We start from the raw sequence: 1153046 nt of genomic DNA on the forward strand, positions 1-1153046 counted from the left end.
GCAATAAACAACACAATTACTCAACTCCTGCAAACCCCACTCTGAGGGCGGGGGGCGGGGGCAGGGAGGACGGGCCTCCTGAGTCAACCCTGCTATTAATTAAGGCACCGAGGCGCAGTTCTGGAAGCCTATGCCACACCGTCTCAGCTGCTGAAAGGGTGGGTGTGGTGGTGGGCGAAGATGGTATCTCGTGGCCCTTCATTATGGCGCCCACAAAGGAGGCACAGCCAGAGATGGCCTAAGAGAGATACCCTCCCTTTCACGGGCCACTGTCCCTGCTTGTTCTCTTTGTCCCAATAAATCCTCACGACGAAACAAGGACAACGTCAGCGGCATCCAGTGCTTGGCTGGGATTCCTCTCCAGTCTGGAGCTGGGCTGGCTGTTGGCTTATCGAGGCTGGCCTCGGCGACTCAGTTCTGTTCCACGCGGCTCTTGTTTCTCAGCAGGCTTTGTTGTTAGTCATTCAGTCAGTCCTGTCCAGCTCTTTGAGACCCCATGGGCTGCAGCACGCCAGGCCTCCCTCTCCTTTACCATCTCCCAGAGGTTGCTCAGACTCACGTCCACTGAGTCAGTGATGCCATCCAACCATCTCATCCTCTGTCGTCCCCTTCTCCTCCCGCCCTCAATCTTTCCCAGCATCAGGGGCTTTCCAATGAGCCCACTCTTCAGGCTAGCCTGGACTTATCCTCACGGTGGCTGAGCAGGAATCTGAGAAACGGTAGAACCAGCAGACCCTCATTAAACCCAGCTTGGAACCGGCATATTTCATTTTCAGCCCCATCCTTGGCTAACAGGTCACACGAGCACACCTAGATTTGAGGGATGGAAACAGACGTTGCCTCTGACGGAAGAAGATGCAAAGCCACAGCATGAAGAGGCATTGCGAGAGGAAGGGACCAGGAGAAGGAACTGAGGTCTTTTCTAACACCTCCAGCCCCCTCGTATAGAACTTATGTGTGCCATCTTGGAATAGCACAGGCAACCTGGGCTCACCATTTTCTATCCATGTGACATCTGATAAGTTGCCAGCCTTGCTAAGCCTCTGCCTCACTTGCAAAAGAAAATAAAAGGAATAAAAAATGGGATTGACCTCAGGGGCCATCGTGAGAACTAAAAGGCATGGTGTGTCTGAAGTGATGGCCACACAGTATGTGCTCAGTAAATCTCTGCTCACCATCATCAATACCACCATCACAGACCAGTAACAAGGGGGTGGAAAACTTGACCTGAGTTTGCATTCTGGCTCTGCCACTTGCCAGCTGGCGGTCTCTTAACCCCTATGCCTCTCCATTTCCTTAATAAACTGTGGAAAATTCTGAAAGAGATGGGAATACCAGACCACCTGGCCTGCGTCTTGAGAAACCTATATGCAGGTCAGGAAGCAACAGTTAGAAGTGGACATGGAACAACAGACTGGTTCCAAATAGGAAAAGGAGTACGTCAAGGCTGTATATTGTCACCCTGCTTATTTAACTTATATGCAGAGTATATCATGAGACACGCTGGGCTGGAAGAAGCACAAGCTGGAATCAAGATTGCCGGGAGAAATATCAATAACCTCAGATATGCAGATGACACCACCCTTATGGCAGAAAGTGAAAAGGAACTAAACAGCCTCTTGATGAAAGTGAAAAGGAGAGTGAAAAAGTTGGCTTAAAGCTCAACATTCAGAAAACTAAGATCATGGCATCTGGTCCTATCACTTCATGGGAAATAGATGGGGAAACAGTGGAAACAGTGGCAGACTTTATTTTTTGAGGCTCCAAAATCACTGCAGATGGTGATTGCAGCCATGAAGTTAAAAGACGCTTACTCCTTGGAAGGAAAGTTATGACCAACCTAGATAGTATATTGAAAAGCAGAGACATTACTTTGCCAACAACGGTCCGTCTAGTCAAGGTTATGGTTTTTCTTGTGGTCATGTATGGATGTGAAAGTTGGACTGTGAAGAAAGCTGAGCACTAAAGAATTGATGCTTTTGAACTGTGGTGTTGGAGAAGACTCTTGAGAGTCCCTTGGACTGCAAGGAGATCCAACCAGTCCATTCTGAAGGAGATCAGTCCTGGGTGTTCTTTGGAAGGACTGATGCTAAAGCTGAAACTCCAATACTTTGGCCACCTCATGCAAAGAGTTAACTCATTGGAAAAGACTCTGATGCTGAGAGGGATTGGGGGCAGGAGGAGAAGGGGACGACAGAGGATGAGATGGCTGGATGGCATCACTGACTCGTTGGACATGAATTTGGGTGAACTCCGGGAGTTGGTGATGGACAGGGAGGCCTGGCGTGCTGCAGTTCTTGGGGTCTCAAAGAGTTGGACACGACTGAGCAACTGAACTGAACTGAACTGAAAGTGAGGATATTAATATACACTGCCTCCAAGAGCATGGTATGAGGCAATGAGATAATTCCTACAAAAGGCTTAGCTCGGTGGCTGGTATAACACTGAGTTCTTGGGAAATAGGGATGATTATGATTATTAATATCCATAAATAGGAATATTAATACTTATCTCAGAGAGTGGCTCTGAGGAACAAGGAGGGTAATGAATCATGGAGATGCCTTGGAGGCCAGGAAAGACTTGCATTTATCAATACTGTTTTAATCTTACGAGACAGAAACACAAGTCCAAAGTTTGTGTTTGAGCTTAAGCAAAGCAAAAGATGTTCTTGGCTCTAGTCACCAAAAATTCTGTGAGGAAGACAGGTGTGAGACAGGTCTCCAGGATGTCAGCCTCATCTGGACATTTGCTTTGTCTTCATCTGCTTCTCTCTTTACTGGGCACCTTCTTTCCCTCAGACCTACCTCTCCACAGAACAAAGGACAGCTCATTTCAGGGAGGAAAAGAACTTGCCTTCATCCAGCCCAGAGCAGAAATCCCAGAGAAGGCTCTGATTGGCCAAGTGTGGGTCACATGCCCATCTTTAGATCAATCACTGCAGTCAGTGGGTGGGACATTATGCCAGAGAAGGCTCTGATTGGCCAAGTGTGGGTCACATGCCCATCTTTAAACAATCACTGCAGTCAGTGGGTGGGAGATTATGATTGGCAGCCCCCATCATAAGTGTTAAGATGCCTGGAAGGAAAAGGAAGTTGGATAAAAACAGGATACTTGCTTTGGTTCTGTCTGACCCTCCCCAGTTCTGCCTGCCCACATTTCACAGGGAGTTCCTTAAGTCTAAGCAAGAGACTCACTCAGGGGACTTTGCTGGCACTTCAGTGATCAAGACTCCACACGTCCACAGCAGGGGTCAGATTCCACATGCAATACAGTGCAACCTCCAAAAAAAAAGAGAGAGAGAGAGACTCACTCAGGTTACACCACAGGAAAAGAAAAGCCCAGTCCTGACACTATGTGATGCTGTTTCTCACAGGGAAGAGTCCCTTGTGCCTGGGCAGCCCTGCTCAGCACCTCGCCCAGCCTGGCTGAATTCCCCCTGCATCTTGGTCCCTATCCATGTGTCCCTGGCACATTCACAGGAGGAGCTGTGGTGTTTGCTTGCTCACACCTGGACCGGTTGCCCTCGTCCAGCACTGCCGGCCATTCTGCTGAGTCTTGGAGTTGTCAAACATCTCAGAAGCAATCGCCCGCATATTTTATGTCTAGCCAAGGCCGCCTGCCTTTGTCCAGCATCATTTGCTGTATATTCCAAGAGAAATTGGATCCACATGGACCAAATTCCTCTACACTCATCTCACACTGGCAAGGGTTTGGCACAAAAGAAATAAGGACTGTGGAGAGTCTTCTTCTCTTTCCCTGGGGACCAGAGCACAGCCTCCAACGCCAAGGGGATGACAAGCTCCCAGCCGAAGGTGCAGTCAGTGCCGCCAAAGCCTAACTTCCTAGGGTCAGAGAAGGACAAAGGCCAGAGAGGAGGGAAACCTGCTCTCCCGGCCTCCTGGGCTGGGGGAGGCGTAGAGCACACACAGCCTCTCCCACCCGCTGCCTGGAAGCAGGAGGCATGGGTTAGGCGAGCTCATGAGGCATGAGCTCAGTGCTCAGTGGTTAGACTATCCCGGCACCCCACCCCAGCCCACTCTGCTACCCTTCAGCTAGGTGGCCATGGGCAAGCCTCAGTTTCCTCATCTGAACAATGGGGTTAGAAATGAAGTCGACCCCACAGGATAGTGGTTTAATCATAACGATGAACTGAGGAATATAAGAGTCACGATTAGTCGACAGGAGTATCTGTGCTGTCGTGGGCTTCCCAGGTGGCTCAGTGGCAAAGAATCCATCTGCCAGTGCAAGAGATGCAGCTTCCATCCCTGGGTCAGGAAGATCCCCGGGAGGAGGAAATGGCAACCCAATCCAGTATTCTTGTCTGGAAAATTCCATGGACAGAGGAGCCCGGTGGGCCACAGTTCACAGGGTCGCAAAGAGTCGGACACGACTGAGGGACAAAGCACACGTTCGTGCTGTCCCCACCGCACATCACTAACACCATCACTGTAACCATCATCACCACTACTAACACCGACACCAGTATCACCACCATCAGCATCATTACATCATCACCACCCCGGTCGTCACCAGCACCACCAGCACCGTCACCGCCACCATCGTTATGACCACACTTGTCACCACCTCATCACCATCACCAACGCCGTCTTCACCACCATCACCATTAGGCAAAGCCTAATTGTCAGGCTGGGCTTCCCTCGTAGCTCAGTCAGTAAAGAATCTGCCTGCAATGCAGGAGACCCGGGTTTGATTCCTGGGTCAGGAAGATCCCCTGGAGAAGGAAATGGCAACCCACTCCAGAGTTCTTTTCTGGAGAATCCCCCAGACAGAGGAGCCTGGTGGGCTACAAAGTCCACGGGGTCGTAAGAATCGGACATGACCTAGCGACTAAACCATCACCAATTGTCAGGCCAGCCCTCATACCTTCCTTCCCAAAGCCACCATCCTCCTCCAAGTCACTAACATCTGCAGACTGCCTACCTGCCTCTAGTCTCACCCCCTCCAAAACCCCTGTTACAGCTCCAAACCCTTCCCTGACTCCCATCACCCAAAGAATAAACCCCAAGCCCTTTTGTGTGGCACTAGGGCCCTTTCCTTGGCAGCAGCAGCAGGGCCCTTTCCCCTGGGGACCCTTCCCACATTTGTCACCCAAACCCTAGAGTGCTGGTCACATCAGGTAGTACCCCGTCTCTCCAGTAGGCCACACTTCCCCAGGCCCCCAGGTCTACACCCCATGGGTTCCCTCTGCTCGGAACACTTCTTCCTATCCCCTGATGAACTCCCAGTGACCTTTCTGGGCTCAGCTCAGATGGTTCCTTCTTAACCAGTTGTTTGGTCTCTAAGTTATGTCCAGCTCTTTTCTTAACCAGCTGTTTAGTCGCGTAGCTGTGTCCCACTCTGCCACCCCATGGACTGTAGCCCACCACGCTCCTCTGTTCGTGGGATCTCCAGGCAAGAATACTAGAGTGGGTTGCCATTTTCTTCTCCAGGGGATCTTCCCAACCCAGGGATCGAACCCGCATCTCCTGCATTGGCAGGTGGGTTCTTTGCTGTTGAGCCACCGAGGAAACGGCCACTAAATTCTAGCCAGACAGCACAGCCTGCAGAAGGTTCTGGACTTCTTGGTTAAAACGGGAGATGAGTAAGAGCTGGAGAGAGATGCTAAAGTCACATTAGCACCCACAGGAGTCTTCCCCTGATGTCATTGAACAGGGAGGAAATAGCCGTCTCGCTAGGGAATTCAAACCAATTCATCTCATGACCCACCCAGGGGGCTGCACCCCACTCTTCAAGACACACTGGCAGGTATGACGTGCCCCGTGGGGTGCTTGGGGCAGGACTCTGTCTCCCCAGCATCGCCTCTGAGCTGAGCCAGTCCCACAGGTTTAGAAGTTTCATCGTTTTTGCGGCTGAAGTTCCATCATGTGTCCTCTGAAGCAGGCATTCCTAGTATAAATCCCCGCTCCGCCCTTTCCCGTCTATTTGAAGGATCTCGTTTCCTCAGCTATACAAGGCTGGGTTGTAGCAAAGGACCTCAGAGGACCCTTCCCCTCTTATCCTGAGCGGGGAGTCACAGGGCATGAAGCCGACAGATCTGTTTTCCGCCTGGCAGAGCTGCCCACCCCGACCATGAACGTCGGGGCTCCCCTGCCGTGTGCTGGAAGCGGCATGCTTGGACCTCGGTGTGGATGGCGGCCTCCACCCTGTGCCCGGCGCCCGCAGAGTCTGAGCTGTGCTTTCTGAACACGGAGCCTGGCACAAGGGGAGCCTGTGCCAACACGGGCTGGGTATGACTCAACGTTCTCTCCCCCTCCTCTCCCAAAGTGCGGTTGCCTTGGGCAGGAAGGGGCTTGGAGAGGAAGCCCGGGCAGGCTGGACGCCTGGAGGGGCCAGACCCTCTGCCCACCAGCTCCCGTGACGCTCCTTTTGGAGCTGTAGGCTTCGTGACAGAGCATTTGGCTGGAACCTTCACAAACAAATGATTTCAGAGAGAACGCAAATGACACAGGAAAATGAGCTGCAGATGGTGCCTGCCGCCCAAAAGAGGGCCTCCCTGGCCCTCTCCCGGGCCCTGTGTCAGCACCCCTCAGGCCCCGCTCCCATCCTGCTGACCCACTGCGGCCTGCGGGAGGTGCCCTGGGGAAGGGGCAGCAAAGTGGGGAAGGCCCAGCTGCGTTCCTGCGCAGAACAGAGGAGGGAGGGGGCGGAGCTGCCTGTCACGCACCCGCTGACCACCTCCTGGGTGTCAGGCCCTGCCCTGGGGACACTAGGGGAACTTCATCTGATCCCCCTGGCCCGGGAGGGAGGCAGAGAATCTCAAAACCCCAGTGCCTCAGGGGACTACATGAGGCTGGCCCACCTCACAGGCTCATCTCCAACCACCCTTTCCTCTCTCCTTCTCTAACTGCACACAGCAAGCGCTTCCTGCCCCAGGGCTTTTGCACTTGCCAGTTCCTGGGCCTGGATGGCGCTTTCAAATTGCACCCCTTCAAAAGAACTTCTCTCATCACCTGGAGTGATCTCAGCCTTTTATTCCTTATTAAAGCACACCATTTATGTCCTCTATACATGTTTTCACAACTAGGAATAATGTACTGGTGTGTGTTTACTTCCTCCTGGGCAGACCAGGGAAGTTTATTCATCAGTGTTTCTCTAGGACCTGGCACATGCCCTGGAATATAGAGGTACTCAGGTATTTATGGGATGGAGAGGTGTTTGGGTGCTTAAAGAAGCGAAGAAAAGGCCATCTGAGCAGGGTTCTGAACAGAGTTCAACAGGTGGAGGGAAAAGAGGTGATGAGGCAGAACGGGCAGTGAGGTGTGAGCAGGCAGGCCTGCGGGAGTCGGTGGTTCTGGCCATGCAGGGAAGCATTGAATGGCCTGGGCTTAAACCCAGTTACCCCATTCACAGTGTCTTTGGGGGAGTCACCTCAGCTCTCTGAGCTCAGCTTCCTCATCTCTAAGATGATGGGGTGGAGGAAGGGGGATCTGGGGAGAAGGCACACAGTCTTGGCCCCACACTTCACACAGTCAGCTGGATAAGCAAAATCACTATTGTTTTCATCTAGAGACTCAGCTGAAGAACTTGTAGGACCCAGGCCTGGGAAGGAAGGAGGGGAGGGATGGAGGAGGAAAGGGGAGGAAGGGAGGAGGGAGGGAAGGAAGGGAGGAGGGAGGGGAGGGATGGAGGAGGAAGGAGGAGGGAGGAGGAAAGGGAAGGAAGGGAGGAGGGAGGGGAGGGAGGAAGGGAGGGAGGAAGGAGGAAGGGAGGAGGGAGGGAGGGAAGGGAAGGGAGGGGAGGAAGGAAGGGAGGGAGGGGAGAAGGAGGGAAGGAAGGGAGGGGAGAGGGGAAGAAGGGAGAAGGGAGGGAAGGAAGGGAGGAAAGAGGAGGGAGGAGGGAGGGAAGGAAGAGAGGAGGGAGGGAAGGAAGGGAGGAGGGAGGGAAGGAAGGGAGGAGGGAGGGAGGGAAGGAAGGGAGGAGGGAGGAGGGAAGGGAAGGGAGGAGGGAGGAGGGAGGGGAGGAAGGGAGGAGGGAGGAGGAAGGGAGGAGGAAGGGAGGAGGGAGGGGAGAGGGAGGGAAGGAAGGGGAGGAAGGGAGGAGGGAGGGGAGGAAGGGAGGAGGGAGGGGAGGAAGGGAGGAGGGAGGGGGAGGAAGGGAGGAGGGAGGGGAGGAAGGGAGGAAGAAAGAGAAAAATCTGGCGCATCTTGTTCATGAGGCCAGGCTCTCAGGGATCCTTTGCCTCCGTACAAAGAGCCAAGTTCCAAGGAGCAATCTTGGCTGGGGGCCTGGCCCAGGAATCGTCCTGGTGGGGGGTGGGGGTGGGATTTAGAGTCACGTGACCCTGGGGCTCTCCTCTGGGGCCTCTGGCTCAAACCTCCACCTCTGCCTTCACTGTTCCTGCTCCAGGTTCTAGGCTTTGGCAGCTTTCCCCTGAGACCGTCTCTAACTCCAAGCCTTCGCCCAGGTCATGACTTCTTCCTAGAATGCCCTTTCTTGAGCTGTTGAAACTCTCAGCAAATTCGCAGCCCGTCTCTGATGACACGTCGGTCAGGGGCTGTCACTTACGTCCCACTCTCTGGCCACCTTCTAAGGGGTGATGAGAGCTGTGGCCTCTGGCTTCAGGGTGTGCACAGGGCATGGCCCAAACAGTGAACCTAGGCTGGGAAGAAAGGCCCCGTCCCCCAGATCTGAAGTTCCTCGGGACTAGGATCAGGTCAGTCTTGCCTGGCACAGAGTGAACAGTCAGCCAACATAGGGACTAAGTAAGCGAACTTACTGAACTGCGGGAGTCAGGATAGTAACTGGCCTCTGTAACCTCAATCCCAGAACTTCCCTGGTGGTTCAATGGTAAAGAATCCACCTACCAATGCAGGAGACGGGGGTTCAATCCCTGGATCAGCAAGATTCCCTGGAAGAGGCACGGCAACCCACTCCAGTTGTTCTTGCCTGGGAAATTCCATGAACAGAGAAGCCTGGCGGGCTACAGTACTTGGGGCTGTGAGGAGTCAGACACAACTGAGCAACTCAACAGTGACAAACTCAATCCCGCTTCTGCTCCTCACCAGCACCCACCCCATCCCTGTGAGGCAAATCTGATGACCTCCAATCCAATCTGGAGGGTGCTGAGGTCCAGGAAGGTCCCAGTCTGGCCATCCATGACCTCACCTGGGCCCCTGCTCCTCCGTGGGCCTCAGTTCCCCCCTCTGAAAGGGAAACAGTGTCCTCCGGAACAGGACCAACCTCTCAAGCCTGTGACATGTCCAGGCTACACACATGCTCTCCAAGGCCCCACAGTTGGTTCAATGCTTTGCTGTTGCTGTCTTAAAGTTCCTCATAGTTTTATTCGAAAACGTGTCTTGTCAAGCGAAGTCTCTTGGGACAAAGGAGCATGCATGCAAGCGGACGAGACACATGTGATATGGGTGTCCGCTGCCGTTTGCTGCTGCGCGGCGCCCGTGTAGCTTTCAGGATGCCCCAAGAGCAGAGCTCAAGTGGACGCCTCCTAGGCATGGGGATTCAACAAGAAGCAAATCAAGTGCAATGTGGGGAGTTCGCATCTAAGACTGAGTGAGCAGAGGAGGTTGCCAGCTGGGAGAAGCCCCCTTTTCCACCCGAACTTACTTCGCATGCAGCAACAAGGCACTAAGAAACACAGAGAGCCGAGGGGTCCCTGCAACCTCCCTGACCCGTGTTCACTGACGCCACAAATGGTGGCAAAGGAAGGGGAGAGTAGCCCACTACTCCTCCTCCTTTCAGTGAGCCTCTCTCCAAAGGCAGGGTCCTGGAAGAACGTGCGTGTATCGAGAAGTGAAAGGAAAACATCCGGGTTCATTTCTTTGAGCAGCATTTCCACAGTTCTGGTTACAATGCGTTTGTACCAACCACAAACGCAAGTTGTGTAACGTCGATGATTCCGCACAGAAACACTCTAGTATTTGCGCTTTGAACTGGTGTTGCACAACATGAAACTGAGTGGCGACATTCATGCTAATAACTTAAAAGTTTGATTTTTCTTCACTGAGACCCACATTAAATAGCAAAGAAAAAATACCAGCGGTCAGAGGAGTCGCCGCAGCAGAAAGAGAGAAGTTCTGCATGTCAGTGCCTTTTTTGTGGGTTTTGCTTCCTGCTCTTTGAACACGGGGCTCATGTTCTTATTCTGCATTTGGCCCCCAAAGCTGTGTAGCCAGCCTGTCCTGAGTGGCCAAGAAGCCAGCCCAGCTATGTCTGAGCTCACTGCCCACAGCCCTTAGCCCTCCATCTCTTTAGGAAGCTGGCCTAGCCACCCTGCCCTCCTTGCTACACAGGGTCAGCTGCCATCAGGACAGGGTGCTGGCGGATGGGGCTCTCCACCTGAGTTTCACCACCTGGCCCAGAAGCCGGCATGTCAGACTCCACATCCAGAGAGTCAGGTCAGAGCATCCGGACAGGGACTGGGGCCTCTGCGGCCTTTTACACGTCCCCCTGTCCTCGCTCTGAGCCGTCCAGCCGCTCAGCAAACCCTGCTCTCCAGACCCCAGGAAGAAAAGGCACTTGGCTCCGGAGCCTGGGCTGCTACGGGCTTTCTGCATGCAGCTCAGTGACCCCAGTCCTGCTGGAAGGCCTGCTAAGGAATCCCTGAGAAATCCCTCACAGCTGAGAAACGGAGGCCCTGAAGGCAAGAGTCTGGCCCGCCCAAGGTCACACAACCAGCAGAAGGTCCCACAGGACTCAAATCCCACGCAACACCCCAGCATCCACACAGCGCTCGTCCAGCCCCAAATGGGGCCAGACCCTGGGGCCACCGACCGTTCAGGCCCTGCCCTGCCTGCCATGAAGTCATTCCACAGCCAGACTTGTCTCCTCATCTTCACGTGGACCATGACCGTGGTGTCCACTTCACACCATCACTATTCCATCGCCATGTCCACCTTTAACACGACACAGGGAAGGGATTCTACGAAAACCTGAGTGTTCAGTGTGTGTGACACGCGCTTCCTCACCCATAAACAAGCTGTGCATGCTAGGTCCCTCAGCTGTGTTCAGCTCTTTGCAACCCCGTGGACTGTAGCCCACCAGGCTCCCCTGTCCGCGGGATTCTCCAGGCAAGAGTGCTGGAGTGGGTTGCCATCCCTTCTCCAGGGGATCTTCCCGACCCAGGGATCAAACCCGTGTCTCTCAGGTTTGGCAGGCAGGTTCTTTACAAAGAGCGCCACCTGGGAAGCCCCATAAACAAGGTGTGATGACCCCGCAAGCCTCCCAGAACCTGTAGACACAGGTACAGCCAATCACCCCACACGTCTCAGTGTGAGGGCCATGGGGTAGGGGTTTGCTGTTCCCTATTGGGTCCCTGAGGCCTGAAGCAACGTCTGGCCTGCTCAATAACTATTTGAGCATGAATGAGCTATTTGCGAATGAACGAGTGAATGAATGAATTATAGAAATAAGGGACTATATTCTGTTACGTGCAATCCTGAAATCCAAAAGGGCTCTAAAAACAGAAAGTTGTCAAATTCGCATGCCTGGAGGTCTTCAGCCTGCTAATGAGAGCATTCTGATGGTTTCTAATGTTTGATGGTAGCCCCACCACCACCCAGGAGCGGGGTGGGGTGGGTCACTGAGATGCGGTATAGGTCCCGTGCGTGCGTGTGTGCTTGTGTGTGTGTGCACGCTCAGTCGTGTCCAGTATAGGTCCTACCTTACCCACTTTCTAAGTTCTCCCAAATTCTAGATTCGGAAGCACAGCTGACCCCAAGCGTTGGATGCAAGATGGTAACAGTAACTATATGAAAAATATTCAACCCGGTACATTATAAATACAATACAACAGTTACAGGTGATCACCAGCCACTGTGGACTCTCAGCACCTCCCAATCACCCCATCTCACAGATGGGTAAGTCAAGGCTCCCAGAAGCAAGGTCCTCAGTGTTGTGGGGGGTTGGTGGGGCACAAGTAGCCTTGTCAGCTCTTGTCAGGGACTCCGCTCTGCTCCTCCCCCACCTAGCCTTGGAGCCTCAGTGAGCCCTTTGTCCTCCGAGGGGCTCAGAACTCCTGAGGGTTCCTTGTTGGGACAAAGGCTGCTTGGGGTGGCTGGCAGGGCTCCAGAGGCACAACCAGGAAGAACGTGCTCCCGCAGGCGAGATTCTCACGGGTCTGGCTCCCGCAGCACAGTGGGATGGGCTGTCATGGTGAGAGGAAGGTGCTGGCCTCGGTGCCCAGCAACACTGACCTGCATCCCCACAGCCCCCACTCCAGCCCCCAACCCACCAGCCGGATCTGCAGGGCTCCAGCCCCAGGAGGAGCAATCCCTACCTCCCAACAGTGGGCAGGAGGGGGGCTGCTGGGAACACCCACCTGGCCCAGGCTGAGAGAGGGGAGGCACTAAAATCAGGAGACTCCTCCTCCCCAGCCTCTCCTCCCAGCCTCCTTAGCCAACAGCAGCCCAGAGGATGGGAGATTTGACCACGCCCTGTCCTGGGTAGAGGACAGAGCATTTATCTAGTGATCACTCTATGCAGGGCGCAGAGCAGGGCAGGTAGAACAAAAGAAGACCTGACACCTTAACCCGAAAGACCCAAATTGCACCTTTACTCGGCCACTGGCAGGCTGTGTGTCCTCAGGTAAGTGGCTATGCCTCTCTGAGCTTCATCTGTGTCACCCATTAGGGGCTAGCCAATCCTGGCCCTATGCTGAGCATGACTGAATCCTCATGGTCCCAGGAGGGGGAGCTGCCACATGCTGCCCTCAGCCAAGTGGCTTCACCTCAACTTCCTTCTGCAGAAAATGGGGCTCATAACAGAGCCAGTCTTCAGTGCTGTCAATATAACTCGTCTGTGGGAGTAAAATGCTTGGCTCAGGCCCCTGCACATTGCACTGTGTGAGTGTTTCCTATTATTGTTTATTATCACTAGGTCTGTTTTGCAAGGGCTTCCCAAGTGGCTCGGTGATAAATAATCAGTCTACCAATGAAGGAGACACAGGAGACCCAGGTTCGATCCCTGGGTTGGGAAGATCTCCTGGAGGAGAGCATGTCAACCCACTCCAGTATTCTTGCCTGAAAAATCCCAAGGACAGAGGAGCCTGGCAGGCTATGGTCCTCGGGGTTGCAGAGTTGGACACTGAGCCCCCCAAACCATTGACTGAAAAAGTAGAGCCCCCAGCTCACACCAGGGAGCATCACAGCTGTTTCCCTGGAGCCTCCAGGAGGCTTCCCTTCCCCACATCCCCAGACCCCGGTGCTGTCCCTTTGGGCCTGGCAGCCTCCTGCACACACACAGATATCACACAGATCTTTGTATCACTCCTTTCAGTAAAATAAAGTGAGGGGAATGGCTGATAACTAGTGAACTTTGAGGCGAGCCAGAGACTCAGAGACCCTGGGACATGCATCAGGCCCAGAGAATCAGGTAGCAAGTGGGGTCAGAATGCAAACTCTGGGAGCCCAGGAGAGAACAGGGAGACAGAGAGGATGCTTTTTCAGTTATTGTCTTCAGATGCACCAGAGGAAGAGGTTTGGAGGACAGGGACCAGTTTCTGAAAGCCCCTTGCTGCTCTGCCTCTCTACAAACTCTGGGCCCATTGAAATGTGCTCGTCCTGACCACCACAGGGCCTTTGCACATGCTTTCACTCTGTCCAGATATCTGCTTGGCTCGCTCCCCAACTTCCTCAGTCTCTTCCCCAGGCCTTCTTGGGCGAAGCATTCCTAAGCCATCCCTAATTCCTTTCCCAGCTGTATTAGCCTCCTAATAGAATTCACTCAAGACTGGCTGTGGGTTTTGTCACTGCAGCCATGAGTGGCACCAGAAGTGTATTTATACATCAGCCAGAGTCTGAGTCTTAGCAATCAGCTCTCACCCCCAGACATGAGCCCTGTTCTCCATCCATTCACCTGACAAGGGGGGCTCGGAGCAAGAAGGTGGGAGCCACCAAGGGCCCCTTTTATTCCGCCTGTATCTAGTGCAGTCCTACTGTGTGCCAGGCCCATGCCAATCGCTGCAGATACTGAACCAAACAAAACAAACTTCTGCGTGTAGCCTGGGATTACATCTGAAGACAGGCACAGTTAGTGACCGGAGGCGGGGTATTTGGTTCTGGCTCTGTGGCTGCCTGGCTGCCTGGCCTTGAACTGGACATTCTGAGCCTCCGAGTCTTCGCGTGTAAAATAGAGAGATTGAGCAACATTTCTGGGAAGTCTGGGGCAGGATGGCACATGAGGTGCCCAAATGAGCCTTGAGCAATCCCCAGCCTCCTAGTGATGAAGTCACTCCTGTTTCAACTCTCTCCAAGCCCTTTCCATTGCTGCAAAGAGGATGTCTCCGCTCACTGCTACTCCATCTCTAACATCTCTCTCGGGCAAGCTGACCTCATTTTCAAAAAAGACGGACGTTTTCAGGCCGGGGCCCTTCAGCAGGAACCAGGGACACTGCCATGTTGTCCATGGGGCCCCAAAGAGTCGGACAGAACTTAGCGTCTAAACTGCAGCAGCATTTCTTTTTTAAGATTTTTTTTTATGTGGACCATTTTTAAAGTCTTTTCTGAATTTGTTACAATATTGTTTCTGTTTTATGTTTTGGGGTTTTGGGCCCTGAGACATGCAGGATCTTAGCTCCCCGACCAGGGATCAAACCCACACCCTCTGTATGGACAGGCAAAGTCTTAACCACTGGACCTCCAGGGAAGTCCCTCAAGGCAAACAAATTCTCATTTATTTTAAGAATTATGGAGGACACACTATAATCTCTTCTAGACTCCCTCTCTTGTCCATTCTTCAGAAAGAGCTTACCAAAATTTCCACCCCAGCCTAAAATTTATACAGGTAGCAGAAGAGGGGCAACGAAATCAGTAGAATAGAGGGTTCAAAATTAACCCCCTACAAATATGGTCAAGTGATTTTCAACAGTGGTACCAAAACAGCCTAATGGAGGAATGGAAAAATCTCTTCAACCAGTGGTGCTGGGACAATGGAATATTCTAGAAATAAAGAACTCTTTTTTATTATTTGTCTTTTTCTGCCCTGTGCTGCAAGTGGGATCTTAGTTCCCTGACCAGGGATTGAAACTGCACCCCTTGCATCGGAAGCGTGGAGAAAGAACCCTCACCTTTGCCTCATGCCGTATGCAAACCTCAATCCAAATGTATATTATGGGAAGCTCAACGTGGACGCCAAACATAAAACCATAAAGCTACTAGAAGAAAGCAGAATCCCAGGGAAGACACAGATGGCTTTTGCCCTAAAGAGAAACTTGATGGAATGTACTTCGTGGAACTTGTGGAATATTTAAACGTTTGCACTTCAGAGAACACCGCAAGAGAAACCACAGACTGGAAGAAGAAAACATTTGCAACACACGGAGAAGGGGCTGGTGTCCAGAATATATAAAGAATTTTTAGAATTCAATAACAGAAAGACAAGCAATCGGACAAATAACTGGGCAAAGGATCTCAACAGACATTTCACCAAAAAAAAGATATTCAGGAAGCAAATAAACACATGAAAATACACACATCATTAGGGAAATAAAAGTTACAACCTCAATAAGATATCACTACACACATACTAGAATGGCCAAGTTAAAAAGACAGAGAGTAAAAAGTGTTGCCAAGGATGTTAGAAGGAACTTGGAGCTTTCAGATGTCACCAGTGGCACAACCACTTTTGAAAAATGGTTTGACAGTTTCTTAAGAAGGAAAACATACACCTTCTATATGACCCACCCCAAAACCTAGTGGCTCCAACAATAAAGAATCTGCCTGCAGTGCAGGAGACCAGGGTTCTAACCCTGGGTCGGGAAGATCCCCTGGAGAAGGAAATGGCAACCCACGCTAGCATTCTTGCCTGGAAAATCCTACAGACAGAGGAGCCTGGTGGGCTACAGTCCATGGGGTTGCAAAGAGTCCGATATGACTGAAGCAACTAAGAATACAAGCACAAAGAACACTTGTACACAGATCTTTACACTAGTTTTATTCCTAGGTAAGTGGAAGGACAGACTGTGGTATAGCCATACGATGAAATCCTACTCAGCAATTCAGTGTTGTTTCACTGCCTCCTCTGGGCTGAGACTCGCCTCTAGGAGGGAGCTGGGGACCCTGAGAGTCCTCTGCTGGTGGCACTGCCCCATGGAGATTGTCTGGGGATCTCGATAGGACTCTTCCACTGATGTTACCATAGTCCCTGTGTGACTAGCGACTATTTGATTTGCAGAGTGTGTTCTAAGCCTTTGCTTACATTATACTCTCACTAGTATTTACAATTAATTTAACAGACACATTTTATGAGTTTTCTCCCTAGAACAACATACGTTGATGTTTTTAAAAGACCCTGATGCTGGGAAAGATCGAGGGCAGGAGGAGAAGGGCGCGACAGAGAATGAGATGGTTGGATGGCATCACCGAATCAACCGACGTGAGTTTGGGTAAGCTCCGGGAGTTGGTGACGGACAGGGAGGCCTGGCGTGCTGCAGTCCATGGGGTCGCAAAGAGTCGGACACAACTGAGCGACTGAACAACGACTCTCTGTCTCTATGGCTTTGCCTTTTCTAGGCATTTCATATAAATGGAATCATATGATCTGTGGACTTTTTGTGTCAGACTACTTAGTGTAATATTTTCAAAGTTCACACATTTCTACGGCTAAATAATACTCCATTGTATGAATATACCACATTTTGTTTATCCATTCATCATCCAGTCGATGGCGAGACAGTGTTTCTGTTAATATGGAAAGACCAACCTGCCAGATGCACCAGCCTGAAGCTTGAGTCCCACCCTGCCCTCCTCGGGACCAACGCACACCTCAGCGTGAAGCCCCATCTGTACCACATGATCCCATGCCTTCCCCTCAATACGCCAGTCGGTGGCCCTTCTGGTTCATGAATCCTGAGAGACGTGAACCCCTTCACTTTCTCATCTATTCGTCTCACACCTATCCGAAGGCTCTCAAATGCCCACACCTCACTGCTCATCATTCTCTCATCTTTCTTCCCTTCCTTGGGTACCAAACATGGTCACGTACCACTGCCACTTTGAACAGAAGATCTTTCAAGCTTGAAGAGATTTTTGAGCTCCTCCAGATTATAGTGAATAGAGAGGTCACTGTCTTAAGACTTTACATTCTGACAAAGACACTCTTGCGTTAACTGTTGACCCCTGAACCACAAGGGATTTCGGGGTGCTGACTTGTCCTCAGTTGAAAATCTGCATGTCGTTGATAGTCAGTTCTCCTTATATCTGGTTCCTTCAAATCTGTGGTTCTGCATCCATGGATTCAACCAGTTCCAATTGTGTAGGACTGTATGTAGTATTTACTATTGAAAAACATTTGCCTCTAAGTGGACCCACACACTTCAAACCCATGCTGTCCAAGGGTCAACTGTATAAGAAAACTTTTTAAACTGAAGGGGAAAAAAATACAATAAAATTTCTGCCAAATCAGGGTCCGTTGTATGCTGGGATGAATAAGGTGAACTCCTATTCATCCTTCAGAACCCTACCTGGGAATGACCGTTGGAGGAAGCCTTACCTAAGCCTCCAATGTGGGGTTCATGGATCTCTGGGAGTGACATTCATCCCTCGTCCTACAGTTGGTGACTGGGCATATTCTCCTCGCTGGTACCTGTCAATTTATTTGTCTTGTCGGTCTCCTCCCCACCACATTTCCCCCTTTGGAGACTAAAGGTCTGCTATGACCTCAAGTCTAAGGCTGTAGGTGCCAGAGTGAACCTGCTGTCCAAAGGGAAGCCCATGGGACAGTCAGGGCTTTACAGGGCCTGTGAGCTAGTGCTCATGGTAACCTTCAAGCTAGATGTGATTTACTCCATTTTATTTATTATTTAAATTTTTACTTATTTATTTTGGCCATGCCTTGCAGCTTGCAAGATCTTTGTTCCCAGACCAGAGATTGAACCCGGACAATGGCAGTGAAAGTGCAGAATCCTAAACACTAGGCCACCAAGGAATTCCCTCATTTGCTCCAGTTTAGACACAAGAAAGGGCTTCCCTGGTGGCTCAAACGGTAAAGAATCTTCCTGTAATGTGGGAGACCCAGGTTCGATTCTTGGGTTGGGAAGATCCCCTGGAGAAGGGAATAGCAACCCACTTCAGCATCTTGCCAGGAAAATCCCACGGACAGAGAAGCCTGGCAAGCTGCAGTCCACGGGCTGGCCAAGAGCTGGCCACAACTGAGCAGCTAACACCCACACATACACACAGATAAGAAAATGGAGGTGGGGTAAACCACTTGTCCATGGCCCAGGGCTGCCAAGGAAGCAGCCCCCGATGCAGAACCGCCCACCTCCAAAACACCATCAGCTGCACGGTGAGCTGATTGACATGACGCTAACAGTTTCTGTACATGGAGCCCTCCCATGTGCTGCGTCCACACAGACCGTCTCCTAGAATGACTCCACGAGCGCTCACATCATGGATGAGGAAACAGAGGCGCCGAGCACCTGTGAAACCTGGAAGCTTCCTGGGATCTGAACACTGGGACCCAGAAGAATAACCATCACCCAGCACAGCCCCTTGCCCCTGCCTCCCTCCTGCACCAGTGGTTCTCAGCTCCAGGGGGTCATGTCCTGCACAGGACATTGAGCAACGCTTGGAGACATTTGGAGCTGTTGCAAGGGAAGTGGGGGGAGAAGAGATGCTACCAGCAGTTAGTGGGTAGAGACCAGGGACGACGCTAAATACCCTGCAGTGCCCAGGACAGCTGCCCCTCCCCCGCCACAGAGAGTCTGAGATGACCCAACTTAGAACAGCATCAATGCACACATGGGCATGTGCGCGCGCACGCGCACACACACACACACACACACACACACACACACACACACACGCTACAGCATCCAGACCCACATTCCCATCCCCCATCCTGAGTCATTCCCTGGTGACTCAGAGGGTAAAGAATCTGCCTGCAATGCAGGAAACCTGGGTTTGATCCCTGGGTCAGGAAGTTCCCCTGAAGAAGAGAACAGCAACCCATTCCAGTATTCTTGCCTGGAGAATTCCATGCCTGGAAACAGGAGCCTGGCAGGCTACAGTCCATGGGGTCACACACCAAAAAAGAGTGGGACACGACTGAGTGACTAACACAAGGTAAAAGGGGAGGGGATGGGGAAAAATAATGCAAGCCCTGCCCACAAATATACCACAGTCACCATTAACGTCATATTTATTGTTATTTAGCTGCTCAGGAAAACATATACAGGTATATACAATATGCATGAATACAGAAGACTGCACTTTACATATTTTTTTAAAAAAAGAAAGAAAAAAATAACACTCAATTTCATGAGCTATTGTCACAGTCTTCCAACCAAGCATTTCAGAAATGAATTTCTTTTAAGAGTCAAAAAAGATTACAGGATTGCCTAACACACAGCAGAGTTAAGTTTCCATATTTTACATGTGCAATAACGTTTTCATATTCTTTCCCGAAGAGTTTTGCTATGCAGTACCGATTACCAGTGTTTGTGGAGTCTTGTGGGTTGGGTGTGTTTTTAATTTGCTTTTATTCTTTCCATTAAACCAAATCTAGTGAAATAACATCCTTTTGCTTAAGGCTATTTTTAAAGCTGTTCCATTCTGGGGTCGTGGGGAGCGAGAAAGTTGAAAACTTCAGGGGTTTCCGAGGTTGCCAGGACCATGAGCTGATGGCCTCAACGCAGGGAAAGTCAAAGACAGAAGTCAAGACACTTGGCTCCCCGGCCTTAAGCAATTAAGGAGAAATCATTCCTGTTTAAGAAATAAAAGGATGAAGCTCTCAAACAGCTGTACATTGCAGAATCAGAGGGGGCGTGGGGTTTCACTCAGACTATGGCTGGCCCTCCTGCAGCCCACTGCAGGAGGGGAGATTCCCTGCCCCTTTCTCTCCTTTACTGGGTGAGCTCCCACCTTCTTCTCTTTGATCAGTCCACACCACCCTGCCTTCTGCAGGGGCCGGGGTCAACCCAGGTCAAACTGCCCATGCAGGAACTTCGGATGGTCCAGACTCAGACCCCGAGCCAAAAGGGCCAGCAGGAGGAAAGACGAGGAGGGGGAAGTGGAAAGAGCCAGATTTTTCCGGATGCTCTTCTCCCTTTGCTAAAAAGTTCTTTGAAATGAACAATGTGGGTGTTGTACGGTGAGCTCAAAGCCTTCAGGTCACTTGCTTTAAAAAAAAAAAAAAAAGCCGGGTCTGCAAACTCTGGGGACATGGGGCGGGGGTGGGGGGAAGGATGGAGGGGGAGTGAAGCTCAAAATGGAGCATTTAGTAAGATGCTCAGAAATTGAAACTGAGCAGAAGAGTTACAGATTTGGGTGACGTGGTGTCAGTCACTCCTTGTCTGGCCCACCCTGGAATCTGGGCCACCCCCACCACTCCCGTGAATCACACAAGCCCTTTGCAGTCATCAGCAGCACCCAAAGAAAGCCTCCCCTGCCAGCGCCGGGCCTCTGCTGACCGCTGCTCTGGAAGCACCAGGTAAGAGGCCTCCGCTTGGTCCCTGCTCACCCAGCCGCTCCTTCACCTCTGCTCAAAGAAGTCATTCCTTCAGGAGATGCTCAGGACATGGCTCTGGTTTTGCAGCAGGCTGAGATTACACCAAAAGCAGGAGGGGGGATTCTGGGGTTTAAAAAAAAGAAAAAGGCCCAAGAATCAAAGTCACTAGTTGCAGCCCCTTTCTCTCCTCTCTGGCCCGTGGGAGTCTGCAAACTCCTCCACAGAAGACACACAGGCTGGGAGGCGGAAAGGGGGCTTGGCCGAGAGAGCCTGGGGGCTCCTTTACTCAACAAGCTCCTCCAAAAAGTGCTGGTCCTTCCTAGGGATGTGGGGGCAGCCCAGAACGGAGATAAGTGGGGGATGACCCAGAAACCACTCCTTCTTGCCCTGATGCCTGGTTGGCAACAGATATCGGGAAAGGTCAAGGCTGAGACCTGACCCTTAAGCTCCAACACCCCAGACCCAGCCAACCTGGCCCAGAGCAGAGCGGGAGCCTGCCACCATCCCCGTACGGAACAGGGATGCTCCGCACAGCGTGAAAATTCAGGGCCTGGGCGTTGGTGCAGAGGCCCAGAAAAGGAGAGGAAACACCACAGTCGAATATTCCAACTGCTTCCCACAGAAGCGGGCCGGACACGTCATCACCTCCATTGCAGTGAAAGGCAGCTCCCAGCAAAAGAGAGAACGGAGCTGAAGGCTGAGCGTGTGTTTGTAGGAACGAAAATATATATGTCTATTTTCTTAGGGAACAGACAAAACAAAATCTCAGGCGGAATACCTAAGGGGGGCATTAATTGTTTGGCTCCTGCCTGACTGATGACAGTTGGGTGTCAATATATAATATTGTGATGACAATTTGACTCTCACCCGGCAATATTCCAGAACTACTATTCTCCAGGATTTCCATTTTAATAAGCAGTGAACAAAGCAAAAGGAAAAAGGAAGAAAAAAAAAAAAAAGGAGGTGGGCAGGAACAAGACTAAAAGAGAATTAAAAAGGAAAGCAACTCTTGTCTTATTATGAAATACAATACTTGGACATACAGCAGCACGAAAATAAAACAAGGAAAGAGGTCATCTAAAAAAACGTATGCCAAGATTACAGAAAAAAAAAATGGGAATTATCTAGCAGGAAGAAAATGCTTCAGCAAAAGTTTGCTAACTGCAGAAGGGTTAACACTGGTAACATACCGTGGCAGACGAGTTTCTTTTTTAAAAAAAAAATTTTTGAGGTTTTTTTTTCTTTCCCCCTTTAAATTAACCCCTTCCGGTCCATATGCCACTAAGCAGGTACCAACCTAGAAAAAAAAAAAAATCACCCACTCAGCAATAGTGGCCCTTTCGAATTCACGTGGTGGGGGCAGGTAGGGGTGGGGTCAGGTGAAGTGGGGAGAGGAGAGAGAAAGGGGGAAGGGAGGGCCTGGTGGGGGAGGGGGTATTTCTTGTCACTTCAAGTCAGGGCGGCCACGAATGTCCCGAATCTGTTGGAAATGTCGGAGTGCAGGGACCGCCAGGTGGGCACAGAGGCTCGGGCCTTGGCATCACCCACATCGTCTGTGCAGTGGACAGACAGGCACTGCAAGTGGCTGCCGGGCTGGGGTGCTGAGGCCTTGTTCGCAGGGAGGTCGTGGGCTGCAGAGAAAGAAGGAAGAGAGAGCGTTAGCTGCTTGCTTGACTCTACAAGAGGCCCTGATGGGGACAGAGTGGCAGAGGCAGGAGAAGAGAGGGCAAGTCCAGGCCCTTTTTTTTTTCTCATGCCTAAAGACAGCCCAAGGAGACCTAAAGTCGCTTGGTTTGAATCCTCACACTGTTGCCTTTGACTTGTGCTGTCACGCTTTAGCCAAGGGAAGACCCCTCCCTCTTGGGTCTGTTTTCCCCCACCACCTTGGAAAATAGAAGAGTTAGGTAGGATAAACTCAGTGTTTGCCCATCTCTGATGGACTACAGTTCCCAAAAGATTAACTGCTCCTGTAGTAAGTTAGGATGGCTTCCTGGAGGAGGCATATCTCAACTGGGTGTTGAGGGATATGTAGGAGTTCATCAGATGCAGTGAATTAAATGACAGTGGGGAGGATCATCCAGGTCTAGAATATAACCCATTCTCTTGTCATCTGCTAGACAGACATTTGCTAAGGGGCTGCTATGTGCTGGTAACCCTCTTATGAAGTGCCAAACTGCTCAGAGCAGTAGAGGCTTAAGAGTGTGGGCTCCCCAGCCACATGAGTGCCTTTGCCCATCCCCAGCTGCTGCAGGAAAGGACTTTCGGTGATAGAGGTAAGGGAGTCTACTCCTCTCCTACACCCTCAATGAAAATCCCCTCAAGTTCCTTCTCATTCAGTCATACAGAACCAGAAATAGCACAGACCATAGCCATGCTTTGATTAGACATCCTTGAGGGGAAAGAAATTTGACAACCATTCACACCTGGTTTAAATTATATTAGAAAACAACAGGAATTGGGAGTCCTAGGGCAGGGGAGGAAGAGAGCAGTCAGTTCAGAGGACTTCTAATTTACTGTTGCCCAGTGACCCATAGTTCTGTTCTGAGGCCTATTAAATCATGATTATTCTCATTGTTCCATTTTCAGAGCCTGACTCTCAGAGAGGCAAGGTGACCTGCCCAAGGTCACACAGCCAGCCAGGAGCAGAGTGGGGTTTGAAGACAGACTGATAGTGAACTTCTGACTCAGCAAAAGTGAGAAGAGCCGGAATTGGGGGTGGGGGCCCAGCTCCGTCCGAGGGAGCACACCCAGATACTGAACTCCATGACCGGCCCGCCCTCCTCAGCACACTGTGCAGGCCCAGCCTGGGCCCTGCGCCAGGCAGGAGTCACCCCACCCATCCCGCCCTCTGGGATCTGGGGGGGTGGAGTGGGGGAGGCTTCCCCCGAGAGCTGAGCCACGGCCTGCAAAGAACAATCCTCCCAGAGGGACGGGCCCAGGCAGCCAAGGCCAGGTGTGACTAACTGGGTTTGGGGTCCCCACCCCGAAGCCCCAAAGACATCCCGCCTGGGGACCTGCGCTCTTGGGAGGAGCTGGGGCTGAGAGGGAAGAGTCTCTCCCTCTTCTTTCCTTCATTCAGTTACGAAGCCTTCACTGCCACCCTACTATGTGCCAGGCATGGTGGTGAGCCTGCAGATTCCAGCAGGAGATAAGGCACTTTCTTGCTCCTCCTCCTCCTCCTGCATCTGACAGTGAGGCTGGGAAACGGCGCCAGAGCCCAGGCACTTTGGAGTCAGAGGCTGCTGCCCGAATCCCAGCCCCACCGCTGTGTGCACAGGGCCTGACACTCTTCCCTCTCTGACCCTCAGTTCTGTGCACCGCTAAAATGGGGTGATGCCGTCTCCCTCGGGGCCTTGTCACAGGTGTCCTGGCACACAGACACATCCCCAGGCAGGGCGGCAGAGACTGTCATTCATGTCTGGGGTTGGGGAGGCAGCCCTTGCAAGCATCTAGAAGCCTTCAAGCCTGGTCCCCTCCTTCAGACTGGCCAGCTGGGCATGTCCCTGACCACGAAATGGAAGTCTTTGACCATTTTGCGGGCAAGGAAGCTGAGCCTAAGGTTTCAGCGTCAGTTAGAGCTGTGATGCTGTGACCCCAGGAAGCTAGAGACACCAGATTCAGGGTCCTCTCACCCTCAGCAGGCCCTGGATTCCAGCCACGCTGATGCACAGCCCTCATATCTCCGCTCTTGAGCCCACGCTTGCCTTGCTTCCAGTGACACCCTGCCGCTTAACACCGTTGGGGGTATTTTGTTCTGAGCATTGCAAGATCTGGACTTGGGAGAAGTAGCATCTATCAGAGGGTGGGGAGAGAGAAATTCTAAAAGGGGTTCCTTATTTCACTTTACACATTATTTCAAGGAGCCGACACAGCAAAGCTTGTGCCCATTTTACAGGTAGGAAACGGAGACCCCTGCCAAAACCTGCAACAGCTAAAGACAGACAAGACCCAGACGTGAGCTCCGAACACCCGGCTTCCTGGCTCTGCGGCTGACGCGCCAGAAAGGCAGACACAGGAAGGCCGGGACTCCCACAGGAGCTGGGTTGGCTCAGCGGTGGTTCCAGATTGCCCCAAATGGCCATGTTTCCTAAAGATGCTCTCTTCCCAAGATAACAGACAACTCAAACGCACGCCATGCGCCAAAACCAGAGACAGCTGCTCTTTTCACTTGAGGTGGATTTAATGAGGGCGTGGCAGGCACACAGCTGAACAAGTCCGTGTATTATCTAATTCCATCCCCCAGCAAACCCAGCAGTGGGGGGACCCTTCTCTTCCACTTGAGAGGGGGCACCTGTGGCTCAGAGAGGGTGAGGGGCTTGCCTGGCATCACAGAGCATGGGCGTGGGAGGAGGTCTCCAGACCCCTCTGCCTGGGACAAGTGAGCAAGTCTGGTATCCACGGGGAACGTTTCTGGCAGAGAATATGACTCTTCAGTTCTCGACAACCCAAGCATGACCAAACTCATCCTCCCGCTGGGTCCATTCCAGCTGGGGGGACCCAACACGCCCTCGGACCGCGGCTTCCCTGGGCTGCCGATAAATCAGTCCAGCAGGAGCCGCCTCAAGTCAGGGCCTGCCCCGGCCCGGGGCGGGGAGGGGCCCTCCATCCACCCTCCTCGGGGGCAGCAGACGGGCCAGCCCCCACGCCAGGACCCAGAGATAAAAGCCGCCCCCCTCGCCCAGCTCCCAGGGTTGGGAGAGACCCTGGGGTTACTCAGCGCCCGGCACTGGCAGACACTGCAGAATCCACTGGGTGTTGTCCGGTTGGCTGTCGGCCTCCCCCATCAGACTGTGGCTGCGTGGGGGAGGGGCGGGTCTGGCCTGTTCAGCTCAGCTGGGCTCTGGGCATGCTGACTGTGAAGGGACTTTCAGCCCTATTTGACAGATGGGGAGACTGAGGCCCCAAGGGACAAGGAGCTGCCCAGGGCTCACCCGAGGCCAGGTCACCAGCTCTGGGACCCGCCCTCTCCTTTCAGCCTGGGATTCCTCGAAGGGTTGGGTTGAGATGGAACCCCAGATCCTCCAACCTGGGCCACTGGCCCCCTCCTGCAGGGCCTCAGTTTCCTCATCTATATCTTAGGGGAGTGGCAGTGATTCCCATGGGCCTGGCTCTAGGCTGCTGGAGGAGGCCATGCAAGAGAAAGAGCTGGGCTTCCCTGGTGGCTCAGTGGTAAAGAATCCACCTGCCGATGCGGGAGACACGGGTTCGATCCCTGGTCCAGGAAGGTCCCAAGTGCTGCGGAGCAACTAAGTCCACGCACCACTGCTGAGCCTGTGCTCCTGAGCTCAGGAGCCTGTGTTCCTGAGCCCAGGTGCAGCAACTGCTGAAGTCTGAGAGCCCTAATCCGAGCTCCACAGGAGAAGCCACCGCAATGAGAGGCCTGCGCACCACAACTAGCAAACCCCCCGCCCGCTGCAGCTAGAGACAAGCCCACACAGCCACGAAGACCCAGCACAGACAAGACTAGCTACATAAATAAAATCATGTGTGTGGGGGGAACTTACTAAAAATTCTCATATAAAAGAGAAGGAGCTGATGATGCCCTGCTGTGAGGGTCAGCTCCTGAGGCAAGGGTAGCATCGACTCAAAATTATAACCACGAGATGCCTCACCCCGGGCAGCCACAGGGCTGAGATGAGGGCTTCCGGCTCACAGGATAGGGTGGCGTGCCTGCCCAGCAAGGAAGGACCGAGCGGCAGTTTTTAAGGTCATCCCTCTAATTGGCCAGGCTTCCCAGGTGGTGCAGTGGTTAAGAATCTGCCTAGACAACGCAGGAGACACAAGAGACATGGGTTAGATCCCCAGGTAGGAAAGATCCCCTGGAGGAGGAAATGGCAACCCACTCCAGTATTCTTGCCTGGAGAAGCCCATGGGCAGAGGAGCCCGGTGAGATACAGTCCATGGAGTCGCAAAGTCAGACATGACTAAGTGAGCCTGCAGGCACTCTAACGTTCAGAAGGTACCACCTGAGTCCGCACACACAGGGCAGGGCCTAAAGCTGGGACGCCCAGCTTCTCCTCTCCCTAAAGGCTCTTCCCACCCCTTCCCCCTGTGCACAAGCCCTGGCTGAACTATCCAGCCCCTTCCCAGCCACCCCTCCCTAAACGCCACAGACCTGGTATCACCCTACCCAGATACCAGCTGCTTCGGGCTCGCCCTGACGCCAACACAAGGCCACGTCGGATTTTGTCTTCGGCGCTTCCCCATCCCATAAATTCCACAAAGGGAAGAAGGAGAGAACCTTGAGCCAGTGCCCAGAAAGTGACCGCATGAATAATGGATGGAATTCCACTCCTCCGGTGGGTTCTGCAACCGTCGTGTCCTGCCGACTGTGGAACGTGGGACTTTCGGGCACATCACCCCTCCAGCTCTCAGAACCTCGGTCCCAGGAAATGGGGGAAATAATAGGACTGGCCGTCATGGAGGCAGGGACGAGGATTAAGTGAAATGATCCATGTAAAGTGCTTAGCACACAGCGCTCCCTCCATCGCCAGGAGGACTGCCCCGTATGGTTGTGGACCGGCCCTGCAGGGACCAGCAGGGCTGGGACGGCTGGTCAGAGCGCTAACGGGGATGGCTGGGTGACCCTTGGGCTGGCCAGCCACGGCTGGGGTGAAAGGGAGAAGGGAAAAGATGCTCCTGTCTTCGAAGTCTGGTTGTTAATTTCACTTCCGGAGGTACCGCCCATGTAAGGGGGATGGGTGTTTCTTTTTTTAATGTCAGCAAAGCAGGCCTTATCATTGCTTTGCTCTGCACTCACTATCCTCGGGAATGGGTTCCAGTCTGGATCAGCCATGTGCTCAGGCATCCAGAACTCTGGAGGGTGGTAGCTGCCACCCACCTCCCACCACCCCCCCTCAAATCCCCCATGGCAGCTTAACTGCTGCCTTGGCAGTACCCACAGCCACCACTTTGTTCTTGAACCCTCAAAGAGGGGACTTTTGACTGGTGACCTCCTGTTCTTTAGCACCCCCTCCCCAGAAGGAAGGCCAGATTATGGGGGTCAAGGGTGGGCTCTAGATAGCACCTGGGTCAGAGGCCCCACTGGATGCTAATTCAGGGTGTGGCCTAAGCAAGGTGTTAACCTGGGCTGTAAAACAGGAAAGTATTCACGGGCTTGGAGGAGGAGAAAGTGCAGTCCCATGGGTGAAGACTTCAGCACGCGATGCGCTCTCAGAAAAGGTTAGCTGCTCTTAGGATTTTTATAATACTCACGACACTTCAACAGCCCAGGGCTTTGGAGGCAGGCAGAGCTAGTAAAGCCAGGCGCTGGCCCTGTGCCGTGGGGCAGTTTCTTTGTCTCCTTGGGGGCCAGGGGCCTGCCCTGCCCCCTGCCCGCCAGAGGCTGGGGGTTGGGGTGCCCCTCCAGGGTACAATCCCAGGCAGAGAGGCGAATTAGAATTCCATGCGTATTTTTAACTCGAAGCTTATGTAAGGAGCAGTGTGGGCCCCAGAACACACCAGCGAATGACTCTCGCCCGGCTCACCAGCTCACCCTCGCCGGATTCCGACAAAGGGAAATGTATTTTGGTTTTTCCTTTATTTGGACCTGGAAGGGACGGGGGGTGGGGGGTTGGGGGGCGGGGGGTGAGACGCCGGTGTCTGTGACAGCTGCCACTCAGCTAGGGACTGGGCTGCTGGGCCTTGAAGCAGAGCCAGCAGGCCTGGAAGGCACAGGGCTGAGCCGCTGAGCCACCTGTTCTCAGCACCTCTGTCCTGAAGCCTGGGAGTCCCTTAGGGCCCCTAGACACATCCATGTCCCCCCACAGATGCTCCTAGCTCCTAGTTGGAAAGGCCAGGCCATTGCACCCAGGCTAATGCTGGGCGTCAGTCTTCTCCAAGCTTAAAGTCCAGCACCAGGGAAGGAAGAGCCTGCCTCCAAACTTCCCCACCCACTTCTCTCCCACCCTGCTGCTCCCACCCTCGTCCAGGCCCCCCACACCTGCCTGCAGGGACCACCTCGCCACTGTCTGCTTCCACACTGGCACACAACGCTCCTCTTCCCCGAGAGTCAGGTGAGAAACTCTAGAACACCAACCAGAACAGCCCCTCCTCGCCTGCTGAAACCTTCCATGGCTCCCCAGTGCCCCCAAGATAAAATCTCCAGCATCCCCTGACCTCGCTTGCTGCCTTCTTGGGCCTCCAGCCTCATCTCTCAGCTATAAAGCCTCTCACGGAAGCCTGATCCTTCCCACCTCCACCCCTCTGCTCCTGATATTTCTTTTGCCTTGAACACCCCCTCTCCCCCACCGCACTCCTCACCTCTGCTGACTCCTACCATCGACCTGGCTTGTCAGCCTCATGGTGATGTGGCCCCAACTCCCCCCAGTTGCAGACAGCACCCCTGCCACCAGCCACAATAACAGGAATGATGCCACCGGCGACTGCCCCACTGGCTACAGCAAAGTGGCCACACACCTCCCCCGGCAGAAAGGGAATCCTGAGTTCCCAGCTCCTTATCAATAGGTCACCAAAGATGGAAAACACCATGCGGAGACTTGGGAATCAGACGACCTGACGTCTGCATCTCAGCCCCTGGCACTTTCCCCAGCCTCCACTTTCCCATTTGTAGAAGGGGTAGCATTCCCACCAGTAAAGTTCAGAGAAGCCTGGCCTGGACAGAGACCCCCCCAGAGCCAACACACCCAAGGGGCTCCCCAAGGTCTCTCTGGGGGCTGGCATGCAGTAAGCACCTGATAAAGATTCGTGAAATATTTAAATGAATTACTCACATTCAATGAAGGCAGAAGGGTGAGGTAGGTGCCCTCTGAAAGCAAGGGACACCCTGCGTGCTGTGCGGCCCTGGGCAAGTCACTCCCCCTCTCGGAGCCTGCCTGGTACACTCAGAAATGGATAGTGGTGAGCGACAGCAGATTAAAAAGCAGAGACGTTACTTTGCCAACAAAGGTCCGTCTGGTCAAAGCTGTGGTTTTTCCAGTAGTCATGCACGGATGTGAGAGTTGGACTATAAAGAAAGCTGAGCGCCGAAGAATTGATGCTTTTTAACTGTGGTGTTGAAGAAGGTTCTTGAGAGTCCCGTGGACTGCAAGGAGATCCAACCAATCAATCATAAAGGAAATCAGTCCCGAATATTCATTGGAAGGACTGATGCTAAAGCTGAAACTCCAATACTTTGGCCACCTGATGTGAAGAACGGACTCATTGCAAAAACCCCTGATGCTGGGCAAGATTGGAGGCGGGAGGAGAAGGGGATGACAGAGGATGAGATGGTTGGATGGCATCACCGACTCAATGGACATGAGTTTGAGCAAACTCTGGGAGTTGGTGATGGACAGGGAAGCCTGGCATGCTACAGTCCATGGGGTCGCAAAGAGTGAGCGACTAAACTGAACTGAGTAGATGTACAAGCCCCCAGATCTTTCTATCCCTTTGGGATGGTCAGATTTTACATTCAGTGAAGGCAAGAGGGTGAGGTAGGTGGCCTCCGAAAGCAAGGCCATACACTGACATACACTAACCTCGGGCTCTGTTCGGGACCGGGCCTCGGGCCCATCTCACTGGCCCAACCCAACACCCAGGGAGAGGAGGCATCTTACGGGGGAGGAAGCTGAGGTTCAGAGAGGGAACATCACTGGCTCACAATCACACAGCTGGCCTGCGGCAGAGCCAAGGCCACTCTTGGGCCTGCCTGATGCCAGAGTCACAGGAGGAAGCAAGACGTCATGGCCAAAGGGCGGGGACACCCTCTCCGTCTGCATCACTCTTGTTCCCACCCCGCTCCTTCTCAGTCTCAGTCTCTCTCTCTCTCTCTCTCTCTCTCTCGGCCACACCCTCCTCGCTCGTCCTCATCTCCTCTGCCCCCTCCCCCGCACTCTCTCTCTCTGGATCAATGCTCCCCCTTTCAAGGAGAGGACCCCGAAAGCACACAGACAGACTGAGAACAACCCCCAGTGATAAAGCAGCCCTGGACAAGACCCGAGACCCTATTCAGTGATTTCTCCGTGGACGCTGACCAAGCGTTTCCACATCAGCCCCTTTGGACTGGGGGGGCAGGCAGGACATGGCCCCGCACGGGGGGCTCCTGAAGAGGAAGGAAGGGCCTCCTACCAACAATCAGGAGGCCCCACAAGTGTGAGGAAGGGGCCTCGCTCCAGCCGCTGGGGCAGCTCTGTCTGGGGAGAGGCTCAGCCAGGCCCCTGGAAGCCTTCGGAAATTAATTGGAGTTGACTTGGCTGAGGGCAGCTGTCATTTAGATTGAGAACTGGCCGAGGGCTCCACTGAGGCGAAGCAGAGAGGGCATCTCTGGGACCAGGCTGCTGAGAGCTGGCGGGGGGCAGGGGCTGGGACTAGGGTGGAAGGCTGAATTCCGGGGACCCTCCCCAGTCCCAAAGGAGGGGGCACCAGGGCGGTGTGTGAGCCCGAGCCCTCTCCCCAGCCTGAGCATCTCCTCCGGGTTCTTCCTCCCGGCGCCTGTGGCCACGTGGCCAGTGACCTGTGACGGATGTAGCCCTGTGCACCCCTGGGCCTCTCCCAGCCTGCCAGCTGCCGAGATGTGACAGGCTGGGGGGGGCACTGAGCCCACCCCTCAGCCTGCACCTTCCTTCTGACAGCGACCAAGGCTGCTCGTGCATAGTCCATGCAGAGCGCTTGTCTTCGGGGATGTTCACATCTCCCTGCCTCAGTTTCCTCATCCGTGGAATGGGGCGGGAGACAGTATTCTTCTCACAGGGCTGTTGGGAGAGTCCAGTGATAATAACAGGCAAAGTGCTTCAAACACTGCCACGCACCAAGGGTGCCCAAGGAATAGTAGCTGCTGTTAGTATTTCTACTATGATTATTCCCTTGTGGCTCAGCTGGTAAAGAATCCACCTGCAATGAAGGAGACCTGGGTTCAATCTCTGGATTGGGAAGATCCCCTGGAGAAGGGAAAGGCTACCCACTCCAGTATTCTGGCCTGGAGAATTCCATGGACTGTAACGTCCATGGGGTCGCAAAGAGTCGGACACGCCTGAGCTGCTTTCACTTTACTTCTTCATAATGATTATTACACTGGAGATTCACTCCAGCCCAGTCTCCAACACAGCCCCTCCCACTCTGTTTTCTCACCTTCTCACCCACAATTCACCAGCCTCCCCACGACACTGAGCCCAGTGCTGTGTGCCCCTGGGCAGGACACTGTCTGTCTCTGAGCCCCAGTGTTCCACCCGTACACTGGGGGCAGCGTAACACCAGGGGCAACAGCTCGCTGGGCTCCCCCACTCTGCCCGGTGTGCGGTAAGCCATTCAACCATTATCTTCAGCAAACAAGACAAATCGACACCCATGTTTCTAAAGAATTAGAACCACGATGCTGTCAGCCCATGGGAAGAGAAACCAGATTCAGTGACAGGTCTCAGTTTTTAAAAATAAGCTTTTGAAATGTGGATGCTTTGGGTAGAGGATCTTGGGGGCCTCTGCCGTGGTCACCCATCCACCGGAGAAGCTCTGAGATCTTCCCGCGTTGGGTCAGCGGGGCAGCAAGCGGCCGCATGGCCAGGAAACTTCCCACGGTGCTGCTGCGTCTCGCAAGAGGGCTCTGCTTGGGAGTCAATCAAGGGACAGTCATGCCCTTTGGAGACAGAAACGTAGGTTCAAACACCAAACCTGTCAGTGCCGGGCTGTGTGGCCCACGATCAGCTGCCTTGACTCTCCAAGTCTCCTAAAAAGTCTTCCTCACCTAAAAACAGTCTGGTCGTTGCTGCCTTGCAGAGAGGGGATGAAATGCCTGGTACCCAGGGTATGTTCCATATCTGGTTACCACGATCATTTCCCCAAACCAGGCCGGGGGCAGCCAATAAGAGGGAATCCTTGAGACGGTGATAACGACATGATGACAAGCTAAAACATCACAAGCAAATGCATGTTCCCGGCTGTGTGCTGAGTGCTGGGCTCAGAGAGCCCCCAGAGATGTGCTGGAAAACACGTAACTGCAGAACAGAGACGATCCCTGGGGGACAGGTAGGGACACGCTAGGGGGCCTTAAGGATGAGCATAAAGCTCTGCCTGAAGGGAAGCAAGAGGGGAGCTCCAACCCACTGTGATGGCTTCAAAAGAGTAAGGGGTCAGCCCGGGAACCCCGGTTTAGGGCCTGGGAGACACAGAGGAAGAGGAGGCTGCAAAGCTCAACTGGACTCAGTTGTGGAGGACTGGAGACTCCGAGAGAGGAGCCTGGCTTTGTTCCTGCAAAGGAGACCTGAGGAAAGTTTCCACTCAGGGGAGGAACTTCGGGAATCTGTCAGAATAAGAGGCTTGCACCTTCTCCACCCCAGCCCTGACACAGGACACCTGACTAAGAAACGCTTCCCCTCGTTGGAGACGAGGTCCCTTGCTCCCCAACTCTAAGCAAGCATGGGGATCGGATGGCAGCCCCATGAGAATGATACTCCGAGAGAGTGCTGGTCCAATTGGACCTGCCATTCCTCCTCGGCGTCTTCTGAGTCAGACACCTGTAACCCAAGTCCCCAAGGAGCCCAGCTCAGGTCCTAATCCCAACCCTGCCACGCCTCAGCTGGTGGACCCCCACGGGACTCCACCTCTCTGTGCTTCCACATCCCCTTGGCACGATGGATGTGATCGCTGTGCCAGTGCTTTTACATCACTGAATCCTCTCTGAGGACACAGGCGGGGAAACTGCACAGAGGGGCAGACTGCACCCCAGGCTCTCCACTGACGAACAGAAGGGTTGAGGGCAAGTTACCTGATCCCTCCGCTTCCCAGTTTCCCCATCTGCGAAATGAGAACCTATACCAACTGGGCGGTGCTGCCAGGTGACTGACCTCTGATAGAAGCAACTCACAGACAAGAGCTAGTTGGCACCTATCATGTGTTTGTTCTTTTAAACTGACTCTTTCCTCAGCGGAACCCTGGAGGGCAGCTTCTATTCTCTTAGCCCAGTGCACAGATGAAGAACCCACCAAGTGTTAGCATATTACAACCCCTGGGGTGAGTCAGGCCCACTGTCTGTTTTTATAAATAAAGTTTTATTGGCACATAATAATGCACACATGTCTACATCTTGTCCATAGATGCTTTCATGCTATAGTGTCAGAGCTGAGTCATTGTGACAGAGGTTGTACAACCCACAACCTAAAATATTTACCATCAGGCCCTTTACAGAGAAAGTTTGCCAATCCTTGGATCTAAGGCTTAGAGGGGTGATGTCACTTGTCCAGGTTCACACAAGCGGGAAGGAACAGCCAGCTACCCAGTAGGCGCTCAATACATGCTCCCAAGAAAGGTATTTGTGTACCAACAACACTGCTGATCTGTGAAAACACATATGGTGACCCGTAGGGAGTCAGAAATGCCCTCCCCATTCATGTGGTCCTGGTTTACCTTCTCTGGCCATGGAAGAAACTGATTTAAAAATTAAAGAAACAGTAAAAATGCTGCTTGTAGGAGAGAGGGGCTGTTGTTAAAAAAAAAAAATCTTGTGGGAAGTTGCTGTATAGCACGGGGAGCTGAAACAGCGCTCTGTGACAACCTAGAAAGGCGGGATGCGGTGGGGGGTGGGAGGGAGGTTCAAGAGGGAGGGCACATGTGTATATTCATGGCTGATTCACACATGGTTCATACATGGTCCATTCATGGTTGTTGGATGGCAGAAACCAACATAACACTGTAAAGCAATTATCCTCTAATTTTAAAAAAAAAAAACCTAGAACAGAAAAAAGAGATTTCTTTCTTTTTTTGATAAAGACATTCTCAAGAGCATCCACAAATGCAATGAGGGAAGAGAGAGGCGGGCTTTCCGAGGAAAGGTGGGTCGTCCACATCAGACCGGAGGTGATGGGCAGCCACCCAGCACTCACGGCCCACCGAGGACGATCTCAGCTCAGCCTTGACTCAGGGAAGGACTGAGGGATAGGCTGGGTGGGCGGGGCCTGAGGTCTCTGGTCGGCAGAGCTTCTACCCTGGGGCTGGGCCAGGACCTTCTCTCTGGCGATCCCTTTTGTCTCCGAGACAGCCCCGTGAGGACCGAGGTCACACCGCTGGACAGTGGAGAGCTGGAACCTGAACCCACGTCCGTATCCCTTCAGCCACCCCGGGGCATCTGCTTGGCCCAGGGAGGGAGGCAGGGGGAGAGGTAGAAGCTGGTCAGGGCCTGGGTGAAGCTGGCTGGTCATTCTTCATTCCCATCCAAACAACAGGGACCAAAGCTCCTGGGGTGCCTGGTCTGGCAGGCCCACCTCCCAGGGAGGGGTTCCAGCAGGTCCAGTCTTGGCTTCCTGGGAAGAGGCGTTTCTACTAAAAACAAACCCCGACCTGCTTTTCCCTGCTTGCTGGGCTCTCCTCCAGCTGTGTGACTTCAGGGGCATCACTGGCCCTCTCTAGGCTGCCATCCCCACGGTACGTGTCAGGAGTCCCCACTGCCAGACCTGCCACCCTGTGACTTGTGACCCAGTGACCCTGTGTGTTCCCCACTTCACACTGCGCTACAGGCTGATGGGAAATGTTAGCCAGTCTCTGCCTCGAGTGATGGAGGGGACTGGCTTGGCCCTGAGCGTTCTCACAGGGCCTGCAACGCCCACAGCGTGCCTCTGGGGTTGACCTGCCAGGTGGGGGCCACCGCATTCCTTCCAGGCAGGGAGCGTGGGATGCGGCAGGCACAAGGGTGGGGGCTAGGTGACTAAGCCGACCCCAGTCTCGCCTTCTGTCACATTTTCCCTGGTCTGGACGCATTTCACAACACTCACACTCCACCTCTTGGAAGCCTCTTCTGGATCTGGTTTATGTCTCAGGTATGGAGAAGCAGGATTAAGACTCACTGCCTCAATTCCCGTGGCAGAGGTCACAGACCCTCGTCCCCGTGACCTTCTGGGGAAAGCAGAACGGGATTCTAGGAAGACCGGACTGATTGGCGCCGTGCACTGGAGAAGCTGAGGCCAGAGAGGGCAGGTCCAGGGCAGCAGCATGGCCCAGGGTCCGGGCCTGCCTGCCTAAGCCAGCACATGGTCTTCCTTTTATGCAGAAGGTTCCAGTCACATCTGCAGCACACGGTCACCAAGTGTGCCAACGCTATCGTGCCAGCTCTCCCCTCCTCCTGGACCCCTCCTTCCTTCACCTAAGTAATAATTCCATATTCTCCTTACTCACGAAGGTCTCTCCCAGCCCCTCAGGGGGCTCCAATACCCACCAGACTGTAGCATCTGGAGCTAACCATGACTTCTCAGAATTGTCCTGTTCTGGGCTACTGCCTCCAGAAGGGGAGTTCCATGAAATCAGAAGTCCTGACTCTCCTATTTACCCCTGTGGCCCTGGCACGGGGTACATGGTTGACTCTCAAACCATATGTGCTGACTGCAACAAACTCTAAAAGACAAATCATTAAAATAAGGAAGACTCGAATCACATCACCTGGGCCTCCAGACAGACCTGAATAAGGGCTTTTCAAGGTTTCCTTGATAACAGAGAAGTGAAGCTTTGTTAGGAGGTCTGCCCACTGCCCCTCCCCAAAAATCTACTGAGAAGGACCACTCCCTCCAGACTATCCAGAAATGGAGGGGTGGCATCCATTTAACTCTCCAGACTCCCAACCCAGTCAACAGACTTCCTTCAAAGAGGAAGTCAGAAATCTCACCATTTATTTTAGGCCCCACTGGTGTCTGAGAAAGGCACAAGATGCAGGTGGCTTTAATGGAGAGAAAAACTCAGGGTCAGTGGACAAACACCAGCAATCTCCTGCCGGAGGAAGATGACCCAGGGAGGGCCCCTCTCCTGACCCACGCCCCTACCAGACACCTTCCTGCCTATGGATCCTGAGCCTGGACCCACTGGAATAACCTCTGAGATGCACTTTAAGTTCACACCAGGCATGGGAATCAATTAGGTTACCTGCCAACACTTTAACACCATTTCTTTTTTTTTTCCTTTTCCAGGGAAAGGAACCACATCCCAGACACAATTCTATGCATTTCTTGCACGTCTCTGTATTGGGTCCTCTTGTTAACCTTTGGAGGGCATGGCTGTTATTCCTTTACTTTCCTTTTTTTTCAGTGTTTGCCCTTGGGTTTGGCTCACTGTGTGCAGATGTTATTCTTTTAATGGACGTTAGGAACAGGTTCAGGGAGGTAGGGAGACTTGCCCAACATGACACAGCTAGGGACCAAGTAGGATGAAGATAAGTCGTTTTCCAAAGGACTACTTTTGCCCCAGGCCAGAGAGGGAGAGGAAGGAAGGAAGAGGGAAGAAGGGAAGGAAAGAATAAAAAATGATTCTCAGTCTCCTAAAGGCTGCCACCTGGCCTTTGGTCTTGGCCCATCCATTCTGTTCATTAGAAGGACTAATGCTGAAGTGGAAGCTCCAATACTCTGGGCACCTGATGCGAAGAGTTGACTCATTGGAAAAGACCCTGATGCTGGGAAAAACTGAGGGCAGGAGGAGAAGGGGGCGACAGAGGACGAGATGATTGGATGCCATCAAAGACTCAATGGACATGAGTTTGAGCAAACTCCAGGAGACAGTGAAGGACAGGAAAGCCTGGAGTGCTGCAGTCGGTGGGGTCGCAAAGAGTCAGACACAACTGAGCAACTGAACAACAACAACCCATTCTGTGTCTGGGAACACCTGCCTGTTTCCTGGGGTGCCACGGGATGAGAAGGAGGTGGCCTTCCTGTCATGGCCTGAGGGGGGCATCTGATCCAGGCCAGGCCTTGCCCACTGCAAAGTCTGAGCCCTGGGGAACCAGGAGCCCTGGGGAAGGCAAAGTGGAGCGGAAGGGAAGAGCATTTATCATCCTGCACAGAGCTCACCCACCTGAGCAAAGCTCGTGCAGAGGTGGTTTCCAGCTGCCTGGGGGCAGGTACTGTTGCTAAGCAACAGGCTTTCACCCGACGACCTAGCCGAAGTTCACGGTATGCTTGGGGTATAACAAGTTGATGACCTTGGGGGCCTCTCTAGGAGTCTAGAAGCAGGCTGGCCTATATAGTAGCCACGATACCCGTGATGTTTTAAATTTAAATAGGACATAAACATCAATTCCTCATTCACAACTAACCACAGCCATCTGTACAGTACAGACACAGGAATCCCCAGGAGTCCCCCTCACTGCAGAAGGTTCTACTGGACACAGCGGGTCCGGAAGCATAATCTACCAAGTCTCTCCCGATCTGTACCAGTGGCCGCTAGCCACTGTACCATCCGTACCAGTGACTACTAGCTTTCTTACAAAAGGAAATTCCTATTGCCTCTCACACAGGAAGCTCCCATAGATGGAGGCAAATTCTGAGCCAGAAGGAGCCACAGGGGTCATCTTTTCCAGGATTATCAACCACCTGGGACTCACACCGAAACATATTTCCTCTTGAGCTCACAGCAGACATCGCTCGTCAGCCTTGGCACTCCGTCCTGTGGAAGCCGGACCCAGCCTCAGAGTCTTTCTCAACACAGTGCTCTAGGCAGCCAGAACCAATCCATCCAGAGCAGCGCTTGACACTGAATCAGTAAGTCTGACCCAGCCCAATCACAGACACGAAGGCACTGAGGCTCTGTGAAATAAAGTGACTTCCCTGAGGTCAAGGTCACGTTAGGATTAGAACTCACATCTCCGGCTTCCTGTTCTCCCCACCACATCCCCACCCCCACCCCGTGAAAGCTCTGGATAGTCCAAGTTCAAAATCTCTAAAAGAAGAAGCCAGGAAATGCAGTGACCAAAGACTAAGGAGAGTGAGGTAATATTAGCAATAATAACAATAACAACGCCAGGTTATTGATCACCTGCTCCATGGCTGACCCCAAGCCTCACTTTTCACCAGGACCTTCCGTTATTCTCATGACAACCTGTAAGGAACACCATCACTCTTCCTGTTGTCCAGAACAATGAGCAGAAGGAGACTGGAAGACTCGGGACCCGCCCGAGGACTCATCATCACTAAGCGACAATCACACTCCGACGTTGGCAACTGGCATTCAGAGCGCCTAGTGCCTGTCGTGTGCAGTCCCACAGTCCTCACTCCAACCCCAGACAAGCCCTGATCTCCTTTCACAAGACTCTCCCCCTAGTCCTCTCTGGCCAGCACAGCAGATGGATCCCACAATCCCCTGCCTTAATTCATGGAACGATCAAAACTGCCCCCATTTTACAGATGAGAAAAACTGAGGTTCAGAAAAAGGAGGTGTTCTGGGCCAAAGTCCCACAGTTGGGAAGTGGCATTGCTGGGACCTGAAGCCTGGGGAGAGAATACTAAACCTCCTCAGGTTCTGTTTCTGGAGGTCCACTGTTGGGATCTTCTGGGCAGATTACAGGACAGGATGGATGCAGGGCCACCTGCTGGAAAAATCAAGCCTGGTACTGCTTGCTGAAGCTGCTCAAACATAAAGTATGCAGAAGGGGCTGTGCGTGTCCAACTGCTCGGACCTCCGCAGGGCTCACTATCTCGGGAGAAATCACCACTTCGGGTTTAAGTCCTGGTGATGGGGACACTCAGGGGCAGTTCACATCTAGCCACCGACAAGCCAGTACCCGGACTAGCGAGCACCAATCCAGCCTGCTCTCACTCCCGTGCTTCACCACCTCCCGGTACAGAAATTGCCCAAGACTAATTGTAAGTAATATTTAATTTTATCAGGGATAATTACCTGAAATTAACTCAGCTTCTACCTGGAAGCATTTTGTTACCATTGGCTTTCCCAGGGAGCTGGGGTGAACACCGAGCCCCACCTGCCACGAGCAACCAGGGGAGGAGAGAAGGCAGAGGGCACTGGGAATAGGCAGTGGGCACCACCAAGTCATCAAGCAGAGATAACAGCTAGCGCTAAAGTGAGCACCTACTGTATGCTTGACTGAAACGCTCCTTGGATGATATCACTGAGTTCCCCACAATCCTGGAGGTGGGCATGTTAGACCACACCCTCCCCAGGGCCCCCATTTACAGAAGAGGCACGGGATCCCAAATGGAATAGGAGCAGACACCTATGAGCTGTCAGAGAGGGAGCTGGACTCTGGCTGAAGCCCTGCCCGGCCACCTCCTAGCAGTGTGATCTTGGACAAGCCAGCTTGGGCCTCAGTTTCCTCATCTGTCAAATGGGAATAAGGAGAGTAAACTGCCCCAGTGGTTTTGAAGAGTCCATAAGACAGTGCAGACAAGACACTTGGCACAAGTGGGCGTTTGGTGGGGGCTCCAAGGATGCTGCCGGCACGTTCACCGTCACCTTCATCTGCAGCACAGCTTCCAGGCTGGGCCTCCTGCCTCCACTGGCCCCCGTTTGAGGCTGGGTTGGGGGAGGATCAGGAGAAGAATTTGAAGAAGGAAGGCCTGGCTTTTTCGGCCTCCCCAAGGAGGCCTCACACACAGAACCTCTGAGCCAAGAAGTACAAATGGGCCCCCGAACAGACTGAGAAACCCAGGCCGCCCCTCCCCAGGCTCCAGCCCCCCAACCCAGCCCTCCAGGAGCCCCATTTAGGGGCACAGGCTCCCCCGGGGCACCAGGAAGAAAAGGGGGCCCCTCTCACACAGCTGCTACCCTCGCCAGCCTCCCCGAGGCCTGAGGGGGGTCCAGAGCGGCTCTGAAAGGCCGCCGGGCGCCGGGGGTTCATTCAGCTGTTTTCGGGTGGCTCCAATGAGTTCATTTTACCACGGCAGAATATTAAACAGCTCCTGGGGAAACAGATGCTGGGCTTTGGTTTCAGAGGGAGGGAGGAAGGGAGGCCACGGGCCGGCAAGGGGAGAATTCAAGTTCCGCTTCAGGTGGTTCCAAGGACGTTTTCAGGCTCAGCTCAGCCTGAGTCGTTGTCACAGTGACTGGGGCTTGGGGACCAAGTGCATGGCATCATGTGGGGCGGGGCGGGGGAGCAAACTAGCACCTTGAATGCCTCACTCAGGTTTCACAGCCACCCAAGGAAGCGGGAGCTCTACTATGCCCATTTCACAGACGAGAAAACTGAGGCACAGGGCAGCAGCATGATGCACTCAAGACCACGCAACACAAGAGGGCACTGAGCAAACGGACCCCTGGACAGACGTGGAGATGCTGGGTGCCATGCATCCCTTGTGCTCCGATTTCCTTCCACTTCCCATCATTTTAATAATAATTTCCCACATCTGAGCAGCTCTCTCAGAGGCTGCCAAACACATCTAGGAGGATCACTTCCTCCAAGCTTCATAGCAGCTTCCCCATTCCAGATGGGGAAACTGAGGACCAGCCAGAAGGGCGAAACACAAAGCTCCTGCCGAATTAAAGGCAACATGATGGAGCCCAGCCTCCTCTGCTCCCTCTGCAGTCTCAAGGTCCAGATTCATCCCACTGCCCATTGAGGAGGCTGGCATTCTCTACCCACCGCCAGAGCACAGAGAGGGGAGCAGGCTTGCCCAGAGCCACATAGCCTGGTTCAGAGGTCCACCCCCTGAGCCAGGCTGGGGCGGAGCTCCTCGGTCCCAGCTCTCGCTGGCCCCCAGCTCTCTGCAGAGGTGCTGGTCACAATACGAAGCTTCTTCCCTTTGAGACTTCATCGATGCCTACATTTTTTCCCCCTCTGTGATTAGGAATAAATAATAACGACAGTTCCCTGGAGAAGGGATTGGCAACCCACTCCAGTATTCTTGCCTGGAAAGTCCCCAGGACAGAGGAGCCTGGCGGGCTACAGTCCATGGGGTTGTAAAGAGTCGGACATGACTGAGCAACTAACACACAATGTGTATTGAAGCTTACCAGGTACGAATCACTGATCATAAAGCTTAATGTATATGAACCGGTGTAGCCCCCAGCTACACTGGACCCCCACAAGGTGGACACTGCCATCATCCTCACTTGAGAGATGAGGAACTGAGGCTTGGGGATCAACACTGTATGGTCTCCCAGTTGCCCTTGGGCAACTCCACGGGTGATGGAGGCCAGGTGGTCCCAAGGCATGAGCTCGGTACTGTTTTTCCTTTTTCCATGAATTGGCAGTGTCCCCGTGCTTAGGGCAGCCTGGCCCAGTGGGCAGAAAGATGAGTTAGGAGGTGGGAGCAGATCTGGCTACACCACCCGCCGGCCACATCCACAAGCAGGTCCTTCACCACTCTGCACCTCACCCTTCCTCATCTGTAAAATGGGTCAACAGAAGGAGCTGCTTCATAGTAGGGTGAGGGTGACTCAGAAATTGGCACAAGCTCAGCTCTCAAACTGATCCCCTGCCCTTTCCATGGCTGTAGAGTGGTTAAGGAGTCCAGACACCATCCTAGAGCCAGGACTTTTCTCTTACTGGACCCTAGAGACGGAGGGGGGGATTGGCAGGGCTGGCAGTCTCCAGTAAATAGGAATCAAAGGTTCAGAACAAGAAGCACTGAGCCTCCATCGCATCCCTACCTGCTATCACCAGGCCTCCTGGGCCTCGGGCTTCCCATCTGTGAAGTAGGAAGCCTTCTGGGACGCTGACCAGGTTGCTGTTCAGTCCCTCAGTCATGTCCACCTCTTTGCAACCCTACCGACTGCAGCACACCAGGCTTCCCTATCCTTCACCATCGACCGGAGCTTGCTCAAACTCACGTCCTTTGAGTTGACGATGCCACCCAACCATCTCATCCCATCTCTTGCCCCCTTTTCCTCCTGCCTTCAAACTTTCCCAGCATCAGACTTTTCCATCAGAGTCACACTGATGGAGTCAGAGCGATGAACGTGACTAGACCTGCCCCACCAACCCCGTTTCCAAACAGGCACCATCTTGAGTCCAGTTTCCAGCACAACACAGGGGTTCATTACGTGCTCCGGGGACCCCAGACCCAACTTGCATTCTTCCAAGGGCTGCTGATGGGACTCATCCTGCTCCCCCAGCCCACATCTGTTCCCCGGCCCCCCACCAACACCATGGTGGGCAGGCGGCGGGGGGTAGTTTTCAGCATGCTAGGTGCCTGCATGCTCAGCCATATCCACCTTTTTGCGACCCCGCGGATGCTACCCCGCTGGACAGGGTCCTCTGTCCACGGGATTTCCCAGCAAGAATAGTAGAGTGGGTTGCCATTTCCTCCTCCAGGGGAATCTTCCCAACCCAGGGATCAAACCCATGTCTCCTGCATCGCAGGCGGATTCTTTACTGCTGAGCCACTGAGGAAACCCCTGTTTTCAGCTCGAAACCCTAAAAAAGAAGTCCTGGTGACAAAACTCCCCTGACTCCAGTGAAAAGAGTAAGAAGAGGCGCCTGGAACCCGCAGGCAGGGGCTGGGCTCCAAAGGGTTAAGCTGAGCTCTGATTTCTCCGGATGGCAGAGACAGCCACAGGCTGCCCCCTGCTCCCTGCTGCCTGAAGCCTGACCCCTGACATTTCCACTCCCAGGCGCACTTGCATTTAAAAAAGGGAAGGAAAAAAATTTAACCATCCACACAGACAAACAGTTTGGGTAGAAATGTGGGGGCGGGCGGGGTGGGTGGGTTAGTATCGGGGTGTGGGCAAGGAAGGAGGCAGACTGCTGCAGACTTCCTTTAACAGAGTTCAGTTCACCAAAAAAAAAAAAAAAAAAAATTTTTTTTTAAAGAAAGACCTAGAAGGGAGGCAGAAGGGGGGAAACAGAAGAATGAAAAGGTGGCAGACAAGTTCTCCGGAATCACTGGGCACCACTACATTTTCTGATTAATTAACCCTGAAAGGGCCTCTCTCTCCCAGCCCTTCCTGGGGGAGGCTCTGGCTGGCGGAGCCCCTCTCTGGGGGGGATTCACTTAGAGGTCCCCGGGGCAGGGGGGTGGGTGCTCAATTCCCTCTTGCGGCCGCATTGCAGCTAAAGCCAAGGATGATAAGGAATTTATCAAATGAGATTTACACAGGGAAACCCTAATTAAGAGGTTGGTCTCCAGTTTAATTGCCTTCAAACCTAGGCAGGCGGGCCCAGGCAGATGGATTTTCAGTCTGACCTCATTAAAAAATAATAATAACCAAATAGAATACAGAGGAAAATCCGAAGTCTACAGTGTGGCTAGCAAGTAGAGGGGGGCAAGGGGTATGAAGGGCCGGGGTCGGCCTGACCCAGAATCCGCTAGCTGGCGCCCCACCTCCTTCCAGCTCCTGGGCAGGCCTCAGACCCCGAGCCTATGGTCCTTCTCTCTCCTCTCTGGAAGTCTGATGGTTTGGGCGCCCTCTCCCCAGCTCCTTGAAGGCTCTTCTCCCCTAACCCTTGCTCCCCTGGAAGCTGGCACACCGAATATAAATTGGAAGCATGCATTTCCGCCCCCACCAAACCCAGGCGCACGCCACACACCAGACAAAACGACTACAGGCCTGGTCATCTGGGGTTAAGAATGGTTTTTGTTTTTGGCAGGGAAGGCGGAGGAGCCCAAAGGAACTGGCCTGGACGACTGTTCCAGGCATGAAAGACAGAAGGAAGGATGGGGGCGGAGGGGAGAGGGAGACGGGCAGACACCTGGGGAACCACAGCCAGAGGCGGTTTCCTGTTCCCCAGGGGATGACATGCAAAGTTTTTAAAACACAAGGGGGGATGTGGACGTACCCCAACTCTGGGCAGATAGAACCTTGCTCTCTACATGTACCCTTTTCACCGCCCCACCCCCAGCTTTGTTTGATTAAACCATAAATTAATACATGAAGTGGAAAATCAGAAAAGATTTCTTTCCAAAAGCAAAATCTAGGGAAAAAAATCTCCAGCAAACGGGCTTGCTTGCTGTCACACGGATCAGGGGAAAAACACAAGCAAGACCCAGACTCCTAGAAGGTGTCCCTCTTTTTGCTCCAAGTAGTTGCCCCAGGCCAATGACAATGTAACAAGTCACAGCTAAGGGTGCTTCCTTCCAGCCAGGCACAGTTATTTAGTTTTGTTTTTTAACATTCCACTCAAGTATTTATTTAAAAAAAATTTTTTTTTGGCTACTCCACAGAGCTTTTGAAACCTTAGCTCCCCCACCAGGGATCGAACCTGCACTTCCAACAATGAAAGCAAACAGTCTAACTCTTGGACCACCAGGAAGTCCCCAGGCACAGTTTTGAAGGGCAACTCGCAGTTCATTTCATAACCGCCCATGGAGAACACATTGCCTCCATCCATACACAGTGCGATTTATGTGCTTTACACATTATTAGCATCGCTGCTATGATTTTTTTTTTCCAGAAAGTTCCCTAACGTTAGCAAGCAACTGATTTTCAAAACCCCACATAAACAGAGACACTCAGATGTGGGTATGCGGGGCGGGGGTATTGAAAACTCTAAGGGGCTTCGGAAAAGGCACAGTTTTTGCCTCTGAGCTGTTTCTCATTGACTTGCCTTCCGAAACATCTAGCCGTCTGTCTGGGGAGTTTCTGCCAGCTGCCACCACGGCTACCATCCACAGCACCCAAGATCACCTCCAAAACTCTGCAGGTGGATTTTTCAGGGCCCACAGGGAAGAAGTGATGCTGTCTAGGGGCATCCCGCTGCCCACTTTTCTGTGGCTTGCCACTTCTTCCCCTTGTAGGTCCCCGACTCGTCCCGCCCAGAAGGTGTAAAGCACTGTATTTACGTCAGGGTTTTGTGACCACCATGACGGGCCAGACACGGGGCTGAGAGCTTCCCTTATCGCCCCTGATCCTCACCAAGGCCCTTGTTTAACCCAAAACCAGATGAAGAGACTGAGGCCCAGGGCGTGAAGGGACGGACGGGGTGGGGGGGGGGGAGGCGGGGGTCAGGCCACTACCGCCGCTGCCTCCTGTGCTGTCCTCGTTCCCAAGGCCTGGGGTGCAAACACCAACGGTCCGCGGTCAGGGCACTAACAGAGGAAGCTCCAGCCTCCTCTCCAGGGTCAGGAGAACCCTGATGTCTGTCCCAAGCCTTGGGTGAGACAGAGGCTGTGTCCTGGGCCCCTGGGCCTCGGGCAAGCACAGCCCATGGAAGAGAAGGGCTGGTGAGGACCAGTGTCTGGGCGGGAGTGGCAGGCGAGTGAAGTTAGGACAAGGAATTTCGATGCCCAAGGCTCCCTCCCTTTCCCACTCAGCCCTGCAGAGATGAGGGCTGGGACTCCTGAGCCTGGAGCAGCCCCACCCACCTCCTCTGCAGGACACCACCATCACTCCTGCTAGGCGTCAGGAGTTTTGGGGTGGTACTGACCCCCAGCCCTAGGACCAGACAAGGATGCACCCCAACAGCTGACAAAGCCCCCTGCTTTCATTCATCCAATCTCTGGGCACCCACTGGCCATAGGCCAATGCCAAGTGCTGGGGAAAAACTGCCTCTTCATCTTCATTCTCCATTTACACAGCAGAGGCCCTGCTATTCTGGCCAGTGGGCACGCCCCAGATCCCCTCTCCTCACACTGGCCAGTGTCCTGTGAATTATTAATGTAAGTGTCCCTTTTTTCTATATATTTACTGGGTAATTCCCTCTCTTAACAAGCACGATGCCTGTTTTACTCACAGCACCGATTCTGGCACGGTGCGGGACACAGGCCATACGCTCCCCACTCACAGGGCTCCTAGGAGATACCAGAATTGACCCACCTGACAGACAGGCAGACTGAGGCTCAGCAAGGGTGCCAAGCCTCACCCAAGTCACACCGAGCCACCTCCTGGCCCCCAAGCCTGGGGCTCTGCCTGCTGCCCCTTCATCCACAGGGGACAGATGGCGAAGATCTGCACAGTCAATGGCACGACTGACAGTTGTCAGGAGGGGTGGTGCAAGGCTGGGAGCTGATTTTTGTTTGGGGTTCTCTTTTTCTGCTAATCTCTATTTTTACTTTTTTTTTTTTAATTGAAGTATAGTTGGTTTATGGTATCGTTAGTTTCTGAAGCACAGCAAAGTGATTATTTCAAGCACCTGTCAGTGAGAAATCAGCTTCCTGGTTCATCCTTACGGGTTCTGAGCACAGACTCCCAAGTCAGATAGGCCCCAGTGTGAATCCACTCTCTGCCCCCCACTTCCCAGCTGGGTGACCTCAGGCAGGTCTCTTTCCCTCTCTGAGCCTCAGTTTTCTCAATGGTAAAACGGGGTTTGGTGTGATTGGTGCTCAGTGACCACGGCCTGTTACGACTCCTTTGCGACTCAGAGAGTCAGGGAGGAAAGCAAAAGAAAGGCTTCCGGAAGGTGGAAGCCAGGCCCGGGTCACCCGGAGGCTCAGTCCGGCTGGTCCTACGCCTTCCTGTCCCGTGACCTCTGAAGGGCCTGGAGAACAATGCCTGGGAGAAGAAGGAAACAGTCTCCCTGGGCTAGGATGTGAGCCATGCCCCGCCCAGATCGGGGAGAGGATAGTCACTCCCCTGACGGCCCCCCACCTGCGGCAGGCTGAGCGCTCCCTGGGGCCTGAGGGCCGTCTCCTGGGGGAGGGTGGGGACACCCCTGTCCTAACCTATGGCCCAGGTGCTACCACGCTACTGGAAAAGAGTTTCTGCCTCCTTGGAAGGGACCAGACGGGAAGAAAGAGAAGGGCAACAGACATTTCTCAGCTCCTCTAGACTCAGATGCGAGCAGCATTAATCACTCATCTACTGTGTGCCCTGAGCTTCCATCCTCTCGTGCCCAAGGCCCTTCCCTGGCCCCTCACTCCATCATTCTCAGAATCAAACCCATCCTCCTGACTTGAGTGTGATGACAGACCTCAGCGGTCAGGCCCCTCTTGCCTGGACAGGCCACACACACAGACACACACACACAGACACACACACAGACACACACACACAGACACACACACAGACACACACACACAGACACACACAGACACACACACACACACACACACACAGACACACACGCCCTCCCTGTTCCTGGAACTTGCCTGCTCAGGCCTGCCTCGGGGCTCCTGCTCTCCCGCTGCCTGGAACACCCTTCCTGCAGAGCTGGCCCGGGCTGGCTCCGGGGTGTAGGAACCTATTGTTAAATACTCAGGAATTCTGCAAGCTGGCTGACAGCTGACATTACAGCTTGACGTGGGTCATGGTAGGAGTATTTACACCACGGGAATCAGCAAATGCTCTAAGTAGAACTTTTCCCTTCCTGGAGAGCAGGCTGTTAAACAGTTCCAGCACACCACGGGCTGAGTCCTTCTCATCACTCAGGGCCCGCCTTAACCATCACCAGCTCACAGAGGCCTCCCTAGTAGCCCCGTCTAGAACCTCTCATGCCCATTGCCTTCTGATGCTCTGCTCCTGGCCCTGCTCACTCTGTGACCTTCTTCTTATTTGTTGTTTGTCTGTTGGCCTGTCCTCTCCCTTAGGATGTAAACTCCTCTAGGGCAGGAGCTTCTGTCTATCCGCTTCCCCACTGAATCTAGGCGCCTAGCACAGCGTTGCCATGTGCTAAGCATTTGACACACGTTTTGTGAGTCAGTGCTGTGAGTTCAGACCTTACTACCATGTATCCAGTTTTGAAGCCCACCTCAATCCTTCAGTGTAGTTCAGGGGGTCTCAACCTCGGCATTTTGGGCATCTAGGGCTGGTTAATTCTCTGTCAGGGAGGAAATGGGGTGAGGAAGACGGTCCCTGAGTGTTGTAGGTTGTTGAGCAGCATCCTAAAGGAAATCAACCCTGAATATTCATCAGAAGGACTGACGCTGAAGCTGCAGCTCCAATACTTTAGCCATCTGAGGCAAAGAGCCAACTCATGGGAAAAGACCCTGATGCTGGGAAAGATTGAGAGCAGGAGGAGAAAGGGGCAGCAGAGGATGAGATGGCTGGATGGCAACACTGACTCGTGGACATGAGTTTGAGCAAACTCTGGGAGATGGTGGAGGACAGGGAAGCCTGGGGTGCTGCAGTCCATGGGGTCGCAAAGAGTCAGACATGACTGAGCGACTGAACAGCAACTAGACTCTAGCCTTCAGATGCCAGGAGTGGCCTCCTTTCCTGGAGTTGTGACAAGTGGAGACTGGAAGGCATCCGGGAGGGAGGGGAGGGGTTCCATCACGCCAGGGTACGGACCACGGCCAGGGCCCCTCAGGGGACTGTGTCACTTGCCTCAGTTTGCCGCTGAGAACGCTGAGGCTGGGAGAGGGGCTGGGACATGGCACAGGGCCGCCGGGCGGAACAGAGGATGAGTCCCCTCCAGTAGATCCTAAAGTCCTTGCTTTCACAACCTTCCCCCCACTGCTGCTCATTGCCGCCACGGCCCAGGGCTCAGCGACCCTCTGAGAGAGGTCCAGGGATCCCACCTGTGTTACGCGTCCTGGAACCTATGATTCACTGGTCCAGGGTCACGCAGCGCACAAGAGGCAGCGCGGGGGTTCGAACCCGGGCCTGTGTGACAGCTAAGCCCTCCCACCCTCACCAGGGGGAAGGGGTTGCCCACTCACTCCCAGGCACGCTCGCTCTCTATTCAGCCCGAGCCTATCAGGTTCCCAGGGCCCCTCCTGAGGTGCCAGATGGCGGGGGGTGGGTGGGGAGGGGTCTAACTTCTTCACTGCCAGCACCCAGAATGTTTATGGCTGGCAGGCTCCTGGCAAGGTGTTCAGGGGCCAGGGGCCTGCTCATTTCACAAATTCCTTCCGCGAGGAGGCTGACCATTCTTCACACTCATCAGAAAGCTGTTCCTTCGGAGCCCAGGAGGGCTGTCAGGTGAAAATAAAATAGCGGAGCGTTGGCATCCCGACGCCAAGGACCTGGGCCTGAAACTGCAGCTGCCGGCACCAGGCTGGGGCCAGCCCACCAAGGGGTGCACGCAGTCTGACTGCCCCCCGGCAAGGACAGGGTCTGACAGCGAGGCCTGAGATGGCTGCTGCAGGAGCAGCGGGTTCCAGCCTTGCCCAGCCCTTGGCCACGTAACAGGTACTAAGATGTGCCTGGGTGCCAGGCCCCATGCTCAGGGCCCGACGTACAGCCTGGCAAGGCTGCCCTCCAGCCAGCATGACTCCATAGCCCACGACAAGTCACGTGGGCTCTCCGTGACTCATTTCCTCACCCCCTAAGACAGGACAAACACTAGCAGCTATACCATCCTGCACTGCGAGGGTCATACGACAGGACAATGGAAACCCCAGGCATGGAGGAGGGGGGCTGCATAAAAGCTGGGCCTGGTATAGTGTTTCCTCAGTGTTGGGCAGGCTTCTAAGCATCTACTCATGTGTGTGTTAACTCAGCGAATCCTCCCTGCCCCACAACGTACACACTGTTATCCTCTTTTCCTGATAAGGAGATGAAAGCATGGAGAGGTTAAGAGACCTGCCCAAGGGCACACAGCCAGGAAGTGGAGTTGCTTGGGTCTGAACCCAAGTGGTCTGGCTGTAGAGCCTGTGCTCTTGGCCACATTATTATAGAATCATAGTCTCATTTAGCTAAAATTGTCCTATTTAATCTTCACAATAGTTCCATGAGATAAGCACTATTTTTTTTTCCCCTTTTTTCAACTTTATGAGGAAATCAAGCTGGGAGCCCTGAAGAGGTGATGGTCACAGAGCTCAGAAGAGTCAAAGAGCCAGGCCTGAAATCTGGACCACCCATCTGGTAGGATCCAGAGCCACTGTGCTTTCTCCAAGGTCAAGAATTGTCTCCCATTACAACCTATACCTCCTACAGCTCCGAAAGAGGAAGGGGAACAGTGCTGCTAACAATATGCGTCACGGTGCTTCCTACAAAAGGTTTGGACATTGCAGACTTGGAGCCTGGTTTGCAGATCCTCAGCATCCAAGTACGGGGTCAAAAGGTAGTAAGGCAAGATGGAAGCCGAAGTGTAGCTTGTTGTGCAACTATGCTCTGTGACTTTGGCTGAGTTGCTTGCCCTCTCTGGGCCTTAGATCTCTCAGCTGGAAAATGTTGTGGAGAAGAGGCACAAAAAGAGAGAAGCTTTTCTCTCACTCTTTAATTTTACCTATGCTTTCACCTTTGTGGTGTGTCAATGGCGAAAATTACAAGCATGTTTTCCAGGATACCCATCTACCACGGCACTACAGCTTCAATCTCCGTCACGTCTGGACATCTGAGTTGCCAGCACAAGTCTACCCAATATCTCCACATACGCACACACTGGCAGGAAAAATTGGGTCAGCAGACAGTGGCCCATAGCAGCCAGCAAAATAAACTCTCAAAGACTTTCCACAACGATGCCGCCGCAAAGTTCTGCTGGAATGCACAAAGTAGGCCTTCTAAGAAGTTCTGAATTTCCACTGCTCCCAAAATGGCCACAGAGGCCCTGGCAGAAAGGCAGAAAGCTGACCCACAGAACCGCCCCTCACTAGGCACCCCGGAGCTAAAAGCATCCTTTTTCACAGCTGTCACTAAAAGGGGAGCAGGCAGTGGGCACCTAGGACTCCTAGGAAGTAATGAAAAAGTCAGGGATCAAGGGACACACCAAGAGGATGATGGGAAATTCCCTGGGGCAAGACAGGTTAAGCCTCCTACCCAGGGAAGGTAAGCGGGGGCAGGGGCACCAAGCACAAAGACTTCAAATCTCAAGACCAGTTTCTCTGTGGAAACCGTCCAACACCTCCAAGCCCACCCCAGGAAGAAGAAAGAAAAAAAAATGTGGGTACACCCATCCCCTCTCCCTGTTCTCAGCCTTAACGTGGGCAGAGAAGAGAATTACCATTCCACCCTCTGCAGTACCTAACTTCAAAAATCTTGGGCGCAGAGCAGAAAAAGAAGGGGCCAACCAAAAACTGGGACACCAGTTTTTGCAGGCTTAAAAACAGATCAATTTTACTCTAAAGTTTAAAATGAAACATGCTCCTGTTTGGGAAAAGAATTTCATTAGGAGGAAAATATAATATAAAAATACCCATTTAGAAAGAATGTGCTATTAATTCTTAGCACTCTATGCAGAAGGGAAAATTGCATTTTTATCTAAATGGTTTTTCTGCATAAGCCATTTACAATATTCTTTGCCTCTCTATAATAGGCCCTGCTACCATTAGTAGTCGGACGACCAGGCTGAGGGCTGAAATCGCCCTCAAACACATTTAATACATAACCCCTGAAAATCTATTCCAACAGGGACCTCAGCAAACAGGCCCAGCATTCCTTCTTTAAGGAAGAAATAAATATTGCTGAGGGGGGTTGGGAGTGGTGTGCTGATGGGGGAGGAAGGAACAAGATGGTTTAAGTTAAAAGCAAGCGCTCTGGGTCCCTTTAGCAGCGTTAAAATCGCAACTGATTCTGGCTGCATGATTGCAACCACTTGACTGCCTGTGTGTGTGTGCAGTTGTGTGTGCTGGTATCCACCCCCCACACACATACAAACACACATACACTCATGGGTTTCCATCAAACAAGCAAACAAGCAAGGGATGAAATTCAGGATATGAAAACAAACTATTTTTAAACACTAAAACAAACACACCAAGATAGCAATACTGTTATTTTCCCATTAAACTAAGTTTCTCTCAATTTGAAAAGTGAGAAAAATCTAAACAATACTTCCAAACAAACTGCATCGAGCTTGGGTGTTGTGGCCTCCACTGGTTTTAACAACGGAAAAATCGCCTCTGTAGAGAAGCAAAAACAGGCAGGGATGGGGCCAGGCGGTTTCACCCATGGCCTGCCACGTCCCACTCAGCAGGTCCCCCCTGGATGCCCAGTCGTCTCCAACTTCAGAAAGCAATACTTTTTGTTTTTTCCAAAAAAAGTTGTTTTTTTTTAAAAGTCTTCCAGCTCTTTCTCTCTTGGATTCCCAAAATAACTACTTACTTAATACCAAATGTCGGGGAGCTGAATTAATTCATTAAGGAAACACAAGGGATGTGATGGACACCAAGCGTGGGGGCCCCCGTGATTTTGCTGCCATGAGCCAGAATGCTTTGAGCTGCTCTCTTCCGGCAAAACTCGGTCCATAAATTCCTCCTCTCAAACCAGGAGCCCAGAAATGTCATAATTATAGCTGATACAGGTAACAGGTGTGCCCCTCTGTCCCTCCCACCCCCCCGCCACCCGCCTTCCAGACAAGCTGCTGGAAGATTTAGTGGTCTAGCCAGGGGTGTCGTAATTACCGGAAACGACTCTGGTTTTAAGGGTTAGATAAAGACCCTCTCCAAATTTAAGGCCAGACACCGATGTCCATTAGACTTTAACGGGCCCACATAAAAAAAAGAAATTGTATCCTCATCTCTCCGAATGCCTGCTTCCCTAGCGCCTCGAGTTCATTTCAGGCTGGCTCAGCGCCCAAAATACTCCTGTCCGGCCCTTGCTCTACAAATGCAAGGACTTGGTAGAAACTGATGTGCCAGGCATTAAGCAACTGGGGAGGGGGGCTCAGGAAACCCCTTTGCTCTATAATTGTTACCGCCAAAACCTCTCTTTTAAAAAATAATAATAAAAGTGGAATTTTAGCCTCTCATCTAGAAGCAGAGAGACAGGGAGGCTATAGGGCGGCCGAGGAGAAAGAGGTGTGGGTGGCTGGTACCCAGAGATGCCTGGCTGAAGAGCCCAGCACCATCAAGAATGACACATGCTCCCCTCTGAGACTCAGTGTTCAGAAAGGCCAAAGCTGTGGGCCGTTTTGCTCTGTTTTTCTTTTTCCCAGCTTTCGAGACTTACGCATGCTTTTTCTTCCTTCTTTGGAAGTCAAGCCAGGCGTTCCTCTAAAAGTTACACACACACACAGACTCCAGCACTACTGTCTGTCCAGGGGCAGCGTGGAAGGAGCCCCCAAAGAGGTTTACGATCCCTCACTCTCCTCCACGTCTGCACTCAGCTCCCAGTCAATTAAGAATTAATGCTCAGAAACTTTCCGGGGACTAAGACACCAGTAGGAAGCGGACGTTCTCTGGCCGTCTCCGAGGCGCTGGGAGGCTGAGTTTGCTGGCTTGGGCTTTTTCTCCCTCCTTCCAGACAAGTGATGCTTGGAGGGGCCTCACCCTCCCCTTCTGCCCTGGGAAGGTGGTGGGAACCTCGACTGGGGGCCTTTATTCCGTGACGGGCAAGCGGGCCCATTAGTGCGTATACACACACTCTCACACACACACACACATACACACACACATGCTTCTAATCCCAGCAAAATGCTTCACACACACTGAGCACAAAATAAATGCTTATTAACTAAACTGACCCAAAATAGTGAAATGTACAAGTAAATTAATCATGCCTCTGCCGGAGGCCTAACAGGATTACAAATTCGGCAAAAATTGACCACACGGAGATCAATGAGCTTCTACTTAAAACTCAAAGGGGCCAAAACTTTGTAGGAGCTGCTTCTTGGAGAAAAAAAATAAATGTATTTTTTCATCTCTTATTAAGACTCCTAAGGCCTGTATGTGTGCATGTGGGTGTATGTGAATGTGCTTGTGTGTGTACTCGAGTCGGGGCGGGGGGGAACACGGCGGTATGGGCGTGCATGCCTGCACAACAAGCAGAAACCAGCAAAAGGCAACCAGAGCTTTATGCCCGGACAATTTAGAAATAGTCACGGCATAAAGATCGTGAAATTGCTCCGGTTTAAAAAAAAAAAACAAAAACAAAAAACAAATTTTGGTCCACAGCCTCCCTTTCTTTTCCCTCAAATATCAAACAACCACTAAAAGTTACATCACAGGGGATGAAAGTGATCACTTTGTTTTTAGCCAATTAGGTCTCACTTGCTACAGAAGTTTTAAGGGCTGCTGATGGCTGGACCGTGGGTCCCCCCCCCCACCACCAAACAGGGGGAAGACAAACCTCTACTGTGTCCAGCTCATTTCCACACTAAGCTTATCTCAAGTCAGGGAAATCTTTCTCTTGCTGAATTTGTCACTTACTTGCATTTCCCTTTTCGCCTACCATTCAGAAAAAAAGGGGGGAAAAAACATACACACACACACATATATATACATACATATTGTGTGTGGGGCACTGTGTGCTTTTTAAGACGGTGAAACCTGCCTGCGAGGTCTGTCACAGACAAGAATATCCCTAAAGAGGTTCAGTGCTGGAAGAGATGCATCAGTGGTCACTTTATGGGGTCTCCAGGGAAAAGGTCACCCCTTTTTCCCACCCCCATCATCCCCCCAGGAAAGACCTGGGGGCATCTGTGAAACTTGATGCTTTGAAACAGGCCCCCTGGGACTGGCTCCTCTGTAGGACAAGCTGGCCACAGCCACAATACAAGGGCTCAGCCTGTCCAGGGCCCGTCCCGGTCATCATCTCCACTCTTCCCCTGCCCTACGCGTCTAGCCTGGCCTCTGACTGCACAGAAAGGGGGTCTGATTGCCAACAGACCCACAATGTGGTCATCAGCCCCAAGCTGAGTCCCCTACATCTATTTCCCCCGTATAGCTGCGGTCATGTGGAAGCCCCAGGCCCAGCAGTGGGGAGCTGAACCAAGAACTTTCTGTCCTCTGTGAGGTCTGACACCAGCCTGCAAGCCATGCCCTCAACCCCCAGCCTCGACCAGGAGATGGTATTATAAATGCCTTCGACACTTATACATTATTTTCCATTCCTAAACCCTGTGCTGGTAAATAACATTTCAACTCTGAGGGGCACACTTCTCCCTTCTCCATCCATCCCTCAATCACTGTCCCCCACAAAGAAAATAAGCTACACCCCAGTCTGCACCCAGTGTTCCTAACTGCGGCTGGCATTTTCTTCCTCTGCCTTCCAGCTCGTAGGAAAGAACAGAGTGTCCACATCAGGACTCAGGCCCTTGAATTTCAAGGACTTCCCTAACAGCCCATGAGATCTGGGTAGAACCTGCTCTCTTCCCTGTGAATTCTCAACCAAGCCAGGCTTTCTCTGGAAGGCTGAGCTCTGGGGATTTCAAAGCAGCCTATGTTTTCTGCCGACTTCGCTGGCCCCTCTCTGATCGTAAGATGGTCCCTCAGAAGTATTTTATTCCTGGTGGTCGTTGCCAATCACTCAACAATGCTTGTGTTCCCAGATCCAAAAGCGCCTGAAAACACTGCTTCACGGTAACTTTAAAGGGTCCTATCTTTTTCACATCACACCCTGCCCTAGACTGGATGAACAGGGGGCCGGGTGTGTGTGTGTGTGTGTGTGTATCTGTGTGTGTGTGTGTGTACAAGTGCATGCACATGTGTGTGCATCCCCTCTCATTGCAGGAGCTCCCAAATACAACCAGGAACATTGTCACTGGGGCCCCCACCTCTGGGGCAGACAGATTTCTTTCCCCAGTCACGCACCACATGAAGTCACCTAGGCCAAAAAGGCCCAAGCTTGCCCAGCTCCAGTCAAAGCGTTGACCTGAGCTCTAAGAGCAAAGGGAACCTCCATGCCCAAACTCTCTTTAAATTATCATCAACAATGAGAAGGGAAAACTCATTTTAAATCCTCAGATCGCATCTCCGGGCCACTTAGGTCTCACAAGAGAGACAGGGCTTCTGGAGGAGGGAGGGGGAGGCCCGGAATGGTCTCAGGACCCAAGTTAGCCCACATCTCCTGCAAAGGCATGACAATGTTGCCCATTTCTGAGTCGCCGTGGACAGGGTTTTTGAGACATGCAGGATAAAAACAAGAGATGGTTCCCTCCAACTTTCCAAAGGCCATCCGAGTCAGTGGGCCCCAAAGATGCCTCCACAGAATGGTCTCTTTGGGTCCCTAATCCATCTTCCAACATACCTGACTCACCTAAACTGAACACTAGCACAGGTAAGTCAGACTGAGGCCCAGAAAACCAGAGATTCTCCCCCTAAGAATGGGAATCCCAGGGCCAATTGCCAAAGGGTCCAAGGTCTTCCAGAGACATCAAAGATGGGAAGAAGACAGAGCCTTGGGGTCACAGGGTCCATCCTACCAGCTACAAGGGAGGCGGGGTGGGCTGAGTCTGCTGGACCCCTGAGCTTTAATGATCAGAACATAAAACCCTGCTTTCCCTCTAGCGTGTAAGCTTGCGTGGGGATGTTTATTGGAGGTTTCCCCTCTTTGGGGAAAAGTCTATCCCATGTATATGATGTTCCTTCTGGGATACTCAGAGAGCCAATTTGTTATCGTGAACGTGCTAAGGCCTCCAAACTGTTAAATTCAACTGCCGTTATGTTTAAAGGGCATTTGGGTCCTTACAGTGATATACATAAATCGTGAAAAGTTCCACGCACGACCGCCGTAAAGTACTCCCTCTGATCCCGCTTTGCAGGAAGTGGAGGTGATGAAACCCTGCCGACTTTCTCAGCCAAGAAGAAAAAACAAGAATGTGGGATGTTGGGACTATGATGGACCCCCCTCTCCGGGAGGAGGTACCCAGGATGGCAGTCCAAAGGGGACTTGTGGGACCAAAACCGAAAGCCATCAGGGCCCAGCAAAGAGCCCCTTGGATTTCTCGAGTCTGGGCAGCCTCTCCATAGCACCCCCCCGCCAACCCCTGTCCTTCCTGGACAAACACCATGTTGGGAGCAGACCCTCCTCTTGCTTCCCAAACCTCAGAGGCCGCTGATTAAAATGCAAGCCAGCAAACAAAGCAAGCCTCGGCGTCCTGCAATAATTACACCCCGTGAGAATGATGGCTTGCAAACGTCCCTTCTCTGTGCAAGTATAAGAAACTGAATTCTGCTTTTCGATCCCGGTCACAAAGTGAAGTTAGGATTTCGGGGCCCCAGATGTGCACACCCACGGGGTAGCTTCTGACCCACACCCTAAAGTCACCAACGGGCCCACGAGGCTATGTGAGGATGCCTGCTGTCGTGTCACTGGAAGATGGCAAAAAATGATCAAGGCGGCCGCAGCCCTGAACAACCCCATCCTGCAAAAAGTGATGGGCCAGGGTTCCGGAACCATCTCTCCCTTCCGGTCCGGTTTGTGAGTTGGGGGGACCGTTGGCTGAGCTGCTGTACACCAGGACACTGAAGGCAAAGCTGTGACTAATTCAAAAGCCCAGCGTCCTGTCCGCCAAGGCGTTGGTACCAAAAGATTACAATAAAGGAGAGGAATTTCCATAAATGAGAAGCAGCGTCCGCTTCCCACCACTGGGAGGGGGCGTGGGGGAGGGGGTGGTGGTGGTGGTGGGCCCTGATTCAAAAGATTCCTCTCCCCGGCTGGAGAGAGTTCAGTTAGCTGAACTCAGCCAGAGACACCTCCACGCGCAGAGCCCAGCGAGGGACGACGTGCGTCTGCTACCGAAATACTCCAGATCAAAGTCACCCACAGCCTGGGAGGCCCGGGAGGCCGAGATTTCGTAATTAGGATCTTCAAAATCCTCCTCTATTTTTAGGACGTGCGCTCATTCAGTCCTTTAGAGAATCAGAACCTGTCAGCTAAGGCCAAAGAGACTGAAGGTTTGGTTTCTCTCCCTGCTTCCCCCATTCCCACCCCACCCCCCCCCCACCCCCACCAAACCCTACTCTGCTTTCGGAAAGCAGATTAAGGGGAAACTAAAGGAGTAACTGGATGATTTGATGGAAATATACTTGGCCATGCATATGTATATGCGCGTATGCTGGGGAGGGGTTCCTTCCCACGAGAAGGCCATGGGCCCTGCTCCCCTCCCACGAGCTGCAGACGGACCCCGACCAGACATCGCACGTCGGTCACACTCTTTCAAGCCAGCCCCCAGACCACTTTGCCGGGCTCCAAGGTGTACCAGAAGGCGAGGAAACTTGAAAAATGTCCCCCAAATGTCTCTTTTCTCAATCATGCACTCGTGTACATATCAACATCTCTGCCACTAGCAATCAAAACCCACACTAGAATCTGTCCACCCAAGACGCGCCTAAAAATAGACATCGTCCGAAAACAAACACATTGCTTGGGCAAGTCAAAATCCTGACTTGAGTCAAAACGATGAAGCTGGGGTGCTTCCAGCCCCTCCAGACTGAAGACGTGGGTGGAACAAGCAGGGGGGCATTGAGGGAAGGATGTAAAGTGACCCCACTAGTTACAGGGGACCCCTCCATAGATTCGGGGGCCCCCATAGATTCAGGCCCCCTCTGATCTAAGAGGTTGGGCGCTTTCATGTCGCAGTGTGCTTGGGCGGCCTTCTGGCCCTCACACATTGCCTGGACATTTGATCCTATTACATAAAGCTGTAGTTTTTTAATCTCTAAAATTAACCCAGCATAGGTAAATACAGTATTTCTTACTTGGAGTATTTATCTCTTAACAGCTTTCGGTAAAGCAGATCACTCCCTGGGCAAAGAACAAGACTCGACATTGCTGTCACTCAAGTGGAGAGGAAAGTGATTTTTGCTAAATTTTCCAGCATATGGTGGGTTCAGGAGATTCTGTGAAATCCCAAAGATAGGCTCATGTTTGCCCTTCCAGAGTGGGAAGAATGCCCCTCCTCTAATTTCACCTGGTCCTCCCAGACTGTTTATTAAAGATGTATATTTTATATCAGCCAGAGAATCTCAAGTAACTTCTTGGCAAGGGCAGCTGTATTTTCAGGACCCATTAAGATTCTTTGTGGAAATTTAAATACCTCTGTCAGGCAAACAAAATCATATCAGGAATCATAGAATTTCATTGCTAGAAAGAGAAATTAGATTAACTAACCCTCACTCCTTTCCTAGAAATCTCAATAAAATAGAAGTACATTTCAATAGTCTCTTCCGGTCTGAGGGGCCTCACCAGAAATCTAAATGAATTTAGGTTTAAACTAAGAAAGCTAAAGAAAGCTATCCTGAGAAAAGGCCTTCCATCTACAAATACTGTAAACATCAATACAGATGATAACATATAAGTGTATATTCCATATTAGAAAGCAGAACCTATTTAAAATCAAAACAGAAAAAAAACCCAGTGGCAGAAACCACAAGTTCAATGCCGATAAGCTTCAGCCCCTTGGAAATCCTTGTCCTTTATTAATATTTAGTAGAAATGTATAATTGCAGATGTGTGCTAGGTTGGGGTTTTATGTCGGGAGGCGGGCAGAGAAGACAGGTTTATTACAACCATGAAATATTAAACAAGCACCAAAGAAGAGTAGCTGTGTGTCCCGGACTAGCCAGGGAGCAGGCAGGCCCAGACCGTCAGCTGCACAAAGGGGGCTCCTATCTGTTTACATTACCCCTGATTAACACCTGGGAAGTTTTGGGTTACATCTTCCGGAGGCTGCAAAAGTCACTTGAAGGCATGCAACCCGTGCTGGGTGATTTCTTGGGGAAATAGGACTGCAAGGCTTCGCCATCCCAAAACCAGTTGGAAGGAGCCTTAAAAATTCTCTCCACAGTGTGAGGAGTGGGGAAAACGACTTAGGAAAAAAAAAAACAACAACACTAGGAGCCTTCCCCCTTGCCTGCCCCCAGGACTGAGGAAATTCAGCATTCAAATCCTGCCTGCCTAGTACTACTCAGCACCGCTTTACTGGGCTCTGACTGGAACATTGAGAGAAGCATGAAATTCCAAAAATTTCTCCCGCATCACTGTAAAAATATCATACTTCCAAAAAGGGCAGGATTGCATGCAGAGCGTAGATGGAGACCCCTCCCGTTTCCATGTGTGTGAAAGAGTGTTTCTAGACATCTCTGGATTTCATGATAGAGAACAGCCAACAGAATGGGAGTTTGGCAAGGATAAACTTATTAGGGAACAGACTTAATTCAAGTTTTGAAACCTATAAGGGACCTGTGGGCAGGGGCGGAGGGACATACTTTTTTAAAGCTTAATACCCTTTATCTACAATCTATTAAGATTTCCCCTTCTCTCTGGGTTTTGACATTCCTCCATAGCCAGACACCTATTACAAAGATGGGTGGATGATTTTGCAAACTAATTTCAAATTCAGGTAATCCTCACTGATTTAATAGATGTCTGAATAGGCCCAAACTCAGGCTGGTTTTTCTTTTTCCCCCTCTTTGCACAATCGCACCCTTCCGCCAGCCCAACTCTGTGCAAACAGAATCTCATGAGGAAACCTAGAGTTTCATGATATAAAAGTTGTTTGGCGGGTTGATTAAGAAGTCAGAGGAAGCATAATTTGCAGAGGCTCACTTTCCTGTTTTGTTTTTTTTTTTTTAAAGAGCATCATCACATGTGATTCTGGCCTAGACTTTGTGAGAAGTGTAACTTGCCAGTCAAGTTCCCTCCCCTCCGAAGGACATCTAAACCCCACAAGACAATATGGGCACGTCCTCTCCAATCTGAGCAGGATCATTTTTGTTAAAGACCGACTAGTATTTTGTCATCGGAGCGAAGAAATTTCAGAAACGGTGTTAATATTTAATCACATTAGTACTGGCATGTTTTATGGCGTGACAAAATAAAATATCATTACAAAAAATGGGCTTTGCCTGAGGTGGGGGGGATGGGGGCGGGTGGTGAAAGAGTGCTTGCTGCGGTTGGAACTTAGAGAAGGCACATTCACAGCTGCTTCGTGGCTGATGGGACCCTGGGCTTGTGTTTACAGAAAAGCAGGATGCTTTCCTTTCAATTCTTTTTTTTTTTTTCCTCTCTCTCTACTCTGTTTTGAAGGGGTACACTTCATTCTGATTTTCAACCAGGGCACCGGGGGGCCCGTTGAAGGCTCTGTGTACCTATTTATACGACGTGCAGATGGAGCTTCGGGGTGTTATCATAATGAAAAGTTTAATCGTCCTTATTTACTACCAGTAAGGGAGCAGGAATCAGATGCAGATATCTTACAAAGCCTTAACTAGCAGTCCCAAGGCTGCAGAAGCTGTGAGTGACCTCAATTCGGGGCTTTATCTAGGAAACTGTCCTTCCTACATCACAGAGTGGAAAACAAAGGAGGTCAAGTGGGTGTCCCTGCCGAGGCTTCTAAGGCAGCCAGCCCCGAAGCCGGTCCCTGGAGGAAGTTTCCCATCTCCTGCGTGCAGGGGAGGGTTGTGTTTAGTGTACAGGGGGAAATCAACCCCAAAACTGACTAGCATCTGTTTCCAAAAAAATATTTTCCTTCGCCTGACGGTGATAATGAAACAAACAAAACAAAACATTTCTTTAATGACATTTCTTCATTCTCAGTCTGCATTTTTTTTTTCTGCAAAGGAAGATTAGTGGGCTGAGAAGGGAACAGGGCAACACCTTGAAAAAAAAAAATCTCATTACAGCCATCCAATTCCTTTGCACCTAAGGCCCTTCAAAAGACTTGCAGGCCAAGTGCTATTGGTTTTTCTTTATTAATTCTCTGAATCGGGTTTTTTTTTTTTTTCTTTTTGACTCTTCTCACACCATTTTGGCCAATGTGGTCTTAATTATGGGTGCGGGGAAGGGAAGGGAGAAGGGGAAGGGGGAGGGGCAGCCAGGCCTAGCCAGGTAGAAGTGACAGGGGCTGGCATTTGTGCTAACCAGCTATCGATCACAGGACCAAGATGTTGTGTACAAGAAAATAAAAGAGAAAGGAGGCAAAGCGACCAGGCTGCTAAGTCCAACTCCATTTTTTAAAAAGGTGGGGCGGGGGAGGGGGGGTGCCAGGGAGAAGCAGCGGAGGGTCCCAAACTAACCAATTTATGGCCTTGCCTGGGAGAAGCCTGGAGAATGCTGATGCTGGCCGCAGCGTCTGCTGTGCATGCTAAACACCCAGCTTCAAATGAGAGAGCGGCGTCCCGGGCTGGGCAGTAGGCGAACAAAGAGAAAAGCAGCAAGGCCGCATTCATGAATTAGAAAACCCAAGCGGGAAAGCTACCCGGGACGGGCGGTGAAAGCCCGGAGTTCTGAGCCACCCAACTCCTGCCGCACGTCCCCTCCCCCTCTCCCTCCGCCCTCATCCCCTGGTCCTAAAACCAACAGGCACCTTAAACCCTGGGTCAAAAGACGGCAGGATGCAGGATGTGGGCTGAAACTGAAGGTAGAAACTGAAGGCAGAGGAGAACCACTCTAAGAGAACGCAAGGATCAGTGGACGAATTTTTTTTTTTTTTTAAGACACAGTTAAATCGCCAGCTACAGACTCCAAGGTAATAGCCTGGTGAGACCAAGGGGATTCAGGGAGGTTTAAAAGCAAAAGGTAGGAATGGGGTGGGGGTAGAAAATGATGCTACCTAAAAAGGCCCCATAAAAAAATAAAACAGATTTCTACTGTAGCCCAGGTCACCTTTAGGTTTAAAAAAAAACCAAACTATTATTACTTTAACGGCAATGGTGGTCCATTTTACTAACCCCCACCCCACCCACCTTAAAGGCCTCCTGGCCCGACACGGAGGGAGTGCTTAGAATGCAAAGGAGACCTGGAAGCTGACATCTGTCATCAAAGCCAGGCGAGATATTGACAAACTCGGGTCCTTTGTGTCTTAAGAATATATATCCATATCCCCATGCACAAATGATGCCCTGGTCGACTGGTCTGGTCTCTGCCAAGTAGACCCCACCCTGACTCCCGCCCGCCACTCCCCCCGCCCCAACCAAATGTCAAGGAGGTGCACTCTGAAAAGGCTGCCTGCCTCCTACAACCCTGACAGGTCTCCAGTTTTTCAATGAAACTCTAATCGTTAAGAAGAGACAAAACAGCTATTCATTAGGAACGAATGTCAAATTAGGCGTTGCCTCTGAATGATGCTGCGGACACCAGAACTGGTAACTTTTTCCCCCAAAGATGCTGGCACACGCGAGGGAGCTCAAGTTGCAGGCTGGCTGACTAGGAAAAGATGGGGAGGCGTTCACACAGCTTCCCAGGTGTCCTGCCAGGAAGTGGAGGCTGGAGGGGGGCGGGAGGATGGTAGGAAACTCACTGAAAAGTGGAACAGGCCTGAATGCTGAGGGGTGAGGAGGGGTCTGAGTGTGAAAGGGAAGAGGCCTAGTCCTCAGGGCACCCAGAAACTCAGCTAAAACTTGACAGGGGGTCCTCTACAATAATCCCCAAATGGGTGCCACTTTGTTACTACTACAGCTGTGAAACTAGAGTCTACCTGGCAGCACCTAGGGGGAGGAAAGGGGGTCTGTCCACGGAGCCCCTTGGGTAACCAAAGGAAGGGTACCAGCTCTGAGCTGGGCGTCAGGAAGGCCCTGTGCCCTGCCGACCCTGAGGGACCCTCCCCTTTCCTGGAGCCTTCAAGGCAGACGCCAAGGCCAGCGATGGGGGTGGGGCGCGTATCTGCCAGGTGAGAAAGGAACCGGGAAGGGGCGCATATACCTTCTTTGCTGTTGGGATTCTGGGGTTTGGCCTTCTCCCAGGGCGCCAGCGTCTTGTCCTCCTCTGTGCCGTCCACCAAAGCCTTGTCAGCAGGCATGTACCAGGTGGCGCCGTGCTCTGCCATCAGCGAGTCCAGATCAATGGTGCTCATGGCGCTCTTGACCGCCTCGGAGCAGCAGCTGCCCAGCTCGCTGTCGCCATTCTGCGCGCCCGAGGCCCCGACGGCACACTCACCCTTCTTGCCACCCTTGAGCCCCAGGGGCTGGTCCTCAGAGATGCTGAACTGCTGCCTCTGCAGCTGGATCTGTGCCTGGAGGATCTCCAGGGGGTGGATCTCGTCAGGTGGAGGGGCACCGCCGCTGCTCGTCGGGGTCCGAACCTGCTCCAGGCCCGGCGTGCCGGGATGGCCCGTGCCCCCTCCGCCGTAGCTGTCAGGGGTCGAGGTAGACGTAGACAAGATGCCCAGGCCAAGCGGGGGTGCCTTCGGTCCGTGTTCCCCGGCGCCCACCCCACGGGGAGGGAGTTTGGGCGAGCCTGTCACCAGAGGGCTCCTACTCGCTTTGGCCAGGGCTGGGGGGTTGTCGGAGCTGGAAGACACCTCGTCCTCGTTGGCGTAACTCGTGCTCACCTCGTCGGAGGCGAACTCGCCCACGTGCGGGGAACTACCGTCCGACTTGGCCCCACCGTCCAGGGACGCCATGAGGTCTGGCTGGTCCCCCAGGAGCAGCTCGGCCCCCTTCCCCCACGACGGCGACGTGAGCGCTTTCTCGTGAGGCGTAGGCGCCCCGCGCGCCTCTCCCGAGTTTCCCCCGACGGCTGCGCTCGGCGCCTGCTGTTGCCCTGGGCTCACGCCAGGCGCGCCCCCGCTGTCCGGCGCCGCCGCCGCCGAGTACTTGTCGAAGAAGGTCCCGGGGCTCACGTGACCACTGTCCCTTTTTCTGCGCCCCCGTCCCCGGCCGCCGCCCCCGGGGACCGGCTTGCCGTCGTTCCCCGACGTCGATTCCAGGGTGTAGTTGGGGGAGAGGCTAGTGCCGTCCCCCTGGGCGGGCGGATTGGGCGGCCCAGAGGCTTTAGAGCCGCTGCTACTGGTCCCCGACTGGCCTCCGGGCCCTGGAGCCCCAGGAGCAGTCCCTCCTGGGAAGTAATCCGAGCCCGGGTTGCCGGCCACCGCCGCGCCGTCGGTCTCGTTCTGGCTCAGTTTCCTCTTGCCCTCGGGCGGGTTCTTCTTGTTGAAGGTCACGTTGAGGTTGGGGGCCCCGAGGCTGGCGATCATGTTCTGGCAGGCGGTGGAGAGCGCAGCCAGGCAACTCTGGCCGAACAGGTTGTCCTTGGAGCTGGGCTTGTTGAAGGAGCCCAGCGAGAGCGCGCCCAGCTTACTGGCCGAGGTGCGCTGGCTGGGCTGGAAGTCAGGCTGCGGCGGGTATGCGCCCCCGCCGCCGCCGCCGCCGCCGCCACCGCCCGTGCTGCCACCGCCCCCGCCCGTGCTCGGGGGCGAGTTCACGCCTGGGCCGCTGTGCGGCGTGGCCTGCCGGTTCGCTGCGCCGAACGGGAAGCCAGGCTGGCCCCCGAGCGCGGGCGTCGTGAAATCAGGTGGCTGGGGCCGGCGCTCGGAGGGAGCGCTGGGCAGCCCCACCCCAGCCCCGGGCGACTGCAGCTGGCCCAGGCTGGCCAGGCTGCCCCCGAACTGCAGACCAGGGGAGGGCAGCCCGGGCACGTGGCCCTCTCCGGGCATCCTCAGCGGCTCCTGCAGAGAGCCCCGGAACAGCACCCCCGAGCCACCTGGCGGAGGGGGCGGCGCCAGTCCTGGGTCGTGCGGGCCGCAGTCGGAGGGCAAGCCTGAACCTCCCATCCTGCGGGGCAGCAGGTCGCCGGGCGGCGGATGCGGACCTGGGAACCACGCGCTCTCCTGCGCCAAGTGCTGCGCCTGCGGCTCGAACGTGCCCAGGCGCCCGGCGCCCGCGCCGCCGCTGTCGCGCTCAAAGTTCGGCTGGGCCAAGCCGCCCACTGGGCCGCTGTGTACCAGGCCGCCCTGGCCCACGTCCCCGGGGTGGCCTAGCTGGGCCAGGTTGGGCTGGCGCAGCCGCTGCTGCTGATTCCGCGACGCCATCTGCTTGATCATGAGGGCCGCGTTTTGGCGTTGCTGCTGCTGCTGTTGCTGCTGCTGCTGCTGCTGCTGTAGGGACGGGTGGTCCGGGGCCGGATGCTGCAGAGGTGGCCCCGAGGGGAAGCTGTCGGGCACAGGCGGCGTGAACTCGCCGGGCAGGCCGGAATAGGCAGAGGGCGAGAGGTGGTTGTCCAGAGCGCCATTGTGCATGCTGCCGTTCCACGAAGCGCAGCGATCCACTCCCGCGCTGCCCGGGAAGTCAAAGCGCGGCCTCTTGGCCACGTTCATGTAGGGGGGTGCGTCGAAATGCTGCAGCCGCTGGTTGGGCGCCTGCTGCATGTTGAATACAGGCTCGGAATAAGGGTGCATGCTGCGGTTCTCCAGCCGGTGGATGGGGTACTCGAACTGCGCGTGTTGGTTGGGCAGCATGGGCCCCCCGTCCTGCAGGCCGCCGCTGGGCGTGCCCGCCTCGCCCTGCTGGGGACGCGGGAGCGCGGGCGGACACGAATTTTGTCGGACTAGAAGCCCAGGCGGTGGCGGCGGCGGCTGCTGCGGGGGCGGCTGCTGCGGGGGCGGCGGGGCCTGCTGCGGGGGCGGCTGCTGCGGGGGCGGCGGGGCCTGCTGGGGAGGCTGCATCAACGGGTGCCTGGAGCCGACTCCAGGCTCCAGCCCCACGGGCATCTTGCGGGTCCCGCCGAACCTCTCGAAGAACACGCCGTGCTGCTGCTGCTGCTGTTGCTGCTGCTGCTGCTGCTGCTGTTGTTGCTGTTGCTGGGCGTGCATTTTCGACAAGCCCACCATGCCTGCAGCTCTGGGCATGGCCGAGGCACCCGGGAAAGAGCCCCCGGGAACCTGACGACCCGCTGCATAATGAGGCAGCTGCCCCTCGGAATCAGAGGGGGAAAACATGTCGAAATGTCCCGAGGGCGGCTCGCCCGGGTAATTGTATTCCAGCGAGTCGACGGCTCCTTGGTTCGCCACCCTCCGGGGCTCCAGACTATGGGAATCGGAGCCACCGGAGGCGGGCAGGCCGTGGAAGGAGGCGGCTCGGTTAGGACTCTGGTCCAGCGGCAAGCATGGGGCAGGCACGGCATGGCCCGAGGCGCCCGAACTGTGGAAGTCCGGCAGGTTCCCGGGTCGCTGCGGGCCGAAGCTCTCCGGCCCCTGGCTCTCAGCCATTTGATCGTAACCCTCGGTGAAGGGCGGCTGGCTGCCCAAGCCGCCGGCCGCGCCGCCGTAGCCGAGCAGGCGACCCCCGTGCAGGCACGAGGCCCCTGGATCCGGTCCGCCAAAGTTGCCCCCAAAGTGGGGGTGATGCTGGTGGGGGTGGTGGCCTCCCGGGTGGCCGTGGTGCGGCTGTTGGCCTCCAAAGAATCCGTGCACCGGCTGCGCCTGCAGCCCCCCCGCGTGCAACTCCGAGTGGCTGCGCGCGTGAAAGCCGTAAGGCTCCATGTTCATGCCCAAGATCGGGGGTTCGCCCAGCCCGCTCATGGCAGGGTCCACGGGGCCAGGGGGTCCCCCCGCGTGGAAAGCCGGGGCCTTAAAGTGGGCGTTCATGCTTAGTCCGGCCTCGTTAAAGTTCCTCTCGCCCTGGCCAGCGTTCCTGCTGTTGATCTGGGGCTCGAATTGGTCCAGCCCAAACATACTTGGCGGGGGGCGGGGGGATCAATAGGGCATGACAGCCTGCTCTCCGCGGCGCGCCTCCGGCCAGCTACTCGTTCCGGCCCTGGCTTGGGCGCTCAGCACCGCCGGGGCGCAGCGCGGACCGCCACCTCGCCTGGCTTGTGAAGGCTTGGGGCTATCAGCTCCTCTCCCGAAGCTCTCGTTCTGCCCGACGCGGGCCTCTCACATCTTGCGGCGCCTCGGGGCCTCCAGGAGCCGTGTTGGGGGGCCCATGCCCCGGGCGGTTGGTACAGCCGCGGGTGGGTTTGCGGGGAGGGGACGGAGCTGCGGGTGACTGAAGACAAAAAGTTAAGTGGGGGGAAGGAGGCGGGAAGGAGGGAGGGAAAGCAGAGCAATCACCTTCTTAAGTCCGATCGGGTTGGATGGGGAGCCCCTGGACGCTGCCTGAAGCCTCCCGGAGTCCGTGGCGGAGCTGCTAAAGGGCCAGGCAGGGAGACCCTTCAAAACCGTGGCTGGCGCCGGGGCACAGACCGAGCGGTCCCTCCCCCCTCCCCCCGGAGTCCCCGCGCTCCGCAGCCGGAGCCTCAGCCAAGCACGATCGGCTCGCACAGTCCCCGTCGGCCCCAGCAAGCGGCTACTGCTTCTTCAGCGGGTCGGAGGACTGGAAGCTCCGCTCGGCATCACTGGTGCCCGCCCCCGAGCCGGGAGCTCAGCGGGGCTGAGGAGGAGCGGCGGGCGCCCGAGGTTGAAACCGAGGGTTGGTGGAAGGCGCGGCTCCCCTGTTCCGCGGCGGGTGCGCTGCACCCCGGCGCGCCGCTTCGCGGCCACGTCCGCTGCCTGCCGCTTCTGTCCTCTGCTGTTCCGTCTCTGAGTTCGCGGGGATCTTCGAGCCCCGTTCCAGGCGCGGGCGGGCAGCAGACGAGGAGTTAGGACGCTCCAAGGCTAGGTTCCCTGCCTCCGCGCCGAGGCGCTTCGCAAGTCGCCCTCGGACCCGGGGAGGGGGGCGTATGCGGGTTGGGGGGCCACGCTGGGCTAGCAGGCTAAGGCGTTCCGGGTGCGCTTTCGGAGCCCGGAATGGGAGGGGGCGGGGGCAGCTCTGGGGGGTCCGCGCACCCCTCTCCTGGCTGGCGGGGGGGCCCTGCGTGGGGCGTTCCGAGGGTCTCGGCTCCCCTCTCTGTGTCTGCCTCTCGCCTAGAGCCGGGAGAAGCAGCAACAAGTTTTGCATTTCAGCAATCAATTTCAGCCATTACATTTGCACCAATCAGCGCAGCCCGAGCTCCGGGCCCGGGGCGGGGCTCGCTCTTAAGGTGGTCCTGGGTGCTGACTGCTGAGGCCCCCGCCACGAACCCTCCCTTCGCCTGCTCCGGGGTCCCCCGCACCCGTTAACCTCGGGGTCCGGTGCCAGGCGCGCCCTGGCCTCCCCGCGCACCCGGCTAGAGAGGGCGCAGGCGGAGAATGGCGGGAGCTTGGCTTTGTTCACCCCGCTTCCCATTCACCACAGTTCCCAACTCCCCACCCCCAGCTGAAGCGAGACCTGCGGGGTGGCTAGGGGGCGGGGAGGCCGGCGGTTAGCGGTGCGGGGCGCTCAGACAATGGGGTCGCCAGGCAAAGATCCTGGACTCACCGCGGAAAGTCGCTTGGTGTCGACTGCACTTCAGCACTGGAGCGAACCTTCGGCTCTCCACCGCTGTCTGCTTACTTGTGGCACCCAAGTTAACCGACCCTTGGATTTTCCTGGAGGTGAAAACAGACAGGGAACCCCGAAGTTAGGGATCTCCTCGAGAGATAGGGGTGCTTGACTCGCTCCTCCCTTATAGGGCGCGCACAATTGTTCCCTATCCTCGCTGTCCAGGGTTCCCGGTTCTCAGTGACCGGCTTCCATAACCACTCTGCCACTTTATGGGGGCGCGTTTCGGATGAGCTCAGCGCCAGAGCGGCGAGGCAGCGAGGAGCCCCGAGAAGACCAACGCGCCGAGGGCCACCCTGGCCGGCCAGCGCATCCTAGTTCAGGCACTCTGGTCAAGGCCCAGGCCCTCTTCCGGCGCGAGGTTGGCCTCCTTAAGAGATCAATTAAACTGAAGAGGCCAAGGAACGGAATTGGGTTGTGATACTAAAATCAATGGGAGTAATTTAATATCTGCCCTGCTCTTTATGAAATATTTATCCCAATAATCTTAGTTAAAATGTTTAGATCTTCCTGATCCCCACTGAGGCTGCAATCTATCTTGCAATTAGAAGTTGGGAGTTAGAGGCGATGGAGGGTAGAGGAAGTGTTTATTCTGTGTGCCTGCGTGTGTTTGTGTGTGTGTGTGTGTGTGTGTGTGTGCATGTGTGTGTGTTTTCCTCCCTAAAGCGTTTGTAGGGGAGGAAAGGGGAGAAGGCCTTCAATTTTCCTTGCCATAAAATAGCACGAGGTGATTTTGCTAGCAGGCCAGCATTCTTAGGAGAAGGGAGTGGGGGGGAAGGAACTTCTTTGAAGTGCCCCTGAAATCGCTATTAAATCTAAATAAAATTAAGCATGGTGTATAAAAATGCCTTTTCCCCCCACAAAAGAAAGTGTTTATCGCCCAAGTCTGTCTAGCGTTTGCTAAATTGCGCATGAAATCTGAAATGAAATAAACGTTATAATAAAACCAACCCCTGAGCCCTTTTTATTTAAAAACCTCAGATTAAGCACTCCACTGTCGCAGGCGGGGAGTTAAAAAGTTACCAGGAGGAGCTGAGCAGATTCATTGCTCCCCGGAGTTACTGGTGGGAAGTCTGGGTGTTCTAGAACTAAAAATGCCAAGAAAATGGGCTCAATTTAGGGCGAGGGGAGTCAGGAAGCAGGGTCTTCGCAGACTCTGGAAGAAAATAACACCTTCCCCCCACCACCCAATAAGAATAAAAAATAAAAGCAAATGATAAAAACGTGCAACTTTAAAAGTCAGAGAGCAGAAGCCAGCTCAGATCCCAGGCCCTTCGTGGGACCTCCCTGTAGTGGATGTCTGCAGATTTTTTTTTTCTTTTTGAAATTAAAAATGAAAATTACCCCCACCAAAAAATGGGGTCCATAAATAAGCATCCAGGAAGAAGTATTTGTACAGGGCGGTGGAGTTTTAAAAGGATTTTTCTGCAGGATCAGGTTGTTGGTCTGTGATTAAATATTGATTTTGTGTAATTAGTTTTCATGTGAACTATCCTCTTGCTGATAGCTTAGAGGTTTCAGAACTAGAAAAGAAATGGAATTGGACATGGAAATTATTACTTAGCAAAGTGACAGGAAAGTGAGGGCCGGAGGAAAGACTGAGGCTTGGCTGATTTCGGCACAAAGAAATAAAGGGCCTGGGTAGGCCTCCAGGGACCACCCCCAGAATCCCCACCCTGGGGCCCCAGGCCAGATCAGGGGAAGGGTCCCCTGAGCAAGGAAGGGGAGCTGAAGAAGGAATGGCTGCCAGAAAGAGGACCCTGCCTGGGCGAAGACCTGTGCAAAGCCCATGACACCTGGCCACATACCCTGGGCTCTGGGTGCCTCCGGAAGCCCCCTTGTGAGGATCCTTACATCTCAGGGTGTCTGGAGGGAATAATGAGAGTCCCGGCAGGGCAGGCAGTGGGAAGAATGGCCCGCAGCCCTGCACTCTGGGGAGACCCTGCTTGGACTGTGCCCTCTGCTGAGGCATGACTTCACGCAGGGCTGGGCGGGGGTCCCCTGAACACCTGGGCAGGTTTCCTGTGGAATAATTCTGTGCGTCCAGGGAGGAGGGGGCGGTGGTGTGGGAGTATTTTTCTGGGGCTGTTTCCAAGAGTTAAGTCTACAAGGTGTGTGAGTGTCTGAAAGCAGGGTATGTTTGGGCCGGGCTGCGTTTCTGTGCAGGATGTGTGTCTGGGTCACCTTTTCTTAACACTGAAGAATGTTGTGCGGGTGCGCAGGCATGCGGGTGTGCAGGCATGCGGGTGTGCAGGCATGCGCCTGCGTTCGGGTCTCCTCCCAGGTGCGGGTGCCCCGCATCCGAGCGTGTCTGTGTCCACATCTGCGTGTGCCCGCGTTGCTGTGGCTCTGTGAGGGGCCCTGTCTGTCCCCCAGCCCCTTGCTTCTCTCTGTGGATGCCTCTGTGTTTGTATACCTGTGTGTGTGTCCATGGCTGTGGGCCTTGCATCTTGTGTGCCTGTATCTCTGCTCACGTGGGTCTTGTTTTCCCCACTAGTGTGAGAGCCTGTGCCCCTTTCTGTGCCCGTCTGTGCCCGTGGATGTGCTGGTGCGTACGCCTCCGCGGTGTGGGCGCCCCTGCGCGGGTCTGTCTGTGTGTGCGCTTAGCCTGCACCGGCCCGGCGGCTTCTTTGGAACAGACACACTGCCCCCTAGCGCTCAGATGAATTCCAAGTCCCCGCCCGCTGTCGGCACACAGCCCCAAGCAACAGGAGCGGCAGGATCCAACCTCCTCGGGCTCTTTCCCTCCTCTTCCCCTTCTTTCAGTCTTTCCCTGGAGAGGGGCACTGGGTCAGAGGGGGCCTCCCGGGCAAGGAAAGGAGGAGAGACAGCTGGACGGCGGGCCCCAGATCTGAAGACGGATGCTGACAAGTGGGGAGCTGCTCGGAATGGCCCCCAGGAACTCCAGTCCCAAACTAGTGAGCACCCCCACTCCATGAAAACACAAAGCAATCGACCCTCAACACCCTTTCTCCAGTAGACACACAACCGTCACCCTCGCCAAAACCAGGCAGGCCCCCCCAAAACTAATACAGACACACACACTCACAGTCACAGACATGCACACCTCCACGGGGGACGCATCTGCACACTGGCTGCAGGCTACTGACGGCTCCTGTGTGTGGGGCCTGCGGCTTTTTCATCCAGAGTCCCATTTCATCCTTTGTAGCAACTCCTCGAAGTTAGGATTCTGAACCCGTTTTACAGATGAGGTCATGGAGCCTCAGACTAATCAAATGGCTGTCAGCAGAGTGGTAGAGCTGGGATTCCAAATCCATCTGCCCTACCCTGAGGCCTGGCTCTTAACCACTACCTGCTCTACGTGTCTGTACTCGTTCAGGTAAAGTGATCAGCACAGCACAGAAAACGCAGGAAGTGCCAAGAAATATTGACTACTTTTATCACTATTGCCATTGTGATCATCATTAATATTATTGTGATTATGATTAGTACCATTCTCAAATTAGTGTGTGTGTGCACACATACACATTGTTTTATCCTCAGCCCTCTCCTCACTAACCTCCATGCCCTTTAGAGCTGGAAACTCACAAGGATCAGAGTGGACCTGGTCTCTCTTACAGACAAAGTCCCCCAGGACACCTGGAGGGCAGGTCTTTCTCCTGAGGGCGGTCACCTCTTTCTCCTGAGTTAGTGGCAGAATGTATGTGGGCCTTGGCATTGCACACCCTAATTCAGATCTTGGTTTCACCACTGCTGATCTGTGTGACCTTGGACAAAATACTTTCCTCCTCTGAGCCTCAGTTTCCCCTGTTGGGAGGGGGACTCATCGCCAGTACATATGGAGCATAAGGATTGGAGACAATGTTTCAAAAGTGGCACAGAGGGTGGCAGATGGCGGGCATTCATTAGAAGGTAGCCTCTTATTACCATTAGTAACATTATCATTTCTTCTGTATTTGGGTCCAGGGACGTAGAAAGCAGTACAAGGATGCCAGAGAAACTGGGTTTATTTGACAAATCAGTTCTGCCTCAACAGCCTGTCTGTGAGAAAAAGGATGACTCTCTTAGGTACTCACATCAAACTCTCGCACCCCCAACTGTGCTGGTGTAAAGGGGGTGCAGGCCCAGCTTCTGTTCAAGGAGCACCCAGGGCTGAAGTCTTTGGGGAAGGTCTGGCTATGGCTGGAACCCAGGATTCAGTAGCTGGCTAGAGGTTGGAAGGGATGAGACCTCCATGTAACCATGGGCTGCCAGTTGCTAGGCAACAGCATCCCCCCTCCCTCTATTTTTGACACCTGCTATCTTTGGGGGTCTCTTCTCCATTGAATAAATACATATTGAGTGCCTCCTGAATATCAGGGTTCAGTCTAGGAACTCAGAAGAAAACAGTGGAAGATCTAGCCCCAACCTTCAAGCCAGATCAAAGGGAACCTAGTATTCTATGCAAAAGGGACTATTTCACACACTATAAGGAATAAAATAACTGTCCTAAGAGAGAGGGATAATCCAGAAGTGTTCCCAGAGATGGGTTTTGAAGGTAGAATAGGAGTTTAACAATCCAACCAGGGTGCAAAGACTTCCCAAGCAGAGGAATTAGATTAGAAGGCATGTGGAAAGTTTCAGGCAGCACTTTGTTGAGAGCAGAAGAGGGAGGGGCAGGATCTGAAGCTCAAGAGGTCAGCAGGACCCAAGATCAGGAGGGCCACATAAGCAGATGGGGAATTTTGGACATTGTTCTGGGGAACCAGCCATGAAAGGGTTTTAAGCAAAGCCAAGGACATAGAGGTGAGTTTTAAAAAGGACCTTGGAGACCTCAGGGTCTCCCTCTTCTTTGCCCTTCAAGGTGACTCCAGAAGCCATCTTCACTGGTTTCCCTGGAAACAAGGTCTGGGAGATGGAAAGTTCCAAGTTTGTCCCCAAGGAACAGCACAGATCAAGGCAACACAGGCTGACTCTCCCACCCCAGGGTTGGTTGAGTGAACAAGGGTCTCCTTGGGCCCCAGCATCGAGGAGAGATAGATGCTGCTTCCCAGTGAGTAAGACTTCCCACCCTCAGCCGGGGGAGGGGAGGCCAGGGAGCATTTACAAAAGAGGCATCCTAGGTTCAAAGCGCAGCTTACCACACCTTAACCACATGACTGTGAGCAAGACCTGGACTGGAGCTCCTCTTTCTGGATTTACCAGTGTCCTGGGGTGTCTGGGGGCTAAAAGTGTGGGAAAATACCCCGCCTACACTCTATAACCTTTTTTATATAGACTAGATATTACCACAGTCTATCATAGATTCTATTATTGTACTGTATAGGCTTCCCTGGAGGCTCAGACAGTAAAGAACCTGCATCAGGAAGATCCCCTGGAGAAAGGAATGGCAACCCACTCCAGTATTCTTGCTTGGAGAATTCCGTGGACAAAGGAGCCTGGTGGGCTATAGTCCATGGGGCTGCAAAAGAGTCAGACTTGACCGAGCGACTAACACACACTCACACTCACACCCTGTTAGGTAGGTTCTGTTGTTTAGTTGCTAAGTTGTGTCTGACTCTTTTGCAGCCCATGGACTATAGTCCCACCAGGTTCCTCTGCCCATGGGATTTCCAGGCAATAATCCTATAGTGGGTTAACATTTCCTCCTCCAGGGGATCTTCCTGACCCAGGGATCGAACCACATTTCCTGCTTGGCAGGCAGGTTCTTTACCATCTGAGCCTCCAGGGAAGCAGGTTCTGTTAGTTTTCCCATTCTATAAAGGAGGAAGCTAAAGTACAGAGAGATGAAGGGACTTGACCGGGGGTCATCTGGCAAACGAGAGGCAGAGTGGGACTCACATCAGACCTGCAGTGACCCCCACTATTGGCCTGCAAACCAGTCCACAGTCTGTACAAATGTGGGCCAGGTCTGAATCTCAGAGGCAGGGGCTGGGGAGGGGCACGGGCAGGGCCTGAGAAACTCCCCTGGACACACCCAGCCTGTGGGGTCTCCTCCCTCTCTGCTCCTTCCTGCACCCTCCTGCTTCCAGGAGGCCCCCTACCCAACCCCGGAACCTGACACAGGGTCTCAGTACGGCGAAGCCATTGCCCTTTCCCATGAACAATAGCTGGATCGAAAGTGGCTGTTTCCCCGCTCACCTGGCCGGGAAGGGCCGCGGGCACAGGAAAAGAGCTCTGGCCTCCATGAGGCATTTCGGCTTCCCAGCATCGAACCCTCCCTGGCAACCCAGTCTTCCCTCTGACACACTCTTTTTTCAGGATCTAGCTCAGAACCAGTTCAGACATCCAAATAGCAGGACAACATCCTGGCTGATCAGAGATTGGGACCACTGCCTGGAAGTGTGAACAGCAACTTCGATAAGAGCTTCCCCTTTTTCTGAGCATGGAAGTTCTCTGAGATCTTGTTTCATCTCGAAGACACTCCCAGGAAGATGGTGTCACTTTCACCCTTGGGAACTTGCTGGAGGCCACGAGGCTTGTCCGTGGCAGGGCCCAGGCCCAAGCCCGGGTCCAAGGGTCCTGAGGCTATTCAGCAAACTTCTCCATCTATGACGATTTCTCTTCCGCAGACAGCATCCAGCTATGAGCTTCTATTTTCCATTCTCTAAGCGGAGTGCACTGAACCCAGGCCCCGGTCCCAAAATAACTCAAACCAGCCCCACGAGCTGGAACTGAGGCCCCGGCGACTCCAGAGCCCAGTCCAGCCTCCCCTTGAAAAAGTTCCCATTCAGCAAGAAAAAAAAAAAAAAAACAGGCATCATACATCACGCATCACGCACCACACAATTAGTCAGAAAATGGGAAAGTTCGGGAGCGTTCATAATTATTCAACAAACCTATTTAGCATGATCCCCCCACCCCCACTTCTTCAGTTTTCTCTCCCTGCAGCAATCAGCTATGCGGGCTCATTACCACAGAGAATCTATCTGGCAAAGCAGCTTCATAAACGGAACCAAACAAGCATGCATGATGGGAAAACTCTGGACCAGCCAGTCATTAGCCAAAGCTTTTCAAGTCACATCTCTGTGGCTCCCCTCACCCCCACTCCTCCCCTGCTGGGGAAGACTGCTGTTCAGTGGTGTCTCCATGGGGCGGGGATGGGGGCTAGTAGCATCACCCCCAAGGCAAGGGGAAGGTCACCCAGACTTGGTCCCACAGTGCCTGGGGTCACAGACTTGTCTCCCAGGAGGGAACCTCTCCGGGTATCAATCAGCAGCAGCTGCAGGGGCAAGGGTGATCAGGTAGGTCCCTGTTTGCTCAACTCTAACCCATCCCTCTTTGCTTTCCATCACAGAGGAGTGGGCTGGTGTGACTCAGAGCACCACATAGATCTGAGGTCTGTGACCAGGTCATCCCCTTCCCTGTGCCTCACTTTCCTCATTGGGCACCTGTGAGGATGGATTAAGTGTTACAGGCTCACACTTCCCCTAGGAGGTAAGTGGGGTGGGGGGCGGGGGGGGGCGGCGTTATAAGGACACAGAGGCATCCTCTATAGGACTTTCTGGAAATGTGAACTCCTGTGTAGGAAATGCAACCCTCCCCCAGCAACTCACAGTAAGAGGGAAGCAGTCTCCAGCCTTGAGGCATCACAGTGTGCTGTGCTCCATCTGGGTCTTTGTCATGGGCTATTTCTCCTATAACAATTGCCACAGCAACCCTGCAACAGGGGTCCTAGGCGTGTGCCCATTTTGCAGAAGGGAATGTAGAGGACTGCATATCAGTTCGGGAAAGAGCATGGGGAGAGTTCCTCTGAAACCAGAGCCCATGCAGTTCGCCCAAAGCATCCTGGCAGGAGTCATACAGAACTTCCCCAGGGAAGGCTCAGACTCCCCCGACTCCAACCGCCCCCCACCACGCCTTGCACTCAGGCTGTGAAGTGGGCTTGGGGCTGTTGGGCTTTGAATGCCCTCCCACTCTGACAAAGAGATAGAGCCCAGGGAGAGTAATGTGCTTATTTGAGTCAGATCCTTGGAAACGTTCACAAATTATCACTGTTTGGCCCATGACAGTACGAACAGATCTTCCTCTGAACGTTGTTTCTGTTGTTTGTAATGTGTAGGACAGCGTGGCCTAGGGGTGAATGCGGACAGCGGCCTCAGGCTTGGCCGCTTAGAGCAGCTTTCCTGCTCATAGCCTCAGTCTCCCCATCTGTTCAATGGGGAGAATGATATTTCCGAGGGTTGTCTGTGAGGGGGCACCCGGCACAGAGCACTTAGCACATAGTTAACACTCAATAAACAGCAGTGCTACTGCTGCGGGAGCAGGCCCCTCCAGGGCGGGCCCAGCTCCCACAGGGCTGCCCAAAAAGGATTGATGAGGTGGCTATGTCACACGTTTGCTCCCTCTCCGACCCCAGCTGTGAGGTCCCGAGGCTCCCAGCTTGCATCCAGAGTCCTCACGATGCCAACACTCTGCCAGCTCCCAGGAGGGGCGACACCCCCTCTACCTCACCCACCTCGGGTTCTCCCGGCCAGGCCCCAGCTGTGCGAGGCCCACCCTCCCGGGAGCCGCTGCCTTGCCACTGGAGGCCCAGCAGCCTCTGACATTGGCCACCGGGCCACCTGGTGAGCTCCGGGTGGGCTCCAGGCGCCAGCTCCAACCCCCTCCCCCACCACCCCCCACTTCTGGCTCGGGTGAGCTCATCTGGGTTTGGTAACATCCAAAGCAGCCAGGAATGTTTGCTCAAATGTTCCAGGCCCAGCGAGCAGAAGAGCGCAACGCCGCCCTCCGCCCCCCTCGAACATGCAGAAAGCAGTGTGCTATAACTCAGACAGGCGGGCTTCACCAGGCCCCAGGAGATGGATGCGGCATTTGGGAATCTATATCACCCAAAAGGAAAATGCCTCTTAAATCACAGGGAGCCGGCAGAGGACAGGGGCTCCGGGGGCAGGGGTGGGGGTGGTGGCCGAGCCCCAGGGATGCTCCAGAGGCGGGGCTGAGAGGGAGGGGCGGCACACTGGGCGCTGGACCTCCTCCTCTCATTGGTCATAGCTTCTCCCCCTCGAGGAGTCTCCAGGGGAGGCAGGGAAGCCTGAAGGTGTTTGGCCGATGTGGACACTCATGGGAGAATGTGTGGACCTGCACACATACACACACGCACACACACACACGCATACACACACATCCTGTCCCCCCCGAGGTCCTGTTGAAATCTCTCCTGGCTCCATCCCTTCCCTGGTCCTGCCCCGCCCCTCCCCAGCCCTGACAACAGCCAGGATCTAAATCTCATCAAATTCAGTCACACTCAACCCTCCTCCTGTCCTGACACCTACATCCTTAAAATGTGCCCATGGATCTCACCGTTTGAAAATACAGATCAAGTTTCTCCCCGTGCCCTCTGTGCCCGGGCCCTGGAGACCTCGCTGTGCCCACCCCAGTCTTCCCAGTGGAGCCCACACTGGCCCCAAGTCTGTCCTTGCTTTCCCCCTTCCGGGACTTGGCAGATGCTGTGCCCAAGGCTGAAGGGCTCCTTCCTGCCCGCACCCCCTTTGCCCAGTTGAGAAGGCACGGCCATCCGGCTGCTCGGCTGCCACATTCTTAGAGAAGTCTTCCCCAGCCCCTCCCAGGATGCTCTCCCAGCCCAAGGACCAGGTAGTATGATGTCCAGTAAGTAGCATTACCTCTTTAATGAATTTCTGTCCACCCCACTCGAAAGTGAGCATCTGCCTGCTTCTGGGTCCTTGCTGTTTGCAGGTACCATGTAGGAACTCAGGACTTTCCAGGTGGAGTTAGTGGTAAAAAACCTACCTGCCAATGCAGGAAAGGCAAGAGATATGGGTTCGATCCCTGGGTTGGAAAGATACCCAGGAGTAGGCTATGGCAACTCGCTCCAGTATTCTTGGCTGGAAAATTTCAAGGACAGAGGAACCTGGCGGGCTCCAGTCTGTGGGATCACAAAGAGTCAAACGTGACTGGGGGATTGAGCACACACAGGAACCCGATGGACATTTGCTGAATGAAGGTACTGTACCAGTTACGAGAAAGTGGCAAGGTTAGGGGTCCACAGCAGCATTTCTAAGACTTATTAGAATCAAACCCAACAGTTTTGCTGGCCAATAAGGACCCCTGATGTTTAGATTTCCCTGTTCAGTCCCACCCGCTCTGGGGCCTTTTTGTCTGGTCTCACTGTTACTTGCCCATCTGGGCCCAATAAACGCCTATTCACTCGGCAGGACCCAACTTAGTGTTTTTCAAACTGCAGACTGTGATCAATCCATAGATTATAAGTCATTTAGGAAGTATGGTATATACATGCACTGGAATATTAGCCATAAAAAAGTGAAATTCTGGTACCCAGCATCCTGGGAGGGACTGGGTGTATTCACCGTGAATATACCTTGAAAACTATATGCTAAGTGAAATAAACCAGACACAAAAGGACAAATAGTGTGATTCCACTTACATGAGGTAATTAGACAAGGGAAACCGGTAGACAGAAAGTAGAACAGAGATTACCAGGGGTGGGAGGGCAGGGGCAATGGAGAGTTAGTTTGTAATGGGGACAGAGTTTCTGTTTGGGATGATGAAAAATTCTAGAAATGTACAGTTGGTGATAGTTTCACAACATTGTAAGCATACTTAATGACATTGAACTGTACCCTTGTTGCTGCTGCTGCTGCTAAGTCGCTTCAGTCGTGTCCGACTCTGTGCAACCCTGTAGACAGCAGCCCACCAGACTCCTCCATCCATGGGATTCTCCAGGCAAGAGTACTGGAGTGGGGTGCCATTGCCTTCTCTGGAACTGTACCCTTATAAATGGTTAAAATGGTAAATTTCATGTTATATATGTTTTACCACCAATTAAAAAAAAAAAAAAACCTCTTAAGCTAACCAAGTAAGTACACAAGTAAGAATAATCTGGTGGAACTTTTTTCCATGTATGTGTGTTAGTGTGTTTGTGTAAAATATATTTCCAACACTGGGTCAAGGTCAACTGATTCTGAAAAACACTGTGCCCTGGGGTCACGGGTCATCAGAAGCCTGCCCTGACCTCGCAGAGTGGCATCCTGCCCGCTGTGTTCCCTGGCCCCTGTGTGCCAGCTCTCAGCACTCAACAAGCTTCCCCCTGTGGTCTAACCTCACACCCACCTGTTGATCACCAGCACCGGACCCCAAGCTCACTGGGCCCAAGGGCTGTGTCCCACTCCTCTCTGTGCACTTGAGATGTCAGTTCCGTGCCTGGCGCATAGTAGGTGCTCAGCATTTTTTAGAAGTGAGCAAGGTGTCTGTGAGTCCAGCAGTCCCAGCTTTGGATTCACCTTGATGTCCACTCCTATTGATAGCTCTGCCACTGATATGCTGTGTGAGCTCAGGCAAGTCACTTCACCTCTCTGGCCCTCCATTTCCCGTTAATAATAATAATATGACCTATTGCCAGGCTGAGTGTTTTATAAATGTTGACTCGTTCATTCAACAAATGCTTGAGCACTGACTATGGGCAGCTTTGCAGATTAAAAAGTCAGCAGGACATGCAGGTCCTGAATCTTTATCTTTATGGATCTTTATCTCAGCAAATCCTCCCAGCACCCATTGTACAAACAAGAAGACTGAGGCCAGGACATTTCATTTGACTCTGAGTCTGACCTCTTTGCTGCCTCTCATTGCCCTATGAGGGTCACGTGGTCACAGCCCCAGGACTTGAGAAGAATTGATTTCTTCTTCATCCCACAGAGACTTCATGAGCCCTACTTTGCACCAGATCAGTCCTGCACTGGCTGGGCAGATAAACACAAGAATGGTCACTAATGCCCGTATGGGGGAAGGTCTGGGCCTGCGGGAGCATGTAGGAGATGCTAGAGGGAAAAATGAGTCAGGGTAGGCCCCCTGGAGGAGGTGACACTCAAGCAGAGTGCCATAGGTGAAGCAGGGAAGGGCATTGGAGCCCTGAAGACTCTGGAGGGGAACTAGATGAACCCATAGCAAAAGACTCTGACTAAACCTGGGCACAGAATAAGCAGATAAGAGTTAACCGGGTTAGAGAGAGACAGAGAGAGAGAAAGGGAAACTGCTCCAGGCAGAGAAAATGCCACGTGCAAAGATCCTGTGGCAGGAAGCAACCGGCAAAGTTCAAGAAATGAGGACGATCAGAGTGGCCAGAGACGATGGCAGGTTCCAAGCCTGCAGGACTCATTGATCAAAGGCACCCATGGAGGTTTAAGGGGCAGTGATATTCATTCAATCATTTAACAAATCAGTAGATGCAGTTAGCATCTACTGTGGGCCCTCCTTTGCCCAGCTCAGTTCTAGGCTCTGGAGACGCAACCCTGAGTAAAACTGAGAAGGTCCCAGCACGCACAGAGCTCTTGAGGTCAGATTTGTGACGTCACATAAGCCTTCTTTGTCTCCCCTCTTCCTTCCCTCCCTTTCCGCTAATTTCTCCCTCCTCCCTCCCTCTCTCCCTTCTTTCCTTCCTCCCCTTTTCTTAACTTCAGCCATCCCTTCCTGTCAACCTCAATGTTCTTACTTATGTCAAGTCACCATTTTGGAGAAAGAGCACCTTTCAGCAGCTAAAACAAGATGGGTAGTGACCCGTGTGTTAGTGCCCTAGACCTGCCGTAAACAGAGCACCGTAAACTAGGTAGCTTCAAAGAGCAGGAAGTTATTGTCTGGATGATCTAGAGGGAAGAATCTCGAAACAAGAGGCTGGCGGGGCTGGGCTCTCTCCAAAGGCTGTAGGAGGGACTCTTCCTTGCATCTTCTAGCTTCTGGTGGCTCCCGGAAACCCTTGGCACTCCTGGGCCTGTAGACGCATCTCTTCAGTCTCTGCCTCCATCTTCACGTGAGCTTCTCCCTGTATCTCTGTCTTCCAGCGTCCCTCTCCTTATAAGGATACCAGTCATACTGGCCGTGGGGGCCAGCCTAATCTAGTATGACCACATTTTAACTTGATGACATCTGCCAAGACCCTATTTCCAAATAAGGTCACATCCACAGGCTCTGGGTGGACATGAACTTGGGGGTACACTATTCAAATCAGTACACTCTGCTTCTTTTAAATCAGCTAGAATGTCTTCCAGCGACACCAGCCTTTTTTCCAAGATACACGGGATAAAACCCATGGATAAAAATTTTATGCAATTTTGTCCAGATTCAGCATGTGTTATTCAATAAGGTGTTAAAATATCTTTTGTCGAGTAATATCACAAAGCATTTCATTTCAGTTACAGCCAATCTGCATTTCATCTCACACAACATTTAATAGGTTCAATTCCAATTAACCAAAAAAAAATTTTAATAGCTAATTGCAGACTGGTTAAATATGAGTATCCTTTACACTTACTGTTCACTCAAGGTAGAAGAAAGGTTTGATCTTGATTCATCTCATTATGGGATACACTTCCCAAAATATACAGTTAATAATTATTTCATAATATAGCTATTTTATACTTAAAACTTATATATTATAGGAAATGTTGTATAATATTTCCTATAATATATTTGATCCTTTTCTGTTATTTTGATCAATTGAATGCCAATAATTGGGCTTCCTAGGTGGCTCAGTGGTTAAGAATCCACCTGCAAGGCAGGAGACACAGATCCGATCCCTGGGTCAGGAAGACCCCCTGGAGAAGGAAATGGCAACCCACTCCAGCATTCTTGCCTGGGAAATCCCATGGATAGAGGAGTCTGGAGGGCTACAGTCCATGGGGTCACAAAGAGTTGGATATGATTTAGTGACTGAACAGCGACAACAACCATGCCGGTAATTACTGAAATAACTATACAGTCACAACTCAAGACAGAAGAAACACTGTAACCCTTAGAGCTTTACAGTCACAGAAAAGATGACAAATGTTAAAAGTTTTTTAAAAATCTGTGTGCAATACTTTAGCCTTGAGAGGATGAGGGCTGGGTTTGAGCGGTGACGGTACTATTTATTTCTATAGCACACGCAACGGGCTTAAAGAGCTGAATGAGACCCGCCTGCCTTTCTGGATCTTTCTCATGTTCTGGCCAGGACATGGCCCAGTGAGGAAGATGCAGGACTTCTGGGGAATCATCAGCATCTCAGAAACCACTCCCCACCTGGGCTAAGATCAGATCTCTTGAACCCTGATGGTGAAATTCTTTAGGCCCAGAAAATCAGACACCCCCCCTATCCCGCAACCCCCAGAAGGAGAAATGTCAGCACAACTCCTCCAACCAAAGACAACCTCCCAAGAAGTACTTGCGACCCTGCAGACTCTAACTTGGACCCAGAGGCGACCAGAAGTGCGAGGGTTAGTTCTGCGCTAAGGTAGAGAAGCCAGAGTGGGAACAGTCAGAAGGGGCTGCTCTCCCCTGCACATCTCACGGTAGACATATGTTCCCTGCACCCTGAATGTCCAGAGAAACACGAATTCCCCAGGGGCAGATGTTGGGGTGTCTCCTGGCAGTTTGAAACATGTGTGAAGGCAGTCAATGAGCCCGATTCACCTGCCCCGTGGAAATATTAATATGTTTCAGTAACAGACGTTTCAACTTGGGTCAATAGGCTCTCCCCACAAGGGTCCTCATTGCTAAGACAGTTTCCTAACAGAACCCCTGGGTCACTCATCTGACCTTGGACCTTTGAGGGAACCTCCATAGAGGGCTTGACACAAGCCCAGGGTGGGGGCGGGGAGGGATGCAATGCAAACCCGTTTCCAAGGCCACTGCAGGAGGCATGGAAAGCAGGGCTGGGCTGCCTGAAAACCATAGGCCAGCCACTGCACAGCCAGCAAGCACAGTATCTTCCCAGGGCCTCTACTTTCTGATCCGTTAAATGGAGCTGCAGAAATCCTATCCTTCCAGAGTCACTGTGAGGGTCATTTTTATTTTAAATGGAGGTGAAATTCCTATAAAAGGAAATTAACCATTTTAAGGAAAACAATTAGTATGTTCACAGTTGTACAGCCACCACTTCTGTCTAGTTCCAAATGTTTCCATCACCTCGAAAGGAAATCCTGTATCCATATTAGTCCTCATTCCTTCTCCCCGCAACCTCTGGCAACCACTGGTCTACATTCTGTCTTTCTGAATTTGCTTATTGCAGACATTTCTTACAAATGGAATCATTCAATGTCTGACCTTTGTGCCAGGCTTTTTCCACTTCATATGATGTTGTTGAGGTCCATCCATGTTGTAGCCTAGGTCAGGACTTGATTCCTATTTGTGGCTGAATAATATTCCCCTGCCCAGACAGACCACTTTTGTGTATCCATTTCTCCACTGATGGACACCTGAGTTGTTTCTACCTTTTGGTTATTGTGAAGGATGCTGCTAGGAACATGCATGTGCCAGGCATGGTGATAGGATCTAGAAAAACAACAGGGAATAAGCTGGAAACACGTCTGCCCCTTTGAGCTCTTTGCAACACAGCATGGGATGAGATATGCGAATGATAAAGGGGGTTCCCTACAGGACTGTTCCTCTTTCGGTTCTCCAGCTCCTGATCCATAGTAGGAGCTCAATAAATATTAGCTGAATGAATGAATGGATGGATGGATGGATGGATGGATGGATGGACTTTTGTCTTTGTCTTGTTCATTACTGGATCCCTAGGGTCTGGAACTGAGGCTACATGTAACGTACTCAACATCCAGTTGCAAATGACTGGGCCTGAAACCTGGGGCCTGGTCCCACAGAGGCACTCAGGGTTAAGGCCGTGCCATGTCACGTGGCTGGTTGCCCTTCTTACCCGACAAAAGGCCAGTTTAATCCATTCGCCGTCACCGCTGCTGAGGCTGGGGGTACAATGCAGCAGGTTTGCCGCCAGCGTCTGCTGATCAGGTTCCGAGTAATATCCCCGCCAGGCTGCCCAGCCCAGCAGACAAAGGCCTCTTTGTTGCGAATATATTTTTTAAATCCCTCAAGATATTAGCAGTGCAGGGCAACTCACACTGCAAAACAGTTCAGAAACTGTTTAAGGAATATGTTTCAAATTTGGGGGGTGATTGTTTAAATGGAAGCTACCCTGCTGCTTTCTTATCAGGAACAAGATTAGCTCAGGGCAGACTTGGCCCTTGGACCTGAGCTGGGACGTCTCAATGGTGAAATAATCCTAACAGGCGTCGTAATGACAAAGCCAGTTGTGATTTACAGAGTCCTAGACAGGTGCCGGCCCACCTATGTATGTTAATTCCGATCCTAAGCACTTGGATTTGGACCGGTGATACCATTTTATGGATGGGAAAACTGAGGCTTAGGGAAGTCTTGGCCCAGAAGGACAGCTGACGGCCACGTGACCCCATGCACACCAACCTGGTTGAAGTTCACCAATTGGAGCGCCTTCCTCAAACCTCCCCTGCAAACCTCCTCAAGTAACTCCAGCGGTTCCAGACCACACCTACCCTTGTGTCTTTGATAAAGGACAGTGACAGTTCTTCAGGGCTATGTAGTGGCCTAAAGCATGCAGACGCTTCGTACCCCTCAGCCTCAAGAGAGCAGATGGGCAAAGTACTTGACCTTGGATCAGAAACACCAGCTCTACAGAGATTTTCACAAGCTGTGTGGCCAAAAGCAAGTTAAAAGTGAGTTCAGCATGGGAAAGAATTAGTTGGGGTGTCTGGGTTCAATGTGTATGCTCTGTTATGTTTAAAATGGATAAGCAACAAGGTCCCAGTGGTAAATAGCACAGGAAACTCCACTCAGTGTTATGTAGCAACCTGGATGGAAGGGAAGTTTGGGGGACAATGAATACATGGATATGCATGGCTGAGTCCCTTTGCTGTCCACCTGGAACTATCGCAACATTGTTAATCAGCTATACTCTAATATAAAACAAAAAGTTTTACAAAGTGAGTTCAGTCCCTCCACAGTTGAACTTAGAAACACCTTGCATGGGTGCATGCATGCTCAATTGCTTCAGTCGTGTCTGATTCATTGTGACCCTATGGACTGTTGCCAGCCAGCCCCCTCTGTCCATGGGATTCTCCAGGCAGGAATACTGGAGTGGGTTGCCGTTCCCTCCTCCAGGGGACTTCCCGACCCAGGATTCAAACCTGAGTCTCCTGCATTGCTGGCAGATTCTTCACCACTAAGCCACCAGGGAAGCCCTAGAAACAGCTTATGGCCCAGCAATTCCACTCTTAGGTAGACACCCAAGAGAACTGCAAACAAGTGTTCCAAGGAAACTTGGACGTGAATGCTCATAGCAAGGTTATTCATAATAGCCGAAAGGTAGAAACAACCCAATGCCCATCAACAGAAGAATGGATAAGCGAAAAGTGGTTCATTCATATAATGGAATATTATATAAACTAGAAAATAAAGAATGAGCAAAATACTAATACAAGTTACGATATGGATGAACACTGAAAACATGCTAAGCGAAAAAGCCACACACAAAAGGTTGTTTGATTCCATCAATATGAAATGTTCAGAACAGGCAAACCCATAGGAACAGAAATCAGATTAATGACGGGCTGGTGCTCGGAGGAGGTGCAAGGGAAGGAGAGGGACAGCTCATGTGGATGGGGTTCCCTTTTGGGGTGATGAAGACACTTTGGAAATAAACAGAGGTGGTGTTTGTACACTGCTGCTAATGTACTATTAAATGCCGCGAATCATTCCCTTTAAAATGGCTAAGATGGTGAATTTTATGTTATGTGAATTTCGCCACAGTTTTTGGTAATTTTACTTATTTATTTTTATTTTTGGCTGTGCTGGGTCTTCGCTGCTGTGCGGGCTTTTCTCTAGTTGCAGCGAGCAGGGGCTCCTCTCTAGTTGTGGTGCTCAGGCTTCTCATTGAGGTGGCTCCTCTTTTTGTGGAGCGCGGACTCCAGGGTGCGGGCTGCAGAAGTTGCGGTTCCGGGCTCTAGAGCACACGCTCAGTAGTTGCGGTGCGGGGCTCAGTTGCTTCACAGCACGTGGGATCTTCCTGGATCAGGGATTGAACTCGTGTCTCTTGCATTGGCAGGCGGACTCTTCACCGCTGAGCCACCAGAGAAGCCTCAGTTTTGCTGCTATTTTTAAAAAATATATTTGCCATCTCTGTGCCTGCTTCTCTTACCGTCACATATTATTGTGAGCTCTTGAGAAGATGACACATTTAAAGAACCTGACACCAAGCAAGTGGCAACAGCTTGTTTATTTTACTTTAATGGTCAAAACCACTCTTTGGTTCCCTTTCTAGAGCAGGGAGCCAAGATTCAGGGGTGAGGTGGCCCAGCCAGTTGCACAATTGGGCAGGGGCTGCGGCAGACCCCAAACACTGCTCTGCCTGGGCCTCTGCAGTGTCCACTATGCCCTGGTTACATCTCCAGGAAAGAGGATAGTCTGATTACAAGTTGCCTTCAACTCCCCATTCTGTGCTGGACACGTTGGCAGTGATTAATCTTTTTAGTGCAAAGTCAAACCAGGGCTCAGACCCTGTGCCCAGCCTGGCCCTCGAGTCTGACTTTCCTCATCAGATCGGGCCCTTTGCATTGCAAACATCTGAGAAGAGTCTCCACGTGTATGTACTGAGAGCTTTTACTCTGTGCCTGGATCAGCTGGAGTCCAGCAGAAGCTGAGAATTGGGGCGAGGTGGGGGGAAGGTGATGGACGTTTAATAGAAAACCATTCATGGGAGAAAGGGCCAGGGGACAGGCCTGCAGAGGAAGTGTGTGCACCAAGCACTTCACAAACACAGGCGTATGCACACGGATGTGTGTATACACGTACATACATGCACACGTGCACACACACATACACACACCCTCACCAGGAGGACTCAGGGGACAACACATAAAGGCCCCTCTCAATCTCTTAAAACTGGCCAGGGGACTTCCCTGGAGGTCCAGTGGTTAACACTCCACACTTCAACTTCAGGGTGCGTGGGTTCAATCCCTGGTCAGGGAACCAAGATCCCACATGCTGTGCAGAGATGCCAAAATGAACAAAAACAAGCAAACAAAATTGGCTGGGATCCTCTCTCTCAGGTTATGAAGCTTCATGGCAGCATTATTCCCCTGGAGAAGGAAATGGCAACCCACTCCAGTATTCTTGCCTGGAGAATCCCATGGACAGAGGAACCTGGTGGGCTACAGTCCATGGGGTCATGAGTCGGACATGACTTAGCGACTAAACCAGCAGCAGCAGCAGCAGCGTTATTCACAATAGCCAAAAAGTGGAAACAACCCAACGTCCATCAACAGATGAATGGATAAACAAAATGTGGTCTAGCCATCCAAGAACATTATTCAGCCATGAAAGGAATGGAGTACCAACACAGGCTACACCAAGGATGGGCTTGAACTCATCACGCTATCGAAAGAAGGCAGTCCCAAAGACTGATCCCATTTCGAATGATTCCATTTATATGAAATTTCCAGAAGAGGCAACTCTATAGAAACAGAAAGTAGATTAGTGGTTGCCAGGAGCTGAAAGAAGGGGAATTGGGAGTGACTGTTAGTGGGTATAGAGTTTCCTTTTGATGTAAAAATGTTCTGGAACTAGTTGGAGGTGACGGTGGCACAGACTTATAAATGTACTTGTAAATGCCAATGAATCATTCACTTTAAAATGGTTTAAATGACTATTTTATGTGGTATTTTAATACACACACACACACACACACACACACACACACACACACACACACACACACACCCCTCTATGACATTGCTCTTTCAGGCAAGAGGTGACATGAGGGAACAGGAAAAGAACATCAGAAGATGTAGGTTCCAACTGAGCTCTGCCCAACCTGCTGGGCACCCTTGGGCAGGTCAGTGCACCTCTCTGGGCATCTTTGTCCTCCCCTATGTATCAGGCAGATTGCCCTGGGCTCCACAGACCTCACCAGGCTCAAGACAAACTCATGCAGAAGACCACGTTTGGAAAAAAAAAAAAATTTCATATTACGACATTGAGAGCAAAACAAGAACAGAACCCTTGGGCGCCACACAAACATTGCTCAAACTTCCCTTCTTTTTCCGAAGGGCCCTACTTCACTTTCTCCTCACAAAATCCCTGGAAAGAAGGCAGGCCAGGGCTGGGGGGCATTCTCCCAGCACAAACTGCAGGCACATCCGCCCTGGCTGGCTTTCCAGAGTACCCCAGGCTGGGTATACCGAGGGGAACCTTCAGACGCCTGTGTCTGTGCCGGTAGGTGACCGTCCATTTCATTGGTGATCTGTCTGGACCAGTAAGGGCAAGGAGACGCAGCAGACAGAGCCACCTCAGGTCCTCTGCCGGCTCTGCGTGTTCCTCTGGACTTTGCAGAAGCTGCTTCCCCTGCCTGGAACTCTCTTCCACAGTATTAGTTTCTGTTGGTGCTCTAACGAATTACTACACACTTACTGGCTTCAAGCAATACAGATTTATTATTTCAGCTCTGGAGGTTAGACGTGTTTCCGGTTCTGCAGGTTAGGGTCTCCCTAGGCTAAAATGCAGCTGTTTCATCCTGGAGGCTCTAGCAGAGACTGACTTTTCCTGCTTCTTTGAGCTTCTAGAGACTGTTTCATTCCTTGGCTCATGGCCTTCTTCTTCCATCTTCAAGGCCAGCAGCACTGTATCTCTCTGGGCATTCTTCCACAGTAACATCTCTCTCCGAACAGAGTCGGGAAATGTTCTCTGCTTTGGAGGGCTCATACAATTACATTGCCCTTACCCCAGATAATCCGGGATAATGCCTCCCCCTCCGCCATCTGCAGACCCCAAATCTTAATCCCATCTGCAAAGACCCTTCTGCCATGCAAGGAAACACGGTCACAAGTTATCGGGAATTAGGATGCGGACGTCTTGGAAGGCTGTTACTCTGTCCACCACAACCACCTCCTCTTTAGCTGTGCTGTGCTTAGTCGCTCAAAATGTTTCTGACTCTTTGTGACCCCATGAAATGTATACCCCACCAGGCTCCTCTGCCCATGGGAATTCTCCAGGTAAAAATACTGGAGTGGGTTGCCATGCCCTCCTCCAGGAGATCTTCCCGACCTAGGGATCGAACCCAGGTCTCCTGAATTGCAGGCAGATTCTTTACCATCTGAACTACCAGGGAAGCCCAAGAATACTGGGAGTGGATTCCAGGGGATCCTCCCAACCCAGGAATCGAATCAGGGTCTCCTGCATGGCAGGCGGATTCTTTACCAGTTGAGCTCCCAGGGAAGCCCCTTACCCTAACTAACTCCTACTCATTCAGTGGTCCAATGTGTACATCTTGGGTGCCTACAAGGTCCCAGGAACCATGTTGGGGACACAGCAGTGATTAAGACAGATGCAATTCCTGCTGTCATGGATCTCCTAAACTGGCAGGTCTCAACACAGACAATCACTGCCTCCAAGAAGCCTTCCCTGACTGTCCTGACTTCTCCTTTGACAGGCAGATTCTTTACCACTGAGCCACCTGGGAATCCTCAGCCAGGAGACAGGGCCCCTGGAAATTCCACAAGGTCGGTCTCTGATTTCCCGTAACTTGGAGACTCCTACTAGACTCCTAACTTTGGAAAATATTCTCTTAGCATTTGCAATTCTTGATCTGGGCCCAACACTGAAATTACTGCAGACTTTTTTTTTTTCTTCTTCTTCTTCTCTTCTCCTTTTGACAGCTTGAGCAAAAGGAGCTGTTTTTGAATTTCAGAGGGGAAAAACACACACACTCACGCACACACCCTAAACAGCATCATTTTGCAGGACAAAATGTCCCCTGTGCTCCAGAGCGGGCGGCCCGGGCCCCGCGTTGCTGGCCTCACAAACATTTACTGTCACTGGGGGTTATGTAAGCGCGGTTTGGGCCTGTGAGGTTGGACGTGGCCTTGGGTTTAAAAAGGAGGCAGAGGAGTTTGGGTGAGGAGACGTTTGGCTCAAAATAAGCCCAGGAACAAAACGCAGGAAAAAAGCATAACAATAAGCCCCAAGACTCTAATGGAGGAATATTTAGATGTATCGTTTGGAACATCAAGAACTCAGAAAAATCCAGCCAGAGTTTGGCCAATGTGGCTTTCTCAGCCTTCTCGTGCACATGTGTGAGGCTGAGAGGCCAAGGGAATGGGGGTCAGGGTGGGGTGGTTATAATGTGACCCCTTCAGAGGAATAAAGGGCAACATGCAGACCACATCACTCCTGGAAGGAAAACATTGATTCGTAATATATTTGAAAACTGTTTGTGCTTTTGTTCACTACATCTCTTCAGTTGGGGTTTCCAGCTCTTCAGCTGGGGCCCCAGATTCAGCGACTTCTACCGGCCAACAGGGACCAAGGCAGGCAAGCAAGATCATTGATCCGAGGAGAAGAAAGCAAGAGATGTAGGGCCCCCAACTCGTCCTGACTTGCCCCAAACCTTCCCAGTTTTAAAAACTAAAAGCCTTACATTCAAGGAAACCTCTCAGCCCAGGGTGGATGGGGCAGTTGGTCACCCTACAAAGGAGAGTAATCATGATGGCCCCTCATAACTGTTAACAGTGGTGGTGGTTTAGTAGCTAAGTCATGTCTGACTCTTGTGACCTCATAGACTGTAGCTCACCAGGCTCCTCTGTCCATGGGATTTCCCAGGCAGGAATACTGGAGTGGGGTGTCATTTCCTTCTCCAAATATTACACAGCATCTGCTAAGTGTTCCTGGCCATACTAGGGAATCTATATAATACTATTATACTTCATCCTCCCAGCTACATTTTCATGTTGATTATGCCCATTTACAGACCAGGCAACTGAAAGAGGGGAAAGTCAAACAGTAGGAGCAGCAGAAGACCATCAAGGACCCCAGCTTATAACACAATCCCAGTGACCTGTGCTTATAACACAATCCCAGTGATTCTGAGCAAATAACTTCAGTGTGCAAAACTCAGCCAAGCTCCGCCGGGGATGGCCTTGGAACTGAGCACAGAAAGGCAGTTCAACAGGGACAGGCGTCTGAGTGGAGGGAATAGCATAAGGAAGGGAGTCTGTATAGCTGGATACAATTCTCTCCAGGAACAGAGCAGGAGGAGGGGCTGCTGTTGACGAAGGAGCAGCTTGAATTCCAGGCTAAGGAATTTTGAATTTATCCCGAGGTCACTGGGGATCCCTTGAGAGGATGTAAATGGTAATGACAAGGTCAAATTTTTACTTTTATAACCCACCCTCCCAAGTGGATCCCTAGCAAGAGTCCTTCTGTCCAGTGTCGTTGGAATCAATAGAATGAGACCAAGTTTAGTTCAGAAGCAAAGGAAGCCTTTATCCTTTTTTTCTTTGTATTGCAGGGAATGTGGGATCTTAGTTCCCCGACCAGGGATAGAACCTGCACCCCCTGCCTTGGAAGCACAGAATCTTAACGACGGCATCACCAGCGACGTCCCAGTTCTTTGATCAAAGCATGGAGAGATGCAAACTCAAGCTTTACAGTCCACGGTATCCGGGCAGGCTATGGGCGGGGCTACTTTATAGGGTCAAGGGGGAGAGGGCGGAGTTCTATACAGCTGTGCTGCTCCCGGCTCCAGAGCACGTGGCCCGCTGCCGCCATCTTGAATTGTGTCGTGTGCCACACGTCTGCACACCGCCCTCCGAACTGAGGTATCTGTGCAGCCATTTAGCATCAGGAGCTCTGGCTCGAGGTCTGAAAGGTTTGAAACCTCAGCATGTGTGTCTCTATGAGTGAGTGAAACTAAGCACAGAGGAAAAACGAAAAAAAAAAAAACCCCAAAAGGTTAGACTTCATTATATCCAGATTTTACTTTTATTTCCCGAGAACTGTTAGCGGGCTTTGCTGGTGACAGAAAAACCTCTCCTCCGCCCTTCGTCTGGCTCCTCAGTCCGTGGCGGCGCTGAGGGAGCAGGTCTGCCTTCCGTGCTGCGTCCTGCCGGGAGGCACGGGCCTCATGGTGGCGGGTGGGGGAGCGAAACTGCTCCCGCCACGTTCAGTTCTGTTTGGTGGTCACCCGGCCCTGAGCGTCGGCATCTCTGAGTGACCCGAGGTGGCTCAGTTGTTCTTGAAAGAGATAAGCCCCAGGTCTGGGGGTGTCGGGTGGCGCGTGCATCCGGGAGTCTGTGTAAACACTGAAGATCTTCTGTATGGCGAGCTCGCAAGCTCCGGGAGGCCTGTGCGTTCGGCATTTGGGGCAGAAGTCCCTGGGGGAGGCGTCGTGCCTGTGTGACTTGGCTCTGGCGGTCCCTACGTGTCCCGGCAGCCTCTTCCCCTCTCTCCAGCTGTGAACCGCTCCCCGTCAGCGCTTGGTCGGGGCTCACGTCGGAGGCAGGGGCGTCTGCAGTGGATTTCATCTGTGTCCGTACGATCGTGCTTCCGGGCCCCATTTCTGTGGGGAGCAGGGTGGTTGGGTGTAGCGTGTGACAGGTTTTTCTGGAAACCACTGGCTTGTCTAAAAGCACAGCCTGAGCTTGAATCCACCTTTTGGGGGCAATATCGTTCTGTTCCCTTAGAACTTAGCAAAGCCTGAACCTGCTGCGGAGTCCATACCGCAATTGGAAGACCAAACTGCACACTTCCGCTGCCAGTAGGCAGGGAGGTCACTCCTCAGTGGTCCGATCCAATTGTTTAGAGAAATAAACAACCCCCTGAGTGAGGGGTCCCAGGTTTTTGGGTTTTTTGTTTGTGTTTTGGGTTTGTGTGTGTGTGTGTGTTTGTGTGTTTCTACCTGCTACATAGCTCAGTGAGATTTTATTTCCGTAGTCAGGAATCAAATCTGTGCCCCTTGCAGTGGAAGCTCTGCGTCTAAACCACTGGACCACCGGGGAAGCCCAAGGGGAGGTCCCAGTTTTTGAGCTCATACCCCAAGGGTGATCCCCCTTCTCTCATGAACATAAAGGTCAAGGGTTTAGCTAAATCTGGGAGGGCCAGGGTGAGGGCCTGAAGTAATTGCTTTTTTGACTCTTGAAAGGCCCCTTCCCATTCTGAATTTAATTCAAAAGGATCATCATCCTTTCCTTTCAATGTTTCATATAGAGGCCCAGGTATTAGATCATAGTTAGGGAACCAGCTGTGGCAAAATATAGCCATCCCCAGGAAACACCCTGAAGCTGTCTTCCAATTCTAGGAGGGGCAAGACTGCAAGTAGCTTCTTTCCTTACCTGGGGAAGGCTTCTCTGACCTGAGAGAATGAAGCGTACCTAGGTCACCCTAGTTTGTGACATCTGAGCCTCTTCCTTGGACACCTTATATCCTTTATCAGCTAGGTGACTCAGGGTGGTTACAGCTGCAGATCTGATGTCGTCTAACATGTTGGAGGAGGGTTCCCTCCTCCAGATGGAGATCTTTTAGGTCTTTAGCTAAATTTCCCCAAATATGGTGGGGAGATTTTTGAACCCTCAGGGAAGGACAGTCCAGCAGTAGTATTGTTTTTTGGTTGTGTGTTTGGGCCTTGCCGCCAGAAAGCAGAAATGTCTTGTGACGCTGGGGCTAACGAAATACAGGAGGAGGCATCTTTTAAATCTAATGTTGAATAGCAGGTCCTGGTGGGCAGTAGAGTGGCCAGCAAGGCATACGGATTAGAGACCACGGGACATGTATCCTCAGTGTCTTCACTGGCTGTCCTGTGGTCCTGTACCATCCGGTATTCCCCACTGGGTGTTATTTATTTATATTTTGTCCATGAGCTTCCCTGATGGCTCAAAGGTTAAAGCATCTGCCTCCAATGCAGGAGACCTGGGTTCGATCCCTGGGTTGGGAAGATCCCCTGGAGAAGGAAATGGTAACCACTCCAGTGTTCTTGCCTGGAGAATCCCATGGAGTTAGAGGTCTGGTCGGCTACAGTCCACGGAGTCACAAAGAGTCAGACACGACTGAGCAACTTCACTTTCTTTCATGTGGCACGCAAGATCTTAGTTCCCCAACCAGGGATCGAACCCACACCCCTTGCAATAGAAGCACACGGAGTTTTAACCGCTAGACTGCCAGTGGAGTCCCTCTGCTGAGTTTCTTTACGAGGAGACTGGGGGTATCTCAGGTTGATTGACCTGGTCTAATAGGGTCTAATGGGCTTCCCTGGTGGTTCAGATAGTAAAGAATCTGCCTGCAGTGCAGGAGACTGGGGTTCAATCCCTGGGTCTAGAAGATCCCCTGCAGAAGGAAATGGTTACCATTCCAGTGTCCCTTGCCTAGAGAAAGGAGCCTGGCGGGCTATAGCCCATGGGGTCACAGAGAGTCAGATACGACTGAACAACTAACACCTTACTGTCACTCTTTCAGTGAGGCTTAACAGGGTCAGTTGGGCCCTGTATGACAGGGCAGTGCCCAACAGAGAGGGTGCTGTTTTCTACTGGGCCACATACATCCAGGTTGTAGATGGACGATCACAGGACTGGTTCCTCAGCTTGTCCCACCCTGGGGACTTACTCCAGGGAGGTCGGCTTGCTCTGTACAGGGAGGTTTGTCTTCAGCTATGAACACTGTCATCCGTGCCCTCTGTTCAGGGGACACCAGTCTTCAGCTTGTCTCCCAGTAGGTGGACGGTAGCTCCCAATTTATGTAGCATATCCAGTCCTAGCAGAGGTATCAGGTATTCAGGGATGTATAGGGAGGAATGGCATATATTCATCCAGCTTGTGTTCTGATGGCTCTGTGACTGCTCGTTCTCAGGCCTTCCCTGACACCCCCGTAATTCTGCAACTCTTGTGATTGAGTTTGCCCTATGTGGTGTTCAGAACCAAGACCATGTAGGGGGGGAATGAAGTAGCCCAGCCTTGGGCTGGAACCCACTGTATTACCGTGCCCCTTTTGCCTGAAGTGGAAGCAGAGAGGTGGAGTGAGTGGCAGAAGGTCACACAGCAACCCAAGGTCTCTCGACGTCGTTCAGACGCCGCCAAGGCCAGCGGTTCCCCTGTGGCTCCTGTAGGGTGGGGGTTGTGCACACTCCTTGGAAACAGCCTAGAGAAGCTGCCCAAGGACTCTCAGCAGTTGAAGAAGCACCTCCAGAGGCTGCCCTCACGCAAGCCCCGACTCAATAGCCAGTCATTCTGCAGGCACAGAGTAAATGGAGGAGTCCGCAAGAAATCTCCGGACCCGAGTTAGGGATTGAGTGGGGCCTGGAAGCCCCCAGGACAAATTACTTCGTGTGAGAGGCCTGAAGGAAGGGCTGCAGGCCGTGGAGCCGGGGTCCCTGAAGCGTGGGATGGCACAGTGACCTGGCACCCGGGCACAGCTCACTCCCACATGCAGAGCTGTGGCTGCCGGGAGTGGGGTCTTCCCAGCATGAGAAGGGGAGCAGACAGCCTCAAGCAGCCCCGCAGAGGGCCTGGTATGAGGCCACCGTCCTTTACCTCTCTGGCTCCTCTCCCTCTGCCTCCAGGAAGGCAGGGACTGTGTCACCTGTCCTCAGCAACTAACAGGCCTGACACACTGTGACACCCGACAAATAGTTGTCAGATAGTGAATAACTGCCCCAGTTGTCCTCCACACCTCCAGGCACTGGAGGCTCGCTGCCACCAGTGTGGTCTGTCCCCGAGGAACAGCCCTGCTGGAAATGCCATCCTTAATGTAACCCTTCTCCAAAATGGCAAAGTAACAGAGTAAGACCCAGGGATCTCCCAATTTGAAATTCATCCCCTGGAGATAATTTTAAAACGGCAAAAATAAATTATCCAAATGAAGATGTTGTCTACCATGGTGGAAATGTAGGAGCAGTCTGAACACCTCACAGTTGACAGAAAAATTGTGTGAGTGTGAGCATGTGTGTGTGTGTTTGTGTGTACATCATGTGTCTGTATACATGTGAGCATGTGTGCTTTAGTTACTCCTGAGACACGGCTATAATGGACAATTTAGCAACTATTAGAAATGTAAACCGTGGGAATTCCCTGGCGGCTCAGTGGTTAGGACTCTGTTCCACTGCAGGGGCCATGGATTTGACCCTCGGTTGGGGAACTAAGATCTCACATGCTGTGCAGTGTGGCCAGAAAAAAAAAAAAAAAAAACACACTGTAATCCACGAGAAGCACGTAAAAATGTGGAGAACTGTGATCTAACAGAAGGTTAGGAAAAGCAAAATGCACACTATGCCTGCAGCCACATAAGCCAAGTGTGTGCAGACAAGACGGAGTGGGAACGTGGAAGGAGGGGGCAGTCAGAATGGCAGCATCTTCGGTTGTTTATTTAAAGTTTCTTTCCAGTTGTAGCCCCTCATTCTAAGGATGCTATTACTCCCATTTTAGAGATGAGGAAACTGAGGCTCAGGGAGGTGACACTATTTGCATGTGGCTGCTGAGATGAGCCAGGCCGCTGACTGAGTCCCTCTGTAATCCTGTCTGCCTCCCCACCCGAGCCGTCAGCCCTTGGGGGCTGAAGACAAAACTCGGCTCCAAGGTCTTCTCTCCTCCTCCTCGACCATCCCTGCGCCTCTGGCCGTCCCCACTAAGACTCAGTCTCAAGTTCCCCACCGCAGCCCAAGAGGGAGCAAGACCCAGAGAAGCCCCCACACCAGATAAGAGTTGCCTGAAAAATACCCTCATGGCCACAGCCTGCCTTTTGCATGAGTCTGGGCACAAAGGCCCCCATGCCCACTGGGGTGGCCCTGCCAGTCGGGCAAACAGAGTGATGGGTCAGAGCTGCCCGGCGTGGCCATCTGCTCTTCAGAGCGCAGTTAAATCTGACCCAGCAACTACGACCGGAGAAGGCAATGGCACCCCACTCCAGTACTCTTGCCTGGAAAATCCCATGGACGGAGGAGCCTGGTGGGCTGCAGTCCATGGGGTCATGAAGAGTCGGACACAACTGAGCGACTTCACTTTCAGTTTTCACTTTCATGCATTGGAGAAGGAAATGGCAACCCACTCCAGTGTTCTTGCCTGGAGAATCCCAGGGATGGGGGCGCCTGCCGTCTATGGGGTCGCACAGAGTCGGACACGACTGACACAACTTAGCAGCAGCAGCAACTACGACTTCGCAGTAGACGATGGCCTCATAAACGCGACACATCCCCAGGCTCCAGGCTTCAGGCTCCAGGCTCCACAGAGAACCCTAGAGCCTCACACACTGTAGGGTCAAAAGCCCCTTCTTTGAAGGCAACTGGAAGAAGTGACTTGTGTCCACAGAGCTGGCCTTGCTGGGCCAGGCTGTCATGCCAGCTTACTCACTCTTCCTGAGAACTCGTTAAGGTGCGTGTCTTTCTCCCTGTTTCACAGACAAGGAGCATGAAGGCAGCCAGTCTGGCCTGGAACATGCCCCTGTCCTCCAGCCGAGGCAAACGAACACAGCTCTTTCTCCTCCCCTACCCCAGCCCCACATACTTTGCTTCTGAGTCACTGAGTTTTCTTTAGACACAAGCTCCTCTGCAGATATTTATCAAGTGTTGACCCTAGGCCAGAATCTGTGCCTGGAGGAACAAAAGGTGCCATGGGCAGGGGAAAAAAAAACACACAAAGACACAGCCCCTGCCCTCATGGAGCTTATGGACAAAATAAGGAGGAGGCATTCAATAGTGCAAGAAGCTATACAGTCCGAACAGAAAAAGGAGGGGTATATGATGCCCTGAGAATGTGGGATTCACGGAGGGCTTCCCTGAGGAAGTGCCACACAGGTGGGAGTTACAGCATCGGTAGGTAACAAAACAAAGAAAAGGAAGAACGGTATCCCAGCAGCAGACACAGCATATGAAGAGGGCCTGTGACGGGACCCAAAACAGCAGTCAGTGTGATGGAGGCACAGACAGTGTGCAAGGAATAATCACGTCTTTCCATCCACAAAAAGGACCTGGAATCAGTATTTGCATCAGCACGTTGTTGAGAGGATTAAACTGAGAAGTTCCTAGAAATGGTGCCTGTCATGGAGTGACGGTGTTCAGTCGCTAAGTTGTGTCCACCTCTTTGTGGCCCCGTGAACTGCAGCACAGCAGCGTTCCCTGTCCTTCCCCGTCTCCTGGAATTCGCTCAGACTCACATGTGTTGAGTCGGTGAAGCCATCCAACCATCCCATCCTCTGTTGCCCCCTTCTCCTGCCGCCCTCAATGCTTCCCAGCATCAGGGTTTTTTCCTAAGGAGCTGGCTGTTTGTATGAGGCGGCCAAAGTATTGGGAGTTTCAGTTTCAGCATCAGTCCTTGCGATGAATATTCAGAAATGATTTCCTTTAGGATGGACTGGTTTGATCTCCTTGCTGTCCAAGGGACTCTCTATAGAGTTTTCTCCAGCAACACAATTCATGGCATGGAGTAAGCATTCCCTAAACAGTAGTGATTCTTGTATTTTTCTCTTCTTATCACCATATGTCATCAAACCTAAGACACCACATCCCAATTTTAGAGGTATTAAAATGCAAGAGGGAAAGAATTACTTTTTTAGAATTGATGGAATACAGCATAATTCCTGTTGCCCAGACTGAGGCCGTGAGGCTTGGGGCAGGGATATGATTTGCCTGTTTTTCTCCCCATGTGCCCTGGGACAGGGTCCTCACCGGGTCATTCTGGTGTCAGGTTCAGGCAGATTTTTGCTGTTAATGACATGTTGCAAGAGGAGACTCAACCCTTTTTTGAGCCATGGATTAACTTATTTTACTGCCATGTCAAAGAGAAGCAGAAGTCGGGAGCAATTATGCTGATGGGGGCCCCACCCACCCCCCCAACACCCTCCTCCCAGCCTCTGCCAAGATGACTCAGCCCCAACTATCCCCCTAATTGTCTCAACCTGTATGGACTCCCCACTGAGGCCCCCCTTCCCCCAAACTCGCATTACTGGATCCCTAAGGGCTGCAGGCAGGTGGAGAGATCCTCTCTCTGAAATGGACTGTGGGCTCCCAGGCCCTTCCACCATTCGTCATAAACCCAGTTCCCACTTCCCTCTCCTTTCTGCCTGCCCTTCTCAGCATGTATGACGTGCGGTTGATGGCATTTATAGAAGTTCCAGCTTAGCACTCTTTCTTTGGGCATCTCTGTTTCTCCACCCCTGGCCTTGCTTGTCAATCTGTCTGGGAAAGGAGAGATACTGAATTTGAATTCCACCTGAGAAGAGAAACTATCTTGCGTTGACATCTGAAAATCCCACCCAGAAGAGCTCATGGCACAAAGAAGTTCTTCAAGACAAGTCAGTTGATATATGATATTCATTTTTCTCTTTCTGACTGACTTCTCTCTGTACAACAGGCTCTGGGTTTATCCACCTCATTAGAACTGACTCAAATGCATTCCTCTTATGGTTGAGTAATATTCCATTGTGTATAGGTACCATAACTTCTTTATATATATGGAATCTAGAAGGATGGTACTAATGAGCCTATTTGCAGGGCAGGAGTGGAGACGCAGACGCAGACAGACTTGTGGACACAGTTGGGGAAGGAGAAAGAGGGTGGAACGGATTGGGAGAGTAGCATTGAAACGCACACTTTGCCATATGCAAAATGTATAGCCAGTGGGAAGTCGCTGTATGACTCAGAGAGCTTAAGCCGGTGCTCTGTGACAGCCTGGGGGGCTGGGATGGGGTGGGAGGTGGGAGAGAGGCTCAGGAAGGAGGGGACACGTGTATTACCTATGGCTGATTCATGTTGATGTATGGCAGAAACCAACCCCAAATTGGTAACTATCCTCCAATAATAATAATTAAAAAGAAAAAGACAAGTGGGTTGAATAAAAGAGAGGGAAAAAAAAAAAAAGAACCAAAGAAGAACTTTGGTCTCAGAAGAGACAAGAAGGCCTCCAAGGAAGGGGATGATATGGCTGAATCAGATTCCTGTAGTGGAACAAGCAGAGAGAAAAACAATAGCGAAACAACAGCAAGAATGAGCAGACGTGCCGATGTTCCCTGCAAATCTAGAAATCAAGGGATCCGTAGATTCTCACGGGGAGAGAGGAGAAGGCGCTAAGCACGGTCTTCACGCTCAGGATTCAATAAAGGACCTTTTGGCTGAAAAAGTGCTCCTAGCTATGTCAGTGTTATGAAGGCAGGCGTCCCACAAATTGAACAGGCGTTGAAAGAAGCCCCACTGAGCAGGCAGACTGAGGCTCTGGGGCCCAGGCCGGGAGGCATAGGAGCCTGACTGACTTGTCTTTAATTGGCGGATGACAGGGATGAACCGATTCCTTCAAGGACCCTCATCTGTGAGCAGCTCAGTGTCATCATCTGCCTAGACAGACCCTCCCCTGCCAATCTGTTCCTCTCCTTGCTACCACAGACATGGGCATTATGTATTTAATGTGATTTCAGCCTTCCAGGACACCTGCCACCCCTTTAAAGACATTGCCTTGGGTAGGTGATTTTCATTTATTCTTCTTTAAAATTTTGTGGCCATGATGCCACTTGGCAGGTGGGATCCTAGTTCCCCAACCAGGGATCGAACCCACCCCCCACTGCATTGGAAGCACCGAGTCCTAACCACCGGACCACCAGGAAAGTCCGCCAGGGTTAGTGGTTTTCTGAATGAATGTGAGTGATGTCATCCTCCGTGGTTCATTTGCCATTTTCTTTGTCAGTGTAAATTTTCAAAGGTTCATCCTTGCTCACTCCTTTTAGCTACTGTATACTACTCCATTTTATGAACATCCCTTATTTTATCTGTCCATTTCCCCACAATGTAAGTTATCTCTAACCCTACCGTACCACACACTTCATTTCCTTTTATGAAAATGAGGTGCCACCAAGGTGACTTCCAAGTTTCCATAAGCTGGCTGCCTACACAGTACAGACCGCCCCCGCCCCCCAGGAAGCACACGGTCCAGTTGGAAAATTCCTGATCTGTACATACAGACGAGGGATTTCACGGCTTGGCTGGACTGGGTGCCAGATACGTGTCTTAATTTTCATCTCTGCTCTTGGCCCCTCACCCTGAGGATCTTTTGCAGAGTGATCTGATACAGGGGTGGGGTGGAGGGGGCCAGTGGGGTGCAGCTCCATGGATTTTGTCAGGGGGCCCTGCCTCGTCCATCAGTAGCAGTCCGTCCTGGCCCAGACCGGTAGGACGAACCTCACGTCACGCAGCGGGAATCCTCTCACTGTTATTTATGTTGGCTGCAAAATCCAGGAAATCGCCACTGGATATATAGCCCAGCGTCTCAGGATTAAATCTTGTTAGCATGAATCTCATTCCTCGGTATTCCCCTGTGACCCAGACCGCAGGGCCTGCTCGGTGCTGCATCCAGGTTTGTTGTTACAGGGAAAAGAAAGAAACCAGAGCCCACGTCAGGGAGGCCCCGAATCAGATCTATGGCCTGGCAGAAACACTGCCATATGCTTAATTGTACTCCAATTACACAGAATGCTCTAGAATCGCCGCTCTGGGGTGGAGTGACGCTAATGGCCATCATTACATTTGGACAGCCCTGTTCGGTTATACTGTGATCTTTGCGTCTACCATGTGGTTCACGGAGAGTCACCAGCCTCTTCTAACGTGGGAGAGATGCTGGGCTGAGTCACTTACACGTGCTGACTGAGCACCTAGTACAGACCACACAGGGTTCCACACAGGTAGGAGGGCCTCATGAGATGAGCTCTCGTGGGTCTTCCAGTCCAGGGGGAAGAGACACGCAGTAGGCACGCACACGACACACAGGTGCAGGTGGTGGTGAGTGCCTCGAAGGGTACCGAGCTACGGCAGACGGGGCTGGGGGGCTGTTTTGTGTACGGTGGCTTGAGAAGGCCTCCTGGAGTGGGGAGGGGGCACATGAGGGCATCTGAGGGAGGCAGGAGAGGGAGCCGGGAGAGGCTCTGGGGGCCGCGGGAGCAGCAAAGGCCCCAAGGTGAGCGGCCCGGCATGTTGGAGAGCTGGCCCGCGCGAGGCTGGCTTGGCTGGAGTGTGGAGTTGGGGAGAGGTGAGCGGGAAGGGGTGGGCAGAGACGGGGCCTAGCAAGTGGCTGTCAGCCACTCGGGAGGACGTTGAGCAGAGAAGGGCTTAAGAGAGCCACTCCGGCTTCTCTGTGGGAGAAGAACGGGGCCGGTTAGGAAGGTCTTGAGCCACAGTCCAGGGAGGGGATGGTGGCTGGGCTGGGTTCCATTTGTTGAGGCAGCTGTGGTGAGAAGGGTTGAATTTTAGACTTGTATTCAAGGTGGAGCCCATAGGAACGGGTATGGGGATGGGGGGGGAGGGGTGCACATGACTCAGTCGGTGGGGGTGTAGGGGGTGCTGGGAGGGTTGAGGGGGCGGGATGGGAAGGCACTTCACCTGCTCAGCTGTGCCCCCAGCTCCCTCCACCACAGCCTGTCATGGACTTTGCTTTATCCACTTGGACAAGCATGCTTACTGCCATTAAATCCAGCGGGCTTGACGCCTGTTCAGGTGACCCCTGGACTCCCCTTTTGCTTTTGAGGACTCTGCTTCTTGCATGCCCTCCTTCTTACCAATGGGATTATCGTGAACAGGGTTTGGGACCAGGACCTCGGGTCAACCTCAGTGTTTTCACAGATGCATAAAACCCATACAAATGATCCTTTGTGTTTGCACCTACTTCAAAGCCATACCCGGAGAAGAGGAGAGTCATCACCTGGCTGAGCCCTGCCCAGGTTGAGGCGTGCAGGATCCTGATGCTGGGATCCTGCCAGGGCCAGACACTGGTTCCCACTCCTTCCTTTCAGCTCAGCCCATTTCCTAGGCTCCCTGGTCTCCATCATCCGGCCTGGAGACCTCACAGGCAGGTCAGAGAAGAGTCCGTCTTCATGCACAGCTGTGATTATTTGAGGAGCTACAGATTTTAAACATTTGAAAGCACTAAGCGATGCTAGGCTTCGATAATCAGGTACAAGGCATCTGGCCTCTTGTTCTTTCTGCCTGCAGAAGCTCCCGTGATGATTAAGGAAGAAAGCAATTCTGTCTTAGGATGTTCATGGTTCCAGTCCATTCCATTTTAGAATTTCTTAGATCTAATTCCTTATTTGTTCCATCTTGGAACGTTCAAGGTTTTCACTCCCTTAACAAAATATCCTAGATCTAATTCCTGCCCTTCCAGAATTTCCTTGATCTAATTGCTGAGTCGGCCCCAGAACTTTGGAAGAGTACGTGGGAAACAGGTCTGGGTCACTTTCCCTGCTGTGGATATTTGCTTGCATCCAGTTATTCCTTCACTCGGCCTGAGTGTGACTGTGAGCCAGACAGAGAGCTGGGAACCGAAGGCAGAGGCAGACTGGGCTGGGCCCTTCCCTTGAGGAGCTCGCCCTGAGGGAAGCAGACGGTCTAGACAGGAAAGTGGCGAGGGCGTCTTGTGCTGCACGCGTGCAAAGTGAGGGAATGTGGGCCCCGAGGGTACTGTGCTTCCCAAGCTGAAGTGCTCCATCACCACAAGGGAACTGATCAAAATCAGATCCCTCGGCTTGAGTCCTCAGCAGTAGTTCTTCTGGGGTCCGGGGTGGGGCCCAAGTAGGGTGACGTGGGAAGTCCAGGACATGGGATTTCCTGTGCTAAAACTAGGGTCATTCTGAGCAAACTGGGATAGTCTGTCTCCCTCAGTCCAGGAGTCTCCATTTTTAACGTGATCCTCCAGTGATTCAAATGCAGGTGGCTCCCGGGTACCTGCGCAGGTGCAAAGAGGAGGCCCTAAGCCCCAGTCTGCCCCAGGATATTTGAGGGTTCCCGGTTTTCCCTGGGATGGGGTGGGGACATGGCCAGGCTGTAAAGTCCAGAGTGAGTTTGCAAGGACAGAGTTGGCTGGTGGTTGTTTAGTCGCTAAGTCGTGTCCAACTCTCTGCAGCCCCATGGACTGTAACCCACCAGGCTCCTCTGTCCATGGGATTTCCCAGGCAAGAACACTTGTGTGGCTAGCCTTTTCCTTCTCCAGGGGATCTTCCCGACCCAGGGATGGAACCCACACTCCCTGCTTTGGAAAGTGGGTTCTTTTTCCATTGAGCCACCTGGGTTGGCTGGTGGGGATGTGTAATCCTGCCAGACAGGGCAGTCAAGACTGCTGGGAGTGGAAGCACAACTGAGGGTTAAGCCCCCTGAATCTGCTGACCTAGATCTGAGTATCCCATCCCCGCAATGTGGCAAGCTAGTGTGGGGGAGAAATAACAATGAAAACAGATTGATTACCCTAACTGGGTGGAGATGTCCAAGCTTGTTGATACCACCAGGCCAATTTTCCCAGCAGCCCCCCAGCCAGGCACAGTTAGCTTCAGCTTCTCTGAGCTGCAGGATATTTGGAATCAAGGCTCAACCTTGAAGAAGTATTAATGAAAATGTCACAGGTACTAAAGTCAAAGCAGATGCAAAGCCGGCTCCATGGGCAGACATAGCTGATAAGAAACAGCCCAGGAGAGAACAAAACCTCTTGAGATTAGGTCAAGGGCAGACCGGGAAGAAGAAAAAAAAAATGACATCGGGGATCCCCCATGGCAACTCAGAGGAACGCTGTTGCTCCTGTGGACGAGCTGACATTTTTGTGCCGCTGCGTTTTATACCGACATCCCGACAGGGCAGCGTTCGGAGGCCTCCACATCAGCAAATAAATATTACGTCTCCATCTTCAGCTAAGCAGAGCTGTGGTGCATTCCTATTACTTCATGTGGATTAACCATCTGGAAGTTGAATCAAGCCACAGAGTAAAGAATGGGATCCAATTCTGCATTCACCAAAATAAGCCGTACTAGTCTCAATTTATGGCAGATGGTTATGCAGTCTCAGTGGGCCAAAAAAGAATCTCTCTGCAAAAGAATAAAGTTTATGCCAATTACTGTAATAGGAACCAGCACAACAACTGTGTGGGTTGACTAAGATCGCAGATATTGCTGTACAGCTCATAAACCGTGGGGGGCCCCAGGGAACGATGGGGACCCAGTTAATTCATTAAGATAACGCGAGAGAAATGAGGAGCAGAGTTAGTCATAAAACAGAAATATTTCCTCATGAAGGAGGGGAGGGGAGTGAGGTGGGGTAGCTCTTAAACTGGGACGTGGCCTCAGCCGGGCTGCAAGCAGGGCAAAGGGGAAGGCTTAACAGGTAATGGTCGTGAGAGAGCCTGTCTGCAGCCCTGTGGGAAAGGCATGAGAGGGCAGGGGTTAAACCTGGGGCTTCTCGGCTCCATGCATTCCGAGCAGATCTGTGGCGTGTGGATGACTCCGTGGCAGACAGTGGGGAGGCCCCGAGCTCTCGGTGGCCGATGCCGCCAGTGCTCCTGGTCCCTGCGTTTACGGAGCTCCCAGCTTGGCGGAAATGGCAGCATACAGTAGGGATGTTGGCCTTGTTGGGAGGTCAGGGGAGGCGTCTGGGAGGTTGGGCCCCCATCCCCCGGCGGGCTGAGGTTGAAGGATGAACAGGGAAGGGAAGAGGTTGTCCAGACCTGGGGGGCACCCTGGGGCTCAGGTCTCAGAAACTGGGAAAAGGCGCATGTAGCTGGAGCCTGGAGGTGAGGGTGAGGATGAAGAGGGTGCCTGGCCAGTACAGAACGAGGTTGGCTTCTGTCCTAGAAGCAAAGATGGAAGGAATAACCTGACCCACCTGCTTGGGGAGAGAGGCCCTGGCTGCAGGAAGCATTGCCTCTTGTCAGCCGGGGTCAGTTTCTTGATCTGTGGGAAGTGTGAGGACTTCCTGCTCCCTCCCGGGTGGTGGTAGGGTGGACAGTGAGCTAGAGCAGAGGGTGGGGAAGGGATTCGCTCCCTCCACGATGGGTCATCCTGCCTGAGGAAAGCAGTCCCAGGCCCCTGGGCCAGGCCTCCCCGGCCTGGAGCGAGAGAGGTAGTCTAGGGGCACACGAGGCTGCAAGGCAAGGTTGTCTGTTTCCTATACAATCTGGGTTCGGCTTTTGTATTTGTTGTTAAATGAAAGCTTTTAGCTTCAAGAATATTGATATTTGGGGCTGAGAATAAGGTAAGCAACTATTGTAGTTTGCTCAGGATTGTCTTGGTTTTAGAACCCAAAGTCCAGCTTCCCAGGAAACCCCTCTACCTGGACGAACCAGGATGGCTGGTCCCCCTAGCTGATGAGTCGACCAGCCCTAGGGCAAGTCCAGTGCTGGAGAGGTCTCCACACATTGCTCACACATTCACGTCTCTGGGCCACGCCCCATGTTGGTATTATCACCCCAGCCTTCACTGGCAGGACAGTGAGGCTCAGAGAGGCTGAGACGTATTTGTTGGGCCACTGCTCACTAAGTGGACATGTCAGGCTCGGGACGCAGGCGGTGGATGCCAAAGCCCCCACGTCTAGAGAGACAGCGACAGTGACCGTTAGTAAACCCGACAGCAGTGGTCACGGTTGACGACCTCCACGTTCTCTGGTGGACGGACTGACAAGGACAGGAACGGAGCTCTTGGCAAGCAACAGTAATCCCACTGTTCCTCGCCTGGCCAGATGACTGGTCCGTACTCACTCTCGGGCCTGAGCAAACACAGGGCCTGCATCTCAGCCTGGTGGCCCAGAGCCAAGGCTGGGCCAGGCTGTCCCCAGTCTCTGACAGAGCACCCCCTCCCCCCTAACCCCAGGATCCAGGGCGGCGAGGAGGAGGGAGAGGGCCAAGGAGGGGGCCGAATTCCAGGGTGAGTCTGAGAAGCCCCTGCCTGAGGCCTGGCGCTCGCATGTGTGGGGAGCTCGCCAGCCGGAATGCAGGCGCTGACCTCAATCACACAAGTGGAAAATCTGAGCCTGTTGGGTTGGAAGGGGCCGGGAGGAATCCTGAAATCCCCCCACCGACGGCTTTCTGGCACACGCCTAGGGGAAGGGGTGATCTCATGGGGTACCAGATGCCGAAGCGAAAATTCCTACCCTCAGTGAGAGAAGGCACGGCCGGGCACGCACACGGGGAAGTGCTCTCAAGGTCCCGTGCCTCACAGGGATAGCTTCAAGAGTCTTCTGTAAAGAAAGATACTGAGGACAATTCTCGGAGGAAAAGAAACTACCCCAAATTCCACCATGCTGACAAAACCACCATGGTGGCCTCCCCCTCCAGGGGGCCACAGGCCTTAAGATTACCCGCAGCTGAAGACTACAGTTCTTCTGACTTCTCACCTCGACGGGGCACACATTGGGTTTCTACATATGTCAGAATCATCACTAAACCTTTCCCCCAAGGAGTTTGAGGGGACTTCCAACCAGGAGGTGCGGGCACAGGCCCTCAAACGTCACAGCACCGCCTCAAAGTTCAGGTAGGAGGGGTGGCAAGGGGGACTGGGTGGGTGTGGGTGGAGTGATGCTAGGAAGCCTGCCTAAAGAGGTGGCCTCAGTTTGGACATAAAATGCCACACGGGCGTTTCCTGACATCTAGACTGACGGGGAAACCCAGCACCGTTTAGGAAGAACTGCTTTCTTGGCTCTGAGCACTGGGAAGAATTGGTCATGGAAGTTTGCTCCTAAGTGGTGTTTGAGAACACGAGTGTCCTCAGTGGAATTATCATTGTGGCCACTCCTTATGCCAGCTCCTTATGTCAGTATATGGCACAGGTGTGGAACCTTGCAGCTCTCAAACACAGGGAGACACAGGGGTGATGGGCAGAGGTTGTGCGTGACCCCGCAGTGGCCCCTGGGTAAGATCCCTGGCGCCACTGTTTTCCGTAATAATACCTAACACAATTACCCTTATCTGGGCCTCAATGTCCTCGTCCATGAAAGGGGGCGGTAACAGCATCTATTTCATAGGGTGGGGGTGCTTAGTTGCTGAGTCGCGCCCGACTCTTTTGAGACCCCATGCACTGCAGCCCTCCAGGCTTCTCTGTCCATAGGATTTCCCAGGCAAGCATACTGGAGTGGGTTGCCATTTCCTTCTCCAGGGGATCTTCCCGACCCAGGGATCGAACCCACATCTCCTGCATTGCAGGCGAATTCTTTACCACTGAGTCAGTGGTAGTGAAGATTAAAGGAGGCCATTTATATGTTGTGCTTAGAACAATGCCTGACAGACACTATTCAACGTTGACTGTTTTGGTGGGGGGTGGGGGTGGGGCAAGAATCTAGAGATTGGCAAACTATGGCCCTAGGACCAGATGCCAGCCCACCACCTGTTTGTGCAAATAAAGTTTTATTGGAACCCAGCCACACCCATTCATCTGCACAACATCTGAGGCTGCTTTCGAGCTACAAAGACAGTATTGAGTACCTGAGACAGAGACTGCATGGCCCACAAAGCCCCGAATATTTATGAAATACAACGTGACCCTTCATAGAACAGATCTGCCACCCTCTGATCTACACGAATGAACGGCTGCTCTGGGCCTGATCCTCAGCCTCCCTCCAGCCTTCCTTGGGAGCAACCCCATCCTACAGAGTGCATCTCTGGGAAAGATCTTTCTGGAGCGATAGCTACAGAACAGCATGGATGGGACGCATCAACAGCCCCTCTCGGCAGGCTGAGTGGTCTCAGGGCTTCCCGGGCCATGGGAAAATGGAGGTGGCTCTGAGCGAGCATGCCAGTCATCAGTATTCAGGGCTGCAGGGAGCTGGCGTGCAATGGGATGCCCAGAGGCGAGGCTTTTGTTAAGCACCTACATTAATAAACACCGTAAGCCACTCCTCCGTTCCACTTCATGAAGCCCCCTCAGTCTGGAGTGCAAGGCAATTCTGCTATCGACTGATGAGCAGGTGGTGTCAGAATATATAAGCGATCCACGAGGCAGAGACGTGTCACAGTGCTTTACTGCTTCTCAGAAACCCAAGGAGTAAACAGATTCGACCCAAGGTGGAGTGTCACTGACTTGGGGAAAACTCTGGGCTGTTTTCCAGGCCTAGCCTTACCGTGCCTGGTCAGGAGCCATGGGGGCCAAACTCAGGTTAACATGTTAGCAATGGCATCTATGGAAGGAACCAGATTTTAATTATGGAAAATGTATAGGGCATCTGTGAGCTTTCCCACGAGAATAGCATTTTGGTTTCACAGGCACAGATAGTATTTCCTGGGCAACAGACACACAGCAACGTAAAAATATGCCAGTTGGGAAGAGTTTAGCTACCTGGGATTATCTTGTATTTTATACGTCAACAGATTTTGTTAGCACAGCTCTACTCTTCAACTTCTGGTCTGTGAGTGTCTGAGTCTGGGTTGGCAATCAGATGGCAAACAGCAGCGACTGCTTTCCTAAGGCTGGAGCCTTTCTAGAGACAGCACCCAGTCCCTTCATACATCCAATGGCCACGAGGTGGACAAGCATCGTTGGCTCCACTTTACAAACAGGAGATTGAAGCTCTCACTGCTCACAGGCCTCAGCTGCATGGGTCTCTGGGGCCCCGGGGAGCCACGCAGGTGTTCAAGCAAGCGTGCAGCACCATCAGGAGCCATTCTAGAATGTCACCTCTCGCAGAGCCACATTAAGGCTTTACAAGTGTAGTCCAGCGCTTGGCACCTATGGCCTCAACAGCCAAATCTGGCCCACTGCCTGTTTGTGTAAATAAAGTTTTATCAGAACAGACATGCTTACTTTACCTATTGTCTATGGCCGTTTTTGCCTTGTAAGGGCAGAGCTGAACAGCTGGGAGAGAACACGTCTATAAAGCCAAAAACATTTACTGTGTTTGCAGGCCCCCTGCCCCAGATGAGAGGCTGGCTCACGGGAACACAGCTTGCACCAGGAAACCTCAAGAGGAGCAGGATTTCACAAGCACTTGGGGACACTTTTAAGACTCAGTGATCAACCAAGATTCCTGGCTTGGGCAGCACAGCCGGTCATGCAGTTAAGTGATGGGAGGAGGAGGAAAGACTTTATAAAGAGTTCGGTTTTAGACTCCTGAAGAGTCCACCAAAGCTACTGTTAGCATCTGGAAAGCGAGGATGACACGCAGACCTGGAGCTCCCTCGTCTGTTCTCTCCATGTACTTTGTATGCTGAGCTACCAGGAGTGCTACCTCCTGTGGCCGCTGGCAGTCAGGGGTTGATTCTCTGAGAGGAGAAATTTGATCTTACGGTTTTTTTTTTTTTTTGGTTATGCTCCCCTCCCCTCTAACCCCAGGATTCAGAAGCAGCCCTGCATGGCACAGGCAGGAGTCCGTTGTGGGCAGGAGCAGCTTCAGAGTCAGACGTTCCACCAGGAGAGGCGGTTCTGGGGTGCCACTGTGACCCCTGCCCGGGAGGAGTTCCCCAGCTCACGTGGGAAGCGGAACGTACAGACACATGAAAGATGACAAGCAATGAGCATTATTAACCAAGGCGGCAGAGCCTGTAGGAGCTGAGTGAGGGGAATGGGCCGCTGGCAGTCATGCTAGGCAAATGAAGGCTGTGTGGACAGTGGGCACTGGGCTCTGAAGAACCAGCAGGAGTCTGATGACTTAGAGAGAAGGTGGTCTTCTCGGCTGTCTTCCGGGAGGAGACTGGAAGTTCTCTAAGCTTTTCCCCTGTCGTTTGAAAACAGCACACTGAACACAAGCCATAGAAAAGCAACTGGTGGGCAACTGGTATTTTTAAAGGTTCCCATGTGAGTCTTAGTGGAGCCAAGATTGAGAGCTTTTGGTTTGCATGCGCTGAACTGCTTTGAACCAGTGCTCAGCAGTGTAACGGAACACTCCAAGTTGTCTACTTTCCCTAATCCAATCTAGTTTAATAACTGGTTTTGAAGAGATCGCGGTTGCTTAACATTTCCAAGTCAGAAAACGCCAAGTGACCCTGGCAGGGATCCTAGGAAGCACGCCCGGTAGATGCTCCAGGGTCATCAGGACAACCTTTAACCTGTCTTCGAGCACCTTCCCTCCCTCCCTCCAATCGCGTGAAGACCCCAACTCTAAAACTGACGATGAGGGCAACTTGAAAAAAATCAATTTGGACCCACTCAACTCTATCTCCTAACATCCAGTTGCTCTCAATGGTATTAGGTCTGAGTCCAAGAACAGTCAGAACATTCTCCTTCCACACGGAAGGTGAGGGGTCAGGAGAGGGGCTCCCAGGGACCCCGCTACCTAGCTGCCTTCAGCCTGGACTTTAGCCTTCTCCTATGTATGACGTCTCAGGTGTCTTTCCACCAACTCTCTACTGTCAGACGACGACTCGTCAGACGGAGCCGTCGCCTACCTGTTCACACGCCGGTCTCCCACACTGGACTCCGCTCTGCTCCTCACTGGGGCACCTCCAGGAGGCCCAAGGGCCAGCTGCGGAAGCAAGCGCACTGCTGAGCCCACGGGCGGCGGGCAGTGCATGAGAATGCAAGCATCACCTCTGAAGTAAAACACCGAGGAAATCGCCTTGGAACACACACACAAGAACACCTTGGAAATACAACAGTACACTAAATCCATCTAGATAGCTGGCCACCTCTCTGAAGGTTGAACTGCTCTAGAATGTTAAGCTGGCACCACGAGAAAAGTTGTGTGTCTAAAACCAGAAGACTGGAAGTGACGAAGTCCCCAAAGAGGAGATGTGAAACCCGGCTGCAAACCAAAAAGCCATGGTCTTGAAATGGCAAAATCCTGAGTACTTTAAAAAATACTATGGGTTTTCAAAAAAAAAAAAAAAAAAACCCAATACTATGGGTTTTCCATAATTTTCCCCTTAAAAAATAATTTTTTAGACAACCTCTGAGCATAATATATAATCCTTTTTTACTGTTCGGCTTTTAGAGACAACATTATTTAAGAAATCAAATGAACAACTTGAGGTGGCATAGGCACGCCTCCAGAACAGAGGCCTGCAATAAAAACAAGAAAAAAGATGCTTCCCCAAAGCGACAGTGCTGCACATCGCAGAATTCCTGAAAACCAGCAGAGAGGCGGTTCACTGTGTTCTGAACCAGACGTGGCATCAGGCGAACCACCACTCAAGCACACAAGTGGCATTTTGTGATCAAATTTATTTTCTGTTTAAATTTCATTTACTTTGTTTTCCTGTAATTTACACAAGAGACTGCCAAGTAAACTAGAGACTTTACACTCACCACACATTCCCTCAAATCTCCACAGTTGTTAGAGAAACATTAAAGTCCATGCGCCGGGCCGTCATTTCCACGTGCGCCCAAGCTCCCAAACGATGCTACAGACGCCGGTTAGAGTTAAGTTCATTAAAAGGAGAAGGCGAGACTCTCCACTTCACCAGATTAGCAATAATCTTCCTGGCATCAGACACTTTGCAGACAATGATTATGCTCTTGACAAAACCCATCTTACAGCAGTGCCCAGAGAGTAGATGTCGGTTCTGATCCTGAGTACACAGAGGACACGTGCGATGCGGGGTCTGCAGCTGAGGGGACCGGGTGTTGCCACACAGGAGTGACCCTGGACAGCCGTGTCCAGGCCACTCTGATCACTTCAGTGGGGACACAGGGCTTCCTCGGGAAACCAGGGAGCAGGGAGGGCGGGTTTGTCAGCGAATCAGATTACGAATGTGGTATGACCACAGGGCCTGGCGTGGGGCAGGAGGGGTGGGAGGTTAAAGAAGATGGCTGGGACCTGAAGGCTTCAACGACAACATTATATTCGAGCGCCCAGGACTGACAGGAGAACTAGACTTGGACAGAGAAAGATGATAAAAATCTTACCTAGCTATTGTTCTTTTCTTTAAAAAAAAAAAAAAAAAAGGAAAAAAGGAGGCCAGCAGCTTCTAGGCTGCGTTTTCCGGATGCATGTTCAGGGTGTGTTCCAATGACGTCCCAGGAGAGCACACCCCAGCGGGTGCAGCTGCGCTGGCCGCGGGCCGGGCCTCCTAACCGTGTGCAGACAGGCCTCGAACTGCCTCTGAATCTCTTCCTGTCTCATACGCAGCATCTCCCCCTCCAAGTATATATTTCAACCCGAAAAGAGCAAAACGTCATCACTATCTATGTTCTACCGTGTTAAACTGTGAGGAATCTAGATCATTTGCATAGTCTCCAAGCTGCAGTTTCAGAAAACAGTCATTTTAGAAACAAGACTCCATGGAAGTGCTAAGCTTCCAGTTTTTCTTCCAGCCTACAATCCTATTAATTTCTTCATCAATTTCTGTCTTTGCATAACAGAAGCCTGAAAAACTATACAGTGTTCTTTTTTTTTTTTAATAAATCACAGACCGTCATTTCCATTTTTCCTAGACTTGATGTAGAAAAATACTTGAAATTTAAAATACAAAAATTCAATAAAAAATGGAATTTTTTTAAAACGAGCTTTACCTCAGGGGCAAACAAGTAAAAACTGGCCTGTAACTCTTTACTGATAGATATTGTCCAATTTGGCTGTATGATAACGAAAATCCAGAAAAATGATTTTAAATACATTCAGAGTTTCATCCCAGATTCCTTGGAATACCAAAAGATTTTTAATAAACTTTCCTGTGGGATTCTGTTGATTATGGGACTAAAATTAAAATTTGTAAGAGACTGATTTAAAAGAACAAAAAAGTAATAAAAGGTTATATATATATATGTATATGTATATATATATATCTTGGTCCACAACTTGCCATTTATGAAACATACCAGCTAGTATTACATTGCAGTCGATTCACCCATTAATGGCATTACTCTGATAATTATTAAAATCTGTTCCAGGTATATATACTGAAAATACTTTCTTTTGCATTCTTGCTGAAGATAGGTACAGTACTTTGGAGAAATTGTACTAATCCCTTCAGTATGTTTGTATGTACATATATACACAAGTGTGTGTACTGGGATCTGTAGCTCTACATGCGTTTTATATACAGCTACAGATTGACACACACCAACATATATACACACGTAGTTGGGACCCGTGCCTCTGGGCACAGACCCACAAGCACACGTCTGGGAAACGTCAACACTGCAAGACATGGTCAGATTCTTCTTCATTCATCACTGGCTGCACTGGTTCCCCTTACTTGACCTTGATTACGTAACTGTAAGAAAAGCAAGAGACAGTGCAATGTGTTAAAATACAAAAACACACAAAGACACACAAAAAACATCAGACCACAGCTTGTCACAAACATTCTCTAGGGAGAAAATCCTCAGTGCAGCAAAACTTCCGGCAGACAGTACACCCCAACTGCTGCATTTCTAACATTTAACCTCTTGATTCAGGTCTTACTAAGAGCATAATACTTCGTTTCATCAGAGGGAAAATAAGTTAGAAGCAGAAATAATGACAGAAACTCAGGAAAACTTAATGAAAGTAACAATAAATTTTTAAAAACTTTTAAGTGAGCACTGAGTTCTAAGCAAAAGGCTTTTGGAGGAGCCCTCCACTCTGACTTGGTGCTGCTTTCCTTCAGGCCTGAACACCGCCTGCTCAGTAACTGAAAAGCAGGCAGCACATGTCAGGGGGCCGCAAAGCAACAGCAGGTGAGAGGACTGCTCTGTCCTGTCATTTCCTCAATAGACACCACAGTTCAGCATTAACAAACGGCAACAGTATACTGCCTCTCAACATGTGGGCTAGATTCTGATGTTCTCTTTTCTCCCCTATAAGAAAATCTCTTATCTGGCATGTAAATGTGTATGAACAAAGTAACACCATACAAATACTTCACACTGGAAATGAAAACCAGTGTATTTACACATATCAAAGCTAAATGTAAAGATATCTGAAGAGTCAACATGAAGGAAGGCTTCCTGGTATTCAGAAAAACATTTCAAATCCAATGGATTACTGAGACTGACCCTCCTGGCATAGGATGAAGGATCTTTGATTTTAAATGCTTTTACATGTTTCCTTACTAACCACAAAAGGTGCTAGTGAGAAACAGGTCAGTTAACTGGTTGTCGATGGGAAATGAGCTGCATGGTGAGTGAGTGTTCTTGGCAGCTGGATTCTAACCTGCAGCACTAAGAAGTAACTTGGGATTACTAAATCCAACAAGCTCCACAGATGAAATTCTTATACAACAGTAACTCGTATTCACTGTCAATGTCTGAAATATATTAAATTCTCTTAAATTCTAAAAATTAAACCACATTTAACACACTGTCTCTATTCAGCAAGTTAACTACCCATTACCAAAAAGGTTCTGGTGTTTAAGCATTCTTGTCACCCAGGTCTTCACTTACACAGTTTGGTATTGTCTCTGACCCTACAGGGGACTCATCTAGACATCAGCAGCCGACGTGCCTCGGACGGAACCCTTCTTACGCATCTAGATGTAAAATAAAATCGTGAGCTGCTGAAATCACAGGCTCTACAATGGGTTAGTAAGCAAAGGGAGAAAAAGACCTTGAAGAGATTGTGAAGTGATTGCTGCCTGTTTACAAGCAGATATCCACGTCAAAAATGAAGTTCTGAGGCCATTCTAGTTACCTTGATCTAAAGAAAATCTTACAAAAGGCTTTTTCTTCTTACACAGCACAAAAAAACATGTTAATATCTATTCTCGGAAATAGGAAACAAAAGCCTGCAGACTGATGACGTGAAATTATCAAAGATCGCCAGGGTGAGCGAACTGCTCACCAACAGTGTGAGAAAATGCCCTGATGGTCTGGTTCACTTTTTCACAGTCCTTGGACCAGAGAGGAAGCCGTGCGGTGTGGCCACCTCTGGCTTCTGAGACCAGTTCTTCATGGGAAGTTTATTAAAGGGCGGGAGGCGAAAGAAGAACAAGAGTGCACAGGGACAGTGAACAAACAAGAACACAAGGACGCATCACAAAGGACAGACGTTCACCCCAGCCTACAGACGACTCGATGAGAAAATCAAGGAAAGGACGGACGGGAAAGGAGCACACTCAATAAGCACATTTCTGAAGCTCAACCCCTCCCACCACCCTCCCCTGAAGGGCCAGGAAGAACAAGCCTAAGGCTGCCCTAAGTATTCCTTCAGTTGCTGGGCCTAATCACAGTGTTTCTCTGTGGGATGACAAGCACCGGCATTCCTCTCATGCCTGACCTCTCGAGATGCTATGCCTTCTCTCCAGGGCCAAAACCCATTTGAAAGAAATCCAATCCTTAAAATATTTGAGAATTAAGAAAAGAATTACAACACATCAAATTCTACCATCAGGTGTCAGGGAAACAAGACCTCAAGGAAAGGAGAAATGCCTCCGTAGTGAAGAGGACGTGGAAATGTTAAGCACTCTGGGTAGGCACTCTGGCCTGCAGGCATGCTGCTTCCCGGACTGAGAAGATGCCCGCAAACCAACCGTCAGGACTCAGAGCAGCAGAGACGTGATGCGGAATAAAGCTGTCCCTGGTGACCTAGAGCGAAATAACCTATGTGGGATTTAACATGAAGATGACTAGCACTTCATTCACCCTGAAATCTCACTTGAAATATTTTTGAAATACTTCAACAAAGAAACTGCCATGGACTCCCAACCCTGAACCAAAGACAGATTACTACCCACTTTATGAGGGAATTTGTCAGTTCAGGCCACATGGGTACAATCATGATGCTTTCTGATACGCTGGGTTTCTGTGTGACTACCTATCTTACACCTTCAAGTGCAGTTCCCAGCTCACGAGTGACAGGTATGCCTGGAGGCGCAGCTGGGCCTGCAGGTCTGCCACAGGTGGGAGAGTCACCACCTCCTGCCGGCGCTGCACTCGGGCGTCTGAGACTAAAGCGCTCACAGGGAAGCGAGCACACCCCGGGAAGAGGTGGCCTCAGCCATCTGCCTGAGGGCTCCGCCCACTACCCTTTGACCATCACCACTCTTCCTCGTGCTACGAGTGGGGCCTCAGCACAGAAATCTAAAGAAAGCCTCCTTCCTGAGAGTTCAAACCAGTACAAGAAGTCCATTTTTGGTTTTCTAACTGGTGCTGGCAATTTCCTTTTTGGAGATGCCAAGGCTGTACCATAAGCTTACTAAGGATGAGGGTGTAACCCTGGTCTTTCTCTTCTGTGTTCAGCTGACACCCGCGGCTCGCAGGGGCTGGAGGCAGAGCTGGTGGCTCTCTGGAGCCTGGAGCACCCGGAAGGAGTGGAACCAGGCAAGGCGGGCGAAAGGGGCCGAGACAGTGCAGTGGTGAGGGGCGCTGCTCAGAGAAGGGCGTCTGACTCGAGAGAAACAGCTGTGGAACAGAGACATCGCAGGGAAGACAGCAAGCACCCATGACTTACTCTTGCCTGCTTAAACATCCTGCCTAGGGCCAGCCTAAACACACGGGCAAGGGACGGTCTTCTGTACCAGCCAGCCTATCAGCCCGCTCCCAAGACCCAGAACTCAGAGCTGTGCCGTGTGAGGAACTGAGGCTGGCGAGGCCTCTACTGGCTGGCCTGCGAACCAAACCCTGACTTATGTTGCTACTACGGGGGAAACATGTTCCAAATTTCAGAAACTGAACTTAAAAACTTTTGGAACAAAATCCATTCATAAGCTGGAGGCTGCTTAAAGTTTACTTTACATATAAGATAAGGTTAAAACATTTTATTGCCTTATAGAGAAAATATGTGCTGGTCCTCTCAGAAGGTTTGTCTAAAGCTAATTAGAAGCAGATCTGCTGTAATCACCAAAAGTAAGCAATTTTAAACACAGATTCTTTACAATGCTACGTGCCAGACAAATAGATTTCCTCCTGTGCCCAAGAGCCTGATTTGCTGCCAGTCTCCTGTGATTAAATGGAGCTCCTGCCTCACACACCGGCGCTCGTCAAATACTCCCCTCCTGCCTGAGGGGCTTCCCAAACCGGGGCTGCTGGCAGCACTCTGGATGACTGCATGGAAACCACGAGCCTTCGCTGGACATTCCTCGCGTTCGTCTTCCCCGCAGGGCCTTACTTTCAACTGAGAAGAAGCGCAGCCCAGAGCAAAAGCAAAACCAGACACAGGCAAGAGTCGGGGGGCGGGGGGGGGGGGGGGGAAGAAGAACCATCCGCTCTGGGAGAAAGGGGGTGCTCGCGAGCTGCAGGGCTGGCTCATAGGTGTGGGGAGGAGCTGGGGTTGGCTGTACTTTCTGAGATGCGGCCCGCAGGCCTCTAGTCCAGGGATCACCTGGATTTCTGCCCCAAGCTTGTAAGAAATAAGGAGTCACTACTGGCTGTGGGAGGGAGGAGGCTTCTGGAAAGCTAGTACCACTATCTTTCTTATCTTGGGTACAGAAGAGGGAACTAGGACTTACTGTGCTAACGTTAATAACCTATTGTGATAATAAAATGACAGAGGCAACTTGGCCTAAGTTAAGTGAATGCCTAAAAGGACTGTGAACCAGGCACCAGCACAGAGAACCAACACGTGCAAGAGAATACAAAACCACTGGACATTTTATGGGTAACAAATTCTAGATCAACAGAGTTCTAGGCTACTTGCATAAAGATGCTCAACAAAAGAGAAATCAGAATAGAAGGATATCAGTGTCTAAGAAACCAGAGTTTAACAAGGATACAGACAGCAAGAAATGGCTTTCAATAACACTTTCCCTAATTTTACATCTAAACTTATTAAGCACGGACACAGTTTTAGAAAAGGGAAATCAGAGAATTTCCACAGAATGAAGCCTTACTGTTTCTAGTTCTTTCTGAGTTTCGTCTTCCATTCTCCTAATGTCTTCCATTGTCAGATCAATCCACTTGTCAATCCAACAAAAAAGCTGGCGATGAAAGTTTGTAAATATCCTTTTTTCTTGCTTTTAAAACAAAAGAAAAGTATCATAAGACGGCAAAACTCTAACATTAAAAACATTTTTTGTTTTATATGCCCCAGTTAACCCATGAAATGACATATTCTTGGCTTGAAAAGACCACTGTTTCAAGTAGTGAAAATCTTAATTCCATCCCATTAACATTTTGTAAAGCAAAATAAAAGAAAAATCTCCCTGAGAAATGTGAAAGGATTCTTCTTGCAAAGGCAGAATTTGTCAGAAAGTGAAAAAAACGTGGTGGATGAGTTCAGATCCAACACAAGCTCCTGTCAGACCCAACTTATTTTTACATTTTTCTAATGTCAATGACCTAAGGTCAATTTGACTTCTGCTACAGAACCACACATTGTCATTTTCCCCTGCAATTCAAAGAAATACTGTGAGGCAGAATACAACATGTACTGAAAGAAGAGTCTTGGGTTCTTCAGAATAAGATGTTTTATTAACTTAAGAATTACTACATACTCTCCATTAATTTTCCTGCTCTAGTATTACTATTAATTGGTATATATATATGTATGTATGTGTGTGTGTGTGTGTATACATAAAATTAGTGACTTTAACGTATGTAATTCGTGGCTTTCACTGCTGGATTATTCAAGTTTTACTACACTTTGCAAAGAGAGAAAAGTGCAATGAACAGTGAGTACTTTAATACTTCTGGACAATCTTCAACTTAAAATTTTTTTTCCATGAACAGAAGGGACCTCATCAATTATATGTGTAACTTCTTTATCAGAACTGGATTGTTAACCAATTATTCTGATCCAAGAGGAAGAAAGAGAGCCAGTATTTAGAATGCCTACTGTGGCCAACTGCAAGCAGGCTTAGGAATAATAAGTTTCCAGCACTTTAAGATCCTTAAAAGAAAAAAAAAAAAGTTACAGCAGTTACAGTTTAAAAGTAGAAGTTATGGTGAAACTCAGATACAAATAGTTGTAGGAAGTTCCAAGATAACACAGGGGCTTCTAAATAATGACAATGGAGACAATTCACAGACATCTATGAATTATTCACCCTACAGGAAAATTAAATACCAAAGAAACTTTCATATTCCTTACAAAATTATAATCACAAGTATCTATGCAACTGCAATTCTCCCCTGTCTAGATCAAAACACTTGTGTTACTATCTCTTGAATGAAGAAGACATAAAAAAGAGGTAATGAGAACCGGGATCCTCAGATCATGTCACCACAGGTTCGGTGTAACCATTCTCAGTGAGGACCTCCGAGGAGGACATCCCACCACAAGGTGCTAAGTTCAGAGAGAGCACTGTCCGGAGGGACCTGCGGGGGGCGGCGCATAGGCCCAGCGGGAACAGAGGAGCCTCAACAGCAAGGCCTGGCATCTCCCCTCCAGCCAGGGCCGGGACCCAGGTTCCCTTGGGGACATGCAAAGGGCTCCCCACAGAAAAGCTGGGCAAACCATCAGGAAAGCACTTGGCTCAAAAAGAATGCTTTGCTCTTCCCCAGAGAAAGCCCCTTAAAACCTCCACTGGTATCTGATTTTGCTGTTTGTAGGGAGAAAAAGGAGGGCAGCGAGGCATTATACTGGGACAAGAATTTCACCCAAATGAGAAGGAAAAGGTGGTGAGAGAGACAACACCCCACTAACGGCTACCTCTAGTCTTAACCCACGCTTAGTCACCGCGTTTGGGACAGGCTTTACCTTCTGGATGAAGTTTTCTACCTTGCTCTGCAGGCCCCACCACTTGAATTTGATGGTCACCAGCTTATAGGCACACATCTGAGGACAGTCAGGGTTGTTTGCCAGCTCCTTCTGGATGAGGAAAATAAAAAATGGGAAATCGTGACTTGAATATTAAAGTCTTGACTAAAACTGACTGCTGTGTAACAACATCACAGACATCTATGAAGAAAATCACATCGTATGTGTTTAATTCGGGTACCTGGGAATCTGAAATCATTTTAGCAAAAGCAGCAGCATTCCCTTGCTGCCGACCCTCCTTCCACAGAGCAGGCTACTTCCTGGTTCTACAATTTAATAGGCACAGCGCTCTGCCTCAAATCACACTATTTGGATTTCACATTAAGTACCAAATTCTATTCACATCGTGTCAACAGCATGCCTTTAATATGTGGAGGTTTTCATAACGCCATTATCACACTCCCACCGTGGATGTGCTGGGGCCTCATCCATTTAACTGGGCCTCAGTAAAAACACCATGAGGAAGTTTGTCTTTTAGCTCTGGCAAGCACAGGGGCACTGCTGTTAATTGAGGTATTTTCCAACCAAATGAGGGGACTTGAAAAGGTGTGTAGTAGCAAAAATCATCTATTATTACCAAGTATTTGGAAGCAAATTCCAGAAATCAGGACTTTGATTTCCACAAGTAATTATATCTCATAGTTTAAATGTAGTTGAGAGTTAGGGTAAAAAAGGGAAAATAATGGGGCGGGGGGGGGGGGGCAAGGGAGAAAGGGACTTTCATAAGAAAACAAAAAAGCAATTAGAATTTGGATTCTCAAAACACATTACTCTAGGTCTAAGAGTATGAAAACTTACTCTGGATTTTTAGGTTCAGAAATAAGATAAAAAATTGGAGTGGAGAGGAGGAGAGGAGGCAGAAAAGGAGGGAACAAACAAACAAACACGACAAAGTGTCAACAACTGGCAAATCTAGGTGGAGGCGTTTACAGTTCTTTGCTTTGGGTTTCTTGACTGCTTTTGAAATTTTTCATTATAAAAATTGGTGGGGGGTGGGTGCTGCAACCCACAGTACTGCTGCTGATCTCTGTGGTGCAACTCAGTGCAGGCGGCTGTCCTGGCACAATGCACGAGGTTTACTTGGGGGAGAGGGGTGAGCTGGGGGAGTGTGTGAACCAGCTCACCGCACACTTCAGTGTCCTCACCATGGACCCACTGCATCACGGGGCTCTCCCACGGGGGCGAGTGCAGGAGACGGACTGCCTGCCTGCTGGAGCAGAGAGCCTGGGAGGGGCCCACAGCAGTGAGCAAAGGCAGCCGCGGGCCCGCGCCTGGAGCTCCCAGTCCAGCCCAGAAGGTAGGTCGGGCTCAAAGATTCCCAGGTGGCAGAAGTGGGGACCGCTGGCGGCAGCGGGGAGGGAAAGGGCCATCCTGCAAACTCCCGGCTCAGTCCTGGTGTACTTCCAAGAGCAGAGCCGTATCTCAGGACTGTCGTCAGGACTAAATAAGGCAGGGTATGTGTGCTCCGTGCTTAGCTGGTGGGACTCAGCTGAGCATGCATTACTTCTCTTTCTCCTTTATTCTTACATAGAGCTCAAAGAGCAACTTGAATATGGAAAACAGCTTTTCAAGAAAGTTTCCCAAAAGAGTAGAAAGTTATAGGGGCCCTTTCTACAAAAACTAAATTACGGAGTGAGAAGGTAGTGCACCTTTTACAAGGGTCCTCCCCTTCTCCCTCACTGCTCTCGGTGTCACCCAGCACTCAAGGCACCTCGGCCCTGGCTGCAGCCACACCAGGAGCCGCTGCCACTTGCTGCCGCCTTCCACTCACACGCTCGCCCCACCAGCAGCAACTTCGCTGTGTGTGAGCAAGTACTGTTTCCAGCCAGCCACAGGTACATACAGTTGTTAAATGATTAATTTCTGGGTCTTATTTTAAAGCCTCAAGATTATTCATTTATGCAATCATAGCAACCAGGCCACATTTCACTCCCCCCACCTTCCCCTTCAAACCCTCACTAATGTTCCAGTTTCAAGTGAATTCTATGATACATGAAAAAGATTCTACTTTGGTATTATTAATAGGACTCAAAAGTTCTGTAGAGTCCTGCATGACTGATCATCTTTCCTCAGCAAACGTCTTCGGTAACAACATTCCACCTTCTGAATGATGACCTGGTACCTGGATTAAATCCGTGAGGCAGCACCACAAGCATCTAAATACAAACATTACGCACAGCAAACTGTCCTTTCGTCGGTGAGTTCTATGTCAACAGAGGAACCTGACTAGCTTATAGCTCTATTTTTCCAATTTCCTTCCCATAAAACAGAGTACAATGTTAAAATTCAGCATGGATGGGTACACACACACACCCCCTTAATTTGTGAACAAGTTTAATTCAGCAAGTATTAATTGGGCATCATTTACAACCCAATCTGTGCTAGGTGTTATCAGAGGACACACGTGGCTGTTAGACGGGAAGTAACTATGTATAAAAACAATGATGAAACCACTACCCTCGGTACCAACAATCTCTACCAGAAGGGACACCTACTGTGGATGCTGCGGCCTTGGACTCCCATCTCTGACCTGCAGGCCCTGCACTTAATTAAGCTGGGCGCTGGGGTCTACAAGTCAGTCCACAGCCTTCCCCAGCGGCCAGTGAGCTTCTCAGGGCCCAGCCTTGTTGAAATGTCAATGACAAGGCTGGTCGTTTACAGATCTTTTTTTCAATAAGCAATGAGCCAGTGTGGAGGTGCACTCTAATCCAATGACGGTCAGTGACAATGCTCACATGAAATACATTGGGGTGTACGCAAAATAAGGCATTTAACACAGTGAGGTACACCTGCCAAACAGCAGTGCTAGACTAGGCGTAAGGGGCTTGGGTTGCAAAATAACCTATGTCACGTAGTTGGGGTTCTTTCCCTCCCCCGGCCAGTAGAAGTGTAACGATGGGCTCCACTTGACCTATTTATCCCCCACCGACGTGCCACGGAAAGCCGGGTTGTGAGCTGGGTGTGAGGGGTGGGGTTGGCCCAGGGCTGCAGGGGCTAGGCTCATGTCCCTGACGTCCAATGGCTCGTCTTAAAACTTGCTATAGTTTTGCATTTTATTCTATAATATGCCCAGGCTTAACAAAATATCCCCCTGCCCACCAACTCTGGCTGAAACGTCCTCTCGGGGGAGAACCTCTGATACACCACTGATTAGCCCTAAGACACCTTCCAGGAATGGAACATTCCAAGGTCCCTATTAATTATGGGCTACTGAGAGCTTCGTTCTCAAACTCCACGTCGCTGGACAGCCTGTGCTAAGTGAGAACCCTGGGTGTTTCTAGAACACCAGCTCTTCAGAATCCACCCACCCCTCCCCCCATTTTATAAAAACCGCAGGATGAAGCATGGTTCTAATTAAAGAGTAAGCTAAATTTAATACACACATGCCTATACCAAGCTGGGCCTCCAAGAACAGAACACACACATGTGACTCCAACAATCACCCGAGTTTGCTTCTCACATCTTCCTAGTGACTTTGGCAGGCTGCTCAAGCCAATTAAAACGACTACTGGTAATTGATGAAATCTACTGGTCTACAGAATTTAGTCTGGAAACTGTAAGTGATAGGACAAAAAGGAACCAGTTCTCTGAGCTCTCTTCCATGGATGTAAAATGTATAGTCAATCTGCTTTTGGTTTTCTATCCAATTATTAAAAAAAAAAGTTCAGGGAAGAATATGGAAATCAATCAAAAAATAAACAAGTAAACAAACAGCCTGCTGTCTTTATTTCTTGGCCTAATTCTCCATAATATCAACAAAAAAGGGGGAGGCACCGAGGTGACATATAGAAACATAATCTTAAAGAGCCTTGGAGAAAGATGAGAACACAGAAGTTATATATTTTCAGTTATTATTAACACTGTATTATTATTATTATATTACATTATTAACATCTGTCATATCTGAGAGCTCATCCAATCTAAAGATGACTTTTGCAATTCACCTCTTTATCTGTGCTATGGTCTTAAAACTAGTGACAAAATAAAGAAAATAAGAAAAGTCTCTATTACTTAATGACAGAAAATAATGAACTTGACTATAAGTCGTTAAAAAAAAGAATTCTTTTGGCATAATCTTTCTGGGGCAAAGCGGGTGGGGTGGGGGGGGCATCCTGATACTAAGTAATTAAAAAGTCTTAAAGCTGCTTGTATCTTATATAGATGTCGTATACACTTCAACCTGATAATTCTACTTTCAGTAATGTATCACAATTCATCAGGTAAGAAAATAATAACGCTGCAGATATGTTTACAATAGCATAAGCCTGGACTTAGTAAATGCCATACCCACTGAAACAGCTGGTGAAATACCTCACAGGTCTTCCAAACAATGGGCTGTTACATGAAGGAATACAAAGCATAACATGAGTATAAGTAGGAATCTGTGTATAGCATAAACATCTGTAACAAAATAAACTGTGAATTAGGGAATATAACAAATAGCAATGATTGAATGGTGAGGCCACAACTGACTTTTTTCAAAACTTCATAAATATGTATCATTTTATAATCAGGAAAAAAACTAATACACTTAAAAAATAAGACTCTAAAATAAAAGTTTTTGTTGTCAGCTGAGTATTTTAGGACAACAATTTACTTTGCCTTAAATTATTAGTATCTGAGATCTATTTTAAATCTTCATTCATCTTTGATTACAACAATAAATGTTTTTCTGCCTATTTTTGATGGTTCATAAATCAAAGCTAAAAGTTGAATTAAGATCTTTAATATATAACTTTGGTCCAGCCCATATTTAATTTTTCCTCATCTTAAACTTCTAAAGCAAAAATGAAGTATAAACGTAGAGTAAAATATTATCAACTCTTCAGAGTTACCAGAAGTATTCTTATGAAAAAATATGTAACCTTTAAATGATAATCTAAATGGGACAAAATATTTGTGACCCCATATTCTGAGCAGTGTTCCAGAATCTAGATAACCCGAAGGAGTTTTGGCTGGTCTGCCCAGCCTTCAGGAGACTCATGTGATGCTGGCCCAGGGCAGAGTCTGCTCTCTGGCTTTCAATGATACAAATGTTTTCTGATTCTTTCCTCTTCCACCAGTTGGGGGAAAAAAAAAAAAAAAAAAATCCCCTAACAAATAAAGCCACAATCTAAATGTGGATCATTCACAGCTAATTCCAATCCAGCCCAACCCTAACACTTTCTAACCTAATATAGGAGTAAATAAAATTATTTAACTTGTATTTAATGAAAATACAAGTTTTATACAGATTATGGCATGAAAATTAAAAAGAGCAACTGAACATAAAAGGTAAAGGATGGTGGGTTATCAAACTATAAGAATCAGAAGTTCTATAAAAAATTAAGTCATGGGCTAACAGAAGAACCCCAAATCACTCATCTCCACATGATTTAAGTTTCAGCTGCAGTACTAGCTAGCTGTGAAACGTTTCCAAAATTGTATTTAAATAGTTTGTGTATTCACTGAATTCCTTACATTTCACGTTTCTAACTATAAACGAAACCCCTAAACTCAAATCATGTTTTTAATTTAACGACACATATTAGGTTACTCTGAGGTATGTGGACAAGGCCTAAGGGAGAGTAATGTATACTGAAGCCACACAACGTAATTAAACAAAACGTAGCGTGTTTAACCGGGCTGGTGAGCAATCAGCCCATGCGCTCCACAAGAACTGGCTTCCTGGATCTGTGACAAACACACACAAACGTGAAAGGGGGGAGGGGAAGCCCCAAAGGCATTCTGCAGAATCATTTTCTGAAAGCGTGCCCTCAATGTCACCCTACACGCCAACTGCACATATACTCTTTCCTATTTAAAATGTGTCGGGATGAAGACAGAACAGATACACGCTACATTCTACCAGTTAACGTTGTGCAAGGACACAGCAGTTTCTATAAGGCTCACACCCCCTTCACATTTTAATTTTTCAATTTTAGACAATCTGAATGCTCAATTTCAGCTGCTGATTTCGTAAGGTTAAGTTTCCAGCCCAGATTTCACTAAAGAAATGTTACGAATAAATGCACTGCTGGGGCCGCTGCCAGTGCACCCATCAGTAAACATCAACAGAAGATCACACTACGTGTGTCAAGCATGTGTGCCGAAATCTCAAGCAGAGCCCGATTCTACCATTCCCAGCCATTCCCTCAACCTGTTCCGATTTTGGTAGCCATGTGGACAGGCCAACACTGGACATTACATTCTCTGCAAGTGCATGGCGAGTCTAACACTGATGTTTACTTAAGATGGCTAACCTGAATTCGGTGGATACTTACTAAGTGTCTATGTTGAGCAGACAGACCCCTGCGCTCAGCACTGCACCTATCAAGTGCACTGGACACAGGGCCTACAGGCTGAGAGTCTGGAGGGTGGGGACGAAGGTGGGGACGAAGTGGGTGGGGTAAGGGAGGGAGTGTGAACCTGTGAACTGTGTCCCTGACGCGGGACACACCAAGGGCCATGAGCAGGGCATCGATATTGACACTCAGAAGGTTTCAGAGTCAGGAGATTCTTATATGGTTGGGCAAAGGCTGTCAGATGGAAGAAGTAAACGTGGGATCAAGTTCAAACGATTAAACTAACGGAGGGTTAAACTTATATAGGAAGTTTCACAATAATAAAGAAGGCAAAGCTTACTGCCTGGGAGAGAATGATTGGTCACACTTTCCATGTCTCCACACTTAATATTTTTGTAGCTCACACCCATTTTACTAATCAGAACTCTGACATATGCTTCATGCTTGTGTCCAATTACTCCAGGAGTGACACCAAGTACAAGTGAAATCACAACTTCACCCTTCAAGTGAAATGCAAGAAGTTTCTGTCCCTGACAGTGTCAGGAAGACACAAGAGGCCCACCTTGTCAACGTACTCCACGCACCCGAGCGGGACACCCCATCCGTCCACACCCAGTTCTTTGGCTCTGTCCAAGAACAGAGGCATTCAAGGGCCCAAAATAAGGCTGGAACTAATCATGTGCTGCTCCTGGGGAGCTCAGCTTCTGGAAGAGACAGAATGGCTCTTCTGGTATCCTCTTAGGAGTTGCATAATTAATACACACTAAGGGTAAAACTATGCCAAACCCTTTGACTGTGTGGATCACAAGAAACTGTGGAAAATTCTGAAAGAGATGGGAATACCAGACCACCTGACCTGCCTCTTGAGAAACCTGTATGCAGGTCAGGAAGCAACAATTAGAAGTGGACATGGAACAACAGACTGGTTCCAAATAGGAAAAGGAGTACGTCAAGGCTGTATATTGTCACCCTGCTTATTTAACTTATATGCAGAATACATCATGAGAAACGCTGGGCTGGAAAAAGCACAAGCTGGAATCAAGATTGCCGGGAGAAATAGCAATAACCTCAGATATGCAGATGACACCACCCTTATGGCAGAAAGCAAAGAGGAACTAAAAGCCTCTTGATGAAAGTGAAAGAGGAGAGTGAAAAAGTTGGCTTAAAGCTCAACATTCAGAAAACGAAGATCATGGCATCTGGTCCCATCACTTCATGGGAAATAGATAGGGAAACAGTGTCAGACTTTATTTTTGGGGGCTCCAAAATCACTGTAGATGGTGACTGCAGCCATGAAATTAAAAGACGCTTACTCCTTGGAAGGAAAGTTATGACCAACCTAGATAGCATATCCAAAAGCAAAGATATTACTTTGCCAACAAAGGTCCATCTAGTCAAGGCTATGGTTTTTCCAGTGGTCATGTATGGATGTGAGAGTTGGACTGTGAAGAAGGCTGAGCACCGAAGAATTGATGCTTTTGAACTGTGGTGTTAGAGAAGACTCTTGAGAGTCTCTTGGACTGCAAGGATATCCAACCAGTCCATTCTGAAGGAGATCAGTCCTGGGTGTTCATTGGAAGGACTGATGCTGAAGCTGAAACTCTAATACTTTGGCCACCTCATGCAAAGAGTTAACTCATTGGAAAAGACCCTGATGCTGGGAGGGATTGGGGGCAGGAGGAGAAGGGGACGACAGAGGCTGAGATGGCTGGATGACATCACCGACTCGATGGATATGCGTTTGAGTGAACTCCGGGAGCTGGTGATGGACAGGGAGGCCTGGTGTGCTGCAATTCATGGGGTCGCAAAGAGTCGGACATGACTGAGCGACTAAACTGAACTGAAAGGTGAAACGCCTATTTTTTTTATACTGAATTAAACACCCAGTTGCCAAAACAAATACTTAAAAAGAGAGAGCGTGCCATGTTTTAGGGTCTGCAAAGATAATCCATAATGTGGTCTAACTAGAAACTAATTATTAAGCCTCTTTATACCACCCCCCATGGGGCTTCCAATGTGAGATCACAGGCGAGGGGCAGGTTTTAAATGCCTTCACATCCCTCCCGGACTCAGAGCCGGGTCCAGCGGAGGACTCAGGAGAGCACCCCTAGTCCTCCTCCTCGGGTGGCTCAGTGAGGGGCAGGGCTCATTAGCCTCTCAAGGACCATCTGGGCTGCTTCTCTGCCAGTCTCGACCTCAACGAGGCTTCCACAGAGGGGTTTCAAATTCTCCCTCATCCCCCCGTTTTTCATTCTCCCCATTCCTGGTCCACAGAACCCTGTGGTATCTTTAAGTTAGGCCACCAGCAACTACATCTGCCTTCTTTTCACGGGTGTGAGGGGAACAGGAAAAAGGCGTCTTGGCAGCACAGCAGAAAATACAGCAGCATTCCCATTACCCATCGACGGCTGTCCTCCCCCGGCTTGGAGAATCCAGAACGGCCCCCATGGTTCAGTCCAAAAGGAACCTAAAGCGTGCCCACGTGGGTGAATGGCACAGCAACTGCTAGGCCAGGTCAAGCTCCAGCTGCCGGCACTTCCGTGCAGACTAGAAGGAACTGGCACAGGAGATAAACTGCCCGTGTCTTCAAGATCAGAAAGAGTCTATTTATATAAAGATATGTAAGAAGGGAATATAAAACCCACCACAATTTCTGCATCAACTTCTTTATTCAACTCGATCCCCTAATACCCTAGTATTCAGACACCAAGTCTTCCAAGACATGTCAAGCAAAGCCTCTGACAAAGACCTTTACAGGCCTAATTATTAACTATCATACACACACACACACACACACACGTGTGTGTGTGTGTGTTTATAGGCACAACAGCTTATGTCTTCATGAGGCATCTGGATTAAATGAAGAAAAAAATTAGACCATGCTATAATCTTCAAAGGTGTTGTTTCAGTTGGTTAACATGACAACTCCTCACCCGTCAGAGAAAGCAAACTGGAAAGTTAAAGGTATCCACCTGTGAATGGATAAGCCACTGGTATTGGTAATCACACCCCCGAAACACAAAAGGAACCACAATATGGATGTGTGTAATCTACACATACGTATATGTCTAATGCTATTCAGAAGAAATACACTTACATCCATGAGAAATGCATGGTTTTGCCTTGAAGCAAAAATGTTTATCAGGTTATAAAATACTCTATTATTATGCAGACTCAACCAAGTGTTGGGACCTAAATAACAAAATATAATTCATGTGCTCAGATTTTAAAAATTCTTTTTTTTAGAGGGAAAATGAATATATATACATCTAAAGTCTGGACCTCTAGGTCTGTAATTTTCAAAAAATTAAAAAGCTATGTATCATACCATAAACTAAAGAAGTCTGTACTCTTAACAAGTACAGAATATATGAAAATCGATTATTCCCTGGTAACCCCATGACCCCCTGCTAGCAAAGGCTCTAAAACTGTGCAGCCTCTGCTTTACAGCTGACCCTGGGTCAAGCACTCACTAAACTCTCATAACCACGAGGGCTAAGGACAGGTGAACCAGGATGCGATGGACGATCCCCAAACACCGGAACCATGGGAGCCCCTGGACACTACACAGAGAAAGGGAGTAACTGTGTCCCCGACAAAGCAGCACACTCACTGACCTCACTACGCCCAGGAGGTGATAGAGGCTTGACAACAACAGGGAGCTGCCGTTTACTGTACACTCCCTCTCTGCTGGGAATGTAACACTCATTGGTTCTCACACAAACCTTCAGAGGTAGTTACTAATATCACTCCCAATTTAGAGATGTGGAAACACGCTTCAGTTAAGTTATTTAAGTCACAACTTGTAAGATTCATGGTGGGTTTTTAATGGGTCTCCCCTAGTGCCACTGTCTCCTAACAGCTTCCCAGACTACTGGAAATATGACTGGTATTAAGAGAAGTATCAAATTCTGGCAAATACCATGAATAAGAGAGCCACACCCCTATCATGATACAGGAGGGCAAAAAGGTATGTATTGGTGAGCGGTGTCTCTGGATTAGGAGTGAAAATCTGCTATGTCTCCATGCCTTATGCATGTCTGGGATGAGTACTGAATCAGGTATGACAGAAGCAGCAGACGTTTCTTCTGTGACTATTATCTGCGTTTCTCTGGCCAAGTTTCTCATCTATAAAATGAAGCAACTGTATCTACCTCATAGGAAAATTGTGAAGATTAAATACGACCTCATATTGCGCCTGGCACCAAGAAAACAGTTCTTTTCCCTTATCCAGTTTGGTGCAGACAAGCAGTAAATACTGCAGTAATTCAAAAGGAAAATACCACTGTGGGATAAGTGAAGGGAAGTTTCAGAGAGATCACGGGGTGTGCACGGGGCAGTGGATGCACTCTGGAATGTGTTCTGGTAAGGCGAGTCTGCGGAGGGGCACGGAGCGCCTCTGGGGCACAGCAGGACCACCACTTGGTCCGGAGCACTGTCCCATGCAGCCCTGGGGAAGCGGGTCCACGACGGGGTTCTCCTTCCCCTCTGCCCCAAGCACCGTGCGCTTCTTCCCTATTCCCGTATTTCAGAAGGACAGAAACCTTCCACTGTCACCCTTCCCTGGGCTCCCTCTGGTGCCGTGCAAGTAGGGCCTGCTGAACAGCGGCAGGAGACGTCGACAAGGGCAAGTCCCGAGGCTCCTATGATTCCAGCTGTTTCCCTGGAATCCTTCTAGATAGTCAATCCTTCTTACTTTTCATTATCTATCTCAGCAGTAAGCGATGGGTTCCTTAGTTATTCTTGACTACCTGAGTTATTTCTGAGATCATGATAACTCACTGAAATCCAGTTAAACAGTAACCCAACTTATGGAGTAGCTGCACCTGCCATCATCTGGCTCGAGTTTAACAACTGACAGGCCAATGGAGGAATGGTATCACTATCAGCCACACTCTCCCTGAGAAATCGGCTATTGTTCAACCCCCCGCCACAGACACAGACACAGACACACACACAGGGGGTAAAAATTCATTACATTGCAACCTCAAAAAATGCAAAATTCACATTTCTAAAACTTAAACCTCTTCTAGAAGTTAAGTAACCATTAATGGATAATAAAAAGACAAAGCAATGTTAAAGAGGTAAAAAGCAGAAATAAAAAAGTAGCAAATGTCATATCCCAAGTTCCCCAAGGTTGGAAATCAGGTAGAAATCAGACTGTCAAGCTATGTTTGCTGTCTTTTGTAAAACTGGCTAGGAGTTCCTACAGGAAAGATAGGCACCCAAACATAAATAGCCCACCATATTATATAGCACCACCTTTTCAAGCTTATGCTTGAAAAACTGACAATGTGAAGAAAATGCAAGATTTAATTCACCTCCATGTCTCAAGCTCACGGCCCCCTACTATTCTCTGAAAAGAGGAGCTGGTATTACTGGGACCAGACAGCCTGTGAGGATCCCCGGCAGCCTCGCAAGCAGCCTCCTGTCCGCTCCAGCACAGTTCTCTCTCTCTCTCTCTCTCTCTCAAGGCCTGTGTTAAATCTGTTAAATCTCAGAGAAAAGGCTTCTCCTCTGACTCAGGGTGAGTTCTAAAGTTCACAGCGAGAAATCTTGAAAGGGGTGTTGTTTTTTTAAATCCATTAGAGTAAATTTAGAACACATATACTGAACTTGTCCCTTAATTTCTAAGTGACATGTATCACTTTCTGGGTATTGGAAGTCTCTAGTCATGGCCATTAAACTGGTAGAATCTTGAACCAAACTCTACTCAGAGAACAAATGTGAATATAAGATAATTATGAATCATCTCTTAGAGAAGAAAGTCAGACTCATTCTTCATTTTAATTGATGTGCAAGACAGTCCCCAACAGTCCAACACCCATGGAGAGCCACTCACTGGGTTCTTGTGGGGCTGTTACAGTAATCCCCTATCTACAAGCAACAGCTAGCACCTAGACATCATTCATCAATGACCTGTGACTGGCTTCAGCATAAACAGATTGGTTACCAAGTAAAATCCCACTGGTAGAGAATCTGCTTTGGGCATGTTTAGGTTTTTATGCTCCTCTTCTCTTGTCAAATTAGCTGTAATAACTTGCCATCAACACATTAAGCCTTCTCTAAGGGGTTGTCATTTGGTTTAGCGGATATCTTTAAAATCCATTATATTTCCATAGCGATTTAAATTACTACCTGGACACTGCTTTCCTTACTTCCACAAATAAAAATAAGGATGTGCTTTTTATTAGAGCACTTGCCATCAAGACTGCTCTCTGGTGCCCTGCTTTCCAAAATATAACTACTGAAAGGCCAGGAACATGAGCCTGGGGAAGGTGAACTTGTTCAGTTTTTACGAAGACTAAATTTAAAACTATCAACCTTCATTTAACATAGACTTCTGTACTGCTTCAAGTCTCAAAAGAGAACATTACAATCCCCAAAGACTAATCCCTTGCATCTTGTAAGAGCTATCAGAATAGCATTATGCTGAGAGTGACAGCCTGGCTCTTCTCTGTTGTCAATGCAGCACAGACTTGCTGGCCAACTGCAACTGGCTGTGAGTCCTTATCGCAAATAAAACTGTTTTTGTGCCATTTCTGTTTTTCACTTAAACGTCGCCAGCTCCTCCAAACTCAGGACCTGTCAAGTGTCCTGCTGCCAAGACTCTGCCTGTCAGAAAGGTCAGCATCCAGTACCTTCCAGTTGGGTCCCAGAGGGCCTCTCTTGGTCTTGACAGACTGGAATAATGCTGGGTCTTCATCAGCTTTGTAGTCCTGCAAAGCAAAACAAAGTCAGAGGCGGAGAAGAAAACCAGAGAAAAATTTTCTAACCTCGGCCAGAATAGCCCTTTGCAGCTACTAAGCACAGGACAGAAACCGACTGGGCTTACTGTGCTTTGCATAAATGCAGGGAAATGCTTCTATGTGACATTAAGTTGTCCGTTGGGTTCTCTTTGCTCTAAGCTTTTACCTTAAGGCAAAACAACTACATAATAAAAAGCAATACAAGTCTTGATCAACAAGTCCACCACAACTGGTTGCTGGATTGCTGTTAGTATCTCTAAGAACAAATTTTTAACACTTCTCAACAGTTTCAGCATTTTGATATACTTATCATCACACTCAAGAAATTAAGCAGACCCACACCAGTTCTGAAATGCTCATGAGACCCTAACACACGCTAGAGAGCAACTACCATGACTGGAAACACAGATCAGAACCGTGGGTTCTGTGCACCCCAAGTGCTGCCACGTCTGGGTCTGAGGTGGAGCCTGTCCACGGAGAGTCACCAGTACAAACGCCTCAGGGACCACACTCAGGTCAGTCCCGCGTGGCCAAGTGACGTGAGGGAGGACTTCACAACTCCATATGGGACTCAGTTACAAGTATGTCACAGGGCACAGCCCTAAAATCTAGGTTTTATGCAAGGTTCCTGTGTGTATAAATTCTGTTTCCCTTAATATAGTCTTTCTGGTAGAATGGAAAATACAAGAGAAGTAAATCCTTTTAATCCTGTCTGCTTTACGAAAGTTCTTGTGTCATTTCACACATACACACACGTAACCCACATACAGAAATTAAAAATTCTATTTGAATAGTTAACGTCCAGATTTAAAAAACGAAGTGAGTTATAATAGTAACAGTGAACAGAGATCAGGTGAAAATATTACAAAAGGACGGCCCCTTTCTTCTTGGGCAGGGGTCCTTCTAAAGCAGGGGTCCTTCACAGGATTTGTGGAGGACCACCTACTTTGAGAAAAATGCCCAGACAAGTCAATATGAAGAAATATCATTGTTTTAGAGATAAAGTCAGTGCAAGCACTGAACGCACGCCAAAGCACAATACAGACTTTCAAAATCAAAGAAAACGGGCTGAGAAGCAGCAAAGCAAGACTCGACAGTCAGTCAGTAAATGCATATGGCATGTTAGCAGCTTCTGAAGAGAAAGTTACAAATAAACCACAGGAGGAAGGAGAAAAGTGAGGTTCAGGTACATAACAGAACTTCTTTAAGGGGCAAATATGTGACCTTGAACTCAAAGCCTATCTAAACGGTTACAGAGGCGAACCTGACTGGCCGCGCTGGGCCTTGCTGCTGAAACACGCAACACGGCGCAGACACGGGAGGAGGTCAGCCAGCGCCGTCCAGGACAAGCTGGGATGAGCCGACTGCAAGGAGTCGGACAACTGCAGCCACTCGGTGTGTCTGGGCACATCAGCAGAGAGTTCAATTACTGTCAGCTAACAGGAATTCTTAAATTCTAGTTTAGAACCACACCTTAAAATTAACAACTTCACTGCAGACTGAGGAAAAAAAAAAAGAACCAACTGCACAGGTGGTCCCTAGACCTGGATTCACAGTGAGACACCAGCTCTCCTGCTAACAAACCAAGCAACATTTTCTTTTAGGTCAGAGCCTTGGAAACTCAAGAGACGAACTCAATTTCCTCCAAAACTGAAAGCATTTAACATCCTATCAAATAATCACTTTTGACATCAACTCCCTCGATTCAAGGTCTATTTACTGAACAGCCATCACAGAGAAGGGTGCACTGCATAAGCACCAAGCAGGGCGCAAGATGCTAAGAGGTAGTCTGGGGTCCAAGAGCAGAAGAAGAGCCAGCACCGGGGTCCAGATCCTGGGAAGTCAGTCTAGCCGGAAGCAAAGCAAGAGAGACAAAAGGTACCTGGAACCGCAGGGATCACATGCCCACTGCCAGCAGGGAATGGAGAGAAGAAATTACAGTCAGAATGGAAGCCGATCACCACCAGCTGAGGAAAACTGTTTTTAAAATGAGTTTTAACATCATGTTTAAAAGCAGAAAAGTCTTTCTGCTAAAGTGCACTGTGTTAAAATCTTTTATGATAAAATTTTAATTATCTGTCTAATGTTCAGGGGCCTGGCCAGTGTTTAACACTTAACAGTTCATCCCATTTGAGGGAAAAACACTTTTTTTTTTTTTGCTTTTTTACTAAGCGGGGTGTGACCTTACTGAGAGCAAGATGCCCAAGTTTTTTGCTTTTTCACAAAATCTAATATATTATGGGGCCCTGCATGAGCTGAATAGTAAATAATCACATTTCCTGACTCTGAGAGACTGCCAATTACAGGATGCTCCATTATTTCACGTACCATTAAGAAGGAAAACACTGGGCCAATAAAACATGCCACAACTGGAGGACAAATCTGACTTTGACTATATTAAAATATGAGGAGAAAAATGAGGGAGGGAATCTTAGAACTGACGAAACAGAGATTGCAGAACTACCTCTGTGGATTCTAAACTTGCCAGCTCCAAGACAGAAAGAAAAACAAAGTCCACAAAATACAGTGTACACAAGTGTTAGCAGGACCGACAGTATACAATAGGGCAGTAGACAAACCAAGGCAGAACTAATTTAAGAAAAGCGAGCGTGGTCTAAATTGTAATCAGCATAAATGATTGTCACGTAGAGGTAAACTAATTAAGGGGGTGGGTGCCCCAGGAGAAGGGCTGACGCAGGATTAAGGCCGCAGCACTGACTGTGAAAATGTTAGGCGAATTGATTAAATGGACTTCTGGACAACACTGCTTTCTCTGTCCTAACCCCATCCAGCACCACACCAGGGAGACAACTTAGGGGATTTTTTCAATACTTATTTGACATAATTAACTGAAAAATATGGAGTAAGCTATTTCAGAGCCTTCATTATTAGTGCTGTCAACTGGGTAACTTTTCTGAACTATGGAGTCACAACATGTTAGAGGGGACTGCACCCTGAAGACCACCCAAGCCGCCTCATTTCACAGGTGAGGAAACCACGGTCCAACAAGGAGGTGGTACGGCCCGCCTACCTGGGGACTTGCACACCAGCCTCCTCACCCTCCCTCTGTCCGAGGCTCATTCTGGGCCATCACACAGGAAGACGGCAGAAGGGCATCCACACAAGCCACACAAACGAAACACATTTCAAAAACGGCAAGCAGCGGCAGCACCATAGATACTAAAGTGGATCCTCCTAGAAGGCACGAGTGTGTGCATATAAAACATCACACACACACACACACCCCTCCAAAGCTAAGTCTCCCCTTTCTGCTCTTTTCCCTTGAATATAAAGCAGCAACATTAAAGATACACTGGAAATGTTAACAAAACCCAATTATTAACAATAGCACCTTAACCTTGACAGATGAGGAAAATGCATCTTGTCAAAACCCAGGAATTTTCGCACTTTTTAATGTTAGTTTGAATACATAGATGTTTAATCAGCTGAATTAAGTAGCAAGATATTAACAAGCAGCAAGCAAGTGTGGTTTTATTAACCTCACTTTTGTATTTATATAACATTTAATTTTTTGAACAGTTATCTTTCTGGCTACAATTTTATCATTGGGTGTCTAGTTTTGTCTTTCTATATCTGAAATCAACTGGCTGATTTATATCCGTATCACAATGAACAAATATATTCCTTCATGTATGACAGTTTCAGCATACAGAATGCAACCTCAGCTACCAATTATAGCTGCAAATGAGCAATAGTGTGGAATGAGACAGCCTGCTGGCTTTGTTAGTATTCTGTCTCCTTTGGGGTCCCATGGGGAAAGGGGAGGCTCTGATGAAGAGAAGCCCTTGGCTCATGGTTTATTGTGCTTGCCACCAGCTGCAGACTTCTCATCTCATTAGTTCTTTTAGAATACTGTGGGTGAAGACAGCTGTAGCCTACTTGAGTCTTCAGCTCCTGGGTATTCTGAAGGCTGAATTTGCTATGCACTTTCTGTAATCCTTGGGAAAAAAAAACCAAACAAACAAAAAAACAGCAGATTCACTAGGCCAAGGAAAAGTATTTTTTAAATGAGTTTTAAAATCATGTTTAAAAGTAGAAAAATCTTATTGCTAAGGCGCATTGTGTTTAAAATTTTTTTATGATCAAATTTTAATTGTCTGTATGAAATGCCCAGAGGCCTGGCCAGGAATAAGGGCTTAGTAAAACCATCATTATCAAGTTAGGTGTAGTGTCCCCAGACACTGCTCACTCCACCAACGCTGGTGCCTGAACAACAGGAAAACACAATGGTCTCAGCATAAGGCAGATGCGGGTCAGTGTTAACACAACTCTATTTAATTGAAAACTCTGTTTAAGTAAAAAAGGAGGCAAGTCAAGACACCCTTTGGAGAACAAATAAAATCTAATATGGTAAATAAGTGGATTACTGAGTCTCCATGCTGGAGCCACAGAATACATTCATTAAATTCTTATAAATAACTGTTTTCTGTCACTGGAATACAAAAGTTGTGCTACCTCTTGGGTGTACATCTGTTACTCACTACAGCTCTCGACAGAAACTCTCAACAGAAACCAGATTCATTCTGAAGACAAAGAATATTAGTTTTATGAATCTTTTAGCACAGTGGCTGCCCCCCCAACCCCAAACGCAAGTACAAAATCTGTGCTGAGCCAACCCGAACGTCCTTGAGCCCAGACTGAACTCATGATTATGAATGGGGAAGGGAGCAGGAGGTGGGGGCAGGCTGGTAGAAGCTTCTTAACAGCTTGCGGAAAAATTGAGAGCTCCAGACACCAGAAACTGCTTAAAGAACCACGCCTGGGTCACTGCAGGTGATGCTACCTGTACAGTGAGAAAAGGAAATGCTGGCCAGAACCACGTATGTAAGTCCTCCACACCTGCCCTCCCTGGCAAAGAGAAACAGCTCTACAGGGTAAACAAAAACTTGAGAGGGATACTAGAATCCTGCAGCCTGCTTGTAAAATGCTGTCCTTTAGCATAAGATGATTAATTAGGTGTCTATTCAAATAGCTCAAAGATAATCACCAAGTTTAAAATGCAGATACTGCTGCTCAACTCAGCAGAGCTCATTTCCTCTAATCACACCCTAAAAGTAAAGACCAGGATGGGGAGAGAGCTGAATTAAATAGGAAGATAAATAACAAATATCATTTATTAGCACTGCGCTGGATTTTTCAGTACTGTGGCACTTAGAAAAAAAGGGGTTCACAGATACTATCATCACTAACCCCAGTGTGTAACTCACTGGAGCTGAGAAAACTCAAGTGACTCCAAAGGGGAAGCCTATTAAAAAAAAAAATGTTTGCATTAAATTTTGCCAAGTAACAAGATGTGTAAAGAGAAATTAACATTTACTAACTTGTTTAAGAAACTCATTTCAACATATTTTCAAATAAGCAGCTTTCTTTCTGATTTTTAATTACATCTCCCCAGTGACTCCTCACCCTTTCAGGTTCCCACAGAGTACCATTAATATAGTATAAGTAAATCTTATTAATTCAGGTCCTACCACCTTGGAATTTATAATAATTCGGACAGGGGCTGGACTGAAGTTTATCTTTGCATGATCTATGAAAAAAAGATTTGCTACACAAATTAATAGAGTAACAAGATCTCAGGAGGGCTGTTTAAACAGTTCAGAAGTGTTTTAGAGCAATTCAGAAGCATTCATTTGCATATAATTATTATGCTAATTACAAATCATTCTTATCTATTCATTAAAGCAGATTCCCAAAGGACCACTAATTGTCAATAACTTGTTGGCCTAGTTTCTGTTGCTGAATGTACCTCAAAGGAACAGAGTGGCATTAAAAAATATTCTCTAATTCAGCCCTCTCATTAATCCTTACTGGCTTCTCACCAATGAATCCTTAAAACAGAATTTTTAAACAACTGCCCTGAGAACTGAGAAATGCAGTCAAACCTACACACCCAAGCAGAACACTTGCTTGTAATCTTTTCAACCTCACAGAGACCCCGCACAGTGAGAGTTCGGGTGGGCGAGCGTGGTGGACAGGGGAGGGGGACGGAGGCTGTCAACAGGACCCTGTGCTGAAAGGTGGCCCCAGCCTCAGGCACTGCTGGGCTAGAGCATACTAGGGCAATTGCCTCCTCCATTCTTTCTCATCTTGTCCGAATCACAGCCAGAGCCTGCCAACCCTGTCATGTTTATGAAGGCAGACCTCTCAAAGCCTTTGGAAGGTTACAAATTAATACAGAAAGAGAAAAAAAACCCCAGAATTTCAGCCATGAAAAGAAGTTACAACCAAAAACCTGATGTCAACAACCCAGCAGGGAAACCAAATAGCTGGGGACCAGAAGAGGGGCTTCCTGGGGAGCCAGGGCTGGTAGGTATCCCCCAGGTCTCCCCTACAGGGGTCAGTAGGCTACTGGTTTGGAGGAGCTCATACTTCATGCACAAATATATGCTGTATTTGTTACTGCCACATATTTATTACTATGTATTTACATATTATAGCATTAAAAAATATATTTTAAACTCTTCACATCAATGAAATTAAGTACCAACACACCAATAAGTCAGTCTTATTAAAGATGATGGTTAAATATTATATATTTTAAAATTAAACTGCATACGCCTAAAATGTAAATAATAAGTTTAGGAAAGTTTTATTTAATATGTGCTGTGCCTAGTCGCTCAGTCGTGTCTGACTCTTTGTGACCCCATGGACTACGGCCTGCCAGGCTCCTCTGTCCGTGGGAATTTCCCAGGCAAGAATACTGGAGTGGGTGGCCATGCCCTCCTCCAGGGGATCTTTCCAACCCAGGGATCGAACCCAGGTCTCCTGCATTGCAGGCAGATTCTTTACCAGCTGAACCACCAGGGAAGCCCAAGAATACTGGAGTGGGTAGCCTTCCCCTTCTCCAGGGGATCTTCCCAACCCAGGAATCAAACCAGCTCTCCTGGCATTGCACGTAGATTCTTTACCAGCTGAGTTATCAAGGAAGCTTCCCTGGATGGCTCAGATGGTAAAGAATTCCTATTTTTAACATAAAATGCATTTCCTTAAATGACAGTAGACCGCAGAATATACTACATTAAATTCCTTAAAGTGGGAATATCCTCTTGAGAACTTACAGGTGAGCCCTCTCCAGTACAATGTTCATTTTGGTGCATGACCTGGGCTTCAGGCACAGCTGCTCGTAAGTCCCAGGACCCCACTGATTACATTAGCACCAATTTAATAAACACTAAATAGGATATGGCTTCCCTGATTCCTCAGCAAGTGAAGAATCTGCCTACAATGCAGGAGACACAGGAGAGACAGGTTCAGTCCCTGGGTTGGGAAGATCCCCGGAGGAGGAATTGGCAACCCCCTCCAGTATTTTAGCCTGGAAATCCCACGAACTGAAGAGCCTGGTGGGTTACCGTCCAAAGGGTCTCAGAGAGTCGGACACGACTGAGCGACTAAGCTAAGTTGCTTAATTATAAGTATATAATTAAATACAATATTTAATTAAACAATTAATTATAAACATACAATTTAAATTATACATTTTAACTTTAAAATATATAATATTTAACAATCATCTTATAATTGCAGAAAAAATTTAACTTTTTTTTTCAAACAATAATACAAAATCTGATCAGCAGGATCATTCCTGCTGCTGTTTTTGGAAACCTTATTTTTGTTCTGGGCACACACCTCCTCCTAGTTAATCCTCCTCACAACCTTGGGACAAGGTACTACCATCGCAACTGGGGATGAGAAAGTGAAGGTCCTGCCCAACCAAGTTGACAGCAGCTGAGCAGGGCTAGGACTCAGAGAGATGCTGTCCTGTGGACAGCCAGGCTCAGAAAACTTCACTGCAAAAATGCGATGTGGTTTACACTCATCACCTGATAAGGCTCAAACACTTCACTCCCAGATCAGTCTAAAGAACCTCTCCTTGAGGGCTTCCACTGCTTTGGGCCTTCATAAGGAATACACTTTAGAAACTTGATTCGGAGCTGTTTATGCTGATTTCTTTAAAAAATATCTGTCATTAGCTGCTCAAAAAACAAAAGAAAACCCACAAAAAAAGTTTTCTAACTCTTACCAGACCGTTTCTCCCCACCCAGGAAAACTTCACACTTGACCACCTCCACCACCCTCTCTGATTTTTTTTTTAAACTGTGAAACTGTGCAAGAGATTTAGAAGCAAACACTAATAACAGGCTCTAGTGGGAAAAGTATCTTCTGCCACATAAGCTGGTATACGCAGAGTTTTCAGGGAAAATTTTTATATTCTTGCCAAGATTTAAGCAAGCAGGAGATAAGCAACGTGTTCATTTCCCACAAGAGGGCACTGCCATCCAACTATGCCTTCAAACACACAGGACATTCTCTAAGTCTACCCCTGGATGCAAACGTAAGTGTTCCAGAGTACTTGACCATGTAAGGCAGCAGAAGAAAGTGGGAAACATTTTCACATTTCTTTTTAATAAGAACCATGCTTACATTTATTTATATCTTCTTTGAGAAAGGGTGGGAAAAAACAAAATACCTCTGAAAGTCACTACCAAAAGGATCCTGACAATGGTTTGCTTCACAGCATAGCAAACCACTGCTACCTCAAATCCTGTAACTTGAGTTGTTCTGTTGTCTTTTTTTCCAGAGCTCAAGGAGGCCACTACTCCAAGTCAGGAACTGAGTCACAGTTCTTACCTCTTTATTATGCACACACTTTAATAAAGAGCTTTTGGAACTCCTGAACACAGGCCAGGAATAAGTAGCACCCTTTGGAGATAGAAATGAGTATCTGGATTTATTCTAGTGGCAGAAGGAAGAGGTTCTCAACTAGGCTCAGTGTGTGCTCGTGCCAAGGAGACTCGAAGCACTGGGCAACCTCAGGCTCCTCGAACTTGCTGGAAGCTGGCCACAGACTTCTAATAAACAAAAGCTCTTTTCAGGGCTAAAGAACAGGATAGCCACAGCTCTGGGAGGCAGACCGCCCTTCTCAGGAAGTGAGAAGCAGCAGCTGGGATACAAGGACCATCTAAGATGCAGGTGTTTCCAGAAAGCTGTGAGCAAGAACGAACTGGAGTCACAATCAGCCCTAACCATTACCACCTACCAAGGGTTATTTCTGAAGTCTATTAGGTTGAGCCCCAAAGTATCATTTTTGCAGCTCAAAAGCTGGCAAGTATTAACAATTCCATATGGCCCGGTCAAATATTTAACTTTTTCCAGTCGAACTTCATCATGTTTCTAATTTTAAAGAGGAAAAAAAAATGTAATCTCGTAAAGATTGTTTAGAAAGCATGTTTTCTGATTCTTACATTTCTTTAAAATTAGGAAGTTTTTTTCTGAAGGCAGTGCAATAAAGCACATATTGCCAAGACTATCTGCTCAAATGTGTAACATCTGGGCACTGTCTCACAGAACGTCTGATCAAAAGAAAAGATATGCCTGAATCCTTCCTAGAGCACAAGAAGCAAACACTGCTTAAGTGTGACCAAAATTTACACGCCTAAATACATTATACCATGTTTCATCAGCTTTCCATGGCTTACATTTAGGAAAAAGTATGTTTGAAAAGAGCAGTAACTTTAAAACAATACATACTCAAGGTCTAAAACACTTATAAGGTGCCAGACTGTTCAATACTCAAATAACAGAATGGTGCTCAAAGTGAAAAACAGCTGCTTCTGCTGCTGGTAACTCACTTCAGTCGTGTCCGACTCTGTGCGACCCCATAGAAGGCAGCCCACAAGGCTCCCCCGGCCCTGGGATTCTCCAGGCAAGAACACTGGAGTGGGCTACCATTTCCTTCTCCGATGCATGAAAGTGAAAAGTGAAAGTGAAGTCGCTCAGTCATGTCCGACCCTCAGCAACCCCACGGACTGCAGCCTTCCAGGCTCCTCTGCCCATGGGATTTTCCAGGCAAGAGTACTGGAGTGGGGTGCCATTGCCTTCTCCGAGAAGAACACCTCAATGGGTGGAAAAGGCAAGTCTTATATGCTCGTTTCCAAAGGCAACCGAGACTTCAGAAAATCAGATACAGAGGAGCATACTTCTGCTGTCAACTGCTGCTCTGCCCACCAAAACATATTCACCAAACATACAGATCACAACCAGGGAACAGTCAGTCAGTGCTGGAAAGAACAAGCGAAAAGCACAAACTTCAGAAGCCAACTCATCTTCCTGGAGATCGCCATCATCACGGGACTTCTTACAAGCGGCTTGGATGACCCCACCAATCCCATTACTGTCTGTGGATATGCAATTAAATGATGGGGCTCTTCATTTAGTGGCTCAAACGGTAAAGAATCTGCCTGCAATGGAGGAGAGCCAGGTTCAATTTCTGGGTCGGGAAGACCCCTGGAGAAGGGAATGGCAAGCTACTTCAGCATTCTTGCCTGGAGAATGTCATGGACAGAGGAGCCTGGAGGGCTACAGTTCACGGGATCACAGAGAGTCAGACACAACTGAGCGACTAACACTTTCACGTCTTCATTTAGTAAGGTAATAAACTCCAAATCTCCCATCTTGTCAGCCTACGGGCCTGGACTTTGCCGGCACCCTGGAGTCCAGCGCTGGTCTCTATCAGATGTGAGAAAAAAAGCTCTTTGGTGGAGGGCACTACACACCACCAGATTACATGATCAGAACAAACTCACTCCAAGCCACTCAGAAACACTTTAACACATTCACTGACTAAGAATCCTGTACGCTCTTCAGACAGATACAATTCTTACTTTATCTGGAAAAATATTTACCAGGCCAACAGAGAGCAAATAGCAAGTTCCAATAAATGTTTGCTAAGTGAACATGAAAATATATGAGTGATGTTCTCTATTTTTTAAGTACCCACATCAAAAGACATCGCAGGGTCTCTAATCCTTTTACTCTATGCATGCAAATTTCCAAACATGCCAGAGTTTAGGGGTTACGGATGGAGGTAACCAAGGCCACCGATGAAAACTGCTATTACGATGGGGTCGGGGGAGAACAGGGGACGCACAGGAAGATGGACGGAAGAGCAGGCACTTGCTTGTTCTACATCAGTCGAGAATGCTCTTCATCAACATCATGCTAAGGAAGAAACGCCATGCAGGGAGATGTTCTAGAAGGAGTAAGTCAGCAGCACTGCTCGTGAGTCCTGGCTGCCCTCCGTCAGTAATGGCAAGTCACAGCACTTCGCTCGGCTCAAACTCCTTAACAGTGCAACTCATGACTGCTGTGGATGTTCTCAACCATGGCCTCCAACTGAGATTTCCTGGGCTTCCAAAATCCTAGAAGAGTCCCCCCTACCCTGTTCACCGTGAACAGGGCACTAAAGCGCTTCTCAAGAGTGAGCAGAGATCACCTGGAGAGCAGGACAGGGCCCAGGGCCCCGGAGGTGCCGACCTGGCCACTATGGCAGTTATACTCGTGGGCAGGAAAGGATGAGAACCTGGAAGCGACAAACTGGGCAAAGGGGGGTTCAAAAGGTCGGAACAAGGAAGAGATAAGAATGAAATCCGAGCCTCATCTCAAAAGTACAAGCGTACTGGGTCCCCCACAGTGAAAGGGCCCCTCCGAGCTCTCCGAGGAAGTCTCCGCCAAGGACTCTATCAATCAGACCACACCGTGCATATCCTGTCTGTGACCCAGAATCAATACAGCATGTGAGTTTCCAACCTGTCTCCTCCTTTTAGGAATACCATCTTCAGACAACCAGCACCAAGTTTACAAAACTGGGCAACTCTTGGTTTTGAAATGCCTCATTTAGGAAAAATCTTTCACCTTTAATCAATACACTCTAAGATGCTGACACGAGGGGGAAAAATCATTCTCTTTAAACTTGCTGCATTTTCATTTGGAATGGGGCTATAGTTTTAAACTACATCTACCGAAAAACTTAATACTTTTAGGCCATCAATATTTGCTTATTATTGACATCTAAAAAACAGATGTTAAGCTATGTATCATTTTTAGACCTGTGAGCCTTAAAAATGTGAATCGAACTCTTTTTCTATGAAAAAAGAATTGGAAATGGTAAAAAATCAAGTCCCATACATGTACTTTAGAGGTCGCATAGACTACAGAGGAAGGCTGATACAATCCTTTCTGGTTACACACAAATACCTAAAAATGTGGTTCCAATTTTTTTTCTTTTTTTAAACCATGCTCATTTTCTTTCAAATTACTTCCAAAAATGAAGGTCTCTCTGATGTTAATCGTGTGTACACTTCAGCTCACACTTTAAAGAGTCTCTCTCTCCTGGGAAGTGACTTTTGTATACAAATCATGGGAAGCTACTTAGACAAAGTGCTGGAGATGATTAAAAGGGGCCAGATTCAAATTTATACCTTAAAAACAAAAGCAGAAGCAGATGTCAGCTGACTCATTTGTGTATATTCTGGAAATGAGCTGAAGATATGCATGTGCGTTTCATCAGGACATTTAAAGGATTCTCAGCTTTTTACTGTGGTTAAGTATCAAGAACAACTTTAGAAATTAAAAACACTTTGAAGCTTATATTCCACCGGAATATATGCTGGACACCTTGACTCCTCCTTATAATCTGATCTAACCGAAACACTTTTTAATCTGACAGAAAGGCGTCTGCTCATGCAGAAAGGACAGGTTTAGAACTGAAGGTACATCACATATACATCACGGTCTAGGATTAGTGAAGAAGGAACCGAAGCAGCATTTGCTCACTTAATACTCTAACAATAAAAACTTCATTTCCTCCAAACTACTGCCCACCCCATCCCCTGATTTTAATACCACACAGGGGTAAAAGTCTGTACCTTCCCACCAAACCTTTATTGAAAAGCTCTTGACATAGGCAATGAGCACCTTGCTGGGTCCTAGAAACACAGAGATGATCAGTCCAGTCTAGGCCCACAAGGGGAACCCGGTTTACTGAGGAAGGCTTTTTAGGAGTGACGTCCGGGTTATATCTGAAATGGGGGCTGGGTGGGAGGCTGAGGGGACACAGGAGATGAGTGGGGGCAGGGGCATGTGCTTGGTGGCAGAAGGCGCCTTCCTTCTTAAAGACTATAACATCCTAGTATTTCACTCTAATGCCTCTTTTCACTAAAACAAGAAATCTGTTGTTTGGCCAGAAGATGGCCGGGTGGGGACATTTACACCGAAGTCACAGACTGCTCAGCTCTTTCATTAGGCAGTGACGTATCTTCTAGAAACTATACAAAATACTGGCCACATTCAGTCCTATGCAGACTTCCCATTAAGGCATCAAGGGAAAAAACCAAGTAACCCATCACTTTAAACATATGTATGATTCCTGTAGCAAACTACTCGGTGACTGCGTCACACTGGCAGAAGTTCAGAGTCATTGTGACAATGTCATCCTTCGATTACGTAAAGACGTCACTGCAGATCTAATCACACCCCTTCTGTGCGCGGTGAAATATGGTACGTTAGCGTGACCCAAACCCAGCAAGTGTACAATGAGAACTGTCTGACACCAGCAAACCAGCATTGAGAATTAGATACTCAAAGTCATCAACAGTTGCTCTGAACTAAAATGGTGTTAAGGGTTGTGTTTGGGTTAAATCCACCTGCAGTGACGGAAAACGCCCACCAGGTGGAGTAAAAAGATTCAAGCTTCACTCCCAACTTCTGGTTTCTTAACTTCCACCCAATTCATATTCATCCTGATTTGGGAGACTTGGCTGAACCCTCTCAAAATTACTGTTTCCATTTCTTTTAAAGCAAGTAATATGCAGGACAGAAATTCAACCATTTAAGAAAAATTAGCTCATTCAAGAAAAACTAGGGTTCATTAAACACAAAATGAAAACCAAGGAATTAAGTTGGACTGAGACTAAAGTGAAGTCATTCAGTTGTGTCCGACTCTTGCAACCCTGTGGACTATAAAGTCCATGCAATTCTCCAGGCCAGAATACTGGAGTGGGATCGAACCCAGGTCTCCCACACTACAGGTGGATTCTTTACCAGCTGAGCCACCAGGGAAGCCCAAGAATACTGGAGTGGGTAGCCTATCCCTTCTCAAGTACGTCTTCCCAACACAGGAATTTAACTGGGGTCTCCTGCATTGCAGGCGGATTCTTTACCAGCTGAGCTACCAGGGGACCCTTCCAGGAGTTCAGGTACCAGCCTGAGCTTGGAGGGATCTCCACACCTGCAGGCCTCCCTGCTGGAAATCCACCTTGGCCCATTCACAGGTACCAAGCTCCCAACTCCAGCGTCAGTTTATCCTTAAAGAACAAGTTTTAGGTACTAACAAGTGATCGCTGGTGTGGCAGTCACATCCTAAGATGACCCCTCTCTCTCCCTACTGAGTCATAATCTTGTGTAATCACCTCCCCTGAGAACAGGTGGAGCCCGTGACTTGCTTCCAGCCAAGCGACTAAGGCAAAGGTGATGGGCTGTCATTCTTGAGGTTACATCACACAACCCTTCCCTCCATTTGTGGTGATCTGTCATGTAGAAACAGAAAACCCTACACTGAGTGAGAAGAGGTCGGCCCCCTATGCCATCCACACCTCTGCAGACTCGGCCTCGTCTACCCTGTCCCCCACATCTAATCTAGCTACCCACGTTTGCTGAAGAATCACCATTACCACCATCTTATACATATTTCTCAACTGTCTATACGTAAGCAAGCAATAGACATTATCCTGTTCCCTCCCCATTATCTTGGAAAGGATTCCCTATCAGTACAAACAGGCTCACTCCCTTCTGGAAGCTGCACTGAACTCCATCATACAGTTGAACCACATTCACATTAGTTCCCCACCTATGGAGAAACATCTGAGACTTCATATCGTTTCCTTATAAAGTTCTTACGTTTATGTATTTGGTACTTCACACTGAAGCAACAGACTTTATTTTCTTGGGCTCCAAATTCACTGCAGGCAATGATTGCAGCTGAGAAATTAAAAGATGCTTGCTCATGGAAAGGAAAGCTATGACAAACCTAGACAGCGTATTAAAAAGCAGAGACATCACTTTGCCAGCAAAACGTCCATCTAGCCAAAGCTATGGTTTTTCCAGTAGTCATGCGTGGATATGAGAACTGGATCATAAAGAAGGCTGAGCACCGAAGAACTGATGCTTTCAAACTGTGGTGTTGGAGAAGACTCTTGAGAGTCCCTTGGACTGCAGGGAGACCAAACCGGTCAATTCTAAAGGCGATCAACCCTGAATATTCATTGGAAGGACTGCGGCTGAAGCTAAAGCTCCAATATTTTGACCACCAATATTTGATAGCAAGAGCTGACTCACTGGAAAAGACCCTGATGCTGGGAAAGACTGAGAGCAGGAGAAGAAGGGGGTGACAGAGGATGAGATGATTAGACAGCATCACTGACTAAATGGACAAGAATCTAAGCAAACTCTAGGACAGAAGAGGACAGAGGAGCCTGGCGTGCTGTGCGCAGTCCATGGGGTTGCAGAGAGTTGGACACGATTCAGCAACTGAACAACACTGCTTCAGACTGAGTAGGACCAATTCTGAGAAGCGGAATTTTGCTGGGGCTAAGGGGACATACATCTGCAATCCTGCTACAGAGGCTGTGCGACTTACAAGCCCCAGGGACATACGGGAGTGTGCAATGGGTCGCCCCAGCCACCCAGGTGCGAGCCATCAGTTTCTTCATCGCCCTCAAGCTCATTAAGCTCATTTGACACACGTATTCACAAGCAGCCACTCAGTGAAGAGCAGACAGGTTCCTGAACACAGAACAAGACACAGCAATGAGACAAACAAGAGCTGAAACTCAGAAGAGGGGAAGACTGATGCGAAGAAAGGTGAAATCTCCCGAAGCAAACTCTGCAGGACACACAGGCTACTGCCCGAGAGGAAGGACCCCAGACTCCACCATGCACCAACCACTTCACTGTGCTGGGTCTGTCTCACCCAGAGTGTGAGTCTCTGGAGGGCATTGGAGCCACCTCGAGGGGCTACTGGGGGCACGCCTGCCACACCGACTGAGCCCCGCAACAGGGACTGACTGCTATGACAACACTGCCCTTTCAGAGATGCAAATACGTCCTCAAAGCCTCCTTTGACACCATGGGCTCTCATTTCCAAGGAGCATAATAAAAGTGCAGAATCAAATGAACAAATAAATTCAACAGAAAACCCAAAAGGGATCTGGCAAGAGGGAAGGATGGCTAGGTGGTCTAGGTGTTTGCCACAGAAGCTAATCCTGATGCAAACGCTAATTAGAGGAGGCCAAAGAGATCAGGTGGAACCTGAAGGGAGAGTGTGGGGCAGCCGTCCGTGCCAGCAGAGGGCACACGAGAGGCTCTCAGAAGGCAGAGCCAGAGCCCCTCGACTACCCCAGCCTCACCCACCTCCGCCTTCACACACGCCAAACTGTCGAAGGCACCCGCACTTCCCACCACACAGCTTTCCTTCCCCTCTCCCCTTTATAGCAGAAAATATGCATGTTGAATCTCTTCTCTTTTTAAAAAAATGTCCAAAGGTCTGAGAATCCCTCCACGATATCATTTGCACTTGTAGTTTCCACGACTTGAGGAAACACAGACAAAACGCTTCCATGACACACAATTCACAGCAGCGCTGTTTACAATTGCCAGAGGGTGAAAACAACCCCAATGTCCACAAAGAGAAGAATGCATAAACAAAACGTGGCATTCACACACTGGACTAGTCTGCTCCCATGAAAAGCAATGACGGGCGACGTGCCCTATGGCAGACGCACCCTGGAAAGATTACACCGAAGTAAAGGCCAGACACAGAAGGCCAGACACAGAAGGCTATATGAAACAGCCACAACAGACAAGGCCATGGGGCAGAAAACACTCAGTGGCACACAGGCTGGGGGGAGGGAGCAGTGTGGGGAGACGGACAGAGTGTCCTGCTGCAGAGATGAGCATGCTCTAGGGCTAGATGGCGGTGATGCGCAGGCAACACTGGAAATGCACGTCACACCACTGCACATTTAAAAGTGGCTAATATGCATATTCTCACAATAAAGAAAAAGGCACTGTAAAATCGGCAAACTTTAAAACAGGCTATTATTCTACTGGGTTTATGGAGAAGGGAATGGGAACCCACTCCAGTATTTCTGTCTGGAGAACTCCATGGACAGAGGACCCAGATGGGCTATACAGGACATGACTGAGCGAGTAACACTTTCACTTCCTGGTATCTAAGCGGTGAAGATCCGCCAGCAATGCAGGAGATACGTATTCAATCACCGGGTCAGGAAGATCCCCTGGAGGGGGAATGGCAACCCACTCCATTCTTGCCTTGGAAATTCCATGGACAAAGGAGCCTGGAGGGCTCCAGTCCATGGGGTCACAAAGAGTTGGACATGACTGAGCAACTAAACTATAATAATCTTACTAACCTTTAAAGGGTAACGTGGAAAACGGGAGCTGTGAACGCTGAAAAAGCTGCACATACTTATGTGAAAAACTGCACATACATACTTATTCACTCCCCAAACCGTGCTCGTACACAGGTTCTCAGAACTCCTGCTGCGAATAATGACCACGACGGCGAACATTTATCCCACTGAGCACTGCTCTAAGTGTTCATGCTTAACCCTGTGAGGTGATTAGCCCCATTTTACACAAGATAAAACAGGCACAGAGAGGCTAAGCAACCAAGGAGCCAACAGGCAGCAACCGCAGAATCTGAAGCCAATCGAGCTTCTGGTTGCACGTCCTCAGCGCCACTGCCCTGGACTCACAACGGAGACCCCGCCACCGGACCCCCCTGCCTCGCCCTGTCCAACCACCCACATGGCCTTCCGAGAGCCCGCCACCTGCTGCACCCCTGCACCGCGGGGCCTTCCACCCGGAGCCACTGGGGTGGGCTCTCGCCTGCAAACACTGACTGGGAGCCCATCGTGGCCAGAGGACAGGAACCAAAAACCACTCCGGTGGCCCTGGAAGCGACAGAGGTGCCCTGCGCTCTGCAGGACAACGTGCAATGCAAACCTGTGGGGCCAGCACGCCTTTGCGGGACACCCACAGGAGGGTCGGAAGGCCTCCCCGGGAGCACCCAGCCCCGTGGGCTGCACGCACTGCTGCTCCGGGTGTCTGAGCTCTCCCGACCGAGCCATCAGCTCACCCACACCCAGTCTTCTGCCACCCTGCCACCACCCTCCCACAAACAGGAGCTCGCGGCGAGAAGAGACACAAAAACAACAAGGGGCCAGACAGACATCTGAATGTAGCTTTCAAGAGAGAATATACATTCATTTCTAAGGATAAAAAATAGCCCGATACAACTTCAGAGATGAAAGTATTTATGAAACTAAAATAACTTCGAATGACAGCACAACCAAAACTTCAGAATTTCTATGACAAGGGACCCTTATCAGCGCTCACAGCTCTTACAGGGAGGGGGCACACAGAACAGGACCTGGCTGAGCAGAGGTCCAACCTTTGTTTTTGAAAGCTTACCTTTCAATTTCAATGGCAAAACCAGACATTCATTAGTTTTGTTTTTTTTTTTTGGTCCATCTTACAACACTGCTCAAGTTCAGGGAATAAGCGCCAAAACTGGAATGGAAAGGGAGCGTGACTGAACGAGCTGTGCTGACACAACTATCTGAGAGGCGCCACCCTTACTGCAAAGTTTCAGCGGCAGAGACGGCTGCTGGCTAGTTTAGCACGTGAAAAGGCCACAGCTGTGCCCCACATACTGCAAGAACTGAGTTAACATTTACTGGGTTAAACTAATAACAAGGGTCTTAACTGGTGGTAGGGGGGTGGGGCTGGTGAGGAATAAAGTGTCCTTTGCAGGTGAAAACAATTTTTTAAAAAAAATTAAGTCAAAAGTCTAGAGTACTTGTATCTACATCCAGTAAGACTCAACACAACTATTAAACTAGGATATTCTACTATCACCTGTTTTCCACAAATGACAACTTTAGCCCTGAGTTACTGAAAGAGGAGAGTGAAAAAGCTGGCTTAAAATCCAACATTCAAAAAACTAAGATCATGGCATCTGGTCCCATCACTTCATGGCAAATAGATGGGGAAACAATGGAAACAGTGACAGTCTTTTATTTTCTTGGGCTCCAAAATCACTGCAGATGGTGACTGTAGCCATGAAATTAAAAACTGTTCACTCCTTGGAAGAAAAGCTATGACCTACCTAAACAGCATATGAAAAAGCAGAGACATTACTTTGCTGACAAAGGTCTGTCTAGTCAAAGCTGTGGTATTTCCAGCAGTCACGTATAGATGGGAGAGTTGGAGAATAAAGCAAGCTGAGGACTGAAGAACTGATGTTTTTGAACTGTGCTGCTGGAGAAGACTAGTCCCCTGGAGTGCAAGGAGGTCAAAGCAGTCAATCCTAAAGGAAATCAACCCTGAATACTGGAGGGACTGATACTGAAGCTGAAGCTCCAATACTTTGGCGACCTGATATGAAGAACTGACTCCTTTGAAAAGACACTGATGCTGGGAAAGATTAAAGGCAGGAAGATAAGGGGACAACAGAGGATAACATGGTTGGATGGCATCACCAACTGGATGGACACGAGTCTGAGCAAGCTCTAGGAGTTGGTGATGAAGAGGGAAGCCTGGCGTGCTGCAGTCCATGGGGTCGTAGAGTCAGACAAGACTGAGAGACTGAACCGACACTGACAGTTTGTTAAGTTAAAATTCTGCTCTCTTAATCAGACTTTACATGTATAAGGGACCCACGGTATCTAAAGAAACTAAAGAGAACTCTTGTAAAATAATGTTTTGGTTTTTTTTTTCCTCTCAATGAAAGCAAACCCCTATGTACCCGGGTACACTGAGACTTCCTAAAGGGATCACTTGTGCAACGCTGACATCCACACGAGAAACTCCCCCTCATCTCCTGCTCTCTCACCTCTTGTGCTGCTCTGATCTCTTTCTGGACCCAGAGCTGAGCTCCAAACTTACTTCAGAGTAGAAAAGTAGGCCACACAAGAGTCAAATAAAGGAACCTGTAGAGGTGAGAGGTTAACAGGTGAAAAGGTTACCAAGCTGTACGTAGCACTTACCGCTGGCTCGACTTGACTTCGATCTGCAATGTCTATGTGGACAATTTCAACCGTTTTCCACGTGTTCGGATCTAGACCGTGTACCTATAAATGACAGAAAGGAAACAAGGCCAGCTTAAGACTCTTCTCGTTAGGCAAAACTAGTATGCTTCCGTATATAATCTTAATATCTTGAGTCTCTCAGAGTATATCAAAAGCCATACTAAAAACAACCCAAGCTGCTGTTTCATTAAATCAGCTGTCTGAAGGCTGGAGGGAGGGAAGAGAATGCTGCCACACTCACAGAAATCGCTCATCATTTCTTTCTGGTAACTCTTAGAGATGACTAATACAAAAAATAAACCTCACCTATGTTTAACCCAACTGACACACGACAAAGTCCTTGAAACCTCTAAGTCCTAGACAAACAGAAGGTGACACTGTAATTAGATTTTAGGAAGCAGCACTGTAAGCTCTAAAACCTCTCCTGAACTTGATTCACCCTAAAGGTATTCTGCTTCAGTAGGATGTCAATTCCTCTATACCTCATGTCATTCAATCATTTACTTCTGAAATTCCATCAATGAACCCATAAAGAGCTATTTAAAAATTGCCAAAGACAGGCCCATTTGAACGCTAAAGATGGCAAATTAAATCATTAGACTAAAGCATACCAAAATACCTCACTCAGACTCTAAATTTTAGTTTACTGTGAAAAAAAAAAAAAAAGGTCAAGTCAAGTGAGTGATCATCTTGAAGAAAAACTCAAGTTAAATACTCTAAATTATAGTTCAAAAGTTCCTTTGATTGGCACCAGTACCAGAAAAGCAGAGGAAAAACATACTCTACCACCATTACCCATAAACTTACTTTCCTGTAACAGTATATCAAAAGGCTTCGACAGTTGTTCTCAAACTGGAATGCCCACCAGGAAACAGACTGTAGGGCCCCGCCCCCAGAGACTCTGATTCAGTGCACTGGAAGTGAGGCCTGAGCATCGGCACTTCCAGCAAGTTCCCAGATGCCACTGCTTATTGGTCCAGGGACCAAGAGCCTGGGAACCCCTGGGCCAGGGCATCAACCTACAGCAGACACAGACGCCCTCCCAAGCTCCCTGCTAAACCTTACAGAAAGTTAGAAGCTACATCAAGTTGTAATCGACTTTCTGGTAATTCACTTGAGGGATAAAAGTGTACCAATTTGTAAAAGTCAGGAGCTTTTCAACATTTTTGTAAATTATTCAAAGTATTTTCTTTCTTCCTGCCTTTTGGGCACTTCTCTGAAATCAACCAATAATTCAGGCCAAATGGAATGGAGGTGAAAATTAAAGCAATCAATTTTGCTATGCACAGGAGCTCTGGCAAATACAGAGATGAAAAAAAAATTTTTTTTTTTTAAATTTAACAGCTGAAACTGGCTTAAGGATTTCTGTGAGTTCTGTTTACCTACCCTCTCCCAATCCCAGATAAAGAGAGTTGCTGATAAAAACAGCGGCCTCACCAAGTCCACTCACACACCAAGGCAAGGGAACTGACAGGGAAGGCCCACTGGTTTCTGGCGGCAAGCCTGCCTCACCGCAGCAGTCTGACACACGCCAGCATGGCCAGGCGCTCATCTAAAGCCGTTGGCATCACGCTGGCGGTGACACAATGACTACAGCACCCCCATTTCGGAGGCCTTCTACACTGAAAGCCCAGAGTCAAAAACTTACATTTTCTAACGTTCCCAAGTCTGGTTTGTGCCATGTTTCAATTTTAATGAAGAAATCATCTTTCATATATTCGTTCTGCAGAAAACACAACAGCAAAAGACAGTGACCTCTCGCCGGTTCCCGGGCTTGTGTCTGCAGGAGCGTTCCCCAGGCACAAGCGTCCACGCTCTGACTCTACGAGAAGACTGGTCCTCAGGGGACAAAGAATCATTAGCTGCCGACTTTCACAGACTTTCAGGCCAACCAACTGCTTGCTGCATGCATTTAAATAACGTACATAACCCTGCTTGACATGCAGCGCACAGGGCTAACACTGAAGAAGCTGTGAGGTGTGCTGAGCAGATGTGACATTCAAAGCAAGTAGCAGAAGCAAAATGAAGTCAAGAGGGAGATGTTGAGGTAAGGCTGCAAAGAGCCCCTTAATAGTGGAGTACATGGTGGAGGGTGAGCTGGTGCCCAGAGAACAGAGGAGGGCCATGCAGCAGTGGGGAGTTTTAGGAAAATAAAGCAACAGATAGTCGAAAGCAATTACTACATAGGGCGAAGTTTAAAGATGAAGACTATGTGATAGAGAAACAGTTTTACTCACCGTTACAACTGAGGCATACCGGAACAGGCAGGCAACAAAAGAGGAAAAATTTTCAGAATATTAATTGGAGCCAAAATAGTCTGCCACAATATTTAATGTCACAAAGATTAAACTACCTGCCAACACAGAACATTTGGTTTAGATGTGCAAAACACAATTGCTAAACAAACGACAATATGGGATATGTTAAGACTGTGGCGTTACAATCTAATCATTTTAAGTAATTTTAAAACAATGGTAAAAGGAATACTCAGTCGTGTCCAACTCTTTGCGACCCCATGGACTGTAGCCTATCAGGCTCCTCCGTCCATGGAATTCTCCAGGCAAGAGTACTGGAGTGGATTGCCATCTCCTTCTCCAGGGGATCTTCCCGACTCAGGAATCAAACCTAGGTCTCCCACATTGCAGGCAGACGCTTTACCGTCTGAGCCACCAGGGAAGGCGTAAACAAACGACAATGCGGGATATGTTAAGACTGTGGCATTGCAATCTAATCATTTTAAGTAATTTTAAACCAATGGTAAAAGGAATAATGTCACAAGAGCAAAACACCATTTATAAGGCTCGAGGAACAAACAACAGGGAACGGTTCCACCATGTGGCAATGGAAGCAAAATACTGTTGAAACTACATCAAACGATGCTTGCGCATGAGGGTAAGCTTTAAGATTTCTGTATTCCTTTTATCCACTGCCTGTGGAGCCTGCTTGGTCAACAAAGATCTCAGGGTGCCTGTCAGCTGGGAAGGAACTGTGTCCCTCACCAAGGCTTGGGGGAGGGACCCCTGTAGCTGCTTTTCTGCCACAGCTCATGCAGCGACCCCCACAGAAGGCCCCACCTGGTGTCACCCTTCTCTAAGGTGTGGACCCCGGGAGTGCAGGGCAGAGGGGCGAGACGGTTTCTGGGAACCAGACTTACTTGTTCTACAGTAGGGGTATGCGTTCCAGGCTTTCTCGTGAAACACCAAGGAGCCCTCGGGAGCGATCATCCTCACGAACGCGGGGACTTTGCTGGGAGGAGAGAAACACTGGATATATTCTCAACAGCACCACTGCCTCTTTGTTGGCTTCCATCAGACTGCTTCAGAGAGTACTCAAGTATAAAATTAATGTAGAGACAACAAAATGATCGTGTTTAACCACATAGAAGATTGTGTTTTTAAACAGAAGTAATTCTTTCTGATGGCTTTTGACCTACTCCCGTGACACGAGATCTAAGAGTTACCTGAAGCTGTTCAACCTGTGTGAGACACGGAAGTCGTCTCTGGCAACAAGACCACACCACACTTTCTTAACACAGTAAAGAGTCTCCAGAATAAGGTAATGACTTGGAATAAAAGCCTTTTAACACATTTTACAGAATAAACTTCAACAAAAATGATAATATGAAGGGTCCGTGTAGAGAGAAAGATAGGCAAACATACCTAAGTACAGAATTGTGTCGACCTGGAGAATGAATGTCAACTGCTGCCTCAAGTCTGGCCAGATCAGACAGGTTAACCATGTAACTAACACACGATGAGGTAAGTGGGCAAAGCACAGCCACAGACACACCACTAACAGAACACACAACTGGAAAATTAGTTTTAACAAACATGGAAAATTAGTTTCATCAGCCTTCACAGCAGTGCCAATGAAATGACTATTTTCCTGACTGGTGCCTATGGTACAGAAACTTTTACATGCGCAGGCTTTCCACAGATCGGATTCAAATCCCAGCATCGCCCTGAGGCTGTGTGACTTGGAGCATACTCTATCAGGAGCTCTCTGAACTCCCTCCTGTGCTGAATGGAGTCCGCATCACCCACTCTGCAAAGTTACTGAGAGAATCCCATCAGACAGGACCTGTAATGTGTTAAGCACCGGGCACACTGCCATGAGAGCTGACTAAATGGTAACTTGCTGCTGTGGTTTAGTCGTTCAGTCGTGTCCGACTCTTTGCGACCCTGTGGCCTGGAACCCTCCAGGTTCCTCTGTCCATGGATTTCCCAGGCAAGAACACTGGAGTTGGGTTTTAATTTCCTCCTCCAGGGGATCTTCCTGACCCAGGGATGGAACCCATGTCTCCTGTGTCTCCTGCATTGGCAGGCGGATTCTTTATACCACTGAGCTAGCTGGGTGCTTTTTAATTATAAGCTGACACGTAACTAGGTGCTTTCACATGCCTTTCTTCACTTTAATCCCCCGATAACACTATGAGTTAACCATTAATTCATTATTTCATATAACCAGCATTTAAATAGCTAAATAACAATGTCAAAATGACATCCTCCACCTTGAAGCCCTATGTATATTCTTTCCATCAGAGCTGCTTTCTGAAAACTTAAGCACAACTTAATTTCCTAAACTAAGAGAAAGAACAACAGCCCCACAGTAAGACTGAGCAGTTGATCAGAAATACTCCTAAGCTGAATTTCAGAAGCTAAGCAAGGAAGGTGGAATGGGCCCTCCACCAGCCAGAGTGCCGTGTAACTACAAACAGCAGTCAGGACAGCCATCTCCTTGCCTCTGCAGCACACGAGATGGTGCCGTTTAGGGATTCCCAGGCTGTCCAGCGCTTAGGACGTGGTGCTTTCACTGCCGGGGCCTAGGTTTGATCCCTGCTCAAGGAACTAAGATCCAGCAAGCGACATGGCATGGCCAAATAAAAAGAATGCTATGGTGCCAGGAGCCAGTGTGAGGAACTCCGCCCATGGCAAAGGTCATGAGGAACTGAGGCTTGGCATACGCAAAGGCGTGATCAAGCCTCAGGAAACCCCCTGTTCCCGAGCATCTAACCCCAAGACCAGAGTCTGTTTTATGCTCTCACCTACACCTCTGACTTTACGGGGGCTCTCCCCCATAACTGTTTCTCTCGGAGAAGGAGTAAACGTGCAGCTCCAAGGCAATAAAAATTCCTGGGCGTGACAAGAGTGTTTCAGCTTATGGACTCCTCTGAAGGTTATCTAGCCCACCTGTATAGGTTCATCCGGCCACATGTGATTGTTTATAGCCTCCCAACCTGAGAGGCATGAGATGTTTTAGACTTACTAAAGGCAAATTCTTTTGGGGAGTTAGAAATTATTAGTATAATGGGTTGGTTAGGAATTATATTGGTGAGTGGTTTTTCATTTGTTGTGTCAATAATTGCTGCTAATTCCCTGCTCCGGGTGGGACAAGGATGTCTGACTAGCTTGTGTGACAGGATTATCCATACTCCTGCCACATGATTGTTTACTACCTCTCAACCATAAACAGCACAGAGAGTTTTGGAGTATTTTGAGAGTCTTAATTAGCATAGGGCTTTTTCTTCTTGTTGAGTCAATGATTGCCGCCAGGCCTCCATATCCTTAGGCACTTGGGAATATATTAATCAATATATTTGGACTATAGAAAAGGAAATATGGTAGTTTTTGATGTTAGCAATACTAGACTTTTTGAGTTAATGAATTTTCTCTTTTGTAATAGATCGCTGTACTTTGTTATAAATCACTGTGTCCTTGCTATGTAAAAATGTAACTTTACCATATCTTAAGACTAAATGGATCTTAAGGGGAGCATTGGTGAAAGGATTTCCATTTGTTGGGCTGATGTTTGCTGTTAAATCTCCAGGTTCCCTACCCTTATAATGAATATAACTAACATATAGGAGAAATAAGTATTAACCTTTAAGATTAATCATGTTAACCTTGGGTTAAATAAATTCCTTTCTTGCTTGTAACTCACTACACCTTCACCCTATAGGAATGTAACTTTATTTGGAGGGTGGTGCCTGGTTTAAGGAAAAACACCCTTGGAAGAGATAAGTTTTTTGGTTATCAGAAAGAAAGGATCATAAAATGTCAGCAGGTCTCACTCATGGCCAGAAGATGATGTACCTTTTTATACATTTATGTGAAGCACCTGATTTTGGTAAAGGTCAGGACTGCTGACTCCCGCATGACTCTGTATTCATCCCTATGTGTAACAAAAGGTATATAAGCAAACCCCAAAATAAAGAAATCGGATCAGTTTCCGGAAAGACTGATTCTCCCATGTCGCTTCTTTCTTGCCCTCATTTTTCTGGCTGAATTCCCATCTGGAGCATGGATGCTATTCCACATAATCCAAGTTATTCAGCCTCTTTTTCTCCACTAATCTTCCTACTACACTATCCATTTCTAATCTCTCTATATCTGTAATTAAATATGTATTTTTCCAAAGACACCGACTCCGTCCCCACCTTCGAATCACCCTGGATCCACCAGGGCTGGACCCCGGCAAGTGGCGCCCGGAACAGGCTATTCGAAGGTAAGTTCTTCGGAGCAAAAGCTCCCCCCCAGAGTGATCTAATCACTCCCCTCCACCCCAGGGTTGAGTTTTCGGGACGGATAGGACCCCACTTAGGGTGCCGCGGACCCCGCTGTAGGATAGACAGGGCAAGTAGGAGTGGGAAGTGTTGAAGGGTTTAGAGAAACCTAGTTTTCTAGAGGTTGAAGTAAAGACTTTGACAAGGCAGACTTTTACAGGTTACTATTTGTGGCAAATTAAATCTTTAAATCATTGGAAAAGCTTAAGTATTACTATCATATATGCAGTATTCCCATGATTACAAGGGCGTAAACTTAAAAGATATTAATTGAAGGAGGGCTCTGAGCATGTGCTACTTTTGAAATCTTGGGAAGTTCATACAAAGGGGTATAACTTCAGGGAAATGAAGACAGGATACATCAAAGTAGTATCACATTAAAAGTCAAAGAAGATCTAAGTACTCCAAACCATTTCTTGCATTGGTAAAAAACTAGAACCAAGAATGCTTTAAATGCTAAAGAGGTCTAATCAGGGTATAATGTAATCTATGTGGGGAATTTTTTAAAATACAAGCTACAAGATTACTTGCTATCTGTGGGTATGACAAACAGAGTATCAACGGTTCACCTGGTCAACTTAGAAAAAGGCAGGAGAAAAACACCACAAATATATTCTTAATTATTCTATTTCTACAGTGCCCAATATTCTAAAAACCTTAATATTCAACAAGTTTTAAAATTTGCTGACACAAGAAAATTGGCAATCAGTTACTGAAGGTCAGCGTAAGACCAATTTCTAAAAAAATGTTAGTATTTCTTCATCGTGCTTCCAAATGCCTATTACTTTAATTCTAGGGTGCTTTTTCTACTATGTATATTTCAACTCATTTTATGTTTGACTTAGTTTCATGCAAGGATGGGCACAATAAAGGACAGAAACAGTAAGGATCTGACAGAAGCAGAAGAGATTAAAAAGAGGTAGCAAGAAAACACAAAAGAACCATACCAGAAAGGTCTTAATGACCAGATAACCACAGTGGTGTGGTCACTCACCTAGAGCCAGACATCCCAGAGTGTGAAGTCAAGTGGGCCTTAGGAAGCATTACTACAAACAAAGCCAGTGGAGGTGATGGAATTCCAGCTGAGCTCTTTCAACTCCTAAAAGATGATGCTGTTGCAGTGCTGCACTCAGTATGTCACCAAATTTGGAAAACTTGGCGATGGCCAGAGGACTGGAAAAGATCAGTTTCCATTCCAATCTCAAAGAAGGGCAATGCCAAAGAATGTTCAGACTACTGTAGAAGTGCACTCATTTCAAGTGCTAGCAAGGCAATGCTCAAAATCCTTCAAGCTAGGCTTCAACAGTATGTGAACCAAGAACTTCCAGATGTTCAAGCTGGATTTAGAAATGGCAGAGGAACCAAAGATCAAATTGCCAACATTCATTGGATCATAGAGAAGCAAGGGAATTCCAGAAAAACATCTACTTCTGCTTCACTGACTACATTAAAGCATTTGAATGTGTGGTTCACAACAATTGTGGAACACTCATCAAGAGATGGGAACACCAGACCACCTTACCTGTCTCCTGAGAAACCCGTATATGGGTGAAGAAGCAACAGTCAGAACCAGACGTGGAACAAGAGACTGGTTCAAACTGGGAAAGGAGTACGTCAAGGATATGTATTGTCACCTTGCTTATTTAACCTATATACAGAGTACACCATGTGAAATGCCAGGCTGGATGAATCCCAAGATGGAATCAAGACTGCTAGGAGAAATATCCAGAGAAGGCAATGACAACCCACTCCAATACTCTTGCCTGGAAAATCCCATGGGTGGAGGAGCCTGGTAGGCTGCAGTCAATGGGGTCACAAAGAGTTGGACACGACTGAGCGACTTCACTTTCTCGCACTGGAGAAGGAAATGGCAACTCACTCCAGTGTTCTTGCCTGGAGAATCCCCAGGATGGGAGAGCCTGGTGGGCTGCCGTCTATGGGGTCGCACAGAGTCGGACAAGACTGAAGCGACTTAGCAGCAGCAGCAACAGCAGGAGAAATAACAACCTCAGATATGCAGATGACACCACTTTAATGGTAGAAAGTGAAGAGGGAACTAAAAGAGCCTCTTGATGAGTATGAAAGTGGACAGTGAAAAAGTTGGCTTGGAACTCAATATTCAAAAAACTGAGATCATGGCATCTGGTCCAATCACTTCACGGCAAATAGATGGGGGAAAAGTGAAAACAGAGGCAGATTTTATTTTCTCGGGTTCCAAAAATCACCGCGTCACTGACTACAGCCATGAAATTAAAGATGCTTGCTCCTTGGAAGGAAAGCTATCACAAACCTAGAATGCATATTAAAAAGCAGAGACATCACTTTGCAGACAAAGGTCTGTATAATCAAAGCTATGGTTTCCCAGTGGTCATGTGCAGGTGTGAGAGCCAGACTATAAAGAAAGCTGAGCGCCAAAGAACTGATGCTTTTCAACTGTGGTGCTAGAGAAGACTCCTGAGAGTCCCTTGGACAGCAAGGAGATGCAACCAGTCCATCCTAAAGGAAATCAGTCCTGAATATTCATTGCAAAGACTGTTGCTGAAGCTCCAATACTTTGGCCACCTATGTGGAGAGCTGACTCACTGGAAAAGACCCTGATGCTAGGAAAGACTGAAGGCAAAAGAAGAGGGCACCGGAGGATGAGATCATTAGAGAGCATCACTGACTCAAAGGACATGAATATGATGAGCAAACTCCGGAAGAAGTGAAGGACAGGGAAGCCTGGCATGCTGCAGTCCACAGAGGAGCAAAGAGCTGGACACAATTCGGCAACTGAACAACTATAACCAAGAAATGAGCAAACCTTTGAACTAGTTTTGTTTCAAATCTACTGGCTTTTCATGTTTAATATGAGAACATGAGCTGACTACATTTAGGGGAAATGAACAAATGGAATAAATAAAATAAAATTTCAATTCTGTTTCAAAGAAGAATAATTTTCATCAAGGGCAACTTCAATATATCTCTAACAAGACAAGTCAAAGGTGCCATTTATACACAAGAGAAAAGTATATACCTGTTCTCCCCCTCAGTGTCACTTAGGAAGTCACTTCAGCAACATGCAGGAAACTCTGTTTTGGAAGCTTAGTCTCAGGAAACGGACAAATAGTAGCCAAATTAACAAAACAGAGCTAGAAATTCAAAAACAAACTAAAAAGGACATTCATCCTCTTGCTACTCCAAACTAGTCACAAAATGTCCTCTCACAATAAACCAATATTTGTGACAGAGAGTCACCTCGACCACAGAGTTTAAGCGTTAGCCATAGAATCATGTCCAGTTGCACAAACGTTCTTTGCCAGTGCACAGCCTTCCCCCACTCCATCTCTGAATACAAAATAAGAATATTTAACTCCAAGTTAAAATTCAACTGAAGTGTTTTATCAGTTGTGTTATCAACATCAAATCTAACCTCGATGCGCTAACGGCTGTGAACCTGTGCACTGAGCAGTAAGATGCCTTGGTCAGAGCGGGAGAAGAGAACAGAGGGCTCACGTGATTTATAATAACACGTGATAAAGGACCACAGGGTACACGTAGCTTCTCCTGATGCAGGAGCCAACTTAAAAAAAAAAAATCCTGTTCCTGAGAAAATAATACCTTGGCAAATCATTTCAAACTGCACTTTCCCCAATGGAAAGTTTACGTCTTCTTGAGTAAGTAATCTTTCACTTTAAAATCAACTGAAATACACCTTATGTACAATAGAGACCTCGTACCTTGATCCACTCAAGTATTTACTAACTGTCCACTGTGCCAGGGACCATGTAAATAACGGTGTACAAACAAGGACAATTCCTACCGAGAGCTCACCTTCCGAAGAGGGCAGCGGAAAATAGGTCAGCAGACAGCAAAAGGCAGAGAGAAGCAGCGTTCCTGAAGTGCCATGAGCTTAAGGAACACGGCAATGGGCGAGTGAGCACGTGAGGCAAAGGAACTCAGAAGAGGTGAGGGAGGCTCAATGAACTGCAGCCAGCCTCATCCAGAGACAGCGATCACAGAGCGGGCAGAGGGACCCGCATGAACAAAGGGCCAGGCAGAGGCCTCCAGTAAGGTGAAGGCTGACCACGAAAGGACAGAGGGACAGAAGCCTAGCATGGTGAGGTGGGCAGGGAGCAGACAGACCACCCAGGGCCTGTCTCAAAGGTCTGTATCAAACTTTCTGGCTTATTTCAGATGCCCCCAGAGAGTTCACTGGTGATAACAAAGGGAGGTTTTTAAATGTATTGGTAAAATTCAGTGAATGAGTAAATTTCAAGTGCTAGAAAAGTAAAACTGAGTAAACCTAAGTAAATTCAATACTATGAATACTATATAGGTTATACCATGAAGAATGCTAAATTTTCTCAAAAGGCACATTTTTAGATATACTTAAGGTGAAAACAACAGAATGGGAAAGACTAGGTATCTCTCCAAGAAAATCAGAGATACCGGGAACATTTCATGCAAAGATGGGCTCGATAAAGGACAGAAATGGTATGGACCTAACAGAAACAGAAGATATTAAGAAGAGGTGGCAAGAATACACAGAAGAACTATACAAAAAAGATGTTCACAACCAAGATAATCACAATGGTGTGATCACTCACCTAGAGCCAGACATCCTTGAATGTGAAGTCAAGTGGGCCTTAGAAAGCATCACTACGAACAAAGCTAGTGGAGGTGATGGAATTCCAGTTGAGCTCTTTCAATTCCTGAAAGATGATGCTGTGAAAGTGCTGCACTCAATATGCCAGCAAATTTGGAAAACTCAGCAGTGGCCACGGGACTGGAAAAGGTCAGTTTTCATTCCAATCCCAAAGAAAGACAATGCCACAGAATGCTCAAACTACCGCACAATTGTACTCATCTCACACGCTAGTAAAGTAATGTTCAAGATTCTCTAAGCCAGGCTTCAGCAATATATGAACTGTGAACTTCCAGATGTTCAAGTTGGTTTTAGGAAAGGCAGAGGAACCAGAGGTCAAATTGCCAACATCTGCCGGATTATGGAAAAAGTAAGAGAGTTCCAGAAAAACATCTATTTCTGCTTTATTGACTATGCCAAAGCCTTTGACTGTGTGGATCACAATACACTGTGGAAAATTCTGAAAGAGATGGGAATACCAGACCACCTGACCTGCCTCTTGAGAAACCTATACAGGTCAGGAAGCAACAGTTAGAAGTGGACATGGAACAACAGACTGGTTCCAAATAGGAAAAGGAGTACATCAAGGCTGTACATTGTCACCCTGCTTATTTAACTTATATGCAGGGTACATCATGAGAAACGCTGGGCTGGAAGAACCACAAGCTGGAATCAAGATTGCCAGATGACACCACCCTTATGGCAGAAAGTGAAGAGGAACTCAAAAGCCTCTTGATGAAAGTGAAAGTGGAGAGTGAAAAAGGTGGCTTAAAACTCAACATTCAGAAAACAAAGATCACGGCATCTGGTCCCATCACTTTACAGGAAATAGATGGGGAAACAGTGGAAACAGTGGCAGACTTTATTTTTGAGGGGCTCCAAAATCACTGTAGACGGTGACTGCAGCCATGAAATTAAAAGATGCTTACTCCTTGGAAGAAAAGTTATGACCAACCTAGACAGCATATTAAAAGGCAGAGACATTACTTTGCCAACAAAGGTCCGTCTAGTCAAGGCTATGGTTTTTCCAGTGGTCATGTGTGGATGTGAGAGCTGGACTGTGAAGAAGGCTGAGCGCCGAAGAATTGATGCTTTTGAACCGTGGTGTTAAAGAAGACTCTTGAGAGTCCCTTGGAATGCAAGGAAATCCAACCAGTCCATCCTAAAGCAGATCAGTCGTGGGTGTTCTTTGGAAGGACTGATGCTGAAGCTGAAACTCCAATACTTCGGCCACCTCATGTGAAGAGCTGACTCATTGGAAAATATTCTGATGCTGGGAGGGATTGGGGGCAGGAGGAGAAGGGGACAACAGAGGATGAGATGGCTGGATGGCATCACTGACTCGATGGACTTGAGTTTGAGTGATCTCTGGGAGCTGGTGATGGAGAGGGAGGCCTGGCATGCTACGATTCATGGGGTCGCAAAGAGTCGGATACGACTGAGCAACTGAACTAACTGAAGGTGCTAATGAATTAAAGAAACCATGAAAAACACCGTCTCTGGATAATAGATTAATCAAAGTTATTGCCCTCACTCAAACCTGCAGCAGAAGCAAAGAAATGTTGCGTTCTAAGATAACATCCAAGTAAAACTGAAGGTTCTACAAAGTGACGACCCACTTTATATTCATGTGTCATTATAAACAAAGCAACTGCCTTAAACTGAGAGAATTATGAAAAATACGAATCATCACAACCCATCCACAACCTTAAAAGGCTCTACAAAACCCCACCATGAATCAATATGAAGAGAAGAGAGCCAAGTGCAGAGCGATTCCCTCCTCCTTTGATAAACTGGAGACTACTGACAAGACACTCGTAAAACCATCACTGATCTGCCGTTACTTAAGTATTAGTGCGCATTTTCTATTTTAAAATATTTATACAAAAAAACAGAGATCAAACTGCCAAACTTAGCAGAACTGCAAACTAAGAGATAAAAACAATTAACAAAGGATCTGAATGGTCAAGTCACGCAATAAATTCAAAGGGCCAGTTAATACGAAGAACATTTAACTTCACTGATAGAGAAATGCAAATTTAAACAAGAGGCTATTTTCTGTGCATCAAATTGGCGAAAATTAAAAACAAAATTATGAGGAAACAAATGCTCTCAAATTTTTGGAAGGCAATCTGGCAATAATACCAAAACTTTAAAAGAGCATGGACTTCCAGCAATCCTACTGTAACAAACTTCTTCCAGAGAAACAGGAACCTATGGTATAAAGATTTATGCACACACAGCCACCTTCATAGAAATATTACCTGCAACAGACAAGAAGGCAAATACCTAAAACACCTAAATCGACTTATCATTTAGAGAATGGTTAAGCAAACTGTGCTTCTGGCCACACCAAGACGTTTTACTCAGCTTTGAAAATAAGGAAAGGGCATTAAATAATAACAATAAGGAAGGATGCTCATGATGTCATCACTGCATAAAAATGAATGCAGAGTGCAGAACCGTGCGTGCGGTGTAGATCCTGTTTGCTGTGGACAGCAAGCAATGACACAGGTGACATTTTTATGTTTCTTAAAAATTGCTTTGAATATGTGTAGAAAATTAAGTTGTTTCTAGTTTCTCTCTAGGGATATGGATTTGTGATAACATGAGGTGGGTACTACGTTTTTAACTTATCATCTTCTGTTTGAATTTAAGAAGCAGACAGATCAATTCATAATTTAAAAATAATAAAGGAGAGGAATGCTCTCAAAAATTAAAATGCAACATATCATCACAATGAAAATGACAGTCAACAGTCAATTAGGTAGTTACATGCTTAATACGTGGCTGGACAGTCAAAGCATGGTTATTTAATACAATGACTAAGCACCAGCTGTGAACACCCTGCTTACCTCTTTAGGTGATAAATTTTGTGTGTATACTGTCCCTTTTCTCCATCCTTTTCGTAAGGTTCATTCTTTAAGACTTCAATTCCTTCACCACCACCAGTCTCATTCTTACTGGCTTCTGCCACAGAGTAAAGCTGCCCAACCTGGTACTGAAATATCAAAGAGCACAGAACTTCGGTGAGTCGGCAGTAATTGCAAAAACTTCCTGTGCTAAAATCTTTCTGCAGATACAGAAAAGCACATCCCAACCATTGAGCACATATGTTCCACACGAAAACATGACTCAGATGAGAGATTAGTAGGTGTGGAGAGATGAACACCAGATGATCATACAGCTTCAGGAAACTCTAACAGTTTTCAAGATTTCCATTATTTAGGAAAACTGTTAGTTACAAATATTCTGGTGCTTTAATACATACTATCCACTTGTTTCAATGTCAAGATGCATTTTTTTAATAATAAATATACATTCATATTTTCCAAATCATCTTCACATCTATGACATCTCACTTTATTTCACAAAATCCTAAAGAAGGTATGACAGGAATATATCTGTTACTTCTTCGCCAAAAAAGAAAGCTGAGCAATCAGAATACTGTTCTCAATAATGTGGAGGGCTATAAAGTGACCAAAAAAGCCTGCAAATACACAGCGCCACTACAGTGCAGAGTGAGGCAGACCTCTGGGGTCCTGTTTCGCATGCTTACGCATGTGCATGCCTGATTTGGCTCTGGTCCCCCTAAATAGAAACAGTACTGGGTATCTAGGGTCTCAGTTGTTAACTGTGAAGTTCTCCAGTAAAAGGAAACTGGTTTTAAAGTATAAATAAGCAAGCATTACCATGAAAAGGCAAGAAATTGCTGATAGTGCTTTCTCTTTCACTTTAAAGGAGATAAGAATTCTCACTGGCTTGCACCAAAACCTGTGAGTGGACACCATTATTCTATGCCCATCTGGAATGTCCAACAGTTCCAACAAATGATAAAAAGCAAAGTTCTGTATTCTAATTTGTTTCAGTAACTCAATCATGGAACCATCTCCAATCTCTTCAAATTTGGCTAAATTTCTTCCTTCTAATGATGAGAGCCTGAAGAAATGTTTTTCTTTTTTTCCTCTTTTTTTTAAAGCATATTTTCAAAGAAAGGCTACCTCTAAAAACTAGTAATTCAAAACTAACATTTTATTTTGAGGAACAAAAAATCAGGGTAGTTGTAAGTTCAGCAAATAGTTCTATCTACAAAAGCCCATGGGAATGTGATGCTATATTGACGGTTAATTCACACACACAGATCTGGAAAGGTTTAGGAAGCTGGAACCAAACAGATTTCTTAAATACGTCAAAAATCAGTTTTTGTAGAGATTTCAGACTGTAGAAAGGGCTGTCTTCTTTCTTCTGGTTTTTATGACAGACCACCAGGGTTAGTCCAGGAATGCTACAATCCTTAAGTCCTTCAAAATACACTTTTCAACAGTGTCATATTTTAAAAATAGGATTAAAATGTCTCTAAGTCTGAGCATAAACTTGATCTTGGTTAGAGACAGAGTAACAAAAATTTACACAGAAACAAGTGTTCAAAAATATGTTATTAATGGAATGATCACTTGTCACATGACACTAGGCTTTCATTCTCACTTTTAAGAAGAACTTAAACAACGACAGGAGGCATAGTAAGTCTGAATGTAACAAAAAGCTGAGATTATTCTGGGTGACAATAACAAGACTCAGAAAGATTTCAACAAGTTGATCCAACTAGCTGAAACGAAAAGAAAAAAACAAAAACAAATGTCAATTTCCACATTCAAGTTCAAACAACTGTGTAAGTAAAGATATGGGGTGCCTGGCTTATCTGAGTGTTCTAATACATTTGAAGCCTCAGACCCTACTGAGGTACTTGTGGCTGTGTTCAAGTCTACACGAAACAGTGCCAGACAGCTACTCGTTTTCAGTTCCTGCATTTTTTTTTCCTTCTGCCTGCCTTCTGTCAGCTGTCACATCTTAGGGTTATCAGTTTGTTTTGTTCCACTTCCAATCCAGTGGTTCCAGTTGAGTCTCAGCTCCAGGAGGCCCAGATAACCGAGGAGTACAAGCTGTGAGCAAGCTGCAGGAGGACCCCAGGGCCTTCGTGGGTTTTGCTCCGTGGACCTGGATTTCTCAGGAGCCGTCTCTGCTCGTATCTTCATTCCTAGCTGTACTACTGACAGCTGAGCCCACGAGACACGCAGCTTTCCGAACAGGCGATGCCCTTCTGTACTGTGTGCAGCTTGAGGGAGATGATGGCCTCTTGCGCTCCCGTGCAGAGCACTGCTTTCGGCTGAGAGCACCAAGCACAGCACGTGCAGCAGCGACGGGCTGGTGAGGAGGCCCAGAGGTGCTGTTATACCAGGCCACACGCACGTGTGCGAAGGCTTAACCTCGGGACCGCAGGCAGAAAAGGTGGGACGAAGGGCCATGGAGAGGAGACAGAACTGCCAGAAGTTACCCTGAAGGGTCACCATGGATAAGAGAGAACAGGCTTCCTTCCTCCCCTTTCTGCTCAAGTGGAAGGAACTGTAAACAGTAGGCAGACTTTACAGGAAGGCAGCTTTTGGTTTAAAGTAACAAGAAATGTTTAAAATGTCCAACAGTAAAGTAGGTGGTTTCTCCAAGCAGCCAGTGACTTAACCCTAAAGTGCCCAGGTTGCAGCTGGAACCTCCATTCTCTGACACGCTGCCGACAGAATTCCTGCGCCGGACAGGGTGGTCAGCGTGCTCAGATTCTTCCAAAACCAGGCAGGGTAACAACAGATATTTATTTACCGTTAATTATCTCTAACACATCAGTATTCACTGTCACATACGGCAAAGCAAAGATAAACGAAAATATTACCTCAGATTAGCATACCAAAATAAACTATGCAAGCAAGACTTACCTCCTGAACCGAACATGGCAGAACCACACGGCTAAAAAGACAAAAGGATAACAAATGTTACACACGAAGTGGTTGGCTTTAAAACTGATCTCCGCGATTAAAAGACCTTTTGCTTTAAATCCAATGAAAGCATAGTACAAGATATCATTTATGGAAGAGGGTCCTTGCAATGACTACAGATAAAGAGTTTTTAAACTGGGGAAATAAAACTACCCACTGCTGACTCTCAACAATCACTTGCATGTAGCACCCTCATTATACCAGGACCCCAAAAACACCGTTGTAGAGATTCTTGTGAGGAGTAAAGGAACAAGAGGAAACTCATCACTGAAAATTGCGGGGTACATGATGTATCATTTGTAGACTGTCTGGTCAGGCTGCCCTCAAGAAATTTTTAATATGGTTTCATTCTCCATCTATACACTATGCATTTTGTTTTTATGGTACTTTCTCACAGAATTCATGTCTTGAATCTCACGATAAATGCCTCCAAAAACTGCTCTCTACTACCCAATTACTGCTCAGTCTTACTGAAAAAAACCATGTAAAACATCCTATAGACTTAGTGAGAAAAAACTTTACCATGGAAAATATTTTGAATCTGAGAAATACAACCCCTTTCAGGGCAGATTCAACGTGAGGTTGCTGTGTTTGACCTTGTCCAAGAGTCTGTTCCTGTACACACAAGAGGACTAGGACAGAGACGTAATGCTCCTAGCGATGAATTCCAAAAAAGAACTCTGTGATGAACTATTTTATATCAGGATATTGCATTTTATCTCCAGATTTTTTAGGGAAGTACTCTCATACTTAGTTCCACAAGAAGCTCTGAAAACCAAGGCCATCCCCAAATATCACATGTCTCATGGTCCAAGAGGGCAACTCCCCACCCCACCCATCCTGCCCGCCCAACCTGGTCATTCTTAAGACTGTTCTCTCCTACCATCTAACTACCATAGCAATGCCACTAAAAATCTTATTTTAACTCTAAGGAGAGGAAAAAAATACCACAGGGTTCACCTCAATTTTCATTTTACAGGAAATCCCCAATAGTGTTCTTCACTCCAGCTTCTCTTCAGCTGCTCTTTTTACCTGTGGTTCTCTCCTTAGCCTTCCTCAAACACTGATGCTTGAGTCTCACATCACCTTAATCTCTACCAGGTATCTCGCGTTACTCCCGCCTCCTCCTCGACTACTGGGGGTCACTCATCACACTGTCATTCTGATAATGATCGACTAAAGGCCATGAAGGTTCTCCAAGTCACAACAGTTGCTAACTTCTTCTCATCAAGAATAAACTTGTTATACAAAATCCTTCCAATAACTAATCATTTATTTCAGCTGTCTTCTTGGGGTACACACGAACATGCTCACCGTGTCAGTAACAGAAAATAAAACTGGGGTGGAGAGGTGCAGTGGACAGGGGGGAAGACTATGATATGGGCTGGGAGCCTATTTGGGGAGATTAAGACAAAGATACAGGTTGGGAGCATACTTTCAGGGCCTGGAATACAATGGTACGAAATCTATTACATTTATTCAACAACAAAGAATTCTGGAAGGTTGTTCCCAAAACTAAGCAACATAGCTATAGCTAACACGTCCTCTTAGGTACTTAAAGACAATGAGAAGCAGGAGGATGGGGTAAAAAGCCATCTTTTGGGAGGCAGGGCAAGGATTAACAAAGACCCAGAGGAGGATGCTCCGTGTACTGAGGAGCCTGGAGGGCTGTCCGCGGATCCATGACTCACACTGACACACCGACACACACAGGAGAACTCTGAGGAGCCTGGAGGGCTACAGTCCACGACTGACACTCTCACACTCAGTCCACGGGTCCACGACTGACACTCTCACACTCACACACAGGAGAACGCTGGGCTGCAGTCCATGGATCCATGACTCACACTCTTACACTTTCACACACACTCACACAGGAGAACACTGGGCTGCAGAGGAAGTCGAAGGAAGGAATAGAAAGGAAACAGTTCAAGACTTCCCTGAAGTTTCACAAAACCAAGAATCACTGCTGAATAATTTTACTAGTAGGGAAAACTTACTTCACAAAATGTAAGTGACTGATTATGACATTCTGAATGAATGACAAGTAACTTCTTCAAGATTTAAGAAAAAGTAAAAGAGATAAGAAACAGACAAGCTTTAATTTTGCATTATTATTCTAAAAGCAATATTCAACTTTTACAGCACTTTGAAAATTTTCAAACTTCTCTGAAAACTGTTATGAAAATACTTTTCCAAAATCACACAACCTACTAGTTCTTTAAAACCAGGATTTTATGCTAATGGCAATTTCACCTACTGCTTAAGTAACAACTTGAAGGTAACTCCCCATCCTGGAAAAGTTATTTCTAACCTTTTAATTCATGTCAAAAATAGCTGGCATTTTTAAAGACAACAAACATTTGCCAAAGTATATTACAGTTTACCAACATCCTTACATAGGGATGACCTACCTATTCATTGCTCCTGACCAAGAACAATTTTAGAAAACTGACAGGTGAGTAGGAAGAATCATTTTTTTCATTAGACAACACTGAGTTCTTATAGTGCGCTAAACTAAGATGCCATGCTGGATCCCAGGAATACTTGAATAAGAAATAGCCTCTGACCTCAAAAAGTCTAGGAGAAAAACGGGAATTCCCTGGCAGCCCCGTGGTAAGGACCCTGAGCGTTCACTGCCAAGGGCCCAGGTTCAATCCCTGGTTAGGAAACTAAGATCCCACAAGCCACATGGGGCAGACAAAAAAAGACGACTTTAGGAGGGAAATAAAATCTAGGGGAGACACAGGTGAGGAGTGGACATCAAGAAACGTAACTGAGAATTCCTTCAGAAAAAAGTATTACACCTTGAGCATATTTCAACATTGGTTATACTGGCACATTAAAATTTTTATAAATAAAGTAATGATTCACAAAAAGCATAATGTGCAAATTCCCAGTGAGAATTGCTTTCCATGATCTAGCCTGACACTACTCACGTAACTGTCAAAGGGACCTGCTGAATACAATTCACATTACAGAAAGGAGGAAGTAACTCTAATAAAAGAAAAATTACTAGATCTGCAACCCAAAATTAGTTCCACAACTTACTTGCCGTGTGACTTGGGCTAAGTCAATTGTCTCTTATTTCCTCCACAAGCCTTAACACCTGCCAACTACAGACACTACGAAAATTTCAGAGTAATAAATGAGCTAACGCTTTCATGCTACATTATACAAATGAAATGGAAGAGAATTTTTAAAAATTTTAATAAAATTTTAACTAAAAACTTGTCTTTTCTCAGGATCGCTGTAACTGACTGAAGTTAGAATGTTTCATTCATTTAACAAATATTTATTGAACGTTTACTATGTGCCAGAGACCTCAAGAATTGGGAATACGAGAGTGAGCAAAACAGACAAATTCATAGGGTTTATGTACAGTGAGAGAATACATCCAGTAACAGAGAAGCAAGTCAGATGGTGATAGCTCTATGAAGAACAATGAAGCCAGAAAGCAAACACCAAACCGTGCGGGTTGCAAATGGATCTTCAGAAAGAGATTCCAAGAAAGTGATATTTAACCAAAGACCTGAAAAGGCGTCAATTAGGAAAATGAAGGTAGAGCTCTTCACCCAGAGGCAAGAGCAAGCAGAAAGGCCCTGAACTGAGCTTATTTTCCTGGAGTAGGAAAAGCAAGAAACCTTGTGAGCTTGGAAAGGGCAAGGGAAGTGGTGTAACTGAAATCAGAGAACAAAACAGTGGTTAAAACCTCCCAGGGTATCTATCCTAAAGGCGTTGGCTTTCACTCTCAGTGAGATAAGGGGGTCCGGAAGATTTTTAAGCAGAGAAGCGACAGGAATGACTTTTAAAAAGAAATCTGCACTAACACTAAAAATAAGCTGTCTGGAGTTAGCTAAATTAAGTCCAACATTTCAAGAGTTTACAATGAAAAGAGCATTTGAAACACCCAAGAATGGGCCACACTAGAAATCCTCAGTTGCCCAAACAGTGGCTGACATGAACCAGCTGTGACAGCGGAACACTCGCTGCCAACCAGATTTCCTGCGATCAGTAGTCACAGTCCTTGCCGGTAGGAAATGCCGTAACTTTTCAACAAAACCACTTCGCCGGTCTGATGCACCTGGGAACCCTTCCATACGACCGACCACATGTTAACGCCTGACCTAAACCCGGGGAAAGTCCATGGAGCCCAGAGTGTCATCCCATCTTCAAGATATGGAAACTGAGACTCAAGAGCAGAGAGAGATGGCTCTCTCGGGAGCTTCGCTTCCCAGCGAAGACAGGTTTTTCCCGACTCCCAGCTCCTGCAGGAACTTCGGGGCGCCTACGTCCCACCTCGAGCCCTCGACCACCAGGGCAGCCTTTAGCTGGCAAGCCCATCTTCCGCGGGTTACAGGCAAGCTCCACCCCGGGGACGACAAATCAGAGACCCACCGCGTCTCCCCCGCACCCTCGGGCTTCGGCTGCGGGTGGGCCCAGTCTCAGACTAGCGTGGGGGGGTGCTGGGGAGAAGGCGGGTCCCAGCGGAAACTCCCGGCCGCGCCCGCCGGAGCCACGCGCTCGGGCCGGGACCCTGCCTCCTCCGCCCCCGGGGTGGGGGTGGGGGTGGGGAGGGCGCTGTTACCACGGCAACAGCGCTGGGGGTTGGGGGGAAGCAGGCAGCGCACTGCTGAGGGGCCTCAGGCGGGCCGGGGGCGCGTGCCGGCGGGAGGGGGCGCGCGCAGGGAGCGGCCGGCCCCGCGGTTCGCTCCTTCTTAGGAATATTCCGCCACTTCTCAGTCAATGGATCCCCTACCACTGCCGCCCCGGAACCTCGCTCACGCCCACCGGTCCCACTCACAATTCTTTAATCAGCACCATCTTTCCGGAACCCCTTCACAGCTGCCGCCGCCTCTACCTCTACCACCACCGCCGCCGCCGCTACCGCCTCTCAAAGCGCCTGCGCGGCTCCGCCCCCTGCCGTCCCAGCCGCCGCGGCGCCTGCGCGTCCACACCCTTCCGCCGCGACCCGTCGCGTCAGCGCGCGAGAGGAGCTGGCCCCGCCCCAGCCCCGCGCCCCGCCCTGGGCGCGCGAAGGCTCGTCTGCGGCTGCGCGGGCTGAGCGCGAGCTCGCCTGTCTCCTGGCGGCGGCTCGGGTTTCCAGTCAGGTTCTGTTGAGGGAGGCAGTGCAGCCTGCGTTCTCTGGTGAGTTTTCCGAGTCGGTTCCCTGAAGTCGTTTTCTGGTGAGAAGAGCTAAACTTTCTCTCACTGCCTTTGAGAGAAGGTCGCCTTCTTGACGGACGTCTCCGTTGCGAAGTCCGCGCTAAAGACTCGAGTCCGAGAAGGGTTGGTCCGGTGGGGGGTTTGTGCGCCGGTTCCACAGACCCAGGCGCGCGCTGGGGACAGCTGTGGCCGCACGAGTTCCCAAAGTCCTTATCCCTTACTCTTGGGTCCAGAGTTCCGGCCGTGGCTGTGGCCCGACCGCGGGGGCGTCCCACCGTCCCGCCCAGCTCCCCAGGGGAAAAGGGAGTGCGCGTCCGTAGGACCCGGGAAGGGGGCCGGTTGTGAGGAGACGCTAGCGGGTCCCGATGAAGCCCCCACACGACCCGGGCTCCAGCCGGGAGCCAGGAGGTGGCCGTCGGAGGAGCTGTAGCTGGGTCAGTCGCATGCTCAGTGCCAGGCGCAGGTATAAGCCCTGGGTGCAACCAGCAAAACAGATACTATCCCTGTCCTCACTTGGAAACAAGAGGATTGAGCGTCGTGGAAAGTACTAGTCCAGAAATAAGATAACACAGACTGGTGGGGGAGGCAGACTAATCAAGGGAAGAAGGGCTCTCAGGAGGCCACAGTTGTGATAAATAGCCCAGATTTTATTTTCTTGGGCTCCAAAATCACTGCAGATGGTGATTGCAGCCATGAAATTAAAAGACGCTTACTCCTTGGAAGGAAAGTTATGACCAACCTAGGCAGCATATTAAAAAGCGGACATATTACTTTGCCAACAAAGCTCCGTCTAGTCAAGGCTATGGTTTTTCCAGTGGTCATGTATGAATGTGACAGTTGGACCATAAAGAAAGCTGAGCACCGAAGAATTGATGCTTTTGAACTGTGGTGTTGGAGAAGATCCTTGAGAGTCCCTTGGCCAGCAAGGAGATCCAACCAGTCCATCCCAAAGAAAGCCAGTCCTGAATATTCATTGGAAGGACTGATGTTGAAGCTGAAACTACAATACTTTGGCCACCTGATGCAAAGAACTGACTCATTGGAAAAGACCCTGATGCTGGGAAAGATTGAAGGTGGGAGGAGAAGGGGATGACAGGATGAGATGTTGGATGGCATCATGGACTCAATAGACGTGAGTTTGGGTAAACTCCAGGAGTTTGTAAGGGAGGCGTGGCGTGCTGTAGTCCATGAGGTCGCAAAGAGTTGGAGGTGGCTGAGCCACTGAACTGAACTGTGAAGTTGGGGGAGGCATCCTGTCCTAGTTAGGGGAAAATAGACCGTGAGGCTGAAATTGCTTAGAGGTGGTAGTTGAGGAGCAGGTGGAGGCCAGGTGTGGCTAGAACGTCTGAAGTAAGGGGAGGGGAAAGAAGCTGGGACTAAATAGATGGTGAAGAGTTTGCGTTGTATTCCAAGAACCATTGGAAGCTGTTGAAAGGTTATTAACAATATTAAATGAGTAATAAAACACATATATAAACCTATATAAAATACACCCAGTGAAGTTAGGACTGCCTCCAAGAAAAGTAATAGTAGTGAAATATGTGTCTAAAGTTGGAAACTGCCCCCTGTGGTAGTCCCTGGGATTGCCTGGGTTTCTGTGATGTGTGAAGCACTGTGCTGGTTGTTGTGATGATGAGGATTCAAGGAAACACATGCTGTTACTTTGGGGGAGCTTAGAAAGTGGCAGTCACTTCTACTGGTCAGGCCTCTGTTATATGCCAAGTACTGTGTTAGGTAGTGGAAATGTTTGTCTCATTTCACCCTTAGAACAACATTAGGAGATAGGTGGTTTTAGCACGCTTTTAAAAGGAAAAAAAAGTGTTCCTCGAGCCAAGTTAAGTGACTTGGGCAAAAGTCACTCAACTAGCTTGTTTACAGAGCCGTTTCAAATCTAGGTTTTAAAAACTTCAAAATCTGCTCTTTCCAGTACACTGACTTTTTTCTAAATAAAAATGAAAAGTTGAGGCATATAGGCAATATTTAAGACAAATCATTGTTCTCAGTTATAGGTGATACTTAAGGGTGAGAATAGTCTACCATTTGAATACTGTAGTGCTGAACAAGAGCACTAGGAGGTTCATTTTAAGGTCCAAGGAGATCATATTGGATCAGTCAAAAGGTTCATTGGGGTTTTCATAGCATTTTGCAACTACTCTTAGTGAATTTCAGCTTGGTAGTCTGTTTTCCTCTAATTGGGACTCCTCCCTCATCTTCAAACAGGCTGGGCTGTTTGTAACATTAGGCTCAACTGTTGCCTTCTGAGAGTATTTCCCTTGATTACTCTGCTTCCCCCACACTGTATGATTGCAAAATAAAAGACTGTCTGCTGCGTGAAGCCTAACTCTGAACTAGTATACAATATTGACACTTTCTCTTTCCACATGAAAGAGTCATAGTAAAACACTCAATTGAAAACCACAAGATGAGGAAATCAACCAGTTTAGATGTATATATTGAGGGAAACAAAACATGCTAATCCAGAAGTAACTAGTTTGATAGGAAACTTGAAATCTGTGTAACTAAATGTCTGTACATTGCATCTGCTCAATTGATGAAAGTGGCAGAATGAGGGAATGTTGAAGAAGACTAGAGAGCAGGAGAGACAACCACCGCCTGAAATGAGAAGGAAGGAAGCGTGAAGAAAAGACTGTTACACAGGGAAAAGTAAGCTGATGGGCTGTGTGGCATTTTCTTGTTTTAAAACTACAGATGTTGCGTCTGGTACATTTTTGCAAATATGAACCTACAGTGGGATGTAACTTATTCGTAATTTTTCTGGTTCTGTAAAAGGTCCTCCTCCTTTAAGCCTAATGTCTTTTGATCTTTGTTCTAACTTTGATTCTTCAACAAAGGTAACCTTTACACATTAGATGTCTGAATTTAATTCTGGAAGCCTCCTGTAACCACCAGCCTCATTACTTCTCTTGTATATGTTCTGGAACAAAGAGCTCGTTATAGTTAGAATGGTGGTAGATTTTACTGAGGCAAACCAAAAGGTTTCTGATTATAGCAATGTTTGGACCATTTATGCACTAGTTAATAAAGTGCAACTCGGGTCAAAGAAATTTGGATGGGCCTTCAAATATTATCAATGAATATGGTCTGTTTTTGCCCCGAAGAGAAGTTTTTAACCTGGATTCCAAAGGCTTTTTAGTGATTGGTCCCAGGAAATTTGTGAACTGCTGAGATTGTATATATTTCATGTCTGTGTACATTTTTCTAAGGGTGCCGTCTATAGATTTTATTTGCTTTTCTTACTCTGTGTTTTGCCATCCTCTTTTCTTTATCATCTCCCCATTCTAGAATTATCTTGATTGAAATATTTTTATGAAAAGAATTATTTCCAAGAACGCTTTAATATTGTCAAACATTAGCACGTAGGTCGTAACATTGTACTGCTGTGGGAGAGACAGGATTGGGCCTTGCAGTGGAAAGCCCTTGGCCTGAATCCTGGCTCTGCCACTAGCTGACTATATCGATAGCTTGAGTAAGTCATTTCATTTCAGATGCAGTTTATTCATCTATTAAAAAGGAGCTACTGATATCTACAACCTAGATTTGTTGCGAGGAATATCAGATACGAAGTGTATCTTACACATTACCTGATATGTATTAGGGTTTCAGTGAATGGGAATCATTTCAGTTTAATTTTTTGGTTGTGCAGGGTCTTCGTTGCTCTGCATGGGCTTTCTCTGGTTGCCGTGAGCAGGAGCTCCTCTCTAGCTGCAGTGCGCAGGCTCCTTGTTGCAAAGGTTTCTCTCATTGCTGTTGGAGCACAGGCTCAGTAGTTGAGGCGCACGGGTTTAGTTGCTCCACGGTGTGTGAGATCTTTTCGGACCAGGGATCAAACCCATGTCTCCTGCGTTGGCAGGCGAAGTCTTCACCCCTGAGCCACCAGGGAAGCACCAGAAATCATTTTAAAACCTACAGCTTTCAGAGAGCAGAACAGTAATTTTTTTTTTTAAAGGTAAGAACCTTTTTTCTAGAACTTTTTTTTTTGGCTGTGCTGCGTCTTCCTTGCTGCACTGGGGCTTTCTTTTGTTGCAGCGACTGGGGGCTCCTCTTACTTGCTGTGTATGGGCTTCTCATTGTGGTGGTGTCTTCTGTTGTGGAGCACAGGCTCACGGGCTCAGCAGTTGTGGTGTACGCGCTTAGTAGCCCTTTGACGTGGGATCTTCCCGGACCAGGGTTGTAACTGGTGCTCCTTGCATTGGCAGGCAGATTTCCTAACCACTGGACCACCAGGGAAGTCCATAATTTAAGATATAAATAAGTTCCTCCCCACTCCCTCCATCCCTAGGGTAACTACTATCACTGATCACTATTCATCCTAATGCATGAATCGGAATGCATATGTATGTATGTACATTCCTGGTGGCTATAAGCAAAGAATCTACCTGGAATGCAAGAGATTCGGGTTCATTCCCTGGGTCAGGAAGATCCCCTGGAGAAAGGAGGAAACTGCAACCCACTCCAGTATTCTTGCTTGGAGAAGCCCATGGACAGAGAAGGCTGGTGGGCTACAGCCCATGGGGTCACACAAGAGTCAGACACAACTTATAAACTGAACAACAACAACAAAATTCATGTATGTAGTGATGTATGGTTGTAATGTACCTTTTCACCTGCAGTTTATAATAGTAGTATAAATTTCTGTTCTCTGTTGCACCAGCATTTGGTATTGTCAGTTTTTCATTTTTTACCATTTTATTGGTTTTAAAATGCTATCTTGGTCACTGCATTTTTCTACACGAAGAGGATCTTTTCATGTTGACTGCCCATGTTCTTATTCTTTGCTCATTTCCTGTTTTGTTGTGGTGACTTTTCTGTGCGTTGTAGCATGTTCCACAACATCCCTGACCTCTATCCATTAGAGGCCAGTAGCACACCTCCAGTCATGACAATCCAAACATTGCCCAATGTCCCCCTGCGGGGCAGAATTGCCCCTGGTTGAGAGCCGCTGGTTTATAGTGACTCGTGTGCAGAGTTGTTTGTCTTTAAGAAAATTTTGTCACAGTAACATTTTTGAGGTTTATATTACATGCCAGGTGCTAAGTGTTTCTAGAGTTTTCATATCATTGATATACAGTTGACCCTTGAACAACACATGTTTAATCTTCGGGTCCATTTATAAACATTTCTTTCAGTGAATGCAGCACTGCACAATCCTTGGTTGAATACACAGATGTGAAACTTCAGATATGGAGGGCCATCGGTGGGATTTGAGTGTCCTTGGATTTTGTTACTCGTAGCTGGTCCTGGAACCAGTTCCCCATGGATACTGAGGGATGACTGTGCTATAACCTTATTTGTTTCTGGCTTTTTACACTCAAGTGTTTTTGAGATTCATTAATGTTAGATGTAGTTCAGTTCTTTTCATTGCTGAGTGATATTCCTTTGTGTGGATATATCAGATTTTGTTTACCATGTGCTTGGTGAACATTTGAGTTCTTCCCAGGGTTTGGCCATTACAAATAAAGCTCCAATGAATATTTTTACAAAAGTCTTTCTGCAGATATGTTTTCATTTCTCATGGGAAATTTTCCCTTGAATCGTAAAGCAAGTGGACATTTAACTCTGGGACAAACTGCCAAATAGATTTACGAAGTGGTTGTGCTCAGACGGTAAAACATCTGCCTGCAATGCAGGAAACCCAGGTTCAATCCCTGGGTTGAGAAGATCCCCTGAAGAAGGAAATGACCACCCACTCCAGTATTCTTGCCTGGAGAGTTTCATGGACAGAGGAGCCTGGTGGGCTACAGTCCATGCAGTTGCAAAGGGTCGGACACAATTGAGTGAATATCACACTTGCTGTTTTGCATCCCTACCAGCAATGTATAAGAGTTCAGTCAGTTCACAGCCCTTTCAGCACCTGTTAGCCATTCTAGTGGATATGTTGTGGTATCTCATTGCAGTTTAATTTGCATTCCTCTGAAGACTAATGATGTTGAGTTCTTTTTCTTGTACTTATCAGTCGTTTGTATATCTTTTGTGAAGTGACTGTTTAAATATTTTACCCATTTTAAAATTGATTTTACTATTGAGTCATAACAGTTCTTTATGCTAGATACAAGCTCTTTCTCAGAGGTATTTGTTGTGAATACTTGCGGCAGCTTGGCTTTTCATTTTCTTGATGGTATATTTCAAACAGAAATTTTAAATCCCAAGGGAGTCTGATTTTTTTTCTTTAATGTTTTGTGCTTTTTGTGTCCTACCTAAGAAATCTCCCTGGTGGCTCAGAGGTTAAAGCGTCTGCCTGCAACGTGGGAGACCTGGGTTCGATCCCTGGGTCGGGAAGATCCCCTGGAGAAGGAAATGGCAACCCACTCCAGTATTCTTGCCTGGAGAACCCCATGGATGGAGGAGCCTGGTGGGCTACAGTCCACAGGGTCGCAGAGTCGGACACAACGGAGCGACTTCACTTTCAAGAAATCTCTACCTACCTCAAAGTCACAGAGATCTTATTTTGTTTTCTTCTAGAAGTATTAAAGGTTTACCTTTTTACATTTAGGTCTGATCCTTTTCCTTTTTAAAATATCCTTTATTTTATTATAAGGTCTTTTCCTTCTTTTTTTATTGTGAAATGTACATAATTTATCATCTTAACCATTTTTAATTTCATAATGTTTTGAGTCCATCTTCATCAGTTCAGTCGCTCAGTCGTGTCCGACTCTCTGTGACCCCATGAATTGCAACATGCCAGGCCCCCCTGTCCGTCACCAACTCCCGGAGTTCACTCAGACTCACGTCCATCGAGTCCGTGATGCCATCCAGCCATCTCATTCTGTGTCGTCCCCTTCTCCTCCTGCACCCAATCCCTCCCAGCATCAGAGTCTTTTCCAATGAGTCAACTCTTCACATGAGGTGGCCAAAGTACTGGAGTTTCAGCTTTAGCATCATTCTTTCCAAAAGAAATCCCAGGGCTGATCTCCTTGCAGTCCGTGGGACTCTGAAGAGTCTTCTCCAACACCACAGTTCAAAAGCATCAATTCTTTGGCGCTCAGCTTTCTTCACAGTCCAACTCTCACATCCATACATGACTACTGGAAAAACCATAGCCTTGACTAGACGGACCTTTGTTGGCAAAGTAATGGCAAAGTAATTGGCAAAGTCCATCTTCACAGCTCTTATTATTTTGTAAAACTAAAACTCTCTACCTATTAGGCAGTAACTCTCCACTCCCCTTCTCCCCAGCCCCTGGCAAGCACCATTCTACTTTCTGTCTATATGATTTTGACTACTATAAATATCATATAAGTGGAATCATTCGGTATTTGTCTTTTTGTAACTAGCTTCTTATTTCACTTAGCATATTGTAGCCTGTGTCAGAATTTCCTTCCTGTTTTAAGGCTGAATGATATTTCATTGTATGTGTATACTATGTTTTCCTTGTTCATTCATCTATTGCTGGACACGTGGATTGCTTTCACCTTTTGGCTGTTGAGAATACAGGCATACCTCTGAGATAATGCAGATTTGGTTCCCAACCACCACAGTATAAAGTGACTGTCAAAGTAAGTCATGAGTTTTTTGGTTTCCCAGTCTATTTAAAAGTTATATACTATATTGTAGTCTATTAAGTTTGCAATAACATTATGTATAAAAACATGTACATACCTTATTTTTAAAATACTTTATTGCTAAAAAATGCTAGCAATCTTCTGAGCCTTCATTGAGTTTTTTTTGGCTGGGTCATGTCTTCCTTGCAACATGCGGGATCGTTGGTTGCAGCGAGCAGGCTTAGTTGCCCCATGGCCTGTGGAATCTTAGTCCCCTGACCAGCCCCCTGTATTGCAGGATGGATTCTTAACCATTGGACCACCAAGGAAGTCTCAAGTTTTAATCCTTTTGCTGGTGGAGGATCTTGCTTCAATGTTGATGACTGTTGACCGATCAGGGTGGTGGTTACTGAAGGCTTGGGTGGCTTGTGGCACCCTAAAACAGCAATGAAGTTTGACACATCAGTTGACTCTTCCTTTCACAAATGATTTCTCGGTAGCATGCAATGCTGTTTGGTAGCATTTTACCCGAAGGAGAACTTCTTTCAAAATTGGAGTCATCTTCTCAAACCCTGCTGCTGCTTTATCAATTAAATTTATGTACTGTTCTAAATCTTTTGTTGTCTCCTCAGTAGTCTTCACAACATCTTTACCAGATGTAAATTCTGTCTCAAAAAACTACTTTCTTTGTTCATCCATAAGAAGAAACTCCTCCTCAGTTTTGTCATGAGATTGCAGCAATTCAATCACATCTTCAGGCTCCACTTCTAGTTCTCTTACTATTTCTGCCACCTCTGCAGTAACTTCCTCCAATGGAAGTCAAACCCCTCAAAAATCACCCATGAAGTCTGGAATCAACTTCTTCCAAGCCCCTGTTAATATTGATGTTTTGACCTGTTTCCTTCAATCACAAATATTATTAGTGGCATCTAGAATGGTGAATGTTAAGGCAGGTATAGACTTTAATGTATTTCTTAAATAGTAATGCTTGAAAATTGATTCCTTGATCCATGGGCTGTAGAGTGGATGTTATGTTAGTAGGCATGAAGGCAACATTAATCTTGCTGTACATCTTCAGAGCTCTTGGGTTCATTGTCAGTGAGCAATAGTACTTTGAAAGGAATCTTTTTTTTTTTTTTTTTTGAGCAGTAGGTCTCAGTAAACCATATTGTAAACAGATGTACTGTCATCCAGGTGTTGTTGCTCCATTAGTAGAGCACAGGCAGAGTTGATTTAGCATAATTTTTAACAGTCCTAGGATTTTTGAAATGGTCAATGAGCAATGGTTTCAACTTCAAGTCACCAGGTGTGTTAACCCCTAACAAGGGAGTCAGCCTGTCCTTTGAAGCCCGGCATCGACTTTTGGTCTCTACTTATGAAAATCCTGTATGGATGTAAGAGTTGGACTATAAAGACATCTGAGCACCAAGGAATTGATGCTTTTGAACTGTGGTGTTGGAGAAGACGCTTGAGAGTCCCTTGGACTGCAAGGAGATCCAACCAGTCCATCCTAAAGGAGATCAGTCCTGAGTGTTCATTGGAAGGACTGATGCTGAAGCTGAAACTCCAATATTCTGGCCACCTGATGTAAAGAGCTGACTCATTGGAAAAGACCCTGATGCTGGGAAAGATTGAAGGCAGAAGGAGAAGGGGAGAACAGAGGAGGAGATGGCTGGATGGCATCACCTACTCAATGAACATGAGTTTGAGCAAGCTCCAGGAGTTGGTGATAGACAGGGAAGTCTGGTGTGCTGCAGTCCTTGGGCTTGCAAAGAGCTGGACATGACTGACTGACTGACTAAACTGAACTGTGAAAATCCTAGAGGTGATACAGACACTCTAAAATTTTTAAATTTCACATTTGGGTCTTTAATCTACCTGGGCATAACTTTTCTGTATGGTGTAAGGTGTTGTGATCCAATTTTTCCCCCTATGTGGATAATAAATAATTTAGCATCATTTATTGAGAGAAATATTCATTATTGTTGACATAGATGTTTGATTTTTCCCATTTCATACTTTATAGCAGAATGTGGCTTAACAAGATAACTGGTAGTATCTTGAGATTCAGATAATACTTTACAAAGAGGGGCAAATGATACTTAAAACAGTAGCTTGAGAAGTTTTTTTTTTCTTTCAGGTGAATTGATTTATTATGTGTAATGTCTTTCTAGCATTGCTTTTACCTGATACTCATTTAGCTAAATCAAGTCACTTTGTGTTAGTACTTGCCCCAGATATCTTTCTGTCTTTGTAAACTTGTTTGTTATTTCGAAAGCAATTTTATTATATGCAGAGTTGGAAGCGTGTAATAAATTCCAATATGTCCATCACCCATCTTTAACAATTATCAATTTGGCGTCCTTGTCTCATTTATTCTCACTCCCCAATTTATTTCTTTGGAGGTGGATATTTTAAAGCAAATCCTAGACATATGATTTCTCCTACAAGTGTTAACTGTTTCCTTTCCCATCTCCTGACTTTCAGCTTTACTTTGTATATAAGTGTAACTCTTGTTAACAGATTATGTTTGTTTAACATTTATTCTGATTTTCTATAGTTCTGATATCAGTGTAATTGTCTATTTCATTCATTGTGAGTATATTTTTACAATTTTAGGTTCATCTTACTGTTTGTATCCCTTTTATACCTTCTTGTCACCTTTTGGGTTGAAGGGTTTTCTTATTCAGTTTTGCTACTTTTCTCCATTTTGTTCATGTATTTTTGGGGAATTTATATGCCTTTGTCTAGTCTCTCTATTATTCTAGCTTTTAAAACATACATGTAAGGTTTAAAAATAAGTGGTATTTTTACTTTCCTCATGAATAACACAAGGAAGTTCAGTTCAGTCGCTCAGTCGTGTCCAACTCTTTGCAACCCCATGAATCACAGCACGCCAGGCCTTCCTGTCTGTTTATCACCAACTCCTGGAGTTCACTCAAACTCATGTCCATTGAGTCGGTGATGCCATCCAGCCATCTCATCCTGTGTCGTCCCCTGCTCCTGCCCCCAATCCCTCCCAGCATCAGAGTCTTTTCCAGTGAGTCAACTCTTCGCATGAGGTGGCCAAAGTACTGGAGTTTCAGCTTTAGCATCATTCCTTCCAAAGAACACCCAGGACTGATCTCCTTTAGAATGGACTGGTTGGATCTCCTTGCAGTCCGTGGGACTCTCAAGAGTCTTCTCCAACACCACAGTTCAAAAGCATCAATTCTTCAGCACTCAGCTTTCTTCACAGTCCAACTCTCACATCCATGCACGACTACTGGAAAAGCCATATCCTTGCATAGACGGACCTTTGTTGGCAAAGTGATGTCTCTGCTTTTGAATATGCTATCTAGGTTAGTCATAACTTTCCTTCCAAGGAGTAGTGTCCTTTAATTTGATGGCTGCAGTCACCATCTGCAGTGATTTTGGAGCCCCCCAAAATAAAGTCTGACACTGGTTCCACTGTTTCCCCATCTACTTCCCACGAACTGATGGGACCAGATGCTATGATTTTCATTTTCTGAATGTTGAATAGTCTAATTTTGAACATGTTTGAACTTGAAACTTTAATTTTAATATACCGAAAATATACTGAATTTTATGTTAGTCCCATTCAGTTTTTTTCTTAGCAAACATTTTTGTACCAGATATTGTACAATCAGTATTTTATTTAGATTTGCCCACATTTTTATCAGTATATCTGCTCATTCCCGTTCACATTGCAGCCCTTCAATCTTAGCTAATTTTATTTTTGCCTGGAATTTGTCTTCTAAAATTTACCTGAATAAAGGTCTATTTCGTGGTAAGTGATGTTTTCTTGGTCTGAAAATGTCTATATTTTGTCTTCATTCATAAAAAAACGCTTTGTTATAGAATTCTAGGCTGAGATATGTTTTTTCTGGATATATTTAGAATACTATCATCCTGTCTCCCAGCTCCCATTTTTGCAGTAAAGAAGTTAGTTGTCTAATTCCTGGCCCTTTATAGGTGATACATCTTTCCTCTCTAGCTTTTTAAGATAAATTTTTACTAAAATATAGCATACGTACAGAAAAGTGAAAAAAATCATAAAGATATTGCTTGGTGGATTTCCCATAATAAAAACATATAACTACACCCAAAAATATAAATGGAGCGTTACTAGAACCAGAGAGGTCTCCCCTTGTAACCCATTCCAGTATTTACCATCTAATTATTGTTTCATCATTTATCATGATAGTTTTTTCTTATTTTGAACTTGTATATAAAAGGAATAATAGGCTTTCTTTTGTGTCTGGCTACTTTTCCTCAGCGCTCTTTGAAATTCTTCTGTAACAATTTGGTCATTCTCATAGAATATGCCATTATAGGAGCACACATTAGCCACTTTACTGATACCAGTCACTTGAGTTGTTTCTAGTTGTTGACTGTTAGGAATAGTGACACTGGTCTTTTAGTAACATTATCCTTACTTCTATTGTGTATGTACTTAGATGGGAAATTTCTTGCAGTAGGAAACTGCTTAATAGTTTTCAGAAGTGGTTATGTCTTATGCTCCCACCAGAAATACATAATTGTTCTGATTGCTCCATAAACTCATCATCTTTGTTATGTTCAGTTTTTTTAATTGTATCTGTTATCTACTGTGGCTTTAATTTGAATTTCCCTGATGACTAATGTGCTTGTTGGCCAGTCATATATTTGTTAAATATCTGTTCAAATCTTTTACCCAGTTTTTGATGTATAATTGACATATAACATATTAATTTCAGGTGTAAAATAATGACTTGATATATGTATATATTGCAGAATGATCACCACAAGGCTAGTTAACATCCATCACTGTAATTAAAAAGCTTTTTCTTGTGATGAGGACTTTTAAGATTTACTGTCTTCAGTTCAGTCTCTCAGTCGTGTCTGACTCTTTGCGACCCCATGAATCACAGCATGCTAGGCCTCCCTGTCCATCACCAACTCCCGGGGTTCACTCAGACTCATGTCCGTTGAGTCAGTGATGCCATCCAGCCATCTCACCTCTCCTCCTGCCCCCAGTCCCTCCCGGCATCAGAGTCTCTTCCAATGAGTCAACTCTTTCCATGAGGTGGCCAAAGTACTGGAGTTTCAGCTTTAGCATCAGTCCTTCCAGAGAAGTCCCAGGGCTGATCTCCTTCAGAGTGGACTGGTTGGATGTCCTTGCAGTCCAAGGGACTCGCAAGAGTCTTCTCCAACACCACAGTTCAAAAGCATCAATTCTTCGGCGCTCAGCCTTCTTCACAGTCCAACTCTCACATCCATACATGACTATTGGAAAAACCATAGCCTTGACTAGACGGACCTTTGTTGGCAAAGTAATGTCTCTGCTTTTGAATATGCTATCTAGGTTGGTCATAACTTTCCTTCCAAGGAGTAAGCGTCTTTTAATTTCATGGCTGCAGTCACCATCTGCAGTGATTTGGGAGCCCAAAAAAATTAAGTCTGCCACTGTTTCCACTGTTTTGCCATCTATTTCCCATGAAGTGATGGGACCAGATGCCATGATCTTCGTTTTCTGAATGTTGAGCTTTAAGCCAACTTTTTCACTCTCCACTTTCACTTTCATCAAGAGGCTTTTTAGTTCCTCTTCACTTTCTGCCATAAAGTGGTGGTGTCATCTGCATATCTGAGGTTATTGATATTTCTCCCGGCAATCTTGATTCCAGCTTGTGCTTCTTCCAGCCCAGCGTTTCTCATGATGTGCTCTGCATATAAGTTAAATAAGCAGGGTGACAATATACAGCCTTGATGTACTCCTTTTCCTATTTGGAACCAGTCTGTTGTTCCATGTCCAGTTCTAACTTGCTTCCTGAGAAACTTCCAAATATGCCAGTGAAGTTGCTCAGTCATGTCCGATTCTTTGGGATCCCATGGACTGTAGCCTACAACAATGGAATTTTCCAGGCAAGAATACTGGAGTGGGTTGCCATTTCCTTCTCCAGGGGATCTTCCCAACCTGGGGATCAAACCTAGGTCTCCCACATTGCAGGCAGACGCTTTACTGTCTGAGCTACCAGGGAAGCCCTCCAAATATGCAGTCCAATATTATTAACTGTAGTCACCACACTGTAAATTATATCCCCGACCTATTTATTTTATAACTGAAAGTTTGTACCGTTTGATCCCCTTCACCCATTTTGTGCAGCCTTATACCACCCCTCCAACCCCTGCTTCTGGCGATCACCCAGCTGGTTCTCTGTATTTATGAGCTTGGTTTGTTTAAGATTCCACATATAAGTGAGATTATACAGTATTTGGCTTTCTCTGTTTGACTTATTTTACTTAGTATAATGCCCTTAAGGTCCATCCATATTGTCACACATGGCCAGATTTCTTTGTTTTCATGGCTGAATAATATTCCGTTATAAAATTTAAATATATATGTAGCATTTTCTTCATCCACTCATCCGTGTCTTGACTCTTAGTCTAAACAGTTCTGCAGTGAACAGGAGGTGAATATATCTTTTCAAATGAGTGTTTTTACTTTCTTCAGATAAATAGAAGTGGAATGACTAGATGACATGGTAGTTTTATTTTTAACATTTTGAGGAACTTGCATACTTTTTCCCACAGTGGCTACCCTAGTTTATATTCCTATCAACAGTGCACAAGAATTCCCTTTCGTCACATCCTTGCCAACACTCGTTATTTCTTGTTTTTTTGATGACAGCCGTTCTGACAGGTGTGAGGTGATCTCTCATTGTGCTTTTGATTTTCATTTCCCTGATGATATTGAGCACCTTTTCATGGTCTGTTGGCCATCTATATATCTTCTTTGGAAAAATATCTATTTAGATCTTTTGCCCATTTTTTTTAACTGGGTTGCTTTTTTTTTTTGCTGTTATATGAGTTCATATATTTTGAATATTAACCCCTCATCAAATATATGATTTGGAAATATTTTCTCCCATTTAGTAGATTGGCTTTTCAATTTCATGATTTTCTTTGCTGTGCAGAAGCCTTCAAGTTTGATGTAGCCTCTGTTATTTATTTTTGCTCTTGATACCTTTGCTTTTGGTGTCAAACTCAAAAAGCTATTGCCAATTCTCATGTCAAGGAGCTTACTACCTATGTTTTGCTCTGTGAGTTTTAAAGTTTCCCAGATCTTGTGTTCAAGTTTTAATCCATTATTTTTCCCTTTTTTTAAGTTGGATAATTTTTGTCTTGAGTTGTAAGATGTTTTTTAAACATATAGTCTGTAAATGGGTTCTGTGGTTTATTTTCTGTACATGGGTATATACAGTATATATATATATACAGTATATATATATATATTTTCTATATATATGCTGTATATGGGTTCTGCTTATTTAACTTATGTGCAGAGTATATCATGCGAAATGCTGGGCTCCATGAAGAACAAGCTGGAATCAAGACTACCGGGAAAAATATCCATAACCTCAGATATGCAGATGATACCACCCTAATGGCAGAAAGTGAAGAGGAACTAAAGAGTCTCTTGATAAAAGTGAAAGAGGAGCGTGAAAAAGCTGACTTAAAACTCAACATTCAAAAAACTAAGATCATGACATCCAGTCCCATCACTTCATGGCAAATAGATGGGGAATCAATGGAAACAGTGACCAACTTTATTTTCTTGGGCTACAAAATCACTGCAGATGGTGACTGTAGCCATAAAGTTAAGAGACTCTTGCTCCTTGGAAGAGAAGCTATGACCATCCTAGACAGCATATTAAAACTCAGAGACATTACTTTGGTAAGGTCTATTTAGTCAAAGCTATGGTTTTTCCAATAGTCATGTATGGATGTGAGAGTTGGACTATAAAGAAAGCTGAGTGCCAAAGAATTGATGCTTTTGAACTGTGGTGTTGGAGAAGATCCTTGAGAGTCCCTTGGACTGCATGGAGGTCAAACCAGTCCATCCTAAAGGAAATCAGTTCTGAATATTCATTGGAAGGACTGATGCTGAAACTGAAACTACAGTACTTTGGTCACCTGGTGTGAAGAACTGACTCACTGGAAAAGACCCTGATGCTGGAAAAGACTGAAGGCAGGAGGAGAAGGGGACGACAGAGGATGAGGTGGTTGGATGGCATCACTGATGCGATGGACATGAGTTTGGGTAAATTCCCGGAGCGGTGGTAGACAGGGAAGCCTGGCGTGTTGCAGTCCTTGGGGTTGCAAAGAGTCAGACACAACTGAGCAACTGAACTGCTGTGGGTTCTTTGATACATTTAATTTATTTAATGCATTGTTTACTAAATGGTGGGATCTTAAGGAACAAAATTTTATGTTTTAAATGACACCCCTTATATGTGGAACCAAAAAAAATGATATAAATGAACTTAAAAAACAGAAAGAGACTCACAGACTTAGAGAATGAACTTATGGTTGCTGGTGGGGGAGGGATAGTTAGGTATCTGGAGATGGCCATGTACACACTACTGTATTTAAAATGCGTAACCAACAAGGGCCTACTGTACAGCACGTGGGTCTCTGCTCAGTGCTCTGTGGCAGCCTGAATGGGAGTGGAGTTCGGGAGAGAATGGATACAGGTACCGGGGTCCAGCCCCGGTGGATCCAGGGTGATTCGAAGGTGGGGGAACGGAGTCGGCGTCTTTGGAAAAATACATATTTAATCACAGATAGAGAGAGATTAGAAACGGATAGTGTAGTAGGAAGATTAGTGGAGAAAAAGAGGCTGAATAATTTGGATTACGTGGGATAGCATCCATGCTCCAGATGGGAATTCAGCCAGAAAAACGGGAGCAAGAAAGAAGCGACATGGGGGAATCAGTCTTTCCGGAAACTGATCCGATTTCTTTATTTTGGGGTTTGCTTATATACCTTTTGTTACACATAGGGTTGAATACAGAGTCACGTGGGGGTCAGCAGTCCTGACCTTTATCAAAATCAGGTGCTTCACATAAATGTATAAAAAAAAGGTCTTAGGAATATTACATCATCTTCTGGCCATGAGTGAGACCTGCTTACATTTTATGATCCTTTCTTTCTGATACCCAAAAAAACTTATTTCTTCCAAGGGTGTTTTTTCTTAAACCAGGCACCACCCTCCAAATAAAGTTACATTCCTATAGGGTGAGGGTGTAGTGAGTTACATGCAAGAAAGGAATTTATTTAACCCAAGGTTAACATGATTAGTCTTAAAGGTTAACACTTATTTCTCCTATATGCTTAAAGGTTAATACTTATTTCTCCTATATGTTAGTTATATTCATTATAAGAGTAGGGAACATGGAGATTTAGCAGCAAACATCAGCCCAACAAATGAAAATCCTTTCACCAATGCTTCTCTTAAGATCTGTTTAGTCTTAAGATATGATAAAGTTACATTTTTACATAGCAAGGACACAGCGATTTATAACAAAGTACAGTGATCTATTACAAAAGAGAAAATCCATTAACTCAAAAAGTCTAGTATTGCTAACATCAAAAACTACTATATTTCCCTTTGCTATATTCCAAATACATTGATTAATATATTCCCAGGTGCCTAAGGATATGGAGGCCTGGCGGCAATCATTGACTCAACAAGAAGAAAAAGCCCTATGCTAATTAAGACTCTCAAAATACTCCAAAACTCTCTGTGCTGTTGAGAGGTAGTAAACAATCATGTGCCTAGTGGCAGCAGTATGGATAATCCTGTCACACAAGCTAGTCTGTCAGCAGAGAGGTTTGACCTGAGACATCCTTGTCCCACCCAGAGCAGGGAATTAGCAGCAATTATTGACACAGCAAATGAAGAACCCTTCACCAATATAATTCCTAACCAACCCATTATACTAATAATTTCTAACTCCCCAAAAGAATTTGCCTTTAGTAAGTCTAAAACATCTCGTGCCTCTCAGATTTGGAGGCTGTAAACAATCACATGTGGCCGGACGAACCTATACAGGTGGGCTAGATAACCTTCAGAGGAGTCCGTAAGCTGAAACACTCTTGTCACGCCCAGGAATTTTTATTGCCTTGGAGCTGCACGTTTACTCCTTCTCCGAGAGAAACGGTTATGGGGGAGAGCCCCCTGTAAAGTCAGAGGTGTAGGTGAGAGCGTAAAACAGACTCTGGTTTTGGGGTTAGATGCTCGGGAACAGGGGGTTTCCTGAGGCTTGATCACGCCTTTGCGTATGCCAAGCCTCCTTCCTCATGACCTTTGCCATGGGCGGAATTCCTCACGCTGGCCCCCGGCATACAGGTATATGTATGGCTGAGTCCCTTTGCTGTAGACCTAAAACTATCACAACTTTGTTAATCAGCTGTATCCCCCAATAAGAAATAAAAAGTTTAAAATTAAAATAAATTCAGTGTAGCAATTTATTAAGCCTTAGAGCTCATGCTTTTAGAGTTCTGTCTTAAATCTTTTCCTGTCCCAAAGTTGCATAGGTTTTTCCTCTTACATTTTTTTCTTGGAAGCTTTGGTCTTCCGTCCCTTTAAGTAAATTTCATCTGTAGTGTGAGGTAAGGGTTGACATTCATTTTGTTATACAGTTGCATATTCAGTTGTTCATCTCATCGATATGTTATTTAGTAACAGCTTTAATTATTATAATTTTGTTGTAAATCTTAATATCAGCCTTCTATCTTTTTCAAATCTATTTTGGCCATCAATTTCTGTATAGATTTTAGAAAGAGTTTGCCAGTTCCTATGAACACAGACCTGCTGGGATTGGATTGGTTAGTCAGTTTGGAGAGGACTGACATCTGAACAGTACAGTTGATCCCTGAACAGTACAGGGGTTCGGGGCCCCCGTCCTCTGCATAGTTGACACGCCATGTATAACACATTGGGCCCTCCTGCTACACGGCTCCTTCAACTATGCATTCCCTCTGTATCTGTGGCTCTACGTCCACCGATTCAACCAACCAGGGTATTGTGTAGTAATGTATTTACTGTTAGAATGAATGTACATACCAGTGGATAACACAATTCACACCCATGCTATTTAACTGTATGGAGGCTGCCAATCCATGAACATAGCTTTTCTCCAGTTTTTTTAGGTCCTCTTTAGTATCTCTGCTGCTGCTAAGTCACTTCAGTCGTGTCCGACTCTGTGCGACCCCATAGACGGCAGCCCACCAGGCTCCTCCGTCCATGGGATTTTCCAGGCAGCAGTACTGGAGTGGGGTGCCATTACCTTCTCCTTAGTATCTCTAAGCAATGTTTTATACTTTTCGGCATAAAGGTCAGAAACATGTTTTATTAAATTTATCTCTAAGCGTTTTATGTTTGTTGTTCTGTCTCCCAGTTGTGTCCGACTCTTCACAACCCCATGGACTGCCTCACGCCAGGCCTCCTTGTCCTTCGCTGTCTCCCAGAGTTTGTCCAAGTTCATTTTCATTGCATGGGTGATGCTATCCAGCCATCTCATCCTGTGTTGCTCCCTTCTCCTTTCGCTTTCAATCTTTCCCAGCATCAAGGTCTTTTCCAATGTGTCAGCTAATCGCATCAGGTGACCAAAGTATTGGAGCTTCAGCATCAGTCCTTCCAATGAGTATTCAGGGTTGATCTCCTTTAGGATGGACTGGTTTGATCTCCTTGCTGTCCAGGTGACTCTCAGAGTCTTCTCCAGCACCACAGTTCAAAAGCATCAAGTCTTCAGCCCTCTGCCTTCTTTATGGTCCAGGGTGTTCCTGGTAGCTCAGCTGAAAAAGGATCCGCCTGCATGCAGGAGACCCCAGTTTGATTCCTGGGTCAGGGCGATCCCCTGGAGAAAGGATAGGCTAACCACTCCAGTATTCTTGGGCTTCCCTGGTGGCTCAGCTGGTAAAGAATCCACTTTCAGTACAGGAGCCCTGAATTCAGTCCCTGGGTTGGGAAGATCCCCTGGAGAAGGGAACAGCTACCCACTCCAGTATTCTGACCTGGAGAATTCCGTGGACTGTATAGTCCATGGGGTCACAAAGAGTCGGACACAAAAGAGTGACTTTCATTTTTCTCACAACTGTATGTGACTACTGGAAAGACTGTAGCATTGACTATACTGACCTTTGTCGGCAAAGTGATGTGTTTGCTTTTTAACACACTGTTTCTTATTGCTTTCCTGCCAAGAAGCAGTTTTCTCTAACTTCATGGCTGGAGTCACCATCCGCAGTGATTTTAGAGCCTAAGAGGAAATCTGCACTGCTTCCACCATTTCCCCTTCTATTTGCCATGAAGTGATGGGGCTAGATGCCATGATCTTAGTTTTTTAGTATTTAGTTTTAAGTCAGCTTTTTCACTCTCCTCCTTCACCCTCATCAAGAGGTTCTTTAGTTCCTCTTTGCTTTCTGCCAGTAAAATGGTATCACCCACATATCTGAGGTGGTTGGTGTTTCTCAGTCCAGTCTTAATTCCAGCCTGTAACCCATCCAGTCCGGCATTTCTTATGATGTGCTCTGCTTATACGTTAAATAAACAGGGTGACAACAGACAGCCTTGTACTCCTTTCTCAATCCTGAAGCAGGCACTTATTCCATACAGGGTTCTCACTGTTGCTTGTTGACCCGCATACAAGTTTTTCAGGAGACAGGTAAGATGGGCTGATACTCCCATCTCTTTAAAAAAGTTTTCCACAATTTGTTATGATCCAGTCCACACATAGTCAGTGAAACAGGTTGATGTTTTTGTGGAATTCCCCACTTTCTTTATGATGCACCAGATGTTGGCAGTTTGATCTCTGCCTTTTCTAAACCCACCTTGGACATCTGGAAGTTCTCAGTTCATGTAATGCTGAAGCCTACAATGCAGGATTTTGAGCCTAACCTTACTAGCATGGGAGATGAGTGCAATTGTCCAGTGGTTTGAACATTCTTTAGTACTGCCGTTCTGGGGCATTTGAATGAGGATTGACCTTTTCCAGTCCTGTGCCCACTGCTGGGTTTTCCGGATTTGCTGACCTATTGAGTGCAGCACTTTGATAGCATCATCTTTTAGGATTTTAAATAGCTCTGTTAGAATTCCATCACCTCCTCTAGCTTTGTTGACAGCAGTGCTTTCTAAGGCTCATTTGACTTCCCACTCAGAATGTCTGGCTCTGGGTGAATGGTCACACCATCATGATTATCTGGTCAGTAAGATCTTTTTTGTACAGTTCTTCTGTGTATTCTTTCCATCTCTTCTTCATCTCTTCTGCTTCTATTAGGTCTTTACTGTTTCTGTCCTTTATTGTGCTCATCTTTGACTGAAATATTCCTTTGATATTTCCAATTTTCTTGAAGAGATCTTTAGCCTTTCCTCTTCTGTTGTTTTCCTCTATTTCTTTGCATTGTTCATTGAGGAAGGCCTTTTTCTCCCTCCTTCTATTCTCTGAAACACTACATTTAGTTGAGTGTACCTTTACCTAGATAGCATATTCAAAAGCAGAGACATTACTTTGCCAACAAAGGTCCGTCTAGTCAAGGCTATGGTTTTTCCAGTGGTCATGTATGGATGCGAAAGTTGGACTGTGAAGAAAGCTGAGCACTGAGGAATTGATGCTTTTGAACTGTGGTGTTGGAGAAGACTCTTGAGAGTCCCTTGGACTGCAAGGAGATCCAACCAGTCCATCCTAAAGGAGACGGGTGTTCTTTGGAAGGACTGATGCTGAAACTGAAACTCTAATACTTTGACCACCTCACGCGGAGAGTTGACTCATTGGAAAAGACTCTGATGCTCGAAGGGTTGGGGGCAGGAGGAAGAGGGGATGACAGAGGATGAGATGGCTGGATGGCATCACCGACTTGATGGACGTGAGTCTGAGTGAACTCCGGGAGTTGCTGATGGACAGGGAGGCCTGGCGTGCTGCGATTCATGGGGTCGCAAAGAGTCGGACACAACTGAGCGACTGAACCAAACCTTTCCCTTTCTCCCTTGCTTTTCCCTGCTTTTCTTTCTTTAGCTGTTTGTAAAGACTCCTCAGAGAAGCACTGTGTCTTCTTGCTTTTCTTTTTCTTTAGAATGGATTCATTCATTGCCTCCTGTACAGTATTACGGACCTCTGTCCATAGTTCTTCAGGCACACTGTTTAATAGATCTAATCCCTTGAATCTATTTGTCACCTTCACTGTATATGTATAGGGAATTTGATTCAAGTCATACTTGGCTGACCTAGTGGTTTTCCCAGCTTTCTTTAGTTTAAGCCTCAATTTTGAGATGGAAAACTGATGATCTGAGCCATAGTCCGCTCCAGGTCTTGTTTTTGCAGACGGTATACAGCTTCTCCATCTTTCTACAAATAATGTAATCAGTCTGATTTTGGTATTGACCATTTGGTGATGTCCATTTGTAAAGTCATCTCTTGTGTTGTTGAAAAATGGTGTTTGCTATGACCAGTGTATTCTCTTGGCAGAATTCTGTTAACCTTTGCCCTGCTTCATTTTATACTCCAAGGCCAAACTTGCCTGTTACTCCAGGTATCTCTTGACTTCCTACTTCTGCAGTCCCTGGTGATGAATAGAACATCTTTTTTTGGTGTTAGTCCTAGGTGGTATTCTAGGTTTTCCTAAAACCAGTCAACCAGCTTCTTTGGCATCAGTGGTGGGGCATAGTCTTGAATTACTGTGATGTTGAATGGTTTCCCTTAGAAACAAACCGAGATCATTCTGTCATTGTTGAGGTTGCACCCAAGTACTGCATTTCAGACTTGTTGATTATGAAAGCTACTCCATTTCTTGTATGGGATTCTTGCCCACAGTAGTAGATATACTGATCATCTGAATTAAATTCACCCATTCCCAGCCATTTTAGTTCATGGATCCTAAGATGTTGATGTTCACTCCTGAGTCTCCTGCTTGACCACGTCTGGCTTACCTTGATTCATGGACCTGACATTCCATGTTCCTGTGCAGTACTGTCTTTACAGCGTCAGATTTTACTTTCATCACCAGACGTATCCACAGCTGAGCATCGTTTCTGCTTTGGCCCAGCTGCTTCGTTCTTTCTGGAGCTGTTAGTTGTCCTCCACTCTTCCCCAGTAGCATATTGGACCCCTTCTGACCTGTGGGGCTCATCTGTCGGTATCATATCTTTTTGTCTTTTTATACAGTTTGTGGGGTTCTCACCTCATGGCAAGTATCCTGGGGTGGTTTGCCATTCCCTCCTTCAGTGAATCGCATTTTGTCAGAACTCTCCACTATGACCTATCCATCTTTGGTGGCCCTACACGGCATGGTTCGTAGCATCATTGAGTTATGCAAGCCCCTTTACCACAACAAGGCAGTGATTCAAGGGATTTTATGTTTAGTCTGCTAAAAATTAATTATTGCTATGGTTGTTTTCACCTCTGTTTTTCTTCTGTTTCTGCTTTTTAACTATTCCCCATTGTATTTTTAAAAGGAATTAGGAATTAATCAAGTTATTAGGCCTTCCCTCATAACTCAGTCAGTAAAGAATCTGCCTGCAATGCAGGAGACCCAGGTTCGATTCTTGGGTCGGGAAGATCCCCTGGAGAAGGAAATGGCAACCCACTCCAATATTATTGCCTGGAGAATCCCATGGACAGAGGAGCTTGGCAGGCTACAGTCCATGGGGTCACAAGAGTCAGACACGACTTAACAACTAAAGAGAGAGAGAGAGAGGCAGAGAAATTTATTAATCTAGGAATTAAAATATATAAACTCATTTTTCATAATCTACTTAGAGTTAAAATTTATGTACCGCAGCACATAAGATACAAGAATCAGCCATCTCGGTTTATGTACTCCATTCCTTTGTAAAGATCTGTTTCCACCTGGTATCCTTTGCCTTCTGCCTAGTAACTTACTTGCATTTCTTATAATTCATATCTGCTGATAGTGGATTGTTTTAGTTTTGTTTTATCTAAGACTCTTTCATGTTAATTCTTGGAATATTTTACTAAGTATAGAATTCTGGATTTATCATTTTTTATTCTTTTAGAATTTTAAAGTTGTTGATCCAGTGTTTCTTCTGGCTTTTGTTGTTTCTGGTGAGAAGTAAGCAGACTTTTAAATCATTTATTATGAAATGTGTTTTTTCTTTTGGCTGCTTCAAGGTAATTCTTACCGTTTTTATTACGACTGTGACTGGGCATATTTTTCTTTGTGTTTGTTGGGCTTTGCTGAGGTTGCAAGTTTATATCTTGCATATTTAGTCAGTTTTTGGCCAGTATTCATTCCTCCAGGTATTTTTTCTTTTGTATTTTCTCTCCTTCTAGGAATCCAGTTACATACACGTTATACCTTTTCCCACAAGTCCCTGAGGCTCTGGGAGTTTTTTAAAAAAATAGTTTCTCTTTCTAAATATTTGCTGCTGCTGCTGCTGCTAAGTTGTATCAGTCGTGTCTGACTCTGTGCAACCCCAGAGACGGCAGCCCACCAGGCTTCCCTGTCCCTGGGATTCTCCTGGCAAGAACACTGGAGTGGGTTGCCATTTCCTTTTCCAATGCATGAAAGTGAAAAGTGAAAATGAAGTCTCTCAGTCATGTCCGACTCTTAGCGACCCCATGGACTGCAGCCTACCAGGCTCCTCCATCCATGGGATTTGCCAGGCAAGAGTACTGGAGTGGGGTGCCATTGCCTTCTCTGAAATATTGTCTAATCTCTGTTAATTTCAAATGTCCTCCTATTCCCTCCATGTGCTGTTAGCTCATCCAGTGAACTTTTTCGTTTCAGATATTGTAATTCCAAATCTAAAATGTCCAATTTATTCCTTTTATATTTTTTGCTGTTGTTTAGTCGTGTCCAACTGTCTGTGACCCCATTGACTGCAGCACGCCAGGCTTCCCTGTCTTTCACCATCTCCTGGACTTTGCTGAAACTCATTTTCACTGAGTCAGTGATGCTGTCCAACCATCTCACCCTCCGTTGCCCCGTCTCCTCCAGCCTCCAATCCTTCCCAGCACCAGGGTCTTTTCAGTGAGTCAGGTCTTTGCATCAGGTGGCCAAAGTATTGGAGCTTCAGCTTCAGCATCAGTCCTTCCAGTGAATATTCAGGGTTGATTTCCTTTAGGATTTACTGGTTTGATCACCTTGTAGTCCAAGGGACTCTCAAGAGTTTTATCCAGCACCACAATTGGAGAGCATCAACTCTTTGGTGCTCAGACTTCTTTATGGTCCAGCTCTCACATCTGTATGACTACCAGAAAAACCATAGCTTTGACTATACAGATCTTTGTCAGCAAAGTAATGTCTCTGCTTTTTAATACACTGTTTAGGTTTGTCATAGCTTTTCTTCCAAGGAGCAAGCCTCTTTTAATTTCATGGCTGCAGTCATTGTCTGCAGTGATTTTGGAGCCCAAGAAAATAAAATCTGCCTTTGTTTCCATTGCTACTCCATCTATTTGCCATGAAGTGATGGGGCTAGATGCCACGATCTTAGTTTTTTGAACATTGAGTTTTAAGCCAACTTTTCACTCTCCTCTTGGACCCTCATCAAGAAGCTCTTTAGTTCCTCTTTCCTGTCTGCCTTTATATCATCTGCATATCCAGGGTTGTGTATATTTCTTCTGGCAGTCTTGATTTCAGCTTGTGCTTCATCCAGCCCGGCATTTTGCATGATATACTCTGCATGTAAGTTACATAAGCAGGGTGACAGTATACAGCCTTGATGTGCCCCTTTCCCAGTTTGGAACCAGTCCGTTGTTCCCGTGTCTTGTTGGAACTGTTGATTCTTGATCTGTATACAGGTTTCTCAGGAGACAAGTATGGTCTAGTATTCCCGTCTCTTTGAGGATTTTCCAGTTTGTTATGATCCACACAGAGGCTTTAGCATAGTTAATGAAGCAGTAGTGTTTTTCTGGAATCCCCTTGCTTTTTCCACGTTCCAACGAATGTTGCCAACTCGACCTCTAGTTCCTCTGCCTTTTCTAAACCCAGCTTGTACATCTCGAAGTTCTCAGTTCATGTACTGTTGAAGCCTAACTTGAAGGACTTTGAGCTTTACCTTACTTTCATGTGAAATGAGCGTAACTGTATGGTGATTTGAACATTCTTTGGCACTGCTTTTCTTTGGGATTGGAATGAAAACTGACCTTTTCCAGTCCTTTGACCACTGCTGAGTTTTTCAAATTTGCTGGCATATTGAGTGCAGCACTTTGCAGAGTACATCATGCGAAATGCTGGGCTGGATGAAACACAGGCTGGAATCAAGATCGCCAGGAGAAATATCAATAACCTCAGATATGCAGATAACACCACCCTTAAGGCAGAAAACAAAAAAGAACTAAAGAGCCTCTTGATGAAAGTGAAAGAGGAGAGTGAAAAAGTTGGCTTAACACTCATCATTCAGAAAACTAAGATCATGGCATCTGGTCCCATCACTTCATGGCAAACAGACAGGGAAACAAAGGAAACAGTGAGAGACTTTATTTTGGGGGGCTCCAAAATCACTGCAGATGGTGACTGCAGCCATGAAATTAAAAGACGCTTATTCCTTGGAAGAAAAGTTATGACCAACCTAGATAGCATATTCAAAAGCAGAGACATTACTTTGCCAACTAAGGTCCATCTAGTCAAGGCTATGGTTTTTCCAGTAGTCATGTATGGATGTGAGAGTTGGACTGTGAAGAAAGCTGAGCGCCGAAGAATTGATGCTTTTGAACTGTGGTGTTGGAGAAGACTCTTGAGAGTCCCACAGACTGCAAGGATATCCAACCAGTCCATTCTGAAGGAGATCAGCCCTGGCATTTCTTTGGAAGAAATGATGCTAAAGCTGAAACTCCGGTACTTTGGCCACCTCATGCAAAGAGTTGACTCATTGGAAAAGACTTTGATGCTTGGAGGGATTGGGGGGAGGAGGAGAAGGGGACGACAGAGGCTGAGATGGCTGGATGGCATCACTGACTCGATGGACATGAATCTGAGTGAACTCCGGGAGTTGCTGATGGACAGGGAGGCCTGGCGTGCTGCGATTCATGGGGTCGCAAAGAGTCAGACACGACTGAGCAACTGAACTGAAAATTACTGCAGATAGTGACTGCAGCCATGAAATTAAAAGTCACTTGCTCCTTCGAAGAAAAGCTATGACCAACCTAGACAGCATATTAAAAAGCAGAGACATTACTTTGCCAACAAAGGTCCGTCTAGTCAAAGCTATGGTTTTTCCAGTGGTCATGTATGGACATGAAATTTGTGCTATAAGGAAAGCTGAGTGCTGAAGAATGCTGCTTTTGAAGTGTGGTATTGGAGAAGACTCTTGAGAGTCCCTTGGACTGCAGGGAGATCCAATCAGGCCATCCTAAAGGAAATCAGCCCTGAATATTCATTGGAAGGACTGATGCTGAAGCTGAAACTCCAGTACTTTGGCCACCTGATGCAAAGAACTGAGTCATTGGAAAAGACCCTGATGTTGGGAAAGATTGAAGGTGGGAGGAGAACAGGATGACAGAAGATGAGATGGTTGGATGGCATCACTGACTTGATGGACATGAGTTTGAGTAGGCTCCAGGAGTTGGTGATGGATAGGGAAGCCTGGTGTGGTGCAGTCCATGGGGTCGCAAAGAGTCAGACATGACTGAGCGATTGAACCAAACTGAACTTTAATAGCATCGTCTTTTAGGATTTGAAGTAGCTCAGCTGGCATTCTATCACCTCCACTAGCTTTGTTTGTAGTAATGGTTCCTGCGGTTCATTTGATTTCACATTCCAGGATGTCTGGCTCTAGATAAATGACCACAGTATCATGGTTATTTATGTCATTAAGACGTTCTTTGTATAGTTTTTCTGTATATTCTTGCCACCTCTTTTGAATCTCTTCTGCTTCTGTTAGGTCTAAAATGGCCAATTTACTCCTTTTCTGTTTCTACTTATCTGATGAGTTTTTTGTCTTTTCATTCCTTATAAGCATATTCTCCTTGATGTCTTTGAACATAGTTGTCATAGCTGCTTTAAATTCCTTGTATGTAAATTTCAACATATGGAGTCCTCAGAGTCAGTCTCCACCGAGTGAATATCTGAGTGGGTTCACAGTTTTCCATTTTTGAATCATGGCGCACACTTGGGTTGCATGCTAGACATTATGAATGATATATTATTGTAAAGGCTTTGGATTCTGTCACATTCCTCCTAAGAGTATTCATTTTTTTTTTTTTTTTTTAAATCAAGCGATTAGGTTGGTTGAACTGGAACTAGAAACTCATCTCCAAGGTGGGCAGCAGCTGAAATTTTTCTTTAATTCTTTTAGCCTTTTAGGGCCACATGGTGCCTGCTCTTCACATATGTGCTTCAGGGATTAGCTAGTGATTTGTGCACTGTTTATAAATACTTTCAGGATACTTGTTTTGCTCTCTCCATTGTAGCATTTTCTTCCTTACCATTTGCCCTGAAATCTTTCAATCTTACAAGAAAGTAAGACTGTAGATTTCTTTATATGAGCCTCTTGGCATGGCATGGTTTGGGTCCTGCCCAACTAGGAAATGGATGGAAAACTCAGCCCAGGGCTCAACCCTCCACTGTAGAATCTTTCTGCTTCTGATTGCCCTCTAGTGCTTTTAGGGGAGTTGTTGGATTTTTGTTTTGTTTTTGTCCAGAATTCATGGTTTTTATGTGTAGAATTGTTTTTCCAGTAGTTACTCAGCCATGATTAGAAGCAAAATCTCTGGGCTCTTTGTAATGCATGAGCTCTATATATACTCTTCTGGGGAGAGCAGTCCTGCCTGAGCTTTCTGAGTACCTATTTTAAGACATGAGTTACATGACAAGCAGACATAACATTATCCGTGACTTCACTGCAGAGTTTTTCTGTTAGATTTGGTAGTAGTAACTGAACCAGGAATCCTTTATTAGAGTTAATTAGATCAGTTTATTCAGTCAGTTCAGTCACTCAGTTGTGTCTAACTCTTTGCAACCCCATGAACTACAGCATGCCAGGCTACCCAATCCATCACCAACTCCAAGAGCTTGCTCAAACTCATGTCCATCGAGTCAGTGATGCCATCCATCCCCTTCTCCTCCTGCCTTCCATCTTTCCCAGCATCAGGGTCTTTTCCAGTGACTTAGTACTTTGCATCAGGTGGCCACAGTATTTAGAGTTTCAGCTTCAGCATCAGTCCTTCCTTTGAATATTAAGGACTGATTTCCTTTAAGAAATCCGGTCAAAGAATTCTTCCAGACTGTATGTAATGAGAACACTGCACCTTATACAGCCAGTGGTTTTAACAAGTTGTAAGTTTCATATATCTGTAGAGCCCAGTGAGGCAAAAGCCTACTTCATGTGGTCAGTGCATGTTAAATCACTCTGATAAGCAGTTTCAGTCCTTGTAAATGATTCAAAAATAAGATATAATTTAGAGTAGTGATGGATTGGAGTGTGCCCAAGGAAAAGAAAATTGCCTACGATATTAGAGAGTTCAAGACATATAACCATCTGTGACTTGATGGAGGGGGTGCAACATAAAGATGTATGATGCCATTTGTAAAACTAATTTCTCTTTCCATTTAATTTCTTGTTGCCTAAGAAAATGCAGCTAGTAATTAAGATACCATTTTGGTCTTGCTTGTAAATGTTGCTGCCTTCATTAAATTTCACACTTGTGAAAAGGAGCTATTAAGAGACAGCCTAAGGTAACACTTTTAAATAGCTAACTTTGTTAAAAATACGTTTTCCAAATTTCTTGCAATAAAATGTAATTGCATTTTCTGTTTTCACTTGTGTAGAGTCTTCTCACATACTATCTATTAGAGATAAGATTTGGTGCTAGGGGGAATAAGACTTCAGAGTTCTCCTCTCCTTGCCTTTCATAATAAATAAAGTTTTCTGGTTTTTCTAAGTGGTGGCAAGGGAGAGATTCTAGAATATATACTATTTTGAAATAGTATCATTTCAAAGGATTGTCACTGAATTCAAGTGGTTAGGAAGCAATCAATCATTGAGTCTATTGAATTACTAGAGTACTTTGATTGAACACATATATGGTTAAATACAAAAGAGTGTGAGGGAAGAAGAAAAGAGGAAAAAATCTATGTAATCTTTTTATTGTTGATAATACAATCATGGCGCATGGAAACATTTTCTGTCTTATAAAAATGGGTACCTAGTAAAATTGTTGCTGCTCTGTGTATGTACATTGAACTTGTGTGACATGTTTTTTACTGTTCCACGTGTTGTGATTTTTTCATTGGGATTCTAAGTGTTTACTTCTGTTACTGGTCACTGCTTCATGGGTGCATGCTCAGTTGTGTCCAGCTCTATGCAACCATGTAGCACTAGTGTTAAAGAATCCGTCTGCTGCTGTTGGACAGTTGGATAGAAATTCCAAAAACTCTTACTGAGATACAGTGTATGGATATCGCCATCTCAGATCACTATGGAAAAAATGAACTTTATAATAAGTAGTGTTGCGATTATTGGATGGCAATTTGAAAAAAAAATATTGGATCTAAACCTCATACTGCTCACCAAAATACATTGAGATGGGTCAGAGATATGCAGTTGACCCTTGAACAGCATTGGTTTGAATTGCAATTGGTTGAATCCACAGGTGGGGAACTGCCAGTGGGCGGGGGCGGGAGGGGAGCTATAAAGTTACATGCAGGTCTTCAACTGCACCCTTAACCCCCACCTTCACTGTCCACCCCCACTTTGAAGGGTCAACTGTAATGTAAGAAATGAAACCATCTAAGATCTAGGAGGGGGAAAAATGGAAGAATTCCTTTATAACTTGGTAGTGTCAAAAGCCTTTCAAACTCTTGACCAGTACATAAAAATTATGGTATATCTGAATACCAAAAATACTATCAAATTAGTAGCAAACTGGGAAATGATATTTGCAAACTGTGTCACAAGAGGGTGATCTCATTAATGTACAGGGAGCTCTCAAAAAAATGAGTAGAGAGATCAGAGACCCAATCAAACACTGGGCAGAAACTTTAATTTCACAGGAAAGAGTGTCAAATGGCTTTTGAACATATTTAAAGATGCTCAAAGCCACTCACAATAAGTGACATTCAAATTAAAACCACTCTAATGTAAAAAGTGAAGGTACTAGCCAGCGATAAAGAGGCGCAAACTATAGGTACCAAAATTAGGCTGCGTGAAAGATGCCACACACAAAGACTTCCTACTGTGATTTCATTTATAGGATATTCTGGAAAAGGCAAAACTTGACGGGACAGAAATGAGATTGGTAATGGTCAGGGAGATAGGGGTGGTGGGATGGGACATGAGGGAACAGTTCAGTGAAAAGTGTCTTATACTTTGACTGTGGTGGAGACTGAACCAAGGGGGTAGATGTTATTTTGGGTAAATTATGCCTCAACAAACCTGAATTTAACAGCAATCAAATAAAAAGCACATCACGGTATCATTTTGTTGTTGTGTTCAGTCACTCAGTTGTGGCCGACTCTTTATGACCCCATGGGCTGCAGCACACCAGGCTTCCCAGTCCTTTCCCATCTCCCGGAGCTGGCTCAAACTCATGTCCATCAAGTCAGTGATGCCGTCCAACCATCTTATCCTCTGTTTTCCCCTTTTCCTTCCTCCTTCAGTCCTTCCCAGCATCAGGGTCTTTTCCAATGAGCCGGCTCTTCACATCAAGTGGGCAAAGTATTGGAGCTTCAGCAACAGTCCTTCCAATGAATATTCAGAACTGATTTCCTTTAGGATTGACTGGTTTGATCTCCTTGCTGTCCAGGTGACTCTCAAAAAAGAGTCTTCTCCAGCTCCAAGGTTCAAAACCATCAGTTGTGTGGTGCTCAGCCTTCTTTATGGTCCAGCTCTCACATCCATACATAACTACTGGAAAACCATAACTTTGACTGTTTGGACCTTTGTCCGCAAAGTGATGTCTCTGCTTTTTAATCTGCTGTCTAGGTTGTCATAGCTTTTCTTCCAAAGAGCAGGCATCTTTTAATTTCATGGCTGCAGTGATTTTGGAGCCCAGTAAATAGTCTGTCACCGTTTCCATTGTTTCCCCATCTATTTGCTCTCAAGTGATGGGACCAGATGCCATGATGTTAGTTTTTGAATGTTGAGTTTTAAGCCAGCGTTTTCACTCTTCTCTTTCACTTTCATCAAGAGGCTCTTCAGTTTCTCTTCACTTTCTGCCACTGGGGTACTGTTATCTGCATATCTGAGGTTATTGATATTTTTCCCCCAGAGTAGGAAATGGCAGCCCATTCCAGTATTCTTGCCTACAGAATTCCAAGGACAGAGGAGCATGGAAGGCTATTAGAGTGCTTTAACCTGCATATCTGAGGTTATTGATATTTCTCCTGGCAATCTTGATTCCAGCTTGTGGTTCATCCAGCCTGTCATTTCATATGATGTACTCTGCATGTAAGTTACATAAGCAGGGTGACAACACATAGCCTTGACATACTCCTTTCCTGATTTTAAACCAGGCCATTGTCCATGACCAGTTCTAACGATTGCTTCTTGACCTGCATACAGGTTTCTCCCAAGGCAGGTAAGGTGGTCTGGTATTCGCATTTCAAGAATTTTCCTGTTTGTTGTGATCCACACAGTCAAAGGCTTTAGTTTAGTCAGTGAAGCAGATATTTTTCTAGAATTCCCTTGCTTTTTTTATGATCCAACGAATGTTGGCAATGTGATCTCCAATTCCTCTGCCTTTTCTAAATCCAACTTGAACATCTGGAAGTTCTCGGTTCAGATATTGCTGAAGCCTTGCTTGAAGGATTTTGGTATTACCTTGCAAGCATGTGAAATGAGCGCAGTTGTGTGGTAGTTTGAACATTCTTTGGCATTGCCCTCTCTGAGATTGGAATGAAAACCAGCTTTTTCCAGTCCTTTGGCCACTGCTGAGTTTCCCAAATTTGCTGGCATATTGAGTACAGCACTTTCCCAGCATCATCTTTTAATATTTCTAATAGCTCAGGTAGAATTCCATCAGCTCCACTAGGTTTTTTTGTACTAATGCTTCCTCAGGCCCACTTGACTTCACACTCCAAGATATCTGGTTCTAGGTGAGTGACCACACCATTGTGGTTATTTAATGGATATACATACAAGTAGACATGAACATTTTCTCCCTTTCAGACAGATTTCTGCCTCATTTACACTCTGTTCCTTTAGTTTCTTCACAAGATATATCAGAGATATTTACATACATACAGGGAAGGGTACATGTTTAATTTTGAAAAAGTATTTATTAACAAATTGCCATCAGTAGGGATCATGCCACTTTATACTGTTACCAGTGATGTATGAGAAAGACTGTTTCCCCTCAGCCTAGCCAACAGAATTTGTTCCTAAGTCTTTGGATTTTTTATCAAAATTGTCATATTTTAGTTTTATCCATTGGTTGGTTTTCTATTAAGTTGCCTATCTTATATATTAGATTAAGTCTTTTGTGATGTGAGTTTCAAATATTTTCCTGATTTTGTCAACTGTGCTCTTGACTTTGCTTTTGGTGGGTGTTTTCTTTTTTCTGTATAGAAGTTTCTTGTTTTTATGATGTGAAATTTCTTTCATAGTTTGTGATTTTTTTTTTTTTTGAGATCGAATGCTGTTCTCCCCCCCACCCCCCGCCAAGGAGAAATTTGGTAATTAAATTTATTTCTAGTTTATTTTTTTAGCTTTATTGTGTTATAATTCACGTATATCACTGTGTAAATTCACAGCATAATGACTTACATATATTGCAAAGTGATGGCCACAGTACAGTTAGCTTTCATCATCTTATATAAGACACCCCCCAATTTTTTTCTTTTCTTTGTAGTGAAAACTTTTAGGATCTTTTATCAACTTTCAGATACATCATACAGCAAGATCAATTATATTATCATGTAATACATTACACCCCCAATAGTTATCTTGTAACTGGGAGTTTGTACCTTTTGACCACCTTCATCCAATACCCATACCTCCTGCTCTTCACTTCCAGGAACCACAAATCTGATCTCTTTTTCTACAAGTTTGGCTTTTGAGTTCGGGGAGATTATTTTGTGTTTAGATTACATATGTAAGTGAAATTATATGGTATTTGTCTTTCTCTGAATGTTTCACATTCCTTAATGCCCTTGAGGTTCATCCATGTTGTCATAAATGGCAGGGTTTCCTTTTTTTTGCTGAATAATGCAATTCCATTGTATATATATATATATATATCCCACCTGTTCTTTACCCATTCATCTGTTAATCGACACTTCGTTTCCATGTCTTGGCTGTTGTAAATAAGGCTGCAGGAAGCACAGGGTTGCAGGTATGCCTTCAACATAGTGGTTTCCTCTCGTTTGGATATATACCCAGAGGTGGAATTGCTGGGTGATGTGACAGTTTTCATTTTAATTTTTTGAGGAACCCCTTTACTGTTTTCCATAGTGACTACACTAATTTACATTCCCACCAGCAGTACACAGGGAGAAGGCAGTGGCACCCCACTCCAGCACTCTTGCCTGGCAAAGCCCATGGATGGAGGAGCCTGGTGGGCTGCAGTCCATGGGGTTGCTAAGAGTCGGACACGACTGAGCGACTTCTCTTTCAGTTTTCACTTTCATGCATTAGAGAAGGAAATGGCAACCCACTCCAGTGTTCTTGCCTGGAGAATCCCAGGGACGGGGGAGCCTGGTGGGCTGCCGTCTCTGGGGTCGCACAGAGTCGGACACGACTGAAGTGACTTAGCAGCACACAAGAGCTCCTTTTTCCTTCATTCTCATCAGGACTTGTGATCTCGAATCTTTTTGCTGATACTCATTCTACAGCTGTGAAGTAGTTCATTGTGATTCTGACTTGTGATGTTGAGCACCTTTTCATGAACCAGTTGGCCATTTGAACCTCTTCTTTGGGAAAATGTCTGTTCAAGTCCTTTGCCCTGGGAAATTCCCTGGCAATCCAGTGGTTAGGACTAACTGCTGGTGCCCGGATTTGATCCCTGGTCAGGGAATTAAGATCCTGCAAGGTGTGACAGAAAAAAAAAAAAAAAACCAACACAGACTGTTTTTCTGCTATTAAGTTGTAGAAATTCTTTATATATTTTAGATATTAACCCCCTATCAGATACATGGTTTGAAAATATTTCTCCCATTCCATAGGTTGTCTTTTCATTTCATTGATCAATTCTTTTGCTGTGCAGAAGCTTTTTAGTCCCGCTTATTTTTTATTTTGTTCTTTATACTTTAGGTGTCATCTAAAATATTATTGCTAACACTCACATCAAGGAGCCTTTCTCCTATGATTTCTTCTAGGATTTTTATGGTTTCACGTCTTACATTTAAGTCTTTCATCCAGTTTGAATTTTTGTGAGTGGTGTTTAAGATAGGAGTTTAGTTTCATTCTTTCACATGTGAATATCTGTTTTCCCAGACGCATTTAGTGAAGAAACTTTTCTCTGTTGTTTTCTTGGCTCCCTTGTCAAGTGTTAGCTGGCTGTCTCAGTAAGGGTCAGCTTTCTGGTCTCTTGATTCTGCTTCCCTGGTCTGTGTGACTGTTTTTATGTCGATACTGTACTGTTTTGACTACCATGGCTTCATAATATAGCTTAAAATCATAAAGCGTGAGGCCCCCTGCTTTGTTGTTCTTTCTCAGGATTGCTTCGACTCCATATAGATTTTAGGATTTTTTTTTTCCTACTCCTTTAAAACATGCCATTGGAATCTTGATAGGGATTGGATTGGATCTAGATTTGTGTAGTATGGACATTTTACAATACTGATTCTTCCAGTCCATGAACACAGGCTGTCTTTCCATTTATTTTTGTCAGTTTGTGGATTTTGAGTTCAGTTAAAGAAGGGCTTTCTCAGTCTAAAGTTATTAAAGAACTTTGCCATGTTTCCTTCTAGTGTTGTTTCTTGTTTTCTTACCTTTAGCTCTTTGATTCTTATGGGATATATCCCAGTGGATAGCGTTCTTATTTTTTTAATAGTGAATTATCCTAACAGTTTATTGAACAGTCTGTTTTCTTCTTAGTAATTTGAGATATCACCTTTCCCACATACTAACTTTTGAAGTTTTAGTCTATTTCTGCTGTTTATTTTGCCTCATTGGCCTCCCTGGGTCAGGAAGATCCCCTGGAGGAGCAAGTGGCAACCCACTCTAGTATTCTTGCCTGGAGAATCCCACGGACAGAGGAGCCTGGCAGGCTATATCCATGGTGTCACAAAGAGTCAGACAGGACTGAAGAGACTTGGCATTAACGACATTGTTACATGTGAACCACAGTTACTGAGGCTTTCACCATTTTGTATGGCTTAAACCCACTACTTGTTTCTAAATATATATATATAGGTTTTCCCCCCTCAGAGTTTTCCTATCTTTTATATTTCCAAATGAACTTGAAAGTCTTCCTATATAGTTGAACAACAGTAATAAAGCTCTCTAAAAACTCAGTACTAACCAGAAGCTGATTTTTAAATTAAACTTGTCTTACATGTATAAATTAACATTACAGGAGCTCGCATTTTCTTCCTAAGCAGCACATACAGCATACTATACACTTTGAATACTGGAATTTTGGGCTTTACATTTGAAGGATTAAAATACTCAAAATAACATAAAATAAAAATGAAATAAAGCAGCAGTAGCTAAATACAATCAATACTGTATCAAAATAGTGTCTCACAGCATCTTTAAAAGCATTCATAATTAGATTCCCTGGGTTGCTTTTCGTGATTATCAGTGTGTCTCCCTTTGAGTATCAGTTTACTTCTCTGCCTAGCCTGCTTGTGTTGTCAGGAAGCCAAGGTTTTTGTCATAAATACCCATAAGTGCTGGTTGATGCTGTGATGTAACTTTTTATTTCCCACTCCTGTTATCTCCCTCTGTTCCTTATCATACCACTTACTTAGGTCAAACTGCATGCATTTAAACAGACAGTTCATGGGTATTTTAAGGAGACTCATTCTGTGTTCAGAACATATTACACAGCTGCAGAAAGCAAGGAGTGTATTAATGGCCAAAGGATAGGCATGTCGACTGTGAGATATGTATATAGTCTGTCTGTCTGTCTGTCTGTCTGTATGTATAAGTGTGTGTGTGTGTGTGTGTGTGTGTGTGTGGTGGTGGTTTAGTGGTAGTTTAGTTGCTGAATTCTGGCCAACACTTCTGACCCCATGGAGGGTAGCCCGCCAGGCTCCTCTGTCCATGGGATTTCTCAGGCAAGAATACGGGTTGTTGTTGTTTAGTCTCTCAATCGAGTTCAACTCTCTGCAACCGCATGGACTATACACACCGCTTCCCTGTCCTTTACTATCTCCTGGAGTTTGCTTAAACCCGTGTCCATTGAGTCAGTGATGCCATCCAACCATCTCATCCCCTGTCGCCCCCTTTTCCTGCCCTCAGACTTTGCCAGCTTCAGGGTCTTTTCTAACAAGTTGACTCTTCACATCAAGTGGCCAGAATATTGGAGTTTCACCCTCAGTCCTTGATTTTCTTTAGAATTGACTGGTTTGATCTTCTTGCTGTCCAAGGGACTCTCACGAGTCTTCTCTAGCACCACAGTTCAAAAGCGTCAGTTCTTTGGTGCTCAGCCTTCTTTATGGTCCATCTCTCACATCCGTACATGACTACTGGAAAAACTATAGCTTTGACTATATGGACCTTTGTCTGCAAGTGATAATCTCTGCTTTTTAATATGCTATCTAGGTTTGTCATAATTTTTCTTCCAAGGAGCAAGTGTCTTTTAATTTCATGGCTTCATTCACTGTCCACAGTGATTTTGGAGCCCAAGAAAATAAAGTCTTGAGTTTGTCTTTGCTTTCTGCCATAAGGGTGGTGTCATCTGCACATCTGAGGTTATTGATATTTCTCCTGCAATCTTGATTCCAGTTTGTGATTCATCCAGCCTGGCATTTTGCATATTGTACTCTACATATAAGTTAAATAAGCAGGGTAACAATGCATAGCCTTGGCGTACTCCTTTCCCAGTTTAGAACCAGTCCATTGTTCCATGTCTGATTCTGTTGCTTCTCGACCTGAATACAGATTTCTCAGGAGGCAGGTAAGGTGGTCTGATATTCCCATTGCTTGAAGAATTTTCCACAGTTTGTTGTGATTCACACAGTCAAAAGCTTTGGCGTAGTCAATAAAGCAGAAGTAAATGTTTCTCTGGAATTATCTTGCTTTTTTGATGTTCCAGTGGATGTTGGCAACTTGATCTCTGGTTCTCTGCCTTTTCTAAATCCAGCTTGAACATCAAGTTCTCGGTTCACATATTGTTAAAGCCTGGCTTGGAGAATTTTCATCATTACTTTGCTAGTGTGTGAGATGAGTGCAGTTGTACGGTAGTTTGAACATTGTTTGAACATTGCCTTTCTTTGGGATTGTAATGAAAACTGACCTTTTCCAGGCCTGTGGGCTCTGCTGAGTTTTCCAGATTTGCTGGCATATTCAGTGCAGCACTTTCACAGCATCTTTCAGGATCTGCAATGGCTCAGCTGGAATTCCATCAGCTCCACTAGCTTTGTTTGTAGTGATGCTTCCTAAGGACGCTTGACTTCAGACTCCAAGATGTCTGACTCTAGGTGAGTGATCACACCATTGTGGTTATCTCAGTCATTAAGATCTTTTTCATATAGTTCTTCTGTGTATTCTTGTCACCTCTTCTTAATATCTTTTGCTTCTGTTAGGTCCATACCATTTCTGTCCTGTATTGAGCCCATCTTTGCATGAAATGTTCCCTTGGTATCTCTAAGTTTCTTGAAGAGATCTTTCCCGTTCTATTGTTTTCCCTATTTCTTTGCATTGATCACTTAGGCAGACTTTCTTATCTCTCCTTGCTGTTCTTTGGCACTCTGCACTCAAATGGTTATATCTTTCCTTTTCTCCTTTGCCTTTCACTTCTCTTCTCTCAGCTATTTGTAAGACTTTCCTCAGATAACCTTTTTCCCTTTTTGCATTTCTTTTTCTTGGGGATGGTTTTGATCACTGCCTCCTGTACAAGGGTTTTGATCGCCACCTCATATACAATGTCACAAACTTCTGTCCATAGTTCTTCAGGCACTCTATCAGATCTAATCCCTTGAATCTATTTGTCACTTCCACTGTATAATCATACGGGATTTGATTTAGACCATACTTGAATGGTCTAGTGGTTTTCCCTACTTTCTTCAGTTTAAATCTGAATTTGGCAATAAGGAGTTCGTGATCTAAGTGACAGTCAGCTCCCGGTCTTGTTTTTGCTGACTGTATAAAGCTTCTCCATCTATAGGAGAAGGCTGCAAAGAATATAATCCATCTGATTTCAGTATTGACCATCTGGTGATGTCCATGTGTAGAGTCCTCTCTTGTGTTTTTTGAAGAGAACATTTGTTATGAACAGTGCATTCCCTTGGCAAAATTCTGTTAGCCTTTGCCCTGCTTCATTTTGTACTCCAAGGCCAAACTTACCTGTTAACTCCAGGTATCTCTTGACTTCTTACTTTTGCTTTCTAATCCCCTACGACAAAAAGGACATCATTTTTTTTTTGGTATTAGTTCTAGAAGGTCTTGTAGGTCTTCATAGAACCATTCGACTTCAGCTTCTTCGGTATTAGTGGTTGGGGCATAGACTTGGATAATGTGATATTGAATGGCTTGCTTTGGAAATGAACAGAGATCATTCTGTCATTTTTGAGATTGCACCCAACTATTGCATTTTGGACTCTTGTTGATTATGAGGGCTGCTCCACTTCTTCTAATGGGTTCTTGCCCGCAGTAGTAGGTATAATGGTCTTCTGATTTTAATTCACCCATTCCAGGCCATTTTAGTTCACTGTTTCCTAAAATGTCAAGGATAGGGTAGCCTATCCCTTCTCTCAGGGATCTTCCTGAACCCAGGAATCAGACGGGGGTCTCCTGCATTGCAAGCAGATTCTTTACTGGCTACACTACCAGGGGAGCCCTCACACCCACTAGGATGGTCATAACAGTTAATAACATAGTTAATAACAAGTGGTGGTGAAGATGTGGGGAAATTGGAACCCTCGTGTACGTCTGCTGGTGTAAAATGGTGCAGCCACTTTGGTGCTTCATGTGAACTGTGGAAACTGGGCCAGTGAGTTGAGTGCTTCTCAAGTTGAGAAAGTGGCATCAGGATTTATATATATGTGCACTATCATATGTGAAACAGACTGCTGCTGATGCGTTGCTGTGTAACACAGGGATCCTGGCCTGGCGCTCTGTGAAGACCGAGAGGGGCACAGTTGAGGGGGTGGGGGAGGCTCCAGAGTGAAGGGACGTTTGTATGCTTAAGACTGATTTGCGTTGTTGGATGGCAGAAACCAACACAACATTATACAGCAATTTTCCTCTAATTAAAAAGACTTTTTTTAAATTTAGAATATCCTGGATGTTTCCTTTAGTCATGCTGAATGTTCTTGTTGGCAAACTTCTATGATATAATGCTCTGAGAGGGGAATTCTAAGCTTATTTGGAATGGAAAAGTCGGGAAATGTTTATCTGTTAGCCATTTTTCTTATCCTGATAAAATATTTACTTTCATAATATTATTTAAAGGTTCAGCTTAATTTTCAGAAAATGGGAAGTGAAGGTACTATTCATTGACATTTTGCCCTTTAAAAAAAAAAACTAATACAAGATTAGCAAGATTATTAGAGTTGTGGTAATTGGATGTCTTTCAGGGAAATACACCATTAAAGTTTATGAGTCACGTCAACAGAAAGCCTTCTCATTTCCACCATTTCCCTTTATCAGTTCATTCTACAATAAACATAAAATCCTCTGCCTGGAGTTCAGAGCACAGCAAGGGAGAGAGGAAAAAGCCAGAGCAGAAAATCCAGACAGTAGTAAGTAGGAAATGTTCAGTTGGTAACCTTTTGCTTCTCACGGTCATGACGAATGTCCTGTGCTCAGGGCACGGCCAGGACCGGCAGAGTTTGGCTGTGGTGAGACTTCCTCTCAGCGGCTTAGTAACTAGTCTGTGGTCTCAAGGATTCAGGGACTCCCAGATAAGTTTTCTGGAAGTTGAAGAGTATATTTGTATATAGGTATTCCTCAATGCATTATTGTAAAAGGAATACCCAAATTGACATACATATAAAAATAGGTTTTTCATGATTTATGGAAAGCATGATGCAAATCTTACTGCATGTGGGTTTTCTTTCAAAAGAATTATTTGATTACAAATTTTTCAAATTAAAACAAAGTCATTGTTTGCAACATATTCTTCAAAAAGAATATGCAAACTGCCAGAGCTCTTTTGTGGCCAGGAAGGTATATCAAAAACATATCCCTCTGTAGAAAGTTCAGCATCCTTCTGTGAATTCTGAAAGCTTGAAAAGTCCCATATGCAGTTGTGTGTGTGTGAAGATCTGGGTAGGAATGGGGGACAGAGGGCTGGGGTTGGGATGGGCTCAGAAAGCAATCCAGCATCGACTCAGTCAGTTGTGAAGTCACTGGCCTCTTCAGAACCCTGTACGTAGAACCACTTTTACTGTTTAGTTTTGTTTTTTAATCAAAGTAACCATTCTTTGGCCTCCATCGCCAGCCTGAAGGAACTTTTTACTTCCAAGTAGCCGTTCATACCAAAGGCTAGGGGAAAAAACAGTTCTATCCTGTAACCTCTGGCAGAAAAGGTCAGACTCCCAAAATGTTCTTTTGTCCTGCGCACTCACCTGATGTGTGCACATGACTCAAAGTACAGTTCATGGTTGTAAGCAAATTTTTCTTTTTATGGAGTTGGATATATATCACTTACCAGTCAGTGCCTGCCTGAGAGCCAGCCCCACCCAGTCTTTTAAGATGTATTAGAGCTTCGTCAGTTATTTGGATCTGGACTAATTATCAACTTGGTCAGTTTTTACATGAAGTCAGTTGCCTTACCTACAGTGTCAGAATCAGCTAAATGTCTGGAAACTGTCATCTGATGTTACCTTTGTGGAACTTCCTTATGAGTGCTTCCCCTCACCTCCAGAAAACAGGTGATGTGCTAAAATAAAATTATTATGATTTTTATTTTAACCAGTTTGGACAAAATTTTTTCAACTTAAATAGTAACATTTATTTTAAAAGTTTCAGGCTTAAAGGTAGTTAGAATAATAATGAAAACCTATTTGTCTACCATCTGTCCTAGTAAATAAAACATTATAAATATAATTGAAACTGCTGGTATATTCCTCCCAGGTTATATTTTCTCTAGTTACAGTTCTCATGCTTATCTGTAACAGATTAATTTTACTCATTTTTGTTGATGGGATTTACCTATGTGTGTGTGTAACTCTAGGTTAACAAGTCCCTAGCCTTTTTGGCACCAGGGACTGGTTTTGTGGAAGACAGTTTCTCTACAGACTGGAGTAGGATTGGACGGTGGGGGTGTGGGGGAATGGTTTGCAGATGATTTAAGGGCACTGAACTTATTGTGCACTTTATTTCTGTTATCACATCACTTCCGCCTCAGATCATCAGGCGTTAGATCCCAGAGGCTATCATTCTTTTTCATTGCTCTGCATTTCGTCGTTGTCTTCTTGCTAGGATTTAAGTTGATTTTTTAAAAAAACAAAATTTTTAACATTTTGCTGTTATAACACCTTGATGGACCTTAAGATGCTTTTTGGTGCACAGAAGTTAATTTTCTTTGTGTCTTATTTTAAGAAATCTTTTCTTACTTTGAAATGATAAGAATATTCTTTTGTTTAGCTTATAGAAACTTATTTTTCACATTTAAGGCTATAATTCACCTGGAATTGAGCTTTGTGTATGTAAGAAGTAGGGATCCAGGGTTTTGGTTTTTTTTTCTGTTGAAATAGATATTTCTTATGAAATGGGTCCCAACAATCTTATTGAATCGTTCATATTTTGATCTATAAGCTACTGTTGATCTATGAACTGTCCAAGAAACTGACCTGCATTTTCACTTCCGTCAATACCAAGTTTCAATATATGCATGAGTTTAATTCTGAGCTTTCTCTTTCTTTAGTTGTTTATTTCTGTGCTAATCATCACCAGTCTGCCTTACTTACTGTAGCTTTTCATTCAACCAGGGTCCAGTCAGGAGAACCAAACCACTCTTTAAGTATTTCAAGCAAGAACGGGTTTAGTATGGAGAACAGGGCCCTTAGCAAAACAGTGGCGTGACTGTCCAGTGCAGGAAGTGACTGACTGCTGCCTCTCAGGCTTGCCACTAACTTTTAGGGAGTCAGGAAGGTGCAGAAACCACAAAAGATCTCTGGAATTAATCAGTTGTCGCTGATACTGGTGATTTACCAAAAAACACCTGAAGGTTGCTGCAGAATCACGCGTCTGCCCTACTCTACAGCTTCTCCTCTGCCCTCTGGTTTTAGGAGAGCCACTGGGAATCTAACCCGAAACCTGCTGGCAGGGTCCAGGGAACTCAGCTCCTGGACAGCCAGCCCTATGTGTGGGAGAAGGGGTGTGGCTTGCCTGCAGGCGCTCTGGCCTAGGTTCTTGCTAGCTTCACTCCATGTAGGACAGTCCTCGCTTCGCCATACACACACCCTTTCATTATCAGAACCCCGAGTCCTTTGCTGTATGAACTCTTCAATGATCTTGTTAAAAACACAGGATTTTCGTTGGTGTTACACCTGATTTTCACACTAAGTTTGAGATAATTGGCCCGTTATGATACTTGGGCTTCCTGTCCATGAATATGACCCATCTTTCTTGTTAATGTGTCTCAGTGAAGCTTTATGTCCTCTACATGAAGGTTTTGTGTCTCTCTCATTATATATTAAACAACACTCAGTTTAAAAATATATATATGCTATTTTGGTGGTGAGGGAATACATACTTGTGAACAAAACACAAAGTACCTGTCTAATGGACCTTCCATCCATTCAGTTGCTCAGTCGTGTCCGATTCTTTGTGATTCCATGGGCTGAAGGCAGCACACCAGGCTTCCCTGTCCATCACCAACTCCTGGAGCTTGCTCAAACTCATGTCTATCAAGTCGGTGATGCCATCCAACCGTCTCATCCTCTGTCCACTTCTCCTTCTGCCTTCAATCTTTCCCAATGAGTCAGTTCTTCACATCACATGGCCAAAATACTGGAGTTCCGGCATCAGTCCTTCCAGTGAATATTCAGGACTGATTTTCTTTAGGATTGACTGGTTGGATCTCCTTGCAGTCCAAGGGACTCTCAAGAGTCTTCTCCAGCACTTCTGAACACAGTTCAAAAGCATCAATTCTTCAGCACTCAGCTTTCCTTTTATAGTCCAACTCTCACATCCGTACATGACTACTGGAAAAACCATAGCTTTGACTAGACAGACCTTTGTTGGTAAAGTAATGTCTCTGCTTTTTAATATGCTGTCTAGGTTGGTCATAGCTTTTCTTCCAAGGAGCAAGTGACTTTTAATTTCATGGCTCCAGTCACTATCTGCAATGATTTTGGAGCCCCCCAAAATAAAGTATCTCACTGTTTCCTTTGTTTCCCCGTCTGTTTGCCATGAAGTGATGGGACTGGATGCCATGATCTTAGTTTTCTGAATGTTGAGTTTTAAACCAACTTTTTCACTCTCCTCTCTGACTTTCATCAAGAGGCTCTTTAGTTCTTTTTTGCTTTCTGCCATAAGGGTGGTATCATCTGTGTATCTGAGGTTATTGATATTTCTCCCAGCAATCTTGATTCCAGCTTGTGCTTCATCCTGCCTGGCATTTTGCATGATGTACTCTGCATGTAAGTTAAATAAGCAGGGTGACAATATACAGCCTTGATGTACTCCTTTCCCAGTTTGGAAGCAGTCTTTTGTTTCTTATCCAGTTATAACTGTTGCTTCTTGATCGGCATACAGATTTTTCAGGAGGCAGGTAAGGTGGTCTGGTATTCCTATCACTTGAAGAATTTTCCACAGTTTGTTGTGATGCACACAGTCAAAGGCTTTGGCATAATCAGTAAAGCAGAAGTAGATGTTTTTCTGGAATTCTTTTGCTCTTTCAGTGATCCAGTGGATGTTGGCAATTTGGTCTCTGGTTCCTCTGCCTTTTCTATATCCAACTTGAACATCTGGAAGTTCACGGTTCACCTAGTGTTGTAGCCTGGTTTGGAGAATTTTGAGCCTTACTTTGCTAGCGTTTGAGGGCTTCCCTGGTGGCTCGGAGGTTAAAGCATCTGCCTGCAATGTGGGAGACCTGGGTTTGATCCCTGGGTCGGGAAGATCCTCTGGAGAAGGAAATGGCAACCCATTCCAGTACTCTTGCCTGGAAAATTCCATGGACGGAGGAGCCTGGTAGGCTACAGTCCATGGGCTTCCAAAAAGTTGGACACGACTGAGTGAGTTCACTTTTTCTCTTTGCTAGCATGTGAAATGAGTGCAGGTGTGCAGTAGTTTGAACATTCTTTGGCATTGCCCTTCTTTGGGATTGGAATGAAAACTGACGTTTTCCAGACCTGTGGCCACTGCTGAGTTTTCTAAATTTGCTGGCATGTTGAATGCAGCACTTTCATAGCATCGTCTTAGGATTTGCAATAGCTCAACTGGAATTCCATCACCTCCACTAGCTTTGTTCAGGGTGATGCTTCCTGAAGCCCACTTGACTTCATGTTCCAGGGTGTCTGGCTCTAGGTGAGTGATCTCACCATCATGGTTATCTGGGTCATGAAGATTTTTTGTATAGTTCTTCTGTGTGTTCTTGCCACCTTTTCTTAATATCTTCTGCTTCTGTTAGGTCCATACCATTTCTGTCCTTTATCAAGCCCATCTTTGCATGAAATGTTCCCTTGGTATCTGATTTTCTTGGAGAGATCTGTAGTCTTTCCCATTCCATTGTTTGCCTCTATTTTTTTTTTTTTTTTGCATTGATCACTTAGGTAGGCTTTGTTATCTCTCCTTGCTATTCTTTGGAACTCTGCGTTCAAATGGGTGTATCTTTCCTTTTCTCCTTTGCCTTTTACACAGCTATAGGCAACTTTTTGCCTTTTTGCATTTCTTTTCCTTGGGGATGGTCTTGATCATTGCCTCCTGTACATCATCACGAACCTCTGTCCATGGTTCTTCAGGCACTCTATCAGATCTAGTCCCTTGAATCTATTTGTCACTTACACCGTATAATCACAAGGGGTTTGATGTAGGTTATACCTGAATGGTCTCGTGGTTTTCCCTACCTTCTTTGAGTCTGAATTTTGCAGTAAGGAGTTCATGATCTGATGAACATATGGACCTTGCAGCACACTAATTGTATTGCCATTTGATTTAAGAACTGTGATGAGAACTAACGTGGAGTAAAGGGTATAGGACATGATTGCAGATAATGCAGTGATAGAGGGCCGGCCTCTGAGGGGTGAGAGCGCGGACGCTGGGTGGGGCAAGTGTGGGAGCCAGGAGGACGCTGGAGGGCAGCCCTGCAGAGGCGCGAGCTGCTGCTGTGCCGGCCGCTGTGCGGAGGGAGCGGGGCGGCGGCGGGGCCAGAGCACGGAGAGTCACAGGCTGGAGGAGGGCTGAGGAGGCTTTGGAGCAAACTTGTAAGGTGAGCGGTTGTATGTTCAACAGTTGCTGTGGGTGCTGTTATGGAAAACAGAGTGCAGGGAGGGAGGGTGGGCGCAGGAAAGACCAGGAAGGAGGCCTGGTGGGCAGTGAGCAGCTGGCAGCGGTGAGACATCCAGCAGGTTTGCTCTGGACTGTGTGAGGCGTGAGAGAAAGGAGCGTGGTGGGCACGGCCTCCCTGTATTTGTCCTGAACGGTGGGACAGAGCTGCCATTCTGCTGAGATGCAGGAGACTTCAGAGGGAAGGCGACCAGGGAGGAGAACTGGGTCGGGGGTCTTTTTAACTTTACTCATACTGATGTGTGACACACACGGGAGAGCACACCAGCTGTGATTGCACAGCGTGGCGGTTTCTTCCCGAGTGAACCCATCTAGACGCGCACGCACCAGAGTAGCCAGTATCCTAGCTTTAACCCCATCCGCTTGTTTCGCTAGTTTTTGAACTGTATGTGAACAGAAACATGGTCTATATTCTGACTTCTTCGCTCCACATTCGGTTTCAAATATTTGTGCTGTTACACGTGGTTCCCGTAGCGTTTTCCGTTGTCTGATACAGTCATTGGCTTAGTCATTCTGTAGTTGATCGTCCAGTTTGTCGACTTTTTATATCCTGTGTAAGAAACATTTTCTTACCTTAAGGTTATGGAGATGATGTCTTCTGTTTTCTTCTAAATACTTTCTGTTGATTTTCTGCCTTTTAGTTTCATGTAGCCCACCAAAACTTGACCTGTGGAGGTCAAGATTGATTCTTTAAATTATGTACATCCAGTCGGACTACCTGCATTTGTTGAAAAGTCTGTTGTTTCTCCACTGTGCTACAGGGTCCTCTTTGTCATAAATCATGTGTCTGTTTCTAGACTTCCTGTTGTGTTTCATTCATGTTTGTCTAGCTTTGCACCAATACTACTGTCTTAATTTTTTTTGAGGTTTAGAGTTCTGTGCGTGTAGATTTCATAGGTGTTCTGTGCGTGTAGATTTCATAGGTGCAAATAGAAACAAAACTAAAAACCATCACGCAAACAGATGCCGTGTATGCTCGGTGTCACTTGGCATTGCACTCTAGAAGCGGGGGCCACCAGCACCCGGCCCCCACCCAGTAACCAAGGGCGGGAACCACCCCGCCCCATGCCGCCCCCTTCACTCTCTGCTCAACTCTGTGGCCGGGGCACCACCTCCCTGGGCCCCGATTGCAGCCACCAGAGTACTGGGACAGAGAGAGTTAAGTGGAGGGTTCTGGTAAGATCTCTCCATGGAAATCAGCGCCATGATTTTAGGACAGGCAGCCACCTCATCTGCTGGGAAAATCGTCTTTCATGCTTGGGCATAAGAAACCTTATACAATTTGCATACAGATTGTAGTAAAGGAGATTATTTGGAATAAGTGCAGGTACCTCATTGTGACAGTGGCAGCTTCAGTAGCTACTGAAGACATATTTTGGGGGTAAAAAGACAAGTTAGGGCTTACTGTGCAGGATGCTGGAAAGCACAGAACTGCACCGCCCCGCCCCCCGCCCCCCCGCCAAAGTTCCATTTTGGTTTTCGTTTTTGTGTGATTCCCTTGTTCATCCAAGTACCACGACAGTTTCTAAACACTGGAGCATTTAGGATGTGAATGCCGTATATATCGGTGTGTGGTATTTGAAAGTAAAACCTCTATTAACCAGGGAATAAAACGGGAAAGGTTTCTGACAAAGCGCAGTGCTGCGTGTCTTAATTATAGCTTTACAGTGGAGCTTCTTTTCTGGCCATGGAACTTACCAAGCTCTTTTTCCCCCCGCTAGACTGCCTTGGATATTCGTGGCTCCTTTGCATTTCCATACAAAGTTTAGAATCACCTTGTTAATTTCTAGCCCCCCCCCCAAAAAAAAGTCAGCTGAGGCTTTTATGTAAGTTACGCACAGTAAGATGTGTAAACTTTGAGAGTACAATTTGATAAGTTTTGACAAACACCTACTCATGTAATCAGCACTCCAGTCGAGATACAGGAACTGTTGCATCACGCTAGGACGGTCCATCCTGTCCCTTTCCCATAATCCCCTTTTCCTCCAGAGGCAGCCTCTTCGATTTCTGTCGCCATAAGTTCGTTTTGACTATTCTAGGAGAAGGCAATGGCACCCCACTCCAGTACTCTTGCCTGGAAAATCCCATGGACGGAGGAGCCTGGTGGGCTGCAAAGAGTCGGACACGACTGAGCGACTTCACTTTCACTTTTCACTTTCACTTTTGGAGAAGGAAATGGCAACCCACTCCAGTGTTCTTGCCTGGAGAATCCCAGGGACAGGGGAGCCTGGTGGGCTGCCATCTATGGGGTTACACAGAGTTGGACACGACTGAAGCGACTTAGCAGGACTTTATATGAATGGGATCATCAAGGGTGAACTCTTGTGTTTGACTTCCTTACTCACCTCAGTGTGTCTGATTCTCACTCCCGTTGCCACCCACCCCCTTCGCTCCTTCTTTCTCTAGCACCATGCCCCTTGTCTGTCTGTACCACAGCTCCTTTATCCTGCCACTCGGGTTTTCCCATTTGGGGGCACCCGTGAACAAAGCAACTGTGGACGTTCCTATAGGAGTCTCTCTGTGGGCGTCTGTTGTCATTTCTCACAAGACATAGGATTGGGTGGGTGTGTATTAAGTTTTATGAGAAACTGCTAAACAGTTTTCAGTAAATGGTTGTATCATTTCGGTTCTGGATACGCACCAACCCTTGGTATGTGTGGCCAGTGTCTGATTTAGCCATTCTAAAGGTAGGAAGTGTTTTGTTTTACTGTGATTTTAATTTGCATTCCCAATGACTGATGGCTCTGAGCGTACTTTCATGTGCTTATCTATCATTCGTGTGTCTTCCTTTGTGAAGTTTCTGCTTCAGTCTTTCATCTTTAGTGTTTGATATCTTACTGGTGAGTTGCAGGTGATAATAGATACGTTCATTCCAGATACAGCTGTGCCATCAGGTAAAGTTACTATGAAAAATTTTCATGAATATTTTCTTCTAGGCTGTGCTTGCCTAGTTATTTTCTCAGTGATATCTTCTGAAGAGCAAAAGGTTTTCATTTGGACAGAACACCATTTAGTTTTCTCTGATGGTTAGTGTTTTTTGTGTCTTATGAAATCTTTGCCTGACTTGGGGTCAAGAGGTGTTTTCCTGTGAATGAAGCTTTGTAATTTCAGCTTTTATGTCTAGGTTTATGATCCATCTTGAGTTACTTTTTGAGTGTGACGTAAGGTAATCATTGAGGTTTTATTTTTCTGAAGATACATAGTTGTCTTACTGCCATATGTAGAAAATACTATTCTTTCCCTCTGTTGAGTTTCTTTGGTACCCTTGGTTGAAAATTGGTTGACCATCTATGTCTGGGCTCTCTTCTCTATATTTTTCTGGACTCTTCTCTGCCCATTGCTTGTTTATATTTCAAAACTACATAGTCTTACTATAGCTGTAAAGTAAATTTTGAAGGCAACTTTCTTCAAGTTTGTTTTGATTCTTCTAGATTCTTTGCATTTCCAAATTTTAACTGTATCTTGGCAGTTTCTAATAAAAAGACTAAGACTTCTTCCTGTTTGTGTCAGTATTTTCATCACAGTTGTGGTGCTATAGATAAGTCTGGGGAGAATTAACATCTTAACAATATTGAGTGTTCCACCTGTCAATGTAGTATCTTTCTCCATTTACGTCTTTAATTTCTCTCAGTAGTGGTTTGTATTTTTCAATGTAGAAATCTTACTTGCCTTCTGTTAAATTTATCCCTAGGTATTTTTTCATCAGCTTTATTGAGGTATAATCTACATGTTATGAACTTTACCCATTTTGACTATAGAGATCAATGTGTTTTAATCAGTTTATATTTATTGACATAATAGTAAACAGAGTGGGTTTTAATTTTGTCTTCCAGTGTTTGTTGCTAGTATATAAAGCTACAGTTGTATTTACATTTGGTTGTGGTGTCGGTTACTTAAAATTCTCTGTCGAGGAGTTCCTGGCCTCTTGCTTCTCTGCAGTATTGGTGTGTTTATGAGAGCAGACTGCTGTGTGTACAGACAGAGTGCATTTCATATCCTTGGTCACTCTGGCCGTGCTGTGGCTGCTCAGACCACATGTGCTTAGTGGCCACTGGGTTGGACGGCACAGGCCGTCGTCAGTGTGTTGAGAAGCACTGCGTGGAGGGAGGGGTGACCCCACCTTGGGACTTACCTCGCTGCCTCCTCAGTCTCTGTCCCAGTAAATAGAGTTACATGGCTGTGTTTAGAAGCGTGATTGAATGCAGTTTACACCTTTATCTCACATCCCCTCACAGGCGGTGCCGGCTGCTTTGTACCGCATCACGAGGAGCAAGAACCAGCCACCGGGCTTACAGCGGTGCTGGGCCTGATCTCGCGCTGGCAGAAGCGTGGTCTGAAGGGTGGTTCAGGAGAGACATGGGCTGCACTGAGTATAAAGCTTCGTTCCGAAAGAAGCAGAGAAATGGCGGGTTCGCAGGACAGGGATGTGGGGCCGCTGGAGAGAGTACAGCGCATCAGCGTGCGAGGGGGGCTTCCCCTGAGAGGAAAGCTCTGACGGTGTGGGTCCTTCAGCGAGCAAGCCAGAGTCAGTCTGGCAGTTTAGGTGGGGAACACGGAGGGGTTCCAGGTGGCTCCCCCACAGTGATAGCAGGGTCAGTTCAGCTCAGTCGCTCAGTCGTGTCCGACTCTTTGCGACCCCATGAACTGCAGCACGCCAGGCCTCCCTGTCCATCACCAACTCCCAGAGTTCACCCAAACTCATGTCCATTGAGTCGGTGATGCCATCCAGCCATCTCATCCTCTGTCATCCCCGTCTCCTCCTGCCCTCAATCTTTCCCAGGATCAGGGTCTTTTCAAATGAGTCAGTTCTTCCCATCAGGAGGCCAAAGTACTTGAGTTTCTGCTTCAGCTGCAGTCCTGCCAATGAGTATTCAGGACTGATCTCCTTTAGGATGGATTGGTTGAATCTCCTTGCAGTCCAAGGGACTCTCAAGAGCCTTCTCTAACACCACAGTTCAAAAGCATCAATTCTTTGGTGCTCAGCTTTTTTTATGGTCCAACTCTCACATCCCATACACGACTACTTGAAAAACCAGGAGGGTGGGCTGAGCCTAAGCTGTAGGAAGGGACTTGGGGCTTCTCTTCCGATTGATTCCATTATGTATTTACACTCAGGATCACAGAGGCCCCTCTCTGGATGGCCTTAGACTTGGGTGTTCATCCATTTGATGTGTGTATCTTACTCCTTGGCTATCGTGTCCGTCTTCAGTTTGCTGGCTCTTCTGACTTGCTTCTTTTTTACCACATGTTCAGCATTCACAGCAAAGGCCCTGCTCAGGCCTCGTCACCCGCAGCCTCCACTCAGGGCCCCTGTGCCTCTGCCCTGGCTCATCCTGGGCAGAGCCAGGGCTGTTCTAGCAGGGCAGAGGCCGGGAGGAACCATAATGGACGTTTTCATTCATCACTCTGTTTGGACTGTTGGTAATGCAGGAGAGAGCGGTAGTACAGGAGAGAAGACACAATTTATTTTATGGACTTTTAATATCCGTTTTAACTTTCCTGCTCTCTGGGGGCAGGGGAGGCTATAGTCTATTTGTCACAACAAACCCTCAGCAAGTATTTGTAGAGTCAGTGACTTTTGAAATGTTAGATAAGAACTATCTCTTTTTTCTGAATTACATAGCAATTTTATATTTGCATTTTGGGTTCAAAAAGAGAATGGCTACACTTCAGGCAAAAAACTTCTGTAACTTCCATTTATGGGGGGAAAAAGTATTCAGACTTGACAGAATGCTGCCCGGCAGATCAGAGTGCAAACCCATTTACCTGTCCAGTTAACTAGAAAGGCAGACTTTGAGCTCTGCTACTGGGATTCAAAATTATTTTAAAATTTTAGAACTTCTTATTTAATATATTAAATAATGTAATATATATATTACATTATTAACAATATATTACATTATTAATATAATATATTACTTCTTATTTAATATATGTATATCAAAGATATTTATATATTTAAGAACGTATTATTCCGTAAGGCCCAAATGCACAATTGCTGCAAATCTAATAAATATCTTGAGATTGGATGCAAATTCATTTGGGAGGCAGAATGTTTCCTTAATGCCAACACGTCCCTTTAATGTATTTGGATCCAGATGTTTCGGCCTCATTTGCTGGAGTGGATGCAGCATTAGTCTGTCAAGTTCCCTGCTGTTTGCCATTATTTAGTATTGTTAGAGTCTGTAAGCTTGCACTCTCATTGGGAGAGTTGAGGAAAGGCTTTAAATTGGAAAAGATACCACCAAGCTGTGGCCCTTGTCCAGAATTCCTCAGATTAAAAACAACAAAACAGGGACTTCCTGGTGGTCCAGAGGTTAAGAATCTGCCTTGCAGGGACAGGAAGGAGGGAAGGAGAGAAAGAGACAGGGCCATATTGAGAGACAGAGAAAGAAAAGGAGAGGGAGACAAGGCAAGAGAGAGAGGGGGAGGGAGGAAAGGAGAGAGAGAGGGAGGGAGAGAGGGAGGGAGGGAAGGACAGGGCGAGAGAGAGAGAAAGAGAGAGAGAGAAGGGAAGAAAGAGGCAGAAAGGAAGGACCAGAGAGAGAGAGAAGGCGGGAGGGCAAGAGTCAGGACACAGAGGGTGAGAGGGCAGGGCAGGACATGAGGGAGAAAAGCAGAAGAATCCGCCAGGCGGTGCAGGGACACGGGTTCGGTTCCCAGTAAAGGAACTAAGATCCGCGTGCCTGGGAGCAGCTAAGCCCACACACCACCGCTCCAGGGTCCCTGCACCTCAAGGGGAAAGCCTGCACATTGCAGGGGAGACACCCTGTGCCACAGCCTAGCAGCCAAACAAAATATTTTCAAAATCTTTTTAAAGGTGACTATAAATACAACGTTAGAATACTAATATTACAAAGCAGCACCGTTGGACTTTCCCTGGTGGCCTAGTGGTTAAGACTCCATGCTCCCACCTTAGGGGGCCCGGGTTCGACCCCTGGTTGGGAAACTAGACCCCACACTCGGTGCAGCACAGCGTCAGGAACTGAGAGCAGTCCTGCTGGCTGGCTGTAAGGTCCCAGCACATGCATACCAGAGCCTCACTAAGGGCCGGCCTCTCCTCCTGGGAAGCCTCAAACTTCAGACACGCGAATTCTCCACCTGACAGATTACGTAAATCATGTTTTCTAAGGTAACAAGGACCACACAACTGTGCTGAAAGATCCTCCGTGGCGCTGCGCTACCCTTGCATCCTTTGATCTGTTCTGCAGATGATTAAAGTCACTCTGCTTTAACAGGAACAGTTTCTTAAGAAACGGCTGGACTGCATGGAGCCCCCCTCACACTGGCAGGCCCATGTCAGTGCCCCTAGAGTAGGAGTGTCCCGGGTCTGCCTTCTTGTGTGATCACAGGGTGGACCTTAGACTCGGCGGCACCCAGTTCTCCGAGTGGGACGTGCTCCATAGTTCGGTGCTGATCGCTTTTCCGTATGTGGGTGTGTTCACAGGTGCACCGCTTAGGGGCAGAGCTCTGGCCCTTGGCAATACCGCGTGTGTTCATCAGTAGACACAAGCTCCAGTAACTAACACGTGGACGCACGTTCAATCTGCGTTTTCCTGGTTTTAATGGAGGAGGAAATGGCAGCCCACTCCAGTATTCTTACCTGGGAAATCCCATGGACAGAGGAGCCTGGCAGGCCATACAGTTCATGGGGTCGCAAAGAGTCAGACACGACTGAGCGACTTCACGTCTTCCTAGTTTTAAAGGCATAGGAATTTAATGGTCATTGTTTTATTTCAGATTTTTATGTCCAGATTCATATATTAAATGGGCCTATACTATTTCTTATACTATCTATTGATCTTAGAATTAAGAATACCATCGTGGAGTGATTTTAATATCTTATTTTTATATTGTCTTAAACCATTTGAAAATACAGAGTACCACCAGTCCCTGAAAGTTTAGTGAAATATGTGTAAGACCTTCTGGGTCTGTCTGTTTTGGAGAGCTGGATAAAGGGCAAGGAGTTACAGACACCGTTTTAATTTCATGGGTTCTGGTTTCAAGTTTTCTTTCCCTTTGTGCACCGGAGTTTTTAGTATTTTTTCTAAAAGTTTATATAATCTAATTTTTGCAGTGTAGCTGCTGATAACACTTTTCACGCATTCTTAAATCCCTTATGAAACAGTTGGTGTGTGTGGATGAGGGGCTGTACACTGCAGTGCTCTGAAGCCACGTGCTCACCACTCCTGCATCGGAGGCCCCCACCCCCTGCATTCAGGGGCCCCTGAACTGTGTAAATGTGAATGCCTAAAACACACCGGGTGTGATCTTGCATTTTCACATATTTTGGCATAAAAGCATTCACAGTATTTTCTGGTTAATTTCTGCTGCAGCTTTAGCTCTGCCCCCTTTTCCTTCTGTCTCACACACACGTGCATCTCACACACACACGATCAGCCTCCTCAGAAATTGGTATGTTTTTCTTTTTTGGCAAAGTTTACCCTGCTTAGTCTTCTGTACTGTCTCCTGTGAGTTTCTGTGTGATTCCCTCCCTGTTCTCTCTGGGTTTGTTGTTGTTGTGCTGACGTCAGTCACATGCCCAGTGGCGCCTTCCTTCCCAGCAGGCCAGCGCACACTTGTACCACAGCACTGGCTGTTCAGAGCATCCTGCCTCACTGGCTGGGCTTTAAACAGTTACATGTTTAAAATTAACCTTGAAAATAAATATTTAGGTCTGTAATTTTTCTCTAAAAATGCCACTTCCACTGAATCCACTAATTTTCATGAAATTTTAAATCAATTTTAGTTTTAAGCTATTCGTAATTTATGTATTCCCTGAAAGTAGCATGTAAGCAGAACTAAAAATGTCTATATTTTACCTTATCGGGTGAAAAAGATTGTGGTCTGCTGTGCAAACTTCCAGTCTTGAACAGAACAAATAAGAAACCCCTCTGTCATTAATAGAAGTAAACCACAGAAACTCCCAAGGGGGCACCGGAGGCCTCTGTTCGGATACGGAAGGCCACCTCTGCTGTGCACTGGCAAACGTGAGACAGAAGTATATTCATAAGGATAAACTCCAGACAGGAGTCTGTGTTCATTAATGACACAGTACCATGTGTACTGCAGAGAAGCCTAGAAATTGTGGAGCATGCAAAGAAAGGGATTCAGATACGGCACTTAAAACCAAGGGAACTCATGCTTTAATAGACACGGAAATCACAAAGGAAGGCCAAGTGCCTTAGCAATCTCAATAAAAATACCAAGTTCTTTTTACATGGTAAATTTCATAATATAAAAAGTTTAATGCCATCTGGAAACTGTCATTTACAAAAAAAAAAAAAAAGTCCACATAGGCCAAGGATGGCTAACACTGCATACAGGGGCATGAGTGCCACGTGGGGAAGGCATGTGAGGAGGGGAGACGTGGCCACAGGTGTCCTTCCACGGGGCATCTCTGAAGGACCTGGCCCAGTTCACAAAGCACATGTACAGGTTCTTTTAGGTAAAAGAACAAAATACGTGATGAAAATTACACAGTTTTCACATTCTGCCTACTGACTAAAAGCAAGCCCGATTATCGTGTGGTGGTTTTTTCCAGCCTGAATTGAAACTGGCAAAGTGACAGTTCTCCTTGTGGTGGCTGGGGGGCGGGATGGTACTGCTGGGCATCCGCGGCGGTGACCACCTGCCGGCTTCCCCTGGACAGCCAAGCAGATATGGACGCGTGTACGGCGGCGTGTGGGCTGGGGACTGTTGGAAGTGGGTGGAGGCGAGAACGTTCTCGTTTCTCTACACACCAATACCAAACGATCAGAACGCAAGCCTGAGTGGCTCGCTGTGTCTTGGTAAATGGACTCTGTTAAGATGAGTGAAGTGTGAAGAGTTGCCTGCGTGGCCCACTGGTGAGAAGTAAGATCTGCTACCAGGGTTTGTAGGAGAGGGAGATTTTATTGCTTGCGTATTTGCATCTGATGGAGCAGAGCAGGGGCAGGGGTTCCAGTTTCCTGAGCTGAAAAAGAAGTCCTGTCCGATGCTGTCTGCATACAGGGACCCAGCGACCCCTTCCACGTGGGGCGGGGAGCCAAGAACTCCTCCAGGGCCGGTCCCTCCCCTCCATAGGGCTCGGGTTCCCACCCACCCCGTCAGTCTGTCCACAGCCCAACGGCCGCTTTCTGAGCCTAGAAACAGAACATGAGCCAGGTGTGTTTTCTGCCATCTGGACCAGGAGTCAGCAAAACGTTTTCATAAGAGGTTCTGTGGACCAAGAGGTAAAAATCACAATATTATGTAGATAGTTATATAAATATTTTAAAATGTAAAACCCATTGCTAGCTCATGGCTGTAAAAATCCAGGCCTCTGACCAGATTTAGCCTGGAGGTCATTTGCCAACCCCCTGATCTGTACAAAGAAATCTGCAAATTACACAATCTCACATAATTTTTAAGTGCATCCTTTTTTCAGGGAAGCCTAAAAAATTCACTTTGAGTTTACATCCATCTCACTTGAATAGAAAACACCAAGACTGACAGTAAACAGAAAGAAGTGGCAGTTGGTCTTGATTTTGTCATCTTTGCTTTCCTTCATTGAAGCTTATATCCAGGACCAAAAAAAAAATCATATATTCCATTTGGCTTTTGAACATGAAACCTACAACAACAAATGTACTTAGACTAAAACCAGGTTAGGGTCCACACGTCCTCCTAGCTGGCTTGGTAACCAGGAGAAGCGGTCTGGGTGGTAGGGGGCTGTGCTGGAGGTGGGCACCCAGGGCCGGAGCACAGACCGGCCTTTCCTCCAGGGCTCCTTGGCACTTGGGAGAGAGGCTGAGAGGTGCTGAGAAAGGACGAGCCTAACTGTCTACATGCGTGCGGATTCAGAAATTGACTTTTGAGGTTTGTTTCTTGTTATTGAGGACCTGATTTTGCTATCTAAATGCACAGTGCTATAAACTTGGCTTTCATTTGCTACATTGGTACTTTTATTACCATTTACAAAAGACATAAAGACAGCCTCATAGTTGCTTGCTTCTTGATAAAAGTATTTCTCTTCCAGTGTTGGGATCAGGGTTAGGATGAGAGGGACTTCCTTGCTCTTGTCAACATGGCTGTCGGATTAAACACAAAAAGTTTCTATGACGCAGCTCAGGAGAGTAAGACCGATTGAGTATATATTACCTTTCCCTCTTTGCGGAGTACAGTGAGGAATAATAGACAGGTGGTCAGTGTGAGTCAAGTGAGGCCTCCCCGAGGTTAACCCCCCGGGTGTCGTCGTCAGTGAGCCTGCTGCCAGGCCTGTCCTCTCCCCGGGGCTGGTGTCCCAGGACCAGAGGCTGCTGCCTTCTTTGGGTGGACCTTCACAGTCAGGAGGAGGTAGGAGTTCCACTTGAGAATCACCTAAAAGGGGCTCATGTTCTCCAGCTAAACTTGGCACTAATGTGATTTTCAGCATTTCATTTCCTTATAAAATAAGTTAATGGTTACCCCTACCTAGACTGTTCTTCTGTCTCGTCCTGGCTGGCGGCAGTATCAGGGAACTTTCATGGCTGTAGGAAGAGTCCCTCTTGTTTTTTCCCTGTATGTCAACACGGTTAAGACTCTCTCTCCCTGTTGAGCAGTAACTCATATATCCCAGCAGAGGCCCTGCTTCTGAGGCCGTGGACAGTAAGGGTCTGTCCTCAGACCACAGGAGCTGGGGCACCGGTCACACCAAGACGGGAGTCACGTGCAGCTCACAGGCGGGAGGTGCTGGGACTGTGGGAACCTGGCAGCAGATGTAGATAGGAGGGGTGTTAGAAGCCTGGAGTAGTTGGGAAAAGATAATAAAAGTAAGCAGGAAGTAAAGGGATAGGAGCTGGAAGGCTAGATTCTGGTTAAGTCTAGTTAGCCATGGGATTTTTTTTTTTTTTTTTTTTGCTTTTTTCTTCTAAGGAAACTGAATAATTTCAAACTCCCCCCCAAAAAATTTGATACTTATTGATGACTATTCAAAATTTGACATTTTAGAAAACTTTTTGAGCTTTTAAAAATAATAGCTATAAATGCAAAGTACTATTGATAACAAAACCAAGTTGTTTATCCACGTACAAAAAAGGTCAGTAATGTTTTAAAAGCACAAAGTTGCATTTTAAATCACAATTGCATAGTTCTAAAATGCCTGGATAGGAGTTATGTAAATTTTCAAGTTTGGTTGACCATGGGGCTCCAAGGACATTTGTAGAGCTCAGGAGAGCAGAGTTCAGGACGGAAGCACTATTTCCAGGTGAATTATTGCATCGGTTCTATGATGTTACAGTACCGTGAGACCAGAATTGCTACAATTTAATTACAAATCATTGGCATTTTTAAAACCGGTATCTTGTTTTTTTTGGCTACTATAACAACACTTTCATGTAGAATTCAACTTAGATTTTATGTACCCCAACCAGCACCTGAAAGCCTTACAAAAGCTCTGTATTCTGTGTATAAAAGGTACTGCATATATACCTCTTAGCAAAATATGTACTCCCTCTCCTCCCCTGCCCCAGAACCTTGACCATTTTTGTACAAAAGTCCTATTGAAGAATCGCATCAAAGATGAGAAGAGGGAGCTCACAGGTAAACATTTGGTGACGTGTGTAGAAAATTCCGTGCGCGTCCTGTACCAGCTCCACAGAAGTCCTGGCTTTTGGTGAATCTGCCCAGAGTCCCCGGGGGCCACCAGTGGGCGGGGCGTCTGGGCGGGCGGCGCACGCAGGGCAGCCGAGTGAGTGCGGAGAGCCCGGCTGGGCCGCTGCGCTCCGGGTTGCTGTCGGTGGGCATAGAAGAGGCTTTAGCATTTAGAGGAAGGAAAAAATCTTCCTGGGGACAGAAACTTGTAGCCGTTTCCAGAAGGAAGTCTCAAAGGGCGCGTGGGAGCCGGGGCGGGCGGGCGGGCGGGCAGCGGCAGCGTGCTCAGCGAGGTGGTCTCCGTGCGCCAGTGTCCATTGGGCGGGGCTTTGGGGGGTGTCTCTCCACGTCGCTGCAAAGACAGCTCCTTGAGTTCCAGCTTGTCTGCGCCCTCCTCCTTCTTGTTGTGCCGAGGTGACAAATTTAAGAGGCTGAGGACATCTCTCTTGGAAGTCATGGTTCCAGGGGCCCCCCGGAATATTTTCACTGGTCCCGTGGAGTGCTGGGGTGTGCTCTGCCAGAACATCTTCAGGTTGTGGACGGCCTGCACCTTCTCGTCGATGGCCGCCATCTTCAGCTTGTCGAGGTCGGGGTGGTCGGCGGGGCTGGACCGCGCGGAGCCTGCCGAGGAGTAGGAGAGAGCCGGGGACGGTGCACTTCCGGCGGGAGACTGGTGGCCTGAGCTGGGGGACATGTTCCTTGGAGATTTGGAGATGTGAGCGCTGTAGGGGGAGCTGGGGTACTTCAGCTTGAAGAGGGGCTGGTCGCTCAGGGAGGTCTGCGAGTCGGAGCCAGGCGACGGCCGGCCGCTGTGCTGGCTCGGGCTGTCTTTGGCGGACGCCTCGGAGGCGGTGGGGCTGCTGTACCCCGAGCTCACCTTGGGGAGGGAGGAGCTCCTGGCTGGGGGCTTTGGTTTGATGGTGACCGGCGACGACGACGGCTGGCTCTTCTGGTGGGAGAGGGCGGGCCTGCTGAAGGCGCTGGTCTCTGACGCTCGGAAGACGGCAGCGCTGTTGGGCACGGAGACGCCGTCTTCAGAACTGGCTCCCTGACCGCCGCCCCTCTGAAGACGCTCCACTGCCATGAGATGGCTTTGTGTCTCCTCGAGAATCTTCTGCGCCAGCTCTTGAGGGTCAAGCTTTGAGTTGCTTTCTTCTTGGGACTTCACGGTACTATCTGTTTCTGTGCTCGACTGGTCTGATTCTCCCGTATCTGAACTTGCTAGTTTTCCAACTTTCTGGAAGGGTGAGTTTGGGCTGGGAATCAGAGTCATTTTAACGGGAGAGTTTGGAGTGCTTGAGCTCACCGAGACTTTGATGCCGCCCGCTGTCCCCACGCGGGCCTGCTTGTGGTCGGGTGAGAAGCCCGTTGGTGGGTCCTCTTGGGAGGCCGCCAAGGGCTCCGTGCTAATGATGGAGAACCCCTCGTACTCCTCCTCGTCCTTGGCGCCTGCGGGGCGGGCGGGCGGGGACAGCGGGCTGCGGGGCAGGGCGGCGCGCGGTGGGCAGGTGTTCTTGGACCGCTCGTAGTCTTGCCGTCCCCGAGGGACCGCGCCTTCTGACCCCCCATCAGGCTTGGAGACGAAGCTCATGGAGGAGGCGATGGAGCTCAGGCTGTACACAGAGATGGCGTCTGAGGCTATGCTCTCCGCCCCGGTCGGGGAGAAAGGAGGGTGCTGGTAGCCCAGGGGCAGAGCGTTGGAGACAGACTGGGCCGAGGCCAGCGACTCCAGGGAGGACGAGCTGTCCAGGCTGAGGCGCTTGGGCAGCTCGGTGGAATCTACGACAAAGGAGCACAGTTAGAATTCTCTATGGTGTTGACTTCTTTCACAAGCATCCTCATATGCATAGAAGCTAGTTATTCACAATCTGAATTTGTCTCAAGCCTGGAAAACAGTCCTGTGGGAAAAGGTAAGTCTCACGCTGGGGACAGAAACAGGAGAGGCCCCCAGCGCTGCAGGCCCAAGGCCCCGTGGCCGCATCACCCCACATCGCAGCGCCCTCCCTCCCACCTGCTCAGAACCCGCTCCAGACAGGCTTTTGTTTCCCCAGCTCATGTAAAGGTCATCAGTGGCCATTGCACTGCCCGCTTCTGCACAGATCACACCCTTGGGGTATTAGCCTTCCCCGGCCCTGCCTCATCTGTGACCTTGACCCCGGGAGGGCCCACAGGACAGTCTTGTTCGCCTGAGTTCTGTGGGCACGTTAATATCTCCACTCTGGACTCGTCTGACCAGCTGCCTCTGCATGCGTCCAAGAGGGAACTCAGACCCAGTGCTCGTGCAGCTTCACCCATGGCAGCCCATGCTGGCAGCTGTCATCTCTAACCCCTCTCTGAGCACGTTCATCAGCGGGCTTTGCTGGTTGCCATCAAGCCTTGACACCAACAGCGCCAGCATTCAGCCTCACTCCGCCCCTTGAGGGCAGGCTTGCCCCAGGCTTTGGAAACCGCCCTGCAGGCCCAGCTCTGGGTGCCGCCCCTCCCGCAGCACCTCTCCTCCGATGCCACCTGCACTTCCTTGTCCCTCAGTCCCCCGTCTGACATATACTGTGCACGCGCACACCATAAGCTGAGGTCCAGCAGTAGGGAGCTTGTTTTTTGGACATTCCCTGACATACAGCAGACATTCGCTCACTTAATTCTTCCCCTTCCCAAACCATACCCAGGGCCGTGCCCGTAGCTCCTGGGAGCTGCAAGGTGCTCTTACCGAAGAGCGCAAGCAGGGCCTGGAGCGCAAAGTGCATGGTCCGTCGGTTGGCTTGTTTCCCAGTTTTCAGGATTACTTCCTCCTGACCGACCTCACAGAGATCAAAACCTAGAGAAACAAAGACCATAAACACCTGCCTCCTTGGGGAAGCTTCGCGGGCCTGAAAAGGATGTGCACTCTAGGGCTTCTCACCCTGTCCTGGGGAACCTGTGCAGACCCCTCGGAAAGCCCTGCCTGCACATCGGTCCCAAGAACATCAGTCACAGGCACCCCTCTCGCCTGCAGGGGCTCCCCTGACCGCTGTCCTTCCACAGAGCGCTGGCTGCTGCCCTGCCCTGCCTTCTCCAGAGAGGAGCTGGGAGGAGTAAGGCTCCTTGACACTTGTCTCCATTCTTTGCAGAACGGTTCACTTAAAAAAGACTGTCGAGGACAAACACTGGCTCCTCTGTTCGGCCGGACATCTGAAGCTGGTGCAGGAGAAGGTGGGAGCTTTGCAAGGACGGTGTCTCTGCGTGTGGGCATGGTCTGCCCCACAGGCTCTGAGACGAGCTTCTCCAATGCTGCAGAATCTGTTCTGGGCTGGAGCGCCCACCAGGGACTCGCTCCGCCCCGCCGGAGCCCACAGGGAACAGCCCCGAGTCTAATAAGACCCAGCGCGGGTACAACAAAGGCCGGGCGGCCGCCTAACAAGCTGTTGCCACAGCACTTGGACTCACTGGGGCCGTGGCGGAAGCAGCCAGCAGGTAAGGACCTAGGGCCGACGGGGCTCGGCTCAGAATGTCTTCACTTAACCTCCCAGCAGATCACTGAGCTCTGCTTCAAACAGTGTGGACACTTGGGGCCAGCAGCAGCCCAGCGCTCCCAGGCCCTTCCCTGCCTCACCTCAGTGTTCCTATAGCACGGACCCCAGCGCCAGATGAGAAACCTGTCTTTTTTATTCTTGTAAGTCCTGTGTTGGGCCTGGGAACTGGACTCAATAAAGGTGCCTTAAACTCAGCATTCTGGTTGCTATTGGACATTTGCCCCTCTGAACTCAAAAATAAACAGACCCTGAAACCAACAGGAAGGTATCTGAGAACTCAGCACTTAGAAAATGAATGACTAATAACGTTTTAGTTTAGAATCCTCTATCAAGGGGACTTGAACTGGTTGTCCCAACAGAACTGAGTTCTCTAAATGTCACAGCCTGTGACTTGCCGAGGGCTGGAGGGGGTAGTTCTCCCGACTCGCCCTTGAGTATCAGTGGGATTCAGAAAGTAGAGGAGCATCAACAAAAAGCACCCAGGACCCCAACCCGAGAGCGTGCCAGCAACACAGCCTGTCCCCGGGAGGACAGGAGCTCCTCCTCCTCCTCACAGAAAGACCTCGGCTCTGGCCTTGCCTCACCTGCAGCCTCACAAGTGAGACCCATCCTGGGCGTGGAGCTAGTCCTTCTCAGCCCTGCTCCACTTGCTCATGACTATGCTTACTAGATATAAATGTACTATGTTTATACCAAGAAGGCTATGTTTTAAGTCCACAAGAAACAAGCAAATAATAAAAATCATAAAGGATGTCAGAGTACCTACTGTCAGGGGATTTGGAACCCCTGTAGGGTTGTGTGGGTTCCCTCCTTGCCTCCAAAGACAGGTGGAAGCCCCCAAGTTGAGATGGGCTGGGAAAGGTCATTTAATGGGCTAGAAAAGGTGCCCAGGCTTCCCACGCAGGAGGAACATTCCCTCAGACTAAAAACCAAGGGCCTCCCACCAGCATCTCGATCCCAGGATCTGCCTCTGTGTCCCCTGCCCAGGCCTCAGGCTCTTCCCTCGGCCTGGATCTTTCCTCCACAGGCTCTGGGCCTGCGGGGCTCCTGCCCATCTCTGTGGCCCTGATGCTTCTGTCCGTGCCAGGGTTCTTCACTTCTGAGCTGCTCCCCGTAGACTGCATCTTTCTGTCTGTCTGTCTGCCCCTCTGGTATGAAAGCTCTGATAAGAGAAGGACCTTCTGTCCTGTGCTCACTGCTGCCTCCCCCGTGGCTGCGGCAGGACGGCACAGCCTCTCGGGGTGATTGAGGAGGAGACAGCAGTGGTGCTGGAGCTTCCTCAGCTGGCCCACAGCGCTGGAGGAGGAAGTGTCCTGACTGGAGGAGGATCTTGCATCAGGCTGTCCTAGGTTTCTGTGGTCAAAGGCAGTTTCGATTGTATTTTTTTCTCTGCCAAGTTTGTGTAGCCAGTGATAGAGCCCAATGTTGAAATCGTGACAGCTTTCTTTAGGCTGTAGTCATGGCTTGACTCCCAGCAGATTCATCTTAACACGATGACTCTTAGTGTGAGGAGGAAATAATCTTGTAGGGGATGGGGGCAGCCGGAAGGCCGTCTGGGAGCTGTGCTGAAGCACCAGCCCTCATGTTAGCCACTGAGTAATAAACACAGAAACAACACTAAGACCCGAGTGTCTACCAACGGCACCCAACAGAAACCAGGAGAGAAACAGGTTAAAAAGAAAGGTGGAAGGAAAGGAGCCCCTTCGCGGACGCGGGCCTACCTAGAGCCGCCAGGAACTCATGGCAGCCAGGGAGCCGCCACAGCTGAACGCTGATGGAGACCTGGATGGGCGCCGCGGCGAAGTCCTGCTCCTTCTCGCCGGCCTGCAGCTGCACCAGCACCTGGTGGAGCTGAGCAGGGAGAGCGTCAGCCTGCGCCAGCCCGGGGCTCGTCCCTAAGCTGCCCGCGCACTGGGCACGGGCACGGCTAACGGCCTCCTGTGTGTGCAGCACCTCAAGTTCTTTTCACGGGGCCTCTGTGCCTGCTGCCCTCTGTCCTCTCCGTGGGAGCGGGGGGGCTCGGGGCGAGAGGAGGGGCAGGGGGCTCCCAGACACCTGCTGAGCGTGAGCACTCCCCCCGGGGCTGCTGGCCTGCCGTTCTGAGGGAACTTGAAAGGTCAGATCCAGAGCAGAGCGGGCGGAGCCGGAAAGGGAGCCAGAGCCGAGGGCTGGGGCAGCCGCCTGGGCCAGCAGCACGGGGCGGGGCGGGCGGGTCGAGGGGCTCACCGGACAGCAGTGCCACTGAGAGTGGTACTCACCATTCCAACCACATTCCTAACAGCCTTCGGCCAGCAGAGTATGAGAGAGAGAGAGAGAGAGAAGAGAGTTTAGACTCAAGCACAGGCTGTTATGCACCACACGCTGATCACTGCTGTAGGAAGCGGGCTGGCTCTGACCCGGCGGGGAGCGGAGAGGAGTGAGAGTCAGCAGGGACACAGGAGAAGGCGCAGCCACCCCCCGCCAGACGCCCCAGAGGTCGCCGCCTGCCCTTCCTTGCCAGGAGGGGGCGGGACTGCGGGCCCTTGTGGCCACTCCAAAGCAGTCTCCGATTCGAGTGGCTCAGAAGTGCCTGCCGTCCCGGGGCAGGGGCAGGGGCTGTGGAGGTCCCCATGCCACCAAAAGCAAGAAAGTAAGCAATTGGCTCCAATGCTCAGCCTCACCCTACACACGTGCCTCTAGCCTTTTCTCTTGGAAGAGCACAGGCTTGTAGCCCTGAAGTGTCTTCCTGATTCTCCCCAACGAGCAGATCCTAACGCTTATTACGAAACGAGCAGAAACTCACGATCAGTGAGCTACGCTCGGAATCGGGGGAGAGGCACCAGGGCTGAACCCTCGACGGAGCAGCTTATTTCTACAGATAAACAGGTCCACTAAAAGGAAATCTGCTGATAAAGACTAATAATGTACATTACTTTGTCAAATTATTACACTTAAAACCGCTCCGTCCTCTTCAGGGGTCACTACATTGTCACCAGGGGCTTGTTCCAGACCCGCACAGGCCAAGAGGAAGATCTGAAGCTCGGTGGCCAATTCAAGAACGGCCTACATGATGCCAAGGGCTAGAATCCTCCAGTTCTCTAAATCAGATCTACCTTCCCCTAAAAGAAAGCACTTTGTGAAGAACTTGCTAAGCAGTATCTTCCATGAGAGGTGACTGTGCTCACCACTGCCTCAGCGGTGGTGCTGTCTCAGGCAGGGGTCACGCTCTGACCTGAGAATAAGTATGGGAACACCTGCTGGCTTGGGGCAGTGGTGGTCAGGGGTGCCCAGTGCAGGAGGCCGCTGTATGCAGAGGTCAGGAAGAGCCCTGAGACCACAGGGGACTGGGGCCCCTTGGGCGTCCTCTGAGGCCCTGGTGCTGTTGGCACTCAGCACCCAGAGAGGGCCTGAGAACCAGCTCCTCCGTGCTGGCCGACCTACCCCAGCTCTCGCCTCTCATCCCGAGGGCTGAGCTTCCTGTTTGGATCGGACCTCTGTCCCTCAATGCGGCCCAGCCCCCGGGCTCTGCTTCCTGCTGGACTCACCCGGCTGATGAGCTGCTCGCCCGTCTCCGAGGCTGTGATGAGCTTGCAGAGGGCTTGGAGGGCAGGGTTGGGCAGACCTACGGCAAGGAGGAGGCGGCGTCATCTGGAGGGGCACGCTGCACCCACAGTCTGCACCTTCCTAGGGGAACGCACCCCGAATGCTCAGCTTTGCTCCCATTTTCAAAAGCTCAGCACAGCCAGACAGTGTGTCCAAGTCCCACCTGGATGCTCTCTGAGAAGGGCAGCCAGAGGCTGCACATGGTCACCCCAGGATCCTGACTGGTCGCTCAGGCAGCATCACCCCCCGCCAAGCGATGCAAGAAGCGGAGCCCTATGACCCCGGGTTCAGCCACAGGGCCCTGTTGGGCCCGAAGCTGCCGACAAAACGTTTGAGCCGCTGCTGTCTACCCCGCGAGGGGCAGAGCTGGGGGTCACAGATGGAAGCACCAGGCCGGAGGAGTCTGCGTCAGGGACTCCGGAGACCCCGGCTCCTCCCCGTCCAAGAGCAGCGGGAACCACAGCCCCCCACGCTGCACGTGCTGCCGGCCGAGGCTCACCCAGCAGGGACTGGATGGTGCTGCTGCACTGCTGGAGCCGGTCGCCCGGGTCGGAGGTCGGGAAGAAGACGGCCGCTGGCAGGCCGCTGGCCGGGGGGTCCAGCCGGAAGCCCACAGCGGTGAGGAGGGCCTGCCAGCCGGGGGTGCCGCCCACTTTGTTCTCCACGCTCTGCTGGGACGTGTACATGGCGTTGCGCTGCCCGTTCTGGATGCGCTGCAGCGACTTCTCCACCTGTGGGGGAGGGGGAGGCGCTGCTCTGGGCGGGCGTGGGGACCCTGGTTTCTCTCCAGGTGGCTTTTGGGGGACACACAGCCAGTGTGGGGAGCGGTGCGGGGCTGACGGCCACACCCAGGCCTGAGGGCCACACAGCAGCAGCCAGCGCCCCGCAAGGGAGGGACCGCCACTCTCAGAGCCAGCGAGGGCTGGGGGCTCCAAAGAGTCCCGGCCCTTCCCTAATGTGGCTCCAGGCTCTGGCACCTCCACGCACGTGGGAGATCTGTCTGGAAACCCATCTCCTGCCCAGGGCCTGCCCCAAACCCTGCAGGCTGACTGCCCATCACCAGGACGAACCCTCAGGCCTTCAGGATCCCGCACACACATGAGGCGGTGCCCTCACTGGGCCTGTGTCCCCCAGACCTCCGACTCCTCTGCCTGCGGCACTGACCTCTGGACCCTGTCCTGCACGTTCCGGGACCGCCAGGTAACAGCCCCTCAGCTCTCCAGGAGCCTCCACGGCGCCTGCAGCAGTCATGCACCTTCCCTCGGCCCCTTGACTCCATGGGAAGCATCGGTTGGTCCTGAGACATCCCCTGCCCTGCACACCCCTGGCAGGGACAGAGCGCTGTCCAGGACGCCCCCAGAGTACAGCCCGCGGGCGCTGGGCGATTCCCCGGCTGCCCTGTCGTCAGGACTCCGTGGTCCCACTGCCTTGGGCCCAGTTCCAACCCCTGTGAGGGGACTGGGCTCCCACGAGCTGTGCAGCTCAACAGAAAGTAAGAGGAAAACAGACAGCATCACATCTGGAGGCACTCAGTGTACTCAAGGTTTGAAAACAACCCTTGGCCAGGTGAGCCTGCTTTTAGGAACTTACCCTGTACCATTGTGTTTCCCAGGTCCAGACTGTAGGGAACCCCCTGTAGTCAGGGCTCTGCGCTCCTACTGCAGGGGCGCGGGTTCAGTCCCTCACCAGGAAAATGACGCATGCCGCAAGGTGCAGCCACAAAAGGAGAGACCCCGGGGCGCTGGGGGCTGACTTCACAGGTAGGAGGAAACATGAGTTCCCGGGCAGGACAGATGGGCAGCCAGCTGCTGTCCCTCGTGCTGGGCAGCCCCTGGGGACACTGTCTGCTAGGTAGGTAGGGAAGGACTGGTGAATTCGACCCATGGGCCCTACACTCATCCCCAAAGATGAAGCCAAGAATGAGGCGAGAACCCTGGATGAACTTGAGGGGCCCTGAGGCTGGATTCCGGCCCTGGGAGGCAGTGCCAACACCTACAGCAGGGAGGGGGGCACCGCCTGCCAGTGTCCTGGTGCTGAGCAACTTTACGTTCAGCTTGCAGGCCCAGGTTAAAAGAAGAGACCTTTGGAGAAGGTCTCCCCAAATTCTCAAAGCACGTGAGTGCGTCTGCCCAGTGGGGTGGGGGTGCTTCCTTGTGTCCAGCCCGAGAGCTGTCAGAGGTCAGCCTCCAGCAGTGCTGTCCACATACTGACTTTTTTTAAGTCTGAGAAAACCTTCAGACAGACCTGAGTAAGAAGCGGCTGTGGCTGACCCGTCACTGGAGCCTGCCCGGCCCCCTGGCCAAGGCCGTGTCCACTCGGGGGCCCCAGGAGAAGCCTTCGCCAGCTCTTCCCTCCTCAGCTCCTCTGAGCTGCCAGGTGGCCACAGGGGGAGTGTGGGCCTTGGATTTGGAGAGAACGTGGATGTGGTGGGGACTTCCCTGGTGGCTCAGTGGTAAAGAATCCGCCTGACGACCCCCTGGAGGAGGAAATAGCAACCCACGCCTGGGAAACCCCATGGACAGAGGAGCCGGGAGGCTACAGTCCATGGGGTCGCAGAGTCAGACCCAATCGAGTGACAACAACAACAACAAGGGATGCAGGGTGGGTTGCTGCCATGCGCTGGACAGCGCCTGGTCTTTCTGGCAGAACTCAAGGAGGCTAAGAATTCTGAATTATTTGAAACTGCCTCTAGGTTATCAAGATGAAAAGGTGGAACAAGTTTCACGTCACTCCTGGCTTGGTTTACAACCTTTCAGTTCTGTAGACGAGCAGGGCCAGTCTTCAACTCTTCCAGCTGACTTTAGGGAGAGGCCAGTATCCTCTGATTATACCAGCTCTCAGCTACTGGGACCCTGTTGGGTGCCAGCTACTCATCTTTTCTCTAGCCCTCAAGGTAACCTTGAAAAGGTACATTTTTATCCCCTTCCACTTGCAGCTGAGGCTCAGAGAGCAAGGTCATTTGCCTAAAGCCACATGGCTGGAAGTGGCTGTGGTCAGGCCTTACTCCAGAATCCCACTTGGCTGCCCCTCCAGGGTCTGGGCGAGGACGGTGAGCCATGGGTGACCACCCACCATGCCCACTGCTCGGACCAAGTGACTTGACCCACAGACACTGGGGACAAAGTCCCCTCCATCTGCTCGTCCCCTGCCCCCACGGCCGCGGGACCCCAGCCTCACTGCTGCTCGAGCATCGCAGCTGCCTCCCCGAGGGCCCCGCGCCCCTTACCAGGTGCAGCAGCACTCGCAGGGCATCCCGCGCGCGCTCCGGGCGCTGGAGGATCTCGGTGAGGGCCTGTCCGATGAGCGAGGAGGGACTGTTGAGCTTCACGTCGCTGCCGATAAGCATGAACCCTGTGAGGACATGAATGCACCTCAGGGCGGTCCCTCCCCACCCCAGCTCGCACGCAGAGCACCAGGGCAGCTGCTCCAGGGGCTGGACCAGGGCAGCTACGCACGGGCAGCTTGACACACCCCACCCCCACTTTAAGAAGCAACGCTGTCTGCTGGGCAAGCTGCTCGGGAAGGTGCCCCTGTGCTCCTGCTGTGCTGAGCAAGCCAGGAGGCGGCCCTCCGCTGGCTCAGCCCCCATCCCAAGGAATAATCTGCCCTTTTTCCCTGAAATTCACTGGTGTCTGCTGGAATGGAGGAGCAGTGTGCTCGACTCCTCAAGTCACCAGAGGAGGGGACAGGAGGCGGTTCTCCCCCAGACAAGCAAACGGAGCCTGGCTTGGGGGAGCCACATGTCTGCCTTCCTCCTGCCCCACGGCTGCTTCCCCAGCACCCACTTCTGTGAGTGGGGCCTGGGCCTGGGGGAGGCACCGCAGAGCAGCTCTAGGAGCTCTAGCTCCTGCCCCGAGTCACGGGGGGAAGGGCTTCTAAGAATGAATGCACCGAGGCTGTTCTCCAGGCTAACAGGGCAGCACCGTTAAACACTTTCCCCCATAACAAAGTAGGCTTTTCTGCTGTCACTGAAACTAAGCTGGGACCGAAAACCACTTACACGAGCACGCTGACAAGTTGGGGAAGGGGTCCAGTCAGGACTGCAGCCACGCACAGGGCTGGTCCCCACAAACCCTGCAATAATACATCCTGTGGGACCTTGGGGGGCTATTTTTAAACATATAAATGAATGGTGTATTTTTTTGCCGTTAAAACAATAAAGTGTAAATGTTTGAGAACATTGTTTCTGGTGTTCCTGTTTTAGGGGTCACTGCAGCATGGGTAGGATTGTGGCTCAGCTAATAAAGAATCCGCCTGCAATGCAGGAGACCTGGGTTCAATCCCTGGGTCGAGAAGATCCCCTGGAGAAGGGAAAGGCTACCCATTCTAGTATTCTGGCCTGGATTTTCCACGGACGCTATCGTCCATGGGGTTGCAAAGAGATACGATGGAGCAACTTTCACAGCTACAACGCAGCTCAGGTCACACAGCCTGACACAAAGCTGGACTGAACCCAAGCCCCCTGACGACCAAACCTCAGGTCTTTCTACGGCGCTGACTGCTCCTTCCTACAGGCTGGGAGTCACAGGAAGGCTGTAAATGGAGCCCCCAGCACCCACTCGACACACTTAGACAGCGAGCTCTCCTGCTGCTCCCTGCTCAAAAGACCACTTTCCTATCAGGCGAGTCAAGGCTGACTTGGCAGCAGGCCAGAGTCTCAGCCGGGGGACTCTCCTGGAGCCTCTGCACTGTCCTTTCCTCAGGGTTCCCTTCCTCACACCCCACCCCAAAACCCACTAGCCTTCTGACAGGAGCCTGAGCCCCTGCCCCCCCCCCCCCCCCCCCCCCCCCCCCCCCCCCCCCCCCCAGCCCCCGCCCCCCCCCCGCCCCCTGCCGGGCGCCCGAGCCCCTGCCCCTCGCCCCGGGCCCTCTGACGGCTCCTGAGCCCCTACCTGCCCAGTTGGAGGGGTGTGAGAAGGCCTTGCTGCTCTGCACCACCTTCATGGCCTCGCCCAGCGCCGCGCTGGCCTTCAGGCCGTTGAGCAGAGACGAGTACAGGGCGTGCAGGAACATCTTGGAGGCGGCCACAGGCACGGGCCACAGAGACACGAGGACGCACTGAGCGCCCGCCGCCAGGAAGGCCCGCGTCAGCGCCACCACCCCGTCGGCCGTGATCCTGCTGCTGGACTCCTGGGAAGAGCCGAGCACCACCAGCTTGACGGGCAGGCGCAGGTCCAGGATGTCGGCAGCCGTGAGCAGCAGCTCCTGCAGCGGCGGGCAGTCCGAGATGCTCTCGCCGTCGCTGGCGTCGTCCTGCACCCGCAGGGACTCGGGGATGGTGTAGGGGTGGCCGAAGGAGCTCTTGCCGCCCGCAGGGGCGCCGTCCACACTGGGCGTGAGGACCAAGGCCGACAGTTTCCAAGAGATGTGGGTGGCGAAGTGGACGCACTCGGCCTGCGTCAGGGCGCTCATGACCCGCTCTTTGGTAGCCACGCTGCCCACCAGCGGCTGGCAGCCCAGCAGCTCGGAGACCATGTAGGCTTCCTCCTCGGCTGACGGCATCGGGCCCCACAGCCACCTGTCCATCACCGCCGATGGCAGCTTGGGGTTGCCGACCACCGCCGCCATGGACGTGGAGCTGGAATAGGTGGGCGGGCTCTTCCTCAGGTGAGACTAGGAGGGGAGGAAAGGCAGCGAGCACCCGTCAGGGCTTCTCCCGGCACCTGGAAGCCAGCACAGGTGGGGCCACGTCCAGCATGGCCCACCTGTCCTCCTCATAACCTCACTCACTCCACTTTTCAACACCTTCCTGACACAGTGCACGTCTGGCTGAGAATCACACCTGCTGTGACAAGCTCTTGGAAAAAACCAGACTAGACAGGGTGGGAAGACCCCATGCTGTTTGTCAAGCGGGGGCAGGGGTGGTGGTGCTGGAAGCGGGGGCAGGGTGTGCAGGGGTGCCAGGTCGCCTGCCCCACATCTCCCTCCTGCAGGTCCCCCTGTGAACCCCTCAATAAGGGGGAGCCCACGCCCGATGCCACAGGGGCGGCTTTGTCTAAACCTGCAGAGAGCAAGTCACCCTCCGGGGAAATGGCCAAATTAAGTCCTGTACCACTGAAACGATCACAGTCCCCCTCAAAAGAGAAACATCCCCGAATTCTAAAGTCAGCATAAAGAAGCCCAACAAAGTTCTGATTTCGCCCCACAGTGCCTTCTGATGCATGGAGGGAACACATCAAGTGTCAAATTATTTAAAAATAACTTTCTGGCGCTTCCACCTGGTGCTGCCTTCAACTCTGGGAGAGAGCACGGCCTGTGGGGAGCCTGTCGGAGGCGGGGCTGTCCCGTCCCTGCTCACCTCTGCCCCTGGGCGCCTGGCATCGGGCGGGACGGGGCAGCCCTCAGGCCAGATGCACAAAGCTCGCTCATCAGTGGGATTCAGTCAATCGTGGGCACGAGGAAAACTTGGAGAAAATAATTTCTTTCTCCTTGAACTGAATCTGTCCCATGTGAAGGATGATCCAGTAACAAAAACAGTCAAAACTAAGATCTCCAAAGCCCATGGGGCAGAAACTGGCTCGGCGGAACCCTGCCAACAGCCAAGGCAGCGGAGGCTGAGGTGGGCCCCATGAGGGCGCAGGCCTGCGCCCAAGCCTGGGGTGGAGTGCCAGGGCAGGAGGGAACGCGGGTCTCAGGGTCCCTGGGCGAGCTGAGAGAAGGGAAGAGGGTTCGGGGCTGGCTCCGAAGGCCCTCTAGTCAGGCAAGCAGGGCCAGGGGCGGCAGTGGGGTTAGCCCTGATCCACAGGGGCCCACTGCTGCCCCATGGAGTCTACAGAGTTCACCCTGTGCTGATTCTCACTGAATAAGACTGGGGTCCCCTCTCCCCGCAAGGCCACCCCTCGTGTGGGTTCCTCGTCGCCCGCAGGGCTCTTCTCTACTTGACGCTGATCTCATCTGTCTGCCCTCTCTGCCTGTGGCCCCTCCACTGGGCGGACGCAGTGCCCACTCCACAGTCAGCGTGCCAGCGGGCGCGGCCTCGGGGGAGCGATCCGCCTCCATAGGCACTGACCTGCCTCCAGCCCAACTTGGTGCCAGGACTGAGCTCCCATTCTGGTGTCACAGCAAAGCAGCGGAGACAGAAATGTCTCCCGGGCGCCCCCTGGGTAGCGGAGGACTGTCGGGTCAAAGGCTGTCCCCACCTTTAGACAGATCTGCTCTGAGGTCCCCGCAGCCTCTGGCCATGGCCCAGCTCACCGGGCAGCCTGACTTACCTTGGCCTGCGGACTGAGGGAGCGGATGGAGGGGACGGCGATGAGGGCGAAGCGCTCGTACAGGTACTCGTTGGAGGAGCTTCCCTTCAGGAGGGCGAATGGGATGAGGTAGAGGTCCCCCTCCAGGACCAGGACCAGCTGCCGGTGCCGGCCCACAGGGCCGCTGGAGTGCATCAGGCCCTGCGGGGGAGCGAGCAGCTGACAGCCAGCGGATGCCTGCCCCCCAGGGTGCACTCGGGGATGGGGGGTGCCCGCCTGCCTCCCTGGACCCGCCCCGAGGTGGGAGGTAGAGGAGCATGGCCAGGAGGAGACGGGTCCCCCGTCACGGAGGGGGTGTCCCCAAAGATAAGGCCCAGCAGGTCATCTGGATGTGTCTCCAGGAGGCAGGTGTTCAGGCCAAGGGCAGCTGCCCGAAAGCGCCAGGGGGCCCCGGAGCAGCGTGCAGCGGCCTGTCACACAGCACTGAGCACTCGGCCGGGGCGGGACACACTGTCCGCGGGTGAGAAGCGAGACCCAGCATGTGGACAGAGGCTCTGAGGCCAGGGCGACATCCCCGGAGGAGGAGGTTCGACTGCAGGGCCTCGAGCCGCCTCGGGGCCTCTGTGTCCCTCCCCGGCTCTGCAGGGCTGTCCCACCCAGTCCCCTGTGACTGGCGGGGACCCTGACCCTGATAGACCCCCGTCATCATTCCTGGAAGGCCGGGCGGGACCTGAGGGGAGGGTGCACGCAGACCAGACAGACACCTCATCCTCCCACAGAGCTGCTGCTGGAGACTAAGGCCAGATGACCAGATAAAGAAAAGCAGGCTGTGAAGACTGGACTGGACCCAGGGTGGGTGTGAATAAAGACGAAGTGGCCGCAGGCGCCTGCGGGGCATGGTGCGGGGCCCATAGACCGCAGGCAACAGGTGCCGCGTGGCCCTGAGCCCCAGGGTGCTGGCTGCGGGAGGGTCACAGCTGGGTGCCCCTGCCCTCGTCCCTCTGCTGCCCGAGCTGCCGCGCGCCAGCAGGTGAGCGCTGGGCTGAGGGTGCAGGGGACGCTCAGCAACCACGACTGAAAGCTACCAGGACTGTAGCCAACCAGAAGTGCAAAGGTCCAAATTCAGCCCACGCCACTGTACTCTCTGAACCACAGGCAGCAGACCACTGGCTCCCCTGGGGAGTCTGAGAAGCGGAAGAATCTGGCCGTGGAGAGGCAAGACCAGAGGGCGGCCAGAGCCAGAAGGGCCCCCGGACCCCCAGGGTCCATTCTCAGCCACGTCAGCTCCGGGGAATGCTCACGCGCAGGGGCCTCTCTGAGGCCAGGGTGGTGACGACGAGTCTGCACACCCTTGGTGCAGGTGGGCCTCGGCTCCCCCAGAACCTGCTGGGGTCCGGCTGAGACGGGGGCGGTCGAAGGTCAGCTTGAATCAACCCACGAGCCCTGACCCCGGGGAGGACGCCACTTGCCCGGCCGGCGGGCTGGCGTTCTCACTGCTTCCGTGGCCCAGACAGCTGGCCGGCCAGGGCCTCCATTCTTCCTGCTCCTTGTCAGCTGCGGAGACGCCTCGGTCCTCAGGTACTGTCTGTCCTTGTGGGAATGTTACTCCAGAGTCCCCAGCAGAGACCAGACAGCCTCGCAGTACCCACCCCACGGGCCTGGTGCCCCGTCCACACTCGGGCATTGAGGGCCGACTGTTCTGTGGACGAGCACCCCCTGACAACCTCCAAAGCCCCCGTCTTCTTACAGACCAGCCGTGACCAGGAGGTCATCTCCCCGTGAGGAGAAGTCGGGTTACCACACCACTTGATTCATCTTTACAGTCACGACCCGGTGGAAGACACACTCCTCTCCTGACCAAGCCCCTGGCAGAGCCAGATCCCTCCTTGAGTTTTCAGAGGGTAGGTCCTGGGCCACCCCGGAGCTCTGGTGCCTGGGGAGGCCGTGTACTGACCTAACTGACGTGCCCGGCAAGTTGGAAGTCACTGTCTGTAGTCCTGAGCCTGATAACTCCACTTAGCCTAAGAGTGGTCTTTGCTCAACAGCAGAGGAGGACGTGGACGACCTTTCTCTCTGCCCAGAAGCATTCATTCCTCCCACTTGTCCGACGATCTTGGCTTTGACGACCATAAACACAGGGAACGGGATTTAAATACATGGAAATAAATATAAGGACAAAGACCATAACTAGAACAAGCCCAGAGACTTCCTAAATCACGTACAAAGAGTGACTTGACAAATCCTACGGAATGTTTTTGCCTCTGAATCTGGTCCTGGATGCTAGCAGCCCCTGGCCCTGGACAAGGCCTGGTCTGCTCACGGAGGGGGCGGCCGGGGACCTGCGTGCACGAGCGGCTTCATGCGGAGCAGCCTGTGGTTGCGAGGGGCTCCTGAGGCGAGTCCAGGCTCGGGCGTGAGTCACTCCCCTCCACTCCAGGGTGAATGCCACGGACGTGCACCGGGTCTGGTCCCTCTCACACTAAGCAGGCACACATTTCCTTTGTGTCTGAGACAGGATTTGACTTAATGTTTGCTGATGGCTCGTGAGCAGATGGAACGGGGCCTCCTCAACGATAACTGGACACACTTGCCCCGTCCTGACAGCAAAGGACGGCGGGCTTCCAGGAAAGAGCCACGGCGGTATTTCCCTTCAGCTAAATTCAATCAAGTCCTGGTGCAAGCCTGCGGGAAGACATTATTCCGTTCCACTTTTCATACCGTCTGACCTAGTCCCCTAGCAACAGGGCTGCGGCTAAACAAAGGCAGTTGTTCAAATAATTACAAGCCGCATGTGAAGAGGCTAATCGCTTTAGTCTTGAAGTGTCAGTGATTCATAATCTTGGACTTTGGGTTTTGATGTGTATTTTCATTGAAAACGGGGAGAAAGCCTGGCTCCATCTGGCAGCTGACAGCGCGGGAGCAGCGGGCGGTGTTGCCCTCTAGTGGCCCCGGAGCAGAGTGGGACCGGTCAGGACCATCCACCCTCTCCCTGGCCAGCCCACCGATGGGGAGGGCTGTCGGGGAGCACAGGCCGACCCCTGCCCCATGCCCCCTCGTGTTCAGGGTGGGGTGCACCCAGCAGCGCCCAGTGCGTGTCAGTGAACACTCGTGGGATGAGGCCAGCTCCTGAGGGAAGTGGGCTCATGGACCACAGTGGGTCCCGAGAGAGGCTCCCCCATCTCGTTTCCGCTGACGGCCCCTGAGAGGTTTCACTCCACGTCTCTTTAGAGGCTGTCTGACTCCTTCACTGTATTCAAACGCCTCAGTCACAAATGAGAAAACTTTTAACATCAGGAACTGAACGTTTTCACCCTAAATGCCTCCTTCAAGATGAGACTGCACTGCTGAGGGTCACACCTATTCTCACACACAGCTCCTGGGCGCACACACATCGGGGACCAGACTTTCCTTCCTGTCAATTGTATAAAGCCATGACTTCAGTCACTGTTCCAATGCGTTTGGGGCTCAAGTCCATACATCTTCCCTTCCTGGCTCCCCTGGAGGAGCACAGAGGTCCAGTCACAAGCAACCACTAATTCCACTGGCAGCTTTTTTATTCTTTAAGTCACAGGGCAAAGTCCTCAGAGAGAAAAACTGTCTAAAAGTCACAGGGCAGATTCAGAAGGGGACCCATAAGGGACAACTCACAGCTGAAGCAGCCCCTCCACTGGGCGGAGATGCTGTGATGGACAGAGGGACGGGCCGCCCCCCACGGCCCCCGCTCCAGGACTTCTGCCTTCCATACGGGGCAGAGCCCCTCCAAGCCCTGCCTCCTGGGGCCCAAAGGGGCACATCCTCCAGCGAAACAGCTGGCACTCAGGTGCCAGTCGCTTGAGACACATCCTTGCACTTGAGATCTACCCAGATGTGAGCCAGGCCCAGCACCAGGCTGGGGGCCAGGGTCGGAGGCTGAGCCTCAGAGCTGCCCTACAGGCCCGGTGGCTTACTTCTGCACCCAAACCTCTCGGAAAGCTCACGGCTGCCGTCCAAGAGAGGTCACAGAGAGCCCACTCACTGACTTGGGTCTTGGGTCTTCTGTTTTGCATCCAGGCTAGACCCGAAAGCCAAATGCATCTCTGGACCACGTACCGCCGATGTTTTACTGAATGCCAGCACACACCAGGCCCCGGGCCAGCCGCAGGGACATGGAGACGGCTCTGCTCAGTGGCACATCCTCAATCGGCCTCCAATGGCACAGGCACCTGGCCTTTCCAGGGGCCTGTTACGAACTGGGTGTCTGTGTCTCCCCAAATTCATACGTTGAAGCCTACCCCCTCAGTGATGGTATCTATCTGGAGGTGGGACCTTTAGGAGATAACTTGGTTTAGATGAGGGCAGGAGTTCCAAGAGGGTCCCCACGATAGGGATAAGAGACCTGAGTGTGCTCACTCTTTCTCTCCACCACGTGAGGACACATGAGAAAGCAGCTGTTCGCAAGCCAGGAAGTGGGCCTCCACCAAGAAGCTGACGACGCCAAGCACCGTGACCTGGGACTTCCAGCCCCAGAACCGTGAGAAATCCAGGTCACCCAGCAGCCAGAGCTAACCCACAGTCGTGGGCAATGGCAGCTGGTGGGCTTGTGCACGGCCGTTCAGATTCACAAGCTCCCTGAGCCCCTCAGCAGCTCCGCACCCGGTTAGAGAGTCGCGTCTGGACGTGCAGAGACCAAGGCCACAGAGCACCCCCCCCCGGGGCCACGCCGAAGCTTCTGGGAAGCACAAGGATGAGCCTTCCGCTGGACCCCAAGGTGGGGTGCATCCTCCCAGGGCAGGGGCCAAGGGTCTGTTCTCGCCAGGAAGGAGCCCCTGGCTTGAAGCTGCTCAGGTGAGGCCCTCGGATGAGCAGTGCGCAGGGGAGCTGACGTGGGCACATCTCCCACCCTGACTGTGGAGGAGATGGGGGAATGCATGCAGCCCTGGGCCCCTGGACCTCCTCAGGTGTGAGAAGCAAGCTGGGAAGGAGCAGCGTCTCACGTGCACCCGAGACTGCCAAGGCCGACCCGACTGCCAGCAAGGAGACTGGCTAGGACCCGAACCTATGTCTGCCCCCTTGGTGCCCAGGACCCCATCTGCAGCCCAGCGGCCCCCTGAGAACAGTGTGGGCGTCTGGAGGCTGACTGAGAAGCCCCATGTCTGGAAAATCCCCACTGTCTCAGGAGCCTGTTCTGTGTCTGGGGCGGGGGGCAAGGGTAGGGGCAGGGGTTGCTGAGCAGGAAGTGATGCATCCTGATACCAATGGCCGGCCGGGCACTTACCCCTTCCATGGGTGCCACGAGCAGGTCGTACAGGGCGCGGAGCGGTGGCCTAGCGAACGAGCTCTGCCTCCTGGGAAGAGAGGAGGTCCCATCCTTGACGGGCGATGCGGCGTTGCCGACCAGGCTGGTCATGCTCTGGGAGCTCCTGGGGAGAGAAGAGGGGTTGAAGCCGGCAGGAGGCCGCCCTCCCTCTCAGGTACATTCATAGCACCACAAGCACAGACGCACCGCGGGCGGCCCAGCTGCACACAACACCTACATGGGCTGTGGAGTTTTTCTGCATAATCTAATGTTCTGAAGCACTGTTCAAAGCATTTAATTACATTCTCGTGTGGAGCGACTGGGCAGGCAAACATGAGGACCATGAGAATTGGGGCAGCCGCCAATCTGCCAGGAAGGCAGTGTCCCGAGACACGTTAGTGTCCGGGGCGGGAGCCGCAGACACGAGGCTCCTGGTGGCCCCGCTGGAGCCCCAGCACAGCCCGAGAGGCAGGTCGGTTCAGGCGTGGCTGCAGGGTTTTATTTTGTTTTTAATGTATGGTCCATTATTTCTAGGCAAAATTTTATCAGTACAGATGGTATTTTCAACCCCAAGGCCCCAACTTTCACACTCCTGATGTTAGGGGCAGCACACTGACTGAAGCCACTCACCCTGGCCAGGCACCAGCGTAAACATTTGCATGAGTTATTTTATGACAGGAGGTCTCGGTAAGGAACGCAGAACTAACGAGCTACCGCCAACTGGAAGAATTCGGGAGAGGTCAAAAGGAGATGTCACATGTCCTTCCGCCTCACAGAATCCTTCTTGCTGGCATCCATCTTGGCTGAGCAATGCACGCACCAGCACGAAGAGCCCTGAGTCAGACTGGCCAGGGAACCGAGAAACTGGCCCCATCACCACAAAACCCGAGTCTGCAGGCCGCGTGGCGGAGCAGCCCTCCTGGGTCCCCTTTTCCTCCTGCTCTTCCCAATAAAGTCTCTTGCTTGGTCAGCGTGTATGTCTCCTTGGAGAATTCATTTCTGAGTGTCAGACAAGAGCCCACCCTTGGGCCCTGGAAGGGGGTCCCCCTTCCTGCAACCCCGACACAGGGTGAGAGCATTTGCTGCGTCACTGATTCACTGAGCAAACGCTTCCTGAGCTCTGGCCACCTGCCGGGCACTGCTGCAGGCACGCCTGGGGACTGAAAGAGGACAAAGGACGCAGGTGAGAAGGAGGAGAGACAGCGGGCAGGGAGACAAGCCCATTTCCACTGCAAGGGCAGGCTGCCCCTCAAGTCTTGCTAAACCGGCCGTTCAGCCTGGTCGGCGTGGCCTCAGCACAGCCTCCAGCGACAGGCTCCGCAGACAGGAGACAGTCAGTGGCCCCTCAGCCTTGATTCAGACTCTGTGCGCAGTTCAGGAGTTCCTGCTACACATTTAGGACCTTAAGACCGAGAGCAGGTCTCACACCAGACTCAGCTAAGTCAGGGCTCTGGACGCAGGACTGGTGGCTCTGTGGCTGTTACCAAAGGGAAAAGCAGAACACGCCCCTGCCCAGCCCCCCGGCCAAGCCAGGGTCCTTGACCATCTAAAGAAATGATTGAAAGGTTTATTTTTGAGACCTGGCTCTATCCCCTGGCCTTCCCCCAACCCTGTGGTGTTCTCAGCAACATCCCAACTCTAAATCCTAGGGCTGTGCCATGCCAGGCTGAGAGCACCCTCCGCCCCCACCTGCTCCCACAGGAGAAGGAAGGGTAGAGGACTCGAGGGCCTGGGAGCCCGCTCACGGCGCCCGTCCGTCACCCTCACTCAGAAAACACGTACTCATGAGCGACAGGGGCCGGGACCCATCTTTGCCATCAGAGCCAGTGAAGCACTGATAGCCCTGGAGTGATGCTCATAGGCTCACTGGATTCCCTGGAATACACACAAAGAGCATTGCTCCCCTGAAAGAGCGAGCATCAAACCGCCCCCCGGAGGAGACAGTCTGGCGCGACACGTGGCGTCTGTCTCAGCCGCGTGCGCGCCTGCTCCTGCACACGGCCTGTGTGCACTCACACCCTTGGGAGCCCGAGCTGCCCCCAGGACAGCATGGGGGTGGAGCAGGGAGCAGCCAGACGGCAGCACCCTCTCCCTGCACGCCCCTCGCTAGACACGCGTCTGCCTGGACTGTGGACTGGTTATCCCATTCAGGTACCTGGTCTGATTAATCTGGCCAAAGACATCCGGGGGAGTGCCATGTTCCCAGACAACACTGTGTCCCCAGGTCCTAACAGGAACTGATGAGGTGCTCCCCAAGGCCCTGAACTAAACAGCTCCTACTGGAGAAGAGACCAGCTCAGCACCCTGAGCTTCCCTGGGTGCCAGGAGACCAGCATAACTAAGCTGCATGGGGTGGGGGTCGGGGGGAGGCAGGAGGAAGTTGGGGGCTGCATGGTGGACAGACAGTTTGCAAAAAGGGCAAATGGTGCAGGATGGGGAGGACAACAGTGAAGCATCTAGAATCTGGAGGTGCTGGCGTCTCCGCTGATGGAACAGTGAGTGGAGGAGGTCTGGGCAGGAAGGCCAAGTGGGCTGGGGGCCTTTTTATTGAACCCAGGAAGTGCCAGAGGCACCTACCGGGGCCCAGCAACGCTAACCCTCTCAACATGCATCATGCCCACAGGGTGCCAGGTGCAGGCCCACAGAGGGCCAACCCGAGGGTCCCTGCACTGGCCTGTGGGGAAGGGGGTCCAGGGCACAAGACTCTCTTGCTGGTCACAGAGCCGAGGGCAGGCTGTCGGGGAGGACCGCTTGCTGAGGGCTAGCCCGCCTGGAGACAAGGCAGGGAAGGCCACTCTAAGGCCAGGAACAATGCGGGGTGAAGCGCTGGGACAGTGCTTGGGACAGTGGGGTTGGCACTGTTGGCAATGGGACGGTGGGGAGCCAGGGGCAGAGCACTGAGGGAAGTGGATGGGGGTGGGCTGCAGGGTGAGTAGGATGGCTGGCTTGGCCTCTGGGCTCTGGCCCACACCCTTCAGCACCAGGCATGCCTGAACAGGAAAACAACTCCACCAGGCCAGTTCCTTCCAAGGCTGATCAGAGAAAGGCCCCGCGGACTTCCCCCTTCCCTGTAGGCCTCTGGCGGGGCTCCAGAGCTGGGACCAGGCCAAAACACAGTGCCCCCACCCCTGGCCAGTTCAGGGGGGAAGCCGGTTGATATCCCTGGTCAGGGCTGGTAAACACATGGCTGGCCATGGCACTTCAGCGGGGGTTTCGGAGGACACTCTCTGGGCATCTGCACACTTCCAGGGGCAGGTCTCAGGCTAGGACACCGCTCCCCCTCCCGCCTGGGATCATAGGTGGGAGCAGCGGTTTCCTCACCTCCAGAGAGCTGGCCTGGACAGACTGCAGTCAACCAGCTCCCTGTGTGTGCAGCTTCTGGTTTTTCCTTTTTCTTTTCGCCTGTGACTTCTGTTTTTACTACGACATTTGACATTCACAGTGACTGAGGGCAGCTCTTGCTGACCAACAGCACACAGCCACGGCCCAGAGCCCTTGCTGAGCTGCCTGTGTCGGGGGCAGGGGGAGAGTTGGCCTCACAGATGTGTGTCCTGCGGTACCCTGGCTCCAAGCCCCAGCCGCAGTGGTCGACAAGTGTGAGCGGGTGTGTGGGATGGTCCGCTCCCTGCTGTCCTCCTTCCTGGCAATGTCACCATGCCCCAGTGACCCCCTCGCACTGCGGGCGCTGGGCCACGGGCTGGGGCCTCGGTGACTGACTGTACTGCTGCGATTTCTGTGGCGCCTTTCAGCCTGGCTGACCTCTCTGCCTCGGCAATCTGGACTCAGATGGGGAAATGGTGCTCTGACAGGGTGGACGCATCCCTGTGACAAGCTTGTGAGCTGCGGGAGGGGCCGCGCCCCAACCAGGCTCCAACTAGGCTCACCACACCCACATCACCGCTCAGGAGGCGGGGCGGCCCCTCCCCTAGGGAAGAAGAGCCCAGCTTCAGAGAGGCCAGGAGGCTGCCGGGCAGGGCAGGGTCAGGGCTCCCACCTCCCGGTGAGCCGTTTTTGTGTGTGTCCTCCCTGCCCTGAGGACATGCTGAGACCCCTGCACTCGCCTCTGCTCCCCACCCGCTTTGCTGTGACCTGACCGCGGCGGGCGGCCTCTCCCAGGCTCTGCGGGCACAGGAAGGGGGGCTGGGCTCCCAGGACTCGCTGCCGCGCCGCCACGTGGCTCCAGCAGGGGGCGCTGGCTCCCCGTCCGCGAGGCCTCGTTCGCTGCCAGGGACCCAGCTGGGCTAACTGACAGCCCAGCCCTCAGCACAGAGGGTTTTCTCACTCCGCGCGGGGGTCTTTATCAGCTCCTTCCTTAGGTGATGTTTATTAATCTGCTTCTGAAGAAATACTAATTTTCTCTGCAGCGTGGCCATCTGTGGGCTAACGGGATCGGAGAGGGACTGAGTGGTACCCGGGCCGGGAGGCTGACAGGCTGGGGGAGCCACCTGGGCTCGGCGCCCTCGGCGGGCAGAGCTGCGAGGTGAGGAGTGAGGCGCCCCGAGCAGGGAGAGGCCGGGGTGGTTTATGTCTCTGAAACGATGACAAATGCCCGGCGGCCCGGGGAGCACGCGCGGCTCATGAATCTCCCCAGGGATGAAGAGATCTATTCCCCAGGCAGGGGATTTATAACGCAGGGCTGCAGAAGACCCTGCGCGCTGGGACTCGCTCAGGCTCACACGCTGACGCGGCCCCACCGGAGGCCTACCAGGTGCCCGGGGACGCTGGGGACACTGCGGGATGCACACTTGGAAGTCTCGGCCCCAAGCGCCGCTCTCAGCACCAGGCCAGCTGCCCTGGCTTCCAGTCAGGGCCCCATGAAGGAGCGGAGTTGAGGGCACATGCAGAGCCTGGGTGGTGGCACACCCCCTCCCTGCACCCGCCACACACACACATTTCTCAGGCTTTCAGTCAAGATGGGCAGCTTGGTGAGCAGCAGAAATGGAGGAGCAGGGCTCAGCCCTCCACAGGTGAGACTAAGCAAGGGTCCCACCAAGCCCGAAGACCCCAGGGACGGAGGTGGCCAGCCTGGCCCTGAGGTCCCGTCTGTCCCGCCGGTCTCTTCACTCGGAGGGAGGAACCCAAACCTAAGCTTGGCGCATCCGAGACTCGCAAGGACCAGGGCCCCACTGCCACCCGGAGGCCTCTACACCAGGAGAACAGGCCGCCCTCCTCTGAGGAGGGACAGGGACCCGGCAGAACACAGGGGAGCAGCGAGCACAGGGGGCAAAGGGGAGACTCATGAAAGCATGGAGGGGCGGGCTGGCTGAGGAGGCGCAGGGCGGGTGCCCCTGCATCTGGAAGTCCTCCGTGCTGCTCTCAATTCCCTGCCAGCACTCAGGTCCTTCCCACCTGACCCCGTGCACGCAGGGCCAAGATGAGAGCTGAGCCAGGAACACTCCCGGGGGCCCTGCCGTCTTTTGGGCCACAGGAGGGAGGGGCCTCAGCTGGGGTGGGCCTGGCCGGGCACACACACGCCTGTCCCAGCAAGCCTCCCATAGCCAAGGCTCGCCTCAGACCCCAGCCCGCCCTGCCACAGGTGAGTAGATGGAGACTCTAGGCCTGAGGCCCTGAGGCCCAGGGCAGGGGCAGGGCCCCACCGGCTCTCAACAGTCAGGCATCAGGAAGCTGGGAGTCCAGGGCCCAGCACTGCCACAGTCTCAGGCCTTGCACTGTTTGGAATGCTCGACAGAGAGATGCTGCATGGGGCACCCTGTGCGGTCTGCTTGCAGGACGTGCCCAGGTCAGGGTGCGCAGGCCAGGGGGAGGAGGGTTGGGGGGAGGGGAGATAGTGGAGGGGGGAGGCGGAGGTCCCCACAGTGCTGAGCTCCTTCCAGGTGCCGCCCACCTTTGCTCAGGCAGCTCCTCTCCTACCCCGAGGTCTCTATCACAGGTTCTCACGTTCCAGTGGCCAGTTCAGGAGGCTTCCTGTCTGCGCTCACACCAGCAGGGTCCCAGGCCTTGGGTTGGGGCTCCTGCTTCTGCTCCTCCTGAGTCCCAAGAGGCCCCAGCCTTCCTCAGGGCGCCTCCTGCCCCACATTCGAGGAGCTGGGAGTGGCCCTGGCAGACAGGGCCGAGTGCCTGCTCCACAGGCATCTGCTGCTATGTCCCACTGGGCGGCTCCTCCCCACCCTCGGCCCTACCCGAGGCTCCAAACTCCCCTCGGGGCTCTGAACTGCATCCACTGAGGGAATGGGAGCTGGCTGGCCTGAGATCTGAACAAGCGCCTGGATTTTAAGGTACCAGCGGAAAGATTAATTGATGAACCCATTATATTCAAGCAGCCAGTGACTCTCCACCACGAACTTCCTCACAAGAAGGCTGTCTCCTCAGGGAGGTGAAGGCTGTCAAAGGCTGCATTTTAAATACTTATTCAATAAGCTGTTGGCACTGTCTGCCTGCTCACCTCCCCAGTCACCCAGTGCCCAGCTCCCTGGCTGCTCCCTCCTCAGGGGCTGGGCTCAGGCAGAGACCCCTGCCCTTCCAGGGACGTGACTCCTCTCAAGCCCAGGGACAAACCTGGGCCACGCAGGACTCCTCTTCTGCTCATGGGCTATCCCGGGAAGTCTGGTCAAGGGCTGTGACACACGCACCACCAAGGAGCTGGGGACGGCCCTCCTGCGGGGACCACGGCGCGGCCCACTCTGCTCTTTGCTCCACAGCCCAGTCGGGGGCCGGGGGGGGCGGTCACCTAGGAAAACCTGATGCCCAGGGCAGCCTCACATGGGCTTTTCCTGCTGACCCCATTAGGGGCCCAAGCTGGGCGTTGGGGGATGGGCTTACCATGCACTGAGGGATGGAGAGAAGTCACTGTGTGTGTGGCCTGCCCAGCTGATGCTAACACAGAAACACCCTTTCCAAAGGGCCTTGTACCCATGGGTGATCTGTGGGTCCTGTCCCACATAGGACCTGTCCCCCCCCAAACTTGTGGAATTTCATGGAGTCTCACTCATTTACAAAAAAACCCCAGAGCCAAATTAGTGTTGTACAGGGACAGAAGGCACCGCCTCAGAAGTGGTGAGCTCTCGCTCACTGGAGGAGTTCAGGCAAAGGCTGTGACCACTTGGAGGGAGCCTTAGATGGGTGGGATCTGGGGGCCGGAGCTCTGTCTTTGGAGCTGGCCAGACATGGATCCTAACACTGGCCTTGTCACTGGGCCCATGTGACCCACCCATCGGGAAGGTCCATGTTGGAGCCACACTGACATGGGCGTGTGGACCATGCCTGGGGGCCCTCTCTTTAATCTCTTCTTTCCCATCTGGTCATGGGAGGCTGGTCCCCCAGGATGGTGGTGCTACCCTCTCTTCTCGCAGGACCCTCAGTCTTTGTCACTGACTCTCTTGGGGGACCCTGACCAGGCCGAGGAGTCTTGTTTGCCAATTCACCCTTTTGCGGGGGTGGCTGGGGTGTTAGTTGGAGGTTGCAGAGCTGAGGGAGGGCTCTGGCCCCAGGTGGCCCCTCTCTAAAAGGGAGAACCTCGACACATTGTTGCTCTCTGCTTGGGTTCCAACCACTGACATCTGAGCAATAAGAAAGTTCTTCCTACCTCCCATCACACACACTGCCAGAAGGGGAAAGAGCAAAGACAGTGGCAACAGCGGTCAGAACCCTTCTGGGATCTTGGCCCTAATGGGTCCTGGCTGGGTGCACCTGCAAGGCCAGGGCACGGCCTGCGACCCAGAATCCCGGAGCAGCTGACAGCATATCCCATTCCGCTTCCTCTTTTCCGCAGTAAAAGTGATCTGCGGACTGCCCCTGGGTTCAGACACTCACACATGCATACACACACATGTGCACTGGCATTCCAGCCTTCAGCATGACTTCTCAAGCGTTCTGCAAGAGGAGGGGCAGAGGCGCCTTTGGGCACTGCTGCTCTGCCCAGGGGGGCACCCCAAGGTCAGGTACTGAATGAGAGAAGACTCCTTGCTTTTCCTCACTAGCAGTGTCTGCTCTGGGCTCAACACGCCACTGTGTTTTCTGCCAAAGTGCAGAGGCAAGAAGAAAAATAGTGGTTGTGGTGACCTCAAGAACAAAGACCAAGCTGTGCAGTGTGTGGAGGGGAGAGGGAGAATTCTAAGGCCAAGTCTCAGCTGACTGGCGTCTGCCGTGGCAGCCTCATCCCCAACCAGTCCAGCAAACCACCCAGAACAACAGGGCCAGCAGCCCATGAATCACAGAGCTGGAGGGCCCTGCAGCAGGGACCTGGCGCTGCTTATACACACGGCTGCTGCCACCTCACCACCTTGGGCTCGGGGACAGCACTCTGCAACCCCCACAGTATTGGGGTCTGCAGAAAAGCCACTTCTCAGCTGTCCCAGCCAGTGACACACCAGCCCCACCTCCTGGTCATGAAGGGGCAGAGAGAAAGGCCTGCGGGGACCCCACGAGGTCAGGGCAGTGGGGAGGTGGGACCGGACACAGAGTCCTGCACCTGCTGGGTGGCAGGTCTCCACCCTCCTGGCCTGTGTGCCCCTCATCTGCTATAGCCATGGCTGGGCTAGAAGGTAGCAAGGGCCCACACCATCCTAACCAGGATACCTCTACTTCTGTGGGTCGCTAGGACGGACGGAGGCCAGCACCCCACTTCCTGGGCCTGTGGTTGGCAGCAGAGGCCTGTGGCATGCGGCACCAAAGCTGAAAGAACAGACTGTTTCCTCTTCTCCGAACTGCCCTCAGAAGCCTCTAGGAGGTCAGGACTGGAAAGGCGTGCAGAGAGGTGCAGGATTTCCATTGCCAGCGTCTTCCTGATGGCAGGCTCGAGGCTTGAGGCAGGTCAGGCCTGATGAGGGAGCCGGGCAGAGAGCAGCCAGGCAGTGAAGCCAGATTCCTGCACTGCAGGCCTGGCGGCCCCTCCCAGCCTCAGGCTGGCTTGTCCTCGGCCTGGCCACAGGCACTGACCGCATTGTTTAATGAACCATTGTTTAGTGAGCTAACCCGTGGTCCTGGGCTCACTGGACCTACCTCAGAGCTGCTCAGAGTGACAACGAATGTTTTCTCAAAACAAGCAACTCCATGATACAAAATTCATAGCTCTTCTTATCCAGGGCTGATGAGCTAGGACCCCGGGTACACCTGGTTTGACCCCTTCCTTGCCTAGTGCCCAAGGCCCTGGAGGAGGGGCTCTTGCCCGCAGGCGTGCCTGAGATCAGGTCGCCGCGGACGCCTGACAGCGGCCTCTGGCGTGTGCGCTCTCACACAAACGACCCCAGGAAGGACGGGCAGAGAAAGGGCGGGTGAGGCCGCAACCCGGGGCGGCCAATAGCTGCTGCACAGGTACACGCACATTTCATCCCTTCCAGAGTTTATCCGCCCACGTTATCGGGAGAATCCACGCTTACCAGTGTCCTTCCCACTTCACTCAAGACAGCAGAAAGTCAGCACACCTATGAGCTTTCTGCACACTCCAAAGCCCAGCGTGTGCTGTTCATACATGAGCTGCTGTAATTCCATGTTAAGGGAACCCTGCAAAGTAGGAAGCTTGTTTCCACTTCAGTGACGAGGAAAAGGCTGACAGTGGTGAAGTCACCTGCCGCAGGTCCCATAGCTGACAGGCGACAAGGCCAGACCCGAGCCCTGCGCTCTTCACACCCTAGTTTACAACCAGGGATCGCAGCACTGGCAGAGCCGAGATTGCCCGCCCCAGAGCCCGAGGAGCTGAGGCTGAGGATGGAGCCAGCCTCAGCCCCACACGTCCTCGTGCCTGGTCCTGTCCCTTCCAAGAAATTAGAGCCACGAGGGACACCTGCGAAGGGGGCAGGGCCGCAGAGGAAACTGGGAGTGACCCAGCCTGGGGTTTTGGCCTCCTGACAACCAAATGCCAGTCTCTTCAGCCCTGGCTCCTGGCTGCCACCCCATCTGACTCACCCCTGGGAAAGTAAACACACGTTTGTCACCCTGACAGCACAATAATGGGAGGAAACCAGGGCCTGGAGCAGGAACGGCCACTCCCTCCCGCGCGCCCGCTCCCCCTACCACCCTCAGAGGCGGAGGCCTCAGCGCCCAGGGTGTCTTTCTGGAAAGGTCTCTCCAAATGTGACTCCCAGGTGTTGCCAACCAGTGACAGCGGGGGAAGTGCTCCTTAACCCCAACCGCCTCCCCTGTTCATCTGGACACAGCTCGGCTTGCACCCCCGGTGAAAAGACGCAGGGGCACACCAGTTGGCAATTTCAACCTTGGCTCATCTCAGCGCCACTGAGGCCTATGGTCAAGTAGTGGAGACAGGCCCAGGTGTGGACGGGCTCCTCCCCAGCAATGCTGGCATCTGCTCATCTGGCCTCCTCAACCTGAGGCCAGAGAGGTCTGCACAGGGGCCTGGCCGTGAGCTATAGGCAAAAGCTGGCCAGGGAGAAAGTGTGTGGCGCAGCCCTGTGTGGCCTCTCCTGACATCTGGGAGATCAGCCCCGAGGCCTTGGGAGGGAGCAGCCGACTGTCCCCTGGGCCTCCCACCCAGCCACAGTGGACGGTCACATCAGGCCTGCCACACTTCCTCCCCCAACCTGGAGGGGCTGCTGTGACCCCAAGGGCCAGAGCCCCGCGCTCGCCCCTGCAGACCGCCATCCCACCAGAGCCCACGCAGCTGGAAGGTCACGGAAGCTGCACTGCCCGGGAGGCAGGGCCACACGCACCTGTTAAAGAGGTTGTTGCGACGAACCATCCGAAGAAAGCCAGTGGGGTCAGTGACAGAGTTGAGCCTGTTGTTCATCTCCTCGAACTGCTGGTCCATGATGTCTCCGGCTTCACTCTCGGTCTCGCTGCTGGCACAGGCCCTGCGGGAAAACAGCAGAGAAAGGTGCCGAGTGCTGCAGGCGTGCTCCGAGGCCCCGTCCATCGGCTCCAGCATGGCCCGGCTCCTCCCGAGTCCCTTCCTGCTCCCGGCAGTCCGCCTGCTCATGTCTAGCGCTAGCCCCTGGCTGCAAACCCTCTTCAGGAAGGGGTTGTGCCAGTGCCCGGGGTGCACTCCCTGTGTCCAGCGTGTGCCCCACATGGACAGGGTGCAGAATCGCTCCTTGCTGAACGAATGGCACCACTTGCTGTGTCCTGCCGGCCAGCAGGCACTCTACCAGCACAGGGCTTGGGCAAGTGCGCAGAGTGGCAGGAGCTCCGGTCCATTCCACCTCGGAACCAGTAACTAAGCACTTGCCTGTGCCAGGCACCATACCAGGCGGGGGATGCACAGTCCCTAGAGGCACTTTTCCAGACGAGGAGACAGACATGCCCAAGAGTGGCTGCAAGGCCAGGCAGAGGGGGACTGTTTGAAATGTAGGCTTGAGAAACGTGGCTGATTGAAGCCCATTCCAAGGTCAACATGAAGATGTTGTAAGTTTTGAATTACTAAATTCTTATTTCCCCTATGACAGACCGTGAAAGAACATCTCAGGATGGGTTTTAAATAAACAGAAATACTCAGGAGTGCCTTGATTCACCAGCCTGATTAAAATAACAGAGGGCATATTAAACGTGTGAGAGGCCAAAAGAGGCAGCTCAAGCAGCCGCAGACATGCAGAGGGAGTGCTGGCCGCCCCTGGTCCCCACCGCGGCCCTGGCCACCGCGCTGGGGGCTCAGCAAAGGCCGCTCCATGTGTGGAGCCCCGCCTTCCTTCAGCGCCCATTGCTCCCAGACTCTGGAAATGCAGAAGCGACTCCCAGCCCGCACGGCAACTGTGTGTAAAGCTCCTGCTGCCGAAGGAGCGGGTGAAGGGGTAGAGAGCCCTGGAGGCCCAGGACAGACTCATGGACCAGCCATGCAAGCTGCTCATGTGCAGGAGACGTGGCACCTGGGAAGGGACAGACCTGCTGCCAGAGAAGAGGCTCGGCACACCGAGACTCAGGCTGAAGCTGAGCATGGCCTGCCTCGAACAGCCAGGCCGGTGAGCCCCTGGCGTCAGGACCACAGGACAGAGAATGGATGACTCCCCGCCCCCGGGTCGTCCTGGGGCCGAGATGCAGCACGTGACGCCACTTAGTAAACCTGGAGGCTCTGCATGAGCGTCAGCCCTGATGAGAGGGTCCATTTTATGTGTCAACTTGAGCGGGCCTGGCCGGGGTGCCTGGCCCAGCGTCACTCTGGGTAGTGAGGCTGCGAGGGCGTTTCCGGGTGAGATTAACATCGGAATCTAGACTGAGGAAAGCAAACTGCCCTTCCCAGGCCGGTGGGCCCAGTCCAATCCACTGAGCATCTGAACGGGAGAAGAGGGAGTGAGAGAGGCCTCCCCGCCCACTCCCCTGGAGCTGGGGTGTGGCGCTTCCCACCTCAGATGTGGACACCCCACAACTTACACCACCGGCTCTCCGCCTCTGGCTCGCCAACAACAGACCTGGGGCGTCTCAGCCTTCAGAACCGTGTGAGCCAGTTCCCCACAACAAAGCCCATGTGCATGATGCCCTGTTGATCCTGTCTCTCTGGAGAGCCTGGCACGAGGCACCGGAGCCCTACTCAGCCATGCTCCTTGGAGAAGGTCACACCAATGCCCCACCACTGGGCGGGGATCCCAGGAGCTGAGCCCCAGAGAAGTGCTGGGAGATGGACAGCCTTCAGGGACGGCAAAGAGGTGTGATCTCAGAGCCAGCTACTCTCCTTCGTCCCAGAACCACACCAATGGCTGATCAAGGCATTACTAGCCCAACTTCTTCCTGGTGCCCACAACTGAACCCGCCCTTCAAACCCAGCAGTGCCTGGCACACAGCAGGTGTACAAGGAAGAACGGCCAAATGATGCCAACACTGGGGAGCATCTTACAACATGCAGGGTATTTCTAGCCAGGTTTGATTTCATCTGTACAGCAAGCCTGTGAGGCAGCTCTCGTCATCTCCTCTAGGTCTGGAGAAGCTGAGGAGCTAGCCCAGGAGCACTCAGCGGCGGAGCCAGGCCTGACTCCCGCCCCTTCCCCTCTGAGGTTCCAAGCCTCTCACATGGTCCATCTCTCCCTGCTGGGATTTGACAGGGGAGGGAGGGAATGAAGACAGGAAACAAGAGGAACCAGGAAACTTCCAAGCACCTAAACAAATCACCATGCCTCCACCCTGCTGGAGAGCAGGGAACAAAGCTTTATTCCTCTTGCCACCCCACGGGTGTCAGTCGACCACGCCAGCAGCTGAAGGCTGAAAATGCTCCCTTGGGAGCTCAGGGCCCTTCATGGAGACCCTGGTAAATATCACTCAACAAGCTCTTCTGTCTAGGGACACATTTATCATCTGAACATGACGGCCTGCTTGGAGCTGAGAAATCTGCTTGTCATTTGGTGCTTGCAAAGGGGAGAAGAACTGGCTGAACTGGTATCAGCCTCTATACCTTGCAGCTCTGCTCTCACTGTCGGCTACGGACGGAGCCCTCAGAATCTCATGCTTAATGCGGCTGTTTCCTATCTCCTGACCCTTCAGAGTATTAACACCAAAGGGAAAAACAAACAGGTGATGTCACAGATAAAGGAATCTCCCATTTACAAAGCGAGCCTCATCCCTACGGCAGGGAGCCCCAGTGCCTTGTCATCAGCGGTTGTCATATCACAATCACAGCCCTCTCATCTCTCTAAGAGACTTTCTAGAGATGGCACAGCAGCTGGTCTGGTTCCATTCACTTTGATCCAACAAGGATTACTAACCAAGACCTACATCCAAGAGCCACAGAGGCCAAACAGAAGACAGTAACATGCCTTCAAGGTACAATACATCCAGTATGACCAGTGACCACTGGCTAAGGTGGGTTAAGGAGGCAGGAGGGTGTCAGCCTGGAGTCAAGAAAGGGAGGGTGCGAGAAGCCCTCTGGAATCGGCGGCATCTGAGAGGCACTGGAAGGACAGCTTAGACAGGAAGGGACTGGGGTGGTGTGTGGGAATCAGGGGATGGACTGGTATGAGAAGGCATGGAGGTAAGAGAGTGGGGGGCTCTCTGGGGCCCAGGGACTAGCCCTGGTGAGCTGGAGGAGATGGTAAGAGTGGCAGAGAGGAAGGAGAGAGAGGCGGAGGGCCTTGAACCTGGAAGGCAGTGGAGAGCTGTCAGTCCAGGCTTCTGGTGGGCTCAGGGCAGTTGTCTGAAAGGTAGTCAACTGGCCCAGAGTGGAGAACATGGACTACACGAGGAGAGAGAAAGTCAGGTGGCTTTTAGCAGCACTGCTCAGAAGCAGCCCCGAAGGCCCCAGGGCCAAGCCCGAAGGAGACTGTTAGCCCCTGACACCTACTAGGAGCCCCATTCTCAGGAGTCACTATTGTGTTAACACATCAATGTGCCTGGGTCTCAACACCCCAAGTGAGGCAAGCTTTCCACAGCCCTCAGGCTTGGAGATCTGGGTAGCAGCGCCCTCCTCCCCCGAATCCCATCTCCCTATAAATGGACATTCCTGGCTGTGACCCCATGTTCCTGGTTCCTCCTCATGATTTGCTCTCTACTGTCACCAACGATGGTTCTGCTTGTCCTGTGGTTGGGCCAACTTAACTCATGAGTCTAGACGTGTAAACTAGGGTGGTAAGGTGGAGAGTAAGAAAGTAAGAACTATCAGGAAAACATTACCAAAAAGAGAACTTATTTGCCTGAAACTCATTGAAGGAAAAGGATAAAAGACAACTAGCCGTTGATTTATAGCAGATGGGCCAGTGGTGGCAAATGAAGAAACTGCAATTAGGAGGTGGCCTTCAGTGGCAGAGGAATGGGTTTAGTTTGGACTTGCTGAACATGCAGACAGGACTCTGCACTTGGACTCCAAGTGTGCAGATACTGACTATTATTTAGATGGTCGTCATCCCAAAAGGGCTGGAGACTTAGAAATTCAAGTGTGGTGCTGAAGACAGAGCTTGGGACCAATTGTTTGATAGCGCATTCATTTATTTACCCAATAAATATTATTAAATATTTGTTATAAATATTCTGCTATGCCAGGTTCTAGTTCCAGGTAAAATGGAGTAAGCACATAACACTCCATCTTGCTGAATGAATGTAACTACACACTCTGTCTGGACCGCACGGAATAGGATATCTGAGGAACATGAAGAGTTAATATCCGGCAAATGTGGGAAGAAGACCAGAATTCAAAATGGCACCAAATCACAACTGAACTTCACATTCTTTGTCTCTGTAGAATCCATCAGACAGGCCTCTCTGCAGCTCCCCCTTCTCTGTAGCCCCACTTCTCTGCAGAAGTGGGCATCGGCATGAACAGAGAGCTCCAGGAGAAGCTCTCTATTTCCAGCTCAGAGAGACCAGAGAAAATCCCCCAATTTTCTTATTCTCTCATGTCTGTTCTCATGTTCCAGGCCACAAACAATCCTGTCAATTGACCTACTCTAAAATAATCACTAATGGAAGAAGAAAAATGACATAAGAAGGCATCAGGAACATCAAGAAAGAAGGGAGAGTAATACAAATATCAAATGTCTGAGTAAATATAATAGACTATCCTCCTCCTCACACCGTCTCCTGGAGTTTTCACATAAGTAGATGTAGTATATAAGAAGACAAATGCAAGATGGGGGCGGGGTGTGGTGGTAGAGGTTCCCATATGGTGATAAGACTTTCACATTTCATTCAAATTAATAAAGTATCAACAGCAAGTAAACTGCAAACTATAAAAAGTATTCATGTATTATGATCTCTAGAATAATTATTTTAAAAGTTACAAAAGAGACATAGTCAAAGACATAAGAGATAAATGAAAATGAATTTTTAAAAAGTTCAAAACTCCAAAATAAGGCAGGAATGGGGAAATAGAGGAATAAAAAACAAAGAGCCAACAGAAAACAAATATTCAAATATTGCTATGACATACATAAACCCACACATATCAATAATTATATTAAACATAAATGGTCTAAATATAGAAGCTGATAGAACGGAATTTAAAAATAATCTAATTAAATGCTTCTATAAGAAAGTCTCCTCAAATATAATGATATTAGAAGGAGTAAAGTAAAAGGCAAAGAGATGGACCATGCAAATATTATTCCAAAACAAAGCTGGAGTGGTTAACAAGTAGACTTGTATACAAGTCGACTTCAAAGCAAAGAAAATTACCAGGGATAAAGAGGGACGTTACACAATGATAAAAGGGCCAGTTCATCAGGAACACACAATGGTTCCAAATGAGTTTTCACCTTTCAACAGAGCTTCAAAATACGATGCAAAAAGTGACAGAACTGAAAAGCGAGGTGCATAAATTGAGACTTCAATGCTCTTTTCTCAGTAGTTGACAGAATTGGTACACAGAAAATCAATAAGATACAGAAGAACTTAACAATACCATCAACTAACTGAATATCACTGACATTCAGAGAAAACTCCACTCAACAAAAGTTCAATACATATTCTTGTCAAATTCATAGCGAGTATTCCCCAAGATAGACCATAACCTCAGTCATAAAACAAACCTTAATAGTTTTTTAAAAATTGAAATCATGCAAAACAAGCTCTTCACCCACCATGGATTTAGATTTGAAAGTAAAAAAACAACAGGAAAGTTTCCAAACTCTTGGAAACTGAACGACTCACTTCTAAATAACTGTTATACAAGAAGTCTTAAGTGAAATTAGGAAAATATTTTGAGCTGAACAAAACTCTAAGTACAACAGAAAATTTGTGAGACATAAATAAAGACTTACAGATACATTTATAGCCCTAAATGCTTATATTAAAAAAAAAACTTTCCTGGTGGTCCAGTGGTTAAGAACTCACCTTCCAATGCAGGGGGCGTGAGCAAGATCCCTCATCAGGGAACTAAGATCCCACATGCCATGGGACAACTAAGCTTGCACGCTGCAATTAAGAGAGGCCACATGCTGCGGCTAAAGAAGCCCAAGTGCTCTAGAGCCTGTGCTCCGCAACAGAGACGCCCACACGCACAGCAAAGAGGCCATGCAGCCGAAACTTTCATAACAGGTGCTGCAGGGGCTGAAATGACAAGAAGGTGGACACACCAGTACTCATGTCACACAAAAGCTATAAGGAAAGACAAAGGACACTATATAATAAAAAGATTGATACAAGAAGAGAATATTATACTCATTAACATATATGTTCCCAAAATAGGAGTGCCTAAGTGCATAAAACAAATACTAACAGACCCAAAGGGAGAAAGCAATGGGAATATAATAATAATAGGAGACTTTAACACCTCACTGACATCAATGGACAGATCTTCCAGACAGAAAACCAATAAGGCAACAGAGATCCTAAATGACACAACAGAACAGTTAGACTTAGTTGATATTTTCAGATATTACATCCAAAAGCTCAGAATACACATTATTTTCAAGAATACCTGGAACATCTTCTATGGTAGACCACACAATGGGACACAAAACAAGCTTCAACAAATTTAAGAGGATAGAATTATTTCAACAATATTTTGTGACCTCTGTAGCATGAAACTACATGGAAAGAAAAGACAAAAGTAAGAAAAAATCATTATATGGAAACTAAACAACATGTTACTAAAAAAACCAGTCAATAATGAAATCAAAGAGGAAATTAAAAAACACCTCAAGACGATGACAATAAAAACATAACCATATAAAACCTATGTGATGCAGCAAAAGCAGTTCTAAGAAGGAAGTCCACAGCAATACAGGCCTTCCTCAGAGCAAGGAAAACCCAGATAAAAACCTAGCCTACCAGCTGAAAGAGAGAGAAACAGAATAAGAAGGAAGTCCACAGCAATACAGGCCTTTCTCAGAAACAAGAAAATCTCAAATAAACAACTTAACCTTCCACCTGAAAGATATAAAAACAGAATAAGAAGGAAGTCCACAGCAATACAGGCCTTCCTCAGAAACAAGAAAATCTCAGATAAACAACTTGACCTTCCACCTGAAAGAAACAGAAAAAGAAGAACAAACAACATAAAGTAAGCAGAAGGAAAGAAATAATAAAGATCATAAAGGAAATAAAAGAGACAAAAAAACAATTTAAAAAATCAATAAAACCAAGAGCTAATTTTTGAAAGGATAGATAAAATTGACAAACCTCTGGCCAGGCTCACCAAGAAGAAAAGAGCAAGGACTCAATAAGCAAAATAAAAAATGAAAGAGGAGAAATAACAACAGATACTTCAGAAATACAAAAAAAGAAGAGAATACTATGAATAATTACACGCCAACAAATTGGACAATCTAAAAGGAATGGACAAATTTCTAGGAATGTACAGCCTACCAAAAGTGAATCAAGAAATACATCATCTGAATGGACCAATCCCTATTAGTGAAATAGAATCTGTAATACAATTTTTTTAAATCTCACTGCAAACAAAAGTCCAAGACTGGATGGTTTCACAGGAGAATTCCACTAAATATATAAATAACTTACACCAATCTTTCTCAAACTCTTCTAAAAGACTGAAGAGGAGGGAACACTCCCGAAGTCATTCTATGAAGCCACAATCACCCTGATACTAAAACCAACACTACCAGAAAAGAAAATTACAAGCCAATATCTTTGATGAATATTGATGCAAAAATCCTCAACACAATATTAGCACACCAAATACAACAACACATAAAAGGATCATACACCATGATCAAGCTAGGTCATTCCAAGGTCACAAGGATGATTCAACATATGCAAATCAATGTGATATACTACCACAACAATAAAAGACAAAAACCATATGACCAGGAGGAAATATATCTCAACATAATAAAAGCTATTTATGACAAACCAACAGCCAATGTAACAGTAAATAGTGAAAAGCTGAACACCTTCCCACTAAAATCTGGAACGAGACAAGGATGCCCACTCTCACCACTTACGTTCAACCTTAAATTGGAAGTAAAAAGAAATAAAAAAGAAATAAAAATGAAGGGAAGAGGTAAAACTGTCATCATATGCAGATGATGTGGTGCTCTAGATAGAAACTCCTGAAGACTCCACACAACAACTACTAAAACGGATAAACAAATTCTGCAGGGTAGCAGGACACAAGAGTAACATAGAGAACTCTGTTGCAGTTCTCTACACTAATGATGAAATATCAGAAAGACAAAGGAAAAATCCCTTTTAAAATTGTATCAAAAAAAAAAAAAAAACCACACCTAGGAATAAACCTGACCAAGGAGATAAAAGACATATATGCTGAGAACTATGAGACGCTGATAAAGGAACTGAAGATGATTCAAAGAAATGTAAAGATATCCCACACTCTAGGACTGGAAGAATTAATATTGTTAAAATGGCCATACCACCCAAAATAATTTAAAAATGTAATGTGATCCCTATCAAACTATCTCATGACATTTTTCACAGAACTAGAACAAATAATCTTAAAATTTATATGGAATAGCAAAAGACCCAGAATTGCTAAAGCAATCCTGAAGGAAAAGAACAAAAGTGGAGGCATAACCTTCTTGGACTTCAGACAATACTGCACAGCTACAGAATTCAAAACAGTGTGGTATTGGCACAAAAACAGATATATGGATCAATGGAACAGAACTGAGAGCCCAGAAATTAACCCATACATTTATGGTCAGTTAATCTTAGACAAAGGAGGTAAAAATATACAATGGAGAAAAGATAGGAAGTAGTATTGGGAAAGCTGGACAACTGCATGTAAATCAAAACAGAACTTTCCCTCACACCATACACAAAAATAAACTCAAAATAGGTTAGAGATTCACATATAAAACATGACATCATAAAACTTCTACAAGAGAATATATGCAGAACACTAACAACAATTGTAGCAATGTTTTCTTAGGTCAGTCTCTCAAGGTGAAAGAAATAAAAGCAAAAATACACAAATGGGACATAATCAAACTTACAAGCTTTTGCACAGGAAAGGAAACCAGAAACAAAATGAAAAAACAACCTATGGACCGGGAGAAAATATTTACAGATGATGTGACCAACAAGGGCTTAATTTCCAAAATAAACAAACAGTTCATACAGCTCAATATAAAAAAATAACACAGTAACCCAACCAAAAACTGAGCAGGAGACCTAAGAAGACATTTCTCCAAAGAAGATATACGAGACTGCCAAGAGGCACACAAAAAGATGTTCAATGTCATCGATTATTAGAGAAATGCAAATCAAAACTATAATGAAGGGTCACCTCATACTGGTCAGGATGACCATCAGTCGTGTCCGACTCTTTGCAACCCCGTGGACTGTAGCCTACCAGGCTCCTCCCTCCATGGGATTCTCCAGGCAAGAGTACTAGAGTGGGTTGTCATTTCCTTCTCCAGAGGATCTTCCCAACCCAGGGATCGAACCTGAGTCTCCCACATTCCAGGCAGACACTTTAACCTCTGAGCCACCAGGGAAGCCCTCAAAAAGTCTACAAAGAATAAATGCTGAAGAGGGTTTGGAGAAAAGGAAATCTTCCTTCACTGCTGGTGGGAATGTAAATTAGTGCAGCCACTATGAAGAAAAGTATGGAGATTCCTTAAAAAACAAAAGAGTTACCATGCGATCCAACAACCCCACTCTTGGGCATATATACAAAAAAGATGAAAACTCTAATTCAAAAAGATATACACACTCCAATGTTCATAGCAGCATTATTTACAATAGCCAAGACATGAAAGTAACCTAAATGTCTGTTGACAGATGAATGGATAAAGAAGATCTAAACCATGTTCACAGATCCTAAGACTCAATTCCCAAAGTAATCTCTAAGTTTAACATAAGTCCAATCAAAATATCAAGCCATTTTTATAGCTATACAGAAGTTAATTCTAAAATTTATATAAAAAGACAAATGAACTAGAGCAGGTAAAGCGATTTGGAAGAAGCAGAATAAAGCTGGAGGAATGGCACTGCCAGATTCTAAGACCTGCTTTAAAGCCACAGTAACAAAGATAATGTTGTATTCTTAAAAGGACAGACATAGAGACCATCGGAAAAGACCCTGATGCCGGGAAAGACTGAGGTCAAGAGGAGAAGGGGGTGAAAGAGGATGAGATGGTTGGATGGCATCACCGATGCAATGGACATGAGTCTGAGCAAACTCCGAGAGATAGTGAAGGACAGGGAAGCCTGGCATGCTGTAGTCCATGGGGTGGCAAACAGGAGGGACACAACTAAGTGACTGGACAACAAAAACAATATATATCAATGAAATAGAATAGAGTCTAATACTAGACCCATTCAAATATGGACAATTAACTTTAGACAAAGGTTAATTGCAAAGATGACTTAACAGAGGAAGAAGTCTTCTCAATAAATGGCTTTGGAACAACTGGACATCTACATGCAAAGAAATGAACCTTGTAAAATAAACCTCAGACTACATAATACACCTTATAGAAAAACTAAGTCACAAAATGAATCACAGATCTAAATATAACAATATAAAACTATAAGACTGTTAAAAGAAAATAAGGGAGAAAATTTTTGTGATCAGATTTCTCAGATTCATTTCACCAACAGCATGATCTAGAAAGAAAAAAACTGATAAAGTTGATGTCATAAAGTTAAAAACTTTTGCTCTGTGAAAGACACTGTTAAGAGAAGAAAAAGACAAGCTATGGATCGCAAGAAAATCTCTGTAAACCAGATATCGCAGCTTCCCTGGTGGCTCAGATGGTAAAGAATCCACCTGCAATGGGGGGAGACCTAGGTTCGATCACTGGGTTGGGAAGATCCCCTGGAGGAAGGCTTGGCAACCCACTCGAGTATTCTTGCCCAGAGAATCCCCGTGGACAGAGGAGCCTGGCAGGCTACAGATCATGGGGTCGCAAAGAGTCAGACACGACTGAGTGACTAAGCACACATCTGTAAACCAACGTATATGTTAAAAGACTTATATCTAGAATATATAAAGAACTTTCAAACTCAACAACAAAAAACATACAGCTTAATCTGAAAAGTGAGCAAGAGAGCTGAATAATCTTCTAACAGTTTTCTTTCTCACCAAAGAAAACAAAGGATGGCTAATAAGCATATGAAGAAATGTTCAGTGTCATTTTGCCATAAGAGAAATGCGTGAGATATTACTACACATCTATACGAACGGCTCAGATTTTAAAATGCTGACATCATCAAGTGCTAGCAAGACAAATCAACTGGAACCCTCATACACCGCTGGTGTGGATACAAAATGGTATAGTCATTACAGAAAATACTTTTCAGTTTCCTATAAAATGAAACATATATTTATCATATGACCCAAAAATTCCACTCCTAAAGAATTTATTTATCCTATTTACCCTAAAGAACTGGAAATTTATGTGACATAAAAACTGTCAATGAATATTTATAGCAGTTCTAGTCATAACTACCCCAAACAAGAACCAACTCAGAAGTCCTTCAGCAAATGAATGGATAAGCACACCATGGTATATCCATACAATGGAACACTCAGTAATAAAGAAGAATGAACTACTGATACAGTCAGCAACTTGAAAGACTCAAAAACTTGAGGCTGAGTGAAAGCAGCTAGTTTTAAAAGGTTATATACTGTATGACTCTTTTAATGTAACATTCTCAGCAGAGAAGACTGTACTGACAGCGAACTGATCAGTGGTTGCTAGGGGATGGTGGCAGAGGGAGGTATAGGGTATGATGATAAAAACACGGAGTTTTCTGGGCTGCAGAACTACTTTGTATCCTGGTCATGGTGGTGGTCACACAAATCTTTACATGTATTAATTTTATAGAAATGACATCAGAAGAATAAAATGCACAGCGTGCCAGTTATCCATTTACTGCTTCTACGCTCCGGATTCATTCTGCCTTGCCCGCCCTGTGATAATGGATCACAGCCCCTTAAATATTATTCCTTTGTCAGTGGGCACAGTTCTCAGCACTGTCAGTAAGCAGCACTAGAGAGACAGGCAGGAGGAAGGGGTTCTGCCCTCCTGTTTCTGGTGTGCGTGTTCAGCGGGCTCCTGTTGGGCGGGTGCCTTCTCCAGGGCCCAGTTCCTGCAGCTCTGGTGCCTTCTCCACAAGCCTACTTTCGCAGCACACAGCAGTTGGCAGCCTCCAGTGGCCATCAACTGCCCCTGGCATCCATCCCTGGGTGGTTCTGTAGTGGACTAGGACAGCCCCCTGTGAACAGCTTTCCACAGCACCCTAGAGAGCACAGTTCCAGCAAATTCTGAGGGTGGATTTCCAGCATCTTCTCTGCTGTGAGCCATGGCGGTGCCTCTCCAACAAAGCCCAGATCTCAGCCCTCAGGGAGGGTGGGGTGAGGCGGGGCCTTCCTCCTCAGGATAGTGACTGCTCCTTACATCTGCTCTTCCTATATCCTTTAGAATATTCTTACTAGTCAATCCCTTCTCATTCACTTCTCTGTTAGAGTATCTATCTATCCCTGTTCAAACTACTGGGTGATTTCTTGCTCTTGCTTTGATGCTGACTGAAACATATCTTATGTTCATCAAAAAACATAAATTAAATCCTGCTATTACTAAATCCTGAAAGAAATTCAGAAAAGCAAGATAAACCTCGATGCTACTTATTTATCCATCTGGCCATCAGGCGCACCAACCCTCAAAACAATTCACTGTGCAACCAGTGTGTGCCGGGCCCTTAGCTGGGGCTTGGATCACTCCAAACGAAGTCGGCCTCTATCCTTGACAAGCTCAGGGAAGTGCTAGGTGGGCAAACTAATCTCTGAAACACAAAAATAAATCATTACATAGTGGTATCTATTTGTATAGGGATTAAATGAAGTACTGGGGATGAGAGAGAAAGAGATCGAGGCTGAACATGAGCATATGAACAGATAAACAGCTCGTGATTGTGCAGAGAGAGTCCCTGGAGCACTTGGACACACGGCCAAGCTCTGGCCACTCTTCTGATGGCCATGACCTCAAGCAGAAGCAAGAGCAGAGAAGCGCCAGCTTGGCAGACAAAAGTGGTGGCCACAGTTCAGCAAAGGAGGGACCAGAGGCCTGGAAGGACAGAAAAGGTGTGGGCCAGGTGGCAAGGTCGGGGAAGAGGAGATGGGAGGCTGCCCAGAATGAGGAAGCCAGGGCCGTGCCAATGCCTTTCTCCCTATTCTGCCCACATCCAGTCCAGTGGGCCTAGCCCTGGATCGCTGGCCGGCCTGCCTGTCCCGCCCCCTGGGCTACCTCTCCGCCCCGATGGCTCCCTGGGCCTAAGGATATTCTGGCTCAGATTTGCCTCCCTGGCCCTTTCTACTGTTGGACCTCCGAGGGAGGCAGCGTTCTCCATTCTTGTTCCAGGCCCCTGACTTTGCATTTGCCCAGCAGCCAGAGCTCTGGCTGGACCTTGCCCCAGGCTCCTGCATGGGGCTGGGTGGAAGGTTGAGATTTAGATCATTTTGGTTATGGAGAACAGTGAAGGCAAAGGCTAAAGCCAGAATATGCGGGCTAAGGTGCATGATGGTGGTGCCAGTCCTGGTAAGGGTGAGCTGGGGGACCCAGTAGGTGGGCGGTGGCTTCTCCACAGTGCTCACCTGCCCTACCAGCATCTGCTCCTGTGGCTGAGCAGCCTGGTCCTTCCTCTGCTCTGGGGAATACAAATCATGCTGTCACAGAACAGGCTCCAAAATTCTGTTCACATGCAGCTTTCCCCAGAGATGGAAATGGCCCATGAATCAGGTGCCACGGAGCAGCACCCAGGCTGTCCTGTTCTGGGGGACAGGGCTTGGCCACGATCTCCAGAGAGGATTTTCATCTGCAAGCATGGCCTCCCGATCTCTCCAAGTACACACTCTCTGTCATCCCTCTGACAGCTGTGACTGAAGCATCACACAAGCACACTTTAATTCATGTCTCAGCATCCCTCTGCTAGCTCATTCCTCCTTCATCCCCCTACCCCATCTCTAGGCCTCTTCTGCACTGATAACCAGTTACTTTCCAAAGACCACCCCTGGCAACCTTGAAGCTAGAAACAATGGGGAGAAGCCCCATTCAGTTCCTGGTGCAGCAGGAAGCACAGGTCGGTAGCTGTGGTAGCTCCGGTACCGCTAGTCCCAAGCCGATGGAATCAGCTCAAGGGCAGGAAATGCCCCTTCTTTCAAAGCAAAGACTTCTTTTTAAATTTTTTACAAAAATTTATCTATGAGTCTTCATCGCGATGCACAGGGTCTTCCCTGTTGCACACACGTCTTCTCTAGTTGTGACGAGCAGGGGCTACTCTAGTTGCACAGTGTGGCTGCTCTTTGTGTGGCCTCCCTTGTGGAGCACAGGCTCTAGGGTACTTGGGCTTCATAGCTGCAGCTCGAGAGCACGAAAGCTCGGGCTGAGCAACTGTGGTGCCCACGCTTAGCTGCTCTGCAGTATGTGGGATCTTAGTTCCCAGACCAGGGATCAAACCTGTGTTCCCTGCATTGGCACATGGATTTTTAACCACTGACCACTAGAGAAGTCCCAAGACCTCTTTATAACTGAAAAAAAAAAAAAACCCAACTTGAGGCAAGAGTTAGTTCATTTGCTGCCACTGCACACACTCATTCTGGGTTTCCTGATGACGAGGCCAGTCTGGCTGTGCCAGCACTCTGTATTATGGGAGTCCAGAGCTGGGTGCCAGAGAATGTCTTGGAGATATGAAGCGGTACACAGAGGGCAGGCACCGTGGGCACTGGGCTTTGCACAGCTAGTTAGCCAACAGCTGAAAAGACCCACTTATCCCAGAAGCCACTTAGCAAGAGTCTCTGAAACCAAAGACATGCGACTCTGAACTCAAGACTTCTAAGACCTCTGAAATTTTTCCATGTGAATTACTTGCTAGTCCCTGTCTGTTTTTTCATCGTGATTATAAGTGAAACTTCAGGTGGAAAGAGCCTGGGGCTTCCTTTTAGGGACAGCAAGGAAAGGAGGAGTGGAGAAGCAGCGTCCTGCTCTGTGGCATCTCGTAAGGGAGAAGAGCCAGGGGAACAGAGACGCTGAGGCAAGGCTTTAAAGCAACGGGGGAGAAAGCTGTGGTGCAGCAGACGACTTGACGGCATCTGCCCTGGTCATGATGATTCTACTTGTAGAAACTGTCTCCCGGACCCACAGGGCCACAGGGGCGAGTTGCTGCTGCCAAGTGTGTACCTGACAACCCCCACTGCTGACTGGACCAGAGGTGGACGCCAGCTCTAGGCGGGCCAGTAAGATTCCTTTCCCAGAATCCGTGCCGAGAAATCCAGGGAGAGTGAAGTGTGACTCGCTGTTGTCAGCTCTGCAGGCCATGTGTGAGCACAGCAGCTGCTTCTGATGGCCCTTCCCACTCGGGAGGAGGAGAAGGAGCAAACCGGAGGGAGGGCAGGAGGCACACAAGGGAGTGGCTGAGCAAGGGCGGGACCAGGCTGCCCGGCACAGCCCGGGGCTCCCCGGCGCAGCCCGGGGCTCCCCACAGCTTTCCTTCCCCATTCTAAGTTCGCCTCAGGTTTCAGGGGATGCTTTGACCCCATGACCTTATTATAAATGCCCCTTTTTGGTTGAAGTGAACCTTTGAGAGGACTGCTGTGGGGGGGAAGGGAGGAGGAGGGTTGAGACGTGTCCTTGAAGACCTGTGTGACCTTAGTGCAGGGAGCCAGTTCCACAGCTGCTCAAGTTGCCTGGGCATCACTCCATGTTGTGGGGCACAGAGGAGAGGCCAGCAAAAGTTCAGGGGGAAGGAAGAGTGTGAGCTGCCACCAAAGACAGATGTGCCAGCATCACCCAGGAAGGCAGGGCCACGAGAACGAGCAGCCCTTCCCAGTGAGGGAGGTATGGCAGAGGTACAGAACAGCCAGAGGCACAGCAAGTGCAGACCCAAGGGAAGAGCCAGGGGCCCAAACCCACACTCCTGGGGCCCCCGCCACCCTGCAGCAGCACACACTGTCAACACTGCCCGGGGCACTGTTGCTTCTTATCAGAAAGCGAAAGGCACCGTCACCAACTCATCTCACTGGAAATGCTTATATTAGGGTGGAACGAAGTTTAATTTGCTGTTCTTCTACATCCCTCTGAAAGTGAAAGTGTTAGTCGCTCAGTTATGTCTGACTTTTTTTGACCCCATGGATTGGGGGCCCCCAGGCTCCACTGTCCATGGAATTCTCCAGGCAAGAATACTAGAGTGGGTTGCCCTTCCCTTCTCCAGGGGAATCTTCCTGACCCGGGGATCGAACTTAGGTCTCCCGCATTGCAGGTGGATTCTTTACCATCTGAGCCCCACCAGGGAAGCCCCTATATCACTCTAGAAATTACTTCTCCTTGTATCGTTTCAAGATTGCAATCTACACTATTATCTAACAGTTATTATTTACAGAACAAATCTGTTGGTCTGAAGGCAAATGATTATATTCAACTGCCAGGAATCTATACATAAGACACACACAAAATCAGTAAGTTCTGTTAGGTGCCCTGGTTGTTAACCGACCTTGGAGTTGCATTCTTAAAATAAGCGTCTCACTGTTGAACAAAAGCCTCTTGCCTTTTGCATCCAGACAGTTGCACAGTTTTAACTCAGAAGCACTTGTGAATCCTGAGTATCTCAAAGCCTGGAATTATCTAATCTCTACTTAGGAGGAGGAACATGGGTCTCTTCCTAGCTTTTCTTCCTTCAGTAAACACAGTGATCAAACAAATGAGGAGGTTTCACTTCCACTAGCTCAACAGCCTGTGTACACGAGGACGAAAAGACTGTAATCGACAGGAAGGACCTGTTACTTGGTCTCTCATTTTTGAAATCTCTGCTGAGAGAGTGTTGGCAGTGGAGAGCTCTCCTAACGATGTGACTCTGGAACCCTCTCTACTATCGATTTGGCTTCATCACATCAATAAAGACCCATTCAACCAACATGGACACCGTGTATTACAGCGTGTGAAAGTGTTAGTCACTCAGTTGTGTCGGACTCTTTGTGACCCAAAGGACTGTAACCTACTAGGCTCCTCTGACCATGGAATTCTCCAGGCAAGAACACTGGAGTGGGTAGCCATTCCTTTCTCCAGGGGATCTTCCTGACCCAGGGACCAAACCTGGGTCTCTTATATCTTCTGCATTGCAGACAGATTCTTTACCCCCTGGGTCACCAGGGAAGTAGAAAGAGCCAAAGGCCCACATCAGGGAGACCCAGGGAGACTCCCGATCTTGGTCACCACCTGTCTCCCAAGTGACTATCCTTTGCCTCACACTGGTCGGAGGCTGTCTAAGGGCTCACAATGGCCCTGCTCCACTTCGTCATGTGGTGTGTAAGGGTGGTGAGGTCCACAGTGCGGTGGCCAGCGAAGGAGTGAGTGTTCACTGTGCAAGGTGAACGTGTATGGGAGAGCTGTAGCTGTGAGGGTGTGTGCAGACAAAGTGTTTTATCAAGGGAGTGGCTCTGGCCCCTCCCCAGGCATCTGAAATAGGGTATCCATTCTCATCCACAGGGGGCCCCAGTTCCCAGTCCAAAGGGTAGCAGAGCTGGGATGTGTTACCATCCACAGCAGGAGGCAGTAACTGAGTGCCGGGCCAATGCTGAGGGAAACTCAGACGAGTGCAGGCACCTGTCCAACCAGCCCTAAGCAGCAGAACTGGACTCAGGAGCCAGGGGGCGCAAATTCAGGTCTATGCCTCATCACGCCCCCATCCCAGCCTCCAAGAGCTCAGAAGCTGCCTGATCCAGGGACACTTTCTAAAGGCAGGTGGGGAGTGCGAAGCCCAGAGTCCACAGAGGTGCTTCCAGACCTCAGCCTCTCCGCAGCAGCCCCTCCCACACACCATGCATGCTGGCTTTGTTTTTTTTTCTTCTCTTCATTTGATCCTATGTCTTGTGGAGAACAGGCTATTATAACGAAAATGATTTTTGAAGATCCCCATGAGGTCCATTTCCCTTGTCCACTAAAAGCCAAGAAGTTCTGTGGAGGGAACATTTGCACCCATGGTGGGCGTCCTGCATATCATCTAGGGGCACGTGTGCATGGAGGGACCGATGCAGGAAGGTGGATGTGGAGTGTGGGCATTCCTTCAGCAGCTGCTCCAGCCAGTCTTTAAAGAGTTTCGTTCTCTACAGCTGCACTAACACAAATTATATTACACAGCCAAATGAACCCTTTAACAAATGGAAAGAGATGAGGTTCAGGATGATGAGAGTATTACAGCAAAGCTCCTACTGTGTCTGTTTTTGCAAAGGGAGCCCTGCAGCTAGGCCTGCATGAGATGCTGTGAAAGAGCCCCTCAGAACTGTGCCAAAGGCACCCAGGCCTGATATGGCACCATGACAGTGCATACTTCACTACAACACGGGCCCCTTAATGAGGAAAATCAGAGGGGCTGTGTGGTAGTTTCATTTATAAGCCTTTAAATCTAAGTAAACTGCATGCATTTGAAATTCTACAAATAGCTGTGAAAAGAAGAGAAGCGAAAAGCAAAGGAGAAAAGGAAAGATATAAGCATCTGAATGCAGAGTTCCAAAGAATAACAAGAAGAGATAAGAAAGCCTTCTTCAGCGATCAATGCAAAGAAATAAAGGAAAACAACAGAATGGGAAAGACTAGAGATCTCTTCAAGAAAATTAGATACCAAGGGAACATGTCATGCAAAGATGGGCTCAATAAAGGACAGAAATGGTATGGACCTAACAGAAGCAGAAGATATTAAGAAGAGGGAGTAAGAATACACAGAAGAACTGTACAAAAAAGATCTTCACGACCCGGATAATCACAATGGTGTGATCACTCACCTAGAGCCAGACATCCTGAAATGTGAAGTCAAATGGGCCTTAGAAAGCATCACTATGAACAAAGCTAGTGGAGGTGATGGAATTCCAGTGGAGCTATTTTAAATCCTGAAAAATGATGCTGTGAAAGTGCTGCACTCAATATGCCAGCAAATTTGGAAAACTCAGCAGTGGCCACAGGACTGGAAAAGGTCAGTTTTCATTCCAATCCCAAAGAAAGGCAATGCCAAAGAATGCTCAAACTACCACACAATTGCACTCATCTCACATGCTAGTAAAGTAATGCTCAAAATTCTCCAAGCCAGGCTTCAACAATATGTGAACCGTGAACTTCCTGATGTTCAAGCTGGTTTTAGAAAAGGCAGAGGAAACAGACATCAAATTGCCAGCATCCGCTGGATCATGGAAAAAGCAAGAGAGTTACAGAAAAACATCTATTTCTGCTTGATTGACTATGCCAAAGCCTTTGACTGTGTGGATCACAATAAACTGTGGACAATTCTGAAAGAGATGGGAATACCAGACCACCTGACCTGCCTCCTGAGAAATCTGTATGCAGGTCAGGAAGCAACAGTTAGAACTGGACATGGAACAACAGACTGGTTCCAAATAGGAAAAGGAGTACATCAAGGCTGTATATTGTCACCCTGCTTATTTAACTTCTATGCAGAGTACATCATGAGAAACGCTGGACTGGAAGAAACACAAGCTGGAATCAAGATTGCCGGAAGAAACAGCAATAACCTCAGATATGCAGATGATACCACCCTTATGGCAGAAAGTAAAGAGGAACTCAAAAGCCTCTTGATGAAAGTGAAAGAGGAGAGTGAAAAAGTTGGCTTAAAGCTCAACATTCAGAAAACAAAGATCATGGCATCCGGTCCCATCATTTCATTGGAAATAGATGGGGAAACAGTGTCAGACTTTATTTTTGGGGGCTCCAAAATCACTGCAGATGGTAACTGCAGCCATGAAATTAAAAGACGCTTACTCCTTGGAAGAAAAGTTATGACCAACCTAGATAGCATATTCAAAAGCAGAGACATTACCTTGCCGACTAAGTCCGTCTAGTCAAGGCTATGGTTTTTCCAGTGGTCATGTATGGATGTGAGAGTTGGACTGTGAAGAAGGCTGAGCACTGAAGAATTGATGGTTTTGAACTGTGGTGCTGGAGAAGACTCGTGAGAGTCCCTTGGACTGCAAGGAGATCCAACCAGTCCATTCTGAAGGAGATCAGCCCTGGGATTTCTTTGGAAGGACTGATGCTAAAGCTGAAACTCCAGTACTTTGTCCACCACATGCGAAGAGTTGACTCATTGGAAAGGACTCTGATGCTGGGAGGGATTGGGGGCAGGAGGAGAAGGGGATGACAGAGGCTGAGATGGCTGGATGGCATCACGAACTCAATGGACATGAGTCTGGCTGAACTCCAGGAGTTGTTGATGGACAGGGAGGCCTGGCATGCTGCAATCCATGGGGTCGCAAAGAGTCGGACATGACTGAACTGAACTGAACTGAACTGAATACAAAGAATGTCACCACAAGCTACCAAACCAAGTCTACTTAACAGGTCTGGGCACCGAGATGCGGGACAGAGAAGGTCAAGGCATGGCTAACTGCTGGGCAAAGGCCACGGGAGAGGAGTTCTTTGTGGTACATATTCCCTAAAAGCTTCTAAAATCGCTTCTGCAATCACTCCCTATTCCCTAGATCCTCTGTCAAGACTGTTCAATGAAAACAGAGAGACAAGTTGAGGGGCCTGTCAGGTGACTTCTGTGATGATTCCTGGTGTCACAGGTATGCTTGGTACTGTCTCAGCTGAACCCTGGGTGGACAGTTTCAGTTCACTTGCAGTGTTTGTTTCCTGAGGAGAAACACTGGTTTTCTGAAACAAGTTAAAATGATATAGGATTTTCCTTTGTTAATATCGAAGTCTTTGACCTCGAGGGGAGAACCAGTTCCCCCCACCCTTTCCTCTAAGCAAAGTGTATTTCCTTTTCTGTCTAATTGGATTTTCTAAAAGGATCTGTTTCCCCTCCTCCATCCAGATGCCCGCGATACAGCGCTGTACAAAAAGCCGCTGGCTGGTGTCGTTACGTCTTTTTCTGCCACATTAACCCGGTAGGGGGTTTACCAGCTCGAGATTTTGAAAAGCTGTTGTCAAATTGTGAAAGCCCCCAAATGCAACTTAAATGGTTATTAGCTGGTGGGAAACGTCCCCTGCATTCTAATACCTCCATTTAAATAACAATAATAAAGAAAATAGTAACAATAAGAGTAAACTCCATGCCTTCACAGCCATGATTATACCCTACCACCCATAGTCCACACAGTCCATGGCCAATTCTCAAAAGGGTGCAGCTTTGGCTGGTTGGGCGCTTCTGATTTTGCAGCCAGCCAGCAGGGGTCGCTCAAGCCATCTAGCAGCTAACTCGAGCTTCCATGACACCGTGGATAATTCCTTTAAGCAATCCAAGGCATAGACAAAAGAGCCAAGGGGGTTCCTTGCTCTATTAAAAGCCTTGAAACACATGTATTTGCCAAATGGAAAGGTGCAGAATTAATTGGAAAAGAGATGAAATTTGTGTTCCTCAGCTCCCTTGGGGGTTTTATAATTAATAAATATTTGTAAAGCCTTTGATAAGTATGAAATACCATATATGCGCTAAACAAAACAAGCTTTTGTGAGCTTCAGAATGTCCTTGTGGTACATTTCACATTAAATCAAAAGACACAACAGTTAGGAATACGAGAAATGATAACAGTGCCAGAGAGTGACCCTTTATTACATGCCAGGTATTTTCCCTGTTATTGCCTTCATCATGATCATCTACCAAGGTAGATATTACTATGCTCATTTCATAGGTTTTTGTCAAAAGCCCCTAAAAGCTCTGTGAGATTCTGTCACTTGCCCCAGGAAGCCTAGCCAATAAGTAGAACAGCCCTGATTCAAACTGGGCACTACATCCAATTCTTTCCAAGTCCCAAACTGGGGTTCTTTCCATAGCCCTCTTGAATAGCCAGCATAACAAAATGTAAGAATTCCTTATGCCAGGAATTCTCTAAAGGAAACATTACAGCAGGAAAAAAAAGGACCCAGCCATTTTTAGAATAATTAATGAAGTACAAATCGTGTAATACCAAAAAAAAAAAAAAAAAAACCAACTGAGTTGGCTATGGTGGTTCTAAAATAATGTCTCAAGTGTTTTTATTTCTTTATGTATATTCAATACTCTATAAAATGTCTACAGATGTGAAAATTACAGTAAGTATGTTCTGCAGTCTTAATTGCTAAATGATTACAAAGTAACTAAATAAGAGGTGGCAGGTTGCCCTGTGGCTTTATTTGCCTCTTTCCGGAGAGCAGCAAAATCATAAAGTCTTCTCTGACACAACAGGTTTCTATGGTTACGCGAGACGTAAATATGTCATATGTCCTGTGCGGCATGAGAGGGCCAGGCAGGCGCGCTGTGTGCAGCAGCCCCCAGAGGGAGAGCACTCATGCAGACGGCACTCCTCAGCCAGTCAAATATTTGTTTCCAGGTTTACAACAGGGTGGGAACAGGAGTAAAAGCTTCTGGTGCTAGCGAGACAATCTACAGAGCGCAGAGAATGGATAGGCATGCTGGTCACAAAGAAATGCAAAGAATGAAATGGCTTCTGCTGTGTCAGGCTTGAGAACCGGGGCTTGGGCCTTAGCTGTGGGAGACAGAGGCTTCATCCATTGCCCCTCTGGATCGGGGTGGGGGGTCTATCTTTTCCCACTGGGCATCTGAACAGAAGCTACATAGATCCAAATTATTCTGCTGGTGGTCTGCTTTTAAAAAAAAAAAAAAAAAAAACACAAAACCTTAAAGACGTGTAACTCGCTAGTGGCTGCTGAGAAACCAAATAAGGAAAGTCGTTTCCATTTAAGACAGAATAGGGTTGAGAACTGCCACCTCTAAATCTAAGGTTTACTATGTGTATCATGAGAAGTGACAAAATGCAATAGCCTCCATCATTAAGACTCAGGATGGAATATCAGCAAATCCAAATTCAAAGACGTAGGATAATAACAGCTGAGATTTCTCCAGAGCTATTTTTATTACATAAATTATGAAGCAATAATAAATGGAGAAATGCTGTTGCCCATTAAATGGAATTCCTGAGACTCTGAAGTATGGTCTCTCCCTGCTTAGCCCTGAAGTGTTTCACAGATCACCTGCTCTAGAATGCACACACTCCAGGGGCCCTGCAATCCGGGAAAGCAGTGACTGGTGCAGCTACATTCTTTTATTTTTTAGTGATGAGAAAAGGAAGGATGGGTAAAAAATCCCTAAGAGAAAAAGAGGCAAGGTCTCCTGGGAGAAACAGCTTTTGCCTGAAGATAGTGTTTACTGGTACCTTTTGGAGAAAAAAGTAATGCCTCTTGGTAGACAGTTCATCTTTTAAGGTTTTTAGAATACAATGAAATAATTCTTTTAAACGTAAATGTTAACTGGATGCTTCTTACCCAGAGGAAGGCTTATACAAACCCTTAGTACTTTTTCCACTTAAAGGGGACAATCTGAGTTAGGAAAATAGCACAGGGACCCATTTAGGTGAAGATAGGGGCATATATGCTAGGTATCCAGCCCTCCCAGAGAGAAAATAAAGAGGCTGGTTTCCTCAGCTGTCTTACAGGCACTAGAAATGTGGCAAAGGCAGCAATGGAGAAGGAATGATGAGATGGACCAAAGGGAAGTCCCTGGTGACCCCAGGATGGTCCTGTGGGCAGCAGACCATTTGCTGAAATGAGGCCTCCCAATGAATAGCTTGGACTGATTTGAAGACAGGAAATATTAGGCTGTGCTAAATTCCTGCCTGGGTTCTGGACCATTTCAGCTGGCTTCCGTCTGCACCAGACACAATGCAAAACCAACACTTCTGGGCTGAAATATGGGGTTCCAAATGGGTTATTTGGACTTCATTTTAAAATCAGGGTTTGAGCCTGTCTTCAGCCCAAATGAAAGGAAGAGGAGGTCAGAACCAAATCAAGGATGAGATAAGGCTGTTGCAAAGGACAGAGCAGAGAGGGTAATGGCTTCCAACTCGATGACTAGCCATCTTGACCCCTTTAAGTCACGTGACAATCCTGATGTGGGACCAACGTTCCACGGTGGGCTCCCCTCTAGCGCATACCTGCAGCCATCACCAGTTTCCAGCTCACATCACTCTACACCCCTGGAATATCCTACCCTATCTTTAGACAACCCACATCTCTCCCCACCAATAAACTCTGCCTAATATTTGCCTCCGCCAATGAAGGCACTCCCACTGACTAAGCCCACTGGCTTTAGATCCTTTCATCTGCATTTCAAAGGTTTGAGTATATAAAATCTAAGCGGACTTCCAGCTCTAAGTTATTCACAGTTTAACAGAACAGCTGAAAACAACAGCCACAGTAAAGAGGTCTTACTACAGTCCTTGTCTTTATTACGGTCCCTGTCTTTGAGTCCAGTGGGGTTCTGGAACCACATCCAGCAGCACATCTTGGCTGGGCTCATACAATCACATTGGTGTGTTTGGATAATTTCAGCAAGTCTGAAGGTGAATAAGAGCAAAGATAAATCAGTGTGCTGACCAGACAGCACTGAGTGAAAAGAGCAGTGACAAAAAGGTAAGGTCTATCCCTTCATTCATTCAGCAAGCAACTGCTGAGCCCCTTCCATGAGAAGACAAAATAGGGAGAAATACAGACATGGTCTCTGCCTTTCTGGCCAGGGGAGAGACATACAAGTGACTCCACAACAGCAGCACCGGGTGACCACTGAGCAGAGGGACACTTGGAGCTCCGAGTCCTCAAGCAGCTATGGGATGATCAGCGAAGAGATAAGACAGACAGACACAGAGCAACTCTACACATGTGAGACAAAGTTAGACAGAAAGGAATGGCATGTAAGTGCCAATGGTCCCTGGAAAACAGGAAGAAGGGGCATGGTTTTGTAGACTTAGAGAAGGTGCATGCCTTGAAGGACATCCAGGACTGAGATGAACAGAAAGAGAAGGAAAGGATGACGGACTTTAGTCTACCATAGATTTGGGACTGTGTGCTAGGAACTTCCTGAATACGATCTGGTTTTAACTTACAACAACTCTGTGAAGTAGGCATCATAATCTCCATTTTACAGACGGGAAAAGTGAGTCTGAAGAATGTTAAACAACTTGTCTAAAATGGCACAGTTAGCAATTGACGAGGTCAAGATCTGACTCATCAAGGACAGGCAAGCCTGGTGCACTGCACTCCATGGGGTCACAAAGAGTGGGACACAACTTAGGGACCGAACAGCAACAGTGCTTACCACCCTCCCATCACCCTCGTTCCTTCTCTCCCCACAATCGCCACTTGCCAAGCAAAGCCTACCTACCCAACACATCCCATCATCCCTAGAAGACCCCACTCACATTTCCTTTCCCATCGGCAACTGTTCTAATGTGTTTGTTGTCTATCATTTTGCCTGAACTTCTTCCTCCAAATCTGGATATAGGTATTTAAGTCATATTAACAGTATCATTTTATATGCTTCATCCTCTTTCTCATTTTTCCACTCTAATGTTTAAGGTCCATATGTCCATGCTGCACTTAGTATATTTTCCCAAAATGTAATTACGAAAGAATTAAACATATAGAAAAGTTGAAAAAATTTTTATAGTGAATATGCAAATACTTACTGCCTAGATTCTAACATTAACATTTTAATAAACTTGCTTTATCACATATCTATTCAACTATTTTTCTCTTTCCATTCATCAATTCATTTTGAATTTTGGATTCAAGTCAAAATAAATTTACAGACTTTATTAAAGTTCCCCTCAATACTTCAGAAGGCATAATTATTAGCACAATTATTTGTTTAGTTTTTAATGTGAAATTTATATACAGCAAAAATAAAAACAATTACATGAAATGAACTACACAAGTCTTCATTATGCATTCACTGACTTCTGACAGAGGCATGCACTTGTATTCAAAAACCCAGTCAAGATACAGAACATTATTTTCACCCAGACAGTTCCTTTATGATTCTTCCTAGTCAATCTTTGCCCTTCCCACCCCAGAAGCAGTGGCTGTTCTGATTTCTTTTCCACTGTGGGTTAAGTGAGCCTGTTCTAGAACTTTGTATGAATGGAATCATACAGTATATACTCTATTGCATAAGGCTCCTTTCACTCAGCAGAGTATTTCGGAGAGTCATCTGTCCTGCTATTTGTACTCCCAGTTTGTTGCTTTTTATTGTTGGGTCCCTGGTGGCTCAGAAGGTAAAGCATCTGCCTACAATGCGGGAGACTCAGGTTTGATCCCTGGGTCAGGAAGATCCTCTGGAGAAGGAAAGGGCAACCCACTCCAGTACTCTTGCCTGGAAAATCCCATGAACAGAGGAGCCTGGTGGGCCCCAGTCCATGGGGTCACAAAGAGTCAGACACGACTGAGCGACTTCACTTCACCATTCCGTTGTACAACTATAGCCCAGTTTGCTTAATCTTTCTATTGATTAGACACGGAAACTGTTTCCAGTTTGAGGATATTATGAATAAAGCTGCTAATAACATTCATGCAGAATTCTTTTCATGCACATATATTATCATTTCTCTTGGGTAAATACCTAAGAGTGAAATTGCTGGCCCACAGGGTAGATATATGTTTAGTTTCATAAAAACTTTCAGAACTTTTCCCAGAGTGATTGTCTAGCTACAGCCGCTCCAATAATACATGAGTATTCCTGTTGCTCTACATCCTAACCAACATCTGTGTTGTCAGTCTTTTAATTTTAACCATTTTGGTGGGAATATAATGGTATCCTTTTGTGAGTTAAACCACCTTTCCTTGATGACTAATGACAGTTAAAAAAAAAATTCTTTTGATGTGCACATTGCCATTCATATAACTTTTTGTGTGTAAAATTGTGAGTTTTTTCTTAAGTATTTAATAGAACTAGTCAGTGAAACCATCCAGGCTTTAAGTCAGTTTGCTGTTGTTATTAAATAGTTTTTTTATTGAATTAAATTTCTGTAATAGATATAGGGCTATTCATATTTTGTTTCATCTATTGTTGGCTTCTGTAAAATATATTTTTTAAGGAATTTTTCCATTTCATTGTAGCTGAATTAATTGGTATGAAGTTGCTCCTAATATTCTCTTATCCTTCGGTGTCCATAGGATCTGCAGCAACAATGCTCCTTTCAGCTCTTACATCCAAAATCCATGTTCTAGCTCTTCTTGGCCAGTCTCACTTGAGGTTCCTCAATTGTTTGCTCTTCTCAAAGAAGCAAGTTTTAGTTTTGTGTGTTTTGTATACATTTTCATGTTTCTCTTTCATTGATCTTTCTTTTATCCTTGCTATTTCCTTCTTTATACTATGCTCTTTTTCCCCTAGCTTCTTTAGGTGTAAATTTAGGTCACTGATTTTATTTCTTTTTCCAATATAAACATTTAAAGCTATAAATTTCCCTCCATGTATGTTTAGCTACATATTGTAAACTCTGATGTATTTATTTTCATTGTTATTTATTAGAAATATTTTTAGATTTCCTTTTTGTTTTCTTCTTTGACCTATAAATTATTTAGAAGTGTGTTTAATTTCCAATTATCTGGGGTCAGAACACACACTCTATGTAGTATTTCCACCATTTTTAGTTTGCTGAGATTTATTTTATGGTCTACCTTGTTGAATGTGTCATAGGCACTTGAAAAGACTATGTACAGGCAGACCTTAGAGACAGTGTAGGTTCAGCTCCAGACCAACACAATACAGCAACTGTCTCAGTCAACTGGCCCAAATATATTTTTTGGTTTCCCAGTGCATAAAAAAGTTACATTTATACTATACTGGAGTCTATCAAGTGTGCAATAGCATCATATCTAAACAATGTCCATACCTTAGTTAAAAAATAATTTATTGCAAAAAAAAATTTTACTGCTAAAAAATACTAACCACTGTCCGAGCCTTCAGTGAGTCGTAATCTTTTTGCTGGTAAAGGGTCTTGCCTCGATGTTGATGGCTGCTGAATGCTCAGGGTGTAGTTACTGTCATGACTGTGGCAACTTCTTAAAATAAGGCAATGCTTCAAAACAGTTATAGTAGTGACATCAAAGATCACTGCTGCTGCTGCTAAGTCGCTTCAGTCGTGTCCAGCTCTGTGCAACCTCATAGACGGCAGGCCACCAGGCTCCTCTATTCCTGGGATTCTCCAGGCCAGAACACTTGAGTGGGTTGCCACTTCCTTCTCCAATGCATGAAAGTGAAAAGGGAAAGTGAAGTCACTCAGTCGTGTCTGACCCTTAGCGACCCCATAGACCGCAGCCTACCAGGCTCCTCCGTCCATGGGATTTTCCAGGCAAGAGTACCGGAGTGGGTTGCCATTGCCTTCTGACTACAGATTAATACAACAAATAATAATAAAAAAAATTGCTGAGAATTACCCAAATGTGACACAGAGACACAAAGTATGCAAATGCTGTTGGAAAAAATAATGCCAATAGACTTGTTCAATGCAGAGTTGCCATAAATCTTCAATTTGTAAAAAATACAATATCTTTGAAGTGCAATAAAGCAAAATGTAATAAAATAAGACATGTCTATCTTCTTCAGTTTGGGAACGTATGTGTGTGCGTGCTTAGTCACTCATTCATGTTCAATGCTTTGTGACCCCATGGACTGCAGCCTGCCAAGCTCCTCTATCCACGGGATTTTTTCAGGCAAGAATACTGGAGTGGATTGCCATTTCCTTCTCCAGGGGATCTTCCTGACCCAGAGATCAAACCTACATCTCCCGTGTCTCCTGCACTGCAGGCAGATTCTTTCCCTGCCTAGCCATCGGGGAGGCCTGGGGATGCAGTGTTCTACAAATATAATTAGGTCAAGATGATTTGTGTTTTTGTATCATCTATGTTTCTTGTTTTTTTTTTTTTTTCTCTAATTGTTCTATCAAATTCTAACAGTTTATCAATAAAAAATGGTGTTAAAATTGCCAAATACAATTGCAGAAATGTGTGTTTCTCCCTTTAATTTTATTAAATTTTCTTTTATGTAATTTGAAACTTTGTCATTATGATTACATTTGACTTTTCTGTATTTTGGGTCAGTTGATCCTTTTATCATTAAGAAATGTCCCTCTTTATCTTTGGTAATACTCTGTGCTGAAGTCTATTTTACCTGATTGAAGGCACTTCATCTTTCTTCAGGCTTACCTTTTGCATGGTATATCTTTTTCCATGCATTTACTTTCAGCCTATTTATAAACAGCAGATATTTTGGTTCTGCTTTTCTAAAAATCTATTTTGACAGTGCCTGTCCTTTAGTTGGAGTTAATTCCTTAATATTTAATGAAAGTACTAATATGCTGGATTAAAATCTAGTGTTTTATTATTTTGTTTGTCCCCTGTGGGGTTTTCCCCATTTCCTACCTCCTTTGGGATTATCTGCTTTCTAGAATTCCATTTTAATTTATATTGGCTTTTTAGGCTGGATATTTGTTGTGTACAGTGGTTGTCTGGGGCTTAGAATGTACATCCTTAATTTTTTAAAGTATTACACAAAGGGTCCATTTAACACCACTTCCAACTTTCACTATATAATTGTGATATGTATCTCAGCTATCTCCATTATAAATATCATAGGACAGTCTGGTTTTTGTTTTATATAATCTTACGCACTTTTTAAAAAATAAGGGAAAACTAGGTCTTGTTTTTACCCATTATTTTCCATTTCTGACATTCTTCTTTCTTCCTGAAGATTCAAGTTTCCATCCAGCATTAATCTTTCAACTGGAAGTATTTCTTTTAGTACTTCCTGTAGTAAAGGTCTTCTGATTATCAATATTCAACTTCTGAAAAAAAATCTGAAAACATATTTATTTTGCCTTCATTCTTAAAATATATATATATTTTTTTGCTGTTCCTAATATTCTGGATCAATGATTTCTTCGGTCAACATTTTAAAGATATCATTCCCAGTGTCTTCTGACCTTCATGTTTTCGCATGAGAAATCCACATCACTCGAACCACTGTTTCCTCCTATGTAATGTGTTGATTTGAGCTGCTTTCAGAACTTTCTCTATCTTATTTACAAAAGTAAATATCTTATGTATTTTTGCTTGGGGTTATCTCAGAGATTCTTCAATTTTTAAATGTTATGTCTTTCTTCAAATATTTTTTTCTACCTCATTCTCTCTCTCCTCTTTTTCTTGGACCCTAATTACACATGTTAGATCTTTCGGTATTCCACAAATTTGGGAGGATCTTTTTTTTTTTTTCTCCAATCCTTTTTATCTCTCTTTTCTTAAGATTAAATACTTTCTATTGATCTATATACAAGTTTCATCTTTCTTTTGTCAACTCCAATCTGTTATTAAGCCCATCAAGTGAATTTTAAATTTTAGATACTGTATTTTCAGTTTTAGAATTTCCACTGTGTGCTCTTAAAGTTTCTCAGTTCAGCTCAGTTCAGTCACTCAGTCGTGTCCAACTCTTTGCAACCCCATGAACCGCAGTACGCCAGGTCTCCCTGTCCATCACCAACTCCCGGAGTTCACTCAGACTTGTGTCCATCGAGTCAATGATGCCATCCAGTCATCTCATCCTCTGTTGTCCCCTTCTTCTCCTGCCCCCAATCCCTCCCAGCATCAGAGTCTTTTCCAGTGGGTCAACTCTTCGCATGAGGTGGCCAAAGTACTGGAGTTTCAGCTTCAGCATCATTCCTTCCAAAAGAAATCCCAGGGCTGATCTCCTTCAGAATGGACTGGTTGGATCTCCTTGCAGTCCAAGGGACTCTCAAGAGTCTTCTTCAACACCACAGTTCAAAAGCATCAATTCTTTGGCGCTCTACCTTCTTCACAGTCCAACTCTCACATCCATACATGACCACAGGAAAAACCATAGCCTTGACTAGACAGAGCTTAGTTGGCAAGGTAATGTCTCTGCTTTTGAATATGCTATCTAGGTTGGTCATAACTTTTCTTCCAAGGAGTAAGCGTCTTTTAATTTCATGGCTGCAGTTACCATCTGCAGTGATTTTGGAGCCCCCAAAAATAAAGTCTGACACTGTTTCCCCATCTATTTCCAATGAAATGATGGGACCGGATGCCATGATCTTTGTTTTCTGAATGTTGAGCTTTAAGCCAACTTTTTCACTCTCCTCTTTCACTTTCATCAAGAGGCTTTTGAGTTCCTCTTCACTTTCTGCCATAAGGGTGGTGTCATCTGCATATCTGAGGTTATTGATATTTCTTCTGGCAATCTTGATTCCAGCTTGTGTTTCTTCCAGTCCAGCGTTTCTCATGATGTACTCTGCATAGAAGTTAAATAAGCAGGGTGACAATATACAGCCTTGACACACTCCTTTTCCTATTTGGAACCAGTCTGTTGTTCCATGTCCAGTTCTAACTGTTGCTTCCTGACCTGCATACAGATTTCTCAAGAGGCAGGTCAGGTGGTCTGATATTCCCATCTCTTTCAGAATTTTCCACAGTTTATTGTGATCCACACAGTCAAAGGCTTTGGCATAGTCAATCAAGCAGAAATAGATGTTTTTCTATAACTCTCTTGCTTTTTCCATGATCCAGCGGATGTTGGCAATTTGATCTCTGGTTCCTCTGCCTTTTCTAAAACCAGCTTGAACATCAGGAAGTCCATGGTTCACGTATTGCTGAAGCCTGGCTTGGATAATTTTGAGCATTACTTTACTAGCGTGTGAGATGAGTGCAATTGTGTGGTAGTTTGAGCATTCTTTGGCATTGCCTTTCTCACCTGCTGCTAAATTGTATTTTCATATTTTTTATTTTGCTTTATATGTGTATTTTAAATATACTTGACAATATATTTTTATATATTTTATACATTTAAATTTAATGTTATTCTTTTATTTTCTCTCATTGTGAGCATAGTTAATTTAACATCACTATAAATGCTTTGAAATCCTTGTTAACTCCAACATCTGAATTAGCTCAGGGTTAAGATAAGTTGACTAACTTTTCTCTTAAAAACTGAATTATATTTTTCTGGTTCTTTGTATGTCAGCATCAACGTTGTTTTTTTTTTTTTTTTTTTCAGTGCATTCAGGGTGTTGTGAAAGTTATGCTGTGAATTCTGTTACATTCCTCTGAAGGGTATTGACTTTCCTTTTTTTTTAAAGCAGGAAATTCACTTGATTGGATTCAAATGGAAATTCTTGTCTGAGAGGCAATTCAAACCTCAGTTCCATTTTACCTTTAGCTAGAATCTGTCCTGTGCATCTGCAGTTCAGAGGTGAGCCACAGACGGGGCAGTGTTTATCCACGGGCAGCGGCCACCCTGAGCACAGTCATCTGGTTCTTCAGACCAGAAGGCTGTCATGTTTTGTTGGAGTTCTAAGTGCCAAATATGGCTGCTGACTGCGGTCTTAGTGGTTAATGAAGTCGCTCAGTCGTGTCCAACTCTTTGCGACTGCATGGACTGTAGCCTACCAGATTCCTCTGTCCATGGGATTTTCCAGGCAACAGTCCTGGAATGGATTGCCATTTCCTTCTCCAGGGGATCTTCCCGACCCAGGGATGGAACCCGAGTCTCCCGCATTGTAGATAGACGTTTTACCATCTGAGCCACCAGGGAAGTCCACCTTAGGCTAAAAGCTGTAAAAACGGGACACACCCTCTATGCCATTCATTTCTTCCATGGTGTGACTCCTCTCCAGAATCTGTTTGCTCTGTTCGCTCTCTGTACCGTCGGGTACTTGGTCTTTTTCTTCCCCATGAGTTTAGCTGCTGTGCGTGAGAAGCTGATTTCTGGCACCGGAAGCGGAACCGCTGCGAGTGCAGTGTCCGCTGCTGCCTGTGGCACCACACCCCTTCCCTCCACAGTGACTCCAATTCCCCATCCACACAAACGACACCGTCCAAGGCCCTTTCTACCACATGCCCCTGTGGTAGGGAGGCATCTGGACAGGTCCATGAGGAGGAGGAGACAAGACCAGCACGGCTGTGAGAAGGCTGAGTAACAACTGGGGCGGGGACTACACAGGAATGGGGCACTGAGCCTCCATCAAGGGAACTGCAGGACAGCCATGGTTCAGGAGGGATCTTGTGCCAGCAGGGAGCTTGTTGTCCTGGACTGCACAGAGACTGGGGTCCAGGAATCTGGTTTGGTGTCCTATTTTCAGCACACATTTGACAGGATATGAACCAGGAGAAGCATAGTTGGCAGGGCTGGAAATAAAGGACTGATGTGGTCTTATTACTTTTCCTGTGGATGAGAGAAGGGTGCAGGAGTGAGGCCACTTTAAACGTAGTTTGCAAGGCTGCTCCTCACAAGACTGGAGATGAAGGAGTGGAAGGAATGTACTCGAACTCCATGTCTGCGGGTTTGGTGTCTTGGGAGGCTCATGGTATCACTGACACACAAATCAGAGGGAAAAGGATGACTTCAGGCTTGGATGGAGTCTCTAAATAACCTCCTGGGCCCCTCGAACTTCAAACCTCTCTGATTCCATGTTTCCGAGTGCGGTTTTATGATCATGTAATGTTCTGAAGTTTATTTGTGTTACTTCGATGCCTTCATATTGAAGGTAACATCCTGAAAGCAGGAAGCAATCTTTAATATTCTATGGTATTTTAAATAGAGCTCGACAGTTGAATTTTTATCATCTTTTAATAACTGCTAGTAATCAAGACCCATATGCATTTGCTGGATTTTAAATAAATAAAATATCTGTGTTATGAAAATAATAATCGTTTATGCTCTGGCCATCCAATCTGGGGAGGCAGCACTTCTTGGCAGAAATAGGCACATACTGAATTTGAATTCCAGTTCTACCACTTTCAAGTTGCACATCCACTGGCAATTTACTCCCTCTCTCTGTGTCTCTGTTTCCTCAAGTGTAAAATAGGTGAACACCAGGCATTAAATGGCATACCTAAAGCACCAAGGACAATGCTGAAACAGAGGCGGGCTCAGAGACTGGTTACAGTGAGACAGCTTTCTTAGTATAGGTCTTTAATAAGCCCTCACAATATTGCTTGTTCCAGTATTTTATTGAAAGCAAGAGACAAAAGTATTTCTAAAATCATACCAGATTCCCTTATAAATCTGAATATACAGTAATGGAAATCAATTCCGCTAAAATCAGGCTTACAACACTGGACAGAAGCCTGGACGCAAAGGGAATCCTCTCACATCTAACTGCCACTGATCAGCAATAAGACAAAGAAAGGCACAGATTTTCTCTTCACCTCAGTTTTGTGAACTGTAAAGTGGAAATAATAATACTATAATACCTGCTCTTAGCTGTTTTTCTAGATTATAATAAGAGTAAAATGAGACATGGGATAAAAATATTTCAATGCTATATCATGTAAAATTAATATTTTATTGTTGAACAGGCCTAATTACACCCCTGCCCCAAATAACTTCATACTCTCAACATCAGCTCTATGTTCAGAATGAAGGTGGTAAAGTAGTTTTCCTATAACTATTGTGAAACACCTTCAGTGCCCTTAAGAAGCAAGAGGCAGACGTGTCAAAAGTAAACGGTGAGATTTTCTCTGGAAACGTACCCGAGAAACTGGAATACCGGCCAACTCCAAGGAGAATTAGGTCGTGAGAAAGCGAGATGGGAGAGAGACTGTCCACCATTGTCTCTCTGAACCCTTGAAGTTCATACCACTTACAAATACTACCGACTGGAAAACTAAAGAATGCAAATGGTGGGTGAATAGGAGGCACGTTTAAAGAGAGCTATCAATGCGTCATTTTGCTGCATTACACACAGGAATGTGCGGCCTTGTCTACTGCATCCAGAAACCAGCACCGCCTCTGGTATCCCAGCCAGGCCACCCCCCTCGTGCAGTGACTTGGCAGCAGCTGCTAAACCTCATGGGGCCAGCCAGGATGGACTCTGACCACACTGGGTATTTCCTTTCAGTGATTATGGACACACGTTCTCTTCCCAAAGTGGTATATGCAAGGGCAATTATGCTTCCCACCAAGACGAGATTCTTCCAAAGAAGGAAGTGAAAACCCGTGGATGCCGAAGAAAGCACTGGTTCCTCTGCCACAGCTCACAATCTACGTACTTAGCCTTCCACTGACTTAGTGTATGCTCTGAGGTCACTAAGAATCTGTGACCGAGGCGAGCTGACATTCTTTCCAGACTGCTCTGCCATATAACATTATTCTTCTTCATAAAATGATCAGGCCAACAGGGGTCAGGCATGCTAACTGTGATCATTTTTCATTTAAGAAAACACCCTATAAGGCCAAAATAATTTAAGAAAACATGTTTTCTCTGGTTAAACTGAGGGCCAGTGAGCTCCTTTGACAGTTGTGCTACAGTGTTTAAAGACAGTTCAAGCCTCCCAGCCTCGTCTGCCCTTCAGAAGAAGGAGACTATTTCTTCCTACTGTTTTTTATTTATTTTTACTGATACCATGACAAACATATTCAATTTTAATTCTAATAAAGAATAGGGTAAGAAGAGCATTCGGTACCATTTCATACTGCAGACTCAGGAATGTCTGTCACAGACTCAGACCCTGGCCCTGGGTTTAGAGAGAAGAGATTTTGGTTTGGACTATGCACAGCTAAAACCTTGCTTGTTCCCTGAATGTTTATCCCAGCTAGGTAATTTTCTGCCAACACAAAGACATTACTAGGAAATGCACATATTTTATACTTGACTTGTTCTTACAACATCTGCTGGAGCAAATCAGAATATTAATTTTCTGGTTTTCTCTAGAACTAGAAAGTGAGCCTCCTCCCTTCTATGTACAGTATTTCTTGGTTGAAGGCAGATGTTCAACATGACTTAACTGTCCAGCAGATTTTAAAACGGTTCGCTTTACTCCTAAAATAACAGACCATGTAGAATATTTAACCCAAGAGCCTCAGAGAGCACAGGGCAAAATGATCTTGAGTTTTCCTTGGACAAGTGGGACGGTGTGTGTCTCTCAAATGCAAACTTCCTGGCCTGGCTGTGGGGGGACCACAGCCACAGCCAGACAGCGTCTGGTCCCTTTGCACCTTTCCAGCCTGTTTCTAGGGGTGTTTGGGTCAAAGTTCTCCCTATACTTGACATTCCAACTGTGCTGCCCTCCCTGCCTCTCCCCTCTGGTGGCAGCTGCCTCACAGCCTGAGCCTCCGCTTGTGCTGCACACTCCAAATGGGGTTCACCCTGCCTTGCAGGCCTGGCAAAAACTCACTGCACCTCCTCCTCCAGGAAGCCTCTCCTGACTACACCCTCTTGGAGGCACAAGTGCTCCCGTGGCCTCTGTGAGCCTCTCCCACTTTTCTCATCAGTGACAGCAGCAACTGCATGAAGGCTTCTAATGTGCCCAGCTCTCTCCAACTGTTTTTCAGGTATTATCATTTTAGTGTTATAAAAACCCCATGAGATTAAACTGTCTGTCAAAGATCATACAGCTATAAGCAGCAAATCCAAACAGAATGCATTTGTTTTTTATCTTTCTCCTTTAGACTGAGAGCTCCTTACCACAGGAAAGCTGTTGGTTTCATCTCTGCAAGCCCAGTACCCAGCAGACAACCAGACGCACAGTACACATGTGACAAATACTCGCTGAATAAATGTCTCAGTGACTGGACTTCTCAGAGATGAGAGTGACTGCATTATCTGCTGTAATACGAAATACTGAAAATTCCAACTTGAAGAAAATAAAGATCTGAAAATGTAGGGAAAGGTAAGATGAATGCTAGACCTCTGTGAAACTTTCATCTGTGCTTTTGAGTGTCTTTATTCATGACACCCACATACCTACTGGCCTGTGAATGCCTAAGGACAGGAGAGTGTGAAGTTGCTCAGTCATGTCCGACAGGAACCATGTCTTTTCTTGGGGCCCAGTTTAGTAACTGGCCTTATGAGGATATTAAGCAAACAGCTGCTGAATGAATAAATGAATTTAAAAATTTCAAACTCTATTTGAAAGGCTTACTCAGAAAAATGCTTCTAACATCGTCCATACTGTATTGCAAACCCTTCACAGCCAGTCTTTTAACTAGAGTAGAACTGCACTAAGTGACATCCTATTTATTTATTACTTTCTCAGTAGCGCCACATAGCTTGCAGGGTCTTAGTTCCCAGATCAGGGATCGAACCTGTGCCCCTTTGCAGTGGAAATACAGAGTCATAATCATTAGACTGCCAGGGAATAACCTGCTGCCGGTCTCTTTTTCCACTCTGATTTAAGCAGCTTCAGATTTATTCTGGAACCCACATGCCCAAGCCATGTAGAAATTAAGTAGATCAGTTTATTTATATACTACTGACTGAAATTTAGTTCATCTGAAGGCTTTAGTGTGACACAGAGAATAATTCAGAACTTTATTATTACAGCTCAAATTCCATCTCTATAAATACTGACACCAGCCCCAGGCAATGCCCATCTGTCTCAAACACAGGAAAATTTCTACTACAGTGAGAGACTTGGCATGAGCCTTGGCATATCTAACAAAAGCTTATCCACAGTAAATACTTGCCTCTTGAGAGAGACAAATGGCTCCGTTGGAAAGAGCAGTAGATGGGAACCTGGAGGCCTGGGTCCAAGTTCCAACTTTATCCTTTAGCTGTGTGATCTTGGGTAAGTCAGTTTTAGAGGCTCAACTTCCTTGTCTCAAAAAGAGGGATCCTAACAGTTGTCTTACCTATCTCCAAGGGTTACTATAAAGATTAACTAAGGAATGAATATATGTGAAGATGCCTGGTAGACGTTATATAAAGTTCCCATATAGAACAGGTGGTATTATTATTATTATTGTCAGAGCTGATAGCTCATTGCATTCTTGGCTTGCACACACTTACTTCTCTCCTCTAGTCCCTGTGGATAAAGGGTTTAAACCTCTGAAGTCTCTATGTCCTTATAACTGTTTCTTTCTTTCAAATGAAGTCAAATATACAACAGATTCAACTCTGTTTCAAGGTTGAGCTAAAATCACCAAAGCGATTATTTAGGGAGAGTTCAGGGAATTGTATGTAAGATTAAACGATCACTTTAATGTTTGAATGGAAACTAGGTAAATTCTCAAGGACTGCTGAATTACTTCTTTCATGATATGGCTTGATATGTACTCTTTTCATTTCAAGAAATACCTTGGGTAATGAAGGATTTATTTTTTGAAGATATTCTTTAAGCCAAAGGACTTTTATTTCTCAATGAGAAACCATGATCCGTGCTCTCAAATTCACCTTAGTAAGACTGTTTAAATGCTGTGTTAGATTGCCCTGTGACAGAATATTTCTCTACTTTTTCATCTTGTATATTTTCCTTACACTGCTCTTTCCTTCATTTTACTGCTGAGACTGGAGAATACCCAGTTCTTGGAGACTCAATGGAAGTTGCCAGAAGGGGAGGAGACAACTGTACTAAATTCTCCAAAGGGACAGCAAAAGTCTGGAAAGGCACTGAATGAGTAATTTTCTGTCTTTTTCTCATCCTCAAACAAAATCATTTGAAAATGCAATTCTAGAGCCCCAGAAGGCATAGCACTCTTTGCTTCTGAGAAACCCTTTCTAAAGCCCACATCCAGTTCCACCATTTAACTAGCTGTGAACCCCTGACAATTCCTTGAGTAACTCTGAGTTTCTTTGGGCTTCCTGCTATGTAAAATAGGACTACAATCACCACCTCAGAGGACATCACAGTGAGTGAGTATGAACGTCTGTGTCTGGCACAAGGTAAGGGTCATGAAGGCCGTTTCTCTCTTCTTCCCTGAAAGAAGCAAGTTGAGAGGTTCTAATAGGGAATCAGAGTTAAAATATGAGTGTTAAACAGAGCCCCCAGGAAGGCATTTTACTTATCTTGGTTTGTTAATACCATACAGTAGTGTAAGATGAAATCAAAGCTGTACACATATACTGAAAAATCCTACCTGCCATGAGAAACTGAAATGCTTTGTATTTTACAGAACCTGGATTCTCTTGCCTATTTGACTCATTTTCAAAGATAAGTTAGACAAATAGCTTTTTTCCTCTTTGTAACTTTCTCCCATCTCTAATTCTCTATCCTTCTAAACTTAGCCATTTCCATCATTCAAAAATACCATAATCCTCATTCACTACAAGCTCTGGTGAGTTTTCTCTCCAGAACTTAAAAGTCAACACTGAACTAGAGTAGGAGGAAGCAGATTTAAAAAAACAAACAAACAAAAAAAACAGTAACACATTCAGTTCAGCTCAGTTGCTCAGTCATGTCTGACTCTTTGCAATCCCATGAATCGCAGCACACCAGGCCTCCCTGTCCATCACCAACTCCCGGAGTTGACCCAAACTCATGTCCATCGAGTCAGTGATACCATCCAGCCATCTCATCCTCTGTCGTCCCCTTCTCCTCCTGCCCTCAATCCCTCCCAGCATCAGGGTCTTTTCCAATGAGTCAACTCTTTGCATCAGGTGGCCAAAGTATTGGAGTTTCAACTTCAGCATCAGTCCTTCCAATGAACACCCAGGACTGATCTCCTTTAGGATGGACTGGTTGGATCTCCTTGTAGTCCAAGGGACTCTCAAGAGTCTTCTCCAATACATTAGCTTACGCTTAACCGAAAGAAAGTTTGTACACACACACACACACTCCCTCCCATCTTTCCCCCCACCCACACCCCCACTGCACTCTGGTATTAATTCAGTTTGCTCAATCTGTGTCCTTCTTTGGAAATTGTTTTCCTTGTATGTAGCCAGATCAACTCTAGCATTGAAGGGAAACTTTCCTAGCTTCAGCAATAACAAAACTTAACATAACTGGAGTGGGTAGCCTTTCCCTTGCCAGGGGATCTTCCCAACCCAGGGATCAAATCCAGTTCTCCCGCATTGCAGAGGGATTCTTTACCTGCTGAGCCACAAGGGAAGCCCATGAATGTAACTATGAACTGACAATGTTTGTATTGGGGAAAGAAAGGTAGGCCTACTTCATTTAGTCATTCAATGACTATTTACTGAGAGTCAACCATGTTCCAGGTACTGTACTGATGGCAAACCACACAGACCCAATCCTCACACTCGATGGACTTCTAGTCCAGTGAGACAGAGAGACACTACAAAATGAACTCCATACAATAAACAATACTATGATCAGAATACCCAACAATGAAACATACAAGGTGCTGAGATAGAAGGAAACAGTGAAAACCCAACACTGAAACAGGCTAGACCTAACAAACAGCTTTGTGGAAAAACCCCAAAGAGACGTCTTCATTCTCTGCAGGGATGTGGCACCAAGTCTGGGGTGGCTGGTCTAAGGAAAGGAAATCAATGTTGTGTATCACTCTGTCTTTCCATTTAATCTTCTCAAGAGAGGCCGTCTCCAATCCTGAGCTGATAATCAATACGTGACGCCTGCACTGTCAGCCCCATCGGCCTAAACCAGGTCATGTGCACATTAACTTACAGTCAGATCTGCAAGTTATCCCCACCCCATGGTTCTATCCTTTCATGGATGACATGTGTCCATCCAACTTCAAGTTTTAGGTGGAAACATCCACTGTTGCTTGATCCACCTGTGAGGCTGGAGATGAGGACACAGAAAAGGCACTGGAGCCAGTAAGAGCGGCAGGCTCACAAGAGGCCCTGGAGTGGAGGCAGGGAGGGGACGAGGGCAGGACAGCTATGCGGCTGACTCCAGAGATGGGAAGGGATGCCATCCCTCCTAAAAGCAAGATGCTTTTAGAAGGGATGCCAGAACAAAGTGTTGTTTCTTGATGTCTCTAACAGGGGATGAGCAGCACACACAGGAATAAAGGAAGAGACAGTTTACAATGATACCTTTGTCTCCATCAGACAGTGTGTTTTTGGAGGTGACAGATCCTTAAATCATTCTGCTTCTCCTTGCTTATTAGCGCTGACTCCTCACTGTATTAGCATAAAGCCATCAAAAGCCAGGAAAGAACATCTCGTTACTTTTGAAGCCTTAACAAGTTTAATGTGTTACTAAGACTCAGAGGAGTTTCATGCGCTGGCCTAGGGGCCAAGTTTTGTAATGTGGATGTAAGTTCAAGGTTTGCACTAATTATCTGATTTAAGTCCACCTCTTTGACTGTTGAAAATTGTGCTTTCATGGTACTTCATGGGGGTGGAAGTGGGAAGAATAGACCAGAGCAATATGGGAAATAACTATGAAACATGTTCCCACCTGTGTCATGCTTTGCCACATCAAGGATGCCATACTGACCTCATGGTCAAAAAAGGAGTCCTCCTAGCCCCCAGGAGTTCTCTCCCTCCTTTCCTTACCCACTCATCCAGTGAACACTCACTGAGGGCCTCTTAGGTAGCAGGCACCGTTAAGAGCTGGGACTGTAGAGATAAGACACAGTCACTAGACCTGGCCACTGTCCAGCCATTCAGGGACAATACTATTGGGACTGAGCCAGTCTGTCCTATTTAATTTTAGCTACCCAATGAGTATACATCAGACTTCTATGTATCACATGCCCACACTTTTCTAAATCCTGATGGTAGGTAAAGAAGGGGGGAAAGCATGGGTGGTCAGCTCCCAGCAGGTATCCCCTACTTTGTCCTCTCTCCTTAATACCCTCTGCCCTACTCTGACTTCAATCCACCTGTGTAAGCAAATCCTGCCTTCAATGTGTGCTTAAGACTTCCAGGAAAAGCAATGCCCCAGGGATTAGGACTCCAGGGGATCCCACGCTGGCAGAAGAAGAAAGTAAATGCAAACCCAGGAGAATGTGCACGATCTGGAGGTGGTAGGGGGCGGTAGTGGCAGGGGGTGGGGGAACCTGACCCCTGTTGGAACAGAGGGTTGACTCCAGGCGCTGGAGTGAGACAAGCCATATGGAACAATGGGGCCTGCTGACCCAGTCACTCCAGGTGCTCCTCAGCTGCCAGCATTCTCTGTGGGTTATGATGTGTGTGGGAGCCATCAGATGACAGTGGAGCTTTGGGGAAACTCCTCAGGCAGCAGAGGGCCAAGGGAACTGAAGCAGGAGAAGGAGGCAGGAGGCAGGGAGGCCAGGCTGGTCACCCAGACGTATTCTTATAAGAGCCAGCCCAGGGTGGGAAAACCGGAAATACAGGTGAACCTGATTGGGTACCATGTGAGAAGAGGTTTGACTTTGGATGTGGGAAGCCTGAGGTCATTTCCATGGGACCTGCTTGTATACAGGGGTAAGGTCAAGCCTAGAAATCAAGTGAGACACTGGGCAAGCATGCACATCTGTGTTCCTGAGGAAGACGACCTTTCCAAGGGGAAGTCCAATAACCAGATGTGAGCATGGGGAAATGCCTGTAGTTTCAGAGCAAGAGGAAGATGAGAAGCCGTCAGAGGAGATGGAGAAGGGCTTGCAGAGCTTGGCTCACACCAGGGTACGTGCTGCGTTGAGGGGGAGAGAGAGAAGCAGAAAGTGGTCCACGTCAGATACTGAAGGGAATAGAAGCAGGAAGCCTGAACAAAGATCATCATGTCTCTGCCCATCTGCAGGGGCTCTGCGGGTGGGAGTCTGAGCTCCTGTTCAGCACACGATCACACAGGAGAGACTCCTGTCCTGTCCATGTCCCACTGCACACATGTCTTGCTTTAGATGCGAGCAAGCGGTGAGCCTGATGGTTTTGCTTGGCTTCCTGTGATCCTGGCTTCTGCTCTGAGAAGAGTGCTGTCTGGTCACAGAAAAAATGAGACACAGACACCTAAGCCCAATAGGCTGGCTAAAGCAGAACCACCCTGGTGGACCCACAGACCCAGAGTAAGGAACATGTCTGTGGTACATGTCTCTGAAATGTCGAGGTGCTCCATGCATTATCAGAGGCAAACCCCACCAGCACAGTGTGAGCTGTGGTCTGACAGCCAAGTGTGCTCCTCTAAGGACGGCACCTCTTCAGGGCCTCCTTACCACTGTGCTCAAACCATTAAAGTACAAATGAGATGAAAACAATACCTATTTTAGCCATTCCAAAGAGGAACTTGGTGGCTACATTGAGGTTATTTTCCCAAAGCAAGATAAGTCAAGAGTTATATATTAAATGTCTTAAATATTGATTGTTAGATAAAGCTGCACAGAATCAATCAGAAAGAAAAGACCAGGGAATTTCACTGGGGCAAAGGGCAGGATATACAAAGTCAAAGATATTGAGATTTGATTAGTTCAAAGAATTTTTACAAAATTGGTTATGGCAACAGCCAGCCAAGGCTGAGGTGGGCCTGAGAGGGAAGCACTGACTGGACTGGTCAGTGGATTTGCCTTGCCCCTCTCCTCTAGCCCTTGTTCTAACAGAAATGCCACTCCAAGCTTTGGGAACATGAACAGAGGATGAGATGAGACATAAAAGAAGTGTCTGGTGTCCAGCACTGCCCCTGCCTGGGCCCCAGGACACCTACCAGAGTTGCCCTTGCCCTGTGGCCCCTGGTCCAGGGAAGTCCAGGCCTTTCACAGCTCCAGGCCCAGGGACCCCACACTGGCACGATGACTGGCACAAATAGTGTGCCTTGCATCACTGCTGTCGCTTTTTTGTCCTTAGGCTGATTCTACTATTCACCAGATTATCCCTCCTATGAATAATGGGAAAACCCATATTGAGCAATTTCAAGAATTCTGCTTTTAGAAAATTGCATGAGAAATACAAGAGGAGATTCAATTTAGGCTATTTCAAAGGTCATACAAAAAGACCAACTACACTTATCCTTCTTGCTAAGCTGCTGACTTACGCTAAGAAGCTTACCAGAGCCTTCTGTACTCATTTTGTATTCAGCCTTCTGGAAGGAATCCAAATTCAGGAATCCGGGGCATAAGACCAGAATCTACAGCATGTTCCACTCATTTCTGCAGCTGTGTCTCTTCAAGTGCTCTAATCCCTAACCTGGCATCATGTTGTTTTTATTTTCCCCCCTCAGATGTAGCTGAGCCTGTGTGAGTCACCTCAGAGATAAAGCCTGCCCTTTGGAATGAATCTTGTCACGAGAGGACATAAGAGATTCAGCTAGGTAAGCCCACCCTATCAGAAAGGGAGCTTGACTTCAGATCTTACAGGAAAGAGGCGAGCCTCTGAAGGCAGCAGCTGAGCACTGGGACGTAGGGACGACATTTCCTGCAACACAGGACAGGGGTCCTCCTCTTGCAATGACCACTCACCAGCTGAAGGCCTGGGCCCTTCCCTTTCTCCAGGCCCCGCAGGTGAGGGACTTCCTCTGCGGGTGAGGGACTTCCTCTGCTAAGAGTGACCTCTCAGCCTCATGCTTCAGCTGGTGCTGTTGCTGCTAAGTTGCGTCAGTCGTGTCCGACTCTCTGTGACCCCATAGATGGAAGCCCAACAGACTCCTCTGTCCCTGGGATTCTCCAGTGGGTTGTCATTTCCTTCTCCAATGCATGAAAGTGAAAAGTGAAAGTGAAGTCGCTCAGTCGTCTCCGACTCTTAGCGACCCCATGGACTGTAGCCTACCAGGCTTCTCTGTCCATGGGATTCTCCAGGCAAGAGTACTGGAGTGGGGTGCCATTGCCTTCTCCGAGATGCTTCAGGCCTAGCTCAAATGTCACCTCTGAGGAAGCCTCCTGAACCACTGCCTTGACCCCTGGGGGGCAAAATGAGGCAAGGTCTTTTTCTGGTTTAGACCTTTACCATAGTGTTTCACATATGGCGGATTAATAATTTACACATTTGTTGCATGCTCCACACTGGCAGCTACTGTAAGGCCAAGAATTCTGGCTATTATTCATGCATGCATTTCCAAGCTCAGGATCAGCTCTGGCACAAACTGGGTTACATGCTCATAAAATATTTTCAAAATGGCACTGCCCTAATTTAGAAAGAAATTGGAAACTCTTTACGGGATAAAATAAATGTCCCCAAATATTATATCCACTTTTACTTCATAGAATTCTGGGAAAAAATTTGGGATAAGAAAAAATATTTGATTCGTAAAATAAAACCTTACTAGTCTGGATTAATTGGGAGGTCAGCCTTAATTAGCAATTCGCCAGAATTAGAAAATATCATGAAGACAGCTTTAAACTTTCAAAGTGAAAGTCACTCAGTCATATCCGACTCTTTGCAACCCATGGACTATCAGTTCAGTTCAGTCGCTCAGTCGTGTCTGACTCTTTGCAACCTCATGAAGCACAGCATACCAGGCCTCCCTGTCCATCACCAACTCCTGGTGCCTACCCAAACTCATGTGCATTGAGTCGGTGATGCCATCCAACCATCTCATCCTCTGTTGTCCCCTTCTCCTCCTGCCCTCAATCTTTCCCAGCATCAGGGTCTTTTCAAATGAGTCAGCTCTTCACATCAGATGGCCAAAGTACTGGAGCTTCAGCTTCAACAATCAGTCCTTCCAATGAACACCCAGGATTCATCTCCTTTAGGATGGACTAGCTGGATCTCCTTGAAGTCCAATGGAGTCTCAAGAGTCTTCTCCAACACCACTGTTCATAAGCATCAATTCTTCTGCACTCAGCTTTCTTTATGGCCCAACTCTCACATCCATACATGACCACTGGAAAAACCACAGCCTTGACTAGACGGACCTTTGTTAACAAAGTAATGTCTCTGCTTTTTAGTATGCTATCTAGGTTGGTCATAACTTTCCTTATAAGGGGTAAGTGTCTTTTAATTTCATGGCTGCAGTCACCATCTGCAGTGATTTTGGAGCCCCCCAAAATAAAGTCAGCCACTGTTTCCACATCTATTTGCCATGAAGTGATGGGACCAGATACCATGATCTTAGTTTTCTGAATGCTGAGCTTTAAGCCAACTTTTTCACTCTCCTCTTTCACTTTCATCAAGAGGCTATAGAGTCCATGGAATTCTCCTGGCCAGAACTCTGGAGTGGGTAGCCTTTCTCTTCTCCAGGGCATCTTCCCAACTCAGGGATCGAACCAGGTCTCCCACACTGTGGGCAGACTCTTTACCATGTGAGCCACAAGAGAAGCCCTAAACTTTCAAAGGCTCACTGTAATTTAAAATAAGCCAATGATGAAGCAATGACCAGTGCATGGTTACTTGCTTAAAAGAACAGATATAAGTAGTTTAAATCAGTCTATCAAGTATCCGTTTCATCAGTTAAATATGTCCTAGTTGCAATCTTGCTTTTGCAATTTGCTTGTTTAAAAAGCTCTGGATTTTTTCCCCCTCTTTTAGCAGAGATGGGGGATGGGAATCTCTTTGGGACTGAGTTAATCATAAACTTTGGTTCATTGTTGATCCATGAGCAGCCTGTTTTCACATATTTATTCAGTAATTTTTAATAAAATCATAAGTACTCATAAACCCACCGCCCAAACAGCTAGAGAGCAATTTACAGCTAATCATCTGCTACCTCCCAAACAGCCCATCCCCCCCAACCCTCAGTCTGAGGCAAGTCCCACCCTCAAGCCCACGGCCATCACTCCATGCCTGTCCACTCCACACAGGTTTTACTGCCTCTACCTATATTCCGCTGGATCATAGAAAAAGCAAGAGAATTCCAGGAAAACATTTACTTCTGCTTCAGTGACTACACTAAAGCCTTTGTGTGGATCACAACAAACTGTGGAAAATTCTTCAAGAGATGAGAATACCAGACCACCTTACCTGCCTCCTGAGAAATCTGTATGCAGGTCAAGAAGCAACAGTTAGAACCAGACATGGAACAACGGACTGGTTCCAAACTGGGAAAGGAGCAGGTCAAGGCTGCATATTGTCATCCTGCTTATTTAACTTATATGCAGAGTACATCCGTGAAATGCCAGGCTGGATAAAGCACAAGCTGGACTCAAGATTGCAGGGAAAAATATCAATAACCTCAGATATGCAGATAACACCACACCTATGGCAGAAAGTGAAGAGGAACTAAAAAGCCTCTTGATGAAAGTGAAAGAGGAGAGTGAAAAAACTCAACATTCAAAAAACGAAGATCATGGCATCTGGTCCCATCGCTTCATGGCAAATAGATGGGGAATAATGGAAACAGCGACAGACTTTATTTTCTTGGGTTCCAAAATCACTGCAGATGGTGACTGAAGCCATGAAATTAAAAGATGCTTGCTCCTTGGAAGAAAAGCTATGCCAAACCTAGACAATGTATTAAAAAGCAGAGATATTACTTTGCTGACAAAGGTCCATCTAGTCAAAGCTATGGCTGTTTTTCCGGCAGTCATGTATGGATGTGAGAGCTGGACCATAAAGAAGGCTGAGCACCAAAGAAGTGATGCTTTTGAACCGTGGTGTTGGAGAAGACTCTTGAGAGTCCCTTGGACTGCAAGGAGATCCAACCAGTCTATCCTATAGGAAATCAGTCCTGAATATTCATTGGAAGGACTGATGCTAAATCTGAAACTCCAATACTCTGGCCACCTGACATGAAGAACTGACTCACTGGAAAAGACCCTGATGCTCAGAAAGACTGAAGGCACGAGGAGAAGGGGACGACAGAGGATGAGATGGTTGCATGGCATCATCAAGTTTGAGCAAGCTCTGGGAGTTGGTGATGGACAGGGAAGCCTGGCATGCTCACAAAGAGTCGGACATGACTGAGCAACTGAATTGACTGCTATATTCCTAAAAGCATATTTTGATTTCAGTTGCTTTAACTCTATCAATAAAGATGTCATGCTATAGTTAGTATTTTGGGGACCTACTTTTTTGCATAATATATCTCCAATTTGTTTAACTTATTTAATAAGAGGTTCACTATGACCCATCTCTTTTGTTTGCTGCCCAATATTCCATTTGGGGACTAACTGCAGCACTATTTACTCATCCATTCTCTTACCAATGGCCTGTACTTCCAGAATTTTGCTATTGTTTGCAGTGTGACTCTGACGATTCCCGTTCATGTACAAGATCCTCTCTTTGACATTATACATATATTATATTATGTGCCTGGGTCAAAGGGTAAGCAACTACTTGGCTCAGAAAGTGATGACAAACCATCTTCTGATGTGGTCATGCCAATCTACTTCCCCAAGCCACATATAAGATATCCTGTGGACCCACATCTCCTCCAGCACTTGGGACTGTCAGTCTTGTTAACATTTGTCCCTTGTTATCAGGCTAGAATCAACTAGAGGTATCAGCATTTATGAACTGGTGCACTCTAAATTAATCAGTGTTTTGAAATAAGAAAATACATTTGATTATAAAAATAACTTTCACTATAGAAAATTCAGAAATATAGAAAAGCACCAAAAGAAAAAAATAGTAGCAGCTATAGTGTATCAAGATTTCATATTCACTTACAGTAATGAAGGAATATTCACCCTATTACAAGGGCAGTCTACAACTGCAATTTATTTAAAGACCCTGAGGAAGACCAGACCAGATCTCCCACTGAACATGGCCCTGCTAGTATTCTAACCTGTCAGCTTAGCACCCTCAAAGTGCCACTGCACTGTCCCAGGTGCCCAGGAAGCAGCAAGGCTCTAGCTAAATATCAGAATTAAAAACTGAAGATGTGCTTTGAAATTCATAACATCTCCCTTATGGGAGGTTCATGTTCTATACAGTGGTTTCAATCTACGCCTCTTTTGATCTGGGAGGAAGGGAATGGAAGTTCTTATTAAACACTTAATAAAAGCAGTTCTTTTATTTTAAATCCATTTTCAGAAACTCCTTTGTAGCAATGTACTTCCTTTCAGCAGCAAGATGCCATTAAGGAGAACAAAAATGGCCTGCAGAATAACAAGGATATCACGGCCAGACTGTGGGTAATTGAATGAAGGTGTTCCCCCAGGCACGGAGACTCAGTTTCTAGGGGCACACTGTGTACTTTACATCCACTGGAAAAAGGGAATTGGTGAGCCAGCCTAACATGAGCAGAGGGGTCTGCTCACAGCACAGCTTCTGGTGACTAAATTTCAAATTCACTGATGTCCCACTCTGGGCCAGGCACTGTGTTAGTGAGAATTCAGAGAGAACACCACACCTGCTCTCCATGGCATCACCATCTCCTTGGGAAGACACAACCCGGGTGACTATGGAACAAGGAAGAATGAAGTAAGTGTAATTGTTAGCAACCATGGAGAATAGCAGAGACCTGAGTTAGATGTCCAGGGCTCTAAAGGGAGATGAGACTACCTACAGGAAAAGTAGAAGGACAAGCTTTTTGGCCAATCCAATATTTTTAGAATAGCTAAACCAATTTATATTCCTAGGGTATGAGACTGTCTACTATATCCACAGTTTAAAAATATTTACTCATTTTATAGATGAGAAATAATTTATCTGTCACTTGAAATGCTTTCTTGAAACTGTGAGGCCAGAAACCAGTCTCACAAAAACTCCATTTTAGTAAATTCAAACCATGCCAACAAAGTATTCAATTTTAATATCATAATTAAGAACCTGAGTTTGAGGTCACAAAAGATGAACGAATTTCTAATAAGACTAGTTCAAAGCAACAGGAAAGACCTCACTTCTGGGTGTTCAAACTGGGATTGAAGCTACTGAGGGCAGCCCCCCAGATTAATGCTGAGCATCAAGCCAGCCCACATCCTGGAGACCCCTGAGGATGCACCCTGATTTGTGAGCTTTCTGCCCCAGGCAGAGGGGAAAAGGTTAATGCAGGAAATAGAAGCAAGTCACAGTGTTTTCCTCTCTCCCTGCCATTGACGAATGGCTGACCTACAACCTCAAAGTCATTTTTCTAAATCAAAAGGCACCAGGAAGCAAACTTAGTCACCCTCCAGTATCTTGTAAAAGAACTGCTCAGGCACAAGCGTTTGGAGTTAAACTATGGTGTCCAACAACGGGGTGATGGGAAGTCAAAGGGTAACCCTCTCCTTCTCAGGATGAATTTCAACCTAGGTCCAGGAAAACTGAGATCAAGAGAAGGCTGTATGTTTGCACAGGCTGAGTCCTCTCAGTGGCTGGTGTGGACTGTGATGTCCTGGCTGCGGCAAGGGCGGTGCACACAGAAACCACCTCTGCACGCGTAGGGGTTCAGACGGCAGGTGCTGCACACCCGGGTCCCCTCATGATCTCATCTCAGTTCAAGCTCTGGAGTGTGGTCCTGCAAGCTTGAAAACCTCATGTTATAAATGTGCTCAAAGAATCTTGGCCTCATGGAGCTCACTTCCACCAACCAAGGTCATAGAGTTGTACAAATCAGAATGCCAGTTTGTTATGTACACTTTATATCTGCAAGTAGATGTCATGAGAAACCAAATGATAATCAGAAAGTCTGACAAAAAGCATCAGGGAGGCAGCATCACCTGAGAGGTCTCTCCACTGAGGGTCACTGCAGACCCTGTGCATCCTGCCCACGTGGCCTCCATCTAGTTTATTTCTCGTCATCCTTCTGTGCTCAGCTCAAACACACCTTCCTCAAGACTGCACCCCCCCACCCCCGCAACTCCCAGTGTGGGTTTCCCCATTGCTTACACATTTTCACTACCCCCTGCACTTTTGTTTAAGTGCTTACAGCAATTTTCATTAAAAGACCATATCTGCTCTATTTTTTTTTTTTTTCATTTCCCCTCAGAGCAGGAGCTATGCCTGCCACCTTGACCACTCTGCCGGATCTCCAGTGGATGCACCATGTAGTAGGCACTCAAATAAGTGTGGAAGGGCGGGAAGGAGGAGCGCATAATGACTGCCTGTCCACTACGATGAGAACAGCCTTCCGGCGGGACCTGGAGTCCTTTTGCCAAGATTCTCTCTCCCTTTGCACAAGATCAGAAATGGGCACGGCTGAAGTCTGCCCTACTTATGGTCCCTTTCCTGTGTTTCTACTGCTGACCAACCCTTCCCCCCTCATACTTGCTTTGGATATGCAATACCTTTGACTGGGTTACAGGTTAATCAGATTGGTCTAAGCACCTTTCTGTCTGCTAAAGCAGCTCTGTGTACCCTGGTCTAATCTATTTTACGGTCATTTATAGTTGAATCTCGGAGAGTAGCCTTACATCCAAGTTCAAGGGGTTCCCACTCTGTGAAGCCGCTGTGGTCGCCACCCCACATGCCAGCGTTAAGGACAAGGATGCTCCAAGATGCTCGGTGGCCGGGGAAGAAACAGAGCAGCAGGGAGCACATATGGCTGATGCCTGCTCATGCTTCCCACACACAGAAGCTAGAGATGACATTCTTACATGCTTCGGCTATTGTCTCAAGTATGATATTAATTTTGATAATTGAAAACAGAACCAGTACTGGCCTGGGAGTATGGCTGAGATTGAGATCGTTTTGATCCCAGCTCTGACACCACTCGCTGTCAGCAAATCCCATTCCATGCCGGCTTCCGTAAATAATGAGTTGGCCTTGATGACCAGCAGGGCCCCTTCCGGCCTTGACAGTCCATTTTCCAATGGTTACTTTCTGTCTAAGAGCTCATCTCAGACTTGATAAACACCCAAAGACCAACCCAGCTGCTGGCAATGACTACCATACACTCGGGAGTCTGAGTTAAGTCTCTAAAGAAATCACTGCCACATCTTAGGATTTTCATGATTACAAATGAAATCATTCAAGAGAAAAGCAGATGTCCCTGGGACCCGACACCAGCTCACACAGCAGATTCTCTAACACAGGTCTTTTCAACATTTGTTAATCACAGAACAGAGAACTGAGACGTCTGGGAAATCTGCCTATGACCCAACTCTCAGGGACTCTCTTCCTTCCATCTTCCCAGAAACAGGGTCCTTGTGGAAATTACTTTCTATATATAAAATATATTATATATATATATATATTTCTATATACAAAATAGTCAATTATGATTAAACATTTCCATGAGTATATAACTTCTACAATATTTGCAAAAAACAGCACTTTTTTTCCCTATCCTTGATATTGGAAGTTCAGTTTCTTCACCTCAGCCCCCCAACGCACAGATCCTGTCACTGGTGATAAATTCTCAAACAGGCGTTCAGTTGTAGTACAAACTCATTATGAATCTGTTTATAACCCAAAAAGCATCTCAATTTTAATTAGCTAATATGTTAAATTCAAAGTCATGTTTATGTTTAAACATTCTACAAACCCATCTTAGAAAATGGGCATGTCTGATGAGGCCCTTCCCTGTCTGAAAAGAAATGACTGAAAAGAATAAAGACATGCTTTCTGCTAAGGGGTTTGTACTCCAGAGACACATATTTGCTTCTACTGCAGCAACTGTGAATAGACTGAGCACAAGTGTGTGAATTTCAGAAGATTTCTTCAAGTAGGATGTTTATAAAAGAAGAAACAAACGAAAACCCTGGTATCTGAAGGCAAGCCCAGGAGCACCGCACTCCTTACCTCGAGTAGTAGGACTCCACGCCCAGGGCCTCCCGCACGCTGGCAATGTGCTGCTCCAGGGCCGAGCTCGTGGCTGTTGGAAGGGCTGTGCTGCTGCCCGTCTGGAGGTCACTGGAGTTTTCCACTGTGTTGTCTCCCAGGTAGTGTTCATGAAACTTCAGAATTCCTGAAATAAGACAGGCACAGCCAATGTTATACCTGCCTGGGGTATAAGGGGAAGGGAAGGTGGAGGGAGGGCAGGGGGCAACAAGGTCAAAGCTATGTGACCAAGAGGTCAAAGACGATGAGCATGCTGTCCTCCAAACCATGGGAAGAAATCCTAAAATCCTAGGTCTTTCAGAATTCTGGTCAGTACCATTTTTACAATTTCCACTATCAGGTTTGGTGCATGAAAACAGGGAATTCAAGACAGGGCTTTTGCTTTTGATGATATATATTCAGAAGCTCCGGGGCTGATGACTAGTTCACATATTTTAAAATAGATGCATCTCAGAAGCAGCAACCAGGGAAAGTTCCCTTTGAGAAATGGTGCATGAGCATGCCAAAGGTATATTCTTCCCAGGAGATGTACTCCTGACAAAAACTGTAACTAGCCAAATATAGACCTTTCGTTTCACAAAAGCAAAGCAAAATAAATACACAGCATTAAGGCCAGATAAAAACATTTTAAACCATCTTTAAATAAGACCAACTGGCCAATGGTCATTAATGGATTAAAGGAGCAAAAAACGATGGCTGTATGAAACCAAGGCAGTCTGCAGTGATTTTCTGGCAATAAACACAGGACATATTCTCAAATGGTAATGAGGTGTGTCAGCCCTAGAAAATGCTGGTCCTCTCTGATTGGATTAAAGCCCCAGTGAAAGCTGCAGAGTCTAATTAAGAGCAAAGAGAAACAGAAAGAGAAACAATAGGAGCCTCATTATACATGACTCATTATTACAGGGATTTGGATATGCCACCTGTCAAATCATGTCCCCACAACATAACCACCACGGAGAGAGAGAATGTGCTCGATGCCTCCATCATCAGCTGTATCCTCCTGAGTACCAGGGCCCTCCATGGGCTGGGATACAGAGATTCAGCCCACTGTGTCTGACACTCACCAAGTCACCACAGACATCACAACTCAAAACTGTTAGCATATAAAGGTCAGAGGCAAGAATGTTCTTTATGGGAAGCCTATGGAAATGTGGAATTAAGGGGGAAATTACAAAGAGTAATCCTGAGGCATGGAATGTATAGGCATTCTCAGAATGTAATTAGAACCCAAGAAACACCTCAGAGCTGTCATCCAGCAATCATTTTTTAAATTAAAGGGACAGAGAGGTAATCAAGAAAAGCTTGTCAGTTCGCCTTGGCAGTTGAACGTTCTGAAATTGGCTTAAAGATATCCAAGAAGCTCATTCTTCAAGATTCCCAATTATAAGATCCACTTCCCCAGTCAATAAACTCTAATTGGATCTGGTGTGTCTCCAACATGGTAAAACCATCAGCATTTTATTATGCAAAAAATATGGCCCTAACAGCTAATTAGTGGTTCTGTACTTAGCAAAGCTGTTAAAAGTCTGAACATTTAATCCTGATTTAATCAAAGGGGATTTTTATTTCTGAAACAGATTAACAAATGAACTGGTTAAAAATGGGTTTTGCTAAACTCAGACATTTCAAGCATGAGACTTCATTGATAAACTGTGATAGAGTTGCCATCACCATTTCAGTCTCTTTAACTGGACCACAACAAAGGGTCATAATTATTAAATCATATCTAGAAAGAACTCGTTAGGACTTACAGTTATCGCTTTATTAGCTAATGAACAACAGTTGCCTAAAAATAGGGCTGCTGGTGACATTAATCCTCCTGTTCTTAGTCTTCCTTGATAAATGCTTCCACATTCACCAGCGAGGAGCTGTGATTTCTTGGGGGAATGAATAAGCTGGGCTGTCTTATTAATTGAATGCCCCACCACCAGCTACCCACTGAGGCTGAGGTTTCGCTGAAAGCCAACATTAGCTCCTGGATCTGATCTATGGTAACGCATCTCTCCCACCTCTGTTCATTAGACTTTCACAGTCTGCTGTCTTAATTGCCCTGTTCCCAAGGAAAGAGGTCTTACCTGCCCCAGGAGCAAGCAGCCAGCTGTACAGGTAGCCCGCCGCCAGGGAGTAGTAAAGCACGAGTCCCCTCTGGCCGTTAACCATCTCTAAGATCTGATCGATAGTGACCGGGGAGTAGGGGTCAGAGTCCTGCTGCCCTGTTTGCCGTTCCACCAGGAGATCTGCAAACGCCCTTGTCCGTCCTCTTTCTGCCACAGCCAGAGCTTCATCATGATGGCCTAGGAGACAAAGGGATAGGCTGGGAGTCCACAGGGAGTGTGCTTATCAGATAGGGCCACCAGGTCCAGCGAGCCCGGCAGGCGGAAGCCCCACGGCCTCAGCACCAACACGCGGCAGACTCTTAGACTGTCGAGTGCGCCCCTGCCCCGGGGCCGCATGCAGGGGCCACTCTTCTCAAAGCCCCAGGTTCAGATCCTGCACTCCTCAAAGCTGCCGGGCGTCCCTGTCTGACAGCCACCTCAGGAGCGCTGCTTGTGGCATCCATCCTCACTTGCCACTCTCCTTCCTCACCCCAAGTTGCTCCAGGCCTCCTGGCTTCTGACCCCGTCCCCTGGCTCACTGGACCTGATGTTCTGCTCTCTGGCTACCCTCTCACTTTCCTGCTCAGCTTGGTTCTGATTTGGTCATGACAGTTGATCCCTCTGGACATGGTCATCTTTCTGTTTCTCCTCAATGCAGCTCCTCTGTGCATCACATTGACCAGCCCCGTTTCCACATCTCCCACCAAATTATACCTCTGTGTCCTTACACATGCTGGTCCATCTGCTGGAGTGCCTTTTCCTCCGTCACTTGAAACAAGGGCTCCTGACAGCTGTCCTGCCTATCTCAATGACTAAATGAGCCCCTACACGTGGAGATGCCTAGTAGGCAGCATTCAAAGCACGGTGTATATATAAGCGACATTATAATCGCTGGGAGTTTATACCTTATTCCATTCTGGGGTCCCATACACTTGCTTCTTATCTCTTCTAGTTCCCACAGGCAAAGGGTTCAAACCTCTGAGGTCTCTAATTCTTTGAAATCGCTTCTCTCTTTCCAGTTTTTCCTCAGCCTTTTGATCCAACCTCTAAACCCACTTTGTCTAAAAAACTAGTCTGTAATCTAGTGTAAAAGCTACTGCACAAAAATGAAAGCATGAAAGATGCACCAACATCCTTTCAAGTGAAGATTGTCAGAAGAAACACAATGCAGAGGGTTTACTTGCAATCGCAAACGTACAAACAGAAGAGCTGCTAGAACGAAGGTCACAGAGAGAGTGGGCAGAGGCTGGAGGCCAGACGCCACAGCTCCAACAGCACTGAGAGGACGCCGCTTCCTGCAGTCCGTGCAGCAGCAGATAAGCGGGGATTTGCATGTGTGCATGCAAATGTCTCCTCTTACTCTATTAAGTTATTAACTGGAACAGCAGGGACGATTTCTGTACACACTGGAAAATTGGCCCCAAAGTGCTAGACAGACTGAACATTGTGATTATAACAGATAATAAACTGTAATCCCAGGCAATAAGCACAGTTAAAAGACACATTTTTTAAGGGGAAGTTTGAGTATTCATATATATATATAAAGCAAAGGACAGGTTATTGGTGAGGCCTTAACAACCAACTTCAAAGACATTGTTAATTCCAATGGACACCTACTTAACCCAACTTCTGGGCTGCGGAAAATGGTCTGCAGAGATAGGCAGGCCTGAGGAGAAGCAGAGCTGGAATCAGGTGACTGCCACAATTAAGCCAGGTAAGGGTAGGGGGTGCTGCCCCAATGCAACGTGGCACACCAGCCCGGGAGAGTTGTCACTGACAGTGTCGTGGCCACGGGGCAGACAGTACACATATTTACTAGACAGCAGCATTAAAGGATGTGTGGCAATGAACCAGGGAAGATGCCAGTGACTTCTCAGGGCCTGCCCCCATGTACCGATGGGCAGCGAGAATACCTGCCTCAGGCACCCTGTCTCCAGGACACCTCCTCTGGCTCCTGGGTCTGCCTGCCAAGCCTCTTTGTTTCCACAACCAAATCAGACCCTCCTGGACCCCCAACTTCCATCTGCTGATGAACTAAGAGCTTCCAGAGGTCAGGAGCCAGGCCTTCTTGACCAGCACGCAGCACAACATTTGTTGGATGTATGAACGAATTTTCAAAGGCTAGGTTGTGGTTGTGGCTTCAGTTCTGCCATGACAACAAATTGTATTTCATCACGGTGCTCACTAAGCGACTCAGACACGGGGTGCATGCTCGGGATAGAAACCCCACTGCTCGCTCTCACCGAGGCTGACAAGCACTCGCTGCAAGGCCTGGTAGGAGGACGTCTGCAGGTCGAAGAGGGAGAGCTTGTAGTCCGTGCTCAGCTGCGCCTCGTGTCGGATTGTCTCAAACAAGGCTGATGCCCGGTAGAGCTGCAAGGGGGGAAAGAGAACATTATCCATCTTCCAGAAACTACGGGCCAGCCGTTCCCTGACTAGAGACCACTGCTGCTCACATCTTGGTATACTGTGGGAAATGTTTTCAGAGTCTCCATTTCCAGACCTGAAAAGGCATCAGTTGGATCATACTTGGTAAATTACAGTTTGTATAATCAATTTTTGATAGACAAGGGGATCTAAAAGACAGGGGTAATAGACTCTTAGTCTGAAAGTTGCAAAAAAAGATCAGCTATTAATGCAATCAAGTCCTGATTTTGATTAAAACAAACAAAAAGCCTCTGCTCTTGTCATCAAGCCACTGTAATTCACCACCCCACACCTCCCAGTGCAGAAGGGCTGGGGTGGGGGGTGGGGAGGGGGTGAGCCGTGAGGACAGCTGTGCTCTCAGGAGGAGGAGGGGGCTTTGTGCAGGCTGTTCTGAAGCAGATGTTGCTCTGCACAGCTGTGTCCACGCACATGAATGCCCCAACACCAGACACACAACGCCCCTAAGGAGACACTGTCCTGCTGCTCTCTTGGCTTTTCTGTCAGTGGGACCAGGAGCCTTTTCTCTGATACTTACAGGCGGGAACAGTATCAACGTTTAAATTCATGCAAAGGTAAAGAATAGAATTCTAAGACTAAGGGACTGAGACCAGGAAAGAGGAACGTACGCCCGACCCTGCCACGAATTTGCTGGGGGACTTTCAGCAAGACTCAGAGCCTCGGCTTCTTCTCTATAAAGGGATGGTTATCACTCTAGCTCACAGGGTTTTTGAGGAATACACTCAGTCAGTGAAAGTACTTTGAAAACTATAAATCACTGTATCAATAAAAACTTTAATATCTGAAACCAGAAAACCAGAGGATTAATTCTTTAAATTGTAAAATGTCATAAGTTCAGGCACATCATGTCCTCAATCCCAGGAGCACCTCAGATGGGAGCCTGGATTCACCAATCCTGGGCCCCTTTGCTAGCACAGCACCCTCCACGGTAAGGGCTGCCTCAGCGGCTGAGCGCTTGATTTTCAAAGCCATCTCACAACTCCTGCAACGCAACAGAGGGATCTTTGACCACTGAGACCACTCCAAGGATCTTTCTAATTTCCAGAGCCAGCCTAAGAGGAGATTTCTCTTCAACTGTTGGTTGAACATATGCAGAAACATGAACTCTGTGTGTGTGTGTGTGTGTGTGTGTGAGAGAGAGAGAGAGAGAGAGAGGAGAGAGAGGGAGGGAGAAGGGAAAGAGGCATCTACTGATATAATTACAAACCTACAAAGACAGTAAATCCAATAATTATGAATTCTTGGATTACTTCTGTCAAAAAATGTATGTAATGTCATATTAAGGTTTTATGAGGAACAGCAGCACATAATACAAGAATTCAAAGAAATTATTGAGAAATCAAACAGGTGGACAAGTCTTTACTATGGTTCAACATGTCTAGGCTGAAACAGGCTAGATATCTTGCATGTCAACCCAAGAGCACAAGTCAACACCTTCTGACAAATGCCATCACTGCTAGGACAGTAATCTCAAGATCTTCCACGTTTCTAGAAGCGAAATCTACTCAGAAAAGGGTTCTCCTGCTCACCTGATGTTGGGCCTCCTCCAGATTCCCGCTCGCCCAGAGGGAGAGGCCAAGACCATGGCGAATTTTGGCTTCATCTTCTCTTCGGCCTAGCTGCTCTGCTAACCTTAAACCTGAATTCAGAGAGAGAAATTTTGAGGACGATAGAAGACAGACAATTCCACCCTGTCAAGGAGTTCTAAAGGGTAATTCTGCCTCAGGTGGATATAAAGATTGTCAGCAACCCAGCGAGATAAAATGCAGGACAAGAGCAGACTCAGCCAAGGCAGAGTAAGCATTCTTATCAAATTCTGTGTTAGTAGCGACCTTTCCAGGTCACTCCAAGATGCCCCAGCAAGAGCTCAGGCGATGGCTATCAGCAGGAGACAGGCTTGCAGGGCAGGCAGAAACACGGAAGCAAATAGAACCCAACTGGCTGCCCTCCCCACTGTGAAATCCCTAGCTTTGCAAATGAAAACTCCAGGCCTATAAACGTATTGAACCCAATTCTCTGGCTGGCAGTAGTGTTTCTGACGCTCCACAGCCAAGCACAGAAGCCAGCTCAGGTCTCTCCTATCACCCCGTGCACAGCATCCAATCAGCACTGACAGGACACACATCGGATGTCCTTCTGGAAGCAGAATGCTCGCACTGCCTGACCCTGCCTTCTGTTACTGATGCCACTGACACACTTCACATCCGATCTGCTTTTCCTTTAAGGCTGAGACTTCGATGTGCCTCAGTGGGGATGCAGAACAAGTGCTTTTGTGAGTCAAAAGCTTTAGATCAGACTGTCCTCATTCTACTGGCCTTCGGATAGGCACCAGCAGTTTGGGTCACTTACTCACAGCAAGCTTCTGGATTTCAGGATGCTGGCAACCTCCAGGGCTTTGAGCGAGTCAAATCTGAAGGCAACCTTTTATTGTGTGGGTCACTAAGCAGTTCTCAGCATCACTCTGCCCTCGTTACCCTGCTCTCTGAAATGAGAAGTCAGCTTGTGTCGAGATGGCAGGAAGGGCCCCGTGCTACAACTGTACACACAAAGGAAGGGCTTCCTCTTTCTAATCTAATTCAGGGTGAATGGGAACCTGCATCTGAGCATGCTGGGCCCACTCAGTTTCAGACTTCTGGAAAAGAATCGAGTCAGTTGAGAGGCTAATAAAAGTGAGACTCGGGTTCAAGCTCCATAAAATATCATGTATCTCAAAATGCACATAACTCAGAAAACTTAGTAACAGCATTTTACATTTGAATCATGTCACTGGGTAACAAAAACAATATGTACTTGTAAATTATTCACATTTTAAAATATTTCATAGAGTAGGAACAGAAATAGAAGAAATGGTTCTTGTGTGAAAACCAGGAGGAGGCTGGTTGCTTTAACCTTCAACCAGCTAGCCCTATTCCCTCTTCAGGATTGCTCTCCTTGTTAGGCCAGGGCCTCCAAGCTGGGAGTTCACTGTGGCAGCCCCTCCAGAAGCTATGCTCTGTGCAAGCAGGGACTTGACCATGCTGCCTGCTGGATCCCATAGTGGGGACCCTCCCTGGCCCCACGGTCACAAGTTCAACAGTGAAGAGCAAACACGGTAGACACAACATCTGTGCTATCCCAGTTTCCACCTGCTTCTGCTCTGAGGATCTGACCCAGCCATCCGGCTCTCCTGGAGCCGAGTTGGCTCTAGCTCCCTTGCTTTATTTGCAAAGAGAGAAAACTGGATGAGACCAGCGGTTTCAATCAAGGGTAACTATACAACCCACAGAGTTTGTTCAAAGGACTCTGACCAGGCCCACCTATGAGATTCTATTGCACACGGGTGGTGTGATGCTAGTCCACAGCCCCTTCTGAAAGTCAGGAAAGAGAACTAAAGTGGTTTCCAACTGAACTGTTCCCTCTTTGCAAGAGGCTGAAGACCCAACTCAGAGCACTCAGAAAGCATCCAATAGGGGTCCTGCACCTATAACAACTCATGTGAAGAGGCGTCTGGATGGGCCCAAGAGGAACATCAGGCTCTGGGGTAGACCACATCCACTAAAAAGACACTGAGGAGATGCCACAATAAGAATTTGGATCTCTGCAAGACTTAAAATTACAACAATTAAAAAAAAAAAAAAAGCTTTCCATAAATCTAGAACTATGTTACAATATCTCAGGCAAAGCAGCTGCTTCATGGAAATAATGTTTCAGGAAAAACCAAAGAACACAGCTGAAAGGTTGTCATTCGCTAGGTCTGAATTTAATAGTTTTCACATATTCAACTGAAAACTGCCCCCAGTCTGTTAGAATTTTACCACAGTCTAGTTTCAGGAAACCAAAAGCCAACTCTCGTATTTAATGCATTGAGGCAGAACTCCCATTGAGTGGGAGCCAAATAATGTCTGGGGAGTGGCTTACAGCCTCCCAGTAACCTCTCAGCCTGCAGGCCAGGGCAAGACCTGGTCTGCGCAGAGGACCACCCTGACCATCGGCTGCTGGCCCGTTCTCCGCTCCGTGTGCTGTCTCTCTCTCCCAGCTCCCAGCTGGGGCTCAGGAGTGATCGTGGACGCGACTGCGCCAGCCTGGCTCTGTTCTAGGAGACTGTGTGGGGTCTCATGCAGTTCCTGGGATCAAGAAACCTGGGCTGAGCCCCACGCCACCACTGACTGACCACGCAGTCAGGATGAAACCACTGCACTCTGAGCCTCAGGTCACTTAGCTGCCAGTGGGAATGAAAAGATACACCTCTCAGGGTTACTAAGAGAATTAAATCCAATTAGATAAACTATATATGGAAAGTTTTTTGGAAACCACACATGAGCGTTTTTGCTAGAAATCAGTACCCCTTTCCTTTTACTCAAGAGCCAAGAACACTGCGTCTGCTGTGCTCCCTTCCAAGGTCCTGTGAGAAGAAGTACTTTGCAGGAGAATTTTCGGAGTGGAGGGCAAACACACTGCCGCAGGGCTTCTGCATGGTGAGGGAGGAAGCACCACAGGACCACCTTTGTGCAGGTAGCTGCATGGAGCCTCTGCCAGAGAGGGAACAGGGCCAGGGGAAGTGAGGGAAGCAGGCACTTTCTGGGCCGGCCTGAAGCAAGCGCACTGTGGCGCCAGCCCAGCCCCGCGGGTAACCAATCCTGGGAAACCTGGCTGACAGCCTGAGCGACCCTTAGACAGATGCTACTGAATTAGACCCTGGCACCACCCTGAAATGGACTTCTACACAGCGCTGATGCAGCTCATGTACTGTCCAGTGCACAACGGGCTCGGAACCGCTGCATATCTCCTGATGCAGAGCATTAAACTGTACGCCTTAAGATCTAACTTCATCTTGTGGAGAAGGTGTTTTTCATTCAGTGGAGGGCTCTGAAAGGCAAGGAGGGTATCAGCTCCCTGGACAGATGGCTAGCAGAGTGAGACAAGCTGGGTAATGCATCCAGGAGAGAGGAAAGAACTGTGAACTCTTAAGGAGCACCCAAGGGGCAACACTGTGGTTTTGGAGTTGAACTGATGATGTAGCCTCTGAATCCTCACTCCAGGTCGACATGGTCACTCACACAAGTGCATTTCCTCCTGGGCAGACTGTGAGCTCAGACTCAGAGTAGATCGAGAAGCTGCACAGACCTTTCCACTTACCTTCCTGCAAGTACATGACTGCCTGGGAGTAGTTTTGCAGAGCATGATGCGTCCTTCCAAGGCTGCTGTAAGACACCGTCTTGGCCACCAAGTCATTCATCTGTGCAGCGATGCTCAAGTGCTGCTCCTGATAGACCACAGCTCTCTCGAAGGTGCCCAGGGACTCATAGGTCAGGCCCAGGTTCCCATAGGCCCGGCCCTGGCACGTGGGGTTGTTGGTCTCCTCGGCAATCTGCAGATCCAGCTGGTGGTACTGCAGGGCTGTATCGTACTCTCCCATCTGCTGGTACACACCCCCCAGGCCACAGGCTGCGTCACTTTCCAGAGCTCGGTCCTTCATCTCTCTAGCAATGTTCAGCTGGCGTTCAAGGCAGGAAATGGCTTGTTCATAATTCCCTAATTGGCTGTGCAGACTTCCCAGCTCGCCATAGGCCTGGGCTTTATTAAAGGCCTCCCCGAGCTCATGGGCGACCACGAGCCTCTTTTCAAAGCACACCAGGGCTTGCTGCAGGCTCCCCATTGCCCTGTGGGGATGTAGACAGAAAAGCAATGATATTATTTTGTGCAGGTGCAGACATGCTAAAGCCCCTGAGAAAATGAAAAGCATTTGTCACTGTCACTTACTATAGAAGCTCTTAACTCCTCTTCTAGCTAAAATCTATCATGTGCCCTTAGAGTGAGATGCAGGGGAATTTCATAATCTGGAAAGGAATTCAAGAGTCATCCCTTAGTGACCTTCCCAAGAGCCTGAGATTCAATGGGATATACACCCCAGAGGAAACATAAAATATATTAATAGGCACAATGATAGCAAGTGAACTGTTTGGTTCTTTGGGCCTCCCAATTTCCACTACTGCACAGACTATGTTTTTGAAATCACTTTACAATGGCGATAAATCTTTCACCCTGAGCTTCCCAGAGCACTCTGTGGGTGATGATTTAGTCTGACCCTTGCCCTTCCTCCTCTCCAGGAGCCCTAATCCCCTGCCTGTCTGGAGAGGCCATATATTCTGCAAACACAGACACCTTCTTGGGTTCCCCACACCCAGGAGGAAAGCAGTGCCTTGGCCGACAGTGTGTCTTGTTGTGCTGCTAAGAGATGACACGATAAGAGGGAGAAGGGCGTGGACTCCGGCAGCAGACCAAACCAGCTGTGTAGGACATGTGGATCCCTTTCCCTGAGCTTCAGTTTCTGGATGCTGATAAATCCCACATCCGGTAGCCAATAATGATAAATGTAGACTAATACACTACTGCAAGAAATATTAAACAGGATGTCTACACAAGGTGCCTAGCATGATGATAGTATATGCTCATTCACTCCCCCTCGTTTGAGGTGGCTTTTGCTAAAAGCAATGATATGGGGTCCAAGTAATTGGTGGGTAGAGATGTTATATTAATGAACACATTCATATAATGTGAGGGGCAATCAGAAAAGGTAAATTAGATTGATTCATTCATCTTTCCCCTTCCTATTCTCTCTTTCAGTCTGCTCATTATGATGCAGTCAGAAAGGCACTGCATTTGGAGTCAGAGAGTCCTGCGTTAAACTCTCAGCTGTCCCTTTCAAGCTTTGTAACCCTGGACACAAACTCTGGGCTTAGCTTCTTCCTCCATGACACAGGGTAGAAATACCCCTGCTAAACCCACGGAATCCCTGGAGGAAGCGAGTGAGCGGTGTGTGGAGCTGCTCTGCAGTCAGTGCGCTGCCATGTGGACATAACAGCTGCCCCTGGGGCAGGTTTACTAATCACACTTGTCCTCTGTCATTTTTACCTGTGTCCATTTCCCAGGCCTCGGTAAGCCTTGGCTTGGTCTTGCATGCGATTCAAACTCTGGGCAACAGATAAATACTGTTCATAGTACTTGATAGCTTCCTCGTAGTCGCCCAGGGCCTCGTAGCAATCCCCCAGGTTGCCGTAGGCCCGGCCCCTGTCGAGCACAGACTCGTTCCCACTCAGCTGCTGTAGCATGGCCAGCTGCTGCTCGAAGTAGCCGATGGCTTCTTCCATCACATTCATGTTCATCTTTGTGATGCCCATGTTGCCATAGACCTGGGCTTCGAGACTTGGGTCCTTCAGCTTCTGCCCTAGATCCAGCTGCTCTTCGTAACACTTGAAAGCCATTGTGTACTTCCCCAGGGCCATGTAGACTGCGGCCAGGTGCCCATGGGCTCTGCACTCTCCCGGCAGGTCACTCAGCTCCTGATATACCTCCAGCTCCTGTGTGTGATAACCCAAGGCCTTGTCGTGTTTCTGGATCATTCGGTATGCAGTGCCCAGGGCTGCATACGCACTGGCCTCCAGTCTCCTGTCCTTCACGTGGTGAGCCAAGCCCAGCTGCTGCTCATAGAATTTTATTGCACCATTGATATCTTTTTTACAGATGAATATATCGCCCAGGTTCCCCAGGGCTCTAAATTTAGCCTGGGAATTATTCAGGGACTGGGCTAGGGACAGTAGGTACTTTTGACACTCTTCAGCTTTGCTGAAATTCAGCAGAGCCTTGAACGCTAAGCCCAAGTTGCAATAAGCTTTTGCTTGACTCAATTTGTCGTGAAGGTCTTTGGCCAGGGCCAGATCCTGCTCATAGTACTTTACCGCCTCCTGGTAATTTCCAAGGCAGTAATGGGCATAGCCAAGGTTGTGGCAGACCTTCCCTTCTCCCTCCATGTCTTGAAGGTCAGGAGCAAGCCGGAGGTACTGTTCGTAATAGGGGGCGGCCTGGACGTACTCCCCTCGAGAGCAGTGGAAGTTGCCCAGGTTGCTAAGAGCCCGCGCCTCGCTCTGGATGTCTCGCAGCTCCCGGGCGATGTTCAAGTGGTTCTGATAGTGCTGTAGGGCCCGGTCGTGGGCGCCCAGTGCCTGGTAGGCCACGGCGAGGTTTCCGTGCGTGGATGCCTGTGAGGCACGGTCGTTCACTTCCATGGAGATCTGTAGCTCCTGCCGGTGGTACTTGACCGCCTGGTCGTACATGCCCAGAGCATTGTAGGCATTGCCCATGTTTCCATAGGCGCGGCCCTGGGCGGCGTAGTCGCTCAGCTCCTGGGCGATGCACAAGTGGGTCTTGTGGAGTTTCAGTGCAGTGTCATAATCACCTTTCATCTGGTGTATGATTCCTGAGAAAGAGCACAAAAGAAAAGGGTTGGAATGACTGATTAGCAATAAAATGTAATTTGCAACTCAATTTATACTCCAACACAATCCAGATGAATTAAAGAATTTAAAATAACAGAAGGTAGAATTAAATATTTATCAGCTCTCCAGAGGGGGAATAGCTTTCTAAGCTTCAAAGCAGCAGGAAAAAAAAAAAAAAAAAACCACAAAAAACACTGACAGATTTGGTTACAAAAATAGTAAGTTTTATACTATAAATAGATGCCTAAAATTAAAAGGCAAACACAATACTGGGAAATATATAAATCATATACAAAAAATTCAATAGCTATTGTGTGTAAAGATTTAACTGGGTTTGATTAAAAAAAAATCAAGACCTTAATTTACTGAAATAGGCAGACAACTCATAACCAAGGAAATACAAAGAGTAACCACAGGGGAAAATGTTAATTTCTTTTAATAATCAAAGAAATGCAAAATAAAGCAACTCTGAAGTACCATTTTACTTCTGTTAAATTAGCAAACAAAAAATTTAAACAATACCCTGTACCAGTGAGGTGGTCCTGAAACTAGTAAACCCATCAACTGCTGGACATAAATGGGAACAGCCTCTGGAGGAGCGGCGAGACAGCCTCACTTCCGGTGCTGCTCAGGCCCTGCAGTCCTGCTCAGGGGAGTGTCTTCTAAGGAAATCCTCAGAAGTTCTACGCCTGACAGTCTTCACTGCAGGGTTATGGATTAGTGGAAGATCAGAAACATCTTCAATGGCAAACACTGGGGGTTGTATAAGTACATTTCGGTACATCAACTCAATAGGGGATTATGCAGTCATTAAAAAGATCATTACAAAGACTATGCAGAAAAACAGGGAAAAATGGGTTCTTGCAATAATGTTAAGTGGAAAAAGCAAAGAACAATGCGGCATGCTCCCTGTAACAATGATGAGGAAAATGAATGTGTGCACGTGGACAAGACCTCAAGGGGATTATGGAAAGATAAAAACAGTTGCCTTGTTAGGTGATGGGATTCGAATGATTTTTGTTTCAAAATTTCTTCTAATTTTGCTATCCAGCTTTTACAGTCAACAATAACAGCACTTCAAACAGCTCTCATAAACTATGTTATAGCTGCTAAGCTAAGCGGTTGTTTTTACAAGCAGTTCAAAATGAGATATATCATAAATACCATAAATATAAAGCAGTTGCAAATGAGGGATATCATAGAAGGAACTTGGGAAGCACCTCTAAGGACAGCCTGGTTCATTCCAGTTGGGGCTGAATGGGAGATACAGAAAAGGCAAAAGGATCTAGTATGCAAACAGGATTCTCTCTGCCCTTGGTTTTGAATATGCTTTTCTATTCATCAACGTGTGAACTTTGTACTGGTGACCAAAACCTGCAGAAGTATAAAAACTCAAAAACACCAAGATGGCTTCTCACTGAAATGTCTGAATTGAACATGGAGGCATTGAGAAAGCAAGCTATCAAAATCCAGCCTCTGCAATTTGCTTATCTTTACAATACCTTTCTTTCCTTCCTTCCTTCCTTCACTCACTTACACACTGACTCAGCAAATATTAACTGAACATTTATTGTGTACCAAGCCTTGTGTAGGCAACACACAGGGAGAGAAAGGAAGACACAAGTCTGCCCTCAGAAAGCACAAAGGGTCATAAGGGAGACAGTCATGAAAAAAATATTGCCAACATACACAATACAAGCTGAAGTGAGCAGGGCGTGGGGGAGAGAGGAGCATGCCAGGGCCACTCCTTTGCTCCCGACTCCCTGCAGCGGAGGTCTGTCCTGCCCCAGGGGTCGTGCCTGTCTCTGGATCCAGCCATCCGTATGACATTACTGGATTCAGGACACTGGATAAATCATTTAGCCTCTTTGAGAATTTTTTCAGTTCATCCATAAATTGAGGAAAATGATAATCTTGATACCACTAGGATAGTAGTGAGGATCAAATGAAATGATGTATGTGCAAGCTCACTGCAAACTATAAAGTGAAATTCAAATATTAGTTACTGAAATTACTATATGCTTCCAGGGAAGGGAATTCTCAAGGTGGTAGAGATTAAACAAACTATGGTAATTCTGTGTATTTCCTTGTAGGAGCTAAATATTTCAGTTTAAAATAAGCAAATTATGGTACCCTATATGATGGAATAACATGGCACCATTAAAAATGGTGAAGTAGAAGTTTATATACTGACATGGGAAAAAATAAAATGTATTAAGGGGTTATATGGGCTTCCCCAGGGCTCAGCAGTAAAGAACCCTCCTGTAATGCAGGAGATGTGGGTTTGATCCCTGGATTGGGAAGATCCCCAGGAGGAGCGCAAGGCAACCCACTTGAGTAATCTTGCCTGGAGAATCCTATAGACAGAGAAGCCTGGCGGGCTACAGTCCATAGGGTCACAAAGAGTAGACACAACTGAAGTGACTGAGCAAAGGGGTTATACAGGCATAAAATAGTATCCTTAACAAAAACATTAATAGGGTTCATGCATGTATGTGTATAGATATATGTTTATATTTATACATACAGTATTTATTTTTTAAAATGTTAACAGTAGTAATTTTGGGGTGGTAGAATTTTGCATATTTTATAGGATTTTTCTATGCTGAATGCATAATCCTTGGTTTAAAAATTAATCAAATATTTTTGAAACTCTGCTCCAATTGGAGATTAGGTCTGGTCACTCCCCTGGATCAGGGATGTCACTGGCATCCCAGCTGGAAGGAGCAGATTTTCAAAGACTGTTTCAAGGTTAGAAACTCTAAGCTGCCCAAAACACATTACCTCAGAATCACCTGAAACCCTAGCAACAGAAACATTTCAGTTCTGAAGGCCTGAATGTGGCCTGGATCCCTAACCTGCTTTTACCTAAAGAGGAAACTTGTAAGGTTTCAACTTTCCAGGTATCCTTCGCAGAAATGCACCATTTACTCCTTCTCTCCTCAGCTTTGCATGAGGAGAAATAAGCAGCAGGATGCCTGCCCTGCTGTGAGTGCAGAGACGGAGCTGGGGAGGGTGGCAGAGTGTCCTCTTAACCCTCTCAGACTTCCCCTCACAGTGATGCCTTTGCAATGATTGTTTCCCCACAGCTTTTGGATTTCACAGCAATGATTTTTAAGGCAATGTGGTCACTAATTGGTCGCTAAGATGATGGTAAGAGGAAGCAAGCAGCATGGAGCCTTCAGAGAAGGCAACGGAGGAAGCTCAGGTTTTGTGTGTGCCTCCTATCACCAAAGAACAGGTCACCTGCCTAGCACCCCAGCCTCCGCACCTGTACCCCATCCTATAGGAAGCTGGCTAAGTATCTGGAAAAGCATGCTATAATGGAAAAGGCACAGGACTTTAAGTCAGAAGTCCCATTTTATAAGCCTGGCTCCCATCTCATTCAATTGATATCTTTGAGACTGTAAACTTATGTCTCTGAGCCTTTGTTTTGTTGTTTTTTTTTTTTTAAACTGAAAACTTTTCGGTGTTTTTTGTTTTCTTATTAACGAGGCCAGGTTACAGCAATCTCAAGGAAACAGTATGAGAAATACAGTAGTGTATATCAATAAGCTTTGCTAATGATGCATGCTACGCAAACACACTATGAGCAGTATTCAGAGAGTGAGAGTTCAAAGGAAAAGGAATTCCATTTCTCTTACTCTCAGGGCCTCAAGAGTCTGGCTAGTTAATAGGGAGCAGTTGGGATGATAATGGCTACCCAGGGCTCAATGATTTGTGAAAGAAACTGCCTGCTGGTTATGGCAAAATGATCTGACCTCCAGCCAGCTTGCCCACACTCCCCTTTCCTTCGCCTTTCTCCTCAGCTGACACCTCCAAGAGTCTATATAGAACACAGGAAGATTCTCAAACAAAGACTGCCAGACACAGCTAAGGGTAAGAGGAGCCAGGCCGGCCGAGGTGGGCATTTTTCTTCTGCCCGTGTCTGCCCTGTCCCCGCCGCTGCCAGCCCGGAGCATTCTGAACGGAACATTACACACTCTTGGCAGCCCTTCTCTTTGTTGAGGCAACATAAAGCAGCCCTGAGAGCTGCCAGCAGAGTGACTGCACATGCTGCGGACGTAATCTGCAGATCCTCCTTCCCTTTTGAGACCACAGCTTGATCTTCCAGGGCTGTCACTCAGATGAAGACTTACAGAGGGCCTGTCAGCGGGGCGCACTAGGTGGCAACGTGCTGCAGGGAGGGGAATTAAATGAAGATTAGTGGGGCAGAAGAGCCTCACAAAGCCCAGTTCTCACAAGGCGTGTGGGGAAAGGACACGTGGTTATGGATTTACTGCTGCTGTTCACTCACTAAATCGTGTCCAACTCTTTGCGGACCCCATGGACTGCAGCACACCAGGCTCCTCTGTCCTCCACTATCTCTCGGAGTGTGCTCAAATTCATGTCCATTTAGTCAGTGATGCTACCTAACCATCTCATCCTCTTTCACCCCCTTCTCCTTTTGCCTTCAATCTTTCCCAGCAGCAGGGTTTTTTTTTTCAAGGAGTTGGCTTTTCACACCAGGTGGCCCAAGTATTGGAGCTTCTTTAGGACTGACTGCTCTGATCACCTTGCTGTCGAAGGGACTCTCAAGAGTCTTCTCCAGCACCATAACGCAAAAGCATCATTTCTTCGGGGTTCAAGTCTTTATGGTCCAACTCACATCCGTACATGACTACTGGAAAAACTGTAGCTTTGACTATATGGACTTTGGCAACAAGGCGATGTCTCTGCTTTTTAATATGCTGTCTAAGTTTGTCATACTTTCCTTCTAAGCAGAAAGTGTCTTTTAATTGCATGGCTGCAGTCACCATCCACAGTGATTCTGGAGCCCAAGAAAATAAAATCTGTCACTGCTTCCACTTTTTCCCCTTCTATTTGCCATGAAGTGATGGGACCGGATGCCATGACCTTAGTTTTCTGAATGTTGAGTTTCAAGCCAGCTTTTTTCACTCTCCTCTTTCACCCTCATCAAAAGGCTCTTTTGTTCCTCTTCACTTTCTGCCATTAGACGGGTATCATCTGCATATCTGAATTGATATTTCTCCCAGCAGTTTTAATTCCAGCTTGTGATTCATCCAGCCCAGCATTTCACATGATGTACTCTGCACAAAAATTAAGTAAGCAGAGTGACAATATATAGCCTTGTCATACTCCTTTCCCAACTTTGAACCAGTCGGTTGTTCCATGTCTGGTTCTAACTGTTGCTTCTTGACCAGCTTACAGGTTTCTCAGGAGACAGGTAAGGTGGTCAGGTATTCTCATCTCTTGAAGAATTTTCCACAGTTTGTCATGATCCCCACAGTCAAAGACTTTAGTGCTGTCAATGAAACAGAAGTAGATATTTTTCTGGAATTCTCTTGCTTTCTCCATGATCCAGTGAATCTTGGCAATTTGATCTCTGGTTCCTCTGCCTCTTTGAAACCCAGCTTGTACATCTGGAAGTTCTCAGTTCATGTACTGTAGAAGCCTAGCTTGAAGGATTTTGAGTATAACTTTGCTAGCACAACTGTTCGGTAATTTGAACATTCTCTGGCATTGCCTTTCTTTGGTACTGGAATGAAAACTACCTTTTCCAGTCCTGTGGCCACTGCTGAGTTTTCCAAATTTATTGACATACTGAGTGCAGCACTTTCACAGCATCATCTTTTAGGATATTTTTGAAATAGCTCAGCTTGAATTCCACCACTTCTACTAGCTTTGTTCATAGTGATGCTTCCTAAGGCCCACTTGACTTCACACTACAGGATGTCCAGTTTTAGGTGAGTGATCACACCATCATGGTTATTTGGGTCATTAAGACCTGTTTTGTACACTTCTTCTGTGTATTCCTGCGACCTCTTCTTAATCTCTTTAGCTTCTGTTAGGTCCTTACCATTTCTGTCCTTTAACATGCCCATCCTTACACGAAATGTTCCCTTGAAATCTCCAATTTTCTTGAAGAGATCTCTAGTCTTTCCCATTATATTGTATTCCTCTGTTTCTTTGCATTGTTCATTTAAGAAAGCCTTTTCATCCCTCCTTGCCATTCTCTCAAACTCTGCATTCAGTTGGGTGTATCTTTCCCTTTCTCCCTTGCCTTTCAACTTTCTTTCTTCACCTATTTGTAAAGCCTCCTCATTTTGCCTTCGTGCATTTGTTTTTCTTTGGGATGGCTTTGGTCGCTGCCTCCTGTACAATGTTATGAACCTCCGTCCATAGTCATTCAGGTACTCTGTCTACCAGATCTAATCCCTCGAGTCTACAGTCTAATTCATCACCTCCACTGTATAATCATAAGGGATTTGAGTTAGGTCATATCTGAATGGCCCAGTGGTTTACTGTACTTTTTCCAATTTAAGCCTGAATTTTGCAATAAGGAGCTCATGATCTGAGCCTCGGTCAGCTCCAAATCTTGTTTTTACTAACTATATGGAGCTTCTCCATATTTGGCTGCAAAGAACATAATCAATCTGATTTTGATATGTACATCTGGTGATGTCCATGTGTAGAGTTGTCTCTTGTGTTGTTGGAAAAGGGTGTTTGCGATTGACCACCATGTTCTCTGGACAAAACTCTGTTAACCTTTGCCCCGATTCATTTTTTAGTCCAAGGTCAAACTTGTCTGTTATTTAGAGTATCTCTTGACTTCCTGCTTTTGCATTCCAATCCTCTATGATGAAAAGGACATCTTTTTTTTTGGTGTTAGTTCTAGGTGTTGTAGATCTTCATAGAACCAGTTGACTCCAGCTGCTTTGGCATCAGTGGCTAGAGTATAGCCTTGGATTACTGTGATGCTGAATGGTTTGCCTTGGAAATGAACTGAGATCATTCTTTTTTTTTTTTTTAATTTGAACTCACATCTAAATACTGTAGTTCAGACTCTTTTGTTGACTATGAGGGCTACTCCATGGATTTATATATCCTCACAGTAAGCCTCCACCTATGCATTAGGAACAGTCCCTGCACAGGAATAACAAGAGCTACTGCAAAGATCTGTGGTGAAGGCCAAGGAGTCATGCTTATGAGAAGCTAGAACAAGTGCCTAGGAGACAGTAAATGCTCAATACATTTTTGCCTCTGTTGCTAACCATTACCAGCAAAGACCAAAAAAGATGTGAAACAGGATGAGACTAACAGAATTCTGCTGAAACTAAAACAGCATTTTAACAGTGAATTTTGGCAGCCTTTTCTCTTGCAAATTTCTCTAAAAGGAGGGCCTCAGTGTACTTCAATGTATCACCTTCAACGTACAAATGATAGATGTATTCTCATTTACTGAAAATATTACTATTCTGATTATTAACAGTGCATGATCCAAATGGGGCTTTAAGAGCCTATCTATTCTTTCCCACTGCTTTCAAACAGGTTGAGTTTGACTAAATCCTAGCCAAATCACTAACTATTCTCAGAAACTATCAAGATTTGGGAAACAGAAGAGCCCTCCTAACTTTATAAATGATGTGGCCCTGGCCCAGTGAGAGGAAGTGAGTTAGTGACAGTGGAGAGGACTCTCGACCCACAGACCTTTACCTGTCTCAGCCCATCTGCTTGCAAGATAAGCAGAAGAAATAAAGGAATTGTATTTAGTCTCACTAGGAGTGACATGAGACAGCATCTGTACTTTAAAAACTTTTCATCTGCTAGAAGTACATATGGAATTACTTACAGATAAAATAACATGGTGTCTACTGTTTGCTTTAAAAATATTCCATCAAAGGGGAAAAGTAAGTATATGTGTGTATTTAGGAAAATAGATGAAATAATATTAGCAAAATGTCAATAACTGGGCAATGAATATAAGGGGATTTATTATACTATTTTCTCTGTGTATGTATGTATATGTTTGAAGGTTTCATAATACAAAGTTAAATCAAATAATCCAGACAAACATAGAGGTCTGTAGCTCCTTGTGGATCGGGAAACGTCCTCACAGCTAAGGACCAATATGGATGTTTAAATTTACATCTCCTCTGTGGGACCTCGGTAGAAAAAAAGAAAGCAGCTGGTCACCAGCAGGTACAGGTATACCAGCCTCTATACACGTCCTTCTCCAGGCTGGGCAGAGGACACGTGCAGAGAGAGCAACACAGGGGTTTGTCCTATTGCCCTGATTTGTTTAACATCATGATATTTCGTTTTGTCTATTATCTTAAAGGATAGGGTGATACTTTCTTGATCAAAGAGCAAAGTGGGAGGGAACGAGAAGAACAGCTGAGGAAACCTGCTCCAAAGAATGTTCTGCAGCACTGTGCATGTCAGGTGCTTCTCCCAACCCTCACCCTCCCCAGGAGACAGGGTCCCAATTTTTTTCTGGGGATTCATTATTACAACTCTAGACACTGCTATGGTGTCCCCATCCCACGCCTCTACCAGAGACACCTGGACACTCACAGGCAAGTCTAGAGTAATCATGAGAAACCCTGGGCTGGATGAAGTACAAGCTGGAATCAAGATTGCTGGGAGAAATATCAACAACCTCAGATATGCAGATGACACCACACTTATGGTAGAAAGCGAAGAAGAACTAAAGAACCTCTTGATGAAAGTGAAAGAGGAGAGTAAGAAAGTTGGCTTAAAACTCAACATTCAGAAAACTAAGATCATGGCATCTAGTAGTCCCATCACTTCATGGCAAATAGATGGGGAAAATGTGGAAACAGTGGCTGACTTTACTTTTTTAGGCTCCAAAATCATGGCAGATGGTGACTGCAGCCATGAAATTAAAAGATGCTTGCTCCTTGGAAGAAAAACTATGACAAACTTAGACAGCATATTAAAAAGCAGAGACATTACTTTGCCAACAAAGGTCTGTCTAGTCAAAGCTATGGTTTTTCCAGTGGTCATGTATGGATGTGAGAGTTGGACTATAAAAAAAGCTGAGCGCCGAAGAATTGATGCTTTTGAACTGTGGTGTTAGAGAAGACTCTTAAGAGTCCCTTGGACTGTAAGGATATCTAACCAGTCCATCCTAAAGGAAATCAGTCCTGAATATTCATTGGAAGGACTGAAAGTGAAGCTGAAACTCCAATACTTTGGCCACATGCTGCGAAGAGCTGACTCATTGGAAAAGACCCTGATGCTGGGAAAGATTGAGGGCAGGAGGAGAAAGGGACAACAGAGGATAAGATGGTTGGATGGCATCACTGACTCAATGGACATGAGTTTGAGTAAACTCTGGGAGTTGGTGATGGACAGGGAGGCCTGGCGTGCTGCAATCCATCGGGTCGCAAAGAGTCAGACACGAATAAGTGGCTGAACTGAGACACCACTACGTTCCCTGAACCCTATCCCTCCCTCTCAAATTTCCACACAGAGTCCTCTACAGTGTAGTTAAAATATCTCAGAGCCTGGGGTGGGGAGGCGGGGACAGACCTGGTCAGTAATCAAATGGTTACAATCAAAGGCATGGGAGCATATGCTCTTTATCTTAAATGCAACCAACTGGCTGTCCTGACTAGCTCATTTTCAGGTGATGATGTTCCCAGAGACAAGTCTCCATTATTTTCACCAGTGGAAGACAGCGAAGACATAGATGTTTTCAAATGGCAGACCAGTCCAAAATTACTTATCATATGATTTCAGCTGCAAGCATTTCCGGGTAGGAAGCTTTTCCTGAGAATCTGTGCCTGGTTTCCTGCCTTGATGATGTCATTCACTTGTCAAGACAATTCTGTGGTCTCAGAAACCCACAAGGTTCAAGAACTTATTCAGGCCTGTGTAGGTCTAAGTGGCAAGAATGGTACTGGAATCTGGTTCTTTGGACTCAGAAGTCCAAGCTGTTTCACTTGCTGCCCTTCTGGAATGAAGCTGGCGTGAAAGGTGCTCGTGATTTTGTGCTCGTTTCTTCTTTATTAACATTAGTATGCTCTTGCGGCAAACCAACCCTGCGGCAGCTAAGTAAAAACAGACTGATGGTCTGGCTAACTCTGTTTCTAGAGCAGACAGGTATACATGACAGACCAGAAAATCCTAAGAGACTCAGGAAGGTAGGAGGCGGCAGCAGATGTAATCGTCTGTGTGGGCATCACCTCTAGAGAACTCTGCGGCCATCACGCGTCTCTCCTGCCCTCGTCTATCTTAATCACATCTGTCTACTTTTTCTACCAGACCCACCAGGCTCTTTCTGTTCCTCCAAAGGATAAGTGAATTTAAGAGCCTCCTGTTGTCTTCTTTAGCTTCCGCAATCATCTGGGATGTCTCCAGTGACACTGAGAGCACTGGGGTCCTAGATCCCAACTGCCCTGCCCTTCGGTCCCAACCCTGAGGCGGTGGCTACAGTACAGCCGAGGAACCCTTTGCACATGCCGCCTCCTCCTCCCACAACGTGCCTCACTGGAAACTAGCTGTCCTACCACTCACCTCCAGCTTTATTGAAGCACAATTGACAAATAAAATTATATACATTTAACATGTACCATGTGATTTGATACACATATAAGTTAATTAACACATCCATCACCTTTTCTTTTTTTTACTTTACAATATTGTTTTGGTTTTGCCATACATCAACATGAATCCGCCATGGGTGTACACGTGTTCCCCATCCTGAACCCCCTCCCACCCCCCTCACCCTGTACCATCGCTCTGGGTCACCCCAGTGTGCCAGCCCCGAGCATCCTGTATCATGCATCAAACCTGGACTGGCGATTCATTTCACATATGACAATATGCATGTTTCAATGCCATTCTCCCAAATTATCCCATCCTCTTCCTCTCCCACAGAGTCCAAAAGACTGTTCTATACATCTGTTGTCTCTTTTGCTGTCTCACATACAGGGTTATCGTTACCATCTTTCTAAATTCCATATATATGTGTTAGTATACAGTATTGGTGTTTTCCTTTCTGGTTTACTTCACCTTTTTGTGGTGAGAATGCTTAAGACCTACTCTCTTACAATACAGTATTATTAACTAGTCACCATGTCGGTGGCTCAGATGGTAAGGAATCTGCCTGCAAAGCAGGAGACCGAGGTTCAATCCCTGGGTCAGGAAGATCCCCTGGAGAAAGGAATAGCAATCCACTCTGGTATTTTTGCCTGGAAAACCCCCTGGACAAAAGGGCCTGGTGGGCTACAGTCCATGGGGCCACAGAGTCAGACACAACTGCATGACTAAGACTTTCACTTTCACCATTCTGTACATCAGATCCCCAGAACTTATTCATCTTACAACCAAACTTAAGAAAATGCAGTAGGAAGGGGAAGAGAGCCATAGCCCTAACTGCTCCACCCCTGGCCCCCAAGGCTTCCCTGGGGCTGAACAGAGGCGGCTCCTCCGGCATCCCCTTCTGCCACCATCCCCAAGGCCGGGGCTGAGTGACATGACAAGAAGCCAGCCTAGAGCCACTGAGCTCACAAGTACTTCACTGCCTTCATACACGGCCCCACTTCCTACCTTCCCTCGGATAGTTAAAAACCAGGACTGCAGGTGAACAGATCAGTAATTCCCTGGGCCTGTACGGCTGTAAATCCTGAGGCAGTGGGGAAGATTAATTGTGCCATGAAGTAGGGGAAGTAATAATTAAACCTATTAAAAAGGAGGTGGCTGCAGAGGGGGCTGTGGAGATGGATGATGAGGTAGGAAGTGCTAGGCACAGTCATCCCTAGCGGCTGTGACCAGGCCGCTGTGAGGAAACTTGGTACAAAGCCCAGAGCAGAGTGAAAAATACGCTGGGCCTGCCTGGCCAAGCCTGGCCATTAGTCACTGTTTGGAGAAGGCAAAGCATGCCTGGTTTTCATTCTGGTTCACAATAAGAGGTGGGAGGCACCCTCACAAGTGAACAATGCAGAGAATGTTACAGGGAGCTTGTTTCAATATGAAACCAGCGTTTCTTTTGTTTCCAGCCCTGGGGTGGACTCTTGAAACGCAGAGATAGCCACTTCTGCTCCTCCCTTGAGCGGAGCCTCCACTGGAGCGTCCCCACCTCCCAGCAGCACCTTCTGAGGGTTCCTCCGGCCTTGAGGGTAAAGAGGAGGCCGGTTACAATGGCATTTACGAGCTCTCCGGATGCAGGCCCAGCCCAGCGGTCTGTGCCCCGTGCCCCCTGTGCTGTGCCAGCCACAAAGCCACCCGCTCGCCAGTCGCTCCCCCCCAGCTGCCCTGGACGCCTGACTTCCTCAGCCCACTCCCGAGAAAGGCTCACCTGGTCTTTCTCCCCATTCTGTGATAGGCTCTACTAATGTTCCCTGTTCTCTGGTTCTCTTCTACATCCATTGCCCTTCTCACTGGAAGTTAGGCATGGACAAGTGAGTTGCTTTGCCCAATGAAATGTGAGTAGAGGCGACGTGATTCGGCCAGATGAAGCACTGAAGGGCTGGACTGCAACATTCCATTCCCTCTTCCCCTGCCCCACTGACTGGGGAAACTGTGCTCCACCCGGATGGCGCCTCTGGAGGAAGATGGAGCCACGGCTGGCCTGGCTCAGCGACCGGCCCCTGAGGGCTGCATGAGCCTGTGGTGGGCTGGGTGCAACCATAACACCTTGTTGCTTTAGGGCCACTAAGATTTGTGGGCTGTTGTTTCCTCATCAGACCCTAATACATCCTGATGGACATGCCATTTAATATCAGTACTCCAAGACTTGCCATAATCTACAATTTCAAACTGTCCTAAAAAGTCTATGTGAGAAGAGAGCTACCTATTAACAGACATTTCATGATGGGTTTTTGCTTTTTTGCATTTCTTTTTCTTGGTCATCCATGCCTCTGGATGTTCTAAACTCTAGCCATGGATCAAGTGAGACCACTAAAATCCATAAACTTGAACCAAATTACCTTTGACTCACACCGAATAGGCTGCAGTGAATTGAGGTTTAACTTGAATGCCCTAAGGTTAGTTGGTTTGTTTTTGATTCAAGTTTGATAGTAGAAAAAGCACACTGAAATCTATTATAATCTTTGCTGGTAAAAAATTTGAAAGTATAAATTTTGTCCACAAAATCTGTTATATAAAACCTCTTGGGAAATGTCTTTTAGAATTCAATTTTCCTTCCTCTGAGGAACTCTATGCTCCTATCTTTTGGGTGGTGAGAATAATTCTTTTCTCTTTTTGCTTTGGCCACCAGGAAGCTCTGACTTGAATATGAAGCTCTGTTTAACAACTATCTGAGCCTTCATGGGCTCATGTTTAGGCTCTTTTCCTTAATTTTGGTGTCCTACTTTTATTTGTATTTCCCTGATCCTGATTTTCTATTTCTACTGTATCATCATCAGATAAGTAAAATCCTTTATAGAATGAAACAAGTTATAAGTAAGCAATCAATCAAAAACCCTTTTCACATCTGTTGTACACTCAGCTGACCCTGCCTTGGTAATCTACCCACCACCCTAGCCTGTCACTTCTTGGCTTTGCCTCAATTTGTTTCTTTGACCCTGTTCTACCAACTTTAACAACCCAGAAGCACCCATTACTTAGAGATGGCTCTTTATGATGGGAAGACGCTGTGACCAGAATTAGAAGTTTCCTGTTCTACCACATCCCTGTTTCACACTCTTAGGAAAAGTTACTAATTCTCTTGGCCTCAAGTTTTCATCTATCTCAGATGGCTGTTATGAAGATCAAATAAAACTGGATACCACTGTTTTATATTCCATTTTCTAGTACATCAGTATTATTCCAAACAGCTCATTTATCAAAGTGCTCGATATTACTAATAACAAAATCAAAATATGCCACTCACTCTAACTTTATTTTACCACAGAGTGTAATTCACTCTGTCTTAAGATGCCATCGTATTTCCAAAGTGAGTACACCACAGGGAGCTTGATAACAGTTCATATCATCTAAGGATAGTGCAAAATCAAGGGCTTTAGGAATACTATAGCCAACTTCTGTATGTGATGAGAGCAATGGAGCCCATTTCCTTGAGAGTCTCATGTGGGAGAGGAGGCCCCCCCAGGGGCGTCTGGAAATGCAGAGGGGCAATCTGGGCTGTGATCGTATCTAGGGGCCACAGTGGCAGGCTATGGGCGGGGCTTGCATCATATGGGCAAGCGGAAACTGCCGCATCCTCAAATCCTCAAGGGACCACACTAAGAAGCACTGGGGCTGAGGTGATCTTATACTCTGGCACCAGTTAATAATCTGAAAAATACAACTTCACTTCTACATACTGTCATATATCAAAACTAATTAACTGGGAAGTCTTTTGGCTGGTATCCAATAATTTAAGCAAAAAACTAAGAAACTGAAAACCCTAATTTTAAAATCTAGTATGGGCTTCCCTCATGGCTCAGATAGCAAAGAAACCACCTACAGTGCAGGAAACCCAGGTTCAATTCCTGGGTTGGGAAGATCCCCTGGAGAAGAGAATAGCTACCCACTCCAGTATTCTTGATGGGGAATTCCATGGACAGAGGAGACTGACTGATCCCTTTCATCAGTTTCTTACTGTGAAATATAATTCAGAAAATATAAATTAAAAGACACCATATATAGGCTTCCTCCCAATTTCATTATAATAATTAACAAAGAAGAGGGGAACTTTTCCCTATGTAATAAAAATAGTAGTAGCAGTAATAATGACAATAATATACAAAATACTTCTTTGTGATCACATTCAATACTATGACAACACAAAACAATTGTGTGACTCCCAGATATGCAATTTCAGCTCAGAGTTCTTCCCTAAACATTAGTCTCATAAATCTAATTGCCTAATGGATATACTTCAGATACACCTAAAATTCAATTGTTTCCAAAAATGTTCATTGAATAACTGAACAGAATGAAACCTAACATTTTAGGGCACTTGTTGGTTTTTAAAGTCTTCAGCCTCCACTATCTTATTTGACTCCAGGACAAAGGCAGGGTAGCTGGGCTGGCTTCTGAAGACACTCACAGTCACTAAGGGGCCACACAGTCACTAAGTCACACAGTTAGGACTGGAGCTCAGGCCCACAGCCTCCCAGCCCCACACTTTTTCCCTCGATTACTTCACCCCTTCGAGAGTCTGAAACAGCAACTGCTACAGAATTCAGCCGTGAGGTCTGTAGTGAGGATAAAGCCCACCTCCTGAGGCTGCACCATTCCATCAACCCAGAGAGGACGAGAGGATGGCAGGGTCTGCCCAGAGCAACAGGGAGCCCTGGGAACAAACAGGGAAGGGGAGGAGGAGCAGAAGAGCTGGCCAAAAGAACAGCTCTTCAAAATGATTTCACTTTGCAAATTCAATTGCAAAGACAGATGGATTTTCCAGCAAGGCTGGAGAGCAAATTATGAAATCTGCTTTCCCAAGGCAATCGGGTCTGAAAAGCTTCATTTTAAAAATTCACAGTGGATAGAAAACTCAAACTCTATGATTGTGTGAAGTGTTCTAGCTAGATTAAGCATAATGCTATCAAAACAAGTGATTCACATATTCTGCTCATTTTTCTATTAGTATATGGGCTTTTGGCTAGGGCAACTTCAAAAACATGGAGAGCAAAATGGGATTGAAACTGTGAATCCATTTACTGCTTTCAGTTTTTATTCTCTTTCTGCTTAATTGAGAGAAATTTACTTAGGAAATTAGAGGCTCCTGAGGTGGGCTCACTCATGCACATCACAGAATATTTAAAGGTATATTCCTCTTTTGAACCACTTTAAATCTAAAACCCCATTTATCTCCTTTATTCAAGGTGTAGACCCAGAGGATCAGAGAAATCTGTAGAAATCACCTAAACTAGGCTTCCCAAAACATCTGTTAGTTCTTGACACACCTCAACCCTGCTATATCAGGACAAGGTGGGTCCCTGTCTGTCTATCTTGCCACACCAGTCACCTGTCCATCTACACACCGATCTCCAGTCAACCACTTCTTCCAGGTACATATAAATAAAGGAACCACCCAACCTCTCCCCCTCTATCACACAAAGAAATGTTAATGCAGAATACTATAACTGTCAAGACCCAGAACAGACAACTTCAATGCTTTTTCTTCTTTTTGTCCTTTAGGTATGCATATTTCTATGTTATAGAGATACGATAATATATCAAATTGAACTTAATAATCTCAAAAATATTTTCCAATTTTAAAAATAATACATGTTAAAAAATATTTCTAGCAGACACAACTTTTGGCTCACCCAGCACTCATTTTCACTTCCTCCCCTTCCCGTGCTGCCTCTGGCTATGGAGCTGGAACTGTAAATATTCACTTTCCCAGCTTCCTTTGCAGTCAAGGTTGGTTAAGTGACACTACTGTGGACAACAGACAAAAGCACAAGACTGCCAGCATTTTAGGAAAAGTTTTTGATTTTCTGATAAAAACTGCTTCTCCCAATTTGAACAAGTCATGATGCCTGGAGCTTTTGCAGCCACTGTGTTACAATGAGGTATAAGAAACTAGCATGAAAATATCCTTAACCTCTGAACCAACATTAGATGTCTCACACTGTTTTGTGAGAAAAATAAGTCCTTATTTGTTTAAGCCATTGTAAATCAGATTTCTTAGCCAAGGATTACTGTCACTACAGTCAATGTAGAAAATACGAAACACAGGAAAACTCTTTATCTACCCACCTACCTACCTCAGTCCATGACTATCTGAGATAATTATTGCTAACACTTTAGTATAGTTCCTGACAATCTGTTTTTGTGCTGGTATAGATTGTTTTATTTCTATCATTGAGACATTATATGTACTGATTTTTAAACATAACTCAAACAAAACTCGGTTCTTAAGAGAAGGTAATAATAAAAGAATGTTGATGATGGATATCTGCCATCAGGTTTATGCTCCGACTTAGATCATCCAGTATGCATTTACAGGATGCAGACAGTCATTTCTCAAGTTTCTTGGTAACGAAAGCAGTTACTATGTTGCTCTGCACAGCTCTGCTTTGCTGAATAAAAACTGTTTTAAGTCCAGCAATTCTTCTGATAGTGTTTTAACAATGTAAAAACAAGCAACTCTTAGGAAGTGCTGGGAAAGAACTACATCAGGTATACAGTTGTCAAGGTTTCACACTTGACAACAGATTTCATTTGAAATAGGGGGTAAAGGATGTGGCAAAAGAAACAGATTTCCTGGTATTGGTCAGGAGCCAAAGAAGGGCAGTTGACATGTACACAAGAGGTTCACAGAAACCACTTCACGATATACCAGCCAACGGAAACGTGGAAGATAAAGCTCAAGGCTAACACTTCCTAATTTGTGTCTTTGTTCCTAGGTTCTTCTCTTCTATATCCCAACAGAGTTCGCTCTCCAATGATTCAGCTTTACATTGCTCAGTTCTACTTTTATTGGCAGATTTTACATGTTTAGATTCTCTGCAGCTCTTCTTCTATCGCTCATCTTCTTTTTCATCTGACCTCTTTTTCGTATCATTCTGCTTTCTTCTTCCAGTTTTCTACTCCCATCTCATGTCTTTTTGCACCTACTAAGGGCACCAAATTCATATAAGCTTTTCTCTTAGTTCCCATAGTAAACATCATTTAAGGGTCTGTGTACCTTCTGACAATCAGTGTTGCCTCTCCCTCATTTTGTAGCATTTTTTCATTTATCTCTATTTTTTTCTTGTTTAACCTCCAAATAAAGCAAGGTGTGTCTAATATTTACTCATAAATAAAGTACAGTGTTTGTGGTCCAGTGGGATTTGACTGCATCCTCCACTGCATGGGCTCTGGCTAAATCCCAGTCTCAGATCTGTCATGAGATGACAGAATGATGATGTATATAATGCCTCACTCAATTCCCAGTGTATAATAATATCCATTTTAATAATTAAAATTATTGAGGACTTATTATGTGCCAGGCACTATTTTAAACATTTACATACGTCAATATGATTTTCAAAAGAGCATATGATTTAAGTACTATAATTATCCTCACATTCTAGACAAGCCCACAGAGAGGTTAAGGAACTTGCCCATGGTCATATGACTAGAAAGTGGCAGGAAGGGATTTGAACCAGGCAATCTGATTCTAGAATTCAAGAGTTTAGCCAGCACATTTGATACCATTTAATGGCATCTGGACAATAAACAATTAATCAAGGCTTCTGTGAAGAAGATGCAGGTGGATAAGGTGGGATCTGGGGAGGTACAACTAAGCTCGATAACTTCTAAATCATGTCTAGATTGCTCACCTGAGGCTTTCACTAGATCAGCTTGGGATGGAAGGATGGAGGGGAGTGGGTAAACTTCAGGACAAAGTCCCAGAGGCTCCCCAATACTAAAAAGATGGAATTTAAACTGGGTGCATTCTGAACTGTGTACCCAACCTCATCTTCCACATCTCACTAGCCCAAACCCTCTACTCCAGCTTGCTCTCTTCTGTGCTCTTCAAAGGAGTAAACTGAATACACCTCACACCCCCAAAGAAACAGTAATAGTGGCAATTACAGTGATGGAGTGTAACACTGGTCTCGCCTCCAAAGAGTTCACCGTGCTCTCATCTCTCTCTCCCCTTTATCTTTATAGCACGACTCAGGGGGGATACAAAGTTATTAATCATTCATTTTCCAGATGGAGAAATTGAAGTACAAAGAAGGGGAGCAACCTACCAAAGTCAGACAGCTGGTTACTGTTAGTATGTACCTGGCTCCTATCTCATCTCCTTAGGATCAGATCCTGGGAGCCCTCCAGAGTGAAAAATGACTTGATTTATTCATCTCTGTTGGCTCAGATATAATTTGCTAAAATGCCATTACCACTCTTTCAGCGAACATTTACCGCAGCGTTGCAGTGGGCATCAGGGATAAGAGATAAGGACTACGGATTCCTGCTCACGACCTGGTGGGGCAGGGGGGCCTGATGACTATGCAGGATAACAGGTGTGGGAACGGAGGCACTGCAAGCAACACAGAAGCCCCCCAGTCAAGCCCCCCAGTCACCAGGTTCTTGCTTGAATGACCACCAGCGCCGCCAGAGGCTCTGCTATGTGGGGCAAAAAGAGTAAAGAATGCTTTTACACCTTGAACTTTTGAAAACGAAACAGTACAGATCAATACTTCAGGCTTTACAGCAAGAGGATTCATGTTTCTTTTTATACAAGCTTATCTGCAATAGTTCACAAAGGTCTGTTTGAAAAAAAAAGGATTATCACCAATTATTAATAAAACAGGTTAATTTGCTTAACAATGATTTTTTTTAATGATTAATGAAATTTATTCAGCATAAAAAGATGATCATAGTTAATTCACACATGCTTTAAACATACCCATCCATTAAATTACAAAAACATGCCACAGCTTATTACAAAAAACTGGGTAAGAGACAAAAGGTAAGTTTTCTCTTATGAGTCCTCTGCATAAATTAGGTGAAAACAACAGCCACACTGGGAGCTCAGAGACCACACATACCCAGCTACAATCCTTAGAGGAACTAAGGGAATGAAATTAGAAAGCAGCTAAGTCCTATTCTGTTTATCACTTTGAAAGACACTGTACCCTGGAAGCAAAAAGCAACATACAAAACAAGAGAGAATCCTCTGGTCCTGGAGAAGGCTGGAGAGAGAGAGAAACTTGTCCACTCAGCCCAAAGCACTGAACATCCAATCCTGACAACAGCTCCTAACTACATGGTGCCACGGGTGCCAGTGAAGGACAAGACAGCTCATCTCTCTCTCTCTCTTTCCCAACTCCTGCTCCACCAACAAAAGGGTGTTTCCTCAATGTTTCTCTAGAGGTGTGCTGTCCAATACAGTAGCCAGGGGCCACACGTGGCTACTGAGCACTTGAAACGTGACCAGTCCAAACTGAGATGTGCTGCCAATACAGGAGATGCAGGTTCGATTCCTGGGTCGGGAAGATCCCCGGGAGGAGGAAATGGCAATCCACTGCAGTGTTCTTGCCTGAAAAATTCCATGGACAAAAAAGTCTGGTGGGCTTCAGTCCACGGGGGTCACAAAGAGTCGGACGTGACTGAGCAACTGAGCATGCAGGCATGTAATATAAAACACACCCAGGATTTCAATTTTCACACTGATTAATGTCATTAATTTTCATATTGATTACATGTTGAAATGATAGCATGTTTTATATAGTGAGTTAACCAAAATATGTTATTAAATTTATTTCCACTTTTTTTAAAATCTTTTATCATGTGGCCACTGGAAAAATTTAGATTATGTATGTGGCTCATATCATCTTTCTAGTGGACAATGCTACTCTGGGCCATTTGTCTGCCCGTCAACACAGTGAGCTCCGTGAAGCAGATGACTGATCATTTCTGGAGCCTCAGGTCTGGGTTCAGTGTTTGACTCACATCAGAGCTGCCAAAAGTCTTTGTTGATCTAACTGGAACTGCAGCTCCAACAAATAGCTTACTTCTTCTGAATCGCAGTTTGCTCACCTGAGAAACAGGGTAAGGAGAGGATTCAATGAAATACTCATCTAAAGCAAACAGCCAACTTCTGTTGTCAACCGATGGACTGGATTCAAATTCTGGTATCTATTCTGAACACTTCTGTGGCTGATACTGAGATCCACCTGCAGACCTAAACGTAAGATTTTAAGTAGGTGGTGCTTGGTGATGAGGGCCAGGCTGCATGAGGAGTAAAAAAAAGAGAATTCTGCAATCATCATAAAGATCGGTTGGAAAAGCAGCCTACTCTGCCTTTAGACATTTAGTGAGATTTACACGGCCCTAGTCAATTTCTCTCTCCCTGAACACAGTGGGGTTACTGCACGCAACAACACATCAAATGCTTTAGGTATTTATACTACCACACTGGCATTCTCAGTGTCGGCAATCTGAAAGTCTACCCAGGCAACAAGTGAAGCAAGGCAGGTACACTATTCCCAACAGGAGTCCTGTCAACAGCGCCACACAGACAGACATTCAGCCAGTCTGTAAACGAGAGGATCTCATCCTTAGGGTACATGTCAGACTCACAGGGGGAGCTTTTAAAAATCCCAATGCCAAGCCCAGACCTCAGGCCAATTAAATCAGAATCTCTACAGTGGGGTGCTGTGGTCTGAATGTTTCTAACCCCCAAAATTCCTATTTTGAACTCCTAACCTCCGAGGTCATGGTATGAGTTGGTGGGGCTTTAGGAGGGGACTGGGTCATGCAAGTGAAACCCTCATGAATGAGATTAGTGCACTTATGAAAGAAGCTCCAGAGAAATCTAGCTTCTTCTACCATGACCCAGAAGATGGTCACCTAACCTCACCCAAACATGCTGACCCTCTCACCTCAGACTTCCAGCCTCCAGAACTGTGAGCAATAAATTCCTACTGTCTATAAGCCACACACCATGAAATTAAAGGACACTTACTTCTTGGAAGGAAAGTTATGACTAACCTAGATAGCATATTAAAAAGCAGAGACATTACTTTGCCAACAAAGGTCCGTCTAGTCAAGGCTATGGTTTTTCCAGTAGTCATGTATGGATGCGAGAGTTGGACTATGAAGACAGCTGAGTGCCAAAGAATTTATTCTTTTGAACTGTGGTGTTGGAGAAGACTCTTGAGAGAGTCCCTTGGACTGCAAGGAGGTCCAACCAGTCCATCCTAAAGGAGATCAGTCCTGGGTGTTCATTGTAAGGACTGATGTTGAAGCTGAAACTCCAGTACTTTGGCCACCTGATGTGAAGAGCTGACTCATTTGAAAAGACCCTGATGCTGGGAGGGATTGAGGGCAGGGAGAGAAGGGGACAACAGAGGATGAGATGGTTGGATGGCATCACCAACTCAATGGACATGAGTTTGGGTAAATTCCAGGAGTTGGTGATGGACAGGGAATCCTGGCATGCTGCAGTCCATGGGGTCGCAAAGAGTCAGACATGACTGAGTGACTGAACTGAACTGAAAAGCCACAGTCTGTGTATTCTCTTATAGCAGGTCAAACACACTAAAACAGCGGGCATCAGGGCTTTGCGATGTTCCTCAGGCAGTTCTAAAATCAGCCAAGGCTGAAGTCTGCTGTGATAACCGCTTTCTCCTTCTAGCATGTTTTTAACACTTGGAAAAAGAACAGGCCCTGAGATCAGGGAACTATCTGGGCTCTAGCGTTTCCCGACTGTGTGATCTTGGATTTACCTACCCTCAGGAGCTGCAGTTTCCTCTACTGTCAAATGGAGCTAATAATACCCCCCCTTACAAAGTGTGCTGCAGATGAAATGAATATGATCACCTACGCAGAGTGACTGGTGTGCAATGGGTTCCTGAGGAACCACGGTTGCAATCATTGTCATTATTCCCTCACCTCAAGGGAGAAGACTCCTGCGTGTGGTCAGGTTAGTGACACTTTCTCCTGTGTTCACGCTATGCTGGCAGAGCAGACGAGGCACATAGAAGAACTCTGCAGACCAAGGCTTCTCAAACCTTAATGCGCATGAGTCACTGGGGCCCTTGTTAATATACAGAAGCTTATTTCCTAGGTCTGAGGTGGGGCTGAGAGTCTGTACTCCTAATAAGCTCCCAGGAGATGAGATGCTGCTCATCCATGGGCCACACTTTGAGTACCTCGAAAATGGTAAACTGTTCGCCAAAATAAAATGCTACTAGTACTTCCTTAGCTTACTTTTCAGAAGTATCATCATATTACCTACTCTCGTGAATGTTCAAATGTTTTTCTTTTGAGAGACTTTATAGCAAGTTTAATACCTATAAAGGAACCAGTACAATTAGAGATCCTACAGAAAAACTTGAGGTTTAAGCTCATTATTTTTCACCTTATAGTTCTATTCCCTCCATTAGTCACCATCTGATCGAACATAATAAATACATCTGAATTGCAAGTGTGAAAAACGCATTTACCCTCCACTTCTCCAAGAATTGAAGGTATTTATCCCTTTGTCTGTTTCAGAGGACAATGAGAAGATACATTACAACCTCCAAGGTACTTTGTGTTTCTTCTACTACTTTGGGAAAATAACAATAAACTCTTTGACGTTTCAGAAACTTCTCTGGCTTTATCTTCATAATGACAGTGGTATTTCTCAATGTGAGCAGATTCATTTGAATATCACAATCTTAGTCCTGCATGTGCTCTATCTGAATGATAATGGAATCTGTTTTATATGCATGTATCCAGCTTTACATATAACTATGTCCTCAACAACTGAGCAAGAGAAACTTATAAGTGAATCAAATCATATTTTAGATGCAGAAAAACAGCTGGCTATTTAAGATTTCTATGAAAGTTAATTCTGAAAACCATCTTTGAAAGTCTATTTTGTCTTTTGGAAAATCTGGATTTTCCATTTTTCTGCACGAGTGAATTTCATCAACCTCAACTAGTGATCACCTCTACAGGGTGTCTTCCAGGGCTATGGATTCTGGGTTTTTTTGTTTTTGTTTTTTTTTTCCTCTTGGCTTAGCCTTGCTGTGTGATCTAAGGTTAGTCAATAAATCTCCCCACATACAAGTTTTCTTATCAGTGAAAAATATTCACTTTCTTATAAAGCGAAGGAATTACATTGAATAACATTTTATAAAAAAGCTTTTCAGTTCTAACATCCCATAGTTCTAGGATCCTTTTAATGGTAGGGTACGCCAATATTCTGATTTTCTAACATGACTTTCACAATGTCTGGAAGCACCCCACTGACAGCTTTATTCAGGTCACAAGCCATGTGCCTCGAGGGCAAAAGATGTCTCAAACTCTTTAGCAAATACAAATGTAGCAGACTATAGAATACACCAGTGGCTCTTGGAAATGGTTCCAAGTGCCTGGAAGTCACAGAAGCTAAAGAACTAGAAGAGTTCACCAGTTCTGGCATCCAGACTTGGCATCTTGAAATTGTAAAAGCAAAAAATCAGTTAAATTTCTTGAGGGTTCAGAATGATAATCAAGCTTTTGATAAGAGCAAAAAGACCTTGTTTTCAATCCTGGTTCTGACTTTTAACTGACTGTAAGTTTTTAGAATAGTTTTTACTTTGAAATAATTATACTTTTCCCATTCTGCACTGGCTGATACCATCATGTGACTTTTCTTCATGAGCCTGTTAATATTAATACAATGGCTTACAGGGACCGATTTTCAAATATTGAACCAGTTTTGCATGCTATGTGCAAACTCCACTGGTCATGGTGTATAATTCTTTTTACATGTTGCTGAATTCTAATGGCTGATACTTTGTTAAGACTTTCACATCTGCATTCATTACATATATATATATATATATGTATGTATATACTTTAAAAAAAAGTCTTTGCTTGGTTTTGGAATCAGGATAATAGTGGCTTCATAGAATGAGTTAGGAAGTGTTCACTCCTCTTCCATTTTCTGGAAGAGATTGCAGAATTCACGTTAATTCTTCTTGAAATATTTGGTAGAGTTCTGCAGTGAAATCATCTAGGTTTAGAGACCTCTTTGACGGGTGGTTTTTAATGAAAAATTCAATTTCCTTAGTAGTTATATTCATAGGACTATTCTAAACATTGGGTAAACTGTGCTGGTTTGTACTTTTCAAGGAATTAGTCCATTTTAAGTAAGTTGTCAAATTATGGACATAGAGTTGCTCATAGTATCTCCTTATCCTTTTGATGTTTGTTGGGTCTATGATGATACTCCCATTTTATTCAAAATAATAGCCATCTGTGTCTTCTCTATTTTTCTTTGTCAGTATTGCTACATGTTTTACAATTTTATTGATCTTTTCAAAGAAACAGCTCTTAGTTTAACTGATTTTCTCTACTGTTTTTCCTGTTTTCAATTTCATTGATTTCTGCTCTTACATTTATTCTTTCTTTCCTTTGGATTGTTTTAGGTTTATTTTGCCTTTGTTTTCTCAGTTTCTTCAGGAGGAGCTTAGATTATTGACTTGAGATTTTTCCTCTTATCTAACTTAAATATTTAGTGCTATAAATTTCCCTCTCAGCACAAATTATGATATGTTGCATTTTCATTCAGTTTAATGCACTTTTTCATTTTCCGTAAGACTTTTTCTTTAATCCACTTATCATTTAAAAGTGTTTAGTTTCCAACTGTTTGAAGACTTTTTATTTTTTACCTGTCTTTCTGTTTTTGATTTCTAGTTTGGTTCCATTACGGTCAGAGAACATTCTGTGATATCAATTGTTTTACATTTGCTGAGGTTTATTTTATGGCCTAGGATATATATGGTCTGGTTGCTTTCAAGAGATTTTTCTTTGTCTTTAGTTTCGTGAAGTTTAACTAGGATGTGTCTTGGTATAGATTTCTTCCCGGATTTTTTCCTATGGAGTTTGTTCAGCTTCTTAAATCTGTATGTTTATATTTCTTGTCAGTTTCAAGAAATTTTCAGCTTTTATTTCTTCATATTCATTTTCAGCCCCTCTCTCCTCGTTCCAGGACTCAAACAACACAAATGCTGGATCTTTTGTTATAGTCCCACATGTCTCCAAGATTCTGTTCATTTCTTCCCCCAGTCTATTTTCTCTATGTTGCTCAGGCTGGATAATTTCTACTGTTGCATCTTCAACTTCATTGATTCTTTCCTTTGTCTTCCCCATTCTGCTGCTGAGTCCATCTGTTAAGATTTTTATTTCAGTTACTGTATTTTTCAGTTCTAAATTTCCATTTGGTTCTTCTTTATACCTTCTTTTTCTTTGCGGAGGCTTTTCATTGTTTTCCATTTGTTTCAAGAATGTTCATAATTGCTCAATGAAACACTTCTGGGAAATTTGCTTTAAAAATCTTTGTGAGATAATTCTAGCAAATGTGCCATCAGGATGTCAGTGTCTCTTATCTCTTCTCATTAAGTGTGAGATTTTCCTGGTTCTTAATGAATGAGTTCCAACTGAAACCTGGTCTTTTTAATTATTATAAGATTCTAGACCTAATTTTAATCTTAGGTTTTAGCAGATCTCCTCTGACATCACCAGGTCATCCTCTGGTGGGTGAAGGGTACGATACCATCTTGTCACTGCCAGATGCAGGGAGAAGTCCAGTTTTCTCCACTTGGCCTTCTAAAGGAACTCACTACCATGCAGCTTATTGTCTTGTCATTCTTTGGTCCTGAGGTCCCTACTGGTCTACCTTGTTTTTTCTACCTTTCTGAGCATTCTTATGCTTGTTTTATACATAATGCTTAGAGTTTTGGGAAAGTATATCTATTCCATTCCCTAGAAGCAGAAATTGGTGATGCAATCTTGAGTGAGCCATTTTACCTCACTAATAAGGAACTATCCTTATTATCCAGCAAAGAATCTTATCCTCCATTACAGGGCAGATAGACTGAAAACCACAATCACAGAAAACCAACCAATCTGATCACATGGACCACGGCCTTGTCTAACTCAGTGAAACTATGAGCCATGCCGTGTAAGGCCACAAGACAGACGGGTCATGGTGGAGAGTTCTGACAAAACATGGTCCACTGGAGAAGGGAAGGCAAACCACTTCAGTATTCTTGCCTTGAAAACCCCATGAACAGTATGAAAAGGCAAAAGATAGGACACTGAAAGATGAACTCCCCATGTCAGTAGGTGCCCAAGATGCTACTGGAGATCAGTGGAAAGAATGAAGAGACGGAGCCAAAGCAAAAACAACACCCAGTTGTGGGTGTGACTGGTGATGGAAGTCAAGTCTGATGCTATAAAGAGCAATATTGCATAGGAACCTGGAATGTTAGGTCCATGAATAAAGGCAAATTGGAAGTGGTCAAACAGGACCTGGCAAGAGTGAACATCAACACTTTAGGAATCAGCTAACTGAAATGGACCAGAATGGATGAATTTAACTCAGATGACCATTCTATCTACTACTGTGGGCAGGAATCCGTTAGAAGAAATGGAGTAACCATCATAGTCAACAGAAGAGTCTGAAATGCAGTACTTGGATGTAATCTCAAAAATGACAGAATGATCTCTGTTCATTTCCAGGGCAAACCATTTAATATGAGAGTAATCCAAGTCTATGCCCCGAACAGTAATGCTGAAGAAGCTACAAGACCTTCTAGAACTAACACCCAAAAAAGATGTCCTTTTCGTTATAGGGGACTGGAATGCAAAAGCATGAAGTCAAGAAATACCTGGAGTAACAGGCAAATTTGGCCTTGGAGTACAGAATGAAGCAGGGCAAAGGCTAATAGAGTTTTTCCCAGAGAACGCACTGGTCATAGCAAACACCCTCTTCCAACAACACAAGAGAAGACTCTACACATGGACATCACCAGATGGTCAACACCGAAATCAGACTGATTATATTCTTTGCAGCCAAAGATGGAGAAGCTATATGCAATTAGCAAAAACAAGACCGGGAGCTGACTGTGGCTCAGATCATGAACTCCTTATTGCCAAATTCAGACTTAAATTGAAGAAAGTATGGAAAACCACTAGACCATTCAGGTATGACCTAAATAAAATCCGTTACAATTATACAGTGGAAGTGAGAAATAGATTCAAGGGATTAGATCTGATAGACAGAGTGCCTGAAGAACTATGGACAGAGGTTCGTGACACTGTACAGGAGGCAGTGATCAAGGCCATCCCCAAGAAAAAGAAATGCAAAAAGGCAAAATGGTTGTCTGAGGAGGCCTTACAAATAGCTGTGAAAAGAAGAGAAGCGAAAGGCAAAGGAGAAAAGGAAAGATATAAGCATCTGAATGCAGAGTTCCAAAGAATAGCAAGAAGAGATAAGAAAGCCTTCTTCAGCGATTAATGCGAAGACATAGGGGAAAACAACAGAATGGGAAAGAGATCTCTTCAAGAAAATTAGAGATACCAAGGGAACATTTTATGCAAAGATGGGCACAATTAAGGACAGAAATGGCATGGACCTAACAGAAGCAGAAGATATTAAGAAGAGGTGGCAAGAATACACAGATGAACTATACAAAGATCTTCATGACCTAGATAATCCCGATGTGTGATCACTCACCTAGAGCCAGGCATCCTGGAATGTGAAGTCAAGTGGGCCTTAGGAAGCATCACTATGAACAAAGCTAGTGGAGTTGACAGAATTCCAGTTGAGCCATTTCAAATTTTAAAAGATGATGCTGTGAAAGTGCTACACTCAATATGCCAGCAAATTTGGAAAACTCAGCAGTGGCCACAGGACTGGAAAAGGTCAGTTTTCATTCCAATCCCAAAGAAAAGCAATGTCAAAGAATGCTCAGACTACCACACAATTGCACTCATCTCACATGCTAGCAAAGTAATGCTCAAAATTCTCAAAGCCAGGCTTCAACTGTATGTGAACCATGAACTTCCAGATATTCAAGCTGGATTTAGAAAAGGCAGAGGAACCAGAGATCAAATTGCCAACATCCGCTGGCTCATCGAAAAAGCAACAGAGTTCTAGAAAAACATCTGCTTTATTGACTATGCCAAAGCCTTTGACTGTGTGAATCACAACAAACTGTGGAAAATTCTGAAAGAGATGGGAATACCAGACCACCTGACCTGCCTCTTGAGAAATCTGTATGCAGGTCAGGAAGCAACATTTAGAACTGGAAATGGAACAACAGATTGGTTCCAAATTGGGAAAGTAGTACATCAAGCCTGTATATCGTCACCCTGCTTATTTAACTTATATGCAGAGTACATCATGAGAAACGCTGGCCTGGATAAAGCACAAGCTGGACTCAAGATTGCTGGGATAAATATCAATAACCTCAGGTATGCAGATGACACCACCCTTATGGCAGAAAGCAAAGAACTAAACAGCCTCTTGATGAAAGTGAAAGAAGAGAGTGAAAAAGAGAACTAAGATTATGGCATCTGGTCCCATCACTTCATGGCAAATAGATGGGGAAACAATGGAAACAGAGGCAGACTTTACTTTGCGGGGCTCCAAAATCACTGCAGATGGTGACTGCAGCCATGAAATTTAAAGATGCTTACTCCTTGGAAGGAAAGTTATGACCAACCTAGATAGCATACTAAAAAGCAGAGACATTACTTTGCCAACAAAGGTCAGTCTAGTCAAAGCCATGGTTTTTCCAGTAGTCATGTATGGATGTGAGATTTGGACTATAAAGAAAGCTGAGTGCCGAAGAATTGATGCTTTTGAACTGTGATGTTGGAGAAGACGCTTGAGAGTCCCTTGGACTGCAAGAAAATCCAACCAGTTCATCCTAAAGGAAATCAGTCCTGAATATTCATTGGAAGGACTGAAAGTGAAGCTGAAACTCCAATATTTTGACCACCTGATGCTAAGAACTGACTCATTGGAAAAGACCCTGATGCTGGGAAAGATTGAGGGCAGGAGGAGAAAGGGACGACAGAGGATGAGATGACTGCATGGCATCACTGACTCAATGGACATGAGTTTGAGTAAACTCTGGGGGTTGCTGATGGACAGGGAAGCCTGGCATTATACAGTCCATGGGGTCCCAAAGAGTCGTACACAACTGAGCGACTGAACTGAACTGAATAAGGAATTAATGTGCCTGTGCTTAACAAATTAATGTGCCTGTGCCTTTTTAACCAATGCAAAGCACTCAGAAAACAATGGCTGAAGTAAACCAAATGAAATTCAAATGTTTTAAAATGAAGACACAGTATCATTCATGCTTTGGAGTGAAGAGAAATTAAGAGTGAAATAGGTGATGTTACTCTGTGTGCATGTGTGTGTGTGTTTGATTTCCAAACAAAAAAACTAATTTTTTAAAACTTACAATTTAAAACTAAGATGACTCTTATTCACATTACAAAAGAATTCTTTACAAAATAAGCACAGTTGCTTATTAAATCCATTCATGAACTAAATTTCAAAAATTTAACTCTAATGATTTATGCCCAGTTTTTGCTAACCAGAGTTGTTGATAAATAAAACCCCAAGGCTAAGAGGAGCTTTGGAAGCCAAGTGAAGAAGGAATCCGAGAAAGGGTGTCAGTGATGCAGACACGGAGGGGAGCTCAAATAAATGAAGAACAAGGCGAGGTTGACAGATCTGACATTTAGAATATCACTGAGACTTTAGCCAAAGAAATTTAAAAGGCGGGGGGTGGGGGGAGCAAGAAGAAGACAGATCTAAAGTGGTTGATAAGTAAATGGAGTTAAGGAAGGAGAACCTGAGAGGAAGAGGAATAAAAAGATGAATCCAAATTTGAAATTGAAGGGGAGGAACTATGGAGATTTACATCCTGATATCACTGCTGGAATTGTTACTGTATTAGAGTCATTTCCAAAAAAAGATCAAGAAGACTTAGAACAGAATGGACATATGGAATAAATCCAAAAAAGAATTCCAAAATTGGCTATTCCTTTAACTATATCTAAGACTGATCGGATATACTATTGAGTAGTATTTCTAAAACTATCTTGATGAAGGGCCAGTTTGGGTATTCTTTGCTTTTTATAATCAACTGCAAACTAATACTATTATAAGACAATGAAATATCACAGCAAGGTCCAGTTGCTATAAAAGTTTCAAAATGCTTACCCTTGCTTTCTTTCCTTATCTTCTTGTGGACGTGGAATAGATAGTTCATGGACTGGCACTGACTCAGCTTAGAGCAGCAGGGCTCTCTAAAGCTGGACTCAGGCTGCACAGACCTCAAATTCAAAGCCTGACATCTCAACCGAGCTCCAGATGTCCAGGGAAATGTCTAACATGAGGGCATTCCATTTCTGTGCCCCTGCTTGTATTAATCAGGGTAGGCTAAGTCATGCTGTCACAAAGCACACACTGGTCTCCGAGGTTTACCACATGTGTTTCTTGCTCACTCTGCATACCAAGGTGAGTCAGCAGGAGGCTCCGTTCTGCATACCCACCACCCCAGTGGCTGCAGCAGGAAAACAGGCACTGAAGAACTGCATGAGCGCTTTCCATGGCCTCACATTTTATTGGCTGGAAGCGGTAACACTTCCATGTCAAGGAAGCTGGGAAACTTCAGCACACCACTTTAACCATAAGCAGCACAGAGGAAAGTCTGTTGTTCTGCTGGAAACCAGCTGGTGGAGAAGTACTTCTTTCTCCCTTCCTCTCTCTCCCCGGTGTACTGAGCTAGGAGATTTGGGAAGGGATGGGTGACTCTTAGTGTCAAGTTAAAGTGTTAGTTGCTTAGTTATGTCCAGCTCTTTGCAACCCCATGGACTGTAGCCTGTCAGGCTCCTTTATCCATGGAATTCTCCAGGCAAGAATACTGGAGTGGGTTGCCATTCCCTTCTCCAGGGAAACATCCTGACCCAGGGATCAAACCGGTGTCTCCCCCACCGCAAGCGGATTCTTTACTGTTTGAGCCGCCAGGGAAGCTTAACCAGTATTCTCTTGATGACTGCAGGCTTTTTGCCCAAGACTGGCTACTGCTGTTACCTGTACATAGGCATCCAACTGCCACCCTCATTTGTAAGGGTCTTATACAAGGAAATGGCAACCCATTCCAGCATTCTGGCCTGGAGAATCCCATGGAGGGAGGAGCCTGGTAGGCTACAGTCCACAGGGTCGCAAAGAGTTGGACACGACTGAGCGACTTCACTTTCACTTTGTACAAGTTCTCTGGAGCTCTGGGGGGAGATCTATCCACTGCACAGCTCCCTGATGTGGGAACCCTCTCTTGGATTCCCTCCACAGTCACACTCCAGAGCCTTGTGCTGCTAGGGTTTGCTCATCATTGGCAGCCCTCCTGGGAGTGGTTCTGGAGAGCTGTCTCACACCCACCTCTCCTCTCCCTGGGCCACTGGACACCGGTGCGTGCCTGACCTGCCAACACAGGAGTGCCGCTCTCCACTGCTGGCCCTGTCTCCATCTTTCTCCACTCCCTTTCAGGAAGGTACAGAGAGCAGACCAGCTAGTTCACTATTTAGTCAGATACGGGTCTGCAGAATGCGACTCCCATGCCTGCAGGTACCTCAAGCACTAGGAGCAGTTCTCCTGCAGGCCCCTTCCTGGTCTGGACGGTGAACACCCATGTCTGTCCCCTGAGAGGTTAAGTACGAGCAACCTCACGGTGAGGCAGCTGACTTCCCCAACAAGCGAGTGCTGCAAGAAGGAAGGAGCCAAGCAGACGCTGTATTCTTTCTATAACCTTGCCGCAGAAGTCATATAGCATCACTTCTCTCACGTCCTGTTCTTCAGAAGGGTTATTAAGTCTGGTCCACATTCCAGGGAAGGCGATTTAGGCTCTATTTTGGAAGGGAGAAGTGTCAGTGAAGCTATGGACACGTTTTAAACCCCCACTCTCCTTAAACACTTTCCAACTCAGTCTGTGGAATAAACTATAGTATGAACCAGCCAGAGTCTGGATCAAACAAATATCTGACAAAGAAATCACTAGAATCTCAAGATATGGACAAAAACTGTCAGAACGCTCTGCTTTTATAAATAAAGGGTAAAGGGATGTACTGCTAGACTCTTGGGAAATGAGATCCAAAACCCTTCAAATGCTCTGATAAATCTCTTTCTGCCACAGATTTTTAAAAACACTGAAAGAATGTTTGTAAGTATTTGCACGAGGGAAGTTTTAATAACCAATCAAATAAGAGAGCTGGAAGTCTGTTCGTCTGTAACCTCCTCCTGCCCAGAGTCCCCACGAAGACTCCCGCTCTGGCAGAAGCCCTGCTGTGTGTCTGCATGGTGATCATAGGAAACAAGCCAGGCCTCACCGCTCTTCTCAACTGTGATGACACTGACTTTGTCAAAACAGCTTTGGCTTCAATAGTTTGGGAAAATCCCAAGACTTACCAAGGCCTAACAACTTGCCCAGAGATAACCTTACAAGCAGGATATGAGCAACCCTGTGCCCCTCTGACTCTACAGCCTGAACTCTTCATCATTAGGCGGCGTTCTCTCTCCTAAACACCAAAACATAACTCAATATGCAACAAAGATCTGAGGTGGCTTCTATTTCATTAAGAGGAAATCAATATCGTTGAACTGAACTCCCAAAGATACAAACAAAAACAGAGGATAGTTCAAATGAACAAAGAATAACAATGACCAGTACTTCTGAAAATACAAATGCTTACGAAAACAAACATAAGCATGAATCATGAGGCTGCAGTGTTTCCTGTCTGTTAACTATTAGGATTACAAAACCACTGCCTTCATCCTGAGTTTGAGCGGGGGGAGTTGAGGGGACTGAGGGAGACGCAGTGTTAACCTGCTACCGGAATAAGCACACTCAGTGATGCTTTCTGAGAGTCACATACACAGCATCCTCAGACTCCAAAGGCTGGATACCAGGCCTTCAAGGAGCTCACAGCCTAGAGGGGAGGAGAGACACGGGAAGAAATAAGAACACCACCCTGAGACACAAGAAGCACCAGAAAATGAAACATGGTTCTGTGCAATGAGCACCTGCCTCTAGTCCCCAGTCACCTGTTTCTGCAGCACATTCACGAATCGAGATGGTGGTAAGGAGGATAAACCCACAGTAACAAGGATAGGATGACCTTAATCACTGCTCATTTCAATTAAAGACATTTTCATCAGGACTTTTAGGAACCATGAGCACTGGATGAACAATCTTAAAATATGAAACTCAAAAATTAAAGGGCTTTCCATTGTAGAAAGGGATTAAGGCAAGGCAGTCCGATATGAGGAAGGAAAATACTAAGAAATCTGTTCGCCCAGGCATCAGAAGAACCAGGCTCTCACAGTGCTTGGCCTCAAACCAGCCCTGCGATTTAAAGCCCTCCACTCCCCTGAGCTGCGGTTCTGCTTTGCTTTGCCTCTCTAGACATTAAGGGGGCTGGATGATGCAGTCCCTCTCCAGCTCGGAAACCTGGGATCCTCGTGCTCCAGGGACGCGGGCTCCGCTCTCAGGCGCCATCGCCCCTGCAGGGTTCTCTGCTTTCAGGCCTTGAGCCAGACCTCCTTTCTCTGCTCGCCTGGCTCACCTCCCACACAGCCCCGCGACCACCACACAGACATAACCCCAGAGGACTCACTCCTTAGAAGGACCTGCCATAGGTCAGGTGCCGTGCCAAGGAGGGTGGTCCTCCCCTGCATGGTGGCCCTGGGGAAGCTTCCATAAGCTTGAATCTGGGTGTAGTCCTGGCTTCTTGGGTGATCTTGGACATGTGAATTCTCCACCAACCAGGGCAAGAGGGTCTACCCTGAGTCTCTGCAGGGTTGTTAATGGGAACAAAATGAAGCAATGCATAAAGCACTGTACAAATACAGAGTATTACAGCAATGGACCATGATCACCAAATGCTCTGAATTCAGGGGCTCCTCCAGCCGGAAGTCCTGCCAGGACAGAGTTGTGTGCTTTCTTGCTCCCTGAGAGGAAACTTGATGCAAAACAGACACAGCCTAGAGGCTGATGTGTCTCTTTCTCTCTCCCCAGAGCAGCTAGTGGCTCTAGAACTAATAAGCTCTCAGCGGATTCCCTCTCTAAAGAAGCCTGAAATGTTGCTGTGAACTGACAGTAATGCTATCCACATCAATCCCACTCGGATCACAGTCTCCGGAAGACACCACATCAGAAACTTTAACTGGAGAACTTTTCTGTCACTTCCCACTTAGGTCGACATTAATGCCACCCACTGTCCCATGTAGAGTTCTAAGAAGTTAAGATCTCTATCCTATTAAAACTCCCCCAGAAGAGTTTCATGGGACTGCAGGCATGTAGTGTAATGCACCCATGGGTCTGGACTTTTCAGAGATGGCCAATTTCATATAATCTCCTTCTTCTCAATAAAGGTAAAGATCACTTAAAAGTGTAATTAATTATAATTAATTTTTCCAAGTCCTTTGGATATTTATTCATATAAATTAGGAAAACATTTTTTCAGATCAGATTCTTAAATTGGAAAATTTTACACACACGTGTGTGTGTCCAATTCTTTGCAACCTCATGGACTGTAGCCCGCCAGGCTCCTCTGTCCATGGGCTTCTCCAAGCAAGAATACTGGAGTGGGTAGCCTTTCCCACCTCCAGGGGATCTTCCCAACCCAGGGATCAAACCCAGGCCTCCTGTACTGCAGATGGATTTTTTTTTTTTTTAACTGGAGGATAATTACTTTACAATATTGTGATCGCTTTTGCCATATACGGACATGAATCAGCCACGGGTGCTCCTGTATCCCCCTATCCTGAACCACCCTCCCACCTCCCTCCCCACCCCTTCCCTCTGGGTTTTCCCAGAGCACCGGCTTTGAGTGCCCTGCTTCATGCATCAAACTTGCACTGGTCATCTCTCTTACATAGTAATGTACATGTTTCAATGCTATTCTCTCATATCACCCCACCCTCACCTTCTCCCAAAGAGTCCGAAAGTCTGTTCTTTACATTTGTGTCTCTTTTGCTACCTTGCACATAGGGTTGTCATTACCACCTTTCTAATTCCATATATATGCATATTAATGTACAGTATTTGTTTCTCTAACTTACTTCACTCTGTATAATAGTCTCCAGCTTCGTCTATCTCATTAGAACTGACTCAAACATGTTCCTTTTTATGGCTGAGTAATATTCCACAGTGTATATGTACCATCACTTCCTTATCCACTTGTCTACAGGCAGATTCTTTACTGCTGAGCCACTGGGGAGGCCCAGTGATAATTACTCTAGATACTGTAAATCCTGGGTTAATCCTCATGGTCAGAGAACACAAAGCTGTATTTAATTTTCAAGTGCAAAAGAAGACGAAAAGGAGAATAGAATCAATAAACACCAAATACATTCATGCAAGCAAGAAGAAGGAACTGACTTAAGAAAGGGCAAACAGTGAGCAAGTTACAATGATGGAATTCAAACCCAAGTTTGGCTCACTCTGAAGTTCACTCTGCTTTACTCAGGTTTCTCTGCAAACGTCAGCCCCTCACAGAGGTCTTCTTTGACCTCACCACCTAAAATACCCCGGCTGGCACGTGACTCCCTCCTTCCTCTCCATCCATTTGCTGTCATTCTACACCCCCTCCCCAGCTTATTTCCCTCACAGCACCTATTCATCCAAAGCCACTTCTCCTAAACTAGAATATAAGCTAAGCAGGGATGTGTTGTTGTTGTTGTATTCACTGTTTATCTCCAGTGCCTAGAAAGTACCTGAGATGTGGTGCTCACTAACTATTAAAAAAAGAACAAACTAACCTAAATGCTTGTGTTTTTCATCATAACTCACTGGAGGGTATAGTAAAAAAGCAGCCATGTGTATACATCCGTATGTACACAGTCGGTTTCACTGTTCTGTCTATGCTCTGGGTGCTAAGGTCATAGAGTAAGGGTTCCAGTTGACTGTGGACACAACTCAGCAACCTCTCTCCACAAGAAAAGAGCTTCTGTGTCCTAGGAGAAGATGACACCTTACACCCGTGCCAGCGCTCCTGTGTCCTTCGTCACAGGAATCAGTACACATCAAGAGTCCACCAATCTGCTAACATGATTTCTATCTTATTTTTCCATACAAAGGACAATTTAATACCAAACAAACCTCCCAGATCCTTCTTACAGTCAATTCCACAACCACTAAACTTATCCTGACTCACCAACAAAAGCCACATCAACATGGGAGCAAGGGATTCATTTATTATACCCAAAGAGTCTCTTCAGAACTTCCAAAGTAACTGCAATTTTTGGTCATTTAAATAATTTTACATTTAACACAGGCTCTCTTTACAGATCTTTCTGAAATAGCTGGAAGATACACCTAATAAAAATAATTTCAACAAAAAGGAATTAAAGAGATTATGGAGCTCTGGGGTCATCATCCTGGGAAGGTAAAACTTTAAAAAGGAAGAGATGCCTCCAAGGGTACATCATTAGAGCACACACCCACTTTATCGAGGCAGAATGAATGTACCATAAATGTTGGTTCACCCATCATGTATGACTTCCACATAAGAGATACTCTGAGACCTAAATCACATATCTAATATTCAGCAGTGGGGCCAAGAATTGAGGGGAGAACCATGGGGGGAGGGAGATATGCGCTTCTTCCTGATACTTGTAAGCACAACACTGCTGCACAGACCCATTTGGTGTTTTTATAATTGCCTCAATTCTCTTCTTTTGTCAGAATTCATTCTCAGTAACAGCTTGAGCAGTGTAGCAATCGTGGTCTGAAATGACTTGTAAACCACAGACACAAATATTTGGGCCAAGAATGTGGAATCCATTGCTGTCACATTCCATTATTTCTGGTGGAGCAATTCACTAACATTTTGGAATCTAGATCATAAATTATGCAGAGCCTCAGCAAAAGAGCTGAGGACACAAACTGCTGTAATAAAATTCCTGTTACTGGAGCCATAAAAACAGAACAAAAGAAAGGCAAAGAAGGGAAATCAAGATTGGACTTTTCTGACATTCCTTGTCTGCCATTGTTAATGGTTTTACAAAATCAAAATGTAACATGCGGGAAACCATCAGACAAGCCAAAAATGATATGATGGGCATACTGTCGTTTATAAACACCATGACCACCATGAGACTCCCCAGAATAAAGTGAGCTTTGTGGAGAAAGCTTGAATATTGACATAAATTAAAGTGCCTAAACGCACAACAGAGCCATCTGTACATTTTTCATGATTCTCAAGAGGTGTGAAATGTCCTTCAATCACAGCACCCAGGCAGTGGTCGACTTTTCTTTTGAGATATATTAGAAAATGTCAGAGGGAAAGAGCTCTCTGAATTACCATGTTACTTCTTTCTGTGGAAACTGAGTTAATGGCAGAGCCGGAACTAAAACCCTATCTCTTCACTCCCAAGCCACTGGGTTTCATCTTGCAGAATGGTGTCTTACGCAGGGAGGTGTTCAAAAATTATTTCATGGACAGATGGATGAAAGAATGGGTGAATAGATCGGTAAACGGATAAATAAATGAAATAAAAAACCGTCTTCTGTGGGTCAATGTTCATAATGAGAAAAAGCCAAAAAGAACATAGCACTGGAATACTTTAGAAATAAAGAACTGGAAAGTCAGCTGGATCATGCTTAGCAACCATTCCCAATGTGATTCTAAGAATTCTTTCTTCTCAAGTATAACTTGAGAGCACTGGCATACGTATGTATGTGTACACATGTAGGTGTATGTGCGTATACCCCAAAAGGAGTAATGAGCACGAGAGCAACAGGCAAGCGTTTCTTAGGCAGGACTGCTCTTGGCAGCATTCAGTGCAGCTCCTTCATCAAGGTGCACGTGGATGAAGGAGAACAGAGCGGGGGGCGGAAGCCCCAGCACAGAGGCGGCCTGAAAGGCAGGCATGCGCTTTCTGAGCACAGCACTGCTTCTGCAATTATCACAAACATAGTCAGAAGAAAACAAAATGCTTTTCAAGATCACATAGAAGGCCTAAAATGTGAAAACAGGAAAAAGGGGCTCAGCACAAGTTTAAAGCCATATAAGGGAAGAAAGCTATTTTTTCACCAGGATAGGAGGAAACTTTTCTTCTAGCAAATCCCAGAGCACAACAGAAACTAGCTCCAATCATCTGTCTAGGTGAGGAATTTTCAAGTCTTCTATGGAGAAGAACTGCTTTAAATGTCCCCAGAGCCTTGACATCACTCCGAGGAGGAGGGAAAAGGAGTAGGGAAGAAGGAAGGGAAACATAGCCAGTGGCGCCAGCAGGGCCCCGAGGCACAGGTGCCCTCAGTGCAACGCCAGCCACGACCTGAGCCTGCGCCGGGCACGGTGCACAGCGCTTCGCACACATTGGCTCACTGAATCCTCGCAGGCCTCTACCCCTGGCCCCACCCCGCAGGCTCTACTCTTAACTCCTTATTTCAGATGAAGAAATTGAAGTCTGAAGAGGTTATATAACTTTCCCAAAGCCACACAGTTCATAAATGGCAGAGCTACGATTCAAACCCAGTCTGGTCTGACACGAAGGCTCAGGTTTTTCTGTCTCCTGGCTGCCAGCCTCCCTCCCCACTGAGAATCCCAGAAAGCCATGGCTTTACCAGGCTTAATAGATGGTTTGGAAATCTACCAGATATACCTTCAAGTTCTTTCAAGACTATGAGCTGAGAGTGCTGGTCAGAGTTTCGAAAATCTGGGTTTACCATTACAAAACAACTGGCAGTTGTCTTTCTTTGGTAAAAACCTTCTGGAAAGCCAAAAATTGCTGTGCTATGGTCATTCCTTACCCAAGTCTGCATTTTAACATCCAGCTAATTGAGATGAGTGGAGACATCTGTAAGCTGATTTTTAAAAGAGACAAATCTCTTCGGAGCATACTAACAGCAGTACCATTTACTGAGTGCTTGCTATGTGCTAAGCACTGCTCATTAATTCATGCAGCATCAAAGATCAACAAGCTAGTACTAGGCCCTGGGAATACAAATGCATCACAGTGCAGCCCACAGCCTGCAGGGCGCCAACACGCAGAGCAGTCCCTGCCTGTCGGGCACAGGGCATCACGAGGGTGCCACAGAGCACCCGTGTGGCTCCTGGAAGCCACCTTGCAAGTGTGGTCACCTCACAACACCTCAGGATGGAACCGGAGGGTCAGAAATCTTAAGTAATGTAAAAGGGCACAGCTTTGAGGTGGGCTGAGCTCAGGTTCACCTCACTTCAGAGCCATGCTCCGTCCACCTCTGGCTGTGGCCTCACAAGAAAATATGTTCCTTAAAGCTCCTGCCACAGGATGATCTTTTTCTTACAGGGTAACACTAGACAAAACCCCCACACTAACTCCTAGGGTCTCAGGCGAGTCACATGATGGGACTCCTATTTAGTACCTGTGACTGTGTGCTCAGTCCCTCAGTCGTATTCAACTCTTTGCGACCCAGTGGACTGTAGCCTGCCAAGCTCCTCTGTCCACGGGATTCTCCAGGCAAGAATACTGGAGTGGGTTGCCATTTCCTTCTCCAGGGGGATCTTTCCAATTCAGAGATTGAACTCGTATCTCTTGCACTGCACGCAGATTCTTTACCACTGAGCCACCTGAGCTAACACTCATCAAAGCATTTTCACATTCACATTCTGAGCCTAGAAACCATCTTGTAAAGACCAAAGCTATTATATGGTGCTTTTTTCTTTTTGCATGTGAGAAAATTAAGGCTCAGGAAGGGAAAGCAACTTGCCAAACAAAGTTGAGGCCCAGAGCTCAGTTTGGGGCCCTCTCAGTCCAGCCAATCTCTGAGCCACAGAACATGAGCTTATCAGGCTGGTTTGTGTGTTTCCTTTCTTGGTGTCCAAAACTGAATGACTTAACTCCAAAAATGAGTAAACAGTGCAGCAGAGTTAGAATCTGGGGCCAGTTCTCCTCAGTCAATGTTCTGGTTTCGATGAGACTCTAGAAACAGTACACTGATGGTTACCAGTGGCTGAAGAGGGGCTGAAGAGATGTAGGTCCAAGGGTACAAGCTTTAAGTTATACGATGAGTAAGTTCAGGGGATCTAATGTACAGCTTGATGACTAAAGTTAACAATACTGTATTGTATACTTGAAACTTGCTATGAGAGTAGGGCTTTAATGACTTCACAACAACAACAAAATGGTAATTATGTGTGGTGGAGGGTATGCTAACTAATTTTACTGTGGTGAAATATTTTGCAATGTATATATGTATCAAATAATCACACAATCCACCTTAAACCTATACAATGTTAAATATCAGTTACATCTCCAAAAAGTTGGGGGGAAAAAAAAAGAGATGAAGAGATCAAAGAACAACATGTATTGCTGGCCCCTGAAAACCACCTTCAACTTTCAGTAGATCAGAATATTCTGAAGGGTAAGAAATACTATGTATTTCAGTAGCATTTTCATCTTTCTTTTAGCATCTTCCCACACGTGATATAAAGTTATGATGATGAAGATGATGAAAACAATTTTGAATATTATGTGTTAGGCACTGTTCCAAAGGTTTTACACATATTAACTCACTCAGTCCTCATAGCCATCTTGGGAGATGGGTGCTAAAATTATGCCCATTTCACAGATGAAGAAACTGAGGCAGAGGGCAACTAAACATCTTGTCCAAGGTCACAAAGTCATTAAGTGGCATAGTTGGGATTCCAAGCCAGGACATATGATTTCAGCAGTCAGGTTCTTTACATGTATGCCAGACATAGGGTGACTTGATACCCTATATCCTAGACTGGCTCAGTGATAAATTCTATAGTCACCCTAGCTTTACAACACTGTTAAAGTCATCACATTGGCAGAGAAGGGGAGCCACTTGTGAGTGGGGCTTCTTAGTGATTCAAATGGAGAGAAACCAGCATATGAGTTGAGTGGTTTCTACATCACCAGGAGAAAGCAAAAGAACAGTCCCAAAGGATTCCTATGCAGAGTGCCACAGCCCTGAAGGTCAGAATGGGAGCAGGGGAGAAAGATCATAAAAGTGTTCACGGAAAGATTCAGCATATAGGTGCTTCCTATTCCCTTTGTCATACACAAAGTAGTATGAGTTCCTCACTGATGACAAAGAGAATGTCTTTCTCCATCAGGCATTTAAGAAGTACCAGGAGTTGTCAAGGCCGACATGCCAGCTCGCCGGATGGTGCCACGAACTGAAGAACACCATCTGTTTTGTTAAGGATGACAGTCTGAAATTTCTGGTTAAACTCCAGATCTCCCCTTGTTGTGCAGGGCTTGACAACTTTGAGTCCATTACCTTCTGCTTACTGAGTCACGGAGCATATTATCCCTCCCTTCAGAGCACTCCAACAGCTGGGCCATGGTATAAGCTGTCTCTGTCTTATTCGGTATTAAATAATGGATTTGATGGGACCTTCCTTTTGAATCAGGGAAACTCAGAGAACTGCTGTTGTTTCAAATAAGTGGCCAACTCTGACATTCTGGCTCAGGAACACAAATCTGTTACTTTTTTTTGCCACTGGGGCTGTTCTGATGAGGGCTTGCTTTACAAGCACATTGGACAGACAACAACAAAGCATTTACTTCACTTTTTAATTGCTCTTGGAAACATTCTAAATGGCACGAATGCAATTTTTACTTGAAAATGAAAGTGTTCGCTTCCCAGAGTAACTTAACTCTTCAAAGGAGGGCAGAAAATACTACTTTTTGAAATCCCTTGAAAACTGAGAGCCTGTATTCAGGAGCTAACAAAGCTGTTTGAAAGTCAAATGGGGACAGGCTGAGTCAGCAATACCAACTAAAAGTCGCATTTCGGCTTTAATCCAATTCAACAAATGCATTTTCTGCTGTGTCAGAGAGAGCCTTAAGAAGAATTTCTGGAACAACATGCTGAAAATGGTTCTCGATGAAAGCTACTTTTTGAAGGCACTGTGAAATTACTAATTATGCTGAAGAGAGTATTAAACACTTGAGCCTTTTGTGGATTTCATGCTGGGAAACAGAAGTGAGTTCAGGTTGTGATCTATGAGTAGCCACACGTATGCCTGGTGTCAGTCTGAAGGTGTGCCTCTGTGTGCCCGGCATGAAGTGGGGATAAGTGAATGAGAATGAAAAGAAGCTGTGGTTTTGTAAAAAATGCTCATTTCCAGTTTTTTTCCAGTTAAAATGTCAACTCGTCCTAGCCACTTAAAAATGCAAGAGCTCTCCCTTTCCCTAAATAATTGTAGCCACTCTCTTTATAGAGGCAGGCCGCATGACACTGTATTATAAAGACCATGGACTTTAGATCCAGAGAGCTCTGGGCTCAAATCTCACACACTCGCTGTGGGACCTTTAACAAATTAACCTCTCTGTTCTTCAGGTTTTTTACTTCTAAATGAGAACAATAAGCACTATCTTTCTGAAATTTAAAATTAAACAATGAATCTGCAGAGAAAGCTACCCCAAGAAAAGTGTTAGCAACACTAGAGGCATTCCAAAAGTGAAATGACTTATTATTATCATGACTTTTAAGCCACTTCACAGTTGTGTTGAAAAGATCACAAAGGCCTGTCATATATTCTCTATGGAACCTGTTATTTGAATACCTAAAAAGTGAAAACTAGTATTAGTTTCCTAAGACTAGATGATAAGTGCAGAGGAGAATAAACTGCAAAGTTATACACTGAAAAGAAGAGACAGTATGATATATTAGTGATTTTCTTGTTCAGAAGTAATAAATATTAGGGCTCTTCAAACCTGCACAAAAGGCCTCATTTTAACCATGCTTTGTAAACTACTTGGATAAAAGTCCAAAAAGGTTAATCTATTAGTTTGCCTGCTTCTCAGACTGTCTCAGTTATCATAGGGCAAAAGACTATGTAAAAGAAAGAAATACCTGCTCAATTCACTATTCCTACTGACTATAACGAGTAAAATTAAAATGGTGTCATAAAACCTAATCACCACCTGCTGGTTCAACTATTTCTCAAGCTGATTATAGTTTTGGTTCATTTAAAAGCCTTAGGATCAAGTTTCAGCTTCCATATACATTGTCTTTCCATGGAAAAAATAAAAGAATTTCTGTTTTTTAAAGTAGCAGAGAGTTTCAGAGATCATTTACACCGACGGGAATTTGAAGATCCAGTCTACAATGCATGGAAACTGCCACTCTTCCAGGACTAGTCCACCTGCGCTACGGGGTCAGAAGCAGTAGGAATTATACCCTGACTTAAAGCAGCAAGGCACAATGGATGAACACAGTCGCTGTCAAAGAGGTAAGTAAGCACTTGACCCTCAGACTTCAGTAATTAGGTCCTGGAATTTCCCACAGTGCTTGGCTCTTGTCATCCGTATCTATTCAAGATACATATCTGGTGTGGCCACTTACTAGCTAATAGGGAATAAGACCACAGTAAACGCTAAGAGACATATCCCGTCCATTCTTGGCATTTATGATTTGGTTGGTAAATAATTATGCTTAACAAGGGCCATATAATGTTAGATCACAAATAAACACTAAATTTCCTGGAAGAGTCTGAGAGGCTTAAGGTAATATGGCCTTTGACTGAAGTCTGAATGAATAAGCAAGACTTCAAAGGCTTGACAGAAGGAGAAGGACTACTCAGGGCAGAAGAAATCACGTGAGGAAAACCGTGAAGGAAACACCACGTGCAGAGGTTTGGAGGAGGCGTGAGCGAGGGGCAGGGTGGCAGAAAACAGCATTCGAAACACAAGCTGGGGCCAGTTCCTTAGGGTAGAGTTCTCTGGCACCCCCTACCTCAATTAAAATTGCACCCCATATAATTTCTGAAATCACTCAGTACTCCTCCTTTAAGCACTTAAAATGCCTGTTTTATCTACCACACAGCCACTGCCAATAGTTTCTGGCACATAGCAGGTGCTCAAGAAATACTTTTTCAATGTCTAGGGTTATTGAAAAATATATATGCTAGGTATAAATGAAAAAAATATCAGTGTTTTCCTTCCTGTCTAGGAAAAAAACAGTTCTTCCCACTGTCTCTCTCTCCCCTGAGTCTCCTGTACACTTGCACAGAACACTTCATTCCAACACTGCTGGTCATCAAGCGTGGTGTTAGGGGATGTTCCCAGGTAACAAGTGAGTCTTAGACACCAGCTGAGTGTCCTAAGACTCATCTCAATTCTGACCCTGTCTACTCGAAGCTGGCATCAGATCCCACAGGTAGGGGCTCAGTCTCAGAAGACCACCCCCACTCCCACTTCAGATACCAGTCTCAACCTCTGTGCTTCTGACCAACAGGCTATACACAGGAGGTTCCTACAACCTCCTCCTCAGGGCTGACTATTGGCTAGAGAAGTTCACAGAACTCAGGGAAACACAAACACCAGTTTATTAAAGGGCATGATAAAGGATACAGCTGAACAGACAGATGAAGAGATACACAGGGCCAAGCTTGGGAGGGTCCTGAGCACAGGAGCTTCTCCAGAGGAGTCTCCGTGGAGTTGGGGTGCATCACCCTTCTGGTGTGGGTGTGTTCCCCAACATGAAAGCTCTTTGAACCCCCTATATTAGATTCAGTTCAGTTCAGTTGCTCAGTCATGTCTGATTCTTTGTGACCCCTTGAATCACAGCACACTAGGCCTCCCTGTCCATCACCATCTCCCGAGTTTACTGAAATTCATGTCTATTGAGTTGGTGATGCCATCCAGCCATCTCATCCTGTGTCGTCCCCTTCTCCTCCTGCCCCCAATCCCTCCCAGCATCAGGGTCTTTTCCAATGAGTCAGCTCTTCGCATGAGGTGGCCAAAGTACTGGAGCTTCAGCTTTAGGATCAGTCCTTCCAATGAACACCCAAGGACTGATCTCCTTTAGGATGGACTAGTTGGACCTCCTTGCAGTCCAAGGGACTCTCAAGAGTCTTCTCCAACACCACAGTTCAAAAGCATCAATTCTTCAGTGCTCAGCTTTCTTCACAGTCCAACTCTCACATCCATACATGACCACAGGAAAAACCATAGCCTTGACTAGACGGACCTTTGTTGGCAAAGTAATGTCTCTGCTTTTCAATATGCTATCTAGGCTGGTCATAACTTTCCTTCCAAGGAGTAAGCGTCTTTTAATTTCATGGCTGCAATCACCATCTGCAGTGATTTGGGAGCCCAAAAAAATAAAGTCTGCCACTGTTTCTCCATCTATTTGCCATGAAGTGATGGGACCAGATGCCATGATCTTCGTTTTCTGAGTGTTGAGCTTTAAGCCAACATTTTCACTTTCCTCTTTCACTTTCATCAAGAGGCTCTTTAGTTCCTCTTCACTTTCTGCCATAAGGGTGGTGTCATCTGCATATCTGAGGTTATTGATATTTCTCCCGGCAATCTTGATTCCAGCTTGTGCTTCTTCCAGCCCAGCGTTTCTCATGATGTATATCAGATTACTATTAGGATTTTGTAGGCTTTCTCATATAGGCATGATCAATTATTATTAACAATTCCATTTCTAGTTCCTCCCCTAGTTCTGGAGGATGGGGAGGTCAGGGCTGCACATTTCAAGCTTCTAATCATGGGCTGGTCCTTCTGCTCCCATCCAGGAGCCCACCCAGAGTCGCCTCATGAAGTCACAGACAGAGAGAGGGCTGTTTGGGGCAGATGGAGCTGTCGAAGGAGCAGGAATAGACAGATGTCTCAGATGGAAGTGAGGTCTGGGTTTGGGGATTTGGTGTATGGTGGTGAAGGCCATGGTCATGGATTAGGATCAAGAAGGGCATAACATTCCAATTCTACTCTACCCGCAGAGAGCAATGTGTTTTTAAAAGTAAACCTTTAATTAAAGTATAATATACAGTCAGAAAGGTATCAAATTTTAAGCATACATTTGAACAAATTTTCAAAAGTGAGCACAGCCATGTAACTACCACCTCAGATCAAGAAGTAGAACAGTACCAGTATCTCTGCAATGCATAAACCATCAAAAGCATCCACTGCCAGTATCGTATTGGTGACTTAGAGACCTGGAATCTTCACCTGTAACAATAAGCTCTCTTTAAATAGAATTCACCATGAAGAAGAACCACAGACGTGATCTGAATGTCTAGCTAAGAGACCCAGTTCAAATGTTCAACTTTTTCCACTGTTATTTTGATTTTCTCAAAAAATTAATCAAAAAGTAAATTCCTCCAGACTGACCTCAAAACAGATGGATTCCTTAAGGAATGAACATGCGACTAAAACAGAGCCAAATGTTTCTACAAGAAATACCCTGCAAAGCCCACTGCAGTCATGCGGCACAGGTCCAGCAGGCAGTGTCCAACACAGATGGCAGGACCTGGGGTCACATCTGCACTCACCATTGCTGGCAAAGCAAATGGCTACACAGGAGCCGCTGCAGATGGAAAGACTCAGGGACAGACAGGCAGGTGTGCCAGCGCCAGGTGTGGGTGGCAGGAGCCAGCAACTAAACCTCATGGTGAGGCTCCCCTGCTCACAGCACAGTGCCAGGCAGCACTGCTCACCCAAAACAGCCACGCAAGAAGGGCTGAACGCTCAGTGAATGCCAAAGTGGCAATACCCTCAGAGGCAGTGCCCACCTAAGTCTGGGAAAATGAAATTGTGTTCAGAAATCAATGTTCTCCAAAGTGATCACTCAAGTGTTCCCTTCTGAAGTCCTAACAGAAGTGTTATCAATGCTCAGGACTAGGCTGTCTAATGGGAAATGCCCCCATGGGGGCTTTTGACACATAAACCTATTCAGCTTCACATGTTCATAATCATTTGTGTAAAGAAGAAAAAACCTCCAAGCACTAATTAGAAAGATGGAGCTGTTGTATTTTCCTCCTGATCACCTTATCTTCTTTATTCAGTTCTTGAAGACTCAGCTATTAAAAGAAATTAAGTAATTCATCAAGACCATTTCAATTACCTGCTGCTGATAACATCAGATTACAATTAGCATCTACAAATGAACCAAGTGCCAACTGCCAAGCTGAAACATAAGCTAATTTACTGCTAGACTCTGCCTGCTGGAGACAGAACCCTGGGACCTGGCAGCAAGCATCCACTTCATTATTCCAACAACAGTTTTGCAGCCTCTGCTGCAACCCTCCAAAGTGCAGCGCTGACCAAGATTTACTGCCCCGTCCGTTGCCGCTCACATGTTTACAGACGCGCTGTATCTGTAAGCAAATCACTGCTCCCTTTAAATGGCAATGTCTAGACAAGCAGGGTGACAAATCTTGACCTAAAGGAGAGGATAAATATTATTAATATTTATTAGGTACTGATAGGTGTGGGGTGCAGCGCAAGATGTGCGTGTCACCACCGTAATGAGGGCCTGAATCATTTTCTGTGAGTCCTCTGGTGCTTGATCAGAAAAATCTCCTGCTCTGGTTGACGCTCTCTATTTTTCATTTCTCCTTTCAAACAGGGAAAGCACTTTCTTGTTACTTTTTTTTAGATGTCTAGAAAAATCTGCTTCAGGCTCTGGGACACATTTTTCCCCTTTTCATGACCTGAACAGGAACTGCTCTGAAAGGAAAGCAGAGGTGTGTGGTTTGGCTTCCTACAGCATGGATCTTACTAGACTTTGACAATCTGTGTAGTCTCATCTATGAGTCTCAAGTAAGAACTAACGGTTCAATTAAGTGCATGGGGTTCAGAGGAGGCTGTGAGCTGTTGCAGAAGACAGCAGGTAAACCTGGGTTTGGATCTTGCCTCTGCTGCTTATAAACCGTGCGATCCTGGGCCAGTACCTTTACTTCTATGCCTACCACAAGGCTCTGTAGTAAAGATGACATGAAATAACATACGCAGAGTATCTAGTTCAGTGCGAGTGATCAACAGAAAATAGACCCTCCCGGGAAAGAGGAAAGAGGCCTGCTCCCCGCTGACGGTGCCTGTCCTTCGCAGGGAGCACAGGCTGGGACCACCATTCACGGTGGCCGAGAGCCCGCCAGTGGTGCTTCTTTCATCTTCCTCTGGATGGAGGGTGGGTGCGGCTTTTCGCCCTAGGCTAAGTAACCTCAGCATGGTGCCCTCTGGAATCCACCCACCCTTCCAGGGGGAATGCTCCCTCATAGAAGGATCAGTGGACCCTGGAATCAGAGACTGGAAGTCTAGACTCAACTCTGCCTCTTACTGCACAACCTTTGGTGAATTATAGACATTCATTAATCTCTGGAACCTCATCAGTGAAAAGGAATAACAACAATTTACCTCATAGTATACCTCATAAATACCAATCTACTTCATAAAACACAAATGTTATGGAATTACATTGCTGTAGCAAGAACTTCTTTGTGAGGTCTTATGGACCCTTCAGTATCTTAAGTGGCTATTTTGAACGCAGTCTCATAAATCATACTGTGGATTTTCAAAGATAAATACCCAATGAGTGTAAATTAATTACTACCTACAATTACTAACATTTTACTTATAAAGCTAGACCTCTCTCTGCCTAAAGAAACCCAACATATAAAAATTGAAATGTGAAAAATAGGTAAAAGAGAGTGACTGCCATATGACAGAATTTTTTTCTCTTACAAAAGACGTATTACAAGATTTTTCAGGATATTGTGTTTTACATGTGTTTACAGTAATTATTTAATTCATAAAATGTAATCAGGAATACGATGTAATTAAGGTACAATATCTGGTTGTCATGTATACAACATGTAATACTGTTCCATCTTCCTAGGGGAATTTAGAATTTTTTTATTCAAATCGTCAGAGTTTGTAAACATAATTTTTATAAAAGTTATTCAGATGATATTTCTTAAATCCTAGAATTAGAACAGCTGTGAGTCCCACTTCTGGTGACTATTATTTTGCTGTACTGTGCGTATACCCACCAGGATAGCTACCAAACTTTTACCAAAACACATGACTCCCACGTTGGTTTGAAAACATGGGGAAAAAAGAAGGCACATCATTTTATGAGACCTTACTAAATCTTTTATGCTACAGGTCTCTTGAAACCAAATAGATAAAAAAATTTTTAAATCTACCTGGGCTGTGATTTTCTCATACGTAAAATTAATTAATACTCTTGACCTCATAGGTTTGTGGAGATGATTAAATATGAAAATGAATATAAACGTGTGACACAGAGCAGATCTCAATATAAGCTTTTGGTAAATGAAAAACCATGAGCTCTATGGGGACAGGAACTATGCCAGCTTTATTCACAAAAGATACCACAGTGCCTGCCACATAACTAATGTTCAATAAATATTTGTTGTGCAAAAGAATAAATGATTAAGTGAGCAAATAAATTAATGAACATTAGTCCCACACTGCTATATTTAAAGTAGATAACCAACAAGGTCCTACTGTATAGCACAAGGAACTCTGCTCAATATTTTATAATAACCTAAATGGGAAAAGAGCTTGAAAAAGAATAGATGCATGTACTTATGTAACTGAATCACTCTGCTGTATACGTGAAACCAACACATTGTTAATCAACTATATTCCAATATAAAACAAAATAATTTAAAAACCCCCACAAGTCCCATTTCCCTTTCTTTCCCAAATAACCTACTTTCCAGATATCAAACATCTTTTTGACTCAAAAGGCACAGATATTTTAAATTTTTAAATTATTTTCCATAGATAATTGGATATTTCACCCTACGCCCTGTAGAAAAATACTTTTCATTTCTCATGTCTGACCCAATACCAGAAACAAAACCAGCTGTGACACTGTTGCACATGGGAAGTGGTTTCTGAAATATGCTCACTCTTGTATGTATTTCAGGGGCATAGTGGCAAGCGAAGTGGTCACCTTCATCCAGAAAGGGAAAGGAAGAAAAAGAAAAAAGGAAGAAAGGGAAGGAGGAGCCATCCTTCTAATGCGCTCCCTTCTCACTTCCCTAACTGCAGCTTATCTCAAAGTAAAATGAGAAGCATTGCTGCCTGCCTGCACATGAGTGTGAAGACCTGGGATGATCAGAGAAAGAGACTTGACCTGAGTCTTGACTCAGGTGACATGCTTTGCAGCCTAACGGATTTGACTCCACACTACCAAAATAAGAGCCATAAAGAAGGTTACCAAAAAAACCAAACACTACAGAAATTAGATCACGCAACTACCGTTGTTTTGAGCATTAAAAAAGACAAGACGAACATTTTTTCAGGCAAAATTTACATTAGCATTATTTTCACAATTAAAACATACTTAGAAAACACCAAGCGATTGTTTGTTGTTCATAAGAAACCTAAAGAGTCTAAATCATTTCCATTTGCTTTATTTTAAATCAACTACAAGGTAGATGGCAAATATTGGTACACGCTGACGCTTACTCCTTCGAAGAAAAGTTATGACCAACCTAGACAGCATATTCAAAAGCAGAGATATTACTTTGCCGACTAAGGTCCGTCTAGTCAAGGCTATGGTTTTTCCTGTGGTCATGTATGGATGCGAGAGTTGGACTGTGAAGAAAGCTGAGTGCTGAAGAATTGATGCTTTTGAACTGTGGTGTTGGAGAAGACTTTTGAGAGTCCCTTGGACTGCAAGGAGATCTAACCAGTCCATTCTGAAGGAGATCAGTCCTGGGATTTCTTTGGAAGGAATGATGCTAGAGCTGAAGCTCCAGTACTTTGGCCACCTCATGAGAAGAGCTGACTCACTGGAAAAGACTCTGATGCTGGGAGGGATTGGGGGCAGGAGGCAAAGGGGACGACCGAGGATGAGATGGTTGGATGGCATCACTGACTCGAAGGATGTGAGTCTGAGTGAACTCTGGGAGTTGGTGATGGACAGGGAGGCCTGGAGTGCTGCGATTCATGGGGTCGCAAAGAGTCGGACATGACTGAGCTGAACTGACCTGACCACCAAGGCCAAAGATTTCTTGTCATCTCCACCTGCTCTTTTTCGCCATCTCCATAAGTTCTATTGGCTTCTCCCTCAGACATGCACAGAAAGCCTCTAAGGTCAAAAAACCTTCTTAGTGACTCAAATCTCTCTCTCCTTGGCTTCTCTGATACGAGTGATATGCCTTCCCCATGCGGTCGCTCTCCTCTCCCTGAGCTCTACCTGGGTCACCCCACCCTCTGTAACCCTGACTCAGGCTCCCTGATTGGCTTTCTTCTCTTACCTTATAGGTGTCATTAGGATGATGCCATCTTAATACTTGTTTCCAGTTCGATTTGTTCATGTTACATCGAGAGAAACACATACTGGGCATGCCCAAAACAAACATACCACGTTTGATAAGGAACAGGTTTTGGCAAGTTTTTCCTGTCAGCTTTCCTGTTTCTTTCCAAAGGCAGCACTATTCTTCCAATCACCAAGGCACAACATCTTGGCATGAGCTTTGACTCATTCAATCTAATCATATAAACACTTACTGGGTTCTCATTATGTCTAAGCAGTTATGCTCAGAGATACAGGGACCATGGAGTTGAAAGCTGTTCGTTCACACATCTATCGCGTTTTAATCCAGTGGAGGTAACTATACAAGTATACAAATAACCATATTTTATGATTGAATAGAAAAAGAATAAGAGAAATTTTTAAAGTAGACTCAGGATTCAGACAAGGTAAATAACTTTTCTTGTTATCAAGAGAGGGTTTCAAGAAATGAATGGTGTCTGGGATAATACTAAAATGATGGGCAAACTTTAGACAAGCAAAATAGAGGAACAGAAGTTCTAACTGGAAGAAATAGCTTGAGAAAATACATTAAAGCAAGAAAGGAGAGCCAGGCAGGCTTGATTAGAGAAGATGGAAAAGCAGTTTTAGGTAAAGAGTATGCACAGAGGAGCAGCAGAATTTAAAAATGGAAACCATGATAGCCCCATTTTGAGGTACGGTTTAGGAAGGTTGGTCTACTCTTGACTTGTGGGATGGAGGACACATGGGAGGGAGGGGATGGTAGTGAGGAAAACCCAACTAGTTGGTTGTTGCATCAGACTGGGCAACTAGGGAAGGAGCAAGAAAAAGAAAAAACTTCAGTGAGAATATTTATTTGACAACTACTAGATTGAGTGTCAACTGAAAAAAAGGGGGTGGGGTGGGGTAAGAAATCAATGGTGACTTCAGATTTCTAAGTCAGGATGGTATGACCAAGGTGAATGACAAACCCCTCCCTCCCTAATGTCTGCATTCTAATCCCAGGAAGCTGTGGATATTACTTGACATGACAAAGGGGATTTTGGAGGTATGATTAAACTGTGGATCTTGCATTCCCACCAACAGTGTAGGAGGGTTCCCTTTTCTCCACACCCTCTCCAGCATTTATTGCTTGCAGATTTTTGGATCGCAGCCATTCTGACTGGTGTGAAGTGGTACCTCATTGTGGTTTTGATTTGCATTTCTCTAATAATGAGTGATGTTGAGCATCTTTTCATGTGTTTGTTAGCCATCCGTATGTCTTCTTTGGAGAAATGTCTATTTAGTTCTTTGGCCCATTTTTTGATTGGGTCGTTTATTTTTCTGGAGTTGAGCTGCAGAAGTTGCTTGTATATTTTTGAGATTAGTTGTTTGTCAGTTGCTTCATTTGCTATTATTTTCTCCCATTCAGAAGGCTGTCTTTTCACCTTGCTTATAGTTTCCTTTGTTGTGCAGAAGCTTTTAATTTTAATTAGATCCCATTTGTTTATTTTTGCTTTTATTTCCAGAATTCTGGGAGGTGGATCATAGAGGATCCTGCTGTGATTTATGTCTGAGAGTGTTTTGCCTATGTTCTCCTCTAGGAGTTTTATAGTTTCTGATCTTACATTTAGATCTTTAATCCATTTTGAGTTTATTTTTGTGTGCGGTGTTAGAAAGTGATCTAGTTTCATTCTTTTACAAGTGGTTGACCAGTTTTCCCAGCACCACTTGTTAAAGAGATTGTCTTTACTCCATTGTATATTCTTGCCTCCTTTGTCAAAGATAAGGTGTCCATATGTGTGTGGATTTATCTCTGGGCTTTCTATTTTGTTCCATTGATCTATATGTCTGTCTTTGTGCCAGTACCATACTGTCTTGATGACTGTGGCTTTGTAGTAGAGCCTGAAGTCAGGCAAGTTGATTCCTCCAGTTCCATTCTTCTTTCTCAAGATTGCTTGGGCATACACACCGAGGAAACCAGAATTGAAAGAGACACATGTACCCCAATGTTCATCGCAGCACTGTTTATAATAGCCAGGACATGGAAACAACCTAGATGTCCATCAGCAGATGAATGGATAAGAAAGCTGTGGTACATATACACAATGGAGTATTACTCAGCCGTTAAAAAGAATTCATTTGAATCAGTTCTGATGAGATGGATGAAACTGGAGCCGATTATACAGAGTGAAGTAAGCCAGAAAGAAAAACACCAATACAGTATACTAACACATATATATGGACTTTAGGAAGATGGCAATGACGACCCTGTATGCAAGACAGGGAAAGAGACACAGATGTGTATAACGGACTTTTGGACTCAGAGGGAGAGGGAGAGGGTGGGATGATTTGGGAGAATGACATTCTAACATGTATACTATCATGTGAATTGAATCGCCAGTCTATGTCTGACGCAGGATGCAGCATGCTTGGGGCTGGTGCATGGGGATGACCCAGAAAGATGTTATGGGGAGGGAGGTGGGAGGGGGTTCATGTTTGGGAATGCATGTAAGAATTAAAGATTTTAAAATTAAAAAAAAAATAAATAAATAAAATTAAAAAAAAAAAAAAACTGTGGATCTTGAAAAGAATATTCTGGATTACTCAAGTGGGCTTGATGTAAACACAACAGCCTTTTTAAAGAGGGATACAAGAGGAGTTGGGTGGGAAGAGAAGGTAATATGATGACTCAGAGGCAGAGACTGGAGTGGCACACCCTGGAACCGGAGGAAGAGGCCACCAGCCAGCAAACACAGGCAGCCACCAGAAGCTGATTCTTCCCAAGAGCCAAGAAACCAGGCTTGCGAATGCTGACCTCAGCCTGGTGAAATTAATTTCAGTCTCCCAATCTCCAGAACTGTAAGAGAAACCATTTGTGTTGCCTGAAACCACTAAGCTTGTGGCAACGTGTTACAACGGCAATAAAAAATTAATAGAGATGACTGGAAGAATGGGGCTGTAATCAACAGAATAAAAAGACTAGGAGAAGCAGCTAATTTAGGAAAAAGATATTTCCCATTTGGACTCACAAACTTAGTCAGATCAGCATGAAAATCGGATGAAGCATCCACTAGGCAGCTGAAGATGTGAAAACAATCTCAGGCAGCAGGTCAGACCTGGTGAAAACAAGTTTAGAAATGCTGTGTGCTGAAGCAGCAGCTGAAGGTGTGGTGGTACAAATGATAAAGAACGAGATACAAAGAAAGAAGGGGAAAGAATCAGGAACAAGATACAAGAACTCCCACATTTAACACATGGCAATACAATGGAAAAGGGCCATTAAAAATAAAGTAGAGAATCTGAATAATGACACAGAGGGAAGCCCAAGAGGGAAAGTGGGCTAAAAAAAGCAGGTGGCTGAAAAGGATATACATTATGATCCAAGTTTTTAAAAAAGGAACAATCTGTACACACATGTGTATATTTACATATATGATTGTACTACTGTGTGTTTATGTGCACAATAAAAAGGTCTGGAAAGAGTCTAATGAAACTGCTAACAGTAGTTAACTCTGAAGAGTTCAACAGAAGAGAGAATGTACGGGGTGCACCTCCTTTTTCTACTTTATACCCTTTCATAGTGTAAGAATTTTTTACAAAAGTAAGTACCACTTTTGTAACTTTTAAAATTGTTTTTTTTTCCCCCTCTTAAAAAAAAAGCCAATGAAGATGGTACAGAAAGAGCAGCCAAGAAGAAAATCAGGACAGTGGTGCTTCCCAGAAACTGGAGGAGGAGAGAATTTTATGAAAGAGTAAAGCCTGCCAAATGTTGTGTACGGATTAGGGAAATTCAGAGGTGAGATCAAGAGATCTTTCAACTGAGCCATCAGGAAATCACCATTGATCTTTTTCAGGGTACACAAGGTACATATCAAATTGTAGTGGGTTAGGAGTCTGGCAGGCGACAGTCCATGGAGTCACAGGTGTCAGACATGACTTTAGCAACTAAACTACCACCAAAAATTAGTCCATCCTAAAGGAAATCAACCCTGAATATTCACTGGAAGGACTGATGCTGAAGCTGAAGCTCCAATACTTTGGCCACCTGATGGGAAAGACCGTGACACTGGGAAAAACTGAGGGCAGGAGAAGGGGATGACAGAGGATAAGATGGTTAGATGGCAACACTGACTCAATGGATTAAAGTTTCAGCAAACTCTGGGAGATAGTGAAGCACACGGAAGCCTAGTGTGCTGCAGTCCATGGGGTGGCAAAGAGTCGGACATGACTGAGCCACTGAACAATAACAAAACAGATAGGAGGAGCTCCACTTCCAGTAATGGAGGAGCAGCTCCTCTCAGACACACCCACCTACAAATAACAGTTAAGAGTCTGACAGGGGGCAGGAGGGTTGGTGTGGAAGGGGCAGGGGGCTAGTACGGAGAGGGAAGGGGAAGGAACTTACCTAAAAACATTGGTGTGCAACCAAAAGCAATGAGAAATTGTTAGCAAGGCTGGAGTTGACTCTTTGCAGAAGGGAATGGCATTAGGTGAGTTTCCCACTTTGGAAATGCCAGAGGGCATTTTGTGGTGGCAGGGACCAGAGGGCAAGCCCCATTAGAGCTATGTGGTGAGGCTAAAACTCAAGTATGTATGCACCATCTTTCTGGTTTGAAAACATACAGGCAAAATCCCAGAGAGAGTCACAGTGAGTGGGAAGCCTTGAATTCTGAGTATAAATTCTACACAAATCTCTGTTTAACTCATGAAATACGCATGTCTGTGTGTATGTGTTAGTCACTCAGTCATGTCTGACTCTGTGACCCATATGGACTGGGCCCGCCAGACTTCTCTGTCCATGGAATTCTCCAGGCAAGAATACTAGAGTGTTGCCATTCCCTTCTCAGGGGATCTTCCCGGCCCAGGGATCAAACCCAGGTCTCCAGCGTTGCAGGTAGATTCTTTACTGTCTGAGCACCTGGGATCTAAGCAACTCCATGAAAGCTGAAAGACTGAACAGACATTTTAGCTGCCTGAAATCACAGGGAAGACAGAATCTGGAGTTTGAATTAAGTTAACTGGTAAAACAACAACAAAAGTCAATACTGTTAAGAAAACTGTATCAGAATTCAGAGTCCTTCTAAAGTATCACTGACAATGTTGGAAATAATTCCATATCAAAAAGTACATTAAAATGTGACTAAAAACTCGAAAAAAAGGCAATCAATGCAAAACTCTGTGACTACACTACAAACCACTGAATCACACACCTTAAAGGGATAAATAGTATGCTATGTGAATTATACCTCAATCAAGCTATTAAAAAATAAAGACAACAACAGGCAATCAAAAGGGTGTAACTCTGAGATGATCCACATGGAACTAGAAGCAAGATTTTATAAGCTTTTGTAATAACTAGCGCTGCCTATGAGAAGGAAAATATACATGTAATGAATAAACACATATATCTTAGGAAAACTAAAATATTAATTAAAAGAACCAAATGGAAATTCTAGAGCTAAAAATTATTATATCTAAATTTTAATATGCACTTACACAGTAAAGAATTAACCTTGCCCAGAGAGGTCCAGCCTTTACCGGTGGCTCTCAGAGGCACTCTATAAGCCCCTAGACTGCCCAGTCTAAGAGTCTTTGTTTACCTGAGGGCATTGGCCATGCCAGACAGTGGATGCTAACAATATATAACCATCAACTACCTTGACCAAAACAGCACCTGCAGAGACACCCATTGTAATACTACAAAGTATGTTCTCTGACTACAATGGAATTAAACTAGAATTTGATAACAATAAAGTATCTAGGAAAATCACAAATGTTTTAAATTAAACAGCACTTCTAAACAACACAGGGTTTAAAGGGAAATCACAAATATTTTGGAAAATAATTTAAACCCAATGAAAGCAAAAACATATCAAAAATTATTGGATGCAGCTAAATCAGTGATTAGAGGAAATTTTATATTTTTTAATGCTTATATTAGAAATAAGAAAGGTCTAAAATCAATGACCTAAATTACAACCTTGAGAGGCTACAAAGAGGACCCAAAGAAAGTGGCAGAAAGAAAATACTAAAAATGAAACCAAAAAAATGAAATTAAAAAATAAGACGAGCAATAGAAAAAAAATTAACAACAAAAGTTGGTTCTTTAAAAAGATCAAGAAAATGGATAAATCTCTAGTTAGAATAATCTAGAAAAGGATGAGGGGGCTGTTGTACAGGTACAGAATACAAACTACCAATAACAGAAATGAAACAGGGCATATCCTGCCAGCATTAAAACGAAAACACAGAAGTATTACAAACAACTTTATGCCAATACATCCAACAATTTATATGAACAAAGTCTTTGGAAAATACAGCTAATCAAAACGATAGATTTCTGACACAAGATGAACTGTCCAACAGGCACAGCCTTCTACCCTCCAGGTTCCAAGCCCCCCAACCTCTCCTACATGCCACTGCTCAACTTGTCTTCTTAAAACATCTAGTCAGTGTTCTCCCTCCTACATTTCAAAATCTTCAGTTCCTGTTCGCTAGCAGTTCCTTGCCTACTTTTCATAATAATCTTATAATCTTCTACCATCCTCTAGCACATTCCTGAAGGCTAATCATGCCACCGTCCCTCAGATAGGCCAACCTATCATACCAAATTCCTTGTATCACATACCCCTTGCCATTAATGCCATCCCATTTCTGGCCAAATCTCAACTATCCTTCAAGGTTCACCTGGGTGCCATGCCCTCCAAGAAGCCTTCCAGACTATTCCCATTCCTCAGGGATTCCCTTCTGGGAATTTCATGGCAACACAACATCATTAACTCTGCTTTGTAGGGAGTCTGCTGTTGCCCTAGGTATTAGTCTTATTTTAGCAACTAAATTATAAGTTCTTTGAGGGCAAGGATTTTTTTTTTCAAACTTCTCTATCACTTGAGGCAATTATTCCAGGATTCAGCACACAGTAATGATTCAATAAATACCTGAAATCTGTTGAATGAATATGTAATACCAAGAACTTATTTCTACAGTTTGTATCAGACTCTCCAGGTTCTCATTCTGATCTCATCTTCAGTGTCATCTTCAGGGATTTGTCAGACTTATTCTAACAACCGTATTAATGAAACGTATGGTTACAGTAAGTGGAGGCAGAGGGGAGGAAGAAGTAGTGCTAAAATTATATGAAGAGAAGTATGGTTTTGTAGGTCACATAAGCAAAGGGGACTGAGTTTTACACTGCATTGCCGCTATCTGCTAAGCATACGCTGGTACCAGCAAGTTCACTGTCTCCTTGTCCTCTCCCATCTGAGTTCCTGCAGCACAAACCATAGGCTCCAGGCTCAAGGATGACTGCAGCTTATACCTCTGAACACATCTGTTCTCTTGGTTCATTATGTACCCACATCTGCTTGGGTACAGAGAAAAGCTACCAATATCTTCTAAGAAGTAGCCAGACACTAATACTTATTACCTCTTACCATTCCTTATAAATTCATCCAAATATATAAAAATCTTAACTGTAACCAAGTATTGGAGTGGCCAAAAAATTCATTCAGGTTTTTCCAAAAGATGTTATGGAAAAACCCAAACAAACCTTGTGCCCAACCCAGTGTGTGTATCAAAACACACTGCAAATTTCTTAAAATTTAAAAAAATAATAATAATTATACATTTACACTAATACTATAAATATCATTTGTGACTATACACACATTGAGAGGAAAAAATACATTTCCTTCGTGTTAAAGTCACCAAGTAAAGAAATCTCTCTAAACAAAAATCCTCTCAAATTCCTTTCCATTGATGACTTCCTAGCAGCTTCCCTTTCATTTAAACCAAACATAGCTTTATATCTGCATTTCATCCCCCTTCTCTCTAATTAGATAAATCTGCTCGCTCCTCTCTCTAGACAGATTAAAAGGCTGGGGTGTTTTGTTTTCCAGTATTTCAGCATTCTAACGCTCACAGCGCTGGGATGACAGAAAAGATCCTGTCATTTTGAGCAGGCAGGCTCCAAGGAAATATATCTGAAGGAAAATATAACACAAGCAATGAGGACTACTGGAAATAAACACACAGATTCCTGTCAAAGATAGCGGGTCACTCCAGCAACTTCCAGTCCATGGCCCTGACCCTGGTCCCGCAAGGAAGCCTGTACTTACCCAGATTGGAAGATGCTCGCCCCTCTGCAGCCCGGTCCTTGAGATCCTCAGCAATGCCCAGCTGCTGCTCGTGGTACTGTTTGGCCCTCTCCAAATCCTGCATGCACCTGGCAGCGTGGCCCAGGCCAGCGTAGGCCCGCATCTCTATGGCCTTCTCCATCAGCTCCTGAGCCAGCTCCAGCACGTAATTGTGGTAAGACATGGCCTTGTCAAAGTTCCTCCTGTAGTGATAGGCACTGCCCAGATTGCTGTAGGCCCGGGCTTCTTCTCGCTTGTTCCCCAAGTCCTTGGCTATCTTCAGATGCTGCTCATGGCACTGCACAGCATTCTCAAAGTCACCCATGGCAATATACACAGCTCCCATGTTGCCGAGTTCTCGGGCTTCAGAAAGCTCATCTTTGGATTGCTTGGCGAGAAGAACACACTGTTTGTGACTGGCCAGTGCATTGGGGTAATCTCCAATGGCTGTGTACACGTGGCCCAGACTGCTCAGGGCTGATGAAGCTGCCTGGAGAGAAAGGATAAGGCAGAGAAAAGAAAGCACATCAGAAAATGGCTTTGGTTTGTTTCAGCAGATAAAATGTTTGAGAGTTTGCCTGTAACCATCCAATACAATTTCCAATGGTGTCTCTATCAGAGGTCTGCAGACCTATGCAGAACTGAAAAACAGCGCTTCCACTCAGCAAGTTCCTAATAAAAGACAATGGCAATTTAATCCGTAACTTCCAATACCGAATCTCACAGAAACAGGTTGTGTGTCATGTAACTTTCATCTTAAAGACTTGACATGTTTAATATTGTGATATTATATCTCTGTTAATAGCTATTAACCTCTGCAGTTACAAGAAAATGTTGAAGAAAATAAAAATTAATTATTACATGTAATGTAACACAGGACATTCACAGAACTCCATGCACGGCTCTTTGCACTCCTGGGCATTTCTCAATTCTTGTCTTCTCCCAACCCAAATGGATACACTAACAGCAAGGGAGATATCAAGAATGATGATGGAGAATTCTGTGACCCAGGACCCACTGGAGGGTCCTGTTCTCTTATCTTTGCCCCCTCAGTGTGACTTCATCAGTGCTGTCTGTGGTGGAGGGCTTAGATGAGATGAGAACCAGAGGAAAACGACAGTCACAACTGTAGCCGTGAATGGGGCGGTCCCCACGGGGCCTCCCCACCGCTTTTGCTGTTCTTGTCTCTAGCCTTTTCTGGCCTCGGCCTCTTTGCAGAAAGATGCTATCTTCCTGGTCGCCTCACACTGCTTGCCACTCAAGCAGTTGTTGTCTAAAGAAAAGAACATGGCCTCTTTTTTGTCTTAAAGGTTTTAATGAAAATGCCTCTTTATTGGTATAGTGAACCAAAGGGAAACAAATATAACTAAGGAGATGTTACATGGGTTCATGGGTTTGAGGATCTTACTAAGTGCAGACAGTCTTAGATTCTCACCTCTAGTTTCTAATTCCTTTGCAGAGACATAGAAGCAAGTTACACTGCACATTTCCTGCCCTTCTTTTCATTCAGCAACTTGCCTGTCCTCCCCTCCCTTCTCACCAAACCTATAGCTGGAGCCACGTAGCCCCCTTTCTTTGGGATGCTCCCTCCCTCTACCATGAACATGTGATCCTGGCAGAACGAATGGTAAAATAAACTGTCACAAACGGTCAAGCAATCTTCACGAGGGCCCCCAGGCTAGGGAAGGCCATCCCACCTGGAGCCAGGGCACTGCTTTATCAGATGTGCTCCACGTCTGTGTGTTTCAGAACGTGTTTACTAATATTTTATAGCTGTGAGTGATTCGCTACTTTATTTCTTTGCCTCTGAAATAGAGACTTGAGACTGACCATCTTCACGATGCTTGCAAATTGTCTATTTGCCAAAGGTTCCATACAGCTTTAAGCTTCTTTTATCATTTCACAGATGGTCCAACAAAAAGACTGAGGAAAACGGACAGGAAATAAACACTTAGAAATGTACTTTTTTTGCATTTTTTTCTGAGTGGTGGAGAGCAGAAACAATTCCGTGAACATCACAATCCTACAGCAACGTGATTCTGGCAGAAGCAGCAATGATGTCACCCAAGAGCATGCCACTTGGACGTGAACTGGCCTCTGGTTCCTACTTTGGGAACCTCTTTGGGATCAGAGGTTAAGACTTCATGTCAGCACATTGCACATGGGCCTTTCTACTGCTCACAGCTCCCCACCGCACGCCCGATGAGCTTCTATCCTCCCTGCCGCAGGCCCAGGGGCTCAGTCCCTCTCTCTTCCGTCTGTAACTGGCCCTCCCCTCCTTACTCTCAGGGGTCCTTCTATGCTCAAGTGGGGCTAGAGAGAACACAGTCAACAAACCCTCCCATCTGCAAATCTTTGTTGCTCTCAAAGTAAAACACATGGCTCTTTTACTCTAGAGCTAGTGTAACTTAGAATCAGACGCACGTGGTTCAAAACTGTACTGCTGTTTCCGAGTTCTGGGATCTTTAAAAACTTCACTTTTCTGAGCCTCGGTTTTCCAGACAGATGTTTCTAGGACCCAGCAGTAAGCCAGGAACTGAGTGTTTTCAAACTTAGCCATGAGCCTTTGTCAAATGTGTAAACCATAAATAATTCACTAGGTAATTCCAAACAGTAGGTCTGGTTGGAGGCAATGAGCCCTTGAACACTGCAGGGAATAGATTTATAAGGCCTGGGGCAGGCACAGCACCCCAGGCATCACTGTTCTTAGAAACTTCTGGTTTATGGCAACTCCAAATGACAGCCCAGGGATCTTCTGCTTCTGGTTCTTCATTTCTGTAAATGCCAGAGAGACACAGGAGCTCATTTGCTCAAGCTCTCCTGAACATAAGGAAAGGGAGTACTGGGGCATTTCCCTTCTGGGGTGTGAGGGAAAGAGGGAAGAATGACTGCATTAGCTCTTCCCTGGCACCTGCCAGTCGCAGGCAGCACCATCAGGCTGGGACTCCTCATGTGTGTGTCCCGGAAACCGGCAGCTCCAGACAGGACAATATAGTTTGTGAAGCACACATCACAGCCTCCGAAATGAGAAAGGCTGCTTGACGCAGTACAGGAATGGAACAGGATGTAGAGTCAGAGGCCCTGTCTGTGTCACCCTGGTAAGTCATTCAGCTGCTTCACCTGTGTTTTCTTTATATGTAAACTGTTCTGATAATGACAGCACGTGTGCTTCCCAGGGTTAGGATGGGATCAGATGAAGCAGTACATGCGAGTGTCCTGAGTAAACTGAAGTTCTCTGTAAATGCATCACTAAGGTGTGGACGGATGTTTTATGACTGTAAGCTGGCAGGGCTGAGCTCTGCTACCAGAGCAGAAGCTAGTAACAGTACTGAAAACATTAGTCATTGTGACCAAACATCTATATTCCTATCAGTTGCCACTGGAAATGAAGGTCAGTGTTTTACAGCCGCTGGGCAAATAACATGTGATGATATTTATCAGCTAAGTGAATTACAAATTAATCACTTGTCTTTGTTCCTGTTCCTTCAGAACAAGCTTAGATCTGAAACAATAGTTTCAGGCTGTTAACGAGAATATGAAGACCCACTATCTAGGGGACTCACAAGCCCCACCTCAAGCAGATGCTATACTTGCCACTAAGGTTCACACTGCCTTTGTATATTAATCTCACTGAGATTTCTGTGCTAGAATAGCAGCAGCTGCTTCCCACAGTGGAAACATTTTGGAACATCTGTATTTGAATATCAAAATGCACACAAATAGTTATGCTAACAAACTATCTGGTTGGAATAAGACAACACTTTTCTCTTTTTACAAAAGATAAATTACTCATGTTCTTGCCAAAGCATGATTTCCAGCTGCAGACTTCACACACAGGAGTCATTACCCCTTGCTCTGTGACCTGAGTATTTGCAGAAGAACTGCACCTGATGAGTCCTTTCATGGGACATGAAGCTAGAGAAGGAAACTGGCTCATATTTTTTCAAACCATATTTAAGGACTTCCAGTTTGGGACATAAAACAGACACAGTCTAAAACTACCTGGGTTGCAAAAAACTGGACACGACTTAGCAACTGAACAACAACAAAACTACCCCAACCATAACCACATTGATGATACTACTATTAAACATTATTTTGAAGAATTAAACATGCTTTCTTTCACAGCTAGAATGTTTTTCCCCTTATTGTATGTATTTTCATAAGGGTTATACTTTGTGGGATGATTAAACACACATATAGAGAATATTTGACATAATTGCTGATTAATTGCATATAGTTTTAAGAATAGGGGAAATATTCCCACAACTAGTACCAGAAATGCACTTTTTCATCTTTACTGTCCCAATCCACACACACCTTGTATCCCCTGCCAGTTCAGTGCCCATGAACCCAAGGCATTGAGTTAACCACCTGCAACCCAAGAGGCAGAGGGATGGAGAAGAATAGGGACAGACTCTGGAATCAGGCATGTACGGGTTCAAAGGGAAAACTACATCATATTGCACAAGTTATGCCACATCTCCGAGCCTCAGTTTCTTTATATGTAAATGGAAATATTAATATTTTGCAGTGCTCTGATGAGTACAACGTAAGATAGAAATTGTAAAGAGCCCTTTTCAGGGCTCACAGAAGATGCTGAAAATGTTTAATTTTCATTTATTTACCTACCCTAACCAAGACAACACTCACTTAGTGTCAATCACTCAGTCATATCTGACTCTTCGTGACCCCATGGACTGTAGCCCTCCAGGCTCCTCCGTCCATAGGTTTCTGCAGGCAAGAATATTGGAGTGGGTTGCCATTCCCTTCTCCTGCGGATCTTCCCAACCCAGCGGTCTCATTTCAAAGACGTGGTAGAAGACAGATGACCAGAAAATAGAACGTGATGTTATGTTACCAAAACTAAAAGACAACACAAGAAGCTTGCCCCACGGATGACGGGAACAGTTATTATCTTCATATGCTAAAGCATATTGCTCATAATACTCTTCTGCTAAGGTAGGAATAAGAAAATTCACCCTTTACTCCAGGTCATTTTAGAATCATTGGTATATGCAATACAAAATGTTGGTAAAAATACAAAATGTTGGTAAAAGCACTTTAAGTGGTCAAAACTGACAAAGATTAGAATGTCTGGGGTCTGTCGGGTGGTTCATATAGTCAAGAAAATTCTCTAGACTTACACAAACAGAATCAACTAATTTTGACAAATGAGCAAAAGTAATTCAAAGGTGAAAGGACAGTCTTTTCAAAAAATGGTGCTGAAACAACTGGTCATCCAGATGCAAGGAAAGCAAATCTAGACACAGACTTTACACCTCACATACAAACTGACTCAAAGTGGATCACAGTACATGTAAAGTGCAGAACTATAAAACTCGTTAGAGATAGGAGAAATTCTAGGGGACCTGGAGTCTGGCAATGAATTTATAGATAAAAACACCAAAGGCATGACCCATGAAAGAAAAAATTACTAAGTTGGATTTCACTAAAATTAACAACTGTGCTCAGTGAAAAATATGGCTAGGAGACTGAGGAGACAAGCTACAGGCTGGGAGAAGATATTTGCAAAACATTTATCTGACAGAGGACTTGTATCTGTATCCAAAATATATCAAACATTCAAACAAACAAACAAAACCCCTTAAAACACAACAAGAAAACAATCCAACTTCAAAATGGACAAAAAACCTGAAAATACACCTCACCAAAGAAGATACAGTTATCTTCAGTATCCACAAGGCATTGGATCCAGGACTGCAGCAGGTACCAACACCTGTGGATGCTCAAGTCCCTCATGTAAAATGGTATGGCATGTACATACAACCTATGCACATCTTCCCATATTCTTTACATTAACTGTAGATGACTTATAATGCCTAATATAATGTAAATTTGGCTTCGCTGGTGGCACAGTTAGTAAAGAATCCACCTGCAATGCAGGAGACCTGGGGTCAATCCCTGGGTTGGGAATATCACCTGGAGGAGGGCATGGCAACCCACTCCAGTATTCTTGCCTGGAGAATCCCCATGGACACAGGAGCCTGGCGGGCTATAGTCCGTTGGGTTGCAAAGAGTTGTACATGACTTAGTAACTAACAACAGCATACATAATGTAAATACAAGGTAAATAGTCACTCAGTTCAGTTCAGCTGAGTCGCTCAGCCGTGTCTGACTCTGCGATCCCATGAATTGCAGCACACCAGGCCTCCCTGTCCATCACCAACTCCCGGAGTTCACTCAAACTCACGTCCATCGAGTCGGTGATGCCATCCAGCCATCTCATCCTGTCATTCCCTTTGCCTCCTGCCCCCAATCCCTCCCAGCATCAGAGTCTTTTCCAATGAGTCAACTCTTCGCATGAGGTGGCCAAAGTACTGGAGTTTCAGCTTTAGCATCATTCCTTCCAAAGAACCGGTGAACAATAAGTTCAAATTTTGCTGTTTGGAACTTTCTGGATTTTTTTCCCAAATATGTTTAACTTGTGGTTTGTTGAATCTATACATGCAGAACCTGTGGATATGGAGGGCTGACTATATATATATGGCAAAGAAGCATATGAAAAGATGCCCGCAGCATGTATCATCAGAGAACTGCAAGTTAAAACAACGAGATACCTACACACCTATCAGAACACTGAAAATCCAACACAACTGACAACATCAAATCCTGACGAGGATGTGAGCAATAGGAACTCTCACTGACTGCTAATGGGAATGTAAAATGGGATAGCCACCTTGGAAAATATTTGGGTCATTTCCTACAAACACACTCATAACATATGATCCAGTAATCATGCTCCCAAGTATTTACCTTAAGGAAATGAATATTTATGTCCACCCACAAACATGCACATGTATGTCTGCAACACCTTCGTTCATAATGGTTACAAGCTGGAAGCAACCAAGATGTCTTTCAATAGGTGAACAGACAAATAAAACTTGGTATATCTTTAGAATGGAATATTATTCAGCACTGAAAATAAATGATCGATCGAGCCACAAAGAGACATGAGGGAAACCTTAAATGTATATTGTTGATGAAAGATTCCAATCTTAACAAACTACACACTATGTAATCTCACCTATATGATCCTCTGGAAAAGGCAAAACTACAGAGAAAGCAAAAGGCTCGGTGGTTTCAGTGGGGGGAGAGGATACAGCACAGGGGCTTTAGGGCCACGAGACTATTCTGCATGACATTATAATTATGTACACAGTGCATCACATGTTGGCCAAAACTCACAGGTTGTGTAACATCAATAGTGAACCCCAGCATAAACTATGAACTTCAGTTAATAATAATATATTAACTATCGGTTTGTCAATTGTAACAAATGTACCACATTAGTGTAAGATGTTACTAAGAGGGGCAACTGAATGGGAAAGAGACAGAATGTGAGAATTCTCTGTACTATCTGCTCAATTCTCTGTAAATCTACAATTGCTCTAAAATGAAGTCTATTAGTTAAAAAATTAATAAATAAATTGGAGTTTTCCTCACTGGGGGAGTGGGCAATTCTAGGAAATGGAAACAGCACCAGCAAAGGCATGAAGTATGACAGAGAGTACAGTGACTAGAGACCAAAAAACCAGTTAGACCTGGGAGAGGGGATGTACTGGGGAGAAGTCTGAAAGGTAAGTTTGGATAAATTCTATCAATTTGTAAAAATTCTATCAATTTGTAAAATCTAAAATATATTCCATGCATGTTATTTCATTTAATCATTATAAAAACCCTCTTAAGTGTGTTATTATTAAATCCATTTGTGAGATAACGCTAGACTCAGATAAAATGACATGCCTGAAAATACACAACTAATAGCAAAGCCAAGGTTCACATCCACAGACATCAGACTCCAGCTCTTATGCTCATACACGCAGCTTATCCTCTACTGAAGAATTTATGATCCACCCATGGGGCAATAACCACCACACATTTAAGCAGGAGACTGACAGGATTAGATTCATATTTTCACATATTTCCACGAAGTAGCTGAAAAGGAGGGAGACTGGTACTAACAACAACATGTTTAACTAAAATAATGACTAATTAGAATACAATAAGATCTATGTTAGGCACTAATGATATAAGGGTGGAGAAGGGAAACCTTAAATGTATATTGTTGATGAAAGATTCCAATCTTAACAAACTACACACTATGTAATCTCACCTATATGATTCTCTGGAAAAGGCAAAACTACAGAGAAAGCAAAAGGCTCGGTGGTTTCAGTGGGGGGAGAGGATACAGCACAGGGGGTTTAGGGCCATGAGACTACCCACTCCAGTATGCTAGCCTGGAAAATCTCACAGACAGAGGAGCCTGATGGGCCACAGTCTATGAGGTTGCAAGGATCGGACACAACTTAGCAACTAAACCCCTCCATGATATTGGGGTAGGCTTTAGGGATATTCACAAGTTTGCTGGCATCTCTGCATCAAAGCAGGTAAGACTGCACCTCCCTGCCTGCAAGAAGTCAGGTATGAGTGGCAATACGACTTTTTTTTGGCCAATAAATGTGCTCACATCCATGTAAAGCTTTAAGAACCAGTGCAGGCTTCACCACATTTCCTCTTCTCCTTGCTACACACTGCTCCTCCCGAACTGAACTTCAAATGACAATCACAGCATTGCGGAACAGAGCCCTGGCAGACTTATAACACACACACAGCGGGCACAAGAAATCAGGCACTAAGATTTGGGAACTGACTATTATTGCAGCATAACCTCGTCTACCCTGACCACAATACTGAGCATAAATTAATCATTTTCATGCTCCAGTCACTATCTATCTAGTGGTTCAATTATTTGAATTACCACAGGTTTTTATATGATGGAATTTTAGTCATTTTTCTAGAAAAACTAAATTTGAGGAGAACTGGGTACTAAATACAGAAACTTAGCTAATCTTTGAAAATCTGCATTAATCTGTAGACCCCAAAACAAGGGTCTACTTGGTAGTTATTTATCCACACTGCAGATCAATTTAGGAGGAATTAATAGCCAACCAAATACAAACCTGTAGAAAGTGAAGACTGAGTCATGTTCTGCAGGGTCTATACACTCCCTACAATCTTAAATGACATCCACTCTCCATATAATGAATGTACCATAGCCTGAAAAATCTACCCGTGGTCAGCAATTGAGCTGATGAAGTAATTCTGTACAAAAAGTTACAATAATCACTAATGTCCAGAGTGGCTCACTCAATAGTCACACAAAACCAACCAGACAAAATAATAAAAAAGTGTATAATCTATGTTGTTGAGGACGCTGTCCATGATACCACCTGATGTCATCTTCATAAGAATCAATGGAAAACTCTCCTTCAGAGTCAATGCTTCTACAAAGCAGCTGCTACGGTTTTATCTTAAGAAAAATGTGAATCTTATAAGTGGTCATGTTTACCTCTTTGTTTCAGTCACCAGGAAGCTTATGATTTAATACAGAGCCTTCTTTTAACAGCCAGATAGAATTCTGTAATAGGTACCAAGTCTGCCCTGGCTTCAGCATGTGATAGGATCCTAATCTTCTCATTACTCTGATTTCTTCCCTTTCATGTTTTGTTTCCTGCTTCACAAATCCTTCTTGGATTGCAACAAAGAAAAAACAAATCAGCAAAACACAAACAAAAAACAGTTAAATATTAAGGCTCTTGGTAGGGAGAAAGCTTCCTGAAATGGGATCGCTAAGAATTGTGAACTCACAGACACAGCCTAAAGAAGAGACTTAAACACCGCATAAATAGGGAAAATTTTAATTAGACGATCTTTAGCAGTCTTCTAAATAGCATATTAAAAAGCAGAGACATTACCTTGCCAACAAAGGTCTGTCTAGTCAAAGCTATGGTTTTTCCAGTAGTCATGTATGGATGTGAGAGATGGACCATAAAGAAAGCTGAGCATCGAAGAATCGATGCTTTTGAACTGTGGTGTTGGAGAAGATTCTTGAGAGTCCCTTAGACTGCAAAGAGTTCCAACCAGTCCATCCTAAAGGAAATCAGTCCTGAATGTTCATTGGAAGGACTGATGTTGAAGCTGAAACTCCAGTACTTTGGCCACCTGATGCGAAGAGCTGACTCATTTGAAAAGACCCTGATGCTGGGAAAGATTGAGGGCAGGAGGAGAAGGTGACGACATAGGATAAGATGATTGGATGGCATTAAAGATTCAATGGACATGAGTCTGAGCAAGCTCCAAGAGCTGGTGATAGACAGGGAGGCCTGGGGTGCTGTAGTCCATAGGGTCACAAAGAACTGGACACGACTGAACAACTGAACTGAATACCATAGTTGGAATAGCTGGTTTGAATCTACTACTATGAGCTTAGAGAGCCATTAGTGATGGTTATAACTTCTCCAGAGCAACCTGTCAGCCTTTTCTAATGTTACAGGGCCAGAAGAGCTTTCACAATAATTATTTTTATCAAAATTATATTAGGGTTGGAAGAATAATACAATGTCAGAAAGATCTATTACCTAGACCTAAGAGTTTCTATCACAGGTGATAAATTATTTATAATGCCCAGCATTAATACAGCAATGTTTTCAAACCAAGAATTTGTAAATGTCCTTTGCAGATGCAAATTAACAGATTAATAAGGAAACAAGCTTTCTTGTTTGAGAAACTGGATGACAGATTAGCTATTAAGAGCAATTTATAGGTCATAAGATATGAAAGTTGGCAAGAAACACTACCTCTGCTGGCTCTATAAATAGTAAAACTGCATTTAGTTTCCCAGAGGTATCCTGTTAGACATTTTAATTATACTATAAAAACTGCCAGAATTTATAATGAATTCATTTTTTTTTAAACTTGATGCTCCACGTAAACTTGATTCAATACATCAGGCATCTGTGCTATGTGCTATAACTGCCAAGTTGCAGCCAATGCAAGAGTGTGTGTGCTGCCTCCTCGTGAAGGACTGCAAACGGTGAGGTTGATGCTGAATGTCAGACAGAAGAAGTGTTCCTTCTTAACATCTCTTCCAGGTTACCTAAGGATTCTCCTCCCTCCTTTACATCTTAACTCTTGCCATGGCAGCCACATGCTATCCCTCCAGAAAGATTTTTATAAGTAATTCCATTCTACATAGCTCTTTGATCACAAGATGATGACCAAGTGAAAAATGCTACAGTCCTGGTAGTCCCTCAGGGAAGTGAGTTTCACCGGGTATAGATTTTCTCACTCACTCAAAATAATCAGTTAAGATGACTTTTGGAAACTTCTTTCCCATTCTCAGTTTCACCTATATCTTCAGTTTTATTTGAGGGAGTGATAGGCAGATAACTTAGTCTCAAATTAGCTTTTTTACGACATAATTCACTCAAGTTTCTTATGCATCAATACTGGTTTAGTCCAATCAAAACTACTCCATTCCACACTTGCCAGCCAACCTGAATTTTAGTGGACTATAAAACATTGTTCCGTAGGGAGCTGGAATGGAGTCAACCACCCTTTGAAGACTGAATCATAAAAGCTGTCTTTGGCTGAGCAGGATGTAATGGAGAAATGTGGAGAGGAAAAAAGATGGAAAACACATATGTGTTCAAATGCACATATAAGACACAGAAGAGGCATTTCTTGGAAGGAAGAAAACCCAAGAAAAGGACAGCTTATTTACAAGGATAGGCTGATAAACAGTTTAAACAAGGAATCTTTTCATTAGCTGGAAAGGAGTCGGCCACGATCCTGGAAAGACGTTAGGAAATTAAGAAACAACTGAGGACTTCAGCTATCATCCATGAAGGAATATTGTCATGGCCCTCCCACTATGAAGAACAGGCCCTAGTGCAGGCTGAGACCTTCTTAAATTCACAACTTCTAACTGCTCAGGAATAAATGGCCCACCATCTCAGCTCTCAGTACTTTCACTCATTCTAGCAGATTCAAATTCTATCCCTTTTGGATGATTATAAACTCAGACTGCAGAATAAGAGACACGGGATTTTAGAGCTGGAAGAGGCCTTAGAGCTCGCCTGATCCATCAGTTTTCAAACTTTTAAAACATCAAATTAAAAATATGTGTGATAAATGTGATTAAAAGTGTAGTTGTTTAGGTTACTTACACTAGAGTGTACTTTTCTCCCCAGCACCCTTAAGAGAATCTATGGCACCCTGAAGGTTTAAAAACCACTTAGCAATAGTACTTCTCAATGTCTTTAGGTAGAGAAACTAAGACCAAGCCATGTCAAGTACCTTGGCAGCAGGTCAACCTGCTAATGACCAGCAACAGCAGGACTAGAGCCCAAATCTTTAGGCCCCCAACTGGTAAGCTCCCCAGTCTGCTTTGCCCACATGCCATCACAACATCTAACAGTCACCTCAAACTCAAGCCTCATCACCCTTCCAAAGCCTTAATGAAAGAAGTAAATATTACCTCAATTTCTTTCAACAACTAGTTAAAAGCTCAGTGTTATCATTGACTTTTCCCTGTCTTTTTGTCCTCATAGTTAGCACCTACAGCAGACCAGATTTATCATACTTGTAAAGTTATAATTATACTATCTTTTATTTAATAATCTTCACTTTAATGCCAATTATTTATGCAAAATATCCATTCAGAATTAATTTCTGACCATTTTATTTTAAATACTAAATATTACCTTTAAAGTTATATGACAATGTTAACAGATGAGGTTTGTAATATATTTTAAATACATAGTACTCCTCTTTCTAAAATCTAAGCCAGCTATTTAGTGACAAATTCAGTGGCAAACTTTAAAACTTCAGTCAAACTTTAGCAATTTTTCTAACAACTACTGATGCTGTCTCCTGAATAATAATACACTCAGCAATGCAGGGCAATACAGCGATTAGAACCGTCTAGGTTGAAATCCTGTCTCTGCTGGCCACCTTCCTGACTCTCTGTCCTTGTCTCCTTATCTACAAAGTGGGGGTAATGATATCTATCTCACGGGATTGTTACAAGCATACACTTAAAGAACTTAGAGCTGCATCCAGCACATCACAAGTATTCAATTACTGCTAGAGTTTATTACAGATGCTCAATACCAATAAAATCAAGTAAATTAAGTAATCTTAAAGTCATATATTCATTTAATCTGTTTTGTATACTTATTCAAAATTTAAGTGTACTAAATTAGTGCCTCTCTTTCTCTTTCTCATTATATTAATTTTAAAACCTGAACATCTCACTTCCCGTGTGTGGCATTTGGCATTCCCTGTGTCACTATTCCTCTCGCACAGAAATTATTTGGGTATACAAGCATATAAACATTCCTTCCTGGGGATATCCAGAGAAAGAGGACATCACCCCAAGATCTAAAAAAGGAACACAGTAAGTTCACAGGCAGAGGAACCAGAGATCAAATTGCCAACATCTGCTGGATCATGGAAAAAGCAAGAGAGTTCCAGAAAAACATCTACTTCTGCTTTATTGACTATGCCAAAGCCTTTGACTGTGTGGATCACAATAAACTGTGGAAAATTCTGAAAGAGATGGGAATACCAGACCACCTGATCTGTCTCTTGAGAAATCTGTATGCAGGTCAGGAAGCAACAGTTAGAAATGGACATGGAACAACAGACTGGTTCCAAATAGGAAAAAGAGTACGTCAAGGCTGTATATTGTCACCCTGCTTATTTAACTTCTATGTAGAGTACATCATGAGAAATGCTGGGCTGGAGGAAGCACAAGCTGGAATCAAGACTGCTGGGAGAAATATCAATCACCTCAGATATGCAGATGACACCACCCTTATGGCAGAAAGTAAAGAGGAACTAAAAAGCTTCTTGATGAAAGTGAAAGAGGAGAGCGAAAAGTTGGCTTAAAGCTCAACATTCAGAAAACAAAGATCATGGCATCCAGTCCCATCACTTCATGGCAAAAAGATGGAGAAACAGTGGAAACAGCGGCAGACTTTAGTTTTGGGGCTCCAAAATCACTGCAGATGGTAACTGCAGCCATGAAATAAAAAGATGCTTACTCCTTGGAAGAAAAGTTATGACCAACCTAGACAGCATATTAAAAAGCAGAGACATTACTTTGCCAACAAAGGTCCATCTAGTCAAGGCTATGTTTTTTCCAGTAGTCATGTTCGGATGTGAGACTTGGACTATAAAGAAAGCTGAGTGCCGAAGAATTGATGCTTTTGAACTGTGGTGTTGGAGAAGACTCTTGAGAGTCCCTTGGACTGCAGGGAGATACAGCCAGTCCATCCTAAAGGAAATCAGTCCTGAATATTCATTGGAAGGACTGATGTTGAAGCTGAAACTCCCAATACTCTGGCCACCTGATGCGAAGAGCTGACTTATTTGAAAAGACCCTGATGCTGGGAAAGATTGAGGGAAGGAGGAGAAGGGGATGACAGAGGATAAGATGGTTGGATGGCACTGACTCAATGGACATGAGTTTGGGTAAGCCCTGGGAGTTGGTGATGGACAGGGAGGCCTGGCATGCTGCAGTCCATGGGGTTGCAAAGAGTCGGACACAACTAAGCAACTGAACTGAACCGAAGTTCACTGAAGAAAAACTAAAATTTTAATTAAGATCTGAAACTACTTTTTAAAATGTTAACTTGTTATAAAAATATCCAAACTGACATTAAATATAGGTTACACTGATAGAGAAAATTTCTAATTACAAATGTGACCAAATTCTTCATCTTGTTAGTTACCAAATTTGTTCTCAGTGGTATGCTTCCTTTGGATAAAAGTGAATATCAGAAAATGTACTAAAGTGTCAAAGGAAACATGTTCTAAAACAAAAAGACATGATTCATATAGTTTCTATTTAAAGCAATAAGCTATAGGATATGGGTGGAAGGATGAGGAACACAGCATGTGAAAGGTCAGACTAGGCTTTCTTGAAGCCAAGAGTTGTCCTCATCTCTGAAACTTCAGAGTCCAGTGTAACAACTGGCACATAGCAGGCACTCGGCAAACACTTGAAGAACAATCCAAATTTAAGTCTGCACAGAAGAAGAAAATCCAACCCTCTAAAGTAAGAATACCAAAATCAATGTGCAGTACCAATACCTCAGCTCTAGTTTTGTTTAAGCACAATTCAAACACACTAAGACTTTTCTACAGCTCTAATCAGGGATCCAGAGACACACAGGGGTTTCTCAGTTGCACTTTGGTGTCTGTATGCCCAGAACTCACGGTCCCCATATCTGTCCTTGTTCTGCCTACTGCTCCTCATTTAGTCTTTCTTTGTAAGTCTGATGAAATCTTCTTCCTTTTACACTGTTCACATGTAACATGAAATGATTACACAGGAGCCATTCTTATTTTTATTATAGTATTATTTTTCCTGAGAATGATTATAATGGTACCCCCCCCCAAATAAAGTCTAGGAAATTTAACCTGGGAACCATGAAAATCTTCCTTAGAAAAAAATATACCATATAATAAGTATGACTACTATCCACTGAGAACCAGGCAAACCACGTTTCTTCAAATTAAAGTTGCCACCAATTTAAGAAGCACTTTACAATACGTATCACAAATAAAGGGACCAAAAAATTACAATTTAAAAATGAGAACATGCTTTCTTATTGACTATAAAATCATCCTACATGGAAGCAACCTAGATGTCTATCAACTGATGAATGGATAAATAAGTTTTGGTATATATATACCATACATATATGTGGTACATGGAATATTACTCAGCCACAAAAAGGAGTGCATTTGAGTCAGTTGCAATGAGCTACATGAACCTAGAGCCTATTATACAGAGTGAAGTACATGAGGAAGAGAAAAACAGATATATATTAATGCATATATATGGACTCTAGAAAGATGGTACTGGTGAACCAATCTGCAGGGCAGTAATGGAGATGTAGCTGTACAGAACGGACTTTTGGACATAGTCGGGAACGGAGAGAGTAGCACTGAAACATAAACGTTACCGTATGTAAAACAGACCGCCAGTGGGAATTTGCTGTATGATGCAAGGAGCTCAAACCCAGCGTTCTGTGACAACCTAGAGAGGTGGGATGTGGTGGGAGGAAGGTTCAGGAAGGAGGGGACACACGTATACCTATGTATGGCTGAATCATGTTGATGTATGGCAGAAACCAACACAATATTATAAAACAATTATCCTCCAACTGAAAATAAATAATTTTTTTTGAATCACATTTGTATCCCAGGCGTCTGCATTACTCCCTGGGCACCGATATAACCTCAGTGTGCTGTGTTTCCGCCTGCTTGTGTTCTGAACCTTACTTCACTCTTTATTCCTGTAACTTTCTTGTGGAAAAAAAGCAAAAAATAAAGACAAGTTTCTCAAATAATATTTGCCATGAATATTGTACCTGAAACTGTCTCCTCTGTCTGCATATTAATTTTAATGCCGCTATAGATGTAAAAACTGCTTAGGAAATGAGAAATTCAGGTAAGAGCAGAGGAAATGGGAAATTCAGGTAAGAAAGAGCAGAAAATAGAGACAGATCTCAAAAAGCATGAGGTGATACTATATATGTATGTATTTATATATAGTGTATATATAATAAAAACATATAAATATATATATGAAATACACATATATTGAAATTTCAAAAAAGCAACAAAACAGAGGGCTCTAGTGTTGTGAGGCTGCGAGAGCTAGAGTGGCACACCTTTTCTCCTTAAATTAAGGAAAACTAAATTCCCATGGTTTTAGTCGCTAAGTCGTGTCCAATTCTTGCGATCCCGTGGACTACAGCCCGCCAGGCTCCTCTGTCCATGGGATTCTCCAGGCAAGAATACTGGAGTGGGCTGCCATTTCCTTCTCCAGAGGAGAAGGAAACGAACCCAGGAATCGAATCCGGGTCTCCTGCATTGCAGGCAGATTCTTTACCAACTGAGTTATGAGGGACGTTAGTAAAAATTTCTGTAAGATGAGTAAAAGGATCGTGGTCTTATAGATCAGAAACTAGACTAGGCCACTAAAGAGGGAAAGGAAATAAAATTTGTCAAGCTTATTAAACACAATTTTTTATTTAAAAAAAGGAACAAAAAGAAAGAAAAACATATTCAGTGTATCAAGGAAAGAAAACATGAGCCAAGGGGGGAAAAAATCATCCTAGAGATTATTGTACTAAGCAAACTAAGAAAGAGAAAGACAAATTCCATATGATATCCACTTACATGTGGATAGGACACAAATGAGCACATCTATGAAACAGAAACACACTCACAGAGACACAGAGAACACTGTGGTTGCCGGGGTGGGGGTGGGGGAAAGATTGGGATTTGGGATTAGCAGATGCAAATTACTAATATTATATATAGCATGAATAAACAACAAAGTCCTACTGTATAGCTTCCCTGGTGGCTCACATGGTAAAGTATCTGCCAGCAATGCAGGAGACTCGGGTTCAATTCCTGGGTCAGGAAGATCCCCTGGAGAAGGGAATGACAACTCACTCCAGCATTCTTGCCTAGAAAACTCCATGGACAGAGGAGCCTGGTGGACTACAGTCCATGGGGTTGCAAAGAGTCAGACACGACTGAGTGACTAACACATACATACTGTATAGCATAGAAAACTATAATCAATATCTTGTGATAAACCATAATGGAAAAAAAATGAAAAAGATTATATTTATATGTATGTATAAGTGAGTCACTTTGCTATATAAGAAATTAATGCAACAATGTAAATCAACTATACCTCAATAAACTTTTTAAAATTATTTTAAAACATCCTGATTTGAGAGACACTAAAATAAGAAAATAAGTGTGCATTTTAGAGTTGATAAATGATACATTAGATGTCTTATTTACATTGTCCCAAATCCACACCAGACCTCTCGGAGGTAAGAAATTTTTACTTTTACTTTACAGATGATGAAAAAGACATTAAGCAACTGGCCTCAAGTCAAATAGCTAATAAATGATTAAGACTGGAGTTTAAACCTAGGTCCACCTGACTGCATATCTGAGTATTTCATTCATACGGGACTTCCACTTCCAGAAATCTCAGATAGAAAATGAGGAAAACAGAACAAGCACTTGCTCTGAAAGGGCCTACTTACTATTGCTGTTCACAATCAGGTGCTTAGAGTAGCTTAGCAGGCAGGTGTTTCTAATTTGCAATATTTAACAAAAAATGGCTATTGTCAAGCTGTATCACAAACTAGATACAGGCTCAGAATTTTAGCAGGATGCAAAAAAGAAATCTGCAATAATTAACCTACCTTGTTGTTTTCTGAGTAAAATAATGTTTTACTCTCTAACCCCTATATAGAAAAATTACGTCTGGGTGTCTTCAAGTTTCCCAACCTACCTTTGAGTTTCAAAAGAGATGTATTTTATTTGATTAATATTATCCTTGGGATGATATACAAATGCTGAAATACAATGTGAAAAGTTTAGGAATGTGCCAAGTCTAGGACTGGTTAATGTGTTTGGCATGCCTGAAAAATCCCAGAAAGCTGCTCCCAGCTGCCTGTAATTACAGACATTCATAGCTCAGTTGGTAAAGAATCCGCCTGCAATGCCGGAGACCCTGGTTCGATTCCTGGGTTGGGGAGATCCCCTGGAGATGGGATAGGCTACCCACTCCAGTGTTCTTGGGCTTCCCTTGTGGCTCAGCTGGTAAAGAATCCACCTGCAATGTGGGAGACCTGGATTCAATCCCTTGGTTGGGAAAATCCCCTGGAGAAGGGAAGGCTACCCACTCCAGTATTCTGGCCTGGAAAATTCCATGGACAGTCCATGGAGTCCATGGGGGTCACAAACAGTTGGACACAACTGAGTGACTTTCACTTTCACTTAGGAGATGTGTTATGCGTCAGGTTTAAGCTTATTCCATCTAGTGACAGAGATGGTTTTTAATAGCGGTACTGGGCTATGAGTTCGGCAGGACTGCCCAAATGTGCCTTAGTAACGCATGTGTGCTGGGAGCTCAACAAGAAAAGAGTTAGCCCAACTTTTTGAATGGCAGGGTCTATTTCCAGAAGGTTCCATTCAAAGTTTATGGTATTAAATACAGACTGCTGTAAGTTGTGTAGTTTTATGGAAACCTCAGAAGCTTTTTTCTGAAAAAATCTGGGATTAGGAATGGATTGGTTTACCTTGCTCGTAGTGAACAGTGAAAAGGGAGGTGATGATTCAGTCACTGTTAAAGAGAAAAAGCTGTGGGAGGGAGAAGATGAAGTGGTGAGTGATGACACTTCTGTTGATGCCCCCCTTCCAGATGGGGGTGGAACACAGCCTTTTCCTGCTCTGGCTTCTGCCCAAGAAAGTAGCAGCACATTTTCCCCACAATAAAGCACATGTTGCATCATACCTGATTATACCTAAAACTTATTGTACCGAATTTTTTGTAGTTTAGAAGAAAGACAGAGGAAATGAGGGAGAAAACAGAAAGATAAATAAAGTTTCACTTCCCAAGTTCTACGGTTACTCAATTGGTAGCGACTTTTTTCTGTGCTTAGTTAGTGCCCGGAATCTAAGATAACTAGATAGAAATGCTGAAGACAGGGAGTCATTCAGTCAGAGTAAGGGCAAAGATTAACCTGTTTTATATAAGAGACACAACATTAAGAGTGGAAAGAAGTGGGGAAATGCCAGTACTAAAACATTCATCTACCAAAAATAGTTTTGCATAAATGTGAAAGTGGGACAACTTGAACTTAATTTAAAAGAAACACAAAGCCTTGATTTGCATTCAGTGAGCTGTCAAAAAGACAGAAATTTGATTTTTTAACCTAATTTTTAGTGGAACAAAATTAAACCTGCCGCAGCAGTGATAAAAGGCAGAGGCCACTATCCACAACCACTCCAGGCTGCAGTCAAGGATCTGCCAGTCTTCCGCAGCAGCATCCAGATGTGCCCAAGTGAGCTACACTGCCCCCTGGGATGTTTCTTCCAACATCTTCTCTCTAACAAGATAAATAGTGGTTCTCACACTTCTCATGGGTGCCATCAGAGGCAAAACCAGAGCAGCGCATTAAACATGTGCTGGGTACTTGAGAGCAATGTGGTGATTAAGTCAGCTGGGGGCATCAAGGATGTGCTTCAGGGGGTTGGTAATAAGAGTCTGGGAGATATATTCATCATTGGATACTTAATAAAATCCTCCGCATTAACAATGTCCACTGGGAATTCTAAGTAACTCGAGCATACTGCGAATACCAGCTGCATTCAAAGGAGACTGGCCTCATCACAATGGCAGAATTTAGAATGGCACTGGAAGCACTTTACTTACGCACACTTCAAGAAAATTAGTATTTTGCAAAACTAACAAATTTGTTTATTAAAATTGTAATAAAATTTATTTACTCATTCATTCAACAAACATTAGAGAGGCCACTATGTCCCAGGTCCTGGGAAGATAAAGACAAATGAGCCAAGGTATCTGCTGCAAAGTCCCTCGCAGCTTGGGAGACAGAGCAGGACACATGGATGCAACAGAACCCTGGGTGACTAGAGCAAACGGAGACCCCAAGTTTCTCAACTTCTGTCAGACAGCTCAGAAAAACAACAGTGAGAGAATTTTTTTTAAAGCTGTAAGCTCAAATAAATAAGAAGACTGAGAAAGACACCAGCAGATGAGAGATATCCACCAAATTTTGGAAGAGGAAAAGCAGATGGATGGATGGTAACTGATTTGGTAAGACAGGGAAATGAAAACTAAACTGCCTGCAAGGAGGAGCGCCAAGTCCAGCTGCAGAACGCTGGAAAGAAACAGGAGCTGAGGCGCGAGGGCTTCCGAAGTTCAGGGGAAGGGACACAGGGTTGAAACAGAGAAGGGCATATAAACTCATACTGATATGTAACATATATAAACTTATGTTGATATAAACATATATGGGATATAAACAATGTAAGAAGCAATGAGAGCCTAGATCTGCTCCCCAAACCTGGCAAAGATGGAAGCCTACTTTCTATAGATGCTTAGAGATGATAGAAATGAAATGCTATACTGGGAAAAAAAAAAGCAACCAGTAAGCTCAGTAAAAGTCTGCATTCTGCATGATTCTCCTCACCCCACACCCTTCTTCACATTACAAGTCCCTCTGCTCCGCTCAGGTCCTACTCAGCTGGCAGCTTCATGGATCTCTTCTGGCAGCAGACTGGAAGTTTCTGGGGAAACTGGTCCAAAGGAAAGATGTGCACATATTAATATGAAGGGAATCCCCAAACTGAAAAAAAGGTTCTCTGTCTTTTTAACCTGCATTGAAATCTCTCGCTCATAAGACCCAACCAGACACAGGCTCTCATCAGTTCTAGTGCCTCACTCCTAACATGAGAGTTGGCCAAAGATGATCAGACACCTGAGGAAATCTCTGACATGAAGAAGTGACTAAAACAAACAAACAACAGAACTTAATAGGGAAGAGATGCAATGAGAGGATGAAAACCAACTTTCAAAAAAAGTCTGCTGGGACATAAAATAACATACTGCAGCCATTAATACAAGGTGCCACACAAAGGAACATTCAGAGAAAAGCCTTCAAATTTTCAAATGACAGCACAAAAATATCTTGTGAAGTAAAATAAACTGAAGAAGAGTATTACATCACAAGAAGTAGGATCTGAAACAATAACAAAGAAATAGAAAAGAGGGTGAAGGACAGATAATCCAATCAGAGGAACAACCCAAGAAGCCTAACATCTGACTAGCAAAGCTCCAGCTGTGGAGAACAAGGAAAACTTATAGGAATAAACTGTCAAATTTTTTTCAAAGAAACTTTCCCAGAAATTTTACACTAGAAACCCAGACAATGAAAAAGAAGGGGGGAAAAGCCCACTATAAACAGGATAAAGAAAAGATTCCAAAATATTCCAGAGGAAAAAAAATCTGCTAATAAATAATTAAGAGTCAGCGTAACATAGGGCTTCTCAACAGCAACTGAAAGCTAAAAGACATTCAGTTCAGTTCATTTCAGTTCAGTCGCTCTGTCGTGTTTGACTCTTTGCGACCCCATGAATCGCAGCATGCCAGGCCTCCCTGTCCATCACCAACTCCCAGAGTTCACCCAAACTCATGTCCATTGAGTCGGTGATGCCATCCAGCCATCTCATCCTCTGTCGTCCCCTTCTCCTCCCGCCCCCAATCCCTCTCAGCATCAGTCTTTTCCAATGAGTCAACGAGTACTGTCAAAATTTTGGGAGAATATCATTTCAATCTAGAATTCTATTCCTAGACAAACTATCAGTGAATTAAAGAATTTTGAGATGTTTAAAGTCTCAAAAACTTTACCTATCATCCAACTTTTCTGAAGGTGTGCTCTAGTAACATGTAAGTATAAACTACCCCCACCCCCCAAAAAAGATGCAATCTAGGAAAAAATGGCTACAAGACAGGAAAGAGGCAAAGTGAATTCTCAAGAGTCACAGGGGAGGGCTGTCAGGGGCCTATAGAACAACGAGTTAAGTTTGGAGCAACACAGAAAGGCCTTCAAGAAGAATTTCTCCAGAAAAAAAGAAAACATATAGAGTATTTGATATGTTTGGAACTCTAGAAAGGAGTTCTCTCGTTCAGTTGAAAAGCCTTATGGTAGTGACTGGTACACAGAAAAGCAAGCAAAACCAAAGCAACAACAAAAAGTATAGTAGGAATTAATTCTGATTTTATAATACAGAAAGATCATTGGGGCAATGTGAAGAATGGATTGTGGCAGGGGCAGGACTGGAGGCAAGGAGGATAGGTTAGGAGTTGAGTGACCAAGTCTGGAAGAAGTTATAGGGCCTGAACCAGAGCAACAGCAGTGGGGATCAACATGAGACCAATTTAAAGGAATGGAGAGCTGGGAGTATAATTTCTGATATAAACTCAATCTGTATCCTTAACTACAGTCTTGCTGATGAAGAATTAAGGCAAAAAGAATTTTTAAAGGAAAAAAAAAAAGGAGCGTCACTATAATCAATTAACTGGGTGGAGCAGTAAGCATTGCTTTTCTCATTAAGATGCCTAAGTAGTTTCAAGGGGATTCAACAATTCTAGTACTACTAGACCACTATGCTGGCCCTTTTCAATGACAGGATTAGGAAGGTCTTGCTGTTCCCCCATTTCACTGTGAGGCACGGAGAGAAGAAGTTAATGCACCCATGGTCACACAGCTGGGGAGTGTCAAAGGAGTCAACCCCAAGCCAGCTGTCCCCATAACCTAGTCCCTTAACTGTGGGCTTCATTCTAATAACTACTGAAATAAGAATTATCACTTCCTATCTGAGTACTCTGTGTCAGCACTGGGCTAAATATTTTACATGTGTTAACACATTTAATCTTCAGAACAATCCTATGAGATAGATGCTAGTATCATCCCCATTTCACAGGTGAGAGATAAAGTGAATTGCCCAAGGATACCTAATTAGTAACTGCTAGGACTCAGGGAGAAGGCAGTGGCAGCCCACTCCAGTCCTCTTGCCTGGAAAATCCCATGGACGGAGGAGCCTGGTGGGCTGCAGTCCATGGGGTCGATAAGAGTCGGACATGACTGAGTGACTTCACTTTGACTTTTCACTTTCATGCATTGGAGAAGGAAATGGCAACCCACGCCAGCGTTCTTGCCTGGAGAATCCCAGGGACGGGGGAGCCTGGTGGGCTGCCGTCTGTGGGGTTGCACAGAGTTGGACACGACTGCAGCGACTTAGCAGCAGCAGGATTCAAGCGCTTGCTCCTTGGAAGAAAAGTTATGATCAACCTAGACAGCATATTAAAAAGCAGAGACATTACTTTGACAACAAAGGTCTGTCTAGTCAAAGCTTTGGTTTTTCCAGTAGTCATGTATGGATGTAAGACTTGGACTATAAAGAAAGTTGAGCACTGAAGAACTGATGCTTTTGAACTGTGGTGCTGGAGAAGACTCTTGAGAGTCCGCTGGACAGCAAGGAGATCCAACCAGTCCATCCTAAAGGAAATCAGTCCTGAATATTCATTGGATGGACTGATGTTGAAGCTGAAACTCCAATACTTTGGCCACCTGATGCGAAAAGCTGACTACTCATTTGAAAAGACCCTGATGCTGGGAATGATTGAAGGCGGGAGGAGAAGGGGACAACAGAGAATGAGATGGTTGGATGGCATCACTGACTCAATGGACCTGAGTTTGAGTAAACTTGGAGTTGGGGATGGACAGGGAAGCCTGGCGTGCTGCATTCCATGGGGTCGCAAAGAGTCGGACATGACTGAGCGACTGAACTGAACTGAGGATTCAAGCCTAGTCATGAGCTGTGCTCATTCTTAAGAGCTGTGCTCTTAAGGGTGCTGCCTCATGCACCACTGGACCAGATCACTTTTTCTGCAGTTATCTTGATTCCTCTGAATCTCCTTCTTTCCCTAGATCCAATAATGGGCAAATCCTATTGAGGTATGCATGTCAAACAGCACATGGTGGCTAGCAAACATACTTTATTTGGTTCAAACAGTGTTTTTTGTTTTAATTAGGAAATCTCACATAAAAATCCAGGTTTTCAATTTCCCTAGGGGGAAAAACTCAGATCTGATAATACCAACCCATAGATTCTCTCACACAAAAAAAAACCCACCTAACTGAATAGTGTCTGTCTCTATCAGGTACTGAATATCTGTGTTTTCAAGTTCTCCACAGACCCCACCACTCCCCACATCAAACTCCACATTCTTTCGTAGTACTGCCTGGCTCCTATGGGCATCTGACTTTTGAGATCTGTTCTTTGGCCAGATCTTTCCCACTCTGGGCCTCTTTATCTCTCACCTGTGTTGTTTTAACAGTCTCTTAACAGGTCATGCAGCCTCTACCCCCTCCATCTACTCCATTAATTTCTGCTAAAGCATAGCTCTGACTATGCCATCCCTTTGCTTAAAAAACCTTTGATGACTTCCCAGTGCATACTAATCCAACCCCAGGCTTGGCAAGTAATGGTTTTTCACAATTGCGGTTCCAATCTTCTTTTTTACTATTATCACCCTCCTTACAACCCAGACCTCCTGGCATATTTGTTGTTCTCTAAACAACCAACTCATTTCCTGCTTCCAGGCCATGGCCCATATTTGTGTTAAATTTTTAATCATAAGAAGTATTCAAATGCAAGTTTATTTTTTCAAATTATGCTAGAGGCTTCTTTAAAAATCCTGGGTTATGAGAACAATGGAGGAATAAAGGATTATTACATAAATGGAGATGGAACAATTAGTTTAAAATATATAGTTCTTTCAAAAATAAATATCAGATAGATTAAAAGGTTAAACATAAGAAATAAAAAAAAACAAAAAAAAATGAAGATGATATAGGTGATTAATCTCTGAATGGGAAGGCGTAAGCAATCGAAATCCAAAATCATAAAATCAAAAGATTTGACTGTATAAACAATTTAAATGTATGTCAGAAACATCATAAAAAATTTAAATGGCAAAAAAAAAAAAAAATCCTGAAAATGTATCTGTCACAAATAAGGGATGAAAAAAAAGATACAATTTATCAATACAATATAAAAAAAATCCATGAAAAATTAATTTTCATTAGTTAGTAAAGGAACACAAAAGAAAAGATTCAACTTCCACTTTCAAAGAGCAAAGAATAAAAACTTAATTAAAAAAAACTCATCGTGTTGGTGAAAATGGAGTGAGGGGGACTTTAGGGTGCTGTTGGTGGGAACGCTGGTGAGGCCACTCTGAAAAACCACCTGACAGAACAAATAGAAAACCCTAAAATGTTCTTTGACACAATACTTTTTCTTCTAGACTCAAGACCGAGAATTTTAAACTGCAGTACTGTTGATATTTTGGGCTGGATAATTCCTTCTGTGGGGCTGGGGGTGGGGGGAGAGGGGGCTTTCCTGTGCATTGTAGGAGGTTTAGCAGCATCCGGACTCTACCTCCTCGATGCCAGTGACAACTCTCTCCCACTCCACCCTTTAGGAAGGGCGCACACCAAATGGACAAGAGTGTTACTTTAGGAGGATGGGGAGGGGGGGAATAAAAGGTACATTCATTTTACCTGTAATATTGTTAAAACCTACCATGAGAGTCTGTGTATATTCGTGTACTTTTATTATTTAATTTCAGAAATAAAATTTACAAACATATTAACAGTAATTATCTTAGAGTCATAAAACTGGATGACATTTGTTGTATCATTTATCTTAAATACTGATTTAAATTTTTCAATAAAAGTAACCTTATTTTTGAAGAAAAGAACAAAGACTGAAAAGATATAAAAATGTTAATAGTGCTTTCATGTGGGAAATGAGGTGATGTGTCATTTTTGTTTGCTTTTTTGATCATTGCTTTCTAAATTTGCTACAGCAGCATGCACTAATTTACAATTCAAAAAAGTTTTGCTTTTTGAAAATCCTAGTCTTATTAACTCTGAATTGAAAAGAATGGTTCCAAAGAATAAATTAGAACCAAATGAGGTCAGAGATAGTGTTGGTATCTGGTTCCTCTTCACAAGGCAGTTCAAACACCTAGCCTTCAAGATTGGACACCAGGGTCGGGAAAGAACTGTTTAGAACTTGCTTTAGCTTCCCTGGTGGCTCAGAGGTAAAGCGTCTGCCTGCAATATGGGAGACCCGGGTTCGATCCCTGGGTAGGGAAGATCCCCTGGAGAAGGAAATGGCAACCCACTCCAGGACTCTTGCCTGTAAAATTACATGGACAGAGGAGCCTGGTAGGCTACAGTCCATGGGGTCGCAAAGAGTCGGACACAACTGAGCGACTTCACTTAGAATTGCAAGATAAGGAACACAGCTCCTCTGAGGGCTTAGGAACCACAGGAAGGATGGGCCCAGAATGGGGAAGAAACAAGTGTGTGTGATGCAGTCTCAAACACGCCATCTCCAACTAGCAATTAGGGAGCAATACAAACAGCCACTGGTTAAGGCTGGAAATGGCCTAGTAGGAGGAAGACTGCAAACTCTGCTAAGATGAGCAGCTGATAACAGATTCTCAGAGGCTTGCTCTACTTGATTTACAAATAGAAAGTCATATTGTGTGCTACTATGCAAATAATTTTTGGTTGCTTTTATTTTGAAAAAGCACCATTATATTGCCTGGAAAATCTCTATCTTCTCCCTTAACTATTCATGAAGGAAAAAAATGGTATTCACTTGGCATCTGCTATGTGCCAGGCAGTTGACACAGGCTGGCTTACTTGCATCTCAAAACACTCTAGGGTTGGAAGCTGTTATCTCACTTCAAAGGCTGGAAAACTGAGGGTCAGACAGGCCATTTAACCAAGAGCACACGGTGAGTAAAGTAGAGGAGCAGCACTTGATCAATCTCAAAATCAATTCGCTCAAACATCTAAAGCAGTATTTTGGGGCACCTATTATCTGCGCCCGGGGACATAACGATGGCCACGACAACCTTTGCCTTCATGAAGAGTGTGGGGCGACTGTAGAGCCAGACTTCACAGAAGAAATCACAGCACAGGGTTTGATGAAGGCTGAGGAAGTGTGGATGAGGTCAAACAGCAGAACTCAGCCTTGGCTAGAGATTACTGGTGGCCTCCCAGAGAAACAGGTTTAAAATGAAGCCTGAGCCAACGAGTGTATGAAAAGACGTGCAACAACACCAACTACCAGGGAAACACAATTCAAAACTGCAATGAGACACTACCCACACCTGCTAGAATGGCTTTTATCAAAATGACAAGAAACAAGCGTCACCGAGGATGAGGAGAAAGGAGAGAACTGGTGCATTGTTGGTGGGAACGTAATTTGGTGCAGTCACTACGGAAAACAGCATAGAGACGTCTCAAAAAATTAAAAATAGAACTACAATGTGATCCAGCAATTCTGAGTATTTACATGAAGCAAATGAGAACACTAACTCGAAAAGATACATGTACTCCCATTTTCACTGCAGCACATAGCCAAGATACAGAAGCAACCTAAGTGTCCATCAGTAGATTACTGGGTCAAGAGGACAGATACAAATATTCATATATATATTCTTGCCATCTGGAGCAACATGGATGGACTTTGTGGGGCATTAAAGTAAAATAAATCAGACACAGAAAGGCAAATATTGCATGAGCTCACTTATACATGGAATCTAAAACCAAAACAACAAAACCAAGTTCACAGATACAGAGAACAGACTGGCAGTTGCCAGAAGCCTGGGCAGGTGCAGGGACAGGGACAAAAAAAGCAAAGGGGGTTCAAAAGACACAAATTTCCAGTTATAATATGAGTTATGTCATAGGGATGTAATGAATACAACACAGTAACACTTAGTTAATACTGCATTGTATATTTGAAAGTTTGCTGAGTGATCTTAAAAGTTTGCATCACAAGAAAAATATTTTTCTATGTATGGTGACAGATCTCAACTAGACTTACTATGAGGATCATTCACATTGTACACAAATATCAAATCCTATTGTATACCAAAACTCATATAATTATTATATGTCAATTATACCTCAATTTTTAAAGGGGGAGAAAAAAAGCCTGAAAGATGTGTGAGAATTAAAAAGGTGAGGTGGGGCAAGTTGCAGAGGGAGGACAAAAAACAAGAGGCAAAAGAAAGCATGAAAATGAAACTTTCAAGTTCCTGAAAAAATTCAGATTGGGTGAGTCTTGCACTGTGGCCGAGATCAGTGAGAAAGATGTGAGGACAGCAGGGACAGCCAGGAGCACCTAACAGGCTGAAAGCAGCAAGGCAGGCCTGTGGTCTGACTTGGGTCTCTAAGGAAGCAAAGAACTTGGATGGAAGCTGGCATGGACACAGGATTATCAGTTAAGTGGCTGTTCATCAAGTCTGGATGAGAGATGAATGTACCCAGAACAGGGCTGATGGCCTTGGGATTAGAGAGAAGTGAGCAGACACGGGGAATACTGGAAACACAGAATTGGTTGGATATGAGTTGCACTCAATATGTCAGCAAATCTGGAAAACTCAGCAGTGGCCACAGGACTAGAAAAGGTCAGCTTCCATTTCAATCCCAAAGAACGGCAATGCCAAAGAATGTTCAAACTACAATACAATTGTGCTCATTTCACATTCTACCAAGGTTATGCTCAAAATCCTTCAAGGTAGGCTTCTGCATTACATGAAGAGAGAACTTCCAGATGTACAAGCTAAGTTTTGAAGAGGCAGAGGAACCAGAGATCAAACTACCAGCATTCGTTGACTCATGGAGAAAGCAAGTTTCAGAAAAACATCTACTTCACTGACTACCCTACAGCTCTTGATTGTGTGGATCACAACACACTGAGGAAAATTCTGAAAGAAATGGGAGTACCACCTTACTGACTCCTGAGAAACCTGTATGTGGGTCAAGAAGCAAGTTAGAACCAGACACGGAACAACTGACTGGTTCAAAATTGGGAAAGGAGTACAACAAGGTGCATACTGTCACGCTGCTTATTTAACTCATATGCAGTGTGCTCAGTCACTCAGTCGTGTCCGACTCTTTGCAACCCAATGGAATATAGCCTGCCAGGCTCCTCTATCCATGGGATTTTCCTGGCAAGAATACTGGAGTGGGTTTCCATTTCCTCCTTCAGGGGATTTTCCTGACCCATGGATCGAACCTGGGTCTCCTGCATTGGTAGGCAGATTCTTTACCACTGAGGTCCTGGGAAGCCTGTTATACGCAGACTCAGTTCAGTTCAGTCCCTCAGTCGTGTCCGACTCTTTGTGACCCCATGAACTGCAGCATGCCAGGCTTCCCTGTCCATCACCAACTCCCAGAGTTCAGACTACATCACGTGAAATGTCAGGCTGGATGAATTACAAGTTGGAATCAAGATTGCCAGGAGAAATAGCAACAACTTCAAATATGCAAATGATACCACTCTAATGGAAAAAGCCTCTCGATGAGAGTGAAAAAGGAGAGTGAAAACACTGGCTTAAAATTCGTCAAAGAACTAAGATCATGGCATCTGGTCCCATCACTTCATAGCAAATAGAAGAGGAAAAAGTAGAAACAGTGACAGATTTTTTTCCTTAGGCTCCAAAATCACTGCCACCAGTGACTGTAGCCATGAAATTAAAAGACACTTCTTCCTTCAAAGAGAGTTATAACATATCTACTGCTGCTGCTGCTAAGTCACTTCAGTCATGTCCGACTCTGTGCGACCCCATCGATGGAAGCCCACCAGACTCTGCCATCCCTGGGATTCTCCAGGCAAGAACACTGGAGTGGGTTGCCACTTGCTTCTCCAGTGCATGAAAGTGAAAAGCGAAAGTGAAGTCACTCAGTCATGTCGGACTCCTCACGACCCCATGGACTGCAGCCCACCAGGCTCCTCCGTCCATGGGATTTTCCAGGCAAGAGTACTGGAGTCAGTTGCCATTGCCTTCTCCATAACATATCTAAATAGTGTTTTAAAAAGCAGAGATATCACTTTGCCAACAAAGGCCCATATAGTCGAAGCTATGGTCTTTTCAGTAGTCATGTATGGATGTGAGAGTTGAACCATAAAGAAGTCTAAGTACCAAAAAATTGTTGCTTTTAAACTGTGGCACTGGAGAAGACAGGATCCTGAGAATCCCTTGGACTGCAAGGAGATCCAACCAGTTAATCCTAAAGGAAATCACCTTTGAATATTCATTGGAAGGACTGATGCTGAAGCTAAAGCTCTAATACCTTGGCCACCTGATGTGAAGAGACAACTCACTGCGGGGGGTGGAGGGAAAACCCTGATGATGGGAAGGATTGAAAGTAAAAGGAGAAAGAAGGCACCAGAGGATAAGCTGGTTAGATAGCATCACCAACTCAATGGACATGAATCTGAACAAACTCTAGGAGATAGCGAAGGACAGAGGAGCCTGGCGTGCTACAGTCCAGGGGTCGCAAAGAGTTGGTCACAACTTAGCAACTGAACAACAACAAAAAAGTATTTGTATAGACTTCTGAGACCAAATGAGATAACCTACTCAGTTGAGCCTATTACGTGCTCAACTCTTTACACATATCCCCTCTAGCCCATGACAATCCTATGAGGTAGTGGTTTCCTCACTTTACAGAAGAGGCAGAGGCTCAGAGAGGTTTCATAACTTGCCCTCAGTCTCATGGTTGTCAAGTGGCAGGGCTGGGATTCAGATCTTAGTCAGTCTGACTTCATGGAACCCCACTAGGCTCCTCTGACCATAGAATCTCCCAGGCAAGAATATTGGAGTGGGTTGCCATTACCTACTCCAGGGGAATCTTCCTGACCCAGGGATTGAACATCAGTCTCCTGCAATGGCAGGCAGATTCTTTACCACTGCACCACCTGGGAAACCCCATGGAACCCCAGCTCTTTTCAAATACTGCATCTGAATAGATTCAGAAACTTCAAAATCCTGCTTTTACTCAATAGTTTAAAGACAAGAGAAACAGGGATAGGAAGAAGAATTTTCTTTGCATCATCATTCTCTATTAGATTTATACAGCTATAAAGATGTCAAACTAGCAGAGACCTTGGTCATCAGAGGACCACAGAGGTTTACGGCTGTCCTCAAGGGGCTTCCGAGGCGCCTGCACTGTCTAGCTCTTCCCGCCTTCCACTAGTGCCACCAAAAGCTTTCTGTCATAATTTAGGGCCAGTTTTCCTTCTGTTTTTAATTTTTTGAAATTTTGAATATAGCGAGTGCCTGTGATTCAACTTTAACAGTTTCCTGTATTTGCCTTGGGTTTTTCTTCTCTTTTTTATGGAAAATAAATGTTGCAGATGCAGCTTACCTCTCCCTCCCTTTCCAGAGTATCCACTCTCCTGAGTCTGAAGTTCATTGCTGTATCATACTTGATACTATAGGAATCCATAACAGGTGTTAGCATTTTGTATGGTTTCAAATGTTATAGAAATGGTAACATATTAGGCATATCATTCCATAGTTTTCCCATCTACATGTTATTTGTATTATTTGTATTTTCTGGTAGAAGACAGCATGGAAAAGTGAGGCAAATATGGACTCTGGGAGAGTCAGGGAGGCACTATGGCTTTTTCACGCAGGCTCTCAGGCGAGTTACTGAACTTTCCTGAGCTCCAGGTTCCTGATATGTGAAATGGTAATAAAGAGCTACCTTCCAAGGCTACAGGGAGGTATAAGATAATAACTATCTTTAAGCCTGGCACCAAGCAAATGTTCAATAAATGTTAACCATTATTTGCCACAATAAAATAGTATACCCTCAATAAACAGGAGCTGTTTTTATTGTAAACTGTAAAAGTTCTTTATATCTTCGGGAATCCAAAGCCTTGAATGGCCCCAAGGTCCCCAGTGTCTGACTGTGCCTGGTAACAGGAGGTGCGAGAATTTCCAGGTCAAGTCTCCATGAGTTTTTATGTAGCCTCCATCTGGCTGGGCTTGGCTTGTTTACTTTAGTGGCAGAATTAAACTCCTCATTCTTTGCTCTCTACTGAACGCCATTCTGTATGATTGAGATCAGGAGTTCAACTTGCAGAAGTCTTTTAAAGCCTACTCCTGTCCGCCAGCCCCAGACCTTTTATGTCTCCCATGGACAAATTCATCCCACTACAATTCTGTGTTATTCATAAATTTAATGAGCATTCATCTCTGTTTTCAATAAAGATGCTAAACACGGACTCAGGACTGACATCAGCAGAAACACTGCTGTTTATATCATCTCAGCTTCACTTGTCACAAGATTGATATTATGCCTTCAAAAGCTCTGATTATGTTACTGTTCCATTTAAAAAAAGATAAAATATGTTTATTCATTGTCTTATTTTTAATACCTTAATCCAACTTGTCATACCTACTTCTGCTGGTCAAAACTTCACCCATTCTTCGAGATTCCTCCCAACTACCAACTGCTTCATAAAAGCCATCCTGACTGTCCCCTGCCCCAAAGGGGTAATCTCTCTCTCCCCCACCCCCTTGCTCTTCTGAATCCAGAGCCTGCAACCTGTTGCACAAAGATCAGCATGTAGTTAGCCCTACGCTACCCTAATTAAACTGCAAGCTTCCCAGAGAAAGACTCCAACCCACTTCTCTCACAGGAGTCAGAGAGCTGATTAAGAAGGTACTGACTGGAACTCAGTAACTATTAGGACTTGGCACACTGTGATGATGGGACACCAGCCCATATGCCAACCATTACCACCACTGAGTGCCGACCAATCTGCTGATTCTGATGTCAACATGGACTCAATCTCTGCCTAAAGGTTATTAGTAATAGCTAAAAATTAAGAGTCTCTGCCATGCCTGGTCCTGACATGCATTAATTCTATCCTCATATTAATCCTGCAAGAGAAGTGGAGCTATACCCATTTTTCAGACTGCAGCAGAACCATCATTGAAATCCAGGTCTGTCTAACTCTGAAGTCCATGTTCTTCCCACTTTGAATGTCCAATATAATAAACACCAGGATGAATCTTATGGCTCTGCAATGCAGCTACCCTGCCATACGCAAATGGGCTTGAGGCAAGGAACACAACGAATAAGTCAGTCAGGATGCCCTCGGACACAGCTGAACGGTAACTCATAAAAAACACTTAATCTTTCCCAAGATTCCTAAGCCTCTGGTCCTTCCATCCCCTGGAGAAAATCCCAATCCATTCAGGATATTAATTATGATAAAAATTTATTAAACACTCATAAATGCTAGACACTATGGGGAACACTAGAAAAACACTGCTATGTATCTTCACTCTTATTCAAAGAAAATTAAGTGTCTAAATGATGACTCCCAGTAGCAGTAAACACTACTTATTACTTGCATTTCCCCCACCCTTCTCTTAAAATTATATATTATTTATTCTCTTGGATTTCAGACAATAGGCCAAAAACTAATACGTGTTCCAGTAAAATATGATCTTATTGGAAAGCATACCATCAACTCACCATGAGCCTTATCTCTATCATAAGGGTCCTTGTGAAATATTTACTGATCGTGCTTTCATGTTTCTTTGTGCCTTCTTAGACTGAAACAGGGAATAAAAAGGGCTTACACCTTTTATACAAATACAGTGAGGATGAAAGGATGCGCTTTTATTTTAATGCTAGAATTGCACAGAGAGAGAGAGAAAGAAATGACTGTATTCAATCTCATCTATTTTTCCACAGACGATCTGGATATTCTTTCCTTATAAATGTCCTCAAATTTCAAAGACTCATTTTTTTCCCTCAGAACCTCTGTTCAAGGTGACAGAGCACAGTAATTAATATATGTGACAAGACCAGAAAAGATCCTGTGCATCTTGAAGCTCAGACTAGAATTTACACCTGACGGTAATTCTGCCCAGTTGCCCCCCACTCCAAGGTCAAGGTGACATTAAATTTTTAATAAAATGACACTTCTATCTAATGGTTTCCTAGGGACTGAGGTAACTGAAATTAACATAGGAAAATATCAGACAAGTGAATAATTCACCTATTTGGTGGGTATCAATTAAATGAGAATTTTCAGTGATGAAGATGTTAAATGAATAACAGAATAAAACATTTGATGGGATAAGTATATTCAAATTAAACACCTGAGAACTGAAATAAAAGTATGATTTCCTCTATCAGGGAAGAAGCCCACATAAGCCCAAATCCTCTTCCTTTCCTCATGCATGAATTCCTCTAACAAGCCACAAAATCATTTATTTCACCATTAGAGATCAGGCTTAAACAGAAATAACCCCTTGGAAGAAGTAGCACATTGATTTTCATGAAATAACATTGATTTATTTCCACCTCCACCCCCGCATCCCACAACACACTGATTTATGCTAAGGTTTAAGTATCTGAAGAGTAGAAGAGGGTTACTATAGACTGTCTGCACAAATCTCTAACTAGCCATGAGATGTCAAAAAAAAAGAGGGAACATTATAAGAATCTGAAGCAAAACACTTAAAATCCCACCTATGTCCCCTGAAAGCCAGCTTGCAAAATCTACTCCCAATTTTTCTAATTATGCATTGGGTCAGCTTTGAGATACTCTACAGTAACTGTTAATTAAAATACAAAGGCCCATCATCACAGAGAGGTAAGTGATGACAAATAAACATGCATTTACAGAAGACAGGAGAAACCTAACCCCCTCGGATTTCTTTGCATTAAAGACTGGCTCACCCTAGGCTCTGACTCAAGTTATGGCCACAGAGCAACTCCAGATCTTTTGTTGTTTAATTCTTTGGAGAAGTAACAAAGTATGTCCATTTTCCAATCATCTTTCAACATTAATACCATCAGATGCTAATTACAATGTTTGTGCTAGCCCAAGCAGCAGTTAAAGCGTCTGAGCTAGTGAAGAGAACCTAGTCTATCACACTGCTCAGACATTAGGCCACAAAGGAAAATTTAGCTGACTCTGCTGAAGCACAAATCTAGTTAACACATCCCTTGCAGTAGATGAGCTCTGATTAGTACTTTCTCTGTTAAATCATTTAAGACCTGAGAGTTGCATTTTGCCTTAAATAGCACTAGGGCTTCATAAACAAAAGACATGGGTCCTCTCATCAGGGGTTTGAAAAGTCACTGAATGCCAGAAACAAGAAAATTGACACAACTCTGTTTACCCTAGGAGACACACTACATTCGAGATACCGGCCTCATTAGTACTTTACTCAGCACTATCCCAAGAAACAGCCACTCAAAGATAATTTAAGTGCAACTGACTCTCATTGTTACAGATAATGAGGAAAAGTCTCTACTCTGGGCAGAGGAGGGGGAGAGGCAAAGGCAATAAAATGTGAAGGACAAAGAAAAGGACTAATTCACTTTAACATTTCAACACTGGATTAATATAAAATGTTGTTAGGAAAGTAAACATGGGACACTCCTCCAAATGTAAATGTTTAGACTGTCTAGGTTGGGATTATCTATTACTGGAAGTTATCTACCAGTTTAATACAGTACCCTTAAGGGGAAAATTCTGAGTGCAAATATGACAAGTAACTAAGCCCTTTGAAGAGGATGCCACTTGATTTTGTGGAGGCTGAGCAGCTAAATCTTTAATGCTGTGACACAGTATAATCACTTTGGGTTAATTCACCCTAAAAATCACTGTAGCATTCCATTAGAGGAACACAAAAACAGTGACCCCAAAACACTATCCTTGGCTGCATGGTACACGGAAAAGGGCAAAATGCCACCTTCTGAATCAGACAGATGTGGAAAGGAATCTCTTCCCTCCATTCTGTAATCTGCCTAGAGTGTTGCTTAAATAAATGAAGGGCACATGGACTTCCCAAGAAGCACTCACTGATATCCAGGAATTCCAACTTCTTAATAACTAAAGACAATGTAACTTAGCATTAGCCAAGCCTAAAGGTGCTTTTCTATGGTGGTAGTTTAGTTGCTAAGTCTTGTCCGACTCTTGCCACCCCATGGATTGCAGCCTACCAGGCTCCTCTGTCCATGGGATTCTCCAGGCAAGAATACTGGAGCTGGTTGCCATTTCCTTCTCCAGGGTATGTTCCCGACCCAGGAATCAAACCCAGGTCTACTTTACCTCTAAGCCACTAAGGAATATATTTTCCTTCACCAGCCCTGGCCACAAAACTCCATACTACATTTGGTTCTTCATCCACATAGTAATGTGACTAAAACAAAGAGATGGGAGAAATGCTAGAATTGCAAGAGTGGTTTGGTGAAAAGGGCATCACACTAGAGGAATCAGAAGAACTAGGTTCAAGTCTTAGCTCTAACTTAATCAGAACGGTTTCTAACAGTTTTATGCCATAGCCAGAAAACAATGAAGTTCAAAGATTCTGGAAACCCGGGAATAAAAACAGCCACACGCCCACACAGGACCTTCATGATATCCCCCAGGCATGACTATAGTTCACACTTACACAAAGGTAATTTATCTTTTTCTACATAAACTAATACTCTACGAATTCTATTTACAACAATCCATAGTTTTCTAAACTATGATATTTTAACCACTAAAACACACACACACTTCAAAGATGCAAAAAGGCTGCAGTCAATACCTGGAACTGACTTGAAGACTTGATAGACCTGAAACCAATTTCAGCCCCTGAGAAAAGGTCTGTCAGAAAATTGTGTGCTCGGATTTGAGATTGAAGATACTTATCCTCTACATACCAGAGGGTCAATCGCCAATCATTCAGAAGAGCAATTGCTCATTAAAATCATCTAGGACCTGCCAAGGAAAATTACGTGTTTTGTACCCACTGACTCAAACCTTTAACTCAGTTGAGTTAAAAGGTTTCTCAGACACACAGCCTTGTTCAAACAGACTTAGCACACACCAAGAGATCATGGCTCTCATAGTTTTTTATTTTCACGCCAAGGGATCTAGAGATTGGCTACCACTAACTGGCTGAGAGACTTCTTTGTACTGCTGTCTGCTTAGCTACAGAAAAGGAGATGGGATCAGATGGTCCATGTGGTACCTTCTAACCCTGCAACCCAGCACCTCGCTCCCTCCAGACAGCCACCCCTGTGCTGCCATCTCCCACACTGCACAGGAAGGTAGCGTTTCCAGTGATGGGTCACAGTAACTGGGGTTTGTTTACCGTAAAAAATAATGCCTTCCCTGCCCTCTTTGTTTCTTGGTCCTAATTTGTCAGTTAATTTGCTTCCCCACAATATTGGCCTCACTATGGAGTTTATCTCTTAAGGAAATAAAAGCAAGGCCATCTCAAGGTGACAAATCTCTGAAGTGATCTTAAAGCGTGTACATCTGTGTGTGTGAGGATGCATTTGTGAGCAGAGGGATGTTGGGGGTTGAATCAGAAGTCTATGGTCCTAGTGACAGTGAGAAAAATGGGAATAAAACCATCTTCTCTTCTTATCTTAGGCATACTGTAAGCGTCAAATAAAACAAGTATGGGAAAAGATTTGTTAGGCATAGTGCAAACAAGAGGTGTGTTTTTATTAACTTTCCTTACTGTTATATACAAGTACCTGGAAATCAGAGAGAAAAAGCCAGACTGGCAGAGTGCAGGCTCACTAAAAGTTAACCAGCTAAAAACTTAAATACCAGGAAAGACAGTGAATGAAAAGTATCACACTATTCAACAGACATTTTCTGCTTAGTGCTCACTATGCAGCAGACCCTGGGGCTGAGAACCACATGCCTGCATCACTACTGTATCCTCACTACCTGCACAGCAGTTAAGACAGAGAGGCACTCGACGTTTGCAAAGGGAAGGAGTCACTGAGGAGCCGAGAGTGCAGTATGGAGACCTGGCACATAACAAGCCTAGTGATTATCATAGCTGATGGAAAGAAGTCCACGTGGTCCACGCATGAAGGAGGGAGTGATCAGTCGGGATGGACTAGGTTTACTGAGCAGGGGTGAACTGGAGAGAAAGTCAGAAAAGCCTCAGCAGAAGAGGTGAGCTTGGACTGAGCGTCCACATACAACTCACTCACCAGCTTAACTTTCCTTGAGCCACAGGTGTTTGGACGGAGACACATGAGTCGTGTGTTGTGAAGTGGGGTGCAGTAAGGAATAGATGGTGTTTCTATCATCTTTGCTATGTGCAGTCCTACTGAGCTTAATTTATATGCCTTACATGGCCTTGTTTACAAAGTTAAAACAACAAAAACAAAGCAAGAAGCAGTCACTGTGGAAGAAAGAATATTAGCAGCTCCCACTAAGGACCAGCAACACAACAGTTGCTACTGATCCCGAGGCCTACTAAAGATGTTAAGGACAGCAAATGTTATTTTTAAGGATAACTTATGTGATGAAAACTCAGGTTTGGAGAAAATACTAAATACCCTCAGACACAGGCAAGAGACTTGCTGTAGTCAGTTCTAGCATTCTGAGTGCCTGCATGCTCAGTCACTTCAGTCATGTATCTTTTGCGACCCTGTGCAGCCCAGCAGGCTCCTCTGTCCATGGGATTCTTCAGACAAGAATACCGGAGTAGGCTGCCATGCCCCCCTCCAGGGGATCTTACCCACCCAGGGATCGAACCCACGTCTCCTGCACCTCAAGTGGATTCTTTACCCACTGAGCCACTGGGGAAGCCCTAGCATATTCATTAGATGTCATTAATGGTCCAGGTTGAAGAACTCATTGCTCCTAATAGCTGACTGTTAATGACTACCCAGATATACATCATCCTAAAGCTGTGGTCCCAAGAATCACTCTACAATACAGGAAAGACAGAAGCGAGTAATTAACAACCCAACTTATATTGCTTTCAGACTGCAAGGCTAAGGAATTATTTCAATGGCAAGTTTGATTGCAACCTACATAAACCGGTCAGTAAAACAGTCTACAGTTTTGCACCATTAAAACTGAGTGTGACTTGCCAGAAAAAAAACCTACAAATGACCTAACAATAAATTCAGAAATGAATATAAAATGAGTTCTACCACATACCTGTTTATATCAGTTCAGCCAAGTCATGTCTAATTTATGAATTCCATTCAATAAAAAGGAATTGTGGTGATAGAGGAAGGTGGTAATTGTATATAATCTCCCAATATTATCAAGAGATTTCTTTCTCAACAGCAAAATCAAAGCGAATAGTTTGAATAAAGGTGAAGTAGGCTCAACATCATTAGTGACAGGATTATGCATCTTTAAAATGTTTATAACATTTCCCTTTATTTTCAGAATAGACATGTAGGTACAAGAAACAGAGTAGAAAACATCATTTCAAAAAGCACTTTTTGGTCTCAGGACCCCTTTGTACTCTTAACAACTACAACAGTAAAGTTTTTTTGTGTCTGTATTTTACATTTCAATATTTATTATATGAGAAATTAAGATTATGGAAAAAATTAAATATTTATTAACCATAAGAAAGCATAAACCCATTATAGGTTTAATATAAATCACACATTTTTTATGAAAACCAACTAGATCTTTTAAAACAAAGAAATTAATGAAAAGTATGGCATTATTATGTATTTCTTAAGATCTTTAATGGATGCTTTATAGAAGACAGCTGGATTTTCATATCCATTTCAGTATTTATTCTGTTGCAATATGTTGTTTGAACGGAAGTATATGAATAAACCCAGCCTCATACAGATAGGTAATGGGAAAAGGGATGATTGCAGATATTATTCTTTAGTACTATACTGAAACTTGACAAGTGATACGTTTTAAAGGTCAGCTACAATGTGGAATCTGAGGCTATATTAACAAACTTTTTGTACTCGTTCTGTTGAAACACATTGGTCTACCTTGTACTTTGAGTGGATCTTTTACCTACTTATGACTTTGTACTGTCATGCATTGGTGATTTGAAAATATTGTCCACTTGGTTCTCAGATCTTCCAAAAGTTGACACATTATACAACATCAAACACTCACTACCAGCCTCATCAGAAAAATCTGCAGGAAGTTGTCAAGCTCGCAATTACAGTAGCAAATACAAGTTTTCCAAGATTCTAACTTTTCCTTGAAGCCTTGAATTGGCAACAAATATTGTTTTCCTTCTAGCAATAGGCTCATTCAGGTTTCCTCCCCACTCATTCATTTTTGATTAAACCTCTTTATATATTCAAACCTCTCTATATAGTCATCTACATATAGATGATCACAGTTTTTTTGTCAGCTATGTAAGTAAAAAGGGTGTTCCATGAAAAAATCAGCCACTGGGTCCACAAATCAAACAACACAAGTGCTTTTCTCTGGGCCAGCCACAGTACTTTGGCTGGTAGGCAGCAGAGCTGATGTAAACATACCACCGATCTGGTCATACAAAATGTTAAAAAAGACATGGACTCAAGGGTTGAGATGCAACAAAATTAATGTTTTTTTATTGCTTCAATGGGGATACTCAAGTGAAACTGGCTTTTTCCCTTTAACTGCAAGTTTATGGCACGAAGAATATAATGGCTTCTAGTAGTTTGGTGCTACTGCCCGAATTCATGCTAAGATGCCAGCAGTTTTTCCACATGGCCTTTTTTTTTTCTTTTGCCACTTTATTTTTTTAATTGAAGGTTAGGTGCTTTACAGAATTTTGTGGTTTTCTGTCAAACATCAACAAGAATCAGCCATACTACTGGTATAAAAAAATCAATGCGGTTTAAAAAAAAAAAGACACCCAAAAGTAACATCTTAGTATTAATATGAAAATAATTTTGACCTCATGGGGTCCCTAAAAAGATTTCAGGGGCCCCAGGAGGTCCATGTACCAAATCCTGAAAACTGCTGGGGTATAGGAAAGACAGCTCAGAAGGCATGTGCATTAGAGTTCCGTCTCAGACTTACTAGTTTTGTGCTCTTGTGCACACAACTTATCTGGCCTTGGTTTGCTCACTTAACAAAATGAAGATTGAAAGGAAAAAAAAAACAAACACCTCATTTTATAGACCTGCAGTGAAGATCATATGAGATGTGAAACAAGTAGCAAACTACTCAGTAGGTGTTTGCAAAATGTTCTTTTTAACTCTTTCCCCTACATGAAATGGAGATTAGCCTATTTTCAAATATATGCAAAAGCAAAGAGAAGTTGTTAAACGACTGAAGATCAGAACTAAAATAAATAGAAAAATTACTATGAGAATGATGCATAAATAACAGATCAATCTAATATTTTTATGAAACTGAGATTTTTAAATGCCGTGGACGAATGCTGACCTTCTTTGTAAACACTGGGGAACTGCCCTAATTGCAAGCGATGGTGCTCACCCTGCACCACTCATCACTGCTCTAGACACTACAGACACCTCCCCCAACTTTCCAGAAAATCTCTGAGGGACTCATTTTTTTCCTTTGTTCTCTGCTACACACAAGGTTACACTCAATATAATCTCTATGATTTTATAGTTTTCCTACCCCAGCTGCTGGATCCCATCTGGTGTTCTTTATCTAGGACACCTGTTTCAGGAATGAGACAATTAAGGTGATGAACCATTTCCTTGTAGAAAATAAAAATTTCCCATTTCCTTAGGAATGTTAGTAGGAGAGAGAAAAATGCTTAATAAAGCACAATTACACATCTAATTACCAGATGTCAAGTATTTCACTAGAACAGATATTCTAATTGCTGTACCTTGTTTTGCTCCACTGAGACATTGTATTAGTTATCTATTGCTGTGTAACAAAATTACCACAGATTTAGTAGCTTAAAAATAACACACATTTCTTATTTCACAGTTCTTTGAGTCAGGAGTCCCAGACATTGCCTAGTTAGGTCTTCCACAGGGCTGTAAACAGGGAGTCAACCAGGCCTGGGTGCTCCTTACAAGGCCAGGTAGGAAAGAATCTGCTCCCTCTCCCCTCATGTGACTGTATGGAGCAGAGACCCAAGCTACCTGCAGTTCTCTGCCACACGGAGTTCCCCAACATGGCTACTTGTTTCCACATAGCCAGCGACAAAGAGACTCCAGCAAGACAGGTGCTACAATCTTATATAACATAACCACGTACACATGATCATGTATATTCTGGCACCACTGCCATATTCTATTGGTTAGAAGCAAGTCACAGGTCCTGCCCACACTCAAGGGGAAAGGACCTTACAAGAGCATGTTTATCAGGAAACAGGGATCATAGGGACCATCTTAAGAGTATGTTCTCCATAGACATGTTGGAGCATACAACATGGCTAGTGAGGAATAAGAATAAGTGGGGAAGAGCCAAGATTAGGGTGAGAAGAACTAATGAGTTTAATGAATTTGACAGTTACGGAAAAGGAGGAGTACAAGCTTATTACCAATATAAATTTATATACATCATTTCAGTTCAGTCGCTCAGTCGTGTCCGACTCTGCGACCCCATAAACTGCAGCACGCCAGGCCTCCCTGTCCAACACCAACTCCTGGAGTCTACCCAAACCCATGTCCTTTGAGTTGGTGATGCCATCCAACCATCTCATCCTCTGTCATCCCCTTCTCCTCCTGCCCTCAATCTTTCCCAGCATCAGGGTCTTTTCAAATGAGTCACTTCTTCGCATCAGGTGGCCAAAGTATTGGGAGTTACAGCTTCAACATCAGTCCTTCCAATGAACACCCAGGACCGATCTCCTTTAGGATGGACTATCAACAGGCAACATATCCAGACAAAAGATGAGATGATCCTAATACACAAGGAGGTCTACGCTGGTGAGTTGGATACCACTGTAAGTGTGACAGGCACTCACAATCAGCAGGTGACAATGGTGTGGCTCTGGGAAAGTGTCAGTTGGAGCAGGATCCCAGTGAGCAAGTGGAATACGGAAAGAATCTAGGCTTGAGAAGGATGACTGACAAGACAGACTCAGTCTTGGCTCTCGCTGAGGAGGCAGATGCACGAAGCAAGCTCTAGCTCTGGGAATTGGAGAGCTTAGTAAGAAACCAAGCAAAAGCACAGTCACAAGAACCAAGTGAACAAGAAGACAGCAAAGGCCCAGTCACAGAGCTCAGGGAGCACCAGGGCACAGCACAGTTTAGGGCAGCAAGACTAACTCTAATCCTACTGTCTGACAACACAAAGCTATCTTAGCTCCAGAGACTGACTTGGGGATTGACTAGGGAGGATGAAATTTAAGGTATAGTGTTGGGAGCTTAGCGAGAGAAGACAGGAACTTGCTTGGAAGGTTACCCCCTCCCTTAGGATGGGATTCCTCAGTGGCTCAGTGGTAAAGAATCCACTTGTAATCCGAGAGATGCAGGAGATGGGGGTTTGATCCCTGGGTCAGGAAGACCCCTTGGAGGAGGGCATGACAACCCACTCCAGTATTCTTGCCAGGCAAATTCCATGGAGAGAGAAGCCTGGTGGGCTATGGTCCATGGGGTCACAAAGAGTCGGATAGGGCTGAAGCAACTGAGCATGCACACACTCATGACTTACAACACTGGCAGGGGTCTGAATCCAGGGTATAGTATGAATGCCCTCATAATCTATCCTCAGTCTGCCCACCTATGTTGACACTCCTTAGACTGAAACTAGTGGACCGGCCTACCATGCTGTGAACCTGGCATGAACTTGCATGCCTCTGAGACTCCTTCTCTGTTCACCATGCCTAGAGGGCCCTGTCCCCATCATCTCCATCTGGAGATTCCTACTTTCCTTTCAGGACCTAGTTCAGATGTGAAAGTGAAAGTCGCTCAATCGTGTCCGACTCTTTGCAACCCTAAGGGCTATACAATGCATGGAATTCACCAGCCCAGAATACTGGAGTGGGTAGCCTTTCCCTTCTCCAGGGGATCTTCCCAACCTAGGGATCGAAACCAGCTCTCCCGCACTGCAGGCAGATTCTTTACCAGATGAGCCCCAAGGGAAGCCCAGTTCAAATGTTACTTTCTCCATAAAATGTGCCCACTGTCCAGGCCACCCTCGCAGCACTTAGCAAGTTGGATTCTTTACCAGGCAAGTCTATCCTATAAGGCTATGGGTATGAGAGGGAAATGGCTTCTCATCTAACCACTCAACTTTGTATCCTTCCCACCTGGAAGAGTGGTGGGGATCTCACTGTTACTCGATAAAAATTGCTGAAACAACAAATTCAGGAAGCAATTAAATCACGCTTTATTGATCTTGCCTTAGGAGCCTAATTTTGTTTCCCCCTCTCACTGACACCCCCCACCCATCCCGTTGCTACACACCTACTTCTTGCAATATTGATGGGAGCTCTGTGTATATGTCTGGGTTCACATAACCGCTGCTCTTTAACGAGCATTAATGCAGTTGAAGCTTGACATAGAGGGCTGAAAAAACAGTACTAAATCTTTTATGGACAAACTGCAAATCTGTGTGCACAGTCAGACATTTCCCTTGTTGGCCCTGGGCTCTGATCACCAGATGTGAGCAGCAAAGCAGAACAAAACACCCACATGTTTTCAAAAGAGAGTAAATCCCAAGTGCAGTTCACGGCTGCCACTGTGGGTAACCCAGAAAGTCCACATGACCTGAAGGTGATTCGAAGTCCCTCTTCCTCTGCTGACAAGAAAAACAAGTCTTGGCACTTAGTATCTTTAGTGTCTGAAGCTACAGTAAAAGTATTTCCTCTTCAAAATTCATTCTGCATGTGAGAATGGCTTCCTTCTGCCCTTGCATGTGAGACTTTAATGATTAAACCTAATGCACAAGCACAAAGCTGGATCACAGATAAACAGCCATGGCTACTTCTGCGGCCAGCTCTCGCATTCAGCACTGAATGATGTTCAGAAGCTGTCTACCTTCGACTGGGCAACAGAGAAAATGGTTATTCCTCATCACCAGACGTGCACAATAGTATTAGTCAATTCTTTCCTATGGTGAAAGATTTTAAGTTGAGATGAATCTTTAAAGTCTGATTGTTAATGCTCAAGATGACCCCAACAGGGAGTGGCTGGAAACAAGCTCAGCTAATTTGCATGATCCCTTTTAGGCCTCTTAATATAGACATTAAACCCTGGAAATGGGGACAAATTATGCACACATCTTATCATTTTAAAATATGCATAGATCCATGTTTTAAAATGGCCCTTTGGCCCGTGACAATAAAAAATTCCATTCATAATGAGGGACAAGCATAAGATATGCTGAGAAAAAAAAAGAACCAATTTGCTTAATATGTCCTTAGAGTTGGCCTTGTGGAGAGAATGTGTCCAGGAACCGGATGGCCCTTCTGTCAAGATGCTGAACACAGCAGGTGAGTCCTACACAGAGCGTCAGCTGTGCCAGCATCTCATGTACCGTCCTGACTCCTCTGTGTGCTCGTCAGTCCTTTTCTTTCCATTACACAAATGCTCGCTGAGAGCTTGAAGTGAAGTGAAAGTCGCTCAGTCGTGTCCGACTCTTTGCAACCCCATGGACTGTCCATGGAATTCTCCAGGCCAGAATACTGGAGTGTGTTGCCTTTCCCTTCTCCAGGGGATCTTCCCAACCCAGGGATCGAACCCAGGTCTCCCACATTGCAGGCAGATTCTCTACCAGCTGAGCTTACTCAATGTTATTACAGTAGACTCCTTCAAGAGTAGAATTTATATAGTAGCATTAGTAAGAAATTAAAGATGTAAAAAAAGGAAGTTTTAAACCACATTAGGTGAAGCCAACAAAGTCCCTTTGGAAAGCATACTTGGCTTACTTCTCCAAAAAAAGAAATTGAAATTGCAAAAATATTTACTTCCACTGTTCATTGTTAAAAGTTTAAGGAAAACTATTAAAATGATTCTGGCTATTATAATCCATTTCCATGAGCTTCAGACATCTGGGCATTAGAACCTAATTATTTGAACTGGATTTGATCTGTTTTTACATCTCCACAGTTGGTCACAGCAGTGGAACTTCCTGAATGATTAGAGCTTGAACTTCCCAAAGAGATTTCTTTGAAAAGGACTCTGTTAAATGACAAGAGGTATTTTATAGAAAACAAATACAATTAAACAAGTGCTAAATTCAGGATTTAATGTGTACATGGTAACTATATGAGTAAACATTTTACCACCATATCAGAAAAAATGCAAAATGAAAAGAAACGGCTTTCCAAATCAATGCAGCACAGTGTATAAGAATGTAACAAAACTTAACACTATGAAGAAATAAAAATTCACTAAAATTCTGATATTAAATCTACTCTTTTCATGGCCTTTGGCTTTTGGAGGGAAAATCCCATCAGACTGACTAATGTTTATACAAATAATTATAGTTTATAAAATACTTTATTTCTTTTAATACTGTAAAGTAATGGTTCTCGACCAGGGCAAGGTTCCCCCCACCCCTGGGGCACATCTGGCAATGTGTGGAAACATGTTTGGTTGCCACAACTGGAAAAGGGGTGGGCAGAGGTTAAGGGTGCTGCTAAACATCCTACCAGGCACAGGAAGGCTCCCCACCACAAAGAATGACCCAGACCCCACGTCAAGGCAGAGATGGAGACATCCTGCTCTAGGCAGTGTGTCTTGAGCTATAGAGTGAATGTGCCTCACGTGAGGTCAGGTCAAAATGCAGTGTCCAGGGCAGGGTGTGAGGTTCGGCACTACTCTCTGCTCCAGGTGATGTGGCCGTGGCTGGTCCATTGAGTACCAAAGGCTCTGCAGCTCACATGCAGTGTTCAACGTGCCTATCTTGTGCAGCCCTTCTCAAGAACCTGTTCCCAAAGCCCATAGTGAGTGGTCTTCATGACTCCACCCTCCCAGCAATGGTTCCTATACATCAACAGACCCTAGAAACCAGCTGAGCCTGTCAGATGACCTAACAATTTGTTATCAGGTCTCAGGGGCTCTGGAGAGTTTCTGCTGAAAACTAGGAGCTAGCAATCAATTCTGGGAACCAGACACTAAGCCAGAGTGAGGTTTCAGGATAGCTGTGTGTCTGGTCCATATGCACAGAGACACAGAAGGTTCTGAATGAGGGAAGGAAAGAAGGAGAGGAAGAAGGAGGGCGGGCAGGAGGGAATGCCTGAAGAGAGGCAAATCTAAGAGTTGCACAGATATAAAAACTGCACAGATAATTCAAAATAAAATGCAATCTGTTTACTTAGGTAACTGGCATAAAATAAACAGTATATATTTGAGGTAGAACCTGCTAAGCTCTGACATCAACACCTGTGAAACCATCCATATAGACAACATGGTGAACATACCCCATCATCCCCAAATCTTCCTCTTGCCCCTTGGTAATCCCTGCTCTTTTGCCCCTCTCCACTGGCCCCCACTCCCAGGCAGTCAACTGATTTGCTTTCTACAGCTAAAGATTAGTTTGTATTTTCTAGAGTTTTATATAAGTGAAACCATAGAGGGAGGTTCTTTCATTCACCGTAATTACTGAGACCCATCCATGTTGTTTTATGTATAAACAGTTTGTTCCTTTTCATTAGTGAGAAGCATTCCATTGTTTCAACACAACCACAATTTGTTGATCCATTCACGTGATAACGGGCATCTGGTTGCTTCCAGGTTTTTTTGGCTATTACAGATAAAGCTGCTGTGAACATTCATGTGTAAGACATTGTGTGAATATGCTGCTTTTCTTTTCTCTATACAGTCCATGGAATTCTCCAGGCCACAATACTGGAGTGAGTAACCTATCCCTTCTTTAGCGGCTCTTCCCGACCCAGGTATCAAACTGAGGTCTCCTGCAATGCAGGCAGTTTCTTTACCAACTGAGCTATCAGGGAAGCCTCCAGAGGGAATACCTCAGAGTTAAATTGCTGGGTCATACAGTAGGTATGTGTTTAACTTTTTAGAACTGCCAAACTGTTTTTGAAAGTGGTTCAGTTCAGTCGCTCAGTCATGTCCAACTCTTTGCAACCCCATGAACCGCAGGATGCCAGGCTTCCCTGTCCATCACCAACTCCCAGAGTTCACCCAAACCCATGTCCATTGGTAAGTGGTAAAAGTCCATTTGAAAGTGGTTCAGTTCAGTTGCTCAGTCATGTCCAACTCTTTTGGGACCCCATGAATTGCAGCACGCCAGGCCTCTCTGTCCATCACCAACTCCCGGAGTTCACTCAAACTCACGTCCATCGAGTTCGTGATGCCATCCAGCCATCTTATCCTCGGTCGTCCCCTTCTCCTCCTGCCCCCAATCCCTCCCAGCATCAGAGTCTTTTCCAGTGAGTCAACTCTTCGCACGAGGTGGCCTAAGTACTGGAGTTTCAGCTTTAGCATCATTCCTTCCAAAGAACATCCAGGACTGATCTCCTTTAGAATGGACTGGTTGGATCTCCTTGCAGTCCAAGGGACTCTCAAGAGTCTTCTCCAAGTGGTAGTAAATTTGAAATTCTCAGCAGCAGCATATATGAGTTTCAGTTCTTCCACATCCTCACCAAAACTTGGCATAGTCAGTCTTTTTAATTGTAGCCATTCTAATGTGTTAATGTACATTACTCTAAAAACTATTCATGTTGAACATCTTTTTATGCTGTTTTTGCTATTCAATGTCATTATTTGATCAAGTGTCTATTCAATTCTTGCCATTTTTTTGTTTCTTTTTATTCTCTCAACAAAGTCTTTCAAAGAGCAATTATGTTATAAAGTTCAATTTATCAATTCTATTTCTTTAGAAAATACAGGGCTATCCAGGTCATCTATTTATACAGTGTTCTTTTAGTTTTTATCTTTCAAGAAATTTGTCCATTCCATCTAAGTTGTCAGAGTTATTGGGATAAATTTGTATAATCATAAAATCCCTTTAACTTTTTAATATTTGTAGTGATACTTGCTCTTTCATTCCTGATACCTGTAATTTGTGTCTTTTTTCCCTAATTAGTCTGGCTTGAGTATCAATCTTACTGATTTTCTCAAAGCACCAGCTTTGAGGTTTATTGATTTTCTGTATTTTTCCTTTTTTTTCCCTATTTCATTGATTTCTGATCTTTATTATTTCCTTTCTTCTGCTTACTTTCAGTTAATTTGCTCTTCTTTTTCTAGTTTCTTAAGTTAAAAGCTAGAGTCATTGATTTGAGACCGTTTTCCTTTTGATAATATAGCCTCTAATGCCATGAATGTCTCCTGAAAGTGCTGCTTTAGCAGCATCCTACCAACTTTGATATGTTATGTTTTCATTCAGTTCAAAGTACTTAATAATTTCCATTTTTAAATCCTTTTTTTTTTTTCGGCTCATATGTCAGACAGGATAAATGACTAACCCCAGGGACATGAAGCAAAGCAGCAGAGCAGCTAGAATTTGAATCCAAATCTACCAAATTCCAAAGCACAAGTTCTTAATCACTATGTAGTAACCCAAAAGGGCAACCCTTTTCGTGCTTCCACACTATTTCTGCCGTAACACTCTTCCTTTGCCTTTCACTTGGCTTTCAAAATCATTTCAATCACTACCTATCTAGAAATAACAGTGAGAGGAAATTTTTAAAACTGAACAGAATGAATGTTAACATTTGTTAAGAGGTACTAAATTCCAGATAACACACATATTTAGACCTAACAACAACTCTGTAATGATCAATAGTGTATTTCCAATCTCAATTCTGAAGAAATATCCAAGGTCAAAAACTGGAAAGTGGATAAGTGGTGTAGTTGAGATTTAAGCTATTTTCTAGCCCCAAATACTACTGGGAAGTTTGGGAAGGCCTAGGAGCATAGTGCCTAACTAAAGACAGGCATCAGAGCTCCCTAAAGCTTTTCAAAAATATACATGTTCAAACCAGCTGCATTTATAGATATTAATAATGAACAACCCAAAAAGGAAATCAAGAAAATAATTTCACTTACAATAACATCAAAAAGAATAAAAATAACTTTTAAAATAGTAAATATAAATTGAATAAATACATAAATTTAACCAAGTGAAAAAAGATATTATACATTGAAAACTTTAAGATATTACTGAAGGAAATTAAAGAAGACATAAATAAATAAATGGAATGACAGCTATGTTCATAGGTTAGAAGACATATTGTTAACATGTCAGTACTACCCAAAGTGATCTGCAGGTCCAATGTAATTCCTATCAAAACCTTAATGGCACTTTTTTGCAAAAAGGAGAAAAATTCATCCTAGAATTCTCAAGGAATCTCAGGGGACCTAAATAGCCAAAATAATCTTGAAAAAGAAAAACCAAGTTAGAGGATACACATTTCCTAATTTAGAAACTTCCAAGAAAGATACAATAATCAAAATATTGTAGTACTGGCCTAAAGACAGAGAGCCCCCAGATGAATTCTCATATAAATGGTGACTTGATTTTCCATCAGAGTGCCAAAACCATTCAATGGGAGAAATGACAGTCTTTTCAACAAATATCACTGGGAAACTGGATATCTACATGTAAAAGAATGATCTGGACCCTTACATTACACTATATATAAAAATTTAGTCAAAATGGATCAAAGACCTAAATGTAAGAGCTAAAACTATAAAACTCTTAGAAGAAAACACATGCGAAAATCTTCAGGGTTTGGAAATCTGCCAAACCCTCGATTTGGCAGTAGTTTTTAAAGTATAACATCAAAAGCATAAGCAATAACAGAAAAAAATAGAGAAACTGAACTTCATCAAAATTTAAAACCCTTGTGCAAAGAACACTATCAACAGAGTGAAAAGACAATGCCCAGAATGACAGAAGATATTTGCAAGTCATATACTTGATGAGAACTTGATATCAGAAGATATAAAGAATTCCTGTAACTAAGTCAACAACAAAAAATAAAGAACCCAATTCAAAAATACCTAAAGGACTTGAATAGACAAATGGTCAACTAGAACACGAAAAGATGCTCATCAACACTAGCCATTAGGGAAGCACAAATGAAAATCATGATGAGATACCACTTCAGTTTTGTTAAGATATTATAACACGGATGGGATGACAGAGGATGAGATGTTTGGATGGCATCACCAACTCGATGGGCATGAGTTTGAGCAAGCTGCAGGAGTTGGTGAGGAACAGGGAAGTCTGGCATGCTGCAGTCCATGGGGTTGAAAAGAGTCGGACACTACTGAGTAACTGAAATGAACATCCAAGAAAGGAAAGGCAGGAGGGAGAAAAGGAGGAAGGAAGAAGAAAATAAGTGTTGGTGAAGATGTGATGAAATTAGAACCCTTGTGTATGCTGGTGGGAATGTAAACAGTGCAGTTGCTGTGGAAACCAGCCTGGCAGTTCTTCAAAAAATTACCATATTATCTAGCAATTCCACTTCTAGGCATACAGTCAAAAGAATTGAAAGCAAGGACTTGAACAGGTATTTGTATAGTCATGTTCATAGCAACATTGTTTGCAACAGCCAAAGGGCAGAAGCAACCCAAGCGTTCATCACAGATGAATGGATAAACAAAATATGGTATACACATACAATGAAAAGTTATTCAGACTTAAGGACGGAAATTCTGATACATACTACTATGGAGATTAATCCTGATGAGAGTACACTATGTGAAACAAGCTGGACACAAAAGTACAAATATTATATGATTCCCTTATAAGAGATATTGAGAACAGTCAAACTCATAGAGAAAGAAAGTATAATAGTGGTCACCAGGGGCTGGAGATATGGTGGAGAAGGGAATGGAGAGTTAGAGTTTTAAGGGTAGAGTTTAAATGAGGAAGATTTAAAAGTTCTGGAGATGGACAGTGGTGGTGGCTGCACAACAATGAGAATAAACTTAACACCACTGTAAGTGAAAAGTGAAAGTCACTCAGTGGTTTCTGACTCTTTGTGACCCCATGGACTACAAAGCCCATGAAACTCTCCAGGCCAGAACACTGGAGTGGGTAGCCTTTCCCTTCTCCAGAGGATCTGGGGAGGGAGGTGGGAGAGGGGTTCAGGATTGGGAACACGTGTACACCTGTGGCAGATTCATGTTGATGTATGGCAAAACCAATACAATATTGTAAAGTAATTAGCCTCCAATTAAAATATATAAATTTAAATTTTAAAAAAGTTAAATTAGTAAGTTTTATGTTTTACCACAATATAAAATAAAAATTTTAAAGTACACATGCTCAGATTACACTTCAGATCTAAGGAGAGTCACCCAAGATAGTGAAGATCCCCTTTATTGGTAGAAATCATTTTAAAACTCTTATTTAAATCAATAAATGAAATATAGATATTTTCCAGATTGTTTAAAAATAAAAACAACCCCCTCAAAAAGATAAAAAAGTTAGTTTCAAATGAAAAGATAGCCAATCTTGTATCTTTTGAACAGAATATCTACTGCCTTTGAAAATTACACAGAGAACAAATAAGTTCTCCATTTGGCTTTAAAATACAAACAAAAAATTTAAGTCAAGCTAATTAAAACAAGAGAGGGACCAAGTGGATCAAGAAGATAATTAACTTTTAACGGCTATCATAATGAACTACTATCAACTGTAAATAGCAAAGACCAACTTCAAAAATATTAAATTCAACCTGGTGGCCCTATTGTCATATAGACATATAAGATATGGAACTTATTACCTTATTTAAATACTCCAGACTCAACTAATTTTACTATTTTAATTTTCTCCTAACCATTTATTCATGATTGTATAATTAAAAGTAAAGCAGTCCTCAGAATAACGCTATAGGTTAGCAGGGTGGTTAGGCAATAAGCAGGTTCCCAAAAGATGCTAGTCATTCAAGTTCATTCTCTACCAATCCCTTCAATCCACAAGCATATAAATCAGGGGTTAAGACTGATCATCCAGGGTGGACAGCAATAACTGAAGACTCATTCTGAGTTCTCTGGATTAGACACAGTCTAATGTCTCAAAAATGTTCTCTTCTAACACAGGTAGACAGAGGCGTTTTCCCTTCTCAATGAGAAGATTTTGAAAATTACAGTTCCATAAACATTTTGAAATGCTTAAATTTTTTTAAAGTATAAATAAAAAATTCTATTCCTAATGGCAGTCTCACGATGTGGTAATAAAAAGGATGACACATGCAGTGTGTCTGGGCTCCAGACGAAATATTCAACTAGCAGGAACCGCTCTCTAGTCTGGTCACCAGCTGACAAACACCAATTGAAAAGAAAGAATGGAAAAAGCCACTGTGGTAGTAGCCTGTATCCGGCAACAGCAAACTGGCCTCACTTCTACTGTGAAAGGTAAAAGAACTTGACAGAGAAAAATGCAGGCTCATTTTCTACTTGCAATGGTCACATCAACCCAAGTTGACAGTATGATGCACAAGAGTCAAAGAATGAAAGCAAATATCCATAGTCATGGAAAGGCCCCTTCCAGCTAAGCTGAGACAAAATTTCACGTGGATAGGCAGCAGTACGCATAGAGCTCTGTTGGCTGTAAAAGGCTTATTGATCCTGCTGAAGCATTCTGCAGGTTATTAAATCTAACTCAAGAGATCCAGACAAGACTTATTACAATCCATTCACAGGTGACTGCAACATAAGAGTGCACCTTCACATCAGGAGGATGCTGTTTGTCTCTGCATTGCCAGAAAACAACCCTCTTATTCTCAAGTGATACCTGGATACCAGAGGAGATTCGTCCAAGGAGATTCTTCCACAGCCTTTCCTTCACATGCCATGACAGTTTCATGCACAAGCTTTTACTGTATTACAGGGAGAGGCAAGAAGGGGTCCAGCAAAAACAGGATATTTTCCCTTGGAAGAATACCCTATACTGTGCCAGCTGGGAATGATCTGAACATTAAGTCAAGTGTGAGTTGAACCAAAATTTTTTCTTTATGGTCAGGAGAAGCTTTTCATAACTGCAAACTACTGAGCTCTCATTCATTCCAGTCCCAGGATTCCACTCCTCCTTAGCCAAGAGGAGTGACCTAATGGGAAGTCTAACTGCATTATGCAATTCTTTGTGTGAGTTTTAGATAAAAATGCTTAAGTAAGAAAGACATGTGTGCCTGCATGGGAAGCATGTACTGGTAAAAATGCATCAAGTATTTTAAAGGTGTGAATTATAATAAACATTAACATTGGTGATCCTTGTACATATTTAGGTATATTCTAAAGTTAAGATCTCTAGCTTTTCTTTCAACAACCTGTTCATGCCACAAATGCTGTCTAAGCACATATATTACTGCACTAGAGACAGAGGCCGAAGGGTGAGGGGTGAAGAGGAGAGTGAGCAGATGAATTAAACTTGGTATCTGCACTTGAGGAACCAGCAGTTTATAGAAGGAGATAGATATATAAAACAAATGGCTATATAAGTGCTTTAATACAGAAGCTAAGGAAACTCAAAGAGAAGATCATAAAATCTGAGTCTGGGTTTTCAGCATGAGACAGGACAATGGGCCTTGAGTCCCATTTCTAAATTTTAATTCTAAAATACACAACTTGTATCTAACTCTTCTAACCATCCTAGAATCACAAGATAAACCCACTACAAGAGAGGCTGGTATCTGCAGATCACAGCTGGGAACAGCTCTGGGTTCTGTTTGTTTTATAAGTCCTATCGGGGGGGTCATGGAATGTTTAGCAGTTTACACATGGCTGATGGGGAGAGGCTGTGCAAGAGCCACCAGGAGCTCAGCTCTAACAGACCGGGCCAGGCCATAAGGAAAGTCTGTGAAAATAAATGTCTGGAAAGAAGATATTTGTTGTTTCAAAGATTCAAAGAAGTCAACCATCAGGTCATTTACTGCTATAATCATAAATTAATCCCAGCATTGATAATGGCTAGGTAACAATGGAAAATGATTTCATGAAACTTAAAGTATCAATCAATGCCTTGAAAACTCAAGGATGTTTTCTCTCTGATTGAATACAAGGCTTAAATACTTCTTCCAGACTTACACATCTAGGAGCCACGGCAGTTCGTAATGTCTGAGAAAGTATCCAGTAGACAATCAGGGGCCATGGATTCTTTTTTAAAGTAATATTAACCGATAACCATGTAGGTCAGGTATTGGTCTTCTTATATCACACAAGACAATGATAGGGAATGCAAGCCCATAAGCCCCTTGAAACTGCTTCTTCATCCCAGCCCTGGCTGAGTGCCACAGCTGGCCAGGGTGAGCACCACAGTATCTCAACCACCCTGTCGTAACTGACTCAATCAGGTGTGGAAATTTTGACTGAAAGACAGCCAATCAGCTGGATAACCAGTGACCTGTTTTGTGGTCTGGAATGAAAGAGAGCATCAACCAATTGGATCAGCTCACTTTCAGGAAATCAAACTGATAAATATTAAGAGAATTAGGCAGTTAAAAGTGAAACTAAAATTGAGGCAACTCATAAAAAGAAGCCACATGAGGCAGCTTGGGGGAATGGGTGCTCCTGGCACGGCTAAATGATGGCAGATTCTCAGAGAGCAGTAAAGATCTAGAGAGACACACACAGACAGACATTAATCGATCCAACAGACAGAGAAAGCTGGTGGTCCTAACTTGTGTTTTCATTCCAGGGTAAAACGTATCCTCACAATAAATTTCCTTTCATTTAATGTATTTTTCACAAATTTCTGCTTCTTGAAACCAAAAGAATCAAGTACAATCTTCACTTTACAAATGAAGAAACTGAGATTTAATAAATTAAATTATTGGTTGCGTGGTAGAGTTAGGACGGATTCCTGTAAGTGGCTCAAGAGAGCAAAGTAGTATAAACAGATAAAATAATGTGACTGACATCTTTTGCAAACTTGTGGCTTTTTTTCTTTTACTTAAGGTTCCTTTAATGACATTACATCATTTATTTAGCTTTTTAAATTTTCCATTTTAATTTTGATTTGTATTTCCTTTATTGCTTTATATTTATCATAAAATTTAAATTCTGGATTTTTTCAGTGATAGTTTTTGGAGAAAATAAAGTACACTGGTAGAAAGAACAGTTGAAAGTGCTCCTCATCAATTTATATTTGAATTTTAGACCATTTTTCTCATACTTTGCTACTTTTAAATTACAATATGTATCACATAATTATGCTCATGCTTCAATTAATTTACTTTTCCCTCATTAAAAGATTTCTCTACACCTCACAAAATGCACACATTTTTATTAATATCTTATTTATACACTCTTCTAAAATATTGCCATATTATTAAATACAAGACTATTTGTCCATTATATAACTAGTAAAATAGTAGAAAATAAAATAACAAAAAACCCAGGGGTTAATTCCCTTGTTGAACATATATATTCCAAGTATCACTCAGACATTAAAAATTCACCAGCAATACATCACACCACTCAAAGTCATGTGTGTCACTTGTTACAAGAGCACAAGGCACCATAACTGACGTGCATTCCACAACATAATACATCACCGACCAAACGACAATAAAAGAATTTGCTAAAATTGTTAGGGAAAAGGGAATTCACTAGGATCTCAAACTCCATTTCTATCATGTTAGCCTCATCTTCTGATCTAAAGACTATACAGAATTAGAGGCTGAGATCCCTTAAAGTGTTTATTCATATATAGTGAAACAACAGGGTGAATAAAACCCTTAAACTCTAAGAGACATGCTAAGAAAACACTAAAAACATATCATTTACTTCTAAATTAGAATTACAATGGTGAATTGTTCCTGTGGGGTTGTGAACTTACATGTAATAAGCCCTTAAAATATACTCACTGACAGACAATCTGCCAATGTTTATCTCCAACTTGAGTCATGATCTTTTACATTATTTGCAAGGAAGGGGCTCTTATATTACAAGTGCCTGTTCTCTGAGGCTTTTCTGATACACAGTATTATAAGGTTTAGTCATACAATGTTAGAAAAGGAAAGACTGTTTGAAGTGTTTAATCTGGCCCACTCATATGGCAGATGGGAAATCAAAGCCCAAAGAGATGAAACAACTTTCCCAGAGTCAAAGCTACTACCAACCTCCATATTACTTTCTCTTCGTCCAGACTTTACTGCTCCTCCAATCATTCTCATAATATACTCATTGTTTGTCTGCTTTTTACTGTTTGGGGTTTTCTTCCCCCATTCTAAAATAGGCAAGACCAAGAGATCAGGGAAGGAACTGACATTTGTCCTAGCATTTGGTATCTGGTTTTCACTCGGCTCTAAATATGAAAGAAGCTTCACCCCAGCTGAAATTCCACAGTAACCACTGGCAAAGCTAATTGGACTCTAAATCTCAAATCTGTCCTTTCCATTAACCAATCCAAATATTAAAGGTGAAACACAGATCTAAGTGAGAGTCTACCTAAAGAAAGAGTGGTATTTAAATACGGACTTTCAAACTTACAATGGAAGACTAGCCCTAGCAGATATGAAAACATACTACAAGTCTCCAGGAAAAAAACAACGTGGTGTTGGTATCTGAACAGACAAAATGAACTGCAGAGCAAAGTCCAGAACAAATCAAGTGCATAAGGAAGCAGAGTATGAAAATGGTAGCATCTCAAGACAGCAAAGCAGAGATAGACTTTTCAACAAATGTTGATGGGGAAAACTGAATATTCTTGGGAAATGATAAACTGAAATCCATAAATCCTAAAGGAAATCAGTCCTGAATATTCAATGAAAGGACTGATGCTGAAGCTGAAACTCCAATACTTTGGCCACCTGATGCAAAGAACTGACTCACTGGAAAAGACCCTGATGCTGGGAAAGACTGAAGGCGGGTGGAAAAGGGGACGACAGAGGATGAGATGGTTGGATGGCATCATGAGTTAGAGTAAAGTCCGGGAGTTGGTGATGGACAGGGAAGCCTGGTGTGCTGCAGTCCACGGGGTCGCAAAGAGTCGGACACGACTGAGAGACTGAACTGAACTGATACCTCAGAGCATAGACAAGAATAAACTCAAAACGGATCACAAACAAACCAATGTGAAAACTGAAACCATGTGACTGCTCTGTCCTGAGTCCAGCACTACGTTTCCTAGATTGCCACTCCTTCTGTGGTTTCGGGGCAGAGGAGGCCGAAAGAGGAGCCCGTGAGAAATCTGCAAGGTGGAAGCGAGCCACAGCTACTACTGTCTGAGAGACGTCATGGTCTAACATGACGGTGAACAGACAGAGAGGCACCTGGTGTATTTCGGCCTGACTTACTCCTCTGCTCCACACCCAGGCTGTCTTCCTAAATGCTGGTCGTGTTGACCATCTGCAGTCCCAGGTCCACCCCCAGAGTCTTGGCAGAAGACAGAGGCAACCATCAACTACCCCCTCCACAATTCAACGTCTGTAGCTGGGCACACTCACTTCTTACACTCCTCCACAAGCTCCAACCTGCCCACCTGTGCCAGCGCTTCTGGAGTGGAGTGGCGTTTTTCCTCTCATCCTCCAGCTCCCTTCTTGACCTTCATTTCCTTAGCTACTCCCACATTTGTGTAGTTCTAATTCCTGAACACTCATCATGGATTTGCTTATATGACTGATGTATTACTATTACAACTATCAGTCTTAGAAGTGGAATTCCAAGATAACAGAATGAAAGGGAATCTAGAAATAGTTCTCTGATCTAATTATACTCAAAGGCACTAGTACCCAAAACGTTTTCACTGGTTTTAAATGGAATACTGAGTATACAGCACACAGAGGCAAAACAGATTATAAAGGTGTTACCTGGAGTTGCCTGAAGATAAGTGCCAACAAAGGGCAAAACTCTGGGTGACCAAGAAGCTGCTGCCATGGTAGACACTGGTAGAAATAGAGTATAAAGACTGTAGGTTTGGTTGCTTCTAAGGATTGTAGAGAGCTTGAAGGAACAAAATTATGAGCTCACCACTATAAACATCCAGCCCAAGGTCAGGGTAAGAAAGCTTCCATGACTGCCCTGAAAGAAGTCCTAATTTTCTAAAGTCAGGTTTAAGATTTCTAAAAATAAATTATGACATAGACTTAGAAGGAATGGGACCTTGAAAAAAAAAAAAAAGAAGGACGACATATAGGCATATTCTGATGAAACTGAGGACCTCAAATTCCAAGGGTTAGTCTTTCCTTCCCTGATAACCTAAAATGAACTTCTCCTGAAGCAAGTGAAGCCCTGCAGAAGATACTAATCTTCTTGAGACCAGACCCCAACTCCATCAGATCTCACTGTTTCTAGACTAGGGTTTCTCAGTCATGGGACTACGGACATTTGTTGGATAGTAATGTCTTATGCACTACAGGATGCTTAGCAGCATGCCTGGTTTCTACTCACTGAATTCCACTAGCCCACCCCCCAAGTTGTGACAATCAAAAATGTCCTCAGACAAGGTCAAATGTCCCCTTGGGGGCAAAACTGCCTCCAGTTGACAACAACTGTTCCAGGCCAATAACTAGTCTTTTTCTTCCCAGCTCCTCTCTCAGTGGCTGCTTTCAGGGCCCTCTTTGACTGGAATTCTATAGCAGATTTAAGTCCAGATGCCCTAAGGCATGCACTGTATGTAATCATTTTACTCTTCTATCCACCTTAGGATGGTAGTATTTACATCTCATCCTTAGGAGAACTGGGACAATAGTCACTCAAATAATTTTCTGTATTCTGAGGTTGAAACAAGGAACTCCAGTTGAGAAAGGATGCTAGGGTTTACAGTATACATACACATCTTTAACTTATCACAGTCTACCTTTAAATATTACACTTCATGTAAAATGTGAGAATTTTATAACAATATACCTTCATTTCCTGCTCTTGTCCTTTGAGCTGTTATAATACATTTTACTTCAACATGCCATAAGCCCCACAATAACTGCTATTATTTCTGCTTTATACAGTCAACTATCTTTTAAGTAAATGAAAAAAGCAGGGGAAGAGTCATTTCTATTTATCTGCATATTTGCATGTTAAGCTCTCGTCTTTCCTTTGTGTAAATCTGCGTTTCTCTCTGGTATCATTTTCCTTCCACCTGAAAAGCTTCCTTTAACACTTCTCTAGTACAAGTCTGCTGGCAACAATTTTTCTCAGCTTTTGTCTGAAGATGTCTTTATTTCATCTTCGTTTTTGAAGTGTGTTATTACTACATATAGAATTCTAGGGTGACTTTTTTTCTTTTAAGACTTTAAAGATGTCATTGTATTGCTTTTTTGGCTTGTAGTCTTTCTGATGGGAAGTCAGCAAGCACTCATCTCTGTTCCTCTGTATGTGATGTCTTTTTTCTCTGGCTGCTCTTCAGACATTCTCTTTACCATTTGTTTTCAAGAGTCTGATTATGGTGTACCTTGGTGCAGTTTACTTTATGTTTATTCTGTATGCATGGGGTTTATTGAGCCTCTTTGTATAATTTTGACACTATTAGGAAATTCCTTGGTCATTATTTCTTCCATATTTGTACATCCTATTTTGGGAATTCAGTTACACATATGATAGACCACTTAACATGTCCAGTGGACCACTGAAAAGTGCTATTCGTTTTCCCTGGTCATTTTTCCTTTTCTTCAGTGTGGATGATTCTACTGTTTCATATTTAAGGTGTTTTTTTTTTTTAATCTTTTCTTCAGCTCTGAAAATCTGTTATTAAGCCTATCAGTAATTTTTCATTCTCAGTATTATATTTTTTCCAACTTATTAACAGAAGTTTCATTTGGTTCTTTCTGATTGTTTCTACTTCTCTCTTCATTATACCAAATATTTTCTTTTAAATCCTTGAACATATTTATAACACCAGTTTTAAAGTACTTGTCTGTTAATTCTATCATTTGCATCACTTATTTGCAGATCAGTTTATTTTGAGACTTCTTAGTTTGTTAGTTGAAATAGTATGTCTGGATATACATGTATCCTTGTTATGAGTTCTATCCTATATGGCTTTTTACATTAATCAACCAATTACTAGCCTTAACTGGGTTCAGTAAGTTTCAACTTTATCATCTACAACAGATAGCCTATAAAAGGCAGAAGTAATAATAAACAGATTCATTTTAGAAAACATGCTAAAGTTGAACAGACATCAGATTGAGCAACCATGTCCTAACACAGTGCTTCTCAAACTGTGGTCTCTACATCAGTCCTGATCTGCAAACTGTTACTGGTTTCCAAGGACACATGTACAGAAACTGAGGGTAGTATTTAGAAATGGTTATCAATTTGACAGAGTAATTTTAAGTCTATTTAATCTAATAACTTAAAAATTGGGGCTTACATCATTTTTTAAATTTTATTTCATTTTTTCTGGGTTTTTGGAGGGGGGAAGTAGTCTCCAAATATGTCAATTTGTGATGGTTAGAAATTTAAGACTGATCCTTACCCACAGAGTTTGAAAAGTACTGCCCTAATACAGCATGAGCTTTTTGGCGCCTGTCAAGACTACAGAGCTAGATAAAGAAAGACCTGAGCCAGCAAGAAAATTCTTAGAATTGTAGGCTTGAGCTATAGGGAATGGGGAACAGATATCCGCTGAACATGCAGTTCACTGCTTTAGTAACCTCACAAGCTACGTGGGGTGAGGAGGAAGCCAGGTAAAATGAGAGTGTCCTCTGGCACCAGGGCTTCCCTGGGAGCTCAGCAGTAAAGAATTTGCCTGCAATGCAGGAGCTGCAGGAGACATGGGTTCAGTCCTTGGGTTGGGAAGATCTGCTGGAGAAGGGCATGGTAACCCACTCCAGTATGCTTGCGTGGAGAATCCCATGGACAGAGGAGCCTAGCGGGCTACAGTCCATAGGGTCGCAAATAGCCAGACGTAAGTGAAGCAACTTAGCACACACGCGCTGGCAAAGACAAGCAAGTGAAGATAAAGGTGAAGAGGAATAGGGAAGTGAGACAAGGATGGGGAGTAAATGTAGAATACCTTTCCCCCAAATCCCTTGAACCCAGGGAGTTCATTCAATCCATTCAACAAATATTTATTGAGCACCTATTATGTAACAGAATCCCAGGGACAGGGGAGCCTGGTGGGCTGCCGTCTGTGGGGTCGCACAGAATCGGACACGACTGAAGTGACTTAGCAGCAGCAGCAGCAGCAGCATTATGTAACAGGCACTGCTAGAGGTGCTGGAAATACACAACAGATGACACAAACAGAAACAGGCATCTTTACCTTCATGGAGCTTATTTTCTAGGGGTAAGATTTCAGAGATGTTAAAATGTGGAATATAATACATAAGCAACAAATACGGCAGTAAGTTAGATAGTGCTAAGTTCTGAGGGAAAAATAAAGCAGGCAGGCGGATAGGCAGGATTGGAGTAGGTCTGAATAAAGACATGGAGGAAGTTGAAAGAGTGAGCTAGGTGGAGGCCTGGGAGAAGAGCAAAGGGAAAGCACAGAAGCGAGACGGAGACCAGCCCCTGCCTCACCAGGTGGAGCGCTATCGCAAGGGCCACGTGGGTTCCACTCAGAGAAGTCTCTTCCAGCCACCTTGTCCGCAGCTACTTTTCATCTCTCTTCAACTACAGGGGACAGATTTAACTGAGAAATAGCTTATCTTGGTTTTCTGACCAAAAAGTAGGCAAAGAATGATTTAGCAATGGAGAGGAAAAAACTTGTGTAAACACACTACTACACCTAAGTCAGTGAACAAATGAATGTTACTGAATGACTTAACTGATTGCCAGACTGTCCTCTTGTCCTCTTGCTAGTAGGGTATAAAGAAGGCAAATGAAAAATCTGAAAGAGCTTCAAAAGAGAAACCCAAAGCACCACGTTTTCTTTTCCCCAAGTACTAAATACATGCTCTGAATTCTCAACACCTCTGCTTCCAGGGGCTCTTGATACATTATTCAATGTTTTTAATTCACGACAAATTACATCTAAATTTCCTCACTCATGTTCATTTATGGGACATTTTTATCTTGTCATCTTTTTTCATGGACCGTGCAAGCAAGAAGAGAACACCCAGCACAACATACCCTTCAGAAATAAGCTAATGGCACAATTTGGTGTCAATTTCACAGCTCAGTGAAGTGAAAGTGATCTAGCTGGCCGTCCACATACACCTAGGAGGAGGTCTACTGAGAGCGCCCAGCCTTGATGTTGCTTGTGTCGTGCCTACAAGCAAGATAAGTTCAAGTGGAGACATTATGTATTAAGAGAGAAAGCACTTATCATTCAGATGCCCTTAGAGCTCACTAGAACAGAATGCAGAGAGAGAAAGCAAGCCAGTCCTTTCATTTTCACACTGCAGAAAGTTGTTTTTCAGACGTCATGCTTATATTCACAAATGGCAAGGAACAGTAGCTTCCCTTTGGGGTTTTAATAACATTTAGAAGCAGAAATTTTCTTTAACAGAAGCATGAGAACTGAATATTTTAATAGCTTTCCCAGCTTCATGATGGGAAAAAATCATAGACTTCCAGCTACAGTTAATACAAAACCAAAATGCAGTAGAAAGATTATGTAGCTTCTATTATGAATAGGCAATATCAATACCATGTTTTGCTAGTACTCAGTAATGACTCCATTTCATCCTTAGTTTACTCTTTCAAAGTTAAAGGGCACAATTAATGATTGTCCCTGTTTTATAGATAAGGAAGCTGAATCTGAGGTGACAGTTAGTACATGCAAAAAAGTCAAAACTTCACCTCTGGTTTTTAGGGGGGAATTAGACTAGATAGTCCCTAAGACTCTTTTGCAGTCTTCAACATTCTGTGATTCTTTGAGGAGCTAAGCTTATATTCATGTATAACATTTTATACTGAACTTGTTCTGTGTGACAGTGTTTTTTATCCGTCATGGACCCTAGCCAGCCTCATATAGTAATGATCACAGTGATCGTGTACTCAGGGTTCTATATGCATACTTATCTTGCTGAATCCTCACACTAACCTCACACAGAAACTACCCCCATTTTCAAATGCAAAAACTAAGGCTCACAGAAGTCATAGGCCAATCACACTCTACTAAGTGGTGGAATGCTGCTTTCACCCCAAGTCCTGGACTTCAAAACTCCTATTATGTCCATTGTGCTTGCGGCCTCCTGCAAGTAGAAGGAAGACCAAATATAGCAAAGTAGTAAAAAGATAAGGTGGAGTAAAAGGTGGGAAAACAGTTAAGAGCGTCAGGATAGAAGGCACTCTTTCTAAGAGTGCTCCTAAGTGTAAACTACTACTTTGCTCCTACTACTTTGCTACTTTGCTCCTAAGTGTAAACAAGGTGACTGCTAGGTGCCTGCTAGGATCGCCAGAGACAACACTCAATAAATAGTGTCTCTAATGACAACACTCACGAAGGAAAACAGATTGTACAGTTTGCATATCTGGGCTCCTCAGTCATGGAAAATTGAGAGAGTCGCACTGCCGGCCAGTTCTTCAATGTGAACCTTCTCATCGTGTGGGTGTGTAAGGCACTGGATAAGGAGGATAATGAAAATCATATGTGACTGTGCCCGAGTGAAGCTCAGAGTTGCTTATAAGGCAGTTCAAGTCAGTTCACGAATCACTAGTGGCTGCCTCTACACTTAAGGCACGGGACGGGCACCTGAGGGTGGATGAGAGAACAAGTACTAGCCAGCCTCCAGGCTGCCCACACCATGAGACAGAGAGAAAAACATTATTTCAACACCACAAGGTAAGAAATACCCATGACAGATGGCATCTCACCATTCTCGAGCACGCAGAACGGGTGCAAACCCTGACTGCGGCAAGGAGAGTCGGGAGGGCTTGCTAGGGGAGCTGATAACTGACTCAGGTCTTATACAGAGGGCTTCACCTTGATGAAGAAAGCAGAGAAAGACCTTCTCAACAGGGGAAAAAAGCAGCAGAGGTCAAGGGAGGACCAAAAATTGTACAGTATATGTGGAGAGCTAACAGCAGTTCTGCCTTCTATAGGCAATGGAAGGGGATGAGGCTGCGGAGAAGGCAAAATCCAGTTTTGAACAATTCTGACTGAGTCACTGAAGATTTAAGCAAGGTAGACACATGATCAGATCTGCGTCTTAAATATCATCTCCTCTAGAAACAGCTAGTAAAATGCTTCTTTATAGATGAGTTTCTCATAATACCCTTATATGATAAACCTTCTAAAAGAACTAAGTCATATTGTTTGCTGCTTACTTGTAGCAGGGCCTGAGTGCCAGTCAGTATCAGTAAGTGGCCTATGATAAATGACCCATTCTACTCTGCAGCAAGGCTGGGGACAGAGAAGGGTCTGAAGTGTCCCTAATGGAAACAGCATGTGTTCTTGTATTTGTATTCACTGAACACACCACATGTGGTGCCCACACATGGCTGAAAACTCCAGGAAACCTTGGAGCCCCCATCTATCTCCCTGACAGTTCTCACTGTAGCCAGCCTGGAAAACAGGGGCCAGGCTGGGGGGTTGAATTTACTCTAATCTCCACGACTTTCCCAGGCTTATTTGCCATGGGAAAATGAAGAGTTAATTTCAGAGGTGCTCTTTAATTAAGGAGAGCATTAAAATTTAAAGCAGAACATAGTTCTCAACACTCAACCATCAAAATACTGTGAAAATAACCAAAACATACCTTCCTGCATGCACTACCCAAATACAGAGGGTTGTTTTTAGCTCAGCAGTTAGTAAGAGGAAAGACTTGGAACGCGATCCCACTTTTCCGCCTGCAGCTCTGCCCTTCATAGCACACACCCACCGAAGCCACACTAGAGTTTGTCCTCCACTGATGTTTACTTGTGCAAAGAGAAGGGATCCTACCTGAAGTATCCCATAAACCTACAGGGGCTTCTAACCCATGCTGACAAGAATAAAGGTACATACTCTGACTTCAAATCAAAATTTGCTTGCAGGTTTGCTTTCTGCTTCATGAGGGTTTAATAAGTCACTAGTCTAGCTTCTCTAACTTTTCTCCATAATAAGACAAACTAAAACTTACAGCGGTATGGGGTATTCAGCAAAGGGAGAAAATGCAAAACTTCAAAAACAGTTTGCTTTTATACCAGCTTTACCATGTGAGTAAATATGTCCTTCCAACATAAATAATATACATGTTAATTAATGGGTAGAACTCATAGAAATAACATTAATTCTTTAATTCCCCCAATTTGTCAATTTGCATTGTTATATAATTTTTCATAGAGCCTGATAATTTATTTCCAGAGGAAAAAAAAAAAAGGCAAACTAAACACCATAACTGGTAAAGGCAGAATAACACAGAGGTTGAGAATACAGTTTCTGAAATGAGACAAACCCAGGTTTCAAATCCCAAGTCCTCCACTTGGGAACTCTAATCCTGAGTGTTCTCATTTGTAATATGAGGACAAGAACAGTATCTGCCCCAGTGGGCAGCTGCGAGGATTAAATAAGTGAATGTATAGAACATTTTTCCTTCAGTATCTGGCACACAGAAAATGCTCAGTATATGTAAGGTCTAATTATCTTCATCATTGTTACTTCTCAAAGGGCAGCAAAGTGACTCAGAATCCCTACAGATCTTCAGAGCAGGTAGAATAAAATCTCCCACAGGTAACTTTTATTTTTTTAAACACAGCTTTAAAATTAATTTTGAATTATATAAGAAGTACATGAAGACACTCTCCTTTGCCAGAGATAATTTAAGTGAATTCCTACTTGGAGTCAGAGGGCTGGATGAGATAATGTCTTGCAATCTCTAGTAGCTCTAGGAACTGATGAATTTCCCAAGGACAAAGGCAAAGGGCAGCACCTCCACCAGGACTTGTAATATGACAGGGACTCAGCCAAGCTTCACATCCCCTGTGGCAGGGCTGCGTGCCCTCATGGCCACCTTTCACTGAGATGGGCAGGCCCTTAATGGTAAACACATTGTCCAGCAAAATGAGAGGATGGATGTGTTTCCAGCTCAGGAAACTTAATAAAAATTCTTTATCTATTTTATTGAAAACTCAGTTCTGAGACATTACCTCAGAGGTCAGGCCTGAAGACCAGCCACTCACTTGCTATTTCATGTTGAGACCAATTCACTGTGCCTCCAAGCAGCATCTCTGAAGTTTCACTCTTCTTGTTGTGATTAAAATGAGGACTCTCAACCACTTAAATAAAACATTTCAATTAACACTCAACTAAGAAGCTAATTCTACACATAAGAGAGGTATCTAATGCAAGTAACTGACAAATCAAGGTCCTGGAAGACAGTTGTGCAGATTCATAAAGCATTTTCAGTATTTCAAAGCCTCGAGGAAACTGTAAACTGCAATCTGAAATGTCATGTTTCCTTGCTGTGCCTAGCACACAGTCAGCACAGTCACAGTGTGACTCACAGTGATCACTTCAGTGTGAGGTTTTCCCTTTCAATGTCCCAGAGGACATATACAGAAAAGACTATATATTCAGGCATTCTTTGGTTTATCTATCCTTTTGCTGTATTTCAAAATTTTAAACTCTATGTCACTCTTAAGATTTCAAGTTTAATTTTCTTATTATTACTCTATACCAACACTTTTTAAGAATTCTTTTTTGTTTTTCTTTGCTTTCTGTACCATCACTTTTAAAGAGAGACTAATATTAACTTAAACTCACCTCAGTGCATTAAATTACATTTACAAATTTAATATATTCAGTTCTAAGTTCTCTAGTTACCTGACAAGCGCTTTCAAAGAGTATAGGTAATTCTTATAAACAAATGTTCAAATATGAAAATTCTTGGGCTGTCTAAAATATTTCAGTACGATTTATAAACTTAGAGTTCTAACTCAAAATCACAAGTCTAATCAAGCATTCAATTAAAAATATTAAGAACACAAGGCTGATCCATTGATCTAATAGTCCAAATTCTCTTAAACTTAAAAGTACATATTGCTAAAAACAAAAATACTAACCCTGGGGTTTGAATCATCTCTATATTTCAACATACAATTCTGAAAGATGCTTACACACTAAGGAAATGATTATGCCATCTGCAATAAGACTGAGAGCTATTCTGGGAAGCAATCTGGGGGTTAGGTTAGCTGCACCGCCACTGAGAGATTGGCTGGGCTGCAAGTTTACGGACTCAGGTATCAGGGAATTATTCTCATAACCCAATGGGAAGGTGGGCCCCTTTTTGCAGCTGGCATGTTAACAGGTTACAGAAGCTAAAAAGGGAGATAGTCACGCACTCCAGGCCCAAGGCTTGAGTTACTTCATTATCTAATTTTCAAATCCTCATCTAGAAGGCTGTGCCCTTGACGGAAAATAGACTCTGGATATCACAAGACAATATTTGACTCAAGGGTCACAGCTTTTAAGAAACATGCCATGACAGGTTTTATTTGGCATTAATTTTAAAATGAGAGCATGAACTCATTATTATGTAATATTGAGTTTGTTTAAAAGTCTAACTTTTAAAATATGGGGGACTAGGAGGAGTCACAGATGGGGAACATATAAGACCCTTTAGCAAGGAGAAGTTTGGAAGCTACAAGTTTAGAAAAAAGACTGGCAAAATTCCACGCACCACATATTTTTCTAAATAAAGTTTTATCGGAACACAGCCATACCCATTCAGTTACTCTCTATAGCTGGTTTCAAGCCACAATGTGTTGCAATGATCTGGCAAAAAAAAACCTCTGAAGTATTTACCATTTGGCCCTTTATCAAAAAAGTTTGCCAACTTCAGGTTTAGAATAGCCACAGAACTGGAAATGAGAGAGTTGGACTCCATACCTAACTCCTGCTTTGTAGAGAAACAAAAATACAGTATGTATGAATTACTAATAAAATGTAAGTGATTCACAAATATATGGTGACATGTGATTAGTAATTAACTGAGCAATCTTAACTACTTTATTTAACCTATTTTTAGCTATGTTTCACAGCCTAATGTAAGGAACAGTGGCATTTATCCTAACCAATGATAAAAAACATGAGAAAATACAGACTTTGAAACATTAGAAGGGCTTTGCAATAGGGTAGTCCCATTCCACTCTCCATTAAAAAAAGGTACCCTGGATCCAACTCAATCTCTTTCAGTATTCCATCTTCCACGTTAATAAAAGCAGAACACACACCAAGGCCACAAGCATTTATCCTAGATCCCCAACACCACTGCTTCTTAGTAACATCAGCCAGCTGTTCTTCACTCAGTGACTAATTTTTTTTTTTTTTTCAGAAGAAGAAATTAAATTGCAGTATATTCAGCAAGGACACAAGTCAGAAATAGCTACAAAACAATATAGTATCATAACACAAGAGACAGTTACATGGTAACATGTTTCCTCTCTGCCTCCGGAACAGCCTTGGGCTAATATGGAGTCATTTTGATTCTATATTTTGCTCCAACTCATCTGATAGGGTAATTTCAACAGATTTTCAAGAACTCCTGTCCCATCATCCAGGAGTAGCGACAGTCATTGGCTAACACCAGCGACAACTCCCTACCAAAACAGAGCTCCAGTATTCACTGTAAAAAATGAGATGATGAAGTATCCCATCATCATTTTTAAACTGCCCCACCTGCTATTCTGTGGTTCAACGACTGAAACGTACTGACCTGAGAATGGCTGCAAAAGTAAGAGGGGCGGAGGTGAATGATGGTATATATTTTGACAAAACTGAAGCCAGACAGTTAAGCTGTAACAGTCATGACTAAACCCATATATGCAAATGGTGCTGTCTCATATTCCTATCAGCATTTATCTAAGTGAAACAACTGAAACCAGAGAGAAGCTATTTATTTGCAATATGTAGGATGTTGGATCTTTTCTCATTTCACACTACCAGGTTCATCTTCATTAGCACTGCTGAAATTCTTCAAGATGTGGACATTAGGGGAAAGACTCAGGTTTGTGTTCAAGGGCCACAAAAGACCTGGCACCATCCTCTGGCAGAACCTGACTATGGGGACAGGCGTGTGGGCAGTTAACTCAGCCAGCAAGCCAAGATCAATGTTCTGTCCCTCTGCCCTTACCCAAACTGGAGTTATCAGGGAACATGATTTGGCTACTGATTTTAAAAACACATTGACTGATTCATCAGCTGTAGCAAGCAGAAAAACAGTGTAATACGGACATGAAAAAAAAAAGTGAAAAAGTGAAGTCGCTCAGTCGTGTCCGACTCTTTGCGACCCCGTGGACTGTAGCCCACCACGCTCCTCTGTCCATGGGATTTTCCAGGCAAGAGTACTGAAGTGGATTGCCATTTCCTTCCCCAATCAATATGGATATAAAGATACTCAAATATACACCCTTCCTGTTAAATGCTGAGACAGGATTTGAGTACTCCAGTGTTCACTTGCTCTTGTTTTTTCCTTAAAATGTCACAACACTTTAAAGATCCCTATAAAAAATTAATATTGCTATTTCAGAGAGTGGACTAAAAAACCAAATCCTGAAAAAAAAATTATGAGTACTCTTGAGAGGGAGTATATATTTCCAGTTCTGGGAAATTCTCTAAATATAGTTTAAAGAAAGAGCCACCACATAAAAATAACATACTGTATAACCAAATGATTATTCAAAAGAAGATATTTGAAAAACGTAGAGGAAATAATTGGTTGGACTTCCAAACAATTTTAAGTAAATTTATGTTTCACATACTTAAAATTCAGAGAAATAGCTATAATATGGCATTTTCTGGCACTTATTTTCATTGTAGATTGAATCTTCAAGAGAGATTTTTATTCACATTCCAAAAAACTAAACCTACAAACTACCTAAACCACCACTAAGTAATAAAATACTGTCACTGCAGTGCAATGACTTTCTGCTGTCTAACATCATGCTGCATGCCATATGTTTACTTGTTCACTGTCTCTCATACGTGAAGAAAAGCTCTCTGGGGCAGGGACTCTGCTATCTTAGCCACCACTGTGATTTCAGTACCTAGCACACAGTACCTGGCACATGGTAGGTATACAATAAATACTTATTTTATGAATAAATGGATGAATAATAAGGACCTTAACCATGTATGGTAGTAGGGATAGAGAGAATACTAATTTTTAAAACATTTAGGAGCTCAAAGAGCAATTTCCGGTATCTAACTAGATAGCAGTTGAAGGAGAGGAGGCCTGACTTCCTGTTTGAATGACCAGGGAAAAGGGGGTGTCATTAAGAGGCATGAGGAATTCATGGAGAAAATTAGTTTGGAGAGGAAAGTAATGAGTCCAGGTTTAGATATGCTTACTTCCCTGGCTCAGTCAGTAAAGAGGCAGCCTACAATGCAGGAGACCCTGGTTCAATCCCTGGGTGGGGAAGATCCCCTGGAAAAGGAAATGGCAACCCACTCCAGTACTCTTGTCTGCAGGATTCCATGGACAGAGGAGCCTAGTATGCTAACAGTCCATGGGGTCACAAAGAGTCAAACACAACTGAGTGACTAACACTTAGATAAGCTTAGTTTGGGGGCACTTAAATGCATATATTCAGTGAGACACTGAACATACAAGGAAAGGAAAGGACAGGGTAAGGTTAGAAACACAGTTTGGTAATAGTCATAATCATGAAAATATATAGGATCATACAAAAAGAGGATAGAGAGGAACGCAGTGGAAAATAAACTTGAACATCAAAATCTGGTGAGTGGGAAGAGACTGAGACAGTGAAGAAATACCAGCAAGTACCAAAAGACTCAGAAAAGTCTAAGAAGAACATTTCAAAAAGAGTGCTTATTCAGGAATACTAAATGTGCAGAGAAAGTCTATAAGACAAGAGGCTGAAAAGTATCCTGAGATTTCATAAACTGGAAGTCAATCAGAAACCACTGAAAAAAAGGTTGAGTGTGTAAGAGAGAAAGAAGATATACTACAATGGCTGAAGAAAAGACTGAAGCCTGGTAGGGACCCTCTCCCATTAGAACACATAGAAATGTCAGATATGATAACATGCTAAAGTCCTCTGGGTGCTAGAAACAGAAAAAAACACAAAACCAAACAAGTAGGGGAGCAAATACAGCTGTGGACCAGGGTCCATCTGATGAGGACACCTGGTCTTAGGTTCACAGAAGGCAGAGAACCGGAACTGACACTCTTGCACAAAGCAAAGACTCTGAAAAGGCCTTCTCCCTTCAATGAAACAGGGCCTAAAAAAACACCCTCGGAAGACACAGGAACCTAGTCATCTGTCTTCTATATAGAAACACTGTATCCACTAAGAAATTAAAACCCCAGGCCTGTGCAAGACAGAGCTGTGGAGTCTTGAATTTAAATCTCACAAGTTGTGTAGAATCTCAAAATAAGAAATCAACATTGAGAACAAGTCCTAGACCATGGAAACCCCTGAGTTTCTTCAGCAGAAGCAAACGCAAAGCCATCTGTAGGAACTCTGCTACAATCATAAAGACGACCTTGCCATTTGAGAACAGTACGGACCACACAAAAAACCCCATTTACCAAGAGGGGGTCACAAGACACAATAAATTGAGAATTAGCACCCCTAAAAATTGACATAACATAACTGTGGTTGTCGCCAAAAATTTCCAACCCTTTGCCTCCAGGGCGTGTAAGCCTGCACCTTGTGGCCAACTTGTAGGTGAGCAGCACGTGTCCCTTCTGGTGTGAGACCCTCCTGTCACCACTCTGATGTGACAACAAGCAATGTTCAGGATGGTGGCTCATCTCTCGGTCTGGGTCTCTGAGTGGCTCTAATGATCAGAGACTCTAACAACCTGCAAAGAACATACAGAATAAACAAAATATGCACCTTAGTTGTTCTAAACCACTGAGATTTTTTGGTTGGTTGTTATTGTAGGATAACCTAGCCTGTACTGTCTGAAATGAAGATAATTTAGAAAAACTAATAAAACACATTTTTAGCATGATCAAACAGATTTTTTTTTTTAATGGAAGAGTGACTAAAAAGTCAGGAACTGTGACTAACAAATGTAGGTTATGTTTTTGAGAAATGTGTCTTGCTTTGGTGGTAAAGAAATAGCATAGTAGCTAAAAAAAGGAACATAGGGCAAGGGAACTACTTTTTCTAAAATAGGAGAGACCTGAAGATATTCATAAGATTAATGATAAAGAGAAAGAGGTTAACATAGGGTTAAAGACAGACAAAAAGAACTACATATTGTTATCACTTCATCTAAGCTTGCTAAGCAAATCAGATAAGAAGTCTTAGCTGATTTTTACCACCACTGTCCTCACAGAAATCCTATTTCCTTTCTTTATAATAATTAAAAACCTGTGAAAAAGACAGCCCCAAAATTTTCTCCGTAAAATAAAATAATTGGCCTCTACTGTTGTTGTTCAGGCACTAAGTTGTGTCCAGCTCTTTGCGATCCCATGGATGCAGCTGGCCAGGCTCCTCTGTCCTTCACCATCTCCAGGAGATTGCTCAGATTCATGTCCACTGAGTTGGTGACTGCCTTCTGTACTCTTATTTTAGTCCTCCCATTTTCTACCTTCCTTAGCAGAAGCCAACATACTATAAATTAACACACTATAGTTCGATTAGTCGGTGCTCTTAAGTAATGGACGTTACTTATCAATGCCCTTGTCTTTTAAGACAGAATGCTCAACTTTCGGTGCATAATTTGCACCAAATGTGAACAAAGGCTGAAAATATGAACAAAAGCTCACTGTGCCCTAGTCAAACAACGAAATTTCATGTTATAATGGATGTTCTGATTCTACAGTTACATCTAACCTCTACTAGGCAGGAGCTTCAAAGATATATTTTCAGCATTTTATATATGTCTCAAACTTTAGTCTTTTCCTTAATTTACTAGGAGATATCAAAGGAAGTTAAACTGAAGATAAAGATATATTATTTGGGGCAGGGCCAATAATTTTCCATCTTAATCTCAAATGTATTCATTTATGAGACCCACATATCTTTTTGTTAATATTAACACTGTTATATTTAAATTTCCAATCATTTTTATAAAATAAGGGCAATATGCAATAAAACATACAAATAATTACACAAACTCACTCACAATGAGTTTGCCAAAGATGGCAACAGGAGAAGACATGTGTAATGTCTAAAACTGGCAAGTGACCTAAACTCTAGAGCACAGAATGCCTGCAAGTCAACAGGACAGCAACTCCAATAAAAACAACAACCCCAACAACATCATCATGATGCCTAACGATTTATAGAAGAGGAACTTAAGGGTAAACAAGAACATAAGCAAATGCTCCAATTTGTTAGTAATGAAAGAAATGCAATTAAAACAATGAGGAAGCATGTTATACTTTTTAGACCAATAAAAATTAGAATCCTAAAGAAGGCCAAGTGCTGACAGAGATGTAGGACACAGGAATATATCTGCGGAAATAAAGACTGATACAGCCACTCCAGGGAAGAATCTGGCAGTTTCTGGTTAAACCTAGTACATGTATAATCTATGGCCTCACACTTCCAGCTGAGTATATATTCCAAAGACATTCTCACCACGCCCAGAAGGGAATGAACCTGCAGGTGATCTTCGAAGCACTGCTGTGGTGGTGGGAAGCTGAAGTCCATTCCTGGGGGCTAAGTGGGTAAAGGTGACGGATGCACACACATCAGAGAGGCAATCGCTGTTTAGCAGCCACTTACTATTGCTGTCATTGTTGTCATTTTTCTGTTTACCTATCTGTCTTTTCCTCTGAACTGTGAGCTCTTCAAAGGCAGGGACTGAACCTTATTCATCTCTGAACTGAAGTCATCACACACTGTTCCTAGCATATAATAGGTGTTTGTTAAATATTTAATGAGTGAATAAAAATGGATTTAATAAAACCTCTAAGGTGCAAAAACAGTATATATAATGTCAGAATACAATTTTTACTTCTACATAAAAAAAACAACTTGACAGCAGCTGCAATAATAGTGGTAATTTAACATTTTGGGTTTCTTTTTCTTTTTTTTTCAGTTTGGATTCAGAGTACCACAGATAACAAAGTAATTGATGTTAGTTCAGAAATACTTAGGTATGTCACAAAACCATGAGAAATGGTTCTAGGATATAAGACAAATGCTAGAAAAATCTAGTTCAGACTGTTGTAGATATCCTCAGATCAAATCACATTTCTAAGAAAAATGTGCTGCATGTTCAATGGATGGAGCATCAAATATGAAAAGACAGCTCAATGGGTTTACATCATATTTAAAAAAAAAATGAATCAGCTAGCCACCTTTATGTATGATGGCTAGAATCCACTAAGAGCAGCTATAATGGAAATGTCAAACGAAACTGCTTCACTATTTGCCTTTAAAAGTGTTGTGCTGCATTTTAAAGACACTTAGATATTTGGCATCAAAAACTGTGGTGACAAGGTCACATGATTTCTCTTAGAGGAAAGCACAGAGAAAGAGGAAGAGGGCAGAAGGAGGCCGCCATCTGGCAGCAGAGGCAGAAAGTCAGTTTTCAGTCCCAGACCCTCTACAGCTGAGGTTTCTCCCAAGGACAACAAATCAACCATCAGTGCATTTATCAGAAAAATGTCTTCCCACAAAACTGGTATATTCAGGTAACGCTGTGTTCTCTTGGATGAATGCTTCAGAGAAAAGACAGGAACAGATGTGGAAGACGAAATAATTTATTAGGAATTAGTAGAGCTTGCGCTTTGTTTAGGGCAATTACATGTTGCAAGGCAAAAACTCATGGGACATAAACGTACTTATACACAATTCTCTTCATGAAGCAGAAGAAGCAGAAAACTAGTAGCTGTGATTCTGCACTACAACATTAGAGGGGACAGACTTTAGACTAACTCTCAAGGACAGTACTATATTCATTCCTTTTAGCTGATTAAACAGAAGTGGTATATTCCACCCATCTGGAGAAGAATGAGGTTTAAAGTTCTTCTTTTATATCTTTTTGAAAAATATATGAAAGCAAAAGGGAATCTCAACAGCTAAAAAACAACATCTCTATTTCTTGGGAGCAAGAACTAGAATTATCATTATAGTCTAAATCTGAAACTTAGCCTTTTATTATTTGTTTGAAAGAAAAAAAGGAATTCATTTTTAATATAATGAACTTGAGAAGTAAAAGGTGAAATTATCAAAATCCAGAAACCAAATGAACAAGCTTTGTAAAAACAACACAGCAACAAAATCTGTCATTGGAAAAAAAGTATTCCCCAAAGGAACCTGTTCTTTTCATAACTTGTTTGGCATGATTTCACATCCTGCAAATATGTGCGTAAAGAATGACAGGCCAGTGTTTCCCAAACTCAGAACTGGTCAGAAGCAGGCTGGACTCAGGACTCGCTGTCAAGCTGTGCCAGAGGGCTTCTCGGTCTTTCAAGTGACTCTGGCTGCAGTTACAGGAGAACGGGCACACGACGGCGACCACCATCCCCTCCTCCTGTCTCAGGAGCATCACTCCTGTTTCCTCCTATTCCCCTTCTCATCCTTGGTGCTGAAAAGGATATTGTGACCACATTCATGGTACAGCATCGTAATATGACTCACACGTGACTTTACCTCCTTACACAAGGACTCTGTAGAGGGGGTCCTTCTGCTCTGCTTATGCCTCTGCTCCTTTGCCTGGACTGTTTGGGATGGAAGTGGTAAAAATCTGTACATTTCTTCCAAGCCTCAGGAATACTGTCCTCATCTAGATCCTTGATTTCTCCCAAGGACAATTAGCTCACTCAAAAAATAATTATTGAGTACTACCTATGAAGCAGTATTTTAGACACTGGGGTATAGCATCTAAAATTGTTGTACCTCTGGGGTACAAAAGAGGAAAACACACACACACAAATACTGTCATCATGGAACAACACTCTAGCAGGAGGAAATCCACTTCATGGATAACAGCCTTTTTACGGCAAAGGGGCTTGCCTAACTCAATGAAGCTGTAAATCATGCCTTGCAAGGCCACCCAAGACGGATGGGTCATAATGGAGAGTTCTGACAAAATGTGGCCTGCTGGAGAACCACTCCAGAATTCTTACTGTAAGAACTCCATAAACAGTATGAAAAAGCAAACACATGTGACACCAGAAGATGAGCTCTGTCCCAGGTCAGTATGTATCCAATATGCTACTGGGGAAGAACAGAGGGCAATTACTAATAGCTCCAGAAAGAACGACCAACCTAGAGAGCATATTAAAAAGCAGAGACATTACTTTGCCAACAAAGGTCCATCTAATTAAAGCTATGGTTTTTCCAGTGGTCATGTATGGATGGATGTGAGAGTTGGACTGTGAAGAAAGCTGATTGCTGAAGAATTGATACTTTTGAACTGTGGTGTTCGAGAAGACTCCTGAGAGTCCCTTGGACTGCAAGGAGATCCAACCAGTCCATTTTAAAGGAAATCAGTCCTGAATATTCATTGGAAGGACTGATGCTAAAGCTGAAATTCTAGCACTTTGGCCACCTGATGCTAAGAACTGATTCATTTGAAAAGACCCTGATGCTGGGAAAGATTGAAGGCGGAAGGAGAAGGGGACAACAGAGGATGAGATGGTTGGATGGCATCCAACCAATTCAATGGACATGAGTATGAGTGGGCTCCAGGAGTTGGGGATGGACAGCGAGGCCTGGCGTGCTGCAGTCCATGGGGTCGCAAAGAGTTGGATATGACTGAGCGACTGAACTGAACTGAACCAGAAAGAATGAAGAAGCTTGGCCAAAGCAGAAATGACGTTCAGTTGTGGATGTGTCTGGTGATGATGGTAAAGTCTGATGCTGTAAGGAACAATACTGCACAGAACGCTGGAATGTTAGGTCCATGAATCAAGGTAAATTGGACACAGTGAAGCAGGAGATGGGAACAGTAAACACGTGCATCTCAGGAATCAGTGAATTAAACTGGACAGGAATTAAGAGTGCGTGTGTGCTCAGTCATGTCTGCCTCTTTGTGACCCTGTGGACTGTAGCCCACCAGGCTCTTCTATCCATGGAATTTTCCAGGCAAGAATACTGGAGTGGGTTGCTATTTCCTACTCTAGGGGATCTTCCCAACCCAGGTATTGAATCTGCGTCTCATGAGTCTTCTGCGTTGGCAGGCCAGTTTCTTTACAACTGAGCTACCTGGGAAGCCACAAAATGGACAGGAATGGGCAAATTTAATTCAGATGACCATTATATCTACTACTGGGGGCAAGAATCCCTTAGAAAAAATGAAGCAGCCATTATAATCTATAAAACAATCCAAAATGCAGTACTTGGGTGCAATCTCAAAAACGACAGAATGATCTCGGATCATTTCCAAGGTAAATCATTCAGCATAACAGTAATCTAAGTTAATGCCCCAGCCACTAATGCCAAAGAAACTGAAGTTAACTGGTTTCTATGAAGACCTACAAAACCTTCTAGAATTAACACCAAAAAAGATGCCCTTTTCATCATAGTGGATAGGAATATAAAAGTAGGAAGTCAAGAGATAACCTGGAGTAACATGTAAGTTTGGCCTTGGAGTAAAAACTGTAGCAGGACAAAGGCTAATAGAATTTTCTCAAGAGAACACAGTGGTCATAGCAAACACCCTCTTCCAACAACACAAGGGCTGACTCCACACGTGGACATCACCAGATGATCAATACCAAAATCAGACTGATTATATTCTTTGCAGTTTACAATCAGTGCAAACAAGATCTGAAGCTGACTATGGCTCAGATAGTGAGCTCCTTATGCAAAATTCAGGCTTAAATTGAAAAAAGTAGGGAAAACCACTAGGCCATTCAGATATGACCTAAATCAAATTCCTTATGATTACACAGTGGAGGTGATGAATAGATTCAAGGGATTAGATCTGGTAGACAGAGTGCCTGAATAACTATGGACAGAAGTTTGTAACACTGTCCAGGAGGCAGTGACCAAAACCATCCCAAAGAAAAAGAAATGCAAGAAGGCAAAGTGGTCATCTGAGGAGGTTTTACAAATAGCTAAGAAAAGGAATGAAGTGCAAGGCAAGGAAGAAAGGGAAAGATATACCCAAAAGAACAGAATTTCAGAGAATAGCAAGGAGAGATAAAATAGCCTTCTTAAATGAACAATGCAAAGAAACAGAGGAAAACAATAGAATGGGAAAGACTAGAGACCTCTTCAAGAAAACTGGAGATATCAAGGAGACATTTCATGCAAGGATAGGCATGATAAAGGACAGAAACAGTAAGGACCTAACAGAAGCAGAGGAGATTAAGAAGAGGTAACAAGAATACACAGAAGAACTATATAAGAAAAGTCTTAATGACCTGGATTGGCCAGGTCATTAATGATGGTGTGATCACTCACCTAAAGCTGGAAATCCTGTAGTATTAAGTCAAGTGAGCCCTACGAAGCATTACTATTATATGCACAAAGCGAGTGGAAGCTATGGAATTCTAGCTGAGTTATTTAAATCCTAAAAGATGCTGCTGTTAAAGTAAGGCACTCAATATATCAGCAAATTTGGAAAACTCAGCAGTGACCACAGGACTGGAAAAGGTGAGTTTTCATTCCAATCTCAAAGAAGGACAATGCCAAAGAATGTTCAAAATACTATAGAATTATGTTCATTTCACATGCTACCAAAGGTTATACTCAAAATCCTTCAAGCGAGTCTTCAGCAGTACCTGAACTGAGAACTTTCAGGCATACAAGCTAGATTTAGAAGAACCAGAGATCAAATTGCCAACAATCAGTGGATCATGGAGAAAGCAAGGGAATTCCAGAAAAACACCTACTTATGCTTCACTGACTACACTAAAGCCTTTGACTGTGTAGATCATTAACAAACTGTGAAAAAGAAGAGAATACCAGACCACTTTACCTGACTCCTGAAAAAAACTGTATGTTGGTCAAAACGCAACAATTAAATTGGACGTGGAACAACTGACTGGTTCAAAATTGGGAAAGGAGTATGACAAAGCTATATATTGTCAATCTGCTTATTTATCTTATATGCAAAGTATATTATGAGAAATGTTGGGCTGGATGAAGCACAAGCTGGAATCAAGATTTCTGGGGAAAATATCAACAACCTCATACATGCAGATGATACCACTCTAATGGCAGAAAGCAAACAGGAACTAAAAAGACTCTTGATGAAGGTGAAAGAGGACAGTGAAAAAGCTGGCTTAAAACTCAACATTCAAAAAACGAAGATCATGGCATCTGGTCCCATCACTTCATGGCAAATAGATGGGAGAAAAGTGCAAACAGTGACAGATTTTACTTTCTTGGGCTCCAAAATCACTGCAGACAATGACTGCAGCCATGAAATTAAAAGACACTTGCTCCTTGGAAGGAAAGCAATGACAAATCTAGACAGCATATTAAAAAGCAGAGACATCACTTTGCTGACAAAGGTCCATATAGTCAAAGCTATGGTTTTTTCAGCAGTCATGTATGGATGTGAGAGTTGGACCATAAAGAAGGCTGAGCGCCAAAGAATTGATGCTTTCAAACTGAGGTACTGGAGAAGACTCTTGAGAGTCCCTTGGACTGCAAAGAAGTCAAAGCAGTCAATCCTAAAGAATAACAACCCTGAATACTCGTTGCAAGGACTGATAGTGAAGCTGAAGCTCCAATACTTTGGCCACCTGATGCAAAGAGCCAACTCACTGGAAAAGACCCTGATGCTGGAAAAGTTTGAAGTCAAAAGGAAAAGGGGGTGGCAGAGGATGAGATGGTTAGATAGCATGACCAACTCAATGGATGTGAATTTGAGCAAGCGCCAGGAGATAGTGAAGGACAGGAAGCCTGGTATGCAGACATGACTTAGCAACTGAACAGCAACAACAAGGAGGAAACAGATAACAAAATTATATAAGGCCATGACGTAGTTAGTACAGTAGAAAACATTATGTGCTATGGAGAAAAAATAGAGCAGGAAGGGGAGTGGGTAGGGAATACCTGCATTGGACAGGATGGTCTAAGGGAGCCTCATTGGGAGGTTTGCTGTGCCTGGAGAGGGCACGGAGAACCAAGAGATGAAGTTAGAGAGGAACAGGCGGTCAGAGTTCAGGAAGCCACTCGAAGAATCTTGGCTTTTATTCAGTGTTAGATAGGAACTTATTTCATTGGTTTTGAGTACCAGAGATGCATACTTTGTCTTACTATTTTTTAACTGGATATTTCTGATGGAAATTAGTAGGTGTCCCACATAAAAAGAAATAAAAAAATTCAAGTCAGGTTCCCTAATTAATTAGCCCTCTCTAATTAGTAGCTTTATGATTAACACAGTATCTTAACACATTTAAAGCTCTGAGAGTTCATGCAGAAAGACTTCTACTAAGGTTATTTTTTAACCTTTGATATCACATACCTACTAGGCCCATAGAATCCTTTGATTATCAAACATCTTACAAAATACAGTTCAGAACCCAGTTTAGGAAACACTGTACTAGACCATTTTTAAGGTCCTTTGAGATATAATAATCTAAGATTTTGTAATCAGAAACATTTTAATACAAGCCTAACTAAACTGATATTACATAACATCAACAAAACTGCTCATGAAAAACAGATGAAATAACTTCAGGCTTTAGATGACAGTGCTTTTCCTCTCTCTTGCTGCAGGGAAATAATAACAAAGAGAAGGGAATCGTGAATACTTGGAAGCAAAATTAGGGCTAAAATCGCTTTGACACACTGTGATACTAAGCAAAATCAAAGTTGAAGTCATCAGTTCAAGCAGAGACCCCTCAGTGGCTCTTGTCTGCCACATAAGAGTAGCTTTACAGCTTGAACTATTACAACTAACACAACCCTGCAGCCATTTATATCTGACACAAATGTTTATCTCAGCTACCGACTTTGTAAATTAGACTTTATGCAAACAATAGTTCTGAGCCACTAAACTAGAAAAATAGAGTTTTCCACACTGCAGCATGGCTAAATTAAAGTTACATTTTTCAAAGCAATATATTCATTACACAATTTCTTTCTTTAATCATCTCTTACATCAAAGTATCTCAAATGCTTCATGCAACCACAATATCACTCAGTCACTAAAATCTAATATAAATGAACAACCTATTTCTATAGCTTCATCTCTGATACAATTAACTATGAGCTGTATATATAAATGACAGGTCTACAGATTTCTATTTGTAAGGATCCCAAGAAGTCATGCATTATACACATGATTCCTTATTATACATAGATAACTCAGTTAAACTGTATTGTTGTATAGTCACCCAGTCCTGTCCAACTCTTTGCAACCCCATGGACTGTAGCACACAAGTCTCCCTGTCCCTCACCATCTCCCGGAGTTTGCCCAATATCATGCCCATTGCATCAGTAATGCCATCCAGCCATCTCATCCTCTGATACCCTCTTCTTCTGCCCTTGATCTTTTCCAGCATCAGGGACTCTTTTCAATAAGTCGGCCGCTCACATCAGGTGACCAAAATACTGGAGCTTCAGCTTCAGCAGCAGTCCTTCCAATGAGTATGTAGGGTTGATTTCCTTTAACCCTGGTTTGATCCCCTGGCTGTCCAAGGAACTCTTAAGAGTCTTCTCTAGCACTACAGTTCAAAGGCATCAGTTCTTCAGCGTCCTGCCTTCTTTATGGTCCAGCTCTCACAAACGTACCACATGACCACTGGAAGACAACAGCCTTGACTATATGGACCTTTGTCGGCACAGCAATGTCTCTGCTTTTCAACACACTGTCTACGTTTGTCACAGCTTTCCTGCCAAGAAGCAATCGTCTTCTGATTTCATGACTGCAGTCACCATCGTCAGTGATTTTGGAGCCCACAAAGAGGAAATCTACTACTTCCACCTTTTCCCCTACTATTTGCCATGAAGTAAAGGGGCTGGATGCCATGATCTTAGTTTTTTTTAATATTTAATCTTAAGCTGGGTTTTTCACTCTCCTCCTTCACCCTCATCAGGAGGTGTTTCAGTTCCTCTTTGCTTTCTGCCATTAAGAGTGGTATCATCTGCCTATCTGAAGTTTCAATGTTTCTCCTGCCTATCTTGATTCCAGCTTGTAACTCATCCAGCCTGTCATTTCTCATGATATGCTCAGTATATAAGTTAAACAAGCAGGGTGACAACAGATAGACCTGTCATACTTCTTTCTCAATCTTGAACCAATCAGTTGTTCCATACAGGGTTCTAACTATTGCTTCTTGACCCACATACAGGTTTCTCAGGAGACAGGTAAGATATTCTGGTATTCCCATCTCTATGAAGTGAAGTGAAGTGAAGTCACTCAATCATGTCTGACTCTTTGTGACCCCATGGACTGGAGCCTACCAGGCTCCTCAGTCCGTGGAATTTTTCAGGCAAGAGTACTGGAGTGGGTTGCCACTTCCTTCTCCAGGGGATCTTCCCAACCCAGGGATTGAACCCGGGTCTCCTGCATTGCAGGCAGACGCTTTACCATCTGAGCCACCAAGGAATCCCATCTCTATAAGAGAGTGTTATTATATTCTGTATTATACACAGATAATCCAGTTAAGGTCTAAGGCAGGGACTGGCCAAATATTAGCCCAAAAGGTCTAACTTTTCTCTCCAAAGGGCAAGCAAAGATGAGAAATATGTTATCCCACAAGCCCCAACTGGCAATAAAGAAGATATCATGGCTTTCCTCATGGGAAAGAGTAGCTCATAAGACCAGACAATGACTACCAGAAGTCAGTTCCTCATGAGACCACAAGAGGTGCAATATGGTTGACAAGTAAGCATATTAGATGCAGGGTGGGAGCCAAGCTACAGAACCTTAATAAGGGGTAAGAGGCAAAGGTAGATCAGGAATTAGGCCTGGCAAAGACAAGGAAGACAAGGGCAGACAAGCAGAGAAGGTGGTCTGGAAGAGTTTCAGAATAAAGGTTAAGATACACAAAGTGGTTTCTAAGGAAGCCACAGGATGGGTTTTCACGGTGAAGCTTTATGTTGGATGTTGAATAAGAGATGAGACAGTTTCTGACATCAAAAGATAAACAAAAATAACAATAATGGCTAACATCTATTATATCTTTACTATGTGCTTCCACTGGGCATGATGTTAGTGTGTTATGTGCATTTTTAATCTCTTTAACAGCCCCATGAATATTTTCTGTTTTTACCCTCATTCTACAGATAAGTAAACAAATGTTGAGAGAGGCTGAACAGCTAACTTGAGTGTTTTTAAAAAATAATACGACTCTACTCATACAACTCAACAGCAAAGAAAGCTAAACGATCTAATTCAAAACTGGGCAGAAATGTCTATTCAGATAGACATTTTCCCAAAGAAGATATACAGATGCCCAATGGGTACATGAAAAGATGCTCAACAACTCTAATCATCAGGGAAATGTAAGTCAAAACCTCAACGATACATCACTTCACACTTGTTAGAATAGCTATTATCAGAAAGTCAAGAAACAACAAATGCTGGGAGGATATGGATAAAAGGGAACCCTTGAGCACCGCTGGTGGGAATGCAAGTGGGCACAGCTATTGTGGGAAACAGCATGGAGGTTCCTCAAAAGACCCAAAACAGCCCTCAGGATCCAGCAATCCCACTTCTGGGTATTTACCAAAGAAAGCGAAAACACTTGCCAAAAACAGACACACACCAGCCTGTTCACTGCAGCATTGCTTACAATAGCCAAGACACGGAAGCAACCCAAACGTCATCAGTGGACGAATGGATAAAGAATGTGTGGTGTGCATACGGTATCTGTTGCTGTTTAGTCACTAAGTTGTGTCTGGCTCTTTTGCAACTCCATGGACTACAGCCTGCCAGGCTCCTCTGTTCATGAGATTTCCCAGGCAAGAATACTGGAGTGGGTTGCCATTTCCCTCTCCAGGGGATCTTCCCAACCCAGGGATTGAACCTGGGTCTCCTGCACTGCAGGCAGATTCTTTACCCCTGAGCCACCAGGGAAGCCCTGATATGTATGTATGTATGTATGTATGTATGTATGTACGTACATACACACACACAATAAAATATTCTCTGCCATTAAAAAAGAATGAAATCTTGTTACCTGCAAAAACATGAATACACCTTAAGGGCATTAAGCTAAGTGAAATAAGTCAGAAAAAGACAAGCAAATACCCTTTTATCTCACTTTTATGTGGAATCTTGAAAAAAAGAAAAAAGTAAACCAAAACAAACAAACACCTGAGCTCACAGATTCAGATAACAGAATCTGGTGCCTGCCAGGAGTAGTGGCAGGGGGATGGGCAAATGGTTCAAACTGCCAGTTATACAATAAGTAAGTCATGGGGATATAATGTATAGCATGGCAATCCGTCTAGTCAAGGCTATGGTTTTTCCAGTGGTCATGTATGGATGTGAGAGTTGGACTGTGAAGAAGGCTGAGTGCCGAAGAATTGATGCTTTTGAACTGTGGTGTTGGAGAAGACTCGTGAGAGTCCCTTGGACTGCAAGGAGATCCAACCAGTCCATTCTGAAGGAGATCAACCCTGGGATTTCTTTGGAAGGACTGATGCTAAAGCTGAAACTCCAGTACTTTGGCCACCTCATGTGAAGAGTTGACTCACTGGAAAAGACTCTGATGCTGGGAGGGATTGGGGGCAGGAGGAGAAGGGGACGACCGAGGATGAGATGGCTGGATGGCATCACTGACTCGATGGACGTGAGTCTGAGTGAACTCCGGGAGATGGTGATGGACAGGGAGGCCCGGCATGCTGCGATTCATGAGGTCGCAAAGAGTCAGACACGACTGAGCGACTGAACTGAACTGAACTGAATACTGTATTGCGTATTTGAAAACTGTTGACAGAATAAGTTTTAGAAGTTATCATCAGGGACTTCCCTAGTGGTCCAGTGGTTAAGAATCTGCCTGCCAATGCAGGGGACATGAGTTTGATCGCTGATCTGGGAAGGCCCCACATGCCACAGAGCAACTAAGGCCACACACCACAACTACTGAGCCCATGTACCTAGAGCCTGTGCTTCACAACAGGAGAAACCACCATAAGCAGCAGCCCACGCACTGCAATGAAGAACAGTCTCCAGAGTTACTGCGGCGATTTCTCAATGTGCAGAAATATCAAATCATTATGTTGTACACCTGAAACTGACATGTCAACTGTACCTCAATAAATTCTTAAATCATGAAACTCTGCTCCATCTGTCCTTCACATGTCACATTACATGCAGTAGTCCAAAATAAGCATCTCATGCCTAGTGGCACAAAAATGAATAGCAACCCCCCAAATTAGCAAGGCATAAATTATTTTTTCTTTAGTAATAAACATCAATTCTGAACCGGGACAACTTCACAACATGCAATCTGCCTTTCATTTCCTATAATCATTCTACTTCCCTATATCTACACTATTCACCTGTGTCAATTCTGATATACATGTGAAGCAACACAGACAAAAGAATGTAATGCTGTGTATTCTTTTTAAATTCTTCATTTATTTATCTCTTATTTATGACTGCATCAGGTCTTAGTTGTGGCACGCAGGCTTCTCTCTAGTTGTGGTGCATGGGCTTAGTTGCCACATGGCATGTGGGGTCTTGGCTCCCAGACCAGGGATCAAACCTTGTCCCCTGAATTAGAAGGCAGACTCTAAACCACCAGACCACCAGGGAAGTCTCAGTGCTGCATATAGTGTTCAAATGGTTTATCAGTGCTCACTTCCTCCCTCCCAGTCAGTCTTTACAGAGAGAAGAAATGAGAAGAGGTGTGTATCAGATCACCTGCTGAAATACTTTCTCAAGGAAGGTACCTCAGCTTACAAATACACAGAACAAAGACGATACTCTGTAATTGTGTGGCTTATTTTAAGGATTAGAGGAGACACTGCCTGTATCCTGTGGGACACAAGCAATAATCAGCAAATGGTAGCTGTTGTTATAGTATTACAGGTTTGCTAAATGACATATCCCAAGGAATTCTCCAGGCAAGAATACTGGAGTGGGTAGCCATTCCCTTCTTCAGGGAATCCTCCCAACCCAGGGATCGAACCTGGGTGTCCTGCACTGGAGGCAGATTCTTTACTGTCTGAGTCACTCAGTTCAGTTCAGTCGCTCCATTGTGTCCGACTTTGCGATTCCATGGACTGCAGCACGCCAGGCTTCCCTGTCATCATCGACTCCCAGAGCTTGCTCAAACTCATGTCCATTGGGTCGGTGATGCCTTCAGTCTTTCCCAGCATCAAGGTCTTTTCCAATGAGTCAGTTCTTCACATCAGGTGGCCAGAGTATTGGGGTTTCAGCTTCAGCATCCGTCCTTCCAACGAATATTCAGGACGGATCTCCTTGAGCCCAGGGGGCTCTCAAGAGTCTTCTCCAACACCACAGTTCAAAATTATCAATTTTTCGGTGCTCAACTTTCTTTACGGTCCAACTCTCACATCCATACATGACTACTGGAAAAACCATAGCTTTGACTAGACAGACGTTTGTCTGCAAAGTAATGTCTCTGCTTTTTAATATGCTGTCTAGGTTTGTCATAACTTTTCCTCCAAGGAGCAAGCATCTTTTTAATTTCATGGCTGCAGTCACCATCTGCAGTGATTTTGGAGCCCCCCAAATAAAGTCTCTCACTGTTTCCATTGTTTTCCCATCTTATTTGCCATGAAGTGATGGGACCGGATGCCATGATCTTCATTTTTTGAATGTTGAGTTTTAAGCCAGCTTTTTCACTCCCCTCTTTCACTTTCATCAAGAGGCTCTTTAGCTCCTCTTCCCTTTCTGCCTTAAAGGTGGTGTCATTTGCGTATCTGAGGTTATTGATATTTCTCCCAACAATCTTGATTCCAGCTTGTGCTTCATCCAGCCCAGCATTTCGCATGACATACTCTGCATATGAGTTAAATTAGCAGGGTGACAATATACAGCCTTGACATATACCTTTCCCAATCTGGAACCAGTCCATTGTTCCATCTCCTGTTCTAACTGTTGCTTCTTGATTTGCATACAGATTTCTCAGGAGGCAAGTAAGGCGGTCTAGTATTCCCATCTCTTTAAGAATTTTCCACAGTTTGTTGTGATCCACACACATTAGCAGTTCTACTCAAAAATCATCCCCTATGTTAGGCTGCTTCTGGGTGACCCATGCTAACTACTTACACACTTAAAATTCTTGGGACAAGACAAATATTAGAGAGAGTGATGTTAAAAAGTCAGTCATTTGCCCAAGATAATAATAGTAAATGAGACAAACTCAGTAAAACCAAGCAATAAACATTGAATCATAAATATCTTATGGTAGAAAATGTCCTTTAGAAGTTATTGATGTTCCTTCGACAGCATCCAGATAGGAGTCAGAAAGCCCAAATTATTCAAGGATAGCAAAAATTATTAGAGTTATTAAAAGGGTCCTTCTTGTAGGCTTTTGTACAAATAAAATGGGAAAAAATATGAAAGGGCTGGATAAACTGATTCACCATTTGTCCTGTTCTTCCTTCTTAAGACATGGGACAGTAAGTTAACAGAAATCATACTGAAAATAATTCATGCTAAGTAATTTGTAACCTGGGTATATCATTTTCAGATAATTATGCCACCACACTGAGGTAGAGTGATTGCACTGATAGTTCCAATTTTTCACCCCTCTCACCGAGGATGCAGTAACGGCTCGAGGCTCAGTCAAGTTCACTTGCTTATTAGGCAATAAAATGTGCAAGTGTGATTCAAGCAGAAGCTTGACAAGAACTTGCTGCTCGGCTTTCATCATAACAGCATGCCCAGGGTGACCCGCTGGAGAATGAGACACACGGAACAGAGCCTGCTCTGCACGGCTGTCCCAAGGGATTTCTCAGACACATGAGGGAGGCAAGGCAAGGTCAGGGAAGCTGCCTTGCCAGCGTCCAGCTGACTTCAGCTGATGGCAGACACACGTTAGCCCTGCTGAGCCCAGCTCTGATCGGAGATATGTACACAAAAATAAATGTGTATTGTTTTAAACCACTGAGGTTTTGTAGCTGGTGTGTCATAAGGCATTACTGTAGCAACAGAATGCTGATATACATGATTATTAAGCATGTGAAAATTGTTTACTCACTACAAAGCCCAGACTCCACCAGAATGACTACATGACAGTATCTCAACTATGACCGAGTTGTGTGCATTTGAACAGGGTTTGGGTAATCACTTTTCTTTGGGTGTTTCTAATCAGATTTTAATAAAGAGATGCATCAAGCATGGGACCTTTCCTATTATACTAGTTTTAAGCTCAAAATCAGAAGGCATCAAGGAAACTGAGCTGCCTAGGTCATATCCATTTGAAAAAATTATTTTGTATAATGGCTGACTTCCTAGGTGCATGCAGGGGAGTAGCACGATACTATACTAAACCCTGGGCTAAATGCCTACAGTATCTTTCCTATTTCCAATTTCTGTGATTTCTCATTTGATACCTTGATAGAGAATCCTGTTTTCTAACTATACAGAAATATTAGTTTCCAGTGAGAAGAAAAAGCAGCTGGATTTCTATTTCTATTGCCTGGAAAGTCTTCTCCAGTATTTGAGAATCTAATCTTTGCATATCAATCTAGAAGAAACTCTATAAGCCAGGAAATCCACTGCTTTTAATAGCCACACGGGACACTGAAACAGCCAGGTGCCAGGGCAAATGAAACTTAGCAAACAGGAATAAGGCAAGCCAAAAGATCTGTTTCTAAACTTCAGTGGGAGAAGGGCCCAAGTCACTGCTTTCTTGTGATCCTTTACCTAAGTCCAATTCCTTCCGTGATCAAGAGAAATAAAGAACAAGAAGAAAACATAAAAGTCTGAGAGTCATAATAATGAATGTGCTAAGACAAAATATTTTGAGTTCTTCAGAGGAAGCTTATCATAGTAATAAACCTAGTACTATTAATTCTATTGTCTAATCAGCTAACAACAGGAATTAAACCTGCAGAACCTAATCAGAAAAGGACATTCTCTAAAAAATATATCTATATATATATATATATGTTAATGCACAAATATGGAATCTAGAAAAGTGGAACCAATGAGCTTATTTGCAGGGCAGGAATAGACACACAGACGTAGAAAACAGACCTGAGGGCACACTTAAGAGAAAGAGAGTGGGACGAACTGAGCGAGCAGCACTGCGTACGGCAGAGAGCTGGAGGGCGCTGCTGTATAACACAGAGAGCTCTGCTCGCGCTCTGTGATGACCTAGAGGGCCAGGATAAAGTAGGGGTGGGATAAGCAGGGGTAGAAGTGAAGTTCAAGATGGAGGGGATATATGTATCAGTTCAGTTCAGTTCAGTCGCTCAGTCGTGTCTGACTCTCTGCGACCCCATGAATCGCAGCACGCCAGGCCTCCCTGTCCATCACCAACTCCCAGAGTTCACTCAGACTCACGTCCATCGAGTCAGTGATGCCATCCAGCCATCTCATCCTCGGTCGTCCCCTTCTCCTCCTGCCCCCAATCCCTCCCAGCATCAGAGTCTTTTCCAATGAGTCAACTCTTCGCATGAGGTGGCCAAAGTACTGGAGTTTCAGCTTTAGCATCATTCCCTCCAAAGAAATCCCAGGGCTGATCTCCTTCAGAATGGACTGGTTGGATCTCCTTGCAGGCCAAGGGACTAATTCACGTTGTTGTGCGGAAGAAACAAACACAACATTGTAAAGCAATTGTCCTTCAATTAAAAATAAATTTTAAAAAGTGAAAATTCTCTAAACATAATAAAGTCAATAACATGAATTAGAGTTTTCCTAAATTCAAATGTCTTTGCTCAAGATTTCAGTCAATGTTTTCAGAATCTTTTTGAAATGATTCATTTCCCACATTTTAAGTAACAGTATGGGACAGAGATCAAGTCCTGTGAGACTAGAGCTGGTCAGCTGCAGTGAAATCCTTTTACTGACATTTTGAAAGTTTAATATCAGACATTGTATTTAAACCTAAAGGGCACGTTGAAGCCTTCTGTGCCATCAAGAACGAGCTAACAGCTTCTTTTTTGGTCATTTACACTGGAGATGCATACTCTGGTACACTCAGGAGATTAAAAGCAAATGGAGTTTATGAACCAGATTAATGGTCTGGTCCCTGAGGTCCTAGTGCAGAGTTTACTTAAGATGAAAGCTTTGGGTACAGAAGCGAGTTTTTAGATATAACCAAGATTCTCACTTAAAGGGCCCCATAACAGTATTAGTACTGAAACCCTCTGGCTCATTCTTTCCAAGGCTGCTAGAAACAAGAACACTGCAGGAAAACCTGGTCCAGGGCACTGCCTGCAGTGGGTACAGGGAACGAGCTCTGCAAGTTCAACAGCAGAGCAGGTCAGGGAGGGGTGCATCTGCCACAGGAGTCCTTTTAAAACACTGACTCACGAGGCTGGGAAAACCTTTTCGTCCAGGTCACTGAAACACATCTTTGAAGGCAGAATGACTTCAAGACTCATCTATGTTAATGATATGTGTGGGAACGAAAGCCAATTGCCACGGTAATGCATATTTAGTAGCAAGAACCAGTGAACCAGAGCAGGCTCTGTGACATACTAGTTTGAAAATACTTGATTCTAAGAAAGAATCAGTTTTCCTTTTAAGTTGTAATGAGAATTCCAGATCTTCTACAAATATGCATTTAATGGGAAATGCAATGATCCTCACTATACCTTTCATGTCTAATTACCCTTTATGGATTACTTTTTTCTCCTTTACAAATTAATGAAGAATTAGCTTTCTGTTGGTGGTGGTGGTGTTCCTTGTCTAGACCATCTAGTTTCTTAGATGTTAGCTCTTAGATACTCTTCTTCATTTAATCAGTTTCTTTGAGAAAAGCAATAATATTTCTTCTTCAGTTATTTAATTTCATCTCTTTTTAGATAAAAACGTAACACATTTATTATGACTATTTTTCTGATCCATTTTCTATTACTTAAAAAAAAAAAAAAAGGTTAACACGATCATGAAGAAGAGACATTCTATCTTTAATAAAACGCCTAATTCAGGTCTCAACATGCTGGCCAGTGAATGCCTGAATACTGCCAACACCCAGCGGCCTTCTGGCAGCATGGGGCCTTCTAAAAGCTGTTCTCTGGCAATAGTCTTTCACGCAAGCACTAATTTTATTATAGCTAGTTTATGATTTTCCCTTATTTCCCTGCTATTTTTAAACATGGGGCTGTAACAGGAGGCAGCCAGAGGCTCAGGAGATGAAGGAACCATTACACACTGTTGGGCCTCTGTGGTATCAGTGGCCTTTGGAAGCTAAGGACTCAAACGCAATGTCAAAGAGTATTTGAACACAGGGTCCCTCACAGGAACTCTGCCCAACAAGAAACACATTGCTTCGCTCACTGAATTTTCCTTTTAATTTCTGCTTTCAAGTCCTTGTGGTCTCTCAACACTCTCCTCGGTTTTGCTCTTTAAAGTTATTTTTGCACGTTGCTCATTCTAGCCAGACCTATTTAGCTGCATTTGACAACCCTGTCTTGGGGAATGAGTTTTTGACATTTTGCATAATGTACCAGTAGTGATTTCTGTAACCCAATAAAACAGCAAATGATGTATGCAAGACCTTGCATGAATACCAAATTTACTTCTTGTCTGTCTACATGTAACTTTGGGATGCAAGCATTCAGAAAGACTGGCTCTGAATTTATGCTAATTAGAAAAAAATGTGAAGAAGTAGAATGGATTTCAAGGATGGTTTATTGGGAAAAAGAAAGACATTTATGAAATGGTAGGAGGAAAACCATGTGTTTTTCTTAGAAACATACTTTTAATAACTAAGATAAGCAGAGCTCTCACATAGGAAAGTGATAATTAAATGCCCTAGGCCCAAACTGCACCATTATCAAAAATAAGGGGGAAAAGTTCAAGATACAACCTAAGTTGCACATTTATAAATACCAAAGCACCATGACTTTAAGCTAGAAAAAAACACAGGTGGAAGAGTAGGGACCAATCAATGATAAGAACAGTGAGTTGTGAGTCAGAGGGGTTGCAGACTAGTCCAAATCTACTTCTAATCTGCCCCAGAGACAACCCAGGGTTACATTTACTTCAAAACAAAATAGAGAAAGATGAGAAAAGTCATAAGCACATAGAAGTATGGGTCTAGCAATACTATTAAACAGTATGAATCTCTGGAGCGGACACTGCCTAGCAAATATACTTTGTATGAAGAAGGTAAAAGCCCAAAGTGACACTATAATTCCTCGGACAGAGATCCATAATATTGTACAGGAGGTGATGAACAAAACCATCCCAAAGAAAAAGAAAAGCAAGAAGGCAAAGTGGTTATCTGAGAAGGCTTTACGAACAGTGGAAGAATGAAGAGAAGTGAAAAGCAAGGGAGGGAGGGAAAGGTACATCCAATTAAACGCAGAGTTTCAAAGAATACCTAGAAGAGATAAGAAGGACTTCTTCAATGAACAGTGTTCCATAATGGAAGAAAACAACAAAAGGGGAAATATTAGAGATCTCTTGAGGAAAACTGGAAATATCAAGGGAGCATTCCACCCAAAGATGGGTACAATAAAGCAGAAAAATGGTAGAGACCTAGCAGATGCTGAAGAGATCAAGAAGAGATGGAAAGAATACATGGAAGAATTGTATTAAAAAAAAGATCTTAATGAACCAGATTACTACACCCAGAGCCAGACATTCTAGAGTACGAAGTCAAGTGGGCCTTAAGAAGCACTGCTGTTAATAAAGCCAGTGGATGTGACAAAATGTCAGCAGAACTAGCCAAATCCCTAAAGGACGGTGCCATCAAGGTTCTGCATTCATTATGTCAGCAAATCTGGAAGACCCAGCAGTGGCCACAAACTGGAAAACATCAATCCTCATCCCAATTCCCAAGAAGGGTAATACCAAAGAATGTGCTAACCATCACACAACTGCACTCATCTCACATGCTAATACGGTCATGTTTAAAATCTTTCATGCCAAGCTTCAGCATTATGCGAATCAAGAACTTCCAGAAGTCCAAGCTGGATTTAGAAAAGAGGAACTAGAGATCAAATTGCCAACATTCACTGGATTATAGAAAAAGCAAGAGAACTTTAAGAAAACATCTAACTCTGTTTCACTGACTACACTAAAGCATAGATCATGTAGATCATGACAAATTGTGGAAAGCTCTTAGAGAGATGGGAATACCAGACCATCTTACCTGTCTCCTAAAAAACCTGGATGTGGGTCAAGAAGCAATAGTTAGAACCTTGTATGGAACAACTGATTGGTTCAAGATCGAGAAAGGAGTACGACAGGGCTATCTGTTGTCACCCTGTTTGTTTAACCTATACACTGAGTACATGATGAGAAATGCCAGGCTGGATGAGTTACAAGCTGGAATCACGACAGTCAGGAAAAACATCATCAACCTTATATATGTGGATGATAATATTCTAATGGCAGAAGGTGAAGAGGAACTAAAAAACCTCTTGATGAGGGTGAAGGAGAGAGTAAGAACCGGCTTAAGACTAAATATTAAAAAACCTAAGATCATGGCATCCAGCCCCATTATTGCATGGCAAACAGAAGGGGAAAAGGTGGAAGCAGTGACAGATTTCCTCTTCTTGGGCTCTAAAGTCACTATGGATGGTGACTGCAGTCAGGAAATCAGAAGACGATTGCTTCTTGGCAGGAAAGCTATGACAAACCTAGACAGTGTGTTGAAAAGCAGAGACATTACTCTGCCAACAAAGGCTCGTATAGTCAAGGCTATGGTCTTCCCAGTGGCCACGTAGGGTTGTGAGAGCTCGAACATAAAGAAGGCAGAATACCAAAGAATTGATGCCTTTGAACTGCAGTGCTAGAGAAGACTTCTCAAAGTCCCTTGGACAGCAAGGAAATCAAACCAGTCAATCCTAAAGGAAATCAACCCTGAATATTCACTGGGAAGGACTGACACCAAACCTGAAGCTCCAGTATTTTGGTCATCTGATGTGAACAGACAACTCACTAGAAAAGTCCCTGATGCTGGGAAAGATCAAGGGCAGAAGGAGAAGAGGGCGTCAGAGGATGAGATGGCTGGATGGCATCACAGATGCAATGAACATGAACTTGGGCAAACTCCAAGAGATGGTAAGGGACAGGGAGGCCTGGCGTGCTGCAGTCCACAGGCTTTCAAAGAGTCAGATACGACTGGGAGAGTCAACAACAACAACAACAATGAAGAAAGTGAAAGCTCAAAGTGACACTAGAATTCTGTCTCAGACTGTCATCAATTACAGATTACACTTTGTCACTAAAAACAAAAGACTCTAAAATAGCTTTCATATGTACAGAGGTCAAACACTAAGCAGAATTTATTTCCCATTAATGTCCTTTTCTATTTACCTATTTCCATCACCTGTGTTTCATTTCCTAACACAAAAACTAAAAAGGCAAACAGATATGGAATCCAGATGCTACCTTAACACATCCTTGTAGAGCAGGTGATCAAACTTTGTTATTGTAAAGCCACTGTCAACAGCTCCACTGTGGGACCCATAGACTAGATCAAACTTTAGCCGGTCAGATCCATCCATTCTATAGTGTATCCTCTGAATTTACAAGTAAGTTTATCTTCTGTAAGAGTAGCTATTAACTTGACTGATAAATAAGATTAAGATTATTCAAATCTTTTAGAATGTTCTAAAAGCAAACTGCAAAAGTCCAAAACAATATTCTTTGGTTTACCACCCGTTGATTGTATGTGATTCCACAGTCATATATACCTTATTCTTCTCTGGCATAACCTTGAGCTATCATAGTTAATAAATACTCCTTATAGCATGATAGATGGGCATGATCTGGTAATGTTGTTTATGAATTATCCACTCTAGATTGGAAAAAAATTCATTTTACATGTAGAGTATAACAAAAGGGGTAAAAGAACTTTAGAGGCTTAAATGTGGGTAGTTTGAGTAGCCCAGATAGGGCTTCATGGATGTGCCTGCAATTTGACAATATTATTACAACTTCAAAATGTAAGCTCTTTTCTCATAATATGAAGCACAATCATCACTCAACCAGGCCAAGGTTGAGTTGATTTTATAGAATGCTTGTTAGACATGGTTTATGACCTCAGGAAGTGAGTAAAAGACACAAATACTGTATTACCTACCAGTGATGCAGTGTAAAATTCAATGGACTATAAGTTGGGAGCCCCTGATATAAGAACAGGGCTTCTTATATGGGCTGTGTGTCCTTTGATAGGTCTCTCTGTCTCAGGGCCCTCACCATTTCAGCTATAAAATGAAGACAAGTTACTCTTTAACATTTTTGTTTGATCCAAAAGTTGTGATTCTAAATAAACAAACATCAGGAATCTAAATATTCACTAGTAAAGAGTACATAATAAACTACTTCCAGTCATGACAGACCAATTTGTAGCTAAAGAGCCCACTTGTCAAGAACAACTAGGAAAAAATGGATTTTAAAAAACATTTAAAGGCATGAAAAAAAATAACTGAAATTACAAATGTAATATGTAGGCTTAACAGCAAGTCAGAGCTAAAGAGAAAATATTTGTGATCATGAATAGAGCATAGTAAAAAATATCTAGGCTGAAACACACAGAGATAAAAATTTCCCAAAGATAGAAAATGCAGTATAAAGAATTAGAGACAAATGGAACATTATGAAAAGGTATAAGTTATATACAACTCAACTCCTAGCAGGAAGACAGAAAAAAAATGGAGTGGAAGAAATATTTGAAGGGATGATAGCTGAGACTATTCCAACACTGATGAAAGCATCAAGCCACAAATTTAAGCAGCCCTAGAAACTTCATATAGGATAAATACAAAGCAAATCACATCTAGGCAATGTAATAGTAAAAGTGCTAACAGTCAAAGACAAAAGGAAAAAGCAAGAAGAGGGAGGAAAAAAGACATCTTCAAAGGATCAACAGTAACACTGAGATAGACTTTTCAATAGAAAGAATGGAAGTAAACAAGATGAACAGTGCATATATTCACATAATAGAATACTATGTAGAAATGAGAATATATATTACTGCTATAGGTATCAACAATAATGAATCTAAAAAATACCATATTCAGCAATAGAAGCTAAGCACAAAGAATATATTTTGTGAATCCATTTTATAAAGTTCAAAAACAAGAAAAACTAACCTACACTATTATGTGACTTAACCTACACTATTAAGTCAGGATAGTGGTTATCCTTTGGAGGTGGTTAATACTAGAAGGAGATGAGACTGGGTTGTTGATAACATTCTAGTTTCTTATTTGGGTAGAGGTTAGATAAGTTTACTCTGTGAAAATTCATTTTAAAAATGATTTGTGAACTTTTCTGTGTGCATGCTATATTTCAATAAAAGTTTATTAAGTAACACATGAATGGATAACAGCAGTCTTTAAACTGTAAGTTCATTTCACAATGATTTCATATACAACTTTCTTCCCTTTTACTTTTTTGCATGTGTGCTCAGTTCAGTTCAGTCGCTCAGTCATGTCCGACTCTTTGCGACCCCATGAATCGCAGCACGCCAGGCCTCCCTGTCCATCACCAACTCCCGGAGTTCACTCAGACTCACGTCCATCGAGTCAGTGATGCCATCCAGCCATCTCATCCTCGGTCGTCCCCTTCTCCTCCTGCCCCCAATCCCTCCCAGCATCAGAGTCTTTTCCAATGAGTCAACTCCTTGCATGAGGTGGCCAAAGTACTGGAGTTTCAGCTTTAGCATCAGTCCTTCCAAAGAAATCCCAGGGCTGATCTCTTTCAGAATGGACTGGTTGGATCTCCTTGCAGTCCAAGGGACTCTCAAGAGTCTTCTCCAACACCACAGCTCAAAAGCATCAATTCTTCGGCGCTCAGCCTTCTTCACAGTCCAACTCTCACATCCATACATGACCACAGGAAAAACCATAGCCTTGACTAGACGGACCTTAGTTGGCAAAGTAATGTCTCTGCTTTTCAATATACTATCTAGGTTGGTCATAACTTTTCTTCCAAGGAGTAAGCGTCTTTTAATTTCATGGCTGCAGTCACCATCTGCAGTGATTTTGGAGCCCAAAAAGAGAAAGTCTGACACTGTCTCCCCATCTATTTCCCATGAAGTGATGGGACCGGATGCCATGATCTTCGTTTTCTGAATGTTGAGCTTTAAGCCAACTTCTTCACTCTCTACTTTCACTGTCATCAAGAGGTTTTTGAGTTCCTTTTCACTTTCTGCCATAAGGGTGGTGTCATCTGCATATCTGAGGTTATTGACATTTCTCCCAGCAATCTTGATTCCAGCTTGTGCTTCTTCCAGTCCAGCGTTTCTCATGATGTACTCTGCATAGAAGTTAAATAAGCAGGGTGACAATATACAGCCTTGACGCACTCCTTTTCCTATTTGGAACCAGTCTGTTGTTCCATGTCCAGTTCTAACTGCTGCTTCCTGACCTACATACAGATATCTCAAGAGGCAGGTCAGGTGGTCTGGGATTCCCATCTCTTTCAGAATTTTCCACAGTGTATTGTGATCCACACAGTCAAAGGCTTTGGCATAGTCAATCAAGCATAAATAGATGTTTTTCTGGAACTCTCTCTCTTTTTCCATGATCCAGCAGATGTTGGCAATTTGATCTCTGGTTCCTCTGCCTTTTCTAAAACCAGCTTGAACATCAGGAAGTTCACGGTTCATGTATTGCTGAAGCCAGGCTTGGAGAATTTTGAGCATTACTTTACTAGCGTGTGAGATGAGTGCACGTGTGCTCAGTCGTGTCCAACTCTTGGCAACTCCATGGACGGCAGCCCGCCAGACTCCTCTGTCCATGGAATTTTCCAGGCAAGAATACTGCAGTGGGTTGCTATTTCTTCCTCCAGGGTCCTCCTTTTTACTCACTGCTTAATATATCTTCAAATTACCCCATTTGTGGGGTTCAAAGACTCTCAAGAATGACACAGTCTTAAAAATAGAAGCTTCAGTTTATAGAGTCCCTTGGACTGCAAGGAGATCCAACCAGTCCATTCTAAAGGAGATCAATCCTGGGTGTTCATTGGAAGGACTGATGCTGAAGCTGAAACTCCAATACTCTGGCCACCTGATGCGAAGAGCTGACTCATTTGAAAAGACCCTGATGCTGGGAAACATTGAGGGCAGGAGGAGAAGGGGACAACAGAGGATGAGATGGTTGGATGGCATCACCAACTCAATGGACATGGGTTTGGGTAGACTCCAGGAGTTGGAGGCCTGGCGTGTTGTGGTTCATTGGGTCGCAAAGAGTCGGACATGACTGAGTGACTGAACTGAACTGATAGCTTATGAAGTAACTAAGGTATTCATGGCCAGGCTGGGAATTTGATCATAAAAAAAATATCTGCTTCGATAAGGAACCAATTTTAAACATAAGCAAAACAAAAAGTATTTAAAGAGGGAAAGAATTGTTTATTAAGAGTAATGAGAGAGAGAGAATGGAGTGCCGAAGAGGCTAGTAAGGAGCATTAGGAAATGAGTAACTTGATAAGATGGTTCTGAAGGAAGAAACAGACGGGGCTGGACTCCGTCTTAGGCCAGGCTGCGAACATTAGGCTACACGCATGGTCACCCTCCCAATGGACTCTGAACTTTGTGCCCGGTGTCTATAGAAATGGCATACCAATGGAAAACCAGACCCCCAATAAAAGAGCCTCAGGACTTGGACTTGGACTCTCCATTGCCTAAAAGAATATGCTAATTATCTCCGTAACAGAACAAAGTCATAAATTCCATTATGTTTATCAGGATACGACTACAGTCCTATTGATAAATGTCCACTGTTTATCTAGTCTTGTGACACACGAATCATGGGTTAACTTTGATCGTATCTCTTTTTTATCTTGTCCAGACTAGTTTCAAGGAATCTGGGGAGGTGGGGTTGAGCAAGTACACTTTGGGTATATAAGGTTTTCACAAAAACTGGTCTGGTTCCTTGGCTAAGAGGAGACTCTGCCTTGGGCCCACCAGTGTAATAAACTGCGCTCCACTCTCTGCATTGTCCTTCTGAGTGAGTTTGTTTCCCGGAACATGTGGCTACAACAGTTCAAGAAAATATAGTATCTTAAACTTCACAGTAAGGGATCCATTTGTGATACATGTGAACACTTATCAATCACTAGGAGAACAAGAACTGTAAGACAGGGTAGACTATTTAGGATACATTATGTATTTGTATAAGAAATTCTACATTTCTAGACAAACTTACAGAGAATCCATCAATCTGGTGTAAAAGCTTTGGCAAAGGCCTTCCCCACCTCATGTTACATTTCACTTGGAACAAAGAGAGGGCCCTTAAAATATTAATAAATTCCCACCACCACCGTAAGTTTGCCTAAAGCAATAAAATCAGTACATGGTTTGTGATACAGACTATTAATAAAGCAATCTTACTGATTTGGCAGGTCTTTTTTCCTAATCATTTTCTTACAAGACCTCAAATGCAGTAAAAGTGGCTTTATAACTGAACAATGTTAGAAACCAGAAACCCAATACAGGCTTTACAGGTACTGAATATTCTTCCATTCCAATAATTTAGTAAAGGAAACACTTATCAGACTCTGCTAAGCTTTGGGAAAGAGTCACTGCTAGAAATATTCATACTTGACCTTATAATTGTTCTTATATGAAAATGCCCTTTTCTTCTTCTCCTTTATGAAAGAAAGCACTCCAGCTGCTTTTTAGAGACAATAAAGGTATGTCCCAGGTGGCCTAGTGGTTAAAGAACCCGCCAATGCAGGAGACATAAGAGATGCAGGTTCAGTCCCTGGGTCAGAAAGATCCCCTGGAGGAGGAAATGGCAACTCACTCCGGTATTCCTGCCTGGAGAATCCCACAGACAGAGGGGCCTAGCAGGCTACAGTCACCAGGAGTCAGACGCGACTGAAGCGACTGAGTACAGCATGCACAGAGGTATTCTGCACTAGAGCAAAAGGCAACAGGTTTCTAATCTATTGGGGGTGAACAGGAAACTTAAAAATAATTGTTTTTTTCAAATTAGGCTGTCTACCACTCTACTCTCTTATAATACTGAGATGGTGAAAACATTAAATAGATGGGGTATAAGGTGGGAGCCAGAAAATTTGGTCTGGAAAGGCTGGCCATGTGCTTCAGAGCCTCTAGCTGAAGCAGCACTGGACTGCAGCAAAGCAAAGAAGCTGATACTCAGAAAGTAACAGGTTTCAGAGGATGGTTTCATTGATGGCTAAGAAATCAACAAAATACAGAGTGCTTTTATTACAGGAACACTTCAAATGTATCAGCACGCAAATCTTGGTTAGCCTAAGCCACTGGGATCAAGCTATAAAGTATCAAAGGAAAAATAAGTAATTCACTGATTTGGATTCAGGAAAGAGAGGGATCTTAACTGGTAATAAGATTTCATTGGATAAATAGGCAAAGCGAGGATACCATCAAGTATACACAGTAACCAGAACTTCTCTAACAGCTTTTGTGGCTAGAGGAGGAGGATGAAGATGATGAGGACGGTGGTGGCAACTCCTGCAGCTTACCAACTGACCACATGCTGTATGCTAAAAACTGTGATAAACATTTTATTGTGTATTATCCCTATTTTAGGCTTTGGGATACTGAAGCTTAAAGAAATGTAAGTAATGTACTCAACGTCACATAACCAGGTAAATGTCAGAGTGAGAACCCAATTGAACAGACATTTGATCTTAATCACACTCTGCTCATAATTTTGATCAGCATAGTCAATTCCTTCTGTGCTGAACACCTTTGGAGAATTTGGGAATGCTTATTGTCTTAAGGAGTTATTCATCCTGTAACCATTATTGCCCACGGTTTGTCTAGTGAAAGTGAAGTCGCTCCGTCGTGTCCGACTCATTGCGATTCCGTGGACTGTAGCTCGCCAGGCTCCTCCGCCCATGGGATTACCCAGGCAAGAGTACTGGAGTGGGTTGCCATTTCCTTCTCCAGGTTTGTCTAGTAAAACCTCCTAAAAGATATAGTTATAGTAAAAATTGAGGCTTAACTAATTACCACAAATTCTAAATAGAATCAGTTGAATTAAATGATTAATTAGTGAAGTGCCTTAGGAGACCAAAATGGTAAAAAAAAAAAAAAAAAAAAAAAGATTCTTAGGACTCTCAACCTCTTATCCTTCAGGAAAGGCCCAAAGACATGCTGTAATACACCTCCAGAAACCAGCAGACACCTGGCTAGTGAGTCTGCAGGAGAATGTAGATTAAGGAATAAAAGCAGCAAGTAATTCAATGGTGATTTCTTTGGGACGTGATTTCTCTGTAGAAAAGGAGAACTTTGAGATTCATATGTGTTTTATGATAATTAGAGAAAAGTGCTTTTATTCAGGGGGAATAAAAGATTCTGATTACTGCTTTGAGAACTGATGTTTTTTTCTCCCAATAGTGAACTAAAGTTGAAAATAAGAAAGGATTCCTAATTTGGATCATCTGTACCAGTGGAGGGGAAGGGTATTGTATTACAATCTATTTTCATCAGCTTTTAATTGTTCTAACCCACAATAACATAAAATTAAACAAGTCTCAGTGATGTCCTTACAAAATTAAAATGGACTGCAGGAAATTACGGTTTTTGTTGTTGTTTTTGTTTTGGAAATTACCTTTTTAAAAACTGGACACACAGGATAAAAATTCATTTCAGCCAGGATTAATGATTTGTACCAAAATTCTATTCCAGTGTGTTCTAGCAGAACACACTCCATGTTGTATTCCAAGGCTGTGATTCTAACACTTAATTGTCTGTGGGGCCTAAAGAAAAATCATTCATACTCTTCAAGTGTCCATTTTCTCATCTAAAAAAGAGAAATAGGATCAGTAACTTGCTTCACTTCCTGAAGTTTCCATGGTCCCTAGAATAGATAAATCCAAAGGTAAAAATCAAGTAAGTACAAGTTAATCTGGCAGCTATCCTGTCAGGACAGTTCACCATCATCCTGGAAAGACAGCGTCTCAGCGCCACACACTGTCCGAGTACCTTCAGGAACCACAGCACTCACACTCCTCTCAGCCCTCACGTGGCACTGCAGTCTCCTCTATGTCAGAGTCTACCTGTCTCTGAGTCCTTTGACTCTTTATGCTTGCATCTCTCAGCTCTCATGGGAAATATATGCAGTATATGCATAACCAAGCAAAAGGCTTTTGGTATAGCCCAGGGAGCCTGTCTCTCTGCGAACTTACTCAACTTTATCAAGCAATACAAAAATCCATTCTGGAAACCTAAAAACATGCTCTGGGGTTTTGTGACAAGAAAATACTATATAAGGCAATAAGAAATGTATTTGGAAATAGTAAACATTAATCACATATATATATAATAATTAGTTATCGTTGATAATCATGATTTCAAATAACTAGGACTCAGTTAACATTCTACAAATTGTATCATTATAGAGAAGATACTTGACAAATTTAGGATCTTTAGAAGTAAACTGCCACACAATGACCAAAAAAAAAACCCTATTCCTAAATATAACAGCTTTAAGCAATTTACCGTTGATCTTAGGCCAAGTCACTTCATTTCTATAGGCTTCCTATTCCTTAAGATAAAAGAAAGGACTAGATCTGGTGATTTTTAGTAAATGATATAAAGTACTTTTTTCATGGGGCCTATATCTTAGTCCCTGCCCTATTCTATCTCCTTTTGCGACAGAGGAAGAGGTGGCTCCCCATAGACAGTGCTGCAAGAAGAGGCCACTGGCCATGCAGTCAAGGTGAGCACGCCCAGCCTCACTGATGCAGAGATGATACCACCACTCCCTCCTTCCACTCAGACCAAAGATCCTTCTACTTTATTCAGTTCTCCTTAATCTAAAATAACCATATGTGGCTAATGGCTACTGCCTTGGGCAATATGACTCTAAAAGTCATCTGATCTGATCTTTCTGTTTACAGACGGTGAACCAGCAACCAAGAGTTTCCAGAAGAGGTCTGTCCATGATACATAGCTGCTGGTGGCAAAACCAGGACTCAAACTGAGATCTCCCAATTCTAGTCTGAAACTCCTGCTACCCTGAAGAGAAAGAGAATGCAAAATGTTATAGCTGGAAGAGGACAACCAAAAATATAATGGATGAGTGATGATAAATCAAACTTGAAAAAATTATAGCCAGAAAAAATGGAAAAGCTGAGGGCACAAAGATTTGCAAACACATCATACGTTACATATACATACACACATATTCACTGGCTGTGCCCATTTCTTTTGATGTAATAACTATTTTGCCAGGAGGAGAAAAAGAGCTTTTAATAACTCATTACAGGCCCAAAAGGTCTGACTTAGCCAATTTACACAAAGAGCACAATCAAGAAATTGATGTCTTATCTCCATTCTCCACCAAACGTCTACTTTCCAAGTCCTACAGTCTTCAGTGATTTGCTGAGTTACAGCTTAACACTCTTATTTGTTTCTCAAAAGCCTGTAAGATACACACATCACTGGCAAGGTTGCCAAGCATTCGCCTCCTGAACTTAATATTCCCTCTGAGGATATGGCTCTCTGCTAAAATGGAATGCTTTTCACCTTTTAACCCACTCTCCTGTACTACTGAAAGTAAAATTATTACCTCTCTGCATTCCTTCTTTGTCTGTCTCTCTCAAACACATGCCACCCCCCACCCCACAAACCTTTGCATGGATCTCACACTAGGGCTACTAATATACTAATATACACAGTGTAGAAAATGTCTGCAAAAAGGTCCAAGAAAAACAGCATTGTTTTCAGAGAAAGTGCTGTTCAGGATGATGTCATAAAAAATCATCTAATTAATTTCCTGTAGTTACATCCTGAAAGAAATCCAGAAGGCTCAATCTTCTCACAAAGTCAAGTGGCCTCTTTGGGGAGATACTAACTGTTCCTGTGAACCCACAGGTGTCATAAGCTGATAAGGATTACAATTTACCTTTAATCTTCAAAATCACAAACAGTGAAATTTCATTCTAAAAGATCTTTAATGTGGGAGGCATTATGAAAATATAAAAAGTATCCTCATTAAATGTATATTTTAGATTTTAGTTACTGACAGCAAAGAAAAAAAATGAGTAAAGGTATCAATATTAGGTATCAATATTCCTAAACCCAGTAATCTCCTGGGCTTCATAAAGTTCCCTCTCCAGATCTGAGTGAACAAAGACCAGCATTTACAAGAGCCAAGGAGAGAACACACTGTACCCACTGCACAGCCTCAGTGCTCTTCCTTCAGGCGACAAGCATTCACCAGTACAGGGCTGGAACACTGCAGGAGCTCTGCCAGATTTGCACTCCTTGAGGGCAGGAGTAATAGCAGATTCAGCTCTACACCCAAAGGTATTACAGCACTGGGCACCCAGTAATCACCTGGTAAGCATGCTTTGAATGAATTAATTAATAAATGAGATAATCAATATAAGTAAGTTATCCTTTCCCCCCAGAAGCTGCCAGTTAATAAGGTCAGAAGACCGTATTACAAACAAATAATCAATAAACACCATAACTGAGGTATCACTAAGGGCTATCGTCTGCCAAACAATTTGAAAAAAATCTAAAAATTAATGTGACATGCTAACGGGTTTAAAATATCCCCTGCAGTGATCATTGGGGAAACTCTTTTAACTTAAAGTATGTATTAATACCTGTTGACCCAGCAATCCCACTTGTCACACACTACTCTCGTCCTAAATGTATATAAAAAGACTTGCAAAAGGTCTTTTCTCCTGCAGCCATGTTTGTAAAAGGAAAAACAAACCTCCCTGAACATTCCACCAGCAGATGAATGGCATATTCATAATACATATACTACAAAGAAGTTCAAAAGAACACAGTTGATCTGTATGTTCTAACATGAAAAGAGGTTCAAGACTATTAAGTGAAAAAATCATTTCGAAAACAGTATCATATTCCCATCCAGAAAAATGAAGCCGTAATAGAAAATAGCTAGAGCCATGGTGTATAATACAAACATAATAATTTAAACTTTCTAGCAACCACAGAAAAAGATAAAAGAAAAGAAAATTAACTTTAATAACATTTTATTTAACTCAATGTATCTAAAATATTATCACTATATTGCCATCAATATGCAAACTTAGTAATGAAATACTCAACATTCTTTTTTCATTCTAAGTCTTCAAAGTCCAGTGCGTATTTTGCATTTATGGCACATCTCAGTTGAAAGCACACACATTTTAAATGCTCAACAGCCACATGTATCAGTGGCTACCAAAGCAGATGGCATAGGTCTAAATGATACACTTCAAACTGGTAACAGTGATCACTTCTGGAATGGATTGTGTTTTAATCTTTTACATCAATAACTAACTCATATATTACTTATGTAATGGTAAAAACACAATAGCAAAAAACCAAGCAGTATGGGAAAATGGGTGGCTGAACAAACATACCTATTCCAAGGGTTAATGAACATCCAGCTAGAAAAGGGGGGGACCAGGGAAAAATAAAATGTAACAATATCATTTATAATAACACACCCAGGTGTGTGCATGCATACATGTACACACACACACACAACCTAAAGATAAAACTAAAGAAAGATATACAATAGTTCTATATTGAAAACTATAAAACATTGCTGGAAGAGATTTTATAAGACCTAATAAATGAAGAAACATACCATGTCCATGGACTATGAAATTCAAATATATTTATAGATTCAATGCTATCCCAATCAAAATTTCAGCAGGATGTTTGAGTGAAGGGAGGGGGGACTATAAGCTGATTCTAAGACATATATATGTTTTATATATTTATGTGCTGTATGCTCAGTCATGCAGTCATGCTGGACTCTTTGAGGCCCCATGGACTATAGCCCACCAGGCTCCTCTGTCCATGACATTTTCCAGGAAAAAATACTGGAGTGGGTTGCCATTTCCTCCTCCAGGGGATCTTCCTGACCCAGGGATTGAACCTGCATCTCCTGTGTCTCCTATGCTTGCAGGCAGATTCTTTACCCTTGAGCCACCCGACATATATATGAATGTAAAGAACCTGGAGTGGCCAAAATAATTTTGAGGAACAAAGCTATAAGAATTTCTAGAGTTAATAACAAGCTATAGTAATTAAGTAATATGCTACTGTCATAAAGATAGACTAACAGATCAATAGCACACAGCACCTTGTCTCTGACGAAAGTGGCACACAGCGCAATCCTGTGAATACACGGTGCTGGGTCAACTGGGTATTCATATTGGGGGAACTGAAGTTTGATACCTGCACCAACCCAAACACAAAAGTAAACTCCAGGTGGCAGCAGAGCAAAATGTAAAGGTAAGACAATAAAGCCTCACGACCTTGGGATACACAAACATTTTCTTAAACAGGACACAAAAGGCACTAGCCATTAAAAAAAAAAAAGGATTGGTAAACTGGCTTTCACCAATATTTGTATAATATTGGATAGATAAGAACAGAAAATGAGAAAGAGCTTTAGTGAGCAGAGACAATTCAAACAAACCTGGATGACAGAAAACATTGCTGAGGTGTCAAGGAAAAGATCTATGCAGAGGGACCATAATAAGAAAAGACACAGAGGCTAAAGTATAAGGCACTTTTAACAAAGTGTGGCAAATGGACTTATATGAACAGATTACAAGGTGTCTGACACAAAGAGCAGTTGAAGAAAAGTTATAGAAGAAGATTATGGAGGAATTTGGACTTTATCTTAAAGGCAACAAAAAAGTTGTCAAAGGCTTTTTAAGCAGGAAAATTACATGATCTGAAATGAATTTTAGAAGGGTAACTCAAAGAGCTCTGTCAATGATGGTTCAGAAAAAGAAGAAACTAGTATCATGGCAGAGCTAAAACAGATTTCACAAATTAGAGTACTTAGATAGTCTGGTGCGACAAGAGGTGTGCAGAGCTCCCAACAGTACTTTTTCTAAGAGTGTCCAGTTTACCTGACTATCTGGGGGAAAACAATTTTACACTACAATAAAAACTGATCTTATACAGGATATGCAACATTCATATGAATTATTTAAATGATAATGACAATGATAATGCCCATAATAATGCTTTTTTTGAATCCTTACTATGGCTCAGTAAGGAAATGGCAACCCACTCCAGTATACTTGCATGGAAAATTTCATGGAGAGAGGAGCCTGACAGGCTACAGTCTATGGGATCACAAAGAGTTGGACACAACTGAGTGACTAACACAACAATCCCTTATATTGCTGATGATAAAACTTGGTACAACTACTTTGGAAAACTGGTAAAAATCATAATAAATCTGAACATATGCATGACCAAACATTTAACAGATGTTAAGTGCTAATGTTTGCCTAAAGATATATGTTTATAGTAACTTTTCCATAACAGCCAAAAATGGGAAACAACTCACATGTCCATCACACTTAGAAGACTTATGTAAGTTTTAGGGACATACCAATAAGTGGCCAAGCCAACATTCAATCCCAAGTCTGTCTAATAACTAACTTCACACTCTTGGCCACTACACCATACTTGAAAAAAGTTAAATTCTTATGGCAGTAGCTTCAGGCTACAATCACAGATTCAGGTAGTAGACACCCTCTCTTCTTTGCTTGGAGGAGAGCACCTGTTAAAAAGTATAGAAAGTTCTGAGAGGAGGCTACTGCAACAGTCCAGACAAGATGATATGGCAGAAGGAAGGCACCAGAAAAGAGATTTTTTTTTTTTATTTTACTTTACAATACTGTATTGGTTTTGCCATATATCAACATGAACCCGCCACGGGTGTACACGTGTTCTTTTGTAGAAAGAAGAGAACCCAGTAACAAATCAAACATGTGAGTGAGGTGGCTTGAGCAAGAGGACAAATGGTGACAGCAGAAGTCAGCACTGATCGAGGGCTAAGTCAGGCATATTAAACTGAAGATGGGTGTCCAGGATGTATTTGGATAAAGAAATATGAAGCCCAGGAGAGAAATCAGACTGATAAAAAATAAAACAAAAACTTCCAAGTCATCAGCATATGTGTATATCAGATTTCCTGAATAAAGAATAACATTTCTAAAACAATGTAACTCATGCACTCTTCTGACAATTAATATTAGCTCACAGGAAGGTCTCTGTGGCTACCTGAAATTTATTTTGCAACTGTTAACACAGATAGAAGGCTAGTTAGAATGAAAGTGCCTGCTCTCTCCTATGGAATATCTGAGAATAGTTGTACAAAAGAAAAACATACTGCTCTTTAAGGTAAGTGGACAGTGGTTTCAGGCTGCTTCTTGTTACTTGGTAAAACCTTAAAATGTATTATAGCAAAGATGTAAGAGGCAGAAAGATGCAGCTTGGTTTTCTCACCAGTCATAGTATTTAAGTGGTTAATCTCTGCTTCAAAAGGCAGCTTCCCGTACTTTATTTCAATATCAAAACAATGCAAAAGGAAACCCAGGATATAATTCAAGGTCACAGACACAATGTAAGAGGAGGATAATCATTAAAAAGTACATCCTCCAAACTTTTTATACTCAAAGGGTATGATTGCTTTGGGGGTAAGAGTTCTCAAAGTTCTAACCAGTGCAATAATTAAAAGAAAAGAAAAAGTAGGGGTATAACATAAGGATAGAAATGCACAAAACTATCATTATTTGCAAAAAGTCTGCATTACAAGAAAATCTAAGGAAATCAACAAAAAAACCATGAGCTATGATGAGAGAATTTTTGCATGGTCAGTTATAAAATCTGCAAAGTAAACAGCTTTTCTATATGCCATTAGTAACTAATTTTTAGGAAAGACACAATGAAAACATATCCCATTTCCAATAGTATATATTAAATATCTACACTCCCCAAAAATGTAGATCAGTCAGCGGTATAAAAGAGTAAATGAAAGAACAGACCAGGCTCTTAAATAGAAGATCAACCATTAAAACTACATCAATTTATCCATAACTAACATGTAAATTTAATAGTTTCAGTAAATACCACAACAGGAGAGTCTCCAAAATTTGACAAAATGATTTTAAAATTCATTTGGGGGGAGATAGAGAGACAAGAATATCCTAGACATTAAGAATAATAATGATGATATGGGATTTGTAGTATATGAAAAATATAGAGCCACAGTAAATAAAACTAGAACACAAATTGCCCAATAGCTCAGCAGAATGATACAGCAATGTCGAAAATCACATCAATATAAAGTAACCAATATTGCAATAGAAAATAGTTTGAAAATTAAAAATCTTTATAAAAGAAAAATTTTTAAATAGTCAACCCAATAGCAAGCAGAGAAATATAAATCAAAAAATAACATACCACTTTTAAATACAAAGCTGACCTTTTAGTTTTAACAATAATGCCTACTGTCAGCTTTTATCCACTGTTTGTAGAACTGAAATAGATACAGCCCTTCTGAGAGCAATTTAGCAATACGTATCAGAAGTCTTAATGTTCTAAGTAAGCCCATTGAAGCAAAGGAAATAACGAAGATATGTTCAAAGATTGATCTACAAACATGTTTTTCTGGATTTTACAACCAAACAATCTGAAACAAACTAAACACATAACAGCGCGTGTGTGCCGTCACTTGAGTCACGTCTGACTCTGTGCAATCTGATGGACTGTACTGGAGCCCACCAGGCTCCTCTGTCCATGGGAGCATACGGGAGGGGGGTGCCATGCCCTCCAGGGAATCTTCCCGACCCAGGGCTTGAACCCGTGTCTTTTACGTCTGCATTGGCAGGTGGGTTCTTTACCACTAGTACCACCTGGGAAGCCTGTATAACACTAGGGAGATAGATTAAATACATGATGATAAAAGACCTTCATTTAATAAAATGAAGACCATTTAATAAAATGAAGAAATGTTTAAAATTAAGAGGAAAATGTTTTCATGTATAATATTTATGTAATTAGATACAACTAATATATATCACTTTTTTTAAAAACCAAGAATCTGTGACTATATACATGATATATATATAATAGAATGGTTGAAAATATCTGTTTTAGACCTCATATGCCAATTTCTACATCTCTCTCCGAGGCCAGCTTGAGTTCTGCCTGTTTCACAGAGCTTCCTCAAGTCTATATCACTTTCTGCCTCCTTGGGAAGGACAGAATCTTGGTAGTGAATTAGGATGCTTTCCTTTTTTAATACCTATCACAACCCTCTGCCCCTAATTAAGTCTTTCTAATCTATCCAATAATTGGGCTAATATATACATCTCAAAGGTTAGGAAAACAGGGTATAAACCCAGCTCTTGACATACTTACAGCTATCTGTCCCTACACTAAATGGCCCTATCTAGATACCTATACTGTTTTAGTTCTTAAACCTGCCTTAACTTCTTAATGCTATCAGTTTATTTGTCTCTAGAAAGCTGAGCCCTGTTTTTCATCCTTTTAACATCAAGAAATCAGATCATCTGGCTTATAAGGATTGCTTGTAAACTAAGAGTAAATAGGCAAAGAGAAAAGTGTGTAGGCAACTCTCTTGAGAATAAAACTGCCAAAATGTCATGGCCCTTGGTAGCTTTCCAAGGCTTTTATCTGATACTCATGGATGAGAAAGACTTTGCAGAAGTCCAGCATTCCCAAGGGGAGATTCCAGCATGCCACTGAAGTAAAGGCTTCTTTTCTTTACCATTCCTTGCTAATACCTGACTGTGTTCTAGAGAAATGAAGATCCTGGGTCATTTAAATAATATAATTCATCTCCATAATGTCCTACAGTGAAATTCTAAGATACAAATGTAACTAAACTTATTTCCCACCATATAGATTAATTCATAAATTTACTGTTGCCTCAGCTATTAACCTTCTCTTTCTCACTTATAATATTATATTACTATTACCATTTATGGAATTCCAGGTACCATGTTAGGTACTTTACATACATTATTTATAATCCTATCACAACTGTGTACAGAATGAATGGAATCAGCATTTTCTGAATAAGAAATAAGAGGCAAAGAGAAGTTAAACAATAATTTCCCCAAAATCCCCGAGCCAGGATGAACTGGAGCAGGCATTCAAATCTGGGTCTGTCTCCTGCCAAACCCCACCCTCTTTCCACTCTGCAGGGACCATCATGAGCATCTACTACACAACAAGTCTCTAAGAATTTTACATTTCATTTATCTAGAGAAGACTAAGGTGATATTTCTCTGTCATTATAATTCAGCTCTCTTGATGAGACTGAATATGTCTCTATCACCAGAGTAAAAATCCACCAAAGAAATGGCGTGAAGGATTCACAGCAATAATACTCCATCTCTGACAAAGCCTAATGTGTGCTTCCTTAATTTAATGGACATACCATACTGATACAGCTTTTGGCTAGTTTTACACATATCCACAGCACATGTGAAGAGCGTAAGAACACTGCATCTGACAAGCTATTAGATCCTGAGGTCAGAAGCCAAGTCTCATTTATCTTTATATCCCCAAGCCCTGTATGTGGCAGGTGTCCAACACCTCTTTGTTGATGAAAGCTAGAAGCAATGATTATCAACTTCTGAAAGTAATATATTAAGATGATTAAAACATTTTGAGCATCAAAAAAGAAAAATATCCCATGTTTCAAACAAACTGGTTTTGGTCTGCATGTAAACTTCCTACCTCTCGATCCTTGAGTTTCATGGCAAGCACCAACTGATGCCTGTGGTTAGTGAGAGCCTCCCGGTAATTTCCTTTGGAGAAGAATGCAGAGCCCAGGTTCCCATGAGCTCGGCATTCTCCTGTCTGGTCACCTGAATTGGGTTTAAAAAAAAAGAGAGAATATTCTCTAAGTTACAGCATTATTTATAATATATAAAGGCCATCTTAACTTGAGAGCCACAGGTTTACTAGTTAAAATTTCATCTGTCTTTTTTTTCTTCCTCTAAAAGACTCCATGTGGGAAGTTATGATCCTAGAAGTTAAACCTCTCGACAATCGTTATTGATGTTATAACATATAACTGCAGTCAGGGACACAAGTTTCCTGGAAATGAGAGGTCACCGCTTTGGTTCTGAACAACCATCATCTTGTTGGTTGACTCCAAGCCTATTATATGTTGCTTCTTTATAAGTATGCCAATGGAAGACTCACCACATCTCTTCTCTTACTGCAATCTTCCAAGTCCTTAAATAATCAACGTGATGATTATCATAAACAACCTTTTTTTTTTTTTTAAATGAGGAAATGGCAGCAGAGAGAGGTTGGGCAACTTGCCAAAAGTCACACAAGCCAGTAAGTAGCAGAGTCAAGATTCTAAACTCAGCAGTCTGGTTCCTCAGTCCACACTCCAAACCACTGCTCTGCACTGTCTACTCCAACAAAATGATGGCGCATTCTTGTAGGCAAAAATGTAAATTTAAGTGAAAGATCCCACAAACACTACCATTTGAGATATTAAATCAGTGAGCCCATATCTCTGAGAAGGCAATGTGTATGTTCATCCATATCTTTTGTCCTTTTGGAACCTTGATACCTTGTTAAATGAAAAGTCCTAAAGACTTGAGTACTCTCAAACACGGAATGTTCTAGAGGTAGAATCACTTTTCACTGCACATGCTTTCATTGCACATTTCAATCCCATTCACATCAGGTTAATCCATTTTCTCCATTTCCTTTCTGCACTCAAGTAAAGGAGAAAAACATACTCTACCTAAGGTCTTGGCTACATCCAAGTCCTGCTGCATGTATCCAGTGCTCTTCTCTGTGTTCCCGAGAGACCAGTAAGCACTGCTCAGTGCGGAGAAAACGGAGCCTCTCAGCTTGAGGCTGCAGGTGCCAATCTTCAGAGCGGCTTCTAAGACGACCACAGAGGCCCCGTGATGGCCGGCTGTCAGGAGCTCCTGCCCAACCACAGAGACAACCACAAAGGGGCTCTTGTCCAGTTTCATTTTCTGAAGCTGCTGATAAGTGGGCTCGAGGGAGTCTGAAGAAAAACAAAAGAAAACAGAGAATGTAGGAGAATACACAAAACAACCCTTTCTAATACGCTCTAGAAACAATGGTTTCTCAAACTTTCTATGGTCCATTTCAGGTACAAACCCTTGAAGCTTTTCATCCAGCTACAGCCTCACTGTCCACTCATTCACATGACTGGACAACACCGTCAGTCCAGCAATTTCCTTACTTCAATCTCACAGGCGTACGCCACACTCTTCCTCTCTTCTGGTCTTTCTTTGATTAGGACCCATCACTTTCCCTGAATAGTTCTCTCTTCTCTGACCTTCTGACCTCTCAAAGTACCACAGGTACATCACTCAAGTCCCACCGCTACCATATCCAAGCAGACCTCAGAGATGCTGTGGGTCTGCCTCCAGACCATTGCAACAGAGCGAATGTCACAATAAAGCAAATCGCATGCAATGTTTGGCTTCCACGCATATCAAAGTTATGTCTACACTATACTGTAGTCTATTAGGTGAGCAATGGCATTGTGTCTAAAAAATCCCATTAATTAAAAATACTTTACTGCTAAAAAACGCTAACCATCATTTGAGCCTTCAGTGATGCAACAGCAACATCAAAATTAACAGATCACAGACCACCAGAACAAATACAACAATAATGGAAAAGTTTGAAATATTGCAAGAATTGTCAAAGTGTGACACAGAGACATGAAGTGAGCAAATGCTGTTAGAAAAATGGCACCAATAGACTCACTCAATGCAGGGTTGACGCTGACCTTCCATTTGTTAAAAAAAAAAGAAACGATATCTGTGAAGCACAATAAAGTGAAATGCACTAATATGAGGTATGCCTGTATTATCCCCAGGTCCTCCAGCCCACATTAATTTTTGTATCTAAACTTCTGATTTATTTTTATAGTTAGTATTGCAGTTTGGCCCTTAATCTTTTTAGAGATGTTTCACGTGTGTTAATTTTTAAAATATTTTCCAAGCTAAATCTGAAGACCACTATAGGACTGTTTAATACTTTATTATAAACCATTTCTATATGGGTGAAAGCTCCTAACACATCTGGCATTCAATGAATGAAATGTTTGTTAAACCTGAATCTGAATGACTGATTAATAAACTCTGTCCACCTTTTTCCCTAGAAGACATAAAAGCAGCTCTCTCAACAAATAGCCATCCTCCTCACTGGCAACCCAGTGTACCCTGCTGTTCCTGAGACTAGCATGACCACATAAAAAAGTACTATCAATTTCTATTGTGGTGACAAATGAAACCATAAAGAAATCATCTGAGTTTACTAAGGTAAGATGAAAAACAAAATTAATGTTTAGCTTGTTTTATTTTCATGTGGTGGAAAGGACATAGATTAGGGGTCAGGAAGCCACAAGGAGATTCTTTCCATCTGAAGCTAGGTTTCAAAGTGGATGACCTTTAAGCTCCTTCTTCCTCTTCTCCTCTTTTTTCCAAAGACAATCGCAGAGCTAATGACTATAACCCTACAGTGAGGTAGCACTTACAACACTTTTGTTGTTAGCTTCCCTGAAAGACTGTTTCACATTAGTTGTTCCACTGTGCCTATGTTAAAAGAAAAAAAAAAAAACTATTAAAAGGTTGGTCTCTTTAAATTGTGAATCTCTCAGCCAACAGTACTGCATTAAAATGTAATTTTTACAATTTATGACTTCACATCTCCACTCACTATGGAGCTCTCGTCTGAATCAACATTACCACAGAAACCTCGAAACCTACTGGTGCCTAGAGCATTTTTTTCCCTTCAATCAGATCACTAAACAGAGAACAAAGAACATTTTTACACCTGTCAAGATGCAAGCAGTGCACAAAACCAGTAAACCCTTGCTAACCAATAGGGTTAAACACAGGCAAAGAATCCAAGAATTGCTGGAACAGGAAAAGAACAATGCCATACTCAAACAACTGGGAGCAGAATTTTGGTGGTACCCACTGGACTCAGCAGCCAGTGATGAGCATATTAGCACACCACTGGCCAATCAGCTGGAGCGAAAATAACAATTTTAGAGCTGAAAAGAACTTGAAACCACCCTTTAATTTAGAAATGAAGAATCTGAGTATTTAAGCAATTCATGCAAGGGCAGACAGCTTGGGACAGAGCCACAACAAGAACCCATCGCAGGATTTTAAGTTCCGGCTCTCTGATACCATACCACACAACATTCTTAGTTGTCCATACAAGAGATCAATTAGAGCTGATTTTAAGCGGAGAAGAAAGGTACCGAGAGGCTACTGGGAAGGGGATGTGGGTTCAATGCCTGGTCAGGGAGCTAAGATTCCAAATGCCCTGCAGCCAAAAAACCAAAACATGAAACAAAAGCAATGACATAACAAATTCACTTAAGATTAAAAAGAAAAACCTGTATAGGCTGGATTAGGTGACTTACAAGGTTTTATCCCAACTCTACTATTCTACAATTCTAATTCGTATCCTACAATAAACTTAGGCTGTTAGCAAAAGGACTAATTGTGTGATTTTCTCAGGCTAGATGGAACAGAGATTTGGCAGCCTGTAAGATATTTTTCTTTACAGAAATTATGCATAATACATAAAATATCCAATGTCAAAACAACTTCATAAGAATGTAAAAGTACTTTGCAACAATCACTGAACACTAGTTATGTGCTTTCAAAATGTAAAGGCTTTAAGAATTTAAGATAAACAAAGTTTTATTTCCTCACACTTGAAAAACTTGAAGGAATGTAGTATTCAATAAAAGCTAGTAACAGGCAAATAATCATACTCAGTTAAAAGATATGCTATATTTATTTCATCAGTACTACATATTTATTCACCTATTAACATCTGTGAATTTGAGATTTCTTATCCATGAACTCCGACTTCCTTAGTGGCTCAATGGTATAGAATCTGCCTGTCAATGCAGGAGATGTGGGTTCAATCCTTGGGTAGAGAAGATCCCGTGGAGAAGGAAATAGTTATCTACTCCAATATTCTTGCCTGGGAAATCCCATGGACAGAGGAGCCTGGCAGGCTACAGTTCACAGGGTCACGAAGAGTCAGACATGATTGAAACGACTAAACAACAGCAACAATCCATGAACTCAATGGCACCTTACAATGGCTGGTTATTTCTATATCTGTGCTGTGCTTAGTTGGTCAGTCTGTTCGACTTTTTGTGACCCCATGAACTGTAGCCCACCAGGTTCCTCTGTCCATGGGGATTCTCCAGGCAAGAATAATAGAGTGGGTTGCCATGCCTGCCTCCAGGGGATCTTCCCAACCCAGGGATCGAACCCAGGTCTCCTGCATTGCAGGCAGATTCTTTACCATTTGAGCCACCAGGGAAGTCCAATTCTATGTCTAAAAGTGAAGTGTTAGTTGCTCAGCCGTGTCTGACTCTGCAATCACATGGACTATAGTCCACCAGGCTCCTCTGTTCACGGGATTCTCCAGGCAATAATACTGGAGTGGGTTGCCATGCCCTTCTCCAGGGGATCTTCCTGATGAAGGGATCGAACCCAGGTCTCCCACACTACAAGCGGATACTTTACTGTCTGAGCCATCTGGAGTTGATTTTCTTAATGATATGTAAAATAATGATACAACTTTCAATCCAGATTTCTCAGAACTGGTAGGATATGCTATGGGACCCCTGAGGAGAGATCCAGACAGAACAGCAACTGCTAACACATAAGAAGGCAAGCAAAGTGTAATGAGAGTAAAGTACTGTCCGTAAACAAAGTTTAGAGGTAAGGTTCATAATATTAACTTAATTTTAATTTCTATCTTTTCTTAAGCAAATTCCTTATAGAGGAAACTAAGTTAAAGATCACCGGGCATGTCACAAAAAGGACAAACACTGTGTGATTCCACTTACGGGCGGCACCTTGGGAGTCACCAGGAGCTGGGGTAGGGTGAGGAGGGAGGAGGAGTTATTGTTTAAACAGGTACAAAGTGTCAATCTGAGAGGATGAAAATCTGGAGACAGATGAAGGGCTGGCTGCACGACCTTGTGAGTATACTTAAGTGTACTGCACAACTAAAAATGGTCAATTAGATGTTATGCATATTTTACCACAATTGAAAAAAAAAAAAGAGCTTTGGTTCATACTAAAAGGAAAACTTAACCCTGCTCAAAAAAAGAAAAAGAAAAACTGACGCGTTTAGTTCTCTAAGTCTCTTCATATTTTTCTGGGTTCATTTATGAATTTATTTATATCCTACTTCATTCCAAAAGGATTCAAAGACCTTCTAAAGAAATAAGGCAGAAGACATGGTAGTCAGAGTGAGTGGAAAGTGGAGTAAGGAAAATTCATCTTAAAGACTGTTAAGTCCTGGCACACTTCTTGAAGGTAGCCAGGACACTGGGTTCTACTGCTTCACAGAGGACAAAGCAGAAGAATCAAGGATCACTTTAGGCTTTCCCAGACCTTTTAAATAAAAATACACTAACACTGAGGCAAAAGGCAGTTTTTCCAGGAACCAAGTGCTTAGCAAGAGGATCGTGTGTGCTGTGCAGTGTTTGTTCCACAGCCACAGCGCAAAGACAAGAGCAAGCTTCTCACCACCACGACTTCTCTCTCCAGGAGGAGACGCACCACACTGGGGGGTAGGTGTCCTAAAGGGGCCTTCGTTTACGTGCCAGGGCTTGATTCTCAAAACAACAGTACAAGCTACTCGTTCTCATGCCCCTTTTACAGATACCAACCAAGGGGCAGAGAAAGGAAGAACCTTGCCCAGTCAATAGGAGAACAGATGGCAGTGCTGGGATCAGAGTCCCAGTCTTTTCAGGAAAAGTCAGTTCTGTTTTGTTTTCAACAATTTCAGAAACAGGCCATCTGTGAAAACTGACTGCCTTCTAAAAAAACATCAGACAAAAAGAGTTATCAAGGGTGGACAATCAGGTAAATAAAAGGTGAGCCCCAATTTGACTATGAGAGAAAAGCTTATACATATTCAAGCCATTTTCCACCAGTACATCATAAAAATCAGCTTCCTGGATCTTCTGAAGCTGAAAGAAACACCACGACAGGTGATAGCCCATAAATGTAATAGTGTTTAGATTACCGAATTAACAAGAGGGGAGAAAATATACACAAGAGAACCCTCAGCAAGAAGCAGCCCTGCCGTCTTTAGAGGAACAAATAAAGGTAAACTCCATCTCACTTTGTAATTGTACTATTAAATCTGTGGTTGGCAGCAGGACTATGCGACACCATCCAAATCTGCACAAACATTTATAAGATATAATGAACTGAAATTGCTGCAAGACAATCTAAAAAAGAAAAATGGAAAATAGTAAAAGGACAATTTGAGAGTCATGAAAAAGTCTCACTTTATATTAATACTTATATTTGTGTATTTTTATAAATGATTTAAGGGAAATACATTACATACACAGTGATGTAAATATATTTACAAGAAAAATAGATAATCTGATATCTGGTTGGTGAGCATGAATGAAACCATAAAAATAAAGTAAAAAAGACAATGCAATTATCAAAATAGGGAACAATATTTTAAAAAATCAAGGAAGTTTCAATGTGGATTAATAGAACATAGTTATTTGGGAACAAGGGTATATTATCCCTATCCTTTAAAAAAACAACAACAACAACAAACTTGAAACTTCCCCCAAAGGCCAAATGACAAGAATGCTATGCACAAAGGGGGAGCTTTGTTTGCTTACAGAAGCACTTGGACAAGGGAGTCTCCATGTTGCATTTCAGATTCATTTTGCATTTCAAAATAAAAACAATGGACACACAGATCAGACCTACACGTAAAGCATCCTGGACCACACAGCTACTCAACAATGGCAGAAACTGAGAACACTGAAGGAGATTAAAATAAACAGTGGGCAAAAAATGGGCAGCAAATAATGACAGATTTGTGAATTATAATCGTATGACAAAAAGAGAGGTCATTAAGAAGTGCAATGATAAATAGAACAATACTGTGTAAAGCAACAGTCTTTCTATACAATGTTAATAAGAAAAGCCCACCTGGAATAGATACAGTGGTAAAGGCAATGTCAAAAATAAATGACATAAGTCATTTTAAGGATAAAGAAGAAAATACTGAAGTGCTCCAGGCACCTGTAAGATGCAGCTTTCTCCAAGGTCGCCCTTAGGTCACTCTGTAAGATGTGAAAGAACATGGCACAGAAAACCCTAAGGGGGACAGCAGCACTGAGCTATTTCTTGCAGTGCAGAGATTTGTTTACATTTACCTAAATAAGTTGCTTCAAAGGCAAACTGGTAAGTATGATTCTGCTGACCTCAACACATTCACTCCAGTGTTCTAAAGGCAGCCCCAGAAATACTTCAGAATAAAGGGACATCATGAACTAAATAAAAAATGATCTATGTAAATTACTTGCAGAGGGATACAGGGAGAGAATGAGAAAATACTAGAAAAACAGAAAGGAGAGAAAGAGATTGATTTTCGTTGTTGCTGTCCATCTCCCCTCCCTCCCTTCCACTCCTGGCACTCCAAAGTGCGTCTGCTCTAAGTCAGAGTTTATTAACAGCAGGTCCCCCAGTGGGAGAAGCCATTAGGTTCCTGCAGCAAAGACTCAGCTTTGTATGGGGTTATAAAATCGCAAGAAGAGAGGTTTCCTTACCACTTTTTTTCTAAAACACGAAATCTTCGCTTTCAGGAAAGTATTTTTTATAGCTATGAATTGCTCAGAAACCATATGAGTACCATGTAGTTCATCAAACTTTTACTTAGCACATAAATATTTTGAGCCAAGTATCAAACTAGCCAGTATATTAAAATTATCTAATGCTGCAAATATTTTCAAAACTAAATAAATTACCTAATGATACTGCCATCCAGGTTTTTAGGTTCACTCAAAAACACACCATGTCAGAAGCGAAAACAGAGTTCTGCTTGACATCATATAGTTAGTATGGGACATCATCAGCATCAACCTGCCTTAGTGTCTCCATCATTCCACAAAGATATACACTGGTATACACTTTTAGCCCAATCCTCCCAAGAATTCTTTCCACAAAAATCTATGTTCCTCAAACAGAAGTCAATCTGATCTGAGCATTAGAACACCTCCAACCTTCACAGTACTATTTTCAATCTATTGTTCCAGAACACCAATTGGTATAACACAGAAGTAATACAGGTAAAAACCACATATCTACTTATTTTTCTCTTTCCTTTTAATTCAACATAATCTTTTAATGTTCTTCTGAAAAATGTTGGACATAGCCTACAGTTAGATCCATATTTCCTCTTAAGAAATGTCTAATGTATTCTCTCATTTGTTTATTTCTAGATGGCATACTGGTCCAGCTGAGCAGATCAATTTACTACTAGAGGTGTTTTGTTTTAGAGGTAGAGAATCTGACAACTACAAAAAACATAAGGATTCTTTACATAACCCTAAAATCCAGAGAGGTTGTATAGTTAGTTAATGAAAAATTCAAAATATAATCTAGGTCCACAAAGTCACAGACAAGTGGCCTTACCACCATCCCACCGTGCCTCATTAATGTCAGCTATCGATAGTGATTTCCAATTTTCCTCTGTCTAAAATATCCAACCTTAGCTAATATGATAACCTATCAATTCTCAATGCCTGAGTCAAAAATCTTCAAAGATTAGAAATGTTCTGACTTAAATTAGTGTTGGAACAAATACTTTTATCATATTTACCTCTCATGGGAGATTTCATGGCTGCTTCTACCATCCCCACCAGAAGCTGGAGACTCTTGGGGTCCTGAGCCAACCCAGATGCAAAGGCTGCCAGGGCATCGGCATGACGTCCGAGGTACTGGAGGGCAACACCCTGTCGGAAGTATGCCTGGAAATAAACAAAAGATAATGCACGTATTACTTATACACTAGGCTCCACCAGGCTGAGGAGGATTCTTAACTAGAACAACAGGTCGGCAGAACTAAGATTGATGTGATCTCAGTTCAGAAACCTAGTGAAGAGTTTGTAATCAAATTTGACTTCTCTGAACATCATAAAATGTAAGCATACTTCTTTCAGGAACATTATATTTAAAACTTTCATTCTTTTCACTTCTAGAACATATTAATTTTATCACATTCTTTGGTACTTATTCACATAGTATGTAATATTTTACCATTTTTTGATGATTTTAAAAACCTTTTACCCCAATTTAATAGCATAAGCTCCTCAAGAACAGGGGTTTGGAGATTTCTTTACATCTCACCAAACTATCTGGTACAGTGCCAGACAAATGAAAGACACTCCAATTTCACTTATTTTGTTTTCTCCTCATTAATTAAAGGAATATATCAGCATGTGATTAGTATTAAGATAATTGTAATGATGAGTAACACAACATGGCTACATTGAATGCGGTGTTTCATACATAGTATTTTAAAACCATTATTTAAAATACATGTGCTTTGCTTAGAAACAAAATAAGATTGCTGTTGTTTGCATCGTTTAATTGGATTAGTTTAAAAACTGGCTTTATCAACTATAAATAAAAGAAAACATTCCTCCTTCCAGCTAATTACAGAAAGGGCCAGAAAATTAATAAACTATTCAAACTTCATAATGATAGTAAGAACTTATAAGTTTATTTCGAACACAGAGTAAAATCAAGTAAATGATCAAAGTGTTACAAGTATATAACCAGCAAAGGACTTTGAACCTGATTACATAGCACATAAAACTGACATATTATTAATGCATTCATTGTTTATATGACATCTGCTTCTAAAATATTTGGCCTATTTAAATACTTTTACAATACTCTATGCTTGTAACACAAATGTAACTTTTTCATCCAATACCTTTTTCAATTGCAACAAATTGTATTTATGGGCTCTAAATGAAGTTTCAAACAACTTCTAAAACCATGGTGGATTCAGGTCAATGTATGGCAAAACCAATACAGTATTGTAAAGTAAAATAAAGTAAAAATAAAAATTAAAAAAATAAATAAAACTACTATTCAAATGTAATACATAATTTTATAATTTTATATTATGTACACACACTATGAGAGAGCACCTTTCATGTTTACAAAACATAATTACTTACCTTATTCCATTTTTACAACTATGCTTTGAGGTAATTTAAGATAAGCAATACCATTCAGTGTTTCTATTAAGAAACAATCCATAAACAGAATGAATACTCAAATTATTATGGTCTATTCAGACTTCTATTAGTTTAAACTACCAGCAGCTGTTAAAACTCAGACTCCAGTAAGACAATAACCTGCAAAAGCACTTTCATCACTAATTCATAAGATCACTTCCTTTCAGTGGACTCAGTCACTTTTTAATCTTTAATGTGTTTATACACATTTTTTACTACCCTTTTCATCTAATATTTTAGGTAATTTCTATAATCCAAGAGGCAACATGTACCACATTCCAACTAAAAATAACTATAGTTTATATAATTCTAGAAATGCTACATTAAAGCTAAATTTAAAAATTTATATATGCGTGCATGTATACATGGGCTTCCTAGGCAGCGCTAGTGGTAAAGAACCTGCCTGCCAATGCAGGAGATGAAAGAGATAGGGATTCGATCCCTAGGTCATGAAGATCCCCTGGAGGAGGGCATCACAACCCACTCTCGTGTTCTTGCCTGGAGAATCCCATGGACAGAGGAGCCTGGCAGGCTACAGTCCATGAGGTCACACAGAACTGAAGCAACTTAGCACAGCACAGCACACATGTATATATAAATATATACATGAAATATTTATAAACTATTATTTATGAAGAAAGACCAAATAAGTCTGTGGTTAATGATTTCAGGTATATATTTTAAGAAACACAAAAATCTATTGTGATAATCATTTCACAATATATGTAAGTCAAGTCATTATGCTATGTACCTTAAACTATTAACATACTGCTATAAGTCAATTAAATCTCAATAAAACTGGAGAAAAGACATTAAAAATTTAATTAGTCTCAATGAATTTTGATAATTTTTTATCTGTTTAAATCAAAGCATATCATTCATTATTTCACTGAGAAAATAACTGATTTTCCTATCTCCCAAATGAAGTCTCAGAAAAGTATGATGTATATACTCCTTAGTGGGTTCAATGTTAATGGAAAGTTATGACATCAAATAAACAAAGGAGTTTCTTCCCTGAGAGCTCAGCTGGTAAAGAATCCACCTGCAAGGCAACAGACCCTGATTCAATTCCTGGCTCTGGAAGGCCCCTGGGGAACGGATACACTACCCGCTCCAGTACTCTTGGGCTTCCCTGGTGGTTCAGATGGTAAAGAACTGCCTACAGTGCAGGAGACCTGAGTTGGATCCCTGGGTTGGGAAGATACCCTGGAGGAATACATCGCAATCCACTCCAGTATTCTTGCCTGGAGAATTCCCATGGACAGACGAGCCTGGTGGGCCACAGTCCATGGGGCTGCAAAGAATCGGACACGACCAGGCCGCTAAGCACAGCACAGCACACACATGTTTTGCTTTCTTAGGACACTCAGAAATTAGATGAGGAAAGGTATGGCTGGATCATGCTGCCCAGAGTCTCAGCCTCCCTTCCTCTGAAGATTTTGAGAAGGCGCAAAGATCTCCCTTGATCCTTCCTAATGTCGTTCCAGAATCCCCAACCCAATGTCACAATATTTTCTATTAAAAGCTTAGAGCTGTCAGCACAGTGCCTGATATAGACTAAATACTTAATAAAGTAAGCTATTTTGGTTATTAATTAATGAGGAAAATAAGAACACATAATTACAGACTAACAGAACATAAGGAGAGCCCAATAAATATTTCAAACATTTCATTATTCAATATAAAGCATTCAATTCCTGTCACTGCTTTATTCACTCCTCCCTCTTGCTCCACGTAAGACTATTAGCAACTGGGAAACTCACTGGTCTAAGGCTCCCAGACAAAATCTGAACCACCCGAAATTGGTACTAACAGGTCTTGGGAGATGTAGCAACCCACATTCCCCGCCCCCCCCCCCATAGGATTTTCTGTCAGTCTCTCCCAAAGGAAAGATCAAGAAGTGCTGAGTTTTACCGCTGTTTACTAAACTTAAAGAAAACTGATGTGACCTAATTTTTCTCTTACTATCATAGGTTTCATAGGAAGCAGCAGCATCTGGGAAAGGAACAAATCTGGGTCACTTAGGATTGAGCCCAGCCAACCTCAGATAATATACTCCCTGTCTCTGCACTTCTCATGTATATATCCACATTCTGGTCACTGTTATGCAACAGAGAAGGGAAGGCAATATGGACTGACTTTGAGAGCCCCTTTGCCCTGAGAACAATGGTTTTAACCTGAAGCTTTAGCCAAGAAGAAAGACTTGCAAGGAGCTAGTTAATACACTGGACCACAAGGGGAATAGCTAGATTTTAAAGTGTTGTAGAGTTGTTTATATATTTGTTGTTGTTTACCACAAAGAATCTTCAGTGATTATTCCACACATGCTACAAGTAATCTCACAAATAATAGAAATACAGGTAGGTTACAAGTATGTTTTCATTCCTTCCATACTACTTCAATTAACATTCTCTAAAAATCCACAGAACCAGGTACTGTGATATGTATTACAAATAAAAAAAAATAAAGATAGGACTTGGACTCAAGGTGCTTGTGGTCTAAAGGAAAGAATATAAAATTTCTTGACTGCTACCTATAATCAGTTCAGTTCAGTTGCGTCCGACTCTTTGTGACCCTGTGAATCACAGCACGCCAGGCCTCCCTGTCTATCGCCATCTCCTGAAGTTCACTCAAACTCACATCCATCGAGTCGGTGATGCCATCCAGCCATCTCATCCTCTGTCGTCCCCTTTTCCTCCTGCCCCCAATCCCTCCCAGCATCAGAGTCTTTTCCAATGAGTCAACTCTTTGCATGAGGTGGCCAAAGTCCTGGAGTTTCAGCTTCAGCATCATTCCTTCCAAAGAACACCCAGGGCTGATCTCCTTTAGAATGGACTGGTTGGATCTCCTTGCAGTCCAAGGGACTCTCAAGAGTCTTCTCCAACACCACAGTTCAAAAGCATCAATTTTTCGGTGCTCAGCTTTCTTCACAGTCCAACTCTTGCATCCACACATGACCACTGGAAAAACCACAGCCTTGAGTAGATGGACCTTAGTTGGCAAAGTAATATCTCTGCTTTCCAATATACTATCTAGGTTGGTCATAACTTTTCTTCCAAAGAGTAAGCGTCTTTTAATTTCATGGCTGCAATCACCATCTGCAGTTATTTTGGAGCCCCAAAATATAAAGTCTGACACTGTTTCCACTGTTTCCCCATCTATTTCCCAAGAAGAGGTGGCAAGAATACACAGAAGAACTGTACAAAAAGATCTTCACGACCCACATAATCACGATGGTGTGATCACTCACCTAGAGCCAGACATCCTGGAATGTGAAGTCAAGTGGGCCGTAGAAAGCATCACTACGAACAAAGCTAGTGGAGGTCATGGAATTCCTGCTGAGCTATTTCAAATCTTGAAAGATGATGCTGTCAAAGTGCTCCACTCAATATGCCAGCAAATTTGGAAAACTCAGCAGTGGCCACAGGACTGGAAAAGGTCAGTTTTCATTCCAATCCCAAAGAAAGGCAATGCCAAAGAATGCTCAAACTACTGCACAATTGTACTCATCTCACATGCTAGTAAAGTAATGCTCAAAATTCTCCAAGCCAGGCTTCAGCAATACGTGAACCGTGAACTTCCAGATGTTCAAGCTGGTTTTAGAAAAGGCAGAGGAACCAGAGATCAAACTGCCAACATCTGCTGGATCATGGAAAAAGCAAGAGAGTTCCAGAGAAACATCTATTTCTGCTTGATTGACTATGCCAAAGCCTTTGACTGTGTGGATCACAATCAACTGTGGAAAATTCGGAAAGAGATGGGAATCCCAGACCACCTGACCTGCCTCTTGAGAAACCTAATGCAAGTCAGGAAGCAGCAGTTAGAAGTGGACATGGAACAACAGACTGGTTCCAAATAGGAAAAGGAGTATGTCAAGGCTGTATATTGTCACCCTACTTATTTAACTTATATGCAGAGTACATCATGAGAAACGCTGGGCTGGAAGAAACCCAAGCTGGAATCAAGATTGCCAGGAGAAATATCAATAATCTCAGATATGCAGATGACACCACCCTTATGTCAGAAAGTGAAGAGGAACTCAAGAGCTCTTGATGAAAGTGCAAGAGGAGAGTGAAAAAGTTGGCTTAAAGCTCAACATTCAGAAAACAAAAATCATGGCTACCTACAATAACTGTTTATAATAGGAAGGGTTTGTAACATTTTAGCAGTAATAAAAATGTAACTAATGACCAAAGTGCTTACATCCTTTCGTTAAAATTGTTGGTATTTTGTCCTTAGTGAGTATACATTCTTCTCATCTCAGAGAGTTTGCTAGACTGAATGTGTATGTCACTCCAAAATTAATAAGCTGAAACCTAATCGACCAGTGTGATGGTATTTGGAGGTGGGGCTTTGGGGAGGTGATTAGGCAATGAGAGTGTACCCCTCAAGGGTGGGATTAGTGTCCTTATAAAAGTGACTCCAGAGTGCTCCCTCTTCCCTTCTACCACATGAGACTAGGCACAGCAAGAAGACAGGCAGGAAATCAGCCCTTACCAGACACAAAATATGCCATTACCTTGATCCTGGACTTTCCAGCCTCCAGAACTGTGAAAAGTAAATGTGAGTTAAGCCACCCAGTCTACAGTATTTTGTTATTTCAGTCCAAACAGACTAAGATAGGGTTAAACTAAAAACACTCAAAGACTAAACATGTGAAACAGTAAGCTATTCACCCTTCAAGTACCCCTGGAAGCAATGAAGGGCCTTTAAGTCTTTTCTTTCAACATTCTATTCACAATTCTAAAACATCACTGAACTCAATAATAACATAAACTTCCTCCTCTTCCATGGCTCAAATCAGTAATAAGATAAATTATGTTCATAGGTACATATGTACATTCATAACAAAAAAATAACAAAAAATAAATGTATATAATATGTAATGATACACAAAATTAAGTGTTTGCTTACATGTACAATATAATCTATTACTTAGTACAAGTGCTCCCAAACACTCTGCTTTCAATTTAATGTGTACTTTTAAATGGTGTACTTTAATGTTCCTAACATGTTTTTCACTGTTTGAATTTGAACTTTTTTTAAAACATCTTCTGAAGAATAAATATCTCTATAACATGGTAGTACACTTGCTAGCCCATCATACCACCTGCTACCATAACATCACCATCTTGTCAACAATACTGGTAAATCACAGAATTAGTTCACTGACTTTTCCCTTACTATTTCATTTAAAAATGAGGAGAGATTGCAAAAATAGAAATACTGATTCTAGTTTTTAAAAGCACCAGTATTAAACTATAATTTAACCATGACTGGGTCAAAAGTGAAAATGATTACAAGGTGCCAAAAGTAGAAAATTTTCAACATCACACAGAACTAACTATGCTCAGTCTTGATGGAAAAGGATAAGATTAGAGAATATATACTTTTTAATGAATCTTAAAAGGAAAGCCATGATTTGAGATTTTATTTTTCAGTTCTCTAGGAATTAACGCTCCTTACTCACTGAATTTGTCAATCTCTTGATTAATATTTGTATATTTGACATTTCACATATTTGACTTTCATATACTTTTTTAGGAAGGCATTATATGAGAAAATAAAAGACTGTACTCCTTAAAACATATCCATCATACAAGAAAAATGTAAATGTATACATAATGCCCACTATAAAATTTATTATGCATTATAAATTATATGTCACATTAAATATGACACATAAAAATGAAGGGATAGACCCCATGTCCTCAACATGTTTCCACAGTCGCTCATCAAATAGGGACCCGGATGGATACATAAGCACAAAGTATTTTTGTAACATATTTTGTTATGTATGCTCATTTAGGACAAGGGAGAAATTAACAGAACTTTCTACAGTGATGAAACTGTTCTCCATACTGTCTAATAACAGTACCCTCTGGCCAGCCACCTGTGGCCACTGACCATGTGAAATGTGGACCATGTGACCAAGAAACTAAATGTTAAATTTCCTTTCATTTTAATTACTTTAAGTTTAAACAGTCACAACTGGCTAGTAGCTACTGTATTAAGACAGTACAGCTCTAGAGTTTGGGTCTTCCTTTAACAACAAACCTCCAAACACAAAGTGAAAGGTATACACTCAACAAATAAAAATAACTACTACAAAAGCTGGGAACTGAAGCTACGTGATTTACTTCCAGGGCAGCTGCTGCAGAAAAAACTCATTAGGCTGACACTAGAATCCTATCCCAGTTGCTTTCCAGCTGTGTGCCTTTAGCCAAGGCACTTCTCCCAACTTCATGTTCCATTTCCACTTACAGCTGCTAAGTCACTTCAGTCGTGTTTGACACTGTGTGACCCCACATACGGCAGCCCACCAGGCTCCCCCATCCCTGGGATTCTCCAAGCAAGAACACTGGAGTGGGTTGCCGTTTCCTTCTCCAATGCATGAAAGTGAAAAGTGAAAGGGAAGTCGCTCAGTCGTGTCTGACTCTTCACGACCCCATGGACCACAGCCTACCAGGCTCCTCTGTCCATGGGATTTTCCAGGCAAGAGTACTGGAGTGGAGTGCTATCACCTTCTCCGTCCACTTACAGAGAGGATGATAATAATGACCTCAACAAAGAATGCTAATTGATATCACATATGGTATATGAAACAAAGAGTGGGTACATTTTTAAAAACTGAAGAAGAGTGAATTTCTCACTATTGAGTCTCAACTTGGCATTTGCTATTTAATCAGGTGGCTCATCTGCTTTACCAGTTCATACAATAGAAATTACTTGCGGTAAAGTGGGTGATGAACAGCTAAAAAGTAAGCACAAAACAAAAATTGATGATCTCAATGATCACCTTTGGTCATTAACAGAATAGTTAATTTATGTTTGGCATCTTCCATTTCAGAAGCCTATAAATAGGTATACTGTTTAACGGAAATTTTTAAATCAAAACTGCTTTTAAAAATCTTTACACTTTTGGCACTTGATTGGGTAGGCTTCAATTATCTAGTAAATTTGTTACCTAGGAAAAACATATGCAGTTTAAATCAAGTCCCTTAGCCTAGGTAGAAAAGAAGAAAGAGGTGGCAAAAAAATAGATGACACACAAAAATCTATCCGTAGAAATATGAAAAACTCCTTTCTATCAGAGACTCTATCCTGATATACCGATGATGAGAATTACAACAAGATGTTCTGAGGTCCAAGCCTGAACACCTACCTTAGAATTAACAAGCGCCCAGCCTTACCGTATCAGTCTCGCCATTATAAAACCATAACTGTTAGTGCAGAGATGCTTTATTTCCCCAAATCCCTTCTCGTTATCATTTATTGAACCACTATTCTGTGCCCCACACAGTGCTGGTTGTTTTCCATAGCTCTTCACTCACACTCACGATATTCTGCAAGAAGTTCTTACAACAACTACTGCACAAAAGAGGTGGTTATGAAACTCACCCTGCTGCCAAAAACTCTACTATTCCACACTGCCTCTTTGATAAAAGAATTAATAGTGTGCAATTAACCTCTAAATCAAGCTTTTTGTTTGGGAATTCTTATACTGGCAAAATTCAACCTATGGAGGCAGAAATGAAGGAAAATCGGAAATGACAAAGAAAATTTATGAACATGAATATTTAATCTCTATTCCATTAGCAATCGTTGATTGTGGAACAGTTTTTAATGAATTAGATGGAGGGAAAATTCATTTCATTAACCTTTTATATAAATGTATTATTATTGAACCAAACAGGCCACTGTACTTGCAACTCAGTTCGATGTTAATTAGATTACAGGCATGAAGCTTTAAATCAAAGAGAAACAAAGGGAGCCATCAGCAAGCTTCTCAGCCAATGCTTATTTGTTTGCTGGCTAAAAATGGATTTCTACCTGCAATACAATTTGCTGTGCTTCTTTAATTTTCTGAGATTTTCAAGTGGAGTTTCTTTTGCTTCTATATGCTGACATTTTGTATTAAAAATAAAAATAAATAAAACCTTGAGAATCGGCAAAGAACACATTCTTCATGTAGCAATGTTTTACCTGCTCAGCTGGGAGTAATCATTCCTATCTCTCCAGAAAGCTATGCTTATATTTTTTCACTAGTCTGTCTTATTGTATGCTGAAAGCACATGCAAGAGATTGAAGGCTATTTTAGAAAACACCATTATTCAGTGTGTAACCCAGAGTCAAAGGCCCAAATGGCCTAAACATAATGTTCTAACCAAATCTGCAGCTGTGAAGTGTTTTTCTCTTCAACGTTGCTTTGGTACATTCAATATCAATTTCTAAAAGAAATCTGCTCTCAATCATGATTGTTTCATACCATATCAGCTATTTCTTAACCCTAAATTAATTTTAAACTAATTATATCAAACTTGTTAAAGTAACAGTTTATGAGAAAATCATATTTTGAAAAGAAACTAGAAATCTGATAATTTATCTGATAAATCTGATAAGCAGTTAAAGACAACTAGGAGTTAAATAACTAAGTAGGTGTCATTTTCTAGCACTGGAGGAATTCCTAACGCTGAAGTTCATGTCAGATTATAAAATCTGTGTGCCATCATCTGGAGTTTCCCTTGTAAACTTTGGAAGTAAACAATGAAAGAAGTCTGAAGTCCCCTAGAGTAACGGTTCTGAATTGTCCATACCCTGTGCCGTCACTCTATGGGTATGCACAGGAGGAGTGTAAAGACATGCCAAAAACAACACCAGGGAATTTTCTGAACATTCTCCAAGTAATCATCTGGCTTCAGCGTAAGTTCTGTGCGCCTGCCCCACCAACCCTCCTCTGCTCCAGAACACTGAGCACCTGTGCCTTCACACATACAGATGATCCTGGGGAGAGTTTGAAACCAGGGGCAAAATGGGAAAAAATAATGGTGAACAAGGGAATTAGGAAAAACACTGAAGCCAACATATGGGAATTATAGGATTCACTAACTATTGAAAAAAGCACTTGGTATTTCACCTACCATAATGCAGCTACACCCAAACCATACCAGACTAACAGGAATCCACTCCCTCCAGAAAGCAGTCTGTAAGAAATTACTGCCAGAAGCGCTATACATCAGGATACAGGCGTTCTATACAAGGCGTCCTTGAGCAGATGAAACCCCACCATTAGTTGTTCATTCTCTGATCTTTCTGATCTAACAGCTGATAGTTTGATAATTCTTGCTTTTCTCATCAAAGTATAATTCAAATGTGAGTCCATGGCATTATACCATGGAGGTCAAAACTATATGATAACATAACATGTCTCCTGAAACTTCCAATCTATTTGAACTTTCTGGGAGAGAAACTTTTTAATTAATAAACTACAGCAACTGCCATACAACCACTGTTCTGACACATGCAGAACTTCCTGCACCACTGTGGTACATTAAAAAAAAAAAAATCAATGGAGAATTATTTTGATAGAAAAATTACAGAAGAAAATAAAAGAGTTCACACAATTTTTAAGAAACACAAATAAATACCCATCTACAGTCCAGCTATAGCCCCAGTCCCTCGGACAGTCCTCTCTTCTGACTCCTCAGGTACTGGGGAAGCAAAGGTGGAAAAGCACTGCCAGAAAACACTGATGGCTTCATCGTCGTGAACTGCCAGCTCACACACAGAGCGCCCAGAAAAGAAAGCGCACTGAGAAGAGGGACAAGACAGGCTGACATGAGCAAGTGGTAAGGACAGAGCTGAAAGGCAAGAATATACCTTAGAAAAACTTATGCAAATATTTCATGCATGCTTTTCTAAACAATGAATTGCATAGACTATGTCTTTCCCCTTCCTATATCAGGTAATCTTTCTACGTTGTCACATGTGTGTTAAGGTGCCACACATCACAATGAAACCCAAGAAAAAGAAAAATGTCTACCCCTCAGTATCTACCACCACAAGAACATAACAAGATACTTTCAACCTTTTCAAAAGAGGAAGGGTTCCATTTCTGGGCAGGATAGAGCGAGTATCCAGTCTTCCCACTGAACACCGTCACATCTGGAAACTTCGTGGAACAGATCTCTGAACAGTAAACACAGTAGATGAACTGAGGAAAGAGACCAGAATTCAAAGTAGTGCCAAAGCAGCAATGGGCTTCCTCTTGTGTTCTGTATTCTTCCCATCTGCTATCACCCACCTTGGATTCAAGGGCAGCTCAAAATGAGGAAACAACGGTGCAGACAGAAGCTCTCCAAGAAAAGTCCTATTCCAGTCAGAGAAGCAAGAAAGAGAACTCCCAAGGGTCAGAAAGAGTAGAAAAAAACCCATTTTTAAAATCCTCTTTCCATTCTTTCTCAGTCGACACCTCAGGCAAACCAACAGTGCCAGGGAGAGTGACTGCAGTGGCTTCTGGGCAGGCATATAAAATTGTGAGGAAGAGAGCCCTGATCATAGGGCCTGTGGTTCCCAGAGTTCAGGATGAGTTCCAAACCTTTTTTTTTTCTCTCTCTCTCTCTTTCTCTCTGGCCTTTCACTACTTGATGCCTCATTAAAGACATAATTATAGGATATGCATGGCAGAGCAGAGAAACTAAAGCCCTAGTTTTGGCTAGTGGATGAGAAGGGAAGGGGACAGCCAGAGAGCTGGAAAGCATTGGGGAATTTTTAAAAAGATGTAGGAGGGAGCTCACGAGAGATTCCATAAAGAGGTGTTTGGATCTGACCTTAAATAGCATACCAAGGCTTTGAGAGCTAAACTACAGAACAGACTATCATCTGGTTCTCAAACTGGCCATTGGGTGGTGCATAGAAAGGCAAGGTCCCAGTACAACTACAAAAACTCCGAAAACTTAACCAACTTTGGAACCAAAGTCCACAAAATATGGGCTGAGACTTACAGCCTACACCTAATCAGGTGAATAGTTTATTAAAATAAACAAATTTATTCTTCTTAAATTGTAAACAAGATGCAATGAACAATATCAAAGCATTTGGGATATAAGCAAAATAACTTCACCTCTGAAGAACTAAAAAAAATCTCACATGCCAACTCTAAAATGACACAGAAGTTAACATGATCAGACAACTATTATATTCATGTTGCGAGGTAGGCAAATAGTCTTGCAAATAAGATGACATCCCCAGCAAAGAAATAAAAGATATAGAGAAAAACCAAATTAAAAATTAAATATAAAATAATTATACTGAAATATCTCGCAAGAGGTTCAAGAGCAGAACTTTTATTACAGAGAAAAGAATCAGTAAATTTAAAGACAGACCAAAAGAAATTACCCATCTGAACAACGGAGAGAAAGATAATAGAAAACCAAAGATATTCAGAGCCTCAGGGATACACTGGGCAATAACAAAAGCTTTAATATGCATGTCATTGGTAGGTATCCCAGTATAAGACAGTAAGGAATGTGAAGCAGGGGGGAAATTTGAAGTAACTGAAAATGTCCCACATTTTGTGAAGGACATAAACCTACAGATTCAAGGTCAGCAAAACCCAAATAGAGTTAGCCCAAATAAATCCATGTCTAGAAGCATCATAATCAGCATTTGTTGTGTGTTTAACTTTTATGCGACCCCATGGACTACAGCCCCCCAGACTCCTCTGTTCATAGGATTTCCTAGGCAAGAATACTGGAGTGGGTTGCCATTTCATTCTGCAGGGGACTTGCTCGACCCAGGGATCAAACCCATGTCTCCTGCATTGACATACTGAAAACTAAAAACAAAGAAAAACATCTTGAAAGCAATCCAAGAAAAATTGCCATATTATTTGCAGGAAAACTACATTTCCAATGACTGCAGATTTTTCATGAAAAACCATCAAGGCCAGAAAGCATAGGAAAGACATTTTTAAATGGCTGAAAGAAAAGAAATATAAACCTGAAATTCTATAAACCTTCAGGAAAACATCCTTCAAGAGAGAGAACCAGATGGTAGTCTGTTCTGTAGTTTAGCTCTCTCAGATCCAAACACCAAATAAAAGGACTATGAAAACTTGAGTTACAAAAACAAAGAACCCAATAAAAATTAGGCAGTAGATTTGAACAGACACTTCAACAGAGAGGTTACTGAGATGGCAAATAAGCACATGAAAAGATGTTCAACATCTTTTAGTTAACAGCCAACATTAGTCAAGAAAATGCAAAGTAAACCACTATATACCCATTTGAATAGCAAACAAACAAAACGAAAAAACAATGTCAATAGCCAAGTGTTGGTGAAGATACAAAGCAACTAGAAGAACACTCATACAGTGCTGCTGCTGCTGCTAAGTCGCTTCAGTCATGTCTGACTCTGTGCGACCCCATAGATGGCAGCCCACCAGGCTCCCCCGCCCCTGGGATTCTCCAGGCAAGAACACTGGAGTGGGTTTCCATTTCTTCCTCCAATGCATGAAACTGAAAAGTCAAAGTGAAGTCGCTCGGTTGTGTCCAACTCTTGATGACCTCATGGACTGCAGCCCACCAGGCTCCTCCATCCATGGGATTCTCCAGGCAAGAGTGCTGGAGTGGGGTGCCATCGCCTTCTCCGCATACAGTGCGGGTGCACTCTGGCATGTGAAGGACAGGGAAACCTGGTGTGCTGCAGTCCATGGGGTTGCAAAGAGTGGAACACAACTTGGAGACTGAACAACAAAATAGTTAATCTGTATTTTATTTTATAAGAAACTGAAAAAACTATTTTCCAGATATTGCATACAGTGCTGGTGCAATGCAAATATCTGGAAAATAGTTTTTTGGTTTCTTATAAAATAAAATACAGATTAACTATTTTGTTGTTCAGTCTCTAAGTTGCGTTCCACTCTTCGCAACCCCATGGACTGCAGCACACCAGGCTTCCCTGTCCTTCACCATATGCCAGAGCTTGCTCAAACTCATGTCCATTGAGTTGATGATGCCATCCAACCATCTCATCCTCTGTCACTCCCGTCTCCTCCTGCCCTCAATCTTTCCCAGCATCAGGGTCTTTTCCAACGAGTCAGCTCTTTACATCAGTGGCCAAAGTATTGGAGCTTCAGCTTCAGCATCAGTCCTTCTAATGAATATTCAGGGTTGATTTCCTTTAGGATTGACTGGTTTGATCTCCTTGCAGTCCAAGGGACTCTCAAGAGTCTTCTCCAGCACCACAATTTGAAAGCATCAGTTCTTCAGACCTCAGCCTTCTCTATAGCCCAACTCTCACATCCATACATGACTACTGGAAAAACCATAGCTTTGACTATATGGACCTTTGTCAACACACCGATGTCTCTGCTTTTTAATATGCCATCTGGGTTTGTCATAGTTTTTCTTCCAAGGAAAATTTAACTATATAATCCAGCAATCCTACTTTTTAGGTGTTTTTCCTAGAAAAATAACAGATGGTCACACAAAACCTGTACATGAACGTTTACCACTGCTGTATACAGAATTTCCCCAACTGAGAACAATCCAAATGCCCTTCACAGGTGAATAGATAACTCTTCATTTCAGGTTTGATTTTTTTATTACTAGTATTTCACCCATTTGCCAACTATTTCAAACAGAGTCAAAGCAGAACCCAAATAATGTCAAGGGATAAATCTGTGAAGATCAAATTCAGGGTTGTGAGTTATGGGGATGATTTAAAAAATTTAAAGGTATTTTTAAAAGTAAAATGCTGCTTTGGACATCTCAGCGAAAAGCACACACAAACAATACACACTGCAAACTCTACTGTGAAACAAAAAGAACAGTTAAAAATGAAATGCACTTTATATAAAATGAACAACAAAACTACTGTATAACACTTACACAACTATATTTATATAAACTATTATTTAAAGTAAAGCCCAAAATATGAAGTTGTGAGATTAAAAAATGGATAGAAATATGTATAATTAATCTCATTATTCACAGATTCTATATTTGTGAATTCAACTACTTACTAAAATTTATTTGTAACCCTAAAAATCAATACTACTGTGCTTTCATGTTCATTACAAGATATGTGCAGAGTAGAGAAAATTTGAGCTACCCAATCTGTATGTTCCTAAAACAAGCTGAAACGTTGTCTTCTTATTTCAGCTGTCAAAAGTAAACAAGTATCCTTTTCATTGGTGATTTCCCTGTTTTAATTGGCCCCCAAGTGTAGTTCTAGAGTGTTTCTAGGTACAAGTCTATTATATTCCCTACAGAGAAAATACATGTCTTAGATAAGCCTTGTTCAGGAATGATTTACAGTGCTTCTGGCCATGAGTTCAATGTTAATGAATCCACAATATATATTAAACTCAGGCATATTTAAACAGAAGCACACATAAAACAAGGTTACGTGTAGATCTTCTGACAAAAACATTGTGCCCAGAGACCTGCAGGAACCTAACTCTGTATTTCCCCTAGGAGCAATGGTTCAGTATTTGCTGACATAGAATATAACCACCTTGTAACCAGAACTGATTGCTACATTTTAATTAGAGGAAAAGGAAACCATTTCCCTCTTGGCTTTGACATCCAGTGAAGCGGCAAATTGCCAACATCTGCTGGATCATGGAAAAAGCAAGAGAGTTCCAGAAAAACATCTATTTCTGCTTTATTGACTATGCCAAAGCCTTTGACTGTGTGGATCACAGTAAACTGTGGAAAATTCTGAAAGAGATGGGAATACAGACCACCTGACCTGCCTCTTGAGAAATCTGTATGCAGGTCAGGAAGCAACCGTTAGAACTGGACATGGAACAAAGGACTGGTTCCAAATAGGAAAAGGAGTACATCAAGGCTGTATATTGTCACTTTGCTTATTTAATTTCCATGAAGAGTACATCATGAGAAACACTGGGCTGGAAGAAACACAAGCTGGAATCCAGATTGCCAGGAGAAATATCAATAACCTCAGATATGCAGATGACACCACCCTTATGGCAGAAAGTGAAGAGGAACTAAAGAGCCTCTCGACAAAAGTGAAAGAGGAGAGTGAAAAGATTGGCTTAAAGCTCAACAATCAGAAAACGAAGATCATGGCATCTGATCCCATCACTTCATGGGAAATAGATGGGGAAATAGTGGAAACAGTGTCAGACTTTATTTTGGGGGGCTCCAAAATCACTGCAGATGGTGACTGCCAGCCATGAAATTAAAAGATGCTTACTCCTTGGAAGAAAAGTTATGACCAACCTAGATAGTATATTGAAAAGCAGAGACATTATTTTGCCAACACAGGTCCATCTAGTCAAGGCTATGGTTTTTCCAGTGGTCATGTATGAATGTGAGAGTTGGACTGTGAAGAAGGCTGAGTGCTGAGGAATTGATGCTTTTGAACTGTGGTGTTGGAGAAGACTCTTGAGAGTCCCCTGAGATCCAACCAATCCATTCTGAAGGAGATCAGCCCTGGGATTTCTTTGGAGCGAATGATGCTGAAGCTGAAACTCTAGTACTTTGGCCACCTCATGCAAAGAGTTGACTCATTGGAAAAGACTCTGATGCTGGGAGGGATTGGGGGCAGGAGGAGAAGGGGACGACAGAGGATGCGATGGCTGAATGGCATCGCTGTCTCGATGGACGTGCATCTGAGTGAACTCCAGGAGTTGGTGATGGACAGGGAGGCCCGGCGTGGTGCAATTCATGAGGTCGCAAGGAGTCGGACACGACTGAGCAACTGAACTGAACTGAAGTGGCAAATATGCAAGTGCTCTACTGTCCACTGCCCTCTCCTGGAGCCCTAAGGCGGGAAGCAGAGAAAGAATGGTTACCTACATCATACGCAGAGGTACAATTACTAACAACGCGATAACAGCTACTGTTCGTTAAGTGCCTCTTAATTTGCCAACACTCTTTCATGTGCTTTACATTCATTCGTTCGTTCTTTAGACAAACACTTGTACGATTAGCTCTATGCTAGGCACTCCAAGGGAGAGAACACAGACACCGTCTCTGCACTTCTAAAGCTGTCATCTACTGCAGGAGTAAACAAGTACATAGTGAAAAACATTATAAAATATAAGTTGTGACAGTACAATAAACAAAGCATGCATAGTAATATAGAATAACTGGTGGGGGAGACATCCCTTATTTTAAAATATACCCAGAAGAGGTACCATTTAAACTGAGAGTTAAGGATGGTAAGAAGCCAACCCAGGAAAGAGCAACGCAGGGAGGACTGCAAAGGCCTGAGAGCAGAAAGAGGGCAGTATGCTCTAAGAAGGCCCACCTCAGTGGGAAAGAATGGCCTGAGATGAGTTATTCAGTTCCTTTAACAACTTTGGCATTATCATCCCTATTTTTAAAACGAAGGACTTGAAGAGTTCAGAGAAGTAAAGAGACTTGCTCAAGGTGCACATCTAGTGGGCAAAAATTCAATCAGGATGAACTGACGCCAAAGTCCATATTCTTTCACTTACATCATGCTGCCTCCCACTTTCTTCCTACTACCCTATGACTCACCCCCAAAGATTTCCCTGTCTCAGTAAGGTGTATATATTTATATACCTTAAAAAAAAAAAACTAACTAAGTAAGAGAAACATAATAAACAGGACTTGATGCCAACTAGCTGATATATGTTGTTTCCCTGTACATCCTGGGACCTTATGCACTTCTAAATAGTCACATCCTACTGCTGACACATGTTCAGTAATTATATTATTATCCTTATTACATCTCTGAAAGCCCTTGATGCCAGTGCTTTCTCTCAATCATGAGCTAATCTAGCTTTCCCCTATGAGATATGAAAAGAAAATGACTTCTATTCTTATACAGGGAAAAACTAAGGTGAAGAGAGGTTAAAGTTCACAACACTGTCCTCTTAGCACATCACAGTTACCCTACTTGGGCAGTTGTTTTGCACGTGGTATTTATAGAGACTTTAGTCATGAAGGGGTCTATGTCAGGGACTCAGGTTTCCCAATTTCTTTCTGTTTTTGTTTTCTTAGGTCGTTATTTATGTGACTGTCCTCGTAACTAAATGGACCAATCTGGGCATAAACCATTTTCTCATTTTCTCTGCTTATAGAAAGGAATGGCTTATTTCAGCACTCCAGATAACATCTTCAGGTCTCAGGACGATGACAAATTGGAACAGTCTCTTTCTTGCCTAACATTTCTTACCCAAGAGTCAAGTGATGATGTTAAGTAACAAATTTCTCTTCTGACAATTTGCACTTATTTTCTTAATAGCCCTGCTAAGATTCAATGAATTTTAGTTTGCTTAGAGCCTACTTAGTGCCTGCCAACAAGCACAGGATGCTTCCATTCATCAGTGTAATAGTCCTAGGAGTGAGGAGGCATTGCTATGAAATTATGGCAGCAATTCCTAAAAAGAAACAGCAGAAATAGGGGAAATGAATTATCTTTCAAAAGAACCATCAGAATAGCATAGCAGTGCCTACATAACTAGAAACTTAATATTTGATTGAGAAATATTCAGAAATTTTATTGAGGTATAATATCAACATGCTAAAAATTACCTGTTCACTGGCTTTATCTGTATTTTACAAAATCATTTGAAAACAAGTACAGCCACTGGGTACAACTGCATAACTCTATTAATAAATCTAAGTGTTGGCAATCATACACAAAAAGTAACAGTTACAGACTCCTGATGCCTCCAATGGCTAAAGAATTTCAGATTATGACCGGTGTTGACCTGTTAGATTCTCCTGCACATAATTCTGGTGTATTATTTGATTGGTACCTTTGGTGCAGCAATGGTGTATTTACGTATCTCTTCCCAAGATCACAAATTGCTAACACTGTTCCCCCTATCATTTAAGCTCTCTTTCTATAAAACTTGTAAATGAAACACTCTTTTCTAGTACTACCTGTTAACAAGTTTTAAGCTGCAGGGTCAAAACAATTCTGCATTTGTAAAGGAATTCATCTTTGGCCTTTTTCTGTAACTTTCACCTTTCATCTGTCACTGGTTCTCTGTCTACCATGTATAATGTATTCAGCTCCTCAGAAGTATATAAGAGATAATTAATGTCAACTTTCAGAAAGCATGTAATCAACTTAGGAAGGTATATAAAAGCTGCACATTAAATAAAGAACTGTTTCAAAGCAACATACGAACAAGTGCCTATGAAACTGAATATGAATCCTTCCCAACTTACAAAGCAATTGTTTTTCAGAAGTTCATTTTCAAGCCAGCTATTCAGAATGTTTTAAGCATTTTTCCATTAAAAAATTATACTGTAAATGGTAGTTATTTTATCCAGCCAATTCACAGTGACCTACTGCATATAAGATGCCACTGGATTGACAATATTATGGAATGGAAAAGAAATGGAACTGATATTAGTATGTGATGAGCACTATCATACAAGTAATGTTATTTAGCCTTACTAATCCTGCAAGGTAGATTATTATGTCTTCCTTAAAAGATAAGGACCTTGAGCTGATAAAGATTGAGGAACTTGCCCATAGTAATAGCTTTAAAATGACAGAACAGATTCAAACCCAGAACTGTCTGGCTCTAAAGTCAGAACTCCACTCCTGCAACATGTAGCTTTCCCTTAAGACAGCATTTATAAGGGAACATTTTCTCAGTGTTTCAAATGGGAATGTCAGAAATAAATTTCACAACCCTGAAGCTCCTGAAGTGCAAAAACAATACCTTTTCATCTTTGTATCTCCAAGGCAGTATCTGACACAGAGTAGGTAACCTATGATTACTGAATGAATGAACAAACAGAAAATGAGTTCTTTGAAGGAAAGGGTCATTTTTTTATTCATATGTAAATACCTACAGCCTACCACAGGACTTATAATCTATCCATCAATAAATATTTCTAGTAAAGAATTCCATCTTGCTAGCACACCTCCTCTCATTCTGCTTTTCCTGAATTTGCAATCCTGATCACTTCCAAATTCACTCCTTGAACTCAATGTCTTTCAAAATCTCAGTTCTCTCCTCCTTCCTTTCCTTAGACAATGAAATCCAGAAGACTAAATCCATATTTACATTTTTTACGGGCTCAGCAAGCTCCCTAGCCAAGACAGATATGAATTTAACCTAGGAAGCTTTTCCCATAATGCTCTTGGATCTCCGAGTCTGAAAAAGATGCACTGCCCCTTGGGGAGAAATTATCCAAACCAGTATCAATGAAGTGGATTTATCTTGCCAGAAGAAATGCAAATGAACTTTAGTTGCATCAAGTTTCTGAAACTATACTGTTTAAGCAAATTAAGAAACCCATTTCAAGTTGTTCGAAAGCAATGTTGGCTGACACTTGCAAATGAATCTTCTACAGAGAAGGAGCTCTGATTCTACAGCTTATCGTTTCATATGATCTTAAAGATGAATATTCAGATCCCACATCAATTCTTAATGAAACGGATAGAATCCCAAAAGCTTAAAAACTAGGTTCCACTTCATAATCTGTCATTCTCTCTACCTTCTTTCAGGATACATTAATTTTTTAATAAGTTCTTTTAACTATCTTCTAAGATACATTTTTAACCACTACAAGTTCAAAAATGATGCACCAAGCCCCTAATTTAATTGATATCTTATGTATAGAATCCTTATTAATTATAAAATTGTGACTATAATTAAATACAGAAATGACAGAAATACAGGTTCTGAATTTCTTAAATTAAAAGTCCTTGGAAAAAAAGACAAATCATTTTCTTAAGCTGCCAGATGAGTACATTTAATATCCTATACCAACCATGTTATTTTCAAAATTATCCTGACTATTATTAATGGCAAATGTTAAACTGCCAAATATCTTGTACTATTGATAGATTATCTCTGAAGACATGGCTCAGCAATTTCAGTATATACACTTTGTGAAACAAGAGAACCAGAAGTACTTTCAAGAAAGAACAACAACAAAATCATCATTCCCTTCAGCACAATTGGCTCAGAGTAATGAAACAGAAATACTTGTTTTTAAAACATACTTTATACCCACATTTAAATGCCTAATTAATCCTAATAATTAAATGCATCCACTAACCATTTTCTTTGCAAGATCTCTTTTTTATTTCCATAAACCCAGGAATTTAATGGAAATCATTGTGTCATCATGGCCAGGGTAATAAATGCCTATTGGTCAATAAGCTCTGAACCTTAACAGGCAGTTAACTAATTCAGTTGCAAATAAGACCAATAGTTCTAATGGCCTCTAATTTCACTGCAAGAGTCCAGCCTTATGAACTATAGATGGTTTTCATGAGTTCTTCCTAGAGCAGAGAACAGCAATTTAAATGTAAAAAACACGCATTTCAAATTCAAGCGCTTACACTGATTTCATTCGCCAGTGAGACCACAGATCAGAAGTCCTCCCAGAAGAAATATTTAAATGCAATAAGTAGAGCCAATGCGAGCAAAAATAAACTATTTTAAATTACAAGAGATCAAGGTAGTCTATTTGAAAATCATTCAAATTTTCTTTTGCTTATTTCAAACAATGTGAATAATTTTTTTAAAACTAGACAAAAGTAACAACTGTACAAACACCTTGTAACAAAAACAAAAAGGGAGGCTTAGAAAGTTGATCTCTTCCTCCTGTCTCACTCATCCTCCTCCCCTAAGAGTGAAGGCTTCTAGATTTCAACATAAATAGATACAACTTAGTATACAGATATCCGATATCAGTATACTTGAAATAAAATAGTTTGGAGACATCAGTATCCACACAAAACCTGATCTTTTCAGCTGTTTGTCTCACACTGCAACAGCAGAGAAAGCACTTCAAAGGATGAGATAAGAATGTCCCTTCATCCTATACCAGGAGCTGACTCCCACACAAAAAAGAACTAGGTTATGTCATTGTTCTGCCAGCTTTCAATTCTGACCTGATTATTCTGTGCCTCTCTCCATACTTTTATAGTAGTTACACTTAACAGGAAAACCTCTTAAATTACACATTTGGGTTCCTTATTCTTATGACATTTAATTTAAAAAGCATTTACATGCCAAATTTAAAATGTCCTTATACTTATTCATCATTTACTTTGTCAATTATGGTGAAAGAAATTAAAGTTCTCTGGTCTGATTTTATACCAAACTTCTGACAAACCTAAAGAAAACAAATCACTATACTTTCCAGCCTCTAGTTCAATCATAATCACACTTCTCACAAAATATTTAGACTATATTAATCTTCCTGATAGCACAGTAATTCAGAGAGTAATAATATATAGTAGTGAACTAGAACACTAGGCAGGTAGTAAAAAAAACCTTGGGCTGGTATTAGCCTTGTAACTAACCAGTTACATTCATTTCAATTTACTTTCCCAGCCTCAATTCTATCATTTCTAAAACAAGAGGTTGGGTTAAATGACCTCTTAAGGTTCTTTAGAACCATGTAACATCCTAAAATCCTATTCAATGAAATGTGATCTTCTTTAAATATTTATAGACTGGCTAACTGCTGAGGTATCCTATTAATAAATTTCTCCTTAATACTCCCACATTCACTATCATTTGGAAACTTGTGACTATCATACTTGGTTTCATTTCAATGTCTCCTTTTTCAAACATATTTTACCTAAAAGAAAACCTAACACAAGAGTCCTAGATAAAATATCTACCCCCACCATTCCTCCCCCAAGCTTTCTCTTTTAACAAAACACACTCTCAATTGTCAAGAAGGGTGTCAGCCAGTCTATTTCTTTCCATGTGTTAATGAACCACCTATTGCCAAATGGTAGTCTTTCCTTAATTCCAGACCAGTAAACACAGTTTTCTGATGATATAAAATGACAAAGTACTAATTAGAAGGAATCTAATATGAAGTCACAATTCTCATTAATTGGAAGTTATTAGAGTAATTATTAAGTCACATTATCATTAGACCAAAGAAAATGTCAAAATTGATTTATGTATTCAGGAGTTTCCAATAATCAGGGTCTACAATCAAGGTCCTCTATAAAATGACTGGAGTAGAGAAAATAACATTTTACCGGTTTAACAAATGTTCTGAAAATATCACATTTTTTATTGTTCGGATGTCTCTTTCTGGCATTTAAATATACCCTGAAACACTGAATTAAACAAGATGACTAGGAAGAAAGTACTTTAAAATCTCCAAAGAGTACAACCTGTAGCATCTTTAAGAGGCTAAAACAACCCTAATTATGACTAATGCTGCGAGGATCCCAAGAAGCATCTAACTCTAAAGTCAAAAGAGTACTGCCTTTGTTCAACTCCCTAATTAAGATGAATTGAAGATAAATGCAAACAAATATTGAAGGCCTTTGGAGGCCAATACATCAAAACAATAGAGGGAAAAAGCTGCTCAACTAATTGCAAAGCCCTAACAACATGAGTAAATTTTATGTTTCTCTTGTAATTCATCAGATTTCCTAATTCTTTTCTTAACAGATTTTTGCAATTTTTGAACTAGCTCAGATGATATAAATACATTGTAATGTTAGCAAATTTTGGTATGTATTTGTACTCTGAACATAGTTCAAAACTCTGTAATGAAAAGCTACTGATCACGGGAATTCCTTGACAGTACAGTGGTTAGGAATGTGCACGTCCACTGCAGGACACACAACTGTGATCCCTGGTTGGGGAACTAAGATCTTACAAGCCAAGCATGCAACCGGGGGGGAAAAAAAGCTACCGATCTTTGATTCATAAAAGCAAAAATTGTTCTGTGTGTGTGTTAAATTCCCTAAGTGCTACATATGGTCTAGGTTGCAGAACAATGTTCTCAGAGCATAGTGTCAGTCGCTCAGTCACGTCCAACTCTGCGAACCCATGGACTGTATTCCACCGTCTCCAGGGGATTTCCCGGAACCAAAAATCAAACCCAGGTCTCGCGCATTGCAGGCAGATTCTTTATCATCTGAGCCAAAAATGCTAATGTGATGGTGAAATCAAAAGTTAATATAACTAAAAAATCATTTTACAGTTAATTTCACAAGTTAAACTCAAATTTTGAAGCTAATATATCTTGTTGTTGCTGTTCAGTCACTCAGCACTCTTTCCAGCACTGCAGTCTCCCCTGTCCTTCACTGCTTCCAGAGTTTGCTACAATTCATGTCCAGAGTTGGTGATGCTATCTAACCATCTCACCCTCTGCTGCCTTCCTTCTCCTTTTGCCTTCAATCTTTCCCAGCATCAGGGTCTTTTCCAATCAGTTGGCTCTTCACATCAGCTGACCCAAGTATTAGAGCTTCAGCATCAGTCCTTGCAATGAATATTCAGAGATGATTTCCTTTAGGACTGACTGATTTGATCTCCTTGCTGTCCAAGGGACTCTGAAGAGTCTTCTCCAGCACCATAATTCGAAAGCATCAATTCTTTGCTTCTTCACCTGCATACAGGTTTCTCAGGAGACAGGTAAGGTTGTTTGGTACTCCCATCTTATTAAGAATTTTCCACAGTTTGTTGTGATCCACACAGTCGGAGGCTTTAGCACAGTCAATGAAGCAAAAGTAGATGTTTTTCCGGAATTCTTTTGCTTTCCTCATGATCCAATGAATGTTGGCAATTTGATCTCTGGTTCCTCTGCCCCCTCAAAGCCCAGCTTGTACATCTAGCAGTTCTTGGTTCCCATACTGCTGGAGCCTAGCTTGGAAGATTTTAAGCATAACCTTGTTAGCATGTGAAATGAGCGCTACTATAGTTTGGACATTCTTTGGAATTGCCCTTCTTTGGGACTGGAATGAAAACTGACCTTTTTCAGTCCTGTGGCCACTGCTGAGTTTTCCAAATTTGCTGGCATATTGAGTGCAGCACTTTCACAGCATTGTTTTTTAGGATTTTTAAATAGCTCAGCTGGAATTCCATCACTTCCATTAGCTTTGTTTCTAGTAATACTTCCTAAGGCCCACTTGACCTCACACTCTAGGATGTCTGGCTCTAGAGGAGTGACCGCAACATCATGGTTATTCAGGTCATTAAGACCTTTTTTGTATAGTTCTTCTCTGTACTCTTGCCACCTCTTCTTAATCTCTTCTGCTCTGTTAGGTCCTTACCATTTCTGTCTTTTTTTGTGCCCATCTTTGCATGAACTGTTCCCTTAGTATCTCCAATTTTCTTAAAGAGATCTCTAGTCGTTCCCATTTTATTGTTTCCCTCTATTTCTTTGCATTATTTATTTAAGAAGGCTTTCTTATCTCTCCTTGCTATTCTCTGGAACTCTACATTCAGTTGGGTGTATCTTTCTCTTTCTCCCTTGCCTTTTATTTCACTTCTTTCCTCATATTTGTAAGGCCTCCTCAGACAATCACTTTGCCTTCTTGCATTTCTTTTGCTTTGGGATGGTTTTAGCCACTGCCTCTTGTACAGTGTTAAGAACCTCCATCCATAGTTCTTCAGGCACTCTATCTACAAGATCTAATCCCTTGAATCTATTTGTCACTTCTACTGTATAATCATAAATGATTTGATTTAGGTCATACCTTAATGGCCTAGAGGTTTTCCCTACTTTCTTCAATTTAACCCTGAATTTTGCAATAAGGAGCTCATGATTAGTCACAGTCAGCTCCAGGTATTATTTTTGCCGACTAAAAAGCATCTCCATTCTTGGCTTCAAAAAACATAATTAACCTGATTTGGGTATTGAACATTTTGTGATGTCCATGTATAGAGTTGTCTCTTGTGTTGTTGGAAAAGGGTGTTTGATATGATCAGTGTGTTCTTTTGACAAAACTGTTAGGCTTTGCTCTGCTTCATTTTGTACTCCAGAGCCAAACATGGCTATTATTCCGGGTATCTTTTGACTTCCTGCTTTTGCATTCCAATCCCCTGTGATGAAAAGGACATCTTTTTTTGGTATTAGTTCCAAAAGGTCTTGTAGATCGTCACAGAACCAGTCAACTTCAGCCTTTTCAGCATCAGTGGTTGGCACAGACTTGGATTACTGTGATGCTGAATGGTTTGCCTTGGAAACAAACTGAGACCATTCTGTCGTTTTTGAGACTACACCCAAGCACTGCCTTTCAGACTCTTTTTATTGACTATGAGGGCTGCTCCATTTCCTCTAAGGGATTCATGCTCTCAGTAGTAGATATAATGGTCACCTGAATTAAATTCACCCATTATTGTCCACTTCAGTTCACTGATTCCTAAAATGTCAGTGTTCACTCTCGCCATCTCCTGCTTGACCGTATCCAATTTACCTTGATTCATAGCCCTAACATTTCAGGTCCCTCTGCAATATCCTTCTTTACAGCCTCAGACTTTACTTTCTCCACCAGACACATCTACAACTGAGTGTTGTTTTTGCTTTGGCCCAGCTGCTTCATTCTTTCTGGAGCTATTAGTAATTGGCCTCCACTCTTCCGCAGTAGCATACTGGAACATCTTCAGACCTGGGAGGCTCATATTTTGGTGTCAGACCTTGCCTTTTCATACTGTTCCTGGGGTTCTCGTGGCAAGAATATCGGAGTAGTTTGCCGTTCTCTCCTTCACTGGACCATGTTTTGTCGGAACTCTCCTCTGTGACCCGTCTGCCTTGGGTGGCCCTGCATGGCATGACTCATAGCTTCATTGAGTTACACAAGCCCTTTTGCCATGACAAGGCTGTGATCCACGAAGGGGCTAATAAATTTATCAATTACTAATCAAATAAAAACAAAATTCTCAATTAACAGGTCGCATAAATAAATTTACAATCTGTCTGCAATGCAGGAGGCCTGGGTTTCATCCCTGGATCAGGAAAATCCCCTGGAGAAGGGAATGGCTAGCCACTCCAGTATTCTTGCCACAAGAATTCCATGGACAGAGGAGCCTGCTAGGTTATAATCCATGGGGTCCCAAAGAGTAAGACAGGGCTGAGCAGTGAACATTTTATCTTATTTGTTTATTTTTTGGGCTTGGGCAGGCAGCTTGTGGGATCTTAGTTCCCTGACAAGGAACTGAACCCACACCCCTGGCAGTGAAAGCATGGAGTCGTAACCACTGGACTTCCAAGAAATTCTCTACATTTGCTACTGCTACTGCCGCTAAGTTGCTTCAGTCGTGTCCGACTCTGTACGATCCCACAGATGGAAGCCAACCAGGCTCCCCTGTCCCTGGGATTCTCCAGGCAAGAGTACTGGAGTGGGTTGCCATTTCCTTCTCCAATGCATGAAAGTGAAAAGTGAAAGTGAAGTCAGTCAGCCGTGTCCAACTCTTAATGACCCCATGGACTGCAGCCTACCAGGCTCCGCCACCCATGGGATTTTCCAGGCAAGAGTACTGGAGTGGAGTCCCATTGCCTTCTCTACATTTATCTTATTTTAAAGATTAATATTATTCTAATTAAATAATATATGTTGATTCTAGAAATTTGGGGAAAAATAAAAAGCAAAACAAAAATTTAGCTCATCCTTTAATGTCATTACCCAGAGATCATCACTTTCATTTTAACTTATGTGCTGTGCTCAGCCAAAAAACCAAAACATAAAACAGAAACAAGATTGTAACAAATTAAATAAAGACTTTTAAAATGGTCCACATTTAAAAAATCTTGGATGGGATAATTATGTGTGTTTCTGATATAGAGGAGTAACACTGTCCTAATCTAATTCAAGAATTCCAAAGCATTACTTTTATGAAGCACAAGGAAGTCCTTTTTATGAGATTTATAGAATATGGCATGGAGATGAATATAATTTAACTTGGAATTAACATGTGCAACCATCTATAAACATCTATTGGAGCCCATCTGTTTGCAGCAATATTTTCCCTGAGTTATGTGTTCTGCTGGAGGAGGAAATGGCAACCTATTCCAGCATTCTTGCCTGGAGAATCCCATGGACAGAGGAGCCTGGTGGGCTACCATCCATGGGTCACAAAGAGTCGGACAGGACTGAGTGACTGAGCACACACACATGTGTTCTGCTCACCAGAAAAGAAAGCTCTATAGCTTTTGAATGCTGATTTTAAAAAACTAGCTTCTACCTACTGAAAAAATTACATGAACAGTAAAAACTTGGATTAACCTAGTGTTCTAGTATTTTTCATTTCCTTGGGAAGAATATACACAAAGGACAAGAAAAGGATTTTTTATTTCAGCATTAAGCATATGCCATTGCTTGTACATGACCATAACCACATATGTATATATCCCTGATTACTCTTTAGCAGTATTATGAATTTCAGTAGGGAAAAAAGAGCATTTACTATTTTAAAACAGCCTTAGTCATTCTACTAGTCCTTTGGTGTCTGCTCTATGTCCATGAAAAAAATGCGCTCAGCACACATATACCAATCCTGGGATCACTGGTCCTTAAATCTAGTGTGGTGTCTTGCAACACAACTGAGAAGTCAGACTATATTCAAAACAAGTACCTTTAGGCTGAGCCTTAAAGGAGAGTCACTACCAGAGAGAATAATGAAACACATTACTACCTGAGGCAACATTACCAAGAAAAGGTAGTTCAAATTCAACCATGCTTCCTTTGAAATAATCTCAACTCAAAATTTCTTCAGCTTTCCTTCTCAATTAAAAAAATCAGATATTAAGATCTTTTTGAAAAAGGCTTAACAATTAACATGCGACAAATACCTTGTCAGTATTTAATCAGGATACCACCTGCCAAACCAAATAATCTGAAAGCATTAAAGAAACTGTAGCACTGAGTCTCTAACATGCTAAAAGATTTGGAAGACTTAAAGAAAATATAACTGAAAATAATAAATTCATTCTTCGATCAGTATTATCAGGGATGAGAATTATTACAGTTAACAATCACAGAGGCACTCCTTTTATGCCCCATTCTCAAACTTGTTTTATAATCATCCTAATTCTATAATCTGCATGAAATAAGATATAGCCTATAGGGATTAGGGAAGTTTCCCAGAGGGGTGGAAAAATGAGTCACTCTGACCTTAATTAGGAGGAGAAAGAAAGGTTTTTTCCTCTCCTTTCATCTCTAAAGGAGATGGTAAGGCGCTGGCCCAATGTGAAACCAGGGGTTGAATTCTTTTATGAATAAGGAGTGGAAGAGGAAGAAGAAGAACATGGGGATGTCTTTATATACAGGACACGTGACATAAATCAAATTGTCTTAACCACCCTAAACCATGAGAATTACTAAGTCATTTTTTCCAGTGAGGGAGAGGAGCCTCTGAGAGGCGGAGCAGTTACCCCCATGTCACACACACTCAAGCAGTTGAGTTGGGAGTCAAACTCAGATCTAACTTCAAAGGCTCTGCTCTTTCCATGGAAGTATGCTGCTGCCCTGACTGAAGTTTTACTCAGCAAAGTTTAGTCATAATACCTTTCTCTATCAAAATAAATAACTTTAACCAGCTGGTCTTAATATTACAGGAACTGAAATTAAGAAGAAAAAAAATCACAACAGCCACAAATATCTGGAACCACAAAGGAACATGTTATGTTACAGTCAATAAAGTGCTGGTTAACAAAAATTCCAAAGTTAGACCCCCAAAATAAAAACTCATAAGAAGGAAAAAAAAAAAATAACTGCTGCCAAAATGCAAATAATCATCCCCTAAAGATCCTTAACATAACACATGGGACGATTGAGTCTTCAAGCCCAGAACCATCTTCTTTCCCAGGCCTCCGGCCCTCCCATTTCCCTCAGCCTCACTCTTCTCAGAGAGCAAAGGTCACCAAATTAGGTGCCTACAATGACCTTTTATGGATCTGCCTGCCTGACTTTGCTCACAGAGCCCAAGGCAAAGCAACTTTTTCTGGCAAAGAAACTCATTTTCAGTTGTTTTTAAGAGAAAGCATCATCACAAAAATATTAATGCTCTGGGTACATAAGCAAGAAAAATTTGTTATGAAGCTCACTCTTTTTTCCAAAGACTTTTACTGCATAAATATCAGAACTTAAAACCCAGAAAGAAAGTGAAAGTCGCTCAGTCATGTCCGACTCTTTGCAACCCCATGCACAGTCCATAGAATTCTCCAGGCCATAATACTGAAGAGGGTAGCTGTTCCCTTCTCCAGGGGATCTTCCCAACCCAGGGACTGACTTACCAGCTAAGCCACCAGGGATGCCCAAGAATATTGGAGCGGGTAGCCTATCCCTTCTCTAGCAGATCCTCCCAACCCAGGAATCAAACCAGGGTTTCCTGTGTTGCAGGCGAATTCTTTACCAGCTGAGCTAGGCATATTACATTAGTTTTTCCAAAATAACAATGAATTATAAAATTACAGGGCTTGAAGGGATCTTGCACAGTTACACAGACCATCATCTTCACTTCAAACAAAACTTATTGAAGCATTTTAAATAATTGGGAATTCATTCAATGTTAAAACCTTCTCTCAGAGAAAAAAGCATTCACAGGCAAGAAATTATTTCATATAACATGAAACACTCATTTTCCCTTATAAAATTGTGAGGAGTTTATTTTTAAAAAACTTATTAAATCTTCAGGGTGGGAGTTGGTGGTAGGGACGGTTTGTATGAAAGAAAAGAAAACAGTCATTACATGTCAGGCACTGCCCTGAAAGCTTTTATTTAATCTCTACAATGATCTGTGAAACAGGTACTATGAACTCATTTTACTAGCAGGTATTAAAGTTCAGAAGGGTAAATAAAATGCCAAAGGCCAGAAGATTAACAGATGGCAGATTTGGGACATTAATTCAGGTTTGCCTAATTATCCTCTTGTCAGCTCATAGTCAGAGATGGCAATGGCAACCCACACCAGTACTCTTGCCTGGAAAATCCCATGGATGGAGGAGCCTGGTAGGCTGCGGTCCATGGGGTCGCTAAGAGTCGGACACGACTGAGTAACTTCACTTTCACTTTTCACTTTCATTCATTGGAGAAGGAAATGGCAACCCACTCCAGTGTTCTTGCCTGGAGAATCTTGCCTGGTGGGCAGACATCTATGGGGTTGCACAGAGTCGGACACGACTGACGCGACTTAGCAGCAGCAGCAGCTCATAGTTCATCACCTTTAGGCCAGATATTACCAATCTTGTCAAACTGGTTGTACAGTGCCTTCATTATCAGGGTGAAATGAGACAGCCTGGATCAGGGACAGTAACTTGAAAGCTAGGGATGGAGACAAGTGCTGGCCAACAGCTCTTATTTGAAACACTGCATCTACTTTATAATCACTGGAAACTTCTAAAAGCCAGGAGAGCCACACCAGCTCCAAACTCTCACCAGAGTTTAAGAACAAGAGATTCAAACTGGCTGAAAATGGGCCACAGATTATGAGAAAGAGCCCAAAACTACCACCTGTTAGGGCAGTGGCTGACAATAGCCCTTGCAAGTGATAAGGAGTGGAAACTGTGGACAGAAATATCCATGAAAACTGCTTAACACAGCTTTCCTTGGTATACATTTCAGAGATTACCAGTCTCTGTAACATACAGGATTTTTCACATTCAGGTAATACAGAGAACATAGAGAAAGAGGAGCAGGGAGAGAATAGGGTAACAAGATCCTGGTCTCATTGTTCCAGAAGATGGGGCAGGAACTGGGGAGAGCACTGGACAAGCATGCTTCACAGCACAGCAACAAAGAAAACAACTTAAATCAAAAAGAATAAAACACAAAAGCGAAACCAAAAGTCAGAAAACGAGCAAGCAAAAAATTCAAAAACTATTCAGTGATGTGATCTGGGTAGAAACAATCTAAAGATTTTTAAAGGAAAACCTCTTGAAAAGTCACTTTTCTCCTCAGCAAACTCCTTCTACTTACACTCTTCTCCATTTACACTGCACTCCATTCAATTTCATACTCCATTCTTAGTTTTGTTAATAGAGTCTCATCTTAGATAGCTTGAGTAGCAATGACCAATACATTACTCAGCAACCATATACACACATAAAATACCTAATGCCTCCAGATCATCAAATTTACTCCTAACCCATTTGGGGCAGGTGAGGCCCACCAAGAAGGGCAGCGGGAAGAACAGCTTCTATGCAATCTCACATATTTTGAGAGAGAGAGACTTAAAGCAATGGGATTTTTACATCCTCCTTTAGAACTATCAGATTTGCCTCAACCAATCAAAACCAAAAGCAGGCTTGCCACTTGAGTCTGAAGCAGGAAGAGTCAGGCATATGCCTTTCCACAATTCCAAGTCAGTCTAGAATTTGTACCTCAATTTTAGCCAGTCCACCTAGTGCTTGGGAGCTATGATGGAAAAAGATTCACCCCTGGGGTAAAATCTTTAGAAGAAAACAACCATAACTCTGTTAGATACTAGAAACAACTGCAGAACTCACAGATGTGGTCCCAGGTTGTCCCAAAAAAATAAAAGCTAAAAGCAACAGATGAACCTCTAGCCCTTCCCCACATCCACAGCAGGCTCAAGCCCTCTCATCTGCTTCTGGTGTTTGAAAGGTGGAATGTAGCTGGATGATCAAGGGAAAGAGATGATATTCAGCACTCACTGGGCCTCCCAGAGGGTAGTTACCTGAGCTCAAAAGAGAGCACAGAGATTCCCTAAAAGCCTTGGAATTAGCTCTCACTTGAGAGGAAAAGAGGCTTCCCTGAAGCCTAGTGGAACTAGAGCAACTTCTCCATGTTGGAATCAGAACAGACAGACCTTCACAGGCAGCAGATAGACTTAGTTGTTGGGGAGCTGACTTCCAAATATGTGGGGCTTCTTTCATGACTGAATGCTGCTTAAAAGTTATAGACTACTTCTAACCGATCGATGGCTTCTGATCCCATACTCCCTGCTCAAGTGAACACAGAGAAATGAAATGTCAGGTTCTTTAAACATGCCAACTGGAAATCAAAGTGAAACGCTGAAGGAGAAGTGACAGCTCAGTGTTTCTAGTATAAATTCCCTGGTGTTCACTCTTAAATTGTCCCAGTCCTTTCCTGTTTGACATTTCCTGCCTCGCTTAAGCTAAAGTGGGGCCTGTGCATAATCACTGATGAACTAAATGCCCACATGACCACCTCAAGTGACACACACAGTGCTCTGACACAAAAAACAAAATCAATAATCTGCTGCTCTGTGTCACATGGAAATCCTGACTGCTGTCAGCAGAAAGGAGGAGGAGACTTGGGGGTTGCAGTAGAGACAATTAGAGCCCTTGGAAAAGCAGAGCAGAAAGTAATGAAACCTCCTCAAGTTCATCACTTACACACACACACACACACACACACATGTGCGCACATGAAATGAAAAGGCCATGTAGCCAGAGGTCATATTTTTCCAGTCTGCTAAATTAAAGTGACTGAAAAGCTCCGTAATTACATAGAAACAGATGAAATTGTTATCTTAACTAAATTGTAAATGCACTTTAAATGTCATAAGTTTTGATGCAGTTGAATATTTTAAATGGACATTGTTCAGTATATTCACTGAGTATATACCAAGCCATTGGGGATATAAGCCATGTCCATTATCAAGACTGAACAAAAGCTTATCCATCTGCCTGAGCAGTACAAAAGGATACTACAGAGAAAGCAAAGACAGACCCTCTCTAACTGGAGTCACAGAAAAGAGGACTGCAAAAGAGCCAAGAAGCCGCAGTTCAAGTCTCAGCTCTGCCATTTACTCGCTCTGACCTTAGGCAAGTCACAACCCCTCTGGGCCTCAGTTTCCCTCTCTGTGAAACAGAAAAATAATCCCTGACATACTAGTGTCACAAGTTACTATGAAGATAAAATAAAGTAAGTAAAAATATTCTGCAGATACAAATGTAAACAATCATTAGAATTTATGCCATTATGTATTTGGGGCAAAATAGGAAAACAAATCATTACTTACGATAGCCCACAAAAGATCTAAATTAACTTTCCACTAACCAGTTGGTTAAAAACAAAAAAAAAGGGATGAATGACACATCCTCAGTGCATTACTATTAAACCCTCAGAGTGTCCAACACTTATGTTACAATGAAGATGAGGCCATAGTCTTCATGTACAAAACATAGACATACCTATCTAGTATGTACATAGGAGGGTAAAAGAGCAAATAAATATACTTCTTTTCATATCTAACTCATTAGCAGAGAGTGACATAAGCACTGGAGAGAAACCGATCCATTATCTCTCACCTTTCTTTGTCCCTTCCTACATACATTGTATATAAAATAGCAACTAAAGCAGACTAAGAGAAGTACTAAAGTGGCAAGTTTATATATTAATTGCATTCCAGATAAAGTACAATTTTCTCATAGTAATAGTAACTTATTTTCCTATTACACATTCTGTGTATCTAGCAGATTTACTTGCAATTTTTGGACTCAAATGCATTATGTGTATTATTAATATTGTTAAAATCTGGATCTATATTTCAGTTTCCAGTCTTTTTAAAGTAATAATAGTTTTTAGATATCTGTTCATCAAAAGAAGAAAAAAAGGTTTTTTCTTTTTCATGCTTAATGTGTTTTGCTCAAACCCTCCAAAACTTTGCTTCAGGATTAATCACAAGAATGGAAAGTTTTAGCTTTGATGGAATATTTTTTGAGTCCTGAATTAGGTTAAAGGGAAGGCAATGGCACCCCACTCTGGTACTCTAGCCTGGAAAATCCCATGAACGGAGGAGCCTGGTAGGCTGCAGTTCATGGGGTCGCTAAGAGTCGGACACGACTGAGCGACTTCACTTTCACACATTGGAGAAGGAAATGGCAACCTACTCCAGTGTTCTTGCCTGGAGAATCCCGGGGACGGGGGAGCCTGGTGGGCTGTCATCTATGGGGTCACACAGAGTCGGACACAACTGAAGCGACTTAGCAGCAGCAGCAGCAGCAGAAAATACTTCACACTTTGAGCTGTACAGGACTCCATGGATGGAACTGTATTTCTACAATCATTCTCTCTTATTATCACAGGTTCTACCAGATTGCTAAGGCAATCCAACACACAGACACACACACACACACACACTTACACGGATGTCTGAGTTAGTGGTAAATCAACACAACAATGCAATCAGAAACAAAGAGGACTGGAGTTAATGCACTGATAGTGGAGAAACAGAAAATGACTCAGGGAGTATTTAGGAGACCCTCTTGCTCAATTTTATATATGATGCACCAGTCTACACACAGATAATTTAGTATGGTACATAAAGGTTGAGAATTACTGTTAAAATCCTCCAGAAATATTTTCCAGAGCTGTCAGGACAGAACTGGCAACACTGCACAAAGAGAGTGTCTCCTAACAACCTGTGTTCTGCAAACAAAAGAGCTCACTCTCACAACAAACAGATCTCCACTTTACATGTGTAGAGAAAGCATTGCTTAGTCCACTTGAAAAGAAAAATACTACCAAAACAGAAAGGAGAACATCATGTCTTAATATAGTCTTCCATCATTTCAGCCTTTGGGCTCACTTGATCTGAAGAATTCCATATATGCTTTGAGAGGTGAAAAGCCTTTCTGAATAATTGAAGACAAAATAATGAAACCCTAGAATGTCAGAGACATAATATAGTTTTGTAGAATTCATCACGGAGCTTTTAAATTCCCAAATACTACATGCTGAATAATTTATTCCTGTGTCAATATGGGGCCAGCAGATGTTCATTCAGAGCCAATATTAACCCTCCTCAAGCTGAAAAGCAGAAAAATAGGCTCTGTCTGAGATGGAAGAAGGCACTTAGCTTAAGTGAGATTATCTTGGTATTTATGAGAAAATTAAAGCAGCTTTGAAAGTCAAGAAAAAACACACTACTTAGTCGGCAATCTTTTATCAAAGTCTGCTTATAAAGATAAGGAGGTGAATTTCATGAGAAAACACAAATGGTTGATACAGGGGGAGCTGATAACACTGCTTTCTCCTTTCAGAAGCGTCCCTGAGGACTTTTCACTGATTCTGTCTAAGGCTATCTTTTAGTGGTTTATTGATATTTACCTCCCTCTTTGGATCGCTAATTCTTGATGCAATTTTGAACTCTACTGCAATTTAGTTTCTGGGTATTCTCTCCTCTATGGCCCACTTCTAATTCTGTTCACTTTAATTAAAAAGAGAATAAGGGAGAAGAAAACTGAAAAATTAAGCAACAATAAAGTTTAAAGTTTCACCAATGGTATGAAACTTCAAAACTGGAAACCACTGCCTTCCTTAGAGCTCATTCATTCATTCACTCATTCAACAGCTAGTTACTGAATACTACCTCGGTACAAAATGTTATGCCAGGGCCAAAAAGAGATGAGATGTTTAACGAAATCTAAAGATTTATTAAACAGGGGAATATACATGGACATGTCTAGTTACCTGTGGAGGCTCCAGTCAGTACGGTGTCAATGGTGTACCGCTGGGGCTGCTGAGTCGCTTCAGTCGTGTCCGACTCTGTGCGACCCCATAAACAGCAGCCCACCAGGCTCCCCCATCCCTGGGATCCTCTAGGCAAGAACACTGGAGTGGGTTGCCATTTCCTTCTCCAATGCGTGAAAGTGAAAAGTGAAAGTGAAGTCGCTCAGTTGTGCCCAACTCTTAGCGACCCCATGGGCTGCAGCCTGGCCTCTGCAAAAACAGACAGTTCTTGATCTGAAAACACACAATGGGTATATATGAAAATAATTTTAGGCTACATGACTGAGCTCACATCAAAGGAAGGGAAATCCCTCAACTGCTAGAAACAGAGAGGAAATAAAGACACAGTGATGAGCAGGGGGTAAAGCCAATAAAATTCCCAGGAAAAGTAATGAATTCAAGTCACTGAAGGGGCACCCTGATACCACCTCAGCGAGAGGTGCCCAGGCTACAGCTTCATGTACTCCTCGGTGGACATGAACTACCTGAATAAAATTAAGAATCACCAAGGTCTACACGCGAAACAGAGACAAGGAAAGAACTTTACCTGTCACCCAGAATGGTGATGTAGATGGAACAATCTGTACCACAGGAGTCAGGCATAATTCAACAGACTAAAAGAGACTTTAAAAGAACTATGTTTAAAATGTTAAAGGAGATAAAGATACAAAGAACAGTAACAAGGTTTAGGAAAAAAAGAAAAAGGACAGTACAAAAAATGACCAGAGGATAATATGAAAAAGAATCAAATAGAAACTCTAGAAATAAGAGAGAAGGTAACCTCATTTAGGGGGTGTAAGAATTCAAAGGTGGCCTGAGCAACACACAGCTGATAGAAACTAGGACTATTAACTCAGGGAAATCATCCAAAATTCAAGACAGACAAGGAGATAAACACAGGAAAAAGAGCTCGAGACAAAGAAGATAGAATAAGATAGTTCAGTCTATACTAACAAGGATTCCAGAAGAGAAGCAGGAGAAAAAGGAGAGAAAGACATAATTGAAGAGTACTATCTAGAACAGACCTGATTTTACAAATGAGAAAATCTCAGCCCAGAACTGTCTTCAGTCACACAGCTTGCAAGTTAAAGGAAAAGGGACAGCACACGGGCCACTAGCTGATCACTCTTACATTATTAAACATCTTTCCAAACGGAGAAACTCACTTAAAAAAACCAACCTGAAATTTCTTTCAGTTATTATACTATTTGGATATTTTATTTAAATGTATATGACACAGTGCTAAAATCCTTGTATGTTACCACCACTGATTTTCCAAACAACTCTATTACTTTCATTTTACAGATAAGAAAACTGATACTTAAACAGAAGTAACTTTCCCAGAGTCATATAAGTGATGAGTGACAGAGCCAGCATTCAAGCAAAGGTGTGTCTGGTTCCAAAAAGCATACTCTTTTTTTCTAATGGAAGTATCAGTTCAGTCGCTCAGTCACATCCGACTCTTTGCAACCCCATGGACTGCAACATGCCAGGTCTCCCTGTCCATCACCAACTCCCAGAGCTTACTCAAACTCATGTCCATTGAGTCAGTGATGCCATCCAACCATCTCATCCTCTGTTATCCCCTTCTCCCCCTGCCTTCAGCCTTTCAGTATAGTGGATTGATAATGCTGTGTTAGTTTCTGGTGTACAGCAAAATAATTCAGGTGTGTGTGTGTGTGTATGTATTTTCTTAGTGGTTGTGGTTTAGTCACTAAGTCATGTCCAACTCTTCCGTCCGTGGGATTTCCCAGGCACGAATACTGGAGTGGGTGCTGCCATTTCCTTCTCCAGGGGATCTTCCCGACCCAAGGACAGAACCCATGTCTCCTGCATTGCAGGTAGATTATTTATCAATGAGCCACCAGGAGAGCTCTATATATATTCTAATACACATATGTTTTTGATATTCTTTTCCATTATGGTTTATTACAGGATATTGATATAGTAATATCAATATTACTATAACAATAATGATACAGTAATGATAATGATACAGGATAGCACAGTTTCCTGTGCTATACAGTAGGGCCTTGCTGTTTTATCTGTTTTAAATATAGTATTTTTTGTCTGCTAATCCCAAACTCCTAATTTATCCTTCCTCCACAGCCTTGCCCTTTGGTAACCATAAGTCTGCTTTCTGTATTTGTGTGTCTGTTTCTGTTTTGTTAAGTAAGCTCATTTTTATCAAATTTTAGGTTCCACATGTAAGTGATATCACATGGTGTCTTTCTCTTTCTGAGTTCACTTAGCGTGACAACCTCCAGGTCCACCCATGTTGGTGCAAACTGCATTACTTTTTTATGGCTGAGTAATATTCCACTGTATAAATGTACCACATCTTCTTTACCCATTCATCTGTTGATGGACACTTAGGTCGCTTCCATATCTTGGTTTTTTAAAATAGTATTGCTGTGAACAACGGGGGGCATATATGCAAAAGAAAGTGAAAGTGTTAATTACTCAGTCATGTCAGACTCTTTGCAACTTCACAGACTGTAGCCTGCCAGGCTCCTCTGTCCATGGAATTCTCAGGCAAGAATACTAGAGTGGGTTGCCATTCCCTTCTCTAGGGTATCTTCCCAAGCCAGGGATCGAACCCAGGTCTCCTACACTGCAGGCAGATTCTTTACCATCTGATCCACCAGGGAAGCCCATATATCCAAAAGGCATACTCCTTAATCACTATATAACAATGCTTCTATAGTGATATAACTTTAAAATAATAAGGCATCCCTAAAATTTACATTCAAAGATCAATTTAATTACATCACAGTCTCACTGTATACTTGGGAGTATGATCTTTAAAAAAGTACAGTCAGCCCTCTATATCCACAGGTTTTGTATCTGCAGATTCAACCACAAATGGAAAATATGTATTTTTTTTAAATTCCAGAAAGTTCCAAAAATCAAAATTTGAATGTGTCATACACTGGCAACTATTTACATAGCAATTTCATTGCATTTATAATTATAAGCAATCTAGAGACAAATTTAAAGTATATGGAAGGATGTGTGTAAGTTATATGCAAATACTACACCATCATATAAAGGACTTGAGCCTCCTCAGATTTTGTTAATCTTACAGAAAACCTTGAACAAACTTTTAGGCCAACCTAATATATACCCCAAAAAACTGTAAAGCAGGGACTCAAACAGATACTTGTATATCAACATTCATAGAAGCATTATTTTCAATATTCAACAGGTAGAAACAACCAAGTGTCCATCAACAGGTGAATGGATAAACAAAATGTGGCATATACATACAATAGGATATTATTCAGTCACACAGAGGAACAAGATTCTGATACATCCTATATCACGGTTGAACCATGAAAATATGCTGAATGAGATAAGTCAGATGCAAAAGAACAAATCATTTAAGATTTCACTTAATGATGTATCTGGAATAGGCAAATTCATAAACACAGAAAACAAAACAGAGGTTACCGCAGACTGGGGATAACCAAGGAGGAATGGGGGTTTGTATTTAAACAGTACTGTTTCTGTTTGGGTTGATGAAAAAGTTCTGAAACTGGAGAGTGGTGCTGTTTGCACAACTGTGAATGTACTTAAGGCCATTAAATTACACACATTAAAATGATTAAAATGATAAATTTTCTGACACGTATATTTCACTGCAACAAATAAATGGAAATGGCATGTGACTTACAGAATATCTTTTCCTAATGTTATTGAAATATACTAACATATCTTAAACATCTTTAAGAAGAAATACTCCTTTACTATCACAAATATGGGTACAAGTATTAAAAAATATAAGATCCTTCAGTTCAGTTGCTCAGTCGTGTCCGACTCTCTACAACACCATGAACGGCAGCACGCCAGGCCTCCCTGTCTATTATCAACTGCCGGAGTTTACCCAAACTCATGTCCACTGAGTCACTGATGCCATCCAACCATCTCATCCTCTGTCGTCCCCTTCTCCTCCTGCCCTCAATCTTTCCCAGCATCAGGGTCTTTTCAAATGAGTCAGTTCTTCACATCAGGTGGCCAAAGTATTGGAGTTTCAGCTTCAACATCATAGGATCCTTAGATAATCTCGAAATATTATGCAGCTGAAAAAAATAATTACAGGATTTCCTAGTAGCTCAGCTGGTAAAGAATCTGCCTGTAATGCAGGAGACCCTGGTTCGATTTCTGGGTCAGGAAGATCCAGTGGAGAAAGCATAGGCTACCCACTCCAGTATTCTCAGCCTCCCTGGTGGCTCAGCTGGTAAAGAATCCTCATGCAATGTGGGAGACCTGGGTTCGACCCCTGGGTTGGGAAGATCCCCTGGAGAAGGGAACGTCTAACCACTCTAGTATCTGGCCTAGAGAATTCCATGGACTGTATAGTCCATGGGATCACAAATGTGGGTACAAGTATTTAAAAATACAGGATCCTTCAGTTCTGTTCAGTCCAGTCGCTCAGTCGTGTCCGACTCTTTGCGACCCCATGAACCGCAGCACGCCAGGCCTCCCTGTCCATCACCATCTCCCGGAGTTCACTCAGACTCACATCCATCAAAACAGTGATGCCATCCAGCCATCTCATCCTCTGTCGTCCCCTTCTCCTCCTGCCCCCAATCCCTCCCAGCATCAGAGTCTTTTCCAGTGAATCAACTCTTCACACGAGGTGGCCAAAGTACTGGAGTTTCAGCTTTAGCATCAGTCCTTCCAAAGAAATCCCAGGGTTGATCTCCTTCAGAATGGACTGGTTGGATCTCCTTGCAGTCCAAGGGACTCTCAAGAGTCTTCTCCAACACCACAGTTCAAAAGCATCAATTCTTCGGCGCTCAGCCTTCTTCACAGTCCAACTCTCACATCCATACATGACCACAGGAAAAACCATAGCCTTGACTAGATGGACCTTAGTCGGCAAAGTAATGTCTCTGCTTTTTATCTCAAAATAATATGCAGTTGAAGAAAATAATTACTGTTCATATTTACTGAGCACTTACAATGTGCTAGCCACCATTCTTGCAAGAACGTCGTAACACATACAATAGAACATATATATATATAATTATCGTGACTTTACAGATAAGAGAAAGGAATCATAAGAAGTTAAAATCTGTCACTATGCAAATGTTTTTAAAAATAAACAAGTTATTTTCTTTGCAAAAGTATTCCCGCTTTTGTGGGAAAGGAATTATCACTGAAAGTTCTCTTTTAATATAAATTTCATGCAGCATAATCAAAAATTCTTAATTGATTTTGCACATAATATATGCAACCATCTCTACTGCATCAAGAAAGGTATAGCTACATGATATTTAAAAAGAAAAAAAGAGAAAAGAGAAAAAGAGAAACTAGTTTGTCAAGCATCAAATCAGGCACCAGAGACTGTACTAAGCATTTTACATATCTCATTTAATCCTCTCAGCAACTTGGGAGGTAGGGATTACTACTTCCATTTTACAGGTAGGGAAAACAAAAATATACTAATCCAAAATACTCCTATTCGCTACTTTCCAATTATGATAAATATTTTATTCAAGTAGGAGCCAATTAATTCCAGTTCCCTTGGGAGTCAAAGAATAGTGGTCACTGCCAAAAGCTACCACAGACACCCAAAGGAGCCAACGCGGCAGCTGCCCCAGCACGCTGCATGACTGAGTGTCCCAAAGCCCAACAGATCTCACACCAAAACACAGTGTGCAAGGGCAGAGGATCACCCCTCTGCACCACTGAGTCCAAGAATGGATTGTGTGGCCTTCTGCTCCAGCATCAGCCCAACAGCTGAAACGACAACCAAACAGGGACAGCCCTGATCCACGTTAAGGGGGCTCACACTAACCTCCCCTACAAGAATAGAATCTAAGGCACCTTCTTTTGCTTTGGAACGTGAAAACTTCTGAATTTCAAATAAGTGCAGCAGAAACCATACAATAAATTTTTACCAGATATTTTGGAAATGATTATATATTATATTAACTTTTCCCTCTGGGCTTACTTCATCTTATTAACACAAATATTCTCAGTTCTCTTTACAAAACAAAACACAAAGAACCCTTCTATTTTATCTCCCACCCCAGCTAACACTCTTTTCCCTACAAAGCAAGTCTTTCAAAACACTGTGTTTCTGGTTCAAATGCTATCAACACCCTCACCTTTGACTCACTCCTTCATATCCTCCTATCTGGGTCCCCTCCAACCCCTACTAAACCAATCCTGTCAAAGTCACTCTTACCTAAACCATGGCGGATTTGAAGGTGCCCAGAGAAATCTCTGAGTGTTCTGAAGAGCAGAGTTTGAAAATTACTAAACTTGGGTCTCGTTATATATTTTGTGGGGGCAGTTACATAATTTGTAGAGGCTAGTACTGAGAGAAAATGTGAGGCTCTTGTTTAAAAGCAGGAAAGAGGGTTGTTTCCTTATTTTGCCAATTGTGTTCTCTCTATATACAAGTTGTGATGTTTTCTATTTGCTACTTGATACTGTGCTCCCTAGGGCATGAACATGTCTGTAGGACAAATCCAGATCCTCACAGGCACCCAGGCAACACCCAAGACTTCGTGTATAGGGCACACACCAAACCCCACTCCTCGCATGCCCCTGCTTAAGGCCCTGCCAAGGCTGAAGAGTGGCAGCAATCAAAGCTCCATGCCCCAGCACAGGCACCACTGTTCCATCTGACTTCACTCACAAAATACAATTTCAAAACTACAAGTATGCAGAATGTCAAGATGATAACCACATAGCATTAAATTTTAAGCACAGGACTCCCTTCTGAGAATGAGATTTTATGCAACTACATTGATGGCAAACCCCAGTCCTCACTACACCATGTAATAATCATAATAACGCCACCTTACAGCTGCATAAAACATCATAGTCCACAAATAGTTCCAATGTAATTTTAATCCTACAATAAACCTATATATAGAGATCCTCATTTTACAGATGAAAAAGTGACTCAGAAAGGTGAAGTGCATTGCCCAAGGCACGGAAGAGCAGGTGTGAAACCCAGCTCCTGACTCCAAGTCCAGGATTCTTTCCAGTGCAACATGCTTCCTAAGAAAAGGGCAGATGGGAGGGGACTAGAACAGCAACCACTTCTGTACATGAGCCACTGGCCTAGTCATTAGGTGGAAAGTATTTCTGCCAAACTTCTGTCAATTCCAGTTTTTAAAAACTTGATCTTTTAAGTTGTCGAATTCAATGTCTTTATATAAAATATATGGTCTAAAAAAAGTAAAAGCAACAGGTGTAAAGTTAGATTTTTTTCCCAATGTACCCCATCCAGTATGCACCTTGAGACCAAGCTACTCTGAAATACAATGTACTTCAACTATAGGAGAGCCAATTCCTTGATTTCGTTTGGAGAAAATTCATCAAAATGCCAGACAGCAACAACAGAGATGACAGGGAAGAAGGTAGCTAGGAGACAGCAGTATCAAGGAGGGAGCTAGTTTCTTCAATCTGACTCTTCCTTACCTACTTTACACATATGTTATAGAACTCAGTCTTTCCAGATGGTGATATTGTTGCTAAACGTCCTCATGTTAAAATAAAGGACTTTATTTTCAGACTTGAACTCTCAACTCATTTGTTTCCTAATTCAGTTACTCAAAATTCTTCCCTAAAAGCAATAAGAGAGCATTTTTTTGTGGTTGAACTAATATGCATTTGTTACAACCATTCACAGTGTCAACCCTTCACACTGGCTGATCACCCAGAAAATATTGAAGGAAAAAGAAGTGCAATTGAATGTTAGATCCAAACAGCACAATCTCTCAGCTCACTAGAGCAGAATCTCTCTCTAATACACTGGTCACAGGCTATATTACTAGCTCTTTTTATCCTATCTCTAGGTAGGAAAGCTATAATTTAAACTGACAGCATTACTTGTCATGAAGTCTATGGGTTTACAATTTCTAAATGTCAGTTTGAACTTCTGACTAGTTCCTTAGAGCACTACTGTTTGTTTCTAAATGAGGCAACTTGTCAGCTCTGCATACATAAAAGCAGTTAATCAGCAATTTGCAGTGCAACACTAGCGGGATCAGCTGGTATGCTAATAGTGAGCCCACAAAGCACCTCCAATTAGGAAAGAAAGCCTTGTCCTAAGCCAATAATATCCTCATATATCATAAAACTCATTCTCCTACTCAGTAGATGAAACATTTCACGCCAAGGAACTTATTATTTTGAAGTAACTGTCTGCCTCCAGCCTGATATACACAAGCTCCCACTGGCCTATAACGGAGGAGCTGCAGGCAGAGTCAAGAACACTGACTCCTCTCTTCTGGCTTCTCTTCACTTACCAGTGGGTTCTTATTCTTGACTCTCCTTTCTACCATCCTGCTGTCCCCTTTTCTATGTGGCCTTCACATCTCCTGTCTTCAGCTCTCTAAGTAAAACAGGATGAGATCCTACCTGAGAATTACCCTGGTTCCTCTAAATTTTTCATTATCACCCGAAGGCCATAATTTGTTAGGGTTTATTCTTGGGTGATATTGGGCTTCCCTGGTGACTCCGATGGTAAGGAATCCGTCCACAGTACAGGAGACCCAGGTTTGATCCCTAGGTTGGGAAGATCCTCTGGAGAAGGGAATGGCTACCCACTCCAGTATTCTTGCCTGGAGAATTCCATGAACAGAGGAAGACTGGAGGCCATAGCCCATGGGGTCGCAAAGAGTCAGACACGACAGTGACTAACACTTGGTGTTAAACATTCTAGGATTTGGACAAATGTACAATGACATGTATCCACCATTATAATAGCATACAGAATAGTTTCACTACAGTAAAAATCCTCTGACCTGCATCCATTTTTCTGAGTGTTTTAAAACCAAGTTCAGCATTCTCAAAGCTGGATACAAAAGTGCTCTTCTCACTAGGACATTGATATTAAATCTGAAACTAAGAAACATTAATTTTTTTCAACACCATTAGCACACATGAACAACTATCTGATATAATAGATTTATTTAGGTGATATTTTAAATTAAGAAATGTCATGAGATAATTGATGGCAAAGTGAAGTAAAAGTCACTCAGTCATGTCCAACTCTTTGTGACCTGCCAAGCTCCTCTGTCCATGGAATTCTCCAGGCAAGAATACTGGAGTGGTAGCCATTCCTTTCTCCAGGGGATCTTCCTGACCCAGGAATTGAACTGGGGTCTCCTGCATTGCAGGTGGATTCTTAACCAGCTGAGCTACCAAGGAAGCTAATTGACAGTAACGTAACAGAAGTATCATTCCGAAAAGTTACCAGGAAAAAGGCACATGAACCTGAAAACACAGAAGCAAGCTTTGGGAAACTTTAGCAGAAAACATACATGATTATTATCATATGCAAACACAAGGCATCCATCTTATTCTCTTGAGTAACTCTTTTCATTAGTGCTAATGGGCTCAGGGTCTCTGTTTAGAGGCTTTTTCTGCAAATGCTAGAACAACACAAATCTTGTTCTTTTTGGTGAAGTCCAATCTCATATACAAGAAAAAAATGAAATCTATGTGTTGATATTGACACATGTTCACATGAGTATTTGTCTATGTATTACTTCTAATCACTTTTCCCTTTCACTTGAATTTATTAGTCATTAAAAATCCTGCCAAACATTACTGAGTAATACAATGTAAAAACAGCACCAAAATAAGATCCTATGGACATTTCTAACTAAATCCCTTTCATCAGGATTAAGAATTTTTAAAAACTATGTGTAAAAAGGTAGTAGCATTGAAAGTCATTCACCACAGGTGGCTTAAAGGTGTGTGCATTCAGTCATGTCTGACTCTGTGACCCTATGGACACTATAGCCCAACAGGCTCCTCTGCCCATGGGATTCTCCAGGCATGAATACTGGAGTGGGTTGCCGTGCCCTTCTCCAGGGTATCTTCCTCACCCAGGAATCGAATCCATCTCTCTTGCATCTCCTGCTAATGCAGGAGGGTTACCTAGGAAGCCCAGCTTAAAGGTAGTAATATAAAACATGCCACATATCAATCATATATTTGTTAAACACCAATTTACATATGGTTAATGGGCTTCCCTAGTCACTCGGTTAGTAAAGAATCTGCCTGCGAAGCAGGATATACAGGTTCAATCCCCAGGTCAGGAAGATCCCCTGGAGAAGGAAATGGGAACTCACTTCAGTACTCTGGCCCGGAGAGTTCCATGGATAGAGGAGCCAGGCAGGCTACAGTCAATGGGATCACAAAGAGTCAGACACGACTGCGTGACTTTCACTTTTCACTTTACATATGGTTAAGTGCTAAATAACATACAAAACTGAACCCAAAAGGCATGTGCCCAATTCAAGTGGCTATTGTTTTAACAATTTCCTTCCTCTTCCTTTACACACATATATATGTTGAAAATACCATTCTCAATATACCTTGCCTGATCACTATCTTCTGTCACTTACAAACTACATTCAATTAAGTAAAAAAACAATGCCAAACTTCAACCAAGAAGGTTGTCAATAAAGAAATCTATGGAAAACATGCAGTTCTAAGAATTCCTATAGCCCATTTGACATTCTGCCCCACAGAGGCAAATAAAATCTAAACACGATGTAATTTCTTCTCAATGAGGCCTTTCTGTTAAAATATTCCCCTCCTGATTTCCTCTCTCCTCTCTCAATCACCCATCCTTTAAACATTTTCTTGTTGTGAGTTCTATTTACTGGGATACAAAGGTGAAGTAGTAATAACGTTGGTTCCTGTCGTCTCAGGAGCCCACAGTCTGTTAGCAAAGACAGAAATGCACGCAGACAATCACAGGAGAAAGTAATAAGTACTCAACAGAGGTCTATCTACATTGTTTTGGTGATGCAAAAGAGGGAGCAGTTAACTTAGGCAATAAGAGGTTTCTCAGAGGTGACATCTGGATGAACTTAACAAAGAAGTAGACGCTTAACTGGGCAAATGATAATTCAGGCAGAGGGAAGAGCTTGTGAAAAAGCACAGAGACCTGAAAGCCAATGACACAGTCAAGGAGCAGTTTCACACAGAAAACTGGGGGAGCTGGGAAGAGACTAGCTTTGGCAGGAGATGAACAAGGAGAGTTAAACTGGGGCAAGATTATTTAAAGTCGTGTTTATTTTCCAAAGAGTTTGGTCTTTTGTCTGTTCTCCTTTTGTTTTCAGAGTGCTGAAAAACAGCCGAAAAGCAGAAGGGCACAATCCACTGGTTTTTAGGCAAAGGCACAAAGACAATGCAGTGGAGAAAAGACTGCCTTTCACCAAAGGGTGCTGGAACAACTGAATATACATATGGAAAAAAAACAAAGAAAGAATGTGGATCCACACCTCACTTTGTATATAACAATCAACTAAAAATCAACCATAGACTGAAATACAACACCTAAAACTAAAAAACATCCAGAAGAAAACATAGGAGAAATCTTTACGACTTGGGAGTAAGCAAAGATTTCTTACATATGACACCAAAAGCACAATGTATACAATAAAAACTTTTAAATGCATTTCACCAAAATTAAAAATATTGCTCCTCAAAAGACGATCAGGAGAAGAAGAAGATAAGCCAGAGACAGAGAAAAATCTTTTTGATAAAGGACTTATGTTCAGGGCAAGAAGAGCTCTCAAAATTCAATAATCAGAAAACAATCCGATGGAGGGGAAATGATGACAAAAGATTTAGACACCTGCGTTAGTCGCTCAGTCATGTCTGATTCTCTGTGACCCCATGGACTGTAGCCTGCCAGGCTCCTCTGTCCACAGAATTCTCTAGGCGAGAATACTGGAGTAGACTGTCATTCCCTTCTCCAGGGGATCTTTCCGACCCAGGGACTGAACCCAAGTCTCCCACATGGCAGGTAGATTCTTTACCATCTGAGCCATCAAGGAAGCCCTTTAGACACCTGACCAAAGAAGATATATGAATGGCAAATAAGGACATGAAAAGATGTTCAACATCATTAGTTATTATGGAAATTCAAATTAAAACCATAATGAGATACCACTACACATCTATTAAAATGGCTAAAATTAAAGACATTGACCATACACACCAAGCGTTAACAAGGATGAAGAGCAAACAATTCTCGTAAACTGACAGAGGGAATGTAAAATGATACAACCATTTTGAAAAAAGATCAGCAGTTTCTTGAAAAATTAAACATACACCTACCATATGAATCAGTGACCCCATTCTTGGATATTTACCCAAGAGAAAATAAAATATATATTCATACAAAGATTTGCACATGAATGCTTATAGCAGCCTTATGCATAACAGTCAAAAACTGGAAACAATCCAAATTCACATTAACGTGAATAATTAATACACCGTGGTTTATCCATACAATGGAACACTGCTCCACAAGAAAAAGTAATGAACTGGTGATATAGAAACAACATGGATAAAATTCAAAATTATTATGCATAATTATGCTAAGTGGCAGAAGCTAGATACAAAAGACTACATACTTCATGATTCTATTTACATAAAAATCTAGAAAATGCCAAGTAATTTACAGAAAAGACAGTGGTTGGTTGCTGCCTGGGGACCACATTGCTGGGAAGAACTACAAAGAGCACACACAAGGAAACTTCTAGGAATAGTATGTTCACTATCTTGATTGGGATGATGGTTTCAAGGATGGATACACATGTCAAACTGATCAAATTGTACACTTCATATATGTGCAATTTATTTAATGTCAATTACATCTCAATAAAGCTGTTTTTTAAAGCATTAAAGGAGTCTATTCAATCATTAACAATCATTTTACTTCTACCCTGCTTTTATACTTTCTTTGCAAGAGAACTGAATATGTGAGATAACACAACAAAGGCACTATCTAAGGTTTGTGTTTTCCAGTAGTTTCCCATATTTGTGACCAAGTTACATATGTTAAGATGAATAAGTAGACAAGTATAGAATACACAAGTTGGTAAAGACCAAACTTTTGAGGCATCTCCACAAGAAATCTGGTATGTATAAAGTAGCTGCTCTTCTTTATTTTGTTTCCCCTTAAACTACCCAAATAATGTATTTGGTTCCTTATTTTTCCCATGACTGCAAAAAAAATTTAATATACAGCAGTCTTTAATTTTTTTATTATAATGATGAAAAACTACAAAGAATGTTTCCAACCCATCAGGCTAACAGGATGCTGCAATATTACTATGAAATCACATGTGAGTGCATATACTACAACATGTAAATACTCTGCCTAGTAAGACAAGTGTTTAATAGAACAGTGGATGGTGCTTTCAGATGGTGCTCTCAGAATATGCAAAAACATCTAAAAGAGTGAGAAGACTTAAACATTTTTAACAACACCCATCTCAAGAGTTTATAAAAATATACCACAAAATAAATACCATTCAATACTCTGGCTTTCTCCTCTACGTGCCCTAAAAAAATGTTCCAAAAAAGATAAGTATTAAACTATTCTAGAAGGAAAAGAAATCCAACAGTGCAGAATGAGGTCATGTCCTGGCTACAGTGCATACACTTGAAGTTACTTTCTCAAACTACAACGGTAAGCCAATGTACTTTAGATCTGAATCAAGGACTTAAAAGGATGTCTGGCTTTTTGAGGAGTCACTACTTAAGAGTATCCACTGTTTTTTGTCTGTCCTAAAACACTTTAAGAATAACAAAAACAAAAAACATCCAGCTCTTTTCTTAAAAGTTCAGATTTGAAAAGCTAGTACTAGAGTAGTAGTATATTCTAATGAGTGTGACGATCAGGGACTCGAAATGAACCAAGCTGACTGGCAAGGTATCCGGCCCCATTACCAGGGGCAGAGGCATTAGTTCTCAGGGGTAGCTTTCTCTGAGTGAACAGTGCAAGAGAACTTCACCAGGTTAGAGAACTCTCATATCTTGAACACAAAAGGGCTACATGTAAGGGCATCAGACTGAAGCTCACTTGTAAATATACTAAAAAGTTGTTGGGTTTTGTTGCTTTTGTTGTTTGTTTTTAACACAGAACTGTCTCATTGGAGGGATAAGGTCTCATAGCACTGTATGCAACTCTGATGGGCCACAAATAAAACCGGGCTTGTAAACTTCTAGACAGATAATAGGTTATAGGAAGATCTAAGTTGTATCATGAAGGCATGTCAACTACAGAAATATATGAAAAATATCCACTGTGTGGTCAGTTGTAACAAGCACTAAACAAATTACTCAAAAGATTGGAAACTAAGATAAAAAGAATGCTTTCTTTGTATAGTCCATGCACAAAAAGGCTTCAAAGACTCATGCTTAAAGTTATCTTTCACCACCTTCAAAAAAAATGTCAACATGACCAACTAGATGTATTCTCTTCTTGAGTGTAATAAAGATTTACAGAAATAGAATCTACAGAACAAGCTGATTTTGGCTTTTATGGTTTATATAGAACACCCTCTTCTTGAAGTTATAAGGGATAGTGAAAATTAATATTTGTAAAGAGTTTAAAGAACAGATGCAACAGATTAACAGAAATATATAGTAAGCATAAGAAGAAATCATAGATGTGTTTCTTTTTACATTAAATCTGAATTTTATTTGTAAATCAAAATATATCCCTTCTGTGGTGGCTATTCTGTTTGTCCTCCCACTTATCCATACCTGCCCGTGCCTGCTCCCTCTGCACCAGGAGGCCAACCTCTGCAGAAACCTACGGTTTCTTCACCACCCTGGCTTCAGGTTGGGCTGAACCAATGGGAGGCACCAGCAAGTGATGAGAATGCAAGAGAAGAGAGGCATCAGAGAACTGACTCCTGAGCCCTCTCCCAAGACCCCTCAGTTCCTCACTCTGCTCACTGCAGGTGTTGCAGTGGCTTCATTCCTCTGCAGCTCTAACTTCTACCTCATGGCTCTTCTTCAACAGCAGCAGCTTTCATTAAGCTTTACTGCACTGTTCTCTCCTTCTGGATGAGGAGACACAGTGATCCCAGATACCTCACTATCATTTTCTAGTTTCCTTAACCCTGCCCGAACCTCTGTAAATAGTGCCCTCATTAAATTCTCTTCAGTCAAACCCTGACTTTCTACATACTGCATGTCTTTAAAGCAAAATAGTCCTGTTCTGAGAGATAAATGAACATTTTACATGAAGACTGCTATTACACATGTTGGCCAATCTCACATTCCCCGTCTATCTGAAGCATCACTGTGACACCAGAGACTGCACACATCAATCTGCACCATTATATTTCCAATCATATGTTAATCCAAAGGTTTCCTGGCGGGGGGGGGGGGGGGAATCAAATATCTTATCTCAAAAGATAATCATCTATAGTTTCTTGGTAATTAGGTAATCTGACAGAAAACATCATATGTGAAAATTTGAGATGTTGAATCCCAGGATCATTCAAACTAGTATGAGTATAGGAATGCTGCATCTAGTAAGTATAGGGACCATTTACAGAAGAAAAACTCAGATACATAAGGAACCCAGCTGTTCAAGGCCCTACTCATTCCACCCAGCATCCTTTCTTCTCCACCAAAAATAAAAAAAAAAAAACGAAGGATGTTTCCAAAATCCAGGATATCTTCTAAGACAGCTGTTAATTCTACTTCTGTCCAGTGACAAGAAGTATACAGTATCCAGAGCACTGAAAAGTAATGGCACTCTGCGGGGCTTTTTTGGCTTTAGATTAATTAGTGTTAAATATTACATCTACATATTGACAGCTTGCCATTTCGTTCTCCAGGGGATCTTCCTGACCCAGGAATCGAACTCAGGGTCTCCTGCATTGCAGGCAGATTCTTTACCAGCTGAGCTATGAGGGAAGCCCCTTGAAAATACAAACTATATCCAATATGTTAGCCCAAGCAAATCTACTGTTCGTAGGTTTCTGTTGAAATTAGATAATGTGTTTTTAAGTAAATAAAAATATTTGTTTACATTACCCCTTAGCTACATTAGTAGATAAATGAGAGATGAATGCAATATATTAACCTTCAAATTAAACACACAACATATCAAGTCTAGCCCCACTCTACAGAAAAAGAAATTTATATTATGATGCAGAAGTGATCCAATTAAGAATTTAAAGAAACAGCCAACATGTGAAATGTTCTTTACCAATTGATTTTTAAAAAATCACAGAATGTCATAGCTAAACAGAGCCTTGAAGACCATCATTTAAACTCTCTTATTTTACAGATGAGGAACTTAATGCCCAAGGTTTAAGTAAGTTGCTATAAATTCTTAGTTGCTCTGAATCCTATCAGGGCTAAATCTGATGGGCGAGAAGTATGGTTGAAAGAAGTATGACTTCTTGATGGGGAGTGCCTAAATTAGGGGAAGAAATTCTGTAATGATCAAGCTAGCTGGGGGAATTTACATGCTTTTCTAATACTTTTAAGAGAACCACAATCACCCACAGAAGGATGTCTCAGAGTCCAGAATCTCAATGATGTGCCAAAATTCAGACCCCCCTTCACCCTTGGCATGGTTCCTTATCTCTGATAACAGGGAGAAAGGTTTTGGCTTAAACTTTAAGTGGGAAATACATCATCAACATCATTAAATACCATTCAACATTCTTCATTGAGAATCTCTGTTACCTATATTGTAACTCTGTGAGTAGAGTGTGTGTGAGAGAGAGACAGAGAAACAGTGAAAGAAGGGGTAGGTTAAAAGAGAAGATAAGGAGAGAAGCAAGATATCAGAGAGCAGAGATAGAAAAAGGGAAAGCAAAGGAGAAAACAAAGAGACAAGAGAAAGAGACAGAAAGGCAGAGATACAGAGACATGTTAGTCGCTCAGTCATGTCTGACTCTTTGCAACCCCATGGACTGTAGCTCACCAGGCTCCTCTGTCCATAGGATTCTCCAGGCAAGAATACTGGGTAACCATTCCCTCCTCCAGTGGATCTTCCCAACCCATGGATCAAACCCAGGTCTCCAGCATTACAGGTGGATACTTTGCTGCTGAACCACCAGGAAAGGTGAAACAGAAAGAGTGAGAAACAGAAGTAGAGAAAGAGACAGATAGCAATGGAGAGACACACAGATCAGAAAATACACAGGAAAAGAGATAAGGAGGAGAGTAAGATAGCAAAGCCACACTAGAAATCCCTTCGTTAGACAATGCTGTCCTCACCAAGTTTTAGCACCACCTGAGAATTTGTTAGAAGGCAGGAACTCAGGTCTTGTCCCAGACGCACTAAATCAGAATCTATATTTTTAAGACTATCCCCAAGTAATTCAGGGGCTATGAAAGTTATTTCTATTTACTCAAGGTCATTTTTAACTGTCATTAAAGGAGTGAAATGGTTGACACTATGTGCAAAGTTAATAGTACAACCTTTTGTTTCCACAGAGATTTCCTTTCAAGTGTTCAGAAAACAGGAAATCTTTAAGACTGACAAATGACAGGTTTAATCAGATACCTCTGAAACAATCACTCATAGTTGGGAAATTTCTGAGCAGCCACTATTAAAAACATTTCATTTCTTTTTTTGGAAAATTTAAGATGTAGCACCCATCCCATGATGACACATACATTTAAGATATTCTGCACTTCAGATAAAGAGTAAATATATAGTAATTTCACTACCCGATATTTTTATTAAACAGCCAAGCACGTAATTACAGGATTTTCAGTGCAAAATTACTGCCGCTTTGAAACTCCAGTATTTCACTCACCCACATGGCAATGTTTTTCTCTTCCTACAGTCCCAGTCATATTCCCTGAACCTCTGCCAGCTGCTCCTTTCTCTCTCCACTTCCCTACTGTTTATGGCTTATCCTATTTATCATCTTTTAAAGGAGAAGAAAATAAGTATTAGACACTGATATCTACTTTTTTTCAAGAATATGCTCTTTTATGGAGAACAGTGTGGAGATTCCTTAAAAAATTGCAAATAGAACTGCATTATGACCCAGCAATCGCACTGCTGGGCAACACACCGAGGAAACTAGAATTGAAAGAGACACGTGTACCCCAATGTTCATCACAGCACTGTTTATAATAGCCAGGACATGGAAGCAACCTAGATGTCCATCAGCAGATGAATGGATAAGAAAGCTGTGGTACATATACACAATGGAGTATTACTCAAAATACATTTGAATCAGTTCTAATGAGGTGGATGAAACTGGAGCCTATTATACAGAGTGAAGTAAGCCAGAAAGAAAACCACCAATACAGTATACTAACACATATATATGGAATTTAGAAAGATGGTAATGATAACCCTATACGCAGGACAGCAAAAGAGACACAGATGTATAGAACAGTCTTTTGGACTCTGTGGGAGAGGGAGAGGGTGGGATGATTTGGGAGAATGGCACTGAAACATGTATACTATCATGTAAGAAACGAATCGCCAGTCTATGTTCGATACAGGATACAGGATGCCTGGGGCTGGTGCACGGGGATGATCCAGAGGGATGATATGGGGTGGGAGGTGGGAGAGGGGTTCAGGATTGGGAACTCATGTACACCCGTGGCAGATTCATGTCAATGTAGGGCAAAACAATACAGTATTGTAGAGTAAAATAAAGTAAAAATAAAAATTAAAAAAAAAAAGAGTATGCTCTTTGTGCTATGCACTGAGTAGAAATAATAACTGCTCCTAACAGAAGGGCCAGGATGTGAACTCTTAATTCTGATGGTCACCTTTTCCTTCCCTTTCCTCTTCCCTTCTCCCTCTCAGTCAATCTCAGTGACCCTTGACCCTGTCAACATGTCCTAGCTAGCCAACATCTGAAGTGGAGAAAGCAACAAAGATCTGTGCTAAAGGGGAGCAAACACTGAGGTCAGGAGAACAGAGCTACAGACCACACACTGACTGACCAAATGACCTTGAACACACCATTTCCAAGCCTAGGAATGCCTCGTTCAGTGAAATGTGGGTTAGTTAAGTCCTTTCCAGAGCAAACACTCTGTTTCTAGCTGAAATTTGCATTTAGCTGAACCCCTCTTTTCTTCTCATATATAACAAAGGACTGAGTGGTGAAGAATGCAAGAGAAAGAAAATATGAGAACACTGGACACTGGTGAGCTCACCGCTAAAAGTACTTCATACTCTGGGAGCACCTTCACATTATTCACTAATCCTCTCGTTATTTACGAAAATGACAAACATCCTCCCCCAATCCCCCGCCAAAAAACAAAAAAAAAAAAAGATGAACAAATTAAGAGGATCCCAAGTGCTCAGGCTGCTTTCCTTACATAATAATGCTTAGCATCCTAGGGCATCATAGGGCTATCAACTACATCCTTCCACTGGAGAAGAGATGATAAAGAACGTTCAAATCCACAGATTCCAATCACATTTTCAAAACTACCTCTATTTAACATCTGCACTCAATGAATTACTCTAGAGTAATGTGCTTGGTTTTTTTTTTAGTTTTTTTTAAATAAGTAATTATTAAGAATATAAATAGTAGCTAAAGAAATAAATAAAACTACCACCAAATAACTCTACTAAGTTTACAGAATGACACAAAACTACCTTCTGAAAATGACAGTAATCTTCTGCCTAAATCTCTAAGCAATATAGGTAACAGAACAGAAACTGGTCAAAATAGGTTCTTGGGGGAAAAAATTCAACTATTCTAATAAGAAGGAAGTAAATGGGGTTAAAACTCAATCACAATGAATTTCCTTGTTGGTCCAGAAGTTAAGAATCTGCCTGGCAATGCAAGGAACGTGGGTCCGATCCCTGGTCCAGGAAGATTCCACAGCCTCAAGGCACCTGAGCCTGTGCATCACAATTACTGAAGTCTGATGTAGAGTACATCATGAGAAACGCTGGGCTGGAAGAAGCACAAGCTGGAATCAAGATTGCTGGGAGAAATGTCAATAACCTCAGATATGCAGATGACACCATCCTTATGGCAGAAAGTGAAGAGGAGCTAAAAGCCTCTTGATGAAAGTGAAAGTGGAGAGTGAAAAAGTTGGCTTAAAGCTCAACATTCAGAAAACGGAGATCATGGCATCTGGTCCCATCACTTCATGGGAAATAGATGGGGAAACAGTGGAAACAGTGCCAGCCTTTATTTTGGGGGACTCCCAAATCACTGCAGATGGTGATTGCAGCCATGAAATTAAAAGACGCTTACTCCTTGGAAGGAAAGTTATGACCAACCTGGATAGCATCTTAAAAGGCAGAGACATTACTTTGCCAACAAAGGTCCATCTAGTCAAGTCTATAACCATAGACTACTTCCAGTAGTCATGTATGGATGTGAGAGCTGGACTATAGAGAAAGCTGAGCACCAAAGAATTGATGCTTTTGAACTGTGGTGCTGGAGAAGACTCTTGAGAGTCCCTTGGACTGCAAGGAGATCCAATCAGTCCATCCTAAAGGAAATCAGTCCTGGGTGTTCACTGGAAGGACTGATGTTGAAGCTGAAACTCCAATATTTTGGCCCCCTGGTGCAAAGAGCTGACTCATTTGAAAAGACCTTGATGTTGGGAAAGATTGAAGATGGGAGGAGAAGGTGATGACAGAGGATGAGATGGTTAGATGGCATCACCAAGTCAATGGATATGAGTTTGGGTAAACTCCGGGAGTTGGTAATAGACAGGGAGGCCTGGTGTTCTGCGATTCATGGGGTCACAAAGAGCCAGACAAGACTGAGCAACTGAACTGAACTGATTAAGTCCTAACTCTGTGGCAAGCACTGTGCTAAAGGGCTTTATATACATTAACTTAATTAATTCTCTCAAAAACCATATGAAATATGCAATATTGCCCCATTTTACAAATGGATTAGATAGGCAAATAAGTCTGCTGTGAATTAGTGAAAAGAACAACAAGGAATTCAATTCAAGTCTGCCTCTACAGTCTGTGCTCCTAACACTATACCATTCTGACTTTGGGGAAAAAAAAATTATTTCAGATAAACTTACTACCTTCTATCAGGATCGGAGTACTAACAATGATGTTTTAGACCTGGTAAAATAAATAAATAGAGGAGGAAACAGGAAGGGAGGAAGGGAAACACTTTTACTAATAGCTCTTGCTTTTTAATACTCTGGTTTGTAAGTCAGAGAAAGTGAGTCAGAACAAAAAGGACTGGCTCATGATCTTAGTTTCCCAGACTAGTGCAAGCCATTCTCTCCCTTTTTTTGGTGCCAGTAATAACAACAAGTAACATTTACTGAGTGCTTAGTATGTGCCAGGAACTCTTCTAAGAGCTTTATGTGTATTATCTTATTCAATCCTCACAAATCCATAAATATTATCTTCATTTTATAGATGAGTAAACTAGAACATAAGGAGATTAAATAACTTGGCTCAAATTCTGCCTCCAGGCAAGACAGAGTAACAGGGACAAGACTTATTTACCTAATTACTTAAACAACTAAAAATCTGTAGAGAAATATACAAGAAGTAACAGTTTTCAGACACTGGACAAGAGACAGCAAAGGACAACGATCCCTGAGAAAGAATAAAGAAAGAGATATACTTATAAATGGCCAAGCTCACTGCATAGAAAGTTTTACTAAGCTGCAGGGGAACCCAAGAAAAGCCCAGAAATTTCCCTTAGTTGAGAAGACAGAGTGGGGAGCTCAAAGAAGCTATGTTGGGTAGAATCATGGTGCAGAAGACTGGAGAGGAGGAGCTACACTGAGAGAAAACTGCAGAGACCTTCAGGGCCCTCCCAAGCCCTGCCCCAAGTCTTCATCTGAGGATGGAGGAGGGCGCCCATACGAGGAAACCATCCAAGGCTGGAACAGAACCACCAGAAAGATGCAGGTGGAGTACCCTCAAAAACCACCCAGGGCCAGGAGAAGGCTTTTCACAAGCCAGAGTGGAAAAGCCTCACAATACATAGGACATGAAGTATTCTAAAGGACACTACCCCAATAGTGGAGCTAAAATTTGCCTAGACTATAGGCTGCTCTGGTCCCCCCCAATAAATGTTAAAAGTGAGCCTCAAAAAGATCAAGCAATTTGCAAATAATTTAACAGCAACAAAGCACCGTAACAAAGTAAAAAAAATCTTCTGTAAACACAAGAATACCTAGCATTCAACAAAGTAAAATCCAACGTGTCTGACATCCAATCAAAAATTACCAGGCAAGCAAATAAGCAGGAAGATAAAATCCATTATGAAGAGAATAATTCAGTAGAAACCAAACAAGAAATGACACAGATAAGTATACAAAAATTTTAAAAGCTATTATAATAATATTCTATATGTTCAAGAAAATAGAGGAAAACATGATCATGTTAAGACCTCGAAGACATTTTTTAAGATATATCAGAGCTGTAGAGATAAAGCCATAATGTCTCAAATTTTAAAATGCAGAAAATGTGACTAACAGTAAACTAGAAATTAAGAAAAGATTAGTATATTTGAAATACACCAAATGAAACAACTAAAAATGAAACAGATAGTGTTTTAACAGAACATAGTGAGCTGTGTACAAGTTCAAGCAGCCTAATGTATGTGTAATGGAAGTCTCCAAAGGAAAAGAGAGAGAGAAAAAGGCAGGAAAAAAATCTTATTCATGGAAATAAGAAGTGTAATATGTCCAGGTTTAGTAAAGATTATTATTTAAAAAATAAAAACTATTAAATAAAAAGTACAACAAGGCACATCATAATCAATTTTCCTAAGCATATTAATAAAGAAAAAGTCTTAAAAGCATTCAAAGAATGTAAAGATTTGATACAGGAATAAAGCTAAGAATGACAGTGGATTTCTCACTGGAAATAGCAGGAGAGAGACAAGGAAGCAACACTGTTACATCTGTGAAAGAAATCTCCAGACTTAGTGAAAATATCTTTCAAATAGCACAGCACAAAACAATCTTAGACATATAAAAGCTGAAATGGAAAACAGTATGGTGGCTCCTCAAAAAATTAGAAATAGAATAACCATAGCATCTAGCAATTGGTGGTGCTAGTGGTAAAGAACTCACCTGCCAATGCAGGAGATACAAGAGATGTGGGTTTGATCCCTGGGTTAGGAAGATCCCCTGGAGGAGGGCATGGCAACTCACTTCAGTATCCTTGCCTGGAGAATCCCATGGATAGAGGATCCTGGTGGGCTACCTCCATACAGTCACCAAAACTCAGACATGACTGAAGCAATTTAGCACACCTGCACTAGCAATTCCACTCCCGGGTATATACCAAAATAAACTGAAAAGTAGTGACTCAAACAGATATATTTGTACACTAATATTCATAGCAGCTTTATTCACAATAGCCAAAAGATGTAAGCAACCTAAGTTTCTATCAACAAATAAATGGATAAACAGAATATGATATATACAAACAATGGAACATTATTTGCCTTAAAAGAAACTCTGCTACACAGATACACAGGTTCATGCTACAACAAAAGATAAACCGTGAGGACATCCTGCTAAATGTAATAAACCTGTTACAAAAAGACAAATACAGTATGATTCTATTTATATGAGGAACCTAGAGCAGTCAAATTTAGAGAGACAGAAAGTAGACTGGTGGTCAGCAGGGAATAGGGGAGGCAGGAATGAAGAGCTGTTTAATTGCTATAGCATTTCAGTTTTGCATGACAGTGTGAAAGCACGTAAAACACTACAGAACTAAACACTTAAAATTGATACCAAAATTTTTATGTATATTTTTACAATTTAAAAAAGCCTTTTTTAAGCTGAAAGAATTAATCGACAGCTGCATTACAAACAAAAAAAAAGCTAGAGGAAAGACTGATAAAGACAAGGAAGACAAGTCATGTATCAGAGGCCACTTGAGATTGCTCAGTTAAGTGCAATGCAATGTGGGATCCTGGATTATATCCTAGAGCAAACAAGGGGATTAGGGAAAAACTGGTAAAAATTGTATGGGTGGTAGTTTAATTAATAGTATTGGACTTGTTTTAATTTACTAGTTTTGATAATTACACTGTTTATTCAAAATGTTAACATTAAAGAAAACTATGTGAAGGGCATATAAGAATTCTCTGTTCTGTTTTTGCAACTTTTCTGTAAGTCTAAAATTGTTTTAGAAGAAAAATATTTAAAAAAAAAAGAAGAAGAAGAAGAAAGCATGGTTAGCATAACACTTGTGACAAGAGTTAAAGTTCCCCTGTTAACATAGGTGACTGAAGTCCCAAGTGAGCACATTTTAGATCTAACCTGGAAGAGAGAGAAGCAGTTTTGTTTTGCCTTTTTCAGTTTAAACAGAAATATAGAGGAGAATAAGGTCATCAAGTATTGTTGAAACAGCATAAAAATCACGGTCTACACTTCACAATAATAATGCCACCTTACCAAAGTTGTGATACATGTGACAATATCCCAGAATTAACCCAACAAATATGGGGATGTAGGTACAAAAGAAATGTAGGAGGAGCCAGGAGAAAGTGAAATCCAATCAATTATAATCAATCCCTTAAGATAAAGAATAATAATTTCTTAGTTAAATTTCCATAAGAAGACTGCATGTTTTCCCTCCACTGTTCCTGTCCAAGAGATCCACAAATTTAATTCTCAACCTACTTATCCACTGCAATCTGGAGAAGCAGTTTTATGGAGCAGAAACAGCATGAAACTGAAACTGGTATAAGGCTTCCCTGGTGGCTCAGATGGTAAAGCATCTGCCTACAATGTGGGAGACCCAGGTTCGATCCCTGGGTTGGGAAGATCCTCTAGAGAAGGAAATGGCAACCCACTCCAGTACTCTTGCCTGGAAAATCCCATGGACAGAGGAGCCTGGTCAGCTACAATCTATGCGGTCCCAAAGAGTCGGGCACGACTGAGCGACTTCACCTTATTCTGTGCCAGGTATTGCATGGATTATCTGATAATCCACTAAATCCTCACAATAAGCCTAATGAAAAGGTACTATTATCTCCATTTTAACAGATGGGTGATCCAGTGCTGGCTTTTCTACTATGTCACTGGGAAAGCTTATTTGAATCACAACATCTCTGGACCCACAAAGACTAACACAGTTAAATGTCACTGCTAGCATTTGTTTCGTACCTGCCTTACGTATCTCTCCTCCTCTGAATTCCTACAACGTAGGACAGTCGTGACCTTGGTATTAGGCATATACGTGCACAGGTTTGCAGCTGCTGAAAAGAGCGACTGTTACGTGAGAAGGCTGAACTAACTAGAAAAAGAACCACTAGAGTTTCCTACAGTTCTGCTATCATATTCTTCAAAGAAAAAGCATTAGAGAAAGGAATAGAATAGGGATGAAGAATTTGGGATCTGGTCCCAACTCCACCACTGATTGGCTCTGTGGTCTTAGGCTCACAAAAACTCATAAACCTCTCTTTATCTAAGACTCAAAACCAGTGCAATAGAAAGTAGCTGACCTTTTTGATTCAACATACTGTGAGGAATGAATGAGCCTATCTTAGAGGCTTATTATAAACCTAAAAGAGACAAAATATGTAAAGCTCCTGGTACAAGATCAGCATCCAGCACTATTGGTTCCCTCCGTTCCAACACAAGGATTCAAGGATGGAGCTGCCTTGTTAGTAGACGGTGCCTTCTTGTCTGCTGCATTTTAGTAACCTGGCATTTTCACTCTGATGATATTTTTTTTGTGGTATCCTACAAATGTTGGTATAGAGGGTGATTCATCATGTAAACTAAAATCACTGCTTGCAAGTAAATGCAAACTGAAAATTACAGAGAGAACAGAGGTTTAAAAATGTACTTAAAAATAATAAAAACTCAAGTGAAGTCACTTAATCCAATATTTTATTGGAAATTGGACCACTTCCAATTCTCTTAAGGGTACCCACAGTTTGGTAACCAGATGTTAAGACTGTTCTTCTGCCAAAGAAAACTTCAGGATTCAAAGATTATTTTTTCCTTTAAAAATTATATTTGTATCTCAAAACATGTATTTCTCTGATACCTTAACAGAGTAGACTAAAAACAAAGTATCCCTTCGGTCTCCACGTTTCTCTAAGGTACATTTGATGTGCACTGGCAGGAGGCGCTGGAGAAGAGAAAGGGCCTATTTATTATTTGAATAAAGAATAAAATAGACACCAGCAGATAGCCAGCCTGACATTCGGATTCACAGCTGAAAGGTAAGCATTAGAAGCAGCCCAGACCCAACAAGAACTTAATTACTTTATTATAACCAGCAAGATGAGCTTTATTAAGGGACAGGCACAGTAGTGATAAAGCAACGTGGCTGCTGGTACAATCCAACCTATCAAAAGGAATAAAATAAACCATCATCCAAACCAACCAAATGTCAGATTAAAGTAAATTCTCTGCAATTTCCCTCAAGACACAAATATGAATATCCTAATCCACAGTAACAGAGTAGCAATTATGACAACTATACCAAGGCATTTTATTACTCTCTACTAGACTTGGCTAGATCTCTGAGCTGTTTTCATCATCAGTTGAGTATTCCCTGAACCCCAAAGCTGTTTCTGACAGAAATGAGGCACAGCAAATATGATATTCATTTTGTGCCATTCTCAAAGTACAGATAACAGAACAGAGTAGATTTGATTCTTTGACAGGATTATCTATGGGCCTGACCTTTGGTAACTGTTTCTAAGTTCATCAGCTAACCAATAAGTAAATGAGCAAATGAACAGGAGAGTTGGAATGCATGACTGTTAGACCAAACCCATATCATTGTGCAAATACCTCCAACTTAAAATCTTAATTATCAAAGGAATATGAGAGCTAACCTAGACCAAATAGATACACAAGTGGCTATAGCAAATGACTATATTAATATCAGATAAAGTAGACTTGAAAACAAAGAGATAAAAGGGACATTTCATAATTACAAAAGGGAAAATTCATCAGAAAGACATTACTGCAATGTGTATGCACCCAACTAACAGAACTTCAAAATTCAGGAAACTACCTTTCTGTCACTACTTCATCTCCCACTTTCCTGAATCCTCTCTAGAAAAATGTCCCTAAGCAAGATCACCAGTGACATCCATACTGTCAAATCCATTGATCAATTCTCATTTCATCTTACTTGACCTACCACTTCCTCATCCTTGAAACATTTTTCCCTCTGGACTGAAGGACTCCATTTTCTCTCCATTCTTCTAAAATCTACCATCTTTTCAATTAAGAAGTGCATTAGGCAAAAGATTGGATACAGAAACAACAGTTGGAATCATTCATTTGACCTTTTTCCATTGGTTTCCTTTCCTGGTTTCTGATTGTGCTTTTCTAAATATTTTATCCCCAATATGTACCTGGTTTTGACTTCTTTTCTATTATGCCTATTAATTCACTTATACACTTTCTTTGATGAAAATGACATTGTTTAATTTGAAATACTTTCCTTTGCTCACAGGGGTGATATGTTTATGCTAAATTGTCCACACCCCCTTATCTACCTCCATTTACAGTATGTGGTTTTAGCGTAACTGACCATTGTTTCTCAGAAGAAATGGAGTAGCCATCATGGTCAACAAAAGAGTCCGAAATGCAGTACTTGGATGCAGTCTCAAAAATGACAGAATGACCTCTGTTCGTCTCCAAGGCAAACCATTCAATATCACGGTAATCCAAGTCTATGCCCCAACCAGTAACGCTGAAGAAGCTGAAGTTGAACAGTTCTATGAAGACCTACAAGACTTTTTAGAACTAACACCCAAAAAAGATGTCCTTCTCATTATAGGGGACTGGAAGGTAAAAGTAGGAAGTCAAGAAACACCTGGAGTAACAAGCAAATTTGGCCTTGGAGTACGAAATGAAGCAGGGCAAAGACTAATAAGAGTTTTGCCAAGAAAATGCACTGGTCATAGCAAACACCCTCTTCCAACAACACAAGAGAAGATTCTACACATGACATCACCAGACAGTCGACACCAAAATCAGACTGATTACATTCTTTGCAGCCAAAGATGGAGGAGCTCTATACAGTCAACAGAAACAAGACCAGGAGCTGACTGTGGCTCAGATAATGAACTCCTTATTGCCAAATTCAGACTTAAATTGAAGAAAGTAGGGAAAACTGCTAGACCATTCAGGTATGACCTAAATCAAATCCCTTATGATTATACAGTGGAAGTGAGAAATAGATTTAAGGGCCTAGATCTGATAGATAGAGTGCCTGATGAACTATGGAATGAGGTTCATGACATTGTACAGGAGACAGGGATCAAGACCATCCCCATGGAAAAGAAAGGCAAAAAAGCAAAATGGCTGTCTAAGGAGGCCTTACAAATAGCTGTGAAAAGAAGAGAAGCAAAAAGCAAAGCAGAAAAGGAAAGATATAAGCATCTGAATGCAGAGTTCCAAAGAATACCAAGAAGAGATAAGAAAGCCTTCTTCAGCGATCAATGCAAAGAAATAGAGGAAAACAAGAGAATCGGAAAGACTAGAGATCTCTTCAAGAAAATTAGAGATACTAAGGGAACATTTCATGCAAAGATGGGCTCGATAAAGGATAGAAACGGTATGGACCTAACAGAAGATATTAAGAAGAAGCAGAAGATATTAAGAAGAGGTGGCAAGAATACACAGAAGAACTGTACAAGAGAGATCTTCAAGACCCGGATAATCACGATGGTGTGATCACTCATCTAGAGTCAGACATCCTGGAATGTGAAGTCAAGTGGGCCTTAGAAAGCATCACTACAAACAAAGCTAGTGGAGGTGATGGAATTCCAGTTGAGCTATTTCAAATCCCGAAAGATGATGCTGTAAAAGTGCTGCACTCAATATGCCAGCAAATTTGGAAAACTCAGCAGTGGCCACAGGACTGGAAAAGGTCAGTTTTCATCTCCAATCCCAAAGAAAGGCAATGCCAAAGAATGCTTAAACTACCGTACAACTGCACTCATCTCACATGCTAGTAAAGTAATGCTCAAAGTTCTCCAAGCCAGGCTTCAGCAATACGTGAACCGTGAACTTCCTGATGTTCAAGTTGGTTTTAGAAAAGGCAGAGGAATCAGAGATCAAATTGCCAACATCCTCTGGATCATGGAAAAAGCAAGAGAGTTCCAGAAAAACATCTATTTCTGCTTGATTGACTATGCCAAAGCCTTTGACTGTGTGGATCACAATAAACTGTGGAAAATTCTGAGAGAGATGGGAATACCAGACCACCTAACCTGCCTCTTGAGAAATCTGTATGCAGGTCAGGAAGCAACAGTTAGAAGTGGACATGGAACAACAGACTGGTTCCAAATAGGAAAAGGAGTCAAGGCTGTATATTGTCACCCTGCTTATGTAACTTCTACGCAGATTACATCATGAGAAATGCTGGACTGGAAGAAACACAAGCTGGAATTAAGATTGCCAGGAGAAATATCAATAACCTCAGATATGCAGATGACACCACCCTTATGGCAGAAAGTGAGCTCAGTTCAGTCCAGTCGCTCAGTTGTGTCCGACTCTTTGCGACCCCATGAATCACAGCACGCCAGGCCTCCCTGTCCATCACCACCCTCCGGAGTTCACTCAGACTCACGTCCATCAAGTCCGTGATGCCATCTCATCCTGGGTCGTCCCCTTCTCTTCCTGCCCCCAATCCCTCCCAGCATCAGAGTCTTTTCCAATGAGTCAACTCTTCGCATGAAGTGTCCAAAGTACTGGAGCTTCAGCTTAGCATCATTCCTTCCAAAGAAACCCCAGGGTTGATCTCCTTCAGAATGGACTGGTTGGATCTCCTTGCAGTCCAACGGACTCTCAAGAGTCTTCTCCAACACCACAGTTCAAAAGCATCAATTCTTCAGTGCTCAGCCTTCTTCACAGTCCAACTCTCACATCCATACATGACCATAGGAAAAACCATAGCCTTGACCAGACGGACCTTAGTTGGCAAAGTAATGTCTCTGCTTTTGAATATTCTATCTAGGTCGGTCATAACTTTTCTTCCAAGGAGTAAACGTCTTTCAATTTCATGGCTGCAGTCACCATCTGCAGTGATTTTGGAGCCCCCAAAAATAAAGTCTGACACTGTTTCCCCATCTATTTCCCATGAAGTGATGGGACCAGATGCCATGATCTTTGTTTTCTGAATGTTGAGCTTTAAGCCAACTTCTTCACTCTCTACTTTCACTGTCATCAAGAGGTTTTTGAGTTCCTTTTCACTTTCTGCCATAAGGGTGGTGTCATCTGCATATCTGAGGTTATTGACATTTCTCCCAGCAATCTTGATTCCAGCTTGTGCTTCTTCCAGTCCAGCGTTTCTCATGATGTACTCTGCATAGAAGTTAAATAAGCAGGGTGACAATATACAGCCTTGATGTACTCCTTTTCCTATTTGGAACCAGTCTGTTGTTCCATGTCCAGTTCTAACGGTTGCTTCCTGACCTGCATACAGATTTCTCAAGAGGCAGGTTAGGTGGTCTGGTATTCCCATCTCTTTCAGAATTAAGAGGAACTCAAAAGCCTCCTGATGAAAGTGAAAGAGGAGAGTGAAAAAGTTGGCTTAAAGTTCAACATTCAGAAAACGAAGATCATGGCATCCGGTCCCATCACTTCATGGGAAATAGATGGGGAAACAGTGGAAACAGTGTCAGACTTTATTTTGGGGGGCTCCAAAATCACTGCAGATGGTGAGTGCAGCCATGAAATTAAAAGACGCTTACTCCTTGGAAGAAAAGTTATGACCGACCTAGATAGCATATTCAAAAGCAGAGACGTTACTTTGCCGACTAAGGTCCGTCTAGTCAAGGCTATGGTTTTTCCAGTAGTCATGTACGGATGTGAGAGTTGGACTGTGAATAAAGCTGAACACCAAAAAATTGATGCTTTTGAACTATCGTGTTGGAGAAGACTCTTGAGAGTCCCTTGGACTGCAAGGAGATCCAACCAGTCCATTCTGAAGGAGATCAGCCCTGGGGTTTCTTTGGAAGGAATGATGCTAAAGCTGAAACTCCAATACTTTGGCCACCTCATGTGAAGAGTTGACTCATTGGAAAAGACTCTGATGCTGGGAGGGATTGGGGGCAGGAGGAGAAGAGGACGACCCAGGATGAGATGGCTGGATGGCATCACGGACTCGATGGACGTGAGTCTGAGTGAACTCCGGGAGATGGTTATGGACAGGGAGGCCTGGAGTACTGCGATTCATGGGGTCGCAAAGAGTCGGACACGACTGAGCGACTGAACTGAACTGAACTGACCATTGTTAAAACTTGAAAATCTCAAGTTTATAACTACAGTAAATTCCAAATGTGTATTCAAATCACCACTTAGATGTCTAATAGGCGTCAAATCTGCAATCTTAATTCCAACCTCCCTTCCCCTTTTTCAATAAATGGCTCAAGCCAAATAACTTAGCTCCATTCTCTCTCTCATAGCCCCATATCCAATCTTTCAGGAAGTTCAGTTAGTTCTATTTTCAAAAAGAGATCCAGAACCCAACCATTACTTACCATTCCATCACTATCACCTTGGTCCAAGCCTCCCTATTGGTCTCATTGTCCTGAAGCCCATATAGCCTATTCTCCATATAGCAGTTAGGATGATCCTTTTGAGCACTAGTGTGAACCCGTCTCTACTTTGCTCAAAATCCTCTGATTTTCTTCCATTATAGCGAAATCCTAATTCCTTACCCTGGCCTTCAAACCTTACATGATCAGCCCTCCCTTCAACAACCTCTTTGACCACACCAGAAATTCGATCATTACGGCATTCATTCCCTCCAGCCAAACTGTTTTCCTTCCTCTTCTGTGCAAACAGCAAGAACAATTCCTGCCATGGGTCTTTAACCCTGATAGTCCCCTTGCCTGGACTTCTCTTTTTTTTATTCCCCGAAACCACATGGCTTTTCCCTTTACTTCTTCCAGGTCTTTGTTCATACATCACTTCTTAAGAAACTCATCTGACAATTGGATAGTGCATCCATATGAAGATATTCTCTCAATTAAATATCTTCAGCATTTTCTCTCCCTTATTACCCTCATCCCATTAGTATCTAAGTTCTTTCAAATGTGCATCCATTACATATTCTTCACATCTCTCCATTTCCACGAGTTCAGCCCCCATCATATATCTTCTGCAACAGGCTCACCAGTACTCTTTCTGTATCCAATCTCTTGTCTAATGCAGTTAGTAAGTGGAAAGATGTCTAATGCACTTAATAAGTGGACTTTAAAAATTAGACAGATACAGACTTTCCTTGAGCAGTCAATTACCAGCTATGTGACTTTGAACAAATCATGTGAAATTTTCAGGGTTTCAGTTTGTTCATTTGTAAATAGAATTAATAAAACCTACTTTAAAAAATTTTACAGACTTTATTTTTTAAAACAGTGTTAAGTTCACAGCAAAACTGAGCAGAAGGTACAGAGAGTTTCCACATACTCCATATGAACTCCATAGCTTATATATATGAACTTCTGCTCATATATAATACCTACTTATCAGGACTACAGTGATTAAAAAAAATAAGAATACAAAGCATGCAATGATGGTCGCAATGTACATAGCAGACACTCAACTATTACAAGGATTTTTTTCCTTTCCAAACTGATCATATATTCCCTGGTTCAAAATTTTTAACTGGCTTACCACTGTGTGTTAGTCACTCAGTCGTGTCCAACTCTATGCGACCCCATGGACTGTAGCCCACCAGGCTTCTCTGTCCACGGGATTCTCCAGGCAAGAATACTAGAGTGGATTGCCATGCCTTTCTCCAGGGGATCTTCCCGATCCAGGGATCAAATCAGGTCTCCTGCATTGCAGGTGGATTCTTTACCATCCGAGCCGGAAGGCTTACCACTATATACAGATAAATCAAAATTTTCAGTATGGTATCCAAAGACTTCCACAACTTGGCTCCAGCCTAGTTTTCCAACTTTATCTTTTATTTAATACACCTATCTACTAGCCCCCACACAAATTCTACTCCACCCACAACTCTACTCGCTATTTTTGATCACATTCAGCATTTTCCTATGTCTATTCTTTGCCCCACCTCTGCCAAAAATACTTTTCTCTTCCAGTATGTCTGCCAAAATCTTGCGATCTTTCTAAGCCTGGCTCAAATTCCATTTTTTATAAGAAGATATCCACAGCTTTACCAGTTGGTGTTTATTTCTCTTTCTCCTATATGTTCATGTTACTTTGTTTATGCCCCTTTTCCCATTCTCTCCTGATGAGCAGGGACCACATTTTATTCAGTAATTAGCACAGTGCTGTGCAATACTCAGCATTCAGAAAAATCTGTTGGATTGAATCAAACATATCGACTACAAAATCACAAGTTACTTAACATTAGAGGAGAAAACTAGAGATCCATCCCTAGAATATTCATCTTCAAATGAGTACTTGGTCAAATGTAAGTATTCATTCTATACTAGGATTCTACAAAGACTTCTACTTTGAGAACTTTTAAGAAAATGCCTTGGGGTGAAAAGGAAGAAGGGAATAAGTACGGGGAAGGAGAACACTAAATATCTAAGAGCTATGGAATCTTAAAAATTGTATAACTTCTCAGAAGAATGAGGTTAAATGTTTTTATTTAACTTTACCCAGAATGTCAGAGAGTTAAAATAAGAAACTAAAATCAACTTGTCCCTGAATCTCTTTCTGAAGGACGCTTTCCCCATCTCTAAGTTCCTAGAACAATGACATTCACATCACTCACCTGATAATCACATCCTGCATTTTGTTACTATTGCAGTATTTCCTTGAGCCATTTTTAAATCTTTCATCACTGAACTTTAACTCTCATATTCTCAATTAGATGATCAACTCCAAAGAAGCAGAGTTCATATCTTGCACTTTTACAGTCTTTCCTGCTACAACACATTTCCACAATATCACAGAGCTCATGTCAATAGAGTGTGGAAATCATATGTGATTTTTTTCTTAGGCAAGAAGAGCTGGAATAGTAGAACAGAATTACAACCTTCAAGGAAAGGTAAAATGGCTTCAGCAAGTCTGCTATACTGACAAGGCCCTTTGCTCTACTTAAGGAAAATGAAAAGTGAATGCCTGCATACAGGGTATGAGAGGTGTAATTCCTGATTCTCTTCTCAGGGCAGGTCTTACTTCCTTCTGTGCTCCTTAATGGCAACCCCACTGGCTCAGGGCTCCACTTTCAAATGCATTATCTCACATTTCTGCAAGTCAGCATTTTTTACTCTTTTTTAGTGCATTTTTAATATCTATGGCAACTTCCACCCATACTGAGCTATCTGTCTGGGCTGTCCAACCTAATGTTTTATTGGTTCCATGGTTCAAAGTGGAGTGTGTGTGTGTGTGTGTGTGTGTGTGTGTAGTCACTCAGTCGTGTCCAACTCTTTGTGACACTAAAGGACTGCAGCTCATCAGACTCCTCTGTCCATGGGATTTTCCTGGCAAGAATACTGGAGTGGGTTGCCATTTCCTCCTCCAGTGGACCAGACCCAGGAGTCAATCTGGCATCTCTTGCATCTCCTGCATTGCAGGCAGGTTCTATACTGCTAAGCCACCTGGGAAGCCCATAGATTTTGAGTAATCTACATCTAGCCCTATTTTTTTCCCATAATCTCTATTATTTTATACAGATACATACATATACATACACACACATATGCATAGATACTATGTCATAGTAAAATGCATGATTACCCAAGGTCATTAACACATTACCTTGAATATAAAACTTATAGGTTATTGCATTTAATTCTGAAAACATCTGTATTTTGCCATTGTTCACATGATCTTAAATCTAAAATCCACTTTCTGGGGTTCCTAAAACCCTTCAGCCCCACAAGGAGTCCTTCATTCCCTGCTAAGGTATCTATCATCACACCAAAATCACTATTTAAACTAAACCACTTCTGCTAATATAATATTCAACTTACTGTTGTAAAAAGATCTAACCTGCAACATCATCAGTATGACTCTCAGACCCCAATAAATGATGTGACCTCTCTGCTTGGTGATGCTAAACTTCTAGACACAATGAATGGAAAAGCAGAGACAAACAGGCTGTTTTCTATTCACTTTCACAGCTGCTTGGGCTACTGCCCAATCTCCATAATGAGGGTGGTCTCTTGCTTTGTTTTTATGAAACCAAGAGCATATAGAATGCATAGCATTTCAATATGCAGCCTTCAGGATATTATATTGTCCCCAATTGCTTGATATTTTGCGTTTCTCCTCAGAATAGTCAGAAACACATTGAAGCTATAACAGTAACTATGACTTCTACTGAATCAGCTTAAACAGTCTACTTACTGTCAACAAGATGAATAACCAACTGATTATTTTAAGTGGAAGTCTCCACACTTGGATCTTTGGGACATGAGTTTCAATTAAAACACTTGGAGATGAGTAGTATATTGTATTATATCCCCAACCAGGCCTGATGACACTCCTTTAAACCGGTTTAGGGATGTGCACATATATGTGCATACCTTCACATATACAGCAACATGATTTGTTTCCAACACACAGCAATGTCTTCCACACATAATTCAAGGAGAGAGAAGAAACCAATCTTCCCTCCTTCCTTCCTCACTCCTTTCCTCTTTCTTCTTGAGGGAGGTGGGTGTGGTGCCAGAAAACATTTTCCTATGTAAAACAGCAACAATCCCAATGTTCACTGTTATTGTGTATTTATATAAACCCTGTGTAAACAATCCCCATGTCCTTGTAGGGCTATTTCATCCCTGACATATGATGCTCAACCAAATTATTTACATTACAAGATATATTCAAACAAAAGCAACATTTTTAAACACCATGCAACCAAGGCCTAACCACCATTTGGATGTGAACTGTGGCTTATCTTTCATCAAAGCAGGAAAAATCAGAAAAGGCACTGATAAATGTCATGTTTCTTAGAATCTGAAAAATATTCACAAATTATGGCTAATACTGACAAATAAGAAATCACTTTCAAGTTATGACCTTAGGCCCTAAATTCTAAAATTCTAAAATATCAGCTTGAAGGTACTTTAAAGATCAGATATTCCAACCACCTCATTTTCACATGAGAAAATTAAATCTTATAGTGAGGAAGTGAGCAGTATAAAGCCACAATGCAGAATTGTGCACTGATTCTTGAGCACCATTAATGCCTCTTTTCACAGTTTAAAACAATTATTTTAAAACATATTTTGTTTTTAACTTTTTAAATTTAAATTTATTTATTTTAATTGGAGGCTAATTACTTTACAATACTGTACTAGGTTTGCCATACATCAACATGAATCTGCCACGGGTATACACGTGTTCCCCATCCTGAACCCCCTCCCCTTCCCTCCCTGTACCATCTCTCTGGGTCATCCCAGTGCACCAGCCCCAAGCATCCTGTATCCTGCATCGAACCTGGACTGGAGATTCATTTCTTATATGATATTATACATGTTTCAATGCCATTCTCCCAAATCATCCCACCCTCTCCCTCTCTCACAGAGTCCAAAAGACTGTTCTATACCTCTGTGTCTCTTTTGCTGTCTCGCATACAGGGTTACCGTTACCATCTTTCTAAATTCCATATATATGTGTTAGTATACTGTATTGGTGGTTTTCTTTCTGGCTTACTTCACTCTGTATAATAGGCTCCAGTTTCATCCACCTCATTAGAACTGATTCAAATGTATTCTTTTTAACGGCTGAGTAATACTCCATTGTGTATATGTACCACAGCTTTCTTATCCATTCATCTGCTGATGGACATCTAGGTTGCTTCCATGTCCTGGCTATTATAAACAGTGATGTGATGAACATTGGGGTACACGTGTCTCTTTCAATTCTAGTTTCCTCGGTGTGTATGCCCAGCAGTGCGATTGCTGGGTCATAAGGCAGTTCTATTTGCAATTTTTTAAGGAATCTCCACACTGTTCTCCATAGTGGCTGTACTAGTTTGCATTGCCACCAGCAGTGTAAGAGGATTCCCTTTTCTCCACACCCTCTCCAGCATTTATTGCTTGTAGACTTTTGGATAGCAGCCATTCTGACTGGTGTGAAAAGGTACCTCACTGTGGTTTTGATTTGCATTTCTCTAATAATGAGTGATGTTGAGCATCTTTTCATGTGTTTGTTAGCCATCTGTATGTCTTCTTTGGAGAAATGTCTGTTTAGTTCTTTGGCCCATTTTTTGATTGGGTCGTTTATTTTTTTTGGAATTGAGCTGCAGGAGTTGCTTGTGTATTTTTGAGATTAGTTCTTTGTCAGTTGCTTCATTTGCTATTATTTTCTCCCATTCTGAAGGCTGCCTTTTCACCTTGGTTATAGATTCCTTTGTTGTGCAGAAGTTTTTAATTTTAATTAGGTCCCATTTATTTATTTTCGCTTTTATTTCCAATATTCTGGGAGATGGGTCACAGAGGATCCTGCTGTGATTTATGTCGCAGAGTGTTTTGCCTATGTTCTCCTCTAGGAGTTTTATAGTTTCCCGTCTTACATTTAGATCTTTAACCCACTTTGAGTTTATTTTTGTGTATGGTGTTAGAAAGTGTTCTAGTTTCATTCTTTTACAAGTGGTTGACCAGTTTTCCCAGCACCACTTGTTAAAGAGATTGTCTTTTCTCCATTGTATATTCTTGACTCCTTTGTCAAAGATAATGTGCCCATAGCTGCGTGGAGTTACCTCTGGGCTTTCTATTTTGTTCCACTGATCTATATTTCTGTCTTTGTGCCACTACCATAGTCTTGATGACTGTGGCTTTGTAGTAGAGCCTGAAATCAGGCAGGTTGATTCCTCCAGTTCCATTCTTCTTTCTCAAGATTGCTTTGGCTATTCGAGGTTTTTTGTATTTCCATACAAATTTCGAAATTATTTGTTCTAGCTCTGTGAAAAATACCATTGGTAGCTTGATAGGGATTTCATTGAATCTATAGATTGCTTTGGGTAGTATACTCATTTTCACTATATTGATTCTTCTGATCCATGAACATGGTATATTTCTCCATCTATTAGCATCCTCTTTGATTTCTCTCACCAGTGTTTTATAGTTTTCTATATATAGGTTATTTTAAAACATATTTTGAAGTAAACTGAAAATGTTATTGACAGAAACTTTTTGCAGGCTTCTAAAATGTATATGCTAATTTAGCACCTGCGCTTAACTGTCTATTTTCTTCTTATAAATTGTTTCATATTTGTTAACACCAGATGACATTCCCCTGCAACTCCAAACAATTTTGGCAGCCTTTTCCATCTATTGGGATGTGCTCAAAAAATATATGCTACATTAAATATTTATTTAAGTAGAATCACTAGTGAGGCAAATTCACTGAGAAAACAACAAATTAATAGTAAGAGTAAGCAGTTAAGTACCAGACACTATAATAAGTGCTTTACGTTCATTACCTAACTTAGGCCTTATCAACCCTAGGATGTGGGCATTATTAACATTATGCTTTTATAGATGAAGAAACTAAAGCACAGAGATAAAATACCCAGGGTTGACTATCAATTTGTAAACTACAGAACAGGTGTTCTAGCTTCTGAGTCCATGCTCTTAACCACTATACTACAGGGCCTCTCTAAAAGGAAATCATACATTTCAAAAAGAAAATAATTTCTTGATTAGCTGGAAGTTGAAATATTAACTAGACTATAATATCTCATAGAAAGATAAAATTTTCAAGCTCAAAAAAACCCAGAAGTCACTAGTCCAAGTCTTTCATTTTAAACACAAAGAAACTGACATTCAAAGAGGTTAAGTGATTTGTCCAAGGTCACACAGTTTTTGGTGGTAGAAACTATTTGTCATTACAGTCTAGTATTATTCCTCATTGTTCTCTTCTGCTAACAGACGAGCTAGAGAAAGTACTATTTAAAGTAGTGATAACTACCTATCAGATGAAGAGTCTAAAGGGAAAACTTGACTTTGGGGAAGTGGAATTTCTAAAGAGCGACACATCAAAGAAAAAGTATGTATGTAATTTGGTGATTACATGTTCCACAAATAGACAGAAGAGATTTTACTAGTTCGAAGAAGGTCAAAGTTACATTATCTCTTAGAAAATAAGAGAGATTTTGCTAGTATTGATTATTCCTAACTGAACATGGCCAAAACTGAGGTCCAGCAGACAGTAAAAGCAGTCCACTGTCTGGCTGTTCTCACTTGGCCACAGAGCTTAACTCGTAGGACTGTTAACTCTGAGTTATCAGTTTGTGGATTCAAGTGCTAAACAAAGCCTACTGTGGCCGCCCAGATCATTTCCTCCTCCCCACCTTTTTTAATGAAGCCACAAATTCAGTGGAGCCTGGAGATTTAAATTCTAATCATTTTCCCTTTGCCCTTTAACACTGGTGCTCCCAAGGGAAACTTTACTTCCAAGCATTACTATTCTAGGCCCCTGAATCAATAACCCACAGCTCTAAAAGGCAAGAATGCCAAGTAAATGCTGTTCTCTCTCTCCCTCCCCATCCCAATTAAAGAAAATGAAATTTATAAGGCTGTGGAAGAGCCTCCAATAGACATACTATCATAATAAAAACCACTTAGAACATCTCGAACCAGACTAAACAAAATGCTGCATTCTACTTGCACACAGCAGCCATGCAATAATCCAGCTGACTACATTTAGGAAGAATGCATAGGTTTCCTCTCAAAAGAGGGAACCTAAATCTGGTTGCCTTTTTGTCCCTGCTCCCCATCCAAACCCACCAGAAGCACCCAGCACCCACCTTGTTCCTGTACACAGGAAGAGATCTACCAGCAGACAGCTAGGTCTCTGCATTATCGACACCACTTTGCACAAAGGATGTGGCTGGTTGTACAGCAAACCAATCCAATGTTAAGAATAAAAATACTTTTAAATTTCAATTTAATGAATATTTATTGACTATCTTTAATATACCAAACATTGAATTATATGCTGGGAACAAAGTAAAGGAAGAATATCCAGTCCCTAGTTCCAATAATCTTACTAATACGGCAAAGAGATAAGTGGGCAGACAAAAATCTAACAGAAACTACTTACAGTTATATAACCCTTCATAACTTTATAAAATTTTTGCATTTTTTATAAAATGTTTGCATCTTTCAGAGTTCACTGATCCCTGCAACAGTCCTGAGGGAGGTAAGACAGTTCTAACTACTCCTCTTTACAGATGAAAGTACAAATACAGAGTAGAGAACTGCTATGAATAAAAGGCAAGAGGAATAACACAGCTCAAAGCTAGTGCCAAAGAAACAGTGTATTTAATGAAACCACAGACACTGTTGCATCATGGTCATATGAGGGAGCTCAGCCTGGCAGTGAAGAGCTCCAGCAGCAGAACAGCGCTGAGAGAGTGACGACTTCGGTACTATACCAACCAAAGACATTTTTTACAGGTGCCAGGACCATGTGATGCTCTAATTCTAACTCTGCTGAACTGCTGCTGACTTGTTTAATGCTGTTTTGAGATTTTAGTCTCTTCAATTATGTCACCAAAATGCCATTTTAAAAATTTGCCACAAATCTATATATATTTTTAAATGTGCCACAAATATAAAAAGCTGACAAACACTGACTAAAAAACACAGAGGAAATAAGCAGTGGTATAAAACAGAGATTTTGATCTCTCATTCACTGCTCTTTCCACTATAAAATATAGCCTCTCAGACTGTACAAGGAAGTCCAGATCACACAAATTTCCCTTTGGAAAAGACTCCTTTAATAATCCAGAGGGCTTTCAGTCCAGGACTCCTGCATAAATCCCACGTTTCAGGTAGCCTCAAAATTGATCCCTGGGTCCCACACACCCCCAGAATTTGTAAACCAGGCTGTAACATCTTTTTTTTTTTTTTGATGCATAGCTGATTTACAATATTATCTTAATTTCTACTATATAGCAAAGTGACTCAGTAATACACACATATACATTCTTTTTCATATTCTTTTCCATTATGCTTTATTTATGGCTGTTGTTCCCTGTGCTCTACAGTGGGACTTTGTTGTTTACCCATTCTAAAGGCAATAGTTTGCAACTACTAACCTCAAATACCCGATTCTTCCCTCAGCCTCTCCCCTACCCCATTGGCAACCATAAGTCTGTTCTGTATGCCTATAAGTCTATTTCTGTTTTGTAGACAGGTTCATTTGTGCCATAGTTTATACTCCACATATAAGTTATATCATATGGTATTTGTCTTTCTCTGTCTGTCTTATCTCACTTAGTATGATAATCTCTTCTTCTATCCATGTTGCTGCAAATAACAATATTTCATTCTATTTTTATGGCTGAGTAACATTCCATTGTATATTATGCACCATATCTTCTTCATCCATTCATCTATTGATGGATAGTTACATTGCTTCCCTGTCCTGGCTACTGTGAATAGTGCTGCTATGAACACAGGGCTGTATGTTATCTTTTTAAATTATAGTTTTATTTGGATATATCAAGTCTTAACAACTTAAAGGCACCTAGACCAGGCTGGACACCCTGCAAGCCCAGTTCAGACCTACGGGCCCCAAGACTAAATGGCTCCAAAAACATAAGTACTGTCAGGAACAGCGTAAATCTTGTCAGGCCAGCACACAGGCCCCCAACCAATTCCAAACCAAAGATGATCTGGTATTTACGTAAAATGGCCACCTGAGAACTATGGAGCTGAGTGGCTACAGGGGACCCATGTGAGTGCTCAGAAGAGATGGCGAAACAGGGTAAAAAGAGAGAAAAATGGGAGAGGGGGAAGGAAAATGTGGGAACAAGAACTCAAACTGTGGGAATAAAGAAGGGATGGATGTTATCAATGCACTGCCCCTTAGTCAGCCTCTCATAGTGTGGACCCTTGGCCATGCTGAGGGTGGCTTAGTGTGTAAGCATGTCTCCTCCCTAAACATCACGGCCCATAAACAGAAGCCAAGTGTAACTGGGGCTCAAAAAATCTGCTGTATTAATGTTATTAACCTCTAATATGAAATTTTTAGAAGGAATTTTTTCAAAGTCAGTCAGTCAGTCAGTTCAGTCGCTCAGTCGTGTCTGACTCTTTCGACCCCATGAATTGCAGCACACAAGGCCTCCCTGACCATCACCAACTGCTGGAGTTCACTCAAACTCGCGTCCATCGAGTTGGTGATGCCATCCAGCCATCTCATCCGCTGTCATCCCTTCTCCTTCTGCTCCCAATCCCTCCCAGCATCAGAGTCTTTTCCAATAAGTCAATTATTTGCATGAGGTGGCCAAAGTATTGGAGTTTCAGCTTCAGCATCAGTCCTTCCAATGAACACCCAGGACTGATCTCCTTTAGGATGGACTGGTTAGATCTCCTTGCAGTCCATGAGACTCTCAAGAGTATTCTCCAACACCACAGTTCAAAAGCATCAATTCTTCGATGCTCAGGTTTCTTCACAGTCCAACTCTCACATCCATACATGACCACAGGAAAAACCATAGCCTTGACTAGACGGACCATTGTTGGCAAAGTAATGTCTCTGCTTTTGAATATGCTATCTAGGTCGGTCATAACTTTCCTTCCAAGGAGTAAGCGTCTTTTAATTTCATGGCTGCACTCACCATCCGCAGTGATTTTGGAGCCCCTCAAAATAAAGTCCGCCACTGTTGCCACTGTTTCCCCATCTATTTCCCATGAAGTGATGGGACCAGATGCCATGATCTTAGGCTTCTGAATATTGAGCTTTAGGCCAACTTTTTCACTCTCCTCTTTCACTTTCATCAAGAGGCTTTTGAGTTCCTTTTCACTTTCTGCCATAAGGGTGGTGTCATCTGCATATCTGAGGTTATTGATCTTTCTCCCAGCAATCTTGATTCCAGCTTCTGCTTCTTCCAGCCCAGGGTTTCTCATGATGTACTCTGCATATAAGTTAAATAAGCAGGGTGACAATATACAGCCTTGATGTACTCCTTTTCCTATGTGCAACCAGTCTATTTTCATTATTTCATTTTTCACTTGAGGTCTTAACTCTGGAACCTACGGCCCAAGTAATATGTAGGTAGGTAGTTTGAATGGTTCTATGAAGACCTACAAGACCTTTTAGAACTAACACCCAAAAAAGATGTCCTTCTCATTATAGGGGACTGGAATGTAAAAGTAGGAAGTCAAGAAAGACCTGGAGTAACAAGCAAATTTGGCCTTGGAGTACGAAATGAAGCAGGGCAAAGGCTAATAGAGTTTTGCCAAGAGAACGCACTGGTCATAGCAAACACCCTCTTCCAACAACACAACAGAAGACTCTACACATGGATATCACCCAATGGTCAAAACCAAAATCAAATTGATTATATTCTTTGCAGCCAAAGATGGAGAAGCTCTATACAGTCAACAAAAACAAGACCAGGAGCTAGCTGACTGTGGCTCAGATCATCAACTCCTTATTGCCAAATTCAGACTTAAATTGAAGAAAGCAGGGAAAACCACTAGACCATTCAGGTATGAACTAAATCAAATCCCTTATGATTATCCAGTGGAAGTGACAAATAGATTTAAGGGACTAGATCTGATAGACAGAGTGCCTGATGAACTATGGCTGGAGGTTCGTGACATTATACAGGAGACAGGGATCAAGACCATCCCAATGGAAAAGAAATACAAAAAAGCAAAATGGCTGTCTAAGGAGGCCTTACAAATAGCTGTGAAAAGAAGAGAGGCAAAAAGCAAAGGAGGAAAGAAAAGATATACCCATTTGAATGCAGAGTTCCAAAGAATGGCAAGGAGAGATAAGAAAGCCTTCCTCAGTGATCAATGGAAAAAAATAGAGGAAAAAAACAGAATGGGAAAGATTAGAGATCTCTTCAAGAAAATCAGAGCTACTAAGGGAAAATTTCATGCAAAGATGGGCTAGATAAAGGACAGAAATGACATGGACCAAACAGAAGCAGAAGATATTAAGGAGAGGTGGCAAGAATACACAGAAGAACTGTACAAAAAAGATCTTCACGACCCAGATAATCATGATGGTGTGATCACTCACCTAGAGCCAGACATCCTGGAATGTGAAGTCAAGTGGGCCTTAGAAAGCATCACTACAAACAAAGCTAGTGGAGGTGATGGAATTCCAGTTGAGCTACTTCAAATCCAGAAAGATGATGCTGTGAAAGTGCTCCACTCAATATGCCAGCAAATTTGGAAAACTCAGCAGTGGCCACAGGACTGGAAAAGGTCAGTTTTCATTCCAATCCCAAAGAAAGGCAATGCCAAAGAATGCTCAAACTACCACACAATTGCACTCATCTCACACACTAGTAATGTTCAAAATTCTCCAAGCCAGGCTTCAGCAATACATGAACTGTGAACTTCCAGATGTTCAAGCTGGTTTTAGGAAAGGCAGAGGAACCAGAGATCAAATTGCCAACATCCACTGGATCATGGAAAAAGCAAGAGAGTTCCAGGAAAACATCTATTTCTGCTTGATTGACTATGCCAAAGCCTTTGACTGTGTGGATCACAATAAACTATGGAAAATTTTGAAACAGATGGGAATACCAAACCACCTGACCTGCCTCTTACGAAAGCTGTATGCAGATCAGGAAGCAACAGTTAGAACTGGACATGGAACAACAGACTGGTTCCAAACAGGAAAAGGAGTACATCAAGGCTGTATATTGTCCCCCTGCTTATTTAACTTCTATGCAGAGTACATCATGAGAAACGCTGGACTGGAAGAAACACAAGCTGGAATTAAGATTGCTGGGAGAAATATCAATAACCTCAGATATGCAGATGACACCACCTTATGGCAGAAAGTGAAGAGGAACTAAAAAGCCTCTTGATGAAAGTGAAAGAGGAGAGTGAAGAAGTTGGCTTAAAGCTCAACATTCAGAAAGCTAAGATCATGGCATCTGGTCCCATCACTTCATGGGAAATAGATGGGGAAACAGTGGAAACAGTGGCAGACTTTATTTTTGGGGGCTGCAAAATCACTGTAGATGGTGAGTGCAGCCATGAAATTAAAAGACACTTACTCTTTGGAAGGAAAAAAAAAAAAGTGAAGTCGCTCAGTTGTGTCCCACTCTTTGCAACCGTGTGGACTGCAGCCCACCAGCTCCTCCATGGGATTCTCCAGGCAAGAATACTGGGATGGGTACCATTTCCTTCTCCAGGGGATCTTTCCGACCCAGGGATCGAGCCCAGGTCTCCCGCATTGCAGGCAGACGCTTTAACCTCTGAGCCACCAGGGAAGCCCTTGGAAGGAAAGTTATGACCAACCTAGATAGCATATTCAAAAGCAGAGATAAGACTCTGCCAACAAAGGTCCGTCTAGTCAAGGCTATGGTTTTTCCAGGGGTCATGTATGGATGTGAGAGTTGGACTGTGAAGAAAGCTGAGCGCTGAAGAATTGATGCTTTTGAACCGTGGTGTTGGAGAAGACTCTTGAGAGTCTCATGGACTGCAAGGAGATCCAACCAGTCCATCCTAAAGGAGATCAGTCCTGGGTGTTCACTGAAAGGACTGATGCTGAAGCTGAAACTCCAATACTTTGGCCACCTCATGCAAAGAGTTGACTTATTGGAAAAGACCCTGATGCTGGGAGGGATTGGGGGCAGGATGAGAAGAGGACGACAGATGATGAGATGGCTGGATGGCATCACTGACTCGATGGAGATTAGTTTGAGTAAACTCTAGGAGTTGGTGATAGGCAGGAAGGCCTGGCGTCCTGTGATTCATGGGGTCACAAAGAGTCAGACACAACAAGAGTGACTGAACTGAACTGAGCTTCAGATTACTTTTCTCAAGGCAAACATGATTTCCCTACCATCTGAGTATCTCCAGCTTTTTGCTATTATTCCTTCTTCTAATTTCTAGTTTAGTATTTCTATATCCTTCTTCCAACCCCAATCTAGAAAAATAGGACTCCAGTAGCTGGTTCAAATAGAATGTGATTCTTAAAGCTTAAATATTGACTAAAGAAACCAAATCAGTTTTTATTATTTCTAACTTTAGTTATTCAGCAATGAAAATTCATTGCATTGCTGATGATCCTAATATACGATGCACTTCAACTCTACCAGACTTCTTCATTTTCCAGCCAACTGTCTCCTGTCAGCCTTTGTTTGAAATTCTTAACTCCCGGGGATTTCTGCCAAACTCTTAATACCATGAACTCTGCATTATCTCTATAAAATTTAAATCCCAGACTGGCTTCCCCAGTCACCTAGCTCATTTCTGAACTCTTTTTACTACAGGCTGTGTATAATCTGAGAAGAGAAACTAATTTTATTATCACTGTGAAACATAATTAGGAAGGTAAATTTCTCATAATCAGACAAGTTGATAAATTTATCTTAAAAACTAACAGTTAAAAGATAAGTTTTTTATTCTTGATACTTTGTATTATCAAAGTCACTCTACTTAAGCCTTCAAGGTACTCAGTCCCTTGTCTCGCCTAGCCTGGCCCCACACCAACATTCATCCTCACCTATCACCAAAAGCTGACTCTATAACACAGCCTTCTTCAATAGCCACTTTTGAAGACAATCTCTTATTATAATAGTAGAAGCACGTTCATTAGTAATACATAGAAAACACAGATGAGGAAAGTATTTCTAAATAAACATTCCACATTTCCAGCATTCAGAGATTAGACCTTTCAACATGTTGATTTATGGCTGTTAGGTCTCTCCAAAGAGAATGATCTCTGTTTGTTTCCAAGGCAAACCATTCAATATGACAGCAATTTAAGTCTATGCCCCGACCACTAATGCCGAAAAAGCTGAAGTTGAACGCTTTATGAAGACCTACAAGAACTTCGAGAACTAACACCCCAAAAAGATGTCCGTTTCATCATAGGGGACTGGAATGAAAAAGTAGAAAGTCAAGAGATTCTTGGAGTAACAGGCAACAGAATAAAGCAGGGCAAAGGCTGAGTTTTGCCAAGCGAACACACTGGTCATAGCAAATACCCGCTTCCAGCAACACAAGAGATGACTCTACACATGGACATCACCAGATGGTCAATACCAAAATCAGACTGATTATATTCTTTCCAGCCAAAGATGGAGAAGCTCTATGCAATCAGCAAAAACAAGACCGGGAGCTGACTGTGGCTCAGATCATGAACTCCTTATTGCCAAATTCAGACTTAAATTGAAGAAAGTAGGGAAAACCACTAGACCATTCAGGTATGACTTAAATCAAATCCCTTATGATTATCCAGTGGAAGTGACAAATAGATACAAGGGATTAGATCTGATAGACAGAGTACCTGAAGAACTATGAACAAAGGTTTGTGACACTCTACAGGAGGCAGGGATCAAGACCATTCGAAAAAAAAGAAAGGCAAAATGGTTGTCTGAGGAGGCCTTACAAATAGCTGAGAAAAGAAGAGAAGCTAAAGGCAAAGGAGAAAAGGAAAGATATACCCATTTGAATGCAGATTTCCAAAGATAGAAAGGAGAGATAAGAAAGTCTTCTTCAATGATCAATGCAAAGAAATAGAGGAAAACAATAGAATGGGGAAGACTAGTGATCTCTTCAAGAAAACTGAAGATACCAAGGGAACATTTCATGCAAAAATGAGCACAATAAAGACAGAAGTGGTATGAACCTAAGAGAAGCAGAAGATACTAAGAAGAAGTGGCAAGAATACACAGAACTGTACAAAAAAAATCTTCATGACACAGATAATCACAATGGTGTGATCACTCACCTACAGCCAGACATCCTGGAATGTGAAGTCAAGTGAACCTTAGGAAGCATCACTACAAACAAAGCTAGTGGAGGTCATGGAATTCCAGTTGAGCTACTTCAAATCCTAAAAGATGATGCTGTGAAAGTGCTGCCCTCAATATGCAAGCAAATTTGGAAAACTAGGCAGTGGCCACAGGACTGGAAAAGGTCAGCTTTCATTCCAATCCCAAAGAAAGGCAATGCCAGAGAATGTTCAAACTACTGCACAATTACACTCATCTCACAGGATAGCAAAGTAATGCTCAGAAATCTCCAAGCTAGGCTTCAACGGAGAAGGCAATGGCAACGCATTCCAGTACTCTTCCCCAAAAAATTACATAGATGGAGGAGCCTGATAGGCTGCAGTCCATGGGGTCGCGAAGAGTCGGACATGAGTGAAACGACTTAGCAGCTGCAGCAGCAGCAGGCTTGAACAGTACGTGAACTGAGAACTTCCAGGTGTTCAAGCTGGATTTAGAAAAGGTAGAGGAATCAGAGATCAAATTGCCAACATCCACTGGATTACAGAAAAAGCAAGAGAATTCCAGAAAAACATCTACTTCTGTTTTATTGACTATGCCAAAGCCTTTGACTGTGTGGATCACAACAAACTGAGGAAAATTCTTCAAGAGATGGGAATACTAGACCACCTTACCTGATTCCTGAGAAACCTGTATGCAGGTCAAGAAGCAACAGTTAGAACTGAACATGCAACAATGGGCTGGTTCCAAACTGGGAAAGGAGTACATCAAGCCTGTATATTGTCACCTTGCTTATTTAACTTATATGCAGTGTACATCATGCAAAATGACGGGCTTGATGAATCACAAGCTGGAATCAAGATTGCCGGGAGAAATATCAATAACCTCAGATATGCAGATGACACCTCCCTAAAGGCAGAAAAGCAAAGAGGAACTAAAGACCTCTTGATGAAAGTGAAAGAGGAGAGTGGAAAATGTTGGCTTAAAACTCAACATTCAAAAAACTAAGATCATGGCATTCGGTCCCATCACTTCATGGGAAATAGATGGGAAACTGGAAACAGTGACAAACTATTTCTCTGGGCTCCAAAATCACTGCAGATGGTGAGTGCAGCCATGAAACTTAAAGACGCTTTCTCCTTGGAAGATAAGCTATGATCAACCTAGCCAGCACGTTCAAAAGCAGAGACATTACTTTGCCAACAAAGGCCCGTCTAGTCAAGGCTATGGTTTTTGCAGTAGTCAGTTATGGATGTGAGAGTTGGACTATAAAGAAAGCTGAGTGCTGCAGAATTAATGCTTTTGAACTGTGGTGCTAGAGAAGACTCTTGAGAGTCCCTTGGACTCCAAGGAGATCCAATTAGTCAATCCTCAAGGAAATCAGCCCTGAATATTCACTGGAAGGCTGATGCTGAAGGTGAAACTCCAATACTTTGTCCACCTGATGAGATGAACTGACTCACTGGAAAAGACCTTGATGCTGGGAAAGATTGAAGGCAGGAGGAGATGGAGATAACAGAGGACGAGATGGTTGGATGGCATCACTGACTTGATGGACATGAGTTTGAGCAAACTCCAGGAGTTGGTAATGGACAGGGGAGCCTGGTATGCTGCAGTCCATGGGGTCACAAAGAGTCAGACATGACTGAGCAACTGAATTGAGCTGAAGTCTTTCCCCTTGCCCCATATACACACATTCCATGCACATTTTCACCAAAATAACATTATAACAAAGCTAGTGGAGGTCATGGAATTCCAGTTGAGCTGTTTCAAATCCTGAAAGATGATGCTGTCAAAGTGCTGCACTCAATATGCCAGCAAATTTGGAAAACTCAGCAGTGGCCAAAGACTGGAAAAGGTCAGTTTTCATTCCAATCCCAAAGAAAGGCAATGCCAAAAAATGCTCAAACTACCACACAATTGCACTCATCTCACATGCTAGTAAAGTAATGCTCAAAATTCTCCAAGCCAGGCTCCAGCAATACGTGAACCGTGAAATCCCTGATGTTCAAGCTGGTTTTAGAAAAGGCAGAGGAACCAGAGATCAAATTGCCAACATCCACTGGATTATGGAAAAAACAAGAGAGTTCCAGAAAAACATCTATTTCTGCTTTATTGACTATGCCAAAGCCTTTGACTGTGTGGATCACAATCAACTGTGGAAAATTCTGAAAGAGATGGGATACCAGACCACCTAACCTGCCTCTTGAGAAATCTGTATGCAGGTCAGGAAGCAACAGTTAGAACTGGACATGGAACAACAGACTGGTTCCAAATAGGAAAAGGAGTACGTCAAGGCTGTATATTGTCACCCTGCTTATTTAACTTATATGCAGAGTACATCATGAGAAATGCTGGACTGGAAGAAACACAAGCTGGAATTAAGATTGCCGGGAGAAATGTCAATAACCTCAGATATGCAGATGACACCACCCTTATGGCAGAAAGTGAAAAGGAGCTAAAAGCCTCTTGATGAAAGTGAAAGAGGAGAGTGAAAAAGTTGGCTTAAAGCTCAACATTCAGAAAACGAAGATCATGGCATCTGGTCCCATCACTTCATGGGAAATAGATGGGGAAACAGTGGAAACAGTGTCAGACTTTATTTTTGGGGGTCCAAAATCACTGCAGATGGTGACTGCAGCCATGAAATTGAAAGACGCTTACTCCTTGGAAGAAAAGTTATGACCAACCTAGATAGTATATTGAAAAGCAGAGACATTACTTTGCCAACTAAGGTCCGTCTAGTCAAGGCTATGGTTTTTCCTGTGGTCATGTATGGATGTGAGAGTTGGACTGTGAGGAAGGCTGAGCGTCGAAGAATTGATGCTTTTGAACTGTGGTGTTGGAGAAGACTCTTGAGAGACCCTTGGACTGCAAGGAGATCCAACCAGTCCATTCTGAAGGAGATCAACCCTGGGATTTCTTTGGAAGGAATGATGCTAAAGCTGAAGCTCCAGTACTTTGGCCACCTCATGTGAAGAGTTGACTCATTGGAAAAGACTCTGATGCTGGGAGGGACTGGGGGCAGGAAGAGAAGGGGACGACCGAGGATGAGATGGCTGGATGGCACCACAGACTCGATGGACGTGAGTCTGAGTGAACTCCGGGAGATGGTGATGGACAGGGAGGCCTGGTGTGCTGTGATTCATGGGGTCGCAAAGAGTCGGACACGACTGAGCGACTGGACTGAACTGAACATTATATTCTACACATGCTTCTGCATCCTGTTTTTTAAAGCCTTTGCTTTTCCATTTCAATACGTTTTCATCTTATCTAATATCTAAGCCAAATTCAGATATCCCAGGTGACCTGAGGTGGTTTAATTTTGTGTCACACCTAGAATAATCACAACAAATTTTAAGTTATTTCTTCCAAGCCTGCTATGACCTGCCTTCTTCCCTTTGCAGATCTACACAGCTCAAGTTCTTCGTTCAATATTTCCAAAGTGTTCCAACTCTAATCCCATCACGTGTACAGTTGTATACAGTAGTAATAGCAGCAGCAGCAGCAATACTACCACCTTGCACTTGGAAGCATTTCCTTATCATCCACATAAAAAACTTAATGCCATGCAAAATCTTTGAGTTAGTAAGCACCTTATACCCAGTCTGGAAAAAAATAGAAACTTCAAGTTAGAGGCCATATTATCCAGACTGATCAAGATCTAAATGAATCTGTGACTTAATACATAAATATTGGCTAAAATACTTAGGATAGACCAGATGGTAACAGCAGTAGTGCCAACTCCTCAGGCCACTTACTAATATGCTTCTAGTATTATTCTTTCAGCTTTCTATATTCTAAACAAGTGTGTGTACATAAGAAATCCAACAAGATCTAATTTTATTTTTTCAAGTCTTAGACTGAAACATTTTTAAAAATACAAATACATACTCATCAAACAGTGAAAAGGCATTAAGTTTTATTCTTATTTAAAGTAAATGTTTCAGCTTTGTTAATTCTCATTTATATTTGGGTTGAAAGAGAAGACAGGAGTAGTAAGGGCAGGAAAAGGGGGGGTCAGGGAGGTGTGATAAGAAAGATAATACAGGATACTTTACAGTTTAAAAATGAAGCAGAAAGAATGTTGCTAGAGGGCCAGAGAGAAAGGCAAACAAAAGGAAAACTCAAAGGCCTATTACAGCCAGTCAAGAAACCAGTGAGAGAGAAGAAAATATATAATGGCTGAACTGGCCTTTCCATTAGAGGTACCTCCACAGATTAGCAGTAACAGGGTTCCTGCTCACTAAGTGATTATCCAAAACCAAAATAAAATCCAAAGCTTTTAAACGTGCTTAAAAGAAATTCAGAGAAGTCAGATTCAGAAATACATCTGTATGCCTTCATTCATTCCCAAGTGTTTGCTGAAAGCACTATGTTGAGCAATAAACATGCACGTATCACACATCCCTAATGTCAAGATAATTATTCTCAGATTAATGTTGTCTCTTTACTAGCCTATCAATAGGATTTTTAAATCATAAAATGTTCCTAAGAGGAACAAGAATAGGAGAGGGAGGATAAGAAAAAAGAGGGAGGAGGAGGAAGATGAGCAAGAGGAAGAACAGGAAGAAGAGGATGACAAACCAACACTAACAACAACTTACCACTTTAGCCAGATCAAACAATACTCTCAATGGGCTTAAGTCTCCAAATGAAGTTCAAAGCCATCCATTATCAAATTAAACCACTAGACTCACAGCCTAACATAGACACAATCAACTAATTTAGAGATCCATGATGCCAAACGTAAATATCAACTTGATGAAGAAGATCTATGCATTTAATTCACAGCTGCTATATTTCAGACATGGGATTTTTTAATTGACACCCTCTCCCTTTTTTTTTTTTTTAAAGATAAAATCCAAGATCTTCCATCATCTACTTACTGGTAAAGTCCCCCTATTCTTAGTTCAAATTTAAAGTCTGACTTCAGAACTAATTTCACTTAAATATGGGATCCCAAAGAGTATGTCTATCTATAAAGGCTGGTGCACTGGAGACTATAGTTGTCTGTTTAACTCTTGAAATGGTAAGGAAGGCAAACACAATACCATCACTTTATGCAAGCTTGTCAGAGGAAGCACTGGCATGGTAGGCTTAGAGAACATCTGTTTCCAGTAGCAGCAGTAGATGGATGGAGAAAAATAAGTTCCTGGTGTCTGCACTGAATAATGCCTAAAGCAGTGACAGAAGACACAGGGCTCACAAACACTGTCATTTTTAAAGCATAGAAAATCAGTTCTTTAAAAATCCTGTGGTGGCACATGCAAAAATAAGAGCTATTAATCCTTCCCTTCACCTGAAATTACCCGAGAGTGTTAGTTAAGTAACTCACACTCTAATTCATTCTGATCATCACATGTTGTTAGTTTGTGATCTTTGATAATGTGTTGAAAGCTCTGCTTTTGGCTACAGAGCCTTAGAAGTTTTGGCACTACTTCTCTGCAGGCCTGTCTGTATTATTATTATTTTTTTTCATCTTAAAGCACACAACTATGGAAACTGGGCAGGACACCTGTGTCAGACAGATCCAAGTTCGAATCCCAGATCACTAGTTATTAATTTTGTGGTCATCAGCAAGTTACTGACCTTGTCTTAGACTCAGTCTTCTCCCCTGTAAAACAGTCATTCTAAAACCTTCCTTCAGTATTGTTAGGATGTGAAGGAGGTAATGATGTCAGCACTGTGCCTAATTCACAAGAGGCTCGCAGTAAGTGGTAGGTATTATTAGTATTAGCATTGACAACTTTTCTCCAGTTGGTCTATACCTCTGTTTTATTTCCATCTGTGAAATTGGAAAGGAATTTCAAAAGTTTTATCTCAAATTATGCTCTTACAACCAAGATTTCCAGATTTTCTTTTCATTGTAAGTCTATCCTATGGTCACAGGCTAATAAGAAACCAATACAAATTCTATACAGTCTCCCAGTCTCCAGAAGGCAATTTAACCTATGGAAGCAGTCAAACATTACAGATACTGTCCTTTTAGATCTTTTAACTGTCCATCAATCTGTTCACTAAGCAAACCAAGAGACATACACCAAATTTCACTAACAGGCTCTTGCCAAATTTACTGCAGGTAACATGGAAAACAATCACTGATTTTTGCTACCGCCAGTCTCCCATTGTTACTGGGGCTAGATCCCCAACATGACTACTACACGGCTGACACATGGAAGAAAACTGGCCCCAAACACGTTGTTTTAGCCACAGACTGTTAGATTATGAACAAAGACGCTCCCTCCCTATAATATTAGAGACTCTTGTTACTTAGAGATACGGTGGCTCAGATGGTAACGAATCTGCCTGCAATGCAGGAGAACTGGGTTCGATCCCTGGGTTGGGAAGATCCCCTGGAGAAGGGAATGGCAACCTATTTCAATATCCTGGCCTGTAGAATCCCATGGACAGAGGACCCTGGCACGCTACAGTCCATGGGGTCACAAAGAGTCAGACACGAATAAGCAACTTTCACTTTCACTAAGGTCTAAAGGGAGATTTTAGTGAATGGGCGGATGGATTCCAAAATTCAACTCATTAAGTAGACAACTGCCCTAGTCATGTGTTAAACATGATTTGGGGTCTAAAGTCAAAGCCTGGCTAACATTTGCTCATGTTACCTCCTGTTTAGGCCCTTTGTACAGACACTATCTCAAGTCAGCAGGCTCCATAAAAGCTGATTTTACCTTGCCTCCAGCTACCATACCAAATGCTTCAGGAGAAGCATTAAATTGAGGTCTCTGACTCCCAACATACCCGGCAGTCAATCCAAGCTGTCTCTTGACTGTAAATAACATCCTATCTCACAAATGCCCCATTTCTTCTGCTTCACATATAAAAGAGTGTGAACAGCTACCAGAGAGCCTCAGATAGGTTTGGCTTGGCTTCTTGCCAGCAGAGGTGAACAGTTTTGGGTGGTTCAAAGCAGTGATGGATCCCCTTTTGTCACGAAAACAATCTCTGCAGCCATTCACACTGTAAGTCTGAGGAGGTCAGCCACAGCTGGAGAGACAGACACATTTTTTTTTTTTAAGCAAAGAAACATCTGCCCCAAAACCTGAAGTAATAAGTTTCCATCTTCATGGGACTGTGGCTTGGCTTTTGATCTCTGCTTCTAAAATGACAAGCTCTAGAAGCAAAGGACACAAAACCACTAACAAAAAGGCATCCTGAATACTAATAAGATGGAGAAAAACTTGAATATACACTTTGTTTTTAAGATACACACACAAAAAGGAACGACGTTGACAGATGTGAGCCACTGCTCTCCTACACACACTTATTGTCTCCTCCTAGGCACTGGCCTGCCTGTCAGCCCATCCTGTGTTGACCTCTGCTGCTGCTTACTCCCAGCCTGCCTGCCAGCACCCAGCCTCAGGTTCCTCCCCTCTCCAGTCTTTCTATCACCTCTTTCCCACCCACCTTTGATTTCCTTCTATCGTCTCAGGTGTCCCTATACGACTTCATACTAGGAGGCCTAACAAAGGCATTATCATTAGCTGTCAAAATCCTACTGTTTGTTTTATGAGAATTATCTGGGAGGGCAGAGCTTTAATAATGATAAGGTCTGGGGAATGAGATGATAATGATCACCACGAAGGGACAGAAAAGTATCAGTGGTGGAAACTTGTTTTCAGAGGCCTACAGAACTGGGAATGACCAATGACTGCTGGAAGCAGCACCTGAACAAATATTCCACTTTATCATACCTCCTCAGATGCATGGTGAGTTTTTTCTGTTTGCCCATTAGTTTACCATTTAATAGTGTGTGTTGTTAGGACAGGAGACTTACTGAGACCTCTGAGCTCTGTACAATTAATGAATTCTGTTTTGAAGAAGGCTCGTGTGTGTGTGTGTGTGTGTGTGTGTGTGTGTGTGTGTGTGTATTCTTGGTATTTAGTCAGCAAGGTTTTGTTGATTCTGCTAAGAGGATCATATGTCAGTTTCTTATATAAAATTCAGCATACAAAAGTTTCTTAATGATTCTAATTTAGTATTTTCAAAATTTAAAAATAAAAATATTCTTACATACTTAAGAACAGGTTCTAAGTCCCTTCTCAAGACCTGGAGTATGATTATATAGATTAAAGTCAATGATAAAATATTTCTTTCTATTGATCATTCACTCAACAAATGTTTCTGAGTAAACCACAATGTGCAAGCCATTGCCTTAGGCTCCTTTGAAGACAAGACAGTGGTCTGTCACTAAGCCTGCCTTTAAGAAGCAGCATTTGTAAAACATGTGGATATAAACAGCAGAAAGTAGAAAACATTGTAGGAAGTACATAGATAAAGCACTCCAAGAGTTCAGAGAAGGAAGAGATCAATTTCAGTTGAAGGACTCATGGAAAAGATGAGGGAGTGGGACAGTTTAGACAAGAGGCCATTTCATCATGTATTACCACATCAATTTCTGTGACCTCCAGTAGCCAAATCTCCTGTGGAATCTACAGGTTCTATGTCTGATGTCAGTATTCTTATCTATAAAATTTCCCCAAGTTACCTCTCCCATTCACTGAAATGAAAATATTAGAAAGAACAGAAGGATTTAAACTCAAAGGGACTGGAATACAAGCATAATTCACTTGACTAAGCCTCAAGCCCTTTGTATTTGATAGCAATAATCCCATAGCAACTAGAAAACACACTTATCTTATTAACGAGACTGGAATTATTTTAATTAGGTATCTCCACATGCACCAACCGCTTGAAATCAGACTGTTTTGAAACAGTTGTTAATGACTTAACACGGCAAACGTTTCGCTGAATTTCAGAGGGAAATCTATGATTGAAACAGATGGGGAAGAGCCTGTCCCTGCTGTGTAGCAGAGGAACAGCCTTGTGGGCCTAGAAACACATTTTCCACTGGGATTTAGCACAGCAATCCTAGAGACACCCAGAAAAACAATCAGAAACTTTGGTAACATCTGTTACACTAAAAGTTCAAAAGTGACACTAGCACACATCTAATAATGAAGAAATGCTTCATCTCAGAAATAAGTCTCTAAATTTCAAAGCCTCAGAACACCCAATAAGAACATCAGAGCCCAAGGTCTAACCCCAGACTTGTGGCTAACCTGGCTGAGGGTGCGCTCTACCTCTACCAGATCCTTCTCACTCAGACAAGAAACAGGAAGCATAATGGAGTTCTAGTCTATGCTTCACATCCTGTTGGAAATGGGGTTGTTTTCAGTTTATTCTTAATTCACAGAAATGCTTCAAACCTTTGAAAAGACTGTTAACAAATTTAAAAAAATATTTCCAGGGCCATCTGAGAAGGTACATGCCCTAGAAATTCTATGTTCAAGAGATATGTATGTGGCCTGCCTGAAACAAGATTGAAATGTGTTAAAATGCAACAACTGAAAAGAAATATATTTTATCTTTTAGCAGTTACATAAGTACTATCCTTCATGGTACTTCACAGGTAAGTCTCTACCTGTCTATTGAAAGCAAATATGTCAAAAAATGGCATACTGATTTCCTTTGCTCTTATTTTGTGGCCTAAGTAGGAAGAAGAGTAACAGAGTTCTCTTCCAGCCAGTCTCGTCTTTTCCTAGACCTGGAGAAAGTAAGAGGGAGAAAAGCAAACACAAGCATAATAATACTTATTTCCAAGGTCTGTGGTACTCTGTACCTGCTATTTCTCCAAGGGTATGATGAACAAAGGTTTTTCTGCCTGGCATGCCTGGGCTCCCTGGGCTCCAAGGTTTGGGAATATGAGACAATTGTTATGTTTCATAACACACACATACACATACACTGTTTTATAGAAGGTTTTGCTGTTTGGACAAGACAGAAGGTCTTTTGATTACAAGGCTGAGGGGCAAGGTAGGTATGGCTTATAATCCATTTAACTGCTTCACTGATTAATTTTTTCAGAGTTCTAATCTAATTTTACAAGATAGAAAAAACTTACAGTTGTTACCAGATACAATAACATTTTTGGTCTAGGTATTTTTGTGGTCTAATATGCATTGTGATTTGCACATATAATGAATATAAGGACTGAATCACCCTGCTAACAAATGCCTTTTCTCCTCTATTTTTCTAGTTCTCTCATGGCCAACACTTTTATTGGTACTTAATGACCAAAGGACCAGTCTATTGGCTGTGGCACACTGCCAAGTTCACAAGGCGATGAATGCTTCAGAGTCAACATCTTCTCTAAGGGATGAGAGTTGGATAGAAAAGTTAAAGTCCCAAGGCATCAATTAACTCTTAAAATGGTAAGTGGAGGTACAGCTGATGCTGTTTACTAACTGTATTCCAGAAAAGATGTTTATGAATTCTTAGTAATCCCACTTATATTTTAATATTTTCTGTTATAATTCGGTTATATTATGGAAGAATTACTGTAAACCTGGCTATAGTTTGTTTTTCCTGCTTGGTAAACACATTTTTATAGGGTAGACTTAATAAGATGCCTAGGAAGCAGACTTCCTAAAAGTTGCAAAGAATGGAAGAAAATAACAATAAAGGAAGTTTCTAAAACATCAGCACTGCATGTGGCAAATACACAACTTTCCAGTTTCACTGAATTGTTTTAGTTCCTCAGGAAGAACAAGGAGTTTGGATCAGGTTTCCTCTAAGGTCCCTTCCACCTAGAAGAGTCCATGTTTCTCAAAAGTATTGCTTATTTCATAACACACATAATCAGCAAACACTTTGAGGAAGAAGTTCCAACTTTTATTTTAAAAACTCAGTCTTAAAGCCAGTACTTTTCTTCATCTGCTCTGCCATGACCATAGGACTACCAACATGTGTTAGAAATTAACCTACAATTAAAATGAGCTTTTCAAGCGAATCCTGAACTATCACCACCTCGAATTCTTGAAAGAGAAGGTGAACAAAGAGAATTGTTGCTCCTGTAGAGCGGAAGGTACAGTTACTAGTTACTTAAGAACCAGGCAACAGAGTATTTCTTGCATAGAATTTCTTCAGATCATGTTTCATTATTCATTAAACTTGGAGCTGAATCCTTTCCGAGCTACCGCAGAGTAAAGGAATCAGTTCCAAGCTTCCAGCTGCAATTTATGACTCTTATCCTTGCTTCCTTGTCCTCCTTGCAATGTTATACAATATCCGCTTCAAGAAGTGGGAGTTTCACTCCACCCTTCTCCTGCTGTGAAAAATTGGTGATAATCATAGGAAGAAAAATAACAATTGTTAAATAATATGGTTGTAAACTTAAAACTAAAAAAGAGGTCACTCTCATAATCATACCTATGTCTACTGACTCCTGTGTTATTAAAGAGCTGAGAAAAGTGTATCTTTCATAATCAAAGAAATCCAGCATAGAGGTCATTTAACTCAACCTTCTCTCAAATGCCTAAATTGTATCAGGAGCAGCCCCACAGCACCTCCACTAACAGAAAACTCAAGGCTTTCAGACAGAGAGCAGCAAATCCTGAGACCATTCTATCTGAAAGCTCTGCTTTGCATTAAACAAACACCAAAACACGGCCCCATCTTTTCTACAAACTAGTCATTGCACTATTTTTTAAGATATGATTCCTATACCATAAAATTTACCCCTCAAACAGCTTTTAAGTAATGTGGAATACGGCTAATTTCTCTTCCACATCATAATCCTTCAAATACTTAAGAACAATATTATATGCCTCTTAATACTAAAGATACACATTTCCTTCGATCATTCTTCATCTGAAACTACTGAAAAGCCATACTGTCATCCAGTCTCAGCGATGGAGGCTACACTGGGCATACTATAGCTTATCTTCATCTTAAGTTACATCTGCCTTATCATAAACATGCTAAATAGCAAATAAAAAATAAATTATAGAACTGTAGAAAACATTTCATTGTGAGAAGGATCATGGAATAATTGTATTACTGGGAGAGGGAAGAGGCAAACTAATTAACAGATTTTTCTGAGATCCAGAAAGAAAGGGTTCACTGAAACACAGAGAAAAGCCTAGTAGGTTGGGAGGAAACCTCACTGTGCTAAGGATAACAAAAATAGTATTTAGTGAGAAACAAACAAGAACACATTTAAATGAAGAGCTTAGGATACATCTGTGAGGATAAAACAATAAAATGACTAGAAACAGAGGAAAATGGAAATTTAGTGAACTAGCAAATAAAGTTAATGTATACAGAATTCTTTTTCAATCTTTCCAAAAGAAAATAATTCTATCTTTAATGATGTAAACTTTGATGTACAACTTTTTCATTAATAATTCTGCTCACCTTGGATGGAATTAAAACATAAAGAAAACCCAAACAACTGTTCTAAAACAGTAATTCGGCTATGTTATGGATAAGACTTTATTTTCACTCAATTTCTTTATTTTCAAGTTTGGTTTTTAAAAAGTGATGGACTATATTCTCAAAAAGTGATGGACTAAATTCTCTGGTTTTAATACTCTAATGAAAACCTGTTCAGAACACGTTGTTGTTTTTAACAGATGCAGCAAAACTCCAGATCAAACTCTTCTGATTTTAAATTAAAAGTGCTACATTTTTATGATGTTTTGTCACCCTTAAAAACTTCAAGTCCAGCTGCAGGGTCAAAGACAGCCACACTTGCAGATCCTAGCTATGTGGAGCCAGGAAAAGCAACTGCAGAGTTATTCAACTTGTTACAGAAGGCATTCTCACCACTGTTCAACCATGTTTATCATATTTAGTAATCTAAAAGCAAACTTCTTCCAAGAGTCCATTACAAAAACATAGTCTTGGAAAAGATTTTTGGTTCAAGCGATCATTCTTCTCCATCTGCAGAACCTCAAAAAGTGGTTCTGCAAAAAAAAAAAAAACAACCAACTATCCTTTCTGCAAGAATTCATCAGAAATCAGTGCTTATAAGATACCACCATGTATCTTGACAACTAAATGAGAACTACAACCTTCCCAAAAAGGCACAGGATTAAATGATGCCTGCAAGAAAGCATGACTTTCACAAGAACACTTATAATGTCAGTTTAATGGCCTGCACACTATTGATGACCTTCTCAGTACCAAAGGCAGTGAAAGAAGTACCTTAAAAAAAAAGAGTAGTTTAACCACTATAGGAAATCCAACTACTACAACTACAGCTATAACTGTAGCAGAAGTATACTGCTACAAAAATTCAGTATACAAAAATTCAGTGTTGCTGAATTTGCTTCTGCTTGTGTAGGTAGCAGTATACAAGCAGAAACAAACAACACCAGAATCATTTAAGTTTTTCTCACAAGAGACATGGGAAACAATCAAAACTAAAGTTGTCAGTCTGAGATCTGGCAAACAGAACCATAACACACAGGTCTCCAGAATTCTCTCCAGAAATTCTAGACCCTGCTGGGGTTTCCTAATATAAAGACCCCACTCAATATTATTTCAAAATAATCAAATACTTCAAAGCATAGCTATTTCAAAACAATAAGAATAGTACAGTAACATAACTTCTGAGAATAGTGAAGCCAAGTTCTATAAGCAGGCTGACAAGTCATTGTTAAACCTTATCCCACTTGGAGAGCAAAGCTAGGACTTCAAAAGTTCCCCAAATACATGCCTTGATAAAGAATACAAGCTCCCTCTTTCAGACATCTGAAAACCTGTCACATAGAAGATGAACGAAGACTGTGCCAGATGGTCAAATTCAGTACCTTAGTCCAGCTTTGTTACCCCCTGATTAGAACTATTAGTGCCTCAGTAGATAGCAGGTCTTACCCCTTTTCTCCATAGCTGCTTCTTCCCAGTTCATCTTCTACCACACGGTCATAAAGAGAGAGAGAGAAAAGATGATCATGGTTCTCTACCAAACGTGAAAAATATTTCTTGGATGTTCACTGGCTCCTAAACAAAACTGAAATTCCTTTTCTTGGAATACAAGCCTTCACAATGTGACTCAGGCTCTTTGTCATGCCTGGCTTCCTTATGCCTTCCCACGAGACTCATGAAGGCCCTGCCACGGAGATCTTCTCCACCTGCCAGGTTTGCCAGGTGTTTTCACAATTCTGTGCCAGAACACCCTTCCCCCATCCCTCCCCGACCTAACAAAATTTTACTCCATTTTTTGCGTCAACTCTGCTCTCAGAGTTAAAAGCATCTTACTCTACTGTTATGTTCCTCTCACAGGTTTAGCATGTACTGTGTTTTTCTGTAATACTTCTGTTTTTAGGAATGGTGATGCTTAGAGATAGAACGTGCAGGAAACGAAGAGGTGGGCTGAAAGCAGATAGGAATGCAAAATAGTTACAGGCAAACTTTCTCCACTTAAACTATTTTATCTAAACCCTTGGTTGTCAGCTCTTTAAAAAGGCACCCCACTTGCTGCATTACTTAGATCACTAATGCCTGAGCGCACATTCACATAGGCTTTCATAAAGAATTTGGGCTTAATGACTCCTTTAAGATCAGACCATATCTAAGAACCTGATGTAATACTGAAAAAACAATGTGAATTCGATTTTATTTTCATGAAATATTGAGAGATAAATACTTTAATGCTACAGTGAACTCTGGTACTTTAAATGCTACAGTGAACTCTGGTAAAACAACACAAGAGTCAACTCTACATATGGACATCATCAGATGGTCAATACCAAAACCAAACTGATTATATTTCTTTGCAGCTAAAGATGGAGAAGCTCTATACAGTCAGAAAAAAAGAAGACCTGGAGCTGACTGTGGCTCAGGTCATTAGCTCCTTATTGCAGAATTCAGGCTTAAATTGAAGAAAGTAGGGAAAACCACTAGACCATAAAGGAATGACCTAAATCAAATCCCTTAGGATTTTACAGTGGAGGTGATGAATAGAGTCAAGGGATTAGATCTGGTAGACAGAGTGCCTGAAGAACTATGGACAGAGGTTCTTAACATTGTATAGGAGGCAGTGACCAAAACCACTGCAAAGAAAAAGAAATGCAAGAGGGCAAAATGGTCATCTGAAGAGGCCTCACAAATAGCTGAGAAAAGAAAAGTGAAAGGCAAAGGACAAAGGGAAAGACATACCCAACTGAATGCAGAGTTCCAGAGAACAGCAAGGAAAGGTAACAAAGTCTTCTTAACTGAACAATGCAAAGAAATAGAGGAAAACAATAGAATGGGAAAGACAAGAGACCTCTTCACGAAAACTGGAGATACCAAGAGAACATTTCATGCAAAGATGGGCACAATAAAGGACAGAAACTGGAAGGACCTAACAGAAAAGAAGATATTAAGAAGAGGTGGCAAGAATACACAAAAGAACTATATAAAAAATTCTTTATGACCCTGATAACCACGATGGTGTGGTCACTCATCTAGAGCTGGACATCCTGGAGTGTGAAGTCAAGTAAGCTTTAGGAAGCATCACTATGAACAAAGCTGGTGGAGAGGATGGAATTCCGGTTGAGCTATTTAAAACCCTAAAAGATGATGCTGTTAAAGAGCTTAGTTGTGCGGTAGTTTGAACATTCTTTGGCATTGCCCTTCTTTGGGATTGGAATGAAAACTGACCTTTTCCAGTCCTGTGGCCACTGCCAAGTTTTCCAAAACTACCGCACAACTGAGTTCATTTCATATGGCTAGCAAGGTAATGCTCAAAATCCTTCAAACTAGGGTTCAACAGTACATGAACCGAGAATTTCCAGATGTACAAGCTGGATTTAGAAAAGGTAGAGGAACCAGAGATCAAACAGCCAATATTCATTGGATCATAGACAAAGCAAGGGAATTCTAGAAAAACATCTGCTTCATTGACTACACTAAAGCCGTTGATCATGTGGATCACAACAAACTGTGGGAAAAATTCTTAAAGAGATGTGAATACCAGACCACCTTACCTGTCTCCTGAGAAACCTGTATGCAGGTCAAGAAGCAACAGAACTGGATATGGCACAACAGACTGGTTCAAAATTGGGAAAGGAGTATGACAAGGCTGAGTATTGTCACCTTGCTTATTTAACATCGATGCAGAGTACATCATGCGAAATGCAGAGCTGGATGACTCACAAGCTGGAATCAAGACTGCCTGGAGAAATACCTACAACCTCAGATACACAGATGATACCAGTCTAAATGGCAGAAAGCAAAGAGGAACTTTGTCCCTTGGACAGCAAGGAGATCAAATGAGTCAATCCTAAAGGAAATCAACCTTGTTTATTGGAAGGACTGTTGCTGAAGCTAAAGCTCCAATGCTCTGGCCACCTGATGCCAAGAGCTGACTTACTAGGAAAGACCCTGATGCTGGGAAAGACTGAGATCAGGAGGAGAAGGGGGTGACAAAGGATGAGATGGCTGTATAGCATCACTGACTAACTGGACACCAGCTTGAGCAAACTCTGGGAAACAGTGAAGGACAGGGAAGCCTGGCATGCAGCAGTCCTCGGGGTCACAAAGAGTTGAGCACAATTTAGCAACTGAACAACTTATAGTGACACCAGAAGCAGCCTGGAGGCCAGCCACAGGGGTTAAAAGAGAATCAATTCTGAAATAGGAAAGCTTATTTTAAATGCATAATTCAGGAGGAACACTTTATATTTCAAAATATCTTGTCAAAATTATTTAAAATCCTAAAGAAACAAATACATTTTTTGTTGTTGCTGTTCAGTCACTCAGTCATGTCTGACTCTTGGTGATGTTTTTAGAATTTTTTAATTAAGATTGAGGGTTTAAAAAACCAGGCAACTTCTCCCCACCATTCCCATGAGTTGTGGTCTATATCACTTATAATACTGCCAGCAGAATAAATGAAGGTGGACTATTTGCTTTGGGTTGTTCAAAAGCAAAGTGCAATGACAACCAAATGACATAAAGCCAACAGAGTTTTGTGGAAAGCTGTTATATTTAAGCTTTGAGGTGATATTATGAATAATGAGGAAAAATATAAACTACTGACTATTTCAAACTCAGAAACAATTCTCTAATTCATTAGGAAACCTAGAAACATGTCAAAGCTTTGATGATCTTAAATATTCTTATTTTCAACTATTTCTGTCAATCATTAATATACTACATCATCATCTAATTTTGTTTGCTATGCAGTACATCTGAATGGAACTTAAATTTCTCTTCCATGTACAATGAGTACACAAGAGAAAAAAAGCTGTACTCTGGCTCAATCTCCTGTGGCTGGAATTCACACCAGGAAATGACCTTTCAGAAACAAACACCCTGCACAGATGCAGCACAGCTCTCTAGAGAGCAGCAGTAAATCTGAAGTTGATCAGGCTGTAACTGGGGAGTGCCTGGAGGAAGGACTATTTGAAACATCTGGGATGGTAACTACAACCCTCTAAAATAATGTAAGGTGACAGAGAGTGTGAGGAGAGCCCAATGTGTTATGTTCTCAGGAGCTGGTTCTTGTCAGACTAAGATATCGGAAGATATTGAGAAGACGGTTCTGAGTTGAAAACTGTAGCAGAGTTGGCCTGTGGTGGGAAAAGCATTTTCACTGGAGACAAACCATCCAGAGGTCTGTGCTTCAGAGTTGTAAGAGCAATGTAGACATCATGATGCAACAGGAACAAGTGTCTCAAAGGCCAAGGCAATCTGTCCAAACATTTATATTAGTGGGTGGGGAAGGGGAAAATTGAAGAGAGAAGGACAGGCAGGACAGGGATGTGTAAGCCAGTCCCTGAGGGAGAGAAAGTGAATATGCAATGATCTAAGCACAAAAAATGGAGCTAAATTCTGTTAATTGCCTAGTAAATTCACAACCCGTATAGTTCAATGTTCAATTTTCTATAGAAACTTCAAGAAATATTTTCCTTTGAAATAAACAAGAGTAATAAGCAATAATTAGTACTGTATTTGCAACTTTTAAAAATCATTTAATCAGGTTGGACAGACTTGATCAAGTTTCTTTTAATATTTTAACTGCATAATTTGTTGAATTATGGCAAAACCAATGATCTAAAACTGTAATCTAGTAAAATATCTGAGATAGGGTCTCAGAGTCTAATTCACAAGTTTAATTAAAATTGGCCTAATATGAGCACTGCCAGATGGATTGACAAGTGGCTGTGAGATCACATAGGAAAATGATAAAGGAAAATATGTCAAATGGGAGGAGAGTCTGCTGCAAGCGCCAGGGTTGGTACTGCATCTGAGTTTAATTAACACATTCCTTAAATGACAAGAGAAAAATAAAATAATATCAGATAAATGAAATTCCCTTGAGGTAAATAAGAGAAATTTTAAATGAAGGAACAATTATAGAAAAGTGGAGACTATTCTTTGGAGGCATGCAATAAGCAATTATAATTTTTATTAGAAAAAAATAATATATGGTACAGATTTAAGGGGAAAATCCATCATTTTACTGAATCAGAATTGAAACATATGTTCAGTGTGACTCAAAAACTATGGTGAAATCACATTTGGAAATTAAAAAGTTTAAATAAAAATTTGCTTACAATAGACTATAGCGACCAAAAAGTAAATATAATTTGAAATTCCCTTTTATAAAAATGATAATAACGTATTGCTTTCCAGTTTCCTAAATGCTTTCACATATATTATCTTGTGAAATCCTCATAACAGCCTCTGAGACAGGCAAGGTTCCTTATCCAATTGTGCAGATAAGAAGCCCGAGGCTCTGAATGGATACATAATGCGCCTATGATCATACAGCTAGGACACAGAAGAAATGCCAGCAAACCTCAATTTGCTGACTTCTGTTTCAATAAAAGAAAAGGATCACATCACTGGAAGAAAAGCTTCTGCTACTGCAACTGTAAATCTTCCTTCAGTGCTTTATCAAGCACTTCAGCCTCTAACCTGGGCAAAATCCAAATAATGATCTGACTTATCAAAAGGGCCAAAATAATTTTTAAAAAATATTTAAATACCAAATATATAGGTTTTCTACACTTGACAACCTTCAAAAAAGTTTATGAATGTTGAAGAGTTCTAACATTCAAGGTTAAAAGTTGAATTTTCCTGAACACCTACCTATGAAAGAAAGTGCTCTAAAAACTGCCTATTTTTCTTATGCAAGTATACAGAACTTGAAAAAACACACCAGAGAAGCCAATATCAACTGTTATAAAGAATATATTCTCCACCTCAGGTTCCATTAATTTCAGTGTATTAGATCACAATATTCTATAGATTGATTGTTTTTCCTCTGCCCTTTGAAAGATCCGGTCTTAGCAAAAATATTTATTGAGAGTATACTAGAGGAAAATATCATACTGGTACAGGCAGTTTCTGAATAATTCTAAACAGTCTCAGCAGGCACTACCCTTCCATGTATCAGTCTGAAGTGATGGATCTGGAACATCATGTGGTCATTACATACTGAATACAACTCCTCGCAACCTCCACACCCAAAGAACTTTTGCTTTACTGCAAATAAACCAGAGGAAAATTTGCCAGGTTGTAAAATAGAACTTGTGCTGTCATTGTTATACTCCTAGAATAGTCTTTTCTTATGTCCACCAATCTTACTGCTTCAATAAAACATGACAAGTTACAGTGAGCTCCAGAATGGCTTGGGTCAGTCTCATCCCTCCAAGGTTTTCAGTTACCCCTACCTATGCTCACGAGCCATGTGGGAAAGCACAGCACACAACACCGAAACAAAAGAGATAGTAATACGCTTTGCAAAGAGAGCTGGGAACATTTGAACCAACAGGAAGACTGTAGTAAAAGGAAAGATTTAGAACTCCTATGATAAAACTTCAAAACTTCATTCAATCAACAAACATTCACTGGGCACCTTCTCTCTATATAAAGAACACATTCATAGAAAATGGCACATCCATACCACAGGCATATTATTAATAACTTCCCATAAAGAAATTTTTCAAAGGAGTTTCTTTTAACATAGTCATTTTTTCCTCAGTTTGGAAAAAATTAAGGAAAAAACATTTACTTGCACAATTCCAATGAGGACTACCTTATGTTGACATGAACCTTAGGAAAAAGAATGAAATCGCTGTGTTCTATGTTGGAAAGAAATTCTAAAAAGGCAGACAACATATGGCTGACTTAGATGACTCAGGAATTTACAAGATTTAGATTCTGCCTACCTACCAAAAACTGTGGTAGACGTGTTCACATAATTTCATTACCAAGGCATATGCACATGCATTTTCATTACATCAGTAAGTTACAATACCCCAAGTCAAGCTCCCTGACAGAAAGATGGCACGACATGTGATTACTAATCTACATATCAGGCCAAGCTATGGGAAACAGTAGCTCTGAGCCTAAAACCTCAAGCCTTCTCACTACAAAGATGCAGATGGTTGGTATGAGTCTTAACCCAGGAATTAATGTGGCTTTTAAAACATTAGCTATCTCTTGCTCTGAATGGTACTATGCCATGGTTTCGCTAAAATATGATCAACTTCTTAGAATAATCCCAATACACTAAAATACAGAGACAGCTTTTAGCTTTTGTCTGACAGTAACTAAGAAAACCAAGTTTTAAACAGCACACAAGCATAATCTACAATGGAGGCAATCTCTCAAGACTTGAGCAAAGAAGAATTAAAAGGGAAAACCTTGAGAAGACAGTAATTGGGCCATTGGAGTCTCTTCTTACTAATTATCCCAGAGTGGCCATTAGCTATGTAACCAAGGAGGAAAGTGTGTCAGAATTCAGCGAAGCTGTGTCTTCAGCATCTTATGGAATGTACCCTAAAGCCACTATGTAATTAACTGCCAGGAAAATGCTGAGCGAGTAGAATAAAGAAGCTATAACAAATCAAATATACTGCACAGTTCAACCTCTAATGACAGCAGTTGAACTGCTTAGAACTTCAAAATACTCATCAATATACATTCCCTTTTCAGAATCTCCAGAATACAGATCTTGGTTGAGTAAAAAAGCAAAAATACATGCTTTATTTATTCTATAAATAAAATTATAGAAATTCTCAGCAATATGACTTGCTTTATCTAGCTGCCCTTCGTAATGTTACAGGAACATAACTATCAGTGATGCTCAAAGCATGGGCCACAAGGAACCTATGGGGCTTTTCCAAAAACCTAAGAACATGATACACTGTGGTCAAACAAAGGAAGAACAGACCAAAATAGGGAAGAAGGGATGAGTCTTGAATTTAATGGAGGTACTCTCCATTAAGACTTTTCAGTAATTCATCTATTCAACAAATATTCAAATATCTGGTACAATATCTACTCAACAAAAATGTTTTGAGAAACTATGTGCCTATGTGCTTAGTCACTCAGTCATGTCTGACTCTTTGCGACCCCATGGACTGTAGCCCACCAGGTTCCTATGTCCCAGGTGATTCTCCAGGCAAGAATACAAGAGTGGGTTGTCAGGCCCTCCTCCAGGGGATCTTCCTAACCCAGAGATTGAACCCAGGTCTCCCACATTGTGGGCGGATTCTTTACCACCTTAGCCACCAGGGAAGCCCAAGAATACTGGAGTGGGAAGCCTATCCCTTCTCCAGGGGATATTCCCAATGCAGAAATCAAACTGGGTCTCTGGCATTGAGGTGGATTCTTTACCAGCTAAGCTATCAGGGAAGCCCAATAATAATATTCCCAATCCAGGGATCAGACCCAGGTCTCCCACACTGCAGGCAGATTCTATACCAGCTGAGCCACCAGGGAAGTCGAAGAATACTAGAGTGGGTAGCCTATCCCTTCTCCAGCAATTTTCCCAACCCAGGAATCAAACCAGGGTCTCCTGCATTGCAGGTGGATTCTTTACCAGCTGAGCTACCAGGGAAGCCAGAGATAGTAGAGGAGGGCGTCCCTGGGTGGGCTCAAATCACCAGCCTTTCAGTTAACAGCCAGACATGCTAACCAATTGCACCACAGAGACATGCCTATAACCAACAATAAACTCCAATTCCACTTAAACGTTGAAATTTCAAGGATCAAATAACTAGGCATAGGCTGAAACATGCCCATTTGTTTTGTTTTGATTGGGGAACACAGGAATGAAAGGAGGAGAACTGTATTTTCAGTGAGCAATGAAAGCTCATAAGGAATGTTATCTTCCAAACCTGGCAAGGCAGAATCACAAGGAACTTAGAATCTTGAACCCTAGCCAACATCTACTGAGACAGACTGAGAGTAAAGTCCAGAAACATACAGTTTTTAAGAATCCTAAGCCTAGACAATTATAATGATTGGCCAGGTGTAAGAATCCCCTATTAAATATAGGATCAGAACCAAAAATTCTATGTAACTATCTGAAGCCATAATTGCTCACTGAATCACCATTTTCTTCTTTCAAACTTATTACCTGAAAAAAGAAAAAGAACATCACTGTTTTAAAATACTTTCCTATATCTACTTCTTGAAATTCGACCCATTGTTCATGACAAATCAAAATGCAAATTCGTCCAATAAGCCGTTGCTGATCCCTCAGCAGTAACTGCTCCCTCCCCTGTATTCCATAGCACTTTACACTTCTTATATTCTGCCTGTATTACAAAAGGCTGCTTATTGGTCACCCTAGCAAAAAATTAATCTCTGTGACACATGGAACCTTACCAACTGAATCTCTGTATCTATTCCAGCATCTAATTTCTTGCTCAATGCAGATGTTCCATACGTATTTGTTTAACTGAACTAAACTTATAAACCAGAACAGAATTTGTCTTTTCTTTCTGTGGGGGGCATTATTAAGAAACACTGATGATTCAAGACTCTTGTTTAAAACATGATGTTAAAACAGCAAATCAACAATCTAAATAAGAAAACCACCACCTCTAGGCATGGTATGTCAGCATTCTGGTTAAACCAAAGCACTGACTTATAAGCAAACTGACCATGACAAAGAAATTGCTTATTTCACTTAAAATAAAATCTCAGAGTTATACTCTAAATGTAAGATTATACCGTTTCTGTTTCATTTCTTCCAAGTATTAGAACTATCCAAATAGCTTAGAATTCTATTTTCCCAAATACAGCTCTAAATAAGACTGAGACCCAGTGTATTTTCAAGAAAAGAAGCTACAGATGATTATAAGTAAATGTCCCCAAATCCCTATTATGGGACATTAATTTAAGATTTATAAGAAGTTAGGTAATTTGAGTTACCAAAGGCAAGTTGGATTCTTTGGCAGCTGCTACTGGTATTTGTACAGCCCTTGTCATCACCCCCAGATGACTGCTGACTGACAGGACTAACTGATTTTTGTTTTAATTGTAAAAGATGACAGATGAAACCTTTTGGCTAGATGACTAACTGCTCATCTTGAGTAATAAACATGCCTCTTTCTCTCCCTCCATATTAAATAACTATTTTCAATTCACAATTAACTAATTAAGTAGTACTGCAATAATTTAAAAAAAAAGAGAAAGAGTATAACGCAAAAGTTCAAGTACATCTCTTTGAAAAAACAGGTTTCTTTTTTAACCTTGATACCAATTCAGTTCAGTTCAGTTGCTCAATCGTGCCCGACTCTTTGGGACCCCATGAATCGCAGCACGCCAGGCCTCCCTGTTGATCACCAACTCCCAGAGTTCACTCAGACTCACGTCCATCGAGTCAATGATGCCATCCAGCCATCTCATCCTCTGTCATCCCCTTCTCCTCCTGCCCCCAATCCCTCCCAGCATCAGTAAGGAACTACTAAACACAAACACCAAGTGAAACTTAAGTATTTTCCTGGTAGTTTCTCTTCTCTGCAGCTGCAATAATTCTCAAAACTACTCTTAGAAATATAGAGACTGAGAAGGAGAACATGCACATGCCTTAACTCTGAATTTTTCTCCCTAAGCACTTCAAAGAAAACAATTTCATTCTGTTTTTATAATCAAAAACCAAAAAACTCAACACTTTCAACAATTTTAGCTGAGATACACCTGGAAAAGAAAGTACATGTCTACTTTTGGCCCTCTTTTGGCTGTATTTTATATTAACCAATATACACTCAAATCTATAATGCTGCATTTTATCCAAAAACTATGTATCAAATTTATGACTGACCAAATAAAAAAATTATTTGCAACTAATATGATGTAAATACAGAGAGACCTTACTCTGCTATATAGCTGTGTATGACCTGCAGAAGCTAATGCTATTACTGACCAATAGACCAGATGTTCAACAGTACAAAAAAGATCTTCACAACCCAGATAATCACGATGGTGTGATCACTCACCTAGAGCCAGACATCCTGGAAGGTGAAGTCAAGTGGGCCTTAGAAAGCATCACCACAAACAAAGCTAGTGGAGGTGATGGCATTCCAGTTGACCTATTTCAAATCCTGGAAGATGATGCTGTCAAAGTGCTGCACTCAATATGCCAGCAAATTTGGAAAACTCAGCAGCGGCCACAGGACTGGAAAAGGTCAGTTTTCATTCCAATCCCAAAGAAAGGTAATGCCAAAGAATGCTCAAACTACCACACAATTGCACTCATCTCACATGCTAGTAAAGTAATGCTCAAAATTCTCCAAGCTGGCCTTCAGCAATACGTGAACCATGAACTTCCAGATGTTCAAGATGGTTTCAGAAAGGGCAGAGGAACCAGAGATCAAATTGCCAACATCCGCTGGATCATGGAAAAAGCAAGAGAGTTCCAGAAAAACATCTATTTCTGCTTGATTGACTATGCCAAAGCCTTTGACTGTGTGGATCACAATAAATTGTGGAAAATGCTGAAAGTGATGAAAATACCAGACCACCTGACCTGCCTCCTGAGAAATCTGTATGCAGGTCAGGAAGCAACAGTTAGAAGTGGACATGGAACAACAGACTGGTTCCAAATAGGAAAAGGAGTACATTAAGGCTGTATATTGTCACCATGCTTATTTAACTTACATGCAGAGTACATCATGAGAAACGCTGGGCTGAAAGAAGCATAAGCTGGAATCAAGATTGCTGGGAGAAATATCAATAACCTTAGACAGGCATATGACACCACCCTTATGGCAGAAACTGAAGAAGAACTAAAGAGCCTCTTGATGAAAGTGAAAAAGGAGAGTGAAAAAGCTGGCTTAAAACTCAACATTCAGAAAACTAACATCATGGAATCCAGGCCCATCACTTCATGGCAAATAGATGGGGAAACAGTGGAAACAGTGGCTGACTTTATTTTGGGGGGCTCCAAAATCACTGCAGATGGTGAATGCAGCCATGAAATTAAAAGACGCTTGCTCCTTGGCAGAAAAGTTATGACCAGCATAGACAGAATATTAAAGAGAAGAGACATTACTTTGCCAACAAAAGGTCCGTCTAGGCAAGGCTATGGTTTTTCCAGTAGTCATGTATGGATGTGAGAATTGGACTATAAAAAAAACTGAGCACCGAATAATTGATGATTTTGAACTGTGGTGTTGGAGAAGATGCTTGAGAGTCCCTTGGACTGCAAGGAGATCCAACCAGTCCATCCTAAAGGAGATCAGTCCTGAGTTTTCATTGGAAGGACTGATGTTGAAGCTGAAACTCCAATACTTTGGCCATCTGATGCAAAGAGCTAACTCATTTGGAAAGACCCTGATGCTGGGAAAGATTGAAGGCAGGAGAAGAAGGGGACGACAGAGGATGAGACGGTTGAATGGCATCACCGACTGACTCAATGGACACGAGTTTGAGTAAACTCAGGAGTTGGTGATGGACAGGGAGGCCTGGCGTGCTGCAGTCCATGGGGTTGCAGAGTTGGACACGACTGAACTGAACTGAAACCAGATGTTCAGGAAGGAGCCACAACATTCCTGGTTTACCTGACAAATCAGTCTATAAAGATACTCTATGGCCTCAAACTGTGCTCCCATGTATTTTCAAAGCATTTCTTTTTTACTTTCTTTGTTCCTTTTGTCCTGCATCCACTAAGTATAGAAAAGGAACTGGCACATCCTATCCTGTTCCATTCTTACATACAACATCCCAAAGCATTCTCAATGTATGTCGTCTTTCAAAATTAAACACATAAAATTTCAACACTAGAAAACTAATTTGTCTCAATCAAGGAAGATATAAGTAATAGAATGAGATCTTCAAAAAGAATTGTTTTGATTCTACTTTACATGGTAACTTACTGACTCTTTGAAGAAAGTTACAAATAAGCACAATATCAAAAGAAAAGAGGGCAATCTCCCCCTCCAAAAAAACCTGCACTGTATTTCTCTGTTGACTAATGAGGTTGGAATGTTTTTCCATATATACCAGCAGTAATTATTAATTTATGGCTGATTATCTGCATAAAAAATAACACACAAGAAATGATACCATTATATAATTCTTTAAAGCATTTATCAAAATGCCTATAGTTGCTATTTTAAATCAAGAAGAGTTACAAAAATGCCTAGTCAGGGGGAAAAAAGCAAGATACATTGTCTAATATAAATTTTAAACATTTGACATAGATGTTATGGTCTTCAGTTGTAGTTCTCTTTAAATTTTTAAATGACTATTTTTAAGAGGAAAGGAGTAAATGAAGTATCTCTGTTAAGTCAACAAAGCAGTAAATGTTATACTCAACACTGTAACAGTAATAATACAATGCTCAAAAACATGAAAAGCAGGCTGTATAGCTCTCACTTCATACTTGAATGATGTCCCTGCTAAATGATTCTGATGAGCAATAACTGGTTCTATATATAAATGGGCAAATGTATGGATGGATTTCAGTGGTCAAAAGCTTTTTTTTTTTTGAATCATGCTTCCCTGGTAGCTCAGCTGGTAAAGAATCCACCTGCAATGCAGGAGACCCGGGTTTACTTTCTGGGTCGGGAAGTTCCCCTGGAGAAGGGATAGGCTTTCCACTCTAGTATTCTTGAGACTCCCTGATGGCTCAGATGAGAAAGAATCTGCCTGTAATGTGGGAGACCTGGGTTTGATCCCTGGGTTGGGAAGATACCCTGGAGGAGGGCCTGACAACCCACTCAAGTATGCTTGCTTAGAGAATCCCCATGGACAGAGGAGCCTGGAGGGCTGCAGTCCATGGGGTTGCAGAGTCAGACACAACTGAGTGATTAACACAGCACAGCACAATGGACCCCACAAACTATGATCACATCTTTTCACTTGTGATTTAAAACTTTGAATATATCTAATTTCTATGTAGTCTGCACCTTTTGCCATTCAATAATATTACATAAGTTTAATTTTATTCAGGCCTCAATAAGAAGCTTAAAAGCATTTTGAAACCCAGAAGAGAAAGCCCTTATTCCCTAAACACTAAAAGTCTAATTTTTATTTTTAAAATCAATTATACGTATTTTTACATACATTGATAATGTTATCAATAATTCCTATCAATGGATAATACAAATTGCCATTTTCTTATTTCCAGTCACCTACCTCTTCACTCAAAATACTGACCGCACAGTTCAGTATTTTTCATGAAGAAATACAGGTATTACAAACCATGTATCTGATAAGAAAAATATTCTAGATTAATAGCCAAGAACTTAAAAACCACTACATGTCCCTGACATTCCTAAAGATCTTTGGATCATTCTAATTCCTCCAATTTGCAAAAAATACTACAGCATATAGCTTCCTCCACAAAATTCAATAAAACATGACTGAAAATTTTAGGTGACCCCTTTCAGACTCATGATTCTATAAATAATGAACTAAAGTAATTTATGATGCCAATAAAATAAGTCCTTCCATGCAAACAAACTCTAAAGTCCATTAAGTTACATCATTATAGTAGCTACATTAACCTTATCTGTGTGTACAAAACAAGAATAGCACTTTCCAACCAAGATGTCCATCAACAGATGAATGGATAAAGAAGCTGTGATACATATATACAATGGAATATTACTCAGCTGTAAGAAGGAACAAAATTGAGTCAGCTGAACTAAAGTGGATGAACTGAGAGCCTGTTATACTGAGTGCAGTAAGTCAGAAAGAGAAAAACAAATATCATATATTAACACACATATATGGGATCTAGGAAAATGGTACTGATGAACCTATCTACAGGACAGGAATAGAGATACAGACATAGAGAACAGACTTGTGCACACAGCAGGGGAAGAAGAGGGTGGGGCCAGCTGAGAAAGTAGCACTGAAATGTAGACATTACCATGTATAAAACAGATCGCTACTGGGAAGCTGCTGTAAAACAAAGAGGGTTCAGCCCAATGCTCTGTGACAGCCTAGAGGTGTGGGGGTGGGGGGCGGTTGGGAGGGAGGCCCAGGAAGGAGGGGATGTGTTATACTTATGGCTGATTCACACTGTTGTACAGCAGAAACCAACACAACACTGCAAAACAATTATCCTTAAATTAAAAATAAATTAAGAAACCAACACAATACAGTAAAGCAATTATCTTTCAATTAAAAATAAATTTAATTTTAAAAATTTTAAATGTAAAAAAATTTTTTAAAAAATAGTGCTTCCAAGGGCTGATGATGGCCACTATACAGCACACAGACCGTCATGATAAAGAGAAGTATGGTGGTGGTGAAGGATGGTGCATAGCAGGGAAAAGTCAGTTTACACTAACAGTAACCAAAATGTGGGTATATTTACCAAATGGTTGAATACAAGGTTGCTGGGTAGCCAGCTCACTAGATACTAGCTAAGCTCACTCACTCATTAGCTAAGCAACTCACAGGTGGCACACGAGCAGTGCATGCTTTATCAAGATCACAAATTTCTATATCACTCTTTGGGATCTCTAGAACAATTTAACTCTTGAAATTAAATCTGGAAATGACAGGTGTTTTGGCATACTTAAGTATAAGTAACCCTATGAAATAACTTGAAAAAGATATCTAATAACTGCACATAAAAAGATGCAATAAAAGATTGTCCTTTCACAAGGAAATTAGGCTCTGAATAATTATCTGCACCACACACTTTACATTCCCACAATACACAAATAAATAAATGTGTCTTACTGTTTAACATCTTCCTGCCTTTGCCTACGGTGACGGCCTGCCCAAAATGAAACCGTCTCACCTCCCTTCAAGTGTGGGAAACCATCTCTATTTCCCTCACACTCCTTTCTTAGCCAATCCATGATCCATAGTATATACTTCATCAGAATACTCAGAACACTGTACTATAACTAATATTAATATATGCCTCTCAACTATACTCTGGTAAATATAGTGCCATTTTTAGGCTGTTTTGAAAATTATCTCTTTATCCAGGCCACAGTATAAGTCTGATAACAATTTCCTTTTAATATAGTCCCAGGTAAAAGCATCTCATATCTGATTCTGTGTTTGTGTCTTAGCTGTTTCTAGTAAAGTTCTTTCTTACCACTTGGCTCTGAGAGGAGGTGCTTTCTCACCTCTGGGCTTTACCATACCAAACTATAACCACGTTTAGTCAAACATTTAGATCTTTGCTAATTTCCAGTTAGCTCCTATCCATATGTTCCCCCTTCACAAACCTCCTGGATTAAATCAGTAAGGAATGGCTGCTGGCAGCTGTATGTCGTTCAATTTTGCTACCACTAAAGCATGTGAATATTTCATTGTTTAGGCATTGCAGAGACTCTCAGCAAACATTTACTCTGGGTTCTTGGATTAGAAGAACATTTGTGGTAGGCAAGAGGTAAATAATAAACCACAATGCTACTCAACCAGTGACCTAAAAACCTTTTGACATCTGACTCTATTGCTTACTAAATCACTGTGCTTATAAACAAAGATTCAACCCTTTGTTTCTATTACCAATTATATTTCTAAAACATACTTCTTCAGTCATTTAGTTTATATAAAATAGGCTATAAAGTAAGGCACAATAGTTCAGTGACTTGTAAGCTAACATAAAAAGTATCAGAATGTGAATTCATCTGTAACGGACTGACTACATACAGCTGGATGTCACAATATAAGCTGTCAGATCTCTGGTTTCCCCCAATATAAGTCTATATGTAAGTTTCAACTCTAATGAAGCAATATTCATGAATCTTCAGTCTGTGTGTCAGAAATGAAAACAAATTCAATATATTCAAGGGCACTTGCTGAAAGCCTTGGACAGTCAAGCACTATGTTGGGCACATGAGAGAAAATGAGTAAGAGGCATCAGTGCTCTTTAGGAGGTGTAAATCTAGTGAGAGAAACAGATATAAACAAGCAATAAGCAATGAAGAGTTAGCTCACTGAAGATTTGATCAAAGATAGCTCATCAGTTCCTTCCTGATATGTTGTATGGCTGACACACTGTGTGTAACAAACACATGTTGAACAAAATATACTAATCAATCAATTCACTGATCAACTGATCAAATAGCAAAAATTGCTCTAATAATGGTTAAACCAGTGAAATGGGGGTCTCGGGGAGCCTCTTGGAGAGAAAGGCTTGAAGAAAGTTTTGAAGAACAAGTCACATTTGGGCAAGCTGAGATGCAACAGAGCAAGGGAAACTTCCTCACTAAAACAACAGAGTCTAACAATATCTCCTCGGTTTCACTTTCCCCTGGGGTCTGTTCATGTCAATAGTGGCCGTCACCATCTCACTGGCACCAAGACATGTGTTGCGTTCCCTAACTTCAATAGGCACTTGGTAAACAACTGTTCGACAAAAGACCCAACTGGTGGAAGCAGAGGAAAACAGTAACAAAATCTTCCTTTTGTCTCTTCAGTTGCAGCTAACGACATTCTCAAAAAGACTCAAAATGCCAAGGTTAAAAAAACTAAGCACAGAATATTATTAATTAATTATTTAACTAATTGAATTAAATTGACTGACTCACACAGTCAACATTCTAAAGCTACCTTCACATAGTTAGGTGGTTTGCCCCAGGAGTTGTATCAGGTCATTCTAATTCCTAAACTAGCTACATTCTAACCCCAAAGTGTCCTTACAGCTTCCCAAGTTTCTTTTCTTCTACATCCTAAGGCTACTTTGATGTAAAGGGATCACTTGGGGATGCACCACACAGGAGCTACCCAGAATATTTTGACAACGTTTAGGGCACATGCCCACTGTTAAGAGCCCTGTTCTATGCAACCTGGTAAGACTAAGGTGAACAGACTCAATGACTCTCCTTGACCTCCCCTTAATCAAGCTCAGGAATGGCCAGCTTCAAAAGAATGACAGCACTCCATCAAAAGAAGTCCAAATAACTGAGCAATTCATATCCTCATTCATGACTTAAAGATAGGCTACTACAGTTCACACTGTTGTAGGCAGCATCACACTTAGCGACGCTTTTCCTACCACCTCAAACTTACGGCCCCTTAAAAAGTCAAGAAGAGAAAATGTTTTCCCAATTGTGAAACTGACCAAGGGAACTGCACCCTCTTATCTAACTTTGTATTGTTAAAATTTTTAGTCCTTTAATAACAAAGTGAAACCCTCATAATGTTTTTCAGGAAAAACAGTAGGGAAATGTTTTACGTGCTGTAAAAAATTGAATGTGAGAAAAATAGCTTGGCACTTAGCAATATGTTCATATCTCCAGGGAAATGTTAAATCCAGGAACCTGATAAGTAGACTTTACTACGTCACATTTTAATAACACTTTATAACTTACAAGATAAGGTTTTGTTTTTACCTTCTGGCTGCTACCAGTATTTTTCCCTCACTTTTCTCTATCCCTATAATCTTCTCATTTTATTTCCTTCTCTTGCCTTCTTCTATTTCCTTCTAATTAATTTCAGCCATAAGAAAAAAATATTTCCATATTGACTCTATGAATTTTTATATCTAATCCAAAATAAAGATGTTAATAAAGCAGTTCCCAACACATATATTTTCATGTTATTTTAAAAAGAGGCCATATGTGGGAAATAACTGATTGAATAAAGGTAAAGAAGTCTCTCTTCTCCCCTTCATTCTTTCTTTTCTAATTATAGGACTTCTCAGAACCCTCACAATATGCCAAAGGAGATAGTGTGGGTATACCTCTTTTAAATTTGTTTAACCACAGAATTTTTTCCTCTTCAGTGAATCCAGTGAAGTGCACTTTAAGAACTGTTTTCCTAAATTTAAAAAAAAGGAAAAAACTTAATATAGGCATAATACATTCAAAAGGTGTATGTGTTGTAGGAAGAGGGAGGGCCCCCTACAGGCCCCCAAGAGCGGGCTCTTGTCTAACACTCAGAAAAGAATTTTCTGAGGAGACACGTGCTGACAAAGCAAGAGATTTTACTGGGAAGAGCACCCGGGTGGAGAGCAGTAGGGTAAGGGAACCCAGGAAAACAGCTCTGCCCGGTGGCTTGCAGTCTCGGGTTTTATGGTGATGGGATTAGTTTCCGGGTGGTCTTTGTCCAATCATTTTAATTCAGAGTCTTTCCTGGTGGCACACGCATCGCTCAGCCAAGATGGATGCTAGTGAGAGGGATTCTGGGAAGTGGATGGACATGCGGTGTCTCCTTTCCAACCTGAACTCTTTGGGTTGGTGGTGGCTTATTAGTTCTGTATTCTTTACCAGGATCTCCTGTCATAAAACAACTCATGTGAACGGTTACTTTGGTGCCTGGCCAGGGTGGGCGGTTTTAATCAGTGTGCTTCTCCTAACAACTCCCCCCTGAGAGACTTCATACTCAAGATACTTTTGGGGAATTGGGGCCGAGGTCTCTTTCTCCTCAGTTCCCTTACCCTACCACTCTCCACCCGGATGCCCTTCCCAATAAAATCTCTTGCTTTGTCAGCACGTGTCTCCTTGGACAATTCTTTTCCAAGTGTTAGACAAGTGTCTGCTCTTGGGGCCCTGTAGAGGGGCCTCCCCCTTCCTACAACATATGTATACTAATTTTTTTTTTTAAAAAAGAGGACATTATGCCATAAGGTCAAAAGCTGGCGGGTGGGGTGGGGGGAGGACTGAGATAGCACTCATTAAGAATCCAACTGCAAAAACTAGTCTACTTAGAGGTGAATATGTACAAAATGCATTAATCTTCCAGAAGTATTTAAGAGGAAATCAAGCTATGAACAACAATATGACAACATTAGAGTAATAAATGAAATACAAATGGGGAACTCCTTTACAATTAGTTTAGTTACCTTTAAGTCACTTTAGTAAAAATGAAAGGGTAGGTGATAAGAAAGTCTGTACTACAGAAAACACGTGGTGGTTATTAACCTAGACAACTTCCACACGTAGGTCAGTGCTTAGCTCCTCCCACCTCCTCTTCCCTCTTTCTCCTGCTGCTCAGTGTTCCCACAGCACTCTATATATGGTACCACTGTTATCATATTGTATTGAAGTAATTTATTTTCTCATCTAACTTCCTGTCTAGACTGTAAGCTCCTTGAGAATGGGGTTTATATTATATCTGAATCTAACACTTCATAAATTACTAGAGTGTTTAAAGTTAGTAAATTAATTGATTCTCTCAAATTCAATAATTACTACCTTACTTAGCGAACATTCATAAGGATTAACTGAATATCTGAAATTTTGGAATAATGGAGTCACCATTAAGTATTACTCATTTTTCCTCTCCATGATATAAAGAGCCAGCATGTGGTACAGACTAGGCCCTCAATAAGTGCATATTGAAATCATTATTCAATCAGCTGACCCCAAGTTTTGACTACAAGTTTAGGCCTTAGTGCAGGGGACAGGATACCTAAAGCCTGACTTCTGACTGCTGCCGAGCGCTGCACATGGCAGCAGGAGAGACAGACATCTCAGCACTAAGGCACCATCTCAACCCACTGCAGCCAAAAGCAATTCCTACAAGAGGTAAAGAAACAGGTGCTACCTGAAAAGCTCAGAAGTTTATAAAGCCACCCCAACAGCTCTAAAGACTGAAATCATTCTTTTTTTTTTGTAGACAATCACAGCCTAACAAGGAGTTAACTTCCTATATTGAGCACCTTTGTCACCTACACAGACATAAGTCCATCATTTCTTTTTCAATATTCTTTCCAATTAATTATATTCTAGTATAAGCCCATTCTTCCCACTCCAGTTTTCTCTGTCTTAACTACACACACGTTATCTTTCCCATATGGTATAATTAAATACATTAAAAAGTAATCAGAATTCTGTCTTCATAAAACTGCCCAGAGATATAGCATTCCTTTAAAGCTACAGCAATTACACATCAGCCTAAATGCCATCTAAAGCTTAACATCTTCAGGGAATAGCATGACAGGTTGCTGCTGCTGCTGCTAAGTCACTTCAGTCATGTCCAACTCTGTGGGACCCCACAGACGGCAGCCCACCAGGCTCCCTCATCCCTGGGATTCTCCAGGCAAGAACACTGGAGTGGGTTGCCATTTCCTTCTCCAATGCATGAAAGTGAAAAGTGAAAGTGAAGTCGCTCAGTCGTGTCCAACTCTTCGCGACCCCATGGGCTGCAGCCCACCAGGCTCCTCCGTCCATGGGATTTTCCAGGCAAGAGTACTGGAGTGGGGTGCCACTGACAGGAGAATGCACCTTCCAGACTATGACTTTGGAAGCTTATTCTCCTGGTAGAATTGTATTATTCTTTCACAATTTACTTAGGGTGGATATATAAGTTCTTTCCAACAAGAGCTCTGGAATACAATTTTTTTTTAAGACTGCTTAACAGAAATTCAAACAGAAATGTGAATTAAAGGGGTAATTTCAGATGTAGTGAAAAGCTGTAATGTCCATTCAAACTAATGAAGGCACACAGTATTAATCTCCTAAAAAGATTCAAATACTATGAGTAGAGCAATTCTATTTCTTGGTAGGAATAAATTAAGATGATTTCCCTTACAGAAATTGCCATAATTACAAGTAATTATCTTGTACTCTCTAAATTTACCACTATAGCACATTCTGCAAATATCATTCCCTTCAAATACTTTATTTGGAAATACAGGAGAGATTGTTGTTTTATGAATTGTGCTACAGACCTCAAACTGATTGCTTAACAATTCTACATAACATATGTAGTAAAGAGATGACATTCTGAAGTTGGAAAGACTTGGAATTCCAAATTTATGATATTCCTATCATCAGGTAACTTATACTACCCAAAGGATTACAAACAAAATGAGAATGGCAAACGTTCAAAGATAAACTTGAGTCAAATGCAGACTTATGCATGAAACAAAGAGGAGAATCATTCTGATATACATAGATAGGGCAATCGTGAAAAACATGTAAACCGTTGCTGCAGTATTTATAAAAATCCTTGCAGAGCCAAATAAAATCCCATCATTTACAACCTACTCAGTTGTTCATTTCCCTTTAATAAGAAAGGGTGAGAAAAAGCAGTTACTCATCGAGCATTATGAGGAGAAGCAGCATGTGAAAACCTAATTCCCCATCTTTGGGGCCAATTACTGTCTGGATTTCAGCTGGCATTTGAAATCTATTCTCCAGCCAAACTGGGATGGCTTACCATGCTGTAAAAACATCCTGAGAGCTTGCCTCTCCCTTCATTATTCTTGTTGCCTGGAATTGTCTCCTCGTCTTCCTCTGGCAAGCCCACCAAGTCTAACTGCAACCCCACCATGCAAACCCTCTTGACTAATGCCTTCCCCGAACTTCAAACCCTTCCCCTTCTCACCAACTCAGCTGTGTCCTCGCCTTTTAGTTACTTTCCCTGGTGATGCTTAACATCTGCCACCTCACATTTCAGACATTTGTGCACATGTCTTATCCTCCCTTCTAGAGGAAATGTATTTCATTCATATTTGTATCTCAAATAGCTTTAATAAATGCTTACTAATTTGATCGTTTAAAAGAAATTTTATTTTTAATATTATTATTGAAATTACCTCTAGAAGGGCTTTGTTGTTGCTGTTGTTTAGTTACTAAGTCATATCCGACTTTTTTGTGACCTCCCATGGACTGAGCCCAGCAGCCCTCTGTCCATGGGATTTCCCAGGCAAGAATATTGGAGTCGGTTGCCATTTCCTTCTCCGGAGGATCTTCCCGACCCAGGGATCGAATCCACATCTCCTGAACTGACAGGCCAATTCTTTACAGAAAGAGCTACAGAGTCCATTAAGAAAACATACTTTTTTAAACTCTGAAATAATATCTGGTTTTATTTAATCAAAAATTGTACATGTGTATAATCAGTGTTTAAAATTCATCCACAGTAATATTCTAATCTCTGTGTCTATCAATCTTCCCTAGTGTATTTGGTCAGTGTGTGCATGCTAAGTCACTGCAGTAGTATCTGACTGTGACACTATGGACTGTAGCTCACCAGGCTCCTGTGTCCATGAGGTTCTCCCGGCAAGAATACTGGAGTGTGTTGCCATTTCCTACTCCAGGAGATCTTCCCAACCCAGGATTGAACCCACGTCTCTTCCATCTCCTGCACTGGCAAGCGGGTGCTCCACCACTAGCACCCCCTGGGAAGCCCATAGTTAGTCAGTATAAAAACTAATTATATTTGCATACATAAATACACAAAGTAGCTCAGTTGGTAAAGAATCTGCCTACAATGCAGGATCAACCCAGGCTGATCCCTGGGTTGGAAAGATCCCTTAGAGAAGGGAAAGGCAAACCCACTCCAGTATTCTGGCCTGGAGAATGCCATGGACTGTACAATCCATATGGTCACAAAGAGTCAGACACGACTGAGCGGCTTTCACTTTCAATAACTTATCATTTAAGATCCTTCCTGAGGCTGGTCAATCTGTTAAAGAAAGAAATTTTACATTTAAATTTTAAACCAAAAAAATAAGGAAATCTACTCACTTTCTCCACATTTTACACTATTTTAATCAACTTCTCAATGTCAGCAGTATATTCTATACATTTATAATAATTTAAAAATTAGCTCTAGGGATTTTACATTCTCATTCATCCTTAATCCAGAATGACAGAGTGCAGTGTATATCAATATTATGAATTCACTTTTAAAAATTGTCACAGAATTCTGTTCAAATTAATACAGATAGTTTACTCACAGTTATATTTATACTAGAAACGCTGGTTCCATAATAGTCCAATTCTTCTAAATTGTTTGTTTCATGACCACTATAAATGGTAAAACATTTGTGTGGTTCATTAAAATTTCTTGAGAACCACAGCTATCATCAGAAATAATTATAACAGTGACAAGAATATTCTGATATGATTTATTATTAACGAGGTCTATTTCAAATTTGTGGAAACCTACATAAAGTGTTTTACTTTCCAAATAAGTTATTCTGTCTTTACTGATAGTGATCGTTAATTTTTCTTCCCTTATCCTTGGTCCTCTGTGTCATCTACTCTCACCTAGAGCTGGTCATAACCTTAAAATTACAAAGTACATGGAGTTTGTGGTCAACAACCTCTCTCCACTTCCACTCTCAGCATCTTTTTCTCCTGTTCTCCCTGGATGCTACCCTCTTAACGCTACTTCTTTTTCACTCAGGATCTCCTCAAAGTGACCGCATACTGCTAAGTCGCTTCAGTCGTGTCTGACTCTGTATGACCCCACAGATGGCAGCCCACTAGGCTCCTCTGTCCCTGGGATTCTCCAGGCAAGAATACTGGAGTGGGTTGTCATTTCCTTCTCCAATGCATGAAAGTGAAAAGTGAAGGTGAAGTCGCTCAGTCGTGCCTGACTCTTAGCGACCCCATGGACTGCAGCCTACCAGGCTCCTCCGTCCATGGGATTTTCCAGGCAAGAGTACTGGAGTGGGGTGCCACTGCCGTCTCCGAAGTGACCCCATACTCCACCTCAAAACAGGCCTCTCAGTGACCAGGAATTGCAGCATGCCAGGCCTCCCTGTCCATCACCAATTCCCAGAGTTCACTCGGACTCACGTCCATCGAGTCAGTGATGCCATCCAACCAGCTCATCCTCTGTCATCCCCTTCTCCTCCCGCCCCCAATCCGTCCCAGCATCACGGTCTTTTCCAATGAGTCAACTCTTCGCATGAGGTGGCCAAAGTACTGGAGTTTCAGCTTCAGCATCAGTCCTTCCAAAGAACACCCAGGACTGATCTCCTTTAGAATGGACTGGTTGGATCTCCTTGCAGTCCAAGGGACTCTTCAGAGTCCTCTCCAACACCACAGTTCAAAAGCATCAATTCTTCAGCGCTCAGCTTTCTTCACAGTCCAACTCTCACATCCATACATGACCACTGGGAAAACCATAGCCTTGACTAGACAGACCTTTGTTGGCAAAGTAATGTCTCTGCTTTTGAATAGCATGGCATTTAACAAATCATTCAAAATGTTTTTCAGTCCCTGTGACCAAGCATCCTTAAAAGTATCTAACTCAGTGTTCAACAGAATAATAAATTCTCACTTACCAAAAGGTCATTTATTAATCACCTTAAATATCTCAAACACTGCCTAAAACCAGAAATTATTTTTAGAAAAACAACCTCTAAGTAGCCAAAACAGAAAATCACAGTTTATACTCTCAAGTTCAATACTCATAAGAGAAACCCTCATTCAGAGGCTACTTACTTTAATTTCAGTCACAAGTTAAGGCTCAGTTAGCTGCATTTCTCACTCACCACAGACAGGAAACAAATACATAAAACAAAACTGCAAGAGGCAGGCACATGACAGCATCACTCTGGGCAACATGGAAGGAGGTAAAAATGGCACAAAGACGAAATAAAAGTATTTTAAGAGAAATAAAAAAGCAATCTGGGGTCATTCAGTATAGGAACAAATAATTCCATATTCCTTAAAAGCTATCCTATAGTAGTGCTACATTATGCCAAAGTAGAATAATTCATGCTTGTGATAATAATCCTGAGTAATCTGGAGAAGCTTAGTACCTTCTGTTTAGGAAGGCAGAAAATGTATTATATATTTTAGAAAATTTCATATTAAAGAATGGTTGAAATTTAACAAGGGCTGGCAGTTAATGAATTAAGTTTGAGCTAACAAGAAATTCACAAGAACCCCACAGTTAAATAATAGCATAGTGATTTTTCATGGAAACTATGGTGACTACAGAATATTAAAATTCATAATTAATCCCTCAAACTTATTTTAGTCTTAATTTCAGTATTTCTCACCACCATTCCTAACCTACCAAATACTAACTGAATCAAAGTAAATTTGTAGTATTATAGGTAAAAGGTGGTGAAACATCAGCAATTTCACATGCTTCAACCTAATATATTCACCAAAATTAATAACAATATAGTAGGCTGCATTTATCTTTTATTTCTCCAGCCCACCCTCTGTTGGAAAAAATGAATTATTAAATAATAAAGTCGCAAAGTCCACCAAAATGATCGTGAGTCCACTACCACTCACTATGACATTCTCTTTCCACTCCTTAAAAACAAATTTATTTCCAAAACTACCTGATAGATCTGGGCTTAAGCATTTCAGTTTTTCACAGATAATCGTGATTTAACATAATCCTAAAAATGAGTATGTAGATTTCCATATGTTGATTTATAAATATTTAAAATATAAAACATGCTTAACAGTTGTCAGAGCTATGAAGTAATGAACCAGATAAATATAATAGTTACTCAAGGTTTTTAGTTATATAAAATAAGTTGGCACTCAATCTGTTTTTAGGTTCAAATATTGTTATTTTGATTTTCCATAAAACAAGGAACATCTATTTATTCATTGGACCAGTCAAAATAAGAAATCACTTATCAACTTTGAAAAACCCAATCTCTAATCTAATAAATGTTGTTATGCCAATATAGGATATGTTATCCCAGAATGCACAACAAAATTTCCTTATAGCTTTCTTCCTTCCCTACCCCCACTACTATCTTTCAAGGTTTAAGTCTACATATATCTCTGTGTTTAGGAGAGTATGTATCCAAACACAAAGAGTTCCCACAATGACCTGCTAGTTCCCAACTCCACTTTGTCCCTATTCCAAATGGTAACTGCTCTCTACCTCAAAATTACTCAAAATCTGTGTTTTCACAAGCCTTAGTCTCTCAATGTGCTATAAATCCAAAATATTACCTCCCCCAAAGTAATGCTGGAAATATGGGTATTCATGAATGGACATTAACTTACACAACCAGACATAAGCTATAGAAATTTCGGCCTTTCATAGTCCAAACTGAGAGATATCTACCAGCAGAAAGCTTATGTGCAGCTGACAACTGACATCATTTATTTCAGGTACTCAGGTACTTTCTTCAGAAATGCTAAGTTTATTACAGAGAAGGTATAAACCAAAGGATACAATTTTATGTTTTTCCTAACAATACAAGCTGAAAGAATAGAATACTCAAAATAACAAAGAAAAAACAAATGAATAACAAACTGTGTTGAAAAAGGAATATAGTTAAAGGGCCTGATCATGTGAGAATATTCCCCTTAGCTACAAAAATCTAAAAAAGGAGACTAATAAGAAACTTCAGGGCAAAAGATTCATATATATCCCAAAAATGACAGTTAAATGATATAATTTTTATAGCTTTCAATAAAACTACATGGTTTTAGCACATCAATAAAAGCAAAGTTTTAAAGCTGAGACATACATTGTTATTAATGACATAATGAATTCACTGCAGAAGCTAAGGCTGACAAGGCCAGCCAGGATTTCAGGTTTTCTCTTGCTTCTGCTGTGTTTTCCACAGCATGTCATCACTGTGACTGACTAGCAAAATGAAGGTGGCTGCTGGAGCCTTTTCTTGAAGTTGGGCCAATTAAACTCTGTAGCCTCTCACACTAGCAATGTTTACTGGCTAGCTCCTGAACAGTAAAGGTGCCAAATCAGATTTCCTCATCACTGACTTCCTTCACTTCTTATCAAGTCTATCAGCTATTTCTAGCTACTCCAATGTCCCTGGAAGCAGTTTTCTATTGATGACCATTTTCCCACCAGTTTTACAAGATCAAAAACATTTTAGGCTGAAGGGAATAAAGATTTACTCTGGTAGTTTACAACCATGGTGTTGCTCCACTGGATATCTTGCGACCCAGTTGTAAGATGTTATAATTTCATGCAAAGATGGGCACAGTAAAGGACAGAAGTGGCAAGGACCTAATAGAGTAGAAGAGATTAAGAAGAGGTGGCAAGAATACACAGAAGAATTAAACAAAAAAGGTCTTAATGACCCAGATAACCACAATGGTGTGGTCACTCACCTAGAGCCAGACATCCTGAAGTGTGAAGTCAAGTGGGCCTTAGAAAGCATCACTACGAACAAAGCTAGTAGAGGTGATGGAATTCAGTTGAGCTATTTCAAATCGTAAAGGATGATGCTATGAAAGTACTGCACTCAGTATGTCAGCAAATTTGGAAAGCTTGGCAGTGGCCACAGGACTGGAAAAGGTCAGTTTTTATTCCAATCCCAAAGAAAGGCAATGCCAGAGAATGTTCAAACGACCGCACAACTGAGCTCATTTCAGATGCTAGCAAGGTCATGTTCAAAATTCTTCAAGCTAAGCTTCAACAGTACATGAACCGAGAACTTCCAGACGTAAGGGCTAGATTTAGAAAAGGCAGAGGAACCAGAGATCAAATCGCCAAATTCACTGGATCATAGAAGAATCACAGGAATTCCAAAAAAACATCTACTTCTGCCTCATTGACTACACTAAGCATCTGACTGTGTGGATCACAACAAACTATGGAAAATTCCTAAACAGATGGGAATACCAGACCACCTCAGTTACCTTCTGAGAAACCTATATGTGGGTCAAGAAGCGACAGTTAGAATCTGTCATAGAACAACAGACTGGTTCAAAATTGGGAAAGGAATATGTCAAGGCTATATATTGTCACCCTGCTTATTTAACTGCTATGCAGAGTACATCATAGGAAATACCAGGCTGGACAACTCACAAGTTGGAATCAAGATTGCCAGGTATGCAGATGATACTACCGTTATGGCAGAAAGCAAAGAGGAACTAAAGAGTCTCTTGATGAAAGTAAAAGAGAAAAATGAATCCACCTCCCAGAGTTCTGGAAATAAAAGCAAAAATAAACAAATGGGATCTAATTAAAATTAAAAGCTTCTGCACAACAAAGGAAAATATAAGCAAGGTGAAAAGACAGCCTTCTGAATGGGAGAAAATAATAGCAAATGAAGCAACTGACAAACAACTAATCTCAAAAATATACAAGCAACTTATGCAGCTCAATTCCAGAAAAATAAACGACCCAATCAAAAAATGCGCCAAAGAACTAAATAGACATTTCTCCAAAGAAGACATACGGATGGCTAACAAACACATGAAAAGATGCTCAACATCACTCATTATTAGAGAAATGCAAATCAAAACCACAATGAGGTACCACTTCACACCAGTCAGAATGGCTGCGATCCAAAAATCTGCAAGCAATAAATGCTGGAGAGGCTGTGGAGAAAAGGGAACCCTCCTACACTGTTGGTGGGAATGCAAACTAGTACAGCCACTATGGAGAACAGTGTGGAGATTCCTTAAAAATTGCAAATAGAACTACCTTATGACCCAGCAATCCCACTGCTGGGCATACACACCGAGGAAACCAGAATGGAAAGAGACACATGTACCCCAATGTTCATCACATCACTGTTTATAATAGCCAGGACATGGAAACAACCTAGATGTCCATCAGCAGATGAATGGATAAGAAAGCTCTGGTACATATACACAATGGAGTATTACTCAGCCGTTAAAAAGAATTCATTTGAATCAGTTCTGATGAGATGGATGAAACTGGAGCCGATTATACAGAGTGAAGTAAGCCAGAAAGAAAAACACCAATACAGTATACTAACACATATATATGGAATTTAGGAAGATGGCAATGACGACCCTGTATGCAAGACAGGAAAAAAGACACAGATGTGTATAATGGACTTTTGGACTCAGAGGGAGAGGGAGAGGGTGGGATGATTTGGGAGAATGGCATTCTAACATGTATACTATCATGTAAGAATTGAATCGCCAGTCTATGTCTGACGCAGGATACAGCATGCTTGGGGCTGGTGCATGGGGATGACCCAGAGAGATGTTATGGGGAGGGAGGTGGGAGGGGGGTTCATGTTTGGGAATGCATGTAAGAATTAAAGATTTTAAAATTTAAAAAATAAAAAACTAAAAAAAAAAAAGTGAAAAAGCTGGCTTAAAACTCATCATTTAAAAAACTAAGATCATGGCATCTGTTCCCATCATTTCATGGCAAATAGATGGGGAAAAAAATGGAAACTGTGGCAAGTTTTATTTTCTTGGGCTCCAAAATCACTGCAGATGATTGCAGCCATGAAATTCAAAGATGCTTGCTCCTTGGAAGAAAAGCTATGACCAACCTAGAGAGCATATTAAAACAGTAGAGACATCACTTTGCCAACAAAGGTCCCTATGGTCAAAGTCCCTATAGTTTTTCCAGTAGTCATATACAGATGTGAGAGTTGGACCATTAAGAGCACTGAAGAATTGATGCTTTCGAACTGTGGTGCTGGAGAAGACTTGAGAGTTCCTTGGACAGCAAGGAGATCAAACCAGTCCATCCTGAAGGAAATCAGTCCTGAATATTCAGTGGATGGACTGATGCTGAAGCCAAAGCTCCAACAGATGTGAAGAGCCATCTATCTCATTGGAAAAGACCCTAATGCCATGAAAGACTGAGGCCAGGAGGAGAAGGGGGCGACAGAGGATGAGATGGTTACATATCATGGTTACAACTCAATGGAAATGAGTTTCAGCAAATTCCAGGAGACAGTAGAGGATAGGGAAGCCTGGCATGCTGCAGTCCATGGGGTTCCAAAGAGTCACACACAACTGAGCAACTGAACAACAATAACTAGACAAAAGAGAGACATCGCAGAATGTTAAAAAGGAGAATAATACATGTGTTTCTTTAAATAATTACTCTAGAAGAAGAAGGGAAAGTCAGAGGAAAAAAGAGACAAGAAAAAGAAAAATCATTAGGATGTCATTTGCAATATATCCAGCAAGTGACAATGAGGCATTTGACTCTAACAGTGAGGAGTCAGATGTGAAAGATTAAATGACACGCCCAAGGACACAAGTCATGGGAACTGCCAGAACCAAAACCTAGGTCTCTAGGTTGCACTGATCCAGGAATGATGTATAGAATAGATCTGCAGAAAGACCTTTATCATGAAATTTCTAAGACTTCTCTTTAAAACTGCTTTGGTCACAATGCTTATTTTTAAGTTTAATTTTATACTATAAACAAACTGTGGTCCAAAATGAACATGATAATATCAACTAGCACAACATTTAGGCAGGTAACTAAGTAAAATTCAGTATAATTGTATTAAAATTTGAAGTTGAGCTTTCTAATCTAAAAACAAAATACTTTATCATAGAAAAAGTGCAGGGATTTGAAATACACTTTTTTTGGTAAAAGTAATAAGCTATTTCCAGACACAAATTTATAGGATGCAATCCTTATAAGTGAGCTTTGAAATAAGCTTTTTAAATGAAGCCCTATCAGAGAAGTCATTTAAGAAGCCAGAGTCACATTATATTAATGTGAAAAGTATAATAAGATAAATACATCATATGATTCTCAAATGACATAATTAATGTAGCTTATGTGACATATTCCTATTAATGATCTTTTATTATGTATGAACAGTAAAATAACATTAGATAAGCAATGAAAAAATCCAATCAGTAGCAGCTTTCCTGAAGGTTTTGACTGCAGTCTTATTTACACAGTGTTATCTGATACTAATCCTTGGATTTTAAAGAGCAAAAATCACTGCAGAATTGTAAACAAACATGTTCCTATGAGATGATCATTTTAATTACTATCATTTCTGTAAATACAATATAAAAATAATGTGCTACATGATCGCCTCTTAAGGGGAAAACAGATTCTGCCAGGCCCATAAGGTTATGTTAATAAAAGAATCGTGACCCTGGATCCGATCCTAGCCCACAGAGCCTGATAGTGTGTCTTAACAATGACTACTATGGAACCTGTGTGGAAAGTATAGCTGTCCCCTCCCCGATACTGTCTACAAAAGATCAGAAGTGAGTGTCAAAATACTGTTGTTTTCTTTAATAATCCATTACAGTCTAATACCTATGAGCCAAATGAAATATTTTGAACTTTTTTACATTTAAAGATCATACCACCCTAAAAACAGATACAAGTTTTACAAAGCAATACTTCTTATTTACTTTTACATCAAATAAATATCTACTGAACAACTATATTATCCTTGGCACCAAAAAGAGAGGTGTGAAGTATTGTTTCTAAACTCAAGGAGCTTGAAGCATAATTGAGAGGCTGATTTTTAAAAAGGTGGGGGGAGGGGTGGCTTACTATCAGTAAAGCACAATCTAGATTTTAAATGCTCCAGGAATTCAGAAGTAGATAAAATCACTGTTTCTTCAAGAAGGGGAGGGAAGAGCATCTTGGTGGTAGTATCCAGAAGCGAGGGAGCAAAGCTACAGCTAACTGAGCTCCTCACTGATCCTGAGGGCGGAACATGATTAATCATGTTCTGGCGGTTTCTTTGTGAAAAAAAGGTAGCAGACTCTAATTGAATACTCCAAAGCCCACATCTTGAATTTTAGTATTTACTTAAACCCAGCAAATAAGCAGAAGAAAGAAGAGTAAAGAGCTCCCTTTCAATCATATACCCCAGCTGCATGCTCAGTTAGAAACAAAGAAACCTAGAACCTATGGTCATGGTATTACGGTGAGCCCAGAATTTACAAAAGCCAGCACTGGCAGTGGCTGACAGGGCACCAGGACGGCAAGTTACCAACCAGTCCTAGCCATGAGGCCCAGCTACACCCAATGCTGCTTGGATCAGTATTCTACTGATGATCTTCCTAGCTTTGCTGAATCACATCAATGTAGTATCACTTTTCATTTGTAGCCTAAATGGTTTTTATGAAACAGTTTGACAAAACACATGGCACGTGACTGCACCAACCACAAATGTGTTAGCACACCCAGCCAGAGACCACGGCAATGACTGGATCTGTGAGTATTCTTACAAGTGTAAAAAATAAACATAATCTTTGTAAAGACTTATTTGTGCCCTCTAGGAGTTGAATATTCTTTCAAGGAAGCTTCCATTTCCAATGTAGAAGAAGCAATAAGAACTGTTCTCCAGCCACCTCCAAATAATCACACAGTATTTGATAGCTCAGCTTATTTTTAATCTTCCATGAACTCCGTAGAATTTTATCTGGATCCTTGTAACATGATGATTTGGGATTATGAATGCAGTGAATAAACACAACCTTCTGGTATAGCAATTTAAGTATCACAGAGTGAGTAAATACTTCAGAGTGAATCCTAACACTTGAAACAGAATCTTCCAGAGTCCAGAAATCCACCTGACTGCCAAGAATAATACTTCCGTGGTTCAAGCAATACCAGTACCCAGAGGGGTTTCCACAGACATAACCGCATGAGTTACTGTGTACTGGGTAAAATAGAAAAAACAGACATTTATGAATGTATATTTTGCAGACGTCTTAAAAGTACTCATAAATATACAGTTTACAAATACAGAAGAAATTGAGGGGAGGGCTCTAGGAATACACAGCATCTGTTTAAATTGCTTGATCATATCATTTCTTCTACAGGTTTTCCTCACCCTAACTCTGATTTTTATAGGTCGGGGGGGTGGGGGGGATGCATGGATCTCTTATCTAAAATACATGAAACCAATCTCACTGAAAGAAGCTCTATGATAAGAACTAATACATGAGAGATTCTGACTTCAGGATGAGGTAGAAATGACTTTGTTTCAGATAGCAAATTAGATAGCAAAGAAAACCTTTCAATTTACCAGGCTATATTGAAGCAGTGTTTGTTAGATTTTCTAGCAATAAAACAAATGCACAATATCTTCTCATGCATTTCACACAATTTCTATTTCAGCTCTGATGTAAAACATGGTATCACACATCATGCCACAAAGAGTCAGTTTAGCTAGTTCAAGTAAAACACCAGGCAGCTGCTAACAGAGACAGGTCATGGCTGGGGAGGCGCACAGCACATTCAGTTCACTATGTTTTCCCTCAGAAGAATGTCAATAAAAACCAGGCCAAATTAGGTATTTGGGGGGGTGAGGGGAGGAGTCCTGCTATGCAGTGAACCACTGTTCACCTAACAGCACCAGTCAGACAAGTTAGCAAAAGGGAGCCCTAGCCAAAGCTACAGCCACCAACAACTTGAAGAAAGCTGTCTTTCTCCCTGAATGTCCTGGGGTAGCGACCAGTCCCACATTTAGAAACGTTATTTCTGGGGCCAATAGCAATTTATTTTGATAGAACCACTGGATTTTTTTTTTCGTGAGTTCTCAACAAAGGAGCCATATTAGGAAATAATCTCGCAAAAAGCAAAGTGCCCCCTCCCCCTCTTCCCCACGATCGATGCACACACACCCGTGCAGGCTGCCACGCACAGACACACGCCCGTGACAATGGCTGGCATGTTCACTCGCGCTGGCCCACGCGGCCGTCTGGAGCCCCGCGGGCAGAAGGCCCAGCCGGCCGGCCCCAGGCGCTTAGGCTGGAGGCCCCGCGTTCCCGCTGCCCGGGAACCAGCTGCTGGGCGGTTGAGCTGGGGATGCTCGCCCCCCAGCGGGGCCCTGGGGAAGCGGCTGCCAGCGGCTCAGAGCCTATTAACCCCTGGGGGAAGTAGGTGCTGCAACACCCACCTGCGAGGACATTGGAGTGTGTCGGGAACACAACCCCAAATGGCTCCCCGCAGACGAGGCGCCACTGAGCTCTTAGACCCCGGCAGCTCTTGGCTGGCTCCAGCAAAGCTAATCGTGTTGCTAGCTCCACCGGGTTTCTAAAGCAAAGGGATGTTTCTGAGCTGTCACCCCTGAGAGTCCGGGCATACCAAGAAGGAAAAACTTAAGAGGGCAGTGGACGCAGATCAGACTTGGTAACTCGTCCCTAAGGAACTGGCCTAAGTCCCAAAGGGACAGAGCTATTTGGACCTGCCCATCTAGCTAACTATGGAAGAGGTGGAGGGGCCCGAGGGCAGCCGCCCCCTGTCACCCCTCCCTGGGTCGGGCATCAGGGCCCCGTCCCCACTCCGGGACACTTACCTTCTTCCGGGGCTGCCATTTCATCATATTTGTACAGCCGATATGTGGAACATCAAGATGCTGGCTGGGGGCTGGGGGCAGATGCAGGGCAGCGGCGACTCCAAGTCATGCTGCCTCCCTCCCACCCCCTAATTCTTTCCCATATTCACCGCGAAGGGAAAGAGCCCAGGAGAGTCCAGTCTTTTCGCCTTCAGTTCAATGAAGTATCCCCAAACCAGGAACACGCTCCCCACGGGGCTAGGAAGTCCCAGCGGCAACCAGCGTACTCCAGCCAGAGCGGAGCATTTTCCCCTCGGGCCAGTGCCCGCAAAAGGAGCCTGCGGCAGGGGGTCTCCAAGCCGGCGCAGAGACCCTCCCTCAGAGAAGAGCCGGAGAACGCAAGCTGCTGCAGAAACCCAGTCGGGTTCCTGCCATCCAAACCCCTTTTGACGAATTCTCCTCTTCTCAAAAAAAGATTAGACAAGCAATCAAACCCTCACGCGCAGCCTGGAGCAATTCCCAAAATTCTGAGTGTATTTCTCGTTTGTAAAATTTAGCAAAGAAAATTCCAAAGATCTGTAATCAGAGCTTCTTTGCGCTGTTTTCTCTTCCTTCTTGGATAACTTGGGGAAAGGATCTACCCTTCCCGAAATGTCTACCTTCCCTTAACACTGTAAATAGGAAAACTTGGTTTGTGTGTTTAGATTTTTTTTTTTTTTTTAAATTCCCAAGAACCTTAGTGGGGAAAGGCTGGAAGGAAATCCTGCAAGAACCCAACTCCACAGCTCAGTCTGCACTAATGACTTCCTTCCCTTCAGTGCGAGCACAGCCTGCCCAGCTCCAGCCACACAGAGCAAATGGTTTCTGGGTCTTAGTGCCACGACATCTCCTTCAAAGCAAAAAGTAAAGCACACAGTTTCAGAGGCACCTCACAGGTCCCAAGGAATCAGAGCCAGAAGAGATCTACAGAAGCAGGAGACCATTTCAAAAGATCTTGATTTGTGAGTTATATCAATAGACCAAAGGGCTATGTAATCTAAAAGTCTGACTTGAAGGAAAAAGATTTAAGGTATCTGACAAGGTTAAAATTTTAATCGAAAGTAGACTCTGCTTCTCTAAATTTAGCACTGATTTTATTATTGCTATCAAGATTAAGTTTCATGCAGCATCTGTAAAATGATTCCATCCTACTTAAGGAGCCACATCTCCAAACACAAAATACAATGTAATTCTATTATTTGTCATCCAACATGTCTAGTAATTCTTATCACCATGAGGCTACTTTGATAGATGGGAATTAATGGGTAGTATAAGCTACTAGAATACTAACTGATGTACATAATAAAAACAGCTGATATGCCATCACTCCATTGTTCCAACCACGTTTAACGTATTACTCTCAAAGTTCTATAATATAATGCATTGGCAGGACTGACTGATGGGGATGATTATAAGCAGATAGGATACTAACAATATCAGATACAGATGTCATTAAAATACCCAAAACAGTTAACTAAAACAAATTATTTCTGAGTCTTTTTTTCTAAGCCTGAGTCTGAAATCTGATTATGAAATCATTATCTTTAAAAAAGATAATATTAGCAATTATAGCTAAAGGAATAGGCACTAGTTCTTAAGCCATAATCTACATCATAGGTACATATCAGCCTTACTGCTCTGCTCAATAAAACTACTAAGTGTCTATGATGTAAGCACCTGTTATTTGCCAGCCCCTGTTCCAGACACTAGAAATATGAGTAAGAGGCTGTCCCTGCTCTTAAAATTACATACTGCAGGCTGGAGTCACAAATAACACCAATACTCTGTGTATGTTCTAACATCCAAATCATTTTTCACAGCTTAACATGGATAGCTTAGTAATACCGAAGTTCAATAAACTCCAAACCAAATTCATTAATCTTCCCCAAAATCAGTTTCTCTTCCCAACTTTCCTATATCTGTCCATAGCACTGTTATTCTTCTAGGATCACAAACTAAAACTTTAATTAACATCATTCCTATGTCTAATCTATCACCAAGTCCTTTCACTTCTTTCTTAGACATTGCTTTCAAATTCCTGCTACTGATATCTGAGGTCAGAGCCTCACAAAACAAACATATATTAAGTCTCAACTGGGTGCAAAACATCATATAGGATAGAAAGATATAAAACCAAGTCTCAACACTAGAAGTTAAAAGAAGTTAGGACAGAGCTGAAGGCCTATAAGAAGACAACCAGACATTTGCCTTGGTCAGTTAAACAAACGAGTTACGTGTTTAATAGCATTCCAAGAGACAGAAGAAGAAACCACTGTAAACAGGGATGGCCAAGGACGGTGTGACAAAGGAATCTGAAACAAAACTCAAAGGAGATACAACTCACTCTAGAGCCAAAAGCCAAGGTCCTTATCACAGGCAGTAACGCTCTTCAGAATTGCAGAACTCACCTCCCACCCACTCTGCCCCCGACTTTCTCAGACCCTGCCCTACTGGCCACCTCACTGTCCCTCTTCCAGAACCACTTTTCCCCCAACATCTTCTTGGATCTCGCCCTCAGTCCCTTCAGTGCCATATCATATTGGAGAAGCTCTCTCAGGGTCCCGCCTAAGCCACAGCACTGTGACCCACGCGCTGTTGCTGTCTCTCTTCCTCGGGCTGCTTCAGTTACTCCACAGGCCTCATGGCATATATTAAGAGTTTATGAATTTAATGTCTTACATCCCCAAGAATATAAGTTACAATGGAGCAGGAACTTTGTCATAAAATCAACACCCAGTGAACAGTGCCTGATGCAACAGTCAATAAATATTTGTTGAATGAAATAACTAAAGAAAAGGATAAATAGTGTGAGCAAAGGAGGCAAGCCTATGTAAGATGTAGTCAAGATACAAAATATATCAATCTGCCTAAAATTAAAGCTTAAATATGAGAATGTTAGAGGCAGAATGTTTCTTGTTCAGCTCTGTAATCCTCAGGGACCAGCATAGTGCCTGGCACAGCAGAGGTGCTCAATATTTATGGGATGAAAGAATGGAGGGAGGGTAGAGATTGAATGATGAATGAATGAAATTCCATTCCATTCCATATAAAGTAAAAGATACTTTGGCAAGGTACATTGGAACCAAATGGCAGGGAAGAATGTAAGGCAAAGAAATTTGGACTTTATCCTACAGGAGGCAGGGCATTAAACGTATTAACAGTGGTCAAGAGGCACACTGAAGCAACATTTTTAAGCAATCTAACAAAATATTAACCATGACTTTATGAGGCTGCTTTGTACATAAACCTTTAGGTTTTTAAATTATGTGCATAGCTAAAATGTTTATAATGATCATTCGACAGATATCAAAACTGAAATCACAGGAGTTAACTGACCTTTTCAATGCCACGGGGCAAGTCAATGGTAATGGAAGGATTAGAATCCAGGGCATATAAACCAACACCTGAGTGATGGAGGCAGGAACCTACAATTGGTTAGGAGTCAGAATAAAAGTTTCTATTTTTTACTCTGCCCCTGACATGCTATACAACAAAAATTTTCAGAAGGGCAAGGCAGGTGACATGAATAAATGAAACAGGTGTAACATAAGAGAGAATTGTAAGGATTATAAATTCAGAGAAAGATAAATCATGAAAAAGGAGTTACAACATAACACTAGTCAATTGATGTCATAGAGGAGTATCAGTCCAATGGTGCCAGACGCTCTAAATTTTCATGAGAAGCTAAAATTTTCCTGATTTTAACTGTTTGCTCAAAAGTTTTAAAGCATCCTAACAGGCCAAACAAAACATGCCTGTAGGTCTAAATTCCATCTGCAAGTCATAATTTGTGACTGTGGATTTAACTACTCAAGGTTTCACTTTCCCATATGTAAATTAAGAGACCTTCACGGTTCCTAATCTATGGGGTGGTTTTCTGAGGGCATCTGAAAATCCATATGCATACCACACATGGTCTGTGGACTGAGGAGCTCAGATGCTGTCCCATGCTCAGATGTTACTGGACTTAGTAAATTAAGACAGTTATTTAAATTGGCGGGGGGCGGGGGGAGGGTTCTGAGAACAGTGGATTGTAACAGGAAAGTCAACAGAGATATTTACGTTTCGATAAAAAGACATAATCAGTCTAAAACTTCAAGGTGATACAAGGTTTCAGTTGGTTTTCAATTTTTTAGGTATGCTTCCTTTGGGTTACTTATCTGTAAGGTATTTCTTCCCCCACTGACTGGTGAGTGTTTCGGCTTTCATTTAGTAGGTGCCAATTGACAGAAGAAGCCCGTGGACAGAGGAGCCTGGCAGGCTACACAGTCCATAAGGTTGCAGAGTCAGACGCAACTGAAGCGACTTACCGCAGCACAGCATTCAACAGAGGACCATCACCTATAAGCCAGTAAATATGAAAACACTCTTAAATCATCTTGCTGTTCTTCTTTGTGCCTTTATTTATTTTGCTTAATCCAAACTGATTTAGTAATTATACCCAAAATATTTATAGAATTACTATCATACCAGTATACCTTCTCCTTTGAAAATTACTTATATAGAGCTACCAAGATAACACGACTCAGTGTAGCTTACTGTTTGAAAGATCCAGTGTCAGACAGTAAGAACACAATTTCTCAGATACGCAGCTACTAAAAGGCATCTGTACAACTCCATTTTTTAACACAGCACTTTGCAAATCACTTACCTAAAAGCAGATACTGTAAAACAGTCTATTAAAATAGTGTTTTCCTCAATAACTACTTGTCTATTCAAATCTGAACAAAAGCAAGAAAGAGGAAATGAATGGAGAAAACACACCTTTTTTCATTGTTGTGAATTTCTTCAAGATTTCCTAAGGAGTGATATGTCTGACACTGATCACAGGGTAAATGCCTGGGAAAGCTAGTCTCATAGTTATTTACATTTATTGTGTTTTAGAGTAATACACTCCATGTGAAACAGTATTTGGAAAATACATTAATTTTTCCAAAGACCTCTAAATCATTTTCAAGTATCTAAAGAGACATTAGGAAAGTAAAGGGACAAAGGTAGAAGTAGATTTGAGACCAAAAAATGTGGCCTTCTTAGTGATGCGTGTGTGCTCGGTCACTCAGTTGTGTCTGACTCTCGGCAACTCCATGGAGCCTATCCGACTCCACAGAATTTTCCAGGCAAGAATACTGGTGCAGGTTACCATTGCCTACTTGAGGGAATTTTCCCAACCCAGAGATTGAACCCACATCTCTTGCATCTCCTGCACTGGCAGGCAGATTCTTTACCACTGCACCACCTGGGAAGCCAATCACTAGTAACATTTCACACCACTGGGTGCTTTCAGAATATTAAAGTCCTTGCTTTGCTTTAAAAAAAAAAAAAAAGAAAGAAAGAAAGAAAAGAAAGAGAGAGAACTTAACCTGTTACAGTAAGAATTCTGCCACACAACCAAGCAGATGCAGAACCATGTTCCCATTCCTTGGAAGTAAACTTCTCTACAACCTCCAGGGAGAATCACCTCTAATCACCTTAGGCACCTTGCTTCCTTCCACTATGTCAGACAGTGTCAGAGAAGCTGAAGCACAATCCTGTAAATTCAACACATACTGATGTAGGAGATAGATGGGCTCCAGGTTAGACATTTACAAAGCATTTACAATCAGCCTCCTATTTACTCTTCGAACAACAGAAAAAGGGTAAATAGCCAGTATTTGTCTCTTGCAAACACTTTAAGGTAAGAGTCATGCAATAGTCAAGGTAATAGTCACAGCAAGGACAAAGAAGAGTAAAACCCTGTTTGATTAAAGGATCTCTGTTACCCACTCTCTGGGGACAAGGGAAACACTACATATACACAGAAAGGCTCCCTATGGGTCAAAAGTCAAGGGATAACGCCAGGCCATAATGAGTTGTGGTTCTCCCAGAAGCCTTCACGTTGAGATCCATCTTGGCTCAGGGATGTGTGCCCATCTAGGGGAGGGTCCCAGCATATGTCAGGTGTAGAGAAAGAAACCAGATAATTGGCCTGAAAGAAGACAAAGACCCAGAAGAGCTGACCTATGTAAACGACACACTGTATCGTTACTTTGCTCCCCCTCACTGGGGGGACACCTATACCCTTCCTCTCGGGGTGTGCATCTCCGCCTCGCTTCTGCCTTAATTCAACACACCTTTTCTCTATGTGCTCTCTGATCTATTGCTGTGCTGTGCCTCTGGTAATAAGCTTTGTACCTGCATTTACAGTTTCTGCCTCCGTGATAAATGCATTTTTCACTGGGGGTAAAAATCCACGGAAAAATAGTTTCTAGCCTCCAGCCCTGTGCTGGTCTGGTGGCTAGGATTCCTGGTTCTCATCCAGACTATCCAGGCTCAATTCCTGGGTAGGGAACTAGAGCTCACTTCACGCCATGGCTCACTGCTGCCTCACCAAGATCAGACTGAGTAGTCATTCTATACAAGGGACTCTACTAGGTACTGTGAAAGGAGACAAAAATAAATCAGATGATTTTTGCCCTTGAAGACAGAGCAGTCTGGTGGAGGTTGAAGGAGAAGACAAGTACACTACTAACAAAAACAACAATAACAATAGCAGCTAACCCTTACTGATCTTGCCATTCATCTGACTCTAAGAATCCAAGCTCTTAGAGCAAGCTAAGTGCTAGAAGACGAAATAATTATGGGCATATTCTCTCATTAAGACTCAGTTCAGTTCAGTCGCTCTGTTGTGTCCAACTCTTTGCGACCCCATGAAATGCAGCACACCAGGCCTCCCTGTCCATCATCAACTCCCGGAGTTCACTCAAACTCACGTCCATCGAGTCCATGATGCTGTCCAGCCATCTCATCCTCTGTCATCCCCTTCTCCTCCTGCCCCCAATCCCTCCCAGCATCAGAGTCTTTCCCAATGAGTCAACACTCCGCATGAGGTGGCCAAAGTACTGGAGTTTCTGCTTGAACATTTGGAAGTTCACGGTTCACGTATTGCTGAAGCCTGGCTTGGAGAATTTTGAGCATTACTTTAACAGGCAAATTTGACCTTGGAATACGGAATGAAGCAGGGCAAAGGCTAATAGAGTTTTGCCAAGAGAACGAAAACTGGTCATAGCAAACACCCTCATTAACACTATGAGAGCCCTAAAGAGTAATCAATTCTGACTATTGTAACTAAGAAAGGGTTTAGTGGAGAGGTGGCACAGTATCCTTTCAGCAAGCAGAGAAGAGGTTGGAGAAGGAATGTGCCAGACTGAAGGAACAGAGCATGACCCAAAACACGGAGGCATGAAAACATGGACCACATCAGTAAGTCACCTTATTGACCTGAGACACGTAACACAAGGCAAGGCATAGTGTACTGAAGGTTAGAGGGCTGTGAATGCTATTGCCTTAACAATAATAACTATCATTTATTGAGTATGTACCAAGCACAGAAGCCTTTTATATGTATATGTTTTTATTTGTTGATTCTTCTTAATACCTTTATGAGGAGGAACTATCATTATGCCCATTTTACAGAAGAGGAACTTAAGACTAATGGGTTAACTGCCAAAGAATTCCCAAAGAATCATGGCTAGAAGAAAGGAAACTGGAGTCAGATTCTCAAGTCTCGTTCTTAACTCCTGACTTACAAGGGTGAGCAGCACAGGTTCTTAATTAAGGCATCAGCAAATCTATTTGAGTTTCATGCTAACTCTGGAAGTATACTGTGAAGGACAGAAGAGCATATGAGAATAATAAAGACAGAAAAGCCAAAGAAGTTTCTGTTGCAATAGCTCAGGAAGGGATGAAGAGGTCTTGAATTAGGGCAGCAGAAACAGAGAAAGGCCCTTCTTGAGAGACATTTCACAAGTAAAACATGGCCTAGGCTTCCGGGGTGGTTCAGATGGTAAAGAATCTCCCTACAATGCAGGAGACCCATTTTCGATCCCTGGGTTGGGAAAATCTCCTAGAGAAGGGAATGGCTACCCATTCCAGTATTCTTACCTGAAGAATTCCATGGACAGAGGAGCCTGGCAGGCTACAGTGAGGTCACCAAGAGTCAGACGCAACTGAGTGACTAACACACATACAACACCAAAAAGGAAGTTGTTATGTGAAAGAGACAGAGAAGGAAGGATTTAAAGATGATCCCTAAATTTTTCACCATCTTTTAGAAAAAGAGATAACCCATTAACTAAGGTATCGGTCACAGAAAGAACAGGTAGGTATTAAATTCAGTTTGGGACTTCTGGGTCTAAGGTAGTCATGAGAGATTCACAAGAATATAAACTAGGCAGGTGGAGGTACTGCCTGGAGCTAAGGATATATATCTGTATCTACAGCTATAGCTATTAAGAGATTTGTAGTTCATTTACATAATGATGACATGTATAAAGCTTTGGTGAAAAAAGAAAAAATACAATATAATTCACTGCTCAGTTGGGATGGGTGGGACACCTGCCCAGTTTCCTGAGGCAGCATTTTTAATTTGGCTAATTATGCCTGGTTCAAACTCTAGATCCACCAACTAGCTATCTGACCTTGGGTTACTTCATTTTTCTGTACTTTAATTCCCAACTTTGTAAAATAGAGATAATAATAGCAAAGTATGGTTGTTGGGAGTTTTAAATTATATATGTAATTATACACACACACACATATATATATAATATATCCTGTATGTATGTTTACTGTTTGTGTTACTGTTGTTTTACTATGCTAACACTGACTTGATTTTTTTTCTCTCTTTATCACACCAAGGATTTTGTATTGATTATATATTAAGAGCCACACCTGTCAGGTTCTAATTTTCATGTATTTTAGTGGTAAAATAATTTTTCTAATGAGACTTCTGCTTCTGTTCATGACACAGCAACTGGGACCAGGCGTACTCTCCTAGCATATCTAGAAAACTGGATAAAATACAGGAAAAACACTGTTTTTTGTACTATTTCAGACAACAATATGCACATAGTCCATGAACCTTGAGAAAAGCAAAACAAATGAGGTAACCCCTGTGATCACCCTGGATTTCTGCCTGGAGGCACTTTCCGGACCCCAGAGGAGGAAAGGGATCCCAAGCAGAGCACAATGGTCTTGAGGAGTCAGAGTCTGAGGATGCCAAGGAAGCTGGAACATTCAAGGCAGAGAAATGAAGAAGACGTGGACATGCTTCTCTAGAAATCAACAGACAGTCTTCTTGAGTTTTGGATGAACACAAAGTTGCCCAAAATAGGGTAAAACTCCATGAGGCTAAGTGAAGGAAAGCTGTAAGATGAACAACTGTCAGAACTCTCTAGGGCTGTAAGTCTTTTAAGTTCCAATAGCTAGAGCGGAGGGACTACCTGGAGCATTCAGTAGAGACCTCAGAAGAGTCATTTCTCAATAGAAGAGATTAATGACACTAAAGTATACTGTAAACCTACCCTGACAAAGTTTAAAAACCAGTCTTGAAAAAAGGATATTTAATCTACAAGTAACTTAACTATTCGGCAGAACAAAGTTCAATACTCTTTGAAGGAAGACAACAAAATCTACCACTCGATGAAAAAGTCCAGCATTCAATTAAAGGACATGGGTAGTAACCTGGAAATACTTTATCTCTTTGGTAAATAATGAATCATCTATCTTAAGAATACCATGACTCCATGACTGTGTTACAATTTTCTCATATAGATCAGATCAATGGGCTACAATTTTGTTATTTCTCTCTACCAGGTAGCCATAGCTATAGAGCATGCATAATTGGTGCTATATAATTTATCAACCTGGGAAAAATTTCAGCATATGTTATCTTTACTTAGAATTCATAGGATTTATCTCAAGTCAGTTCAGTGGTCAGATATTTGAGGCAGAACATACAGCTTTGGGTTTATCAACCTTCTTAAAGGAAACCTGAATGTGCAGGGGCAGTGTTTTATTATGCTAAATTTAACATAATAAAGAAGCTTGAACAGGGGGCTTATTTACTTGTGTGTTTTTAAGCAAAAATGACTACAATTTCTCTGGTTATGGTTAAAAGGAACACAGGGAAAGTAGATCTCGTTTCCATGCTATGGCAGGATAAAGGCTATTAGAGAAGAAAGTCAATAGAAGAAAATATGACTCTTGAAGTCCATTTGAAAGCGCTGACTTGTTGCTACTGTGTAATTAAGAAACAACCAAATAGGTGACACTCACAAAATGGACACTTATGTATGGTAGTTGTTGAACTCCCTGGCAAGAATAGTAAGACAGAGAATTTACTCTGGCAGGACCCACAGCAGCAGCTAGCTACTGTGATCATCGGTACCAGGGAGCTCATCATGACCTACAACATCCAGCTCCAGGATAAAGCAGTGTGCTGCGGGCCCATTATGGCTGAATTCCATGTACCTTTGGATTAAAACAGTCACAATTATTTTCTGTTAAACTTGCAACCAAGGGCTTCCCTGGTCGCTCAGCTGGTAAAGAATCACCTGCAATGCAGGAGACCCCAGTTCAATTTCTGGATCAGGAAAATCTGCTGGAGAAGGGATAGGCTACCCTCTCCAGTGTTCTTGGGCTTCCCTGGTCACTCAATTGGCAAAGAACCTGCCTGCAATGCGGGAGACCTGGGTTCAATCCCTGGGTTTGGAAAGATCCCCAGGAGAAGGGAATGGCTACCCACTGCAGCATTCTGGCTTGGAGAATTCCATGGACTGTATAGTCCATGGGGTGGCAAAGAGTCAGACACAACTGAACGACTTTCACTTGCAACCAAGAACTGTGCTTGACTCACATAAACAGGTTTGATTTTGTTTATATGGGAACACAAGTTTTTCTTGCATGAACATATAGGAATGAATAGATATGTATGTATGCTGGAGAGCTCCAAGGCAGAGTCTTCTGCCTATAAATACTCCCTCAGATTTCGGCTAGCCCCAAGTCTCTAAATATCACCTCTTAATTGATGACATTCATATTTATACATCAAATTCCTACCTCTCTGAGCTCCAGACTTATATGAACAGCTGCCTACTCAACATCTTCACTAAGACATCTAACAGGACATCTCAGACATCTCAACAAAACTCTTGGTTTCCCCTCAGTAATCTGGTCATTCTTCATTCTTTATTTTATCTCAGTTAATGGCATCTCTATTCCTCTAGCAGCTCAGGCCAAAAAATTAAAAGTTACTTTGGATTCCACTCCTGTGCTTGCCCTCAACATCTAACCCATTAGCAAGTCCTCAACTTTCTACCTACAAATTCTAACTCATATTCTGCCACTTCGCATCACCTCTACCCCTTCCTCTTTAGCCACAGTAGTCATGGATATCAACTGGACGACTACAAGAGCTTCACTCTGCCTCCTGTGATCCACTCTCTCTGTGAAAGTGAATGTCACTCAGTCATGCCCAACTCTTTGTGACTCCATGGACTACGGTCAGAATACTGGAGTGGGTAGCCATTCCCTTCTCCAGCGGATCTTCCCAACCCAAGGATCTAACTCGGGTCTCCCACATTGCAGGCGGATTCCTTACCAGCTGAGCCACGGGGGAAGCCCAACAACACTGGAGTGGGTCATCCATCCATTCTCCAGTGGATCTTCCCAACCCAGGAATCGAACCAGGGTCTCCTGCATTGCAGGTGGATTCTTTACCAGCTGAGCTACCAGGGAAGCCAGAATGATTTTTAAATAATATAAATTAGATCATGCAGTTCCCCATTTGAAAACTGCTTAAGGCTTCCCTTTGCACAAAGTGCTTCCCTGGTGGTTCAGATGGTAAAGCGTCTGTCTGCAATGCAGGAGACCCGGGTTCGATCCTTGGGTTGGGAAGATCCCCTGGAGAAGGAAATGGCAGCCCACTCCAGTATTCTTGCCTGGAAAATCCCATGGACGGTGGAGCCTGATAGGCTACTGTCCATGGGGTCACAAAGAGTCAGACACGACTGAGCGACTTCACTTTTACTTTGCAAAAGGTATAAAAATACAAAGCCTCTACCACGTCCTGCAAGGCCGTACATCATCTAGCCTCTACTTTTCACCCTCATCTCTTCCCATACTTTTCTTTAACTGTGGCCAGACCTGCCTTCTTATGCTTCCTTCATGACCTCAGTGGTTACAGTTATGTCTGCCTGGAAATCTCTTCCTCCAGAGTAGGTATTCCTTCTCAATATTTTGAGTCTCTTCTCAAATATAAATAGCAAGTCCTCAAGGAGTACTCCTGAACAAAATCAACTCCCCTCTCCAAATTCACTATATATTCTCTTGTTTTCTTCAAGCCACATCCACATATTACGGTTTGAAAATGAATTTTTTACTCATTTGATCACTATGTCACCCAATAGATTCTAAGGTCTAGAGAGTGATATCTGTACCACTCACCACTCTAAGTCCAGTACTTCAAACAGGTCCCAACATATTAAGTACTCATTAAATATTCATTCAATGAATCACTGAATTTAATGCTAGCCAAAAAATAAGATTAAATAGACAGAATTTCCTTTAGCAATAAAATTTTCAGCACGGCATTTACTCATTTACCAAAGGATTTGAGCAAGCTTCAGGAGATGGTGAAGAATAGGGAAGCCTGGCGTGCTGCAGTCCATGGGGTCATTAAGAGTCAGACACAACTAAGCGACTGAACAACACTTGGAAATACCTTCAGATCTGAAAGATACACTCTCCCAAGTAATGCCAGAAGGAGCTTTTCCCCTTAAATCAGTACTACGCTCTGGCCTAAGTCTGAAAATGCTTAAGTGAAAAAATATAAGCTTCTGAAATATAATTATTGTCCAATAATGTTTTTTAGTGCAAGAACTTCAGTACTATCAATTTCTATTTTCATTTGTATTAAAGAGAATTTTATGTTACCTAAAAATGGGTGGATAAAACGATCTTTAGATAGTTTAATAAATATATTAAAAACACTTTGAAAACCTTAGATGAAGTACAAATCACTTGTCAAAAGTACAATTTTATTTGTCAAAACATGAAAATGAGAAAAGAGAAGACACAGAAATAACAGGCTCAGAGCTGCCAAACTGACAGGCTGTCTTAAGTGAGATAGTCAAAACATTCATATGCTAATTTTTTAAAGTGCTGTCTATCTGGCCATTGATATAAAAACAAGACAGGGCTTTTTCTTCCAACTTCAAGAGTACATGAATGGGCCAGATAGTGGACACTGATTACCAAATTAAGGAACAGCAGTTAAGATCGTAAAGAATTTTCTGTTTATTCTGAATGCACATATAAGACAAAAACTAACTTGCATGAAAGGTATTTCAGAAGATCCACCTCCCACAGAAACACTGCTATCATCTAACACAATTACTGGTAGCGTTCTGCACACAGGACACAGTACAAAAGATGACTGTCCATGTTAGTAGCTGGGATTAGCTATACATTGTAAATGGCAAAGGTTGAACAGCAAATAACTACCAAAGTAAGTTAAAAGATTAAACCAAAATGTACCAACAATATTTTACATTATTTTCCTTTTTCATTTAGTATCTTCAAGTGTTTTCAGGTTCACCTTTCTACTCGGAAGTCCTCTCTCTTACAACACTAACAATTCTAAACAAAAGAGCACCTCCTTGAAATGCTCCGTTCACTGGGCTTATGAATCTATCATCCTCAAATCTATTAGCAAATCAAATCAAATCTATCATCAAATCAAAACCTACTTCCTGGGATGCTACACAAATCCAGTCTAGAAATATTACTGAAGTTTTGTTCAAATTTGCTTTGGTAAGAATGCTAATGTTTCCAGACTTAGATTCAGATGTTCTGCTGCTAAAAAAGAAGGTGACACATACTGTATGGTTCCATTTATGCAAGATGTCCAGAACAGGCAAATTTGTAGAGACAGAAAGTCAACTGGTGAGTGGTTGCCAGGGTTGGGTGGGGGAGGGGTGGGGAGTGGGGGGCTGGAGAGGGAAGGGGGAGTTGGGGAGCGGTTAGGAGACAGGAAGAATGGCTGCTAATGGGTATTTCTTTGGAGATAGATGGAAATGATTTAGAATTGTATAGTGGTTACACAACTTACCGAATAAAAGAAAAATCACTAAATTATACACTCTTAAAAGTGTAAACTTTATGGTATGTAGGGACTTCCCAGGTGGTCCAGTGGCTAAAACTCTGTGTTCCCACTGCAGGGGGCCCAGGTTCGATCCCTGATCAGGGAATTAGAAACTTTATGGTATGTAGTTATTCCCTGGTGGCTCAGATGGTAAAGCGTCTGCCTGCAATGCAGGAGACCCAGGTTCAATCCCTGGGTTGGGAAGATCCCCTGGAGAAGAAAATGGCAACCCACTCCAGTACTCATGCCTGGAAAATTCCATGGATGGAGAAGCCTGGTGGGCTGCAGTCCATGGGGTCACAAAGAGTTGGACACGACTGAGCAACTTCACTTCACCTTCACTTACGGTATGTAAAAAGTATCACAATAAAGCCTTATTTTTTAAAAAAGTGATCAGTTTTCCCCAATTCACAGAAAATTTCAGTTCAGTTGCTCAGCTGTGTCAGACTCTTTGCAACCCCATGAACCGCAGCACGCCCGGCCACCCTGTCCATCACCAGCTCCTGGAATCCACCCAAACCCATATCCATCGAGTCGATGATGCCATCCAACCATCTCATCCTCTGTCGTCCCCTTCTCCTCCTGCCCTCAGTCCTTCCCAGCATCAGGGTCTTTTCAAATGAGAAGAGGTCTTTTCACCTCTTTGCATGAGGTGGCCAAAGTATTGGAGTTTTAGCTTCAGCATCAGTCCTTCCAAAGAACAACTAGGACTGATCTCCTTTAGGATAGACTGGTTGGATCTCCTTGCTGTCCAAGAGACTCTCAAGAGTCTTCTCCAACACCACAGTTCAAAAGCATCAGTTCTTTGGCGCTCAGCTTTCTTCACAGTCCAACTCTCACATCCATACATGACCAGTGAAGAAACCATAGCCTTGACTAGATGGACCTTTGTTGGCAAAGTAATGTCTCTGCTTTTCAAAATGCGGTCTAGGTTGGTCATAACTTTCCTTCTAAGGAGTAAGCGTCTTTTAATTTCATGGCTGCAATCACCATCTGCAGTGATTTTGGAGCCCAAAAGACAAAGTCCACTGTTTCCCCATCTATTTGTCATGAAGTGATGGGACCAGATGCCATGATCTTAGTTTTCTGAATGCTGAGCTTTAAGCCAACTTTTTCACTCTCCTCTTTCACTTTCACCAAGAGGCTCCTTAGTTCTTCTTCACTTTCTGCCATAAGGGTGGTGTCATCTGCATATATGAGGTTATTTATATTTCTCCCAGCAATCACAGAAAATTTAAGTTAATATATAATTCTCTTTATTTAAAACTCTTCCTCTCATAAATTTTTAACTCTTTGGCATGAGCTATCATTCTCCATCTAGCATCAGACAACAAAAATAAAAATTCATCAGACTGACATCAGCATGGAAAGTTGAGAGAACAGATCAACAACATTCTCGGTTGAATGAGTTATTCATGGACATGTGCTGATGATATTAATTTATTGTAACCATTTTCTATAATTATCATCTATAGAGTATCTAAAAGATAAAATATGTCAATATTTCACATTATTCTACTAAGAACACCATGGCTCTATATGGTATCTTGTTTAGACACATTAGAGCAAATGAAACAGAACAAAGCTGAAAAGGCCAAATAAAGATGAAACTAACCTTTATAACAATATATGCTAGCCTAATATAGTTCATCTGTGACTATAAACTCTTAAAAAAAAAAATAACCTGTACACAAACTTTTCTGACTGCCTCCAAAAAAATAGATGGAAAGATTGTTTCCTATAATTCTCACCAACTTTAGCATCACCAACTCAAAGATAAGATTTTTAAATTCCGATCCTAAAACACCGTGACTATTCTGTGTCAGAATCAGTTCCAACTGAAGAAAAAGAAATCTTAAAAAAAAAAAACCTCTGCTTCCTAAAGTAGTCAGATCTTAATGACAAGTAACAGTCACAATTTTCATACCTGCCAAGTGTAATGCTACTTATTTTATTGTACTCTCACTTATTCTGTATCTTAGTCAACTTACTTAGACTTTCTACATATAAAATGTTTCTACATATATAACATATAAATGTTATATTTATATATAAATTTATATATAAATGTTTCTACATATAAAATATTTTGCCTTAATTTTATATAAAATCTTGTTTAAAGTTTTACCTCAAAAAGCTTAGAGTAAAATTCTAAATAATAATAAAAATGCATTTAAATGGATAAGGGACCTGGGTCTGAGGACTGAGAAACAGAGGAAGGATGAAAGGATGAAAGGAAAGGAAGAAAGATAATAAATTCATCCAAAAAGCAAAACCTAGGAGATTTTAGCTTGAAGATAGTATGGATTTCATTTAAACTTATATGTAAAAACTACTGAAATGGGTGAGACAATTTGAAAAATTCCAGATATATCTAAGACTATTCAATAACTTTCTCAATAATCTCCCCAGAAATGGAAGTTCTAATACAAACCAGGATTTGGTAAAGACAGAAACATCAAAAGATATGTTACTAAATGAGAGGCTTTAATCTTTTTTAAAGGTCAGTTTCTGAAAGGTAATACTGAAATAGTCACCCCATTAATAAAAGGGTAGTCTTATTTCATCAGGTCATTAACGCATCATGTATACCAGTAAAAGATTATTAAAAGCCACAGAGATCTCCTACGTGTGTGTGTGTGTTTTGACAGAGGGAGGTGGAAGTGGTAAGCGGTTTAGCTTGGGAGTTTTTATATTCCTACTCCAAATCTTACTCTTTTTTTCTAACACAGAATCTAAAGAAAGTAAGTGGAACCTGACACAAACTGCCTTGCCCTCCAACCTCTCAAAGTGCCACCTACTTACCTCTTCCAGGTCAGGTCAAGTCCACTCATACTCCAAGATCAGTTTCTGTTTTTTGCAGAAAATATATATTACCAAGCTCATTTCTTGTTACTATTGTTGTTCCGTATTAGCAATGTAATCAATTATCTTATGTTTAATCCTCAATCTCCTTATCCAATCACTTGGTACCTACTCCTTATCCAGGTTTTTTCTTCCCTGTCTCTGAATACTCAGGAATCTCACCCAAAGCCTGGCTCTTGCCCTCATGAACAAGTTGATACCTGATCTATATATTATCTGACTCTGATCTTCTGTGTGTATCTTCTGTTCTGGATTGTCCTCTGCTCTCAAACAGCCCAGACTTGGTTGTAGCTATTAATTTCAAGGTTGTCCTTTCAGGAAATGTTCCTTGTCCTATGGAGGAGGAATACGGAAGTGGAGGAATATGTTCATTGAAAAAAGACATTAAATAACAAACAAATTTTCTTATGTGGTTAAAAGAATTTAAAAAATTAAATTTTACCACAATTTAAAAAATTTGAAAATAAAACAAATAGAGAAGTGAACCTCAGACTATATGGGAAAATAATAGCTCTCTGATGAGACCCCTAAAAGGAAATACAAATAAGATCATCAGGATAAAAGCTGAATAAATGAAAGAAGCCAGGTCAGAGTTGAACTATATTAACATGAAGGTTTTAGATTTAGGATGTTTAAGTCCAGAGATAAGGTCACAGGTAAAGGTTGATTATGGTGAGATACTATTTTGTTAAACCAGTTGTCATTATAAAGTTAAAATATATTATGGTAAAATGTGAACAGATAGAAGACTACAAAATAAAAAAGACTACAAAATAAAAAGTTTAACTTCTCCTTCCCATTACTGCCTGAACTGTTCCATGCATATTCAAACATTTTTTTCAACTCACATGGTAACACTTTACATATGGACCTGTAACTTGTTTCTTCAGCCGAAAGAAGATCTATGACATGTCATGCGCTACCTCCACTAATTTATAATGGCTACAGTCCGTTGGACTGCAAGGAGATCCAACCAGTCCATTCTGAAGGAGATCAGCCCTGGGATTTCTTTGGAGGGAATGATGCTGAAGCTGAAGCTCCAGTACTTTGGCCACCTCATGCAAAGAGCTGACTCTCTGGAAAAGACTCTGATACTGGGAGGGATTGGAGGCAGGAGGAGAAGGGGACGACAGAGGATGAGATGACTGGATGGCATCACTGACTCAATGGACTGAGTCTGAGTGAACTCCAGGAGTTGGTGATGGACAGGGAGGCCTGGTGTGCTGTGATTCACAGGGTCGCAAAGAGTCGGACACAACTGAGCGACTGAACTGACTGACTGACATTATATTCAAAATACAATAATTAATCATTGAGAGTATCTGTAGTAAGAGAAACTCATTCACCATTTGGATATCCCACCAGCTGTTCAAGCACATTAGTATACATACAAACGGGCCCCATAAGGCTGAAGAATTTATATCTCTCACAAATTTCGAGGTGATGCTGCTCCTGTCTAAAGACTACACTTTAAGAATTACTAGGCAATGAATAATTGATCTGCTCTGATAATTTGAGAAAACAAGCAGAAAGAGACAACAGTGGAATAGGTTAAACTCCCATCAACTGGCATGGCAAAGATATATGAACTTCCAAATTCAGTTATCATAGAAGGTGACTTGGGATATCTTGCTGGTACCTTACCCAGGAAGACTGCCTGGAGGCAAGAGGATTCCAGTAGCAGGGGGCTTTAGAGTGTATCACTAGAGGTGGACCCTCAGAGAGGCTGGAAGAGACAGAACTGGAACTTAGTTTCTCATATTAAGAAACTGCAATGAGGACGTTCCTAAAGGGCCCTTCAAAATAATCATACATGTGCCTCCATAAGAGAACTAGCATTTGGACACCTGCCAATGGAGACCAGAGAAACCGCAACAATCAACACTGAGTGAGCTACGACTGGACCAGTTAAGTGAGACATTACACTCTTTACACTTCCTTCCTTCTAACTCACTGGGAGAGCTAGAGATCCAGAAGAGGTAGGGAAATTTTTTGTTTTAATAAATTTATTTATTTTAATTGGAAAATTTTTTTCATGATGAAGCCTGAGCCACTGGCTTTGGACAAAGGGGACAGGAAGAACTTTAAACTGGATATACTATTGGAGTTTTAAACTGGAATTTTTTAAATATTCTAAAGTATACACAAAGTTATGGAACTGAGAATCTGCTCAAAAAGAGGGGTTTCACAGAACATGGTTAGGGAAGTGATTACAGGAAAACAAAGCCATATCATGCTTGTAGCTCCATAAGATGGTTAAGGGAGCCAGATGCTAATTTATCATATCAGCACCTTCATTTTCCTGATTATGTGTCTATCTTTTACAGTCTCTTGATGATGCTTACTTTTCAGTTTAGTTTAGGAAAGATTTTCCCTATCTATGAAAAAGACTAAATTAGTGTATGGTAAGATTTTGTTGGCCTTCATTTGCTCACTTCAAAAGAGAGAAAAAAAAATCCTCACGCTTTTATCTTCCTTAGAACATAATTTAAAATGAAATACCCTTCTTCTCTCTCAGTATCAGAACTTGAATTTCATCTTTACTTTTTCTATTACTATCTCTAAGCTACCCTATTATCATTTCATTTTCAACACTGGAAGAGATGATATTTACCCGATGTTGATCCTCCCAGGATTTTTACATCTACCTAACTAAATTACAGCATTCTTCAGTGCTTTAATATCCTCTTTGAGAACAGAAGGAAGCAATACTACTTGGAAGCCATTTATATTAAGCCAAATTTCAACTCACAAAAGAATCTGAAATGACTTGATAGTGTGGTCTTTTATAGACTTCACACCAGATGCTTTCCATTTTATAGACTCCCCCAAATTTCTTACGGTTGCTGTGTGCCTCTGTGTCCAATGATCATAGATAATCAGCAGAACCATAAAACATCATAGATTTACATTTCTGGTTACTGACTTAGGTTTACAAACTTTGGTTTCTCTCATTCGGGAGAAAAAAATCTTCTTCAGCTGTCTTACTGAAACACAATCACTAGGGTAAACTCTATACGTAAGAAAATCGCAGGAATACATCAGGTCAGATATAAATAGTGAGAAGAAAACCAGAAGCTAACTTTTAATTTTTAAAAGCATATATCTAAATGCTAGAAATGGTCAATTAACCAAGCTTATAATAGGTACAAAGTAAGTCTTATTTGAGGATGCTCATGTTAGCCAGGGTTAGCTTTAGCTTCAGGGACTAGATAACTCAAAATAACAGTGGCTTATCTAAGACAGAAATTTAACTTTCTCCTATATAAACAAAGTGCAGAGATTATAAGTTCAAGGCTGACATTAGGTTCCCTATCCTCAAGAATCCATTCCCTATCTGGCCTTCTCTCATCTTTAATACATACTTTCAGTACAGTTCAGTTCAAATAGCTACTTAACCACCAGCCAATATCTACATTCCATCCAACAGGAAGGAGAATAAGACAGGAAGAAAGCACATCTCTCCCTATAAAGGTGTCCTAGGAACTGTATTAGACAGTTCGGATTACACCCCACGGACCAGAATTTAGTTTTATGAATACACCCTAGCTATGAGTCTGGGTAGTCTTTATTCGAGGTGGCAAAAGGTCCAGTTAATAACTGCAGAGCACACTGCACGGGAAAAAAAAGGAAGTGAATATTGGGGAAGAGCTAGCAATTTCTGCCTCAGTGATGATCGCGTTTTGTTGTATCTGAACACCAGGACTTAGCTTTCCACCTCAGGCAAGTCAATTTACATTTTCTCAATCAAAAGTTTCCCAGTTTCTGGCATGAAGAATATCAGCTAGAAAAATGTAAAGCATACAAACTTTAAGTTAGAGTATGAATACATTCTAGGATCTAAAGTACAGCAGGTCATTATAGTTAATAATACTGTATTATATAAATGAAGGTTGCTAAGACAGTAAATCTTAAATGTTGTCATTACAAGAAAAAAATGGTAGTCACATGACCTATGGTGGTTATCATTTTGCAGTATATGTTTTTATATAATGTTATATGTCAATTATACCTCAATAAAGCTGGGCAGGAGGAGAAAAAAGGCTGAAAATACAGGGCTATACTGAGAAAGCCAAGAGATTCTTAGAGGCAGCAGTAAATTTCCCAAAGATGTTAGACAGCATTTGAACGAGGGAAGGATATAAAACAATGCTGATCTGATCTGTTTCTTCCTTCCCCTTGAGATCTTTCCTCCGTGTTGCAGGTACAGGCATCAAAAAATTCCACTGTAAAGCATCAGTGATGTATAAAAAATGGCATACCAAGCAAAAGTAATAAATCTAAAGAAAGCATACAGAGCACCAAGAACGTGAAATGTGATTCGGCACTAAGACTCGCACAGAGCAGCACAGTGTGTGATTAATCCTCATGGCCACATTTACATCTCTAATTTGCTCATATAAATGCATTAAGCCAGATGGTTTTAGAGACTAGCACTCTGCATATACTCGTGGGTCAGCACCCACATCTTCTATACTTGATGGGTGCCCAGACTTTGATAGGACACACCCCTTACCCTTCAGCAGTTTCCTAACATAACCCCTTTATTCTTAATTTTCCCCACTTCCCATAATCAGCATTCTCACATCCAATATTCACTTATGCCAACATCTGCTATAATGTTGCTAAGCAATATATTAGGAGGACATGAAGAGACAACTGTCACTTTCACTTAGAACACATCAGAAAGACAGTTTTGAAAATGGGGATTTTATTTTGTGAAAAATTAACACCCCCTACCAAAAATAGGAATTACATATTTTACTAGCATAAATCCTATTCCATCTTTTAAAGAAAAATTCACACCAATAACAGATATTCTCAAATATCCAATAAAAATTCCCAAACCAAAGCTTTTATTTGTGAAATTTTAATACTGATTTTCAATTATTATAATAACTCTACACTTACTGATCTGTTGGCATCTTGCTCCAACCAGACACATCATGTGAGCCTATTCAGTATGGCAGCTGTGGTAGCAATTTGATTCTAGGCAAATAATATACTGTTTAATATGGTCATTTTCTTCTATCTCAAGTGCCATCAATTAACGGACCATCAATTAGTCTTCAGTACAGAACTGTCATGTTAGGAACTATACATGACAAGCAGATATAAAATAAAGATACCCCTGAAGCATTCACAAGCTTAGGATTTGGGTCATAACCTAAAAAGAAAGTAATCTCAAAGAGCTCAGAAAAGACCTGTACCTGTTTACTTTAGAGACATAGGGTACAAACTAAGAATGCTACGAAAATACGATGGTGTGTTCAAAAGAAAGACATCTTTGAAGATGTGGGGATGACTAGGAGGACTACAGACACAATTCTCTGAGAAGAAGCTGAACCCCCTTAGTAAACCTGCAGGTGCTCTACAAACAGTGGGTGCGGCTGGGGTGGGGGCAGGTATCTTAAGGTTCACAACGCAACTAGGAGAGGCCCAGGGTGCAATCGCAACACCCACCGGATTAACCTATCTGAATCATGGCAAAAGCTATTTAAATCAGCAATATCAGGGAAATATAAATAGTGAAGTCGCTCAGTCGTGTCTGACCCTCAGCGATCCCATGGACTGCAGCCTTCCAGGCTCCTCCGTCCATGAGATTTTCCAGGCAAGAGTACTGGAGTGGGGTGCCATTGCCTTCGAGTAAAGACAAAGGGCTATCAAAATCTCTGTCTATGGGTCCTATCTCCCCTCTAATTTTAGACGACCATTTCTTTCTTCCTCTACCTCTTTTACACATGTAAGAGTTTACTCCTTATGATGCTGTGTGAGGGGATCACACTTGCAGGATTGTCTCTCATTTGGTTTAAGAGCAAAGGGATACAAATCATTATGAAACTATCATTTCTTATTAGAATTCATTCATTTTGGTACAATCAAAGCACTCCAATTACGATTTTCGAGAACATGCAATTATTCTGTCTCTAGTTATAACTAAATCAGCAACTTCAGTTTAGGTACCCTACTTATCCTTCTTTCTGTGAGAACTGCACACCATCAATAGGATAGGGAATCTGAAAGTGAAAGTGAAGTCGCTCAGTCATGCACAACCCAGTGGATTATAGCCTACCGGCTCCTCAGTCTATGGGATTTTCCAGGCAAGGGTACTGGAGTGGGTTGCCATTTCCTTCTCCAAGGGAGTCTGAAGCTGTGTTTATTAGGCATGAATCTGCCTCTTGGCCACAGGAAGCTGCACCAGGGTTGGAGATCTGACCAAGTTAGGGCTTCAAACTGCTTTTTAGGAATCTGGAATCAATATTCAATTCTATTATCTACTATTCTATTAATTTGAACTATTCTCTTGTGAACCCAAGACCTAAGACTGCCATTGTGGGTTAGATATGCTTGGTACTTGTATACCAAAACAGAGAAAGGTGGTCTTCAGAAAAAACATGAACAGCTGCAGAGAGAGAAGGAATGATTAGAGATTGGTAAACTAAATAATAGCTCCCAAAGATATCCAGGGCCTAATCCATGAAATTTGTGAAAATAATGTTATACACCCAAAAAGTACTTTGCAGATGTCATCAAGTTAAGGATCTTGAGCTGCAGAGAGTGTCCTGGTTTACCCAGGTAGGCCCTACATATAACTGTAAGCACTCCTAATAAGAGAGAGGCAGAGGGAGACTTTACTACAGGAGAAGGCCATGTGGCAACTGGAAAGAAAACACAAAGTCACGCTGCTTTGAAAAGATGGAGAAAGGCACGTGAATCAGAAAAACGAGAAATATAACTCTAGGAGATGGAAAAGGCAAGGAAACAGATTCTCCCTTAAGTCTCAAGAGGGAACACAGCCCTGACAACACTTTGATTGGAGCCCAGTGAAACTGTTTTCAGACTTCTGGGCCTCCACACTTTTAAAGAGAATAAATTTATTGTTTAAGCCACTAAGTGTGTGGTAATTTGTTACAGCCGCAACAAGAAATTAATTCAGAGACCATGTGGCCCTACAGAAAGAGGCTTTGAAAATGGCTGCCTGGAAAAAAAAAAAAAAGAAAATGGCTGCCTGAGTTCTAACTGCTTTCTATTTCATTCCTTCACATGGCCTAGCTGGCACATCTTGCCATTAGGTTCCACAAGACACCAGTGTTTCACTACAATAAAACAACATTTTGCTTAGGCCAACGAGAGGCTGAGCTAAGATGTAAAGAGGGCCAGTTAAGTAAAAGTACAAGAAGCTATGCAGTGTAATTTGAAAAGAACCATAATGTATGGTCTCCAGATGAAAATGCCCCAAGGTGGAAAGCAATGCACCGAATCTCTACCCCGGTAGTCACCCTGCAGCTTTAAGTGTCATCTCTAAAAGCCCTTGCTTTAAATTGAAACTCTTTTACCTGAAAGTGGAATTCCCCAATATAATTGCATCAACTGAACACATCAATATGGATTTGCCAAAAAAATAATGTTACAAAGTTTAGATTTGGCCCTAAAGAAATAGGGCAAAGAAAAGGTACATTGGCAAGAAGGAACTTGTAAGAGGCTGGAAACCAAAACAGCATGTAAAAGGGCAAAATTTAGTCAGGTGGAGGTGTTACAGTAAGAATATATATTTGGTCTCTGTCTTCGGTCCCTGACATACAGTTCCTAAAACCCTTGGTATCTCTGCACTGGTGAAAGCTTCTTTTGGGAGGTGAGAATTCTTAACAATGAACCTCCAGTGCCTCCCGAAGAATGTCTTTCGCAAGCTAGACACTTCAGTGGAGGTTGGACTCCAGAGAGACCAAGGTGTGTCTAGAAGGTTGGAATATTCAGGCCCACCTTCTGACCTCCAGGGAGGGAAAGGGCACTGGAGGTTGAGTTAATCACCAAGGACTGATGATTTAATCAATCGTGCCTACATAATGAAACCACCATGAAATGACACGACCACCTAAATGACAAGGCTCTGAGAGCATCTGGGTTGATGAATACATGGAAGTACTGGAAGGGTGGCACACCCAGAGAGGACATGGAAGTTCTGTGCCACGCCCCCATATCCTGCCCAATGCACTTCTTCCACAAACTATTTCCCTGCATTGTGTGAGCAGTAAGAGCACATTATCAAACTTGAGGAAGGGTCATGTTGTTGTTGTTGTTGAGTTGCTAAGTCGTGTCTCTTTGCGACCCCATGGACCATAGCCCACCAGGCTTCTCTGTCCAGGGGATTTCTCAGGCAAGAATACTAGAGTGGGTTGCAATTTCCTCCTCCAGGAAGGGTCATGGAACCCCTAATTTATAGTCAGTTGGTCACAAGTACAGGTGGCAAACCAGGACTCGCAAGTGGTGTCTGAGGTGAGGCAGTTTTATGAAACTGAGCCCATTAACCTGTGCGATCTGCACTAACTCTACATATTAGTTCAGAAATTAAATCGACTGTAGGACCCTCATTTAGTGTCTGGACAATCAGAGAAGTGGTTTGCTGTGAGAAAAGCTTACACATTAGCAATGGAAAAGGTTTCGACAGGTAGAGAAAAACATAAGAGAAGTGTTAGATGCAAACCTAGAGATGGATAAGCAGATTTTCCCCACATTTCAGCCTAAAGCTTACAGATCAACAGAGAAATCAAAGTGTTTCAAAAATCAAACCTATTTTTAAAGCTCAGTACAGAAATTATTCTATCCCAACATGAATCACTGAATTTCAATAGGATGAGAGAAGTCCTTTTCCATTTTCAACGAGAAACAATCCTTTTATCTTTGAAAGCTTGGCAAGTTGTACTTCTGTGAATAATTATTAGTCCATCAGTCTGTTATTTACCTTTTTAATGGTAGGTGTGAATAGCTCTTTTTCCAAAAAAGTGTTATCTTTCCTTGTAGTACTTTTGTGGGATAGGTTCATTGTAGTGCTGAAATTCCTAGTACTCAATCTTCAATTCACATGAAAAGACAAGATGTCATTAGAAACTGTTTGATTAGTGATGCAGAAAAACAAAATCCTAACATAACAGAGAACTAATCCAGGTTGAAATGCTACAGCTAAAAATCATGGGAAATAAAGATACACTTACCTAGAAAGGATTCTCTAACAAAAGAAAAGATCTGGGGGAGGAAAAACATGCTTAACATAAGTTAGGAAGATATTGCATCATTTGGTGAAGAAAAAGCAGAATTCCTGAACAATAGGTAATTAAAGTGCTCATTTATCTCTTGGAAACAACAGGGAGGCATGAAGGTCAGAACAGAGGAGCAATCACCCAAGCAGGATTATTCGTGAACTCTAAGTGCTTGTCACTAATTACAAATTATCTAGTAATACTGTGAAATGATCAAATAGGTTAATACGGGATTTGAATTAATCTTCCTGGGTTTAAGATTTTTCCTCTAATCCACTGAACCTTGGAATTAGTGAAGTGTGATTCCTGTGTTCTCAGAAAGAACACTGGGATCATTAACACAATATTCCAATCTCTCGCCAGGCCAATCTCAGATACATCTCTTTTACTGGAGTAAAAATTTAATGCTTTGTGTTCTGACCTTTGTTAGGATCTACCTTTTAGAGAAAGATCCATTTGAGGTTAGAGAGCATCTCTGACTCTCTAGAGGGCAGTAACTATGCTCAAAGCATCTTTGAATCTTCAATGCTTAATAACTGATGTAAGGCTGACTGATAAATGAACAAGTTAATATCGAAAACCTTTCTTCAAAGATTCTGCTTTTCTTATTTAGCTAATTAAAGCTCCCCAAAACAACACTATACTGAAACCAACTAATAAATATTTATATCATTCTTTTATTAATTGACATTAAACATAGTATCTACCATTCATGTTCCAATTCTCCACCCTGGATTATCTTCTTCCTGATGTCCCTATCACTTTATTTTTTTCCTAAGTACAACGACATTTCATAGGCTAAATGGCTGCTAGTCTCTTTACATAGAATGGCTTGTATAGTTTATTCTTTTACTAGTGGAGATTTTGAGCCTCAAGCAGTGAAGAAATAATTCTTACAGGGGATGGGAGGTAAAAAGCAGAGGATAGAAAACCCCCCCCCCCATTCTATGACTGATCTTGGGTGGTTTGTTTCACAGGTGTTTGCTTAGTGATAAATTATACATCTAATTTTGCATACTTTGTAGACAGTTACATTTTAACAAAAAGAAAATGTGTGTGTGCATCAACAGATATATAAAAAGAGAAACTGCAACCATGAAATAAGGACAGGTTAATAAAACACACATGCACTACAGAGAATCAAGAACTCCCGAAGTTAAATACACAATAAAAATGAAGGGTTCACTATGAGGATAGTAATATGATAAAACCTAGGGAAGTTTCTCCACAAGTATAATGAAAAGCAAAAAAAATGTGAAAAAGAGAAAAGCTAAGAGCAAAAACTACCAGTCCAGGAGTGCCAATATCTGCATAACCTTCCAGCAAAGGAGAATAAAGAAAACAGGGGGAAGAAATCATCAAAGAAATGATTCAAGAAAATTCCAAAGGATATTAACTTCAAGATTGAAAAAGCTCACCAAATATCCAATGCCATGGATGAAAATTTCACCCACATCAAGGCATCACATCAAAAATTTCAGAACATTTAATATCTTATAAGCTTCAAGGGAAACGAAGATATTAAAGAGACATGAAGAAAGGATTTGGGATCAGAATGACTTTAGACTTGGGATCAGAATGACTTCAGACTTCTTGACAGAAACACCCTGTTTAAGCAAGTTTGGGTGAGTGTCTAATCTTTGCAGAAGCATGGGAAAAGAACCTCAGCTAAACATTACTAAGCTCATTGAGCTTGGGGAAAGCATAACTCAGAAAATAAAAAGAGAAAGTCATCCATAATTATTCTTATAAACATGAAAGATTTCTTTGCATTATAATGAAATAAAAATGAAAAGGTATATAGGCTGAAAGTATTAAAATCAATTCACTTAATAAATGTCACAAATATTCTTATTATAGACTGAATTCAGATTACTGAAGTCCTAATTCCCACCCAGTACTTCAGAATGTGACTATATTTGGAGACACAATCTTTAAAGAGGTAGTTAAGATAAAATGAGGTCATAGGGATGGGCCCTAATCCAGTATGACTAGTGTTCTTATAAGAGGCGATTATAACAGATAACAGACACCCACAAAGGAAAGTCCATGAAGATAGAATGAGAAAACAACCATTTACAAGCCACAGAGAGAGGTCTCAGAAAAAATCATCTTAATGTTGGATTTCTGACATCTTAATCCTACTGACATCTTAATATTGGATTTCTAACCTCCAGAACCTCAAGAAAATAAATGCCTGTTGTTTAAGCCACTCAGTCTATGATACTTCATATGGCAGCCCTAGCAAGCTAGTATTTCTAATACTCTGCTAAAATAATTATTACTAGTTAAACATGGTAGATTAAACACAAGATTTGCATCTCCTCTCTTCTAAAATTCCACCTAAAAGACATTAAAAGGATTTTATAAATGGCATAAACTCACAATATAAACAAAAGATTAGAAGATGAAGCAAAAACAGCAAAGTTCTAAAGGCTAGAAAGCAGATGGGCAAGTGGTAACTGACTTAGCAGAACCAAAACTTAAGCCACCAAGAAAAGTCTATTTATACTGCAGAATTTCTATCAGGCTCAGGAAGTGGCAGCACTATGTACCTCTGGAAGCTGAGATGAAGATAGACTAGAAAGCTAAAGATAGGTTAAAAGTCTGTTTAAGAAGCAGTTACATATCCAGATGACTGCTACTCTCTCTTCTGGCAGAAGCCTGGATAAAGGAAAACAGAGATCTCTGGTTGGGAGATAAAAGGCATAGTTGGAGGGTTCCATACTGAAAAAATGTGGCTGAACTATAAGCCTGTATGTTTGGCTCTCAGAACACTGTCAGGGAGCCAAACATAAATCCTCAGATAGAAAAATGGAAGAATTGGTGCTAGAGAATCTGACTGCACACAAGAAGGGGAAAAAAGACCCAAAGGCATTCTACCCAGCCAGATCACCATGTGATGAAACGTACAATCAGTCTCACCCATGCTTAGAGAACTTCCATTAAGTTTTATTGTACCTCAGTCTTAAATCTAAGGAAAAAAATAAGGATGGTAGACATTTTTGAGAAAAACATCTTATATAAAAAGCAGACACCAAATCACAGAAAAAAAAGTTACTTGGGGAAATTAAAGAATATGTACAAAGATAAAATTTTCAAAAAGATCTGAAAGATAAGAAAAAATATTGCTTCAATGAAGTAAGAACAGGATTTACTAAAAAAGAACATTCAGGAGAAAAAGGACATATACACATACTATAACATGAATTGAGCCTGAAAACATTATGTTAAGAGAAAGATACAAGAAATAAAAATTCACATATTGTATGATTCCACTTACATGGTATGTCCAAAACAGGCAAATCCACAGAAGCAAAAAGTAGATTAGTGATGTCAGGGGCTGGTGAGTAAGGGGAATAGAGAATGACTCATGAATAGGGGTTTCTTTTGGAATAATGAAAATGTTCTGAAATTAGAAAGTGACAATGGTTGTACAACCTAGTGAATAATGTCTCATTTTTTAAAAGGAATTTTTGATATTAAAAATATGATAGAAGAAACAAAATACCCTCAATATAAGATCTGAAAGATAAGGTAGAAGAGATGCACCAGAAAGTAAAGCAAAATGAAACAATAATGAAATTAGGAGAAAAAGAAAAGGTAAGAAAATTAAATGGCAGCCTCATGAGGTTCAAAATCCTGGTAACAGAAATTCTAGGAAGAGAGAATAAAGTAGAGAGATAAACTGTGAAACTACCTATCTGTAAGTTCTGTAAAAATTTACCTGAACATACAATCAAAACAGATCTACATTAAGGCATTTTGTTGTAAAACTGCACAATGTTGGGGATAAAAAAGATCTTATAAGCTTCTAAATAGAGGGAAAAAAGAAAACCCAGCTTTCATACAAAGAATCAGGAATGAGAATAGCACCAGACTTTTAAGCTGCAACAATTAAAACAAGACAACACAGGACCAATGCCTTAAGAATTTGGAGGGAAAATAATTTCTAAAGTAGAATTAAATTAATTGTTAGAGTAAAATATATCTCTTTTCTCCCTTTCTTATCAGCAAGGTACTAAGGAGCATGCTCTACCAGAATGAGAGAATAAACCAAAAGAAATGAAGATGTGAGATCCAGGAAAAAGAAGATTCAAAAAGGTATGAAGCAAATGTACTCTCCAAATGATGATAAAGTGAAATCCTTTGGTAACAGCTATACAGCAGAGATAAAGTAAGAAAGGGAGGAGAGAGCAGAGAGAGAGAGGCTTAAATTGCAAAGTGAAATACTACTTTGGGGGGTTGGCTCTTTATGTGAAGAATCAGGCTTAATCAATCCATCAGTAAAAGTGTATTTTTATTTATATTCCAAGCGATAACATAAATACTATAATTGAGGAGATGCCAGTCAGACAATGAATGAATAAATTACAAATTAATGCTGCAAATGTACTTAAATAAATGTTTCCACACTTTTAAGTGCCCATATAATGGAAATTTGGACCTACACACTGAAGTATGAATGGGGAATCACTAACCTAAGAACTATGGTATACGGACAGGATGGGTTGCCAAGCCTATACACTTCTGTCAAATACAGTACCCCCTTCCAAGTAAAAGGTAAGAACTAGCTTTTCCCTGTGACAGTTGGAACAAATTTTGCTTTGAATGAAATCAGTTATTTATTTGTCTCATTATAATCCATTCCTCTATACAAAAGCCAGAGGAGTTGTTTAATTTGTATGCTCATTTAAATATTTGATATACCAAGAGCTATACTGATGATTATATTTTAGTTATAAAGCAACTCAGGACCAGAACATTACCATTAAGTTGCATCTACCTACAACTCCATCAACCTGCCCTAACCTCCCGCCTAAGGAAATATTCTTACTGTTATATTTATCATCTTCTTGCCTTTTTTGACATAGTTTTATCACATTATGTCTGAACAACATATTATTTAGTTTTGCTTGTTTATTAACTTTATCAATGTTGCAAATAATAGTTCATTCGTGTTCCCTAATATATAATATTGTAATGTGTGAATATGCACAATTTATCCTTTATCCTATCAATGGACACTTAGGTAGTTTCTGGTCCTTTTGTTATTATAAACAGTGTTATTCTCCAAATTTTAATGCACAGTTTCTAATATACTTGCACAAGAGTTTCTCTACATAGGAGTCGTTTCAATATATTGCCAAACTGTTTTCAAAATCAGTTATACCAGTTAACAGTTAACATTTCTACTAACAAAGTATAACAGTTCCTAGTGATAATCACTGCCTGCAAAACCGTGTTAAATGGCACTTCTATAAATCTAGTATGTGAACATAGTATCTCACTGCAGTCTTAATTTGCCCTTCTTTGATTGTAATGAGGTGGTACAATGTTGAAAAGCAGTTTGACAATTTCTTATAAAATTAAAATACACTAAACTATATGATTTAGCAACTTTTAAGTATTTGCTCAAGAAAAATGAAAACATATTTACAAAAAGACTTGTTTGTAAAAAAATGTTCATAGCAACTTTATTCATAATAATCAGAAAGCTGGAAACAATCCAAATGTCTATCAACAGGTAAATAAATAAACTGTTGTATAGTCAAACCATGATAAAGCAATAAAAATAAATGAATTCACTAATGCCTGAAACAACACAGATGATTGCACAGTACAGACATTATGCTGAGTGAAAGGAGACAGATACAAAAGCGTACATTAGTATGGCTCCATTGATACGAAGTCCTGGAATAGTTACAACTAATCTATGGTGATAAAATCAGATTAGGGGTCATCAGAATGGAAAAGAGCCTGACTGCAAAGAGGCAAGGGGACACTTATTGCAGTAATGGAAATGTTTGATACCCTGGACTTAACCAAGAAAAAAAAAAACAGAACATAAATTGCTCAAGTCATTCTCCAGCTCCAAACCCAATATGGCTGGCTGTCCAGTCACTCTTAGGAAAACACCCAAAGTCCTTCCCATGATTCACAAGGCACTGAATGAATTAGCCTACACCCTCCAAGAAAAGGGAGAAGAGAATGGCAAACCACTTCAGTATTCTTGCCTTCAGAACCCCAAGAACAGTATGAAAAGGCAAAAAGATAGGACACTGAAAGATGAACTCCCCAGGTCGGTAGGTGCACAATATGCTACCAGAGATCAGTGCAGAAATAACTACAAAAAGAATGAAGAGACAGAGCCAAAGCAAAAACAACACCCAATTGTGGATGTGACTGGTGATAGAAGTAAAGTCCGATGCTGTAAACAGCAATATCACATAGGAACCTGGAATGTTAGGGCCATGAATCAAGGCAAATTGGAAGTGGTCTGACAGGAGATGGCAAGAGTGGACATCGACACTTTAGGAATCAGTGAACTAAGATGGACTGGAATGAGTGAATTTAACTCACATGACCATTATATCTACTACTGCGGGCAAGAATCCCTTAGAAGGAATGGAGTAGCCATCATAGTCAACAAGAGTCCAAAATGCGGTACTTAGATGCAGTCTCAAAAATGACAGAATGATCTCTGTTCGTTTCCAAGGAAAACCATTCAATATCAGATTAATCCTAGTCTATGCTTCGACCAGTAATGCTGAAGAAGCTGAAATTGAATGGCTCCATGAAGACCTACAAGACCTTTTAGAATTAACACCCAAAAAAGATGTCCTTTTCTTTATAGGGGACTGGAATGCAAAAGTAGGAAGTCAAGAGATACCTGGTGTAACAGGCAAATTAGGCCTCGGAGTACAGGATGAAGCAGGGCAAAGGCTAATAGAGTTTTGCCAAGAGAACGCATTGGTCATAGCAAACACCCTCTTCCAACAACACAAAAGAAGACTCTACACATGGACATTCAGTTCAGTTCAGTTACTCAGTCGTGTCTGACTCTGCAACTGCATGAACTGCAGCACGCCAGGCCTCCCTGTCCATCACCAACTCCCGGAGTTCACTCAAACTCACGTCCATCAAGTCCGTGATGCCATCCAGCCATCTCATCCTCTGTTGTTCCCTTCTCCTCCTGCCCCCAATCCCTCCCAGCATCAGAGTCTTTTCCAATGAGTCAACTCTTCGCATGAGGTGGCCAAAGTACTAGAGTCTCAGCTTTTGCATCATTCCTTCCAAAGAACACCCACGACCAATCTCCTTTAGAATGGACTGGTTGGATCTCCTTGCAGTCCAAGGGTCTCTCAAGAGTCTTTTCCAACACCACAGTTCAAAAGCATCAATTCTTTGGTGCTCAGCTTACTTCACAGTCCAACTCTCACATCTATACATGACCACTGGAAAAACCAGAGCCTTGACTAGACAGACCTTTGTTGGCAAAGCAATGTTTCTGCTTTTTAAGACGCTATCTAGGTTGGTCATAACTTTCCTTCCAAGGAGTAAGCATCTTTTAATTTCATGGCTGCAATCACCATCTGCAGTGATTTTGGAGCCCCCAAAATAAAAGTCTGACACTGTTTCCACATCTATTTCCCATGAACTGAGGGGACCAGATGCCATGATCTTAGTTTTCTGAATGTTGAGCTTTACGCCAACTTTTCACTCTCCTCTTTCACTTTCATCAAGAGGCTTTTGAGTTCCTCTTCACTTTCTGCCATAAGGGTGGTGTCATCTGCATATCTGAGGTTATTGATATTTCTCCCAGCAATCTTGATTTCAGCTTGTGCTTCTTCCAGCCCAGCATTTCTCATGATGTACACTGCATATAAATTAAATAAGCAGGGTAACAATATACAGCCTTGACGTACTCCTTTTCCTATTTGGAACCAGTCTGTTGTTCCATGTCCAGTTCTAACTGTTGCTTCCTGACCTGCATATAGGTTTCTCAAGGGGCAGGTCAGGTGGTCTGGTATTCCCACCTCTTGAAGAATTTTCCAGTTTATTGTGATCCACACAGTCAAAGGCTTTGGCATAGTCAATTAAGCAGAAATAGATGTTTTTCTGGAACTCTCTTGCTTGGACATTACCAGATGGTCAATACCGAAATCAGATTGATTATACTCTTTGCAGCCAAAGATGGAAAAGCTCTATACAGTCAGCAAAAACAAGACTGGGAGCTGACTGCAGCTCAGATCATGAACTCCCTATTGCCAAATTCAGACTTAAATTGAAGAAACTAGGGAAAACCACTAGACCATTCAGGTATGACCTAAATCAAATCCCTTATGATTATACAGTGGAAGTGATAAATAGATACAAGGGATTAGATCTGATAGACAGAGTGCCTGAAGAACTATGGATGGAGATTCATGAAACTGTACAGGAGGCAGTGATCAAGACCATTCTCCAAAATAGCTAGATTTAGAAAAGGCAGAGGAACCAGAGATTAAATTGCCAACATCCACTGGATCATCAAAAAGCAAGAGTTCCAGAAAAACATCTATTTCTGCTTTATTGACTACGCCAAAGCCTTTGACTGTCTAGATCACAACAAACTGTGGAAAATTCTTCGAGAGATGGGAATACCAGACCATCTGACCTGCCTCTTGAGAAACCTGTATGCAGGTCAGGAAGCAACAGTTAGAAGTGGACATGGTACAACAGACTGGTTCCAAACAGGGAAAGGAGTACTTCAAGGCTGTATATTGTCACCCTGCTTATTTAACTTATATACAGAGTACATCATGAGAAACACTGGGCTGGATGAAGCACAAGCTGGAATCAAGATTGCCGGGAGAAATATCAATAACCTCAGATATGCAGATGACACCATCCTTATGGCAGAAAGTGAAGAACTAAAAAGCGTCTTGATGAAAGTGAAAGAGGACAGTGAAAAAAGTTGGCTTAAATCTCACCATTCAGAAAATGAAGATCACAGCATCCGGTCCCATCACTTCATGGCAAACAGATGTGGAAACAGTGGAAACAGTGTCAGACTTTATTTTGGGGGGCTCCAAAATCACTGCAGATGGTGAATGCAGCCATGAAATTAAAAGATACTTGTTTCTTGGAAGAAAAGCTATGACCAACCTAGACAGCATATTAAAAAGCAGACACATTATTTTGCCAACAAAGGTCCATCTAGTCAAGGCTATGGTTTTTCCAGCAGTCATGTGTGGATGTGAGAGTTGGACTATAAAGCAAGCTGAGCACCAAAGAATTGTTGCTTTTGAACTGTGGTGTTGGAGAAGATGCTTGAGAGTCCCTTGGACTGCAAGAAGATCCAACCAGTCCATCCTAAAGGAAATCGTTCCTGAATATTCATTGGAAGGACTGATGTTGAAGCTGAAACTCCAATACTTTGGCCACCTGATGCAAAGAACTGACTCACTGGAAAAGACCCTGATGCAGGGAAAGACTGAAGGCAGGAGGAGAAGGGGACAACAGAGAATGAGATGGTTGAATAGCATCACTGACTCAATGGACATGAGTTTGAGTGAACTCCAGGAGTTGGTGATGGACAGGGGAGCCTGGCATGCTGCAGTCCATGGAGTACAAAGAGTCGGACACGACTAAGCAACTGAACTGAACTGATACCCTCCAAACCTTGTCTATCATTCAGTCCCTCACTACTACATTCCAGTCACTTTAGTCTTCTCAATATTGATTAGAAATTCCCAAATCTATTTTTAAAAATAAAATACAAGGTAAAAAAGTGCAGGAGGAAGAATCTAGTACAGTAACTAATCATAATGTATGAACTTTATTTGGATTCTAACTCAAACAAAATTCAAGAGGAAGTCATTTATAGCATTTGTGTTAGATTGGTTGCATCAATAAATTCAATGAATGACTTTCCTGAATTCTCTCCATTTTGTCCTGAATCTTTGTAGTCCCCTCCCACTCTGTCTTGCTTTGACCAATGGGATGGTAGCAAAGGTGAGGCAAGCAGAAGCTTGAAAAGCACTCATGCATCTCACCTGCTCTCTTGCACAATTCAATTTTGCTCTTGCTTTTCTGTTTTCACCATGAGAACATGCCCAAGATTGCTTACTGGAAGGAAAAACACATGGAGCAGGATCTAGTCGGCCCATTCAGCCCTAAATACGTGAACAAGCCCAACCAAAATCAACAAAAATCACCTACATTATCCATAGCTAACTACAGATACATGACTGAGTCCCTCCAAGCCCAGCTTAGAGCAGCAGAACCACTCCACAGACTCTACACTTGCTCTTTGTCTTTGAACTTCCAAGGTTTTGTGGTTGTTTGGTATACTGCACAACTGCGACAAAAGAAAACTGATAAAGCATTTTCAGACAACTGTAAGTTCAACACTAACTTATATTAAGGAATTTATTGTTAATTTTTTTCTAGTCATTCTGGCCATATTGTTTAAAAGAGTTTTAGATATACATTGAAATATTCTTCAGTAATATGATGTCTGGAAGATAATATGAGTGTGGGGTAGGTTAGAAAGGCCTATCCTGCTCAATTCTGATTTTCCAGCCTCTACAACACATCTGGCTCATTGTAGGTACTCAAATAATAAACAAACAAACCAAACCACAGCTGACTGAACCAAGCTGCAAATGCAGAAGTCAAGGCAATGAAGACAGACTAAGCACAAGGGAGAAGACACACTTCTCAGGTATCCTCACAGAACCACAACCAAGAGGGCTGTTCAGTGCAGAGTACCCGTCTAGCTGACCCAATCAAACTGTCTGTCTTGAAAATGTACAAACGGTACACAGAATGAGGAGAGCCACTTATTTTAGGTTGTTAACTACTACCAGGCTGGTCTCTCCAGAACAACCCTCGATTTTCCACTGTTAGCATCAGGGTGAGAATCCCATTAGGGTGACATTCAGTACTATGCACGTGTAGCCTCACAATAAATTCTCATTCCAAAGGTAATAAGTATTTCTTTTCTTTGGGACCATAAAACCTATCTAATCACAAGACAATGACAAATCTGACCTTAATATGATCTTATACTAGCCACTGCAGTTACACCTAAGAGAATTTTCATTCTAGTGAACGGCTCTGATTTACCCATATAGAAAAGAAAGAAAGTGAAGTCGCTCAGTCGTGTCCTACCCTTTGCGACCCCGTGGACTGTAACCTACCAGGCTCCTCCGTCCATGGGATTTTCCAGGCAAGAATACTGGAGTGGGTTGCCATTTCCTTCTCCAGGGGATCTTCCCGACCCAGGGATTGAACCCTGGTCTCCTGCCTTGCAGGCAAACGCTTTAACCTCTGAGCCACCAGGGAAGCAGGAAACCTCTAATGACTTAAGTATTAGAGGTGATGAATCATATTCAATTAACAAACATTTTCAAGGGACAATAGATAACAGATGATAATCAGAACCTCAAAGCTTAAAATGAGAAGTGTGTAAATTCTCACTGATACTAACCTCAAAATAACTATCTTTGGTCTCCCTCCCCATTCTCCCCTACCCCTGTTACCCAATACCCCAGTCTCTTCATCTTCGCCCTTCTGCCACCCATTCTCAGTTTCTCTCTTCCATTCCCTTTCTTCCTCCACACTCATTTCAATTCCTTGTCTTATCCCCACTTTCTTCCCCTCCAAGCTTCCACTGAAATGAACTCATTCACATTTTTTTAATATTTATTAAATAATACACAAGAAATGAAAAGTAAAACTATAAAAATATATTGCTTTTACCTATCAGATTGAGGCTCTTCTTCCTGAGGGAGAGAAAAAGGAAAGCAGCAAGCTCACATTACAGAAGACGTGGCAAAGCCAAATGGGGGTTATCAATATGCAGATTTTACAAGTCTCCAGATGTGAACTGTCAGTCACAGTGATTACCACAGTAATCTCACAAAGGCTATATATGAGAAACAAGAATGCTGCTACAAGCATTCATTCTAAAAGCATTTGTTTAATGGGTTGGGAAAATTTTTGCAAACATATCCAACAATTTTCTTTCTCTTGTTTTTCAGATACTTGTTTCTCTTATAACTAAGCTATACATAGATCCTAAGGTTTTATGCCAACAATCTTGCCATAAAACTAAAGTTTTACCCTTGTGACCTCACCATCAACTTTCTGGCAGTAATATCAGGTCACGGACTCTACAGAAGGAAGAAATATACACTCAGTAGAAATCTTGATATGTTCAGAAAATTAATTTGTGTTTGGCATGCTGTTTAAAAAGTCTTTCATTCTGGTTCTGTCAAATGCAGTCTGGCACATTTCTCTAACAATCTGATGACTAGTAAACCAATGTTTTATTTAGATCCTTTCTACAGTTCTTCAGGGTTTCATTTGCATACATACATAAGAGCCAAGTCAAAACTGAGGTTCTAGAGGAGGAAAAGGCATTTTATACATATTCTTTTAATGCTTCTTTATGATTTTAAGACTATTTCCTATCACAAGAGACAACAGTAAAGGAAGCAAACCAAAAACAAGAAAATGCTGTCAAGTGTTCACAGCCTCAAAAAGAGAGAAGTTACCTTGCAGATTTTCTTATTGTGTTTTTCAAAATCAATCATTTAAAAGAACAATCACCTCTGACTACATGTCAGATTCTACTTTTCAAAAGGGCTACCAAAGGAAGGAAAGCTACCACCTTCCCTGGTAGCTCAGACAGTAAAGCGTCTGCCTACAATGTGGAAGACCCAGGTTCATTCCCTGGGTTGGGAAGATCCCCTGGAGAAGGAAATGGCAACCCACTCCAATACTCTTGCCTGGAAAATCCCATGGACTGAGGAGCCTGGTAGCCTACAGTCCATGGGGTCGCAAAGGGTCGGACACGACTGAGCAACTTCACTTCACCAAAGAGACAGCTTGATCATCCTCATTCTATAAATGGATAAATGATTATTATTAAGGTTAAATGGTTTCTCCAAGGTCGCACAGCAAGCAAACAGCAGAGAAGGGATGAATGTTCGGGTTTGATTCTAAAATCCTACACCTTTAGCTACTATGCTGCTGCTGCTGCTGCTGCTGCTGCTGCTGCTGCTAAGTCGCGTCAGTCGTGTACGACTCTGTGCAACCCCATAGAGAGCAGCCCACCAGGCTCCCCCGTCCCCGGGATTCTCCAGGCAAGAATACTGGAGTGGGTTGCCATTTCTTTCTCCAGTGCATGAAAGTGAAAAGTGAAAGTGAAGTCGCTCAGTAGTGTCCGACTCTTCGTGACCCCATGGACTGCAGCCTACCAGGCTCCTCCGTTCATGGGATTTTCCAGGCAAGAGTGCTGGAATGGGGTGCCATTGCCTTCTCCAGCTACTATGCTACTCTTACTTTATTCTCTGTTATAAATATATTCCATTACATCTATAAAATATACTCAACATAAAATCTAGCTATATCAAGACAGGTACTTTTACAAGAATGAAATGTTTCTCTTTAACTTTTATTTCTGTCACTTATCTAACAGGTGACATGCTGCAGAAATTTTGGTTGTTCATTATTAACTTTCAAAGAGAAGCAGTTATAATCTGCATTTGAGAATAACCTTAGGCTTATTGCTTAGTTTCCCATTTTGATAGATGCCTGTAATACAGAAACCATTGCTAATAATTAAACACATGGGAATATAAAACAAAAAAGGGAAGGTGAATAAAGGCAAAAAAACACTTTAGGATTATAGAACATACATAAAAGGCTGTATTTTAGTATGGAAAACACCAAGTCTGGATACTTTGTTATAATTTACAATAATCCAAATTTATTTAGATTCTGATTAGCAAAACATAGACATGTGCATGTGACAATCATTGTGGAGCCCAGCAAAGCTACAGAATGAAACCAGGTGAAAAGATGAGAATAGGAAAATTGCTGTTTAGAAGAAGGGCAAGATTTTCTAACTGCTGGGGTAGAATGACTGAATTCAACTGTTGAGACATAATTTGGATTAATTTTTTGGTGCTGTTTTCCTTCATTTCCCTAGGAAAAAAGATTATGTCACTCAGCAATAATACTTCCACTCAATTAAAGGATGGGTTTGGGCTATACCTCCAAGCTGGAAAGATTTCAGCTGTAATATAGGAGCCACAATAAGGATAAAGTAAGGAAGAGTAGGTAAAATGAGCTCTATCACACAGGCAGGCAGGCAGTCTCATGGGAAGGAAAGAGCCAAAGAATTACTATTTCTGAACTTGACAAGTGAACGTCACAGTCACAGAGACTCTACATGCACCAGCAATCTTATTCTGCTCTGTCTGTTATACTACAAATCAGGTCTGAGGAACTATTTCTAGGTGTGCTCCATGTCAATCAAGGATATTTCTTCTCCCACACAAACCAAAAACTTCTGTAGATTTTTAGTCTAATCGTTGCTTGTTCCCCCTCTCCCATTTTGCTCAGATCACAAAGCTAGTAATTGGCAGTGTTATTCACAGTACCCACAGCAGGCACTCAAAACAAACTGACCACTTTCATCATTCAGCAAACAGGCCTTTTTTTAAAAAAGCATTTTAAAAATAATTTCAAATATCTCATTTTAAAATACATTTTTTAAAATATTGAGGTGAAATTCACATAACATAAAATTAACCATTTAAAGTGAACAATTCAGTGGCCTTTAGTACATTCACAATGCTGTGCAACCACTGCTCCAAAACATTTCTGTCACTCCAAAGTGAAACTCCAATCTCATTAACCAGTTTCCCCCCACTTCCCTTCTTCCTTCAACCCCTAGAAACCTTTAGTCTGTATTCTGTCTCCATGGATTTATCTATTCTGGACATTTCACATAAAAGGAATCATGCAATATGTGACATTTTGCATCTAGCTTTTTTCACTTAGCATATGCTTTTGAGGTTCATCCATGTTGTATACATATCAGATATTAATTTTTTATGACTGAATATTTCATTGTAGGTATATACCACAATTTGTTTATCCATTCACTCATTGATAAGACATTTCCACCTATTAGCTAATATGGATAGTGCTGCTATGAACATGCGCGTACCTGTGTTTGAGTGCTTGTTTTACATTCCTTTGGGCTATATACCTAGCAATGAAATTGCAAGATCATATGGTAATTCTATGCAGCTTTCCTGGTGGCTCAGATAATAAGACTCTACCTGCAACATACGAGACCTGGGTTTGATCCCTGGGTAGAGAAAATCCCCTGGAGATGGGAATGGCTACCTACTCCAGTATTCTTACCTAGAAAAATCCATGGACAGAGGAGCCTGGTGGGCTACAGTCCATGGGGTCACAAAAAGTCACAAAAAGTCTCTAACACTTTCACTTCACTTTTCTTTTATGGTAATTCTATGTTTAACTTTCTTAAAAACTACCGAGCTGTTTACCACAGCCAAGCAAGCAATTCTGAGCACCAACCATGTACTAGATAAAGTCCCTGATCTCATGAAGTTTACATTCCAGTGAGAAAAAAATAAACAAGTTAATCACTAATGTTGTTATATTGGGCCTATTTGTAAAAATATACACATGTAAGTGTCATGTCAGATGGTGTTAAGTAGTATGAAAAAGTTATGCAGAGTAGGGTACAGAGTTATGGGAGAGTACTATTTTATATAGGGCAGTCAGAAAAACCCTCTCTGATATGTAACCAACATGAAATGAAATCATTAAATATTTTTAGAATACATCAATAGTCAGCGAAATATTATTTTTATGAAACATTATTTCTTATATTACATTTCTCCAAAGTACTTTCATCTTTTTGGCTTGAATAATGTTCCCTTTGTGATTTTTTCCTGAACGTTAATTCAGACTAGTAACTTTATATAAAGATCCTTGCTATTTATTCTGTACAACACAAAACAAATCCACCTAGTGAATTTTGTTGATCATCAGTAATGACCTGTGGCAACAAATCTACATTTCTGATACCATTACAGTTAGAGGTAATCATTAGTTGTGGAATGTAAGGACTCTGTAGTCATTTCAAACCATTAATTTCCCGTAAGACTAACCAGAAATTATGAATAACTCATATAAAGTATTAAATCCCAAATGTGGGACAAATACACTGGGCATGCAGGATCTTAGTTCCCATATGAGGTATCAAACCCACGCCCCCTGCAGTGGAAGTGCAAAGTCAACCATTTGACCACCAGTGAAGTCCCTAGACTCCATCCTTGCCTCTTCTCCTCTACTGCTACTTCTTAGTTCAAGTCATTTCCATCACTCTCTTAAACTACGCAACAAGAATCACCTCCTACCTGTTCTCCTTTCCTGATCCCCTATAAACCACACATTAGCCACAGTGATATTTCCAAGTCACTGATCAGATAATGGCACTTGCAGGCTTAAAACTCAATGTATTCTCACTGCACTTCAATAAAATCTTGCCATGTCCTACTACAAAACCTCATGACCTGGTCTCTTACCACCCTCCCTGACATCACTTCTCATTACAACTCTTCACTCTCTTGCTCCAGCACACTGCTCCTCTGGACCTCAAGTATAACAAGTTCATTTCTGTCTCAGGGTCTTTGTTTGTGGTTTTCCCCTACCAGGAAACCTTGTCCCCAAATCTTCATATAACTCATTATTAAGGTCTCAGTTTAAATATTACCTCCACAGGTTACATTTGAGACCAAATCACTAACACTCATATAATTTATTTCTTTAGAGCACTATCGCTATCTCTGTCTCCAGAGAGCTTCTATAGCACCTTGTATTATTGTAGGTGCTCAAAAAATGATTAAAATTAATGAAGGAAACTTTATTCTAAAGTGTCCAAAATATACTTAATTATATATACTTATATTTATATTTATTGAGCATTTAGTATGTCCCAGGTCTTACTCTAAATGCTTTATGGATTATTTAATTTGATAAGCCTAACAACTCCATGAGATAAAAAATATTATTCACATTTTACAGGGATGTAGGATCTAAACATAAAGAGCTTAAGTAACTTGCCCAATGTAACACAACTACTAATTAAGTAGCAGAGCTGAAATCTGAACTTAGACATTTCTCCCCAAGACAAGCATTAGTATCAGCTAATTGAGGATTCTCAGAAAAAGCCTGCCATTTTATCTGTTTGAACTCATAACTTTTCAGAGAATTTGAGGTTCTTCTAAATTTAAGTAAGCCAAAAGTTTATTTAGGTCATAGCTGTGACACAATCATTATTTCATATTAGAACAAGGTAACCTTCCAGAATAGTTTTCTCTGCTATGAGGTCCAAAGCAATGCCAGAAGGATTTTTGAGCAATGAAAAAACTGTAAGGCATAAACTTAATCCATAATCACTGGAGGGAGAAATTGGGTTTATAGCTTAGGTGGCTCAGAGGTAAAGAATCTACCTGCCAAGCAAGAGATGCGGGTTTGATCCCTGAGTTGGGAATATTCCCTGGAGAAGGAAATGGCAACTGACTCCAGTATTCTTGCCTGGAAAATCCAACGGACAGAGGAGCCTGGCCGACTACAGTCCATGGGGTCAGAGAGTCGGAAATGACTTAACAACTAAACAATAAAAGTTAAGTTTATGATTCAATATAAAATTCAATAGCATACTGAAGAAGTATAAAAATTCTTAAATATTTGGCTAATATACAAAAAGTAATATGAAATATACTACTTCACAACAGGATTTGTGAATAGTTAATATGAGGTTCCAAATAGGAAAAGGAGTACATCAAGGCTGTATATTGTCACCCTGCTTATTTAACTTATATCAGAGTACATCATGAGACACGCTGGGCTGGAAGAAGCACAAGCTGGAATCAAGATTGCTGGGAGAAATATCAATAACCTCAGATATGCAGATGACACCATCCTTATGGCAGAAAGTACAGAGGAACTAAAAAGCCTCTTGATGAAAGTGAAAGAGGAGAGTGAAAAAGTTGGCTTAAAGCTCAGCATTCAGAAAACGAAGATCATGGCATCTGGTCCCATCACTTCATGGCAAATAGATGGGGAAACAGTGGAAACAGTGTCAGACTTTATTTTTTTGGGCTCCAAAATCACTGCAGATGGTGACTGCAGCCATGAAATTAAAAGACGCTTACTCCTTGGAAGAAAAGTTATGACCAACCTAGATAGTATATTGAAAAGCAGAGACATTACTTTGCCAACAAAGGTCCGTCTAGTCAAGGCTATGGTTTTTCCAGTGGTCATGTATGGATGTGAGAGTTGGACTGTGAAGAAGGCTGAATGCCAAAGAATTGATGCTTTTGAACTGTGGTGTTGGAGAAGACTCCTGAGAATCCCTTGGAGTGCACGGAGATCCAACCAGTCCATTCTGAAGGCGATCAGCCCTGGGTGTTCTTTGGAGGGAATGATGCTGAAGTTGAAGCTCCAGTACTTTGGCCTCCACATGCAAAGAGTTGACTCACTGGAAAAGACTCTGATGCTGGGAGGGATTAGGGGCAGGAGGAGAAGGGGACGACAGAGGAGGAGATGGCTGGATGGCATCACGGACTCAATGGACGTGAGTCTGAGTGAACTCCAGGAGTTGGTGATGGACAGGGAGGCCTGGCATGCTGCGATTCATGGGGTCACAAAAAGTCAGACACAACTGAGTGACTGAACTGAACTGAATATGAGGTTATGTTTTTTCATAATATATAATTCAACTCTGTGAAGACTGATAAGCAATATCCTTTTGGCCTTGTTCTTCAAAACCTCTGCTATATTCATGACCCATCATCCTCAAAGTCTCATCAAAAGTGTGATGATTCCATAACTTCAGAATATCAAACTTCTTATAAAAACAAGCAAACCCTGTAGTTCACCATTTTTAATATTTGGAACTCCTCTGATTCTAGCCAGGAAGGCTAAGGGGTAGACAACCTCAACAGTGTTCCTGATACACAGGCCCTACATCTCACTCTACAGTTATTCTCTTCCCCTGCTCCCTAGGTCCTCTACCAAAGATCTCTGCCATGGACATTAAACTCTTGATAGACTGGGGCCGAAAAGGAAAACTCTCCATAACCCCAAGCCCAAAAGAGCCTCAAATGACAAAATTATATAGATCTGTATTGAAATAATTCAATGAAAGTATATAATAAGAGGAGTAAATAAGCAAAAGGTAAAGAGAAAACAATAGCAGACAGACCTCACAACTATTCTCTGAAATCTGAAGACTCTTCTGGGTTATCTTAGAATCCTCCAACATGATTTATGTGTCTGATCTGTCTCCTCAGCTTGACACTAAGTACAGTGAATAGCACAGCATCTGTAAATCTCCCTAATAAAAATATCCGTAAACTGCTCCCCCTAGAATGCTCCTCAAAGTCCAGTTTATTTTTACTGTCCTGTCAGTTTTCTGTCATGATATTATGACAGGGCTATTTCATTTTAAAGGTTACCATTCCTTCAACTGCCAGATATCAGCTATCACAGGAGCAAATAAAGGAACAGTGTTTCCGTAATCTACATAGAGTCAACATTTTTTAAAAGGTAGTGAGTGAGTGAAATGATCCAACAATTCTAAAACCCAGTCTGATGAGAAAATAAGAAAAGACTACCAAGTCTGAGGAAAAATAGAATTCTTCCATTGGTAAACTAGTACCATATCAGGACTGAATGAAGCCTTTTCATTACATTTTTAGTTATATGGAAGTCAATATCATACATATATTAAAGAATAATCTGAAAACCAGAATAATTTATAACAGTGAAAACCAGAATAATTTATAACAGTGAAAACCAGAATAATTTATAACAGTGACTTTAACACTGCCTTTATTTAATTTTCATATTAAAATATAAACTGCTGTCTGAACACGACGTATCTGCTTAATTCCTAATTAACTTCACTTCCATCCTTTCTTTCCCATAGCTTTTCTCATTTGGTCAGCTTTAAAAATACTCATGCCAATTCCCCAAGTCTCACCAGCATGATTAAAAAAAATTTATACAATATTAGTATGGGAGATGATTGATAATCTTATTTTTTTCAAACTGATTTCTTGCTGGGTCTGTGGGGTGGGAACAATGTTAAAAGTTATTTAAAAGCTGATTTTCTGAAATCCTACCTTTTCAGATGAATATCAAAAAAGAAAATGAGCATTTAGTCATTCTACCTTTAAAATGAGAAGCCCATACTGTGAAAATAGAGGAAAATATATTCAAAGAGACTGAGTAACACACTGCTCAAGCCATTTCCTGAAAAGAAATTACATTTGTGATTGTTAAATTATAGAAAGCAACTTTCTGTTCTTCAAAAACCACTAAAATATGACTCCAAAATTGTAAGTATTATTTTTTAAATATAAAGATGCTAAGAGCAAAATCACATTATTAATAAATTTAAGTAATGAGCTGTTATACTAGAAGACAACTGTGGTAAGATATACACAAAATACTAACTCATCTTGCCAAAAAAGAAAGACAAAGAGTAATAAAGACAAGTATAAAAGAAAATTGATTAAATCACCTTGAAAAGAGGGGCTGATGCTTTTGAAATTCTTTACTATGGAATTTTCTTCCTATGGAATATTGTACAAATGTCTTTGTCTTGTCTAACGTGCACTAAAATTACAAATACACACACCAAGGAAAATTGCTTTTACTTATCAGGTTTAAAGAAACAAGGAAGCCTTGGAAAAATAGATATTTCCAGGAAAGAAAAGTAAAGCAGGAAAGTGAAGGTATAATAAAAGGACTATAATCAGAGATATGGGAGGAAGACAAACTGCATTAATTAATTTTCTTTAAGAAATGAGACTAGCTGCACACTGAGATGAATTGTCTCATTTGCCAAGTGTCCCAAGTGGCAAAGTCAAACAAATAACTCTGTAATTCTTCATTAGTATTTCATCAAGTTTAACCATTTGCAGACTGCCAAAGGTGGGGGTTGGGGAAATCCTTCAAATCTTATGAGAATCACAACTAATCAACTTTTTACATGGATTTTTCAATATCTTCCTTTGTTGAAGTAACCAAGTACCAAATGGAAATGGGTTAAAAACAAAGCAAAAGCAAATAAGATAAATACCAGGAAGGGTCTGCTCTTCATGGGAGGCCAGGGTGGACCGAGCCTTTCAAATCCTTCAGAACTGGGTTTAAATTCTAACTTTTTCACTTCCTAGTTAAATGACTGTCTCATTTACTTAATCTCCCCAGTCTCAATTTTCAAAAATGTACTAAATGAAGGATATATCAGCACTGCAGGAATGTTGTGAAATTAAAGATGACTGTGATTTAAATATCACAAAGCATCTAGCACTTTCCTTAATAAACGTTAATTTCTCTAATAAAGTATACAAGTCAGGTAAATATTTAAACATTGAGATATACTGTTAAATGATCAAGTTTTTAAGTACTGTGTGATGTTCTGAAGACAAACAACTCTCACTCTAACATTTAGTTGAGAAATTTAATCTTCAATTTTTATGTATTTTCATACAGAGATAAAACTCATGGAAAGATTTGTTATAAAAGAGTCGGACACAACTGAGCAACTTCACTTCACTTCCTTAGACATAAGCTTCCCCCCACCCCAAGCCCCACTACAATAAAGTTTTAAACCTAAGCCTAGCTTTTACTAACACAGGGACATTTTTTTTCCAAAATGAAAATAGCTTTATCATTTTTATCATTAAAAAATAATTGTCCTGATTATTTAAAACTAGATATTATAAAAATACCATAAAGAATAAATTTTTGAAATCTTAACACCTAGAAATAAGTGATTAAGATTCTGACCATTAAATAAACACATACACACATCCCCATCCTAGACCTCTTTCTCTGTATAAATATACGTATGTTGTGACTGTTTGTTGTTTAGTCGCTAACTCATGTCCGACTCTTTTGCAACGTCATGGACTGTAGCCCATCAGGCTTCTCATCCATGGGATTTCCCAGGCAAGAATACTGGAGTGGGTTGCCATTTCCATCTCCAGGGGATCGTCCCGACCAAGGGATTGAACCCCGTCTCCTGTACAGGCAGGCAGACTCTCTATCATTAAGCCACTAGGGAAGCCCATAAATGTACATATAAGTTTGAATAACTCCTGGATGTCTGTTTTTCTTTGCTTTTCACCACACCACACCACTTGCGGGCTTCCCTGGTGGCTCAGACGGTAAAGAATCTGCCTGCAACGTGGGAGACCTGGCTTCGATCCCTGGGTTGGGAAGTTCCCCTGGAGGAGGGCATGGCAATCCACTCTGATATTCTTGCCTGAAGAATCCCATGGACAGAGAGGAGCCTGGCGGGCTACAGTCCATGGAGTCGCAAAGAGTCAGACACAACTGAGCAACTAACCACAGCACACAGCACACCACTTGCAGGATCTTACCTCCCCAACCAGGGATCAAACTGGGGCCCCCTGCAATGGAAGCAGAAAGTCTTAACCACTGGACTGCCAGGGAATTCCCTGGATTTCTTATTAAAAGTACAAAATCATAAGAATAACACCAAAAATATAAAAAAATTTCCACAATCCCAACACCTTAAATCATGTTTTTGTCACATCCATTTCTAAGGCTTGCCCATACAAATAAGTAACTGACATAATCATAAAAGAAAATTTTATATTATCTCTATATCCATTGTAAGCATGTTCTATGTTGCTCCATGAAAAAAATTAATACAATAAATGAGATACTTTGTCATAAGAACTAGTATCAAAATATCCTTCCTGATCATGATTTATAAAGCCAATTCCTCATTCTCAGAAATGACTAGCTTTAACAAGCATACCTACTTTCATTTTTAAGGTTTTTATACTTTGTTGCTATGGAGATTAAACATAATGGGATGTGAAAACTCTTGGTAAACCTGGATTATATTAATGTAACATATTACTATTATCAATGGAATATAGTATGTTATGAATGAACATTACCAAGTATATGTGCTGCTTCTCAATATTCTTAAGAATGACTTTTCTAGGTCTTTTTGGTTCCACAGCAAATAAGACTCTTTCTCTATCCTACAATTATATCAGTATATATTATGAAAAAATAATTTTATTATCAAAAACAAATTTTCATGTACTTCTGGGTTTGCAAGCAAGTAATGGAAAACTCTAAGAGAGAGAAAGGAAGGAGTTGAAATAGAATAGGGAGCACAGAGGAACTAAACCTGGATGAACAGAATGAGAATTTCCCACCTCAAAATTCAGCCTAGACTTTTTTTTTTTTAAGATTCTCTTGTTTTGGACCATTTTAAATGTCTTTATTATTTGTCACCACATTGCTTCTGATTTACGTTTTGGTTTATTGGCCATTATGTTTTGATTTATGTTTTGGTTTATTATCCCACAAAGCATGTGGGATATTAGCTCCTAGACCAGGGATCAAACCTGCATCCTCTACATTGGAAAGCAAAGTCTTAACCACTGGACAACCAGGGAAGTCCCCAGCCCAGACTCTTGAATTATGCTAAACTGGTCCCAGGTCCATAGAACTGTTGGCATCAGACAGAAATAAATGCTAACTTTCCCTGAAATAAATAATCCCCAATTTAGGCCCTTAGGATTCTCACAGATTAAGTTCAAATATGCACTAAAAGTTAGTTTTTAAAAATCACTGAACCATTCAGGGAACTAAGCCACCATGAATGAGAATAAAAACAACATGCAAATTTAAACTTCCAAGTTTTTTTTTTTTCTAAAAGAAAGTTATAATTTATCAATACATTAAAAGACATTGATGCTTCCACAAGGTCAGAATTTAAATGTTTTATTTCTGTGCCCTATGATGCAAACTACTGTACAAGTATCCTCACTGCAGATGCCAGCAGGGTTATGCCCAAAATCCTTCAAGCTTTGCTTCAGCAGTATGTGAACTGAAAAATTCCAGATGTCCAAGCTGGGTTTAGAAATGGTAGAAGACCAGAGATCAAATTGCCACCATCCGTTGGATCATAAAGAAAGCAAGGGAATTCCAGAAAAACATCTGCTTCATCGACTATAGCAAAGCCTTTGACTCTGTGGATCACAATAAACTGTGTAAAATTCAAGAGCTAGGTACACCAAACTACCTTTCCTGTCTCAGGAGAAACCTGTATTCAGGTCAAGAAGCAACTGTTAGAATTGGACGCAGAACAATGGACCGGTTCAAAACTGGGAAAGGAGTACGTCAAAGCTGTATATTATCACCCTGCTAATTTAACTTCAATGCAGAGTACTTCACATGAAATCTCAGGCTGGATGAATCACAAGCTGGAATCAAGATTGCCAGGAGAAACAGCAACAACCTCAGATATGCAGATGATACCACTCTAGTGGCAGAAAGCCAAGAGGAACTAAAGAACCTCTTGATGAGGGTGGAAGAGGAGAGTGAAAAAGCTGCCTTGAAACTCAACATTCAAAAAACTAAGATCATGGCATCCAGTCCCATCACTTCATGGCAAACAGATGGGGGAAAAGTGGAAACAGTGACAGATTTTATTTTCTTGAGCTCCAAAATCACTGCAGATGGTGATTGCAGCCATGAAATTAAAACAGGCTTGCTCCTTGGAAGAAAAGCTATGACAGTATATTAAAAAGCAGAGACACCACTTTGCCAACAAAAGTCCTTACAGACAAAGCTATGGCTTTTCCAGTAGTCATGTATGGATATGAGAGTTGGACCATAAAGAAGGCTGGGCACCAAAGAATTGACGCTTCTGAACTGTGGTGCCGGAGAAGACTCGAGAGTCCCTTGGACAGCAAGGGGATCAAACCAGTCAATCCTAAGGGAAATCAACCCTGAATATTCACTTAAGGACTGATACTGAAGCCATCTGATGTGAAGAGCCAACTCACTGAAAAAGACCCTGAAGCTGAAAGATTAAGGACAGGAGGGAAAAAGGGTGACAGAGATGGTTGGATGGCATCACTGACTTAATAGACATGAGTTTGAACAAACTCCAGAAGAGAGTGAAGGACAGGGAAGCCTGGCATGCTGCAGTCCATGAGTTCACAAAGAATCAGACAAGACTTAGTGACTGAACAACAACGATACAACCATAATTAGCAAAGATGTGAAGAATACATTTCTCCAAAATCTCACTAAGCTTGATTTTAAAATAGTCATTAAATTTTTTTTAAGTCATCTTTTTTTGTTCTTAACTGTTTCGGCAGGGATCAAGGGAAACAACAATGCCTTGGTTTTCTGGTTATTGTTGTTTTGTTTTTAGTAACGAAGTCTGTATTATGGTGTGGTTAGTAAAGAAATGCTAAATTACAGCACAGCAACACAATCTCCAATCACTGAGGCTTTAAGTCAGCAGGGTTTTTTTCCTGCTCTCCCTGCATGTCCACTGCTCTGCTCTTTACAGTCCTCACACAGAAATACAAGCTGCAAGAGCTTCTACTGTGTGGAACAAGACAGATCACAAGACAGAAGTAAACACGGCATATGGCAAATTGTGAGCTGATCTTGTGACATTTACTTGGTCAGAGCAAGTTGTATGACTGTATCTAAGTTCAAGGGGTAGGGAAGTAAGTACCAGCCTACCATGTGCCTAGAATGAGGAGAACCAGGATTACTGATGACTAGCCCTAAGCAACACCACATACAGTTATTTTAACTCTTCAAATGGCATCTACATTAGCAACATAAATTAAAAAATGCTGAGCTGGATGCAATTGAAAGTTTATGTAATAAATTCCACTGCTCACTTTTAATGGAGAACCACAAGATGGCCTCAGAGAAATGTGGGTTTGACAACAGCTTCAGGCATTCATTGTTTCAAGACACTAGACTCCCTTATAAATTGAGTAAACCAAGCAGTTATCCAGGGCTCTACTCCTCCAACTAATTTAACTCTCTAACTTAATGTTTCTCTAATCAGAGGAGAAAATTGTTGACATACCACAACAGACAGAAGTCAAATAAAAATCACCATTATATGCTGTGTACTTAAAAGAAATATCTCTGATATCACTAGCAATGCCTTTTTACCTAAAATATAGGTCAATCATACAATAGTTTAATCTGCTTTTAGTCAAGACTTGTTTCTTTTTTTAAGGCATGGGCAATAAAGCTATCAAACTATAAACTTAAGAATAATCTATAAATTCTCAGCCTTGTCATTTCTTCCTGTCCCCCTTGCCTTTATCTCTTTATCTCTCTTTTTCTCCTCATTGAAGGTAAGTGATAAAAGATATTTTTAACAGTTTCCCTTAAAATGAGCATTACTTTGGTTTAAGAAAATATCCTACTCTGTAGGTACTTTGAAGAGGGTAAAGTGAGGACAGTCAAACTGTTGCTCATAAGAAGTTAATGGGTGGCTTCTAGTTAAAGATAATAGATTATATATAAGTAGTTAGCACCAAAAAAAATGACTAAAACTAAAAGGAAAGAGCTTATCATAAATCTGCAAGGAGGAAAAAAAAAAAAAAAAAACAACAAAAAACCCAACCTAGAACAGAAAGAAAAAAAGAGCAACAAAATTTTGGAAGCTGTGAAGTCAACGAACTAGTTCTAACAGACTAAGCGGATCTAAGACAGTGAAGCCAACAGTACTGAAATAACAAATTTATAACAATGAATCTCTCAAGACTCAGGAAGCAATAACACCAAGTACTTCTCGAAAAAAAAAAAAACTGGTAAAAATTGATCTAAAAATAGAAGGACTGGTAAAAATATATATATATGTTTAAGAATATAGACTGTGGTCCCTAAATATCACATCTCCAAAAAGAACAGAATTCCCTAGAAAATGGCTGATTCCATCTCTTATGCAGAAAAGATTAAAAAAAAAAAAAAAAAGACTGTGCTCAAAACATTTTGTCATTCCAAAAGGTAAGATAGCTTTCAAAGATCACTGGAGCCATGTCAAAACACACAGCAGTCAACTTGAAGAGGCTTCAAGGACCAGAGACTGGATACTGACAAGGATAATAATGACAACACACTGACACCCATCAAGTCCATTTAGTCCAAGGGTTCATTATGATGCTTTAGGAAAAAATTCACTGATCTCCTTTGCAAGACATGAAGAAATCAATTTATAAGTGTGAAAATAGGAAAATAAGAGAAAGAAACATTCATCTTGCTTTTCTATAGGAACCACATTACAGGTAATCAAACAGCTATTTAAGTGGAAGACTGCTTTATAGAAGTTTTCTAGCTAATAAATACAGATGGAATGATATTATTCAGGGTATCTTCATTTTGCAACCCCAAATTAATTTAAGGATCTAGGCAATGATCATCAGTGGCTGCTAACAACACAAAAAGAGAAACAAGGTATTAATACCTCATGACAGAAGTATGCAACACTTGTGAGGTAATCTCCCCACCCTCCAAAACTGCAGTAGTGAGTCTGACAAAGCATCTAAATCCAACTTTCAGTTTCTGGAAACAGAAGAGAACCGTAACACGTAAAAACACCACAAGGATGCAATCAGCAAAGTCCAGGCTGAAAAACTGCATGACAACTGACTCTGTTTCTTCAACAAGTATCTTCAAAGAGAAAGGAAAACAAGAAAGCAAGAGAGAGACTGAGGGCAAGAGCATATATAAGATAAAAAAAAAGAGAGAGAGAGAGAGGGAAGGGGAGGGGAAGAGAGAGGGAGGTTAAGAGACTTAAGAGCAATACATGGATATTAATTTAGATCTTGAGTCAAACAAACACACTGTGGGGGGGATACAGGAGCCATTATTGAAACAATGAGGGAAATGTGAAAATTAAACTATCTGTGAAGAGAAATTACTGTTTGTTATATTTAGGTATGATGATGGTATTGTGATTATGCTCCTTGTTTTTTAAAAATGTCTTTTTCCTTTAGAGATACATTTAGAAATATTTATGAATTAAATAATTATGTGCAGAGCTGCTTCAAAATAACATAAAAATGGACGTAAGTTAGTAACTACACATGCAAACTGTCATTTCTCTTCTTGTACATGCTTGAGATTTTCATAATGAAAAGTTTAAAAAGCAATTACATAATCCCCACCCAGATACTTTATTTTCAAACTATGTCCAGTAGAAGATGGCACAGATTTACCTTCTGGAGGGGATTCCCTGGTGTTTCAGATGGTAAAGAATCTGCTTGCAATGCGGGAGACCCAGGTTTGAGCCCTGGGTTGGGAATATCCCCTGGATAAGGGAATGGCAAACCACTCCAATATTCCTATCTGGAGAACGTCATGGACAGAGGAGCCTGGTGGGCTACAGTCCATGGGATCGTAAAGAATCAAACACTACTGAGCAACTAACACTTTCACTTCATCCTCTGGAGAGGTTAAAACACTGGGTCTCTGATGTAAAGGACATCAGGAACACTTAAGTGTAGGATACTGCATGAAATGAGATTTACTTGCAAGTTTACATGATGAATGTTGAGATTCTTCTCTAACCTCCTTCTCCTACTGGACTTCAACAGCACTGGCAATCAGAAAAATATCCCTTTGGGCCAGAAATTGAAACAGTCTTCATTACAGAATCTCACATGCCCAAGAAAAGAGACCTAAAGAGACTGACATCAGTTCCTCCCAAGGAAACAGCCCAGCCACTCACCCTGTGGAGATGACTTGGAAGAAACAAAGCGAAGAATAAAATTTCAAAACTACCCTTTGAGAGATGAAGAAATATTGCATTTATGAAACAAGAATAGAATGCCAAAAAAAGACTAAAGTTATTAAAACTAAGAGAGAAGAGAAAAAACCAAACAGAAGGATTTGATGATAAAATTTAAGAAATACTGGAGAAAACAAATTAAGGAACAAGAGAGATGGAAAATGACAGAGAAAAATATCAGAAGATTAGCTAATGAGATTTGATATCCAAATAAAAGTAGTTCAAGAAAATGAGAACAGAGAAAACCAAAAAAATGAAATCATTAACAAAATCACTCAAGGAAATTCCCCCAAATTAAAGTAAATACATCAGTTCAATTCAGTTCAGTCGCTCAGTTGTGTCCAATTCTTTGCGACCCCATGGACTGCAGCACGCCAGGCTTCCCTGTCCATCGCAAACTCCCAGAGCTTACTCAAACTCGTGTCCATCGAGTCAGTGATGACATTCAACCATCTCCTCCTCTGTTGTCCCCTTCTCCTCCTGCCTTCAATCTTCCTCAGCATCAGGGTCTTTCCCAATGCGTCAGTTCTTTGCATCAGGTAGCCAAAGTATTGAGTTTCAGCTTCAGCATCAGTCCTTCCAATGAATATTCAGGACCGATTTCCTTTAGGATGGACTGGTTGGATCTTCTTGCAGTCCAAGGGACTCTCAAGAGTCTTCTCCACATCACAGTTCAAAGCATCAATTTTTCGGCACTCAGCTTTTCTTTATAGTCCAACTCTCACACAGGCTTTTAGATTAGGAGTTATCCATCAAGTGCCCGGCATTGTTGATGAAAACAAATCCTCCCTAGACAACAATGAGGAGAGATGGTTGAATGGCATCACTGATACGGTGGACATGAGTTTGAGTAAGCTCTGGGAGTTGGTGATGGACAGGGAAGCCTGGCGTGCTGCAGTCCATGGGGTCACCTTAAAGAGTTGGACACAACTGAGCGACTGAACTGAATTGAACTGATGTATTTACTTTAATTTGGGGAAATTTCCTTGAGTGATTTTGTTAATGATTTCATTTTTATGGTTTTCTCTGTTCTCATTTTCTTGAACTACTTTTATTCGGATATCAAATCTCATTAGCTAATCTTCTGATATTTTTCTCTGTCATTTTCCATCTCTCTTGTTCCTTAACCTTCCTAACTAAGAAAGTTTCCATATAAACAAGCAAGTTTTTAAATTTCAACAAAAAGAAAAGAGGACAATGGCTAAAAATCAATTTCTTCAACATTTAGAGGGTAAAATAATTTGCAACCTAGAATACTATAACCAAACTATTCCTCTCCTGTGAGAGTAAAGACATTTTCAGCAACGCATGCCACTCAAGCATGTTTCACTTCTCAGAAAACAGCTCATGCATGTGTGCCTCCAAAATAATGACAGGAAGATGACATGGGATCCAAAAAATAATGAATCAAATATAAGAGGCTAGAAGTCTTCTTCGGCTGATTACAAATGATTATCAAAATAAAATAGCTGTAGAGCAACTAGATCAAACTGGAGCAGATCAAAAGGCTCTAGAGAGACTTCTTCAAACATATGAAACTGTTAGAATGTCTCATGTGTCTAAACAAATTAACATGGTTCACACAACCAAGGAGATTGGAGGGGGATTTAATTCATAATATATACTTATTATCTCCAATTTTCTCTTCCCATCATTTCTTAAGCCCATACCAAACAGGTGTTTCACCACCATCACGCCACTGAAATCTGCTTCTGTCAAGGTAATTAGTAAGCTCCACGTTGCTGAATTCAATAGCCAATCTTAAATCCTTATATTAACTTGGTTTATTAGCGAATCAGGCCAAAGAAAAAATCAAAAGGGAAATCAAAAAAATATCTTGAAACAAAAGAAAATGGAAACACAACATACCAAACCTATGGGATGCTGCAAAGCAGTCTAGGAGGGAAATTAAAGCAAAATATACCTACATTAAGAAAAAAAAGGTATCAAATAAACAACCTAGCTTTACACCTCAAGGAACTAGAAAAAGAACAAAGTAAGCCCAAAGTTAGCAGAAAGAAGGGGAAACACGTACACAAACACCATCTGTACATGTGTATATATGTGCATACATAGAGAATACAGCAGAAAGACAACATGGGTGACCTGTGAGGGCATCATGCTAAGTGAAATAAGCCAGACAAACAGAAATACTACAGGGTATCACTTACATATATGTGGAATGGGGGAGGGGGAGTGAAACTCAAAGTAACAGTAAAAAAGTGGTTGGCCGGGCTGGGTGAAATAGGGAGAAGTTAGTAAAAGGATATAAACTTTCAACTATAAGATGAATGAGGTCTGAAGAGCTAAGGTAAAATATACTGACTATAGTCAAAACTGTACTATATAATCAAAATTTGCTAAAAGAGTAGAATTAGAGTGTTTTTACCAAAAATAGATAAATATGTGAGGTGATGGATATATTAACTAAGTGGGAAGAGTTCTTTCACAGTGTACACATATGTCAAATCATCACATGTACACTTTAAATATCCTACAATTTTTTTCAATTTTATCTTGATGAAGCTGAGAAAGTAATAACATACCTTTATTCTAATACCTTTCGAAATACAATACAAATAGTATGTACTGAATAAATACTTGTTCAATTGATGTGTTAATGTGTAAACCCTTTGGAGAGCCTATAAAAAAAGCGAGAGAAGTCTCCAAGAAGGAACCCTCACCACCTAAACCTAAGACTACCATGAGCTGTCTGCCATCCGTAGCAAGTGCTTAATATCATCCATTTGCATGTTCTGCTGTTAGAATTTCACTGTCAGTGTGTTTAAGACATTTAATTATGTCCATATGGCCTTATCAAACTTCCTCACAAAGTAGGAAGAATTCAAAACTGATGTCAGATACATGTAATGAAGTTAAAGTAGGTCAGCTGTGTCCAACTCTTTGCGACCCCATGGACTGTACAGTCCATGGAATTCTCCAGGCCAGAATACTGGAGTGGGTAGCCGTTCCCTTCTCCAGGGGATCTTCCCAATCCAGGGATCGAACCCAGGTCTCCTGCATTGCAAGCAGATTCTTTACCAGCTGAGCCACAAGGGAAGCGTGATACATGTAATAACCTTTCAAAAATATTTTTCTTATAGAATGATCCATTATTATTACACATAAAAAATGGTTATCCAATGGTAACAGCAAAAAAGTATAATGTAAGTCCAATTTATGCTTAATATTCAGAGTCATTTTATCTCTTCAATAATACAAAATCTTGCTAGGACACAGCTAACTATATTAAAGTCTACAATATGCAGAAACCTCAGAATTTATAATAGATAATTCCTTATCACAGTAATCCCATAATTTTCATTAGCAGTAAAAACTTCTATTTCTTAGCAATAACAATTTCTGCATTATTCTTGATAACATGAGTTTCATAAAGCTGTACAAAGAGTAAAATATTTAGTTAACAATTTCATGAAAGGAGACAAGAGAAAGAGACTAGAACAAATCACTTAAGGCACTACACTCTATAGCTGGGATAAAAAATAATGTTAATATTCTATTCTATTTGTCTTTAATTTGCTTGCAAGTATGAAAAACAGTATATTTGACTAAATTTAGGAGACTGGAAGAATATTTCTTACTAATATGAAACGTGAACATTTTGGAAAATATTCTTCAGTCTATTTCTAGAGCTTTTCTAAAAACTTATAAAATAAACAGTTGTACGCCACCTACTACATACCAAGCATTGTATTAGGGACTAGATACACCAAAAAAAAAAGGAAAAAATGCACCTTAAACCTTATCACACATCATACATAAAAGTTAATCCAAAGTTGATCACAGACTAGATAAAAGTAAAACTGTAAAACACCTAGGATAAGAATATTCACAGTCTTTGAGTATACAAAGATTTCCTAGACATAAAAAGCATCAATCATGAGAGAAATATATGGTAAATTTGACTTCTCCAGAATTTAAAAGTTCTGTTCTTTGAAAGACACCATTAAAAAAAATCAAAAGGCCAGCTACAAACTAGGAGAAAATATTCTCAAGCATATACTTGATGAAAGACTTGTATCTAGCATACATTGCTAAAAACTCAATAATAAGAAAGAAAAAAAGAAGCAACCCAATTAAAAATTGGGCAAAAAAGTTGAACAAATACTTTACAAAAGTAGATATACTAATGGCCAATAACCAGAAAAAGATATGTAACATTACAAATTCATCAGAGAAATGAAAGTTTAATTTTCCTTTTTAATTTGGCCATGCCATATGGCAGATGGGATCTTAGTTCCCCAACCAGGGATTGAACCCACAGCCCTGTATTGGAAGCACAGAATCACTGAACAGCCAGAGCAGTCCCCTGGAAGTTTAAAATCATAGTAAGATACCATTACACATTCAAAAGAATAGCTAAAGTTAAAAAGAATGGCAAACAGTCAAAGGAGGTACCACAAGGAAAATTAGAAAAATACATTGCAACAACAAAAAAAAAAAAAACAAGAAAACACACTGAATTAATGAGATGCAGCAAAAGCAATGCTAAGATGGAAGTTCACAGTGGTAAATAAATTTAAAAGAAATATTTCAAATAAACAGCTTAATTTACATTTCAAGGAATGAGAAAAAGAAGAACAAACTAAATCCAAAGTAGGAAGTAAATAAGGATTAGAGCAGAAATAAATGAAATGGAAAAAACAGAAAGATTCAACACAACTAAGAGTTGGATTTTTGAAATATCAACTAAAGTGAAACCACCCTTAGATAGACTAAGAAAAAAAGACTCAAATAACAAAAATCAGAAATGAAACAGGAGACACTACATTTGATGTAAGAGAAATAAAAAGAATATAAGAGACTACTACAAACACTTATATGTCAACAAATAGGATAATCTAGAAAAATGGATACATTCCTAGAAACACACAACCCACTAAGACTGAATCACAAAGAAATGAGAAATCTGAAGGTAACTTCAACTTCAAGGAGATTGAACTTTTAATTTTAATTGAAGGCAATTAAAAACTTCCCAACAAACAAAAGATTCTCTAAAAACTTCTCACAAACATTTGAAGAAAAGCTAACAGCAGTCCTCCTCCAACTCATCTCAAATTGAAGAAAACACTTCCAAACTCCTTTTATGAGGCAAGCATTACCCTGATACCAAAGCTAGACAAAGATGCTAGGAGAAAATAAAACTACAGACCAACTGACATAAAAATATTCAACAAAATACTAGCAAACCAAATTCAACAGCACATTAGAAGAATCAGACATCATAACCAAGTGGGATTTATCCCTGGAATACAAGGATGGCTCATCATTTAAAATCATTCAATGTAACAAAAACACATTTACAGAATGTAGGAAAAGAACCACATGATCATCTCAAGTGATGCCAAAAAAGTATTTGACAAAATTCAACACCTTTTCATGGTAAAAACATTCAACAAACTAGGAACAGAGGGAAATTACCTCAACATAATGGAATCTACATATGAAAAGCCCATGACTAACATCATATTCAATAGTAAAAAACTGAAAGTTTTCCCTTAATATCAAAACAAGACAATATTGCCCATTCTTACCACTTCTATTCAACACGGATCTTTAGGTCCTAGCCAGAGCAATGATGCAAGAAAAAGAAATAAAAGGCATTCAAGTTGGAAAGGAAGAACTAAAATTATCTCTGTTCACAAATGACATAATCTTATATGTAAAAAAATCCTAGACTCCATACACAAATTTTAGAATTCGGCAAAGATGCAGGATACAAAACCAACATATAAAAATCAACTAACAATGAAGAATCTGAGAATGAACTTAAGAAAACAGGCCCATTAACCAAGTAAATTTAACCAAGGAGGCAAAAGATCTATATGATGAAAACTACAAAACATTGCTGAGAGAAATGAAAGATAACACAAATAAATGGAAAGACATCATGTGCTCTTGGACTGGAAGACTTAATATTGTTTAAATGTTCATATTACCCAAAGCAATCTACAGATTCTTACCAATATCCCAATAGTACCCTTTGCAAAAATAGAAAAAAAAAAAGCTTAGAAGTCCTAAGGAATCTTAAGGGCCCACTAACTGCCAAAATAATCTTGAAAAAGAATAAAAAAGGGTCCACATTTCTTGACTTCAAAACATGCTGCAGAACAACTGTAATCACAACAGGGAGGTAAAGCATAAAAACATAGAGACAAATGAAGCAGAATAGAGAGACCAGGACCCTCATGAATGTAACCAAATGATCTCTGACAAAAGTGTCAAGATCACAAAATTGGGAAAAGACAACAGGTGGTGGGAAAACTGTATATGCATGTGCAAAAGAAGGAAGTTAGACACTTATTTATACCACATACAAACGTAACTCAAAATGGATTAAAGATCTAAATAAGACCAAGAATTATAAAACTTCAAGAAAACAGGGGGAAAGTTTCACAACATTAGATTGGGCAGTGATTTCTTGGATATGACACCAAAAGCATCAGCAATAAAAGCAAAAACAGACAACTGGGACTATACCCAGCTTAAGACCTACTGCACACAAAAGGAAATAATCAACAGAGTAAAATGGCACCTATAGACTTGGAGAAAGTAACTGAAAACCATATATCTGATATGGAGTTAATGTTCACAATATATACAGAACTCTTACTACTCAACAACAACAAAAAAGTCCAAGTTATCTGATTTCTTATTTTATTTTTCAAAGATTTTTTAATGTGAATCATTTTTAAATTCTTTACTGAATTTATTACAATATTGCTTCTGTTTTATGTCTTGGTTTTCTGGTTGTGAGGCATGTAGGATCCCAGTCCCCAATCAGGGATTGAACCTGCACCCTCTGCATTGGAAGATGAAGTCTCAATCACTGGATCACTAGCGAAGTCCCTAACCTGAATTTTTAAATGGACTTGAGTAGTTACTTCTGCAAAGAAGATAATATAAATAGCCAACAAGTATATGAAAAGATGTTCAACATCACTTACATCAAGGAAATGCAAATCAAAACTACAATGAGATAATACCTCACACTATGAGGATGGACACTACAGAAAGAAAGGAAGAAAGAAAGAAAAAGGGAGGGGAAAAAGAAAGAAAATAGTAAATCTTGGTAAGGATACAGGAAAATTCGAATCCTTGTGCACTAACAGTGGGAATGTAAAATATAGCTATAGGGATAAAATACAGACACCCTGATTAGTGAAATAAGCCAGTCACAAAAGGCCAAATACTGTAACGATTCCACTTATATTTCTACTATAGAAAACAATATGAAGATTCCTCAAAAAACTAAAAACAGAATTACCATATGAACTAGCAATCCTACTTCTGGGTATACATCCAAAAGAATTGAAAGCAGGATACTGAAGGGCTATTTACATACTATGTTCACTACAGCATTATTCACAATAGCCAAAAGGTGGAAGTAGCACAATCTTCAACAACAGATGACTGGACAAAGAAAATGTGGGATATATACACAGTGAAACATTATTCTACCGTTAAAAAAATCCTACCATTTGCAACAACATGGATGGACCTTGAGGGCATTATGAAATACACACACACACACACATTATTCACACTTATACACATATATATTCATTGGAAAAGACCCTGATGCTGAGAAAGACTGAAGGCAAAAGAAGAAGAGTGTGGCAGAGGATGAGATGGTTAGATAGCATAACCAACTCAATGAACATTAATCTGAGCAAACTCTGGGAGATAGTGAAGGACAGGGAAGCCTGGCATGCTACAGTTAATGCAGTCACAAAAAGTTAGACATGACAGTGACTGAACAACAACACATGCATACATTCATATACATACACAGATACAATGGAATATTCATTTCAGTTGCTTAGTCGTGTCAGACGCTTTGCGACCCCATGAATCGCAGCACGCTAGGTCTCCTTGTCCATCACCAACTCCCGGAGTTCACCCAAACTCATGTCCATCGAATCAGTGATGCCATCCAGCCATCTCATCCTCTATCGTCCCCTTCTCCTCCTGTCCTCTATCCCTCCCAGCATCAGGGTCTTTTCCAATGAGTCAACTCTTCACAAGAGGTGGCCAAAGTACTGGAGTTTCAGCTTCAGCATCAGTCCTTCCAGTGAATATTCACGACTGACTGGTTGGATCTCCTTGCAGTCCAAGGGTCTCTCAAGTGTCTTCTCCAACACCACAGTTCAAAAGCATCAATTCTTCGACGCTCAGCTTTCTTCACAGTTCAACTCTCACATCCATACCTGACCACTGGAAAAACCATAGCCTTAACTAGACGGACCCCTGTTGGTAAAGTAATGTCTCTGCTTTTTAATATGCTATCTAGGTTGGTCATAACTTTCCTTCCAAGGAGTAAGTGTCTTTTAATTTCATGGCTGCAATCACCATCTGCAGTGATTTTGGAGGCCACCCCCAAAATATAAGCTACTCTATGTCCAAGGTCAGGGGTGGCGGCCGAGAGGAGCAACCCCACGTCCAAGGAGTGGCGGCTGCACGGGCGCAGGAGGGCCCAGAGGAGCTACTGCACATTCAAGGTCAGGAGGGGCGACCTCATCCAAGGTAACGAGCAGCGGCTGCACTTTGCTGGAGCAGCCATGAAGAGATACCCCACGTCCAAGGTAAGAGAAACCCAAGTAAGACGGTAGGTGTTGAGAGAGGGCAGACACACTGAAACCATAGTCACAGAAAACTAGCCAATCTGATCACATGGACCACAGCCTTGTCTAACTCAAGGAAACTAAGCCATGCCGTGTGGGGCCACCCAAGACGGGCGGGTCATGGTGGAGAGGTCTGACAGAATGAGGTCCACTGGAGAAGGGAATGGCAAACGACTTCAGTATTCTTGCCTTGAGAACCCCATCAACAGTATGAAAAGGCAAAAAGACATGATACTGAAAGAGGAACTCCCCAATATGCTACTGGAGGTCAGTGGAGAAATAACTCCAAAAAGAATGAAGGGAAGGAGTCAAAGCAAAAACAATACCCAGTTGTGGGTGTGACTGGTGATAGAAGCAAGGTCTGATGCTATAAAGAGTTTGCATAGGAACCTGGAATGTTAGGTCCATGAATAAAGGCAAATTGGAAGTGGTCAAATAGGAGATGGCAAAAATGAATGGAGTATTAGTCAGCTTTTAAAAAGGAGGAAATCCTGTCACATGCTACAACATGGAAAAACCTTGAAGACACCCTGATGAGTGAAATAAGTCAGTCACAAAAGGCCAAATACTGTAATGATTCCACTTATATGAGCTATTTAGAGTAGTCAAATTCATGGAAACACAAAGTAGTGGTTTCCAGACCAGGGGGAGAGGAAATGGAGAGTTGTTGGTTGAGTATTACAAAAACAAATGAAAGCATATGTTCACACAAAGACTAATCTCATAGCACCTTCATTCATAATAAACAAAAATTAGACACAGTCCAAATATCCACCACCAAGTAAATGGATAAACTCATTGTGACCTATTCATACAATGGAACACTACTTAGTAATAAACAAGGAACACATTATTGATATGTGCAACAACTTATATTAAGCTTTAAACTTCAAAAATTATACTGAGTAGCAGAAGATGAATACAAAAGAAACATACGTTCTATATAATTTCTTTGAAACGAAACTCAAGAACAGTTAAGACTAACCCATGATGACAACAGATCTAGTGGTTGCCCAGGGAAAGGGGCAGTACCCACAGGGAAGACTGCAAAGCAGTAAAAGGAAACTTTTTGGATGATGTCAATGCCTTACATCTTGATTGAAGTAGTTTCATGGGTATGTGCATCTGTCAAAACTCATTAAATTTATGCTTAAAATATGTATATTTTATTATATGTAAATTATACTTCAAAAGAGTTGATTTCTTTAAAAAATCAACTACAGACTAGGCCAGAAACAGCAAATCTCAATAAATTTCAAAGGATTTTAGTCATATAAACTATTTCTCTGACAACAATACAATTAAGCTAGAAATCAGTAGCAAAAAGATAATCAGAATATGATTAGAAATTAAGCAATAAACTTCAAAATAGATGAGTAAAAATTTTTAAAGATGGTAGAAAAATATTTTTCAATGATATTTTTGATTTGATAAAATCAATGATAATGATAACCAATTAATCAATGATAATGATTAATTATGATAATTAAAGTACAACTTATCAGGACTTCCAGGGCAGTTCAGTGGTTAAGAATTCATGCTTTCCATATATATGGAATTTAGAAAGATGGCAATGATGACCCTGTATGCAAGACAGCAAAAGAGACACAGATGTGTAGAGCAGACTTTTGGACTCAGAGGGAGAGGGAGAGGGTGGGATGATTTGGGAGAATGGCATTGAAACATGTATACTATCATGTAAGAAATGAATCACCTGTCTATGTCCAATGCAGGATACAGGATGCATGGGGCTGGTGCATGGGGATGACCCAGAGAGATGTTATGGGGAGGGAGGTGGGAGGGGGTTCATATTTGGAAACGCATGTACACCCATGGTGGATTCATGTCAATGTATGGCAAAACCAATACAGTATTGTAAAGTAAAATAAAGTAAAAATAAAAAAATAAAATAAAAAAGAATTCGTGCTTTCACTGCAGAGGAAAATGAGTTTCAATCCCTGGTTGGGGAATTAAGATCCTGCAATGCTACAGAGTGCAGTGAAGGAAAAAAAGTACTAAATATCAAAATCTGTGGGCTCACAGGAAAATACACAGACTTAAATGCAAAGAAAAAGACTGGAAAATCAATAATCTAAGTATTCTTCTCAATAAGCAAAGCATGTGCACCCACAAAAACACAAACACAACAAGTTAAGCTCAAGGAAGAGTAGAAAGAAACAATAAAGATTAAAACAACTTGTAAAGTAGGAAATTCAATAGAGACAGTCACAAAAGAAAATGTTGATTCTTTAAAAAGACTAATTTATAAACTTCTCAAAAGGCTGATCAAGAACCAAACATACAGAAAGAAGGCTCAGATAATAAATATAATGAATAAAAAGGGCTTCCCTCATAGCTCAGTTGGTAAAGAATCTACCTGGAATGCAGGAGACCCCAGTTTGATTCCTGGGTCAGGAAGATCTGCTGGAGAAGGTATAGGCTACCCACTCCAGTATTCTTGGGCTTCCCTTGTGGCTCAGCTGGTAAAGAATCCGCCTGCAATGTGGGAGACCTGGGTTCGATCCCTGGGTTGGCAGTCCAGTATTCTAGCCTGGAGAATTCCACGGACAGTCCATGGGGTTGCAAAGAATCAGACACGACTGAATAACTTTCGCTTTCAATCACTACAAGCCCTCCATTATTACAAAAATGGTAAGTCTCCCTAAATTGATCTACTATAGATACAATGCAACCCCAATTCAAAATCCAACATATGTAGTAATGAGAAGTTGATTTTTAAATAGAAATGTATAGAAATGTAAAGAATAACCAAGATAACTTTGAAGAAGCAGAAGAAAGATAAGCAGTTACTCTACTGGATATCAAGACATAATAAAAACTCGAAATAATTAAGATAGAGTAGCTTTAAAGCAAGCACAAGCAAAAAAAAAAAAAAAAACCAAAACAATACAGAGAATCCAGAAACAGACCCATATATGTGGACTGGATTTATGAAAATGGTATCACAGCAAAATAGGCTTCCCTGATGGCTCAGCAGTAAAGAATCCGCCTGCAACACAGGAGATGCAGATTTGATCCCAGGGTCTAGAAGATCCCCTAAAGAAGGAAGTGGAAACCCACTCCAGTAAGCCTGGGAAATCCCACGAACACAGGAGCGTGGAGCCCTACAGTCCATGGGTTGCAAAAGAGTCAGACATGAGTGAGTGACTAAACAATAACAATCACTGCAGAACAGTAGAGAAAAGCTGGAGTTTTCAATAAACAGTGTTGGGTCAGTTAATATCCATGCTGGGAAAATAAATAAACAAATAAAGCTTTACCCCTACCTCTTCCACACAAAAATCAATTCAGGTGAACTGTACATCTAAATATAAAATGTAAAATAATAGGTGATGTAGGAGACAGATGGGTCCCAGGTTAGACATTTACAACTAGCCTCCTGTTTGCATTTCCTGAGACAAGAGACAAGTGAGCTCTGGTTGAGGAATTTACCACCAGCCCCCTGCTTACCCTCCAAAATGGAAGTAACAACAGAAACAGAGTAAATAGACAGTTTTTGCCTCTTGTAAATATCTCAGGGAAATAATCAAGGCAAGGACAAAGAGGCAAAACCCTTTCTGAGTAAAGGATTAAGGAATCTCTGTTCCTCCCTCTTTTGGGGACAAAGGAGACACTCTACACATGCTTAGGGGAAGGAGCCCTTGTGGGTCCAAAGTCAAGGGATAAACCCAGACCATAATGAGTCTTGCTCCTCCCAGAAGCCTTAACTTAGATCTATCTTGGCTGAGGGGTACGTGAGAGTGCACCCCAGGAGAGGGTCCCAGGGTAGGTCAGGTGCAGAATAAGAACCCAAGTATTTGGCCTGAAGGAAGACAAAGACCCAGAAGAACTGACCTATATAAATGACTTAAGCACCTCACTAGGGGGAACACCCACATCCTTTCTCTCTGGATGTGCATCTCCGCCTTGCTTCCACCTCAGCTAAATAAACCATTATTCTATGTGCTCTCCCACTTGTTGTTGTGCTATGTCTCTAATAATAAACTTTGTACCTAAATTTAAAAAAAAAAGGGAAAACGTAAAGCTTTAAGAATATAACACAGGAGAATATGTTCATGACCTTGAATGGGTAAAGATTTCTATGTAAGATACAAGTGAAAGTCATTCAGTTGTGTCTGAGTCTTTGCAACCACATGGACTCTACAGTCCATGGAATCCTCCAGGCCAGAATACCGGAGTGGGTAGCCCTTCCCTTCTCCAGGGGATCTTCCCAACCCAGGGACTGAACCCAGGTATCCTGCATTGAAGGCGGATTCTTCACCAACTGAGCCACAAGGGAAGCCCAGGAGAACTGGAATGGGTAGCCTATTTCTTCTCCAGCGGATCTTCCAGACCCAGGAATTGAACCAGGGTCTCCTGCATTCCAGGTGGATTCTTTACCAACTGAGATATCAGGGAAGCCCACAAAAGTGTCACCATAAGGGAAAAGAACAGTACATTGGACTACATTAAAATTAAGAACTTTGTTTATCAAAAGACACCATTAGGAGAATGTAAAGGCAAACTACAGAGTGGAAGAAAACATATGCAATGTATAAATTCTTGACCAAGAATTTGTATCTAGAATATATAAACAGTGTTTCTACAAATCAGTAAGGAAAAAAAAAAAACCCTCAGCAAAACATTTCAATAAGCACTTCACAAATGAGGATATCCAAATGGACAGTCGGAAAAAAGTGCTCACATTCATTAATCATAAAAGAAATACATATTAAAGTCATAATGAGGCATCACTACACAATCACCAAAATGGCTAAAATTAAATAGACTGAAAATATCAGCCACCAACAAGGATGTGGAAAAACTCCTCACCAACTCATCAACTGCTGGCAGGCACTCAAATGGGCACAAACTGTTTGGGATCACCTATAAAGGTGAACACACCCTATGACAGAGCGTGGAAAAGGAAATGGCAACCCACTTCACCATTTTTGCCTGGAGAATCCCATGGACGGAGGAGCCTGGTGGGCTCCAGTCCATGGGGTAGCAAGAGTCAGATATGACTCAGAGACTAAACCACCATCACCATGACCCAGTAACTACATTTTCAGGTATGTACCCAACAGAAATACATATGCCTGAGCATTTAAAAATTATCCAGGAATGATTATATTATCATTATTCATAATAACTAAAACCTAGAAACAATCCAAATATCTAGCAATAGGATATAAAAGTACATTGCTATATTTATATTCATCAATAAAAGTGAACAAACTACTGCTACATGTAACAAGTCAATCTCACATATTGTGAAGCTAAAAGAGCCAAAACACACGGAAAGCCATCAAACAACCTATACTGTTGGATTCCATTTAAAGAAAGATCAATATCCATTCTGTTAGACATATGAATAGGGGTTACCTTTAGAGAAGAATGGGAGGGGAAAAATTGGGAGGGAGCAAAAAAAAAAAGTGCTTCTAAAGTGTTGGTAAGTAAGTAAAGTCACTCAGTCATGTCCGACTCTTTGTGACCCTGTGGACTGCAACGCACCAGGCTCCTCAGTCCATGGGATTCTCCAGGCAAGAATACTGGAGTGGGTTGCCATTTCCTTCTCCAGGGGATCTTCCTGACCCAGGGATCAAACCCGGGTCTCCTGCATTAGAGGCGGACGCTTTAAGCTCTGAGCCACCAGGGAAGCAAAAGTGTTGGTAATATCCCATTTCTTCACTATGAGTGGTGGTTTTTAAGAGTATGTTCATCACTTGATTCACACATGATTTATACTTTTCTGTATGTATATTATATGGAAATAAAATGGAGCTTTTTCAAAGTGAATGTGGGTCAGAACGAGGGCAGTGGCAGTGAGAATGGACAGGAGAAGATGGAATTTTTTTAATTGCAAAAGATATAACGGATGTAATAAGGGATACAAAATAAACGTGTAAGAGCAGGACATTGCTTCAAATCACAAATAGCTTATATTTCACATTCCCATGTAGAAAAAAGTTTCACATTTTGAATCTCAGAATGTCTGTACTAGAGATCTGATAAAAGTCAGTTTGAAATATATGATATTTATTCCTATTCTATTTAACAAGATCTCCTCTAAGAACAACTTTTATATATGTGTGAAGAAATCCTATTGATCCAGATTTTTAAAAACTGAATTAGAATCTTACTGAGCAGTTCTTCATTTCAAAACTTCATATTTTCACAATAATGTAAACAGAGGGGCCAGGAGTCTTTCTGTTATGCTGCTGCTGCTGCTGCTAAGTCACTTCAGTCATGTCCAACTCTGTGTGACCCCATAGACGGCAGCCCACCAGGCCCTCCCGTCCCTGGGATTCTCCAGGCAAGAACACTGGAGTGGGTTGCCATTTCCTTCTCCAATGCATGAAAGTGAAAAGTGAAAGGGAAGTCGCTCAGTTGCGTCTGACTCTTCACCACCCCATGGACCGCAGCCTACCAGGCTCCTCTGTCCATGGGATTTTCCAGGCAAGATTACTGGAGTGGGGTGCCATCACCTTCTCCATCTGTTATGCTACTCTTTTGTTTTTTTATACAATTTATGCAATGTTGGAAAATATATTTTTAAAAAATCATCACATACCTATTCACTTTTTTATAACCAGTCTTCTTTAGAGGCAATGAATTTTTTAACTGCCACTAAGTTCTGGGTTTCACAGGGTACTCTGATGCTTTAAGTTAAAGAGTTGATTGGTTCTAAAAGCTTTTTCTAGTACCTATAAAAGCATTATGTTTTTTCACCAAATCTTTAAAGATTTACATAGTTAAAACAGTATTCTCATACACATTTCCCAAGTGGAACAGAACAGCATTATGATTTTTGGTGATGGACTATAACTAAAGCCTTAAAAATTATCTGGTAACAACCAGTTAAGAGATAATTGCTGTTTCTACCCTGGAGCAGCAATATCTGTCTATTATAGCCTAACCTCCGTTATCCCTGAGTCTGAGGAGAGTTGCTGCTTGGAAAATATTCATCTACTGATATCAATATCACTTAGTGACTGGCAACACATTAAGAACCATGCAAACCCCCTTCTAAATTATAAAGGAAAATGTGAAAGTAGCACCCAAAAGTCCTTCTAAAAAGCTTTCCACAAGATTCTGACAATTAGGCTGTCAACACAGAAATCTTGCATAATGAAGATCTTCCCAATTTTTATAAAAGTCAGAGGAAGGAATTGATCCTTCAAAACAAGGATAAAAAGCAAGCATATCCTAGCTTGGGCTATATATTTTGTTAATAAAAATTGACCATATAATACCACAATACCCATAAAAGTCCAGGGCTGGCTCTGGGCAGCATTTTAATTTTTGCATTTTCTAATTTAGATTGGACATTTGTATTCTTTCAGAGGAGCCTGGCGTGCTACAGTCCATGGGGTCACAAAGAATCAGACTCGACTTAGCAACTGAACAACAAATTCTTTCATATAGCATCAAACATCGCCTCGTATAAGGTAGTAGGAACTAAATTTGTTGAGTTTTTCTGTGAAAAAACATAAGATTTGAGCCCTGATCCCTAACTACATCACCAGACATCTTTTTCACTCATTTTTTGTGCCTCAAACACACCTATAATTTCAGATTCTTCCCCCGTTCCTCCTACCTCCTCCCCTTTCTTCAGAACTCAGATGAAGTATGTTTCCAGGGAATTCCAGATGAGGTCGGGTCTTCCTGTTTGCTCTCATTTTGCATTGTACTCTTTCACACCATTAATCACAATTGTAATTAAATAATTATCCCATGATTGATTAGTTTAATATCTGGCTCTCCCTGGGGATATAAGTGCCATGAGTTTTAACAACTTTATCCCAGTGCCTTTAATAAGTAGACTCAAAATAACTGATTATTGATAAATAAATGAGTTTGAACCCTAGCTATAAACCTACTAGGTAAATTTGAAAATATCACTTAATACCATTAAGCTTCAGCTTTTATATCTATGAAATGATGATAATGAAAAGGTTACCTTATTGAGTTGTTAGGATTTATGGTGAACTCTAAACTTTAAAATATTGTATAAAAATCTTATTATTCTCAGCAAGGAAAATCCACACTATAGTTAATATTGTCTTTAGCTATATCTTAATAATCTTAGCTAAGGTCTTCAAAAAATCTTGCACATTATCAAGATGCTAATAAATAATGGAACTATCTGACAAAAATTAATAAGTGATCATTAGTTCCAGTCAGTAGCAGCCTGTGACAGATTCCAAGCACTGATCTAACGATTGCCAGTTTCATAATGATTGTCCACCTCACATGAAAGCTGGCAGACCCACTGTAATTCATGCCTCAGAGAGAAGCATATCCTATGGAGTCAGCCTCAGACGAACAAATACACCAGTTAAAGCATGGATCAATAGTGAAAAGATGAGCTTTTCCAATTCACTCACAACTATGCTGGAGTCAACAGACTCATGTAAATCAATAATTTGTTATATTTACTACATTTACAGACTTGATCTTTAATATAAACCTGGCAATAAAACAACACACATTTCTTTTCCTGTGTTCTACAGTGATCTGAGCATGAATATGGTAAAGGAAAAAAACTATTTTCCCTCTCATCTGAGTAATAACTACAAACCAAATTGTCCATTAACCTCTTTCAGCTATCTCTGGTAACTGTCTTCATGAAAAGACTTTAAAATGTATGTAAACAACAACTAAAAGCTAGATACACAAAGGGCAATTACAAAGCATAAGTAATTTTACATCCTAGGTTATATACTTTTCCTAGGTATTCCTACAGTATCCTATACATGTGTATGTATTAATATATATGTATACATTCAAATATTCACCACACATACACACACACGTGCTATATATACATGTACGTATACATATATGAAATCTCAACCCTTGCTCTACTGTTATAATTATGTAGTATTTATCTGTATCCTCTCCTAGAAAATTACCTCTTTAAAGGCAGGGTCAATGTTTTTTAAATCTGTATTATCCTGTAGTAAAGTGTTTCAACATAACAAACATTCAGTGAATGTTTGCTAAATGGATGTTACCCTTTCTATCATAATATTTTTCTGACACCTGATTCACAGTGAGCTTCTGAGGCTGTCCATTCCCAGCTCTGAAGGAAAACATGCTTTTAATAAAAAAACACTTTCCCGATAATAACATCTTGTTGTTTTCTTCAAGAAAATCCAGTGCAAGGGGGGAAGGATGATGCAAAGGTGAAATAAAATTGTCTATGAGCTGATAATTTATGAATTTTTAATATTGATTCATTATATAATTTGCTCTACCTTTGTATGTTTGAAAATTTCCTTTATGAAGTTTACCTAAAAAACAGTAATTTTTCCATATGAATTTTACACACCATGCTTCTTTGAATATCTTCACTTGATTAATACTCATACTTAAGACAATACAGTAAGTAGCAGTTATTAACCAGTCCACACTTTGAATTTCTGTAGCAGTCAGCAAGATATTCGTTCTTGCTTTTTCTCTACAACAGTCATGCTGATACAGAATGAAAAGAGCCAAAGTGAGAGTTAATGTGTCAACTGATAGCTTCAACTACCTTCTTATTTAATCCTACCCACTGCTTCTCCAGTTCAAATTTTAGGAGCTGAGAGACAGCCAGATAAGCCAAGACAAGCTATCTAAAAAAGAAAAAATAATTTTAATGGAAAGGTCTAGTGACTTTTTCCAAAAGGTAGCATTTCCTTTCAAAGATAAAAACTCAATTTTCATTACAAAAAAAAGGGGTGTGTGTGAAAGATTTATACAATCTGAAAAGAAACCAGAGTCTCAATTCTCATTAAAAATGAGATTTCTAAAAACATTTTAATGACATGAGAAAATCTTATGCTATATAAAGTAAAAACTGCCAAGGAAATGTTAATTTCAAACGGCTTCCAAACATTACAAAAATAAAAATACATATCCATATCTAAACACACAGATAAGTTCATGCATTTATCCATGTGTACATATACAGAAAAAAAAAACTAGAATGAAAATAGAATTTTTATATATAACATATACTTTATTATTTATATTTACTATATGTTCTAATGCAGTACTTGGATGCAATCTCAAAAATGACAGAATGATCTCTGTTCATTTCCAGAGCAAACCATTCAATATCACAGTAATCCAAGTTTACACACCCTAACCAGTAAAGCTGAAGAAGCTGAACTATTCTATGAAGACCTACAGGATCTAGAAGTAACACCCAAAAAGATGTCCTCTTCATTATAGAGGACTAGAATGCAAAAGTAGGAAGTCAAGAGATACCTGGAGTAGCAGGCAGATTTGGCCTCAGAGTACAGAATGAAGCAGGGCAAAGGCTAATACAGTTTTGCCAAGAGAATGTACTGGTCATAGCAAACACCCTCTTCCAACAACACAAGAGACAACTCTACACATGGACATCACCAGATCGTCAACACAAAAATCAGACTGATTACATTCTTTGCAGCCAAAGATGAAGACAGTCTATACAATCAGCAAAAACAAGACTGGGAGCTGACTGTGGCTCAGATCATGAAATACTCATTGCCAAATTCAGACTTACTAGGGAAAACCACTAGACCATTCAGGTATGAAATCAAATCCCTTATGATTATACAGTGGAAGTAACAAATAGACTCAAGGGATAGATATGATAGACAGAGTGCCTGAAGAACTATGGACGAGGTTAGTGACACTGTACAGGAGGCAGTGATCAAGCCCATCCCCAAGAAAAAGAAATGCAAAAAGGCAAAATGGTTGCCTGAGGAGGCCTTACAAATAGCTGAGAAAAGAAGAGAAGCAAGAGGCAAAGGAGAAAAGGAAAGATATACCCATCTGAATGCAGAGTTCCAAAGAATAGCAAGGAGAGATAAGAAAGCCTTCCTCAGCGATCAATGCAAAGAAATAGAGAAAAACAATAGAATGGGAAAGAGATCTCTTCAAGAAAATTAGAGATACCTAGGAAACATTTCAGGCAAAGATGGGCTCGATAAAGGACAGAAATGGTATGGACCTAACAGAAGCAGAAGATATTAAGAAGAGGTGGCAAGAATACACAGAAAAACTATACAAAAAAGATCTTCACGACCAAGATAATCACGATGGTGTGATCACTCACCTAGAGCCAGACATCCTGGAATGTGAAGTCAAGTGGGCCTTAGAAAGCATCACTACGAACAAAGCTAGTGGAGGTCATGGAATTCCAGTTGAGCTATTTCAAATCCTGGAAGATGATGCTGTGAAAGTGCTGCACTCAATATGCCAGCAAATTTGGAAAACTCAGCAGTGGCCACAGGACTGGAAAAGGTCAGTTTTCATTCCAATCCCAAAGAAAGGCAATGCCAAAGAATGCTCAAACTACCACACAATTGCACTCATCTCACATGCTAGTAATGTTCAAAATTCTCCAAGCTAGGTTTCAGCAATACATGAACCGTGAACTTCCAGATGTTCAAGCTGGTTTTAGAAAAGGCAGAGGCCCAGAGATCAAATTGCCAACATCTGCTGGATCATCGAAAAAGCAAGAGAGTTCCAGAAAAACATCTATTTCTGCTTTATTGACTATGCCAAAGCCTTTGACTGTGTGGATCACAATCAACTGTGGAAAATTCTTCAAGAGATGGGAATACCAGACCACTTGACTTGCCTCTTGAGAAACCTATATGGGTCAGGAAGCAACAGTTAGAAGTTGACATGGAACAACAGACTGGTTCCAAATAGGAAAAGGAGTACATCAAGGCTGTATATTGTCATCCTGCTTATTTAACTTATATGCAGAGTACATCATGAGAAACGCTCCTTGGAAGAAAAGTTATGACCAACCTAGACAGCATATTAAAAAGCAGAGACATTACTTTGCCAACAAAGATAAAGTTCACTGAACATTCATCATCTCATATAGATACAATACTAAAGAAACAGGAAAAAAATCTTTCTTCCTTAAAATGAGAACTGAGGATTTACTCTCAACAACTTTCATATATAACATATAGCAGTGTTAATTATATTTATCATGTTGTGTATTAGTTCCCTAGTACTTATTTATCTTACCACTGGAAGTTTGCAACTTCTGTCTTCATCTTATTCCCCCTCCTCCCATCCTTCTTTTTATGTACTCCTGAAATTATATTATCTGTTTATGAAGTGGTCTCTGTACACAATACAAAGCAGTTTAAGATTTTAAGATGGCATATATTCAAGGTTAAGAAAAACAACGCTGGATTTTTACTAAGGACATTGTGACTTGGAACAAAATTTTATGAATAAAATAACTGGGTACATAAAATTTTTTTATCTCCATGAATTCTTCTATTCTGTCTTATAGGTTGTAAATTCCTAATAGAAATCAATTGCATTACTCACTTGACATATCCATTACTGACATAGCCATATACTATTAGAGCATAATGTCTTAAATAACAGTAATGAGAATAATTAAAACATAACAACTATATCCTTTCTGATATATAAAGAAGTGGAACAATGACTACCAGTACGAATCTCCCCGATAACCCTGTTCTACTGGAAAAAAAGAGAACAATCTGGCAAGTTAGCTAAATCAATTAATCATTTCCATCTGCTACAAACCATACACACTAAAATACTCTCCCAGCTTTACTTAATGGAGAAAATGGAACTTTCATTTGGCGTTCATATCATATCAATAGAAAGAACATGCTGAATAAGGCCTTCCGAATGGACTACTTTGAGAGCTAACAAAAGGCCGGAAGCTAGAGAATTAAGAAGAGAAAACCTTACAGGGAGTATTCGTACTTGGCAGCTACTGGTGATTTGATCAGGCCCGGGACAGAACATTCTTGTTTTACTTCTCTGTATTTTCATAAAAATGATTTTTCCATTCCAACACTTACATATGCCTGTGCACGGCAGTAAGAATAGCATTCACTGACTCTCAGTACATATGGTATGCATTCAATGACATCATTCACTACCACATTTGCCAAGTTTAACCTCTCCTATAGACCACCAAAACACAGCTTCACAGTCCCTGCGGGGCTAAGCGAGTAGTTCCAAAGCAACAGGTCAGTCCTGCAGAATGGAGAGGTTATTAATGTTTCATCCCATATACTCCATACCCTCCCTATCCCCTAATAAATAAAAACCTTTGTAATCTTGTAATGTACTCAGCTTTTATTAACTCTTTCGCTGTTGCTTTGCACAGTGAAGTGAATGCACACTTGACTGCTCTTATTGCCACAGTGCTCTGGCAGGTGGTGTTTACTGTCTTTTTATGCAAGAGATTATGAGTGAATTTTTATTATGAAGATAGATGAAAATTACTGTGTGAGCTGTAAATCATAATTTGTGTAACTGATATTTTTAATTAATGATCATGAAACAAAAATCAAAGCAGCTTTTCTATCAATGGAAAACTTTCAATAATATTCTGATTTTTTTAATTTAAACATCCCACTTAAAAGATTTTTAAAAGATTATATAATGGACTCATGATCTTTCAAAACAGTTACAAAAACCTCAATAATAATTTTCAAAGAGGTATTAAAGACTGCTTAATTATTTTTCAAACCAGTGGAAAAAATTAGAGAAAAAGCAACATTACTCATATAAAATTTTTTCCAATGGTCTATGATATATAACCACACGTGTAAGTATAGGAAAACTAAAGTAAAAAGATACTGCTGAACGATTTCAGGTGGTGTCTTGCTTCACAGCATGCTGGTTACTGAGGTAGTTTAGCAAACAGCAGAGCTCTTAACACAAACTATTCAGGGCTTTAAAGCAAATGTCAAGAAACCTAATCTCTGAGCAATGCAACAGAGTACTCTTTTTTGAAAGGCCTCAGCATCTCTCCTTGAGCTGGCCTTTCTCAGATTGTTATAGGCTAGAAACTACAAATGGGGTCTGAAATTCTGTAAATTACAATTTAAGTCAGGTATTACACAACAAAATTATTATATCTTTTTAATAAACTTGGATAGTAACATATTTCCATTTAAAAGAAAATTTCAATGAATTCATATGATTTGCAACAGATATGATTTTATTATCCATGTTTTAATGTAAACAGTAATCTGTTGCAGCAATGCTATGAATTTTCTGAGGTATGAACATTCCTACTAGATATTATGATACTTAAGAACAACGTAAGCATCTCAAAACCAAAACCTATTTAGAAATGTATGACCCAAGAATAATTTTGAAAAATCAATGATTAAATTATAAAATACATGCCATGTTCCAGAATAATAGAATAGTTTTCATATCTTGAGTTGGTCATATCTTGAGTTGGTGATGGACAGGGAAGCCTTATGTGCTGCAGTCCATGGGGTCGCAAAGAGTCAGACATGACTGAACGACTTAACTGAATACTCATTACAACTCACTCCTCGATAGCCAGTAGGTAATACTCACTACAACCTATTTTATAGTTGAGGAAGCTGGGCTCTGAGACAATTACTCTCTTGCCCAGGGTTGCAGAGTGAGTAAGAAGCAGAGCTAGGATATCAAACCAAGTGTTACTATTAAGCTTCCCAGCTTTTCTCTATATGAAACTGACCACATTTAAAGAGACTTAATATAAAAGTATAAAGCTAAAATTTCCTAAAGACTAGTTACCCAAGAAGATTGGAATGAGAGCTTTCATTTCCATAATATGAGAGTAAACAGGATAAAAGCAGAAATTTTCCAGTATTTTTTGACAGCCAAAAGTAAAGATAAATCTATTAAGCAAGATGAAAGACACATTCTATTTGATTAAAATGTATGTAGGTCAAAACACTAAGCAAACTAGTCCTGAACTCTCAATATTTACTGGATTCCTTGATATATATCCCGTTTCTAAAATTCTGTCATTCTATTTGCTGGCCAGTGTTTGAGGAAAACAGTTCCCTAAAACCAAGAGATAACACTGCCTTCCCAAAAATAAAAACTGATGGGTCCTAAATATTAAAACAATCTAGTGTAAATTAGGGATTAAAGCATTTCTTCCGATCAGTTTTTGCCCAACATAAAGTAGAGCATCATTAAAGATGTATATGTGCGTGCATGCTCAGTCACTATTGCCATTTCCTCTTCCAGGGGATCTTCCCACCCAAGGGAACAAACCCGAGTTTCCTGCATCTGCCTGCCGGATTCTTTACCACTGAGCCACTCAGGAAGTCCAAAGATTCGGTATACCCAACAAAACTAGAAATCTAAAGAGAAAAAAAGATTTCCACAGAAGATACTCAAGTACCCACCCTCTTATCCACCTCAAAAAGAAATACAGATAGAGAACTGGAGGCAGAGCCTAGGGGTACAGAATCATAGCCAGTGAACTCTCACTTGGGTTTGGCATACAAGCCAATGGCAAGGCTCTATCTTTGTGATAAGGAAACGTTTGCAAGCTCCTAAACTACAGAACATTTCAATCATCAGACTTCCCAATAGCCAGGTTAACCTAAAGTCCCACAGTTCATCCTGAAACATTCATTATGAACATTTCATAAAGTCATTTAAATTCCTTTAAAATAATGGTTAAATATGTATTAAAGCAATGTTCTGACTATTGTAATTAGGACTGTAGTAAGAAAATGCTTTCAACTCTACTTCCTCAACATTACTTCAACACTTACTAATATATCAAATGTGAACTCACTCAAAGTGACTATTAAGCAATTTTTCTCTTTTCTGAAGTTTTCAGAAAGAACATTTTTCAAACATTTATTAAGCATCTATGATATCTCTACTATAAATATTAGCTATATTATGCTCATCAATTTTCAGAAGAACTCTTCAAATATTCCTGTCAATGGCTTTTTCTGGCTTCAGCATGGAAATTTTAGATTTATGAAAATGAAGACTGCTATAGGGTTTCAGCTGCATGGGCTTAAGTGAATTGAGATGTTTATTTATAATAACAGATACCTGATCTAAGATCACAGATGACAAATTTATGTTAAGAATTAGTATATAATATTAAGTATAAACACATATATACACAAACAAACCAAACTTCTGCTGAAGTAACATGTCTGGCAGAATCCATCTACCAATTAGGAAGGAAAAAGATCTCTAAATATTCAAGAAAGATGTGCTTTATTCATTAGAGTTATTCAGGCCCTAAAAAAGAAAAATGGTGGAAAAACTGAAGACCATAGTACAGTCCATAGAAAACATTTAGCTCTTGTCCTGCATTGACTAATTGCTGTGCGTCTTGGCCAAAGCAATTAATTTCTCTGGACCTCAATTTCATTATGCATAAAATATAGAAAAGCAACTCTAGCTACCCTCTTAAGTACTAAGATGGTATTCTTCTTTTTAAAGACTTTTTAACACTCTTGGTTATCTAGTTTTTGAGCAAAAACAGATCAAAAATAGTCAATTACAGAGAGAAGGAGGAGGTGTAACAAGAAGCAAATCATTGATCATGGCATAACTGGCAGGTGACAAATAATTTAACAATCAGACCCAGGAACCCTAACAATAATATGAGTCTGTTAGGAATAAAAGAAAACAGTTCTTCAAGATATAGATTATTCAAGGGTCATTATTTTGGCACTTCAATTTTGCTTTGGTCATTTTACTGAACTAGATGATGAAAAACAGACAAGACAGAAATAAAATTTATTTCAAGTATTAACAATTCAAACACAAAACTCTTTGTTAGCTTATGTTTCACTTAGAAAAAATAAAGAAAATGCATCCTCTGAGTATATCTGGAGGTTAGACACTACTTTACAGTTCTAATAACCCTATTAGGAAGTAAGACAAATTGATTTACACAAGAAACAGTTTCTAGAGTTCCAAATGGATGTATGTGGGGAAAAATATCAGATTTGGGGGTCATATGATCTGGTTTTGAGACCTAATTCTACCCAAAAGCAGCACATGAAAGAAGACAAGTCATAGTCTTTTCAAGCTCAACTCTTAATTGGAAAATGAAGAAGAAAATAATACTTAGAAAGCGAAAGGATCAAATGAATTTAAATCTTTGAAAGTGTTGTGCAATTCTATAAAAACCTTTCACAAACAAGTGTCTCACATACACAACTCATGAATCTCCATCTCCAAGGTCTGGAGTAATTCTTATATAGTTTTGCCTTCTTACAGAGAATAACTGCAAGACAACTGCATAAATATGAATAAACTACAAAAGTTAATTATAAAATAAAAGTTAGTGTATTTCTCTGACCAACACTGCTTTGACTCACTCATAAACCGAAGTAGAGATATTATCCAGTTAGGTCAAACTACTGATTAAAGTATGATGGAGTACTTTGTGACAGACCAACTCTCCCATCAGAAACACTCCAAAATATCTACATAATGGACGGATGGACATGTTCACTCAGTCGTGTCTGACTCTGAAACCCCATGAACTATAGCCTGCCAGGTTCCTCCACCCATGGGATTTTCCAGGCAAGAATACTGGAGTGGGTTGGCATTTCCTTCTCCAGGGGATCTTCCCAACCCAGGGATTGAACCCGGTCTCCCACTCTACAGGTAGACTCTTTACTGCCTGAGATAATATATATTTTTAAACTATCTGTTTAAAGGCATCAGAAAGAGCAGATAAAGCAACTGGCTCTAGAGAAGCCAAGATTCCAGGGAGCAGAAAGGAGCTGAGGTGAGCTGATATTCTACTGCCTCTCTTTCCCGTGGGCATTGCTAATTCTGGGTAAAGGTCAAGAGGCTGAGAATCCATCCTAGCTTTCCTCTCAAGAAGGAAGGTTGCTTCTGGAAAACACAGAAACATACAGAGTTTTTGCTTATCTCCTGGGACTAGTAAAGCAAAATTAGAAACTTGAGGGGCCAAGATCCCAGAGAAAAAAGAGAGGTAGAGAACGAAGTCTGACATAGAGCCAGCTTTCTCCTCAAGACATCTGCTAAATAATGCAGGACAAGAGCCTAAGCAGAAAGCCTTCAAAAAGTAAGAGGTGAGTTTTCAGCAATCTCAGAAGCTGAGGAGACAAGAATTAAAGCTCAGAACCTACGATGCAAGAAGCTTTATTGAACACACAGAGCTCTTCGTAGAAAGTTCTCGAAGGCTAGCCTCAACTCAGTATCTCTGTAGATAAAGGTGATCAGCCCCACTCTATGTGCCTACCAGAAGAAAGAAAGAACTTCTCCAAAAGAAAACATTCTCTGAACACTCTCCAATTTTTATACACAATGGCCACCTTTCTATCAAAATTACCAGATATGCCAAGAAAGACAAAGCTGACAATCAAGAGAAAAAAACAGAAACATAGACAATTTAGAAAGCAGAGTTAGCAAATAAGAACTTTTAAAGTACCATAACTAATATATTGAAGAAAATGAAGAAACAGACGGAAAATATTGAGAAACAAGCTGAGAATTTCAGCAGAGAATTAAAATATTAAAAATATAAAATGGAAACAGTAGAACTGAAAAACTACTAAAATTAGAATTCAATAGATGAGTTTAACAGTAGATTACTGATGAACTAGAAAGCCAGCCAACAGAAAATAAACTGAAACAGACAAAGAAAAAAAAACACTATAAAAAGAATGAAGTACTAATACATGCCATGATATAGATGAGCATAAAACACAATCTAGGAGAAAGAAGTCATGCACAAAAAAAGACCAAATATTGTATGATTCTATTTATATGAAATATCCAGAATAGACAAAACCACAGAGCTAGAAAGTATATCAGTAGCCACCAGAGTCTGGGAGGTTGAGGCAGGTAGGGAAAATAGAGAGTGACTGCTAATGGGTATAGGATTTATTTTGGGGATGATAAAAATGTTCTAGATTTAGATAGTGACAATCCATGCAAAACTATACAAATATACTAAAAATCACTGAATTTAAAAAGGATATAATGGCATGTGAATTACATCTCAAGAGAGTTATTGAAAAAATGGAATAAAACTCAATATATGACTTATAACAGACACACTTTGAATAAAAGATACAGAAAGATCAAAAGTACAAGGATAGAAAAAGATATAACATGTAAACACAAGCCAAAAAGCTGATAAAGCTACACGAGCATCAGACTTTAACAAAAGTAATATTATTCAAGATAAAGACATTTCACAGTAATAATTTTAAAAGTTAATCCATCAAGAAAATATCACAATGCTAAATCTATGTATACCCATATGATAAAATGAGTTGTTATTCAGCAAATATACTTACCCCTCTACATCTCACTGAAGGTATTCTCCCCACTCTCTTTAATGTTAGGCCTGGCCAGATTACTTCCATCAGCCAGTGGACTGTCAGTGAGCATGACGTGAACAAAGGCCTTTAAATGTATCTGCACATTCTGGATTGAGTCTTGTGCTCACTGATCTACTGTAAGAAGAGAATGACCCAGATAACTTTTCCCCATTAGCAGGAGCTGCCAAACAATACCACATAAGGTAGAACTAAACTCAGTCTGCAGCCTGAAGCAAACTACCCAGTCAAACACAGACCCATGAGAAAAATCAGATATTTATTGGTATATGCCACAGAAAGAGGCTCCTGAGGTCGTTATGCTAATATATATATATATATATATATAAAATAACTATGTAATATATATAACTAATATAACATAATACTATACCAAACTATATAGTGCAAAAAAATGGACAAAAGTAAAACAGTAAAGTGGACAAATCCACAATTACTGTGAAAAACTTTATATACTTCTTTTAATGGCTGATAGAGCAAGTGGACAGGAAATCTACAAGAACATAGAGGAACTGAATATCCAGCTAGGTTTTATTATAACAAATTGGTATAATAAATATCTCCTTGGTTAATAATAAAATTGGAATCATTTGAACAGAAAAGATTGCAGCAAAAGGCATTACCATCATATTCTGATAAACAAGGCTAAACCTTAAGTACAAGTCCTATATATGAAAGTGAAAGTCACTCAGCATCTGACTCTTTGCGACCCCATGAATTATACAGTCCATGGCATTCTCCAGGCCAGAGTCGGTAGCCATTCTCTTCTCCAGGGGATCTTCCCAACCCAGGAATAGAACCCAGATCTCCTGTACTGTGGGATTTTCTTTACCAGCTGAGCCACAAGGGAAGCCCAAGAATACTGGAATGGGTAGCCTATCCCTTCTCCAGGGGATCTTCCTGACCCAGGAATTGAACCAGGGTCTCTTGCATTGCAGGCAGATTCTTTACCAGCTGAGCTACCAGGGAAATTATAAACTGAAGTTTAGCTTTAAAAAGTGTGACCTTCAATGCCTCCTTCACAGGTTTGGGGTGAAGTCATTTACAATCCTTAGTCATATAAAGTACTAAGTATCACCTCATTTTTCTGCTTCTCTTCAAAGTTATACCTCCCCCAAAATATTGTCCCCCAACTTGGTTAGCCCCCAACTTTCTCAAACCCCACTTCCCCTTCACTCTTCTCTCATGCAAATATAGCATCTGGCAGCACCATTCCACTGAATTCACTTACAAAGCCAACAATACCTCTCTATTACCAAATGTAATGGTCACTTCTCTGAAATCATCTGATTCAAGCTTCCTCTTGCCTCTGACACACCTGTCACCCTTTACTGAAACAACAGTCTTCCTCAGTTCTGATGACTATGTTCTCCTGCTTTTGCTCCTACTGCATTGGCAGCTTCCGCTCAATCTCCTTTGCTGGCTCTTCAAATCTCTAAATGCAGGTGTTAGGATTCAGTACCAAGTCCTCTTTCCTTACTTAAACTACACATAATCCATAATGATCTCATCCTATGCCATGGCTTTAAATACAATTTATTAGATTCCTATCTTCAGTCCTGACCTTTACTCTGAGCTCCAGATTCAAATATATGACTGCCTATTTGATATTTCCCCTTGAGTCTACTAGAAATATCTCAGACATGTCCTAAACCGAACATCTGATTTCATCTCTCTCCTTCCCAAGTCTGTTCCTCCCCAACAGTAAGTAAGTCATCATTGCCTTAAGAGGTATTTATTCATTTGGCTGGGTTTTATTTATTTGGTGGGTCTTCCTTGCTGTGCACGGACTTTCTCTAGTGTGGTGAGCAGGGGCTTCTCTTTGTTGCAGCACGCCAGCTTCTCACTGGGGTGGCCTCTGTTGTTGCAGAGCCCACAGGCTCTGGGGCACACAGGCTTCAGCAGTTGCAGCACACGGGCTCAGTAGCTGTGGCACACGGGTTTAGTAGCTCCACAGCATGTGTGACTTTCCCAGACCAGGGATCTAACCAGTGTTCTTTGCACTGCAGCAGATTCTAAACTACTGGACCACCAAGGAAGCCCTGCCTTCTTTTCTTTATACCACATTTCATTAGCAAGTCAGGGCAATGCCATCTCCAAAATTTATCTCCTATACCAACACTTCTTTCCATCTTCAATGCTATTTCCAAAGTCCATGCTATCACCCAGTCACAGCAGCCAGCTCTGGTAAAACCTCCTAAGTAATAAACTCTATCTTTAGGGACACTTTCATAGAACAATTTAAGAAGCATTTAGGCGATTAATCCTACATTAAGGCAATTTAGGTTAAAAAAAAAAAAGAACAATAGTTTTGAATTTTTTATAATTTTCTCATAAAAATAGAAAATTTTAAAAGTTGGCTGATAAAAACAGCAAATTGGAAATCTCAGGAACAAGATCTTTAAAAAGTATAAACTTTTAAGCCAAACAAAAATCACAAAGAATTGGACAAGTTGCCTTTAAGTGAAAGCCACTAGATAAAAATTACACAGATATTTAACAAGGAATGAGATGATGATCCTGATCCTCCATTTTTCATTTGGTTTAGTTCCTTCAGTTCAGTTGCTCAGTCATGTCAGACTCTTTGTGACCCCATGGACTGCAGCACACCAGGCTTCCCTGTCCATCTCCCAGAGCGTACTCAACCTCACGTCCATCTATTGGTGATGCCATCCTACCATCTCATCCTCTGTCATCCCCTTCTCCTCCCGCCTTCAATCTTTCCTTATAACTGAACAAAGTCCAAAGTCTGTTGAGCTTCAGAAGAAAGAGAATTAACTAGCCAAACATTATTTATATGGCAGTCTCCCTGTGTCTTTTGGAAATTTACTATCAATAAAAACTTTTAAGCCTGCAACACTGTATGACAGGGAACTATAGAGACTAAACACAACACTCTATCAGGAGCCAGATTAAGATAAATCAACCTTTCTAGCTTCATTAGTAAGTCACTTCCCTAAAGGATCTGCTTCAGAAAAACAAAAGGTAGTCAAGGCTATGGTTTTTCCAGTAGTCATGTATGGATGTGAGAGTTGGACTGTGAAGAAGGCTGAGCACTGAAGAATTGATGCATTTGAACTGTGGTGCTGGAGAAGACTCTTGAGAGTCCCCTGGACTGCAAGGAGATCCAACCAGTCCTTTCTGAAGGAGATCAGCCCTGGGATTTCTTTGGAAGGAATGATGCTAAAGCTGAAACTCCAGTACTTTGGCCACCTCATGCAAAGAGTTGACTCATTGGAAAAGACCCTGATGCTGGGAGGGATTGGGGGCAGGAGGAGAAGGGGATGACAGAGGATGAGATGGCTGGATGGCATCACCGACTCGATGGACGTGGGTCTGAGTGAACTCCAGGAGTTGGTGATGGACAGGGAGGCCTGGCGTGCTGCGATTCATGGGGTCGCAAAGAGTCGGACACAACTCAGCAACTGAACTGAACTGAACTGAACTGAATGATGCCATTATTTAATAATTTTTTTCCTCTACTATCCATCTAGGCAGTCATTGTTGAGCACATTTTTACCATTCAAAATGCACCACAACAGTGGCAGCTATGAAGATGAGAGCGTCAAGCTTAATAACAGCTGAACTTTAATACAAAATTTTTCTCTGTTTGAGTGTTTCTTTTAAAAAATATAATTGCTTCCCTTAGGCTTCCTCCTCACCACCAAACGTGTTTCTTTACCCAAAAAACTTTCCCCTATCACCTGCCACACGGTCTGAAATCCCACACCACAAGTTACTTTGATACGAGCATGATTTTCAGAGAGACCATTTTAGTAAGAAAATATATAATTGGTGAGACCTTGTAAAGATCCAAGAATAACTTTTCAAATACAAACATTACTCACTTACTATGTGCTGGCACTGAACTAAATATTACATTCATTTTCAAATTTACCCTCATAAGAAACTTATGAGATAAATACTATTTCCATTTCAGGGAGGTAAAAACTGAAGGCTTCCCTGGTGGCTCAGCTGGTAAAGAATCCACCTGCAATGCAGGAGACCTGGGTTTGATTCCTGGGTTGGGAAGATTCCCTGGAGAAGGGAAAAGCCACCCACTCCAGTATTCTGGCCTGGAAAATTCCACGGACAGAAGAGCCTGCTCGGCTACAGTCCATGAGGTCGCAAAGAGTTGGACACAACTGAACAATTAACATTTTCTTTCACTTCCAAAGAGATTTGGTTACTTGTTCAAAGTCACATTTATCCATCTATCTAGTAAAGCAGTGATATGAAGCCAGATCTGGTTGACTTTAGGAACCAAATAGCTAAAATCTTAAACAGTAGGACCTAAAGAGAGTCAACAGAAAAACAAGTGTTTTATGGTAATAATAATAGCAGTGGCAATACCAGTGACTTTTGAAAAGTACTTAACTTTAAATAACTTTACATTATCTTATTCCCTCCTTTTCCTTCTTTTCCCCTACTTTCTTAACATACATAAAGGCAAAACAGTACTTAGTAGAAAAACCTAGAAGGAGGAAGAGTATGAAAAACAGATTCTGAATAATTCACAAAATTTCATCAATATTTACATTTATTTAAAAGTATTTTTAATAGAATGTCTTTGAATTTTTAAGTCATTTTCAAAGGGTGATGAATGAACATGAGTAAGTAATTTACTCTCAAAAAATTATTAGTAGCCAGTAAATATATGCAAAATGTTACCCTCACTAGAAATCAAAGAAATGCAAATTGAAAAGAAATCATTCTTTACCTCACAAAAATATGAAGTTTTTAAAAAAATTATAACCTCCAGCATTGGCAAAGCAATGGTGAAATAAGCACTCTCACGTGCTGCTGATGAAAATACAAATTAGTATAACCTTTTTCAAAGGACAATTTGGAATTACATATTGTTGGCCACAAAAACTGTAACACTACTGAACCATGTAATTCTAATTCTGGAAATTCATACTAAGGAATAATAATAGGCAAAGATTCATGCAAGTATTATTTTAATGTGGAAAAACTGGAAGCAATCTGCATGTCCCCAAATAGAAAAATAGTTAAATAATAAAATTATAATATCTGCATATAATGAAATGCATTTAATTATTCTCAGTCACATTTTCCAAAAATTCTATAGCCATGAAAAAGTACTCAGGACATATCAGATGGAAAAAATGTTTATTGGACTGACTGCTAGGGGTTAAATTATTTGTAATGTATCTTTAAAATGATCTACAACTAAAATGTGCTGTATTAAAAAATCTTTAATCCAAAGAGGTTTTTTTAAATTAGTTATTCTATAGATCTTTTAGGCAAAACACATTCACATCTTTTTTAAAGGATTATTAAAATTAGGATCACTCTGAGGAAAGGGGAAAACATTTAAGCTTAGACAACAGAACCCATTTTTTCTTTTATAAATAATTTTGTTTGTTTAAATAGTCTGATTATCTATATTCCATGAGGTTTCCAATACAGAGAATATAAATACTACAAATGGAGTCTGTGCAGGTGCCAGGAATATAAGAATTCATTCTCATATCTTAATATTAACTAAAACCCCAAGGGAATATTGACAATAAATCTGAAAACCAACAAAATATTTACATATTTAAGAAGAATTAATCAACCTATTAAACACCTAAAATAATGCAGTACTTACAAATATTTGTATGGCTTTGGATTGAATTGAATTAAAATAAGTCCAATGTAGTAAACACCAACTGACAATCTAGTATGCTCCACATCCTATAAGAATTCACAAAAATGAGACAGCATACCATTTTGCACTTAAGAGACTAGAATTATAATGAACAAGTCAAAACATCAATTACAGAACTTTATTTTTCCTTCCTGTACTAACATTATGACCAAAGCTGTGTTTATGCCTCTATCTTTAATAATGGGACATGCACTGTGGAACAGGACATGTGCATTCAAATACTATCTCTGCCATATGATCTCAGCAAAGTAAGAACCTCTCTAAGCTTCAATATCCTTGATATGAAAAACTAGAGATAATAACTAGCATTAGGCTGAAATAAAGTAATATATCTCATTTGATATATGGTAGATGTTCAACATATGTTAAATATAATTATTCTAACAATACCTTTCACAGCTTTAAATTTTTCTTTGTACAATAAAAATGCAGGTTCCACTACCAGTAATGGTAGAGCAGCTTATATGGACCATCTCAACATAAATATTTTAAACTATTAACAAAATATACAAAATAACTGTTAAAAAGGAAGATGACAAGTGAACTCAGAAAGAAGACTGAGAGGAGTCAACCTTTGAAAGAGAACCGCAGTTGACAAGAATTGTTTGTATACAGCTTTTCGTCTGAGAACATCGCATTCCACACAGTGCAGGGCAGCTAGAACTCAAACAGAAAGCCAGTCTTACTGGCCTGAGGAGTTTGAGAATGCAGTTGTCTCTAGGCTCCAAATTCACCCTTCAATACCTGCTCCACAACAATGAATGGCAATCTCCTTTAGTCAACACACTGAGCTTTTTCAGTAGAGGGCACTAGAGGACCACTGTAAGAGGAAGGACCTCTGATTTACTCCCGGTTGCACGCAGGGAGTCAATGGTGTCAAGTATGAGGACATCATGTTACACTCTGCCCCAGCCAAGTGCTAAGAACATGGAGTCACTTAGCAAATTCACAGTCCTCAGTTCGGCCTGGTGATTGCTCTCCTGCAGCCTCTAGACACAGACACTGCCTTGTCCCAGGTCTCCTGCCCACACACTGGAGTCTCAACTCCCTCTGCTTGCTCCTTCCCTGGGTGGTTTGTTTCCTACAACCATCTCAAATGCCACACTTCTACCCACATGGACTTCCGTACACTAGGTCTGATTGTACTGGTACCCCTGATTCCTCCAGATTCCCATCTGACTGGTGACCAGTGTAAGGCCTGCCTGTGCCCAAGAGCTGCTTCATGTTTACCTAGAAACTCCAGACCAGTTCTGGCCCAGGCAAACTGGAGACTGCCATTCAATGGGCTACAACTACATCTTCTCTGATAAGGACACTAGACTTGGGGGAAGGGACACCCTTCCTAGTTTGCCCTTTCTTGGATATTCTCCCTAAACTTTAGGTACTCTAGAGAATTCTCTTAAATCTTATAGATACACTTCTATCATAGATTAATAATTCTTTATACTAAATTTTCCTATTTAAATTACTGCCTCCTGATTGGAACTAAAACGATATAGAATTATTATAGGGTGTGGTCCCTGGAAACAGACTCCTAAAGAAGAGATTTTTGGATTGGTCTTATTGGGCTCAGGGGTTTTAGGGACGTTATATGCTCCTTGTCAATGGAAAATAGGATATTTACAACCCATAGTATACAGTGGAATCACACATAATCAAAACATCACCTGTGGCTGTTTGTAATGAAGTGCAAGTAAAGCAAGTGCTTAAGTGACTCAAGTGACTGATGTACTTCACAAATTATGATAATGACAACTATAAAGACTCTATTATGGGATGAATCCTTTTGACTGCATTTCAGTGCTAACAAAAATAAAAATAACAAATTCAAGTCTGTTGACTCTCAGCCCAAATCGTGGTGTGAGATTCATAGTTTCCATGAGAGCCCTAAAAATCTTTTATTTCATGTAGACAGAGGGATGGAGAAGGCAATGGCTCCCCACTCCAGTACTCTTGCCTGGAAAATCCCATGGGCGGAGGAGCCTGGTAGGCTGCAGCCCATGGGGTCGTGAAGAGTCGGACACGACTGAGTGACTTCACTTTCACTTTTCACTTTCATGCACTGGAGCAGGAAATGGCAACCCATTCCAGTATTTTTGCCTGGAGAATCCCAGGGACAGAGGAGCCTGGTGGGCTGCTGTCTATGGGGTCGCACAGGGTTGGACACAACTGAAGCGACTTAGCAGCAGCAGCAGACAGAGAGAAGATCTTGCTAAAAATCAAACCCAAGACTTAATTGTACAGGCTGCTGAATTGCAACAGCAGTTGAATGTATAGTCTCACCAAGTTTCTCATGTGGAGTTTAGATACTGATTAAGAATGGGTTTTTCAACTGAAACTTGAAATAGGAAAATTTTCATATGAGAAACAGTGAGACCAGAAGAAACTGGAATATCTTTAGATGCTGAAAGTGAAATCATTCTTCAAAAATTAAGAGAAAATAAAGTCATGTTCAGAAAAATTAAAACTGAGAGCATTTATCCTCTACAAGCCTTCCCTATGAAAATTCTAAAACAGGTTTTTCAAACTGAACAGAACTGATGCCAGATGAAAACTGAGATCTTTGGGAAAGAATGAAGAGCACAGGAAGCGATAGATTTTAGAGTAAATACAAAAAATACACCTTATCTTCTCTTGATTTCTTATAAGACACATGATTTTAGAATAGCTTTTGCTTTCTTTTAGTCTTTAAATTTTTATTTTGAAGTAACTTCAGACTTAAATGTTGCAAAAAGAGTACTGAGATTTCCTATGGATCCTTTATTCAAACCTTCTAAACATTTTATGTAACTATAGCATAATTATCAAAATTAGGAAATTAACATTGGTGCAATACTGTTAAGTAAGTGATAGACCATTTTCTGTTTCAGGATTCAATCTAAGACCTCACTTTCCATATAATTGGAATACCTCCTTAAGTCTCCTCCAATCAATATATGACAGTTTAAAGCGAAAATTAAAACACTGTATTGTGGGGTTTACAGTATGTAATACAATATATATGACAACAATGTCACAAAGGATAGGGAAGTGATAAACAGAACTATCTTATTGCAAACGTTTGAGAATACATATTGTAATTCCTAGACTAGCATATTAAAAACTGCAAAGAAGTTAGCTGAAAAGTCAATGTGGGAATCAAAATGAAATATTTAAAGTTCATATAGCACAATTCTGTAATAGTTAACATGAGCAGAAATACTATGATTCACACTATACTAGTGATTTTGCAAATCTATCAATTTCCAGTGGAAACAAATTTCATTTGCTATCCAATCTCTGTAATACCAATTATGCTTTGGTTTCTTTTTGTTTCATTTTTCAAACAGACCACTTTAAATAGTTTGAACACATGTCTAAAGTATGCATGGAAATGAAACTGAAATAAATCAATAAGCAAGGAAATACATAAATAAAAACACCAATAACATGAAATCAACACAAAATGGTAGAAACTTGAAATTTTTTAAAATCTCAATTTAAAGAACATAGCTACTTTCTTAACATAATAAAATAGATACATGTATTTATATAGATCTCACCCTAAAAACCAGCATCATGTTTAATAAGGAAAGCTTTAGAAGTATTCCTACCAAGCCAGGAGAAAGCCAAAAACATATCCACTATAACCATGACTACTTAACATTGTTCTAAAAGAAACAGTTCATGCAGTTGGATAAGAGAATAAAAGCTCAAAAAGTGGGAAGTTAAGGTTATATTTGCAAATAATATGGATGTATTCCTAGAAAAACATTTTTTTAAGCAATAAAATCAATAAATAAAAAAATGACCTTCAGATATATAAGCAACAACTATTTTGGATGATATAAATGATATAAAAGATGATACAAAAGAAAAAATTTTTTCATTCATAGCACTACACAGCACAATAGGAACAAAAAAAGATGACTGACCTAAGAATCAAGTTTATCAAGAAAAGTGCAAAATCTACATGATAAAATTCTTTAAAACTACTGAGAAATATTGACTAAATGTAACTACCTATCCTATCTTAGACAATGCTATTAAGGCATCAATTTTTGATATACAATTTTAATGTTTTATAAATGCAATGCAGTCCAAAAAATTAGCAGTAAAAATTTTACATTAGACACCTTGATCTTAAACAAAAAACAAACATGCAAGTAAAACTGGAAAGATATTTTTAAAAAGAAGTAATGAGGAATACTAGCCCAACTCAGATACTGAACTACGGTTACATATTTTACATTATAATACTAAAATAATTACAAGCATGGTCATGATATAACAATAGGCAGACACATTAATGAAAAATAAGAGAATCTAGAAACAACCCAAGTTTATATGAAAATTTAGAAAATGAGAAAGATGAAATTGCTTTCATCTGAGAAAAAGATGAAGGGGCTAGTCACCATGGAAACGACACCAAAATAAACTGCAGGTTGATCAAAAGTTTAGTACAAAAATGAGCATTGTTAAAACCTTAAGAGTAGGGAAGTTCTTTCAAATAATGGTTGAAAGACCCAGAAAGATAAAAGAAAAAACTAACAGATCAAAATACATAAAAATTGAAATTGTATGCAAGGTTAAAATACACAGCATAAACAAAGCCAAAAGGCAAATAACAATTTAAGGTAAATATAAAAATTACACGTAACTATACTTATTTTATCACTGAATATAACAGCAAAAGCTTGAAAATAATCCATTATTATTGGTTCAATATAAAGCAGCTGATAGACTAATAAACAGTTTTCTATAAACAGAGACGAAAATTTTTTAATACAAAAAGAGGAAAAAGCATAGAACAGAACAATGTACACAGTATGCTACTCAGTGTGTGTGTATTTATATAATTTTAATACAGATAGGTATGCCTTTATATGCATGGGATATCCTACCTGCATAGGGAATAGTTCTGGACAGGGAAACTAGATTGCTGAAGGTTGGGATGGGGTGACAAGGACATAAATTTATACTTCTATAAATTCCTGTTAGTACCTTTCATATTTCAATTACACACATTTTACATAATCAAAATAGTTAATATTTAAAGGACTTGGGCAAGAATTTTTAATAGAGATTAAGAACTTAATATCCACATATTCAGTTGTACCTCCCCTTGCAAGGAGTTATTTCTAAATGACATCCTCTCCTACCAGGAAGTTATCTCTAAGTGAGATGATATGCAAACCCAATTATTATAATAGTACTTTACCATCTATTTGCATAAGATACTATTAGGATGTGCAATAGTTATGAATAAATGCCCTTTGTACTATAAAATCTAATACTCTAATACTGTTTTCCTCTTTGGTTTATTATTTAACTAGATCAAATAAGAAATAAACTTTGCAAGAGCCAGAACACAGTGTCTTCATTTTTAAACAATGCTTAACTGGTTTCAGAGCTTAGAATTCAACCTGCAGTGACATTTATAGGCAAAGACAAAGAATCACAGAATTTTTCAACTGAATAAGGTTTTAGATCTTAGGTCATCATTCTAATATGCTTCCTTCATTCTACAGTGGAAGAAACGAATATCTGAATAGTCTGACTGTCTAAAAACCCATATAACAAATCAGAGGCAAAATGAGATTGAATCTTGTCAGATTCAGTCTTCATTCTATGTTATGCTAAATCATTCCATTCCCAGTACCATTACCATAAAACAAGGGGAGAGTAACCAAAAGGCAACAAGAAAAGATCAAGCCATCTTCAAAGAATTTACTCAGAATAAATCCTTGATAGACCAAAAGGGAAAAAAAAATCATAATGGAGATATTTTAAGGTATTTCAAAGAACAACCCTAGGTGTATTCAGTAGTCATTCACTTAAAATAGATTGGCTATTCTACATTTCTACAGACCAAGTGGAGCCATGATATGCTAATACAGAATACCATGGCTACATAAGCTGCTGGTGAAATATGGGAAGATATGAATACCTATGCTACCTAAGTAGAGATAAAATGGTAACTGTAGCTTACATATCACAGCCTGCATTTCACCAATGTTAAAACCTGATACAATAATCTTGGGAAATTTCAGTTAAAAAACAATCATATGAAGGACTGACCAAGGCTGGAGGATCTACTTCCAAGGTAGCTCACTTATATGTCTCACATATTGATGCTGGTTGTTGACAGCAGCATCATTATTCTGCTTTGTAGACAATGTCTCCAATTTATGATGGTTCAACTTACAATTTTTTGACTTTACATTGGTGCAAAAGTGATACACATTCAAGAGAAAATATACCTCCAATTTTGAATTTTTATCTTTTCGCAGGCTAGCAGTACCCGATATGATATTCTCTCAAGATATTAAGTAGTGGCAGCAAGCCACACTTTCCAGTCAGCCACAAGATCACAAGGGTAAACAACCAATACACTTTTAACTATTCTGTACCCATACATTCTGTTTTTCACTTTCAATGCAGTATTCAATAAATTACATGAAACATTCAATCAATTCAGTTCAGTTCAGTTGCTCAGTCATGTCCGATTATTTGCGACCCCATGGACTGCAGCATGCCACCTTCCCTGTCCATCACCAACTCCTGCAGCTTGCCCAAACTCAGGTCCATCAACTCAGTGATGCCATCCCATCATCTCATCCTACTTTATTATAAAACAGGCTCTGTGTTAGATGATTCTGCCCAACCTGTAGGCTAGTGTGAGTGTTCTGAGCACATTTCAGGTAGACTAGGCTAAGCTAGTTTCTCTCCACTCCCCCTCGGCCCTATGCACATGCTGTGTGATTTCTTCAAATCAATCCTACAATTTATTAATTCTCTCTTTTCAGTTCAGTCGCTCAGTCGTGTCCGACTCTTTGCGACCCCATGAATCGCAGCACGCAAGCCTCCCTGTCCATCACCATCTCCCAGAGTTCACTCAGACTCACATCCATCGAGTCCATGATGCCATCCAGCCATCTCATCCTCGGTCGTCCCCTTCTCCTCCTGCCCTCAATCCCTCCCAGCATCGGAGTCTTTTCCAATGAGTCAACTCTTTGCATGAGGTGGCCAAAGTACTGGAGCTTCAGCTCTAGCATCATTCCTTCCAAAGAAACCCCAGGACTGATCTCCTTCAGAATGGACTGGTTGGATCTCCTTGCAGTCCAAGGGACTCTCAAGAGTCTTCTCTAACACCACAGTTCAAAAGCATCAATTCTTCGACGCTCAGCCTTCTTCACAGTCCAACTCTCACATCCATACATGACCACAGGAAAAACCATAGCCTTGACTAGACGGACCTTAGTTGGCAAAGTAATGTCTCTGCTTTTCAATATACTATCTAGGTTGGTCATAACTTTTCTTCCAAGGAGTAAGCGTCTTTTAATTTCATGGCTGCAGTCACCATCTGCAGTGATTTTGGAGCCCAAAAAAATTAAGTCTGACACTGTTTCCACTGTTTCCCATCTATTTCCCATGAAGTGATGGGACTGGATGCCTTTAGTCATGTCTAATTTGCTCTTTAATCAAGCTATTGAGATTTCAACAACACTTTTCACTTCTGGACATTCTATCTGGTTCTTTTTCAAATTTTCTTGGTCATCTTTGATAATCTCTTGTTGCTCGTTCATTTTGTGAACCCATCTCTTATTTCTTCAAATATTTTATGCATAGTTACTCAATATTCTATACCAGATCCTTCCAATATCTTAAGTCCACGAGGGTCTAAATACATTGTTTTTCAACCAACTCCTTAACAATGACTTATATGATTGGTGAGCTTTGATTGTGACCTTCATATCTGGTTGACCTTCATATCTGGTTGACCTTAACTGAGAGAATCCTAGGGGACTTAAGAATGTTTTCCTTCATAAAGAATTTGTATTTTCTTCTGCCAAGAACCATGGAGCTCTGTCTGTCTCACTTTAGCTCCCTTCTATGGTCCTTGGCTTAAAGCTGTAATCTCATATTCGGCTTTCTCACCCTGTTACTGGCCCAAGGCTTAGACTCTCCACTGCTGTAATGATATGGGCATTTACTTTCAGGGAACCTTTTGTGTGTGCTTATCTTTTATTGTTCCTGTTTTAGTTCACATCTTTAGTTGAGATTTTGTTGTTGTTATTTTGTTTTGCTTTGCATTTGAAGGGTGTTATAAGACTTCCTTTAATATTTGCAAATCTAACAATGCAAGAGCCAATGGTTTGCAGTGAAAGATCCCTCTAACTTAACTTTTACATCATTCTTTCAGAAGTGAAAGTCCCCAAGGCCTTTACTGATCCACTCATCTTTTACATAATAAATAATTTCAAAGAAACTATCATGAACTCATTTCAATATTTATCTTAAATAATTCATCATTTAGAGTTCATTTGCATGATAGTAAGATGTAAGCCATCAAGAAACCAAAAACCTTGGGATATTTTAATCATATAGCACTGAATTAATGTGGTACTCATTAATGTGGACATTAACTTGTAACGAGGATACAACATGTCAGAAATATTGCAAACTTGGAAAAACAGGAATTCCTAAGTTGCCAAGTACATAGTATCCCTGAAAAGAGGAACTACATATAGAGGGCCTCCTCCAAACTGACTGCTTGAAATCGTTTACATGAGTTACTCATGTCCATAGAGATCTTCATCTTATTCACATGCTTAGAAATACTTTTTCCACAAATATCAACATACCCTTAATCCAAAATATTGGTGAAAATTTCATTAAAAATTTGACTTAGCCAAACTTGCATAATTTGATCAGTTCAAATAACACTAAAAGCCTCAGCCTCTAATGTATCCAAAAGTATGCCAGCTGCAATAAATTTAGTTTTTTGTTTTTTCCTTGTTTAAATACTTTTAGTGTTTAAAATTCAATCTTTTCAAATATTGCTATCTAAGACTCATAACAGTCACTCCATACCCAATTATCAAGTCTCTTAATTCTGCCTCCTGAATTTGTCTATAACTCTCCATCCCAATTCCACCACCTTAGTCTAAGACACTATCATTTCTCTTCTGGGTAGGTACAATAACATTTTACTCCCCCACTTCTAGTCTTGCCTTGAATTTTAGTACTGCATCAGCTTCTAGAACCAGTCCCCTGCACATACTGAGAGATGGCTGTATATGATATCAAGAACTGGTTAATCCATAAAAACAGAATGTAGAGTGGTGACAAAGGCTACAGGGAGAGAGAAGTAAGGAGCAACCATTTATAGGTACAGGGTTTTCCTTTGAGGTGAAAATAGTTTGGAACAAATAAGATAGATGGAGGTGGTGGATGCATAATATTTCAAATATATTAAATCCTCCTGAATTGTTCACTTTAAAATTGTTAACTTTATATAGTGTTAATTCCACTTCCATTTTTTAAGTGTAAATTGTTCAAAATAATTATTTTAACAAAACCTAAAGTTGAACTTAATGTTGAAGAACCTTCAAGATGCCACTTCAAAGACTGGTCCAAAATTTAATGGTCTATTCAAACATTAAGAAGGTGACTGAACATTCAGTGTGGCTTAAGTGCAATGAGAGGAGATTCAGAGAACTAGGGGATATCTGGAAATGAACTAGTGACAAATACATAGAAAAAAATGGAGAAACAATTATCATTAACTCAAGAGAAAAAGTTTTACAAGAAAGGAAATGTAATCACAGTACACCAGTATACATAATCACAGTACATATAATCACAGAAATGATTCAGCTGTGAATGACCTTTTCAGAGGCCCTTTATGCTTTATTCAATTTACTTTTTTCAGGAACCCCAAGAATTTACCTGTCTGCTCAGAAATAATGATATTTTTACACAAATTTCAAACATAGTTAGGTTTAACTAAGCATTTACTAGAGACATTATAAAAATAATATTTACCAAATACCAGTAATGTACTGAACACTGTATAAAATCTAAAATTAAAAATTCCTCCTACTGAACATGAATTGCAATTATTTTTACCTATTACTTTTCTTTGACAAATCTGCCATTCATTTCTAAAGTAATTTATAAAATATGACATTTTGGGTCTTCAGGTTTCAATTATCTAAGTCACTCTAAAAGCATTGCAAAGATTGTCTTAGGGAGCTAAAGTCCCAGAGGCCTCAAACTGTACCCTCTTGGAATAAGTTAAAATTAGCATTTATTTAAATAAACTTTCTAATTATATCATTGTCTGATTTTACAATAGCACTCTTCCTCAAAAATAATTAAGAAAAATAGTTATATAAAATAAATTTTATTTTAATAACTTTATATCATCCCTTGAGATATACCCTAATATACCCTAGAATGTTACAAAGTAGGAATATAAGAGTGAATTAAGTAACAGCAGTAAATTTCAAGGAATAAATACATAATATGTTGTGATTTAGTGGAGAAAAGTCTTAAAATTATTCCAAGTATTTAAGGAAACTAATAATCATTAGCAGTTATCAAACATATGCACACACAACTTGCAATTTCAACAGGTAGGAGCAGGACACCATTAACAAATAGAATTCAGTGATTTTTATCTATAGACATCACTGTAAGAACACTCTCCCTTTTGTCACGTGGCTATTTTCCTATGTATCTATGTTAGCTGGCATCATTTTATTAGTAGATCGTACACCATAATCAACCCACTGGTGTATGTGATATCTCAAGTAACTGATATACAGCCTAAAACAGAGTAAAGGGCTTCATAAATTTTTTGAAAGAGTGTATTATTTAGAATGCTTTGGCAAGCACAAGGTTTTTATCTCAAAATAATATTAAGTAGTTTCTTTTTCTTAAAGCAAAGTAATATTTTTGAAATAATTTTGTGGTCTATAAAGCAAATGCTCATATCTATAATTACTAACCATTTTTCTTAGGTAAGAATAGATGATTACTATATAGGCTTTTAGATTTATCTGAATACATCAGGATGATTACTGGGCCAAACTCTGTCCAGTGCTATGACTTAAAATGTTATAAATATTTGCTATAACATTAAAGAGCAATGAGGAGAAGATCCCAGAAAACAGAGGAAAGAAACAACTGTTTCTTATGGCACCAAAAAGATGTAGAATAAAAAAGTTCCACACTTAAGTACAGAGCAGCTTTAAAAAATACACATAGATTATGCCTCACAGAGGATAAGTAAACTGAACTGAATGATCCAAGATGTTGAAAATGCTATCATACTTCTTTCAAGGAAGACCAGGTTAGTATCAACACTGTAAGAACAATCTAACAGCTGCAACTGTGTATTATTTAAGGAGGACTAAGGTGAGACTTTTTACTATCAAAGTAATAAATGTAAATGTGCAAATGAGAAAAGGAGATTGAAACCCATGAAACGGTATATGCCGAATAACCCATCATAGCTTGAGAACTAGCAAATCCAAAAAAACTCCATTAAAAAGTTTTACGTCTAAAAAATTGGAATGTATCTTTTTCACAAATTAAAGACAGATTGTAAAGAGAGGGTTAGAGTTGGAAAGTTCCCTGCTCATCAGATTAAAAACAAGAGCTCTATTCATAAAAATAAAAAAAAGTTTAAAAACTTATGTGGTCAAGTCACATTCTTAGGTTGAAAAGTTTTTATGCAACTAGGGGTGAGCATTCTACTGATTCATAAAGAAAAATGTCCAGTATAACAGGGGTTCCTAGAGCATGTAAGTATATTCTAGGTAATACATAAGTAGCCATTTAAGATACCATAGGAAAAGAGAAAACACACCCTTAATACTTGGAGGAAATACTGTGTTCACATGACCAACAGCTGGACTTGATTAAAAATAAATACCAGGTTAGGCTTGAGGGTGGTTCTCCCACAGTTACATGACAACACAAATGAGAAACGCTACATTTCTCACAGCCTGTTGCCTAGTGATTTCAGTGCCTTGCTCCTTCATCCACACACACAATGCAGCCACTTCTTCTCCCTTTCTTCCTCATCTTTATCATTTCAGTATTCTCATTTTACAAAATCATTATTTAAAAGGACATAATGAGAAAATAGAGCAAGTATAAATAAAGTCAGTTTCACTTGTAATTTGAGATTCATTTTCACTTTCATAAGCATGATAAAGTAACAGCTGAAGTTTCATTATCAATAATTAATAAAAAGTTACAAATGTATACAAAATTACTTTAACTAGATTAAACTATGCTGGTACAGTAGAATTCCTGTCTTCTGAGAATTCAAAGTTAAAATGCAAGATAGAAAGCAAATAACAAATCTTTCTTCCTAAAAATTAACTGAGCAATACAGCAGAAGGTTGTAGAATGTAGTACTATGAAAACAACACAGCTTTATTTAACTGTGAACTACAGAGTTACATTAAGCACCCACAACTCCTTGTGGAAAATCTCTCTGTTTCCTGCTTGTCAGCGTCTGCATTTCACAGCTGCCTCCTCAGTATGGACCCTGACTTGCGGAAGTTCAGAATTTAAAACATTAATACCCAGAAGCTGAAAATCACAGTATTAATAACTTATTCAGATGGGGGGAAAACACACAGCATTCTTGACTAAAGATAAACAGAAAATAAATCTAAAGACTAGAGATAACTATTTACAGAATATAAGGATGAAAAGATCTCTTCAGACTCAGCAAACATATTTATGCTTGAAAAATCCCCCACACACACACAGAGAAATTCCTTTAAGCCAAAAAAGCAGATAAAGGTTAATAGCAGGTTTAAGGTATTATTTACCAAAAGGTTAAAAATCCCAAGAAAATTTTTCCCAACCACTTACTCTTTTCTCTTAATAATACAAGTAAACACCATTTTTTTCTTCTGACATAAATGTTTAACCCAATACAAGAAGCCTAACTTTCAGTAATTTTCCATTTCTTTCTCTCACTTAATGAGACTCCTTTTATTTTTTTTCTGCAGTCCAAGATAATGATAAAAGTAGCTCCTGCCTCTCCTGATACCACCATCACTCATGGTTAGCTTTCAAAGTATTCCTTATTTCAAATGCTAATCAAAACCAAAATGAAGTATCACCTCACATTGGTTAGAATGGCCACCATCAAGAAACCTACAAACAATACATGCTGGAAAAGGTGTGAAGAAACCCTCTTACACTCTTAGTGGGGATGGAAATAGTATGGAGGTTACTTAAAAAACTTAGAACTATCATATCACCCTGCAATGTCACTCCTGGGCATATGCCTGGAGAAAACCATAATTCGAAAAGATATATGCACCCCAATGTTCACTGCAGTGCTGCTTACAATAGGCAAGACATGGACGCAGCTACACATCCATCAGCAGAGGGACAGAGGAAGAAGCTGCGGCACACATCTATGCAAGGGAACACGGTCCGTGCTGTGCTTCTCGCCCATGGGATTCTCCAGGAAAGAATACTGGAGGGGGTTGCATGCTCTCCGCCAGGGGATCTTCCCAACACAGGGATTGAACCCAGGTCTCCCACATCGCAGGGAAGCCCACAAAGGAGTATTACTCGGCCATAAAAAAGAATAAAATAACATGGTTGGACCTAGAGATTGTTATACTGAGTGAAGTAAATCAGACACAGAAAGACAAATATCATACGGTATCATTTATATGTGGAATCTAAAATAAGAGGGTAAAAATGAACTTAGAATCATGAATATAGAAAACAAACTTGTGGTTACAAAGGGGGGCGGGGGAAGGAAAAACTGAAAGACTGGGACTGCCATATATATACTATATAAAAATTAGATAATATGAACTGTCTATATACCACAGAGAACTCTACTCCATACTTAGTAATGGCCTATATGGGAAAAGAATTTAAAAAATAAAATAAAAGTTGATATACGTATATATAACAGATTCACTCTGTGGTACATCTGAAACTAATACAAATTGTAAGTCAGATATACTCCAATGAAAATTAAAATAAACAAACAAAGTATTCCTCATTGCAAGGCAGCTCCAACTTCTCCCATGGAGCCTTAACTCTTCCCAGCAACAATATGCGCTCTCTGGCATCATCACCTCTGCTTCCTTTGCTCAACCCAGCTAGGTCTGGTTATAACGCCAATTTGCTCCCTTTTTAAAAATATCTTGAACCTAAATCAGCATGTCCAACAGAATTTTATGCAATAATGAGAATGTATCTGAGCTAATAATATGGTAGCTATTAGTCACATGTGGCTATTTAACACTTGTAATATAGCTAATGAAACAGAAGAATTAACTTTTTATATTTCAGCTGTTATTAACTTGAATTTTTTTTATTAAAGTTGACATACAATATTACATTAGTCTCAAGTGTACAACATTGTGATTTGACATTTAATACAAATTGATCACCCAGTAAGTCCAGCTACTATCTGCCACCACACAGTCAATATTCCCAACTATATTCTCTATATTCTACACTACAGCTCCATGACATTTATTTCATAACTGCAAGTTTGTACCTCTTGACCTTCTTCACCTATTTTGCCCAACACTGCAGGCCCCTTCCTCTGGTGATCACCAGTTTTTTCTGTGTCTACGAGTCTGTTTCTGTTTCATTTTATTTGTTCGTTTGCTTTTTTAGATTCCATGTATAAGTGAAATCATACAGTCTTAGTCTTTGTCTGACTTATTTCACTTAGCATAATGCTCTCTAGGTCCATCTGTGTTGTCCCACATGGCAAGATTTCATTCTCTTTATGACTGAGTAGTGTTCCGTTGCATATACATATACCACATCTTCATTATCCATTCATCAATCAATAGACACTGAGTTGCTTCCATATCTTGATTATTGTAATTAACGTTTCAATTAACATGTCATTTTCAATCATGAGAGAAAATTCCACTAGATTCCTGCCTCTCTGGCATTCACCCTAAATTAGTCAATGAATCTCCTTACAGAACCCAGACACTTTACAAGCTGCTGCTTCCGTGCTAGATAGAACTCAGAGCAAGTAAAAGTCTCGGTTTCCCACAGCCTCCAGTTCTCCTGGATGCAAGTCCCACTGCTTTTCAAAGCCAGATGTTAGAGGGACTTGTCTTCCCAGTGCAGGATCCCTAGGCTGGGGAGCCTGACATGGGGTTCTGAGCCCCTGCTCTGCAGAGAGCACTTCTATTGTGATATCCCTGCTTATGGGTCACCACACCAATCGTGTGGTTTCTGACTAGACCATGTCTCAGTTCAGTTCAGTCGCTCAGTCGTGTCCGACTCTTTGTGACCGCTATGTCTCTAGCCCTCCTATTCATCTCAATGTGGCCTTTTCTTTATATCTTTGCTTATAGAAAATCTGTTCATTTTCAGAGATAGTTGTTCATGTAGTTGTTGTTTTGGGGTATTTGTGGGAGGAAATAAGTTTGGGATCTTCTTACTCTGCGATCTTGATCTGGACCTAATTAAATCAAATTGAATTTTATATATCCACATATGACTAGCAATCTATCACATTAGTACAGATCTAGAACAAGAGTTCTTTTTTCCCTACCAAAAATGACTAACTTTATCCTGCAAATGATGGAAAGCTACTAAATGACTGAATTTACACTGCAGAAAGCTTTTTCTGGCTGCTTTAAGGGAGTATGATTTGGAGGGTTGGGAACAAAAAGCAAATGTTGAAGGTCTGAAAGATGCTCACTGGATTTGGCAAGTAGGCGATCACTGCTAGTTTTAAACAGAGAAGTTACAGTAGAGTAGCAGGGTTGTAAACCTCACTAGAAAGAGAGACTGCAAATACAAACCATTCTTGAAAATCTGTTCATTCATATTTTGAAACTGCCTTTTGGTTAATTATTCTCCTCCAAAGACCAGAATCCCTAAGTAAAGGATTTTTTAAAGTAACATCTCAAAAATAATTTGAGATATATTTATACAATCTAACTCATGTTTTCAGATCCTAGAGGGGAAAAAAAAAAAAAACTATGCATCTTTCACTGTCATCCTTAACTTATGTATATACTTATGCTCAAGTCTTCTTAACTCCCATTTCTCTTTTACCACTTAAGGAAAACATAATAGCACTGAGATATTCTAAATAAGTCCCTCCGATTCTTTTCTTAGGCATTTCTAAGTCCTAAAACATAAACCTCCAGTCCCTCATCTTCTAACCTATAGTTTATCTAAATAATCTTGTATATTTTCAGTGACACTTTCCCTGAAAGGAACTATTGTACTAAAATTCAGTTTTATAACATCTATGGGGCTTCCAATAACTTCCTGCAATTACTACTATTTGAATTGTAAAAATAACAAGATCTTGACAAGATTCCTATAACTTTTTATTTGATTTCACTGGCATATTCCAATTTCTATTTCAAAGAAAAAGATGTGCAAGAGGGGAAAGTCGTGGTCTGAGGAGGGCCCTTGATGGGGAGGAGCCCTGTGATTAGGTAGGAGAGCTCTAACCATACCTGAAATGTTTTATCATTTGAACTGGGTATGAATACAGATATGTTTATCATTTTTTCCTTTATAAAACAAAATATATTAAAAACATATTTTAAATATTGTAAAATAAATGCTTATAACATTAAAAAAAAAGAAGAAGAAGAGAAGCAAAAGGCAAAGAAAGGGAAAGACATACCCAACTGAATGCAGAGTTCCAGAGAATAGCAAGGAGAGATAAGAAAGTCTTAAGTGAATAATGCAAAGAAACAGAGGAAGACAATAGAATGGTAAAGACTAGAAATCTCTTCAAGAATATTGAAGATATCAAAGGAACATTTCATGTAAAGATGGACACAATAAAGGACAGAAACTTCTCTTAGGCAAGGACCTAAAAGAAACAGAAGAGATTAAGGAGAGGTGGCAAGAATACACAGAAGAACTATACAAAAAAGGTCTTAATTACCCAGATAACCACGATGGTGTGGTCATTCACCTAGAGCCAGAGAGCCTGGAGTATAAAGTCAAGTGGACCTTGCGGGCTTGTGCTCAACATTCAGTCCTGTCCAACTCTTTGCAACCCCGTGGACTACAGCCCACCAGGCTCCTCTGTCCATGAGATTCTTCCGGCAAGAATATTGCAATGGGTTGCCATTTCCTCCAGCAGGAGATCTTCTCGATCCAGAGATAAAGCTTGCATGTACTGCACTGGAAGGCAGATTCTCTTCTGCTGAGGCCACCTGGGAAGCATACTAAGACGGCCTTAGGAAGCATTAGGAACCAGAGATCGAATTGCCAACATCTGCTGGATCACAGAAAAAAGCAAGAGAGTTCCAGAAAAACATCTACTTCTGCTTTACTGACCACGCCAAAGCCTTTTACTGTGTGGATCACAACAAACTATGGAAAATTCTGGAAGAGATGGGAATACCAGACCACCTGACCTGCATCCTGAGAAAACTATATGCAGGTCAAGAAGCAACAGTTAAAACTGGACATGCAACAACAGATCGTTCAAAATTGGGAAAGGAGTACGTCAAGGCTGTATATTGTCATTCTGTTTATTAACTTATATGCAGAGTACATCATGAGAAATGCTGGGCTGGATGAAGCACAACTTGGAATCAAGATTGATGGGAGAAATATCAATAACCTCAGATGTGCAGATGACACCACTCTTATGGCAGAAAGTGAAGAAGAACTAAAGAGCCTCTTGATGAAAGTGAAAGAAGAGAGTGAAAAAGATGGCTTAAAACTAAACATTCAGAAAACTAAGATCATGGCATCCGGTCCCATCATTTCATGGCAAATAGATGGGGAAACAGAGGAAACAGTGGCTGACTTTATTTTGCGGGGGTGGGGGGGGGGCTCCAAAATCACTGCAGATGGTGATTGCAGCCATGAAATTAAAAGACACTTACTCCTTGGAAGGGAAGTTATGACCAACCTAGACAGCATATTAAAAAGCAGAGGCATTACTTTGCCAACAAAGGTCCGTCTAGTCAAGGCTATGGTTTTTCCGGTAGTCATGTACGAATGTGAGAGTTGGACCATAAAGAAAGCTGAGGGCCGAAGAATTGATGCTTTTGAACTGTGGTGTTGGAGAAGACTCCTGAGAGTCCCTTGGACTGCAAGAAGATCCAACCAGTCCATCCTAAAGGACATCAGTCCTGGGTGTTCATTGGAAGGACTGATGTTGAAGCTGAAACTCCAATACTTTGGCCACTTGATGTGAAGAGCTGACTCACTTGAAAAAGACCCTGATGCTGGGAAAGACTGAAGGCAGGAGGAGAAGGGGATGACAGAGGATGAGACGGATGGATGGCATCACCGACTCAATGGACATGGGTTTGGGTAGACTCCGGCAGTTGGTGATGGACAGGGAGGCCTGGAGTGCTGCGGCTCATGGGGTCACAAAGAGTTGGACACGACTGAGCAACTGAACTGAACTGAAGATATGCAGGTGCCACTCTATGCTGCCACTATAAAGGCAGCAAGCAAAGAGGAACTAGTGAGGCTCTCGATAAGGGTGAAAGGGTGAAAAAGCTGGCTTAAAACTCAACATTAAAACACTTAAGATCGTGGCATCCAGTCCCATCACTTTATGGCAAATAGATGGGGGAAAAGTGGAAACAGTGACAAATTTTATTCTCTGGGGCTCCAAAATCATTGCAGACTGTGACTGCAGCCATGAAATGAAAAGATGCTTGCTCCTGTGAAGGAAAGCTATGACAAACATAGGTAGAATATTAAAAAGTAGAGACATCACTTTGCCAGCAAAGGTCCGTCTCATCAAAGCTATGGTTTTTCCAGTAGTCATGTATGGATGTGAGAGTTGCACCATAAAGAAAGCTGAGCACCAAAGAATTAACACTTTTGAATTACTAGAGAAGACTGTTGAGAGTCCCTTGGACTGCAAGAAGATCAAACCAGTCAATCCTAATGGAAATCAACCCTGAATATTCATTGGAAAGACTGATGCTGAAGCTCCAATATTTTGGCCACCTGATGCAAGGAACAGACTCACTGGAAAAGACCCTGATGCTGGGAAAGATTGAGGGCAGGATGAGAAGGGGGCGACAGAGGATGAGACGGCTGGATGGCATCACCGACTCAATGGACATGAGTTTGAGCAAACTCCAGGAGACAGTAAAGGACAGGGAAGCCTAGCATGCTGCAGTCAATGGAGTCATAAAGAGTTGGACATGACTTAGCAACTGAAAAATAACAGCAATAAGCCTTCCAGAAGGCCTCAGTAATCTTCTCCATGGAAAATTTAGAACAAATCTGCAAGAACTCCCTAAATCTCCAGCAATGATGTAAAATATCTGTTTATGCAATAAATAAGCAGGATTGATGAACCTTTGCTAAACAATTACAGAAACTGTGATCTTTTGAAAATTTTCAATTAAAGGACATTTATAGAATGCTATAAGCAACTTCTACATCCACTTAAACCCACTCAACTAATACCAGGAACGATATTCACAAAGTATCTTTTTATATCGTATATTTTCTGTATCTTGACCATGTTCAATGACAGCTGACCCAATAATGAGTTATATTATGACTTCCAAGATGCCACACTCTCATTAATTTCTTCATTGCTCATCTCCTCTTCAACCTCCTTTTGATTGTTGTCCATCTTCTCCCTGATCTCTGAATGGTAGAATACCTCCAAACTCAGTCCTTAAGACATCTTATCTTCTCTTTTCTATCTCCCTTCAGTAATTCTATCCAGCATCATGGCTGTAAATACAAATTTATACATCTAGCTCATCTCTCTAAAATCTGAGATTCATATATTTAACTGCCTACTCAACTTTTCACATGGATGTCTTTGAGGTATTTCAGATTCAACATGTCCAAAACTGAGCTTTTGATCTTCTTCTCAATCCAACTCCAACCATAAACTTCTACATCTCAGTTGACAGAAAATCTATCCTTTCAGTTACTCAGGCAAAATGGCTTGGAATCATCTTAGACTTCTTTCAAATTGTCAAAAAATATTGTTGGCACTACTTCAAAATATATCCGGAACCTAACTACTTCTCACTACCTCCATACTGACACCCTCATCTCTGACACAGATTGTTGCTTCCTAATGGGTCTCTTATCCTATATTCCACAGTCTAGTCTCAACACAGCAGCCAGAGTAATCCTCTTAAATGGTAAGTTAGATTATTACTCCGTTGCTCACATTTCATTTAAAAAGCTAGAGTTCTTATAGCAGTCTATAATCACCCAGATGATCCGGTTCCTCTTACCTTCCTCCCTGCTCATTCCTCTCCAACCATATGAAAGTCCTTCTTCAGATGCACCAGGTACCCTCCTGCCTAAGGAGTTTTGCTTTAGATATTCCCTCTGCTTAGAGCGCTCTTTTTCCAGATAACTTCATGGGTAACTTCCACATCTCCTTAAACTGCTTGCTCAATTATTATTTTTTGCATAAAACCTACCCTCACTCTCACCGTCCTAACAGTGCTACCCTTACTTTGCTTTTTTTCCCCCTGACAGCACTTATCATTTCTAATGTACCATATATTGATTTTTATTATTGTTTATTTCTCTCCTGTCCCCAGATAGCTCCATCTCAGCTGATGAAAATTTTTTCTTTTGATTCATCAATGTATCCCAAGTTCCTACAACATTATCCAGCACATAAGAGATATCCAATTAATATCTGCTGGGTGAAAAAAACAAAACTCATAAGCCAGTGGCCTGTTAGTGACTAAGAATGACAAAAAACCACAACTACTAAGAGCCATGAAGCCCTATTCTTTTTGTTCAATCTAGCCTAACAAATAGATTATAAACCTACTGGTCCTACAAATAATGACAAGTCTTGCAAATTATGTGTCCACATTGTTCCTAAAACCATAGAAACATGAACTTAATCCAAAAGGGACACTATTCACTGCAGATTTTTGGTCTATACATAGTATTGACAGCAAACTCATTGCTTGCAGGTAAAATCAAGTTTGGGAGAATTGTAACGTTCAGTCAGTTCAGTTCAGTTCAGTTGCTGAGTCGTGCCTGACTCTTTGCGACCCCATGAATCGCAGCATGCCAGGTCTCCCTGTCCATCACCAACTCCCGGAGTTCACTCAGACTCACGTCCATCGAGTCAGTGATGCCATCCAGCCATCTCATCCTCTGTCATCCCCTTCTCCTGCCCCCAATCCCTCCCAGCATCAGAGTCTTTTCCAATGAGTCAATTCTTCACATGAGGTGGCCAAAGTATTGGAGTTTCAGCTTCAGCATCATTCCCTCCAAAGAAATCCCAGGGCTGATCTCCTTCAGAAAGGACTGGTTGGATCTCCTTGCAGTCCAGGGACTCTCAAGAGTCTTCTCCAACACCACAGTTCAAAAGCATCAATTCTTTTGATGAAAGCTCAGCTTTCTTCACAGTCCAACTCTTGCATCCATACATCACTACAGGAAAAACCATAGCCTTGAATAGATGGACCTTTGTTGGCAAAGTAATGTCTCTGCTTTTGAATATGCTATCTAGGTTGGTCATAACTTTTCTTCCAAGGAGTAAGCGTCTTTTAATTTCATGGCTGCAGTCACCATCTGCAGTGATTTTGGAGCCCAAAAAAATAAAGTCTGACACTGTTTCCAATGAAGTGATGGGACCAGATGCCATGATCTTCGTTTTCTGAATGTTGAGCTTTAAGCCAACCTTTTCACTCTCCTCTTTCACTTTCATCACTCTGCCATAACTTTAGAAAGTAGAGTTAAAGTTCAAAACTTCAAAGTGAGTTTGAATTTGTGAAATAGTCTATTAAAAAAACAAAAACAAGTAATTTCCTAGCAGTCCAGTGCTTAGGACTCAGTGTTCTCATTGCTGGGGCCCAGGTTCAAACCCTGGTTGGGGAACTGAGACTTCACAAGCCACATATCATGGCCAAAAAACACAAAACAAACCCAAGATGACCCTTAATAGGTAAAAGTATTCTTAATAATTAAAAGTATACAATTTTAAGTAAGTTTCACATAGAGCTCTGCCACCTACAAATTGTTTTTCAGAAAAACCCTTAATCGATCCTCACAACAATCCCAAGAGATGTGTTATCACCAACTCCATTTAACTGTTGGGGTAACTGAGGTTAACAGAAGTTACCTGCCAATGCAGGAGACATGGGTTCAATCCTTGATCTGGGAGGATTGTACATGCTACGGAGGAAATAAGCCTGTGCACCACAACCATTGAGCATATGCTCTAAAGCCGAGGAGTTACAACTACTTAAACCCATGCACCCAAGAGCCCATGCTCCACAAGAGAAATCACAGCAATGAAAAGCCTGTGCACTGCAACAAAGCCCCAGCATAACCAAAATTGAATAATTTTTTTTAATTTTACTTTTTGGTGTATGCCTATGCATGTGTATATATAGAGAGATTTATATATCCATCAAATACCTGGGAAGGATACAAAACAGCCTAGTAGCAGCAGATGCCTTTGAAGAGGGAAATTGGATGTCTAAAGAAAGGAATGAAAGGAAAACTTATTTTTTACTGTATAACCTTTTGTACCTTCTTAAGTATCATACTATAAGCATCTGTCACCTATTCAAAACTGAAGTAGTTATTTAAAAGTTACATACCCACATAATTATTCTAATATTCCCCTGAGGGCCCTACGGACACATGGTCATTTACTAGTTTTACTGTTCAAATCTCTGAGCTGGAAGGACTAGTGGAGTAGAGAGAGGAAGAATGACTTCTCAGGAATTAGGTTTTGTACTCATAGTGGAAAGATCAGTTGTAGACTACTGGTCAAAGCTTCTTGAGCTTGGATACAAGTTTTCTCATTCATTCACTAGTATATTTAACAACTGCCCTTGAAAGATACAAAGATAACAATTAGAAGTCCCCAGCGCTACAGTCAAGGCACAGATAAAGTATGGAAGTTGTAAGGAGAGATATCTATGCTATACCTAAAACTTTAGAGACAATATGAGCTTCAGAGAACATTTAGTCTGCAGTATTGTTTAATTATTAATAAGCTAATCTTATCTCTCATTGCCAAGAGGAATTACAGCTTTTTGACCTTATTATGAGATTGATAATTCCAACATTTAATAAACTATGAAAGCAGGAGACTAGTCAGAAGTATAATTTGCGAATTTCAATAAATTGAGAATTTTAATCAGGGATTATATAAATTACTAAAATGTACTAGATCTTTTACTTAAAATAAATACTCTGGGGAATCTAGTAAACTGAAGCATTAAAATATTTTCCTTAACATCCAGTACCAGAGCCATTACCAACTGTTAGCATCTCTTTCCCAGATAATTCAGAGTTTCTATATGGTTTTTAAAAGAGAACAGGGGTGTTTTGAATTATTTCTCAATTCTTATAAACCACAATGGGGGAAAAAATGTTCTTTGCACTCATCTGTCAATGAGCCCCAAAAAACTCAGTTAATCACTGTAGTAAGAAGTCTTATTCTAGAGCTTCAAGTATTTTTCAGAGCATTTTCCCATGTTCTGGACTTCAGAAAACAAAGAGAACAAAAAAACAGTAAAGCTGTGCAGTTTTCAGTACAGATGACAGACAGTTCAGTTCAGTCACTCAGTCGTGTCCAACTCTTTGCGACCCTGGAACCACAGCACGCCAGGCCTCCCTGTCCATCACCGACTGCCGGAGTCTACCCAAACCCACGTCCATTGAGTCGGTGATGCTATCCATCCGTCTCATCCTGTCGTCCCCTTCTCCTCCTGCCCTCAATCTTCCCCAGCATCAGGGTCTTTTCAAATAAGTCAGCTCTTTGCATCAGGTGGCCAAAGTATTGGAGTTTCAGCTTCAACATCAGTCCTTCCAATGAACACCCAGGACTGATGTCCTTTAGGATGGACTGGTTGGATCTCCTTGCAGTCCAAGGGACTCTCAAGAGTCTTCTCCAACACCACAGTTCAAAAGCATCAATTCTTCGGCCCTCAGCTTTCTTTATACTCCAACTCTCACATCCATACATGACTACTGGAAAAACCATAGTCTTGACTAGACAGACCTTTGTTGGCAAAGTAATGTCTTTGCTTTTTAATATGCTGTCTAGGTTGGTCATAACTTTGCTTCCAAGTTACAGATGACAGAAATGACAGCGTAACTATCATACCTGTAGGCAGGTGAAAGTACAATCAAGCATTGGCCAAAGGGTATATACTTCTAGAACTAAATAGAATATACCTTATGTTACTGATCTGTTAAAGCTACCTGAGCTGAGAGCATGGCCTCAACCACTTTTGTGTTGACTCTAAAATCACTATCAGGAAAATATATGTATTGGTGTAAGGGTAGAATACCACAGGAGGAAGAGTAGGGGTTTCATATCTTCATATCTCCATAGAGACTGCAGAATGTGTGTTACAGGGCATTTCACATTTTACAGTTAATACTAAACATTAAAATCAAGCCTCACACCTATTTTGAAATTAGTTAAAATGCTAGTTCTCATTAACTCCATGTAATTTCCAAAAATTAGTTATCAATGCAACAATGTGCCAAACCACCTTCAGAAACCATTACCTAACCTTTCAGCATCCATATCTTTGTCACAGAGAAAAACCAGTTTTAAGTGTTCATTAGTGCTTTCAGAAAGTTCTGAAACCAGTATTTCCAGCATAACTTCCTAAAATTTCACTGATAGAAGGCACTGTGTAAAACAACTCACAAATATCTTCTACAGCAAAAGACCTTTGTAAATGGCATCTTTCTGATTCTGCAGTAAGTATCTTTATTTAAAATATTTCCACTTTACACAAATTCAGCATTCATTTACAGTATTTGCTGAGCCTTTATTATGTACTAGGCAGTATGGACCTGGAGCACGTAAATGAATAAGACAAAGTTCCCACACTCAAGAAATTCAGTCAAGGGTTCTCTGGTGGCTCAGTGGTAAAGAATCCACCTGCCAACATAGGAGATGCAGGTTAAGTCCCTGGTCCAGGAAGATGCTACATGTTGCAAAGCAACTAAGCCCACGCACTCTAGAGCCCAGGAACTGCAAAATACTGAGCCCATGTGCTGCAGCTACTGAAGCCTGTACGCCCTGGAGCTCATGCCCCACGACAAGAGAAGCCACCACAATGAGAAGCCCCCACACAGCAACTAGAGTAGCCTCCACTTGCCACAACTAGAGTAAAGCCCACAGCAACAAAGACCCAGCACAACCATAAATAAATAAAAAACAAGTAAAATTATTTTTTAAAAAAGAAATTCACAGTCTAGGGATACAGAGAAGGATAACAGTCAGCTATAATACAGTGTGAATGGTCACTACTGATGGCTTTGATAAGGACAGAGCATTTTGGGAGCACACAGAGGTATCCCCAAGAAGAACCCATTAATGCCCAAATGCTTCATGATTTTTAAATTTCCATATTTTATAAAACACTGTTGCTGGTGTTTAATAAGGACAAATGTGATACAAGGGTAAAATATTTAAAGTAATATTCTTTTTGATGACTGCCAACCCTTATTTGGTGAAGATGAATAACCCTAATTCTCTGAAGTAGGACTCTAATTATATAATGAAACATGAAGCCCTCTAAGATATGGAAAAAAAACTGCCATAAGCTGAAAATCAATGAAGCAGCAAGCCACTGTTAGAGCTTTAAGTATATCTTATCCCTCATACTTTAGGGTAGAAACAAAGGGTGAAACTCACAGCCAAAATAAATTTAAAGTAAGATTCAATTTATTAGAATTCTAGTCTATTCATAACTTTTAGAGAAAATCTATAATATAGCATAGCATAGTATATTATAAAGTGGGGTACCCCTGTATGTATAACAATCCCTAGATATCATTACACTTCAACTACTGAAATAGATAGGATCCTCTCTTTAGGAAGGAAAAATGCTTAAACACAAGATATCACAAAAATATGCGAAAATGAAAGTCTAAATATCTGTTGCAGCCTTCACTATCTGATCAATAAGAAGGGAAGTCTGCGTGTTAAATCAAGTCGCTAACCACTCACAGCCCTGCACTGCTGTTGAGCTTGCCCAAGCACACTGTCTTCTTGGTATACTACTGCCTCCCGGGGGTTACAGCACAGTACTACTCCTTTGAGAAAACTGGCATAAACAGAAAACACGGAAATTATTTTCTACTAAAAACACAATACAAAAGCTCCATGTCAAATACCTTTCCTAAATAATCTCTATTTTTAACTGTCGTATTTATTTCTGTCTGAATAATTGGGAACAAAGTACATAATACAACTTAATTATAGAAAGTGGTTGTTAATATGATTAAGAACATCAGGGCTTATACAGCATTTTGCATTTACAAAGCACTCAGCCAACATTAGGCGATTAATCTTTAGAACATTCTTGAGGTCAATATCACAACCATTTTTTTTACAGGAAAGCAAACAGCAAAGTGAAGTGAAGTATTAGAAATAAAAAGACTAGTCATAATCAGCAAAGTGCCACAGAATGGTTTAATGTAAAATATGAAGCATTAATACAGTTATTCATTTCTAATACCCTATGACCCATCTCTAGGAGAAACTAGTTACTCTCTTAAACTGTGGTCCCATAACATTTTCTAGATCCCTCTATTATAAGACTTACTACTTCTGTATTATGGTTATCAAATTGGCATATCAATTGCTGTGTATCCCCCACAGGGCTTTGTACAGTGTCTAGCACACAGCAAGACATGGCAAAGAACCATTCAGGCATCTTCCAAGTATTAAGGACCTGCTACAAGCAGGGGCTATTCTGGATACAGTGGTGAAAAAGAAAGCCAAGTTCCCTAGTCTCATGGAACATACAATCTAGGCGGCAAAAGTGGATGACCAAAAAAAAAAAAAAATCAAGTAATAAGAAGAGCTATAGAGAAAACAAAAGCAGGGCAGTGTGACTACAGATGGCTATGTAGTTACATTAGATTAGGCAGTGATATTCAAGCTGGTATCTGAACACAAAAAATTACCTGCTATAACTATTAATATATGAGGAAAAGACAATTCCAGGGGGCAAATGCCAAAAGTCGGCAAGAAATGGAAATGTTCAAGGTACAGGAGGGAAAAAAGAAAAATGAAAACTGTGATAAGAGCAGTGGGCCAATGAATGAGTGATAAAATATGAAATCAGAGAGGTGGGCAGGGCGTTCTTGGGTCATGATAAGAATTTCACTCTGAATGAAATGGAAAATTCTTTATGACTTCATAACATGTATTTGGACTTCCCTAGTGGCTCAGATGGTAAAGCGTCTGTCTACAATGCGGGAGACCCAGGTTCGATCCCTGGGTCGGGAAGATCCCTTGGAGAAGGAAGTGGCAATCCACTCCAGTACTATTGCCTGGAAAATCCCATGGACAGAGGAATCTGGTAGGTTACAGTCCATGGGGTCGCAAAGAGTTGGACACGACTGAGCGACTTCACTCACTCACTCAACATGTATTTGCCAATCTGAATTGCTGTATGTGTATGGCTGGTAGCATTAAAAGGAAAATTAATTCTGAGAAAGGAAAATTACTATGCTATTCGTTAGGGAGCCTTTCTGTTTTAATAAATTAGTTTTCAGTGAAAAGTTATTTTATAATTAAATCTTCAGACTAAAGGATAAAACAGCAGTGTCTACTAACATTTTAATAGAAGTTAGAATAATGAGATTTTGACAGTCTCTTATTGGAAGAAATGGAAGGGCTCCTGCATAAACCACTGTACATTATACATGACAGTACTAGGATCTTATGCTAATCACTTATTAATTTTGCAAAGCCTAAGATATCTCCAAATAGCTCATGAGGAGTGCCAGACGGGCATCTGGAGAGGAGGTTCCTGAGTGAAAGCATGGAAGTATCATTAAATATAATAAATCTCTTCCTCTTACCAGAGAAATCAGAAAAAGTATCCATTTAGAAGTGAGAACACTTCTCACCATATTAACTGAACAAAATACAGCAATCACCTAAAAATCAAGTGCAGATTTAAATTTCCCCTGTGATGACAACGGTGCTATGAAGGCCTCAAGGCCAGTTCCCAGCTACAACACCAAGATTCAGTTAAATTTAACCTCACAAATAGTCAATGCACAAAAAATATTATCATTTGCACATTCTAGGTAGCTGGTTCCTGACATTTGAACTTTGTGTATTATCTACCTATTTAAGGTGTTTTTTTTATTTTTATGGTAAAAAAAGGTAACAAAATTACCATCTTAGCTATATTTAAGTGTACAGTTCAGTACTATTAAGCGTATTCACATTGTTATGCATCGGATTTCCAGAACTTTTTTATCTTGCAAAATCTATACCCACTGAACCACACTGCCTATTTCCCTTTCCCCCAACTCCTGGCAACCACCATTCCACTCTGTGTTTCTATATCACTCCCTGTTCTGTTTTTTACTGATAATATTACACTGTAATAGTACACAAGTTCCTACAAAAGTAACTATGTATACAAGATTTTGATTTGGTAATTTAGTTGGTTTGTTTTTGTTTAAACACAGAATTTTATCCCTGTTTCCTAAACCAAAATATAGATAGTAGAAGGGGCTAAAAATTACCTCCAATACGTAGGCAAGAATACAGAAGTGACCTGGAATTACACTGTAATACATACTATGCTATTTTCAATCCACCATGAATATTAACAAAATTATTATAGAGAAGAAAGCTATTAGCCACTAGTAGTATGCCAAGGAGTCAATATGATACAATCTAGTTATATGGAAAAATACATAGTATATAGGAAAAATTAATCATAGACTTCAAAAGACTTAAGTTTGAGAATAGTCCAGTAGACAATAATAAAATTTTTATTTTTATATTTTATCAAGAACATCTGCATATAATTCATTAAGTTAAATCACAATCCCTCCAGATGCTTCCTTCTTCTCTAAGAGATAAAAATGCTTACCATGCTGACCTCATAAGGATGATACAGAGTAAAAAATGAAATAATAAATGCAAACAATTTGAAAGTTGATACTTCTGCATGTATATAAATTGTCTGAACATAAATCCAAAAAAGGTATCACTTGCAACCAAGAAATAGTCAACATGGTGCTAAATTTATTATTTATTTATTATTATTTATATTTATTATTTGTCAAATAATTTATAGGTTATCCTGAATATGAAGAGACAGCAAAATTTCCTCTACCCACTTGGTGCCAAAAAAAAAAAAAAAGAATTCTCTCAAATCTGCTAATGGTCAGGTCAAAACTAAAAGAAAATCAAAATACAAATCTACAGACTACATACAACAAGAACCAAAGGAGCAGGAATACAGGTGTGATTACTCATGATACAGAGCAGAGAGTCTTTAAAAAAATATACTATATGTAAGTAACTTTTTCCAAAAGTACTTTCTTTTTGAATTGGTGACTTGGTAAACTGCCTCCCAAGTAGCACTAGTGATAAAGAGCATGCATGCCAATGCAGGAGACGTAAGAGTCATGGGTTCAATCTCTGGGTAGGGAAGATTCTCGGAGGAAGAAATGGCAACACACTCCAGGATTCTTACCTGGAAAATCCCACGGACAGAGGAACCTGGCGGGCTATTGTCCGATACTCCACAGGGTCGCAGAGTCGGACATGACTACAACTTACCACATCAGTAATACCTGCTCCACGAAAATTACAAAGGCACAAGCACAGGCAAGATTCTGTATAGGACAAATTAACACTAAAATCAAGAACAAAACCACTTCTCTGTGACATTATATAGTTACAGAACTATGTGGAATTTACATGAAGAATCTTGTATCTCATTCTTTAAAAAGCTGTATTAAATTTGAGAATATGATCAAGAAAGTCATATAAAGCCATATTTATTTCCATCCCTGAATTGTACAAATTACCCTATAACTGCCTACACAAATCAAAAGTAAGAGGGTTTTATTATTTAGTAAGCAGGCAGTCAAGTTCAGTTGCTTACTGGTGTCCAACTCTTTGTGACCGCATGGACCCCATAGGTATCCTTACTCAAACTCATGCCCATCAAGTCGGTGATGCCACCCAACCATCTGTCGTCCCCTTCTCCTGCCTTCAATCTTTCCCAGCATCAGTGTCTTTTCCAATTAGTCAGTTCTTCATCAGGTGGCCAAAGTATTGGAGCTTCAGGTTCAGCATCCGTCCTTCTAATGAACATTTAGGACTGATATCTTTTAGGACTGACTGGTTTGATATCCTTGCAGTCCAAGGGACTCTCAGAAGTATCAATTCTTCAACACTCAACTTTCTTTATGGTCCAACTCTCACATCCATACACAAACTACTGGAAAAATCATAGCTTTGACTAGACAGACCTTTGTTGGCAAAGTAATGTGTCTGCTTTTTAATATGCTCTCTAGGTTGGTCACAGCTTTTCTTCCAAAGAGCAAGTGTCTTTTAACTTCATGGCTGCAGTCACCATCTGCAGTGATTTTGGAGCCCAAGAAAATAAAGTGTGCCACTGTTTCCATTGTTTCCCCACCTATCTGCCATGAAGTGATGGGACTGAATGACATGACCTTCATTTTTTGAATGTTGAGTTTTAAGCCGTCTTTTTTACTCTCCTCTTTCACTTTTATCAAGAGGCTATTAAGTTCCTCTTCGCTTTCTACCATAAGGGTGGTGTCATCTGCACATCTGAGGTTATTGATATTTCTCCCGTCATTCTTGATTCCACTTGTGCCTCATCCAGCCCAGCATTTCACATGATGTACTCTGCATATAAGTTAAATAAACAGGGTGACAATTTACAGCCTTGACATGCTCCTTTCCCAATTTGGAAACAGTAGGCAGGCAAGGCATTCTCAAATTCTGAACCTCTGATAGCAGACCCTTTATAATCACCTTTTAAATTCCTCCCCCTTTTGAAAGGAATCCTTTGCTTATGACACTATTTGGTAAGCTTCTATTATCAGTTTGGCACAAAACATAAAGCCACACCAAAGGATTCTAATGGGATCCATAAAATGAATCCCAATAATTCTGTCCATGAAGAGTTCAAATAACTGGGGGCTAGGGGGAGGGGAAGAGTTCTAGTTTCATGTCAATTAGAAAAAGGCTATGGTGAGATTTCAATGTGGTTATAAGTACCATAGATATTAATAGAAAGGTCCTATTTCAATTAAATATCAACCCAGATTAAAAGTCACTTATTCTCCAGGTTTCTTTGCAACCAGAGCAACAAGCTGTCCTTCAAAATACGGCAGGGTGCAATTATCCAACTAATTTCAAATCTTTCAATCAATAAAAGAAAACTATTAATTATGATACTTCATTTTTCCTTTTAACAAATATTTATTGAAGGACCACAATGTTCCAAACTCTTATTATTATGATCACCCAATAGAGTCTATATAACAGCCATAGAAACTTCATATAAAAATAATGGCATAATTAAACTTTCTAAATCTTTTAAAAATAACTTATATATACTTTGATAAATGCATTAACTAAATACAGTAAAATTAGATGTTCAGTTCAGCTCAGTTCAGTCGCTCAGTCATGTCCGACTCTTTGCCACCCCATGAACCATAGCACACCAGGCCTCCCTGTCCATCATCAACTGCCAGAGTCTATCCAAAGCCATGTCCATTGAGTCGGTGATGCCATCCAACCATCTCATTCTCTGTCGTCCCCTGCTCCTCCTGCCCTCAGCATCTTTCCCAGCATCAGGGTCTTTTCAGATGAGTCAGCTCCTCGCACCAGGTGGCCAAAGTATTGGAGTTTCAGCTTCAACATCAGTCCTTCCAATGAACACCCAGGACTGATCTCCTTTAGGATGGACTGGTTGGATCCATCCAAGGGACTCTCAAGCATCTTCTCCAACACCACAGTTCAAAACCATCATTTCTTTGGTGCTCAGCTTTCTTTATAGTTCAACGCTCACATTCATACATGACTACCAGAAAAATCAAACTTTGACTAGACGGACCTTGTCTCTGCTTTTGAATATGCTATCTAGGTTGGTCATAACTTTCCTTCCAAGGAGTAAGCGTCTTTTAATTTCATGGCTGCAGTCACCATCTGCAGCGATTTTGGAGCCCCAAAAAATAGTCAGCCACTGTTTCCCCATCTATTTGCCATGAAGTGATGGGACCAGATGTCATGATGTTACTTTTCGGAATGTTGGGTTTTGAGCCAACTTTTTCCTTTCCTCTTTCACTTTCATCAAAAGGCTCTTTAGTTCTTCTTCACTTTCTGCCATAAGGGTGGTGTCATCTGCACATCTGAGGTTATTGATATTTCTCCCAGTAATCTTGATTCCAGCCTGTGCTTCTTCCAGCCCAGCATTTCTCATGATGTACTCTGCATAGAAGTTAAATAAGCAGGGTCACAATATACAGACTTGACATACTCCTTTTCCTATTTGGAACCAGTCTGTTGTTCCATGTCCACTTCTAACTGTTGCTTCCTGACCTGCATACAGGTTTCTCAAGAAGTACGTCAGGTGGTCTGGTATTTCCATCTCTTTCAGCATTTTCCACAGTTTATTGTGATCCACATAGTCAAAGGCTTTGGCATAGTCAATCAAGCAGAAATAGATGTTTTTCTGGCACTTTCTTGCTTTTTCCATGATCCAGTGGATGTTGGCAATTTGATCTCTTGTTCCTCTGCCTTTTCTAAAACCAGCTTGAACATCAGGAAGTTCACGGTTCACATATTGCTGAAGCCTGGCTTGGAGAATTTTGAGCATTACTTTACTAGCGTGTGAGATGAGTGCAACTGTGCAGTAGTTTGAGCATTCTTTGTCTGGGGAGGCATCACAAATAGCTGTGAAAAGAAGAGAAGCGAAAAGCAAAGGAGAAACGGAAAGAAAAACTCTGAATGGAGAGTTCCAAAGAATAGCAAGAAGAGATAAGAAAGCCTTCCTCAGCAATCAATGCAAAGAAATAGAGGAAACCAACAGAATAGGAAAGACTAGAGATCTCTTCAAGAAAATTAGAGATACCAAGGGAACATTTCATGCAAAGATGGGCTCGATAAAGGACAGAAATGGTATGGACCTAACAGAAGCAAAAGATAAGAAGAAGAGGTGGCAAGAATACACAGAAGAACTGTACAAAAGGATCTTCATGACCCAGATAATCATGATGATATGATCACTCATCTAGAGCCAGACATCCTGGAATGTGAAGTCAAGTGGGCCTTAGAAAGCATCACTACAAAGAAAGCTAGTGGAGGTGATGGAATTCCAGTTGAGCTCTTTCAAATCCTGAAAGATGATGCTGTGAAAGTGCTGCACTCAATATGCCAGCAAATTCGGAAAACTCAGCAGTGGCCACAGGACTGGAAAAGGTCAGTTTTCATTCCAATCTCAAAGAAAGGCAATGCCAAAGAATGCTCAAACTACTGCACAATTGCACTCATCTCACATGCTAGTAAAGTAATGCTCAAAATTCTCCAAGCCAGGCTTCAGCAATATGTGAACCACGAACTTCCAGATGTTCAAGCTGGTTTTAGAAAAGGCAGAGGACCAGAGATCAAATTGCCAACATCTGCCGGATCATAGAAAAAGCAAGAGAGTTCTAGAAAAACATCTATTTCTGCTTTATTGACTATGCCAAAGCCTTTGACTGTGTGGATCACAATAAACTGTGGAAAATTCTGAGAGAGATGGGAATACCAGACCACCTGACCTGCCTCTTGAGAAACCTGTATGCAGGTCAGGAAGCAAAAGTTAGAAGTGGACATGGAACAACAGACTGGTTCCAAATAGGAAAAGGAGTATGTCAAGGCTGTGTACTGTCACCCTGCTTATTTAACTTCTATGCAGAGTACATCATGAGAAACGCTGGGCTGGAAGAAGCACAAGCTGGAATCAAGATTACTGGGAGAAATATCAATAACCTCAGATGTGCAGATGACACCACCCTTAAGACAGAAAACGAAAAAGAACTAAAGAGCCTCTTGATGAAAGTGAAAGAGGAGAGTGAAAAAGATGGCTTAAAGCTCAACATTTAGAAAACTAAGATCATGGTATCTAGTCCCGTCACTTCATGGGAAATAGATGGGAAAACAGTGGAAACAATGTCAGACTTTATCTTTTTGGGCTCCAAAATCACTGCAGATGGTGACTGCAGCCATGAAATTAAAAGACGCTTATTCCTTGGAACGAAAGTTATGACTAACCTAGATAGCATATTCAAAACCAGAGACATTACTTTGCCAACAAAGGTCTGTCTAGTCAAGGCTATGGGTTTTCCGGTAGTCATGTATGGATGTGAGAGAGACTGTGAAGAAAGCTGAGCGCCGAAGAATTGATGCTTTTGAACTGTGGTGTTGGAGAAGACTCTTGAGAGTCCCTGGACTGCAAGGAGATCCAACCAGTCCATTCTAAAGGAGATCAGTCTTGGGTGTTCTTTGGAAGGAATGATGCTGAAGCTGAAACTCCAATACTTTGGCCACCTCACACGAAGAGTTGACTCATTGGAAAAGACTCTGATATTGGGAGGGATTGGGGACAGGAGGAGAAGGGGACGACAGAGGATGAATGGCTGGATGGCATCACCGACTCGATGGACATGAGTTGGAATGAACTCTGGGAGTCGGTGATGGACAGGGAGGCCTGGATTGCTGCAATTCATGGGGTCGCAGAGTCGGACACGACTGAGCAACTGAACTGAACTGATGTGAAAGTAAATGTTGGGGACAGAACCAAGGAAACACATTCTTTCCTCTTCTAATAATGAGATTAGATAATATGTATTGAATAGTTATCATTATACTTGAAAACTTAATCTGTTCAAAACACTGCACATATACCAACTCAATCCATCAAACTACTGAAAGGCAGAACAGTCTTAACTATAAACACAAGAGGGCGCACAAGACTGGTAAATTCATAAAACTGAACACAAATTGCATTCTGCTCAACCATCTGCAGCTCTTAAAACAGTCACATGGATTTACAAAGGATTCTTCATGCATGTAGTTGAGGCCAATTGCAATGAAAATATTCCCCTTTCTCAATATACTTTTGAGAAATCAAATCACTGCATCTCTTGATAACACAAACTCCTATCCAAATAGACTTTAAACTTACATTTAATATCTTATCACTATGAGAAAGTATGACTTTTTTCCAAGGTATAGTTGCTTTACACTGCTGTGTCAGCCTCTACTGTCCAGTGAAATGAATCAGCCATACGTATACCTATATATCCGCTCTGTTTTGGATTTCCTTCCCCTTTAGGTCACCACAGAGCACTGAGAAGAGTTCCCTACACAGTAAGTTCTTATTAGTTATTTAGTATTCTACACACAGTAGTGGTGTCTTCCCTGGTGACGCAGACAGTAAAGAATCCGCCTGCAATACAGGAGACCCAGGTTTGATCCCTGGGACAGGAAGATCCCCTTTAGAAGAGAATAACTGCCTACTCCAGTATTCTTCCCTGGAGAATTTCAGGGACAGAGGAGCCTGGCTACAGTCCATGGGACTGCCAAGTCGGATGAGACTGAGCGACTAGTACACACATACACACAATGTATATATGCCAATCTCCCAATTCAACTCACCCCTCTCCCTTTCCCCTATGGTACCCATACAGTTGTTCTCTACATCTGTGCCTTTATTTCTGCTTTGCAAATAAGAATATCTAAACCATTCTTCTAGATTTCACATATATGCATTAATATACAATATCTTTTTTCTGACTTACTTCATTGTGTATAACAGTCTTTAGATACAACCGTATCTCTGCAAATAGCACAATTTTGTTCCTTTTTATGGCTGAGTAATATGCCATTGTGTATGTACGTGCTCCAACTTCTTTATCCATTCTTCTGCTGGCAGACATGCTTCCACATCCTGGTTATTTTCAATTGTGCTGCGATGAACACTGGAGTGCATGCGTCTTCTGGAACTATACTTTTCTCCAGTTATATGCCCAGGTGTGGGACTGCTGGATCACATGTGCTTCTATTTTCAGTTTAAGCAACCCCACACCGTTCTCCACAGTGGCTGTACCAATTTACATTCCCACTGACAGTGTAAGGGGCTTCCCTTTTCTTCACACCCTCTCCAGCATTTATTGTCTATAGATTTTTTGATGATAGCCATTCTGATCAGTATGAGGTGATATCTTATTGTAGTTTTGATTTGCATTTCTCTAATAATTAGTGATGTTGAGCACCTTTTCATGTGTGTGTTGGCCATCTGTATATCTTCTTTGGAGAAATGTCTACTTAGGTCTTCCACCCATTTTTTGATTCAGTTGTTTTTTTTTTTTTTAATATTGAGCTGCACTGTATATTTTGGAAATTAATCCCTTGTCACTGTCTTCATTTGCAAATATCTTCTCCCATTCTGAAGGTTGTCTTTTTATGGTCCCCTTTGTTGGACAAAAGCTTTTAATTAGGTCCCATTTGTTCATTTTTGTTTTTACTTTCATTATTTTAAGAGGTGGGTCAAAAAAGATGTCACTGCAATTTGTCAAAGAGAATTCCGCCTATGTTTTCCTCTGACAGTTTTACAGTGTCTGGCTTTACATTTAGGTGAAAGCATGACTGTTAATCAGAAGTTTATGCCACTTCATAATCTAACTTTCTCCTTGGAAAATCTACCATTTAGAAGCTAGCCAACTCTTATAATGCCTGTTTTCAACTAACTTAAAAGCTTCTCCATTTAATGACTAGAATCATAATAAACTTATCTATAGGAAATAAACCTCCAACTTTTAGAAACTGATGCAAATCTGTATCATACTAGTATCAGCTATTTAATTCTCAGGTAGTTAGTATTCTTTCTATAACATTCTATTCCAAAATTGGCTGTGAATCGATTCTAAGTAATAGAATATGATTTCTTTAGTTCACTCACTCACTAAATAAGCTACCATATAAGAAGTTTCTCTATGTGAGTAAAACAGACTAAGATTACAGAGCCTACATGAAGGTACATAATCCAAAATAACTGCCAAGCATGTTCTGCCTACCCTAAGATTCACAGCAGATCATATTCTACACACACACACAGTTCTAGGCAGGCAACTCTGTTCAGCTTTATATTGTCCTAATACAGGCTGTGACACATGAAACTACCCTGAATGCCAGTAGTTTCATATGTTGCCTACTTCCTACACAGAAGAGACTTGAATATTATTTATCCCATATATATCATTATGTGAAAGTGAAGGTCGCTCAGTCATGTCCGACTCTTTGTGACCCCATGGACTATACAGTCCATGGAATTCTCCAGGCCAGAATACTGGAGTGGGTAGCCTTTACCTTCTCAGGGGTTCTTCCCAACTCAGGAATCGAACTCAGGTCTCCCACATTGCAAGTGGATTCTTTAACAGCTGAGCCACAAGGGAAGCCAAGAATACTGGAGTGGGTAGCCTATCCCTTCTCCAGAGGATCTTCCCGACCCAGGAATCTAACCGGGGTTTCCTGCATTGCAGGCAGGTTCTTTACCAACTGAGCTATGAGGGAAGCTCCATTATTATGTGAATGAAACAAAAAAAGACAGATGAAACTGACTGCTAGGATCAAGAGTCAGGCAAAAAGTCCAAACCAGGCTAGGTAGTATGAGCAAAGCCTGACAATCCAGAACAAAGGATAAAAAATGTATTATTTTAGTCATCAAAAGTCAGGGAACAAACCAAGGGAATAACAATTAGAACCCAGAATCCAGTCAATTAAATAAGTTACTTGTAATGTAAGCACGTGGTACAGGCTTGGATACTACAGTCCATCTATCTGATCTAGATTCCTAATATACTTCTTTCTAGGTACTTAATTCTGGACCAGAAAGGGAAAGGTATTTATAAAAAATACTACCAGAGCATCCGTGAAATCTGAATAGGGTCTGCGGATTAGATAGCAGTATTGTATCAAAGGGTTGTACTGTGGTTATATTCAGTACTTGTTGAAGGGTTTAGGGGTAATGGGACATCATGTCCACAATTCATTCTCAAATGGTTCAGAAAACAACAGTAACAGTTATAGGAAAAGAGAATTATAAACCAAATATGGAAAAATGTTAGCAACTGGGGGATCCAGATGAGAGATATACAGGAGTTCTTTGAACTAATATCACAATTTCTCTGCATGTTTCCCATTATTTCAAAATTAAAAATATAAAACTAAGTAAGAAAATAAAATTTATAAATGCTTTGATAAGAGAAATATCTAAATTAATAAATACATGAAAATATTTCAAACTAAAAACAAAAGTAAATGAGGTTCTTTGACAAAAGAGTATATTACATCTCAAAAAATATCTATGTTAATAAACACATGAAGCAATTCTAACTTCAATTCCTAAAAGCCTCACTGAATTTCAGTTAACATGAAAAAACATTTCCCTCAAATTAATGAGAACATACTCGTTCCAAAGAATTCAAATGAAGGTAATAGTGTCAACATTCTAGAAAGCCATCTGAAGGTAAAATATTTTTTATCTTTTAAAATATAATAAATAATGCTTTTAGTAGTACTCTTCAAAACTAAAACAGTATAACCTCTTATAAGGGGGGAAGGGGGAAAATCAGTAAATTTAATCAATGACTAGCTTTACTCAGTGACTTCCAGTGTTGCTAAAAAGTAACACAAATATAAGAAGAATTTTCCAATTCTGGTAGTAGTAATACCTCAATTTAAAAAAAAAGATTCTTTTTTTTTTTTTTTTTTACACATATTGGTCATCTAACAATCTTATCATTTAAAAAAAGGTTTTGGAAAAACACTTCCTTGCCATTGTTTGAGTTGCTTTCATAACTTTAATCGGAAATGTTTCTTTGAGACTATTGAAAAATATTTTTCTGAAATGGCTGTGGAAACCCCTAAGTTAGTTTTTCTCTTTTCATTAACATAAAAAATGTTACCAACCCTTTATTACGGAACAAGAGAAACAGAAAAGTTGAGTGTCCTAATACATTTTGAATACTATCTCCCCCAAAGCGTACATCTACAGTTCAATCAACTGTCAAGTATAAACAGCAGTAAAATTTTCACTTCATTTAAAACAATGCATTCCCTTTCCTTACTGATAAATTCGTACCATCTAGGAACTGGAAGTGAAATTGTTACTTACCATATGTTTATAGCTTGGTCATTAGAACATTCTTGAAATGAATTATGACAAACAAACCTGAGATTTTAATAACTAAGTTCCCATTTCCTGAATTTCCTTTACAGCAAGACTTCCCTTCTTGCCAGACTTCCTGAATCATTTCCTAAGGATAAAGTACCCATCTTAAAAGTACTTGGTTCTATCCCACGAAAGTCTGGTTTCCAAGGAGATGGTGTGTACTCTGCATTACCTCAGGCTCACATTTATGAGAAAAATTCCTCTCAGTAAAAACTGCAATTTTCATCTCAAATCAACAAGAATAAAATAAAAACTTAATGTAAACATAAGTAAATGACCGGTGAGCTTAAAACTCACTTCAGCAACAAATATAAAAAGCTACCAAGTAAATGGTAGCAACTAGAAAATATACTTTGTCCATCATCTCTAGTCTTTTCTAGAACAAAGAAACAAAGACTACTTTGTGCCTTTTCACATGTACCCAAGAAAACACAAAAGCCCTCAACCACTCTACCTCATCTCTTACTAGAGACTTTTATCTTCTTCTTAAATAAAAAGTCAAAAATACTAAACTGGATTCATGTATGTGTGTATAGTTGTACATATATCATAAAATATCTCAAAATATTGAAATTGAATAAAAACAGTTAACTCTAGAACTGGAATGGAGGATAAGGAATGGAATGAGAGGAATATAATTTTTATTGTCTGAGATTTTTCCAAAAATAATTTTGAGTTACTTTTGTAATAAGAAAAATATGTATGTATGAACATACAACTTACAGATTAACCTATAATACCTGAAATATAGCTTCAATGGCATACAAATAATAAGCCTGTCATAAAATCATGTTTTAAGACATATGAGTTTAGGCTTCAGCACAGCTTGTCTTCTCTCTGCCATCCTGCCTCTTCCCCTCTTCCCTTCCAGGAGCATAAGGTTGTTCCTGGGCTACTCCCTAATAAACATCTTGCACACGGGGGGGAAGACATATGAAATAATAGCTTATATTAATAACAAGAAACCATGATAAATTAGTAACAACATTTGTTCTGGTAATCAACAGCATTAAAAGAAGAAATAGTTGACTGTGCTGGATTTCACTTCTAGTAAATATAGAGACCACTTAACTTTAAGGCAAGTGTCACATTCTTCCTCTTTCCTGATTATCATTCCAATTGTCCACCAAAAACTTCAAATAACTAAAGTCTCACTTCCTTAAAAGCAGGAATGAAATTACGCAAAGAAATTAAGTAAGGAAGACAGTCTATTTTATTGTAAATATTTATTCTGAACTTAATATTTGACTCATAACTTTGATTTTAATGTCATGAGACAGAATGCACAGATATGGAAAAAACTGGAGTCAGGTAAATAGCATTTCTAATTCTGATTTTTTTCCTTACTCTGACTGTAGGCAAACTACTTAAATCTTTCTGAATTTAACTTTACCACCTATAACAGGTGGTTGTTACAAGGATCAGGCAGAGCTTTAGAATTATAACAATCAGCGAGTTTTTACAAAGCTTATGTCATGCCCCTCAGTTTCTTCCCATTCAACACCAGTAGTCTAGTCCAAATTAGCAGTATCATCGGTCTGCCTGCTTCTGCTTTCACTCTCCTACTTTCCATTTCTCTCACAATGGTCTTTTACATTTTTCCATAAAGAAATTATGAAGAAGCTCTTCCAAAATGGCATCATAAGACTTCCAAAATTCTGCTTTTCCATAAAAACAGCAAGAACATTAGCAAAACTTTTCAAAATCAACTTCTTTGAACTCTGGAAACTAACCAACAACTTGCAGCAGCCCAAGAAGTGTTTCTTCAAGAAAAACAGCTGAGTCTCAAAGAACAAGTTTGGGAGGTTTTACCCTACACTATTTTTATCCTCTTCTCCCAACTATATGGTAGATGTGAAAGCCAAGCAGTCTCTCAAACACAATACTTGTGAAAACCAGAAGCTTAGGAACCAATGGTGGGGGTAAAAACGGTTTGGAGTTTTCCAAGCACCCTATCCCTACCACTATCTGACCTGTTTGGCAGCTTCTTAAGAAACCTACAGTCTTAATACTTTATTTGACCAGACTCAGAGATAACTCAGTACAAACAGCCCTCCCCTCAGGGCATGTGTCAAACAAAATCAGTGACAATAGCTTAACATCACAGCTGCCTGAAGAAGAAATACAACTGCATAAACAAGATAAAGAAACATCTGGAAAATTAGATGTTCATAGGAGGCCCTGAAAAGCTCCAAAATATTCTTAGAAATCTAGGAATGTGAATGCCCAAAAAAGACCTGAGAATGATTCTAATCTCTTACCTCTGGCTGAACTTGAGGTTTTACACAAGCAGGAAGTGAAGGCTAAGACAGCGCTTGCAAGTTGCCAGAATGTTCAAAATATGCCCCACACACAGAGAGAACTCTTCATAGGCTGGGAGAATTACTGGTTCAAGGCATTTAAGGAACTTCTATGCAATCAACAGCTAGCCAGGCAGAAACTTCAGTGGCTACACATGACTTTAAAAAATCAGTCCAGGAAAGTCACTAACTCACAAAAGGCAACAACAACAATCAATAAGCCCAGGCCAGGGGACAAGGAATACTATGGTTTTCAAAGTTGCTACAATATGTATGTGTGCTAGGGCACTTCAGCTGCGTAGGACTCTTTGAGACCCTATGGACTGTAGCCCGCCAGGCTCTTCTGTCCATGGAATTCTCCAGGCAAGCATAATGGAGTGGGTTGCCATTTCCTCCTCGGGGGGAATCTCCTGACCTAGGGATTGTTTTCTGCATTGGCAGGTGGATTCTTTACCACTAGCGCCACCCAGGAAGGCCCTAGCTACAATATATTACTACTTTAAAAGTATATTTTTCAACAAAAAAATTATGAGATACATAAAGAAACAGGCAGGTATGGCCCATACACTGCCAAAAAAAAAAAAAAAAAAAAGCAGGCAATAGAATCTGTCCCTGAGGAAACCCAGATATCGGACTTAGGAGACAAAAACTTTCAGCCAGCACTATAAACATATTCAAAGTTCTAAAGAAAACCATGTCTAAGGAATTAAAGAAAAAAAAATTAAAGGAAAGCCTGAGCACAATGTCTCACCAAAAACAGAATACCAATTAAGAAGTAGAAATTGTTTCATTTAAAAGACAATGGCATAAAGTAATAATTGTAAGATTATGCTGAAAGACTTATAATATATAAAGATGTCATTTGTAGGACAACAAATAGCATAAAGGAAGGAGAGAGGAATGAAGCTATATCATAGCAAAGTTTCATATATTTTTGAAACTAAATTTATATAAATTCAAACTATATGTTTTAAATAAAGATGTTAATTATAACTCCTAGGGCAACCACCGGGAAAATAACTAAATATATATATAGTAAAAATATATAAATATAAAAATATACATAGAAAAAAAAACAAGGAAATAGAAATGGTACATAAGAAAACATTTAACATAAAAAAGGAAGTCATGCAGAAGAGAACAGAAAAAAAGACACCAAAAAAACAAATAAGACATCTAAAAAGTCATATAGAAAACATATTTTAAAAAGGTATAAACCCTACCTATTCAGCAGTTACATTAAATATAAATGAATTAGACACTACAATCAAAGGAGAGGGATTGGCAGAATAGATTGTTACTAAAAGACAAAACCATGATATAGTCATAGACTATCTACAAGATACTCATGTTAGTTTCAAAGTAACAAGTTGAAAGGAAAAGTATGGGGAAAGATATATCATGTAAGCAACAACCAAAATAGAAATGGTGCTATATTAATATCAGACAAAATAGATTTACAGCAAAAATTGTTACTACAGACCAAGGATATTTTATGACAAAATGATCAATCTTTCAGAAAGACATAAAATCATATAAGTATTAACACCAAACAACAGAGCCCCCAAAATACATGAAACAAAACTAACAGAAGTAAAGGGAGAAAAAGAAAATTCAACAATGATAGTTAGGGACGTCAAAACTTCCAATAATGAACAGGACCACAGAAGACTTGAACAATACTATAAACTAATTAGACCTCAGTTCAGCTCAGTCGCTCAGCTGCGTCCAACTCTGCGACCCCATGAATCGCAGCATGCCAGGCCTCCCTGTCCATCACCAACTCCCAGAGTTCACTCAGACTCACATCCATCAAGTCAATGATGCCATCCAGCCATCTCATCCTCTGTCGTCCCCTTCTCCTCCTGCCTTCAGTCTTTCCCAGCATCAGGGTCTTTTCCGGTGAGTCAACTCTTCACATGAGGTGGCCAAAGTACTGGAATTTCAGCTTTAGCATCATTCCTTCCAAAGAAATCCCAGGGCTGGTTGGATCTCCTTGCAGTCCAAGGGACTCTCAAGAGTCTTCTCCAACACCACAGTTCAAAATCATCAATTCTTCAGCGCTCAGTCTTCTTCACAGTCCAACTCTCACATCCATACATGACTACTGGAAAAACCATAGCCTTGACTACCTTTTGTTTTCCTAAAGCAGTGACAGACTTAATTTTGGGGGGTTTCAAAATCACTGCAGATGGTGACTGCAGCCATGAAATTAAAAGATGCATACTCCTTAGAAGAAAAGTTGTGACCAACCTAGACAGCATATTGAAAAGCAGACACATTACTTTGCCAACAAAGGTCCATCTAGTCAAAGCTATGTACTGGCTGAAGTATGGCTGATGGCTGGATGGCAACATTGACTTAATGGACATGAGTTTGAGTAAACTCTGCAAGTTGGCAACAGACAGGGAAGGTTGCAAAGAGTCAAACACAACTGAGAAACTGAACTGAACTGAATTTTTTAAGATAAGAGTTGAGTTGGACCTATTCTATGTAGCCCAGTGGGGTTTCTTGGTGGCTCAGCTGGTAAAGAATCTGCCTGCAATGTGGGAGACCTGGGTTCGATCCCTGGATTGGGAAGATCCCCTGGAGAAGGAATCGGCTACTCACTCCAGTATTCTGGCCTGGAGAATTCCATACAGTCCATGGGGTCACAAAGAGTCCGACACGACTGAGCAACTTTCACTTATGTAGCCCAATAATAGTAGGTGCATGCTAAGTTGCTTCAGTCTAGTCCCACTCTTTGAGACCCCATGGCAGCAGGGACAAAAACCCCAGGCATAAAGCTTGGCATAAACAAAAAGAAAAGGGAAATGAGTGGATCAACAAGAACAGGTCTGTCAGCAGAATAGCAAGAAATAAATGGAGAAATGTGACAACTGAAAGCACTGGAGAGTAATGAGAAGCAGTGGATCCTGGAGGAAGAAAGCTGTGAAATGAGTTTCCAGTTTCAGGGTACAGAGATGAAGTGCTGATGGCAAGTGAGCAGGACAAGAGTGCTGTCTCTTGGTAGTCTGTGGAATCAGACTACCGAAGCACAAAAAAGTCACAGTCTTTAGCCAAGGAAGAAGGGGATCTCAGAAGGAAAAGAGGCAGAAAAGGAATACACAAATTCTTCCTTCCAACATCTCTGGATAATCCTTGAGTTAACATGTATGAAGCAAGTTCAAAGCAATTCAACTAAAGACAATATCTGTATTGAAGCTGAAGCTTCAATTCAAGAAATAATGTAGTTTTATTCTAATCAAGAAAATTACTAGCCAAACAATATCATCAACAACCACTGAAAACAATGGCAAACTTACAAGAAAAAAAAATCAACTCAAAAAGATTTCAAATAAACCAATAAATAGCAGGAAAAGAGTAACAGAGACAAAAACAGAAATAAAATGGTAAAGGCAAAATCAATAGCATTGATGATCACATTAAATGTTAGTGGACAAAAATCCACTTAAGAGACAAAGACTGCCAAAACTGACTTAAAAAGCAAGACACAATTATATGCTATTCAAAAGAGATGAAGTTTAAATGTAAAAGCCGGGAGAGATTGAAAATATATAAATAGAAAAATATACATAAAGCAAAAAGTAAGCAGAAGACAGCTAGAGTGGCTATATTAATATCAAACAAAATAGATTTTAGGACCAAAATTAGTATACTAGAAATAAAGAGAAACCTTGCATAATAATAAAAGGATCAATTCCTCAAAAAGGCATAATATTAATAAAAGTGTTTATGTTAAAACAGAGCTTCAAAACACATGAAGCAAAATTTGACAATCAATATTAAAGAGGAAAATCTCCAATTCCAAAATCTTAATAGGAGATTTTAACTTTATTCCAGCAATTGATGAATAACTAGACCTAAATAAGTCAGCAAAGAGAAAGAAGATATGAACAACACTATCAACGGCAACCCACTCCAGTACTCTTGCCTGGAGAATCCCATGGAGGGAGGAGCCTGGTAGGCTACAGTCCATGGGGGAGCAAAGAGTTGGACACGACTGAGCAACTTCACTTCACATCAACTACCTTGACCTAGTTGATATCCATAGAGCTATACCTCACTACTGCAAAATACTCATTCTTTTCAACTGCTCAGAGTAGGTTAACCAAGATAAATCATATGCTGGCCATGAAACAAGCCTCAGTAAATTGAAAAGCAATAATATCATTCCAAGTATGTCCTTTAATAACAATGGAAATAGATTAGATATCAATAATAAGATAACTTTTAAAAACCCAAATATTAGGAACTGAAGTACAAACTTCATTAAATAACTCATGGATCAAAGAAGTAACCATAAGGAGGATTAGAAAACATTCTTAACATTATCATTATAATGAAAACATGTCAAAATTTGTGGGATACAGCAAAAGCAGTGATTGGAGAGAACATTTTAGGTTTAAATGATTATATTAAAAAAGAAGAAAGATTTATGATCAATAGCCTAGGTCTTCCCTGGAGGGCAGTGGGACACTGCACTCTCAGTGCAGGGGACACAGGTTCCATCCCTGGTCTGGGAAGATTCCACATACTACCGAGCAACTAAGCCCATGTACCACAGCTACTGAGCCCATGCTCTAGAGCCCTCCTGCCACAACTACAAAAGTCTGCACCCCTTAAAGCCCACACACCTCAACTACTGAGCCTGTGTGCTACAACTACTGAAGCCCACGTGCCTAGAGGCTGTGCTCCACAACAAGAGAAACCACAATGAGGCCCATGCACCACAACTAGAGAGTAGCCCCCACTTGCCACAACTAGAGAAAAGCCCAAGCCCGTGCAAAGCAACACACACCCAGCACAGCCAAAAAGAAACACAGAAAAAATTTTTTAATAAAATCAATGGCCTAACCTCCCATCTTAGGAAATGAAAAAGACAGCAAATTAAATGAAAAATACTTAGAAAGAAGAAAATAATAAAGAACAGAAACTGATGAAAGAGAAAATGTACAATACTGAAAATCAATAAACCTAATAACTGATTGAACAGAAAGATGAACAAAATTGATCAATATCTAGGCAGACTAATGAAACAAAAGAGAAGATACAAATTAACAACAGTAGGAATGAAAGAAAGGATACCATTATAGATCCTACAGAAATGAAAACAATAATAAAAGAATGTTATTAACAATTTCATGCTGATAAATTTGCAACCTGGATTAAATGTAAAAATTAACTGAAAGAAACAAAATACCAAAACTAATCCAAGAAGAATTAGAAAATTTAAACGGCCTCATATCAAAGAAATTTAATCCATAATTAAAACCTTCCCACAAAGAAAAGTTAATGAAAAGATGGTCAATTCTACCAGACTCTAGAATAGACTGGTCAATTCTACCAAATACTTAAGGACAAAACAGCCTTTTTCCAGAAAACACAGGAAGAGGGAACACTTCAAAACTCATCATAAGAGGCCAATAACGTTCTGATACCAAAACCAGCAAAGACTTCACGAGAAAACACAAATCAAAATTCCTCATAAACACAGATGCAAAAACTCTTGACAAAATTATAGCTAACTGTACCTAACAATATATAAAAATGGTATATATAATGACAAAGTGGTATTTATCCCATGACTGCAAGGCTGACTTAACATTCCAAAGCAAGTGAGAAAAAATATTATTTCAACAGATGAAGAAAACATGTGACAAAATTCAACACTCAATCATAACAGAAATTGAATGGAATATCCTCCACCCGATTAAGGGCATCATCATCAACAATACAAAGCTCATACCTTTGCACTAAGATCAGGAATGAGCAGAGGAAGTTTGCTCTCATCTTTTCTATTCATAATTGTACTGGATATCCTAACTGGTACAATGGCGCAAGGAAAAGAAATAAAAGGCAAAGGCCAAAAAAAAAAAAAAAAGGAAGCAGCAAAATTGTCATTACCTGCAGACAATAAGATCATCCACAGAGAGAATCCAAAAAGCCCTACTAGACTTTAAAGGAAAATTCAACAGGGTCACACAACACACTTTTTCCTATACACTAGCAATTAAAATTGCTAAATGAAAAATTTTTAATACATTTGTAATAGCATCAAAAAACAAAATACTTAGAAATAAATTTAATAAAAGATGTGAAAGACCTGAACACTGAAAGTGACAGAAAGTTGCAAAGAGAAATAAGATAAAAACTAAATAAACAGAGAGATATACCATATTCATGGACTGGAATGTTAAGACAGCAATTCTCTCCAAATTACTCTAAGAATTCAATGCAATCCCATTAGTTTCCTAGTAGATTTTTTTAAGAAACTGATGTTGATTCTATACTTGTATAAAAATGCAAAGACAGAGAATAGCAAAAACCTAGAAAAGGAATAAAGTTAGAAGATTCACAGTATCTAATGTCAAAACTTACAAAACTATAGTAATCAAAACAATGATTTTGATAAGGATAAATAATACATTAATGGAACAAAACAGTGCAGTAATATCCTCGCACTTTTACCGTCAAATGGTCTGTGGAAAAGGTGATATAGATAATTCAATGATGAAAACATAGTCTTTTCAACAAATGTACCTGGAACATGGTTATCTATATGGAAAATAAATAAAGAAACCTTGATCCTTACCTCATTTAGTCCCTAAAATTAATTTGAAATGAATCACAGACCTAAAGGTAAAACTACAAAAATTCTAGAGGAAAAGAAAAACTTTACAACTTTCAGTAAGACAAATATTTCTTAAACCAGACACAGAAAGAATGACTATACGCACAGACAACAGCTAAGAGGCAGTTGGAGATAAAGGTTTCAGAATGAGATTGGGTTTGTTTTCTGAGGGGATCTTATAGTGTTTTCGTCCATACTTCTTTTGAAGTCCATATCACACCAAAATCACTATTTCTTTCAGACAAAATAAATGAGAATAAAAAACTCTCCATCCAATCTCTGGAACCCTTGGATCTTAACATAAAAACTTAACTTTTACAGAGAGAGAAAGAGAAATTGGAAGGTATGTTTTACCACATCAAACTAGACAACAATGACAGTTGGAGAAAGATTTCAGAATGCATTATAATGAAAAAGCCCATCAAAAAAGTCAAAAAGAAAAGGAATTGATAAAAATTTACAAGACATATCTTTACAAGGGAGTAGAAATGAATCTTCTTTTATTAATGAGTATATTCCTAGAAAAGTATAAAGGCAAGTTTTTATCAAAGGAAACTTTTATGCAGTAGAAATTTCTTTATAAGTTAATTTTATTATGAATCATATTACATAGAAAGACCCTTTCATGACTTCAGTAACAAACCCTAATTTATATTTTACATAATTCTAAATCTTGTTGCTTAAAGCCAAATATGGAGTTGAAATATTAATGAAAATTGTAAATATACAATAAACGTACTTATCATAAGGGAAAAAAATCAGAGACTAAAATTGAGAGAAATTATCTTAAAAGTTGATCTCTCATCTATAATCATAAAAGTGCACCTTCCAGCCATTTTCTGTGCAAAAATCATAAGAAGTGGACATGAGAAAGTGGAAATGACACAGAAAAAGGGAAAAGATAAAAGTTTGAAGCTATTCACAAATAATAACATAAAATAAGTAGACCTCAATAAAGAAGGAATGAAGACACTTGATCTAAATTTAAGCACTCTATATTTATTGGGCTCATTGTATCATCACAGGTTTTAAAAAAGAAAGAAAAAGAGAGGATACAGACCAAGGTTTGCTAGAATAACTTACTAATTTGAACATTCAATAAAAATGCACAATCACAGCTGTTACACACAAAATACCAAGTATGTACGAGTAAAAAATTATCTCTAACTCTTAAATAACCTTAAAGATAGGTATTATCATTCCATTTATCTTAACCCCAGAGATGTTAAGAGACTTATCTAAAGCCATATTGTCATTAATAGAAGTGAAGGAATTTGAACCTAGGTCTGTCCTTTGAAAACAGCAATCTAACTCCCAAACAGCGTCATGTAACATTTTTTTTAAAACAGATCTTGTTTCATTTACAGTCATTATAGTTGTAAAAGAAATCCTTTAGGGAATTACAGAATCCTAAACAACTTATAAGGTAGCAGCATTACCAGAAATTCCACTGACTGAAGCCAAAAATACCTACCAGAATTAAAGCAGAAAGCAACATGACTATGACATATCACTAATTAGACAGTAAGAATCATTTTTAAATTTCTGGGAAATTTCCACTAACATTTGTTAGTCCAACAGAAAGCCAAATATAGAATGAAATGGGTTTGTAGTTCAATTTTAAAAAAATCTCAAACACTTTAATCATATCTTGAGAAAGCATTTCTAAAACTGGGTGTTAGAAGGTGAACAGGCACAATGAAAATAAAGTATATACCAAATAAAGATAACAACTCAAGCCTTAAACTATTCAAGGGAATACAGATAAGCTTCTCTGATCAACTACCATTCTGAAAACAAGCAGTTGTTGATAGAGAATAAAATTATTTTAAATTGAAGAAACACAATCATAATACTCCATCTGAAATATCAGTGCAAAAAAAGAGATATCCAAAACTTAGATAAATAACTAGAATGCATCCTATCAAGAAGCTAAGTTGGAGTAAAAAAAAATGTGTATCTCAAACACAAAGGAAAAGAATTAGACACAGAAAGCATACTTCCAAAGTATAAAAAAGGAAGGCATACACTAGTGTACCGGCTCAATGAAGCCAATTCCACATCTTGCTGAAGTACAGACTATTAAAATATTAATAACTGTACTCAGTCAATAAAATGTTACATTAAAATAAGAAAGCACAAAAAGTTCTGTGAAAGTAAAGGAAATTTCTACCTTTGGCCACTTGGGATTGAGAAGTCGAGCTTTGATTGCATCATCCAGTGCCTTGTCATACTGCTGGATTTTCATATAGGCTGCAGATCTATTGCTGTATAAGATACAGTTCTGAGGGTCAACAGCCAGGGCTTCATTGTACAGAACAATAGCTGTGTGGAAATCTCCATCATGACAGGCCTGATTACTCTGACGAACTTTCTCAACAAATTCAGCTTTGCTCAGCACTGGTCCATCAGGACTTCTCCGGCCAATAGTCTTAGCACCAAAGAGAGGAATCTACAAACAAAAAAACTTTGTGAGATAAAGTTCAGTTAATCCAGAGAGGTTCCTTGTTGAAATTTCAAAAGAATATGGACATTCTTCATAGTCTGCTTTATACTACAGTTAACTTTTATGCCCAGAAAGACAACACACTTTCCAAGAAGCAGCAAACATAGTACCTTAAATACATATGTATATATGTATCTGTTCTCCTATATACACATATAGTTACAAAAATACATATTTATATATGCATATATTTTTTGTTTGAGAGAATGAATAAACAAATAAACGCAAAAAATAATCAGGCTTTTCCTTGACAATTTAAAGTTATACTAAGAAAAAAACAAAATGCAAACCAATGCAGACAATATGATCTCAATTATGTTAAGATGGCTGCATTTAGGAAATTAACAAAAGGAATAAGATCAAAATATCAACTATGCTAAGATATCTTTGGATACAAGATTATGAGTTATTTTCTTAAAATTTTCTTTTAACCCAATGTGATGTAATGAGCACATGTAAGTCTTAAATTTAAAAAAATAATAACCTTTTAAAAAATAAATTTTCATGTACCAAGGAATCTTTTTAGACTGGCAAATTTGGTAACTATAATTTGCCTACCACCACATTTTTGGAGATCATCAAAAAGAAAAAAAAAATCTGCTGTAAATTGTATCTTGGCAATTTAAGCCCTGTCTCTGACGTTGATTTTTCCAAATCACTAAGTTTTCTATGACTTTATAGCAGTGACCTTAAAACGAAAAGGAATAAATGAGTCAAATGTTATTCATTTTTAAAAAAGGAAAATTAGAAACTGCATTAGAATCCCAAGGATAGATGCTTAAGACAGCAGTATCAAGACAAACAGTTTGCAATTTCAAGTAGGCTTGCCCTAAGTGAAATTAAAACAAAAAATTTAATTTCCTTCCTCACGTCTTCCTTTAAGACCCAGTCTAGTCCCTCCATTCAGAAGTGGACAGACCTAATAGGTAACAGATACAACAGGTACAAAAGTAACAGACTCCTCACAGAAGTAGTTGCATTAAAAAAGAACAGACTCCACAAAGAGGAAGAAGAAGACAAAGCCAATCTCCCACAGAGGGAAGCAGATTTTTTCCTCTACTCAAAGGGATATCATATCCTAGCTTTCTAGGACAATTTAAAATTTCCTAGAAATTTCAAGTATCAGCACCCAAATTATATCCCTCAAATTCCTCGTACGAATATAGAAATAGCCAATAATGTATACTCTGGTTAGGGTTCTGTTTCTGTTTTTTTAATTATGATCATGAAACATATTGCTTGAAAGTGAATGGACTATGGAACATTGAGCAAATGACCAGGATTTTCCTGAAGAGTCTTGATTAATTTTTTAATGATTTCAGCCACACCAAACTAATGGATTAATATAAGACATTTAACAATGTATAAGACATTTCATTTTGGGAAACAGTCATCATCATGACTCTACTTAAGGGCAGTACTATCCATAAATTATAGAACAAATTCAACATTTGAAAATTCAGGGGTACAACATAAAAAGAGCAGTAACAGTAACAGAAGTAAAATTCGTTAGGTTCACATGTGGCCTAAAAGTGAAAAAGACATAATCCTACTATTACAGCATTCCTTGCTTCTCAGGGTAATTTGGTTCTACTTCAAAATAGATAAGAATCAAATTAAGAAAAGAGTCTGCATTCGATTATCTCCATATACAGTAATACAAAGTAACATTTTCCAAAACATGTTCTAAGGAACCCCTAGGTCCTCAGGAGACTGGGATGAACAAAGTTAAATTAAGTTTCTTCTTTAGTGGAAGACACTTCAACAGTCCATGGAGTCCTCCAGGCCAAAACACTGGGGTGGGTAGCCTTTCCCTTCTCCAGGGGATCTGTCCAACCCAGGGATCAAACCCAGGTCTCCCGCACAAGGGAAGCCCAAGAATACTGAAGTAGGTAGGCTGTCACTTCTCCAGCAGATCTTCCCTACCCAGGAATGAAACTGGGGTCTCCTGCATTGGAGGCAGATTCTTTACCACCTGAGCTATCAGGGAAGCCTGCTAAGAGTTATTTCACACACTGTAAATCTGATAGAGGAGATAGCTACAATACATAATAAGATCAAAGTATCTTTTCGGTGGAGTACCTAGCTGGACGAGAAAATGCTCGAAATACTGATGTAAACTATTAGGTAATGCCTCTGAGAGCAAAGAAAAACATCATGAAAAAGTTAGTGCTACTGCAGAAAGATTATAAATACTAGAGAACTCCAACACCATCTTCACCACCAAATGCCCTCAAATGTAAGAGGAAAACACACTCTAGCAAATGTCCACAGAAGCATCTAATTTGTCAAAATATGCCTGAGTCTACTCAGCTGGTTACAATGTGGTCCTTAGGATGCTAGGAAAAGGCAATTTTTGTGTATGATTTTTTAAAAGAGATATAATTTCCCTTGTCCTTCTCTATCTTCTCTGCAATTGATAAATTTGGCAATACAGAGAGTTTTTTTTTAAAGGTTTGCATGTATTTCTCAGATTATATAGTACCTGGAATAAATGGCCATATAAAATTCATAGACTACTAGGGTGAATATACAGTACCACTCAAGAAGACCAAAAAAAACCAAAGTTTTGAAATACCACTTAATTCCTCTGATATTCTTTCCTCACATATTTCATTAGGTATAATTTATGAATGTCAACATCCGTTAACATTGTTGATGTTTTCTTCTGACCCTCTGATAGACTCATCTTAAAAGGACAGTAGCGTCAATAACATATGGACCAAATTGACTCAGACCTATTCAGCCACATACAATTACTTAACATAGCTCCAGTCCTGCTATAAATTTTGACTATTCAAATGATATAAAAAATGCTTATCAGTTTTAAATATCTGCATGGAAAAAATTATTTTTAAAAAAAGTAAAAAGATGAGTCACAAGTAGGTTAAAAAAAATATATTTGTAATACATGATAAAAAGCTAATTTGCTTACTATATAGTGAAAGAAAAGTAAAAGTCTCTCAGCCGTGTCTGACTCTTTGCAACCCCATGGACTGTACTGGGGTAGCCTTTCCCTTCTCCAGGGGATCTTCCCAACTCAGGGATCAAACCAGGTCTTCCACATTGCAGGCAGATTCTTTAACAGCTGAGCCACAAGGGAAGCCCTTACTATTTAAAAATCTACAAATAAAATTTTTTTTAAAATCCAGTGGAAAAAGATAAGAATACGCACAGGCACATCATGAGAAAGGAAATTCATATGGCTTTTAATCATATTTTTTAATGTGTGGCTTCAATTATTTTAAAAGAAAATCAACCCGTGAAATATCACTTTTCACCTCTCCTACTAATGGGGGGTAAAAAATACATTTTAATGGTAAGAGGATAAAGAAAAAGTCCCACCCATACATTGCTGGTCGAAGTGCAAGCTGGTGTAATCATAGAACAATTTAGGAATACCTAAAAAAAAAAAAAAAAGTAAAAGATACACACCCTTCAAATTCTAGAAGTTTTTCCTACTTCTAGTAAATTAGACTTCAGATACATTAACCTATGTAAACAAAGCTATATATACCAGGATATTCATAATAGCATCATTTGTATGAGCAGAGCTCTTGGGTGAACAGGTGCATTGTCAATGAGCAGTACTATTTTGAAACAAATCTTTTTTTCTGAGCAATAGATTTCAACAGTGGGCTTAAAACAGTCAGTAAACCATGCTGTCAACAGATGTACTGTCATCCAGGTAGACAGATTTAGCATAATTCCTAAGTACCGTAGGATTTCTTGAATAGTGAATAGCATTGGCTTCAACTTAAAGCGACTAGCTGCATTAGCCCTTAATAAGAGTCAGCCTGTCCTTTGAAGCTTCAAAGTCAGGCACTGACTTCTCTGTAGCTATGAAAGTCCTAGATGGCATCTCCTTCCAACAGAAGGCTGTTTCATCTACACTGAAGCTCTGTTGTCTAGTGTAGCCATCTTCATTAATTACCTTAGTGAGGTCTTCTGGTTAACTGGCTTCTATGTCAGCACTTGCAGTCTCATAGTCCACTTTCCTGTTATGGAAACAGCTTCTTTCCTTAAACCTCATAAACCAACCTCTACTAACTTCAGTTTCTTCCTCTGCAGCTTCCTCGCCTCTCTCAGCCTTCACAGTAGTCAAGAGAATTAGGGCCTTACTGCAGATTAGGCTTTGGCTTAAAGGAATGTTGTAGCTGGTTTGATCTTCTATCCAGACCCCTACAACTTTCTCCATGTCAGTAATGAGGCTGTTTCACTTCCTTATCTTTACATGTTCATTACAGCAGCACTTTTCTCCCCCGCAGGTTTAATAAATTTACCCCTTCAGTGCCTATTTGCAGTGCTCAGTATTCCTTCGAAATACCAGACAGACTTAACAGTGGCCAACAATAAAGTTTAGACCTCCAAAGTTTAAAAGCTCAGGTCCTCTGAGCATTCTGTGTTGCACTTGTCCAAAATTGGTGATTCTTTATAGTCGAAGAGCTTTAAAAGTACCAGTGAAAAAAGGTTTCTCCCCTTCAAGGGGAAGAAAGAAAATCACTCCTCAAAACCCAGCAGATCTGTCTGTAGGGGCTTTCCTCCTGTCCCATCTCTTCAGGCTTGTTTTTTGCAATGGAACAAGAGACCAAAACCTAACTTGAGTTACAAGAAACAAGACAGTGATGGCTATAAAGGGAGTGACAGAAGCAGCAGATTCTCCTTTACCTTTCGCATCCAATATATGTGCCTCACAGAAAAGCAAAACTAACAGGCCCACAAAACACAACAGCTAGAATTATAAAAAATCCATTCATCCAATGATGGTGCAGTGTTAGCACTCAGTCGTGTCTGACTTTTTGTAACTCCACAGACCACAAACCGCCAGGCTCCTCTGTCCATGGGATTCTCAAGGCAAGAATTCTGAAGTGGGTAGCCACCTCCTTCTCCAGGGGATCTTCCTGACCCAGAGACCACCTACATTGCAGTCAGGACACATACAACATTTACCAATTAAGTCTGGCATCTTATATGGGTGCAATTAACTGTGCCCCAAAATAACCACAATACTAGCATCACAGATAACCATAACAAATAAAAATTTTTTGAAATATTGTGAGGATTACCAAAATGTGACATAGAGATATGAAGTGAGTAAACGCTATTAGGGAGGAAAAAATGCCAGCAATAAACTTGCTCAAAGCAAAGTTGCCACAAACCTTCCATTTGTAAGAAAAAAAAAAAAGAAAAAAAAATGCAGCATCTGCAAAGTGCAGTAAAGCGAAGCATAGTAACATGAAGCATGCCAATATGCTAGCTTGCTCCTTGGAAGAAAAGCTATGACCAACCTAGACAGCATATTAAAAAGCAGAGACATCACTTTGCCGAAAAAGGTCAAACCTATGGTTTTTCCAGTAGTCATATACGGATGTATGGACTACAAGTAAGCTGAGTGCCAAAAAATTGATGCTTTTGAACCTTGGTGTTGGAGAAGACTCTTGAGAGTCCCTTGGACTGCAACGAGATCCAACCAGTCCATTCTAAAGGAGATCAGTCCTGAGTGTTCACTGGAACGACTGATGTTGAAGCTGAAACTCCAATACTTTGGCCACATGATGCGAAGAGCTGACTCACTGGAAAAGACCCTGATGCAGGGAAAGATTGAAGGGAGGAGGTGAAGGGGATGACAGAGAATGAGATGGTTGGATGGCATCACCGACTCTATGGACATGAATTTGGGTAAGCTCTGGGACTTGAGGATGGACAGGGAGGCCTGGTGTGCTGTAGGCCATGAGGTCGCAAAGTCGGACATGACTGAGTGACTGAACTGAATCTTTTAGCCAATGACAAAACTGCCAATATTTATATTAAAAGTAGATATGCTTTAGATAGCTCATGATTTTGAAATGTTGTGGGAGGAACATGGCTTTCTTACTTTTAGTAAGAAAGTTTTAAATTAAACTTAAAATGGCCCCTATGTTCAGGAATTACTGGATGCAATACTTTTACCTGCTACTTTCAGTTCAGTTCAGTCGCTCAGTCGTGTCTGACTCTTTGCAACCCCATGAATCGCAGCATGCCAGGCCTCCCTGTCCATCACCAACTCCCAGAGTTCACCCAAACCCACGTCCATCGAGTCAGTGATGCCATCCAGCCATCTCATCCTCTGTCGTCCCTTTCTCCTCCTGCCCTCAATCCCTCCCAGCATCAGAGTCTTTTCCAATGAGTCAACTCTTCACATAAGATGGCCAAAGTACTGGAGTTTCAGCTTTAGCATCATTCCTTACAAAGAAATCCCAGGGCTGATCTCCTTCAGAAGGGACTGGTTGGATCTCCTTGCAGTCCAAGGGACTCTCAAGAGTCTTCTCCAACACCATGGTTCAAAAGCATCAGTTCTTCGGCGCTCAGCTTTCTTCCAGTCCAACTCTCACATCCATACATGACAACTGGAAAAACCATAGCCTTGATTGACTGACCTTTGCTAGCAAAGTAACGTATCTGCTTTTTAATATGCTATCTAGGTTGGTCATAACTTTCCTTCCAAGAAGTAACCGTCCTTTAATTTCATGGCTGCAGTCACCATCTGCAGTGATTTGGGAGCCCAGAAAAATAAAGTCCGCCACTGTTTCCACTGTTTCCCCAACTATTTCCCATGAAGTGATGGGACCGGATGCCATGATCTTCGTTTTCTGAATGTTGAGCTTTAAGCCAACTTTTTCACTCTCCTCTTTCACTTTCATCAAGAGGCTTTTTAGTTCCTCTTTGCTTTCTGCCATAAGGGTGGTGTCATCTGCATATCTGAGGTTATTGATATTTCTCCCGGCAATCTTGATTCCAGCTTGTGTTTCTTCCAGCCCAGTGTTTCTCATGATGTGCTCTGCATATAAGTTAAATAAGCAGAGTAACAACATACAGCCTTGACATACTCCTTTTCCTATTTGGAACCAGTCTGTTGTTCCATGTCCAGTTCTAACTGTTGCTTCCTGACCTGCATATAGGATTCTCAAGAGACAGATCAGGTGGTCTGGTAGTCCCATCTCTTTCAGAATTTTCCACAGTTTATTGTGATCCACACAGTCAAAGGCTTTGGCATAGTCAATAAAGCAGAAGTAGGTGTTTTTCTGGCACTCTCTTGCTTTTTCCATGATCCAGTGGATGCTGGCAATTTGACCTCTGGTCCTCTGCCTTTTCTAAAACCAGCTTGAACATCTGAAAGTTCATGGTTCACATACTGCTGAAGCCTGGCTTGGAGAATTTTGAGCATTACTTTACTAGCATGTGAGATGAGTGCAACTGTGCGGTAGTTTGAGCATTCTTTGGCATTGCCTTTCTTTGAGATTGGAATGAAAACTGACCTTTTCCAGTCCTGTGGCCACTGCTGAGTTTTCCGAATTTGCTGGCATATTGAGTGCAGCACTTTTACAGCATCATGTTTCAGGATTTGAAAGAGCTCAACTGGAATTCCATCACCTCCACTAGCTTTCTTTGTAGTGATGCTTTCTAAGGCCCACTTGACTTCACATTCCAGGATAGCTATTAAAATTCCAGGGCATTCTAAACTTGACCCTCTGGAAGCTAAGGGAAATCACCTTGCTGACATCTCTGCAAGTAATGCTACCATTAAAGGAACCAACAATCGCCAAACCTCTGTCATGGTCAAAAGGGTTATTTCCCTAAATGATAACTTAGGAAAACTGGCTAGAGAAGCCCAACAATGGCCTCAGGAAAAACAAAACAGGATTGGAAACTCAACAATTGTTGACTTGATAAAAAGAGAAAGTTGTGGTTTGGACCAAATAACAACCCCATCCTACCAGAGAATCTCAAATTCTCAGTCCTCACCATCGTACATGCAATAAGCCACTGGTCTACCAACAAAATGATAGCCTTCATGAATCAATATTGGTGAGAAAACAATAACAAGGCCACAAAAAGTGCCTACCTCACTTGTCTCATTTATCTAAGCACAACCCAGGGAAGCCTGTTAGTACTGCTCTTGGACATTTTAAACTGCCCCATGGACCATTTGAGGTCTGGCAAAATGCATATCATACAACTTCTTCTGTCTCATGAATATAAATATGTTTTAGCCATGGTTTGTGTGTTATCACATTGGATGGAAGCCTTCCCTTGCAGACAGGCTACTGCCTCCTTTGTGGCTAAAAAGTCCTTTAGGAAAAAAATTATCCCTACCAAAAGAATGCTTCTCAAACTTCACAGTGATCAAGAACACATTCTATGGCCACTTCCTTTGACAAGCCTGAGTAGTTTGGCCAGTTTTACAATACTTTCACTGTGTTTACCACCCTCAATCCTCCGGTTTAGTCAAATGCTCAAATGGCATTAAGACTGGAAAAATTTGTAAAGGCTCTCCAAATACCTTGACCAAAAGCATTGCCATTGGTCCTTCTAAGTCTCAGACCCACCCCTTTCAGAATTGACAAACTTTCACCCTTTGAAACAGTCATAGGATGCCTGATGCACTTGGTCCTGGTTTTTTTGATGCACAACTAATAAAAAGGAAAGATATTCCAATACTGCAAAGATTTAATTGCTTCTCAGATCATGAACTCCTTATTACCAAATTCAGACTTAAATTGAAGAAAGTAGGGAAAACCACTAGACCATTCAGGTATGACCTAAATCAAATCCCTTATGATTATACAGCGGAAGTGAGAAATAGATTTAAGGGTCTAGATCTGATAGATAGAGTGCCTGATGAACTATGGAATGAGGTTAGTGACCTTGTACAGGAGACAGGGATCAAGACCATCCCCATGGAAAAGAAATGCAAAAAAGCAAAATGGCTGTCTAGGGAAGCCTTACAAATAGCTGTGAAAAGAAGAGAGGCGAAAAGCAAAGAAGAAAAGGAAAGATATAACCATCTGAATGCAGAGTTCCAAAGAATAGCAAGAAGAGATAAGAAAGCCTTCTTCAGTGATCAATGCAAAGAAATAGAGGAAAACAACAGAATGGGAAAGACTAGAGATCTCTTCAAGAAAATTAGAGATACCAAGGGAACATTTCATGCAAGGATGGGCTCAATAAAGGACAGAAATGGTATGGACCTAACAGAAGCAGAAGATATTAAGAAGAGGTGGCAAGAATACACAGAAGAATTGTACCAAAAAGATCTTCACGACCCAGATAATCATGATGATGTGATCACTAATCTAGAGCCAGACATCTTAGAAAGTGAAGTCAAGTGGGCCTTAGAAGGCATCACTACAAACAAAGCTAATGGAGGTGATGGAATCCCAGTTGAGCTCTTTCAAATCCTGAAAGATGATGCTGTAAAAGTGCTGCACTCAATATGCCAGCAAATTCGGAAAACTCAGCAGTGGCCACAGGACTGGAAAAGGTCAGTTTTCATTCCAATCTCAAAGAAAGGCAATGCCAAAGAATGCTCAAACTACCGCACAGTTGCATTCATCTCACATGCTAGTAAAGTAATGCTCAAAATTCTCCAAGCCAGGCTTCAGCAGTATGTGAACCATGAACTTTCAGATGTTCAAGCTGGTTTTAGAAAAGGCAGAGGACCAGAGGTCAAATTGCCAGCATCCACTGGATCATGGAAAAAGCAAGAGAGTGCCAGAAAAACACCTACTTCTGCTTTATTGACTATGCCAAAGCCTTTGACTGTGTGGATCACAATAAACTGTGGAAAATTCTGAAAGAGATGGGACTACCAGACCACCTGATCTGTCTCTTGAGAATCCTATATGCAGGTCAGGAAGCAACAGTTAGAACTGGACATGGAACAACAGACTGGTTCCAAATAGGAAAAGGAGTATGTCAAGGCTGTATGTTGTTACCCTGCTTATTTAACTTATATGCAGAGCACATCATGAGAAACACTGGGCTGGAAGAAACACAAGCTGGAATCAAGATTGCCGGGAGAAATATCAATAACCTCAGATATGCAGATGACACCACCCTTATGGCAGAAAGCAAAGAGGAACTAAAAAGCCTCTTGATGAAAGTGAAAGAGGAGAGTGAAAAAGTTGGCTTAAAGCTCAACATTCAGAAAACGAAGATCATGGCATCCGGTCCCATCACTTCATGGGAAATAGTTGGGGAAACAGTGGAAACAGTGGCGGACTTTATTTTTTTGGGCTCCCAAATCACTGCAGATGGTGACTGCAGCCATGAAATTAAAGGACGGTTACTTCTTGGAAGGAAAGTTATGACCAACCTAGGTAGTATATTCAAAAGCAGAGACATTACTTTGTCAACTAAGGTCCGTCTAGTCAAGGCTATGGTTTTTCCTGTGGTCATGTATGGATGTGAGAGTTGGACTGTGAAGAAGGCTGAGCGCCGAAGAATTGATGCTTTTGAACTGTGGTGTTGGAGAAGACTCTTGAGAGTCCCTGGACTGCAAGGAGATCCAACCAGTCCATTCTGAAGGAGATCAACCCTGGGATTTCTTTGTAAGGAATGATGCTAAAGCTGAAACTCCAGTACTTTGGCCACTTCATGCGAAGAGTTGACTCATTGGAAAAGACTCTGATGCTGGGAGGGATTGGGGACAGGAGGAGAAGGGATGACAGAGGATGAGATGGCTGGATGGCATCACTGACTCGATGGACGTGAGTCTGAGTGAACTCCAAGAGTTGGTGATGGACAGGGAGGCCTGGCGTGCTGCGATTCATGGGGTCGCAAAGAGTCAGACACGACTGAGCGACTGAACTGAACTGAATTGCTTCTATTAAAAATAGTCATGCTTTGGTACAGCTATCTTTTCACAGTGCACTCTCAGGAGACAAAGTACTTAAGCATCACATCTTGAAACCTGGAGATTTCATCTAAAGGAATAGACACCTCCAGGAGAGTATTTTTCAAAGTTAATGTTAAAATACTGCTGCATCTAAAGTAACTATACACAAAATGTGATAAAATACTACACAAGAAGAAACAAGACTTTTTTTTAATGTTTGAGCCAAATTGATACAAACTCACTCTCACAACTTCCTCTGATCAATCAAAATGTTATGACAGAGACTTCCCTGGTATTCCAGTGGCTAAGACTGTGCTCCAAATGCAGAGGGCCTGAGTTCATTCCCTGGCCAGGAAACTAGATCCCACATGCCACAGCTAAGACCCAGAGCAACCAAACAAATAATGCTTTTTTTTAATGCTATGACAATCATGGCAAACCAACTACATTTTGAAAAACACTCAGCTAGTATTAAACACAAACTAAATCTAACTCCTCCAACTTCAACTTAAACTGGAAATAAATATGTACTCTTAAGCAGAAGAGTAGGGAATTCCCTGGTGGTCCAGTGGTTAGGACTCTATACTCTTGCTGCTGAGGCCCTGGGTTCCATTCTTGCATCAGGGAAATAACATCCCATAAGTTGCATGGTGCAGTCAAATATATATATATATATATATATATATATATATATATATATATAGGTATGCAGAGAGAGAGAGCAGTATAAAACTGTTTGAGACATTTAATTATTTCAACTCTTTAACTCAAGAAAAAGGAATAAGCTCAAAAATTAATATTTATTAAGTAGAAACAACCAAAAACTTCTTTCAGGAAACTAAAACTGTAGTTTTATTTTTCAAATCTCTCCTTGGGCTAAAATTCTGAATCAATAAATTCCTTATAGTGTTAGTTATCTTTTGTTTTTAGTTAACGACTTTTAATTTGTATTATAAAGACTGATTCCCTTCATTAATAAGAAAGGAAGATATAAGCAATGATTTTACAATTCTTTTATTTCAGAGATGCATATGAAATTACAATCATTCCTTCACTATCTTAAAACTATTTTTATGTAGCCTCATTTTGATACTTTTCTTCATTATCTGGTTTAGTATTCATTCAAGAAACATTTATGTCAGATACTGCATTAAGTATTAGTTTAATAACAGTTTTATAACTTTAAATACTTAAAAATAAACTGCTTACCCTGCAGTCAAGTTTATATTTTGATTAATAAAGTTGTGAGATAATAAAATGAAAGAATAAACTCAGTTTCAAGTACTCATCCTTTTGCTCTATCATTATAAAGACTCAAATTTCAGAATACTGTGCCAACATAACCTTAAACCCCAAAATGAAAACTAGATCTTTAAAAATATCCAGGGGCATTCCTATATTACTGTCTGGCAGTAAGTCTAATATCCCATAGTAAAAGATAGTTATAATGGATTATTATTTGCTTAATGATCATTCAGATCAAAGATAGTCCAGTGCAATGGCTAAGAAAGTAAACTCCAGAGCCTAACTACTAACTTAGAATCCAGGGCAACTCAGCTTCCTAACTGTGGAACTTGAGCAGGATACTACTTAGTTACTATTGTTACCCCTTATTACACAAAAGAAAACTGAGGTATGGCAAGGTTACTATCTCATAAGAAAGATAGTTGTGAGAACTAAATGAGTTAACTTATGTAAAGGACTTAGAACAGTACCTAAAACACAGTAAACACAAAATGTTAGTGATTAAAATCTGAAATCAACAGACCCTATACTTTATGGAAACAACACTGCCAACATACAGTATTTTATAATTTACATGATTCTTCCAAATATACCTAATGAAAATTTTACTTTTTATAAAATATATTTTGAATTTATGACCAATTTCCAGAAAAATTTTTATGAATAGTTCTCATAAATCTTCATAGAGATTAGGAACTAATTTAATAAGAGTATTATTTGACAGTGGAGCAACTTTCAAAAATCCCATTTCTTCATAACCTAAAAGATTTAAGACAGCACTCTACACAAAAATATTACCTACAGAACAAAAGCATTTGTGACTATTTTTAGTACTCTCTCAGGAAATTGTGCAACCCCCATAATACATTTTTCCCAAGGACAAGAAACTATACACAAGGTCAAATGTCCAATAAAGGTGCCTGAATTCCAAAATCATATTAGTAACATGAAAATTTCTGAGAGGGAAATGAGAATGACCAAATCAAACCAGTCAATCCTAAAGGAAATCAACACTGAATACTCATTAGAAGGACTGATATTGACACTCCAATACTTTGGCCACATAATGCGAAGAGCCAACTCATTGGAAAAGACCCTTATGCTGGGAAAGATTGAAGGGAGGAGAAGAAGGAGCCAACAGAGGATGAGATGGTTGGATACCATCACCAACTCAATGGATATGAATTTAAGCAAACTCCAGGAGATACAAGCTACAGTCCATGGGGTCACAAAGAGTTGGGCACAACTTAGCAACAACAACAAATTCACTCTAAAATTAAAAATACTGTTTCAACCTAAGTGCTTAGCCTTATTAAATATATACTCTTCAGTATCAAACTACACTAACAAAATTTCAGGAAACTAAGCTCTTAGAGGAGAAGGCAATGGCAACCCACTCCAGTATTCTTGCCTGGAGAATCCTAGTGACAGAGGAGCCTGGTGGGCTGCCATCTCTTGGGTCGCAGAGTCAGATATGACTGAAGCGACTTAGCAGCAGCAGCAGCAAGCTCTTAGAAGACGAAGGTCACAGGGTAAGTCTTACAAAGTTGATGGCTTCCTCTGCTCTATAACTTGGCATAATAATCTCATAAATATATAAAGGTTACCATGCTCGCATTTAAAATGTCACTTATAGACCTGTGCTTTCTGATAAGAATTTTATTGTTTTTGCTCTTACATTTAGGTCTTCAATACATTTTGAGTTAATTTTTGTGTATGGTGTGAGACAGGGGTCCAAATTCAACCTTTTGTATGGGGATATCCAGTTGTCTGCTGTCCAACAACATTCACTGAAAAGACTATTCTGCCCACTTTGAATGGTCTTCACATTACTGTTGAGAATCAGTTGACCATACATGTGAGGATTTATTTCCAGACTCTCAATTCCATAGACTTAAGTTATTCTTATGCAAGTAATACACTCTCTTGATTACTCTCACTTTACAGATTTTGAAACTGGGAAGAATGAGACCTCTAAGTTTGTTCTTTTTCAAGACTGTCTTGGGAATTCCCTGGCAATCCAGTGGCTAGGATTCCATCTCCACTGCAGGTGCCATGGGTTCAATCCCTGGTCTGGGAACTAAAGTCCTGCAAGCCTCAAACAGAGATCCCAGTAATTTTTGGAATGAAAAGTGAAAGTCAGTCACTCAGTCATGTCCAACTCTTTGTGACCTCATGGACAGTAGCCCACCAGGCTCCTCTATCCATGGAATTCTTCAGGCAAGAATACTAGAATGGGTTGCCATTTCCCTCTCCGGGGGATCTTCCGGACCCAGGGATCGAACCCAGATCTCCCACATTGCAGGCAGATTCTTTACCAACTAAGCCACCAGGGATATCATTTTTTTTTTTTTTTTTTTTTAGCTCAGCTGGTAAAGAATCTGCCTGCAATGCAGGAGATCCTAGTTCGATTCCTGGGTAGCGAGGATTCGCTAGAGAAGGGAAAGGCTACCCACTCCAGTACTCTTGGGCTTCCCTGGTGGCTTAGCTGGTAAAGAAACCCCCTGCAATGTGGGAGACCTAGGTTCGATCCGTGGGTGGGAAGGTCCTTTGGAGAAGGGAACGGCTACCCAACTCCAGTATTCTGCCCTGGAGAATTCCATGGACTGTATATTCATGGGGTCGCAAAGAGTTGGACACAATTGAGTGACTTTCACAATTTTTAGAATATTGTCCTTTAAATCTAATAACTACCCTCTTCTCTCACCTCTGCTTGCTTCTACTTTCTGTTTATTTGGTTGATTCTTTTCCAATATATCTTCTCTTCTAACCTATTCTTACTTTCTTCTCATCTTCAAAAACTTTTTCTTGTGCCTATTATCTAAAAATGGATACCAATGCATGAGTTTGCAAAATATAAGCATCAAGTTTTCTGATTTTCCTTTTATGATGACAGAGGGAAATAATCATCTTAGGAAGTTACACCTTCATCAAAGTGACATTTTTTATCCATTTCTGCAAGTGAAAAGAATACTGATTTTTAAAATTTCCTATCATTTTCTGAAATTCAGTCCACATTAATAGAAACACTACTATGGCAATTTTTTAACTTCCACTATGGCAAACTTATGCAGTCAGAGCATGGAAATGTCATATATATAATCATGAAAAGGGAAACTGTATACAGTAAGATTCCTTCCCATATCTAACAGTCACAGCTAAAGTTTTTTTTACTCTTGCAAAACCACAACACAGAGTCAGGTTTCCTGTGTTATGGAGACCACCTGCTATTTCTTAGCAATCTGTTCTTTACCCACAACATAGTACCACATCCCCATTATGAATCATTATTTGTCAACTAGAATCTCAACAACTCACGTTTCAGAATACTGCAAGTTAACTTCACACTATTAATTATTAAATACTGCATATTCTCCAGACTGAAATTTCCTCTCCTAGACGTAATACAGTCTGGAGATGAAAAGTTTTTGGTAGTGGTCGCAGTAAGGGCAATTAGAGCCCTTAAAGACCACCTGCCTCCCCACTTTCACGGTTCTACTCTCTAGTTACTCTTACTGCTTTCTCAGTCTGTGTGTGTGTCTGTGTCTGTGTGTGTGTATGTCTGTGTCTGCACACGCTTAGTCACTCAGTCGTGTCCAACTCTTTGCGACCCTGTGGACTGTAGCCCACCAGGCTCTTCTGTCCATGAGGATTCTCCAGGCAAGAATACTGGAGTGGGTTGCCATGCCCTCCTCCAAGGGATCTTCCTAACACAAGGATTGATCTCAGGTCTCCCACATTGCAGGCAGATTCTTTATCATCTGAGCCACTAGGGAAGCTCCAATCTGCCAGTACTACTTTGATTTCCAATAAAATGGACTAGTCTCTAATTTCAATATCCCATAAGTCTCGCAGTCAAAAAAAAAAAAAAAAAAACAGATGTACAGAAAAAATTCCAGAAAGTTATGCATTAAAGTATTCATAGTAATCATTATATTGGCAACGTTATGAGGGTGGTATTTTTGCTTGTCTTATATTTTCTAATTTCATACAATGCAAACATAGTTTTTGTAATAATAAAAGGGTTTAATTTTGTTTTGGTTGTACCACACCACATGCAGGATCTTCCCTGACCAGGGGTTGAACCTCTGTCCCCTGCAGTGTAAGTGCGGACTCAGCCACTGACCCCTAGGAAAGTCCAAAGTTTTTTTTTAAATAAAGACACTATGATTTAAATTTTTTATATAAATATCTATGAGTTATCAGTCTGAGGATGTGGGGGCTATAAATTTAATTGTGATCTTGAAGATAAGCTTTTGTTTAAATAATACTTACAATATAAACAATTATTTTCTTTGGTTCATAGTGAATACACATTCAGTGAACATGATTTGTTCCAAGCACCATATCTGCCTTAATATTGTTACTTCTGATTTCCTCCTACAGAAAATAGCAATCTACTCTAGCTACTAAAGAAACCTCAAAATAAAAGTACTATTAAATTTAAGTTTAAACATCAGGTTGAGTTTTTCTAAAATAGCAACCACTCTAAAGAAGTAACTATTGTAACCATCAAACTTAATGAAAAAGCACTGCTTCTGATTTTAGGAAAAATAAGTAGTAAAAGAACAGCACATTAATAAGAACTGTGGAATAAAATCAGCTTTCAGTTACACTTTTATTTTTAATAATACATACAAATACACTATCAAGTATCATACACACAGCCCAGATTTAGCAGCCTTCTATAATACAACTGTGTGGTGTGGGAGACTTTGTCTTTCACTGTTCCTCAAGCACTCACAGGGATTTCTTGGGTCACAGAAAAGTGATGGAGACAGGAAGAGGTTTGAGGTTTTTGTCTGTGGTTTTTTCTTTGTGGGTTTTTGTGGTTTGGTTGTTTCGTTTTTTTTGTTTTTCTTGTCTTGTCTGTGTTTTACATTTGTTTATTTGTGGGGGGTTGTGTTTGTTTATTTGGGGGGGAAAGAGGTTTTTTTGCTTTTTTTTTTTGGTTTGGCAGTTTTGTTTGCTTTGGGGCTTGCTTTTAAATAGTTAATTAGCAAAAGAAGATAAACAACAAGTACCAAATCCCTACCACACACAAGGCATTGTTCTAAATATCTACCTACACTCTCTCTTACTTAGTAATTCTTTGAGGTGGATATCACTGTCCCATTGAGTATATGAGAACACTGAGATGTAGTAACAGTTAAGATTTGTCAAAAACTCAACTAGTAAGTAGCAGAGCCAAAATCTGGAGATATGAACCTACATCTGCATCCATACTTGAGCTTTCAAAGACCTTTCTTCCTTACCATTTTCAAGGAAAGATCTGAAACAGAAAACTTTAAGAGACTACCATTAAATGATGAGGTTGAAAGATAACATCTAAGAGGTGGGGTGAGAGAGAGGCTCAAAAGGGAGGGGATATATGTGTGCTTACAGCTAACTCACAGTGCTGTACACCAGAAACAGCTGACTCATGTTGTTGTACAGCAGAAACTAACACAACATTGTAAAACAATTATCCTCCAATTAAAAAGAAATATTTAAAAAGATATATCCAAAACTCAACTGTATTTCTACTATACGCTAGCAATGAACTAGTGATGAACAATGACGTGAAATGAAATGTTGATAACAGTTCCAGGTACAACAGCAACCAATACAACAAAATAAACACTAAGGAATAAAGTTTTGGAAGAAGTTTAAGACCTGGGCCTAAAAACTACAAAACATTATTGAGAGAACAGATTAAACATAATCTTTATAAAAATTCCAGCTACTCTTGGGCAGAAATTGACAAGCTGATCCCAAAATCCATATGCAAGGGACCCAGAAAAGTCAAAAAAGTCTTGAAAAAGAATGAAGTTATAAGACTTACACTTACTTTCAAAACCTATTACAAGCTTATTATCAATGCAAATCTACTGTAACCAAATAGTATAGTACTGGCATAAGGACAGACAATAGAATAAAATTGAGAATCCAGAAATAAAATCCAACAGTCAGCTGATTTTCAATAAGGGTACAAAGAACATTCAGTGGAACAAGAATATGTATGTTTTCAATACATAGTGCTGAGACAACTGGATCACCATATGCAAAAGAATGAATTTGGGCCACTGCTTTACACCATACACAAAAATCAATTTAGAATTGATTGACAACCTAAATATAAGGACTAAAAACATAAAACTCTTAGAAGAAAGCATAGGGGTAAACCTTGAATTTGGCAATGAATTCTTAGATACAGCAACAAAAGCATGAGCAACAAAAGCAAAAACAGATAATTTGGACTTCATCATCACTTTGCAAAAAAGGACATTGTCAAAAAACTGAAAACAAAACCTACAGAGTGGGAGAAAACATTTGCAAATCACATATGTGACTTACCAAAAATTTTTAAACTCTTGCAACTCAATAATAAAAAGACAAATAAGCCAATGAAAAACTGGACACCTGAAATGGACAAAGGATTTGAACAGACATTTCTCCAAATATATACAAATGGGCAGTAAGGTCACGCACGCGTGCACACACACACACTCACTCAATGTCATTAGTCATCAAGGAAATCCAAATCAAAATTGCAATGAGATACCACTTAACACCGACTAAGATGGCTAAGTTAAAAAGACAATCCATAACAAGTACTGGCAAGATTGTAAAACTCTCATACACTGCTGGTGGGAATGAAAAAGGATGCAATGCCTTAGGAAACAGATTTTCAACTCTTCAAAACATTAATACAGAGTTATCATATAACCCAGCAAATGGGGTATGCCCAAGAAAAATCAAAACATTACATCCACACTGAAACTGTATACAACTGTCCATAGCAGTATTATTTATTATAACCAAAATGTGGGGGAGGGGGGGAACTCATGTCTATCAATGCATCAAAAGATAAAATGTGGTATATCTGTTCAATATTACTCAGCAATAAATAAATGATACACATGCAACATGGATAAACCTCAAAAACACTGTGGTAAGTGAAAGAAACCAGTCACAAAAGACTTTGTATTGTAAGATAATTCTATCTCTAAAAAGCTGGGTTGTTTCTTTAAGATACTTAAAAAAAAAGTCATGGGAATATAATGTACAGCATGGTGACTATAGTTAATAACATTGTATTGCATAATTGACAGTTGTTAAAAGAGCAGATCTTTAAACCTCTTATCACAAGAAAAAACTAACGATATAACTTATTGTGATCATTTTGCAATATATAAATTTCAAATCATGTTATACACCTGTAACTAATCAAGCCATTATATTGTACACCTGTAACTAATATTATATGTCAATTATATCTCGAAAGAATTCCTTAAAAGACACTGCATAAACTACAAAAATGAAACAGTGGGAGAAAAAGAGCACCTAATTTTTAACTTTTCTTCTTCAGATGCAATCTCAATTCCTACAATTTTGTCTTCCTATACATTCGTATTCCATCAACAAGAACTACTAAAATTAAATCAACTACTGAAATTCAAAACACATGAAAAAAACAGCCCCTGAAATTTCAAATAACTTTCAAACAATTCTACTCAGCATTGATTCTGAACTAAACATAAATCTCAATTTCAAAATATCACATAAAGATTAACAAACACTCAGAGGTTTAAGCAAATTGCCAACTTTCTGAATAAACTAATTCAGATTTGCTTTGTTGAAAATGTAAATATTTACCTGCCTCAAAAGAACAAAATCCTATAAGCCTAGCGTTCCCATGTGATGAAGAGAAAAAAATATGCATTTTTAAATTCAGAATTCAGTTTCAGAAATTAATTTCTATCTAGCTAGGGTATACATAGTTGATGGCTTATACTAAGCAATGTATATACCCTGCTTTTGCCTAAAATATACTGAAAACAAGGAATTTATAAAGTCATAAAAGTTAAGTTGGGACCTGAGGAAAATCACATACAGTATATCTGACAGAGATCTTAACATCAAAAAGCTCCTGAAAATACCTCAAGAACTCCTATTTTGGAAGCTCCCTAAGTCAGTCTTCCTGCAAATATTTACTGACCATCTACCATGAGCCAAGCACCGCGAGTGATACCAGGATGCCATGGTGAGCTCTGAACATAGTAACTTGAGTTTGTTAAAAATTCAAATGTGCTCCTCTGCCTTGCAGTGCCTGGGCCTGGGGTGAGTCGTGATGCCTGTATTTTTATCAAGCGCTCCAGTTTATTCCCAAACCCTGGCTTGTCTGGGGGCAGGGTGCTCTGGGGCATCTCATCCCACCCAGTGGGAGCCACACCTCCATTTCACTTGGTTTCAGTCCATTTCACTCAGCTTCCGGCACTCAAACGAATAAATACCCCAACCACACAACCAGCTGAGATAAACGTAAAGCATTCCAAAACACCCTCCGTGCTGACACTCTGACAGACTTGCTTCCTTCCGAGGACGGACAGCTCACTCCCTCAGATTCCACCTGGGGCTGTCTGCACCTGAGCATCCCGGAGCTGCACCGACACCTGTCTCCCAGAGGCTGCGGTCTCCCTCTCCCGTGGGCCCGAACCGCGGGCAGTCGCCGCCTCGAGGGGCCGGAGGCAAGGAGTGGCACCGCGCGCATTAGGCGCCGACTGTATACCGCTCCCCTCCCCGATGGCGCGCACACACAAACACTCCCGCGGAAACTGAGGTGGGCAGGCGACAGACCCGGCCCCGACGCCGAGCGAGGCGAGGCCGGGCTCGAACCTGGACGGCCGGGCGGGTTCCGCCTCGCGGGCGCTCGTCAGCCTCAGAGGCCCGGCCCGGCTCGCACCGACGGAGTTTCACAAAGAAACTCTCCCGGCCCGCGCCCCTCAAGCACTCACCGGAGCCGGCGCCGGCGGCGACTCGGGCTCCCGCCGTCTACGACTCCGTGCTGAGGTCGACCCCGGGGTGGGCTCAGGAGCGGGCAGCGGCGACTGCTCCATCCCCGCGGGGCACGGGCCGCGTCCGCCTCGAGCTAACGGTCCCGCCAGCTAGGCGCGCGCGCCGGCCCCGCGCGCCATGTTCCCGCCGTGCCGCGCGCCGCCGCGGCGTCTCACACTACCCCCCCGCCGCGCACGCGCCGCGCACGCTCCCCGCGCGCCTCCGCGCGTGCCCCCGACCGCGCACGCGCGCACTCGCCGCGCCCCCGCCCCCCGAAGCCTGACGCCCTCCGGCCCCGGCCCCGCTCTTCCCAGCCTTGCGCCCACCCCCTCCGCACCCGTCCGGCCAGGCCCAAGCGCTCGCTGTTCTGGGCTGGGCTCAGCCGCCTGCCGCACTGCGGACGACGCCAGACCAGACCCCTTGTAGCATTACCCCTTTTAAAAGCTTCACCTGCTTGGACTTGAAGCGGTGGTCTACCCCAAGAGGGAATTACCCCCAAGAAGTGTGAGGGGAAGGACACCGCTAAGGTGATCGAGATCCCCATCGCGGTGGTCGGTGAGCACGTGCGTGAGCCTAAGCGGCACAACTGAATGTCTGTGTCACTGGAAAAGCCACACTCAATGGAGAAACTTGAGTTCGAGTCCCGCATCCCCACTAACCTTTACCTGATTAAGGTCAGGTCTCCAGATGCCTGTTTTTCCTTAATGGGGAAGGTCTAACAACTAAGGTGAGTCAGAGGACTTGAAGTAATCCAGATAAAATATCAATACCGCGCCTAGTACTTTTACCAAGTGGTAAACTGGTGACAAAAACCTCTTAAGTAATTTTATGATCAAAAACCAAGGTCTCTTGAAAAGGGAAATTTCCGTTCAAGTCTTGCCTCCACTTGTTGCCAACTGGGAAATCTCTAAACCCGTGAAGGGAGGAGGGGCAGTAACGCCTCACAGGGCTGAGGTGAGCTTTCTGAGGAGGCACACGTGTGTCTGAGCACAATGCCTGGCACACAGCAAGCTCTCCAAGCTTCAGTGGTATAATTCCAGCCCTGTCCTTTCAAGACTCCTAAAAGTTTAATGAAAGGGGCTCTGCTCCCAAACCCTGCGGTATAATTAGCTGGGAGGGGGTTCTCTCAACTTTGAGGCTGGAGGGATTCTTAGTTCCCACATCTTCAGTTTCCATTCTTTGCCCCAAACCTCTCCAAAAACCCTGAAGTTGGCACAAAAACAACAGTAGTTGTTTAGTTTTCCCTACTTAAAAAGAGTGTCCAAGGGTCTCTTAGAGTTTGCAAATGGTTGGATTTATTAGTCTGGCCTTTTCCAGACACAAGTGACCAAACAATGAAAAAAATTAAAATAATTTGTTTTTTTAATTTAAAAAACTCAACCTGAAGTAAATCAACTAAGGGAACAAATCAAAGTCCTGGTTGGTACCTCACTAAAGGGATAGCTGGATTCAGGTACTCATACAATAAGCTCAGTCATTCTACATCTCAGCTCTGCTTCTGTCTGTGATGACTTCATTCTCATACAGTTCTCCCCAGTGTCCCAGGCATTTCCCAGCTCACACCTCTACCAGGGTAGGGTGAATAATGGCCTCCAAAGGTGTTCTCATCCTAACTTCCCATAATTTATGAATGTGACTTTACATATTCACAGCAGGAACTGTTTCCCAGAAGTTCCAGCCAAAGGCTTGGGTTTTCTTTCTTTAGGGCCCCTTTGAGTCACATGCATCTGCCTGAGCCTATCACAGCAAGACTGGCCAGAATGGACCATATGGAGCCCCTCTAGGAAGGGAGTGGGGTCAGCCCTGCCAGGACATGGGGGGGTGGGGCAGGTGGAAAAAGGGACCCCCCCTCCCCCTTCTGATTGCTCCTACTAATGCTGCCATCCCAGCTCCATTTGCTCATGTTTCAGTCCTGTGCCCACCTCCAGCTGGGTGGTCAGTGGGAGGAGCTCTACCAGGGGAAAGGCCTCTAGGGACCCCTTTGGCTTCTTAGGTACCATCTCCCCCTCCCGCTATGAACTCATGGGATAGGGGAAAAGAATTCCCCCCTAAAGAAAAGTGGAGTATGAGGTTAAGAAGTGGAAGTGGATGCTTGGTATCCCCAGATCAGCAGCTGATGTCTCATTAGTGAGTATATGTTTCCACTGGCTGCTGTAGCAAACTACCACAATCTCGGTGGTTTAAAACAGTACATATTTATTCTGTTAAGTGTGGAGGTCAGAAGTCTAAAATCAGTTTCATGTAACTAAAGTCAAGGTGTAAAGTAAAAGCAGTGGTTCCTTCAGGGGGCTCTGAGGAGAGAATCCATTGCTTTTGGTCAGCTGCTAGTGACTGCCTGTAGTCCATGGCTTGTGGCCTCTTCCTGTTTTCAAAGAATACCACTCCCTCTCTTCTGACTCTTGACTCTCCGTGTCCCTCTTAAAAGGAACACTGTGACAACACGGGCCCACTTTGATAAAACAGGATAACCTTCCCATCTCAAGATCCTTCACTTAATCACACCTGCAAAATCTCTTTTGCCATGAAAAAGGAACATATTCATAAATTCTGCGGATTAGGATAAGAACATCTTTGGAGGCCATTACCCATGGTAGGTGTAACCAGAGAGTGCACTGAAAACAGAGACGGGCTGGTTGACTACCCCAAGAGGGAAAGATGCCCTAAGAAACCACAGCCTTCACATTAAGTATTCAAATGAGCTGAAACCCATCTAACTTGGCAATCTCTGCCTCATTCCTTTAAATATGCAAACCACCTAAATCCCCATCTAGCCCTCAGCAACAGGCCAGCCAAGCCTCAGAATGCCTACACACCCTTTTAATTTCCATTGCCAACCATCACCCTCACTGCCTGGGGCAACAGCTGTGTGCCCCTCACCCTCCCCTGGCTGGCTCAACAGCAGCATCCGAACCAAGGCACTCAACTCATGGCATGGTCAGCAGACTACAATGTGGCCTAGCATCAGTCAGCCAAAGTGACCAGAGAGGCAAATTCAGTGGGTCGGAAAGAGACAAGAGAAGCCAGCCATTAGAACTGCCCAGGCTCCTGATGGCCTCCCAGGCCCAGCCCTCTGTAAGGCTGAAACAAATCTCCTTTTCCATGAAGTAATTTGAATGGGCTTCTTTCTGTTCCTTGTCCCCAAGATGTCTCAACTTCCACAGATTATGGGGTTGTATCCATCCATCATGATTGAACATACCAGTATTCAAGATTTAGACACCAGCCTCACACGAGTTTTGTCTGTGAGTCTACATCCCTAAGTCTGATCGAACAAGGGACAGAGGAGATAGGGAACAAGATTTCAGTCAGGAAGCCCTGGGCTGGGTCCCAGTTCTGCCACTTCCTAGCTGTGTGACATTGAGTAAGTCACCTCACTTCTTCAGTCTGGGTTCCCCACTTATAACATGATGGTAATCAGAGGACCTAGCACATTGAATCACTAGACAAGACCAACCAAGGCAGGCACTTTATATAGGGTCTTCTTGGTCATCATTGGGTCAATAGGACAAGCACACATGCCTTTTTTACATTTCAAACACAGTCAGTGTTTCTGGTCTTTTTCCTATAATCAGGAAGATTTTGATTTTCACAACTTATCTGGGTCTGTGGTTTTAGGGACCATGAGGGTGAGAATGGGACTCTAAAACTGCGGGGGAATTCCCTGGTGGTCCAGAGGTTAGGATGTTATGATTCAACTGCAGAGGGGCACAGGCTTGATCCCTGTTCAGGGAACTAAGATCCCGAAAGCTGTACAGCCAAAAAAATAAAAATTGAATTTAAAAAATTAAAATAAAAATCACAAAAGTGGGCCATGGTATGGGCACCAAAGTACCAACTGTCTGGTAAAGACTCTGGCAACCAGCCACTTTCAACAAACCCCACCCTGACTTGCTGTGCCCCTCCACCTGTAACTTTCTAAGGGGTCTTTAGAACTTGTACGCAGCTCACCCAGGGACGTATCCTCAGAAACACGTCTAGTTACAGCCAAAGTAGAAGCATCAGAAGTATACATATCAAATACATACACACTGAAGGCATGTAGCTAAGAGCTGATCAACACGCAGAAGCACAAAGCGCAGGTTCCATCACATTTTGAATTGTGTATCAGTGGTTGTGGAAAAGCAGCTGTTCCCATAATGAAATACAAACTGTACAAAACATATTTAAAGAAAATGGCAGCAGAGGGGTTCAAGAAGGTACACTTCTTTCGTGGTCCACCAGTGTTCACGAGACAGCCGCGCACACAGCCAGGCGCTTCGTGGGGTCGGCATTCTCTGCTTCCCCTTCAAGAAGCCGCTTTCGACTTGTGGAAGGCTGCAAGTAAAGGAAAGGGGAGAGATGTTCAAAGAAAACCTCCGGCTTCGTCACAATTATCAGTTTCCCAATATGCTTCCAGTAATCTTGGAGCACTTCATGTGAACCTTCTAGGACCAAGAGTACTGGTTGTCCTCATTGGCTCTGAACCCCTACCACACCCCTCCCCGACTCACACAGGTTTACTGGACTGACATTTCTCTCCCTTGGGGCCTCCAACCACTCAACGATGCGTATTGAAAGTAAGCTGCAGGGACTTCCCCTGGGGGTCCAGTGGTTAAGCATCCGTGCTTCCACTGCAGAGGGCACAGGTTCAATCCCTGGTTGGAGAACTAAGATCCTACATGCCATGTGGTGCAGTGAAAAAAAGAAAACAAGGAAACAAGCAGCATAACCAGCCCCCTCTTGGTTGTCTTCTCCTGACCCTTTCGTGTGTTTTCCCATTACAGAATTGTGAGGGACCGATAGGAAAATGAGTGTTACCGAAAGAAGGTAGGACAGAAAATGAACAGATATTAACATATATACCAAGAACTTCAGAGGAATAAGATTATAATCAGTAAGTCATCAATCACTCCTCCAAATTTTTAAATTTTCAACAAATGTAAATCTGAGCCTCTAATACAGTCTTCCAATGTGGCTCAGTGGTAAAGAATCCACCAGCAACACAGGAAACACTGGTTGGATCCCTGGGTCGGGATGATCAACTGGAGGGGGAAATGACAACCCACTCCGGTATTCTTGCTGAAAATATCCCATGGGCAGAGGAGTCTGGTGGGCTACAGCCCACAGGATCACAAAGAGTCGGACGAGACTTAGCAACTGAGCACACACACAATCTTGCCTTACAAGAGACTTTTTGAATAATGACCCCCACCTGTGCTTCTCTAATTCATAAAACATATTCTTCATTAGTAAATCTTCTAAATTATCAGAGCAGATCAAGCTGAAACAAAGTATCTACGACATTACTTCTTACCAAAAAATGTTAAGCAATTGGAGCTGAAAAGACTATTCAAGCTCTTCATCCTCTACTCATGGGCTCCTTAAACTTAGCCTACATTTAATGACCATCATCCAGAATACCTGGGCAGAGACCTGGGGCAGAGCCATCAACTTATCTTCTTCAGAAAGCAAGTTGTTAAATTTTCTCTTCATGTCCTCGTCCTGTGAAGAAATGGAAAACCTAAGTAGGCTGTGAATGTGGGAAAGAAAGCTCCTAAAAGGCAGGGCCAGGATGCTCCCAGAAACAGAGAAGTGGGCTAAGATGGGGTGAAGAGGAGAAAAAGGAACAGTCTAATCAGCAGTCAACACTCAGTCAACATGGGCTCAACCAAATCCATACACCCTAAGCGCTCCCTGTGGGTCAGAGAGAACCACAGACCCCAGTGGTCAAATACTTTTAGAACGAGCGTCCCAGATCCTGAGAGATGGCAATCAGGAAGCCAGATACTGGGGTTGGCTCCATGCTGCTCTGCACATCTTTCCAATAGGTGCCCCCTCCCACTGCCAACAATGAAGCCTGTTACCAGGGCCACCCTAACAAAGCAACCCTGCACCCTAGAAAATTCAGCAAGCAAGCACTGTACGAATTAACTCTGATGGCAAGCCCACAATACCCCAGAGTTAATCAGAGGAAAAAGTGAACAGGTGCTTCCTGCTGCTAGAGATGGAAATGAGGGGTGGGGCAGGGCATGTAGACTCCCCTGCCCACCTCCCAAGATGCTCACTTCTGCAGGACTTAAGGATTTGCCAACCAGGAGAGGTGGCCTGGTGTAGCTTCCCCCTTCAGAAAGGTGAAATGCCACATGATTAGGAATGTGGACTTTGAGGCCAGCTGAAAGCTGAGCTCAGCCACTGCCAAGTAGCACGTGCAGAACAGAGTCCCAGAGCAGCTCGTTTCCAAATCCCCATGTACCTTCCCATCCCAGCCCGCCCCCACCTCTCCCACTATGTATTGGCATACACAGTGCACCATGGGGGATGGGGGCGAGGAAGAACCAAGGAGGGAAGGCCTTCAACATTCAGTAATTTGACTGCAGAAAACTTAGTGCACAAGGATCAGTTTACCTGTCCTACACGTCAGTTCAGCTCAGTCGCTCAGTCGTGTCCAACTCTTTGGGACCCCATGGACTGCAGCAGGCCAGGCCTCCCTGTCCATCACCAACTCCAGGAGTTTACTCAAACTCATGTCCAGTGAGTCGGTGATGCCATCCAATCATCTCATCCTCTACATTTAGCAGCTAGAATCACCTGCTTCCATCACTGTGTTTATTGAGCTACTCAGTGTAGCTCCCCACTGTCCAAGCATCAAGTTCATCCACACTCTCCTCTAGGATCTCACTTCTCAGGCAAGGCCACCCTCAAAGGTCCACCCCTTATTTCCTCCTATACCTGCTCACAGCCTCCACCGGGAATGCCCTCTGTGCCTTCGTGCCCACCCACCTCACCCACCTCCCTCTTTCACCCAGTGAACAAACAGTTACGAGGACCCTCGGGTGCCAGGCACGGTAATAAGCACAGGGGCCTCTGTATCAGAGGGGCTCAATCAATGTTGAAAATGCTATTCGCCTGTCGTTATGGCAACTGAATTGTGATTGTTATGGCTGAATTGTGTCCCCTCCCCCTTTCCCCACTTACATGTTGAAGCCCAACCCCCAGGATTGTGACTATTTGGAGATAGGGCCTTTGCACAGATAATTAAGTTAAAATGGGTTTTAGCTTAAATATAAGACATGACACCATACAACTCCTAGAAGAGAATTTGGGCAAAACATTCTCTGACATAAATCTTACTGATGTTTTCTTAGGTCGGTCTCCCAAAGCAATAGAAATTAAAGCAAAAATAAATGAACGTGACCTTATCAAACTTACAAGCTTCTGTACAGCAAAGGAAACCATGAACAGAACTGAAGGACAACCTATGAACTGGGAGAAAATATTTGCAAATGATGCGACAAGGGCTTAATTTCCAACACATACGAACAGCTCATACAATTCAATAACAACAACAACAACAAAAAAAAAAAAACTCAGTCAAAAAATGAGCAAAACACATATATATATTCCAAAGAAGACATACAGATGGCCAACAGGCACATCAAAAGATGCTCCATATGGCTAATTATTAGAGAAATGCAAATCAAAACTACAATGTGGTACCACCTCACACAGGTTAGAATACCCATCATTAAAAAGTCTATAAATAAGAAATGCTAGAGAGGGTGTGCAGAAAAGGGAACCCTCCCAAACTGTTGGCAGGAATATAAACTGGAGCAGCCACTATGGAAAATAGTGTGCAGGTTCCTCAGAAAACTAAAAATAGTTGCTATATGCTCCAACATTCCCACTCCTGGGCATACATCTGTAGAATGCAAGAATCCGCCTGCCAATGCGGGAGACGTAAGAGACTTGGGTTGGATCCCTGGGTCAGGAAGTTTCCCTGGAGTAGGAAATCGCAACCGGCTCCAGTATTCTTGCCTGGGAAATTCCATGGACAGAGGAGTCTGGCAGGCTATAGTCCATAGGCCACAAACAGTCGGACACAACCGAGTGACTGTGCACACACATATAATTCAAAAAGCTACAGGCATCCCTAAATTGGACACTGTTGATGACAAGAAAGAATGACAAGAGTCATATTCTTTGGACAAACAGTCCAGTGCCAGATCCAGAAAACCATTTAGTTTCTTCAAAAATGTTGAATTTCCCAAAATAAAACCTAAACTGTCACTAACAGGTGATTTATGTGGGCAGTCGGCATCCTTGTCATCACTGAATGTTCACTCCACCTTTTGCTGGAAAAATAAAACATGGACAAAAGAGTATTCAAGTGAGACCCCTGTGGCAGGGCTGAACTTCACCTTTTCCTTGGCCGTTAACAACAATTTTCTTTTGAGACAGAAAGTTACAGAAAAATGGGCTACACTTGTTTGTACATTTCGGGTGGGTGTAAATCCTATTCCCAGGCCTAACTGGCAAGCTCTGTTTTTTTCAAGACTAACAGCTCCTCCACCTCCATATCTGGCCCCCAGGAGTTTCCCTATTAAGGCATATGAAAAGAGCCAAGAGGAATGTTTTTCTTTTTCATCAAAATTAAGTCCCCACATGCAAAGGCCCCCTTTGTTCCCAAATTCCTTTTCTCCAGGGTACTGCAGTTTCAAATCTGTGTGGTCTATTAAGTGCTAAATCATCTGACAGGTTTTTGGTTTTTTTTTTTTGCTGGGGGGAGGAGGCAAGGTGGGAGGTCAGGGGGGACTGCTGTTTCCAGGGCAACATCCCAAACATATACATCTACTTTTTTTTGGAGGGGGGGTAGGGATTTCTTGTTCTCAACCTGAGCTGGCCTGAGCTGAGGGTTGGAAGACAGAAAAAATGACAGTCTTCCCAGAGCCCCCAAAGCACAGTGCTGAGACTGGATGGCCCCAGGAGTTTCTGGACTAGAAATTCCCAGAGTATCTGAGCCTCCAGCTTAAGCAACCTGGTTAAGTCCCCCATCCATCCCCACAAGTAACAGAGACCAACTGCAAGTTAACAGAAAGGGGTATGGCTGGCTGTGCTGAAAGGAACTCCACTTCACAGACCTGGCATCCATCAGAGAGCCTGCCCAAGGCTGTAGTGAATTCTAAAACCAAAGACTAGCCCAGCAAAGGCACAAAGGACTTCCAACTCCAGTAGCTTGAATGAAGTCAATGCATAATCTAATGGGAGCCTAGCAGGGACACAGAGGTAATGCAGACTTGAAAGGCGCAGGTGACAATCTGCTAAGAGCACGCTTGCTCACCATGAACAGGAAGTAGGACCCCCTCATACCCAATCACTTGGGCTTAAGAAATAGCCAGGTTCTCCCCGCAGGAGGCTGCTCCCCTCCTCCCACCCCCGTTTCCCTGATCTAAGGTTGAAGATGGCAAGAACGCAGCTCATCCCATCTGTCTGAGTAAGGGGTTTGAGAGAAGAGAAGGACGCAGCTGGGGTGGAGGTTTGGAGCTACAACCGCCTCTCAAAGGAACACAACTGAACTGCAGACTTGGAGAAGCCACACGGAACCAGGACAGGCCATAAGGAGAGCTTGTTCATCCAAGTCAAGCTGTAAAGGCTGCACACAAATGCAAGACATGCCCACACTCACACCCACAGACATAAATATACACCTCTACCCACCTAAAGCTCAGTCTTGAAAAATGGCATTAGACCCAACCAAGCAAATGTATGTTTTCATCCTCTTCCCCATCTCAGGGACACAGTTCAGGGTTGCCTGGGTATTTCAGGCGGACAGCCACTGCCCCATACACACCTGAAGCCACGGGTGTCTTAAAGCCTCTTCTGTTGTAAAACGCGCCTTTGGATCCACTATCAACAACTTCTTGACGAGATCCAGAGCTAAAGCAATAAGATAATTTGGCAAATCACAGTGAGAAGGATAAAAACATTAAATCAACAAAATGAGAGTGTGCCAGAATCACAGGCCAACATCCAGAAAGAGAAGAGAGGGGCTGAGGTCACAGTGAGTCAGCAGACAGAGCGGGCAAGGCCCTCTAGGCCTCCCCACTCTCGGTATTTGTCCGAAGACTTTAGAACACCAGGAATGCCATGATGGTCCCCATGGCTCCCTGCTCAGATATCACAACTTAACTCTCTTTTCCTGCTCCCCTTACTGGACTCAAGTTCAAACTAATTAAAGCTGAACTTCCCCCAGTTCTAAAACACTCAGGATGTTCAGCCAACTCTCTCTGAGACCCATGGAGTGATGGAGAGAGTTCCTCAGCCAGGGAGAGCTCTCTCCTAGGAATCGCAGGCTTGGCAGAAACAAAGCTGGACTGGCCAGCAACAAGTGGAGGCTGGCTGGATATTGCAACAGTATTATTCATCAGATGTTCTGACACTTAGCACAACCATCTGTGTTACATTGTTTGACAGTTAGTTTCAGCTTTCTACTTTTCCTTTTGAGAATTACAAAGTTACCCTTTTAAATTCTAAAACACAGAATAACAAGTTACATTTAGCTTTTGCTGTGCTTACTACTTCAAAGGAGACCTTGTGACTAAAAAGTTACCCATTATTTTGCACACTTAAATAGATACCAGGCACAGTGAGTATATTACACTTGCTGCTGCTGCTGCTGCTAAGTCGCCTCAGTCGTGTCCGACTCTGTGCGACCCCATAGACGGCAGCCCACCAGGCTCCCCCGTCCCTGGGATTCTCCAGGCAAGAACACTGGAGTGGGTTGCCATGTCCTTCTCTAATGCAGGAAAGTGAAAAGTGAAGTCGCACAGTCGTGTCCAATTCTTCTCGACCCCATGGACTGCAGCCCACCAGGCTCCTCCATCCATGGGATTCTCCAGGCAAGAGTACTGGAGTGGGGTGCCATTGCCTTCTTCGATATTACACTTAACCCTCACAAAACCTCCTTAAAATAGAGGTTTATTGTGCCCTCTTTTACAAATAAACAAAAAGGAGACCCAGAGAGGTTAAGTAACTTGCCTAAGGTCACAAAGGTAAGAAGTACCAGCCCCATGACACAAGCCTACATCAGCCTGGCTCTAGAGCCCAAGTTCCCAATAACTTCCTTTGCCTCTAAAATGGTACAAAAACTAACAGAAAATAAGAACAGGATTGACAGGAGAAAACATCACAGAATTTGAAAATAAACTCCCACCGCAGCACACATACATTTAGCAAAACACAAATTCTGAACTCTTTCGTATCCATACCCTTCTCTGAGACCTCTGCCCAGACTTCAGGAATGAAGTTGTATTTTCCACTGGTGATCTGATCCTTCAATGACACTTGAGTCTTATGCTCAGAGAAAGGTGGATACCCACTAAGGCTTCATATTGGTAGAGAGAGAAAGGAAAAGAAATCAAGTGGCATTCTCAGTAGTGGCATTCAGATGTATCAATTTTTTTTCAGCATAATGAAAAATTAGGTATTGTTTTAAATCAATGGTCTAAAAAAAGGTGACCTAAATTAAACACAAACTCTCTAACTGGACACATTTTTTATTTCACCTTAATACCACCAACCACAGTCTGAAGCGATAAAAACTTTTTTCTTACCAAATGAAAAGAATAACTCCTAAACTCCAGCAGTCCACAGCACGGTTATACCCAGCAGTTCCAAAGGAATTGAGAACCTCCGGAGCCAGATAGGTGGGGGTACCACATAAGGTTCTCATCAGAGAGGTCTCCCCCAAAATCTTGGACTGCCCAAAATCAGTAATCTAAAGTAAGGACAAAAGGGCATCTTTTAATGTCATGAAATAAAAAGTAACATAGTCTGCCAATTCAAAAAAGACATGAAGGTTACAATAGTTCCTAGCCTGATTCATGCCACTGTTAATCAGGAGTCTACACATTCTTGTCTTTGTAAGGTAATTTTTTTAAAATATTTTTATTTATTGGGCTGTTCTGAATTTTAGCTGTGGCGTCTAGTTCCCTGACCAGGGATCAAACCCCGGGCCCCCTGCATTGGAAGAAGAGTCTTAGCCACTGGACCCCAGGAAAGCCCTGTAAGGTAATTTTAAATCCTCCAAGTTATTAAATTTTGCTTAAATAAAAATTCCCGAGCCAAGGAACTTTAAGGCTCAGGTTTTCTCCCAACTTAGATCTGTCTTCTCTGTAACCTCACAAAAGGCTTATAACCCTTAACAAAGACTCTAGAAATCTAGTTATTCCTGATTTTTCTTAGACCCCAGTTTTTCAATGTTGGCTGTAAACGGAAATACTGAGGAGCTGGGGAAAAATACTTCACCTGGGTGCCACCTACAGCAATTCTAAGGTGCAGGCTTGCTGTCGTGGTTTGGTTTTTTTTTTTTTCTAAATCAACAGGGATTCTCAAATGAAGCCAGGCTTGGGAAGTACTATCTTAAACAGAGGAAGGCAGGGGATGTGTTTCTCCCATCTAGACTCTTCCTTCCTCTCTCTGAAGATGAAAGTGGCTTGTACACATGGAGCTGAATTAAGTGCTCATTTGCAACTTCACTGGAGCAATACTACCTGGCCGCTAAAAGAACTGCTAAGAATGGAAAGGTCAAATCCCCTCCCTTTTTATGCTCCCACTTTTTACTTGATGAATTCGAAAACAGTTTCTGAACAGAAATCTACTGGAGTGGCCACATACAGAGCATAAATTTCTTACCTTTATAAGGCAGTCCTCCTTTGGAGATGACAGTAGAACATTCTCTGGCTTTAAGTCCCGATGTATAATGCCATTTTCATGAAGGTACTACACAGAGAGGACTGACCCTTAGATTTATGGAGCAGGCACGTGAGACAGACACACACACATCTTACAGCTGGATGAAAGTATAACTCATGCTATGGCCACATTCTCTCCCAAATCAGAAAACCACTGGATAAGTGCACTACTATTTACAAATTTTCTTGCAAGAAAATCTTTAAAAAATAGAAAAATGAAAGTGGCCACTTATGACAGTAGACCTTTTATTTCACTCTTCAAGACAATAACTATTCCTTCATGTTAGCAGAAATAGAAGGTATCAGTTTCAATAATAAAAATGCAACAGGTGACATAAAACATTTGGGGACTATTTAAACTCTAAAAATTCTACCAAAATAGTGTATTTGTTGATTCCACTTCTGAGAATATTTTTAAAGGGACTCTATAAAGTACACATGTGTAAATTATCTGAACACCTAGAGTTAACATATTCCTTGATGCAAGATCAGTCTTTGAAAACTTGATGACTGAAATAGAATGGTTTCTAAACATCATAAATAGAATGATGTTTCTCTGTGTACTCATTTTTATATACCAAGTCATATTTCTTTAGGAAAAAAAGAATTTCCCACGTCCACGGAGTACTCAATTCACCTTAATATTCTTGGTATAAAGTTGGGAGCAAACCATTAAGGGCCTTCTCTGGTGACTCAGTTGGTAAAGAACCTGCCTGCAATGCAGGAGACCCGGGTTCAATCCCTGGGTCAGGAAGATCCCCTGGAGAAGGAAATGGCACCCCACTTCAGTATTCTCGCCTGGGAAATTCCTTAGACAGAGGACCCTGACGGGCTGCAGTCCATGGGGCCGCAGGAGCTGGACACAACTTAGCAACTAAACCACCACCACAAACCATGAAGAGAGTGAAACAGTGGTTAGACTGATAAGAGCAGATACTACATGTTACATGTGATCTTAACCAAAAGGCCGAGAAGTGATGTTTGGCAGAAACCAATGCAATTCTATAAAGCAATTATCCTTCAATTAAAAACTAAATTTAAAAAAATTAAAAACATAAAAATCACTGGTTAGGTGTTTATGGGCTTTAGGTTTCTCTGGATATCCCTCTGGCCTACAGCAAAATACCTCCAAAACACTTTCACTGGGAAAGTGACCTGGTGAAGCCCCCAGGCTGGGCGCCCAGGTAGATCAGCCCCTGGAAAATCTCCTTCCAGCCTCAGTGCAACAGCTGCTCCCAATCCCTGTGTTTCTTGCACAGAGGAACATTCTCAAGGGAAGAGACCTTGGCGGGAATCCCCACAACATCTGGGTTGAGAAAGGGTGATGTTCTTTGAAGCATGCAGGGTGCCACCAGCCATTCACCCCAACACCTGCCCTGAACACTGAAGAGGAGGCAGTACACGTGCCTGCCCATGTGCCTGCTGCAGCACTGAAATACACACATCACCATGTGTACGTTCAACTCAGTTCAGTTGCTCAGTTGTGTCCAACTCTTTGCAACCCCATGGACTGCACACCAGGCCTCCCTGTCCATCACCAACTCCTGGAGTTTACTCAAACTCAAGTCCATTGAGTCGGTGATGCCATCCAACCATCTCATCCTCTGTTGTCCCCTGCCCCTCCAGCCTTCAATCTTTCCCAGCACCAGGGTCTTTTCAGAGTCAGCACTTTGCATCATGTGGCCAAAGTATTGGAGTTTCAGCTTCAGCATCAGACCTTTCAATGAATATTCAGGACTGATTTCCTTTAGGATGGACTGGTTGGATACAGATAGCTAATGGAAAGTTGCTGTATAGCATAGGGGGGGTCAGCCTGGTGCTCTGGGACAACCTATAGCGGGTGGGAGGGAAATTCAAGAGGGAGGGGACGTGTGTCCCATACCTATGGCTGATTCATGTTGATGTATGATAAACCAATACAACATTGTAAAGCAATTATCCTCCAATTAAAAATAAATAAATGGGAGAAAAAAAAAAAAAAAAACCAAGATGCTACAGAAGAAGGAAACTCCTAGTACTGTGCCACGGGGGAGTGATCCATCCTCACACCTGCCCAGCTGCCTCCTCACCCCTGCCCCAGAGGTCAGGGGGATTTCGGCAAGGACCAGGCACAACAGAGATCCCTGCCCCCCATAAAAACCTCCTAGCTAAAGAGAAGCCACGTGGGACTGTGTGTTTATTTCTTTAACTTCCTTATTTCTTTTTTTCCTCTTAAACTTCACAGCAAGAACTTTCTCATCTGAGTCAAAGGGGTGGGGTGTTTCTGCCAAGAACAGAACAACCCAAACACAGACTCTGCTCTCTGGGTTTTTATCCCTGGTCCCTCATTTTCTACCAACTCGGAGAGTAACTCACCTAAAAGAAAGTTGTCAAAAGCACCGAGGGCTTCTCTTACCTGCACGGCCAGGAGCATCTGGTAAAAATAGAGCTTGCATGTGGCTTCTTTCAGGCGTTTATGCCCCACCACCCTGTCGAACAGCTCTCCTCCTTCCATCCTGCAACACACAGGCGAAGCAGGGGGTTCATTCCTAAAGGGAAACTCACTTGGAGGGAAGATAACAACACAAACAGAACAAACGCATCAAGACAAGCAAGGTGGTTTATCCACTCTCGGCTCCCATCTGTCAAGGCACTGAGGTGATTAGCCACATACACAATAAAGACGCGTCCGTTGGAAACTGAGGAGCAAGGAGAGATAGAGAAAGAGAGTGGTGGGCACTGGACACGCTTGGGGAGCTTTCAGAAAATCTGATGCAGTAGGTCGGAAGCAGACCCCAGGAGTCTGCATTTTTACTGTGCGCCCAGGTGGTTCTGAGACTGGTGTAGGGCAGAAAGCAGGAGCCTAGGACCTGACAACTGGGTCTGAATTTCAGCTCCACCACCTCCCAGCTGTGGGACTTGGGGCGACTTATGCAACCTCTCTGAGCTTGTTTCTAAACCCCTTCAACAAATGGGGATAAAACCCCACCTACCTTGATGGCTGCTGTAAACATTAAGAGATTAACTGCTGTAGGTAAAGCACCCGGCACAGTGGAGACGCTTGGCCAGATTATTCAATCCCTCTGCAATTCAGTCCCCATTCCTGTAAAGTGGAGCTCAAGACAATAACTAACTCACCACTTCACTTATGTGACTGCCCTGGTGGCTCAGATGGTAAAAGTGTCTGCCTACAACGTGGGAGACTCAGGTTCGATCCCTGGGTCGGGAAGATCCCCTGGGATCTTCCAGGAAGATCTTCCAGGAAGGAAATGGCAACCCACTCCAGTATTCTTGCCTGGAAAACCCCAAGGACAGAGGAGACTGGTAGGCCCCAGTCCATGGGGTCGCAAAGAGTCGGACACAACTGAGCGACTTCACTACTACAACTCACCACTAACTTGTATATAACCTGGATAACAGTTATGCAGGTTACATGAGTCAATCCCAGTGAAGTGCTTACAGCAGGATTTGGCTCATATTAAGTGTTTCATTAGTATCAGTTACTGCTATTGTATTATTACTACTATTATTAAACAATTTCTTTAAATTTATCTGACTGAGCCAGGTCGTAGTTGCAGCACACAGGATCTTCAATCTTCATTGCAACATGTGGAATCTGGGCTGCCGGGGAAGTCCCAAACTGTTTTGCGATCCAGTCAAATAATAAATCTCCTATTTCATAGCAACAGATATTCTCTTAAGCACTTCAAGGGCCGTCCAGTCTCTCCTAGCGCCATGACTGGCCTGCTGTTTACGCTATAATCTTTATGGTCAGCCAGCACGGCCACTGTTGGCCACTCGGGAGTAAGGCCCAGCCTGTCTACCACGATGGCCAATCCCAGAAACACTGCACACTTCTGCAGAATGGACACCAAGGCAGGCCTCTTTCAGGAAAGAGACAGGAAATGATTTTAATCATACCAAGCTGCAAGTACACCAGCCCATGAAAGATACTCAGGTGTCACCCTGGTGCAGTGATCCTGAGCAACAACGGCCACCCAGGATATTTCAGAGTAATGACATGCACCTGTGTTGGAGCACCACGCGTGCCACATGCTCTGCTGGAGGCCTTCCAGCCCTCAGAGCATTTGATCCTTACGACTGCGCAGGGAGCTATCATTATTACTTCACACTAGGAATATGAGACTCAGACAGGTGAAGTCAACTAACCCATGGGTAGACAGCTAGTCACCAGCAAAGTGGGCTTCAAACCCAGGCCTCAGATCCATCTGCCTTTGGAAACACTAGAGTGATTTTTAAAATTTATACTAACCCCATGTGCTCGTTTTATGGGCCACCCCCCACATACATACGCTGAGGGTCCCCAGGATGAGAAATGCAGGCCAGCATTAGACCCTCTGGTGGTTTATAAGCACTTAAATGGAAACAAAAAAGTTTGCTACTTACAATTCCAAAACAATATAATAATCTTCGGCATCAAAAAAGTCTTTAATCTTGATGATACAAGGCTAAAAGGGGGAAAAGAGAAAAAATAGTTAAGAAGCTCTCCAAGAGGAAAAGTACAAGAGCAGAACTCAGGACACCCACCCAAGGTGTCAAGGAGGCCAAGACCAGGCATCCGGTCCTTGCCTCAGGACTCTCTGCAGTTCATGTAGGGGAGGAGCATGCGTGTGTGCTCAGCCACTTTAGTCGAGTCTGACTCTCTCCAACCCCATGGACTATAGCCCACCAGGCTCCTCTGTCCATGGGATTCTCCAGGCAAGAACCCTGGAGTGGGTTGCCATGACCTCCTCCAGGGGATCTTCCTGATCCAGGGATCGAATCTGCGTCTCTAAAGTCTCCTGTATTGGCATGTGGGTTCTTTAACACTAGCGCCACCTGAGAAGCCCACAGAGGAGGAGACAGAACCCTAACTTAGCTGGCTCCTTCGTGAGTACACACAATAAACTCTCTACCCCACCAAACTGACAAGGGAGCAGCTCATGCTTCACATTTAACGCTGGCGCCAAGGGTGGAAGGCCAGTCTCTTCCCAGCCTTCCTCCTCCCTGTCCCAGAGCACAGGGACTCAAGGACATCTAAGACACCTAGGACCCTGACAAGGAGCGCAAGGAAAGGAAGCCCAGGTGGGAGGCCCAGCCATGCTGCCAGACAGCAGGGCTATTCAACTGAGGCAACTGGCACCACAGGGCAACCCATGAGACAAGCAGGCATTTTCTAAGGAAGAGGGCAATTCCAGTTTCAGAAGAACTCAAAAGCACGTATGTATGGTGGAGGAGAGAGAGACACACACACACCTGTGCCTGATGGTCTGTGACCTCTGATCAATGCTGGGTGCATTTGCTAAAGAACCAGGGAGAATCGTATAGTACATTCAATGCATATAACACCCCTATTGTTTTTTCTAGTACAAAGGATCGACGCTAAAGCTAGTGGTCAGGGTAGATACAAGAAGTGGTGAGTATCAGGGACATACACTCCTACCCACCAGGGAACAGGATTCTGGCTGTGTCAATCAAAAGGAAGAGAGTGGTATGATTTTTAGACAGTATTTATTTTTTCATCAAAATCTCGATTTTTATTGGTTTATCTATTCACTTTAGATTTTTCAATTTTCAATTAAAAAGAGCAAACACCCACCAAAGTGATTTTTCCTGCAAAGTACATTTAATCCCTTCCATTGCTGATTAAAATCCTCCAAGTGATACCTCCCCACAATGAACTGCTAGCGGTGAATGGACACCCCACCACCTCCCTCAGCACAGTGGATCTTGGAAACACAACGCCAAGTGGAAAGGGCAAGTCTTGAAACACTTTTGAGAATGAGGTAGATTCGACAGTATGATCAGGTTTCTTCGTTCTTAAACTCATGGCAAGTTCAAAGGTGTTCATCCTACCAGTTCGCTTTACCACTTACATTTTACTTTACATGTGTCAAATATTATATAATCTTAAATTATTTTAAGGCAGAAAGGGAGAAGAGTGAGAGGAGGGAAGGAAGGAAGAAAATAAAAATCCTTCAGCACCTTGCAGCTGAGAGGCTGCAATTCAACTTCTCAGCAGGGGTTACCAAGCCCTTCCAGACCCAGCCTCACCTCCTTCTGCCCATCCCAAATATCCTCCTCTCCTCCTCTCCAGGCCACAAAACTCCCTATCCACCCCAGGCTATCTCCCCATGTCATATCTTTGCTCACACTACCCTCCAGCCTGGTGATCCAGCCTTCTGGCCACACTTGGGCCTCAGGTATCAAGCCCCTTTAAATTTTTTTTTGTTTTTTGCACACCACATTCTGTAGCATGTGGGTCTTAGTTCCCCAACCCAGAAACCAAACCTGTGTCCGCTGGATGGCAGATTCTTAAACACGGGACCACCAGGGAAGTCCCCCCACTTCCAGAGTTTGGATCCACACTTCCTGCAGTCGTACTAATCTGTGTGGCCCCACAAGGAAACTGACGCCCGACAAAAGTCTCTCACCAGGTACTGCATGGGCTAAGTCAACGAGCCAGTCTTATCTTTAGCTTCCTAGGACCAACATTCAACAGAGCAGCTGGCACATGGGGGACACTCATACGCTGTCCAGTTTAATACCATCAACACCAATAACAGACACACCCACCCACTGAGGGTGGGTCCTGCTGGCCACGTTTTGGTCATGGATTCTACAGCCATGGGATCAGGCTGACAGCAAACCATTTCCACCTCTCCTTACCTGTGATCACTGTATACTTGGCTCTGCAGGGCAACCTGTTATTGTCACGATAATGGAAACACTAAATATGCACTGTAGTAGTACATTAAGAGGAACAGAAAAGAGAGCTGAGGGACTTTCCTGGCGGTCCAGTGGTTAAGAGTTCATGCTTCAGGGGTGAGGGTTTGATCCTTGGCTAGGGAACTAAGATCTTACATGCCACTGATAAAAAATAAATAAAAAGAAACAGGAGAGCTAAAATTCTCTTATAACAGAAAGACAACAAGCTATTATTATTGATAAGCCAAGAGACAGCGGTTTATGCATTAATAAATCACGTAGAAATAATGGAGGTAAATTCTTTAAAAAAGCTGAAAAAACTTTAAATGCACAGGGAAGGCGATTAGGAAAGAAGTAAAGCTGCTGTTTATAAACCTTTTAGCACCATCTGACTCTAGAATATACACCTGTGACATCTTTTTCTTTTGGCCACGAGGCACACAGGATCTCAGTTCCCTGACCAGAGATGGAACCCTCATCCCCTGCAGTGGAAGTGCAGCATCTTAACCACTGTACCACCAGGGAAATCCATAATAAAATGAAAGGGAAGCAGAGAGATGATATGGGATGGGAGGTGGAAGGGGGATTCAGGATTGGGAGCTCGTATACACCCGTGGTGGATTCACGTCAATGTATGGCAAAACCAATACAGTATTGTAAAGTAAAATAAAGTAAAAATAAAATTAAAAATAATAATAATAATAAAATAAAATGAAAGGGAAGGCAGAAGAAAAGACACACACATGGAAAAGGAATGAGAGGAAGGACTGGGAACTGCTCGGTCTGTTTGGCCAGTGCCACTCTGGGAATGGGGTGGGGGCGGCCAGCCACTGACAGAGCTCGCAAAGCCACCACTAGACGAAGCCGGCATGGACTGTCTCCAGGCCCCACCAGCTCTAGAGCCACAGGCTGCAGTTGCCACAGCTGAAGCGTCTCAGAAACCAGAGGCCACCAACCCAGACCCTCCACTCAGGTCCTACAGGGCAAAGGGTAGGGAATTGCAGATCACTGTCATGCCCCAAGTGTGTCTCCTGTGCGGACAGCTTTGTGTGCACACTCAGTTGCTCAGTCATGTCCGACTCTTTGCATCTCTATGGACTGTAGCTCACCAGACTCCTCTGTCCACGGGATTCTCCAGGCAAGAATACTGGAGTGGGTTGCCATTTCCCTTCTCCAGGGGATCTTCCCGACCCACGGATTAAACCTGGCTCTCCAGCGTGTCCTGCACTGCAGGCAGATTCTTCACCACTGAGCCACCTGGGAAGCCCTGAAAGCTTTAAAAGCACATATTCAAGTCTCATTGACCTTTGAGGCAAGTATCCTACGGTCTCTAGAAACAGACAAGGGAGCAGAAGCTAGGCAAAGTGAAACGACCTGCTCAGAACAAGGGATGGGAACCCAGGTCTGCCTCCCCACTAGACTAAAGCCATGTAAGATGAGAGGTGGCCAGGTCTATCTGTGCTGACTGCCTGGGGCCTAGAAAACAGGCTGGCACCGTAAACATTCAACAATTGATAAATCAGTGTCTGACTCTAAAGGCCAGGGTCTACTGGACTTTATACCAGGCTCTACTCACCGTCCCCAAACATCCAAATGCAATCATGTGCCCATCTCTACTTCCCAAGGACTCCCAAGTGCCCTTGTAAATTGCCAACAAAAATCTCCAAGGATCTTTTTTAGAGCTTTGAATTCCTCTTCTGTGCAGCAGACATCGGATTTGTATAAATGTTATGCTTGGGGATCTTCTGACATCAGAGAAAACTCTCTGAGGATTCTAAGTGTTTATCTTTGGGGGATGTTTGAAGCAACCCCACCCTGAAAAATTAGAGGGCTCCTCTCTTTAACGAGATTCCAGATCCCATGGAAAAAAAGAGGCAAAGGCAAAGAAGAGAGAGAAGTTGCAAGGCATTAGAAGAAAGCCAAGCAGGAAGTTCAACCACTCACATTCTCATGGGTCTTCAGATCCACCACAGATTCTAAAGGAACCTACTGAATTATTGTGTCCATGTGATGTTCTTAGTTTCTATTTGTTGTTAGGAGGATCTGACCAGGTCAGAGAAGGGAGAATAAACCTTTTGTAGTTCAGAGGTTAAGAACCAGAATCAGACAATCCAGGGGTCCCCAACCCATGGGAACTGGGCCACACAGCAAGAGCTGAGTAGTGGGCAAAGGAGCAGTTTCACTTGTACTTACGGCTGCTCCCCATCAATTGAATGACCGCCCACTGGTTCTGTATTATGGTGAACCGTATCATGATTTCACTATATATCACAGTGTAATAATAATAGAAATATAAAGTACACAGTAAATGCAATGCACTTGAATCATCCTGAAACCATCCTCCACTCACCCCGGGTCCGAGGAAAAATCGTCTTTCATGAGACCAGTTCCTGGCGCCAAAAAGGCTGAGAACCACTGGGATAATTTTCAGCTGGAAGACTGGAGGTCTTATTTCAAGTTTAACTCATGTAGCTCACGACTACATGGGGGCCCACGAATTAATGAAGAAAAACAGAAAGAAGAAAAAGGAAGATGGGAGGAGTCCCACTGGTCTAACTTTCTCTTCTCACATCTTTAGACTCTTTCCACTGAGACAAGGTCATGATTGCACAAAAAAGATAGGACCTCTGATACTCAGTGGGGCCAGAGACACCATTCAAACACCCCAGGATGTTGTCATACTTATTGGGTACTCTTGGATATATCTGATTTATTCCAACCAAGGTGAATGGAAATCAGCACCTCCTAAAGGTACTTAAGAGGTATAAAATTCAGGTATAATTAATGTACCAAAAGAGCACTGTCTCCCCAAATATAATCAGTTGATCAAGCCCCTACAATAGTATTTAGCAGATTTACTATGGCTTTTGGTCCAGAACTAACTCAGCGGAAAAATAACATACTTAATAATAAAATCTTTTCACAATATTTTCCTTTCAAAATTTTAGGGTAAAGCTCTTCCCAGCTTAACAGCTAAAACCATGCATGTATGCATACACACACGTATACACACACAATTAAGGAACCCAGGTTAATACTAGTTTTATTACACTGAAGTGCTTTGCACTCTCCCCATTTTTTGAGATAAAAGAATTTAAGTATGGGTCATTTTTTTACAGTAGTACTTACATGATTTAGTTTCTTCAAAATTTCTATTTCTGTTTCAACATTGAGTGCCGGATCCTTTAATAAAATAACATTAGTTTATTAATGATAATAATAGCCAGTATGCAGAAAATGTTTACAGTTAAAACTTAGTTGAGTAAAAGCTGCCTGAGTTCCAGACTCAGCACTGTTCTTACAGAGAAATCAAGGATGAATTACACAAAAACTCACCTAAAATCACTTTGCAAAATGCTTGGTAAACAATAAGCCATTCAGTAAGTGACTAGGCTCTATGCCAAGCTCTTTATCTAAAAGGATCATCTCATGTAAGCCCCATAACCCAAGTGAACTGGGCTCTAAAAGTATTCCCATTTTACAGATGGAACAAAGCTCAGAGAAAGGAAGCCACTTGCTGCAGTTCCCACAGCCAGAAACAAATGTGTTCCCACTGTTCTTACATTGACCTGGTAAGCTCTGCTTGTCTCATCAAACTGAGGAACTGTTTACATTTGTAAAAATAATACAACAAGCAAAAACCATAAACGAGAAGGTATTCAATTAAACTGTGTAAAGAAAACATAGAGTCACATTTCTCATAATTTAGCAGAACCAGGGTCCAATTTCAAATGCAAGCTGAGATATTTACTGAGACTCTAAAGGGAAGAGGAAGCTTCAGGGTAGAAAAGTTGCTCTCCGTTACAATTCCAGAAGAATGACTCGAGTTACTCAACCTCATGGGCTACACCCTCTACAAGCAAAGAGGATATAGAATTACATATTTATGTAAAATGGACTTCAGCGAAGAAAGCCAGATGTTTAATTTTAAAAGCCAGCCTCTTCCTGTAAGCCGGTAAACTCATTACCAAGGCCGGGTATACTCTGATGATAGAGAGCTCTAAAGAATATGATAGGATTTGAAAGATGAAATTAAAACATAAAATTGTGTTCCAAGTCATTAAGAATCTGGTAGGTTATTTTCTTCCCCCCAAAATGGAAAACAAACCCAGAATCACAGGGGAAAGATCTATAACAAAGTGAACACTGAAAGGAAATTCCTCTTGCTATGCGAGAATGGCATTGTCTAGGGACAAAAAGAAAAAAAATCGATCTTTAAGGAATGCAAAGCATAATAGCCAGAAACAGCTGGCCACAAAGGAAAACGTGACTAGAGGACACATTTTATATTACTTTGTAGGGTCATATGTTGAAAAACCAATACATTTGGCCACTCCACCAATGCAGTAAGTATGTATTACAGGAAATGTAAAAAGTGAATGGTTACCATATAAACAGACCATATAATTTAATTAAGATCTTTTAAAAATCTATAAACATGGAGGTATTCATTGCCACATTATCGGGAAGAACAAAGAATTAGAAATTATCTAAATGACCTAAATGATCAAGCAGAGAAATGGATAAAGTGATAAAGTTGATGAAACAGAGACTCAGTCATCCAAAAGGATATAGTAGGGAAAAGTTTACGCATTAATGCTTATGTGAAAAAGCAGAATACAAAACTGTATACAATACGATCTCAGCCATCTAGAAACACGAATTCACAGGAACAAAGACTAGAAGGAAAGGGAAAACTGAAAACAGCTGTGGGGTTCCAGCGGCAGGGATACAGCGGGATTTTTTTTTTTCCCCTAATTTCCTTTCATTTATTGTAAAAACAGTCTTGTAACAACTTGGAAGGAAAAAAAAAAAGTTCCTGCTATGTGTATTATTATGTACAACCAAATATTTTTGGAAACAAATTATCTGTGTTTAGGTTAGTTCAGTATACCCAAAATTTTCCAAAGTTCTTCTGAGCGGTAAATTCTTTATGATGGGGCCAAGCAGCCACCAACACAGGTACTTACTGCCTCTCTCTCAGAGCCGATAGCAAACTTCCTCTTGCTAATGATCTTTATGGCCACTTTCTTACATGTCTTCCTCTCGAAAGCTAGCTTCACCTCACCACAGGCACCGCTAATAGGGAAAAATGTAAAAAGTGATTGACTGTCACCGTGTTTTAAATCCTGAGACCCACCACTCTTGAACTGGCCTGAGCTATTTCAAGTTAAAGACAGTCCATTGTCTCTGTTTTCAGAAACCCCACCAGGGTAAGATGTTAAGGGCATAAAGGAACAGGGACCATCCAGCAACACTGAGTCAGCTCCAAATTCCACTTTTTGAGCCGAGCAATATAGACCTAAATCTTACTGTCCCTCCAGACTGTGAAATGCTCAGAAAGACACTAAAAATAAATCAGAGAGAAATGACTTCTCCCAGAGGCCAGAAAAAGATCAAATATACAACCAAGTCCTAGTTTAAAATGAATGCCTGCAACAAGGAATATTAAACAGCATCTGTAAATAAATTACTTCCACTCATCCATTTCTCTTTCTTATTCTCTGTCTTCAAAGGAAATGCATAAGCAGTTGATGCCATGAATTGCACTGTAAATAAAATCACTAAGAAACCAATAGTATACCGCGAAACTGCTTGCAGCAAGCTCCTGAAGATTCCCAATTAACTGGGATACTGATGCTAAAAGGCAGGACTGCTACCCAGGATGGCACTCAATACAGTTATTCAAGTATCAAGCCCTCATTACCTACCTGAAGTAGATTCTTATAACCATTGTGGGTTTGGGGATGGGGTGAGGGGGCAAAATTTGCCACTGTAATCATTTTAAAGTGTACAATTCAGTGGCATTAAGTACATCCAGTGTTGTACAACCATCATCTCTATCAAGTTCCAGAACTTTCTCAGCAGCACAAATGGAAACCCCATACCCACTCAGTGTTCCCTCTCCATTTTTCCTGCCCCTAGCCCCTGGCAACTTCTATTTCTCTCTGTAAAGATTTGCCTGCTCAGAATATCTCCCACCAGTAGATTCATACAGTATGTGGTCTTTTTTCTGGCTTCTTTTACTTAGAATGTTTTGAAAGTTCATCCATGCTGTATCAGTCTGCTCATCAGCATGTTCATCTGTGCATGTATTACTATTTCATCCCTTTTTATAGCTAAATAGTAGCCTGTTCTATGGATACATCACCCTTTGTTTATCCATTCTCTTGTTGATGGACACTTAGGTCGTTTCCACCTTTTCGCTATTGTGAACAGAGCTGCAATGGAACATTCATGCATGAGTTTTTGTTGAACATCTGTTTCCAATCTGGGGGGTATATACCTACAAGGGGAACTGCTGGGTCATATGGTAATTCTATGTTTAACTTTTTGAGACATCAAACTATTTCCCACAGTGGCTGTACCATTGTACATTCCCAACAGCAGTGCATAAGGGTTCTAATTTCTCTGCATCCTCACAAATGCTTGTCATTTTCTGTTTCTTTACTATGGTCATCCTAGTGGGTTTGAAGTAGCATCTCACTGTGCTTTTGATTTACACTTGCCTAATGACGCTATCTTCTCAAGTGATTTTTGGTCACTTCTATATATTCTTTTGGAGAAATGTCTATTTGTATATCTTGCCCATTTTAAATTGGCTTCTCTTTTTGTTGTTGAATTGTAAGAGTTCTTTACCTAATCTGGATATTAGGTCCTTATCAGATATATCACTTGCAAGTATTTTCTCATTTCATATGGGTTTCACTCTCCTGACAGTGTCTTCTGACATGCAAAAGTTTTAAAATTTGACAAAGTCTGGTTTTTCTATGTTTCCTCTTGCTGCTTGCATTTTTGGTGCCATTCGAGAAACCACTGCCAACTCGATGATCATAAAGAGTTGTCTCCATGTTTTCCTTTTACAGTCGTATAGGTAAACCTCTGACATTTAGTTTTTGTTTCATTTTGAGTTAACTTTCGTATATGGTATGAGATAAAGTTCCATGTAACTGTGATTTTTAAAAATCTACTCAAAACACTTTTTAATTCCCTTTCTGCTATGATAACAGTCACCTTTTGCCTGAGAAGTCTTTGTTGAGTCTAGCAGAGCACCTATAGTAGTACAACACCCACCCCGGGGACTATGGGGTGGATGTACACACAAAATTGAGCCAATTAGGGATTTCTTTGGAATCAAATGCTGATGTTGGGAGAGAAACAATTCTCTATGCTGTAGTTTCTAGAAGAAAGAAAATATGAATATGAGACTTTTGGAAGGCATTTTTCCTGACACCCAGAGAAAGTAATTCTATGGGAGAACAACATAGAATAGGGGAATCAAGAGATGGAGAAAAAGCCCTGGTAACACTTCAGGAACCCTCAGACTGAGCCACATAAAGCCAAAGAGATAATTAAAACTCAAGAGTGAAATAAAGCCCTAAAGGCCTCCTGGTCCAGTCATACCAGAAGTCAACTGTGCCCCTGTATTCCCCAGTTATAAGAGCCAGTAAATTTCTTTTGTTACCTGGCTCATTTCTGTCCCTTGCTAAAAGCTAGAGAATTTGTGTTGAATCCTCCCTTAGGAAAAAACAAGAGTCCCAGACATTTCTTTAGGGTTGACACAAATTTGGCTGCAAGCTTCCAAGCAGCCAATGCCAAATATGGAGACACAATGAGCTACTGAATTTAATGTTCATAAACTAAAATATCTCTCACAGATGATCATAAACAGTACACTGTGCTTAATTCTCTGTGGCAGGAACATGAGTGATTATCACCTTCTCCTATTTTCTACTTTCATGTTTCTGAAAATATCAATAAATAGAAAGTCTGCTGGGGACAGGGGAGGACTGGGAGGGTGAAGGACATTGGATGCCATGGTAAAGGTGTCCTGAACACCTTCCCTAAGGAAGTGGTTCTTGATGGGCAACCCCCAAAGGGCCCTAAGATCCATTCAGAATGCCCACAAAGTCAGTACTAGCTACGGAATGACGCGAAGACATTATTTGCCTTTTTCTCTCTTATTTTCTCACCAGTGTACAGTCTTCCAGAGGCTACATGGTATGCAGTATCACAAAAAAAAAACAAGTGAAAAAGCAAATATCAGGCTCCAGCCACTATCTAGTAAGCCAGGTATGAAACAGATCTGTAAAACTGTGAAGCTTTCCCTCTCTTCTCACTAATCTTTTCTAAAATAATTATTTCTCATTAAAAAAAATGTTATTTATCTTAACATAAGTGACTATTTTTTAATGACTTAACAAATATTAGTAACATGTCTCCATTTTAATTTCTGGACTGCCCTGGTGGCTCAGTGGTAAAGAATCCGCCTGCCAATGCAGGAGACATGCCTGGGTTGGGAAGATCCCCTGGAGAAGGAAATGGCAACCCACTCCAGTATTCTTCCCTGGGAAATCTCACTGACAGAGGAACCTGGTGGGCTACGGTCTGTGGGGTTGCAAAGAGTCGGACATGACTAAACGACAGCAACAATTTTAATTCCTAACACAGTAAATTTCAAGACCTAAGTCACACGAACAAAAGCTCTTTGATGTCTTCAGTAATTTTTAGGAGTGTAAGGGGTTCTGAGACCAAAAGGTTTTTGAGAACTTTGCCCTATTGAATGGTCAGCTTCATTTCTCTTTCCAAGATGTCACAATTCTAAAGAACGCAGAAATGCAATAAATGTTTCTTTATGGAAGGTAATGAAAATGTCCTAAAATTGATTGTAGTAAAGGCTTCACAGTTCTGTGAATATACGAAAAACCATTGAATTGCACACTTTTAAATGGGTGAATTATATGATATAAAAATTATCTCAATAAAATTGCTTTTAAAAAGAAAAACTGTTCAACTGAAAATGATCAAATAAATCAGTAACATACCTATCACAAATAGGTACCCTAAAATATTTTCTATACATAACAAATGCTATAAAATCAAGAACAAAAAGCTAACCAGTGACAAATGTCTAGAAAGAAATTAAGTGCAAATTCCATAAGAAAACAAAAAAGTTACCTTCCAAGAGTTTTTGACATGATGTATTCGTCTCTTAATTCCTTAGGATACACTGACTGATCATCTACAGTCAGATCAAAAAATACAAAAACTAAGGGGGAAAAATGGCAGAGACAGGTCTCATTAATCCATTTGACAGAGAGAAGATAAATGGTCCTATAACTTAGTAAACATATGGAATATAAGACAATCATGCTTAGTTCCATTTAACATCTAACCCCAAAGAAATCATTAGCTAGGCTAACAGATACCATGAAACCCTTGAAAAGTGATGGCAGCAAGTTTCATTCCCACAATGGAAACACACAGTATCATTCTCACTACACGGCAAGAAACTCATATGTAAATACTGTGCTTATTCACTGACCTCAGAAGAGTTATCAGCTGGGCCCAGAACCAAATGCCAAATAGTTTAACTCTAGAAAATATATTCAAGGCAAGTAAATATCCAGATAAAAATAAAGCCAGAGGTCACCATCACTAATATTATCATCTCTCAGTCATTTCTACCTTTACCTAGCTGGTATTTTATAGCGCAAACCATCCTGAACTTACTTGTAAAAGTAAATAACACTTTCCCCCCAAACCTCCTTTATTTATTTACTATTCGGCCTATATCTGAGAAAGAATACCAAAAAAACTGCTCATTTCATAATTTAACCATCCACTGGTCCAAACCTGCAGTCAGTTATTAAACACTTCAATTCTACAAAATGGTACATTTGCAACAGCCTATAATATCAGGAAAGACTGAAATTTGTGAAGACCCTTGAGTTTCTCAGATTTCAACTGACAGGTCTTAACCACTCTGGAGTAACCTAGAGAACCAGTGTCAGGCAGAAATCTGAACCAGTTCAGTACGTTTCAATCCAGGCTGGTCCCAGGAGGCAGACACCTGCCTAATGAATGAGACCTGCTGGCCACCGAGGATACAACCATTCCTCTCTGTGGATATTTATGAACCTAGATGTTATAATGACACCTGAGATCAGTGGATCTGAGGGGCTCTGAGATGTATTTTTCCCCTGTCTACTTGGGAGGTCTGCTTCAAAGGCTGCAAACTCAGTTGCCTACAGAAGCCAGAAGGTCATGGAAATAGGTAAGGCTGAGGTGAGTGTAAGATGTAGAGCAGTGAGTGGGGACTCGAACAGAAAAATACATCACCCTTCTAAAGGAGACAGCCTCTACTTAGCACCTGCAGATCCTCGAATTAAGGGACGATAGGCTCAAGTGTGGCCAGATATCCCATCTTTTCAAAGACATCTGTATTTTCACATTAAAGCACACACATCAACCAAGGCCTCATAAAATATCAATAGGCCAAATGCAGTCTGCAGAGTATCAGTTTGATCATTTCAATCGTGGCCAGCTTCAGACTACAAGACACCTCGGTTCAAATTTAAAAAGGCGCCCTTTAGGTAGAACAATTATGAAAGGATGGCACACCGCTTGTCAAGTAGAGGACAGGCCACATTTCAGTGCCCACTTGCCCTCTCGACTGGGCGCTTTCAAAACAGCAAAAACCTGTGCAGCTGCCCTGACTGTAATTATCAGATAGGAAACAAAGTAGAAAGAACAGAGAAAACTAAGGCAATCATAAAATGTACACCAGGCCAGCAAGAATAGCCATAATCCCAAGATGTTGGTCTGAAGACTGGCTGCAGGAGAACCACCTGGGAAGGATTCTTAACATGCCTGAAACTAGTGGACCAGGCTCTGTGGGACAGTGCCTCTGGGAATCTGTATTTTTAAGGTGTCACCCACACAAACAGATACTATTTCACATCACTCAACCCTCAAGTTTTGGGAAGATCTGTGAGGTTTTTTCAAATTAAAGAAACAAGAGTGTTGCTCTTGTCCAAGGTTTTACAATCACTGTGAGCTATGTTTAATTCTGTAGGTTGTTTTTTTCATCCCCACTGAATGACAACTGTTCATTTCAGATGTGATAGTCATGAAGTTTTAGAAACAGCTGCGTATAAAATGCTACCCGATGGTGATGATGAACATCTCCACTTTCAGAGGATAACCATGTTATATTTAAGGTGGAAGGTCTAAACTGAGACTCTTACAGGGAAACCCATAGCCTAATGCCGGGCTATACATAATAGCTCAATAAATATATACAGAAATTAATGTCCAAAAGGAACAAAGAAAAGGAAGAATGAGGGAGAGAAAAGGGTGGGGAGGGAAATAAGCTAATGGCCTAAAATAATTTATTGATATCTAAGGTTGACGTGATAAAATGGATCAATTAATGAATGATAAATTAAGCAATATGATTATTTAAAGCACATGGCTTTAAGCGAAATTAATCAAACCAATCCAACCTTAGAAAATCTGTCTTGAAAGAACTTTTCATAATTAAAAAAAATGCAGCTAAGATTGAGATGAATCTTGAATGCTAACCTACTTACTTTATTTACCTAAACCATACTCTGTAAAGGACACAGTGTCATTTTTCCTTTTATACGGGAGGAGAAAGTGCCAGTAACCAGAAGATAATAATATTACCTTTATTACTCCATACTGAAAGTGCAATTTCAGAATTGTTACTCAAAGGAAGGCGTCTTCCTTTCCCTACAAGCTCTCTATTTACAAAGGTTCCATTCCCACTGTGATCTTCTATGTATGCGATGTAAGAGTTTTTAGGACCCATTTCCTAAAATAGAGAACATTTTATTTCAAAGTTTTAATAGTGGGGTGTTAAAGTCGGGAGACAGCTGAGCGTGATGTCTAGATGACCAGTTTTCCCAAATGTATGGGTATTTGACACCTACTCTGAAGATCCGAAAGTGTTTCTTGCTGTATGTCCGGTATTTATCGGTGCTTTTCAGCAGGGGTTCATCGAAGCAGTATTCACAGTTTCTATCCCTCCCAAACCAGTAGCTGTCATTTATACAATCTGCAACACAAAAGCACACATCAGAGGGCTGTTGAATTTCATGTCTCAAACACCTTTTAAAACTGCTTATAAACACTGAAACACACATTACTGTGAGTAAAATAAGATAGCTAGTGGGAAAGTGCTGCTTAGCGCAGGGAGCTCAACAGGCGCTCTGGGACAATCTAGAGGGGTGGGATGGGGCAGTGGGTATGAGGGAGGTTCAAGAAGGAGGGAATACCTACAGCTGATTCATATACTTATGAATATACTTCAGCCATATACTTATGGCTGATTCACGTTGTTGTATGGTAGAAACCAATACAACATTGTAAAGCAATTATCCTCCAATTAAAAAAAGACTGCTCAGAAAATCGTGACACAACATGAATGAACTTGGAAAACATTATGCTAAGTGAAAGAAGCCAGACACAGAAGGACAATTACGATTTCACTTATATGAAATATCTAGAATACGTACTCAAAAGACACAGAAAATAGGTTACAAATTAACAGAAGAACTCAAAGGGGAATAGACAATCTCTTCAATGAATGGTGCTAGGAAAACTGAATAATCACATGCAGAAGAATGAAACTGGACCCCTATCTTACACCACTCACAAAAAACTAACTTGAAATAGATTAAGGACTTAAATAGAAATGAAAGTGTAAAGCTACAAGAAAACAAATGGTCATTATGTGATGTGATGAAGGTGTTAGCTAAGGCCACGGTGAGGATCATTCTGCAATATATATTGCGTATCAAATTGTACATCTTAAATTTATTCAATGTTACATATGTTAGTTACATATGTTTCAGTACAGCTAGGAACGGGAAAGGAGAAATTACCAAAGGAAAAAATTTTGGAACTAGATAATGGTGACGGTTGCAGGACACTGTGCAAGTACTGATGCCAATGAGCTGTATTTGTTACTGTTGTTTAATTGCTAAGTCAAGTCCGACCCTCAGGCTCCTATGTCCGTGGGATTTCCCAGGCAAGCATACTGGAGTGGGTTGCCATTTCCTTCTCCAGGGGTTATTTCCAACCTAGAGATTAAACCCCTGTCTCCTGAATTAGCAAGCATCAGATTCTTTACCACTGAGACACCAAGGAAGCCCAATGAACTGCATACTTAATGGTTAAAATGGCAAATTTTTATGTTATATATATTTTATCACAATGAAAAGAAGAAAACATTAAAAAAAAAAAATTCTAGAGGTTGAGAATCTGCTTGCCAATGCAGGGGTCAAGGGTTCAATCCCTGGGAGCTTCTCAAATGCTGTAGATCAACTAAGCACCGAGTGTCACAACTACTGAACCAGTGTTCTAAAGCCCGTGAGCCACAGTTACTGAGCCCCTGAGTTGCAACTACTGGAGCCTGTGTGCCTACAGCCTCTGTTCTGCAACAAGGGAAGCCACCGCAATGAGAAGTCCACGCATCCCAACCAAGAATAGCCCCCTCTAGTCACAACCAGAGAAAGCCTGCATGCAGCAATGAAGACCCAGCACAACCAAAAATAAATGAATTTTAAAAAAGAAATACTAAAGTATATAGTTTTTAAAGTACAAAATTTGTATCCTGAAAACTACAAAACATTGTTGAAAGAAAAGAGACCTAAATAAATGAAGGATATCTCGTGTTCAGAGACTGGAACACTTAATACAGTTACAATGGGAACAGTATCCAAACTGATCTACAGATATAACCCCAGAGGCCTTCTTTGCAGGAAGTGACAAACGTATCCTAAAATTCCTATGAAAAAGTAAAGAACCATAGTAGTCAAAACAATCTTGAAAGAGAACAAATCAGAACTCACTCTGGATTTCAAAACTTACTACAAACCTACAGTAATTGAGACTTTGTGGTGCTGGCATAAGGATGTCCACATAGATCAATGGACTGGAAGTCCAGAATTAAACCCTGACATTTATGCTCAAACTGATAAGGACAGAGTAAAGGGATAAAGTAGGTGATTAAATAGTCATGCTAGAGGATTATAAGTAGAAAAACTATGGGAGACCCCTATAAGTTAATGATTACTCAAGAAAGCAAGCTTGCTTAGCAACAAAACCATGTAACAAACCCACGAGACATGCCCCTAAACAATAAAACAATGGTGGTGTGAGCCCCACATCCTGGCCAGTGAGCTCAGTAAGTTAATGATCCCTGGGACATGCTCTCTGCTCACATAAAAACAATTTGTGGACCTAGCTTGACCATGAAGGGACAAGAAAACTCCCCTGCTAAACCTGCAGGAGGAGCTGACGATGGAAGCATGACATCTACTCAAAAAAAACAAACACGGTCTTCTCCCCTCGCCCACCTTTTTTTTTTTAACATAAAGCTACAGACTATTAAGTTCTCAGTGCAGCATCTCTCACCCACCCCACTGGTGAACCTCAGAAGTGCCCTATTCTAATAAGTCACTTTATCTATCACTTTGCCTCTCACTGAATTCTTTCTGTGCTGAGACATAAAGGACTATGGTACCAGGAGCTCTTTGGAGCCTCCCTCCCCGTCAAAAGGCCACCAAATGGCTTCAAAATGATCTCTGATGAAGGTATCAAGAACATTCAAAAAGTCTCTTCAAAGAAATAGCTCTTGGACAACTGGGCATTGCCATGACAAAGGATGAACTTGGACAATCCCTCATGCCAAGTACAAAAATCAACTCAGGGATCAGTGTAAGAGCGAAAACTGTAAAGTATTTAGAAGATAGGGTTTGAGTCAATAACAATAAAGTTGCTTCTCTTTATTCAGCAATTACTTTATTGTTATTCAGTTGTTAAGTCATGTCCAACTCTGTGTGACCCCATGGACTGTAGCACGCCAGGATCCTCTGTCCTCCAGTATCTCCTGGAGTTTGCGCAAATTCATGTCCACTGCATTGGTGATGCTACCTAACCATCTGATCCTCTGTCACCCCCTTCTCCTATTGCCTTCAATCCTTCCCAGCATCAGGGTCTTTTCCAATGAGTTGGCTCTTGGCATCACATGGTCAAAGTATTGGAGCTTCAGCTTCATCAGTGCTTCCAATGAATATTCAGAATTGATTTTCTTTAAGATTGACAGTTTGCTTTCCTTGTAGTTCAAGGGACTCTCAAATCTTATATATCAAGTTCTCCCTTTTAAAGGAGATACATCCAGACACAGATGTAAGTAAAGAACAGTCTTTTGGACTCTGTGGGAGAAGGCGAGGGTGGGATGATGATTTGAGAGAATAGCACTGAAACACGTATATTATCATATGTGAAACAGATCACCAGTCCAGGTTCGATGCATTAGACAGGGTGCTCAGGGCTGGTGCACTGGGATAACCCTGAGGGATGGGATGGGGAGGGAGGGGATAGGGGGGTTCAGGATGGGGAACACATGTACACCCATGGCTGATTCGTGTCAATGTATGGCAAAAACCACTACAATATTGTAAAGTAATTAGCCTCCAATTAAAATAAATAAATTAATTTCTTTTTAATTTTAAAAGGAGATACATCCCACTTCACTCTTAACACTTCTGTGTCCCATTCACCATACATCAGCCTTAAGCCTATCTTAAAAATATGGCTTAAATGAGTGAAAAATAGCTTCAAATGTTTACTTTTAAATTTAAAGTTATACATATGAATATTGTTATATTATTTCTCCACTTTTTACTGTTTTTTCAAGTCACCAAGTTGCACATGATATAAAAGGAAAGATGACTGACAAGGTACATTAGTCATTCATTTCCTTATATTATTATTTTTTATTCCATTAACATCAAGTTCATTTTTTTAAATGAAGTGTATTGTGCGTATTTCAGTCATTCAGTTGTGTCTGACTTTGCAACCTATTGGACTGTAGCCCTCCAGGCTCCTCTGTCCATGGGATTTTTCAGGCAAGAATACTGGAGTGGGTTGCCTCTTCTTTCTCCAGGGGATCTTTCTGCCCCAGGGATAGAACACACGTTTCCTGTATCTCCCCACTGGCAGGCTGATTCTTTACCAGCTGAGCCATCTTTTTAATGAAGAGGTCATTTTAATTCAAGACAGAGGAAAAATACTACATAAAACATACTGAAAGCAAAGTCTCACTGTTGGAATCAGCTGTCAGAGTGGATGAGTACATTTAAACAGCAAGGTTGGCTATTTTGAGATAAAAACAAATAACGGGCAGTCAACAAATAACCTTCCCCATCCTGAGACTGTAACACGGACGCTCTAAAACTGCTGCACCAGAGCAGGAGTGAAGTGATGACATTTCTGTGATTAGACAACAAATGTTTGCAAGTTTGCATGAATCAGCATTTTTCTAGGGAAAAGATCCACAACCCTCCTCAGATGGACAACACATGGCAGAGGCCAAATCAAATCCTGGAGAAAGAATAAATGAAGGGGATCCACAGCAAGTAAGAGCCAGTACACTACCCAAAACTGCTTTCTCGGTTCTGTCTTTCACCACCTCCAAACTCCAAAATCATTCCAGGAGTGTCTTGGGTTATCTGTTGCAACAACTTTCTGTAACTGTTTTTCTGAGCAAAATATTGCACTGCACAACAAAAGATCTTACCAAGATTGGAGAATCCATCCTGAAGGGCCCATAATCGAGCCCAAGGGGCAGGGACAGGCTCCTCCGGTTCTTGGTCCTCCGGAATAGAATAGAGTTCCTGCGTGGACACTGTGTCTAAGGAGCTCAGCGTGCCAGAGCTGGAGTGAGAGGACTGGCTGGATGTGCCCTGGGACTGTGAAGAAGAGCTGTGTAGCTGCGAGGAGGGACCTTGGGACTGCAAGAAGCCGCCTTGCGACTGCGGGGAGGCACTGCCTCGGGGCTGCTGACACTCCACATTCGTCTCTCGAGACATCACCACCTCAAAAATAAGTGTCCCACAACCAGATGAGTTTCAAGGAACAAGACTTAAAGGTCAACGATGAAGGATGGGCACATTACAACAGCCAAACAACACAGAAAAGAAGATCCAGGACAAGCATGCTCTGCAAAAATTAAAATTCCAACAGTCTACAGCCATTACTCTTCTGAGCTCAGTTTTTCTTCAGATCATTTTCACCTGATAAGTTTTTTGTGTGACAGCCACATACCACAGGGGAAATAAACAAAGAAATAATTTGAAGGCTATAAACAAGTGAAAAAAAACAAGATACTGAATTGGGGAGAGGGAGAGAATCGTAACAGCTTACACTCATCCAATTGTTAAAAATTAGAAATGGCGGTCCCTGGTGGTCCAGTGGCTAAGACTCTGTGCTCCCAATGCAGAGGGCTTGGGTTCAGTCCCTGGTCAGGGAATTAGATCCCTCATGCCACAACCAAAAAGATTCCACAGGCTGTCACTAAGACCCAGCACAGCCAAATAAATAAATAAATATTTTTTAAGAAAAGAGAAATGGAACCTAAAATGTATTCATTAATACAATCAACACCACTTAAACTTCATATGTATTTTCGGAAAGCAGAGAAGGGGAAAGATCAGGTAGTTTGGCATAGATGATGGGCAAAGAAAAATTCTACAGAAATTGGCTGCATCACCCCAGGGGGTGATATTTACATAAAATGTCACTGATGCCCCTTACCCAAACCAGCTCCTGGAGGATAGGACCCAAGTTCATTCTAGATTCCTAGACTCCAAACTAAGAGCTGGGCCACTTAATGAAGCAAAACACTAACACAGCTCTAAACAATCCCACCTAGCCCTTTGTGATGCTAATTAGCCATGTGGCTTATCTTTTCAGCATCCCAAATGACCTCCCAGCACAACAGAAGGAACTATTCAGACACACAGAGGTTCCCACCCTTGTTGTAGATTTCACAGTTAACCCCCAATAACAGAACCTACAGTAAAGTCAAAGTAACTTTCAAACCCTAACTTTAAATCCCTAATCTGATTTTTTTTTTTAAGTGCTTTCTCTCCGGAATTCCACACTCAGGCTACCCCTCAAAGAAAATATAGTAAACATGACTGACATAGATTATTGCATTTACACAGGGCTTCCAGACACAAACGTCCTTCCAGATGCAAAAGTCCAATGAGGTTTCCTGAAAGTGCACCAGGGAGGTGCTGCCAGAGCTTCGACTTCAGGACCTGATGCTCTGATACTACCTCAGCCGAGGTGTGACCTCCTGTGTCTTTGGAGCAAAACTTGTCCGCCCTGAAAAGTGGCAAAAGACAGTGTGTCAAGAGGTAGCTGCTATCATCACACCTGATAAGAAGGGTCCACCACACCAGGACTACATGGGCCTCCCCCAGGTACAGTGGAGAGCTTATAAGCAAACACATTTGGAGTCAGCTAAGTCAGTTCTTCGCATGACCTTTAGGTAGATCACAACCACTCTGAACCCAAAAAGTAGACGGAAAATCAAATGAGATGCTGCAGCAACGTTCTTTCAACCTCACCCCCTCAGTAAAGCTTTATAATCGGACTCTCAGGCCCAAAGAATCTGAAAGCAGGGAAAGGCCTTACAAGTGCAACACAATTTATTTTTCCTCAAATAGAGAAACTGAGTCCCAAGGAAAACTGGTGGCCCCCCTCCCCTCCCTTTGCCACCCAATCCCCCACACTTCCTTACGGACACTCTCGAAGCATCTTCTTACACAAGTCAGTGTGCTGCTGCCAGTTCCAGCAGAGCCTATTGAGAATGGGTTCTCAATAGGCATTTTTCAGATTGAACCAAACTAGGATAATAATTGGGCTTCCCTGGTGGCTCAGACGGTAAAGCGTCTGCCTGCAATGCGGGAGACCCGGGTTCGATTCCTGGGTCGGGAAGATCCCCTGGAGAAAGATATGGCAATCCACTCCAGCACTCTTGCCTGGAAAATCCCATGGACGGAGGAGCCTGATAGGCTACAGTTCATGGGGTCGCAAAGAGTCGGACACGACTGAGCGACTTCACTTTCACTTTCATGAAAATAATTACTAACACCTTTAAAACAATCTGCAGAGCAGCTTGGCTCTGATTCTGAAGAGCACAACTTGGTTCTTTCTTATCCCGTACTTCTGGGCCAGTTTCTGCTTGTAAATAACAAGGGAAGTGAAATTCACCTCGAGGTTTGTCTACAAAGGAGGAAGAGAGTCGCCCACGCATTCCTCTCCCTCGCGCCTTCCCGAGCTCATACACAGGACAAGATGAAGGCTCGGGAGATTCAGCTCGCAATAACACCCTGAGGACAGGATTCGAACCCCTAAATACCCAAAAGAAGCTCCCCACTATGACTCACCGCGTGAGCCCCTCTGGAAGAGTACAACCCAGAGCAGCCGCAGCCAGCGGAGTGGCGCTAAACCCGCAGATACAAACTCCACCCTCCACCAATCAAAACACCCCTCCGCTCCCGCTGGACCAATGAGAAGCAGCGGATGTGGCTGCCCGCAGCTTCAATGCTTTCTGGGAGTTGTAGTTTAAGCTGCAGAGTGAGACTCAGAACCCAGGTTTCCCCCGGGTCGTCCCGCCCCCCGCCCAGTTCCCCAGCCAATCACTAGCACGAGTGTGGTCAGTCTCAGGTGACCTCGGCGAGGCAGGCTGCCGGCCCGATGTGGGCCGGAAGGACCGGGACCTTGCTCCGGCTGTCGGGGTGGTGGCCGACAGGGGTGCTCGGGAGAAGACTGCTAAACTGCAATGCTGCGTCCCTGGCAGGAAGCAGCTCCCCACGATGTTGGAACTGTGGCGGCGCAGGGGGCCCACCGCGGGGGGACCGGTTCTTCTGCCCTCAGTGCCGCGCGCTGCAGCCACCTGACCCGACTCGAGATTACTTCAGCCTCATGGACTGGTATGGAGGCCGTTTCCTGAAACGCGTCTGGACGTGCGAGAGTGGAGGGCGGGTCAGGCTAGGGGAGGAGGAAGGCTGGACCAGTCACACTGGTTGGCGGAGCCCTGGAGGACCGGACTGGGGGTGGAGCCTGGTCGAGAAGGGTGCGTGGGATGTGGCTGGGGAGGAAATTAAGGGGCTGGCCTGAGCGAGGACGCTTTAAGGGGGTGAAGACGAGAGTGAGTCTTGGAGTAGATAGGCGGGGAGTGGTTAGGGGAAACTGAAGTTTGAAGGCAGCCATGGAGGGGCGGGTTCTGAGAGAAGGCCAAGTTGAGAGGCGGGGCTTTGAGGGGAAGGTACTTGCGCGGCCCTAGGGCTTCCCTGGGGCTTCCCTGGGGCTTCCCTGGGGCTTCCCTGGGGCTTCCCTGGTGGCTCAAAGGGTAAAGCGTCTGCCTGCAATGCAGGAGACCTGGGTTCGATCCCTGGGTCAGGAAGATCCCCTGGAAAAGGAAATGGCAACCCACTCCAGTATTCTTGCCTGGAGAATCCCATGGACAGAGGAGCCTGGTGGGCTACAGTCCACAGGGTCGCAAAGAGTCGGACACGACTGAGCGAGTTCACTTCACTTCATTTCACTTCAGGGCTTCCCTGATAGCGATAGCTCAGGGTAAAGAATCTGCCTGCAATTCAGGAGACTCCGGTTCGATTCCTGGGTCGAAAAGATCTGCTGGAGATGGGATAAGCTACCCACTCCGGTATACTTGGGTTTCCCTGGTGGCTCAGCTGGTAAAGAATCCGCCTACAATACAGGAGACCTAGGTTCTACCCCTGGTTTAGGAAGATCCGTTAATTACAGGCTTCCCTTGTGGCTCAGCTAGTAAAGAATCTTCCTGCAATGCGGGAGACCTGAGTTGGATCCCTGGGCTAGGAAGATCCCCTGGGGAAGGGAAAAGCTACTCACTCCAGTATTCTGGCCTAGAGAATGCCATAGACTGTGTAGTCCATGGGGTCGAAATAGTTGGACACGACTGAGCGACTTTCTGGAGAAGGCAATGGCACCCCACCCCACTCCAGCACTCTTGCCTGGAAAATCCCATGGACGGAGGAGCCTGGTGGGCTGCAGTCCTTGGGGTCGCTAAGAGTCGGACACGACTGAGCGACTTCACTTTTCATGCATTGGAGAAAGCAATGGCAGCCCAATCCAGTGTTCTTGCCTGGAGAATCCCAAGGAAGGGGGAGCCTGGTGGGCTGCCGTCCTATGGAGTCGCACAGAGTCGGACACGAATGTAGAGACTTAGCAGCAGCAGCAGCAGAGCACCTTTCACTTTCACTTTGGAGCATAGAAGCTTGACGTTCAGAATGTTTAAAGTTGGCTTGAGATTTTTAAGAAAGAAGTACAGAAGTGGTATCCAAAATACGAGAGTAAGAGCATGGAAAAACTTAAGGCTGTGGGCAGAATCTAAGGGAAAAGTGAGAACTGGAGGGTCTGAGAAATAAGTGTTTTTCCTGTTTACCGTGGAAAGTCGAGAAGTTTGGAGAGGTGACAAATTTGGTCGAAGCTAAAGAGATAGTGCAGGCTCTGGGAATAAAAAGCGAAGGGGATTCATTTAAAATAAAGTAAGAGGCAGAAATGAAGGGACCTGGGCCTTAGAAAAATAGAGTGTGATTCTGGAATGCCCCTTAACTCTGGGCTCTGGCCCCACCAGTCACTGAGCACGTATGAAGGGTCGCAGTAACACTACCCTGTAAGTTGTTCAAGCATGCCAGTCTTGTTCTAACTTCAAGGTCTCTGTGTGTTCCCTGTGCCTGAATGTGTCTTTCCTCTGATCTCTGATTAATCCTCATCATCATTTAGGTCTCAGCTCAAATGTCATCTCTTTGTCCACTACATCTACCATTCTCTGACCCTATTCTGTTTTCCTTTACAGTACCTACCACTTTCTGGAATAGCTCTTGTCTACATGTTTGTTGTGTCCCCACTAAAAAGAGGAACCAGGCCCATGGTATACAGATCTATAAATATCTGATGCATGAGTTTCATCTCCTGATTTCCTTCCAGCAACCGCTCCTTCAGAGTTGACACTGTGAAGCTCCAGCATAGATACCAGCAACTACAGCGCCTTGTCCACCCAGATTTCTTCAGCCAGAGGTCTCAGGTAAGCCTATTGGCCATCCCTAATCATTCCCTGGATGAGGAAGCTCCCCTCTAGGAGGTCATGGCAACCCACTCCAGTATTCTTCCCTGGAAAATCCCAGGGACAGAGGAGCCTGGTGAGCAACAGTCCATAGGGGCGTGAAGAGTTGGACATGACTGAAGCGACTTTGCACAACAGACATAGCACAATCATACCCAAACACATATGCACCCTGGGTGCAGTGGCCTGTATTTATGAGATTACCGATTACCAGGGACAAAACTGGACAACCAGCTTTGCCCTGGGGCAGCCTGATTACAACCAACCAGGCCCTGGATCAGTCCCACACTCAGAGCTTTTACCTTACTTCCTAGCAGAATTAAAACCCATCGTCTGAAAATTAAAACAGCTTATCCCACACCAGTTCTCCTTCCTTATGTGCCTGCCCATCAGTGTTTTATGAAACAGTTTGTGAATGTAAGATGGCTGATTTGCATGGCAATATGACTATCTTCATTTCCACTTACAGAATGAAAAGGACTTCTCAGAGAAGCATTCGACCCTTGTCAACGAGGCCTATAAGACCCTTCTGGCCCCCCTGAGCAGGGGACTATACCTTGTAAGGTGATTTTCCAACCCTTCTATCATGACTGCCTGATCCCATTGCTCTGGGGAAGAGCTGTTTCCCTGTATTCAAAAGAAGAGTGCTTAAGATCTTAGCTAGTCTAGGGACCCATAATTAACCTCAAAAATGCTTCATGCATGTAGTTTTCTGAGTATCTCTATAAACTTTACTTGCCCAGTTGCCTTTTTTTTTTTTTTACCATTTGCTATAAATTTAAAGAATTAGACAGTACCACTGGCTTTTAGGAAAGAGTAATTTTTGTTTTGTTTTGTTGCTAGTAGAGAAGTGAGCATCTTAGAGTTTTAGGATTTAATAGAAACTTTACAGATACATAGTTCAACCTCCCCAGTGGAAGAATGATTCCCCTATGGTCACATAGTTCCAGTTAGGAGAGTTCCAATACTCCTGTCTCAGTCCCGATTTCATCACTGGGACACTTAAAGTTTTCTGTGTGAGTGACATTTTGTTCTAAAGGGTGAGAAGGATTTATGGTGAGTAGGATTTATGACTCTAACTATAATTTCTTGAATTACACTTAATTTTCCCTGCTTTATGCCCCAATAGCTAAAGCTCCGTGGAATAGAGATTCCTGAAGGGACAGACTATGAGATGGATAGTCAATTCCTCACAGAAATAATGGAAATCAATGAAAAACTTGCAGAAGCTCAAGGTGAAACTGCCGTGAAAGAGATTGAATCTATTGTCAGAGGTAAAAGATGAAAATAGTACCAAATATATTATATTGCTATTTTGAGTACACATAAGAAAATCCCACGGACGGAGTAGCCTGGTAGGCTGCAGTCCATGGGGTCGCTAGGAGTCAGACACGACTGAGCAACTTCACTTTCACTTTTCACTTTCATGCATTGGTGAAGGAAATGGCAACCCACTCCAGTGTTCTTGCCTGGAGAATCCCAGGGACAGGGGAGCCTGGTGGGCTGCCGTCTCTGGGGTCGCACAGAGTTGGACACGACTGAAGCAACTTAGCAGTAGCAGCAGCGGAGTCTAAGTCACTCAGTCGTGTCCAACTCTTTGCGACCCGATGGACTGTATAGCCCACCAGGCTCCTCCATCCATGGGATTTTCCAGGCAAGAATACCAGGAAATACTAATACCATTTCCTCCTCCAGGGGAGCTTCCCTATTCAGGGATAGAACCCAAGTCTCCCACATTACAGGCATATATTTTACCATCTGAGCCACCAGGGAAGCCCAAAGGCAGATTCTTAACCACTGGACCACCAGGGAAATCCCTGTATATGTAGAAGTTAAGTGGAAAATGGATATAAAGAGGACACATTGGTCTTCATAGTGATTCAGGGAATTTTTTTTTTTTCTTGATCATACTGAAACCCATTTTGTTAGACCTGCAAAATCCCTAATTCTCTGGAAAGCTGGCTTAAACTAAGAATGTGATAGTGTTTTGTAGACCACAGTGCTCTTTCCCACCCATGACATCATTTGGATGATATTCTTATCTCTGCCAAGAAAAACAGGCCTCAGAAGTCCATGGGAATACCCAAAGTCACTCAGCAGATATAGCAGAGCAAAGAATGAAACCTTGCTCTTATGATCCCATATCGCTTTACTTTCAGTTTATTCCATAGAGTGTCAGTCAGGGTTCTCCAGAGAAACAGAACCAATTTGTGTGTGTGTGTGTGTGTGTGTGTGTGTGTGTGTGTGTGTGTGTATAGAGAAACTTATTTTAAGGAACGGCTCATGTGATTGTAGGAGCTAGCAAATGCAAACTATGTCAGATAGACCAGCAGGCTGGAAACTCAGGCAGAACTTCTATGCTAGTCATGAGGGAAGATTCCCTCTTCAGGAAAACTCAGTTTTTGCTTACTGTCTCCAACTGATTAGATGAGGCCCACTGACTGTAAATGTTAATCACATCTACAGAAAACCTCCACAGCAGCATCTAGGCTAGTGTTTGACCAGACAACTGGGCACTGCAGCCTAAACAAGTTGGCACATAAAATTAACCATGCCAAGTAGAAAAGGCTCCAGGTTCCTCACTCAAATTGTATGCATGTACAAACTTTCACAAATGTTTATGGTGTGCCTACTATGTATCAGGCACTGTGCAGGACACTGAGAACCCAGCAGTGAACAGAAGGATATGACCTGGGCCTTCAAGGAGATTTTATATTCCAATTCAGTGTGTCCCACACGGAAGCCATGAGTGTCCATCCTCCATCCCCCAAAACCAACCTATTCCTCTGGAGATATTCCCTTTCTAAGTGGATGACGCTCTGCAGTTGCTCAAGTCCAAAACACTGAGTAGGCATTCTTGACAACTTACTCCCCCTCCCCGCCATAGACAGTCGATCACCAAGTCTTGAAAAACTGACTTTCTTACTGTGTGTGTCTCAAATCCATCCATCCATTTTCACTGCCACCACCCCGTCCCAAGCTGCCATTCTCTCCCACCTGGACGACTGGAGTATCTCCAGACCAGTCCATCTCTACCTTCAATCTGATATATTCCTACACTATCATGTGTGTTATCTTTCTGAAACCCAAATCTAATCATAGTACCCTTGGCCTTGCTTAAAAACTTGGAAGTGGCTCCCTTGGTTCCCCATCACTTTCAGGTTAAAGAGACCTGGATAACTGGGCCTCTGCTTCCTCCTATTTGCTCCTTCCATTCCAGCCATGCAGGCTGCTTCCAGTTCTTCATCTGTACTTTCCACCTTCCTGCCCAGGGCATTTGTAGGTACTGTTGCTCCTGCCCAAAATCCCCTTCTCTTCCACCCCATCTACTAACTCTTCCTCCTTCAGATCTGGGGGCAGTCCCCACTTCCTCAGGAAGTCCTCAGAGGTCCTCTGTCTATGTCTTTTAGCCAAGAGTACCCCTCTTTTGTAGGACTAATAATAGTTATAACCTTATTGTTCTGTGTGAGATTATTGGCCCCACATCAGCCTCCCCCATTAGACCAGAAGTTCTGCGGAGGCAGAAATCGTGTCTGCTTTTTGCTTCGCTCACATCCTCAGCACACGTAACAGTACTTGGAGTGTAATGAGGACTCAATAAATATTTATCAAGTGAGTGAATAAATAACAAGGTAAAAGCAGTAAAATAGAAGTTCTGGTGGGGGAGCAGTCCAGTGGGGGTATATCAGCACTAGAGCTGTGTGGTGTTGGAGAAAGAGAATCTCGTCATTTGTAGTCAGAAGGCCCAGCTGCATAGCTTTGGCTGGCAGATCATGAAGCTCTGGGTGAGGTGGACTTGGGTTCAGTCCCAACACTGCCACTGACTTTTCATGTGACCTTGAGCAAAGTGCCTTCACCCCCTCTGAGCCTCAGTTTCCTCATCTGTAAAATGGAGACAATATTAGTACCCATTGTTGCAAGGATTAAATAAGTAGTTAAAAACACCCTGATGCTGGGAAGTATTGAGGGCAGGAGGAGAACGGGGCAACAGAGGATAAGATGGTTTGATGGCATCACCGACTCACTGGACATGAATTTGAGCAAACTCCAGGAGATAGTGAAGGACAGGGAAGCTTGGCATGCTGCAGTCCATAAGGTCGCAGAGTCAGACACAACTTAGCAACTGGACAACAAAGTGTGTAAAACACTTGATACAGAGCCTGGCTCATGATAAGTGCTTAGTCAGTGGTGGGGGTTATTTTAGCTCTATAGTTAATGTCTGGCTTTAAGCAGGTCACTGACCTTCATTTAGAGTAATTCCTAAATTTCCTCCCTTACCTGCTAAGGCCCAGTTAAAGTGAACGTTCAAGGGCATGAGCTAGATGGTTTGCGGGTCAGGACTTCAGAGCCTCCAGACTCCTAATCCGGTGTTCATTTTTGTCGACACCACCTTGCTACCAGAAACGTGAGTTCCTAGCCACTGAACTAGGAGTCAGGTGACTTGGGGTCTGTTCTGAGCTCTTCAACTCTCCAGTTCTGTAACCACAATACATTTTCTCAATACCTGTCATTGCCTATGATGGGGATATAATATATTTAAAAGTGCTTTGAAAGCAAGTACCCCCATAAATGATTAATACTGTCTGTATCTGGGAAAGGCACTTATAAAATTCCTCATTTCCTAATGAGGAAACAATGCAAGCGTGAGAGAGCTGCTCCTTTACTTCATCTGGCATCTTCTCTCTTCAGGTACGTTCTAAGTGCTAAGTCACTTCAGTGTCCAACTGTCTGCGACCCCATGAACCGTTGCCCACAAGGCTCCTCTGTCCATGGGATTCTCCAGGCAAGAATACTGGCATGGGTTACCATTTCCCTTTCCAGGGGATCTTCCCGACCCAGGAATTGAACCCGTGTCTCTTACATCTCCTGCATTGGCAGGAGAGTTACCACTAGCACTACCTGGGAAGGAGAGGCTGTATGATTTGCTAGTGGTTGCCTGATTCTATAACACCTTGCCCCAGCTTGTTGATTTTTCTCCTAGCTGAAACCTGGAAAACTCAGAGTGCTTGGTGGAGATAAGATATTTCCTTGTCCTTTTTTCTTTTTTCATTCTTCTATGAACTTTGGTGATTGCCCCCTCAGACCTTGCATGGGTAGGAAAACAGTGTGATTAGGGTCAGCCAGAGCTGCACGAAACAGGAGCTGCCACTGTGAACATGTAGAGACAGAGGTCATGAGGCCTCACCCTTGAATCCAAGCTCCCTGCTGTGCTGTATTCACAAGATGACAGAGGGTGGTCTTCTAGAAAAATTAATATCTTGGTTTTCTTTTTCAGCTAAACAGAAAGAACTGACTGACGATGTGAGCAGAGCTTTTGAAAGAGGTACTCCCTTCATTTCATGACTTTCTTAAATATGGAAAGAAATTCTAAGCTGAGGTATACTGAGGTATAACCATTCGTTCAATAAGTAGCTATTAAATGCCCATCCTATGACAGGTATGTGGGGAGCAATAGAATAGAGATGAGCCTACTTTTCTGCCTTCAAGGATTCACAGTCTTGCTAGAGAATCCAGGTGTGTGCCAAGCCAGTAAATGTCCACTGAAGATTAGATGAAAGAAAATGCTCCCATTCCCCTTTGGCAAGTAGGGGAAGATAAGGTGAGGGATGTGGGCTGAAGCCAACCCAGACTGACCTGAGGGCAAGGCTGCACAGTCAACATTTGGCAAAGCCCCGTCTTCTGCAGAGCCCAGAAGGAGAAGCCCATGGCCCAACTGTGCTAAATTGTAAATATGGAGTCCTCACTGCTCCTGGCTCTCAGGCTGAAGAGACTAGATCTGTTTCTAGCTATTTTTAAGCAAGAACAGCCCATTCCCTCCATCCCTGTCTTGTGCCACCCCTTAAATAAGACAATAATAGCCCTTTGGCCTAGGGATCATTCCACTGCAGGAAGGAGAAAGCATCTCATACTAACCCAGATAAAAGGAGGTTATTCTAAGAAATTAGGGCCACCTCTCAGAATCCAAAGTCCCAGAGATGAGTCCATACAGTATGATGAAAGCTGTTGTAGAGCAGGACCTGGAAAGTAGAAGCAGTCTGGAACCAAGACTGCGGTCCTGAACGTGGCGGCCTGGCGGTCCACTCCATCCTTCTCTCCCTGCACCAGGTGCTTCCACATTCCTTATCAGGCTTCGACCACCATATATGACGGGGGGAGGACTCTTGAAACACAACTTAGGAACTTCCCTGGTGGCCCAGTGGCAAAGAATCTGCCTGCCAATGCAGGGGACACAGGTTCGATCCCTGGTCCAGGAAGATCCCACAGGCCACGGAGCATCCATGCACCACAGCTACTGAGCCTAAGCCCTAGAGCCCCTGCTCCACAACAGGAGGAGCCACATCAATGAGATGGCCAAGCAACACAGCTAGAGAGTAGCCCCCACTCGCCACAACTAAAGTAAGGCCCATGCAGCAACAAAGACCAGCACAGCCAAAATTTAATTAAAAAAAAAAACACCAACTTAGTTATACTGGGTATCATCCTGAAAAAGAATCAGCTTCTCATTTAAAGTCTGAGTCCTGTGAACAAGGATGCTTTTGCTCCCTTGGGTTGTAAGTCCTCTGTCCCCGAGAGCAATCCAGGTGTTAAAACATCTCCCTCTCTCAGATCTACCGAGTAAACCTTCCAGAGCCCAGCCCTCAGCTTTGATCCAGCTGCCTTGGGTGGTAGAGTGATTTTATTCGTGCTTGAAATGAAGCCTCTCACATTAATCTTTCTCTTTATTTCAGACAATTTTGAAAAAGCCAAGGAACTCTTAACAAAGATGAGATACTTTTCAAACGTTGAAGAAAAGATTAAGTTAAAGAAGATTCCCCTCTAATGGTTGCTAGTTTTAAAGTTTTAAAAAATAAAGTTCTTACTGATTTCTCTTCTGGCCTCTGCTGACTGAGAACAGAGGTGCTTCAACCACTTTGACCATCTTAACTAACCTGTGGCTCAGGCACTAGCGGGCGGCAGAGTTTGTCTTGTCAGCGGAAGCACAGCCTAGCCAGGGTTTGAGCAGTCGGCTCTTCATGGGGTACTTGATATAGCATGTCCCCCAGCTAGGCTAGTGGATGAAGAGATGGAAACAGGGCCAACTTGAGGCCCTTGAGAGGACGGGACTTTTTCCTGAAAAGACCAGTAGTAAATATTTTCGATTTTGTGGACCGCCTCCTCTGTTGCAACTACTCGACTCTGCCCTTCTGGCATGTGCGTGCTACCTGCGTACTAAGCTGCTTCAGTCGTGTCCGACTCTTTGCGACCCTATGGGCTGTAGCCCGCCAGGCTCCTCTGTCCATGGGGATTCTCCAGGCAAGAATAGTGAAGTGGGTTGCCATGCCCTCCTCCAGGGGATCTTCCCGACCCAGGGATCGAACCCATGTCTCTTACATCTCCTGTATTGGCAGGCGGGTTCTTTACCACCAGCGCCACCTGGGAAGCCCTTATAGCATATTATTTACTAAGCAGGCAGTGGGTTAGATTGGAAAGGGGTTTACTACCCTCTGCTCTAGAACCACATCTTCCTTCCAAAGGCATGACCTTCACAAATAGTCTTGTTAGTATGTCTCTCAGGGAATTCCATTTTGGAACCATGCAAACTGCCTAAGGGTCTCTTTGGTCCACACTTAAATAAATGTATTTTATCTACATGAAATATAGATAATTTTACCAAGAATTAGTCTGGTATGAAACACCAAGCACATTTTCAGTTCCACCTTGACGGAGCAGAGCGTTTTTAATCTATTCCTGGACAGTTGCTCTCCTGTCACCCGAAGCAGCTTCTTTCCCCTTTTCGATCTTTGGAAATTCAGTTTAAAGTTCTTGATTCATTTCCAGAAGAAAAAAAACATTTTTTTAAGTCTCTGGATCAAGGAAGATTAAAATAGAAAATTCTGAGAAACAGCATTCAAACTCTTAGAACTGCTTGTTTATAAATGAAAAAAATTCACAGTTCTGAACCAAGGTTTAAATATTACTCCTAGAGCTTAAAACTGCAGCTCCTAGGCATTTCCTGGTGGTCCAATGGCTAAGACCCTGCACTCCCAAGGCAGGAGTCACGGGATCAAGCCCCGGTCAGGGAACTGATCCCATATGCTGCAACTAAAGATCCTGCATGGTACTATTTGGCATAGCCAAATAAATAAATTTTTTAAAAAAATTTTTTTAGGAAAAACTGGCATTCTTTTGCATCTTCCCTCATCACTGTCTTAAGAATTTATATCTTGTGAATCCAGTTATACTCAGTTAACGTTTCAGGATTTATGGATCTTTCTAAAGGCAAATGAACCACAGCAGCTGTCTGGCTTAATGGTATTTAGGAATATCAGCACAATCTCCAAGCCCCCATAATTTACAAGAAGAATGAGTTACTTGTCTGAACATGCACAGGAAGTCCTGTAAGTAAATAATTACAAAGCAAGCAAAGTCCTGATTAGAGTGGGTGCTTCTGCTAAGAAGGAAATGAAAGGAATATTCGAAATATGCCTGTAGACAATTTTCTGTCCTTCCTCAGAACAAAGATCAAGACTGAAACTATCCGACCACAAAAATCAGATCCAACGAATTTGCTTTGAATGACATTTTTGGCAGCACTTCAAAGAAACTTCCCCTTACCTATTGCCATTGGCTAGAAAGGCCTCCCAGCAAACCATTTCTGATCAGGGGAATAGATAGAAAAGAATATTTCTGGGATTTCCTTGGTGGTCCAGGGGCCAAGACCCTGCGCCTCCAATGCAGGCGGCCCGAGCTCGGTTTCCAGTTAGGAAACCATCCCACATGCCGAAACCACAGGTTTGCATAGCACAACCAAATATTCTGCATGCTGCAACTAAGACCTGGGCGCAGCCAGGCAAGCAATTTTTAAAAAAAAGAAGACTTTATTTCTGAGACATGGTTTCCCCTCTCTTCCAAATTCTTTACCTTGTAGTCTAAACTCCAAGTATAGCCAAACTTCTCAATCCAGAAGCCCGTTCAAGTGTTCCCTGACAAAGCCCTCTAGAGGGATCCTTCTAGACCTCTGAAAGCTTAGCAGTCCTACTTGGGTTAACATTTCTGACCGAGGGAAGGAAATTAAGCACCTACCTCCCAGCCCCACGTGGCTCCTAATATAATGATAGAACAAGTCAAGGGGTTGAGTAATTTGTGACCGTTTGCCCTGGTGTCAGGTGAACCTGGTGTTATGGACAGAACGTGGCTCCCCAAAATCTGTATGTTGAAGCCCTACTTGCCCTGTGGCTGTATTTGGAGATGGTGCCTCTAGGGAAGTAATTAAGGATAGATGAGGTTGTAAAGGTGAAGCCCTGATCTGACAGGATGAGTGTTCTTACAAGAAAAGACAACAGAGAGCTCCCTTGCTCAGTCTTTTCACAGTTAGGCCCAGGGAAAGGCCCCAACAGAAAGCCAGGGAGACGCCCACTGTCTATAAACCTACTGAAACTGGCCCTGATGGCAACCTTGATCTTGGGCTTCCAGCCTCCAGACCGTGAGAAAATTAACTTCTGTTGCTTAAGACACCCAGTCTGTGGTATTTCGTTACAACAGCCTGAGTAGATTGTTAATAATATGCCTGGTTTTGAATTCCAGCTCTGCCGCTAATTTGCATGAGTCCACAGTTGTGCTAAGCTTCATTTCCTCATCTTCAAAACAGTGATGATAGGGGCTTCCCTGGCGGTCCAGTGGTTGAGACTGTGCTTTCAATGCAGGGGTGGGGGGTGCGGTTTTGATCCCTGGTCGAGGAACCAGGATCCCACATGCCACGGTGTGGCCAAAAAACGAACAAAATCACACCTACACAGTAATTCAGTACGTTCCTTCAGAACTCCCGGTAGAGGTGAAAGCCCACACGAGTATGAGTGGCCGGCCTTCCTATTGGCTTTCTTCTAATGCCCAGTGCAACGGCCAAAACAATAAAGGTGATGAAGATATCAGCACCACACTCACACGGTTCTTGTAAAGAGTAAATGGAATAAATTGTCTGTGCAAACTGTTTAGCACAGTGCACCGCACATAATCACTCAAATGTGATTTTTTAAGTGATAATGACTTCTTTGGTTTTTATTTTGCAACAAACTCATGCTTTTCGCTACAGAGTGAAATATTATCCTTTCAACAGAGTTTCAAGCACCTAGTTTGTGTAAGAGAATGCTGGAACCTGAGAAAGTAACAAAAAACAGTGAGATGCTTTCTGTCTATTTGGGGAGAGGACTTTCAACACCGACAACCAAAACAATGATAAAAGTTCCCATTTACTGTGCAGTGACTGTGTGCCAGGCACTATGGGCAGTACTTTCCATGATTCCATCAAATTAAACCCAATTCCACCCATTTTACAGATGAAGAAACAAGATCACAGAAAGTGAGAGAATTAAGAGCAGGGATTCAAACCCAGGTCTGCCTGCAAAGCCTGTGCTCTTAGGGAGGTTGAACCAGCCATGATTAAGTACCAGCCACGGGTGCTGACCAATCTTTACAAGAGGGGCCATGTACCAGGGCCTGTACCATGCCAGCCGAGGCAGGATTTGATCCAAGACCCCGTTTCCAAAGTCTGCTGATACAGCTTCACTGAACCTAGGCAATGATCTTCCTCATTGTGGGAACTAGGGAAGAAGGCTTCAGGGAAGTGGGATCCAGACAAGCAGAGAGAACCTGTGTCGGGTGTCCCCGAGACGACCCTCAGCTTCACGGACTCAGTGGGAGAACTTACGGAACTCTGTATATAGTCCTGTTCATGGCTACAGTTTATCACAGCTGAAGGATACAAAGCCAAAGTCAGCACAGAGAAAAAGCACATGGGATGAAGTCCCACCAAAACAAGGCACAAGCATCCAAGGTTCCTCTCCTAGGGAAGTCACAGAAAACACACTAACTTCCCCCAGCAACAAGCTGTGACCACAGAAGTGTGAAACTGCTGTCTGCAGGGGAGGCTTGTTACAGACGCAGTACCTAGAGTTGTTCGTAAGTGCTGGTTATGTAAGCACTCTTTGTTTAGCATGTGCCAAAATTCAACTTCCAGAAAGAAAACAGGTATTCAGCATAAACTACATGGCTTGCATGAACAGCATAAATTAAGATCATGGCATCCAGTCCCATCTTTTCATGGCAAATAGATGGGGGGAGAAAATGGAAATCGTGACAGACTTTATTTTCTTGGGCTCCAAAATCACTGCAGATGGTGATTGCAGCAATGAAATTAAAAGAAGCTTGTTCCTTGGAAGAAAAGCTATGACAAACCTAGACAGCATATTAAAAAGCGGAGACGTTGCTTTGCCAACAAAGATCCATATAGTCAGAGGTCCAGTAGTCACGTACAGATGTGAGAACTGGACCATAAAGAAGGCTGAACACTGAAGAATTGATGCTTTCAAACTGTGGTGCTGTAGAAGACTTTTGAGAGCCCCTTGGACTGCAAGATCAAACCAGTCAACCCTAAAGGAAATCAACTCTTGAATACTCATTGGAAATACTGATGATGAAGCTGAAGCTCCAATACTTCGGCCACCCGATGCAAAGAGCCGACTCATTGGAAAAGACCCTGATGTTGGGAAAGATTGAAGGCAGGAGGAGAAGGGGACAACAGAGGACAAGATGGTTGGATGGCATCATTGACTCAAAGGACATGAGTTTGAGCAAACCCTAGGAGTCAGTGAAGGACAAGGAAGGCTGGCCTGCTGCAGTCCATGGGGTCACAAAGAGTAGGACACAACTGAGCGACTGAACAACAACGTTGTTGTACAAATAACTTAGGTAGAGTGAGCCACTCTTATCAGTTCTGGAAATAGGGAAAGAGTTGTTCAGTCATGTCCGACTCTTTTTGACTGTAGCCCTCCAGGCTCCTCTGTCCATAGAATTCTCCAGGCAAGTGTACTGGAGTGGGTTGCCATTTCCTCCTGAGGGGGGATCTTCCTGACTCAGGGATCAAACCCGGGTCTTCTGCATTGCAAGCAGATTCTTTACCATCTGAGTCACCAGGGAAACTCCCCAAATCCAAGTTCCCAGGCACCAACCAAGGGCCAACCTTGTAAGCAGGACTTTCTAAGGATGTTCAATCTCAGGATTCCCTGGCGGCTCAGATGGTAAAGCATCTGCCTGCAATGTGGGAGACCTGGGTTCAATCCCTGGGTCAGGAAGATCCCCTAGAGAAGGAAATGGCAACCCACTCCAGTACTTTTGCCTAGAAAATCCCATGGATTGAGGAGCCTGGCAGGTTACAGTCCATGGGGTTGCAAAGAGTCGGACACAACTGAGCAGCTTCACTATAGCTTCACTCAATCTCAGGGCAGCTGAGTTAACTGTCTTCTCCACAGAAGCCACGGGGCAGTTCTGTCACAGTTGAGGGAGTTATATGACCAGTAATCTATAATTGCTAAAGGGCTTTTTGCTATTTGACCACCATCGGACAAAAAGAACAGAGAAGGTGATGGCATCCCACTCCAGTACTCTTGCCTGGAAAATCCCATGGATGGAGGAGCCTGGTAGGCTGCAGCCCATGGGGTCTCGAAGAGTCGCACATGACTGAACGACTTCACTTTCACTTTTCACTTTCATGCACTGGCGAAGGAAATGGCAACCCACTCCAGTGTTCTTGCCTGGAGAATCCCAGGGACTGGGGAGCCTGGTGAGCTGCCATCTATGGGGTCGCACAGAGTCGGACACGACTGAAGCGACGTAGCAGCAGCAGTGTCAGCAGGCAAAAAGAACGATGCTGCTGAGTGACCACCTAGTGTGTTCAATGACAAGTGACAAACAGCTGCAGCAGACTAAAGCTTTGCTTTGGCAAAGAATTCCTTCGGTTCTGTCACTTTTTATAACATGTTGGTTATATCAGATGGGGCCAGATGAAAAAAGAAAGAGACGACACCATCTTTTCCTTTCTAGGGTCTGCAGTCGGAAGGCAAGAGAAAGTCAGGAGAGTTGAGAGGGGTGAGGGCTCCAGGCAGGAAACACACCGAGCGTTGGCGGTGGAAGGGGCTGCCATCAGAGAGGGGTGAGATCTTGGAGGAATTAGAACATGCACCATCCCAAAGCTGCGGGGTGAAAGGGGAGATGCTACTTGACCCTGGTCCTTGCTGCCATGCTGAGATTCAGAAGCTGTGTTGACCATCTCTGGATTGTTTTTAAGAGAAGCTGAAACTGGGTTTTAACAGGAAATTTCCCTGGGACTGCCCATGGAAACAGACAAGCAGTAAGAGCTAAGTCAGCTGGCGAAAGGAGAGAAGTGAGAAAGGCTTTTGCAGAGGAGGTGATGTGAGAGCAGTAAGGTAAAAAATAAGACAGTTCAGGGACTTCCTGGTGATCCAATGGTTAAGACTGTGCTGCCAACGCAGGACGTCATGAGTTCAGTCCCTGATCAGGGGACTAAGATCCCACATACCAAGTGGTATGGCCAAAAAAATTTTTAAGTAAAAAAATAATAAAGTTCAATGGTTTTTTAAAAAATGAGACAGCTTATCCGGTGGACTGAGGAAGGAAGTTAGGTTACAAATTATACTTGTGATACAGCAGATTTCAGAGATTCAGACAGAACTGGGTTTTGCATCTGAAAGTTCCTCTTATGTACCGTGTAACCTCAAGCAGTTAAGTACATTTTTTTTATCTGTAAGACAAGCATAACCATAGCACCAGCCTTGATCATGACAAAGTACAGATATGACATCAAGAGTGAAGAGGATATAAAATAATGCATACGAAGTGCTCAGTACAAGGCCTGGCGATGCACTCAGCAAATATTCGTGGGAAGCACAGAATGACGTGGGAGCAGAGAGGAGCAGCCCCTAACTTTGACCAAGGGTTAGAGGTGGAATCACAGAGGCTTCCTGGAGGTGGTGCCTCATGGTAAGCTGAATCTTGAAGGTTAGAAGGCATTTGCATTTTCTGGTAGGTTAGCAGGAGAAATGGCATGCACGCAAGTGAAGAAGACTCTTACTGCAAGGAGGTGACAGCAAGAGCAAGGAAGGGGTAGGGATGCTGTTGAGAAGGAGGCAGCCAGATCAGGAGGGCATAGACAACTAGAGAAAGAGACACATCCGGAGACTTGGGTAGAGCTGACAGCTCTTGGTTTCTGATTGAAGGCAACATGGTGGTGAGGGGACAGTAAGTAGATCCAAGAGCATTCTAGGAAGTGGGACCGTTAGGACTTGGCAGGTAATTGGCTATGGTGAGGGCTGAATAAGGGGACCTCAAGTGCCTGGTGTGAGCACTGGGGGGATGGAGAAGCCTTGACCCAGGAAGAGGAGCTGCAGCTTGGGGTAGGGGCTGAGGGAGGGACTGAGCTCCATTTGGACAGGTTGGGTTTGTGTCCTTGGAACTTCCCGTAGATGTTCAGTAGGCAACTGGAGGACGCCAGCAGCTGAGGAAGAATGTCTGGGCAGGGCAAAGAGATCTGGTGGACAGGCATTTAATAAGCACGTTATACTCCCCTTCTCCCTGAATCCTCCAATGGGCCCTTTCAGGCAGGAACTATCATCCCCATTTCATGGACGGAGAAATTAAGGCTTTGAAGAGCAGAGTAGCTGTTTTGAAATTGGAACGTGTGCTGAGGAGATGGTGTATTGAATTAAGAATATGCAGATTATGACCTGCTGAATAACGGGACACAGAACGCCACGTGGGGTACCAAGGTAGTTCCCTCAGCATCTGAGCTCCCACTTTGGGGAAGCGAAACCCATGGGGCGATTTTGATTGAAGGCAAAGTTTCAATATGCCCACACAAAGGAAGTAAGTTACAAGAATTTTTACTTATAGATCCCAGATGGGGGTTGGGGTGGTTTATAATGAGTGGGGGAAGGGCAGTCCTCAGTCTCACCTCAGGAGTGAGCTGGAGATAGAGAGCAGGGTGTGTGCACTCAGTTGCTCAGTCGTGTCCGACTCTTTGTGACCCCATGAACTGTAGCCCGCCAGCCTCCTCTGTCCATGGGATTCTCCAGGCAAGAACACTGGAGCGGATTGCCATGTCCTCCTCCAGGGGATCTTCCTGACCCAGGAATCGAACCCATGTCTCCTAATTGGAGGCAGATTCTTTACCACTGAGCCACCTTGGAAGCCTCAGAGAGCAGGGAAGCAAGCACTTATTACTTATAAGGTAATTGGGGTGGAGATCACTAATTTTTTATTTAACCGCTTAACTCTAAAGTGGTTACTTTAAAAGGTGCCCTGGGAAAAGCAAAGTGGGAACTGAGCAGCAAGCACCCCAAACTCATGTCCTTATCTAGATGTTCAGACTCTGGGTGTGAGCAGGGTTATCACCCTGTAAAATGTCTGGGCAGCAACTCAGAACTCCATGTGTTTTTCTCATCGTAGAAGAGAGGCCGAGTTCACTAACTCTGTTCTTTTATAAGATTGTTTGGCTTTCCGGGTCCCTTGCTGTTCTGACAGGAGCGCAGTACTGCAGTGTAATTCTGACACTAACCATCTACATCAGACTCACCAGGTTTAAGGGCACAGGACTGGGTCAAACAAGATTTCCCTTATTTCAGATGCCAGCGTCAAGTGGGTCACCTATGCTTATGACAGACCAGCTACAAATCCAGGAGGTTCCCATGACACCTCTTAGGTTCAACAAATGATTCCCAAAATTGAGGGGAAGTTACATTTTGATTACAGCTGCTTTGTAGGGGTACAAACGGAAGGATACATCTTATGTCTAGTATAAGATGTAGTGGGGAGGAGGGGTGTTCCTGAGTGCAGAGTTTCCATGCCCTCTCCCCATGTGTTCAGAGTGCTTCATCCTCCAGCATATCTATGTGCTCATCATCAGAAACCTCCAATGAGCTCTGGCATCCAGTTTTTACTGGGGTTTTACTGTGTAAAACCAGCCTAGACAGCATATTAAAAAGCAGAGATATTACTTTGCCAACAGAGGTCCGTCTAGTTAAAGCTATGGTTTTTCCAGTAGTCATGTATGGATGTGAGAGTTGGACTATAAAGAAAGCTGAGCGCCGAAGAATTAATGCTTTTGAACTGTGGTGCTGGAGAAGACTCTTGGGAGTCCCTTAGACTGCAAGGAGATCCAACCAGTCCATCCTAAAGGAAATCAGCCCTGAATATTCATTGGAACGACTGAGGTTGAAGCTGAAACTCCAATACTTTGGCCACCTGATTTGAAGAACTGACTTACTGGAAAAGATCCTAATGCTGGGAAAGATTGAAGGCAGGAGGAGAAGGGGACAACAAAGGGTGAGATGGTTGGATGGCATCACTGACTCGATGGACATGAGTTTGAATATATTCCAAGAGTTGGTGGTGGACAGGGAAGCCTGGTGTGCTGCAGTCCATGGGGTCGCAAAGAGTCAGACTCGACTGACTGAACTACTGTGTAAATATTGCTGACTGAATCATTGGCCATGTGGTTGGATTCAATCTTCAGTCTCTTTTTTTCTCCCTGGGTGCTGGGCTGGCTCAAAGCCCCAACCCTCTAATCACATAGCTGGTCTTTTTGATGACCAGCCCCCATCTGGGATCACCTCATTCATTAGCATAAACTCAGGAATAACCCATAGAGCTCATAATACACACACACCTATCAGTCAGGTAATTCTCAGGATACAGAAACACCCTCCAGAACCAGAGATAAAGGCCAAAATCTTTTTGTTACACAACAGTTGCATTTCTGTACGAGTTTTAAAATCATTTTGTCAATATCTGCAAAAAAAAGCTAAAATTTTATAAGGATTGCATTGAATCTGCAGATCAATGTGGGGAGTATTCAGTATTAAAACAATATGGGACTTCCCCAGCGGTTCAGTGGTTAGAGCTCTACCTACCAATGCAGGAGGCGTGTTCAATCCCTGATCAGAGAACTAACATCCCACATGTCTCAGGTGCAGCAAGAAAAAAAATTTTTCAATTTAAAAACTATTAAACAATATTAAGTGTTTTGACCCATGAACATAGGCAGATTGTCATTGTCTTTAATTTCTTTCAAATGTTTTATAATTTCAGTGTAAAAGTCACATGCTATTTTGTTAAGAGTTATTCCTAAGTATTTTACTCTTTCTGATGCTCCTGTAAACAAAATTATTTTCTTAATTCCATTTTCAAGATTATTTATTGCTGCTGCTGCTAAGTCACTTCAGTTGCGTCCAACTCTGTGTGACCCCAGAGATGGCAGCCCACCAGGCTCCCCAGTCCCTGGGATTCTCCAGGCAAGAACACTGGAGTGGGTTGCCATTTCCTTCCCAATGCATAAAAGTGAAAAGTGAAAGTGAAGTTGCTCAGTCGTGTCCAACTCTTAGCGACCCCATGGACTGCAGCCCACCAGGCTCCTCCATCCATGGGATTTGCCAGGCAAGAGTACTGGAGTGGGTTGCCATTGCCTTCTCTGATTTATGCTAGTGTATAGAAATACAGTTGATTTTTTTAATTTAAATATTGTACTATTTTAAAGTAGAAACAGATATCTTAGTTAATGATTTTAGTGCTTTGATGCAAGAGTTTGGGTTCATAAAATTCTTTCCTGAAACTATCTATCTGCAGACCTGTTCAGCCAGATTTCCCAGAGCAGAGTGCCTCATCCCTAATCTCTGCCCTGACGTCCTTTCAGGGCAGAAAGTCAGCTAGTGCAGTGGCTAATGACCTAATCCTTTTAAAGCCAGATGATGAGTGACATTCTTTAGTTAGCATCTAATTTAATCATCAAAGTAATACTGGCCTTGTATAATGGACTGGGAATTTTTCCATCCTCTTCTATTTTCTGGAAGGATTTGTGAAGGATTGGTGTCAATTTTTCTTTAAATATTCAGTAGACTTCGCTGGTGAAGCCATGTGGACCTGGTCTTTTCTTTGTAGGAAGATTGTTTATTACTAATTCAGTCTCTTATCATAGGCCTATTCAAAATTTGTTTCTTTTGAATCAGTTTTATTAATTTGTTCACGAATTTATCCATTTCATCTAAATTGTCTCATTTGTTGGCATATAGTTATTTGTGGTTTTCCCTTATAATTACCTCGTTCATTCCTGATTTTAATAATTTGAGTCTTTGCTTTCTGTTTCTTGATCTGTCCAGCTAAATGTTTGTCACATTGCATTAGCTTTTTCAAAGAATCAAGTTTCCGTTTCATTCATTTCTCTTGATTTTTAAAAAACTATTTATTTATTTGGCTGCACCAGGTCTCAGTTGCAGCATGTGGGATCTTAGTTCCCCAACCAGGGATGAAACCCGTGCCCGCTGCCTTGGAACTGTGCAGTCTTAACCACTGAACTGCCAGGGAAGTCCCTTTTCTATTTTTTATTTATTTCAGCTTTAATCTTTATCACTTCCTCCCTTCTGCTTGTTTTGTATTTAGTTTACTCTTCCTTCTTTCTTTTTGTTTTAAAATAACTTTACTTATTCATTTCTGGCTGTGCTAGTTGTGGCTCACGGGCTTAGTTGCTCCACAGCATTTGGGATCTTCCTGGAGTAGGGACTGAATCTGTGTCTCCTGCACTGAGAGATGGACTCCTTACCACTGAGCCAGCAGGGAGGCCCCCAGATACTGCTTTTGAGAAGGGGGTCCTCTATTTGGAATGTCATTGGCAAGCCCTGAACATATAGGTTTTTCTCTGTCCTATAGAGGTTGTTGTATTTCTTTTTAAGCAGGAACATCAATTTTTTTAGGGATTGTGATGGTTAATTTTATGCGTCAGCTTGACTAGGCTAAGTGAGTTTCTGATAGCTGGTGAAATATTATTTCTGGGTGTGCCTCTAAGGATGTTTCTGGAAGAGACTGGAATTTGAATTGGCGAATTGAGTAATACAAATGGCTCTTTGATGTGGGGAGCATCTGCCAATCCACTGGGGGTTCTGGCGGTGGTTTAGTGGCTAAGTCATGTCGGACTCTTGCAACCCCAGGGACTGTAGTCCGCCAGGCTTTTCTGTCCATGGGATTTCCCAGGCAAAGAATACTGGAGTGGGTTGCCATTTCCTCCTCCAGTGGATCTTCCTGACCCAGGGATCGAATGGCAGGCAGTCTCCTGCATTGCTGGCTGATTCTTTACCGACTGAGCCATGGGGGCTCTAATAGAACAAAAAGGAGGAGAAAGGGCAAACCGGCTCCCTCCTTCTGCTTGAGCTGAGACATCCATTTTCTGCCCTTGCGCTCAGGCTTTCACACTCAGATATGGACTCACATTAGCAGCCCCCTGATTGGCAGGCCTTCAGACTCAGACTAAATTACATCATTGGCTTTCTGGTTCTCTAGTTATAGAGGGCAGATGGTGGGACTTCTTGGCTTCTGTAACCAAGTGAGTCAGTTCCAATAATAGATCTCCTCTTTTATACATATATATATACACACACATCCTGTAGTTTCTATTTCTCTGCAGAACCCTGACTAATGCAAGGATCTTTCCTCGAATATGCATTTGGAGGATGCTCAGCAGGGGAAAAAAAGTTTCTATTTCCTTGTAGAAAGTGGTGATGATATAACTAGTTTCAGAAACAATCAAACATTTCCAGAACCACCATTATAATTGTGAGACCTTAAGATTGGTCCTTCACCTCTCTGAATCTTAGCCTCTTATTCTGCAAAGTGGTGATGATGAGAAGCAGTGCCCTAGCACACGTGTATGTTAGTCGCTCAGTTTCGTCAGATTCTTTGTGACCCCGTGGACTATAGACCACCGAGTTCCTCTGTCCATGGGATTCTCTAGGCAAGAATACTGGAGTGGGTTGCCATTTCCTCCTCCAGAGGATCTTCCCGACCCAAGGATCAAACCTGGGTCTCCTGCATTATGGGCAGATTCTTTACTGTCTGAACCACCAGGGAAGTACAGAGTTGTGGTGGAGTTAATGAGAAGCAGTGCCTAGCATAGTGAAAGAAAGTGAAAGTGAAGTCGTTCAGTTGTGTCTGACTCTTTGCCACCCCATGGGACTGTAGCTTACCAGGCTCCTCAGTCCATGGAATTTTCCAGGCAAGAGTACTGGAGTGGGTTGCCATTTTCTTCTCCAGGGGATCTTCCCAACCCAGGGATTGAACCCGGGTCTCCTGCACTGCAGGCAGACGCTTTACCGTCTGAGCCACCAGGGAAGTAAGTGCTCAATAAATGCTCGTTGCTGATGTTTGCTTCTTTCAACTTCTTGTTTTTAACCTCATGTTCTACTCCATCTGGGTTAATATACAATGAGGTGCAATGGACACAAACATTCAGTGCATTGCATCTCATTGTATTGAACATGTTTATTTTAAAAACACTGTCAGCAATTTTCCACCTAGGAATCCATTTACCTGCTTGCAAATATATACAAAAAACTTAGATTTGTCTACACTCAGCCTTACAATGGGGCTTTCCTGGTGGCTCAGACGGTATGAATCCACCTGCAATGCAGGAGACTGGGTTTGATCCCTAGATTGGGAAGATCTCCGGGAGGAGAGCATGGCAACCCACTCCAATATTCCTGTCTGGAGAATCACCATGAACACAGAGGCCTGGCGGACTACAGTCCCATGGAGTCGCAAAGAATAGGACACGACTGAGCTACTAAGCACACACAGCCTTACAATAGAATTCCACTCAACAGTTGAAAAGGAAATGAAGTAGAACTCTATGTGTCCATATGCAACACAAGTATGAGTTCTTGGTGGTCTTTGACTGAAGGGCACTGACTTTGGTATAAGCAACTCAGACTAGACGACGGTGCCGTTTCCCGAGACGGGAAATATGGTCGTGATCAGTGGTTGGGATGGCCAACTCTGCTAGCCCTTTAGCAAGCAGTTGTCTCTGGATGCTCCCAGAGGGAGGCTGGAAGGCTTGCCAGTACCGCTCAGAACTTTGAGGCTTTTCCTGATCTTCCGTGCTGTTTCCTCTAAAGTGTCACCAACTTCATTTACATTAAAACACCGAAGACTCGAGAAGGAAATGGCAACCCACTCCAGTATTATTCTTGCCTGGAAAAGTCCATGAACAGAGGAGCCTGGCGGGCTGCAGTCCATGGGGTCGCAAGGAGTCGGGCACGACTGAGCGACTAACACTATGTGCCAAGAAGTGTTCTAACTTAGAACTTCTAAGGGCTCTAGAGGTTTTAATTCATTTACTTCTCCTATCAATCTTAAGAACATAGGTACTACTGTTTTCAGGTTTTACTACTGAGAAAACTGAGGTACAGAGGTTACTTGACGAGTGAGGATTTGGACCTAAGACCTCTGGTAGGTAGGGCCATCCTCCAGCCCCGAAGACTCGGCCGGGCAGCCATCTTGTTTGTGGTCCTCAAGGACTTCAGCTCCCGGCAGCCCTCGCGCCAGCAGTTCGCCACACACAACAAATCCCGGCGTGCTCCGGGCGGCTTGGGGTGGAGGGTTCTAGAAGGCGTGACGTGGGGTCGGGAAGCGGGCTCAGAGGCGGGTACCTCTCGGCAGTCGCTGTGGCCGCTGCTGCCGGGCCCGGGGACGCGGACGGCCGGGGCCGTGGGCGCAGCCTCCTCGTCTCCCCGGCCATGGCGGCGCTCGGCCGGCCGTTTAGCGGCCTTCCCCTGAGCGGTGGCTCGGACTTCCTGCAGCCGCCGCCGGCCTTCGCCGGTCGGGCCTTCCCGCCGGGGACGGAGGGCGCCGAGCTGGCCCCGCGGCCGGGACTTCGCGCCACCCCGAGCAGCTCCGGCGGGAGCGCGGCGCGCGGACGGTGAGGAGACCGGCGGACGGCGGGGGCGGGTGTAGGCTCTGGCGCGGGCGGGTTGACCCTTTTCGCGACCCTGGTGGGGGCTCTTGAGCCTCAAGTTGCGGATGAGGAGACTGAGCCCCACAGGCGGTTGCCGTAAATCGCGGAGGTCGCACAGCGCGGGGGTCCAGTTCCAACCTCGGCGCGCTTGCGCCGGGAGAAGTGAGGAGAGGTCTGCTCACCCGGGGCGTGCGGGGATGGGAGCAGGACCGACCCGGGCCTGGAGCTGCCCTGGGCGCGCACACGCCTCGCTCCCTCCAGACTGCGGCCCGGCAGCTGTTGTTAGTAACTTTCAGCGACTCTCGGACTCTTGAGTTTCCTCATCCGCAACTTGGGAGAGAAATGGGTCCTTCTAGTGGGATCATAAACTAAAGTGCTCAGCATGGTGCCTGCCCCGATACGTTTTCCCTAGGCTGGTCGCCCCAGTTTATCTCCCCCGGCCTTGACCGAATGAATTTAGCTTTCAGTGTGATTTTGTCAGGACCAGCCAACACTTTTACCTGACTGACCGTGTGACTTGTATATCCATCCCACAGGGCAAGGGAGGGGAGAGCTGATAGTGGGGTGGGCAAGATTATCGGAGCCTGAATTTGGATGCTGAATGTACCAGCTCAGTAAATTTCTCAACTGACTGAGTTTGTTTGTTTGTTTAACAGTATTTCAACTCACTGTAGAAAGAAACACAAGCGAGAGGAGGAGGAGGATGATGAGTAAGTTTCAAGTGCTTTTTTAGTCACTTAATGGTCACTTAATTTAACCTATTTTATATGCATAACTATTTGTTTTTGAGTGAAAAGGTGGAACATTAGGTGTCTCTGAAAGGAGGCCCAAGGAACTGACATCACGGGTTGCCTTTTAGAGAAGTGAGCTGGGCAGGTCAGAGGGAAGCTTGTTACTGCATAAGCGATTGTCATGTTTGAACTTTGAGGCACATGAGTATTATTACATGCACAAAATTTAAAAAAATTCCCAGAAGGCAAAATCTTATGCTCCCAGTTTTCCCCAGAGGGTTATCCTTATTGCCTGTTTCCCTTTAAGGAAGATAATGTAAAAATGTGCAAGTTTATAGCTGTATAATTCTGGGGTTTTACATTTAATAGTAACATACTGTTAACACTGCAACACTGGTGTTTTCATTTTACTCTCCTGTAGCTTGTTACATATGGACACATAGAGTTCTATCTCATTGTTTTTCAACAGTTGAATGGAATTCCGTTGTAAAGCTAGGAATAGGTAATTAACCAGTCTCCCAGTGATGGAGTTTAATACTAACAAATCTAAAGTGACTGTTCTTAAGTTATTTGTGTTTGTAATTAGATACATGGATTCCTAGATGGGAAATTGCTCAATCTTTAAATGTATGCATTTTGAATTTTAAACAAGAGTTGTTGGCAGTTTATACTCCTTTAAACTTAGGCAATGTGTGTTTCTCCATCTTCTCATCAGAATTGTATTTTCAAACTTTTTGATCACCTCTTAACTGATAGGGAAAATACTGCATGTTATAGGCAGGCAGTCTAAAAAAGAAAATGAGTAAAAGACTTCCCCAAAGAGGATATCAAAATGACCAAACAGATGAAAAGATATTTGACCTCATCAGTCTTTAGGGAAATGGATATTAAAAGCACAGTGAGAAACTACTCCACTACCAGATATTGGAGGGTTCTGTGACACCAGGAACTCACAGACACTATTGGATAAGAATGTAAATTGCTACAACACTTTGGGAAACAGTTTTGAATGAGTTGAAGGCACACATACCCATTTACCCAGCAGTTCTTTTTTTGACTATGCATGCTCATCAGAAGACATGTACAAGAAAGTTTATGGCATCCTTGTTCATGATGGGTCAAAATTAACAGTATCTGGACATAATAAATTTTTGCTGAGTTTAGTTCAGCAAAAAAGAAACACTGAACCACACGTACCAACCCAGATGTGTCTTATAAGCATAGTAGGAACAAAAGAAACATAGCACGAATGTATACATAGTCAGTATAATTCCTTATATAAGGGTCAAAACCAGGCAGAACTAAAAGCTTTTAATATTGCATATTTATATGCATGATAATGTGTATTTTTTTTAAATGAAATGGTTGTAAAAGACTGTACTTACAGGGAGGAGGGAATAGAGTACCATTTAGGGATGCTGATGGCATTCTGTATCTTGAATATTACTTTCATGGATTTCTGTTTTATAATTATTATATGTATTTTTATGAGTACAAGCCTTTTATAATTAAAGAAATTAGATCACTTTTAATTTATGTTTTGTAAATTATATTCGATTTTGAACATCTTTTTCATTAAGCCATCTTTTCCTTTAAGCCATTTGTGTTTCATTTTGGGTGAATTCTTCATGTTTCTGCAGATCTTTTATTGACTTATTGGTCTTTTTTATGTATGTTGTATTTTCCCCAGATTTGTTGTCTTTCAGCTTTTGTGTGATTTATTATTTTTTTTTGCCAACAGAAACTTTTAATTTTCTCACCAGGTTGATACATAGACCTACAAGACAGTAGATTTGAAAGTTGCCTCAGTTTAAAAAACCATCTGAGACTTCTCTGGTGGTCCAGTGGTTAGGACTCCATGCTTCCAATGGAGGGGGCGGGGGTTTGATTCCTGATTGGGGAACTAAAATCCTGGATGTCATGTGGCATGGCCAAAAAATTTAAAATAAAAAATCTCTAGACCAGACAACAGTTACGTTCTTTATAGCTTTGGGATTGCTGTGGATGCACAAGGACCTCTTTGCTTTTATCTTTTGAAAGTGTGGAAGTGTTTGTTGTTTAGTCACGTCCAACTCTTTGCGACCCCACGGACTGTAGCCCAAGACTCTCCTCTGTCCACGGAATTCTCCAGGCAAGAATATTGGAGTGGGCCATTCCCTTCTCCAGAAGATCTTCCTGACCTAGGGATGAAACTGAAGTCTCCTGAATCGCAGGCAGATTCTAATGTCATAAATAAAAAATTTGAAGTGTAAAAACCATTGACTTTGAAAGTTAACCATCTTTAATTTGCAGATGGAGAGATTGAGGCCCTGGGAGGATAAGGGACTGGACAGTTGGATGTCGAATGCCCAGAAGTGTGTTGCCTGCTTGCCACTTTAGTGGCTCTTATCAGAACTTTAAAGTCTTTTATGTCCCATTTTCTCTGGGATTTAATCATCATTGATCTCTATAAAGTTGTTCTGCTCCTTCTTAGATGATTTCCTATGTGTATAGCTTTTTCTTCTGTTTTCCAAAACATCGCATACCTTAGAACTATCCAAATATTATGGAAGTGTTTGATTTATGGAGAGGCATTCTTAGTACTTACTTATGAGTTAAAACTAATTATAAGCTAAACATATGATTGAGATTGTGCTTGGTGATACCCAGGCAATAACGTACTTTTGGTCTAAATACTCAGAGCAGGGCTGGTTGTCTGTTCAGGACACCCCTCAGTAGTAAAGAATTGCAGTGCAGGAACAGGTTCGATCCCTGGGTCAGGAAGCTCCCTAGAGAGGGAAATGGCAACCCGCTTCAGTTATTTGCCTGAAAAATCCCATGGGCAAAGGAGCCTGGCAGGCTACAGTCCATAAGGTCGCAAAAGAGTTGGACATGACTTAGTGACTAAACAACAACTAAATGTTGGGCATGTTGCAGTGCTTACAAATACTAGTTTGTGTTAAGAGCTTGAGCAGTTGAACTTCCCTAACAAGGCAGGAGGTTTTAGTGAGAATCCCCTATGAAAAGCATAGAGGATACAGCATCTGTCTCTGGGATTTGGTACCCAAAATCCAACTCACCTTATGTGACACTTTAGAGGGGGCACTTTAGTTTTCTACGTTCTTGTTTCCACATATTTAAAGCAATCTGAATTGAACTCCTATGGTCTCAGTGAAATGTAAAATTTTCTAGAAAGTGAAGATAGTTTATGTTGCAAGCTGGGAGAAAAGTGCACCCCATTAGGCAGGGACCCATACAGCAAATGACAGCCTCTACCATTTTTGGCGAGAACAAAGAAATTAGCAATGTCATCTGCACCTGTAGTACTTGCTGCAGACCTGATGAAGCATGTATTTTTGCCCTAAGGGAATATAGGATGCCTGCAGACCACCTCCTCATATGCCCAGTGTAATGGAGCTGCAGCAGTATGAAAAAGTACGGCTGGCCCTGAATTGCTACTTTGTGATTCTTGGTTTCTTTACTTCCCACTTGACCTTTCCAGAGCTGAGTAAGTAAGAATGACTTTAAGTTCCCATATCAAACACTTCTAATCTGGAAAGGCAAAATCTTGGCAGGTGCAACCTAATTTGACAGATGTTAAGGGAACATCTCAGGGTGGCTGTGAGAATGACAGAAAAGAAAATGTGGGATTTTCCATCTTGTAATCACATACTCTCAGAAGAGGTTTTTCATAGCAGAATTTTATTAGCAATGGTGGTGATACATGTTTCATTTGTATTAGTCAGGATTTTCATTGATTTTTTTTTTTTTTTTTTTTTTTTCAGTTGTCCAGTAAGAAAGAAAAGGCTAACTGAAGCAGGGCTCTGTGCTGGTCCTAATGACTGGATTCTTTGTGCACATCAGGATATAGAGGGTCATGGAGTAAATCCGTGCACTAGTGGCCTTTCTGCACCTGGCATGTTAGATGTTATTTGTGAAGAGATGGATCAGACAACGGGGGAACCACAGTGTGAAGTTGCCCGAAGGAGGCTTCAGGAAATTGAGGACAGGTAAATGGGCCGCATATCCGGCTGGCTTCTTGTTGTTCCTATGTAACATCTCCTCTCTTTCAAGTTGGTCTAATTCATCATTTGGTGATTCCTTAATCCTCAGCCTGTCAAACTATAAAACTCAAGAAGCTTAAAGTATGCACTTTAAATGTTAAAGTAAGCATTTTTCATAAAATTGTACTAAATATTTTCATTTGCTATGTCTGAATATTAATTTTTTGGTTTATGAGGGTTTTAGCCTTCAAATTTGATCTTTTTTATCAAATGTTGAACAGCTCTTGTGTATATACTTATTTCTCTCCAAAGTAGAGTTTAATACTTCACTTGACCTTCTGCTGTAGCACCTGTTGAGTTTATCCTTTTTTATTTTAAAAATTTTGTCCAATTAATAGAATATATGTTTAACCAAATAATTTTTTTCTTTGTGTCTGCCTTTGTTTAGAATAATTGACGAAGATGAAGAAGTTGAAGCTGACAGAAATATTAATCGTCTCCCCAGCCTTGTCCTTTCTGATACCATGAAAACAGGTTTGAAGAGGGAATTTGATGAAATCTTTACAAAAAAAATGATTGAGTCCATGTAAGTTTTGGTTTCTGGTTTCCATTCAACTCTGATCTTTTTAAAAAGTTCTTTTAAATTTCTTTTTGGCTGTGCTAGGTTTTCGTTGTTGTGCACAAGCTTTCTCTAGTTGCAGCAGCTGGGGCTGCTCTCCAGCTGTGTTGCTTTCTTGTTGCAGAGCACGGGCTCTAGGGTGCACAGGCTTCAGTGGCTGTGTTGCATGGCTTGACCCTCAGCTTGTGAAATACTGCTCCAGGGGACTGAACCCATGTCCCCTGCATTGGCAGTCAGATTTTTTACCCCTGGACCACTAGGGAAGTCCCCAGTTACGATCTTAAAAGGAAGACTCATTGTCTTTAAACACTTTCTGATCACCAACCGAGTGAAAGCTCAGTAGGTTTTATGTTTAGCCCAGGTTGGAGACCTTTTCTTAGTTCATTGGGGTGAGTGGAATGCTATGCAAGTGGGAATTGGAAGTTCACAGGAGTGGCTGCCTTGCTATTTACCCCTGGGTTGTTTTGAAGTCTGGAAATTCACTCATAGTCTAATACTTGGGGATGGGAGGATTAGCAAGAAAGAAACCATTCTCTCAAATTACTGTGATAGGTTGTAGGAACCACACTTGAAAACTACCTGTTTACGTAGCTCTCTCTTATCTTGGACCACCATTAAGACCTTGGAAAAAACTGAAAAGTTTACCAGCAGTCAAAAAAGTTATCACAAAGGCCACAGTCTAGAGCTCATACTTGTATCTCACAGTGTGTGGCCCCTCAGGCCTTTAGCTCTAAGAGCCATTTTGATGAGCTCACTTACCTGGTTTCCTCTGCCATCAGAGTAGAAAACAGACAGCAAGTGAGAGCAGAATAAACTCATGGCTGGTGGGCAGTGACAGCACAGTGTAAGGACAGTAGGGGAAGTGGAAGCGAGCGTGAGACCCTGAAAGCAACGCAGTCTGGGCCCATCGACGTAAAACTGACGGTAGCCTGTAATTAATGAGAATGACTTCAGTGGGCTCAATTGGCCCTTACTCTGTAAAATACAGTTGTCTCTCAATATCCATGGGGGATTGCTTCTAGGACCCCTACAGATACTAAAATCCTGGGATGCTTGCGTCTCTTATATAAAATGGTCCAAATCAAAACCCCATAGATATGGAGGGCCAACTGTAGTAGGCAAGATATAAAGTACCCTGTAGGTGTTTTCCTAGAAAAGACTTTGAATAGACTTGGAACTGTGAGAGTTAAGTGTCAGATATCTGAAAACTTCTCTTCGGCTACCAGTCCTACTGGTGCTAGGTAGATGATTGTCTTTAGACACTGTGGTTTCTCCTACTGCTGGATGTTAGCCCATGGGGGTTTTGCATTAGCCTCCTAGCTTGAGCTTATAATTAACTACCCAGCCCTGAGGGTGGGTAAATAGTTTGGCCACGAGTAAGCAGGTCACATTGCCCTCCAGTGTAAAGCATTGGCACTTGCTGCTCTTGGTAGTTTTCCAGAAGCTAACCTTTGTGGGGTGTTCCTCATTGTGTTTTATTTTGCCTTGCGCTTGGGTCCCAGAAACCATCAAACCACCACTAGATGAAATAGGTTGGGGTGTGGTAGACACAGATAGTGGCTTATTGCACAAAGCATTATATACTTCGTAGCTGTACTAATAAGCAGAAGGCTTGCTGAGGTATTTTTAGTGTGTTTAGCCAGTGTTTCTTTTTATTTATAATGGTTTAGTACAAGATAATAACTGACATCTGCTAATACTAACCACAATTTAAGAAGAAACTATAATGTTAAATCAAGGGCCTCTGTTTTTCATATTGAACATTTATATTCTAATCACAGCATTCAGTGCAGCCAGTTGCTTTGCTTACAATGCGTGCAGAACTCTAAAATTTTATGTACTTGAGTGGCCTTTGTAAAGATAAGTTTGGATTGTCATAATTCTCCTATTTTTATCACATCGCATCCGGTTTTGTTTTTTATTTTATTTTTTTGGCTGCCCAGATCTTAGTTGCGGCATGCAGCATCTTTTAGTTGCAGCATGTAGGATCTAATTCGGTGAACAGGAGGGGAACCTGGGCCCCTGCATTGGGAGTGTCTTCCCAATATGGAGCCCCTGGCCCACCAGGGAAGTCCTCCCATAAATTTTTATATACTAGGTAGCAAACATTAGTTTTTCACCCTATGTCTTTTATTTCTGCTTTGTAAAGTTCTTGATACAAATATATATTTCCTGTCTTAGGAGCCGTCCTTCCATGGAGCTTGTGCTCTGGAAACCTCTCCCTGAACTCCTTTCTGATAAGCCAAAGCCGTCATCTGATGCTAAGAACTACACAGGAGAGAGCCAAACTAAGCATGCAGCTGCTGGCACTGCCTTTCCTCAAAGAACTGAACTGTTCTTGGAACCTCGGCCAACAGGGTTGCCTGTTTACAATAGTTTGGAGACAGCTGCTTGCACAGAAGAGGAGATGGAACTCTAGAAACCAGTTTCTACACTAAAGTTGTCACGTTGCAGAGGCTTATGTGTTCAGTCATGAGCCTGCTTGTACAATATAGGGACTTGAAAATTTGGAAACGGGTGTAATATCTCCACCTGTGATTTGGGGTGGGACTCTGATTTGGGGTAGCCATTTCTTCAACTTCTTGCCAAGGAAACTTGTCTCAAGGGAAAAGCAGTTTTCTAGGGGGCTTATTAAAGGAATGTGAGAGTACATTCTGCAGAGTCAAGTGTAGAAGCCGTATGTGACTTTTAAGTCATCTGTCACATTGTCTAAGTCATTCAGATACTTGGAGAATATTCAGACACTTGAGTTGAAAAAGATGCATTAAAAAAAAAAGAGTACTCTCCCTGCTACAACTGTGCCCTGACAGTTGAGCCACAACTTCAGATAAATGAGCTCTGTTTATAATGGTGACTAGATATTACTGGGGAGGAGGAAGGTGACAGTAGCTTAGGCCTATTGCTGGGGAATTTACGAGGCTCTGAAACTTGTGTATTAGTTGTCAGTTCAGTGTAGCTTTATTGATTAAATAGCCAGTAGTGCTGTGGCTCCCCTCCTTGCCTCTGGCAGTGCCGTGGAAAACAAAACAAAATGTTTTCCTCCGAGGCTTTTTACCCTGTGCTCCTGTGGCCCCTCAGTTTCCCCCGCATAATCGGTAAACCCAGCTCTTCAGCGATGTTTACAGCCTAATTAACTTTGAGTGATAGTTGAGAAGATTGTGAGGTAACCAGTGTGTGAACTGGCTCTGGGAGAAGCATCCTTAGATAATCCTGAGGAAGTGCCGTATCAGCTCAGCCCAGCATGTTATTTCAGTAGTTATAGAAATGTGCCTGTAGAAGCAAGTTGTTTTTTGGGTTTTTTTAATGTTAATTTAGGAAACGTTGACTGAATAATTAACTGAGCACATGCAAGTGACATTGAGATTTACTGAAATAGCCAGTTTGCCTGGTGCTTCAACTCTTTGTGCAGTAAGCCTAGAAGTTAACTAGAGAATAGCTTCCTGCCTGCCAGAAATCATCCGGAGGACCCTACCCAGGCTCAAGGTGTCCTCTTGAGAGTAACCAGGATTGAAGTATTTTTTTTCTCAGGAACAGCTCTTCTGCCTTGGCAAGGACTCAGTAGTACAAAGTAAAGTGACCGTCCCTTTAGTGCTACAGAATACCCACTATAACTTATTAAATGAGTGTAATACTGGCCCTTTTTATCAGACAGCAGACCACCCCAGTTCTTTTTGTTTTGTTTTCTGGGTTTCTTTTCTTTAGTAGGAATCACATACCTTGTATAGAAAAAATGGTTTAAGCCAAGTAGAGGTGACTTTAGGAGGCAGCTCCCAGGCAATTTTGAAACCCATGCCGAAGTCCCTCCCCTTGTTACAGATGGCGTAGAAGTCACAAGTCTGTTAACTGGACTGTTTCTTCTGCCTGTAGTTCCTGCTTTTTCTATTTCTGTCTGGATAGTCAGGAAAAGATATAATGTTTAATATTTAAACAAAATATTTAATGTCTACACAGTAAAATTATTCAGACTTCAAACCAGTATTGAAACCAGTTGGAAACCAGCTACTAGTTTCTTAATCTCAGATTTAGAGATGAATGTAAACTGTGTTCTGTTGAAACGTGCACGTGTTTGATTCACGCCATGTCAGCTGCCTCTAGGTCATTGTTTAATGGGACCAACTTGTAACATTTGTAGCCTTAAAGAAGTCTCCAGATAAAAAGTTAGTTCTGCTACAGCTCATAAAGAGGAAGTGACTGCCTGGAATTTGGAGTTAGTCCCAGTGTTGAGGTGAAGAAGAGATGACAGTTTTCCAAAGGACACACACACACTTACACTGTCCTCTGTAGGGGGGTTGGACAGGCCTGGGGTCCAGGTCTGTACAGTGAACAGTAGGAAAGAGCTCTCTGAACAAGGCTCTGATACCAAGGCTTTATATAGGAGAGAACTAGCAGGATTCTATTAATTGAAATCCAGGCAGAACTTGTTTCAGGAGTTACTTTATCTGACACGATCATCATTTCTGCGGGAAACATGGATGTTCAGTGCACCTTTTTAAACCCGCATTCGTTTATACAAAAATTTTCTTCATCCTTGTGGTGCTTACTCATCTGAGCCGTCTCCACAGGCCCCATGACTTGCTTTGTTTCCCTTTTTGTAGGGTAAGGCTTTTGTTTTTGCCTTAAGGTTTCCCTCGGGAATTAACAGGTCTTTTCATTTTGTAAAACTTTTACAGCATGGATCAAACATTGGCTTACTGTGCTAATGTGTGATGAGAAAAGGTTATCTAAAGCAGGTGAGCTTTAATGAACAAATGTATATTTCCTCTGAGTTTGATTAGGGTGTGTGTGGTTTTGTTTTTAATTAATATGAAGAAAGTAAGTCCAGTTCTCACAGATATTAATCAAAAATTGCTACTCATTCTTGAAAAGGTGCAAATGTCCAATTAAAAAAAAAGGGTGGTAGCTCTAACCATGAGAAGAATGTTTACCAGCAGGTTCATTGATTATTTTGGATCTGGAACTTGGCTTTGTTTTTTAAATAGTGATAAGAATGGTGGAATACTAGGAAAGTTCTGGAAGATGCTGTCAGTTTTACTTTAAAATGAGAATCTGGTGTTTCTGTATTTTATTGTTTTCAATAAAACTTAAGTGTTTTGGACTTTTTGAGGTATTTGTATTTCTGCATTTAAGTAAATTGAAATCAGCAAGTCTGGGGAAAGTCCAGGAAGTAGGAAAAGTCCTTAATGTTCAGTAACATGGTCTTCCCTTTCTTGAGTTGACAGGTCACTGGGTGGCAGTATTGCCTGCATGTTTACAACCATTATTGGATAAACGTGGATCCCTATTTGTGGGTGGGCAGAGTTTTTGATGCAGTTACCTTTTTTACAGGAATTGAAAATCACAGCTAAAAGTTACCTAATTTATTTTTATAGATTTGAAAACTCAGCCTAAGTAGATAGTGACAATTTAGTATAATCAGTTCACCAGGTCCAGGGCTCTTCCTACTTGACCAGTGGTTTTACATACAGTTTCTTGACAGCAATACCTAACATGTTTAGATTTCATTGAAATAAACTACAGTCAGGTGTAGTTCAGGCAATGTAACTTTTAACACCTTGAGGGAACATGGTTGTATATGTATCTGTTTGGTTCAAATACTCTTACCAGTGGCATTTGAAAGATGAACTTCATGCAGGTAGAATATGGTGTTAGAGTACAGCTCCAGAAGACAGGATGTTGTCTTTAAAAACCGGTTAGCTAAACAAGCCAGTCTTCTGTCCCTTCGTTAACTTTAGAAGTCACGGGATCGACTGAATGTCTTTGAAGATGAGAATTTGATGCCATAAAGTATTCCTGGTGTAGGAATTGCCTCTGCCTACATGTCTGTTCCTACGTTGCCTGTACCCGCAGCACACCTGCTAGAAAAGCAGGAAGGCAGGCACACATTGGTGTTTGAAGGTTCCAGGAATTGGTGTCTAGCCATCTGTCACCTATTTCTTTTATAATCAGAACTATGTACAACCTTTTGCTTTTAATAAGAATCTTGCTTTGGTTTTGTGGAGAAAGATCCTGATTTTCATTTTTTAACTATTCAATTTAGTGTTTCAATATGAAGATACCCTTGAATATCAGGTGTTTTCTCAGGTCTGAGCACAGTGTTTAGTCATTTTCACCCATCTGTGCAGGAAATGAAAACAAATAATCTATACTCTTGTGTGTTATTCCTGTTAATACAGCTGTTTCTTTCATGTGATGTCACTGAATGTAAATTACCTGAACCCCAATCTTCAGATGCTTGTTATATAATTTTGAAAGCTAAAACATATCTGTACCTTTGCCTATGTTGTTGAGTCACTCAGTTGTGTCCAACTCTTTATGACCCCATGGACTGTAGCCTGCCAGGCCCCTCTGTCCATGGGATTTCCCAGGCAAGAATGCTGGAATGGGTTCCTATTTCCTTCTCCAGGGGATCTTCCCAAGCCAGGATCAAACCCACATTTCCTGCTTGGCAGGCAGATTCTTTACTACAGACACACCTGGGAAACCCACATTTACTTAAATAATCCCTAAATAGATTCTCAGCACTAAAGTTTTCAGTTCTAGAAAATCAGGTGATCAGGTTTTTAATTGTGGGGGCAGCTGGAAGCACGCTTTCTTATATTTACAAAACAGAAACTCAGAGTTTAAACTTTGCACTGCTAGGCACTAGGACTGAACTCTGGCTTCAGTGACCATCGATCGTCTTGCCTACTAGTGTGCTTCTGGGCATGCTCCCAGTCACACCAAAGGCATTCCCTTGTATTCATCTACTTGGTTGAAACCATAGCCTGCTGTGCCTTGCCACTTGGGATTCTTTGAACCCCATCTTATTTGGTCTGCTTTCACTGACCTCCCCAGAGGTAGTCAGTCAGTAAATACTAGCATAGAATGCTGGCATGGGTGAAATAATTTTTATGAACTAGGGAACTCATCTTAAGTGGTTTCCTGAGGAAAAGAGGCAGCATGATGAGGTTATTAAGTCTGTAATTTGAAGGTCATATTTTCTCTAGGATATTTTCTTGAACAGGTTCATTCTTTTGTGAAACATGTCCTATAGTGTATATAACTCTTTACGAGAGTAAAACCCTTCCAAAGTGGAATAGGAGATAACCATCAACTTTTGGGATGGTGCCTGGCTCTGTACTAGGTGCTTATAATGCATCATTTGAATCCTCTAGTAGCCTTTAGAGATACTATCATACCCCTTTGGGGTGGGCAAATAAGGTATTTTGAGATGAGGAAATAAGTGGTATTTTATGCCCAAGATCACCCAGCTAAATGGGTGGCAGAGTTGAACTCAGGGAGTCTGAGTCTTAAAAAATGCTCTTAATCCTGTACTATCAGTAGCCGTATTGATACTTAATAGCATGACCTTCTGTAACAAGATGCTATGGCAAAACAGTTGTTGAGTGTTCTAGCTCTACCATTTATTAGCTGTAATATTGGTCAGTTAGGCTGAAGAAACTGTCTCAAGTATAGTTACTGGTCAGAGTGTATTACTTAGGGCAGCCAGGAACTGAAGCGGTAAGAGGGGGAAAGGCCTTCCTTTACTGTAAAAAGTGGCTCAGTGAAGTTGGATAAATCACTACCATGGCAGTGAAACACCTGGAAAGAACAATAAGACCTGAAAAGTTCAAGAAACATTCCAAGAACAAAGACACTGCATTGTACTTTTTAATTGCACAGGTAGTTTTAAATAAATGGAGAAAGCACCTTCCAAAAGTTACACCAGCATGGAAAGATTTCATCAAGCATTTACACAGTAGTTTTCTGTAATTTTACAAAAGATTCCTGATCTTTACTTGAACTGTACATGAGGGAAAAGGAGCCCCCTCAGGTAGGTGTTCTGCTTGCAGAAGCCAACTAAAGGACCTAAAATCAGGCAAGCCTGGGATGCTGAGAAGGGAAAAGAGAAACTGATAAAGGACCATTCGTTACCTCCATGTCTGAAACACTTATCGCGTGACCCTTGTGTAAGTACCTCAGGGCGAACCACCGTCCTTAAGATAAAGGTACACCCTCAGAAGCTGTAATTCTGGATCATAATCATGTATCTACGTACCCTGGACCATAAAGGTCAAAAGATAATACTTGGGGTGACCTAGGAGGCTTGAACAAATACTTTAGAGGAATTCTCTAGGACCACACCCCTCTACTTTGGCTTTTTGGATGAAGCACAGGCCTTTGTGCTGTCCTCCAGGCAGTGTCACAGTCAAGAAAAGAGCATCAGTACTGGATCACTCCTTAGACACTAATCAGCTGGGGAAAGAGTTCACTGGCAAAAGGGTCCTCCCAAGAATGGTCTGCATCAAGCAGGGAGGACATGTCGCTCAAGGGAGAAGGAGAACCCTCATAGCTACAGTCACTGTAAGCATCCAGCAGGCAGGAAGATGGCTTCAGGCAGTTGCTGGTTGAAAGCAGATCTGAGATACCCAGCTCTGGAATGAAGTCATCTTCTACAAGTTCTTCCTTCACTGAGACAGTGAATGCAGGGTGATCTTTCTCTGAGGGGCTGAAAGGTGCTTCCTCAATTTTCACTACCACACTGGCTTCGCTCTCTGTCTCAGAGGGCATCTCTAAGACTAGGGGCTTTGTATATACGTGGTCAAAACGAATCAGTTCATTAATGGCTTCCAGCTTGGCTGATGACGTCCCCAGGGATGGAGAAGCGGAGGCTGGTAAGGAACTGGGTCCTTCTGGGTCCACTTCTGGGAGCTGCTCCAGGCTGGCAGACTCTGGGGAAGGACATCTGAGGAACATGACTGGGTCCAAGTTGAACAGAATGCCCAACAGGATATCAGACTAGAAAAGGAAAAATTAAATGGCATTCAACTGTTAAAGAGTACACTGAGAACTGACCTTAGTGCTAGGTCCCATAATGTAAACTAATCCTTACGCTACAGGATGATCTCTGGGACCCACCAGACCCACCAGACCCACTCATGTACCCTTCACTGCATGTCCTAGACCACCTGGAAACAGGAAGGTAGTCAATGTTCAGCCCCAACGCAACCAAAACTGCACTGCCCTCATCTGTCTGGTTAGGGGTGTCAGGCATCACACAGACGGAACCAAGTAAACAGCTCTTTAGTAAAATCTGAGTAAGCCCTACCTCAGAGTCTGAAGAGTCAACACCATCAGAGTCCATGGGGAGATGTTCTGGAGGGGTGACAACTGGGCCTGCACCTGCTGCAGAGGTGCACGTAGTCTGAGTGCTGCGGACTCAGCAGACCCGGCCACCGGCCCCACTCCATTCCCCTGGAAGGAAAGGTCAGTCAGTGAACAGCTCCAGCAGCTGGGTGTCCCCCAGGGAAATGCTTCCCAGGAGGCCCTGATTCTCAACTTTTAAGAAAGCTAAAAAAACTTTTAAGAAAAAAATTCATTTATTTTGGCTGTGCCAGGTCTGAGTTGAAAGCATGTGGGATCCAGTTCCTTGACCAGGATCAAACCTGGGCCCCTGCATTGGGAGCACAGAGTCTTGGCCACTGGACCACCAGGGAAGTCCCTAGAAAAGTATTTTTTAGAGCTGAAATCTTTCCCTTACACATCTGTTGTTTCCATTTTTTTGAGTCTTCCTTGAGGAAAAGAAAAGGGAGGTAAGGCTAACTTCTTTTTTATTTTCTGTACAATGAAATGTTTTTCTTTCCCAAGCTAAGATTCAGGGAGGACTGTTATTCTTTATTATCTTATTTATATTCTCAATAAGAGTAACATCCCTAGTAATAAAGTTCTGTAGTGAATTGAGGCCCAGAATCTTTTTGGATAGTGCTGTACTCAGACACTCAGTCGTGTCCAACCTTTTACAACCGCATGGACTGTAGCCAGCAGGCTCTTCTATCCATGAAATTTTCCAGGCAAGAATACTGGAGTGGAAAGCCATTTCCTGCTCCAGGGAATCTTCCCAACCCAGGGGTCCAACCCATGTTATTATTTTTAAAGTTTGTTCTGAACATTACTTTTAGAGCAGAACTGCCAGTCAACCTTAGACCACTTATCTGTTATCACTGGATTTGCCATGATTCATAAATTAAAACCCACATATCACACTTCCATCAGAAAGGTGTGTCTATCACAATAAATCCCTTCTCTTATTCATATTCATCAAAGAGCTATTTTAATTTTAGTAGCATTCAAAGTCAGGTTTGACTGCCACTCTTATCCTGGTTCTCCTCAATGTTGGCATTGCAGACACGTCAGCTACCAGCATTTGTTAGTACTTGCTCTTAGAGAGTCGTGTAACTTATTCCAGTTATTAGGACTTAGTACTATTCACTACACCCTTGAAAAATGAATATCCTTAAAGAAAGAGATCATGTCACTTAAAACCAGTTCTTACATATGGCACCAAATAAAGGACATAACTCACCTTGGTCTCTGCTTCCTCTTCAGTCACTAGGGCATCCATCCCCAACCGCTGTCTTAACTCCTGATTCTCAACTACAAGGCCATGAGTTTTCTCTCGTAAAAGCTGATTTTCTAACAAAAGTTTTTGGTTCTGGAAGAAAGTTCAGAAGAGGCTATTAAAACATCTCATTCTTTCACTCTAAGAACACACCTGACAGAGTTTCACTACAGCAGGTTTTCTCTCCTTCTCCTGGATCTTTTGGAAAACTCTATGCTCACACAGTTGTTCATAATACGTATTAGAAGGCAAGGTCATAAATATAAAAAATAAGTTATTTAAGAAGTGCCATTACATGAGGGTCACATATAACAAAATGCCCCTAACTATTAATAGAGACCTCAGCAAAGAGTGACTAGTGGCTTTAATTTAGATGTGATGGTTTAAAAAAATCCTATCTTGAACTGGCAGGTAATAATAAAAGTGGTAGTGGTGAGCTGTAAAATTAACACGTTTAAAAAAAAAGAACAACACAAATACTCTTTCTGTATTCAAGATGTATAACCGGCAACAATTTAAGTTTAGGTAACAAGTGGGCCCAAGAAAGGGAAGGGAACCGTTGGTGGACTAAATCAGGAAAATTTAAGCAATGATTTCCTACCAGCTTTTACTAATTTCTTAGTACTAACTGATAAAACATTGTTCTAATGCTGCAATTCACCAACAATCGATTTAGATTGATCTAGCACCAAATACCAGAGGGTCAATCACTTCTGTTTTCATCAAGCTTCACCACTTAACTACCTATCTACCCTAACTTAGATTCGCTTAACTTTTAACAATACATCTAATTGTATTCTAAAGGAGATGAAACAACCATTCACCAGGGAAAGCTACATAATGGATGTAAGATAAAGTGTTTGGCCTTAAGTATGTTTACCTCTTCTTCCAAATCTACCACTTGCTGCTCCAGCTCACTCATTCGAGCTTTCTTTCGGTCTCTGGCAGTCTGAGCCGCTACCCTGTTTTTCAGTTTCCTGAGAACAGAAAGAGACATACCACACTAAATCATCTCAAACCTTATTTATATTTGAAAACTTGGCCAGCTGGTACTTTCACTTTAATTTACAGTATAGAGTAATGGTAAAATACACTTCAGGCTCCTCCCCTCAATAAAACAAAACCAAAAAAAAAAAAAAGAAAATCAGCCTTCTGTGGATCTAGCTAGCAGACCTACTCATCCTCCCCCGGTATTGCGTCACCCACCTCAGCCTCATCCCCGCCACAGCACAGGCTGGACACAAATATTATTCATTTTGCATCATAAGATATTTTCTCCTCCCCTTTCTGTTTCCCGTTGCTTCCTGACTACAGTCCCCTCAAAAAGGATCCAACCAGCACTGATTAAACCTAGCGAAGCCTGCAATCGCGCTACTGCAGCAGATAACGTAACCACCACCTAACTCCAAAGACAGAGAGGCTGATGCGACTTTCCTCCTGGTGCTGAAAGCCTAGGCCCATGTCTGCTCCAGAGGGGCACTTCATAAATCACAAAAAGTACACTGATCATAAAAGAATTAACATTTACGAAGGACTAAGTACTAGGCATTTCTCCACCGCCCCAGCGACCTCGGGAAGTAGATAAACCACTTTTAGGGACGCAGAGACTGACTGAGGAGCCTCATAGTGCTTACAGCCCCTTCAACAGCTGGCATTTCAGCTCCGTGAGCCTCCAAAATGGTAGGTAAACCCATGGCTCCACGTCACAGCCCAAGTTCAGAAAAGCTGAACCCAGGGGTCTGTCTGTGGTCACACAGCTAGAGGGCCTGGAACCCAGGTGCCAGCGTACCCTGCTCTGGTCATCTCTAACGAGACAGAAACGAAAGAAATTAAAAAAAAAAAAAAAAAAAAAAAGGCCTGCGCTGCCCTGGACTCCACCTAGCGCAATGGATCGGCCTGTCCAGACTTCCTGCCCTGCCCCGCCCCGCCCTGCGCCGCGCCACGCTGGCACCGGACCGGCCAGACACCGGCGCCCGAACGCTGCAGGCGGTCAGCGCGGCCCCAGGCCCCTGTCCCGCCTTCGATTTCGGCCCCCAAAGCCGCGACCCTCGCCCACCTCCGCAGCGCCTTCTCTTCGGGGCTCAGGTGCGTGAGGCGCTGTCGCTTGCGCGCCTGGGGCGGACCCCCGCTCGCCCCCTCCGGGCTGGCTCCTTGCTGGCCCGGCACCATGACCGGCAGAGCCCGGCCAGCCGGGGCTCCGGCGGCAGCAGCGGGCTGGCCGGACAGCAGCAGTACTTTAGGGGCCCCGGCGGCCGGGCTCTGCGCGGGTGCAACCACCACCATGGCCGGAGCGTGTCTACGCCCGTGCGCGCCGCCGCTGCCCTGTGGGCCGGCCCCGCCGGGCCCAGCCTTTCTACGATCGTGGCCCTTCTCGATTGGCCAGGGCCTCGTGACGCAAGCCTACCTCTGCGCCCATTGGCCCTGCGGATCCGGAGGGGGCGGGGCCAGGGCGTCCAGCGTGGCCACCGCGGTCGTGCGCAGGGGGCGCCCGAGCCTTTTGCGCCGGGGCCACAGGCAGATGTCTTACAGCAGGTGCGGGGCCCCTGAGAGCAGGGTGGTGGGTGGGGCCCGGGCTCTTGAGGAAAGGTCCAGAACCAGGCAGAGTTTCCTCAATAAATGGATTTCCCCCCCTATGCTGACGGAGAGTTTAATTCGAAACCGTGAGGTTTCCAGAATGAGGAATTTTGACTGAGATTTTTATCCCCGCCTGAGAGAATTGTATCTTGTGCGCCACTTCGGGCCCGGAGCTGAGTGGAAAATCCAAAGGGTAGCGCGAATCGGGCCTTGAGTTAGGAAAAAATAGCCTGCAGAGAAATTCCGCGAAATAAGTACTTAGGAAGTGAGTCGCCCGTTTTAAAACTAGATTTACCTCATAGAGAAGGTTTAATAAACCATAGGTGATGCTCTCTCAGAATGGCGGGAGTGCCTGTAATTTCGTTTCTCTTTGCCTCTCTAAACTTTCAGCTATGCGCGTGTATTTATTTAAGAAAAGAAAAAAAAATGTGTATAAAAGATGAGATTCAGGGCTCCTGCCTGCCTGTTATGGCGCAAAGGGAGTGGGGGTGGGGTACTTGTGAAAGAGGGGCCTCTGAATTGTAGCTGGGGACCAGTTTAGACACAGAAATATTAAAATGGAGAAACCTGAGGAAACACCCTCACAGGCATTTTCACGTTTTTGAAGAAAATTATAAAATGTTAAGTTCCTTGGAATCACGAAGCAACCCTTTCTTTACATTGTTGCTTCCTCTGTGCTTAGCACTGTTTTAGGTTCTTAGGGATGTTGGTCCACTCTTTTGTGACCCCATGGACTGTAATCTGCCAGGCTCCTCTGTCCATGGGATTTCCCAGGCAAGAATAACTGGAGTGGGTCGGCATTTCCTTCAGGAGATCTTCCCAACCTAAGGGTGGAACCTAGATATCCTGCATTGGCAGGTGGATTCCTTACCACTGAGCCACCAGAGAAAGCCCTTAAGGGACCCAGAAGTGAGTGAATCTCTGGTGGTTGGAAGATAGGCAAAGAGGGAAAGAATGCTTCCAGGTAATTCTTCGGTGTTATTAAGTCAGACTAGCTTTTCAGTTATCTTTTGGTGGTGAGAAAACAAGTTGGGAAGAAGGAATGAATGAAAATGCAATCTCTCGATATACAGGCCCCTTTAAGGCATGGTTTCGGTTATCCCCAGGGCTGGACTGTGAGTCTCCTAGTATTTTCTTCCTCCAAACCGGAGGAGTAAAATCAGTGACTTTATTTAAACTGAGTTGGCCCACCTCAGAGTGTCCTGAGCACAGGCTGCTTCCTTTGAGTGGAAAGGAGATGGGAGCTCATCAGAGAACAGGACAAAGCAGCCAGCCTCCCTTTTAACCTCATCAGCCTTGAGCTAACTGGGTCCTAAAGTGCATGCAGGGGTAGGACTCACTCCTGGCCCTGGAACATTTGGGGAAAATTCTTTGCAATGCTTTCTGGTGGAGACATACATGTTCCTGTTAAAGGACCTTGAAAAGCCATAAGAGGTTCTGAGAAAAGCCATGTAAATGTCATGAAGACTTTTAAGTTAATATTTGTGAAGACCAAAAGAATGTCTGGCACTGTGTAAGAAATCTCAAGGCAACTAAAAGAAATTTAAATCATTTAGACTTAAAATGCATAAGGATTTTATTAGTCCAGCATGGTGTAAATAAGTAACCATATGGAAAAGGTACAAGAGCTGGGGCAGAGGAGGAAAGGAGGATTGCATTTTAGTCTTGGTCAGTGGGGGAGAAATAGAATGTTGAAACTAACTCTCCCAGCTTTGTTTTCAAGGCCCTTTTAAAAAAATCTTTTTGATAAATACATTAAATCATACTCAAAACCAGTCACTGGACCCAGTGCTGATTGCAGTCCATGGAATCATGAACACTCTTGTCCAAACCTTTGAACAGTTTTATATCCTTTCTGTAAGATTAATAATTCTTGCATCAGATGCCATTAATATTTTAAAACAAGGCACTTGTTTTAAGAGCTCTAAAATTTACAAACTACAAAGTTCTTAGTCTTTGTGAAATGCAAGAAAGAGTAGAACATTCAGTTCAGTAGCTCAGTCGTATCTGACTCTTTGTAACCCCATGGACTGCAGCACGCCAGGCTTCCCTGTCCATCACCAACATCATCAGCCTTGAGCAAGCCCCGGAGCTTGCTCAAACTTATGTCCATCGAGTCGGTGATGCTGTCCAACCATCTCATCTTCCTTCATCCCCTTCTCCTCTTAATTTAGAATGTTAAGTCTAAATAAATGTCCATGTAAAAAAAAAAAAAAAAAACTACACCAAAACAACTCAGAAGCAATCTGAAGCTAAAATTCAAGAACTGCTCTATCTACTACGGGAACCACTGACCACAGGTGGCAATCGATTCTTTTTTTTAAATCTTTATTTATTTGGCTGCATCAGGTCTTAAGCCTAATCCTAGAGTCATAGTTGTGGCATGCAAACTCTTAGTTGCATCATGTAGGATCCAGTTTCCTAACCAGGGAACAAACCCAGGCCCCCTGAATTAGGAGCACTGAGTCTTAGCCACTGGACCACCAGGGAAGTTCCTGCCTATTTATTCTTTTTCCCACCTCTCTTTTTCACGGTCTCCATTGTAACACTCTACACTCATGCTTAAGCTTCCCAAGGTGTACTGCCCTGAGGTAGAAAAATCTCTGGGGCTCGGAACAAATAGACCTATCAAGCTACTAGTGATGAGGTTGGAAAAGGAAATGACTTTCATCACTGAGTATCAAATCGCTTTCCAATTCCGTTGGTTCTACTCCTTTGTTATAGACAAAAGTGAGTTGTCAGCAGAGACTTCAATACCATAATTTTTAATGATAAATCATTATCATTGGCTTCTAACTCGAAAGATGTTCAGACAATTGAAGGGCATTGTTATAACCAGATATGCCTTCCTTACCTATCCATTTAGGCATACAAACAAAGTTTGGGGGCACTCTTTTAATGAAAAAAAAAAAAAAAGGAATAAAGTTAATGCTGAATCCTGCCTCACTCTAGCAATAAGTACTATTAATCCACTGATACATGATGGAAAGATACATTTCCAATGTATTTTATTCTGTTTAATAATTACCAAAATTTGGAATATGTTGTTTTGATAAGGTTTATAAAATTTGTCATAATTTAAATTGTTACAATAGCTCCATGCAGAATAATTTTTTATGGTTTGAAAAAAGCTTTAAAATACTTATATGTATTTTTTGTCCCAGGTAGCCTTATTAGGTAATCAACAATAGACTTTTAAGCATAAAACTATGTTGCGTTGAGATAAATCCTGTAAGGAAAGTAGAATGGGCAGGAATACACAGAGTGATGCTGTGTTCTCAGTGCATCTTATCAGGAGGCACAAGATGACCATTTGTCCCATAACTAGTGATGTTAATTCTTACCAGTTGGTTACCATAGTACCCGCTGAAGTTAATTAGTCCTGGTACTTAATAAGAAAGATACTTATAGAAAGATATTTTAAGATTTCTAGCTATCCTGTTCCTCATTAGATTTTCACTCACAGTTCTAGAATCCATAGATGATTCTTTTAATTGTTACTACAGTGATTTCCTTTTTAAAAAAAAAAAAGCTTTATTCCTGACTGCGCTGGGCCTTCGTTGGCTGTGCGCTGGTCTCAGTGTCTGGGCCTCTCATTGTGGTGGCTCCTCTTGTGTTGGAACACGAGCGTTAGGGCAGATGGGCTCAGTAGCTGTGGTGCCTAAGCTTAGTTGCCCCAGTGGCATGTGGGGTCTTTTTGGGCCAGGGATTAAACCCGTGTCCCCTGCATTCCTAGGTGGATTCTTCAACTGACTAACCCTAACCACCAGGGAAGTCCCACAAGGCTTTCTTAGACTGCTAGTACAGACTGTTATTTAACTCTTTCATTGTTACCTGGCTTTCCATTTGTGTACACATTGTTATGTTTTTCCAACCGGATTTCAAAAAGCTCATTAGAAACAGAAGCATGTGTTACACTTCTTTGTGTTTAGTATAGTGCTGAGTACACATTAGACATTCAATAAATATATTTTTAAATGGTTATTAAGCTGTTAGGTTGTCTGCAATATGCTTTAAAAGACAGAACATCTTTTAAATTACTCTGGCAGATTGCTACATAATACCGTTTTCTTGAAAGCGGAATTCAAGACAAAGCTGGTCTGTCTTGGACTCATTACTAAAGCCTAGAATGTGCTCCTTTTAAGGCACTAAGGCAATATTCCTAGTTATTTACGCAGCATCTATTCTGTTTTTCTTCCTTATTAAAACTAATAATAACTAGTTTTGTACAGGTTGCCTAACTGAAAACATTCGGCTTCCCAACTCCCTGGAAACTCTGAGTAGATGTGGAATGAAGTTCAGGCCAGTGTATAAGTGGAAGTAGTAGGCAGAGAGGATTCCGGGAAAGCTTGTTAAATGAAGACTCTGCTGGGAGGCCTTACACCTTTTGACTGTTGCCCCTTTCCCCCAGGCAATGCTGCTTGTCTGCGATGCTGATAGCAGTGGAAAGATTGAGACAGTTCATTAGCCACCCTGCAAACATGAGGGAGGAAGCCACAAACTAAGGATGTCAGAGAGTAAAGACAGAAGGAGTCTGGGCTCCTGATGCCGTCAGAGTGGTCATCTAGCCCTGACCTAGTTCTAGACTGCCCGCTTACAGATCCCAAGTTACGTGTGACAAGTAGAATTATCATGGTGGCTGGGTTTTTATTATCTGCCCTACAACACAATCCTCTCTTTTACAGGCACGCGCTTACACGCTGCCCTAAGTCAGATTTTCCAAACACTGTCTTTGTTGTGCTTGTGAGTGGGCTGCTAGTACTGCTGAGGAAGAAGCATGCTGAAGTAGAGTGACAGGAAGTAGGTGGATCCCTGAGACAAAGTTTTTATCCGTTCCTTTCCAATACCAGGAAAAGAGATGAGTCACTTAGCATTATAGCATCACTATTTTGTGGCCAGAAAAAAAAAAAAAAAGAAAAAAACCCTGTAAGTTCTAAGAGGCAAAATGATCATCTTAAAGCTACACTTTTCCAGCTTATCTGTCTGTCCCATACTTCAGTCTCATCATTCTTCTGGAATGTCCCTTTCCTCTCTCTGTTTAAACCATGTTTTCCCAGCCTCATCATTCATTAATTTGGGGCTGAACAACCCTTTGCTGTGGGTGACGCGCTGTCCTGTGCATTGTGAAATCTTACCAGCATTCCGGGTCTCTATTCACTAGAGGCCAGTAGCACCCCACCCCCACTCTTGCCCATTAGAACAACCAAAATTGTCTCTGGACGTGATCAGTGCCCCTGGGAGCTGAGACCTCCCCCCTGCCCACCATTAAGATCCACTGCTCTAAACTTGTGTCAAAAATCACCCCACTGTGCACCTGCATAGACTTCCAGCAACACTGCCTACGATCATCGGCAGTACTGCCTACCTACCTAGATCTCCATGTTAAACTGTAAGCTCCTTGAAGGCGGGGACTACATCTGACTCATCTTTGTAATCTCCCTATTCATTGACAAAACAGATATTAAAATGATCCAGGACAATAATGGGAATAGATTTCAGGAATCCTGGCTCCTTGATGCCATGATTTTGACACTCACTGTTAAAGATGCCTGTGTCCTATGCCTTTGCTTCGTATCTTACTTTATAGGCACTCATGCTGTAGTCAAGAGACAGATTCTAGCAGAAAAGTGCTACATGGCTTATTGTTATAAACACCAATTGGATGGTAAAGGAGAGCAAAAAATTGTAAGACAACTTTTTATGGTCTCACAAAGAGAAATGAAAAATTCTGAAATGATAAGGGAAAGAGTGAAAAGCCAAAGTCTATATATACTATTTTTGTTTCCTTAATGGAATCAAACTTGTATTTTAGTCAGAAAGTGCTATGTACACTCCTCTTCCAGTTCCCCTTCCCCCTAATATTGTCCTTTTACATGACTGTGGTCCATTTGTCACAGCTAAGAAACTGACCTGAAAGCGCAGGGATTCATTACCCATGAGAAATGGATGAAGTCGTTTGGTTTGCTAGGACTAGTGATTCTAATGCTTTTAATTTCATGAGTATGTGTTTAAAGGCAGACATTTTTGAACCATTTGAGTAACAGGACACCAACATGTGGGCAGGAAGTCCTCCTGGTGGTGCTGGCGGACGCTTCCTTCAATCCTGCGGGCTGCCCACCCCTTTCTGGAGAAGAGTTGCAACACTTCCTGAAGTTCATTTGTGTGTATTAGGCCTCTAAGAAATTCAATACTCCTTCGGCTTCTGCAAAACGCTGCCGTTCATTTGCTCAGTAAATTAAACAGAGCCTGAAAGGGCGCAGACAGTAACAAAAGGAAAAGTTTTGTTTGAAAAGGGAAAAGATATTACATGGCTCTCTTTTACAGTTGGCATTGACCCAGAGCAGTAAATGGCTCAACGTTTGTTTTTGTATTTTTTGAAGAAAGTACAGACTCGCCATTGTCAGTACCTTTATTGACACCAAGGTTCAAAGGCAGTAGGAGGAGCAAGTTTTATCTTACTTGAAAGAAGTTTCAGTGGGGCAGGTGCCCTTCATTAGTCCTAAGAAAATAAATATCAATGTGCTGGTTGCGAAATTTTTTTTTAATAGACTTTTTTTGGGTATAATTTTAGATCGACAGAAAAGTTACAAGGCCAATAGAATTCGCTTATGCCACCCTCCCACCCCACTCCCCTACACAAACAGTTCTAGTTTCCCGTAATGTTATCAGCCTTTTTAGGTGGCAGAGTGAAAAAGAATCCTCCTCCAAAACAGGAGACACAAGAGATGCGGGTTCAATCCCTGGGTTGGGAAGAGCCCCTGGAGTAGGAAATGGCAACCCACTCCTGTATTCTTACCTGAAAAATTCTATGGACAAAGGAGTCTGGCAGGCTACAGTCCATGAGGTTACAAAGAGCTGGACACTACTGAGGGTATACATACAATGTGTTCAGCCTACACTCCCATTGTTACATTTGTCAAAATTCAGAAACCAATACTGACACGGTGCTATTAACTAAACTCTAGACCTTATTTGGATTTCAACAGTTTCTCCCTTACTTTCTGTTTTCTGTTCTAGGATCCTGCCTTGGTTTTGATTGCTTAGCTTTCATATGGTATATCTGTTTTTGTAAAATGTTTCATGAGTAATTTCAGTTAGTGATATTTATCTGCAGTGCTGGATTCAACTAAACTCAGCCTTCCCAGACACATACATACCGTGAGGCTCTGACTCTAAAATAATAGCAACTGAATCCCTCCCTCTTTGGTGAGATGGCCTTGCCTTTAGGTGATGCTGTGAGTTTTATCCTGACCCAGCTCATAGGAGACAAGATTTCTTGAGAATGGCCCAGGGACTTTCAATATTAAAAAAAAAAAAAACCTCCTGTCTTTTATTTATAGCTGACTCTGTACATCTAATATTCCTGTGGGGAAAGACAGCGAGCTGTACATTTTCTGTTCTCTCATAAACTTTTTTTCATGAAAATATCCAGGATTTATGCAGCTCCAAGAATCAGCTGGGTAGAATATAGACCAAACTCTGGTTTGGTGAATAAAGGAAATACGAAAAGAGAAAAGCTTTGGAAGTGGAGGATGAGAATTACGATTGCCTTCGAGAATACTAGAACAGAGACCGTACATCTTCCATTTCCAGACCCTGTAAGGACAGTCCTTGCAACCTGAGGGCTGGAGGCCTGGGCTAGCAACATAGACAAATGGACATCGGGCAGGTTTTCAGCTCTAACACATACTAGTTAGGTAACGTTGGACAAGTTACTTGACCTCTCTGAGCTTCAATTTCCCTGTTAGGGAAATGAGAATTAAGCGTCAACCAAGATAATATGTTAAACACAGCTCGTGACGCAGAGAAAGTATCACAATTCATGTTAGGTATTACTCTCACCAAGGGTCATCCACCTTCATACCATGTGTCATTCCACACTCTTCCTAGCTTCCCACAATTCTCATCCTTCCTTCTGTCTTTTCATATCTGGTAGCCAGGAGTTTTGACAGGTCCCAGAAGGCCAAGTAGAGCAATGGTGGGTCCAAGTCTTTAAAATATGTCTGAATATAAAATTTGATCACTGATTATATGCAGAAAAGTGCCCATGAAGGTGGACCATAGTGATGGATGACATGTAGGAGAAGCATCATTGGGATGGACACCGGGTGACTTTTCCCCAGCTTTGCCCTCCCCCAACAAGAGGACAAAAGGCCCACGTTTCCCTGGGGTGGGCTGGACCTGGCCACAGGCTGCCGACAACTGGTTCTGTCTGGGTGACCTAGGTCAACATTCCCAGCAGAGAACTGCCAACATTGCCTCGGTACACAGACCTGTGACCTCCAGTGAGATTCTGGGGTGGAGCCTGGATGATGCCATACCTGGGCCTGGGGGGCTTGTGGGAGTTGCTCTGCACAGAACAGCTGAGCAAGGCTGCAGGATCTGGGGAGGAAGAGGTTGGGATCTCCAGTTTTTTAAAAAGGGACCCTGTTGGCACCTTCCTGGCGGTCCAGTGGTTAGCTCCAAGCTTTCACTTCAGAGGGCCTGGGTTCAATCCCTGGTCGGAGAACTAGGATCTCACAGGTCACAAGGCGCAGCCAGAAAAAAAAGTGGGGGACCCTGTTGTTTTGTACTAAAAAGAATCATTTTGTGTTTGAAAATGAGTTGTGTTTTCCAACCTAGAGTTCCAGAATTATACAGTTTATTGCAATCCTTAGGACCCACAACATGTTTCCTAAGAGCCCTTGTCACGGTCTGTGCCTGCATGGGAGCCAGAGGCGGGGGACCCACCGCTAAACTTGAACAGCACAGGGTGGGGGTCAGTGCTTGGCTCTGCTGGGGGACCAGGAATACACCATGGATCTCTTCAAGAGCTTTTTTTTCATTGTTGTTGTCTGTTTCTGTTTTAAAATTATTTGTTTATTTTTGGCTGTCCTGAGTCTTCATTGCTGTGCGGGCTTTCCTCTAGTTTCGGAATGATCTCAGGGGCTGTATTCTCTAGTGGTGGTGTGCGGGCTTCCCACTGTGGCACAAGGACTCGGCAGTTGCAGCTCCGGGCTCTGGAGCACAGGCTCAGCAGCTGTGACACCCGGGCTTATGAGCTCCGCAGCACGTGGGGTCTTTTCAGATCAGGGATCCCAACTTGCATCTCCTGCACTGGCAGGTGAACTCTTTACCACTGGGCCCCCTGGGAAGCCCTGTTGTTGTCTGTTTTTACTAGAAAAGACAGGCAGGCATGTGCATGAAAGCAACCTAACAGTGCCTGAGTGCCTGGAACACAGGAAGGAGCTTGTTGCATTCAGGTCCAGGCTCTGAAGCAAAGGCAGTCCAGTCTGAGCCCCTTCACTTCACCGGGGCGGCCCTGTCTTGGAATCTGAAGGAAACTGACATCAGCAGAGATAACCCCCTGTTTGAGCTCTTCATGCCCACAAACAGCCTCCTCGGCACTAGATAACAGAACGCTGGTGACTGGAGTGCCCACCCGCCAGCCTCAGACTCCCACCCAGGGCAGCGCTGACCAGGAACAGGCACTGCCACAGAAGGAATGAATGCAGGTTCTCGGACATCCCAAAGCCACATGCCAGGGATCCTTTAGATTCACCATCCAGGTGACCAGGTGACTTTACAAGTCAAAGGGCCTCTGAATCTGACTTTATTTTCCAGAACAGAGAAATGGGTAGAGAAGATAGCCACCCTGGGCACAGCTTTGGATGAAAATAAAATTTCTCAATTGATGTGTTTCATCAGTGTCTTAAAAAATCAACTTTGTTCAGGCTTGCAGGAAGTGTGTTGTCTACGTGTAACTTTAAACATTTGGGGGGCAGAAATTGAAAACAGTTTTCTAAAGGGACACTCCTAATCTTGATCAGCAAATGTACCCCTACTTCTCCAGGGACCAGGACAAGAAGGAGGAGAACAGTTTGTACTGACTTAAGGTTCTCCTGAAAATTTCCATCCTTCACCTGTGCTCAACTATTTGCATTCAATAGTTTTTTTTTTTATTTCTGTTCCATGTGCAATGAACTGATATTTCCAACACTATGATTAGAACCACAGCCAGAAAACCCTTGATTTGGAGTCAGTCATTCATCCCGAGCGCTGTGCTGCCTTTATCTGCTCAGTGGGAGCAGAATCTAGAAGAGGAGAGAGATAATAAGTGACTAACGTTGTATAACTGTAAGCAACCCTTAGGAGCGGGACTGAGAAGCAAAGGCCTAACTCTGCAGGGCTATCACGGAAGGCTTCCAAGAGGAGGTAATATTCATGAGGCCTTGAAGGATGAGCAGGAGCTTGTGCAGGATTTAGCTTTACTTTTCCCCTTGCTCCTTCTCCCTGCTAGAGAAGCTAGATGCCACCTGGCCCCTGAGCTAGAATCTCAAGAAAGCAGTAATCGTTCATTCGGGGCTCAAAAAGACCTGGAACTACCACAACATATATTCAACCTTTGACACCTGCTGCGGTTCCTGAGGCTGAGTGGGTAAGAAGACCCTTCTGGATGTCGGTATACTTTATTCCAACTCTCCTGAGACATCCTTTGTCCCTGTCTTACCCTCATCCTTAGCCTCCTTCAAGATTTCCTTGATATTTTCGTTTTAACCAACAACTTTTCTTTAGAAATGGAGACAGGAAAGAAAGAGAGAGAGAAAAGATACTTTCCCATCCTCCCCACCCTTCCCTTGTTTGGCTTTCAATTCTGCGCACTCACTCCCTCCCCAGTTCCTTAAAGGAGACAGGAGGGACTTTGGGGTATCTGAGTTCAGGGGGTGCTGTCCCTCTCCTGAGTCCCTTGGAGGAGTTTTCCCGTGGGGTCAGGAGCCAGGTGGGAGCCTGGCGTTCTGGGATCTGCGTCTGTGCCCCGTCCCACCGCCCTCCCCCAATCCCCCAGCTTTCCTCACTTTGCACAATGAGATCGTTGACCTTTTCCATTTCATCTTGGTTTGCCTCTATACCCTCCTTGGCTTGGCAACCACAAATCACCTGCTTCCTCCTTGGCATTTCTTATGTGCGTCCCATTGAAATTAAAAACTCAAGAGGAAGAGGCCCCACAGACCTTGAAATGTTCAGCCTGCCTCCTGGCCTTGGCCTCTGGCTCGACTGGTCCCACCTGCTCTCCTGGGAGAGTGGGCAGCTGATGAAATCCAGAGGCCCTGAGACCTCCCTTCCAGTAAGTGCTCTTGTTTGCATATCCTGGTTGGAAAACAGGAACCCCTGGCTGGAAATCGATCAGGGAGGTAAAGTTACTGAATGAGTGGCTGAGTGAGCCGCAGGCAACGGCCCTTCCCAGAAAGGCAGAATCTGCGCTCTTAACTGTTTAAAATCTTCCCTGTTTGTTTGCTCTCTACTTCTGAAAGTTTTCTTGGAACCCTCTTCCCAGAAGAAGCCAGGTAGTGGGAAATCAGGGTCACAAAGAACAAGAAACCTCATTTGGGCCCTCCTAAGTCGCAAAGCTCCCTTTATTTTCAAAGAAACCAGCATGAGGATGTGTGAAATAAGTCACTACTAGAACATGAGTGAACAGTCACAGGATGTGAGCCAGGCATGGTGCATAACTCCCTAGCCTCTGGTCTCTTATCTCTGCAAGGTAGGAATCAGCTCTGTTTCTCAGAGGAGGACGATCAGGCTCTGAGAGGGTAAGCCGAAGCTCACGAGGTTGACCTGGGATTCAAACCTGCATCCCTGTGACTTCAGAGGTTGTCCAGCTTTCTGGAGGTTGCACAGGCGTAGAGAGGACCCAGGCCAGGCCCACTGCTTTTAGGACAAGACGCCTCTGAGGCCACCCTCGCCTTCAGTAATTTGCATGGCATGACACAGAAACTGAAAACTCAAGTCAAGGTGTCCGAAACCAGCAAAAGAAGGTTTCTTTCAGTCGCTGTTCCCGTCCACTGGTGGGGGTACAGATTGGGTGACATTTACTGTGCAAACAGCAGCCTGGGAGCCAGGCAGAGCCCACACCTAGCTGAGTAAATAGCACCTGGAGGCCTCGAGGCAGGGCACCCAAGGTCCCTGGTGAGGCCTCCCTTTGAGAGGCAAACAGGAGAAGGTGCCTGTGGGCTGGGACCCGGGAGCCCGGAGCGCTGGTCCTAGTGCTGCCTCGTGTACGTCTCTGCTTCTCACCTGGAAGTGGAGGAGATCAACACGGTGACATGGGGGTCTGGCTGCAGGGGTCAGTTTGCTGGGGGCAACCTGCAGAGGGTCGAATCAAGCTGCCTGGGTTCAAGTGTGAACTTTACCACTCACACACTCTGTGACCCCAGACAAGTCTTTAACTTTTCAGAGCCTCTGGTTTCCCATTACTCATCCGAGAATAATTATAGGACCCATCTCACAAGGGTCTTCAAGGAATCACAGTCAGAAGGCGCAGTAGGATTCTAGAATATTCCACCATGGCCACGAGAGTCCTTTCCTTTGACTTTTTGTTGCTGTTGTTAGGGACATTGAGATTCAATTCAAGCAAAAGTTAACAAACTTACAAGAGAGTTAACCTCTTACAGTTCAAGCTTAATTCAGTGCTGGTATCTGGTATTCAGTGCTGGGAATTATTAGTGATTCCTTAATTCTGCAAATATTCAGTGAATGCTTGGAACCTGAAAAGGCGCTTTACTAGTTCTCTGGATGATACATGGATATTAACACGTGGACCTTTTCTGTCCAAGAGGAGACGCACACAAATGTCTATGACACAGAGTAACAGCAGTCCAGTGGTTAAGAATCAGCCTGCCAGTGCAGGGGATGCAGGTTGGATCCCTGGTCCGGGAAGAGCCCACGTGCCACTGGACATGACTGAGCAACTAACACTGTGCCAAGCACCATCTTAGGCTTTAGGTGCTAAGCACATGATGGTGAACAAGAATCTGGTTAGAAAACATGAAAATTATCCAGAAATCCCCTGCAAAGAAAGACTGAGCAAGAAGATCAATGGCAGAGCACGCCCAGAAGTCAGAAACCATCCCCATGATGACCATTTTAGATGAATTCTGAGTAGATACTGCTTAGCAGGTGGTCACAATTCTCCCAAACCGGCTGCTATTCTCGTATTTAAAACACCTGCTGCTGTTTCCAGGATGCTAACATTTACTTTGGTTTTTATGTCAATGCCTTTTGTACAGAGAGCCAGCTGTGGAGCTTTTCTTGTTTCAACATTGCCCCTGGACTGTGCTTTGTTGATAAGAAAATAAATCACCGCTTGCCAAGATAGCGCTGGAGCAGACTTTGAGACTGGTTGGAGCAGAAGCCTTCCCTCAAGAGGAAGAATAGTCTTTCTCTTCCCGGTTAGGAATGTTGTCCCTCTTCAAGGCTTGACCATCTGGAATGCCGCCCTTCTTCATGAGTAGATTGTCTGGCTTGATCTTCTGTCCTGCTTTCTCTTCCTTGACGCTCTTTTTAGTAATCCCTCTCTACTTGTGGGATTTTTGCAAGATGGTTGAGGATTGATGAGCCATAAAAAGTAAAGGTCAGACAGACAGCAGGTGATCAGTTGCCAGGTGCTGGGGTGGCAAAGGCCTGGAGAGTGCGAGCTTGTTGGGGGCGGGGTCTCCTTGGCGGGCGGCGGTTCCTGACCTTTTTGGCACCAGGGACCAGTTTCGTGGAAGACCATTTTTCCACAGTCTGGGCAGGGGATGGTTTCAGGATTTCAAGTGCATGACATTCATTGTGCACTTTATTTCTTTTTTTTTTTTTTTTACATTGTTCTACAACTTTATTTACCCAGTAATGTGTTATTCACATCCATCCACATCTATAGAAACAGATCCACTTCAGTCTTAACAGCCACATGCTATTCTACAATATGGCTGCAGCATAATTGACCAGTCCCTATTAATGGACATTAAAATTCTCTCTCCTTTTCATCACCAAATTTCTATGCTAAGTATCCTTGTGCAACCAATGTTATTTTTATTTGTCAGAATCCCCTAAAATAGAGTCAAAGAAACAGTACTCAATTTTGCTAGGTACTACCAAATTGCCCTCCAAAGGAGGATACCGATTCACAGTCTACAAAGGTATAAAAGCTCTCTAGTCCCTATCTGTGCTTATAAGGAACATAATGGACACTTTTTTAGAGTCACTATGAGAATTAAGTGAAGCAGTACATAAGGCAAGGTGCTTAAAATCATGCCTGTCACTGCTTAATGTGTGCTAAGTCACTTCAGTCATGTCCAACTCTTTGCAACCCTATGGACAGCAGCCCTCCAGGGTCCTCTGTCCATGGGATTTCCCAGGCAACAATACTGGAGTGGGATGCCATTTCCTTCTCCAGGTGTGCACTTTATTTCTATCAGTATTACATCAGCTCCACCTCAGATTATCAGGCATTAGATCCCGGAGGGTGCAGCCCCCTGTTTTGGGGGTGGGGTAATGAAAATGGTTTAGAACTTGAGAGAGACGGTGGTTCCACACCACGGTGAACGTCCTACACGCCATCGAATCTCACGCTTTAAAATGATGCTTTTTATGTTATGTGAACTTCACCCCACTCAAAAATGAGACAAAAGGTTAAAAAGCCAGATAAAAAGGAACATGATCTGTATGAATCAATTCATCTGATGCTCAGGTACCGGCTCATCTGTGGTGACAGGAATCAGAACAGGGGTCATGTGCGGGGAGGAAAAGGTTGGAAAGACGCACAAGGGAACTTTCTGGAATGATGGAAATTGTCTACATCTTGTTTTGGGGCAGTTGTTACAGACAATATACAACTGCCCAAAAGTAATGAATTGTACGCTAAGATCTCTGCACTTAATGATGTTAATATATCTCATTTAAAATTTCAAAAAAAGTTAATTAAAAAAAGGAAAGGTGGAGAATTCCCAGGTTGTCTAGTGGTTAGGACTCTGAACTTTCACTGGTGAGGGTCCAAGAGTTCAATCTCTGGTCGAGGAACTAAGATTGTGAAAGCTTAGTGATGGGGCCAAAAAAAAAAAAGTAGAGGACACAGCAGTATTTTTCTTAAATTATCTATCTATTTATTTATTTGGCTGCATCAGGTCTTAGTTGCAGCAAATGAGATCTAGTTCTCTGATCAGGGATTGAACCCCAGGCCCCTTGCATTGGGAGTGCAGTGTCTTAGCCACTGGAACACCACGGAAGTAACCCTGCCCCAACTCCAGCATTATTTGCTTTGACCGATTTGACACACTTTCCTGGAGTCAGGTCATCCGTTTTTAAAGGTGTTGCCTGGAAGAGCTGCTTGCTGGCGCTCCACTGCGTGTTTTATGAATACAGTTTTTGGAGGGGAGGAGGCTGCATTCTTACTCAGTTTTGGGCATGTGGCTTGTACGCATACGGTTTCACTTTGGAGAACTTTATGTGCTTCGAGCTAATGGAGCCTGGTCCTGAGCACCACAGTAGCCCTCTCTGGAGAGGGGCTTTGACAAGGTGGTCACCAGCCTTGCTTTGCAGTCAGGTGCTCTGGGTTGGACCCTGACTCAGTGGGATTGACTCTTGCCTCATCCATCTGCCCGGGCCAGTTGGTAGCTGTGTGACGCTGGGCAAGTTGCTTAACCTCTTGAGGCATGATTTCCTCCTAGGGTGAAAGCAGGGATGATAACCTCCCCACCCTACCCCCAGCAGCACTGTCGCAAGTACTGAGCTGGCTGATCCCAGAGCCCCGGACACGGAAGGGCATCGGAAACCACAGCTGTGTGAGTAGGATCGTCAGATACAGTGTAGGACATGCAGTTACATTTGAATTTCGAATAAAGAGCAAATGATTTTTAGTATATCATTATTATGCATCAAATGCATTTGCCCCTCCATCCCCCAAATTCACACACTGAAGCCCTAACCTGTATTTGGAAGAAGTAATTAAGGTTAAATGAGGTCAAATGAGAATTCCAGAAAAACATCTGCTTCATTGACTATGCTAAAGTATTTGACTGTGTGGATCACAACAAATTGTGGAAAATTCTTAAAGAGATGGGACTACCAGACTACCTTACTTGCCTGCCTCCTGAGAAATCTGTATGCAGGTCAAGAAGCAACAGTTACAACCGGACATGGAACAGTGGACTGTTTCCAAATTGGGAAAGGAGTACGTCAGGGCTGTATATTGTCACCCTGCTTATTTAACTTATGTGCAGAGCGCATCATGGGAAATACCGGGCTCGATAAAGCACAAGCTGGAATCAAGATTGCTGAGAGAAATAGCAATAACCTCAGATATGCAGATGACACTACCCTTATGGCAGAAAGCGAAGAGGAACTAAACAGCCTCTTAATGAAAGTGAAAGAGGGGAGTGAAAAAACTGGCTTAAAGCTCAACATTCATAAAATGAAGATCATGGCATCTAATTCCATCACTTCTTGGCAAATAGATGGGGAAACAATGGAAACAGTGACAGACTTTATTTTCTTGGGCTCCAAAATCACTGCAGATGGTGACTGCAGCCATAAAATTAAAAGGAGGAAGAGAAGAAGAAAGGCTATGATCAACTTACACAGCATATTAAAAAGCAGAGACATTATTTTGCCAACAAATGTTCATCTAGTCAAGACTATGGTTTTCCCAGTAGTCATGTATAGATGTGAAAGTTGGACCATAAAGAAAGCTGAACACAAAAGAACTGATGTTTTTGAATTGTTGGAGAAGACTCTTGAGAGTCCCTTGGACTGCAAGGAGATCAAACCAGTCCATCCTAAAGGAAATCAGTCCTGAATATTCTTTGGAAGGAATGATGCTAAAGCTCCAGTACTTTGGCTGCCTGATGTGAAGAACTGACTCACTGGAAAAGACCCCAGTTCTGGGAAAGATTGAAGGCAGGAGGAGAAGGGGACGACAGAGGATGAGATCATTGGATGGCATCACTGACTCGAGGGACATGAGTTTGAGCAAGCTCCTGGAGTTGGTGATGGACAGGGAAGCCTGGTGTACTGCAGTCCATGGGGTCACAAAGAGTCGGACACAACTGAGCGACTGACTTGACTGACCGAGGTCAGGTGAGTGGAGCCCTGATCCAATACAGTTAGTGTCCTTATAAGAAGAGATACCAGCAAGCTCCTCCCTCTTCTCTCCTTGCCCTGTAAAGACAGTGAGAAGGCAGCCATTGGCAAGCCAGGAAGAGAACTCTCACGAAAAAATGAATCAGCCAGGGACTTACTTCCCTGGGGATCCAGTGGTTGGAAATCCGCCTTGCAATTCAGGGGACACAGGTTTAATCGCTAGTTGGGAAACTAGGATCCCTCATGCCGTGGAGCATGCCCGCCCCCCCCCCCCAACTGATTTTTTAATTAGAAGGAAAAAAGAGTTCAGAACACCAAGACAGGAGATTGGGTCCTAGGCAGGGACAGTCTCCTCCACCTCCAGCTGTGTCTAACTCCTGGGACCAGCCTCTTCTCTTGCTGCCCTTCGCCCTCCGTGGTTATAGATTCCAGGTGTTGTACAGTCCTCCTCCCCACAACCCTAGAACGTTCTTAGCCGTCACTGCCCTGGTCTGTGGGGCTCTTCGCAGCACGGCTTCCCAGACTCACTGGTCCGGCTGGCTTGCGCTCAGATGCTCCTCTTGGCTTCCCAGCTGAACCTTACTCAACTCCTGCTTCCCTAAACATGACACCTGGGGACTTTCCCTGTTTCTCCCCATGTGGAGCTCAGACTCCAATTCCTCCACACACCCCAAAGCTTCAGATTACCTGCGCCCGGCCCCGCCCCACAGGACTCTCCCAGGAGGAACCTAGGATCTGCCTGCATGACCGAGAGGGAAGGCCACCTTGGGATAATCCCCAGCAGCTCTCTGTAGTCTCAGATTCCTCACCGGTAGCTAGGAAGGGATTATGCGTGTGGTGAAGATTCAGGGCCTACAGTGATTAGAACCGTGACCACACAGAGTGGGCCTATGAAAATAATTGATTTTTATTCTTAATTGGAGGATAATTGCTTTACAGTGTTGTTTTGGTTCCTACTGTACAACAACATGAGTCAGCTGTAAGTACGCATATATCGCCTTCTCTCTTGAGCCTCCCTCCCACCAGAAATTATTAGCCAAAGAAACACTGAAGAAAACGCCAAAAGAGCAGCAGACTGACTTGGCGAGGGTGGGCAGCAGGAGGCAGTTCAGACATCTGGAAGCAAGGCCAGGCTGAGCGAGGGGCTCACATTTTAACAGTTCTTATGAAAAAAGGGAAAAACGTAGAGAATGACAGCTGTGTCCATAACTGGATGGTCTTCTACACCCCTCCCTGTGGCTCTGATGCCTTTTGGCCACACCCCGAGACTCATCATCTTTAAGTGCAAAGCAAAAGCCTGCCCAGTTCCCTCTCTTTCCGTTTCAGAACATCCCCAGGCCTAGGCAGGTTCTTGTTGATCCCTTAATTGGGCCTTGACCTGCAACTCTATACAAGACTTCTTCCTTTGGGGACGTCCCTGGTGGCTCAGTGGTTAAGACTCTGTGCTCCCAAAGCCCGGGGTACGGGTTCAGTTCCTGATTGGGGAACTATTAATAGATCCCATATGCTGCACTAAAACCTTGCACAGCCAAGTAAATAAACTTAAAAAAAAAAAAAAAAAAAGATTTCTTGCCTTACTATCTCTCTCTCGGGCCATCTCCTCACATCTTCCTACCTTCCTGATACTCCAGCTGTTTTAACAACTGAGTCACTATTTCCCTTGGGAAATTCTTACTGACTCTGCGCTTCCTTGACTTGATGATTCTTTTATCAACTTTTCATTTCACTATTTTTAAAAAAGCTTCTAAGTGTGGTGTTTGTGTCTGTAACTTTCTTAGATACTGTAGCTTTTTTCAAAGGCCGCTGCCTGGAGGGCTGATAACCTTAATACGACATTACGACGTTTGACCTGGATCCATTTTTCCTGAGAAGCTAGTACTTTACTGATCCCACACTTTCTGAATGCACAATTTAGTAAGTTTTTTTGTTTTTTTGTTTTGTTTTGTTTTTTTTAGGTCAGCAGATCGTAATGGATTTGCTGTGCAGCATGTGGGATCTTAGTTCCCTGACCAGGGATCAAACCCGAGGCCCCTGTGGTGGATGCGAGGAGTCCTAACCACTAGTTCACCAGGGAAGTGTCAATTTTTTTTTTAAAAAGTTATCCCATGATAGGTCAATTTTCCCAAGAAAGAATATTTGCTAAGGAAAGGGTAACCATCTATTACCATTCCCCAAAGTAGGAAGGGCATGATCTCAGGGTAGAGGATGGCCTTTTAAATTTAGTACACTGAGCTTTTTGAAAAAAAAAAAAAAAATGCCCCCACATTCTGCATAGTTTTCTCATTTCTCTGCTTTTTCTGTGGTTTGGCCACCAGGAACAAAGAGGCTGAGGTAAAGGGCACGGACACCGTAACGAGCTGCAGGGCCATCTAGTGGCCATTTGTCAGCACTGCATATGCAAGTGACAACTATTCCAATGGTTGACTCCCACCCAGGGTTTCTGGCATAAGAATCAATCTTGGTCATTTTGTGGAATATCTGAAATCTCACATTACAAACGTTCCTACAACCTTGCACGTAAAATGACTGCCTCGGTACAAATCTTAAGACTGAGTTTCTAGCATTTCAGTGGCGATTCGGAGCACTGTTACCCAGGTCAGACAGGCTTGGGTGAGAGTTTGCTGTCTGTGACGTTGAGCAAGTTACTGGAACAATCTGACTCTCAGTGCCCTCTTGCGCAGTGGAGGTAACAGTGGACAGGACTGTTCTGAAGACCCAGGAAAGTGTGCATGTCACGTCTTTGCCACTGTTTCTGACAAGTAAGCCTTTGCTATTAATTTGTTCAGTGCTTATAGAAAGACAGCATCACCCAGGTGGGCCACAAACCCACCCAACAGGCTCAAGGAAAAGGTTCACTATGAGGAACTCGAGCATTGTCTCAGAAATCCTTCACTTCCTCTCAGTAATGTTTCTTAGTCGCGTGGGTTGTTTTTCTGTTTTTCCTATATATAAACATTTTTTCTCTTGTATCTATATGTATTTGGCTGTGCTGGGCCTTCCCTGCTGCTCAGGCTTTTCTCGGCGAGCAGGGGCTACTCTAGTTGTGGTGTGTGGGCTCACTGCGGTGGCTTCTCTTGCTGTGGAGCACAGGCTCTGGGGGGCGCAGGCTTCCGTGGTTTTGGCGCATGCACTCAGCAGTTGCGCCTCCCGGCTCTGGAGCACAGGCTCCATAGTCGTGGCACGTGGGCTGAGTTGCTCTGTGGCATGTGAGATCTTCCCGGATCAGGGTGGATTCTTTACCACTGAGCCACCAAGGAAGCCCTGTGTGTGTGTGTTTAACTGAAATTAAAAAAAAAAATTATATTGGGGTGTAGTTGATTTACAGTATATTAGTTTCAGGTATACAGTGGAGTGATTCAGTTATACATATACATATGTCCATCCTTTTTGCAGATTCTTTTTCCCATATAGGTTATTACAGAGTATTGAGTAGACATCCCTAGCTTTATAGTAGGGATGTTGTTTATCTTATATATACTACTACTACTGCTAAGTCGCTTCAGTCGTGCCTGACTCTGTGCGACCCCATAGACAGAAGCCCACCAGGCTCCTCCATCCATAGGATTTTCCAGGCAAGAGTACTGGAGTGGGGTGCCATTGCCTTCTCCATTATCTTATATATAGTAGTGTGTACATGTTAATTCTTTGTCTTTGTAAAGGCACTGTGTAGAACCTGATGTGAAGAACTGACTCATTGGAAAAGACCCCAGTTCTAGGAAAGATTGAAGGCAGGAGGAGAAGGGACAACAGAGGATGAGATGGTTGGATAGCATCACCGACTTGAGGGACATGAGTTTGAGCAAGCTCTGGGAACTGGTGATGGACAGGGAAGCCTGGTGTGCTGCAGTCCATGGGGTCACAAAGAGTCAGACATGACGGAGCGACTGAACTGAACTTTGAGCTACATATTTTAATTTTGATGCCATTATACATGGTGTTTTTTCACATTTCACTTTAAAATTGTTTTTGTGTAGAAATCCAGCTATTATATCAACCTTGTATCTAGCAAACTTGATAAATTAACTTCTTTATTTTACAGTTGAGAATGTTTCATTCATTTGGGCTTTCTGCACGCACAATCAGGGGACTACTGCATACTGGTAGTTTTACTTCATTGTATCCATACCATATGGTTTAAATATTGCCTCTCCAATGGCCTAAAGAACTGTGCTAAATATTTGTGATGAGAGCAGACACTGTCATCTCATTCTCCATCTCAGAAAGAAAGCTTTCAAAGTTACCGTTAAGTATATTTGCTAAAGGTTTCCAGTGGGCCAGATTTAATGAGACCTCTTCTGCTTTCTAGACCTTTCCAAAAGATGACTCATATAGATACGAGCTGAGATAATATACTTCTAATTCTTACCCGTGGTTCTCTCAGGATGGGTGTGTGGGGAGAGGTTGTATGACATTGTTCTTGTTCAGTCACTAAGTCGTTGTCCAACTCTTTGTGACCCCGTGGACTGCAGCACACCAGGCTTCCCCGTCCTCCACCATCTCCCAGAGTTTGCTCAAACTCACATCCACCGAGTCAGTGATGCCATCCAACCATCTCATTGTCTTTAGCGCCTTCTCCTCCTGCCTTCAATCTTTTCCAGCATCAAGGTCTTTTCCAATGAGTCGGCTCTTTGCATCAGGTGGCCAAAGTATTGGAGCTTTAGCATCAGTGCTTTCAATGAATATTCAAGGTTGATTCCTTTAGGATATATGACATTACTTGTTGTTTAGTCGATAAGTCACGTTAGACTCGTTGTGACCCCACAGACTGCAGCCCGCCAGGCTCCTCTGTCCTTGGGATTTCCCAGGCAAGAATACTGGAGTGGATTGCCATTTCCTTCTCCATCTGACATTACTTGCTAAGATAAAATTACTTTAGCATAGGAATAATTTACCATGAACCTAGATTTATTTTGTCACTAGAAAGAAAATAAAGCCAGAGAGCAATTTAAACTAACATTACATAACAGTCATCAAATAGTGAAATAGATCGTTCTTTGACGAAGCTTTGTGAAGACATGTCCAAGAACATATTTTTCTCTAAACCTTTCCCATCATCACATCCTCAGACTCTGTTTCAACTATTTCTTTCTAATTTACGATGAACTGCAGCAAGTAGGCAGATTTGGTCTCTTGGCTGGACACTATTGGTGCCCTGCTCACTGGTACACCCACTTCCCAGCTGTTCTGGGTGTTGGCTGCTAAACGCTCATGGCTCCATCCTTCTCTGGAGGATTCTCTTAGCTAACGGGAGCTGCCCTGCCAGGAGATGCCTGGGAGGTTACACACACGGCCCGGGTGGCCCTTGGCCAATGGCTGACTAACAGGGTGGGGTTTAAAGTCCAGCTCCCTGGCCTCAGGGCAGGACAGACTCTGCAGTGTAATAAATACCCCCCAGCTCCCTATGGGATCGGGCTGCGGTTAGACCTCTCCTGAAAGCACGCATCTGCTCAGTTTCCTCTCTGGCTCCGTCCTGCTTCTTTCAGTTCCTCCCAGTGTTCCTCCCTAGGGTCCTTCCTCAATAAATCTCTTGCGCTAGAATCTCTGGCTATCCCAGTCTCTGAGTGGGCTCTCTTTGTCCAGCACCCACCTGAGCTGTCTGTGATTGGTGGGTGGAGCGGGGTGCAGAGTTAGGCAGCCAGGGAAGAGCTGGGGGGTGATGTTGTGGTTGGATCAGGGGATCCCCGGAAGGGGCAGCCATAAAGAAGGAGGAGATAACACATCTGAGAGGGGAAGTGGAATCTTAGGTTAGGTCTGTCTGACTCTAAAGCCTCGATTTGTAACTATGACCTTGGACTCCTCTTCACTCTCTGCCCATACTTTCTAAAGTTTTGAACAGCAACTTTTCTAAAAACCCTGTAGGGGGGTCTCCTTCATCGATGCAGCTTCTAAAGCATTGGCTGCAAGTTGTATGCCCAAGAGGGCACTGCCCCGCCAGGGCTGCCCTGTGGCTGAGGAACTGGCCCACTTTGACTCAGCCCAGACACCAGACCAGCAAGTCGGCAGGGAAGAGATGGTGTTGGGACAACAGACTCTTTGTATGGAAAGGAAACAGGATCAGCTCATTCTGTCCCATCAGACCATGAACGAATTTCAGATGCATCAAAGCTCCCACTGTGGAACGTGAAACCTTACAATTTTAGCAGAAATTTTAACAAACATATTTGGAACATCAGAATGGAAATGGATCTCTTAAAGAAGATGCAAAAACTGCAGACCATTAAGGAAAAGATGGTTAAGTCTGACTGTATCAAGATTAAAAGCATCTGCGTGACAAATCCCATGATAAAGGGAAAAGTGACTGTGACCGTTTCTGACTTACTACTGGGGAGTCAGAAATGCGGAGAAACCCCATCTAGAGCCTGTGCTCCGCAACAGGAGAGTAGCCTCTGTCGGCCGCAACTAGAGGAAGCCCGTTGGCTTTCAGAGGGCATTCAGAGGAGGAAACAATTTCTGGGCAAAAGTAACATTAGTGGAAGCTTGCAGGTGATGGGAGGGTGAGGCGGGCAATGTGGGGAGGGCATCAGAGTCTGATGGAACAGAACTTCTTTCCTTGCTTCCCAAACAGAAAGCTTGAAGTTGGCCTCTTGACTCTCTGTCCGCCTTCCTGAAATTGATCTACAGCTTTGTGCTGCAACAAAGACCCAGTGCAGCTGAAAGTAACTGATTAATTAAATGCTGGAGAGGGTGTGAGAAAAGGGAACCCTCCTATACTATTGGTGGGAATGTAAGTTGGTGCAGCCAGTATGAAAACCAATATGAAGTTTCCTCAGAAAACTATAAATAGAGTTACCATAAAATCCAGAAATCCCACTCCTGGGCATCTGTCTGGAAAAGATGAAAACTCTAATTCAAAAAGACACATGCACCCCAACGTTCAGTGCAGTACTGTTTACAATAGCCAAGACATGGAAACAATTGAAGTATCCATGGACAGATGAATGGGTAAGGAAGATGTGTTCCATATACACAATGGAATATTACTCAGCCATAAAAAAAGAACGATATATTGCCATTTGCAGCTACAGGGACGCACCTAGAGATTATCATACTATGTAAAATAAGTCAGAGAAAGACAAATATCACATGATATCAATTATATGTGGAATCTTAAAAATTAAATACAAATGAATTTATTAACAAAACAGAAACAGACTCACAGACATAGGAAACAAACTTACAATTACAAAGGGGAAAGGGGGGAGGGATAAATTAGGAGTTTGGGATTAACAGAAACTCACTACGGTAAACAAGGACCTGCTGTATGGCACAAGGAACTATATTCAATATCTTGTAATAATCTATTACAAGAAAGAATCTGAAAAAGAAGGGCTTCCCTGATGGCTCAGTGGTAAAGAATCTGCCTGCCAATATAGGAGACATGGGTTTTATCCCTGATCTGGGAAGATTCCACACACCATGGAGCCACTAAGCCCAGGTGCCACAGTTACTGAGCCTGTGCCCTGGGGAACCACGGCGACTGGAGCCCATGGGCCCCAGAGCCCTGCTCTACAAGAAAATTCACAGCAATGATAAGCCTGCACACCACAACTAGAGGCTAGACCCCACTTGCCACAACTGCAGAAAAGCCCAAGAAGCAACGAAAACCTAGCACAGCCAGAAATAAACATCCGTACAAAGTTTTAAAAGGAATCTGTGAAGGAATGTAGGTATCGCTTTGCTGTACACCTGAAATTAACACAACATTGTAAACCAACCGTCCTTCAATAAAGGAGGTTTCCGTCGGCATCGTGGGGCCGTGAGACAAGTGCGCAGCTGCCCAGCTCCGGACTTCCAGTTACACGAGAAGAATAAGACCTCTATTCGGCTAAGCCATTGTAAGCTGAGCTTTCTGTTATATGGAGCCAAACCGATTCCTAGTTTATTCAAGGCCTGAGAGAGCAAGATATGTTAAGCTGGGGAGCTCCAAGTGGTTCAGGGGACTCAAGAAAGGGGGGCTGTAGAGATGACAAGGCTGGAGACATGTTCAGGGACGGGATCACAAAGGGCCTTTGAAGTCTTGCCTAGGGATTTGGGCTTTATCCTGGAGGCTTTTGTTCCTTAAACCTGGATAATGTATAAATGGACTTTTTTTAAAAAAGGAAAACACTTCTTCCTGACCCTCTCCTTGCCACAGTAGTCACTAAGTGCTTTTATTATAATGTAGAGATATAACATTAGGTATAAGCACCTTATAGAACTATAAAACCACATTTGCAAATAAAAATTACAGTTGTCAACAATCTAATGTGACAGATGATGTTGTTTTTCTTTCTTTTTTTTTTAATGGCCACACGGTATGCAGGATCTTAGTTACCCAACAAGGGACTGAACCCGTGCCCTCTGGAAGTGTGCAGTCTTAACCATCGGACGGCCAAGGAAAGTTGCAGATGATGTTGTTTTGCTGGAACTATATTACCACTCAAAACAAAGAGATGGTGCTGGCTGCAGTGGCTCAGTTCTGCCTCTTTGACTTCTGCCACCTATGGAGCCGTGAGTGGCAAACTGGGCTAGAATATTTCATTGTTGATTCGAGAGTTTTCAGAGCTCTATTCCACTCTGTAACGACAACCAGCAATATTCAAATCTGGGGCTACTTTGGTATTATGCTTCGCTTTTAAAGGGAGGTGACATGGAGCAAAGCACCAGCCAATATGTAATGAGTATGTAGCATAACACAGTAATAAAGATAACTCTGTTACAAGACACTGAGGTTTAGGGGCTGTTTGTTACTGTAGCATAATGTAACCTATTGGTATTACTGTAATGGAAAGACATCATCTGGATGATACAGAATATGTTTATTTTGCTGCTAAGTCACTTCAGTTGTTTATTTTAAGTTTATATTATTATAACAGAATAGTAAAGTGATCATAAACATGGACTCCCCTGGCAATCCAGTGGTTAAGACTCCACGCTTCCAATGCAGGGGGCACAGTTTCGATCCCTGGCTAGGGAACTAAGATGCTGCTTGCTATGTGGCCAAAAAAAAAAAAAAAAAAAAAAATAGCCATGGCTAAGTGTGGGGGAAAAAAAGGTCATAAACATAATATTGTGATTATGTAAGAAAATGTCCTTGTCCTTAGGAGATATATTTTTAAGTGTAGAGGAGTAAAATGTTTTCACATCTACAACGTGTTTTCAAATAGTTCAGCAAAAGTGAAACAGAACGATAGAGCAGAAGGTTAACAATTTCAATTCTAAACGAAAGCTGTGTAGACTCTTCTTGACATTTTTCTGTGACTTGAGATTTAGAAGGAAAATCATCACAGACCGCTCAGGGAGCCCCAAGAATACATCATTAGCTCTTGGTTTCAGAAGCTGTAGATGAATTTTGAGAAGGCTGACAGAGAGTCAAGAGGCCAACTTCAAGCTTTCTGTCCCAGAAGCAGGTAAAGAAATCTTGTTCCGTCAGACTCTGATGCCCTCCCCACGTTCCGCTGCTCAACCTCCTGTCACCTACAAGGTTCCACTCTGATTTTCCTTCCTCCCAGAAATTGCTTCCTCCTCTGAAGGCCCGCAGAAAGCTCTCCACATCTTTCTACTGTATCTCAACCCAGCTCCTCATCTACATTGCGTGAAGGAAAGAAGGAAGGTAAGGCTGTGGTCACCAGCCTAGTGCTACTAAGCTCAGCGTCTGGCACATAGCACAGGTAGGTAGTAAGGCGACCATCGTTGTCATCACCCTTAATTAACGCTTGGGGTACGTCAGCCAAGTGTCTGCCTTCATATAATTTGCATTCTAAAAAAAAGAAAAAAACTTGTATGATTCTATGTTTTGTAGCATGTACTATATTGGGTCATTGTTTTTTTTGAGAAAAGTATTTCTTAGATTATCAGTTTGTGGTATATGTCCTGAATACAGGGGTCCACATTTAGGACCTGATTCTAGCCCTGCCTTCACCATGAAGTTGCCGTATGTCCTGCTGATTCCCTTTCCCTCCGTAGTCCTTCGCTTCCTCAACTTCCTCCCTAATCCAATAGGATTTAGGGTCTTTATTAGAATGTGCAGGGTTTTGATTCAATCAACCCCGTAGTGTGCTGTTCTTGTTTCTAGCACTAGGGGGCGATCAGAACATTGGAACGCATTTTGCTATTACAGCTCCAGCTGTTAGATGTAGGGGTTGATGCAGAAAGACGATCGTTCTCTGCTTTAGTTCCCCCACCTCTTCTGAAACCTTAAACCCCCAAACCCGAACCTTCTACCAGGCTGGCTAGAGACTCAGACCTCCGTGAAGGGGAACAGGGCAAAATCGTCCGTGAATCTTGGATCCATCACTTTTCTGTCTCTCGTGAATCCTGCATGTGGTTGGAGGGAAGACAGGTGGGTGATAAAGGCCCTGTGAACGACTAACGGACCACCAGAAGAAGGAGCACTGAGATGTAGACTGAGATTTTGTTTGGAAGAGAAAACAGTTTGGCAGCACCGTCTTGCTGTGATATCACATGAGACCAGCATGTGATGGGAAGGTCCATGGGGGCCATGCATATGGAAGGAGAGCCAGGGCCTGAACGCAAGGAGACCCACAATGAAGGCCCAGCTCTTCCAATGGTCAGCATGCTCCAAAGCCATTCAGAGGTAGGAAAGTGTGTACTCAACTTTGCCCTTGACTTTCAGAACTTTGCTTGGAATTTTCACATACAGGTACACAGTGTAGGGCTTCCCCTGTGGCTCAGTGGTAAAGAATCCGCCTGCAATGCAGGAGCTGCAGGTTTGATCCTTGGGTCTGGAAAATCCCCTAGAGGAGGCAACCCACTCCAGTGTTCTTGCCTGGAGAATACTGTGGACAGAGCACTCTGGCGGCCCATAGGGTGGCAAAGAGTCAGACACGACTGAAACTACTGAGCACGCACGCATGCACACAGTGTGACTACATTTAGGCACAGAGATAAGGTTCCTCTAAGGGAATCTGGGATGAATTCGGGCTTCATTCCTGAAAGATAGGTCCATTGTGTGATGTAGCCACCATCCATTTAAAAACAGGCTCAAGTCAGCGTGTCCTGTTAGTGTTACTGGACTAGAAGTCAGGAGACCTGAGTTCTGTTCCTGGCCCTACCCTTTGTTAGCCGAGTGACCAAACGTCTCAGAACCTCAGTCTCCCCCCAGTACAATGGGGATTATCAGACCTGCTTTACCTGTTATGAAGGTCAAACCAGACAGGTCACATACCTGAAAATACATTGCAAAGGGCAAATACACCATACAACTCCAAGGGAACATGATACGGATTTTTGCAGGGACCTTCTGAGAACATATTTATTTTATGTTCTTCTTTGTACTTTAACAACATTTAAAAAATTTGTATACAGTATTTAAAGGTTACTTTCCATTTACATTTATTATAAAATATTGACTATATTCCTTCTGTTGTACAATGCCTCCCTATAATCTGTCTCCCATCCAGTAGTTTGCATCTGTCTCCCCTCCCCCACCCATATACTGCCCCTCCCTGCTTCCCTCCCCTCTCTGGCTTTTTTTTTTCTATATCTGCGAGTCTGCTTCTTTTTTTTCATATTCACTAGTTTGTTGTAGTTTTTAGATTCCACATGTAAGTGGCTCAAGAAATAAAACCTCCCCCAAACACAGTATCCCCTCTGTGAGCTCTCCCACACATGAACCCTATCCCAAACCTGATGTCTGTTATTCCTCTGGATTTCTTTACATTGTATCTATATGTATGCCCTACCAAAAAGTAGTACTGTTCTGCATGTTTGTACAACTTATTTAAAAGAAATCATGCAGTGTGTCGTTACCTTTTTACTTAGCATTTATAAAACAACCAAGTTGAGGCATGTAGCTTAGTTCATTCACTTCCCCTGCTCTATACTGTTTCATGGTAAATGAACAATATCTATCCATTCTTCTCATCATAGTCATTTTCTCCCCAATTTTTTTTTTTTTTTTTTGCTGTTACAAACAATTGCTCTCTGAACATTTGGACTCACCTCCTTGTATGCATAAGCAAGACTTTTTTTGCAAGTATATACATGTAGGCATGTGATTGAGGGGTGGTTGAACTTTGTTCCCTGACTAGGAAACTTTGTTCCCTAACCTACCTGAGCCCCCTGTGGCGGAAGCACATAGTCTTACCACTGGACCACCAGGAAAGCCCTTATTGGATGCTTATCTTTATCCTGTTTGTTCATAGATGCTCTTTAGGTCTTCCCGATGCTGATCTTTATTGATGACGTGTTGTGAAAATCTTCCCATCTGTGGTTCGTGTCTTCCTTTTTTAATAGTGTCTTTTGTTGAACAGAAGATTAAAGTTTAATTTGTCTCTCTTTTCCTTTATGGTGTGACTTGTTTAAGATATCTTTTCCTACTCCAAAGTCGAAACAATGTTTGCCTTTTGAAGTTTTGCTTTTCAAGTTGAGCAATTTAATCTCCTTGAGATGGATTTGGGGGGACATGGTGGTACAGGGATTTCCTCCCCTCTTTTCTCTCTGGATAACAGGTTGTCTGTTAACCAGATGTTCAATAATCAATGACAATCAGCTAATGTCATTCCCCTCCTTAAAACCCTCCATAACTGTCCACGCCACGAGAAGAGGCCCCAGATTCCTTGTTTGAGTCTGCAAGGTCATTCATGAGCTCTGCCTCAAAGTTCCTGCCCTTGCCTCTCAGCATTCTGTGCTTCAGAACATGGAGCAGGCTCTCGATTACTTTCGACATTCACTGGTTTTGTTCTTACTACCCAGCAAGTCCATATTCTTCTGGTCTCAGTTAATACTAGTTGTAGTAGGTTGAATGGTACTCTCCCTGAAAAAGTATGTCTACCCAGGATCTGTAAGTATGGTCTTACTTGGAAAAAGGGTCTTTGGGAGTATAATTAAAGATCTCAAGATGAGGTCATCCTGAATTATCTGAAGTGAAGTATCAGTTGCTCAATCGTGTCCAACTCTTTTCACCTCCATGGACTGTAGCCCACAGGCTCTGCTGTCCATGGAATTTTCCAGGTAAGAATACTGGAATGGGTAAGCCATTCCCTTCTTCAGGGGATTTTCCTGATCCAGGGATTGAACCTGGGTCTCCTGCATTTCAGGTAGATTCTTTGCTGTCTGAGCCACCAGGCTTGCCTGCGGGACCCTAAATCTAATGACAGATTCCTTCTAAGAGACAGAAGATGAAAAGACAGAGAGGAAGGCGATGTGAAAACGGAAACAGGGCCAGAGTGAAGTGGCCACAAGCCAGGGAACTTGGGCAGACACCAGAGCCTGGTGAGCTGGGGAAGCATACTTCCCCGAGAGTCTTTGGAGGGCACATGGTCCTGGGAACACGTCAGTTTCAGACATCTGACCTCCAGAACCGTGAGAAACTGTATTTCGTTTGTGATGAGCCCCCTGAGTATGTGGAAATTTGTCCCGGCAGCCCTAGGAGATTCATACGGATGGGAAGCTGGACTTAGGGAGAACCAGAGAAGCTGATGGACAGGGAGCCTAGACTGGGGGACTGGAGAGGTGGGCGGTGGAATGCAGCCTGTCTGAAACTCCCAGCCAGGAGGTAAGTCCACTCCCTCATGTCTAGGAAGGGGGATGATGACCATAGAGAGGGCGTAAGCGACAGGGCCACGGTGAAAGGACCCCTGACTCCCGATAAAATGGATGAATCCACTCCAGACCCCTTGCGATACCTCATCTACAAAGGAGAGAGGCAGCAGGGATCCCTGGGAGGCCCAGGGAGCCCCGGGCAGTGAGGCAGTGGATATCTGAGCCACGGCAGCGGCTGGAGAGCCTCAGACGGGTCTCAAAGAGAGACTAAGGGCTAAGCAGTGTGTGGCCAACAGCAGGATGGGTAAGGTCTAACCCCAGCCCTGCGGCAGTGCAGGGGTGCATGCCTGCAGGCTAAAGGGCAGTTCCAGGACGGGGACAGTGGGCGGCTTCCTGTGTCTCTGAGCTTCTTTGATCCCTGGGCCACTTGGGTGGAAACAGAGCCTAGGGCACCGACAGGGTCATGTCTGTTTAAACAGAACTAAACACAGCAGGTAAATCATTAACTCACTGAAGAAACAAACAGGGGTGTCAGCCACCCTAGAGTCGCCTGGACATGAAGAAGTCCCGCTTATCAGGGTAGTCTGCCACTCAAGGGTCCCACAGCCTGTTGCGAGTGTTTGCTGAGCATCTTCTCCACCAAGGAGACCCAGAGTGGGTGCTGTGCGGACTGAGGCACGGACAGTCAGCTGGCTGTCGGCTCAGAGCTGGGGCGCCAGAGCTCACGGCCACCGTGGGCGCGCGCATCACAGGGCCCTCCACTCACGGCCACCGAGGGCGCCCATGCACCACCACAGGGCCCTCCGCGAGTCGTCATGTTCTCATCTAATGCTCATGCCGACCCTCTGAGGCAGTGAGCCCAGCCACATCCCGCAGACCAGGAGACCCAAGTCCAGAGAGGGAGAGAACTTGGCCTGGCCACACAGCTTGTCAGTGATGGGGAAACAGCTGGCTCTAGCCAAAAGGGGAATGAATTTCAGGTTTGGGGTATGTTTAGGAGCCTAAGAACAGTAAGCAGAGCTGGGCCTCTTAACAGACAGGAGTCGTGACCAGCAAAGCCTTTAGGAAGCCACTGTCCTCTTCTCTCTCTTTTTCCAAGATTACATTATCTCCCAACTGTATTTCTAATTGAGTATTAATGTTATTCCTCCCTCTATTTGGGGGTTAAGAGCAAGAGTGAGGGCATCAGAGTTGGGTCCAGTCCTGGCTTCACCGTTTATTACCTCTGCGACCTCAGGCAGGCACGCCACTCCCTCACCGCTAAGTGGGGATGCTGTGGTTCCCACGGAGCGATCAAAGGTGATAACATGTGCAAAGTCCTTGGCACAAAGCCTGGCACATAACAAATGCTTAGCAAACAGAAGATGCTGTTATCATCTCACATGGTAGGAAGCAGTCTCCCCAGCCCTCCCAGATCCAACACTGCCCGTGAGCTCACTAACACCTTGTCCTGACTTCAGCCGGGGAACCAACTATTACAAGGGAGGGTGGTGATGATGGTTTAGTCACCAAGTCGTGGCCAGGTCTTTTGTGACCCCATGGACTGTAGCCTGCCAGTCCTATGTAGATGGAATTCTCCAGGCAAGAATACTGGAATGGGTTGCCATGCCCTCCTCCAGGGGATCTTCCCAACCCAGGCATTGAACTTGGGTCTCCTGCACTGCAGGTGGTCTCCTGCATTGCAGGCGGATTCTTCACTGAGTGAGTCACCAGGGAAGCCCACAAGAGAGGGTGGTTTTGTTCAAACACAGTCTCAAGTGAGTGGAGATGAGAAGCTGAGCAGCCTAGTCACAAGGTTTCTGTGACAGACATTTCAACTGAAAGGTCTTGTGATCAGAAAACTGGGTGATCAACCTTTCTAGACTCCTCCATGATGAATGCTTTGAGTGTAGATGGAGGCCAACCTGCCCAAGAGAGTAGCTGGCTGGCTGGATGCCAGTAGCTTACAGGTGGATGCTGACCAATAGGCTGTGGAACGTGCAGGAGAGGCAGGAAGGATGATCTGAATGTCAAGACTTAATATTGGCATAGAATGAAGAGCCATTCATTCGTTTTAGCAAATCTTTATCATGCGTCAACTGTACATAAAGCATTTTGGCAGGAATCACTGGCTAAGTGAAAGGTGTAGTCATTGTCCTCAAGGAGTTAAATGGTCCAGTAGAAGGGAACAGTAGGAGGAAATGGACGAATGTTGTCAACGTGATGGAAACTCTAAAGGGATCTGCTTTCAGTTCAGTTCAGTCGCTCAGTTGTGTCCAACTCTTTGCGACCCCATGGACTGCAGCACGCCAGGCCTCCCCATCCATCACCAACTCCTGGAGTTTAGCCAAACTCATGTCCATTGAGTCGGTGATGCCATCCAGACATCTCATCCTCTGTCATCCCCTTCTCCTCCTGCCCTCAATCTTTCCTAGCATCAGTGTCTTTTCAAATAAGTCAGCTCTTCACATCAGGTGGCCAAAGTATTGGAGTTTCAGCTTCAACATCAGACCTTCCAGTGAACACCCAGGGCTGATCTCCTTCAGAATGGACTTGTTGGATCGCCTTGCATCCCAGGGACTCTCAATCGTCTTCTCCAACACCACAGTTCAAAAGCATCAATTCTTTGGCACTCAGCTTTCTTTATAATCCAACTCTCACATCCATACATGACCACTGAAAAAACCATAGCCGTGACTAGACAGACCTTTGTTGACAAAGTAATATCTCTGCTTTTTAATATGCTGTCTAAGTTGGTCATAACTTTCCTTCCAAGGAGTAAGCGTTTTTTAATTTCATGGCTGCAGTCACCATCTGCAGTGATTTTGGAGCCCCCAAAAATAAAGTCTGACACTGTTTCCCCATCTATTTTCCATGAAGTGATGGGACCGGATGCCATGATCTTTGTTTTCTGAATATTGAGCTTTAAGCCAACTTTTTCACTCTCCACTTTCACCTTCATCAAGAGGCTCTTTAGTTCCTCTTCACTTTCTGCCATAAGGGTGGTGTCATCTGCATATCTGAGGTTATTGATGTTTCTCCCGGCAATCTTGACTCCAGCTTGTGCTTCCTCCAGCCCAGTGTTTCTCATGATGTACTCTGCATAGAAGTTAAATAAGCAGGGTGACAATATACAGCCTTGAAGTACTTCTTTTCCTGTGTGGAGCCAGTCTTGTTCCATGTCCAGTTCTAACTGTTGCTTCCTTACCTGCACACAGGTTTCTCAAGAGGCAGGTCGGGTGGTCTGGTATTCCATCTCATTCAGAATTTTCCACAGTTTATTGTGATCCACACAGTCAAAGGCTTTGGCCTAGGCAATAAAGCAGAAATAGATATTTTTCTGGAACTCTTGCTTTTTTGACGATCCAGCGGATGTTGGCAATTTGATCTCTGGTTCCTCTGCCTTTTCTAAAACTAGCTTGAACATCTGGAAGTTCATGGTTCACATATTGATGAAGCCTGGCTTGGAGGATTTTGAGCATTACTTTACTAGTGTGTGAGATGAGTGCAATTGTGTGGTAGTTTGAGGATTCTTTGGCATTACCTTTGAGATTGGAATGAAAACTGACCTTTTCCAGTCCTGTGGCCACTGCTGAGTTTTCCAAATTTGCTGGCATATTGAGTGGAGCACTTTTATAGCATCATCTTCCAGGATTTGAAACAGCTCAAATGGAATTCCATCACCTCCACTAGCTTTGTTCGTAGTGATGCTTCCTAAGGCCCACTTGACTTCACATTCCAGGATGTCTGGCTCTAGATGAGTGATCACACATCGGGATTATCTTGGTTGTGAAGATCTTTTTGTACAGATCTTCTGTGTATTCTTGCCACCTCTTCTTAATATCTTCTGCTTCTGTTAGGTCCATACCATTTCTGTCCTTCATTCTGCTTTAAGTACCAGGAAAACACCTGTCCACACAAGGTAGGGAGCAGGGGAAGGAGGAGGTGACTATAGCATCTAGTTTTGCTTTTGTGAGTCTTGTCTGCCCAGCATTCCTTCCCCTTCCAGTCGTCAACCAATCTCAGTCTACGTGGTTGGAAGGGACTGACTCTCATCTCCAGGTCCAGAGAAGAACACCTTGAACCAGACCTAGTCAATCCGTGTAGTCCATCCCCCTGGGCATAGTGATTGGTTCACTGAGGTGCATGTAAACTAGCTCTGGCCAATGAGAGTCAACCCATGATTAGTGTTGGAACCTAGACTAAAGAAGCTCTGTCTGCACTTGGAGTGTTGGCAAAGTGGGTGATGTGAGCCTGGAGAAACCAGGGAAAATGATGTCATAGAAGAAAGCAGAGCTGAGAGCAGGAGAGAGAAGGCACCTGATAATATCCTTTGAGCCGCTGGACCCAGCTGGGTCTGAAATCAAAGTTATTTCTGGTCCTTGCGGTTGTGTGAATCATTAACCCCTACCCCACCCCCCAACTTTTTTTTTTAATCTTAAGGCAGTTTGAGTTGGATTTCTGGTATCATAAGAAAAAGGAGTCAATATGCCTCTCTCCCATCTCAGGCTTAAAATTTTTTCCTTTATTCAAACAAATCTGGATAACAGTTTCTTCTGTACATTCCTGGAGTATATATGTTTGTTTTACAGGAAAAAAAAAAAAAAAAAAAAGACTATCTGACCATAAGTCCACTCGTCTATCTTTCGATGATCTAATGACCCCCTTATCCACTATCAGTCTTTCTTGGTCAAGTAGGTATATGATTACATTTCCACCTCAATGAGATATGGCATCCTGAAAAGAGGCTCCTCTTGTGGTCCAAGGTGCAGCCCACACATACAGCTATCTGTGTGTGTGTATGCGTGTGTATGATAGTGACTTAGTTGTGTCTGGCTCTTTGCGACTGTATGGACTGTAGCTGCCAGGCTCCTCTGTGCATGGGATTCTCCAGGCAAGAATACTGGGGTGAGTTGCCACGCCTGCCTCCAGAGAATCTTCTCAACCCAGGGATCAAAACCCGGCTTCCTGTGTTGCAGGCAGACTCGTTACTGTCTGAGCCACCAGGGAAGCTCAGCTATCAGTATACAGCGCAGCATCTACACTTCTCAGATTCTGCGTTTCTTCTTCTTTCTCTGTCTCAATAGTGAGAAGCAAGAGTTTTACAACCTGGTCCAATCAACATTTGCTTTGTCACTCTTCTCTCCGTTGTCTTTTGGGCCCCAAATGTATTTATTTTGGGACCTGGAGGTGTATTTATTTGGCCTCACACAGCAATATAAATATTTTAAATCTATTGTAAACATTTTAAAACCAACAGACACTACAGACACATTTGGAATTTTGTTTCTTTCTTACAACTCAGAAGATCTGTGAACCCTGGGCCCATGTACCCCAGAGCGATGATGCTTGGGAGTGGCCCAGACCTACCTTGTGTTCCTAGGCCACCGCTCCCAAGGGTGTTCCTGTTTGAGGCCCCTCTGCCATTTACATTCTTGTGTGCTTAGCCACTCAGTCATGTCCGACTCTTTGCAACCCGATGGACTGCAGCCCGCCAAGGTTCCTCTGTCCGTGGGGATTCTCCGGGCAAGAATACTGGAGTGGGTTGCCATGCCCTCCTCTAGGGGATCTTCCTCACCCAGGGATTGAACCTACGTCTCCTGCATTGCAGGCAGATTCTTTACTGTCTGAGCCACCAGGGAAGCCCATTTACCTTCTTACTTGCTGGTTATTTTTGCTCACACCTGGCCCACCTCACTCAGTGACATTCCCTCCCTGGCCCCTGGAGCGTTGTTTGAGTTTGTGACTCCTGGTTGGGTGGCCACTGCACATCAGGGACGGGTTGAAGCAGGGTTTCAACCACTGATGAATCGGGGCCAGCCTGGCCTTCCGCCTCGAGGCTCAAAGTAGATGGAGATTGATGGTGCACTTCAAAGGCAGAAGAGACACTTCTAAGAGTTTTGAAAGAACTGCCACTACTTGTCTGTGTAACATCTATTGTACCTTTCAAGAGAATTATATGATCTTTAAATACAATAAATTAAAAGTTTCCAGAAATAGACATAAAGGCTGTGGAAGAACGCTAGCACGTCTTCAGTTTGAATCTCCTTAAAGAAACAAGATGAAATTCAAACTCTTAAGTTTACCTGGTGAAGGAAAGTGGGCTTGATTGTAATCTTGTGTGACTTCTCTAACTCCCCCCCCCCTTTTTTTTTGACATTTTAGGAAAAATTTATTGTACTTTGAATTAGAGCCCAAGTAATGGAAGATTTAACCTGTGAACTTATTGCGCTCAAACTCCGTCCTAAAGCAGGCAGACAACAAAAGGAGAACCAAACAGTTCTACTGTCAGTGACCGTGTCTCAAGTCCATCACGAGTGCCAGTTTGCTGTCGATTTTTGGATGCCACTTAAAGTTTTCTTGTGAAAGTGTTTCATAATATAAATTTCCAAATATTAACCTGTATTGCTGAATGGTCACTTATGGAGTTTCATCTATTCATTCAGAAGGGTGCTAGGAACTACCAGAGATACTTTTAGCAACTTAAATAATACTATGATTGCCGCACAGGTTACTAAAAGGAAATAATTCTTGCATGCTGCTGCTGCTAAGTTACATCAGTCGTGTCCGACTCTGTGCGACCCCATAGGCGGCAGCCCACCAGGCTCCCTTCCCTGCATTCTCCAGGCAAGAACACTGGAGTGGGTGCTGTTTCCTGCTCCACAACTGTCCCTTCATCATGCTTGTGCTGTTGTGCTAAGCTGCTTCAGTCGTGTCCGACTCTTTGCTACCCCATGGACTGCAGCCTGCCAGGCTCCTCTGTCCGTGGGATTCTCCAAGCAAGAACGCTGGAGTGCGTTGCCCTGCCCTCCTCCAGGGGATCTTCAGGACCCAGGGATTGAACCCATGTCTCTTAGCTCTCCTGCATTGGCAGGTGGGTTCTTACCACTAGCGCCACCTAGGAAGCACCTTTAACAGGTCAGATAATAATAATATCAGTCACTCAGGAACAAATTCAATATACACAAAAGGTATACAGGTAAGGGTACACCTCCCTCCTTTCCCTGCCTCCCAGTCACCCAGAGGCCACCATTCATCTCTTGCAGCTCCTTCCACACATTGTTCATGTCTGCAAGCCTTCGCAGATCTGTCCCCTCCTCGTCACTCCCCTCCATTGTAGAATACCATCTGTACGTCTTTTTCACTGACTGGTGTACGTTGGAGATCATTCTGTGTAAGTTCATAGAGTGCTGCTTCATTCTTTTTTTTTTTTTCCTTTTCCACTCCTTTGCTTGAGGCCTTATTTATTCTTTTGGCTGCCGTGGGTCTTAGTTGTGGACGTGGTGTCCTTGTTGTGTCATGCAGGACCTTATGCTGAGGTGCGCAGGCCCCCTGGTTGTGGCTCGTGGGCTCCGGAGCTTGCAGGCTTCGGTAGTTGTGGGGCGCAGGCTTAGTTGTTCCGCTGGTATGTGGGATCTTACTTCCCTGACCAGGGATCAAACCCACATCCCCTGCACTGCAAGGCAGATTCTTGACCACTGGACCACCAGGGAAGTCCTTATTGCATTCTTTTTAATGACTATTTCTATGTGTTCCATTATATATTATATAGAGGTATCATAAAATAATGTTTAATGAATCCCCTTTTAGGCATATAGACTCTTTGCTGTCTTTTGTTATCAAGAACAATATGGCTGTGAATATCCATGTCTATTTTGATTTAGCACAGATAACAGTGTCTTTAGGTACTAAAGCATAGGTTTTACTGGTCTCACATCGGTGAACTCCACTATTTGATCATGTGAATAGAACACGGATGGCAGAAAGCTTCCTGAAGCTTTGTGTGGTTTCTGGCCTGAGTTAGTGAGGTTCGCTCAGGGTCTGGCAGCTCTAGCTGATGCTGACACTCCCGTGCTCCGCTGCTTTCGTCTGAGCTGTGTCTGAGAGAGACGACCAAGATGAGCTAAGCTCGGGGTGACTGCGAGTCTTGGATAGTGAATGTGCATTGCTTCACTTCCCTCCTATCAGCCCTTGTTCCTGGCCTTCAAGTCTTCCTTCTTATTTGAAGTTATTTTCTATCTCCCCTCACTGCCCAGCAGATTTTGGTGAAATTTCATTACTCACTGAACACTTCATTTCTAGACAGGTTTACTGCTGAGAGGTGAATCATGTTACTTCCCAGATGGTGCTAATGGTAAAGAACTCAATTGCCAATGCAGGAGACACGAGAGATGCGGGTTCGATCTCTGGGTCGGGAAGATGCCCTGGAGAAGGAAATGGCAACCCACTCCTGTATTCTTGCCTGGAGAATCCCATGGACAGAGGAGCCTGGCAGGCTACAGTCCATAGGGCTGCAGAGCTGGACACTACTAAAGTGAGTTGGCACGTGCACGCGCGCTCACACACACACCCCTTTGTGTTGCTGACCTGTGACTTATTAACCACACCTTTTAAAAAGAAGATTTAAAATAAAATCTAAACTGGTTTCTTTTTTGACCCTTGACGGGATCTTAATCACAGTCCCTGAGGGAACGACTGTTACTCTTTTCCATGTTCAGAATTTATTTTGGTCCCATGAAGCCCAGTGCTCCTAAACAGCTGTTAACAAGCTGCCCCACATATCTGCAAACTGAGAGGGATACACAACAGTGAGCTTATCACTCATTCATTTAGTCATTAATTCATGCAAGAAATATTTATATTGAGTGCCGACTCTGGGCCAGGCAGCCTCAGCCTAAGTCAGTGAATAAGACAAGATCCTAGCCATTATAGAGTTTGCTCTCTGGCATGTGTGTTATGGGGCATGAAGCAGAGACAAAAATAAATCAGCAAATTATTTAGTATGTTAGGAGGTGATAAGTGCTAAGGGTGGGGGTGGGGTGGGCAGACCAAAGGAGATTGGGAGAGGGGGACAGGAGCACTCTGCTGTTTTAAACAGAGTGTCCTGAGTAAGTGTTGCTGAGGGTGTGAGATTTGAACTTAGACTTCAAAGAACACAAAATAGTTTTGCACAGTATCCTGTGTGTTATATATATGTTTGCATGAAAAAAAAACCCACTGATGATTTTGTAATATTTATTTTACAACTGTACTGAGATATACTGCACATACCATTAAATGCACCCTTTTAAAGCATGCAATTAAAAAAAAGTGTGCAATTCAGTAGCTTTCAATACATTTACAGAGTTGTGCAACCATCACAAAATTACCTAATCCCAGAACATTTTCATCACCCCCAAAATAAACCCATTAGCCGTTGCTACCCATTTCCATCTACCCTCTAGTTCCTGGAAACCACTAAGCTACTTTCTGTCTCTGTAGATTTTGCCAATTCTGGACATTTCACATAAATAGGATCACGTACCATGTGGTCCTTTGTGTCCAGCTTCTTTCACTTAGAGCTGAAAACCTTGTTTCCAAGGTTCATCCGGTCCTTTGTGTCTGGCTTCTTTCACTTAAAAACCTTATTTCCAAGGTTCATCTGTCTTGTAGCACGCATCAGTACTTCATCCCTTGAAGGCTAATATGCCACTGTATGGATATATCACATTTGTTCATCCATTCATCAACTGATGGGCTGCAGTGACTGACCACCCCGTTAAGGACTGGAGGGAGACCGCTGTCAGGCCTGATGTTGCCCAGTCCAGTAAGCACCGGTGAAGCTTGGTTCTGAAGAAACTAAAATGCCATCATTTTCAGAACCCTGCTTTCCCACCTGTCCCTCTCCTGAGCAGTGGCTCTGGGTGGTCCAAATTCAGCAACACAGACCTGTGGGGTTTTTTTTCAAGTGTATTTGCTACTCCATGTTTTGAAAGGTTTCTTTTCCCCCCTACTTTAAATTGTAAACTTGGTAAATTATTTATCCAAGAGAATTCTCAATGAGTTTCCTTTTTAATATTTTGGGTGTGGTAGCAAGTAGAAGCAGCAGCTCGTCCCAATCAAATATTTGCCACTATCTGAACAAAGCCATTCTGGTCAGAGAGGAAGAAGATTCACCTCTCAGCAGTAAATCTGTCTAGAAATGAAGTGTTCAGTGAGTAATGAAACTTCACCAAAATCTGCTGGGCAGTGAGGGGAGATAGAAAATAACTTCCCACGGAGGAAGTGGGAATTGAATCTGGATTTCGAAGGAAGGTTCGATTCTCAGAGGAATAGATGAGGAAGAAAAAGGCATGTTCCAAAGAAAATCCAAAGTTTCTTTTCTGGGTGACTGAGAACCCCTGAGTCCTGGAGCTCATGTCTTAGGTACGTTAATATGGTAGCTATCCTCCGCGCACAAAGTGTGATGGCGTTGGAATTTTCCTGCTCAGGAAAGAATCGAAGTTTCAGAACTTCCATCGAGGGGGATGTTTCAGTTACAGCCTCGGGGGCTGTAGAAAGATTATCTCCATCAGAGTCCAAATGACTTAATGGCTTTCTCACTCCCGCCCCCTCCCTCCCTTACACACACAACTGTCTAAGCGACACCAGTGCAAGAACCCGACACGCCCCGGAATGGCCCAGCAGCAAACTGCCCCAGACCGCCAGAGCCTTTCCCTTTCGATCCTGGAGGTGGGGGTGGGGGTTGAGAGCCGGGTGCGGGGGCTCCGCTCCCAAGAACTGTGAATTGACGCGGGCAGCCGGGAAGGAAGGACAGGAACCTGACTTCTGCATGAGACCAGGAGGCGCGGGGCCTCCAGAGAGGACGCGCATTGCCCTGGAGCAGGATGCGGTCTCCACTCCCGCCGAACTTAAGGAACCGCGAGGAGAAATGTCTGCCGCCGAGGGAGGGGCGCGGCGGGGGCGGAGCGCGACAGAAGGGGCGGAGCTAGAGCCTGGGGGCGGAGCGAGAACGAAGGGGCGGGGCAAGACGGTAGGCGATGGGCGGAGCGACAGCAAGGGGAGGAGCGCAGACCGCGGGCGAGGGGGCGGGGCGAACACGGGGGGCGGGGCGATCGTGGGGGCGTAGCCCACCGTCCGGCTCCACCCCCGCCGCAGGCGCGCCCGTCCCGCCTACCCGCTCCCCCGCCCCCCCGGCAGCCGCGGCGGTCGAGCGCGGGGAGGGAGGGGAGAGCGGGTCACGACGTTGCCGGGGCGGGGATAACCCCTCACGTGGAGCAGATGAAAGGGCCGCGGCGCGACGGCCGTGGGAGCCCAGCCGAGCCTGCGACCCACAAAGCCGCCGCCGCCGCCGCGATGGGGCTGTGAGGCGTCCGCCCGCGCTCGGTCCTCCACCGGCCCGCGACTATGCCCGGCCGCGCCCGCCCTCCGCGCCCTCCCGCCGCAGGACCATGAGGCCGCGCTCGGGCGGGCGCCCAGGGGCCCCGGGCCGCCGCCGCCGCCGCCTCCGCCGCCGCCCCCGCGGCCCCCGCGGCCGCCGCCTGCCGCCGCCGCCGCCGCTGCCGCTGCTGCTCGGGCTGTTGCTCGCGGCCGCGGGGCCGGGCACGGCGCGGGCCAAGGAGACGGCGTTCGTGGAGGTGGTGCTGTTCGAGTCGAGCCCGAGCGGCGACTACACCACCTACACCACCGGCCTCACGGGCCGCTTCTCGCGGGCCGGGGCCACGCTCAGCGCGGAGGGCGAAATCGTGCAGGTAGCTGCCCGCCGCCCGGGCCCCGCGCCGCCGCCGCCACAAGATGGCTCCGGGGGCTGCGCCCGCCGACCCCGCCGCGGGCTGGCGGGCGGGCGGGCGGGAGGGGCGGTGAGGAGGCCGGCGGCATCCCTCTCAGGCGGGCGGGCGGGCGGGCGGGACGCGGCCTCCAGGGCGCCGCCGTGGGTGGGGGGCGAGCGCACGTGGGGGCTCGGCCTCCCGTGGGTCGCGGGAGGGGAGACCCCGGGTCCGGGCGCCCTCGCTGAGGCAGCCCTCTCAGGCTGTCGGAGCGCTCGCTTTTACCTCAGGTGGAAGTCCGGGGAACTACCTGTTGAATGCCAACTTCGGCGAGACAAGTGATGAAGGATGAGGTGGCTGGTTCCAGACCGCAGGCTGTGCTTTCCCACCCGTGCAGGTTCTTTGAGGGAGCAGCCAGGCTTGTTCGAGGGGCTCCCCCGGAACCTGCCGCCAGCCTCACCTGGGCGCCCACCCTCCCGCGGAGGCGCGGGACCAGCAGCCGCAGGAGGAGAGGCAGCGGGAGCTGGCGGAGTGGGGATCGCGGGTGCCCCGGAGTGGCCGGAGCAGCAGCTCTCGCTGCGTGCCTCAGATTACAGAGAGGGTGGGAGGGAGGCAGCCTGCCCGCTCCTCGGCCAAGGACTGGTGCAGAGGGCCTGCACCTCGGAAGAAGGGTCGCTCGCTGACAGGGCCTCCACCTTGCTACGAATGAAAGGGGTGTGCATTCCAAAGGAAGCTGGCGGAGTGGGGCGGCGGGGAGGGGGGGTGGAGAGCGAGCTTTCAGCAGACCCCCGCTCTGTGGAGGAGGGACTCAGCCCAAGCCTCTGCAGATGGTGAACTGGGTAGATGCCTTTCTGCTCCTTGGCTGTGATTTTATCGACTTAGTAGACAGCCAGCGCACTTACGCGGTGAATATGCGTGCTTGGGATGGGAGTGATTTGAAGTGGTTGGCTTGTCTTTGAACCTTTTGCGGGTGAGGGGAAGGCTGCAGGGGCTCCAAGCTTTGAGGCCTTGTGCGCTTTACTCTTGGATGAGTTATGAATGAAGAGCGGGGGACTGAATGGAATTAACTGCAAGCAGCCTTTCATTTCCCCTCCCCTGGTGCAGACTGAAAACTGCAGGGTTAGGGCAGGGGGCGGTACGGCTTGGCCCTTAGAGGTGTGTCCTTAGGTCGCCGTCTCAGACTTCTGCAGGACAGATAGAAGGGGGGAAACACAGGTTGTCTGAGTTCTGTGACTACACATATGTTAAAAGCTTTTGGACTTTTTAGGGGGATAATGTTATAATTATAGTCTTTAATTTATAAGCTTTAGAGACCAAGGTCTGCTGAAGATTCCTGCAGCCTTTCTTTCAGTTGCAGCCTTCAAGCACAGTTTGAATCTTAATGCCTGCTCCTTGTGACTTCTTGTTTCTCTTTGAGGCTTTCACTGTGGCCTGATGCCTGTAGAAAATGTTTGATTTACAGCTTTCTAAGAGAAAAGATGTTTTAATCATGGCACTTCACTTTTTAAAGGAGACTTTTGAAGTTTGCGATTTTTATCTGCAGTGTTTTAACTTGTACTCTTTCTCCCTGGTAGGTTGTCTGGCAAGCTATCCATTATGAGTAGTGCAGTGCTTTGGAGATAATCTTGGGTTCGCCATTTAATACAAAATTAGCAGTTTAAACACACCATTTGTAACTATTTTATCCTTGCGAGTGGGGAGATACTGTGTGAATTTGGCAGAAGGAATCTATTCTCTTTTGAAAGTTTTTGAAGTGCTTATCAAACTCCTTTGTAGTCCATTAGCCTTGCCAAAAAAAAAAAGTCAACAACTGCTAAGTAAAGAAAAATGACTTAAATGGTATTTAATAAGTTTACCTGTTAAGCAATCACTAATAAGTATCCTAATTCCCTTATAACTGCAGTAACACTGGTGAGTTTGTCTGAGCTGTATGAGTAGTCATTTCTTAGTGTTCTCCACATCTTTGATAACTTTATTGTGAGGCCTACTTGCTGAACCTGTGTGCACAGAAGGAGCTCAGCGTGGCTTCCAGGGCTGTGTGTGTACAGAGGCTGGCATGCTTTTATTAGTTCTTGGAATACTCCTGAGTGGAGGAACTAATGTGGCCCCTGTCAGCCCCGAAGAAGGTTTTTGTAAGGGAAGCTGATGTTTTAGGACTGCCGAGAGAGAGAATGTCACATCTTGCGTGAGAAATGAGAGTGTAGAAGAAACAACTTGGTTGTTTCTTCAGCTTCAGAGGAATCAGATTTTCTAAGTCTCCTTGTTGAACTTTTCAAGCCTCCTTCTATTTACTATCTTAAAAAAAAAAAAACTCTTGCATAATTTGCTATTTAATATTTTATGGTCTTCAGAGTGGGGTTTATTTTCCTTTAACTAAACCTAAATCATAGCACTTACAGCACTAGTTTTGTTGCTGGGGGATTCTGTAGCACTGTTTTTCATGCTTTAGGGGAGAAAAGAACCTGTCTGAGAGACTCTTTCCTTTAAGAATTCTAAGATAGGAAATTGGTTTGTATCACTGATTTTTTTTTCCCCTTCTGTATTGTATCCAATGAAAGTATGTGTCTGTGTCTGTTTATAGAGTAGATACCTTATCACAGTCTGGTTTGCCCAGATACCTCTAATTAGAATACCTGTTGATTCATCTGCATGGGTTGGGGTGGAAGAGGCCTGGTAAAGAAGGGGTGTGTGTGTGTGTGTGTGTGTGTGTGTGTGTGTGTGTGTGTGTGTGTGTAAAAGAGAGAGGAGAGTGAGTGTGTGTGTGCGCGAAAGAGGAGAGTGAGAAAGACCCACAGGGTGTGTGTGTGTGTGTGTGTGTGTGTGTGTAAAAGAGAGAGGAGAGTGAGTGTGTGTGTGCGAGAAAGAGGAGAGTGAGAAAGACCCACAATCTTGGGATTAGTCACTAAGAGTGTTGATTCTCTCTTTGTGCATTTTAGGCTTAAATAACTTTCCCAAGGTCATCACTGTGCACTGAAAGAAGAGAGATCCTTTTTCTTTTTTCTTTTGACATCTTCGTCTGTGAAAGTTGTGGAAACAATATGTGGCTGTGAAGTGTTGTTCACTACTTTTAGTATCTTGTTTATTCATGCAGCAGTACAGCCCGTCTGTTTGTAAGTGTCAAGCATACAGTGTGAACGCTGGAGGAAGTAATTACACTCCTCCTTTAGTTCTGAAGTGTGGAACTTTAAAGGGTTCTTAGATGTATTGATACATATTTCATCTTTGAACCAATTTGTTGCTATTAATGAGATCATTATCTGAAACTTTCAGACTTTGGTTGTTCAGCTCACATGGTTAGTGATGTTAAATAAAGACCCAATTAAACGCTGGCTAGTGGTATGTGAATTGGTTAAGCAAACAAAGAAAATTTGCATAGCTAGAGGTGAAAGATTGTTTTAAATGGAAATGTATTCTCCCCCCCACCCTTGAAGTCAAATATTTAGAAACACTTGAGAAATTCATTTGTAGGAGAAATCTGAATGGTAGGTTTTGTGTAGCTTTAAAATCGGCCTCTGGATCCTGGATTAAGTGTTGAATGGTCTTGAAAACAGAGCTTGCTGAGAACATTTAAGAACTAAGCCAGTGCCTTTAGCCATGAGGGCTGGGAGGAGAGCTGAGTGGTGGGTCAGAAAGGCTTGAGTGAGGTCCTTAAATAGCCAATGTTAACTAAGGGTATCAGAGAGAATAATTTTAGGAAACTAATTCCTCTGCCTTGTCTCCCTGTCAGTGTGTTTCTGCAGTTTAGCATTTGATCAAACACTTTCTTTTCATCTCCATTTTAAGTTAACTTAACAGGCCTGCCTCTCTAAAAATTGACTTGACCTAATAGAACAATTGCGTGCTGACAGCTGACCTGGATTTACACAAAAAGGGATTGCTGACTGTCTTGTCAGAAGGGCCTTCATAGGTTAAAACCAAGCATTTGATTTAGGGGAAGACATCAGGGCTGTGTTTTGTGACCTCGTGAATTCTTTAGGGCTCTTACTTTCTATCTCGTTCCCTGAGATGCCATGGGAGTTACTAATACAGCTCTGAATGGAGATGAAGATGGGAGTGAGGATAAGTGTGCAGCCTGGGGACTGGAGAGGGTGATGCTGGCTTCTCTTTAGGAGCATTTATTTTGTATAGGGCACTATGCCAAGCTCGTCATGTGTTTGCTCATCTACGTCTTTAACATGGAATCAACAACTGTTGTTGACCCATTTGACAGATGAGGAAACTGAGGCTGAGAAAGGCTATTTGACTTCTGCAACCTCACATAGCTAGCAAATGATAAAACTTGGGTTGAAACCCAGGTCTGTCTGGCCCCTTTGTTCCTATTACCATTAAATAAATAGGAGTTGGATGGTTAGGTACTGACGTTTGTTCAAGTCTAATTTTTAACAGTCTAGAATCAGGGTTCTTAACCTGAGGGTCACAGACTTCCAGAGAGGGCCTGTGAACCCCTGAGGTTATGCATGCAATCCCGTGCATGTGCACTTTTATTTTCCTGAGAAGATGTGTAATTTTTCCCCAAGGTGGGTTCTCTGAGGCCCCTCCTCTCCAAGAGGAAAAAGAGAAGCAGTCCTCCAGTACTCGTCAAGTCATCCATCCCTGGGGATTTGAAGGCAGTGATGCGTGGCTCAGGCTAGCAAGAGTCGTTGAGAAGCCCACAGGTTTATGTGTCTCTGTCGAGCGTGTTCACCTGGTGGATTTCTACTCAAGCCCTGTTCTGTACCAGATACTGTATTGCTGTTCCTTTAGATCTGTGTGGATAAATGATAATTCTTCCTGACTGGGTCTCCGCACACAGTGGAGCCCTTAGTTCTGAAGGCATCCTTTATCTCTAATGGATTAATTTCTCTCCAGTTCATCTATCTGTAGTAGTGAAGTGCATTATCCTTGGGAGAAATGAAAAGATAGTTACTCCAAGAATTTTCTGCATTTAATATCAAATCAGTATGTTGTATACCTGGAACTAACATAATGTTTTTGGTCAATTATACTTCAATTAAAAAAAGAATTTTCTGCCTTTAGATGGTAAAAGGCAGGAAGATGAGGCTCTGAATGCAGAGTGTGGGAGTGTGGACTGCAGATGTGTGTGTCTTTTCAGTATTCACTAGGAAATGAAATGGAGCACCCGTCGATGTTGAAACGCCTTGAGAGCAGCCCCTCACTGCTTGCTTCTCCGTGGACCTGGGCACAGGCCTGTTTGTTTTTTTTCATCCCTGGTCCCCAGTACCTGCTGCTTATCAGACACTCAGTATTCAGTGAATGAATGGTGGATTCAGGGTGGACGCCAGGCAGGCGGTGGATCTTTATGAGAATTGATGAGAACCACTTCATATGCTTTGGCTAATACATTCTGGGATCAGCTCTCCTTGTTGGTGATTGTTTACAGAAACTTGCTCGATTAGATGGGAAGGATGGTTCTGGTTGGAACCACTGCTGTTGCCGTCCCAGGCTGTGTGACGTGACACCCGTGTGTGTGCGTGTGTGTTCAGGGGTAGGGCATCTGGCGTCATGAAGGTCTGAAGACATTCTTTTCATGATAAAACACGATTATTGAGCGAGGCCTAATGTGGACAGCTGTTAGGGATGGACAGACACATGAAGAACAGTTCATGGCCAGGCCCCAGTGTCCCCGGGCTTAACTGTAAAAGTTTGGTATTCAGGATTATCATTACCCTGAATATTATGTCATATGAAAACTTTGCTTTTTGATGGCATTGCACAAGTCTGGAGAATGCGGATTCGCAGTTCATGACAAAAAGGACGTTTAAATCCATTTCAATAATCTGAAGACCCAGACTCAGCCCTTTAATGTGTTAGATGAGGAGGCCGAGGTCCAGAGAAGTGAAGGGCCAGCACCACATGGTGAGGTTGGGATAACCCTGGAGAACTTTTTGGGTCTCCTGGCTCCCAGGTTTGGGCCTTTCTGTCGTCCTCAGCTGTACCTCAGCCGAGTGTGCCAGGGAGAGCCAACTCGGAAGTGAGCTTAGTGATCAGGCGTCTGACAGGGGAAAGCCAGATCTCGTAAAGCTGCGCCCTGGGTGTAAGTGGCTGCTTTTCTCCTTTAATTTAAAGTTTTCACTCAGTCTTCCTCTGTCAGAGCTCTTAAAAATAGGTGGTTGTGGTCCTGTGTTTCTTGCACGCCAGACACTGGGTACAGCACCTGAGTGTAGACTCAGTGGACGAGGGAAGTGGGGTGGCCCAGGTTTTCAGACGAGGAAACTAAGCCCAAGGAGCTAAGGTCGCACGTGGGAGATGCTGAGCAGGTCAGTTGCAGGGCTCAGATTAAAACCCAGCTCTGTGTGATTCCCAGCCATTTCTATTTTCACAAGCCTGCTTCACTTGGCACTTTCTTCTTTCTGCTTGGGATGAGATTATGGGAACTGATGGTGGAATTTAGAGTCAGTATAAACCCAGACTGATGGACCAAGAGAGGAGCCGGTGACTTCAAGTGAGAAAACCCTCTGACCTTAGAGATTTCTCTCCGTCTTCCTTCCTTCCCCTTTTCTCTTTCTTTTTTCAATCACACAGTCTCATTCTACCTTGTTTGTTTCCATGAAGAGCTGATCCGCCAAGCTTGGGAAGAGGGACCGGTGGCTTGAAGTGCGCCGCTGTCGCTTGATGGCATGTCCGCTGTTTTCTGGCTTCGGGGAAGTTGGAATGGCTGTGGTGCTCTGGCATTTAAAGAGATCTCTGAAGTGAGACACACCTCCTTCCTGTAGCTGGCTTTTCAGAACCCTTTCACAGCCTGTGTGGCTTTCCCCAAAGAGGCCCTGTCCCGTGTTCATCCCCTTTCTTCCTTTATTTACACAGTCTGCGTGTTCCCTGTGATCTGAAATTTGATTTCAAAGATGGTCAGAACCTGACCATCCGCTCATCCTTCCCTCCGCTCATCCCGTCCTCCTGGCGGTTAAAACCTCCCGTGGGTCTGCATTCCTGCAGTGGGCCGGCGTTCACCGCTGCTTTCTGTGCCCCCGACCCTGTGCGGGGTGAGGCAGCAGGTGGGCATGAGGGAGGCGCGGGCCCTGCCCGCAGGCGGCCGGCGTGCTGACCACAGGCCCTCTCTGGTGGGACCCAGCTGTGCGAAACCGGGGGTGCACCTGGCCCAGGGGTGACAAGTAGGCCTGGGCAGCCCATTCTGAAGAGGCACGTCTGCGTAATGACACAGTACATGGATTTGTGCCTTTTGGCCCTTTCCTGCTCATTTTTTTGTTTGTTTTGTTTTTACTTACCTTTGAGTTTAAAAGCTGATAACCCCTCTGCAGAGAGGTGCCTTTATACCTGCCAAACAGGACGGGGAGGCTGTAAAGAGTAGAGGGTCTTTGTTCCATCTGCCGCTTGAATGAGATGTTTGAAATTCTGACTTTTGAGTGGCTCTGTTGACTCACGATAGTGTGAAGAGAATGAGATCAGCCGGCCTGTTGTGGTTCAAGGGAGAGCGTTTTATTTTTATTACCCTTCAGATGTGTGGTAAGACTTGACATTAACCCCCTTCTCGCCCCAGCAGCCAGTGTGATATGATTGTTTAGAAATTCAGTGTGTAGAGTCGATTTGGTGAAGACAGACTCTGATGATTCTAGAAGTTTCACAGGGAAATGTATGTTGGAATGGGAGCTTCTGGTCTCCTGGTGCAGAAGCTGCTGCACTTTTAAAGTGAGAGAGTCAAGAGTGGTGCTCGATCAGGTGCATGTAACCCTTCAGTGCTGTAAGAGTTTAAACTTGATTTTTTTTTTTTTTACTTAAACCAAGTGCGCTAGCTTGTCAGCAGATGTCTCTTGAGTTCCTGCTGTGGACGCAGCCTAGAGAAGAAGCAGCTCTGTGCGCCTGCCGTACAGCTTGTGGTTTGCAGATGCCATTTTCATGATCTCTCCATGCACAGTGGGCCGTTGAGTTATCTGCACTTCACAGAGGAGAGCGGGGCTGAGAGTGTAAGTAAGCTTCCCAGGGCCACAGAGCTGGGCCTGAACTTGGGTCACTTGAAGGCAAACCTCGAGACCCGCTTGCTTGAGGACCTGGTGTACTTAGATACGGTTTCGGCAAAAAGGCTAGGATAGATTCATTTTACATTACCTCTCGTCAGGGCCAGCATTTCCCTTTAAAAAACCAGATCATCTGTAATTTATTCTCTAAGTATAAAAATCATACATGTTTATTGTAGAATACTTGGAAAATAAAGAAAAGTATGAAAAAGAAAATCAGTCCCACTGCCTCCACGTAAACTCTGTTAACCGTTTGTGATTTGGGATAGCTTTCCTTTCCTTTTTTTTTCCCCCCCATGCACTTAGATTTTTAAGAAAATTGGAAAAAACACTATATAGTGTTAATGACCCTTTGTGTACCTTAAGTATTTCCCTCTTACTAATAAATATTCCAAAACACTTCTAGTGTCTTGTTTTCCGTTATTATAAGTGATGCCGTGGGGAGCTTTTTTTCTCTATCCTTTGGTCATCTTCGCAGACTCAAGTTCTAGGATTGGGACCCCTGTGTGGAGAGGCATAAACACTTCCCCTGATCCTGTCGTGTGTGGCCAGTTCCCCTGCAAAAGAGCGGGGCTAGTTGATATTCCCCAGCCATATTGGCATTCGTGTTTCCACGCACCCCTGCTCACAACGGGTAGTTTCTTAAAAAACAAAACAAACATACCCACTGAAGGCAGGAAGAGAAGGGGACTACAGAGGATGGGATGGCTGGATGGCATCACCAACTCAATGGACATGAGTTTGAGCAAGCTCCGGGAGATGGTGAAGGACAGGGAAGCCTGGCATGTTGCAGTCCATGGGGTCGTGAAGAGTCAGCAACTGAACAACAACCCATTGAAAAACAACTTCACAAAAGTGAAAGCCTGTGTATTCCGGTATGTGTGTTAGTCGCTCAGTTGTGTCCGACTCTTTGCGATCCCGTGGAGTGTAGCCCACCAGGCTCCTCTGTCCATGGGATTCTCCAGGCAAGAATACTGGAGTGGGTTGTCATTTCCTTCTCCAGGGCATCTTCCCCACCCAGGAATCGAACCCAGGTCTCCTGCATTGCAGGCAGATTCTTTACCACGTGAGCCCCAGGGAAGCCCTGTGTATTCCTGTCACTTAGTAAGTAGTAAAATACTGGCTTTCCCCCTCTGCCAGGAGGATCTGAGATGCGACTGTCAGCATCAAAGGGAAGGTGCCTGGCGTGGTATGTGGGTTCCTCCCCGGCGGGTGTGTCTGAGCCCGATCCGGGAGCAGGCGCCCTAGGGCTCTGGGCAGGGACGCAGCGTCTGGCCGGGCAGATGGCCACGCGCAGGCCTAGAGAAGACCTCACGGAAGGGACTGCCTCGTGGTGGGCACACCTGGTGGCAGCAGGTTGCGGCCCAGGAGGGTGCTGCTGCCTGGGATGCTGTCTGCCCCGCCCCTCTCCCTGTCCCCTCATTCAGAGCTGCGCTGCCGTCAGTGTGTGGTAGGCAGAGGTGCGTTAGAGCCGAGCTCCAGACTGTCAGGGCGCCCCTAAACAGCAGGCCCACGGGTGGAAAACGGCTTCCTGCTGTTTCGTTTGATCCCTGTTAAAAATCTAGAGGTTTTACATAAAAATCTGGAGCTTTGGCTCCTCTCGAAAAATGAAAAGATCTGGCAGTGTCGGGTCCACATTCCCACGTGGCAACAGCCTGCTCCAGTGAGACAGCAGCTGCCCTCTTCAGATGGGGTGCAGGCCCCAGTTTACAAGCTTCCCAGGCATTGCGGCGGCTTGCCATGCTCACGGGTAAAGATCCCGCGCCTACCAGCGCCCGGGGCCCCCGTGGGCAGTGGTGTTTGCCATCCTTTCTCTCGCTGGAAGTTCTGGAGCTGAAAGCTTTTAAGTTGCGCTTGGCATGTCTCCGTTGTCTTTCCCCTGCCATCTGTGTGTCAGACGGCTGGGCCGTTAGTGACTTATGACACTTCACTGCACCCTGTGAGCCTCAGGTTGTGCTCCCGGGGAGGGCCGCGGTGGCCCTGGCGTGACCAGAGCGTTCTTGTTTGCTGCTGCTGTTTTTGGCTGCCCCATGTGGCATGAGGGATCTTAGTTCCCTGACCAGGGGTTGAACCTGCACCCCCTGCATTGGAGCCCAGAGTCTTGGCCACTGGACCACGAGGGATGTCCCCCCCCCCGACCAGAGTGGTGTTCTCCGTTGACAAGGTGCTTCTGTTCCCTGGAGCCTTTGGCGCACACCTTCATCACCATCTTTTTCCTTTCTCTCTTTCTGCTCCTTGGTTTCTTTTGACTATGAGAGCTCCTGTTTGAACCAGAGGGCACCCTGGAATGCCATGGCCCCGATCTTTTACAGCGAGGGTGCTGTGGGCAAGGGCCTCGAGCCTTTGGTGGCAGGAGGAGCTGGGGTTAGAACTCAAGTCTCGTTGATCCAGCTGCTGGTCTCCTTGGAGCAGCATCCTTCTCTGATGCTCGGGTTCCAGCAAATTTTCCATGCGCTTTTAGGGTACCCCCCCACACACACACACCTTGAACTTTCGCCCGTATTCCTGGTTTTGTCCTCCCAGCTCAGAGCGCCTCCCCTGGATTCTCCCCAGAGGGCCACCTGCCATTCAGGTTGTCCCAGCTGCCAAGGCTTGTCCCACACTTGACGTCGAAGGCGTTTCTTTATACCTAATTTTACTTAAGTGCCTTCAACATTTGTGTGTTCAGCACCTTTATGCGATTTTTGGAACCACCACTAGGTACCCGGAGGCTTGGCATCATTTCAGAAAGTGCCTCAGTCTTGGAGTAGGTGGTAGGCAGGTGGCTGATGGCATGTAAAGAATGTTGCAAGCGTGACTTGCAAAGCCGTTTGCAAAATGTAAATCGAGGTAGCTTGTAGCCAAGTCAGAGGAAATGGTGCCCTTGCTCCCTCCCTGCTGACCTTGCCCCTTCGAGTCATCAGATGCCGCCTCAGCATCTCCCTGCCTTGGTCTTCCTCCGCTGAGCAGCTCTTCCCCTCCGCCTCATCTTTCCCAAGTAACCGCTGATCTTGTCCTTCCCTCCATCAGAATCTTTCAGCGCTATCCCTTTGTTTGCTGAGCGCAGAGCTGGCCTGGGATGCGGGCCTGTGTCCTGGGTGTTCCTGCTTTTATTTCCCGAATGGGTCCTGGGCTTCTGGCACTCTGTGACCTGTGGCTTGTACGTTCCCAACCCCCACCTTTGCCCCCTACTCCACTTTCCCTTCTCCCCACTGCTTTCACCTGTGGTCAGACTTCCAGCCATTCGCATCAGGCATTCCCAAATTCTGCTGGTGGGTTCCTTCTACCCAAGCATTCCATTTTTCACTCCTCAGCTGATCTTCCATACCTTACTATTTCTTTTTCCCCCACAAAGTCACTGTTCCCAGCAGAGAAGGCTTGTGACTTCCTCATACCCCCCTGTTGCCCTGCAATAAAGCTCTTAAATATTTACTGAACTGAAATTCTAGATCATGATACTTAGGGATATGGTAGAGATGGAGATGTTAGTGGAGCCCCCGCCCCCCACCCCCCAAAAAAAAGGACTTGGCTTTTTGAGGGAGAGCTTTCTGTGATTGGAGAAACCGTTCACAAGACGTGGGTGTGTCCTAGGGCTATTCCAAGTAGTTGGGGTGGACCAGATTCTCAAAGTAATTTCCCCTTGCTTCTTTTCTCTGGGCCTGGAAAAAGGATGAGGGATAAGGCCGTAGCACCATCTAGCTCCTTCCCGGCTGGCGAGGCTGCCTGGGTGCAGTGTTCGGAGCATGCTGAACAAGAGACATCTCAGCCTAGACTTTTAGGGAGTATGTTTCTTTTAAAAAATGTGCAATATTTTGGTGTCACTTAGAAAGCTGGTGTTTGGGGAGATAGTGAAAGTTCTATGTAGCCCCAGAAGGACCTGTTCTTAACTCACATTTGCTCTGTGTTGTCAACTCCCTGCTCCCCGCACACTGCCCCACCTCTGGCCTTGGAAGTTCTGGCTGAGGCTGTGTTTAGATGCTGGATGGAAAGCAGCTTTATTTCACTTTTCAAAATTTATTTATTAATTTTTGTTTGCACTGTGTCTTTGTCGCTGTACACCGGCTTTTTCCTGTTGGGGCGAGCGGGGCCTACTCTCTACTTGCGGTGTGCACACTTCTCATCGCTGTGGCTTCTTTTCTTAAAAAATATTTTCTTTATTTATTGATCCACTTGGGCTGTGCTGGGTCTCATCACTGCATGGGCTTTTCCCTGGTTGCGGGGAGTGGGGCCTCCTCTCCAGTCTCAGTGCTTGGGCTTCTCCTTGCAGCGGCCTCTCTCGCTGTGGAGCACAGACTCTAGAGCATGGAGGCTGCAGTAGTGGCAGCTCCCAGGCGCTAGAGCACAGACTCAGTAGCCGTGGCCCGTGGGCTCAGCTGCTCTGAGCCATGTGGGATCTTTCCGGACCAGGGCTCCAACCTGTGTCTCTTGCATTGGCAGGCGGACTCTTTACCACTGAGCCACCAGGGAGACCCCTGCTCTGGCTTCTGTCGTTGCGGAGCCTGGGCTCTGGAATGCAGGCTCAGTGGTGGTGGCCCACAGGCTTAGTTGCTCCGTGGCTTGTGGACTCTTCCCAGACCAGGGATCGAACCCATGGCCCCTGCATTGGCAGGTGGACTCTAATCCACTGCCCCAGCAGGGAAGTCCGGGGAGCAGCTTTAGAGGACGACAGTAGTGCTCTAAAGAGACCAGCAGGGACTGCTTCCCTGGTGGTCCCCTGGCTAAGACTGCATGCTCCCAGTGCAGGGGGCCCGGGTTCAATCCCTGGTCAGGGAGCTGGATCCCACATGCTGCGATTAAGAGTTCACATGCCGCAGTGAAGATCAAAGGTCCCGAGTGCTGCAACCAAGACCCAGCACAGCCAAATAATAAATGTCAGAGAGGCCAGCAGACTACGAGTGGAAGGAATTAGAGTTTCAGTTCAAAGAACATGATTTTCTAGTCTTTCAGCAGCCCGCTGTACACATTTGGGAATTATTAAGTTATTGCTTGCTGTGTACACGTTGGCATGTTGAGGTTTTCCGGTTATTGTTTTTGTGTGGAACAGTGGCTATTATATGGGTGCTGGGACCTTCAGAAATAGTTCAGAGTCTATCTGTGATATGTTATCTTTCACTTGTACTGGAGGCTAGTCACGCCTTTTCATGGCATGTCCACTCCAGAAATGTTCTGAGGCCCCTCAGGTAAGCGTCAGCCTCACCCAGGGAGTTAAGTGAGCAGCCAACGTGTAGTTCTGAAGCTTTGGTGGTACTGGGTTTAAATCTCTAGGACACACACAAACTTGCTTGGCATTAAATGTGCCGTCTGGGTGATTCAGGTTCCAGTGGCAGTGGTAATTTTTGCATTTCCTGACTCTTGTGTTTAAATTTGCAGTCTCAACATTGCATCACCATAGGTTTTCACATTTAATGAATATTTATGTGGAGCCGAGTTCTATACGAATGCGGCGGTTTCTGACTTGATTATAGCTCGCTGCGTGCTGTGGCCAGGAGTGCCCTTCAGACAACAGAGCTGGCACACGCCTCAGCACGCCAGGCCCTGGCGGATGTGGTTAGGGACCACAGTGACTGGTGCTCTGGTTGCCATGCCAACCTTGTTTTTGGAAGGGGGAGGCTCTGAAACAGCAATGGGATGGGGGGTAAGAATAGTTTCGAATATTCCAAGTGGAATGATTCCCTGTTATGTGCTCCTACGAGAAGATATAGAAAACCCTAGAGTTCTTACTACATGCTCAGGTAACAGTAGTTAATTTTCTTAATTATGCAAGGCTGTTTTAATTGCCCCCTTGCAAACTTGTCAAAGTTCAGGTATGTGTCTTCCCTACTTGTGTGTGTGTGCGCGCACACGTGTATTTGTATGCTCAGTCGTGTCTGACTCTTTGTGACTCCATGGACTGTAGCCCACCAGGCTCCTCTGCCCATGGGATTCTCCAGGCAAGAATACTGGAGTGGGTTGCCATTCCCTTCTCCAGGGGATCTTCTTGACCCAGGGATCGAACCCGTTTCTCTTGCTGTGGCAGGCAGATTCTTTACTGTCTGAGCCACCTGGGAAGCCCGTCTCCCCTACTTGCTGCAGGGTAAATAGGGAGTCTTCAGTCTCTTAAAATTTACAGATCCCTCCCTCCCACCTCCTGCCAACATCCTTTGCCCTCTGGTATCTCTGATCCAATGGGGGTGATGGGGGGAGGGAAAGGGAAAGAACCTGAGGCGGGATGGATAAGGGACTCCCCGTCCCCGAGCTCCTCATCCTCATTCCTCCCTGCTCCCCATTTCAGGAAGGCTTATCCTCTCCCTTCTCTGATCCTGTATATTCAGCAGAGACCATGGTGGCCAGAAGCGGGTGCCACCCCCCTGCCCAGCCCACCCCCCTGCCCAGAAGCGGGATCCCAGGATGTCCAGCTCTCAAGGTTGGGCGTTCAGAGCTGGGCCAGGGAGAGGAGTGGTCTCTGCTACCCAGCCCTGGGATGCCGTCTGCCCCTTTGCAAATACTGTGGAATTAATTCTGTGGTGCTTGGTGTTGTGCAGTGAAACATCGGGAAGGGGATTGATCAGGCCCAGTAAGCTCGATGGGAGGTCCCGATGGTCAGGATGGGATGGGACGCCAGGGCAGCGTCCTTGGAACTAGCGCTGCTCTGCAGAAGGAGACCCGAGTCCCTGGAGGCTGGGCTGGGGCAGCGTCAACAGCTCAGGTGGCCTCGTGGTTAGAGGGCCCGCCCCCACCCCTCTGAATGGAGACGTAATGCTGCAAAAGGGGATGTGACCACACGTGTCATCGTCGCTCGCTGACTCAGGGTCGCCGGTATGACTCTCCAGTGGATTGCTCTTGTCTTCCGGGCAGGGCTGGGGGCTTGACCTCTTGACATTTACCCACTCTGATTCACAGTGTCCCTTTGTATGAATGAGGGAAAGCTGCCCCTTCCTCAAGATACTTGGCATCTCTTTGCCCTAACATGGATCCAGCATGACTCCAGGAGTGGACAGCACCCCCTGGAGTTGTGCAGTCGTGAGGCACCTGTCTGTAAATTCGCTCCCTCCTCCCCCACAAGGCTTCTCTCTCAGCAAATGCGATTTGCGCCCCCCTGCTTTCTGAAGTCCATTCCTAGAAAACCAGGGAGCCACGTTTGTCAGAATTGAGTGTAAAGTTAGGAAACAAGATCCCAAAGTGAGTCAGGAGTTTAGTACAGGGATTTTTAACATCTGCTTTGTCTGCTGTTTTGCTTTGGGCTGCCTGGAGTGGGGTCCTCAGGCCTTGGGTGTGTTCCAGTTAAACGGAGAGGCCTTCCGTGGAGCAGAAATGGCACCCCATTTTATGGGAGAAGATACACATGCTTTCCTAGGAACCAACTTAAAAATTCCCTTTCGGCCTATCACCTGATTTGGGTATGAGTTCTCTTCGGTTCTGTGTTATAACCTTGAGCCAGCCATATTTCAGGAGTTGGGACGGCTCCTCCGGGTCTTGGGGCATTGGTGTGACTGTTAGCCTTAGTCTGCACCTTTGCTACGCAGGACTTATCGGCTTCCTTAAAACGTATGCAGATGTTGGTGGTTCTGGATTTCCTTTGCTGATGTGAGAGGCAGCAGAGCAGACTGCCCAGGCTTGGACCCGACCCTGCCAGTTACCTGCTGTAGAAAGGTGACCGTGCCTCTCTGGGTCTCAGCTTCCTCACCTGTAAAATGGAGTTGAGTTACAACATGCGCTTGGCTCTAGTGATGAAAGAATGATGATGAAGAAAGTAATGTGCGTACTTGCATAATGTTCCTCACATATACTACCACTCACGGTGTCGTTCCCAAGTGGTTGAAACTTTTTACTCTGAAGTCATCGTTGATCAAGGTTAAAGAATCCAAAGATGCTAGTCATCGACAGGAGATGCGACCATACCGTAGGAATAATTTCCCAATACACTCAGTGCCTGACCGCTTGCACCGGTGGCTCTTCTCTCCTGGGAGAGTCTGCAAGGGGCCGGGGCCCTCTTTCAGCACTGTGTCCTGGGGGATGGGGAAGCTCTGCTGCAGTTCCATCTGCTCAAGGCTCAGCCCCACAGCTCGGTCACCACCCAGGCTCCAAGCTCAGTCACTTGGGCCTGTGTTCACACACACACACCCACAGGCCTGCGTACGTGTGAATTTCAAGTCCAGTGCACAGGAAGCGAGGCTTCTAGACCAGCCTGCCCCTTGTCCCTGAGGCCACTTGACCTGCCTGCAGGCACGGCTGCTCCGCAGGGAAGCGGGGTGGTGGCTGCACTGGATCCAGCCAGGGCCCGTGGGATGTTGTGATGCGCTCAGGCCATGCTCTCGAGGCCTATTACGTGGGACCTGCGGCAGGCACAAGTGACTTCCACGCTTGGTTCGGTCTGGTGTGCGATTATGCCAAAGCAAATACTTTACTAATCTTAAGCCCCCAAGTTAGGCACTTGGACTTTTTTCTAAAAATGGGAATGACCAGAGTGCATTGTGGGTTTTTGTTTTTTTTTAAAATAACTCCCCCCATCCCCTTTGCCAAGACTGGGCAGTGCATTCCTCTCCTTGAATGGAGACGGTAGTTTCCACCTCAGCCTGCCCCCTTCTTCCACATTCCTGAGACAGGGTGATGGAAAGATGCCCCTTTCTCTTCCGTGCAGGTGTGTTTTCTCTCTGCATTCTCCAAGAGGTACTGCTTCCTTCTACTTCAAGTCCAGAGAATCTTGCTCCTGAAAGGACCTGCTGTCCTGATGGGGACTTCACTAATGGGGAATTCTTTAGGATCCTGACTCTGAATGTGTGTTGGGAAATTGCTGGGTGACTGGGGGGCTCGGCCGTCTTTTCTCGAAAGGCATGCGAGTGGGGTCAGGACACGAAGAAGGACTTAGGTGAAGGGCCCACTCACAGGGCAGGAAGAATGCATTTGGTATTAGGAGGTGAGCTCGTCCTTACCTGGTCAGGGGTCGGGGGGTAGGGTGGGGGAAAACAGGCTCTAAATAAGCAAGCAACCTAACCTCACCTTGAAAACGACTCTGAGCCGGCCTCCTCCCTTCCTTTCCCTCGGCCTCTGCTGGGGACCTGGTGGGATTTACCAGCTTTGAAGTCCTAAGGTGCTATTTTAATACTTTTCTTTTACACTGCAGGTTTCGAGACCGATTTAACTAGATTCTGGAGGGAGCTCACTTTACAGCATTCTTAAGAGCTCGGACAATCTTGAAAGAGTTAAACTCTAATTAGCTCATTCCTAAGGTATTTAATGCCCTTATTAAAACTCAACTGCTCGTTCACTTTTTTCTTTAGTGAATCAGATTTCTCGAGGAGCTGAGCCCTCGCTCCTCAGATCACAGGCTCACATGTTGAAGCTGGCAGAGCGCTGGAGGCTAGTTCCTATCTGTGTGACAGCATTTTTAATTTAACAGGACCGCCTTTGATGTTTCCAAATATTTATAGGCAGCTTTAGATCATTTCAGTGTGTGCTTTCTTTTTCTTTTCTTCTCTCTCTCTCTTTTTTAAAAAAAAAAAACTAGAGCAAAAGTTCTCCCTCATGCAACAGCCTTCCTTTTATCCTGTTGGTTTATTTTTGTTTCCTTTGCAGCTTTAGCGAAGGCTCTCTGGGTGCATTCACACACACACATGGGCTTGACCCTTCCTTTTGCTTCTTTGGTAAAGACCACCTCTCTGTATCATCGTGCCCACTTGACATTGCTTAGGGCACTTTTCTGCTGTCCCTGGACTTTCTAGAAGCTGAGTTTTTTTTTTTTTTTTTTTTACCTTGATTTGGCTCAGGAATCTGCTCTCTGGCTGACCTGAGGGCTTTCAGATCCGAGCGGAGACCTGGGCAATGTGTGTGGAGGTGTCTCTTTATGGATGACCAGGCTCCGCCTGTGCATCTTGACTGGGCCCCAGCACGTTCTGATTTATGATGTAACTCTGGCAAGGACCGTCGTAGCTGGGGCAGGAAACACAGAGAGACAGAACCCTGTCCTGATCTCTGCAGGCCTGCTCCATTTGGCTTTGCTGGACTTCCTGGCCGAAAGTAATAGAGAACCTTTAGACCTCAGGCTCAGGAATGGGAAAAACAGAGCTGCGACGGAGATTTGTTAAACCATTAAGGAAAAGGAAAAGGAAACTTGGTATCAAATCCAGTGACAAGACAGAGGACAGTGGTTTCTCCCAGGCTGGACTCTGGGTAAACATTCTGCTTGTGAAACTACCCAAGTGATTACCTCTCGGCCGCTGTCACTTAACCTGGCCTGGAACCTTGCGTGGCTGGCTCCACCACCCCTGGCTCTGCCCTCTCCTGCATGGGAGGCTTTGGGGGCTGAAGGTCACATAGGTGGTTGGTGAAATATTTGAATGAATGAAAGAATACCACATTAGAGACTGCCTTTGGGGCTTTACACTGTTGGTCCCACTGGATTCTCAGGATGCTTCTGAGCGGTAAGAGGTTCCATCCCTGTGTCCCCGGTGACACCAAGGCGCAGGGAGGTTTAACGCAACTAGTGACTGGAAAAGCTGGCCCGCAGTGCAGGACTGTTTTTCCAGCCTCGCCGTAAAGTGGTTTGAGGCCAGCAAACCCTACGGTGGTCTGCTCGCCTCTTACAGGTAACGATGGCCGCCAGCTGCATGCCAAGAGTTTGGAGCTGACCAGGCTCTTGCCGCAGAAGAGGCGCTGTGGTGCCGTCGGCCCAGGAGTCGGGCCGGCATGTGCATCCCGGCTCTGCCACTGCCAGGCCATGACCTTGGCCAGGTCATCAGCCTCCCTGAACTTCTGCCTCCCCATCTCTCACCCGGGACAGGATAGCTCGTACCCGCAGAGGATCGTGAGCTAATTCATGTAAAGCATACAGTAAGTGCTTAATACACGTCAGCACCCTGGCTTTGCTGCTGGAGTCCACAGTCCTGCTGGAAAGACAGTCGGACAAAGCAGGTGACTGTGGTGGACGCCGCAGAGATGTCCTAGTGGCTCAGGAGGCACCCAGGATGGAGTCGTGGGCGTGGGTTTCTGCCTTCTCTCACTCAGCACCTGCGGATTGAGTGCCCTGTGCTAGGGAAGCATCCCCTCCCCTTCCTGAAATTTCCCTTTCCCTTGGGGGAGCTCAGAGTTTAAATGTTAATTGCCACCTGGAGAAAGGTTTCCTGAAGTCATTTTCACATGAAACCCCAAAGTGCCAAACGGGGCCATTTGACAGTTTATCTCCTATGGCTCTGTGTTATCCGTCAACTGTCATTTTAACCTCATCTAATTTTCTCCCTAATTTTCCTGGTCTCTCACACACAAGAACTGCACCGTCCTTGAGAATGTACCGGTGACTCGCCGAGGGAGCAGGTGGTGATCCTTTTGTTCCTCACGGAGCCCAGATGGTAGCCGTGCCTTCTCATGGTCTGGTTCCGTGGGGATTTGTTGATAAGGGTTTGCTTTGATTTGGTTTTCCAACCCAGCGCCATATTCAGATTTGATTACTGGCACTCTGTAACTCTTTTCTCTGCTCCATTTCATTGTCTCTGTAAACACAAGTCCCATTCTTCACCTCCCCGCCCTTCTGCCAGCAGCAAGGATGGTGGAGCGGGAGAACTTTTGCGTGGTCCAGAGTGGGTGGTTCATAAGCTTTCATTTGTTGAGTTGATTGATAACATGTTTAATAAGATATGTTACATATTTTTAACAAAAAAAGCATAATCGAACAAATGATACAGCTGAAAGGAGGTTTGCTATTCTCTTCTGTATACTTTAAGAACCCAGATTAAGCCTCTTTCCTAAAACAGATTTCGGGTCATTTTGGTGCCTTTTTGGTTGAGTTAGCAAGCTTTCAGTGGGAGGCGAGTGTTTTGTAAATGCACCGGTGGACCATGAAAATAGTATTAATTTTCTACTTGGCTCCATTTGAAGATACCCACCAGGGTGGGTCACTCTGCTCAGCATGGCAGGGGGCCCTGCTTTCTTCAAATAGTAGACGAGCTTCCCATCAAAGTAGCTTCCACGCAGCTAAGTCAGCAACCGGTTGAAAGGAGAGTTTGGAAGAAGGGTGAATGAGAGGAGGCGGCATCCGACTGAAAAGTGCTGCCGGTCCATGAGCGAAGAATTGAGCGAAGCCCAGGTTCTCTCCAAAGAACCCCTGCTCCCTTACCTTTCCTCGGGCATCTCGGTGGCGTCCTTCTGTCCTTGGGCCCCGGTGCTCGTCAGCAGCAGACAAGGATGAAGCAGCAGTGTCTAAAAGCACACCTCGCAGTAGCATTGGGGAGTGTGCAAGGTTATTCTGGAGAGAAGTGGGCATCACTGGCAAACCTGGACAGACGGAAGTGCAGGGAGGTTGAATTAGTGTCCCTGCGGCCTGAACGTGGCCGTGTTGATGTTTCCTAGTGATACTCATGGACCATCCACTTGCCCCCTGCCCTGTGGGGCGTGTCTTACCCCCACTCTGGCTGTTGAAACGAGGACCAAAACCCACTGCACGTCGCACCCCTTCCTCTGGCTCAGCTGGCCCGACTGTGTGGTCAGTAAAACGCTGTGTGGTTTTGCTCAGAAGGGAAAGTCCGCACTGATAACACAGTGACAGGACCTGTGCTTGCAGTCTGGGTGTTTGTAATTGGGGATTAGAGCTGTCTGGGTGGGGAGCAGAGAGGAAGGTGATGGTCCAGCAGGGACCGCGGGTTCTCAGGCCAGGCCTAGCGTCTCCGTTGGGCTTGTCAGGCCTACTTGCCTACAGGAGCTCTTTTGGTTTCAAACCACTTTCCAGAACTCCAAAGCCCTGCCCGGTCTTAAGTCTCTTGCACTCTGGGGATGGGCAACCCCTAGGAGCTGGCAGCCTCTAGCGTGGCCCAGCCGTCCTAGGGGCTTCCTGTTGGCTTCGCTCACCGCCCCGCTGTGGACTCGGGCCTCCTGTCCAGGACGGTGTTCACTTGTACTGATTTTCTTAGAAAATAAACTAAAATTTGCTCTTGCTGGTAGGGGACGGTTCTGCAAATCAGGTCCATAGGCTCGTGTTCCTGGAAATGTTCAGTGCAAAGAAGAAAGGGACTCCTTCTGGCCCATGTCTCTTCCTCATTTACGCAATGAGTTTGATGAAATCTGGTCTGTGCCCAGGAGCCTCAGTTTCTCCGTTAGACCCCGGGTCTGAAATGGAGTGAGAAGAGAGGGGAGGTGACGCAGCGCTGTCTTCTCTGGGTTCGGGCTGCCCGTCTCGTCACCGCGGGCTGTGTTCTGTGTTCTTGGGCATGGCGTGTGAGGAGGCCTCTGGTGTTTAAGGGTGTGTCCCGCTGTGCTTGTGCCCTCTTTCCTGGAGCGGTCTGATGGATGTGGGCCTGACATCTTCCAGGTAGTGTGCACAGAACCGCTGCGGGCCTCCTTCTGAGTGACCGGGGCAGGGGTGAGGGGGTGCTTCTGGGCCAGTGGGAAAGCCAGACTGTGCCCCCGAGATGGTGACAGGGCTGGACTGAATACTGCATGCCCAGGGCTGGGGGAAAGTGCCCAGCATTGCTGCGAAGCTCCTGGGGGCTCGCCTCCAGCTGGGTTCTTAAAGAAGGCCAGCGCTTAGATCTCAGTGGTCGGGTGGGGGGCATTCCTTGCTGAGACCCAGGGCCAGGTCGGCCTCCAACAGGGCTTTTCCAAGCTTGTGGGAGTCACAAGTAGACCAGGAAGCCCTGTGGCATGTGGAGTGTGCTGGTGGCAAGTTGAGGCACTGCTTGGTGACAAGACTCCTGACCTCCTCCCCACCTGTCACATGGGTGAGACCCCAGGGGAGCCAGCCCCTCTGAGCCTCAGCGCCCACATCCGTGAACTGGGCATGGGGGCCAGGTGAGATTCTTGGGGGCTCAGATCTGTGTGCCGAGGGGTGGGACGGGAGCAGGAAAGGGGAGAGCCACCCAAGCTGGAGAACCAGAGAGGAAATGAGTTTTAGAGGGCAAGCAAGGGATGGATCCGGGCTGGAGGGGGTGGGGTGGGGGCTGGTGGTTTGAATGCCAGCGAAGGTGTTTGACTCTTTTTGCTGATGGGCGTCACAGGTCCATGCGGTTGGGAGGTCCCTGTGCATGGCTGGATTTTTGATAACATGACCTCCCCCCATTCCAGGCTCCCTAGCCAGCAGCAGGGTTTGTAATCACAGCCGCCCAGAGGCTCAGTTGGGGGCTGTGCTCTCCTCTCCCGAGGAGAACAGCCTGGAATGTAAGGGAGTAAGTGACATTCGAGTGAAAACCTTGGATTCATTTTATTAAAGATAAATAAATTACATGCCAACTTTGGCCTTTAACTGTTATTAGTAACAAATTGCTCTCCACCCATACTCTCAACCATTCATGACACCCTTGGGAAATTTGCTGTTGTGGCCCTTTTTTTCTGAGAGCTTTCTTTCTTTTTTTAATATACCACGAGTACATAGAAACTTCTGGGAGAGCGATTCATCAGAGGCCTCTCAGGTTCTGCCCGTAACCCTTCAGCTGGGGCTCCATCTGTTGACAGTCCTGGGTTTCCGAAGAGCAACTCCGACGTCCGTTAGGATTAGGCAATCAAGTGACAGACAGGCTGGGTTTGGACATATTTCTGGTTATTGACAGGCCTGACTGTGGCTTCTCCCACATGAATGAGGAATATATTTTTCTAAATCCAGCCACTGAGCCAAATGAGCCACACTAGGATAAACTCTGTTTGTTTACAAATTATGTAAGCGGAGGGCCTGACCATTAAATTCTTTTGGGCCAGAATTCCTAGCCCCTCTTCAAAGTTGTAATCAAACTAAACAAACACTTTCCACAGGAACTAACTCCCTCCTGAGAAGCAGGAGCATCTGTTCCTGGGAGGCCGTCGGCGGCTCTGGAATGTTTAAAGTAGAAATGTGTAACCAAGGTGAAGCCTGTTCCAGGAGCTGTTGCTTGCTCTAGCCAGGACCAAAGCACGTGTCAGCTTTTTAATTTAGGGCAAGAGGTGCCAAATGAACCGGGGCCAGTCCGGGCGGCATTCTCTCTAGAATGTTTAATTTTCTGTTTTCATCTTTCCCTGCCTCTCATAGTTTCAGCTCTTTTGTGACCTTTATTCCTTTCTGCTTAAGTCACTTAAAAAAAAAAAAGCTTGATCCTTATCTCTGAGCTATGCTGGAGCACATCTGGGGATCAGGGAGCCCTCCTCCTCACCAAAGCACTCAATTACTGCTTCTCTGTCCCTAGGAAAGATGGCAGGTGCAGAGCACACGCTCCTGGGGAGGAAGACTGAGGCTGTCTTGTGTTTGTTGATCTGGGTCTTTACTGGCTGACTTGGTTTATTTTGGTCTGGGAATGTTGTGAGAGTTTAGGGCCTGTATTAAGACAGAGGTACCCTTTCTAAAGTCCAGCGCAGATTTCTCTGGATTAGGCCTCAAATATGAGCTTTTCTCAAGGCACCTTCTGAAAGATACTCAGTCCTACAGAATGCTCTGGAAAGGATTCCACGGTGAGCTAACTTTGAGAATGCTGTTTATCATCATTCCATCTTGGAGATTTAGACTGCTCAGTAGTGAGTTAATGGCTCAGCAAAACCCCACTGCAGAGGAATTGAACTCTGTTCAAGCTGGCATTTCACGAGTATCCTTGATCCTACAGCTCTCTTTTTTCAAAGGCCCCAAGGTGCTGGGGAAACTCCACTCCAGCTGGCTGGCATTAGGTTTGTTTAGGGACCACGTTCATCCTGTCAGTCTCCTGTCAGATTACGAGCATGGGAGGCCAAGACTGTGTTGGTTTCCAACTTCCCACAGGGCCCTGGGACAGTCATCCCCCCAAGAGCGGTCCGAACGCCTCTCAGCTGTGATGGGCCCTTTTCTTCCATCCGGCCTTAGCAGGTTTGTGGTCTTCTCTGGACTTGGGTGATGGATGGGTTTGGGGTCAGAGTGTATAAAGAACCAAGAGACAGCACCTGTCTTTGAAGACTTTTAATTTCTATCAGCATGGGAAGACTCCTGTGAGAGTTAAGCAGTGATACCTTCCAAGTGGATAGGAGGCGATACCAGATCAAGCCCAGCACCAGGTCCAGACAGCCTGTCCTCTGGGCGTTTGTCAGGGGCAGGAAGGAGCGAGAGTGTTGCAACCGAGTGAGCTGTGGGAGATAAGACAGCGGAGCGGCCTGGCAACTGAGACATCCTGAATGACTCGCTGCTGGACTCTGCCCTGCATTTGACCCACGTTCACATGGAGCAGCCCCTCGACTGGCCTGTGGTTGGCGTGTCAGAGTTGGATGCAGTGCGCGTTGGAAGGAGCCTCTGGAAGGAGCACTGTCTCGGCTCCTGGGCTGGGTTCACATCCTGGATTTGGGGTTGGCCACCCTCCCCAACTCCTGACCCTCGGGCTGTGAGTCTGGTGGCTGGGTTTTGGGGCCCAGCCTCCTCGGAGGCGCTGGGCTGAGCAGGATGGACGTGCATCTTTCAGGGCTGTCTACCTTGGTTAACGCACGGGAAGATTACATACGCTCTCCTGGCTCTGGTTGCCTGTAGGAAGAATGTAACGTGAGCAGGGCCGAGCCGCTCTCCCCGTGAGTGTGAAGAGGAGACTCCTGATGAGTTTAAACTCTTCTCCAACAGTGTGTCACATTTCACAGAGCGTTGACTTAGGGCTTTTTTTTCTCTCTCTTTTTTTAACTTTTTCAAGTGGAGTTGACCCTCCTGATGGAGACTGTCAGCAGTTGAGCTCTCCCTAGCCAGGGGCATCCCTCCCTTTGCCTCAGTGGCTTCTGATGAGGTCCCAGCCTCTGCTATGGCCCTGAGGGTGGGACTCAGCCTCTCTTCAGCTCCCCGCCCCCAACACACACATGCCCCTCAAGGAAGCAGTGTCCTTTTGCAGGGGTGCTGAAGTCAGAAGGTTCTTCCTTATACGGACCCAGACTCCATGCCTTGGTTCTGGTTTCTAGAGTATGTTAGTGTCCTCAGGCTTCCGGAACAAAGCACCACAGACTAGGTGGCTCATGCGGCAGAAATCTGTCTTCTCATGGTTCTGGAGGCTCCATGTCCAAGATCAGGGTGGCGGCAGGGCTGATTTCTTCAGAGGCCTTTCTCTTTGCCTCACAGACAGCCCACTGCCTTCTTCCTGCATGCTCACATGGCCTTCCCTCTGTGATCAGCTCTGTCCAGATTTTCCCTTCTTAAAATGACACCAGTCGTACTGGATTAGAGCTCACCTTTAACCTATCACCCCTTTCAAGGTCACACTCTGAGGTCCTGGGGGTTTGGACTTCAATATGGAGATTTGGGGGAGATACAATTCAACCGTAACACCCAGAGCCACTAAGACATGATGGCCCTTCCGATCTTTGAAGGTGGTCATCCTGCCATGTGCCACCCGCCACCGCCGATGGAACCGATAACATTGGCTTTCTCCTTGCTGAGCACCCCAGTTCTTTCCATTATTCTTCACATGAGATGGTTTTGAGATCCCTGACCATCTTGGGAGTCTTCTAGCCTTGCTTCAGTTAGGAAGATACAACGTCAAGTACCCTGGACTGCTTGCTATATTCTAGATGGAATTAATTCTGATATCTCCTCCAGCAAATAGTTTTTGATTATTTTTTTGGAAAAAATTTAAAGGCTAAAATTAGATCTAAGTTTCAGTAGCAACTTTACTATATTTATCTTTAATCTTGCCTGAATTGGTCTGGCCGTTGACAAATGTACACACGCGCACACACACACACTGCCTCACGACAGCAGTGCTGACCATAAGTCTCCTTCTGACTCAGGCATCGATGTTGAGAGTTCAGTACTCAGGGTCCAGTCTTACTCTCCACTCTTGTCCTTCCTTATACTTCAGTTTTAGGAAAACCAGTGGGGATAGTTATTTCAAAGGAGCAAATAAATGGAGAGATGTGTTTATTCTTTTGAAGTGTAATTGCTGTCTGGAGAGCCTCGAAGTAACTCAGTTACTTGACTATAACTCCTTTTAGGTACATGCTCTTATGCCGAGTTCTAGTGTAATTAGAGTTAAGATTATAAGGTATCCTCTTCACTTGTGGAGACTGTTTCGCTTCTTACTGTCCACACCTTCTCCACCAGAAGTTAAGTGTCAAAAAGCCTATCTGTTTTGTTCTTTGTATCTTCAGCATGTGGCAGAATGAAGTTTAAAGTTTGTTGAATGACTAAACGAAGCCTCTGAATCATCTTGTGCTTATTTGATCGGGAGTGTCCTGTTGTGTCTCAGAGGCCCAAATGTAGCAGAAATGGCAGCTTGGAGTTCGGAGGTTATTCCGGCTGCTTCCTTTTTGGCCGCTGCACTATGCATCTTTCCACCAAGAGGCCATTCACTCTTCTGCTCAGCAGTGGTTTGTAAATCCTGAGGGATGGTTCTGACCTTCTCCCTCCACTGTAGCCTCTTCAGATGGAGCTCAACACTCTTGGAGTTCCTTTCTTTGAAGACCCTTTGACTGCACCACCCAGGGTTTCCAAACTGCGGCTCTGAGATGCCCAGAACCTTGGCCCCACACAGCTGTTGGGCCCCCTCTGTTCTGGAGGCCCGATGACATTAAAAACACCAACTATTTATAGCATCCTTTTCAGTGTCAGGAAATTACAGGATGCTCTTGCCAGTGGGTCGGGACAAACACCCACCTGCCCGCCACTCTAGGGCTGCCCAGAAGCTGGTAGCCAGGTGGCAGGAGCGGAGGCCCACCTGGGTGTGGTTGGGGCCTCCTGGGACACCCTGGGGTTTCTAGTAAATCCTTGGAGATAGTGTGGGTGGGGGTGAAAACACAAGAGAGGCCGAGGTATGTAGACTCTTAAGAGAAGCCCTCGCTGCTCTACCTGCAGCCCCCAGGTGATTGTGTCTCGGGTGGTCTGTGCGGAGAAGCCCGCTTGGCTAGGCCCCTGGTGAGCAGGAGCATGCCCAGCGCACTGCCCAGGTCTTCTTTCCTGGAAGGAAGCCTCGGATTCCAACGCGGGCACTGAGGACGCTGGTTCTGGCCCTGGGTCCACACACTCTCTGGAGGGTGAAGAATCCGGAGAGAATGGAGAGCTGACTGGGCCTGGGGTCTTAATCTTCCCTCCCCTGCTCCTTTGGAAGGCCTTCCAGGCGGCCCTTGGGAGTCCTGGGGAAGGGGCGGCCCCCTCAGGGCCCTGCCCCACGTGCTTAGAAGGGGCTCAGCCCCTGGGATGCGCCAAGGGTGGGCGGGCTCTCCCCAGGCCTCCAGGCCTCAAGGGGTCAGACTTGGCGCTAGCTTTTGAGCCCTTGAGCCCCTCGTGTGGCTCAGGGAGGGACTGAGAGAGAGGCCTGGTCTGTTAGCGGGAGTTTCCATTTAGCCCTGCCTCTGGAAGGCACGCCGCCTTGCTGGAGGGGTGGGGAGCCGGCCTGGGTGCGGGCTGAGACGGCTCCCCGCGACTCCGCCAGCCCCCCACGGCCCTCTCAGGGTTAACGGCTCTGCTTTGGAAGCAGCTGGCCAGTTTACACTCCTCCCCGGGCTGTACAAAAATACTTCCTTTGAAGTGTGGGGAGAAGCGGCGGAGGGTAAAACCTGGTGGAGAACCGAACCCGGAGCGGGGCCTGTTGCCCGCACGTCTCTCCCGGGGAGTCTGCGGGGGAGAGACCGAGCCCCCAGCCTTCCTGGTGACCCACCGGCGGGTCGAGCCTCCTCACACATTCCACAGCTTGCAGGGGATGCGGCTGGCTTTCCTCCGTGTGTGTGCGCGCACGCGCGCACGCGTGTGTTTGTGTTTAAAGTTTCTGCAAAAAGAGTTTGTCCCCAAGAGAGATGGCTATACTGCAGCTCCTGGCGCAGGCAGGACCCCCTCTGACCACACAGCTCCCGGGGGCTGCTCCAGTGGCGGTGGTGTCCGGGTTTCTGGGAAACCTGGGTGTTTGCACCGAGTCCTCAAGGAGAGCCCGGCTCCTTGCCCCCCGCGGGGGTGGGACAGCCACCACAGATCCCGCCTGTGATTCAGATCCCAGCAGTGCAGCCCCGAAGACCCTCGGGCTCAGGGCGGGAGGTTCTGATTGCGACCCTTGGGACTCCTTGCTGAGAGCCAGCATGATGCCCCGCCCCTCTTAACCTTGGGGGGTCCCTGTCCGGAAAGTGGGGCTGGCGGCTCCTGCCACGAGGATGTCAGTGTTGTAAGGATCTGTGGAAATCAAGGTTCGAGGGCACCCTGAAAGTGCAAGACCCTTCTGAAGTGCAGGGCCCGCTGCTGTGGAGCAGAAACGGCATTTAGGGCAAAAGAGAATGCCAGAGCAGAAATGAGACGGAACAAAGCTTGAATGTCTTCTTAATCCTTGAGTATTTGCAGCCGAGGAGGGGTCGGGGTGAGATGAGAGGAGAGGCAGCTGTTAGATTCTAGGGGAAGAATGCCAACCTGTTTCTCCCCACAAATGGGGCCACACAAGTTCTTTCTGAAGAGGGGTTTGCAGTCCATTTTTTTGCTGGGAGGTGTCCTTATCATATGGATTCCTTACTTCTCATGACACTACTTCCTGTGTCCTTTAGACAAGGGGTGAGGGCCACAGATTTAAAATATCACAGGGCTAACATTTATCACTGCCTTGGGATGTGATCACAATATGCCCATATGACGTTAAGCACCCAACACAGATGACCATATTTATTTCACATAATAGCTCTGTGCTGTTAAGTGCCCTTGTTCCCATTTTATAGATGAGGGAACAGGCTTTAAAGAAGTGAAATGACTCGTCCAAGGTCTTAGTCCCTCCTGATACAAATACGGAAATGCAGACCCAGTCAAGATGATTTTAAACCCTTTACTCTTCATTGCTCTAAGTTACACTAAGTGACAAAGGTTGAAATTTAGTTCAGTGCCCCAAGCCTGGTCAGAAACTGTTTTTAGGGAAAGTAGCAGAACATTGAACTTCATTCCTCCTGATGATTACGTTCATCTATTGGTTCTTGCTGATCGGTTGTATTTGAGTTAAATGTTTTTTTCCCCACTTGTGGTTTTTGAAAAGGAACTTTTCTAGTTCTTTGTGTTGTCTTCATGACATAAGTGCTGTTTTCTCTATCATTGGGAAGGAAGGAAGATGGTTGCAGGGATGTGTAATCGTGGCTTTCCTGCAGCTGAAGGTCTTGGTGTTGGGCATTGATGAACCTCTAGGAATCTTCGATGGAAACTTTTGGTCTTACCCCAGCCTAGATCCAGACTTGGCACTTACTTCAAGGCCTGAGATCCCATCCTTGACCTTCCTCAGTGAAGGAGGGAGACGGTTGGGAAAACTTGAGTGATTTACCCCCAGTTGCATGTGGGGCCAGACCCAGGTCCAGGCCAGCAGGCCACTGGCCACATGCTTTTCCTTTTCACCCGAATTTCAAACAGGAGAGTAGATGAAAGGACTAGAAATGACAAGTCAGAGGGGTAGGAGGGCTCTCATTTGCAAACAGTTTCTTTTGATCTTCACCCCTTTGTTTAAACACCAGCCCCCCCACCCCAGCAAAGCCACACTGGCAGCCTGAACACATGGTTCTCTTTGGTTCATTGAGGGACAGTCATTTCTCTTTTAGCAGGAAGCCCCCCCACCCTCCAGTGGCCTGTTTCAGCTAGGGCCCTGCATCCCCTCCTCAACTCTGCTACTCGCCTGCCAGATGTCATGTTCCTCTTCACGAGTCTTTAGGAGCTTTTTTACTCTCTGTAGGATGGAGTCTAAACCCTGTGTTACCTAATATTCTAAAGCCCTTGGCATTTTGCTCCCCATCTGTCTTTGCAGTTTGATACCCTACTGTAGAATCACTCACCTCCTCCAATCAGACTTTGCCTCTTTGGTTATTTTCTGCCCATCTTTCAAGCCTGCCACCTCCAGAAAGCTCTCCTGGATCATGGCTGCACCCAACCATCTCTGCTACCCCTGAACTTGAAAAAGCTTGGTCTGGTCATGCATCTGTCACTTCATAATAGGTTTTGTGTGTGTGTGTGTAGGGGTGGGGGTGGGGGTGTCTGCCTCTTCACTAGATTGCAAGCCTACTGAGGTCAGAGGCAGGCCTTCTGAGTTGTACCAGCACTCTGCAGGGTCTTAGTTGGATGCTACATAGGATCTGGGACTGCAGTCTTAACATTTTTTTCTGTCAATAGGAGTGAAAGACTTGATCAATGAGTTTCCAAAATAATTAACAGAGATTTTTGTGCCAGAGAGATCTTGAGATCTTGCTATGCCAGAATCAATATGCTTTTAAATCAGAAACTCTTGAGTGAGTGGGGGAATTTTTGCACAGTTTAAAATGTGTGTGATTTTACTGGGAACCTGTCTAGAGTGGGGTTTTTGGAGTTAGGCCCCTTCAGGATGAAAGCTAACAGTGTGTGCAGCTTTAATTTGCTGTTGAAGTTTTGCTCCCCCTGGTTGGCTGCCCTTTTATTTTCAGTCTCTGACTTCAGGATTCTGATAACTTCTCCCCCCGAACTCACTTCTTGGATCTCTGCTCACACCGTTCCAGTTGTATTCTTCTCTTAAAAATATCCCTAATCTTCTCAACTATTATGATACTATATCTTGTTTCCTTGACCCTGTCTGAAGTTTTTGGTTGTTGTGCCCTGGATTCTGGGGGGTGCAGGTGGGTTGATGGTCTTCACTGGAGTTTCCGGTCTGAGCTCCCAAAGGTGGATCCACCTGTATGGAGAGGGTTTATTTCCCCATGTCCACTCCTTCCCAGCCCTTTCCTCTGCCTTCTGGCCTGTGTGTGTATGAAATTCTGGCCTTGAACACACCTAACAGTCCTGGACCCTGTGTTTCCAAGTTAACTCTTCAGTGCCCAGTCTGTGTGTGGCTCGTTCAGCTGCAGTAGCCAGTAGAATCATGTTTGCGTCCCCACATAACATTTTCCTTCTTGGCATTTTGCCCCCCCTATTTGTTACACCCCAGTTAAGCCTATAATAGAAGAGGGTCGTCATTAATAACTCTCCATAGACAGAATGCAGGGACTGGCTAGGAGAGGCTAGGCAGCTTACTCAAGGCCGCAGCACTAGAAAGGAGCAGGGTTGGCCTTGCAAGGCAACCCAGAGATGTGCCGTGCACCCCTGACCCCCATGGTGGTGTTGGGAGGCCAGTGACTGGACACGAACCTGTAGCCCTTTGAGGGAGGGAGTGGTCCAAACAGAGCAACCTGGAGTACTCACTCCAAGGGCTGCTTTTGATCTGATTTCCGTAAGTAATGGATTTGGGGGGGGTCGGTATTTCCTCCAGGTTGTCCTGCATTTGTGGATGTGTTTTTTTGGGGGGAGAGATGGGTTCTCATCTTTCTCTTAAAGAAGGCTGAGGCCCTTAAACCGATGGGGAGCTCCTGGCAGGGGTGCCCTTGCACACCTCTTGCTGCAGGGATGGCACTGGGGAAGCTGGCCCCCTGAGCCACGTGTGCCCTGGTCGCTCCAGCGACTGCCCTGGGGGCAGAGTTGGAAAGTCTGATGCGTTCCACCCTCACCCCATCCCCGTGTCAGACCGCTGTCTTCTTTTCCTAAAATAAAGTCTATGAGGAATAACCTTTTAAAATAGCAAAGCGTCAAGAGGTTCGTTTCTTTTTCAAGTTCTTATCGTAGACAATCTTCTACTTGTGTTCGCAAGTAGACAGAAGGTGTCCTGTACGCCATGTGCCTCCGCTGTCCCCCCTGACCCAGCCAGCCGCCATCAGCTGCTTTAGAAGCCGTCAGCTCCCCGCCCCTCCCGTTTCCACGTGCCCCCCACTCCTCCCGTTCTTTTGAAGCAGAGCCAGCCCGTATCGTTCTTTAATCTGGAAATATTGAAAAATCTGTAAATATTCCCTAAAAGATAGTGGGTTTGTGAAAACATAACCTCAGTGCTATTCCCACAAGAGGTTATCTCTGAGTCAGTGGTGTGTCCTCCCCTCCCCGACAGGGACAGTGCCCCTCCTCGCTCCTCTTGGTAAGCCATCTCCAGCATCCCGGCCCTGGCAGCCAAGTCTGGGGGCTGGGTTGTGATCGGCGGTCCCGGTGTGGACCGCGGTTCCCCGCGTGGGCGCGCGATGGTATCGGCTTGGCCCCGGGGCGGGAACCTCAAGATCAAAGGGCACCGCGCGCTCGGCGCTTCAAAGCCGCCCAGCAGCCGGGATTGATGCAGAGAAAGAGACTCTGCTGATGTAATCGCAGCCTGTGAGACAGGTTCTTTTTTTTTTTTTTTTTAAATTTAAACAAAGACACCCCTTGTTTGTTTAGAGAGGTGAAGCGTGTGCCGCGGAGGGCACCCAGCATCTGGAGGGCTCCAAGCCTAGTGGAGGGGCGGTGGGGAGCGGGTAGGGCAGGAATGCGCCAAGCATGGAGAGTTTTCTTAACTGGACTTGCCGGAGTTTTCCGGAAAAGACAAACTGTTTCTGTTAGGAGCAGCTGATATTTTGTCCCTTTCTTGAGGGGGGTCGGGTTTGTTCCCAAGTGGCCTTCCTGAGATTTTGAAAGCAGCATCCTCTGGTGGGTGAGTCAGCCTTGGGAGCGCACCTGGTGAGCCAGGTGGGAGACAAACCAGAAGTAGGCAGGGGGGTCTGGGGCCCCTTCCCCGCTTGTTCCTGCTCACCTGTCCCCTCCACCGTGGATGTGAGAGATTTGCCTGAGGCGGGTGGACAGGGCTTTCTGTTGGGGAGGTGGTCCCCCAACAATGTGGTAGAATGCCAGGATCCCCAGCACCCCCAGCCTGAATGCCCCCCAAGTCTTTATAAGAACCACAGACATGTGGCTGATCTGAATGTTCCCAGCTTAAGCCGGTGTGTCTGCCTTTAGCAGTTTGTTCAGCACACACATTGGCAAAAGCCTGTGCCACGCGTACCTCCATGCGTGGAGTCATAGCTGTGCTCCATCGTCTTACAGACAGAGCCGCGGGCATAAAGCAGTCCTCCACCGTGGGCCAGCTTGCTGGACCTTGAGCTCCTTCCTGGGATCTGTCCCGCATCAGAGGTTGGGATCACTGGGGTCTGAGGTGCTCAGCCAGGCCGAGTTCATGGTGACCGACACCCACCTTGGCATCTTACAGGCACTTTAAGCCAGCACATGTAAAAAGCAGATTTCTCTTCTGTTCCCAAATCCATTTCCCTCGTGTCCTTGCTTGTAACTCAAGCTCAAATCCTGCCATCTTTCTAGTCTGTCTTTTCTCTTCTGGCCCCAAAGAGGCCTCCGTCCATGCAAGTCAAATTGTCTGTAAGCTCTTTGACAGCACGACTGGGAGGTTTTTATCCTGTTTTAAAACTATAAATCCGATTTCTCCCATCTTCTACGAAAGCCGCCCCCCCCCGCAATATTTTATTGCGAAAAAATTCAGACATAGAGGAAAAGAAAAAGCATTGTTTAATGAATGACTGTATACCCACAATCTACTGTTAACGTTTTACTATGCTTGCTGTGTCACATATCTGTCCATCTGTTCATGTGATGTGTATTAAATATTTGAAACCTGTGCACATGTATTTGGTAGGTGCTCAGATGTTTTAATGGATGTGACAGGGTTTTTTGAGGTTCCCTTTTTATTCTGTTTTTACAACTTTCAGATCCAGGTATCTGTCTGTGTCTCTCTCTCAAGCTGGAGCAGACCCAGGGATCTTGCTTGTTTATTTAGTCACTCAAAGGAGAACCCAGAAGGGTACACCTGGGCCGTAGAGTCTGCTTTGGGGACCTGTTGTGTTTGAATGACTTGTTCCCTCCTGCTTCCAGAGCCCTTTGCTCTTCCTCAGTCTTGTCCTGACCTTTGCTACCTGCTGATGTGGCCTGGGGGTGCTGCAAGGCTCAGAGACGATACATTTTCCTACCACAAAGGACGCCTCTGTAGAGTGTACAGTTAGCCAGCTGGGTGGAATGTCTGGTAGATTTTAAAGAATTTGGTTTTGAGGCTCTCTAGTTTGAACAGTATTGTCTTTTTATTTATTATTTGTTTTTAAGTAGGTAAAACAAGTCATGCTTCTTGGAATATTAGTATGAACCTGTGCTTTGGAAGGAAATCTCACAGGAATTGACCAAGTCAGCTTATTGTATAACCCTTTCAGTTGAAAGGCCTTCCTTCGCTCTTCCTTATAAACCTGCTTGAAGGATCCTGGAAACCTAAGCTATTTTGACTTCTGTGTAAAAACCTACATGTAAAAAGCTTTGCAAAGTTGAAGTGAACCATGGATTGCTGCACTTAAACCGGCCTCCTGCTTTCTCTTTGCTTCGCTTGGCTTTGAGTCTCCTCCAGAACAAGCCAATGGGATTGCGGGTGTGTGCAAAGTCTTTTAGAGGAGAAGTGCTTGCTTTCACTGTTATAAACAGGAAATGGACCAGGTCTTCAGGCTTACCTGATTCTTCTTCAGAGAATGGGTAGGCTCTTCCCTTTGTGTGTGGGGAGCAAATTTTCATTTCAGTCTTGGTTTCCCTGGGGTTGGGCTCAGAGAGATTTCAGGTATGTGTGTGTGTCCAGATGACCTGACTTTGCCGTGGTCTCTGTGGTGCCTCCAGGATGCTGAGAGATCTGTGACATGAGTTGTGTTGTGAATCTGCAGAGTGTGCCTTTTGCTCCAGGGTTGTACCTGTTAAATTTTGCTGTAATGGTAGACGGCAGCTATGCAGCCTTTTTAATAATGATGCCAAGCGCACCATCTCCAGTTTGATTCTATTTGGAGACCTTTCTTTGGTCTGGACCCATGATCCAGCAATACTTGTGATTTGATTGTCTCCCTAATCCCTATCTTGGTCTTTAATTTTTTTTTGCCCAACTCTTATTTTGAAGTATTTAAACACATGGAAAAAGTTGAATGAGTAGTTGAGTGTGGCAAAATGTTAATAGTTGGTTACTTTATACTCTAACACATTGTGGCTGTGAATGTTTTTTCTGCTTGGGCCTTTCAAAAGACGCCAGTGCCTTGACTTTTTCCCCCTTAGTACTCCGGCATACATCCAGTGAAGACTAAGGACATGCTGCCAACCACTGTGTCATCATCACACCCGTGAGCTTGACACATTTAAATTTCTCTAAGTGCCTCAACATGGCTGTAATAACTGGCTTTAAAAAATACAGGATGCATTCAGGCTTCTTTCGTACTGTAGTAGTCAACCTTCAAGCGGTTATATTTTGTAGATGCTCAGATACTAGAATGCTAATGGGAAAGTGATATAAAAGGAAAGCTTCTTCCACAGGTCTACTGTCACAATAAGCCAAACCAATTTCGCCTTCCCATCTGCTTATAGTCTTTCAAAACGAAGCTCTGGACAAACTTTTCAGTTCATTTTCATCACCATCCACGAGATAATTGGAGGCATCATGGAATGTGAAAGAAAAAAGAGAACTGACCAGCATTCTTGTGCTGTTTCACCACGTACATGAAAATTGTGGTCTTTGAAAATTCCTGCCAAGAGATTGGGAGTTTTATCAGGAATACCAGGAAGCCGGTGGCCTTTGAGTCCTGTTTGAGTCAAGAGGGAAGAAATCGCCTCTTCCTTTGGTTTGTCCAGAGACTGGCTTTTCTGAGGATGTAAACAGAATCCACAGGTCTGGGAACTCCTTTCTCCAAGGTGACTTCTTCAATCCCGGCACCGTGGGCATTTCAAGCTGGATCATTCTTAGTCGGCCCGGGGTGGCGGGGGGCTGTCCCATGCATCAAACGACATTGAGCAGCATCTCAGCTACCCCTCCCCACCCGCTGGATGCTAGTAACAAGCTTTCCTCTCAGTTAAGACAATTAGAAATGTCTCCAGATGTGTGTGTGTGGTGGGGGAGCAGGGAGAGTAGCACAAAACTGCTTGTAGCTAAGAACCATTGTTTTAGAAACATTTTAGGGTTAATTATTGAGTTGAGATTGACCGGGCTGCTGATGAATTTCTGTGGAGGGATATTTCCTATAGCCATGAGAATTAAACTATGTTAAGCCCTCTCCCTGTGTGAGAGCCCAGAAATTCCTAAGATGTCACTGGCCGGGGACCGAAATCAGTTGGCAGATGACAACAGATTGTGTGCCTTTTGTAATAAGCTGATACTGTTGGGACCTGTAGATGGCTGGGTGATTGAACAAGGTCAGTTCACTTGAAGCAGGGAATGATTTAAAAAGTTTAAAAGCAGACATTCAGACTCAGGCTTTTGTGAATGGGACCACTGATTTGTATTCCTCAAAGCCTTATTTTAGCCTTCCTCTTGATCTAGCACTTAAAATTCACAGTTCTGGGCTTTTTTTCTAAGCAAAGGGAAAACTTACAAACACATGCAAAGCTATCAGAAATTCTGATAGAAAGCTTCTAGAAATTGCCTCCCCCCCTACCCCTTTTCATCTAGTCTTCAAAAGTTGCACGTAGTTCTCAACCATTTTTAAAGTTACTTGCCTTCATTCAATCTTTCTTTCCACATTTTTTAACTTAGTTTTCCTAGACTAAAACTCAATGTTTTGGTAACATTTAAGATTTAGTTTAGTTATAAACTTGTATCAGACAGAGTAAGGACAAACAGATCTGTAAATACATACAATCTTGCTAATGGGAGATGGTTTCCTGGCCAGGCGTCTGCAGTGGGTACCAGCCAGTGGCATATTAGGCAATCCTGTGGATGGCTCCTGCTCTTTTCCAAAGTAGTGGAGTGACTCCAGATGAAGGCAGCGCCCTTTCCTAAGTGTGGACAGCCTCAGGAGTTGGAAGACCTGGGAGCAAGAGACCCCAAGCTTACCTTAGAGACCGCAACCTTCTGGTTACTCATCTGCCAGGTTGGAGTGATTGGTAACCCTGGTCTTAACCACCATGCAGGTCATCCTGCAGGTTCTAGGCAGGTCACCTAAGGGACACGCCGGACGCACCTTTGCAAACGTGCCCCGGGGCCCCTGGTGTGTTATTAGTGAGTCAGCTCTTGCCGAGTCTGCAAATGGATTGCTCTTCTGAGGGTGTGTTGGTTGCTTCTTGCTCTCTGACCACAGGACACCAGAACCATCACACTGAGCGCTTTGGGCCAGAATAGGGAGCAGAAATGACTGTTCAGTCAGTGTTCATACCCATTGTTCGTTAGTGTTGTTCAGTTGCCAAGTCATGTCCAACTGTTTGTGACCCCATGAACGGCAACACGCCAGGCTTACCTGTCTTTCATTATCTCCCAGGGTTTGCTCAAACTCAAGTCCATTGAATCAGTGATGCCATCCAACCATCTCATCCTCTGTCGCCCCCTTTTCCTCCTGCCCTCAATCTTTCCCAGTGTCAGGGTCTTTTCCAGTGAGTCGCTCTTGGCGTCAAGTGGCCAAAGTATTGGAGCTTCAGCTTCAGCATCAGTCCTTCCAATGACTATTCAGTGTTGATTTCCTTTAGGATTGACTGGTTTGATCTCTTTGCTGTCCAAGGGACTCTCGAGACTCTTCTATAGCATGTCCGTACCCATAACTGGGGAAACCGCTCTCGACTCCTGTTGGCAAACCCAGGTGGCGTGGCTCTGTTGTTGCCATAGGTCTTGCTTGAGTGGAGATACTGGCTTCTCAGTGATGAATGCAGGCCGCAAGTGGGGTGAGGGGGCAGGAGGCGGGGATACGGGGGCTTGGCTGGAGGGTCTGGGTCCTCATCCCTGGTCCTGCACCTGTGCTTTGACGTGCCTGCAGAGTAAGTCTGCACCGTCCTGGAGGAAAAGAAGTCATCATTTCAGTGCAACATTCTAGGGTATTCTGGACAGTAAGAAATTATATATATATTTTGCCAGGATGCCGCTTTCCTTCTTTCATCATCGGGCTGACCAGTGTTAGAGCTGTCAGCAGAGTCTTGTGCTGCTTCTTGAATGCTTAGATAAATCCTACGCTGATGTTCAGACATTGAAGGATCTTTTGTTGTGGAATGTCACCAATCAGAAAAACTGAGTCCATCCGGTCACTCTTGTAACCTTCCTCTTCCTCCTCCCACCTTGGGAAGCTAGAATCTCCCCAGTAAGTGAAGAGGTTATTTTGTGAGCACATTTGTAGCTTGAAGAATAGCACAATTGTGTTGCAATTAACATTAGGGAAACCCTGGAATTATTAATGCAAATTGTTATTAGTGCAGCACAGATTCTGCCCTGAAGCTAGCACTGGTCTTCTGACATGCGAACTGACAGAAGGGGAAACATCGAGGAGGCTGCGCTTGGTTAAGGAAGCCCATCCATCCATGCCAGGCTCTAGGAACACCTCAGTGGAAAAGACTCGGATCCAACATCATGCCGGGGAACTGTCATACCACCGCAGTCATGCTGAAAACAGAGGGCCCCCCTCCTGCCCAGTTCCCCGGGGCTGGACGTGCAGTGAATGTGTGATCCAGAAACAGCTAAGCTTTGGTCACCTGGCAAAACACAGGTGAGGTTTCCATGGTCAGAGAAGGTGTGATGGGGACACGCTGAGTGTGGTGAGGCTTCGCCATGGAGAGCCTGGGGGACCTGAACTCTGCACGCCAGGCCCAGGGCCCGTTTGGAGCAGAGGCTGTGGAAGGGCCGGGTTGTGTGTGGCTCCTTGTAACTGGGGCTCAGGTGATGGCCTTACCCTGCTCCAGCGCAGAGAGGACCAGCTCAGCCCCACCCGCCCCTGCGCATCCAGGAGCGCCTATTTGAAATCAAAGATGAAAGCCTAGCAAAGGGAGGTGTGCCTGGGGCAATGGGAGGTGGTGGAGTTGATGCTTATCTGAGCTGGGGGAGGCCTGGCCCTCTCCTGGGCTTGGTTTCCTCACCTGTAAAACGAAGCCTGCATCTCAAAGGTCTCTACTGCTTTGAATTTACAAAAAAAAAAAAAAAAACCCTACCCTGCAGCAGCTCAACATTGTTGAGTAAGAATGTAACCACTTGCCTCTTTGATCTTTGATCAGCGATCCGCTTGAGTGGAGGGGACCTGGCTTTTCCTGGCTCCCGCTACCTTTGGCGTGAATGCAAACTGTCTGTCTGTGGAAGACCAGGGGCCTGCTGTCGGTCAGAAGCTTGGGTGGTGTGAGGCTGTGGGAGCTGTGCGGCAGCAGGGGGTCCTCACCGACTGTCCCCAGGCCGCTGCACCCAACAGTGAGCTGAGCTGAGAGGCAAGACCCCGCAGAGTGGTGCCTTCTGCAACTGGAGCCCTGAAGCCTGGGGGCAGGGCTGACCCCTGTTCCTTTAGTCCTTGTCTTGGGTGTTGCTGGCTGTGGTCAGCCACCCCTCTCCCCAGTAGCCTTCCTCCTCCTCCCTACCCCCCGCCCCAGAAGGTTTACCCCATGTCTGCCTTCTTTTTACCAGCTGCAGATCTTTGGTGTGGGTCCTCTCTGAGCCAGGCCCTTCCCTCTCCCCCACGCCCCTGCCTCTCCCTCCCTCTGCCTGAAAGACAGAAAGCCAAACTTCTAATTATATGGAGACAAAGACTGCCAAAGTTCATTAGAAGTGTTGTGTGTCTGTGTGTGTGTGTAGTCCACCTATAATAACAGCCAAATCTTCCACAGCATGTCATCTGACATTTTAGAATAGAGACTTTCTTTTCATGGCAAAGCCGTATTTTAATAGCTGTGGTTTTTTAAATATCATCTCAACTCAAGAACAAATGCATTCTTCTCAATTACACCCTGATTCCACCACGATCTTCCCTTTCTTCTGCTTAATGTCTCTAGAAATTATTGGAATCTACTTGTTAAAACTGGGGGATTGCACAGTACAGTTGTTCAAAAAACGGATCAGTTCAAGTCTGAGCAGTGTGGTAATTAGAAGGCGTTTCAGGTGTTATTCTGATTTTCTTTTTTTGATGGGACATTCCTGAACTTGAAGGGAGCAGTCAGCGTTCCTCATGAGCCAGGGGCCCCGGAAGCACACGTTGGAGTCTTCTGGTGGGCGTCCTAACTGCTAAGGAGTTAAATGTTACCCCTGCCCGTGCTTAAACATTAACCAGAGGGCTTCCTCTGCCGTTATCTGTTATCAACAATTATCGGGAACATTTTCTGGCAGTGGGAGCTTTGTTTTTCCTCCGAGGAGATGCTAAAACAGGATGAGACCAGACATCAGGCTGCAACAAAGGAAGATTCTTGGTTATATCCAGCCAAACACTGGCGTTGTGGGTACACAGAGTTTGCTGTCTTAACATTCTGTGACCTCCTGTCAACACCTCCTGCTCCCCTAATACACACACAGAGTTATCTGGGTCCGGGGGAGAGGTCTATAGTAAGTATTTCACTGTATGAAGATGGACAGTACCTCTTTTCCTGTTTCAGTTTCATCGTTTGATCACTGAGTGGTCTCTGAAGGCTCTCCTTGCAACCCCATGGCCTGTAGCCCGCCAAGCTCCTCTGTCCATGGACTTTTCCAGGCAAGAGTACTGGAGTGGGGTTGCCATTTCCTTCTCCAGGGGATCTTCCTGACCCAGGGATCAAACCCACATCTCTTGCACTGGCGGGTAGACTCTTTACCACTGAGCCACCTGGGAAGCCCCCTTTAGGGCCACCCATTCAAACTGCTTCGTGGAGACAGTGACGGCAAGGTGCAGGTAAACGCAGTGAGTGCTCTGGTGAGGCACTGATGCCCTGAGGCCGCTTGTATCTGGGGGTCCTGCCCTACTGAGGATGCGTTCCCTGGGTTATGAACAAAAGGCCGGGTGACCCAGAAACTTAAACCCGGAGAAGAACAAAAGTACTTTCAAACTCACAAATGGGAAGATGCTGGAGGCTCCTGAATAGCCCCTCTGGAGTGCTTTCCCTGCCACCTCGCTGCTTTGGAGCCGTGGCGTCTAATAGCTTCTCAGCCCAGAGGGCCCCATAAAATTTCAGCCTGTTTCTATATAGAGTGGTCTGGAGTGGCCATTTCTCTCCGCCTCTCATTTATTCTCAAATACCCTGCTGGAAAAAGAGCTGATGAGGTGCATTGAGAGTTGGCATCAAAGGCCGTTCATTGATCACCATCGCCCAGTGCTCCTGGATTTTTTGGCCTTAAATTCTGTTTTTAAAAATTGCTTTTGGGCTTCCCTGGCAGTCCAGTGGTTAAGACTCCATGCTGTCAATGCAGGGGGTGTGGGTTCAACCCCTGGTCTGGGAACCAAGATCCCACATGCCACCCGGTGTGGCCAAAAAAAAAAATAAAGACCCCCGTAAATTGCTTTAAGGCATAGCTCCTGTAATTCAAGCAAACATTACAGTCTCATCAGTGAAAAAGTATACAGATTAAGAAAGGAGTAGCCTTCGTACCCCCTTCTTCTTCCTGCAAATGCTGCCATCACTAGCTGGGTGGCTAGTTTTTCTCTCCTGCGGTTTGTCTGTTATCTGCTAGCTCTGGTGCTAGACGTGCTGACCCAGGGCTCCTCTGAGTAGAACGGGGGTACCGGGGCACCACAGCCAAGCCCTAGCATGGAGTGTGACGCAGGTCGGGTGAAGCAGGACATGCTGGCAGGCGTTTGTGGGGCAGCGGTGCTGACCTGAAGCTCTGGGGTGTCACATCTCTGTATGCTTCAGATGTTGCCCCCCCTTTCTGAGTATGGCTTTTACGATTCTTTATTATTTTTTTAAAAATCTTTATTTATTTGGCTGCACCTGGGTCTCAATCGCGTCACGTGGGATCCTCGTTGTGTCATGTAGGACCCCTCGTTTCCACGCACAGTTTCTCTAGTTGCAGCCCTCTGGGTCAGTAGTTGGGGGCTCGTGCAGGCTTAGTTGCTTCACGGCCTGTGGGATCCTAGTTCCCCAGTCAGGAATCAAACCCGCATCCCCTGCATGGCAAAGTGGACTCTTAGCCACTGGAATACCAGGGAAGCCCCTGTCATGATTCTTGATCCTCTCAGTGTCGTTCTCCTGCTGTGGCGCTTCCAGGGTGAAATTTCGGGATATCTCAATTCCTCTGACCTCAGACACAAGCATACAGACCTGTCCCTGTTCCCGTCCTTTGTCCCCAGAGGCAGCTCTGCAGGGCCCCTCAGAGGCAGCCCACTTTGGTGTCACGGGCGAAAAAGCCCCACCGTCTTCAGGTTTCAAGTCACTCGGCCCCAACCTTGGCACGGCTCTCCTGTGGCCTGGGTTTTGGGTGCCCCACCAGGGCGGTGGGTTCACCTGTCTGTTCCAGGTTCTTTGCTTTGGGTGCACTTCCAAGCTCCTTTTCAAGTCTGCCTGTTCTGTTGTTTTGACTGTAACAGTGACACTCGTGACAAAGCCCGTTTCCGTCATCTAGAACGGCATTCTCGAACTTCTGTGTGCATCAAAATCACCTGGCCCCACCTCAGAGTCTGAATCAGTGGCCCTGGAGATGGGGGAAGCTGAGAACTGCATTTATAACAAGTTTCCAGATGCTGCTGCTACTGATCTGACAACTCCCCTTTGAGAACCACGGATCTCACAGGGACAAGGAGATGAGCGCCGTCTTCAATCTGACCACTCAGAACCGCTGTTAACTTCTGAGATGTAGTGAATATGCACAGGCGTATTTACATGGACAGATTTTTTAAAGCAAAGATGCTTCTGGGCTGTAGAGGTTATCACTTTTGAAAGAAGCCAGCTTCTAATTTCAGAATAGTTTCAGACTTGCAGATAAGCTGCAAAGAGGGACTAGATAGTTCCCGTATTCTGCACCCAGTATCTCTCATTGTTAATAACTTATCTTCTTATGGTCACAACTAAGAGACCAGCACCGGTACACCGCAGTTACGTAAATTAACTCCACACTGGTTTTGCTTGTAATGAAAATATTCCTCTTAATATTTTTTCCCCTTAAGATTCAGATATCAGAAAACTGTATAGTGACAGAAGTCAAAAGGCCTCTTCACTCCCCCATCTCATTACCTGTATATGTCAGAGTATTTTTCTGTGCACTGTACTCGTGTTATCACTCGCACAGACACAGACACACATACACACCCCTTAGTTTCGGACATGCTCTTTTCCTCTAATGTGTCTTGAGCATTTTTCTGTCTGTCGGTGTATCTAGATCTGTCCCATTGTGTTTTGATGGATAGCGCACATTGTTTGGTCCTCTTTTTAAACCTAATAATATCTCATCAGTTTCCAGATTCTAAATCTAGTGGATAAAAGGTGAGGTTTGGCACGCCTCCCTTTTATCTTACACTGGAGGTGAGACATTATTTGCCCGCCTCTGTGGAGTACTTAGCAGGTTCCAGTCACTGCCAGGCCTTCACCTTTAGCATACATTATCTCACGCACTTATCAAAACAACCTTACGAAACAGGTATCATTATTATCCTTATTAACAGATGAAGAGACTGAGGGTCAGGAAGGTGAAGTGAGCAAAACCCTTTGATGAGTTTCTAGTTGCAGCATGCTCTCTGCCCTTTCTTTTCTTTAAATGCCCCCCCCCCCCGCCCTTTTTAAAGGTTCGTTCATTTTTGCCTGCGTTGGGTCTTCGTTGCTGCTGCGGGTTTTCTCTAGTTGTGGTGCGTGGGCTTCTCGTGGTGGCGTCTCTCGTTGCAGAGCGCAGGTTCTAGGCGTGCTGGCTTTAGTAGTTGCAGCTCAGGAGCTCTGGAGAGAGGGCTCAGTACAGTTCTGGTGCAAGGGCTTAGTTGCTCTGTGGCACGTGGTCCAGGAATTGAACCCATGTCCCCTTCATCGGCAGGCTGCTTCTTAACCACTGGACCACCAGGGAAGTCCCCCTGGCGTTTTGAGTGCCACGAGCCTCTCCGCTTAGTGTGACCATGGTGTGTTTGTTCAGCTCCCCTGTGGGCCACGCCCAGTGCTCGAATATGAAGGTGAAGGATGTCCTTTAGGGACTCGGGCTATTTGGGAAGCCGTGCAGATAAACAAAGAACTACATCAGAGGTTTTAAGTTACTGATGGGGTTTTGACGCCTTAAAAAAAATTCCACCAGAGGAGGGGACGTGTGCCTGGAACTGTTGCAGGACAGAGGTGCAGAGGGGAGTGGAGCTTCAGGCTTGGCAATCAGACAAGTGACAATCAGCTGAGTGACCCAAGGCAAGGCACTTGACCTCTCTGAGTCTTTGCCATGAGTATCTTCTTATGGTTGTTGTAAGATTAAATAGATGCATGGTAAGAGCTTGCTGTTGTTATGCTCAATAAATACATAAATACGTATTAAGTATTTTTTTCTGTACATAGTGGGCCTCATAAATATAAGCGTGTAATCTCTGCCACATCAGTTGCTGAGTGGAAACTTGCATTGAAAAATCCTTGGAACGTTCCAGACAGGAAATAAGGGAGGAACCACATCTCACAGTCTTCTTTTATCTCTTAAGACCAAATCCTGAAGGTCTCCTGGGATGCCTCATGCCCAATTTTGCCTTCTTTAAAAAAAAAAAAATTGTTATTTATTTACTTTTGGCTGCATCAGGCCTTTGTTGTGGCGCACGGCCTTCTGTCCAGTTGCGGCATGCAGGCTGTTGAGTTGAGGTGCGCGGGCTTAGTCATCCCCCGGCACGTGGGCTCTTAGTTCCCCAACCAGGAGTTTAACCCTGCCTTGGAAGGCTGGTTCTTAACCACTAGGCCACCGGCGGAGTCCAAGTTTTGCCTTCTCTCAATGGTCCTCGCTGTTGGCACTGACACCTCACTCCCACGTGTGCTGTTTTCCCATGCGTGCCTTCTCTGCCCCATGCGACTGCAGAGTCTCTGCCTTTCATTCTTGCGTCCCCTGCGGTTAAATGGAAACACACTGAATACCAGTCGCAGAACCAGATGCTATAAAGGAGGGGCGCATGCTCTCGTTGCCAACGTGGTCAAGCTTACACACGATGGATGGTCTTGGAAGAGTTTCCCAGATGTTAGCCTTTTACACCCAAACTTGAATTTTTAACAAGGATGGTTTACTGCACATTTTGTTCAGCAAGATTTTTCATTTCATTTAATTTCTTTAAATGTTTTTGGCTGCACTGTGCAACACGTGGGATCTTAGTTTCCTGACCAGGGATAGAATGCACGCCCCCTGTGGTCAAGGGCGGAGGCTTGACCGCTTGACTGGTCTCCAGAGAAGTCCCTCAGCAAGAGTTTTTTAATGAACTCTATCTTGATATATGAGTAGTCTTCGTCATGAGTTAACTTAATCCTTGGCTCTTTCGCTGGGAAGAAAGATTTATGTTGATACCCCACCCCCTTAGGAAAGCTGGACAGAACCTCAGGCATCTCGAATAGCCAGGACAGTTCTGACCAGGCCACCACAGGGTGGATAAAACGCAGTTTGCCCCTTTCCTTTCCTATGTGTGCCTGGGGTAGAGAAGCCTCTAGCCAAGATTCTGGACCAGTCAAGCTGGAATAATATCGTAAAATTTTGGTTGAAGCTGCAGTGAAGTGAGCTAAAGGAAAGACTAGCTTCTTTGCTGTGTAATAGCTTGGAGAACGTTCTGAGTTCTCCTGGGGGACTGGTGGTTAAAACACATTCCATGTCGACCTGAACCACCCAAACAGTCATCTTGAGAAGAAACAAGGCAGTGTTATTTTTGTTTTTGTTTTCCCTCCTTTCCCTGGAAAATCGGCCAAACCCCCACATATTGGTTGGAAAGTGGGCTTGACATGAGTATGTGAAAATCCACTCTTCTGGATTCAAAGAGCGGGATTCCCATTTCTGACAGGCAGCAACAGCCATGCTACATTTCTGGCCCCCCCTTTTTTTTAAAGAAGTTTGCTCCTCCTAAGAGAGCCAACTATTCAGGAAACTTAATCACAGGTTCTTCTTCCATTCAGACTTAATCTGGTCATTCAGAGGCCCTCGCCCTCCCCTTCAGAGGCTGCCAGCGCCTGATCTGGGGCCACGGAGGTCTTCCTTTGGGCCTTCGGAAGGCTGAGAGGCCAGAAGCAAGTCTGATTCTCTGGCTTAGGGGGTTGGGTTTTGCCTCTTAATCTTCAGTCGTGAACTGTAAGGGAGAGGCAGCATCAGAGACCAACTCTCCTTTATCATTACCACTGCAGCCAGAAGCTTCTAATGGCTTCAGCCAAATATATATATATGAAAATGATCCAACATAACAGAAATGTGTTCAACTGAGGTTGTTCATTTTATGGACAGTTGTTCCTTTTCAGGCACTTGAATCACCCTCACGAATTCCTTCTTTTTTTCCCTCCTTATCTTTTTCTGTCTTCAGTTCTCTGATGTGTTCAGTGACAGTGAAAGGGCCTTGAGAAGTCTTTCTTCGTGTAAATTAGTGCCTGCATCTCTCCTCATACTTCTCTCATTTTCTTGAGAATGAAAAAAGCCCACAAGAATAGAAGCAGGGTTCTCAGAAGTGCTGCGATGGCGGCAGCGTTGGTGGCGGAGGAACAAAGTGGCAAGGCCCTGGCACGCCGATTAGGAGCGGTCGCTTGCTCACCAGCTGGGTGGCCATAGAAGGTGTCTGGAGAACCGCAGATTTATGTCTGTTGATTTGAATTCAGAGGAGTTTTTGAAATTTTTATTTTTTTTCTTTTCATTTCATGTTGACTCTTTTCCACTTGGCTGAGGACAAACCCAGATAAAAGTCTTGGCCTATTGAAAAGGCCATTTAAATCTTGTCCTTTTGTTTTTTAGCACAGCACATTTTATATCCGCAAAACATGGTGAAGACAGAGCCATTGATAAAAGCAGATTGCAAAAGTCTTTGACTTGCGAGTGTTTACCCTGGAAGAGATCACCCGTGCCTCTTCAACTTTGCCCTTTCACATAGGATATGGTTCCAAGACAGAGTTTCGCAGGATAGGGTTCCCTGATAAAATTTTGGACCTGACCCCTCTTGCGTTTGTATGTCTAGCCCCACGAACCTCTCACCTGTTTCAGGAAATCACTTTGAGCGGAATGATACCTTCTCTGAGGGTCTGAGCACTTTCTCAGCGAAATCACATGAGACAGACATGGGGAGCGGGCCGAGCACACACACGTGTCCACCTGCCTGGGGGCCTGATGTCCGTGAATACCCACTGAAACCAGCGTTTTTTCTCAGAACTTCTGTAGAGCACAGCAAGCCATTCAGTAGCTGCCGGCGACGAGGACCAAGCCTCTCACCCCCTCCTTGTCCCCAGACCTTCATGGTTGCCACCTGTTAGCGGAAAGGCCTTCAGCCTGGGGGCTGGGAGACCGGCCTCCAGATGAGCCAGGGGCCCGTCCCAAAGCCTGTCTTCCTTCAGCCTGCAGGAATGGGGCTTGATCTCCTACTGTCTCTTCCCCCAAGTTCCATGTGATTTCTGGGGCTGGAGAGCGCAGGTGTGAAAGGGACTCTCTGAGATGTCCTCTTAGAGCCTGTGGAGCCTGCTGACTCCCGTGCCTCTTACAGCTTCTACCCAAATTAAGGGGCACACTCAGATTCCCCTGTTTAGATTAGATTCTGTAAACAACAGATAGGTCCACTCTTCTTTGTGGCTGGAGTTGCTCTGCTGGGAAAGAGGCGTTTGGGACTAGGGCTTTAGAGATCTTTCTACCAGGAGGTGATCACTTTTGTACTGAGATGTTGCTTAAAACTGGTTGTTGTTGTTTAGTCCCTAAGTCGTGTCCGACTTTTGCAACCCCATGGACTGCAGCCCACCAGGCTCCTCTATCCATGGGGTTTCCCAGGAAAGAGTACTGGAGTGAGTTGCCATTTCCTTCTCCAGGAGATCTTCCCGACCCAGGGATTGAAGCTGCATCTGCTGCACTGGCAGGCGGGTTCTTTACCGCTGAGCCATCAGGGAAGCCCCTTAGGCTGGTCCTTGCCATTTTATCACTCATGGCTGTGTTTTTCTTTCCACAGCCGTGGGTTTTCTCTGGCCGTCTCTCCAGTAGGCCCGCAGCTCTGACTAGCGCTTAAAAAGGCAAGTTCAGGAAGTGCTGTTTGCTGTTTCTTCTTTCCCTCCTTTCCCCCTTGTTGAGCCACACAGAACTGCCAGGTTTTCTGTTCCACTGGGCAGCTGCTACTGGTCTGATGTTTTCTCTCTCCTTCCTCCTCCTCCTGTGCCCCCTCCCCCGGGCGCCCCTCCCCCGCCCGTGCTCCGATCCGAGGGGCGCGCCGTACCTTTGTGGTTCTTCCGCAGCTGCCGGACTTTGATGGGGACATGCTTGGTGCCTCTATACCCGCTTCCCGTAGCAACCAGCTCTTTGAAGATGACCTCTTGCTGTTTGCCTGTTGTCTCTTGTGTTGGATTATAGATGAGAGATTTACCAGGCTGGGGGTAGGGGCCTGCTGTTAGCACATTTCTTTCAGGGCTCCCAGCGTCCCTCAGCCTGTGCTTTCTCTTTCCAGAATATGAGGTCTGGGGGTGGGCTGGGGAGGGGAGGGGACATTCGTGCTGAACCGAACACACTTTGGAGTGTGTGGCATTGCCCTGGTGGTGAGATAATTTGGAAATAGACACCGCAACAGTTCCTTACTGAAGTTATTGGGTTTCCTTTTCATTTTTATCATAGTGAGATTAGCCCGCGTGGGAGGGGAGGGCGCTCATTCTCCTCCCACCCCGCTTCCCGTCAGTGTTTGTATATTGGCACTGAACCTGCCTCCTGATACAATCTGAGCTCTGGGCATCACCAGAGTGCCTGCATCTCCACACGCTTGAACACTCGTGTTTTCCCCCCGAAGCATCAAGTCTCTTTCTTTAAAGGCTTAGAATCCCCTCACACGTGGCCCTTGCCCGGCGTGGACAGCCCCTGATGTGCTGTGCGTGTGTCCGTTGAGCCCTGTGGCCGCGCCGTGGAGGGAACGAGGCCGTTGTGGAACAGCAAGGATTCCAAAAGAACCCTGGATTAAACCAAAAACTGGCCTTATTTATTTATTTATTTATTTTTAATGTACCTGAATGGCAAAGACCAATCTAATAGTAGAACCCGTTTTAGTAAAAGGTGTAAGAAAATAGCTGTTTTTATGCTCTGCTGGTAGGAGGGTGGTTGGTAGCAGCAGCACGTGTATCTAGAGGCTTACAAATATTCTGACTCCTTGACTCAGCAGTTTTTCTTCTAGGAATTTATCCTAAAAAGAAAAATCAGAGGTGCCTAACAAGATTTTCGTGTGAGGATGTTCACTAGTGTGTTACTTAGGATAAAAACTGCCAATAACGAGACTATGTAACAATCAAGAGCTGGGTCAGTGATAGTACTTTTGTTCATATAGTCGAGTTCCATGCATACCTTAAAGTTGCTTGAGAGTATTTAATGTTGAGGGAAAATGCTCATAAGTGAAAAACAGCAGAATATCATAACGCAGTGGGCTTCCCAGGTGGCTCAGGAGTAAAGACTCCACCTGCCAATGCAGGAGACACGAATTTGATCCCTGGGTCAGGAAGATCCCCTGGAGGAGGAAACGGCAACCCACTCCAGTATTCTTGCCTGGGAAATCCCATGGACAGTGGAGCCCGGCGGCCTACAGTCCATGGGATCTCAGAGTTGGACACCACTGAGCAACTAACACACACTTTCACATACTTTCTAAAGCTAAGTATTTTTAAAATACATAAACCAAGATAATGCATCTGTTCTTTTGTTGTTGTTGTCATTAGGATGTGCTTGTGAGTTTTTTTTTTCTTTTAATTAACATCACCATCATTCTCTGTGTGAGAGAAATGGCTTTGCAGCTTTAAGAAGTTGCAGTTTTACCCAAAAGGAAGTTCTGTCCCTTAGCAGGAATTCAATAAGGTAATATATCATCTTTTGTAATCATGCAACGACGCCTGACTTCAAAGTGACTTGCTAATTTATGGGCATTGGTGTTTGGAATGGTTTTTTTTGGCAGAGTCCACGTAGACTGTCCATTTGCTAGAGGTGTATGAATGACAGTGTGCTTTGGGGGCCTTTTCTGTTTGTTAGTGGTTGAAAGCACTAGTTACAGACTCTGCCTTTATTAGAAAACGTTTGTGATTTGGAGGGAGGAAGAAGAAGTGTTCGCAGGTGATGGTTTTATGAGCAGGTTATTTAGGGGAATCAGAGTGGCGGGAGAGGGTTTGAGGACTTTGAGGTGAGTTTCATTTGTGTTTGGCAGTAGCAGATGATGGTGGCTAAAGGTAGCAAGGTCTGTTCGGTCTATTGAGGTGAACTTGACTATGAGGTTGGTTTACTCATCACAGCTATGCTACCAGCCTTATACTTCAGCCGTCACTGTCACCAGTCACTTGGGAAACTCATAAAGCTGGGAGGAAGAGAAAGAGGACAGTCATTTTTTGAGAAGGCATTGAGAGTCAAGGCTAGAATGCTGGAATATGAATAAAACTGGCTTCTGTTGGGTTCATTTGTGCGAGGGTTGGCTCTCCTAAAAGGGCTTAGTTTTTTAACACTCCCTTCTATTTTGCATCCTTTAAATAGGGCCAGGTGGAATCTACAGGTGTCTAGACGGAGTTTTAATTAGTATCCTGTTTTTAACCGTATATTACTGAGTCATGTTGCATTGTATGAACACCACATTTTGTTTATCCATTCATCAGTTGGTGATCATTTGGGTTTCCACTCTCTGGTTATCATAAACAATGCTGCTGTGAACAGTCATGTCCAAGTCTCTGTGTGAACCTGTTTGCTCTTCTCTTGGGTGTAAGCCTGGCAGTGGTATCGCTAGGTCATGTGGTAACTCTGTTTCATGTTTTCAGGAACTCCCAGACTATTTTCCAAATGGTTGTACCGTTTACATTCTTATCAGCAGTGCACGAGGGTTCCAATTTCTCTGTCCTCATCAACAGTTGTTATTGTCTGTTTTGTTCTTTTGGTTATAGTCTTCCTAGTAGGTATGTTCTTTTTTTATTTTAAGACTCCTTAATGCTAAGCATTAAGGAACACAAAGAGATTTTCTTTATGAGAGTTGTATTGCTGTTGTTCAGTCGCTTAGTTATGTCCAACTTTTTGTGACCCCATGGTCTCTAGCATGCCAGGCTCCTCTGTCTTCCACTGTCTCCCAGGGTTTGCTCAAATTTTTGACTGTTGAGTCGGTGATGCCGTCTAACCATCTCATCCTCTGCTGCCCCCTTCTTTTGCCCTCAGTCTTTCCCAGCATCAGGGTCTTCTCCTGTGAGTTGGCTCCTCGCATCAGGTGGCCAAAGTACTGGAGCTTCAGCTTCAGCATCAGTCCTTCCAGTGAATATTCAGGGTTGATTTCCTTTAGGATTGACTGGTTTGATCTCCTTGCTGTCCAAGGGACTCTCAAGAATCTTCTTTAGCATTGAAAGTTCTATGATGCTACAGTTTGAAAGCATCAATTCTTTGGTGCTCAGCCTTCTTTACGATCCAACTCACATATCCGTACATGACTACTGGGAAAAAAGCCATAGCTTTGACTAGACAGACCTTTGTCGGCAAAGTGATGTCTCTGCTGTTTAGCACACTGCCTAGTTTTGTCATGTCTTCCTCTGAGCGTTTTTTAAACCTACTGATATTTGCCAGATAAGAAACTAAAACAGAAACTTTAGAAATATACTTTAAAATAGTAACAAGCCCATTACATGTTAACGTAACTAACATTTTTTATGAAGCAGTTATTATATTTTGGAGGTACAGTGAGAAGAACGGTCTGGTTTTGTATTTTCGTGAATCTCTTTAGTGTTTGGCTTCATACTATCTGATAGTTGGATTCTCACACCTACTTCTGTACCCAGTCTGTTTTGATATGCTTTGATTGAAGTATATGAAGAAAATCTGGCCTTACTCAGATATGTAGTTGGAAAACAGAGTATTTTCTTAGCTTCTCAAGGTAATTGTGGATATTCTTTGATACTGTATATTGATACAGCATCAAAGGAAGAGATAGTTTCTTACAGGTTAGGTATAAAGTGGAACCTGAAACCATATCGATGAACTCTTACTGCTCTGCTCTGTTGAAATCCATTGGTCTCGCTTGTTCTTTGAAGGGATCTGTTGCTAATGCATGATTTTGTATTATCATGCACTGTCATTTAGAAAATACTGATTCACTGAGTCACGCAGCTCTTTCAAATGCGGACACATTTCATCATACAGTATTTAGAAAATCACATTTGTTACTGTCTTCCTTCTTCTCAGTAGGAAAGCCTTTAAGTAGTTCTGGGATTCTGTCAAGCTCATGGTGGTAGATACAAATTTCCCCAACTTCTGATTTTGCTTGGAAGCTCAAATTTTATCATTGGCAACAAATACTATCAGTTGTTTTTCTTGAAATGGCAGGCTCATTTCACTCATTTCCGAGAAAATGTCTGCCCTATACCTGTTTGTATAACTGTATGTTTTAAGTAAAAATGCTGTCCCATTAAGAAGTGGCTAGTTCAGCTTGCAACTCACAGTCACATGGTATTGTATGACTTTATCATGAGGCAACCATGTGCTTTGGTATGCAACAGACGTGCTTTGTGCAAACTTCTCATTTTTTCATGTAGAATATTAAAAAGTATGTACTTAGGAGTTGAGAGCTTCCCTGGTGGCTCAGCTGGTAAAGAATCCTGCAATGCAGAAGACCTGGCTTGGGAAGATTCCGCTGGAGGAGGAAATAGCAACCCACTCCAGTATTCTTGCCTGGAGAATTCCATAGTTCGTGGGGTCGCAAAGAGTCGGACATGACCGAGCAACTTTCACTTCACTGGGAGTTGAACACTAATAAAAAATTTTTTAAGTTAAATAAAACCAGCTTTTATTCATCAGTGTTTTTAATCAGTATTGCTTCATTAACGTTCTACTTTATTTCTTTGTTTTTAAATTTTGGTTGTGCCACGTGGCATGAGGGATCTTAGTTCCCAAACCAGGGATCAAACCTCTGCCCCTGCATTGGAAATGCAGAGTCCTGACCACTGCACTGCCAGGGAATTCCTGCTTCATCAACATTCTTAAGGAAACTTTTTTTTTTCCCCCAACTGCAAGTGCATAGTAATCAGGAGTGCAGGCTGGCACCACTGCTTTGATTCCCATGACAGCCTTTTCCCGCTGTTGGATTCATACCATCAGTGCGTGTGCTGCACAGTGTAAAAGGCAAGTGTTGCCTTAGGGTCATTACAGAAATAGTTTTGCACTCACAGGCTCTCTGAAAAGGTTTAAGGACCCATCACTCCTGTAACCATCACCCCTTTTGGGCTTCCCTGGTGGCTCAGATGGTAAAGAATCTGCCTGCCAATGCAGGAGACCCAGGTTCCATCCCTGGGTGGGAGAGATTCTCTGGAGAAGACAATGACAATCCACTCCAGTATTCTTGCCTGGAGAATTCCATGGAAAGAAGAGCCTGGCGAACTAGTCGACAGGGTTGAAAAGAGTTGGACAATACCAAGCAACCAACATAAACCCTGCCCCTCTACTACCCCCGCCAGAAGCTTGTAGACTGGACTTTCAAACCCATGGGCTAGATGGCATTTAATGGAAATTGGGATTAAATTGTTTTGAAGGCACTTGGCTCTCTGGTGAGGCTTCCTAGGCGGCTCACTGGTAAAGAATCTGCCTGCCAATGCAGGAGATGCGGGAGACACAGGTTTGATCCCTGGGTTGGGAAGGTATCCCCTGGAGGAGGAAATGGCAACCCACTCCAGTATTCTTGCCTGGAAAATTCCATGGACAGAGGAGCCTGGTGAGCTACAGTCCATGAGGTCACAGTTGGACACGACAGAGCGTGAGTGTCTGTTGCTGCTTTCTTCTCTGATGGTTGTGCCTCTCTGGTGTCACATGTTAGCACACACTTGCCGATGATGGTGACTGTGTGTTTACGCGTGTATCATGCACCTTGTAGCTGGACATTCTTCCCAGTCTTCAGCAATATTCAATCACAAAGCCATTGCTGCTGAGGGCCCTTTAAAAATAATATGCCTTCCACCTTTTTTCTTTCTTCCAAGTAAAGGACCCTCTTCAGTGCCCGTCTTTGCCAAATGTAGTGTTTCCTCATTTCATGCTCTGAGTTTGAGAAAGCAGGGTCCCCTTAGGGCCTCCTTCCATGCGGCTTGTTTCTCAGGACACTCCTTCCTCTGAAAACCCCAGGTGGGTGTCTAGCTCAAGCCCAGGCCAGTGGCTGGCAGTGACCCGATCCTCGCCACGTAAATCCTCCCTGAATGGCAGGAGGCTCAAACTTAGCAGTTCACGGAATTGTAAGGTGAGCCCCATTTCCCAGCCAATTATGACTCGATCTAAAGCCATAGCTAGGCCATTAATGTATTTTGGGCCTTGTCCTCTTTTATATCTTGCCAAACTTGGAGAGTCTACTGTATAGCTACTGGCAACAGGCCTCTGCCAAAACAGTCTGTGAATGTATCATTTTACACCTCATTTTTTCCTGTTTCCCCCTGTGATGGCACCTTGCCTGTGTTTCTCTCCCACATCTTTCCACCCACTTAAAAAAAAAAGTTATCCATTTAATTTACTCCTGCACTGTGATACAGACTTGTGGGTTCTGTAGTTACTTATTGTGAAAGAGATGCTAAAGAAAAGAAAATGCTTATTTCCCTATAGGGCCCTTTCTTTCTCACGTACCCGTGGTTCTCCATGGGTCTTCTTATGGGTGGAATTACGTTCCCCCACCCCAAAAATCACATGTCCAGCTTTTAACCCCCAGTGCCTCAGACTGTGACCTTCTGGGGAGATGGATTCCTTACAGGGCTAATCAAGTTAAAAGGAGATCATTCAGGTGGGCCCTGATCAAATATGACTGGTATCCTTATAATACGGAGAGATCTGGACACAGACGCAAACAGAGGGAGAACACAGGGATGGGAAGCCATGCCGGCCGGTGACCCTGCAAACCACAGAGTGCCAGAGGCCGCCAGCAGCGCCCCCGCAAGCCAGGGGAGAGGTGGGAACAGTTCACCCTCAGACGCCTCACTCTCTGACCGCTGCCCTCCGGGACAGCGGGACAGTGCGTGGGTGTTGAGGCCGCTGGGTCGCGGCGTTTGTCCGGGCAGCCCCAGGACCCCGAGACCGGCTGCGAGGCTGACCGCGCTGTCTCATGGCCCCGTGGTTCTGTTGTTCACCTTGGGCCTTTGCGCCACAGGTCACACCACGGGCAGTCTCTCTGTGTCGCCCCCACGTGAGGGTCATGCGCAGAGCAAGGCTCCCTGAGCGCTCCCGCTGGTGAGGTCCCCCAGAAGGATGGAGGGGGCCGGGACTGCACACCGAGGCAGGCAACTCCAGGCGTCCGCCTTCATCCCTTCCCCTGCCCGGCCTCCTCTTGCTCCCTGTCTTGCCGAGCTGGAGTGGGTATCTTCTCTGCTCCAAGTGCTTCCTCCCCGGGACCCTCCCGTGGGTTCCGGCCGCCAGCCGCCTGTGTGCGCCACACTGGGAGGAGCCGTGGCCAAGAAGAGCAAGCTGCTGGGGGTGCTCCAGGCCCGCAACTCTGCCCTTTCGTGGTGGCTTGGTTCTTGGCAGGATGTCCTTGTAAAACTTTTATGAAGATGTTGTCGTGCTTGCATTGGAGGTTGCAAATCGCTGTTAAGTTGGCTAAGTCCCGTGTCCCCCAGGAATGTGGGACGCTGAGGAAATGCCTCCGGGCCCTCCCTTCTGGAAGGGCACTCCTCTGCAGCAGCTGCCTGCTCCGAAAGTTGAACTGGATGGATGGATTAAGGGCCATCAGCTAGGCCTTTGTTTAAAAATATTTAAAATATGTTTGAACCTCCCTTTTATCAACAAAGAGCAGTTCCTTTCAGCAGAGAGAAGTTTTTCATTTCCATGTGTTTTTTTTTTTTTTTTTTTTTTTTGCAATTTTTGTTTGGTCCTTTTGTATATTCGTGACTTTGGGAAAGTGTTCCCATTCACGTTTTTGAAAGCTGAGCACAAAAGGTGCTGCATAATGTCCTATTTTGCTTAAGGGAAAAGAGTAGTTTACTTCTATTAAGTATATAATGTTTATGAAGATAATCTTCTGGGGCTCGAGTTAATTTTTTCTGGTGCTGTTGATGATTTAGGGAAAAAAAAAGAACGTGTTTGAGAACGTGCGTATTTAAAACTTCTCTGGGATTAGGAGTCCGTGGAGGTATATCAATAATGAGAATGAGCTCTGCAAGTTACAAAGAAATAAAAATAAAAGAGGTTCCTAATGTCAGGGGACTGTGCTGTTCTTAGAACGAGGAGTCTTTAACCTGCTCAGAGTCCCTGACCATTAAGGTATTTTGAGTTAAATGTCAGAATAAAGCATTTTCCTAAAATAAGATCCAGGTTTCCCCTTGCCTTCCTCCGTGATGATCACAGTTTTGTGTATCAGGTTTCTGCTTCACTTCAGATCTTCTCTGGGCATCTGCCCAGAGTTATTAGAAACCCGAGCTCCCTTCTCTCTATACATGCAGGAAGGGCCAGCGTGTTGCACAACCCCAGGGGCCCCATTCATCTGAGAGCAGATGAGACCAGCGTGTGAAGGGTGCTGGCTGGAGCCGGGCCGCGTGTGCAGGTGCCGACAGGAAAGGCAGGGCGAGTGGGGGTCCCTGCTCTGGGGGTCATGTATTACGTAATCACATTTAGAAACGGGCATAAACCCTGATACTCTGTGCCCTTGATGAGCCAAATCATTCATCTGGAGAAATATTTGGCCAACCCTGACTTATGGCTCTTGCCCTCCTGCCATGAGCTTAGCCACAGCTTGACGGGGATGAGGCCACAGCCCGTGAAAGATCAACCTGGAGAATCGTCAGTCGTCTCTCCAGTTTGCTTTGAACCTGCTTGCGGGCCAGTCCTACAGTTGAGGAAAGGAACGTACTTGCATTTCTCCTTTTTATACGTCTCTCCTCCAGTATCCCTTCATGTGCTCCAGTGGATTCTGGAGACTGAAATCCGAGTCTCAAGACGGAGTTTGAAGAAGACAAAGAGGGCTTTAGGTAAACATTCTAGAATATTTCAAAAGTTTCAGGGTTTTGGATTGAGGTTAGGGACGCGCTGCCCAAGACTGAGGTTCCACTGTGTCCTGAAAGGAATTGGCTCCAGTCAGTCACGTGCCAGCTGTTAATCAGACGTTTAACAAATGGCTCGTGCAGCTCTTAGGTTGAATCCTTTGAACTTGCCATTTTTGTAAGTCAGAAATGGTTGCATATCCACGGTTTCCCATGGTCCTACCCAGCGTTCTCTGGGGAGGCTCAGAAGAGCAGGGAGCTGGGACCCACATGCCTTGTGCTGGGCTGGACTCTGCACTGTGTGTGTGTGTGTGTGTGTGTCTGAGTGTGTGTGTGAGAGAGAGAGAGTGACATTGGGCAGATCACCAGCCCTCTCGTACTGCAGTTCACTGCTCTAACAGGCATGATGTGATACCTTGTCGTGGTTTTTTTTAAACTATTAAAAAAATTTTTTTTGAAAGATTTATTTATTTTTGGCTGTGTTGGGTCTTCATTGCCACATGGGCTTTTGCTCTAGTTGTGTTGAGCAGGGACTATCTCCAGTTGTGGTTTTCGGGCTTCTCATTGTGGTGGCTTCTCATGCTGGGGAGCAGACTCTAGAGCGTTGTGGGCTCAGGAGTCATGGCTCACGGGCTTGGTTGCTCAGGTGGGATCTTCTTAGACTAGGGTTCAAACCCATGTCCCCTGTATTGGTGCATGGATTCTCAACCACTGGACCACCAGGGAAGCCCGTGAAGTTGTTTTCTAGATGAAATATGTTCAGTTCTGTAAAGCCCCTGGAGCAGGCGTGGCTCGTGGCTTGCTCTGTGCACGCTTGTATGACATGGTTCTTCTCATAACACCTTCACAGTTCCTCCCATACCTGCAAGCCACGGTTATTTATTTGAAAATTTTCTTTAAAGTGACTGTAATTCTAAAAACTGAAATAACTTACCTTGTTGATTTTTAGAGGCTTTCCTTTTTGGTATCATATCATCTCTGACATTGGAATGTCTCAGAACCCATGGCGTCTCCTAGCTTAATTTTTTCCTTGCCACATTTGGTTGACGGTATCTGAGCTTTGGTGAAAAACGGTATTTTTGAAAGGAGATTTATATCAAGAATTTGTGCTAATTAGCTTATCTAACTCATGCTGAAATGAACATATGTGCATTGTTTTCAGAAGTCCGCCTGTGTACCGCCTTAAATCCTCCGTGGTTTTACTTTAGGGCCTGTCGATAGGACTCCTAGTACTAAACATGGCTGGGAAACCGACAGCAAGCCATTCTCCCGTTTGCCCCCCCCGATGGCCCACTGAGGTCCTGTCCGCTGGGCAGGGTGGGGTGCAAAGGGGTCTCTCTGTCTCTGAGACAGGGACGCCCACCTGGTGGACCAGTTGGCCCACCTGGGTGATGGTCGGTGGCTCTGCCCATCATTGGAGCACATCGAATACCACAGAGATGGTCAGAGGCAGGGATGCCTGGCTTGCCAAGCAGTGCCTTCACGTAGTGGGCGTGTTCTTCACAGGCTGCTTCCTGGGACGGAAGTGGGCTGGTCAAGTGCTGTGCGAGGCCTGCCCTGAAATACAAAGGACCAGTCAGGTGTGTAGAATGGGTAAGGTAGGGAGAGGTGATGGGTTGTTCCTGCCAGCACCTGTAGGTCTTCCTATTACGCGAAGTGTCTGATGACATATTTTCGATTTTCTCAGCAGCCTTTCATTTCTGTTTCCTTGGTTTTCTTTCTTTTTTTAGCTGCAGTGTCTTTCACGGGAAGAAATCCTGAGCTTCCTAGAAACAAAGGGATCTCCCGACTCTTCGTTCCTTCCCTTCTCTGGGGCTGGCGAGCGAGGAGCAGGAGCTTGGGGAATTTGGGGAAGCCGGTTCTGCCTTTTCTCCTCCAGGAAGAGAGGTGTGTCTGCAGAGCCAGGGCCTGCCTCTCAGTCCTTTGAAGTCACCCGCTCTGCTGAGACAGTTTCCCCACTAGCTTTGAGCCTCGAGCTGAGCAAAAAGAAAAAAAAAAAATCACTTAATTGCCCAAAGCAGTACGTGAGGTGCGTGTGGAGGGCTTCAGGCATTCCTGCCTTAACTTTATCTGCCAGAGAGCTGAGAAAGCCTTTTCTTGGAGTCATGCCTTCTTAGGGGCATGCCTGCTTCTTATGGGCGTTGAAGGCCTCACGTAGTGGTGCGGAGGGGAGGGGAGTCTCCATCCCTTCAGAGCTGGGGGATAAATAGTCCCCAGAGGGCTTTGGAATCAGGCCGGGGCAGTTCTGGAGGAAAAATTGGGCCTAAGAGCCACTACTGCGTTTCACTCCAAAATGTCTTTAGCCCTCAGGGGGCTCAGCCGCTAAGTGGGGTCCAGCGGCACAGAGAGTCCTGAGGGGCACCTCCCGCTCCCAGCACATCTTGATTTGTTAAGAAGGAAAATTTGAATCAGATCTAGAAAGGTAATACTGGGCAGACCACAGGGCATTTTGTTCAAGGCTGTCTGCATTTGGAAGAGAATTGTAGAGCAGTGTAGATTTATGTTAGTGTCTTTTCTTTTCTTAAGATTTATCATTTTTTGGCTGTGCTGGGTCTTCGTTGCTGCACTCAGGCTTTCGCTAGTCGTGGCGATCGGGGACTGCTGTCTAGTCGCGGTGCGTGGATTTCCCACTGCGGCGGCTTCTCTTGATGTGGAGCACCGGCTCTAGGCGCTCAGGCTTCAGTAGTTGTGCCGCAACAGGCTTAGTTGCTCTGAGGCATGTGGGATCTTCCTGGACCATGGATCGACCAGTGTCCCTTGCCTTGCAAGGCGGATTCTTAACCACTGGACCACTGGGAAAGCCCAGTGTCTTTGGTTTAGGACACTTGGTGTACGACGTCACTGTGGTTTGGAGCCAGAGCAGTGCTTTCCAAATTCCGTCTCTGTTGAGGGGCTTTGCAGAGCCGGGATCCTGTCTGGTGGCACTGGATAAGGCTCAGTCACAGGACTGCAAGCCGAGGATCGTCATCCGGAGCCCCTCCTTGATGTGACTCTTCACAGTACCACTCCCAGCACCTGTCACAGTGCCTGACCCCAGAGGATGCTCAGTAAATTTATTGACCAGGTTTATAAACTTACAAATTGCTTTCTGTTGGGATAACAACTAGCTCCCTGTTTCTGAGACCTTGTTCATCGCGTTGCATCTAGTAACATTATCAATATACTACCTACCTGAGATTGCACCCATTCAAGAGGTGGGAACAAGTTTGTTCTCCATCTGGAAATGTGGAGAACTTTGAGGGAGAAGAAGGATGCTTCAAAAAGCAAGTGATGCTTCTGTCCAGTTATTACGAAGAGCCAAGGTTACTAGTCACCTACCAGCAACTGTCTGAGTGCTTACTAGGCAGGCCAGTAGATCAGTCATTGATTCATTTGGAGATGGATAAAAGTCGATTTTACCTTTGTCTCCCTCAGATCCAGAAAACAACTGAAAAGTCATGTATTTTTTCCTGTTGGGGAAGGTATATGACCCAGGGACTCAGGGGCCTTGTCGGTGGAGGGGGCTCAGAGTGGCTGGTTTGCTCGTGGGTCCAGCAGCCCCTCTGTCTCTTTGGACATATCACCTCCTAAGCACAGGCCCCTCCTCTTGCACAGGACCGTAAATCGACAGTGAAGGAGCGGATATGACCTGCACTAAAGTGTATAAAGACCATGTACCCGGTAGTGGCTGCTACCCACAGGGGCAGAGGATGAGAGAGTGGCCCTGGTGGCCCCAGAGACTCCAGGAGCCTCAGGCTGGGGACCAGCTGCATTTGGTCCTCCTGCCCTCCGTGGGTGCCGACTCCTCCAGTTTCCTTCATTTGGCCCGTTTCCCAGTTTGGCTTCTCTCTCAGCTCTAGGTAAACAAGTTGACTCTGTTCAAAACCGAATGACTTGCATCTGGTACATTTTGTCCTCGCATCTTATAGCAAGGACTAAACAGTACCAGGGTCATCAGCAGGGAAGCACGCAGCCTTGTGGGAAGGCCAGGCCCTGGAGGAGGGTGCCCTTTCTGGTCCGGAAGTCCTCACCGTCACAAGCGCTCCAGAAGGTTACCTTTTGGACCTCACCGTTCCATCCTTCCCAAGGGAAGCTGAGTTGCTTCTCAAGCTCGTCTTAAGACCACAGGGGTGAGAATCCCAGTTTTGTTGAAAATAGTTAGACCTCAGAAACAAGAAAATATAGGCTGGTCTTCCTGGAGGAAGAAGCAGGCTCAGTTTACACAAGCCTCTGGCCCAGCAGCTCTCCGACTCCCACATGGAAAGTGACCCCCGAGCCTTGGAACCAAGCATCTTGGTGGGCACTCGCCATTGGACTACCACACCCCCTGGCTGCTGCTGCCGGCCCCCCCACCCCACCCAGGGGAGCAGCACAGTTCACGATGGAGATAAACCTCCATTCCCAATGGACTTCTTGTAAATTAAGGTTATGCTCTTCTATGGATAAAAAGATGCACATTCGCCAGGGTACATGTTTGCATCTAGAAGTAATGGCATCCTATTACCATATACAATTGTGACTTTTGTAAATAACAATAACTGTCAAATAGTGGCCATTGTTATATCGTTCTTCCCACTACTTCTTGGGAGCATCGAGTTATGATTCCTGTCATGTAGTCAGTTTCAGATAGAAAGTGAGAAGCCTAAGTCGAATTATCCTGCTTGTCTACCCTTGACCTGTTTTCTTTGGCGTAGGCAAGTAATTGTCAAAGCTGACTCAGAAGTTCACCTCCATCAGCATCATGTTAAAATCCCTAAGTCTGTGTCCCAGTCCCGGAGATTCTGATTGGGGTTATGTGTATGGCTGGACTTTGCATTTTTTGTGTGTTTACAGTCCCTTCTTTGTGGTTAAAATCTGCATGGAATGAGATGTACAAATCTTAAGTATGTGTGTGTGTCTGTGTGTGTGTGTGTCTGTGTGTCTGTGTGTGTTTGTGTCTGTGTGTGTGTCTGTGTGTCTGTCTGTGTGTCTGTGTCTGTATGTGTGTGGCTCTGCTGTGTCTTCCCTGCTGTGCGGGTGCTCCCTGGCTGCAGGGCTCAGCAGGCACTGTGCTTCGCTGCAATGCACAGGCCTTTCGTCGGGTGGCTTCTCTTGTTGTGGAGCACGGGCTCTAATAGATGCGGCGTGTGGGTTTAATTGCTCTGCAGCGTTTGGGATCTTCCCTGACCAGGGACTGAACCCACGTCCCCTGTATTGGCAGGCAGATTCTCAACCACTAGACCACCAGGGAAGTCTGACAGGGACTGTATTTTTAAAAGACCTGTTTTGGGCAACTTTCTTAGGAATTACAAGCTGCCTGTGGGTCTGCCTTGCTGCTCCCTTCTGAAATCAGGGTGTTTTCAGTTCCGGATGTGGAGTCTCCATTGTTGTTCAGACTTTTAGATCTTTGGGCCTGTTTCAACAAAATACCATGGACTGGGCAGCTTATAAGGAACAGAAATTTATTTCTCACTTTTCTGGAGGCTGCAATTCTGAGATCTGGGTGCCAGCATAGTTGGTAAGGGACCTCTCCTGGGCTTCAGACTTCTCACTACATCCTCACATGGCAGAAGAGGCCAGAGAGTTCCGTGGAGCCTTGTTCACAAGGCACTGATGCCATACCTGACGTAGGCACCCCCTAGAGGCCCCACCCACTTAATACCATCACCTTTGGGGGCTAAGACTGCAACAGAGGAATTCTGCGGGGACACAAGCATTCAGACCACAGCAGTGCCCCTCGCCTGCCAGGCTCTTGTGGGCTCCAGCCCCTTCATGGCTCAGTTGTATCCAACTCTTTGTGACCCCAAGGACTGTAGTCTGCCAGGCTCCTCTATCCGTGGAATCCTCCAGGCAAGAATACTGGAGTGGGTTGCCATCTCCTTCTCTAGACGATCTTCCTGATCCAGAGATTAAACCTGGGTCTCCTGCATTCAGGCAGATTCTTTACCATCTGAGCCCCCAGGGAAGCCCCTGGTACTCTTAGGTGCTCATTACTTTACCTTTCTTACAGCTCAGTGAATTAGATGGGGCAGGTGGTTAAATCCTATGTATTATTGAGAAATTGAGGTCCAGAAAGAAAAAAATGATTTTTTTGCCCGAGACTACCCAGGGAGATCACTGGCAGCCTGAGCGCTGCCTTTTGCTCCCGTTTCCTGTGTCACCTGACCTCCCACTGGTCTCTGACCCCAGAACACCTTTGCTGCTGGTTTCCTGTGGCGTTTTGTGTTATTCAGCACTGCATGGTGCTGCCCAAACAAAATCTCTTAACCGTAGCACTTCCCCTGTAAGCCTGAGGCATCCAACTCATTCCTTTATCTTCTAGATTTGAGCCAATCCTGACTTTTAAGATAATTTGAGGAGGACAGGGTAAAGAGTATCTCTAGACGTTTTTTTCCCCCCGCTCTCTTGAGATCATAGGGAAATATTAAATTTCAGAGTCTAAAGTTAACATGACAATCACTAGCCAGCTGTGGCTCCTTAAATTTGAATTCGTTAAGATTAAGTAAAACGTAAAGTGCAGTTCCCAGTTTCCACGGCCTCACGCGGCTCATGGCTCCCCCAGTGTCCGTGCAGAAACAGAGCGTCCCCATCACCGCAGAAGGTGCTGCCAGACGGCCCTGGCCTAAAGCCGCAGCCTCCTCTGAGGGACTTCTGTGACCTCTGACCTTACACAGAAGGCTCAGGACGCAGAAGGTGTGATGTAGTTGTCTGCGGCACTGACACACGTTCAGGCCACCTTCGAACAGTCTCTGGTTCAGCTCCCTAAAGACGCAAGCGGTCGCTCGTTTTTCGCAGAGAGGGACGACCTCTGTCTCTAGTCATTGTACTGAAATGTTACCAGTGCTCCTCCAGTCAGGCAGCCTCCCACAACAGAATCCAGAACCAGCGTCTGTCAGCCTTGGATCCAGCCAGCCGCAGATGGAAAGTGTTCGGTTGGGGAGTAAAATTCCAGAAAGTCCCCAAAGGCAGACACTGGATTTGCCTCATGCTGGTGACTTTTTAGCATTTACATTGTGTTTACAACTGTTGGCATTGTGTTGAATATTATAAGTAATCTAGAAATGATATAAAGTGAACAGAGGATGAGTGTATGTGCTGTGCTCACTCACTTCAGTCATGTCTGACTCTTTGTACCCCTTTGGACTGTAGCCCTCCAGGCTCCTCTGTCCACGAGATTTCCCAGGCAAGAATACTGGTGTGGGTTCCCATGCCCTCCTCCAGACGATCTTCCCGACCTAGGGATCGCACCCATGTCTCTTACGTCTCCGGCATTGGCAGGTGGGTTCTTTACCGCTAGCGCCACCAGTGTAGATCATATGCAGATAGGCACCATTTCGCATAAGGGACTTGAGCGTCCTTGGATTTTGGTATGCAGGAGAATAGCGGGTGGGGCGTAGCATTCTGGAACCAGTTGCCGTGGATACTGATGGACGACTGTATTATCTTCTGCCCCGTGTTTACACGTGGTCACACTACATGTGCTGTTACTGGTGCGTAATGACACAGTTGTGTGTGCATGGACGGACGCAAATGTGTGAAGGCATAGCCTGTGTTGGGAGAGATATGGTGGGGTGAACGAGCTGCCACATTGCTGCCCGCCCCCCCCTTAAGAATTTCATTGTTACCGGTCTCTGACTGGAATTTGGTTTGCGCATTCTTTGGGTTTGCAAGAATAAAAGCCTGAATGCAGAGTTACAGGTAAGGGACTGCTCTTAGTTCCTGTGCATCAGATGTAAAGTTATTCTATGCACACTGGCTGGTAGCGGGAATGTCCTTTCGGAAGAGTGAAGCAGAGAGGGCTCGTGTGGCTCAGGGTGTACACTGCCTCTGATGGGATGGTGAGACACCCAAAGGCCCCCGCTCTCGGCTTCAGGCTCTATTCCACCAAGATTAGGGTTTACAAAGCCCGAAGCACCAAATCCACATTCGTGATCTAAAAAAAGACACCCAAAGGGCCCCGCTCTCGGCTTCAGGCTCTGTTCCACCAAGATTAGGGTTTACAAAGCCCAAAGTGCCAAATCCACATTCGTGATCTAAAAAAGACATCGTTTCGTATTGGTTTTCCTGGTCCGGTTCTAAGCTAGAGCTGAATCAGAGAAGGAAAGTTTTCTTCCCCTTCTCCCAGGTCATCACATGTTTATGAATGAACAGCCTATTTACATAACTGAGCGTCGGCACTGAGAGGCTTGTGACGTTTGGTTGGGGTGGAGAGCTCCATGGTGGAGTTGCTGACTCGTTTTAGAATGTTGTCTTTGTTTTTTGCCCTGAATTCAGCAATTTCCTAAAAACAAACAAACAAACTTTTAATTAAAGTATTTATATACCATAAAGTAACCATTTAAAGGTAAAATGTAGGAAGTTTTGATAGATGGTAGACATTGTGAAACCAACACCACAACCAATGTTTTCATTACCCCTGAAAATTTCTTGTCCTTGGCCGCCCAGCCCTTCCTCTGGCCCAGCCCCAGAGAATCCCTGGTCTGCTTTCTGTCACTACAGATAAGCTTCTATTTTCTAGAATTTTGCATTAATGGAAACAAGCATGGTGTGCCCTTTCTCGGGGGAGGGGAGGAAGGCTGGGTTGCTTTATTCGGTGTGTTGATTTTGAGGTTCATCTGTCTTGTAGCACGCATCCGTGTTTTGTAGCTCTTTATGGCTGGGTAATATTCCATTGTGTGGATATACCAGATCCTATTTATTCATTTACTTTGTTGATGGACACTGGGTTGTTTCCACTTTCTGGCTTTTGCAAGCAAAGCTGCTCTGACTATTTGAGTACAAGATTTGTGTGGACAAATGTTTTTATTTCTCTTGTGTAAATACCCAGGAGTAGAATGGCTGGGTCACCTGGTAGGTCTGTGTCTCACTTTATAAGAAGCTGCCAAACTGCTTTTCCACAGTGACTGTGCCACTTTGCCTTCCGGAAAGCAGTGCATGAGAGTTCCCATTGCTCTACATCATCACCATCCCTTCATGTTATCAGTCTTTTCATTTCAGCCCTTCTGCTGGGTGTGTAGCAGCGTATCTTGTGTTGTCGTTGCGTTTCTCTGATGGCTAATGATGCTGAGCGTCTTTTCGTGCGCTTATTTGCCACCCTTGTCTCTTCCTTTGTGGAGTCTTTATTCAAATCCTCTCCCCGTTTTTAACTGGATTGTTTGTGTTTCTATTATGGAGTTTTAAGAGTTCTTTATATATTCCGGACAATAGTCCTCAGTCTTCTTTTGAGTCTTACAGTCATTTTTGTACCTTTGTAGTAAGACAAGGCCCAGCTTTCATTTTAGGGTTCAGAACTGAACTCCTTCCAAAACAAACCTGTTCCGTCATTCTTTTTCATCTCAGGCAATCGCATTTCTATCCTTGGGGCCCTTCTTGACTACTGTCTCTCTCCCCCACCCACGTCCAATCCATCGACGATTTCTGCTGCTCTACCTTCAAATTATATTCAGAACCCAACCGCTTTCACCACGTCTGCCCTGTTCTCGCCGACCGTCATCTCTCCTCTGGGTTCTCAGAGGAGCCTGCTAGCTGGTGTCCCTTCACCTACGCTCCCACTTGCTGCCACTCTCCCCACCCATCTTTCCCCAAAGGTGGCAGCCAGAGCAACGCTGTCCAAACCCAAGCCCAGCCTCTTGCTGCTCTGCTGAGAATTTCCCAGCGCCCTCGCTCACTCTGTTCTTCAGACACCGCAGACCTGCCTCAGACTTCTTGCACTTGCAGTTTTTCCCTCTTTTCTGGGATAATTTTCTTCCTCCAGGCATGACTCTCATCTTACGTCCTTTAAGGCTTTGTTTAAATATTCACCTTCTGCTCAGTGTTTGTTTAATTTGGAGTCGCTTTCCTCCCCCCTCCCCCGCCCCGCCCCTAGTTCCAAACACCAAATATAAAAAGAAAATTAAAGATGCAGTTACGCTCAAAAACAAGACAGACATATCTGTGAAAAACACACAACCAAATAAAAAGCATGAGCCTTTTTATGCTGAAGCCACAGCCCCACTCCACTGGGAGTCTGGAAGTAGGCTGTGTAGCTGGGAGCCCTGCTCTGCTGGGGCAGAGGGAACTAAAAGTAGCCCATGAGCCAGACTCACTGCTGAAAACAAGGTCTGGGCTGGCCGCTCTGGCTGTGGAAGGAAGCTAAAAACATCCAAGACAATTACTACTCAGGGTGAAGTCTAGGGCACCGGGAAGAAGCAGACTCAAGCCTGCGGCCCACTCGTGGGCCAGCATCACCTGGAGGCGTGACTGAAGTTTGCCTGCCTTACTGTGTGCTAGGGGTCCTGACCTGTCAACACGAGGGGGATCCTGGGAGAAGTGACCACAAAACTGTGGGGGAGGGGTGGTGCAGAAGAGACCCACTCCCACCTTGCTCCACTCCACCTCCTGCTGACTAACTCTGACCCTGTGGACTTGCAAACCAAAGTTCCAGAACATCTGAAGTACTAAAGATAGCCAACACTGAGAGATTAATTTGTTCAGGGTTACATGAAAATAGAGCAATCCGATACCGGCTGTAAAATGCATGTTTAGAATTATCAGAGACGGAAGAAATGACAGCTATAAGCAAACAGGAAACACAACAGGCAGAAAGGAAGTATTAATAGGTAGGTATGAAAAAAGAAGTGCAAATGCCAGGAATGAAAAAGGAGAACGAAATTTAAATCTTAATGGATAAAGCCCCATACTGGACAAACATACAGATAGGATTAGTGAATTGGAAAATACACAGAATGCCGAAGAGGAGGAGTAAAAATGTTTCGATAGAGTAGTTGGGTCACAGGTAGGGAAGACCTGAGCCTCAGCCAGATCTGATAGATGCCCTTGAGGCAGAGAGACAGACCAGTGGCCGACAAGCGCTATTCAGAGACAAAGCCTGAGAATTTTCCAGAGGCAAAACAAGATACAAGTTTTCAGAATGAAACACACCCAGTGCTTTGCTTTAACCAGGTGAATTAAAATAAACCCACAAGTCCACACCTGGACATGTTGCAGTACAATAGCCCAATGTAGGCATAAAGCAACAGTCTCCCAAACTACCAAAAGAGAGAAGACTGCTAACCTATGAAGGAGTGGCAGTTTTTGTTTGTTTGATTGGTTTTTGTTTTAAAAACTACATTTTTATTTTACTTTATTTATTTATTTGGCTGCGCAGTGTGGCGTATGGGATCTTAGTTCCTCAAGCCAAGCAGGGATCGAACTCACGTCCCCTGACTGGAAGCTTGGAATCTTAACCACTGGCCCTCCAGGGAAATCCAGTCCCAGGAGTGGCAGTTTTAAGGTGGTGCTTTTTCTGCAGACATTCTGCTCCATCTCAAGCCTTGATCCTAAGTGCTAAGGCAGGAGGTTACTGCTTAAGTCCTTAAGCAGCCAAAGATTTTGTCTTGCTGAGCGTTAAGGGGACCTGCATCTGAGTAGCCACCTTGTTTTTGTTCAGTCGCTCAGTCGTGTCCGACTCTTTGGGACCCCATGGACTGCAGCCCACCAGGCTTCCCTGTTGTTCACCATCTCCCGGAGCTTACTCAGACTCATGTCCATTGAGTCGGTGATGCCATCCAACCATCTCGTCCTCTGTCATCCCCTTCTTCTCCTGCCTTCAATCTTTTCCAGCATCAGGGTCTTTTTCAGTGACTCAGCTCCTCACATCAGGTGGCCAAAGTATTGGAGTTTCAGCTTCAGCATCAGTCCTTGCAATGAATATTCAGGACTGATTTCCTTTAGGATGGACTGATTTGATCTCCTTGCAGTCCCAGGGACTCTCAAGTATCTTCTCTAACACCACAGTTCGAAAGCATCAATTCTTAAGGGCTCAGCCTTCTTTATGGTCCAACTCTCACATCCATACATGACAACTGGAAAAAAAGCCATAGCTTTGACTAGATGGACATTTGTTGGCAAAGTAACATCTCTGCTTTTTAATATGCTGTCTAGTTTGTCATAGCTTTTCTTCCAAGGAGCAAGCATCTTTTAATTTCATGGCTGCAGTCACTGTCTGCAGGCCGCCCCCTGCTACCCATCACATCCGAAGATGTACGAGCCGGGGTGTTTCTTGCCATGTTTTATAGACGCAGAATCTCGAAGACCTGAGGGGCTGAATGACAATGACCTGTTCAAGGCCACGGCTGAGGAGAGCGAGGTGAGGCTGCTGCCCGGAGTCTGTGCTCTGTCCACCTCTCCTCAGGGCGGGAAGTCAGATAAACAGGCTTCCCGGGTGATCTGGAGTTGTTTGGTGCTAGAACCAAGCCAGGTTCTCTCAGTGGGCTCTATCATGGTGGGTGGTCTTTCTCGCCAGCGCTGGGAGTGGTCCTCCAGCTTCTGGCTCTGGGTCAGCTGCATCCTGGGGAAGGTGATGGGAAGACGGGCTGGTTCTCCTCCTGTGCTAACACACAGGCTGAAGTCCTGCTGCGTTCCTGCTTCTTTGGCCACCTCCCAATTTAAAAAATGACTTTTTTCTTTATTAACATGTTTCTGGACCTAGTTGGTACACTTATGATTTGCTATTGTGTGTTACTTTTTTCTTCAGGTTAGAAAAATTGGTATAGATTGGTAGTTTTCTTCCTGCCTAGGTATTTTTTGGTACCAGTTGAATTTCAGAGGTTTAACTTATTTTTACATTTCCCCCCGTCATTTAGACAAGGACAGCTTTGCAGAGGTAGTAGGAATTAGGTTTTTGCCAGTCAGAACATTGGGAAAAGTATCTGAAAGTAGACAGGAGACATACTAGGAAGATTACTGATTTATGGAGTGAGTTGACTGTGCTTGATATGGGGGTGCAGTGAGTAGATTTATGTAACAAAGTCATCCAGTTTATGCTTTCTTTTTTTTTTTTTTCAATTGGCATATAATTGTTGGTTTCTGCTGTACAGTGAAATGAATCAGCTATATATGTATACATATATCCCCTCCCTCTTGGACCTCCCTCCAACCTCACCCACTTATGCTTTCTCAAGAAATAAAGGGATTGAGATGTAAAACAGTATATTGGATAATGTGGCCCCCATCATGAATTTGGCATTTTTATTTCCATGGCTGCTTCTGTCTTAAATGGGTCTGGTGTTCAGCTGGATGAGAGCATATTCCCAGATTTGGAACTTTGGTTTGTGGAGGCAGAGGGTCATGAAGCCTTCTTCACTGGGGATCCTATTTGCTTCTCCGCCGCTGCCCCTCAGAGTGGATGATGCCTCACTTCTAGAGTCCCTTTTCATCCACACCCCTGTGGACCCTCTCCTTTCTCTGTTTGTTTAAATTCAAGGTCAACCAAATAATTAAGACAGTATCAGGATAGGAACCATTCTTAGCACTTGGGTTGGAGAAAATAAGTTCATTTTCTTTTCAGCACCAAGAAGGTAATATGAATGGGGCTGTATTTTATGTCTACTGTGGCAGGGGAGTAAAGGCTACCTGGGTTTAAATCTCAGCTCTACCACTGACTTGGGTGTGACCTTGAATGAATCACTGAACCCCTCTGTCTCGATTTCCTTATCTAAAAAACGGGAATACTAAGAATACCTAACTCAAGGTTGTTAGGATCAAGTGAATTATTACCTGTAAAACTGGAAAACCAGTGCCTAGAACACAGCAAGCCCATGATAAGTGTTGGCAGCTGTTATAATCCACCACTCTGGAAGTTTAACGTGTGTTATCTCTGATCTTCACAACAAACTTATAATGTTAGTTCACCCAACTGAATAAAGACCCTTGAAGATAGAGGCCCACATATAGACTTTTGTATCGGTTTTACACACACACAACATGGCTTTGCCTTTGCTTTGAAATACTGGTCTCCTGGGTTTGGTAGCCTTGAAGTTAAACCCTGCAAAAACTGGACCATGAGTCCGATACCCAGGAACAGAGTCCTTGAAGACTCCAGGAGCTTGTCCCCACGCCTCTCCCCAGCCTGGCGGTCACTTCCCTCAGGTCCTAAATGTTGAGGGGTAAGGGTGGTAACATGAAGCAAGGGATCTCAAAACCCCCAAATGCAGGGGCCCTTTATTTAATTGTTTGTCGGTTTTATTTATTTTTGGCTATGCTGGGTCTTCTTTACTGCACGTGGGCTTCCTCTGGCTGCAGCGAGCGGGGGCTACTCTTTGTCTCGGTGCACGGGCTTCTCAGTGAGGTGGCTTCTCTCGTTGCCGAGCACAGGCTCTAGGTACGCCGGCTCCATAGTTGTGGCCCACGGGCTTAGCTGCTCCACTGGCACGTGGACTCTTCCCAGAGCGGGGATCGAACCTGTGTCTCCTGCATTGGCAGGTGGATTCTTTTCCACTGAGCCACTAGGGAGATCCTAGAGGGCCTTTTAAACCATCTGTCTCTGGCATCAAATGCTGGGAGCGCTGTTTGTGAAGGTTCAAGGTGCCCTGTTGTTGAAGAGCAGGGTTTAAGGCCTGGTGTTAACAAGGCTGGCCAGGCAGTGCTGACCCAGCCTGGGTTGTGATCTCCATGGTGCACTCCTAGAGTGAGAATTTTAATAGCAGATGTAATTAAGCTTAGGTGTCATAATGAGGTGAGGAAAGGGCAGAGGGCTGTCCTAGCTTGTGCTAATAATGCCTGAGACCTAGTGGTGTCTGCAGGGGGCCTGGAGCAGAGCTCAGACATCATCTCATTAATCCTCCCCAAACCCCTGTGGGATGAGCAGGGGGCAGGTGTTCCTCTCGCTCTCGGGAGCGAACAGAGCCCTTATGCCACTCGCCCAGGGTCGTCCAGGGTGGGAAAGCGCAGCGTATAATTCATTGCCTTTATTGTTGTGGTCTCCTCTTCTCCCTATCCTTCCGCCCCTGTTATTAACAGACTAACAGAGAACAGTTTTAATCAGGCGGTTTTCATCCAGTGTCCCTTTCTGAAGGCTCTAGTCTGGAAACTCACCAGTGCAATTCCAGAGAGGCAGGACGGGATGGGGTGAACCCGGGGCCTGTGCGTGGAGCTAGTGAGTCCTTGAGGGCTCCGAGGCACCCTTCCCCTCCCTGCAGGCTCTTGCCCCCCACCCACAGCCCCCCACCCCTGTTCTGGATCCACCCCTGGGGTCCTGCTTTCCTGTGACAAGTTTCTCGCTTGGGTCCATGGTCTTGGGCATGGCGAACGGGGGTGGTTGTACTTCCGCCCCACTCTCCTGTTGTCCCACTTCCTAGAGACCCCACCCTCTTAGACTCTGTGCCTCAATACACACCCCTCACCCGCAGCCCCGAGATCCTAATTTACCGAGTACTCAGGAGATGCAGGCCCTGTCCCTACTTTACACCCGAGGAAATGGGCCTCCAGGACTACATTCTCTTCAACACGCCATACAATTGCTCTTAATTAGAGTCCTGCCCTATTTTTTTTCTCTTTTAACTTTCCCTTTATTTGCATAGCTCTTTCATAACAGCTTCGTCGAGATATAATTTACACACCATACAGTTCACTGTATAAAGTATAGGGTTCAGTGGTTTTTAGTATATTCGCAGAGCTGTAGAGTGTCACCACAACCCATATTAGAACATTCAAATCATATCAAAAAAGAAACCTTGTACCTTTTAGGTCCTACTTCCCCAGCCTCTCATTCCTCAACCCTCCAGCCTTACGCAGCCACAAATCTCTTTTCTGTATTTATAGAATTCCCTGTGCCGGACTTTCGTATGAATAGAGCAATATAAGATGTGGACTCTTGTGACTGGTTTCTTTGACTCAGCTTAATATTTTCAAGGTTCCCCCGTGTTGTAGCATGTATCAGGATTCTGTTCCTTTGTATAGCCAGATGATGTGCCCGTGTGTGAGTGTGCCATGCTTTGTTTACCCATTCACCTACTGATGGGCATTTGGGTTGTTTGCACCTTTTTGGTGGAATAACGAATAATGTTACCATAAACTTTCAGGTGCAAGTGTTTGTGTAGATATATGTTTTCATGTCTGCTGGTTATATAGCTAGGAGTGGAATTGCCAGGTCAGATGGTAACTCTCTTTGTTTGCAAAATTATTGTACTGTCTCCACAGTTCCCAGAGCAGTGAATGGAGGTTCTAATTTTTCCACCTGGTAGGCAACACTTGTTATTTTCTTTCTGAGTACAGGTGTCTTAGAGGGTATGGGGGCTTCCCTAGTGGCTCAGACAGTAAAGAATCCACCTGTAATGCAGGAGACCGGGGTTTGATCCATGGGTTGGGAAGATCCGCTGGAGGAGGGAACGGCTCCCCACTCCAGTATTCTTGCCTGGAGAATCCCCATGGACAGAGGAGCCTGGTGGGCTACAGCCCATGGGGTGGCAAAGAGTCAGACAGGACCGAGCGACTAAGCACAGCACAGCACCAAGGGTATCAAGTGGTAGCTCGTTGTGGTTTTGATTTGCATTTCCTTGATGGATAATGGCGTTGAGCAACTTTTCATGTGCTTATTTGCATTTGCTTTTTCTTTTTCTTTTTTTTTTTTGAGAAATATCTATTTTGATCCCTTGCCCATTTTTTAATTAGGTAATTTGTCCTTTTGTTGCTGAGTGGTAAGGATGTCTCCGCATTTTAGTCCATTATCAGATACATGACGGGTCTGCGTTTTCTTCCATCCTCTGGGTCGTCTCTGCACACTCTTGAGGGTGTCCTCTCCATTTGTCACTAGTCCAGCTGATCTGTTCTTTCCTCTGGTTGCTTGTGCTTCTGGTATCAGGTGTGTTGCCGCACTGGCCACCTGCCAGGACACGGGCCCACTGCAGGTCTAACCTCAGGAATAGATGCACGTAGTCAGGATCAGCGCCTCCCTCAGACTGGAAGCAAGCTTTGAGGTTGCATGGCTCTTCCCAGGCGGCCAGAAGTTAAGCGGCGGTGCCGGGAGCCACCCTGGCCAGCGGCTCACAGCCACATCCAACACGTCAGGGCTGCGCCACGGGGTCAGCAGAAAGGACAGGCTCTGCCCCCAGGCTGGACACCAGAGTGCCCGCTCCCAACATGGTGCTGAGTCCCTCCACGTCCCAAATGGTCACTTGGCAACTGTTGGCTCATTCCTCTTACTTTCTACATTTTACTAATTAAGGAGACATTCTGATTGAAAATGAATTAGAATCATGACTGGCAGGTAATGTAATGAATCTACCTCCCCAAGGCCAGACTTTCTTTGCATTCAGAAAATGACTCAAAGTTACAGCAAGCTTGCATTCTCTCACTGGGTATTCCTTGTAAGAAACTCCTCAAATCTCAGGAGTTGTCTTTATTTTATAAGGAACCCCTGACTTGCCCTTTATTGTCATATTTGGGGTGAAGAAGTGTATCTTCTGGGGCTTTCTAGGTGGCAATAGTGGTAAAGAACCCGCCTGCCAATGCAGGAGACATAAGAGATGGGGCTCTGATCTCTGAGTTGAGAAGTTCCCCTGGAGGAGAGCAGGGCAACTCACTCCAGTATTCTTGCCTGGAGAATCCCATGGACAGAGGAGCCTGGCAGGCTACAGTCCACAAAGGGGTCGCAAAGAGTCAGACACGACTGAGCAACTTAGCGTGCACACAGTGTATTTTCTAGGTGAAAAAACTTTTAGCTTTATTTTTGTTTCAAGTGTTTTTGTCCATCTGCCTTGTGTGTTTCCGAGGAAGAAAGTCAAATCGCTGTGTAACTTGGTAAAGTGTTTCTGTGATCGGGTGGCCCCGTGAGCAAGTTCGTCGTGTCAGAATGGCTGGAGCTGAGCTGCTGTCGTCATTGGTTAGGATAGTGTTCATGGTTGATTCCTCACTGTGTGCTGGCCTATAATAACTTGCTCCTGTGTTTTCTTTGCTGAGCCCTTGCACGCAGCCTGTGCTGTTTGACTAGCACCTACTCCCAGTGCCAGGCTGCATGTGGGGTCTTAGCTCCCGGACCAGGGATCAAACCCACACCCTCTGCATTGGCAAGCGAAGTCTTACCATTGGACCACCAGGGAAGTCCCCACAGTAGGTCTTAATGACCTTCTCTTGTGCAGTGTCCAGCACCGGGTCAGCGCTCAGCAAACGTTGGTTTGGGTGAATACTAAAATCCACGACAGGGAAGCTTCCAGCTACCGTTACACTCTAAACCCATCAACTTTTAAAATTCATTGTCTCCTTGCATTCTTTGCCCATCTGCAGATGGTATTTTTGAATAGGTGTTGCCTACACTTTTCTTACGATTTCATACATGGTGCTTTTTCTACCCTGTTATCTTCATCATTATCTTCCTAGGGTTGTACAATATCCCATAAATTAGGTACGTTGTTTTGTTTGATTATATACTCTTGGGGAAATCTTTTTTCTTTCTATATTTTCATAGTTTGGAGGGGGACTGCTTGAAGATTTTATCATGTAAAGTTGTTACTGTTCAGTCACTAAGTCATGTCTGACCCTTTGTGACCCCATAAACTGCAGCACACCAGGCTTCCTTGTCCTTCACTATCTCTCAGAGTTTGCTCAAATTGTGTCCATTGAGTCAGTGATGCTATCCAACCATCTCATCCTCTGCTGCCCTCTTCTCCTCTTGCCCTCGATCTTTCCCAGCATCAAGGTCTTTTCCAGTGAGTTGCCTCTTTGCATCAGGTGACCAAACTATTAGAGCTTCAGCTTCAGCATCAGTCCTTCCAATGAATATTCAGGGTTGATTTCCTTTAGGATTGTGTTTCTTCTTTTGTTTATTTAGTTTGTTTTTGACTTATTTGTTTTAGATTAATTCCTCAGGATCTTCTCTAAAAATGGAATTATGGGGGAAAGGAAGTCATAGGATCTCGGGTTTGTTGCATGTTGCTAGACAGATTCCACCCAAGTCCACATATACCCAGCAGCCCTCCCCTGTGGTTAGCATCGGTTTTCATTGGTGATTTTACTGTGCATTAATCCACAGTAAGGCTGATGGTCTTTCAGTTTTCTTACTGTAGCCTATTGATGTCTGTCCTATAACCATCATTTCATTCCTTTCTGCTACTGATATAACATGGAGACGTTTTAAGAATATCTTGTTCTTTCTGCCTCCTTTTGTTGTTCTCCAGCTTCCCTAAAGGGCTTCCCTTAACTCAAGTTGCCGCATCAATTCTCAGAATAGCTTACGGACAGCCAGACTGAGCTTTTCTATGCATTGCTATACACCTGTTCCAACAGTTTATCGAGTGAGTCCTTTCTCCATTCTTACGTTGCTCTGGGTTACGTCATATTAAGACCTTATAACAACTTAAATGTGTTTTTGGAATTCCTTTTCTACTTGTTCCATTTTTCCAGTTTAAGGCTGGCACCACGTAGTTTTGTTGATTTTGTGGTTTTATAGTGTTGTTTGTAAAACTGGGAGAATGAGAAGCGCACTTTATGCTTTCCCCTCCAACATGTTTCTTCTTGATTTAGTAACTCTGTGCTGTGTACAGGCACCGAACCCTTACCTTTTTTGTAGTAGGAACAATCAAGTGTCCTTTATTACATCTTGCAATTTAAAATAAAACTGTGTCCATGGATTTCCGTGTGGAGCTCAGTTCTTGTCATCAGGTAGTGCTATGAGTCACTTTGAGTCATTTTTGGAACAGAACATTTTCAGAGGGTTTTCTATAGGCTGTTGGATACTTTTTTCTTTTTTAGAAAATAAAATTTAACTTATGAAATATATCCTCACCCACTTGGAGTCAGAATTGGAAGTTCTAAGTGAAGGTTTTTAAAGTCAGACCTGGGATAGACACAGGGCTATATCTAAGTTTCAACATAATCATCTGACCAAATTCAGTGCCTGGAGATGTTCAGGTGAAAAGGTGGATTTGAAATGCTTGCTGCTTTGCGCAGCTTCCGACAGGCAGCTTCTCAGTGGTTCTCTGGTACCAAGAGGAAGCAAACAGGGGTAGACGCGGTTCTTGGTTTTTCTCTAAAAAGTGATGCCCATGGCAGAAGACCGTGTTCAGAAAACCAGAGTCCTCGGCAAAAGAAACACTGGTTTTAATCCTCAGACAATTCCCACTTCTAAGTTTCCAGCAAACAGCAGCAACAGCCAGCTCCTTTTCTGTGTCTGTCTGTGGTACTTTCTGTTCCCATTGCTATGACAACCGGGGGAGAAAAACTGTGTTCGGGGCCCTCTGGATTCTAGCTCCAGAAGGAGGTTCAGGATGTTTGTTCAAAGAGCAGAAGAGAGCTGTTTCTTTGTACATAGAAGAGAAAAAAAAAAAATCCTTATGATTCAAAAGAGAAGCGGGTGGAGCGGTCCTTTTCCACTCTTTCACATGAATTATAAGTCTTGACTGCAGCCGCCACACCTTTTAGGAAAAGGTCCAGGGCTGTGAAACACTGTACCACACTGACACCCTACCCTAGTCGACGGGCGGCGAAAGGACAAAAGGAAGGAAGTTTCCCTTTTAAATCCCCAGGAATTTTTTGATGAGATAATATTACAGACCGAAATGTCTCTCCTCCTATTCGTTCCGTGTTTGGCTCCAGTGTAACAGTAACCCACTTAGAAGCAGGCGGCCCTTTTGAAGTTATTTTAAACTTGCAGCAGAGTGTGGAGATATTGTAACCTTGGATAAGAGCTCCACCAGCCCCGGTTTCAGTTTTGCCCTTTTAGACTTGTGGAAAGTGCCCCGGTATATCTCAAGGATTTTGTCCTGAGAGCTTCTTAAAGAGCGGGACTTGGTTTCAAAGCCTGGCTTGATGTTCTGTCCCCAAGGGAGCGTGGTTCTGTTTTCTCCAGTTATTTAACCTTGTCTGACATAGGCTTTTGGCTTTGAAGTTCCCTCTAGTCTTTGTCCATTAAGAAAACAGTGAAACCCTGATAGCCAACCCCATCAGGCTCCAAGAAATTTGAAGAAGGTCCATCTTCATATTTCAGCATGAAGCCAGACGCTCAATTCCCGGCACCACCGGTGGCCAGGACTCTGGTCTGCTCATTGTTAGCCATTTGGCCCTGAGCAGCTCCTTGTGGGGAAGTGCAGGTCAGTCGTTCGGCGCCCCTCCTGGAGGTTATAGGATCTGTCTGTGTCTGGGAGAAAACCGGGGCTCCTTAGAACAACCGACCAGCTGGCTTGTTGTGCCTGCCACCTCTGCAACACTCAAGTCCTTGTCACACCCTGGTGCCACCCGGAAGTTATTTTGGGCTGTGGGGGTGGCATGGGCTTGGGGGTCCTCTCTGCACCGTTCTCCTTGAGTCCTGTGTGCCGTCTTCCCGCCATCGCCAGCCCTGGGCCTGCGGGCCCCTAGAGCCGTCCCAGACGGCCCTCCTCCAAGGCCACGGTTCTGTGCAGGTTGCCTGTGGGGTCTCTCTTTGACCCGATGGAACACTTCCCTGCAGCACCCAGAGAATCTGCTGGAACACCTGGAGGAAGGTGTTCTGTCCAGCAGTGCCTGCAAAGATCTTAGCCAATCTGAAGCACATGTACGTTTATAACAGGCAAAGGGCACTTCATGGCTTTTAATAAAAAGAGGCTTCCTCTGGGGCACCCGTTGCCATTCCCAATTGCTCTTCTCAGAGGGAACTATTTTCAGTTATTTAGTGGTTTCTTCTACTGTTCACCTCTAGGAATATTTCTAAGTTTCTGTCAATAATTTCTAAATAGTGTGCTTATACTGCCTCATATTTTAGCCCATTTATAGGTTTTTTGACTTCCTCCTATGGAAGATGGACATTTTGTTCTCTTACCCGCCTCATCCCTTCCCTGGCCCCAACCTTTCTGCCTCCCCGCCCCCCGCACCTCGCCCCCCACATTTCCCATCTCTGCATTTTCCCAGTGTAGTCACATGATAATTAATGCCTAGATCGGGATTTACATTTTATGGCCGTCACTATTCCCAAGCAGGTTCTGCGTGCCATGCCCTGCTGTGGTTTACAATTCTGGCGTTGACGTTTTGTTTTTTTTCCGGAGTTAATAACTGTCCCCTTTGCCTCCACTGCTTTAGTTTGCTGTATAATTATCACGTTTCATTCTCCTGCTCAGAACTATAACACTCTGCCCAGTACTGCCAGACCCCCGGGTGATGACCCAGGCTGCTGCCGTTGTTTGCTTGTTATCTGCTGCTCTCTGCAGTGCTCGTCCTTCTGGCCCCATCTGGGCTGCTCGCCCGGCCGGCCGGTGGCATAGCTGTCATCCTGGGATTTCCCTCTATTTTTCTTCTCTGTTGGGTTCCCTGTGCTCTCAATCCAATGCCTGCCTCTTCCTCGCTTTATTCCTTCGTCTTATCGGAGGTGACAGCAACTCCTGAGGTCAGACTGGGGTGGGAGAATTTGAAATTTATCCTCTGTTCCTCGTCCCCCTCCACCACCGTGATAAAGCCCTGTCCTGGGCCTGCCCCGGGGAAGGGAGGTGGCATTGTGTTCCCTGCACTTCCGAGAGCGAGAGCGCTGTCCACCCCTGCCAGCCCGGCTGTGGTGACCAAGAAGGAGCAGCCTTTGCTCCTGTGCTGTGGCCGGGAAGTCCTGAGGTCGCCAGTAAAGTCCTAGGAATGTGTTGGTGACTTGGGGATCAGTGGCTGTAAGAGCCGCCTCTACTAAAGTTCATGCAGTGGTTTGCTGAAATTCTGACCTGTTCTGTCCTGGTCCCTCACCTAGGCAAGTGAGTGAAGTCGGTCAGTCGTGTCCGACTCTTTGTGACCCCATGGACTGCAGCCTACCAGGCTCCTCCAGCCATGGGATTCTCCAGGCAAGAATATTGGAGTGGGTTGCCATTGCCTTCTCCAGGGAATCTTCCCAACCCAGGGATTGAACCCAGGTCTCCCACATTGCAGGCAAACGCTTTAACCTCTGAGCCACCAGGGAAGCCCTAGGCAAACAGAGGCCCAAATGATTTCCAAGCAGAGCTGAGGTGTGGTAGCAGTGGTCATTTATTGAGCACCTTTTGGGTGCAAGGCTGTGGGTGGGGTGAAAGGGGACCTCTGAGAAGACTTCTAGAAGCAGCTGCCTATCCCTGAGGAGACAGTGAAGGAACTGTGGCAAGGACCATGTAAAGTGTTTGGAAACACAGGGGTGCAAGCCGCTAGCTGTACTGGTGCATTTAAGAAAGCTCCACGGAAGGGCTGACCTTGAAACTGGTCTTGAAGGACAGAGGATTCTAGGCAGAAGTGTGACTTGCAAGCAAGCGTGACATGTCTAGAGAAAGTGAAGAAGGAGAGGACTTTCCCACTGATGAAGCGTCTGCTGCGCAACTATGATGATGTGTTCTATCTCATTGAATCCGCACAGCACCCTGTTGAGGCAGATGCTGCTGTTCCCATTTTACAGATGAGAAAGTAGAGGTTTACAGAAATTGAGTCGTCTGCCCAAGGAGATGTGCCTCGTAAGAGGCAGGTTTTAAAACATGGCTACATGATTCCAAAGCTCTCATCCTCTCCAGCCCCCAAACACCCCTCAGAACAAAATCAGGAGGAAACTAGCAAGAGGCACAACTTCTTCTTTTTTTAAAAAAAATTCTGTTATTCATCTGTACCAGGTCTTAGTTGTGGCACTTGGGATCTTCAATCTTTGTTGTGGCCTGTGGGATCTAGTTCCCTGACCAGGGATTCAGCCTAGGCCCCCTCTGTTGGGAGTGCAGAGTCTTAGCCACTGGACCACCTGGAAAGTCTCTAGACACAGCTTCTTAATGTCAAGCCTCACTATAGAGGACCAGCTGGGAATTTGCCTTCAGTTAACTTAAGCAAGAATGTTGACATCACAAAGTTATTCTGAGAGTGCAAGACCAGAGTTACAACACAAGACAGATCTTCTGTTAAATCCTCACAATTTAGGGTAGCTTGTGAATTATTGGCATTGTTCTTCTGTGGACCCGCCCAGGAGTTTTCCTGATCTTATCGTTTCAGGCTGTCGTTCCCCTCTTTAAGTATTCTGTCTCCAGTGAATTTTTGTCAAGCTCTGTTCTAGGTTGCTGAGTCTTTTTTTTTTTTTCTTTATGCTTCGGTTAGCTTTGGGTTGCCCAGGAAGTTGGTTTGGGTTTTCCATAAGATGTTACAGAGCCCATAGAGTGGAGCCCTTGGAAAAAGAGGACCCCAGGATGTGAATGTTTGGAGACCTAGGGCGGCAGGCACTTCTGGAAGCTGATATCATCAGGGCTGAGTTGAGAAAGACCCAACTGGACAGTATCTGGCAGTTGGATGGAAGAGACCAGTTACACCTGAGACGTGGCTGAAATTTCGTTCTCAGGCTGGCCAGTTCAGGCCTCTGGAGATGTGAACTAGAGTAAGGAACTCTAAGGAACTCGGCAGAGAAAGAACTCCGGAGAGGAACTCGGAAGTTAGTGGAGACTGGGAGGTCGGTTTTGGATGCGCTGAGATGTGATCTTGGGGGCCCTTTCACCCTCCCCGGGGAAAACAAACCACCCACACCAACCTATGACACCCGCCGGCGCTTTACAGAAATTCCTTTTTGTTTTTAAGTCTTTGATCCCTGTGCAGAAGTCAACACCCTTGACGGGGCTGACACTTTGAGCTGCTCACAGTCACCCCGGTGATGGTCTGAAAGGGAGTCTGGGGGTTGGGGGGCGGGGAGTGGGAGGGCGTGGCCGCCGCGAAGGGGAGGGCCCGCCGGGGGGCGCAGGCCAGGGCTCCAGGGGGACCTCAGTGTGTGTGAGGCATGTGTAGTGGGGATTTCTGCGGGCTCAGGGCACCCCCTTGCTGCCCCTCCCATGCCTGCGTGTCCCGCTCCACAGCTCGGGCCTCTGCCCCGTTTGCCAAAGGGCCCCGGTTTTTCCTCCCGCTCCTGCTGCTCTGGTTTCCTGGTACCGCCCTCCCAGGCCCCCTCTTCCTCCCGCTGTCCCTCCATCTCCTCCCCAATCTCCTCCTCGTCAAAGCCCTTGCTGTTGGCATCAGGCGTGTCAGGTCAGGCTTGAGTCACGTCTACTTTAGGTTCGTTTCTTCTTCACACGTGTACCTGTGCTGTCGCTGACGCAGCATCTCTCAGGATGTGCCCCATGAGCATCGTAAGCACAGCATCGGTGACCCTCAAAGGGTAGGGAATGCTGGTTTCAGCAAAGGTTAAAGAGTCTTTTTTAAACCTCAGGCCCCTGCAGAGCTTTCATCTCCAGATGTAGATCCTGAATTCGCATGCCCCGTTGCTCCACCTTCTTGCTTGCGCGGAACTGTCAGTCATGGGGCGGGGCTAGGACTGTGAGGACAGGGTCTCCTGAGGGACACCGGGCTGGCTTAGACTCTGGAGGAGTGGAAATCACTGTTGTCTTACGCTGTGGATCTCCGTGTTGACTGAGGACAGTAGTTTCTGAGTAAACTCTTGGGACATTAAAAAAAAAAATCTTTTAACATTTATTTAATTATTTGGCTGCACCAAGTCTTAGTTGTGGCATGCAGGATCTAGTTCCCTGACCAGGGATTGAACCCTGGGCCCCCGCACCGGGAGCTCAGAGTCTTAGCCACTGGACCACCAGGGGAGTCCCCCCAAAAGCTTTTTGATTTCAGTAAAATTGACATCAAATTTACCATTTAAGCCATTTTAAAGTATACAATTCAACGCCCCTCTGAATGCTCATAAATACCAAAATTCCTTCCCCAAGAAGAAAATTAGATAGGAATTTGGCATGTAGCCTTTCTAAATTTTTCTTGAGAATTTATATTCATAAATATATCAGTAAAAAAGACATTTAAAATTTTGTGTGCGTCAAACTGTATATGCTTTTCATTTTGTATGTCATTGTGATTTGATGTGTCTGTACTGGTCTATAGATCAGCCTCATTTCTTTAAACTGCCGTGTCAGATTCAAAATCTGAATAAAGCACAACTTATGAATCCTCTTAAAAAAAATATAAAGTATACAGTTCAGAGGTGTTTCGTCCATTCACAATGTTCGCATATCCATTACTATCATCTGATGCCAAAACATTTTTATCCATAAAATGAGTGGGGGGTCAGGAGAATGTTTTAGTTTCCTATTTGCTGCTGTAACAAGTAACATCAAACCAAATGGGTTAAAGCAACACAGACTTACTCTCACAAATTTCTAGAGGTCAGAAGTGAAAAAAATGGGTTGGCAGGGCTGCATTCGCTCTGGAGGCTTGCAAGAGAACCCTTTTGCTTGTCTTTTCCAGCTTCTGGGAGCTGACCACCTGCTTTCCTTGGCTCCTGGCTCCCACCTCCATCTTCAAATCACTCCAACCTCTGCTTCCCCGGTCATGTCTCCCCTGTTTCCACGATTTCCCCTTTTCCTTGTAAGGACCCTTGTGATTACATTGGGCTTACCCAGGCAATCCAGGACATCAAAGTTCATCACATCTCTAAGTCTCTTGTGTCTTTTAAGATAACGTATGCCCAGGCTCTGTAGATTAGGACATTGATCTATTCTGGCTACAGAGTGGGTTCCTCGGTCTCTTGCATCTCTAACACTCCACGAACCTAAAGACATATTCCTTCTGGTTATTTAAAGAGCTTAGCGCCGTTGTGGTAGGTTAGGTTTATCTTCGAGGACCTCCTCCTCTTGGATGGTGATCAGGGATTCTTCCCTCTGATACCAGACTCAACACTAAGAACTGTGAGTGCAAACGGCAGCATCATTTTGTCATGTCACCGATGTCACTTTTCCTGGTAAAAATTTGACCAGCTCTTCTTCCTATCTCTGATTCTGTGCTTTGCCAAATTTGGAAAAAAAGCTTCAAAAGAATGTCGCCTGTCTCCCAGTAACCAGGAGTGGCCTTTAAACGGCTTGTTAATTTTACCGCCGATGCCGCCCCATGGCTAGTGGTCTCTCCATAAATTCCTCACTTTTCCAGGTCCTCTTGCATCAGCTGAAGTAGATGTGTTGTTCAGGTCTGGAAGCCAAATAGTCTGTGATGCTGCCGCTGAACGTCATGGCATTTCACAGTGATTTAGACCGGCCCTTACGTGGGAGTTAAGCTGTTTCTCTTTTCCTGCTTCCCATCAGGAAGGTTTGGGTGCCTCCGCCTTGGGTGCCTACTTCCTACAGAGCAGTGAGACAGCGTCCATTCAGTCTATTTGTAGTGGTCCTACTGTGTTCTCCCCAGGGTTCGGCTCATTATGCTGAAATAGAATCCCCCGAGGGTTGAAAACCGCATTCCCCCCACCCCATATGCTTTTTGGTTTCGAGGTTGCTCTTGACGGTGGCGCCTGAGACAAGACACCGCAGGAGCCCTGCAGGCCTGCAGCCTGCCCACTGAAGCTTTCTCTCCACTTGTTTCCCAGATGCACCCACTGGGCCTGTGTAACAACAATGATGAAGAGGACCTGTATGAATACGGCTGGGTCGGAGTGGTGAAACTGGAACAGCCGGAGCTGGACCCGAAGCCATGCCTCACTGTCCTCGGAAAGGTGAGCCCCAGGCCCCCCACCACCACCACCTGCCCCGGTTCTGACTGCTGTCATCCACGTCCTCAAATAGCCAGGTGTGGAGAAGAGCCCCCGTTGGCACAGCGCTCTTTCCTGGCTGAAGTCGTGTGTTGGGGCAGCACCCCCGCCCCAGGGTGGTCAGCGGCTTGGACACTGCTGGCAGCTGCAGCCTCAGAGTGGCCTCCACCCTTGTCCTCCATGTGGCCTCGGGCAGGTCTCTCGCCCTCAGGGATTCCCAGTTCCTTATCTGCAAACTGGGTTGATCATAGAGATTCACAGTCCTTATCTTACACCCCTGGGGCCAGATATTTCAGAATTCTGAGATTTTGGGGGGTTAGAAAGATGCTCAGATACACATATTTTGTATTAAGGAGACATGGGTTTGCCCTCAGTAACCAAACACACGCAGAGCTGGGTAGCCGCCTGCATGGATATTCACATCTAGTGGGACAACTGGAATCTAAATAGCCTGGCGTTAGTTCAGGGCCCTGATGTTTTGCTGCCAGCTGAGTTATGGAAAAACCTGGGGGTTGTGGAGCTTTTTTGGTTTCAGAATGGCAGACAGCAATTATGGTCCTGTCTTAGAACTTACCTCACAGGACGGTCAGGAGGTGAGATGAGAGACAGAATATGTAGCAGAGAGTGCTCCAGAAATGTCTGCTGCCATTGACTGTTTCGTTCTTCAAAAACAACTCTTTTAGCGTCAGCATTACCTCTGGTTGTGGTATGAGATAAAAGATAGAGGTCCATTTATTTTGGAAAACCATATGTCAGTGATGTTAAAATATAACAGATGACATCTTGTTTTAAACTGGATCGTTTTGGTAAAGAGAAAGGTTTGGAGAAAGCTACTCGGATTTTGGTTGGAGGACGGTAGTACAGCCTAAGGAAAAGTGTTATCGCTTGGGTTTTTTTTTTTTTTTTAATCTTCTCAGAAACAGCTGTTCTAGGCATCATGGGGAGAGAACTGGAGGGGGCTGGGGAAAACAGTCCTGGTTCTGACCTCCTGAGGAGCTTCAGTCCAGAGCAAAGTGGTTCTGATACAGGGCACTTGAGAGAGAGCCTTGTCCAACACTTGAAAATGTCCCAGGGGACTTGCCTGGTGGTCCACGCTCCCAATGCAGCAGGCCTGGGTTCAATCCCTGGTCAGGAAACTAGATCCCACATGCCACAACTAAGAGTTTGCATGCTGCCGCTAAAGATCCTGCATGCCGGAACTCAAGACCCGGCATAGCCAAATAAATAGCTAAATACGAAAAAGAAAGAGAAAGAAAATCTCCCGGTGAGTGTCTCCTTGCAGACTTTTGGCCCAGAAAGCCCTCATGGACCTGTGACGTTTCTGTCCCACCTGTCTCCTGGGTAGCTTCCGACCACTTGTCAAGCTCCCCTGCCTTCTTCTTCAATTTTTTGACTTTGGCTGTGCTGAGTCTTCATTGCCGCAAGGGCTCTCCTCTAGTTGCAGTCGCGGGCTTCTCACTACGGTAGCTTCTCCTGTTTGGAAGCGCGAGCCCTAGGGTGCGTGGGCTTCGTGGCCCTGAGACCTGTGGGCTCCTCCCAGATCAGGGATTGGACCCGTGTCTCCTGCATTGGCAGGGGGATTGTTTACCACTGAGCCACCAGGAAACACCCTCCCCTCGCCCCACCCCCTCAACCACCCTTTTATAGAAGAAGAAGGAAAAACAGAAAAAAAAACCCACAGGGACTATTGCCTGTTTGGTTTCCAGTTCATGTAGTCGATTCGATGTGTTTCAGGTGGCCCAGGCCCCATCCTTCATCGTTTAAATAGGTGGCCGTGCTGCCTAATGATGCTCAGAGAGCAGCAACCCCCTCAAGAAAACGTTAGTGTTTTCCTAGGAGGAATGCCAGCCACATCCAAAGCTTGGGCACAGTGCTCTCCTTGTAGCTAACACTCCCCTAATAGGATATTTTCCTTTGTACTGAAGCTACTGCTCCGCAGGGCTCAGCGGCTCGGCTGCAGTCTGGTGGGCCTCCACCCGTGCGTCTGTAAATGGGCTGGAACAGGGGCCCCCCCCCCGGCCCCGCCCACCATGGTCCCCTGGGGCCCGAGCAGCGTTGAAGTCACTCCAAGAACCCAGCTGCTGCTCCTCTACCTGGGACAGCCATGGAGTGGGTGTGACTTGCGCTGTGTATGGCTTGGCCTGCCCGCCCGTGAAGCCAGAAGGAATAGAAACCCTTGACGTATACTGCATGTCATGTTCATTTCCTCACCAAGTATTTATTGAATGCAGGACCTCAGCACGAGATTCCGCCTGCTTGCAAGCAACAGGCCGCCCCTGACCCCTTGTCCCCGCCGCCACGGTTCTGTTTGGAGGGGCTGTGTGGTGGCCAGGCAGTATTCACACGTGGTTAGTGACTGAAATTTGGCTTAACACCCGCATAAAATCTTGAGCAAAACCGCCAGGGCCAGACACAGCAGGGCAGTTTCACGTTTGCCTAAAACCTGGGTTGATTGAGGAGGTACCCGGAGTCAGGCCTTTCTCCCTGTCTCCTTCCTCACCTCGCTCCCTCCCTCCCTCTCTTCTGCCCTCTCACCTTCTTCTTCAGTGTCGGTTTTTTTTTCCGGCTTCAGTTTTATTTACTTTGCCAGCTGCCCTTTCTTTCTTCCCGAGCCCCCAAGCAAGCGCAGTGGCAAGAGGGTATTGCTGGATGAGCAGGGTGGTCCAGCCCACCGCGGACGCTCAGCGTAGTTTTCTGTACTCAGGCATGTTTCCCCCTGCTCTCAGCGGCGAGGGCAAGAAGGAGGTGGGCAGCCAAGTCCCCGTGGGGGTGCGGGTGGGCCCCCTCCTCCTCCCGTGGATGTTGAGACTTGTTGAAAACCATAGAAGGGGGGGTCCGCCAGCATCTGGAAGGGCCTGTTCGGGGAGGCGGAGACATAGACCCCTCTCCCTGCCCCATCACCCACGCCCTTCACCTACCCGCCCACAGAAAACGCCATGGGGCAAAACGCTGAAATACCAGAGGAACGTCCTAAATTAAAACAACCTTAAATGCCTCTCCAGGAGTTCAAATAAAGTTTCATTTTAAGAGTGAAAGACATAAACTCATCACCTGGGTTTATTACTGAGTGCTTTTGAACTCCTCAAAAAAAGGGAACACTGTAAACTCAAGAGAGAAAAGTGATTTACGATCCCCTCTTTATAATCTTTTTGATTCTGGAGGAGGTAAAGGCAGACAGTTGGATCAGCTCGGGGACTGGGAGGGTTGCAGAGTTGGGATGGGGGTAAACCGCCCCACCCCATCCCCGCCCCCCAGAATGCAGCAGGCCAGGGTTCTAGGCCAGACCCCCGGCAAGTCCCTTCCACTTCCTGGGCCTCTCCCTTCCGCATCATGTGACGAGGCTGCCCTGGGTTCCTTGCTCGTCTGATATGTTGAACTTCTGTATCATATTAAAAAGCTTCCCTTGAGATTCTACCTTTCAGAGATTTCTAGTTGCAGCACTAAAAGACTGGCTGTGTTACCCGCGATGATCTAAGTTTTCAGAAATTAAAACAGAATAAAGCAGACATTTCCGAGCAGCTTGCTTTTGAAAGTAAGGGTCTTCAACCATCTCCAAAGTTGTAAGAGTCTGTGTTTAGTCCCCAGGCATTTCAGCCCTTCAATTCAAGCAGTATTTATTGAATAAACATCCTATGGGATAGGTAAGACATCGTCCGGCCACCGCATGGACAGCCTCGTGGCAGGGAACACATCAGACTTGCTCAGATCCAACACAGCCTGCTTGGCCTGGAGTCACCAAACATGGGAGCAGGGCAGAGCTCCGTACCCCACACCCCACACTGGAGGGGGCTCTTAGGGTTCTGAAGCACAGGATGGTCAACAGACTTGAACTTGGTTCTCACCAGTCCTCAGGAGGACAGCAGGAAGTTAGCAGAAAGACAAGAAAAGCAGGCGGCCTAAGTCAAAGAGAACCCAGCTTTGGCTGAGTGGCCTTGGAAAGGTCCCTTCAGTTTCTGGGGCCTGTTCTCACCAGGGCCCGTGCCGCCCCTGTTATTGTGGCGGGAGTTCTGCGGGGAGCCCCGAGCACAGTGCCCGGCCCTCGGTGGACGCCCCGCGAGGGTGTGACAGCAGCCCTCGTGTGCTGGGCACTCGCCGAGAGCGTCCCGCGCAGCGTCTCCTCCCATCGTCAAGCCAACCCTGCTGCCGTGTCTAGGTCCCCATCCTGTGCTGAGGACATCTCAACGTCTCCTGAGGTCAGACGGCTCCCAGGGGCTGAGCCAAAACCTGAGGTGAGGCCTGTCCCGCCGCCTCTTCCTCTTGCCTCCTGTCGTCTTTGCCGGTTTCTGTGGATTTAAGAATTGGGTGCGCGTCAGTGCTTGCTGGCCACGTGAGCAGTGTTGGTTCTATTGAGTAGAAACCCCGCTTGAGCTGTGTTGAGCCCAGAGGGGGATCCGCTCCTGAAGTTCCAAGTGTCGTCGGGGAGCCCGAGGTGGGGGTGCTGTGCCCCTCTGCAGCTGCCGACCACGGGGCTCAGTGCCGGGGCCCCTCCCCGAGTCTTCTGGGTGTCTGCTTCATTTCACCCCCGCTCGCTATCTCCTGGGGGGAAACAGCGCCCCAATATCCCTTGATCCGATGCATCTTGGATCAGGTGCTCCCTTTAGTCTGTCAGCTGTGATCTGGGTCTGGGAACATGCTGGAACTGCCCAGCTCTGTGTGTGTGTCTTGTGGGGAAGCTGGGGTGGAAGATGCACTTTCCAGAAGGAAGCTGGCGAGGGCCAGCTCTGGGCTACTGTGCCTCAGCAGGCCCTGCCGGCACCGGGTCACATGTATGCTCACAAGCCGCCCCTGCTCTGGTTCCTGTGCCCGGAGGAGCCGCTTCCTCTTGTCCTGAACCAAGGGCCCGTCCCTGGGAGCGAGTGGCTGGAGGGGCTGTGCGAGGGGGTGAGGCAGGCAGGGAGAGCGGGAGCAGGTTCTTCGGTGGGTATTGAAAGCTGCTGGGGCAGGAAGAGGCTTTGAGATGACAGGGTTTCATCTCCATACCCCAGGAAGCTGGGAGCCACTGAAGGTTTGCTGGGGAGTTTGCTTGGCAGTGGTGTCTAGGTCTAGGGAGAGGATCAGTCAGGTTACCGTGCTGGCGGGTGTTTCTGGAGCTGAACGGGTCCAGACACCAAGGCTTTGGGAGCTCTGATGGGGCTCTAGCCGACGATGTTGACCTCGCGTTCGCTCTCAGATCTCCCGGCTCTCCACCCAGCCTCTTCTGCTTCCACCTGTGGCGGCCTCCTGGCCGAGCACGGCGGGCAGACACTGCTGGGAACCACCGTCCTGTGCGACTGAGCTGCGGGAAACCCAGGGGTGAGGGGTCGGTGCAGAATGGAACCCCACTTCCAGCCCTCGGAGTGTTTCTTGGTAACTTGTTCTAGAGAACAAATCCCTTGGTGCCCAAAGTGACTGCAAGACAGAAAACAGGATCAAAGGAATTCACTGTTTTCAAGATGGTTGGGGGGAGCGGGAACACGTAACAGTTAAGATTTGGGTTTAGTCACCAGACTAACCTGAATTTAAAGCCCAGTTCCAGCCCCCAGATCCACGTGGCCTGGGATGGTCACCAAACCCCTCTGCCCGATTCCACCTTCCGGAGACAGGAGGGACCTCAGGGGGCGAGTGTACGTCAGGTTCACGCACGGCCAGAGACACAAATCAACCAGCGGCTCTTGGTGCCCAAGCTCCCTTCCTTTCTCCCTCCCCTCTTCCCTTATTATCCTCCGGTTGCTTTCAGCACTCACAGTGCCCTTACTTAAGTAGTCAGATCCTTAGAGACAGAAGTAGAGTGCTGGTTGCCAGGGCTGCGGGGAGGAAAGGATGAGGAATTAGTGTTTAACGGGGCCAGGGTTTCAGAGAGGAGGTGGAAGAGTTGGGGAGATGAATGGTGGGAGTGGGGGTCATCGTGCCCTCCTCATCCAGGGTCCGGTCACAGGTGGGTGTCCTCTGCAACCCTGGGGACCCTGACTCCTAGGCCAAGCCCAGCCTAGCGCCCCTGGGAATGAGATCCCCGGCTGCGTCTCAAGAGCCAAAGGAATGTACTGGCCGACTGGAGCAGGGTCTCAGAGCAGCCGCCCCCCATCACAGGCACTGCTGGGAAGTGAGTGTGAAGTTTGCCACATACCTGAGCTCAGGGCACTGTGACTGAGCAGTTTGCCATGGTATCCCCAGGAGCGCCTGTGTTGGGGACGCTTACTTGTGCCACACCTTCCCAGAGCACGTCCCCTGGGTCCTCTTATTGCAGTGATTCTCAGCTGGGGTGTGTGTGGGGGGCGCAAAAACGCCTGTGCACACACACCCCTCCCTAAGGTCATCTGGCGGTATCAGGAAACCTGTTTGGTTTTCAGACTGAAATATCCAGGACAGGGTGGGGGTGGGCTGGGGCTGCTGCTGGCATCAAGCAAGTGGAAGTCGGGGATGCGGCTTTGCTGCTCAGCACCCCTCAGTGCACAGGCCAGGCCTCCCTAGCAGCAAAGCACACTCCGGCCCGGACGTTAACTAGTGTCACCGGTGAGAAGTCCCGTCTCTCTGGGACCTGTGCTGTCTCCCTGAGCAGACCCTTAACTCCCACTTCTTCCTTTGCTTCTGTGCCCGCTGGCCTCTGGTACAAAGGCAGGTCCGTGGTGTCTGGTGGCGTGTTGGCTGAAGTGCGTGATCTGTGTCAGGGCACGTTTGTTTCCGCGTGAGGAGTGCGGGGAGCAGGATTTGCGAGGATGCGCTGTGCCGTCACCACCCAGGCCCCCTGCACTCCTCTGTGCGCCTCACCCTGGGCCGGTCCACCTCCCTCTGTCTTCATTTCTCCATGCTGCCCTCTGTAAAGAGCATTGTGATGATTTTAAAAAATGATGTCCGTCAGTCTCAGAGGGTGTGAATGCTCGGCAAATATCAGTTTCCTCCCCACTCTAAACATACTCCTGAGATGAGGTGGGTTTCTGGCTGGAGAGGAAGTTTGGAAGACTCCTCAGATTTATTTTAAGGAGCACTTGGGTACATACCTCCCATATTTGGTTAAAAAGGAAAGCAAGAAAGGAACTTAGTAAAAGAAATCAGATCAGGAAGAAAAGATTGGCATGATATGAATGGAAAAAGGAAAATCTCAGGGAATACCACTTTGCTTCTCACGTCCTGTGTCTGGTTTGAAAGTCACAAACTTTTAATGGGATGCTTTTCTTCTTCACCTAAATCTTCCAGGAACCTCTTGGTTAACAGGCTATATTAAGCACAAGACTTTTTTTTTTTTTTTTTTAAGCTAGATCTGAGACATTTTCAGCTATAAAAGGCTAACCGAAACTTTTCTTTGAAATCCCCTGAAAGGCTTTAGGCAGTTTTGACAGTAGAGCGAGTGAATAAAGCAGAATAATGTTTCTGGCGGTCTGAGGCTGCTGGCCACCTCCCTGGGCCGGGGGAAGTCCGGCTCACACCACTCCTCTAGCCACTGTCCGCTCCAAGTGAACCAGGCTCTCAATAGAGCAGAAGCCACAAACGAGACTGTCCTAGGAAACTGGGGCTGGTGTGACAGGCCAGCAGAAAAGACCATCAGAAGTAGCTAATGGGTCTTCCCCGGTGGTCCAGCGGTAAAGAATCCGCCTGCCAATGCAGGGGACACTGGTTCAATGCCTGGTCCGGGAAGATCCCACCTGTCTTGGGGCAACCACTGAGCCCAAGGTCTAGAGCCTACATGCAGCAATGAAGACCCAGTGCAGCCAAAAATAAATAAACAAATAAAATTTTAAGTAGCTGATGACCTTGTCTACTTTTGAGAGGCCATTCTGAATTATAAATGAAGTTAGAACCTAGCAGAGTAAGTCGTGGTAATGTGTGTAGAAACAGTCCCAAGTCAGGTGACCTGCATCTCTCATACCTGGAGATCAGCCCCAAGGCTCCATCTACTTACTCTCCGTTCTCATCTCCTCTCTGCCCAAGCTGGGCACCCAGAGTCCCACTGGGTGCAGACGCAGAGGAGCAGGGATGCTGGCCAGATTTGTCTGCTAACTGTGGACAGAAGCCATTTCTCCGCCTCATTGTCTTTCGAGTTTGTTCCCCGTACAGAAAGCACCATATTTCATCTGATAAAAGGTAGCATTCTGCTTTGGTGATCTTACTTTCCAAATCAGACTTCAGGCCCTGTAGTCTAATACGTTCTGTGCTGTTTAAGTTTGAGACAGTCTTAACAATTGGGATACTGAAACCCTTTAAATCCTGCCTCATTTTTGCTAGTTATAAAAATACTAAAGAGTACCAACACGTTCCAGTAGTTCTAAGCACTGCTGGATAAAATAAATTTCTAGTCTGCCTGAAGATCTTGGGCTATATTTCCTCCTCTGCCCATGGAATTCTCCAGACAAGAATACTAGAGTGAGTAGCCATCCCTTTCTCGACTCAGGGATATGAACCTGGGTCTCCCGCACTGCAGGCAGATTCTTTACTGTCCGAGCCGCCAGGGAAGCTCATAAAGCACACAGCTATCCCTATTACACTTTACCCCATTGCTGATGGATTTTCACAAGCATGCTGCATGCTAAGTCGCTTTTTAGTCGTGTCCGACTCTGTGTGACCCTACAGACTGTAGCCCACCAGGCTCCTCTGTCCAAGGGATTCTCCAGGCAAGAATACTGGAGTGGATTGCCATGCCCTTCTCCAGGGGGATCTTCCCAACCCAGGGACCGAACCCGCGTCTCTTACATCTCCTGCGTTGGCAGGCAGGTTCTTTACCTGCTAGTGCCACCTGGGAAGCCCATTTCAAAAGTATCAACTCTTAAATGAACCTCAGAAGAAAGAATATGATATTTGCTAGGAACCTTTGTTATTTTGGCTCAGTCTTTAGAAATCAGATTTTAAAGCAGTTAGCTTCAAAATCTTCTTTTTTTTCTTTAATCTGTTTGTAAATTGTTTGTTTTTGGTTTGCTTTTGGCCATAAAGTTGGATTAAGGGGTTGGATGAAGGGGTCCCGTGTGCCCTGCCCTTGCAGTGGAAGCTCTGGGTCTTAACCACTGGGCCACCAGGGAAGTCCCTAGATTTTCTTTTTTTCAGATGAGTTATTTTTGTAATGTTTTCCCTTTTCTTAGAGTTTCAATTAATAGAATCTTAACATTTTATAGTCCCTAATTTTAAAGATATACCCAGAATTTATAGCATTAACTTATTTTACTGTTTCTATAACTAACAATTTTCTGGTCCCTTTCCTTTTTTTTTTTTTAAAGCAATATAATAATTTTACACAGTCCTATATTCCTAGTGCCAAGAATAGTGCCTAGTACCTATATTGGACACTTGGTAGATATTTGCTGCATGAAACAATTAATTATGGATTATTTAAAAGCCAAAGGGGAAAATCCAACTTTAATTTTACTCCTGTAATTCAAGTACTGTCAGTCTTGATTTATTCCCTTCCAGTCTTCCAGGGAACCCAAGTCTGATTTTTAATGTAATTATTATGAAGGTATGCATCTCTGTTCTGCCTTTTTAAACTTGATAACACATGCTAGTCAGCTGACCAGTTTGCTGTTATTTTTGTAACCTGTCCTTTCATCGGCTGCATGACATGACAGCGGAGCATGCGATGATGTAGCTGACCCCCAGGGTTCAGGAATTAGGCGGCTTCTGTTTTATTTTTAATCTTTACAAAGAAGCCACACTGAAAGCTTTCTTCATGTAAGATGGATTTTCAGGTTTTTTGCTTTATCTCTTTGAATTATTCTCTGATGGTAATATTCCAGGAGCAGATTATAGATCAAAGGACATAAACATTTTTTAATGACTCTTGCTGCAAACAGTTGCAAATTGCTTTTCAGGAAAGTTCCCTCAGTTTACCTTGCCACTAGTAAAGTAAGTGTGAACCATTTCCCACAGAAGCAAACAGCTAACACTGACCGTTACAGTTACTATGTTTCTTTACTGAAGCGCCAAGCATCTTTCCATCTACTAATTAAATTTCCTCTCTTGTGAATTGTCTATTCTGGCCCCTTGCTCATTTATGGGTAGATCTTAATGTAGTGGTTTGTTTTTTTTTTAATAGCAACATATTAATTCCTTGTTTGGAATGTTTTTAAACTGGCCCTTGTGTTTACTAATTCTGTCTGTTGTTTTAGCTTTCTCGGCATGCAGAAGTTTAAAGTTTTTACATAGCCATCACTCCTTCATGATTTCCCCTATTGCTTTTAAAGTTAATTATTTTCTCCCCTCCCTTGCAAGCTTAGAATCATTTTGCCTTTTGTACTGTTTCTGTTATCATTGTTTTTCTTTTAATATGTTACATCTCTAAATCACTCCAATTTATTTTGATGTGTAACATCAGGGAATGGCTAATTAGAGTCTCTGCCTTTCTCAAAGTTGTTATTTCCTTCGTTTTATGTATCCTCCTCCTTTAAAAATATAACATATTCTGAGCTACTGAAACCTATAGCAGACAGTATTATCTACTGTCAGATTCTGTATCCCTTTTAAGGCCAGTAATACACTGTTTTAATTTTTGTTGTTTCAGAACATAGTCCTCAAGTTAAGTAAAATATGCTTGTTTGCAAACACTTTTTTTTTTTTTTTTTTGGCAAATTTAGTCACTTAATTTTGGCCACGCTGTGCAGCTTATGGAATTAGTTAAGCAGGGATTGAACTCACTCCCCCTTTAGAGGAAGTGCAGAGTACTAACCACTGGACTGTTGGGGAGTCCTGCTTACAAACACATTTAAAAGGATTAATCCATTGGTAGATCAACAAAGCAAATGCCTGCTGTTGCTATTCTTTAGACCAGGGAATTCTAATTAAACCTCATTCTCTCCCACTCAGTAAGTATATCATGAAAGTATGAAAGTGTTAGTCACTCAGTCGTAACCGACTCTTTGCAACCCTTTGAACTGTAAGTCCACCAGGCTCCTCTGTCCATGGAATTCTCCAGTCAGTGCGGAGTGGGTTGACATTCCCTCCTTCAGGGGATCTTCCTGACCCTGGGACTGAACGCAGGTCTCCTGCACTGCAGGCAGATTCTTTACCATCTGATCCACCAGGAAACCCTTAAGTATATCATAGCCCTGCCCCAACTCTGTCAGCATGGGGAGCTGCTTTCAGAATCTATTCATCATCATATCCAAGTTTCACTCCATTTCAGCACACACACATAAGTTTTACTAGGAGATGTATACTGTGGTTAAAACCAACTGCCAGTCAAGCCTATTTCAACTTTGAAATGCCCAAGATCTTTTCCCTATCAAAAACTTTCTACGCATTTCTGTTCAAGAAATAAGTTTTCAGATGATTGGAATCTACACAGAAATAGAAAAGAAATGACTGATCAGGTTGTTCCCACACAAAGGCTTCTTTTTATCTAAGTATAGAGTGGTTTGGGGGGGCTTCTCAGGTGGCTCAGTGGTAAAGTGTCCACCTGCCAGTGCAGGAGATGCAAGAGACATGGGTTCAATCTCTGGGTCAGGCAGATCCCCTGAAGAAGAAAATGGTAGCCCACTCCAGTATTCTCACCTGGGAAATCCCATGGACAGGAGCCTGGCAGGCTGCAGTCCATGGGGCCACAAAGAGTCGGACACGACTGAGCACACACGTGTACACACAGTGGACTTTAGTATATTCACAGAATTGGGCCACCATCACCCACTATCAATCGTAGTATTTTCATATTCTTTATATATTATGGATAGAAGTCCCTTATCAGATGTCTGAGTGTTTTCATCAACCCAGAAAGAAACCACGTACCACCGAGCCATCATCTCCCCTCCATCCCAGGCATTCCGTATACATGGAATCATGCAGAACATGAACTTCTGTATCTGTTTCTATTTTGCTTAGCATGATGTCTTCTAGGTTCGTCCACGTGGGAATAAGCTGTCGGCACATCATTTCTCTTTATTGCCAAATGATAGTTCATTGTGTATTTATTGTTTGTTTATCCATCGATGCATGGATAAAAACATTTAGATTGTTTCTGCTTTTGGATTACTAGAGTGATGCTCCTATGAACATTTGTGTGCATGACCTGGTGTAGCTATCGGTTTTCATCTATCTTGGGTAGGTAACTAAGAGCGGAATTGCTGGGTCATATGATAACTATTTAGCCTTTGAGGAACTACCAAACTGTTTTCCCAAGGGGCCGCACGCAGTGTAAGATTCCTCCAAATCCTAGCCAACACTTGTTATTATCTGTCTTTTTGATTACAGCCGTCCTAGTGGGTATGAAGTGGTATCTCATTGTGGTTTTGCTTTGCATTTTCCTGTTGGATAATGATATTGAGCATCTGTTCTATGTGCTTATTGAAAGTTTGCATATCTTCTATGAAGAAATATGAATGGCTATTCAGATCCTAAGAGTTCTTCATATATCCTTGATACCTGTCCCTTATCAGATATACGATTTGCAAATATTTTCTCCTATACTGGGGGTTTTCTTTCACTTTGTTGATAGTGTCCTTTGGAGCAGAAAAGCTTAAATTTCAGCAGAGTCCAGTTGATTTTTTCTTTTAATATTATGCCAAAGAAATCATTGGAAAGCTCATTTTTTTTCTTTTAAATTTTATCGAGTATAGTTGATTTACAATGTTGTGTTCATTTCTGCTGTATAGCCAAGTGATGAGTTACACACATATGTATTCCTCTTCACATTCTTTTCCATCATAGTTTATCACTAGAAGGAAAGCTTTCTCTTTCACTGAGACCCACTAGTTGTCCTTACTGGTCATATATTTAAGGCCCTTCTGGGGTTTGTAATGAAGAATTTACCCTCTTTCCCCCTCAAGAGGCTTAAAGCTAACAGAGGGCCAGGAAACACTGGCCCGCCACTTCCCAGAATCCCAGCAGATGCCTATGAATGTGGGTGCCCCTGGGGACCAGGCTCAGGGACCTGATTTCTCAGGCTTAAGGTTATATTCTGTCAGGCTTAAGTAGAGAAGACAAGACAGTCTACCAAAACAAAGGGAAAGGAAGAGCCAGTTTTGAAGTGCTACGGGAAGGATGTAGGCGAGTGCCAGCTGTCAGCAAGGTGCCCATCTCCATTGTGCTGTTAGTGCCTTGGAGAAGACAGCCGCTCACAAGTCCCATTTTAGAACATTCAGGATCTTGAAAAATATTTCCAAAATAATTTTTCTCTTAAAAGGTTTTGCCGATGAGCACCGGCTCTGTGAAAAGAACTCCCTAACTGTTGGCTGCACACTTGTTCTACAGAGAGGGTGTAGGTGTCTTTGGGGTCGTGAGTCATTGACCGGGATGATGTCCTCCCAAGAGCACAGGCAGTGCGGGGGCCTTCCTCTGAGTTCTGGCTGTAACCACCGCCAGCCTGCAAGGCCTCACCTCACACCACTCAGCCTCGGCAAGCATATGCTTCAGAAAGTCCCCGGCCGAAACCAGGGCTGATAGACAGACCCAGGTGGCAGTGGGAGCCAGTGGTGCAGAGGCGTCTCGCTTGCTAGATGTGAGGTTCTTTTCCCAAGTTCTTTTCATGAGGTTGGAAACACTGAGAAAAGGGGGAGAAAAAACTCTTTGCAGTTATTTGTGTCATTTACAGGGCTTGCCTGGTGGCTCCCAGTGGTAAAGAACCTGCTTGCCAATGTAGGAGACAAGGGTTCAATCCCTGGGTTGGAAAGATCCCCTGGAGAAGGAAATGGCAGCCCACTCCAGTATTCTTGCCTGGAGAAGCCCCATGGACAGAGGAGCCTGGTAGACGACGGTCCCTGAGTTGGACCTCACTGAGCACACGTGCACACGTCGTTTATGGCATCTGAAATTCACCTAAGACCCTGAAAATGCTATTTGTCGTTTACGCACCCCTTTTTCCTGTTATACGGTCTCCAGTTCCTCTGCTTGTATTACAGTGCAGTTGACTTTTCTATCACAAGTATGTTAGATGGCTGGACGGATGACTGGATGCAGTAGGCTACCACACAGAATGTTTACCTGACATGGAAATGGACTCTTCCCCTAAAGGTCAAAATAGAATCAGTTTGTTTTGCAAAAGGATTACCTTTTGTAGGATTGTTTTCAGCTATGCTCACTGCCCTGCAAACTAACCCACCCCCACCAAAAATAAATAAATAAATAAATAACAAATGCAGTAGGCACCCGTCTCTGAAGCACCACATTCTATCAGGAAGCCGGTGTTATATAAAGCCTCATCTCTTCCCAGGCCCCCACCCTCTTTATCCCTCTGTGCTATTGTCATCTCTGCTTAGCTTGGGCTTTCTTCTCCGAATGAGAGAAACTAAGAAAATTGCCTGTTTTAGGCAACGCAGGTGTGTTTCAGAGATTTAGAGTTAAGAAGTCAAGTAAATGTTTTGGCAGCCCAACAAAGGTAAGAAAGGGAGAAGGTACCTAATGGGCCTTTCAAATTACAGGCCTGTCCAAACACCACCTTCCCCAGGAGCCGCTGGTCAGGGCCAAAGCCTGCCCTGCTCAGTGGCGGCCATGAGGCCAGGCTGAGAAGTGGGCTCACTTCTCTCACTGGCCCTGGCCCTGTGCCCAGCAGGATGCTGTTGAACTTTGATTCAGTCCCACCTGAGAGAAAAGATTCTCATCAGTCAGGGCAAGATCTTTCCTCTTCAACAGACTCTAATCACATCACTTCCTCTTCCATGCTGGGAAAAAAAAAAAATCACAGATAGATTTTCCCCCTCCCCTGCCCCTACCTCCCCGACCCCCCATTTAAATTGGAACCCTGAAGAGATGGGGCATAGCATCACAGATAACTTGTTCAGTGTAACTTCCTCCATCTCGAGGGTTGGGAGGTGGACAACTATGAGAGGACCCGGAAGCAGCAAGTCTCAGGGGGGCGAGGATCCGGGGGTGGCATCCAGGTGCACCCAGAGCACATCACTCTAGGTGGTTTCTGGGTCTCCTGGTTTAAGAGCAGAGAAATCCTTGAAGGAGGTAACTCTGACCTGCCAGTGGTGTGTCTTCTCTGTTCAAACCATGCCTGGGTCTCTTCTGAGAAGAGAACAGCAGACGTGAAAACTGCCTGTCTTCCTTGCCCCGCACCCCCCACCCCGGCGGCTTCCACTGGATCACCTTGGCAGGGCCTCATCCGAGGAGGAGGGCGGCAGGAGGGAGGTGGGAGCACCGGGCGGCTCCTTTGATCACCTCCCTCGGGTTGCAGGCCCCGCCGCCAGCAGGCCAGCCAAAGGGCCGGCTCTACTGATCTGATGAGGTGCTGAATGGGACCCGAGGGGCAGTGACGGGAGCGAGAAGAAAGCCTCGGGAATGAAAAGGAAACCCTGTGAACCTGCTGGGCTTCACTGGCCAGATTCTCCTACCAGGGAGCCGCTCAGTTCCTGCCAGCCCCCGCGGGCCGCCTGCCCCTCCCGCCTCCGCCTTTCAGACCCCAAGTGCGTGTTTGACGTTTGAATCAAGGCTGCTCTCGCTGGTTCTCAGGCTGGGAACCCACTGCGTCTGTTTCCATGGTCACTGGGAAGCGCTCAGCGCCATGTGCTTCAAAGGGAACCTTTCCCCTCCGGGTGCTCGCGCTGCCTGCCCCAGGCGGCCACACAATGAGCCGCTCTTCCGAGCCAGGCCTCTGACCCTCACTGCCCGCCCGCCCAGAGGGAAGCCTCCCCTCCGCCCAGTGCGGCTCTGCCGCCTGGGTGTATGTAAGCGTGCGCCGGTCTCACATGCCCCGGTGGGCTTGGATGGGATGTAGAGATCACAGGTTGATGAGAGTTTGGGAGCCTTTCTGAAACTGAAGGAAAGAACCAAGCCCGATTGGAAGAGAGTGGCAGGAGAGGGCAAGGGAGAGGAGGCTGCTTTGAGGAAGGTCGTGGGCCTGGCAGGTCGGGGGTGACTTCCTCTGCTAGACTGTGTCTTTAGGGTCAGCAGAGAATGGAGTCAGTGTAGATGGCCCTGCTTCGTGTCCCAGGAGCCAGGGTGGCCCGGGTGGTACCTGTTCACTCCTCCAGGACCACAGATGGCGGAGCAGTCATCCCGCCCCGCCTCCCAGCTTGACTTTTGTCTTCGCTCTTTGTTGAATATCGCAGAGGAGTGGAGCCTCTCACATGATTTTTAGAGACAGAGGCAGTGTCAGTGATCTGGGAGGGCTGCTGGACGGTGTTGCCAGAACTAAAAGATGAAATGTCCCCTGAGAACTCACCTTTCAGATATCAAGCCTGCCCCCTTCCCTCGGAGCCCAAATGTTAATTTCTGCCTTGGGCTTCCTGAACTAGAGGCCTGTGGGAAACTGGATGTTTCTCCAGCTGTTAATTTGCTACCTCGCTCTGTGTGCGTGGGTGCTTAGTCACACTGTCGTGTCCGACTCTTTGTGACCCCATGACTGGAGCCCACCAGGCACCTGTGTCTACGGGATTCTCCAGGCAAGAACACTGGAGTGGGTTGCCATTTCCTCTTCCAGGGGATCTTCCCGACCCAGAGATCCAACCTGCATCTCCTGTGTCTCCTGCATTGGCAGGCAGATTCTTTACCACTAAGCTACCTGCCTTTTATAATATTTTGATCACACTTACTCTTTTTTCTCTTGCTCGTTTGCCCTTTCTATGAAAACTCAATTTTGTTCCTTTTTACAAAGCTACCCGAAATGGTCCCTCTCTCATTTGCATGCTCAGATGATGAGTCTGGAACATACGATGGTGGCACAAGCTCTCTATATTCAAGAATGTCATCCTCACCACATCCTGTCTGGGGGGCAGAATACGTGCTCCAAACCGTATTCTTACCAGTGGGAGCAGGAGATCATGAGCTGTTCAGGGTCTGGCTGTGGGGTCTGGGGGTTGCGGATCACCCACGTGCGCTGCGGGGTGATCCAGGGTCTCAGCTGACTCTCTCTCGAGAGTCTTGATCCACCTCAACATGCAGAAGTTAACGTGGTGTGATGATTTACTTTGGCCCTGTTAGGTTGTGAAGGCAATGACACCCCACTCCAGTACTCTTGCCTGGAAAATCCCGTGGACGGAGGAGCCTGGTAGGCTGCAGTCCATGGGGTCGCTAAGAGTCAGGCACGACTGAGCCACTTCACTTTCACTTTTCACTTTCATGCATTGGAGAAGGAAATGGCAACCCACTCCAGTATTCTTGCCTGGAGAATCCCAGGGACAGAGGAGCCTAGTGGGCTGCCGTCTATGGGGTCGCACGGAGTCAGGCACGACTGAAGCGACTTAGCAGCAGCAGCAGGTTGTCGGTCTCGTGATTTGAAGAAACTAGGAAAGAGAGGAGTCTTGATTCACTTGAACCTGTTGGGTTTTCTGCCTCGCCTTCCTCCCCAGGGCCAGGCCTGTCTGACTTGGACGTAGCACTACAGGGCTGAACGAATGAGGACTGTTTTCTTTCTCTGTGTTCTCAGGACAGAACTCAGTGAGATGGGCATGGGGTGGTGGGTGGAGACCACACAGGCGATGGCTCTTGCCTTGAATTTAGACATTCTTCAGAAGAATGTGATTGGGTTTTCACCCCTTGGGGTGACAGAGGATGAAATTGTTGGGTGGCATCACTGACTTGTTGAACATGAGTTTGAGCAAGCTCTGGGAGATGGTGAAGGACAGGGAAGCCTGGCGTGCTACAGTCCATGGGGTCGCAAAGAATCGGACACGACAAAAAATGCCAGTGACTATCCTTCTTGGCAGCTTTCATAGAAGGATTGGGAAACTTAAATGTCTCTCACCACTCGAAACTGATTCTCCAGTTCCAGTTCTGTGGTTTGTCTGCGTTCTGTGGCTGCGATAATCTAGAGAGCCAGTTAATCTTTTTTGTTACCAAGGAGGTCTGTTCAGTTATTGGGCCAGGATTTGTGATTGAAGGTGTGGATGTGTACAGGGATGTAAATTTTACCTGAAGTCTCAGAACTACAGCTTCCCACCCACTCCTTTGCCTTGGTTGCCCTGGTCCCTCAACCTTTAGCAGGCAGCTTCAGGATGTCCTCAAGGCTCCAGCCACCCTCTGGGCCCTGTGAGGCCAGCACAGAGAGAGCCTCAGGACCGACTCCTTCAGGTCTTTGCTCATACATCACTTTCTCTTAAAAGTCTTTCTGGACTGGTGGTGTGTTAGCAAGCAAAGGGTTCCAGAAGAGGGGAAACTGAACTCTCAAGGATGGTTGGGTTTGGGGTAAGAAAGTCCAGGAGGGAGGGAAACTCCAGGAGTGGGGCCGGCAGGAATAGCAAAGCCCTTGCTGTGTCCCGGGGCGGGGTGGCCAGAAAGAGTGACTGGACTGGACCTCTTGGTTTTAGTGGACAGAAGAGCCCTTTGGTAGGGAGGGCATTTCCAGGGAGCACGTCAAGAGGTGTGCAAAAGAGGAACACACGGTGGAGGGAACTGGGAGTGCTCAGGCCTAGACACAGAATCCCAGTTTGAACATTTCTAAGATGTTGCTGTAAATTGCTGTTCTGAGGCACTTTAAGTAAAACAGAGGAATAAACTCAAAGAGGTCTTAAAATGTAGACTCCAAGAGGATTTTTACATGACTGAACTAAAGTGGTACTTGGTAGAACCTGCCCGGCCAACGCGAACACAAACAGGGGCTCTAATTTCCCTTCCCCTGTGGCGTTTATTCTTTTTACCCTGAATCTTCTCTCTACTTTGTGGTTCTGTATGTATATATGGAGTTTCCCTGGTGGCTCAGATGGTAAACAATCTGCCTGCATGCAATGCAGGCGACCCCGGTTCAATCCCTGATTTGGGACGATCCCCTGGAGAAGGGAAAGGCTACCCACTCTGGTATTCTTCCCTGGAGAATGCCGTGGACAGAGAAGCCTGGTGGCCTACAGTCCTTATGGTCACAGAGGGTCGGACACGGCTGAGCGACTAACACTGTTACCGTTTTAAGCATTTTCAAGTGTACAGTTCTGTGGCATGAAGTACTTTCACAGTTTGTGCGACCATCCCCAGCATCCATCTCAGAACTTTCTCCTTTTCTCCAGCTGAGACTCTGGACCCTTTAAACACCAGCTCCCCATCCACCCCTCTCCCTAGCCCCTCCCTGGCAGCTACCACTCTCCCTTCTGTCTCTGTGAATTTGGTGACTCCAGGTGCCTCATGTCAGTTGGGTCAAGTAACGTTTGTCCTTTCATATGCTTTTTGCTCAGCATAATGTCTTCAAGGTGCATCCACGTTGGAGCGCGTATCAGAATTTCTTTCCTTTTTACGGTTGAGTAATATCTTTGTGTGTACACGGTTGTTTACGCATTCAGTGCTCAATGGATGACTGGGGTGTTTCCATCTTTTGGCTGCTGTGAATAATGTTACTATGAACACAGATATACAAATGTCTCTGCAAGACCCTACTTTCAGTTCTTTTGGGTCTGTACCCAAAAACAGAAATGCTGGACCACATGGTAATCCTGTGCCTAACTCTTTGAGGGATCACCACACCATTCTCCCCAACAGTTGCCCCATTTAGCATTCCCACCAGTAATGAACAGGGGTTCAAGTTTTCTCCACATCCTATCAGCGCTTCTTGTGTTTTGTTTTCTCGTAGTCATCTTTAGGGGTGTGAGGTGATGTTTTTCATTGTGCTTTTGATTTGCATTTTCCTGATGATTAGTGAGGGCTCCCCAAGTGGTAAAGAAGCTGCATGCCAATGCGGGAGATGTAGGAGACGCAAGTTTGATCCGTGGCTCAGGAAGATCTCCCAGAGGCATGCATGGCAACCCACTCCAGTATTCTTGCCTGGGGAATGCCATGGACAGAGGAGCCTGGCGGGCGACAGTCCGTGGAGTCGCACAGAGTTGGACACGACCCAAGTGACCTAGCACTCACGCACACACACGGTGATTAGTGATGTCGCGCACCTTCTCTTGTACTTATTGGCTATTTGTATATCTGCTTTGGATAAGGACTGTTCAAGTCCTTTGCCCATTTTTTAACTGAGTTGAGATCCAGATTCTCTCTTTGCTTTTTCTGTTTGTGGCCTTGGGCTTTTGATGTCTCTTTTCTCTTTTGCACTTGCTCCTTAATTCATCGCCCGCGAACATTTTTTCTTACACCTAGAAAGTGATGCAAACACATCCTACTCCTTGGTCTCAGTTTAGAATTCACTGTTGTCCTGAGAGTTCCAGAAAGGAAGAGAATGTTTTGCTTCCCAGGCCGGGCTCTCGACTCCCTGTGTTGGAAGATGCGCTGTTGTGGATGCAAAGAATGATATGGAACCACACAGAAAGTTCCGAGGCTGTTCAGAGGCCGGCCGCAGGGGTCCAGCAGGCTGGCCGCACTATTCTGCGGTCGACCTCTCGCAAACGGGGAGCTCCTGTTGGCCTCCGTGGCCAGCTGCCACCGGCCCCACGGTGTGAATGGCGAGGAAGTGGGGGCTGGTGGCTGGCGGCACTCCAGGATGTAGCCTCTGCTGGCAGGGAACCAAGGCGGAGGGGAAAACACGCTTGTGTATGAGAGAAATAGTGCCAGTTCCAAAACCTATAATTCCCAAGTTTAAAAAAAAAAAAAAAGCAGGAGGGGAAAAGATTTTTCAACCAAACTGTGCTTTTATCTTCGGATTCTGAATGGGAGATTGTTCGCACAGCTAAGCTGGCTGCTGAAGCCAGGCCAGTTAAAACAATATGCAGGCAGCTCCCCTCCAAGTAACCAGAAACTGTTGGCTCAAAGGCGCCTGAGCCGAGGAACCAACCTGCTGGGAGACGTTTTCCAAGTAACTCCAAGCAACGGCCTGAATGTAAATTCTCCTGCTGGGGAATGGCACTTTGGCAAATGAAGACCCTAATTAGAGATGGAAGGGTTTCTATTTTGTTTTTCTTTAATCCTTACCCTGGGGCCTTTGCAGGGCCGCCATGCCTCTGCTTGTGTGCGAAGACATTTCCAGCTCCTCTTTGTAACCAGATCCTCTTTGGGGAAAGAAGCAACAAGCTGACAATGCGGGCCCACCACCGCAGCCGGGGGGCAGCCCGCCACCGGCCTCACCCCTAAACAAAGAGCTTGGGCTGGGCCGAGAGCCGGGTCACCTGGACTGACCAGGTCATTTGAAGCTGATGGCTAAGTTGGATCCTAGGCCACCACCACCGCCCCCAGCCCCCTCGCCCCTCACCCCTTGCGCCGCTCAAATCCATGCTTAGACTGCAAGCAGTTTCTCAAGTCCCGAAGCAGAACAGTGCGAACAAAACACAAAGCGGTGGAGGGGAGCTGCAGCTCTGAGGTGCCGAGGCCAAGGTGGAGTTGGAACCGGGTGGCGGGGCGCTCTGATGTCTTCAGCCTCGCACTGAGGCTGAGGGGCTGTGCTCCTTTTCCGACTCATCACCTTTTGGTATCTTGCCAGGAGAATTCCATGGAGAGAGGAGCTTGGTGGGCTACAGTCCATGGGGTCTCAGAGTCGGACATGGCTGAGCAGCTAACACTTTCACCTCTTAGTTCTTGAATATCCCGAAGTATCGCAGGTGTGGAGAATCTACCCACACCAGTTTCATTCTGTTTCGTGTACATCGGTGATTTGCCCAAGGACCCTCAGGGGCTAGCACAGATGGTCTCACTCATTTTTATCTCTCTTGTCCTAAAAAAGGCAAATGAGCAGTGTTCTCTGCGCCCAAAGTACCGGGCTGTGGGTAGAGGACAGAACAAACTGTGGACGATTCTAGATGCTGAAGATGAGCACGAGAGATGCACCTTTCTTCGATGCTCTGTGAGGAGTCCATCGTCTCACGTTGGGAGGCGTGGGAAGGACACATAAGAAGCCACGTGCCTGAGCATTCTATGCACAATTGAGGGCTGTCACCTGATGGGTCACTGGATGCTTGTGCCCAGTGAGTGCCTTCAAAAGTTCCTAAGGGAAAATGGCACATTTTGGAGTTGCATATAGGAAGGACGCCTCTCTTGAGCTGCCGTTCCCTGTGCACAGAGCCCTGGGCCACACTAGGTCCGGAGAGTCTCCTCTGATGGTCACAACTCCCAACCTCCTTTAAGAAGAATATGCCGATCTAGGGGAGGACAGTTGCCCACAGTCACCTCCTGGCTCTGTCCAGGCCCCCAAGTAACTCCAGACCTGCCCTAGGCCACCCAACTCCTCTTCGCCCATCAGTTCTGTCCTTTGCATCAGAAGTTGAGCCTACAGATGGTGGTTCTTCCACTTGTGTATGTGTAACAGTCCAGCCACAGGACTGGAAAAGATCAGTTTTCATTCCAATCCCAAAGAAAGGCAATGCCAAAGAATGCTCAGACTACTGGGCAGTTGCACTCATCTCACACGCTAGCAAAGTAATGCTCAAAATTCTCCAAGTCAGGCTTCAACAGTACGTGAACCGTGAACTTCCAGATGTTCAAGCTGGATTTAGAAAAGGGAGAGGAACCAGAGATCCAATTGCCAACATCCTTTGGATCATTGAATGAGCAAGAGAGTTCCAGAAAAACATCTACTTCTGTTTTATTGATTATGCCAAAGCCTTTGACTGTGTGGATCACAACAAGCTGTGGAAAATTCTTAAAGAGATGGGAATACCAGATCACCTGACCTGCCTCCTGAGAAATCTGTATGCAGGTCAAGAAACAACAGTTAGAACCAGACATGGAACAACAGACTGGTTCCAAGTTGGAAAAGTAGTACATCAAGGCTATATATTGTCACCCTGCTTATTTAACCTATATACAGAGTATATCATGAGAAATGCCGGACTGGATGAAGCACAAGCTGGAATCAAGATTGCCAGGAGAAATGTCAGTAACCTAAGATATGCAGATGACACCACACTTATGGCAGAAAGCAAAGAAATAAAAAACCTCTTGATAAAAGTGAAAGAGGAGAGTGAAAAAGTTGGCTCAAAACCCAACATTCAGGAAACGAAGATCATGGCATCTGGTCCCATCACTTCGTGGCAAATAGATGGGGAAACGATGGAAACAGTGACAAACTTTATTTTGGGCGGCTCCAAAATCACTGCAGATGGTGACTGCAGCCATGAAATTAAAAGACACTTTCTCCTTGAAAGAAAAGTTATGACCAACCTAGTGAAGTGAAAGTGAAGTGAAGTCGCTCAGTCGTGTCCGACTCTTAGTGGCCCCATGGACTGCAGCCCACCAGGCTCCTCCATCCATGGGATTTTCCAGGCAAGAGTACTGGAGTGGGATGCCATTGCTTTCTCCGATGACCAACCTAGACAGCATGTTAAAAAGCAGAGACATTACTTTGCCAACAAAGGTCTAGTCAAAGCTATGGTTTTTCCAGTGGTCAGGTATGGATGTGAAAGTTGGACTATAAAGAAAGCTGGGCACTGAAGAATTGATGCTTTTGAACTGTGGTATTGGAAAAGATGCTTGAGAGTCTCTTGGACTGCAAGGAGATCCAACCAGTCCATCCTAAAGGAAATCAGCCCAGAATATTCATTGGAAGGACTGATGCTGAACCTGAAACTCCAATACTTTGGCCACCTGATGCGAATAACTGACTCACTAGAAAAGACCCTGATGCTGGGCAAGATTGAAGGTGGGAGGAGGAGACAAAAGGGGATGAGATGGTGGGATGACTAACTCAATGGATATGAATTTGAGTAAGCTCCAGGAGTTGGTGATGGACAAGGAAGCCTGGCTTGTTGCAGTCCATGGGGTTGCAAAGAGTCGGACGCGACTGAGTGACTGAACTGAACAGAGCAGATGGATCCCTAACCAACAGTCCACATCCCCACTGGGGAGGAGCCCACCGCTGCCACCCACTCCTCTTGTCATGAGCCCAAGGGCCATGTCCACTGCGCCTGTTGCCCAGAAGCCCTCAACCCACTCAGACTGTCTGAAGTGCTGCTTCAGGGAGCCCCAGGGAGTCTGTCTGTTCACGCTGTGCCTGTGGTCAGGCCGATGCAGCTTGTCCACCAGCTGGTCGGGTGATGCCTGTGAGGAGCTTCCCGTCAGCACCAGCTACTGGCCTGGTTCCAGCCTCGCATCCATGCTTTAATTTTCAACAGGGCTTCTAGAAACTACTCGAAGTCCCTGGGAAACAGGCAGATCGAAATGAAAGTGAAGTGAATGTTGCTCAGTCGGGTCTGACTCTTTGTGACCCCATGGACTCCAGGCTAGAATACTGGAGTGCGTAGCCGTTCCTTTCTCCAGAGGATCTTCCCAACCCAAGGATTGAACTCAGGTCTCCTGCATTGCAGGCGGATTCTTTACCAGCTAAGCCACCCGGGAAGCCCAGAAAAGACAACCAGCTTTCTAGAGGTCCCGTTGATCCTTTTAAAAAGATAAGACAGAGACTGGCCTGGTGGTCCAGTGGTTAAGAATCCACCTTGCAATGCGGGGGACATGGATTTGATCCCTGGTCGGGGAACTAAGGGAATTAAAGTCCCACAGGCCTCGGATCAGCATACAACTGAGAGAGCTACAACTAGAGAGACATGGGTTTGATCCCTTCTCTGAGGGATCTTCCAATGTGAGGCAGCCAATAAAGACATAAATATTTTGGGGAAAAAAAACTTTAAAAATATATTAAAAGATAAGACAAAAGGAAACCTTCCCACAGTGTGCTCGATTTATCTTTTCGCTTTTCAAAAGTGTTGTGCGTAAGTGACAGAACATGGTAGCAACTTGACCCTTGTAAAAACTCTTCACCACGTGACACACTCACAGCTAACTTAAAGAAAGCTGTATCAGACTGAAAAGAGGGAATACAGTCATCTGCATGTCAGCTTGTACCTAATGGCTTGTAACTGGGCGTCCCTGATGGCTCAGATGGTAAAGAATCCACCTGCAATGCAGGAGACCTGGGTTTGATCCCTGGGTCGGAAGATCCCCCAGAGAAGGGAATTGCTACCCACTCCAGTATTCTTACCTGGAGAATTCCATAGATGGAGGAAGCTTGTGGGCTACAGTCCATGAGGTTGCAAAGAGTCAGACACGACCAAGTGACTATTTTTTTATTTTTGTACCTAATAAACAGCTTAAACCATTGCCTGCTAAACTTGTTATGACAGCGGGCTTGGAAGAGGGCCCAAGTGTTAAGAACCAAATTCGATCACAGATTTTTGATTGCCAGTGTGACTGTAAGCACGGTGACACAGAGAACGGCGATGCTGTACTCCGTTAGCGTGAGGAACTGGGGGCAGGGTTCGGCACCATCCTCTGACATAAGCAACCACAGATGTCACAGATACTGGTGGCGGTCTTTTTCCAGACCAGCCTAGCATTGCTAATAACGGTAAAATATCTCCATGCTCTGAAGGAAAAAAAAGAAAAAAACAGTGCCGAAGTCTTCATAGTCTTAATATTGTTCCCTAAACATCTTTCCCCTGTACTTTTCCTCTTGCCCTGGTTATTTCCATGTTGCTGCTGGGAAATCACACAGACATCCAAGGGCTGACCCTGAGGATCCTCGCCAAAATCTTGCCCCTAGGAAGAGATGAGAAATGTCACTGGAATTACCCCTGTTGTTTTTCTTGCTTTGTGTTATTGTTGTTCAGTTACCCAGTCATATCCGACTCTTTGCAACCCCCATGGACTGCAGCACTCCAGGCTTCCCTGTCCATCTCTGTCTCCCAGAGTTTGCTCACTCATGTCCATTGAGTTAGTGATGCCATCCAATCATCTCATCCTCTGTCACCTGCTGCTTTTCCTGCCCTCAATCTTTCCCAGCATCAAGGTCTTTTCCAATGAGTCAGCTCTTCGTATCAGGTGACCAAATTATTGGAGTTTCAACTTCAGCATCAGTCCTTCCAATGAATATTCAGGGTTGATGTCCCTCCCCCCCCGCCCAGCTTTTTAAATTTTTTAAACAAGGCAGTTAATAGTGGTGGCATCTTTGATGGCCCTCAGTCATCTGAAGTCATTTGTTAATGCCCTGCATGCCCTCAGCCGGTTCCCCCAGAGCAGTCACCCTGTGAGCTGCCTGAGCTATGTGGCAGCCAGGCCTGGGCGATGTGATTTCTCGTGTCCGTGGGATCCCCGAGCCCCAGCAGTTTGGTGCACTGCATAGAAGCCAGGGTGGGGACGAGAGCTTGCAGGCCATCTCACTGCAACCCCTGCATTTGACCAGAGGCAAAGATGTACCAGGGCTCCCAGCAGTGGGGAAAGGATGCAACAAGCTCGACCCACAGCAGCTCCCTTTTGTGTAGAAGAACCGACTACGTCTTTGGATTTCATTCCTCTGTTCATGAAGTAGCTCCTATGTCCCCCGTGCGTGCGTGCTTAGTCGCTCAGTCGTGTCTGACCCTTTGCGACCCTACGGACTGTATGCCGGCCAGGCTTCTCCATCTGTTGGATTCTCCAGGCAAGAATACTGGAGTGTGTTGCCATTTCCGCCTCCAGGGGATCTTCCGGACCCAGGGGTCTAACCCACATCTCCTGTGTCTCCTGCACTGGCAAGCGGATTCTTTACTTGCTTGAGCCATTGGGAAGATCCCATGTCCCAAGTCTTGTGCTCAACGCTGCCGATACAGTGGTAACTCGGATAGATAGGTCCCCTGCCCACAGGGGGCTGGTGGGCAGTGAAGGGGCGCAGAGACCCCTGGCAAGTACACACACACACACACACACACACACGCACACACAACAAGCTGTTATGTGCATCTTGAGACCAATAAATGGGTGGGAGGCTGGCTGGGGCGTCTCTGCACATAGGCTGCCTTGAGTGGAGAGCTTGCCAGAGTCAAGGTTCCCACACCTCTCACCATGTCCCACGCGCCCGCCTCCGCACCAGCCCAACCCGGCACCTGCTCTTTGAAACATCTGCTGCGTGGGGGGGGCCGCACTCTTGATTCCTGTGATTCCTGTCACTTTCTAACCACCAAATGGAACTTCGCTTCCATATATGTTCATCTGCCAAGTAATAGAGCGAGAGCACTTGAGTCTTGCAGAAAGTTAACAACTTATTTGAGGTATCCTGTTAAATATTATCTATTAATACTTGATTATTTGGTGACAACTTCTTTCAGGTCCTCTAAAAGTTATCTAATGTGTTGGGTGCTGTTAAAGGGTGTGCTGTGAAAGGATGTGCTGTATGTAAAACCTTTATTCTAATAATTGCCTAAAACTTACTGTGTGGGTTTTTTTTTTCCCCCTTAATGGCTAGTTGTAGCCTAAGAAACCCAAAGTTTAACCAGACCTTGAATGGAGGGACTTCCCTGGTGGTCCAGTGGCTAAGACTCTGCACTCCCAATGCAGGGGACCTGGGTTCGATCTCTGGTCAGGGGACTAGATACCGCGTGCTGCAACTAAGACCCAGCACAGCTAAATAAATAAATTTTAAAACAAGCGAAAACTTTAATTGAAGCTTAGGTTTCAGTGTATTGCTTTGGGTTAATATCCTTCCTTCCAGACTTTTTCTTCCCTTCTCCCAGTGGCTTTAAGAAGGGAGGGAAGGAAAGAAAGGGGAGAAGAAAAAAACATCCCCAAGCTATTGCAGTGAAAACCAGCTTGGCTGGTGAAAGCTGTGTCTTTTACTCTGAATTAAATAATGTTGCAAGAGGTCAGCCGGTCATCCCTAGATGATGTCTGTGATCCTGGCAAAAGTCATGGCCACAGTTCACGGCAGAGCTTCCGGCGCACTGACCTCGCGGTCGCCTGAAAATCCAGAGACCAGACCAACCCTGCGTCCCCTCAGCCCATGATGATAAGTGCATTTGTGAAGGTGATGTGGTGTCTGACCACCCAAGGTAGATACAAGTGTGGACACAGGCTGTAATGAGCTAGAGAACTTTCTCTTTAGAAAAAAAGTGAATGAGAAGCAAGGCTTTGCCAGAGCAGGGGATGGGCGCTCTAGCAAATAAAAGGTTACACTAGAACCCACTTCCTTTGTTCTGCTAAGTAAAGTCTTGCTAACACTGAATAATTATAGTAGGAAAAGCCTGAACGAAGCCATCCTTTCACTTGTTCAATGAAGGTTAATTTAAGGGACTTAAATTCAAGGGTTAATTTAATGAGACTTGAGATAAAGCTTGAATTTAGGGATTTTTGCAAATTACCTGTTAGAGGTGGTGGAAACAGAAGTGTATTTGTTCCTTTTATGCGAGTGACCTCTTAGCATTTAAGTGATTACTGATTAACCAAGGAGTTTCAAATAAAACTCTTCATATTCTGATTTAAAGAACTTGACCTGGCTGAAGGTGGCTTATGTTGGGGAGCAGTGAGGGGTGGGATGGGGGGTGGGCAGGGTACGGTATCTCAAGCAACGTGACTTCAGCTGGAGAAATGTCCCTCTGGGCAAAGCTCCCCTTGTTCTAAGGAGCATGCCCAGTGGTGCACAAAGCTGCCTCTGCAACCCTTTTTCATCCAAGAGACTTGAAATGGGAGAGAAATGTTGCCTAGAGAAGACCGTCTGGTCCCTGTATTCTAGGTAAACCAGGAGAGCCGTGCTTTGCCCCACAAATGGTCTTCATCAGCCAGAACGCTGGCCCAGGTTCCTTCACGTGGTCATCTCAGGGTTCCCAGCAGCAGAAGAGAGCAAGCCCAATGCACAGGCACTTAGCAAGCCTCTGCAGGCATCATATGTGCTAACCAACCATTGGCCAAAGACAACGATAGGACCAAGCTCAAGTCCAAGGGCTGTAGACTTAAACTCTTTACCTCCTGATGGCAGGAGCCACAAAGTATTGTGGCCGGATTTTCTTTTCTGTCTCCCTTGACAGGTGTGAATTTCTTGTTAACACTTGATCAGAGGAACTATTTGATGTTTTGGGTCAACCGTGTAACTCGTAATCGACCCAGGAAGGATGGGAGATCATGGTGGAGCACTTTAAATTCTGACAACTCATCTAACTGTGGAGGAGACTGTTTCGGTTCTGCTCCAGACGAAAGCTAAAGGTGGCACAGGGCAAAGCCGGTGCCACTTGTCTTCATGACAGCAAGCTAAAGCGACTCCTAAACGCATGGACATACCTGGTTCAGAACTCAAACTCCTTTCTCTCAAAGCAGCATTGTCTGATTCGCAGCAATCAACACTTGTTAGCACCATGACTCATTTGAGACTAGATCCTAGCTGCTGTTCCTTGGTGCCTTCAGGGTGCTCACACCATGCCACGCACTCTGCACCCATGAACTGTCTGATCCCCTGAACCATCTTACAGAGTCCTATCGCTGGCTCACTGCTCCCTGAGCGGGAAGCCTGCGAGTCAGATAGAAACAACGAACTCACGGGCACCTATTTAAGAAGTCAGAGAGTCCGGAATTTAAACAAATAACAATTTATTTTCAGCTGTGCTTGGGTCCTTGTTGCTCCGAGCAGGCTTTCTCTAGTTGCGGTGAGCAGGGGCTACTCTTCGCTGTGGTGGTCGGGCTTCTCACTGCGGGGGCTTCTCATTGGGGAACCTTTTGTTCCCTACACTGGCAAGTGGATTCTTATCCACCTTATCAATTTTTAAAAAATCGTTCAGGCCACTAGACTCCCAGGACTGTGGGCAGCTGGAGCAAGTGCGCAGGGACACTCGCCACCCCCCATCCCCTCCAGTCCTGATCATCCCCCCTACACGTGATCTTCTCTCCCGCCTACTGACCCAGGAGTCCTGGGGGCTCGGGACTGCCGGCCCAGCTTTCCCATTCATGCAGATTCACCAAGAGTGGATTGGTTTTAGAATGTTGAGACATGATGTATCAGAAGGAGGTCTTAATCTTCCTCAGTCTGGATAATTTTTTAAAACCAGCTTTAGAATTTTCCTATATCAGCTAATGCTAACAGCATTCACATGATGAAAGCTATCTGTGTCATAAAATTTTTGCTTTTACGCAGTTAAGACCAATAATGGGGAAAGAATGTTTCCGGATTCTCCCCTCCTCCCCCACTTCTAAGTTCTCTGTTGATGTATAATAGACATAATAGACAGTACATATTTGAAGTGTACAATTTGAAAAGTTTTACCAGTGCCCCCCCACCCCACACATCCATGAAACTAGGACCAGAGTCAAGATATGGACTTCCTATTGCTCCAAAAAGTTCCCTTTTGCCTCTTTGAAACCCTTCCCTGCCCCTTCTCTCTCTGTCCCTTGCCAGTCCCCAGACAACCATTATTTGCTTTCTCCTCTGTAGATTAATTTGACTTTATATGAATAAAATCATATAATATGTACTCTTTAATCTGACTTCTTTCACTCAGCATAATTAGCATACTTTGAGATTCATCCATGTTGATTGTATCAGCAGTTTATTCCTTTTAAAATTTTAAATGAGAAAAGGGAACACTGCTCTTTTTTTTTCCCCCTCTGAACTTGGCCCAGGACTATTGAAGTTACCTACCAAATTGTACATTAACCAACTAATGCCAGCAATGAGTTAATCTATAACCTCATCTGTTAGCGGTTAACGCGACCCCCAAACCTAAGCTGCTCCTGACTGTCAGACCCTGATCCTGGGCACCCTTTCCCTTGGGGGCTCAAACTGAAGTCAGGCTGTGGGGCTTGGGGAACCCAGTACTTGTGAGTCTTGCTTCAGCCCTGCCCACGGTTGAATCTGAACATAGCCCATCTTCGTGTTCTCATGACAGGGGGCTCTGGGCTTTGTGATGGTGTGGCTGGCAGAAGAGCAGGCTCTGGGTGCTCTGAGAGAAGCTTGGACTTCAGTCAGCTCTCTTTTATATTTTTAAGTTTGAGCTATGCAAATGCCCAGTAGAAGCAAATTCAGTATATGGGGCGGAAATGAGGGGACCCCTGTGTTGTTTCAAAAGTACTCACTTTAGGATTTTTTTTTTAAATAATGAACTCAATTCACTTGAAATTTAAATTGACACTTCTTTTCAAGACTCCATCTCCTTTAAAGCTAACATCCACCTGTCTGCTGTCGAGTTCATTACAGTTCACCGTCTTCCTTTCACAGATCAGTTTAACAGCTCTTTCCTTAAATGTTTGGTTTCAGACCTCTTACTGTAGGAATGTTCTAGTAAACGACTGCTTAAAATAATATGCAAAATACTTCTGTTCTAACGCATAGGTACCGGTTAAATATATCTTTCAGCTATTTTTGGAAAACTACCATTGGATGCCCCTGAGTTTTGATTTTCTCCCAAAAGGAAAGCTCACACATGACACGACATAATGGACTGCAGAGAAGTGGGGGGCAGGGCCGACAGGATATGAGTTGAACACCCTCCCCTGCTGCCAGCGTGCTCTGACCTCGGGAAGTCACCGCATCCTCTGCAAGTCTGGGACGTGGGGCTAGGTGCTCTTTAATCCCGTTCCAGGACCCAGGGGCACTTGATCGATTCAGATGGACCGTAGTCGAGGAGGTCAGCGTTGCCTCAGAGGCCCCCTTGGTCCCTCTGTGTGAGGACTGTGGCAGCTCCTCAGCTGGGCCATGTTGGCACCCGGGAGAAGCAGCCTCACCTTCTCTTCTGGATCTGGCTCACTGGTCCTTCCAAACAGCCAGCCTCCCGCAAGGGAACACAGTTTGACTTGTTTAGCTTCAAAATGAGGCCAGCCAGCCCCCCACTGCCTGCCTGATGGTGGGGTGCCTCCTGGACCAGCCCTGGCATAGTCTACAGTCACCTGCTTGTTTTTCGGGGGTGGGGGTGGGTGGGTTACACGGGCTTCCCAGATGGCACAGTGGTAAAGAAAGCACCTGGCAGTGTAGGAGACAAAGGTTCCTGATCCCTGGTGGGGAAGATCCCCTGGAGGGGAGCATGGCAACCCGCTCCAGTGTTCTTGCCCGGAGGATCCCATCAGAGGAGCCCGTGGGGTCGCAGAGTGGGACATGACTGAACATACACCCACCACACCCCCCACCCACACCCACTGGTTGTTTCAGCCCTCTCCACTTACCTACCACAAGCCAGCCCGCCAAGCTCTCGGATCATGAAACAAAGCGTAAGCACCTGGATCGTGACCCAGCTCTTTTCCTGTTCTTCTTTTGAGACTTCCCCAACAGGAAAGGCTCTGGGTAATTGATAGAGATTATCCCTGATTCCCTTAATGTAACCTTTTTACTCTTTCCTTTTCCTGGGATTAAGCTGTTCCTTTGCAAGAAGTCCTCTTCTTAATGACACAGTCATCGACCCATTATTGACCAAAGGAAGCGATCCAGCCCAACCCCACCTTTCTGTGGTTCTCAGTCCCGTTGGTCTCTTTCATTATAAACGACTTTCAAAGTCATTAACTGTTTGTTTTTTTTTCTTTCAATTTTTGGCACAGTGAAAGGCCATCAAACTACACTTTAAAATCTGCCTTCTTGAAGCAATAATTGCCCGTGTATTTGTTGTTGGCTATGAGAGTTCACACCGAAGAGATGTTTTAGTATTTGCTGAGGGTTCCGAGGCAGTATGCCCTGCACGGGATGATGAGTTGAGGTCTGATGTAAAGTGGAGACACGTGGGCCCTGTCAGCAGGCACCTTTCTTCTCCCTATTTCCCCTCTTTCCTGTTTTTCCTTCATTCAAGGAGTATTTCTTGCTGTGCATACAGGGCCCCCAGTGTGACTGCTGCAGCTCCAAGCTAAGAGGGATTAAATCTTTTAGGACTGGGCCTGCTCAGCATATGACTGTACCATCATGGTAGGCACTCGAGAAATACGTGTTTTGTAAATAACTCCTGGGGAAGACCGTCAGAATTACACATTTGCCTGTAAGCACAGAGCAAGCAAACTGAGCCTTGTGTAGGGGTCAGGGCACGCCTCCCAGAAAAAAGTGCAATTTTAGTGATCCAGAAATGTCAGTAAACCATAGAGGCTCTTGGACGCTGTGTGCTGGAAACTAACCTGTGGGCCTGCTGCCTGCTACCGAGAGAAAAAGAGAGTTAGTTGGTAAGTAGTAGTCAAGCTGCAGAAGGCAATGGCAACCCACTCCAGGACTCTTGCCTGGAAAATCCCAGGGACGGAGGAGCCTGGTAGGCTGCAGTCCATGGGGTCGCACAGAGTCGGACACAACTGAAGCGACGCAGCAGCAGCAGCAGCAGCAGCAGTCAAGCTTCCCCAGTGCTCACTGGGAAAGACTCCACCTGCCAGTGCAGGAGGTGCAGGTTGGATCCCTGGGTAGGGCAGATCCCCTGGAGGAGGAAATGGCAACCCACTCCAGTATTCTTGCCTAGGAAATCCCAAGGACAGACGAGCCTGACGGGGCTACAGTCCATGGGGCTGTAGAGTCAGGCACTACTGAGCAACTAAACGGCAGCGACAAAGAAGTAGTCAGTATTTCCACGGTGGCCTTGGGAGGGGACTGTGATGTGTAGCCACCATTGCATTACAGAGCATCGCCTCTTCCCTTCATACGACTTGATGGTGTCTGCAAGGTCTTCAGCCTCAGCCAGCACCCCACGTGTCCAGCTCCCAGCCAGCCTTCCCTTCCTCTTCATTTGGGCAGCTTGGCTGCCAAAGCCCTTCCCAGCCACTCGAGCCCACAGCACATACCACCCCCCATGCCAGCTCCTCTGTGGAGCATCTGTTTGGAGCATCTCTCAAGGTGGTGGTCCCACAGGGTTGGGCTCTCGATCCACTTGTTTCCCCTGTTGGTCCAGCTCCCTCTCTCTAGTCAGGATACTGCAAGCTCTGCACAGGCGAGTGACCACCCCCGACTGCCTTGCAGCCCAGGCGGTGGGCAGGACGGGATTGTGGACCCAGGAAGTAACTGCTGCCGCCACCCTGATGCTGGGTAGGAATGCACAGGAACCTCTTTCTCCTCCATCTCGGGTCTGTTCTCAGCCTGAGGAAGGCCTGCTCGGTGCCTGCTCAGCTTGTCTCCCTCCCCTTCCATCACCACCACCATTGTGGTGGCTGTTTATTGAGCGCCAGACCTGGAATGCATTGGGGGGAAAAACACAGATGTACTTTCCACATGGCCTTCAGCTTGCTGGTCTATAGAGACGGGCTTATAAGGCTTGTTCTTTGAATTAGACACTAGAATATGGCCTTTCTGGGCTGAACGAGCTCCCATGATGTTTTCTAGCTTGCCCCCACTATCTCCGCTGCTCCCGCCAGTGTCCCCCTCCACACCCCCAGTCCCCATTCCCACCAGGGCTCCCAACAGCACAGCTGTCCTGACTTTCTGCAGGGAAGTGGATCTGAGGTGGGCAGGTGGGATCCCAGTTCTGTGACTCGGCTAACTAGGCTCAGGTTGTGCTTGAAGACTTTGTTCAAGAAAGCATGGGTCTTGTGAAGAAAAACAGGACTTCGGAAATGGAATCCTTGAGATTCTCATCTTGAATTTTCATCATCCTATTATCACAGAAGACTCTGCTGGAACTCTCATTCTGTTGCTCTGTCCAGTCAGGGTGTGCAGGCCCCTGGGCCCCGGGAGATCCTCTGCGGTGAACCCTAAAGTTTGCCCCTTACAGGGTAGGGAGTTGCTCTGTGCCCACAGCCCCTTCCCCCGCCCTGCATGAGGGCCTTGGCACATTTGCTCCCTGCGGGGTCCCAGGTACCCTGCCAGAGGATGCCTGGGATAGTGACTGCCCCCCAGACCTTTGACCTTGGACTCTCAGCCTCCCGCTTGGTGGGGGAGTGGGGCATGTATCATTTCCTCAGCCAGACATCGAAAGAAGCTCAATTGCCTTGAAGCACGTTTTTCTGAGCGCTTTCCTTAGGTCTGAGTTACAGCAGCCTAAGTGGGCTTCTAGAAACCAAACAGCCCAACTAAGAGAGGAATCAGGCTGTCCTGGGACTGGGGCTGGGCTCGGGGGGCTGGCTGTGGACAAGGGATGGGTGAGCTAGGGCTGAGAAGCACCCTCCCACCGCCCCATCCTCTGACCTCCTCAGGGTCTCAGTCTGGTGGTCCAGCTCTCAGCTGTGCCCAAGGATCAACCCAGGGAGCCTTCAGCCTTACAGAGGAGGGGTCCACCTCCCACCCTGGGCCCCCGGTCTCCAGGGAGGGCCCACCCCCACCCTGTGTTTTTAAGGGGCTCCCAGAACATTCAGATGTGTTACTGACCACCTTCTCCTGGTTCTGTGCCTGTGTGTCCACGCTGTGCAGCACAGTCATGCTGACTTCCAGAACCTTCCACAGGTACAGTCCCTGTGAGTCCAGCAGAGTGCCTGCTGCTCTGTGTGGGAACTGGACCTGCAGGAGGGACCTGGAGAGGAGAGGAAGCCTGCACACAGGCGGTCACGGGGAGGGCCAAGGGCCCCAAGGAGACACTCCTCGCATACCTACTGCATCGATATGGAGAGAGTGCCGAAGTGCTTACCGCATGCCAGGCGCGTTCTCGTCTCATCTGTTAGCATCATCCCCGTTGTGCAGGTGCTCACAGTCAGAGATGGGGAGGTGAGCTGGATTTTTTTAAGACACCAGCAGGGCTAAAAAGAACCCAGGTCAGCCACCCACTCCCAAGTCACCTTCTAGCTACTGTTCTTCCTCAGGGCCACCGTGGTTGGGGGGGTGTCATGAAACCCCTCCCTGGGCTGAGGGGCACCTGGCAACTCTACCCAAGGTGGGTGGGGAGAGAGGTGTGGTTCTGTTGCTGCTGTAAATGACTTTAGTGTAAAGTTAAGAGGTGATGAAACGATATTCTAATACAAGTCACAGATACAAGGAATCACGACAGTAGGGTACACAGGGGAGGACCAATGTGAAACAAGCTCGGAAGAGCCTTAAGAACAACACAGTGAGGGTGTACCGTTTGTGAGCCTGCACTGCCTAGAGAGCAGTGGGCCTGCCTCCTGAATGAACGGCTTCTGACTGAGACAGTCATGAGCTTTCAAAGCAGCTAACCTGTACATAAGCAGGACGTTCCACCCTGCCACCCCACTTCATGTCGACTGTGTGAGCTACATGGCGTTTGTAAAGGGAGTTTTAAAGAGGGGGGAATCCAGCTAGGTTAGGATAAGAGATAGCTGGAACTTCATTGTGGGGTTGGGAAATAGAATACTTACATAAGGTGTTAGTGGGTGGGGCTTCCCCAACGGCTCATGCCTACCAACGCAGGAGACACAAGAGATGCAGGTTTGATCCCTGGGTTGGGAAGATCCTCTGGAGGAGTCAATGGCAACCCACTCCAGTGTTCTTGCGTGGAGAATCCCAGGGACAGAGGAGTCTGGTGGGCTGCCATCTGTGGGGTCGCACAGAGTCAGACACGACTGAAGTGACTTAGCAGCAGCAGCAGCAGGATGCCATGAGTATTTCTCTAGCCTCAGATTACGGAGAGAGGCTGATGTCACGTTCTCAGCTCCCCACGATACCACGGCTGTATCGTGTAACCACTGCCCGTCCAGCTCTAAACCAGGAGCGAGCCCCGCCTCACCTGCTGACGTGCTGTTGCAGGGTGAGTGCTGTTTGAAAGCACTCGTTGCCTCGCCCTTACATAACACGTTACTTTCCCTCTCTGATGCTCTGGGGCAGTCATGTCCCAAGACCAGGTGGGGGAGGCCCAGCTTCTACAGCTTCTGGCCACTCGAAGACAATCCAAGAGGAAGCCCCCTTCTAAATTGTTTCCAGTATCCCAGATCTCTCCCAAGATGGCCCTGTGCTGGCTTCCAGGACCTTGTAGTCCTCTCCTCCAGGACCCTCCTCCTGGGGCAGGGTACCCTGGCAGCACAGCCCTCTACCCAAGGAGGGTGGGTGGAGTTTGGCCTTGAGGCTGGGGTGACCCCTTGCATGTGCACAAGCTCGCCCCCCACACACACACACCCTGCCCCAAAGGCAGGGTGGGCCTGGGGTCAGCTTTCTCCACACCGACACATTCCGGCAATGAACTCCGAGGAGTTGGAGAAATTTCAGTCAGAACCTGGCCTTTCAAGTCTCTGTGAAGGTGTATCTGTTAAGATATGGATGCGAGTGTGCTCAGTCGCCTCCAACGCTCTGCATGGACTGCAGCCCGCCAGGCTCCTCTGTCCATGGAGTTCTCCAGACAAGAATACTGGAGTGGGTTGCCACTTACTCCTCCAAGGGGTCTTCCACCCAGGGATCGAACCCAAGTCTCCTGCATTGGCAGGCAGATTTCTTTACCACTGAGCCACCTGGGAGGCCCTCAAGATGGTAGCATTTATTTTATTTAAAGGTTTGTTAGTTTCCCCCCAAGCCCCACAGATGGGAAGAGCAAGACTGCCTGGGGCATGCAGAAATTCTTTCATCCAGATTCCCTTCCTCTTAATAAAAATAAGAAAACATATAATCAGACTATCCTAGGGTTGTTTTTTTTGTTTTTGTTTTCATTTTGCCACCTGATTCAGGAATTCCTCTGCCTCATCAGCAGTTTTGCCTGGGATGCTGGTTACCTAGCTTCTGGACCTATCTGAGTCCAGTTGAACCAGGAGAGGCCTCGGAATATGCCTCTGACAGGCACCCCAGAGGCTTCGCGCAGCTCATGACTCAGTGATACCTTGGCCCTGTCTGAATTTTAAAACTGACTGAGAAACTCAGAAGAATCCTGCAGTGGGGGGCTCCCTTCTGAACAGATGAAACAGGCATCTCCAGGGCAGGGGCCCAGGCCTGCAGGCTGCCCTGCACCCCACGACTTGCCAAGGTTGAGAAGCAAGTCCGCCAGACTTGGAAGTTCTCTCTGCGAGGAGCCCGGCCTTTGCTCTCCTAGTGGAAGGGAGCCTGTCGGGTCTTCAGACTCTGCAGGCACTGTTGTTGTTAAGCCCGATCCTGCCACCTAATTAACACTTGTTTATATTAAACAAGCGTTAGCAGCCGTATGCAGAGAAGGGGGTGGTCCTTTTTGAAGTTTCTAGTTGCTGACTTTATAAGATCTGGCCTGAAGTGGGGCTTCTGGAAACTCATCAACCCAACATAGCAGCTAACAAGTCCTTCGAGAAGTTTCTGTCGCAGGCACGGCCATCTCCCGAGGAACAACCCAACCTGCGGAGGTTGCCGCCCCCCTGCAACACCTCTTGACCCGGCAGCGCAGTGGCGCAGGAGGGCGTGGACAGCTTCCCTGGTTTGGGTGCTCCTCGTCAAGGTGTTAAAACAAAGAGGATCGTTGTGTTTCTTGGAACTGGTCTAAATGTCTCTGAAAGATTAAGATCTAGGGAAACGCATTTCCGTTCGTTTTCTGCTCGTAAAGGGTACCAACCCGGTGATGGCGCCGTGACACGGCCGCGGCCCCCAGCCTATCCTGCCGGTTCCTTTAATTAGGAGAAATTAACTGGGGCTGCTACATATTTTGAGAATAAATAACACTAAACGCAGGCAGCCTTAACCACTAACTTAACCGCTGAGTTCTCGCTGCTACATGTCTCCTAAGTAGATCGGCATAATCTTCACTAGGACTTAAAATGCATCACCTTCGTTCCGGAGCTCGGAACCCGCAGCCGACGCGAGCCCCGGGAGGGCTTAATGACTTTAATTATGGCGAGAAATACCTTCTCCTGGCGGGAGGGGCGCGGCCGGCGGGGTGGGGTCAGAGGAGGCCGGATGGGAGCCCGGGGCCCCCCCACAACCCCTGCCCCCCCGAAGACGGCCCCGCGGCGTGGGGGGAGGGGGAGGCCGCGGGGCCTCGGAGTTCTGAGCGGTGTTTGTGGCTTCGGCGCTTTGATCTCCGGCCAGGGAAACCTGGAAGGTCAGGCCGGGCTGCAGCCAAGCCCCGGAGCCAGGAGCCAGTGGAGCGGGCCGCGCCGCGCCACCCACCCTCCTCCCCCATCCGCCTCCTCCCGCCCGGGAAGGTGAGCCCGCCTGGCCGCCCGACACCCCCACTTCCCTACACCCACCCCCTCACTGGGTTGGAGCTGTTTTGCGTTGGTCTCCCTTTAGGCAGTGGATTAGGGGCTCCAAGTCGTGGCAGTAAACCAGACACATGGCCCTGCAAATTTTGTTTAGTAACTACCCTATCTGTCCTGTATACTGTAAACGAAACCAGGTTGTTTTTTCAAGCTCTGTGCCCCTCCCCACCTTCTTTCCCTCCTAACCCTCCCCTGCAGAACTCGCAGCCCCAGAGCAGGTGATTCCCTTGCCTCCTGCCGGGTTAGAGTGTTACGGTCGGTTTTTTTTTTTTTTCCTGGCCACTTCTTCTGACGCCCACCCCCTTCTTGGCACCAGGCTTTTCTCACCGGTTACCCATGGGCGCCGGTGTGTGACCTCATTTCCTATGGAATGAAAGGTTTCTGTAGGAAAACAGGGCACTTGGTGAGACAGGCCTTGCAAGCCCCCTCGGCTGGCAAAGAGTGTCCCCTGTCGTGCAGTGACTCATGCTTCAGGGCGCAGCGGCGGACCAGAAAGCCCAAGAGCCCCGTGCCTGGGTGGTCACTCAGCCGAGAACACAGGGGAGGAGGAGGAAAGGAAAAAGTGAGGAGGGCAGCTTTAGAATCCACTTAGTGGTGTCTAGAGGGAGGGGCACGCAGGGACCTGGGGAGCTCTGGCTTGTTTGTGCTGGGGTGGGACCAGCCGAGAGAGACTGGTGAGCGTCAGGCAGGGTGTCTCCGCGTCTGGCTGGTGGTCTCTGTGTGTGGACAGGCCCCTGTCCCAGTGGCAGCCTGAGCAGGGCTTGTTAGGGGCCCCGCGTTCCTGGCAGGGACTGTGCCTGGAGGTTCAGACCTCAGGTGGATGAGCCTCGCAAGCCTGCACTTTTGGTGTCTCGTGGCTCTGCCCAAGGGCACGTTTGAGTCCGGGGGTTCGGAATCTGCCACCAGTTCTGGGATCTTGGTAGCAGGGTGGGTGGGCAGGTTTTCCTAAGCAATGAGAGGACAGTGAAAATGCACATCTCCTGCCGTCTGTGCCCGTGCATATACCTGGAGGTGGTGGTTTGCTCAGCTCTCCTCTGCTGAGAGTTGTCAGGGAGGCTTATGTTCCTCCTGGGAGTAGAAGGGACAGATGTGACGAGTGCCCTAACATCAGAGACCTGCTCACAAGAGGCCTGCGACCCCATGAAGATCCCCAGTGAGACAGAGCCACTCTCAGGGACTGGGGTAGAGGTTCCCCAGAGAGAATAATTCCTGAGTTAGAACCAACCACCAATAGAAGGCCCGTACGCAAGCGCTGCAGCAGAAGAGCCGGCCGCAGCTCATAAGAAACTGAATCGCCAGCATCTGCCCAGCGGAGGATCCTGACTTCCGAGAAGATCTGGTAGAGAATGAACCTTCCGCCACTCAGAAAGAGTCAGAGGAAACAGGAGACCAGGTGGCCTGGAGCGAGCCGCAGCCCATGCTTGGAACAGCAGGGATCGGCGTGTTTGATGCTAACCCCTGGGGCGAAAGCTCATCCTTTTTAGGTCAATCAACAGACGTTTCTAGGCCATTTTACCCTGTACCAGGCTCTTTGCTGGATTCTGGGAATGGAGCGGGAAAGAAGTCTGAGGCCTTGGCTGCCCTCTAGTGAGGGAGGCACTTTAAGTAAACAGTGACAGTGTGATGTCACAAGAGCTGTTCCAGTGGGACCAGGCGGGCCAGGGTGCGGAGAGGAACACCTGAGGCTGTGAGAGTTGGAAGAGGCCCGGCTGGCTGTGGGCGAGAGGCAGCGTGTTTCCCCAGCAGGTGGGCAAGGAACTGTAAAAGCCCCGCCTCGTCAGGCTCCGGGGCTGGTGGGTTGAGCCCACAGAAAGCCAGAGTGGTCACGTCCTATTCTGTTTTTTGGAGGATAGCAGATTAGCGGTGTGCTACTTCCAGGCGGGCAGCAGAGGAGCTCAGCCATACACACACACGTATCCGTTCTCCCCCAAACTCCCTTCCCAGCCAGGCTGCTGCGTGACATTGAACAGAGTTCCCTGGGTGTACTGTAGGACCTTGGTGGTTACCCATTTTTTAAACAGAGCTCACGTCTTATACGAAGAGCATCACAGAGTCATTCGGGAGAGTGGGGCAGGGCAGGTCTGCAATTCAGAGAATGCCCTCTTGTGCTGCATGGAGACCCTGTGGGCTGTGGGGGGCAGTGGGGGCAGGCAGGGTGGGCTACGGAGCCCTTGGGGGGTGGTGGTTGTGACTTAGGTGAGAACTCTAGTGTCCGGTACAGGGTGGCAGCAGTGGGGCTTGGAAAATGAATGGATGTGGAAGTTGGACTCAGCAAAACTTGGTGAGCAGCTGAGCAGTGGGGTGAGGGCAAAGGGGTGTGGTTCAGCCTGGCCCCTGGACGGCGCTCATTGGGGCACCTCTCTCCAGAGAGAGCCCTGGCTATAGGAAGGCCAGGACCGCGCGAAGGGTAGGCACACACACCTCTATCAGCCTGAGCTGGAACAGTGAGCTCTGCCCCAGGAACAGCTGCAGAAGGAACTCGGGGGCCCCGCTGAAGCAGGAAGCTGATGCCAGGTCGTGGGCACTAAGCCCTGGGCCTCTGGTGCCATCTTGATTCCCCACGACTGTAGTTTCTGCCACTGTGGGTCACACTGCTGTGCATGTTGGAAGAGGGCTGCACGTGAACACTCGTAAGAAAGGGAGAGACCTCAGTGCCCTTACCCTGCTGCTTGCCGACCGAGAGCTCTTCCCCATCCCAGGACAACAGCAGGTGTGTGGAGACAGACACCTCTAGAAGGTCCTGGCTTGGATCCTTCCTGGGGTGCCTGGCACACAGTTGGCTTTCTTAAGTAGTTGCCACCTTGCACTGTATACAGCTGACCCTCGAGCAACACAGGTTTGAACATGGGTCCACTTAGACATGGGTTTTTTCAGTGGTCAATACTACAGCGCTGCATAACCCAGGGGGTTGAATCTGTGAACACGGAACCATGGACATGGAGGAACCTTGGAGATTGAGGAGCCGAGTATACAGAGGGTGACTCTAAGATCCATGGTGATTTCCCTTCGGTTGTACAGAGGGTCAGCGCCCTGACCCCCGCATTATTCGAGGGTCAACTGTTAATTGAGTGTTTTCACACCAGGGACCACCTCCTTTAAGCTGCAGTGGGTATATTCCTTAGACATTGTCTTCCAGATCAAAATGTAGATTCTGGCTCATCCCTCCCCCTCCAACCATGCGTTAAGAGCCAGGGCATAGTTAGGCAGTGAGACTCCTGTCACCTGAGCCAGCCGTTTGCACAGAGCCTTGGGTCCCAAAGCTTCTGTGGAAGGAAAGGGTATGGACAGAAGTTGTTGCAGAAAGGGTCCTGTGTCGAAAAAACTGGGGCTGCCAGGTAGCTGAGAGCCTTAGCACACGTGATATTTCTCAAAGGATGCTGATCAGGACGGTGTCTCATCCCCTGAGACCTACTATAGGAACATGGGATCGGTGGCTCCAGGCGGGTCATTTCTAATTCATTGGCCCTCGGAACAGGACACTCAGACCTTTCGTTACAACTCCCCCAAGGCTCTTCAGCGAGGCCTGCCCCAGCACTGCTGGTGAAACGGACGCTACGTGAGGACGGGGCGGCCACGGTCCTGCTCACCGTGTTCATCCTCCCGGCCTAGCACCCACAGTAACTGGTTAATTACTACCATCGGACGAATAAAGTCATAAATGGCACCACAAATAGAATTAAACTCTGCCACCGCCTACTATGTGAATTTGTCGAGTATGGGCTGAGCCCGCCCAGGGCGGTCTGCTCTGTTAGGCTTTTCTGGGCAGCGACACTGGTCAGATGTACGTCCTGGCTCCACAGATCCCAGGGCGGGTGAGCCTAGCAGCCAGCCAAGACAATTACATGTGAGATGTTAGCGCCATCTGACTCCACAGGACCACGTGTAGCGATGTAAGGAGTGGATGCCACCAGAATGTGAGTACAAGCCTGTACATACAGCGCTGAGCCTGATGGAGAAGCTGCAGAGAGCCCCTGAATGCCTGGCAGAGAGGTGGTCCACCCAGTAATGGAAGGCTATATGTAGCTGGTAAGAAGAAAAACGCTTTTTTGCATCACTGCACATAACGTTGCTGAGTAAATTGTTGAGATAAGGGGGAAAACAGTTGAGAACAGATTATATACATCCAATTTATTTTAAGTAGATTTTCATATGTGAGTGTATATATACGTATGCATTGTATGCCTGCTGATACATGAATTAAAAAAAAAAAACACATGGAAGGATATAAACCACACTGTTGTTACGTTATAAAGCTGGGGTTTGAGGAGGAACTAAGTCGGTTATTTTTTGCTTTCAACTTCTGAGTTATGTTTGAATTTTCATGTCAAGCATGTTACTTTTATTAATTGCAAAAATAGTAAAGAAGGTCACCTTTGCCGAGGAAAATGCATCATAGAAAGTGGTAAGTGGCAGAAGAGAAATCTTTACAGGTATTAGAACTCAGGGGTAAGAGCTACTTCTGACTGAAGAGAAGCATTTACCAGTCTTAGGTGGGAGGCTTTGCACATGAACTTGACCTTGAAGCATCAGTAGGCTAGGTAAGATTCAATACTCATTATAGTTCACTCTGGAGGTCTTTACACGTGTGAAGTATCTCTCAGACCAGCTCCCTTCCTAGCCAGCTCCCCAATGTGCTACTTTATCCAGAAGTTAAATCTGTTGACCCAAATTTGTCTTTTATTGTCCTTGTCATCCTATCTTGTCCTTGCTGCAGATAAATTAAGAGTTAGTGGGTTTATAAGGAGGAGTACTAAAATCTTATGTGGATTGTATGAAGATTCTTAATAATCTTCATTTTCTTTGGCCCTAGGCCTCCATCCTAGGAGAATTGGACCTGTAAGCCAAGATTCATTCAACATGGCATTAACTATAAGAATAAAAAAACTGAAATAGCCCAAATATCAAAAAGATATGAGTGAGCAGGGTATCTGAAGGGATCTATCACAGCCTTAAAGATATTAACAAAAATTTTAAATGACTTGTTGGAAGATTATGATAAGTGCAAAAAAAAAAAAAAAAAAAAACCAGAACACAGACTTATGTTCAATAGAGACAAATAAAGAAAAAGTCTGCTTGAAGCCCCCATATGTCAGAACTTCCCGTAAGAGGTTGAAGACACAAGTCTTTGTATCAATGCTAACAGTCCAGCTTCCTGGCTTATGCTCTGGCCAGGCGTGAGGGACAAAGGAGAGATTGTGGGCCATCTTTTGGGTTATGTCCAATTCAGGTAGTATTCCACCGAAAGTTTTCATACAATAAAGTTTAAGCACTGGGGACCCCACATCCACAGAAGAAACGGTCTGTTCCCAGGGGCTCTGCAGGGGAGCTACGGGGTGGGAATCTGTGTGTGCGCTCAGTCATGTCTGACTCTTTTCGACCCCATGGACTGTAGCCCACCAGGTTCCTCTGTCCATGGGATGGTCCCAGGCAAGAGCACTGGAGTGGGTTGCCATGCCCTCCTCCAGGGGATCGTCCTGATCCAGGGGTCAAACGCACAGCTCCGGTGGCTCCTGCACTGGCAGGCAGATTCTTTACCACTGAGCCACCTGGGAAGCCCCGGTGTGGTGTAGGACCAGGCCCCAAACCCAGTCTGGGTGTAACTGCGCACTCTGGGATCAGTGCCAGGTCCATCCCTGGTTGGAATTCCTGAATTTAATCGAAACCCAAGCAGACTCTAGGTTGTGGGCCTCTCCACCTACAAGGTGGTAGTGGGACTATTAGCAGAATGCACAATACGCATCCAGAAATTCAAGACTCGAGCATATCGATAGAAGCAGTTCCCTGGGGGGGAAGACAGTCCACATTCAGGGAGCAGGCCCCCGAGAGCACAGTCCCAGGCAAACTTGCTCTCATTCAGAATAAGTGTTTATTGAATAACCACAGGGGTCCTGCGTTGCGGTAAGTGCCAGTCACGTAAGATCCTGTCTTCTAGAGCTTGACGTTTTGTACTCTGCAAGACGTAAGTCTGCAGATGTTGGCGCTTTCGTGACATGTCTCAGTGGCTGTGGACGTTGTCGCCTCGGGTCTAGCAGGCCTGGAAAGGTAAATAAGGAACCGTGACAACCTTTTAGTCCACATCCTGCTGTGGGGCTTGTGGTCACCGGCTGGCTGGGGCCGACCTGTCCCGGCCTAGTGGAAGCAGCAGCGGTGATGGAGGGTGGGAACATGCCGGAGGGTGGGAACGTGCCTGTGTGAGTGGGGCGCAGGGAAGGGTGGGCAGAGATCAGTAAGCCAGGCCTCCGGCTGCTTCTGGGCTGCTTCTGCTTTCTGCTGCCCACACCCTTCTCAAGCTCTTCTTAATCTAGTCTGTGCACAGATCAGGGGCAACTGCCCTCTCCAGCTAAGCTCAGCTACAATAACTGACTAGAAGCGTCCACCAGAAGGCGTCTTCCCTAGACATCCATTGAAACAGCCTCAATTTGAGAAATTTGGACACTGGGTGTGTGACTTTATAAAGGTGAGGTGTTGAAATAACTCTCTGGCCCAAGTCTGACTACAGAAGACACGAAAGATCTAGCATTCAAGGACGCCGCAGCCATGTTTAAACTGAAAATGTGGGGGGAGGGGGAACTGTGTGACCAAGTACGTTTTTTCATTTGCTTTGGGAATAGTATGATCAATGTGTCATTTTCAAAATGTAGATCATTCATGGCCTATTTTTAAACCCAGGCTTTTCAGGTGGCTCAGTGGTGAAGAATTGGCCTGTGAAGCTGGAGAAACAGGTTCAATCCCTGGGGGAGGAAATGGCAACCCACTCCAGTACTATTGCCTGGGAAATCCCATGGACAGAGGAGCCTGGTGGGCTACAGTCCATGGGGTCACAAAGAGTCAGACCCAACAACAACAACATTTTAAATCCCAAGCCTGCTCCTGACAAGTGAGTTCTGAACATAATCCTGACCCCCCTCGTGTCCAGTCCTGTGTGCAGGAAATACAGCCTTACTTCAACAGCAGCTTACATTAAACCTAATTTTTAAAGTAAGCCAACTGTGAGAATGATTGTTTTCTCAAACAAAATATTGGTGCCCTGGACCCTGTGTATTAACCTGGTTGTGTCTGCAGTCGAGCTATAAACAGGATTTAAGCTCCATGTTCTTGACCTGCTGTTTTCATGAGAGAAACCAGGAGACTGGCCCGCCCTCCACTGAAGCTCCCAAGCAAGACAGAGCTGCATACCCAGTCCCCTCTGGTGCTGTCTGATGTGCAGGGACTGAAAGCCAGTAAAGGAATGAGAGATCCTGTTTATTTCCTCATTGGCAGCCAGTTTATGAACAAGGCCAGGAGGTCTTCCTTGTTAAACAATCTGCCTGCCATGCAGGAGTTCGATCCCTGGGTCAGGAAGACTCCCTGGAGAAGGGCATGGCAACCCACTCCAGTATTCTTGCCTGGAGAATTCCATGGACAGAGAAGCCTGGTGGGCTACAGTCCATGGGGTCGCAAAGAGGTGGACACAACTGGGTGACTCACACACCCCCTGAGCAGAAGACTGGCACCCACTTACTGGGACCCCCGAGGACCTGCTGACCTCGGGCAAAGGGGTCTGTGCCCCTAAACAGCTTTATGGAGGAAAGTGACACCATCTGGCTCCAAACTTTCTCACAGGGACATCACATCCTCTTGCTGGAGGCAGGTGACAGGCATCACAGCTCTTTCTGCAGCCCTCTGGACAGCCCGCCACCTCTGCATGGCCGAGACTAGTTCTCACAACACAGTCCTGTCCTTCTTTTACCGGTCAGGAAACTGAGGCTGGGGACTGAAAGAGACTTAGTCACCCAACCCCCATCGGCAGCTTGTCTGGAAGAGCCAGGGACAGCACCCAGGAGGGGCGTGCCCAGTGGGGAACCAGGGTGGGACCGGCAAGCAGCAGAGCAGACCAAGTACAGCGAATCTCAGTCCAATGGGAAGGGGTCCTCAGCAGAACAAGGACAGCACTCAGGTGCCTGAGCTCGTTAACATGCGGAGGGCTTCGTTGTATCCCGAAGGGTTCACTGTCCTGCTTGTACCAAGTACAGGGAGCTGCCTTATTGTAGCAGCTGTGGGACAAGCCTGCCCTCTGGTGGGCTGATGGAGCATTGCCCTAGCCACATTCCAGCCTAAGGCTCAGTGTGGTTTTCCCATACTGTATCCATGTAGTGATTATTTCTACGGAAGGAATTCAGCTTTAGTTCTTTCTCAAGCAGTCTGGCCCATAGAGGCTTTCTTGACCTCTGAGTATTGGCCATCATTTGTCCATCTTACAGAAGGCTGGGTTTTCATTTTGGTCCCTTCTCCCACCCCTCACCTTTGGAGGAGTCTTGCTTCCCTAACAAGATTCAGGTTCTTAAAAGCAAGGATTATGTCTGATTCTTCCTCAGCTTTACCCTGTTGTTCCCTTAGCTGGACATGAAACTAGAAGGTTCACCAGGATGGAAAGGAATCCTTTCCACCCCCCAAAACAGAATTCCACCGCTTCTCATTTGTTCCTAAAACATTTCATGTCTGATCAGTAGTTCCCCCAAATGGTTGAATCCTCAGAAAACTTTCAGAACTCAGTTTCCTGGGCCTCACTCCAGCCCTGCTGAATCAGACTCTGTGGTCTGAGCCAGGAAATCTGCTTGACAAACTTCCCCAAGTGGTTTTTGATGTGCGGCCAGGTTTGGCAGCCAACAGCTCTAAATCCCCATTTACAATTATTTCTCGTAGCCTTTCCCCCCACCCGACAGCATCTCCAAAGGTCCTCAGCTCATGTCCGTTATTAAAACGGACCATTTTGAGATTACCTTGGACATAGTCACAGGCTCTTCTAACTGCAGGGCTGGATGACATGGGGAGGAAGGAGGACCACAAGACAAGGACCAAAGGCATGTGCTTTTGTTGCCAGTGGCCCTGCGTTCACAGCAGAAATTACTGAAACCAGTACCTTTATGCTGACGGGGCAGGTTGTCAGTTTGTAGTCTGACGTTAAGGCTTAGGCTGAAGAGGGAGACAGAGGTTAATTGAGTACCCAGTTATTTATTTTCACCATTTCTAACTCATCTAGTTCTCAGGTTCAACTGAACAAGGCGCTGTTGCCTACCCACCTCCATCCCCACCCCACTCCCCACACCCTTCTTTAAAAAAAAAACAAAAACAAAAAAAAAAACAGGCAAGTTGAGGCTTGGGCTTCCCTGATAGCTCAGTTGGTAAAAAATCCGCTGCAAGGCAGGAGACCCCAGTTTGATTCCTGGGTCGGGAAGATCCACTGGTAAAGGAAAGGGAAAGGCTACTCACTCCAGTATTCTGACCTGGAGAATTCCATGGACTGTATAGCCTATGGGGTCACCAAGAGTGGCATGTGACTGAGAGACTTTCACTTAAGTTGAGGCGTAGGAAAGTTGGTAACTCTCCCAGTCACGTAAGTTCATGACCATCACATTCTGCATTAGAATACAGGTCAGATTTCCAAAGCTAGCTTTTTGGGAACGTCCATACAGGCTCTTTCTTACTCTTCTAGGCCAAGCGAGCTGTGCAGCGGGGAGCCACTGCTGTCATCTTCGATGTGTCCGAAAACCCGGAAGCTATTGACCAGGTAGGCTCCTGGGGCCAGGCCAAGGCTGCAGGGCCCCTGAGAGAAGCACCTCCTTTACTTAGCCTGGCTTCTCACGGTCGTGTCACCTGGGTCTTCGGGGCCCTTGTGCTTGTTTACCCTCATTAGTGATCCATGTTTGCACGTCGTCCTCCAAAGCGAGTGTGTCGAGAGGGGTTAAGAGCCAGGGAGCTGGGGGCTGGGAGGCATTGTCAAAGACCTTTCATCCTAAAACAGGGGGCATCCTCAGCTTCATCTGCCTGGGAGCCCCCAGCCTATGATGCTGGTGTTTGGGGATTTTCAAAAGGGAATTTCGTGTTCTTTTCCTCCAGCTTTTCTTTCTCTCTCTCTCTGGCTTCTTGAAAGTAATTACGTCTTCTAAGCAGCACCTTCTCTCCTTGCTTAGCTGAACCAGGGCTCAGAAGACCCGCTCAAGAGGCCGGTGGTGTATGTGAAGGGTGCAGATGCGATCAAGCTGATGAACATCGTCAACAAGCAGAAAGTGGCGCGCGCGCGGATCCAACACCGTCCCCCTCGAGTGAGCCTCCGCCACCTGCCCCACCCCGCCACCTGCCCCTTCTGGCTTCGGCCTTTTTTTTTTTTTTGCTTCCGGCTTTTTCCCCATCTAAACGCTGATGCGCCCCAGGGACCTGCAGGTTTATAGCAGATGTAAACCCGGAGGCCAGGGAGAGATTACCAGTTTTACTTGAGGGCATCTGAAAAGCGTTTCCAGATATAGATGACTTGTGACCAGGTGTCTCTTCCACCTGGCATCCCCTCTGGGTGACTTCCTGTCTTTTTTTCTTTTCTGTCCCATCTTCCCATGAAAGGCTGACTAAGGACTGAAGGGAAGGGCGCCCTACCCTCAGCTGCTTTTCCTGAGTCTCCCTCCTCCTGTGGGTCTTCACTAAGAGGATAAAGCCTGTGCTTCCTCCTTCCTGTGGGGCAAGTGTATTACCGAAACTCCCTAACCTGTACTAGAATCTGGAAATGTAAGCTTTCAACTGGGGTCAGAGATCACAACCTCCAGGTGGTTAATGAACAGCTTTGTCTTCTAGGCTTCTCTTAGTTGTGTTAAAGCCACGCTGTTGGCATCCTCTGCACAACCTCAGGCTCAAGACTCTAGGAACCTGGGACAGGTGCTCCATAGATGCTTTATTTCCTCTTCCCAAATATTGGAATATTCACATAAAGGAGGATCCTTTCGCAAAAAATACCCAGATGCTCGTAGCATTCAGTGAGCAAAACTCCACTCTGACGGGCCAAATGCACGTCCCAGATCAGGTGGCTGTAAGGTTTTAGGAGGCTGTATGCCATGAGGGAAAGGTAGGAACTAAAACTAGAGGTAGTCTGCAGGAGAACTGACTTTCTGGCTGCTTTTTAAAGGGAAAAAAGAGTGCTTTGGTAAATATGACTCACTATAGTGGAAGCTGATATTTGTGGAAGCAGCGTACAATTTTCTGAGTTGTTGTAAACCATTAATTATATGGTTAGTAATCACTGTTCCCTCAAAACATGACAGTCACTCCTTTGTCCCATAAATGTGATATTTGTGTTTATTTGGAAGGGCCTCTCCCACCGGGTTCGGCGGACTCTGCGCTATTCCGCAGGGAGCCGGACTCAGTGAGCAGAGTTCTCCCAGCTGTTAGGAGGCCTGGCTAAGACCCCGGCAGGCCTCCCCAGGCCGCACCACAGGCACTCCCTGGGCCCAGAGAGCGCACCGGGTGCCTGTTAGCAGAAGCCCTGGCGTGTCCTGCAAAGGAGGGGAAACGCAGCCCAGTGGCTCCATCCCTCCACTGCCCAGAGCGGACCCAGCGCGTGTGCTCATCCCCAGGCCGAAGAGCGCCGTGACTCACTGTGTCTGTTCTGTTCCAGCAACCCACTGAGTACTTCGATATGGGGATTTTCCTGGCTTTCTTCGTCGTGGTCTCCTTGGTCTGCCTCATCCTCCTTGTCAAAATCAAGCTGAAGCAGCGACGCAGTCAGGTAATGGCCCCAGAGTGGCCCGTCAGCTTCATCCCTGAGGCCCCGCTGCCGGTGCAGGCCAGGGCAGGGTCCTGCCCCCATACTGCAGCCTCTTCCCTGCTGGCCCAGAGCCAGCAAAGATGGAGAAAAGCAGAGCAGAGCCCAGAGCACTGAGTTGTTTCTGTTCCAGAAAGGCCAGTCCTCTCAATACAAGGGCCGAGCACTGGTGCCATTTCCAGCCACGGGTGTTTCCAAAAAAATGTTTGAATGTTAACATGGAACCCGAGAGTCCTGCTCCCCAGATATGATCAGGGGACTGGCAGGCTCAGCATCACCTGGGAGCGTGGGAGACGCACAGAGTCTCAGGCCCCACCCCAGACTTGTTGCGTCCGAATCTGCATCTACCAGGCTGTCCAGGCGATTCTCAGTGAACAGAGGAGCCACACTAGTGCCCCGGCTGACACAGCACTGCGTGCTTACAGGAAGGAAGGGTTTGGGGGCAGAGGGCAATGGAGGGACACTCAGGAGTCCAGACTGTCAGGGGTGTAGCAGTGTGATGTCCCCAGAGAGAGACAGCGCCGAGGGTCGGGTGGGCCATCAGCGACAGGGCAGCAGCTGGTGTCTGTCGAGCACGTCCAGTCTGCCAAGTGCTGAGCACCCCCATGCGTTATTCATTGGCCCTTGGGACGTTCTTCAGTGAGGGGAGGAGCCCTTAGCCCAGAGCAGACTTGGCCAAATAACTCAAGCAGACCTCTGCCGGCTCCGCTGCTTAGGCCAGTGCGGTGGACTCTTGGGAGTCTGGAAAACCTGTGCTCTTGGGCCGTGGTCTCTCCATGTTTAGTGATTCCTCAGCAGTCTGTCCTGGCCAGATGGAGACTAGCGTTAGGTTGACCGTGGCCCCCCGGGGGGTGACCGCCGCTGTTAACACAACCCAGACCCTCACACGGGCCACATTCTGCTGCGCAGAATTCCATGAACAGGCTGGCCGTGCAGGCCCTGGAGAAGATGGAAACCAGGAAGTTCAACTCCAAGAGCAAGGGGCGCCGGGAGGGGAGCTGCGGGGCCCTGGACACGCTCAGCAGCAGCTCCACGTCTGACTGTGCCATCTGCCTGGAGAAGTACATCGATGGGGAGGTAATGGTGGGGGCGGGGCCCAGCCCCATGGGGACGATCCGAGGATGAGGTGGACTGGCCCGCAGAGGGCACATGGGACCCGGAAGGACAGGCCCCGCGGGCCTTCCCCACAGCCTTGTGGGATGAGGGCTGAGCCTGCCAGGTGGCCTGGGGGCATCCTGCGGCCTTTCAACTGCTGTCCCCCCCGGAAGGGGGTGGCCACATGCATAGACACTCTCGCCCGGAGACCTGGCTAAACACAAGTTGATCAGTAATCTACCTAACTTTGGTTTTAGGAATATTTACAGTTAATTTACATTTGAAGAAAGTGAAAGTGTTAGTCACTCAGTCGTGTCTGATTCTTTGTGATCCCATGGACTGTAGCCTACCAGGCTCCTCTGCTGTCCATGGGATTTCCCGGGCAAGAATATTAGAGTGGGTTGCCATTTCCTTCTCTGGGGTATCTTCCTGACCTAGGGATCAAACCCCAGTCTCATGCATTGGCAGGCAGATTCTTTACTGCTGAGCCACAGGTGGGGGGGGGAGGGGGAGAGCTTCTTAAATTAATTAAATTCCAATTAATTAATTTACACTTATTAAATTGAGGGCAGGAGGAGAAGGGAGCGACAGAGGAGAGGGTTAGATAGCATCACCGACTCAATGGACATGAGTTTGAGCAAACTCTGAGAGATAGGAAAGAGTCAGACATGACTTAGTAACAGAACCACAGCAACACTTAATTTTCGCATTGCTCATCTGAAAACTCTGGAACTCAGCTTCATACAGTCCTCTTCCAAACGCTGTGTGGAACACTTGCACCCATTTTTACTTACAAAGAGACAAAGGAGGGGACTGCCCTGGTGGTCCATTGGTTACGACTCCACGCTTTTTCTGCCAGGGGCTCAGGTTCGATCCCTGGTTGGGGATTTAAGATCTCATAAGCCAGGTTGGTACAGGAAAAAATAAAAAGAAAGTAAGGACAAAGGATGTGATGTCTCCTTTGTCCTTCTAGCTTTTTTTCTGAAAATTTCAAACTTTCCGAAAAGTTGCAAGAATCATACAGTGAATACTGTTATCATTCACTGAGAATCACTTCCTGTATCTGCTTCATTTCCTTCCGGGCAGAGGCACACGTAAACACACACATTTGAGGGAATAGGGGGCAGACCACTTCAGAGTTAGTTGCAAGCATTTGACACCCCTTTGATGAAAGTGTTCTGCCACTGTGTAGACTGTTGGATGAAAAACAAGGTTTTACGGAGGCCTTCAAATGAACAGTCTCGCACAGTCTACCTGCAGACTGCTTGAGCTCTCATCTGGGCCCAGGAAGGTTCCAGCTCTGTGATCTTGGGCGAGTCTCTGTGCCTTTGCTTATGACATGAGCCCAGGACTGGCCTGAACTCCAAGTAATCACCAAGGTCACATGGGAAAATCTAGGTAGGACTCTTGGCACGGTCAGGCACAGCCTTAGGGGTTAGTTGGAATGTGACTACGTTTAGCTGGTCAGAGAATGGAAAATCAGAAGTGGCAAGCCCAGAGGGTGCTCTGGGTGCAGGAACTTCAGAGGCATTTCTGCCTGCCTCAGAACCCCATCACCTCCTCTCCACATTGGGAGTTTTGTTACAGATCATGTGCCCTCAGGTGAATGTTGAGGGTCCAGTGAAGGGAAAGGTGGGACAACTTTGCCCCTTTGCTGTCCCACCTGTCAGTCATGAATCCCAGGCATCGTCCTTTCTACCTACCTCATTTTGGGTATCCAGAGCCAGCCACCATCCCAGAAATGCAAACGGCTTTGGAGCGCACCTAGCTGTCCCTCACACCCCGGGCTGAGCACCCTGTGCGAGCACACAGCTCTGGCAGGCCTGTGTGAGTGGCCCGAATGTGAGTGCCCTCCTCTAGAGGCAAGAAGGGAGCCTACTTCCTCCCTTGACACCAAGCACTGTGGTTGGAGCCAGAGGTGGGGATGGGGGAGCCTCTGGGCACCGCCACAGTGCACTGGGCTCCTTGGTCCACGCTCCGGCCCCGCGGGAAGAAAGAAGCATGTGTGGATCGCTCTCTTCCCCGGGCCCACGCTCAGGCTCTGTGTCCTCTCTCCTGCCCCAGGAACTGCGGGTCATCCCCTGCACTCACCGCTTTCACAGAAAGTGCGTGGACCCATGGCTGCTGCAGCACCACACCTGCCCCCACTGTCGACACAACATCATAGGTAACGCTCCGCTGCCTCTGTCCCTGCCAAGAGGCACTGTCTTTCCCGGGTGCCTAGTGGGAGCAGAACGGGCACCACAGGCTGGTGAGCCGGTAGACCACCGAGGCACTGCCACCAGGACCTGGAGGCGCCGGGGGGGCCTGCAGAGGTCTGCTGGAGGGTCAGCCTGGGTCTGAGCTCTGGCTTTGACACGACTGGGTTCCTGGCCTTAGACCAGGCCCCCGGCCTCTCCAGGCCTTGGGCCCACAGTCTCTTAAGCGGGACAAGAGTGGTGACATGCACCCTGCCTGCTACCTCGGGGTCGTGATGCTGTGTCACTGTAGGGGTGCTGAGGGCCCGGAAGGCAGGGCGCCCTCCCGGGAGCCTCTTTTTCAGGAGGGTCAGGGCCTTTTCTCTCTTGTCTTGGTTCCTCTCTGGAGGCTCTTGTCACTCAGAGCAGCTGGGAGGTGGGAGATGGACCCTAATAGGAGTGACCACCCCGAGAGTGGAGAAGCAGGAGGCCTCTGCCCGCGTGACCGGGTTTGGTGGGAGCTTAGAATGGGCCAGAACCCCTCAGTGCCAACCGCTTCAGTCTGCCGGTGTCTGCCCCTCTAGCTCCGCCCGCTGACCTGTTTCCTGCGCTTCTCCCCAGAACAAAAGGGAAACCCGAGCGCGGTGTGCGTGGAGACCAGCAGCCTGGCGCGCGGGCGGCAGCAGAGGGTGATCCTGCCGGTGCACTACCCGGGCCGCGTGCACAGGGCCGGCGCCGTGCCTGCCTACCCCACGAGGACCAGCATGGACGCCCACGGGAATCCGGTCACGCTGCTGACCGTGGACCGGCGCGCAGACCAAGGCCTCTTCCCGCCGCAGACCCCCGCCTACATCCGCGGCTACCCGCCCCTCCACCTGGACCACGGCCTGGCCGCACACCGCTGTGGCCTGGAGCACCGGCCCTACTCGCCCGCGCCCCCCTTCCGCAGGCCCAAGTTCAGCGGCCGCAGCTTCTCCAAGGCAGCTTGCTTCTCGCAGTACGAGACCATGTACCAGCACTACTACTTCCGGGGCCTCAGCTACCCCGAGCCCGAGGGGCAGCCGCCTGCCAGCCTGGCCCCCGGGAGCCCGGCGCGAGCCTTCCCCCCGGGTGGCGGCGGCGGCGGCGGCAGCCTGCTCTTCGCGCCCGCGGCCCCGGCCTCGCCCCTGGAGAGCGGCAGCGCGTCCAGCTTCAGCTGCTACCACGGCCACCGCTCGGTGTGCAGCGGCTACCTGGCCGACGGCCCGGGCAGCGACAGCAGCAGCAGCAGCAGCAGCAGCGGCAGCTCCGGCCAGTGCCGCTGCTCGTCCAGCGACTCAGTGGTGGACTGCACGGAGGTCAGCAACCAGGGCGTGTACGGCAGCTGCTCCACCTTCCGCAGCTCGCTCAGCAGCGACTACGACCCCTTCGTCTACCGCAGCCGCAGCCCCTGTCGCACTGGCGATGTGGGGGGCTCGGGCCGGGGCCCCGTTGTGCGCCTCGATGGCTCCCCAGCCCCCGAAGAGCTCCCGGCCTCAGCCCGGGGCCCCGGCGCCGCGCGAGGGGAGCCTTGGCCCGGGCCCGTCTCAGTCTCGGCCTCCGCCTCGGGGGACCAGCTGTCCACCTGCAGCCTGGAAATGAACTACAGCAGCAGCTCCTCCCTGGAGCCCCGGGGGTCCCACAGCTCTACCTCACAAGGGGGGCTCGAGGCCTCTCCCGGCACCGCCCCGGACCTCAGGAGGACCTGGAAGGGGGCCCGGGAGGGGCCGTCGTGCGCCTGCTGCTGCGAGCCCCCAGCCCCCGCCCCAGAGCCCGGCGCGGGGGCGGCCGGGGGTGGCGCCTTGTACCTGGGCCCCCCGCCCTGTGAGGGGTGCGGCCCCCCGGGCAGGGAGCCACAGCCCACAAGCTCCCAGGGCCTGTACGGCCTTCACCCGGACCATCTGCCCAGGACGGACGGGGTGAAGTACGAGGGCCTGCCCTGCTGCTTCTATGAAGAGAAGCAGGTGGCCCGCGGCCGCGGGGGTGGCGGCTGCTACACCGAGGACTGCTCGGTGCGCGTGCAGTACACGCTGGCCCAGGAGCCCCCGCCCGGCTGTCACCCCGGGGCCCGGGACCTGAGCCAGCGCGTCCCCATCATTCCAGAGGATGTGGATGGCGACTTGGGCTTGCCCTCTGACTGCCAGGGGACCCGTGGCCTCAGCCCCTGGGGGGGGGCGCTGCCCGGTCCGGATGCCCTGTGGCCCCACAGGGGCCTAGGAGCAGCCCAAGAAGAGCGAGTTCTGTGCTGCCCAGCCAGGGCACCACGGCCACCTGGCTGCCCTCCGGAGGATGTGGGGGCCCCCAGGGCCAGCTCCCCCAGAGCCCTCCGGGACACTCGGGAATCCAGCGCCACAGCCCCCGAGGCTGCAGGTGAGAGTGGACGGTGACAGCAGGCCCGGGTTGGGGTCTTCTCTCCCCATGGTCACGTCCTGGGTGACTTTCTTGGTGCTCTTGGCTTTAAACCCCAGTACCTGGTGATTTCCAGGTAGTACTCCCCCACCTACCCCTTCGTTTGTGCTCCAGACCTGTGGGCCTTGTGTATCCCTTACCTCTCCCCCAGATGCCCTGGACGCAGCTCACCTGACCCTCCACAACCTCTCCTCCAGGGCTCCCCACCCGGATGTCCAGGCCCCAGCCCCAAGCCTGCCCTGCCCCTTCCGCTTCAGGGTCCTGGGCTCCACGGTCTGTCTGTGAGAACCCTGTGTGCTGGTTTGCCCCGCATCCAGAAAGAGGAATCCCCAGAAAAATGAAACTTAGCTAAAGACAGGCAGAATTCCAGTCCAGATCTTTTATTAGGAGGTTGAGCAGACATGGTCCAACTGCGACAACGTTTCCAAACATGTTGTCTCAGGAGTGAATGGTGGGCAGCCTCGCACCTTTGAGTAGCTCCGGGACGATTCCGTCTCCACAGTAAACCTCACAAGGGTCCCCGCTGCTCCCCACGCAGCCAGGCCCATTCCCTCTCTCCGGGGTGAGGGTTGTAGCCTTCTGACTAGTCTCCTCTGGCTGATCTTGTCCTCTGTTCCACGTCGGCGCCACAGTTGTCTTTTTTTAAACATTAAGGCTGTCTTTACACCAGAAAACCCCTCGCTGACTTGCCATTACCCTCTGAATTTTAGAAATGTAGACCCCTCTCCCAGCTGTATCAGGCCCTGCCAACCCCTCTGACCACCTCCCGCTTCTCTCCTTGTTCATGATGTCATCCACCCCGTGCCCCCATCCTGTTCCCCTAACATGCCAGGTGGTCCCAGCCCCCAGGTGCCTCTGCCGCTTCTCTCCTGCAGATCTCGGCTTAAGCTCCCCCAGGGGATGGGCCCCTGGGTCCCTTGCCTGGTCCCTGCACGTGGTGCCTAAAGGCTGCGGGGCTGGCCCCCTCCCCTGACGGTGGTTCTCTCTCTCCCAGGACTGATATCTCGCCCAGCGGACAGCGGCAGCCCTGGAGCCTGAGCTCCGAAGGAACTCTTCCTTGGAAATGGGAACTGTATGGAGACTCCAAACTCTGACTTCCTACAGAAAAAAGAAAACAAAAAAAAAAATTTTTTTTAGCTTTGACAAACACAAAAGTGGTAATAAAGAGAGCCCTCCTTCTCAACCCAAAATGTGAGCCACCTGTGGCAAACCGCCCCCCCCCCCCAACCATTAACAAATGAACAGACAAAATTCTGAGTCTTCTGCCTCTTTGATAACATGTTACTCTTCTGTTTTGTAAAGTGTGTGTGCTTGGGGTTCCGAGGTGTGTGGGATTGACTTCTCTGCTTTTATTTTTTTTTTAAGATATTATATGTAAATGTAAAAAGTTATTTAAATATATATTTTAAAGAACCCTAACTGCCAACTTTTGCTGAAAAAAAAAATCACTGCTGCATTAACCACATCATGTGTAGATACTGTTGTCTCCCTGGAGGGAGCTCAGGCCTTTGAAAAGCTCAGGGCTACACCTGCCTTAGAAAATGAACCAGAAACTTGAAGTAAAGCTAGTTGATATGGGTACAAACTCTGAGGAACAATGCAATGCTGCCTCTTTCTTTCTCGTGGCAAATCCCAACGTACAAAGCGTCAGGCCTCCTCGGAAGCCAGGCCTGTCCGGCCCGCACCTGCAGGCCGTTGATGGCAACAGCCGGGGGGTCGGGCGGAAGGCCTGCCGCACTGGGGAGCCGGGACAAGCCATTGCTACGTAAGCCCTGGGGTGACAGGGGCTTTCGGTCCCCTTGTCGCCCCTGTCCCCTCTGGTCTGCGTCCTAGATAGGACAGAGCCCTGATCTTGGGCTTCCCGCCACTGGCTGCAGAGATGGTTCGATGTGGGGTGTGGGGACAGACACCCAGGAGGAATGAATGTACATGGTTTTGCAGCCTCGGTGTCTGACCCAAGTTAGGGGAGGGGAGGGATGGAGGGCACCCTGGCGCAGAGTGGGCTTGTGCGCATGCGTCCCAGCGGGCGCGGCCACGCCCCCGGACTGTTCCGACTTTGGGATATCTTCCTAGGGGCGCGTGGCAGGGACCCCATAGGGTCTGAGCTCCGTATGAAAGTTTCCCATCCCATCGCTTCAGGGTTGTTCAGCCCTCTGCCTCATGGCTGAAATTGCTCATCTCGCCTGCAAATGTCTACTATCCTTTCTACCTAATGCACTATTATGTATTGACTCTCCGTGAGACAGAAAGAGACTATCAGATAGTTTAGCCCCAAAGGGTAGGTTTTTGTATATTGTTCCAGCCTTTCGTTGTTTTCTTTTGTTGTTATCGTTTTAAGAGGGAGGGAGAGTTTAAAAACCCAAACCATTTTTAAAAAGATGTTTCCATTTTAAAAGGGAGAATCTATTTAAAGCTGTTTCAGATCAGGGATCATTAGCCTGTTTGTCCAACGTATTTCTTGTCCTTAAAAAAGTGTTTGTTTTTTTTTTAAAGGAAACTAATCACCTTAGCCCTTGTGTCTGCTAACTCTTCTGGTCATTTCTGCTTATTCATTTATTCAGCAGGTGTTTGTTGTCATCTGAAATGCTCATTTGCCGAATAGAACCTTGAGTCCTGGCCCCCCCATAGGTGGGGAAGCGGAGACCTCTGCCAGGGGGCTGTAAGACTCTTCTCCAGTCTGCCCCAGGGAGGTCAGCCCAGGCTCTGCACCAGAACATTTTGAATGAGAATCTTATTGAATCCCTTTCTTAAAAAGCCCAGCCTGTGGTGAGGGCATCTACTTACTTCTGGCCAGGATTTGTCAGAAAGAAATCTCAGCATCAAACGATTGAGCCATCTGCCCATTAAGGGGCTCAGATGTGTCCCCTAGTCTCTGCCGTGGGACATCCCTCTGAGGCCACCCCCACCCCCAGCCCCACCTGTGTCTGGCACACCTGTTGGTGAGGGTGTGGGCAGCGCCTGAGCCGGTGACGTGTAATCTGGGCCGCCTTTATTCCTGGGGCCGAAAGTAGCAGCTGCAGAGGACAGCAACTTGCATAGGGAACGGGTGGGGGCTCCTAACACGGACTACAAAAAGCAGCTTCTCATTGTTGAGATTCTGTTTGTTTGTGGTTTTGTGTTTTTTGTTTGTTTGTAATGCCTTCGAGTGCATATTCTCCTCTTTGTCTGAAACCCGACCCCCCAAAGTGGCTTGCTTTAGTCCCAACTGGGGAAAAAAAAACCACTCCTCAACAGCCTTAAGCAATAAATGGACGAGGAGAACATGTGGCTTCAACTGGGCTTATTAGAATAAATGTGTCCAATTTTCATTTGAAAAGAACAGTGACTACAGATGGCAAAAGAAATGCATTTAATTTTCATATTTTATAGGGTGGTAGAAACAGAAGAATGAATTTTTCAGACTTTGAAATCTCTAACCATTGTCTTAAATCTGTGTTGGGTCACAAAGCATAATGACCCAACTATATTGCCTCACCGTTCAAGTCAAAAGAACTGTCTTCTTTGAAGTCGTAAGACTCCAATAATGATGAGTATCTTTTCTCAGTGGCCTCTCCGTGGCCTCTCCGTGGCGTGTGGGGGTTATGTAGACGTGGAAACTGGAAGCCTCGAATCTTCCATTGAGAACCACCCCCTACACACACACACCCATGAGCAGGAATGTGACTGTTGGGCGTGGTCCAATGGCCCAGCCTTGGGTGGAGGGCAGCCATGTAGATTAAAAAGTGCTGGAACCAGTGGAAAATGGGGGTTGGGGAGTTCTGGTCCACCAGGTACCTCTTTGTGGCCACAGCCCTGGGATGCTGGCCTTAACTCTCCGTCTCTTCGCCTCTCCCTTACCTTGACCCTGACCCTAACCCACGCCGTTTTATAAAGCTCCTTCTGCTGCCCACTGCCCACACCCTCCCTAATGTGCTGCTAGCCCCTACTCAAAGCTCATGCAGGACTAATGCTTTTAAAATGAGGTCTAAAAAATAATTACTAATCAAGAGTATTATTTTTTACACAGAACTGCCTTTTTCTATGCTTTATATAAACTCTATTGTATTGGTCTAACAAGGCACTATTTTAAAATGTTTTTTTAAAAAAATATTTCTCCCATAGCACTTAAAAGATATTTTGTAAAGACTTTTGCTGTAAAGATTTTGTAATAAAGTTGTCTAAGGGCTCCTTCTCCAACATTACCATTTTTAAAAAATGTTTTAAAGGCTAGAAAACGACTTATGTATATTCTGTATATGCATAGCAGCACATTTCATTTATGGAAATATGTTCTCAGAATATTTATTTACTAATATATTTATCTTAAGCCATGTCTTATGTCGAGAGCGTGACATTGTTGGAATAATCATTGAAAACGACTAACATGAAGCCCTGTAAATACATGATAATTGCACACAGATTTTACATGTTTGCCGACCAAAAATGATTTAAAACAAGTTGTAGTCTTCTATGGTTTTGTAACAAATTGTACAAATGACTGTAAAAAAAAAAATACAATTTTATCAAGTATGTGTTATATGTTGTCGTTGCTCTGTTTGGTAAAGGTCTTACAGATGCCACAGAGGAGAGCTGCGCGTGAAGCAGTGCCTGTCACCCACGGTGGCTTCTGTGTAAACAGCATTCAGGTAACTGGGGATCCGGGTGACGTCCCGGGTGAGCATTTGTGATTATGTCCCTGGTGGTGGTGGCAAGTTTTCTGCTCAGCCCTATGTGTGTATGTGGCAGGGGAGAGGGGAATCCCAGGAGCCTACTTTTTAAAAATAGGGACCATAGACTGGACGTAACCATTGATTTCACCTGGCAGGCCTTTTCCTATTTGGAAGACTGAGGGCCTCCAGCCCCTCTTTAAGGGAAAGGGACTTGTAGGGAAAAGGCTTAAGTGTCCAGCCTGGAAATGACCAAACCCTGCAAAGGTGGAGAGGGGGCCCTGCATCTTAAGTGAATCTCCTACTCATCCGTGCTTGCTTCCCCCCTGCCCTGGGGAAGGTAGTCACTGATTTGTAAAGCGCTCTGAGATAGCATGGAAGGTGCAAAGCAGTGTTTATTTTTCAGACATCCAGCAGAGAACATCCTAATCCTGTGAACTCCAGTTCCTATTTCTCCCTCTTGAGCTATTTCTTGGGCACAGCCTCCTCAACAGGCTCCTTGTGGACTTCCAGCCGCTTCCTGCCTGGCCGCGGGTCCTTCTGAGAGTCTTCAGGGGCGGCAGCCTGTCTGCACAGAGCCTCCCAGAGCTTTTGTTTGATGGCCTTGCCCAGCTCCAGGCTGTACCTCTTGGGGGTCCCAGAAGGATTCCACAGCATGGGCTCTACCACAGTGTGGTACAGAGCCTGGTAGCTCTCAGTGGGGAGGCCGTGGATGACTAACGCATCCTCGGACAACTGCTGCCTCTTCCTGATTTCAGGAAGTGAGGCTCGGCCCTTCCAGGACGCTGTCCCCATGTCCCGGGATAGCGCTTGGGTGGCGGCCACATGTTCAGCATATCTGCTCTCAAGATCTTGGCAGACCGTCGCTTTTTTCTCCTTTGAACTCTCTTTACTCTAGCCAGGAAGAAAGCAGAGAAGTCAAAGCTAAAACTTGAGAAGGGAGCTCAGAATAATTATCTGGGATTTGTGTCCCCGAGTCTTGGTTACAGCCACAACCAACATTTGTCTAGCATGTTCTAGTTTACTGAATTCCTTTAGGGACGCCTCTGTGAGCGATTTGCCACAACACTGGAAGGTCAGCAGGAGATGGCTCTAAAGGCAAGGAGCTGGGAATGGGTTTGCCCAAGGCCACACAGCCATTGGGTGGGCCCTGGCTGTCGCCTAGAGTGCCACACAGGACCCCAAGCATCTACTCTGTGCCAGCCTCGGCTTGAAAACCGTTTGTGTGCACTAACTCATTTCATTCTCATGAAACCCTATGAAGGAAGGGCTGTCACTCCCCGTTTTATAGATGACAAAAGCCAATTACAAAGTTGGGATCAGAACCCTGAGTGACTAGCTCCAGGAGGCATTCTGTTTTTTCTTTTTTTAATTGGAATATAATTACCCCGTTTTCCTGGTGGCTCAGTAAAGAATCTGCCTGCAATGCAGGAGACCCAGGTTTGATCCCTGGGTCAGGAAGACACCCTGGAGAAGGGAATGGCAACCCACTCCAGTATTCTTGCCTGGAGAATCCCAAGGACAGGGAGCCTGGTGGGCTACAGTCCAAGGGGTTACAAAGGGTCCGATACGAGTGACTGACTACACTTTCACTTTCTTCATAATCGCTTTACAATGTTGTATTGGTCTCTGCTGTACAATGAAGTTGCTCAGATACATATGCATGCATTTGTCCCCTCCCTCTTGGACCTCCCTCTCGCCTCACGCCCCGCCCCTCTCCCCGCTGCGGTCCCACCCCTCTAGGTCATCACGGAGCACCAAGCTGAGCCCCCTGTGCTGTGCAGCAGGTTCCCACGTGGTGCCTCCTGAGCTCTGCTGGCCACCAGGAGCAACAGAGCTGGACGCAGATCAGGCCTCTGGATGCCAAGCTCTCCATGTTCAGATTTATAGCTAGATCTGAGGCTCAGCTCTGGGGTTCAGGCGTGTGTCTCTGAGCCTTTCTCATCTTCATTTTCCCTTCACATCAAGCTCCTTTTGTCTCTGCTTCTGAAAACCACTTTGTCCTCCTCTTGAGCTGGGCAGAGGATACATAGACATGACCCTGGATCTCGTATTCTCTCTGCTATATCACATCCCCCACCCCCATCCTAACTCCCTCCCACCCCCTCATGCAATCTTTAACTTCAGGATTTCCTCTTCTTCATGGGAATCCCTAGCTTACCTTTCCCTCTTCCCCCTCTGTCGCATTTCCTCCACCACCAGCCCTCTCCTACCTCATTGACGCCTCCTGCAGGCCCCCTGCGCCTGGGCGAGCCTGGCTGCTGCCCTGCTGGCTGCTTGCTCTTGGAACTGATGGAGTTTCTTGTTCCGCCCCGCTGGGTGGTTTTCATTGTTGCATCGTCCCTGGGCTTTAATCTCTTGGAGGGTTTTGCGTCTCCAAACTTGAGTGGCGCTGGGCAGCATTTCTCCTTCAGCTGTCGCCTGAGCACCAGTTTCACCAGGGAGAAGGAACTGGCAATGACTGGGTCCTTTACAACTTCCCAAGAAGAGGTGGGACCTGGTGTGGGGGCAGTGGTGTTCGGCTCAGTACACGTTCTGGTTGTCCAGATGTTGGTGAGAGCTGGAGTGTCCACATAGCAGCCCTGGAGCCTGGTGTTCAGTAAGATAGACTGTCGGAGTCCATAGGCAGGGATTCTGGGCTCTCGTCTCACATAGATTGGATGCTAGAATCATAAGGGGGAAAGAGGAATAAAAAAGACCAATTCTCCAGCTGAGACTAGAAGGTCTATTTTGGAGGTAATGTACTAACATCTTTTTAAAGATCATTCCTTCCACAAAAACTCTTAGAAACTTTTCTACACATCCTGTCTCCTGCTCACCAAAGCCTTTTGTACCAAGTAGGAAAGCAATAGTAACTTCACAACGTCACAGTGATGGTCAGGTTCTCAAAGAGCATAGCATGCTTGCACTGGAAGTGGAGGGAGAGTTGGGGAGCATTTATAAGGAATTGAAAGCAATTTCTGTCTCCTGGAAAGCTAAGGGAAACCACAGTGGGAGAGGAACGGGAGACAGGATCACTTGATCTGCCTACAGAGCTGTAGCCAGTTCTCAACTCTGCTACAACCCAGAAATGACAGCAGGTAAAAATCTCGCCAAGTCCTGAAATCGCTTCTAACCAGACTGCCATGAGCCAAGAAAAGCTGCTAAGCAGGGAAATATACTCTGGGGTCTATAAAGGCAAAAGTACAAGGTAAATGATGCTGGCCCCCATTTCCCAGGACCAGCCAAGAACAAGAGAACAATTTGGAGAGATTAGAATCACACACTTAAAAGAGACCTGGCTTTCTAAGAAATGTCATCTATAATAAAATAAAATCACCTTACCATATTTCAGTTGCCTTAAACTTTATTTTAGCTAGCTTAGTAGGGGGAAGAAATATGTATTTTCTTTTCCCTTTTTCTTTTTTGTTTTGTTTTGCTTTGTTTTAATATTTCTATCACCTGTCTTTCTCTGCCTCAGTCATGCATGGGCAAACTGCTGTTTGTTTAGATTTTGGCTGTCATGCAGGCAGTTTTGAACCATTATCTCTAGTATTTGTGATGTCACTTTGGTTTGTGATGTGGGTGTGGGTGGGTGTTACATCATCAGATTTTTATAGTTGATTTATGTTGGAAGAAGTTCTATTTTCTTGTGCTTACAGCCTCAGGAACTTCTCTAGCCCTCTTCTTCCCAAAAATGGCTCGGGTGAATTTTGAAGGTCCTGACATTCTTAAGAAGCACCCTCTGCACGCAGCATACTCAAATATGCAGACCAGGTTTGTGGGTACAGGTAGCGAGATGTATCTTTACCTGTGCACAAGGGCCCTTTTCCGTGCACATAAAGAAGGTACTGTTACGTTCTCAGAACAGCTGCCAAAGTTAGGGACCAGAAATGAAAGAACACGTTCCTGCAGTCCTGGGCACCTACCTCTGCCCGCGTGTCTCTCCCGGGGAGACTACATGGTTTCTGGAATGTGGTTTTATTTTACATCCCATGGCAAATGCAGTAATTAGAGCTGTTAGCAGTGTCAAGGGCTTGAAACAAGAACAAAGACGCCTCTTCCTGGGAACTCTTGGGCAATGCTGAGCTCCTTATCAGGTGCTCGCCCCGTTGGTGGTTTTGACATTTCATATGCAGAATGCCAAAGGAGGCTTCCTCCCCAGGGGAGGAGGAGAGCGAAATGATGGAAAAACAGAGCATGAGTCTGGCAGGAGTTCCTGGAATCACATGTGTTGCCTGTTTGATTTTTTTTTTTGTTTGTTTGTTTTTGTTTTTGTGCCTGGAGTGAATCAAAGTCGCAGGCAGACCGCACCGCAGGCCACCGTGGAACCACCTCCAGGCTGCCAGCGTCTGGACCCACAGACACTCAGGAGGACAATGGGGCCCACTCAGTGTCTGAGCCTTGGCCTCACCTCCCGAGAGGTGGGTCAGTTTTAGAGCAGGGCATCGGAAAGGATTTGTCTCTGGGAAGCGTTTGCAAACGTCTGGAGGTTGGTCAGGCAGGCATCCTTTCAAAGTTGGTGAGCCCCGGAGAAGTGCACCCCTGCTCTGGGGCTACGGTCTGCCTTTATTCCGCATTGTGGGAACAGAAGGGCAAGACACAGGGAACCATGCCTCTGTTTCCCTTTGCTCCTTCCCTGTCTTGCGGTTGACTTTCCCTTACCACCTCGTTCCAAACACTCAAATGTGTTTACTTTCCTGGGCCTTTGACTCAATCACTGAGCAACACTGCTCTGCCTCTCGGAGCAGTCAGAATCTCTAGCACAGAGCTCTTCACACAGATGGCAGCTGATACATACTCTTCAAGCTCCATTAAATTCTGTCTTCTCTCCCTTCCATGTAACTCTCTTCAGTTGACACTGCCCCAGGAGTAATCCTCATGTTCTTTACCAATAATTCAGAGTAATTTGACGTGTGCTATAGAACTAAAAAGCCTCTTGATGAAAGTGAAAGAAGTGAGTGAAAAAGTTGGCTTAAAGCTCAACATTCAGAAAACTAAGATCATGGCATCTGTTCCCATCACATCATGGGAAATAGATGGGGAAACAGTGGAAACAGTGGCAGACTTTATTTTGGGGGCTCCAAAATCACTGCAGACGGTGACTGCAGCCATGAAATTAAAAGATGCTTACTCTTTGGAAGGAAAGTTATGACCAACCTAGATAGCATACTGAAAAGCAGAGACATTACTTTGCCAACAAAAGTCCGTCTAGTCAAGGCTATGGTTTTCCAGTGGTCATGTATGGATGTGAGAGTTGGACTGTGAAGAAAGCTGAGTGCCAAAGAATTGATGCTTTTGAACTGTGGTGTTGGAGAAGACTCTTGAGAGTCCCTTGGACTGCAAGGAGATCAGTCCTGGGTGTTCATTGGAAGGACGGATATTGAAGCTGAAACTCCAATACTTTGGCCACCTCACGCAGAGTTGACTCATTGGAAAAGACCCTGATGCTGGGAGGGATTGAGGGCAGGAGGAGAAGGGGATGACAGAGGATGAGATGGCTGGATGGCATCACCGACTTGACGGACATGAGTTTGGGTGAACTCCGGGAGTTTGTGATGGACAGGGAGGCCTGGCGTGCTGCGATTCATGGGGTCGCAAAGAGTTGGACACGACTGAGCGACTGAACTGAACTGAACTGAACTGAACTGATTGCTCCTATTTCTGTAAAACCTGTGTTGATTGAATGCTCACTGTAGTCCAAAGCATGGTTCTAGACTCTTTACCAACATCATCTCACAAAACGCTACCAACAGTCTTCTTTAAAAAAAACAACAACAACAACAAACTTATTTATTTGGCTGCCCAAGGTCTTCGTTGCTGCATGCAGGATCTTCAGTCTGCGTTGTGGCATATGCAGTCTTTAGTTGCGGCATGTTGGATCTAGTTCTCTGACCAGGGATTGAACCCAGGCCCCCTGCATTGGGAGCAGGGAGTCTTAGCCACTGGACCACCAGGGAAGTCTCGCCCACTGGTTTTAGAAGTTGTCTCGAATGTCCCCTGCTGTGTTAGGTGGACAGGGAAGTGGATATATGAGGATACATTAAACAAAGTAACAAGTCTTTAACAGAGGTTGTTCCCTTGAAGGTTGTTCAGAAGTATGAAATCAGGATGGAAAGACTCCATTTGGTCCAGGGTCCTGAAACCATGGCAAGAGTTTCCATCGTTGGTGCCAACACTTGGTCCAGAGAACTTGGGGTTGAGGCCATAGGGCTTCCGTGTTGCGGAAAGATCTGTCCCTCAGTTTGATTGGCCAATGAACCTTTTTTACTATGCTGAGCTGAGTCTACATAACTTTTACTTTCCATCCATCCTTTGGAGCTCTTCTTCCTGACATATCTAAATCATTGCTTCTGTTTGCAAACACATCTGCCCTTCTCTGATGTTTAGCCAGGCTCTCCTCACTGTATTTTTAGCTCTATTAATCTTTCTTCTTTCTTTTTCTCCTTTACTACCCCTCTTCTTCTCTGTCGTTTTTCTTAGCTCCTATTCTCTTTCTGGAGGGTTGGTGAATAAAGAGGAAATTGAGCCAATTCATATGAATTCTCTTCTTCCTCCTTCATGCCCCATCCTCAAATTCTAATGGAATTTAGTTGTTTTTAATTTCCACAAAAGATGTTTTTTAACACCCAAGCAAGTAAACTTCCACACCCATATGGGAACACATCTGAGGTTCATGATGCAGAAGTTTTAGGAAAGAAGAGAGAAACTCTGGATGAGAGAATTTGTAGATTCCTGAGCCGTGATGCAAACTCAGAGGACCAGTGATTTAGACCACATGTGCCGAACACACACCTCTCATGGCCAAGTATGTGAGATGAGGGTGTCCTGCCAACCCCTTCTCACCTGGCTCTGGGTTCTCAGACGTGGCCACCAGATGCCCCACAGACATCTCTAACTCCTTATGTTCAAAACCAAATTTTTTTTCTCCCTTCACCTCCATCAGAAAAGACAAACTACTGCTTCTCTTCTCCATCACTAGTCGCCTGACTCAGAACCTGGGAGACAGGGTCAGTAACAGTACTGTGCTGAGATGAGCCCGAGACTAAAGGAAAATCAAGAATCTAGATCCTGATTTTATTTTAAAATTTAAGATTCTGTTCATGAGTTTTTTGGCATTCATTTAGAGTTTTTAAAAATATTGCATTTAAATGTAATGCACTGGGACTTCCCTGGCAGTCTACTGGTTAAGACTGTGCTTTCAATGTAGGGGATACAGGTTCAATCCCTGGTTGGGGATCCCACATGCAACACGGCACAGCCAAGAAATTTTTTTAAAAAATTTAAAAAGTACATAAAAACACAGTCCAGGGCTTCCCTGGTGGCTTAGTGGTAAAGAATCTCCTGCCAGAGCAGGAGACAAGTGTTCACTCCCTAATCTGGGAAGATCCCACATGCCTAGGAGCAATAAAGCCTGTGTGCTGCAACTACTGAGTCCTTGGGACTCAACAGAGCCTGGGAACTGCAACAGCTGAAGCCCAAGAGCCCGAGAGCCCGTCCTCCACAAGAAGAGGAGCCTCAGCGATGAGCAGCCCACACACCGCCGTTAGAGTAGCTAGAGGAAAGTCTATGCAGCAACAAAGACCCAGCAAGGCCAAAGATAAAATAATTTTCAAAAACACAGTCCATTAAATATATTTAATATATTTTAAACTTGATTAAATATTCATCTTGATTACTGAGTTTGGGGCTGAATCGCTTCAGTTGTGTCTGTTTGTGACCCAGTAGATTGTAGCCCACCAGGCTTCTCTGTCCATTGGATTCTCCAGGCAAGAATACTGGAGTGGATTGCCATGCCCTTCTCCAGGGGATCTTCCTGACCCAGGGACTGAACCCGCGTCTCTTACGTCTCCTGCACTGGCAGGCAGGTTCTTCACCAATAGCACCACCTGGGTTTGGGGGCCCCCTTAAATCTTGTGCTTAAAGCCAATGCCTCATTCACCTCACCCTAATCCTAGCCCTGGACCACTCAGGGAGCATTGGTTGCTAGAACCCCACAAAGACAAGAAGGCAGTTCACCATGGTGGGTGATGAGGTGTGTGGTCTTGAAGCCCCACTGGGGTCAAAGCCCAGCTCCACCACTAGGCAACCTTTGGGCTAGCCATTAGCCATCTGTGTATGAGGGGGCTGGTAAGGGTGCCTCCCTTGTAGGGTGACTGCCATACATGCAATATGATGACAAAACCTGCACCCTGCCGAGAGCTCAGTAAAATCCTCAGTGAATGCCTGCTATTCTTGTTATTATAACCAGATTTCTCATCTCCTGCTCTCTCCACAGCATGACTGCCCTTTGAGCAGAAATCATCCCAGCTGGAGTTTCAAAGATACCAGGATCCCCCAAACTCCACCAGCTGAGATCACTCAGATTTTGGCAAATCCTGCTGCCCTCAGGAGGAATCCAAGGGCCTGACTGCAGAGCCAGCAGACAGACAGACACCAGCCTCTTCCTGGAGGCCCAGGGGCTACGATCAGTGTCCTCACTCTTTCCATGAAATAAAGCTGCTTAAGGACTGAGGCATGTGAAGCACTGAAATGAATATCTCAGGCAGCTCCTTGCCAGGTCCCGGACCACATAATTGAGCAAAGACCTTGAGCCCTTACGTGACCTGACCTAGACCTGCTTGGCTGTATTTTTAGTCTCTGTGTGCTGTTTCCATCACCTGTGCTGGGCTTTACGCTGGAAAGGAGGGGAGGGAGGCCTGGGGACAGCTAGAGGGACGTTTCTCATGGCAGCCAGTGGGGGCAGGGGCTTGCACGTTTTTTCTCAGTTCTGTTGTACCAGCCAGCGTTCTGGGGCTGGTGACGTTCCAGGGCTGTGTGTAGCTGATGACACCAGGCCTTCAAGCTTAGGAGGACCCCAGGCTTGGTTTAATGTTCTATTGTTGCTGTCTGGAAGTTCTTCATTTTGAAGAAAGGGACCCCACATTTTCATCTCTCACTGTAGCCCATTCTGGTTACACAAGGCCAAGAGAGCAGACTGGCACACCCAGTCAGCAGGGGTGCCTTTCTGCAGGACAGTAAGACATATGGGAGCTACTACCATGAGGCACAAATCCCCAGATTTGGCCAAATAAACCTAATTTTGAAAGCCCTGTCTGCCCTTCTTATTTCCTCTTCTGAAACTAGATGAGATGTGAAAGGACCTCATAAACTATAGAGAGCTGTGTCCTGCTTTGCTAAAACCGTTCCCTAGTGGACTGTTTAAAACAGTCCACAGAGCATCCTCTGTCAATACCATCATTTTCTTGTCTCTGTCCTACTTGGTGCTCTCTGAAAATCACATTATTTTCCTGTTGGTTCTCTCCCAGCCTCTCCCCTCTGTATGAGTGTCAGTTCAGACTGTAAGTTCTTATCTTGGTGCTTTTGACAGACTCCTCACTTAGCATTTGTTGAAGGGAGGAAGGATCCCCTTCTCTAAGTACTCACTTTGTGCTGATAATTCTACCTGAATCTCCCCCATTTTATTCTCCTTCAAGCAGCTCCTGCTTGGGAGGGTGCACATTCAGAGGTGAAGAATTCCCAGGTTGTGTTACAGGAGGCAATTTTGCAGGTGGGGAAGGACTGGAAATGGTGCAGAAGGCAGAGGGTAAGTTAAGTGCAAGACACCAGGTGGGAAGTGGAGGGAGTGTCTCCGGGAACCTGGGAGAGGGGCGGCCCCCTGCTCCAAGGAGCCCAGAGGAGTCTCCACCTCGGGAATGACACAGGGAAAACAATGACTGAACAAGATGACTCTTGCCGGGCGCTGGGTCGTGTGGGTGGAGAAGGAGGGAGCCCAGAGGCCTCGTGGGAGGTAGGCGCGCCTCTGGAAGCAGCTGGGACGGGGTGGGGGGGATGGTTGGGGGCGAAGTGGCAGGCGAGGGGACGGCCCCCGGGGGGCTAGGGGGCGCAGGGGACGGTGTCCCTAAAGCCGGCCGGGGAGCCTGCGGGCCGGCGAGAGCCCAGCTCCGCTCAGGGCGCTGCGAATCTGCATGAGAGGGCGGAGGTTTCCGCCGCCGCGCGGGGCGCAGGCCCGCACTTGCCAGTCTGGTACCAGGGACTTAAAAACTCCCGGCGCATCGCCCGGACCTGCCCTTCGGGGCGTTGCCGCGGCGCTTTCGGCGGGAGCCGGAGGAAAATTTCTGCCTAGGGGAGTGCGGGGTAGGAGAAGGGCCTACCACAGACCCTGGGGCGAGCGGGGAGGACCTTGCTGGGGAGTGAGGAGCAATGGGCCGGCCACACGGGGGCCGAGAGCAGCCACGCTCTCTCTGCGCCCGCGGATCCAAGTGTCTGAGAAAGCACCGTCGCCCCACCCACTTCTGGGTCAGGAACTTCACTTGTTTCTATGTAATCTAACCTAATTTTGTGAGGGCCTTTTATTATTTCTATTTTGCAGATGACTAAGAGCAGGGAACTTGCCCTAGTTGACAAAAGATGTGTTTTAGGATTCGGAACCAGGGCTCAGTATGCTGCCTCTTTTGTGCCTGCAAGAATCGGCATGGTGAAAGGAACTCAACATTTTCTAACCTCCTACTATGTGTGTGTAAAAGTTTCCACGCATTTTCTCGTTAGTACCACCGCTTTGGGAGTAATTGTAATCAACGCCCCCGTTTAACCGATGAAGAAGTTGAAATAAGATAGCTGTTTTTCCTGTCCCGGGTAGCTCAGCTGGTAAAGAATCCTCCTGCAATGCGGGAGACCTGGGTTCGATCCGTTGCGTTGGGAAGATCCCCTGGAGAAGGGAACGGCTACCCACTTCCAGTATTCTGGCCTGGAGAATACCATGGACTGTATAGTCTATGGGGTTGCAAAGAGTCGGACACGACTGAGACTTTCACTCTCAAGATCTTACAGGTGATCAAGTGGGATATGAATCCGGTCAGGCTAACTCCAGAGCAACCTTTTTAAAACCGCTGCGATGAGCCAAGCAGAGAAAATTGGTTTGCAAAGTGCTGTTTTGATTTTTACGGCTGCGGTTGAGCCCGCGTGTGGGTCGCGACCCGAGCGAGGGTGGAGCAGGGGTCATTGGGCGCCCGGCCCGGTCCAGCCAGGTCAAACCTCCACTCGGGGACTCGGAGGCGGTGCCTCAGGCCCCGCCCCTTACCTGTAGGTCCCGCCCCTCGAATCTTTCAACTGAGTGCTCCGCCGGTGGGCGGGGCCAGGTGCAGTCGGGGGGATGTGGGCGGGTCCTGGCGCGTGAGTGGCAGGAGAGAGCGGGCGCTGTCGGCTCCGCCCCTCGAGCCTGGCGGCGGAGCCGGGCGGTCCCCGGGCGGCCGGGGCGGCGGCGGCGCTGGGGAGGGCGGGCCGGGGCGGGGCGGCCGGGCGGCCGGGGCGGGGCCACGCTCAAGCCCAGCGTCCCGCTCCCATGGCCGCCCCCGGCTCCCTGCGCTGCCCCCTCTCCCCCGGGCCGCGCCCCGGGGCCCCGCACTGACGGCCCATGGCGCCGCCCGCCGCCCGCCTCGCCCTGCTCTCCGCCGCCGCGCTCACGCTGGCCGCCCGGCCCGCGCCCGGCCCCGGCCTTGGCCCCGGACCCGGTGAGTGAGCGAGCCCCCCGCCGCCGCCTGTCCCTCGCGGAGCCCGCCCAGGGGCCCAACTTCCTCGCCCCTGCTTGGTGGGGCTCCTTTTCCAGCCCCTCCGCGACGCCCCTCGGACTAGGCGGCCCTTCTCCTCAGGCCCCTCCGCGACGCCCCTGGCCGGCGCCCTCTGTGCCTCAGTACCTCAGACCCTTTCCTCAGGCTCCTCAGCGACGCCCCCCCCGGCCGGGAGGTCTCCCCTCTCAGGGCCTCGCACCCCCAGCCCAGTTCAAGTCCCTTGGGGCGACTCGCCCCGCTTGGGGACGCTGCCCCACCCCCACCCCAAGCCCCTCAGCGACACCCCGGGCCAGGACGCCCTCCGCAAGCCCCACAACGACGCCCCCCGGTCCCTTTCCCTCCCACGTCCGCGGGCCCAGCGCCTCCCGGCTCCTGAGCGGGTGCCGAGAGGCGACGAGAGCGGGCGCCTGGCCCCTCTGCCCGGGTCTGCGCCCCGCTAGCCCAGCTCTAATCTGCGCCTCTTGAGGAGTCGAGTTGAGCTGCCTGTCCTGCTAGTAGAGGCAGATCTGGGTCCCGAGACGACCGGCTCTGCCCTGCCTGCACGTCCCCCCCCCACCCCGCCCCCCGGGGCCCGCTTTGAACTTCCCGGGGACTCAGGTGCAGGTCCAGCGTGGGGAGAGGAAGAAAGGAAGGGGGTGATGGCAAACGTCTCCCTTACAGAGTTTAGTGTGCTCGTCGTGCGAGTGCAGTGCAGAGCCCCCGTTTCCCGTGGGTATCTCCACACTTTAAACAGGGTCACCCGCTTCCCAGGCCAAGGTCAAGGCCAGGTTTTCCCCACATAGCGCCCTAGACCAGGATGGAAGCTGGAACTTGCTTAGCTTGTCCTCACACCCTTCCTTGCAGCAGAACTCTCCCAAGTTGAAGAGCAGGCAAGAGGGCGTTGTCTGGCCCAGGGACCTTCCTCAGCAGGTTGTTCAAGTGTGGAGAATTGGACATGAGGGAAAGGGGTGGGAAAAGTCCATTACAGATTTGCCTGAGTGGGAAAACTCAAGCCTCTGGGTTCTCCACCCAAAGTCACAGACTGTGATGTTTGAGAGACAGGATTTTGCTGCTGAAAGAAAACTCTGGGTTGCTTTGTTTACTTGCCAGCTTGGTTTCCTGATAAAGATCAAGTTTAGTGTTGTCACTTACTGGGTGACTTTGGGCTGTGCCTCTCTGAGCCTCAGTTTCCTCATCTGTAAAGGAGGGATGATGGTAATTCCCTTGCTGGGTGTGTGAAGATTAAAGGATATACTGCAGGTAACACACCCACATACAGCAGGCAGTCACTGAACACATTTAAAAATTCTTTTTATAGTGCTTCACAGTTTGCCAAGTGCTGGACACCTCCTTTGCGCTGGGAATGCTCTGAGCTTCCAATCTGATTAAACCCCGTAAAAGGCAAAGCTTGGCTTTAGAGAGAGAGGTAGAAGGGGGCTCTCCAAGTGCTGTAAAGCTTAGGCTCAGGAAGGGGTTTCTGAGTGATCAGTGGCCTCTTAAGGGGACGTCTACAAAAACTTCTGCAAAAGTTTGATCACTTTTACTGTTTACCGTATGTGAGGAATGACGGAGGAACTTTCTGAGAGCCAGGATATGTCAACATAACTGTAACCTAGTAACCCCTTAGCTCCACTTTGCCATCTCTGTGGTCAGGATTTAATGTCCTCTATGGAGAGAGGTAAGGGTGGAAATAAACTGATTCCTCTCCTGGAAAGGGCAAAGTAATAGCTCTGAAAAGTGTTCAGGGAGCCTGCTGTGTGCTTATGCTCGTTGGAAGGTGGCACCCTTCTCAGGCACCTTTGCTTCAGTAGAAAGGATCAAGTGCAGCAGCCCTTATGTCACGTGAACCTCAGACCTCGGCATGCTTTTATTGGAGGGTATGGGGTTTGTGTGTGCCTGTGTGCTCGCTTAGTCCTTAAGTCCTGCAACCCTATGGACTATAGCCCACCAGGCTTCTCTGTCCATGGGATTTTTCAGACAAGAATATTGGAGTGGGTTGCCGTTTCCTCCTCCAGGGGATCTTCCTGACCCAGGGATCAAACTCAAATCTCCTAAGTCTCCTGCATTGGCAGGTGGATTCTTTACATTGAGCCACCTGGGAAGAGTGGGTCTGGGGTAGGGACAAATAAATAACCATTATGAAATGATTTCTGATAACGCCCATCTTCCCAATTCAGTGAGCCTCATCAGCTTTTCTCTCTACCATCTTGATATAATACATCAGTGCCTTTGTGACTTTTCCTCTTTAGTTCCAGTGCAATTTGGGGGAGATACCACATGGTCTTTCTTCACCATCACATCCTGTCTATAGCCTACCCACTAGTTTTTAAAAATCCTTTCCAATAAAAAACATGTTTTACTCTGAAGATATGTCAGGCTTGCCATTTCATATTTTTGATACTGTAATTTTCTCTAAAATTTTGTGGATGGAAAAAATTATTTCAGTACTTACATTCTGCATAATTTTGTAATATTTAAATTACTGGTGGTTTGCATTTTTGAATGCTGACTTTATGAAAACAGTTAGCTCATTCCCTATCAGTGATACTTCTAATTACAATGTATAGCCAACCCCAAATAATCTCCCTTCTCTTCATCCTTTGAGATCCTCTCCTTTCCCTCATAACTGATAAGGAAGGATGTAGAAGTTAGTGGTGGAATCTAGACTCCCTCTTCAAGGAGAAAGGCAGCCAGGGCCATGGACTCTCCCGACGTGGACTCCCATCTGGAATTTACTAACCTGCAGGGGACAGCTAGAGGTAGGAAGAGAAGGCTGGGTGGACTTTAGCTCTGAGTTTTCCGCTGAAGGCAAATACCTTCAGTGTTTCACCTTCACCATCAGTGTTTCTCCACATTTAGGGCCTGCTGGGTGTGCGTAACATTTGCTGTGAACATAATTTTATAGTTCATACTCATTCTCCTCCAGCTCCTCATCTAGAATTTGTCCCATTAGACAGTAATGTGTCTTGCCCTAAAACCTGTGAGTTCAGTTAACAGTTAGAACTTCATACTGTACAGAGCTTTGCCCCTTGTGGGGACTCCATTAATGTTAATAGGATTACCTGCAAAAAACCTGCCTCCCAATTCCGGAGACAGGATTTCAATCCCTGGGTTGGGAAGATCCCCTGGAAGAGGAGATGGCACCCCACTGCAGTATTCTTGCCTGAAGAATCCCATGGACAGAGGAACTTGGTGGGCTACATGGGACGGCAAAGAATCGAACATGATTGAAGGGACTTAGCATGAACGAACAGAAGGGCTGAGAGGAATGAAGGGGACCAATGTGCATGCCAGTTTCTTTTATGCTTTTAGTATTTTAAGAGACAGGGGAACAGTCAAAACTGACCTGGCATCAAAGAACTCTCATCTTTTTGTGAAAACTTCTCACTCCTCAACAAAGCTATTTAAGTGTTTGAGATATGTAATGAGACCTTTTATAAATCTTACAGCAAAAAGAAGTTCAGTTTAAGCTCACTGCTAAGAAACAGCAAGTCGGTACATTTAATAGAGATATTCTTGATATGCTTACTTATGATTTAGGTTATTAGGATCAAAGGCAATCAGTGATGAAGGTAAAATATATTGCTTTCAATTGCTTCACAGTGTACAGATTAGGAATTTGGTGTGATGGGCAATATATCGTCTTTAGTGTAGAATTTTCAAGCCTGTAATGCCATCTGAGGTCTAGATCAGGTGTCGGCAATCATTTTTTATAAAGCGCTAGACAGTAAATAATTGGGGTTTCGTGGGCCATGTACTGTCTGCTGCAATTACTCAACTCTGGCTTTGTAGGGCAAAAGAGGCCATAGACAAAATGCGAATGAATGAGAGTGGCTGTCTTCCAATAAAACTCACATGGACACCCACATTCGAATTTCGTGTAATTTTTATGTGTCACAAGTTTTAGTTTTTTCAACCATTTAAAAGTTTAAAAAGCATATTTTAGCTCATAGGACATACAAAAACAGGCAGTGGGCCAGAGTTGGCTTACAGGCTGTACTTGACCAAGTCCTGCTCTAGGTCCATATGTATTGATGGTTTTTTTCCCACTGTTCACTGGTCTGAACAGGTGACAAGGAGGCAAATGATTTTGGTGAATGAATGAACCTTTTACCTGTTACTGGTAGCTGACTTTAAAAGACTTTTGAGAAATGGTTGAAAAGGTAAATTTTATGTATATTTTACCACGATTAAAAATAATGTGTCCAGGAGGGAACATACATTTGGATCTTTACTAAGACTTAAAAAAAAAAAAAAAAAAAGCTTTAAAAAGAAATTCAGTGTGGTTCAGTGTGCAGTACATAAAGAAAATAGAGCCTGCCTCAGAACCAGTCCAGGGTTTGTTCAGCTATGCAGATGTTGCTTGGATCAAACTGTTGAGAGATCTGTTTCTCAGAGGAAAGCCCAGGCAGCAGGTGGCACCAGCCCTGAGATATAAAAAAAAAAAGCCAGGGAAAAAAAAGAGAAAACAAACTTCTAGCATTTTCCTAAACAGTTGAGTTTTATTTCCATGGTTCTATCGTCATTTTTATAAAGTGGCCTTTAGAAAAACAACAATGTGTTTAGCATGACTGATTATTTTAAAACATTTTTGAAAAAAACAAAATGAAACAAACATACCAAGTTGATTGTATTTGTACTGTGGAACAGTTAATGCAAAACACTTGTGAGAGGCCGGAAGTTTGGATCTGCAGCTTTTGTCTGGGTTTTTGCCTCCTGAATAAGGACAACAGAGGAGGAAGTGAATGTGTTTCTTAGCAAGCTACCTGTGCAGGGTTTGAGGTGAGGTCTCCTCAAGCCGCCTGTCGTCACCTGGCAGGTTAGCTGCTGGCTGACTCCTGGTGAATGGGTGAGAACTCTGACTGACATTCTCCCATGTTATTTTGATCTTGAGAATCCAGCTGGAACCCAGAAGCGTGAGTCTAGGAGAGGAGCCCACGGTCACTCTGTATTTTTACCCCTTTCTCTGTTGTCTTCAGTGTCTTCCTCTCAAGATAGCAGTGCTTCTTCCCCAGACCTCACCTCTGGGACCTTATCCTGGATTGAGATTGAACAGAGAAAGCAAAGAAGCCCTTGTAGAAATGTCAGAAGGTTGTCCCTCTTCAGAAATGGCCACTCCACAGAAACCTGCCTTTTCCTTCTCTATGGAAATCTTCCCACTCCCCACCTGCCTTTAAACCACTTTCTAGGTAAACACCTCCCTCGCCTGGACTTGCACCAGTTTGAAGAGGAATGAGGTTGGGGACTAGGAAGAACTTTATAGACAAAAGATTTCAGGCCACCTCCTACACAAGGCTGCGTCTCCCTCCTACTTATAACAGTACCCTCTCGGAGCTGCCCCTTTGCTGGGCCCAGCTTCTAGTTTCTCTCACCACTGATTTAATCCCTGGCAAGTAGCCAGAGCATTAAACTTTTATTGTTCAATTTTCCACGAGGGCGGGGTCCCACTTCTAGTGGGCTGAAGAAGCTTCCAAACCAGAGTGTCACACCGCATTAGCAACTTCAGACTTTGAGGGCTGGACTCCTTTCAGTTTGGTTAGATTCTTGGTTAGAACCAGAGCAGTGTACTCACTCAAAGTTTGAAAGCTAGGAAATAATAAAAACAGCAGAGGCAACTTTTAAAGATGATTCAGAACAATTGTGGCGTTGACTTACAGGACTAACTCTCCCCAGTTTCTTGATATCTTCCAAACAAATGTTAAGTGGCTATCCATGTTCTTTGGTGTCCTGACGTTGGATGAAAATATGGCAGCCAAGTAGTTCTATTCTAGAACAGTAGGGATTGTTAACCAGTGTCATCATAGTATGTAAATTACTTGCTGCTGTTCAATCTATAAAAATTCATCTTCAAAGAAAATTATTGGACTGGTAAAAATATTTTTAATAATGACCACAGAAGCCATATTTGTTTTTCTTTGATGTTCTTCCGAAGACGACTTCTGGTTTTAATCAGATTGTTCCCACATAAAATACAGTGGAAATCTACAGTAATAAAATCCCTATTCGTATGTCTATGGGGAAATAAACAGGATGGGGACTGTCCTTTTAAGGGGCTTTCCCCTTCCTTTTCCCCAGACTCAAAGCCTCTATTACTGGTGGGTGTTTTGGCATCAGTTAAGGGCCTTCAATCCTTCCCTCCCTCCATGTTTTGCTCTTTCATTAAAGTGTTTCTGTTGTCTAATTATATCCTTTCAATCAAATTAGAGACTGCAGCATCTGGTGAGGGCCATAACTGCTGCCATCTGCACCTCGTATATACAGGCCTTTTCAGCTGAGAATCACTCAACTTCCAAATGGCAGGAAGAGATTTGGAAAAAGTTTAGTTGGAAGGGAGGTTAACTTAAAAGGAGTGTCTTCAAAGGCTGGGTGCATCTCCCTGCTTTGTGATGTGTGCACTGCCATGCACAACTTCATCGGCTTGGCTCACCAAGCTTCTGGCCAATGAAGGGTTTCTGATTGTCTTAGCTGAAATAACTAGTCCTCTCATCCTTCTTACGGGCCTGAGAGGGCCCCGGGCTGAGCTGAAAATTTCTCCCTTGAGAAGAATCTTTTGTTCTGTGACCACTGGTTAATGGGTATGACACTCTCTGTTTATCTGACCATTTCTTCTAATTCAGTGGTTTCAACTGGAGATTTGTGCCCCCAAGGGACATTTGACAATATCTGGAGACACTTTTGCGGTGGGGAGGGGTGCGCTACTGGCATCTAGCAGGTAAAGGCCAGGGATGCTGCTGACAATCCTGGAATGCACAGGACAGCGCCCCTCTACAGGATTATCCAACCTGAAATGTCATTCGTGCTGAGATTGAGAAACTCTGTCCTAATCATGTAATTCTTTTGCCCTTCTCTGTGGCCTCAGAGTAGGCGACTCTGATCAATATCTTTTTTCACTCTTAAGAAAATAGATTCTTCATCCATATCTAAACTCCTTAAGCATTTCTGTGAACAGGGCTTCAGAAATCTCAGTGGAGTAAGGAGGTCTGTGGGTCACCGTATGTTTCCAGTTTCTCTAGAGTAAGAGTGCCAGATTAAATACAGGACACTCAATTAAATTTGAATTTCAGATAAACAGTAATTTTTTATGTGTTTGTCTCATGCAATATTTGGGAATACTTATCTTAAAAAATCATTAGTTGTTTATCTGAAATTCCAGTTTAACTGGGCATTCTGTACTTCCATTTGCTAAATCTGGCGACCAAATTCTTGATCCATGAAACATTGCCTGAAACTTTAAACCTTTGACCAACAAATCAGTCTGTTGGCCACCATCTGTCCTCGTTGTTCTGAGCGACTAGAGGTGACAACGATGCCTGTTCTTGTTTGTAGTCAGCGCTGAACTGAGACTTTCCTTCTGCCTCAAGCTGTCTCCATGGCCAGGATTTCTGAAACTTGTCTCTTGAGTCATATCTTTATCTTGGAACTGACTAACAAATGTTATCAAATGTCTACTGTATGCCCCGCATCTCTGACTAGGACTTGTCGCTGTGCCAAATCATAAAGGATAACTTTGTTGCTTTGGGTTTAATTTAAAGATGTGCTCTAAAAATACACTGGGGCTTCCCAGGAGGCTCAGCGGTAAAAGAATCTGCCTGCCAGTGCAGGAAACTCAAGAGATGCGGGTTCGATCCTGGGTCAGAAAGATCCCCTGGAGTAGGAAATGGCAACCCACTCCAGTGTTCTTGCCTGGAATACTGAGCCTGGCCGGCTACAGTCCATGGGGTCGCAAAGAGTCGGACACGACTGATCATGCACTCCCCTAAAATACACTGTCTACCTGGTAGTCAGCTAGCTCCTCATTCAAGGGCTGTTGTATTTATTTGCCCACCCCATATCAACCAAGGGAAGCTGAATAGCCCAGAGCCTGGCTTCCATGGAGCATTGGCTGCCCTCCAGGATTCCATTATTGGGGAACTTTCTCACTGTCTGAAATTAAAAATCGGGCACAGGCAATACTCATGAAACTTGTCCAGAAGCTGGATTGTATCAGTTCTCCTTTTTAGTCTGATCAAGAACTTCAGAAGGTGTGAAAGTGTTGCTCATGTGATGGTTAGCCTCGGTGTAGATTCCCAGGTGTCTCCTGTTGCAAGCAAACTCAGAATAGAAACAGATGTATTCGTTGCAAAGAGGGCTGCTCATGCCCTGTTACAAACAATTCTACCATGGATTCCATTTAAATAGCAGATTCCCTTGGTTTAAATAGCAAGCATTTGATTTTCAAATACTTTGATTTACATAAACTTTCCTGGAACTTCTCCCGGGTCATTTCGCAGTATGGTACCGACAGCCAGGGTGGAGGCCCAAACTGGTAAGGAAGCCTGGGCTCTCTCAACATGTCCATCTTGGGTTCCCCCCAGCCCTCCATACACCTGCTCCCCTCACTCAGCAGATGTCTGCCAGGCACGTTCTGTGTGGTCTGTAGTTGCTGAGAGTACAGAGATGAGTGAGCCACTCAGGAGGCTTGCGGGCTAGCAGAAGCAAGGCCGGGTGCTTCTGGAGCAATTACAGTTCAAGATGATCAAGTCTTAGAAGAGTTGGGACAACAGGCGCTGTGGGACTTGTTTTAGAGCCTATGGTTTCCATAGGAGTGTAGTGCTGTCTCTGGACCCTGAGCTTTCAAATAGTTCTCCAGCATTTGTCTTATGTTCTGATCCTTTAGAGTTGACTTATGATGCACTAAGTTATTGTCCATCAGAGAAGTGGACTTTGAACTTGAAAAATCGTATTATGCTTCCCAGTTCCTTACGTGAAAACTCTAGTATGAAATTTTATTTCAAGATTGAAGAGGATATTCAAAAGTAAATATTTAAGTAGACCCACTGATGCTCAAGCATTACTGAGAGGGTGCCATCACCATGTGATAGAATATGTCCTGCTGGTACTGGCAGAAAAGTCCACAGTTAATTAATGAAAAGTTTTCCTTAGAGTTCTGCTGAGCTAGTGACTTCTGAGAGAGTTCATGCTTTCACTGAAGCTTGGCCTAATCTTTGTGTATATGTTGGTGGGTGAATGATCATTCTTTATTTATTTATTTATTTTGGCTGCGTCAGGTCTTAGTTGTGGCACGCAAGTTACATTGCCCAGAGACATATGGGATCTTACTTCCCTGACCAGAGACCAAATCCCGGTTCCATGTATTGCAAGGCAGATTCTTAACCAGTGGACCACCAGGGAAGTCCCTCATTCTTTCTGAAAAGCCATCCCCTGGTCTTCAATTTGGTGAGCGTACTTGTTTATAATATCCTACAGAATGACTGTCAGTTCCTCAAGCGCTGCCGCATGTTCATGGTGACTCTTCCCGGCAGAAACACATGCTTCACCATGACAGACGCGCATGCTGTCCAGTGGGTCCTCCCTGGGTAAGAGGAGAGCATGTTCCAGATGAGACCCAGACTGGGGGCTGGAGCCCGAGCAGCCCCGCATTCAGGGCCTGCTCTGCTTTGATAGTTACCTGTTTTTTCAGATTATTATATAACAAGTATAAAAGTTTTTTCATGGGTCTTTTGAATTTAAATCTGTGGTCCATTGCTTAGTATAGGTTCAGTGTTTCTTAGAACAGTCTTTTAATCAAGTATTTTATCTGTTAATGAGTTGGGAAGATCCCCTGGAGTGGGAAATGGCAACCTGCTCCAATATTCTTGCCTGGAAATTTTCATGGACAGAGAAGCCTAGTGGACTAGAGTCCACAGGGTTGCAAAGACTGAGCAACTGAGCAACTTATTCATCTGTTATGAATAAGCTGGAGATTCAAATAGAAGACCTCAGGTCCTCTTCTAAAAGTATACATTCTTTAGTTAAAATAACTTTGAGAGGTACAGGATGCTGTTTTTAAGCACACTGTTCCTATGAATGAAAAGGAACATCTGAAAGATATTTTAATAGAAACGCTACTGATAAGTTAAATAATTACAGTGATTATTGTGTGGCAGTTCTACTTTGGGCAAAGTACAGAACTCCTTTTTCCTGTGGTCATTTGAACTGTGAATACATAGTCCAAGAACATGGTACATGAATGTCTGTCTTGATTTTAGATGAGTGAATTTATGGTTGATTGAGTTTGATCATAGTTCTTGAAAAAGAAACTAAGGTAGATTAATTGTAAAACAACATGTTAGTATTTTCAAGGTGTCCTTTCAAAAAAATTTAATATGGGAAATTTAGAACATATACAAAAATAGAAGAGTGTAAGGAAGTCATTATGTATCTATCTCCCAGCTTCCATGATTATCCACCAAGGCCAGTATTATTTCATTTGTATCCCTTTGATTCCTACAACTGGATTATTTTGTAACAAATCTCAGATATCATATCATTTCATCTGTAAATATTTCAGTATGCATCTGTAAAGGATAAGAACCCTTTTCAAAAACATAATACCACTACCATTGTCACAGCTAAAAAATTTAACAATAATTTCTTAGTATCATCAAATATCCAGTCCATTAATCAGTGTTTAAATATTCCTGATTCTCTCATGGGTGTTTTTTATAGTTCAAACAAGGATCTGGACAAGATGCATTTAGGTGATCTGACTCTCTTAACCTAAGTCTCTATTCGCCTAGAAGTTTCCCCTTTTTTTCTTTTTTCTTTGACATATATATATGTTGAAGATGTAGCTTCTTCTAAGCAAAAAAGAGTGCTTAAGAGCCTCTCCAGAGGCAGGGCCCACATGGGAGGCGAGTTTTGTTTTTTTTGTTTTTTCCTGAAGAATCGTTGCTTCCGTTAGAGAAACAGAGCATTGTAAGCTTAGAAGAGATTTTTAGTCATTAAGCCTTTCCTGTCACATTACCTCAGACTTTTGCATCTCTGTCCTATTTTGTTAGAATCCTGAGATTAGGGTTTAGAGTGAGGGGACGTTGGCTCCAGTCCCCTCATTTCACAAGTGAGGAAGTGGAGACCCAAATCCAGGTGATTTCTTTAAACCTCACAGAGTCAGCTGCTTACCTAGCATCACTTCCTCTTTCTGCAAGTGATTCTTTATGCATCATGTGTATAGAAGGCCTCCTCCTTCCCCACAGACTAGCCTCTCTCTGGGGATCTAGCTCGAGATCACGATCACTTGCCTCCTTGTAATCATGGGAATCCCTGCCCTTGGGGAGCCATCGGTGTTAAAGCCCCATCAGGGTGAGAAAAGCTGAGAACCCCTGCCTTCCCAGGGCCACACACTTCTTGACCGCCAGGTTCCATGTAATTGAAATAAGCATTCCTGAAGTGCCTTTGAGTGTCTGAGGGCAAAAGATGATTTTGTCAGGGACTGCAGGCATTGAGGACCTACACGCAAGTTCCCGCCAGATACCAGTCTGTATTGGAAACGCACCAGGTGTGTTGTGCAAACATCTGACGACACTCTTATGTCACCATCTAAGTATTAAAAGGAGCTTTTTCCACTTCAGCCTTGTATTTCTATAATCTACCTATCTGCCAAACTTGATAGATATCTTTTAAAAGAACAGAAGATATTCCTGCTGAAAAATATTTTCTGCCTTATTTTAAGATGCCATAATTCAATTTAATGCTTGTTGATTCGTTGATTTCAAACTAGGCTAAAACCAGCCAGATTCTTCCAACATAGGATTGATAGAGATGCTGAATGGTTCTATGTGGAACAGAAACTCGACTTTGATGGATTAAAAACAGTGACTCTCACAAACACCACATAAACAGAGATCTAACTAGTAATTAGCTACCAGAAAACTAGGAAAATTCAAGACTCAGGATGAGAAAAAATTTCTGTTTCTCAATAGTGTGGTTAGGAATGGTTCAGGGAAATAGTGTCGTTAGGAATGACTTGGAGCTTCATTGAGAGCTTACTCTTCAACTTTATTAAATATTGTTGAGGAGTAGAATGTCTTTTGCTTTCCCACCACTATCTCATATATGTCAAGTTTTAATTATTTTAACAGAATACCTCATTACAGTTTTAAACATGAACTTTAAAAATTCAGTGTATATACAACCCATCAAGGGTTAAATTGCCTGAGACTCTTAACTTGACATTTTCCTCACTTATAAGTACAAATATTGAATTATGTGATTTCAGTAGCATATATAGACAGACATGTTTCATCACACAGTTGGAATTTTAAGAAAAGCATATACGTTTTTCGCCTTACCTTTTATCCACTGAATGCTGGGATTCAAAATAGGGTTCAAATCATATATATTTTTTTCCTTTTATTTATCTATTTTTAATTAATTTTTATTGGAGTATAGTTGCTTTACAGTGTTGAAAAGTTTCTGCTCTACAGCAAAGTGAATCAGCTATACGTGTACATATATCCCCTCCTTTTCCAACGTTACATATTTTTTTCTCTGCATGGTAGCCTGGCAACTGTCAACAGAATTGTGAATAGCAGAATGGTGTGCCTGTCCATCTGTGGCATATTGCCTTTTATAGCTATGTATTTTTATGGGGTAAACTACATGATCGTGATTGTTACAGTACTTTCAAAGTTATAATAACGTTTAATTTTTTACACTGTTTAGTTACATAGTAATACACTTTATTTACATAATAATGATTTATGGGGCACCTATTGTGTGCTAGGCACTTTACTTGCAGCTCCTCTGATTTTTCCAGTTGTCCCAAGCTATTAATAATCGAATCCCTCTTTGTACCAGTGAAGAAACTGAGGCTCAGAGTTCAGCTGCATGCCTGCAGCTTGTAAACCACAGAGCTGAGCTCTAACTCCAGCCGGTACCATGCTCTTTCCGTGCTAGAAGTTTTTCTTGCTAGAAAGTAAGTGAGAAAAGTATTTGACTTAAACTGTTTCATAACCCTGGAGACTAAACATTCAGTCCTGGAAGTTTACATGTGCATGCGCGTCTATTCTGTAGGTGTCACTTGTTCAGATGGTCAGGGCTGCATAGAAGGGCTTCAGGGGCTCCATGAGCACTTCTGAAACTGTAAACTGTTGTGTATGTGATCGTTGTCTGGGGAATCAGATCCCTGTCTTTCAGCCTGTTCTCCAAGAGGTCTCTGTGTATGTAAAAGGATTAGGACTCCTGATCTCGCTGACTGCCCTCGTTTCAGAGATAAAGAAACTTGAGTTGCAGAAGGGATGTGCTGTGAAGGCGGTACAGCCACCAGGTCAGAGCCAGAGCAGGACGGGCCCGCGCCTGTCAGCATCCTCCTCTGACCACAAGTGCATCTCCAGTTTTTAAAAAATAAATGCCACAAGCCATACTTTGAAGGATTTTGGTGATGGAGAAAAAGATAAGGCATCGCCAACTTAAAAAGGCAGAATTAATCCCAAGTGCTTCAGGCTTGTGTCTGATTTAAGGGCTGTTTTCCTCAGTCCCCCAAAACAAAAGACTTGGGGTTCTCTGATAGAGAGGAAAGGTCCAACAGAGATGAATAGAGTGGGCTCCAGCTAGAGAAGACAGGCAGGACATAAAGCAGTGCTTTTCACAGCTTATGATCCCTTCCTTCTCAAAACTCCTTCTCCATCCAATATCCCACCTCCCAGACTGCGCTCTGTCAGCCATCACGGCTGGCCCTTCTTCCAGGCCTGAAATGCAGCAGGGCCCCAGGGCATGGCCCAGATGTCCTCTCTCTCCACACAGGCGCCGTTACCGCCACACTTCTGGATCTGTCCTTGGCTTCTTTCCTCAACCCTGGGCTCATCTAGCCCATCTACTTACTCTCTTCTCTCCATCCAGTTTTTCGGTCCAAAACCAAAGCCTTGATTCTACCCACAAGATACTGTGCCTCTTGGGTCCGCTCCATCGCAGTACATGGCAGCACCATTCACCCAGCTGCCCAGGCCTACCTCCTCGGTGTTGTCACCAAATGCTCTTTCTTTGGGACCCTGTATTCATCAAACCCCTGCTCCCCAGCAAATACTTTGGTTCTACCTTCAAAATACATCCAGAGTCCAGCCACTTCTTCCTACCCTTCAGCTGCCAGCCTGGCCCAGGCCACCCTTCTTTCCAGCCCATTATCTGCACCAGCCACCTAGGGTCCCCTTGCCACGTGCTTGGCACGCTCTTCACAGCGCCTCCTCCTCCCGGCGGCTACAGTTCCGCTAAAGGATAAATCTGATCACATCACTTCTCTGCTCAAAGCCCTCCAATGACTTCCTCTCATTCTTAGAACAAAAGCCAAAATCTAACTTATATGGCCTTCAAGACCTGACACATCCTGGTCTTGCCTGGCCCCTCCTCTTCGTGTCCCACCCACCCTTCCCAGCATACTCGCCCTACTCTGGCTGGGTCAGAGGAGCGGCCTCGCACTTTCTTGAAGAGTCTATGCAGTTTTCCGGGTTTGTGCCTGCCATGCCCTCTACCCAGAAAGTCCTTCTTGTGTCATTTACTGTTTGCTTCCTCTTCTTGTCCACATCTTTGTACAAACATCTCCTTTCCAGGCCCTTTCTAAAAGAGAACTCCCACCGTTCCACCTTCATCTCCTTACTCCATTTTCTCTTGTTGCACACTGCACTGGCTAGCGTTGACTTTGATTGGTGTATTATGAGCGTGAAGCCCTGTTAGCATGTGAATGCAGAGTGTTCACCACACGGTCCCAGAGCTGTGAATAGTGCCAGACACATAGTAAGTGTTGAATAAATATTTGTTGAATGAATTAATGAATAATATCCTGGACATTAGATTTATTGCTTTTGCTCATTCTCTTTCACCGAATGCATAAATATTACAGCCAGCCATGTGATAGTTTATTTTTTATTGGTTTAAGCCTCTCCTTGCTTGTCTAGCCAAGGCTTGGGTCAGTTTCCCAGCGGTAAGAAACAAGGTTGCCAGGGTCCCCATTGCCTAGTGCCCACCCTGGTACTCTGATGAAATCAAGATGCACACATAATTAATCCCCCGCCCCCAACACACACACACAGTTGACATGCACTGGGCAAGTCTGCTCAAAAAATAATTGTCAAATCTGGTAACACTGCCTCAGTTTCCCTAGTGTAATTAAGAACAAGACTAGGTCTGGGAGGAGCAGACTAAAGCCAACAGGCTTGCTCGTACCCATCCCATCTCTCAGATGCCACTTCATCCCATTCCAGAGGGCTGGCCCTTGTATGGATGGCCACCACGTTCTTCTTCAGATCAAGTCATCAGGGAACACTGACCCACTGCCCTGCAGATTGCTGTCTACTGCTAAGGCTTTCCGTTGGTCAGCCCACATTTGTGGCTCCCAAGCCCCTCCTCAGTCACTTTCGATAGGGGAAAAAGATGTATTAACACATAGAAATAAGATTCTAGTAACTGGCAGAGATTGGCATAATGTTCTTAGAATCATCACCAGGGCAGATTTTTAGGAATATAGGTTCCCAGGTCCTGCTCTAACCCTGAGACTGGGTAGGGCTCTGGTGTGATGAGCCCACACGCACAGTCTCTCTCTCTCCAGCAGATCATATATATTCCTAGTGATGGTAAGTGCTACGAAGCAAACAAATGAAGGGCAGAGAAACAGGAGTGGAGATGGTGGGGAAGGGCTTTCTGAGGAGATAATGTTTAGTCTGTGATGGGAAGTATTAGGGGAAGAACTTTGCAGGCAGGAAATAGCGTGGTGTGTTTATAGAGTTAAAAGCAGAAGAATGTGGCTGGAGCACAGCAAATGATGAGAGGAGAGCTCGGTCAGTGGGGAGAGGGCCTGGGGCCATGTCTCGTGGGCTTCGCAGACAGGGATGAAGGCTCTGGGTTTTGTTCCCAGTGCTCACATCTCTCTGGGAGTTTTGAGCCCTGTGTGGAGAATGGGTTGTTGGGAGCACGAAAGTGGATGCTGTGGGACCCGAATCAGACCATATTGTCCTCCCATGGTGAACGGGACAAGGGTGGCGGCACCCGACGGAGAGGAGAGGGTAGTTTCAGGGAACTCGTTTGACAGAAGGCAACAGAACCCACCTGTGAGAGGAACAGGGTGAGGGAGCGCGTGGGAAAGCGCGGACGAGGCCAAGGGGATCTGTCAGAGGCAGCGTAGGGTGTGAGCACGTGCCTCAGTTGCCTCATCTGTACAGTGGGAGTGCGGGCTGGTGATGAGCTGATGTAAAGCACTTAGAGCAGAGCCTGGCACTCAGTAGAACCCTGTGTAAACGTCAGCAGTGATGTGGATGGCAGTGATTTATCCAAGGTCACACAGCTGTTTGGCATCAGGTCTGGGACCAGTGGATTTTTGGCTGTGCTGAGCTGCCTCCTTCAGTTACCTTTGAACTTTTTAAATTCGTGCACACTCTTGGTGGAGGGTTCGGTTGACTCAGAACATGACGAGTCACCCTTCTCACAACGTGTAGGTGAAGTGCAAGGTGTCCTGTGCAGCCTGGGGTTCCTGGTTATTTTGGATGTCCATAAAACTGTGCCATTCTGGGCAAAACACAGGGCCCAGATTGGGAGAGGAAGCGGGCACAGAAGAGAGATGGTCTGCGGGTAGATTTTAGATACGTTTCAGAGTATAGACCTGCCCGTGTTATGCACGTGCTGAGGCTGGAGGAGGAGCATGCCCCACATTGGGAGCCGGAGGTGTGAGTCCTTCATGCCAGAAGTCGTGGGTCAGCACATGCCAGCAGAGGGAAAGGAAGCGAGCCAAGAATGTTACCGTAACTCCCCCAGATTGTCAGGTTCCTAGGGATACATCTTAAAGAAGTGTTTGAAGTGCTTCTATCTGTCAGTTTCAACTAAGCTAATTTTTGGAAATTGCTCTTTGTACTGTGCCTTTCTCATGAACCTCTGCGAATGTAATGCATGCAATATGTGGGGGGAAAATCCTCTCAGCCGAGGTTCCCATCCAATCCCCATCCCCCTCCCCCCACAAAGTCTGAAAGGCAGATTTTAGAAGCACAACTGTTGCACCTGCAAGGGTTTTGTCTTCTTATTAAAGGGACCTCAGACCATGTTGAACGTGTCCTGTAGGAAGGAATTTCAGAAGGAGGTGAAAGAAAATGCCAGCTCAGCACCCGCTCCCTCCTGTTGACTGTCTGTTTTGTGGCACCTCCGTCTCAAGCAGCATGGGGAGGACTGTTCTTCATTACCAGGGAATGTGAGTCATTCCCAGACCCGTGTGATTGGGATTCCAAAGCGTTGCTGTATCCGATGGTCTTATTAAATCCAAGTGTCAGTGCAGCCTTTCAGACCGTAGAGGAGAGCTCAGTTAGAGCTGTGCCCTGGTTCCAGTTACCACGCAGAGACGCTGGCGGCACAGTGACCCCCTCTGAGCACCCCGAGTTCCTCACGGACGGCTCCCAGATTTGGGGGTTTTCCCGGTTCACTTCATGGGCTTCTATACATTTCAGCTCCCTGTTTATATCCTTGCTGGGATCTGTATACTTTCAGGGAAAATGTCCTCGTGTCTGCAGACAAGCAAGTGCCAAGAGGAACCTGGCCTTTGGAGGGTACCCAGCCCTACCAATGTTCAGCCCGCTGTGTCTCGGATCCAGCAAGACGCTACCCATTTCCAGCTCCATCCAAACAAAACAAGACATCAAGCTCAGAGGGAGGAAGCTGTAGACGTTGCCAGAAATTTAGTTTGCTCTGTCTTTTCTTTTTCCTAGAATGTTTCACAGCCAACGGTGCAGATTACAGGGGAACGCAGAACTGGACGGCACTGCAAGGTGGGAAGCCATGTCTGTTCTGGAACGAGACTTTCCAGCATCCTTACAACACTCTGAAGTACCCCAACGGGGAGGGGGGCGTGGGCGAGCATAACTACTGCAGGTAAGACCCTCCTCCAGTCTCTTCCCGCCTTGCTCACAACTAGGCAAAGCTTTGTCTTCCTTTGGGCCAACTCAGAAAGCCTTTCTTGCTACTATTGTAGAAACGTTTCTCGCAAAACTGCTTGCGCATGTGCACACAAACACACACACAAACACATAATCTCTTTTCAACTCGGGGCTCTTTGATGTTGGTTTTCAGAGCTCTGCTTTCCTGTCTGATCACTTCCACGTCTCTTTGGGAGGGTTTCCTTTGTTGGCGCTGCCACCAGAAGACTCGGCTTCTTGCCCGTGGATGTCATGGGCAAGCGGAGCACTGTCTGCAGCCTGAACCTCCCTCTGCTTCTGAGCTAAGGAAGATGCCCTGTGTTGTCCCACATCCTGCCAGCCCAGGAACACCTTGCTCTGGGAGCAGCTGTAGCCAGCAGATTTGTGCCGTTTCTTGCCTTTCAGTATCCTCAGGTGTTTCTCTGCTCTTTCACCTGCTGTCTGACCCTCATAGGGGCTGAACTCCATGGTGCTTCCGGTGTGTACTTGTGATTGTCAGGGGAGATGATCTATGGCTTTGATCAGATTCTCAAAGTTGTCAGTGATCCAAATCAGGTTGAGAAACATTGGTCAGTAGGGACCAGAGCACCTTTGGTTATAGCTACGTCTTAGGTATTTATACCCAGGGTCCTGGTTACGTGACTCATAGTTCAGCCGTGAGCTGAATTTAATTATTATTAGGACAGGTACAAAGGCAGCCTCTTGAGCCACTGGGGCAGGGAAAAACAATCACTGAGCTACTCTCTGAGCCACACACTCTGGCCCCAGTTCTAGCAGAATGTTGGGATCTTTGCACTGTTGACCCAGCTGAGACAACATATAGCTATACTGCACAGGCCCCAGTGTTTACCTGCTGCCCCCCCCCCCCCCCCACCTCCCCCACCGCCCAGGTGCCTTTGCCCACATCTAGGACCCTTGGGCTTGTCTGGAGTCTCCAGGCCTGTAGTCCATGTTGTCTTCATCTCTTTACTTCACCTCTATTCTAATGGACGCCAACTGGCCACTCCCTCAGAGCCACTAGGGCACTGTTTTTAGTTTGCTATTTGATTGCTGTTTTTTATATGTTACATTTTATTTTTTGTTTGTAATAGAAGTATTAAAAGTTTATTAAAAAATTTCTCAAACGCCACAGATATATATATATATATAGTTTAAATAAAGTCCTCATTTTACCTCTTCCCTCCCAAATCCTCTCCAGCAAGGCCTTCTTCCCAGAGGTAACAGCTTGTTCATCTACTACTTCACAATTTGCTGTCTTTGGCATTTTAGCATTAATGTTACACATGCTTATTAAATAACCCTTTTACATTTTATTTTCAAAGTTGTACATGATCATTAATTTTTTTCCTTTCATATTTAAAAGAAATGAACCCCACTCTACTTCTGGCTATTTCCTTCCCCTAGCTTTTCTATTGGGAATAGTTGGCTTGGGTTAAGAAGAGTACTTAGAAAGAGAAACCAGTGTTTATTTTTCATTTTATCTTCTTGTTCTAAACTATCTTTGGTATTAGGCTGTTGGTTTATTCTCTTCTGTTGCCTTTTATCAAGCAAGTCTTCTCAGATGTGCTCCTGTTTTTAAATCTGATTTTAAATTTCCCATGAGGTTTAATTTACATGAAAAAAAAAATTGTTTTTCTTATAGATTAGCACCCAGTTCCACCACTAGGCTCTCACACCAAAGACTCCATATGTCAGTTGTGTCCGACTCTCTGCGACCCCATGGACTGTAGCCTACTAGGCTCCTCTGTCCATGGGATTTTTCAGGCAATAGTACTGGAGTGGATTGCCATTTCCTTCTCCAGGGGATCTTCCTGACCCAGGGATCAAACCCGGGTCTCCTGCATTGTAGACAGACACTTTACCCTCTGAGCCACCACACGCACCAGTAAATATCCATTAAGGAAACACTAAGCGCCAGGAGCACCACCTTCCTCCCGAGCCTTGGCTGGCAGCAGGCCTCTCCTTTGATTTGGTGAAATGTACCAGACCTGACCTAACAGTTTATGCTTCAAAAAAGGGACACTGAAATTGTCGATTATTATCACATTAGAGAGCCCCGGGACCTTTTGTTTTAGCACTGAAGCAGAGTCAAAGATGAATTTACTTGTTTTTTCTTAACCTATTCTGATGCTTTTCAGAATGGTTTTGACTTTGATAACAGACAATTGTTTTCAAAAAACTTTACCAGATCCTACATCAAAGCCAAACCCTGAATAGAGGGAGGAAAATGACAATGAAATACTGTCTAAAGAAGGGCTTTGTACAAGTTCTCCAACTTTGATTTCTCAGCTGACAGCCGACACCATGTTTGTCTTACGTGATGTTTCCAATGCCATTCCAGTCGCAATGTCTGAGAGATGGCGAGTGATGGGAATGGCCTTCTCTGGGCTCTGCGTATCTGGGTTGGGGGTGGGAGGACAGAGAGGCCAGGACAGCAGGGCTGGTGCTGGCACCTGCCTTTGGGCACAAAAAATAAAAGGACCCTTTGTGCTTCAGGGTGGCTTATCTTCTGGGCTGCACAATAGGCTGATCCCTCCCAGGCCTGATAGGGGCTGCTCCAAAAGCTTAGGCCGCAGGGTCTTTATGCCCATTTCCGGCCTAACCGGAGTGTCAGGTTTCCAGCCTTCTGAGTCCAATAAAGGGAGCTGGAAAAGCAACGGAGAGAGGCAAGGCTTTTCTGGGTCCAGTAACCCCGGCCATCTTTTGCTGTGTTTCAGCAGCACTGCCCATTATTGTCGTGGCATCTCAGAATTGAAAAGACCTTAAAGGCATTTATTCCAAGCTACTCGTTTAGAAATGTGAAATAAGTCTTTTGCAATTATTACTGCCATGTCAGAAGTTGGTACCAGGGTAACAGGACTCTATGTTCTGACTGAAACTCTTTGGTGTAGTTTTCTTTAGAAGTTTCTGAGAAGTTAGTATTTTGACATGAAAATAGGACCCATTTCTATCACATGTGAGTTGACTGGCCTGATCCTGTTGAAAACTTGTCAGTGGAGTCTGGAACATGTGAATTTTATTTTATTGTTTAAAAATCACACAGTGTTCACTCTAGAAGACATAAGAAAATGAAGGGAATCAGAAAAGAAAAACATTAGAATTATTAATACCTATAGTTCCATCATCTAGGGATAAACTTTCAAGGATCTGGTGTATATCCGTCCCTAAATATATCTTTTCAAAAATGGGATTGTTGTCTTACATTGTCCCACTCCAGCACTTTTGCCTGGAAAAATCCCATGGATGGAGGAGCCTGGTGGGCTGCAGTGCATGGGGTTGCTAAGAGTCGGACACGACTGAGCGACTTCACTTTCACTTTTCACTTTCATGCATTGGAGAAGGAAATGGCAACCCACTCCAGTGTCCTTGCCTGGAGAATCCCAGGGACGGGGGAGCCTCGTGGGCTGCCCGTCTATGGGGTTGCACAGAGTCGGACACGACTGAAGCGACTCGGCAGCAGCAGCAGTCATACATTGTGTTTTAGAACTGCCTTTAAAAAAAAAACCTAACAAGACGTGTGAATATCTTTCCATGTTAATAAATGTGTCTCTATACCACATTTTTACCAGCTGTCTAGCTTTCCCTTATATGGACATATTTATTTAACCAACCTTTAATTGTTGTTTCTAACTTTTTTGCATTGTGAAAATGCTGTGATGAACATCTTTGCAAGTAAAGATTTCCCTAAAATATAACATTGAAAGAGAAATTGTGCAGTAAAGAGGGTTTTGCGTATCTTGGGCTGCCGTCTATGGGGTCGCACAGAGTCGAACACGACTGAAGCCACGCAGCAGCAGCAGCAGCAGAACCTTTGACTCTGAGCCTCCAAGTCTCCATCTTGGCCGTTTGCTCCATTCGTTGTTTATGCACAGTTCTCTGTGCACCTGTGCTGGCCCAGTCATGGCATCCACATGTTCACAGTTAAGGTGCCAGGGCTGTTTGGAATCATCTATTCAGTGGTCAGTTGTCCCGGTCACACTGCAGTGAATTTGTGTAGACACACTTCACTGTGCTCACCCCACTCCCCCCTCAAGCTCTGAAGTTTCTGTGGCAGTGGACTGCATTGTTCTTGTAGTAGTTACCACTTTTTTCTTCTTTATGAGAGGTGCCATTAAGATACATATGAATTATTAGAAACAACACAGGAGCTGAAGATTTTTTGTCTGTTTGGTTTGGTTTTGGTCGGGGGTGGGGGTAGGTAAAACTGAAAAGCAATGAGCCAGTTGACTTAAAACAAAGGGAATGTTACCGGGTGTGTCCTTTTCCCTCCCCAGAAACCCAGACGGTGACGTGAGCCCCTGGTGCTACGTGGCAGAGCACGAGGACGGTGTCTACTGGAAGTACTGCGAGATCCCCACCTGCCAGAGTAAGGCCCTGACTCCCCCTTGACCCCGAGCACTAGGCTTTCGAGTGGAGGCCAGTACCCCAGCGTGGGGTCAGGAGGAGGGCAGATAGTGCAGGCAGGCAGGTGGGCTTCCTGGAGCAAATGGGAGGAAAAGCCACCTGGGCTGAAGATTTTCACTTCTCTCATGGAGGCTTTTTGGGAAGGAGACCCTCAGGTTCTCTCAGGACCCCCTTCCCTCCATGGATAAGCCCAGAACTTCACCTTCCACTGGCCTTCCTCACACTGATTTTTTCATGGGTAGAGATGCACCAGCTTGGTAGCAGTCCAGAAAAAGAAACAGTACCTTGCACTTTGGGGAGTTAATTTTCAAAAATGAGGGAATTCCCTGGTAGTCCAGTGGTTAGGACTCAGCACTCTCACTGCTGGGGCCTGACTTCAATCCCTAGTTGGGAAACTAAGATCCCACAGGGTGTGGCCAATTTTTTTTTTTTTTTTAAGAATGAATGAAGAGGCTTTTATCGACAGTAAAACTAAGTTGTGACTCTACTTACTGTTTAGATTTGATGTACTGTGTCCCCTGAAAGCTGGTGTTCAGTAAATGTCTAATTAGATAGCTTCAAAACCGATGTGATAGCTCCTTTCCTCACATTAGCATAAAGATGTTCTATTGTTATATTACAGTAGCTCACAATTTGTCACTCCCTACTACAGGAAAACCCACTTTCTTCAGCCTTTTAGTACAAAATCTGTCTTCTAATCTGTTCATTCCTTCATTCCCTATTCAGTGTTTATTATATGTATGTAAAGGCAGAAAGGTATCTTGATCCTCAGGGCATACGTGATATGTCAGGGGAACTTAGAAATATACTTGAAAATAAGGTTGAAAATGTTGTGGGAAGATTTAACATATGGAAATCAAAACTAAACATGGTAGCCATAAGGCGTTTACTAATCTGTGTTTATAATATCTTGTTAAATATGCCAGAGGAATAGAGTTTCTCAGTTCTTAGAGCTGAAGGAAAGGACTGCTCTTTCATAATAATCCTACACAGACTTTTTCTCTCATGATTTAAATCTACCCTTTGTCCTGCCTTCTCTCCCACTCCTCAGATCAGGAAGGGGTATGGAGGTCCAAGTGGGACCCAGGCCTCTCTCCCCATGCGCACCTCAGCAGTCTGAATTCTGCTGCCTCAGGGGGACCAGTGCTCACTTTCGTGAGCTAAACTTTCGCATGTCTCACTACTGCCCAGCAGTTAGGCCCTCACTTCCCTGTCCTTCCAGCCTGGTATACCTTGATTCAGCTCCACCAAATTGAGAAAACTGTAAAGAGCAGAAGAATAGGCTTTTGCCCAGGCTGCTTAATCAAATTTTTAAAATGAAAACCATCTCTTTTGGCTCTAGTTTTGTGAAGAAGGAAGGGGCAGGGGGAGAGGAAAGCAGATTTTCTTCGGTCCATTTGTTTTGCACAATGATGGTCTTTTAGTACCAGCCTATGTCATTCTCTTAGGAATGGCAAAGAGGGGGTTTCAGTCCGAGTGCTTTTATTTGGAAAGATAATCCTCAGCTCTCATTTATAAAATATAATTTGGGCCAATGGAAGCAGACTCACGTGGTCACTGAGACCAAGTTCCAGAGTAAAGAATTCCAGCAAAATAGTACGAAACACCTAGGTCCCCTCTAATTTGTCAGATGTGTCTCACTGTTCCAGAAAAGAAAAACTAAATATTATTTTTCTTAAAGGCGCTTTCATAACCCTCTCAGAGCTTCTAAAGCTGGCCTTAAAATGGTCAAGGTGGGAAGACTCACAGAAGTTGGGAATGAGAACTGGGAGCCCTTGGTTTAGGGCAGTGGGAAGAGGGAGCCGTATCTGGCTTTGGTCCTTTGGAAAACCCTTCTGTTCACCAGGGTCCCCACGAGCTGGGCCTCAGACCTTGAGTCTGCAAGGACATTGTGCTTTTAATTTGTCAGATTAACAGAGTTGAGAAAACCTCCTAAGCTGTTTGCAGCAGGAGACCTTGGTAATTGCCTGACAGACTCAACTGAGATCCAGCCTGCCTATTTTAGGCCAGTTTTGCCCTATTTCTGGATGTGGAGTCATAATTTTCATGAATAATACTAACCCTCTGTGTGAAGCCTGCTATTCATGATCAGCATTGAACTTGTCATACAGGAAAAGGCCTGTGAAATGATCAGATTCCTGGAAAGTTCATATCTGAATATAACAGACCCAGCAGGAGCCAGGGGGAATGAATGTTTAGGGACAAAGCCGAGTGTGGTTGAATGGTGGGCCATTGTGTGGAGACCGGAATCTCTGTTACGCAAAGAGCTAAAACGAGTAGGCAGGCAGAGACCAAGTCTGATTCAAAAGGGAGCAAAGAGATCTGAACTACTCTCTTGACCTATGGAGCCTGGATCAGAACTTACTGTTAAAAGGGGAACAACCCCCAGGAAATTGGATTTGCTCTTCAAACTGCTTCTGCCAATATGTTTCCCAGAAAACCCATTCTTATCACAGAGAGAAGAAATACAGATTTTTAAAAGGAAATCCCAACATCAAGTTTACCATCCCTGTTTGTCCCGCCTCCTGAATCTCTTAAGTCCTGTTGACTACTGAACAGGAAATCATTTGGCTTAATGTCCAGCCTTTGCGTGTCTGTCTCTTGTTAAATAGTCAGCCTCACCAGTCCTATTCCTGTTTATTTCATTGCTTTTGAGGGACAGGCACTGTAATACCCTGCATGGCTTTTGTTTGTTCTCTTTTATCTACAAATTCTTTATAAAAGTTTCATACAGTTTTTGAAACTAAGTAGTCTAGTTGGGGGAGAACAGAACCTGCAAATGGTATTTAAAGACAAATACGGTTTTCTTCACATCCCTGATTAGAGCCTGAGGCCACAGGCATGAGAAATTTATCATGTCGGCTCCAAGAGCTATTTTTGGTTTGCAATAAAATTTTCACCTGATTTCTACACACTCAACTATAAAAATTCCCCTTCGAATTAGGGAAATTTGAATCCTGACAGTGTTAGATTATATTAAGGAATCACTGTTAACTGTAATAGCTACAGTGATGGCATGCATCACTGAGAGAGAGCCCTTTTAAATTACAGATACACACTGAAGTTATAGTATATCTGAGATTTGTTTTAAGTGATCTAGCCTTCCAAAGAGTGAGTGGGTGGGACGGGTGCAGGGGAAACAGATGAAATAGGAATATTTTTTCTAAAGCAGCTATTTGTTGATGCTGGGTGAGGGCTCATATTCTTTCCTACATTTTGTGTATGCTTGAAAGTTTCAATTACAAAAAATAGTTTTTGTAATACTGAAAAAATTTGTAATGTTTAAAGAATTTTAAACTGAATGTGTAAACACATTCAAAGTATCCAGGTTCAAGTGTATAACATGACTCACCTAAACTGTACTTTTTAAACATAGTTCATAGGTATTTGGGTTAGTTATTAAACTTTTAATAAGTTTAATACTGTTAGTTATTAAATTTATTTAAAATTAGTTATTAAAGTTTAAAATCACAAGGACCTTAGAAGTGATTAGCTGTGACAAACGACATTATTTAAGCTCTAACCATATAGTAGGGGACACAGGGGTGGCATGGTCTGCAGCCAGTGGGGAACCCCTAGTTTAGAACTGAAGGCCGTACATAAACAGACGAGCATATGTGAGATGCTCTGCCTACATGAGATGAGCAGAAGGACGGGAGCGCTGAAGAGGGGGGTCTGCTCTGCACAGGCGGGTGGCAGGGCTGCTTTGCCAGAGGGCTTCTGGAAGAAGTAGGGCCTTAGTGCAGGGCTTCTCCCACTTTACGGCACCTACCATCACTATTGCTTATTAACATGCAGGTTCTCATTCAGTAGCTCTGGGACAGACCTGGGATGCTGTGTTTCTAACAGGCCCCTGGGATACTGGCCCTGCAGAGCTGCACTGTAAGCAGCCAGGGTAGGGTGGGGCAGAGGGAAAAGTTTGCATGCGTGCACACACACACTGGAATTCTCATGCACATCAGTGTTGCTAAGACATCGGTTTTAAGAAAAAAAGGTCAGGAAATGAGGTCTGAGAAAAATTAGACGGGGCCAGATCATGGTCTGGGTACAAAACCTGACCCAGAAAGACAGTGACGAGGCCTGGGGGAGTGCCAGGGTCAGAAGGAAGCCCTTCTCCATTACTTCCTAAGCCTCTGTGTCGGGGATTCGGGGCATTGTTCCTCCCTCCTAATCCGGGAGAAGTTCTCTCCTGGTGGCATCATTCTCCCAGACTTGCCCTAGGAGGACGCCAGCAACAGCACCTCTGCCACTTGGGACCTTTGGTCAGTGACCTCCCTGGCTTAAGTTCCTTTTAATTAAATGACACCCTGACTTTGTTCAAACAGATTTGTTGTTCCTTATAGAAATGCAACCCAAAAGAGCAGGGTTTGAAAGCTTCTAATTGTGATCCCTAATAAGAGTTTTTAAAGTTCGATATTAGTGTATGTGCTGCCAAAGCGAGCACTAGAGTTTCTAAACTTCAGACTTTGAGTAAAAAGCCAAGGGCACTTTGGCAGTGATGGTCAAGGCAGGCCCTCAACTACAGAAAATGTTTTGCTTCTGTCAGCACTTTTTGCATTTTAATGTCAGAAGTAATTTTTTAATGTTTTAGCTTTTTTCAATTATTATTGAGTACCTCATATGTAAAGCACTTATATTCACATTACCTTTTCAACAATTCTGTGAAGCAGGTGGTATGTTCCCTCCCTCCTGCCCTCCTTGGTCAGATGAGAAAATGAAGCTGGAGTGGTTAAGTGATTTGATGAGGATTACCCTCTGAGCCAAATAGGATTTGAGTCTAGGACTCTTCATGGCAAGACCAACCAGTGCCCTTTCCCTCCCAGGACTTGTGAACAGCCCCATTTCCTTTATTTCCTTAAAAGTGGGGGGCTTGGGATGGAATCAGGCTAGAGTTGAGGTCATTCTTAAGAGTTTTTCTTTGGGGATTGTTTGGGAATTTGTGTTTGAAATTCTGATAGTATGCTGAATTATTAGGATTGCTTTTCAACACTGGGAAAACCAAAGGATTAACTCAGTGGCGACAGAGGGTCTGCAGTTCAAGCTGTTAGCCCCAAGCCATCTCCTTTCTCCTCTGAGTTTGGGAAATCCCAGGCCCCAGGAGTAAGCAGGCTGCATTAGTATCCAGGAAGCACTCACTGCAGGCAGAGCCACTCTGGACACGTTGGGCCCTTCTCCACGGGTGTTCTCGGCCCAGCTGTTCTCAGCTGGGAAGGGGCTCCCCACAGGTGGACCCTTGGCATGAAACCATTCATCAGCGGCCTTGTCCCAGCCTCAGGGTCTCTCCCAACACCGTGTTCCTGTTGCTCTGAACTTCACCTTGAAAAAGACACATCTCTGCACGTCACTAACACTTTACAGCTAAATAATGAAACCTCAAACTATAGCCCATAGCCAAAGCAATATTGAAATTGAAATGAACATTAATACTGTACTTTATGCAGTCTCATTTTTCACCTTTTAAGTGAATGAACCCTTTTAGGTTACCAGAATTAGCGGTCAGAATCCTTTTTTGATGATTTATTTTTTATGTTTGTTTTCCCAACCGGACTAAACTGTTCAAATACAGGCACAGGTTCTAGAATCTCTGTGAGGGACAGACCTTAAAGTGGTGGGGACCCAAGGTTTCTTTGAAACCTGTATTTGCTCAGTGGGGCTCTCATTTTATTTGGACTGTATGTCTGTTTACGGAGGGGTGCTAATAGAATTTATGGGGGCTTTCCCCCCTCAAACCATATATTTTAACAGTCTTCTACAGCCCCTTGCACAGTGCAGGCTTTAATAGTTCAGTCGCTCAGTCGTATCCAACTCTTTGTGACCACACAGACTGCAGCACACCAGGCTTCTCTGTCCAGCACCAATTCCTGGAGCTTGCTCAAACTCATGTCCATCAAATTGGTGATGCCATCCAACCGTCTCATCCTCTGTTGTTGCCTTCTCCTCCTGCCTTCAGTCTTTCCTAGCATCAGGGTCTTTTCCAGTGAGTCAGTTCTTCACATCAGGTGGCCAAAGTATCAGTCCTTCCAATGAATATTCAGGACTGATTTCCTTTAAGATTGACCAAGGGACACTCAAGAGTCTTCTGTAATATCACAGTTCAAAAGCATCCGTTCTTCGGTGCTCAGCTTTCCTTGTAGTCCAACTCTCACATCCATACATAACTACTGGAAAAACCATAGCTTTGATTAGGCAGACCTCTGTTGGCAAAGTAATGTCTCTGCTTTTGAATATGCTCTCTAGGTTGGTCATAGCTTTTCTTCTAAGGAGCAAGTGTCTTTTAATCTCATGGCTGCAGTCACCATCTACAGTGATTTTGGAGCCCCCCAAAATAAAGTCTATTACTGTTTCCATTGTTTCCCCATCTGTTTGCCATGAAGTGATGGGACTGGATGCAGGCTGTAATAGATGCTCACCAAATATGCTTGCTGATGTGATTGTCATATCTCTCCCAGGAAGAGACAACACAATCCACTGGAAAGAACTCGGCCTCCAAAGTCCTTCACCTCAGGTTGGAATCATCACTTGCTTATAGCTCACGGCAAAATGACTCCTCTGTTAGCCTTGGTCTCCTCATCTCTACCTTCCAGGGTCATTTTGAAGATTAAATGAGTAAAATACACATGTCTCTGAGTCCAGAGACCTAGCAGAAGGTAGGCAGAAAAGTATGGGCAGGGACTGTGGTGGCCTGTGCTGCCTCCAAGGTGTGGACTACCACTGGCATGTTCCTAATATCCAATTCCTAAACAGGTTCTTCCCAACCTTTGTTTTATTGCTGTCCAGTCCTGTATTATCTGATTGGCCCCAGGGCCCTGGAGTGTGCCTCAACTGCTTGCCTGGAGGCTGTTCCCCTGGGGCCTAGTGTGACCCTGTGCTCAGGGAACACCGGATGCCCTGCATTCCTCTGACAGTACAGTTTTATGGTTTCAGAACAAGCATATCTTGATTACTCATTGTTTTTGGCAGTGGATGTTATTTAATTTCTCATTAAAAAATTGAGACTTTCTGAACCAAGTGGACATTTTCCTCAGCGACAGTTATATATGTTGCATTTAAAAAATGTTCTAAAGCATATTAGTAGGTTAAAAAGGGAAAATCATTCAGATCAGTAAGGACAATTTTACTGATAATCTTTATACCAGCATTGGCCTGTAAAAAATACACATGAACATAAGGAATAGTCCCACCCTCAATCTTATGATGTAATTAGGAATCTGAGCTATAAACACAGGAGAAAATTGGAGACCAGCCACCAATTATATAAATAAGATTGAGTTATGTGGTAGAGAGCTGTGAGTTTTTGAAGTTGAGAGGGCTCGGTTAGGGTTGGGGAGCTGGAGGCATCATTAGGGAGAAAGGCCAGAGGGGCTGGAGGGGTCAGGGCCTCACAGGTCAGGGAACAAACAGACAGACAGAGACTTAGAGGAGGGACACGGGACTGCTTTGCATGTCGGTGGGAGTTACGCTGCCCAAGGAAAGGAGTGGACAGAGAGGAACTGAGTGGGAACCTTGAAAACCAGGGCTGATTAGATTGAGGCTCACATACAGGGAAAGCCCTCCTCATTCAGGAAGATGAACTCAGAAGTCCACCATATTCTATTAATCAAAGGAAGTCACAAGGTCAGTACTGATTCAAGAGGAGAGGAAATTGGTTCTAAGTTGAAAGTGGGGAGTCGCACACATGTATGAGAAGGGAGGAAATTATTAGAGCCTCCTTTGGAGACGGTCTACCATGTTCTATCCCCAGAAATTCACTTTCAAAGAAAGAACTCCTGCCAGAGGAGAACTGTCTCTGTGATACATCAGGGTCATTATGGGGGTCAGAACCCTTAGGAACTTTTCCTGCCTTCCCCAAGGGTAAAATTTCATAGGGGAAGACAAGGCCTTGTTTACTTACTTATTTGGGTGAGTCGCTATGAGACTCAGACATGAGTAGAAGAATCAGAGTGACTGAAAATGAGAACTGATATTTAGAAATAAAGTTACAGAGGTAGAGGGACTTCCCTTGAGCTCCAGTGGTTATGACCCCGTGCTGTCACTTGCATGGGGCTTGGTTTGGATCCCTGGTCAGAGAACTAAGATCCTACAGGTTGCATGGCATGGCCAAAAAAGAAAAGTTGCAGAGTTAGAATGGGGCCATGTTATGGTAGGACTTGGACCAAGCTGGCAACTCTCAGGTTTTTAAAGGAAGTTGTAGTTGGACAGGATGGAATACAGGGTGCTCATGGTCATGGGCTGAGAGTATGGAATAATCCACACCTAACCTATTGATGCTGTGAGGGAAGTCTTTGAAATGACTGGTCATCTGATAGGACTATCAATGGCATCATCTCATGTATGCTTAGTTCCTTATTCCCTTCTCCTCCAGAAGAGAGAATTCAGCTCCTGAGGCACCAGTGTGAAGGCAGAAGGCAGTGAATGACATTATGATGTTTATAATAATCAGCTTCACCTGCCCCACCCCCGGCCCCGTCCCACCCCGCCTTCTGTAGCAGGAAACTTGTTGCTTGTTCTTGGAACTTTCCCGTCGAGGAGTTAGTAGAAGCCAGTATACATATATCATTTTGGTGTTTTGTTAATACTTTCAAACAGTGTACATTGAAAACAGAATCATTTATTCATTTTCATAAAATTCTCCCGACGCATTTCATCACACATTAGTGATCAGAAATGATATGTAATTTCCCAGTCCCTGCCCACAAGACCTGAGTAGGACCTGACTGTGAATTGAAGGAAGAGTCACCCTAACTCATGGATTGTGCGAGAATGAACTGCTGTTGGGTTCGATTGATTGTAGATGGGTTGTGGTGTGGTGTATCTGAAGGCTATTGAATGCAACTTACAGTGCTTAATAAAAAATCTTTATTTTTTAGTATAAAAAAGTAAAACAAGCAATCGCTGCATAGTTTCCTAAGGGCCAGATTTTATTTGTAAGATAATGTAAAAGATGTTCCCCAGAGCCAGGGCAGAGTTTTCTAAAATGCAAGAGAGAAACTTTGCTTCTGGTTTCTTAAACAGATCTCTCAGATTTGGCAGTAGACAACACAATGATGGATCAGGACTTCTTATGCAAATTACCAGCTGAAGATTTTTATTCAGATTGAACTTTTACAATAAAGGGCAGGCTTTCTTCTTTGTCAAGAATTGTCTGCAAGGAATAGAACTCACTCAAGCTAACTTGAGCGCAAGAGATTTATTGGAAGGGTGTTGGGAGAATATCACAGAATCCAATCCCTGTGTCCCAGAACCTGGGAAGGAGGTGCCCACACTTACCATCTGTCTGTGGGGCCGCACGGTCTCACTCTCAGCGCCTCTCTCTCAGTATAGAGTCCATTCTTCTTCCTCTTTGTGGACCAACAGAATCAGCTCACTTATCCACTCACGTGGCCCAGACGTGGCTTGTTGCCTTAATACAGGCTTGACCGAATCCCACAAGTCCTATGCCTGCAGTTCAATACCTAGAATCCTAATTCCAACTTCCTGGGAGAGGGAGTCTGGTGACCCCAGTGGGGATCAGCAGTGGCCAAGGATGGGGCTCGCAGGCCTGCCCCCAGCCAACAGCAGGTCCTCCAAGACGATGGTTCTCAGAGAAGGGCTGTTGGCCATGGAGGCCCTGTGGAGGTGTGAGGTGCACCTTCAAAGTGAGACCACAGTTATATCCAGTTGTAAAGGCTGTTTAGCAAGTCTGCATGGTTGGTTCCCAACATGCTTGTGGCAGTGAGAAGACAGTAGTTCCTGGGTTAATCTGAAGAGAGAACCATCTTCCCTCAGCTACCTCTAAAACTTTTACCTCTGTCAAGAACCCTGAATCTCTGAAAAGGTTGTTGGTAATTAACTGTCACATTTTAAAGCACCAAATGTGGTAAACAAGGGGTCCATTTATATTTTCAGATGATTTTTAAAAATTGAAAATGTGGAAGCCTCTTTGGTAAGAGAAAAAAAATGCATGACCAAGCCACAGTACTTTAAAGTGGTCTTGAAAGTAAAAAAGGAATTTGAGAACAAATATCCTTTTACAAATTGACTTTCCCTCCCTGCTTCTGGGAAGAACTCAGGGTGGGACACGGTCTGGAAATCCACTCAGCTGACCAGTCATGCTTTTGAAGACGACAATGACGTGTCTTCTCTGGCGAGACTTGGAGCCACACTTTCCAGTGATAGTCAGCAGCAGCGACAGCCCTCAAAGGCTGGCCTTGCGGTGCACAGAGCGCCAAGGGACTAACGTGTCTGCAGACTTAGCCCTTCATCTTAAGGAGTCACTTTCGTTTAGCTCCCAGACTGACCTCATCAGGAGAGGGATGCCAAGGGAAAAGCTGTGGCATGAGCACTCTGGAGCTGACCTCTGCTCTCCAGGGAGAACAGCCTCTCGTGTATCCCCCACTCAGGGCCCTTAGCCTGGCCGAACTGTGGCTTCTTCTTGGTCACCTAGGAAACTCGTCTCCTGTCTGCCTTCCTGAAAGGGCTCTGGGTTTCATGGGAAAGGCTTGCATGGCAGTGCACTGGATCTACCTAGATGTAGAGGTGAACATTTTAATATCTGGAATCAAATCCAGTTTTCCAAGATAACTGCCTTTGATCTTATCTTTTAATTCAGTGCTGCTTTACTCTTCTATCAACCCAGCAGGTTATCCTGGTTTGTGTGGGAAATGGTGAAAGCCTTTTTGTATGTAATGATAGCAAACAGTGTTTATTCAGCACATACTATATTGCCAGGCCTTGTGGTGTATACTTTATTTACATTATCTGATTTTAATTCTCACAAGAACCGTTTGAGGCCCGTACCATCCACTGTGGATGAACCCGAGCTTAGAAGGGCCATGGCAGAGGGACCCAAGTTCACCCTGGGGTCCGTCTGTCAAAAGCCCGCATTTGTGATTGTTGCAAAACGCTGGTTGCTTCTGGACGGGTGATGGTAGCACCAGCGCCCTTCAGAACATTGCCAAGAACTGGGAAGTAGGCAAACAAACAAAAGCTCTGAGCTACTGTATGGACAGCCGAAATCGAGAAGGAAACGTAGAGGCCTCCCCTCTTTCAGAAACTATTCTTTTTTTCCACACAGTTCTGATAAGCTCGATAGTTTTGTTGTAAGCCTACTTAGTTTTTAGTGTTAATTGCTCAGTTGTGTCCAACTCTTTGCGACCCCATGGACTGTAGCCTGCCAGGCTCTGCTGTCCATAGAACTCTCCAGACAAGAATACTGGAATGGGTTACCATTTCCTTCTCCAGGGGATCTTCCCGAGGATCGAACCCCAGGATCAAACCTGGGTCTCCTGCACTGCAGGCAGATCTTTTGCCTTCTGAGCCACCAGTGAAGTTCATAAGCCTAAGCCTAAGAAGCAGCAAATTAAGAAGCTAAGTCAAGACCACAGGCACTGACAGTAGCAAGTAAGCACTAAGACTCCTTCCAGTGCTAATATTCTGAAGGTTCAGCAGCCCCAGCTGCAACCATGGAGACTGACTAACTGTTAGAGTCAGACACAAGAACACAGGAAAGCACACAGTCTGGGGCCATTTGGTGACATACATCTGGTGACCTCAAGCCACCCAGAAACAAAGGACGTAGGTTAAACTAAGTTGTTTGTGTTTTTTTTAACTATCTAATGCATTTTAGAAGTTTCATCCAAAATGATGAAGATAGAATTTTACCTTTTAAAGTTAACCTCTAGTGGAGAACCTGGTTATCTGGAGTGGTGTTTCTAGCTAGCCAAAGAAGACAGTGAGAAGTCAAAACCTAAGTGGACGTCAAGATGCAGGTCAGCTCTCCTCTCACTCTGCTCTGCACTCTTGACTCCCTGCTGCCTGACAGGTACCTTAACCCACACTCTCCGCAAGTTTAGCTGGCAACGTGGGACACATCTGTTCATTGAGCACCCAGTTTCGGGGCACCCACTGTATGGCTGGGACCATACCAGGCCCTGGGAATACAATGGTGTGCAGAAGATACAGTCTGGCCCTTAAGTTCATGGTTAATCGACGAATGAGACATAAACAGGTGTTTAGAATCAGGTTTCGCGCAGGCTGCTACAGGAGCACACCACAGGGGCATGCAACGTTCTCTGTGGAATGGGAGGATGACGGGAGGCCTGTGGGGCTTCCTGAGGGGAATGATGCTCAGGCTGCCATCCTAGGCAGAGAAGAGTGTTCTAAGCAGAAGGAACAGCTTGTAAGAAAGGCCAGAGAGCCATGTGCATGTGGGCAACTTGCAGATACACTATAATGTATCTTGGGTTTCATATAGAACGTGAGCCGAGGGACAGAGAGAGGGGTCATGCTGAGGGGGTGGGATAGAGGAGCAGCATGGATCAGGTAGGGCCTTGGGTCCCATATGTGAGTTTGGACTTGATCCTAGAGGATGACCCAGGAGCTCTGAGGGTTTCAGGCAGGGCCCCTGCATACCTCTGTAGCTCCTGGTGCCTTCCCGTCTCTCTTTCACTGGTCACACTCGCTTCTTTGTGTTCCTAAAAAAACCAGGGTCATTCTTGCCTTAGGCCTTTGCCCTTGGCCTTCTTTCTGCCTGGAATGTACTGTAAAGGTTATTCTGGTTGCAGTGTACTAACTAGATTAGAGTAGGGTGAGCCTAGAAACAGGGAGATGGAACAGGAGGCTGATAGAATAGTCTGAGTGGGAGAGGTGTGTGTTCTCAGTCATGTCTGACTCTTTGCAACCCCAAGGATTGTAGCCCACCAGGTTCCTCTGTCCATTGAATTTTCCAGGCAAGAATACTGGAGTAGGTTGCCACTTCCTATTTATGGGATCTTCCTGGCCCTAGGATTGAACCCACATCTCTTGTGTCTCCTGTATTGGCAGGCAGATTCTTTACCACTAGCACCACCTGGGAAGCCCCGGATGGGAGGGGACAGTGGCCTAAACCAGGGAAATAGCAGCCTGGATAGAGAGGTGGACAGGTGTCTGAAGTATTTTAGGAGATAGAATGGACAGTGTCTGGCAGGCAGTTGACATGTTGTCAAGGACGATACTAAGGCCACTGTTGTCCAGACGGAGGGAGCAGCAGCATGGTGTGGGCTGGTTTCCAGGTTCTGTCTCCCTGGGGTGTTCTGGAGCCTCACTGCCCTCCTGGAACTGAACATGAGCTCCCTGAATTTGCTTACCGAACTGTTGTGAATAAACCTGATAGGTTCCAGCTGCATCCACGCAAACCATGACCTTGTTTATGTCTAATGTTAACATTTATGATTCTGTGCCTTAGGCTGTCTATAAATAAATACATAATAACATGCCTATTTGTGAGCATGGAATGGAATAAATGAGACAGAAATCAGAGTAAATGACCAAGATGATCACAATCAAGTAGCTCTTATTAAAAACCATTCAACGCATGCTTCAGGTTTCCATGTGTAAGGCCCCTTTAACAAGCTTATACGATACACCCCTAACTAGAGATGCTCAGCTCACTGCATTTGTTTAAACTCTAAAGCCCAGCCATTCCCAAGCCAGGCCCCCACTGAGTGCTGAACTCCTACTGCCTAGATCTTTTCTGTTTACATTTGCTACTATAGAGATTTGGTTTGTTTCCGAAAGATGCATTTTAACATTTTGTGTGGTGAGCCACATTTGTTATATTTGACCCATGTGTGACGCAAGGGAGAAGGGTAACCACTTTGCTTAGAGAGGGGGAGGGTGACTCTTTGGGTTAGCTTCCTGCCAGTTTAAAATGAGCTGGTTAGATGTAGATGGTGGCAGAAATTGAACAGTGTATGTGTGTGTGTGCACGTGTGTGTATTCTTATGTGCCAAAAACTAGTATGGCTGTAAAGTTTACTCAGTTGGACCATGCTGCTTTCCAGTCTTAAACAAAAAGTGCTTTCTAAGAATCTATATGTCTCACTTTGGAATTTGATAATATATAACTCTGACTGGCTTAGAAGTGCTTCTAGGACCAGACCTCATTCGTGTCTTTTATCTTGAGTGATGTGAACTGTAAGGAGCCAAATAGAGACTATAGGGAAAGGGCTTCATCTGATGGTGGAGTGATTCCATAAATTAATAACACAGATGAAAAACTAAGGGGCAGAGAGGTCCATTTGTCCATTGTCGTTTAGTCGCTAAGTCATGTCCAACTCTTTGTTACCCCGTGGACTGTAGCCCACCAGGCTTCTCTCCATGGGATTTCCCAGGAGAGAATACTGGAGTGGATTGCCATTTCCTTCTCCAGGGGATCTTCCCGACCCAGGGATCAACACTGTGTGTCCTGCATTGGCAGGAAGATTCTTTAGTGAGCCTAGCTGAGCCACCTAGGAAGCCATAATTTGTCTGTGGCTCAAAATACATTCCTTTACTCAGTGAGCGTATATTTAGATGCCTGTTATATAGGTGTGTTAGTCACCTACTGCTGTAACAGATCACTCTAAAATTCAGTGAGCACACACCTTTGTCACTCACTCTCTCTGTAGGTCAGGAGATCTGGACATGGTTGACCAGGTCCTCTGCCTCAAGGTCTCCGGTGAGGCATCTGCCAGGGCTGGGGTCTCATCTGAAGGTTCTGCTGGGGAGGATCTCCTTCAGGCACGCATAGCTTTTGGTGGGATTCAGTCTCTGCAGAAACTGGAAGTCTCAGCTTCTTGCTGGCTATTGGCTGAAGGCCATTCTTATGACCTCTGATGTGATACATTGCTCTATTAGAATATATAAGCCAAGAAGGCAGTAGAGAGAGTCGACTGGCAAGACCAAAGTCAGAGCTCTTGTAGTCCAGTCACAGAAGTAACTCCCCTCAACTCTACCACATTCTGTTGGGCAAAAACAAATCCCTTGTCCAGCCCACACTCCAGGGGAGGGAATCACACAGGGGCACAAACACCGGGAGGTGGGATCACATATATTTAGGTTTCTTTATTCTCAGTTGCAGCTTTTTCTACTAGACTAGACCATCTGACTTTTGTAGTTGTGAAACACTAATACGTCCACTGTGGTAAACAGAATAATCCCCCTCCCCCAAAAGTCTACGTTGTAACCACCAGAATCTTCAAACATGTTACCTTAAGTGGCACACGTGATGCAGATGAGAATTTTGACATGGGGAGATTTTCCTGAAGTACCTGGTGAGCCAGTGCCATCACACAGGGCGTGTGACAGAGAGGCGGGGGGATGCGAGGCAGAGAAGGTGCTGCGGTGACAAGCGGAGGGGGAGGCAGAGGCTGGAGCGGTGCAGCCACAGCTGAGGAATGGGGGCAGCTTCTTCAGGAGACAGCAAGGGGCAGGCTGTGCCCTGGCGCCTCAGGAGGAGCCAGAGTTCTGCTGACACCTTGATTTTAGTCCCATTAGACCCATTTAGTACCTCTGACCTCCGCAACTGTAAGATGATGAATTTATGCTACTTTAAGCCACTAGGTTTGTGGTCATTTATTGCAGCAGCAATAGGAAACTATTAAATTCACGAAATGACCTGGTAAAACCAACTTGTGGGGCTTTTTGAGGGGACTAGGGAGACACAAGGCATAGCTTCCAAGAGCTTTTTTTTTTTGTCCTCCAGTGACTCTGAGACATAATTTATATATTGTAGTTTCTCTGTTTTTAAGAATCTATGCCTAGTTCTTGTCAATACTAAATTCTATCAATATTTATCAACAAGTAAAAAAAATCTTAGGGTCGGTTTTATGGGCTTCACATACTTGTCAAAATAAAACAAAGATGTAGCAGTTAGCAGAGGGCACCAAGACTTCCATTTTTAACACTTGCTGCTTGCTATTTATTTGCACTTTAGGAATGGAAATATGGGCTGAGATGAAAGTACCTGGCACAACACGCTTTTCCTTCTTGGTGTTTCACAGCCAGATGTTGTGAAATTCTTTTGTTTTTCTTTTTTCTCCAGTGCCTGGAAACCTTGGCTGCTACAAGGATCATGGAAACCCACCTCCTCTAACTGGCACCAGTAAAACGTCTAACAAACTCACCATACAAAACTGTATCAGTTTTTGTCGGAGTCAAAGGTTCAAGGTAATGGTTCTGTGGCTTTATATCTATGGAAAAAGATGAAGGTCTAAATGCATTCTGCTGAGATATCATTTAAAATGTATTTAAATTCTTTGAATTGTTAAACACAACAACAACCTGTGAAGCCATTACAACTGTACTGTTCTGCCAAAGAGAAGCTGGGGGAAGAGTGGAGCTTGGGATTCTGCAGCGTGAGGCAGCGCTCTGTCCACAGACTGAGAGCAAAAAGGGAATGCCCCAGTACCTGCATCCAGCTTGACCTCCAGCAGAGTCATGTGTTTCCTCCAGCCCCTGTGTGTTATAAGCAGAGACGTCTCTGGCTCCAGGGGGGTGGATCTGAGAATAAGCCAAGGTAGTGGTTACTACTTTGATACATTAAGGGGCCCTTGCCTGGATACCAGTCCAAAATATTTTCTTTCCATTCTGTCCATTCTTCTATCTTAAAGTCATTCGTCAGTCATTAAGGTTCAATAATGCTATTGTTTGTTTTATCAAAAAAAGAAGTCTTTTCCTCCCTCCTTTGCTTCCATCCTTCATTCCTTCCTTAATAATTTCATCAAAAGGCCATTAATCAGGCCCAAGCAAGAATAGACTGGCAGTGCTCAAGGCCTGTCTGAGGCAGGGGCTGAGCAAGGCAGTTGGCCCAACATGATCAAGTGATTGGTTGCTTGCAAAAGATTGGGCATGTTAGGTAAATCTATGGAGGATAATGGGAACCAGGTTTCTCACTACTAGAGAAGGGGCCCAGAGAAAACTGGAGTGAAGCCTGCAGAGTTGGGCAGGGATTGACGTTATTAGTACAGTGCGTGGTTCCTGACATGTATGTAGAGAGAGAGATACAGAAATAATATATAGGCCTTGTGGTGGTTGCCAGTGAGTAAGACTCCACACCTCCACTGCAGGAGGCACAGGTTTCATCCCTGGTTGGGGACGTAATATCCCACATGCCACATGATGCGGCGAAAGAAAACAAAAAGGAAAGAAACATAAATATGAAAGTGTGTGTATGTGTGTTTGTATATACATATGTATTTCCCAGCTCTTTCCACTAAGAGGGCCTGGGAACAGTGACATACTGAAAAAAGAGCTACAGTACTGGCATAAAGATGGACATAGAAGCTGAAGGAAATAGAATTTAGAGTCCAGACATCATTATTTATGGCCATATTATTATTTATATTAATCAATAATAATTTATATATCTTTATATATAAAGATATAGTAGTAGTATACATAGTATATAATAAATATGTGTTACTTATTATACATGTCAGAAACCATGCACTGTACTAGTAACATCAATCCCTGCCCAACGCTGCAGGCTTCATTCCCGTTTTCTCTGGGCCCCTTCTCTAATAGTGATAAACCTGGTTCCCATTATCCTCCATAGATTTACTTACATGCTCAATCTTTTGCAAGCAACCAATCGCTTGACTGATAGTATTATTTATGGCTGATTGATATTTGTCAAGGGCGCCATATCATTCAATGGGAAAAAAACAGTGTTTTCAGCAAACAATGCTGGGACAACTGGATATCCACATGGAAAAAAATGAAACTGGACCCCTACCTCATATATGCAAATTAATTTAAAATGGATCACAGACCTACATGTAGCAGCTAAAACTATAAAGGTTTAGGAAGAAATTTGGGTACAGATATACATGACCTTGGATAAGGCAATGATTTTTTCAGTTAGGATACCAAAAGCACAGACAATCAAAGAAAAAATAAATTGGACTTCATCAAAATTTAAAATCTCTGTGTATCAAGGACACTATTAAGAAAATGAAACAGCAACTCACAGAATAGAGCAAATATTTGCAAAACATATATCTGAATAAAGATCTAATGCCCAAAATATATAAAGAACTCTAACAGTGTGACAATAGAAAGATAAACAGCCCAATTAAAAAATGAGCAAAGGATCGAATACATGTTTCTTCATAGAAGATGTACAAATGGCCAATAAGCACATGAAAATGTGCTCAACATTCTACCTATGTTCAGTTCAGTCGCTCAGTCGTATCCGACTCTTTGCGACCCCATGAATCGCAGCACGCCAGGCCTCCCTGTTCATCACCATCTCCTGGAGTTCACTCAGACTCATGTCCATCGAGTCCGTGATGCCATCCAGCCATCTCATCCTCGGTCGTCCCCTTCTCCTCCTGCCCCCAATCCCTCCCAGCATCAGAGTCTTTTCCAATGAGTCAGCTCTTCGCATGAGGTGGCCAAAGTATTGGGCTTTCAGCTTCAACATCAGTTCTTCCAATGAACACCCAGGACTGATCTCCTTTAGGATGGACTGGTTGGATCTCCTTGCAGTCCAAGGGACTCTCAAGAGTCTTCTCCAGCACCACAGTTCAAAAGCATCAATTCTTCGGCACTCAGCTTTCTTCACAGTCCAACTCTACATCCATACCTGACCACTGGAAAAACCATAGCCTTGACTAGATGGACCTTTGTTGGCAAAGTAATGTCTACTTTTCAATATTCTATCTAGGTTGGTCAATCAAAAAAATTTTTTTACACTTCGTGCAGTAAAGATGCTCAGTATTACTAGTCTTAGGGAAATGCAAATCAAAATCAATGAGATGCCATTTCATACAATAATTAATCTAGGATGGCTGTGATTTTTTTTTTTTAAGGACAAAAGCAAATGTTAATAAGGTAGAGAAATTACAACCCGGAAATCCCATTTCTAGATATTTACCCTAGAGAAAGGAAAGCCTATGTTCACACAGAAATATACACAAATGTTTATAGCAGCTCTGTTTTATAATCATGAAAAACAAAACAACTCAATGGATTAGCAACCTGCGGTACACTCATGCAATAAACTGCCACTCAGCAAACTCTAGGTCAGTTCAGAGGAGCCTCAGAGAGACTATGCTGAGGGAGAGGAGCCAGCCTCAGAATACCATTCTGCGTATAGTGTGTCTGAGTCTATTCTGACTGGTGTGCAAAGTACTTGGTCTAAACCAAGCATTCACTAACGCAACATTGTAAACCAACTATATTCCAATTAAATAAAAGACAACAAGAATTCATTTCTCAAAGTCCTGAAGGCTGCGAAGTCCAAGATCAAGGCTTTGGCAGATTTGGTGTCTGGTGATGGCTTGTTTCCTGCTTCATAGATGGCTGTCTCCTCACTGTGTCCTCACATGGCAGAAGGGGAAAGGGGGTCTCTTTTATAAAGGCTCTAATCCCATTCATGAGCCCAAGCCCTCATGAATCACTTCCCAAAGATTCCACCACTAGGTACCATCACATTGGGAATTAGCTTTCAACATATAAATTTGCAGGGGAGGGGCAGACATGGACATTTGGTCTCTAGCATACGACAGTCTTAAAAAGTTAAAACTGTAGTATGAAAACTAATTAGTGTATGACCTCAATCAGATCCCTTACGATTATACAGTGGAAGTGACAAATAGATTCAAGGGATTTGATCTGACAGAGTGCCTGAAGAACTATGGATGGAGGTTTGTAACATTGTACAGGAGGCTATGATCAAAATCATCCCCAAGAAAAAGAAATGCAAAATGGCAAAATGGTTATCTGAGGAGGCTTACAAGTAGCTGAGGAAAGAAGACAAGTGAAAAGCAAAGGAGAAAAGAAAAGATATACCCATCTGAATGCAGAGTTCCAAAGAACACCAAGGAGAGAGAAGATAGCCTTCCTAAGTGATCAGTGCAAAGAAATAGCAGAGAACAATAGAATGGGAAAGACTAGAGACCTCGTCCAGAAAATTGGAGATGCCAAGGAAACATGTCATGCAAAGATGGGCACAATAAAGGACAGAGACAGTATGGCCCTAACAGAAGCAGAGGTGTTAACAAGAGGCACCAAGAATACACAGAAGAGCTATACAAAAAGATCTTAATGACCCAGATACCCGCGATGGCGTGATCACTCACCTAGAGCCAGACATCCTGGAGTGCAAAGTCTAGTGGGCCTTAGGAAGCATCACTATGAACAAAGCCAGTGGAGGTGATGGAATTCCTGTAGAGCTATTTCAAATCCTGAAAGATGATGCTGTGAAAGTGCTGCACTCAATATGCCAGCAAATTTGAAAACCTCAGCAGTGGCCACAGGACTGGAAAAGGTCAGTGTTCATTCCAATCCCAAAGAAAGGCAATGCCAAAGAATTCAAACTACTGCACAATTGCACTCATCTCACACACTAGTAAAGTAATGCTCCAAATTCTCCAAGCCAGCCTTCAACAGTATGGGAACCAAGAACTTTCAGATGTTCAAGGTGGATTTAGAAAAGGCAAAGGAAGCAGAGATCAAATTGCCAATATCATTGGATCCTAGAGAAAGTAAGAGAGTTCCAGAAAAACATCTACTTGTGCTTTATTGACTATGCCAAAGCCTTTAAACTGTGTTGATCACAACAAACTGTGGGAAATTCTGAAAGAGATGGGAATACCAGACCACCTTACCTGTCCCCTGAGAAATCTGTATGCAGGTCAGGAAGCAACAGTTAGAACTGGACATGGAGCAACGGACTGCTTCCACATTGGGAAAGGAGTAAGTCAAGGCTGTATATTGTCACCCTGTTTATTTAACTTATGTGCAGAGTACATCATGCGAAATGCAGGGCTGGATAAAGCACAACCTGGAATCAAGATTGCCAGGAGAAATAGCAACAACCTCAGATATGCAGATGACACCACCCTTATGGCAGAAAGTGAAGAAGAACTGAAGAACCTCTTGATGAAAATGAAAGAGGAGAGCGAAAAAGCTGTCTTAAAACTCAACATTCAAAAAATGAAGATCATGGCATCCATTCCCATCACTTCATGGCAAATAGATGGGGAAAAAAATCGAAACAGTAAGAGACTTTATTTTCTTGGGCTCCAAAATCACTGCAGATGGTGACTGCAGCCATGAAATTAAAAGACGCTTGCTCCTTGGAAGAAAAACTATGACCAACCTAGACAGCATATTAAAAAGCAGAGACATTACTTTGCTGACAAATGTCCGTCTAGTTAAAGCTATGGTTTTTTCCAGTAGTCCTGTATAGATGTGAGTTGGACCATAAAGAAAGCTGAGCACCGAGGAATTGATGCTTTTGAACTATGGTATTGGAGAAGACTCTTGAGAGTCCCTTGGACAGCAGGAATATCAAACCAGTCAATCCTAAAGGAAATCAGTCCTAAATATTTATTGGAAGGACTGATGCTGAAGCTGAAACTCCAGGACTTTGGCCACCTGATGGGAAGAACTGACTCATTGGAAAAGACCCTGATCCTGGGAAAGATTGAAGGCAGAAGGAGAAGGGGATAACAGGGGATAAGATGGTTTGATGGCATCACTGACTCAATGTACATGAGTTTAATAAGCAAGTTCTGGGAGTTGGTGATAGACAGGGAAGCCTGGTGTGCTGCAGTCCATGGGTCACAAGGAGTCAGACACGACTGAGCGACTGAACTGAGGGCTCACAGAGGGGAACTATAGAGCAACAGTACGAGAAAGGTTACTGCTCACGCTCCGTGTCCTGCTTGTAGTGGTGGTTGTACAAATTTATTCATGGGTTAAAATCCTTAGGCCTGTACACCATACAAATAGTTGTATTGTATGGTAATATAAAAATAAAAATGTTAAATAGGGGATTTCCCTGGTGGTCCAGTGGTTTAAAAATCTACCTGCCAAAAGAAAAGTAAAAAACAAACAAACAAACAAACAAAAAACCAAAAGAAAAAATCCACCTGCCAATGCAGGGAACAGAGGTTTGATCTCTAGTCCGGGAAGGTTACACATGCCACAGGGCAGCTAAGCCCGTGCGCTTTAGAGGCTGCGTTCCAAAGCCACTGCAATGAGAAGTCTGCTTACCGCAACTAGAGAGACCTGTGCACAGGAGCAAAGATCTGGGGTAGCCATAAATAAATCAGTTAATTTTAAAATGTATTTCATAGGGCCTACAATAAGTTTGCAATAAGCACTCACTTCAAAGCATTTACCACCTGTCACATAGTAAACATTCAATAAAATGTTTAGCTGTTATTAATGTTTCAAGTTAATGGGATCCCTGCCTTTAACTGAGTTAAATACAGTAGAATTGCAAACATAAGTAAGAGATGCTCAGGAGGGGAAGCACCCGTGGTGGTACACAATTACACAGTTAGAAGCCAGCATGTAGTGAAGTGCGGTGAGAGTGGGGCAGGACCAAGGTAGAGGATCCAGGGAAGGTGGGCTGGGAGGACAAGGTGCTTGCTTGCCGAGGGGCTGACCCGGCCAGGCCACCTGACACCCCGACTGACGCTTACCAAGTGCCGCTTCTCTGTCATGGCAGTTTGCCGGGATAGAGTCGGGCTACGCTTGCTTCTGTGGAAACGACCCTGATTACTGGAAGGACGGGGAGGCAGCCAGTACTGAGTGCAGCAGCGTCTGCTTTGGGGACCACACCCAGCCCTGTGGGGGTGATGGCAGGGTCATCATCTTCGACAGTGAGTATGCCCCGGGCCCTGCGCTGTCCAAGGCTTGGGGACCCTGGGCCAGGGAAGCCAGCCCGCCCATTGTCTGCCCCCGCCTCCCTGCTGTGCAGTCCTTCACCTGCAGTACTTACTAAGCACCTGCTGCAGGCCAGGGCAGGTGCCTTTTGCCTCTGCTATTCCTCCAAAGGCAATGAGTCTTCTCCTGGTTACTCTGACAAGAGCAACAGCAGCTCCCAGGGACAGGCAGGGGCCTGGGAGCAGAAGGGTGTGTGGCCCCTTCCTCTCAACTTCAGGCTTTTGCTCCAGGAGGGTTCTGGAAGAGAGCAGGGTATCAGTCCCCCAGCAGCAGCTCATCACCTCCTGCCCACTGGTCCCACCAATGGGGACCCTTTGGTCTCCAGCCCCACCCCAGTCCTCTCATGGGCACTGGATGGAGGCCTGCACAGAAGTGCGTACAAGTGAGTGCAGACTGTTGTGTCCAGGGCTTCCGGGCATCCTGGACTGAGAGGCTGGTCCACATTCAGCCTTTAGACATTAGTTAAAATTTTAGCTGCTTTCTTCTTCCTTGCTTTCATGGTGGCCCACTCTCCTTCTTGTGCTCTGTCAAGGATGAAGCACTTTGTGTGGCCTGACTCTCCTCAGAGGAGCTTCTTTTTAGAATTAAAACCCCTTGGTTGTCTTGAGACCTCAGCTTTCTGATGGGTTGAAGAAAAAGTTCTGAGCTTCTTCTCAGTGTTAGGATGGAATCAGCTTTCTACATCCTAAAGGGAAGTGGGTGCCCCCCACAACCTGGCCTGCTTTGTAAATCCTGGGCCTGCCCTTCCTCTTGAGGACTTTGATTTCTAGGCTCTTGTCTTCACCTCACCACATAAGACTGTGAAGTGGTGTGTCCCTTTCCCTGAACCTGCCGCTCAGAACCGGGGGTCCAGACATTGGATGTGCTGGTGCAGAGTAATGAGGGAACTTCCTGTTTTCAGAAGGTCATTTCTTGTGCCACAGTGTCCCACTTCAAAAACAAGTGTGGCCCCTCCCATGAGCCTTGCACCCCTAAGGTACCCGGGAGGCCCTCACTTCACTGAGTGCCCCCTGCAGAGCGGCCTGTGTTTTCATGTGCTTTGTCTCATCTGTCCTCACACATTCATATAATACAGGAGCAGGTGGTGGTCTCTCCACCCTCAAAGCCGAGAGAAGTGAGAGGTCTGGATGTGAAGTGAGCCCCTGGGATCACACGGCCCAGCTGGTCCCGAACCCAGACTCTCTGACTCCAGCCCGGCCCCCGCCTGGCTGTACTGCCACGCTGTGTGCTCACTCTGAGGTCTCCTGGGAGAAAAAAAAGCTTCCAGTCATTTGTTCAGGGTTTAAGCTACTCATTCTGTGATTCGATCCTGAAACATAAGATGGTCTGGTTTTGCAGACAAAAAGCAACATACTAGACTGGATCCCATCAGCTCAGAAGTTTGGTTTGTAACACTTTGGAAAGCAAACCCCATGGCCAAGCCCCCGATTGAGAGCTGGTGTCCTTTTGTCTCCTGCAGCTCTGGTTGGCGCCTGTGGTGGGAATTACTCGGCCATGACCTCTGTGGTGTATTCCCCTGACTTTCCTGACGCCTACGCCGCGGGGAGGGTCTGCTACTGGACCATCCGGGTCCCAGGAGCCGCGCACATCCACTTCAACTTCACCTTGTTTGACATCCGGGATTCCGCAGACATGGTGGAGCTGCTGGATGGCTACACCCACCGCGTCCTGGTCCGTTTCAATGGGAGAAACCGCCCGCCTTCGTCCTTTAACATCTCTCTGGATTTCATCATTTTGTATTTCTTCTCTGATCGCATCAATCAAGCCCAGGGATTTGCTGTCTTATACCAAGGTAAGGCCCCGGCCTCCTCGGGCCCCCCTTGCACCTCGTTATGATGTGCGGACTTCAGGTGGTTCTTGCATGTCAGGAGCTGCCCAATCAGCCTGCAGGTTTTCCCACTTCCTGTTTTATGACTTGTACATATGCTGCATGATACAGGGAAGAGATGCCACCTGTGAGTTTTGCTGTTTTAGTCATTCTCGTGACAGTTTTTATGGAAAGGCTAAAATAACTAAAAGAGCTGAGATTGGTAGAATCAGAAGGTTCCAAAGAGGTCATTTGGTTCATCCTCCTGTCTCTGAATACCCTTGCCAATCACCAAAGCCTGGTTCACTGTCCTCAGACCATCCTAACATGGAGCTATGATCCTGTACTGTGGATACGTGTGCTGGGTACACAGAAGGCATCCGTGACCTAGTCTCTGCCCTGGATGTCAGGAGCCTAGAGAAGAGTTCAGTCAGTGTGTGGCTCCTGTGTACAGGTGGGACAGGCTGGAAGGACATGTAGGATTGGGGCAGACAGATAGGAAATAAGAGGGCCTTTCACGCTGAGGGACCGTAGCTGCAGAGGCACAAGGGAAGGACCACCCTAAAGCATGTCCAGGAGTCCACGCAGAGACATCAGATGGCTCCTTCAGAGCCAGAGCCTGGCAGGTTCTGCTTTGGGGCCAGGGCAGAGAATTGCCCCCAGGACTGAACCAGAGAAAACGGCCCCCTCTTTGTAACCAGTGCCAGCTCCTTTTTGGCATCTCCACCTACTTTCCCCCAGCTAATTCCTTTTGATCTTCCAGCCATCAAGGAAGACCCACCACAGGAAAAGCCCACTGACAACCAGATGCTGGCTGAGGTGATCACGGAGCAGGCCAACTTCAGTGTGAGCGCTGCCCGGTCCTCCAAAGTCCTCTACGTCATCACCACCAGCCCCAGCCACCCACGCCAGACTGTGCCAGGTAGCCGTTCCCAGGCACCATCAAAGGGGTGGGAGCCACAGAGCTTGGCAGCAGCACCCTAGGCAGTTACAGAAACAGGGTGCTCTTGGGTGTTTCCCTTTCCGAGGTAGCTTGGGGGTCCTGGATCCATGACTCTTTATCCTGGCCTTGGAGGGACATCTTCTCTCTGGCTTGATTCCTTAGTCCTTAGGCAAAGTGCTCACCTCCTTTAGGACACGATATGTAATAAGCTTATACAGTGTTTTCCACAGCCCCAACTTGTAGTTCGCTAAATGCATTGGCAGTTGCCAGAGCTCTTTCCTCAGTCATTGGACAGATCTGTAAATGCTTTAATGATGCTAGGCTCTGTTGTAGGTGCTGGACTGTACAGAGAACCACACAAAATCTCTGCCCTCCTGCCACTTGTAAGTGGGAGGAGAAAGACAAGAAGCAAAATGAGAAGTCAGATAGTGACCTGAGCTGTGAAGGCAGCCCCCACAGGAGTAGGGTAGAGAGGGAGCAGTAGTCTTGTGGTCTAAGCTTGGTGACTTGATTGGACACAGACTGTTGCTCCCTCTTCTGCCGAGGAAATTGCAGTCTTTAGGAACTGGTAGAGCTGCAGATACCATTAGTGATTCCCCGCTCTAAAGGTTTTCCCCTGCAGGACTCGCATCAGGGAGTCAGGCAGGAGAGCCCCTCCCTGTGTGTCCTGTCCTTTGCGTATCTGTAGCATTCCACAGTTGACTCATCCCATTCCTCAGATGAGGAAACCGAGGCCCAGAGAGGTTATGTAACTCATCTGCAGTCACACAGTGGTCCCAGCGGTGGAGATGGAATGTGTACCACCCCTTTTGACTCTGAGTTGAGTGTGCTTTGAACCACACTGCCTGCCTCTCTCCACAGGGGAGTCAGGAACCAGGCGAGGTGCTCAGAGGACTGGGTCTCCATGCCAGCCCTGCTCCAGCTGCATCCTGTGGCCATGCCCACCTGCCAGGAACCCCTCAGCCAGCCTGCCCCCCAACCCCGAGCTGCCAGGGCTCCCTCAGGGCTCCACACAGACCTCCTCCTGAAAACTGAACTCACACCCAGTCCGAAATTCACCCCTTGTGCAAACTCACTCCTGTGTTTTACACTTGCAGGATGGACAGTGTATGGCCTGGCAACACTCCTCATCCTCACGGTTACAGCCATTGTAGCAAAGATACTTCTGCACATCACGTTCAGGTGAGTACGGGAGCTGCCCGGCCCCAGGAAGGGAAGGTAATTTCCTACTTCGTTTCAGTTGTCTGAAAACACTTGTAACATCAGAACACAATTCCAAAGTGCTCAACACGCATGGGGCAGTGTACAGCCGTAGACATCCCTCATTCTCTGTAGAGTGAATTGTCCACCTGAACAAATCTCACTAAGGTTTGAGGGATTGTGTTTGCTCCCCAGTCTAGAGGATATCATTTCACGCGGACTGAAATAGTCCGGGCATAAAACAGGACAATTTCCATTGTTCTGGTTTGTGCTGATTTGTGATTTACGTAACAGCAAAGATTCCTAGGATAATACCAGGTATATTTCCTGATGCCGTCTAGAATCTGTGAGACAGTCTTAGGAAGAGAAGTTTTATTAACTATTGTTTAATAATTATTTTAAAGCAGTTATTTAGGAAGCTTATAATAGCTTCACCCTTCAATTCTGACCAATTTGGGAAAAAAATTCCTTCTCTTCCACTTTTTCAGGTTTAACTGCTCTGCCTTTCAGGAAAGGGGCGGTTGTTCTGCACGGGAGCCTGTGCACCTACAGAAGGGCTTGCTCGTCTTCCGGGACCTCTGCTCTGTCTTTCCTGTGGTTCCCAGTCCAGGCTCTCTCCGTTTCTCTTTTCCCCCCAGTTTTATTGAGATAATTGACATAAAGTTTCCTCCATTTCAAGGAGGAGCGTTGGTGTAAAAGCTACCTTTTCCCCAACTTTCTGGCTTGTGCTCTGACTCAGTTGTCCTGCGTTTTTGAGTGGGGGCTACTCTTTGCTGCAGTGCGCAGGCTTCTCACTGTGGTGGCTTCTCTCGTTGCGGAGCACAGGGTCTAGGTGTGCGGGCTTCAGTACCTGCGGCACGTGGGCTCAGCTGTGCAGCTCGAGGGCTCCAGCCCACAGGCTCGGTGGTTGCGATGCGTGGGCTTAGTTGCCCTGAGGCTGCCACAGACTTTCATACATTAAATGCTGGCTCCTCTATTGCCCTGTAAAGGCTGCCCTTGGCCACTTTGGCACTACTCATAGGCCTTGCCACCCTGCACTGTACATTTTTCAGGGAAAACAATGGTAGGTTGCTTTTGGATGCATGCTCTATGCTCTAGCTTTCTGATTCCTTTGCATAGGTAGCAGGTATCTCACTTTTGGATGCTTAGACTTGAAAATTAAGATATTTTTGTTGGACAGATCCCATCGCGTTCCTGCCTCAGGGGACCTTAGGGATTGTCATCAACCAGGGACGTCGGGGGAAATTTGGAGCATTTTTTACGAGCCTTCTACTTCGATTTCCATCTTTAAGAAGAAGCTCAAGTGTCAGAGTCAACCAGATGACCGTAATCCTCTTGTGAGTGACTAAAAGCTCCCCCTCCATGCCCAGGACACGACATCCCTCTGTACTCGACGCCCCTGGGGACTGCCTCTCCCATGGTTTCCTTCCACCGACTCTTCCCTGCCTCACCTTTGGCCTCCTCCGGGGCAGCAGTCTTCTGACTGGGCGGGCACCTGACACTTGGGCTGCTTGGCCTGGATTCAACCTGCTTCATCACCACACTCAGGAGAGAGACTCAAGGTCCCCGGTCTGTGCCCCCTGCGTCTCACTCTGATCTAGGAGTGGGGGATTGGAACAATGGGGCCTGAGGTGACGGGATGATTGCGTCAGGCGTGGGGCTCAGGTACATTCTAGACGACTGTCAGGTAGTGGGTAGGTAGCGCTTCTTCCCAGTTTTGTCCATGCACAGATGGCTTTCTCCTGGTCTTGCTGCTTTGGAACAGGCCAGGCAGAGAGAGTTCTGAGGCTCTTCCGAGGGGTGGCCTGGTCCGGTACTCCTGGGCGTTAGCTGCCCTGCCCATGATGTAGGCCCATGCTCTGTGCTAGCTCTGGGCTCTGGGCAGGATGGTTCTCCTCCAGCCTGGAAGGCCGTCAGGTCAAACCTGACACGTTCACCTGTGGCTACTTTCTATGGCTTCTTTGTGCAGCTTGGTGACCAGCAGATAGGTTTGAGGGATGGTCATAAGAAATGTCCAGCCGTCTGTTCACACAGCAGACTTCACCGAAAGCTTTTCTAGGTGCTCAGTAACTCCTCACTGGGTTTGCTGGCCTCGTCCCTGAGCAGCTTGAGGTCCCGTGGAGCCCAAGCCAAGCCCCGTCTGGTGACTCCTAAGCTGCCTCTCTGTTCAGAACAGTGTATATGGCGGAGCATCCAGGCAGCGTCTTGTGACCCCGGGCGCCAGCAGTCCCTCCTTTAATTATCCCTCCTTTTAAAAGAGGATGAGAAATTCCCCATGGCCTAGGCATTCGGTGGTCTCCATGCCCCTTCTTATGGGGACAGGGTGGGCTTTGGAATGGCTTGGCGGGGAAGGAGAGGGCTCTTGTCTCTGGTCCCACCACCCTCCTGCCCCGACCCAGAGGGGAGCCGCAGAGAGTGGTGTGCAGAGTGAGGAGGGAGGGCGTGGGAACCGGAGCCCCTCCAGGAGAGGCCTCCGGAGATGGAGAGCTGCAGCTGCAGTGGCCGTGGGTGGTAGAGTTGGTGCCATCCCTCACAGCAGCTGGGAGGAGGGCCCAGCCCCCGCGGGCGGGTCTGGCTTTTCTCAGAGTGAGGCTGTCCTATGGGCACGTAGGCCTTGGGCCTCACCGCTCCCTGTTTGGGCACTTTGCCCCCCTCCCCCAGCCCCTGGGCTGCTCCTCGTTTGGCCTTCCCTGGGGGTCTGCCACGCTGGCTCCCAGAAAGACAGAAGGCCACGTGGGGCTGCAGGGAGGTGACCCCAGTGGCCAGAGAGACGCTGGGAGCTGGCATGGGGGGAGAGTCAGAGTGGGAGACGCAGCAAGCTCACAGGAGGGCGGGGGCACTGCCCCAGGCCCCGGGGGAGGCTTTGATCTGGAAAGGCAGTTCCCCTGGAGCAGCTGTCTGCCGGCCCCCGGGATCTGGAGACAGGCCTGCCACGTGCAAGGACCACTGGGATGTATGGCATGTGCAGTCTCCCCTCCAAGCTATTCCCGGCCTTTGTGGAATCTCCTCTCAAACACAAGTGTCAGGTGTGTGTGGTCACTAGGTCCCTGAGCAACGCAGAGGGAATGTGGGATTGTGGCCGGGAGGGCTCTGCCCAACCAGGAGCAGTTGCTCAAAGCTGCGGGCTCCCTCTGACCACTGGCCCTGGTGCGTCCCGTGGGCCCACCTGCTGTTGTCACACTTGGTGACTTCAGGTCACCATGTATCTGAGCAGCCGGAGGAGCCCTTTCTCAGAGATCCCCAAGGTGCTGGAAGCCCAGTGCTATCCATCCTGCCACCCCAGGTGCAGCCCAGTGACCCAAGATCCACTTACCATCCCAGGAGCAGCCCTGAAGACCCACACCAGCCTTAGGGTGGCACAGGGGGAGAGGGCCGTAAATTGTCCCAGGCCAAAGTCTCTAAGCCTGACCTGGCCATGACCTTGGCTGGAACCTGTCAGCCACCTGCCCGGAGGGGCCCCCTGCACCTAAGTAAACACTTGAGACACAAGTTGTCCCAGAAGAGGGGAGGCGTCTGCACCTAGGAACACCCAAGGGGCAGCACTTGATCTGCTAAGAAACCACTTCAGAGGCGAGAAAGTAGGGGTTGGAGGGGACTGGAAAGGGTGACCCTGAGCAGAGCACACGACAGATCACACGGGCTTAGGTAAGAGGACGCGTAGAGGCTCCGAGGACCCCGGTGGAGCAAAGCATCCCTGCCCTGGGGTGATGGGGTGCTGCTGGGACCCAGACCCCCCCTCAGCCCACACCCCACTCCAGCCAGCTGGGGAGCCTGGCCTCTTGGCCCCTGGAGAAGGCTCACGGGGCTCGTGTTCTTCCCCAAGTGGCCAGGGGCACACAGAACAGAGAAGGAAAGAGGAATGAACCCAGGTGCCCACACATCAGAACAGGGCTGAGGCCCCCCCCTTTCTGGGCGTGAGTGAGGTAACCAGGTTGCTGTAACTTCTGAAGTGTGGGCTCTGGCTCAAGACTCCAGTCAGCCAGAAACCCACAGAGATCAGAGCACTTGCAGGCGCAGCTGTCCTGGCCCTTCTGCCAAACCCAGGGGGGAGGGGGCGCCCCCCACCCAGCCCCCCGCCGCCCTGCCCATTGTCAGCCCCTGGCAGGAGTGGTCCGACCTGCTCCGTATCCAGCCAGGTCGTCCTGACCCCAGTGTCGCCACACCCCTGTGAGTCCTGGCACTTCATCTTCCCGAGCACTTGCCGGTGGGCGGCCTCTGAGGTCGGTCCCTGGTCTGGCCGCACCCGGCCTCCCATAGAGCCGGGCCGGCCCGCAGCCTCTTGGCTCCCAGTCTCCCTTGCTGTTTGACGTCTGCTTTTGCTGCCGTCTTGGGAATGTTTAACCTTCTGATTGTTTCTCTGGTGTCTCGTTTACCTTCCTCACTGTTCTACCTCCTGGCTGGGGCTCTCAGCTTAGCCGCCCTGGTGTGGGGTGTTTCTCTTCCAGCCGCAGCAGCTGCCTCCCCTCAGGCTGGCCAGCTCAGGGGGATGGGGCCTCACCCTCAGCCTGCAGACCCCGGGGGCCCATCTCCTAGGTTCCCGTCTTGCCGAGTTGAACACACTCAGTGAGGCAGCAGTGGGGTGTAGGGGAAAGTCCAGGTCAGTCCGCTGCTTTGGAAAGGACGTGTCGCCAGGAGCACAGGTGGGGGTGGGGGCTGCTGCCACGGGGTCCTCATGGCGTCAGGACCGCCCACACCCAGACTCACCTTCCCAAGGGGCTCCTGACTCTGGATGACAAGGCTTTACCTGTAAATATGCTCTTAATATGCAACTTTGAGAATAAAATAGAAACATCATGTATTTTAAAATATAAGATGAAGTGTGATGCACTGTATACGATTTAATATATATTTTTAGGATTTTGTTATTTAAGAAAATGGAATGTAATGGTACTTAACTTTTACAAAAGAGAGAAAAATGTTATTTTTACCCTCTGGAGAAAATAAATATTCTCATTGTTGTAGAAACTGCGACAGGCCCAGGGTTGTTGTGTTTATGGGAGGCTCCCAAGCCCGTGGGCTGGGACGTTGCTGTGCTAGGGGACCGCGGGCTCATCCCTGGTCACTGCCTCCCAGTTGCTCAGCTCTCGTCTGTGCCTCTGACCAGCAGCCGATCTCCGACTGGTGAGCTCTGAAGAGTTGGGATCCCACACCCACAGGGCAGCCATGGGCAAGGGCACCAGACCCCGGGTCTGAGGCGGCCTCAGGCTGGTCAGTCCAGTGTCTGCTCCCGTAAGATGCACAGCACCCCCAGCTCAGGAGGTGGAGGAGGCTGGCGAGCTGCATGACTCTCATCCACACGGTTCCCCCTGCCATTCCGAGCAGCCAGCACTTCCTCTCCCCTTCCCCCCACGCACCCCTTCCTTTTTAATAACAGGGAAGAAGCGTGGGTGTGAGTTGCCCTCTCCTGTGAGGGCTGTGCGCCCCAAAGCCCCTTTCAGCGGGTCCTGAGGGAGCCGAGCGTCAGCCTGTGGGACCCAGCTGCGAGGCTGGGGGTATACAGCAGGGAGCCTGTGAAGGATTTCCATGGAGGAGCGGTGTCAGGTTCCCAGTTGAGAAGCATTTCCCACTTGCATTCGGGAAATAGGTCGGAGTGAGGTTAAACCAAGGGTGCAGTCAGAGAGGCCAAGAGCCTATCCGGGTCCCCAGAGCGGCGCTGTGGTGGGAGGGGAGGGCTGAGAGAGCCGCCGCCTCCACAGGGCCCGGCTCACCCCGTCCCCGCACTTGCCACGTGACCTTGGGTGAGCGGCCCCTCCGGTGCCTATTTCCTCACCTGCCAGGTGAGGGCAGTTACAGTACTCAGGCCACCTGGCTGTGGTGAGTTGTTACCTGTGGTATGTTTTCAGTAAGCGGTAGCTGCTCCTTGTTGTTCTGGAATCCAGCTGGTAGGTGAAGAACATGGTGCTGCCCAAGTGTCCTGACCTGGCTGCTGAGGAGAGAGAGGCCCGTCTCTGCGGTAAAGGACATGAAAAGAGGAAACGTGCTGAGCTCTGTCGGGCTGAGTCAAGGGAGGTCCCCATGGGACGTGGAGGCCACACTGTTAGACCCTGGACAGGCAGCCTGAGGCCCAGGGAGGGTCAGGCCTGGGGGCTTCGGCCTGTGGAAGCAGAGGCACAGCGGATATCCCAGGGAGTGTCTGGGCAGGAGCAGCTGAGGACAGTGTCACGGACACACTCAGGCAGGTGGAGGGGAGCCGGGGCAGGGCTGGGAGTGGGGCTGGCCAGCGGGCCGGAGAGCAGGCAGCCCCAGAAGCCAGGCTTCTGACCCACCTGGATCAGGCTGCCGCTGGCCCTCTGTAAGCCCCCAGGTCCAAATTCTCAGGAAGCGATTGGCCGGGCAAGGCCGCCGACACCGCCGCCTTAGATGCAGATGTCCTTCTCGGACTGCCGCCTGGACCATTGGCCTGAGGACCTCTCGTGTGCTTGTTCGAAATGCAGGTTCCTGGGCCCCACCGCAGACCCCCTAGGATCCCCGGGAAGCCCCTGACTGATGCTGGCGCTCACTGAAATCTGAACACCCTTGTACCTCATTTGAGAAGCTTGGTCAGTAGTCACCTTCTCCTCTGAAATGAATTGTCCACTCACAGACAACGGCCTTAAGTTCCACTGGCCACTTCTTCCACCGTCCACAGAGTACTGGTTCCTCGACTTAGAAGGCCATATCGCTCCAGAGATTCATCGAGGGACAGAGAGGGCAGGGCACAGCAGTCATTCCAGACGCTTCTCCGGAAGGTGCTGCCTTGACGTGGTGGTTTCCCCACCGCCACCCCCGCCCCCACCTCAGCTGGCACCTCAGAGGCCAGTGTCACTTGAGCATCGGTCTTCTCTGAGTTCTTCTCTCTGCCCCAGAAGCTCTCGCCTGCCCCTGAAGAAAATGCTAATATTTTTAATGGCTGTTGGAGAACAGATGGAGCGGCCTTGCTGGTGAGCTTCTTAGAGACGGATCCGCCTGCAAGAGAAAAGTGAACACATGCAGCCAGAAGGCAGGCACCTGGCCTGAAGCAGGGCCAGGAGGCGCCCTCCTCACTCCGGGGACCCCTGACCTTGACCTCGTCTCCTTGTTCTGAACCTGTAGGATGGGACACTAAAACCTGCCCGCCCGGGAGCTGGCGCCAGGGCAGCGTTAGCCTCATCCTCTGTCAGGCAACCAAGGGCCTTCCTCCAGAGACAAAAGGCCTGGACAAGGACGACCTTGTCTTCAAGCTTGAAGATCACATGACCATCCCCTCTCCCCACTGGGCTGTGCGTGCCTGAAACTGCAGACAGTCTCTGGAACACAGAGAACTGGGGCGCCTTTGTTCCTCTGTGGCAGGGTCGGGTCCCCGTGGGGGATTGTTTTTGCTTGGCTGAAAGGGGCACTTTGGGGATAGAACATTTCAACCTCAAGAAGCAGCAACATTTGCTTGTAGCTGGAAGTCTCCCTTCCTGGTCTCCAGCTGTTGTCTGGAGCCACTGGGCCCCTGCTGAATGGGACCACGCCCGGCAACTGGCCGCAGACTGCACCGGGCTGGCCTGGCCATGGACCAGCCTGTGTGCAGAGGCCTGTCTCCAGGACAGGCCTGTCACCGAAGATTCCCTCAGCCTTCTCAGAGGTGGTCACCGGGCCCTGGAATGAACCTGCCTGCTGTGGATGACTGGGCCAGGGAACCAGGCTGCAGAGAGAAGCATTTTAGAGGGAAAACAGATCCAAGCTCAAGGTCCAGAGTAACTCCTCAGGTGGGAAAAAAAAAACAAAAACAGGAGAATCTGAAACAGCCAAGCAACAGAGACACTTCCCATCTCTTATTTCACTCTCAGGAAATGTCTATTATTGTCCCTGTTCAAATGAAGCCACTGAACTTCTAAAAAAGCAGAATTGGGGGCCTGCTGTTTAGCAGACTGACCGTATGAATATGTCTCATGAACTCACTTTAGTTGCTGGTACCAAAGATAAAGTCAAATCAAGAGCAGAGGGAATTCAAACCTCCTGTTAGCCAGACATGGGGCAGCTTTTCTTGGGCTCCAGGTGAGCTGAGGGAAGCTTCTGAATGTCCAGGGATGCTGATGGTGATAACAGTAAGAGCAGGTACCCTTTTCGTGGTACCCTGTGCACCAGACACTGTGGTCAGCCCTCCAAGTCCTCCTGGGGCCAACCCAACCTGGGAACCGAGGCTCGGAGAAACAGACGGGCCAGTGGAGGGCAAGGCCAGGATTGAACCCCTGTCTGCTGGCTGCAAAGCCAAGGCTTTTGGTTCCTGGTGCTCTGCAAGCCCCTCCCACCTGGGCAGGGGCATGGGTATCTGAGGGAGGCCCTGCAGCCTTCCAAAATCTCCCCCAAATATCATCCATGTTGCCTCCAAACAGCCCAGAGAATACAGATCAGTGCCTGCAATAAGGAAGGCATCAAACCTATGCTTCTTTACCTGTTTGAGAACACAGACTCCTTCAGGAATCAGATGAATGTCATGAAGCCCCTCCCCAAAAGACCTCACCTACAGAAAAATAGAGATTCTCTGGAGATTCAGAGACACCCCCAAAACCCTTCCAGGGACTTCAGGTTCATAGTCTGTCTGTGAAGCCAAAAGCAAGGGGTACCTGAAAGTTAAAACTAGACCAGGAGAATAATAATAATGGTAACCATGGATACATCTTACTGATCACTCATCCAGTGTTGGGTGCTCATGCCAGGAGTTGACCAAGTTTTTCTGCAAAGGGCTAAATGAAAGTCGCTTAGTCATGTCTGATTCTTTATGACCCCATGACTGGGGCCTGCCAGGCTCCTCTGTCTGTGAAGTTCTCCAGGCAAGAATACTGGAGTGGGTAGGCATTCCCTTCTCCAGGGGATTGTCTCAACCCAGAGATCAAACCAGGTCTGCCGCATGGCTAAATAGTAACTATTTTACCTTTCCTGGCTCCTACAGTCTCTGATCTCTGTCACATCTCACCTCTACCTGCAGTGGTTGAGGGCAGCATCCCCCACGGGCTAGGACCACGGCCCATCCCCAGGGAACCCCAAGGACCCCCAGCACTGCAAGTCTTCAAGCCTTGGGTGACTCCGTGAGGGGGTGGGGAATTGGCAGTGGGAGGCAGGCACCAAGGCCCATCCCTCACAGCCACAGACAATAAACAGAAAGTCCCCTACACACAAACCTTCAAGTTGCAAGCTTTCAAAGATGCAAACGTACATGCCAGCCCCTGTATGCCAACTATGGTACTTATACTACTACAATTTTCAAGGTACTGTCCTGTAAGATAAAAAAATGTCTTCTTGAGCTTCCCTGGTGGCTCAGTGGTAAAGAATTCGCCTGCCAATGCAGGAGACACGGGTTCCATCCCTGGGTCGGAAAGATCCCACATGCCGCAGGGCAGCTAAGGCCATGAGCCACAGCTACTGTGTCTGTGCTCTAGAACTGGGGAGCCACAGCTACTGAAGCCCGCTCACGCTAGACCCCATGCCCTGCAACAAAGAGACGCCGCCACAGTGAGAAGCCCCCACTCTGCAACTAGACGAAAGCCTGCACAGCAGTGAAGACCCAGCCAAACATAAATAAGCAAAAAAAAACACATTTTTTCTAATGTTTTATTTTGTGAGTTTTTTATGTATGTATTATTTATGTGGAAAGTATTATAAACCGATTACCATACAGTACTATATAACCAGTTGTCTTAGCCGGGTACCTAGGCTAACTTAGTTGGACTTGCAAACGCAGTCTCAGAACGAAACTCATTCGTATAAGTAGGGGACTCACTGTATAAACAAATGGCAGGTTATGTGCCAATACAACTTCATTTATGGACTCTGAAACCTGGATTTTATATAACTGTCACACGTCTTTTGATTCTCCCCCAACAGTTAACATGTTCTTAGCTTGTTGGCCATAGGAGAGCAGGCAGCAGCTCCGCAGGCCAGCCCTGGGTGCCAGGCCAGCCACTTCTCATCCATCCTGTTGAATACATAAAACGGCTGGATGGGTTAGGCCTTCTTACCATCCACATCTGTCAGATGAGAACACTGAGGCTCAGAGAGTTTATGTAACGCACTCAGGAAGCACAGGCTTCGGGACTTGAACCCATCCCCAAGCCTGTTTGCTTTCCTGAAGGACAAGCCAGCTGGGTGAGTTTAAATTGTCCAGGAAGGAAAAGGTGCTGGTGGGGAGCAGAAAGAGGTCCCTGGGAGCATGAGGTGGTGATGGAGGAGGCGCTTTGCTCGAATGGACTACCCTGCAGGGTGGGTGGGGAGCGACTGGTTTCCTCCAGAGAAAGAATTCCCAGATCCAGGACAGCTGGTGGCCCTTGCATTGTTTTGCCCTCCCAGGTTCTCTTAATTATAACCAATTTGCCACCCTCAGCAATGCCTTGTTCTCCTCTGCTAATACCCACGAGTTGGAACCATGAGCCAGACTCCTGGCCAACCGCTGGGCTAAAATCACTTCTCTTTCCCACATGGGGAGCCTCAGTCTCTTAGAAACTGGCCTTCTCAGTCCCACAAGGCAGCCAGGGCCACCCTTTTGCACGTGGCCTTGCTTGACTGAGCTCAGCCATCAAATCTCTTAGCAAAGGGTCTCAGCAAAGAATCTGTTTCCCTTTCTCCAACTCCATGCCTCCCCAGCTGGTTCTCAGAGCAGGAAACTTACTTCACAGGTGGCCCTTGGCCCTTCGCCACTTCTCTGTCCCCACTGAGTCATTTGCAACTTGGGCCCAAGGGTTGGGAGCCCTCCACCCCAGAAACACACTCGGGGCCTCTGTCTTGTTTGGGGTGACAGGGACCGGAAGCTGAACCTGAGGAAGGCAGCCCCTGAGGGGTGCAGGGAAGAGACGGGCTTGCTGCCACACCTATGTAGGTAACCTTAGCCAAACCACGGGGCTTCACGGGGGAGGCTGTGACTCCTCATCAGAGGAGCATGGAGACCATGAGCTCTGGACTCGGGGTCCACTATGGAACCTGCTCCCAGACCTCAGGCAAATTACCTTTCTAACCTCAGTTGACTCATTTGTAAAACAGGTCTAACAGTAGTTTCTCAGAGAGTTGCTGTGAAGGTTAAATACCGTAATAAAGGTAAAGTATTCAGCTCTGGCAGTAAACTAAGGTGGCGACACTCTAACCACACAGGTCTGGAGACAGTCAGCATGTCAAAGGCCTGGTTCACAGTCCTGACTGCAAACGGGAGCTGACTCACACGGTTCTGCAGCCTGACCTCCCAGGGACCACTGAGAGCAGGGGGACCTCAGTGCGCCCTGCCTCTGGGACTGAAACCCTGTTTATCAAACTCCAAGCACACAATGCTCCAAGAAAGGGTAGTTCGCTCCTTAGAAAATAACTCCTGACTCAGTTCCTTTTAAGTAGCTAATTTCCCCCCAAAATGTTCAATATGTGGCCCTATTTTGTAAAACTATCAGCTGACCATCACCTTTTCAGCAACATTATCTATTGGGTGAAAATACCCTTCTCTGCTGGCCTCCTGCCTGCAGTGGATTTTTTTTTCTTAATCTGTTGCTTCAGGTCAGGAAGCTTCCCTGGTGGCTCATTCAGTAAAGAATCCACATGCAACACAGGAGGCCTGGGTTCGATCCCTGGGTTGAGAAGATCCCCTGGAGAAGGAAATGGTAACCCACTCCAGTATTCTTGCCTGGAAAATCCCTTGCCTGGACAGAAGAGCCTGGCAGGCTACCGTCCATGGGGTCACAAGAGTTGGACACAACTTAGTTCCTAAACCACCATGTTCAGGTCAGGAACAAATGCAGAACTTGGATGTCCTTTTATTTCCCTCATGGCCCCTTGCCATGAGGGCAGGCGGACAGGCCAGCCCGGAAGCCCAGCTCCCCATTCCCCACTGTCCGGACCCTGCCTCCTCCGCCTTGGCTCTCTTGACTAGAGCCGCCCCTGTTCAGACTTGCTCAGCAGTGCCCCCAAGTGGTATGATTAGAGAGCTGCAGCTGAACCAAAGCCTCGGTACAGAGCTCTGGGCCCTAACCCTGAAGACTAATCCAGGACACTCTCTCTCACCACTGACACCTAGGAGCTCTTGGATTCTCAAACTGTCTACCCAGAAGGTGACCCAACAACAGAAAGATCTTTACTTAAGAACATCCTCTTTGTCTTCTTATACAAAGAACACGTTACATCAGCAGGTAAGTGAGCAGATGAGTTATTCTGCTTCCATACTATGAAATGCTGTGTCAGCATTCAACACATTTTTATTTGATGCATTTATATGTATCTTGAATCTTTTATATTCTTGAATTACATGTGCAATTTTTGGGGGGAAAAACACATTGCCTTTTAAATGGCAAGTATAAAAAAAACACAAAGAGCAACATTTGCCTCTCACTGGCACACCACTCAGAAGAAAGCACTTCTTTCTTCTGTCGAAGAGTGAAAATGCTGGGACAGAGTGAGCCCTGAGAAGCAGCACATCTCCTACCTGGGGAGGTCACCTAGGGTCCCCAGGCTGGGCTGACAGCTGCTAGTCTTCCCCACCCTGACCTGAGCCACCCCCAGAGCTGCCTGCTCCTGTAGGGGGCCTCCCCAAAGCCTCTTTCTCCCTGGGGCCAGCAGAACACTCGGCTTGCAAGCCAAAAGTTCCTTCTCTTTGTTAACTACAAAATAAACATCTCCAGGCCCCCTGGGCTACTTGCAGTACAAATGTTTATGCCTTTGGAAAGAGAAAAAAGACTCTTGCAAGTTCTCCCAAGCAGATGGGCGCCAAGTTTGTAATTAACCCTCAGCAGTTGGGGTGTCTGATCTTCCGCCAACGAGTCTGTAGCAGGTTGGGGGGTGGTGGCTGATGGGGGCTTCTGCTATAAATTTGCTTTTGATGGGCTTTTGAGGCCTTGGAACGCTCCCTGGAAAGGACGCTGGATACATCTTTAAAACTCTGAATTAGGCACTAGGGACTCACCCCGAGTGACAGCACCCAACACAGCAGCACCCACTCCAGGTGAACGGCTGTGAGCAGCTACAGCACTCAAATCACTTGGGGGCGAGACCCCTGATGTTGGGTGTGTACACAGAGGCAGGGGAGCAAGGCTAACATTTGCTGAAGATCAGGTACTTTGTCCTGTCAACAGTGGACATTGATTAAACGTCCAAGGACCAGGCTCCCTGCTAAACTCAACACACTTTGTATTATTTCATTTGAGCCTCCCAGCCACCCACTAGGGTGAATATGGTTATATTCATATTTCACAGATGAGGAAACTGAATCTCAGAGAAATCAAGTCTGCTTTTTTCTTTTTTTTTTTCCCCCAGTCTCATTTAATCCCAGCTAGTTAGGTCCTCTTCTTCAGACAGAAGGTAGGTCTTGCCCGAGGTCATAGACCTGGTGACTGGAGGGCAGAGCTGGGACTGAAACCCAGGGCTTGGCAACTTCAAAGTCACCTCCGGCCATCCCTGTGCGGTTGTGATTTACTAACACAAAGGACAGTATCGCCTTTCAGATCCCTAGAAACAACACTGAACTCAAAAAGCCACCTGTGGGGTAGGTGCCCAGAGAGAGTGAGAGGGCGAGCTGTCAGCCCCCATGTCCTGAAGCCTCTCAGGAGAGGCTGGGGGAGTCTCAAAGGATCAGCCTCACTTTTCTCTCTCATGCACTGGAGAAGGAAATGGCAACCCACTCCAGTGTTCTTGCCTGAAGAATCCCAGGGACGGGGGAGCCTGGTGGGCTGCCACCTATGGAGTCGCACAGACTCGGACATGACTGAAACGACAGCAATTGGTCTAGGTGGAGGGCGTCACCCAGTCTCAGGGTGTTTCCTTCTTGATGCAGAGTTGGCCATGGACTGCTGCCATCTTTAGCTCCAGCATCATGCGCATTCAAGGCACCCTTGGTGTCAGCAAACAGTTTGGGAGCCAGTGTGGGTAGAGGGTCTCCAGAATTTTTATGGGTGAGACCCAGGAAAGTAGTCCTTGACTGTACTTCATTTCCTCCCACATCCTATTGGCCATCACTAGTCACATGGGCTCAGCTGGATGCAAGATCTTCTGGGAAATGTAGTCCTGCAGGAGAGGCAGCGTGGGACATGAAATAGGTCCGTTAAAGGCACTGTTTCTGCCACAACTATTCAAAAATCCCACAGTCGTATCAGGGCCTGAAATGCCTCAAGATCTGAGGGAGGTCCAGAGTGAGTGCTGCTCAGCACGTAGGAGGAACAACAGAGGGTGAGGCTGGAGAAGTGGGCAGGCCCAGTGTGAGAAACACCAGCGGAAAAGTAGGAAGCAGAGAGGACCCTGATTTGCAATCAGGCCCTTGTGGCTCAAGTCCCTGACATCAGTCCAGCCACAGCAGGAGAGGGACAGGATGGTGCCAGAGCGAGAGGCAGAATCTTCCAGATGAATGTTAAGGGAAACCCAAGAGCCCTGAAGATGTTCAGAGGAGGCGCCACCAGCCAAGAGTCCTGGCCGGCTTTCCAGAAAAGAAGAGGATGCAAGGGGGAGCTGGAAGAGAGGAGAGGAGAGAAGCAAGTGCAGGGCGCCAGGGAGGGAGTTCTGAGACGATGGCGACTGGTGCCAGCAGGGCCCGCTTCCCATGAAGGCTCACTGCAGGGACACAGGGCCGTCCGTTCAGAAGGGCCCTATGCTCCGCTCTGCTGTCACCATCTTGAAATTCCTAATAATTTTCAAAGGAGCCCCACAGTTTCATTGTGCATTGGGGCCCACAAAATTGTGTAGCCAGCCCTATGTCCAGCAGTATGGGCGTGATGACCCTGCCTCCAGGGCCGAGGTGCTGCTGACAGAGGCTACTTTCCAGCCTGATCCTACAGCAAGGCAACAAGAAATAGAACTGGAGACCGCTCGGGGGGAGGGGGGCGGGGTGTGGTCAGCTCAGGTGTGTCTTGTTCCTTAACGTTCTGAGGTATAAACATTTAGGAGGGACTGGTTTCAGATTCTACCGATTGGGAAGAAAAAGATGTTAGCCAGTGAGAGATGTTTTTTTAATTGAGAACGATGAGCTCTGTAAGAGATGTGATTTTTTTGTTTAAATAAGGAGATCCTCATATTTTATTTTATTTATTTATTTTGGCTACACAGCACGTAGGATCTTAGTTCCCCACCCAGGAATGGAACCTGCCCCCACCCCCCACACACACATTAGAAGCACAGAGTCTTAACCACTGAACTGCCAGAAAAGTCCTGAAATGTGATGTTGAAGATGACAGGCGATGGATGAAGTCCAGGTGCCCAAATGGGGAAATGTGGGCATTGGATTAGAGCAAGGTTCATCCTAATCTTAGGAGTCTCCACCTTCATATAACAAGAGACATTCAAGGAGGCCTACCCGTACAGTTTTTTAAAACCAGTGCTGATGTTGGTGACATTGCAAAAGCAGGAAATAGGTTAACTAATCCAAAAGGGAAATGGCTGTGGATGGTGGTGGTGGGGATCCTCGGTCAAGTCAAAGAGAGTTTCAGACATAGCTGGCAAGTTGATGGGACCAGCCCTCTACTGCGTTACCTAGAACAGGCCACAGCCTTAAGCGAAGAGGAATCTAGTGCAGTGAGCTCGGCCTCGATACAGAGCTTGACTCCAAAGAAGGGAATGACTAATAACTTGCTGAGCACACACAGTACCAGGCACTGCACTACACACCTGTGTGAGTTATACTTGGCTGTGTGACATATCCCGTAATTGAGAAGTTTATAACAATGAAAATGTATTATCAGCAGTTTCCCTGGGTCAGGATTCAGGAGCAGCTGAGTTGAGTGGCTTTGGTTTAGGGTCTCCCACGAGGTTATAGTCAAGATGTCAGCCAGGGAGCAGCTTTCCACTGTGGCTCAGCAGTAAAGAACCCACCTGCCAATGCAGGAGTCTTGGGTTCGATCCCTGGGTCAGGAAGATCCCCTGGAGGAGGAAATGTCAACCCATTCCAATATTCTTGCCTGGAAAAGCCCATGAACAGAGGAGCCTGGCAGGCTACAGTCCATGGGGTCACAAAAGAGTCAGACGTGACGGAAGCGACTAAACAACAATAGCCGGGGAGGATGAAAGGAGGAACACCCCAAAGGTCTCCAGCTCAAGTCGCAGTATGTTTTATCATCTGTACAAGCACGTAAAGGTGTGGCTTGCTCAGGGTCAGTGGTTACAGTCGCTTAATGGCAGAGGTGGCCTTGTCACTCAGTGACATCAGTGGTCTCCAGGCCCAGGGCAGGCTTCTCCGAGAATGTCCCAGAACCAAGCTGCCTATCGTTTTCCTGTTGGTCAACATCCTGGTGTACATATTTCACTGGGGAACCTCACGGGAAGGAGGATTTGGGCATCCCTGGATCTCCCAGCCGGATACCAGTCCCAAGGACCATAGTCCCACCATGAATTCAACCACCGACTTCGAGCATCAGTGGGTGGCCTGGGCCCCCAGCAGAAAACAAGGTTAGTGAGTGATGACAGGTGAAGCGTGCGCCCTCGGGGCTGGCCCACACGCACACGTGAGAGAGCCCAGGGGCCCTCGGACAGCACGCCGAGACTTTGTGGGAGGCTGGCCACCCCATCTTTGGACCAGACCTGCCTAATTTACCTCTGGTTACAGATACCTTCCTAAAGGCCAGGACCAAGTGATTTAGGGTACAATCCAGAGTGTCTGCCTGTCCGGCCCCCTCCCAGTGGAGGTACGCACCCCTCCAGCATCCCCAGCAGGTGGCCCTCCACCCCTGCACACACCTTCCTGTGGCCAGAAGCCCCTGCTTCTGAGGGCAGCTGCTCCAGCGCTTGACAACACAGCTCTCGCCTGTCCAGCCCTGGTACTCTTGCTGGCCCAGAAACGTGGGCCTTGTCCCAGCCTTTCTCTCAGTCCCATCCACGGCCCTTTATCTCCCTGCCATGCTGAGGTCAAGCCATGACCAGCCCTTGCTGGAAGACAGCAGTAGTCTCCCTGGAGGTCTCCCCACTCCTGTCCATTCTCCACCCTCCCACAGGGGGGCCTCCTGAACCCAAAGCTGACCAGCTTCTTCCTGCCTAGACCTTTCCACACCCAGACGCCAGCCCCGAGAACCCCAGTGCTTTTAGGATAACAGGGATTGTATGAGCTGTCCCCAGCTGACCTCTCCAACCTCATTAAGAAGGAGAGGCACTTGGCCTCGTGATGGCCCACAGTCTGTGGAATCTGTTTCTCTCTAAATAAATCCTTTTCTTGTCTATCAAAAAAAGCAGGAGGAGGAGAAGGAGAGGGAGAAGGAGAAGAAGGACTTCCCTGGTGGTCAGTGGTTAAGAATCCGCATGCCAGTGCAGGGTGCTTGAGTTCCATTCCTAGTCTGGAAAAATCCCACGTGCCGTGGAGCAGCTAGGCCCATGCGCCGCAACTACTGGGCCAGTGCTCCAGAACCCAAGAGCCTCAGCTAGAGGGTGGCCTGCACACCGCAATGAAGACCCAGTGCAGCCTAACTGAATAATAGAAAGTTGAAACAAATTTTACTAACTTAAAGAAGATGATAGTGGTGATTGGCAGTACTTTACAGCACCTACCAAGCTCCAAGCACTGTTTAAATGCCCCAAACTGCCCTGCTGACACCTTGATTTTGAGCCAGTGAGACCCATTTCTAACTTCCGACCTTTAGAATGATAAGGGAATGAATCTGTGTTGTTTGAAGCCACTACGTTTGTGGCAGTCTGTTACAACAGCCATAGGGAATGAATACATCCTGTTCGAAATTTAAATTGAGAACTTTAAAAAGATCTATTAATTTGCTTAAAAATAACAATGAGTATATTTCTTGTTATACTAAGAATATTTTTATTTTAAAGTACCTATATTTAAAAAAAATATTAGTGTGAAGATGGCTTTAAAAAAATACTTTTGCAAATCTCTTTATGTCTGGCTCCACAGGATGATGGCTGGATTCCCATGTCTGTGCCTGCATTCTGTCTGTTGTGACGTAGTGTTTGGGTTGAAAATATGAAGAAAATTCAGCCTCAACAGATAGGAAGGTGGAAAAAAAGGAGGAGCATTTTCAAAGCGTTTTCAGATAACAATGGCTATTTTTCTTTGATATAAACTAAAATGCAAAAGTGGCAGTTTCTCAAAGGTTACTTGCAGTGTGGAGTCTGAAACCATTTCAATGGTCTTTGTTACGATGGCCTTTGAGTGATTCTGGCCTTGATGCCCCTTGGCCGCCCAGAGAAGCTGGCAGTCCCCTTGCTGGGGGCCATGGAAGGTGCTGGAGGTAACCCAGCCCTAGCAGGAGGTGGGTCAGGGGAAGGACAGAGGTGACGGTGGGGTGGGGGCAGCGAAGCAGTTCGGGACAGTGGCATTGGATTCCACCAGCTGAGATCTGTAGAGGCCGCTGGTGACAATATGACACTGCCCATCCCCTCCCCATAGACAATTACAGCTCCAACAAAACTAACCCTAAGACACAAACCTTCGTGCACATTGGAATTAAAGGCTTCTCTCTTTAGACCTTCTGCTACCTTCTAGCCAGATTCTGACCAAGTTTGTCAGAACCGCCTCCGCTCATCTCTCTGGTCCTCGAGTTCAAACAAGCTGAGTGTGAACGCAGGTCCTGCCATGCACCAGGCCTGTGGCCCTCGGTGTGCCCCTCAGTACAGCAGGCCTCCTAACACCTGTCCCCCAGGGCTGTGAGGGTCCTGAGAGGAGGCTAGTGAGGCACGGTGCCTGGCGTGTGCACGTTCAAGTTTGCTGTGATTATTGCAGGAATGCAAGTGACCTTCCAGGGGCCTCCAGCTGGCTCCTGCAGCCCAGATCTTTCAGCCAGGGCCCAGGACTTGGCAAGGTCGGCCGAACTGTCCACTCTCCCCTCAGCTCCATAACTCGGGGTTTCCCTGGAAGCCACAGGGCTGGGGAGGGAGCAGTCGATGAAAATAATCCACAAACAATCTACAACAGGAATAGCAAAGAGTTTTATTTAAGCCAAACAGAGGACAATAACCAGGAAGACAGGTTCTCAGATAACTCAGAAACTGCTCTGTAGAAGCATGGTTTTCAGCACAGTTTTAGGTCTTGTCAGAACAAAGAACATCAAGTGCATCAGGGATACATTCCTCCAACTTTAAAAAAAGAACAGATCAGCTTGGACACAGTGAGTCAGCGTGGCCTTGGCACCTGGGAAGGGAGTCTTAGCAAGACTCCTAGGGGAAAACAAGCAAGCATTGGCATCCCAGGAAGGGAGGCATTTAGTCTGTGTTTTTATCATGGTCATTCTTTACATGTGGTCAAACATCCCTTTTTATTTTAAATCGAAGCAGACATGCAATGTATGTTTAATAAGTCACAAATGGGCCACACTAGTTAGCATAAAATTCAAGTCAACTCATGTATAAGCCAGAAGGACTCCCCCGGACCCCAATACATCGGACCTTTCTTTTATCAGAGGAATACAAGGAAGTGTCTCAAACACGAGCAACCCCTGCATCTCCTCTTCCCACAGAGCTCAGAGCCTCTGCGGCCGCTTCCAGAAGGATGGGCTTGGGGAGGCTGGGGTAGGGGGGATGGGACACAGGTCAGGAAGGCAACACACTTGTCCCACAAAATTGAATAAATATTTACCATTTTGCTTTAAAATAATAAATATTTTAAAGTAGGACACAGACTAGGTGGCATAAACAACAGAAACTTATTTTCTTGTAGTCTGAAGGCTGGGTGCCAGCAGATGTGGCTCCTCCTGAGGCCCGTCCTCGGCTCGCAGACGGCCCCCTCTCACCACTCTGCACGTGGTCTTCCCCGTGGGCACGTGCACTCCTGGTATCTCACTGCGTGTCCAGATTTGCTCTTCTCCAGGCATATCAGAGGAGGGTCCACCCGAATGACCTTGGTTTAACTTAATCTCCTCTTTCCACACGTTGTTACTTCCTGAGACACCAGGGGTTAGGACATCCACATATGAATTTGGGAGTGGGCACAATTCGGCCCTACACGGGTCCTGAGAGCTTAGTTTTTTTCTGAGCCAAGAGGCTGCAGGCAGCGGGGGGAAGCACAAGGGAGCTGGGCGTGGGAACAGGCCCCATGATCAGAGGAGGAGAGGGAGGCTGCCTGCTGTCGTGGCCGTCCGAACGCAGGTTGTAAAAGGATTTCCAGACAGAGTGTTGCAGAAGGGAGGAAGTGTATTAAGAACAAAGAGCAGAGATAGCGTGGGCTCTCTGAGCTCAGTAGGCTGACTTTGTGAGAGACCAGAGAAATCCGACGGGCTGCTGTTAGAGCAGTGGCCCAGCTTAAGGGAAAGCCAACACTTTCACGGGTTAAGTGAAGTCGCTCAGTCGTGTCCGACTCTTTGAGACCCCATGGACTGTAGCCCACCAGGCTCCTCGGTCCATGAAATTTTCCAGGCAAGAGTATTGGAGTGGGTTGCCATTTCCATCTCCATTTTAGAAGCCATTTTTATAGCTTCAAGACAAAGGGAATTCCTGCTGGAAGGGTGGCATTAGGTGATTAGGGCACCAAGGGTGAGCACTGAGGTGGGCATTTTTGCCTAATACAGGGTCAGGAAGCTTGCGGGTGATGATCAAGGGGGCTTTTGGCAATGGTTTCCAAGGGGCTCAGAGAATCCCATGCACAGAGGAGCCATGGGGTCACACAGCTGAGCGACTAACACTTTCTAACACAAAGGGGCTCAGTCAGCTCCTGAGGTGACCTTGGTTCTGGCATCTGTGGCCTTGGGATGGGACTCCACACCTGCCACAGAGATCTTTCTGGGAAGCCGAGGGGCCAGGAGTACATACTGTGTCTGTACTCCAGCTAAGTGGCACAGAATCCAGTGGGCGGTCTCTGTTTGGCCGGAGCTTCACTGGTAGGCCCATAGCCACATCAAGGCCTGAGGCCTTCCGGAAAGTAGAAATTGAAACTTGGGCGTCAGCCCAGGCCAGCAGAGGGGGCCTGGGAAGGAGATAGCTAGGGAGGCAGCCATGAGGGCCACAGGGCCCAGGGCGAAGATGACATTGAACATGCACCTCCCTCCTGGGCCTCTCCTTGCCAGAGCTGGGTGTTCGCCCACAGGCCCTGGACAGATCATCTCTGCACAGCCTCAGCCTTCACCATGACTGAGAAATACTCCTGCAGTTTCCGCAGCAACCCCTGACCTTCCTTTCACTGTCTGGACTGGCTCAGGCCTTCTCCACATTCTTTTCAACTTAATTGACATTTATACAGCTTCCTACCCCCAAACTGCAGAATCCACATTCTTTTCAGATGTACACAAAACATTTACCAAGATAGACCATATTCCGGGCTATAAAACAGACCTCAGGGAATTTTAAAGGATTTGAATAAGCTTCTGCCTTCAGAAATTAAAAGAGATGAAGAAAAAGAAGGTGAGGGACTTCCTGGGTGGCCGGGTGGTCAAGAATCTGCCTTCCAATGAGAGGTTGTGGGTTTGATTCCTGGTTGGGGAACTAAGATCCTGCATGCTTTGGGGCAACTAAACCTATGTACTGTAATGAAGACCCAGAACGGCCAAAAACAAGAGGAGCAGGAGAAGGAGAAGGAGGGGAGTGGTCTTTGCTGAGTGGGTAGAGCTCCATCTTGGTCTGCAAAGAATATGATCAATCTTATTTCAGTATTGACCATTTGGTGATGTACATACGTAGAATCGTCTCTTGTGTTGTTGGAAAAGGGTGTTTGCTATGACCAGTGTGTTCTCTTGACAAAATTCTATTAGCCTTTGCCCCGCTTCATTGCCTTTTATTCCAGGTATCTCTTGACTTCCTACTTTTGCATTCCAATCCCCTAGTGATGAAAAGAACATCTTTTTTTGGTATTAGTTCTAGAAGGTCTTGTAGGTCTTCAAAGAAACAGTCAACTTCAGCTTCTTCAGCATTAGTGGTTGGGGCATAGACTTGGATTACTGTGATGTTGAATGATTTGCCTTGGAAATGAGCCAGGATCATTCTGTTGTCTTTGAGGCTGCACCCAAGTACTGCATTTCAGACTCGTTTGTTGTCTATGATGGCTACTCCATTTCTTCTAAGGGATTCTTGCCCACAATAGTAGACATAATGGCCATCTGAGTTAAATTCACCCATTCCCATACAATTTAGTCCACTGATTCCCAAGATGTTGATATTGACTCTTGCTATCTCCTGCTTGACCATGTCCAATTTACCTTGATTCGTGGACCTAACATTCCAGGTTTCTATACAATACTGTTCTTTTCAGCTTTGGACTATACTTTTACCACCAGACATATCCACAACTGAGTGTAATTTCCATTTTGGCCCAGCAGCTTCATTCTTTCTGGAGCTATTAGTAAATTGCCCTCCGCTCTTCCCTCGTAGCATATTGGACACCTTCCAACCTGGGGAGGGTTCATCTTTTGGTGTCATATCTTTCTGCCTTTTCATACTGTTCATGGGGTTCTCGAGGCAAGAATACTGGAGTGGTTTGCCGCTCCCTCCTCCAGTGGACCACATTGTGTCAGAACTCCTCACTGTGACCCGTCCGTCTTGGGTGGCTCGGCATGGCTCATAGCTTCATTGAGTTATGGAAGTCCCTGTGCCATGACAAGGCTATGATAAATGAAGGAAAGCTACGGCAAAGCTAGACAACGTATTAGATAGCAGAAACATTGCTTTGCCCACAAGTGTCAATACAGTCAAAGCTATGGTTTTTCCAGTAGTCATGTATGGATGTGAGAAAGCTGAGAACCGACGAACTGATGCTTCTGAATTGTACTGCTAGGGAAGATTCTTGAGAGTCCCTTGGACTGCACGGAGATCAAACCAGTCAATCCCAAAGGAAATCAACCCTGAATATTCATTGGAAGGACTGATGCTGAAGCTCCAATATTTCGGCTACCTGATGTGAACAGCTAACTCACTGGAAAAGACCTTGATACTGGAAAAGATTGAAAGCAAAAGGAGAAGGGGGCATCAGAGGATGAGATGGTTATGAATTTGAGCAATGGACATGAATTTGAGCAAACTCCAGAAGATAGTGGAGGACAGGGGAGCCTGGTATGCTTCAGTACACGGGGCTGCAAAGGGTCGGACACAGCTTAGCAATGGAACAACAACAAAGTGGTCTTTGCAGACATAATTAAGAGTTGTGAGGTGAGAAGATCATCCTGGATTATCTGGGTGAACCCTAAATCCAATAACGAGTATTTTTATAAGAGACACATGAGGAAAAGGTGTTACGAAGTCAGAAACAGAGATGGGAGTGGTGTAACCAAGGAATGCCAGGTGGCCACCAGCAGCTACAAGATATGAAGAAGGGATTTTCTCACACAGGCCCCTGAGGGAGCATGGCCCTGCCAGCACCTTGCTTTCAGTCTTCTGACCTCCAGAACGGTTAGAGGATAAACTTCTGTTGTTTTAAGCCACCGAATATGTGGTAATTTGTTGTGGCATCCTCAAGAAACTAGTGTAGAAATGCATATGCAATTTTTTTAAAAAAAAGAATTTTGGCCCACACCTTAGTGTACATGAATATTCACTCAAAAACAGGTCATGGGGCTAACCTGGTGGCTTAGTGGTGAAGAATCCTCCTGCTAATGCAGGAGACACAGGTTCAGTCCCCGATCCAGGAAGACCTCACATACCCGGAGCAACTAAGCCCGCGCGCCATGGCTGCTGAGCCCACGTGCTGCGGCCCCTGCAACCTGCACGCTCGGGAACCCGTGCTCTGCGGCAAGAGAAGCTACTGCAACGGGAAGCCCACTCACCATAACTAGGGAGCAGCCCCGCTCTCAGCCATTAGAGAAGGACCCGCATGGCAATGAAGACCCAGCTCGACCAAAATAGAAGTGCATAAATAAATAAACAGATCATAAAAGTGAAATGTAAAACTAAAACTTCTAGAAGAAAAGAAAACCTTTGCAACCCTGGGTTAGGCCAAGATTTATTTATTATTTTTATTTATTGCTGTACTGCGAGGCACATGGGATCTTAGTTCCCTGACCAGGGATCAAACCCACACCTCCTGCATCCAGAAGACAGATTCTTAACTACTGGACCACCAGGGAAGTCTCAAGGCTTTTAAAATTTATCTGCTCCTGCATGTCCAGCACTGACCATGAGCTCAGGCTCCCAGAGGGCGCTCAGCACACTTGTGTGAGTGGGACGAATGAAGCCATTCAGGGCCCAAGACGCTCGGGCCACAGAGCCGGCATTGAATCTCCTGGGAATTCAAGTCGGCCACGTTCCACCCAGCAGGGAAAACTCAGAGCTGACGTCAATTCAGACCCCATATACATGATTCTTACCCAGTGAGACATTGAGACAATCTCACCCTTTGTCGGAACTGTGGTGGGAGTCTTAGGCAGAGAGAGAAGCAGTCTAAAATCAGTCGCTTTTCTGAAACCATCCACTCAAGAAATTAAGGATTCTGTCAACGTGCCCTGAATTTCTGGGCCCAGCAATTAATTCCTTCTAGATTAAAGGATTGTTGTGTTTCTAATACATTATTATGCAGAGCGGGCTTGCTGTGAATTTTAAAACTTTAGCTAGAATCCTCATTAACGGGGACCTTTTATCTGTGTGCAACTTCTAGAGGAGGCTGGCGGCTGGAAAGTAAGCTGACACATCCAGAAAGGAAAAACACCGACTCGGGGGGCATCCTGACACACATTCAGCGTGAGCAGCTGTCCTCTATGCCAGTGGCAACAGGGCCGTGTCCTCACAGGGCAGCAGGCCCAGGCTGGACACTGGGCCTCAGCCCACCAGCCCTCACCCACCCTGTCAGGTGTCCACAGCTGCTGTCATCTGCAGCTGGCAGGCAAGGAAACGGCGGCTGGCGAAGGGAGGTGAGGGCCCCCGGCCCAAGCCCATGGTGGCCCAAGTCTGTCACCTCCAGATCCCACACTTGTCCTGTTTTCTACTGCAGCTCTGCTCCCCAGATGGTGGAGATCGCTGTGCAGAAGGATAACCCCAAGGCCTTCTGAGTCCACCATCCATTCAACAGCCATTCCATCTCAGCACAGTACCCGAGGTCACATACGTGCTGGGAGCGAGGCTCCACTGGGCCCCGGGGAGCCCAGAGGCCACAGGGAGCCGTGGAGACACAACGGCATGTGAGGCTGAGGGTGACCCAGAGGCCACGGGTGCCATCCTCTGTCTGGGTACCTCAGGGTCCTCTCAGGGTTCTCTTCTCAGCATCCAGTGTGGCTGCACTCACAGCAGAAGCTGAATTCAGAAGTAACCCTTTGGGGGGAGCTTTCCAAGACCTGGTCGGACACTGGCTGGGCCACCACACGTGAGCCTGGGTCTCCCCACCCCTAGTATTTTAGCCAATCCTTTTATATGCACAGCTTGTGTGCACACAGCCACTTCCTCGCTGCACCCCAGCCCCACCGCCTGCCCCTCCACCCCTACAGTCCAGTGCAGGTTCCTGGAACCCAGGATCTCCTTCTAGAAACTTCAGAAACTCAAAAGGGAGTGGGTCAGGAGCTTCTCTAAGAAAGTGCCCTCTTCCAGCTCCCCAGGCGAGAGGTTGGGGGGCAGGCAGGCCCCTGAGAGCAGCTGTAGCCCCAAGGCCTCCTTCCTCGGGGCCCCTGGAGCCCACCTAGGGCAGAGGGGCTGCTCAGCGCCTCCTCCCAGGGCAGCTGGAGCTCACCACCACACGGAGCCTTCACAATATTCTTCTCTCAGAAAATAAAACCTAAAGGAAATGCTGGGACTTCCCTGGTGGTCCAGTGGCTAAGACTGTGCGCTCCCAATGCACGGGGGCCCGGGTTTGATCCCTGGTCAGGGAACTAGATCCCACATGCAGCGGATACGAGTTCACATGCCGAAACCAAGACCTGGTGCAGCTGAATAAATAAATGTTAAAATAAAATAAAGGAAATGCTGGCGTATGCGGCAACATGGATGAAACTTGAGGACATGACGCTGAGTGAAGCCTCCCAGTCGCAAAAAGACGCACACTGTGTGAACCCATCATGCGAGGCCCCGCAGCTCAGCTCAGCTCAGTCGCTCAGTCGTGTCCGACTCTTCGCGACCCCGTGGACCACAGCGCGCCAGCCCTCCCTGTCCATCACCAACTCCCAGAGTTCACTCAAACTCATGTCCATTGAGTCGGTGATGCCATCCAACCATCTCATCTCTGTCGTCCCCTTCTCCTCCCACTTTCAATCTTTCCCAGCATCAGGGTCTTTTCACATGAGTCAGCTCTTCACATCAGATGGCCAAAGTATTGGAGTTTCAGCTTCAACATCAGTCTTTCCAATGAACACCCAGGACTGATCTCCTTTAGGATGGACTGGTTGGATCTCCTTGCAGTCCAAGGGACTCTCAAGAGTCTTCTCCAACACCACAGTTCAAAAGCATCAATTCTTCAGCACCTTACTTTCTTTATAGCCCAACTCTCACATCCAAACATGACCACTGGAAAAACCATAGCCTTGACTAGACGAACCTTGTTTGGCAAAGTAGTGTCTCTGCTTTTTAACATGCTAGAGCTGCCAAATTCATAGAGGCAGAAAGCAGAATGGTGGTTGCCAGGGATCTAGGAAGGGAGGGGTGCAGAGATTGTGTTTAATGGGGACAGGGTTTCAGTTTTGCGAGATAAGAGTCCTGGAGACAGATGGTGGTTGCACAATATGGACGTAATACCGCCGAACTTCAAAAATGGTTAAAATAGTAAATTTAAATGATATGCGTTTTACCACCATTTTTTATAATCTGTTTTGTATCGATGAGCTGCTAATGTTTTTTAATTAATTTATTTATTTTTGGCTTCATTGGGTCTTTGTTGCTGCCTGTGGGCTTTCTCTAGTTGTGGCAAGCAGGGCCTATTCTTTGTTGTGGTGTGGGGTGTGTCTTGTTGTGGGGCACAGTCTCTAGGCTCAAGGCTTTCAGCAGTTGTGGCTTGAGGGCCCTTGAGCAAGAGGGCGTCTGTAGTTGTGGCTTACAGGCTAAGGTGCTCTGAGGCATGTGGAATCTCCCCGGACCAGCGATCGAACCTGTCAATTCTTATCTGCTGCACCACCAGGGAAGTCCACCCCGATTTTTTTTAAGGTAAAAAAGTATCTAAAATTTTCCTTCATCAAGCATCCTGGTATTCCCATTCTCCCACCAAATCCTGGCAGCTGTATTTGGAGGTAATTTCTACTTCTGCCCCTCATTTAATAGGTAAGGAAACCAAGGTGAGTAAGGTGATATGAGTGGCTTGAGGTCACCCAGAAAGTAAGCACAGGGCCAAGGCTTGGCCCAGGGGCCTACTGCAGGACCTGCTGTCTCCTTCCAGGGGCCCTGGCCATAACAGGAGCCACCCCTCCTTGACCACTTGCCACAGCTCAGCCCCGATTCCCCTGCCAGCGGCGGCCAAGAGGCCATCCAGATGATGGGTCCCTGCTGACCAGGAAGGGGCCAGATTGGAAACCCCCTGCCAGGGCTTCCAAGTGCAGCCCAGACCTCTGCCCTGGAAGTGCCCGTGCACTTCTGCTGGTGGGGCCAGGAAGAGAAGTAGCTGGGCCCTACCGCAGGCCTAGACAATGACCGTTGGGGGGACAGGGTTTTAGAACAGCCCAAGGCCCCCCCACAGGCCCTGGAATGA

At 44.3% G+C, this 1153046-nt stretch overlaps 10 protein-coding genes, 1 long non-coding RNA gene and 1 other non-coding gene across 36 annotated transcripts; 6 read left to right on the top strand and 6 right to left on the bottom strand.

Annotated features, from left to right (window-relative positions):
- Positions 1-19095: 19095 nt before the first annotated feature.
- MN1 (MN1 proto-oncogene, transcriptional regulator) lies at positions 19096-68118 on the bottom strand. 12 transcript variants are annotated; one of them, XR_009596952.1, is made up of 4 exons: positions 63178-68118; positions 21612-22052; positions 20450-20544; positions 19096-19676 (listed from the first exon to the last, which is right to left on the bottom strand). XR_009596952.1 is itself a non-coding variant. In XM_060400849.1 (2 exons), the coding sequence occupies exons 1-2, from the start codon at positions 66923-66925 to the stop codon at positions 21871-21873; spliced, it is 3930 nt and encodes a 1309-aa protein (XP_060256832.1). In that variant the 5' UTR covers positions 66926-68118; the 3' UTR covers positions 19096-21870. The 12 variants fall into 12 exon arrangements, 1 of the variants encoding a protein (XP_060256832.1); XR_009596949.1 differs by having other exon boundaries at positions 19096-20091; XR_009596950.1 differs by having other exon boundaries at positions 20434-20544.
- Positions 68119-111978: 43860 nt separating this feature from the next.
- On the bottom strand, positions 111979-175315 carry PITPNB (phosphatidylinositol transfer protein beta). 2 transcript variants are annotated; one of them, XM_015101698.3, is made up of 11 exons: positions 175215-175315; positions 170351-170381; positions 167444-167589; positions 156554-156645; positions 155637-155644; positions 155048-155122; positions 153358-153441; positions 133319-133396; positions 120334-120444; positions 118526-118648; positions 111979-113992 (listed from the first exon to the last, which is right to left on the bottom strand). In XM_015101698.3, exons 1-11 carry the CDS (start codon positions 175232-175234, stop codon positions 113942-113944), a joined length of 819 nt encoding a protein of 272 aa, XP_014957184.1. In that variant the 5' UTR covers positions 175235-175315; the 3' UTR covers positions 111979-113941. The 2 variants fall into 2 exon arrangements, with proteins under 2 accessions (XP_014957184.1, XP_014957185.1); XM_015101699.4 differs by lacking the exon at positions 111979-113992 and adding an exon at positions 115137-115228.
- Positions 175316-230479: 55164 nt separating this feature from the next.
- Positions 230480-799245, bottom strand: TTC28 (tetratricopeptide repeat domain 28). 3 transcript variants are annotated; one of them, XM_015101419.3, is made up of 23 exons: positions 799052-799245; positions 778040-778318; positions 509102-509249; positions 501171-501443; positions 500141-500271; positions 388153-388660; positions 327646-328987; positions 325870-326393; positions 322284-322393; positions 320553-320682; positions 318289-318507; positions 316172-316337; positions 264126-264266; positions 253483-253627; positions 248250-248429; positions 245931-246651; positions 244265-244389; positions 241538-241769; positions 240981-241057; positions 239715-239738; positions 239178-239307; positions 236655-236762; positions 230480-235726 (listed from the first exon to the last, which is right to left on the bottom strand). In XM_015101419.3, exons 1-23 carry the CDS (start codon positions 799151-799153, stop codon positions 234111-234113), a joined length of 7431 nt encoding a protein of 2476 aa, XP_014956905.3. In that variant the 5' UTR covers positions 799154-799245; the 3' UTR covers positions 230480-234110. The 3 variants fall into 3 exon arrangements, with proteins under 3 accessions (XP_014956905.3, XP_027812483.2, XP_027812484.1); XM_027956682.2 differs by lacking the exon at positions 239715-239738; XM_027956683.2 differs by lacking the exons at positions 778040-778318; positions 799052-799245 and adding an exon at positions 640496-641275.
- On the top strand, positions 654609-654680 carry TRNAC-GCA (transfer RNA cysteine (anticodon GCA)). Its single transcript has one exon. It is a non-coding gene; the product is annotated as a tRNA-Cys (tRNA).
- A 1121-nt stretch (positions 799246-800366) lies between the features above and the next one.
- CHEK2 (checkpoint kinase 2) lies at positions 800367-837734 on the bottom strand. 5 transcript variants are annotated; one of them, XM_012098006.5, is made up of 16 exons: positions 837340-837392; positions 836088-836272; positions 834681-834978; positions 830026-830150; positions 829760-829907; positions 827246-827336; positions 823258-823366; positions 821417-821470; positions 815987-816048; positions 813996-814095; positions 811542-811628; positions 810461-810624; positions 810116-810231; positions 808699-808784; positions 804492-804572; positions 800367-803405 (listed from the first exon to the last, which is right to left on the bottom strand). In XM_012098006.5, the coding sequence occupies exons 3-16, from the start codon at positions 834970-834972 to the stop codon at positions 803316-803318; spliced, it is 1605 nt and encodes a 534-aa protein (XP_011953396.2). In that variant the 5' UTR covers positions 834973-834978; positions 836088-836272; positions 837340-837392; the 3' UTR covers positions 800367-803315. The 5 variants fall into 5 exon arrangements, with proteins under 5 accessions (XP_011953396.2, XP_042090715.1, XP_060257276.1 ...); XM_042234781.2 differs by lacking the exons at positions 834681-834978; positions 837340-837392 and adding an exon at positions 837625-837734; XM_060401293.1 differs by having other exon boundaries at positions 834681-836272; positions 837164-837392.
- HSCB (HscB mitochondrial iron-sulfur cluster cochaperone) lies at positions 837612-846928 on the top strand. 3 transcript variants are annotated; one of them, XM_004017457.5, is made up of 6 exons: positions 837612-837885; positions 839924-840020; positions 840529-840618; positions 841189-841333; positions 845335-845382; positions 846788-846928. In XM_004017457.5, exons 1-6 carry the CDS (start codon positions 837650-837652, stop codon positions 846877-846879), a joined length of 708 nt encoding a protein of 235 aa, XP_004017506.1. In that variant the 5' UTR covers positions 837612-837649; the 3' UTR covers positions 846880-846928. The 3 variants fall into 3 exon arrangements, with proteins under 3 accessions (XP_004017506.1, XP_027812486.1, XP_027812487.1); XM_027956685.3 differs by having other exon boundaries at positions 840529-840623; positions 841189-846928; XM_027956686.2 differs by lacking the exons at positions 837612-837885; positions 839924-840020 and having other exon boundaries at positions 840529-840623.
- Positions 846929-861313: 14385 nt separating this feature from the next.
- On the top strand, positions 861314-872091 carry CCDC117 (coiled-coil domain containing 117). Its single transcript, XM_004017458.5, has 5 exons — positions 861314-861627; positions 862320-862373; positions 866159-866383; positions 866826-866963; positions 869178-872091. The coding sequence occupies exons 1-5, from the start codon at positions 861446-861448 to the stop codon at positions 869413-869415; spliced, it is 837 nt and encodes a 278-aa protein (XP_004017507.1). The 5' UTR covers positions 861314-861445; the 3' UTR covers positions 869416-872091.
- A 2542-nt stretch (positions 872092-874633) lies between these two features.
- Positions 874634-879672, bottom strand: XBP1 (X-box binding protein 1). Its single transcript, XM_004017459.5, is given in 6 exon segments — positions 874634-875774; positions 876085-876168; positions 876171-876230; positions 877339-877467; positions 878255-878351; positions 879431-879672. Coding segments are annotated over 6 exon segments (1155 nt in total). The 5' UTR covers positions 879658-879672; the 3' UTR covers positions 874634-875216.
- Positions 879673-890089: 10417 nt separating this feature from the next.
- LOC121816974 (uncharacterized) lies at positions 890090-916689 on the top strand. 3 transcript variants are annotated; one of them, XR_006056738.2, is made up of 4 exons: positions 890090-906215; positions 906318-906418; positions 907033-907402; positions 916456-916689. It is a non-coding gene; the product is annotated as an uncharacterized LOC121816974 (long non-coding RNA). The 3 variants fall into 3 exon arrangements; XR_006056737.2 differs by having other exon boundaries at positions 906318-907402; XR_009597058.1 differs by lacking the exon at positions 907033-907402.
- Positions 916690-921319: 4630 nt separating this feature from the next.
- ZNRF3 (zinc and ring finger 3) lies at positions 921320-1065469 on the top strand. The gene is made up of 9 exons (XM_027956687.3): positions 921320-921800; positions 1005142-1005267; positions 1053161-1053235; positions 1053639-1053770; positions 1055108-1055218; positions 1056164-1056331; positions 1058414-1058516; positions 1059148-1060914; positions 1061948-1065469. The coding sequence occupies exons 1-9, from the start codon at positions 921501-921503 to the stop codon at positions 1061989-1061991; spliced, it is 2826 nt and encodes a 941-aa protein (XP_027812488.1). The 5' UTR covers positions 921320-921500; the 3' UTR covers positions 1061992-1065469.
- Positions 1065470-1066051: 582 nt separating this feature from the next.
- Positions 1066052-1069307, bottom strand: C17H22orf31 (chromosome 17 C22orf31 homolog). Its single transcript, XM_027980264.2, has 3 exons — positions 1069239-1069307; positions 1067813-1068262; positions 1066052-1066493 (listed from the first exon to the last, which is right to left on the bottom strand). Exons 1-3 carry the CDS (start codon positions 1069305-1069307, stop codon positions 1066065-1066067), a joined length of 948 nt encoding a protein of 315 aa, XP_027836065.1. The 3' UTR covers positions 1066052-1066064.
- A 7592-nt stretch (positions 1069308-1076899) lies between these two features.
- Positions 1076900-1130609, top strand: KREMEN1 (kringle containing transmembrane protein 1). 3 transcript variants are annotated; one of them, XM_027956688.3, is made up of 9 exons: positions 1076900-1077088; positions 1094620-1094782; positions 1099101-1099192; positions 1115050-1115174; positions 1121473-1121626; positions 1123150-1123482; positions 1124261-1124422; positions 1125538-1125622; positions 1126821-1130609. In XM_027956688.3, the coding sequence occupies exons 1-9, from the start codon at positions 1076992-1076994 to the stop codon at positions 1126987-1126989; spliced, it is 1380 nt and encodes a 459-aa protein (XP_027812489.1). In that variant the 5' UTR covers positions 1076900-1076991; the 3' UTR covers positions 1126990-1130609. The 3 variants fall into 3 exon arrangements, with proteins under 3 accessions (XP_027812489.1, XP_027812490.1, XP_042090716.1); XM_027956689.3 differs by having other exon boundaries at positions 1124261-1124419; XM_042234782.2 differs by lacking the exon at positions 1076900-1077088 and adding an exon at positions 1091118-1094108 and having other exon boundaries at positions 1094620-1094679.
- Positions 1130610-1153046: the final 22437 nt, after the last annotated feature.

Source organism: Ovis aries, chromosome 17 (assembly GCF_016772045.2).
Source record: "Ovis aries strain OAR_USU_Benz2616 breed Rambouillet chromosome 17, ARS-UI_Ramb_v3.0, whole genome shotgun sequence".
Taxonomy (NCBI): Eukaryota; Metazoa; Chordata; class Mammalia; order Artiodactyla; family Bovidae; genus Ovis; species Ovis aries.

What these genes read in the sequence shown, in the direction of transcription:
- CCDC117 (XM_004017458.5), top strand. Translation starts at nt 861,446, where the DNA reads ATGGCGGCGCTCGGCCGGCCGTTTAGCGGCCTTCCCCTGAGCGGTGGC. An exon ending in GAGGAGGAGGAGGATGATGA is followed by an intron (nt 862,374 to 866,158) that starts GTAAGTTTCAAG and finishes TTTTTTTTTCAG; the next exon opens with TTGTCCAGTAAGAAAGAAAA. An exon ending in AAAAAAATGATTGAGTCCAT is followed by an intron (nt 866,964 to 869,177) that starts GTAAGTTTTGGT and finishes TTCCTGTCTTAG; the next exon opens with GAGCCGTCCTTCCATGGAGC.
- HSCB (XM_004017457.5), top strand. Translation starts at nt 837,650, where the DNA reads ATGTGGGCCGGAAGGACCGGGACCTTGCTCCGGCTGTCGGGGTGGTGG. An exon ending in TACTTCAGCCTCATGGACTG is followed by an intron (nt 837,886 to 839,923) that starts GTATGGAGGCCG and finishes ATTTCCTTCCAG; the next exon opens with CAACCGCTCCTTCAGAGTTG. An exon ending in TGAGCAGGGGACTATACCTT is followed by an intron (nt 840,619 to 841,188) that starts GTAAGGTGATTT and finishes ATGCCCCAATAG; the next exon opens with CTAAAGCTCCGTGGAATAGA.
- CHEK2 (XM_012098006.5), bottom strand. Translation starts at nt 834,972, where the DNA reads ATGTCTCGAGAGACGAATGTGGAGTGTCAGCAGCCCCGAGGCAGTGCC. An exon ending in TTTTGAAGAAACTAAATCAT is followed by an intron (nt 816,049 to 821,416) that starts GTAAGTACTACT and finishes TCCCCCTTTTAG; the next exon opens with CCTTGTATCATCAAGATTAA. An exon ending in TATTATATTGTTTTGGAATT is followed by an intron (nt 814,096 to 815,986) that starts GTAAGTAGCAAA and finishes TGTGTGTTGCAG; the next exon opens with GATGGAAGGAGGAGAGCTGT.
- ZNRF3 (XM_027956687.3), top strand. Translation starts at nt 921,501, where the DNA reads ATGAGGCCGCGCTCGGGCGGGCGCCCAGGGGCCCCGGGCCGCCGCCGC. An exon ending in CGGAGGGCGAAATCGTGCAG is followed by an intron (nt 921,801 to 1,005,141) that starts GTAGCTGCCCGC and finishes CTTGTTTCCCAG; the next exon opens with ATGCACCCACTGGGCCTGTG. An exon ending in AGAAGTACATCGATGGGGAG is followed by an intron (nt 1,056,332 to 1,058,413) that starts GTAATGGTGGGG and finishes CTCCTGCCCCAG; the next exon opens with GAACTGCGGGTCATCCCCTG.
- KREMEN1 (XM_027956688.3), top strand. Translation starts at nt 1,076,992, where the DNA reads ATGGCGCCGCCCGCCGCCCGCCTCGCCCTGCTCTCCGCCGCCGCGCTC. An exon ending in CGAGATCCCCACCTGCCAGA is followed by an intron (nt 1,099,193 to 1,115,049) that starts GTAAGGCCCTGA and finishes TTTTTTCTCCAG; the next exon opens with TGCCTGGAAACCTTGGCTGC. An exon ending in ACGCCAGACTGTGCCAGGTA is followed by an intron (nt 1,124,423 to 1,125,537) that starts GCCGTTCCCAGG and finishes TTACACTTGCAG; the next exon opens with GATGGACAGTGTATGGCCTG.
- TTC28 (XM_015101419.3), bottom strand. Translation starts at nt 799,153, where the DNA reads ATGGAGCAGTCGCCGCTGCCCGCTCCTGAGCCCACCCCGGGGTCGACC. An exon ending in CATGAAATCTCCCATGAGAG is followed by an intron (nt 501,444 to 509,101) that starts GTAAATATGATA and finishes GTTTTTCTTCAG; the next exon opens with ACTCCCTCGAGCCCACTTAT. An exon ending in TGCGAGTGCTGCTGCACCTG is followed by an intron (nt 241,770 to 244,264) that starts GTAAGGGGCGCG and finishes CCTCCCCCACAG; the next exon opens with GTGGAGAAGTCGCTGCAGCG.
- MN1 (XM_060400849.1), bottom strand. Translation starts at nt 66,925, where the DNA reads ATGTTTGGGCTGGACCAATTCGAGCCCCAGATCAACAGCAGGAACGCT. An exon ending in GAATCCCAACAGCAAAGAAG is followed by an intron (nt 22,053 to 63,177) that starts GTATATGCGCCC and finishes CTTTCTCTGCAG; the next exon opens with CCCACGACCTCCCTGCGAAC.
- PITPNB (XM_015101698.3), bottom strand. Translation starts at nt 175,234, where the DNA reads ATGGTGCTGATTAAAGAATT. An exon ending in ATGGTGCTGATTAAAGAATT is followed by an intron (nt 170,382 to 175,214) that starts GTGAGTGGGACC and finishes TTGTCTTTTTAG; the next exon opens with CCGTGTGGTTCTGCCATGTT. An exon ending in TGCCATGTTCGGTTCAGGAG is followed by an intron (nt 167,590 to 170,350) that starts GTAAGTCTTGCT and finishes TTGATATTTCAG; the next exon opens with TACCAGGTTGGGCAGCTTTA.
- C17H22orf31 (XM_027980264.2), bottom strand. Translation starts at nt 1,069,307, where the DNA reads ATGTCAGGACCTTCAAAATTCACCCGAGCCATTTTTGGGAAGAAGAGG. An exon ending in CTAGAGAAGTTCCTGAGGCT is followed by an intron (nt 1,068,263 to 1,069,238) that starts GTAAGCACAAGA and finishes TTATGATTCTAG; the next exon opens with CATCCAATCTATGTGAGACG. An exon ending in CTGCAGGAGGCGTCAATGAG is followed by an intron (nt 1,066,494 to 1,067,812) that starts GTAGGAGAGGGC and finishes CTTCCTGGCTAG; the next exon opens with AGTAAAGAGAGTTCAAAGGA.